Raw genomic sequence first — 1153433 nt, 5'->3', positions numbered from 1 at the left:
AACACGTTTTCCTCACATTTCGGTGACAGAAAGTTCTGGAATCTGAGAGGAGCCACAAATTTCCTTCCACCCAGCGTTCCCCCAAGTCTCCCAATAAAAATGATACCTCACTTGTGTGGGTAGGCCTAGCGCCCGCGACAGGAAATGCCCCAAAACACAGCGTGGACACATCACATTTTTTGAAAGAAAAAAGAGGTGTTTTTTGCAAAGTGCCTACCTGTAGATTTTGGCCTCTAGCTCAGCCGGCACCTAGGGAAACCTACCAAACCTGTGCATTTTTGAAAACTAGAGACCTAGGGTAATCCAAGATGGGGTGACTTGTGGGGCTCTGACCAGGTTCTGTTACCCAGAATCCTTTGCAAACCTCAAGATTTGGCTAAAAAAACACGTTTTCCTCATATTTTGGTGACAGATAGTTCTGGAATCAGAGAGGAGCCACAAATTTCCTTCCACCCAGCATTCCCTCAAGTCTCCCGAAAAAAATGATACCTCACTTGTGTGGGTAGGCGTAGCGCCCGCGACAGGAAATGCCCCAAAACGCAACGTGGACAGCTCACATTTTTTTAAAGAAAACAGAGGTGTCTTTTGCAAAGTGCCTACCTGTAGATTTTGGCCTATAGCTCAGCCGGCACCTAGGGAAACCTACCAAACCTGTGCATTTTTGAAAACCAGAGACCTAGGGGAATCCAAGATGGGGTGACTTGTGGGGGTCTGAGCAGGTTCTGTTACCCAGAATCCTTTCCAAACCTCAAAATTTGGCCAAAAAAACAAGTTTTCCTCACATTTCGGTGACAGAAAGTTCTGGAATCTGAGAGGAGCCACGAATTTCCTTCCATCCAGCGTTCCCCCAAGTCTCCCGATAAAAATGATACCTCACTTGTGTGGGTAGGTCTAGCGCCCGAGACAGGAAATGCCCCAAAACGCAACGTGGACACATCAAATTTTTTGAAAGAAAACAGAGGTGTTTTTTGCAAAGTGCCTACCTGTAGATTTTGGCCTCTAGCTCAGCCGGCACCTAGGAAAACCTACCAAACCTGTGCATTTTTGAAAACTAGAGACCTAGGGGAATCCAAGATGGGGTGACTTGTGGGGCTCTGACCAGGTTCTGTTACCCAGAATCCTTTGCAAACCTCAAAATTTGGCTAAAAAAACAAATTTTCCTCAAATTTTGGTGACAGAAAGTTCTGGAATCTGAGAGGAGGCACAAATTCCCTTCCACCCAGCGTTCCCCCAAGTCTCCCGATAAAAATGATACCTCACTTGTGTGGGTAGGCCTAGCGCCCGTGACAGGAAACGCCCCAAAACACAACGTGGACACATCAAATTTTTTGAAAGAAAACAGAGGTGTTTTATGCAAAGTGCCTACCTGTAGATTTTGGCCTCTAGCTCACCCGGCACCTAGGGAAACCTACCAAACCTGTGCATTTTTTAAAACTAGAGACCAAGGGGAATCCAAGATGGCGTGACTTGTGGGGCTCTGACCAAGTTCTGTTACCCAGAATCCTTTGCAAACGTCAAAATTTGGCTAAAAAAACAAATTTTCCTCAAATTTTGGTGACAGAAAGTTCTGGAATCAGAGAGGAGCCATAAATTTCCTTCCACCCAGCGTTCCCCCAAGTCTCCCGATAAAAATGATACCTCACTTGTGTGGGTAGGCTTAGCGCCCGCGACAGGAAATGCCCCAAAACGCAACGTTGACACATCAAATTTTTTGAAAGAAAACAGAGGTGTTTTTTGCAAAGTGCCTACCTGTAGATTTTGGCCTCTAGCTCAGCTGGCACCTAGGGAAACATACCAGACCTGTGCATTTTTGAAAACTAGAGACCTAGGGGAATCCAAGATGTGGTGACTTGTTGGGCTCTGACCATGTTCTGTTACCCAGAATCCTTTGCAAACCTCAAAATTTGGCTAAAAAAACACGTTTTCCTCATATTTTGGTGACAGATAGTTCTGGAATCAGAAGGAGCCACAAATTTCCTTCCAGCCAGCATTCCCTCAAGTCTCCCGATAAAAATTATACCTCACTTGTGTGGGTAGGCCTAGCGCCCCCGCGACAGGAAATGCCCCAAAACGCAACGTGGACAGCTCACATTTTTTTAAAGAAAACAGAGGTGTTTTTTGCAAAGTGTCTACCTGTAGATTTTGGCCTCTAGCTCAGACGGCACCTAGGGAAACCTACCAAACCTGTGCATTTTTTTAAACTAGAGACCTAGGGGAATCCAAGATGGGGTGACTTGTGGGGCTCTGACCAGGTTCTGTTACCCAGAATCCTTTGCACACCTCAAAATTTGGCTAAAAAAACACATTTTCCTCAAATTTTGGTGACAGATAGTTCTGGAATCAGAGAGGAGCCACAAATGTCCTTCCAGCCAGCATTCCCTCAAGTCTCCCGATAAAAATGATACCTCACTTGTGTGGGTAGGCCTAGCGCCCGCGACAGGAAATGCCCCAAAACGCAACGTGGACAGCTCACATTTTTTTAAAGAAAACAGAGGTGTTTTTTGCAAAGTGTCTACCTGTAGATTTTGGCCTCTAGCTCAGACGGCACCTAGGGAAACCTACCAAACCTGTGCATTTTTTAAAACTAGAGACCAAGGGAAATCCAAGATGGCATGACTTGTGGGGCTCTGACCAAGTTCTGTTACCCTGAATCCTTTGCAAACGTCAAACTTTGGCTAAAAAAACACATTTTCCTCAAATTTTGGTGACAGAAAGTTCTGGAATCAGAGAGGAGCCATAAATTTCCTTCCACCCAGCTTTCCCCCAAGTCTCACGATAAAAATAATACCTCACTTGTGTGGGTAGGCTTAGCGCCCGCAACAGGAAATGCCCCAAAACGCAACATTGACACATCAAATTTTTTGAAAGAAAACAGAGGTGTTTTTTGCAAAGTGCCTACCTGTAGATTTGGCCTCCAGCTCAGCCGGCACCTAGGGAAACCTACCAAACCTGTGCATTTTTTAAAACTAGAGACCTTGGGGAATCCAAGATGGGGTGACTTGTGGGGCTCTGACCAGGTGCTGTTACCCAGAATCCTTTGCAAACCTCAAAATTTAGCTAAAAAAACAAATTTTTCTCAAATTTTGGTGACAGAAAGTTCTGGAGTCAGAGAGGAGCCACACGTTTCCTTCCACCCAGCATTCCCCCAAGTCTCCCGATAAAAATGATACCTCACTTGTGTGGGTAGGCCTAGCGCCCACGACAGGAAATGCCCCAAAACGCAACGTGGACACATCACATTTTTTTGAAAGAAAACAGAGGTGTTTTTTGCAAAGTGCCTACCTGTAGATTTTGGCCTCTAGCTCAGCCGGCACCTAGGGAAACCTACCAAACCTGTGCATTTTTGAAAACTAGAGACCTAGGGGAATCCAAGATGGGGTGACTTATGGGGCTCTGACCAGGTTCTGTTACCCAGAATCCTTTGCAAACCTCAAAATTTGGGTAAAAAAACACGTTTTCCTCACATTTCGGTGACAGAAAGTTCTGGAATCTGAGAGGAGCCACAAATTTCCTTCCACCCAGCGTTCCCCCAAGTCTCCCAATAAAAATGATACCTCACTTGTGTGGGTAGGCCTAGCGCCCGCGACAGGAAATGCCCCAAAACACAGCGTGGACACATCACATTTTTTGAAAGAAAAAAGAGGTGTTTTTTGCAAAGTGCCTACCTGTAGATTTTGGCCTCTAGCTCAGCCGGCACCTAGGGAAACCTACCAAACCTGTGCATTTTTGAAAACTAGAGACCTAGGGGAATCCAAGATGGGGTGACTTGTGGGGCTCTGACCAGGTTCTGTTACCCAGAATCCTTTGCAAACCTCAAGATTTGGCTAAAAAAACAAATTTTTCTCAAATTTTGGTGACAGAAAGTTCTGGAGTCAGAGAGGAGCCACACGTTTCCTTCCACCCAGCATTCCCCCAAGTCTCCCGATAAAAATGATACCTCACTTGTGTGGGTAGGCCTAGCGCCCACAACAGGAAATGCCCCAAAACGCAACGTGGACACATCACATTTTTTTGAAAGAAAACAGAGGTGTTTTTTGCAAAGTGCCTACCTGTAGATTTTGGCCTCTAGCTCAGCCGGCACCTAGGGAAACCTACCAAACCTGTGCATTTTTTTAAACTAGAGACCTAGGGGAATCCAAGATGGGGTGACTTGTGGGGCTCTGACCAGGTTCTGTTACCCAGAATCCTTTGCACACCTCAAAATTTGGCTAAAAAAACACATTTTCCTCAAATTTTGGTGACAGATAGTTCTGGAATCAGAGAGGAGCCACAAATTTCCTTCCAGCCAGCATTCCCTCAAGTCTCCCGATAAAAATGATACCTCACTTGTGTGGGTAGGCCTAGCGCCCGCGACAGGAAATGCCCCAAAACGCAACGTGGACAGCTCACATTTTTTTAAAGAAAACAGAGGTGTTTTTTGCAAAGTGTCTACCTGTAGATTTTGCCCTCTAGCTCAGACGGCACCTAGGGAAACCTACCAAACCTGTGCATTTTTTAAAACTAGAGACCAAGGGAAATCCAAGATGGCATGACTTGTGGGGCTCTGACCAAGTTCTGTTACCCTGAATCCTTTGCAAACGTCAAACTTTGGCTAAAAAAACACATTTTCCTCAAATTTTGGTGACAGAAAGTTCTGGAATCAGAGAGGAGCCATAAATTTCCTTCCACCCAGCTTTCCCCCAAGTCTCACGATAAAAATGATACCTCACTTGTGTGGGTAGGCTTAGCGCCCGCAACAGGAAATGCCCCAAAACGCAACGTTGACACATCAAATTTTTTGAAAGAAAACAGAGGTGTTTTTTGCAAAGTGCCTACCTGTAGATTTGGCCTCCAGCTCAGCCGGCACCTAGGGAAACCTACCAAACCTGTGCATTTTTTTAAACTAGAGACCTTGGGGAATCCAAGATGGGGTGACTTGTGGGGCTCTGACCAGGTGCTGTTACCCAGAATCCTTTGCAAACCTCAAAATTTAGCTAAAAAAAACAATTTTTTCTCAAATTTTGGTGACAGAAAGTTCTGGAGTCAGAGAGGAGCCACACGTTTCCTTCCACCCAGCATTCCCCCAAGTCTCCCGATAAAAATGATACCTCACTTGTGTGGGTAGGCCTAGCGCCCACGACAGGAAATGCCCCAAAACGCAACGTGGACACATCACATTTTTTTGAAAGAAAACAGAGGTGTTTTTTGCAAAGTGCCTACCTGTAGATTTTGGCCTCTAGCTCAGCCGGCACCTAGGGAAACCTACCAAACCTGTGCATTTTTGAAAACTAGAGACCTAGGGGAATCCAAGATGGGGTGACTTGTGGGGCTCTGACCAGGTTCTGTTACCCAGAATCCTTTGCAAACCTCAAAATTTGGGTAAAAAAACACGTTTTCCTCACATTTCGGTGACAGAAAGTTCTGGAATCTGAGAGGAGCCACAAATTTCCTTCCACCCAGCGTTCCCCCAAGTCTCCCAATAAAAATGATACCTCACTTGTGTGGGTAGGCCTAGCGCCCGCGACAGGAAATGCCCCAAAACACAGCGTGGACACATCACATTTTTTGAAAGAAAAAAGAGGTGTTTTTTGCAAAGTGCCTACCTGTAGATTTTGGCCTCTAGCTCAGCCGGCACCTAGGGAAACCTACCAAACCTGTGCATTTTTGAAAACTAGAGACCTAGGGTAATCCAAGATGGGGTGACTTGTGGGGCTCTGACCAGGTTCTGTTACCCAGAATCCTTTGCAAACCTCAAGATTTGGCTAAAAAAACACGTTTTCCTCATATTTTGGTGACAGATAGTTCTGGAATCAGAGAGGAGCCACAAATTTCCTTCCACCCAGCATTCCCTCAAGTCTCCCGAAAAAAATGATACCTCACTTGTGTGGGTAGGCGTAGCGCCCGCGACAGGAAATGCCCCAAAACGCAACGTGGACAGCTCACATTTTTTTAAAGAAAACAGAGGTGTCTTTTGCAAAGTGCCTACCTGTAGATTTTGGCCTATAGCTCAGCCGGCACCTAGGGAAACCTACCAAACCTGTGCATTTTTGAAAACCAGAGACCTAGGGGAATCCAAGATGGGGTGACTTGTGGGGGTCTGAGCAGGTTCTGTTACCCAGAATCCTTTCCAAACCTCAAAATTTGGCCAAAAAAACAAGTTTTCCTCACATTTCGGTGACAGAAAGTTCTGGAATCTGAGAGGAGCCACGAATTTCCTTCCATCCAGCGTTCCCCCAAGTCTCCCGATAAAAATGATACCTCACTTGTGTGGGTAGGTCTAGCGCCCGAGACAGGAAATGCCCCAAAACGCAACGTGGACACATCAAATTTTTTGAAAGAAAACAGAGGTGTTTTTTGCAAAGTGCCTACCTGTAGATTTTGGCCTCTAGCTCAGCCGGCACCTAGGAAAACCTACCAAACCTGTGCATTTTTGAAAACTAGAGACCTAGGGGAATCCAAGATGGGGTGACTTGTGGGGCTCTGACCAGGTTCTGTTACCCAGAATCCTTTGCAAACCTCAAAATTTGGCTAAAAAAACAAATTTTCCTCAAATTTTGGTGACAGAAAGTTCTGGAATCTGAGAGGAGGCACAAATTCCCTTCCACCCAGCGTTCCCCCAAGTCTCCCGATAAAAATGATACCTCACTTGTGTGGGTAGGCCTAGCGCCCGTGACAGGAAACGCCCCAAAACACAACGTGGACACATCAAATTTTTTGAAAGAAAACAGAGGTGTTTTATGCAAAGTGCCTACCTGTAGATTTTGGCCTCTAGCTCACCCGGCACCTAGGGAAACCTACCAAACCTGTGCATTTTTTAAAACTAGAGACCAAGGGGAATCCAAGATGGCGTGACTTGTGGGGCTCTGACCAAGTTCTGTTACCCAGAATCCTTTGCAAACGTCAAAATATGCTAAAAAAACAAATTTTCCTCAAATTTTGGTGACAGAAAGTTCTGGAATCAGAGAGGAGCCATAAATTTCCTTCCACCCAGCGTTCCCCCAAGTCTCCCGATAAAAATGATACCTCACTTGTGTGGGTAGGCTTAGCGCCCGCGACAGGAAATGCCCCAAAACGCAACGTTGACACATCAAATTTTTTGAAAGAAAACAGAGGTGTTTTTTGCAAAGTGCCTACCTGTAGATTTTGGCCTCTAGCTCAGCTGGCACCTAGGGAAACATACCAGACCTGTGCATTTTTGAAAACTAGAGACCTAGGGGAATCCAAGATGTGGTGACTTGTTGGGCTCTGACCATGTTCTGTTACCCAGAATCCTTTGCAAACCTCAAAATTTGGCTAAAAAAACACGTTTTCCTCATATTTTGGTGACAGATAGTTCTGGAATCAGAAGGAGCCACAAATTTCCTTCCAGCCAGCATTCCCTCAAGTCTCCCGATAAAAATTATACCTCACTTGTGTGGGTAGGCCTAGCGCCCCCGCGACAGGAAATGCCCCAAAACGCAACGTGGACAGCTCACATTTTTTTAAAGAAAACAGAGGTGTTTTTTGCAAAGTGTCTACCTGTAGATTTTGGCCTCTAGCTCAGACGGCACCTAGGGAAACCTACCAAACCTGTGCATTTTTTAAAACTAGAGACCAAGGGGAATCCAAGAGAGCGTGACTTGTGGGGCTCTGACCAAGTTCTGTTACCCAGAATCCTTTGCAAACGTCAAACTTTGGCTAAAAAAACACATTTTCCTCAAATTTTGGTGACAGAAAGTTCTGGAATCAGAGAGGAGCCATAAATTTCCTTCCACCCAGCGTTCCCCCAAGTCTCCCGATAAAAATGATACCTCACTTGTGTGGGTAGGCTTAGCGCCGCGACAGGAAATGCCCCAAAACGCAACGTTGACACATCAAATTTTTTTAAAGAAAACAGAGGTGTTTTTTGCAAAGTGCCTACCTGTAGATTTGGCCTCCAGCTCAACCGGCACCTAGGGAAACCTACCAAACCTGTGCATTTTTTAAAACTAGAGACCTTGGGGAATCCAAGATGGGGTGACTTGTGGGGCTCTGACCAGGTGCTGTTACCCAGAATCCTTTGCAAACCTCAAAATGTAGCTAAAAAAACAAATTTTTCTCAAATTTTGGTGACAGAAAGTTCTGGAGTCAGAGAGGAGCCACACGTTTCCTTCCACCCAGCATTCCCCCAAGTCTCCCGATAAAAATGATACCTCACTTGTGTGGGTAGGCCTAGCGCCCACGACAGGAAATGCCCCAAAACGCAACGTGGACACATCACATTTTTTTGAAAGAAAACAGAGGTGTTTTTTGCAAAGTGCCTACCTGTAGATTTTGGCCTCTAGCTCAGCCGGCACCTAGGGAAAGCTACCAAACCTGTGCATTTTTTTAAACTAGAGACCTAGGGGAATCCAAGATGGGGTGACTTGTGGGGCTCTGACCAGGTTCTGTTACCCAGAATCCTTTGCACACCTCAAAATTTGGCTAAAAAAACACATTTTCCTCAAATTTTGGTGACAGATAGTTCTGGAATCAGAGAGGAGCCACAAATGTCCTTCCAGCCAGCATTCCCTCAAGTCTCCCGATAAAAATGATACCTCACTTGTGTGGGTAGGTCTAGCGCCCGCGACAGGAAATGCCCCAAAACGCAACGTGGACAGCTCACATTTTTTTAAAGAAAACAGAGGTGTTTTTTGCAAAGTGTCTACCTGTAGATTTTGGCCTCTAGCTCAGACGGCACCTAGGGAAACCTACCAAACCTGTGCATTTTTTAAAACTAGAGACCAAGGGAAATCCAAGATGGCATGACTTGTGGGGCTCTGACCAAGTTCTGTTACCCTGAATCCTTTGCAAACGTCAAACTTTGGCTAAAAAAACACATTTTCCTCAAATTTTGGTGACAGAAAGTTCTGGAATCAGAGAGGAGCCATAAATTTCCTTCCACCCAGCTTTCCCCCAAGTCTCACGATAAAAATGATACCTCACTTGTGTGGGTAGGCTTAGCGCCCGCAACAGGAAATGCCCCAAAACGCAACGTTGACACATCAAATTTTTTGAAAGAAAACAGAGGTGTTTTTTGCAAAGTGCCTACCTGTAGATTTGGCCTCCAGCTCAGCCGGCACCTAGGGAAACCTACCAAACCTGTGCATTTTTTAAAACTAGAGACCTTGGGGAATCCAAGATGGGGTGACTTGTGGGGCTCTGACCAGGTGCTGTTACCCAGAATCCTTTGCAAACCTCAAAATTTAGCTAAAAAAACAAATTTTTCTCAAATTTTGGTGACAGAAAGTTCTGGAGTCAGAGAGGAGCCACACGTTTCCTTCCACCCAGCATTCCCCCAAGTCTCCCGATAAAAATGATACCTCACTTGTGTGGGTAGGCCTAGCGCCCACAACAGGAAATGCCCCAAAACACAGCGTGGACACATCACATTTTTTGAAAGAAAAAAGAGGTGTTTTTTGCAAAGTGCCTACCTGTAGATTTTGGCCTCTAGCTCAGCCGGCACCTAGGGAAACCTACCAAACCTGTGCATTTTTGAAAACTAGAGACCTAGGGGAATCCAAGATGGGGTGACTTGTGGGGCTCTGACCAGGTTCTGTTACCCAGAATCCTTTGCAAACCTCAAGATTTGGCTAAAAAAACAAATTTTTCTCAAATTTTGGTGACAGAAAGTTCTGGAGTCAGAGAGGAGCCACACGTTTCCTTCCACCCAGCATTCCCCCAAGTCTCCCGATAAAAATGATACCTCACTTGTGTGGGTAGGCCTAGCGCCCACGACAGGAAATGCCCCAAAACGCAACGTGGACACATCACATTTTTTTTAAAGAAAACAGAGGTGTTTTTTGCAAAGTGCCTACCTGTAGATTTTGGCCTCTAGCTCAGCCGGCACCTAGGGAAACCTACCAAACCTGTGCATTTTTTTAAACTAGAGACCTAGGGGAATCCAAGATGGGGTGACTTGTGGGGCTCTGACCAGGTTCTGTTACCCAGAATCCTTTGCACACCTCAAAATTTGGCTAAAAAAACACATTTTCCTCAAATTTTGGTGACAGATAGTTCTGGAATCAGAGAGGAGCCACAAATTTCCTTCCAGCCAGCATTCCCTCAAGTCTCCCGATAAAAATGATACCTCACTTGTGTGGGTAGGCCTAGCGCCCGCGACAGGAAATGCCCCAAAACGCAACGTGGACAGCTCACATTTTTTTAAAGAAAACAGAGGTGTTTTTTGCAAAGTGTCTACCTGTAGATTTTGGCCTCTAGCTCAGACGGCACCTAGGGAAACCTACCAAACCTGTGCATTTTTTAAAACTAGAGACCAAGGGAAATCCAAGATGGCATGACTTGTGGGGCTCTGACCAAGTTCTGTTACCCTGAATCCTTTGCAAACGTCAAACTTTGGCTAAAAAAACAAATTTTCCTCAAATTTTGGTGACAGAAAGTTCTGGAATCAGAGAGGAGCCATAAATTTCCTTCCACCCAGCTTTCCCCCAAGTCTCACGATAAAAATGATACCTCACTTGTGTGGGTAGGCTTAGCGCCCGCAACAGGAAATGCCCCAAAACGCAACGTTGACACATCAAATTTTTTGAAAGAAAACAGAGGTGTTTTTTGCAAAGTGCCTACCTGTAGATTTGGCCTCCAGCTCAGCCGGCACCTAGGGAAACCTACCAAACCTGTGCATTTTTTTAAACTAGAGACCTTGGGGAATCCAAGATGGGGTGACTTGTGGGGCTCTGACCAGGTGCTGTTACCCAGAATCCTTTGCAAACCTCAAAATTTAGCTAAAAAAAACAATTTTTTCTCAAATTTTGGTGACAGAAAGTTCTGGAGTCAGAGAGGAGCCACACGTTTCCTTCCACCCAGCATTCCCCCAAGTCTCCCGATAAAAATGATACCTCACTTGTGTGGGTAGGCCTAGCGCCCACGACAGGAAATGCCCCAAAACGCAACGTGGACACATCACATTTTTTTGAAAGAAAACAGAGGTGTTTTTTGCAAAGTGCCTACCTGTAGATTTTGGCCTCTAGCTCAGCCGGCACCTAGGGAAACCTACCAAACCTGTGCATTTTTGAAAACTAGAGACCTAGGGGAATCCAAGATGGGGTGACTTGTGGGGCTCTGACCAGGTTCTGTTACCCAGAATCCTTTGCAAACCTCAAAATTTGGGTAAAAAAACACGTTTTCCTCACATTTCGGTGACAGAAAGTTCTGGAATCTGAGAGGAGCCACAAATTTCCTTCCACCCAGCGTTCCCCCAAGTCTCCCAATAAAAATGATACCTCACTTGTGTGGGTAGGCCTAGCGCCCGCGACAGGAAATGCCCCAAAACACAGCGTGGACACATCACATTTTTTGAAAGAAAAAAGAGGTGTTTTTTGCAAAGTGCCTACCTGTAGATTTTGGCCTCTAGCTCAGCCGGCACCTAGGGAAACCTACCAAACCTGTGCATTTTTGAAAACTAGAGACCTAGGGTAATCCAAGATGGGGTGACTTGTGGGGCTCTGACCAGGTTCTGTTACCCAGAATCCTTTGCAAACCTCAAGATTTGGCTAAAAAAACACGTTTTCCTCATATTTTGGTGACAGATAGTTCTGGAATCAGAGAGGAGCCACAAATTTCCTTCCACCCAGCATTCCCTCAAGTGTCCCGAAAAAAATGATACCTCACTTGTGTGGGTAGGCGTAGCGCCCGCGACAGGAAATGCCCCAAAACGCAACGTGGACAGCTCACATTTTTTTAAAGAAAACAGAGGTGTCTTTTGCAAAGTGCCTACCTGTAGATTTTGGCCTATAGCTCAGCCGGCACCTAGGGAAACCTACCAAACCTGTGCATTTTTGAAAACCAGAGACCTAGGGGAATCCAAGATGGGGTGACTTGTGGGGGTCTGAGCAGGTTCTGTTACCCAGAATCCTTTCCAAACCTCAAAATTTGGCCAAAAAAACAAGTTTTCCTCACATTTCGGTGACAGAAAGTTCTGGAATCTGAGAGGAGCCACGAATTTCCTTCCATCCAGCGTTCCCCCAAGTCTCCCGATAAAAATGATACCTCACTTGTGTGGGTAGGTCTAGCGCCCGAGACAGGAAATGCCCCAAAACGCAACGTGGACACATCAAATTTTTTGAAAGAAAACAGAGGTGTTTTTTGCAAAGTGCCTACCTGTAGATTTTGGCCTCTAGCTCAGCCGGCACCTAGGAAAACCTACCAAACCTGTGCATTTTTGAAAACTAGAGACCTAGGGGAATCCAAGATGGGGTGACTTGTGGGGCTCTGACCAGGTTCTGTTACCCAGAATCCTTTGCAAACCTCAAAATTTGGCTAAAAAAACAAATTTTCCTCAAATTTTGGTGACAGAAAGTTCTGGAATCTGAGAGGAGGCACAAATTCCCTTCCACCCAGCGTTCCCCCAAGTCTCCCGATAAAAATGATACCTCACTTGTGTGGGTAGGCCTAGCGCCCGTGACAGGAAACGCCCCAAAACACAACGTGGACACATCAAATTTTTTGAAAGAAAACAGAGGTGTTTTATGCAAAGTGCCTACCTGTAGATTTTGGCCTCTAGCTCACCCGGCACCTAGGGAAACCTACCAAACCTGTGCATTTTTTAAAACTAGAGACCAAGGGGAATCCAAGATGGCGTGACTTGTGGGGCTCTGACCAAGTTCTGTTACCCAGAATCCTTTGCAAACGTCAAAATTTGGCTAAAAAAACAAATTTTCCTCAAATTTTGGTGACAGAAAGTTCTGGAATCAGAGAGGAGCCATAAATTTCCTTCCACCCAGCGTTCCCCCAAGTCTCCCGATAAAAATGATACCTCACTTGTGTGGGTAGGCTTAGCGCCCGCGACAGGAAATGCCCCAAAACGCAACGTTGACACATCAAATTTTTTGAAAGAAAACAGAGGTGTTTTTTGCAAAGTGCCTACCTGTAGATTTTGGCCTCTAGCTCAGCTGGCACCTAGGGAAACATACCAGACCTGTGCATTTTTGAAAACTAGAGACCTAGGGGAATCCAAGATGTGGTGACTTGTTGGGCTCTGACCATGTTCTGTTACCCAGAATCCTTTGCAAACCTCAAAATTTGGCTAAAAAAACACGTTTTCCTCATATTTTGGTGACAGATAGTTCTGGAATCAGAAGGAGCCACAAATTTCCTTCCAGCCAGCATTCCCTCAAGTCTCCCGATAAAAATTATACCTCACTTGTGTGGGTAGGCCTAGCGCCCCCGCGACAGGAAATGCCCCAAAACGCAACGTGGACAGCTCACATTTTTTTAAAGAAAACAGAGGTGTTTTTTGCAAAGTGTCTACCTGTAGATTTTGGCCTCTAGCTCAGACGGCACCTAGGGAAACCTACCAAACCTGTGCATTTTTTAAAACTAGAGACCAAGGGGAATCCAAGAGAGCGTGACTTGTGGGGCTCTGACCAAGTTCTGTTACCCAGAATCCTTTGCAAACGTCAAACTTTGGCTAAAAAAACACATTTTCCTCAAATTTTGGTGACAGAAAGTTCTGGAATCAGAGAGGAGCCATAAATTTCCTTCCACCCAGCGTTCCCCCAAGTCTCCCGATAAAAATGATACCTCACTTGTGTGGGTAGGCTTAGCGCCGCGACAGGAAATGCCCCAAAACGCAACGTTGACACATCAAATTTCTTTAAAGAAAACAGAGGTGTTTTTTGCAAAGTGCCTACCTGTAGATTTGGCCTCCAGCTCAACCGGCACCTAGGGAAACCTACCAAACCTGTGCATTTTTTAAAACTAGAGACCTTGGGGAATCCAAGATGGGGTGACTTGTGGGGCTCTGACCAGGTGCTGTTACCCAGAATCCTTTGCAAACCTCAAAATGTAGCTAAAAAAACAAATTTTTCTCAAATTTTGGTGACAGAAAGTTCTGGAGTCAGAGAGGAGCCACACGTTTCCTTCCACCCAGCATTCCCCCAAGTCTCCCGATAAAAATGATACCTCACTTGTGTGGGTAGGCCTAGCGCCCACGACAGGAAATGCCCCAAAACGCAACGTGGACACATCACATTTTTTTGAAAGAAAACAGAGGTGTTTTTTGCAAAGTGCCTACCTGTAGATTTTGGCCTCTAGCTCAGCCGGCACCTAGGGAAAGCTACCAAACCTGTGCATTTTTTTAAACTAGAGACCTAGGGGAATCCAAGATGGGGTGACTTGTGGGGCTCTGACCAGGTTCTGTTACCCAGAATCCTTTGCACACCTCAAAATTTGGCTAAAAAAACACATTTTCCTCAAATTTTGGTGACAGATAGTTCTGGAATCAGAGAGGAGCCACAAATGTCCTTCCAGCCAGCATTCCCTCAAGTCTCCCGATAAAAATGATACCTCACTTGTGTGGGTAGGCCTAGCGCCCGCGACAGGAAATGCCCCAAAACGCAACGTGGACAGCTCACATTTTTTTAAAGAAAACAGAGGTGTTTTTTGCAAAGTGTCTACCTGTAGATTTTGGCCTCTAGCTCAGCTGGCACCTAGGGAAACATACCAGACCTGTGCATTTTTGAAAACTAGAGACCTAGGGGAATCCAAGATGTGGTGACTTGTTGGGCTCTGACCATGTTCTGTTACCCAGAATCCTTTGCAAACCTCAAAATTTGGCTAAAAAAACACGTTTTCCTCATATTTTGGTGACAGATAGTTCTGGAATCAGAAGGAGCCACAAATTTCCTTCCAGCCAGCATTCCCTCAAGTCTCCCGATAAAAATTATACCTCACTTGTGTGGGTAGGCCTAGCGCCCCCGCGACAGGAAATGCCCCAAAACGCAACGTGGACAGCTCACATTTTTTTAAAGAAAACAGAGGTGTTTTTTGCAAAGTGTCTACCTGTAGATTTTGGCCTCTAGCTCAGACGGCACCTAGGGAAACCTACCAAACCTGTGCATTTTTTAAAACTAGAGACCAAGGGGAATCCAAGAGAGCGTGACTTGTGGGGCTCTGACCAAGTTCTGTTACCCAGAATCCTTTGCAAACGTCAAACTTTGGCTAAAAAAACACATTTTCCTCAAATTTTGGTGACAGAAAGTTCTGGAATCAGAGAGGAGCCATAAATTTCCTTCCACCCAGCGTTCCCCCAAGTCTCCCGATAAAAATGATACCTCACTTGTGTGGGTAGGCTTAGCGCCGCGACAGGAAATGCCCCAAAACGCAACGTTGACACATCAAATTTTTTTAAAGAAAACAGAGGTGTTTTTTGCAAAGTGCCTACCTGTAGATTTGGCCTCCAGCTCAACCGGCACCTAGGGAAACCTACCAAACCTGTGCATTTTTTAAAACTAGAGACCTTGGGGAATCCAAGATGGGGTGACTTGTGGGGCTCTGACCAGGTGCTGTTACCCAGAATCCTTTGCAAACCTCAAAATGTAGCTAAAAAAACAAATTTTTCTCAAATTTTGGTGACAGAAAGTTCTGGAGTCAGAGAGGAGCCACACGTTTCCTTCCACCCAGCATTCCCCCAAGTCTCCCGATAAAAATGATACCTCACTTGTGTGGGTAGGCCTAGCGCCCACGACAGGAAATGCCCCAAAACGCAACGTGGACACATCACATTTTTTTGAAAGAAAACAGAGGTGTTTTTTGCAAAGTGCCTACCTGTAGATTTTGGCCTCTAGCTCAGCCGGCACCTAGGGAAAGCTACCAAACCTGTGCATTTTTTTAAACTAGAGACCTAGGGGAATCCAAGATGGGGTGACTTGTGGGGCTCTGACCAGGTTCTGTTACCCAGAATCCTTTGCACACCTCAAAATTTGGCTAAAAAAACACATTTTCCTCAAATTTTGGTGACAGATAGTTCTGGAATCAGAGAGGAGCCACAAATGTCCTTCCAGCCAGCATTCCCTCAAGTCTCCCGATAAAAATGATACCTCACTTGTGTGGGTAGGCCTAGCGCCCGCGACAGGAAATGCCCCAAAACGCAACGTGGACAGCTCACATTTTTTTAAAGAAAACAGAGGTGTTTTTTGCAAAGTGTCTACCTGTAGATTTTGGCCTCTAGCTCAGACGGCACCTAGGGAAACCTACCAAACCTGTGCATTTTTTAAAACTAGAGACCAAGGGAAATCCAAGATGGCATGACTTGTGGGGCTCTGACCAAGTTCTGTTACCCTGAATCCTTTGCAAACGTCAAACTTTGGCTAAAAAAACACATTTTCCTCAAATTTTGGTGACAGAAAGTTCTGGAATCAGAGAGGAGCCATAAATTTCCTTCCACCCAGCTTTCCCCCAAGTCTCACGATAAAAATGATACCTCACTTGTGTGGGTAGGCTTAGCGCCCGCAACAGGAAATGCCCCAAAACGCAACGTTGACACATCAAATTTTTTGAAAGAAAACAGAGGTGTTTTTTGCAAAGTGCCTACCTGTAGATTTGGCCTCCAGCTCAGCCGGCACCTAGGGAAACCTACCAAACCTGTGCATTTTTTAAAACTAGAGACCTTGGGGAATCCAAGATGGGGTGACTTGTGGGGCTCTGACCAGGTGCTGTTACCCAGAATCCTTTGCAAACCTCAAAATTTAGCTAAAAAAACAAATTTTTCTCAAATTTTGGTGACAGAAAGTTCTGGAGTCAGAGAGGAGCCACACGTTTCCTTCCACCCAGCATTCCCCCAAGTCTCCCGATAAAAATGATACCTCACTTGTGTGGGTAGGCCTAGCGCCCACAACAGGAAATGCCCCAAAACACAGCGTGGACACATCACATTTTTTGAAAGAAAAAAGAGGTGTTTTTTGCAAAGTGCCTACCTGTAGATTTTGGCCTCTAGCTCAGCCGGCACCTAGGGAAACCTACCAAACCTGTGCATTTTTGAAAACTAGAGACCTAGGGGAATCCAAGATGGGGTGACTTGTGGGGCTCTGACCAGGTTCTGTTACCCAGAATCCTTTGCAAACCTCAAGATTTGGCTAAAAAAACAAATTTTTCTCAAATTTTGGTGACAGAAAGTTCTGGAGTCAGAGAGGAGCCACACGTTTCCTTCCACCCAGCATTCCCCCAAGTCTCCCGATAAAAATGATACCTCACTTGTGTGGGTAGGCCTAGCGCCCACGACAGGAAATGCCCCAAAACGCAACGTGGACACATCACATTTTTTTGAAAGAAAACAGAGGTGTTTTTTGCAAAGTGCCTACCTGTAGATTTTGGCCTCTAGCTCAGCCGGCACCTAGGGAAACCTACCAAACCTGTGCATTTTTTTAAACTAGAGACCTAGGGGAATCCAAGATGGGGTGACTTGTGGGGCTCTGACCAGGTTCTGTTACCCAGAATCCTTTGCACACCTCAAAATTTGGCTAAAAAAACACATTTTCCTCAAATTTTGGTGACAGATAGTTCTGGAATCAGAGAGGAGCCACAAATTTCCTTCCAGCCAGCATTCCCTCAAGTCTCCCGATAAAAATGATACCTCACTTGTGTGGGTAGGCCTAGCGCCCGCGACAGGAAATGCCCCAAAACGCAACGTGGACAGCTCACATTTTTTTAAAGAAAACAGAGGTGTTTTTTGCAAAGTGTCTACCTGTAGATTTTGGCCTCTAGCTCAGACGGCACCTAGGGAAACCTACCAAACCTGTGCATTTTTTAAAACTAGAGACCAAGGGAAATCCAAGATGGCATGACTTGTGGGGCTCTGACCAAGTTCTGTTACCCTGAATCCTTTGCAAACGTCAAACTTTGGCTAAAAAAACAAATTTTCCTCAAATTTTGGTGACAGAAAGTTCTGGAATCAGAGAGGAGCCATAAATTTCCTTCCACCCAGCTTTCCCCCAAGTCTCACGATAAAAATGATACCTCACTTGTGTGGGTAGGCTTAGCGCCCGCAACAGGAAATGCCCCAAAACGCAACGTTGACACATCAAATTTTTTGAAAGAAAACAGAGGTGTTTTTTGCAAAGTGCCTACCTGTAGATTTGGCCTCCAGCTCAGCCGGCACCTAGGGAAACCTACCAAACCTGTGCATTTTTTTAAACTAGAGACCTTGGGGAATCCAAGATGGGGTGACTTGTGGGGCTCTGACCAGGTGCTGTTACCCAGAATCCTTTGCAAACCTCAAAATTTAGCTAAAAAAACAAATTTTTCTCAAATTTTGGTGACAGAAAGTTCTGGAGTCAGAGAGGAGCCACACGTTTCCTTCCACCCAGCATTCCCCCAAGTCTCCCGATAAAAATGATACCTCACTTGTGTGGGTAGGCCTAGCGCCCACGACAGGAAATGCCCCAAAACGCAACGTGGACACATCACATTTTTTTGAAAGAAAACAGAGGTGTTTTTTGCAAAGTGCCTACCTGTAGATTTTGGCCTCTAGCTCAGCCGGCACCTAGGGAAACCTACCAAACCTGTGCATTTTTGAAAACTAGAGACCTAGGGGAATCCAAGATGGGGTGACTTGTGGGGCTCTGACCAGGTTCTGTTACCCAGAATCCTTTGCAAACCTCAAAATTTGGGTAAAAAAACACGTTTTCCTCACATTTCGGTGACAGAAAGTTCTGGAATCTGAGAGGAGCCACAAATTTCCTTCCACCCAGCGTTCCCCCAAGTCTCCCAATAAAAATGATACCTCACTTGTGTGGGTAGGCCTAGCGCCCGCGACAGGAAATGCCCCAAAACACAGCGTGGACACATCACATTTTTTGAAAGAAAAAAGAGGTGTTTTTTGCAAAGTGCCTACCTGTAGATTTTGGCCTCTAGCTCAGCCGGCACCTAGGGAAACCTACCAAACCTGTGCATTTTTGAAAACTAGAGACCTAGGGGAATCCAAGATGGGGTGACTTGTGGGCCTCTGACCAGGTTCTGTTACCCAGAATCCTTTGCAAACCTCAAGATTTGGCTAAAAAAACACGTTTTCCTCATATTTTGGTGACAGATAGTTCTGGAATCAGAGAGGAGCCACAAATTTCCTTCCACCCAGCATTCCCTCAAGTCTCCCGAAAAAAATGATACCTCACTTGTGTGGGTAGGCGTAGCGCCCGCGACAGGAAATGCCCCAAAACGCAACGTGGACAGCTCACATTTTTTTAAAGAAAACAGAGGTGTTTTTTGCAAAGTGCCTACCTGTAGATTTTGGCCTATAGCTCAGCCGGCACCTAGGGAAACCTACCAAACCTGTGCATTTTTGAAAACCAGAGACCTAGGGGAATCCAAGATGGGGTGACTTGTGGGGGTCTGAGCAGGTTCTGTTACCCAAAATCCTTTGCAAACCTCAAAATTTGGCCAAAAAAACAAGTTTTCCTCACATTTCGGTGACAGAAAGTTCTGGAATCTGAGAGGAGCCACGAATTTCCTTCCATCCAGCGTTCCCCCAAGTCTCCCGATAAAAATGATACCTCACTTGTGTGGGTAGGTCTAGCGCCCGAGACAGGAAATGCCCCAAAACGCAACGTGGACACATCAAATTTTTTGAAAGAAAACAGAGGTGTTTTTTGCAAAGTGCCTACCTGTAGATTTTGGCCTCTAGCTCAGCCGGCACCTAGGAAAACCTACCAAACCTGTGCATTTTTGAAAACTAGAGACCTAAGGGAATCCAAGATGGGGTGACTTGTGGGGCTCTGACCAGGTTCTGTTACCCAGAATCCTTTGCAAACCTCAAAATTTGGCTAAAAAAACACATTTTCCTCAAATTTTGGTGACAGAAAGTTCTGGAATCTGAGAGGAGGCACAAATTCCCTTCCACCCAGCGTTCCCCCAAGTCTCCCGATAAAAATGATACCTCACTTGTGTGGGTAGGCCTAGCGCCCGTGACAGGAAACGCCCCAAAACACAACGTGGACACATCAAATTTTTTGAAAGAAAACAGAGGTGTTTTATGCAAAGTGCCTACCTGTAGATTTTGGCCTCTAGCTCACCCGGCACCTAGGGAAACCTACCAAACCTGTGCATTTTTTAAAACTAGAGACCTAGGGGAATCTAAGATGGGGTGACTTGTGGGGCTCTGACCAGGTTCTGTTACCCAGATTCCTTTGCAAACCTCAAAATTTAGCTTAAAAAAACACATTTTCCTCACATTTTGGTGACAGAAAGTTCTGGAGTCAGAGAGGAGCCACACGTTTCCTTCCACCCAGCATTCCCCCAAGTCTTCCTATAAAAATGATACCTCACTTGTGTGGGTAGGCCTAGCGCCCGCGACAGAAAATGCCCCAAAACGCAACGTGGACAGCTGACATTTTTTTAAAGAAAACAGAGGTGTTTTTTGCAAAGTGCCTACCTGTAGATTTTGGCCCCTATCTCAGACGGCACCCAGGGAAACCTACCAAACCTTTGCATTTTTTAAAACTAGAGACCTAGGGGAATCCAAGATGGGGTGACTTGTGGGGCTCTGACCAAGTTCTGTTACCCAGAATAATTTGCAAACGTCAAACTTTGGCTAAAAAAACACATTTTCCTCAAATTTTGGTGACAGAAAGTTCTGGAATCTGAGAGGAGCCACAAATTTCCTACCACCCAGCGTTCCCCCAAGTCTCCCGATAAAAATTATACCTCACTTGTGTGGGTAGGCGTAGTGCCCGCGACAGGAAATGCCCCAAAACGCAACGTGGACACATCAAATTTTTTTAAAGAAAAGAGAGGTGTTTTTTGCAAAGTGCCTACCTGTAGATTTTGGCCTCTAGCTCAGCCGGCACCTAGGGAAACCTACCAAACCTGTGCATTTTTGAAAACTAGAGACCTAGGGGAATCCAAGATGGGGTGACTTGTGGGGGTCTGACCAGGTTCTGTTACCCAGAATCCTTTGCAAACCTCAAAATTTGGCTAAAAAAACACATTTTCCTCAAATTTTGGTGACAGAAAGTTCTGGAATCTGAGAGGAGCCACAAATTTCCTTCCACCCAGCGTTCCCCCAAGTCTCCCGATAAAAATGATACCTCACTTGTGTGGGTAGGCCTAGCGCCCGTGACAGGAAACGCCCCAAAACACAATGTGGACATATCAAATTTTTTTAAAGAAAACAGACGTGTTTTATGCAAAGTGCCTACCTGTAGATTTTGGCCTCTAGCTCAGCCGGCACCTAGGGAAACCTACCAAACCTGTGCATTTTTTTAAACTAGAGACCTAGGGGAATCCAAGATGGGGTGACTTGTGGGGCTCTGACCAGGTTCTGTTACCCAGAATCCTTTGCACACCTCAAAATTTGGCTAAAAAAACACATTTTCCTCAAATTTTGGTGACAGATAGTTCTGGAATCAGAGAGGAGCCACAAATTTCCTTCCAGCCAGCATTCCCTCAAGTCTCCCGATAAAAATGATACCTCACTTGTGTGGGTAGGCCTAGCGCCCGCGACAGGAAATGCCCCAAAACGCAACGTGGACAGCTCACATTTTTTTAAAGAAAACAGAGGTGTTTTTTGCAAAGTGTCTACCTGTAGATTTTGGCCTCTAGCTCAGACGGCACCTAGGGAAACCTACCAAACCTGTGCATTTTTTAAAACTAGAGACCAAGGGAAATCCAAGATGGCATGACTTGTGGGGCTCTGACCAAGTTCTGTTACCCTGAATCCTTTGCAAACGTCAAACTTTGGCTAAAAAAACACATTTTCCTCAAATTTTGGTGACAGAAAGTTCTGGAATCAGAGAGGAGCCATAAATTTCCTTCCACCCAGCTTTCCCCCAAGTCTCACGATAAAAATGATACCTCACTTGTGTGGGTAGGCTTAGCGCCCGCAACAGGAAATGCCCCAAAACGCAACGTTGACGCATCAAATTTTTTGAAAGAAAACAGAGGTGTTTTTTGCAAAGTGCCTACCTGTAGATTTGGCCTCCAGCTCAGCCGGCACCTAGGGAAACCTACCAAACCTGTGCATTTTTTTAAACTAGAGACCTTGGGGAATCCAAGATGGGGTGACTTGTGGGGCTCTGACCAGGTGCTGTTACCCAGAATCCTTTGCAAACCTCAAAATTTAGCTAAAAAAACAAATTTTTCTCAAATTTTGGTGAGAGAAAGTTCTGGAGTCAGAGAGGAGCCACACGTTTCCTTCCACCCAGCATTCCCCCAAGTCTCCCGATAAAAATGATACCTCACTTGTGTGGGTAGGCCTAGCGCCCACGACAGGAAATGCCCCAAAACGCAACGTGGACACATCACATTTTTTTGAAAGAAAACAGAGGTGTTTTTTGCAAAGTGCCTACCTGTAGATTTTGGCCTCTAGCTCAGCCGGCACCTAGGGAAACCTACCAAACCTGTGCATTTTTGAAAACTAGAGACCTAGGGGAATCCAAGATGGGGTGACTTGTGGGGCTCTGACCAGGTTCTGTTACCCAGAATCCTTTGCAAACCTCAAAATTTGGGTAAAAAAACACGTTTTCCTCACATTTCGGTGACAGAAAGTTCTGGAATCTGAGAGGAGCCACAAATTTCCTTCCACCCAGCGTTCCCCCAAGTCTCCCAATAAAAATGATACCTCACTTGTGTGGGTAGGCCTAGCGCCCGCGACAGGAAATGCCCCAAAACACAGCGTGGACACATCACATTTTTTGAAAGAAAAAAGAGGTGTTTTTTGCAAAGTGCCTACCTGTAGATTTTGGCCTCTAGCTCAGCCGGCACCTAGGGAAACCTACCAAACCTGTGCATTTTTGAAAACTAGAGACCTAGGGGAATCCAAGATGGGGTGACTTGTGGGGCTCAGACCAGGTTCTGTTACCCAGAATCCTTTGCAAACCTCAAGATTTGGCTAAAAAAACACATTTTCCTCATATTTTGGTGACAGATAGTTCTGGAATCAGAGAGGAGCCACAAATTTCCTTCCACCCAGCATTCCCTCAAGTCTCCCGAAAAAAATGATACCTCACTTGTGTGGGTAGGCGTAGCGCCCGCGACAGGAAATGCCCCAAAACGCAACGTGGACAGCTCACATTTTTTTAAAGAAAACAGAGGTGTTTTTTGCAAAGTGCCTACCTGTAGATTTTGGCCTATAGCTCAGCCGGCACCTAGGGAAACCTACCAAACCTGTGCATTTTTGAAAACCAGAGACCTAGGGGAATCCAAGATGGGGTGACTTGTGGGGGTCTGAGCAGGTTCTGTTACCCAGAATCCTTTGCAAACCTCAAAATTTGGCCAAAAAAACAAGTTTTCCTCACATTTCGGTGACAGAAAGTTCTGGAATCTGAGAGGAGCCACGAATTTCCTTCCATCCAGCGTTCCCCCAAGTCTCCCGATAAAAATGATACCTCACTTGTGTGGGTAGGTCTAGCGCCCGAGACAGGAAATGCCCCAAAACGCAACGTGGACACATCAAATTTTTTGAAAGAAAACAGAGGTGTTTTTTGCAAAGTGCCTACCTGTAGATTTTGGCCTCTAGCTCAGCCGGCACCTAGGAAAACCTACCAAACCTGTGCATTTTTGAAAACTAGAGACCTAGGGGAATCCAAGATGGGGTGACTTGTGGGGCTCTGACCAGGTTCTGTTACCCAGAATCCTTTGCAAACCTCAAAATTTGGCTAAAAAAACACATTTTCCTCAAATTTTGGTGACAGAAAGTTCTGGAATCTGAGAGGAGGCACAAATTCCCTTCCACCCAGCGTTCCCCCAAGTCTCCCGATAAAAATGATACCTCACTTGTGTGGATAGGCCTAGCGCCCGTGACAGGAAACGCCCCAAAACACAACGTGGACACATCAAATTTTTTGAAAGAAAACAGAGGTGTTTTATGCAAAGTGCCTACCTGTAGATTTTGGCCTCTAGCTCACCCGGCACCTAGGGAAACCTACCAAACCTGTGCATTTTTTAAAACTAGAGACCTAGGGGAATCTAAGATGGGGTGACTTGTGGGGCTCTGACCAGGTTCTGTTACTCAGAATCCTTTGCAAACCTCAAAATTTAGCTTAAAAAAACACATTTTCCTCACATTTTGGTGACAGAAAGTTCTGGAGTCAGAGAGGAGCCACACGTTTCCTTCCACCCAGCATTCCCCCAAGTCTCCCTATAAAAATGATACCTCACTTGTGTGGGTAGGCCTAGCGCCCGCAACAGAAAATGCCCCAAAACGCAACGTGGACAGCTGACATTTTTTTAAAGAAAACAGAGGTGTTTTTTGCAAAGTGCCTACCTGTAGATTTTGGCCCCTATCTCAGACGGCACCCAGGGAAACCTACCAAACCTGTGCATTTTTTAAAACTAGAGACCTAGGGGAATCCAAGATGGGGTGACTTGTGGGGCTCTGACCAAGTTCTGTTACCCAGAATAATTTGCAAACGTCAAACTTTGGCTAAAAAAACACATTTTCCTCAAATTTTGGTGACAGAAAGTTCTGGAATCTGAGAGGAGCCACAAATTTCCTACCACCCAGCGTTCCCCCAAGTCTCCCGATAAAAATGATACCTCACTTGTGTGGGTAGGCGTAGTGCCCGCGACAGGAAATGCCCCAAAACGCAACGTGGACACATCAAATTTTTTTAAAGAAAAGAGAGGTGTTTTTTGCAAAGTGCCTACCTGTAGATTTTGGCCTCTAGCTCAGCCGGCACCTAGGGAAACCTACCAAACCTGTGCATTTTTGAAAACTAGAGACCTAGGGGAATCCAAGATGGGGTGACTTGTGGGGGTCTGACCAGGTTCTGTTACCCAGAATCCTTTGCAAACCTCAAAATTTGGCTAAAAAAACACATTTTCCTCAAATTTTGGTGACAGAAAGTTCTGGAATCTGAGAGGAGCCACAAATTTCCTTCCACCCAGCGTTCCCGCAAGTCTCCCGATAAAAATGATACCTCACTTGTGTGGGTAGGCCTAGCGCCCGTGACAGGAAACGCCCCAAAACACAATGTGGACATATCAAATTTTTTTAAAGAAAACAGACGTGTTTTATGCAAAGTGCCTACCTGTAGATTTTGGCCTCTAGCTCAGCCGGCACCTAGGGAAACCTACCAAACCTGTGCATTTTTTAAAACTAGAGACCTAGGGGAATCCAAGATGGGGTGACTTGTGGGGGTCTGACCAGGTTCTGTTACCCAGAATCCTTTGCAAACCTCAAAATTTGGCTAAAAAAACACATTTTCCTCAAATTTTGGTGACAGAAAGTTCTGGAATCTGAGAGGAGCCACAAATTTCCTTCCACCCAGCGTTCCCCCAAGTCTCCCGATAAAAATGATACCTCACTTGTGTGGGTAGGCCTAGCGCCCGTGACAGGAAACGCCCCAAAACACAATGTGGACATATCACATTTTTTTAAAGAAAACAGACGTGTTTTATGCAAAGTGCCTACCTGTAGATTTTGGCCTCTAGCTCAGCCGGCACCTGGGGAAACCTACCAAACCTGTGCATTTTTTTAAACTAGAGACCTAGGGGAATCCAAGATGGGGTGACTTGTGGGGCTCTGACCAGGTTCTGTTACCCAGAATCCTTTGCAAACCTAAATATTTGGCTAAAAAAACACATTTTCCTCACATTTTGGTGACAGAAAGTTCTGGAATCTGAGAGGAGCCACAAATTTCCTTCCACCCAGCATTCCCCCAAGTCTCCCGATAAAAATGATACCTCACTTGTGTGTGTAGGCCTAGCGCCCGCGACAGGAAATGCCCCAAAACGCAACGTGGACACATCACATTTTTTGAAAGAAAACAGAGGTGTTTTTTGCAAAGTGCCTACCTGTAGATTTTGGCCTCTAGCTCAGCCGGCACCTAGGGAAACCTACCAAACCTGTGCATTTTTGAAAACTAGAGACCTAGGGGAATCCAAGATGGGGTGACTTGTGGGGCTCTGACCAGGTTCTGTTACCCAGAATCCTTTGCAAACCTCAACATTTGGCTAAAAAAACATGTTTTCATCACATTTTGGTGACAGATAGTTCTGGAATCAGAGAGGAGCCACAAATTCCCTTCCACACAGCGTTCCCCCAAGTCTCCCGATAAAAATGATACCTCACTTGTGTTGGTAGGCCTAGCACCCGTGACAGGAAATGCCCCAAAACACAACGTGGACACATCACATTTTTTTAAAGAAATCGAGGTGTTTTTTGCAAAGTGCCTACCTGTAGATTTTGGCCTCTAGCTCAGCTGGCACCTAGGGAAACATACCAGACCTGTGCATTTTTGAAAACTAGAGACCTAGGGGAATCCAAGATGGGGTGACTTGTTGGGCTCTGACCAGGTTCTGTTACCCAGAATCCTTTGCAAACCTCAAAATTTGGCTAAAAAAATACGTTTTCCTCATATTTTGGTGACAGATAGTTCTGGAATCAGAGAGGAGCCACAAATTTCCTTCCACCCAGCATTCCCTCAAGTCTCCCGATAAAAATGATACCTCACTTGTGTGGGTAGGCCTAGCGCCCGTGACAGGAAACGCCCCAAAACACAATGTGGACATATCACATTTTTTTAAAGAAAACAGACGTGTTTTATGCAAAGTGCCTACCTGTAGATTTTGGCCTCTAGCTCAGACGGCACCTAGGGAAACCTACCAAACCTGTGCATTTTTTTAAACTAGAGACCAAGGGGAATCCAAGATGGGGTGACTTGTGGGGCTCTGACCAGGTTCTGTTACCCAGAATCCTTTGCAAACCTAAATATTTGGCTAAAAAAACACATTTTCCTCACATTTTGGTGACAGAAAGTTCTGGAATCTGAGAGGAGCCACAAATTTCCTTCCACCCAGCGTTCCCCCAAGTCTCCCGATAAAAATGATACCTCACTTGTGTGTGTAGGCCTAGCGCCCGCGACAGGAAATGCCCCAAAACGCAACGTGGACACATCACATTTTTTGAAAGAAAACAGAGGTGTTTTTTGCAAAGTGCCTACCTGTAGATTTTGGCCTCTAGCTCAGCCGGCACCTAGGGAAACCTACCAAACCTGTGCATTTTTGAAAACTAGAGACCTAGGGGAATCCAAGATGGGGTGACTTGTGGGGCTCTGACCAGGTTCTGTTACCCAGAATCCTTTGCAAACCTCAACATTTGGCTAAAAAAACATGTTTTCATCACATTTTGGTGACAGATAGTTCTGGAATCAGAGAGGAGCCACAAATTCCCTTCCACACAGCGTTCCCCCAAGTCTCCCGATAAAAATGATACCTCACTTGTGTTGGTAGGCCTAGCACCCGTGACAGGAAATGCCCCAAAACACAACGTGGACACATCACATTTTTTTAAAGAAATCGAGGTGTTTTTTGCAAAGTGCCTACCTGTAGATTTTGGCCTCTAGCTCAGCTGGCACCTAGGGAAACATACCAGACCTGTGCATTTTTGAAAACTAGAGACCTAGGGGAATCCAAGATGGGGTGACTTGTTGGGCTCTGACCAGGTTCTGTTACCCAGAATCCTTTGCAAACCTCAAAATTTGGCTAAAAAAATACGTTTTCCTCATATTTTGGTGACAGATAGTTCTGGAATCAGAGAGGAGCCACAAATTTCCTTCCACCCAGCATTCCCTCAAGTCTCCCGATAAAAATGATACCTCACTTGTGTGGGTAGGCCTAGCGCCCGCGACAGGAAATGCCCCAAAACGCAACGTGGACAGCTCACATTTGTTTAAAGAAAACAGAGGTGTTTTTTGCAAAGTGTCTACCTGTAGATTTTGGCCTCTAGCTCAGACGGCACCTAGGGAAACCTACCAAACCTGTGCATTTTTTAAAACTAGAGACCAAGGGGAATCCAAGATGGCGTGACTTGTGGGGCTCTGACCAAGTTCTGTTACCCAGAATCCTTTGCAAACGTCAAACTTTGGCTAAAAAAACACATTTTCCTCAAATTTTGGTGACAGAAAGTTCTGGAATCAGAGAGGAGCCATAAATTTCCTTCCACCCAGCGTTCCCTCAAGTCTCCCGATAAAAATGATACCTCACTTGTGTGGGTAGGCTTAGCGCCGCGACAGGAAATGCCCCAAAACGCAACGTTGACACATCACATTTTTTGAAAGAAAACAGAGGTGTTTTTTGCAAAGTGCCTACCTGTAGATTTGGCCTCTAGCTCAGCCGGCACCTAGGGAAACCTACCAAACCTGTGCATTTTTTAAAACTAGAGACCTTGGGGAATCCAAGATGGGGTGATTTGTGGGGCTCTGACCGGGTTCTGTTACCCAGAATCCTTTGCAAACCTCAAAATTTGGCTAAAAAAACACGTTTTCCTCATATTTTGGTGACAGATAGTTCTGGAATCAGAGAGGAGCCACAAATTTCCTTCCACCCAGCGTTCCCCCAAGTCTCCCGATAAAAATGATACCTCACTTGTGTGGGTAGGCTTAGCGCCCGCGACAGGAAATGCCCCAAAACGCAACGTTGACACATCAAATTTTTTGAAAGAAAACAGAGGTGTTTTTTGCAAAGTGCCTACCTGTAGATTTTGGCCTCTAGCTCAGCTGGCACCTAGGGAAACATACCAGACCTGTGCATTTTTGAAAACTAGAGACCTAGGGGAATCCAATATGTGGTGACTTGTTGGGCTCTGACCAGGTTCTGTTACCCAGAATCCTTTGCAAACCTCAAAATTTGGCTAAAAAAACACGTTTTCCTCATATTTTGGTGACATATAGTTCTGGAATCAGAGAGGAGCCACAAATTTCCTTCCAGCCAGCATTCCCTCAAGTCTCCCGATAAAAATGATACCTCACTTGTGTGGGTAGGCCTAGCGCCCCCGCGACAGGAAATGCCCCAAAACGCAACGTGGACAGCTCACATTTGTTTAAAGAAAACAGAGGTGTTTTTTGCAAAGTGTCTACCTGTAGATTTTGGCCTCTAGCTCAGACGGCACCTAGGGAAACCTACCAAACCTGTGCATTTTTTAAAACTAGAGACCAAGGGGAATCCAAGATGGCGTGACTTGTGGGGCTCTGACCAAGTTCTGTTACCCAGAATCCTTTGCAAACGTCAAACTTTGGCTAAAAAAACACATTTTCCTCAAATTTTGGTGACAGAAAGTTCGGGAATCAGAGAGGAGCCATAAATTTCCTTCCACCCAGCGTTCCCCCAAGTCTCCCGATAAAAATTATACCTCACTTGTGTGGGTAGGCTTAGCGCCGCGACAGGAAATGCCCCAAAACGCAACGTTGACACATCAAATTTTTTGAAAGAAAACAGAGGTGTTTTTTGCAAAGTGCCTACCTGTAGATTTGGCCTCTAGCTCTGCCGGCACTTAGGGAAACCTACCAAACCTGTGCATTTTTGAAAACTAGAGACCTTGGGGAATCCAAGATGGGGTGACTTGTGGGGCTCTGACCGGGTTCTGTTACCCAGAATCCTTTGCAAACCTCAAAATTTGGCTAAAAAAACACGTTTTCCTCATATTTTGGTGACAGATAGTTCTGGAATCAGAGAGGAGCCACAAATTTCCTTCCACCCAGCGTTCCCCCAAGTCTCCCGATAAAAATGATACCTCACTTGTGTGGGTAGGCTTAGCGCCCGCGACAGGAAATGCCCCAAAACGCAACGTTGACACATCAAATTTTTTGAAAGAAAACAGAGGTGTTTTTTGCAAAGTGCCTACCTGTAGATTTTGGCCTCTAGCTCAGCTGGCACCTAGGGAAACATACCAGACCTGTGCATTTTTGAAAACTAGAGACCTAGGGGAATCCAAGATGTGGTGACTTGTTGGGCTCTGACCAGGTTCTGTTACCCAGAATCCTTTGCAAACCTCAAAATTTGGCTAAAAAAACACGTTTTCCTCATATTTTGGTGACAGATAGTTCTGGAATCAGAGAGGAGCCACAAATTTCCTTCCAGCCAGCATTCCCTCAAGTCTCCCGATAAAAATGATACCTCACTTGTGTGGGTAGGCCTAGCGCCCCCGCGACTGGAAATGCCCCAAAACGCAACGTTGACACATCAAATTTTTTGAAAGAAAACAGAGGTGTTTTTTGCAAAGTGCCTACCTGTAGATTTGGCCTCTAGCTCAGCCGGCACGTAGGGAAACCTACCAAACCTGTGCATTTTTGAAAACTAGAGACCTTGGGGAATCCAAGATGGGGTGACTTGTGGGGCTCTGACCGGGTTCTGTTACCCAGAATCCTTTGCAAACCTCAAAATTTGGCTAAAAAAACACATTTTCCTCATATTTTGGTGACAGATAGTTCTGGAATCAGAGAGGAGCCACAAATTTCCTTCCACCCAGCGTTCCCCCAAGTCTCCCGATAAAAATGATACCTCACTTGTGTGGGTAGGCTTAGCGCCCGCGACAGGAAATGCCCCAAAACGCAACGTTGACACATCAAATTATTTGAAAGAAAACAGAGGTGTTTTTTGCAAAGTGCCTACCTGTAGATTTTGGCCTCTAGCTCAGCTGGCACCTAGGGAAACATACCAGACCTGTGCATTTTTGAAAACTAGAGACCTAGGGGAATCCAAGATGGGGTGACTTGTTGGGCTCTGACCAGGTTCTGTTACCCAGAATCCTTTGCAAACCTCAAAATTTGGAAAAAAAAACACTTTTTCCTCATATTTTGGTGACAGATAGTTCTGGAATCAGAGAGGAGCCACAAATTTCCTTCCACCCAGCATTCCCTCAAGTCTCCCGATAAAAATGATACCTCACTTGTGTGGGTAGGCGTAGCGCCCGCGACAGGAAATGCCCCAAAACGCAACGTGGACAGCTCACATTTTTTTAAAGAAAACAGAGGTGTTTTTTGCAAAGTGCCTACCTGTAGATTTTGGCCTATAGCTCAGCCGGCACCTAGGGAAACCTACCAAACCTGTGCATTTTTGAAAACCAGAGACCTAGGGGAATCCAAGATGGGGTGACTTGTGGGGGTCTGAGCAGGTTCTGTTACCCAAAATCCTTTGCAAACCTCAAAATTTGGCCAAAAAAACAAGTTTTCCTCACATTTCGGTGACAGAAAGTTCTGGAATCTGAGAGGAGCCACGAATTTCCTTCCATCCAGCGTTCCCCCAAGTCTCCCGATAAAAATGATACCTCACTTGTGTGGGTAGGTCTAGCGCCCGAGACAGGAAATGCCCCAAAACGCAACGTGGACACATCAAATTTTTTGAAAGAAAACAGAGGTGTTTTTTGCAAAGTGCCTACCTGTAGATTTTGGCCTCTAGCTCAGCCGGCACCTAGGAAAACCTACCAAACCTGTGCATTTTTGAAAACTAGAGACCTAAGGGAATCCAAGATGGGGTGACTTGTGGGGCTCTGACCAGGTTCTGTTACCCAGAATCCTTTGCAAACCTCAAAATTTGGCTAAAAAAACACATTTTCCTCAAATTTTGGTGACAGAAAGTTCTGGAATCTGAGAGGAGGCACAAATTCCCTTCCACCCAGCGTTCCCCCAAGTCTCCCGATAAAAATGATACCTCACTTGTGTGGGTAGGCCTAGCGCCCGTGACAGGAAACGCCCCAAAACACAACGTGGACACATCAAATTTTTTGAAAGAAAACAGAGGTGTTTTATGCAAAGTGCCTACCTGTAGATTTTGGCCTCTAGCTCACCCGGCACCTAGGGAAACCTACCAAACCTGTGCATTTTTTAAAACTAGAGACCTAGGGGAATCTAAGATGGGGTGACTTGTGGGGCTCTGACCAGGTTCTGTTACCCAGATTCCTTTGCAAACCTCAAAATTTAGCTTAAAAAAACACATTTTCCTCACATTTTGGTGACAGAAAGTTCTGGAGTCAGAGAGGAGCCACACGTTTCCTTCCACCCAGCATTCCCCCAAGTCTTCCTATAAAAATGATACCTCACTTGTGTGGGTAGGCCTAGCGCCCGCGACAGAAAATGCCCCAAAACGCAACGTGGACAGCTGACATTTTTTTAAAGAAAACAGAGGTGTTTTTTGCAAAGTGCCTACCTGTAGATTTTGGCCCCTATCTCAGACGGCACCCAGGGAAACCTACCAAACCTTTGCATTTTTTAAAACTAGAGACCTAGGGGAATCCAAGATGGGGTGACTTGTGGGGCTCTGACCAAGTTCTGTTACCCAGAATAATTTGCAAACGTCAAACTTTGGCTAAAAAAACACATTTTCCTCAAATTTTGGTGACAGAAAGTTCTGGAATCTGAGAGGAGCCACAAATTTCCTACCACCCAGCGTTCCCCCAAGTCTCCCGATAAAAATTATACCTCACTTGTGTGGGTAGGCGTAGTGCCCGCGACAGGAAATGCCCCAAAACGCAACGTGGACACATCAAATTTTTTTAAAGAAAAGAGAGGTGTTTTTTGCAAAGTGCCTACCTGTAGATTTTGGCCTCTAGCTCAGCCGGCACCTAGGGAAACCTACCAAACCTGTGCATTTTTGAAAACTAGAGACCTAGGGGAATCCAAGATGGGGTGACTTGTGGGGGTCTGACCAGGTTCTGTTACCCAGAATCCTTTGCAAACCTCAAAATTTGGCTAAAAAAACACATTTTCCTCAAATTTTGGTGACAGAAAGTTCTGGAATCTGAGAGGAGCCACAAATTTCCTTCCACCCAGCGTTCCCCCAAGTCTCCCGATAAAAATGATACCTCACTTGTGTGGGTAGGCCTAGCGCCCGTGACAGGAAACGCCCCAAAACACAATGTGGACATATCAAATTTTTTTAAAGAAAACAGACGTGTTTTATGCAAAGTGCCTACCTGTAGATTTTGGCCTCTAGCTCAGCCGGCACCTAGGGAAACCTACCAAACCTGTGCATTTTTTTAAACTAGAGACCTAGGGGAATCCAAGATGGGGTGACTTGTGGGGCTCTGACCAGGTTCTGTTACCCAGAATCCTTTGCACACCTCAAAATTTGGCTAAAAAAACACATTTTCCTCAAATTTTGGTGACAGATAGTTCTGGAATCAGAGAGGAGCCACAAATTTCCTTCCAGCCAGCATTCCCTCAAGTCTCCCGATAAAAATGATACCTCACTTGTGTGGGTAGGCCTAGCGCCCGCGACAGGAAATGCCCCAAAACGCAACGTGGACAGCTCACATTTTTTTAAAGAAAACAGAGGTGTTTTTTGCAAAGTGTCTACCTGTAGATTTTGGCCTCTAGCTCAGACGGCACCTAGGGAAACCTACCAAACCTGTGCATTTTTTAAAACTAGAGACCAAGGGAAATCCAAGATGGCATGACTTGTGGGGCTCTGACCAAGTTCTGTTACCCTGAATCCTTTGCAAACGTCAAACTTTGGCTAAAAAAACACATTTTCCTCAAATTTTGGTGACAGAAAGTTCTGGAATCAGAGAGGAGCCATAAATTTCCTTCCACCCAGCTTTCCCCCAAGTCTCACGATAAAAATGATACCTCACTTGTGTGGGTAGGCTTAGCGCCCGCAACAGGAAATGCCCCAAAACGCAACGTTGACGCATCAAATTTTTTGAAAGAAAACAGAGGTGTTTTTTGCAAAGTGCCTACCTGTAGATTTGGCCTCCAGCTCAGCCGGCACCTAGGGAAACCTACCAAACCTGTGCATTTTTTTAAACTAGAGACCTTGGGGAATCCAAGATGGGGTGACTTGTGGGGCTCTGACCAGGTGCTGTTACCCAGAATCCTTTGCAAACCTCAAAATTTAGCTAAAAAAACAAATTTTTCTCAAATTTTGGTGAGAGAAAGTTCTGGAGTCAGAGAGGAGCCACACGTTTCCTTCCACCCAGCATTCCCCCAAGTCTCCCGATAAAAATGATACCTCACTTGTGTGGGTAGGCCTAGCGCCCACGACAGGAAATGCCCCAAAACGCAACGTGGACACATCACATTTTTTTGAAAGAAAACAGAGGTGTTTTTTGCAAAGTGCCTACCTGTAGATTTTGGCCTCTAGCTCAGCCGGCACCTAGGGAAACCTACCAAACCTGTGCATTTTTGAAAACTAGAGACCTAGGGGAATCCAAGATGGGGTGACTTGTGGGGCTCTGACCAGGTTCTGTTACCCAGAATCCTTTGCAAACCTCAAAATTTGGGTAAAAAAACACGTTTTCCTCACATTTCGGTGACAGAAAGTTCTGGAATCTGAGAGGAGCCACAAATTTCCTTCCACCCAGCGTTCCCCCAAGTCTCCCAATAAAAATGATACCTCACTTGTGTGGGTAGGCCTAGCGCCCGCGACAGGAAATGCCCCAAAACACAGCGTGGACACATCACATTTTTTGAAAGAAAAAAGAGGTGTTTTTTGCAAAGTGCCTACCTGTAGATTTTGGCCTCTAGCTCAGCCGGCACCTAGGGAAACCTACCAAACCTGTGCATTTTTGAAAACTAGAGACCTAGGGGAATCCAAGATGGGGTGACTTGTGGGGCTCAGACCAGGTTCTGTTACCCAGAATCCTTTGCAAACCTCAAGATTTGGCTAAAAAAACACATTTTCCTCATATTTTGGTGACAGATAGTTCTGGAATCAGAGAGGAGCCACAAATTTCCTTCCACCCAGCATTCCCTCAAGTCTCCCGAAAAAAATGATACCTCACTTGTGTGGGTAGGCGTAGCGCCCGCGACAGGAAATGCCCCAAAACGCAACGTGGACAGCTCACATTTTTTTAAAGAAAACAGAGGTGTTTTTTGCAAAGTGCCTACCTGTAGATTTTGGCCTATAGCTCAGCCGGCACCTAGGGAAACCTACCAAACCTGTGCATTTTTGAAAACCAGAGACCTAGGGGAATCCAAGATGGGGTGACTTGTGGGGGTCTGAGCAGGTTCTGTTACCCAGAATCCTTTGCAAACCTCAAAATTTGGCCAAAAAAACAAGTTTTCCTCACATTTCGGTGACAGAAAGTTCTGGAATCTGAGAGGAGCCACGAATTTCCTTCCATCCAGCGTTCCCCCAAGTCTCCCGATAAAAATGATACCTCACTTGTGTGGGTAGGTCTAGCGCCCGAGACAGGAAATGCCCCAAAACGCAACGTGGACACATCAAATTTTTTGAAAGAAAACAGAGGTGTTTTTTGCAAAGTGCCTACCTGTAGATTTTGGCCTCTAGCTCAGCCGGCACCTAGGAAAACCTACCAAACCTGTGCATTTTTGAAAACTAGAGACCTAGGGGAATCCAAGATGGGGTGACTTGTGGGGCTCTGACCAGGTTCTGTTACCCTGAATCCTTTGCAAACCTCAAAATTTGGCTAAAAAAACACATTTTCCTCAAATTTTGGTGACAGAAAGTTCTGGAATCTGAGAGGAGGCACAAATTCCCTTCCACCCAGCGTTCCCCCAAGTCTCCCGATAAAAATGATACCTCACTTGTGTGGATAGGCCTAGCGCCCGTGACAGGAAACGCCCCAAAACACAACGTGGACACATCAAATTTTTTGAAAGAAAACAGAGGTGTTTTATGCAAAGTGCCTACCTGTAGATTTTGGCCTCTAGCTCACCCGGCACCTAGGGAAACCTACCAAACCTGTGCATTTTTTAAAACTAGAGACCTAGGGGAATCTAAGATGGGGTGACTTGTGGGGCTCTGACCAGGTTCTGTTACCCAGAATCCTTTGCAAACCTCAAAATTTAGCTTAAAAAAACACATTTTCCTCACATTTTGGTGACAGAAAGTTCTGGAGTCAGAGAGGAGCCACACGTTTCCTTCCACCCAGCATTCCCCCAAGTCTCCCTATAAAAATGATACCTCACTTGTGTGGGTAGGCCTAGCGCCCGCAACAGAAAATGCCCCAAAACGCAACGTGGACAGCTGACATTTTTTTAAAGAAAACAGAGGTGTTTTTTGCAAAGTGCCTACCTGTAGATTTTGGCCCCTATCTCAGACGGCACCCAGGGAAACCTACCAAACCTGTGCATTTTTTAAAACTAGAGACCTAGGGGAATCCAAGATGGGGTGACTTGTGGGGCTCTGACCAAGTTCTGTTACCCAGAATAATTTGCAAACGTCAAACTTTGGCTAAAAAAACACATTTTCCTCAAATTTTGGTGACAGAAAGTTCTGGAATCTGAGAGGAGCCACAAATTTCCTACCACCCAGCGTTCCCCCAAGTCTCCCGATAAAAATGATACCTCACTTGTGTGGGTAGGCGTAGTGCCCGCGACAGGAAATGCCCCAAAACGCAACGTGGACACATCAAATTTTTTTAAAGAAAAGAGAGGTGTTTTTTGCAAAGTGCCTACCTGTAGATTTTGGCCTCTAGCTCAGCCGGCACCTAGGGAAACCTACCAAACCTGTGCATTTTTGAAAACTAGAGACCTAGGGGAATCCAAGATGGGGTGACTTGTGGGGGTCTGACCAGGTTCTGTTACCCAGAATCCTTTGCAAACCTCAAAATTTGGCTAAAAAAACACATTTTCCTCAAATTTTGGTGACAGAAAGTTCTGGAATCTGAGAGGAGCCACAAATTTCCTTCCACCCAGCGTTCCCGCAAGTCTCCCGATAAAAATGATACCTCACTTGTGTGGGTAGGCCTAGCGCCCGTGACAGGAAACGCCCCAAAACACAATGTGGACATATCAAATTTTTTTAAAGAAAACAGACGTGTTTTATGCAAAGTGCCTACCTGTAGATTTTGGCCTCTAGCTCAGCCGGCACCTAGGGAAACCTACCAAACCTGTGCAATTTTTAAAACTAGAGACCTAGGGGAATCCAAGATGGGGTGACTTGTGGGGGTCTGACCAGGTTCTGTTACCCAGAATCCTTTGCAAACCTCAAAATTTGGCTAAAAAAACACATTTTCCTCAAATTTTGGTGACAGAAAGTTCTGGAATCTGAGAGGAGCCACAAATTTCCTTCCACCCAGCGTTCCCCCAAGTCTCCCGATAAAAATGATACCTCACTTGTGTGGGTAGGCCTAGCGCCCGTGACAGGAAACGCCCCAAAACACAATGTGGACATATCACATTTTTTTAAAGAAAACAGACGTGTTTTATGCAAAGTGCCTACCTGTAGATTTTGGCCTCTAGCTCAGCCGGCACCTGGGGAAACCTACCAAACCTGTGCATTTTTTTAAACTAGAGACCTAGGGGAATCCAAGATGGGGTGACTTGTGGGGCTCTGACCAGGTTCTGTTACCCAGAATCCTTTGCAAACCTAAATATTTGGCTAAAAAAACACATTTTCCTCACATTTTGGTGACAGAAAGTTCTGGAATCTGAGAGGAGCCACAAATTTCCTTCCACCCAGCATTCCCCCAAGTCTCCCGATAAAAATGATACCTCACTTGTGTGTGTAGGCCTAGCGCCCGCGACAGGAAATGCCCCAAAACGCAACGTGGACACATCACATTTTTTGAAAGAAAACAGAGGTGTTTTTTGCAAAGTGCCTACCTGTAGATTTTGGCCTCTAGCTCAGCCGGCACCTAGGGAAACCTACCAAACCTGTGCATTTTTGAAAACTAGAGACCTAGGGGAATCCAAGATGGGGTGACTTGTGGGGCTCTGACCAGGTTCTGTTACCCAGAATCCTTTGCAAACCTCAACATTTGGCTAAAAAAACATGTTTTCATCACATTTTGGTGACAGATAGTTCTGGAATCAGAGAGGAGCCACAAATTCCCTTCCACACAGCGTTCCCCCAAGTCTCCCGATAAAAATGATACCTCACTTGTGTTGGTAGGCCTAGCACCCGTGACAGGAAATGCCCCAAAACACAACGTGGACACATCACATTTTTTTAAAGAAATCGAGGTGTTTTTTGCAAAGTGCCTACCTGTAGATTTTGGCCTCTAGCTCAGCTGGCACCTAGGGAAACATACCAGACCTGTGCATTTTTGAAAACTAGAGACCTAGGGGAATCCAAGATGGGGTGACTTGTTGGGCTCTGACCAGGTTCTGTTACCCAGAATCCTTTGCAAACCTCAAAATTTGGCTAAAAAAATACGTTTTCCTCATATTTTGGTGACAGATAGTTCTGGAATCAGAGAGGAGCCACAAATTTCCTTCCACCCAGCATTCCCTCAAGTCTCCCGATAAAAATGATACCTCACTTGTGTGGGTAGGCCTAGCGCCCGTGACAGGAAACGCCCCAAAACACAATGTGGACATATCACATTTTTTTAAAGAAAACAGACGTGTTTTATGCAAAGTGCCTACCTGTAGATTTTGGCCTCTAGCTCAGACGGCACCTAGGGAAACCTACCAAACCTGTGCATTTTTTTAAACTAGAGACCAAGGGGAATCCAAGATGGGGTGACTTGTGGGGCTCTGACCAGGTTCTGTTACCCAGAATCCTTTGCAAACCTAAATATTTGGCTAAAAAAACACATTTTCCTCACATTTTGGTGACAGAAAGTTCTGGAATCTGAGAGGAGCCACAAATTTCCTTCCACCCAGCGTTCCCCCAAGTCTCCCGATAAAAATGATACCTCACTTGTGTGTGTAGGCCTAGCGCCCGCGACAGGAAATGCCCCAAAACGCAACGTGGACACATCACATTTTTTGAAAGAAAACAGAGGTGTTTTTTGCAAAGTGCCTACCTGTAGATTTTGGCCTCTAGCTCAGCCGGCACCTAGGGAAACCTACCAAACCTGTGCATTTTTGAAAACTAGAGACCTAGGGGAATCCAAGATGGGGTGACTTGTGGGGCTCTGACCAGGTTCTGTTACCCAGAATCCTTTGCAAACCTCAACATTTGGCTAAAAAAACATGTTTTCATCACATTTTGGTGACAGATAGTTCTGGAATCAGAGAGGAGCCACAAATTCCCTTCCACACAGCGTTCCCCCAAGTCTCCCGATAAAAATGATACCTCACTTGTGTTGGTAGGCCTAGCACCCGTGACAGGAAATGCCCCAAAACACAACGTGGACACATCACATTTTTTTAAAGAAATCGAGGTGTTTTTTGCAAAGTGCCTACCTGTAGATTTTGGCCTCTAGCTCAGCTGGCACCTAGGGAAACATACCAGACCTGTGCATTTTTGAAAACTAGAGACCTAGGGGAATCCAAGATGGGGTGACTTGTTGGGCTCTGACCAGGTTCTGTTACCCAGAATCCTTTGCAAACCTCAAAATTTGGCTAAAAAAATACGTTTTCCTCATATTTTGGTGACAGATAGTTCTGGAATCAGAGAGGAGCCACAAATTTCCTTCCACCCAGCATTCCCTCAAGTCTCCCGATAAAAATGATACCTCACTTGTGTGGGTAGGCCTAGCGCCCGCGACAGGAAATGCCCCAAAACGCAACGTGGACAGCTCACATTTGTTTAAAGAAAACAGAGGTGTTTTTTGCAAAGTGTCTACCTGTAGATTTTGGCCTCTAGCTCAGACGGCACCTAGGGAAACCTACCAAACCTGTGCATTTTTTAAAACTAGAGACCAAGGGGAATCCAAGATGGCGTGACTTGTGGGGCTCTGACCAAGTTCTGTTACCCAGAATCCTTTGCAAACGTCAAACTTTGGCTAAAAAAACACATTTTCCTCAAATTTTGGTGACAGAAAGTTCTGGAATCAGAGAGGAGCCATAAATTTCCTTCCACCCAGCGTTCCCTCAAGTCTCCCGATAAAAATGATACCTCACTTGTGTGGGTAGGCTTAGCGCCGCGACAGGAAATGCCCCAAAACGCAACGTTGACACATCACATTTTTTGAAAGAAAACAGAGGTGTTTTTTGCAAAGTGCCTACCTGTAGATTTGGCCTCTAGCTCAGCCGGCACCTAGGGAAACCTACCAAACCTGTGCATTTTTTAAAACTAGAGACCTTGGGGAATCCAAGATGGGGTGATTTGTGGGGCTCTGACCGGGTTCTGTTACCCAGAATCCTTTGCAAACCTCAAAATTTGGCTAAAAAAACACGTTTTCCTCATATTTTGGTGACAGATAGTTCTGGAATCAGAGAGGAGCCACAAATTTCCTTCCACCCAGCGTTCCCCCAAGTCTCCCGATAAAAATGATACCTCACTTGTGTGGGTAGGCTTAGCGCCCGCGACAGGAAATGCCCCAAAACGCAACGTTGACACATCAAATTTTTTGAAAGAAAACAGAGGTGTTTTTTGCAAAGTGCCTACCTGTAGATTTTGGCCTCTAGCTCAGCTGGCACCTAGGGAAACATACCAGACCTGTGCATTTTTGAAAACTAGAGACCTAGGGGAATCCAATATGTGGTGACTTGTTGGGCTCTGACCAGGTTCTGTTACCCAGAATCCTTTGCAAACCTCAAAATTTGGCTAAAAAAACACGTTTTCCTCATATTTTGGTGACATATAGTTCTGGAATCAGAGAGGAGCCACAAATTTCCTTCCAGCCAGCATTCCCTCAAGTCTCCCGATAAAAATGATACCTCACTTGTGTGGGTAGGCCTAGCGCCCCCGCGACAGGAAATGCCCCAAAACGCAACGTGGACAGCTCACATTTGTTTAAAGAAAACAGAGGTGTTTTTTGCAAAGTGTCTACCTGTAGATTTTGGCCTCTAGCTCAGACGGCACCTAGGGAAACCTACCAAACCTGTGCATTTTTTAAAACTAGAGACCAAGGGGAATCCAAGATGGCGTGACTTGTGGGGCTCTGACCAAGTTCTGTTACCCAGAATCCTTTGCAAACGTCAAACTTTGGCTAAAAAAACACATTTTCCTCAAATTTTGGTGACAGAAAGTTCGGGAATCAGAGAGGAGCCATAAATTTCCTTCCACCCAGCGTTCCCCCAAGTCTCCCGATAAAAATTATACCTCACTTGTGTGGGTAGGCTTAGCGCCGCGACAGGAAATGCCCCAAAACGCAACGTTGACACATCAAATTTTTTGAAAGAAAACAGAGGTGTTTTTTGCAAAGTGCCTACCTGTAGATTTGGCCTCTAGCTCTGCCGGCACTTAGGGAAACCTACCAAACCTGTGCATTTTTGAAAACTAGAGACCTTGGGGAATCCAAGATGGGGTGACTTGTGGGGCTCTGACCGGGTTCTGTTACCCAGAATCCTTTGCAAACCTCAAAATTTGGCTAAAAAAACACGTTTTCCTCATATTTTGGTGACAGATAGTTCTGGAATCAGAGAGGAGCCACAAATTTCCTTCCACCCAGCGTTCCCCCAAGTCTCCCGATAAAAATGATACCTCACTTGTGTGGGTAGGCTTAGCGCCCGCGACAGGAAATGCCCCAAAACGCAACGTTGACACATCAAATTTTTTGAAAGAAAACAGAGGTGTTTTTTGCAAAGTGCCTACCTGTAGATTTTGGCCTCTAGCTCAGCTGGCACCTAGGGAAACATACCAGACCTGTGCATTTTTGAAAACTAGAGACCTAGGGGAATCCAAGATGTGGTGACTTGTTGGGCTCTGACCAGGTTCTGTTACCCAGAATCCTTTGCAAACCTCAAAATTTGGCTAAAAAAACACGTTTTCCTCATATTTTGGTGACAGATAGTTCTGGAATCAGAGAGGAGCCACAAATTTCCTTCCAGCCAGCATTCCCTCAAGTCTCCCGATAAAAATGATACCTCACTTGTGTGGGTAGGCCTAGCGCCCCCGCGACTGGAAATGCCCCAAAACGCAACGTTGACACATCAAATTTTTTGAAAGAAAACAGAGGTGTTTTTTGCAAAGTGCCTACCTGTAGATTTGGCCTCTAGCTCAGCCGGCACGTAGGGAAACCTACCAAACCTGTGCATTTTTGAAAACTAGAGACCTTGGGGAATCCAAGATGGGGTGACTTGTGGGGCTCTGACCGGGTTCTGTTACCCAGAATCCTTTGCAAACCTCAAAATTTGGCTAAAAAAACACGTTTTCCTCATATTTTGGTGACAGATAGTTCTGGAATCAGAGAGGAGCCACAAATTTCCTTCCACCCAGCGTTCCCCCAAGTCTCCCGATAAAAATGATACCTCACTTGTGTGGGTAGGCTTAGCGCCCGCGACAGGAAATGCCCCAAAACGCAACGTTGACACATCAAATTATTTGAAAGAAAACAGAGGTGTTTTTTGCAAAGTGCCTACCTGTAGATTTTGGCCTCTAGCTCAGCTGGCACCTAGGGAAACATACCAGACCTGTGCATTTTTGAAAACTAGAGACCTAGGGGAATCCAAGATGGGGTGACTTGTTGGGCTCTGACCAGGTTCTGTTACCCAGAATCCTTTGCAAACCTCAAAATTTGGAAAAAAAAACACTTTTTCCTCATATTTTGGTGACAGATAGTTCTGGAATCAGAGAGGAGCCACAAATTTCCTTCCACCCAGCATTCCCTCAAGTCTCCCGATAAAAATGATACCTCACTTGTGTGGGTAGGCCTAGCGCCCGCGACAGGAAATGCCCCAAAACGCAACGTGGACAGCTCACATTTTTTTAAAGAAAACAGAGGTGTTTTTTGCAAAGTGTCTACCTGTAGATTTTGGCCTCTAGCTCAGACGGCACCTAGGGAAACCTACCAAACCTGTGCATTTTTTAAAACTAGAGACCAAGGGAAATCCAAGATGGCATGACTTGTGGGGATCTGACCAAGTTCTGTTACCCTGAATCCTTTGCAAACGTCAAACTTTGGCTAAAAAAACACATTTTCCTCAAATTTTGGTGACAGAAAGTTCTGGAATCAGAGAGGAGCCATAAATTTCCTTCCACCCAGCGTTCCCCCAAGTCTCACGATAAAAATGATACCTCACTTGTGTGGGTAGGCTTAGCGCCCGCGACAGGAAATGCCCCAAAACGCAACGTTGACACATCAAATTTTTTGAAAGAAAACAGAGGTGTTTTTTGCAAAGTGCCTACCTGTAGATTTGGCCTCCAGCTCAACCGGCACCTAGGAAAACCTACCAAACCTGTGCATTTTTTAAAACTAGAGACCTTGGGGAATCCAAGATGGGGTGACTTGTGGGGCTCTGACCAGGTTCTGTTACCCAGAATCCTTTGCAAACCTCATAATTTGGCTAAAAAAACACATTTTCCTCACATTTCGGTGACAGAAAGTTCTGGAATCTGAGAGGAGCCACAAATTTCCTTCCACCCAGCGTTCCCCCAAGTCTCCCAATAAAAATGATACCTCACTTGTGTGGGTAGGCCTAGCGCCCGTGACAGGAAACGCCGCAAAACACAACGTGGACACATCACATTTTTTAAAAGAAAACAGAGGTGTTTTTTGCAAAGTGCCTACCTGTAGATTTTGGCCTCTAGCTCAGCCGGCACCTAGGGAAACCTACCAAACCTGTGCATTTTTCAAAACGAGAGACCTAGTGGAATCCAAGATGGGGTGACTTGTGGGGCTCTGACCAGGTTCTGTTACCCAGAATCCTTTGCAAACCTCAAAATTTGGCTAAAAAAACACGTTTTCCTCACATTTCGGTCACAGAAAGTTCTGTAATCTTAGAGGAGGCACGAATTTCCTTCCATCCAGCGTTCCCCCAATTCTCCTGATAAAAATGACACCTCACTTGTGTGGGTAGGCCTAGCGCCTGTGACAGGAAATGACCCAAAACACAACGTGGACACATCACATTTTTTTAAAGAAAACAGAGGTGTTTTTTGCAAAGTGCCTACCTATAGATTTTGGCCTCTAGCTCAGCCGGCACCTAGGGAAACCTACCAAACCTGTGCATTTTTTAAAACTAGAGACCTAGGGGAATCCAAGATGGGGTGACTTGTGGGGGTCTGACCAGGTTCTGTTACCCAGAATCCTTTGCAAACCTCAAAATTTGGCTAAAAAAAACACATTTTCCTCAAATTTTGGTGACAGAAAGTTCTGGAATCTGAGAGGAGCCACAAATTTCCTTCCACCCAGCGTTCCCCCAAGTCTCCCGATAAAAATGATACCTCACTTGTGTGGGTAGGCCTAGCGCCCGCGACAGGAAATGCCCCAAAACGCAACGTGGACAGCTCACATTTGTTTAAAGAAAACAGAGGTGTTTTTTGCAAAGTGTCTACCTGTAGATTTTGGCCTCTAGCTCAGACGGCACCTAGGGAAACCTACCAAACCTGTGCATTTTTTAAAACTAGAGACCAAGGGGAATCCAAGATGGCGTGACTTGTGGGGCTCTGACCAAGTTCTGTTACCCAGAATCCTTTGCAAACGTCAAACTTTGGCTAAAAAAACACATTTTCCTCAAATTTTGGTGACAGAAAGTTCTGGAATCAGAGAGGAGCCATAAATTTCCTTCCACCCAGCGTTCCCTCAAGTCTCCCGATAAAAATGATACCTCACTTGTGTGGGTAGGCTTAGACCCGCGACAGGAAATGCCCCAAAACGCAACGTTGACACATCAAATTTTTTGAAAGAAAACAGAGGTGTTTTTTGCAAAGTGCCTACCTGTAGATTTGGCCTCTAGCTCAGCCGGCACCTAGGGAAACCTACCAAACCTGTGCATTTTTTAAAACTAGAGACCTTGGGGAATCCAAGATGGGGTGATTTGTGGGGCTCTGACCGGGTTCTGTTACCCAGAATCCTTTGCAAACCTCAAAATTTGGCTAAAAAAACACGTTTTCCTCATATTTTGGTGACAGATAGTTCTGGAATCAGAGAGGAGCCACAAATTTCCTTCCATCCAGCGTTCCCCCAAGTCTCCCGATAAAAATGATACCTCACTTGTGTGGGTAGGCTTAGCGCCCGCGACAGGAAATGCCCCAAAACGCAACGTTGACACATCAAATTTTTTGAAAGAAAACAGAGGTGTTTTTTGCAAAGTGCCTACCTGTAGATTTTGGCCTCTAGCTCAGCTGGCACCTAGGGAAACATACCAGACCTGTGCATTTTTGAAAACTAGAGACCTAGGGGAATCCAATATGTGGTGACTTGTTGGGCTCTGACCAGGTTCTGTTACCCAGAATCCTTTGCAAACCTCAAAATTTGGCTAAAAAAACACGTTTTCCTCATATTTTGGTGACAGATAGTTCTGGAATCAGAGAGGAGCCACAAATTTCCTTCCAGCCAGCATTCCCTCAAGTCTCCCGATAAAAATGATACCTCACTTGTGTGGGTAGGCCTAGCGCCCCCGCGACAGGAAATGCCCCAAAACGCAACGTGGACAGCTCACATTTTTTTAAAGAAAACAGAGGTGTTTTTTGCAAAGTGTCTACCTGTAGATTTTGGCCTCTAGCTCAGACGGCACCTAGGGAAACCTACCAAACCTGTGCATTTTTTAAAACTAGAGACCAAGGGGAATCCAAGATGGCGTGACTTGTGGGGCTCTGACCAAGTTCTGTTACCCAGAATCCTTTGCAAACGTCAAACTTTGGCTAAAAAAACACATTTTCCTCAAATTTTGGTGACAGAAAGTTCTGGAATCAGAGAGGAGCCATAAATTTCCTTCCACCCAGCGTTCCCCCAAGTCTCCCGATAAAAATTATACCTCACTTGTGTGGGTAGGCTTAGCGCCGCGACAGGAAATGCCCCAAAACGCAACGTTGACACATCAAATTTTTTGAAAGAAAACAGAGGTGTTTTTTGCAAAGTGCCTACCTGTAGATTTGGCCTCTAGCTCTGCCGGCACCTAGGGAAACCTACCAAACCTGTGCATTTTTTAAAACTAGAGACCTTGGGGAATCCAAGATGGGGTGACTTGTGGGGCTCTGACCGGGTTCTGTTACCCAGAATCCTTTGCAAACCTCAAAATTTGGCTAAAAAAACACGTTTTCCTCATATTTTGGTGACAGATAGTTCTGGAATCAGAGAGGAGCCACAAATTTCCTTCCACCCAGCGTTCCCCCAAGTCTCCCGATAAAAATGATACCTCACTTGTGTGGGTAGGCTTAGCGCCCGCGACAGGAAATGCCCCAAAACGCAACGTTGACACATCAAATTTTTTGAAAGAAAACAGAGGTGTTTTTTGCAAAGTGCCTACCTGTAGATTTTGGCCTCTAGCTCAGACGGCACCTAGGGAAACCTACCAAACCTGTGCATTTTTTAAAACTAGAGACCAAGGGGAATCCAAGATGGCGTGACTTGTGGGGCTCTGACCAAGTTCTGTTACCCAGAATCCTTTGCAAACGTCAAACTTTGGCTAAAAAAACACATTTTCCTCAAATTTTGGTGACAGAAAGTTCTGGAATCAGAGAGGAGCCATAAATTTCCTTCCACCCAGCGTTCCTCCAAGTCTCCCGATAAAAATTATACCTCACTTGTGTGGGTAGGCTTAGCGCCGCGACAGGAAATGCCCCAAAACGCAACGTTGACACATCAAATTTTTTGAAAGAAAACAGAGGTGTTTTTTGCAAAGTGCCTACCTGTAGATTTGGCCTCTAGCTCTGCCGGCACCTAGGGAAACCTACCAAACCTGTGCATTTTTGAAAACTAGAGACCTTGGGGAATCCAAGATGGGGTGACTTGTGGGGCTCTGACCGGGTTCTGTTACCCAGAATCCTTTGCAAACCTCAAAATTTGGCTAAAAAAACACGTTTTCCTCATATTTTGGTGACAGATAGTTCTGGAATCAGAGAGGAGCCACAAATTTCCTTCCACCCAGCGTTCCCCCAAGTCTCCCGATAAAAATGATACCTCACTTGTGTGGGTAGGCTTAGCGCCCGCGACAGGAAATGCCCCAAAACGCAACGTTGACACATCAAATTTTTTGAAAGAAAACAGAGGTGTTTTTTGCAAAGTGCCTACCTGTAGATTTTGGCCTCTAGCTCAGCTGGCACCTAGGGAAACATACCAGACCTGTGCATTTTTGAAAACTAGAGACCTAGGGGAATCCAAGATGTGGTGACTTGTTGGGCTCTGACCAGGTTCTGTTACCCAGAATTCTTTGCAAACCTCAAAATTTGGCTAAAAAAACACGTTTTCCTCATATTTTGGTGACAGATAGTTCTGGAATCAGAGAGGAGCCACAAATTTCCTTCCAGCCAGCATTCCCTCAAGTCTCCCGATAAAAATGATACCTCACTTGTGTGGGTAGGCCTAGCGCCCCCGCGACAGGAAATGCCCCAAAACGCAACACGGACAGCTCACATTTTTTTAAAGAAAACAAAGGTGTTTTTTGCAAAGTGTCTACCTGTAGATTTTGGCCTCTAGCTCAGACGGCACCTAGGGAAACCTACCAAACCTGTGCATTTTTTAAAACTAGAGACCAAGGGGAATCCAAGATGGCGTGACTTGTGGGGCTCTGACCAAGTTCTGTTACCCAGAATCCTTTGCAAACGTCAAACTTTGGCTAAAAAAACACATTTTCCTCAAATTTTGGTGACAGAATGTTCTGGAATCAGAGAGGAGCCATAAATTTCCTTCCACCCAGCGTTCCCCCAAGTCTCCCGATAAAAATGATACCTCACTTGTGTGGGTAGGCTTAGCGCCGCGACAGGAAATGCCCCAAAACGCAACGTTGCCACATCAAATTTTTTGAAAGAAAACAGAGGTGTTTTTTGCAAAGTGCCTACCTGTAGATTTGGCCTCTAGCTCAGCCGGCACCTAGGGAAACCTACCAAACCTGTGCATTTTTGAAAACTAGAGACCTTGGGGAATCCAAGATGGGGTGACTTGTGGGGCTCTGACCGGGTTCTGTTACCCAGAATCCTTTGCAAACCTCAAAATTTGGCTAAAAAAACACGTTTTCCTCATATTTTGGTGACAGATAGTTCTGGAATCAGAGAGGAGCCACAAATTTCCTTCCACCCAGCGTTCCCCCAAGTCTCCCGATAAAAATGATACCTCACTTGTGTGGGTAGGCTTAGCACCCGCGACAGGAAATGCCCCAAAACGCAACGTTGACACATCAAATTATTTGAAAGAAAACAGAGGTGTTTTTTGCAAAGTGCCTACCTGTAGATTTTGGCCTCTAGCTCAGCTGGCACCTAGGGAAACATACCAGACCTGTGCATTTTTGAAAACTAGAGACCTAGGGGAATCCAAGATGGGGTGACTTGTTGGGCTCTGACCAGGTTCTGTTACCCAGAATCCTTTGCAAACCTCAAAATTTGGAAAAAAAAACACGTTTTCCTCATATTTTGGTGACAGATAGTTCTGGAATCAGAGAGGAGCCACAAATTTCCTTCCACCCAGCATTCCCTCAAGTCTCCCGATAAAAATGATACCTCACTTGTGTGGGTAGGCCTAGCGCCCGCGACAGGAAATGCCCCAAAACGCAACGTGGACAGCTCACATTTTTTTAAAGAAAACAGAGGTGTTTTTTGCAAAGTGTCTACCTGTAGATTTTGGCCTCTAGCTCAGACGGCACCTAGGGAAACCTACCAAACCTGTGCATTTTTTAAAACTAGAGACCAAGGGAAATCCAAGATGGCATGACTTGTGGGGATCTGACCAAGTTCTGTTACCCTGAATCCTTTGCAAACGTCAAACTTTGGCTAAAAAAACACATTTTCCTCAAATTTTGGTGACAGAAAGTTCTGGAATCAGAGAGGAGCCATGAATTTCCTTCCACCCAGCGTTCCCCCAAGTCTCACGATAAAAATGATACCTCACTTGTGTGGGTAGGCTTAGCGCCCGCGACAGGAAATGCCCCAAAACGCAACGTTGACACATCACATTTTTTGAAAGAAAACAGAGGTGTTTTTTGCAAAGTGCCTACCTGTAGATTTGGCCTCCAGCTCAACCGGCACCTAGGGAAACCTACCAAACCTGTGCATTTTTTAAAACTAGAGACCTTGGGGAATCCAAGATGGGGTGACTTGTGGGGCTCTGACCAGGTTCTGTTACCCAGAATCCTTTGCAAACCTCATAATTTGGCTAAAAAAAACACATTTTCCTCACATTTCGGTGACAGAAAGTTCTGGAATCTGAGAGGAGCCACAAATTTCCTTCCACCCAGCGTTCCCCCAAGTCTCCCAATAAAAATGATACCTCACTTGTGTGGGTAGGCCTAGCGCCCGTGACAGGAAACGCCCCAAAACACAACGTGGACACATCACATTTTTTAAAAGAAAACAGAGGTGTTTTTTGCAAAGTGCCTACCTGTAGATTTTGGCCTCTAGCTCATCCGGCACCTAGGGAAACCTACCAAACCTGTGCATTTTTCAAAACGAGAGACCTAGGGGAATCCAAGATGGGGTGACTTGTGGGGCTCTGACCAGGTTCTGTTACCCAGAATCCTTTGCAAACCTCAAAATTTGGCTAAAAAAACACATTTTCCTCAAATTTTGGTGACAGAAAGTTCTGGAATCTGAGAGGAGCCACAAATTTCCTTCCACCCAGCGTTCCCCCAAGTCTCCCGATAAAAATGATACCTCACTTGTGTGGGTAGGCCTAGCGCCCGCGACAGGAAATGCCCCAAAACGCAACGTGGACAGCTCACATTTGTTTAAAGAAAACAGAGGTGTTTTTTGCAAAGTGTCTACCTGTAGATTTTGGCCTCTAGCTCAGACGGCACCTAGGGAAACCTACCAAACCTGTGCATTTTTTAAAACTAGAGACCAAGGGGAATCCAAGATGGCGTGACTTGTGGGGCTCTGACCAAGTTCTGTTACCCAGAATCCTTTGCAAACGTCAAACTTTGGCTAAAAAAACACATTTTCCTCAAATTTTGGTGACAGAAAGTTCTGGAATCAGAGAGGAGCCATAAATTTCCTTCCACCCAGCGTTCCCTCAAGTCTCCCGATAAAAATGATACCTCACTTGTGTGGGTAGGCTTAGCGCCGCGACAGGAAATGCCCCAAAACGCAACGTTGACACATCAAATTTTTTGAAAGAAAACAGAGGTGTTTTTTGCAAAGTGCCTACCTGTAGATTTGGCCTCTAGCTCAGCCGGCACCTAGGGAAACCTACCAAACCTGTGCATTTTTTAAAACTAGAGACCTTGGGGAATCCAAGATGGGGTGATTTGTGGGGCTCTGACCGGGTTCTGTTACCCAGAATCCTTTGCAAACCTCAAAATTTGGCTAAAAAAACACGTTTTCCTCATATTTTGGTGACAGATAGTTCTGGAATCAGAGAGGAGCCACAAATTTCCTTCCATCCAGCGTTCCCCCAAGTCTCCCGATAAAAATGATACCTCACTTGTGTGGGTAGGCTTAGCGCCCGCGACAGGAAATGCCCCAAAACGCAACGTTGACACATCAAATTTTTTGAAAGAAAACAGAGGTGTTTTTTGCAAAGTGCCTACCTGTAGATTTTGGCCTCTAGCTCAGCTGGCACCTAGGGAAACATACCAGACCTGTGCATTTTTTAAAACTAGAGACCTAGGGGAATCCAATATGTGGTGACTTGTTGGGCTCTGACCAGGTTCTGTTACCCAGAATCCTTTGCAAACCTCAAAATTTGGCTAAAGAAATACGTTTTCCTCATATTTTGGTGACAGATAGTTCTGGAATCAGAGAGGAGCCACAAATTTCCTTCCAGCCAGCATTCCCTCAAGCCTCCCGATAAAAATGATACCTCACTTGTGTGGGTAGGCCTAGCGCCCCCGCGACAGGAAATGCCCCAAAACGCAACGTGGACAGCTCACATTTTTTTAAAGAAAACAGAGGTGTTTTTTGCAAAGTGTCTACCTGTAGATTTTGGCCTCTAGCTCAGACGGCACCTAGGGAAACCTACCAAACCTGTGCATTTTTTAAAACTAGAGACCAAGGGGAATCCAAGATGGCGTGACTTGTGGGGCTCTGACCAAGTTCTGTTACCCAGAATCCTTTGCAAACGTCAAACTTTGGCTAAAAAAACTCATTTTCCTCAAATTTTGGTGACAGAAAGTTCTGGAATCAGAGAGGAGCCATAAATTTCCTTCCACCCAGCGTTCCCCCAAGTCTCCCGATAAAAATTATACCTCACTTGTGTGGGTAGGCTTAGCGCCGCGACAGGAAATGCCCCAAAACGCAACGTTGACACATCAAATTTTTTGAAAGAAAACAGAGGTGTTTTTTGCAAAGTGCCTACCTGTAGATTTGGCCTCTAGCTCTGCCGGCACCTAGGGAAACCTACCAAACCTGTGCATTTTTGAAAACTAGAGACCTTGGGGAATCCAAGATGGGGTGACTTGTGGGGCTCTGACCGGGTTCTGTTACCCAGAATCCTTTGCAAACCTCAAAATTTGGCTAAAAAAACACGTTTTCCTCATATTTTGGTGACAGATAGTTCTGGAATCAGAGAGGAGCCACAAATTTCCTTCCACCCAGCGTTCCCCCAAGTCTCCCGATAAAAATGATACCTCACTTGTGTGGGTAGGCTTAGCGCCCGCGACAGGAAATGCCCCAAAACGCAACGTTGACACATCAAATTTTTTTAAAGAAAACAGAGGTGTTTTTTGCAAAGTGCCTACCTGTAGATTTTGGCCTCTAGCTCAGACGGCACCTAGGGAAACCTACCAAACCTGTGCATTTTTTAAAACTAGAGACCAAGGGGAATCCAAGATGGCGTGACTTGTGGGGCTCTGACCAAGTTCTGTTACCCAGAATCCTTTGCAAACGTCAAACTTTGGCTAAAAAAACACATTTTCCTCAAATTTTGGTGACAGAAAGTTCTGGAATCAGAGAGGAGCCATAAATTTCCTTCCACCCAGCGTTCCTCCAAGTCTCCCGATAAAAATTATACCTCACTTGTGTGGGTAGGCTTAGCGCCGCGACAGGAAATGCCCCAAAACGCAACGTTGACACATCAAATTTTTTGAAAGAAAACAGAGGTGTTTTTTGCAAAGTGCCTACCTGTAGATTTGGCCTCTAGCTCTGCCGGCACCTAGGGAAACCTACCAAACCTGTGCATTTTTGAAAACTAGAGACCTTGGGGAATCCAAGATGGGGTGACTTGTGGGGCTCTGACCGGGTTCTGTTACCCAGAATCCTTTGCAAACCTCAAAATTTGGCTAAAAAAACACGTTTTCCTCATATTTTGGTGACAGATAGTTCTGGAATCAGAGAGGAGCCACAAATTTCCTTCCACCCAGCGTTCCCCCAAGTCTCCCGATAAAAATGATACCTCACTTGTGTGGGTAGGCTTAGCGCCCGCGACAGGAAATGCCCCAAAACGCAACGTTGACACATCAAATTTTTTGAAAGAAAACAGAGGTGTTTTTTGCAAAGTGCCTACCTGTAGATTTTGGCCTCTAGCTCAGCTGGCACCTAGGGAAACATACCAGACCTGTGCATTTTTGAAAACTAGAGACCTAGGGGAATCCAAGATGTGGTGACTTGTTGGGCTCTGACCAGGTTCTGTTACCCAGAATTCTTTGCAAACCTCAAAATTTGGCTAAAAAAACACGTTTTCCTCATATTTTGGTGACAGATAGTTCTGGAATCAGAGAGGAGCCACAAATTTCCTTCCAGCCAGCATTCCCTCAAGTCTCCCGATAAAAATGATACCTCACTTGTGTTTGTAGGCCTAGCGCCCCCGCGACAGGAAATGCCCCAAAACGCAACGTGGACAGCTAACATTTTTTTAAAGAAAACAGAGGTGTTTTTTGCAAAGTGTCTACCTGTAGATTTTGGCCTCTAGCTCAGACGGCACCTAGGGAAACCTACCAAACCTGTGCATTTTTTAAAACTAGAGACCAAGGGGAATCCAAGATGGCGTGACTTGTGGGGCTCTGACCAAGTTCTGTTACCCAGAATCCTTTGCAAACGTCAAACTTTGGCTAAAAAAACACATTTTCCTCAAATTTTGGTGACAGAATGTTCTGGAATCAGAGAGGAGCCATAAATTTCCTTCCACCCAGCGTTCCCCCAAGTCTCCCGATAAAAATGATACCTCACTTGTGTGGGTAGGCTTAGCGCCGCGACAGGAAATGCCCCAAAACGCAACGTTGACACATCAAATTTTTTGAAAGAAAACAGAGGTGTTTTTTGCAAAGTGCCTACCTGTAGATTTGGCCTCTAGCTCAGCCGGCACCTAGGGAAACCTACCAAACCTGTGCATTTTTGAAAACTAGAGACCTTGGGGAATCCAAGATGGGGTGACTTGTGGGGCTCTGACCGGGTTCTGTTACCCAGAATCCTTTGCAAACCTCAAAATTTGGCTAAAAAAACACGTTTTCCTCATATTTTGGTGACAGATAGTTCTGGAATCAGAGAGGAGCCACAAATTTCCTTCCACCCAGCGTTCCCACAAGTCTCCCGATAAAAATGATACCTCACTTGTGTGGGTAGGCTTAGCGCCCGCGACAGGAAATGCCCCAAAACGCAACGTTGACACATCAAATTATTTGAAAGAAAACAGAGGTGTTTTTTGCAAAGTGCCTACCTGTAGATTTTGGCCTCTAGCTCAGCTGGCACCTAGGGAAACATACCAGACCTGTGCATTTTTGAAAACTAGAGACCTAGGGGAATCCAAGATGGGGTGACTTGTTGGGCTCTGACCAGGTTCTGTTACCCAGAATCCTTTGCAAACCTCAAAATTTGGAGAAAAAAAACACGTTTTCCTCATATTTTGGTGACAGATAGTTCTGGAATCAGAGAGGAGCCACAAATTTCCTTCCACCCAGCATTCCCTCAAGTCTCCCGATAAAAATGATACCTCACTTGTGTGGGTAGGCCTAGCGCCCGCGACAGGAAATGCCCCAAAACGCAACGTGGACAGCTCACATTTTTTTAAAGAAAACAGAGGTGTTTTTTGCAAAGTGTCTACCTGTAGATTTTGGCCTCTAGCTCAGACGGCACCTAGGGAAACCTACCAAACCTGTGCATTTTTTAAAACTAGAGACCAAGGGAAATCCAAGATGGCATGACTTGTGGGGATCTGACCAAGTTCTGTTACCCTGAATCCTTTGCAAACGTCAAACTTTGGCTAAAAAAACACATTTTCCTCAAATTTTGGTGACAGAAAGTTCTGGAATCAGAGAGGAGCCATAAATTTCCTTCCACCCAGCGTTCCCCCAAGTCTCACGATAAAAATGATACCTCACTTGTGTGGGTAGGCTTAGCGCCCGCGACAGGAAATGCCCCAAAACGCAACGTTGACACATCAAATTTTTTTAAAGAAAACAGAGGTGTTTTTTGCAAAGTGCCTACCTGTAGATTTGGCCTCCAGCTCAACCGGCACCTAGGGAAACCTACCAAACCTGTGCATTTTTTAAAACTAGAGACCTTGGGGAATCCAAGATGGGGTGACTTGTGGGGCTCTGACCAGGTTCTGTTACCCAGAATCCTTTGCAAACCTCATAATTTGGCTAAAAAAACACATTTTCCTCACATTTCGGTGACAGAAAGTTCTGGAATCTGAGAGGAGCCACAAATTTCCTTCCACCCAGCGTTCCCCCAAGTCTCCCAATAAAAATGATACCTCACTTGTGTGGGTAGGCCTAGCGCCCGTGACAGGAAACGCCCCAAAACACAACGTGGACACATCACATTTTTTAAAAGAAAACAGAGGTGTTTTTTGCAAAGTGCCTACCTGTAGATTTTGGCCTCTAGCTCAGCCGGCACCTAGGGAAACCTACCAAACCTGTGCATTTTTCAAAACGAGAGACCTAGGGGAATCCAAGATGGGGTGACTTGTGGGGCTCTGACCAGGTTCTGTTACCCAGAATCCTTTGCAAACCTCAAAATTTGGCTAAAAAAACACGTTTTCCTCACATTTCGGTCACAGAAAGTTCTGGAATCTTAGAGGAGGCACGAATTTCCTTCCATCCAGCGTTCCCCCAAGTCTCCTGATAAAAATGACACCTCACTTGTGTGGGTAGGCCTAGCGCCTGTGACAGGAAATGACCCAAAACACAACGTGGACACATCACATTTTTTTAAAGAAAACAGAGGTGTTTTTTGCAAAGTGCCTACCTATAGATTTTGGCCTCTAGCTCAGCCGGCACCTAGGGAAACCTACCAAACCTGTGCATTTTTGAAAACTAGAGACCTAGGGGAATCCAAGATGGGGTGACTTGTGGGGGTCTGACCAGGTTCTGTTACCCAGAATCCTTTGCAAACCTCAAAATTTGGCTAAAAAAACACATTTTCCTCAAATTTTGGTGACAGAAAGTTCTGGAATCTGAGAGGAGCCACAAATTTCCTTCCACCCAGCGTTCCCCCAAGTCTCCCGATAAAAATGATACCTCACTTGTGTGGGTAGGCCTAGCGCCCATGACAGGAAACACCCCAAAACACAACGTGGACACATCACATTTTTTTAAAGAAAACAGAGGTGTTTTATGCAAAGTGCCTACCTGTAGATTTTGGCCTCTAGCTCAGCCGGCACCTAGGGAAACCTACCAAACCTGTGCATTTTTGAAAACTAGAGACCTAGGGGAATCCAAGATGGGGTGACTTGTGGGGCTCTGACCAGGTTCTGTTACCCAGAATCCTTTGCAAACGTCAAACTTTGGCTAAAAAAACACATTTTCCTCAAATTTTGGTGACAGAAAGTTCTGGAATCAGAGAGGAGCCATAAATTTCCCTCCACCCAGCGTTCCCCCAAGTCTCCCGATAAAAATTATACCTCACTTGTGTGGGTAGGCTTAGCGCCGCGACAGGAAATGCCCCAAAACGCAACGTTGACACATCAAATTTTTTGAAAGAAAACAGAGGTGTTTTTTGCAAAGTGCCTACCTGTAGATTTGGCCTCTAGCTCTGCCGGCACCTAGGGAAACCTACCAAACCTGTGCATTTTTGAAAACTAGAGACCTTGGGGAATCCAAGATGGGGTGACTTGTGGGGCTCTGACCGGGTTCTGTTACCCAGAATCCTTTGCAAACCTCAAAATTTGGCTAAAAAAACACGTTTTCCTCATATTTTGGTGACAGATAGTTCTGGAATCAGAGAGGAGCCACAAATTTCCTTCCACCCAGCGTTCCCCCAAGTCTCCCGATAAAAATGATACCTCACTTGTGTGGGTAGGCTTAGCGCCCGCGACAGGAAATGCCCCAAAACGCAACGTTGACACATCAAATTTTTTGAAAGAAAACAGAGGTGTTTTTTGCAAAGTGCCTACCTGTAGATTTTGGCCTCTAGCACAGCTGGCACCTAGGGAAACATACCAGACCTGTGCATTTTTGAAAACTAGAGACCTAGGGGAATCCAAGATGTGGTGACTTGTTGGGCTCTGACCAGGTTCTGTTACCCAGAATCCTTTGCAAACCTCAAAATTTGGAGAAAAAAAACACGTTTTCCTTCATATTTTGGTGACAGATAGTTCTGGAATCAGAGAGGAGCCACAAATTTCCTTCCACCCAGCATTCCCTCAAGTCTCCCGATAAAAATGATACCTCACTTGTGTGGGTAGGCCTAGCGCCCGCGACAGGAAATGCCCCAAAACGCAACGTGGACAGCTCACATTTTTTTAAAGAAAACAGAGGTGTTTTTTGCAAAGTGTCTACCTGTAGATTTTGGCCTCTAGCTCAGACGGCACCTAGGGAAACCTACCAAACCTGTGCATTTTTTAAAACTAGAGACCAAGGGAAATCCAAGATGGCATGACTTGTGGGGATCTGACCAAGTTCTGTTACCCTGAATCCTTTGCAAACGTCAAACTTTGGCTAAAAAAACACATTTTCCTCAAATTTTGGTGACAGAAAGTTCTGGAATCAGAGAGGAGCCATAAATTTCCTTCCACCCAGCGTTCCCCCAAGTCTCACGATAAAAATGATACCTCACTTGTGTGGGTAGGCTTAGCGCCCGCGACAGGAAATGCCCCAAAACGCAACGTTGACACATCAAATTTTTTGAAAGAAAACAGAGGTGTTTTTTGCAAAGTGCCTACCTGTAGATTTGGCCTCCAGCTCAACCGGCACCTAGGGAAACCTACCAAACCTGTGCATTTTTTAAAACTAGAGACCTTGGGGAATCCAAGATGGGGTGACTTGTGGGGCTCTGACCAGGTTCTGTTACCCAGAATCCTTTGCAAACCTCAAAATTTGGCCAAAAAAACAAGTTTTCCTCACATTTCGGTGACAGAAAGTTCTGGAATCTGAGAGGAGCCACGAATTTCCTTCCATCCAGCGTTCCCCCAAGTCTCCCGATAAAAATGATACCTCACTTGTGTGGGTAGGTCTAGCGCCCGAGACAGGAAATGCCCCAAAACGCAACGTGGACACATCAAATTTTTTGAAAGAAAACAGAGGTGTTTTTTGCAAAGTGCCTACCTGTAGATTTTGGCCTCTAGCTCAGCCGGCACCTAGGAAAACCTACCAAACCTGTGCATTTTTGAAAACTAGAGACCTAGGGGAATCCAAGATGGGGTGACTTGTGGGGCTCTGACAAGGTTCTGTTACCCAGAATCCTTTGCAAACCTCAAAATTTGGCTAAAAAAACACATTTTCCTCAAATTTTGGTGACAGAAAGTTCTGGAATCTGAGAGGAGGCACAAATTCCCTTCCACCCAGCGTTCCCCCAAGTCTCCCGATAAAAATGATACCTCACTTGTGTGGGTAGGCCTAGCGCCCGTGACAGGAAACGCCCCAAAACACAACGTGGACACATCAAATTTTTTGAAAGAAAACAGAGGTGTTTTATGCAAAGTGCCTACCTGTAGATTTTGGCCTCTAGCTCACCCGGCACCTAGGGAAACCTACCAAACCTGTGCATTTTTTAAAACTAGAGACCTAGGGGAATCTAAGATGGGGTGACTTGTGGGGCTCTGACCAGGTTCTGTTACCCAGAATCCTTTGCAAACCTCAAAATTTAGCTTAAAAAAACACATTTTCCTCACATTTTGGTGACAGAAAGTTCTGGAGTCAGAGAGGAGCCACACGTTTCCTTCCACCCAGCATTCCCCCAAGTCTCCCTATAAAAATGATACCTCACTTGTGTGGGTAGGCCTAGCGCCCGCAACAGAAAATGCCCCAAAACGCAACGTGGACAGCTGACATTTTTTTAAAGAAAACAGAGGTGTTTTTTGCAAAGTGCCTACCTGTAGATTTTGGCCCCTATCTCAGACGGCACCCAGGGAAACCTACCAAACCTGTGCATTTTTTAAAACTAGAGACCTAGGGGAATCCAAGATGGGGTGACTTGTGGGGCTCTGACCAAGTTCTGTTACCCAGAATAATTTGCAAACGTCAAACTTTGGCTAAAAAAACACATTTTCCTCAAATTTTGGTGACAGAAAGTTCTGGAATCTGAGAGGAGCCACAAATTTCCTACCACCCAGCGTTCCCCCAAGTCTCCCGATAAAAATGATACCTCACTTGTGTGGGTAGGCGTAGTGCCCGCGACAGGAAATGCCCCAAAACGCAACGTGGACACATCAAATTTTTTTAAAGAAAAGAGAGGTGTTTTTTGCAAAGTGCCTACCTGTAGATTTTGGCCTCTAGCTCAGCCGGCACCTAGGGAAACCTACCAAACCTGTGCATTTTTGAAAACTAGAGACCTAGGGGAATCCAAGATGGGGTGACTTGTGGGGGTCTGACCAGGTTCTGTTACCCAGAATCCTTTGCAAACCTCAAAATTTGGCTAAAAAAACACATTTTCCTCAAATTTTGGTGACAGAAAGTTCTGGAATCTGAGAGGAGCCACAAATTTCCTTCCACCCAGCGTTCCCCCAAGTCTTCCGATAAAAATGATACCTCACTTGTGTGGGTAGGCCTAGCGCCCGTGACAGGAAACGCCCCAAAACACAATGTGGACATATCAAATTTTTTTAAAGAAAACAGACGTGTTTTATGCAAAGTGCCTACCTGTAGATTTTGGCCTCTAGCTCAGCCGGCACCTAGGGAAACCTACCAAACCTGTGCATTTTTGAAAACTAGAGACCTAGGGGAATCCAAGATGGGGTGACTTGTGGGGGTCTGACCAGGTTCTGTTACCCAGAATCCTTTGCAAACCTCAAAATTTGGCTAAAAAAACACATATTCCTCAAATTTTGGTGACAGAAAGTTCTGGAATCTGAGAGGAGCCACAAATTTCCTTCCACCCAGCGTTCCCCCAAGTCTCCCGATAAAAATGATACCTCACTTGTGTGGGTAGGCCTAGCGCCCGTGACAGGAAACGCCCCAAAACACAATGTGGACATATCACATTTTTTTAAAGAAAACAGACGTGTTTTATGCAAAGTGCCTACCTGTAGATTTTGGCCTCTAGCTCAGCCGGCACCTAGGGAAACCTACCAAACCTGTGCATTTTTTTAAACTAGAGACCTAGGGGAATCCAAGATGGGGTGACTTGTGGGGCTCTGACCAGGTTCTGTTACCCAGAATCCTTTGCAAACCTAAAAATGTGGCTAAAAAAACACATTTTCCTCACATTTTGGTGACAGAAAGTTCTGGAATCTGAGAGGAGCCACAAATTTCCTTCCACCCAGCGTTCCCCCAAGTCTCCCGATAAAAATGATACCTCACTTGTGTGTGTAGGCCTAGCGCCCGCGACAGGAAATGCCCCAAAACGCAACGTGGACACATCACATTTTTTGAAAGAAAACAGAGGTGTTTTTTGCAAAGTGCCTACCTGTAGATTTTGGCCTCTAGCTCAGCCGGCACCTAGGGAAACCTACCAAACCTGTGCATTTTTGAAAACTAGAGACCTAGGGGAATCCAAGATGGGGTGACTTGTGGGGCTCTGACCAGGTTCTGTTACCCAGAATCCTATGCAAACCTCAACATTTGGCTAAAAAAACATGTTTTCATCACATTTTGGTGACAGATAGTTCTGGAATCAGAGAGGAGCCACAAATTCCCTTCCACACAGCGTTCCCCCAAGTCTCCCGATAAAAATGATACCTCACTTGTGTTGGTAGGCCTAGCACCCGTGACAGGAAATGCCCCAAAACACAACGTGGACACATCACATTTTTTTAAAGAAATCGAGGTGTTTTTTGCAAAGTGCCTACCTGTAGATTTTGGCCTCTAGCTCAGCTGGCACCTAGGGAAACATACCAGACCTGTGCATTTTTGAAAACTAGAGACCTAGGGGAATCCAAGATGGGGTGACTTGTTGGGCTCTGACCAGGTTCTGTTACCCAGAATCCTTTGCAAACCTCAAAATTTGGCTAAAAAAATACGTTTTCCTCATATTTTGGTGACAGATAGTTCTGGAATCAGAGAGGAGCCACAAATTTCCTTCCACCCAGCATTCCCTCAAGTCTCCCGATAAAAATGATACCTCACTTGTGTGGGTAGGCCTAGCGCCCGCGACAGGAAATGCCCCAAAACGCAACGTGGACAGCTCACATTTGTTTAAAGAAAACAGAGGTGTTTTTTGCAAAGTGTCTACCTGTAGATTTTGGCCTCTAGCTCAGACGGCACCTAGGGAAACCTACCAAACCTGTGCATTTTTTAAAACTAGAGACCAAGGGGAATCCAAGATGGCGTGACTTGTGGGGCTCTGACCAAGTTCTGTTACCCAGAATCCTTTGCAAACGTCAAACTTTGGCTAAAAAAACACATTTTCCTCAAATTTTGGTGACAGAAAGTTCTGGAATCAGAGAGGAGCCATAAATTTCCTTCCACCCAGCGTTCCCTCAAGTCTCCCGATAAAAATGATACCTCACTTGTGTGGGTAGGCTTAGCGCCGCGACAGGAAATGCCCCAAAACGCAACGTTGACACATCACATTTTTTGAAAGAAAACAGAGGTGTTTTTTTCAAAGTGCCTACCTGTAGATTTGGCCTCTAGCTCAGCCGGCACCTAGGGAAACCTACCAAACCTGTGCATTTTTTAAAACTAGAGACCTTGGGGAATCCAAGATGGGGTGATTTGTGGGGCTCTGACCGGGTTCTGTTACCCAGAATCCTTTGCAAACCTCAAAATTTGGCTAAAAAAACACGTTTTCCTCATATTTTGGTGACAGATAGTTCTGGAATCAGAGAGGAGCCACAAATTTCCTTCCACCCAGCGTTCCCCCAAGTCTCCCGATAAAAATGATACCTCACTTGTGTGGGTAGGCTTAGCGCCCGCGACAGGAAATGCCCCAAAACGCAACGTTGACACATCAAATTTTTTGAAAGAAAACAGAGGTGTTTTTTGCAAAGTGCCTACCTGTAGATTTTGGCCTCTAGCTCAGCTGGCACCTAGGGAAACATACCAGACCTGTGCATTTTTGAAAACTAGAGACCTAGGGGAATCCAATATGTGGTGACTTGTTGGGCTCTGACCAGGTTCTGTTACCCAGAATCCTTTGCAAACCTCAAAATTTGGCTAAAAAAACACGTTTTCCTCATATTTTGGTGACATATAGTTCTGGAATCAGAGAGGAGCCACAAATTTCCTTCCAGCCAGCATTCCCTCAAGTCTCCCGATAAAAATGATACCTCACTTGTGTGGGTAGGCCTAGCGCCCCCGCGACAGGAAATGCCCCAAAACGCAACGTGGACAGCTCACATTTGTTTAAAGAAAACAGAGGTGTTTTTTGCAAAGTGTCTACCTGTAGATTTTGGCCTCTAGCTCAGACGGCACCTAGGGAAACCTACCAAACCTGTGCATTTTTTAAAACTAGAGACCAAGGGGAATCCAAGATGGCGTGACTTGTGGGGCTCTGACCAAGTTCTGTTACCCAGAATCCTTTGCAAACGTCAAACTTTGGCTAAAAAAACACATTTTCCTCAAATTTTGGTGACAGAAAGTTCGGGAATCAGAGAGGAGCCATAAATTTCCTTCCACCCAGCGTTCCCCCAAGTCTCCCGATAAAAATTATACCTCACTTGTGTGGGTAGGCTTAGCGCCGCGACAGGAAATGCCCCAAAACGCAACGTTGACACATCAAATTTTTTGAAAGAAAACAGAGGTGTTTTTTGCAAAGTGCCTACCTGTAGATTTGGCCTCTAGCTCTGCCGGCACTTAGGGAAACCTACCAAACCTGTGCATTTTTGAAAACTAGAGACCTTGGGGAATCCAAGATGGGGTGACTTGTGGGGCTCTGACCGGGTTCTGTTACCCAGAATCCTTTGCAAACCTCAAAATTTGGCTAAAAAAACACGTTTTCCTCATATTTTGGTGACAGATAGTTCTGGAATCAGAGAGGAGCCACAAATTTCCTTCCACCCAGCGTTCCCCCAAGTCTCCCGATAAAAATGATACCTCACTTGTGTGGGTAGGCTTAGCGCCCGCGACAGGAAATGCCCCAAAACGCAACGTTGACACATCAAATTTTTTGAAAGAAAACAGAGGTGTTTTTTGCAAAGTGCCTACCTGTAGATTTTGGCCTCTAGCTCAGCTGGCACCTAGGGAAACATACCAGACCTGTGCATTTTTGAAAACTAGAGACCTAGGGGAATCCAAGATGTGGTGACTTGTTGGGCTCTGACCAGGTTCTGTTACCCAGAATCCTTTGCAAACCTCAAAATTTGGCTAAAAAAACACGTTTTCCTCATATTTTGGTGACAGATAGTTCTGGAATCAGAGAGGAGCCACAAATTTCCTTCCAGCCAGCATTCCCTCAAGTCTCCCGATAAAAATGATACCTCACTTGTGTGGGTAGGCCTAGCGCCCCCGCGACAGGAAATGCCCCAAAACGCAACGTTGACACATCAAATTTTTTGAAAGAAAACAGAGGTGTTTTTTGCAAAGTGCCTACCTGTAGATTTGGCCTCTAGCTCAGCCGGCACGTAGGGAAACCTACCAAACCTGTGCATTTTTGAAAACTAGAGACCTTGGGGAATCCAAGATGGGGTGACTTGTGGGGCTCTGACCGGGTTCTGTTACCCAGAATCCTTTGCAAACCTCAAAATTTGGCTAAAAAAACACGTTTTCCTCATATTTTGGTGACAGATAGTTCTGGAATCAGAGAGGAGCCACAAATTTCCTTCCACCCAGCGTTCCCCCAAGTCTCCCGATAAAAATGATACCTCACTTGTGTGGGTAGGCTTAGCGCCCGCGACAGGAAATGCCCCAAAACGCAACGTTGACACATCAAATTATTTGAAAGAAAACAGAGGTGTTTTTTGCAAAGTGCCTACCTGTAGACTTTGGCCTCTAGCTCAGCTGGCACCTAGGGAAACATACCAGACCTGTGCATTATTGAAAACTAGAGACCTAGGGGAATCCAAGATGGGGTGACTTGTTGGGCTCTGACCAGGTTCTGTTACCCAGAATCCTTTGCAAACCTCAAAATTTGGAAAAAAAAACACTTTTTCCTCATATTTTGGTGACAGATAGTTCTGGAATCAGAGAGGAGCCACAAATTTCCTTCCACCCAGCATTCCCTCAAGTCTCCCGATAAAAATGATACCTCACTTGTGTGGGTAGGCCTAGCGCCCGCGACAGGAAATGCCCCAAAACGCAACGTGGACAGCTCACATTTTTTTAAAGAAAACAGAGGTGTTTTTTGCAAAGTGTCTACCTGTAGATTTTGGCCTCTAGCTCAGACGGCACCTAGGGAAACCTACCAAACCTGTGCATTTTTAAAACTAGAGACCAAGGGAAATCCAAGATGGCATGACTTGTGGGGATCTGACCAAGTTCTGTTACCCTGAATCCTTTGCAAACGTCAAACTTTGGCTAAAAAAACACATTTTCCTCAAATTTTGGTGACAGAAAGTTCTGGAATCAGAGAGGAGCCATAAATTTCCTTCCACCCAGCGTTCCCCCAAGTCTCACGATAAAAATGATACCTCACTTGTGTGGGTAGGCTTAGCGCCCGCGACAGGAAATGCCCCAAAACGCAACGTTGACACATCAAATTTTTTGAAAGAAAACAGAGGTGTTTTTTGCAAAGTGCCTACCTGTAGATTTGGCCTCCAGCTCAACCGGCACCTAGGGAAACCTACCAAACCTGTGCATTTTTTAAAACTAGAGACCTTGGGGAATCCAAGATGGGGTGACTTGTGGGGCTCTGACCAGGTTCTGTTACCCAGAATCCTTTGCAAACCTCATAATTTGGCTAAAAAAACACATTTTCCTCACATTTCGGTGACAGAAAGTTCTGGAATCTGAGAGGAGCCACAAATTTCCTTCCACCCAGCGTTCCCCCAAGTCTCCCAATAAAAAAGATACCTCACTTGTGTGGGTAGGCCTAGCGCCCGTGACAGGAAACGCCCCAAAACACAACGTGGACACATCACATTTTTTAAAAGAAAACAGAGGTGTTTTTTGCAAAGTGCCTACCTGTAGATTTTGGCCTCTAGCTCAGCCGGCACCTAGGGAAACCTACCAAACCTGTGCATTTTTCAAAACGAGAGACCTAGGGGAATCCAAGATGGGGTGACTTGTGGGGCTCTGACCAGGTTCTGTTACCCAGAATCCTTTGCAAACCTCAAAATTTGGCTAAAAAAACACGTTTTCCTCACATTTCGGTCACAGAAAGTTCTGGAATCTTAGAGGAGGCACGAATTTCCTTCCATCCAGCGTTCCCCCAAGTCTCCTGATAAAAATGACACCTCACTTGTGTGGGTAGGCCTAGCGCCTGTGACAGGAAATGACCCAAAACACAACGTGGACACATCACATTTTTTTAAAGAAAACAGAGGTGTTTTTTGCAAAGTGCCTACCTATAGATTTTGGCCTCTAGCTCAGCCGGCACCTAGGGAAACCTACCAAACCTGTGCATTTTTGAAAACTAGAGACCTAGGGGAATCCAAGATGGGGTGACTTGTGGGGGTCTGACCAGGTTCTGTTACCCAGAATCCTTTGCAAACCTCAAAATTTGGCTAAAAAAACACATTTTCCTCAAATTTTGGTGACAGAAAGTTCTGGAATCTGAGAGGAGCCACAAATTTCCTTCCACCCAGCGTTCCCCCAAGTCTCCCGATAAAAATGATCTGTGTGAAATGACTTGTGTGGGTAGGCCTAGCGCCCGCGACAGGAAATGCCCCAAAACGCAACGTGGACAGCTCACATTTGTTTAAAGAAAACAGAGGTGTTTTTTGCAAAGTGTCTACCTGTAGATTTTGGCCTCTAGCTCAGACGGCACCTAGGGAAACCTACCAAACCTGTGCATTTTTTAAAACTAGAGACCAAGGGGAATCCAAGATGGCGTGACTTGTGGGGCTCTGACCAAGTTCTGTTACCCAGAATCCTTTGCAAACGTCAAACTTTGGCTAAAAAAACACATTTTCCTCAAATTTTGGTGACAGAAAGTTCTGGAATCAGAGAGGAGCCATAAATTTCCTTCCACCCAGCGTTCCCTCAAGTCTCCCGATAAAAATGATACCTCACTTGTGTGGGTAGGCTTAGACCCGCGACAGGAAATGCCCCAAAACGCAACGTTGACACATCAAATTTTTTGAAAGAAAACAGAGGTGTTTTTTGCAAAGTGCCTACCTGTAGATTTGGCCTCTAGCTCAGCCGGCACCTAGGGAAACCTACCAAACCTGTGCATTTTTTAAAACTAGAGACCTTGGGGAATCCAAGATGGGGTGATTTGTGGGGCTCTGACCGGGTTCTGTTACCCAGAATCCTTTGCAAACCTCAAAATTTGGCTAAAAAAACACGTTTTCCTCATATTTTGGTGACAGATAGTTCTGGAATCAGAGAGGAGCCACAAATTTCCTTCCATCCAGCGTTCCCCCAAGTCTCCCGATAAAAATGATACCTCACTTGTGTGGGTAGGCTTAGCGCCCGCGACAGGAAATGCCCCAAAACGCAACGTTGACACATCAAATTTTTTGAAAGAAAACAGAGGTGTTTTTTGCAAAGTGCCTACCTGTAGATTTTGGCCTCTAGCTCAGCTGGCACCTAGGGAAACATACCAGACCTGTGCATTTTTGAAAACTAGAGACCTAGGGGAATCCAATATGTGGTGACTTGTTGGGCTCTGACCAGGTTCTGTTACCCAGAATCCTTTGCAAACCTCAAAATTTGGCTAAAAAAACACGTTTTCCTCATATTTTGGTGACAGATAGTTCTGGAATCAGAGAGGAGACACAAATTTCCTTCCAGCCAGCATTCCCTCAAGTCTCCCGATAAAAATGATACCTCACTTGTGTGGGTAGGCCTAGCGCCCCCGCGACAGGAAATGCCCCAAAACGCAACGTGGACAGCTCACATTTTTTTAAAGAAAACAGAGGTGTTTTTTGCAAAGTGTCTACCTGTAGATTTTGGCCTCTAGCTCAGACGGCACCTAGGGAAACCTACCAAACCTGTGCATTTTTTAAAACTAGAGACCAAGGGGAATCCAAGATGGCGTGACTTGTGGGGCTCTGACCAAGTTCTGTTACCCAGAATCCTTTGCAAACGTCAAACTTTGGCTAAAAAAACACATTTTCCTCAAATTTTGGTGACAGAAAGTTCTGGAATCAGAGAGGAGCCATAAATTTCCTTCCACCCAGCGTTCCCCCAAGTCTCCCGATAAAAATTATACCTCACTTGTGTGGGTAGGCTTAGCGCCGCGACAGGAAATGCCCCAAAACGCAACGTTGACACATCAAATTTTTTGAAAGAAAACAGAGGTGTTTTTTGCAAAGTGCCTACCTGTAGATTTGGCCTCTAGCTCTGCCGGCACCTAGGGAAACCTACCAAACCTGTGCATTTTTGAAAACTAGAGACCTTGGGGAATCCAAGATGGGGTGACTTGTGGGGCTCTGACCGGGTTCTGTTACCCAGAATCCTTTGCAAACCTCAAAATTTGGCTAAAAAAACACGTTTTCCTCATATTTTGGTGACAGATAGTTCTGGAATCAGAGAGGAGCCACAAATTTCCTTCCACCCAGCGTTCCCCCAAGTCTCCCGATAAAAATGATACCTCACTTGTGTGGGTAGGCTTAGCGCCCGCGACAGGAAATGCCCCAAAACGCAACGTTGACACATCAAATTTTTTGAAAGAAAACAGAGGTGTTTTTTGCAAAGTGCCTACCTGTAGATTTTGGCCTCTAGCTCAGCCGGCACCTAGGGAAACCTACCAAACCTGTGCATTTTTGAAAACTAGAGACCTAGGGGAATCCAAGATGGGGTGACTTGTGGGGGTCTGACCAGGTTCTGTTACCCAGAATCCTTTGCAAACCTCAAAATTTGGCTAAAAAAACACATTTTCCTCAAATTTTGGTGACAGAAAGTTCTGGAATCTGAGAGGAGCCACAAATTTCCTTCCACCCAGCGTTCCCCCAAGTCTTCCGATAAAAATGATACCTCACTTGTGTGGGTAGGCCTAGCGCCCGTGACAGGAAACGCCCCAAAACACAATGTGGACATATCAAATTTTTTTAAAGAAAACAGACGTGTTTTATGCAAAGTGCCTACCTGTAGATTTTGGCCTCTAGCTCAGCCGGCACCTAGGGAAACCTACCAAACCTGTGCATTTTTGAAAACTAGAGACCTAGGGGAATCCAAGATGGGGTGACTTGTGGGGGTCTGACCAGGTTCTGTTACCCAGAATCCTTTGCAAACCTCAAAATTTGGCTAAAAAAACACATATTCCTCAAATTTTGGTGACAGAAAGTTCTGGAATCTGAGAGGAGCCACAAATTTCCTTCCACCCAGCGTTCCCCCAAGTCTCCCGATAAAAATGATACCTCACTTGTGTGGGTAGGCCTAGCGCCCGTGACAGGAAACGCCCCAAAACACAATGTGGACATATCACATTTTTTTAAAGAAAACAGACGTGTTTTATGCAAAGTGCCTACCTGTAGATTTTGGCCTCTAGCTCAGCCGGCACCTAGGGAAACCTACCAAACCTGTGCATTTTTTTAAACTAGAGACCTAGGGGAATCCAAGATGGGGTGACTTGTGGGGCTCTGACCAGGTTCTGTTACCCAGAATCCTTTGCAAACCTAAAAATGTGGCTAAAAAAACACATTTTCCTCACATTTTGGTGACAGAAAGTTCTGGAATCTGAGAGGAGCCACAAATTTCCTTCCACCCAGCGTTCCCCCAAGTCTCCCGATAAAAATGATACCTCACTTGTGTGTGTAGGCCTAGCGCCCGCGACAGGAAATGCCCCAAAACGCAACGTGGACACATCACATTTTTTGAAAGAAAACAGAGGTGTTTTTTGCAAAGTGCCTACCTGTAGATTTTGGCCTCTAGCTCAGCCGGCACCTAGGGAAACCTACCAAACCTGTGCATTTTTGAAAACTAGAGACCTAGGGGAATCCAAGATGGGGTGACTTGTGGGGCTCTGACCAGGTTCTGTTACCCAGAATCCTATGCAAACCTCAACATTTGGCTAAAAAAACATGTTTTCATCACATTTTGGTGACAGATAGTTCTGGAATCAGAGAGGAGCCACAAATTCCCTTCCACACAGCGTTCCCCCAAGTCTCCCGATAAAAATGATACCTCACTTGTGTTGGTAGGCCTAGCACCCGTGACAGGAAATGCCCCAAAACACAACGTGGACACATCACATTTTTTTAAAGAAATCGAGGTGTTTTTTGCAAAGTGCCTACCTGTAGATTTTGGCCTCTAGCTCAGCTGGCACCTAGGGAAACATACCAGACCTGTGCATTTTTGAAAACTAGAGACCTAGGGGAATCCAAGATGGGGTGACTTGTTGGGCTCTGACCAGGTTCTGTTACCCAGAATCCTTTGCAAACCTCAAAATTTGGCTAAAAAAATACGTTTTCCTCATATTTTGGTGACAGATAGTTCTGGAATCAGAGAGGAGCCACAAATTTCCTTCCACCCAGCATTCCCTCAAGTCTCCCGATAAAAATGATACCTCACTTGTGTGGGTAGGCCTAGCGCCCGCGACAGGAAATGCCCCAAAACGCAACGTGGACAGCTCACATTTGTTTAAAGAAAACAGAGGTGTTTTTTGCAAAGTGTCTACCTGTAGATTTTGGCCTCTAGCTCAGACGGCACCTAGGGAAACCTACCAAACCTGTGCATTTTTTAAAACTAGAGACCAAGGGGAATCCAAGATGGCGTGACTTGTGGGGCTCTGACCAAGTTCTGTTACCCAGAATCCTTTGCAAACGTCAAACTTTGGCTAAAAAAACACATTTTCCTCAAATTTTGGTGACAGAAAGTTCTGGAATCAGAGAGGAGCCATAAATTTCCTTCCACCCAGCGTTCCCTCAAGTCTCCCGATAAAAATGATACCTCACTTGTGTGGGTAGGCTTAGCGCCGCGACAGGAAATGCCCCAAAACGCAACGTTGACACATCACATTTTTTGAAAGAAAACAGAGGTGTTTTTTTCAAAGTGCCTACCTGTAGATTTGGCCTCTAGCTCAGCCGGCACCTAGGGAAACCTACCAAACCTGTGCATTTTTTAAAACTAGAGACCTTGGGGAATCCAAGATGGGGTGATTTGTGGGGCTCTGACCGGGTTCTGTTACCCAGAATCCTTTGCAAACCTCAAAATTTGGCTAAAAAAACACGTTTTCCTCATATTTTGGTGACAGATAGTTCTGGAATCAGAGAGGAGCCACAAATTTCCTTCCACCCAGCGTTCCCCCAAGTCTCCCGATAAAAATGATACCTCACTTGTGTGGGTAGGCTTAGCGCCCGCGACAGGAAATGCCCCAAAACGCAACGTTGACACATCAAATTTTTTGAAAGAAAACAGAGGTGTTTTTTGCAAAGTGCCTACCTGTAGATTTTGGCCTCTAGCTCAGCTGGCACCTAGGGAAACATACCAGACCTGTGCATTTTTGAAAACTAGAGACCTAGGGGAATCCAATATGTGGTGACTTGTTGGGCTCTGACCAGGTTCTGTTACCCAGAATCCTTTGCAAACCTCAAAATTTGGCTAAAAAAACACGTTTTCCTCATATTTTGGTGACATATAGTTCTGGAATCAGAGAGGAGCCACAAATTTCCTTCCAGCCAGCATTCCCTCAAGTCTCCCGATAAAAATGATACCTCACTTGTGTGGGTAGGCCTAGCGCCCCCGCGACAGGAAATGCCCCAAAACGCAACGTGGACAGCTCACATTTGTTTAAAGAAAACAGAGGTGTTTTTTGCAAAGTGTCTACCTGTAGATTTTGGCCTCTAGCTCAGACGGCACCTAGGGAAACCTACCAAACCTGTGCATTTTTTAAAACTAGAGACCAAGGGGAATCCAAGATGGCGTGACTTGTGGGGCTCTGACCAAGTTCTGTTACCCAGAATCCTTTGCAAACGTCAAACTTTGGCTAAAAAAACACATTTTCCTCAAATTTTGGTGACAGAAAGTTCGGGAATCAGAGAGGAGCCATAAATTTCCTTCCACCCAGCGTTCCCCCAAGTCTCCCGATAAAAATTATACCTCACTTGTGTGGGTAGGCTTAGCGCCGCGACAGGAAATGCCCCAAAACGCAACGTTGACACATCAAATTTTTTGAAAGAAAACAGAGGTGTTTTTTGCAAAGTGCCTACCTGTAGATTTGGCCTCTAGCTCTGCCGGCACTTAGGGAAACCTACCAAACCTGTGCATTTTTGAAAACTAGAGACCTTGGGGAATCCAAGATGGGGTGACTTGTGGGGCTCTGACCGGGTTCTGTTACCCAGAATCCTTTGCAAACCTCAAAATTTGGCTAAAAAAACACGTTTTCCTCATATTTTGGTGACAGATAGTTCTGGAATCAGAGAGGAGCCACAAATTTCCTTCCACCCAGCGTTCCCCCAAGTCTCCCGATAAAAATGATACCTCACTTGTGTGGGTAGGCTTAGCGCCCGCGACAGGAAATGCCCCAAAACGCAACGTTGACACATCAAATTTTTTGAAAGAAAACAGAGGTGTTTTTTGCAAAGTGCCTACCTGTAGATTTTGGCCTCTAGCTCAGCTGGCACCTAGGGAAACATACCAGACCTGTGCATTTTTGAAAACTAGAGACCTAGGGGAATCCAAGATGTGGTGACTTGTTGGGCTCTGACCAGGTTCTGTTACCCAGAATCCTTTGCAAACCTCAAAATTTGGCTAAAAAAACACGTTTTCCTCATATTTTGGTGACAGATAGTTCTGGAATCAGAGAGGAGCCACAAATTTCCTTCCAGCCAGCATTCCCTCAAGTCTCCCGATAAAAATGATACCTCACTTGTGTGGGTAGGCCTAGCGCCCCCGCGACAGGAAATGCCCCAAAACGCAACGTTGACACATCAAATTTTTTGAAAGAAAACAGAGGTGTTTTTTGCAAAGTGCCTACCTGTAGATTTGGCCTCTAGCTCAGCCGGCACGTAGGGAAACCTACCAAACCTGTGCATTTTTGAAAACTAGAGACCTTGGGGAATCCAAGATGGGGTGACTTGTGGGGCTCTGACCGGGTTCTGTTACCCAGAATCCTTTGCAAACCTCAAAATTTGGCTAAAAAAACACGTTTTCCTCATATTTTGGTGACAGATAGTTCTGGAATCAGAGAGGAGCCACAAATTTCCTTCCACCCAGCGTTCCCCCAAGTCTCCCGATAAAAATGATACCTCACTTGTGTGGGTAGGCTTAGCGCCCGCGACAGGAAATGCCCCAAAACGCAACGTTGACACATCAAATTATTTGAAAGAAAACAGAGGTGTTTTTTGCAAAGTGCCTACCTGTAGACTTTGGCCTCTAGCTCAGCTGGCACCTAGGGAAACATACCAGACCTGTGCATTTTTGAAAACTAGAGACCTAGGGGAATCCAAGATGGGGTGACTTGTTGGGCTCTGACCAGGTTCTGTTACCCAGAATCCTTTGCAAACCTCAAAATTTGGAAAAAAAAACACTTTTTCCTCATATTTTGGTGACAGATAGTTCTGGAATCAGAGAGGAGCCACAAATTTCCTTCCACCCAGCATTCCCTCAAGTCTCCCGATAAAAATGATACCTCACTTGTGTGGGTAGGCCTAGCGCCCGCGACAGGAAATGCCCCAAAACGCAACGTGGACAGCTCACATTTTTTTAAAGAAAACAGAGGTGTTTTTTGCAAAGTGTCTACCTGTAGATTTTGGCCTCTAGCTCAGACGGCACCTAGGGAAACCTACCAAACCTGTGCATTTTTTAAAACTAGAGACCAAGGGAAATCCAAGATGGCATGACTTGTGGGGATCTGACCAAGTTCTGTTACCCTGAATCCTTTGCAAACGTCAAACTTTGGCTAAAAAAACACATTTTCCTCAAATTTTGGTGACAGAAAGTTCTGGAATCAGAGAGGAGCCATAAATTTCCTTCCACCCAGCGTTCCCCCAAGTCTCACGATAAAAATGATACCTCACTTGTGTGGGTAGGCTTAGCGCCCGCGACAGGAAATGCCCCAAAACGCAACGTTGACACATCAAATTTTTTGAAAGAAAACAGAGGTGTTTTTTGCAAAGTGCCTACCTGTAGATTTGGCCTCCAGCTCAACCGGCACCTAGGGAAACCTACCAAACCTGTGCATTTTTTAAAACTAGAGACCTTGGGGAATCCAAGATGGGGTGACTTGTGGGGCTCTGACCAGGTTCTGTTACCCAGAATCCTTTGCAAACCTCATAATTTGGCTAAAAAAACACATTTTCCTCACATTTCGGTGACAGAAAGTTCTGGAATCTGAGAGGAGCCACAAATTTCCTTCCACCCAGCGTTCCCCCAAGTCTCCCAATAAAAAAGATACCTCACTTGTGTGGGTAGGCCTAGCGCCCGTGACAGGAAACGCCCCAAAACACAACGTGGACACATCACATTTTTTAAAAGAAAACAGAGGTGTTTTTTGCAAAGTGCCTACCTGTAGATTTTGGCCTCTAGCTCAGCCGGCACCTAGGGAAACCTACCAAACCTGTGCATTTTTCAAAACGAGAGACCTAGGGGAATCCAAGATGGGGTGACTTGTGGGGCTCTGACCAGGTTCTGTTACCCAGAATCCTTTGCAAACCTCAAAATTTGGCTAAAAAAACACGTTTTCCTCACATTTCGGTCACAGAAAGTTCTGGAATCTTAGAGGAGGCACGAATTTCCTTCCATCCAGCGTTCCCCCAAGTCTCCTGATAAAAATGACACCTCACTTGTGTGGGTAGGCCTAGCGCCTGTGACAGGAAATGACCCAAAACACAACGTGGACACATCACATTTTTTTAAAGAAAACAGAGGTGTTTTTTGCAAAGTGCCTACCTATAGATTTTGGCCTCTAGCTCAGCCGGCACCTAGGGAAACCTACCAAACCTGTGCATTTTTGAAAACTAGAGACCTAGGGGAATCCAAGATGGGGTGACTTGTGGGGGTCTGACCAGGTTCTGTTACCCAGAATCCTTTGCAAACCTCAAAATTTGGCTAAAAAAACACATTTTCCTCAAATTTTGGTGACAGAAAGTTCTGGAATCTGAGAGGAGCCACAAATTTCCTTCCACCCAGCGTTCCCCCAAGTCTCCCGATAAAAATGATCTGTGTGAAATGACTTGTGTGGGTAGGCCTAGCGCCCGCGACAGGAAATGCCCCAAAACGCAACGTGGACAGCTCACATTTGTTTAAAGAAAACAGAGGTGTTTTTTGCAAAGTGTCTACCTGTAGATTTTGGCCTCTAGCTCAGACGGCACCTAGGGAAACCTACCAAACCTGTGCATTTTTTAAAACTAGAGACCAAGGGGAATCCAAGATGGCGTGACTTGTGGGGCTCTGACCAAGTTCTGTTACCCAGAATCCTTTGCAAACGTCAAACTTTGGCTAAAAAAACACATTTTCCTCAAATTTTGGTGACAGAAAGTTCTGGAATCAGAGAGGAGCCATAAATTTCCTTCCACCCAGCGTTCCCTCAAGTCTCCCGATAAAAATGATACCTCACTTGTGTGGGTAGGCTTAGACCCGCGACAGGAAATGCCCCAAAACGCAACGTTGACACATCAAATTTTTTGAAAGAAAACAGAGGTGTTTTTTGCAAAGTGCCTACCTGTAGATTTGGCCTCTAGCTCAGCCGGCACCTAGGGAAACCTACCAAACCTGTGCATTTTTTAAAACTAGAGACCTTGGGGAATCCAAGATGGGGTGATTTGTGGGGCTCTGACCGGGTTCTGTTACCCAGAATCCTTTGCAAACCTCAAAATTTGGCTAAAAAAACACGTTTTCCTCATATTTTGGTGACAGATAGTTCTGGAATCAGAGAGGAGCCACAAATTTCCTTCCATCCAGCGTTCCCCCAAGTCTCCCGATAAAAATGATACCTCACTTGTGTGGGTAGGCTTAGCGCCCGCGACAGGAAATGCCCCAAAACGCAACGTTGACACATCAAATTTTTTGAAAGAAAACAGAGGTGTTTTTTGCAAAGTGCCTACCTGTAGATTTTGGCCTCTAGCTCAGCTGGCACCTAGGGAAACATACCAGACCTGTGCATTTTTGAAAACTAGAGACCTAGGGGAATCCAATATGTGGTGACTTGTTGGGCTCTGACCAGGTTCTGTTACCCAGAATCCTTTGCAAACCTCAAAATTTGGCTAAAAAAACACGTTTTCCTCATATTTTGGTGACAGATAGTTCTGGAATCAGAGAGGAGACACAAATTTCCTTCCAGCCAGCATTCCCTCAAGTCTCCCGATAAAAATGATACCTCACTTGTGTGGGTAGGCCTAGCGCCCCCGCGACAGGAAATGCCCCAAAACGCAACGTGGACAGCTCACATTTTTTTAAAGAAAACAGAGGTGTTTTTTGCAAAGTGTCTACCTGTAGATTTTGGCCTCTAGCTCAGACGGCACCTAGGGAAACCTACCAAACCTGTGCATTTTTTAAAACTAGAGACCAAGGGGAATCCAAGATGGCGTGACTTGTGGGGCTCTGACCAAGTTCTGTTACCCAGAATCCTTTGCAAACGTCAAACTTTGGCTAAAAAAACACATTTTCCTCAAATTTTGGTGACAGAAAGTTCTGGAATCAGAGAGGAGCCATAAATTTCCTTCCACCCAGCGTTCCCCCAAGTCTCCCGATAAAAATTATACCTCACTTGTGTGGGTAGGCTTAGCGCCGCGACAGGAAATGCCCCAAAACGCAACGTTGACACATCAAATTTTTTGAAAGAAAACAGAGGTGTTTTTTGCAAAGTGCCTACCTGTAGATTTGGCCTCTAGCTCTGCCGGCACCTAGGGAAACCTACCAAACCTGTGCATTTTTGAAAACTAGAGACCTTGGGGAATCCAAGATGGGGTGACTTGTGGGGCTCTGACCGGGTTCTGTTACCCAGAATCCTTTGCAAACCTCAAAATTTGGCTAAAAAAACACGTTTTCCTCATATTTTGGTGACAGATAGTTCTGGAATCAGAGAGGAGCCACAAATTTCCTTCCACCCAGCGTTCCCCCAAGTCTCCCGATAAAAATGATACCTCACTTGTGTGGGTAGGCTTAGCGCCCGCGACAGGAAATGCCCCAAAACGCAACGTTGACACATCAAATTTTTTGAAAGAAAACAGAGGTGTTTTTTGCAAAGTGCCTACCTGTAGATTTTGGCCTCTAGCTCAGACGGCACCTAGGGAAACCTACCAAACCTGTGCATTTTTTAAAACTAGAGACCAAGGGGAATCCAAGATGGCGTGACTTGTGGGGCTCTGACCAAGTTCTGTTACCCAGAATCCTTTGCAAACGTCAAACTTTGGCTAAAAAAACACATTTTCCTCAAATTTTGGTGACAGAAAGTTCTGGAATCAGAGAGGAGCCACAAATTTCCTTCCACCCAGCGTTCCTCCAAGTCTCCCGATAAAAATTATACCTCACTTGTGTGGGTAGGCTTAGCGCCGCGACAGGAAATGCCCCAAAACGCAACGTTGACACATCAAATTTTTTGAAAGAAAACAGAGGTGTTTTTTGCAAAGTGCCTACCTGTAGATTTGGCCTCTAGCTCTGCCGGCACCTAGGGAAACCTACCAAACCTGTGCATTTTTGAAAACTAGAGACCTTGGGGAATCCAAGATGGGGTGACTTGTGGGGCTCTGACCGGGTTCTGTTACCCAGAATCCTTTGCAAACCTCAAAATTTGGCTAAAAAAACACGTTTTCCTCATATTTTGGTGACAGATAGTTCTGGAATCAGAGAGGAGCCACAAATTTCCTTCCACCCAGCGTTCCCCCAAGTCTCCCGATAAAAATGATACCTCACTTGTGTGGGTAGGCTTAGCGCCCGCGACAGGAAATGCCCCAAAACGCAACGTTGACACATCAAATTTTTTGAAAGAAAACAGAGGTGTTTTTTGCAAAGTGCCTACCTGTAGATTTTGGCCTCTAGCTCAGCTGGCACCTAGGGAAACATACCAGACCTGTGCATTTTTTAAAACTAGAGACCTAGGGGAATCCAAGATGTGGTGACTTGTTGGGCTCTGACCAGGTTCTGTTACCCAGAATTCTTTGCAAACCTCAAAATTTGGCTAAAAAAACACGTTTTCCTCATATTTTGGTGACAGATAGTTCTGGAATCAGAGAGGAGCCACAAATTTCCTTCCAGCCAGCATTCCCTCAAGTCTCCCGATAAAAATGATACCTCACTTGTGTGGGTAGGCCTAGCGCCCCCGCGACAGGAAATGCCCCAAAACGCAACACGGACAGCTCACATTTTTTTAAAGAAAACAAAGGTGTTTTTTGCAAAGTGTCTACCTGTAGATTTTGGCCTCTAGCTGAGACGGCACCTAGGAAACCTACCAAACCTGTGCATTTTTTAAAACTAGAGACCAAGGGGAATCCAAGATGGCGTGACTTGTGGGGCTCTGACCAAGTTCTGTTACCCAGAATCCTTTGCAAACGTCAAACTTTGGCTAAAAAAACACATTTTCCTCAAATTTTGGTGACAGAATGTTCTGGAATCAGAGAGGAGCCATAAATTTCCTTCCACCCAGCGTTCCCCCAAGTCTCCCGATAAAAATGATACCTCACTTGTGTGGGTAGGCTTAGCGCCGCGACAGGAAATGCCCCAAAACGCAACGTTGACACATCAAATTTTTTGAAAGAAAACAGAGGTGTTTTTTGCAAAGTGCCTACCTGTAGATTTGGCCTCTAGCTCAGCCGGCACCTAGGGAAACCTACCAAACCTGTGCATTTTTGAAAACTAGAGACCTTGGGGAATCCAAGATGGGGTGACTTGTGGGGCTCTGACCGGGTTCTGTTACCCAGAATCCTTTGCAAACCTCAAAATTTGGCTAAAAAAACACGTTTTCCTCATATTTTGGTGACAGATAGTTCTGGAATCAGAGAGGAGCCACAAATTTCCTTCCACCCAGCGTTCCCCCAAGTCTCCCGATAAAAATGATACCTCACTTGTGTGGGTAGGCTTAGCGCCCGCGACAGGAAATGCCCCAAAACGCAACGTTGACACATCAAATTATTTGAAAGAAAACAGAGGTGTTTTTTGCAAAGTGCCTACCTGTAGATTTTGGCCTCTAGCTCAGCTGGCACCTAGGGAAACATACCAGACCTGTGCATTTTTGAAAACTAGAGACCTAGGGGAATCCAAGATGGGGTGACTTGTTGGGCTCTGACCAGGTTCTGTTACCCAGAATCCTTTGCAAACCTCAAAATTTGGAAAAAAAAACACGTTTTCCTCATATTTTGGTGACAGATAGTTCTGGAATCAGAGAGGAGCCACAAATTTCCTTCCACCCAGCATTCCCTCAAGTCTCCCGATAAAAATGATACCTCACTTGTGTGGGTAGGCCTAGCGCCCGCGACAGGAAATGCCCCAAAACGCAACGTGGACAGCTCACATTTTTTTAAAGAAAACAGAGGTGTTTTTTGCAAAGTGTCTACCTGTAGATTTTGGCCTCTAGCTCAGACGGCACCTAGGGAAACCTACCAAACCTGTGCATTTTTTAAAACTAGAGACCAAGGGAAATCCAAGATGGCATGACTTGTGGGGATCTGACCAAGTTCTGTTACCCTGAATCCTTTGCAAACGTCAAACTTTGGCTAAAAAAACACATTTTCCTCAAATTTTGGTGACAGAAAGTTCTGGAATCAGAGAGGAGCCATGAATTTCCTTCCACCCAGCGTTCCCCCAAGTCTCACGATAAAAATGATACCTCACTTGTGTGGGTAGGCTTAGCGCCCGCGACAGGAAATGCCCCAAAACGCAACGTTGACACATCAAATTTTTTGAAAGAAAACAGAGGTGTTTTTTGCAAAGTGCCTACCTGTAGATTTGGCCTCCAGCTCAACCGGCACCTAGGGAAACCTACCAAACCTGTGCATTTTTTAAAACTAGAGACCTTGGGGAATCCAAGATGGGGTGACTTGTGGGGCTCTGACCAGGTTCTGTTACCCAGAATCCTTTGCAAACCTCATAATTTGGCTAAAAAAACACATTTTCCTCACATTTCGGTGACAGAAAGTTCTGGAATCTGAGAGGAGCCACAAATTTCCTTCCACCCAGCGTTCCCCCAAGTCTCCCAATAAAAATGATACCTCACTTGTGTGGGTAGGCCTAGCGCCCGTGACAGGAAACGCCCCAAAACACAACGTGGACACATCAAATTTTTTGAAAGAAAACAGAGGTGTTTTATGCAAAGTGCCTACCTGTAGATTTTGGCCTCTAGCTCATCCGGCACCTAGGGAAACCTACCAAACCTGTGCATTTTTCAAAACGAGAGACCTAGGGGAATCCAAGATGGGGTGACTTGTGGGGCTCTGACCAGGTTCTGTTACCCAGAATCCTTTGCAAACCTCAAAATTTGGCTAAAAAAACACATTTTCCTCAAATTTTGGTGACAGAAAGTTCTGGAATCTGAGAGGAGCCACAAATTTCCTTCCACCCAGCGTTCCCCCAAGTCTCCCGATAAAAATGATACCTCACTTGTGTGGGTAGGCCTAGCGCCCGCGACAGGAAATGCCCCAAAACGCAACGTGGACAGCTCACATTTGTTTAAAGAAAACAGAGGTGTTTTTTGCAAAGTGTCTACCTGTAGATTTTGGCCTCTAGCTCAGACGGCACCTAGGGAAACCTACCAAACCTGTGCATTTTTTAAAACTAGAGACCAAGGGGAATCCAAGATGGCGTGACTTGTGGGGCTCTGACCAAGTTCTGTTACCCAGAATCCTTTGCAAACGTCAAACTTTGGCTAAAAAAACACATTTTCCTCAAATTTTGGTGACAGAAAGTTCTGGAATCAGAGAGGAGCCATAAATTTCCTTCCACCCAGCGTTCCCTCAAGTCTCCCGATAAAAATGATACCTCACTTGTGTGGGTAGGCTTAGCGCCGCGACAGGAAATGCCCCAAAACGCAACGTTGACACATCAAATTTTTTGAAAGAAAACAGAGGTGTTTTTTGCAAAGTGCCTACCTGTAGATTTGGCCTCTAGCTCAGCCGGCACCTAGGGAAACCTACCAAACCTGTGCATTTTTTAAAACTAGAGACCTTGGGGAATCCAAGATGGGGTGATTTGTGGGGCTCTGACCGGGTTCTGTTACCCAGAATCCTTTGCAAACCTCAAAATTTGGCTAAAAAAACACGTTTTCCTCATATTTTGGTGACAGATAGTTCTGGAATCAGAGAGGAGCCACAAATTTCCTTCCATCCAGCGTTCCCCCAAGTCTCCCGATAAAAATGATACCTCACTTGTGTGGGTAGGCTTAGCGCCCGCGACAGGAAATGCCCCAAAACGCAACGTTGACACATCAAATTTTTTGAAAGAAAACAGAGGTGTTTTTTGCAAAGTGCCTACCTGTAGATTTTGGCCTCTAGCTCAGCTGGCACCTAGGGAAACATACCAGACCTGTGCATTTTTGAAAACTAGAGACCTAGGGGAATCCAATATGTGGTGACTTGTTGGGCTCTGACCAGGTTCTGTTACCCAGAATCCTTTGCAAACCTCAAAATTTGGCTAAAAAAATACGTTTTCCTCATATTTTGGTGACAGATAGTTCTGGAATCAGAGAGGAGCCACAAATTTCCTTCCAGCCAGCATTCCCTCAAGCCTCCCGATAAAAATGATACCTCACTTGTGTGGGTAGGCCTAGCGCCCCCGCGACAGGAAATGCCCCAAAACGCAACGTGGACAGCTCACATTTTTTTAAAGAAAACAGAGGTGTTTTTTGCAAAGTGTCTACCTGTAGATTTTGGCCTCTAGCTCAGACGGCACCTAGGGAAACCTACCAAACCTGTGCATTTTTTAAAACTAGAGACCAAGGGGAATCCAAGATGGCGTGACTTGTGGGGCTCTGACCAAGTTCTGTTACCCAGAATCCTTTGCAAACGTCAAACTTTGGCTAAAAAAACTCATTTTCCTCAAATTTTGGTGACAGAAAGTTCTGGAATCAGAGAGGAGCCATAAATTTCCTTCCACCCAGCGTTCCCCCAAGTCTCCCGATAAAAATTATACCTCACTTGTGTGGGTAGGCTTAGCGCCGCGACAGGAAATGCCCCAAAACGCAACGTTGACACATCAAATTTTTTGAAAGAAAACAGAGGTGTTTTTTGCAAAGTGCCTACCTGTAGATTTGGCCTCTAGCTCTGCCGGCACCTAGGGAAACCTACCAAACCTGTGCATTTTTGAAAACTAGAGACCTTGGGGAATCCAAGATGGGGTGACTTGTGGGGCTCTGACCGGGTTCTGTTACCCAGAATCCTTTGCAAACCTCAAAATTTGGCTAAAAAAACACGTTTTCCTCATATTTTGGTGACAGATAGTTCTGGAATCAGAGAGGAGCCACAAATTTCCTTCCACCCAGCGTTCCCCCAAGTCTCCCGATAAAAATGATACCTCACTTGTGTGGGTAGGCTTAGCGCCCGCGACAGGAAATGCCCCAAAACGCAACGTTGACACATCAAATTTTTTGAAAGAAAACAGAGGTGTTTTTTGCAAAGTGCCTACCTGTAGATTTTGGCCTCTAGCTCAGACGGCACCTAGGGAAACCTACCAAACCTGTGCATTTTTTAAAACTAGAGACCAAGGGGAATCCAAGATGGCGTGACTTGTGGGGCTCTGACCAAGTTCTGTTACCCAGAATCCTTTGCAAACGTCAAACTTTGGCTAAAAAAACACATTTTCCTCAAATTTTGGTGACAGAAAGTTCTGGAATCAGAGAGGAGCCATAAATTTCCTTCCACCCAGCGTTCCTCCAAGTCTCCCGATAAAAATTATACCTCACTTGTGTGGGTAGGCTTAGCGCCGCGACAGGAAATGCCCCAAAACGCAACGTTGACACATCAAATTTTTTGAAAGAAAACAGAGGTGTTTTTTGCAAAGTGCCTACCTGTAGATTTGGCCTCTAGCTCTGCCGGCACCTAGGGAAACCTACCAAACCTGTGCATTTTTGAAAACTAGAGACCTTGGGGAATCCAAGATGGGGTGACTTGTGGGGCTCTGACCGGGTTCTGTTACCCAGAATCCTTTGCAAACCTCAAAATTTGGCTAAAAAAACACGTTTTCCTCATATTTTGGTGACAGATAGTTCTGGAATCAGAGAGGAGCCACAAATTTCCTTCCACCCAGCGTTCCCCCAAGTCTCCCGATAAAAATGATACCTCACTTGTGTGGGTAGGCTTAGCGCCCGCGACAGGAAATGCCCCAAAACGCAACGTTGACACATCAAATTTTTTGAAAGAAAACAGAGGTGTTTTTTGCAAAGTGCCTACCTGTAGATTTTGGCCTCTAGCTCAGCTGGCACCTAGGGAAACATACCAGACCTGTGCATTTTTGAAAACTAGAGACCTAGGGGAATCCAAGATGTGGTGACTTGTTGGGCTCTGACCAGGTTCTGTTACCCAGAATTCTTTGCAAACCTCAAAATTTGGCTAAAAAAACACGTTTTCCTCATATTTTGGTGACAGATAGTTCTGGAATCAGAGAGGAGCCACAAATTTCCTTCCAGCCAGCATTCCCTCAAGTCTCCCGATAAAAATGATACCTCACTTGTGTTTGTAGGCCTAGCGCCCCCGCGACAGGAAATGCCCCAAAACGCAACGTGGACAGCTAACATTTTTTTAAAGAAAACAGAGGTGTTTTTTGCAAAGTGTCTACCTGTAGATTTTGGCCTCTAGCTCAGACGGCACCTAGGGAAACCTACCAAACCTGTGCATTTTTTAAAACTAGAGACCAAGGGGAATCCAAGATGGCGTGACTTGTGGGGCTCTGACCAAGTTCTGTTACCCAGAATCCTTTGCAAACGTCAAACTTTGGCTAAAAAAACACATTTTCCTCAAATTTTGGTGACAGAATGTTCTGGAATCAGAGAGGAGCCATAAATTTCCTTCCACCCAGCGTTCCCCCAAGTCTCCCGATAAAAATGATACCTCACTTGTGTGGGTAGGCTTAGCGCCGCGACAGGAAATGCCCCAAAACGCAACGTTGACACATCAAATTTTTTGAAAGAAAACAGAGGTGTTTTTTGCAAAGTGCCTACCTGTAGATTTGGCCTCTAGCTCAGCCGGCACCTAGGGAAACCTACCAAACCTGTGCATTTTTGAAAACTAGAGACCTTGGGGAATCCAAGATGGGGTGACTTGTGGGGCTCTGACCGAGTTCTGTTACCCAGAATCCTTTGCAAACCTCAAAATTTGGCTAAAAAAACACGTTTTCCTCATATTTTGGTGACAGATAGTTCTGGAATCAGAGAGGAGCCACAAATTTCCTTCCACCCAGCGTTCCCACAAGTCTCCCGATAAAAATGATACCTCACTTGTGTGGGTAGGCTTAGCGCCCGCGACAGGAAATGCCCCAAAACGCAACGTTGACACATCAAATTATTTGAAAGAAAACAGAGGTGTTTTTTGCAAAGTGCCTACCTGTAGATTTTGGCCTCTAGCTCAGCTGGCACCTAGGGAAACATACCAGACCTGTGCATTTTTGAAAACTAGAGACCTAGGGGAATCCAAGATGGGGTGACTTGTTGGGCTCTGACCAGGTTCTGTTACCCAGAATCCTTTGCAAACCTCAAAATTTGGAAAAAAAAACACGTTTTCCTCATATTTTGGTGACAGATAGTTCTGGAATCAGAGAGGAGCCACAAATTTCCTTCCACCCAGCATTCCCTCAAGTCTCCCGATAAAAATGATACCTCACTTGTGTGGGTAGGCCTAGCGCCCGCGACAGGAAATGCCCCAAAACGCAACGTGGACAGCTCACATTTTTTTAAAGAAAACAGAGGTGTTTTTTGCAAAGTGTCTACCTGTAGATTTTGGCCTCTAGCTCAGACGGCACCTAGGGAAACCTACCAAACCTGTGCATTTTTTAAAACTAGAGACCAAGGGAAATCCAAGATGGCATGACTTGTGGGGATCTGACCAAGTTCTGTTACTCTGAATCCTTTGCAAACGTCAAACTTTGGCTAAAAAAACACATTTTCCTCAAATTTTGGTGACAGAAAGTTCTGGAATCAGAGAGGAGCCATAAATTTCCTTCCACCCAGCGTTCCCCCAAGTCTCACGATAAAAATGATACCTCACTTGTGTGGGTAGGCTTAGCGCCCGCGACAGGAAATGCCCCAAAACGCAACGTTGACACATCAAATTTTTTTAAAGAAAACAGAGGTGTTTTTTGCAAAGTGCCTACCTGTAGATTTGGCCTCCAGCTCAACCGGCACCTAGGGAAACCTACCAAACCTGTGCATTTTTTAAAACTAGAGACCTTGGGGAATCCAAGATGGGGTGACTTGTGGGGCTCTGACCAGGTTCTGTTACCCAGAATCCTTTGCAAACCTCATAATTTGGCTAAAAAAACACATTTTCCTCACATTTCGGTGACAGAAAGTTCTGGAATCTGAGAGGAGCCACAAATTTCCTTCCACCCAGCGTTCCCCCAAGTCTCCCAATAAAAATGATACCTCACTTGTGTGGGTAGGCCTAGCGCCCGTGACAGGAAACGCCCCAAAACACAACGTGGACACATCACATTTTTTAAAAGAAAACAGAGGTGTTTTTTGCAAAGTGCCTACCTGTAGATTTTGGCCTCTAGCTCAGCCGGCACCTAGGGAAACCTACCAAACCTGTGCATTTTTCAAAACGAGAGACCTAGGGGAATCCAAGATGGGGTGACTTGTGGGGCTCTGACCAGGTTCTGTTACCCAGAATCCTTTGCAAACCTCAAAATTTGGCTAAAAAAACACGTTTTCCTCACATTTCGGTCACAGAAAGTTCTGGAATCTTAGAGGAGGCACGAATTTCCTTCCATCCAGCGTTCCCCCAAGTCTCCTGATAAAAATGACACCTCACTTGTGTGGGTAGGCCTAGCGCCTGTGACAGGAAATGACCCAAAACACAACGTGGACACATCACATTTTTTTAAAGAAAACAGAGGTGTTTTTTGCAAAGTGCCTACCTATAGATTTTGGCCTCTAGCTCAGCCGGCACCTAGGGAAACCTACCAAACCTGTGCATTTTTGAAAACTAGAGACCTAGGGGAATCCAAGATGGGGTGACTTGTGGGGGTCTGACCAGGTTCTGTTACCCAGAATCCTTTGCAAACCTCAAAATTTGGCTAAAAAAACACATTTTCCTCAAATTTTGGTGACAGAAAGTTCTGGAATCTGAGAGGAGCCACAAATTTCCTTCCACCCAGCGTTCCCCCAAGTCTCCCGATAAAAATGATACCTCACTTGTGTGGGTAGGCCTAGCGCCCATGACAGGAAACACCCCAAAACACAACGTGGACACATCACATTTTTTTAAAGAAAACAGAGGTGTTTTATGCAAAGTGCCTACCTGTAGATTTTGGCCTCTAGCTCAGCCGGCACCTAGGGAAACCTACCAAACCTGTGCATTTTTGAAAACTAGAGACCTAGGGGAATCCAAGATGGGGTGACTTGTGGGGCTCTGACCAGGTTCTGTTACCCAGAATCCTTTGCAAACGTCAAACTTTGGCTAAAAAAACACATTTTCCTCAAATTTTGGTGACAGAAAGTTCTGGAATCAGAGAGGAGCCATAAATTTCCTTCCACCCAGCGTTCCCCCAAGTCTCCCGATAAAAATTATACCTCACTTGTGTGGGTAGGCTTAGCGCCGCGACAGGAAATGCCCCAAAACGCAACGTTGACACATCAAATTTTTTGAAAGAAAACAGAGGTGTTTTTTGCAAAGTGCCTACCTGTAGATTTGGCCTCTAGCTCTGCCGGCACCTAGGGAAACCTACCAAACCTGTGCATTTTTGAAAACTAGAGACCTTGGGGAATCCAAGATGGGGTGACTTGTGGGGCTCTGACCGGGTTCTGTTACCCAGAATCCTTTGCAAACCTCAAAATTTGGCTAAAAAAACACGTTTTCCTCATATTTTGGTGACAGATAGTTCTGGAATCAGAGAGGAGCCACAAATTTCCTTCCACCCAGCGTTCCCCCAAGTCTCCCGATAAAAATGATACCTCACTTGTGTGGGTAGGCTTAGCGCCCGCGACAGGAAATGCCCCAAAACGCAACGTTGACACATCAAATTTTTTGAAAGAAAACAGAGGTGTTTTTTGCAAAGTGCCTACCTGTAGATTTTGGCCTCTAGCACAGCTGGCACCTAGGGAAACATACCAGACCTGTGCATTTTTGAAAACTAGAGACCTAGGGGAATCCAAGATGTGGTGACTTGTTGGGCTCTGACCAGGTTCTGTTACCCAGAATCCTTTGCAAACCTCAAAATTTGGAGAAAAAAAACACGTTTTCCTTCATATTTTGGTGACAGATAGTTCTGGAATCAGAGAGGAGCCACAAATTTCCTTCCACCCAGCATTCCCTCAAGTCTCCCGATAAAAATGATACCTCACTTGTGTGGGTAGGCCTAGCGCCCGCGACAGGAAATGCCCCAAAACGCAACGTGGACAGCTCACATTTTTTTAAAGAAAACAGAGGTGTTTTTTGCAAAGTGTCTACCTGTAGATTTTGGCCTCTAGCTCAGACGGCACCTAGGGAAACCTACCAAACCTGTGCATTTTTTAAAACTAGAGACCAAGGGAAATCCAAGATGGCATGACTTGTGGGGATCTGACCAAGTTCTGTTACCCTGAATCCTTTGCAAACGTCAAACTTTGGCTAAAAAAACACATTTTCCTCAAATTTTGGTGACAGAAAGTTCTGGAATCAGAGAGGAGCCATAAATTTCCTTCCACCCAGCGTTCCCCCAAGTCTCACGATAAAAATGATACCTCACTTGTGTGGGTAGGCTTAGCGCCCGCGACAGGAAATGCCCCAAAACGCAACGTTGACACATCAAATTTTTTGAAAGAAAACAGAGGTGTTTTTTGCAAAGTGCCTACCTGTAGATTTGGCCTCCAGCTCAACCGGCACCTAGGGAAACCTACCAAACCTGTGCATTTTTTAAAACTAGAGACCTTGGGGAATCCAAGATGGGGTGACTTGTGGGGCTCTGACCAAGTTCTGTTACCCAGAATCCTTTGCAAACGTCAAACTTTGGCTAAAAAAACACATTTTCCTCAAATTTTGGTGACAGAAAGTTCTGGAATCAGAGAGGAGCCATAAATTTCCTTCCACCCAGCGTTCCTCCAAGTCTCCCGATAAAAATTATACCTCACTTGTGTGGGTAGGCTTAGCGCCGCGACAGGAAATGCCCCAAAACGCAACGTTGACACATCAAATTTTTTGAAAGAAAACAGAGGTGTTTTTTGCAAAGTGCCTACCTGTAGATTTGGCCTCTAGCTCTGCCGGCACCTAGGGAAACCTACCAAACCTGTGCATTTTTTAAAACTAGAGACCTTGGGGAATCCAAGATGGGGTGACTTGTGGTGCTCTGACCGGGTTCTGTTACCCAGAATCCTTTGCAAACCTCAAAATTTGGCTAAAAAAACACGTTTTCCTCATATTTTGGTGACAGATAGTTCTGGAATCAGAGAGGATCCACAAATTTCCTTCCGCCCAGCGTTCCCCCAAGTCTCCCGATAAAAATGATACCTCACTTGTGTGGGTAGGCTTAGCGCCCGCGACAGGAAATGCCCCAAAACGCAACGTTGACACATCAAATTTTTTGAAAGAAAACAGAGGTGTTTTTTGCAAAGTGCCTACCTGTAGATTTTGGCCTCTAGCTCAGCTGGCACCTAGGGAAACATACCAGACCTGTGCATTTTTGAAAACTAGAGACCTAGGGGAATCCAAGATGTGGTGACTTGTTGGGCTCTGACCAGGTTCTGTTACCCAGAATTCTTTGCAAACCTCAAAATTTGGCTAAAAAAACACGTTTTCCTCATATTTTGGTGACAGATAGTTCTGGAATCAGAGAGGAGCCACAAATTTCCTTCCAGCCAGCATTCCCTCAAGTCTCCCGATAAAAATGATACCTCACTTGTGTGGGTAGGCCTAGCGCCCCCGCGACAGGAAATGCCCCAAAACGCAACACGGACAGCTCACATTTTTTTAAAGAAAACAGAGGTGTTTTTTGCAAAGTGTCTACCTGTAGATTTTGGCCTCTAGCTCAGACGGCACCTAGGGAAACCTACCAAACCTGTGCATTTTTTAAAACTAGAGACCAAGGGGAATCCAAGATGGCGTGACTTGTGGGGCTCTGACCAAGTTCTGTTACCCAGAATCCTTTGCAAACGTCAAACTTTGGCTAAAAAAACACATTTTCCTCAAATTTTGGTGACAGAATGTTCTGGAATCAGAGAGGAGCCATAAATTTCCTTCCACCCAGCGTTCCCCCAAGTCTCCCGATAAAAATGATACCTCACTTGTGTGAGTAGGCTTAGCGCCGCGACAGGAAATGCCCCAAAACGCAACGTTGACACATCAAATTTTTTGAAAGAAAACAGAGGTGTTTTTTGCAAAGTGCCTACCTGTAGATTTGGCCTCTAGCTCAGCCGGCACCTAGGGAAACCTACCAAACCTGTGCATTTTTGAAAACTAGAGACCTTGGGGAATCCAAGATGGGGTGACTTGTGGGGCTCTGACCGGGTTCTGTTACCCAGAATCCTTTGCAAACCTCAAAATTTGGCTAAAAAAACACGTTTTCCTCATATTTTGGTGACAGATAGTTCTGGAATCAGAGAGGAGCCACAAATTTCCTTCCACCCAGCGTTCCCCCAAGTCTCCCGATAAAAATGATACCTCACTTGTGTGGGTAGGCTTAGCGCCCGCGACAGGAAATGCCCCAAAACGCAACGTTGACACATCAAATTATTTGAAAGAAAACAGAGGTGTTTTTTGCAAAGTGCCTACCTGTAGATTTTGGCCTCTAGCTCAGCTGGCACCTAGGGAAACATACCAGACCTGTGCATTTTTGAAAACTAGAGACCTAGGGGAATCCAAGATGGGGTGACTTGTTGGGCTCTGACCAGGTTCTGTTACCCAGAATCCTTTGCAAACCTCAAAATTTGGAAAAAAAAACACGTTTTCCTCATATTTTGGTGACAGATAGTTCTGGAATCAGAGAGGAGCCACAAATTTCCTTCCACCCAGCATTCCCTCAAGTCTCCCGATAAAAATGATACCTCACTTGTGTGGGTAGGCCTAGCGCCCGCGACAGGAAATGCCCCAAAACGCAACGTGGACAGCTCACATTTTTTTAAAGAAAACAGAGGTGTTTTTTGCAAAGTGTCTACCTGTAGATTTTGGCCTCTAGCTCAGACGGCACCTAGGGAAACCTACCAAACCTGTGCATTTTTTAAAACTAGAGACCAAGGGAAATCCAAGATGGCATGACTTGTGGGGATCTGACCAAGTTCTGTTACCCTGAATCCTTTGCAAACGTCAAACTTTGGCTAAAAAAACACATTTTCCTCAAATTTTGGTGACAGAAAGTTCTGGAATCAGAGAGGAGCCATGAATTTCCTTCCACCCAGCGTTCCCCCAAGTCTCACGATAAAAATGATACCTCACTTGTGTGGGTAGGCTTAGCGTCCGCGACAGGAAATGCCCCAAAACGCAACATTGACACATCAAATTTTTTGAAAGAAAACAGAGGTGTTTTTTGCAAAGTGCCTACCTGTAGATTTGGCCTCCAGCTCAACCGGCACCTAGGGAAACCTACCAAACCTGTGCATTTTTTAAAACTAGAGACCTTGGGGAATCCAAGATGGGGTGACTTGTGGGGCTCTGACCAGGTTCTGTTACCCAGAATCCTTTGCAAACCTCATAATTTGGCTAAAAAAACACATTTTCCTCACATTTCGGTGACAGAAAGTTCTGGAATCTGAGAGGAGCCACAAATTTCCTTCCACCCAGCGTTCCCCCAAGTCTCCCAATAAAAATGATACCTCACTTGTGTGGGTAGGCCTAGCGCCCGTGACAGGAAACGCCCCAAAACACAACGTGGACACATCACATTTTTTAAAAGAAAACAGAGGTGTTTTTTGCAAAGTGCCTACCTGTAGATTTTGGCCTCTAGCTCATCCGGCACCTAGGGAAACCTACCAAACCTGTGCATTTTTCAAAACGAGAGACCTAGGGGAATCCAAGATGGGGTGACTTGTGGGGCTCTGACCAGGTTCTGTTACCCAGAATCCTTTGCAAACCTCAAAATTTGGCTAAAAAAACACATTTTCCTCAAATTTTGGTGACAGAAAGTTCTGGAATCTGAGAGGAGCCACAAATTTCCTTCCACCCAGCGTTCCCCCAAGTCTCCCGATAAAAATGATACCTCACTTGTGTGGGTAGGCCTAGCGCCCGCGACAGGAAATGCCCCAAAACGCAACGTGGACAGCTCACATTTGTTTAAAGAAAACAGAGGTGTTTTTTGCAAAGTGTCTACCTGTAGATTTTGGCCTCTAGCTCAGACGGCACCTAGGGAAACCTACCAAACCTGTGCATTTTTTAAAACTAGAGACCTTGGGGAATCCAAGATGGGGTGATTTGTGGGGCTCTGACCGGGTTCTGTTACCCAGAATCCTTTGCAAACCTCAAAATTTGGCTAAAAAAACACGTTTTCCTCATATTTTGGTGACAGATAGTTCTGGAATCAGAGAGGAGCCACAAATTTCCTTCCATCCAGCGTTCCCCCAAGTCTACCGATAAAAATGATACCTCACTTGTGTGGGTAGGCTTAGCGCCCGCGACAGGAAATGCCCCAAAACGCAACGTTGACACATCAAATTTTTTGAAAGAAAACAGAGGTGTTTTTTGCAAAGTGCCTACCTGTAGATTTTGGCCTCTAGCTCAGCTGGCACCTAGGGAAACATACCAGACCTGTGCATTTTTGAAAACTAGAGACCTAGGGGAATCCAATATGTGGTGACTTGTTGGGCTCTGACCAGGTTCTGTTACCCAGAATCCTTTGCAAACCTCAAAATTTGGCTAAAAAAATACGTTTTCCTCATATTTTGGTGACAGATAGTTCTGGAATCAGAGAGGAGCCACAAATTTCCTTCCAGCCAGCATTCCCTCAAGCCTCCCGATAAAAATGATACCTCACTTGTGTGGGTAGGCCTAGCGCCCCCGCGACAGGAAATGCCCCAAAACGCAACGTGGACAGCTCACATTTTTTTAAAGAAAACAGAGGTGTTTTTTGCAAAGTGTCTACCTGTAGATTTTGGCCTCTAGCTCAGACGGCACCTAGGGAAACCTACCAAACCTGTGCATTTTTTAAAACTAGAGACCAAGGGGAATCCAAGATGGCGTGACTTGTGGGGCTCTGACCAAGTTCTGTTACCCAGAATCCTTTGCAAACGTCAAACTTTGGCTAAAAAAACTCATTTTCCTCAAATTTTGGTGACAGAAAGTTCTGGAATCAGAGAGGAGCCATAAATTTCCTTCCACCCAGCGTTCCCCCAAGTCTCCCGATAAAAATTATACCTCACTTGTGTGGGTAGGCTTAGCGCCGCGACAGGAAATGCCCCAAAACGCAACGTTGACACATCAAATTTTTTGAAAGAAAACAGAGGTGTTTTTTGCAAAGTGCCTACCTGTAGATTTGGCCTCTAGCTCTGCCGGCACCTAGGGAAACCTACCAAACCTGTGCATTTTTGAAAACTAGAGACCTTGGGGAATCCAAGATGGGGTGACTTGTGGGGCTCTGACCGGGTTCTGTTACCCAGAATCCTTTGCAAACCTCAAAATTTGGCTAAAAAAACACGTTTTCCTCATATTTTGGTGACAGATAGTTCTGGAATCAGAGAGGAGCCACAAATTTCCTTCCACCCAGCGTTCCCCCAAGTCTCCCGATAAAAATGATACCTCACTTGTGTGGGTAGGCTTAGCGCCCGCGACAGGAAATGCCCCAAAACGCAACGTTGACACATCAAATTTTTTGAAAGAAAACAGAGGTGTTTTTTGCAAAGTGCCTACCTGTAGATTTTGGCCTCTAGCTCAGACGGCACCTAGGGAAACCTACCAAACCTGTGCATTTTTTAAAACTAGAGACCAAGGGGAATCCAAGATGGCGTGACTTGTGGGGCTCTGACCAAGTTCTGTTACCCAGAATCCTTTGCAAACGTCAAACTTTGGCTAAAAAAACACATTTTCCTCAAATTTTGGTGACAGAAAGTTCTGGAATCAGAGAGGAGCCATAAATTTCCTTCCACCCAGCGTTCCTCCAAGTCTCCCGATAAAAATTATACCTCACTTGTGTGGGTAGGCTTAGCGCCGCGACAGGAAATGCCCCAAAACGCAACGTTGACACATCAAATTTTTTGAAAGAAAACAGAGGTGTTTTTTGCAAAGTGCCTACCTGTAGATTTGGCCTCTAGCTCTGCCGGCACCTAGGGAAACCTACCAAACCTGTGCATTTTTGAAAACTAGAGACCTTGGGGAATCCAAGATGGGGTGACTTGTGGGGCTCTGACCGGGTTCTGTTACCCAGAATCCTTTGCAAACCTCAAAATTTGGCTAAAGAAACACGTTTTCCTCATATTTTGGTGACAGATAGTTCTGGAATCAGAGAGGAGCCACAAATTTCCTTCCACCCAGCGTTCCCCCAAGTCTCCCGATAAAAATGATACCTCACTTGTGTGGGTAGGCTTAGCGCCCGCGACAGGAAATGCCCCAAAACGCAACGTTGACACATCAAATTTTTTGAAAGAAAACAGAGGTGTTTTTTGCAAAGTGCCTACCTGTAGATTTTGGCCTCTAGCTCAGCTGGCACCTAGGGAAACATACCAGACCTGTGCATTTTTGAAAACTAGAGACCTAGGGGAATCCAAGATGTGGTGACTTGTTGGGCTCTGACCAGGTTCTGTTACCCAGAATTCTTTGCAAACCTCAAAATTTGGCTAAAAAAACACGTTTTCCTCATATTTTGGTGACAGATAGTTCTGGAATCAGAGAGGAGCCACAAATTTCCTTCCAGCCAGCATTCCCTCAAGTCTCCCGATAAAAATGATACCTCACTTGTGTTTGTAGGCCTAGCGCCCCCGCGACAGGAAATGCCCCAAAACGCAACGTGGACAGCTAACATTTTTTTAAAGAAAACAGAGGTGTTTTTTGCAAAGTGTCTACCTGTAGATTTTGGCCTCTAGCTCAGACGGCACCTAGGGAAACCTACCAAACCTGTGCATTTTTTAAAACTAGAGACCAAGGGGAATCCAAGATGGCGTGACTTGTGGGGCTCTGACCAAGTTCTGTTACCCAGAATCCTTTGCAAACGTCAAACTTTGGCTAAAAAAACACATTTTCCTCAAATTTTGGTGACAGAATGTTCTGGAATCAGAGAGGAGCCATAAATTTCCTTCCACCCAGCGTTCCCCCAAGTCTCCCGATAAAAATGATACCTCACTTGTGTGGGTAGGCTTAGCGCCGCGACAGGAAATGCCCCAAAACGCAACGTTGACACATCAAATTTTTTGAAAGAAAACAGAGGTGTTTTTTGCAAAGTGCCTACCTGTAGATTTGGCCTCTAGCTCAGCCGGCACCTAGGGAAACCTACCAAACCTGTGCATTTTTGAAAACTAGAGACCTTGGGGAATCCAAGATGGGGTGACTTGTGGGGCTCTGACCGGGTTCTGTTACCCAGAATCCTTTGCAAACCTCAAAATTTGGCTAAAAAAACACGTTTTCCTCATATTTTGGTGACAGATAGTTCTGGAATCAGAGAGGAGCCACAAATTTCCTTCCACCCAGCGTTCCCACAAGTCTCCCGATAAAAATGATACCTCACTTGTGTGGGTAGGCTTAGCGCCCGCGACAGGAAATGCCCCAAAACGCAACGTTGACACATCAAATTATTTGAAAGAAAACAGAGGTGTTTTTTGCAAAGTGCCTACCTGTAGATTTTGGCCTCTAGCTCAGCTGGCACCTAGGGAAACATACCAGACCTGTGCATTTTTGAAAACTAGAGACCTAGGGGAATCCAAGATGGGGTGACTTGTTGGGCTCTGACCAGGTTCTGTTACCCAGAATCCTTTGCAAACCTCAAAATTTGGAAAAAAAAACACGTTTTCCTCATATTTTGGTGACAGATAGTTCTGGAATCAGAGAGGAGCCACAAATTTCCTTCCACCCAGCATTCCCTCAAGTCTCCCGATAAAAATGATACCTCACTTGTGTGGGTAGGCCTAGCGCCCGCGACAGGAAATGCCCCAAAACGCAACGTGGACAGCTCACATTTTTTTAAAGAAAACAGAGGTGTTTTTTGCAAAGTGTCTACCTGTAGATTTTGGCCTCTAGCTCAGACGGCACCTAGGGAAACCTACCAAACCTGTGCATTTTTTAAAACTAGAGACCAAGGGAAATCCAAGATGGCATGACTTGTGGGGATCTGACCAAGTTCTGTTACCCTGAATCCTTTGCAAACGTCAAACTTTGGCTAAAAAAACACATTTTCCTCAAATTTTGGTGACAGAAAGTTCTGGAATCAGAGAGGAGCCATAAATTTCCTTCCACCCAGCGTTCCCCCAAGTCTCACGATAAAAATGATACCTCACTTGTGTGGGTAGGCTTAGCGCCCGCGACAGGAAATGCCCCAAAACGCAACGTTGACACATCAAATTTTTTTAAAGAAAACAGAGGTGTTTTTTGCAAAGTGCCTACCTGTAGATTTGGCCTCCAGCTCAACCGGCACCTAGGGAAACCTACCAAACCTGTGCATTTTTTAAAACTAGAGACCTTGGGGAATCCAAGATGGGGTGACTTGTGGGGCTCTGACCAGGTTCTGTTACCCAGAATCCTTTGCAAACCTCATAATTTGGCTAAAAAAACACATTTTCCTCACATTTCGGTGACAGAAAGTTCTGGAATCTGAGAGGAGCCACAAATTTCCTTCCACCCAGCGTTCCCCCAAGTCTCCCAATAAAAATGATACCTCACTTGTGTGGGTAGGCCTAGCGCCCGTGACAGGAAACGCCCCAAAACACAACGTGGACACATCACATTTTTTAAAAGAAAACAGAGGTGTTTTTTGCAAAGTGCCTACCTGTAGATTTTGGCCTCTAGCTCAGCCGGCACCTAGGGAAACCTACCAAACCTGTGCATTTTTCAAAACGAGAGACCTAGGGGAATCCAAGATGGGGTGACTTGTGGGGCTCTGACCAGGTTCTGTTACCCAGAATCCTTTGCAAACCTCAAAATTTGGCTAAAAAAACACGTTTTCCTCACATTTCGGTCACAGAAAGTTCTGGAATCTTAGAGGAGGCACGAATTTCCTTCCATCCAGCGTTCCCCCAAGTCTCCTGATAAAAATGACACCTCACTTGTGTGGGTAGGCCTAGCGCCTGTGACAGGAAATGACCCAAAACACAACGTGGACACATCACATTTTTTTAAAGAAAACAGAGGTGTTTTTTGCAAAGTGCCTACCTATAGATTTTGGCCTCTAGCTCAGCCGGCACCTAGGGAAACCTACCAAACCTGTGCATTTTTGAAAACTAGAGACCTAGGGGAATCCAAGATGGGGTGACTTGTGGGGGTCTGACCAGGTTCTGTTACCCAGAATCCTTTGCAAACCTCAAAATTTGGCTAAAAAAACACATTTTCCTCAAATTTTGGTGACAGAAAGTTCTGGAATCTGAGAGGAGCCACAAATTTCCTTCCACCCAGCGTTCCCCCAAGTCTCCCGATAAAAATGATACCTCACTTGTGTGGGTAGGCCTAGCGCCCATGACAGGAAACACCCCAAAACACAACGTGGACACATCACATTTTTTTAAAGAAAACAGAGGTGTTTTATGCAAAGTGCCTACCTGTAGATTTTGGCCTCTAGCTCAGCCGGCACCTAGGGAAACCTACCAAACCTGTGCATTTTTGAAAACTAGAGACCTAGGGGAATCCAAGATGGGGTGACTTGTGGGGCTCTGACCAGGTTCTGTTACCCAGAATCCTTTGCAAACGTCAAACTTTGGCTAAAAAAACACATTTTCCTCAAATTTTGGTGACAGAAAGTTCTGGAATCAGAGAGGAGCCATAAATTTCCTTCCACCCAGCGTTCCCCCAAGTCTCCCGATAAAAATTATACCTCACTTGTGTGGGTAGGCTTAGCGCCGCGACAGGAAATGCCCCAAAACGCAACGTTGACACATCAAATTTTTTGAAAGAAAACAGAGGTGTTTTTTGCAAAGTGCCTACCTGTAGATTTGGCCTCTAGCTCTGCCGGCACCTAGGGAAACCTACCAAACCTGTGCATTTTTGAAAACTAGAGACCTTGGGGAATCCAAGATGGGGTGACTTGTGGGGCTCTGACCGGGTTCTGTTACCCAGAATCCTTTGCAAACCTCAAAATTTGGCTAAAAAAACACGTTTTCCTCATATTTTGGTGACAGATAGTTCTGGAATCAGAGAGGAGCCACAAATTTCCTTCCACCCAGCGTTCCCCCAAGTCTCCCGATAAAAATGATACCTCACTTGTGTGGGTAGGCTTAGCGCCCGCGACAGGAAATGCCCCAAAACGCAACGTTGACACATCAAATTTTTTGAAAGAAAACAGAGGTGTTTTTTGCAAAGTGCCTACCTGTAGATTTTGGCCTCTAGCACAGCTGGCACCTAGGGAAACATACCAGACCTGTGCATTTTTGAAAACTAGAGACCTAGGGGAATCCAAGATGTGGTGACTTGTTGGGCTCTGACCAGGTTCTGTTACCCAGAATCCTTTGCAAACCTCAAAATTTGGAGAAAAAAAACACGTTTTCCTTCATATTTTGGTGACAGATAGTTCTGGAATCAGAGAGGAGCCACAAATTTCCTTCCACCCAGCATTCCCTCAAGTCTCCCGATAAAAATGATACCTCACTTGTGTGGGTAGGCCTAGCGCCCGCGACAGGAAATGCCCCAAAACGCAACGTGGACAGCTCACATTTTTTTAAAGAAAACAGAGGTGTTTTTTGCAAAGTGTCTACCTGTAGATTTTGGCCTCTAGCTCAGACGGCACCTAGGGAAACCTACCAAACCTGTGCATTTTTTAAAACTAGAGACCAAGGGAAATCCAAGATGGCATGACTTGTGGGGATCTGACCAAGTTCTGTTACCCTGAATCCTTTGCAAACGTCAAACTTTGGCTAAAAAAACACATTTTCCTCAAATTTTGGTGACAGAAAGTTCTGGAATCAGAGAGGAGCCATAAATTTCCTTCCACCCAGCGTTCCCCCAAGTCTCACGATAAAAATGATACCTCACTTGTGTGGGTAGGCTTAGCGCCCGCGACAGGAAATGCCCCAAAACGCAACGTTGACACATCAAATTTTTTGAAAGAAAACAGAGGTGTTTTTTGCAAAGTGCCTACCTGTAGATTTGGCCTCCAGCTCAACCGGCACCTAGGGAAACCTACCAAACCTGTGCATTTTTTAAAACTAGAGACCTTGGGGAATCCAAGATGGGGTGACTTGTGGGGCTCTGACCAAGTTCTGTTACCCAGAATCCTTTGCAAACGTCAAACTTTGGCTAAAAAAACACATTTTCCTCAAATTTTGGTGACAGAAAGTTCTGGAATCAGAGAGGAGCCATAAATTTCCTTCCACCCAGCGTTCCTCCAAGTCTCCCGATAAAAATTATACCTCACTTGTGTGGGTAGGCTTAGCGCCGCGACAGGAAATGCCCCAAAACGCAACGTTGACACATCAAATTTTTTGAAAGAAAACAGAGGTGTTTTTTGCAAAGTGCCTACCTGTAGATTTGGCCTCTAGCTCTGCCGGCACCTAGGGAAACCTACCAAACCTGTGCATTTTTTAAAACTAGAGACCTTGGGGAATCCAAGATGGGGTGACTTGTGGTGCTCTGACCGGGTTCTGTTACCCAGAATCCTTTGCAAACCTCAAAATTTGGCTAAAAAAACACGTTTTCCTCATATTTTGGTGACAGATAGTTCTGGAATCAGAGAGGATCCACAAATTTCCTTCCGCCCAGCGTTCCCCCAAGTCTCCCGATAAAAATGATACCTCACTTGTGTGGGTAGGCTTAGCGCCCGCGACAGGAAATGCCCCAAAACGCAACGTTGACACATCAAATTTTTTGAAAGAAAACAGAGGTGTTTTTTGCAAAGTGCCTACCTGTAGATTTTGGCCTCTAGCTCAGCTGGCACCTAGGGAAACATACCAGACCTGTGCATTTTTTAAAACTAGAGACCTAGGGGAATCCAAGATGTGGTGACTTGTTGGGCTCTGACCAGGTTCTGTTACCCAGAATTCTTTGCAAACCTCAAAATTTGGCTAAAAAAACAAGTTTTCCTCATATTTTGGTGACAGATAGTTCTGGAATCAGAGAGGAGCCACAAATTTCCTTCCAGCCAGCATTCCCTCAAGTCTCCCGATAAAAATGATACCTCACTTGTGTGGGTAGGCCTAGCGCCCCCGCGACAGGAAATGCCCCAAAACGCAACGTGGACAGCTCACATTTTTTTAAAGAAAACAGAGGTGTTTTTTGCAAAGTGTCTACCTGTAGATTTTGGCCTCTAGCTCAGACGGCACCTAGGGAAACCTACCAAACCTGTGCATTTTTTAAAACTAGAGACCAAGGGGAATCCAAGATGGCGTGACTTGTGGGGCTCTGACCAAGTTCTGTTACCCAGAATCCTTTGCAAACCTCAAAATTTGGCTAAAAAAACACGTTTTCCTCATATTTTGGTGACAGAATGTTCTGGAATCAGAGAGGAGCCATAAATTTCCTTCCACCCAGCGTTCCCCCAAGTCTCCCGATAAAAATGATACCTCACTTGTGTGGGTAGGCTTAGCGCCCGCGACAGGAAATGCCCCAAAACGCAACGTTGACACATCAAATTATTTGAAAGAAAACAGAGGTGTTTTTTGCAAAGTGCCTACCTGTAGATTTTGGCCTCTAGCTCAGCTGGCACCTAGGGAAACATACCAGACCTGTACATTTTTGAAAACTAGAGACCTAGGGGAATCCAAGATGGGGTGACTTGTTGGGCTCTGACCAGGTTCTGTTACCCAGAATCCTTTGCAAACCTCAAAATTTGGGAAAAAAAACACGTTTTCCTCATATTTTGGTGACAGATAGTTCTGGAATCAGAGAGGAGCCACAAATTTCCTTCCACCCAGCATTCCCTCAAGTCTCCCGATAAAAATGATACCTCACTTGTGTGGGTAGGCCTAGCGCCCGCGACAGGAAATGCCCCAAAACGCAACGTGGACAGCTCACATTTTTTTAAAGAAAACAGAGGTGTTTTTTGCAAAGTGTCTACCTGTAGATTTTGGCCTCTAGCTCAGACGGCACCTAGGGAAACCTACCAAACCTGTGCATTTTTTAAAACTAGAGACCAAGGGAAATCCAAGATGGCATGACTTGTGGGGATGTGACCAAGTTCTGTTACCCTGAATCCTTTGCAAACGTCAAACTTTGGCTAAAAAAACACATTTTCCTCAAATTTTGGTGACAGAAAGTTCTGGAATCAGAGAGGAGCCATAAATTTCCTTCCACCCAGCGTTCCCCCAAGTCTCACGATAAAAATGATACCTCACTTGTGTGGGTAGGCTTAGCGCCCGCGACAGGAAATGCCCCAAAACGCAACGTTGACACATCAAATTTTTTGAAAGAAAACAGAGGTGTTTTTTGCAAAGTGCCTACCTGTAGATTTGGCCTCCAGCTCAACCGACACCTAGGGAAACCTACCAAACCTGTGCATTTTTTAAAACTAGAGACCTTGGGGAATCCAAGATGGGGTGACTTGTGGGGCTCTGACCAGGTTCTGTTACCCAGAATCCTTTGCAAACCTCATAATTTGGCTAAAAAAACACATTTTCCTCACATTTCGGTGACAGAAAGTTCTGGAATCTGAGAGGAGCCACAAATTTCCTTCCACCCAGCGTTCCCCCAAGTCTCCCAATAAAAATGATACCTCACTTGTGTGGGTAGGCTTAGCGCCCGCGACAGGAAATGCCCCAAAACGCAACGTTGACACATCAAATTTTTTGAAAGAAAACAGAGGTGTTTTTTGCAAAGTGCCTACCTGTAGATTTGGCCTCCAGCTCAGCCGGCACCTAGGGAAACCTACCAAACCTGTGCATTTTTCAAAACGAGAGACCTAGGGGAATCCAAGATGGGGTGACTTGTGGGGCTCTGACCAGGTTCTGTTACCCAGAATCCTTTGCAAACCTCAAAATTTGGCTAAAAAAACACGTTTTCCTCACATTTCGGTCACAGAAAGTTCTGGAATCTTAGAGGAGGCACGAATTTCCTTCCATCCAGCGTTCCCCCAAGTCTCCTGATAAAAATGACACCTCACTTGTGTGGGTAGGCCTAGCGCCTGTGACAGGAAATGACCCAAAACACAACGTGGACACATCACATTTTTTTAAAGAAAACAGAGGTGTTTTTTGCAAAGTGCCTACCTATAGATTTTGGCCTCTAGCTCAGCCGGCACCTAGGGAAACCTACCAAACCTGTGCATTTTTGAAAACTAGAGACCTAGGGGAATCCAAGATGGGGTGACTTGTGGGGGTCTGACCAGGTTCTGTTACCCAGAATCCTTTGCAAACCTCAAAATTTGGCTAAAAAAACACGTTTTCCTCATATTTTGGTGACAGATAGTTCTGGAATCAGAGAGGAGCCACAAATTTCCTTCCAGCCAGCATTCCCTCAAGTCTCCCGATAAAAATGATACCTCACTTGTGTGGGTAGGCCTAGCGCCCATGACAGGAAACACCCCAAAACATAACGTGGACACATCACATTTTTTTAAAGAAAACAGAGGTGTTTTATGCAAAGTGCCTACCTGTAGATTTTGGCCTCTAGCTCAGCCGGCACCTAGGGAAACCTACCAAACCTGTGCATTTTTTAAAACTAGAGACCTAGGGGAATCCAAGATGGGGTGACTTGTGGGGCTCTGACCAGGTTCTGTTACCCAGAATCCTTTGCAAACGTCAAACTTTGGCTAAAAAAACACATTTTCCTCAAATTTTGGTGACAGAAAGTTCTGGAATCAGAGAGGAGTCATAAATTTCCTTCCACCCAGCGTTCCCCCAAGTCTACCGATAAAAATTATACCTCACTTGTGTGGGTAGGCTTAGCGCCGCGACAGGAAATGCCCCAAAACGCAACGTTGACACATCAAATTTTTTTAAAGAAAACAGAGGTGTTTTTTGCAAAGTGCCTACCTGTAGATTTGGCCTCTAGCTCTGCCGGCACCTAGGGAAACCTACCAAACCTGTGCATTTTTGAAAACTAGAGACCTTGGGGAATCCAAGATGGGGTGACTTGTGGGGCTCTGACCGGGTTCTGTTACCCAGAATCCTTTGCAAACCTCAAAATTTGGCTAAAAAAACACGTTTTCCTCATTTTTTGGTGACAGATAGTTCTGGAATCAGAGAGGAGCCACAAATTTCCTTCCACCCAGCGTTCCCCCAAGTCTCCCGATAAAAATGATACCTCACTTGTGTGGGTAGGCTTAGCGCCCGCGACAGGAAATGCCCCAAAACGCAACGTTGACACATCAAATTTTTTGAAAGAAAACAGAGGTGTTTTTTGCAAAGTGCCTACCTGTAGATTTTGGCCTCTAGCTCAGCTGGCACCTAGGGAAACATACCAGACCTGTGCATTTTTGAAAACTAGAGACCTAGGGGAATCCAAGATGTGGTGACTTGTTGGGCTCTGACCAGGTTCTGTTACCCAGAATCCTTTGCAAACCTCAAAATTTGGCTAAAAAAACACGTTTTCCTCATATTTTGGTGACAGATAGTTCTGGAATCAGAGAGGAGCCACAAATTTCCTTCCAGCCAGCATTCCCTCAAGTCTCCCGATAAAAATGATACCTCACTTGTGTGGGTAGGCCTAGCGCCCCCGCGACAGGAAATGCCCCAAAACGCAACGTGGACAGCTCACATTTTTTTAAAGAAAACAGAGGTGTTTTTTGCAAAGTGTCTACCTGTAGATTTTGGCCTCTAGCTCAGACGGCACCTAGGGAAACCTACCAAACCTGTGCATTTTTTAAAACTAGAGACCAAGGGGAATCCAAGATGGCGTGACTTGTGGGGCTCTGACCAAGTTCTGTTACCCAGAATCCTTTGCAAACGTCAAACTTTGGCTAAAAAAACACATTTTCCTCAAATTTTGGTGACAGAATGTTCTGGAATCAGAGAGGAGCCATAAATTTCCTTCCACCCAGCGTTCCCCCAAGTCTCCCGATAAAAATGATACCTCACTTGTGTGGGTAGGCTTAGCGCCGCGACAGGAAATGCCCCAAAACGCAACGTTGACACATCAAATTTTTTGAAAGAAAACAGAGGTGTTTTTTGCAAAGTGCCTACCTGTAGATTTGGCCTCTAGCTCAGCCGGCACCTAGGGAAACCTACCAAACCTGTGCATTTTTGAAAACTAGAGACCTTGGGGAATCCAAGATGGGGTGACTTGTGGGGCTCTGACCGGGTTCTGTTACCCAGAATCCTTTGCAAACCTCAAAATTTGGCTAAAAAAACACGTTTTCCTCATATTTTGGTGACAGATAGTTCTGGAATCAGAGAGGAGCCACAAATGTCCTTCCACCCAGCGTTCCCCCAAGTCTCCCGATAAAAATGATACCTCACTTGTGTGGGTAGGCTTAGCGCCCGCGACAGGAAATGCCCCATAACGCAACGTTGACACATCAAATTATTTGAAAGAAAACAGAGGTGTTTTTTGCAAAGTGCCTACCTGTAGATTTTGGCCTCTAGCTCAGCTGGCACCTAGGGAAACACACCAGACCTGTGCATTTTTGAAAACTAGAGACCTAGGGGAATCCAAGATGGGGTGACTTGTTGGGCTCTGACCAGGTTCTGTTACCCAGAATCCTTTGCAAACCTCAAAATTTGGAGAAAAAAAACACGTTTTCCTCATATTTTGGTGACAGATAGTTCTGGAATCAGAGAGGAGCCACAAATTTCCTTCCACCCAGCATTCCCTCAAGTCTCCCGATAAAAATGATACCTCACTTGTGTGGGTAGGCCTAGCGCCCGCGACAGGAAATGCCCCAAAACGCAACGTGGACAGCTCACATTTTTTTAAAGAAAACAGAGGTGTTTTTTGCAAAGTGTCTACCTGTAGATTTTGGCCTCTAGCTCAGACGGCACCTAGGGAAACCTACCAAACCTGTGCATTTTTTAAAACTAGAGACCAAGGGAAATCCAAGATGGCATGACTTGTGGGGATCTGACCAAGTTCTGTTACCCTGAATCCTTTGCAAACGTCAAACTTTGGCTAAAAAAACACATTTTCCTCAAATTTTGGTGACAGAAAGTTCTGGAATCAGAGAGGAGCCATAAATTTCCTTCCACCCAGCGTTCCCCCAAGTCTCACGATAAAAATGATACCTCACTTGTGTGGGTAGGCTTAGCGCCCGCGACAGGAAATGCCCCAAAACGCAACGTTGACACATCAAATTTTTTGAAAGAAAACAGAGGTGTTTTTTGCAAAGTGCCTACCTGTAGATTTGGCCTCCAGCTCAACCGGCACCTAGGGAAACCTACCAAACCTGTGCATTTTTTAAAACTAGAGACCTTGGGGAATCCAAGATGGGGTGACTTGTTGGGCTCTGACCAGGTTCTGTTACCCAGAATCCTTTGCAAACCTCAAAATTTGGAGAAAAAAAACACGTTTTCCTCATATTTTGGTGACAGATAGTTCTGGAATCAGAGAGGAGCCACAAATTTCCTTCCACCCAGCATTCCCTCAAGACTCCCGATAAAAATGATACCTCACTTGTGTGGGTAGGCCTAGCGCCCGCGACAGGAAATGCCCCAAAACGCAACGTGGACAGCTCACATTTTTTTAAAGAAAACAGAGGTGTTTTTTGCAAAGTGTCTACCTGTAGATTTTGGCCTCTAGCTCAGACGGCACCTAGGGAAACCTACCAAACCTGTGCATTTTTTAAAACTAGAGACCAAGGGAAATCCAAGATGGCATGACTTGTGGGGCTCTGACCAAGTTCTGTTACCCTGAATCCTTTGCAAATGTCAAACTTTGGCTAAAAAAACACATTTTCCTCAAATTTTGGTGACAGAAAGTTCTGGAATCAGAGAGGAGCCATAAATTTCCTTCCACCCAGCGTTCCCCCAAGTCTCACGATAAAAATGATACCTCACTTGTGTGGGTAGGCTTAGCGCCCGCGACAGGAAATGCCCCAAAACGCAACGTTGACACATCAAATTTTTTGAAAGAAAACAGAGGTGTTTTTTGCAAAGTGCCTACCTGTAGATTTGGCCTCCAGCTCAACCGGCACCTAGGGAAACCTACCAAACCTGTGCATTTTTTAAAACTAGAGACCTTGGGGAATCCAAGATGGGGTGACTTGTGGGGCTCTGACCAAGTTCTGTTACCCAGAATCCTTTGCAAACGTCAAACTTTGGCTAAAAAAACACATTTTCCTCAAATTTTGGTGACAGAAAGTTCTGGAATCAGAGAGGAGCCATAAATTTCCTTCCACCCAGCGTTCCTCCAAGTCTCCCGATAAAAATTATACCTCACTTGTGTGGGTAGGCTTAGCGCCGCGACAGGAAATGCCCCAAAACGCAACGTTGACACATCAAATTTTTTGAAAGAAAACAGAGGTGTTTTTTGCAAAGTGCCTACCTGTAGATTTGGCCTCTAGCTCTGCCGGCACCTAGGGAAACCTACCAAACCTGTGCATTTTTGAAAACTAGAGACCTTGGGGAATCCAAGATGGGGTGACTTGTGGGGCTCTGACCGGGTTCTGTTACCCAGAATCCTTTGCAAACCTCAAAATTTGGCTAAAAAAACACGTTTTCCTCATATTTTGGTGACAGATAGTTCTGGAATCAGAGAGGAGCCACAAATTTCCTTCCGCCCAGCGTTCCCCCAAGTCTCCCGATAAAAATGATACCTCACTTGTGTGGGTAGGCTTAGCGCCCGCGACAGGAAATGCCCCAAAACGCAACGTTGACACATCAAATTTTTTGAAAGAAAACAGAGGTGTTTTTTGCAAAGTGCCTACCTGTAGATTTTGGCCTCTAGCTCAGCTGGCACCTAGGGAAACATACCAGACCTGTGCATTTTTGAAAACTAGAGACCTAGGTGAATCCAAGATGTGGTGACTTGTTGGGCTCTGACCAGGTTCTGTTACCCAGAATTCTTTGCAAACCTCAAAATTTGGCTAAAAAAACACGTTTTCCTCATATTTTGGTGACAGATAGTTCTGGAATCAGAGAGGAGCCACAAATTTCCTTCCAGCCAGCATTCCCTCAAGTCTCCCGATAAAAATGATACCTCACTTGTATGGGTAGGCCTAGCGCCCCCGCGACAGGAAATGCCCCAAAACGCAACGTGGACAGCTCACATTTTTTTAAAGAAAACAGAGGTGTTTTTTGCAAAGTGTCTACCTGTAGATTTTGGCCTCTAGCTCAGACGGCACCTAGGGAAACCTACCAAACCTGTGCATTTTTTAAAACTAGAGACCAAGGGGAATCCAAGATGGCGTGACTTGTGGGGCTCTGACCAAGTTCTGTTACCCAGAATCCTTTGCAAACGTCAAACTTTGGCTAAAAAAACACATTTTCCTCAAATTTTGGTGACAGAATGTTCTGGAATCAGAGAGGAGCCATAAATTTCCTTCCACCCAGCGTTCCCCCAAGTCTCCCGATAAAAATGATACCTCACTTGTGTGGGTAGGCTTAGCGCCGCGACAGGAAATGCCCCAAAACGCAACGTTGACACATCAAATTTTTTGAAAGAAAACAGAGGTGTTTTTTGCAAAGTGCCTACCTGTAGATTTGGCCTCTAGCTCAGCCGGCACCTAGGGAAACCTACCAAACCTGTGCATTTTTGAAAACTAGAGACCTTGGGGAATCCAAGATGGGGTGACTTGTGGGGCTCTGACCGGGTTCTGTTACCCAGAATCCTTTGCAAACCTCAAAATTTGGCTAAAAAAACACGTTTTCCTCATATTTTGGTGACAGATAGTTCTGGAATCAGAGAGGAGCCACAAATTTCCTTCCACCCAGCGTTCCCCCAAGTCTCCCGATAAAAATGATACCTCACTTGTGTGGGTAGGCTTAGCGCCCGCGACAGGAAATGCCCCAAAACGCAACGTTGACACATCAAATTATTTGAAAGAAAACAGAGGTGTTTTTTGCAAAGTGCCTACCTGTAGATTTTGGCCTCTAGCTCAGCTGGCACCTAGGGAAACATACCAGACCTGTACATTTTTGAAAACTAGAGACCTAGGGGAATCCAAGATGGGGTGACTTGTGGGGATCTGACCAAGTTCTGTTACCCTGAATCCTTTGCAAACGTCAAACTTTGGCTAAAAAAACACATTTTCCTCAAATTTTGGTGACAGAAAGTTCTGGAATCAGAGAGGAGCCATAAATTTCCTTCCACCCAGCGTTCCCCCAAGTCTCACGATAAAAATGATACCTCACTTGTGTGGGTAGGCTTAGCGCCCGCGACAGGAAATGCCCCAAAACGCAACGTTGACACATCAAATTTTTTGAAAGAAAACAGAGGTGTTTTTTGCAAAGTGCCTACCTGTAGATTTGGCCTCCAGCTCAACCGGCACCTAGGGAAACCTACCAAACCTGTGCATTTTTTAAAACTAGAGACCTTGGGGAATCCAAGATGGGGTGACTTGTGGGGCTCTGACCAGGTTCTGTTACCCAGAGTCCTTTGCAAACCTCATAATTTGGCTAAAAAAACACATTTTCCTCACATTTCGGTGACAGAAAGTACTGGAATCTGAGAGGAGCCACAAATTTCCTTCCACCCAGCGTTCCCCCAAGTCTCCCAATAAAAATGATACCTCACTTGTGTGGGTAGGCCTAGCGCCCGTGACAGGAAACGCCCCAAAACACAATGTGGACACATCACATTTTTTAAAAGAAAACAGAGGTGTTTTTTGCAAAGTGCCTACCTGTAGATTTTGGCCTCTAGCTCAGCCGGCACCTAGGGAAACCTACCAAACCTGTGCATTTTTCAAAACGAGAGACCTAGGGGAATCCAAGATGGGGTGACTTGTGGGGCTCTGACCAGGTTCTGTTACCCAGAATCCTTTGCAAACCTCAAAATTTGGCTAAAAAAACACGTTTTCCTCACATTTCGGTCACAGAAAGTTCTGGAATCTTAGAGGAGGCACGAATTTCCTTCCATCCAGCGTTCCCCCAAGTCTCCTGATAAAAATGACACCTCACTTGTGTGGGTAGGCCTAGCGCCTGTGACAGGAAATGACCCAAAACACAACGTGGACACATCACATTTTTTTAAAGAAAACAGAGGTGTTTTTTGCAAAGTGCCTACCTATAGATTTTGGCCTCTAGCTCAGCCGGCACCTAGGGAAACCTACCAAACCTGTGCATTTTTGAAAACTAGAGACCTAGGGGAATCCAAGATGGGGTGACTTGTGGGGGTCTGACCAGGTTCTGTTACCCAGAATCCTTTGCAAACCTCAAAATTTGGCTAAAAAAACACGTTTTCCTCATATTTTGGTGACAGATAGTTCTGGAATCAGAGAGGAGCCACAAATTTCCTTCCAGCCAGCATTCCCTCAAGTCTCCCGATAAAAATGATACCTCACTTGTGTGGGTAGGCCTAGCGCCCATGACAGGAAACACCCCAAAACATAACGTGGACACATCACATTTTTTTAAAGAAAACAGAGGTGTTTTATGCAAAGTGCCTACCTGTAGATTTTGGCCTCTAGCTCAGCCGGCACCTAGGGAAACCTACCAAACCTGTGCATTTTTGAAAACTAGAGACCTAGGGGAATCCAAGATGGGGTGACTTGTGGGGCTCTGACCAGGTTCTGTTACCCAGAATCCTTTGCAAACGTCAAACTTTGGCTAAAAAAACACATTTTCCTCAAATTTTGGTGACAGAAAGTTCTGGAATCAGAGAGGAGCCATAAATTTCCTTCCACCCAGCGTTCCCCCAAGTCTCCCGATAAAAATTATACCTCACTTGTGTGGGTAGGCTTAGCGCCGCGACAGGAAATGCCCCAAAACGCAACGTTGACACATCAAATTTTTTGAAAGAAAACAGAGGTGTTTTTTGCAAAGTGCCTACCTGTAGATTTGGCCTCTAGCTCTGCCGGCACCTAGGGAAACCTACCAAACCTGTGCATTTTTGAAAACTAGAGACCTTGGGGAATCCAAGATGGGGTGACTTGTGGGGCTCTGACCGGGTTCTGTTACCCAGAATCCTTTGCAAACCTCAAAATTTGGCTAAAAAAACACGTTTTCCTCATTTTTTGGTGACAGATAGTTCTGGAATCAGAGAGGAGCCACAAATTTCCTTCCACCCAGCGTTCCCCCAAGTCTCCCGATAAAAATGATACCTCACTTGTGTGGGTAGGCTTAGCGCCCGCGACAGGAAATGCCCCAAAACGCAACGTTGACACATCAAATTTTTTGAAAGAAAACAGAGGTGTTTTTTGCAAAGTGCCTACCTGTAGATTTTGGCCTCTAGCTCAGCTGGCACCTAGGGAAACATACCAGACCTGTGCATTTTTGAAAACTAGAGACCTAGGGGAATCCAAGATGTGGTGACTTGTTGGGCTCTGACCAGGTTCTGTTACCCAGAATCCTTTGCAAACCTCAAAATTTGGCTAAAAAAACACGTTTTCCTCATATTTTGGTGACAGATAGTTCTGGAATCAGAGAGGAGCCACAAATTTCCTTCCAGCCAGCATTCCCTCAAGTCTCCCGATAAAAATGATACCTCACTTGTGTGGGTAGGCCTAGCGCCCCCGCGACAGGAAATGCCCCAAAACGCAACGTGGACAGCTCACATTTTTTTAAAGAAAACAGAGGTGTTTTTTGCAAAGTGTCTACCTGTAGATTTTGGCCTCTAGCTCAGACGGCACCTAGGGAAACCTACCAAACCTGTGCATTTTTTAAAACTAGAGACCAAGGGGAATCCAAGATGGCGTGACTTGTGGGGCTCTGACCAAGTTCTGTTACCCAGAATCCTTTGCAAACGTCAAACTTTGGCTAAAAAAACACATTTTCCTCAAATTTTGGTGACAGAATGTTCTGGAATCAGAGAGGAGCCATAAATTTCCTTCCACCCAGCGTTCCCCCAAGTCTCCCGATAAAAATGATACCTCACTTGTGTGGGTAGGCTTAGCGCCGCGACAAGAAATGCCCCAAAACGCAACGTTGACACATCAAATTTTTTGAAAGAAAACAGAGGTGTTTTTTGCAAAGTGCCTACCTGTAGATTTGGCCTCTAGCTCAGCCGGCACCTAGGGAAACCTACCAAACCTGTGCATTTTTGAAAACTAGAGACCTTGGGGAATCCAAGATGGGGTGACTTGTGGGGCTCTGACCGGGTTCTGTTACCCAGAATCCTTTGCAAACCTCAAAATTTGGCTAAAAAAACACGTTTTCCTCATATTTTGGTGACAGATAGTTCTGGAATCAGAGAGGAGCCACAAATTTCCTTCCACCCAGCGTTCCCCCAAGTCTCCCGATAAAAATGATACCTCACTTGTGTGGGTAGGCTTAGCGCCCGCGACAGGAAATGCCCCAAAACGCAACGTTGACACATCAAATTATTTGAAAGAAAACAGAGGTGTTTTTTGCAAAGTGCCTACCTGTAGATTTTGGCCTCTAGCTCAGCCGGCACCTAAGAAAACCTACCAAACCTGTGCATTTTTGAAAACTAGAGACCTAGGGGAAATCAAGATGGGGTGACTTGTGGGGCTCTGACCAGGTTCTGTTACCCAGAATCCTTTGCAAACCTCAAAATTTGGCTAAAAAAACACATTTTCCTCAAATTTTGGTGACAGAAAGTTCTGGAATCTGAGAGGAGGCACAAATTCCCTTCCACCCAGCGTTCCCCCAAGTCTCCAGATAAAAATGATACCTCACTTGTGTGGGTAGGCCTAGCGCCCGTGACAGGAAACGCCCCAAAACACAACGTGGACACATCAAATTTTTTGAAAGAAAACAGAGGTGTTTTATGCAAAGTGCCTACCTGTAGATTTTGGCCTCTAGCTCACCCGGCACCTAGGGAAACCTACCAAACCTGTGCATTTTTTAAAACTAGAGACCTAGGGGAATCTAAGATGGGGTGACTTGTGGGGCTCTGACCAGGTTCTGTTACCCAGAATCCTTTGCAAACCTCAAAATTTAGCTTAAAAAAACACATTTTCCTCACATTTTGGTGACTGAAAGTTCTGGAGTCAGAGTGGAGCCACACGTTTCCTTCCACCCAGCATTCCCCCAAGTCTCCCTATAAAAATGATACCTCACTTGTGTGGGTAGGCCTAGCGCCCGCGACAGAAAATGCCCCAAAACGCAACGTGGACAGCTGACATTTTTTTAAAGAAAACAGAGGTGTTTTTTGCAAAGTGCCTACCTGTAGATTTTGGCCCCTATCTCAGACGGCACCCAGGGAAACCTACCAAACCTGTGCATTTTTTTAAACTAGAGACCTAGGGGAATCCAAGATGGGGTGACTTGTGGGGCTCTGACCAAGTTCTGTTACCCAGAATAATTTGCAAACGTCAAACTTTGGCTAAAAAAACACATTTTCCTCAAATTTTGGTGACAGAAAGTTCTGGAATCTGAGAGGAGCCACAAATTTCCTACCACCCAGCGTTCCCCCAAGTCTCCCGATAAAAATGATACCTCACTTGTGTGGGTAGGCGTAGTGCCCGCGACAGGAAATGCCCCAAAACGCAACGTGGACACATCAAATTTTTTTAAAGAAAAGAGAGGTGTTTTTTGCAAAGTGCCTACCTGTAGATTTTGGCCTCTAGCTCAGCCGGCACCTAGGGAAACCTACCAAACCTGTGCATTTTTGAAAACTAGAGACCTAGGGGAATCCAAGATGGGGTGACTTGTGGGGGTCTGACCAGGTTCTGTTACCCAGAATCCTTTGCAAACCTCAAAATTTGGTGAAAAAAAACACGTTTTCCTCATATTTTGGTGACAGATAGTTCTGGAATCAGAGAGGAGCCACAAATTTCCTTCCACCCAGCATTCCCTCAAGTCTCCCGATAAAAATGATACCTCACTTGTGTGGGTAGGCCTAGCACCCGCGACAGGAAATGCCCCAAAACGCAACGTGGACAGCTCACATTTTTTTAAAGAAAATAGAGGTGTTTTTTGCAAAGTGTCTACCTGTAGATTTTGGCCTCTAGCTCAGACGGCACCTAGGGAAACCTACCAAACCTGTGCATTTTTTAAAACTAGAGACCAAGGGAAATCCAAGATGGCATGACTTGTGGGGATCTGACCAAGTTCTGTTACCCTGAATCCTTTGCAAACGTCAAACTTTGGCTAAAAAAACACATTTTCCTCAAATTTTGGTGACAGAAAGTTCTGGAATCAGAGAGGAGCCATGAATTTCCTTCCACCCAGCGTTCCCCCAAGTCTCACGATAAAAATGATACCTCACTTGTGTGGGTAGGCTTAGCGCCCGCGACAGGAAATGCCCCAAAACGCAACGTTGACACATCAAATTTTTTGAAAGAAAACAGAGGTGTTTTTTGCAAAGTGCCTACCTGTAGATTTGGCCTCCAGCTCAACCGGCACCTAGGGAAACCTACCAAACCTGTGCATTTTTTAAAACTAGAGACCTTGGGGAATCCAAGATGGGGTGACTTGTTGGGCTCTGACCAGGTTCTGTTACCCAGAATCCTTTGCAAACCTCAAAATTTGGAGAAAAAAAACACGTTTTCCTCCTATTTTGGTGACAGATAGTTCTGGAATCAGAGAGGAGCCCCAAATTTCCTTCCACCCAGCATTCCCTCAAGTCTCCCGATAAAAATGATACCTCACTTGTGTGGGTAGGCCTAGCGCCCGCGACAGGAAATGCCCCAAAACGCAACGTGGACAGCTCACATTTTTTTAAAGAAAACAGAGGTGTTTTTTGCAAAGTGTCTACCTGTAGATTTTGGCCTCTAGCTCAGACAGCACCTAGGGAAACCTACCAAACCTGTGCATTTTTTAAAACTAGAGACCAAGGGAAATCCAAGATGGCATGACTTGTGGGGATCTGACCAAGTTCTGTTACCCTGAATCCTTTGCAAACGTCAAACTTTGGCTAAAAAAACACATTTTCCTCAAATTTTGGTGACAGAAAGTTCTGGAATCAGAGAGGAGCCATAAATTTCCTTCCACCCAGCGTTCCCCCAAGTCTCACGATAAAAATGATACCTCACTTGTGTGGGTAGGCTTAGCGCCCGCGACAGGAAATGCCCCAAAACGCAACGTTGACACATCAAATTTTTTGAAAGAAAACAGAGGTGTTTTTTGCAAAGTGCCTACCTGTAGATTTGGCCTCCAGCTCAACCGGCACCTAGGGAAACCTACCAAACCTGTGCATTTTTTAAAACTAGAGACCTTGGGGAATCCAAGATGGGGTGACTTGTGGGGCTCTGACCAGGTTCTGTTACCCAGAATCCTTTGCAAACCTCATAATTTGGCTAAAAAAACACATTTTCCTCACATTTTGGTGACAGATAGTTCTGGAATCAGAGAGGAGCCACAAATTTCCTTCCACCCAGCATTCCCTCAAGTCTCCCGAAAAAAATGATACCTCACTTGTGTGGGTAGGCGTAGCGCCCGCGACAGGAAACGCCCCAAAACACAACGTGGACACATCACATTTTTTAAAAGAAAACAGAGGTGTTTTTTGCAAAGTGCCTACCTGTAGATTTTGGCCTCTAGCTCAGCCGGCACCTAGGGAAACCTATCAAACCTGTGCATTTTTGAAAACTAGAGACCTAGGGGAATCCAAGATGGGGTGACTTGTGGGGCTCTGACCAGGTTCTGGTACCCAGAATCCTTTGCAAACCTCAACATTTGGCTAAAAAAACATGTTTTCCTCACATTTTGGTGACAGATAGTTCTGGAATCAGAGAGGAGCCACAAATTCCCTTCCACAGAGCGTTCCCCCAAGTCTCCCGATAAAAATGATACCTCACTTGTGTTGGTAGGCCTAGCACCCGTGACAGGAAATGCCCCAAAACACAACGTGGACACATCACATTTTTTTAAAGAAATCGAGGTGTTTTTTGCAAAGTGCCTACCTGTAGATTTTGGCCTCTAGCTCAGCTGGCACCTAGGGAAACATACCAGACATGTGCATTTTTGAAAACTAGAGACCTAGGGGAATCCAAGATGGGGTGAGTTGTGGGGCTCTGACCAGGTTCTGTTACCCAGAATCCTTTGCAAACCTCAAGATTTGGCTAAAAAAACACGTTTTCCTCATATTTTGGTGACAGATAGTTCTGGAATCAGAGAGGAGCCACAAATTTCCTTCCACCCAGCATTCCCTCAAGTCTCCCGAAAAAAATGATACCTCACTTGTGTGGGTAGGCGTAGCGCCCGCGACAGGAAATGCCCCAAAACGCAACGTGGACAGCTCACATTTTTTTAAAGAAAACAGAGGTGTTTTTTGCAAAGTGCCTACCTGTAGATTTTGGCCTATAGCTCAGCCGGCACCTAGGGAAACCTACCAAACCTGTGCATTTTTGAAAACCAGAGACCTAGGGGAATCCAAGATGGGGTGACTTGTGGGGGTCTGAGCAGGTTCTGTTACCCAGAATCCTTTGCAAACCTCAAAATTTGGCCAAAAAAACACATTTTCCTCACATTTCGGTGACAGAAAGTTCTGGAATCTGAGAGGAGCCACGAATTTCCTTCCATCCAGCGTTCCCCCAAGTCTCCCGATAAAAATGATACCTCACTTGTGTGGGTAGGCCTAGCGCCCGCGACAGGAAATGCCCCAAAACGCAACGTGGACACATCAAATTTTTTGAAAGAAAACAGAGGTGTTTTTTGCAAAGTGCCTACCTGTAGATTTTGGCCTCTAGCTCAGCCGGCACCTAAGAAAACCTACCAAACCTGTGCATTTTTGAAAACTAGAGACCTAGGGGAAATCAAGATGGGGTGACTTGTGGGGCTCTGACCAGGTTCTGTTACCCAGAATCCTTTGCAAACCTCAAAATTTGGCTAAAAAAACACATTTTCCTCAAATTTTGGTGACAGAAAGTTCTGGAATCTGAGAGGAGGCACAAATTCCCTTCCACCCAGCGTTCCCCCAAGTCTCCCGATAAAAATGATACCTCACTTGTGTGGGTAGGCCTAGCGCCCGTGACAGGAAACGCCCCAAAACACAACGTGGACACATCAAATTTTTTGAAAGAAAACAGAGGTGTTTTATGCAAAGTGCCTACCTGTAGATTTTGGCCTCTAGCTCACCCGGCACCTAGGGAAACCTACCAAACCTGTGCATTTTTTAAAACTAGAGACCTAGGGGAATCTAAGATGGGGTGACTTGTGGGGCTCTGACCAGGTTCTGTTACCCAGAATCCTTTGCAAACCTCAAAATTTAGCTTAAAAAAACACATTTTCCTCACATTTTGGTGACAGAAAGTTCTGGAGTCAGAGTGGAGCCACACGTTTCCTTCCACCCAGCATTCCCCCAAGTCTCCCTATAAAAATGATACCTCACTTGTGTGGGTAGGCCTAGCGCCCGCGACAGAAAATGCCCCAAAACGCAACGTGGACAGCTGACATTTTTTTAAAGAAAACAGAGGTGTTTTTTGCAAAGTGCCTACCTGTAGATTTTGGCCCCTATCTCAGACGGCACCCAGGGAAACCTACCAAACCTGTGCATTTTTTTAAACTAGAGACCTAGGGGAATCCAAGATGGGGTGACTTGTGGGGCTCTGACCAAGTTCTGTTACCCAGAATAATTTGCAAACGTCAAACTTTGGCTAAAAAAACACATTTTCCTCAAATTTTGGTGACAGAAAGTTCTGGAATCTGAGAGGAGCCACAAATTTCCTACCACCCAGCGTTCCCCCAAGTCTCCCGATAAAAATGATACCTCACTTGTGTGGGTAGGCGTAGTGCCCGCGACAGGAAATGCCCCAAAACGCAACGTGGACACATCAAATTTTTTTAAAGAAAAGAGAGGTGTTTTTTGCAAAGTGCCTACCTGTAGATTTTGGCCTCTAGCTCAGCCGGCACCTAGGGAAACCTACCAAACCTGTGCATTTCTGAAAACTAGAGACCTAGGGGAATCCAAGATGGGGTGACTTGTGGGGGTCTGACCAGGTTCTGTTACCCAGAATCCTTTGCAAACCTCAAAATTTGGCTAAAAAAACACATTTTCCTCAAATTTTGGTGACAGAAAGTTCTGGAATCTGAGAGGAGCCACAAATTTCCTTCCACCCAGCGTTCCCCCAAGTCTCCCGATAAAAATGATACCTCACTTGTGTGGGTAGGCCTAGCGCCCGTGACAGGAAACGCCCCAAAACACAATGTGGACATATCACATTTTTTTAAAGAAAACAGACGTGTTTTATGCAAAGTGCCTACCTGTAGATTTTGGCCTCTAGCTCAGCCGGCACCTAGGGAAACCTACCAAACCTGTGCATTTTTTAAAACTAGAGACCTAGGGGAATCCAAGATGGGGTGACTTGTGGGGCTCTGACCAGGTTCTGTTACCCAGAATCCTTTGCAAACCTAAAAATTTGGCTAAAAAAACACATTTTCCTCACATTTTGGTGACAGAAAGTTCTGGAATCTGAGAGGAGCCACAAATTTCCTTCCACCCAGCGTTCCCCCAAGTCTCCAGATAAAAATGATACCTCACTTGTGTGTGTAGGCCTAGCACCCGCGACAGGAAATGCCCCAAAACGCAACGTGGACACATCACATTTTTTGAAAGAAAACAGAGGTGTTTTTTGCAAAGTGCCTACCTGTAGATTTTGGCCTCTAGCTCAGCCGGCACCTAGGGAAACCTACCAAACCTGTGCATTTTTGAAAACTAGAGAGCTAGGGGAATCCAAGATGGGGTGACTTGTGGGGCTCTGACCAGGTTCTGTTACCCAGAATCCTTTGCAAACCTCAACATTTGGCCAAAAAAAACATGTTTTCATCACATTTTGGTGACAGATAGTTCTGGAATCAGAGAGGAGCCACAAATTCCCTTCCACACAGCGTTCCCCCAAGTCTCCCGATAAAAATGATACCTCACTTGTGTTGGTAGGCCTAGCACCCGTGACAGGAAATGCCCCAAAGCACAACGTGGACACATCATATTTTTTTAAAGAAATCGAGGTTTTTTTTTGCAAAGTGCCTACCTGTAGATTTTGGCCTCTAGCTCAGCTGGCACCTAGGGAAACATACCAGACCTGTGCATTTTTGAAAACTAGAGACCTAGGGGAATCCAAGATGGGGTGACTTGTTGGGCTCTGACCAGGTTCTGTTACCCAGAATCCTTTGCAAACCTCAAAATTTGGCTAAAAAAACACGTTTTCCTCATATTTTGGTGACAGATAGTTCTGGAATCAGAGAGGAGCCACAAATTTCCTTCCACCCAGCATTCCCTCAAGTCTCCCGATAAAAATGATACCTCACTTGTGTGGGTAGGCCTAGCGCCCGCGACAGGAAATGCCCCAAAACGCAACGTGGACAGCTCACATTTTTTTAAAGAAAACAGAGGTGTTTTTTGCAAAGTGTCTACCTGTAGATTTTGGCCTCTAGCTCAGACGGCACCTAGGGAAACCTACCAAACCTGTGCATTTTTTAAAACTAGAGACCAAGGGGAATCCAAGATGGCGTGACTTGTGGGGCTCTGACCAAGTTCTGTTACCCAGAATCCTTTGCAAACGTCAAACTTTGGCTAAAAAAATACATTTTCCTCAAATTTTGGTGACAGAAAGTTCTGGAATCAGAGAGGAGCCATAAATTTCCTTCCACCCAGCGTTCCCCCAAGTCTCCCGATAAAAATGATACCTCACTTGTGTGGGTAGGCTTAGCGCCGCGACAGGAAATGCCCCAAAACGCAACGTTGACACATCAAATTTTTTGAAAGAAAACAGAGGTGTTTTTTGCAAAGTGCCTACCTGTAGATTTTGGCCTCTAGCTCAGCTGGCACCTAGGGAAACATACGAGACCTGTGCATTTTTGAAAACTAGAGACCTAGGGGAATCCAAGATGGGGTGACTTGTGGGGCTCTGACCAGGTTCTGTTACCCAGAATCCTTTGCAAACCTAAAAATTTGGCTAAAAAAACACATTTTCCTCACATTTTGGTGACAGAAAGTTCTGGAATCTGAGAGGAGCCACAAATTTCCTTCCACCCAGCGTTCCCCCAAGTCTCCAGATAAAAATGATACCTCACTTGTGTGTGTAGGCCTAGCACCCGCGACAGGAAATGCCCCAAAACGCAACGTGGACACATCACATTTTTTGAAAGAAAACAGAGGTGTTTTTTGCAAAGTGCCTACCTGTAGATTTTGGCCTCTAGCTCAGCCGGCACCTAGGGAAACCTACCAAACCTGTGCATTTTTGAAAACTAGAGAGCTAGGGGAATCCAAGATGGGGTGACTTGTGGGGCTCTGACCAGGTTCTGTTACCCAGAATCCTTTGCAAACCTCAACATTTGGCCAAAAAAAACATGTTTTCATCACATTTTGGTGACAGATAGTTCTGGAATCAGAGAGGAGCCACAAATTCCCTTCCACACAGCGTTCCCCCAAGTCTCCCGATAAAAATGATACCTCACTTGTGTTGGTAGGCCTAGCACCCGTGACAGGAAATGCCCCAAAGCACAACGTGGACACATCACATTTTTTTAAAGAAATCGAGGTTTTTTTTTGCAAAGTGCCTACCTGTAGATTTTGGCCTCTAGCTCAGCTGGCACCTAGGGAAACATACCAGACCTGTGCATTTTTGAAAACTAGAGACCTAGGGGAATCCAAGATGGGGTGACTTGTTGGGCTCTGACCAGGTTCTGTTACCCAGAATCCTTTGCAAACCTCAAAATTTGGCTAAAAAAACACGTTTTCCTCATATTTTGGTGACAGATAGTTCTGGAATCAGAGAGGAGCCACAAATTTCCTTCCACCCAGCATTCCCTCAAGTCTCCCGATAAAAATGATACCTCACTTGTGTGGGTAGGCCTAGCGCCCGCGACAGGAAATGCCCCAAAACGCAACGTGGACAGCTCACATTTTTTTAAAGAAAACAGAGGTGTTTTTTGCAAAGTGTCTACCTGTAGATTTTGGCCTCTAGCTCAGACGGCACCTAGGGAAACCTACCAAACCTGTGCATTTTTTAAAACTAGAGACCAAGGGGAATCCAAGATGGCGTGACTTGTGGGGCTCTGACCAAGTTCTGTTACCCAGAATCCTTTGCAAACGTCAAACTTTGGCTAAAAAAATACATTTTCCTCAAATTTTGGTGACAGAAAGTTCTGGAATCAGAGAGGAGCCATAAATTTCCTTCCACCCAGCGTTCCCCCAAGTCTCCCGATAAAAATGATACCTCACTTGTGTGGGTAGGCTTAGCGCCCGCGACAGGAAATGCCCCAAAACGCAACGTTGACACATCACATTTTTTGAAAGAAAACAGAGGTGTTTTTTGCAAAGTGCCTACCTGTAGATTTGGCCTCCAGCTCAACCGGCACCTAGGGAAACCTACCAAACCTGTGCATTTTTTTAAAACTAGAGACCTTGGGGAATCCAAGATGGGGTGACTTGTGGGGCTCTGACCAGGTGCTGTTACCCAGAATCCTTTGCAAACCTCAAAATGTAGCTAAAAAAACAAATTTTTCTCAAATTTTGGTGACAGAAAGTTCTGGAGTCAGAGAGGAGCCACACGTTTCCTTCCACCCAGCATTCCCCCAAGTCTCCCGATAAAAATGATACCTCACTTGTGTGGGTAGGCCTAGCGCCCACGACAGGAAATGCCCCAAAACGCAACGTTGACACATCACATTTTTTGAAAGAAAACAGAGGTGTTTTTTGCAAAGTGCCTACCTGTAGATTTGGCCTCCAGCTCAACCGGCACCTAGGGAAACCTACCAAACCTGTGCATTTTTTTAAAACTAGAGACCTAGGGGAATCCAAGATGGGGTGACTTGTGGGGCTCTGACCAGGTTCTGTTACCCAGAATCCTTTGCACACCTCAAAATTTGGCTAAAAAAACACATTTTCCTCAAATTTTGGTGACAGATAGTTCTGGAATCAGAGAGGAGCCACAAATTTCCTTCCAGCCAGCATTCCCTCAAGTCTCCCGATAAAAATGATACCTCACTTGTGTGGGTAGGCCTAGCGCCCGCGACAGGAAATGCCCCAAAACGCAACGTGGACAGCTCACATTTTTTTAAAGAAAACAGAGGTGTTTTTTGCAAAGTGTCTACCTGTAGATTTTGGCCTCTAGCTCAGACGGCACCTAGGGAAAGCTACCAAACCTGTGCATTTTTTAAAACTAGAGACCAAGGGAAATCCAAGATGGCATGACTTGTGGGGCTCTGACCAAGTTCTGTTACCCTGAATCCTTTGCAAACGTCAAACTTTGGCTAAAAAAACACATTTTCCTCAAATTTTGGTGACAGAAAGTTCTGGAATCAGAGAGGAGCCATAAATTTCCTTCCACCCAGCTTTCCCCCAAGTCTCACGATAAAAATGATACCTCACTTGTGTGGGTAGGCTTAGCGCCCGCAACAGGAAATGCCCCAAAACGCAACGTTGACACATCAAATTTTTTGAAAGAAAACAGAGGTGTTTTTTGCAAAGTGCCTACCTGTAGATTTGGCCTCCAGCTCAGCCGGCACCTAGGGAAACCTACCAAACCTGTGCATTTTTTAAAACTAGAGACCTTGGGGAATCCAAGATGGGGTGACTTGTGGGGCTCTGACCAGGTGCTGTTACCCAGAATCCTTTGCAAACCTCAAAATTTAGCTAAAAAAACAAATTTTTCTCAAATTTTGGTGACAGAAAGTTCTGGAGTCAGAGAGGAGCCACACGTTTCCTTCCACCCAGCATTCCCCCAAGTCTCCCGATAAAAATGATACCTCACTTGTGTGGGTAGGCCTAGCGCCCACGACAGGAAATGCCCCAAAACGCAACGTGGACACATCACATTTTTTTGAAAGAAAACAGAGGTGTTTTTTGCAAAGTGCCTACCTGTAGATTTTGGCCTCTAGCTCAGCCGGCACCTAGGGAAACCTACCAAACCTGTGCATTTTTGAAAACTAGAGACCTAGGGGAATCCAAGATGGGGTGACTTGTGGGGCTCTGACCAGGTTCTGTCACCCAGAATCCTTTGCAAACCTCAAAATTTGGGTAAAAAAACACGTTTTCCTCACATTTCAGTGACAGAAAGTTCTGGAATCTGAGAGGAGCCACAAATTTCCTTCCACCCAGCGTTCCCCCAAGTCTCCCAATAAAAATGATACCTCACTTGTGTGGGTAGGCCTAGCGCCCGCGACAGGAAATGCCCCAAAACACAGCGTGGACACATCACATTTTTTGAAAGAAAAAAGAGGTGTTTTTTGCAAAGTGCCTACCTGTAGATTTTGGCCTCTAGCTCAGCCGGCACCTAGGGAAACCTACCAAACCTGTGCATTTTTGAAAACTAGAGACCTAGGGGAATCCAAGATGGGGTGACTTGTGGGGCTCTGACCAGGTTCTGTTACCCAGAATCCTTTGCAAACCTCAAGATTTGGCTAAAAAAACACGTTTTCCTCATATTTTGGTGACAGATAGTTCTGGAATCAGAGAGGAGCCACAAATTTCCTTCCACCCAGCATTCCCTCAAGTCTCCCGAAAAAAATGATACCTCACTTGTGTGGGTAGGCGTAGCGCCCGCGACAGGAAATGCCCCAAAACGCAACGTGGACAGCTCACATTTTTTTAAAGAAAACAGAGGTGTTTTTTGCAAAGTGCCTACCTGTAGATTTTGGCCTATAGCTCAGCCGGCACCTAGGGAAACCTACCAAACCTGTGCATTTTTGAAAAACAGAGACCTAGGGGAATCCAAGATGGGGTGACTTGTGGGGGTCTGAGCAGGTTCTGTTACCCAGAATCCTTTGCAAACCTCAAAATTTGGCCAAAAAAACAAGTTTTCCTCACATTTCGGTGACAGAAAGTTCTGGAATCTGAGAGGAGCCATGAATTTCCTTCCATCCAGCGTTCCCCCAAGTCTCCCGATAAAAATGATACCTCACTTGTGTGGGTAGGTCTAGCGCCCGCGACAGGAAATGCCCCAAAACGCAACGTGGACACATCAAATTTTTTGAAAGAAAACAGAGGTGTTTTTTGCAAAGTGCCTACCTGTAGATTTTGGCCTCTAGCTCAGCCGGCACCTAGGAAAACCTACCAAACCTGTGCATTTTTGAAAACTAGAGACCTAGGGGAATCCAAGATGGGGTGACTTGTGGGGCTCTGACCAGGTTCTGTTACCCAGAATCCTTTGCAAACCTCAAAATTTGGCTAAAAAAACACATTTTCCTCAAATTTTGGTGACAGAAAGTTCTGGAATCTGAGAGGAGGCACAAATTCCCTTCCACCCAGCGTTCCCCCAAGTCTCCCGATAAAAATGATACCTCACTTGTGTGGGTTGGCCTAGCGCCCGTGACAGGAAACGCCCCAAAACACAACGTGGACACATCAAATTTTTTGAAAGAAAACAGAGGTGTTTTATGCAAAGTGTCTACCTGTAGATTTTGGCCTCTAGCTCACCCGGCACCTAGGGAAACCTACCAAACCTGTGCATTTTTTAAAACTAGAGACCAAGGGGAATCCAAGATGGCGTGACTTGTGGGGCTCTGACCAAGTTCTGTTACCCAGAATCCTTTGCAAACGTCAAAATTTGGCTAAAAAAACACATTTTCCTCAAATTTTGGTGACAGAAAGTTCTGGAATCAGAGAGGAGCCATAAATTTCCTTCCACCCAGCGTTCCCCCAAGTCTCCCGATAAAAATGATACCTCACTTGTGTGGGTAGGCTTAGCGCCACGACAGGAAATGCCCCAAAACGCAACGTTGACACATCAAATTTTTTGAAAGAAAACAGAGGTGTTTTTTGCAAAGTGCCTACCTGTAGATTTGGCCTCTAGCTCAGCCGGCACCTAGGGAAACCTACCAAACCTGTGCATTTTTGAAAACTAGAGACCTTGGGGAATCCAAGATGGGGTGACTTGTGGGGCTCTGACCGGGTTCTGTTACCCAGAATCCTTTGCAAACCTCAAAATTTGGCTAAAAAAACACGTTTTCCTCATATTTTGGTGACAGATAGTTCTGGAATCAGAGAGGAGCCACAAATTTCCTTCCACCCAGCGTTCCCCCAAGTCTCCCGATAAAAATGATACCTCACTTGTGTGGGTAGGCTTAGCGTCCGCGACAGGAAATGCCCCAAAACGCAACGTTGACACATCAAATTTTTTGAAAGAAAACAGAGGTGTTTTTTGCAAAGTGCCTACCTGTAGATTTTGGCCTCTAGCTCAGCTGGCACCTAGGGAAACATACCAGACCTGTGCATTTTTGAAAACTAGAGACCTAGGGGAATCCAAGATGTGGTGACTTGTTGGGCTCTGACCAGGTTCTGTTACCCAGAATCCTTTGCAAACCTCAAAATTTGGCTAAAAAAACACGTTTTCCTCATATTTTGGTGACAGATAGTTCTGGAATCAGAGAGGAGCCACAAATTTCCTTCCAGCCAGCATTCCCTCAAGTCTCCCGATAAAAATTATACCTCACTTGTGTGGGTAGGCCTAGCGCCCCCGCGACAGGAAATGCCCCAAAACGCAACGTGGACAGCTCACATTTTTTTAAAGAAAACAGAGGTGTTTTTTGCAAAGTGTCTACCTGTAGATTTTGGCCTCTAGCTCAGACGGCACCTAGGGAAACCTACCAAACCTGTGCATTTTTTAAAACTAGAGACCAAGGGGAATCCAAGATGGCGTGACTTGTGGGGCTCTGACCAAGTTCTGTTACCCAGAATCCTTTGCAAACGTCAAACTTTGGCTAAAAAAACACATTTTCCTCAAATTTTGGTGACAGAAAGTTCTGGAATCAGAGAGGAGCCATAAATTTCCTTCCACCCAGCGTTCCCCCAAGTCTCCCGATAAAAATGATACCTCACTTGTGTGGGTAGGCTTAGCGCCGCGACAGGAAATGCCCCAAAACGCAACGTTGACACATCAAATTTTTTGAAAGAAAACAGAGGTGTTTTTTGCAAAGTGCCTACCTGTAGATTTGGCCTCTAGCTCAGCCGGCACCTAGGGAAACCTACCAAACCTGTGCATTTTTGAAAACTAGAGACCTTGGGGAATCCAAGATGGGGTGACTTGTGGGGCTCTGACCGGGTTATGTTACCCAGAATCCTTTGCAAACCTCAAAATTTGGCTAAAAAAACACGTTTTCCTCATATTTTGGTGACAGATAGTTCTGGAATCAGAGAGGAGCCACAAATTTCCTTCCACCCAGCGTTCCCCCAAGTCTCCCGATAAAAATGATACCTCACTTGTGTGGGTAGGCTTAGCGCCCGCGACAGGAAATGCCCCAAAACGCAACGTTGACACATCAAATTTTTTGAAAGAAAACAGAGGTGTTTTTTGCAAAGTGCCTAGCTGTAGATTTTGGCCTCTAGCTCAGCTGGCACCTAGGGAAACATACCAGACCTGTGCATTTTTGAAAACTAGAGACCTAGGGGAATCCAAGATGGGGTGACTTGTTGGGCTCTGACCAGGTTCTGTTACCCAGAATCCTTTGCAAACCTCAAAATTTGGCTAAAAAAACACGTTTTCCTCATATTTTGGTGACAGATAGTTCTGGAATCAGAGAGGAGCCACAAATTTCCTTCCACCCAGCATTCCCTCAAGTCTCCCGATAAAAATGATACCTCACTTGTGTGGGTAGGCCTAGCGCCCGCGACAGGAAATGCCCCAAAACGCAATGTGGACAGCTCACATTTTTTTAAAGAAAACAGAGGTGTTTTTTGCAAAGTGTCTACCTGTAGATTTTGGCCTCTAGCTCAGACGGCACCTAGGGAAACCTACCAAACCTGTGCATTTTTTAAAACTAGAGACCAAGGGAAATCCAAGATGGCATGACTTGTGGGGCTCTGACCAAGTTCTGTTACCCTGAATCCTTTGCAAACGTCAAACTTTGGCTAAAAAAACACATTTTCCTCAAATTTTGGTGACAGAAAGTTCTGGAATCAGAGAGGAGCCATAAATTTCCTTTCACCCAGCGTTCCCCCAAGTCTCACGATAAAAATGATACCTCACTTGTGTGGGTAGGCTTAGCGCCCGCGACAGGAAATGCCCCAAAACGCAACGTTGACACATCAAATTTTTTGAAAGAAAACAGAGGTGTTTTTGGAAAGTGCCTACCTGTAGATTTGGCCTCCAGCTCAACCGGCACCTAGGGAAACCTACCAAACCTGTGCATTTTTTAAAACTAGAGACCTTGGGGAATCCAAGATGGGGTGACTTGTGGGGCTCTGACCAGGTGCTGTTACCCAGAATCCTTTGCAAACCTCAAAATGTAGCTAAAAAAACAAATTTTTCTCAAATTTTGGTGACAGAAAGTTCTGGAGTCAGAGAGGAGCCACACGTTTCCTTCCACCCAGCATTCCCCCAAGTCTCCCGATAAAAATGATACCTCACTTGTGTGGGTAGGCCTAGCGCCCACGACAGGAAATGCCCCAAAACGCAACGTGGACACATCACATTTTTTTGAAAGAAAACAGAGGTGTTTTTTGCAAAGTGCCTACCTGTAGATTTTGGCCTCTAGTTCAGCCGGGCACCTAGGGAAACCTACCAAACCTGTGCATTTTTTTAAACTAGAGACCTAGGGGAATCCAAGATGGGGTGACTTGTGGGGCTCTGACCAGGTTCTGTTACCCAGAATCCTTTGCACACCTCAAAATTTGGCTAAAAAAACACATTTTCCTCAAATTTTGGTGACAGATAGTTCTGGAATCTGAGAGGAGCCACAAATTTCCTTCCACCCAGCATTCCCTCAAGTCTCCCGATAAAAATGATACCTCACTTGTGTGGGTAGGCCTAGCGCCCGCGACAGGAAATGCCCCAAAACGCAACGTGGACAGCTCACATTTTTTTAAAGAAAACAGAGGTGTTTTTTGCAAAGTGTCTACCTGTAGATTTTGGCCTCTAGCTCAGACGGCACCTAGGGAAACCTACCAAACCTGTGCATTTTTTAAAACTAGAGACCAAGGGAAATCCAAGATGGCATGACTTGTGGGGCTCTGACCAAGTTCTGTTACCCTGAATCCTTTGCAAACGTCAAACTTTGGCTAAAAAAACACATTTTCCTCAAATTTTGGTGACAGAAAGTTCTGGAATCAGAGAGGAGCCATAAATTTCCTTCCACCCAGCTTTCCCCCAAGTCTCACGATAAAAATGATACCTCACTTGTGTGGGTAGGCTTAGCGCCCGCAACAGGAAATGCCCCAAAACGCAACGTTGACACATCAAATTTTTTGAAAGAAAACAGAGGTGTTTTTTGCAAAGTGCCTACCTGTAGATTTGGCCTCCAGCTCAGCCGGCACCTAGGGAAACCTACCAAACCTGTGCATTTTTTAAAACTAGAGACCTTGGGGAATCCAAGATGGGGTGACTTGTGGGGCTCTGACCAGGTGCTGTTACCCAGAATCCTTTGCAAACCTCAAAATTTAGCTAAAAAAACACATTTTTCTCAAATTTTGGTGACAGAAAGTTCTGGAGTCAGAGAGGAGCCACATGTTTCCTTCCACCCAGCATTCCCCCAAGTCTCCCGATAAAAATGATACCTCACTTGTGTGGGTAGGCCTAGCGCCCACGACAGGAAATGCCCCAAAACGCAACGTGGACACATCACATTTTTTTTAAAGAACACAGAGGTGTTTTTTGCAAAGTGCCTACCTGTAGATTTTGGCCTCTAGCTCAGCCGGCACCTAGGGAAACCTACCAAACCTGTGCATTTTTGAAAACTAGAGACCTAGGGGAATCCAAGATGGGGTGACTTGTGGGGCTCTGACCAGGTTCTGTTACCCAGAATCCTTTGCAAACCTCAAAATTTGGGTAAAAAAACACGTTTTCCTCACATTTCGGTGACAGAAAGTTCTGGAATCTGAGAGGAGCCACAAATTTCCTTCCACCCAGCGTTCCCCCAAGTCTCCCAATAAAAATGATACCTCACTTGTGTGGGTAGGCCTAGCGCCCGCGACAGGAAATGCCCCAAAACACAGCGTGGACACATCACATTTTTTGAAAGAAAAAAGAGGTGTTTTTTGCAAAGTGCCTACCTGTAGATTTTGGCCTCTAGCTCAGCCGGCACCTAGGGAAACCTACCAAATCTGTGCATTTTTGAAAACTAGAGACCTAGGGGAATCCAAGATGGGGTGACTTGTGGGGCTCTGACCAGGTTCTATTACCCAGAATCCTTTGCAAACCTCAAGATTTGGCTAAAAAAACACGTTTTCCTCATATTTTGGTGACAGATAGTTCTGGAATCAGAGAGGAGCCACAAATTTCCTTCCACCCATGATTCCCTCAAGTCTCCCGAAAAAAATGATACCTCACTTGTGTGGGTAGGCGTAGCGCCCGCGACAGGAAATGCCCCAAAACGCAACGTGGACAGCTCACATTTTTTTAAAGAAAACAGAGGTGTTTTTTGCAAAGTGCCTAGCTGTAGATTTTGGCCTCTAGCTCAGCTGGCACCTAGGGAAACATACCAGACCTGTGCATTTTTGAAAACTAGAGACCTAGGGGAATCCAAGATGGGGTGACTTGTTGGGCTCTGACCAGGTTCTGTTACCCAGAATCCTTTGCAAACGTCAAACTTTGGCTAAAAAAACACATTTTCCTCAAATTTTGGTGACAGAAAGTTCTGGAATCAGAGAGGAGCCATAAATTTCCTTCCACCCAGCATTCCCCCAAGTCTCACGATAAAAATGATACCTCACTTGTGTGGGTAGGCTTAGCGCCCGCGACAGGAAATGCCCCAAAACGCAACGTTGACACATCAAATTTTTTGAAAGAAAACAGAGGTGTTTTTTGCAAAGTGCCTACCTGTAGATTTGGCCTCCAGCTCAACCGGCACCTAGGGAAACCTACCAAACCTGTGCATTTTTTAAAACTAGAGACCTTGGGGAATCCAAGATGGGGTGACTTGTGGGGCTCTGACCAGGTGCTGTTACCCAGAATCCTTTGCAAACCTCAAAATGTAGCTAAAAAAACAAATTTTTCTCAAATTTTGGTGACAGAAAGTTCTGGAGTCAGAGAGGAGCCACACGTTTCCTTCCACCCAGCATTCCCTCAAGTCTCCCGATAAAAATGATACCTCACTTGTGTGGGTAGGCCTAGCGCCCGCGACAGGAAATGCCCCAAAACGCAACGTGGACAGCTCACATTTTTTTAAAGAAAACAGAGGTGTTTTTTGCAAAGTGTCTACCTGTAGATTTTGGCCTCTAGCTCAGACGGCACCTAGGGAAACCTACCAAACCTGTGCATTTTTTAAAACTAGAGACCAAGGGAAATCCAAGATGGCATGACTTGTGGGGCTCTGACCAAGTTCTGTTACCCTGAATCCTTTGCAAACGTCAAACTTTGGCTAAAAAAACACATTTTCCTCAAATTTTGGTGACAGAAAGTTCTGGAATCAGAGAGGAGCCATAAATTTCCTTTCACCCAGCGTTCCCCCAAGTCTCACGATAAAAATGATACCTCACTTGTGTGGGTAGGCATAGCGCCCACGACAGGAAATGCCCCAAAACGCAACGTGGACACATCACATTTTTTTGAAAGAAAACAGAGGTGTTTTTTGCAAAGTGCCTACCTGTAGATTTTGGCCTCTAGCTCAGCCGGCACCTAGGGAAACCTACCAAACCTGTGCATTTTTTTAAACTAGAGACCTAGGGGAATCCAAGATGGGGTGACTTGTGGGGCTCTGACCAGGTTCTGTTACCCAGAATCCTTTGCACACCTCAAAATTTGGATAAAAAAACACATTTTCCTCAAATTTTGGTGACAGATAGTTCTGGAATCTGAGAGGAGCCACAAATTTCCTTCCACCCAGCATTCCCTCAAGTCTCCCGATAAAAATGATACCTCACTTGTGTGGGTAGGCCTAGCGCCCGCGACAGGAAATGCCCCAAAACGCAACGTGGACAGCTCACATTTTTTTAAAGAAAACAGAGGTGTTTTTTGCAAAGTGTCTACCTGTAGATTTTGGCCTCTAGCTCAGACGGCACCTAGGGAAACCTACCAAACCTGTGCATTTTTTAAAACTAGAGACCAAGGGAAATCCAAGATGGCATGACTTGTGGGGCTCTGACCAAGTTCTGTTACCCTGAATCCTTTGCAAACGTCAAACTTTGGCTAAAAAAACACATTTTCCTCAAATTTTGGTGACAGAAAGTTCTGGAATCAGAGAGGAGCCATAAATTTCCTTCCACCCAGCTTTCCCCCAAGTCTCACGATAAAAATGATACCTCACTTGTGTGGGTAGGCTTAGCGCCCGCAACAGGAAATGCCCCAAAACGCAACGTTGACACATCAAATTTTTTGAAAGAAAACAGAGGTGTTTTTTGCAAAGTGCCTACCTGTAGATTTGGCCTCCAGCTCAGCCGGCACCTAGGGAAACCTACCAAACCTGTGCATTTTTTAAAACTAGAGACCTTGGGGAATCCAAGATGGGGTGACTTGTGGGGCTCTGACCAGGTGCTGTTACCCAGAATCCTTTGCAAACCTCAAAATTTAGCTAAAAAAAGAAATTTTTCTCAAATTTTGGTGACAGAAAGTTCTGGAGTCAGAGAGGAGCCACATGTTTCCTTCCACCCAGCATTCCCCCAAGTCTCCCGATAAAAATGATACCTCACTTGTGTGGGTAGGCTTAGCGCCCACGACAGGAAATGCCCCAAAACGCAACGTGGACACATCACATTTTTTTTAAAGAACACAGAGGTGTTTTTTGCAAAGTGCCTACCTGTAGATTTTGGCCTCTAGCTCAGCCGGCACCTAGGGAAACCTACCAAACCTGTGCATTTTTGAAAACTAGAGACCTAGGGGAATCCAAGATGGGGTGACTTGTGGGGCTCTGACCAGGTTCTGTTACCCAGAATCCTTTGCAAACCTCAAAATTTGGGTAAAAAAACACGTTTTCCTCACATTTCGGTGACAGAAAGTTCTGGAATCTGAGAGGAGCCACAAATTTCCTTCCACCCAGCGTTCCCCCAAGTCTCCCAATAAAAATGATACCTCACTTGTGTGGGTAGGCCTAGCGCCCGCGACAGGAAATGCCCCAAAACACAGCGTGGACACATCACATTTTTTGAAAGAAAAAAGAGGTGTTTTTTGCAAAGTGCCTACCTGTAGATTTTGGCCTCTAGCTCAGCCGGCACCTAGGGAAACCTACCAAATCTGTGCATTTTTGAAAACTAGAGACCTAGGGGAATCCAAGATGGGGTGACTTGTGGGGCTCTGACCAGGTTCTATTACCCAGAATCCTTTGCAAACCTCAAGATTTGGCTAAAAAAACACGTTTTCCTCATATTTTGGTGACAGATAGTTCTGGAATCAGAGAGGAGCCACAAATTTCCTTCCACCCATGATTCCCTCAAGTCTCCCGAAAAAAATGATACCTCACTTGTGTGGGTAGGCGTAGCGCCCGCGACAGGAAATGCCCCAAAACGCAACGTGGACAGCTCACATTTTTTTAAAGAAAACAGAGGTGTTTTTTGCAAAGTGCCTAGCTGTAGATTTTGGCCTCTAGCTCAGCTGGCACCTAGGGAAACATACCAGACCTGTGCATTTTTGAAAACTAGAGACCTAGGGGAATCCAAGATGGGGTGACTTGTTGGGCTCTGACCAGGTTCTGTTACCCAGAATCCTTTGCAAACGTCAAACTTTGGCTAAAAAAACACATTTTCCTCAAATTTTGGTGACAGAAAGTTCTGGAATCAGAGAGGAGCCATAAATTTCCTTCCACCCAGCGTTCCCCCAAGTCTCACGATAAAAATGATACCTCACTTGTGTGGGTAGGCTTAGCGCCAGCGACAGGAAATGCCCCAAAACGCAACGTTGACACATCAAATTTTTTGAAAGAAAACAGAGGTGTTTTTTGCAAAGTGCCTACCTGTAGATTTGGCCTCCAGCTCAACCGGCACCTAGGGAAACCTACCAAACCTGTGCATTTTTTAAAACTAGAGACCTTGGGGAATCCAAGATGGGGTGACTTGTGGGGCTCTGACCAGGTGCTGTTACCCAGAATCCTTTGCAAACCTCAAAATGTAGCTAAAAAAACAAATTTTTCTCAAATTTTGGTGACAGAAAGTTCTGGAGTCAGAGAGGAGCCACACGTTTCCTTCCACCCAGCATTCCCTCAAGTCTCCCGATAAAAATGATACCTCACTTGTGTGGGTAGGCCTAGCGCCCGCGACAGGAAATGCCCCAAAACGCAACGTGGACAGCTCACATTTTTTTAAAGAAAACAGAGGTGTTTTTTGCAAAGTGTCTACCTGTAGATTTTGGCCTCTAGCTCAGACGGCACCTAGGGAAACCTACCAAACCTGTGCATTTTTTAAAACTAGAGACCAAGGGAAATCCAAGATGGCATGACTTGTGGGGCTCTGACCAAGTTCTGTTACCCTGAATCCTTTGCAAACGTCAAACTTTGGCTAAAAAAACACATTTTCCTCAAATTTTGGTGACAGAAAGTTCTGGAATCAGAGAGGAGCCATAAATTTCCTTTCACCCAGCGTTCCCCCAAGTCTCACGATAAAAATGATACCTCACTTGTGTGGGTAGGCCTAGCGCCCACGACAGGAAATGCCCCAAAACGCAACGTGGACACATCACATTTTTTTGAAAGAAAACAGAGGTGTTTTTTGCAAAGTGCCTACCTGTAGATTTTGGCCTCTAGCTCAGCCGGCACCTAGGGAAACCTACCAAACCTGTGCATTTTTTTAAACTAGAGACCTAGGGGAATCCAAGATGGGGTGACTTGTGGGGCTCTGACCAGGTTCTGTTACCCAGAATCCTTTGCACACCTCAAAATTTGGCTAAAAAAACACATTTTCCTCAAATTTTGGTGACAGATAGTTCTGGAATCTGAGAGGAGCCACAAATTTCCTTCCACCCAGCATTCCCTCAAGTCTCCCGATAAAAATGATACCTCACTTGTGTGGGTAGGCCTAGCGCCCGCGACAGGAAATGCCCCAAAACGCAACGTGGACAGCTCACATTTTTTTAAAGAAAACAGAGGTGTTTTTTGCAAAGTGTCTACCTGTAGATTTTGGCCTCTAGCTCAGACGGCACCTAGGGAAACCTACCAAACCTGTGCATTTTTTAAAACTAGAGACCAAGGGAAATCCAAGATGGCATGACTTGTGGGGCTCTGACCAAGTTCTGTTACCCTGAATCCTTTGCAAACGTCAAACTTTGGCTAAAAAAACACATTTTCCTCAAATTTTGGTGACAGAAAGTTCTGGAATCAGAGAGGAGCCATAAATTTCCTTCCACCCAGCTTTCCCCCAAGTCTCACGATAAAAATGGTACCTCACTTGTGTGGGTAGGCTTAGCGCCCGCAACAGGAAATGCCCCAAAACGCAACGTTGACACATCAAATTTTTTGAAAGAAAACAGAGGTGTTTTTTGCAAAGTGCCTACCTGTAGATTTGGCCTCCAGCTCAGCCGGCACCTAGGGAAACCTACCAAACCTGTGCATTTTTTAAAACTAGAGACCTTGGGGAATCCAAGATGGGGTGACTTGTGGGGCTCTGACCAGGTGCTGTTACCCAGAATCCTTTGCAAACCTCAAAATTTAGCTAAAAAAACAAATTTTTCTCAAATTTTGGTGACAGAAAGTTCTGGAGTCAGAGAGGAGCCACATGTTTCCTTCCACCCAGCATTCCCCCAAGTCTCCCGATAAAAATGATACCTCACTTGTGTGGGTAGGCCTAGCGCCCACGACAGGAAATGCCCCAAAACGCAACGTGGACACATCACATTTTTTTTAAAGAACACAGAGGTGTTTTTTGCAAAGTGCCTACCTGTAGATTTTGGCCTCTAGCTCAGCCGGCACCTAGGGAAACCTATCAAACCTGTGCATTTTTGAAAACTAGAGACCTAGGGGAATCCAAGATGGGGTGACTTGTGGGGCTCTGACCAGGTTCTGTTACCCAGAATCCTTTGCAAACCTCAAAATTTGGGTAAAAAAACACGTTTTCCTCACATTTCGGTGACAGAAAGTTCTGGAATCTGAGAGGAGCCACAAATTTCCTTCCACCCAGCGTTCCCCCAAGTCTCCCAATAAAAATGATACCTCACTTGTGTGGGTAGGCCTAGCGCCCGCGACAGGAAATGCCCCAAAACACAGCGTGGACACATCACATTTTTTGAAAGAAAAAAGAGGTGTTTTTTGCAAAGTGCCTACCTGTAGATTTTGGCCTCTAGCTCAGCCGGCACCTAGGGAAACCTACCAAATCTGTGCATTTTTGAAAACTAGAGACCTAGGGGAATCCAAGATGGGGTGACTTGTGGGGCTCTGACCAGGTTCTATTACCCAGAATCCTTTGCAAACCTCAAGATTTGGCTAAAAAAACACGTTTTCCTCATATTTTGGTGACAGATAGTTCTGGAATCAGAGAGGAGCCACAAATTTCCTTCCACCCATGATTCCCTCAAGTCTCCCGAAAAAAATGATACCTCACTTGTGTGGGTAGGCGTAGCGCCCGCGACAGGAAATGCCCCAAAACGCAACGTGGACAGCTCACATTTTTTTAAAGAAAACAGAGGTGTTTTTTGCAAAGTGCCTAGCTGTAGATTTTGGCCTCTAGCTCAGCTGGCACCTAGGGAAACATACCAGACCTGTGCATTTTTGAAAACTAGAGACCTAGGGGAATCCAAGATGGGGTGACTTGTTGGGCTCTGACCAGGTTCTGTTACCCAGAATCCTTTGCAAACGTCAAACTTTGGCTAAAAAAACACATTTTCCTCAAATTTTGGTGACAGAAAGTTCTGGAATCAGAGAGGAGCCATAAATTTCCTTCCACCCAGCGTTCCCCCAAGTCTCACGATAAAAATGATACCTCACTTGTGTGGGTAGGCTTAGCGCCCGCGACAGGAAATGCCCCAAAACGCAACGTTGACACATCAAATTTTTTGAAAGAAAACAGAGGTGTTTTTTGCAAAGTGCCTACCTGTAGATTTGGCCTCCAGCTCAACCGGCACCTAGGGAAACCTACCAAACCTGTGCATTTTTTAAAACTAGAGACCTTGGGGAATCCAAGATGGGGTGACTTGTGGGGCTCTGACCAGGTGCTGTTACCCAGAATCCTTTGCAAACCTCAAAATGTAGCTAAAAAAACAAATTTTTCTCAAATTTTGGTGACAGAAAGTTCTGGAGTCAGAGAGGAGCCACACGTTTCCTTCCACCCAGCATTCCCTCAAGTCTCCCGATAAAAATGATACCTCACTTGTGTGGGTAGGCCTAGCGCCCGCAACAGGAAATGCCCCAAAACGCAACGTGGACAGCTCACATTTTTTTAAAGAAAACAGAGGTGTTTTTTGCAAAGTGTCTACCTGTAGATTTTGGCCTCTAGCTCAGACGGCACCTAGGGAAACCTACCAAACCTGTGCATTTTTTAAAACTAGAGACCAAGGGAAATCCAAGATGGCATGACTTGTGGGGCTCTGACCAAGTTCTGTTACCCTGAATCCTTTGCAAACGTCAAACTTTGGCTAAAAAAACACATTTTCCTCAAATTTTGGTGACAGAAAGTTCTGGAATCAGAGAGGAGCCATAAATTTCCTTTCACCCAGCGTTCCCCCAAGTCTCACGATAAAAATGATACCTCACTTGTGTGGGTAGGCTTAGCGCCCGCGACAGGAAATGCCCCAAAACGCAACGTTGACACATCAAATTTTTTGAAAGAAAACAGAGGTGTTTTTGGAAAGTGCCTACCTGTAGATTTGGCCTCCAGCTCAACCGGCACCTAGGGAAACCTACCAAACCTGTGCATTTTTTAAAACTAGAGACCTTGGGGAATCCAAGATGGGGTGACTTGTGGGGCTCTGACCAGGTGCTGTTACCCAGAATCCTTTGCAAACCTCAAAATGTAGCTAAAAAAACAAATTTTTCTCAAATTTTGGTGACAGAAAGTTCTGGAGTCAGAGAGGAGCCACACGTTTCCTTCCACCCAGCATTCCCTCAAGTCTCCCGATAAAAATGATACCTCACTTGTGTGGGTAGGCCTAGCGCCCGCGACATGAAATGCCCCAAAACGCAACGTGGACAGCTCACATTTTTTTAAAGAAAACAGAGGTGTTTTTTGCAAAGTGTCTACCTGTAGATTTTGGCCTCTAGCTCAGACGGCACCTAGGGAAACCTACCAAACCTGTGCATTTTTTTAAACTAGAGACCTAGGGGAATCCAAGATGGGGTGACTTGTGAGGCTCTGACCAGGTTCTGTTACCCAGAATCCTTTGCACACCTCAAAATTTGGCTAAAAAAACACATTTTCCTCAAATTTTGGTGACAGATAGTTCTGGAATCTGAGAGGAGCCACAAATTTCCTTCCACCCAGCATTCCCTCAAGTCTCCCGATAAAAATGATACCTCACTTGTGTGGGTAGGCCTAGCGCCCGCGACATGAAATGCCCCAAAACGCAACGTGGACAGCTCACATTTTTTTAAAGAAAACAGAGGTGTTTTTTGCAAAGTGTCTACCTGTAGATTTTGGCCTCTAGCTCAGACGGCACCTAGGGAAACCTACCAAACCTGTGCATTTTTTAAAACTAGAGACCAAGGGAAATCCAAGATGGCATGACTTGTGGGGCTCTGACCAAGTTCTGTTACCCTGAATCCTTTGCAAACGTCAAACGTTGGCTAAAAAAACACATTTTCCTCAAATTTTGGTGACAGAAAGTTCTGGAATCAGAGAGGAGCCATAAATTTCCTTCCACCCAGCTTTCCCCCAAGTCTCACGATAAAAATGATACCTCACTTGTGTGGGTAGGCTTAGCGCCCGCAACAGGAAATGCCCCAAAACGCAACGTTGACACATCAAATTTTTTGAAAGAAAACAGAGGTGTTTTTTGCAAAGTGCCTACCTGTAGATTTGGCCTCCAGCTCAGCCGGCACCTAGGGAAACCTACCAAACCTGTGCATTTTTTAAAATTAGAGACCTTGGGGAATCCAAGATGGGGTGACTTGTGGGGCTCTGACCAGGTGCTGTTACCCAGAACCCTTTGCAAACCTCAAAATTTAGCTAAAAAAACAAATTTTTCTCAAATTTTGGTGACAGAAAGTTCTGGAGTCAGAGAGGAGCCACACGTTTCCTTCCACCCAGCATTCCCCCAAGTCTCCCGATAAAAATGATACCTCACTTGTGTGGGTAGGCCTAGCGCCCACGACAGGAAATGCCCCAAAACGCAACGTGGACACATCACATTTTTTTTAAAGAAAACAGAGGTGTTTTTTGCAAAGTGCCTACCTGTAGATTTTGGCCTCTAGCTCAGCCGGCACCTAGGGAAACCTACCAAACCTGTGCATTTTTGAAAACTAGAGACCTAGGGGAATCCAAGATGGGGTGACTTGTGGGGCTCTGACCAGGTTCTGTTACCCAGAATCCTTTGCAAACCTCAAAATGTGGGTAAAAAAACACGTTTTCCTCACATTTCGGTGACAGAAAGTTCTGGAATCTGAGAGGAGCCACAAATTTCCTTCCACCCAGCGTTCCCCCAAGTCTCCCAATAAAAATGATACCTCACTTGTGTGGGTAGGCCTAGCGCCCGCGACAGGAAATGCCCCAAAACACAGCGTGGACACATCACATTTTTTGAAAGAAAAAAGAGGTGTTTTTTGCAAAGTGCCTACCTGTAGATTTTGGCCTCTAGCTCAGCCGGCACCTAGGGAAACCTACCAAACCTGTGCATTTTTGAAAACTAGAGACCTAGGGGAATCCAAGATGGGGTGACTTGTGGGGCTCTGACCAGGTTCTGTTACCCAGAATCCTTTGCAAACCTCAAGATTTGGCTAAAAAAACACGTTTTCCTCATATTTTGGTGACAGATAGTTCTGGAATCAGAGAGGAGCCACAAATTTCCTTCCACCCAGCATTCCCTCAAGTCTCCCGAAAAAAATGATACCTCACTTGTGTGGGTAGGCGTAGCGCCCGCGACAGGAAATGCCCCAAAACGCAACGTGGACAGCTCACATTTTTTTAAAGAAAACAGAGGTGTTTTTTGCAAAGTGCCTACCTGTAGATTTTGGCCTATAGCTCAGCCGGCACCTAGGGAAACCTACCAAACCTGTGCATTTTTGAAAACCAGAGACCTAGGGGAATCCAAGATGAGGTGACTTGTGGGGGTCTGACCAGGTTCTGTTACCCAGAATCCTTTGCAAACCTCAAAATTTGGCCAAAAAAACAAGTTTTCCTCACATTTCGGTGACAGAAAGTCCTGGAATCTGAGAGGAGCCATGAATTTCCTTCCATCCAGCGTTCCCCCAAGTCTCCCGATAAAAATGATACCTCACTTGTGTGGGTAGGTCTAGCGCCCGCGACAGGAAATGCCCCAAAACGCAACGTGGACACATCAAATTTTTTGAAAGAAAACAGAGGTGTTTTTTGCAAAGTGCCTACCTGTAGATTTTGGCCTCTAGCTCAGCCGGCACCTAGGAAAACCTACCAAACCTGTGCATTTTTGAAAACTAGAGACCTAGGGGAATCCAAGATGGGGTGACTTGTGGGGCTCTGACCAGGTTCTGTTACCCAGAATCCTTTGCAAACCTCAAAATTTGGCTAAAAAAACACATTTTCCTCAAATTTTGGTGACAGAAAGTTCTGGAATCTGAGAGGAGGCACAAATTCCCTTCCACCCAGCGTTCCCCCAAGTCTCCCGATAAAAATGATACCTCACTTGTGTGGGTAGGCCTAGCGCCCGTGACAGGAAACGCCCCAAAACACAACGTGGACACATCAAATTTTTTGAAAGAAAACAGAGGTGTTTTATGCAAAGTGTCTACCTGTAGATTTTGGCCTCTAGCTCACCCGGCACCTAGGGAAACCTACCAAACCTGTGCATTTTTTAAAACTAGAGACCAAGGGGAATCCAAGATGGCGTGACTTGTGGGGCTCTGACCAAGTTCTGTTACCCAGAATCCTTTGCAAACGTCAAAATTTGGCTAAAAAAACACATTTTCCTCAAATTTTGGTGACAGAAAGTTCTGGAATCAGAGAGGAGCCATAAATTTCCTTCCACCCAGCGTTCCCCCAAGTCTCCCGATAAAAATGATACCTCACTTGTGTGGGTAGGCTTAGCGCCGCGACAGGAAATGCCCCAAAACGCAACGTTGACACATCAAATTTTTTGAAAGAAAACAGAGGTGTTTTTTGCAAAGTGCCTACCTGTAGATTTGGCCTCTAGCTCAGCCGGCACCTAGGGAAACCTACCAAACCTGTGCATTTTTGAAAACTAGAGACCTTGGGGAATCCAAGATGGGGTGACTTGTGGGGCTCTGACCGGGTTCTGTTACCCAGAATCCTTTGCAAACCTCAAAATTTGGCTAAAAAAACACGTTTTCCTCATATTTTGGTGACAGATAGTTCTGGAATCAGAGAGGAGCCACAAATTTCCTTCCACCCAGCGTTCCCCCAAGTCTCCCGATAAAAATGATACCTCACTTGTGTGGGTAGGCTTAGCGTCCGCGACAGGAAATGCCCCAAAACGCAACGTTGACACATCAAATTTTTTGAAAGAAAACAGAGGTGTTTTTTGCAAAGTGCCTACCTGTAGATTTTGGCCTCTAGCTCAGCTGGCACCTAGGGAAACATACCAGACCTGTGCATTTTTGAAAACTAGAGACCTAGGGGAATCCAAGATGTGGTGACTTGTTGGGCTCTGACCAGGTTCTGTTACCCAGAATCCTTTGCAAACCTCAAAATTTGGCTAAAAAAACACGTTTTCCTCATATTTTGGTGACAGATAGTTCTGGAATCAGAGAGGAGCCACAAATTTCCTTCCAGCCAGCATTCCCTCAAGTCTCCCGATAAAAATTATACCTCACTTGTGTGGGTAGGCCTAGCGCCCCCGCGACAGGAAATGCCCCAAAACGCAACGTGGACAGCTCACATTTTTTTAAAGAAAACAGAGGTGTTTTTTGCAAAGTGTCTACCTGTAGATTTTGGCCTCTAGCTCAGACGGCACCTAGGGAAACCTACCAAACCTGTGCATTTTTTAAAACTAGAGACCAAGGGGAATCCAAGATGGCGTGACTTGTGGGGCTCTGACCAAGTTCTGTTACCCAGAATCCTTTGCAAACGTCAAACTTTGGCTAAAAAAACACATTTTCCTCAAATTTTGGTGACAGAAAGTTCTGGAATCAGAGAGGAGCCATAAATTTCCTTCCACCCAGCGTTCCCCCAAGTCTCCCGATAAAAATGATACCTCACTTGTGTGGGTAGGCTTAGCGCCGCGACAGGAAATGCCCCAAAACGCAACGTTGACACATCAAATTTTTTGAAAGAAAACAGAGGTGTTTTTTGCAAAGTGCCTACCTGTAGATTTGGCCTCTAGCTCAGCCGGCACCTAGGGAAACCTACCAAACCTGTGCATTTTTGAAAACTAGAGACCTTGGGGAATCCAAGATGGGGTGACTTGTGAGGCTCTGACCGGGTTCTGTTACCCAGAATCCTTTGCAAACCTCAAAATTTGGCTAAAAAAACACGTTTTCCTCATATTTTGGTGACAGATAGTTCTGGAATCAGAGAGGAGCCACAAATTTCCTTCCACCCAGCGTTCCCCCAAGTCTCCCGATAAAAATGATACCTCACTTGTGTGGGTAGGCTTAGCGCCCGCGACAGGAAATGCCCCAAAACGCAACGTTGACACATCAAATTTTTTGAAAGAAAACAGAGGTGTTTTTTGCAAAGTGCCTAGCTGTAGATTTTGGCCTCTAGCTCAGCTGGCACCTAGGGAAACATACCAGACCTGTGCATTTTTGAAAATTAGAGACCTAGGGGAATCCAAGATGGGGTGACTTGTTGGGCTCTGACCAGGTTCTGTTACCCAGAATCCTTTGCAAACCTCAAAATTTGGCTAAAAAAACACGTTTTCCTCATATTTTGGTGACAGATAGTTCTGGAATCAGAGAGGAGCCACAAATTTCCTTCCACCAAGCATTCCCTCAAGTCTCCCGATAAAAATGATACCTCACTTGTGTGGGTAGGCCTAGCGCCCGCGACAGGAAATGCCCCAAAACGCAACGTGGACAGCTTACATTTTTTTAAAGAAAACAGAGGTGTTTTTTGCAAAGTGTCTACCTGTAGATTTTGGCCTCTAGCTCAGACGGCACCTAGGGAAACCTACCAAACCTGTGCATTTTTTAAAACTAGAGACCAAGGGAAATCCAAGATGGCATGACTTGTGGGGCTCTGACCAAGTTCTGTTACCCTGAATCCTTTGCAAACGTCAAACTTTGGCTAAAAAAACACATTTTCCTCAAATTTTGGTGACAGAAAGTTCTGGAATCAGAGAGGAGCCATAAATTTCCTTTCACCCAGCGTTCCCCCAAGTCTCACGATAAAAATGATACCTCACTTGTGTGGGTAGGCTTAGCGCCCGCGACAGGAAATGCCCCAAAACGCAACGTTGACACATCAAATTTTTTGAAAGAAAACAGAGGTGTTTTTGGAAAGTGCCTACCTGTAGATTTGGCCTCCAGCTCAACCGGCACCTAGGGAAACCTACCAAACCTGTGCATTTTTTAAAACTAGAGACCTTGGGGAATCCAAGATGGGGTGACTTGTGGGGCTCTGACCAGGTTCTGTTACCCAGAATCCTTTGCAAACCTCAAAATGTAGCTAAAAAAACAAATTTTTCTCAAATTTTGGTGACAGAAAGTTCTGGAGTCAGAGAGGAGCCACACGTTTCCTTCCACCCAGCATTCCCCCAAGTCTCCCGATAAAAATGATACCTCACTTGTGTGGGTAGGCCTAGCGCCCACGACAGGAAATGCCCCAAAACGCAACGTGGACACATCACATTTTTTTGAAAGAAAACAGAGGTGTTTTTTGCAAAGTGCCTACCTGTAGATTTTGGCCTCTAGCTCAGCCGGCACCTAGGGAAACCTTCCAAACCTGTGCATTTTTTTAAACTAGAGACCTAGGGGAATCCAAGATGGGGTGACTTGTGGGGCTCTGACCAGGTTCTGTTACCCAGAATCCTTTGCACACCTCAAAATTTGGCTAAAAAAACACATTTTCCTCAAATTTTGGTGACAGATAGTTCTGGAATCTGAGAGGAGCCACAAATTTCCTTCCACCCAGCATTCCCTCAAGTCTCCCGATAAAAATGATACCTCACTTGTGTGGGTAGGCCTAGCGCCCGCGACAGGAAATGCCCCAAAACGCAACGTGGACAGCTCACATTTTTTTAAAGAAAACAGAGGTGTTTTTTGCAAAGTGTCTACCTGTAGATTTTGGCCTCTAGCTCAGACGGCACCTAGGGAAACCTACCAAACCTGTGCATTTTTTAAAACTAGAGACCAAGGGAAATCCAAGATGGCATGACTTGTGGGGCTCTGACCAAGTTCTGTTACCCTGAATCCTTTGCAAACGTCAAACTTTGGCTAAAAAAACACATTTTCCTCAAATTTTGGTGACAGAAAGTTCTGGAATCAGAGAGGAGCCATAAATTTCCTTCCACCCAGCTTTCCCCCAAGTCTCACGATAAAAATGATACCTCACTTGTGTGGGTAGGCTTAGCGCCCGCAACAGGAAATGCCCCAAAACGCAACGTTGACACATCAAATTTTTTGAAAGAAAACAGAGGTGTTTTTTGCAAAGTGCCTACCTGTAGATTTGGCCTCCAGCTCAGCCGGCACCTAGGGAAACCTACCAAACCTGTGCATTTTTTAAAACTAGAGACCTTGGGGAATCCAAGATGGGGTGACTTGTGGGGCTCTGACCAGGTGCTGTTACCCAGAATCCTTTGCAAACCTCAAAATTTAGCTAAAAAAACAAATTTTTCTCAAATTTTGGTGACAGAAAGTTCTGGAGTCAGAGAGGAGCCACATGTTTCCTTCCACCCAGCATTCCCCCAAGTCTCCCGATAAAAATGATACCTCACTTGTGTGGGTAGGCCTAGCGCCCACGACAGGAAATGCCCCAAAACGCAACGTGGACACATCACATTTTTTTTAAAGAACACAGAGGTGTTTTTTGCAAAGTGCCTACCTGTAGATTTTGGCCTCTAGCTCAGCCGGCACCTAGGGAAACCTACCAAACCTGTGCATTTTTGAAAACTAGAGACCTAGGGGAATCCAAGATGGGGTGACTTGTGGGGCTCTGACCAGGTTCTGTTACCCAGAATCCTTTGCAAACCTCAAAATTTGGGTAAAAAAAACACGTTTTCCTCACATTTCGGTGACAGAAAGTTCTGGAATCTGAGAGGAGCCACAAATTTCCTTCCACCCAGCGTTCCCCCAAGTCTCCCAATAAAAATGATACCTCACTTGTGTGGGTAGGCCTAGCGCCCGCGACAGGAAATGCCCCAAAACACAGCGTGGACACATCACATTTTTTTAAAGAAAAAAGAGGTGTTTTTTGCAAAGTGCCTACCTGTAGATTTTGGCCTCTAGCTCAGCCGGCACCTAGGGAAACCTACCAAACCTGTGCATTTTTGAAAACTAGAGACCTAGGGGAATCCAAGATGGGGTGACTTGTGGGGCTCTGACCAGGTTCTGTTACCCAGAATCCTTTGCAAACCTCAAGATTTGGCTAAAAAAACACGTTTTCCTCATATTTTGGTGACAGATAGTTCTGGAATCAGAGAGGAGCCACAAATTTCCTTCCACCCAGCATTCCCTCAAGTCTCCCGAAAAAAATGATACCTCACTTGTGTGGGTAGGCGTAGCGCCCGCGACAGGAAATGCCCCAAAACGCAACGTGGACAGCTCACATTTTTTTAAAGAAAACAGAGGTGTTTTTTGCAAAGTGCCTAGCTGTAGATTTTGGCCTCTAGCTCAGCTGGCACCTAGGGAAACATACCAGACCTGTGCATTTTTGAAAACTAGAGACCTAGGGGAATCCAAGATGGGGTGACTTGTTGGGCTCTGACCAGGTTCTGTTACCCAGAATCCTTTGCAAACCTCAAAATTTGGCTAAAAAAACACGTTTTCCTCATATTTTGGTGACAGATAGTTCTGGAATCAGAGAGGAGCCACAAATTTCCTTCCACCCAGCATTCCCTCAAGTCTCCCGATAAAAATGATACCTCACTTGTGTGGGTAGGCCTAGCGCCCGCGACAGGAAATGCCCCAAAACGCAACGTGGACAGCTCACATTTTTTTAAAGAAAACAGAGGTGTTTTTTGCAAAGTGTCTACCTGTAGATTTTGGCCTCTAGCTCAGACGGCACCTAGGGAAACCTACCAAACCTGTGCATTTTTTAAAACTAGAGACCAAGGGAAATCCAAGATGGCATGACTTGTTGGGCTCTGACCAAGTTCTGTTACCCTGAATCCTTTGCAAACGTCAAACTTTGGCTAAAAAAACACATTTTCCTCAAATTTTGGTGACAGAAAGTTCTGGAATCAGAGAGGAGCCATAAATTTCCTTTCACCCAGCGTTCCCCCAAGTCTCACGATAAAAATGATACCTCACTTGTGTGGGTAGGCTTAGCGCCCGCGACAGGAAATGCCCCAAAACGCAACGTTGACACATCAAATTTTTTGAAAGAAAACAGAGGTGTTTTTGGAAAGTGCCTACCTGTAGATTTGGCCTCCAGCTCAACCGGCACCTAGGGAAACCTACCAAACCTGTGCATTTTTTAAAACTAGAGACCTTGGGGAATCCAAGATGGGGTGACTTGTGGGGCTCTGACCAGGTGCTGTTACCCAGAATCCTTTGCAAACCTCAAAATGTAGCTAAAAAAACAAATTTTTCTCAAATTTTGGTGACAGAAAGTTCTGGAGTCAGAGAGCAGCCACACGTTTCCTTCCACCCAGCATTCCCCCAAGTCTCCCGATAAAAATGATACCTCACTTGTGTGGGTAGGCCTAGCGCCCACGACAGGAAATGCCCCAAAACGCAACGTGGACACATCACATTTTTTTGAAAGAAAACAGAGGTGTTTTTTGCAAAGTGCCTACCTGTAGATTTTGGCCTCTAGCTCAGCCGGCACCTAGGGAAACCTACCAAACCTGTGCATTTTTTTAAACTAGAGACCTAGGGGAATCCAAGATGGGGTGACTTGTGGGGCTCTGACCAGGTTCTGTTACCCAGAATCCTTTGCACACCTCAAAATTTGGCTAAAAAAACACATTTTCCTCAAATTTTGGTGACAGATAGTTCTGGAATCTGAGAGGAGCCACAAATTTCCTTCCACCCAGCATTCCCTCAAGTCTCCCGATAAAAATGATACCTCACTTGTGTGGGTAGGCCTAGCGCCCGCGACATGAAATGCCCCAAAACGCAACGTGGACAGCTCACATTTTTTTAAAGAAAACAGAGGTGTTTTTTGCAAAGTGTCTACCTGTAGATTTTGGCCTCTAGCTCAGACGGCACCTAGGGAAACCTACCAAACCTGTGCATTTTTTAAAACTAGAGACCAAGGGAAATCCAAGATGGCATGACTTGTGGGGCTCTGACCAAGTTCTGTTACCCTGAATCCTTTGCAAACGTCAAACTTTGGCTAAAAAAACACATTTTCCTCAAATTTTGGTGACAGAAAGTTCTGGAATCAGAGAGGAGCCATAAATTTCCTTCCACCCAGCTTTCCCCCAAGTCTCACGATAAAAATGATACCTCACTTGTGTGGGTAGGCTTAGCGCCCGCGACAGGAAATGCCCCAAAACGCAACGTTGACACATCAAATTTTTTGAAAGAAAACAGAGGTGTTTTTGGAAAGTGCCTACCTGTAGATTTGGCCTCCAGCTCAACCGGCACCTAGGGAAACCTACCAAACCTGTGCATTTTTTAAAACTAGAGACCTTGGGGAATCCAAGATGGGGTGACTTGTGGGGCTCTGACCAGGTGCTGTTACCCAGAATCCTTTGCAAACCTCAAAATGTAGCTAAAAAAACAAATTTTTCTCAAATTTTGGTGACAGAAAGTTCTGGAGTCAGAGAGGAGCCACACGTTTCCTTCCACCCAGCATTCCCTCAAGTCTCCCGATAAAAATGATACCTCACTTGTGTGGGTAGGCCTAGCGCCCGCAACAGGAAATGCCCCAAAACGCAACGTGGACAGCTCACATTTTTTTAAAGAAAACAGAGGTGTTTTTTGCAAAGTGTCTACCTGTAGATTTTGGCCTCTAGCTCAGACGGCACCTAGGGAAACCTACCAAACCTGTGCATTTTTTAAAACTAGAGACCAAGGGAAATCCAAGATGGCATGACTTGTGGGGCTCTGACCAAGTTCTGTTACCCTGAATCCTTTGCAAACGTCAAACTTTGGCTAAAAAAACACATTTTCCTCAAATTTTGGTGACAGAAAGTTCTGGAATCAGAGAGGAGCCATAAATTTCCTTTCACCCAGCGTTCCCCCAAGTCTCACGATAAAAATGATACCTCACTTGTGTGGGTAGGCTTAGCGCCCGCGACAGGAAATGCCCCAAAACGCAACGTTGACACATCAAATTTTTTGAAAGAAAACAGAGGTGTTTTTGGAAAGTGCCTACCTGTAGATTTGGCCTCCAGCTCAACCGGCACCTAGGGAAACCTACCAAACCTGTGCATTTTTTAAAACTAGAGACCTTGGGGAATCCAAGATGGGGTGACTTGTGGGGCTCTGACCAGGTGCTGTTACCCAGAATCCTTTGCAAACCTCAAAATGTAGCTAAAAAAACAAATTTTTCTCAAATTTTGGTGACAGAAAGTTCTGGAGTCAGAGAGGAGCCACACGTTTCCTTCCACCCAGCATTCCCTCAAGTCTCCCGATAAAAATGATACCTCACTTGTGTGGGTAGGCCTAGCGCCCGCGACATGAAATGCCCCAAAACGCAACGTGGACAGCTCACATTTTTTTAAAGAAAACAGAGGTGTTTTTTGCAAAGTGTCTACCTGTAGATTTTGGCCTCTAGCTCAGACGGCACCTAGGGAAACCTACCAAACCTGTGCATTTTTTTAAACTAGAGACCTAGGGGAATCCAAGATGGGGTGACTTGTGAGGCTCTGACCAGGTTCTGTTACCCAGAATCCTTTGCACACCTCAAAATTTGGCTAAAAAAACACATTTTCCTCAAATTTTGGTGACAGATAGTTCTGGAATCTGAGAGGAGCCACAAATTTCCTTCCACCCAGCATTCCCTCAAGTCTCCCGATAAAAATGATACCTCACTTGTGTGGGTAGGCCTAGCGCCCGCGACATGAAATGCCCCAAAACGCAACGTGGACAGCTCACATTTTTTTTAAAGAAAACAGAGGTGTTTTTTGCAAAGTGTCTACCTGTAGATTTTGGCCTCTAGCTCAGACGGCACCTAGGGAAACCTACCAAACCTGTGCATTTTTTAAAACTAGAGACCAAGGGAAATCCAAGATGGCATGACTTGTGGGGCTCTGACCAAGTTCTGTTACCCTGAATCCTTTGCAAACGTCAAACGTTGGCTAAAAAAACACATTTTCCTCAAATTTTGGTGACAGAAAGTTCTGGAATCAGAGAGGAGCCATAAATTTCCTTCCACCCAGCTTTCCCCCAAGTCTCACGATAAAAATGATACCTCACTTGTGTGGGTAGGCTTAGCGCCCGCAACAGGAAATGCCCCAAAACGCAACGTTGACACATCAAATTTTTTGAAAGAAAACAGAGGTGTTTTTTGCAAAGTGCCTACCTGTAGATTTGGCCTCCAGCTCAGCCGGCACCTAGGGAAACCTACCAAACCTGTGCATTTTTTAAAATTAGAGACCTTGGGGAATCCAAGATGGGGTGACTTGTGGGGCTCTGACCAGGTGCTGTTACCCAGAACCCTTTGCAAACCTCAAAATTTAGCTAAAAAAACAAATTTTTCTCAAATTTTGGTGACAGAAAGTTCTGGAGTCAGAGAGGAGCCACACGTTTCCTTCCACCCAGCATTCCCCCAAGTCTCCCGATAAAAATGATACCTCACTTGTGTGGGTAGGCCTAGCGCCCACGACAGGAAATGCCCCAAAACGCAACGTGGACACATCACATTTTTTTTAAAGAAAACAGAGGTGTTTTTTGCAAAGTGCCTACCTGTAGATTTTGGCCTCTAGCTCAGCCGGCACCTAGGGAAACCTACCAAACCTGTGCATTTTTGAAAACTAGAGACCTAGGGGAATCCAAGATGGGGTGACTTGTGGGGCTCTGACCAGGTTCTGTTACCCAGAATCCTTTGCAAACCTCAAAATGTGGGTAAAAAAACACGTTTTCCTCACATTTCGGTGACAGAAAGTTCTGGAATCTGAGAGGAGCCACAAATTTCCTTCCACCCAGCGTTCCCCCAAGTCTCCCAATAAAAATGATACCTCACTTGTGTGGGTAGGCCTAGCGCCCGCGACAGGAAATGCCCCAAAACACAGCGTGGACACATCACATTTTTTGAAAGAAAAAAGAGGTGTTTTTTGCAAAGTGCCTACCTGTAGATTTTGGCCTCTAGCTCAGCCGGCACCTAGGGAAACCTACCAAACCTGTGCATTTTTGAAAACTAGAGACCTAGGGGAATCCAAGATGGGGTGACTTGTGGGGCTCTGACCAGGTTCTGTTACCCAGAATCCTTTGCAAACCTCAAGATTTGGCTAAAAAAACACGTTTTCCTCATATTTTGGTGACAGATAGTTCTGGAATCAGAGAGGAGCCACAAATTTCCTTCCACCCAGCATTCCCTCAAGTCTCCCGAAAAAAATGATACCTCACTTGTGTGGGTAGGCGTAGCGCCCGCGACAGGAAATGCCCCAAAACGCAACGTGGACAGCTCACATTTTTTTAAAGAAAACAGAGGTGTTTTTTGCAAAGTGCCTACCTGTAGATTTTGGCCTATAGCTCAGCCGGCACCTAGGGAAACCTACCAAACCTGTGCATTTTTGAAAACCAGAGACCTAGGGGAATCCAAGATGAGGTGACTTGTGGGGGTCTGACCAGGTTCTGTTACCCAGAATCCTTTGCAAACCTCAAAATTTGGCCAAAAAAACAAGTTTTCCTCACATTTCGGTGACAGAAAGTCCTGGAATCTGAGAGGAGCCATGAATTTCCTTCCATCCAGCGTTCCCCCAAGTCTCCCGATAAAAATGATACCTCACTTGTGTGGGTAGGTCTAGCGCCCGCGACAGGAAATGCCCCAAAACGCAACGTGGACACATCAAATTTTTTGAAAGAAAACAGAGGTGTTTTTTGCAAAGTGCCTACCTGTAGATTTTGGCCTCTAGCTCAGCCGGCACCTAGGAAAACCTACCAAACCTGTGCATTTTTGAAAACTAGAGACCTAGGGGAATCCAAGATGGGGTGACTTGTGGGGCTCTGACCAGGTTCTGTTACCCAGAATCCTTTGCAAACCTCAAAATTTGGCTAAAAAAACACATTTTCCTCAAATTTTGGTGACAGAAAGTTCTGGAATCTGAGAGGAGGCACAAATTCCCTTCCACCCAGCGTTCCCCCAAGTCTCCCGATAAAAATGATACCTCACTTGTGTGGGTAGGCCTAGCGCCCGTGACAGGAAACGCCCCAAAACACAACGTGGACACATCAAATTTTTTGAAAGAAAACAGAGGTGTTTTATGCAAAGTGTCTACCTGTAGATTTTGGCCTCTAGCTCACCCGGCACCTAGGGAAACCTACCAAACCTGTGCATTTTTTAAAACTAGAGACCAAGGGGAATCCAAGATGGCGTGACTTGTGGGGCTCTGACCAAGTTCTGTTACCCAGAATCCTTTGCAAACGTCAAAATTTGGCTAAAAAAACACATTTTCCTCAAATTTTGGTGACAGAAAGTTCTGGAATCAGAGAGGAGCCATAAATTTCCTTCCACCCAGCGTTCCCCCAAGTCTCCCGATAAAAATGATACCTCACTTGTGTGGGTAGGCTTAGCGCCGCGACAGGAAATGCCCCAAAACGCAACGTTGACACATCAAATTTTTTGAAAGAAAACAGAGGTGTTTTTTGCAAAGTGCCTACCTGTAGATTTGGCCTCTAGCTCAGCCGGCACCTAGGGAAACCTACCAAACCTGTGCATTTTTGAAAACTAGAGACCTTGGGGAATCCAAGATGGGGTGACTTGTGGGGCTCTGACCGGGTTCTGTTACCCAGAATCCTTTGCAAACCTCAAAATTTGGCTAAAAAAACACGTTTTCCTCATATTTTGGTGACAGATAGTTCTGGAATCAGAGAGGAGCCACAAATTTCCTTCCACCCAGCGTTCCCCCAAGTCTCCCGATAAAAATGATACCTCACTTGTGTGGGTAGGCTTAGCGTCCGCGACAGGAAATGCCCCAAAACGCAACGTTGACACATCAAATTTTTTGAAAGAAAACAGAGGTGTTTTTTGCAAAGTGCCTACCTGTAGATTTTGGCCTCTAGCTCAGCTGGCACCTAGGGAAACATACCAGACCTGTGCATTTTTGAAAACTAGAGACCTAGGGGAATCCAAGATGTGGTGACTTGTTGGGCTCTGACCAGGTTCTGTTACCCAGAATCCTTTGCAAACCTCAAAATTTGGCTAAAAAAACACGTTTTCCTCATATTTTGGTGACAGATAGTTCTGGAATCAGAGAGGAGCCACAAATTTCCTTCCAGCCAGCATTCCCTCAAGTCTCCCGATAAAAATTATACCTCACTTGTGTGGGTAGGCCTAGCGCCCCCGCGACAGGAAATGCCCCAAAACGCAACGTGGACAGCTCACATTTTTTTAAAGAAAACAGAGGTGTTTTTTGCAAAGTGTCTACCTGTAGATTTTGGCCTCTAGCTCAGACGGCACCTAGGGAAACCTACCAAACCTGTGCATTTTTTAAAACTAGAGACCAAGGGGAATCCAAGATGGCGTGACTTGTGGGGCTCTGACCAAGTTCTGTTACCCAGAATCCTTTGCAAACGTCAAACTTTGGCTAAAAAAACACATTTTCCTCAAATTTTGGTGACAGAAAGTTCTGGAATCAGAGAGGAGCCATAAATTTCCTTCCACCCAGCGTTCCCCCAAGTCTCCCGATAAAAATGATACCTCACTTGTGTGGGTAGGCTTAGCGCCGCGACAGGAAATGCCCCAAAACGCAACGTTGACACATCAAATTTTTTGAAAGAAAACAGAGGTGTTTTTTGCAAAGTGCCTACCTGTAGATTTGGCCTCTAGCTCAGCCGGCACCTAGGGAAACCTACCAAACCTGTGCATTTTTGAAAACTAGAGACCTTGGGGAATCCAAGATGGGGTGACTTGTGAGGCTCTGACCGGGTTCTGTTACCCAGAATCCTTTGCAAACCTCAAAATTTGGCTAAAAAAACACGTTTTCCTCATATTTTGGTGACAGATAGTTCTGGAATCAGAGAGGAGCCACAAATTTCCTTCCACCCAGCGTTCCCCCAAGTCTCCCGATAAAAATGATACCTCACTTGTGTGGGTAGGCTTAGCGCCCGCGACAGGAAATGCCCCAAAACGCAACGTTGACACATCAAATTTTTTGAAAGAAAACAGAGGTGTTTTTTGCAAAGTGCCTAGCTGTAGATTTTGGCCTCTAGCTCAGCTGGCACCTAGGGAAACATACCAGACCTGTGCATTTTTGAAAATTAGAGACCTAGGGGAATCCAAGATGGGGTGACTTGTTGGGCTCTGACCAGGTTCTGTTACCCAGAATCCTTTGCAAACCTCAAAATTTGGCTAAAAAAACACGTTTTCCTCATATTTTGGTGACAGATAGTTCTGGAATCAGAGAGGAGCCACAAATTTCCTTCCACCAAGCATTCCCTCAAGTCTCCCGATAAAAATGATACCTCACTTGTGTGGGTAGGCCTAGCGCCCGCGACAGGAAATGCCCCAAAACGCAACGTGGACAGCTTACATTTTTTTAAAGAAAACAGAGGTGTTTTTTGCAAAGTGTCTACCTGTAGATTTTGGCCTCTAGCTCAGACGGCACCTAGGGAAACCTACCAAACCTGTGCATTTTTTAAAACTAGAGACCAAGGGAAATCCAAGATGGCATGACTTGTGGGGCTCTGACCAAGTTCTGTTACCCTGAATCCTTTGCAAACGTCAAACTTTGGCTAAAAAAACACATTTTCCTCAAATTTTGGTGACAGAAAGTTCTGGAATCAGAGAGGAGCCATAAATTTCCTTTCACCCAGCGTTCCCCCAAGTCTCACGATAAAAATGATACCTCACTTGTGTGGGTAGGCTTAGCGCCCGCGACAGGAAATGCCCCAAAACGCAACGTTGACACATCAAATTTTTTGAAAGAAAACAGAGGTGTTTTTGGAAAGTGCCTACCTGTAGATTTGGCCTCCAGCTCAACCGGCACCTAGGGAAACCTACCAAACCTGTGCATTTTTTAAAACTAGAGACCTTGGGGAATCCAAGATGGGGTGACTTGTGGGGCTCTGACCAGGTTCTGTTACCCAGAATCCTTTGCAAACCTCAAAATGTAGCTAAAAAAACAAATTTTTCTCAAATTTTGGTGACAGAAAGTTCTGGAGTCAGAGAGGAGCCACACGTTTCCTTCCACCCAGCATTCCCCCAAGTCTCCCGATAAAAATGATACCTCACTTGTGTGGGTAGGCCTAGCGCCCACGACAGGAAATGCCCCAAAACGCAACGTGGACACATCACATTTTTTTGAAAGAAAACAGAGGTGTTTTTTGCAAAGTGCCTACCTGTAGATTTTGGCCTCTAGCTCAGCCGGCACCTAGGGAAACCTTCCAAACCTGTGCATTTTTTTAAACTAGAGACCTAGGGGAATCCAAGATGGGGTGACTTGTGGGGCTCTGACCAGGTTCTGTTACCCAGAATCCTTTGCACACCTCAAAATTTGGCTAAAAAAACACATTTTCCTCAAATTTTGGTGACAGATAGTTCTGGAATCTGAGAGGAGCCACAAATTTCCTTCCACCCAGCATTCCCTCAAGTCTCCCGATAAAAATGATACCTCACTTGTGTGGGTAGGCCTAGCGCCCGCGACAGGAAATGCCCCAAAACGCAACGTGGACAGCTCACATTTTTTTAAAGAAAACAGAGGTGTTTTTTGCAAAGTGTCTACCTGTAGATTTTGGCCTCTAGCTCAGACGGCACCTAGGGAAACCTACCAAACCTGTGCATTTTTTAAAACTAGAGACCAAGGGAAATCCAAGATGGCATGACTTGTGGGGCTCTGACCAAGTTCTGTTACCCTGAATCCTTTGCAAACGTCAAACTTTGGCTAAAAAAACACATTTTCCTCAAATTTTGGTGACAGAAAGTTCTGGAATCAGAGAGGAGCCATAAATTTCCTTCCACCCAGCTTTCCCCCAAGTCTCACGATAAAAATGATACCTCACTTGTGTGGGTAGGCTTAGCGCCCGCAACAGGAAATGCCCCAAAACGCAACGTTGACACATCAAATTTTTTGAAAGAAAACAGAGGTGTTTTTTGCAAAGTGCCTACCTGTAGATTTGGCCTCCAGCTCAGCCGGCACCTAGGGAAACCTACCAAACCTGTGCATTTTTTAAAACTAGAGACCTTGGGGAATCCAAGATGGGGTGACTTGTGGGGCTCTGACCAGGTGCTGTTACCCAGAATCCTTTGCAAACCTCAAAATTTAGCTAAAAAAACAAATTTTTCTCAAATTTTGGTGACAGAAAGTTCTGGAGTCAGAGAGGAGCCACATGTTTCCTTCCACCCAGCATTCCCCCAAGTCTCCCGATAAAAATGATACCTCACTTGTGTGGGTAGGCCTAGCGCCCACGACAGGAAATGCCCCAAAACGCAACGTGGACACATCACATTTTTTTTAAAGAACACAGAGGTGTTTTTTGCAAAGTGCCTACCTGTAGATTTTGGCCTCTAGCTCAGCCGGCACCTAGGGAAACCTACCAAACCTGTGCATTTTTGAAAACTAGAGACCTAGGGGAATCCAAGATGGGGTGACTTGTGGGGCTCTGACCAGGTTCTGTTACCCAGAATCCTTTGCAAACCTCAAAATTTGGGTAAAAAAACACGTTTTCCTCACATTTCGGTGACAGAAAGTTCTGGAATCTGAGAGGAGCCACAAATTTCCTTCCACCCAGCGTTCCCCCAAGTCTCCCAATAAAAATGATACCTCACTTGTGTGGGTAGGCCTAGCGCCCGCGACAGGAAATGCCCCAAAACACAGCGTGGACACATCACATTTTTTTAAAGAAAAAAGAGGTGTTTTTTGCAAAGTGCCTACCTGTAGATTTTGGCCTCTAGCTCAGCCGGCACCTAGGGAAACCTACCAAACCTGTGCATTTTTGAAAACTAGAGACCTAGGGGAATCCAAGATGGGGTGACTTGTGGGGCTCTGACCAGGTTCTGTTACCCAGAATCCTTTGCAAACCTCAAGATTTGGCTAAAAAAACACGTTTTCCTCATATTTTGGTGACAGATAGTTCTGGAATCAGAGAGGAGCCACAAATTTCCTTCCACCCAGCATTCCCTCAAGTCTCCCGAAAAAAATGATACCTCACTTGTGTGGGTAGGCGTAGCGCCCGCGACAGGAAATGCCCCAAAACGCAACGTGGACAGCTCACATTTTTTTAAAGAAAACAGAGGTGTTTTTTGCAAAGTGCCTAGCTGTAGATTTTGGCCTCTAGCTCAGCTGGCACCTAGGGAAACATACCAGACCTGTGCATTTTTGAAAACTAGAGACCTAGGGGAATCCAAGATGGGGTGACTTGTTGGGCTCTGACCAGGTTCTGTTACCCAGAATCCTTTGCAAACCTCAAAATTTGGCTAAAAAAACACGTTTTCCTCATATTTTGGTGACAGATAGTTCTGGAATCAGAGAGGAGCCACAAATTTCCTTCCACCCAGCATTCCCTCAAGTCTCCCGATAAAAATGATACCTCACTTGTGTGGGTAGGCCTAGCGCCCGCGACAGGAAATGCCCCAAAACGCAACGTGGACAGCTCACATTTTTTTAAAGAAAACAGAGGTGTTTTTTGCAAAGTGTCTACCTGTAGATTTTGGCCTCTAGCTCAGACGGCACCTAGGGAAACCTACCAAACCTGTGCATTTTTTAAAACTAGAGACCAAGGGAAATCCAAGATGGCATGACTTGTTGGGCTCTGACCAAGTTCTGTTACCCTGAATCCTTTGCAAACGTCAAACTTTGGCTAAAAAAACACATTTTCCTCAAATTTTGGTGACAGAAAGTTCTGGAATCAGAGAGGAGCCATAAATTTCCTTTCACCCAGCGTTCCCCCAAGTCTCACGATAAAAATGATACCTCACTTGTGTGGGTAGGCTTAGCGCCCGCGACAGGAAATGCCCCAAAACGCAACGTTGACACATCAAATTTTTTGAAAGAAAACAGAGGTGTTTTTGGAAAGTGCCTACCTGTAGATTTGGCCTCCAGCTCAACCGGCACCTAGGGAAACCTACCAAACCTGTGCATTTTTTAAAACTAGAGACCTTGGGGAATCCAAGATGGGGTGACTTGTGGGGCTCTGACCAGGTGCTGTTACCCAGAATCCTTTGCAAACCTCAAAATGTAGCTAAAAAAACAAATTTTTCTCAAATTTTGGTGACAGAAAGTTCTGGAGTCAGAGAGCAGCCACACGTTTCCTTCCACCCAGCATTCCCCCAAGTCTCCCGATAAAAATGATACCTCACTTGTGTGGGTAGGCCTAGCGCCCACGACAGGAAATGCCCCAAAACGCAACGTGGACACATCACATTTTTTTGAAAGAAAACAGAGGTGTTTTTTGCAAAGTGCCTACCTGTAGATTTTGGCCTCTAGCTCAGCCGGCACCTAGGGAAACCTACCAAACCTGTGCATTTTTTTAAACTAGAGACCTAGGGGAATCCAAGATGGGGTGACTTGTGGGGCTCTGACCAGGTTCTGTTACCCAGAATCCTTTGCACACCTCAAAATTTGGCTAAAAAAACACATTTTCCTCAAATTTTGGTGACAGATAGTTCTGGAATCTGAGAGGAGCCACAAATTTCCTTCCACCCAGCATTCCCTCAAGTCTCCCGATAAAAATGATACCTCACTTGTGTGGGTAGGCCTAGCGCCCGCGACATGAAATGCCCCAAAACGCAACGTGGACAGCTCACATTTTTTTAAAGAAAACAGAGGTGTTTTTTGCAAAGTGTCTACCTGTAGATTTTGGCCTCTAGCTCAGACGGCACCTAGGGAAACCTACCAAACCTGTGCATTTTTTAAAACTAGAGACCAAGGGAAATCCAAGATGGCATGACTTGTGGGGCTCTGACCAAGTTCTGTTACCCTGAATCCTTTGCAAACGTCAAACTTTGGCTAAAAAAACACATTTTCCTCAAATTTTGGTGACAGAAAGTTCTGGAATCAGAGAGGAGCCATAAATTTCCTTCCACCCAGCTTTCCCCCAAGTCTCACGATAAAAATGATACCTCACTTGTGTGGGTAGGCTTAGCGCCCGCAACAGGAAATGCCCCAAAACGCAACGTTGACACATCAAATTTTTTGAAAGAAAACAGAGGTGTTTTTTGCAAAGTGCCTACCTGTAGATTTGGCCTCCAGCTCAGCCGGCACCTAGGGAAACCTACCAAACCTGTGCATTTTTTAAAACTAGAGACCTTGGGGAATCCAAGATGGGGTGACTTGTGGGGCTCTGACCAGGTGCTGTTACCCAGAACCCTTTGCAAACCTCAAAATTTAGCTAAAAAAACAAATTTTTCTCAAATTTTGGTGACAGAAAGTTCTGGAGTCAGAGAGGAGCCACACGTTTCCTTCCACCCAGCATTCCCCCAAGTCTCCCGATAAAAATGATACCTCACTTGTGTGGGTAGGCCTAGCGCCCACGACAGGAAATGCCCCAAAACGCAACGTGGACACATCACATTTTTTTTAAAGAAAACAGAGGTGTTTTTTGCAAAGTGCCTACCTGTAGATTTTGGCCTCTAGCTCAGCCGGCACCTAGGGAAACCTACCAAACCTGTGCATTTTTGAAAACTAGAGACCTAGGGGAATCCAAGATGGGGTGACTTGTGGGGCTCTGACCAGGTTCTGTTACCCAGAATCCTTTGCAAACCTCAAAATTTGGGTAAAAAAACACGTTTTCCTCACATTTCGGTGACAGAAAGTTCTGGAATCTGAGAGGAGCCACAAATTTCCTTCCACCCAGCGTTCCCCCAAGTCTCCCAATAAAAATGATACCTCACTTGTGTGGGTAGGCCTAGCGCCCGCGACAGGAAATGCCCCAAAACACAGCGTGGACACATCACATTTTTTGAAAGAAAAAAGAGGTGTTTTTTGCAAAGTGCCTACCTGTAGATTTTGGCCTCTAGCTCAGCCGGCACCTAGGGAAACCTACCAAACCTGTGCATTTTTGAAAACTAGAGACCTAGGGGAATCCAAGATGGGGTGACTTGTGGGGCTCTGACCAGGTTCTGTTACCCAGAATCCTTTGCAAACCTCAAGATTTGGCTAAAAAAACACGTTTTCCTCATATTTTGGTGACAGATAGTTCTGGAATCAGAGAGGAGCCACAAATTTCCTTCCACCCAGCATTCCCTCAAGTCTCCCGAAAAAAATGATACCTCACTTGTGTGGGTAGGCGTAGCGCCCGCGACAGGAAATGCCCCAAAACGCAACGTGGAGAGCTCACATTTTTTTAAAGAAAACAGAGGTGTTTTTTGCAAAGTGCCTACCTGTAGATTTTGGCCTATAGCTCAGCCGGCACCTAGGGAAACCTACCAAACCTGTGCATTTTTGAAAACCAGAGACCTAGGGGAATCCACGATGGGGTGACTTGTGGGGGTCTGAGCAGGTTCTGTTACCCAGAATCCTTTGCAAACCTCAAAATTTGGCCAAAAAAACAAGTTTTCCTCACATTTCGGTGACAGAAAGTTCTGGAATCTGAGAGGAGCCACGAATTTCCTTCCATCCAGCGTTCCCCCAAGTCTCCCGATAAAAATGATACCTCACTTGTGTGGGTAGGTCTAGCGCCCGCGACAGGAAATGCCCCAAAACGCAACGTGGATACATCAAATTTTTTGAAAGAAAACAGAGGTGTTTTTTGCAAAGTGCCTACCTGTAGATTTTGGCCTCTAGCTCAGCCGGCACCTAGGAAAACCTACCAAACCTGTGCATTTTTGAAAACTAGAGACCTAGGGGAATCCAAGATGGGGTGACTTGTGGGGCTCTGACCAGGTTCTGTTACCCAGAATCCTTTGCAAACCTCAAAATTTGGCTAAAAAAACACATTTTCCTCAAATTTTGGTGACAGAAAGTTCTGGAATCTGAGAGGAGGCACAAATTCCCTTCCACCCAGCGTTCCCCCAAGTCTCCCGATAAAAATGATACCTCACTTGTGTGGGTAGGCCTAGCGCCCGTGACAGGAAACGCCCCAAAACACAACATGGACACATCAAATTTTTTGAAAGAAAACAGAGGTGTTTTATGCAAAGTGCCTACCTGTAGATTTTGGCCTCTAGCTCACCCGGCACCTAGGGAAACCTACCAAACCTGTGCATTTTTTAAAACTAGAGACCTAGGGGAATCTAAGATGGGGTGACTTGTGGGGCTCTGACCAGGTTCTGTTACCCAGAATCCTTTGCAAACCTCAAAATTTAGCTTAAAAAAACACATTTTCCTCACATTTTGGTGACAGAAAGTTCTGGAGTCAGAGAGGAGCCACACGTTTCCTTCCACCCAGCATTCCCCCAAGTCTCCCTATAAAAATGATACCTCACTTGTGTGGGTAGGCCTAGCGCCCGCGACACAAAATGCCCCAAAACGCAACGTGGACAGCTGACATTTTTTTAAAGAAAACAGAGGTGTTTTTTGCAAAGTGCCTACCTGTAGATTTTGGCCCCTATCTCAGACGGCACCCAGGGAAACCTACCAAACCTGTGCATTTTTTAAAACTAGAGACCTAGGGGAATCCAAGATGGGGTGACTTGTGGGGCTCTGACCAAGTTCTGTTACCCAGAATAATTTGCAAACGTCAAACTTTGGCTAAAAAAACACATTTTCCTCAAATTTTGGTGACAGAAAGTTCTGGAATCTGAGAGGAGCCACAAATTTCCTACCACCCAGCGTTCCCCCAAGTCTCCCGATAAAAATGATACCTCACTTGTGTGGGTAGGCGTAGTGCCCGCGACAGGAAATGCCCCAAAACGCAACGTGGACACATCAAATTTTTTTAAAGAAAAGAGAGGTGTTTTTTGCAAAGTGCCTACCTGTAGATTTTGGCCTCTAGCTCAGCCGGCACCTAGGGAAACCTACCAAACCTGTGCATTTTTGAAAACTAGAGACCTAGGGGAATCCAAGATGGGGTGACTTGTGGGGGTCTGACCAGGTTCTGTTACCCAGAATCCTTTGCAAACCTCAAAATTTGGCTAAAAAAACACGTTTTCCTCATATTTTGGTGACAGAAAGTTCTGGAATCTGAGAGGAGCCACAAATTTCCTACCACCCAGCGTTCCCCCAAGTCTCCCGATAAAAATGATACCTCACTTGTGTGGGTAGGCCTAGCGCCCGTGACAGGAAACGCCCCAAAACACAACGTGGACACATCAAATTTTTTGAAAGAAAACAGAGGTGTTTTATGCAAAGTGCCTACCTGTAGATTTTGGCCTCTAGCTCAGACGGCACCCAGGGAAACCTACCAAACCTGTGCATTTTTTAAAACTAGAGACCTAGGGGAATCCAAGATGGGGTGACTTGTGGGGCTCTGACCAAGTTCTGTTACCCAGAATAATTTGCAAACGTCAAACTTTGGCTAAAAAAACACATTTTCCTCAAATTTTGGTGACAGAAAGTTCTGGAATCTGAGAGGAGCCACAAATTTCCTACCACCCAGCGTTCCCCCAAGTCTCCCGATAAAAATGATACCTCACTTGTGTGGGTAGGCCTAGCGCCCGTGACAGGAAACGCCCCAAAACACAACGTAGACACATCAAATTTTTTGAAAGAAAACAGAGGTGTTTTATGCAAAGTGCCTACCTGTAGATTTTGGCCTCTAGCTCACCCGGCACCTAGGGAAACCTACCAAACCTGTGCATTTTTTAAAACTAGAGACCAAGGGGAATCCAAGATGGCGTGACTTGTGGGGCTCTGACCAAGTTCTGTTACCCAGAATCCTTTGCAAACGTCAAAATTTGGCTAAAAAAACACATTTTCCTCAAATTTTGGTGACAGAAAGTTCTGGAATCAGAGAGGAGCCATAAATTTCCTTCCACGCAGCGTTCCCCCAAGTCTCCCGATAAAAATGATACCTCACTTGTGTGGGTAGGCTTAGCGCCGCGACAGGAAATGCCCCAAAACGCAACGTTGACACATCAAATTTTTTGAAAGAAAACAGAGGTGTTTTTTGCAAAGTGCCTACCTGTAGATTTGGCCTCTAGCTCAGCCGGCGCCTAGGGAAACCTACCAAACCTGTGCATTTTTGAAAACTAGAGACCTTGGGGAATCCAAGATGGGGTGACTTGTGGGGCTCTGACCGGGTTCTGTTACCCAGAATCCTTTGCAAACCTCAAAATTTGGCTAAAAAAACACGTTTTCCTCATATTTTGGTGACAGATAGTTCTGGAATCAGAGAGGAGCCACAAATTTCCTTCCACCCAGCGTTCCCCCAAGTCTCCCGATAAAAATGATACCTCACTTGTGTGGGTAGGCTTAGCGTCCGCAACAGGAAATGCCCCAAAACGCAACGTTGACACATCAAATTTTTTGAAAGAAAACAGAGGTGTTTTTTGCAAAGTGCCTACCTGTAGATTTTGGCCTCTAGCTCAGCTGGCACCTAGGGAAACATACCAGACCTGTGCATTTTTGAAAACTAGAGACCTAGGGGAATCCAAGATGTGGTGACTTGTTGGGCTCTGACCAGGTTCTGTTACCCAGAATCCTTTGCAAACCTCAAAATTTGGCTAAAAAAACACGTTTTCCTCATATTTTGGTGACAGATAGTTCTGGAATCAGAGAGGAGCCACAAATTTCCTTCCAGCCAGCATTCCCTCAAGTCTCCCGATAAAAATTATACCTCACTTGTGTGGGTAGGCCTAGCGCCCCCGCGACAGGAAATGCCCCAAAACGCAACGTGGACAGCTCACATTTTTTTAAAGAAAACAGAGGTGTTTTTTGCAAAGTGTCTACCTGTAGATTTTGGCCTCTAGCTCAGACGGCACCTAGGGAAACCTACTAAACCTGTGCATTTTTTAAAACTAGAGACCAAGGGGAATCCAAGATGGCGTGACTTGTGGGGCTCTGACCAAGTTCTGTTACCCAGAATCCTTTGCAAACGTCAAACTTTGGCTAAAAAAACACATTTTCCTCAAATTTTGGTGACAGAAAGTTCTGGAATCAGAGAGGAGCCATAAATTTCCTTCCACCCAGCGTTCCCCCAAGTCTCCCGATAAAAATGATGCCTCACTTGTGTGGGTAGGCTTAGCGCCGCGACAGGAAATGCCCCAAAACGCAACATTGACACATCAAATTTTTTGAAAGAAAACAGAGGTGTTTTTTGCAAAGTGCCTACCTGTAGATTTGGCCTCTAGCTCAGCCGGCACCTAGGGAAACCTACCAAACCTGTGCATTTTTGAAAACTAGAGACCTTGGGGAATCCAAGATGGGGTGACTTGTGGGGCTCTGACCGGGTTCTGTTACCCAGAATCCTTTGCAAACCTCAAAATTTGGCTAAAAAAACACGTTTTCCTCATATTTTGTGACAGATATTTCTGGAATCAGAGAGGAGCCACAAATTTCCTTCCACCCAGCGTTCCCCCAAGTCTCCCGATAAAAATGATACCTCACTTGTGTGGGTAGGCTTAGCGCCCGCGACAGGAAATGCCCCAAAACGCAACGTTGACACATCAAATTTTTTGAAAGAAAACAGAGGTGTTTTTTGCAAAGTGCCTAGCTGTAGATTTTGGCCTCTAGCTCAGCTGGCACCTAGGGAAACATACCAGACCTGTGCATTTTTGAAAACTAGAGACCTAGGGGAATCCAAGATGGGGTGACTTGTTGGGCTCTGACCAGGTTCTGTTACCCAGAATCCTTTGCAAACCTCAAAATTTGGCTAACAAAACACGTTTTCCTCATATTTTGGTGACAGATAGTTCTGGAATCAGAGAGGAGCCACAAATTTCCTTCCACCCAGCATTCCCTCAAGTCTCCCGATAAAAATGATACCTCACTTGTGTGGGTAGGCCTAGCGCCCGCGACAGGAAATGCCCCAAAACGCAACGTGGACAGCTCACATTTTTTTAAAGAAAACAGAGGTGTTTTTTGCAAAGTGTCTACCTGTAGATTTTGGCCTCTAGCTCAGACGGCACCTAGGGAAACCTACCAAACCTGTGCATTTTTTAAAACTAGAGACCAAGGGAAATCCAAGATGGCATGACTTGTGGGGCTCTGACCAAGTTCTGTTACCCTGAATCCTTTGCAAACGTCAAACTTTGGCTAAAAAAACACATTTTCCTCAAATTTTGGTGACAGAAAGTTCTGGAATCAGAGAGGAGCCATAAATTTCCTTCCACCCAGCGTTCCCCCAAGTCTCACGATAAAAATGATACCTCACTTGTGTGGGTAGGCTTAGCGCCCGCGACAGGAAATGCCCCAAAACGCAACGTTGACACATCAAATTTTTTGAAAGAAAACAGAGGTGTTTTTTGCAAAGTGCCTACCTGTAGATTTGGCCTCCAGCTCAACCGGCACCTAGGGAAACCTACCAAACCTGTGCATTTTTTAAAACTAGAGACCTTGGGGAATCCAAGATGGGGTGACTTGTGGGGCTCTGACCAGGTGCTGTTACCCAGAATCCTTTGCAAACCTCAAAATGTAGCTAAAAAAACAAATTTTTCTCAAATTTTGGTGACAGAAAGTTCTGGAGTCAGAGAGGAGCCACACGTTTCCTTCCACCCAGCATTCCCCCAAGTCTCCCGATAAAAATGATACCTCACTTGTGTGGGTAGGCCTAGCGCCCACCACAGGAAATGCCCCAAAACGCAACGTGGACACATCACATTTTTTTGAAAGAAAACAGAGTTGTTTTTTGCAAAGTGCCTACCTGTAGATTTTGGCCTCTAGCTCAGCCGGCACCTAGGGAAACCTACCAAACCTGTGCATTTTTTTAAACTGGAGACCTAGGGGAATCCAAGATGGGGTGACTTGTGGGGCTCTGACCAGGTTCTGTTACCCAGAATCCTTTGCACACCTCAAAATTTGGCTAAAAAAACACATTTTCCTCAAATTTTGGTGACAGATAGTTCTGGAATCAGAGAGGAGCCACAAATTTCCTTCCAGCCAGCATTCCCTCAAGTCTCCCGATAAAAATGATACCTCACTTGTGTGGGTAGGCCTAGCGCCCGCGACAGGAAATGCCCCAAAACGCAACGTGGACAGCTCACATTGTTTTAAAGAAATAGAGGTGTTTTTTGCAAAGTGTCTACCTGTAGATTTTGGCCTCTAGCTCAGACGGCACCTAGGGAAACCTACCAAACCTGTGCATTTTTTAAAACTAGAGACCAAGGGAAATCCAAGATGGCATGACTTGTGGGGCTCTGACCAAGTTCTGTTACCCTGAATCCTTTGCAAACGTCAAACTTTGGCTAAAAAAACACATTTTCCTCAAATTTTGGTGACAGAAAGTTCTGGAATCAGAGAGGAGCCATAAATTTCCTTCCACCCAGCTTTCCCCCAAGTCTCACGATAAAAATGATACCTCACTTGTGTGGGTAGGCTTAGCGCCCGCAACAGGAAATGCCCCAAAACGCAACGTTGACACATCAAATTTTTTGAAAGAAAACAGAGGTGTTTTTTGCAAAGTGCCTACCTGTAGATTTGGCCTCCAGCTCAGCCGGCACCTAGGGAAACCTACCAAACCTGTGCATTTTTTAAAACTAGAGACCTTGGGGAATCCAAGATGGGGTGACTTGTGGGGCTCTGACCAGGTGCTGTTACCCAGAATCCTTTGCAAACCTCAAAATTTAGCTAAAAAAACAAATTTTTCTCAAATTTTGGTGACAGAAAGTTCTGGAGTCAGAGAGGAGCCACACGTTTCCTTCCACCCAGCATTCCCCCAAGTCTCCCGATAAAAATGATACCTCACTTGTGTGGGTAGGCCTAGCGCCCACCACAGGAAATGCCCCAAAACGCAACGTGGACACATCACATTTTTTTGAAAGAAAACAGAGGTGTTTTTTGCAAAGTGCCTACCTGTAGATTTTGGCCTCTAGCTCAGCCGGCACCTAGGGAAACCTACCAAACCTGTGCATTTTTGAAAACTAGAGACCTAGGGGAATCCAAGATGGGGTGACTTGTGGGGCTCTGACCAGGTTCTGTTACCCAGAATCCTTTGCAAACCTCAAAATTTGGGTAAAAAAACACGTTTTCCTCACATTTCGGTGACAGAAAGTTCTGGAATCTGAGAGGAGCCACAAATTTCCTTCCACCCAGCGTTCCCCCAAGTCTCCCAATAAAAATGATACCTCACTTGTGTGGGTAGGCCTAGCGCCCGCGACAGGAAATGCCCCAAAACACAGCGTGGACACATCACATTTTTTGAAAGAAAAAAGAGGTGTTTTTTGCAAAGTGCCTACCTGTAGATTTTGGCCTCTAGCTCAGCCGGCACCTAGGGAAACCTACCAAACCTGTGCATTTTTAAAAACTAGAGACCTAGGGGAATCCAAGATGGGGTGACTTGTGGGGCTCTGACCAGGTTCTGTTACCCAGAATCCTTTGCAAACCTCAAGATTTGGCTAAAAAAACACGTTTTCCTCATATTTTGGTGACAGATAGTTCTGGAATCAGAGAGGAGCCACAAATTTCCTTCCACCCAGCATTCCCTCAAGTCTCCCGAAAAAAATGATACCTCACTTGTGTGGGTAGGCGTAGCGCCCGCGACAGGAAATGCCCCAAAACGCAACGTGGACAGCTCACATTTTTTTAAAGAAAACAGAGGTGTTTTTTGCAAAGTGCCTACCTGTAGATTTTGGCCTATAGCTCAGCCGGCACCTAGGGAAACCTACCAAACCTGTGCATTTTTGAAAACCAGAGACCTAGGGGAATCCACGATGGGGTGACTTGTGGGGGTCTGAGCAGGTTCTGTTACCCAGAATCCTTTGCAAACCTCAAAATTTGGCCAAAAAAACAAGTTTTCCTCACATTTCGGTGACAGAAAGTTCTGGAATCTGAGAGGAGCCACGAATTTCCTTCCATCCAGCGTTCCCCCAAGTCTCCCGATAAAAATGATACCTCACTTGTGTGGGTAGGTCTAGCGCCCGCGACAGGAAATGCCCCAAAACGCAACGTGGATACATCAAATTTTTTGAAAGAAAACAGAGGTGTTTTTTGCAAAGTGCCTACCTGTAGATTTTGGCCTCTAGCTCAGCCGGCACCTAGGAAAACCTACCAAACCTGTGCATTTTTGAAAACTAGAGACCTAGGGGAATCCAAGATGGGGTGACTTGTGGGGCTCTGACCAGGTTCTGTTACCCAGAATCCTTTGCAAACCTCAAAATTTGGCTAAAAAAACACATTTTCCTCAAATTTTGGTGACAGAAAGTTCTGGAATCTGAGAGGAGGCACAAATTCCCTTCCACCCAGCGTTCCCCCAAGTCTCCCGATAAAAATGATACCTCACTTGTGTGGGTAGGCCTAGCGCCCGTGACAGGAAACGCCCCAAAACACAACATGGACACATCAAATTTTTTGAAAGAAAACAGAGGTGTTTTATGCAAAGTGCCTACCTGTAGATTTTGGCCTCTAGCTCACCCGGCACCTAGGGAAACCTACCAAACCTGTGCATTTTTTAAAACTAGAGACCTAGGGGAATCTAAGATGGGGTGACTTGTGGGGCTCTGACCAGGTTCTGTTACCCAGAATCCTTTGCAAACCTCAAAATTTAGCTTAAAAAAACACATTTTCCTCACATTTTGGTGACAGAAAGTTCTGGAGTCAGAGAGGAGCCACACGTTTCCTTCCACCCAGCATTCCCCCAAGTCTCCCTATAAAAATGATACCTCACTTGTGTGGGTAGGCCTAGCGCCCGCGACACAAAATGCCCCAAAACGCAACGTGGACAGCTGACATTTTTTTAAAGAAAACAGAGGTGTTTTTTGCAAAGTGCCTACCTGTAGATTTTGGCCCCTATCTCAGACGGCACCCAGGGAAACCTACCAAACCTGTGCATTTTTTAAAACTAGAGACCTAGGGGAATCCAAGATGGGGTGACTTGTGGGGCTCTGACCAAGTTCTGTTACCCAGAATAATTTGCAAACGTCAAACTTTGGCTAAAAAAACACATTTTCCTCAAATTTTGGTGACAGAAAGTTCTGGAATCTGAGAGGAGCCACAAATTTCCTACCACCCAGCGTTCCCCCAAGTCTCCCGATAAAAATGATACCTCACTTGTGTGGGTAGGCGTAGTGCCCGCGACAGGAAATGCCCCAAAACGCAACGTGGACACATCAAATTTTTTTAAAGAAAAGAGAGGTGTTTTTTGCAAAGTGCCTACCTGTAGATTTTGGCCTCTAGCTCAGCCGGCACCTAGGGAAACCTACCAAACCTGTGCATTTTTGAAAACTAGAGACCTAGGGGAATCCAAGATGGGGTGACTTGTGGGGGTCTGACCAGGTTCTGTTACCCAGAATCCTTTGCAAACCTCAAAATTTGGCTAAAAAAACACGTTTTCCTCATATTTTGGTGACAGAAAGTTCTGGAATCTGAGAGGAGCCACAAATTTCCTACCACCCAGCGTTCCCCCAAGTCTCCCGATAAAAATGATACCTCACTTGTGTGGGTAGGCCTAGCGCCCGTGACAGGAAACGCCCCAAAACACAACGTGGACACATCAAATTTTTTGAAAGAAAACAGAGGTGTTTTATGCAAAGTGCCTACCTGTAGATTTTGGCCTCTAGCTCAGACGGCACCCAGGGAAACCTACCAAACCTGTGCATTTTTTAAAACTAGAGACCTAGGGGAATCCAAGATGGGGTGACTTGTGGGGCTCTGACCAAGTTCTGTTACCCAGAATAATTTGCAAACGTCAAACTTTGGCTAAAAAAACACATTTTCCTCAAATTTTGGTGACAGAAAGTTCTGGAATCTGAGAGGAGCCACAAATTTCCTACCACCCAGCGTTCCCCCAAGTCTCCCGATAAAAATGATACCTCACTTGTGTGGGTAGGCCTAGCGCCCGTGACAGGAAACGCCCCAAAACACAACGTAGACACATCAAATTTTTTGAAAGAAAACAGAGGTGTTTTATGCAAAGTGCCTACCTGTAGATTTTGGCCTCTAGCTCACCCGGCACCTAGGGAAACCTACCAAACCTGTGCATTTTTTAAAACTAGAGACCAAGGGGAATCCAAGATGGCGTGACTTGTGGGGCTCTGACCAAGTTCTGTTACCCAGAATCCTTTGCAAACGTCAAAATTTGGCTAAAAAAACACATTTTCCTCAAATTTTGGTGACAGAAAGTTCTGGAATCAGAGAGGAGCCATAAATTTCCTTCCACGCAGCGTTCCCCCAAGTCTCCCGATAAAAATGATACCTCACTTGTGTGGGTAGGCTTAGCGCCGCGACAGGAAATGCCCCAAAACGCAACGTTGACACATCAAATTTTTTGAAAGAAAACAGAGGTGTTTTTTGCAAAGTGCCTACCTGTAGATTTGGCCTCTAGCTCAGCCGGCACCTAGGGAAACCTACCAAACCTGTGCATTTTTGAAAACTAGAGACCTTGGGGAATCCAAGATGGGGTGACTTGTGGGGCTCTGACCGGGTTCTGTTACCCAGAATCCTTTGCAAACCTCAAAATTTGGCTAAAAAAACACGTTTTCCTCATATTTTGGTGACAGATAGTTCTGGAATCAGAGAGGAGCCACAAATTTCCTTCCACCCAGCGTTCCCCCAAGTCTCCCGATAAAAATGATACCTCACTTGTGTGGGTAGGCTTAGCGTCCGCAACAGGAAATGCCCCAAAACGCAACGTTGACACATCAAATTTTTTGAAAGAAAACAGAGGTGTTTTTTGCAAAGTGCCTACCTGTAGATTTTGGCCTCTAGCTCAGCTGGCACCTAGGGAAACATACCAGACCTGTGCATTTTTGAAAACTAGAGACCTAGGGGAATCCAAGATGTGGTGACTTGTTGGGCTCTGACCAGGTTCTGTTACCCAGAATCCTTTGCAAACCTCAAAATTTGGCTAAAAAAACACGTTTTCCTCATATTTTGGTGACAGATAGTTCTGGAATCAGAGAGGAGCCACAAATTTCCTTCCAGCCAGCATTCCCTCAAGTCTCCCGATAAAAATTATACCTCACTTGTGTGGGTAGGCCTAGCGCCCCCGCGACAGGAAATGCCCCAAAACGCAACGTGGACAGCTCACATTTTTTTAAAGAAAACAGAGGTGTTTTTTGCAAAGTGTCTACCTGTAGATTTTGGCCTCTAGCTCAGACGGCACCTAGGGAAACCTACCAAACCTGTGCATTTTTTAAAACTAGAGACCAAGGGGAATCCAAGATGGCGTGACTTGTGGGGCTCTGACCAAGTTCTGTTACCCAGAATCCTTTGCAAACGTCAAACTTTGGCTAAAAAAACACATTTTCCTCAAATTTTGGTGACAGAAAGTTCTGGAATCAGAGAGGAGCCATAAATTTCCTTCCACCCAGCGTTCCCCCAAGTCTCCCGATAAAAATGATACCTCACTTGTGTGGGTAGGCTTAGCGCCGCGACAGGAAATGCCCCAAAACGCAACATTGACACATCAAATTTTTTGAAAGAAAACAGAGGTGTTTTTTGCAAAGTGCCTACCTGTAGATTTGGCCTCTAGCTCAGCCGGCACCTAGGGAAACCTACCAAACCTGTGCATTTTTGAAAACTAGAGACCTTGGGGAATCCAAGATGGGGTGACTTGTGGGGCTCTGACCGGGTTCTGTTACCCAGAATCCTTTGCAAACCTCAAAATTTGGCTAAAAAAACACGTTTTCCTCATATTTTGGTGACAGATAGTTCTGGAATCAGAGAGGAGCCACAAATTTCCTTCCACCCAGCGTTCCCCCAAGTCTCCCGATAAAAATGATACCTCACTTGTGTGGGTAGGCTTAGCGCCCGCGACAGGAAATGCCCCAAAACGCAACGTTGACACATCAAATTTTTTGAAAGAAAACAGAGGTGTTTTTTGCAAAGTGCCTAGCTGTAGATTTTGGCCTCTAGCTCAGCTGGCACCTAGGGAAACATACCAGACCTGTGCATTTTTGAAAACTAGAGACCTAGGGGAATCCAAGATGGGGTGACTTGTTGGGCTCTGACCAGGTTCTGTTACCCAGAATCCTTTGCAAACCTCAAAATTTGGCTAACAAAACACGTTTTCCTCATATTTTGGTGACAGATAGTTCTGGAATCAGAGAGGAGCCACAAATTTCCTTCCACCCAGCATTCCCTCAAGTCTCCCGATAAAAATGATACCTCACTTGTGTGGGTAGGCCTAGCGCCCGCGACAGGAAATGCCCCAAAACGCAACGTGGACAGCTCACATTTTTTTAAAGAAAACAGAGGTGTTTTTTGCAAAGTGTCTACCTGTAGATTTTGGCCTCTAGCTCAGACGGCACCTAGGGAAACCTACCAAACCTGTGCATTTTTTAAAACTAGAGACCAAGGGAAATCCAAGATGGCATGACTTGTGGGGCTCTGACCAAGTTCTGTTACCCTGAATCCTTTGCAAACGTCAAACTTTGGCTAAAAAAACACATTTTCCTCAAATTTTGGTGACAGAAAGTTCTGGAATCAGAGAGGAGCCATAAATTTCCTTCCACCCAGCGTTCCCCCAAGTCTCACGATAAAAATTATACCTCACTTGTGTGGGTAGGCTTAGCGCCCGCGACAGGAAATGCCCCAAAACGCAACGTTGACACATCAAATTTTTTGAAAGAAAACAGAGGTGTTTTTTGCAAAGTGCCTACCTGTAGATTTGGCCTCCAGCTCAACCGGCACCTAGGGAAACCTACCAAACCTGTGCATTTTTTAAAACTAGAGACCTTGGGGAATCCAAGATGGGGTGACTTGTGGGGCTCTGACCAGGTGCTGTTACCCAGAATCCTTTGCAAACCTCAAAATGTAGCTAAAAAAACAAATTTTTCTCAAATTTTGGTGACAGAAAGTTCTGGAGTCAGAGAGGAGCCACACGTTTCCTTCCACCCAGCATTCCCCCAAGTCTCCCGATAAAAATGATACCTCACTTGTGTGGGTAGGCCTAGCGCCCACGACAGGAAATGCCCCAAAACGCAACGTGGACACATCACATTTTTTTTAAAGAAAACAGAGGTGTTTTTTGCAAAGTGCCTACCTGTAGATTTTGGCCTCTAGCTCAGCCGGCACCTAGGGAAACCTACCAAACCTGTGCATTTTTTTAAACTAGAGACCTAGGGGAATCCAAGATGGGGTGACTTGTGGGGCTCTGACCAGGTTCTGTTACCCAGAATCCTTTGCACACCTCAAAATTTGGCTAAAAAAACACATTTTCCTCAAATTTTGGTGACAGATAGTTCTGGAATCAGAGAGGAGCCACAAATTTCCTTCCAGCCAGCATTCCCTCAAGTCTCCCGATAAAAATGATACCTCACTTGTGTGGGTAGGCCTAGCGCCCGCGACAGGAAATGCCCCAAAACGCAACGTGGACAGCTCACATTGTTTTAAAGAAATAGAGGTGTTTTTTGCAAAGTGTCTACCTGTAGATTTTGGCCTCTAGCTCAGACGGCACCTAGGGAAACCTACTAAACCTGTGCATTTTTTAAAACTAGAGACCAAGGGAAATCCAAGATGGCATGACTTGTGGGGCTCTGACCAAGTTCTGTTACCCTGAATCCTTTGCAAACGTCAAACTTTGGCTAAAAAAACACATTTTCCTCAAATTTTGGTGACAGAAAGTTCTGGAATCAGAGAGGAGCCATAAATTTCCTTCCACCCAGCTTTCCCCCAAGTCTCACGATAAAAATGATACCTCACTTGTGTGGGTAGGCTTAGCGCCCGCAACAGGAAATGCCCCAAAACGCAACGTTGACACATCAAATTTTTTTAAAGAAAACAGAGGTGTTTTTTGCAAAGTGCCTACCTGTAGATTTGGCCTCCAGCTCAACCGGCACCTAGGGAAACCTACCAAACCTGTGCATTTTTTAAAACTAGAGACCTTGGGGAATCCAAGATGGGGTGACTTGTGGGGCTCTGACCAGGTGCTGTTACCCAGAATCCTTTGCAAACCTCAAAATGTAGCTAAAAAAACAAATTTTTCTCAAATTTTGGTGACAGAAAGTTCTGGAGTCAGAGAGGAGCCACACGTTTCCTTCCACCCAGCATTCCCCCAAGTCTCCCGATAAAAATGATACCTCACTTGTGTGGGTAGGCCTAGCGCCCACGACAGGAAATGCCCCAAAACGCAACGTGGACACATCACATTTTTTTTAAAGAAAACAGAGGTGTTTTTTGCAAAGTGCCTACCTGTAGATTTTGGCCTCTAGCTCAGCCGGCACCTAGGGAAACCTACCAAACCTGTGCATTTTTTTAAACTAGAGACCTAGGGGAATCCAAGATGGGGTGACTTGTGGGGCTCTGACCAGGTTCTGTTACCCAGAATCCTTTGCACACCTCAAAATTTGGCTAAAAAAACACATTTTCCTCAAATTTTGGTGACAGATAGTTCTGGAATCAGAGAGGAGCCACAAATTTCCTACCAGCCAGCATTCCCTCAAGTCTCCCGATAAAAATGATACCTCACTTGTGTGGGTAGGCCTAGCGCCCGCGACAGGAAATGCCCCAAAACGCAACGTGGACAGCTCACATTGTTTTAAAGAAATAGAGGTGTTTTTTGCAAAGTGTCTACCTGTAGATTTTGGCCTCTAGCTCAGACGGCACCTAGGGAAACCTACCAAACCTGTGCATTTTTTAAAACTAGAGACCTTGGGGAATCCAAGATGGGGTGACTTGTGGGGCTCTGACCAGGTGCTGTTACCCAGAATCCTTTGCAAACCTCAAAATTTTGCTAAAAAAACAAATTTTTCTCAAATTTTGGTGACAGAAAGTTCTGGAGTCAGAGAGGAGCCACACGTTTCCTTCCACCCAGCATTCCCCCAAGTCTCCCGATAAAAATGATACCTCACTTGTGTGGGTAGGCCTAGCGCCCACGACAGGAAATGCCCCAAAACGCAACGTGGACACATCACATTTTTTTGAAAGAAAACAGAGGTGTTTTTTGCAAAGTGCCTACCTGTAGATTTTGGCCTCTAGCTCAGCCGGCACCTAGGGAAACCTACCAAACCTGTGCATTTTTGAAAACTAGAGACCTAGGGGAATCCAAGATGGGGTGACTTGTGGGGCTCTGACCAGGTTCTGTTACCCAGAATCCTTTGCAAACCTCAAAATTTGGGTAAAAAAACACGTTTTCCTCACATTTCGGTGACAGAAAGTTCTGGAATCTGAGAGGAGCCACAAATTTCCTTCCACCCAGCGTTCCCCCAAGTCTCCCAATAAAAATGATACCTCACTTGTGTGGGTAGGCCTAGCGCCCGCGACAGGAAATGCCCCAAAACACAGCGTGGACACATCACATTTTTTGAAAGAAAAAAGAGGTGTTTTTTGCAAAGTGCCTACCTGTAGATTTTGGCCTCTAGCTCAGCTGGCACCTAGGGAAACCTACCAAACCTGTGCATTTTTGAAAACTAGAGACCTTGGGGAATCCAAGATGGGGTGACTTGTGGGGCTCTGACCAGGTGCTGTTACCCAGAATCCTTTGCAAACCTCAAAATTTAGCTAAAAAAACAAATTTTTCTCAAATTTTGGTGACAGAAAGTTCTGGAGTCAGAGAGGAGCCACACGTTTCCTTCCACCCAGCATTCCCCCAAGTCTCCCGATAAAAATGATACCTCACTTGTGTGGGTAGGCCTAGCGCCCACGACAGGAAATGCCCCAAAACGCAACGTGGACACATCACATTTTTTTGAAAGAAAACAGAGGTGTTTTTTGCAAAGTGCCTACCTGTAGATTTTGGCCTCTAGCTCAGCCGGCACCTAGGGAAACCTACCAAACCTGTGCATTTTTGAAAACTAGAGACCTAGGGGAATCCAAGATGGGGTGACTTGTGGGGCTCTGACCAGGTTCTGTTACCCAGAATCCTTTGCAAACCTCAAGATTTGGCTAAAAAAACACGTTTTCCTCATATTTTGGTGACAGATAGTTCTGGAATCAGAGAGGAGCCACAAATTTCCTTCCACCCAGCATTCCCTCAAGTCTCCCGAAAAAAATGATACCTCACTTGTGTGGGTAGGCGTAGCGCCCGCGACAGGAAATGCCCCAAAACACAGCGTGGACAGCTCACATTTTTTTAAAGAAAACAGAGGTGTTTTTTGCAAAGTGCCTACCTGTAGATTTTGGCCTATAGCTCAGCCGGCACCTAGGGAAACCTACCAAACCTGTGCATTTTTTAAAACCAGAGACCTAGGGGAATCCACGATGGGGTGACTTGTGGGGGTCTGAGCAGGTTCTGTTACCCAGAATCCTTTGCAAACCTCAAAATTTGGCCAAAAAAACAAGTTTTCCTCACATTTCGGTGACAGAAAGTTCTGGAATCTGAGAGGAGCCACGAATTTCCTTCCATCCAGCGTTCCCCCAAGTCTCCCGATAAAAATGATACCTCACTTGTGTGGGTAGGTCTAGCACCCGCGACAGGAAATGCCCCAAAACGCAACGTGGACACATCAAATTTTTTGAAAGAAAACAGAGGTGTTTTTTGCAAAGTGCCTACCTGTAGATTTTGGCCTCTAGCTCAGCCGGCACCTAGGAAAACCTACCAAACCTGTGCATTTTTGAAAACTAGAGACCTAGGGGAATCCAAGATGGGGTGACTTGTGGGGCTCTGACCAGGTTCTGTTACCCAGAATCCTTTGCAAACCTCAAAATTTGGCTAAAAAAACACATTTTCCTCAAATTTTGGTGACATAAAGTTCTGGAATCTGAGAGGAGGCACAAATTCCCTTCCACCCAGCGTTCCCCCAAGTCTCCCGATAAAAATGATACCTCACTTGTGTGGGTAGGCCTAGCGCCCGTGACAGGAAACGCCCCAAAACACAACGTGGACACATCAAATTTTTTGAAAGAAAACAGAGGTGTTTTATGCAAAGTGCCTACCTGTAGATTTTGGCCTCTAGCTCACCCGGCACCTAGGGAAACCTACCAAACCTGTGCATTTTTTAAAACTAGAGACCTAGGGGAATCTAAGATGGGGTGACTTGTGGGGCTCTGACCAGGTTCTGTTACCCAGAATCCTTTGCAAACCTCAAAATTTAGCTTAAAAAAACACATTTTCCTCACATTTTGGTGACAGAAAGTTCTGGAGTCAGAGAGGAGCCACACGTTTCCTTCCACCCAGCATTCCCCCAAGTCTCCCTATAAAAATGATACCTCACTTGTGTGGGTAGGCCTAGCGCCCGCGACAGAAAATGCCCCAAAACGCAACGTGGACAGCTGACATTTTTTTAAAGAAAACAGAGGTGTTTTTTGCAAAGTGCCTACCTGTAGATTTTGGCCCCTATCTCAGACGGCACCCAGGGAAACCTACCAAACCTGTGCATTTTTTAAAACTAGAGACCTAGGGGAATCCAAGATGGGGTGACTTGTGGGGCTCTGACCAAGTTCTGTTACCCAGAATAATTTGCAAACGTCAAACTTTGGCTAAAAAAACACATTTTCCTCAAATTTTGGTGACAGAAAGTTCTGGAATCTGAGAGGAGCCACAAATTTCCTACCACCCAGCGTTCCCCCAAGTCTCCCGATAAAAATGATACCTCACTTGTGTGGGTAGGCGTAGTGCCCGCGACAGGAAATGCCCCAAAACGCAACGTGGACACATCAATTTTTTTTAAAGAAAAGAGAGGTGTTTTTTGCAAAGTGCCTACCTGTAGATTTTGGCCTCTAGCTCAGCCGGCACCTAGGGAAACCTACCAAACCTGTGCATTTTTGAAAACTAGAGACCTAGGGGAATCCAAGATGGGGTGACTTGTGGGGGTCTGACCAGGTTCTGTTACCCAGAATCCTTTGCAAACCTCAAAATTTGGCTAAAAAAACACATTTTCCTCAAATTTTGGGGACAGAAAGTTCTGGAATCTGAGAGGAGCCACAAATTTCCTTCCACCCAGCGTTCCCCCAAGTCTCCCGATAAAAATGATACCTCACTTGTGTGGGTAGGCCTAGCGCCCGTGACAGGAAACGCCCCAAAACACAATGTGGACATATCACATTTTTTTAAAGAAAACAGACGTGTTTTATGCAAAGTGCCTACCTGTAGATTTTGGCCTCTAGCTCAGCCGGCACCTAGGGAAACCTACCAAACCTGTGCATTTTTTTAAACTAGAGACCTAGGGGAATCCAAGATGGGGTGACTTGTGGGGCTCTGACCAGGTTCTGTTACCCAGAATCCTTTGCAAACCTCAAAATGTAGCTAAAAAAACAAATTTTTCTCAAATTTTGGTGACAGAAAGTTCTGGAGTCAGAGAGGAGCCACACGTTTCCTTCCACCCAGCATTCCCCCAAGTCTCCCGATAAAAATGATACCTCACTTGTGTGGGTAGGCCTAGCGCCCACGACAGGAAATGCCCCAAAACGCAACGTGGACACATCACATTTTTTTGAAAGAAAACAGAGGTGTTTTTTGCAAAGTGCCTACCTGTAGATTTTGGCCTCTAGCTCAGCCGGCACCTAGGGAAACCTACCAAACCTGTGCATTTTTTTAAACTAGAGACCTAGGGGAATCCAAGATGGGGTGACTTGTGGGGCTCTGACCAGGTTCTGTTACCCAGAATCCTTTGCACACCTCAAAATTTGGCTAAAAAAACAAATTTTTCTCAAATTTTGGTGACAGATAGTTCTGGAATCAGAGAGGAGCCACAAATTTCCTTCCAGCCAGCATTCCCTCAAGTCTCCCGATAAAAATGATACCTCACTTGTGTGGGTAGGCCTAGCGCCCGCGACAGGAAATGCCCCAAAACGCAACGTGGACAGCTCACATTTTTTTAAAGAAAACAGAGGTGTTTTTTGCAAAGTGTCTACCTGTAGATTTTGGCCTCTAGCTCAGACGGCACTTAGGGAAACCTACCAAACCTGTGCATTTTTTAAAACTAGAGACCAAGGGAAATCCAAGATGGCATGACTTGTGGGGCTCTGACCAAGTTCTGTTACCCTGAATCCTTTGCAAACGTCAAACTTTGGCTAAAAAAACACATTTTCCTCAAATTTTGGTGACAGAAAGTTCTGGAATCAGAGAGGAGCCATAAATTTCCTTCCACCCAGCTTTCCCCCAAGTCTCACGATAAAAATGATACCTCACTTGTGTGGGTAGGCTTAGCGCCCGCAACAGGAAATGCCCCAAAACGCAACGTTGACACATCAAATTTTTTGAAAGAAAACAGAGGTGTTTTTTGCAAAGTGCCTACCTGTAGATTTGGCCTCCAGCTCAGCCGGCACCTAGGGAAACCTACCAAACCTGTGCATTTTTTAAAACTAGAGACCTTGGGGAATCCAAGATGGGGTGACTTGTGGGGCTCTGACCAGGTGCTGTTACCCAGAATCCTTTGCAAACCTCAAAATTTAGCTAAAAAAACAAATTTTTCTCAAATTTTGGTGACAGAAAGTTCTGGAGTCAGAGAGGAGCCACAGTTTCCTTCCACCCAGCATTCCCCCAAGTCTCCCGATAAAAATGATACCTCACTTGTGTGGGTAGGCCTAGCGCCCACGACAGGAAATGCCCCAAAACGCAACGTGGACACATCACATTTTTTTGAAAGAAAACAGAGGTGTTTTTTGCAAAGTGCCTACCTGTAGATTTTGGCCTCTAGCTCAGCCGGCACCTAGGGAAACCTACCAAACCTGTGCATTTTTTAAAACTAGAGACCTAGGGGAATCCAAGATGGGGTGACTTGTGGGGCTCTGACCAGGTTCTGTTACCCAGACTCCTTTGCAAACCTCAAAATTTGGGTAAAAAAACACGTTTTCCTCACATTTCGGTGACAGAAAGTTCTGGAATCTGAGAGGAGCCACAAATTTCCTTCCACCCAGCGTTCCCCCAAGTCTCCCAATAAAAATGATACCTCACTTGTGTGGGTAGGCCTAGCGCCCGCGACAGGAAATGCCCCAAAACACAGCGTGGACACATCACATTTTTTGAAAGAAAAAAGAGGTGTTTTTTGCAAAGTGCCTACCTGTAGATTTTGGCCTCTAGCTCAGCCGGCACCTAGGGAAACCTACCAAACCTGTGCATTTTTGAAAACTAGAGACCTAGGGGAATCCAAGATGGGGTGACTTGTGGGGCTCTGACCAGGTTCTGTTACCCAGAATCCTTTGCAAACCTCAAGATTTGGCTAAAAAAACAAGTTTTCCTCATATTTTGGTGACAGATAGTTCTGGAATCAGAGAGGAGCCACAAATTTCCTTCCACCCAGCATTCCCTCAAGTCTCCCGAAAAAAATGATACCTCACTTGTGTGGGTAGGCGTAGCGCCCGCGACAGGAAATGCCCCAAAACGCAACGTGGACAGCTCACATTTTTTTAAAGAAAACAGAGGTGTTTTTTGCAAAGTGCCTACCTGTAGATTTTGGCCTATAGCTCAGCCGGCACCTAGGGAAACCTACCAAACCTGTGCATTTTTTAAAACCAGAGACCTAGGGGAATCCACGATGGGGTGACTTGTGGGGGTCTGAGCAGGTTCTGTTACCCAGAATCCTTTGCAAACCTCAAAATTTGGCCCAAAAAACAAGTTTTCCTCACATTTCGGTGACAGAAAGTTCTGGAATCTGAGAGGAGCCACGAATTTCCTTCCATCCAGCGTTCCCCCAAGTCTCCCGATAAAAATGATACCTCACTTGTGTGGGTTGGTCTAGCGCCCGCGACAGGAAATGCCCCAAAACGCAACGTGGACACATCAAATTTTTTGAAAGAAAACAGAGGTGTTTTTTGCAAAGTGCCTACCTGTAGATTTTGGCCTCTAGCTCAGCCGGCACCTAGGAAAACCTACCAAACCTGTGCATTTTTGAAAACTAGAGACCTAGGGGAATCCAAGATGGGGTGACTTGTGGGGCTCTGACCAGGTTCTGTTACCCAGAATCCTTTGCAAACCTCAACATTTGGCTAAAAAAACACATTTTCCTCAAATTTTGGTGACAGAAAGTTCTGGAATCTGAGAGGAGGCACAAATTCCCTTCCACCCAGCGTTCCCCCAAGTCTCCCGATAAAAATGATACCTCACTTGTGTGGGTAGGCCTAGCGCCCGTGACAGGAAACGGCCCAAAACACAACGTGGACACATCAAATTTTCTGAAAGAAAACAGGTGTTTTATGCAAAGTGCCTACCTGTAGATTTTGGCCTCTAGCTCACCCGGCACCTAGGGAAACCTACCAAACCTGTGCATTTTTTAAAACTAGAGACCTAGGGGAATCTAAGATGGGGTGACTTGTGGGGCTCTGACCAGGTTCTGTTACCCAGAATCCTTTGCAAACCTCAAAATTTAGCTTAAAAAAACACATTTTCCTCACATTTTGGTGACAGAAAGTTCTGGAGTCAGAGAGGAGCCACACGTTTCCTTCCACCCAGCATTCCCCCAAGTCTCCCTATAAAAATGATACCTCACTTGTGTGGGTAGGCCTAGCGCCCGCGACAGAAAATGCCCCAAAACGCAACGTGGACAGCTGACATTTTTTTAAAGAAAACAGAGGTGTTTTTTGCAAAGTGCCTACCTGTAGATTTTGGCCCCTATCTCAGACGGCACCCAGGGAAACCTACCAAACCTGTGCATTTTTTAAAACTAGAGACCTAGGGGAATCCAAGATGGGGTGACTTGTGGGGCTCTGACCAAGTTCTGTTACCCAGAATAATTTGCAAACGTCAAACTTTGGCTAAAAAAACACATTTTCCTCAAATTTTGGTGACAGAAAGTTCTGGAATCTGAGAGGAGCCACAAATTTCCTACCACCCAGCGTTCCCCCAAGTCTCCCGATAAAAATGATACCTCACTTGTGTGGGTAGGCGTAGTGCCCGCGACAGGAAATGCCCCAAAACGCAACGTGGACACATCAAATTTTTTTAAAGAAAAGAGAGGTGTTTTTTGCAAAGTGCCTACCTGTAGATTTTGGCCTCTAGCTCAGCCGGCACCTAGGGAAACCTACCAAACCTGTGCATTTTTGAAAACTAGAGACCTAGGGGAATCCAAGATGGGGTGACTTGTGGGGGTCTGACCAGGTTCTGTTACCCAGAATCCTTTGCAAACCTCAAAATTTGGCTAAAAAAACACATTTTCCTCAAATTTTGGGGACAGAAAGTTCTGGAATCTGAGAGGAGCCACAAATTTCCTTCCACCCAGCGTTCCCCCAAGTCTCCCGATAAAAATGATACCTCACTTGTGTGGGTAGGCCTAGCGCCCGTGACAGGAAACGCCCCAAAACACAATGTGGACATATCACATTTTTTTAAAGAAAACAGACGTGTTTTATGCAAAGTGCCTACCTGTAGATTTTGGCCTCTAGCTCAGCCGGCACCTAGGGAAACCTACCAAACCTGTGCATTTTTTTAAACTAGAGACCTAGGGGAATCCAAGATGGGGTGACTTGTGGGGCTCTGACCAGGTTCTGTTACCCAGAATCCTTTGCAAACCTAAAAATTTGGCTAAAAAAACACATTTTCCTCACATTTTGGTGACAGAAAGTTCTGGAATCTGAGAGGAGCCACAAATTTCCTTCCACCCAGCGTTCCCCCAAGTCTCCCGATAAAAATGACACCTCACTTGTGTGTGTAGGCCTAGCGCCCGCGACAGGAAATGCCCCAAAACGCAACGTGGACACATCACATTTTTTGAAAGAAAACAGAGGTGTTTTTTGCAAAGTGCCTACCTGTAGATTTTGGCCTCTAGCTCAGCCGGCACCTAGGGAAACCTACCAAACCTGTGCATTTTTGAAAACTAGAGACCTAGGGGAATCCAAGATGGGGTGACTTGTGGGGCTCTGACCAGGTTCTGTTACCCAGAATCCTTTGCAAACCTCAACATTTGGCTAAAAAAACATGTTTTCATCACATTTTGGTGACAGATAGTTCTGGAATCAGAGAGGAGCCACAAATTCCCTTCCACACAGCGTTCCCCCAAGTCTCCCGATAAAAATGATACCTCACTTGTGTTGGTAGGCATAGCACCCGTGACAGGAAATGCCCCAAAACACAACGTGGACACATCACATTTTTTTAAAGAAATCGAGGTGTTTTTTGCAAAGTGCCTACCTGTAGATTTTGGCCTCTAGCTCAGCTGGCACCTAGGGAAACATACCAGACCTGTGCATTTTTTAAAACTAGAGACCTTGGGGAATCCAAGATGGGGTGACTTGTGGGGCTCTGACCAGGTGCTGTTACCCAGAATCCTTTGCAAACCTCAAAATGTAGCTAAAAAAACAAATTTTTCTCAAATTTTGGTGACAGAAAGTTCTGGAGTCAGAGAGGAGCCACACGTTTCCTTCCACCCAGCATTCCCCCAAGTCTCCCGATAAAAATGATACCTCACTTGTGTGGGTAGGCCTAGCGCCCACGACAGGAAATGCCCCAAAACGCAACGTGGACACATCACATTTTTTTGAAAGAAAACAGAGGTGTTTTTTGCAAAGTGCCTACCTGTAGATTTTGGCCTCTAGCTCAGCCGGCACCTAGGGAAACCTACCAAACCTGTGCATTTTTTTAAACTAGAGACCTAGGGGAATCCAAGATGGGGTGACTTGTGGGGCTCTGACCAGGTTCTGTTACCCAGAATCCTTTGCACACCTCAAAATTTGGCTAAAAAAACACATTTTCCTCAAATTTTGGTGACAGATAGTTCTGGAATCAGAGAGGAGCCACAAATTTCCTTCCAGCCACCATTCCCTCAAGTCTCCCGATAAAAATGATACCTCACTTGTGTGGGTAGGCCTAGCGCCCGCGACAGGAAATGCCCCAAAACGCAACGTGGACAGCTCACATTTTTTTAAAGAAAACAGAGGTGTTTTTTGCAAAGTGTCTACCTGTAGATTTTGGCCTCTAGCTCAGACGGCACTTAGGGAAACCTACCAAACCTGTGCATTTTTTAAAACTAGAGACCAAGGGAAATCCAAGATGGCATGACTTGTGGGGCTCTGACCAAGTTCTGTTACCCTGAATCCTTTGCAAACGTCAAACTTTGGCTAAAAAAACACATTTTCCTCAAATTTTGGTGACAGAAAGTTCTGGAATCAGAGAGGAGCCATAAATTTCCTTCCACCCAGCTTTCCCCCAAGTCTCACGATAAAAATGATACCTCACTTGTGTGGGTAGGCTTAGCGCCCGCAACAGGAAATGCCCCAAAACGCAACGTTGACACATCAAATTTTTTGAAAGAAAACAGAGGTGTTTTTTGCAAAGTGCCTACCTGTAGATTTGGCCTCCAGCTCAGCCGGCACCTAGGGAAACCTACCAAACCTGTGCATTTTTTAAAACTAGAGACCTTGGGGAATCCAAGATGGGGTGACTTGTGGGGCTCTGACCAGGTGCTGTTACCCAGAATCCTTTGCAAACCTCAAAATTTAGCTAAAAAAACAAATTTTTCTCAAATTTTGGTGACAGAAAGTTCTGGAGTCAGAGAGGAGCCACACGTTTCCTTCCACCCAGCATTCCCCCAAGTCTCCCGATAAAAATGATACCTCACTTGTGTGGGTAGGCCTAGCGCCCACGACAGGAAATGCCCCAAAACGCAACGTGGACACATCACATTTTTTTGAAAGAAAACAGAGGTGTTTTTTGCAAAGTGCCTACCTGTAGATTTTGGCCTCTAGCTCAGCCGGCACCTAGGGAAACCTACCAAACCTGTGCATTTTTGAAAACTAGAGACCTAGGGGAATCCAAGATGGGGTGACTTGTGGGGCTCTGACCAGGTTCTGTTACCCAGAATCCTTTGCAAACCTCAAAATTTGGGTAAAAAAACACGTTTTCCTCATATTTTGGTGACAGATAGTTCTGGAATCAGAGAGGAGCCACAAATTTCCTTCCACCCAGCATTCCCTCAAGTCTCCCGAAAAAAATGATACCTCACTTGTGTGGGTAGGCGTAGCGCCCGCGACAGGAAATGCCCCAAAACGCAACGTGGACAGCTCACATTTTTTTAAAGAAAACAGAGGTGTTTTTTGCAAAGTGCCTACCTGTAGATTTTGGCCTATAGCTCAGCCGGCACCTAGGGAAACCTACCAAACCTGTGCATTTTTGAAAAACAGAGACCTAGGGGAATCCACGATGGGGTGACTTGTGGGGGTCTGAGCAGGTTCTGTTACCCAGAATCCTTTGCAAACCTCAAAATTTGGCCAAAAAAACAAGTTTTCCTCAAATTTCGGTGACAGAAAGTTCTGGAATCTGAGAGGAGCCACGAATTTCCTTCCATCCAGCGTTCCCCCAAGTCTCCCGATAAAAATGATACCTCACTTGTGTGGGTAGGTCTAGCGCCCGCGACAGGAAATGCCCCAAAACGCAACGTGGACACATCAAATTTTTGGAAAGAAAACAGAGGTGTTTTTTGCAAAGTGTCTACCTGTAGATTTTGGCCTCTAGCTCAGCCGGCACCTAGGAAAACCTACCAAACCTGTGCATTTTTGAAAACTAGAGACCTAGGGGAATCCAAGATGGGGTGACTTGTGGGGCTCTGACCAGGTTCTGTTACCCAGAATCCTTTGCAAACCTCAAAATTTGGCTAAAAAAACACATTTTCCTCAAATTTTGGTGACAGAAAGTTCTGGAATCTGAGAGGAGGCACAAATTCCCTTCCACCCAGCGTTCCCCCAAGTCTCCCGATAAAAATGATACCTCACTTGTGTGGGTAGGCCTAGCGCCCGTGACAGGAAACGCCCCAAAACACAACATGGACACATCAAATTTTTTGAAAGAAAACAGAGGTGTTTTATGCAAAGTGCCTACCTGTAGATTTTGACCTCTAGCTCACCCGGCACCTAGGGAAACCTACCAAACCTGTGCATTTTTTAAAACTAGAGACCTAGGGGAATCTAAGATGGGGTGACTTGTGGGGCTCTGACCAGGTTCTGTTACCCAGAATCCTTTGCAAACCTCAAAATTTAGCTTAAAAAAACACATTTTCCTCACATTTTGGTGACAGAAAGTTCTGGAGTCAGAGAGGAGCCACAGTTTCCTTCCACCCAGCATTCCCCCAAGTCTCCCTATAAAAATGATACCTCACTTGTGTGGGTAGGCCTAGCGCCCGCGACAGAAAATGCCCCAAAACGCAACGTGGACAGCTGACATTTTTTTAAAGAAAACAGAGGTGTTTTTTGCAAAGTGCCTACCTGTAGATTTTGGCCCCTATCTCAGACGGCACCCAGGGAAACCTACCAAACCTGTGCATTTTTTAAAACTAGAGACCTAGGGGAATCCAAGATGGGGTGACTTGTGGGGCTCTGACCAAGTTCTGTTACCCAGAATAATTTGCAAACGTCAAACTTTGGCTAAAAAAACACATTTTTCTCAAATTTTGGTGACAGAAAGTTCTGGAATCTGAGAGGAGCCACAAATTTCCTACCACCCAGCGTTCCCCCAAGTCTCCCGATAAAAATGATACCTCACTTGTGTGGGTAGGCGTAGTGCCCGCGACAGGAAATGCCCCAAAACGCAACGTGGACACATCAAATTTTTTTAAAGAAAAGAGAGGTGTTTTATGCAAAGTGCCTACCTGTAGATTTTGGCCTCTAGCTCAGCCGGCACCTAGGGAAACCTACCAAACCTGTGCATTTTTGAAAACTAGAGACCTAGGGGAATCCAAGATGGGGTGACTTGTGGGGGTCTGACCAGGTTCTGTTACCCAGAATCCTTTGCAAACCTCAAAATTTGGCTAAAAAAACACATTTTCCTCAAATTTTGGTGACAGAAAGTTCTGGAATCTGAGAGGAGCCACAAATTTCCTTCCACCCAGCGTTCCCCCAAGTCTCCCGATAAAAATGATACCTCACTTGTGTGGGTAGGCCTAGCGCCCGTGACAGGAAACGCCCCAAAACACAATGTGGACATATCACATTTTTTTAAAGAAAACAGACGTGTTTTATGCAAAGTGCCTACCTGTAGATTTTGGCCTCTAGCTCAGCCGGCACCTAGGAAAACCTACCAAACCTGTGCATTTTTTTAAACTAGAGACCTAGGGGAATCCAAGATGGGGTGACTTGTGGGGCTCTGACCAGGTTCTGTTACCCAGAATCCTTTGCAAACCTAAAAATTTGGCTAAAAAAAAACACATTTTCCTCACATTTTGGTGACAGAAAGTTCTGGAATCTGAGAGGAGCCACAAATTTCCTCCCACCCAGCGTTCCCCCAAGTCTCCCGATAAAAATGATACCTCACTTGTGTGTGTAGGCCTAGCGCCCGCGACAGGAAATGCCCCAAAACGCAACGTGGACACATCACATTTTTTGAAAGAAAACAGAGGTGTTTTTTGCAAAGTGCCTACCTGTAGATTTTGGCCTCTAACTCAGCCGGCACCTAGGGAAACCTACAAACCTGTGCATTTTTGAAAACTAGAGACCTAGGGGAATCCAAGATGGGGTGACTTGTGGGGCTCTGGCAAGGTTCTGTTACCCAGAATACTTTGCAAACCTCAACATTTGGCTAAAAAAACACATTTTCCTCACATTTCGGTCACAGAAAGTTCTGGAATCTTAGAGGAGGCACGAATTTCCTTCCATCCAGCGTTCCCCCAAGTCTCCCGATAAAAATGATACCTCACTTGTGTGGGTAGGCCTAGCGCCCGTGACAGGAAATGCCCCAAAACGCAACGTGGACACATCACATTTTTTGAAAGAAAACAGAGGTGTTTTTTGCAAAGTGCCTACCTGTAGATTTTGGCCTCTAGCTCAGCTGGCACCTAGGGAAACATACCAGACCTGTGCATTTTTGAAAACTAGAGACCTAGGGGAATCCAAGATGGGGTGACTTGTTGGGCTCTGACCAGGTTCTGTTACCCAGAATCCTTTGCAAACCTCAAAATTTGGCTAAAAAAACAAGTTTTCCTCATATTTTGGTGACAGATAGTTCTGGAATCAGAGAGGAGCCATAAATTTCCTTCCACCCAGCGTTCCCCCAAGTCTCCCGATAAAAATGATACCTCACTTGTGTGGGTAGGCTTAGCGCCGCGACAGGAAATGCCCCAAAACGCAACGTTGACACATCAAATTTTTTGAAAGAAAACAGAGGTGTTTTTTGCAAAGTGCCTACCTGTAGATTTGGCCTCTAGCTCAGCCGGCACCTAGGGAAACCTACCAAACCTGTGCATTTTTGAAAACTAGAGACCTTGGGGAATCCAAGATGGGGTGATTTGTGGGGCTCTGACCGGGTTCTGTTACCCAGAATCCTTTGCAAACCTCAAAATTTGGCTAAAAAAACACGTTTTCCTCATATTTTGGTGACAGATAGTTCTGGAATCAGAGAGGAGCCACAAATTTCCTTCCACCCAGCGTTCCCCCAAGTCTCCCGATAAAAATGATACCTCACTTGTGTGGGTAGGCTTAGCGCCCGCGACAGGAAATGCCCCAAAACGCAACGTTGACACATCAAATTTTTTGAAAGAAAACAGAGGTGTTTTTTGCAAAGTGCCTACCTGTAGATTTTGGCCTCTAGCTCAGCTGGCACCTAGGGAAACATACCAGACCTGTGCATTTTTGAAAACTAGAGACCTAGGGGAATCCAATATGTGGTGACTTGTTGGGCTCTGACCAGGTTCTGTTACCCAGAATCCTTTGCAAACCTCAAAATTTGGCTAAAAAAACACGTTTTCCTCATATTTTGGTGACAGATAGTTCTGGAATCAGAGAGGAGCCACAAATTTCCTTCCAGCCAGCATTCCCTCAAGTCTCCCGATAAAAATGATACCTCACTTGTGTGGGTAGGCCTAGCGCCCCCGCAACAGGAAATGCCCCAAAACGCAACGTGGACAGCTCACATTTTTTTAAAGAAAACAGAGGTGTTTTTTGCAAAGTGTCTACCTGTAGATTTTGGCCTCTAGCTCAGACGGCACCTAGGGAAACCTACCAAACCTGTGCATTTTTTAAAACTAGAGACCAAGGGGAATCCAAGATGGCGTGACTTGTGGGGCTCTGACCAAGTTTTGTTACCCAGAATCCTTTGCAAACGTCAAACTTTGGCTAATAAAACACATTTTCCTCAAATGTTGGTGACAGAAAGTTCTGGAATCAGAGAGGAGCCATAAATTTCCTTCCACCCAGCGTTCCCCCAAGTCTCCCGATAAAAATTATACCTCACTTGTGTGGGTAGGCTTAGTGCCGCGACAGGAAATGCCCCAAAACGCAACGTTGACACATCAAATTTTTTGAAAGAAAACAGAGGTGTTTTTTGCAAAGTGCCTACCTGTAGATTTGGCCTCTAGCTCTGCCGGCACCTAGGGAAACCTACCAAACCTGTGTATTTTTGAAAACTAGAGACCTTGGGGAATCCAAGATGGGGTGACTTGTGGGGCTCTGACCGGGTTCTGTTACCCAGAATCCTTTGCAAACCTCAAAATTTGGCTAAAAAAACACGTTTTCCTCATATTTTGGTGACAGATAGTTCTGGAATCAGAGAGGAGCCACAAATTTCCTTCCACCCAGCGTTCCCCCAAGTCTCCCGATAAAAATGATACCTCACTTGTGTGGGTAGGCTTAGCGCCCGCGACAGGAAATGCCCCAAAACGCAACGTTGACACATCAAATTTTTTGAAAGAAAACAGAGGTGTTTTTTGCAAAGTGCCTACCTGTAGATTTTGGCCTCTAGCTCAGCTGGCACCTAGGGAAACATACCAGACCTGTGCATTTTTGAAAACTAGAGACCTAGGGGAATCCAAGATGTGGTGACTTGTTGGGCTCTGACCAGGTTCTGTTACCCAGAATCCTTTGCAAACCTCAAAATTTGGCTAAAAAAACACGTTTTCCTCATATTTTGGTGACAGATAGTTCTGGAATCAGAGAGGAGCCACAAATTTCCTTCCAGCCAGCATTCCCTCAAGTCTCCCGATAAAAATGATACCTCACTTGTGTGGGTAGGCCTAGCGCCCCCGCGACAGGAAATGCCCCAAAACGCAACGTGGACAGCTCACATTTTTTTAAAGAAAACAGAGGTGTTTTTTGCAAAGTGTCTACCTGTAGATTTTGGCCTCTAGCTCAGACGGCACCTAGGGAAACCTACCAAACCTGTGCATTTTTTAAAACTAGAGACCAAAGGGAATCCAAGATGGCGTGACTTGTGGGGCTCTGACCAAGTTCTGTTACCCAGAATCCTTTGCAAACGTCAAACTTTGGCTAAAAAAACACATTTTCCTCAAATTTTGGTGACAGAATGTTCTGGAATCAGAGAGGAGCCATAAATTTCCTTCCACCCAGCGTTCCCCCAAGTCTCCCGATAAAAATGATACCTCACTTGTGTGGGTAGGCTTAGCGCCGCGACAGGAAATGCCCCAAAACGCAACGTTGACACATCAAATTTTTTTAAAGAAAACAGAGGTGTTTTTTGCTAAGTGCCTACCTGTAGATTTGGCCTCTAGCTCAGCTGGCACCTAGGGAAACCTACCAAACCTGTGCATTTTTGAAAACTAGAGACCTTGGGGAATCCAAGATGGGGTGACTTGTGGGGATCTGACCGGGTTCTGTTACCCAGAATCCTTTGCAAACCTCAAAATTTGGCTAAAAAAACACGTTTTCCTCATATTTTGGTGACAGATAGTTCTGGAATCAGAGAGGAGCCACAAATTTCCTTCCACCCAGCGTTCCCCCAAGTCTCCCGATAAAAATGATACCTCACTTGTGTGGGTAGGCTTAGCGCCCTCGACAGGAAATGCCCCAAAACGCAACGTTGACACATCAAATTATTTGAAAGAAAACAGAGGTGGTTTTTGCAAAGTGCCTACCTGTAGATTTTGGCCTCTAGCTCAGCTGGCACCTAGGGAAACATACCAGACCTGTGCATTTTTGAAAACTAGAGACCTAGGGGAATCCAAGATGGGGTGACTTGTTGGGCTCTGACCAGGTTCTGTTACCCAGAATCCTTTGCAAACCTCAAAATTTGGAGAAAAAAAACACGTTTTCCTCATATTTTGGTGACAGATAGTTCTGGAATCAGAGAGGAGCCACAAATTTCCTTCCACCCAGCATTCCCTCAAGTCTCCCGATAAAAATGATACCTCACTTGTGTGGGTAGGCCTAGCGCCCGCGACAGGAAATGCCCCAAAACGCAACGTGGACAGCTCACATTTTTTTAAAGAAAACAGAGGTGTTTTTTGCAAAGTGTCTACCTGTAGATTTTGGCCTCTAGCTCAGACGGCACCTAGGGAAACCTACCAAACCTGTGCATTTTTTAAAACTAGAGACCAAGGGAAATCCAAGATGGCATGACTTGTGGGGATCTGACCAAGTTCTGTTACCCTGAATCCTTTGCAAACGTCAAACTTTGGCTAAAAAAACACATTTTCCTCAAATTTTGGTGACAGAAAGTTCTGGAATCAGAGAGGAGCCATAAATTTCCTTCCACCCAGCGTTCCCCCAAGTCTCACGATAAAAATGATACCTCACTTGTGTGGGTAGGCTTAGCGCCCGCGACAGGAAATGCCCCAAAACGCAACGTTGACACATCAAATTTTTTGAAAGAAAACAGAGGTGTTTTTTGCAAAGTGCCTACCTGTAGATTTGGCCTCCAGCTCAACCGGCACCTAGGGAAACCTACCAAACCTGTGCATTTTTTAAAACTAGAGACCTTGGGGAATCCAAGATGGGGTGACTTGTGGGGCTCTGACCAGGTTCTGTTACCCAGAATCCTTTGCAAACCTCATAATTTGGCTAAAAAAACACATTTTCCTCACATTTCGGTGACAGAAAGTTCTGGAATCTGAGAGGAGCCACAAATTTCCTTCCACCCAGCGTTCCCCCAAGTCTCCCAATAAAAATGATACCTCACTTGTGTGGGTAGGCCTAGCGCCCGTGACAGGAAACGCCCCAAAACACAACGTGGACACATCACATTTTTTAAAAGAAAATAGAGGTGTTTTTTGCAAAGTGCCTACCTGTAGATTTTGGCCTCTAGCTCAGCCGGCACCTAGGGAAACCTACCAAACCTGTGCATTTTTCAAAACGAGAGACCTAGGGGAATCCAAGATGGGGTGACTTGTGGGGCTCTGACCAGGTTCTGTTACCCAGAATCCTTTGCAAACCTCAAAATGTGGCTAAAAAAACACGTTTTCCTCACATTTCGGTCACAGAAAGTTCTGGAATCTTAGAGGAGGCACGAATTTCCTTCCATCCAGCGTTCCCCCAAGTCTCCTGATAAAAATGACACCTCACTTGTGTGGGTAGGCCTAGCGCCTGTGACAGGAAATGACCCAAAAGACAACGTGGACACATCACATTTTTTTAAAGAAAACAGAGGTGTTTTTTGCAAAGTGCCTACCTATAGATTTTGGCCTCTAGCTCAGCCGGCACCTAGGGAAACCTACCAAACCTGTGCATTTTTGAAAACTAGAGACCTAGGGGAATCCAAGATGGGGTGACTTGTGGGGGTCTGACCAGGTTCTGTTACCCAGAATCATTTGCAAACCTCAAAATTTGGCTAAAAAAACACATTTTCCTCAAATTTTGGTGACAGAAAGTTCTGGAATCTGAGAGGAGCCACAAATTTCCTTCCACCCAGCGTTCCCCCAAGTCTCCCGATAAAAATTATACCTCACTTGTGTGGGTAGGCCTAGCGCCCGTGACAGGAAACGCCCCAAAACACAACGTGGACACATCACATTTTTTGAAAGAAAACAGAGGTGCTTTATGCAAAGTGCCTACCTGTAGATTTTGGCCTCTAGCTCAGCCGGCACCTAGGGAAACCTACCAAACCTGTGCATTTTTTAAAACTAGAGACCTAGGGGAATCCAAGATGGGGTGACTTGTGGGGCTCTGACCAGGTTCTGTTACCCAGAATCCTTTGCAAACCTCAAAATTTGGCTAAAAAAACACATTTTCCTCAAATTTTGGTGATAGAAAGTTCTGGAATCTGAGAGGAGCCACAAATTTCCTTCCACCCAGCGTTCCCCCAAGTCTCCCGATAAAAATGATACCTCACTTGTGTGGGTAGGCCTAGCGCCCGTGACAGGAAACACCCCAAAACACAACGTGGACACATAAATTTTTTTTAAAGAAAACAGAGGTGTTTTATGCAAAGTGCCTACCTGTAGATTTTGGCCTCTAGCTCAGCCGGCACCTAGGGAAACCTACCAAACCTGTGCATTTTTGAAAACTAGAGACCTAGGGGAATCCAAGATGGGGTGACTTGTGGGGCTCTGACCAGGTTCTGTTACCCAGAATCCTTTGCAAACGTCAAACTTTGGCTAAAAAAACAAATTTTCCTCAAATTTTGGTGACAGAAAGTTCTGGAATCAGAGAGGAGCCATAAATTTCCTTCCACCCAGCGTTCCCCCAAGTCTCCCGATAAAAATTATACCTCACTTGTGTGGTTAGGCTTAGCGCCGCGACAGGAAATGCCCCAAAACGCAACGTTGACACATCAAATTTTTTGAAAGAAAACAGAGGTGTTTTTTGCAAAGTGCCTACCTGTAGATTTGGCCTCTAGCTCTGCCGGCACCTAGGGAAACCTACCAAACCTGTGCATTTTTGAAAACTAGAGACCTTGGGGAATCCAAGATGGGGTGACTTGTGGGGCTCTGACCGGGTTCTGTTACCCAGAATCCTTTGCAAACCTCAAAATTTGGCTAAAAAAACACGTTTTCCTCATATTTTGGTGACAGATAGTTCTGGAATCAGAGAGGAGCCACAAATTTCCTTCCACCCAGCGTTCCCCCAAGTCTCCCGATAAAAATGATACCTCACTTGTGTGGGTAGGCTTAGCGCCCGCGACAGGAAATGCCCCAAAACGCAACGTTGACACATCAAATTTTTTGAAAGAAAACAGAGGTGTTTTTTGCAAAGTGCCTACCTGTAGATTTTGGCCTCTAGCTCAGCTGGCACCTAGGGAAACATACCAGACCTGTGCATTTTTGAAAACTAGAGACCTAGGGGAATCCAAGATGTGGTGACTTGTTGGGCTCTGACCAGGTTCTGTTACCCAGAATCCTTTGCAAACCTCAAAATTTGGCTAAAAAAACACGTTTTCCTCATATTTTGGTGACAGATAGTTCTGGAATCAGAGAGGAGCCACAAATTTCCTTCCAGCCAGCATTCCCTCAAGTCTCCCGATAAAAATGATACCTCACTTGTGTGGGTAGGCCTAGCGCCCCCGCGACAGGAAATGCCCCAAAACGCAACGTGGACAGCTCACATTTTTTTAAAGAAAACAGAGGTGTTTTTTGCAAAGTGTCTACCTGTAGATTTTGGCCTCTAGCTCAGACGGCACCTAGGGAAACCTACCAAACCTGTGCATTTTTTAAAACTAGAGACCAAGGGGAATCCAAGATGGCGTGACTTGTGGGGCTCTGACCAAGTTCTGTTACCCAGAATCCTTTGCAAACGTCAAACTTTGGCTAAAAAAACACATTTTCCTCAAATTTTGGTGACAGAATGTTCTGGAATCAGAGAGGAGCCATAAATTTCCTTCCACCCAGCGTTCCCCCAAGTCTCCCGATAAAAATGATACCTCACTTGTGTGGGTAGGCTTAGCGCCGCGACAGGAAATGCCCCAAAACGCAACGTTGACACATCAAATTTTTTGAAAGAAAACAGAGGTGTTTTTTGCAAAGTGCCTACCTGTAGATTTGGCCTCTAGCTCAGCCGGCACCTAGGGAAACCTACCAAACCTGTGCATTTTTGAAAACTAGAGACCTTGGGGAATCCAAGATGGGGTGACTTGTGGGGCTCTGAAAGGGTTCTGTTAGCCAGAATCCTTTGCAAACCTCAAAATTTGGCTAAAAAAACACGTTTTCCTCATATTTTGGTGACAGATAGTTCTGGAATCAGAGAGGAGCCATAAATTTCCTTCCACCCAGCGTTCCCCCAAGTCTCCCGATAAAAATGATACCTCACTTGTGTGGGTAGGCTTAGCGCCCGCGACAGGAAATGCCCCAAAACGCAACGTTGACACATCAAATTATTTGAAAGAAAACAGAGGTGTTTTTTGCAAAGTGCCTACCTGTAGATTTTGGCCTCTAGCTCAGCTGGCACCTAGGGAAACATACCAGACCTGTGCATTTTTGAAAACTAGAGACCTAGGGGAATCCAAGATGGGGTGACTTGTTGGGCTCTGACCAGGTTCTGTTACCCAGAATCCTTTGCAAACCTCAAAATTTGGAAAAGAAAACACGTTTTCCTCATATTTTGGTGACAGATAGTTCTGGAATCAGAGAGGAGCCACAAATTTCCTTCCACCCAGCATTCCCTCAAGTCTCCCGATAAAAATGATACCTCACTTGTGTGGGTAGGCCTAGCGCCCGCGACAGGAAATGCCCCAAAACGCAACGTGGACAGCTCACATTTTTTTAAAGAAAACAGAGGTGTTTTTTGCAAAGTGTCTACCTGTAGATTTTGGCCTCTAGCTCAGACGGCACCTAGGGAAACCTACCAAACCTGTGCATTTTTTAAAACTAGAGACCAAGGGAAATCCAAGATGGCATGACTTGTGGGGATCTGACCAAGTTCTGTTACCCTGAATCCTTTGCAAACGTCAAACTTTGGCTAAAAAAACACATTTTCCTCAAATTTTGGTGACAGAAAGTTCTGGAATCAGAGAGGAGCTATAAATTTCCTTCCACCCAGCGTTCCCCCAAGTCTCACGATAAAAATGATACCTCACTTGTGTGGGTAGGCTTAGCGCCCGCGACAGGAAATGCCCCAAAACTCAACGTTGACACATCAAATTTTTTGAAAGAAAACAGAGGTGTTTTTTGCAAAGTGCCTACCTGTAGATTTGGCCTCCAGCTCAACCGGCACCTAGGGAAACCTACCAAACCTGTGCATTTTTTAAAACTAGAGACCTTGGGGAATCCAAGATGGGGTGACTTGTGGGGCTCTGACCAGGTTCTGTTACCCAGAATCCTTTGCAAACCTCATAATTTGGCTAAAAAAACACATTTTCCTCACATTTCGGTGACAGAAAGTTCTGGAATCTGAGAGGAGCCACAAATTTCCTTCCACCCAGCGTTCCCCCAAGTCTCCCAATAAAAATGATACCTCACTTGTGTGGGTAGGCCTAGCGCCCGTGACAGGAAACGCCCCAAAACACAACGTGGACACATCACATTTTTTAAAAGAAAACAGAGGTGTTTTTTGCAAAGTGCCTACCTGTAGATTTTGGCCTCTAGCTCAGCCGGCACCTAGGGAAACCTACCAAACCTGTGCATTTTTCAAAACGAGAGACCTAGGGGAATCCAAGATGGGGTGACTTGTGGGGCTCTGACCAGGTTCTGTTACCCAGAATCCTTTGCAAACCTCAAAATTTGGCTAAAAAAACACGTTTTCCTCACATTTCGGTCACAGAAAGTTCTGGAATCTTAGAGGAGGCACGAATTTCCTTCCATCCAGCGTTCCCCCAAGTCTCCTGATAAAAATGACACCTCACTTGTGTGGGTAGGCCTAGCGCCTGTGACAGGAAATGACCCAAAACACAACGTGGACACATCACATTTTTTTAAAGAAAACAGAGGTGTTTTTTGCAAAGTGCCTACCTATAGATTTTGGCCTCTAGCTCAGCCGGCACCTAGGGAAACCTACCAAACCTGTGCATTTTTGAAAACTAGAGACCTAGGGGAATCCAAGATGGGGTGACTTGTGGGGGTCTGACCAGGTTCTGTTACCCAGAATCCTTTGCAAACCTCAAAATTTGGCTAAAAAAACACATTTTCCTCAAATTTTGGTGACAGAAAGTTCTGGAATCTGAGAGGAGCCACAAATTTCCTTCCACCCAGCGTTCCCCCAAGTCTCCCGATAAAAATGATACCTCACTTGTGTGGGTAGGCCTAGCGCCCGTGACAGGAAACACCCCAAAACACAACGTGGACACATCACATTTTTTTAAAGAAAACAGAGGTGTTTTATGCAAAGTGCCTACCTGTAGATTTTGGCCTCTAGCTCAGCCGGCACCTAGGGAAACCTACCAAACCTGTGCATTTTTCAAAACGAGAGACCTAGGGGAATCCAAGATGGGGTGACTTGTGGGGCTCTGACCAGGTTCTGTTACCCAGAATCCTTTGCAAACCTCAAAATTTGGCTAAAAAAACACGTTTTCCTCACATTTCGGTCACAGAAAGTTCTGGAATCTTAGAGGAGGCACGAATTTCCTTCCATCCAGCGTTCCCCCAAGTCTCCTGATAAAAATGACACCTCACTTGTGTGGGTAGGCCTAGCGCCTGTGACAGGAAATGACCCAAAACACAACGTGGACACATCACATTTTTTGAAAGAAAACAGAGGTGTTTTATGCAAAGTGCCTACCTGTAGATTTTGGCCTCTAGCTCAGCCGGCACCTAGGGAAACCTACCAAACCTGTGCATTTTTTAAAACTAGAGACCTAGGGGAATCCAAGATGGGGTGACTTGTGGGGCTCTGACCAGGTTCTGTTACCCAGAATCCTTTGCAAACCTCAAAATTTGGCTAAAAAAACACATTTTCCTCAAATTTTGGTGATAGAAAGTTCTGGAATCTGAGAGGAGCCACAAATTTCCTTCCACCCAGCGTTCCCCCAAGTCTCCCGATAAAAATGATACCTCACTTGTGTGGGTAGGCCTAGCGCCCGTGACAGGAAACACCCCAAAACACAACGTGGACACATCACATTTTTTTAAAGAAAACAGAGGTGTTTTATGCAAAGTGCCTACCTGTAGATTTTGGCCTCTAGCTCAGCCGGCACCTAGGGAAACCTACCAAACCTGTGCATTTTTGAAAACTAGAGACCTAGGGGAATCCAAGATGCGGTGACTTGTGGGGCTCTGACCAGGTTCTGTTACCCAGAATCCTTTGCAAACCTCAAAATTTGGGTAAAAAAACACGTTTTCCTCACATTTCGGTGACAGAAAGTTCTGGAATCTGAGAGGAGCCACAAATTTCCTTCCACCCAGCGTTCCCCCAAGTCTCCCGATAAAAATTATACCTCACTTGTGTGGGTATGCCTAGCGCCCGCGACAGGAAATGCCCCAAAACACAGCGTGGACACATCACATTTTTTTAAAGAAAAAAGAGGTGTTTTTTGCAAAGTGCCTACCTGTAGATTTTGGCCTCTAGCTCAGCCGGCACCTAGGGAAACCTACCAAACCTGTGCATTTTTGAAAACTAGAGACCTAGGGGAATCGAAGAAGGGGTGGCTTGTGGGGCTCTGACCAGGTTCTGTTACCCAGAATCCTTTGCAAACCTCATAATTTGGCTAAAAAAACACATTTTCCTCACATTTCGGTGACAGAAAGTTCTGGAATCTGAGAGGAGCCACAAATTTCCTTCCACCCAGCATTCCCCCAAGTCTCCCAATAAAAATGATACCTCCCTTGTGTGGGTAGGCCTAGCGCCCGTGACAGGAAACGCCCCAAAACACAACGTGGACACATCACATTTTTTTAAAGAAAACAGAGGTGTTTTTTGCAAAGTGCCTACCTGTAGATTTTGGCCTCTAGCTCAGCCGGCACCTAGGGAAACCTACCAAACCTGTGCATTTTTGAAAACTAGAGACCTAGGGGAATCCAAGATGGGGTGACTTGTGGGGCTCTGACCAGGTTCTGTTACCCAGAATCCTTTGCAGTCCTCAAAATTTGGCTAAAAAAACACATTTTCCTCACATTTCGGTCACAGAAAGTTCTGGAATCTTAGAGGAGGCACGAATTTCCTTCCATCCAGCGTTCCCCCAAGTCTCCAGATAAAAATGATACCTCACTTGTGTGGGTAGGCCTAGCGCCTGTGACAGGAAATGACCCAAAACACAACGTGGACACATCACATTTTTTTAAAGAAAACAGAGGTGTTTTTTGCAAAGTGCCTACCCGTAGGTTTTGGCCTTTAGCTCAGCTGGCACCTAGGGAAACCTACCAAACCTGTGCATTTTTTAAAACTAGAGACCTAGGGGAATCCAAGATGGGGTAACTTGTGGGGCTCTGACCAGGTTCTGTTACCCAGAATCCTTTGCAATCCTCAAAATTTAGCTTTAAAAAACAAATTTTCCTCACATTTTGGTGAGAGACAGTTCTGGAGTCAGAGAGGAGCCACACGTTTCCTTCCACCCAGCATTCCCCCAAGTCTCCCGATAAAAATGATACCTCACTTGTGTGGGTAGGCCTAGCGCCCCCGACAGGAAATGCCCCAAAATGCAACGTGGACAGATCACATTTTTTTAAACAAAACAGAGGTGTTTTTTGCAAAGTGCCTACCTGTAGATTTTGGCCTCTTGCTCAGACGGCACCTAGGGAAAACTACCAAACCTGTGCATTTTTTTAAACTAGAGACCTAGGGGAATCCAAGATGGGGTGACTTGTGGGGCTCTGACTAAGTTCTGTTACCCAGAATCCTTTGCAAACCTCAAAATTTGGCTAAAAAAACACATTTTCCTCAAATTTTGGTGACAGAAAGTTCTGGAATCTTAGAGGAGGCACGAATTTCCTTCCATCCAGCGTTCCCCCAAGTCTCCTGATAAAAATGATACCTCACTTGTGTGGGTAGGCCTAGCGCCTGTGACAGGAAATGCCCCAAAACACAACGTGGACATATCACATTTTTTTAAAGAAAACAGAGGTGTTTTTTGTAAAGTGCCTACCTGTAGATTTTGGGCTTTAGCTCAGCTGGCACCTAGGGAAACCTACCAAACCTGTGCATTTTTTAAAACTAGAGACCTAGGGGAATCCAAGATGGGGTGACTTGTGGGGCTCTGACCAGGTTCTGTTACCCAGAATCCTTTGCAAACCTAAAAATTTAGCTTAAAAAAACAAATTTTCCTCATATTTTGGTGACAGATAGTTCTGGAATCAGAGAGGAGCCACAAATTTCCTTCCACCCAGCATTCCCTCAAGTCTCCCGATAAAAATGATACCTCACTTGTGTGGGTAGGCCTAGCGCCCGCGACAGGAAATGCCCCAAAACGCAACGTGGACAGCTCACATTTTTTTAAAGAAAACAGAGGTGTTTTTTGCAAAGTGTCTACCTGTAGATTTTGGCCTCTAGCTCAGACGGCACATAGGGAAACCTACCAAACCTGTGCATTTTTTAAAACTAGAGACCAAGGGAAATCCAAGATGGCATGACTTGTGGGGCTCTGACCAAGTTCTGTTACCCTGAATCCTTTGCAAACGTCAAACTTTGGCTAAAAAAACACATTTTCCTCAAATTTTGGTGACAGAAAGTTCTGGAATCAGAGAGGAGCCATAAATTTCCTTCCACCCAGCGTTCCCCCAAGTCTCACGATAAAAATGATACCTCACTTGTGTGGGTAGGCTTAGCGCCCGCGACAGGAAATGCCCCAAAACGCAACGTTGACACATCAAATTTTTTGAAAGAAAACAGAGGTGTTTTTTGCAAAGTGCCTACCTGTAGATTTGGCCTCCAGCTCAACCGGCACCTAGGGAAACCTACCAAACCTGTGCATTTTTTAAAACTAGAGACCTTGGGGAATCCAAGATGGGGTGACTTGTGGGGCTCTGACCAGGTTCTGTTACCCAGAATCCTTTGCACACCTCAAAATTTGGCTAAAAAAACACATTTTCCTCAAATTTTGGTGACAGATAGTTCTGGAATCTGAGAGGAGCCACAAATTTCCTTCCACCCAGCATTCCCTCAAGTCTCCCGATAAAAATGATACCTCACTTGTGTGGGTAGGCTTAGCGCCCGCAACAGGAAATGCCCCAAAACGCAACGTTGACACATCAAATTTTTTTAAAGAAAACAGAGGTGTTTTTTGCAAAGTGCCTACCTGTAGATTTGGCCTCCAGCTCAGCCGGCACCTAGGGAAACCTACCAAACCTGTGCATTTTTTAAAACTAGAGACCTTGGGGAATCCAAGATGGGGTGACTTGTGGGGCTCTGACCAGGTGCTGTTACCCAGAATCCTTTGCAAACCTCAAAATTTAGCTAAAAAAACAAATTTTTCTCAAATTTTGGTGACAGAAAGTTCTGGAGTCAGAGAGGAGCCACACGTTTCCTTCCACCCTGCATTCCCCCAAGTCTCCCGATAAAAATGATACCTCACTTGTGTGGGTAGGCCTAGCGCCCACGACAGGAAATGCCCCAAAACGCAACGTGGACACATCACATTTTTTTGAAAGAAAACAGAGGTGTTTTTTGCAAAGTGCCTACCTGTAGATTTTGGCCTCTAGCTCAGCCGGCACCTAGGGAAACCTACCAAACCTGTGCATTTTTTAAAACTAGAGACCTAGGGGAATCCAAGATGGGGTGACTTGTGGGGCTCTGACCAGGTTCTGTTACCCAAAATCCTTTGCAAACCTCAAAATTTGGCTAAAAAAACACATTTTCCTCAAATTTTGGTGACAGAAAGTTCTGGAATCTGAGAGGAGCCACAAATTTCCTTCCACCCAGCGTTCCCCCAAGTCTCCCGATAAAAATGATACCTCACTTGTGTGGGTAGGCCTAGCGCCCGTGACAGGAAACGCCCCAAAACACAACGTGGACACATCACATTTTTTGAAAGAAAACAGAGGTGTTTTATGCAAAGTGCCTACCTGTAGATTTTGGCCTCTAGCTCAGCCGGCACCTAGGGAAACCTACCAAACCTGTGCATTTTTTAAAACTAGAGACCTAGGGGAATCCAAGATGGGGTGACTTGTGGGGCTCTGACCAGGTTCTGTTACCCAGAATCCTTTGCAAACCTCAAAATTTGGGTAAAAAAACACGTTTTCCTCACATTTCGGTGACAGAAAGTTCTGGAATCTGAGAGGAGCCACAAATTTCCTTCCACCCAGCGTTCCCCCAAGTCTCCCGATAAAAATGATACCTCACTTGTGTGGGTAGGCCTAGCGCCCGCGACAGGAAATGCCCCAAAACACAGCGTGGACACATCACATTTTTTGAAAGAAAAAAGAGGTGTTTTTTGCAAAGTGCCTACCTGTAGATTTTGGCCTCTAGCTCAGCCGGCACCTAGGGAAACCTACCAAACCTGTGCATTTTTGAAAACTAGAGACCTAGGGGAATCGAAGAAGGGGTGGCTTGTGGGGCTCTGACCAGGTTCTGTTACCCAGAATCCTTTGCAAACCTCATAATTTGGCTAAAAAAACACATTTTCCTCAGATTTCGGTGACAGAAAGTTCTGGAATCTGAGAGGAGCCACAAATTTCCTTCCACCCAGCGTTCCCCCAAGTCTCCCAATAAAAATGATACCTCACTTGTGTGGGTAGGCCTAGCGCCCGTGACAGGAAACGCCCCAAAACACAACGTGGACACATCACATTTTTTTAAAGAAAACAGAGGTGTTTTTTGCAAAGTGCCTACCTGTAGATTTTGGCCTCTAGCTCAGCCGGCACCTAGGGAAACCTACCAAACCTGTGCATTTTTCAAAACGAGAGACCTAGGGGAATCCAAGATGGGGTGACTTGTGGGGCTCTGACCAGGTTCTGTTACCCAGAATCCTTTGCAAACCTCAAAATTTGGCTAAAAAAACACGTTTTCCTCACATTTCGGTCACAGAAAGTTCTGGAATCTTAGAGGAGGCACGAATTTCCTTCCATCCAGCGTTCCCCCAAGTCTCCTGATAAAAATGACACCTCACTTGTGTGGGTAGGCCTAGCGCCTGTGACAGGAAATGACCCAAAACACAACGTGGACACATCACATTTTTTTAAAGAAAACAGAGGTGTTTTTTGCAAAGTGCCTACCTATAGATTTTGGCCTCTAGCTCAGCCGGCACCTAGGGAAACCTACCAAACCTGTGCATTTTTGAAAACTAGAGACCTAGGGGAATCCAAGATGGGGTGACTTGTGGGGGTCTGACCAGGTTCTGTTACCCAGAATCCTTTGCAAACCTCAAAATTTGGCTAAAAAAACACATTTTCCTCAAATTTTGGTGACAGAAAGTTCTGGAATCTGAGAGGAGCCACAAATTTCCTTCCACCCAGCGTTCCCCCAAGTCTCCCGATAAAAATGATACCTCACTTGTGTGGGTAGGCCTAGCGCCCGTGACAGGAAACGCCCCAAAACACAACGTGGACACATCACATTTTTTTGAAAGAAAACAGAGGTGTTTTATGCAAAGTGCCTACCTGTAGATTTTGGCCTCTAGCTCAGCCGGCACCTAGGCAAACCTACCAAACCTGTGCATTTTTTAAAACTAGAGACCTAGGGGAATCCAAGATGGGGTGACTTGTGGGGCTCTGACCAGGTTCTGTTACCCAGAATCCTTTGCAAACCTCAAAATTTGGCTAAAAAAACACATTTTCCTCAAATTTTGGTGACAGAAAGTTCTGGAATCTGAGAGGAGCCACAAATTTCCTTCCACCCAGCGTTCCCCCAAGTCTCCCGATAAAAATGATACCTCACTTGTGTGGGTAGGCCTAGCGCCCGTGACAGGAAACGCCCCAAAACACAACGTGGACACATCACATTTTTTTGAAAGAAAACAGAGGTGTTTTATGCAAAGTGCCTACCTGTAGATTTTGGCCTCTAGCTCAGCCGGCACCTAGGGAAACCTACCAAACCTGTGCATTTTTTAAAACTAGAGACCTAGGGGAATCCAAGATGGGGTGACTTGTGGGGCTCTGACCAGGTTCTGTTACCCAGAATCCTTTGCAAACCTCAAAATTTGGCTAAAAAAACACATTTTCCTCAAATTTTGGTGATAGAAAGTTCTGGAATCTGAGAGGAGCCACAAATTTCCTTCCACCCAGCGTTCCCCCAAGTCTCCCGATAAAAATGATACCTCACTTGTGTGGGTAGGCCTAGCGCCCGTGACAGGAAACACCCCAAAACACAACGTGGACACATCACATTTTTTTAAAGAAAACAGAGGTGTTTTATGCAAAGTGCCTACCTGTAGATTTTGGCCTCTAGCTCAGCCGGCACCTAGGGAAACCTACCAAACCTGTGCATTTTTGAAAACTAGAGACCTAGGGGAATCCAAGATGCGGTGACTTGTGGGGCTCTGACCAGGTTCTATTACCCAGAATCCTTTGCAAACCTCAAAATTTGGGTAAAAAAACACGTTTTCCTCACATTTCGGTGACAGAAAGTTCTGGAATCTGAGAGGAGCCACAAATTTCCTTCCACCCAGCGTTCCCCCAAGTCTCCCGATAAAAATTATACCTCACTTGTGTGGGTATGCCTAGCGCCCGCGACAGGAAATGCCCCAAAACACAGCGTGGACACATCACATTTTTTTAAAGAAAAAAGAGGTGTTTTTTGCAAAGTGCCTACCTGTAGATTTTGGCCTCTAGCTCAGCCGGCACCTAGGGAAACCTACCAAACCTGTGCATTTTTGAAAACTAGAGACCTAGGGGAATCGAAGAAGGGGTGGCTTGTGGGGCTCTGACCAGGTTCTGTTACCCAGAATCCTTTGCAAACCTCATAATTTGGCTAAAAAAACACATTTTCCTCACATTTCGGTGACAGAAAGTTCTGGAATCTGAGAGGAGCCACAAATTTCCTTCCACCCAGCGTTCCCCCAAGTCTCCCAATAAAAATGATACCTCACTTGTGTGGGTAGGCCTAGCGCCCGTGACAGGAAACGCCCCAAAACACAACGTGGACACATCACATTTTTTTAAAGAAAACAGAGGTGTTTTTTGCAAAGTGCCTACCTGTAGATTTTGGCCTCTAGCTCAGCCGGCACCTAGGGAAACCTACCAAACCTGTGCATTTTTAAAAACTAGAGACCTAGGGGAATCCAAGATGGGGTGACTTGTGGGGCTCTGACCAGGTTCTGTTACCCAGAATCCTTTGCAGTCCTCAAAATTTGGCTAAAAAAACACATTTTCCTCACATTTCGGTCACAGAAAGTTCTGGAATCTTAGAGGAGGCACGAATTTCCTTCCATCCAGCGTTCCCCCAAGTCTCCAGATAAAAATGATACCTCACTTGTGTGGGTAGGCCTAGCGCCTGTGACAGGAAATGACCCAAAACACAACGTGGACACATCACATTTTTTTAAAGAAAACAGAGGTGTTTTTTGCAAAGTGCCTACCCGTAGGTTTTGGCCTTTAGCTCAGCTGGCACCTAGGGAAACCTACCAAACCTGTGCATTTTTTAAAACTAGAGACCTAGGGGAATCCAAGATGGGGTAACTTGTGGGGCTCTGACCAGGTTCTGTTACCCAGAATCCTTTGCAATCCTCAAAATTTAGCTTTAAAAAACAAATTTTCCTCACATTTTGGTGAGAGAAAGTTCTGGAGTCAGAGAGGAGCCACACGTTTCCTTCCACCCAGCATTCCCCCAAGTCTCCCGATAAAAATGATACCTCACTTGTGTGGGTAGGCCTAGCGCCCCCGACAGGAAATGCCCCAAAATGCAACGTGGACAGATCACATTTTTTTAAACAAAACAGAGGTGTTTTTTGCAAAGTGCCTACCTGTAGATTTTGGCCTCTTGCTCAGACGGCACCTAGGGAAAACTACCAAACCTGTGCATTTTTTTAAACTAGAGACCTAGGGGAATCCAAGATGGGGTGACTTGTGGGGCTCTGACTAAGTTCTGTTACCCAGAATCCTTTGCAAACCTCAAAATTTGGCTAAAAAAACAAATTTTCCTCAAATTTTGGTGACAGAAAGTTCTGGAATCTTAGAGGAGGCACGAATTTCCTTCCATCCAGCGTTCCCCCAAGTCTCCTGATAAAAATGATACCTCACTTGTGTGGGTAGGCCTAGCGCCTGTGACAGGAAATGCCCCAAAACACAACGTGGACATATCACATTTTTTTAAAGAAAACAGAGGTGTTTTTTGTAAAGTGCCTACCTGTAGATTTTGGGCTTTAGCTCAGCTGGCACCTAGGGAAACCTACCAAACCTGTGCATTTTTTAAAACTAGAGACCTAGGGGAATCCAAGATGGGGTGACTTGTGGGGCTCTGACCAGGTTCTGTTACCCAGAATCCTTTGCAAACCTCAAAATTTAGCTTAAAAAAACAAATTTTCCTCATATTTTGGTGACAGATAGTTCTGGAATCAGAGAGGAGCCACAAATTTCCTTCCACCGAGCATTCCCTCAAGTCTCCCGATAAAAATGATACCTCACTTGTGTGGGTAGGCCTAGCGCCCGCGACAGGAAATGCCCCAAAACGCAACGTGGACAGCTCACATTTTTTTAAAGAAAACAGAGGTGTTTTTTGCAAAGTGTCTACCTGTAGATTTTGGCCTCTAGCTCAGACGGCACATAGGGAAACCTAACAAACCTGTGCATTTTTTAAAACTAGAGACCAAGGGAAATCCAAGATGGCATGACTTGTGGGGCTCTGACCAAGTTCTGTTACCCTGAATCCTTTGCAAACGTCAAACTTTGGCTAAAAAAACACATTTTCCTCAAATTTTGGTGACAGAAAGTTCTGGAATCAGAGAGGAGCCATAAATTTCCTTCCACCCAGCGTTCCCCCAAGTCTCACGATAAAAATGATACCTCACTTGTGTGGGTAGGCTTAGCGCCCGCGACAGGAAATGCCCCAAAACGCAACGTTGACACATCAAATTTTTTGAAAGAAAACAGAGGTGTTTTTTGCAAAGTGCCTACCTGTAGATTTGGCCTCCAGCTCAACCGGCACCTAGGGAAACCTACCAAACCTGTGCATTTTTTAAAACTAGAGACCTTGGGGAATCCAAGATGGGGTGACTTGTGGGGCTCTGACCAGGTTCTGTTACCCAGAATCCTTTGCACACCTCAAAATTTGGCTAAAAAAACACATTTTCCTCAAATTTTGGTGACAGATAGTTCTGGAATCTGAGAGGAGCCACAAATTTCCTTCCACCCAGAATTCCCTCAAGTCTCCCGATAAAAATGATACCTCACTTGTGTGGGTAGGCCTAGCGCCCGCGACAGGAAATGCCCCAAAACGCAACGTGGACAGCTCACATTTTTTTAAAGAAAACAGAGGTGTTTTTTGCAAAGTGTCTACCTGTAGATTTTGGCCTCTAGCTCAGACGGCACCTAGGGAAACCTACCAAACCTGTGTATTTTTTAAAACTAGAGACCAAGGGAAATCCAAGATGGCATGACTTGTGGGGCTCTGACCAAGTTCTGTTACCCTGAATCCTTTGCAAACGTCAAACTTTGGCTAAAAAAACACATTTTCCTCAAATTTTGGTGACAGAAAGTTCTGGAATCAGAGAGGAGCCATAAATTTCCTTCCACCCAGCGTTCCCCCAAGTCTCACGATAAAAATGATACCTCACTTGTGTGGGTAGGCTTAGCGCCCGCAACAGGAAATGCCCCAAAACGCAACGTTGACACATCAAATTTTTTTAAAGAAAACAGAGGTGTTTTTTGCAAAGTGCCTACCTGTAGATTTGGCCTCCAGCTCAGCCGGCACCTAGGGAAACCTACCAAACCTGTGCATTTTTTAAAACTAGAGACCTTGGGGAATCCAAGATGGGGTGACTTGTGGGGCTCTGACCAGGTGCTGTTACCCAGAATCCTTTGCAAACCTCAAAATTTAGCTAAAAAAACAAATTTTTCTCAAATTTTGGTGACAGAAAGTTCTGGAGTCAGAGAGGAGCCACACGTTTCCTTCCACCCAGCATTCCCCCAAGTCTCCCGATAAAAATGATACCTCACTTGTGTGGGTAGGCCTAGCGCCCACGACAGGAAATGCCCCAAAACGCAACGTGGACACATCACATTTTTTTGAAAGAAAACAGAGGTGTTTTTTGCAAAGTGCCTACCTGTAGATTTTGGCCTCTAGCTCAGCCGGCACCTAGGGAAACCTACCAAACCTGTGCATTTTTTAAAACTAGAGACCTAGGGGAATCCAAGATGGGGTGACTTGTGGGGCTCTGACCAGGTTCTGTTACCCAAAATCCTTTGCAAACCTCAAAATTTGGCTAAAAAAACACATTTTCCTCAAATTTTGGTGACAGAAAGTTCTGGAATCTGAGAGGAGCCACAAATTTCCTTCCACCCAGCGTTCCCCCAAGTCTCCCGATAAAAATGATACCTCACTTGTGTGGGTAGGCCTAGCGCCCGTGACAGGAAACGCCCCAAAACACAACGTGGACACATCACATTTTTTGAAAGAAAACAGAGGTGTTTTATGCAAAGTGCCTACCTGTAGATTTTGGCCTCTAGCTCAGCCGGCACCTAGGGAAACCTACCAAACCTGTGCATTTTTTAAAACTAGAGACCTAGGGGAATCCAAGATGGGGTGACTTGTGGGGCTCTGACCAGGTTCTGTTACCCAGAATCCTTTGCAAACCTCAAAATTTGGGTAAAAAAACACGTTTTCCTCACATTTCGGTGACAGAAAGTTCTGGAATCTGAGAGGAGCCACAAATTTCCTTCCACCCAGCGTTCCCCCAAGTCTCCCGATAAAAATGATACCTCACTTGTGTGGGTAGGCCTAGCGCCCGCGACAGGAAATGCCCCAAAACACAGCGTGGACACATCACATTTTTTGAAAGAAAAAAGAGGTGTTTTTTGCAAAGTGCCTACCTGTAGATTTTGGCCTCTAGCTCAGCCGGCACCTAGGGAAACCTACCAAACCTGTGCATTTTTGAAAACTAGAGACCTAGGGGAATCGAAGAAGGGGTGGCTTGTGGGGCTCTGACCAGGTTCTGTTACCCAGAATCCTTTGCAAACCTCATAATTTGGCTAAAAAAACACATTTTCCTCAGATTTCGGTGACAGAAAGTTCTGGAATCTGAGAGGAGCCACAAATTTCCTTCCACCCAGCGTTCCCCCAAGTCTCCCAATAAAAATGATACCTCACTTGTGTGGGTAGGCCTAGCGCCCGTGACAGGAAACGCCCCAAAACACAACGTGGACACATCACATTTTTTTAAAGAAAACAGAGGTGTTTTTTGCAAAGTGCCTACCTGTAGATTTTGGCCTCTAGCTCAGCCGGCACCTAGGGAAACCTACCAAACCTGTGCATTTTTCAAAACGAGAGACCTAGGGGAATCCAAGATGGGGTGACTTGTGGGGCTCTGACCAGGTTCTGTTACCCAGAATCCTTTGCAAACCTCAAAATTTGGCTAAAAAAACATGTTTTCCTCACATTTCGGTCACAGAAAGTTCTGGAATCTTAGAGGAGGCACGAATTTCCTTCCATCCAGCGTTCCCCCACGTCTCCTGATAAAAATGACACCTCACTTGTGTGGGTAGGCCTAGCGCCTGTGACAGGAAATGACCCAAAACACAATGTGGACACATCACATTTTTTTAAAGAAAACAGAGGTGTTTTTTGCAAAGTGCCTACCTATAGATTTTGGCCTCTAGCTCAGCCGGCACCTAGGGAAACCTACCAAACCTGTGCATTTTTGAAAACTAGAGACCTAGGGGAATCCAAGATGGGGTGACTTGTGGGGGTCTGACCAGGTTCTGTTACCCAGAATCCTTTGCAAACCTCAAAATTTGGCTAAAAAAACACATTTTCCTCAAATTTTGGTGACAGAAAGTTCTGGAATCTGAGAGGAGCCACAAATTTCCTTCCACCCAGCGTTCCCCCAAGTCTCCCGATAAAAATGATACCTCACTTGTGTGGGTAGGCCTAGCGCCCGTGACAGGAAACGCCCCAAAACACAACGTGGACACATCAAATTTTTTTGAAAGAAAACAGAGGTGTTTTATGCAAAGTGCCTACCTGTAGATTTTGGCCTCTAGCTCAGCCGGCACCTAGGGAAACCTACCAAACCTGTGCATTTTTTAAAACTAGAGACCTAGGGGAATCCAAGATGGGGTGACTTGTGGGGCTCTGACCAGGTTCTGTTACCCAGAATCCTTTGCAAACCTCAAAATTTGGCTAAAAAAACACATTTTCCTCAAATTTTGGTGATAGAAAGTTCTGGAATCTGAGAGGAGCCACAAATTTCCTTCCACCCAGCGTTCCTCCAAGTCTCCCGATAAAAATGATACCTCACTTGTGTGGGTAGGCCTAGCGCCCGTGACAGGAAACACCCCAAAACACAACGTGGACACATCACATTTTTTTAAAGAAAACAGAGGTGTTTTATGCAAAGTGCCTACCTGTAGATTTTGGCCTCTAGCTCAGCCGGCACCTAGGGAAACCTACCAAACCTGTGCATTTTTGAAAACTAGAGACCTAGGGGAATCCAAGATGCGGTGACTTGTGGGGCTCTGACCAGGTTCTGTTACCCAGAATCCTTTGCAAACCTCAAAATTTGGGTAAAAAAACACGTTTTCCTCACATTTCGGTGACAGAAAGTTCTGGAATCTGAGAGGAGCCACAAATTTCCTTCCACCCAGCGTTCCCCCAAGTCTCCCGATAAAAATTATACCTCACTTGTGTGGGTATGCCTAGCGCCCGCGACAGGAAATGCCCCAAAACACAGCGTGGACACATCACATTTTTTTAAAGAAAAAAGAGGTGTTTTTTGCAAAGTGCCTACCTGTAGATTTTGGCCTCTAGCTCAGCCGGCACCTAGGGAAACCTACCAAACCTGTGCATTTTTGAAAACTAGAGACCTAGGGGAATCGAAGAAGGGGTGGCTTGTGGGGCTCTGACCAGGTTCTGTTACCCAGAATCCTTTGCAAACCTCATAATTTGGCTAAAAAAACACATTTTCCTCACATTTCGGTGACAGAAAGTTCTGGAATCTGAGAGGAGCCACAAATTTCCTTCCACCCAGCGTTCCCCCAAGTCTCCCAATAAAAATGATACCTCACTTGTGTGGGTAGGCCTAGCGCCCGTGACAGGAAACGCCCCAAAACACAACGTGGACACATCACATTTTTTTAAAGAAAACAGAGGTGTTTTTTGCAAAGTGCCTACCTGTAGATTTTGGCCTCTAGCTCAGCCGGCACCTAGGGAAACCTACCAAACCTGTGCATTTTTGAAAACTAGAGACCTAGGGGAATCCAAGATGGGGTGACTTGTGGGGCTCTGACCAGGTTCTGTTACCCAGAATCCTTTGCAGTCCTCAAAATTTGGCTAAAAAAACACATTTTCCTCACATTTCGGTCACAGAAAGTTCTGGAATCTTAGAGGAGGCACGAATTTCCTTCCATCCAGCGTTCCCCCAAGTCTCCTGATAAAAATGATACCTCACTTGTGTGGGTAGGCCTAGCGCCTGTGACAGGAAATGCCCCAAAACACAACGTGGACATATCACATTTTTTTAAAGAAAACAGAGGTGTTTTTTGTAAAGTGCCTACCTGTAGATTTTGGGCTTTAGCTCAGCTGGCACCTAGGGAAACCTACCAAACCTGTGCATTTTTTAAAACTAGAGACCTAGGGGAATCCAAGATGGGGTGACTTGTGGGGCTCTGACCAGGTTCTGTTACCCAGAATCCTTTGCAAACCTCAAAATTTAGCTTAAAAAAACAAATTTTCCTCATATTTTGGTGACAGATAGTTCTGGAATCAGAGAGGAGCCACAAATTTCCTTCCACCCAGCATTCCCTCAAGTCTCCCGATAAAAATGATACCTCACTTGTGTGGGTAGGCCTAGCGCCCGTGACAGGAAATGCCCCAAAACGCAACGTGGACAGCTCACATTTTTTTAAAGAAAACAGAGGTGTTTTTTGCAAAGTGTCTACCTGTAGATTTTGGCCTCTAGCTCAGACGGCACATAGGGAAACCTACCAAACCTGTGCATTTTTTAAAACTAGAGACCAAGGGAAATCCAAGATGGCATGACTTGTGGGGCTCTGACCAAGTTCTGTTACCCTGAATCCTTTGCAAACGTCAAACTTTGGCTAAAAAAACACATTTTCCTCAAATTTTGGTGACAGAAAGTTCTGGAATCAGAGAGGAGCCATAAATTTCCTTCCACCCAGCGTTCCCCCAAGTCTCACGATAAAAATGATACCTCACTTGTGTGGGTAGGCTTAGCGCCCGCGACAGGAAATGCCCCAAAACGCAACGTTGACACATCAAATTTTTTGAAAGAAAACAGAGGTGTTTTTTGCAAAGTGCCTACCTGTAGATTTGGCCTCCAACTCAACCGGCACCTAGGGAAACCTACCAAACCTGTGCATTTTTTAAAACTAGAGACCTTGGGGAATCCAAGATGGGGTGACTTGTGGGGCTCTGACCAGGTTCTGTTACCCAGAATCCTTTGCACACCTCAAAATTTGGCTAAAAAAACACATTTTCCTCAAATTTTGGTGACAGATAGTTCTGGAATCTGAGAGGAGCCACAAATTTCCTTCCACCCAGCATTCCCTCAAGTCTCCCGATAAAAATGATACCTCACTTGTGTGGGTAGGCCTAGCGCCCGCGACAGGAAATGCCCCAAAACGCAACGTGGACAGCTCACATTTTTTTAAAGAAAACAGAGGTGTTTTTTGCAAAGTGTCTACCTGTAGATTTTGGCCTCTAGCTCAGACGGCACCTAGGGAAACCTACCAAACCTGTGCATTTTTTAAAACTAGAGACCAAGGGAAATCCAAGATGGCATGACTTGTGGGGCTCTGACCAAGTTCTGTTACCCTGAATCCTTTGCAAACGTCAAACTTTGGCTAAAAAAACACATTTTCCTCAAATTTTGGTGACAGAAAGTTCTGGAATCAGAGAGGAGCCATAAATTTCCTTCCACCCAGCGTTCCCCCAAGTCTCACGATAAAAATGATACCTCACTTGTGTGGGTAGGCTTAGCGCCCGCAACAGGCAATGCCCCAAAACGCAACGTTGACACATCAAATTTTTTTAAAGAAAACAGAGGTGTTTTTTGCAAAGTGCCTACCTGTAGATTTGGCCTCCAGCTCAGCCGGCACCTAGGGAAACCTACCAAACCTGTGCATTTTTTAAAACTAGAGACCTTGGGGAATCCAAGATGGGGTGACTTGTGGGGCTCTGACCAGGTGCTGTTACCCAGAATCCTTTGCAAACCTCAAAATTTAGCTAAAAAAACAAATTTTTCTCAAATTTTGGTGACAGAAAGTTCTGGAGTCAGAGAGGAGCCACACGTTTCCTTCCACCCAGCATTCCCCCAAGTCTCCCGATAAAAATGATACCTCACTTGTGTGGGTAGGCCTAGCGCCCACGACAGGAAATGCCCCAAAACGCAACGTGGACACATCACATTTTTTTGAAAGAAAACAGAGGTGTTTTTTGCAAAGTGCCTACCTGTAGATTTTGGCCTCTAGCTCAGCCGGCACCTAGGGAAACCTACCAAACCTGTGCATTTTTTAAAACTAGAGACCTAGGGGAATCCAAGATAGGGTGACTTGTGGGGCTCTGACCAGGTTCTGTTACCCAAAATCCTTTGCAAACCTCAAAATTTGGCTAAAAAAACACATTTTCCTCAAATTTTGGTGACAGAAAGTTCTGGAATCTGAGAGGAGCCACAAATTTCCTTCCACCCAGCGTTCCCCCAAGTCTCCCGATAAAAATGATACCTCACTTGTGTGGGTAGGCCTAGCGCCCGTGACAGGAAACGCCCCAAAACACAACGTGGACACACCACATTTTTTGAAGGAAAACAGAGGTGTTTTATGCAAAGTGCCTACCTGTAGATTTTAGCCTCTAGCTCAGCCGGCACCTAGGGAAACCTACCAAACCTGTGCATTTTTTAAAACTAGAGACCTAGGGGAATCCAAGATGGGGTGACTTGTGGGGCTCTGACCAGGTTCTGTTACCCAGAATCCTTTGCAAACCTCAAAATTTGGGTAAAAAAACACGTTTTCCTCACATTTCGGTGACAGAAAGTTCTGGAATCTGAGAGGAGCCACAAATTTCCTTCCACCCAGCGTTCCCCCAAGTCTCCCGATAAAAATGATACCTCACTTGTGTGGGTAGGCCTAGCGCCCGCGACAGGAAATGCCCCAAAACACAGCGTGGACACATCACATTTTTTGAAAGAAAAAAGAGGTGTTTTTTGCAAAGTGCCTACCTGTAGATTTTGGCCTCTAGCTCAGCCGGCACCTAGGGAAACCTACCAAACCTGTGCATTTTTGAAAACTAGAGACCTAGGGGAATCGAAGAAGGGGTGGCTTGTGGGGCTCTGACCAGGTTCTGTTACCCAGAATCCTTTGCAAACCTCATAATTTGGCTAAAAAAACACATTTTCCTCAGATTTCGGTGACAGAAAGTTCTGGAATCTGAGAGGAGCCACAAATTTCCTACCACCCAGCGTTCCCCCAAGTCTCCCAATAAAAATGATACCTCACTTGTGTGGGTAGGCCTAGCGCCCGTGACAGGAAACGCCCCAAAACACAACGTGGACACATCACATTTTTTTAAAGAAAACAGAGGTGTTTTTTGCAAAGTGCCTACCTGTAGATTTTGGCCTCTAGCTCAGCCGGCACCTAGGGAAACCTACCAAACCTGTGCATTTTTGAAAACTAGAGACCTAGGGGAATCCAAGATGGGGTGACTTGTGGGGCTCTGACCAGGTTCTGTTACCCAGAATCCTTTGCAAACCTCAAAATTTGGCTAAAAAAACACGTTTTCCTCACATTTCGGTCACAGAAAGTTCTGGAATCTTAGAGGAGGCACGAATTTCCTTCCATCCAGCGTTCCCCCAAGTCTCCTGATAAAAATGATACCTCACTTGTGTGGGTAGGCCTAGCGCCTGTGACAGGAAATGACCCAAAACACAACGTGGACACATCACATTTTTTTAAAGAAAACAGAGGTGTTTTTTGCAAAGGGCCTACCCGTAGGTTTTGGCCTTTAGCTCAGCTGGCACCTAGGGAAACCTACCAAACCTGTGCATTTTTTAAAACTAGAGACCTAGGGGAATCCAAGATGGGGTGACTTGTGGGGCTCTGACCAGGTTCTGTTACCCAGAATCCTTTGCAATCCTCAAAATTTAGCTTTAAAAAACAAATTTTCCTCACATTTTGGTGAGAGAAAGTTCTGGAGTCAGAGAGGAGCCACACGTTTCCTTCCACCCAGCATTCCCCCAAGTCTCCCGATAAAAATGATACCTCACTTGTGTGGGTAGGCCTAGCGCCCCCGACAGGAAATGCCCCAAAATGCAACGTGGACAGATCACATTTTTTTAAACAAAACAGAGGTGTTTTTTGCAAAGTGCCTAAATGTAGATTTTGGCCTCTTGCTCAGACGGCACCTAGGGAAACCTACCAAACCTGTGCATTTTTTTAAACTAGAGACCTAGGGGAATCCAAGATGGGGTGACTTGTGGGGCTCTGACTAAGTTCTGTTACCCAGAATCCTTTGCAAACCTCAAAATTTGGCTAAAAAAACAAATTTTCCTCAAATTTTGGTGACAGAAAGTTCTGGAATCTTAGAGGAGGCACGAATTTCCTTCCATCCAGCGTTCCCCCAAGTCTCCTGATAAAAATGATACCTCACTTGTGTGGGTAGGCCTAGCGCCTGTGACAGGAAATGCCCCAAAACACAACGTGGACACATCACATTTTTTTAAAGAAAACAGAGGTGTTTTTTGCAAAGTGCCTACCTGTAGATTTTGGGCTTTAGCTCAGCTGGCACCTAGGGAAACCTACCAAACCTGTGCATTATTTAAAACTAGAGACCTAGGGGAATCCAAGATGGGGTGACTTGTGGGGCTCTGACCAGGTTCTGTTACCCAGAATCCTTTGCAAACCTCAAAATTTAGCTTAAAAAAACAAATTTTCCTCACATTTTGGTGACAGAAAGTTCTGGAGTCAGAGAGGAGCCACACATTTCCTTCCACCCAGCATTCCCCCAAGTCTCCCGATAAAAATGATACCTCACTTGTGTGGGTAGGCCTATCGCCCCCGACAGGAAATGCCCCAAAATGCAACGTGGACAGATCACATTTTTTTAAAGAAAACAGAGGTGTTTTTTGCAAAGTGCCTACCTGTAGATTTTGGCCTCTAGCTCAGACGGCACCTAGGGAAACCTACCAAACCTGTGCATTTTTTAAAACTAGAGACCTAGGGGAATCCAAGATGGGGTGACTTGTGTGGCTCTGACCAAGTTCTGTTACCCAGAATCCTTTGCAAACGTCAAACTTTGGCTAAAAAAACAAATTTTCCTCAAATTTTGGTGACAGAAAGTTCTGGAATCTGAGAGGAGCCACACATTTCCTTCCACCCAGCGTTCCCCCAAGTCTCCCGATAAAAATGATACCTCACTTGTGTGGGTAGGCCTAGCGCCCGCGACAGGCAATGCCCCAAAACGCAACGTAGACACATCAAATTTTTTGAAAGAAAACAGAGGTGTTTTTTGCAAAGTGCCTACCTGTAGATTTTGGCCTCTAGCTCAGCCGGCACCTAGGGAAACCTAACAAACCTGTGCATTATTGAAAACTAGAGACCTAGGGGAATCCAAGATGGGGTGACTTGTGGGGCTCTGACCAGGTTCTGTTACCCAGAATCCTTTGCAAACCTCAAAATTTGGCTAAAAAAACACATTTTCCTCACATATTGGTGATAGAAAGTTCTGGAATCTGAGAGGAGCCACAAATTTCCTTCCACCCAGCGTTCCCCCAAGTCTCCCAATAAAAATGATACCTCACTTGTGTGGGTAGGCCTAGCGCCCGCGACAGGAAATGCCCCAAAACGCAACGTCAACACATCACATTTTTTTAAAGAAAACAGAGGTGTTTTTTGCAAAGTGCCTACCTGTAGATTTTGGCCTCTAGCTCAGCCGGCACCAAGGGAAACTTACCAAACCTGTGCATTTTTGAAAACTAGAGACCTAGGGGAATCCAAGATGGGGTGACTTGTGGGGCTCTGTCCAGGTTCTGTTACCCAGAATCCTTTGCAAACCTCAAAATTTGGCAAAAAAAACACGTTTTCCACACATTTTGGTGACAGATAGTTCTGGAATCAGAGAGGAGCCACAAATTCCCTTCCCCACAGCGTTCCCCCAAGTATCCCAATAAAAATGATACCTCACTTGTGTGGGTAGGCCTAGCGCCCGCGACAGGAAATGCCCCAAAACGCAACGTGGACACATCACATTTTTTTAAAGAAAACAGAGGTGTTTTTTGCAAAGTGCCTACCTGTAGATTTTGGCCTCTAGCACAGCCGGCACCTAGGGAAACCTACCAAACCTGTGCATTTTTGAAAACTAGAGACCTAGGGGAATCCAAGATGGGGTGACTTGTGGGGCTCTGGCCAGGTTCTGTTACCCAGAATCCTTTGCAAACCTCAAAATTAGGCTAAAAAAACACATTTTCCTCACATTTCGGTGACAGAAAGTTCTGGAATCTGAGAGGAGCCACAAATTTCCTTCCACCCAGCGTTCCCCCAAGTCTCCCGATAAAAATGATACCTCACTTGTGTTGGTAGGCCTAGCACCCGTGACAGGAAATGCCCCAAAACACAACGTGGGCACATCACATTTTTTTAAAGAAATCGAGGTGTTTTTTGCAAAGTGCCTACCTGTAGATTTTGGCCTCTAGCTCAGCTGGCACCTAGGGAAACCTACCAAACCTGTGCATTTTTGAAAACTAGAGACCTAGGGGAATCCAAGATGGGGTGACTTGTGGGGCACTGACCAGGTTCTGTTACCCAGAATCCTTTGCAAACCTCAACATTTGGCTTAAAAAAACAAATTTTCCTCACATTTTGGTGACAGAAAGTTCTGGAGTCAGAGAGGAGCCTCACGTTTCCTTCCACCCAGCATTCCCCCAAGTCTCCCGATAAAAATGATACCTCACTTGTGTGGGTAGGCCTAGCGCACACGACAGGAAATGCCCCAAAACGCAACGTGGACAGCTCACATTTTTTTTAAAGAAAACAGTGGTGTTTTTTGCAAAGTGCCTACCTGTAGATTTTGGCCTCTAGCTCAGACGGCACCTAGGGAAACCTACCAAACCTGTGCATTTTTTAAAACTAGAGACCTGGGGGAATCAAAGATGGCGTGACTTGTGGGGCTCTGACCAGGTTCTGTTACCCAGAATCCTTTGCAAACCTCACAATTTGGCTAAAAAAACAAGTTTTCCTCAAATTTTGGTGACAGATAGTTCTGGAATCAGAGAGGAGCCACAAATTCCCTTCCACACAGCGTTCCCCCAAGTCTCCTGATAAAAATGATACCTCACTTGTGTGGGTAGGCCTAGCGCCCGCGACAGGAAATGCCCCAAAATGCAACGTGGACACATCACATTTTTTGAAAGAAAACAGAGGTGTTTTTTGCAAAGTGCCTACCTGTAGATTTTGGCCTCTAGCTCAGCCGGCACCTAGGGAAACCTACCAAACCTGTGCATTTTTGAAAACTAGAGACCTAGGGGAATCCAAGATGGGGTGACTTGTGGGGCTGTGGCCAGGTTCTGTTACCCAGAATCCTTTGCAAACCTCAAAATTTGGCTAAAAAAACACGTTTTCCTCACATTTTGGTGACAGATAGTTCTGGAATCATAGAGCAGCCACAAATTTCCTTCCACCCAGGGTTCCCCAAAGTCTCCCAATAAAAATGATACCTCACTTGTGTGGGTAGGCCTAGCGCCCATGATAGGAAACGCCCCAAAACACAACGTGGACACATCACATTTTTTTAAAGAAAACAGAGGTGTTTTTTGCAAAGTGCCTACCTGTAGATTTTGGCCTCTAGCTCAGCTGGCACCTAGGGAAACCTACCAAACCTGTGCATTTTTGAAAACTAGAGACCTAGGGGAATCCAAGATGGGGTGACTTGTGGGGCTCTGACCAGGTTCTGTTACCCAGAATCCTTTGCAAACCTCAAAATTTGGCTAAAAAAACACGTTTTCCTCACATTTCGGTCACAAAAAGTTCTGGAATCTTAGAGGAGGCACGAATTTCCTTCCATCCAGCGTTCCCCCAAGTCTCCTGATAAAAATGATACCTCACTTGTGTGGGTAGGCCTAGCGCCTGTGACAGGAAATGACCCAAAACACAACGTGGACACATCACATTTTTTTAAAGAAAACAGAGGTGTTTTTTGCAAAGTGCCTACCCGTAGGTTTTGGCCTTTAGCTCAGCTGGCACCTAGGGAAACCTACCAAACCTGTGCATTTTTTAAAACTAGAGACCTAGGGGAATCCAAGATGGGGTGACTTGTGGGGCTCTGACCAGGTTCTGTTACCCAGAATCCTTTGCAATCCTCAAAATTTAGCTTTAAAAAACAAATTTTCCTCACATTTTGGTGAGAGAAAGTTCTGGAGTCAGAGAGGAGCCACACGTTTCCTTCCACCCAGCATTCCCCCAAGTCTCCCGATAAAAATGATACCTCACTTGTGTGGGTAGGCCTAGCGCCCCCGACAGGAAATGCCCCAAAATGCAACGTGGACAGATCACATTTTTTTAAACAAAACAGAGGTGTTTTTTGCAAAGTGCCTAAATGTAGATTTTGGCCTCTTGCTCAGACGGCACCTAGGGAAACCTACCAAACCTGTGCATTTTTTTAAACTAGAGACCTAGGGGAATCCAAGATGGGGTGACTTGTGGGGCTCTGACTAAGTTCTGTTACCCAGAATCCTTTGCAAACCTCAAAATTTGGCTAAAAAAACAAATTTTCCTCAAATTTTGGTGACAGAAAGTTCTGGAATCTTAGAGGAGGCACGAATTTCCTTCCATCCAGCGTTCCCCCAAGTCTCCTGATAAAAATGATACCTCACTTGTGTGGGTAGGCCTAGCGCCCCCGACAGGAAATGCCCCAAAATGCAACGTGGACAGATCACATTTTTTTAAAGAAAACAGAGGTGTTTTTTGCAAAGTGCCTACCTGTAGATTTTGGCCTCTAGCTCAGCCGGCACCAAGGGAAACCTACCAAACCTGTGCATTTTTGAAAACTAGAGACCTAGGGGAATCCAAGATGGGGTGACTTGTGGGGCTCTGACCAGGTTCTGTTACCCAGAATCCTTTGCAATCCTCAAAATTTGGCTAAAAAAACACGTTTTCCTCACATTTTGGTGACAGATAGTTCTGGAATCAGAGAGGAGCCACAAATTCCCTTCCACACAGCGTTCCCCCAAGTATCCCAATAAAAATGATACCTCACTTGTGTGGGTAGGCCTAGCGCCCGCGACAGGAAATGCCCCAAAACGCAACGTGGACACATCACATTTTTTTAAAGAAAACAGAGGTGTTTTTTGCAAAGTGCCTACCTGTAGATTTTGGCCTCTAGCTCAGCCGGCACCTAGGGAAACCTACCAAACCTGTGCATTTTTGAAAACTAGAGACCTAGGGGAATCCAAGATGGGGTGACTTGTGGGGCTCTGGCCAGGTTCTGTTACCCAGAATCCTTTGCAAACCTCAAAATTAGGCTAAAAAAACACATTTTCCTCACATTTCGGTGACAGAAAGTTCTGGAATCTGAGAGGAGCCACAAATTTCCTTCCACCCAGCGTTCCCCCAAGTCTCCCGATAAAAATGATACCTCACTTGTGTGGGTAGGCCTAGCACCCGTGACAGGAAATGCCCCAAAACGCAATGTGGACAGCTCACATTTTTTTAAAGAAAACAGAGGTGTTTTTTGCAAAGTGCCTACCTGTAGATTTTGGCCTCTAGCTCAGACGGCACCTAGGGAAACCTACCAAACCTGTGCATTTTTTAAAACTAGAGACCAAGGGAAATCCAAGATGGCATGACTTGTGGGGCTCTGACCAAGTTCTGTTACCCTGAATCCTTTGCAAACGTCAAACTTTGGCTAAAAAAACACATTTTCCTCAAATTTTGGTGACAGAAAGTTCTGGAATCAGAGAGGAGCCATAAATTTCCTTCCACCCAGCGTTCCCCCAAGTCTCACGATAAAAATGATACCTCACTTGTGTGGGTAGGCTTAGCGCCCGCAACAGGAAATGCCCCAAAACGCAACGTTGACACATCAATTTTTTTTAAAGAAAACAGAGGTGTTTTTTGCAAAGTGCCTACCTGTAGATTTGGCCTCCAGCTCAGCCGGCACCTAGGGAAACCTACCAAACCTGTGCATTTTTTAAAACTAGAGACCTTGGGGAATCCAAGATGGGGTGACTTGTGGGGCTCTGACCAGGTGCTGTTACCCAGAATCCTTTGCAAACCTCAAAATTTAGCTAAAAAAACAAATTTTTCTCAAATTTTGGTGACAGAAAGTTCTGGAGTCAGAGAGGAGCCACACGTTTCCTTCCACCCAGCATTCCCCCAAGTCTCCCGATAAAAATGATACCTCACTTGTGTGGGTAGGCCTAGCGCCCACGACAGGAAATGCCCCAAAACGCAACGTGGACACATCACATTTTTTTGAAAGAAAACAGAGGTGTTTTTTGCAAAGTGCCTACCTGTAGATTTTGGCCTCTAGCTCAGCCGGCACCTAGGGAAACCTACCAAACCTGTGCATTTTTTAAAACTAGAGACCTAGGGGAATCCAAGATGGGGTGACTTGTGGGGCTCTGACCAGGTTCTGTTACCCAAAATCCTTTGCAAACCTCAAAATTTGGCTAAAAAAACACATTTTCCTCAAATTTTGGTGACAGAAAGTTCTGGAATCTGAGAGGAGCCACAAATTTCCTTCCACCCAGCGTTCCCCCAAGTCTCCCGATAAAAATGATACCTCACTTGTGTGGGTAGGCCTAGCGCCCGTGACAGGAAACGCCCCAAAACACAACGTGGACACATCACATTTTTTGAAAGAAAACAGAGGTGTTTTATGCAAAGTGCCTACCTGTAGATTTTGGCCTCTAGCTCAGCCGGCACCTAGGGAAACCTACCAAACCTGTGCATTTTTTAAAACTAGAGACCTAGGGGAATCCAAGATGGGGTGACTTGTGGGGCTCTGACCAGGTTCTGTTACCCAGAATCCTTTGCAAACCTCAAAATTTGGGTAAAAAAACACGTTTTCCTCACATTTCGGTGACAGAAAGTTCTGGAATCTGAGAGGAGCCACAAATTTCCTTCCACCCAGCGTTCCCCCAAGTCTCCCGATAAAAATGATACCTCACTTGTGTGGGTAGGCCTAGCGCCCGCGACAGGAAATGCCCCAAAACACAGCGTGGACACATCACATTTTTTTAAAGAAAAAAGAGGTGTTTTTTGCAAAGTGCCTACCTGTAGATTTTGGCCTCTAGCTCAGCCGGCACCTAGGGAAACCTACCAAACCTGTGCATTTTTGAAAACTAGAGACCTAGGGGAATCGAAGAAGGGGTGGCTTGTGGGGCTCTGACCAGGTTCTGTTACCCAGAATCCTTTGCAAACCTCATAATTTGGCTAAAAAAACACATTTTCCTCAGATTTCGGTGACAGAAAGTTCTGGAATCTGAGAGGAGCCACAAATTTCCTTCCACCCAGCGTTCCCCCAAGTCTCCCAATAAAAATGATACCTCACTTGTGTGGGTAGGCCTAGCGCCCGTGACAGGAAACGCCCCAAAACACAACGTGGACACATCACATTTTTTAAAGAAAACAGAGGTGTTTTTTGCAAAGTGCCTACCTGTAGATTTTGCCCTCTAGCTCAGCCGGCACCTAGGGAAACCTACCAAACCTGTGCATTTTTGAAAACTAGAGACCTAGGGGAATCCAAGATGGGGTGACTTGTGGGGCTCTGACCAGGTTCTGTTACCCAGAATCCTTTGCAAACCTCAAAATTTGGCTAAAAAAACACGTTTTCCTCACATTTCGGTCACAGAAAGTTCTGGAATCTTAGAGGAGGCACGAATTTCCTTCCATCCAGCGTTCCCCCAAGTCTCCTGATAAAAATGATACCTCACTTGTGTGGGTAGGCCTAGCGCCTGTGACAGGAAATGACCCAAAACACAACGTGGACACATCACATTTTTTTAAAGAAAACAGAGGTGTTTTTTGCAAAGTGCCTACCCGTAGGTTTTGGCCTTTAGCTCAGCTGGCACCTAGGGAAACCTACCAAACCTGTGCATTTTTTAAAACTAGAGACCAAGGGGAATCCAAGATGGGGTGACTTGTGGGGCTCTGACCAGGTTCTGTTACCCAGAATCCTTTGCAATCCTCAAAATTTGGCTAAAAAAACACATTTTCCTCAAATTTTGGTGACAGAAAGTTCTGGAATCTGAGAGGAGCCACAAATTTCCTTCCACCCAGCGTTCCCCCAAGTCTCCCGATAAAAATGATACCTCACTTGTGTGGGTAGGCCTAGCGCCCGTGACAGGAAACGCCCCAAAACACAACGTGGACACATCACATTTTTTGAAAGAAAACAGAGGTGTTTTATGCAAAGTGCCTACCTGTAGATTTTGGCCTCTAGCTCAGCCGGCACCTAGGGAAACCTACCAAACCTGTGCATTTTTTAAAACTAGAGACCTAGGGGAATCCAAGATGGGGTGACTTGTGGGGCTCTGACCAGGTTCTGTTACCCAGAATCCTTTGCAAACCTCAAAATTGGGGTAAAAAAACACGTTTTCCTCACATTTCGGTGACAGAAAGTTCTGGAATCTGAGAGGAGCCACAAATTTCCTTCCACCCAGCGTTCCCCCAAGTCTCCCGATAAAAATGATACCTCACTTGTGTGGGTAGGCCTAGCGCCCGCGACAGGAAATGCCCCAAAACACAGCGTGGACACATCACATTTTTTTAAAGAAAAAAGAGGTGTTTTTTGCAAAGTGCCTACCTGTAGATTTTGGCCTCTAGCTCAGCCGGCACCTAGGGAAACCTACCAAACCTGTGCATTTTTGAAAACTAGAGACCTAGGGGAATCGAAGAAGGGGTGGCTTGTGGGGCTCTGACCAGGTTCTGTTACCCAGAATCCTTTGCAAACCTCATAATTTGGCTAAAAAAACACATTTTCCTCAGATTTCGGTGACAGAAAGTTCTGGAATCTGAGAGGAGCCACAAATTTCCTTCCACCCAGCGTTCCCCCAAGTCTCCCAATAAAAATGATACCTCACTTGTGTGGGTAGGCCTAGCGCCCGTGACAGGAAACGCCCCAAAACACAACGTGGACACATCACATTTTTTAAAGAAAACAGAGGTGTTTTTTGCAAAGTGCCTACCTGTAGATTTTGCCCTCTAGCTCAGCCGGCACCTAGGGAAACCTACCAAACCTGTGCATTTTTGAAAACTAGAGACCTAGGGGAATCCAAGATGGGGTGACTTGTGGGGCTCTGACCAGGTTCTGTTACCCAGAATCCTTTGCAAACCTCAAAATTTGGCTAAAAAAACACGTTTTCCTCACATTTCGGTCACAGAAAGTTCTGGAATCTTAGAGGAGGCACGAATTTCCTTCCATCCAGCGTTCCCCCAAGTCTCCTGATAAAAATGATACCTCACTTGTGTGGGTAGGCCTAGCGCCTGTGACAGGAAATGACCCAAAACACAACGTGGACACATCACATTTTTTTAAAGAAAACAGAGGTGTTTTTTGCAAAGTGCCTACCCGTAGGTTTTGGCCTTTAGCTCAGCTGGCACCTAGGGAAACCTACCAAACCTGTGCATTTTTTAAAACTAGAGACCAAGGGGAATCCAAGATGGGGTGACTTGTGGGGCTCTGACCAGGTTCTGTTACCCAGAATCCTTTGCAATCCTCAAAATTTAGCTTTAAAAAACAAATTTTCCTCACATTTTGGAGAGAGAAAGTTCTGGAGTCAGAGAGGAGCCACACGTTTCCTTCCACCCAGCATTCCCCCAAGTCTCCCGATAAAAATGATACCTCACTTGTGTGGGTAGGCCTAGCGCCCCCGACAGGAAATGCCCCAAAATGCAACGTGGACAGATCACATTTTTTTAAACAAAACAGAGGTGTTTTTTGCAAAGTGCCTAAATGTAGATTTTGGCCTCTTGCTCAGACGGCACCTAGGGAAACCTACCAAACCTGTGCATTTTTTTAAACTAGAGACCTAGGGGAATCCAAGATGGGGTGACTTGTGGGGCTCTGACTAAGTTCTGTTACCCAGAATCCTTTGCAAACCTCAAAATTTGGCTAAAAAAACAAATTTTCCTCAAATTTTGGTGACAGAAAGTTCTGGAATCTTAGAGGAGGCACGAATTTCCTTCCATCCAGCGTTCCCCCAAGTCTCCTGATAAAAATGATACCTCACTTGTGTGGGTAGGCCTAGCGCCTGTGACAGGAAATGCCCCAAAACACAACGTGGACACATCACATTTTTTTAAAGAAAACAGAGGTGTTTTTTGCAAAGTGCCTACCTGTAGATTTTGGGCTTTAGCTCAGCTGGCACCTAGGGAAATCTACCAAACCTGTGCATTTTTTAAAACTAGAGACCTAGGGGAATCCAAGATGGGGTGACTTGTGGGGCTCTGACCAGGTTCTGTTACCCAGAATCCTTTGCAAACCTCAAAATTTAGCTTAAAAAAACAAATTTTCCTCACATTTTGGTGACAGAAAGTTCTGGAGTCAGAGAGGAGCCACACATTTCCTTCCACCCAGCATTCCCCCAAGTCTCCCGATAAAAATGATACCTCACTTGTGTGGGTAGGCCTATCGCCCCCGACAGGAAATGCCCCAAAATGCAACGTGGACAGATCACATTTTTTTAAAGAAAACAGAGGTGTTTTTTGCAAAGTGCCTACCTGTAGATTTTGGCCTCTAGCTCAGACGGCACCCAAGGAAACCTACCAAACCTGTGCATTTTTTAAAACTAGAGACCTAGGGGAATCCAAGATGGGGTGACTTGTGTGGCTCTGACCAAGTTCTGTTACCCAGAATCCTTTGCAAACGTCAAACTTTGGCTAAAAAAACAAATTTTCCTCAAATTTTGGTGACAGAAAGTTCTGGAATACGAGAGGAGCCACACATTTCCTTCCACCCAGCGTTCCCCCAAGTCTCCCGATAAAAATGATACCTCACTTGTGTGGGTAGGCCTAGCGCCCGCGACAGGCAATGCCCCAAAACGCAACGTAGACACATCAAATTTTTTGAAAGAAAACAGAGGTGTTTTTTGCAAAGTGCCTACCTGTAGATTTTGGCCTCTAGCTCAGCCGGCACCTAGGGAAACCTAACAAACCTGTGCATTATTGAAAACTAGAGACCTAGGGGAATCCAAGATGGGGTGACTTGTGGGGCTCTGACCAGGTTCTGTTACCCAGAATCCTTTGCAAACCTCAAAATTTGGCTAAAAAAACACATTTTCCTCACATATTGGTGATAGAAAGTTCTGGAATCTGAGAGGAGCCACAAATTTCCTTCCACCCAGCGTTCCCCCAAGTCTCCCAATAAAAATGATACCTCACTTGTGTGGGTAGGCCTAGCGCCCGCGACAGGAAATGCCCCAAAACGCAACGTCAACACATCACATTTTTTTAAAGAAAACAGAGGTGTTTTTTGCAAAGTGCCTACCTGTAGATTTTGGCCTCTAGCTCAGCCGGCACCAAGGGAAACTTACCAAACCTGTGCATTTTTGAAAACTAGAGACCTAGGGGAATCCAAGATGGGGTGACTTGTGGGGCTCTGTCCAGGTTCTGTTACCCAGAATCCTTTGCAAACCTCAAAATTTGGCAAAAAAAACACGTTTTCCACACATTTTGGTGACAGATAGTTCTGGAATCAGAGAGGAGCCACAAATTCCCTTCCCCACAGCGTTCCCCCAAGTATCCCAATAAAAATGATACCTCACTTGTGTGGGTAGGCCTAGCGCCCGCGACAGGAAATGCCCCAAAACGCAACGTGGACACATCACATTTTTTGAAAGAAAACAGAGGTGTTTTTTGCAAAGTGCCTACCTGTAGATTTTGGCCTCTAGCTCAGCCGGCACCTAGGGAAACCTACCAAACCTGTGCATTTTTGAAAACTAGAGACCTAGGGGAATCCAAGATGGGGTGACTTGTGGGGCTCTGGCCAGGTTCTGTTACCCAGAATCCTTTGCAAACCTCAAAATTAGGCTAAAAAAACACATTTTCCTCACATTTCGGTGACAGAAAGTTCTGGAATCTGAGAGGAGCCACAAATTTCCTTCCACCCAGCGTTCCCCCAAGTCTCCCGATAAAAATGATACCTCACTTGTGTTGGTAGGCCTAGCACCCGTGACAGGAAATGCCCCAAAACACAACGTGGGCACATCACATTTTTTTAAAGAAATCGAGGTGTTTTTTGCAAAGTGCCTACCTGTAGATTTTGGCCTCTAGCTCAGCTGGCACCTAGGGAAACCTACCAAACCTGTGCATTTTTGAAAACTAGAGACCTAGGGGAATCCAAGATGGGGTGACTTGTGGGGCACTGACCAGGTTCTGTTACCCAGAATCCTTTGCAAACCTCAAAATTTGGCTTAAAAAAACAAATTTTCCTCACATTTTGGTGACAGAAAGTTCTGGAGTCAGAGAGGAGCCACAAATTCCCTTCCACACAGCGTTCCCCCAAGTCTCCTGATAAAAATGATACCTCACTTGTGTGGGTAGGCCTAGCGCCCGCGACAGGAAATGCCCCAAAACGCAACGTGGACACATCACATTTTTTGAAAGAAAACAGAGGTGTTTTTTGCAAAGTGCCTACCTGTAGATTTTGGCCTCTAGCTCAGCCGGCACCTAGGGAAACCTACCAAACCTGTGCATTTTTGAAAACTAGAGGCCTGGGGGAATCCAAGATGGGGTGACTTGTGGGGCTCTAACTATGTTCTGTTACCCAGAATCCTTTGCAAACCTCAAAGATTTGGCTAAAAAAACACATTTTCCTCACATTTCGGTGACATAAAGTTCTGGAATCTGAGAGGAGCCACAAATTTCCTTCCACGCAGCGTTCCCCCAAGTCTCCCGATAAAAATGGTACCTCACTTGTGTGGGTAGGCCTAGCGCCCACAAAAGGAAATGGCCCAAAACACAACGTGGACACATCCCTTTTTTTTTTTACAGAAAACAGAGGTGTTTTTTGCAAAGTGCCTACCTGTAGATTTTGGCCTCTAGCTCAGCCGGCACCTAGGGAAACCTACCAAACCTGTGCATTTTTGAAAACTAGAGACCTAGGGGAATCCAAGATGGGGTGACTTGTGGGTCTCTGACCAGGTTCTGTTACCCAGAATCCTTTGCAAACCTCAAAATTTGGCTAAAAAAACACGTTTTCCTCACATTTCGGTCACAGAAAGTTCTGGAATCTTAGAGGAGGCACGAATTTCCTTCCATCCAGCGTTCCCCCAAGTCTCCTGATAAAAATGATACCTCACTTGTGTGGGTAGGCCTAGCGCCTGTGACAGGAAATGACCCAAAACACAACGTGGACACATCAACTTTTTTTAAAGAAAACAGAGGTGTTTTTTGCAAAGTGCCTACCCGTAGGTTTTGGCCTTTAGCTCAGCTGGCACCTAGGGAAACCTACCAAACCTGTGCATTTTTTAAAACTAGAGACCTAGGGGAATCCAAGATGGGGTGACTTGTGGGGCTCTGACCAGGTTCTGTTACCCAGAATCCTTTGCAATCCTCAAAATTTAGCTTTAAAAAACAAATTTTCCTCACATTTTGGTGAGAGAAAGTTCTGGAGTCAGAGAGGAGCCACACATTTCCTTCCACCCAGCATTCCCCCAAGTCTCCCGATAAAAATGATACCTCACTTGTGTGGGTAGGCCTAGCGCCCCCGACAGGAAATGCCCCAAAATGCAACGTGGACAGATCACATTTTTTTAAAGAAAACAGAGGTGTTTTTTGCAAAGTGCCTACCTGTAGATTTTGGCCTCTAGCTCAGCCGGCACCAAGGGAAACCTACCAAAACTGTGCATTTTTTAAAACTAGAGACCTAGGGGAATCCAAGATGGGGTGACTTGTGGGGCTCTGACCAGGTTCTGTTACCCAGAATCCTTTGCAATCCTCAAAATTTGGCTAAAAAAACACGTTTTCCTCACATTTTGGTGACAGATAGTTCTGGAATCAGAGAGGAGCCACAAATTCCCTTCCACACAGCGTTCCCCCAAGTATCCCAATAAAAATGATACCTCACTTGTGTGGGTAGGCCTAGCGCCCGCGACAGGAAATGCCCCAAAACGCAACGTGGACACATCACATTTTTTTAAAGAAAACAGAGGTGTTTTTTGCAAAGTGCCTACCTGTAGATTTTGGCCTCTAGCTCAGCCGGCACCTAGGGAAACCTACCAAACCTGTGCATTTTTGAAAACTAGAGACCTAGGGGAATCCAAGATGGCGTGACTTGTGGGGCTCTGGCCAGGTTCTGTTACCCAGAATCCTTTGCAAACCTCAAAATTAGGCTAAAAAAACACATTTTCCTCACATTTCGATGACAGAAAGTTCTGGAATCTGAGAGGAGCCACAAATTTCCTTCCACCCAGCGTTCCCCCAAGTCTCCCGATAAAAATGATACCTCACTTGTGTTGGTAGGCCTAGCACCCGTGACAGGAAATGCCCCAAAACACAACGTGGGCACATCACATTTTTTGAAAGAAATCGAGGTGTTTTTTGCAAAGTGCCTACCTGTAGATTTTGGCCTCTAGCTGAGCTGGCACCTAGGGAAACCTACCAAACCTGTGCATTTTTGAAAACTAAAGACCTAGGGGAATCCAAGATGGGGTGACTTGTGGGGCTCTGACCAGGTTCTGTTACCCAGAATCCTTTGCAAACCTCAAAATTTGGCTAAAAAAACACGTTTTCCTCATATTTTGGTGACAGATAGTTCTGGAATCAGAGAGGAGCCACAAATTTCCTTCCACCCAGCATTCCCTCAAGTCTCCCGATAAAAATGATACCTCACTTGTGTGGGTAGGCCTAGCGCCCGTGACAGGAAATGCCCCAAAACACAACATGGACACATCATATTTTTTTAAAGAAAACAGAGGTGTTTTTTGCAAAGTGCCTACCTGTAGATTTTGGCCTCTAGCTCAGCCGGCACCTAGTGAAACCTACCAAACGTGTGCATTTTTTTAAACTAGAGACCTAGGGAATCCAAGATGGGGTGACTTGTGGGGCACTGACCAGGTTCTGTTACCCAGAATCCTTTGCAAACCTCAAAATTTGGCTTAAAAAAACACATTTTCCTCACATTTTGGTGACAGAAAGTTCTGGAGTCAGAGAGGAGCTTCACGTTTCCTTCCACCCAGCATTTCCCCAAGTCTCCCGATAAAAATGATACCTCACTTGTGTGGGTAGGCCTAGCGCACGCGACAGGAAATGCCCCAAAACGCAACGTGGACAGCTCACATTTTTTTAAAGAAAACAGAGGTGTTTTTTGCAAAGTGCCTACCTGTAGATTTTGGCCTCTAGCTCAGAGGGCACCTAGGGAAACCTACCAAACCTGTGCATTTTTTTAAACTAGAGACCTAGGGGAATCCAAGATGGCGTGACTTGTGGGGCTCTGACCAGGTTCTGTTACCCAGAATCCTTTGCAAACCTCACAATTTGGCTAAAAAAACAAGTTTTCCTCAAATTTTGGTGACATAGTTCTGGAATCAGAGAGGAGCCACAAATTCCCTTCCACACAGCGTTCCCCCAAGTCTCCTGATAAAAATTACACCTCACTTGTGTGGGTAGGCCTAGCGCCCACGACAGGAAATGCCCCAAAACGCAACGTGGACACATCACATTTTTTGAAAGAAAACAGAGGTGTTTTTTGCAAAGTGCCTACCTGTAGATTTTGGCCTCTAGCTCAGCCGGCACCTAGGGAAACCTACCAAACCTGTGCATTTTTGAAAACTAGAGACCTAGGGGAATCCAAGATGGGGTGACTTGTGGGGCTGTGGCCAGGTTCTGTTACCCAGAATCCTTTGCAAACCTCAAAATTTGGCTAAAAAAACACGTTTTCCTCACATTTTGGTGACAGATAGTTCTGGAATCATAGAGGAGCCACAAATTTCCTTCCACCCAGGGTTCCCCAAAGTCTCCCGATAAAAATGATACCTCACTTGTGTGGGTAGGCCTAGCACCCGTGACAGGAAATGCCCCAAAACACAACGTGGACACATCATATTTTTTTAAAGAAAACAGAGGTGTTTTTTGCAAAGTGCCTACCTGTAGATTTTGGCCTCTAGTTCAGCCGGCACCTAGGGAAACCTACCAAACCTGTGCATTTTTGAAAACTAGAGACCTAGGGGAATCCAAGATGGGGTGACTTGTGGGGCTCTGACCAGGTTCTGTTACCCAGACTCCTTTGCAAACCTCAAAATTTGGCTAAAAAAACACATTTTCCTCAAATTTTGGTGACAGAAAGTTCTGGAATCTGAGAGGAGCCTCAAATTTCATTCCACCCAGCGGTCCCCCAAGTCTCTCGATAAAAATGATACCTCACTTGTGTGGGTAGGCCTAGCGCCCGCAACAGGAAATGCCACAAAACGCAACATGGACAGGTCACATATTTTTAAAGAAAACAGAGGTGTTTTTTGCAAAGTGCCTACCTGTAGATTCTGGCCTCAAGCTCAGACGGCACCTAGGGAAACCAACCAAACCTGTGCATTTTTTAAAACTAGAGACCTAGGGGAATCCAAGATGGCGTGACTTGTGGGGCTCTGGCCAAGTTCTGTTACCCAGAATCCTTTGCAAACCTCACAATTTGGCTAAAAAAACACGTTTTCCTCAAATGTTGGTGACAGATAGTTCTTGAATCAGAGAGGAGCCACAAATTCCCTTCCACACAGCGTTCCCCAAAGTCTCCTGATAAAAATGATACCTCACTTGTGTGGGTAGGCCTAGCGCCCACGACAGGAAATGCCCCAAAACGCAACGTGGACACATCACATTTGTTTAAAGAAAACAGAGGTGTTTTTTGCAAAGTGCCTACCTGTAGATTTTGGCCTCTAGCTCAGACGGCACCTAGGGAAACCTACCAAACCTGTGCATTTTTCAAAACTAGAGACCTAGGGGAATCCAAGATGGGGTGACTTGTGGGGCTCTGACCAGGTTCTGTTACCCAGACTCCTTTGCAAACCTCACAATTTGGCTAAAAAAACACATTTTCCTCAAATTTTGGTGACAGAAAGTTCTGGAATCTGAGAGGAGCCACAAATTTCCTTCCACCCAGCGTTCCCCCAAGTCTCCCGATAAAAATGATACCTCACTTGTGTGAGTAGGCTTAGCGCCCGCGACAGGAAATGCCCCAAAACGCAACATGGACACATCAAATTTTTGGAAAGAAAACAGAGGTGTTTTTTGCAAAGTGCCTACCTTTCGATTTTGGCCTCTAGCTCAGCCGGCACCTAGGGAAACCTACCAAACCTGTGCATTTTTAAAAACTAGAGACCTAGGGGAATCCAAGATGGGGTGACTTGTGGGGCTCTGACCAGGTTCTGTTACCCAGAATCCTTTGCAAACTTCACAATTTGGCTAAAAAAACACATTTTCCTCACATTTCGGTGACAGAAAGTTCTGGAATCTGAGAGGAGCCACAAATTTCCTTCCACCCAGCGTTCCCCCAAGTCTCCCGATAAAAATGATACCTCACTTGTGTGGGTAGGCCTAGCGCCCGTGACAGGAAATGCCCCAAAACGCAACGTGGACACATCACATTTTTTGAAAGAAAACAGAGGTGTTTTTTGCAAAGTGCCTACCTGTAGATTTTGGCCTCTAGCTCAACCGGCACCTAGGGAAACCTACCAAACCAGTGCATTTTTTAAAACTAGAGTCCTAGGGGAATCCAAGATGGGGTGACTTGTGGGGCTCTGACCAGGTTCTGTTACCCAGAATCCTTTGCAAACCTTACAATTTGGCTAAAAAAAACACGTTTTCCTCACATTTCGGTGACAGAAAGTTCTGGAATCTGAGAGGAGCAACAAATTTCCTTCCAAACAGCGTTCCCCCAAGTCTCCCGATAAAAATGATACCTCACTTGTGTGGGTAGGCCTAGCACCCGTGACAGGAAATGCCCCAAAACACAATGTGGACACATCACATTTTTTGAAAGAAAACAGAGGTGTTTTTTGCAAAGTGCCTACCTGTAGATTTTGGCCTCTAGTTCAGACGGCACCTAGGGAAACCTACCAAACCTGTGCATTTTTTTAAACTAGAGACCTAGGGGAATCCAAGATGGGGTGACTTGTGGGGCTCTGACCAGGTTCTGTTACCCAGACTCCTTTGCAAACCTCAAAATTTGGCTAAAAAAACACATTTTCCTCAAATTTTGGTGACAGAAAGTTCTGGAATCTGAGAGGAGCCACAAATTTCCTTCCACCCAGCGGTCCCCCAAGTCTCCCGATAAAAATGATACCTCACTTGTGTGGGTAGGCCTAGCGCCCGCAACAGGAAATGCCACAAAACGCAACATGGACAGGTCACATTTTTTTAAAGAAAACAGAGGTGTTTTTTGCAAAGTGCCTACCTGTAGATTCTGGCCTCAAGCTCAGACGGCACCTAGGGAAACCAACCAAACCTGTGCATTTTTTAAAACTAGAGAACTAGGGGAATCCAAGATGGCGTGACTTGTGGGGCTCTGGCCAAGTTCTGTTACCCAGAATCCTTTGCAAACCTCACAATTTGGCTAAAAAAACACGTTTTCCTCAAATGTTGGTGACAGATAGTTCTTGAATCAGAGAGGAGCCACAAATTCCCTTCCACACAGCGTTCCCCAAAGTCTCCTGATAAAAATGATACCTCACTTGTGTGGGAAGGCCTAGCGCCCACGACAGGAAATGCCCCAAAACGCAACGTGGACACATCACATTTGTTTAAAGAAAACAGAGGTGTTTTTTGCAAAGTGCCTACCTGTAGATTTTGGCCTCTAGCTCAGACGGCACCTAGGGAAACCTACCAAACCTGTGCATTTTTCAAAACTAGAGACCTAGGGGAATCCAAGATGGGGTGACTTGTGGGGCTCTGACCAGGTTCTGTTACCCAGACTCCTTTGCAAACCTCACAATTTGGCTAAAAAAACACATTTTCCTCAAATTTTGGTGACAGAAAGTTCTGGAATCTGAGAGGAGCCACAAATTTCCTTCCACCCAGCGTTCCCCCAAGTCTCCCGATAAAAATGATACCTCACTTGTGTGAGTAGGCTTAGCGCCCGCGACAGGAAATGCCCCAAAACGCAACATGGACACATCAAATTTTTTGAAAGAAAACAGAGGTGTTTTTTGCAAAGTGCCTACCTTTCGATTTTGGCCTCTAGCTCAGCCGGCACCTAGGGAAACCTACCAAACCTGTGCATTTTTAAAAACTAGAGACCTAGGGGAATCCAAGATGGGGTGACTTGTGGGGCTCTGACCAGGTTCTGTTACCCAGAATCCTTTGCAAACTTCACAATTTGGCTAAAAAAACACATTTTCCTCACATTTCGGTGACAGAAAGTTCTGGAATCTGAGAGGAGCCACAAATTTCCTTCCACCCAGCGTTCCCCCAAGTCTCCCGATAAAAATGATACCTCACTTGTGTGGGTAGGCCTAGCGCCCGTGACAGGAAATGCCCCAAAACGCAACGTGGACACATCACATTTTTTGAAAGAAAACAGAGGTGTTTTTTGCAAAGTGCCTACCTGTAGATTTTGGCCTCTAGCTCAACCGGCACCTAGGGAAACCTACCAAACCAGTGCATTTTTTAAAACTAGAGACCTAGGGGAATCCAAGATGGGGTGACTTGTGGGGCTCTGACCAGGTTCTGTTACCCAGAATCCTTTGCAAACCTCACAATTTGGCTAAAAAAAACACGTTTTCCTCACATTTCGGTGACAGAAAGTTCTGGAATCTGAGAGGAGCAACAAATTTCCTTCCAAACAGCGTTCCCCCAAGTCTCCCGATAAAAATGATACCTCACTTGTGTGGGTAGGCCTAGCACCCGTGACAGGAAATGCCCCAAAACACAATGTGGACACATCACATTTTTTGAAAGAAAACAGAGGTGTTTTTTGCAAAGTGCCTACCTGTAGATTTTGGCCTCTAGTTCAGACGGCACCTAGGGAAACCTACCAAACCTGTGCATTTTTTTAAACTAGAGACCTAGGGGAATCCAAGATGGGGTGACTTGTGGGGCTCTGACCAGGTTCTGTTACCCAGACTCCTTTGCAAACCTCAAAATTTGGCTAAAAAAACACATTTTCCTCAAATTTTGGTGACAGAAAGTTCTGGAATCTGAGAGGAGCCACAAATTTCCTTCCACCCAGCGGTCCCCCAAGTCTCCCGATAAAAATGATACCTCACTTGTGTGGGTAGGCCTAGCGCCCGCAACAGGAAATGCCACAAAACGCAACATGGACAGGTCACATTTTTTTAAAGAAAACAGAGGTGTTTTTTGCAAAGTGCCTACCTGTAGATTCTGGCCTCAAGCTCAGACGGCACCTAGGGAAACCAACCAAACCTGTGCATTTTTTAAAACTAGAGAACTAGGGGAATCCAAGATGGCGTGACTTGTGGGGCTCTGGCCAAGTTCTGTTACCCAGAATCCTTTGCAAACCTCACAATTTGGCTAAAAAAACACGTTTTCCTCAAATGTTGGTGACAGATAGTTCTTGAATCAGAGAGGAGCCACAAATTCCCTTCCACACAGCGTTCCCCAAAGTCTCCTGATAAAAATGATACCTCACTTGTGTGGGAAGGCCTAGCGCCCACGACAGGAAATGCCCCAAAACGCAACGTGGACACATCACATTTGTTTAAAGAAAACAGAGGTGTTTTTTGCAAAGTGCCTACCTGTAGATTTTGGCCTCTAGCTCAGACGGCACCTAGGGAAACCTACCAAACCTGTGCATTTTTTAAAACTAGAGACCTGGGGGAATCAAAGATGGCGTGACTTGTGGGGCTCTGACCAGGTTCTGTTACCCAGAATCCTTTGCAAACCTCACAATTTGGCTAAAAAAACAAGTTTTCCTCAAATTTTGGTGACAGATAGTTCTGGAATCAGAGAGGAGCCACAAATTCCCTTCCACACAGCGTTCCCCCAAGTCTCCTGATAAAAATGATACCTCACTTGTGTGAGTAGGCTTAGCGCCCGCGACATGAAATGCCCCAAAACGCAACATGGACACATCAAATTTTTTGAAAGAAAACAGAGGTGTTTTTTGCAAAGTGCCTACCTGTAGATTTTGGCCTCTAGCTCAGCCGGCACCTAGGGAATCCTACCAAACCTGTGCATTTTTGAAAACTAGAGACCTAGGGGAATCCAAGATGGGGTGACTTGTGGGGCTCTGGCAAGGTTCTGTTACCCAGAATACTTTGCAAACCTCAACATTTGGCTAAAAAAACACATTTTCCTCACATTTCGGTGACAGAAAGTTCTGGAAACTGAGAGGAGCAACAAATTTCCTTCCACCCAGCGTTCCCCCAAGTCTCCCGATAAAAATGATACCTCACTTGTGTGGGTAGGCCTAGCACCTGTGACAGGAAATGCCCCAAAACACAACGTGGACACATCACATTTTTTGAAAGAAAACAGAGGTGTTTTTTGCAAAGTGCCTACGTTTCGATTTTGGCCTCTAGCTCAGCCGGCACCTAGGGAAACCTACCAAACCTGTGCATTTTTAAAAACTAGAGACCTAGGGGAATCCAAGATGGGGTGACTTGTGGGGCTCTGACCAGGTTCTGTTACCCAGAATCCTTTGCAAACTTCACAATTTGGCAAAAAAAACACATTTTCCTCACATTTCGGTGACAGAAAGTTCTGGAATCTGAGAGGAGCCACAAATTTCCTTCCACCCAGCGTTGCCCCAAGTCTCCCGATAAAAATGATACCTCACTTGTGTGGGTAGGCCTAGCGCCCGTGACAGGAAATGCCCCAAAACGCAACGTGGACACATCACATTTTTTGAAAGAAAACAGAGGTGTTTTTTGCAAAGTGCCTACCTGTAGATTTTGGCCTCTAGCTCAACCGGCACCTAGGGAAACCTACCAAACCAGTGCATTTTTTAAAACTAGAGACCTATGGGAATCCAAGATGGGGTGACTTGTGGGGCTCTGACCAGGTTCTGTTACCCAGAATCCTTTGCAAACCTCACAATTTGGCTAAAAAAAACACGTTTTCCTCACATTTCGGTGACAGAAAGTTCTGGAATCTGAGAGGAGCCACAAATTTCCTTCCAAACAGCGTTCCCCCAAGTCTCCCGATAAAAATGATACCTCACTTGTGTGGGTAGGCCTAGCACCCGTGACAGGAAATGCCCCAAAACACAATGTGGACACATCACATTTTTTGAAAGAAAACAGAGGTGTTTTTTGCAAAGTGCCTACCTGTAGATTTTGGCCTCTAGCTCAGCCGGCACCTAGGGAAACCTACCAAACCTGTGCATTTTTGAAAACTAGAGACCTAGGGGAATCCAAGATGGGGTGACTTGTGGGGCTGTGGCCAGGTTCTGTTACCCAGAATCCTTTGCAAACCTCAAAAGTTGGCTAAAAAAACACGTTTTCCTCACATTTTGGTGACAGATAGTTCTGGAATCATAGAGGAGCCACAAATTTCCTTCCACCCAAGGTTCCCCAAAGTCTCCCGATAAAAATGATACCTCACTTGTGTGGGTAGGCCTAGCACCCGTGACAGGAAATGCCACAAAACACAACGTGGACACATCATATTTTTTTAAAGAAAACAGAGGTGTTTTTTGCAAAGTGCCTACCTGTAGATTTTGGCCTCTAGTTCAGACGGCACCTAGGGAAACCTACCAAACCTGTGCATTTTTTTAAACTAGAGACCTAGGGGAATCCAAGATGGGGTGACTTGTGGGGCTCTGACCAGGTTCTGTTACCCAGACTCCTTTGCAAACCTCAAAATTTGGCTAAAAAAACACATTTTCCTCAAATTTTGGTGACAGAAAGTTCTGGAATCTGAGAGGAGCCACAAATTTCCTTCCACCCAGCGGTCCCCCAAGTCTCCCGATAAAAATGATACCTCACTTGTGTGGGTAGGCCTAGCGCCCGCAACAGGAAATGCCACAAAACGCAACATGGACAGGTCACATTTTTTTAAAGAAAACAGAGGTGTTTTTTGCAAAGTGCCTACCTGTAGATTCTGGCCTCAAGCTCAGACGGCACCTAGGGAAACCAACCAAACCTGTGCATTTTTTAAAACTAGAGAACTAGGGGAATCCAAGATGGCATGACTTGTGGGGCTCTGGCCAAGTTCTGTTACCCAGAATCCTTTGCAAACCTCACAATTTGGCTAAAAAAACACGTTTTCCTCAAATGTTGGTGACAGATAGTTCTTGAATCAGAGAGGAGCCACAAATTCCCTTCCACACAGCGTTCCCCAAAGTCTCCTGATAAAAATGATACCTCACTTGTGTGGGAAGGCCTAGCGCCCACGACAGGAAATGCCCCAAAACGCAACGTGGACACATCACATTTGTTTAAAGAAAACAGAGGTGTTTTTTGCAAAGTGCCTACCTGTAGATTTTGGCCTCTAGCTCAGACGGCACCTAGGGAAACCTACCAAACCTGTGCATTTTTTAAAACTAGAGACCTGGGGGAATCAAAGATGGCGTGACTTGTGGGGCTCTGACCAGGTTCTGTTACCCAGAATACTTTGCAAACCTCACAATTTGGCTAAAAAAACAAGTTTTCCTCAAATTTTGGTGACAGATAGTTCTGGAATCAGAGAGGAGCCACAAATTCCCTTCCACACAGCGTTCCCCCAAGTCTCCTGATAAAAATGATACCTCACTTGTGTGGGTAGGCCTAGCGCCCGCGACAGGAAATGCCCCAAAACGCAACGTGGACACATCACATTTTTTGAAAGAAAACAGAGGTGTTTTTTGCAAAGTGCCTAACTGTAGATTTTGGCCTCTAGCTCAGCTGGCACCTAGGGAAACCTACCAAACCTGTGCATTTTTGAAAACTAGAGACCTAGGGGAATCCAAGATGGGGTGACTTGTGGGGCTGTGGCCAGGTTCTGTTACCCAGAATCCTTTGCAAACCTCAAAATTTGGCTAAAAAAACACGTTTTCCTCACATTTTGGTGACAGATAGTTCTGGAATCATAGAGGAGCCACAAATTTCCTTCCACCCAGGGTTCCCCAAAGTCTCCCGATAAAAATGATACCTCACTTGTGTGGGTAGGCCTAGCACCCGTGACAGGAAATGCCCCAAAACACAACGTGGACACATCATATTTTTTTAAAGAAAACAGAGGTGTTTTTTGCAAAGTGCCTACCTGTAGATTTTGGCCTCTAGTTCAGCCGGCACCTAGGGAAACCTACCAAACCTGTGCATTTTTGAAAACTAGAGACCTAGGGGAATCCAAGATGGGGTGACTTGTGGGGCTCTGACCAGGTTCTGTTACCCAGACTCCTTTGCAAACCTCAAAATTTGGCTAAAAAAACACATTTTCCTCAAATTTTGGTGACAGAAAGTTCTGGAATCTGAGAGGAGCCACAAATTTCATTCCACCCAGCGGTCCCCCAAGTCTCTCGATAAAAATGATACCTCACTTGTGTGGGTAGGCCTAGCGCCCGCAACAGGAAATGCCACAAAACGCAACATGGACAGGTCACATATTTTTAAAGAAAACAGAGGTGTTTTTTGCAAAGTGCCTACCTGTAGATTCTGGCCTCAAGCTCAGACGGCACCTAGGGAAACCAACCAAACCTGTGCATTTTTTAAAACTAGAGACCTAGGGGAATCCAAGATGGCGTGACTTGTGGGGCTCTGGCCAAGTTCTGTTACCCAGAATCCTTTGCAAACCTCACAATTTGGCTAAAAAAACACGTTTTCCTCAAATGTTGGTGACAGATAGTTCTTGAATCAGAGAGGAGCCACAAATTCCCTTCCACACAGCGTTCCCCAAAGTCTCCTGATAAAAATGATACCTCACTTGTGTGGGTAGGCCTAGCGCCCACGACAGGAAATGCCCCAAAACGCAACGTGGACACATCACATTTGTTTAAAGAAAACAGAGGTGCTTTTTGCAAAGTGCCTACCTGTAGATTTTGGCCTCTAGCTCAGACGGCACCTAGGGAAACCTACCAAACCTGTGCATTTTTCAAAACTAGAGACCTAGGGGAATCCAAGATGGGGTGACTTGTGGGGCTCTGACCAGGTTCTGTTACCCAGACTCCTTTGCAAACCTCACAATTTGGCTAAAAAAACACATTTTCCTCAAATTTTGGTGACAGAAAGTTCTGGAATCTGAGAGGAGCCACAAATTTCCTTCCACCCAGCGTTCCCCCAAGTCTCCCGATAAAAATGATACCTCACTTGTGTGAGTAGGCTTAGCGCCCGCGACAGGAAATGCCCCAAAACGCAACATGGACACATCAAATTTTTTGAAAGAAAACAGAGGTGTTTTTTGCAAAGTGCCTACCTTTCGATTTTGGCCTCTAGCTCAGCCGGCACCTAGGGAAACCTACCAAACCTGTGCATTTTTAAAAACTAGAGACCTAGGGGAATCCAAGATGGGGTGACTTGTGGGGCTCTGACCAGGTTCTGTTACCCAGAATCCTTTGCAAACTTCACAATTTGGCTAAAAAAACACATTTTCCTCACATTTCGGTGACAGAAAGTTCTGGAATCTGAGAGGAGCCACAAATTTCCTTCCACCCAGCGTTCCCCCAAGTCTCCCGATAAAAATGATACCTCACTTGTGTGGGTAGGCCTAGCGCCCGTGACAGGAAATGCCCCAAAACGCAACGTGGACACATCACATTTTTTGAAAGAAAACAGAGGTGTTTTTTGCAAAGTGCCTACCTGTAGATTTTGGCCTCTAGCTCAACCGGCACCTAGGGAAACCTACCAAACCAGTGCATTTTTTAAAACTAGAGACCTAGGGGAATCCAAGATGGGGTGACTTGTGGGGCTCTGACCAGGTTCTGTTACCCAGAATCCTTTGCAAACCTCACAATTTGGCTAAAAAAACAAGTTTTCCTCAAATTTTGGTGACAGATAGTTCTGGAATCAGAGAGGAGCCACAAATTCCCTTCCACACAGCGTTCCCCCAAGTCTCCTGATAAAAATGATACCTCACTTGTGTGGGTAGGCCTAGCGCCCGCGACAGGAAATGCCCCAAAACGCAACGTGGACACATCACATTTTTTGAAAGAAAACAGAGGTGTTTTATGCAAAGTGCCTACCTGTAGATTTTGGCCTCTAGCTCAGCCGGCACCTAGGGAAACCTACCAAACCTGTGCATTTTTTAAAACTAGAGACCTAGGGGAATCCAAGATGGGGTGACTTGTGGGGCTCTGACCAGGTTCTGTTACCCAGAATCCTTTGCAAACCTCAAAATTTGGCTTAAAAAAACACATTTTCCTCAAATTTTGGTGACAGAAAGTTCTGGAATCTGAGAGGAGCCACAAATTTCCTTCCACCCAGCGGTCCCCCAAGTCTCCCGATAAAAATGATACCTCACTTGTGTGGGTAGGCCTAGCGCCCGCAACAGGAAATGCCACAAAACGCAACATGGACAGGTCACATTTTTTAAAAGAAAACAGAGGTGTTTTTTGCAAAGTGCCTACCTGTAGATTCTGGCCTCAAGCTCAGACGGCACCTAGGGAAACCAACCAAACCTGTGCATTTTTTAAAACTAGAGAACTAGGGGAATCCAAGATGGCGTGACTTGTGGGGCTCTGGCCAAGTTCTGTTACCCAGAATCCTTTGCAAACCTCACAATTTGGCTAAAAAAACACGTTTTCCTCAAATGTTGGTGACAGATAGTTCTTGAATCAGAGAGGAGCCACAAATTCCCTTCCACACAGCGTTCCCCAAAGTCTCCTGATAAAAATGATACCTCACTTGTGTGGGAAGGCCTAGCGCCCACGACAGGAAATGCCCCAAAACGCAACGTGGACACATCACATTTGTTTAAAGAAAACAGAGGTGTTTTTTGCAAAGTGCCTACCTGTAGATTTTGGCCTCTAGCTCAGACGGCACCTAGGGAAACCTACCAAACCTGTGCATTTTTTAAAACTAGAGACCTGGGGGAATCAAAGATGGCGTGACTTGTGGGGCTCTGACCAGGTTCTGTTACCCAGAATCCTTTGCAAACCTCACAATTTGGCTAAAAAAACACGTTTTCCTCAAATTTTGGTGACAGATAGTTCTGGAATCAGAGAGGAGCCACAAATTCCCTTCCACACAGCGTTCCCCCAAGTCTCCTGATAAAAATGATACCTCACTTGTGTGAGTAGGCTTAGCGCCCGCGACATGAAATGCCCCAAAACGCAACATGGACACATAAAATTTTTTGAAAGAAAACAGAGGTGTTTTTTGCAAAGTGCCTACCTGTAGATTTTGGCCTCTAGCTCAGCCGGCACCTAGGGAATCCTACCAAACCTGTGCATTTTTGAAAACTAGAGACCTAGGGGAATCCAAGATGGGGTGACTTGTGGGGCTCTGGCAAGGTTCTGTTACCCAGAATACTTTGCAAACCTCAACATTTGGCTAAAAAAACACATTTTCCTCACATTTCGGTGACAGAAAGTTCTGGAAACTGAGAGGAGCAACAAATTTCCTTCCACCCAGCGTTCCCCCAAGTCTCCCGATAAAAATGATACCTCACTTGTGTGGGTAGGCCTAGCACCTGTGACAGGAAATGCCCCAAAACACAACGTGGACACATCACATTTTTTGAAAGAAAACAGAGGTGTTTTTTGCAAAGTGCCTACCTTTCGATTTTGGCCTCTAGCTCAGCCGGCACCTAGGGAAACCTACCAAACCTGTGCATTTTTAAAAACTAGAGACCTAGGGGAATCCAAGATGGGGTGACTTGTGGGGCTCTGACCAGGTTCTGTTACCCAGAAACCTTTGCAAACTTCACAATTTGGCAAAAAAAACACATTTTCCTCACATTTCGGTGACAGAAAGTTCTGGAATCTGAGAGGAGCCACAAATTTCCTTCCACCCAGCGTTGCCCCAAGTCTCCCGATAAAAATGATACCTCACTTGTGTGGGTAGGCCTAGCGCCCGTGACAGGAAATGCCCCAAAACGCAACGTGGACACATCACATTTTTTGAAAGAAAACAGAGGTGTTTTTTGCAAAGTGCCTACCTGTAGATTTTGGCCTCTAGCTCAACCGCCACCTAGGGAAACCTACCAAACCAGTGCATTTTTTAAAACTAGAGACCTAGGGGAATCCAAGATGGGGTGACTTGTGGGGCTCTGACCAGGTTCTGTTACCCAGAATCCTTTGCAAACCTCACAATTTGGCTAAAAAAAACACGTTTTCCTCACATTTCGGTGACAGAAAGTTCTGGAATCTGAGAGGAGCCACAAATTCCCTTCCACACAGCGTTCCCCAAAGTCTCCTGATAAAAATGATACCTCACTTGTGTGGGAAGGCCTACCGCCCACGACAGGAAATGCCCCAAAACGCAACGTGGACACATCACATTTGTTTAAAGAAAACAGAGGTGTTTTTTGCAAAGTGCCTACCTGTAGATTTTGGCCTCTAGCTCAGACGGCACCTAGGGAAACCTACCAAACCTGTGCATTTTTTAAAACTAGAGACCTGGGGGAATCAAAGATGGCGTGACTTGTGGGGCTCTGACCAGGTTCTGTTACCCAGAATACTTTGCAAACCTCACAATTTGGCTAAAAAAACAAGTTTTCCTCAAATTTTGGTGACAGATAGTTCTGGAATCAGAGAGGAGCCACAAATTCCCTTCCACACAGCGTTCCCCCAAGTCTCCTGATAAAAATGATACCTCACTTGTGTGGGTAGGCCTAGCGCCCGCGACAGGAAATGCCCCAAAACGCAACGTGGACACATCACATTTTTTGAAAGAAAACAGAGGTGTTTTTTGCAAAGTGCCTACCTGTAGATTTTGGCCTCTAGCTCAGCCGGCACCTAGGGAAACCTACCAAACCTGTGCATTTTTGAAAACTAGAGACCTAGGGGAATCCAAGATGGGGTGACTTGTGGGGCTGTGGCCAGGTTCTGTTACCCAGAATCCTTTGCAAACCTCAAAATTTGGCTAAAAAAACACGTTTTCCTCACATTTTGGTGACAGATAGTTCTGGAATCATAGAGCAGCCACAAATTTCCTTCCACCCAGGGTTCCCCAAAGTCTCCCAATAAAAATGATACCTCACTTGTGTGGGTAGGCCTAGCGCCCATGATAGGAAACGCCCCAAAACACAACGTGGACACATCACATTTTTTTAAAGAAAACAGAGGTGTTTTTTGCAAAGTGCCTACCTGTAGATTTTGGCCTCTAGCTCAGCCGGCACCTAGGGAAACCTACCAAACCTGTGCATTTTTGAAAACTAGAGACCTAGGGGAATCCAAGATGGGGTGACTTGTGGGTCTCTGACCAGGTTCTGTTACCCAGAATCCTTTGCAAACCTCAAAATTTGGCTAAAAAAACACGTTTTCCTCACATTTCGGTCACAGAAAGTTCTGGAATCTTAGAGGAGGCACGAATTTCCTTCCATCCAGCGTTCCCCCAAGTCTCCTGATAAAAATGATACCTCACTTGTGTGGGTAGGCCTAGCGCCTGTGACAGGAAATGACCCAAAACACAACGTGGACACATCAACTTTTTTTAAAGAAAACAGAGGTGTTTTTTGCAAAGTGCCTACCCGTAGGTTTTGGCCTTTAGCTCAGCTGGCACCTAGGGAAACCTACCAAACCTGTGCATTTTTTAAAACTAGAGACCTAGGGGAATCCAAGATGGGGTGACTTGTGGGGCTCTGACCAGGTTCTGTTACCCAGAATCCTTTGCAATCCTCAAAATTTAGCTTTAAAAAACAAATTTTCCTCACATTTTGGTGAGAGAAAGTTCTGGAGTCAGAGAGGAGCCACACATTTCCTTCCACCCAGCATTCCCCCAAGTCTCCCGATAAAAATGATACCTCACTTGTGTGGGTAGGCCTAGCGCCCCCGACAGGAAATGCCCCAAAATGCAACGTGGACAGATCAAATTTTTTTAAAGAAAACAGAGGTGTTTTTTGCAAAGTGCCTACCTGTAGATTTTGGCCTCTAGCTCAGCCGGCACCAAGGGAAACCTACCAAACCTGTGCATTTTTTAAAACTAGAGACCTAGGGGAATCCAAGATGGGGTGACTTGTGGGGCTCTGACCAGGTTCTGTTACCCAGAATCCTTTGCAATCCTCAAAATTTGGCTAAAAAAACACGTTTTCCTCACATTTTGGTGACAGATAGTTCTGGAATCAGAGAGGAGCCACAAATTTCCTTCCACCCAGCGTTCCCCCAAGTCTCCCGATAAAAATGATACCTCACTTGTGTTGGTAGGCCTAGCACCCGTGACAGGAAATGCCCCAAAACACAACGTGGGCACATCACATTTTTTGAAAGAAATCGAGGTGTTTTTTGCAAAGTGCCTACCTGTAGATTTTGGCCTCTAGCTCAGCTGGCACCTAGGGAAACCTACCAAACCTGTGCATTTTTGAAAACTAGAGACCTAGGGGAATCCAAGATGGGGTGACTTGTGGGGCTCTGACCAGGTTCTGTTACCCAGAATCCTTTGCAAACCTCAAAATTTGGCTAAAAAAACACGTTTTCCTCATATTTTGGTGACAGATAGTTCTGGAATCAGAGAGGAGCCACAAATTTCCTTCCACCCAGCATTCCCTCAAGTCTCCCGATAAAAATGATACCTCACTTGTGTGGGTAGGCCTAGCGCCCGTGACAGGAAATGCCCCAAAACACAACATGGACACATCATATTTTTTTAAAGAAAACAGAGGTGTTTTTTGCAAAGTGCCTACCTGTAGATTTTGGCCTCTAGCTCAGCCGGCACCTAGTGAAACCTACCAAACCTGTGCATTTTTTTAAACTAGAGACCTAGGGAATCCAAGATGGGGTGACTTGTGGGGCACTGACCAGGTTCTGTTACCCAGAATCCTTTGCAAACCTCAAAATTTGGCTTAAAAAAACACATTTTCCTCACATTTTGGTGACAGAAAGTTCTGGAGTCAGAGAGGAGCTTCACGTTTCCTTCCACCCAGCATTTCCCCAAGTCTCCCGATAAAAATGATACCTCACTTGTGTGGGTAGGCCTAGCGCACGCGACAGGAAATGCCCCAAAACGCAACGTGGACAGCTCACATTTTTTTAAAGAAAACAGAGGTGTTTTTTGCAAAGTGCCTACCTGTAGATTTTGGCCTCTAGCTCAGAGGGCACCTAGGGAAACCTACCAAACCTGTGCATTTTTTTAAACTAGAGACCTAGGGGAATCCAAGATGGCGTGACTTGTGGGGCTCTGACCAGGTTCTGTTACCCAGAATCCTTTGCAAACCTCACAATTTGGCTAAAAAAACAAGTTTTCCTAACATTTTGGTGACATAGTTCTGGAATCAGAGAGGAGCCACAAATTCCCTTCCACACAGCGTTCCCCCAAGTCTCCTGATAAAAATTATACCTCACTTGTGTGGGTAGGCCTAGCGCCCGTGACAGGAAATGCCCCAAAACACAACATGGACACATCATATTTTTTTAAAGAAAACAGAGGTGTTTTTTGCAAAGTGCCTACCTGTAGATTTTGGCCTCTAGCTCAGCCGGCACCTAGTGAAACCTACCAAACCTGTGCATTTTTTTAAACTAGAGACCTAGGGAATCCAAGATGGGGTGACTTGTGGGGCACTGACCAGGTTCTGTTACCCAGAATCCTTTGCAAACCTCAAAATTTGGCTTAAAAAAACACATTTTCCTCACATTTTGGTGACAGAAAGTTCTGGAGTCAGAGAGGAGCTTCACGTTTCCTTCCACCCAGCATTTCCCCAAGTCTCCCGATAAAAATGATACCTCACTTGTGTGGGTAGGCCTAGCGCACGCGACAGGAAATGCCCCAAAACGCAACGTGGACAGCTCACATTTTTTTAAAGAAAACAGAGGTGTTTTTTGCAAAGTGCCTACCTGTAGATTTTGGCCTCTAGCTCAGACGGCACCTAGGGAAACCTACCAAACCTGTGCATTTTTTAAAACTAGAGACCTGGGGGAATCAAAGATGGCGTGACTTGTGGGGCTCTGACCAGGTTCTGTTACCCAGAATACTTTGCAAACCTCACAATTTGGCTAAAAAAACAAGTTTTCCTCAAATTTTGGTGACAGATAGTTCTGGAATCAGAGAGGAGCCACAAATTCCCTTCCACACAGCGTTCCCCCAAGTCTCCTGATAAAAATGATACCTCACTTGTGTGGGTAGGCCTAGCGCCCGCGACAGGAAATGCCCCAAAACGCAACGTGGACACATCACATTTTTTGAAAGAAAACAGAGGTGTTTTTTGCAAAGTGCCTACCTGTAGATTTTGGCCTCTAGCTCAGCCGGCACCTAGGGAAACCTACCAAACCTGTGCATTTTTGAAAACTAGAGACCTAGGGGAATCCAAGATGGAGTGACTTGTGGGGCTGTGGCCAGGTTCTGTTACCCAGAATCCTTTGCAAACCTCAAAATTTGGCTAAAAAAACACGTTTTCCTCACATTTTGGTGACAGATAGTTCTGGAATCATAGAGCAGCCACAAATTTCCTTCCACCCAGGGTTCCCCAAAGTCTCCCAATAAAAATGATACCTCACTTGTGTGGGTAGGCCTAGCGCCCATGATAGGAAACGCCCCAAAACACAACGTGGACACATCACATTTTTTTAAAGAAAACAGAGGTGTTTTTTGCAAAGTGCCTACCTGTAGATTTTGGCCTCTAGCTCAGCCGGCACCTAGGGAAACCTACCAAACCTGTGCATTTTTGAAAACTAGAGACCTAGGGGAATCCAAGATGGGGTGACTTGTGGGTCTCTGACCAGGTTCTGTTACCCAGAATCCTTTGCAAACCTCAAAATTTGGCTAAAAAAACACGTTTTCCTCACATTTCGGTCACAGAAAGTTCTGGAATCTTAGAGGAGGCACGAATTTCCTTCCATCCAGCGTTCCCCCAAGTCTCCTGATAAAAATGATACCTCACTTGTGTGGGTAGGCCTAGCGCCTGTGACAGGAAATGACCCAAAACACAACGTGGACACATCAACTTTTTTTAAAGAAAACAGAGGTGTTTTTTGCAAAGTGCCTACCCGTAGGTTTTGGCCTTTAGCTCAGCTGGCACCTAGGGAAACCTACCAAACCTGTGCATTTTTTAAAACTAGAGACCTAGGGGAATCCAAGATGGGGTGACTTGTGGGGCTCTGACCAGGTTCTGTTACCCAGAATCCTTTGCAATCCTCAAAATTTAGCTTTAAAAAACAAATTTTCCTCACATTTTGGTGAGAGAAAGTTCTGGAGTCAGAGAGGAGCCACACATTTCCTTCCACCCAGCATTCCCCCAAGTCTCCCGATAAAAATGATACCTCACTTGTGTGGGTAGGCCTAGCGCCCCCGACAGGAAATGCCCCAAAATGCAACGTGGACAGATCAAATTTTTTTAAAGAAAACAGAGGTGTTTTTTGCAAAGTGCCTACCTGTAGATTTTGGCCTCTAGCTCAGCCGGCACCAAGGGAAACCTACCAAACCTGTGCATTTTTTAAAACTAGAGACCTAGGGGAATCCAAGATGGGGTGACTTGTGGGGCTCTGACCAGGTTCTGTTACCCAGAATCCTTTGCAATCCTCAAAATTTGGCTAAAAAAACACGTTTTCCTCACATTTTGGTGACAGATAGTTCTGGAATCAGAGAGGAGCCACAAATTTCCTTCCACCCAGCGTTCCCCCAAGTCTCCCGATAAAAATGATACCTCACTTGTGTTGGTAGGCCTAGCACCCGTGACAGGAAATGCCCCAAAACACAACGTGGGCACATCACATTTTTTGAAAGAAATCGAGGTGTTTTTTGCAAAGTGCCTACCTGTAGATTTTGGCCTCTAGCTCAGCTGGCACCTAGGGAAACCTACCAAACCTGTGCATTTTTGAAAACTAGAGACCTAGGGGAATCCAAGATGGGGTGACTTGTGGGGCTCTGACCAGGTTCTGTTACCCAGAATCCTTTGCAAACCTCAAAATTTGGCTAAAAAAACACGTTTTCCTCATATTTTGGTGACAGATAGTTCTGGAATCAGAGAGGAGCCACAAATTTCCTTCCACCCAGCATTCCCTCAAGTCTCCCGATAAAAATGATACCTCACTTGTGTGGGTAGGCCTAGCGCCCGTGACAGGAAATGCCCCAAAACACAACATGGACACATCATATTTTTTTAAAGAAAACAGAGGTGTTTTTTGCAAAGTGCCTACCTGTAGATTTTGGCCTCTAGCTCAGCCGGCACCTAGTGAAACCTACCAAACCTGTGCATTTTTTTAAACTAGAGACCTAGGGAATCCAAGATGGGGTGACTTGTGGGGCACTGACCAGGTTCTGTTACCCAGAATCCTTTGCAAACCTCAAAATTTGGCTTAAAAAAACACATTTTCCTCACATTTTGGTGACAGAAAGTTCTGGAGTCAGAGAGGAGCTTCACGTTTCCTTCCACCCAGCATTTCCCCAAGTCTCCCGATAAAAATGATACCTCACTTGTGTGGGTAGGCCTAGCGCACGCGACAGGAAATGCCCCAAAACGCAACGTGGACAGCTCACATTTTTTTAAAGAAAACAGAGGTGTTTTTTGCAAAGTGCCTACCTGTAGATTTTGGCCTCTAGCTCAGAGGGCACCTAGGGAAACCTACCAAACCTGTGCATTTTTTTAAACTAGAGACCTAGGGGAATCCAAGATGGCGTGACTTGTGGGGCTCTGACCAGGTTCTGTTACCCAGAATCCTTTGCAAACCTCACAATTTGGCTAAAAAAACAAGTTTTCCTAACATTTTGGTGACATAGTTCTGGAATCAGAGAGGAGCCACAAATTCCCTTCCACACAGCGTTCCCCCAAGTCTCCTGATAAAAATTATACCTCACTTGTGTGGGTAGGCCTAGCGCCCACGACAGGAAATGCCCCAAAACGCAACGTGGACACATCACATTTTTTGAAAGAAAACAGAGGTGTTTTTTGCAAAGTGCCTACCTGTAGATTTTGGCCTCTAGCTCAGCCGGCACCTAGGGAAACCTACCAAACCTGTGCATTTTTGAAAACTAGAGACCTAGGGGAATCCAAGATGGGGTGACTTGTGGGGCTGTGGCCAGGTTCTGTTACCCAGAATCCTTTGCAAACCTCAAAATTTGGCTAAAAAAACACGTTTTCCTCACATTTTGGTGACAGATAGTTCTGGAATCATAGAGGAGCCACAAATTTCCTTCCACCCAGGGTTCCCCAAAGTCTCCCGATAAAAATGATACCTCACTTGTGTGGGTAGGCCTAGCACCCGTGACAGGAAATGCCCCAAAACACAACGTGGACACATCATATTTTTTTAAAGAAAACAGAGGTGTTTTTTGCAAAGTGCCTACCTGTAGATTTTGGCCTCTAGTTCAGACGGCACCTAGGGAAACCTACCAAACCTGTGCATTTTTTTAAACTAGAGACCTAGGGGAATCCAAGATGGGGTGACTTGTGGGGCTCTGACCAGATTCTGTTACCCAGACTCCTTTGCAAACCTCAAAATTTGGCTAAAAAAACACATTTTCCTCAAATTTTGGTGACAGAAAGTTCTGGAATCTGAGAGGAGCCACAAATTTCCTTCCACCCAGCGGTCCCCCAAGTCTCCAGATAAAAATGATACCTCACTTGTGTGGGTAGGCCTAGCGCCCGCAACAGGAAATGCCACAAAACGCAACATGGACAGGTCACATATTTTTAAAGAAAACAGAGGTGTTTTTTGCAAAGTGCCTACCTGTAGATTCTGGCCTCAAGCTCAGACGGCACCTAGGGAAACCAACCAAACCTGTGCATTTTTTAAAACTAGAGACCTAGGGGAATCCAAGATGGCGTGACTTGTGGGGCTCTGGCCAAGTTCTGTTACCCAGAATCCTTTGCAAACCTCACAATTTGGCTAAAAAAACACGTTTTCCTCAAATGTTGGTGACAGATAGTTCTTGAATCAGAGAGGAGCCACAAATTCCCTTCCACACAGCGTTCCCCCAAGTCTCCCGATAAAAATGATACCTCACTTGTGTGGGTAGGCCTAGCGCACGCGACAGGAAATGCCCCAAAACGCAACGTGGACAGCTCACATTTTTTTAAAGAAAACAGAGGTGTTTTTTGCAAAGTGCCTACCTGTAGATTTTGGCCTCTAGCTCAGAGGGCACCTAGGGAAACCTACCAAACCTGTGCATTTTTTTAAACTAGAGACCTAGGGGAATCCAAGATGGCGTGACTTGTGGGGCTCTGACCAGGTTCTGTTACCCAGAATCCTTTGCAAACCTCACAATTTGGCTAAAAAAACAAGTTTTCCTAAAATTTTGGTGACATAGTTCTGGAATCAGAGAGGAGCCACAAATTCCCTTCCACACAGCGTTCCCCCAAGTCTCCTGATAAAAATTATACCTCACTTGTGTGGGTAGGCCTAGCGCCCACGACAGGAAATGCCCCAAAACGCAACGTGGACACATCACATTTTTTGAAAGAAAACAGAGGTGTTTTTTGCAAAGTGCCTACCTGTAGATTTTGGCCTCTAGCTCAGCCGGCACCTAGGGAAACCTACCAAACCTGTGCATTTTTGAAAACTAGAGACCTAGGGGAATCCAAGATGGGGTGACTTGTGGGGCTGTGGCCAGGTTCTGTTACCCAGAATCCTTTGCAAACCTCAAAATTTGGCTAAAAAAACACGTTTTCCTCACATTTTGGTGACAGATAGTTCTGGAATCATAGAGGAGCCACAAATTTCCTTCCACCCAGGGTTCCCCAAAGTCTCCCGATAAAAATGATACCTCACTTGTGTGGGTAGGCCTAGCACCCGTGACAGGAAATGCCCCAAAACACAACGTGGACACATCATATTTTTTTAAAGAAAACAGAGGTGTTTTTTGCAAAGTGCCTACCTGTAGATTTTGGCCTCTAGTTCAGACGGCACCTAGGGAAACCTACCAAACCTGTGCATTTTTTTAAACTAGAGACCTAGGGGAATCCAAGATGGGGTGACTTGTGGGGCTCTGACCAGATTCTGTTACCCAGACTCCTTTGCAAACCTCAAAATTTGGCTAAAAAAACACATTTTCCTCAAATTTTGGTGACAGAAAGTTCTGGAATCTGAGAGGAGCCACAAATTTCCTTCCACCCAGCGGTCCCCCAAGTCTCCAGATAAAAATGATACCTCACTTGTGTGGGTAGGCCTAGCGCCCGCAACAGGAAATGCCACAAAACGCAACATGGACAGGTCACATATTTTTAAAGAAAACAGAGGTGTTTTTTGCAAAGTGCCTACCTGTAGATTCTGGCCTCAAGCTCAGACGGCACCTAGGGAAACCAACCAAACCTGTGCATTTTTTAAAACTAGAGACCTAGGGGAATCCAAGATGGCGTGACTTGTGGGGCTCTGGCCAAGTTCTGTTACCCAGAATCCTTTGCAAACCTCACAATTTGGCTAAAAAAACACGTTTTCCTCAAATGTTGGTGACAGATAGTTCTTGAATCAGAGAGGAGCCACAAATTCCCTTCCACACAGCGTTCCCCAAAGTCTCCTGATAAAAATGATACCTCACTTGTGTGGGTAGGCCTAGCGCCCACGACAGGAAATGCCCCAAAACGCAACGTGGACACATCACATTTGTTTAAAGAAAACAGAGGTGTTTTTTGCAAAGTGCCTACCTTTCGATTTTGGCCTCTAGCTCAGCCGGCACCTAGGGAAACCTACCAAACCTGTGCATTTTTCAAAACTAGAGACCTAGGGGAATCCAAGATGGGGTGACTTGTGGGGCTCTGACCAGGTTCTGTTACCCAGACTCCTTTGCAAACCTCACAATTTGGCTAAAAAAACACATTTTCCTCACATTTCGGTGACAGAAAGTTCTGGAATCTGAGAGGAGCCACAAATTTCCTTCCACCCAGCGTTCCCCCAAGTCTCCCGATAAAAATGATACCTCACTTGTGTGAGTAGGCTTAGCGCCCGCGACAGGAAATGCCCCAAAACGCAACATGGACACATCAAATTTTTTGAAAGAAAACAGAGGTGTTTTTTGCAAAGTGCCTACCTGTAGATTTTGGCCTCTAGCTCAGCCGGCACCTAGGGAATCCTACCAAACCTGTGCATTTTTGAAAACTAGAGACCTAGGGGAATCCAAGATGGGGTGACTTGTGGGGCTCTGGCAAGGTTCTGTTACCCAGAATACTTTGCAAACCTCAACATTTGGCTAAAAACACACATTTTCCTCACATTTCGGTGACAGAAAGTTCTGGAAACTGAGAGGAGCAACAAATTTCCTTCCACCCAGCGTTCCCCCAAGTCTCCCGATAAAAATGATACCTCACTTGTGTGGGTAGGCCTAGCACCTGTGACAGGAAATGCCCCAAAACACAACGTGGACACATCACATTTTTTGAAAGAAAACAGAGGTGTTTTTTGCAAAGTGCCTACCTTTCGATTTTGGCCTCTAGCTCAGCCGGCACCTAGGGAAACCTACCAAACCTGTGCATTTTTAAAAACTAGAGACCTAGGGGAATCCAAGATGGGGTGACTTGTGGGGCTCTGACCAGGTTCTGTTACCCAGAATCCTTTGCAAACTTCACAATTTGGCTAAAAAAACACATTTTCCTCACATTTCGGTGACAGAAAGTTCTGGAATCTGAGAGGAGCCACAAATTTCCTTCCACCCAGCGTTCCCCCAAGTCTCCCGATAAAAATGATACCTCACTTGTGTGGGTAGGCCTAGCGCCCGTGACAGGAAATGCCCCAAAACGCAACGTGGACACATCACATTTTTTGAAAGAAAACAGAGGTGTTTTTTGCAAAGTGCCTACCTGTAGATTTTGGCCTCTAGCTCAACCGGCACCTAGGGAAACCTACCAAACCAGTGCATTTTTTAAAACTAGAGACCTAGGGGAATCCAAGATGGGGTGACTTGTGGGGCTCTGACCAGGTTCTGTTACCCAGAATCCTTTGCAAACCTCACAATTTGGCTAAAAAAAACACGTTTTCCTCACATTTCGGTGACAGAAAGTTCTGGAATCTGAGAGGAGCCACAAATTTCCTTCCAAACAGCGTTCCCCCAAGTCTCCCGATAAAAATGATACCTCACTTGTGTGGGTAGGCCTAGCACCCGTGACAGGAAATGCCCCAAAACACAATGTGGACACATCACATTTTTTTAAAGAAAACAGAGGTGTTTTTTGCAAAGTGCCTACCTGTAGATTTTGGCCTCTAGCTCAGCCGGCACCTAGGGAAACCTACCAAACCTGTGCATTTTTGAAAACTAGAGACCTAGGGGAATCCAAGATGGGGTGACTTGTGGGGGTGTGGCCAGGTTCTGTTACCCAGAATCCTTTGCAAACCTCAAAAGTTGGTTAAAAAACACGTTTTCCTCACATTTTGGTGACAGATAGTTCTGGAATCATAGAGGAGCCACAAATTTCCTTCCACCCAAGGTTCCCCAAAGTCTCCCGATAAAAATGATACCTCACTTGTGTGGGTAGGCCTAGAACCCGTGACAGGAAATGCCCCAAAACACAACGTGGACACATCATATTTTTTTAAAGAAAACAGAGGTGTTTTTTGCAAAGTGCCTACCTGTAGATTTTGGCCTCTAGTTCAGACGGCACCTAGGGAAACCTACCAAACCTGTGCATTTTTTTAAACTAGAGACCTAGGGGAATCCAAGATGGGGTGACTTGTGGGGCTCTGACCAGGTTCTGTTACCCAGACTCCTTTGCAAACCTCAAAATTTGGCTAAAAAAACACATTTTCCTCAAATTTTGGTGACAGAAAGTTCTGGAATCTGAGAGGAGCCACAAATTTCCTTCCACCCAGCGGTCCCCCAAGTCTCCCGATAAAAATGATACCTCACTTGTGTGGGTAGGCCTAGCGCCCGCAACAGGAAATGCCACAAAACGCAACATGGACAGGTCACATTTTTTTAAAGAAAACAGAGGTGTTTTTTGCAAAGTGCCTACCTGTAGATTCTGGCCTCAAGCTCAGACGGCACCTAGGGAAACCAACCAAACCTGTGCATTTTTTAAAACTAGAGAACTAGGGGAATCCAAGATGGCGTGACTTGTGGGGCTCTGGCCAAGTTCTGTTACCCAGAATCCTTTGCAAACCTCACAATTTGGCTAAAAAAACACGTTTTCCTCAAATGTTGGTGACAGATAGTTCTTGAATCAGAGAGGAGCCACAAATTCCCTTCCACACAGCGTTCCCCAAAGTCTCCTGATAAAAATGATACCTCACTTGTGTGGGTAGGCCTAGCGCCCACGACAGGAAATGCCCCAAAACGCAACGTGGACACATCACATTTGTTTAAAGAAAACAGAGGTGTTTTTTGCAAAGTGCCTACCTTTCGATTTTGGCCTCTAGCTCAGCCGGCACCTAGGGAAACCTACCAAACTTGTGCATTTTTCAAAACTAGAGACCTAGGGGAATCCAAGATGGGGTGACTTGTGGGGCTCTGACCAGGTTCTGTTACCCAGACTCCTTTGCAAACCTCACAATTTGGCTAAAAAAACACATTTTCCTCACATTTCGGTTACAGAAAGTTCTGGAATCTGAGAGGAGCCACAAATTTCCTTCCACCCAGCGTTCCCCCAAGTCTCCCGATAAAAATGATACCTCACTTGTGTGAGTAGGCTTAGCGCCCGCGACAGGAAATGCCCCAAAACGCAACATGGACACATCAAATTTTTTGAAAGAAAACAGAGGTGTTTTTTGCAAAGTGCCTACCTGTAGATTTTGGCCTCTAGCTCAGCCGGCACCTAGGGAATCCTACCAAACCTGTGCATTTTTGAAAACTAGAGACCTAGGGGAATCCAAGATGGGGTGACTTGTGGGGCTCTGGCAAGGTTCTGTTACCCAGAATACTTTGCAAACCTCAACATTTGGCTAAAAACACACATTTTCCTCACATTTCGGTGACAGAAAGTTCTGGAAACTGAGAGGAGCAACAAATTTCCTTCCACCCAGCGTTCCCCCAAGTCTCCCGATAAAAATGATACCTCACTTGTGTGGGTAGGCCTAGCACCTGTGACAGGAAATGCCCCAAAACACAACGTGGACACATCACATTTTTTGAAAGAAATCAGAGGTGTTTTTTGCAAAGTGCCTACCTTTCGATTTTGGCCTCTAGCTCAGCCGGCACCTAGGGAAACCTACCAAACCTGTGCATTTTTAAAAACTAGAGACCTAGGGGAATCCAAGATGGGGTGACTTGTGGGGCTCTGACCAGGTTCTGTTACCCAGAATCCTTTGCAAACTTCACAATTTGGCTAAAAAAACACATTTTCCTCACATTTCGGTGACAGAAAGTTCTGGAATCTGAGAGGAGCCACAAATTTCCTTCCACCCAGCGTTCCCCCAAGTCTCCCGATAAAAATGATACCTCACTTGTGTGGGTAGGCCTAGCGCCCGTGACAGGAAATGCCCCAAAACGCAACATGGACACATCACATTTTTTGAAAGAAAACAGAGGTGTTTTTTGCAAAGTGCCTACCTGTAGATTTTGGCCTCTAGCTCAACCGCCACCTAGGGAAACCTACCAAACCAGTGCATTTTTTAAAACTAGAGACCTAGGGGAATCCAAGATGGGGTGACTTGTGGGGCTCTGACCAGGTTCTGTTACCCAGAATCCTTTGCAAACCTCACAATTTGGCTAAAAAAAACACGTTTTCCTCACATTTCGGTGACAGAAAGTTCTGGAATCTGAGAGGAGCCACAAATTTCCTTCCAAACAGCGTTCCCCCAAGTCTCCCGATAAAAATGATACCTCACTTGTGTGGGTAGGCCTAGCACCCGTGACAGGAAATGCCCCAAAACACAATGTGGACACATCACATTTTTTTAAAGAAAACAGAGGTGTTTTTTGCAAAGTGCCTACCTGTAGATTTTGGCCTCTAGCTCAGCCGGCACCTAGGGAAACCTACCAAACCTGTGCATTTTTGAAAACTAGAGACCTAGGGGAATCCAAGATGGGGTGACTTGTGGGGGTGTGGCCAGGTTCTGTTACCCAGAATCCTTTGCAAACCTCAAAAGTTGGTTAAAAAACACGTTTTCCTCACATTTTGGTGACAGATAGTTCTGGAATCATAGAGGAGCCACAAATTTCCTTCCACCCAAGGTTCCCCAAAGTCTCCCGATAAAAATGATACCTCACTTGTGTGGGTAGGCCTAGAACCCGTGACAGGAAATGCCCCAAAACACAACGTGGACACATCATATTTTTTTAAAGAAAACAGAGGTGTTTTTTGCAAAGTGCCTACCTGTAGATTTTGGCCTCTAGTTCAGACGGCACCTAGGGAAACCTACCAAACCTGTGCATTTTTTTAAACTAGAGACCTAGGGGAATCCAAGATGGGGTGACTTGTGGGGCTCTGACCAGGTTCTGTTACCCAGACTCCTTTGCAAACCTCAAAATTTGGCTAAAAAAACACATTTTCCTCAAATTTTGGTGACAGAAAGTTCTGGAATCTGAGAGGAGCCACAAATTTCCTTCCACCCAGCGGTCCCCCAAGTCTCCCGATAAAAATGATACCTCACTTGTGTGGGTAGGCCTAGCGCCCGCAACAGGAAATGCCACAAAACGCAACATGGACAGGTCACATTTTTTTAAAGAAAACAGAGGTGTTTTTTGCAAAGTGCCTACCTGTAGATTCTGGCCTCAAGCTCAGACGGCACCTAGGGAAACCAACCAAACCTGTGCATTTTTTAAAACTAGAGAACTAGGGGAATCCAAGATGGCGTGACTTGTGGGGCTCTGGCCAAGTTCTGTTACCCAGAATCCTTTGCAAACCTCACAATTTGGCTAAAAAAACACGTTTTCCTCAAATGTTGGTGACAGATAGTTCTTGAATCAGAGAGGAGCCACAAATTCCCTTCCACACAGCGTTCCCCAAAGTCTCCTGATAAAAATGATACCTCACTTGTGTGGGTAGGCCTAGCGCCCACGACAGGAAATGCCCCAAAACGCAACGTGGACACATCACATTTGTTTAAAGAAAACAGAGGTGTTTTTTGCAAAGTGCCTACCTGTAGATTTTGGCCTCTAGCTCAGACGGCACCTAGGGAAACCTACCAAACCTGTGCATTTTTCAAAACTAGAGACCTAGGGGAATCCAAGATGGGGTGACTTGTGGGGCTCTGACCAGGTTCTGTTACCCAGACTCCTTTGCAAACCTCACAATTTGGCTAAAAAAACACATTTTCCTCAAATTTTGGTGACAGAAAGTTCTGGAATCTGAGAGGAGCCACACATTTCCTTCCACCCAGCGTTCCCCCAAGTCTCCCGATAAAAATGATACCTCACTTGTGTGGGTAGGCTTAGCGCCCGCGACAGGAAATGCCCCAAAACGCAACGTGGACACATCAAATTTTTTGAAAGAAAACAGAGGTGTTTTTTGCAAAGTGCCTACCTGTAGATTTTGGCCTCTAGCTCAGCCGGCACCTAGGGAATCCTACCAAACCTGTGCATTTTTGAAAACTAGAGACCTAGGGGAATCCAAGATGGGGTGACTTGTGGGGCTCTGGCAAGGTTCTGTTACCCAGAATACTTTGCAAACCTCAACATTTGGCTAAAAAAACACATTTTCCTCACATTTCGGTGACAGAAAGTTCTGGAAACTGAGAGGAGCAACAAATTTCCTTCCACCCAGCGTTCCCCCAAGTCTCCCGATAAAAATGATACCTCACTTGTGTGGGTAGGCCTAGCACCTGTGACAGGAAATGCCCCAAAACACAACGTGGACACATCACATTTTTTGAAAGAAAACAGAGGTGTTTTTTGCAAAGTGCCTACCTTTCGATTTTGGCCTCTAGCTCAGCCGGCACCTAGGGAAACCTACCAAACCTGTGCATTTTTAAAAACTAGAGACCTAGGGGAATCCAAGATGGGGGGACTTGTGGGGCTCTGACCAGGTTCTGTTACCCAGAATCCTTTGCAAACTTCACAATTTGGCAAAAAAAACACATTTTCCTCACATTTCGGTGACAGAAAGTTCTGGAATCTGAGAGGAGCCACAAATTTCCTTCCACCCAGCGTTGCCCCAAGTCTCCCGATAAAAATGATACCTCACTTGTGTGGGTAGGCCTAGCGCCCGTGACAGGAAATGCCCCAAAACGCAACGTGGACACATCACATTTTTTTAAAGAAAACAGAGGTGTTTTTTGCAAAGTGCCTACCTGTAGATTTTGGCCTCTAGCTCAACCGGCACCTAGGGAAACCTACCAAACCAGTGCATTTTTTAAAACTAGAGACCTAGGGGAATCCAAGATGGGGTGACTTGTGGGGCTCTGACCAGGTTCTGTTACCCAGAATCCTTTGCAAACCTCACAATTTGGCTAAAAAAAACACGTTTTCCTCACATTTCGGTGACAGAAAGTTCTGGAATCTGAGAGGAGCCACAAATTTCCTTCCAAACAGCGTTCCCCCAAGTCTCCCGATAAAAATGATACCTCACTTGTGTGGGTAGGCCTAGCACCCGTGACAGGAAATGCCCCAAAACACAATGTGGACACATCACATTTTTTGAAAGAAAACAGAGGTGTTTTTTGCAAAGTGCCTACCTGTAGATTTTGGCCTCTAGCTCAGCCGGCACCTAGGGAAACCTACCAAACCTGTGCATTTTTGAAAACTAGAGACCTAGGGGAATCCAAGATGGGGTGACTTGTGGGGCTGTGGCCAGGTTCTGTTACCCAGAATCCTTTGCAAACCTCAAAAGTTGGCTAAAAAAACACGTTTTCCTCACATTTTGGTGACAGATAGTTCTGGAATCATAGAGGAGCCACAAATTTCCTTCCACCCAAGGTTCCCCAAAGTCTCCCGATAAAAATGATACCTCACTTGTGTGGGTAGGCCTAGCACCCGTGACAGGAAATGCCACAAAACACAACGTGGACACATCATATTTTTTTAAAGAAAACAGAGGTGTTTTTTGCAAAGTGCCTATCTGTAGATTTTGGCCTCTAGTTCAGACGGCACCTAGGGAAACCTACCAAACCTGTGCATTTTTTTAAACTAGAGACCTAGGGGAATCCAAGATGGGGTGACTTGTGGGGCTCTGACCAGGTTCTGTTACCCAGACTCCTTTGCAAACCTCAACATTTGGCTAAAAAAACACATTTTCCTCAAATTTTGGTGACAGAAAGTTCTGGAATCTGAGAGGAGCCACAAATTTCCTTCCACCCAGCGGTCCCCCAAGTCTCCCGATAAAAATGATACCTCACTTGTGTGGGTAGGCCTAGCGCCCGCAACAGGAAATGCCACAAAACGCAACATGGACAGGTCACATTTTTTTAAAGAAAACAGAGGTGTTTTTTGCAAAGTGCCTACCTGTAGATTCTGGCCTCAAGCTCAGACGGCACCTAGGGAAACCAACCAAACCTGTGCATTTTTTAAAACTAGAAAACTAGGGGAATCCAAGATGGCATGACTTGTGGGGCTCTGGCCAAGTTCTGTTACCCAGAATCCTTTGCAAACCTCACAATTTGGCTAAAAAAACACGTTTTCCTCAAATGTTGGTGACAGATAGTTCTTGAATCAGAGAGGAGCCACAAATTCCCTTCCACACAGCGTTCCCCAAAGTCTCCTGATAAAAATGATACCTCACTTGTGTGGGAAGGCCTAGCGCCCACGACAGGAAATGCCCCAAAACGCAACGTGGACACATCACATTTGTTTAAAGAAAACAGAGGTGTTTTTTGCAAAGTGCCTACCTGTAGATTTTGGCCTCTAGCTCAGACGGCACCTAGGGAAACCTACCAAACCTGTGCATTTTTTAAAACTAGAGACCTGGGGGAATCAAAGATGGCGTGACTTGTGGGGCTCTGACCAGGTTCTGTTACCCAGAATACTTTGCAAACCTCACAATTTGGCTAAAAAAACAAGTTTTCCTCAAATTTTGGTGACAGATAGTTCTGGAATCAGAGAGGAGCCACAAATTCCCTTCCACACAGCGTTCCCCCAAGTCTCCTGATAAAAATGATACCTCACTTGTGTGGGTAGGCCTAGCGCCCGCGACAGGAAATGCCCCAAAACGCAACGTGGACACATCACATTTTTTGAAAGAAAACAGAGGTGTTTTTTGCAAAGTGCCTACCTGTAGATTTTGGCCTCTAGCTCAGCCGGCACCTAGGGAAACCTACCAAACCTGTGCATTTTTGAAAACTAGAGACCTAGGGGAATCCAAGATGGAGTGACTTGTGGGGCTCTGACCAGGTTCTGTTACCCAGAATCCTTTGCAAACCTCAAAATTTGGCTAAAAAAACACGTTTTCCTCACATTTTGGTGACAGATAGTTCTGGAATCATAGAGCAGCCACAAATTTCCTTCCACCCAGGGTTCCCCAAAGTCTCCCAATAAAAATGATACCTCACTTGTGTGGGTAGGCCTAGCGCCCATGATAGGAAACGCCCCAAAACACAACGTGGACACATCACATTTTTTTAAAGAAAACAGAGGTGTTTTTTGCAAAGTGCCTACCTGTAGATTTTGGCCTCTAGCTCAGCCGGCACCTAGGGAAACCTACCAAACCTGTGCATTTTTGAAAACTAGAGACCTAGGGGAATCCAAGATGGGGTGACTTGTGGGTCTCTGACCAGGTTCTGTTACCCAGAATCCTTTGCAAACCTCAAAATTTGGCTAAAAAAACACGTTTTCCTCACATTTCGGTCACAGAAAGTTCTGGAATCTTAGAGGAGGCACGAATTTCCTTCCATCCAGCGTTCCCCCAAGTCTCCTGATAAAAATGATACCTCACTTGTGTGGGTAGGCCTAGCGCCTGTGACAGGAAATGACCCAAAACACAACGTGGACACATCAACTTTTTTTAAAGAAAACAGAGGTGTTTTTTGCAAAGTGCCTACCCGTAGGTTTTGGCCTTTAGCTCAGCTGGCACCTAGGGAAACCTACCAAACCTGTGCATTTTTTAAAACTAGAGACCTAGGGGAATCCAAGATGGGGTGACTTGTGGGGCTCTGACCAGGTTCTGTTACCCAGAATCCTTTGCAATCCTCAAAATTTAGCTTTAAAAAACAAATTTTCCTCACATTTTGGTGAGAGAAAGTTCTGGAGTCAGAGAGGAGCCACACATTTCCTTCCACCCAGCATTCCCCCAAGTCTCCCGATAAAAATGATACCTCACTTGTGTGGGTAGGCCTAGCGCCCCCGACAGGAAATGCCCCAAAATGCAACGTGGACAGATCAAATTTTTTTAAAGAAAACAGAGGTGTTTTTTGCAAAGTGCCTACCTGTAGATTTTGGCCTCTAGCTCAGCCGGCACCAAGGGAAACCTACCAAACCTGTGCATTTTTTAAAACTAGAGACCTAGGGGAATCCAAGATGGGGTGACTTGTGGGGCTCTGACCAGGTTCTGTTACCCAGAATCCTTTGCAATCCTCAAAATTTGGCTAAAAAAACACGTTTTCCTCACATTTTGGTGACAGATAGTTCTGGAATCAGAGAGGAGCCACAAATTTCCTTCCACCCAGCGTTCCCCCAAGTCTCCCGATAAAAATGATACCTCACTTGTGTTGGTAGGCCTAGCACCCGTGACAGGAAATGCCCCAAAACACAACGTGGGCACATCACATTTTTTGAAAGAAATCGAGGTGTTTTTTGCAAAGTGCCTACCTGTAGATTTTGGCCTCTAGCTCAGCTGGCACCTAGGGAAACCTACCAAACCTGTGCATTTTTGAAAACTAGAGACCTAGGGGAATCCAAGATGGGGTGACTTGTGGGGCTCTGACCAGGTTCTGTTACCCAGAATCCTTTGCAAACCTCAAAATTTGGCTAAAAAAACACGTTTTCCTCATATTTTGGTGACAGATAGTTCTGGAATCAGAGAGGAGCCACAAATTTCCTTCCACCCAGCATTCCCTCAAGTCTCCCGATAAAAATGATACCTCACTTGTGTGGGTAGGCCTAGCGCCCGTGACAGGAAATGCCCCAAAACACAACATGGACACATCATATTTTTTTAAAGAAAACAGAGGTGTTTTTTGCAAAGTGCCTACCTGTAGATTTTGGCCTCTAGCTCAGCCGGCACCTAGTGAAACCTACCAAACCTGTGCATTTTTTTAAACTAGAGACCTAGGGAATCCAAGATGGGGTGACTTGTGGGGCACTGACCAGGTTCTGTTACCCAGAATCCTTTGCAAACCTCAAAATTTGGCTTAAAAAAACACATTTTCCTCACATTTTGGTGACAGAAAGTTCTGGAGTCAGAGAGGAGCTTCACGTTTCCTTCCACCCAGCATTTCCCCAAGTCTCCCGATAAAAATGATACCTCACTTGTGTGGGTAGGCCTAGCGCACGCGACAGGAAATGCCCCAAAACGCAACGTGGACAGCTCACATTTTTTTAAAGAAAACAGAGGTGTTTTTTGCAAAGTGCCTACCTGTAGATTTTGGCCTCTAGCTCAGAGGGCACCTAGGGAAACCTACCAAACCTGTGCATTTTTTTAAACTAGAGACCTAGGGGAATCCAAGATGGCGTGACTTGTGGGGCTCTGACCAGGTTCTGTTACCCAGAATCCTTTGCAAACCTCACAATTTGGCTAAAAAAACAAGTTTTCCTCAAATTTTGGTGACATAGTTCTGGAATCAGAGAGGAGCCACAAATTCCCTTCCACACAGCGTTCCCCCAAGTCTCCTGATAAAAATTATACCTCACTTGTGTGGGTAGGCCTAGCGCCCACGACAGGAAATGCCCCAAAACGCAACGTGGACACATCACATTTTTTGAAAGAAAACAGAGGTGTTTTTTGCAAAGTGCCTACCTGTAGATTTTGGCCTCTAGCTCAGCCGGCACCTAGGGAAACCTACCAAACCTGTGCATTTTTGAAAACTAGAGACCTAGGGGAATCCAAGATGGGGTGACTTGTGGGGCTGTGGCCAGGTTCTGTTACCCAGAATCCTTTGCAAACCTCAAAATTTGGCTAAAAAAACACGTTTTCCTCACATTTTGGTGACAGATAGTTCTGGAATCATAGAGGAGCCACAAATTTCCTTCCACCCAGGGTTCCCCAAAGTCTCCCGATAAAAATGATACCTCACTTGTGTGGGTAGGCCTAGCACCCGTGACAGGAAATGCCCCAAAACACAACGTGGACACATCATATTTTTTTAAAGAAAACAGAGGTTTTTTTTGCAAAGTGCCTACCTGTAGATTTTGGCCTCTAGTTCAGACGGCACCTAGGGAAACCTACCAAACCTGTGCATTTTTTTAAACTAGAGACCTAGGGGAATCCAAGATGGGGTGACTTGTGGGGCTCTGACCAGATTCTGTTACCCAGACTCCTTTGCAAACCTCAAAATTTGGCTAAAAAAACACATTTTCCTCAAATTTTGGTGACAGAAAGTTCTGGAATCTGAGAGGAGCCACAAATTTCCTTCCACCCAGCGGTCCCCCAAGTCTCCAGATAAAAATGATACCTCACTTGTGTGGGTAGGCCTAGCGCCCGCAACAGGAAATGCCACAAAACGCAACATGGACAGGTCACATATTTTTAAAGAAAACAGAGGTGTTTTTTGCAAAGTGCCTACCTGTAGATTCTGGCCTCAAGCTCAGACGGCACCTAGGGAAACCAACCAAACCTGTGCATTTTTTAAAACTAGAGACCTAGGGGAATCCAAGATGGCGTGACTTGTGGGGCTCTGGCCAAGTTCTGTTACCCAGAATCCTTTGCAAACCTCACAATTTGGCTAAAAAAACACGTTTTCCTCAAATGTTGGTGACAGATAGTTCTTGAATCAGAGAGGAGCCACAAATTCCCTTCCACACAGCGTTCCCCAAAGTCTCCTGATAAAAATGATACCTCACTTGTGTGGGTAGGCCTAGCGCCCACGACAGGAAATGCCCCAAAACGCAACGTGGACACATCACATTTGTTTAAAGAAAACAGAGGTGTTTTTTGCAAAGTGCCTACCTTTCGATTTTGGCCTCTAGCTCAGCCGGCACCTAGGGAAACCTACCAAACCTGTGCATTTTTCAAAACTAGAGACCTAGGGGAATCCAAGATGGGGTGACTTGTGGGGCTCTGACCAGGTTCTGTTACCCAGACTCCTTTGCAAACCTCACAATTTGGCTAAAAAAACACATTTTCCTCACATTTCGGTGACAGAAAGTTCTGGAATCTGAGAGGAGCCACAAATTTCCTTCCACCCAGCGTTCCCCCAAGTCTCCCGATAAAAATGATACCTCACTTGTGTGAGTAGGCTTAGCGCCCGCGACAGGAAATGCCCCAAAACGCAACATGGACACATCAAATTTTTTGAAAGAAAACAGAGGTGTTTTTTGCAAAGTGCCTACCTGTAGATTTTGGCCTCTAGCTCAGCCGGCACCTAGGGAATCCTACCAAACCTGTGCATTTTTGAAAACTAGAGACCTAGGGGAATCCAAGATGGGGTGACTTGTGGGGCTCTGGCAAGGTTCTGTTACCCAGAATACTTTGCAAACCTCAACATTCGGCTAAAAACACACATTTTCCTCACATTTCGGTGACAGAAAGTTCTGGAAACTGAGAGGAGCAACAAATTTCCTTCCACCCAGCGTTCCCCCAAGTCTCCCGATAAAAATGATACCTCACTTGTGTGGGTAGGCCTAGCACCTGTGACAGGAAATGCCCCAAAACACAACGTGGACACATCACATTTTTTGAAAGAAAACAGAGGTGTTTTTTGCAAAGTGCCTACCTTTCGATTTTGGCCTCTAGCTCAGCCGGCACCTAGGGAAACCTACCAAACCTGTGCATTTTTAAAAACTAGAGACCTAGGGGAATCCAAGATGGGGTGACTTGTGGGGCTCTGACCAGGTTCTGTTACCCAGAATCCTTTGCAAACTTCACAATTTGGCTAAAAAAACACATTTTCCTCACATTTCGGTGACAGAAAGTTCTGGAATCTGAGAGGAGCCACAAATTTCCTTCCACCCAGCGTTCCCCCAAGTCTCCCAATAAAAATGATACCTCACTTGTGTGGGTAGGCCTAGCGCCCGTGACAGGAAACGCCCCAAAACAAAACGTGGACACATCACATTTTTTTAAAGAAAACAGAGGTGTTTTTTGCAAAGTGCCTACCTGTAGATTTTGGCCTCTAGCTCAGCCGGCACCTAGGGAAACCTACCAAACCTGTGCATTTTTGAAAACTAGAGACCTAGGAGAATCCAAGATGGGGTGACTTGTGGGGCTCTGACCAGGTTCTGTTACCCAGAATCCTTTGCAAACCTCAAAATTTTGCTAAAAAAACACATTTTCCTCACATTTCGGTCACAGAAAGTTCTGGAATCTTAGAGGAGGCACGAATTTCCTTCCATCCAGCGTTCCCCCAAGTCTCCAGATAAAAATGATACCTCACTTGTGTGGGTAGGCCTAGCGCCTGTGACAGGAAATGACCCAAAACACAACGTGGACACATCACATTTTTTTAAAGAAAACAGAGGTGTTTTTTGCAAAGTGCCTACCCGTAGGTTTTGGCCTTTAGCTCAGCTGGCACCTAGGGAAACCTACCAAACCTGTGCATTTTTTAAAACTAGAGACCTAGGGGAATCCAAGATGGGGTGACTTGTGGGGCTCTGACCAGGTTCTGTTACCCAGAATCCTTTGCAATCCTCAAAATTTAGCTTTAAAAAACAAATTTTCCTCACATTTTGGTGAGAGAAAGTTCTGGAGTCAGAGAGGAGCCACACGTTTCCTTCCACCCAGCATTCCCCCAAGTCTCCCGATAAAAATGATACCTCACTTGTGTGGGTAGGCCTAGCGCCCCCGACAGGAAATGCCCCAAAATGCAACGTGGACAGATCACATTTTTTTAAACAAAACAGAGGTGTTTTTTGCAAAGTGCCTACCTGTAGATTTTGGCCTCTAGCTCAGACGGCACCTAGGGAAACCTACCAAACCTGTGCATTTTTTTAAACTAGAGACCTAGGGGAATCCAAGATGGGGTGACTTGTGGGGCTCTGACTAAGTTCTGTTACCCAGAATCCTTTGCAAACCTCAAAATTTGGCTAAAAAAACAAATTTTCCTCAAATTTTGGTGACAGAAAGTTCTGGAATCTTAGAGGAGGCACGAATTTCCTTCCATCCAGCGTTCCCCCAAGTCTCCTGATAAAAATGATACCTCACTTGTGTGGGTAGGCCTAGCGCCTGTGACAGGAAATGCCCCAAAACACAACGTGGACACATCACATTTTTTTAAAGAAAACAGAGGTGTTTTTTGTAAAGTGCCTACCTGTAGATTTTGGGCTTTAGCTCAGCTGGCACCTAGGGAAACCTACCAAACCTGTGCATTTTTTAAAACTAGAGACCTAGGGGAATCCAAGATGGGGTGACTTGTGGGGCTCTGACCAGGTTCTGTTACCCCGAATCCTTTGCAAACCTCACAATTTGGCTAAAAAAACAAGTTTTCCTCAAATTTTGGTGACATAGTTCTGGAATCAGAGAGGAGCCACAAATTCCCTTCCACACAGCGTTCCCCCAAGTCTCCTGATAAAAATTATACCTCACTTGTGTGGGTAGGCCTAGCGCCCACGACAGGAAATGCCCCAAAAAGCAACGTGGACACATCACATTTTTTTAAAGAAAACAGAGGTGTTTTTTGCAAAGTGCCTACCTGTAGATTTTGGCCTCTAGCTCAGCCGGCACCTAGGGAAACCTACCAAACCTGTGCATTTTTGAAAACTAGAGACCTAGGGGAATCCAAGATGGGGTGACTTGTGGGGCTGTGGCCAGGTTCTGTTACCCAGAATCCTTTGCAAACCTCAAAATTTGGCTAAAAAAACACGTTTTCCTCACATTTTGGTGACAGATAGTTCTGGAATCATAGAGGAGCCACAAATTTCCTTCCACCCAGGGTTCCCCAAAGTCTCCCGATAAAAATGATACCTCACTTGTGTGGGTAGGCCTAGCACCCGTGACAGGAAATGCCCCAAAACACAACGTGGACACATCATATTTTTTTAAAGAAAACAGAGGTGTTTTTTGCAAAGTGCCTACCTGTAGATTTTGGCCTCTAGTTCAGACGGCACCTAGGGAAACCTACCAAACCTGTGCATTTTTTTAAACTAGAGACCTAGGGGAATCCAAGATGGGGTGACTTGTGGGGCTCTGACCAGGTTCTGTTACCCAGACTCCTTTGCAAACCTCAAAATTTGGCTAAAAAAACACATTTTCCTCAAATTTTGGTGACAGAAAGTTCTGGAATCTGAGAGGAGCCACAAATTTCCTTCCACCCAGCGGTCCCCCAAGTCTCCCGATAAAAATGATACCTCACTTGTGTGGGTAGGCCTAGCGCCCGCAACAGGAAATGCCACAAAACGCAACATGGACAGGTCACATTTTTTTAAAGAAAACAGAGGTGTTTTTTGCAAAGTGCCTACCTGTAGATTCTGGCCTCAAGCTCAGACGGCACCTAGGGAAACCAACCAAACCTGTGCATTTTTTAAAACTAGAGACCTAGGGGAATCCAAGATGGCGTGACTTGTGGGGCTCTGGCCAAGTTCTGTTACCCAGAATCCTTTGCAAACCTCACAATTTGGCTAAAAAAACACATTTTCCTCAAATTTTGGTGACAGAAAGTTCTGGAATCTGAGAGGAGCCACAAATTTCCTTCCACACAGCGTTGCCCCAAGTCTCCCGATAAAAATGATACCTCACTTGTGTGGGTAGGCTTAGCGCCCGCGACAGGAAATGCCCCAAAACGCAACGTGGACACATCAAATTTTTTGAAAGAAAACAGAGGTGTTTTTTGCAAAGTGCCTACCTGTAGATTTTGGCCTCTAGCTCAGCCGGCACCTAGGGAATCCTACCAAACCTGTGCATTTTTGAAAACTAGAGACCTAGGGGAATCCAAGATGGGGTGACTTGTGGGGCTCTGACCAGGTTCTGTTACCCAAAATCCGTTGCAAACCTCACAATTTGGCTAAAAAAACACGTTTTCCTCACATTTCGGTGACAGAAAGTTCTGGAATCTGAGAGGAGCCACAAATTTCCGTCCACCCAGCGTTCCCCCAAGTCTCCCGATAAAAATGATACCTCACTTGTGTGGGTAGGCCTAGCGCCCGTGACAGGAAATGCCCCAAAACGCAACGTGGACACATCACATTTTTTTGAAAGAAAACAGAGGTGTTTTTTGCAAAGTGCCTACCTGTAGATTTTGGCCTCTAGCTCAGCCGGCACCTAGGGAAACCTACCAAACCTGTGCATTTTTTAAAACTAGAGACCTAGGGGAATCCAAGATGGGGTGACTTGTGGGGCTCTGACCAGGTTCTGTTACCCAGAATCCTTTGCAAACCTCAAAATTTGGCTAAAAAAACACATTTTCCTCAAATTTTGGTGACAGAAAGTTCTGGAATCTGAGAGGAGCCACAAATTTCCTTCCACCCAGCGTTCCCCCAAGTCTCCCGATAAAAATGATACCTCACTTGTGTGGGTAGGCCTAGCGCCCGTGACAGGAAACGCCCCAAAACACAACGTGGACACATCACATTTTTTTAAAGAAAACAGAGGTGTTTTATGCAAAGTGCCTACCTGTAGATTTTGGCCTCTAGCTCAGCCGGCACCTACGGAAACCTACCAAACCTGTGCATTTTTGAAAACTAGAGACCTAGGGGAATCCAAGATGGGGTGACTTGTGGGGCTCTGACCAGGTTCTGTTACCCAGAATCCTTTGCAAACCTCAAAATTTGGGTAAAAAAACACGTTTTCCTCACATTTCGGTGACAGAAAGTTCTGGAATCTGAGAGGAGCCACAAATTTCCTTCCACCCAGCGTTCCCCCAAGTCTCCCGATAAAAATTATACCTCACTTGTGTGGGTATGCCTAGCGCCCGCGACAGGAAATGCCCCAAAACACAGCGTGGACACATCACATATTTTTAAAGAAAAAAGAGGTGTTTTTTGCAAAGTGCCTACCTGTAGATTTTGGCCTCTAGCTCAGCCGGCACCTAGGGAAACCTACCAAACCTGTGCATTTTTGAAAACTAGAGACCTAGGGGAATCGAAGAAGGGGTGGCTTGTGGGGCTCTGACCAGGTTCTGTTACCCAGAATCCTTTGCAAACCTCATAATTTGGCTAAAAAAACACATTTTCCTCACATTTCGGTGACAGAAAGTTCTGGAATCTGAGAGGAGCCACAAATTTCCTTCCACCCAGCGTTCCCCCAAGTCTCCCAATAAAAATGATACCTCACTTGTGTGGGTAGGCCTAGCGCCCGTGACAGGAAACGCCCCAAAACACAACGTGGACACATCACATTTTTTTAAAGAAAACAGAGGTGTTTTTTGCAAAGTGCCTACCTGTAGATTTTGGCCTCTAGCTCAGCCGGCACCTAGGGAAACCTACCAAACCTGTGCATTTTTGAAAACTAGAGACCTAGGGGAATCCAAGATGGGGTGACTTGTGGGGCTCTGACCAGGTTCTGTTACCCAGAATCCTTTGCAAACCTCAAAATTTGGCTAAAAAAACACATTTTCCTCACATTTCGGTCACAGAAAGTTCTGGAATCTTAGAGGAGGCACGAATTTCCTTCCATCCAGCGTTCCCCCAAGTCTCCAGATAAAAATGATACCTCACTTGTGTGGGTAGGCCTAGCGCCTGTGACAGGAAATGACCCAAAACACAACGTGGACACATCACATTTTTTTAAAGAAAACACAGGTGTTTTTTGCAAAGTGCCTACCCGTAGGTTTTGGCCTTTAGCTCAGCTGGCACCTAGGGAAACCTACCAAACCTGTGCATTTTTTAAAACTAGAGACCTAGGGGAATCCAAGATGGGGTGACTTGTGGGGCTCTGACCAGGTTCTGTTACCCAGAATCCTTTGCAATCCTCAAAATTTAGCTTTAAAAAACAAATTTTCCTCACATTTTGGTGAGAGAAAGTTCTGGAGTCAGAGAGGAGCCACACGTTTCCTTCCACCCAGCATTCCCCCAAGTCTCCCGATAAAAATGATACCTCACTTGTGTGGGTAGGCCTAGCGCCCCCGACAGGAAATGCCCCAAAATGCAACGTGGACAGATCACATTTTTTTAAACAAAACAGAGGTGTTTTTTGCAAAGTGCCTACCTGTAGATTTTGGCCTCTTGCTCAGACGGCACCTAGGGAAACCTACCAAACCTGTGCATTTTTTTAAACTAGAGACCTAGGGGAATCCAAGATGGGGTGACTTGTGGGGCTCTGACTAAGTTCTGTTACCCAGAATCCTTTGCAAACCTCAAAATTTGGCTAAAAATACACATTTTCCTCACATTTCGGTCACAGAAAGTTCTGGAATCTTAGAGGAGGCACGAATTTCCTTCCATCCAGCGTTCCCCCAAGTCTCCAGATAAAAATGATACCTCACTTGTGTGGGTAGGCCTAGCGCCTGTGACAGGAAATGACCCAAAACACAACGTGGACACATCACATTTTTTTAAAGAAAACACAGGTGTTTTTTGCAAAGTGCCTACCCGTAGGTTTTGGCCTTTAGCTCAGCTGGCACCTAGGGAAACCTACCAAACCTGTGCATTTTTTAAAACTAGAGACCTAGGGGAATCCAAGATGGGGTGACTTGTGGGGCTCTGACCAGGTTCTGTTACCCAGAATCCTTTGCAATCCTCAAAATTTAGCTTTAAAAAACAAATTTTCCTCACATTTTGGTGAGAGAAAGTTCTGGAGTCATAGAGGAGCCACACGTTTCCTTCCACCCAGCATTCCCCCAAGTCTCCCGATAAAAATGATACCTCACTTGTGTGGGTAGGCCTAGCGCCCCCGACAGGAAATGCCCCAAAATGCAACGTGGACAGATCACATTTTTTTAAACAAAACAGAGGTGTTTTTTGCAAAGTGCCTACCTGTAGATTTTGGCCTCTTGCTCAGACGGCACCTAGGGAAACCTACCAAACCTGTGCATTTTTTTAAACTAGAGACCTAGGGGAATCCAAGATGGGGTGACTTGTGGGGCTCTGACTAAGTTCTGTTACCCAGAATCCTTTGCAAACCTCAAAATTTGGCTAAAAAAACAAATTTTCCTCAAATTTTGGTGACAGAAAGTTCTGGAATCTTAGAGGAGGCACGAATTTCCTTCCATCCAGCGTTCCCCCAAGTCTCCTGATAAAAATGATACCTCACTTGTGTGGGTAGGCCTAGCGCCTGTGACAGGAAATGCCCCAAAACACAACGTGGACACATCACATTTTTTTAAAGAAAACAGAGGTGTTTTTTGTAAAGTGCCTACCTGTAGATTTTGGGCTTTAGCTCAGCTGGCACCTAGGGAAACCTACCAAACCTGTGCATTTTTTAAAACTAGAGACCTAGGGGAATCCAAGATGGGGTGACTTGTGGGGCTCTGACCAGGTTCTGTTACCCAGAATCCTTTGCAAACCTCACAATTTGGCTAAAAAAACAAGTTTTCCTCAAATTTTGGTGACATAGTTCTGGAATCAGAGAGGAGCCACAAATTCCCTTCCACACAGCGTTCCCCCAAGTCTCCTGATAAAAATTATACCTCACTTGTGTGGGTAGGCCTAGCGCCCACGACAGGAAATGCCCCAAAACGCAACGTGGACACATCACATTTTTTGAAAGAAAACAGAGGTGTTTTTTGCAAAGTGCCTACCTGTAGATTTTGGCCTCTAGCTCAGCCGGCACCTAGGGAAACCTACCAAACCTGTGCATTTTTGAAAACTAGAGACCTAGGGGAATCCAAGATGGGGTGACTTGTGGGGCTGTGGCCAGGTTCTGTTACCCAGAATCCTTTGCAAACCTCAAAATTTGGCTAAAAAAACACGTTTTCCTCACATTTTGGTGACAGATAGTTCTGGAATCATAGACGAGCCACAAATTTCCTTCCACCCAGGGTTCCCCAAAGTCTCCCGATAAAAATGATACCTCACTTGTGTGGGTAGGCCTAGCACCCGTGACAGGAAATGCCCCAAAACACAACGTGGACACATCATATTTTTTTAAAGAAAACAGAGGTGTTTTTTGCAAAGTGCCTACCTGTAGATTTTGGCCTCTTGCTCAGACGGCACCTAGGGAAACCTACCAAACCTGTGCATTTTTTTAAACTAGAGACCTAGGGGAATCCAAGATGGGGTGACTTGTGGGGCTCTGACTAAGTTCTGTTACCCAGAATCCTTTGCAAACCTCAAAATTTGGCTAAAAAAACAAATTTTCCTCAAATTTTGGTGACAGAAAGTTCTGGAATCTTAGAGGAGGCACGAATTTCCTTCCATCCAGCGTTCCCCCAAGTCTCCTGATAAAAATGATACCTCACTTGTGTGGGTAGGCCTAGCGCCTGTGACAGGAAATGCCCCAAAACACAACGTGGACACATCAAATTTTTTTAAAGAAAACAGAGGTGTTTTTTGTAAAGTGCCTACCTGTAGATTTTGGGCTTTAGCTCAGCTGGCACCTAGGGAAACCTACCAAACCTGTGCATTTTTTAAAACTAGAGACCTAGGGGAATCCAAGATGGGGTGACTTGTGGGGCTCTGACCAGGTTCTGTTACCCAGAATCCTTTGCAAACCTCACAATTTGGCTAAAAAAACAAGTTTTCCTCAAATTTTGGTGACATAGTTCTGGAATCAGAGAGGAGCCACAAATTCCCTTCCACACAGCGTTCCCCCAAGTCTCCTGATAAAAATTATACCTCACTTGTGTGGGTAGGCCTAGCACCCGTGACAGGAAATGCCCCAAAACACAACGTGGACACATCATATTTTTTTTAAGAAAACAGAGGTGTTTTTTGCAAAGTGCCTACCTGTAGATTTTGGCCTCTAGTTCAGACGGCACCTAGGGAAACCTACCAAACCTGTGCATTTTTTTAAACTAGAGACCTAGGGGAATCCAAGATGGGGTGACTTGTGGGGCTCTGACCAGGTTCTGTTACCCAGACTCCTTTGCAAACCTCAAAATTTGGCTAAAAAAACACATTTTCCTCAAATTTTGGTGACAGAAAGTTCTGGAATCTGAGAGGAGCCACAAATTTCCTTCCACCCAGCGGTCCCCCAAGTCTCCCGATAAAAATGATACCTCACTTGTGTGGGTAGGCCTAGCGCCCGCAACAGGAAATGCCACAAAACGCAACATGGACAGGTCACATTTTTTTAAAGAAAACAGAGGTGTTTTTTGCAAAGTGCCTACCTGTAGATTCTGGCCTCAAGCTCAGACGGCACCTAGGGAAACCAACCAAACCTGTGCATTTTTTAAAACTAGAGACCTAGGGGAATCCAAGATGGCGTGACTTGTGGGGCTCTGGCCAAGTTCTGTTACCCAGAATCCTTTGCAAACCTCACAATTTGGCTAAAAAAACACGTTTTCCTCAAATGTTGGTGACAGATAGTTCTTGAATCAGAGAGGAGCCACAAATTCCCTTCCACACAGCGTTCCCCAAAGTCTCCTGATAAAAATGATACCTCACTTGTGTGGGTAGGCCTAGCGCCCACGACAGGAAATGCCCCAAAACGCAACGTGGACACATCACATTTGTTTAAAGAAAACAGAGGTGTTTTTTGCAAAGTGCCTACCTGTAGATTTTGGCCTCTAGCTCAGACGGCACCTAGGGAAACCTACCAAACCTGTGCATTTTTCAAAACTAGAGACCTAGGGGAATCCAAGATGGGGTGACTTGTGGGGCTCTGACCAGGTTCTGTTACCCAGAATACTTTGCAAACCTCAACATTTGGCTAAAAAAACACATTTTCCTCACATTTCGGTGACAGAAAGTTCTGGAAACTGAGAGGAGCAACAAATTTCCTTCCACCCAGCGTTCCCCCAAGTCTCCCGATAAAAATGATACCTCACTTGTGTGGGTAGGCCTAGCACCTGTGACAGGAAATGCCCCAAAACACAACGTGGACACATCACATTTTTTGAAAGAAAACAGAGGTGTTTTTTGCAAAGTGCCTACCTTTCGATTTTGGCCTCTAGCTCAGCCGGCACCTAGGGAAACCTACCAAACCTGTGCATTTTTAAAAACTAGAGACCTAGGGGAATCCAAGATGGGGTGACTTGTGGGGCTCTGACCAGGTTCTGTTACCCAGAATCCTTTGCAAACTTCACAATTTGGCTAAAAAAACACATTTTCCTCACATTTCGGTGACAGAAAGTTCTGGAATCTGAGAGGAGCCACAAATTTCCTTCCACCCAGCGTTCCCCCAAGTCTCCCGATAAAAATGATACCTCACTTGTGTGGGTAGGCCTAGCGCCCGTGACAGGAAATGCCCCAAAACGCAACGTGGACACATCACATTTTTTGAAAGAAAACAGAGGTGTTTTTTGCAAAGTGCCTACCTGTAGATTTTGGCCTCTAGCTCAACCGGCACCTAGGGAAACCTACCAAACCAGTGCATTTTTTAAAACTAGAGACCTAGGGGAATCCAAGATGGGGTGACTTGTGGGGCTCTGACCAGGTTCTGTTACCCAGAATCCTTTGCAAACCTCACAATTTGGCTAAAAAAAACACGTTTTCCTCACATTTCGGTGACAGAAAGTTCTGGAATCTGAGAGGAGCCACAAATTTCCTTCCAAACAGCGTTCCCCAAAGTCTCCCGATAAAAATGATACCTCACTTGTGTGGGTAGGCCTAGCACCCGTGACAGGAAATGCCCCAAAACACAACAGGGACACATCATATTTTTTTAAAGAAAACAGAGGTGTTTTTTGCAAAGTGCCTACCTGTAGATTTTGGCCTCTAGTTCAGACGGCACCTAGGGAAACCTACCAAACCTGTGCATTTTTTTAAACTAGAGACCTAGGGGAATCCAAGATGGGGTGACTTGTGGGGCTCTGACCAGGTTCTGTTACCCAGACTCCTTTGCAAACCTCAAAATTTGGCTAAAAAAACACATTTTCCTCAAATTTTGGTGACAGAAAGTTCTGGAATCTGAGAGGAGCCACAAATTTCCTTCCACCCAGCGGTCCCCCAAGTCTCCCGATAAAAATGATACCTCACTTGTGTGGGTAGGCCTAGCGCCCGCAACAGGAAATGCCACAAAACGCAACATGGACAGGTCACATTTTTTTAAAGAAAACAGAGGTGTTTTTTGCAAAGTGCCTACCTGTAGATTCTGGCCTCAAGCTCAGACGGCACCTAGGGAAACCAACCAAACCTGTGCATTTTTTAAAACTAGAGAACTAGGGGAATCCAAGATGGCGTGACTTGTGGGGCTCTGGACAAGTTCTGTTACCCAGAATCCTTTGCAAACCTCACAATTTGGCTAAAAAAACACGTTTTCCTCAAATGTTGGTGACAGATAGTTCTTGAATCAGAGAGGAGCCACAAATTCCCTTCCACACAGCGTTCCCCAAAGTCTCCTGATAAAAATGATACCTCACTTGTGTGGGTAGGCCTAGCGCCCACGACAGGAAATGCCCCAAAACGCAACGTGGACACATCACATTTGTTTAAAGAAAACAGAGGTGTTTTTTGCAAAGTGCCTACCTGTAGATTTTGGCCTCTAGCTCAGACGGCACCTAGGGAAACCTACCAAACCTGTGCATTTTTCAAAACTAGAGACCTAGGGGAATCCAAGATGGGGTGACTTGTGGGGCTCTGACCAGGTTCTGTTACCCAGACTCCTTTGCAAACCTCACAATTTGGCTAAAAAAACACATTTTCCTCAAATTTTGGTGACAGAAAGTTCTGGAATCTGAGAGGAGCCACAAATTTCCTTCCACCCAGCGTTCCCCCAAGTCTCCCGATAAAAATGATACCTCACTTGTGTGGGTAGGCTTAGCGTCCGCGACAGGAAATGCCCCAAAACGCAACGTGGACACATCAAATTTTTTGAAAGAAAACAGAGGTGTTTTTTGCAAAGTGCCTACCTGTAGATTTTGGCCTCTAGCTCAGCCGGCACCTAGGGAATCCTACCAAACCTGTGCATTTTTGAAAACTAGAGACCTAGGGGAATCCAAGATGGGGTGACTTGTGGGGCTCTGGCAAGGTTCTGTTACCCAGAATACTTTGCAAACCTCAACATTTGGCTAAAAAAACACATTTTCCTCACATTTCGGTGACAGAAAGTTCTGGAAACTGAGAGGAGCAACAAATTTCCTTCCACCCAGCGTTCCCCCAAGTCTCCCGATAAAAATGATACCTCACTTGTGTGGGTAGGCCTAGCACCTGTGACAGGAAATGCCCCAAAACACAACGTGGACACATCACATTTTTTGAAAGAAAACAGAGGTGTTTTTTGCAAAGTGCCTACCTTTCGATTTTGGCCTCTAGCTCAGCCGGCACCTAGGGAAACCTACCAAACCTGTGCATTTTTAAAAACTAGAGACCTAGGGGAATCCAAGATGGGGTGACTTGTGGGGCTCTGACCAGGTTCTGTTACCCAGAATCCTTTGCAAACTTCACAATTTGGCTAAAAAAACACATTTTCCTCACATTTCGGTGACAGAAAGTTCTGGAATCTGAGAGGAGCCACAAATTTCCTTCCACCCAGCGTTCCCACAAGTCTCCCGATAAAAATGATACCTCACTTGTGTGGGTAGGCCTAGCGCCCGTGACAGGAAATGCCCCAAAACGCAACGTGGACACATCACATTTTTTGAAAGAAAACAGAGGTGTTTTTTGCAAAGTGCCTATCTGTAGATTTTGGCCTCTAGCTCAACCGGCACCTAGGGAAACCTACCAAACCAGTGCATTTTTTAAAACTAGAGACCTAGGGGAATCCAAGATGGGGTGACTTGTGGGGCTCTGACCAGGTTCTGTTACCCAGAATCCTTTGCAAACCTCACAATTTGGCTAAAAAAAACACGTTTTCCTCACATTTCGGTGACAGAAAGTTCTGGAATCTGAGAGGAGCCACAAATTTCCTTCCAACCAGCGTTCCCCCAAGTCTCCCGATAAAAATGATACCTCACTTGTGTGGGTAGGCCTAGCACCCGTGACAGGAAATGCCCCAAAACACAATGTGGACACATCACATTTTTTGAAAGAAAACAGAGGTGTTTTTTGCAAAGTGCCTACCTGTAGATTTTGGCCTCTAGCTCAGACGGCACCTAGGGAAACCTACCAAACCTGTGCATTTTTTAAAACTAGAGACCTAGGGGAATCCAAGATGGCGTGACTTGTGGGGCTCTGACCAAGTTCTGTTACCCAGAATCCTTTGCAAACGTCAAACTTTGGCTAAAAAAACAAATTTTCCTCAAATGTTGGTGACAGAAAGTTCTGGAATCAGAGAGGAGCCACACATTTCCTTCCACCCAGCGTTCCCCCAAGTCTCCCGATAAAAATGATACCTCACTTGTGTGGGTAGGCTTAGCGCTCGCGACAAGAAATGCCCCAAAACGCAACGTTGACACAGCAAATTTTTTTAAAGAAAACAGAGGTGTTTTTTGCAAAGTGCCTACCTGTAGATTTTGGCCCCTAGCTCAGCCGGCACCTAGGGAAGCCTACCAAACCTGTGCATTTTTGAAAACTAGAGACCTTGGGGAATCCAAGATGGGGTGACTTGTGGGGGTCTGACCAGGTTCTGTTACCCAGAATCCGTTGCAAACCTCACAATTTGGCTAAAAAAACACGTTTTCCTCACATTTCGGTGACAGAAAGTTCTGGAATCTGAGAGGAGCCACAAATTTCCTTCCACTCAGCGTTCCCCCAAGTCTCCCGATAAAAATGATACCTCACTTGTGTGGGTAGGCCTAGCGCCCGTGACAGGAAATGCCCCAAAACGCAACATGGACACATCACATTTTTTTGAAAGAAAACAGAGGTGTTTTTTGCAAAGTGCCTACCTGTAGATTTTGGCCTCTAGCTCAGCCGGCACCTAGGGAAACCTACCAAACCTGTGCATTTTTTAAAACTAGAGACCTAGGGGAATCCAAGATGGGGTGACTTGTGGGGCTCTGACCAGGTTCTGTTACCCAGAATCCTTTGCAAACCTCAAAATTTGGCTAAAAAAACACATTTTCCTCAAATTTTGGTGACAGAAAGTTCTGGAATCTGAGAGGAGCCACAAATTTCCTTCCACCCAGCGTTCCCCCAAGTCTCCCGATAAAAATGATACCTCACTTGTGTGGGTAGGCCTAGCGCCCGTGACAGGAAACGCCCCAAAACACAACGTGGACACATCACATTTTTTGAAAGAAAACAGAGGTGTTTTATGCAAAGTGCCTACCTGTAGATTTTGGCCTCTAGCTCAGCCGGCACCTAGGGAAACCTACCAAACCTGTGCATTTTTGAAAACTAGAGACCTAGGGGAATCCAAGATGGGGTGACTTGTGGGGCTCTGACCAGGTTCTGTTACCCAGAATCCTTTGCAAACCTCAAAATTTGGCTAAAAAAACACATTTTCCTCAAATTTTGGTGACAGAAAGTTCTGGAATCAGAGAGGAGCCACAAATTTCCTTCCACCCAGTGTTCCCCCAAGTCTCCCGATAAAAATGATACCTCACTTGTGTGGGTAGGCCTAGCGCCCGTGACAGGAAACTCCCCAAAACACAACGTGGACACATCACATTTTTTTAAAGAAAACAGAGGTGTTTTATGCAAAGTGCCTACCTGTAGATTTTGGCCTCTAGCTCAGCCGGCACCTAGGGAAACCTACCAAACCTGTGCATTTTTGAAAACCAGAGACCTAGGGGAATCCAAGATGGGGTGACTTGTGGGGCTCTGACCAGGTTCTGTTACCCAGAATCCTTTGCAAACCTCAAAATTTGGGTAAAAAAACAATTTTCCTCACATTTCGGTGACAGAAAGTTCTGGAATCTGAGAGGAGCCACAAATTTCCTTCCACCCAGCGTTCCCCCAATTCTCCCGATAAAAATTATACCTCACTTGTGTGGGTATGCATAGCGCCCGCGACAGGAAATGCCCCAAAACACAGCGTGGACACATCACATTTTTTTAAAGAAAAAAGAGGTGTTTTTTGCAAAGTGCCTACCTGTAGATTTTGGCCTCTAGCTCAGCCGGCACCTAGGGAAACCTACCAAACCTGTGCATTTTTGAAAACTAGAGACCTAGGGGAATCGAAGAAGGGGTGGCTTGTGGGGCTCTGACCAGGTTCTGTTACCCAGAATCCTTTGCAAACCTCATAATTTGGGTAAAAAAACACATTTTCCTCACATTTCGGTGACAGAAAGTTCTGGAATCTGAGAGGAGCCACAAATTTCCTTCCACCCAGCGTTCCCCCAAGTCTCCCAATAAAAATGATACCTCACTTGTGTGGGTAGGCCTAGCGCCCGTGACAGGAAACGCCCCAAAACACAACGTGGACACATCACATTTTTTTAAAGAAAACAGAGGTGTTTTTTGCAAAGTGCCTACCTGTAGATTTTGGCCCCTAGCTCAGCCGGCACCTAGGGAAACCTACCAAACCTGTGCATTTTTGAAAACTAGAGACCTAGGGGAATCCAAGATGGGGTGACTTGTGGGGCTCTGACCAGGTTCTGTTACCCAGAATCCTTTGCAAACCTCAACATTTGGCTAAAAAAACACATTTTCCTCACATTTCGGTCACAGAAAGTTCTGGAATCTTAGAGGAGGCACGAATTTCCTTCCATCCAGCGTTCCCCCAAGTCTCCAGATAAAAATGATACCTCACTTGTGTGGGTAGGCCTAGCGCCTGTGACAGGAAATGACCCAAAACACAACGTGAACACATCACATTTTTTTAAAGAAAACAGAGGTGTTTTTTGCAAAGTGCCTACCCGTAGGTTTTGGCCTTTAGCTCAGCTGGCACCTAGGGAAACCTACCAAACCTGTGCATTTTTTAAAACTAGAGACCTAGGGGAATCCAAGATGGGGTGACTTGTGGGGCTCTGACCAGGTTCTGTTACCCAGAATCCTTTGCAATCCTCAAAATTTAGCTTTAAAAAACAAATTTTCCTCACATTTTGGTGAGAGAAAGTTCTGGAGTCAGAGAGGAGCCACACGTTTCCTTCCACCCAGCATTCCCCCAAGTCTCCCGATAAAAATGATACCTCACTTGTGTGGGTAGGCTTAGCGCCCCCGACAGGAAATGCCCCAAAATGCAACGTGGACAGATCACATTTTTTTAAACAAAACAGAGGTGTTTTTTGCAAAGTGCCTACCTGTAGATTTTGGCCTCTTGCTCAGACGGCACCTAGGGAAACCTACCAAACCTGTGCATTTTTTTAAACTAGAAACCTAGGGGAATCCAAGATGGGGTGACTTGTGGGGCTCTGACTAAGTTCTGTTACCCAGAATCCTTTGCAAACCTCAAAATTTGGCTAAAAAAATAATTTTCCTCAAATTTTGGTGACAGAATGTTCTGGAATCTTAGAGGAGGCACGAATTTCCTTCCATCCAGCGTTCCCCCAAGTCTCCTGATAAAAATGATACCTCACTTGTGTGGGTAGGCCTAGCGCCTGTGACAGGAAATGCCCCAAAACACAACGTGGACACATCACATTTTTTTAAAGAAAACAGAGGTGTTTTTTGCAAAGTGCCTACCTGTAGATTTTGGGCTTTAGCTCAGCTGGCACCTAGGGAAACCTACCAAACCTGTGCATTTTTTAAAACTAGAGACCTAGGGGAATCCAAGATGGGGTGACTTGTGGGGCTCTGACCAGGTTCTGTTACCCAGAATCCTTTGCAAACCTCAAAATTTAGCTTAAAAAAACAAATTTTCCTCACATTTTGGTGACAGAAAGTTCTGGAGTCAGAGAGGAGCCACACATTTCCTTCCACCCAGCATTCCCCCAAGTCTCCCGATAAAAATGATACCTCACTTGTGTGGGTAGGCCTATCGCCCCCGACAGGAAATGCCCCAAAATGCAACGTGGACAGATCACATTTTTTTAAAGAAAACAGAGGTGTTTTTTGCAAAGTGCCTACCTGTAGATTTTGGCCTCTAGCTCAGACGGCACCTAGGGAAACCTACCAAACCTGTGCATTTTTTAAAACTAGAGACCTAGGGGAATCCAAGATGGGGTGACTTGTGTGGCTCTGACCAAGTTCTGTTACCCAGAATCCTTTGCAAACGTCAAACTTTGGCTAAAAAAACAAATTTTCCTCAAATTTTGGTGTCAGAAAGTTCTGGAATCTGAGAGGAGCCACACATTTCCTTCCACCCAGCGTTCCCCCAATCTCCCGATAAAAATGATACCTCACTTGTGTGGGTAGGCCTAGCGCCCGCGACAGGCAATGCCCCAAAACGCAACGTAGACACATCAAATTTTTTGAAAGAAAACAGAGGTGTTTTTTGCAAAGTGCCTACCTGTAGATTTTGGCCTCTAGCTCAGCCGGCACCTAGGGAAACCTACCAAACCTGTGCATTATTGAAAACTAGAGACCTAGGGGAATCCAAGATGGGGTGACTTGTGGGGCTCTGACCAGGTTCTGTTACCCAGAATCCTTTGCAAACCTCAAAATTTGGCTAAAAAAACACATTTTCCTCACATATTGGTGATAGAAAGTTCTGGAATCTGAGAGGAGCCACAAATTTCCTTCCACCCAGCGTTCCCCCAAGTCTCCCAATAAAAATGATACCTCACTTGTGTGGGTAGGCCTAGCGCCCGCGACAGGAAATGCCCCAAAACGCAACGTCAACACATCACATTTTTTTAAAGAAAACAGAGGTGTTTTTTGCAAAGTGCCTACCTGTAGATTTTGGCCTCTAGCTCAGCCGGCACCTAGGGAAACCTACCAAACCTGTGCATTTTTTAAAACTAGAGACCTAGGGGAATCCAAGATGGGGTGACTTGTGGGGCTCTGACCAGGTTCTGTTACCCAGAATCCTTTGCAAACCTCAAAATTTGGCTAAAAAAACAAATTTTCCTCACATTTCGGTCACAGAAAGTTCTGGAATCTTAGAGGAGGCACGAATTTCCTTCCATCCAGCGTTCCCCCAAGTCTCCAGATAAAAATGATACCTCATTTGTGTGGGTAGGCCTAGCGCCTGTGACAGGAAATGACCCAAAACACAACGTGGACACATCACATTTTTTTTAAAGAAAACAGAGGTGTTTTTTGCAAAGTGCCTACCCGTAGGTTTTGGCCTTTAGCTCAGCTGGCACCTAGGGAAACCTACCAAACCTGTGCATTTTTTAAAACTAGAGACCTAGGGGAATCCAAGATGGGGTGACTTGTGGGGCTCTGACCAGGTTCTGTTACCCAGAATCCTTTGCAATCCTCAAAATTTAGCTTTAAAAAACAAATTTTCCTCACATTTTGGTGAGAGAAAGTTCTGGAGTCAGAGAGGAGCCACACGTTTCCTTCCACCCAGCATTCCCCCAAGTCTCCCGATAAAAATGATACCTCACTTGTGTGGGTAGGCCTAGCGCCCCCGACAGGAAATGCCCCAAAATGCAACGTGGACAGATCACATTTTTTTAAACAAAACAGAGGTGTTTTTTGCAAAGTGCCTACCTGTAGATTTTGGCCTCTTGCTCAGACGGCACCTAGGGAAACCTACCAAACCTGTGCATTTTTTTAAATTAGAGACCTAGGGGAATCCAAGATGGGGTGACTTGTGGGGCTCTGACTAAGTTCTGTTACCCAGAATCCTTTGCAAACCTCAAAATTTGGCTAAAAAAACACATTTTCCTCAAATTTTGGTGACAGAAAGTTCTGGAATCTTAGAGGAGGCACGAATTTCCTTCCATCCAGCGTTCCCCAAAGTCTCCTGATAAAAATGATACCTCACTTGTGTGGGTAGGCCTAGCGCCTGTGACAGGAAATGCCCCAAAACACAACGTGGACACATCACATTTTTTTAAAGAAAACAGAGGTGTTTTTTGTAAAGTGCCTACCTGTAGATTTTGGGCTTTAGCTCAGCTGGCACCTAGGGAAACCTACCAAACCTGTGCATTTTTTAAAACTAGAGACCTAGGGGAATCCAAGATGGGGTGACTTGTGGGGCTCTGACCAGGTTCTGTTACCCAGAATCCTTTGCAAACCTCAAAATTTAGCTTAAAAAAACAAATTTTCCTCATATTTTGGTGACAGATAGTTCTGGAATCAGAGAGGAGCCACACATTTCCTTCCACCCAGCATTCCCTCAAGTCTCCCGATAAAAATGATACCTCACTTGTGTGGGTAGGCCTAGCGCCCGCGACAGGAAATGCCCCAAAACGCAACGTGGACAGCTCACATTTTTTTAAAGAAAACAGAGGTGTTTTTTGCAAAGTGTCTACCTGTAGATTTTGGCCTCTAGCTCAGACGGCACCTAGGGAAACCTACCAAACCTGTGCATTTTTTAAAACTAGAGACCAAGGGAAATCCAAGATGGCATGACTTGTGGGGCTCTGACCAAGTTCTGTTACCCTGAATCCTTTGCAAACGTCAAACTTTGGCTAAAAAAAACACATTTTCCTCAAATTTTGGTGACAGAAAGTTCTGGAATCAGAGAGGAGCCATAAATTTCCTTCCACCCAGCGTTCCCCCAAGTCTCCCGATAAAAATGATACCTCACTTGTGTGGGTAGGCCTAGCGCCCCCGACAGGAAATGCCCCAAAATGCAACGTGGACAGATCACATTTTTTTAAACAAAACAGAGGTGTTTTTTGCAAAGTGCCTACCTGTAGATTTTGGCCTCTTGCTCAGACGGCACCTAGGGAAACCTACCAAACCTGTGCATTTTTTTAAATTAGAGACCTAGGGGAATCCAAGATGGGGTGACTTGTGGGGCTCTGACTAAGTTCTGTTACCCAGAATCCTTTGCAAACCTCAAAATTTGGCTAAAAAAACAAATTTTCCTCAAATTTTGGTGACAGAAAGTTCTGGAATCTTAGAGGAGGCACGAATTTCCTTCCATCCAGCGTTCCCCAAAGTCTCCTGATAAAAATGATACCTCACTTGTGTGGGTAGGCCTAGCACCTGTGACAGGAAATGCCCCAAAACACAACGTGGACACATCACATTTTTTTAAAGAAAACAGAGGTGTTTTTTGTAAAGTGCCTACCTGTAGATTTTGGGCTTTAGCTCAGCTGGCACCTAGGGAAACCTACCAAACCTGTGCATTTTTTAAAACTAGAGACCTAGGGGAATCCAAGATGGGGTGACTTGTGGGGCTCTGACCAGGTTCTGTTACCCAGAATCCTTTGCAAACCTCAAAATTTAGCTTAAAAAAACAAATTTTCCTCATATTTTGGTGACAGATAGTTCTGGAATCAGAGAGGAGCCACAAATTTCCTCCACCCAGCATTCCCTCAAGTCTCCCGATAAAAATGATACCTCACTTGTGTGGGTAGGCCTAGCGCCCGCGACAGGAAATGCCCCAAAACGCAACGTGGACAGCTCACATTTTTTTAAAGAAAACAGAGGTGTTTTTTGCAAAGTGTCTACCTGTAGATTTTGGCCTCTAGCTCAGACGGCACCTAGGGAAACCTACCAAACCTGTGCATTTTTTAAAACTAGAGACCAAGGGAAATCCAAGATGGCATGACTTGTGGGGCTCTGACCAAGTTCTGTTACCCTGAATCCTTTGCAAACGTCAAACTTTGGCTAAAAAAACACATTTTCCTCAAATTTTGGTGACAGAAAGTTCTGGAATCAGAGAGGAGCCATAAATTTCCTTCCACCCAGCGTTCCCCCAAGTCTCACGATAAAAATGATACCTCACTTGTGTGGGTAGGCTTAGCGCCCGCGACAGGAAATGCCCCAAAACGCAACGTTGACACATAAATTTTTTTTAAAGAAAACAGAGGTGTTTTTTGCAAAGTGCCTACCTGTAGATTTGGCCTCCAGCTCAACCGGCACCTAGGGAAACCTACCAAACCTGTGCATTTTTTAAAACTAGAGACCTTGGGGAATCCAAGATGGGGTGACTTGTGGGGCTCTGACCAGGTGCTGTTACCCAGAATCCTTTGCAAACCTCAAAATTTAGCTAAAAAAACAAATTTTTCTCAAATTTTGGTGACAGAAAGTTCTGGAGTCAGAGAGGAGCCACACGTTTCCTTCCACCCAGCATTCCCCCAAGTCTCCCGATAAAAATGATACCTCACTTGTGTGGGTAGGCCTAGCGCCCACGACAGGAAATGCCCCAAAACGCAACGTGGACACATCACATTTTTTTGAAAGAAAACAGAGGTGTTTTTTGCAAAGTGCCTACCTGTAGATTTTGGCCTCTAGCTCAGCCGGCACCTAGGGAAACCTACCAAACCTGTGCATTTTTTAAAACTAGAGACCTAGGGGAATCCAAGATGGGGTGACTTGTGGGGCTCTGACCAGGTTCTGTTACCCAGAATCCTTTGCACACCTCAAAATTTGGCTAAAAAAACACATTTTCCTCAAATTTTGGTGACAGATAGTTCTGGAATCTGAGAGGAGCCACAAATTTCCTTCCACCCAGCATTCCCTCAAGTCTCCCGATAAAAATGATACCTCACTTGTGTGGGTAGGCCTAGCGCCCGCGACAGGAAATGCCCCAAAACGCAACGTGGACAGCTCACATTTTTTTAAAGAAAACAGAGGTGTTTTTTGCAAAGTGTCTACCTGTAGATTTTGGCCTCTAGCTCAGACGGCACCTAGGGAAACCTACCAAACCTGTGCATTTTTTTAAAACTAGAGACCAAGGGAAAACTTGTGGGGCTCTGACCAAGTTCTGTTACCCTGAATCCTTTGCAAACGTCAAACTTTGGCTAAAAAAACACATTTTCCTCAAATTTTGGTGACAGAAAGTTCTGGAATCAGAGAGGAGCCATAAATTTCCTTCCACCCAGCGTTCCCCCAAGTCTCACGATAAAAATGATACCTCACTTGTGTGGGTAGGCTTAGCGCCCGCAACAGGAAATGCCCCAAAACGCAACGTTGACACATCAAATTTTTTGAAAGAAAACAGAGGTGTTTTTTGCAAAGTGCCTACCTGTAGATTTGGCCTCCAGCTCAGCCGGCACCTAGGGAAACCTACCAAACCTGTGCATTTTTTAAAACTAGAGACCTTGGGGAATCCAAGATGGGGTGACTTGTGGGGCTCTGACCAGGTGCTGCTACCCAGAATCCTTTGCAAACCTCAAAATTTAGCTAAAAAAACAAATTTTTCTCAAATTTTGGTGACAGAAAGTTCTGGAGTCAGAGAGGAGCCACACGTTTCCTTCCACCCAGCATTCCCCCAAGTCTCCCGATAAAAATGATACCTCACTTGTGTGGGTAGGCCTAGCGCCCACGACAGGAAATGCCCCAAAACGCAACGTGGACACATCACATTTTTTTGAAAGAAAACAGAGGTGTTTTTTGCAAAGTGCCTACCTGTAGATTTTGGCCTCTAGCTCAGCCGGCACCTAGGGAAACCTACCAAACCTGTGCATTTTTTAAAACTAGAGACCTAGGGGAATCCAAGATGGGGTGACTTGTGGGGCTCTGACCAGGTTCTGTTACCCAGAATCCTTTGCAAACCTCAAAATTTGGCTAAAAAACACATTTTCCTCAAATTTTGGTGACAGAAAGTTCTGGAATCTGAGAGGAGCCACAAATTTCCTTCCACCCAGCGTTCCCCCAAGTCTCCCGATAAAAATGATACCTCACCTGTGTGGGTAGGCCTAGCGCCCGTGACAGGAAACGCCCCAAAACACAACGTGGACACATCACATTTTTTTAAAGAAAACAGAGGTGTTTTATGCAAAGTGCCTACCTGTAGATTTTGGCCTCTAGCTCAGCCGGCACCTAGGGAAACCTACCAAACCTGTGCATTTTTTAAAACTAGAGACCTAGGGGAATCCAAGATGGGGTGACTTGTGGGGCTCTGACCAGGTTCTGTTACCCAGAATCCTTTGCAAACCTCAAAATTTGGGTAAAAAAACACGTTTTCCTCACATTTCGGTGACAGAAAGTTCTGGAATCTGAGAGGAGCCACAAATTTCCTTCCACCCAGCGTTCCCCCAACTCTCCCGATAAAAATGATACCTCACTTGTGTGGGTAGTCCTAGCGCCCGCGACAGGAAATGCCCCAAAACACAGCGTGGACACATCACATTTTTTGAAAGAAAAAAGAGGTGTTTTTTGCAAAGTGCCTACCTGTAGATTTTGGCCTCTAGCTCAGCCGGCACCTAGGGAAACCTACCAAACCTGTGCATTTTTGAAAACTAGAGACCTAGGGGAATCGAAGAAGGGGTGGCTTGTGGGGCTCTGACCAGGTTCTGTTACCCAGAATCCTTTGCAAACCTCATAATTTGGCTAAAAAAACACATTTTCCTCACATTTCGGTGACAGAAAGTTCTGGAATCTGAGAGGAGCCACAAATTTCCTTCCACCCAGCGTTCCCCCAAGTCTCCCAATAAAAATGATACCTCACTTGTGTGGGTAGGCCTAGCGCCCGTGACAGGAAACGCCCCAAAACACAACGTGGACACATCACATTTTTTTAAAGAAAACAGAGGTGTTTTTTGCAAAGTGCCTACCTGTAGATTTTGGCCTCTAGCTCAGCCGGCACCTAGGGAAACCTACCAAACCTGTGCATTTTTGAAAACTAGAGACCTAGGGGAATCCAAGATGGGGTGACTTGTGGGGCTCTGACCAGGTTCTGTTACCCAGAATCCTTTGCAAACCTCAAAATTTGGCTAAAAAAACACGTTTTCCTCACATTTCGGTCACAGAAAGTTCTGGAATCTTAGAGGAGGCACGAATTTCCTTCCATCCAGCGTTCCCCCAAGTCTCCTGATAAAAATGATACCTCACTTGTGTGGGTAGGCCTAGCGCCTGTGACAGGAAATGACCCAAAACACAACGTGAACACATCACATTTTTTTAAAGAAAACAGAGGTGTTTTTTGCAAAGTGCCTACCCGTAGGTTTTGGCCTTTAGCTCAGCTGGCACCAAGGGAAACCTACCAAACCTGTGCATTTTTTAAAACTAGAGACCTAGGGGAATCCAAGATGGGGTGACTTGTGGGGCTCTGACCAGGTTCTGTTACCCAGAATCCTTTGCAATCCTCAAAATTTAGCTTTAAAAAACAAATTTTCCTCACATTTTGGTGAGAGAAAGTTCTGGAGTCAGAGAGGAGCCACACGTTTCCTTCCACCCAGCATTCCCCCAAGTCTCCCGATAAAAATGATACCTCACTTGTGTGGGTAGGCCTATCGCCCCCGACAGGAAATGCCCCAAAATGCAACGTGGACAGATCACATTTTTTTAAAGAAAACAGAGGTGTTTTTTGCAAAGTGCCTACCTGTAGATTTTGGCCTCTAGCTCAGACGGCACCTAGGGAAACCTACCAAACCTGTGCATTTTTTAAAACTAGAGACCTAGGGGAATCCAAGATGGGGTGACTTGTGTGGCTCTGACCAAGTTCTGTTACCCAGAATCCTTTGCAAACGTCAAACTTTGGCTAAAAAAACAAATTTTCCTCAAATTTTGGTGACAGAAAGTTCTGGAATCTGAGAGGAGCCACACATTTCCTTCCACCCAGCGTTCCCCCAAGTCTCCCGATAAAAATGATACCTCACTTGTGTGGGTAGGCCTAGCGCCCGCGACAGGCAATGCCCCAAAACGAAACGTAGACACATCAAATTTTTTGAAAGATAACAGAGGTGTTTTTTGCAAAGTGCCTACCTGTAGATTTTGGCCTCTAGCTCAGCCGGCACCTAGGGAAACCTACCAAACCTGTGCATTATTGAAAACTAGAGACCTAGGGGAATCCAAGATGGGGTGACTTGTGGGGCTCTGACCAGGTTCTGTTACCCAGAATCCTTTGCAAACCTCAAAATTTGGCTAAAAAAACACATTTTCCTCACATATTGGTGATAGAAAGTTCTGGAATCTGAGAGGAGCCACAAATTTCCTTTCACCCAGCGTTCCCCCAAGTCTCCCAATAAAAATGATACCTCACTTGTGTGGGTAGGCCTAGCGCCCGCGACAGGAAATGCCCCAAAACGCAACGTCAACACATCACATTTTTTTAAAGAAAACAGAGGTGTTTTTTGCAAAGTGCCTAGCTGTAGATTTTGGCCTCTAGCTCAGCCGGCACCAAGGGAAACCTACCAAACCTGTGCATTTTTTAAAACTAGAGACCTAGGGGAATCCAAGATGGGGTGACTTGTGTGGCTCTGACCAAGTTCTGTTACCCAGAATCCTTTGCAAACGTCAAACTTTGGCTAAAAAAAACACATTTTCCTCAAATTTTGGTGACAGAAAGTTCTGGAATCTGAGAGGAGCCACACATTTCCTTCCACCCAGCGTTCCCCCAAGTCTCCCGATAAAAATGATACCTCACTTGTGTGGGTAGGCCTAGCGCCCGCGACAGGAAATGCCCCAAAACGCAACGTAGACACATCAAATTTTTTGAAAGAAAACAGAGGTGTTTTTTGCAAAGTGCCTACCTGTAGATTTTGGCCTCTAGCTCAGCCGGCAACTAGGGAAACCTACCAAACCTGTGCATTTTTTAAAACTAGAGACCTAGGGGAATCCAAGATGGGGTGACTGGTGGGGCTCTGACCAGGTTCTGTTACCCAGAATCCTTCGCAAACCTCACAATTTGGCTAAAAAAACACGTTTTCCTCACATTTTGGTGACAGATAGTTCTGGAATCAGAGAGGAACCACAAATTCCCTTCCACACAGCGTTCCCCCAAGTCTCCCGATAAAAATGATACCTCACTTGTGTGGGTAGGCCTAGCGCCCGCGACAGAAAATGCCCCAAAACGCAACGTGGACACATCACATTTTTTGAAAGAAAACAGAGGTGTTTTTTGCAAAGTGCCTACCTGTAGATTTTGGCCTCTAGCTCAGCCGGCACCTAGGGAAACCTACCAAACCTGTGCATTTTTGAAAACTAGAGACCTCGCGGAATCCAAGATGGGGTGACTTGTGGGGCTCTGACCAGGTTCTGTTACCCAGAATCCTTTGCAAACCTCACAATTTGGCTAAAAAAACAGGTTTTCCTCACATTTCGGTGACAGAAAGTTCTGGAATCTGAGAGGAGCCACAAATTTCCTTCCACCCAGCGTTCCCCCAAGTCTCCCGATAAAAATGATACCTCACTTGTGTGGGTAGGCCTAGCACCCGTGACAGGAAATGCCCCAAAACACAATGTGGACACATCAAATTTTTTGAAAGGAAACAGAGGTGTTTTTTGCAAAGTGCCTACCTGTAGATTTTGGCCTCTAGCTCAGCCGGCACCTAGGGAAACCTACCAAACCTGTGCATTTTTTAAAACTAGAGACCTAGGGGAATCCAAGATGGGGTGACTTGTGGGGCTCTGACCAAGTTCTGTTACCCAGACTCCTTTGCAAACGTCAAACTTTGGCTAAAAAAAACACATTTTCCTCAAATTTTGGTGACAGAAAGTTCTGGAATCTGAGAGGAGCCACAAATTTCCTTCCACCCAGCGTTCCCCCAAGTCTCCCGATAAAAATGATACCTCACTTGTGTGGGTAGGCCTAGCGCCCGCGACAGGAAATGCCCCAAAACGCAACGTGGACACATCACATTTTTTTAAAGAAATAGAGGTGTTTTTTGCAAAGTGCCTACCTGTAGATTTTGGCCTCTAGCTCAGCTGGCACCTAGGGAAACCTACCAAACCTGTGCATTTTTGAAAACTAGAGACCTAGGGGAATCCAAGATGGGGTGACTTGTGGGGCTCTGACCAGGTTCTGTTACCCAGAATCCTTTGCAAACCTCAAAATTTGGCTAAAAAAACAAGTTTTCCTCATATTTTGGTGACAGATAGTTCTGGAATCAGAGAGGAGCCACAAATTTCCTTCCACCCAGCATTCCCTCAAGTCTCCCGATAAAAATGATACCTCACTTGTGTGGGTAGGCCTAGCGCCCGTGACAGGAAATGCCCCAAAACACAACATGGACACATCATATTTTTTTAAAGAAAACAGAGGTGTTTTTTGCAAAGTGCCTACCTGTAGATTTTGGCCTCTAGCTCAGCCGGCACCTAGTGAAACCTACCAAACGTGTGCATTTTTTAAAACTAGAGACCTAGGGGAATCCAAGATGGGGTGACTTGTGGGGCACTGACCAGGTTCTGTTACCCAGAATCCTTTGCAAACCTCAAAATTTGGCTTAAAAAAACAAATTTTCCTCACATTTTGGTGACAGAAAGTTCTGGAGTCAGAGAGGAGCCTCACGTTTCCTTCCACCCAGCATTCCCCCAAGTCTCCCGATAAAAATGATACCTCACTTGTGTGGGTAGGCCTAGCGCACGCGACAGGAAATGCCCCAAAACGCAACGTGGACAGCTCACATTTTTTTAAAGAAAACAGAGGTGTTTTTTGCAAAGTGCCTACCTGTAGATTTTGGCCTCTAGCTCAGACGGCACCTAGGGAAACCTACCAAACCTGTGCATTTTTTAAAACTAGAGACCTAGGGGAATCCAAGATGGCGTGACTTGTGGGGCTCTGACCAGGTTCTGTTACCCAGAATCCTTTGCAAACCTCACAATTTGGCTAAAAAAACAAGGTTTCCTCAAATTTTGGTGACAGATAGTTCTGGAATCAGAGAGGAGCCACAAATTCCCTTCCACACAGCGTTCCCCCAAGTCTCCTGATAAAAATGATACCTCACTTGTGTGGGTAGGCCTAGCGCCCGCGACAGGAAATGCCCCAAAACGCAACGTGGACACATCACATTTTTTGAAAGAAAACAGAGGTGTTTTTTGCAAAGTGCCTACCTGTAGATTTTGGCCTCTAGCTCAGCCGGCACCTAGGGAAACCTACCAAACCTGTGCATTATTGAAAACTAGAGACCTAGGGGAATCCAAGATGGGGTGACTTGTGGGGCTCTCACCAGGTTCTGTTACCCAGAATCCTTTGCAAACCTCAAACTTTGGCTAAAAAAACACATTTTCCTCACATATTGGTGATAGAAAGTTCTGGAATCTGAGAGGAGCCACAAATTTCCTTCCACCCAGCGTTCCCCCAAGTCTCCCAATAAAAATGATATCTCACTTGTGTGGGTAGGCCTAGCGCCCGCGACAGGAAATGCCCCAAAACGCAACGTGGACACATCACATTTTTGAAAGAAAGCAGAGGTGTTTTTTGCAAAGTGCCTACCTGTAGATTTTGGCCTCTAGCTCAGCTGGCACCTAGGGAAACCTACCAAACCTGTGCATTTTTGAAAACTAGAGACCTAGGGGAATCCAAGATGGGGTGACTTGTGGGGCACTGACCAGGTTCTGTTACCCAGAATCCTTTGCAAACCTCAAAATTTGGCTTAAAAAAACAAATTTTCCTCACATTTTGGTGATAGAAAGTTTTGGAGTCAGAGAGGAGCCTCACGTTTCCTTCCACCCAGCATTCCCCCAAGTCTCCCGATAAAAATGATACCTCACTTGTGTGGGTAGGCCTAGCGCACGCGACAGGAAATGCCCCAAAACGCAACATGGACAGCTCACATTTTTTTAAAGAAAACAGAGGTGTTTTTTGCAAAGTGCCTACCTGTAGATTTTGGCCTCTAGCTCAGACGGCACCTAGGGAAACCTACCAAACCTGTGCATTTTTTAAAACTAGAGACCTAGGGGAATCCAAGATGGCGTGAGTTGTGGGGCTCTGACCAGGTTCTGTTACCCAGAATCCTTTGCAAACCTCACAATTTGGCTAAAAAAACAAGTTTTCCTCAAATTTTGGTGACAGATAGTTCTGGAATCAGAGAGGAGCCACAAATTCCCTTCCACACAGCGTTCCCCCAAGTCTCCTGATAAAAATGATACCTCACTTGTGTGGGTAGGCCTAGCGCCCGCGACAGGAAATGCCCCAAAACGCAACGTGGACACATCACATTTTTTGAAAGAAAACAGAGGTGTTTTTTGCAAAGTGCCTACCTGTAGATTTTGGCCTCTAGCTCAGCCGGCACCTAGGGAAACCTACCAAACCTGTGCATTTTTGAAAACTAGAGACCTAGGGGAATCCAAGATGGGGTGACTTGTGGGGCTGTGGCCAGGTTCTGTTACCCAGAATCCTTTGCAAACCTCAAAATTTGGCTAAAAAAACACGTTTTCCTCACATTTTGGTGACAGATAGTTCTGGAATCATAGAGGAGCCACAAATTTCCTTCCACCCAGGGTTCCCCAAAGTCTCCCAATAAAAATGATACCTCACTTGTGTGGGTAGGCCTAGCGCCCATGATAGGAAACGCCCCAAAACACAACGTGGACACATCACATTTTTTTAAAGAAAACAGAGGTGTTTTTTGCAAAGTGCCTACCTGTAGATTTTGGCCTCTAGCTCAGCCGGCACCTAGGGAAACCTACCAAACCTGTGCATTTTTGAAAACTAGAGACCTAGGGGAATCCAAGATGGGGTGACTTGTGGGGCTCTGACCAGGTTCTGTTACCCAGAATCCTTTGCAAACCTCAAAATTTGGCTAAAAAAACACGTTTTCCTCACATTTCGGTCACAGAAAGATCTGGAATCTTAGAGGAGGCACGAATTTCCTTCCATCCAGCGTTCCCCCAAGTCTCCTGATAAAAATGATACCTCACTTGTGTGGGTAGGCCTAGCGCCTGTGACAGGAAATGACCCAAAACACAACGTGGACACATCAACTTTTTTTAAAGAAAACAGAGGTGTTTTTTGCAAAGTGCCTACCCGTAGGTTTTGGCCTTTAGCTCAGCTGGCACCTAGGGAAACCTACCAAACCTGTGCATTTTTTAAAACTAGAGACCTAGGGGAATCCAAGATGGGGTGACTTGTGGGGCTCTGACCAGGTTCTGTTACCCAGAATCCTTTGCAATCCTCAAAATTTAGCTTTAAAAAACAAATTTTCCTCACATTTTGGTGACAGAAAGTTCTGGAGTCAGAGAGGAGCCACACATTTCCTTCCACCCAGCATTCCCCCAAGTCTCCCGATAAAAATGATACCTCACTTGTGTGGGTAGGCCTATCGCCCCCGACAGGAAATGCCCCAAAATGCAACGTGGACAGATCAAATTTTTTTAAAGAAATCAGAGGTGTTTTTTGCAAAGTGCCTACCTGTAGATTTTGGCCTCTAGCTCAGACGGCACCTAGGGAAACCTACCAAACCTGTGCATTTTTTAAAACTAGAGACCTAGGGGAATCCAAGATGGGGTGACTTGTGTGGCTCTGACCAAGTTATGTTACCCAGAATCCTTTGCAAACGTCAAACTTTGGCTAAAAAAACAAATTTTCCTCAAATTTTGGTGACAGAAAGTTCTGGAATCTGAGAGGAGCCACACATTTCCTTCCACCCAGCGTTCCCCCAAGTCTCCCGATAAAAATGATACCTCACTTGTGTGGGTAGGCCTAGCGCCCGCGACAGGAAATGCCCCAAAACGCAACGTAGACACATCAAATTTTTTGAAAGAAAACAGAGGTGTTTTTTGCAAAGTGCCTACCTGTAGATTTTGGCCTCTAGCTCAGCCGGCACCTAGGGAAACCTACCAAACCTGTGCATTATTGAAAACTAGAGACCTAGGGGAATCCAAGATGGGGTGACTTGTGGGGCTCTCACCAGGTTCTGTTACCCAGAATCCTTTGCAAACCTCAAAATTTGGCTAAAAAAACACATTTTCCTCACATATTGGTGATAGAAAGTTCTGGAATCTGAGAGGAGTCACAAATTTCCTTCCACCCAGCGTTCCCCCAAGTCTCCCAATAAAAATGATACCTCACTTGTGTGGGTAGGCCTAGCGCCCGCAACAGGAAATGCCCCAAAACGCAACGTGGACACATCACATTTTTGAAAGAAAGCAGAGGTGTTTTTTGCAAAGTGCCTACCTGTAGATTTTGGCCTCTAGCTCAGCCGGCACCAAGGGAAACCTACCAAACCTGTGCATTTTTGAAAACTAGAGACCTAGGGGAATCCAAGATGGGGTGACTTGTGGGGCTCTGACCAGGTTCTGTTACCCAGAATCCTTTGCAATCCTCAAAATTTGGCTAAAAAAACACGTTTTCCTCACATTTTGGTGACAGATAGTTCTGGAATCAGAGAGGAGCCACAAATTCCCTTCCACACAGCGTTCCCCCAAGTATCCCAATAAAAATGATACCTCACTTGTGTGGGTAGGCCTAGCGCCGGGACAGGAAATGCCCCAAAATGGAACGTGGACACATCACATTTTTTGAAAGAAAACAGAGGTGTTTTTTGCACAGTGCCTACCTGTAGATTTTGGCCTCTAGCTCAGCCGGCACCTAGGGAAACCTACCAAACCTGTGCATTTTTGAAAACTAGAGACCTAGGGGAATCCAAGATGGGGTGACTTGTGGGGCTCTGGCCAGGTTCTGTTACCCAGAATCCTTTGCAAACCTCAAAATTAGGCTAAAAAACCACATTTTCCTCACATTTCGGTGACAGAAAGTTCTGGAATCTGAGAGGAGCCACAAATTTCCTTCCACCCAGCGTTCCCCCAAGTCTCCCGATAAAAATGATACCTCACTTGTGTTGGTAGGCCTAGCACCCGTGACAGGAAATGCCCCAAAACACAACGTGGGCACATCACATTTTTTGAAAGAAATCGAGGTGTTTTTTGCAAAGTGCCTACCTGTAGATTTTGGCCTCTAGCTCAGCTGGCACCTAGGGAAACCTACCAAACCTGTGCATTTTTTTGAAAACTAGAGACCTAGGGGAATCCAAGATGGGGTGACTTGTGGGGCTCTGACCAGGTTCTGTTACCCAGAATCCTTTGCAAACCTCAAAATTTGGCTAAAAAAACACGTTTTCCTCATATTTTGGTGACAGATAGTTCTGGAATCAGAGAGGAGCCACAAATTTCCTTCCACCCAGCATTCCCTCAAGTCTCCCGATAAAAATGATACCTCACTTGTGTGGGTAGGCCTAGCGCCCGTGACAGGAAATGCCCCAAAACACAACATGGACACATCATATTTTTTTAAAGAAAACAGAGGTGTTTTTTGCAAAGTGCCTACCTGTAGATTTTGGCCTCTAGCTCAGCCGGCACCTAGTGAAACCTACCAAACGTGTGCATTTTTTAAAACTAGAGACCTAGGGAATCCAAGATGGGGTGACTTGTGGGGCACTGACCAGGTTCTGTTACCCAGAATCCTTTGCAAACCTCAAAATTTGGCTTAAAAAAACACATTTTCCTCACATTTTGGTGACAGAAAGTTCTGGAGTCAGAGAGGAGCCTCACGTTTCCTTCCACCCAGCATTCCCCCAAGTCTCCCGATAAAAATGATACCTCACTTGTGTGGGTAGGCCTAGCGCACGCGACAGGAAATGCCCCAAAACGCAACGTGGACAGCTCACATTTTTTTAAAGAAAACAGAGGTGTTTTTTGCAAAGTGCCTACCTGTAGATTTTGGCCTCTAGCTCAGAGGGCACCTAGGGAAACCTACCAAACCTGTGCATTTTTTAAAACTAGAGACCTAGGGGAATCCAAGATGGCGTGACTTGTGGGGCTCTGACCAGGTTCTGTTACCCAGAATCCTTTGCAAACCTCACAATTTAGCTAAAAAAACAAGTTTTCCTCAAATTTTGGTGACATAGTTCTGGAATCAGAGAGGAGCCACAAATTCCCTTCCACACAGCGTTTCCCCAAGTCTCCTGATAAAAATTATACCTCACTTGTGTGGGTAGGCCTAGCGCCCACGACAGGAAATGCCCCAAAACGCAACGTGGACACATCACATTTTTTGAAAGAAAACAGAGGTGTTTTTTGCAAAGTGCCTACCTGTAGATTTTGGCCTCTAGCTCAGCCGGCACCTAGGGAAACCTACCAAACCTGTGCATTTTTGAAAACTAGAGACCTAGGGGAATCCAAGATGGGGTGACTTGTGGGGCTGTGGCCAGGTTCTGTTACCCAGAATCCTTTGCAAACCTCAAAATTTGGCTAAAAAAACACATTTTCCTCACATTTTGGTGACAGATAGTTCTGGAATCATAGAGGAGCCACAAATTTCCTTCCACCCAGGGTCCCCCAAAGTCTCCCGATAAAAATGATACCTCACTTGTGTGGGTAGGCCTAGCACCCGTGACAGGAAATGCCCCAAAACACAACGTGGACACATCATATTTTTTTAAAGAAAACAGAGGTGTTTTTTGCAAAGTGCCTACCTGTAGATTTTGGCCTCTAGTTCAGACGGCACCTAGGGAAACCTACCAAACCTGTGCATTTTTTAAAACTAGAGACCTAGGGGAATCCAAGATGGCGTGACTTGTGGGGCTCTGACCAGGTTCTGTTACCCAGAATCCTTTGCAAACCTCACAATTTAGCTAAAAAAACAAGTTTTCCTCAAATTTTGGTGACATAGTTCTGGAATCAGAGAGGAGCCACAAATTCCCTTCCACACAGCGTTCCCCCAAGTCTCCTGATAAAAATTATACCTCACTTGTGTGGGTAGGCCTAGCGCCCACGACAGGAAATGCCCCAAAACGCAACGTGGACACATCACATTTTTTGAAAGAAAACAGAGGTGTTTTTTGCAAAGTGCCTACCTGTAGATTTTGGCCTCTAGCTCAGCCGGCACCTAGGGAAACCTACCAAACCTGTGCATTTTTGAAAACTAGAGACCTAGGGGAATCCAAGATGGGGTGACTTGTGGGGCTGTGGCCAGGTTCTGTTACCCAGAATCCTTTGCAAACCTCAAAATTTGGCTAAAAAAACACATTTTCCTCACATTTTGGTGACAGATAGTTCTGGAATCATAGAGGAGCCACAAATTTCCTTCCACCCAGGGTCCCCCAAAGTCTCCCGATAAAAATGATACCTCACTTGTGTGGGTAGGCCTAGCACCCGTGACAGGAAATGCCCCAAAACACAACGTGGACACATCATATTTTTTTAAAGAAAACAGAGGTGTTTTTTGCAAAGTGCCTACCTGTAGATTTTGGCCTCTAGTTCAGACGGCACCTAGGGAAACCTACCAAACCTGTGCATTTTTTTAAACTAGAGACCTAGGGGAATCCAAGATGGGGTGACTTGTGGGGCTCTGACCAGGTTCTGTTACCCAGACTCCTTTGCAAACCTAAAAATTTGGCTAAAAAAACAAATTTTCCTCAAATTTTGGTGACAGAAAGTTCTGGAATCTGAGAGGAGCCACAAATTTCCTTCCACCCAGCGGTTCCCCAAGACTCCCGATAAAAATGATACCTCACTTGTGTGGGTAGGCCTAGCGCCCGCAACAGGAAATGCCACAAAACGCAACATGGACAGGTCACATTTTTTTAAAGAAAACAGAGGTGTTTTTTGCAAAGTGCCTACCTGTAGATTCTGGCCTCTAGCTCAGACGGCACCTAGGGAAGCCAACCAAACCTGTGCATTTTTTAAAACTAGAGACCTAGGGGAATCCAAGATGGCGTGACTTGTGGGGCTCTGGCCAAGTTCTGTTACCCAGAATCCTTTGCAAACCTCACAATTTGGCTAAAAAAACACGTTTTCCTCAAATGTTGGTGACAGATAGTTCTTGAATCAGAGAGGAGCCACAAATTCCCTTCCACACAGCGTTCCCCCAAGTCTCCTGATAAAAATGATACCTCACTTGTGTGGGTAGGCCTAGCGCCCACGACAGGAAATGCCCCAAAACGCAACGTGGACACATCACATTTGTTTAAAGAAAACAGAGGTGTTTTTTGCAAAGTGCCTACCTGTAGATTTTGGCCTCTAGCTCAGACGGCACCTAGGGAAACCTACCAAACCTGTGCATTTTTCAAAACTAGAGACCTAGGGGAATCCAAGATGGGGTGACTTGTGGGGCTCTGACCAGGTTCTGTTACCCAGACTCCTTTGCAAACCTCACAATTTTGCTAAAAAAACACATTTTCCTCAAATTTTGGTGACAGAAAGTTCTGGAATCTGAGAGGAGCCACAAATTTCCTTCCACCCAGCGTTCCCCCAAGTCTCCCGATAAAAATGATACCTCACTTGTGTGGGTAGGCTTCGCGCCCGCGACAGGAAATGCCCCAAAACGCAACGTGGACACATCAAATTTTTTGAAAGAAAACAGAGGTGTTTTTTGCAAAGTGCCTACCTGTAGATTTTGGCCTCTAGCTCAGCCGGCACCTAGGGAATCCTACCAAACCTGTGCATTTTTGAAAACTAGAGACCTAGGGGAATCCAAGATGGGGTGACTTGTGGGGCTCTGGCAAGGTTCTGTTACCCAGAATACTTTGCAAACCTCAACATTTGGCTAAAAAAACACATTTTCCTCACATTTCGGTGACAGAAAGTTCTGGAAACTGAGAGGAGCAACAAATTTCCTTCCACCCAGCGTTCCCCCAAGTCTCCCGATAAAAATGATACCTCACTTGTGTGGGTAGGCCTAGCACCTGTGACAGGAAATGCCCCAAAACACAACGTGGACACATCACATTTTTTGAAAGAAAACAGAGGTGTTTTTTGCAAAGTGCCTACCTTTCGATTTTGGCCTCTAGCTCAGCCGGCACCTAGGGAAACCTACCAAACCTGTGCATTTTTAAAAACTAGAGACCTAGGGGAATCCAAGATGGGGTGACTTGTGGGGCTCTGACCAGGTTCTGTTACCCAGAATCCTTTGCAAACCTCTCAATTTGGCTAAAAAAACACATTTTCCTCACATTTCGGTGACAGAAAGTTCTGGAATCTGAGAGGAGCCACAAATTTCCTTCCACCCAGCGTTCCCCCAAGTCTCCCGATAAAAATGATACCTCACTTGTGTGGGTAGGCCTAGCGCCCGTGACAGGAAATGCCCCAAAACGCAACGTGGACACATCACATTTTTTGAAAGAAAACAGAGGTGTTTTTTGCAAAGTGCCTACCTGTAGATTTTGGCCTCTAGCTCAACCGGCACCTAGGGAAACCTAACAAACCAGTGCATTTTTTAAAACTAGAGACCTAGGGGAATCCAAGATGGGGTGACTTGTGGGGCTCTGACCAGGTTCTGTTACCCAGAATCCTTTGCAAACCTCACAATTTGGCTAAAAAAAACACGTTTTACTCACATTTCGGTGACAGAAAGTTCTGGAATCTGAGAGGAGCCACAAATTTCCTTCCAACCAGCGTTCCCCCAAGTCTCCCGATAAAAATGATACCTCACTTGTGTGGGTAGGCCTAGCACCCGTGACAGGAAATGCCCCAAAACACAATGTGGACACATCACATTTTTTGAAAGAAAACAGAGGTGTTTTTTGCAAAGTGCCTACCTGTAGATTTTGGCCTCTAGCTCAGACGGCACCTAGGGAAACCTACCAAACCTGTGCATTTTTTAAAACTAGAGACCTAGGGGAATCCAAGATGGCGTGACTTGTGGGGCTCTGACCAAGTTCTGTTACCCAGAATCCTTTGCAAACGTCAAACTTTGGCTAAAAAAACACATTTTCCTCAAATGTTGGTGACAGAAAGTTCTGGAATCAGAGAGGAGCCACAAATTTCCTTCCACCCAGCGTTCCCCCAAGTCTCCCGATAAAAATGATACCTCACTTGTGTGGGTAGGCTTAGCGCTCGCGACAAGAAATGCCCCAAAACGCAACGTTGACACAGCAAATTTTTTGAAAGAAAACAGAGGTGTTTTTTGCAAAGTGCCTACCTGTAGATTTTGGCCCCTAGCTCAGCCGGCACCTACGGAAGCCTACCAAACCTGTGCATTTTTGAAAACTAGAGACCTTGGGGAATCCAAGATGGGGTGACTTGTGGGGCTCTGACCAGGTTCTGTTACCCAGAATCCTTTGCAAACCTCAAAATTTGGCTAAAAAAACACGTTTTCCTCACATTTCGGTGACAGAAAGTTCTGGAATCTGAGAGGAGCCACAAATTTCCTTCCACCCAGCGTTTCCCCAAGTCTCCCGATAAAAATGATACCTCACTTGTGTGGGTAGGCCTAGCGCCCGTGACAGGAAATGCCCCAAAACAGAACGTGGACACATCACATTTTTTTTAAGAAAACAGAGGTGTTTTTTGCAAAGTGCCTACCTGTAGATTTTGGCCTTTAGCTCAGCCGGCACCTAGGGAAACCTACCAAACCTGTGCATTTTTGAAAACTAGAGACCTAGGGGAATCCAAGATGGGGTGACTTGTGGGGCTGTGGCCAGGTTCTGTTACCCAGAATCCTTTGCAAACCTCAAAATTTGGCTAAAAAAACACGTTTTCCTCACATTTTGGTGACAGATAGTTCTGGAATCATAGAGGAGCCACAAATTTCCTTCCACCCAGGGTTTCCCAAAGTCTCCCGATAAAAATGATACCTCACTTGTGTGGGTAGGCCTAGCACCCGTGACAGGAAATGCCCCAAAACACAACGTGGACACATCATATTTTTTTAAAGAAAACAGAGGTGTTTTTTGCAAAGTGCCTACCTGTAGATTTTGGCCTCTAGTTCAGACGGCACCTAGGGAAACCTACCAAACCTGTGCATTTTTTTAAACTAGAGACCTAGGGGAATCCAAGATGGGGTGACTTGTGGGGCTCTGTCCAGGTTCTGTTACCCAGACTCCTTTGCAAACCTCACAATTTGGCTAAAAAAACACGTTTTCCTCACATTTCGGTGACAGAAAGTTCTGGAATCTGAGAGGAGCCACAAATTTCCTTCCACCCAGCGTTCCCCCAAGTCTCCCGATAAAAATGATACCTCACTTGTGTGGGTAGGCCTAGCGCCCGTGACAGGAAATGCCCCAAAACACAACGTGGACACATCACATTTTTTTAAAGAAAACAGAGGTGTTTTTTGCAAAGTGCCTACCTGTAGATTTTGGCCTCTAGCTCAGTCAGCACCTAGGGAAACCTACCAAACCTGTGCATTTTTGAAAACTAGAGACCTAGGGGAATCCAAGATGGGGTGACTTGTGGTGCTCTGACCAGGTTCTGTTACCCAGAATCCTTTGCAAACCTCAAACTTTGGCTAAAAAAACACGTTTTCCTCACATTTCGGTGACAGAAAGTTCTGGAATCTGAGAGGAGCCACGAATTTCCTTCCATCCAGCGTTCCCCCAAGTCTCCTGATAAAAAATGATACCTCACTTGTGTGGGTAGGCCTAGCGCCTGTGACAGGAAATGCCACAAAACACAACGTGGACACATCACATTTTTTGAAAGAAAACAGAGGTGTTTTTTGCAAAGTGCCTACCTGTAGATTTTGGCCTTTAGCTCAGCTGGCACCTAGGGAAACCTACCAAACCTGTGCATTTTTTAAACTAGAGACCTAGGGGAATCCAAGATGGGGTGACTTGTGGGGCTCTGACCAGGTTCTGTTACCCAGAATCCTTTGCAAATCTCAAAATTTAGCTTAAAAAAACACATTTTCCTCACATTTTGGTGACAGAAAGTTCTGGAGTCAGAGAGGAGCCACACGTTTCCTTCCACCCAGCATTCCCCCAAGTCTCCCGATAAAAATGATACCTCACTTGTGTGGGTAGGCCTAGCGCCCACGACAGGAAATGCCCCAAAACGCAACGTGGACACATCACATTTTTTTAAAGAAAACAGAGGTGTTTTTTGCAAAGTGCCTACCTGTAGATTTTGGCCTCTAGCTCAGCCGGCACCTAGGGAAACCTACCAAAGCAGTGCATTTTTGAAAACTAGAGAACTAGGGGAATCCAAGATGGGGTGACTTGTGGGGGTCTGACCAGGTTCTGTTACCCAGAATCCTTTGCAAACCTCACAATTTGGCTAAAAAAACACGTTTTCCTCACATTTCGGTGACAGAAAGTTCTGGAATCTGAGAGGAGCCACAAATTTCCTTCCACCCAGCGTTCCCCCAAGTCTCCCGATAAAAATGATACCTCACTTGTGTGGGTAGGCCTAGCGCCCGTGACAGGAAATGCCCCAAAACACAACGTGGACACATCACATTTTTTTAAAGAAAACAGAGGTGTTTTTTGCAAAGTGCCTACCTGTAGATTTTGGCCTTTAGCTCAGCTGGCACCTAGGGAAACCTACCAAACCTGTGCATTTTTTAAACTAGAGACCTAGGGGAAACCAAGATGGGGTGACTTGTGGGGCTCTGACCAGGTTCTGTTACCCAGAATCCTTTGCAAATCTCAAAATTTAGCTTAAAAAAACACATTTTCCTCACATTTTGGTGACAGAAAGTTCTGGAGTCAGAGAGGAGCCACACGTTTCCTTCCACCCAGCATTCCCCCAAGTCTCCCGATAAAAATGATACCTCACTTGTGTGGGTAGGCCTAGCGCCCACGACAGGAAATGCCCCAAAACGCAACGTGGACACATCACATTTTTTTAAAGAAAACAGAGGTGTTTTTTGCAAAGTGCCTACCTGTAGATTTTGGCCTCTAGCTCAGCCGGCACCTAGGGAAACCTACCAAAGCAGTGCATTTTTGAAAACTAGAGAACTAGGGGAATCCAAGATGGGGTGACTTGTGGGGGTCTGACCAGGTTCTGTTACCCAGAATCCTTTGCAAACCTCAAAATTTGGCTAAAAAAACACATTTTCCTCAAATTTAGGTGACATAAAGTTCTGGAATCTGAGAGGAGCCACAAATTTCCTTCCACCCAGCGTTCCCCCAAGTCTCCCGATAAAAATGATACCTCACTTGTGTGGGTAGGCTTAGCGCCCGCGACAGAAAATGCCCCAAAACGCAACGTGGACACATCAAATTTTTTGAAAGAAAACAGAGGTGTTTTTTGCAATGTGCCTACCTGTAGATTTTGGCCTCTAGCTCAGCCGGCACCTAGGGAAACCTACCAACCCTGTGCATTTTTGAAAACTAGAGACCTAGGGGAATCCAAGATGGGGTGACTGGTGGGGCTCTGACCAGGTTCTGTTACCCAGAATCCTTCACAAACCTCACAATTTGGCTAAAAAAACACGTTTTCCTCACATTTTGGTGACAGATAGTTCTGGAATCAGAGAGGAACCACAAATTCCCTTCCACACAGCGTTCCCCCAAGTCTCCCGATAAAAATGATACCTCACTTGTGTGGGTAGGCCTAGCGCCCGCGACAGGAAATGCCCCAAAACGCAACGTGGACACATCACATTTTCTGAAAGAAAACAGAGGTGTTTTTTGCAAAGTGCCTACCTGTAGATTTTGGCCTCTAGCTCAGCCGGCACCTAGGGAAACCTACCAACCCTGTGCATTTTTGAAAACTAGAGACCTAGGGGAATCCAAGATGGGGTGACTTGTGGGGCTCTGACCAGGTTCTGTTACCCAGAATCCTTTGCAAACCTCACAATTTGGCAAAAAAAAACACGTTTTCCTCACATTTTGGTGACAGATAGTTCTGGAATCTGAGAGGAGCCACAAATTTCCTTCCACCCAGGGTTCCCCAAAGTCTCCCGATAAAAATGATACCTCACTTGTGTGGGTAGGCCTAGCACCCGTGACAGGAAATGCCCCAAAACACAACGTGGACACATCATATTTTTTTAAAGAAAACAGAGGTGTTTTTTGCAAAGTGCCTACCTGTAGATTTTGGCCTCTAGTTCAGACGGCACCTAGGGAAACCTACCAAACCTGTGCATTTTTTTAAACTAGAGACCTAGGGGAATCCAAGATGGGGTGACTTGTGGGGCTCTGACCAGGATCTGTTACCCAGACTCCTTTGCAAACCTCAAAATTTGGCTAAAAAAACACATTTTCCTCAAATTTTGGTGACAGAAAGTTCTGGAATCTGAGAGGAGCCACAAATTTCCTTCCACCCAGCGATCCCCCAAGTCTCCCGATAAAAATGATACCTCACTTGTGTGGGTAGGCCTAGCGCCCGCAACAGGAAATGCCACAAAACGCAACATGGACAGGTCACATTTTTTTAAAGAAAACAGAGGTGTTTTTTGCAAAGTGCCTACCTGTAGATTCTGGCCTCTAGCTCAGACGGCACCTAGGGAAACCAACCAAACCTGTGGATTTTTTAAAACTAGAGACCTAGGGGAATCCAAGATGGCGTGACTTGTGGGGCTCTGGCCAAGTTCTGTTACCCAGAATCCTTTGCAAACCTCACAATTTGGCTAAAAAAACACGTTTTCCTCAAATGTTGGTGACAGATAGTTCTTGAATCAGAGAGGAGCCACAAATTCCCTTCCACACAGCGTTCCCCCAAGTCTCCTGATAAAAATGATACCTCACTTGTGTGGGTAGGCCTAGCGCCCACGACAGGAAATGCCCCAAAACGCAACGTGGACACATCACATTTGTTTAAAGAAAACAGAGGTGTTTTTTGCAAAGTGCCTACCTGTAGATTTTGGCCTCTAGCTCAGACGGCACCTAGGGAAACCTACCAAACCTGTGCATTTTTCAAAACTAGAGACCTAGGGGAATCCAAGATGGGGTGACTTGTGGGGCTCTGACCAGGTTCTGTTACCCAGACTCCTTTGCAAACCTCACAATTTGGCTAAAAAAACACATTTTCCTCAAATTTTGGTGACAGAAAGTTCTGGAATCTGAGAGGAGCCACAAATTTCCTTCCACCCAGCGTTCCCCCAAGTCTCCCGATAAAAATGATACCTCACTTGTGTGGGTAGGCTTAGCGCCCGCGACAGGAAATGCCCCAAAACGCAACGTGGACACATCAAATTTTTTTAAAGAAAACAGAGGTGTTTTTTGCAAAGTGCCTACCTGAAGATTTTGGCCTCTAGCTCAGCCGGCACCTAGGGAATCCTACCAAACCTGTGCATTTTTGAAAACTAGAGACCTAGGGGAATCCAAGATGGGGTGACTTGTGGGGCTCTGGCAAGGTTCTGTTACCCAGAATACTTTGCAAGCCTCAACATTTGGCTAAAAAAACACATTTTCCTCACATTTCGGTGACAGAAAGTTCTGGAAACTGAGAGGAGCAACAAATTTCCTTCCACCCAGCGTTCCCCCAAGTCTCCCGATAAAAATGATACCTCACTTGTGTGGGTAGGCCTAGCACCTGTGACAGGAAATGCCCCAAAACACAACGTGGACACATCACATTTTTTGAAAGAAAACAGAGGTGTTTTTTGCAAAGTGCCTACCTTTCGATTTTGGCCTCTAGCTCAGCCGGCACCTAGGGAAACCTACCAAACCTGTGCATTTTTAAAAACTAGAGACCTAGGGGAATCCAAGATGGGGTGACTTGTGGGGCTCTGACCAGGTTCTGTTACCCAGAATCCTTTGCAAACCTCACAATTTGGCTAAAAAAACACATTTTCCTCACATTTCGGTGACAGAAAGTTCTGGAATCTGAGAGGAGCCACAAATTTCCTTCCACCCAGCGTTCCCCCAAGTCTCCCGATAAAAATGATACCTCACTTGTGTGGGTAGGCCTAGCGCCCGTGACAGGAAATGCCCCAAAACGCAACGTGGACACATCACATTTTTTGAAAGAAAACAGAGGTGTTTTTTGCAAAGTGCCTACCTGTAGATTTTGGCCTCTAGCTCAACCGGCACCTAGGGAAACCTACCAAACCAGTGCATTTTTTAAAACTAGAGACCTAGGGGAATCCAAGATGGGGTGACTTGTGGGGCTCTGACCAGGTTCTGTTACCCAGAATCCTTTGCAAACCGCACAATTTGGCTAAAAAAAACATGTTTTCCTCACATTTCGGTGACAGAAAGTTCTGGAATCTGAGAGGAGCCACAAATTTCCTTCCAACCAGCGTTCCCCCAAGTCTCCCGATAAAAATGATACCTCACTTGTGTGGGTAGGCCTAGCACCCGTGACAGGAAATGCCCCAAAACACAATGTGGACACATCACATTTTTTGAAAGAAAACAGAGGTGTTTTTTGCAAAGTGCCTACCTGTAGATTTTGGCCTCTAGCTCAGACGGCACCTAGGGAAACCTACCAAACCTGTGCATTTTTTAAAACTAGAGACCTAGGGGAATCCAAGATGGCGTGACTTGTGGGGCTCTGACCAAGTTCTGTTACCCAGAATCCTTTGCAAACCTCAAAATTTGGCTAAAAAAAACACATTTTCCTCAAATTTTGGTGACAGAAAGTTCTGGAGTCAGAGAGGAGCCACACGTTTCCTTCCACCCAGCATTCCCCCAAGTCTCCCGATAAAAATGATACCTCACTTATGTGGGTAGGCCTAGCGCCCACGACAGGAAATGCCCCAAAACGCAACATGGACACATCACATTTTTTTAAAGAAAACAGAGGTGTTTTTTGCAAAGTGCCTACCTGTAGATTTTGGCCTCTAGCTCAGCCGGCACCTAGGGAAACCTACCAAAGCAGTGCATTTTTGAAAACTAGAGACCTAGGGGAATCCAAGATGGGGTGACTAGTGGGGGTCTGACCAGGTTCTGTTACCCCAGAATCCTTTGCAAACCTCACAATTTGGCTAAAAAAACACGTTTTCCTCAGATTTCGGTGACAGAAAGTTCTGGAATCTGAGAGGAGCCACAAATTTCCTTCCACCCAGCGTTCCCCCAAGTCTCCCGATAAAAATGATACCTCACTTGTGTGGGTAGGCCTAGCGCCCGTGACAGGAAATGCCCCAAAACACAACGTGGACACATCACATTTTTTTAAAGAAAACAGAGGTGTTTTTTGCAAAGTGCCTACCTGTAGATTTTGGCCTCTAGCTCAGTCAGCACCTAGGGAAACCTACCAAACCTGTGCATTTTTGAAAACTAGAGACCTAGGGGAATCCAAGATGGGGTGACTTGTGGTGCTCTGACCAGGTTCTGTTACCCAGAATCCTTTGCAAACCTCAAACATTGGCTAAAAAAACACGTTTTCCTCACATTTCGGTGACAGAAAGTTCTGGAATCTGAGAGGAGCCACGAATTTCCTTCCATCCAGCGTTCCCCCAAGTCTCCTGATAAAAAATGATACCTCACTTGTGTGGGTAGGCCTAGCGCCTGTGACAGGAAATGCCACAAAACACAACGTGGACACATCACATTTTTTTAAAGAAAACAGAGGTGTTTTTTGCAAAGTGCCTACCTGTAGATTTTGGCCTTTAGCTCAGCTGGCACCTAGGGAAACCTACCAAACCTGTGCATTTTTTAAACTAGAGACCTAGGGGAATCCAAGATGGGGTGACTTGTGGGGCTCTGACCAGGTTCTGTTACCCAGAAGCCTTTGCAAATCTCAAAATTTAGCTTAAAAAAACACATTTTCCTCACATTTTGGTGACAGAAAGTTCTGGAGTCAGAGAGGAGCCACACGTTTCCTTCCACCCAGCATTCCCCCAAGTCTCCCGATAAAAATGATACCTCACTTGTGTGGGTAGGCCTAGCGCCCACGACAGGAAATGCCCCAAAACGCAACGTGGACACATCACATTTTTTAAAGAAAACAGAGGTGTTTTTTGCAAAGTGCCTACCTGTAGATTTTGGCCTCTAGCTCAGCCGGCACCTAGGGAAACCTACCAAACCTGTGCATTTTTCAAAACTAGAGACCTAGGGGAATCCAAGATGGGGTGACTTGTGGGGCTCTGACCAGGTTCTGTTACCCAGAATCCTTTGCAAACCTCACAATTTGGCTAAAAAAACACGTTTTCCTCACATTTCGGTGACAGAAAGTTCTGGAATCTGAGAGGAGCCACAAATTTCCTTCCACCCAGCCTTCCCCCAAGTCTCCCAATAAAAATGATACCTCACTTGTGTGGGTAGGCCTAGCGCCCGTGACAGGAAATGCCCCAAAACACAACGTGGACACATCACATTTTTTTAAAGAAAACAGAGGTGTTTTTTGCAAAGTGCCTACCTGTAGATTTTGGCCTTTAGCTCAGCTGGCACCTAGGGAAACCTACCAAACCTGTGCATTTTTTAAACTAGAGACCTAGGGGAATCCAAGATGGGGTGACTTGTGGGGCTCTGACCAGGTTCTGTTACCCAGAATCCTTTGCAAATCTCAAAATTTAGCTTAAAAAAACACATTTCCCTCACATTTTGGTGACAGAAAGTTCTGGAGTCAGAGAGGAGCCACACGTTTCCTTCCACCCAGCATTCCCCCAAGTCTCCCAATAAAAATGATACCTCACTTGTGTGGGTAGGCCTAGCGCCCACGACAGGAAATGCCCCAAAACGCAACGTGGACACATCACATTTTTTTAAAGAAAACAGAGGTGTTTTTTGCAAAGTGCCTACCTGTAGATTTTGGCCTCTAGCTCAGCCGGCACCTAGGGAAACCTACCAAAGCAGTGCATTTTTGAAAACTAGAGAACTAGGGGAATCTAAGATGGGGTGACTTGTGGGGGTCTGACCAGGTTCTGTTACCCAGAATCCTTTGCAAACCTCACAATTTGGCTAAAAAAACACGTTTTCCTCACATTTCGGTGACAGAAAGTTCTGGAATCTGAGAGGAGCCACAAATTTCCTTCCACCCAGCGTTCCCCCAAGTCTCCCGATAAAAATGATACCTCACTTGTGTGGGTAGGCCTAGCGCCCGTGACAAGAAATGCCCCAAAACACAACGTGGACACATCACATTTTTTTAAAGAAAACAGAGGTGTTTTTTGCAAAGTGGCTACCTGTAGATTTTGGCCTCTAGCTCAGTCGGCACCTAGGGAAACCTACCAAACCTGTGCATTTTTTAAACTAGAGACCTAGGGGAATCCAAGATGGGGTGACTTGTGGGGCTCTGACCAGGTTCTGTTACCCAGAATCCTTTGCAAATCTCAAAATTGAGCTTAAAAAAACACATTTTCCTCACATTTTGGTGACAGAAAGTTCTGGAGTCAGAGAGGAGCCACACGTTTCCTTCCACCCAGCATTCCCCCAAGTCTCCCGATAAAAATGATACCTCACTTGTGTGGGTAGGCCTAGCGCACCCGACAGGAAATGCCCCAAAATGCAACGTGGACAGATCACATTTTTTTAAAGAGAACAGAGGTGTTTTTTGCAAAGTGCCTACCTGTAGATTTTGGCCTCTAGCTCAGACGGCACCTAGGGAAACCTACCAAACGTGTGCATTTTTGAAAACTAGAGACCTAGGGGAATCCAAGATGGGGTGACTTGTGGGGCTCTGACCAAGTTCTGTTACCCAGAATCCTTTGCAAACCTCACAATTTGGCTAAAAAAACACGTTTTCCTCACATTTCGGTGACAGAAAGTTCTGGAATCTGAGAGGAGCCACAAATTTCCTTCCACCCAGCGTTCCCCCAAGTCTCCCGATAAAAATGATACCTCACTTGTGTGGGTAGGCCTAGCGCCCGTGACAGGAAATGCCCCAAAACACAACGTGGACACATCACATTTTTTTAAAGAAAACAGAGGTGTTTTTTGCAAAGTGCCTACCTGTAGATTTTGGCCTCTAGCTCAGTCGGCACCTAGGGAAACCTACGAAACCTGTGCATTTTTGAAAACTAGAGACCTAGGGGAATCCAAGATGGGGTGACTTGTGGTGCTCTGACCAGGTTCTGTTACCCAGAATCCTTTGCAAACCTCAAAATTTGGCTAAAAAAACACGTTTTCCTCACATTTCGGTGACAGAAAGTTCTGGAATCTGAGAGGAGCCACGAATTTCCTTCCATCCAGCGTTCCCCCAAGTCTCCTGATAAAAAATGATACCTCACTTGTGTGGGTAGGCCTAGCGCCTGTGACAGGAAATGCCACAAAACACAACGTGGACACATCACATTTTTTGAAAGAAAACAGAGGTGTTTTTTGCAAAGTGCCTACCTGTAGATTTTGGCCTTTAGCTCAGCTGGCACCTAGGGAAACCTACCAAACCTGTGCATTTTTTAAACTAGAGACCTAGGGGAATCCAAGATGGGGTGACTTGTGGGGCTCTGACCAGGTTCTGTTACCCAGAATCCTTTGCAAATCTCAAAATTTAGCTTAAAAAAACACATTTTCCTCACATTTTGGTGACAGAAAGTTCTGGAGTCAGAGAGGAGCCACACGTTTCCTTCCACCCAGCATTCCCCCAAGTCTCCCAATAAAAATGATACCTCACTTGTGTGGGTAGGCCTAGCGCCCCCGACAGGAAATGCCCCAAAATGCAACGTGGACAGATCACATTTTTTTAAAGAAAACAGAGGTGTTTTTTGCAAAGTGCCTACCTGTAGATTTTGGCCTCTAGCTCAGACGGCACCTAGGGAAACCTACCAAACCTGTGCATTTTTTAAAACTAGAGACCTAGGGGAATCTAAGATGGCGTGACTTGTGGGGCTCTGACCAAGTTCTGTTACCCAGAATCCTTTGCAAACCTCAAAATTTGGCTAAAAAAACACATTTTCCTCAAATTTTGGTGACAGAAAGTTCTGGAGTCAGAGAGGAGCCACACGTTTCCTTCCACCCAGCATTCCCCCAAGTCTCCCGATAAAAATGATACCTCACTTATGTGGGTAGGCCTAGCGCCCACGACAGGAAATGCCCCAAAACGCAACATGGACACGTCACATTTTTTTAAAGAAAACAGAGGTGTTTTTTGCAAAGTGCCTACCTGTAGATTTTGGCCTCTAGCTCAGCCGGCACCTAGGGAAACCTACCAAAGCAGTGCATTTTTTAAAACTAGAGACCTAGGGGAATCCAAGATGGGGTGACTAGTGGGGGTCTGACCAGGTTCTGTTACCCAGAATCCTTTGCAAACCTCACAATTTGGCTAAAAAAACACGTTTTCCTCACATTTCGGTGACAGAAAGTTCTGGAATCTGAGAGGAGCCACAAATTTCCTTCCACCCAGCGTTCCCCCAAGTCTCCCGATAAAAATGATACCTCACTTGTGTGGGTAGGCCTAGCGCCCGTGACAGGAAATGCCCCAAAACACAACGTGGACACATCACATTTTTTTAAAGAAAACAGAGGTGTTTTTTGCAAAGTGCCTACCTGTAGATTTTGGCCTCTAGCTCAGTCAGCACCTACGGAAACCTACCAAACCTGTGCATTTTTGAAAACTAGAGACCTAGGGGAATCCAAGATGGGGTGACTTGTGGTGCTCTGACCAGGTTCTGTTACCCAGAATCCTTTGCAAACCTCAAACTTTGGCTAAAAAAACACGTTTTCCTCACATTTCGGTGACAGAAAGTTCTGGAATCTGAGAGGAGCCACGAATTTCCTTCCATCCAGCGTTCCCCCAAGTCTCCTGATAAAAAATGATACCTCACTTGTGTGGGTAGGCCTAGCGCCTGTGACAGGAAATGCCACAAAACACAACGTGGACACATCACATTTTTTGAAAGAAAACAGAGGTGTTTTTTGCAAAGTGCCTACCTGTAGATTTTGGCCTTTAGCTCAGCTGGCACCTAGGGAAACCTACCAAACCTGTGCATTTTTTAAACTAGAGACCTAGGGGAATCCAAGATGGGGTGACTTGTGGGGCCCTGACCAGGTTCTGTTACCCAGAATCCTTTGCAAATCTCAAAATTTAGCTTAAAAAAACACATTTTCCTCACATTTTGGTGACAGAAAGTTCTGGAGTCAGAGAGGAGCCACACGTTTCCTTCCACCCAGCATTCCCCCAAGTCTCCCGATAAAAATGATACCTCACTTGTGTGGGTAGGCCTAGCGCCCACGACAGGAAATGCCCCAAAACGCAACGTGGACACATCAAATTTTTTTAAAGAAAACAGAGGTGTTTTTTGCAAAGTGCCTACCTGTAGATTTTGGCCTCTAGCTCAGCCGGCACCTAGGGAAACCTACCAAAGCAGTGCATTTTTGAAAACTAGAGAACTAGGGGAATCCAAGATGGGGTGACTTGTGGGGGTCTGACCAGGTTCTGTTACCCAGAATCCTTTGCAAACCTCACAATTTGGCTAAAAAAACACATTTTCCTCACATTTCGGTGACAGAAAATTCTGGAATCTGAGAGGAGCAACAAATTTCCTTCCACCCAGCGTTCCCCCAAGTCTCCCGATAAAAATGATACCTCACTTGTGTGGGTAGGCCTAGCACCCGTGACAGGAAATACCCCAAAACACAACGTGGACACATCACATTTTTTTAAAGAAAACAGAGGTGTTTTTTGCAAAGTGCCTACCTTTCGATTTTGGCCTCTAGCTCAGCCGGCACCTAGGGAAACCTACCAAACCACTGCATTTTTGAAAACTAGAGACCTAGGGGAATCCAATATGGGGTGACTTGTGGGGCTCTGACCAGGTTCTGTTACCCAGAATCCTTTGCAAACCTCACAATTTGGCTAAAAAAACAGGTTTTCCTCACATTTCTGGGACAGAAAGTTCTGGAATCTGAGAGGAGCCACAAATTTCCTTCCACCCAGCGTTCCCCCAAGTCTCCCGATAAAAATGATACCTCACTTGCGTGGGTAGGCCTAGCACCCGTGACAGGAAATGCCCCAAAACACAACGTGGACACATCACATTTTTTTAAAGAAAACAGAGGTGTTTTTTGCAAAGTGCCTACCTGTAGATTTTGGCCTCTAGCTCAGCTGGCACCTAGGGAAACCTACCAAACCTGTACATTTTTTAAACTAGAGACCTAGGGGAATCCAAGATGGGGTGACTTGTGGGGCTCTGACCAGGTTCTGTTACCCAGAATCCTTTGCAAATCTCAAAATTGAGCTTAAAAAAACACATTTTCCTCACATTTTGGTGACAGAAAGTTCTGGAGTCAGAGAGGAGCCACACGTTTCCTTCCACCCAGCATTCCCCCAAGTCTCCCGATAAAAATGATACCTCACTTGTGTGGGTAGGCCTAGCGCACCCGACAGGAAATGCCCCAAAATGCAACGTGGACAGATCACATTTTTTTAAAGAGAACAGAGGTGTTTTTTGCAAAGTGCCTACCTGTAGATTTTGGCCTCTAGCTCAGACGGCACCTAGGGAAACCTACCAAACGTGTGCATTTTTGAAAACTAGAGACCTAGGGGAATCCAAGATGGGGTGACTTGTGGGGCTCTGACCAAGTTCTGTTACCCAGAATCCTTTGCAAACCTCACAATTTGGCTAAAAAAACACGTTTTCCTCACATTTCGGTGACAGAAAGTTCTGGAATCTGAGAGGAGCCACAAATTTCCTTCCACCCAGCGTTCCCCCAAGTCTCCCGATAAAAATGATACCTCACTTGTGTGGGTAGGCCTAGCGCCCGTGACAGGAAATGCCCCAAAACACAACGTGGACACATCACATTTTTTTAAAGAAAACAGAGGTGTTTTTTGCAAAGTGCCTACCTGTAGATTTTGGCCTCTAGCTCAGTCGGCACCTAGGGAAACCTACGAAACCTGTGCATTTTTTAAAACTAGAGACCTAGGGGAATCCAAGATGGGGTGACTTGTGGTGCTCTGACCAGGTTCTGTTACCCAGAATCCTTTGCAAACCTCAAAATTTGGCTAAAAAAACACGTTTTCCTCACATTTCGGTGACAGAAAGTTCTGGAATCTGAGAGGAGCCACGAATTTCCTTCCATCCAGCGTTCCCCCAAGTCTCCTGATAAAAAATGATACCTCACTTGTGTGGGTAGGCCTAGCGCCTGTGACAGGAAATGCCACAAAACACAACGTGGACACATCACATTTTTTGAAAGAAAACAGAGGTGTTTTTTGCAAAGTGCCTACCTGTAGATTTTGGCCTTTAGCTCAGCTGGCACCTAGGGAAACCTACCAAACCTGTGCATTTTTTAAACTAGAGACCTAGGGGAATCCAAGATGGGGTGACTTGTGGGGCTCTGACCAGGTTCTGTTACCCAGAATCCTTTGCAAATCTCAAAATTTAGCTTAAAAAAACACATTTTCCTCACATTTTGGTGACAGAAAGTTCTGGAGTCAGAGAGGAGCCACACGTTTCCTTCCACCCAGCATTCCCCCAAGTCTCCCAATAAAAATGATACCTCACTTGTGTGGGTAGGCCTAGCGCCCCCGACAGGAAATGCCCCAAAATGCAACGTGGACAGATCACATTTTTTTAAAGAAAACAGAGGTGTTTTTTGCAAAGTGCCTACCTGTAGATTTTGGCCTCTAGCTCAGACGGCACCTAGGGAAACCTACCAAACCTGTGCATTTTTTAAAACTAGAGACCTAGGGGAATCTAAGATGGCGTGACTTGTGGGGCTCTGACCAAGTTCTGTTACCCAGAATCCTTTGCAAACCTCAAAATTTGGCTAAAAAAACACATTTTCCTCAAATTTTGGTGACAGAAAGTTCTGGAGTCAGAGAGGAGCCACACGTTTCCTTCCACCCAGCATTCCCCCAAGTCTCCCGATAAAAATGATACCTCACTTATGTGGGTAGGCCTAGCGCCCACGACAGGAAATGCCCCAAAACGCAACATGGACACGTCACATTTTTTTAAAGAAAACAGAGGTGTTTTTTGCAAAGTGCCTACCTGTAGATTTTGGCCTCTAGCTCAGCCGGCACCTAGGGAAACCTACCAAAGCAGTGCATTTTTTAAAACTAGAGACCTAGGGGAATCCAAGATGGGGTGACTAGTGGGGGTCTGACCAGGTTCTGTTACCCAGAATCCTTTGCAAACCTCACAATTTGGCTAAAAAAACACGTTTTCCTCACATTTTGGTGACAGAAAGTTCTGGAATCTGAGAGGAGCCACAAATTTCCTTCCACCCAGCGTTCCCCCAAGTCTCCCGATAAAAATGATACCTCACTTGTGTGGGTAGGCCTAGCGCCCGTGACAGGAAATGCCCCAAAACACAACGTGGACACATCACATTTTTTTGAAAGAAAACAGAGGTGTTTTATGCAAAGTGCCTACCTGTAGATTTTGGCCTCTAGCTCAGCCGGCACCTAGGGAAACCTACCAAAGCTGTGCATTTTTTAAAACTAGAGACCTAGGGGAATCCAAGATGGTGTGACTTGTGGGGCTCTGACCAGGTTCTGTTACCCAGAATCCTTTGCAAATCTCAAAATTTAGCTTAAAAAAACACATTTTCCTCACATTTTGGTGACAGAAAGTTCTGGAGTCAGAGAGGAGCCACACATTTCCTTCCACCCAGCATTCCCCCAAGTCTCCCGATAAAAATGATACCTCACTTGTGTGGGTAGGCCTAGCGCCCACGACAGGAAATGCCCCAAAACGCAACGTGGACACATCACATTTTTTTAAAGAAAACAGAGGTGTTTTTTGCAAAGTGCCTACCTGTAGATTTTGGCCTCTAGCTCAGCCGGCACCTAGGGAAACCTACCAAACCTGTGCATTTTTCAAAACTAGAGACCTAGGGGAATCCAAGATGGGGTGACTTGTGGGGCTCTGACCAGGTTCTGTTACCCAGAATCCTTTGCAAACCTCACAATTTGGCTAAAAAAACACGTTTTCCTCACATTTCGGTGACAGAAAGTTCTGGAATCTGAGAGGAGCCACAAATTTCCTTCCACCCAGCCTTCCCCCAAGTCTCCCGATAAAAATGATACCTCACTTGTGTGGGTAGGCCTAGCGCCCGTGACAGGAAATGCCCCAAAACACAACGTGGACACATCACATTTTTTTAAAGAAAACAGAGGTGTTTTTTGCAAAGTGCCTACCTGTAGATTTTGGCCTTTAGCTCAGCTGGCACCTAGGGAAACCTACCAAACCTGTGCATTTTTTAAACTAGAGACCTAGGGGAATCCAAGATGGGGTGACTTGTGGGGCTCTGACCAGGTTCTGTTACCCAGAATCCTTTGCAAATCTCAAAATTGAGCTTAAAAAAACACATTTTCCTCACATTTTGGTGACAGAAAGTTCTGGAGTCAGAGAGGAGCCACACGTTTCCTTCCACCCAGCATTCCCCCAAGTCTCCCGATAAAAATGATACCTCACTTGTGTGGGTAGGCCTAGCGCACCCGACAGGAAATGCCCCAAAATGCAACGTGGACAGATCACATTTTTTTAAAGAGAACAGAGGTGTTTTTTGCAAAGTGCCTACCTGTAGATTTTGGCCTCTAGCTCAGACGGCACCTAGGGAAACCTACCAAACGTGTGCATTTTTGAAAACTAGAGACCTAGGGGAATCCAAGATGGGGTGACTTGTGGGGCTCTGACCAAGTTCTGTTACCCAGAATCCTTTGCAAACCTCACAATTTGGCTAAAAAAACACGTTTTCCTCACATTTCGGTGACAGAAAGTTCTGGAATCTGAGAGGAGCCACAAATTTCCTTCCACCCAGTGTTCCCCCAAGTCTCCCGATAAAAATGATACCTCACTTGTGTGGGTAGGCCTAGCGCCCGTGACAGGAAATGCCCCAAAACACAACGTGGACACATCACATTTTTTTAAAGAAAACAGAGGTGTTTTTTGCAAAGTGCCTACCTGTAGATTTTGGCCTCTAGCTCAGTCGGCACCTAGGGAAACCTACGAAACCTGTGCATTTTTGAAAACTAGAGACCTAGGGGAATCCAAGATGGGGTGACTTGTGGTGCTCTGACCAGGTTCTGTTACCCAGAATCCTTTGCAAACCTCAAAATTTGGCTAAAAAAACACGTTTTCCTCACATTTCGGTGACAGAAAGTTCTGGAATCTGAGAGGAGCCACGAATTTCCTTCCATCCAGCGTTCCCCCAAGTCTCCTGATAAAAAATGATACCTCACTTGTGTGGGTAGGCCTAGCGCCTGTGACAGGAAATGCCACAAAACACAACGTGGACACATCACATTTTTTGAAAGAAAACAGAGGTGTTTTTTGCAAAGTGCCTACCTGTAGATTTTGGCCTTTAGCTCAGCTGGCACCTAGGGAAACCTACCAAACCTGTGCATTTTTTAAACTAGAGACCTAGGGGAATCCAAGATGGGGTGACTTGTGGGGCTCTGACCAGGTTCTGTTACCCAGAATCCTTTGCAAATCTCAAAATTTAGCTTAAAAAAACACATTTTCCTCACATTTTGGTGACAGAAAGTTCTGGAGTCAGAGAGGAGCCACACGTTTCCTTCCACCCAGCATTCCCCCAAGTCTCCCAATAAAAATGATACCTCACTTGTGTGGGTAGGCCTAGCGCCCCCGACAGGAAATGCCCCAAAATGCAACGTGGACAGATCACATTTTTTTAAAGAAAACAGAGGTGTTTTTTGCAAAGTGCCTACCTGTAGATTTTGGCCTCTAGCTCAGACGGCACCTAGGGAAACCTACCAAACCTGTGCATTTTTTAAAACTAGAGACCTAGGGGAATCTAAGATGGCGTGACTTGTGGGGCTCTGACCAAGTTCTGTTACCCAGAATCCTTTGCAAACCTCAAAATTTGGCTAAAAAAACACATTTTCCTCAAATTTTGGTGACAGAAAGTTCTGGAGTCAGAGAGGAGCCACACGTTTCCTTCCACCCAGCATTCCCCCAAGTCTCCCGATAAAAATGATACCTCACTTATGTGGGTAGGCCTAGCGCCCACGACAGGAAATGCCCCAAAACGCAACATGGACACGTCACATTTTTTTAAAGAAAACAGAGGTGTTTTTTGCAAAGTGCCTACCTGTAGATTTTGGCCTCTAGCTCAGCCGGCACCTAGGGAAACCTACCAAAGCAGTGCATTTTTTAAAACTAGAGACCTAGGGGAATCCAAGATGGGGTGACTAGTGGGGGTCTGACCAGGTTCTGTTACCCAGAATCCTTTGCAAACCTCACAATTTGGCTAAAAAAACACGTTTTCCTCACATTTTGGTGACAGAAAGTTCTGGAATCTGAGAGGAGCCACAAATTTCCTTCCACCCAGCGTTCCCCCAAGTCTCCCGATAAAAATGATACCTCACTTGTGTGGGTAGGCCTAGCGCCCGTGACAGGAAATGCCCCAAAACACAACGTGGACACATCACATTTTTTTAAAGAAAACAGAGGTGTTTTTTGCAAAGTGCCTACCTGTAGATTTTGGCCTCTAGCTCAGTCAGCACCTACGGAAACCTACCAAACCTGTGCATTTTTGAAAACTAGAGACCTAGGGGAATCCAAGATGGGGTGACTTGTGGTGCTCTGACCAGGTTCTGTTACCCAGAATCCTTTGCAAACCTCAAACTTTGGCTAAAAAAACACGTTTTCCTCACATTTCGGTGACAGAAAGTTCTGGAATCTGAGAGGAGCCACGAATTTCCTTCCATCCAGCGTTCCCCCAAGTCTCCTGATAAAAAATGATACCTCACTTGTGTGGGTAGGCCTAGCGCCTGTGACAGGAAATGCCACAAAACACAACGTGGACACATCACATTTTTTGAAAGAAAACAGAGGTGTTTTTTGCAAAGTGCCTACCTGTAGATTTTGGCCTTTAGCTCAGCTGGCACCTAGGGAAACCTACCAAACCTGTGCATTTTTTAAACTAGAGACCTAGGGGAATCCAAGATGGGGTGACTTGTGGGGCTCTGACCAGGTTCTGTTACCCAGAATCCTTTGCAAATCTCAAAATTTAGCTTAAAAAAACACATTTTCCTCACATTTTGGTGACAGAAAGTTCTGGAGTCAGAGAGGAGCCACACGTTTCCTTCCACCCAGCATTCCCCCAAGTCTCCCGATAAAAATGATACCTCACTTGTGTGGGTAGGCCTAGCGCCCACGACAGGAAATGCCCCAAAACGCAACGTGGACACATCACATTTTTTTAAAGAAAACAGAGGTGTTTTTTGCAAAGTGCCTACCTGTAGATTTTGGCGTCTAGCTCAGCCGGCACCTAGGGAAACCTACCAAAGCAGTGCATTTTTGAAAACTAGAGAACTAGGGGAATCCAAGATGGGGTGACTTGTGGGGGTCTGACCAGGTTCTGTTACCCAGAATCCTTTGCAAACCTCACAATTTGGCTAAAAAAACACGTTTTCCTCACATTTCGGTGACAGACAGTTCTGGAATCTGAGAGGAGCCACAAATTTCCTTCCACCCAGCCTTCCCCCAAGTCTCCCGATAAAAATGATACCTCACTTGTGTGGGTAGGCCTAGCGCCCGTGACAGGAAATGCCCCAAAACACAACGTGGACACATCACATTTTTTTAAAGAAAACAGAGGTGTTTTTTGCAAAGTGCCTACCTGTAGATTTTGGCCTTTAGCTCAGCTGGCACCTAGGGAAACCTACCAAACCTGTGCATTTTTTAAACTAGAGACCTAGGGGAATCCAAGATGGGGTGACTTGTGGGGCTCTGACCAGGTTCTGTTACCCAGAATCCTTTGCAAATCTCAAAATTTAGCTTAAAAAAACACATTTCCCTCACATTTTGGTGACAGAAAGTTCTGGAGTCAGAGAGGAGCCACACGTTTCCTTCCACCCAGCATTCCCCCAAGTCTCCCAATAAAAATGATACCTCACTTGTGTGGGTAGGCCTAGCGCCCACGACAGGAAATGCCCCAAAACGCAACGTGGACACATCACATTTTTTTAAAGAAAACAGAGGTGTTTTTTGCAAAGTGCCTACCTGTAGATTTTGGCCTCTAGCTCAGCCGGCACCTAGGGAAACCTACCAAAGCAGTGCATTTTTGAAAACTAGAGAACTAGGGGAATCCAAGATGGGGTGACTTGTGGGGGTCTGACCAGGTTCTGTTACCCAGAATCCTTTGCAAACCTCACAATTTGGCTAAAAAAACACGTTTTCCTCACATTTCGGTGACAGAAAGTTCTGGAATCTGAGAGGAGCCACAAATTTCCTTCCACCCAGCGTTCCCCCAAGTCTCCCGATAAAAATGATACCTCACTTGTGTGGGTAGGCCTAGCGCCCGTGACAGGAAATGCCCCAAAACACAACGTGGACACATCACATTTTTTTAAAGAAAACAGAGGTGTTTTTTGCAAAGTGGCTACCTGTAGATTTTGGCCTCTAGCTCAGTCGGCACCTAGGGAAACCTACCAAACCTGTGCATTTTTGAAAACTAGAGACCTAGGGGAATCCAAGATGGGGTGACTTGTGGTGCTCTGACCAGGTTCTGTTACCCAGAATCCTTTGCAAACCTCAAAATTTGGCTAAAAAAACACGTTTTCCTCACATTTCGGTGACAGAAAGTTCTGGAATCTGAGAGGAGCCACGAATTTCCTTCCATCCAGCGTTCCCCCAAGTCTCCTGATAAAAAATGATACCTCACTTGTGTGGGTAGGCCTAGCGCCTGTGACAGGAAATGCCACAAAACACAACGTGGACACATCACATTTTTTGAAAGAAAACAGAGGTGTTTTTTGCAAAGTGCCTACCTGTAGATTTTGGCCTCTAGCTCAGCTGGCACCTAGGGAAACCTACCAAACCTGTGCATTTTTTAAACTAGAGACCTAGGGGAATCCAAGATGGGGTGACTTGTGGGGCTCTGACCAGGTTCTGTTACCCAGAATCCTTTGCAAATCTCAAAATTGAGCTTAAAAAAACACATTTTCCTCACATTTTGGTGACAGAAAGTTCTGGAGTCAGAGAGGAGCCACACGTTTCCTTCCACCCAGCATTCCCCCAAGTCTCCCGATAAAAATGATACCTCACTTGTGTGGGTAGGCCTAGTGCACCCGACAGGAAATGCCCCAAAATGCAACGTGGACAGATCACATTTTTTTAAAGAGAACAGAGGTGTTTTTTGCAAAGTGCCTACCTGTAGATTTTGGCCTCTAGCTCAGACGGCACCTAGGGAAACCTACCAAATGTGTGCATTTTTGAAAACTAGAGACCTAGGGGAATCCAAGATGGGGTGACTTGTGGGGCTCTGACCAAGTTCTGTTACCCAGAATCCTTTGCAAACCTCACAATTTGGCTAAAAAAACACGTTTTCCTCACATTTCGGTGACAGAAAGTTCTGGAATCTGAGAGGAGCCACAAATTTCCTTCCACCCAGCGTTCCCCCAAGTCTCCCGATAAAAATGATACCTCACTTGTGTGGGTAGGCCTAGCGCCCGTGACAGGAAATGCCCCAAAACACAACGTGGACACATCACATTTTTTTAAAGAAAACAGAGGTGTTTTTTGCAAAGTGCCTACCTGTAGATTTTGGCCTCTAGCTCAGTCGGCACCTAGGGAAACCTACCAAACCTGTGCATTTTTGAAAACTAGAGACCTAGGGGAATCCAAGATGGGGTGACTTGTGGTGCTCTGACCAGGTTCTGTTACCCAGAATCCTTTGCAAACCTCAAAATTTGGCTAAAAAAACACGTTTTCCTCACATTTCGGTGACAGAAAGTTCTGGAATCTGAGAGGAGCCACGAATTTCCTTCCATCCAGCGTTCCCCCAAGTCTCCTGATAAAAAATGATACCTCACTTGTGTGGGTAGGCCTAGCGCCTGTGACAGGAAATGCCACAAAACACAACGTGGACACATCACATTTTTTGAAAGAAAACAGAGGTGTTTTTTGCAAAGTGCCTACCTGTAGATTTTGGCCTTTAGCTCAGCTGGCACCTAGGGAAACCTACCAAACCTGTGCATTTTTTAAACTAGAGACCTAGGGGAATCCAAGATGGGGTGACTTGTGGGGCTCTGACCAGGTTCTGTTACCCAGAATCCTTTGCAAATCTCAAAATTTAGCTTAAAAAAACACATTTTCCTCACATTTTGGTGACAGAAAGTTCTGGAGTCAGAGAGGAGCCACACGTTTCCTTCCACCCAGCATTCCCCCAAGTCTCCCAATAAAAATGATACCTCACTTGTGTGGGTAGGCCTAGCGCCCCCGACAGGAAATGCCCCAAAATGCAACGTGGACAGATCACATTTTTTTAAAGAAAACAGAGGTGTTTTTTGCAAAGTGCCTACCTGTAGATTTTGGCCTCTAGCTCAGACGGAACCTAGGGAAACCTACCAAACCTGTGCATTTTTGAAAACTAGAGACCTAGGGGAATCCAAGAGGGGTTGACTTGTGGGGCTCTGACCAAGTTCTGTTACCCAGAATCCTTTGCAAACGTCAAACTTTGGCTAAAAAAACAAATTTTCCTCAAATTTTGGTGACAGAAAGTTCTGGAATCTGAGAGGAGCCACAAATTTCCTTCCACCCAGCGTTCCCCCAAGTCTGCCGATAAAAATGATACCTCACTTGTGTGGGTAGGCCTAGCACCCGTGACAGGAAATGCCCCAAAACGCAACGTGGACACATCACATTTTTTGAAAGAAATCGAGGTGTTTTTTGCAAAGTGCCTACCTGTAGATTTTGGCCTCTAGCTCTACTGGCACCTAGGGAAACCTACCAAACCTGTGCATTTTTGAAAACTAGAGACCTAGGGGAATCCAAGATGGGGTGACTTGTGGTGCTCTGACCAGGTTCTGTTACCCAGAATCCTTTGCAAACCTCAAAATTTGGCTAAAAAAACACGTTTTCCTCACATTTCGGTGACAGAAAGTTCTGGAATCTGAGAGGAGCCACGAATTTCCTTCCATCCAGCGTTCCCCCAAGTCTCCTGATAAAAAATGATACCTCACTTGTGTGGGTAGGCCTAGCGCCTGTGACAGGAAATGCCACAAAACACAACGTGGACACATCACATTTTTTGAAAGAAAACAGAGGTGTTTTTTGCAAAGTGCCTACCTGTAGATTTTGGCCTTTAGCTCAGCTGGCACCTAGGGAAACCTACCAAACCTGTGCATTTTTTAAACTAGAGACCTAGGGGAATCCAAGATGGGGTGACTTGTGGGGCTCTGACCAGGTTCTGTTACCCAGAATCCTTTGCAAATCTCAAAATTTAGCTTAAAAAAACACATTTTCCTCACATTTTGGTGACAGAAAGTTCTGGAGTCAGAGAGGAGCCACACGTTTCCTTCCACCCAGCATTCCCCCAAGTCTCCCGATAAAAATGATACCTCACTTGTGTGGGTAGGCCTAGCGCCCCCGACAGGAAATGCCCCAAAATGCAACGTGGACAGATCACATTTTTTTAAAGAAAACAGAGGTGTTTTTTGCAAAGTGCCTACCTGTAGATTTTGGCCTCTAGCTCAGACGGCACCTAGGGAAACCTACCAAACCTGTGCATTTTTGAAAACTAGAGACCTAGGGGAATCCATGAGGGGTTGACTTGTGGGGCTCTGACCAAGTTCTGTTACCCAGAATCCTTTGCAAACGTCAAACTTTGGCTAAAAAAACAAATTTTCCTCAAATTTTGGTGAAAGAAAGTTCTGGAATCTGAGAGGAGCCACAAATTTCCTTCCACCCAGCGTTCCCCCAAGTCTCCCGATAAAAATGATACCTCACTTGTGTGGGTAGGCCTAGCACCCGTGACAGGAAATGCCCCAAAACGCAACGTGGACACATCACATTTTTTGAAAGAAATCGAGGTGTTTTTTGCAAAGTGCCTACCTGTAGATTTTGGCCTCTAGCTCTACTGGCACCTAGGGAAACCTACCAAACCTGTGCATTTTTTAAAACTAGCGACCTAGGGGAATCCAAGATGGGGTGACTTGTGGGGCTCTGACCAGGTTCTGTTACCCAGAATCCTTTGCAAACCTCAAAATTTGGATAAAAAACCACGTTTTCCTCAAATTTTGGTGACAGATAGTTCTGGAATCAGAGAGGAGCCACAAATTTCCTTCCACCCAGCATTCCCTCAAGTCTCCCGATAAAAATGATACCTCACTTGTGTGGGTAGGCCTAGCGCCCGTGACAGGAAATGCCCCAAAACACAACATGGACACATCATATTTTTTTAAAGAAAACAGAGGTGTTTTTTGCAAAGTGCCTACCTGTAGATTTTGGCCTCTAGCTCAGCTGGCACCTAGGGAAACCTACCAAACCTGTGCATTTTTGAAAACTAGAGACCTAGGGGAATCCAAGATGGGGTGACTTGTGGGGCTTTGGCCAGGTTCTGTTACCCAGAATCATTTGCAAACCTCAAAATTTGGCTAAAAAAACACATTTTCCTCAAATTTTGGTGACAGAAAGTTCTGGAATCTGAGAGGAGCCACAAATTTCCTTCCACCCAGCGTTCCCCCAAGTCTCCCGATAAAAATGATACCTCACTTGTGTGGGTAGGCCTAGCACCCGTGACAGGAAATGCCCCAAAACGCAACGTGGACACATCACATTTTTTGAAAGAAATCGAGGTGTTTTTTGCAAAGTGCCTACCTGTAGATTTTGGCCTCTAGCTCTACTGGCACCTAGGGAAACCTACCAAACCTGTGCATTTTTTAAAACTAGCGACCTAGGGGAATCCAAGATGGGGTGACTTGTGGGGCTCTGACCAGGTTCTGTTACCCAGAATCCTTTGCAAACCTCAAAATTTGGATAAAAAACCACGTTTTCCTCAAATTTTGGTGACAGATAGTTCTGGAATCAGAGAGGAGCCACAAATTTCCTTCCACCCAGCATTCCCTCAAGTCTCCCGATAAAAATGATACCTCACTTGTGTGGGTAGGCCTAGCGCCCGTGACAGGAAATGCCCCAAAACACAACATGGACACATCATATTTTTTTAAAGAAAACAGAGGTGTTTTTTGCAAAGTGCCTACCTGTAGATTTTGGCCTCTAGCTCAGCTGGCACCTAGGGAAACCTACCAAACCTGTGCATTTTTGAAAACTAGAGACCTAGGGGAATCCAAGATGGGGTGACTTGTGGGGCTTTGGCCAGGTTCTGTTACCCAGAATCATTTGCAAACCTCAAAATTTGGCTAAAAAAACACATTTTCCTCAAATTTTGGTGACAGAAAGTTCTGGAATCTGAGAGGAGCCACAAATTTCCTTCCACCCAGCGTTCCCCCAAGTCTCCCGATAAAAATGATTCCTCACTTGTGTGGGTAGGCATAGCGCCCGCGACAGGAAATGCCCCAAAACGCAACGTGGACACATCAAATTATTTGAAAGAAAACAGAGGTGTTTTTTGCATGGTGCCTACCTGTAGATTTTGGCCTCTAGCTCAGCCGGCACCTAGGGAAACCTACCAAACCTGTGCATTTTTTAAAACTAGAGACCAAGGGGAATCCAAGATGGGGTGACTTGTGGGGCTCTGGCCAGGTTCTGTTACCCAGAATCCGTTGCAAAACTCAAAATTTGGCTAAAAAAACACATTTTCCTCAAATTTTGGTGACATAAAGTTCTGGAATCTGAGAGGAGCCACAAATTTCCTTCCACCCAGCGTTCCCCCAAGTCTCCCGATAAAAATGATACCTCACTTGTGTGGGTAGGCTTAGCGCCCGCGACAGGAAATGCCCCAAAACGCAACGTGGACACATCAAATTTTTTGAAAGAAAACAGAGGTGTTTTTTGCAATGTGCCTACCTGTAGATTTTGGCCTCTAGCTCAGCCGGCACCTAGGGAAACCTACCAACCCTGTGCATTTTTGAAAACTAGAGACCTAGGGGAATCCAAGATGGGGTGACTGGTGGGGCTCTGACCAGGTTCTGTTACCCAGAATCCTTCGCAAACCTCACAATTTGGCTAAAAAAACACGTTTTCCTCACATTTTGGTGACAGATAGTTCTGGAATCAGAGAGGAACCACAAATTCCCTTCCACACAGCGTTCCCCCAAGTCTCCCGATAAAAATGATACCTCACTTGTGTGGGTAGGCCTAGCGCCCGCGACAGGAAATGCCCCAAAACGCAACGTGGACACATCACATTTTCTGAAAGAAAACAGAGGTGTTTTTTGCAAAGTGCCTACCTGTAGATTTTGGCCTCTAGCTCAGCCGGCACCTAGGGAAACCTACCAACCCTGTGCATTTTTTAAAACTAGAGACCTAGGGGAATCCAAGATGGGGTGACTTGTGGGGCTCTGACCAGGTTCTGTTACCCAGAATCCTTTGCAAACCTCACAATTTGGCTAAAAAAAACACGTTTTCCTCACATTTTGGTGACAGATAGTTCTGGAATCAGAGAGGAGCCACAAATTTCCTTCCACCCAGGGTTCCCCAAAGTCTCCCGATAAAAATGATACCTCACTTGTGTGGGTAGGCTTAGCACCCGTGACAGGAAATGCCCCAAAACACAACGTGGACACATCATATTTTTTGAAAGAAAACAGAGGTGTTTTTTACAAAGTGCCTACCTGTAGATTTTGGCCTCTAGCTCAGACGGCACCTAGGGAAACCTACCAAACCTGTGCATTTTTCAAAACTAGAGACCTAGGGGAATCCAAGATGGGGTGACTTGTGGGGCTCTGACCAGGTTCTGTTACCCAGACTCCGTTGCAAACCTCAAAATTTGGCTAAAAAAACACATTTTCCTCAAATTTTGGTGACATAAAGTTCTGGAATCTGAGAGGAGCCACAAATTTCCTTCCACCCAGCGTTCCCCCAAGTCTCCCGATAAAAATGATACCTCACTTGTGTGGGTAGGCTTAGCGCCCGCGACAGGAAATGCCCCAAAACGCAACGTGGACACATCAAATTTTTTGAAAGAAAACAGAGGTGTTTTTTGCAATGTGCCTACCTGTAGATTTTGGCCTCTAGCTCAGCCGGCACCTAGGGAAACCTACCAACCCTGTGCATTTTTGAAAACTAGAGACCTAGGGGAATCCAAGATGGGGTGACTGGTGGGGCTCTGACCAGGTTCTGTTACCCAGAATCCTTCGCAAACCTCACAATTTGGCTAAAAAAACACGTTTTCCTCACATTTTGGTGACAGATAGTTCTGGAATCAGAGAGGAACCACAAATTCCCTTCCACACAGCGTTCCCCCAAGTCTCCCGATAAAAATGATACCTCACTTGTGTGGGTAGGCCTAGCGCCCGCGACAGGAAATGCCCCAAAACGCAACGTGGACACATCACATTTTCTGAAAGAAAACAGAGGTGTTTTTTGCAAAGTGCCTACCTGTAGATTTTGGCCTCTAGCTCAGCCGGCACCTAGGGAAACCTACCAACCCTGTGCATTTTTTAAAACTAGAGACCTAGGGGAATCCAAGATGGGGTGACTTGTGGGGCTCTGACCAGGTTCTGTTACCCAGAATCCTTTGCAAACCTCACAATTTGGCTAAAAAAAACACGTTTTCCTCACATTTTGGTGACAGATAGTTCTGGAATCAGAGAGGAGCCACAAATTTCCTTCCACCCAGGGTTCCCCAAAGTCTCCCGATAAAAATGATACCTCACTTGTGTGGGTAGGCTTAGCACCCGTGACAGGAAATGCCCCAAAACACAACGTGGACACATCATATTTTTTGAAAGAAAACAGAGGTGTTTTTTACAAAGTGCCTACCTGTAGATTTTGGCCTCTAGCTCAGACGGCACCTAGGGAAACCTACCAAACCTGTGCATTTTTCAAAACTAGAGACCTAGGGGAATCCAAGATGGGGTGACTTGTGGGGCTCTGACCAGGTTCTGTTACCCAGACTCCGTTGCAAACCTCAAAATTTGGCTAAAAAAACACATTTTCCTCAAATTTTGGTGACATAAAGTTCTGGAATCTGAGAGGAGCCACAAATTTCCTTCCACCCAGCGTTCCCCCAAGTCTCCCGATAAAAATGATACCTCACTTGTGTGGGTAGGCTTAGCGCCCGCGACAGGAAATGCCCCAAAACGCAACGTGGACACATCAAATTTTTTGAAAGAAAACAGAGGTGTTTTTTGCAATGTGCCTACCTGTAGATTTTGGCCTCTAGCTCAGCCGGCAACTAGGGAAACCTACCAAACCTGTGCATTTTTGAAAACTAGAGACCTAGGGGAATCCAAGATGGGGTGACTGGTGGGGCTCTGACCAGGTTCTGTTACCCAGAATCCTTCGCAAACCTCACAATTTGGCTAAAAAAACACGTTTTCCTCACATTTTGGTGACAGATAGTTCTGGAATCAGAGAGGAACCACAAATTCCCTTCCACACAGCGTTCCCCCAAGTATCCCGATAAAAATGATACCTCACTTGTGTGGGTAGGCCTAGCGCCCGCGACAGAAAATGCCCCAAAACGCAACGTGGACACATCACATTTTTTGAAAGAAAACAGAGGTGTTTTTTGCAAAGTGCCTACCTGTAGATGTTGGCCTCTAGCTCAGCTGGCACCTAGGGAAACCTACCAAACCTGTGCATTTTTTAAAACTAGAGACCTCGCGGAATCCAAGATGGGGTGACTTGTGGGGCTCTGACCAGGTTCTGTTACCCAGAATCCTTTGCAAACCTCACAATTTGGCTAAAAAAACAGGTTTTCCTCACATTTCGGTGACAGAAAGTTCTGGAATCTGAGAGGAGCCACAAATTTCCTTCCACCCAGCGTTCCCCCAAGTCTCCCGATAAAAATGATACCTCACTTGTGTGGGTAGGCCTAGCAGCCGTGACAGGAAATGCCCCAAAACACAATGTGGACACATCACATTTTTTTAAAGAAAACAGAGGTGTTTTTTGCAAAGTGCCTACCTGTAGATTTTGGCCTCTAGCTCAGCCGGCACCTAGGGAAACCTACCAAACCTGTGCATTTTTTAAAACTAGAGACCTAGGGGAATCCAAGATGGGGTGACTTGTGGGGCTCTGACCAAGTTCTGTTACCCAGACTCCTTTGCAAACGTCAAACTTTGGCTAAAAAAACACATTTTCCTCAAATTTTGGTGACAGAAAGTTCTGGAATCTGAGAGGAGCCACAAATTTCCTTCCACCCGGCGTTCCCCCAAGTCTCCCGATAAAAATGATACCTCACTTGTGTGGGTAGGCCTAGCGCCCGCGACAGGAAATGCCCCAAAACGCAACGTGGACACATCAAATTATTTGAAAGAAAACAGAGGTGTTTTTTGCAAAGTGCCTACCTGTAGATTTTGGCCTCTAGCTCAGCCGGCACCTAGGGAAACCTACCAAACCTGTGCATTTTTAAAAACTAGAGACCAAGGGGAATCCAAGATGGGGTGACTTGTGGGGCTCTGGCCAGGTTCTGTTACCCAGAATCCGTTGCAAACCTCAAAATGTGGCTAAAAAAACACATTTTCCTCAAATTTTGGTGACATAAAGTTCTGGAATCTGAGAGGAGCCACAAATTTCCTTCCACCCAGCGTTCCCCCAAGTCTCCCGATAAAAATGATACCTCACTTGTGTGGGTAGGCTTAGCGCCCGCGACAGAAAATGCCCCAAAACGCAACGTGGACACATCAAATTTTTTGAAAGAAAACAGAGGTGTTTCTTGCAATGTGCCTACCTGTAGATTTTGGCCTCTAGCTCAGCCGGCACCTAGGGAAACCTACCAACCCTGTGCATTTTTGAAAACTAGAGACCTAGGGGAATCCAAGATGGGGTGACTGGTGGGGCTCTGACCAGGTTCTGTTACCCAGAATCCTTCGCAAACCTCACAATTTGGCTAAAAAAACACGTTTTCCTCACATTTTGGTGACAGATAGTTCTGGAATCAGAGAGGAACCACAAATTCCCTTCCACACAGCGTTCCCCCAAGTCTCCCGATAAAAATGATACCTCACTTGTGTGGGTAGGCCTAGCGCCCGCGACAGGAAATGCCGCAAAACGCAACGTGGACACATCACATTTTTTTAAAGAAAACAGAGGTGTTTTTTGCAAAGTGCCTACCTGTAGATTTTGGCCTCTAGCTCAGCCGGCACCTAGGGAAACCTACCAAACCTGTGCATTTTTGAAAACTAGAGACCTAGGGGAATCCAAGATGGCGTGACTTGTGGGGCTCTGACCAAGTTCTGTTACCCAGAATCCTTTGCAAACGTCAAACTTTGGCTAAAAAAACACATTTTCCTCAAATTTTGGTGACAGAAAGTTCTGGAATCAGAGAGGAGCCATAAATTTCCTTCCACCCAGCGTTCCCCCAAGTCTCCCGATAAAAATTATACCTCACCTGTGTGGGTAGGCTTAGCGCCCGTGACAGGAAATGCCCCAAAACACAATGTGGAGACATCACATTTTTTGAAAGAAAACAGAGGTGTTTTTTGCAAAGTGCCTACCTGTAGATTTTGGCCTCTAGCTCAGCCGGCACCTAGGGAAACCTACCAAACCTGTGCATTTTTTAAAACTAGAGACCTAGGGGAATCCAAAATGGGGTGACTTGTGGGGCTCTGACCAGGTTCTGTTACCCAGAATCCTTTGCACACCTCAAAATTTGGCTTAAAAAAACACATTTTCCTCACATCTTGGTGACAGAAAGTTCTGGAGTCAGAGAGGAGCCACACGTTTCCTTCCACCCAGCATTCCCCCAAGTCTCCCGATAAAAATGATACCTCACTTGTGTGGGTAGGCCTAGCGCCCGCGACAGGAAATGCCCCAAAACGCAACGTGGACAGCTCACATTTTTTTAAAGAAAACAGAGGTGTTTTTTGCAAAGTGCCTATCTGTAGATTTTGGCCTCTAGCTCAGACGGCACCTAGGGAAACCTACCAAACCTGTGCATTTTTGTAAACTAGAGACCTAGGGGAATCCAAGATGGGGTGACTTGTGGGGCTTTGGCCAGGTTCTGTTACCCAGAATCCTATGCAAACCTCAAAATTTGGCTAAAAAAACACGTTTTCCTCACATTTTGGTGACAGATAGTTCTGGAATCAGAGAGGAGCAACAAATTTCCTTCCACCCAGGGTTCCCCAAAGTCTCCCGATAAAAACGATACCTCACTTGTGTGGGTAGGCCTAGCACCCGTGACAGGAAATGCCCCAAAACACAACGTGGACACATCATATTTTTTTAAAGAAAACTGAGGTGTTTTTTGCAAAGTGCCTACCTGTAGATTTTGGCCTCTAGCTCAGACGGCACCTAGGGAAACCTACCAAACCTGTGCATTTTTCAAAAGTAGAGACCTAGGGGAATCCAAGATGGGGTGACTGGTGGGGCTCTGACCAGGTTCTGTTACCCAGAATCCTTCGCAAACCTCACAATTTGGCTAAAAAAACACATTTTCCTCACATTTTGGTGACAGATAGTTCTGGAATCAGAGAGGAACCACAAATTCCCTTCCACACAGTGTTCCCCCAAGTCTCCCGATAAAAATGATACCTCACTTGTGTGGGTAGGCCTAGCGCCCGCGACAGGAAATGCCCCAAAACGCAACGTGTACACATCACATTTTTTGAAAGAAAACAGAGGTGTTTTTTGCAAAGTGCCTACCTGTAGATTTTGGCCTCTAGCTCAGCCGGCACCTAGGGAAACCTACCAAACCTCTGCATTTTTTTAAACTAGAGACCTAGGGGAATCCAAGATGGCGTGACTTGTGGGGCTCTGACCAAGTTCTGTTACCCAGAATCCTTTGCAAACGTCAAACTTTGGCTAAAAAAACACATTTTCCTCAAATTTTGGTGACAGAAAGTTCTGGAATCAGAGAGGAGCCACAAATTTCCTTCCACCCAGCGTTCCGCCAAGTCTCCCGATAAAAATTACACCTCACTTGTGTGGGTAGGCTTAGCGCCCGTGACAGGAAATGCCCCAAAACACAATGTGGAGACATCACATTTTTTGAAAGAAAACAGAGGTGTTTTTTGCAAAGTGCCTACCTGTAGATTTTGGCCTCTAGCTCAGCCGGCACCTAGGGAAACCTACCAAACCTGTGCATTTTTGAAAACTAGAGACCTAGGGGAATCCAAAATGGGGTGACTTGTGGGGCTCTGACCAGGTTCTGTTACCCAGAATCCTTTGCAAACCTCACAATTTGGCTAAAAAAAACACGTTTTCCTCACATTTTGGTGACAGATAGTTCTGGAATCAGAGAGGAGCCACACGTTTCCTTCCACCCAGCATTCCCCCAAGTCTCCCGATAAAAATGATACCTCACTTGTGTGGGTAGGCCTAGCGCCCGCGACAGGAAATGCCCCAAAACGCAACGTGGACAGCTCACATTTTTTTAAAGAAAACAGAGGTGTTTTTTGCAAAGTGCCTATCTGTAGATTTTGGCCTCTAGCTCAGACGGCACCTAGGGAAACCTACCAAACCTGTGCATTTTTGTAAACTAGAGACCTAGGGGAATCCAAGATGGGGTGACTTGTGGGGCTTTGGCCAGGTTCTGTTACCCAGAATCCTATGCAAACCTCAAAATTTGGATAAAAAAACACGTTTTCCTCACATTTTGGTGACAGATAGTTCTGGAATCAGAGAGGAGCCACAAATTTCCTTCCACCCAGGGTTCCCCAAAGTCTCCCGATAAAAACGATACCTCACTTGTGTGGGTAGGCCTAGCACCCGTGACAGGAAATGCCCCAAAACACAACGTGGACACATCATATTTTTTGAAAGAAAACTGAGGTGTTTTTTGCAAAGAGCCTACCTGTAGATTTTGGCCTCTAGCTCAGACGGCACCTAGGGAAACCTACCAAACCTGTGCATTTTTCAAAAGTAGAGACCTAGGGGAATCCAAGATGGGGTGACTGGTGGGGCTCTGACCAGGTTCTGTTACCCAGAATCCTTCGCAAACCTCACAATTTGGCTAAAAAAACACATTTTCCTCACATTTTGGTGACAGATAGTTCTGGAATCAGAGAGGAACCACAAATTCCCTTCCACACAGTGTTCCCCCAAGTCTCCCGATAAAAATGATACCTCACTTGTGTGGGTAGGCCTAGCGCCCGCGACAGGAAATGCCCCAAAACGCAACGTGGACACATCACATTTTTTGAAAGAAAACAGAGGTGTTTTTTGCAAAGTGCCTACCTGTAGATTTTGGCCTCTAGCTCAGCCGGCACCTAGGGAAACCTACCAAACCTGTGCATTTTTTAAAACTAGAGACCTAGGGGAATCCAAGATGGCGTGACTTGTGGGGCTCTGACCAAGTTCTGTTACCCAGAATCCTTTGCAAACGTCAAACTTTGGCTAAAAAAACACATTTTCCTCAAATTTTGGTGAGAGAAAGTTCTGGAATCAGAGAGGAGCCACAAATTTCCTTCCACCCAGCGTTCCGCCAAGTCTCCCGATAAAAATTATACCTCACTTGTGTGGGTAGGCTTAGCGCCCGTGACAGGAAATGCCCCAAAACACAATGTGGACACATCACATTTTTTGAAAGAAAACAGAGGTGTTTTTTGCAAAGTGCCTACCTGTAGATTTTGGCCTCTAGCTCAGCCGGCACCTAGGGAAACCTACCAAACCTGTGCATTTTTGAAAACTAGAGACCTAGGGGAATCCAGGATTGGGTGACTTGCGGGGCTCTGGCCAGGTTCTGTTACCCAGAATCCGTTGCAAACCTCAAAATTTGGCTAAAAAACCAAATTTTCCTCAAATTTTGGTGACATAAAGTTCTGGAATCTGAGAGGAGCCACACATTTCCTTCCTCCCAGCGTTCCCCCAAGTCTCCCGATAAAAATGATACCTCACTTGTGTGGGTAGGCTTAGCGCCCGCGACAGGAAATGCCCCAAAACGCAACGTGTACACATCAAATTTTTTGAAAGAAAACAGAGGTGTTTTTTGCAATGTGCCTACCTGTAGATTTTGGCCTCTAGCTCAGCCGGCACCTAGGGAAACCTACCAAACCTGTGCATTTTTGAAAAACAGAGACCTAGGGGAATCCAAGATGGCGTGACTTGTGGGGCTCTGACCAAGTTCTGTTACCCAGAATCCTTTGCAAACGTCAAACTTTGGCTAAAAAAACAAATTTTCCTCAAATTTTGGTGACAGAAAGTTCTGGAATCAGAGAGGAGCCACAAATTTCCTTCCACCCAGCGTTCCCCCAACTCTCCCGATAAAAATGATACCTCACTTGTGTGGGTAGGCTTAGCGCCCGCAACAGGAAATGCCCCAAAACGCAACGTTGACACATCAAATTTTTTGAAAGAAAACAGAGGTGTTTTTTGCAAAGTGCCTACCTGTAGATTTTGGCCTCTAGCTCAGCCGGTACCTAGGGAAACCTACCAAACCTGTGCATTTTTGAAAACTAGAGACCTTGGGGAATCCAAGATGAGGTGATTTGTGGGGCTCTGACCAGGTTCTGCTACCCAGAATCCTTTGCAAACCTCACAATTTGGCTAAAATAACACATTTTCCTCAAATTTTGGTGACAGAAAGTTCTGGAGTCAGAGAGGAGCCACACGTTTCCTTCCACCCAGCATTCCCCCAAGTCTCCCGATAAAAATGATACCTCACTTGTGTGGGTAGGCCTAGCGCCCACGACAGGAAATGCCCCAAAACGCAACGTGGACACATCACATTTTTTGAAAGAAAACAGAGGTGTTTTTTGCAAAGTGCCTACCTGTAGATTTTGGCCTCTAGCTCAGCCGGCACCTAGGGAAACCTACCAAACCTGTGCATTTTTTAAAACTAGAGACCTAGGGGAATCCAAGATGGCGTGACTTGTGGGGCTCTGACCAAGTTCTGTTACCCAGAATCCTTTGCAAACCTCACAATTTGGCTAAAAAAACAAATTTTCCTCAAATTTTGGTGACTGAAAGTTCTGGAGTCAGAGAGGAGCCACACGTTTCCTTCCACCTAGCATTCCCCCAAGTCTCCCAATAAAAATGATACCTCACTTGTGTGGGTAGGCCTAGCGCCCACGACAGGAAATGCCCCAAAACGCAACGTGGACACATCACATTTTTTTAAAGAAAACAGAGGTGTTTTTTGCAAAGTGCCTACCTGTAGATTTTGGCCTCTAGCTCAGCCGGCACCTAGGGAAACCTACCAAACCTGTGCATTTTTTAAAACTAGAGACCTAGGGGAATCCAAGATGGGGTGACTTGTGGGGCTCTGACGAAGTTCTGTTACCCAGACTCCTTTGCAAACGTCAAACTTTGGCTAAAAAAACACATTTTCCTCAAATTTTGGTGACAGAAAGTTCTGGAATCTGAGAGGAGCCACAAATTTCCTTCCACCCAGCGTTCCCCCAAGTCTCCCGATAAAAATGATACCTCACTTGTGTGGGTAGGCCTAGCGCCCGCGACAGGAAATGCCCCAAAACGCAACGTGGACACATCAAATTATTTGAAAGAAAACAGAGGTGTTTTTTGCAAAGTGCCTACCTGTAGATTTTGGCCTCTAGCTCAGCCGGCACCTAGGGAAACCTACCAAACCTGTGCATTTTTAAAAACTAGAGACCAAGGGGAATCCAAGATGGGGTGACTTGTGGGGCTCTGGCCAGGTTCTGTTACCCAGAATCCGTTGCAAACCTCAAAATGTGGCTAAAAAAACACATTTTCCTCAAATTTTGGTGACATAAAGTTCTGGAATCTGAGAGGAGCCACAAATTTCCTTCCACCCAGCGTTCCCCCAAGTCTCCCGATAAAAATGATACCTCACTTGTGTGGGTAGGCTTAGCGCCCGCGACAGAAAATGCCCCAAAACGCAACGTGGACACATCAAATTTTTTGAAAGAAAACAGAGGTGTTTCTTGCAATGTGCCTACCTGTAGATTTTGGCCTCTAGCTCAGCCGGCACCTAGGGAAACCTACCAAACCTGTGCATTTTTGAAAACTAGAGACCTAGGGGAATCCAAGATGGCGTGACTTGTGGGGCTCTGACCAAGTTCTGTTACCCAGAATCCTTTGCAAACGTCAAACTTTGGCTAAAAAAACACATTTTCCTCAAATTTTGGTGACAGAAAGTTCTGGAATCAGAGAGGAGCCACAAATTTCCTTCCACCCAGCGTTCCCCCAAGTCTCCCGATAAAAATTATACCTCACTTGTGTGGGTAGGCTTAGCGCCCGTGACAGGAAATGCCCCAAAACACAATGTGGAGACATCACATTTTTTGAAAGAAAACAGAGGTGTTTTTTGCAAAGTGCCTACCTGTAGATTTTGGCCTCTAGCTCAGCCGGCACCTAGGGAAACCTACCAAACCTGTGCATTTTTTAAAACTAGAGACCTAGGGGAATCCAAAATGGGGTGACTTGTGGGGCTCTGACCAGGTTCTGTTACCCAGAATCCTTTGCACACCTCAAAATTTGGCTTAAAAAAACACATTTTCCTCACATCTTGGTGACAGAAAGTTCTGGAGTCAGAGAGGAGCCACACGTTTCCTTCCACCCAGCATTCCCCCAAGTCTCCCGATAAAAATGATACCTCACTTGTGTGGGTAGGCCTAGCGCCCGCGACAGGAAATGCCCCAAAACGCAACGTGGACAGCTCACATTTTTTTAAAGAAAACAGAGGTGTTTTTTGCAAAGTGCCTACCTGTAGATTTTGGCCTCTAGCTCAGACGGCACCTAGGGAAACCTACCAAAGCTGTGCATTTTTGAAAACTAGAGACCTAGGGGAATCCAAGATGGGGTGACTTGTGGGGCTTTGGCCAGGTTCTGTTACCCAGAATCCTATGCAAACCTCAAAATTTGGCTAAAAAATCACGTTTTCCTCACATTTTGGTGACAGATAGTTCTGGAATCAGAGATGAACCACAAATTCCCTTCCACACAGTGTTCCCCCAAGTCTCCCGATAAAAATGATACCTCACTTGTGTGGGTAGGCCTAGCGCCCGCGACAGGAAATGCCCCAAAACGCAACGTGTACACATCAAATTTTTTGAAAGAAAACAGAGGTGTTTTTTGCAATGTGCCTACCTGTAGATTTTGGCCTCTAGCTCAGCCGGCACCTAGGGAAACCTACCAAACCTGTGCATTTTTGAAAACCAGAGACCTAGGGGAATCCAAGATGGCGTGACTTGTGGGGCTCTGACCAAGTTCTGTTACCCAGAATCCTTTGCAAACGTCAAACTTTGGCTAAAAAAACAAATTTTCCTCAAATTTTGGTGACAGAAAGTTCTGGAATCAGAGAGGAGCCACAAATTTCCTTCCACCCAGCGTTCCCCCAACTCTCCCGATAAAAATTATACCTCACTTGTGTGGGTAGGCTTAGCGCCCGCAACAGGAAATGCCCCAAAACGCAACGTTGACACATCACATTTTTTGAAAGAAAACAGAGGTGTTTTTTGCAAAGTGCCTACCTGTAGATTTTGGCCTCTAGCTCAGCCGGCACCTAGGGAAACCTACCAAACCTGTGCATTTTTGAAAACTAGAGACCTAGGGGAATCCAGGATGGGGTGACTTGCGGGGCTCTGGCCAGGTTCTGTTACCCAGAATCCGTTGCAAACCTCAAAATTTGGCTAAAAAACCAAATTTTCCTCAAATTTTGGTGACATAAAGTTCTGGAATCTGAGAGGAGCCACACATTTCCTTCCTCCCAGCGTTCCCCCAAGTCTCCCGATAAAAATGATACCTCACTTGTGTGGGTAGGCTTAGCGCCCGCGACAGGAAATGCCCCAAAACGCAACGTGTACACATCAAATTTTTTGAAAGAAAACAGAGGTGTTTTTTGCAATGTGCCTACCTGTAGATTTTGGCCTCTAGCTCAGCCGGCACCTAGGGAAACCTACCAAACCTGTGCATTTTTGAAAAACAGAGACCTAGGGGAATCCAAGATGGCGTGACTTGTGGGGCTCTGACCAAGTTCTGTTACCCAGAATCCTTTGCAAACGTCAAACTTTGGCTAAAAAAACAAATTTTCCTCAAATTTTGGTGACAGAAAGTTCTGGAATCAGAGAGGAGCCACAAATTTCCTTCCACCCAGCGTTCCCCCAACTCTCCCGATAAAAATGATACCTCACTTGTGTGGGTAGGCTTAGCGCCCGCAACAGGAAATGCCCCAAAACGCAACGTTGACACATCAAATTTTTTGAAAGAAAACAGAGGTGTTTTTTGCAAAGTGCCTACCTGTAGATTTTGGCCTCTAGCTCAGCCGGTACCTAGGGAAACCTACCAAACCTGTGCATTTTTGAAAACTAGAGACCTTGGGGAATCCAAGATGAGGTGATTTGTGGGGCTCTGACCAGGTTCTGCTACCCAGAATCCTTTGCAAACCTCACAATTTGGCTAAAATAACACATTTTCCTCAAATTTTGGTGACAGAAAGTTCTGGAGTCAGAGAGGAGCCACACGTTTCCTTCCACCCAGCATTCCCCCAAGTCTCCCGATAAAAATGATACCTCACTTGTGTGGGTAGGCCTAGCGCCCACGACAGGAAATGCCCCAAAACGCAACGTGGACACATCACATTTTTTTAAAGAAAACAGAGGTGTTTTTTGCAAAGTGCCTACCTGTAGATTTTGGCCTCTAGCTCAGCCGGCACCTAGGGAAACCTACCAAACCTGTGCATTTTTTAAAACTAGAGACCTAGGGGAATCCAAGATGGCGTGACTTGTGGGGCTCTGACCAAGTTCTGTTACCCAGAATCCTTTGCAAACCTCACAATTTGGCTAAAAAAACAAATTTTCCTCAAATTTTGGTGACTGAAAGTTCTGGAGTCAGAGAGGAGCCACACGTTTCCTTCCACCTAGCATTCCCCCAAGTCTCCCAATAAAAATGATACCTCACTTGTGTGGGTAGGCCTAGCGCCCACGACAGGAAATGCCCCAAAACGCAACGTGGACACATCACATTTTTTGAAAGAAAACAGAGGTGTTTTTTGCAAAGTGCCTACCTGTAGATTTTGGCCTCTAGCTCAGCTGGCACCTAGGGAAACCTACCAAACCTGTGCATTTTTTAAAACTAGAGACCTAGGGGAATCCAAGATGGGGTGACTTGTGGGGCTCTGACGAAGTTCTGTTACCCAGACTCCTTTGCAAACGTCAAACTTTGGCTAAAAAAACACATTTTCCTCAAATTTTGGTGACAGAAAGTTCTGGAATCTGAGAGGAGCCACAAATTTCCTTCCACCCAGCGTTCCCCCAAGTCTCCCGATAAAAATGATACCTCACTTGTGTGGGTAGGCCTAGCGCCCGCGACAGGAAATGCCCCAAAACGCAACGTGGACACATCAAATTATTTGAAAGAAAACAGAGGTGTTTTTTGCAAAGTGCCTACCTGTAGATTTTGGCCTCTAGCTCAGCCGGCACCTAGGGAAACCTACCAAACCTGTGCATTTTTAAAAACTAGAGACCAAGGGGAATCCAAGATGGGGTGACTTGTGGGGCTCTGGCCAGGTTCTGTTACCCAGAATCCGTTGCAAACCTCAAAATGTGGCTAAAAAAACACATTTTCCTCAAATTTTGGTGACATAAAGTTCTGGAATTTGAGAGGAGCCACAAATTTCCTTCCACCCAGCGTTCCCCCAAGTCTCCCGATAAAAATGATACCTCACTTGTGTGGGTAGGCTTAGCGCCCGCGACAGAAAATGCCCCAAAACGCAACGTGGACACATCAAATTTTTTGAAAGAAAACAGAGGTGTTTCTTGCAATGTGCCTACCTGTAGATTTTGGCCTCTAGCTCAGCCGGCACCTAGGGAAACCTACCAAACCTGTGCATTTTTGAAAACTAGAGACCTAGGGGAATCCAAGATGGCGTGACTTGTGGGGCTCTGACCAAGTTCTGTTACCCAGAATCCTTTGCAAACGTCAAACTTTGGCTAAAAAAACACATTTTCCTCAAATTTTGGTGACAGAAAGTTCTGGAATCAGAGAGGAGCCACAAATTTCCTTCCACCCAGCGTTCCCCCAAGTCTCCCGATAAAAATTATACCTCACTTGTGTGGGTAGGCTTAGCGCCCGTGACAGGAAATGCCCCAAAACACAATGTGGAGACATCACATTTTTTGAAAGAAAACAGAGGTGTTTTTTGCAAAGTGCCTACCTGTAGATTTTGGCCTCTAGCTCAGCCGGCACCTAGGGAAACCTACCAAACCTGTGCATTTTTTAAAACTAGAGACCTAGGGGAATCCAAGATGGCGTGACTTGTGGGGCTCTGACCAAGTTCTGTTACCCAGAATCCTTTGCAAACGTCAAACTTTGGCTAAAAAAACAAATTTTCCTCAAATTTTGGTGACAGAAAGTTCTGGAATCAGAGAGGAGCCACAAATTTCCTTCCACCCAGCGTTCCCCCAACTCTCCCGATAAAAATTATACCTCACTTGTGTGGGTAGGCTTAGCGCCCGCAACAGGAAATGCCCCAAAACGCAACGTTGACACATCAAATTTTTTGAAAGAAAACAGAGGTGTTTTTTGCAAAGTGCCTACCTGTAGATTTTGGCCTCTAGCTCAGTCGGTACCTAGGGAAACCTACCAAACCTGTGCATTTTTTAAAACTAGAGACCTTGGGGAATCCAAGATGAGGTGACTTGTGGGGCTCTGACCAGGTTCTGCTACCCATAATCCTTTGCAAACCTCACAATTTGGCTAAAAAAACAAATTTTCCTCAAATTTTGGTGACAGAAAGTTTTGGAGTCAGAGAGGAGCCACACGTTTCCTTCCACCTAGCATTCCCCCAAGTCTCCCAATAAAAATGATACCTCACTTGTGTGGGTAGGCCTAGCGCCCACGACAGGAAATGCCCCAAAACGCAACGTGGACACATCACATTTTTTGAAAGAAAACAGAGGTGTTTTTTGCAAAGTGCCTACCTATAGATTTTGGCCTCTAGCTCAGACGGCACCTAGGGAAACCTACCAAACCTGTGCATTTTTGAAAACTAGAGACCTAGGGGAATCCAAGATGGCGTGACTTGTGGGGCTCTGACCAAGTTCTGTTACCCAGAATCCTTTGCAAACGTCAAACTTTGGCTAAAAAAACAAATTTTCCTCAAATTTTGGTGACAGAAATTTCTGGAATTAGAGAGGAGCCACAAATTTCCTTCCACCCAGCGTTCCCCCAACTCTCCCGATAAAAATGATACCTCACTTGTGTGGGTACGCTTAGCGCCCGCAACAGGAAATGCCCCAAAACGCAACGTTGACACATCAAATTTTTTGAAAAAAAACAGAGGTGTTTTTTGCAAAGTGCCTACCTGTAGATTTTGGCCTCTAGCTCAGCCGGTACCTAGGGAAACCTACCAAACCTGTGCATTTTTGAAAACTAGAGACCTTGGGGAATCCAAGATGAGGTGACTTGTGGGGCTCTGACCAGGTTCTGTTACCCAGAATCCTTTGCAAACCTCAAAATTTGGCTAAAAAAACACATTTTCCTCAAATTTTGGTGACAGAAAGTTCTGGAGTCAGAGAGGAGCCACACGTTTCCTTCCACCCAGCATTCCCCCAAGTCTCCCGATACAAATGATACCTTACTTGTGTGGGTAGGCCTAGCGCCCACGACAGGAAATGCCCCAAAACGCAATATGGACACATCACATTTTTTGAAAGAAAACAGAGGTGTTTTTTGCAAAGTGCCTACCTGTAGATTTTGGCCTCTAGCTCAGCCGGCACCTAGGGAAACCTACCAAACCAGTGCATTTTTTAAAACTAGAGACCCAGGGGAATCCAAGATGGGGTGACTTGTGGGGCTCTGACCAGGTTCTGTTAAGCAGAATCCTTTGCAAACCTCAAAATTTGGCTAAAAAAACACATTTTCCTCACATTTCGGTGACAGAAAGTTCTGGAATCTGAGAGGAGCCACAAATTTCCTTCCACCCAGCGTTCCCCCAAGTCTCCCGATAAAAATTATACCTCACTTGTGTGGGTAGGCTTAGCGCCCGTGACAGGAAATGCCCCAAAACACAACGTTGACACATCAAATTTTTTGAAAGAAAATAGAGGTGTTTTTTGCAAAGTGCCTACCTGTAGATTTTGGCCTCTAGCTCAGCCGGCACGTAGGGAAACCTACCAAACCTGTGCATTTTTGAAAACTAGAGACCTTGGGGAATCCAAGATGGGGTGACTTGTGGGGCTCTGACCAGGTTCTGTTACCCAGAATCCTTTGCAAACCTCAAAATGTGGCTAAAAAAACACATTTTCCTCACATTTTGGTGACAGAAAGTTCTGGAGTCAGAGAGGAGCCACACGTTTCCTTCCACCCAGCATTCCCCCAAGTCTCCCGATACAAATGATACCTTACTTGTGTGGGTAGGCCTAGCGCCCACGACAGGAAATGCCCCAAAACGCAATATGGACACATCACATTTTTTGAAAGAAAACAGAGGTGTTTTTTGCAAAGTGCCTACCTGTAGATTTTGGCCTCTAGCTCAGCCGGCACCTAGGGAAACCTACCAAACCAGTGCATTTTTTAAAACTAGAGACCCAGGGGAATCCAAGATGGGGTGACTTGTGGGGCTCTGACCAGGTTCTGTTAAGCAGAATCCTTTGCAAACCTCAAAATTTGGCTAAAAAAACACATTTTCCTCACATTTCGGTGACAGAAAGTTCTGGAATCTGAGAGGAGCCACAAATTTCCTTCCACCCAGCGCTCCCCCAAGTCTCCTGATAAAAATGATACCTCACTTGTGTGGGTAGGCCTAGCGCCCGTGACAGGAAATGCCCCAAAACACAACGTGGACACATCACATTTTTTTAAAGAAAACAGAGGTGTTTTTTGCAAAGTGCCTACCTGTAGATTTTGGCCTCTAGCTCAGCTGGCACCTAGGGAAACCTACCAAACCTGTGCATTTTTTTAAACTAGAGACCTAGGGGAATCCAAGATGGCGTGACTTGTGGGGCTCTGACCAAGTTCTGTTACCCAGAATCCTTTGCAAACGTCAAAGTTTGGCTAAAAAAACACATTTTCCTCAAATTTTGGTGACAGAAAGTTCTGGAGTCAGAGAGGAGCCACACGTTTCCTTCCACCCAGCATTCCCCCAAGTCTCCCGATAAAAATGATACCTCACTTGTGTGGGTAGGCCTAGCGCCCACGACAGGAAATGCCCCAAAACGCAACGTGGACACATCACATTTTTTAAAAGAAAGCAGAGGTGTTTTTTGCAAAGTGCCTACCTATAGATTTTGGCCTCAAGCTCAGCCGGCACCTAGGGAAACCTACCAAACCAGTGCATTTTTGAAAACTAGAGACCTAGGGGAATCCAAGATGGGGTGACTTGTGGGGCTCTGACCAGGTTCTGTTACCCAGAATCCTTTGCAAACCTAAAAATTTGGCTAAAAAAACACATTTTCCTCACATTTCGGTGACAGAAAGTTCTGGAATCTGAGAGGAGCCACAAATGTCCTGCCACCCAGCGTTCCCCCGAGTCTCCCGATAAAAATGATACCTCACTTGTGTGGGTAGGCCTAGCACCCGTGACAGGAAATGCCCCAAAACACAATGTGGACACATCACATTTTTTTTAAGAAAACAGAGGTGTTTTTTGCAAAGTGCCTACCTGTAGATTTTGGCCTCTAGCTCAGCCGGCACCTAGGGAAACCTACCAAACCTGTGCATTTTTTAAAACTAGAGACCTAGGGGAATCCAAGATGGGGTGACTTGTTGGGCTCTGACCAAGTTCTGTTACCCAGAATCCTTTGCAAACGTCAAACTTTGGCTAAAAAAACACATTTTCCTCAAATTTTGGTGACAGAAAGTTCTGGAATCTGAGAGGAGCCATAAATTTCCTTCCACCCAGCGTTCCCCCAAGTCTCCCGATAAAAATGATACCTCAGTTGTGTGGGAAGGCCTAGCGCCCGCAACAGGAAATGCCCCAAAACGCAACGTGGACACATCAAATTAGTTGAAATAAAACAGAGGTGTTTTTTGCAAAGTGCCTACCTGTAGATTTTGGCCTCTAGCTCAGCCGGCACCTAGGGAAACCTACCAAACCAGTGCATTTTTGAAGACTAGAGACCTAGGGGAATCCAAGATGGGGTGACTTGTGGGGCTCTGACCAGGTTCTGTTACCCAGAATCCTTTGCAAACCTCACAATTTGGCTAAAAAAACAGGTTTTCCTCACATTTCGGTGACAGAAAGTTCTGGAATCTGAGAGGAGCCACAAATTTCCTTCCACCCAGCGTTCCCCCAAGTCTCCCGATAAAAATGATAGCTCACTTGTGTGGGTAGGCCTAGCAGCCGTGACAGGAAATGCCCCAAAACACAATGTGGACACATCACATTTTTTGAAAGAAAACAGAGGTGTTTTTTGCAAAGTGCCTACCTGTAGATTTTGGCCTCTAGCTCAGCCGGCACCTAGGGAAACCTACCAAACCTGTGCATTTTTTAAAACTAGAGACCTAGGGGAATCCAAGATGGGGTGACTTGTGGGGCTCTGACCAAGTTCTGTTACCCAGACTCCTTTGCAAACGTCAAACTTTGGCTAAAAAAACACATTTTCCTCAAATTTTGGTGACAGAAAGTTCTGGAATCTGAGAGAAGCCACAAATTTCCTTCCACCCAGCGTTCCCCCAAGTCTCCCGATAAAAATGATACCTCACTTGTGTGGGTAGGCCTAGCGCCCGCGACAGGAAATGCCCCAAAACGCAACGTGGACACATCAAATTATTTGAAAGAAAACAGAGGTGTTTTTTGCAAAGTGCCTACCTGTAGATTTTGGCCTCTAGCTCAGCCGGCACCTAGGGAAACCTACCAAACCTGTGCATTTTTAAAAACTAGAGACCAAGGGGAATCCAAGATGGGGTGACTTGTGGGGCTCTGGCCAGGTTCTGTTACCCAGAATCCGTTGCAAACCTCAAAATGTGGCTAAAAAAACACATTTTCCTCAAATTTTGGTGACATAAAGTTCTGGAATCTGAGAGGAGCCACAAATTTCCTTCCACCCAGCGTTCCCCCAAGTCTCCCGATAAAAATGATACCTCACTTGTGTGGGTAGGCTTAGCGCCCGCGACAGAAAATGCCCCAAAACGCAACGTGGACACATCAAATTTTTTGAAAGAAAACAGAGGTGTTTCTTGCAATGTGCCTACCTGTAGATTTTGGCCTCTAGCTCAGCCGGCACCTAGGGAAACCTACCAAACCTGTGCATTTTTGAAAACTAGAGACCTAGGGGAATCCAAGATGGGGTGACTGGTGGGGCTCTGACCAGGTTCTGTTACCCAGAATCCTTCGCAAACCTCACAATTTGGCTAAAAAAACACGTTTTCCTCACATTTTGGTGACAGATAGTTCTGGAATCAGAGAGGAACCACAAATTCCCTTCCACACAGCGTTCCCCCAAGTCTCCCGATAAAAATGATACCTCACTTGTGTGGGTAGGCCTAGCGCCCGCGACAGGAAATGCCGCAAAACGCAACGTGGACACATCACATTTTTTTAAAGAAAACAGAGGTGTTTTTTGCAAAGTGCCTACCTGTAGATTTTGGCCTCTAGCTCAGCCGGCACCTAGGGAAACCTACCAAACCTGTGCATTTTTGAAAACTAGAGACCTAGGGGAATCCAAGATGGCGTGACTTGTGGGGCTCTGACCAAGTTCTGTTACCCAGAATCCTTTGCAAACGTCAAACTTTGGCTAAAAAATCACATTTTCCTCAAATTTTGGTGACAGAAAGTTCTGGAATCAGAGAGGAGCCACAAATTTCCTTCCACCCAGCGTTCCCCCAAGTCTCCCGATAAAAATTATACCTCACTTGTGTGGGTAGGCTTAGCGCCCGTGACAGGAAATGCCCCAAAACACAATGTGGAGACATCACATTTTTTGAAAGAAAACAGAGGTGTTTTTTGCAAAGTGCCTACCTGTAGATTTTGGCCTCTAGCTCAGCCGGCACCTAGGGAAACCTACCAAACCTGTGCATTTTTGAAAACTAGAGACCTAGGGGAATCCAAAATGGGGTGACTTGTGGGGCTCTGACCAGGTTCTGTTACCCAGAATCCTTTGCACACCTCAAAATTTGGCTTAAAAAAAACACATTTTCCTCACATCTTGGTGACAGAAAGTTCTGGAGTCAGAGAGGAGCCACACGTTTCCTTCCACCCAGCATTCCCCCAAGTCTCCCGATAAAAATGATACCTCACTTGTGTGGGTAGGCCTAGCGCCCGCGACAGGAAATGCCCCAAAACGCAACGTGGACAGCTCACATTTTTTTAAAGAAAACAGAGGTGTTTTTTGCAAAGTGCCTACCTGTAGATTTTGGCCTCTAGCTCAGACGGCACCTAGGGAAACCTACCAAACCTGTGCATTTTTGAAAACTAGAGACCTAGGGGAATCCAAGATGGGGTGACTTGTGGGGCTTTGGCCAGGTTCTGTTACCCAGAATCCTATGCAAACCTCAAAATTTGGCTAAAAAAACACGTTTTCCTCACATTTTGGTGACAGATAGTTCTGGAATCAGAGAGGAGCCACAAATTTCCTTCCACCCAGGGTTCCCCAAAGTCTCCCGATAAAAACGATACCTCACTTGTGTGGGTAGGCCTAGCACCCGTGACAGGAAATGCCCCAAAACACAACGTGGACACATCATATTTTTTGAAAGAAAACAGAGGTGTTTTTTGCAAAGTGCCTACCTGTAGATTTTGGCCTCTAGCTCAGACGGCACCTAGGGAAACCTACCAAACCTGTGCATTTTTCAAAAGTAGAGACCTAGGGGAATCCAAGATGGGGTGACTGGTGGGGCTCTGACCAGGTTCTGTTCCCCAGAATCCTTCGCAAACCTCACAATTTGGCTAAAAAAACACGTTTTCCTCACATTTTGGTGACAGATAGTTCTGGAATCAGAGAGGAACCACAAATTCCCTTCCACACAGTGTTCCCCCAAGTCTCCCGATAAAAATGATACCTCACTTGTGTGGGTAGGCCTAGCGCCCGCGACAGGAAATGCCCCAAAACGCAACGTGGACACATCACATTTTTTGAAAGAAAACAGAGGTGTTTTTTGCAAAGTGCCTACCTGTAGATTTTGGCCTCTAGCTCAGCCGGCACCTAGGGAAACCTACCAAACCTGTGCATTAAGACCTAGGGGAATCCAAGATGGCGTGACTTGTGGGGCTCTGACCAAGTTCTGTTACCCAGAATCCTTTGCAAACGTCAAACTTTGGCTAAAAAAACACATTTTCCTCAAATTTTGGTGACAGAAAGTTCTGGAATCAGAGAGGAGCCACTGATTTCCTTCCACCCAGCGTTCCGCCAAGTCTCCCGATAAAAATTATACCTCACTTGTGTGGGTAGGCTTAGCGCTCGTGACAGGAAATGCCCCAAAACACAATGTGGACACATCACATTTTTTGAAAGAAAACAGAGGTGTTTTTTGCAAAGTGCCTACCTGTAGATTTTGGCCTCTAGCTCAGCCGGCACCTAGGGAAACCTACCAAACCTGTGCATTTTTGAAAACTAGAGACCTAGGGGAATCCAAGATGGGGTGACTTGCGGGGCTCTGGCCAGGTTCTGTTACCCAGAATCCGTTGCAAACCTCAAAATTTGGCTAAAAAAACAAATTTTCCTCAAATTTTGGTGACATAAAGTTCTGGAATCTGAGAGGAGCCACACATTTCCTTCCTCCCAGCGTTCCCCCAAGTCTCCCGATAAAAATGATACCTCACTTGTGTGGGTAGGCTTAGCGCCCGCGACAGGAAATGCCCCAAAACGCAACGTGTACACATCAAATTTTTTGAAAGAAAACAGAGGTGTTTTTTGCAATGTGCCTACCTGTAGATTTTGGCCTCTAGCTCAGCCGGCACCTAGGGAAACCTACCAAACCTGTGCATTTTTGAAAACCAGAGACCTAGGGGAATCCAAGATGGCGTGACTTGTGGGGCTCTGACCAAGTTCTGTTACCCAGAATCCTTTGCAAACGTCAAACTTTGGCTAAAAAAACAAATTTTCCTCAAATTTTGGTGACAGAAAGTTCTGGAATCAGAGAGGAGCCACAAATTTCCTTCCACCCAGCGTTCCCCCAACTCTCCCGATAAAAATGATACCTCACTTGAGTGGGTAGGCTTAGCGCCCGCAACAGGAAATGCCCCAAAACGCAACGTTGACACATCAAATTTTTTGAAAGAAAACAGAGGTGTTTTTTGCAAAGTGCCTACCTGTAGATTTTGGCCTCTAGCTCAGCCGGTACCTAGGGAAACCTACCAAACCTGTGCATTTTTGAAAACTAGAGACCTTGGGGAATCCAAGATGAGGTGACTTGTGGGGCTCTGACCAGGTTCTGCTACCTAGAATCCTTTGCAAACCTCAAAATTTGGCTAAAAAAACACATTTTCCTCAAACTTTGGTGACAGAAAGTTCTGGAGTCAGAGAGGAGCCACACGTTTCCTTCCACCCAGCATTCCCCCAAGTCTCCCGATAAAAATGATACCTCACTTGTGTGGGTAGGCCTAGCGCCCACGACAGGAAATGCCCCAAAACGCAACGTGGACACATCACATTTTTTGAAAGAAAACAGAGGTGTTTTTTGCAAAGTGCCTACCTGTAGATTTTGGCCTCTAGCTCAGCCGGCACCTAGGGAAACCTACCAAACCTGTGCATTTTTTTAAACTAGAGACCTAGGGGAATCCAAGATGGCGTGACTTGTGGGGCTCTGACCAAGTTCTGTTACCCAGAATCCTTTGCAAACCTCACAATTTGGCTAAAAAAACAAATTTTCCTCAAATTTTGGTGACAGAAAGTTCTGGAGTCAGAGAGGAGCCACACGTTTCCTTCCACCTAGCATTCCCCCAAGTCTCCCAATAAAAATTATACCTCACTTGTGTGGGTAGGCCTAGCGCCCACGACAGGAAATGCCCCAAAACGCAACGTGGACACATCACATTTTTTGAAAGAAAACAGAGGTGTTTTTTGCAAAGTGCCTACCTATAGATTTTGGCCTCTAGCTCAGCCGGCACCAATGGAAACCTACCAAACCTGTGCATTTTTGAAAACTAGAGACCTAGGGGAATCCAAGATGGGGTGACTTGTGGGGGTCTGACCAGGTTCTGTTACCCAGAATCCTTTGCAAACCTCAAAATTTGGCTAAAAAAACACATTTTCCTCAAATTTTGGTGACATAAAGTTCTGGAATCTGAGAGGAGCCACAAATTTCCTTCCACCCAGCGTTCCCCCAAGTCTTCCGATAAAAATGATACCTCACTTGTGTGGGTAGGCCTAGCGCCCGCGACAGGAAATGCCCCAAAACGCAACGTGGACACATCAAATTTTTTGAAAGAAAACAGAGGTGTTTTTTGCAAAGTGCCTACCTGTAGATTTTGGCCTCTAGCTCAGCCGGCACCTAGGGAAACCTACCAAACCTGTGCATTTTTAAAAACTAGAGACCAAGGGGAATCCAAGATGGGGTGACTTGTGGGGCTCTGGCCAGGTTCTGTTACCCAGAATCCGTTGCAAACCTCAAAATGTGGCTAAAAAAACACATTTTCCTCAAATTTTGGTGACATAAAGTTCTGGAATCTGAGAGGAGCCACAAATTTCCTTCCACCCAGCGTTCCCCCAAGTCTCCCGATAAAAATGATACCTCACTTGTGTGGGTAGGCTTAGCGCCCGCGACAGAAAATGCCCCAAAACGCAACGTGGACACATCACATTTTTTGAAAGAAAACAGAGGTGTTTCTTGCAATGTGCCTACCTGTAGATTTTGGCCTCTAGCTCAGCCGGCACCTAGGGAAACCTACCAAACCTGTGCATTTTTGAAAACTAGAGACCTAGGGGAATCCAAGATGGCGTGACTTGTGGGGCTCTGACCAAGTTCTGTTACCCAGAATCCTTTGCAAACGTCAAACTTTGGCTAAAAAAACACATTTTCCTCAAATTTTGGTGACAGAAAGTTCTGGAATCAGAGAGGAGCCACAAATTTCCTTCCACCCATCGTTCCCCCAAGTCTCCCGATAAAAATTATACCTCACTTGTGTGGGTAGGCTTAGCGCCCGTGACAGGAAATGCCCCAAAACACAATGTGGAGACATCACATTTTTTGAAAGAAAACAGAGGTGTTTTTTGCAAAGTGCCTACCTGTAGATTTTGGCCTCTAGCTCAGCCGGCACCTAGGGAAACCTACCAAACCTGTGCATTTTTGAAAACTAGAGACCTAGGGGAATCCAAAATGGGGTGACTTGTGGGGCTCTGACCAGGTTCTGTTACCCAGAATCCTTTGCACACCTCAAAATTTGGCTTAAAAAAACACATTTTCCTCACATCTTGGTGACAGAAAGTTCTGGAGTCAGAGAGGAGCCACACGTTTCCTTCCACCCAGCATTCCCCCAAGTCTCCCGATAAAAATTATACCTCACTTGTGTGGGTAGGCCTAGCGCCCGCAACAGGAAATGCCCCAAAACGCAACGTGGACAGCTCACATTTTTTTAAAGAAAACAGAGGTGTTTTTTGCAAAGTGCCTACCTGTAGATTTTGGCCTCTAGCTCAGACGGCACCTAGGGAAACCTACCAAAGCTGTGCAGTTTTTGAAAACTAGAGACCTAGGGGAATCCAAGATGGGGTGACTTGTGGGGCTTTGGCCAGGTTCTGTTACCCAGAATCCTATGCAAACCTCAAAATTTGGCTAAAAAAACACGTTTTCCTCACATTTTGGTGACAGATAGTTCTGGAATCAGAGAGGAGCCACAAATTTCCTTCCACCCAGGGTTCCCCAAAGTCTCCCGATAAAAACGATACCTCACTTGTGTGGGTAGGCCTAGCACCCGTGACAGGAAATGCCCCAAAACACAACGTGGACACATCATATTTTTTTAAAGAAAACAGAGGTGTTTTTTGCAAAGTGCCTACCTGTAGATTTTGGCCTCTAGCTCAGACGGGACCTAGGGAAACCTACCAAACCTGTGCATTTTTCAAAAGTAGAGACCTAGGGGAATCCAAGATGGGGTGACTGGTGGGGCCCTGACCAGGTTCTGTTACCCAGAATCCTTCGCAAACCTCACAATTTGGCTAAAAAAACACGTTTTCCTCACATTTTGGTGACAGATAGTTCTGGAATCAGAGATGAACCACAAATTCCCTTCCACACAGTGTTCCCCCAAGTCTCCCGATAAAAATGATACCTCACTTGTGTGGGTAGGCCTAGCGCCCGCGACAGGAAATGCCCCAAAACGCAACGTGGACACATCACATTTTTTGAAAGAAAACAGAGGTGTTTTTTGCAAAGTGCCCACCTGTAGATTTTGGCCTCTAGCTCAGCCGGCACCTAGGGAAACCTACCAAACCTGTGCATTTTTTAAAACTAGAGACCTAGGGGAATCCAAGATGGCGTGACTTGTGGGGCTCTGACCAAGTTCTGTTACCCAGAATCCTTTGCAAACGTCAAACTTTGGCTAAAAAAACACATTTTCCTCAAATTTTGGTGACAGAAAGTTCTGGAATCAGAGAGGAGCCACAAATTTCCTTCCACCCAGCGTTCCCCCAAGTCTCCCGATAAAAATTATACCTCACTTGTGTGGGTAGGCTTAGCGCCCGTGACAGGAAATGCCCCAAAACACAATGTGGACACATCACATTTTTTGAAAGAAAACAGAGGTGTTTTTTGCAAAGTGCCTACCTGTAGATTTTGGCCTCTAGCTCAGCCAGCACCTAGGGAAACCTACCAAACCTGTGCATTTTTGAAAACTAGAGACCTAGGGGAATCCAAGATGGGGTGACTTGCGGGGCTCTGGCCAGGTTCTGTTACCCAGAATCCGTTGCAAACCTCAAAATTTGGCTAAAAAAACAAATTTTCCTCAAATTTTGGTGACATAAAGTTCTGAAATCTGAGAGGAGCCACACATTTCCTTCCTCCCAGCGTTCCCCCAAGTCTCCCGATAAAAATGATACCTCACTTGTGTGGGTAGGCTTAGCGCCCGCGACAGGAAATGCCCCAAAACGCAACGTGTACACATCAAATTTTTTTAAAGAAAACAGAGGTGTTTTTTGCAATGTGCCTACCTGTAGATTTTGGCCTCTAGCTCAGCCGGCACCTAGGGAAACCTACCAAACCTGTGCATTTTTGAAAACCAGAGACCTAGGGGAATCCAAGATGGCGTGACTTGTGGGGCTCTGACCAAGTTCTGTTACCCAGAATCCTTTGCAAACGTCAAACTTTGGCTAAAAAAACAAATTTTCCACAAATTTTGGTGACAGAAAGTTCTGGAATCAGAGAGGAGCCACAAATTTCCTTCCACCCAGGGTTCCCCAAAGTCTCCCGATAAAAACGATACCTCACTTGTGTGGGTAGGCCTAGCACCCGTGACAGGAAATGCCCCAAAACACAACGTGGACACATCATATTTTTTGAAAGAAAACAGAGGTGTTTTTTGCAAAGTGCCTACCTGTAGATTTTGGCCTCTAGCTCAGACGGCACCTAGGGAAACCTACCAAACCTGTGCATTTTTCAAAAGTAGAGACCTAGGGGAATCCAAGATGGGGTGACTGGTGGGGCCCTGACCAGGTTCTGTTACCCAGAATCCTTCGCAAACCTCACAATTTGGCTAAAAAAACACGTTTTCCTCACATTTTGGTGACAGATAGTTCTGGAATCAGAGATGAACCACAAATTCCCTTCCACACAGTGTTCCCCCAAGTCTCCCGATAAAAATGATACCTCACTTGTGTGGGTAGGCCTAGCGCCCGCGACAGGAAATGCCCCAAAACGCAACGTGGACACATCACATTTTTTGAAAGAAAACAGAGGTGTTTTTTGCAAAGTGCCTACCTGTAGATTTTGGCCTCTAGCTCACCCGGCACCTAGGGAAACCTACCAAACCTGTGCATTTTTTAAAACTAGAGACCTAGGGGAATCCAAGATGGCGTGACTTGTGGGGCTCTGACCAAGTTCTGTTACCCAGAATCCTTTGCAAACGTCAAACTTTGGCTAAAAAAACACATTTTCCTCAAATTTTGGTGACAGAAAGTTCTGGAATCAGAGAGGAGCCACAAATTTCCTTCCACCCAGCGTTCCCCCAAGTCTCCCGATAAAAATTATACCTCACTTGTGTGGGTAGGCTTAGCGCCCGTGACAGGAAATGCCCCAAAACACAATGTGGACACATCACATTTTTTGAAAGAAAACAGAGGTGTTTTTTGCAAAGTGCCTACCTGTAGATTTTGGCCTCTAGCTCAGCCAGCACCTAGGGAAACCTACCAAACCTGTGCATTTTTGAAAACTAGAGACCTAGGGGAATCCAAGATGGGGTGACTTGCGGGGCTCTGGCCAGGTTCTGTTACCCAGAATCCGTTGCAAACCTCAAAATTTGGCTAAAAAAACAAATTTTCCTCAAATTTTGGTGACATAAAGTTCTGAAATCTGAGAGGAGCCACACATTTCCTTCCTCCCAGCGTTCCCCCAAGTCTCCCGATAAAAATGATACCTCACTTGTGTGGGTAGGCTTAGCGCCCGCGACAGGAAATGCCCCAAAACGCAACGTGTACACATCAAATTTTTTTAAAGAAAACAGAGGTGTTTTTTGCAATGTGCCTACCTGTAGATTTTGGCCTCTAGCTCAGCCGGCACCTAGGGAAACCTACCAAACCTGTGCATTTTTGAAAACCAGAGACCTAGGGGAATCCAAGATGGCGTGACTTGTGGGGCTCTGACCAAGTTCTGTTACCCAGAATCCTTTGCAAACGTCAAACTTTGGCTAAAAAAACAAATTTTCCTCAAATTTTGGTGACAGAAAGTTCTGGAATCAGAGAGGAGCCACAAATTTCCTTCCACCCAGCATTCCCCCAACTCTCCCGATAAAAATGATACCTCACTTGTGTGGGTAGGCTTAGCGCCCGCAACAGGAAATGCCCCAAAACGCAACGTTGACACATCAAATTTTTTCAAAGAAAACAGAGGTGTTTTTTGCAAAGTGCCTACCTGTAGATTTTGGCCTCTAGCTCAGCCGGTACCTAGGGAAACCTACCAAACCTGTGCATTTTTGAAAACTAGAGACCTTGGGGAATCCAAGATGAGGTGACTTGTGGGGCTCTGACCAGGTTCTGCTACCCAGAATCCTTTGCAAACCTCACAATTTGGCTAAAAAAACAAATTTTCCTCAAATTTTGGTGACACAAAGTTCTGGAGACAGAGAGGAGCCACACGTTTCCTTCCACCTAGCATTCCCCCAAGTCTCCCAATAAAAATGATACCTCACTTGTGTGGGTAGGCCTAGCGCCCACGACAGGAAATGCCCCAAAACGCAACGTGGACACATCACATTTTTTTAAAGAAAACAGAGGTGTTTTTTGCAAAGTGCCTACCTGTAGATTTTGGCCTCTAGCTCAGACGGCACCTAGGGAAACCTACCAAACCTGTGCATTTTTTAAAACTAGAGACCTAGGGGAATCCAAGATGGGGTGACTTGTGGGGCTTTGGCCAGGTTCTGTTACCCAGAATCCTATGCAAACCTCAAAATTTGGCTAAAAAAACACGTTTTCCTCACATTTTGGTGACAGATAGTTCTGGAATCAGAGAGGAGCCACAAATTTCCTTCCACCCAGCGTTCCCCAAAGTCTCCCGATAAAAACGATACCTCACTTGTGTGGGTAGGCCTAGCACCCGTGACAGGAAATGCCCCAAAACACAACGTGGACACATCATATTTTTTGCAAGAAAACAGAGGTGTTTTTTGCAAAGTGCCTACCTGTAGATTTTGGCCTCTAGCTCAGACGGCACCTAGGGAAACCTACCAAACCTGTGCATTTTTCAAAAGTAGAGACCTAGGGGAATCCAAGATGGGGTGACTGGTGGGGCCCTGACCAGGTTCTGTTACCCAGAATCCTTCGCAAACCTCACAATTTGGCTAAAAAAACACGTTTTCCTCACATTTTGGTGACAGATAGTTCTGGAATCAGAGATGAACCACAAATTCCCTTCCACACAGTGTTCCCCCAAGTCTCCCGATAAAAATGATACCTCACTTGTGTGGGTAGGCCTAGCGCCCGCGACAGGAAATGCCCCAAAACGCAACGTGGACACATCACATTTTTTGAAAGAAAACAGAGGTGTTTTTTGCAAAGTGCCTACCTGTAGATTTTGTCCTCTAGCTCAGCCGGCACCTAGGGAAACCTACCAAACCTGTGCATTTTTTAAAACTAGAGACCTAGGGGAATCCAAGATGGCGTGACTTGTGGGGCTCTGACCAAGTTCTGTTACCCAGAATCCTTTGCAAACGTCAAACTTTGGCTAAAAAAACACATTTTCCTCAAATTTTGGTGACAGAAAGTTCTGGAATCAGAGAGGAGCCACAAATTTCCTTCCACCCAGCCTTCCCCCAAGTCTCCCGATAAAAATTATACCTCACTTGTGTGGGTAGGCTTAGCGCCCGTGACAGGAAATGCCCCAAAACACAATGTGGACACATCACATTTTTTGAAAGAAAACAGAGGTGTTTTTTGCAAAGTGCCTACCTGTAGATTTTGGCCTCTAGCTCAGCCAGCACCTAGGGAAACCTACCAAACCTGTGCATTTTTGAAAACTAGAGACCTAGGGGAATCCAAGATGGGGTGACTTGCGGGGCTCTGGCCAGGTTCTGTTACCCAGAATCCGTTGCAAACCTCAAAATTTGGCTAAAAAAACAAATTTTCCTCAAATTTTGGTGACATAAAGTTCTGAAATCTGAGAGGAGCCACACATTTCCTTCCTCCCAGCGTTCCCCCAAGTCTCCCGATAAAAATGATACCTCACTTGTGTGGGTAGGCTTAGCGCCCGCGACAGGAAATGCCCCAAAACGCAACGTGTACACATCAAATTTTTTTAAAGAAAACAGAGGTGTTTTTTGCAATGTGCCTACCTGTAGATTTTGGCCTCTAGCTCAGCCGGCACCTAGGGAAACCTACCAAACCTGTGCATTTTTGAAAACCAGAGACCTAGGGGAATCCAAGATGGCGTGACTTGTGGGGCTCTGACCAAGTTCTGTTACCCAGAATCCTTTGCAAACGTCAAACTTTGGCTAAAAAAACAAATTTTCCTCAAATTTTGGTGACAGAAAGTTCTGGAATCAGAGAGGAGCCACAAATTTCCTTCCACCCAGCGTTCCCCCAACTCTCCCGATAAAAATGATACCTCACTTGTGTGGGTAGGCTTAGCGCCCGCAACAGGAAATGCCCCAAAACGCAACGTTGACACATCAAATTTTTTCAAAGAAAACAGAGGTGTTTTTTGCAAAGTGCCTACCTGTAGATTTTGGCCTCTAGCTCAGCCGGTACCTAGGGAAACCTACCAAACCTGTGCATTTTTGAAAACTAGAGACCTTGGGGAATCCAAGATGTGGTGACTTGTGGGGCTCTGACCAGGTTCTGCTACCCAGAATCCTTTGCAAACCTCACAATTTGGCTAAAAAAACAAATTTTCCTCAAATTTTGGTGACACAAAGTTCTGGAGACAGAGAGGAGCCACACGTTTCCTTCCACCTAGCATTCCCCCAAGTCTCCCAATAAAAATGATACCTCACTTGTGTGGGTAGGCCTAGCGCCCACGACAGGAAATGCCCCAAAACGCAACGTGGACACATCACATTTTTTGAAAGAAAACAGAGGTGTTTTTTGCAAAGTGCCTACCTATAGATTTTGGCCTCTAGCTCAGCCGGCACCTAGGGAAACCTACCAAACCTGTGCATGTTTGAAAACTAGAGACCTAGGGGAATCCAAGATGGGGTGACTTGTGGGGGTCTGACCAGGTTCTGTTACCCAGAATCCTTTGCAAACCTCAAAATTTGGCTACAAAAACACATTTTCCTCACATTTCGGTGACAGAAAGTTCTGGAATCTGAGAGGAGCCACAAATTTCCTTCCACCCAGCGTTCCCCCAAGTCTCCTGATAAAAATGATACCTCACTTGTGTGGGTAGGCCTAGCGCCCGTGACAGGAAATGCCCCAAAACACAACATGGACACATCACATTTTTTTAAAGAAAACAGATGTGTTTTTTGCAAAGTGCCTACCTGTAGATTTTGGCCTCTAGCTCAGACGGCACCTAGGGAAACCTACCAAACCTGTGCATTTTTGAAAACTAGAGACCTAGGGGAATCCAAGATGGCGTGACTTGTGGGGCTCTGACCAAGTTCTGTTACCCAGAATCCTTTGCAAACGTCAAACTTTGGCTAAAAAAACAAATTTTCCTCAAATTTTGGTGACAGAAATTTCTGGAATTAGAGAGGAGCCACAAATTTCCTTCCACCCAGCGTTCCCCCAACTCTCCCGATAAAAATGATACCTCACTTGTGTGGGTACGCTTAGCGCCCGCAACAGGAAATGCCCCAAAACGCAACGTTGACACATCAAATTTTTTGAAAAAAAACAGAGGTGTTTTTTGCAAAGTGCCTACCTGTAGATTTTGGCCTCTAGCTCAGCCGGTACCTAGGGAAACCTACCAAACCTGTGCATTTTTGAAAACTAGAGACCTTGGGGAATCCAAGATGAGGTGACTTGTGGGGCTCTGACCAGGTTCTGTTACCCAGAATCCTTTGCAAACCTCAAAATTTGGCTAAAAAAACACATTTTCCTCAAATTTTGGTGACAGAAAGTTCTGGAATCAGAGAGGAGCCACAAATTTCATTCCATCCAGCGTTCCCCCAAGTCTCCCGATAAAAATTATACCTCACTTGTGTGGGTAGGCTTAGCGCCCGTGACAGGAAATGCCCCAAAACACAACGTTGACACATCAAATTTTTTGAAAGAAAATAGAGGTGTTTTTTGCAAAGTGCCTACCTGTAGATTTTGGCCTCTAGCTCAGCCGGCACGTAGGGAAACCTACCAAACCTGTGCATTTTTGAAAACTAGAGACCTTGGGGATTCCAAGATGGGGTGACTTGTGGGGCTCTGACCAGGTTCTGTTACCCAGAATCCTTTGCAAACCTCAAAATGTGGCTAAAAAAACACATTTTCCTCACATTTTGGTGACAGAAAGTTCTGGAGTCAGAGAGGAGCCACACGTTTCCTTCCACCCAGCATTCCCCCAAGTCTCCCGATACAAATGATACCTTACTTGTGTGGGTAGGCCTAGCGCCCACGACGGGAAATGCCCCAAAACGCAATATGGACACATCACATTTTTTTAAAGAAAACAGAGGTGTTTTTTGCAAAGTGCCTACCTGTAGATTTTGGCCTCTAGCTCAGCCGGCACCTAGGGAAACCTACCAAACCAGTGCATTTTTTAAAACTAGAGACCCAGGGGAATCCAAGATGGGGTGACTTGTGGGGCTCTGACCAAGTTCTGTTACCCAGAATCCTTTGCAAACGTCAAAGTTTGGCTAAAAAAACACATTTTCCTCAAATTTTGGTGACAGAAAGTTCTGGAGTCAGAGAGGAGCCACACGTTTCCTTCCACCCAGCATTCCCCCAAGTCTCCCGATAAAAATGATACCTCACTTGTGTGGGTAGGCCTAGCGCCCACGACAGGAAATGCCCCAAAACGCAACGTGGACACATCACATTTTTTAAAAGAAAGCAGAGGTGTTTTTTGCAAAGTGCCTACCTATAGATTTTGGCCTCAAGCTCAGCCGGCACCTAGGGAAACCTACCAAACTAGTGCATTTTTGAAAACTAGAGACGTAGGGGAATCCAAGATGGGGTGACTTGTGGGGCTCTGACCAGGTTCTGTTACCCAGAATCCTTTGCAAACCTAAAAATTTGGCTAAAAAAACAAATTTTCCTCACATTTCGGTGACAGAAAGTTCTGGAATCTGAGAGGAGCCACAAATTTCCTGCCACCCAGCGTTCCCCCGAGTCTCCCGATAAAAATGATACCTCACTTGTGTGGGTAGGCCTAGCACCCGTGACAGGAAATGCCCCAAAACACAATGTGGACACATCACATTTTTTTTAAGAAAACAGAGGTGTTTTTTGCAAAGTGCCTACCTGTAGATTTTGGCCTCTAGCTCAGCCGGCACCTAGGGAAACCTACCAAACCTGTGCATTTTTTTAAACTAGAGACCTAGGGGAATCCAAGATGGGGTGACTTGTTGGGCTCTGACCAAGTTCTGTTACCCAGAATCCTTTGCAAACGTCAAACTTTGGCTAAAAAAACACATTTTCCTCAAATTTTGGTGACAGAAAGTTCTGGAATCTGAGAGGAGCCATAAATTTCCTTCCACCCAGCGTTCCCCCAAGTCTCCCGATAAAAATGATACCTCACTTGTGTGGGTAGGCCTAGCGCCCGCAACAGGAAATGCCCCAAAACGCAACGTGGACACATCAAATTATTTGAAAGAAAACAGAGGTGTTTTTTGCAAAGTGCCTACCTGTAGATTTTGGCCTCTAGCTCAGACGGCACCTAGGGAAACCTACCAAACCTGTGCATTTTTGAAAACTAGAGACCTAGGGGAATTCAAGATGGCGTGACTTGTGGGGCTCTGACCAAGTTCTGTTACCCAGAATCCTTTGCAAACGTCAAACTTTGGCTAAAAAAACAAATTTTCCTCAAATTTTGGTGACAGAAAGTTCTGGAATTACAGAGGAGGCACAAATTTCCTTCCACCCAGCGTTCCCCCAACTCTCCCGATAAAAATGATACCTCACTTGTGTGGGTAGGCTTAGCGCCCGCAACAGGAAATGCCCCAAAACGCAACGTTGACACATCAAATTTTTTGAAAGAAAACAGAGGTGTTTTTTGCAAAGTGCCTAACTGTAGATTTTGGCCTCTAGCTCAGCCGGTACCTAGGGAAACCTACCAAACCTGTGCATTTTTGAAAACTAGAGACCTTGGGGAATCCAAGATGAGGTGACTTGTGGGGCTCTGACCAGGTTCTGTTACCCAGAATCCTTTGCAAACCTCAAAATTTGGCTAAAAAAACACATTTTCCTCACATTTTGGTGACAGAAAGTTCTGGAGTCAGAGAGGAGCCACACGTTTCCTTCCACCCAGCATTCCCCCAAGTCTCCCGATAAAAATGATACCTCACTTGTGTGGGTAGGCCTAGCGCCCGTGACAGGAAATGCCCCAAAACACAACGTTGACACATCACATTTTTTGAAAGAAAACAGAGGTGTTTTTTGCAAAGTGCCTACCTGTAGATTTTGGCCTCTAGCTCAGCCGGCACGTAGGGAAACCTACCAAACCTGTGCATTTTTGAAAACTAGAGACCTTGGGGAATCCAAGATGGGGTGACTTGTGGGGCTCTGACCAGGTTCTGTTACCCAGAATCCTTTGCAAACCTCAAAATGTGGCTAAAAAAACACATTTTCCTCACATTTTGGTGACAGAAAGTTCTGGAGTCAGAGAGGAGCCACACGTTTCCTTCCACCCAGCATTCCCCCAAGTCTCCCGATAAAAATGATACCTTACTTGTGTGGGTAGGCCTAGCGCCCACGACAGGAAATGCCCCAAAACGCAACGTGGACACATCACATTTTTTAAAAGAAAACAGAGGTGTTTTTTGCAAAGTGCCTACCTGTAGATTTTGGCCTCTAGCTCAGCCGGCACCTAGGGAAACCTACCAAACCAGTGCATTTTTTAAAACTAGAGACCTAGGGGAATCCAAGATGGGGTGACTTGTGGGGGTCTGACCAGGTTCTGTTAAGCAGAATCCTTTGCAAACCTCAAAATTTGGCTAAAAAAACTCATTTTCCTCACATTTCGGTGACAGAAAGTTCTGGAATCTGAGAGGAGCCACAAATTTCCTTCCACCCAGCGTTCCCCCAAGTCTCCCGATAAAAATGATACCTCACTTGTGTGGGTAGGCCTAGCACCCGTGACAGGAAATGCCCCAAAACACAATGTGGACACATCACATTTTTTGAAAGAAAACAGAGGTGTTTTTTGCAAAGTGCCTACCTGTAGATTTTGGCCTCTAGCTCAGCCGGCACCTAGGGAAACCTACCAAACCTGTGCATTTTTTAAAACTAGAGACCTAGGGGAATCCAAGATGGGGTGACTTGTTGGGCTCTGACCAAGTTCTGTTACCCAGAATCCTTTGCAAACCTCAAAATTTGGCTAAAAAAACACATTTTCCTCAAACTTTGGTGACAGAAAGTTCTGGAGTGAGAGAGGAGCCACACGTTTCCTTCCACCCAGCATTCCCCCAAGTCTCCCGATAAAAATGATACCTCACTTGTGTGGGTAGGCCTAGCGCCCACGACAGGAAATGCCCCAAAACGCAACGTGGACACATCACATTTTTTTAAAGAAAACAGAGGTGTTTTTTGCAAAGTGCCTACCTGTAGATTTTGGCCTCTAGCTCAGCCGGCACCTAGGGAAACCTACCAAAGCAGTGCATTTTTGAAAACTAGAGAACTAGGGGAATCCAAGATGGGGTGACTTGTGGGGGTCTGACCAGGTTCTGTTAAGCAGAATCCTTTGCAAACCTCAAAATTTGGCTAAAAAAACTCATTTTCCTCACATTTCGGTGACAGAAAGTTCTGGAATCTGAGAGGAGCCACAAATTTCCTTCCACCCAGCGTTCCCCCAAGTCTCCCGATAAAAATGATACCTCACTTGTGTGGGTAGGCCTAGCACCCGTGACAGGAAATGCCCCAAAACACAATGTGGACACATCACATTTTTTGAAAGAAAACAGAGGTGTTTTTTGCAAAGTGCCTACCTGTAGATTTTGGCCTCTAGCTCAGCCGGCACCTAGGGAAACCTACCAAACCTGTGCATTTTTTAAAACTAGAGACCTAGGGGAATCCAAGATGGGGTGACTTGTTGGGCTCTGACCAAGTTCTGTTACCCAGAATCCTTTGCAAACCTCAAAATTTGGCTAAAAAAACACATTTTCCTCAAACTTTGGTGACAGAAAGTTCTGGAGTGAGAGAGGAGCCACACGTTTCCTTCCACCCAGCATTCCCCCAAGTCTCCCGATAAAAATGATACCTCACTTGTGTGGGTAGGCCTAGCGCCCACGACAGGAAATGCCCCAAAACGCAACGTGGACACATCACATTTTTTTAAAGAAAACAGAGGTGTTTTTTGCAAAGTGCCTACCTGTAGATTTTGGCCTCTAGCTCAGCCGGCACCTAGGGAAACCTACCAAAGCAGTGCATTTTTGAAAACTAGAGAACTAGGGGAATCCAAGATGGGGTGACTTGTGGGGGTCTGACCAGGTTCTGTTACCCAGAATCCTTTGCAAACCTCACAATTTGGCTAAAAAAACACGTTTTCCTCACATTTCGGTGACAGAAAGTTCTGGAATCTGAGAGGAGCCACAAATTTCCTTCCACCCAGCGTTCCCCCAAGTCTCCCGATAAAAATGATACCTCACTTGTGTGGGTAGGCCTAGCGCCCGTGACAGGAAATGCCCCAAAACACAACGTGGACACATCACATTTTTTTAAAGAAAACAGAGGTGTTTTTTGCAAAGTGCCTACCTGTAGATTTTGGCCTTTAGCTCAGCTGGCACCTAGGGAAACCTACCAAACCTGTGCATTTTTTAAACTAGAGACCTAGGGGAAACCAAGATGGGGTGACTTGTGGGGCTCTGACCAGGTTCTGTTACCCAGAATCCTTTGCAAATCTCAAAATTTAGCTTAAAAAAACACATTTTCCTCACATTTTGGTGACAGAAAGTTCTGGAGTCAGAGAGGAGCCACACGTTTCCTTCCACCCAGCATTCCCCCAAGTCTCCCGATAAAAATGATACCTCACTTGTGTGGGTAGGCCTAGCGCCCACGACAGGAAATGCCCCAAAACGCAACGTGGACACATCACATTTTTTTAAAGAAAACAGAGGTGTTTTTTGCAAAGTGCCTACCTGTAGATTTTGGCCTCTAGCTCAGCCGGCACCTAGGGAAACCTACCAAAGCAGTGCATTTTTGAAAACTAGAGAACTAGGGGAATCCAAGATGGGGTGACTTGTGGGGGTCTGACCAGGTTCTGTTACCCAGAATCCTTTGCAAACCTCAAAATTTGGCTAAAAAAACACATTTTCCTCAAATTTAGGTGACATAAAGTTCTGGAATCTGAGAGGAGCCACAAATTTCCTTCCACCCAGCGTTCCCCCAAGTCTCCCGATAAAAATGATACCTCACTTGTGTGGGTAGGCTTAGCGCCCGCGACAGAAAATGCCCCAAAACGCAACGTGGACACATCAAATTTTTTGAAAGAAAACAGAGGTGTTTTTTGCAATGTGCCTACCTGTAGATTTTGGCCTCTAGCTCAGCCGGCACCTAGGGAAACCTACCAACCCTGTGCATTTTTGAAAACTAGAGACCTAGGGGAATCCAAGATGGGGTGACTGGTGGGGCTCTGACCAGGTTCTGTTACCCAGAATCCTTCGCAAACCTCACAATTTGGCTAAAAAAACACGTTTTCCTCACATTTTGGTGACAGATAGTTCTGGAATCAGAGAGGAACCACAAATTCCCTTCCACACAGCGTTCCCCCAAGTCTCCCGATAAAAATGATACCTCACTTGTGTGGGTAGGCCTAGCGCCCGCGACAGGAAATGCCCCAAAACGCAACGTGGACACATCACATTTTCTGAAAGAAAACAGAGGTGTTTTTTGCAAAGTGCCTACCTGTAGATTTTGGCCTCTAGCTCAGCCGGCACCTAGGGAAACCTACCAACCCTGTGCATTTTTGAAAACTAGAGACCTAGGGGAATCCAAGATGGGGTGACTTGTGGGGCTCTGACCAGGTTCTGTTACCCAGAATCCTTTGCAAACCTCACAATTTGGCTAAAAAAAACACGTTATCCTCACATTTTGGTGACAGATAGTTCTGGAATCAGAGAGGAGCCACAAATTTCCTTCCACCCAGGGTTCCCCAAAGTCTCCCGATAAAAATGATACCTCACTTGTGTGGGTAGGCCTAGCACCCGTGACAGGAAATGCCCCAAAACACAACGTGGACAGATCATATTTTTTTAAAGAAAACAGAGGTGTTTTTTGCAAAGTGCCTACCTGTAGATTTTGGCCTCTAGTTCAGACGGCACCTAGGGAAACCTACCAAACCTGTGCATTTTTTTAAACTAGAGACCTAGGGGAATCCAAGATGGGGTGACTTGTGGGGCTCTGACCAGGTTCTGTTACCCAGACTCCTTTGCAAACCTCAAAATTTGGCTAAAAAAACACATTTTCCTCAAATTTTGGTGACAGAAAGTTCTGGAATCTGAGAGGAGCCACAAATTTCCTTCCACCCAGCGATCCCCCAAGTCTCCCGATAAAAATGATACCTCACTTGTGTGGGTAGGCCTAGCGCCCGCAACAGGAAATGCCACAAAACGCAACATGGACAGGTCACATTTTTTTAAAGAAAACAGAGGTGTTTTTTGCAAAGTGCCTACCTGTAGATTCTGGCCTCTAGCTCAGACGGCACCTAGGGAAACCAACCAAACCTGTGGATTTTTTAAAACTAGAGACCTAGGGGAATCCAAGATGGCGTGACTTGTGGGGCTCTGGCCAAGTTCTGTTACCCAGAATCCTTTGCAAACCTCACAATTTGGCTAAAAAAACACGTTTTCCTCAAATGTTGGTGACAGATAGTTCTTGAATCAGAGAGGAGCCACAAATTCCCTTCCACACAGCGTTCCCCCAAGTCTCCTGATAAAAATGATACCTCACTTGTGTGGGTAGGCCTAGCGCCCACGACAGGAAATGCCCCAAAACGCAACGTGGACACATCACATTTGTTTAAAGAAAACAGAGGTGTTTTTTGCAAAGTGCCTACCTGTAGATTTTGGCCTCTAGCTCAGACGGCACCTAGGGAAACCTACCAAACCTGTGCATTTTTCAAAACTAGAGACCTAGGGGAATCCAAGATGGGGTGACTTGTGGGGCTCTGACCAGGTTCTGTTACCCAGACTCCTTTGCAAACCTCACAATTTGGCTAAAAAAACACATTTTCCTCAAATTTTGGTGACAGAAAGTTCTGGAATCTGAGAGGAGCCACAAATTTCCTTCCACCCAGCGTTCCCCCAAGTCTCCCGATAAAAATGATACCTCACTTGTGTGGGTAGGCTTAGCGCCCGCGACAGGAAATGCCCCAAAACGCAACGTGGACACATCAAATTTTTTGAAAGAAAACAGAGGTGTTTTTTGCAAAGTGCCTACCTGAAGATTTTGGCCTCTAGCTCAGCCGGCACCTAGGGAATCCTACCAAACCTGTGCATTTTTGAAAACTAGAGACCTAGGGGAATCCAAGATGGGGTGACTTGTGGGGCTCTGGCAAGGTTCTGTTACCCAGAATACTTTGCAAGCCTCAACATTTGGCTAAAAAAACACATTTTCCTCACATTTCGGTGACAGAAAGTTCTGGAAACTGAGAGGAGCAACAAATTTCCTTCCACCCAGCGTTCCCCCAAGTCTCCCGATAAAAATGATACCTCACTTGTGTGGGTAGGCCTAGCACCTGTGACAGGAAATGCCCCAAAACACAACGTGGACACATCACATTTTTTGAAAGAAAACAGAGGTGTTTTTTGCAAAGTGCCTACCTTTCGATTTTGGCCTCTAGCTCAGCCGGCACCTAGGGAAACCTACCAAACCTGTGCATTTTTAAAAACTAGAGACCTAGGGGAATCCAAGATGGGGTGACTTGTGGGGCTCTGACCAGGTTCTGTTACCCAGAATCCTTTGCAAACCTCACAATTTGGCTAAAAAAACACATTTTCCTCACATTTCGGTGACAGAAAGTTCTGGAATCTGAGAGGAGCCACAAATTTCCTTCCACCCAGCGTTCCCCCAAGTCTCCCGATAAAAATGATACCTCACTTGTGTGGGTAGGCCTAGCGCCCGTGACAGGAAATGCCCCAAAACGCAACGTGGACACATCACATTTTTTGAAAGAAAACAGAGGTGTTTTTTGCAAAGTGCCTACCTGTAGATTTTGGCCTCTAGCTCAACCGGCACCTAGGGAAACCTACCAAACCAGTGCATTTTTTAAAACTAGAGACCTAGGGGAATCCAAGATGGGGTGACTTGTGGGGCTCTGACCAGGTTCTGTTACCCAGAATCCTTTGCAAACCTCACAATTTGGCTAAAAAAAACACGTTTTCCTCACATTTCGGTGACAGAAAGTTCTGGAATCTGAGAGGAGCCACAAATTTCCTTCCAACCAGCGTTCCCCCAAGTCTCCCGATAAAAATGATACCTCACTTGTGTGGGTAGGCCTAGCACCCGTGACAGGAAATGCCCCAAAACACAATGTGGACACATCACATTTTTTGAAAGAAAACAGAGGTGTTTTTTGCAAAGTGCCTACCTGTAGATTTTGGCCTCTAGCTCAGACGGCACCTAGGGAAACCTACCAAACCTGTGCATTTTTTAAAACTAGAGACCTAGGGGAATCCAAGATGGCGTGACTTGTGGGGCTCTGACCAAGTTCTGTTACCCAGAATCCTTTGCAAACCTCAAAATTTGGCTAAAAAAACACATTTTCCTCAAATTTTGGTGACAGAAAGTTCTGGAGTCAGAGAGGAGCCACACGTTTCCTTCCACCCAGCATTCCCCCAAGTCTCCCGATAAAAATGATACCTCACTTATGTGGGTAGGCCTAGCGCCCACGACAGGAAATGCCCCAAAACGCAACATGGACACATCACATTTTTTTAAAGAAAACAGAGGTGTTTTTTGCAAAGTGCCTACCTGTAGATTTTGGCCTCTAGCTCAGCCAGCACCTAGGGAAACCTACCAAAGCAGTGCATTTTGGAAAACTAGAGACCTAGGGGAATCCAAGATGGGGTGACTAGTGGGGGTCTGACCAGGTTCTGTTACCCAGAATCCTTTGCAAACCTCACAATTTGGCTAAAAAAACACGTTTTCCTCAGATTTCGGTGACAGAAAGTTCTGGAATCTGAGAGGAGCCACAAATTTCCTTCCACCCAGCGTTCCCCCAAGTCTCCCGATAAAAATGATACCTCACTTGTGTGGGTAGGCCTAGCGCCCGTGACAGGAAATGCCCCAAAACACAACGTGGACACATCACATTTTTTTAAAGAAAACAGAGGTGTTTTTTGCAAAGTGCCTACCTGTAGATTTTGGCCTCTAGCTCAGTCAGCACCTAGGGAAACCTACCAAACCTGTGCATTTTTGAAAACTAGAGACCTAGGGGAATCCAAGATGGGGTGACTTGTGGTGCTCTGACCAGGTTCTGTTACCCAGAATCCTTTGCAAACCTCAAACATTGGCTAAAAAAACACGTTTTCCTCACATTTCGGTGACAGAAAGTTCTGGAATCTGAGAGGAGCCACGAATTTCCTTCCATCCAGCGTTCCCCCAAGTCTCCTGATAAAAAATGATACCTCACTTGTGTGGGTAGGCCTAGCGCCTGTGACAGGAAATGCCACAAAACACAACGTGGACACATCACATTTTTTTAAAGAAAACAGAGGTGTTTTTTGCAAAGTGCCTACCTGTAGATTTTGGCCTTTAGCTCAGCTGGCACCTAGGGAAACCTACCAAACCTGTGCATTTTTTAAACTAGAGACCTAGGGGAATCCAAGATGGGGTGACTTGTGGGGCTCTGACCAGGTTCTGTTACCCAGAATCCTTTGCAAATCTCAAAATTTAGCTTAAAAAAACACATTTTCCTCACATTTTGGTGACAGAAAGTTCTGGAGTCAGAGAGGAGCCACACGTTTCCTTCCACCCAGCATTCCCCCAAGTCTCCCGATAAAAATGATACCTCACTTGTGTGGGTAGGCCTAGCGCCCACGACAGGAAATGCCCCAAAACGCAACGTGGACACATCACATTTTTTTAAAGAAAACAGAGGTGTTTTTTGCAAAGTGCCTACCTGTAGATTTTGGCCTCTAGCTCAGCCGGCACCTAGGGAAACCTACCAAACCTGTGCATTTTTCAAAACTAGAGACCTAGGGGAATCCAAGATGGGGTGACTTGTGGGGCTCTGACCAGGTTCTGTTACCCAGAATCCTTTGCAAACCTCACAATTTGGCTAAAAAAACACGTTTTCCTCACATTTCGGTGACAGAAAGTTCTGGAATCTGAGAGGAGCCACAAATTTCCTTCCACCCAGCCTTCCCCCAAGTCTCCCGATAAAAATGATACCTCACTTGTGTGGGTAGGCCTAGCGCCCGTGACAGGAAATGCCCCAAAACACAACGTGGACACATCACATTTTTTTAAAGAAAACAGAGGTGTTTTTTGCAAAGTGCCTACCTGTAGATTTTGGCCTTTAGCTCAGCTGGCACCTAGGGAAACCTACCAAACCTGTGCATTTTTTAAACTAGAGACCTAGGGGAATCCAAGATGGGGTGACTTGTGGGGCTCTGACCAGGTTCTGTTACCCAGAATCCTTTGCAAATCTCAAAATTTAGCTTAAAAAAACACATTTCCCTCACATTTTGGTGACAGAAAGTTCTGGAGTCAGAGAGGAGCCACACGTTTCCTTCCACCCAGCATTCCCCCAAGTCTCCCAATAAAAATGATACCTCACTTGTGTGGGTAGGCCTAGCGCCCACGACAGGAAATGCCCCAAAACGCAACGTGGACACATCACATTTTTTTAAAGAAAACAGAGGTGTTTTTTGCAAAGTGCCTACCTGTAGATTTTGGCCTCTAGCTCAGCCGGCACCTAGGGAAACCTACCAAAGCAGTGCATTTTTGAAAACTAGAGAACTAGGGGAATCTAAGATGGGGTGACTTGTGGGGGTCTGACCAGGTTCTGTTACCCAGAATCCTTTGCAAACCTCACAATTTGGCTAAAAAAACACGTTTTCCTCACATTTCGGTGACAGAAAGTTCTGGAATCTGAGAGGAGCCACAAATTTCCTTCCACCCAGCGTTCCCCCAAGTCTCCCGATAAAAATGATACCTCACTTGTGTGGGTAGGCCTAGCGCCCGTGACAGGAAATGCCCCAAAACACAACGTGGACACATCACATTTTTTTAAAGAAAACAGAGGTGTTTTTTGCAAAGTGGCTACCTGTAGATTTTGGCCTCTAGCTCAGTCGGCACCTAGGGAAACCTACCAAACCTGTGCATTTTTGAAAACTAGAGACCTAGGGGAATCCAAGATGGGGTGACTTGTGGTGCTCTGACCAGGTTCTGTTACCCAGAATCCTTTGCAAACCTCAAAATTTGGCTAAAAAAACACGTTTTCCTCACATTTCGGTGACAGAAAGTTCTGGAATCTGAGAGGAGCCACGAATTTCCTTCCATCCAGCGTTCCCCCAAGTCTCCTGATAAAAAATGATACCTCACTTGTGTGGGTAGGCCTAGCGCCTGTGACAGGAAATGCCACAAAACACAACGTGACACATCACATTTATTGAAAGAAAACAGAGGTGTTTTTTGCAAAGTGCCTACCTGTAGATTTTGGCCTCTAGCTCAGCTGGCACCTAGGGAAACCTACCAAACCTGTGCATTTTTTAAACTAGAGACCTAGGGGAATCCAAGATGGGGTGACTTGTGGGGCTCTGACCAGGTTCTGTTACCCAGAATCCTTTGCAAATCTCAAAATTGAGCTTAAAAAAACACATTTTCCTCACATTTTGGTGACAGAAAGTTCTGGAGTCAGAGAGGAGCCACACGTTTCCTTCCACCCAGCATTCCCCCAAGTCTCCCGATAAAAATGATACCTCACTTGTGTGGGTAGGCCTAGCGCACCCGACAGGAAATGCCCCAAAATGCAACGTGGACAGATCACATTTTTTTAAAGAGAACAGAGGTGTTTTTTGCAAAGTGCCTACCTGTAGATTTTGGCCTCTAGCTCAGACGGCACCTAGGGAAACCTACCAAACGTGTGCATTTTTGAAAACTAGAGACCTAGGGGAATCCAAGATGGGGTGACTTGTGGGGCTCTGACCAAGTTCTGTTACCCAGAATCCTTTGCAAACCTCACAATTTGGCTAAAAAAACACGTTTTCCTCACATTTCGGTGACAGAAAGTTCTGGAATCTGAGAGGAGCCACAAATTTCCTTCCACCCAGCGTTCCCCCAAGTCTCCCGATAAAAATGATACCTCACTTGTGTGGGTAGGCCTAGCGCCCGTGACAGGAAATGCCCCAAAACACAACGTGGACACATCACATTTTTTTAAAGAAAACAGAGGTGTTTTTTGCAAAGTGCCTACCTGTAGATTTTGGCCTCTAGCTCAGTCGGCACCTAGGGAAACCTACCAAACCTGTGCATTTTTGAAAACTAGAGACCTAGGGGAATCCAAGATGGGGTGACTTGTGGTGCTCTGACCAGGTTCTGTTACCCAGAATCCTTTGCAAACCTCAAAATTTGGCTAAAAAAACACGTTTTCCTCACATTTCGGTGACAGAAAGTTCTGGAATCTGAGAGGAGCCACGAATTTCCTTCCATCCAGCGTTCCCCCAAGTCTCCTGATAAAAAATGATACCTCACTTGTGTGGGTAGGCCTAGCGCCTGTGACAGGAAATGCCACAAAACACAACGTGGACACATCACATTTTTTGAAAGAAAACAGAGGTGTTTTTTGCAAAGTGCCTACCTGTAGATTTTGGCCTTTAGCTCAGCTGGCACCTAGGGAAACCTACCAAACCTGTGCATTTTTTAAACTAGAGACCTAGGGGAATCCAAGATGGGGTGACTTGTGGGGCTCTGACCAGGTTCTGTTACCCAGAATCCTTTGCAAATCTCAAAATTTAGCTTAAAAAAACACATTTTCCTCACATTTTGGTGACAGAAAGTTCTGGAGTCAGAGAGGAGCCACACGTTTCCTTCCACCCAGCATTCCCCCAAGTCTCCCAATAAAAATGATACCTCACTTGTGTGGGTAGGCCTAGCGCCCCCGACAGGAAATGCCCCAAAATGCAACGTGGACAGATCACATTTTTTTAAAGAAAACAGAGGTGTTTTTTGCAAAGTGCCTACCTGTAGATTTTGGCCTCTAGCTCAGACGGCACCTAGGGAAACCTACCAAACCTGTGCATTTTTTAAAACTAGAGACCTAGGGGAATCTAAGATGGCGTGACTTGTGGGGCTCTGACCAAGTTCTGTTACCCAGAATCCTTTGCAAACCTCAAAATTTGGCTAAAAAAACACATTTTCCTCAAATTTTGGTGACAGAAAGTTCTGGAGTCAGAGAGGAGCCACACGTTTCCTTCCACCCAGCATTCCCCCAAGTCTCCCGATAAAAATGATACCTCACTTATGTGGGTAGGCCTAGCGCCCACGACAGGAAATGCCCCAAAACGCAACATGGACACGTCACATTTTTTTAAAGAAAACAGAGGTGTTTTTTGCAAAGTGCCTACCTGTAGATTTTGGCCTCTAGCTCAGCCGGCACCTAGGGAAACCTACCAAAGCAGTGCATTTTTTAAAACTAGAGACCTAGGGGAATCCAAGATGGGGTGACTAGTGGGGGTCTGACCAGGTTCTGTTACCCAGAATCCTTTGCAAACCTCACAATTTGGCTAAAAAAACACGTTTTCCTCACATTTCGGTGACAGAAAGTTCTGGAATCTGAGAGGAGCCACAAATTTCCTTCCACCCAGCGTTCCCCCAAGTCTCCCGATAAAAATGATACCTCACTTGTGTGGGTAGGCCTAGCGCCCGTGACAGGAAATGCCCCAAAACACAACGTGGACACATCACATTTTTTTAAAGAAAACAGAGGTGTTTTTTGCAAAGTGCCTACCTGTAGATTTTGGCCTCTAGCTCAGTCAGCACCTACGGAAACCTACCAAACCTGTGCATTTTTGAAAACTAGAGACCTAGGGGAATCCAAGATGGGGTGACTTGTGGTGCTCTGACCAGGTTCTGTTACCCAGAATCCTTTGCAAACCTCAAACTTTGGCTAAAAAAACACGTTTTCCTCACATTTCGGTGACAGAAAGTTCTGGAATCTGAGAGGAGCCACGAATTTCCTTCCATCCAGCGTTCCCCCAAGTCTCCTGATAAAAAATGATACCTCACTTGTGTGGGTAGGCCTAGCGCCTGTGACAGGAAATGCCACAAAACACAACGTGGACACATCACATTTTTTGAAAGAAAACAGAGGTGTTTTTTGCAAAGTGCCTACCTGTAGATTTTGGCCTTTAGCTCAGCTGGCACCTAGGGAAACCTACCAAACCTGTGCATTTTTTAAACTAGAGACCTAGGGGAATCCAAGATGGGGTGACTTGTGGGGCTCTGACCAGGTTCTGTTACCCAGAAACCTTTGCAAATCTCAAAATTTAGCTTAAAAAAACACATTTTCCTCACATTTTGGTGACAGAAAGTTCTGGAGTCAGAGAGGAGCCACACGTTTCCTTCCACCCAGCATTCCCCCAAGTCTCCCGATAAAAATGATACCTCACTTGTGTGGGTAGGCCTAGCGCCCACGACAGGAAATGCCCCAAAACGCAACGTGGACACATCAAATTTTTTTAAAGAAAACAGAGGTGTTTTTTGCAAAGTGCCTACCTGTAGATTTTGGCCTCTAGCTCAGCCGGCACCTAGGGAAACCTACCAAAGCAGTGCATTTTTGAAAACTAGAGAACTAGGGGAATCCAAGATGGGGTGACTTGTGGGGGTCTGACCAGGTTCTGTTACCCAGAATCCTTTGCAAACCTCACAATTTGGCTAAAAAAACACATTTTCCTCACATTTCGGTGACAGAAAATTCTGGAATCTGAGAGGAGCAACAAATTTCCTTCCACCCAGCGTTCCCCCAAGTCTCCCGATAAAAATGATACCTCACTTGTGTGGGTAGGCCTAGCACCCGTGACAGGAAATACCCCAAAACACAACGTGGACACATCACATTTTTTTAAAGAAAACAGAGGTGTTTTTTGCAAAGTGCCTACCTTTCGATTTTGGCCTCTAGCTCAGCCGGCACCTAGGGAAACCTACCAAACCACTGCATTTTTGAAAACTAGAGACCTAGGGGAATCCAATATGGGGTGACTTGTGGGGCTCTGACCAGGTTCTGTTACCCAGAATCCTTTGCAAACCTCACAATTTGGCTAAAAAAACAGGTTTTCCTCACATTTCTGGGACAGAAAGTTCTGGAATCTGAGAGGAGCCACAAATTTCCTTCCACCCAGCGTTCCCCCAAGTCTCCCGATAAAAATGATACCTCACTTGCGTGGGTAGGCCTAGCACCCGTGACAGGAAATGCCCCAAAACACAACGTGGACACATCACATTTTTTTAAAGAAAACAGAGGTGTTTTTTGCAAAGTGCCTACCTGTAGATTTTGGCCTCTAGCTCAGCTGGCACCTAGGGAAACCTACCAAACCTGTGCATTTTTTAAACTAGAGACCTAGGGGAATCCAAGATGGGGTGACTTGTGGGGCTCTGACCAGGTTCTGTTACCCAGAATCCTTTGCAAATCTCAAAATTGAGCTTAAAAAAACACATTTTCCTCACATTTTGGTGACAGAAAGTTCTGGAGTCAGAGAGGAGCCACACGTTTCCTTCCACCCAGCATTCCCCCAAGTCTCCCGATAAAAATGATACCTCACTTGTGTGGGTAGGCCTAGCGCACCCGACAGGAAATGCCCCAAAATGCAACGTGGACAGATCACATTTTTTTAAAGAGAACAGAGGTGTTTTTTGCAAAGTGCCTACCTGTAGATTTTGGCCTCTAGCTCAGACGGCACCTAGGGAAACCTACCAAACGTGTGCATTTTTGAAAACTAGAGACCTAGGGGAATCCAAGATGGGGTGACTTGTGGGGCTCTGACCAAGTTCTGTTACCCAGAATCCTTTGCAAACCTCACAATTTGGCTAAAAAAACACGTTTTCCTCACATTTCGGTGACAGAAAGTTCTGGAATCTGAGAGGAGCCACAAATTTCCTTCCACCCAGCGTTCCCCCAAGTCTCCCGATAAAAATGATACCTCACTTGTGTGGGTAGGCCTAGCGCCCGTGACAGGAAATGCCCCAAAACACAACGTGGACACATCACATTTTTTTAAAGAAAACAGAGGTGTTTTTTGCAAAGTGCCTACCTGTAGATTTTGGCCTCTAGCTCAGTCGGCACCTAGGGAAACCTACAAAACCTGTACATTTTTGAAAACTAGAGACCTAGGGGAATCCAAGATGGGGTGACTTGTGGTGCTCTGACCAGGTTCTGTTACCCAGAATCCTTTGCAAACCTCAAAATTTGGCTAAAAAAACACGTTTTCCTCACATTTCGGTGACAGAAAGTTCTGGAATCTGAGAGGAGCCACGAATTTCCTTCCATCCAGCGTTCCCCCAAGTCTCCTGATAAAAAATGATACCTCACTTGTGTGGGTAGGCCTAGCGCCTGTGACAGGAAATGCCACAAAACACAACGTGGACACATCACATTTTTTTAAAGAAAACAGAGGTGTTTTTTGCAAAGTGCCTACCTGTAGATTTTGGCCTTTAGCTCAGCTGGCACCTAGGGAAACCTACCAAACCTGTGCATTTTTTAAACTAGAGACCTAGGGGAATCCAAGATGGGGTGACTTGTGGGGCTCTGACCAGGTTCTGTTACCCAGAATCCTTTGCAAATCTCAAAATTTAGCTTAAAAAAACACATTTTCCTCACATTTTGGTGACAGAAAGTTCTGGAGTCAGAGAGGAGCCACACGTTTCCTTCCACCCAGCATTCCCCCAAGTCTCCCAATAAAAATGATACCTCACTTGTGTGGGTAGGCCTAGCGCCCCCGACAGGAAATGCCCCAAAATGCAACGTGGACAGATCACATTTTTTTAAAGAAAACAGAGGTGTTTTTTGCAAAGTGCCTACCTGTAGATTTTGGCCTCTAGCTCAGACGGCACCTAGGGAAACCTACCAAACCTGTGCATTTTTTAAAACTAGAGACCTAGGGGAATCTAAGATGGCGTGACTTGTGGGGCTCTGACCAAGTTCTGTTACCCAGAATCCTTTGCAAACCTCAAAATTTGGCTAAAAAAACACATTTTCCTCAAATTTTGGTGACAGAAAGTTCTGGAGTCAGAGAGGAGCCACACGTTTCCTTCCACCCAGCATTCCCCCAAGTCTCCCGATAAAAATGATACCTCACTTATGTGGGTAGGCCTAGCGCCCACGACAGGAAATGCCCCAAAACGCAACATGGACACGTCACATTTTTTTAAAGAAAACAGAGGTGTTTTTTGCAAAGTGCCTACCTGTAGATTTTGGCCTCTAGCTCAGCCGGCACCTAGGGAAACCTACCAAAGCAGTGCATTTTTTAAAACTAGAGACCTAGGGGAATCCAAGATGGGGTGACTAGTGGGGGTCTGACCAGGTTCTGTTACCCAGAATCCTTTGCAAACCTCACAATTTGGCTAAAAAAACACGTTTTCCTCACATTTTGGTGACAGAAAGTTCTGGAATCTGAGAGGAGCCACAAATTTCCTTCCACCCAGCGTTCCCCCAAGTCTCCCGATAAAAATGATACCTCACTTGTGTGGGTAGGCCTAGCGCCCGTGACAGGAAATGCCCCAAAACACAACGTGGACACATCACATTTTTTTAAAGAAAACAGAGGTGTTTTTTGCAAAGTGCCTACCTGTAGATTTTGGCCTCTAGCTCAGTCAGCACCTACGGAAACCTACCAAACCTGTGCATTTTTGAAAACTAGAGACCTAGGGGAATCCAAGATGGGGTGACTTGTGGTGCTCTGACCAGGTTCTGTTACCCAGAATCCTTTGCAAACCTCAAACTTTGGCTAAAAAAACACGTTTTCCTCACATTTCGGTGACAGAAAGTTCTGGAATCTGAGAGGAGCCACGAATTTCCTTCCATCCAGCGTTCCCCCAAGTCTCCTGATAAAAAATGATACCTCACTTGTGTGGGTAGGCCTAGCGCCTGTGACAGGAAATGCCACAAAACACAACGTGGACACATCACATTTTTTGAAAGAAAACAGAGGTGTTTTTTGCAAAGTGCCTACCTGTAGATTTTGGCCTTTAGCTCAGCTGGCACCTAGGGAAACCTACCAAACCTGTGCATTTTTTAAACTAGAGACCTAGGGGAATCCAAAATGGGGTGACTTGTGGGGCTCTGACCAGGTTCTGTTACCCAGAATCCTTTGCAAATCTCAAAATTTAGCTTAAAAAAACACATTTTCCTCACATTTTGGTGACAGAAAGTTCTGGAGTCAGAGAGGAGCCACACGTTTCCTTCCACCCAGCATTCCCCCAAGTCTCCCGATAAAAATGATACCTCACTTGTGTGGGTAGGCCTAGCGCCCACGACAGGAAATGCCCCAAAACGCAACGTGGACACATCACATTTTTTTAAAGAAAACAGAGGTGTTTTTTGCAAAGTGCCTACCTGTAGATTTTGGCCTCTAGCTCAGCCGGCACCTAGGGAAACCTACCAAAGCAGTGCATTTTTGAAAACTAGAGAACTAGGGGAATCCAAGATGGGGTGACTTGTGGGGGTCTGACCAGGTTCTGTTACCCAGAATCCTTTGCAAACCTCACAATTTGGCTAAAAAAACACGTTTTCCTCACATTTCGGTGACAGAAAGTTCTGGAATCTGAGAGGAGCCACAAATTTCCTTCCACCCAGCCTTCCCCCAAGTCTCCCGATAAAAATGATACCTCACTTGTGTGGGTAGGCCTAGCGCCCGTGACAGGAAATGCCCCAAAACACAACGTGGACACATCACATTTTTTTAAAGAAAACAGAGGTGTTTTTTGCAAAGTGCCTACCTGTAGATTTTGGCCTTTAGCTCAGCTGGCACCTAGGGAAACCTACCAAACCTGTGCATTTTTTAAACTAGAGACCTAGGGGAATCCAAGATGGGGTGACTTGTGGGGCTCTGACCAGGTTCTGTTACCCAGAATCCTTTGCAAATCTCAAAATTTAGCTTAAAAAAACACATTTCCCTCACATTTTGGTGACAGAAAGTTCTGGAGTCAGAGAGGAGCCACACGTTTCCTTCCACCCAGCATTCCCCCAAGTCTCCCAATAAAAATGATACCTCACTTGTGTGGGTAGGCCTAGCGCCCACGACAGGAAATGCCCCAAAACGCAACGTGGACACATCACATTTTTTTAAAGAAAACAGAGGTGTTTTTTGCAAAGTGCCTACCTGTAGATTTTGGCCTCTAGCTCAGCCGGCACCTAGGGAAACCTACCAAAGCAGTGCATTTTTGAAAACTAGAGAACTAGGGGAATCCAAGATGGGGTGACTTGTGGGGGTCTGACCAGGTTCTGTTACCCAGAATCCTTTGCAAACCTCACAATTTGGCTAAAAAAACACGTTTTCCTCACATTTCGGTGACAGAAAGTTCTGGAATCTGAGAGGAGCCACAAATTTCCTTCCACCCAGCGTTCCCCCAAGTCTCCCGATAAAAATGATACCTCACTTGTGTGGGTAGGCCTAGCGCCCGTGACAGGAAATGCCCCAAAACACAACGTGGACACATCACATTTTTTTAAAGAAAACAGAGGTGTTTTTTGCAAAGTGGCTACCTGTAGATTTTGGCCTCTAGCTCAGTCGGCACCTAGGGAAACCTACCAAACCTGTGCATTTTTGAAAACTAGAGACCTAGGGGAATCCAAGATGGGGTGACTTGTGGTGCTCTGACCAGGTTCTGTTACCCAGAATCCTTTGCAAACCTCAAAATTTGGCTAAAAAAACACGTTTTCCTCACATTTCGGTGACAGAAAGTTCTGGAATCTGAGAGGAGCCACGAATTTCCTTCCATCCAGCGTTCCCCCAAGTCTCCTGATAAAAAATGATACCTCACTTGTGTGGGTAGGCCTAGCGCCTGTGACAGGAAATGCCACAAAACACAACGTGGACACATCACATTTTTTGAAAGAAAACAGAGGTGTTTTTTGCAAAGTGCCTACCTGTAGATTTTGGCCTCTAGCTCAGCTGGCACCTAGGGAAACCTACCAAACCTGTGCATTTTCTTAAACTAGAGACCTAGGGGAATCCAAGATGGGGTGACTTGTGGGGCTCTGACCAGGTTCTGTTACCCAGAATCCTTTGCAAATCTCAAAATTGAGCTTAAAAAAACACATTTTCCTCACATTTTGGTGACAGAAAGTTCTGGAGTCAGAGAGGAGCCACACGTTTCCTTCCACCCAGCATTCCCCCAAGTCTCCCGATAAAAATGATACCTCACTTGTGTGGGTAGGCCTAGCGCACCCGACAGGAAATGCCCCAAAATGCAACGTGGACAGATCACATTTTTTTAAAGAGAACAGAGGTGTTTTTTGCAAAGTGCCTACCTGTAGATTTTGGCCTCTAGCTCAGACGGCACCTAGGGAAACCTACCAAATGTGTGCATTTTTGAAAACTAGAGACCTAGGGGAATCCAAGATGGGGTGACTTGTGGGGCTCTGACCAAGTTCTGTTACCCAGAATCCTTTGCAAACCTCACAATTTGGCTAAAAAAACACGTTTTCCTCACATTTCGGTGACAGAAAGTTCTGGAATCTGAGAGGAGCCACAAATTTCCTTCCACCCAGCGTTCCCCCAAGTCTCCCGATAAAAATGATACCTCACTTGTGTGGGTAGGCCTAGCGCCCGTGACAGGAAATGCCCCAAAACACAACGTGGACACATCACATTTTTTTAAAGAAAACAGAGGTGTTTTTTGCAAAGTGCCTACCTGTAGATTTTGGCCTCTAGCTCAGTCGGCACCTAGGGAAACCTACCAAACCTGTGCATTTTTGAAAACTAGAGACCTAGGGGAATCCAAGATGGGGTGACTTGTGGTGCTCTGACCAGGTTCTGTTACCCAGAATCCTTTGCAAACCTCAAAATTTGGCTAAAAAAACACGTTTTCCTCACATTTCGGTGACAGAAAGTTCTGGAATCTGAGAGGAGCCACGAATTTCCTTCCATCCAGCGTTCCCCCAAGTCTCCTGATAAAAAATGATACCTCACTTGTGTGGGTAGGCCTAGCGCCTGTGACAGGAAATGCCACAAAACACAACGTGGACACATCACATTTTTTGAAAGAAAACAGAGGTGTTTTTTGCAAAGTGCCTACCTGTAGATTTTGGCCTTTAGCTCAGCTGGCACCTAGGGAAACCTACCAAACCTGTGCATTTTTTAAACTAGAGACCTAGGGGAATCCAAGATGGGGTGACTTGTGGGGCTCTGACCAGGTTCTGTTACCCAGAATCCTTTGCAAATCTCAAAATTTAGCTTAAAAAAACACATTTTCCTCACATTTTGGTGACAGAAAGTTCTGGAGTCAGAGAGGAGCCACACGTTTCCTTCCACCCAGCATTCCCCCAAGTCTCCCAATAAAAATGATACCTCACTTGTGTGGGTAGGCCTAGCGCACCCGACAGGAAATGCCCCAAAATGCAACGTGGACAGATCACATTTTTTTAAAGAAAACAGAGGTGTTTTTTGCAAAGTGCCTACCTGTAGATTTTGGCCTCTAGCTCAGACGGAACCTAGGGAAACCTACCAAACCTGTGCATTTTTGAAAACTAGAGACCTAGGGGAATCCAAGAGGGGTTGACTTGTGGGGCTCTGACCAAGTTCTGTTACCCAGAATCCTTTGCAAACGTCAAACTTTGGCTAAAAAAACAAATTTTCCTCAAATTTTGGTGACAGAAAGTTCTGGAATCTGAGAGGAGCCACAAATTTCCTTCCACCCAGCGTTCCCCCAAGTCTGCCGATAAAAATTATACCTCACTTGTGTGGGTAGGCCTAGCACCCGTGACAGGAAATGCCCCAAAACGCAACGTGGACACATCACATTTTTTGAAAGAAATCGAGGTGTTTTTTGCAAAGTGCCTACCTGTAGATTTTGGCCTCTAGCTCTACTGGCACCTAGGGAAACCTACCAAACCTGTGCATTTTTGAAAACTAGAGACCTAGGGGAATCCAAGATGGGGTGACTTGTGGTGCTCTGACCAGGTTCTGTTACCCAGAATCCTTTGCAAACCTCAAAATTTGGCTAAAAAAACACGTTTTCCTCACATTTCGGTGACAGAAAGTTCTGGAATCTGAGAGGAGCCACGAATTTCCTTCCATCCAGCGTTCCCCCAAGTCTCCTGATAAAAAATGATACCTCACTTGTGTGGGTAGGCCTAGCGCCTGTGACAGGAAATGCCACAAAACACAACGTGGACATATCACATTTTTTGAAAGAAAACAGAGGTGTTTTTTGCAAAGTGCCTACCTGTAGATTTTGGCCTTTAGCTCAGCTGGCACCTAGGGAAACCTACCAAACCTGTGCATTTTTTAAACTAGAGACCTAGGGGAATCCAAGATGGGGTGACTTGTGGGGCTCTGACCAGGTTCTGTTACCCAGAATCCTTTGCAAATCTCAAAATTTAGCTTAAAAAAACACATTTTCCTCACATTTTGGTGACAGAAAGTTCTGGAGTCAGAGAGGAGCCACACGTTTCCTTCCACCCAGCATTCCCCCAAGTCTCCCGATAAAAATGATACCTCACTTGTGTGGGTAGGCCTAGCGCCCCCGACAGGAAATGCCCCAAAATGCAACGTGGACAGATCACATTTTTTTAAAGAAAACAGAGGTGTTTTTTGCAAAGTGCCTACCTGTAGATTTTGGCCTCTAGCTCAGACGGCACCTAGGGAAACCTACCAAACCTGTGCATTTTTGAAAACTAGAGACCTAGGGGAATCCATGAGGGGTTGACTTGTGGGGCTCTGACCAAGTTCTGTTACCCAGAATCCTTTGCAAACGTCAAACTTTGGCTAAAAAAACAAATTTTCCTCAAATTTTGGTGAAAGAAAGTTCTGGAATCTGAGAGGAGCCACAAATTTCCTTCCACCCAGCGTTCCCCCAAGTCTCCCGATAAAAATGATACCTCACTTGTGTGGGTAGGCCTAGCACCCGTGACAGGAAATGCCCCAAAACGCAACGTGGACACATCACATTTTTTGAAAGAAATCGAGGTGTTTTTTGCAAAGTGCCTACCTGTAGATTTTGGCCTCTAGCTCTACTGGCACCTAGGGAAACCTACCAAACCTGTGCATTTTTTAAAACTAGCGACCTAGGGGAATCCAAGATGGGGTGACTTGTGGGGCTCTGACCAGGTTCTGTTACCCAGAATCCTTTGCAAACCTCAAAATTTGGATAAAAAACCACGTTTTCCTCAAATTTTGGTGACAGATAGTTCTGGAATCAGAGAGGAGCCACAAATTTCCTTCCACCCAGCATTCCCTCAAGTCTCCCGATAAAAATGATACCTCACTTGTGTGGGTAGGCCTAGCGCCCGTGACAGGAAATGCCCCAAAACACAACATGGACACATCATATTTTTTTAAAGAAAACAGAGGTGTTTTTTGCAAAGTGCCTACCTGTAGATTTTGGCCTCTAGCTCAGCTGGCACCTAGGGAAACCTACCAAACCTATGCATTTTTGAAAACTAGAGACCTAGGGGAATCCAAGATGGGGTGACTTGTGGGGCTTTGGCCAGGTTCTGTTACCCAGAATCATTTGCAAACCTCAAAATTTGGCTAAAAAAACACATTTTCCTCAAATTTTGGTGACAGAAAGTTCTGGAATCTGAGAGGAGCCACAAATTTCCTTCCACCCAGCGTTCCCCCAAGTCTCCCGATAAAAATGATTCCTCACTTGTGTGGGTAGGCATAGCGCCCGCGACAGGAAATGCCCCAAAACGCAACGTGGACACATCAAATTATTTGAAAGAAAACAGAGGTGTTTTTTGCATGGTGCCTACCTGTAGATTTTGGCCTCTAGCTCAGCCGGCACCTAGGGAAACCTACCAAACCTGTGCATTTTTTAAAACTAGAGACCAAGGGGAATCCAAGATGGGGTGACTTGTGGGGCTCTGGCCAGGTTCTGTTACCCAGAATCCGTTGCAAAACTCAAAATTTGGCTAAAAAAACACATTTTCCTCAAATTTTGGTGACATAAAGTTCTGGAATCTGAGAGGAGCCACAAATTTCCTTCCACCCAGCGTTCCCCCAAGTCTCCCGATAAAAATGATACCTCACTTGTGTGGGTAGGCTTAGCGCCCGCGACAGAAAATGCCCCAAAACGCAACGTGGACACATCAAATTTTTTGAAAGAAAACAGAGGTGTTTTTTGCAATGTACCTACCTGTAGATTTTGGCCTCTAGCTCAGCCGGCACCTAGGGAAACCTACCAACCCTGTGCATTTTTGAAAACTAGAGACCTAGGGGAATCCAAGATGGGGTGACTGGTGGGGCTCTGACCAGGTTCTGTTACCCAGAATCCTTCGCAAACCTCACAATTTGGCTAAAAAAACACGTTTTCCTCACATTTTGGTGACAGATAGTTCTGGAATCAGAGAGGAACCACAAATTCCCTTCCACACAGCGTTCCCCCAAGTCTCCCGATAAAAATGATACCTCACTTGTGTGGGTAGGCCTAGCGCCCGCGACAGGAAATGCCCCAAAACGCAACGTGGACACATCACATTTTCTGAAAGAAAACAGAGGTGTTTTTTGCAAAGTGCCTACCTGTAGATTTTGGCCTCTAGCTCAGCCGGCACCTAGGGAAACCTACCAACCCTGTGCATTTTTTAAAACTAGAGACCTAGGGGAATCCAAGATGGGGTGACTTGTGGGGCTCTGACCAGGTTCTGTTACCCAGAATCCTTTGCAAACCTCACAATTTGGCTAAAAAAAACACGTTTTCCTCACATTTTGGTGACAGATAGTTCTGGAATCAGAGAGGAGCCACAAATTTCCTTCCACCCAGGGTTCCCCAAAGTCTCCCGATAAAAATGATACCTCACTTGTGTGGGTAGGCTTAGCACCCGTGACAGGAAATGCCCCAAAACACAACGTGGACACATCATATTTTTTGAAAGAAAACAGAGGTGTTTTTTACAAAGTGCCTACCTGTAGATTTTGGCCTCTAGCTCAGACGGCACCTAGGGAAACCTACCAAACCTGTGCATTTTTCAAAACTAGAGACCTAGGGGAATCCAAGATGGGGTGACTTGTGGGGCTCTGACCAGGTTCTGTTACCCAGACTCCGTTGCAAACCTCAAAATTTGGCTAAAAAAACACATTTTCCTCAAATTTTGGTGACATAAAGTTCTGGAATCTGAGAGGAGCCACAAATTTCCTTCCACCCAGCGTTCCCCCAAGTCTCCCGATAAAAATGATACCTCACTTGTGTGGGTAGGCTTAGCGCCCGCGACAGGAAATGCCCCAAAACGCAACGTGGACACATCAAATTTTTTGAAAGAAAACAGAAGTGTTTTTTGCAATGTGCCTACCTGTAGATTTTGGCCTCTAGCTCAGCCGGCAACTAGGGAAACCTACCAAACCTGTGCATTTTTGAAAACTAGAGACCTAGGGGAATCCAAGATGGGGTGACTGGTGGGGCTCTGACCAGGTTCTGTTACCCAGAATCCTTCGCAAACCTCACAATTTGGCTAAAAAAACACGTTTTCCTCACATTTTGGTGACAGATAGTTCTGGAATCAGAGAGGAACCACAAATTCCCTTCCACACAGCGTTCCCCCAAGTATCCCGATAAAAATGATACCTCACTTGTGTGGGTAGGCCTAGCGCCCGCGACAGAAAATGCCCCAAAACGCAACGTGGACACATCACATTTTTTGAAAGAAAACAGAGGTGTTTTTTGCAAAGTGCCTACCTGTAGATGTTGGCCTCTAGCTCAGCTGGCACCTAGGGAAACCTACCAAACCTGTGCATTTTTTAAAACTAGAGACCTCGCGGAATCCAAGATGGGGTGACTTGTGGGGCTCTGACCAGGTTCTGTTACCCAGAATCCTTTGCAAACCTCACAATTTGGCTAAAAAAACAGGTTTTCCTCACATTTCGGTGACAGAAAGTTCTGGAATCTGAGAGGAGCCACAAATTTCCTTCCACCCAGCGTTCCCCCAAGTCTCCCGATAAAAATGATACCTCACTTGTGTGGGTAGGCCTAGCAGCCGTGACAGGAAATGCCCCAAAACACAATGTGGACACATCACATTTTTTGAAAGAAAACAGAGGTGTTTTTTGCAAAGTGCCTACCTGTAGATTTTGGCCTCTAGCTCAGCCGGCACCTAGGGAAACCTACCAAACCTGTGCATTTTTTAAAACTAGAGACCTAGGGGAATCCAAGATGGGGTGACTTGTGGGGCTCTGACCAAGTTCTGTTACCCAGACTCCTTTGCAAACGTCAAACTTTGGCTAAAAAAACACATTTTCCTCAAATTTTGGTGACAGAAAGTTCTGGAATCTGAGAGGAGCCACAAATTTCCTTCCACCCGGCGTTCCCCCAAGTCTCCCGATAAAAATGATACCTCACTTGTGTGGGTAGGCCTAGCGCCCGCGACAGGAAATGCCCCAAAACGCAACGTGGACACATCAAATTATTTGAAAGAAAACAGAGGTGTTTTTTGCAAAGTGCCTACCTGTAGATTTTGGCCTCTAGCTCAGCCGGCACCTAGGGAAACCTACCAAACCTGTGCATTTTTAAAAACTAGAGACCAAGGGGAATCCAAGATGGGGTGACTTGTGGGGCTCTGGCCAGGTTCTGTTACCCAGAATCCGTTGCAAACCTCAAAATGTGGCTAAAAAAACACATTTTCCTCAAATTTTGGTGACATAAAGTTCTGGAATCTGAGAGGAGCCACAAATTTCCTTCCACCCAGCGTTCCCCCAAGTCTCCCGATAAAAATGATACCTCACTTGTGTGGGTAGGCTTAGCGCCCGCGACAGAAAATGCCCCAAAACGCAACGTGGACACATCAAATTTTTTGAAAGAAAACAGAGGTGTTTCTTGCAATGTGCCTACCTGTAGATTTTGGCCTCTAGCTCAGCCGGCACCTAGGGAAACCTACCAAACCTGTGCATTTTTGAAAACTAGAGACCTAGGGGAATCCAAGATGGGGTGACTGGTGGGGCTCTGACCAGGTTCTGTTACCCAGAATCCTTCGCAAACCTCACAATTTGGCTAAAAAAACACGTTTTCCTCACATTTTGGTGACAGATAGTTCTGGAATCAGAGAGGAACCACAAATTCCCTTCCACACAGCGTTCCCCCAAGTCTCCCGATAAAAATGATACCTCACTTGTGTGGGTAGGCCTAGCGCCCGCGACAGGAAATGCCGCAAAACGCAACGTGGACACATCACATTTTTTTAAAGAAAACAGAGGTGTTTTTTGCAAAGTGCCTACCTGTAGATTTTGGCCTCTAGCTCAGCCGGCACCTAGGGAAACCTACCAAACCTGTGCATTTTTGAAAACTAGAGACCTAGGGGAATCCAAGATGGCGTGACTTGTGGGGCTCTGACCAAGTTCTGTTACCCAGAATCCTTTGCAAACGTCAAACTTTGGCTAAAAAAACACATTTTCCTCAAATTTTGGTGACAGAAAGTTCTGGAATCAGAGAGGAGCCATAAATTTCCTTCCACCCAGCGTTCCCCCAAGTCTCCCGATAAAAATTATACCTCACCTGTGTGGGTAGGCTTAGCGCCCGTGACAGGAAATGCCCCAAAACACAATGTGGAGACATCACATTTTTTGAAAGAAAACAGAGGTGTTTTTTGCAAAGTGCCTACCTGTAGATTTTGGCCTCTAGCTCAGCCGGCACCTAGGGAAACCTACCAAACCTGTGCATTTTTTAAAACTAGAGACCTAGGGGAATCCAAAATGGGGTGACTTGTGGGGCTCTGACCAGGTTCTGTTACCCAGAATCCTTTGCACACCTCAAAATTTGGCTTAAAAAAACACATTTTCCTCACATCTTGGTGACAGAAAGTTCTGGAGTCAGAGAGGAGCCACACGTTTCCTTCCACCCAGCATTCCCCCAAGTCTCCCGATAAAAATGATACCTCACTTGTGTGGGTAGGCCTAGCGCCCGCGACAGGAAATGCCCCAAAACGCAACGTGGACAGCTCACATTTTTTTAAAGAAAACAGAGGTGTTTTTTGCAAAGTGCCTATCTGTAGATTTTGGCCTCTAGCTCAGACGGCACCTAGGGAAACCTACCAAACCTGTGCATTTTTGTAAACTAGAGACCTAGGGGAATCCAAGATGGGGTGACTTGTGGGGCTTTGGCCAGGTTCTGTTACCCAGAATCCTATGCAAACCTCAAAATTTGGCTAAAAAAACACGTTTTCCTCACATTTTGGTGACAGATAGTTCTGGAATCAGAGAGGAGCAACAAATTTCCTTCCACCCAGGGTTCCCCAAAGTCTCCCGATAAAAACGATACCTCACTTGTGTGGGTAGGCCTAGCACCCGTGACAGGAAATGCCCCAAAACACAACGTGGACACATCATATTTTTTTAAAGAAAACTGAGGTGTTTTTTGCAAAGTGCCTACCTGTAGATTTTGGCCTCTAGCTCAGACGGCACCTAGGGAAACCTACCAAACCTGTGCATTTTTCAAAAGTAGAGACCTAGGGGAATCCAAGATGGGGTGACTGGTGGGGCTCTGACCAGGTTCTGTTACCCAGAATCCTTCGCAAACCTCACAATTTGGCTAAAAAAACACATTTTCCTCACATTTTGGTGACAGATAGTTCTGGAATCAGAGAGGAACCACAAATTCCCTTCCACACAGTGTTCCCCCAAGTCTCCCGATAAAAATGATACCTCACTTGTGTGGGTAGGCCTAGCGCCCGCGACAGGAAATGCCCCAAAACGCAACGTGTACACATCACATTTTTTGAAAGAAAACAGAGGTGTTTTTTGCAAAGTGCCTACCTGTAGATTTTGGCCTCTAGCTCAGCCGGCACCTAGGGAAACCTACCAAACCTCTGCATTTTTTAAAACTAGAGACCTAGGGGAATCCAAGATGGCGTGACTTGTGGGGCTCTGACCAAGTTCTGTTACCCAGAATCCTTTGCAAACGTCAAACTTTGGCTAAAAAAACACATTTTCCTCAAATTTTGGTGACAGAAAGTTCTGGAATCAGAGAGGAGCCACAAATTTCCTTCCACCCAGCGTTCCGCCAAGTCTCCCGATAAAAATTACACCTCACTTGTGTGGGTAGGCTTAGCGCCCGTGACAGGAAATGCCCCAAAACACAATGTGGAGACATCACATTTTTTGAAAGAAAACAGAGGTGTTTTTTGCAAAGTGCCTACCTGTAGATTTTGGCCTCTAGCTCAGCCGGCACCTAGGGAAACCTACCAAACCTGTGCATTTTTGAAAACTAGAGACCTAGGGGAATCCAAAATGGGGTGACTTGTGGGGCTCTGACCAGGTTCTGTTACCCAGAATCCTTTGCACACCTCAAAATTTGGCTTAAAAAAACACATTTTCCTCACATCTTGGTGACAGAAAGTTCTGGAGTCAGAGAGGAGCCACACGTTTCCTTCCACCCAGCATTCCCCCAAGTCTCCCGATAAAAATGATACCTCACTTGTGTGGGTAGGCCTAGCGCCCGCGACAGGAAATGCCCCAAAACGCAACGTGGACAGCTCACATTTTTTTAAAGAAAACAGAGGTGTTTTTTGCAAAGTGCCTATCTGTAGATTTTGGCCTCTAGCTCAGACGGCACCTAGGGAAACCTACCAAACCTGTGCATTTTTGTAAACTAGAGACCTAGGGGAATCCAAGATGGGGTGACTTGTGGGGCTTTGGCCAGGTTCTGTTACCCAGAATCCTATGCAAACCTCAAAATTTGGATAAAAAAACACGTTTTCCTCACATTTTGGTGACAGATAGTTCTGGAATCAGAGAGGAGCAACAAATTTCCTTCCACCCAGGGTTCCCCAAAGTCTCCCGATAAAAACGATACCTCACTTGTGTGGGTAGGCCTAGCACCCGTGACAGGAAATGCCCCAAAACACAACGTGGACACATCATATTTTTTGAAAGAAAACTGAGGTGTTTTTTGCAAAGAGCCTACCTGTAGATTTTGGCCTCTAGCTCAGACGGCACCTAGGGAAACCTACCAAACCTGTGCATTTTTCAAAAGTAGAGACCAAGGGGAATCCAAGATGGGGTGACTGGTGGGGCTCTGACCAGGTTCTGTTACCCAGAATCCTTCGCAAACCTCACAATTTGGCTAAAAAAACACATTTTCCTCACATTTTGGTGACAGATAGTTCTGGAATCAGAGAGGAACCACAAATTCCCTTCCACACAGTGTTCCCCCAAGTCTCCCGATAAAAATGATACCTCACTTGTGTGGGTAGGCCTAGCGCCCGCGACAGGAAATGCCCCAAAACGCAACGTGGACACATCACATTTTTTGAAAGAAAACAGAGGTGTTTTTTGCAAAGTGCCTACCTGTAGATTTTGGCCTCTAGCTCAGCCGGCACCTAGGGAAACCTACCAAACCTGTGCATTTTTTAAAACTAGAGACCTAGGGGAATCCAAGATGGCGTGACTTGTGGGGCTCTGACCAAGTTCTGTTACCCAGAATCCTTTGCAAACGTCAAACTTTGGCTAAAAAAACACATTTTCCTCAAATTTTGGTGAGAGAAAGTTCTGGAATCAGAGAGGAGCCACAAATTTCCTTCCACCCAGCGTTCCGCCAAGTCTCCCGATAAAAATTATACCTCACTTGTGTGGGTAGGCTTAGCGCCCGTGACAGGAAATGCCCCAAAACACAATGTGGACACATCACATTTTTTGAAAGAAAACAGAGGTGTTTTTTGCAAAGTGCCTACCTGTAGATTTTGGCCTCTAGCTCAGCCGGCACCTAGGGAAACCTACCAAACCTGTGCATTTTTGAAAACTAGAGACCTAGGGGAATCCAGGATGGGGTGACTTGCGGGGCTCTGGCCAGGTTCTGTTACCCAGAATCCGTTGCAAACCTCAAAATTTGGCTAAAAAACCAAATTTTCCTCAAATTTTGGTGACATAAAGTTCTGGAATCTGAGAGGAGCCACACATTTCCTTCCTCCCAGCGTTCCCCCAAGTCTCCCGATAAAAATGATACCTCACTTGTGTGGGTAGGCTTAGCGCCCGCGACAGGAAATGCCCCAAAACGCAACGTGTACACATCAAATTTTTTGAAAGAAAACAGAGGTGTTTTTTGCAATGTGCCTACCTGTAGATTTTGGCCTCTAGCTCAGCCGGCACCTAGGGAAACCTACCAAACCTGTGCATTTTTGAAAAACAGAGACCTAGGGGAATCCAAGATGGCGTGACTTGTGGGGCTCTGACCAAGTTCTGTTACCCAGAATCCTTTGCAAACGTCAAACTTTGGCTAAAAAAACAAATTTTCCTCAAATTTTGGTGACAGAAAGTTCTGGAATCAGAGAGGAGCCACAAATTTCCTTCCACTCAGCGTTCCCCCAACTCTCCCGATAAAAATGATACCTCACTTGTGTGGGTAGGCTTAGCGCCCGCAACAGGAAATGCCCCAAAACGCAACGTTGACACATCAAATTTTTTGAAAGAAAACAGAGGTGTTTTTTGCAAAGTGCCTACCTGTAGATTTTGGCCTCTAGCTCAGCCGGTACCTAGGGAAACCTACCAAACCTGTGCATTTTTGAAAACTAGAGACCTTGGGGAATCCAAGATGAGGTGATTTGTGGGGCTCTGACCAGGTTCTGCTACCCAGAATCCTTTGCAAACCTCACAATTTGGCTAAAATAACACATTTTCCTCAAATTTTGGTGACAGAAAGTTCTGGAGTCAGAGAGGAGCCACACGTTTCCTTCCACCCAGCATTCCCCCAAGTCTCCCGATAAAAATGATACCTCACTTGTGTGGGTAGGCCTAGCGCCCACGACAGGAAATGCCCCAAAACGCAACGTGGACACATCACATTTTTTTAAAGAAAACAGAGGTGTTTTTTGCAAAGTGCCTACCTGTAGATTTTGGCCTCTAGCTCAGCCGGCACCTAGGGAAACCTACCAAACCTGTGCATTTTTTAAAACTAGAGACCTAGGGGAATCCAAGATGGCGTGACTTGTGGGGCTCTGACCAAGTTCTGTTACCCAGAATCCTTTGCAAACCTCACAATTTGGCTAAAAAAACAAATTTTCCTCAAATTTTGGTGACTGAAAGTTCTGGAGTCAGAGAGGAGCCACACGTTTCCTTCCACCTAGCATTCCCCCAAGTCTCCCAATAAAAATGATACCTCACTTGTGTGGGTAGGCCTAGCGCCCACGACAGGAAATGCCCCAAAACGCAACGTGGACACATCACATTTTTTGAAAGAAAACAGAGGTGTTTTTTGCAAAGTGCCTACCTGTAGATTTTGGCCTCTAGCTCAGCCGGCACCTAGGGAAACCTACCAAACCTGTGCATTTTTTAAAACTAGAGACCTAGGGGAATCCAAGATGGGGTGACTTGTGGGGCTCTGACGAAGTTCTGTTACCCAGACTCCTTTGCAAACGTCAAACTTTGGCTAAAAAAACACATTTTCCTCAAATTTTGGTGACAGAAAGTTCTGGAATCTGAGAGGAGCCACAAATTTCCTTCCACCCAGCGTTCCCCCAAGTCTCCCGATAAAAATGATACCTCACTTGTGTGGGTAGGCCTAGCGCCCGCGACAGGAAATGCCCCAAAACGCAACGTGGACACATCAAATTATTTGAAAGAAAACAGAGGTGTTTTTTGCAAAGTGCCTACCTGTAGATTTTGGCCTCTAGCTCAGCCGGCACCTAGGGAAACCTACCAAACCTGTGCATTTTTAAAAACTAGAGACCAAGGGGAATCCAAGATGGGGTGACTTGTGGGGCTCTGGCCAGGTTCTGTTACCCAGAATCCGTTGCAAACCTCAAAATGTGGCTAAAAAAACACATTTTCCTCAAATTTTGGTGACATAAAGTTCTGGAATCTGAGAGGAGCCACAAATTTCCTTCCACCCAGCGTTCCCCCAAGTCTCCCGATAAAAATGATACCTCACTTGTGTGGGTAGGCTTAGCGCCCGCGACAGAAAATGCCCCAAAACGCAACGTGGACACATCAAATTTTTTGAAAGAAAACAGAGGTGTTTCTTGCAATGTGCCTACCTGTAGATTTTGGCCTCTAGCTCAGCCGGCACCTAGGGAAACCTACCAAACCTGTGCATTTTTGAAAACTAGAGACCTAGGGGAATCCAAGATGGCGTGACTTGTGGGGCTCTGACCAAGTTCTGTTACCCAGAATCCTTTGCAAACGTCAAACTTTGGCTAAAAAAACACATTTTCCTCAAATTTTGGTGACAGAAAGTTCTGGAATCAGAGAGGAGCCACAAATTTCCTTCCACCCAGCGTTCCCCCAAGTCTCCCGATAAAAATTATACCTCACTTGTGTGGGTAGGCTTAGCGCCCGTGACAGGAAATGCCCCAAAACACAATGTGGAGACATCACATTTTTTGAAAGAAAACAGAGGTGTTTTTTGCAAAGTGCCTACCTGTAGATTTTGGCCTCTAGCTCAGCCGGCACCTAGGGAAACCTACCAAACCTGTGCATTTTTTAAAACTAGAGACCTAGGGGAATCCAAAATGGGGTGACTTGTGGGGCTCTGACCAGGTTCTGTTACCCAGAATCCTTTGCACACCTCAAAATTTGGCTTAAAAAAACACATTTTCCTCACATCTTGGTGACAGAAAGTTCTGGAGTCAGAGAGGAGCCACACGTTTCCTTCCACCCAGCATTCCCCCAAGTCTCCCGATAAAAATGATACCTCACTTGTGTGGGTAGGCCTAGCGCCCGCGACAGGAAATGCCCCAAAACGCAACGTGGACAGCTCACATTTTTTTAAAGAAAACAGAGGTGTTTTTTGCAAAGTGCCTACCTGTAGATTTTGGCCTCTAGCTCAGACGGCACCTAGGGAAACCTACCAAAGCTGTGCATTTTTGAAAACTAGAGACCTAGGGGAATCCAAGATGGGGTGACTTGTGGGGCTTTGGCCAGGTTCTGTTACCCAGAATCCTATGCAAACCTCAAAATTTGGCTAAAAAATCACGTTTTCCTCACATTTTGGTGACAGATAGTTCTGGAATCAGAGATGAACCACAAATTCCCTTCCACACAGTGTTCCCCCAAGTCTCCCGATAAAAATGATACCTCACTTGTGTGGGTAGGCCTAGCGCCCGCGACAGGAAATGCCCCAAAACGCAACGTGTACACATCAAATTTTTTGAAAGAAAACAGAGGTGTTTTTTGCAATGTGCCTACCTGTAGATTTTGGCCTCTAGCTCAGCCGGCACCTAGGGAAACCTACCAAACCTGTGCATTTTTGAAAACCAGAGACCTAGGGGAATCCAAGATGGCGTGACTTGTGGGGCTCTGACCAAGTTCTGTTACCCAGAATCCTTTGCAAACGTCAAACTTTGGCTAAAAAAACAAATTTTCCTCAAATTTTGGTGACAGAAAGTTCTGGAATCAGAGAGGAGCCACAAATTTCCTTCCACCCAGCGTTCCCCCAACTCTCCCGATAAAAATTATACCTCACTTGTGTGGGTAGGCTTAGCGCCCGCAACAGGAAATGCCCCAAAACGCAACGTTGACACATCAAATTTTTTGAAAGAAAACAGAGGTGTTTTTTGCAAAGTGCCTACCTGTAGATTTTGGCCTCTAGCTCAGTCGGTACCTAGGGAAACCTACCAAACCTGTGCATTTTTGAAAACTAGAGACCTTGGGGAATCCAAGATGAGGTGACTTGTGGGGCTCTGACCAGGTTCTGCTACCCAGAATCCTTTGCAAACCTCACAATTTGGCTAAAAAAACAAATTTTCCTCAAATTTTGGTGACAGAAAGTTTTGGAGTCAGAGAGGAGCCACACGTTTCCTTCCACCTAGCATTCCCCCAAGTCTCCCAATAAAAATGATACCTCACTTGTGTGGGTAGGCCTAGCGCCCACGACAGGAAATGCCCCAAAACGCAACGTGGACACATCACATTTTTTGAAAGAAAACAGAGGTGTTTTTTGCAAAGTGCCTACCTATAGATTTTGGCCTCTAGCTCAGACGGCACCTAGGGAAACCTACCAAACCTGTGCATTTTTGAAAACTAGAGACCTAGGGGAATCCAAGATGGCGTGACTTGTGGGGCTCTGACCAAGTTCTGTTACCCAGAATCCTTTGCAAACGTCAAACTTTGGCTAAAAAAACAAATTTTCCTCAAATTTTGGTGACAGAAATTTCTGGAATTAGAGAGGAGCCACAAATTTCCTTCCACCCAGCGTTCCCCCAACTCTCCCGATAAAAATGATACCTCACTTGTGTGGGTACGCTTAGCGCCCGCAACAGGAAATGCCCCAAAACGCAACGTTGACACATCAAATTTTTTGAAAAAAAACAGAGGTGTTTTTTGCAAAGTGCCTACCTGTAGATTTTGGCCTCTAGCTCAGCCGGTACCTAGGGAAACCTACCAAACCTGTGCATTTTTGAAAACTAGAGACCTTGGGGAATCCAAGATGAGGTGACTTGTGGGGCTCTGACCAGGTTCTGTTACCCAGAATCCTTTGCAAACCTCAAAATTTGGCTAAAAAAACACATTTTCCTCAAATTTTGGTGACAGAAAGTTCTGGAGTCAGAGAGGAGCCACACGTTTCCTTCCACCCAGCATTCCCCCAAGTCTCCCGATACAAATGATACCTTACTTGTGTGGGTAGGCCTAGCGCCCACGACAGGAAATGCCCCAAAACGCAATATGGACACATCACATTTTTTGAAAGAAAACAGAGGTGTTTTTTGCAAAGTGCCTACCTGTAGATTTTGGCCTCTAGCTCAGCCGGCACCTAGGGAAACCTACCAAACCAGTGCATTTTTTAAAACTAGAGACCCAGGGGAATCCAAGATGGGGTGACTTGTGGGGCTCTGACCAGGTTCTGTTAAGCAGAATCCTTTGCAAACCTCAAAATTTGGCTAAAAAAACACATTTTCCTCACATTTCGGTGACAGAAAGTTCTGGAATCTGAGAGGAGCCACAAATTTCCTTCCACCCAGCGTTCCACCAAGTCTCCCGATAAAAATTATACCTCACTTGTGTGGGTAGGCTTAGCGCCCGTGACAGGAAATGCCCCAAAACACAACGTTGACACATCAAATTTTTTGAAAGAAAATAGAGGTGTTTTTTGCAAAGTGCCTACCTGTAGATTTTGGCCTCTAGCTCAGCCGGCACGTAGGGAAACCTACCAAACCTGTGCATTTTTGAAAACTAGAGACCTTGGGGAATCCAAGATGGGGTGACTTGTGGGGCTCTGACCAGGTTCTGTTACCCAGAATCCTTTGCAAACCTCAAAATGTGGCTAAAAAAACACATTTTCCTCACATTTTGGTGACAGAAAGTTCTGGAGTCAGAGAGGAGCCACACGTTTCCTTCCACCCAGCATTCCCCCAAGTCTCCCGATAAAAATGATACCTCACTTGTGTGGGTAGGCCTAGCGCCCACGACAGGAAATGCCCCAAAACGCAACGTGGACACATCACATTTTTTTAAAGAAAACAGAGGTGTTTTTTGCAAAGTGCCTACCTGTAGATTTTGGCCTCTAGCTCAGCCGGCACCTAGGGAAACCTACCAAACCTGTGCATTTTTTAAAACTAGAGACCTAGGGGAATCCAAGATGGCGTGACTTGTGGGGCTCTGACCAAGTTCTGTTACCCAGAATCCTTTGCAAACCTCACAATTTGGCTAAAAAAACAAATTTTCCTCAAATTTTGGTGACTGAAAGTTCTGGAGTCAGAGAGGAGCCACACGTTTCCTTCCACCTAGCATTCCCCCAAGTCTCCCAATAAAAATGATACCTCACTTGTGTGGGTAGGCCTAGCGCCCACGACAGGAAATGCCCCAAAACGCAACGTGGACACATCACATTTTTTGAAAGAAAACAGAGGTGTTTTTTGCAAAGTGCCTACCTGTAGATTTTGGCCTCTAGCTCAGCCGGCACCTAGGGAAACCTACCAAACCTGTGCATTTTTTAAAACTAGAGACCTAGGGGAATCCAAGATGGGGTGACTTGTGGGGCTCTGACGAAGTTCTGTTACCCAGACTCCTTTGCAAACGTCAAACTTTGGCTAAAAAAACACATTTTCCTCAAATTTTGGTGACAGAAAGTTCTGGAATCTGAGAGGAGCCACAAATTTCCTTCCACCCAGCGTTCCCCCAAGTCTCCCGATAAAAATGATACCTCACTTGTGTGGGTAGGCCTAGCGCCCGCGACAGGAAATGCCCCAAAACGCAACGTGGACACATCAAATTATTTGAAAGAAAACAGAGGTGTTTTTTGCAAAGTGCCTACCTGTAGATTTTGGCCTCTAGCTCAGCCGGCACCTAGGGAAACCTACCAAACCTGTGCATTTTTAAAAACTAGAGACCAAGGGGAATCCAAGATGGGGTGACTTGTGGGGCTCTGGCCAGGTTCTGTTACCCAGAATCCGTTGCAAACCTCAAAATGTGGCTAAAAAAACACATTTTCCTCAAATTTTGGTGACATAAAGTTCTGGAATCTGAGAGGAGCCACAAATTTCCTTCCACCCAGCGTTCCCCCAAGTCTCCCGATAAAAATGATACCTCACTTGTGTGGGTAGGCTTAGCGCCCGCGACAGAAAATGCCCCAAAACGCAACGTGGACACATCAAATTTTTTGAAAGAAAACAGAGGTGTTTCTTGCAATGTGCCTACCTGTAGATTTTGGCCTCTAGCTCAGCCGGCACCTAGGGAAACCTACCAAACCTGTGCATTTTTGAAAACTAGAGACCTAGGGGAATCCAAGATGGCGTGACTTGTGGGGCTCTGACCAAGTTCTGTTACCCAGAATCCTTTGCAAACGTCAAACTTTGGCTAAAAAAACACATTTTCCTCAAATTTTGGTGACAGAAAGTTCTGGAATCAGAGAGGAGCCACAAATTTCCTTCCACCCAGCGTTCCCCCAAGTCTCCCGATAAAAATTATACCTCACTTGTGTGGGTAGGCTTAGCGCCCGTGACAGGAAATGCCCCAAAACACAATGTGGAGACATCACATTTTTTTAAAGAAAACAGAGGTGTTTTTTGCAAAGTGCCTACCTGTAGATTTTGGCCTCTAGCTCAGCCGGCACCTAGGGAAACCTACCAAACCTGTGCATTTTTTAAAACTAGAGACCTAGGGGAATCCAAAATGGGGTGACTTGTGGGGCTCTGACCAGGTTCTGTTACCCAGAATCCTTTGCACACCTCAAAATTTGGCTTAAAAAAACACATTTTCCTCACATCTTGGTGACAGAAAGTTCTGGAGTCAGAGAGGAGCCACACGTTTCCTTCCACCCAGCATTCCCCCAAGTCTCCCGATAAAAATGATACCTCACTTGTGTGGGTAGGCCTAGCGCCCGCGACAGGAAATGCCCCAAAACGCAACGTGGACAGCTCACATTTTTTTAAAGAAAACAGAGGTGTTTTTTGCAAAGTGCCTACCTGTAGATTTTGGCCTCTAGCTCAGACGGCACCTAGGGAAACCTACCAAAGCTGTGCATTTTTGAAAACTAGAGACCTAGGGGAATCCAAGATGGGGTGACTTGTGGGGCTTTGGCCAGGTTCTGTTACCCAGAATCCTATGCAAACCTCAAAATTTGGCTAAAAAATCACGTTTTCCTCACATTTTGGTGACAGATAGTTCTGGAATCAGAGATGAACCACAAATTCCCTTCCACACAGTGTTCCCCCAAGTCTCCCGATAAAAATGATACCTCACTTGTGTGGGTAGGCCTAGCGCCCGCGACAGGAAATGCCCCAAAACGCAACGTGTACACATCAAATTTTTTGAAAGAAAACAGAGGTGTTTTTTGCAATGTGCCTACCTGTAGATTTTGGCCTCTAGCTCAGCCGGCACCTAGGGAAACCTACCAAACCTGTGCATTTTTGAAAACCAGAGACCTAGGGGAATCCAAGATGGCGTGACTTGTGGGGCTCTGACCAAGTTCTGTTACCCAGAATCCTTTGCAAACGTCAAACTTTGGCTAAAAAAACAAATTTTCCTCAAATTTTGGTGACAGAAAGTTCTGGAATCAGAGAGGAGCCACAAATTTCCTTCCACCCAGCGTTCCCCCAACTCTCCCGATAAAAATTATACCTCACTTGTGTGGGTAGGCTTAGCGCCCGCAACAGGAAATGCCCCAAAACGCAACGTTGACACATCAAATTTTTTGAAAGAAAACAGAGGTGTTTTTTGCAAAGTGCCTACCTGTAGATTTTGGCCTCTAGCTCAGTCGGTACCTAGGGAAACCTACCAAACCTGTGCATTTTTGAAAACTAGAGACCTTGGGGAATCCAAGATGAGGTGACTTGTGGGGCTCTGACCAGGTTCTGCTACCCAGAATCCTTTGCAAACCTCACAATTTGGCTAAAAAAACAAATTTTCCTCAAATTTTGGTGACAGAAAGTTTTGGAGTCAGAGAGGAGCCACACGTTTCCTTCCACCTAGCATTCCCCCAAGTCTCCCAATAAAAATGATACCTCACTTGTGTGGGTAGGCCTAGCGCCCACGACAGGAAATGCCCCAAAACGCAACGTGGACACATCACATTTTTTGAAAGAAAACAGAGGTGTTTTTTGCAAAGTGCCTACCTATAGATTTTGGCCTCTAGCTCAGACGGCACCTAGGGAAACCTACCAAACCTGTGCATTTTTGAAAACTAGAGACCTAGGGGAATCCAAGATGGCGTGACTTGTGGGGCTCTGACCAAGTTCTGTTACCCAGAATCCTTTGCAAACGTCAAACTTTGGCTAAAAAAACAAATTTTCCTCAAATTTTGGTGACAGAAATTTCTGGAATTAGAGAGGAGCCACAAATTTCCTTCCACCCAGCGTTCCCCCAACTCTCCCGATAAAAATGATACCTCACTTGTGTGGGTACGCTTAGCGCCCGCAACAGGAAATGCCCCAAAACGCAACGTTGACACATCAAATTTTTTGAAAAAAAACAGAGGTGTTTTTTGCAAAGTGCCTACCTGTAGATTTTGGCCTCTAGCTCAGCCGGTACCTAGGGAAACCTACCAAACCTGTGCATTTTTGAAAACTAGAGACCTTGGGGAATCCAAGATGAGGTGACTTGTGGGGCTCTGACCAGGTTCTGTTACCCAGAATCCTTTGCAAACCTCAAAATTTGGCTAAAAAAACACATTTTCCTCAAATTTTGGTGACAGAAAGTTCTGGAGTCAGAGAGGAGCCACACGTTTCCTTCCACCCAGCATTCCCCCAAGTCTCCCGATACAAATGATACCTTACTTGTGTGGGTAGGCCTAGCGCCCACGACAGGAAATGCCCCAAAACGCAATATGGACACATCACATTTTTTGAAAGAAAACAGAGGTGTTTTTTGCAAAGTGCCTACCTGTAGATTTTGGCCTCTAGCTCAGCCGGCACCTAGGGAAACCTACCAAACCAGTGCATTTTTTAAAACTAGAGACCCAGGGGAATCCAAGATGGGGTGACTTGTGGGGCTCTGACCAGGTTCTGTTAAGCAGAATCCTTTGCAAACCTCAAAATTTGGCTAAAAAAACACATTTTCCTCATATTTCGGTGACAGAAAGTTCTGGAATCTGAGAGGAGCCACAAATTTCCTTCCACCCAGCGTTCCCCCAAGTCTCCCGATAAAAATTATACCTCACTTGTGTGGGTAGGCTTAGCGCCCGTGACAGGAAATGCCCCAAAACACAACGTTGACACATCAAATTTTTTGAAAGAAAATAGAGGTGTTTTTTGCAAAGTGCCTACCTGTAGATTTTGGCCTCTAGCTCAGCCGGCACGTAGGGAAACCTACCAAACCTGTGCATTTTTGAAAACTAGAGACCTTGGGGAATCCAAGATGGGGTGACTTGTGGGGCTCTGACCAGGTTCTGTTACCCAGAATCCTTTGCAAACCTCAAAATGTGGCTAAAAAAACACATTTTCCTCACATTTTGGTGACAGAAAGTTCTGGAGTCAGAGAGGAGCCACACGTTTCCTTCCACCCAGCATTCCCCCAAGTCTCCCGATACAAATGATACCTTACTTGTGTGGGTAGGCCTAGCGCCCACGACAGGAAATGCCCCAAAACGCAATATGGACACATCACATTTTTTGAAAGAAAACAGAGGTGTTTTTTGCAAAGTGCCTACCTGTAGATTTTGGCCTCTAGCTCAGCCGGCACCTAGGGAAACCTACCAAACCAGTGCATTTTTTAAAACTAGAGACCCAGGGGAATCCAAGATGGGGTGACTTGTGGGGCTCTGACCAGGTTCTGTTAAGCAGAATCCTTTGCAAACCTCAAAATTTGGCTAAAAAAACACATTTTCCTCACATTTCGGTGACAGAAAGTTCTGGAATCTGAGAGGAGCCACAAATTTCCTTCCACCCAGCGCTCCCCCAAGTCTCCTGATAAAAATGATACCTCACTTGTGTGGGTAGGCCTAGCGCCCGTGACAGGAAATGCCCCAAAACACAACGTGGACACATCACATTTTTTTAAAGAAAACAGAGGTGTTTTTTGCAAAGTGCCTACCTGTAGATTTTGGCCTCTAGCTCAGCTGGCACCTAGGGAAACCTACCAAACCTGTGCATTTTTTTAAACTAGAGACCTAGGGGAATCCAAGATGGCGTGACTTGTGGGGCTCTGACCAAGTTCTGTTACCCAGAATCCTTTGCAAACGTCAAAGTTTGGCTAAAAAAACACATTTTCCTCAAATTTTGGTGACAGAAAGTTCTGGAGTCAGAGAGGAGCCACACGTTTCCTTCCACCCAGCATTCCCCCAAGTCTCCCGATAAAAATGATACCTCACTTGTGTGGGTAGGCCTAGCGCCCACGACAGGAAATGCCCCAAAACGCAACGTGGACACATCACATTTTTTAAAAGAAAGCAGAGGTGTTTTTTGCAAAGTGCCTACCTATAGATTTTGGCCTCAAGCTCAGCCGGCACCTAGGGAAACCTACCAAACCAGTGCATTTTTGAAAACTAGAGACCTAGGGGAATCCAAGATGGGGTGACTTGTGGGGCTCTGACCAGGTTCTGTTACCCAGAATCCTTTGCAAACCTAAAAATTTGGCTAAAAAAACACATTTTCCTCACATTTCGGTGACAGAAAGTTCTGGAATCTGAGAGGAGCCACAAATGTCCTGCCACCCAGCGTTCCCCCGAGTCTCCCGATAAAAATGATACCTCACTTGTGTGGGTAGGCCTAGCACCCGTGACAGGAAATGCCCCAAAACACAATGTGGACACATCACATTTTTTTTAAGAAAACAGAGGTGTTTTTTGCAAAGTGCCTACCTGTAGATTTTGGCCTCTAGCTCAGCCGGCACCTAGGGAAACCTACCAAACCTGTGCATTTTTTAAAACTAGAGACCTAGGGGAATCCAAGATGGGGTGACTTGTTGGGCTCTGACCAAGTTCTGTTACCCAGAATCCTTTGCAAACGTCAAACTTTGGCTAAAAAAACACATTTTCCTCAAATTTTGGTGACAGAAAGTTCTGGAATCTGAGAGGAGCCATAAATTTCCTTCCACCCAGCGTTCCCCCAAGTCTCCCGATAAAAATGATACCTCAGTTGTGTGGGAAGGCCTAGCGCCCGCAACAGGAAATGCCCCAAAACGCAACGTGGACACATCAAATTAGTTGAAATAAAACAGAGGTGTTTTTTGCAAAGTGCCTACCTGTAGATTTTGGCCTCTAGCTCAGCCGGCACCTAGGGAAACCTACCAAACCAGTGCATTTTTGAAGACTAGAGACCTAGGGGAATCCAAGATGGGGTGACTTGTGGGGCTCTGACCAGGTTCTGTTACCCAGAATCCTTTGCAAACCTCACAATTTGGCTAAAAAAACAGGTTTTCCTCACATTTCGGTGACAGAAAGTTCTGGAATCTGAGAGGAGCCACAAATTTCCTTCCACCCAGCGTTCCCCCAAGTCTCCCGATAAAAATGATAGCTCACTTGTGTGGGTAGGCCTAGCAGCCGTGACAGGAAATGCCCCAAAACACAATGTGGACACATCACATTTTTTGAAAGAAAACAGAGGTGTTTTTTGCAAAGTGCCTACCTGTAGATTTTGGCCTCTAGCTCAGCCGGCACCTAGGGAAACCTACCAAACCTGTGCATTTTTTAAAACTAGAGACCTAGGGGAATCCAAGATGGGGTGACTTGTGGGGCTCTGACCAAGTTCTGTTACCCAGACTCCTTTGCAAACGTCAAACTTTGGCTAAAAAAACACATTTTCCTCAAATTTTGGTGACAGAAAGTTCTGGAATCTGAGAGGAGCCACAAATTTCCTTCCACCCAGCGTTCCCCCAAGTCTCCCGATAAAAATGATACCTCACTTGTGTGGGTAGGCCTAGCGCCCGCGACAGGAAATGCCCCAAAACGCAACGTGGACACATCAAATTATTTGAAAGAAAACAGAGGTGTTTTTTGCAAAGTGCCTACCTGTAGATTTTGGCCTCTAGCTCAGCCGGCACCTAGGGAAACCTACCAAACCTGTGCATTTTTAAAAACTAGAGACCAAGGGGAATCCAAGATGGGGTGACTTGTGGGGCTCTGGCCAGGTTCTGTTACCCAGAATCCGTTGCAAACCTCAAAATGTGGCTAAAAAAACACATTTTCCTCAAATTTTGGTGACATAAAGTTCTGGAATCTGAGAGGAGCCACAAATTTCCTTCCACCCAGCGTTCCCCCAAGTCTCCCGATAAAAATGATACCTCACTTGTGTGGGTAGGCTTAGCGCCCGCGACAGAAAATGCCCCAAAACGCAACGTGGACACATCACATTTTTTGAAAGAAAACAGAGGTGTTTCTTGCAATGTGCCTACCTGTAGATTTTGGCCTCTAGCTCAGCCGGCACCTAGGGAAACCTACCAAACCTGTGCATTTTTGAAAACTAGAGACCTAGGGGAATCCAAGATGGGGTGACTGGTGGGGCTCTGACCAGGTTCTGTTACCCAGAATCCTTCGCAAACCTCACAATTTGGCTAAAAAAACACGTTTTCCTCACATTTTGGTGACAGATAGTTCTGGAATCAGAGAGGAACCACAAATTCCCTTCCACACAGCGTTCCCCCAAGTCTCCCGATAAAAATGATACCTCACTTGTGTGGGTAGGCCTAGCGCCCGCGACAGGAAATGCCGCAAAACGCAACGTGGACACATCACATTTTTTTAAAGAAAACAGAGGTGTTTTTTGCAAAGTGCCTACCTGTAGATTTTGGCCTCTAGCTCAGCCGGCACCTAGGGAAAACTACCAAACCTGTGCATTTTTGAAAACTAGAGACCTAGGGGAATCCAAGATGGCGTGACTTGTGGGGCTCTGACCAAGTTCTGTTACCCAGAATCCTTTGCAAACGTCAAACTTTGGCTAAAAAAACACATTTTCCTCAAATTTTGGTGACAGAAAGTTCTGGAATCAGAGAGGAGCCACAAATTTCCTTCCACCCAGCGTTCCCCCAAGTCTCCCGATAAAAATTATACCTCACTTGTGTGGGTAGGCTTAGCGCCCGTGAAAGGAAATGCCCCAAAACACAATGTGGAGACATCACATTTTTTGAAAGAAAACAGAGGTGTTTTTTGCAAAGTGCCTACCTGTAGATTTTGGCCTCTAGCTCAGCCGGCACCTAGGGAAACCTACCAAACCTGTGCATTTTTGAAAACTAGAGACCTAGGGGAATCCAAAATGGGGTGACTTGTGGGGCTCTGACCAGGTTCTGTTACCCAGAATCCTTTGCACACCTCAAAATTTGGCTTAAAAAAAACACATTTTCCTCACATCTTGGTGACAGAAAGTTCTGGAGTCAGAGAGGAGCCACACGTTTCCTTCCACCCAGCATTCCCCCAAGTCTCCCGATAAAAATGATACCTCACTTGTGTGGGTAGGCCTAGCGCCCGCGACAGGAAATGCCCCAAAACGCAACGTGGACAGCTCACATTTTTTTAAAGAAAACAGAGGTGTTTTTTGCAAAGTGCCTACCTGTAGATTTTGGCCTCTAGCTCAGACGGCACCTAGGGAAACCTACCAAACCTGTGCATTTTTGAAAACTAGAGACCTAGGGGAATCCAAGATGGGGTGACTTGTGGGGCTTTGGCCAGGTTCTGTTACCCAGAATCCTATGCAAACCTCAAAATTTGGCTAAAAAAACACGTTTTCCTCACATTTTGGTGACAGATAGTTCTGGAATCAGAGAGGAGCCACAAATTTCCTTCCACCCAGGGTTCCCCAAAGTCTCCCGATAAAAACGATACCTCACTTGTGTGGGTAGGCCTAGCACCCGTGACAGGAAATGCCCCAAAACACAACGTGGACACATCATATTTTTTGAAAGAAAACAGAGGTGTTTTTTGCAAAGTGCCTACCTGTAGATTTTGGCCTCTAGCTCAGACGGCACCTAGGGAAACCTACCAAACCTGTGCATTTTTCAAAAGTAGAGACCTAGGGAAATCCAAGATGGGGTGACTGGTGGGGCTCTGACCAGGTTCTGTTCCCCAGAATCCTTCGCAAACCTCACAATTTGGCTAAAAAAACACGTTTTCCTCACATTTTGGTGACAGATAGTTCTGGAATCAGAGAGGAACCACAAATTCCCTTCCACACAGTGTTCCCCCAAGTCTCCCGATAAAAATGATACCTCACTTGTGTGGGTAGGCCTAGCGCCCGCGACAGGAAATGCCCCAAAACGCAACGTGGACACATCACATTTTTTGAAAGAAAACAGAGGTGTTTTTTGCAAAGTGCCTACCTGTAGATTTTGGCCTCTAGCTCAGCCGGCACCTTGGGAAACCTACCAAACCTGTGCATTAAGACCTAGGGGAATCCAAGATGGCGTGACTTGTGGGGCTCTGACCAAGTTCTGTTACCCAGAATCCTTTGCAAACGTCAAACTTTGGCTAAAAAAACACATTTTCCTCAAATTTTGGTGACAGAAAGTTCTGGAATCAGAGAGGAGCCACTGATTTCCTTCCACCCAGCGTTCCGCCAAGTCTCCCGATAAAAATTATACCTCACTTGTGTGGGTAGGCTTAGCGCTCGTGACAGGAAATGCCCCAAAACACAATGTGGACACATCACATTTTTTGAAAGAAAACAGAGGTGTTTTTTGCAAAGTGCCTACCTGTAGATTTTGGCCTCTAGCTCAGCCGGCACCTAGGGAAACCTACCAAACCTGTGCATTTTTGAAAACTAGAGACCTAGGGGAATCCAAGATGGGGTGACTTGCGGGGCTCTGGCCAGGTTCTGTTACCCAGAATCCGTTGCAAACCTCAAAATTTGGCTAAAAAAACAAATTTTCCTCAAATTTTGGTGACATAAAGTTCTGGAATCTGAGAGGAGCCACACATTTCCTTCCTCCCAGCGTTCCCCCAAGTCTCCCGATAAAAATGATACCTCACTTGTGTGGGTAGGCTTAGCGCCCGCGACAGGAAATGCCCCAAAACGCAACGTGTACACATCAAATTTTTTGAAAGAAAACAGAGGTGTTTTTTGCAATGTGCCTACCTGTAGATTTTGGCCTCTAGCTCAGCCGGCACCTAGGGAAACCTACCAAACCCGTGCATTTTTGAAAACCAGAGACCTAGGGGAATCCAAGATGGCGTGACTTGTGGGGCTCTGACCAAGTTCTGTTACCCAGAATCCTTTGCAAACGTCAAACTTTGGCTAAAAAAACAAATTTTCCTCAAATTTTGGTGACAGAAAGTTCTGGAATCAGAGAGGAGCCACAAATTTCCTTCCACCCAGCGTTCCCCCAACTCTCCCGATAAAAATGATACCTCACTTGTGTGGGTAGGCTTAGCGCCCGCAACAGGAAATGCCCCAAAACGCAACGTTGACACATCAAATTTTTTGAAAGAAAACAGAGGTGTTTTTTGCAAAGTGCCTACCTGTAGATTTTGGCCTCTAGCTCAGCCGGTACCTAGGGAAACCTACCAAACCTGTGCATTTTTGAAAACTAGAGACCTTGGGGAATCCAAGATGAGGTGACTTGTGGGGCTCTGACCAGGTTCTGCTACCTAGAATCCTTTGCAAACCTCAAAATTTGGCTAAAAAAACACATTTTCCTCAAACTTTGGTGACAGAAAGTTCTGGAGTCAGAGAGGAGCCACACGTTTCCTTCCACCCAGCATTCCCCCAAGTCTCCCGATAAAAATGATACCTCACTTGTGTGGGTAGGCCTAGCGCCCACGACAGGAAATGCCCCAAAACGCAACGTGGACACATCACATTTTTTGAAAGAAAACAGAGGTGTTTTTTGCAAAGTGCCTACCTGTAGATTTTGGCCTCTAGCTCAGCCGGCACCTAGGGAAACCTACCAAACCTGTGCATTTTTTTAAACTAGAGACCTAGGGGAATCCAAGATGGCGTGACTTGTGGGGCTCTGACCAAGTTCTGTTACCCAGAATCCTTTGCAAACCTCACAATTTGGCTAAAAAAACAAATTTTCCTCAAATTTTGGTGACAGAAAGTTCTGGAGTCAGAGAGGAGCCACACGTTTCCTTCCACCTAGCATTCCCCCAAGTCTCCCAATAAAAATTATACCTCACTTGTGTGGGTAGGCCTAGCGCCCACGACAGGAAATGCCCCAAAACGCAACGTGGACACATCACATTTTTTGAAAGAAAACAGAGGTGTTTTTTGCAAAGTGCCTACCTATAGATTTTGGCCTCTAGCTCAGCCGGCACCAATGGAAACCTACCAAACCTGTGCATTTTTGAAAACTAGAGACCTAGGGGAATCCAAGATGGGGTGACTTGTGGGGGTCTGACCAGGTTCTGTTACCCAGAATCCTTTGCAAACCTCAAAATTTGGCTAAAAAAACACATTTTCCTCAAATTTTGGTGACATAAAGTTCTGGAATCTGAGAGGAGCCACAAATTTCCTTCCACCCAGCGTTCCCCCAAGTCTTCCGATAAAAATGATACCTCACTTGTGTGGGTAGGCCTAGCGCCCGCGACAGGAAATGCCCCAAAACGCAACGTGGACACATCAAATTTTTTGAAAGAAAACAGAGGTGTTTTTTGCAAAGTGCCTACCTGTAGATTTTGGCCTCTAGCTCAGCCGGCACCTAGGGAAACCTACCAAACCTGTGCATTTTTAAAAACTAGAGACCAAGGGGAATCCAAGATGGGGTGACTTGTGGGGCTCTGGCCAGGTTCTGTTACCCAGAATCCGTTGCAAACCTCAAAATGTGGCTAAAAAAACACATTTTCCTCAAATTTTGGTGACATAAAGTTCTGGAATCTGAGAGGAGCCACAAATTTCCTTCCACCCAGCGTTCCCCCAAGTCTCCCGATAAAAATGATACCTCACTTGTGTGGGTAGGCTTAGCGCCCGCGACAGAAAATGCCCAAAAACGCAACGTGGACACATCAAATTTTTTGAAAGAAAACAGAGGTGTTTCTTGCAATGTGCCTACCTGTAGATTTTGGCCTCTAGCTCAGCCGGCACCTAGGGAAACCTACCAAACCTGTGCATTTTTGAAAACTAGAGACCTAGGGGAATCCAAGATGGCGTGACTTGTGGGGCTCTGACCAAGTTCTGTTACCCAGAATCCTTTGCAAACGTCAAACTTTGGCTAAAAAAACACATTTTCCTCAAATTTTGGTGACAGAAAGTTCTGGAATCAGAGAGGAGCCACAAATTTCCTTCCACCCAGCGTTCCCCCAAGTCTCCCGATAAAAATTATACCTCACTTGTGTGGGTAGGCTTAGCGCCCGTGACAGGAAATGCCCCAAAACACAATGTGGAGACATCACATTTTTTGAAAGAAAACAGAGGTGTTTTTTGCAAAGTGCCTACCTGTAGATTTTGGCCTCTAGCTCAGCCGGCACCTAGGGAAACCTACCAAACCTGTGCATTTTTGAAAACTAGAGACCTAGGGGAATCCAAAATGGGGTGACTTGTGGGGCTCTGACCAGGTTCTGTTACCCAGAATCCTTTGCACACCTCAAAATTTGGCTTAAAAAAACACATTTTCCTCACATCTTGGTGACAGAAAGTTCTGGAGTCAGAGAGGAGCCACACGTTTCCTTCCACCCAGCATTCCCCCAAGTCTCCCGATAAAAATTATACCTCACTTGTGTGGGTAGGCCTAGCGCCCGCAACAGGAAATGCCCCAAAACGCAAGGTGGACAGCTCACATTTTTTTAAAGAAAACAGAGGTGTTTTTTGCAAAGTGCCTACCTGTAGATTTTGGCCTCTAGCTCAGACGGCACCTAGGGAAACCTACCAAAGCTGTGCATTTTTGAAAACTAGAGACCTAGGGGAATCCAAGATGGGGTGACTTGTGGGGCTTTGGCCAGGTTCTGTTACCCAGAATCCTATGCAAACCTCAAAATTTGGCTAAAAAAACACGTTTTCCTCACATTTTGGTGACAGATAGTTCTGGAATCAGAGAGGAGCCACAAATTTCCTTCCACCCAGGGTTCCCCAAAGTCTCCCGATAAAAACGATACCTCACTTGTGTGGGTAGGCCTAGCACCCGTGACAGGAAATGCCCCAAAACACAACGTGGACACATCATATTTTTTGAAAGAAAACAGAGGTGTTTTTTGCAAAGTGCCTACCTGTAGATTTTGGCCTCTAGCTCAGACGGGACCTAGGGAAACCTACCAAATCTGTGCATTTTTCAAAAGTAGAGACCTAGGGGAATCCAAGATGGGGTGACTGGTGGGGCCCTGACCAGGTTCTGTTACCCAGAATCCTTCGCAAACCTCACAATTTGGCTAAAAAAACACGTTTTCCTCACATTTTGGTGACAGATAGTTCTGGAATCAGAGATGAACCACAAATTCCCTTCCACACAGTGTTCCCCCAAGTCTCCCGATAAAAATGATACCTCACTTGTGTGGGTAGGCCTAGCGCCCGCGACAGGAAATGCCCCAAAACGCAACGTGGACACATCACATTTTTTGAAAGAAAACAGAGGTGTTTTTTGCAAAGTGCCCACCTGTAGATTTTGGCCTCTAGCTCAGCCGGCACTTAGGGAAACCTACCAAACCTGTGCATTTTTTAAAACTAGAGACCTAGGGGAATCCAAGATGGCGTGACTTGTGGGGCTCTGACCAAGTTCTGTTACCCAGAATCCTTTGCAAACGTCAAACTTTGGCTAAAAAAACACATTTTCCTCAAATTTTGGTGACAGAAAGTTCTGGAATCAGAGAGGAGCCACAAATTTCCTTCCACCCAGCGTTCCCCCAAGTCTCCCGATAAAAATTATACCTCACTTGTGTGGGTAGGCTTAGCGCCCGTGACAGGAAATGCCCCAAAACACAATGTGGACACATCACATTTTTTGAAAGAAAACAGAGGTGTTTTTTGCAAAGTGCCTACCTGTAGATTTTGGCCTCTAGCTCAGCCAGCACCTAGGGAAACCTACCAAACCTGTGCATTTTTGAAAACTAGAGACCTAGGGGAATCCAAGATGGGGTGACTTGCGGGGCTCTGGCCAGGTTCTGTTACCCAGAATCCGTTGCAAACCTCAAAATTTGGCTAAAAAAACAAATTTTCCTCAAATTTTGGTGACATAAAGTTCTGAAATCTGAGAGGAGCCACACATTTCCTTCCTCCCAGCGTTCCCCCAAGTCTCCCGATAAAAATGATACCTCACTTGTGTGGGTAGGCTTAGCGCCCGCGACAGGAAATGCCCCAAAACGCAACGTGTACACATCAAATTTTTTTAAAGAAAACAGAGGTGTTTTTTGCAATGTGCCTACCTGTAGATTTTGGCCTCTAGCTCAGCCGGCACCTAGGGAAACCTACCAAACCTGTGCATTTTTGAAAACCAGAGACCTAGGGGAATCCAAGATGGCGTGACTTGTGAGGCTCTGACCAAGTTCTGTTACCCAGAATCCTTTGCAAACGTCAAACTTTGGCTAAAAAAACAAATTTTCCACAAATTTTGGTGACAGAAAGTTCTGGAATCAGAGAGGAGCCACAAATTTCCTTCCACCCAGGGTTCCCCAAAGTCTCCCGATAAAAACGATACCTCACTTGTGTGGGTAGGCCTAGCACCCGTGACAGGAAATGCCCCAAAACACAACGTGGACACATCATATTTTTTGAAAGAAAACAGAGGTGTTTTTTGCAAAGTGCCTACCTGTAGATTTTGGCCTCTAGCTCAGACGGCACCTAGGGAAACCTACCAAACCTGTGCATTTTTCAAAAGTAGAGACCTAGGGGAATCCAAGATGGGGTGACTGGTGGGGCCCTGACCAGGTTCTGTTACCCAGAATCCTTCGCAAACCTCACAATTTGGCTAAAAAAACACGTTTTCCTCACATTTTGGTGACAGATAGTTCTGGAATCAGAGATGAACCACAAATTCCCTTCCACTCAGTGTTCCCCCAAGTCTCCCGATAAAAATGATACCTCACTTGTGTGGGTAGGCCTAGCGCCCGCGACAGGAAATGCCCCAAAACGCAACGTGGACACATCACATTTTTTGAAAGAAAACAGAGGTGTTTTTTGCAAAGTGCCTACCTGTAGATTTTGGCCTCTAGCTCACCCGGCACCTAGGGAAACCTACCAAACCTGTGCATTTTTTAAAACTAGAGACCTAGGGGAATCCAAGATGGCGTGACTTGTGGGGCTCTGACCAAGTTCTGTTACCCAGAATCCTTTGCAAACGTCAAACTTTGGCTAAAAAAACACATTTTCCTCAAATTTTGGTGACAGAAAGTTCTGGAATCAGAGAGGAGCCACAAATTTCCTTCCACCCAGCGTTCCCCCAAGTCTCCCGATAAAAATTATACCTCACTTGTGTGGGTAGGCTTAGCGCCCGTGACAGGAAATGCCCCAAAACACAATGTGGACACATCACATTTTTTGAAAGAAAACAGAGGTGTTTTTTGCAAAGTGCCTACCTGTAGATTTTGGCCTCTAGCTCAGCCAGCACCTAGGGAAACCTACCAAACCTGTGCATTTTTAAAAAACTAGAGACCTAGGGGAATCCAAGATGGGGTGACTTGCGGGGCTCTGGCCAGGTTCTGTTACCCAGAATCCGTTGCAAACCTCAAAATTTGGCTAAAAAAACAAATTTTCCTCAAATTTTGGTGACATAAAGTTCTGAAATCTGAGAGGAGCCACACATTTCCTTCCTCCCAGCGTTCCCCCAAGTCTCCCGATAAAAATGATACCTCACTTGTGTGGGTAGGCTTAGCGCCCGCGACAGGAAATGCCCCAAAACGCAACGTGTACACATCAAATTTTTTTAAAGAAAACAGAGGTGTTTTTTGCAATGTGCCTACCTGTAGATTTTGGCCTCTAGCTCAGCCGGCACCTAGGGAAACCTACCAAACCTGTGCATTTTTGAAAACCAGAGACCTAGGGGAATCCAAGATGGCGTGACTTGTGGGGCTCTGACCAAGTTCTGTTACCCAGAATCCTTTGCAAACGTCAAACTTTGGCTAAAAAAACAAATTTTCCTCAAATTTTGGTGACAGAAAGTTCTGGAATCAGAGAGGAGCCACAAATTTCCTTCCACCCAGCGTTCCCCCAACTCTCCCGATAAAAATGATACCTCACTTGTGTGGGTAGGCTTAGCGCCCGCAACAGGAAATGCCCCAAAACGCAACGTTGACACATCAAATTTTTTCAAAGAAAACAGAGGTGTTTTTTGCAAAGTGCCTACCTGTAGATTTTGGCCTCTAGCTCAGCCGGTACCTAGGGAAACCTACCAAACCTGTGCATTTTTGAAAACTAGAGACCTTGGGGAATCCAAGATGAGGTGACTTGTGGGGCTCTGACCAGGTTCTGCTACCCAGAATCCTTTGCAAACCTCACAATTTGGCTAAAAAAACAAATTTTCCTCAAATTTTGGTGACACAAAGTTCTGGAGACAGAGAGGAGCCACACGTTTCCTTCCACCTAGCATTCCCCCAAGTCTCCCAATAAAAATGATACCTCACTTGTGTGGGTAGGCCTAGCGCCCACGACAGGAAATGCCCCAAAACGCAACGTGGACACATCACATTTTTTTAAAGAAAACAGAGGTGTTTTTTGCAAAGTGCCTACCTGTAGATTTTGGCCTCTAGCTCAGACGGCACCTAGGGAAACCTACCAAACCTGTGCATTTTTTAAAACTAGAGACCTAGGGGAATCCAAGATGGGGTGACTTGTGGGGCTTTGGCCAGGTTCTGTTACCCAGAATCCTATGCAAACCTCAAAATTTGGCTAAAAAAACACGTTTTCCTCACATTTTGGTGACAGATAGTTCTGGAATCAGAGAGGAGCCACAAATTTCCTTCCACCCAGCGTTCCCCAAAGTCTCCCGATAAAAACGATACCTCACTTGTGTGGGTAGGCCTAGCACCCGTGACAGGAAATGCCCCAAAACACAACGTGGACACATCATATTTTTTGCAAGAAAACAGAGGTGTTTTTTGCAAAGTGCCTACCTGTAGATTTTGGCCTCTAGCTCAGACGGCACCTAGGGAAACCTACCAAACCTGTGCATTTTTCAAAAGTAGAGACCTAGGGGAATCCAAGATGGGGTGACTGGTGGGGCCCTGACCAGGTTCTGTTACCCAGAATCCTTCGCAAACCTCACAATTTGGCTAAAAAAACACGTTTTCCTCACATTTTGGTGACAGATAGTTCTGGAATCAGAGATGAACCACAAATTCCCTTCCACACAGTGTTCCCCCAAGTCTCCCGATAAAAATGATACCTCACTTGTGTGGGTAGGCCTAGCGCCCGCGACAGGAAATGCCCCAAAACGCAACGTGGACACATCACATTTTTTGAAAGAAAACAGAGGTGTTTTTTGCAAAGTGCCTACCTGTAGATTTTGTCCTCTAGCTCAGCCGGCACCTAGGGAAACCTACCAAACCTGTGCATTTTTTAAAACTAGAGACCTAGGGGAATCCAAGATGGCGTGACTTGTGGGGCTCTGACCAAGTTCTGTTACCCAGAATCCTTTGCAAACGTCAAACTTTGGCTAAAAAAACACATTTTCCTCAAATTTTGGTGACAGAAAGTTCTGGAATCAGAGAGGAGCCACAAATTTCCTTCCACCCAGCCTTCCCCCAAGTCTCCCGATAAAAATTATACCTCACTTGTGTGGGTAGGCTTAGCGCCCGTGACAGGAAATGCCCCAAAACACAATGTGGACACATCACATTTTTTGAAAGAAAACAGAGGTGTTTTTTGCAAAGTGCCTACCTGTAGATTTTGGCCTCTAGCTCAGCCAGCACCTAGGGAAACCTACCAAACCTGTGCATTTTTGAAAACTAGAGACCTAGGGGAATCCAAGATGGGGTGACTTGCGGGGCTCTGGCCAGGTTCTGTTACCCAGAATCCGTTGCAAACCTCAAAATTTGGCTAAAAAAACAAATTTTCCTCAAATTTTGGTGACATAAAGTTCTGAAATCTGAGAGGAGCCACACATTTCCTTCCTCCCAGCGTTCCCCAAGTCTCCCGATAAAAATGATACCTCACTTGTGTGGGTAGGCTTAGCGCCCGCGACAGGAAATGCCCCAAAACGCAACGTGTACACATCAAATTTTTTTAAAGAAAACAGAGGTGTTTTTTGCAATGTGCCTACCTGTAGATTTTGGCCTCTAGCTCAGCCGGCACCTAGGGAAACCTACCAAACCTGTGCATTTTTGAAAACCAGAGACCTAGGGGAATCCAAGATGGCGTGACTTGTGGGGCTCTGACCAAGTTCTGTTACCCAGAATCCTTTGCAAACGTCAAACTTTGGCTAAAAAAACAAATTTTCCTCAAATTTTGGTGACAGAAAGTTCTGGAATCAGAGAGGAGCCACAAATTTCCTTCCACCCAGCGTTCCCCCAACTCTCCCGATAAAAATGATACCTCACTTGTGTGGGTAGGCTTAGCGCCCGCAACAGGAAATGCCCCAAAACGCAACGTTGACACATCAAATTTTTTCAAAGAAAACAGAGGTGTTTTTTGCAAAGTGCCTACCTGTAGATTTTGGCCTCTAGCTCAGCCGGTACCTAGGGAAACCTACCAAACCTGTGCATTTTTGAAAACTAGAGACCTTGGGGAATCCAAGATGTGGTGACTTGTGGGGCTCTGACCAGGTTCTGCTACCCAGAATCCTTTGCAAACCTCACAATTTGGCTAAAAAAACAAATTTTCCTCAAATTTTGGTGACACAAAGTTCTGGAGACAGAGAGGAGCCACACGTTTCCTTCCACCTAGCATTCCCCCAAGTCTCCCAATAAAAATGATACCTCACTTGTGTGGGTAGGCCTAGCGCCCACGACAGGAAATGCCCCAAAACGCAACGTGGACACATCACATTTTTTGAAAGAAAACAGAGGTGTTTTTTGCAAAGTGCCTACCAATAGATTTTGGCCTCTAGCTCAGCCGGCACCTAGGGAAACCTACCAAACCTGTGCATGTTTGAAAACTAGAGACCTAGGGGAATCCAAGATGGGGTGACTTGTGGGGGTCTGACCAGGTTCTGTTACCCAGAATCCTTTGCAAACCTCAAAATTTGGCTACAAAAACACATTTTCCTCACATTTCGGTGACAGAAAGTTCTGGAATCTGAGAGGAGCCACAAATTTCCTTCCACCCAGCGTTCCCCCAAGTCTCCTGATAAAAATGATACCTCACTTGTGTGGGTAGGCCTAGCGCCCGTGACAGGAAATGCCCCAAAACACAACATGGACACATCACATTTTTTTAAAGAAAACAGATGTGTTTTTTGCAAAGTGCCTACCTGTAGATTTTGGCCTCTAGCTCAGACGGCACCTAGGGAAACCTACCAAACCTGTGCATTTTTGAAAACTAGAGACCTAGGGGAATCCAAGATGGCGTGACTTGTGGGGCTCTGACCAAGTTCTGTTACCCAGAATCCTTTGCAAACGTCCAACTTTGGCTAAAAAAACAAATTTTCCTCAAATTTTGGTGACAGAAATTTCTGGAATTAGAGAGGAGCCACAAATTTCCTTCCACCCAGCGTTCCCCCAACTCTCCCGATAAAAATGATACCTCACTTGTGTGGGTACGCTTAGCGCCCGCAACAGGAAATGCCCCAAAACGCAACGTTGACACATCAAATTTTTTGAAAAAAAACAGAGGTGTTTTTTGCAAAGTGCCTACCTGTAGATTTTGGCCTCTAGCTCAGCCGGTACCTAGGGAAACCTACCAAACCTGTGCATTTTTGAAAACTAGAGACCTTGGGGAATCCAAGATGAGGTGACTTGTGGGGCTCTGACCAGGTTCTGTTACCCAGAATCCTTTGCAAACCTCAAAATTTGGCTAAAAAAACACATTTTCCTCAAATTTTGGTGACAGAAAGTTCTGGAATCAGAGAGGAGCCACAAATTTCATTCCATCCAGCGTTCCCCCAAGTCTCCCGATAAAAATTATACCTCACTTGTGTGGGTAGGCTTAGCGCCCGTGACAGGAAATGCCCCAAAACACAACGTTGACACATCAAATTTTTTGAAAGAAAATAGAGGTGTTTTTTGCAAAGTGCCTACCTGTAGATTTTGGCCTCTAGCTCAGCCGGCACGTAGGGAAACCTACCAAACCTGTGCATTTTTGAAAACTAGAGACCTTGGGGATTCCAAGATGGGGTGACTTGTGGGGCTCTGACCAGGTTCTGTTACCCAGAATCCTTTGCAAACCTCAAAATGTGGCTAAAAAAACACATTTTCCTCACATTTTGGTGACAGAAAGTTCTGGAGTCAGAGAGGAGCCACACGTTTCCTTCCACCCAGCATTCCCCCAAGTCTCCCGATACAAATGATACCTTACTTGTGTGGGTAGGCCTAGCGCCCACGACGGGAAATGCCCCAAAACGCAATATGGACACATCACATTTTTTTAAAGAAAACAGAGGTGTTTTTTGCAAAGTGCCTACCTGTAGATTTTGGCCTCTAGCTCAGCCGGCACCTAGGGAAACCTACCAAACCAGTGCATTTTTTAAAACTAGAGACCCAGGGGAATCCAAGATGGGGTGACTTGTGGGGCTCTGACCAAGTTCTGTTACCCAGAATCCTTTGCAAACGTCAAAGTTTGGCTAAAAAAACACATTTTCCTCAAATTTTGGTGACAGAAAGTTCTGGAGTCAGAGAGGAGCCACACGTTTCCTTCCACCCAGCATTCCCCCAAGTCTCCCGATAAAAATGATACCTCACTTGTGTGGGTAGGCCTAGCGCCCACGACAGGAAATGCCCCAAAACGCAACGTGGACACATCACATTTTTTAAAAGAAAGCAGAGGTGTTTTTTGCAAAGTGCCTACCTATAGATTTTGGCCTCAAGCTCAGCCGGCACCTAGGGAAACCTACCAAACCAGTGCATTTTTGAAAACTAGAGACCTAGGGGAATCCAAGATGGGGTGACTTGTGGGGCTCTGACCAGGTTCTGTTACCCAGAATCCTTTGCAAACCTAAAAATTTGGCTAAAAAAACAAATTTTCCTCACATTTCGGTGACAGAAAGTTCTGGAATCTGAGAGGAGCCACAAATTTCCTGCCACCCAGCGTTCCCCCGAGTCTCCCGATAAAAATGATACCTCACTTGTGTGGGTAGGCCTAGCACCCGTGACAGGAAATGCCCCAAAACACAACGTGGACACATCACATTTTTTTTAAGAAAACAGAGGTGTTTTTTGCAAAGTGCCTACCTGTAGATTTTGGCCTCTAGCTCAGCCGGCACCTAGGGAAACCTACCAAACCTGTGCATTTTTTTAAACTAGAGACCTAGGGGAATCCAAGATGGGGTGACTTGTTGGGCTCTGACCAAGTTCTGTTACCCAGAATCCTTTGCAAACGTCAAACTTTGGCTAAAAAAACACATTTTCCTCAAATTTTGGTGACAGAAAGTTCTGGAATCTGAGAGGAGCCATAAATTTCCTTCCACCCAGCGTTCCCCCAAGTCTCCCGATAAAAATGATACCTCACTTGTGTGGGTAGGCCTAGCGCCCGCAACAGGAAATGCCCCAAAACGCAACGTGGACACATCAAATTATTTGAAAGAAAACAGAGGTGTTTTTTGCAAAGTGCCTACCTGTAGATTTTGGCCTCTAGCTCAGACGGCACCTAGGGAAACCTACCAAACCTGTGCATTTTTGAAAACTAGAGACCTAGGGGAATCCAAGATGGCGTGACTTGTGGGGCTCTGACCAAGTTCTGTTACCCAGAATCCTTTGCAAACGTCAAACTTTGGCTAAAAAAACAAATTTTCCTCAAATTTTGGTGACAGAAAGTTCTGGAATTACAGAGGAGGCACAAATTTCCTTCCACCCAGCATTCCCCCAACTCTCCCGATAAAAATGATACCTCACTTGTGTGGGTAGGCTTAGCGCCCGCAACAGGAAATGCCCCAAAACGCAACGTTGACACATCAAATTTTTTGAAAGAAAACAGAGGTGTTTTTTGCAAAGTGCCTAACTGTAGATTTTGGCCTCTAGCTCAGCCGGTACCTAGGGAAACCTACCAAACCTGTGCATTTTTGAAAACTAGAGACCTTGGGGAATCCAAGATGAGGTGACTTGTGGGGCTCTGACCAGGTTCTGTTACCCAGAATCCTTTGCAAACCTCAAAATTTGGCTAAAAAAACACATTTTCCTCACATTTTGGTGACAGAAAGTTCTGGAGTCAGAGAGGAGCCACACGTTTCCTTCCACCCAGCATTCCCCCAAGTCTCCCGATAAAAATGATACCTCACTTGTGTGGGTAGGCCTAGCGCCCGTGACAGGAAATGCCCCAAAACACAACGTTGACACATCAAATTTTTTGAAAGAAAACAGAGGTGTTTTTTGCAAAGTGCCTACCTGTAGATTTTGGCCTCTAGCTCAGCCGGCACGTAGGGAAACCTACCAAACCTGTGCATTTTTTAAAACTAGAGACCTTGGGGAATCCAAGATGGGGTGACTTGTGGGGCTCTGACCAGGTTCTGTTACCCAGAATCCTTTGCAAACCTCAAAATGTGGCTAAAAAAACACATTTTCCTCACATTTTGGTGACAGAAAGTTCTGGAGTCAGAGAGGAGCCACACGTTTCCTTCCACCCAGCATTCCCCCAAGTCTCCCGATAAAAATGATACCTTACTTGTGTGGGTAGGCCTAGCGCCCACGACAGGAAATGCCCCAAAACGCAACGTGGACACATCACATTTTTTAAAAGAAAACAGAGGTGTTTTTTGCAAAGTGCCTACCTGTAGATTTTGGCCTCTAGCTCAGCCGGCACCTAGGGAAACCTACCAAACCAGTGCATTTTTTAAAACTAGAGACCTAGGGGAATCCAAGATGGGGTGACTTGTGGGGGTCTGACCAGGTTCTGTTAAGCAGAATCCTTTGCAAACCTCAAAATTTGGCTAAAAAAACTCATTTTCCTCACATTTCGGTGACAGAAAGTTCTGGAATCTGAGAGGAGCCACAAATTTCCTTCCACCCAGCGTTCCCCCAAGTCTCCCGATAAAAATGATACCTCACTTGTGTGGGTAGGCCTAGCACCCGTGACAGGAAATGCCCCAAAACACAATGTGGACACATCACATTTTTTGAAAGAAAACAGAGGTGTTTTTTGCAAAGTGCCTACCTGTAGATTTTGGCCTCTAGCTCAGCTGGCACCTAGGGAAACCTACCAAACCTGTGCATTTTTGAAAACTAGAGACCTAGGGGAATCCAAGATGGGGTGACTTGTGGGGGTCTGACCAGGTTCTGTTACCCAGAATCCTTTGCAAACCTAAAAATTTGGCTAAAAAAACACATTTTCCTCAAATTTTGGTGACATAAAGTTCTGGAATCTGAGAGGAGCCACAAATTTTCTTCCACCCAGCGTTCCCCCAAGTCTCCCGATAAAAATGATACCTCACTTGTGTGGGTAGGCTTAGCGCCCGCGACAGGAAATGCCCCAAAACGCAACGTGTACACATCAAATTTTTTGAAAGAAAACAGAGGTGTTTTTTGCAATGTGCCTACATGTAGATTTTGGCCTCTAGCTCAGCCGGTACCTAGGGAAACCTACCAAACCTGTGCATTTTTGAAAACTAGAGACCTAGGGGAATCCAAGATGGGGTGACTTGTGGGGGTCTGACCAGGTTCTGTTACCCAGAATCCTTTGCAAACCTCAAAATTTGGCTAAAAAAACAGGTTTTCCTCACATTTCGGTGACAGAAAGTTCTGGAATCTGAGAGGAGCCACAAATTTCCTTCAACCCAGCGTTCCCCCAAGTCTCCCGATAAAAATAATACCTCACTTGTGTGGGTAGGCCTAGCACCCGTGACAGGAAATGCCCCAAAACACAATGTGGACACATCACATTTTTTTAAAGAAAACAGAGGTGTTTTTTGCAAAGTGCCTACCTGTAGATTTTGGCCTCTAGCTCAGCTGTTACCTAGGGAAACCTACCAAACCTGTGCATTTTTGAAAACTAGAGACCTAGGGGAATCCAAGATGGGGTGACTTGTGGGGGTCTGACCAGGTTCTGTTACCCAGAATCCTTGGAAACCTCAAAATTTGGCTAAAAAAACACATTTTCCTCACATTTCGGTGACAGAAAGTTCTGGAATCTGAGAGGAGCCACAAATTTCCTTCCACCCAGCGTTCCCCCAAGTCTCCTGATAAAAATGATACCTCACTTGTGTGGGTAGGCCTAGCGCCCGTGACAGGAAATGCCCCAAAACACAACATGGACACATCACATTTTTTGAAAGAAAACAGAGGTGTTTATTGCAAAGTGCCTACCTGTAGATTTTGGCCTCTAGCTCAGACGGCACCTAGGGAAACCTACAAACCTGTGCATTTTTTAAAACTAGAGACCTAGGGGAATCCAAGATGGCGTGACTTGTGGGGCTCTGACCAAGTTCTGTTACCCAGAATCCTTTGCAAACGTCAAACTTTGGCTAAAAAACAAATTTTCCTCAAATTTTGGTGACAGAAAGTTCTGGAATTAGAGAGGAGCCACAAATTTCCTTCCACCCAGCGTTCCCCCAACTCTCCCGATAAAAATGATACCTCACTTGTGTGGGTAGGCTTAGCGCCCGCAACAGGAAATACCCCACAACACAATGTGGACACATCACATTTTTTGAAAGAAAACAGAGGTGTTTTTTGCAAAGTGCCTACCTGTAGATTTTGGCCTCTAGCTCAGCTGGCACCTAGGGAAACCTACCAAACCTGTGCATTTTTGAAAACTAGAGACCTAGGGGAATCCAAGATGGGGTGACTTGTGGTGGTCTGACCAGGTTCTGTTAAGCAGAATCCTTTGCAAACCTCAAAATTTGGCTAAAAAAACACATTTTCCTCACATTTCGGTGACAGAAAGTTCTGGAATCTGAGAGGAGCAACAAATTTCCTTCCACCCAGCGTTCCCCCAAGTCTCCTGATAAAAATTATACCTCACTTGTGTGGGTAGGCCTAGCGCCCATGACAGGAAATGCCCCAAAACACAACGTGGACACATCACATTTTTTGAAAGAAAACAGAGGTGTTTTTTGCAAAGTGCCTACCTGTAGATTTTGGCCTCTAGCTCAGCTGGCACCTAGGGAAACCTACCAAACCTGTGCATTTTTTAAAACTAGAGACCTAGGGGAATCCAAGATGGCGTGACTTGTGGGGCTCTGACCAAGTTCTGTTACCCAGAATCCTTTGCAAACCTCAAAATTTGGCTAAAAAAACACATTTTCCTCAAATTTTGGTGACAGAAAGTTCTGGAATCAGAGAGGAGCCACAAATTTCATTCCATCCAGCGTTCCCCCAAGTCTCCCGATAAAAATTATACCTCACTTGTGTGGGTAGGCTTAGCGCCCGTGACAGGAAATGCCCCAAAACACAACGTTGACACATCAAATTTTTTGAAAGAAAATAGAGGTGTTTTTTGCAAAGTGCCTACCTGTAGATTTTGGCCTCTAGCTCAGCCGGCACGTAGGGAAACCTACCAAACCTGTGCATTTTTGAAAACTAGAGACCTTGGGGATTCCAAGATGGGGTGACTTGTGGGGCTCTGACCAGGTTCTGTTACCCAGAATCCTTTGCAAACCTCAAAATGTGGCTAAAAAAACACATTTTCCTCACATTTTGGTGACAGAAAGTTCTGGAGTCAGAGAGGAGCCACACGTTTCCTTCCACCCAGCATTCCCCCAAGTCTCCCGATACAAATGATACCTTACTTGTGTGGGTAGGCCTAGCGCCCACGACAGGAAATGCCCCAAAACGCAATATGGACACATCACATTTTTTTAAAGAAAACAGAGGTGTTTTTTGCAAAGTGCCTACCTGTAGATTTTGGCCTCTAGCTCAGCCGGCATCTAGGGAAACCTACCAAACCAGTGCATTTTTTAAAACTAGAGACCCAGGGGAATCCAAGATGGGGTGACTTGTGGGGCTCTGACCAGGTTCTGTTAAGCAGAATCCTTTGCAAACCTCAAAATTTGGCTAAAAAAACACATTTTCCTCACATTTCGGTGACAGAAAGTTCTGGAATCTGAGAGGAGCCACAAATTTCCTTCCACCCAGCGTTCCCCCAAGTCTCCTGATAAAAATGATACCTCACTTGTGTGGGTAGGCCTAGCGCCCGTGACAGGAAATGCCCCAAAACACAACGTGGACACATCACATTTTTTTAAAGAAAACAGAGGTGTTTTTTGCAAAGTGCCTACCTGTAGATTTTGGCCTCTAGCTCAGCTGGCACCTAGGGAAACCTACCAAACCTGTGCATTTTTTAAAACTAGAGACCTAGGGGAATCCAAGATGGCGTGACTTGTGGGGCTCTGACCAAGTTCTGTTACCCAGAATCCTTTGCAAACGTCAAAGTTTGGCTAAAAAAACACATTTTCCTCAAACTTTGGTGACAGAAAGTTCTGGAGTCAGAGAGGAGCCACACGTTTCCTTCCACCCAGCATTCCCCCAAGTCTCCCGATAAAAATGATACCTCACTTGTGTGGGTAGGCCTAGCGCCCACGACAGGAAATGCCCCAAAACGCAACGTGGACACATCACATTTTTTAAAAGAAAGCAGAGGTGTTTTTTGCAAAGTGCCTACCTATAGATTTTGGCCTCAGGCTCAGCCGGCACCTAGGGAAACCTACCAAACCAGTGCATTTTTGAAAACTAGAGACCTAGGGGAATCCAAGATGGGGTGACTTGTGGGGCTCTGACCAGGTTCTGTTACCCAGAATCCTTTGCAAACCTAAAAATTTGGCTAAAAAAACTAATTTTCCTCACATTTCGGTGACAGAAAGTTCTGGAATCTGAGAGGAGCCACAAATTTCCTGCCACCCAGCGTTCCCCCGAGTCTCCCGATAAAAATGATACCTCACTTGTGTGGGTAGGCCTAGCACCCGTGACAGGAAATGCCCCAAAACACAATGTGGACACATCACATTTTTTTTAAGAAAACAGAGGTGTTTTTTGCAAAGTGCCTACCTGTAGATTTTGGCCTCTAGCTCAGCCGGCACCTAGGGAAACCTACCAAACCTGTGCATTTTTTTAAACTAGAGACCTAGGGGAATCCAAGATGGGGTGACTTGTTGGGCTCTGACCAAGTTCTGTTACCCAGAATCCTTTGCAAACGTCAAACTTTGGCTAAAAAAACACATTTTCCTCAAATTTTGGTGACAGAAAGTTCTGGAATCTGAGAGGAGCCATAAATTTCCTTCCACCCAGCGTTCCCCCAAGTCTCCCGATAAAAATGATACCTCACTTGTGTGGGTAGGCCTAGCGCCCGCAACAGGAAATGCCCCAAAACGCAACGTGGACACATCAAATTATTTGAAAGAAAACAGAGGTGTTTTTTGCAAAGTGCCTACCTGTAGATTTTGGCCTCTAGCTCAGACGGCACCTAGGGAAACCTACCAAACCTGTGCATTTTTGAAAACTAGAGACCTAGGGGAATCCAAGATGGCGTGACTTGTGGGGCTCTGACCAAGTTCTGTTACCCAGAATCCTTTGCAAACGTCAAACTTTGGCTAAAAAAACAAATTTTCCTCAAATTTTGGTGACAGAAAGTTCTGGAATTACAGAGGAGGCACAAATTTCCTTCCACCCAGCGTTCCCCCAACTCTCCCGATAAAAATGATACCTCACTTGTGTGGGTAGGCTTAGCGCCCGCAACAGGAAATGCCCCAAAACGCAACGTTGACACATCAAATTTTTTGAAAGAAAACAGAGGTGTTTTTTGCAAAGTGCCTAACTGTAGATTTTGGCCTCTAGCTCAGCCGGTACCTAGGGAAACCTACCAAACCTGTGCATTTTTGAAAACTAGAGACCTTGGGGAATCCAAGATGAGGTGACTTGTGGGGCTCTGACCAGGTTCTGTTACCCAGAATCCTTTGCAAACCTCAAAATTTGGCTAAAAAAACACATTTTCCTCACATTTTGGTGACAGAAAGTTCTGGAGTCAGAGAGGAGCCACACGTTTCCTTCCACCCAGCATTCCCCCAAGTCTCCCGATAAAAATGATACCTCACTTGTGTGGGTAGGCCTAGCGCCCGTGACAGGAAATGCCCCAAAACACAACGTTGACACATCAAATTTTTTGAAAGAAAACAGAGGTGTTTTTTGCAAAGTGCCTACCTGTAGATTTTGGCCTCTAGCTCAGCCGGCACGTAGGGAAACCTACCAAACCTGTGCATTTTTTAAAACTAGAGACCTTGGGGAATCCAAGATGGGGTGACTTGTGGGGCTCTGACCAGGTTCTGTTACCCAGAATCCTTTGCAAACCTCAAAATGTGGCTAAAAAAACACATTTTCCTCACATTTTGGTGACAGAAAGTTCTGGAGTCAGAGAGGAGCCACACGTTTCCTTCCACCCAGCATTCCCCCAAGTCTCCCGATAAAAATGATACCTTACTTGTGTGGGTAGGCCTAGCGCCCACGACAGGAAATGCCCCAAAACGCAACGTGGACACATCACATTTTTTAAAAGAAAACAGAGGTGTTTTTTGCAAAGTGCCTAACTGTAGATTTTGGCCTCTAGCTCAGCCGGTACCTAGGGAAACCTACCAAACCTGTGCATTTTTGAAAACTAGAGACCTTGGGGAATCCAAGATGAGGTGACTTGTGGGGCTCTGACCAGGTTCTGTTACCCAGAATCCTTTGCAAACCTCAAAATTTGGCTAAAAAAACACATTTTCCTCACATTTTGGTGACAGAAAGTTCTGGAGTCAGAGAGGAGCCACACGTTTCCTTCCACCCAGCATTCCCCCAAGTCTCCCGATAAAAATGATACCTCACTTGTGTGGGTAGGCCTAGCGCCCATGACAGGAAATGCCCCAAAACACAACGTTGACACATCAAATTTTTTGAAAGAAAACAGAGGTGTTTTTTGCAAAGTGCCTACCTGTAGATTTTGGCCTCTAGCTCAGCCGGCACGTAGGGAAACCTACCAAACCTGTGCATTTTTTAAAACTAGAGACCTTGGGGAATCCAAGATGGGGTGACTTGTGGGGCTCTGACCAGGTTCTGTTACCCAGAATCCTTTGCAAACCTCAAAATGTGGCTAAAAAAACACATTTTCCTCACATTTTGGTGACAGAAAGTTCTGGAGTCAGAGAGGAGCCACACGTTTCCTTCCACCCAGCATTCCCCCAAGTCTCCCGATAAAAATGATACCTTACTTGTGTGGGTAGGCCTAGCGCCCACGACAGGAAATGCCCCAAAACGCAACGTGGACACATCACATTTTTTAAAAGAAAACAGAGGTGTTTTTTGCAAAGTGCCTACCTGTAGATTTTGGCCTCTAGCTCAGCTGGCACCTAGGGAAACCTACCAAACCTGTGCATTTTTGAAAACTAGAGACCTAGGGGAATCCAAGATGGGGTGACTTGTGGGGGTCTGACCAGGTTCTGTTACCCAGAATCCTTTGCAAATCTCAAAATGTGGCTAAAAAAACACATTTTCCTCACATTTCGGTGACAGAAAGTTCTGGAATCTGAGAGGAGCCACAAATTTCCTTCCACCCAGCGTTCCCCCAAGTCTCCTGATCAAAATGATACCTCACTTGTGTGGGTAGGCCTAGCGCCCGTGACAGGAAATGCCCCAAAACACAACGTGGACACATCAAATTTTTTTAAAGAAAACAGAGGTGTTTTTTGCAAAGTGCCTACCTGTAGATTTTGGCCTCTAGCTCAGCTGGCACCTAGGGAAACCTACCAAACCTGTGCATTTTTTAAAACTAGAGACCTAGGGGAACCCAAGATGTTGTGACTTGTGGGGCTCTGACCAGGTTCTGTTACCCAGAATCCTTTGCAAACGTCAAAGTTTGGCTAAAAAAACACATTTCCCTCAAATTTTGGTGACAGAAAGTTCTGGAGTCAGAGAGAAGCCACACGTTTCCTTCCACCCAGCATTCCCCCAAGTCTCCCGATAAAAATGATACCTCACTTGTGTGGGTAGGCCTAGCGCCCACGACAGGAAATGCCCCAAAACGCAACGTGGACACATCACATTTTTTAAAAGAAAGCAGAGGTGTTTTTTGCAAAGTGCCTACCTGTAGATTTTGGCCTCTATCTCAGACGGCACCCAGGGAAACCTACCAAACCTGTGCATTTTTTAAAACTAGAGACCTAGGGGAATCCAAGATGGGGTGACTTGTGGGGCTCTGACCAAGTTCTGTTACCCAGAATAATTTGCAAACGTCAAACTTTGGCTAAAAAAACACATTTTCCTCAAATTTTGGTGACAGAAAGTTCTGGAATCTGAGAGGAGCAACAAATTTCCTTCCACCCAGCGTTCCCCCAAGTCTCCCGATAAAAATGATACCTCACTTGTGTGGGTAGGCCTAGCACCCGTGACAGGAAATGCCCCAAAATACAATGTGGACACATCACATTTTTTGAAAGAAAACAGAGGTGTTTTTTGCAAAGTGCCTACCTATAGATTTTGGCCTCAAGCTCAGCCGGCACCTAGGGAAACCTACCAAACTAGTGCATTTTTTAAAACTAGAGACCTAGGGGAATCCAAGATGGGGTGACTTGTGGGGCTCTGACCAGGTTCTGTTACCCAGAATCCTTTGCAAACCTCACAATTTGGCTAAAAAAACACATTTTCCTCAAATTTTGGTGACAGAAAGTTCTGGAGTCAGAGAGGAGGCACACGTTTCCTACCACCCAGCATTCCCCCAAGTCTCCCGATAAAAATGATACCTCACTTGTGTGGGTAGGCCTAGCGCCCACGACAGGAAATGCCCCAAAACGCAACGTGGACACATCACATTTTTTAAAAGAAAACAGAGGTGTTTTTTGCAAAGTGCCTACCTATAGATTTTGGCCTCTAGCTCAGCCGGCACCTAGGGAAACCTACCAAACCAGTGCATTTTTGAAAACTAGAGACCTAGGGGAATCCAAGATGGGGTGACTTGTGGGGCTCTGACCAGGTTCTGTTACCCAGAATCCTTTGCAAACCTCACAATTTGGCTAAAAAAACACGTTTTCCTCACATTTCGGTGACAGAAAGTTCTGGAATCTGAGAGGAGCAACAAATTTCCTTCCACCCAGCGTTCCCCCAAGTCTCCCGATAAAAATGATACCTCACTTGTGTGGGTAGGCCTAGCACCCGTGACAGGAAATGCCCCAAAACACAATGTGGACACATCACATTTTTTGAAAGAAAACAGAGGTGTTTTTTGCAAAGTGCCTACCTGTAGATTTTGGCCTCTAGCTCAGCTGGCACCTAGGGAAACCTACCAAACCTGTGCATTTTTGAAAACTAGAGACCTAGGGGAATCCAAGATGGGGTGACTTGTGGGGGTCTGACCAGGTTCTGTTACCCAGAATCCTTTGCAAACCTCAAAATGTGGCTAAAAAAACACATTTTCCTCACATTTCGGTGACAGAAAGTTCTGGAATCTGAGAGGAGCCACACATTTCCTTCCACCCAGCGTTCCCCCAAGTCTCCTGATAAAAATTATACCTCACTTGTGTGGGTAGGCCTAGCGCCCGTGACAGGAAATGCCCCAAAACACAACGTGGACACATCACATTTTTTTAAAGAAAACAGAGGTGTTTTTTGCAAAGTGCCTACCTGTAGATTTTGGCCTCTAGCTCAGCTGGCACCTAGGGAAACCTACCAAACCTGTGCATTTTTTAAAACTAGAGACCTAGGGGAACCCAAGATGGCGTGACTTGTGGGGCTCTGACCAGGTTCTGTTACCCAGAATCCTTTGCAAACCTCACAATTTGGCTAAAAAAAAATGTTTTCCTCACATTTCGGTGACAGAAAGTTCTGGAATCTGAGAGGAGCCACAAATTTCCTTCCACCCAGCGTTCCCCCAAGTCTCCCGATAAAAATGATACCTCACTTGTGTGGGTAGGCCTAGCACCCGTGACAGGAAATGCCCCAAAACACAATGTGGACACATCACATTTTTTGAAAGAAAACAGAGGTGTTTTTTGCAAAGTGCCTACCTGTAGATTTTGGCCTCTAGCTCAGCTGGCACCTAGGGAAACCTACCAAACCTGTGCATTTTTGAAAACTAGAGACCTAGGGGAATCCAAGATGGGGTGACTTGTGGGGGTCTGACCAGGTTCTGTTACCCAGAATCCTTTGCAAACCTAAAAATTTGGCTAAAAAAACACATTTTCCTCAAATTTTGGTGACATAAAGTTCTGGAATCTGAGAGGAGCCACAAATTTTCTTCCACCCAGCGTTCCCCCAAGTCTCCCGATAAAAATGATACCTCACTTGTGTGGGTAGGCTTAGCGCCCGCGACAGGAAATGCCCCAAAACGCAACGTGTACACATCAAATTTTTTGAAAGAAAACAGAGGTGTTTTTTGCAATGTGCCTACATGTAGATTTTGGCCTCTAGCTCAGCCGGTACCTAGGGAAACCTACCAAACCTGTGCATTTTTGAAAACTAGAGACCTAGAGGAATCCAAGATGGGGTGACTTGTGGGGGTCTGACCAGGTTCTGTTACCCAGAATCCTTTGCAAACCTCAAAATTTGGCTAAAAAAACAGGTTTTCCTCACATTTCGGTGACAGAAAGTTCTGGAATCTGAGAGGAGCCACAAATTTCCTTCAACCCAGCGTTCCCCCAAGTCTCCCGATAAAAATAATACCTCACTTGTGTGGGTAGGCCTAGCACCCGTGACAGGAAATGCCCCAAAACACAATGTGGACACATCACATTTTTTTAAAGAAAACAGAGGTGTTTTTTGCAAAGTGCCTACCTGTAGATTTTGGCCTGTAGCTCAGCTGTTACCTAGGGAAACCTACCAAACCTGTGCATTTTTGAAAACTAGAGACCTAGGGGAATCCAAGATGGGGTGACTTGTGGGGGTCTGACCAGGTTCTGTTACCCAGAATCCTTGGAAACCTCAAAATTTGGCTAAAAAAACACATTTTCCTCACATTTTGGTGACAGAAAGTTCTGGAGTCAGAGAGGAGCCACACGTTTCCTTCCACCCAGCATTCCCCCAAGTCTCCCGATAAAAATGATACCTTACTTGTGTGGGTAGGCCTAGCGCCCACGACAGGAAATGCCCCAAAACGCAACGTGGACACATCACATTTTTTAAAAGAAAACAGAGGTGTTTTTTGCAAAGTGCCTACCTGTAGATTTTGGCCTCTAGCTCAGCCGGCACCTAGGGAAACCTACCAAACCAGTGCATTTTTTAAAACTAGAGACCTAGGGGAATCCAAGATGGGGTGACTTGTGGGGGTCTGACCAGGTTCTGTTAAGCAGAATCCTTTGCAAACCTCAAAATTTGGCTAAAAAAACTCATTTTCCTCACATTTCGGTGACAGAAAGTTCTGGAATCTGAGAGGAGCCACAAATTTCCTTCCACCCAGCGTTCCCCCAAGTCTCCCGATAAAAATGATACCTCACTTGTGTGGGTAGGCCTAGCACCCGTGACAGGAAATGCCCCAAAACACAATGTGGACACATCACATTTTTTGAAAGAAAACAGAGGTGTTTTTTGCAAAGTGCCTACCTGTAGATTTTGGCCTCTAGCTCAGCTGGCACCTAGGGAAACCTACCAAACCTGTGCATTTTTGAAAACTAGAGACCTAGGGGAATCCAAGATGGGGTGACTTGTGGGGGTCTGACCAGGTTCTGTTACCCAGAATCCTTTGCAAACCTAAAAATTTGGCTAAAAAAACACATTTTCCTCAAATTTTGGTGACATAAAGTTCTGGAATCTGAGAGGAGCCACAAATTTTCTTCCACCCAGCGTTCCCCCAAGTCTCCCGATAAAAATGATACCTCACTTGTGTGGGTAGGCTTAGCGCCCGCGACAGGAAATGCCCCAAAACGCAACGTGTACACATCAAATTTTTTGAAAGAAAACAGAGGTGTTTTTTGCAATGTGCCTACATGTAGATTTTGGCCTCTAGCTCAGCCGGTACCTAGGGAAACCTACCAAACCTGTGCATTTTTGAAAACTAGAGACCTAGGGGAATCCAAGATGGGGTGACTTGTGGGGGTCTGACCAGGTTCTGTTACCCAGAATCCTTTGCAAACCTCAAAATTTGGCTAAAAAAACAGGTTTTCCTCACATTTCGGTGACAGAAAGTTCTGGAATCTGAGAGGAGCCACAAATTTCCTTCAACCGAGCGTTCCCCCAAGTCTCCCGATAAAAATAATACCTCACTTGTGTGGGTAGGCCTAGCACCCGTGACAGGAAATGCCCCAAAACACAATGTGGACACATCACATTTTTTTAAAGAAAACAGAGGTGTTTTTTGCAAAGTGCCTACCTGTAGATTTTGGCCTCTAGCTCAGCTGTTACCTAGGGAAACCTACCAAACCTGTGCATTTTTGAAAACTAGAGACCTAGGGGAATCCAAGATGGGGTGACTTGTGGGGGTCTGACCAGGTTCTGTTACCCAGAATCCTTGGAAACCTCAAAATTTGGCTAAAAAAACACATTTTCCTCACATTTCGGTGACAGAAAGTTCTGGAATCTGAGAGGAGCCACAAATTTCCTTCCACCCAGCGTTCCCCCAAGTCTCCTGATAAAAATGATACCTCACTTGTGTGGGTAGGCCTAGCGCCCGTGACAGGAAATGCCCCAAAACACAACATGGACACATCACATTTTTTGAAAGAAAACAGAGGTGTTTATTGCAAAGTGCCTACCTGTAGATTTTGGCCTCTAGCTCAGACGGCACCTAGGGAAACCTACAAACCTGTGCATTTTTGAAAACTAGAGACCTAGGGGAATCCAAGATGGCGTGACTTGTGGGGCTCTGACCAAGTTCTGTTACCCAGAATCCTTTGCAAACGTCAAACTTTGGCTAAAAAACAAATTTTCCTCAAATTTTGGTGACAGAAAGTTCTGGAATTAGAGAGGAGCCACAAATTTCCTTCCACCCAGCGTTCCCCCAACTCTCCCGATAAAAATGATACCTCACTTGTGTGGGTAGGCTTCGCGCCCGCAACAGGAAATACCCCACAACACAATGTGGACACATCACATTTTTTGAAAGAAAACAGAGGTGTTTTTTGCAAAGTGCCTACCTGTAGATTTTGGCCTCTAGCTCAGCTGGCACCTAGGGAAACCTACCAAACCTGTGCATTTTTGAAAACTAGAGACCTAGGGGAATCCAAGATGGGGTGACTTGTGGTGGTCTGACCAGGTTCTGTTAAGCAGAATCCTTTGCAAACCTCAAAATTTGGCTAAAAAAACACATTTTCCTCACATTTCGGTGACAGAAAGTTCTGGAATCTGAGAGGAGCAACAAATTTCCTTCCACCCAGCGTTCCCCCAAGTCTCCTGATAAAAATTATACCTCACTTGTGTGGGTAGGCCTAGCGCCCATGACAGGAAATGCCCCAAAACACAACGTGGACACATCACATTTTTTGAAAGAAAACAGAGGTGTTTTTTGCAAAGTGCCTACCTGTAGATTTTGGCCTCTAGCTCAGCTGGCACCTAGGGAAACCTACCAAACCTGTGCATTTTTTAAAACTAGAGACCTAGGGGAATCCAAGATGGCGTGACTTGTGGGGCTCTGACCAAGTTCTGTTACCCAGAATCCTTTGCAAACCTCAAAATTTGGCTAAAAAAACACATTTTCCTCAAATTTTGGTGACAGAAAGTTCTGGAATCAGAGAGGAGCCACAAATTTCATTCCATCCAGCGTTCCCCCAAGTCTCCCGATAAAAATTATACCTCACTTGTGTGGGTAGGCTTAGCGCCCGTGACAGGAAATGCCCCAAAACACAACGTTGACACATCAAATTTTTTGAAAGAAAATAGAGGTGTTTTTTGCAAAGTGCCTACCTGTAGATTTTGGCCTCTAGCTCAGCCGGCACGTAGGGAAACCTACCAAACCTGTGCATTTTTGAAAACTAGAGACCTTGGGGATTCCAAGATGGGGTGACTTGTGGGGCTCTGACCAGGTTCTGTTACCCAGAATCCTTTGCAAACCTCAAAATGTGGCTAAAAAAACACATTTTCCTCACATTTTGGTGACAGAAAGTTCTGGAGTCAGAGAGGAGCCACACGTTTCCTTCCACCCAGCATTCCCCCAAGTCTCCCGATACAAATGATACCTTACTTGTGTGGGTAGGCCTAGGGCCCACGACAGGAAATGCCCCAAAACGCAATATGGACACATCACATTTTTTTAAAGAAAACAGAGGTGTTTTTTGCAAAGTGCCTACCTGTAGATTTTGGCCTCTAGCTCAGCCGGCATCTAGGGAAACCTACCAAACCAGTGCATTTTTTAAAACTAGAGACCCAGGGGAATCCAAGATGGGGTGACTTGTGGGGGTCTGACCAGGTTCTGTTACCCAGAATCCTTGGAAACCTCAAAATTTGGCTAAAAAAACACATTTTCCTCACATTTCGGTGACAGAAAGTTCTGGAATCTGAGAGGAGCCACAAATTTCCTTCCACCCAGCGTTCCCCCAAGTCTCCTGATAAAAATGATACCTCACTTGTGTGGGTAGGCCTAGCGCCCGTGACAGGAAATGCCCCAAAACACAACATGGACACATCACATTTTTTGAAAGAAAACAGAGGTGTTTATTGCAAAGTGCCTACCTGTAGATTTTGGCCTCTAGCTCAGACGGCACCTAGGGAAACCTACAAACCTGTGCATTTTTGAAAACTAGAGACCTAGGGGAATCCAAGATGGCGTGACTTGTGGGGCTCTGACCAAGTTCTGTTACCCAGAATCCTTTGCAAACGTCAAACTTTGGCTAAAAAACAAATTTTCCTCAAATTTTGGTGACAGAAAGTTCTGGAATTAGAGAGGAGCCACAAATTTCCTTCCACCCAGCGTTCCCCCAACTCTCCCGATAAAAATGATACCTCACTTGTGTGGGTAGGCTTCGCGCCCGCAACAGGAAATACCCCACAACACAATGTGGACACATCACATTTTTTGAAAGAAAACAGAGGTGTTTTTTGCAAAGTGCCTACCTGTAGATTTTGGCCTCTAGCTCAGCTGGCACCTAGGGAAACCTACCAAACCTGTGCATTTTTGAAAACTAGAGACCTAGGGGAATCCAAGATGGGGTGACTTGTGGTGGTCTGACCAGGTTCTGTTAAGCAGAATCCTTTGCAAACCTCAAAATTTGGCTAAAAAAACACATTTTCCTCACATTTCGGTGACAGAAAGTTCTGGAATCTGAGAGGAGCAACAAATTTCCTTCCACCCAGCGTTCCCCCAAGTCTCCTGATAAAAATTATACCTCACTTGTGTGGGTAGGCCTAGCGCCCATGACAGGAAATGCCCCAAAACACAACGTGGACACATCACATTTTTTGAAAGAAAACAGAGGTGTTTTTTGCAAAGTGCCTACCTGTAGATTTTGGCCTCTAGCTCAGCTGGCACCTAGGGAAACCTACCAAACCTGTGCATTTTTTAAAACTAGAGACCTAGGGGAATCCAAGATGGCGTGACTTGTGGGGCTCTGACCAAGTTCTGTTACCCAGAATCCTTTGCAAACCTCAAAATTTGGCTAAAAAAACACATTTTCCTCAAATTTTGGTGACAGAAAGTTCTGGAATCAGAGAGGAGCCACAAATTTCATTCCATCCAGCGTTCCCCAAGTCTCCCGATAAAAATTATACCTCACTTGTGTGGGTAGGCTTAGCGCCCGTGACAGGAAATGCCCCAAAACACAACGTTGACACATCAAATTTTTTGAAAGAAAATAGAGGTGTTTTTTGCAAAGTGCCTACCTGTAGATTTTGGCCTCTAGCTCAGCCGGCACGTAGGGAAACCTACCAAACCTGTGCATTTTTGAAAACTAGAGACCTTGGGGATTCCAAGATGGGTGACTTGTGGGGCTCTGACCAGGTTCTGTTACCCAGAATCCTTTGCAAACCTCAAAATGTGGCTAAAAAAACACATTTTCCTCACATTTTGGTGACAGAAAGTTCTGGAGTCAGAGAGGAGCCACACGTTTCCTTCCACCCAGCATTCCCCCAAGTCTCCCGATACAAATGATACCTTACTTGTGTGGGTAGCCTAGGGCCCACGACAGGAAATGCCCCAAAACGCAATATGGACACATCACATTTTTTTAAAGAAAACAGAGGTGTTTTTTGCAAAGTGCCTACCTGTAGATTTTGGCCTCTAGCTCAGCCGGCATCTAGGGAAACCTACCAAACCAGTGCATTTTTTAAACTAGAGACCCAGGGGAATCCAAGATGGGGTGACTTGTGGGGCTCTGACCAGGTTCTGTTAAGCAGAATCCTTTGCAAACCTCAAAATTTGGCTAAAAAAACACATTTTTCCTCACATTTCGGTGACAGAAAGTTCTGGAATCTGAGAGGAGCCACAAATTTCCTTCCACCCAGCGTTCCCCCAAGTCTCCTGATAAAAATTATACCTCACTTGTGTGGGTAGGCCTAGCGCCCGTGACAGGAAATGCCCCAAAACACAACGTGGACACATCACATTTTTTTAAAGAAAACAGAGGTGTTTTTTGCAAAGTGCCTACCTGTAGATTTTGGCCTCTAGCTCAGCTGGCACCTAGGGAAACCTACCAAACCTGTGCATTTTTTAAAACTAGAGACCTAGGGGAATCCAAGATGGCGTGACTTGTGGGGCTCTGACCAAGTTCTGTTACCCAGAATCCTTTGCAAACGTCAAACTTTGGCTAAAAAAACACATTTTCCTCAAATTTTGGTGACAGAAAGTTCTGGAATCAGAGAGGAGCCACAAATTTCCTTCCACCCAGCGTTCCCCCAAGTCTCCCGATAAAAATTATACCTCACTTGTGTGGGTAGGCTTAGCGCCCGTGACAGGAAATGCCCCAAAACACAATGTGGACACATCACATTTTTTGAAAGAAAACAGAGGTGTTTTTTGCAAAGTGCCTACCTGTAGATTTTGGCCTCTAGCTCAGCCAGCACCTAGGGAAACCTACCAAACCTGTGCATTTTTGAAAACTAGAGACCTAGGGGAATCCAAGATGGGGTGACTTGCGGGGCTCTGGCCAGGTTCTGTTACCCAGAATCCGTTGCAAACCTCAAAATTTGGCTAAAAAAACAAATTTTCCTCAAATTTTGGTGACATAAAGTTCTGAAATCTGAGAGGAGCCACACATTTCCTTCCTCCCAGCGTTCCCCCAAGTCTCCCGATAAAAATGATACCTCACTTGTGTGGGTAGGCTTAGCGCCCGCGACAGGAAATGCCCCAAAACGCAACGTGTACACATCAAATTTTTTTAAAGAAAACAGAGGTGTTTTTTGCAATGTGCCTACCTGTAGATTTTGGCCTCTAGCTCAGCCGGCACCTAGGGAAACCTACCAAACCTGTGCATTTTTGAAAACCAGAGACCTAGGGGAATCCAAGATGGCGTGACTTGTGAGGCTCTGACCAAGTTCTGTTACCCAGAATCCTTTGCAAACGTCAAACTTTGGCTAAAAAAACAAATTTTCCACAAATTTTGGTGACAGAAAGTTCTGGAATCAGAGAGGAGCCACAAATTTCCTTCCACCCAGGGTTCCCCAAAGTCTCCCGATAAAAACGATACCTCACTTGTGTGGGTAGGCCTAGCACCCGTGACAGGAAATGCCCCAAAACACAACGTGGACACATCATATTTTTTGAAAGAAAACAGAGGTGTTTTTTGCAAAGTGCCTACCTGTAGATTTTGGCCTCTAGCTCAGACGGCACCTAGGGAAACCTACCAAACCTGTGCATTTTTCAAAAGTAGAGACCTAGGGGAATCCAAGATGGGGTGACTGGTGGGGCCCTGACCAGGTTCTGTTACCCAGAATCCTTCGCAAACCTCACAATTTGGCTAAAAAAACACGTTTTCCTCACATTTTGGTGACAGATAGTTCTGGAATCAGAGATGAACCACAAATTCCCTTCCACTCAGTGTTCCCCCAAGTCTCCCGATAAAAATGATACCTCACTTGTGTGGGTAGGCCTAGCGCCCGCGACAGGAAATGCCCCAAAACGCAACGTGGACACATCACATTTTTTGAAAGAAAACAGAGGTGTTTTTTGCAAAGTGCCTACCTGTAGATTTTGGCCTCTAGCTCACCCGGCACCTAGGGAAACCTACCAAACCTGTGCATTTTTTAAAACTAGAGACCTAGGGGAATCCAAGATGGCGTGACTTGTGGGGCTCTGACCAAGTTCTGTTACCCAGAATCCTTTGCAAACGTCAAACTTTGGCTAAAAAAACACATTTTCCTCAAATTTTGGTGACAGAAAGTTCTGGAATCAGAGAGGAGCCACAAATTTCCTTCCACCCAGCGTTCCCCCAAGTCTCCCGATAAAAATTATACCTCACTTGTGTGGGTAGGCTTAGCGCCCGTGACAGGAAATGCCCCAAAACACAATGTGGACACATCACATTTTTTGAAAGAAAACAGAGGTGTTTTTTGCAAAGTGCCTACCTGTAGATTTTGGCCTCTAGCTCAGCCAGCACCTAGGGAAACCTACCAAACCTGTGCATTTTTAAAAAACTAGAGACCTAGGGGAATCCAAGATGGGGTGACTTGCGGGGCTCTGGCCAGGTTCTGTTACCCAGAATCCGTTGCAAACCTCAAAATTTGGCTAAAAAAACAAATTTTCCTCAAATTTTGGTGACATAAAGTTCTGAAATCTGAGAGGAGCCACACATTTCCTTCCTCCCAGCGTTCCCCCAAGTCTCCCGATAAAAATGATACCTCACTTGTGTGGGTAGGCTTAGCGCCCGCGACAGGAAATGCCCCAAAACGCAACGTGTACACATCAAATTTTTTTAAAGAAAACAGAGGTGTTTTTTGCAATGTGCCTACCTGTAGATTTTGGCCTCTAGCTCAGCCGGCACCTAGGGAAACCTACCAAACCTGTGCATTTTTGAAAACCAGAGACCTAGGGGAATCCAAGATGGCGTGACTTGTGGGGCTCTGACCAAGTTCTGTTACCCAGAATCCTTTGCAAACGTCAAACTTTGGCTAAAAAAACAAATTTTCCTCAAATTTTGGTGACAGAAAGTTCTGGAATCAGAGAGGAGCCACAAATTTCCTTCCACCCAGCGTTCCCCCAACTCTCCCGATAAAAATGATACCTCACTTGTGTGGGTAGGCTTAGCGCCCGCAACAGGAAATGCCCCAAAACGCAACGTTGACACATCAAATTTTTTCAAAGAAAACAGAGGTGTTTTTTGCAAAGTGCCTACCTGTAGATTTTGGCCTCTAGCTCAGCCGGTACCTAGGGAAACCTACCAAACCTGTGCATTTTTGAAAACTAGAGACCTTGGGGAATCCAAGATGAGGTGACTTGTGGGGCTCTGACCAGGTTCTGCTACCCAGAATCCTTTGCAAACCTCACAATTTGGCTAAAAAAACAAATTTTCCTCAAATTTTGGTGACACAAAGTTCTGGAGACAGAGAGGAGCCACACGTTTCCTTCCACCTAGCATTCCCCCAAGTCTCCCAATAAAAATGATACCTCACTTGTGTGGGTAGGCCTAGCGCCCACGACAGGAAATGCCCCAAAACGCAACGTGGACACATCACATTTTTTTAAAGAAAACAGAGGTGTTTTTTGCAAAGTGCCTACCTGTAGATTTTGGCCTCTAGCTCAGACGGCACCTAGGGAAACCTACCAAACCTGTGCATTTTTTAAAACTAGAGACCTAGGGGAATCCAAGATGGGGTGACTTGTGGGGCTTTGGCCAGGTTCTGTTACCCAGAATCCTATGCAAACCTCAAAATTTGGCTAAAAAAACACGTTTCCTAACATTTTGGTGACAGATAGTTCTGGAATCAGAGAGGAGCCACAAATTTCCTTCCACCCAGCGTTCCCCAAAGTCTCCCGATAAAAACGATACCTCACTTGTGTGGGTAGGCCTAGCACCCCGTGACAGGAAATGCCCCAAAAACACAACGTGGACACATCATATTTTTTGCAAGAAACAGAGGTGTTTTTTGCAAAGTGCCTACCTGTAGATTTTGGCCTCTAGCTCAGACGGGCACCTAGGGAAACCTACCAAACCTGTGCATTTTTCAAAAGTAGAGACCTAGGGGAATCCAAGATGGGGTGACTGGTGGGGCCCTGACCAGGTTCTGTTACCCAGAATCCTTCGCAAACCTCACAATTTGGCTAAAAAAACACGTTTTCCTCACATTTTGGTGACAGATAGGTTCTGGAATCAGAGATGAACCACAAATTCCCTCCACACAGTGTTCCCCCAAGTCTCCCGATAAAAATGATACCTCACTTGTGTGGGTAGGCCTAGGCGCCCGCGACAGGAAATGCCCCAAAACGCAACGTGGACACATCACATTTTTTGAAAGAAAACAGAGGTGTTTTTTGCAAAGTGCCTACCTGTAGATTTTGTCCTCTAGCTCAGCCGGCAACCTAGGGAAACCTACCAAACCTGTGCATTTTTTAAAACTAGAGACCTAGGGGAATCCAAGATGGCGTGACTTGTGGGGCTCTGACCAAGTTCTGTTACCCAGAATCCTTTGCAAACGTCAAACTTTGGCTAAAAAAAACACATTTTCCTCAAATTTTGGTGACAGAAAGTTCTGGAATCAGAGAGGAGCCACAAATTTCCTTCCACCCAGCCTTCCCCCAAGTCTCCCGATAAAAATTATACCTCACTTGTGTGGGTAGCGCTTAGCGCCCGTGACAGGAAATGCCCCAAAACACAATGTGGACACATCACATTTTTTGAAAGAAAACAGAGGTGTTTTTTGCAAAGTGCCTACCTGTAGATTTTGGCCTCTAGCTCAGCCAGCACCTAGGGAAACCTACCAAACCTGTGCATTTTTGAAACTAGAGACCTAGGGGAATCCAAGATGGGGTGACTTGCGGGGCTCTGGCCAGGTTCTGTTACCCAGAATCCGTTGCAAACCTCAAATTTGGCTAAAAAACAAATTTTCCTCAAATTTTGGTGACATAAAGTTCTGAAATCTGAGAGGAGCCACACATTTCCTTCCTCCCAGCGTTCCCCAAGTCTCCCGATAAAAATGATACCTCACTTGTGTGGGTAGGCTTAGCGCCCGCGACAGGAAATGCCCCAAAACGCAACGTGTACACATCAAATTTTTTTAAAGAAAACAGAGGTGTTTTTTGCAATGTGCCTACCTGTAGATTTTGGCCTCTAGCTCAGCCGGCACCTAGGGAACCTACCAAACCTGTGCATTTTTGAAAACCAGAGACCTAGGGGAATCCAAGATGGCGTGACTTGTGGGCTCTGACCAAGTCTGTTACCCAGAATCCTTTGCAAACGTCAAACTTTGGCTAAAAAAACAAATTTTCCTCAAATTTTGGTGACAGAAAGTTCTGGAATCAGAGAGGAGCACAAATTTCCTTCCACCAGCGATTCCCCCAACTCTCCCGATAAAAATGATACCTCACTTGTGTGGGTAGGCCTTAGCGCCCGCAACAGGAAATGCCCCAAAACGCAACGTTGACACATCAAATTTTTTTCAAAGAAAACAGAGGTGTTTTTTTGCAAAGTGCCTACCTGTAGATTTTGGCCTCTAGCTCAGCCGGTACCTAGGGAAACCTACCAAACCTGTGCATTTTTGAAAACTAGAGACCTTGGGGAATCCAAGATGTGGTGACTTGTGGGGCTCTGACCAGGTTCTGCTACCCAGAATCCTTTGCAAACCTCACAATTTGGCTAAAAAAACAAATTTTCCTCAAATTTTGGTGACACAAAGTTCTGGAGACAGAGAGGAGCCACACGTTTCCTTCCACCTAGCATTCCCCCAAGTCTCCCAATAAAAATGATACCTCACTTGTGTGGGTAGGCCTAGCGCCCACGACAGGAAATGCCCCAAAACGCAACGTGGACACATCACATTTTTTGAAAGAAAACAGAGGTGTTTTTTGCAAAGTGCCTACCTATAGATTTTGGCCTCTAGCTCAGCCGGCACCTAGGGAAACCTACCAAACCTGTGCATGTTTGAAAACTAGAGACCTAGGGGAATCCAAGATGGGGTGACTTGTGGGGGTCTGACCAGGTTCTGTTACCCAGAATCCTTTGCAAACCTCAAAATTTGGCTACAAAAACACATTTTCCTCACATTTCGGTGACAGAAAGTTCTGGAATCTGAGAGGAGCCACAAATTTCCTTCCACCCAGCGTTCCCCCAAGTCTCCTGATAAAAATGATACCTCACTTGTGTGGGTAGGCCTAGCGCCCGTGACAGGAAATGCCCCAAAACACAACATGGACACATCACATTTTTTTAAAGAAAACAGATGTGTTTTTTGCAAAGTGCCTACCTGTAGATTTTGGCCTCTAGCTCAGACGGCACCTAGGGAAACCTACCAAACCTGTGCATTTTTGAAAACTAGAGACCTAGGGGAATCCAAGATGGCGTGACTTGTGGGGCTCTGACCAAGTTCTGTTACCCAGAATCCTTTGCAAACGTCCAACTTTGGCTAAAAAAACAAATTTTCCTCAAATTTTGGTGACAGAAATTTCTGGAATTAGAGAGGAGCCACAAATTTCCTTCCACCCAGCGTTCCCCCAACTCTCCCGATAAAAATGATACCTCACTTGTGTGGGTACGCTTAGCGCCCGCAACAGGAAATGCCCCAAAACGCAACGTTGACACATCAAATTTTTTGAAAAAAAACAGAGGTGTTTTTTGCAAAGTGCCTACCTGTAGATTTTGGCCTCTAGCTCAGCCGGTACCTAGGGAAACCTACCAAACCTGTGCATTTTTGAAAACTAGAGACCTTGGGGAATCCAAGATGAGGTGACTTGTGGGGCTCTGACCAGGTTCTGTTACCCAGAATCCTTTGCAAACCTCAAAATTTGGCTAAAAAAACACATTTTCCTCAAATTTTGGTGACAGAAAGTTCTGGAATCAGAGAGGAGCCACAAATTTCATTCCATCCAGCGTTCCCCCAAGTCTCCCCGATAAAAATTATACCTCACTTGTGTGGGTAGGCTTAGCGCCCGTGACAGGAAATGCCCCAAAACACAACGTTGACACATCAAATTTTTTGAAAGAAAATAGAGGTGTTTTTTGCAAAGTGCCTACCTGTAGATTTTGGCCTCTAGCTCAGCCGGCACGTAGGGAAACCTACCAAACCTGTGCATTTTTTAAAACTAGAGACCTTGGGGATTCCAAGATGGGGTGACTTGTGGGGCTCTGACCAGGTTCTGTTACCCAGAATCCTTTGCAAACCTCAAAATGTGGCTAAAAAAAACACATTTTCCTCACATTTTGGTGACAGAAAGTTCTGGAGTCAGAGAGGAGCCACACGTTTCCTTCCACCCAGCATTCCCCCAAGTCTCCCGATACAAATGATACCTTACTTGTGTGGGTAGGCCTAGCGCCCACGACGGGAAATGCCCCAAAACGCAATATGGACACATCACATTTTTTTAAAGAAAACAGAGGTGTTTTTTGCAAAGTGCCTACCTGTAGATTTTGGCCTCTAGCTCAGCCGGCACCTAGGGAAACCTACCAAACCAGTGCATTTTTTAAAACTAGAGACCCAGGGGAATCCAAGATGGGGTGACTTGTGGGGCTCTGACCAAGTTCTGTTACCCAGAATCCTTTGCAAACGTCAAAGTTTGGCTAAAAAAACACATTTTCCTCAAATTTTGGTGACAGAAAGTTCTGGAGTCAGAGAGGAGCCACACGTTTCCTTCCACCCAGCATTCCCCCAAGTCTCCCGATAAAAATGATACCTCACTTGTGTGGGTAGGCCTAGCGCCCACGACAGGAAATGCCCCAAAACGCAACGTGGACACATCACATTTTTTAAAAGAAAGCAGAGGTGTTTTTTGCAAAGTGCCTACCTATAGATTTTGGCCTCAAGCTCAGCCGGCACCTAGGGAAACCTACCAAACCAGTGCATTTTTGAAAACTAGAGACCTAGGGGAATCCAAGATGGGGTGACTTGTGGGGCTCTGACCAGGTTCTGTTACCCAGAATCCTTTGCAAACCTAAAAATTTGGCTAAAAAAACAAATTTTCCTCACATTTCGGTGACAGAAAGTTCTGGAATCTGAGAGGAGCCACAAATTTCCTGCCACCCAGCGTTCCCCCGAGTCTCCCGATAAAAATGATACCTCACTTGTGTGGGTAGGCCTAGCACCCGTGACAGGAAATGCCCCAAAACACAATGTGGACACATCACATTTTTTTTAAGAAAACAGAGGTGTTTTTTGCAAAGTGCCTACCTGTAGATTTTGGCCTCTAGCTCAGCCGGCACCTAGGGAAACCTACCAAACCTGTGCATTTTTTTAAACTAGAGACCTAGGGGAATCCAAGATGGGGTGACTTGTTGGGCTCTGACCAAGTTCTGTTACCCAGAATCCTTTGCAAACGTCAAACTTTGGCTAAAAAAACACATTTTCCTCAAATTTTGGTGACAGAAAGTTCTGGAATCTGAGAGGAGCCATAAATTTCCTTCCACCCAGCGTTCCCCCAAGTCTCCCGATAAAAATGATACCTCACTTGTGTGGGTAGGCCTAGCGCCCGCAACAGGAAATGCCCCAAAACGCAACGTGGACACATCAAATTATTTGAAAGAAAACAGAGGTGTTTTTTGCAAAGTGCCTACCTGTAGATTTTGGCCTCTAGCTCAGACGGCACCTAGGGAAACCTACCAAACCTGTGCATTTTTGAAAACTAGAGACCTAGGGGAATCCAAGATGGCGTGACTTGTGGGGCTCTGACCAAGTTCTGTTACCCAGAATCCTTTGCAAACGTCAAACTTTGGCTAAAAAAACAAATTTTCCTCAAATTTTGGTGACAGAAAGTTCTGGAATTACAGAGGAGGCACAAATTTCCTTCCACCCAGCATTCCCCCAACTCTCCCGATAAAAATGATACCTCACTTGTGTGGGTAGGCTTAGCGCCCGCAACAGGAAATGCCCCAAAACGCAACGTTGACACATCAAATTTTTTGAAAGAAAACAGAGGTGTTTTTTGCAAAGTGCCTAACTGTAGATTTTGGCCTCTAGCTCAGCCGGTACCTAGGGAAACCTACCAAACCTGTGCATTTTTGAAAACTAGAGACCTTGGGGAATCCAAGATGAGGTGACTTGTGGGGCTCTGACCAGGTTCTGTTACCCAGAATCCTTTGCAAACCTCAAAATTTGGCTAAAAAAACACATTTTCCTCACATTTTGGTGACAGAAAGTTCTGGAGTCAGAGAGGAGCCACACGTTTCCTTCCACCCAGCATTCCCCCAAGTCTCCCGATAAAAATGATACCTCACTTGTGTGGGTAGGCCTAGCGCCCGTGACAGGAAATGCCCCAAAACACAACGTTGACACATCAAATTTTTTGAAAGAAAACAGAGGTGTTTTTTGCAAAGTGCCTACCTGTAGATTTTGGCCTCTAGCTCAGCCGGCACGTAGGGAAACCTACCAAACCTGTGCATTTTTTAAAACTAGAGACCTTGGGGAATCCAAGATGGGGTGACTTGTGGGGCTCTGACCAGGTTCTGTTACCCAGAATCCTTTGCAAACCTCAAAATGTGGCTAAAAAAACACATTTTCCTCACATTTTGGTGACAGAAAGTTCTGGAGTCAGAGAGGAGCCACACGTTTCCTTCCACCCAGCATTCCCCCAAGTCTCCCGATAAAAATGATACCTTACTTGTGTGGGTAGGCCTAGCGCCCACGACAGGAAATGCCCCAAAACGCAACGTGGACACATCACATTTTTTAAAAGAAAACAGAGGTGTTTTTTGCAAAGTGCCTACCTGTAGATTTTGGCCTCTAGCTCAGCCGGCACCTAGGGAAACCTACCAAACCAGTGCATTTTTTAAAACTAGAGACCTAGGGGAATCCAAGATGGGGTGACTTGTGGGGGTCTGACCAGGTTCTGTTAAGCAGAATCCTTTGCAAACCTCAAAATTTGGCTAAAAAAACTCATTTTCCTCACATTTCGGTGACAGAAAGTTCTGGAATCTGAGAGGAGCCACAAATTTCCTTCCACCCAGCGTTCCCCCAAGTCTCCCGATAAAAATGATACCTCACTTGTGTGGGTAGGCCTAGCACCCGTGACAGGAAATGCCCCAAAACACAATGTGGACACATCACATTTTTTGAAAGAAAACAGAGGTGTTTTTTGCAAAGTGCCTACCTGTAGATTTTGGCCTCTAGCTCAGCTGGCACCTAGGGAAACCTACCAAACCTGTGCATTTTTGAAAACTAGAGACCTAGGGGAATCCAAGATGGGGTGACTTGTGGGGGTCTGACCAGGTTCTGTTACCCAGAATCCTTTGCAAACCTAAAAATTTGGCTAAAAAAACACATTTTCCTCAAATTTTGGTGACATAAAGTTCTGGAATCTGAGAGGAGCCACAAATTTTCTTCCACCCAGCGTTCCCCCAAGTCTCCCGATAAAAATGATACCTCACTTGTGTGGGTAGGCTTAGCGCCCGCGACAGGAAATGCCCCAAAACGCAACGTGTACACATCAAATTTTTTGAAAGAAAACAGAGGTGTTTTTTGCAATGTGCCTACATGTAGATTTTGGCCTCTAGCTCAGCCGGTACCTAGGGAAACCTACCAAACCTGTGCATTTTTGAAAACTAGAGACCTAGGGGAATCCAAGATGGGGTGACTTGTGGGGGTCTGACCAGGTTCTGTTACCCAGAATCCTTTGCAAACCTCAAAATTTGGCTAAAAAAACAGGTTTTCCTCACATTTCGGTGACAGAAAGTTCTGGAATCTGAGAGGAGCCACAAATTTCCTTCAACCCAGCGTTCCCCCAAGTCTCCCGATAAAAATAATACCTCACTTGTGTGGGTAGGCCTAGCACCCGTGACAGGAAATGCCCCAAAACACAATGTGGACACATCACATTTTTTTAAAGAAAACAGAGGTGTTTTTTGCAAAGTGCCTACCTGTAGATTTTGGCCTCTAGCTCAGCTGTTACCTAGGGAAACCTACCAAACCTGTGCATTTTTGAAAACTAGAGACCTAGGGGAATCCAAGATGGGGTGACTTGTGGGGGTCTGACCAGGTTCTGTTACCCAGAATCCTTGGAAACCTCAAAATTTGGCTAAAAAAACACATTTTCCTCACATTTCGGTGACAGAAAGTTCTGGAATCTGAGAGGAGCCACAAATTTCCTTCCACCCAGCGTTCCCCCAAGTCTCCTGATAAAAATGATACCTCACTTGTGTGGGTAGGCCTAGCGCCCGTGACAGGAAATGCCCCAAAACACAACATGGACACATCACATTTTTTGAAAGAAAACAGAGGTGTTTATTGCAAAGTGCCTACCTGTAGATTTTGGCCTCTAGCTCAGACGGCACCTAGGGAAACCTACAAACCTGTGCATTTTTTAAAACTAGAGACCTAGGGGAATCCAAGATGGCGTGACTTGTGGGGCTCTGACCAAGTTCTGTTACCCAGAATCCTTTGCAAACGTCAAACTTTGGCTAAAAAACAAATTTTCCTCAAATTTTGGTGACAGAAAGTTCTGGAATTAGAGAGGAGCCACAAATTTCCTTCCACCCAGCGTTCCCCCAACTCTCCCGATAAAAATGATACCTCACTTGTGTGGGTAGGCTTAGCGCCCGCAACAGGAAATACCCCACAACACAATGTGGACACATCACATTTTTTGAAAGAAAACAGAGGTGTTTTTTGCAAAGTGCCTACCTGTAGATTTTGGCCTCTAGCTCAGCTGGCACCTAGGGAAACCTACCAAACCTGTGCATTTTTGAAAACTAGAGACCTAGGGGAATCCAAGATGGGGTGACTTGTGGTGGTCTGACCAGGTTCTGTTAAGCAGAATCCTTTGCAAACCTCAAAATTTGGCTAAAAAAACACATTTTCCTCACATTTCGGTGACAGAAAGTTCTGGAATCTGAGAGGAGCAACAAATTTCCTTCCACCCAGCGTTCCCCCAAGTCTCCTGATAAAAATTATACCTCACTTGTGTGGGTAGGCCTAGCGCCCATGACAGGAAATGCCCCAAAACACAACGTGGACACATCACATTTTTTGAAAGAAAACAGAGGTGTTTTTTGCAAAGTGCCTACCTGTAGATTTTGGCCTCTAGCTCAGCTGGCACCTAGGGAAACCTACCAAACCTGTGCATTTTTTAAAACTAGAGACCTAGGGGAATCCAAGATGGCGTGACTTGTGGGGCTCTGACCAAGTTCTGTTACCCAGAATCCTTTGCAAACCTCAAAATTTGGCTAAAAAAACACATTTTCCTCAAATTTTGGTGACAGAAAGTTCTGGAATCAGAGAGGAGCCACAAATTTCATTCCATCCAGCGTTCCCCCAAGTCTCCCGATAAAAATTATACCTCACTTGTGTGGGTAGGCTTAGCGCCCGTGACAGGAAATGCCCCAAAACACAACGTTGACACATCAAATTTTTTGAAAGAAAATAGAGGTGTTTTTTGCAAAGTGCCTACCTGTAGATTTTGGCCTCTAGCTCAGCCGGCACGTAGGGAAACCTACCAAACCTGTGCATTTTTGAAAACTAGAGACCTTGGGGATTCCAAGATGGGGTGACTTGTGGGGCTCTGACCAGGTTCTGTTACCCAGAATCCTTTGCAAACCTCAAAATGTGGCTAAAAAAACACATTTTCCTCACATTTTGGTGACAGAAAGTTCTGGAGTCAGAGAGGAGCCACACGTTTCCTTCCACCCAGCATTCCCCCAAGTCTCCCGATACAAATGATACCTTACTTGTGTGGGTAGGCCTAGCGCCCACGACAGGAAATGCCCCAAAACGCAATATGGACACATCACATTTTTTTAAAGAAAACAGAGGTGTTTTTTGCAAAGTGCCTACCTGTAGATTTTGGCCTCTAGCTCAGCCGGCATCTAGGGAAACCTACCAAACCAGTGCATTTTTTAAAACTAGAGACCCAGGGGAATCCAAGATGGGGTGACTTGTGGGGCTCTGACCAGGTTCTGTTAAGCAGAATCCTTTGCAAACCTCAAAATTTGGCTAAAAAAACACATTTTCCTCACATTTCGGTGACAGAAAGTTCTGGAATCTGAGAGGAGCCACAAATTTCCTTCCACCCAGCGTTCCCCCAAGTCTCCTGATAAAAATGATACCTCACTTGTGTGGGTAGGCCTAGCGCCCGTGACAGGAAATGCCCCAAAACACAACGTGGACACATCACATTTTTTTAAAGAAAACAGAGGTGTTTTTTGCAAAGTGCCTACCTGTAGATTTTGGCCTCTAGCTCAGCTGGCACCTAGGGAAACCTACCAAACCTGTGCATTTTTTAAAACTAGAGACCTAGGGGAATCCAAGATGGCGTGACTTGTGGGGCTCTGACCAAGTTCTGTTACCCAGAATCCTTTGCAAACGTCAAAGTTTGGCTAAAAAAACACATTTTCCTCAAACTTTGGTGACAGAAAGTTCTGGAGTCAGAGAGGAGCCACACGTTTCCTTCCACCCAGCATTCCCCCAAGTCTCCCGATAAAAATGATACCTCACTTGTGTGGGTAGGCCTAGCGCCCACGACAGGAAATGCCCCAAAACGCAACGTGGACACATCACATTTTTTAAAAGAAAGCAGAGGTGTTTTTTGCAAAGTGCCTACCTATAGATTTTGGCCTCAGGCTCAGCCGGCACCTAGGGAAACCTACCAAACCAGTGCATTTTTGAAAACTAGAGACCTAGGGGAATCCAAGATGGGGTGACTTGTGGGGCTCTGACCAGGTTCTGTTACCCAGAATCCTTTGCAAACCTAAAAATTTGGCTAAAAAAACTAATTTTCCTCACATTTCGGTGACAGAAAGTTCTGGAATCTGAGAGGAGCCACAAATTTCCTGCCACCCAGCGTTCCCCCGAGTCTCCCGATAAAAATGATACCTCACTTGTGTGGGTAGGCCTAGCACCCGTGACAGGAAATGCCCCAAAACACAATGTGGACACATCACATTTTTTTTAAGAAAACAGAGGTGTTTTTTGCAAAGTGCCTACCTGTAGATTTTGGCCTCTAGCTCAGCCGGCACCTAGGGAAACCTACCAAACCTGTGCATTTTTTTAAACTAGAGACCTAGGGGAATCCAAGATGGGGTGACTTGTTGGGCTCTGACCAAGTTCTGTTACCCAGAATCCTTTGCAAACGTCAAACTTTGGCTAAAAAAACACATTTTCCTCAAATTTTGGTGACAGAAAGTTCTGGAATCTGAGAGGAGCCATAAATTTCCTTCCACCCAGCGTTCCCCCAAGTCTCCCGATAAAAATGATACCTCACTTGTGTGGGTAGGCCTAGCGCCCGCAACAGGAAATGCCCCAAAACGCAACGTGGACACATCAAATTATTTGAAAGAAAACAGAGGTGTTTTTTGCAAAGTGCCTACCTGTAGATTTTGGCCTCTAGCTCAGACGGCACCTAGGGAAACCTACCAAACCTGTGCATTTTTGAAAACTAGAGACCTAGGGGAATCCAAGATGGCGTGACTTGTGGGGCTCTGACCAAGTTCTGTTACCCAGAATCCTTTGCAAACGTCAAACTTTGGCTAAAAAAACAAATTTTCCTCAAATTTTGGTGACAGAAAGTTCTGGAATTACAGAGGAGGCACAAATTTCCTTCCACCCAGCGTTCCCCCAACTCTCCCGATAAAAATGATACCTCACTTGTGTGGGTAGGCTTAGCGCCCGCAACAGGAAATGCCCCAAAACGCAACGTTGACACATCAAATTTTTTGAAAGAAAACAGAGGTGTTTTTTGCAAAGTGCCTAACTGTAGATTTTGGCCTCTAGCTCAGCCGGTACCTAGGGAAACCTACCAAACCTGTGCATTTTTGAAAACTAGAGACCTTGGGGAATCCAAGATGAGGTGACTTGTGGGGCTCTGACCAGGTTCTGTTACCCAGAATCCTTTGCAAACCTCAAAATTTGGCTAAAAAAACACATTTTCCTCACATTTTGGTGACAGAAAGTTCTGGAGTCAGAGAGGAGCCACACGTTTCCTTCCACCCAGCATTCCCCCAAGTCTCCCGATAAAAATGATACCTCACTTGTGTGGGTAGGCCTAGCGCCCGTGACAGGAAATGCCCCAAAACACAACGTTGACACATCAAATTTTTTGAAAGAAAACAGAGGTGTTTTTTGCAAAGTGCCTACCTGTAGATTTTGGCCTCTAGCTCAGCCGGCACGTAGGGAAACCTACCAAACCTGTGCATTTTTTAAAACTAGAGACCTTGGGGAATCCAAGATGGGGTGACTTGTGGGGCTCTGACCAGGTTCTGTTACCCAGAATCCTTTGCAAACCTCAAAATGTGGCTAAAAAAACACATTTTCCTCACATTTTGGTGACAGAAAGTTCTGGAGTCAGAGAGGAGCCACACGTTTCCTTCCACCCAGCATTCCCCCAAGTCTCCCGATAAAAATGATACCTTACTTGTGTGGGTAGGCCTAGCGCCCACGACAGGAAATGCCCCAAAACGCAACGTGGACACATCACATTTTTTAAAAGAAAACAGAGGTGTTTTTTGCAAAGTGCCTAACTGTAGATTTTGGCCTCTAGCTCAGCCGGTACCTAGGGAAACCTACCAAACCTGTGCATTTTTGAAAACTAGAGACCTTGGGGAATCCAAGATGAGGTGACTTGTGGGGCTCTGACCAGGTTCTGTTACCCAGAATCCTTTGCAAACCTCAAAATTTGGCTAAAAAAACACATTTTCCTCACATTTTGGTGACAGAAAGTTCTGGAGTCAGAGAGGAGCCACACGTTTCCTTCCACCCAGCATTCCCCCAAGTCTCCCGATAAAAATGATACCTCACTTGTGTGGGTAGGCCTAGCGCCCATGACAGGAAATGCCCCAAAACACAACGTTGACACATCAAATTTTTTGAAAGAAAACAGAGGTGTTTTTTGCAAAGTGCCTACCTGTAGATTTTGGCCTCTAGCTCAGCCGGCACGTAGGGAAACCTACCAAACCTGTGCATTTTTTAAAACTAGAGACCTTGGGGAATCCAAGATGGGGTGACTTGTGGGGCTCTGACCAGGTTCTGTTACCCAGAATCCTTTGCAAACCTCAAAATGTGGCTAAAAAAACACATTTTCCTCACATTTTGGTGACAGAAAGTTCTGGAGTCAGAGAGGAGCCACACGTTTCCTTCCACCCAGCATTCCCCCAAGTCTCCCGATAAAAATGATACCTTACTTGTGTGGGTAGGCCTAGCGCCCACGACAGGAAATGCCCCAAAACGCAACGTGGACACATCACATTTTTTAAAAGAAAACAGAGGTGTTTTTTGCAAAGTGCCTACCTGTAGATTTTGGCCTCTAGCTCAGCTGGCACCTAGGGAAACCTACCAAACCTGTGCATTTTTGAAAACTAGAGACCTAGGGGAATCCAAGATGGGGTGACTTGTGGGGGTCTGACCAGGTTCTGTTACCCAGAATCCTTTGCAAATCTCAAAATGTGGCTAAAAAAACACATTTTCCTCACATTTCGGTGACAGAAAGTTCTGGAATCTGAGAGGAGCCACAAATTTCCTTCCACCCAGCGTTCCCCCAAGTCTCCTGATCAAAATGATACCTCACTTGTGTGGGTAGGCCTAGCGCCCGTGACAGGAAATGCCCCAAAACACAACGTGGACACATCAAATTTTTTTAAAGAAAACAGAGGTGTTTTTTGCAAAGTGCCTACCTGTAGATTTTGGCCTCTAGCTCAGCTGGCACCTAGGGAAACCTACCAAACCTGTGCATTTTTTAAAACTAGAGACCTAGGGGAACCCAAGATGTTGTGACTTGTGGGGCTCTGACCAGGTTCTGTTACCCAGAATCCTTTGCAAACGTCAAAGTTTGGCTAAAAAAACACATTTCCCTCAAATTTTGGTGACAGAAAGTTCTGGAGTCAGAGAGAAGCCACACGTTTCCTTCCACCCAGCATTCCCCCAAGTCTCCCGATAAAAATGATACCTCACTTGTGTGGGTAGGCCTAGCGCCCACGACAGGAAATGCCCCAAAACGCAACGTGGACACATCACATTTTTTAAAAGAAAGCAGAGGTGTTTTTTGCAAAGTGCCTACCTGTAGATTTTGGCCTCTATCTCAGACGGCACCCAGGGAAACCTACCAAACCTGTGCATTTTTTAAAACTAGAGACCTAGGGGAATCCAAGATGGGGTGACTTGTGGGGCTCTGACCAAGTTCTGTTACCCAGAATAATTTGCAAACGTCAAACTTTGGCTAAAAAAACACATTTTCCTCAAATTTTGGTGACAGAAAGTTCTGGAATCTGAGAGGAGCAACAAATTTCCTTCCACCCAGCGTTCCCCCAAGTCTCCCGATAAAAATGATACCTCACTTGTGTGGGTAGGCCTAGCACCCGTGACAGGAAATGCCCCAAAATACAATGTGGACACATCACATTTTTTGAAAGAAAACAGAGGTGTTTTTTGCAAAGTGCCTACCTATAGATTTTGGCCTCAAGCTCAGCCGGCACCTAGGGAAACCTACCAAACTAGTGCATTTTTTAAAACTAGAGACCTAGGGGAATCCAAGATGGGGTGACTTGTGGGGCTCTGACCAGGTTCTGTTACCCAGAATCCTTTGCAAACCTCACAATTTGGCTAAAAAAACACATTTTCCTCAAATTTTGGTGACAGAAAGTTCTGGAGTCAGAGAGGAGGCACACGTTTCCTACCACCCAGCATTCCCCCAAGTCTCCCGATAAAAATGATACCTCACTTGTGTGGGTAGGCCTAGCGCCCACGACAGGAAATGCCCCAAAACGCAACGTGGACACATCACATTTTTTAAAAGAAAACAGAGGTGTTTTTTGCAAAGTGCCTACCTATAGATTTTGGCCTCTAGCTCAGCCGGCACCTAGGGAAACCTACCAAACCAGTGCATTTTTGAAAACTAGAGACCTAGGGGAATCCAAGATGGGGTGACTTGTGGGGCTCTGACCAGGTTCTGTTACCCAGAATCCTTTGCAAACCTCACAATTTGGCTAAAAAAACACGTTTTCCTCACATTTCGGTGACAGAAAGTTCTGGAATCTGAGAGGAGCAACAAATTTCCTTCCACCCAGCGTTCCCCCAAGTCTCCCGATAAAAATGATACCTCACTTGTGTGGGTAGGCCTAGCACCCGTGACAGGAAATGCCCCAAAACACAATGTGGACACATCACATTTTTTGAAAGAAAACAGAGGTGTTTTTTGCAAAGTGCCTACCTGTAGATTTTGGCCTCTAGCTCAGCTGGCACCTAGGGAAACCTACCAAACCTGTGCATTTTCGAAAACTAGAGACCTAGGGGAATCCAAGATGGGGTGACTTGTGGGGGTCTGACCAGGTTCTGTTACCCAGAATCCTTTGCAAACCTCAAAATGTGGCTAAAAAAACACATTTTCCTCACATTTCGGTGACAGAAAGTTCTGGAATCTGAGAGGAGCCACACATTTCCTTCCACCCAGCATTCCCCCAAGTCTCCTGATAAAAATTATACCTCACTTGTGTGGGTAGGCCTAGCGCCCGTGACAGGAAATGCCCCAAAACACAACGTGGACACATCACATTTTTTTAAAGAAAACAGAGGTGTTTTTTGCAAAGTGCCTACCTGTAGATTTTGGCCTCTAGCTCAGCTGGCACCTAGGGAAACCTACCAAACCTGTGCATTTTTTAAAACTAGAGACCTAGGGGAACCCAAGATGGCGTGACTTGTGGGGCTCTGACCAGGTTCTGTTACCCAGAATCCTTTGCAAACCTCACAATTTGGCTAAAAAAAAATGTTTTCCTCACATTTCGGTGACAGAAAGTTCTGGAATCTGAGAGGAGCCACAAATTTCCTTCCACCCAGCGTTCCCCCAAGTCTCCCGATAAAAATGATACCTCACTTGTGTGGGTAGGCCTAGCACCCGTGACAGGAAATGCCCCAAAACACAATGTGGACACATCACATTTTTTGAAAGAAAACAGAGGTGTTTTTTGCAAAGTGCCTACCTGTAGATTTTGGCCTCTAGCTCAGCTGGCACCTAGGGAAACCTACCAAACCTGTGCATTTTTGAAAACTAGAGACCTAGGGGAATCCAAGATGGGGTGACTTGTGGGGGTCTGACCAGGTTCTGTTACCCAGAATCCTTTGCAAACCTAAAAATTTGGCTAAAAAAACACATTTTCCTCAAATTTTGGTGACATAAAGTTCTGGAATCTGAGAGGAGCCACAAATTTTCTTCCACCCAGCGTTCCCCCAAGTCTCCCGATAAAAATGATACCTCACTTGTGTGGGTAGGCTTAGCGCCCGCGACAGGAAATGCCCCAAAACGCAACGTGTACACATCAAATTTTTTGAAAGAAAACAGAGGTGTTTTTTGCAATGTGCCTACATGTAGATTTTGGCCTCTAGCTCAGCCGGTACCTAGGGAAACCTACCAAACCTGTGCATTTTTGAAAACTAGAGACCTAGAGGAATCCAAGATGGGGTGACTTGTGGGGGTCTGACCAGGTTCTGTTACCCAGAATCCTTTGCAAACCTCAAAATTTGGCTAAAAAAACAGGTTTTCCTCACATTTCGGTGACAGAAAGTTCTGGAATCTGAGAGGAGCCACAAATTTCCTTCAACCCAGCGTTCCCCCAAGTCTCCCGATAAAAATAATACCTCACTTGTGTGGGTAGGCCTAGCACCCGTGACAGGAAATGCCCCAAAACACAATGTGGACACATCACATTTTTTTAAAGAAAACAGAGGTGTTTTTTGCAAAGTGCCTACCTGTAGATTTTGGCCTGTAGCTCAGCTGTTACCTAGGGAAACCTACCAAACCTGTGCATTTTTGAAAACTAGAGACCTAGGGGAATCCAAGATGGGGTGACTTGTGGGGGTCTGACCAGGTTCTGTTACCCAGAATCCTTGGAAACCTCAAAATTTGGCTAAAAAAACACATTTTCCTCACATTTTGGTGACAGAAAGTTCTGGAGTCAGAGAGGAGCCACACGTTTCCTTCCACCCAGCATTCCCCCAAGTCTCCCGATAAAAATGATACCTTACTTGTGTGGGTAGGCCTAGCGCCCACGACAGGAAATGCCCCAAAACGCAACGTGGACACATCACATTTTTTAAAAGAAAACAGAGGTGTTTTTTGCAAAGTGCCTACCTGTAGATTTTGGCCTCTAGCTCAGCCGGCACCTAGGGAAACCTACCAAACCAGTGCATTTTTTAAAACTAGAGACCTAGGGGAATCCAAGATGGGGTGACTTGTGGGGGTCTGACCAGGTTCTGTTAAGCAGAATCCTTTGCAAACCTCAAAATTTGGCTAAAAAAACTCATTTTCCTCACATTTCGGTGACAGAAAGTTCTGGAATCTGAGAGGAGCCACAAATTTCCTTCCACCCAGCGTTCCCCCAAGTCTCCCGATAAAAATGATACCTCACTTGTGTGGGTAGGCCTAGCACCCGTGACAGGAAATGCCCCAAAACACAATGTGGACACATCACATTTTTTGAAAGAAAACAGAGGTGTTTTTTGCAAAGTGCCTACCTGTAGATTTTGGCCTCTAGCTCAGCTGGCACCTAGGGAAACCTACCAAACCTGTGCATTTTTGAAAACTAGAGACCTAGGGGAATCCAAGATGGGGTGACTTGTGGGGGTCTGACCAGGTTCTGTTACCCAGAATCCTTTGCAAACCTAAAAATTTGGCTAAAAAAACACATTTTCCTCAAATTTTGGTGACATAAAGTTCTGGAATCTGAGAGGAGCCACAAATTTTCTTCCACCCAGCGTTCCCCCAAGTCTCCCGATAAAAATGATACCTCACTTGTGTGGGTAGGCTTAGCGCCCGCGACAGGAAATGCCCCAAAACGCAACGTGTACACATCAAATTTTTTGAAAGAAAACAGAGGTGTTTTTTGCAATGTGCCTACATGTAGATTTTGGCCTCTAGCTCAGCCGGTACCTAGGGAAACCTACCAAACCTGTGCATTTTTGAAAACTAGAGACCTAGGGGAATCCAAGATGGGGTGACTTGTGGGGGTCTGACCAGGTTCTGTTACCCAGAATCCTTTGCAAACCTCAAAATTTGGCTAAAAAAACAGGTTTTCCTCACATTTCGGTGACAGAAAGTTCTGGAATCTGAGAGGAGCCACAAATTTCCTTCAACCGAGCGTTCCCCCAAGTCTCCCGATAAAAATAATACCTCACTTGTGTGGGTAGGCCTAGCACCCGTGACAGGAAATGCCCCAAAACACAATGTGGACACATCACATTTTTTTAAAGAAAACAGAGGTGTTTTTTGCAAAGTGCCTACCTGTAGATTTTGGCCTCTAGCTCAGCTGTTACCTAGGGAAACCTACCAAACCTGTGCATTTTTGAAAACTAGAGACCTAGGGGAATCCAAGATGGGGTGACTTGTGGGGGTCTGACCAGGTTCTGTTACCCAGAATCCTTGGAAACCTCAAAATTTGGCTAAAAAAACACATTTTCCTCACATTTCGGTGACAGAAAGTTCTGGAATCTGAGAGGAGCCACAAATTTCCTTCCACCCAGCGTTCCCCCAAGTCTCCTGATAAAAATGATACCTCACTTGTGTGGGTAGGCCTAGCGCCCGTGACAGGAAATGCCCCAAAACACAACATGGACACATCACATTTTTTGAAAGAAAACAGAGGTGTTTATTGCAAAGTGCCTACCTGTAGATTTTGGCCTCTAGCTCAGACGGCACCTAGGGAAACCTACAAACCTGTGCATTTTTGAAAACTAGAGACCTAGGGGAATCCAAGATGGCGTGACTTGTGGGGCTCTGACCAAGTTCTGTTACCCAGAATCCTTTGCAAACGTCAAACTTTGGCTAAAAAACAAATTTTCCTCAAATTTTGGTGACAGAAAGTTCTGGAATTAGAGAGGAGCCACAAATTTCCTTCCACCCAGCGTTCCCCCAACTCTCCCGATAAAAATGATACCTCACTTGTGTGGGTAGGCTTCGCGCCCGCAACAGGAAATACCCCACAACACAATGTGGACACATCACATTTTTTGAAAGAAAACAGAGGTGTTTTTTGCAAAGTGCCTACCTGTAGATTTTGGCCTCTAGCTCAGCTGGCACCTAGGGAAACCTACCAAACCTGTGCATTTTTGAAAACTAGAGACCTAGGGGAATCCAAGATGGGGTGACTTGTGGTGGTCTGACCAGGTTCTGTTAAGCAGAATCCTTTGCAAACCTCAAAATTTGGCTAAAAAAACACATTTTCCTCACATTTCGGTGACAGAAAGTTCTGGAATCTGAGAGGAGCAACAAATTTCCTTCCACCCAGCGTTCCCCCAAGTCTCCTGATAAAAATTATACCTCACTTGTGTGGGTAGGCCTAGCGCCCATGACAGGAAATGCCCCAAAACACAACGTGGACACATCACATTTTTTGAAAGAAAACAGAGGTGTTTTTTGCAAAGTGCCTACCTGTAGATTTTGGCCTCTAGCTCAGCTGGCACCTAGGGAAACCTACCAAACCTGTGCATTTTTTAAAACTAGAGACCTAGGGGAATCCAAGATGGCGTGACTTGTGGGGCTCTGACCAAGTTCTGTTACCCAGAATCCTTTGCAAACCTCAAAATTTGGCTAAAAAAACACATTTTCCTCAAATTTTGGTGACAGAAAGTTCTGGAATCAGAGAGGAGCCACAAATTTCATTCCATCCAGCGTTCCCCCAAGTCTCCCGATAAAAATTATACCTCACTTGTGTGGGTAGGCTTAGCGCCCGCGACAGGAAATGCCCCAAAACGCAACGTGTACACATCAAATTTTTTGAAAGAAAACAGAGGTGTTTTTTGCAATGTGCCTACATGTAGATTTTGGCCTCTAGCTCAGCCGGTACCTAGGGAAACCTACCAAACCTGTGCATTTTTGAAAACTAGAGACCTAGGGGAATCCAAGATGGGGTGACTTGTGGGGGTCTGACCAGGTTCTGTTACCCAGAATCCTTTGCAAACCTCAAAATTTGGCTAAAAAAACAGGTTTTCCTCACATTTCGGTGACAGAAAGTTCTGGAATCTGAGAGGAGCCACAAATTTCCTTCAACCGAGCGTTCCCCCAAGTCTCCCGATAAAAATAATACCTCACTTGTGTGGGTAGGCCTAGCACCCGTGACAGGAAATGCCCCAAAACACAATGTGGACACATCACATTTTTTTAAAGAAAACAGAGGTGTTTTTTGCAAAGTGCCTACCTGTAGATTTTGGCCTCTAGCTCAGCTGTTACCTAGGGAAACCTACCAAACCTGTGCATTTTTGAAAACTAGAGACCTAGGGGAATCCAAGATGGGGTGACTTGTGGGGGTCTGACCAGGTTCTGTTACCCAGAATCCTTGGAAACCTCAAAATTTGGCTAAAAAAACACATTTTCCTCACATTTCGGTGACAGAAAGTTCTGGAATCTGAGAGGAGCCACAAATTTCCTTCCACCCAGCGTTCCCCCAAGTCTCCTGATAAAAATGATACCTCACTTGTGTGGGTAGGCCTAGCGCCCGTGACAGGAAATGCCCCAAAACACAACATGGACACATCACATTTTTTGAAAGAAAACAGAGGTGTTTATTGCAAAGTGCCTACCTGTAGATTTTGGCCTCTAGCTCAGACGGCACCTAGGGAAACCTACAAACCTGTGCATTTTTGAAAACTAGAGACCTAGGGGAATCCAAGATGGCGTGACTTGTGGGGCTCTGACCAAGTTCTGTTACCCAGAATCCTTTGCAAACGTCAAACTTTGGCTAAAAAACAAATTTTCCTCAAATTTTGGTGACAGAAAGTTCTGGAATTAGAGAGGAGCCACAAATTTCCTTCCACCCAGCGTTCCCCCAACTCTCCCGATAAAAATGATACCTCACTTGTGTGGGTAGGCTTAGCGCCCGCAACAGGAAATACCCCACAACACAATGTGGACACATCACATTTTTTGAAAGAAAACAGAGGTGTTTTTTGCAAAGTGCCTACCTGTAGATTTTGGCCTCTAGCTCAGCTGGCACCTAGGGAAACCTACCAAACCTGTGCATTTTTGAAAACTAGAGACCTAGGGGAATCCAAGATGGGGTGACTTGTGGTGGTCTGACCAGGTTCTGTTAAGCAGAATCCTTTGCAAACCTCAAAATTTGGCTAAAAAAACACATTTTCCTCACATTTCGGTGACAGAAAGTTCTGGAATCTGAGAGGAGCAACAAATTTCCTTCCACCCAGCGTTCCCCCAAGTCTCCTGATAAAAATTATACCTCACTTGTGTGGGTAGGCCTAGCGCCCATGACAGGAAATGCCCCAAAACACAACGTGGACACATCACATTTTTTGAAAGAAAACAGAGGTGTTTTTTGCAAAGTGCCTACCTGTAGATTTTGGCCTCTAGCTCAGCTGGCACCTAGGGAAACCTACCTAACCTGTGCATTTTTTAAAACTAGAGACCTAGGGGAATCCAAGATGGCGTGACTTGTGGGGCTCTGACCAAGTTCTGTTACCCAGAATCCTTTGCAAACCTCAAAATTTGGCTAAAAAAACACATTTTCCTCAAATTTTGGTGACAGAAAGTTCTGGAATCAGAGAGGAGCCACAAATTTCATTCCATCCAGCGTTCCCCCAAGTCTCCCGATAAAAATTATACCTCACTTGTGTGGGTAGGCTTAGCGCCCGTGACAGGAAATGCCCCAAAACACAACGTTGACACATCAAATTTTTTGAAAGAAAATAGAGGTGTTTTTTGCAAAGTGCCTACCTGTAGATTTTGGCCTCTAGCTCAGCCGGCACGTAGGGAAACCTACCAAACCTGTGCATTTTTGAAAACTAGAGACCTTGGGGATTCCAAGATGGGGTGACTTGTGGGGCTCTGACCAGGTTCTGTTACCCAGAATCCTTTGCAAACCTCAAAATGTGGCTAAAAAAACACATTTTCCTCACATTTTGGTGACAGAAAGTTCTGGAGTCAGAGAGGAGCCACACGTTTCCTTCCACCCAGCATTCCCCCAAGTCTCCCGATACAAATGATACCTTACTTGTGTGGGTAGGCCTAGGGCCCACGACAGGAAATGCCCCAAAACGCAATATGGACACATCACATTTTTTTAAAGAAAACAGAGGTGTTTTTTGCAAAGTGCCTACCTGTAGATTTTGGCCTCTAGCTCAGCCGGCATCTAGGGAAACCTACCAAACCAGTGCATTTTTTAAAACTAGAGACCCAGGGGAATCCAAGATGGGGTGACTTGTGGGGCTCTGACCAGGTTCTGTTAAGCAGAATCCTTTGCAAACCTCAAAATTTGGCTAAAAAAACACATTTTCCTCACATTTCGGTGACAGAAAGTTCTGGAATCTGAGAGGAGCCACAAATTTCCTTCCACCCAGCGTTCCCCCAAGTCTCCTGATAAAAATTATACCTCACTTGTGTGGGTAGGCCTAGCGCCCGTGACAGGAAATGCCCCAAAACACAACGTGGACACATCACATTTTTTTAAAGAAAACAGAGGTGTTTTTTGCAAAGTGCCTACCTGTAGATTTTGGCCTCTAGCTCAGCTGGCACCTAGGGAAACCTACCAAACCTGTGCATTTTTTAAAACTAGAGACCTAGGGGAATCCAAGATGGCGTGACTTGTGGGGCTCTGACCAAGTTCTGTTACCCAGAATCCTTTGCAAACGTCAAAGTTTGGCTAAAAAAACACATTTTCCTCAAACTTTGGTGACAGAAAGTTCTGGAGTCAGAGAGGAGCCACACGTTTCCTTCCACCCAGCATTCCCCCAAGTCTCCCGATAAAAATGATACCTCACTTGTGTGGGTAGGCCTAGCGCCCACGACAGGAAATGCCCCAAAACGCAACGTGGACACATCACATTTTTTAAAAGAAAGCAGAGGTGTTTTTTGCAAAGTGCCTACCTATAGATTTTGGCCTCAAGCTCAGCCGGCACCTAGGGAAACCTACCAAACCAGTGCATTTTTGAAAACTAGAGACCTAGGGGAATCCAAGATGGGGTGACTTGTGGGGCTCTGACCAGGTTCTGTTACCCAGAATCCTTTGCAAACCTAAAAATTTGGCTAAAAAAACTAATTTTCCTCACATTTCGGTGACAGAAAGTTCTGGAATCTGAGAGGAGCCACAAATTTCCTGCCACCCAGCGTTCCCCCGAGTCTCCCGATAAAAATGATACCTCACTTGTGTGGGTAGGCCTAGCACCCGTGACAGGAAATGCCCCAAAACACAATGTGGACACATCACATTTTTTTTAAGAAAACAGAGGTGTTTTTTGCAAAGTGCCTACCTGTAGATTTTGGCCTCTAGCTCAGCCGGCACCTAGGGAAACCTACCAAACCTGTGCATTTTTTTAAACTAGAGACCTAGGGGAATCCAAGATGGGGTGACTTGTTGGGCTCTGACCAAGTTCTGTTACCCAGAATCCTTTGCAAACGTCAAACTTTGGCTAAAAAAACACATTTTCCTCAAATTTTGGTGACAGAAAGTTCTGGAATCTGAGAGGAGCCATAAATTTCCTTCCACCCAGCGTTCCCCCAAGTCTCCCGATAAAAATGATACCTCACTTGTGTCGGTAGGCCTAGCGCTCGCAACAGGAAATGCCCCAAAACGCAACGTGGACACATCAAATTATTTGAAAGAAAACAGAGGTGTTTTTTGCAAAGTGCCTACCTGTAGATTTTGGCCTCTAGCTCAGACGGCACCTAGGGAAACCTACCAAACCTGTGCATTTTTGAAAACTAGAGACCTAGGGGAATCCAAGATGGCGTGACTTGTGGGGCTCTGACCAAGTTCTGTTACCCAGAATCCTTTGCAAACGTCAAACTTTGGCTAAAAAAACAAATTTTCCTCAAATTTTGGTGACAGAAAGTTCTGGAATTACAGAGGAGGCACAAATTTCCTTCCACCCAGCGTTCCCCCAACTCTCCCGATAAAAATGATACCTCACTTGTGTGGGTAGGCTTAGCGCCCGCAACAGGAAATGCCCCAAAACGCAACGTTGACACATAAAATTTTTTGAAAGAAAACAGAGGTGTTTTTTGCAAAGTGCCTAACTGTAGATTTTGGCCTCTAGCTCAGCCGGTACCTAGGGAAACCTACCAAACCTGTGCATTTTTGAAAACTAGAGACCTTGGGGAATCCAAGATGAGGTGACTTGTGGGGCTCTGACCAGGTTCTGTTACCCAGAATCCTTTGCAAACCTCAAAATTTGGCTAAAAAAACAAATTTTCCTCACATTTTGGTGACAGAAAGTTCTGGAGTCAGAGAGGAGCCACACGTTTCCTTCCACCCAGCATTCCCCCAAGTCTCCCGATAAAAATGATACCTCACTTGTGTGGGTAGGCCTAGCGCCCGTGACAGGAAATGCCCCAAAACACAACGTTGACACATCAAATTTTTTGAAAGAAAACAGAGGTGTTTTTTGCAAAGTGCCTACCTGTAGATTTTGGCCTCTAGCTCAGCCGGCACGTAGGGAAACCTACCAAACCTGTGCATTTTTTAAAACTAGAGACCTTGGGGAATCCAAGATGGGGTGACTTGTGGGGCTCTGACCAGGTTCTGTTACCCAGAATCCTTTGCAAACCTCAAAATGTGGCTAAAAAAACACATTTTCCTCACATTTTGGTGACAGAAAGTTCTGGAGTCAGAGAGGAGCCACACGTTTCCTTCCACCCAGCATTCCCCCAAGTCTCCCGATAAAAATGATACCTTACTTGTGTGGGTAGGCCTAGCGCCCACGACAGGAAATGCCCCAAAACGCAACGTGGACACATCACATTTTTTAAAAGAAAACAGAGGTGTTTTTTGCAAAGTGCCTACCTGTAGATTTTGGCCTCTAGCTCAGCCGGCACCTAGGGAAACCTACCAAACCAGTGCATTTTTTAAAACTAGAGACCTAGGGGAATCCAAGATGGGGTGACTTGTGGGGGTCTGACCAGGTTCTGTTAAGCAGAATCCTTTGCAAACCTCAAAATTTGGCTAAAAAAACTCATTTTCCTCACATTTCGGTGACAGAAAGTTCTGGAATCTGAGAGGAGCCACAAATTTCCTTCCACCCAGCGTTCCTCCAAGTCTCCTGATAAAAATGATACCTCACTTGTGTGGGTAGGCCTAGCGCCCGTGACAGGAAATGCCCCAAAACACAACGTGGACACATCACATTTTTTTAAAGAAAACAGAGGTGTTTTTTGCAAAGTGCCTACCTGTAGATTTTTGGCCTCTAGCTCAGCTGGCACCTAGGGAAACCTACCAAACCTGTGCATTTTTTAAAACTAGAGACCTAGGGGAATCCAAGATGGCGTGACTTGTGGGGCTCTGACCAAGTTCTGTTACCCAGAATCCTTTGCAAACGTCAAAGTTTGGCTAAAAAAACACATTTCCCTCAAATTTTGGTGACAGAAAGTTCTGGAGTCAGAGAGAAGCCACACGTTTCCTTCCACCCAGCATTCCCCCAAGTCTCCCGATAAAAATGATACCTCACTTGTGTGGGTAGGCCTAGCGCCCACGACAGGAAATGCCCCAAAACGCAACGTGGACACATCACATTTTTTAAAAGAAAGCAGAGGTGTTTTTTGCAAAGTGCCTACCTGTAGATTTTGGCCTCTATCTCAGACGGCACCCAGGGAAACCTACCAAACCTGTGCATTTTTTAAAACTAGAGACCTAGGGGAATCCAAGATGGGGTGACTTGTGGGGCTCTGACCAAGTTCTGTTACCCAGAATAATTTGCAAACGTCAAACTTTGGCTAAAAAAACACATTTTCCTCAAATTTTGGTGACAGAAAGTTCTGGAATCTGAGAGGAGCAACAAATTTCCTTCCACCCAGCGTTCCCCCAAGTCTCCCGATAAAAATGATACCTCACTTGTGTGGGTAGGCCTAGCACCCGTGACAGGAAATGCCCCAAAACACAATGTGGACACATCACATTTTTTGAAAGAAAACAGAGGTGTTTTTTGCAAAGTGCCTACCTATAGATTTTGGCCTCAAGCTCAGCCGGCACCTAGGGAAACCTACCAAACTAGTGCATTTTTTAAAACTAGAGACCTAGGGGAATCCAAGATGGGGTGACTTGTGGGGCTCTGATCAGGTTCTGTTACCCAGAATCCTTTGCAAACCTCACAATTTGGCTAAAAAAACACATTTTCCTCAAATTTTGGTGACAGAAAGTTCTGGAGTCAGAGAGGAGCCACACGTTTCCTACCACCCAGCATTCCCCCAAGTCTCCCGATAAAAATGATACCTCACTTGTGTGGGTAGGCCTAGCGCCCACGACAGGAAATGCCCCAAAACGCAACGTGGACACATCACATTTTTTAAAAGAAAACAGAGGTGTTTTTTGCAAAGTGCCTACCTATAGATTTTGGCCTCTAGCTCAGCCGGCACCTAGGGAAACCTACCAAACCAGTGCATTTTTGAAAACTAGAGACCTAGGGGAATCCAAGATGGGGTGACTTGTGGGGCTCTGACCAGGTTCTGTTACCCAGAATCCTTTGCAAACCTCACAATTTGGCTAAAAAAACACATTTTCCTCACATTTCGGTGACAGAAAGTTCTGGAATCTGAGAGGAGCAACAAATTTCCTTCCACCCAGCGTTCCCCCAAGTCTCCCGATAAAAATGATACCTCACTTGTGTGGGTAGGCCTAGCACCCGTGACAGGAAATGCCCCAAAACACAATGTGGACACATCACATTTTTTGAAAGAAAACAGAGGTGTTTTTTGCAAAGTGCCTACCTGTAGATTTTGGCCTCTAGCTCAGCTGGCACCTAGGGAAACCTACCAAACCTGTGCATTTTTGAAAACTAGAGACCTAGGGGAATCCAAGATGGGGTGACTTGTGGGGGTCTGACCAGGTTCTGTTACCCAGAATCCTTTGCAAACCTCAAAATGTGGCTAAAAAAACACATTTTCCTCACATTTCGGTGACAGAAAGTTCTGGAATCTGAGAGGAGCCACAAATTTCCTTCCACCCAGCGTTCCCCCAAGTCTCCTGATCAAAATGATACTTCACTTGTGTGGGTAGGCCTAGCGCCCGTGACAGGAAATGCCCCAAAACACAACGTGGACACATCAAATTTTTTTAAAGAAAACAGAGGTGTTTTTTGCAAAGTGCCTACCTGTAGATTTTGGCCTCTAGCTCAGCTGGCACCTAGGGAAACCTACCAAACCTGTGCATTTTTTAAAACTAGAGACCTAGGGGAACCCAAGATGGCGTGACTTGTGGGGCTCTGACCAGGTTCTGTTACCCAGAATCCTTTGCAAACGTCAAAGTTTGGCTAAAAAAACACATTTCCCTCAAATTTTGGTGACAGAAAGTTCTGGAGTCAGAGAGAAGCCACACGTTTCCTTCCACCCAGCATTCCCCCAAGTCTCCCGATAAAAATGATACCTCACTTGTGTGGGTAGGCCTAGCGCCCACGACAGGAAATGCCCCAAAACGCAACGTGGACACATCACATTTTTTAAAAGAAAGCAGAGGTGTTTTTTGCAAAGTGCCTACCTGTAGATTTTGGCCTCTATCTCAGACGGCACCCAGGGAAACCTACCAAACCTGTGCATTTTTTAAAACTAGAGACCTAGGGGAATCCAAGATGGGGTGACTTGTGGGGCTCTGACCAAGTTCTGTTACCCAGAATAATTTGCAAACGTCAAACTTTGGCTAAAAAAACACATTTTCCTCAAATTTTGGTGACAGAAAGTTCTGGAATCTGAGAGGAGCAACAAATTTCCTTCCACCCAGCGTTCCCCCAAGTCTCCCGATAAAAATGATACCTCACTTGTGTGGGTAGGCCTAGCACCCGTGACAGGAAATGCCCCAAAACACAATGTGGACACATCACATTTTTTGAAAGAAAACAGAGGTGTTTTTTGCAAAGTGCCTACCTATAGATTTTGGCCTCAAGCTCAGCCGGCACCTAGGGAAACCTACCAAACTAGTGCATTTTTTAAAACTAGAGACCTAGGGGAATCCAAGATGGGGTGACTTGTGGGGCTCTGACCAGGTTCTGTTACCCAGAATCCTTTGCAAACCTCACAATTTGGCTAAAAAAACACATTTTCCTCAAATTTTGGTGACAGAAAGTTCTGGAGTCAGAGAGGAGCCACACGTTTCCTACCACCCAGCATTCCCCCAAGTCTCCCGATAAAAATGATACCTCACTTGTGTGGGTAGGCCTAGCGCCCACGACAGGAAATGCCCCAAAACGCAACGTGGACACATCACATTTTTTAAAAGAAAACAGAGGTGTTTTTTGCAAAGTGCCTACCTATAGATTTTGGCCTCTAGCTCAGCCGGCACCTAGGGAAACCTACCAAACCAGTGCATTTTTGAAAACTAGAGACCTAGGGGAATCCAAGATGGGGTGACTTGTGGGGCTCTGACCAGGTTCTGTTACCCAGAATCCTTTGCCAACCTCACAATTTGGCTAAAAAAACACGTTTTCCTCACATTTCGGTGACAGAAAGTTCTGGAATCTGAGAGGAGCAACAAATTTCCTTCCACCCAGCGTTCCCCCAAGTCTCCCGATAAAAATGATACCTCACTTGTGTGGGTAGGCCTAGCACCCGTGACAGGAAATGCCCCAAAACACAATGTGAACACATCACATTTTTTGAAAGAAAACAGAGGTGTTTTTTGCAAAGTGCCTACCTGTAGATTTTGGCCTCTAGCTCAGCTGGCACCTAGGGAAACCTACCAAACCTGTGCATTTTTGAAAACTAGAGACCTAGGGGAATCCAAGATGGGGTGACTTGTGGGGGTCTGACCAGGTTCTGTTACCCAGAATCCTTTGCAAACCTCAAAATGTGGCTAAAAAAACACATTTTCCTCACATTTCGGTGACAGAAAGTTCTGGAATCTGAGAGGAGCCACACATTTCCTTCCACCCAGCGTTCCCCCAAGTCTCCTGATAAAAATGATACCTCACTTGTGTGGGTAGGCCTAGCGCCCGTGACAGGAAATGCCCCAAAACACAACGTGGACACATCACATTTTTTTAAAGAAAACAGAGGTGTTTTTTGCAAAGTGCCTACCTGTAGATTTTGGCCTCTAGCTCAGCTGGCACCTAGGGAAACCTACCAAACCTGTGCATTTTTTAAAACTAGAGACCTAGGGGAACCCAAGATGGCGTGACTTGTGGGGCTCTGACCAGGTTCTGTTACCCAGAATCCTTTGCAAACCTCACAATTTGGCTAAAAAAAAATGTTTTCCTCACATTTCGGTGACAGAAAGTTCTGGAATCTGAGAGGAGCCACAAATTTCCTTCCACCCAGCGTTCCCCCAAGTCTCCCGATAAAAATGTTACCTCACTTGTGTGGGTAGGCCTAGCACCCGTGACAGGAAATGCCCCAAAACACAATGTGGACACATCACATTTTTTGAAAGAAAACAGAGGTGTTTTTTGCAAAGTGCCTACCTGTAGATTTTGGCCTCTAGCTCAGCTGGCACCTAGGGAAACCTACCAAACCTGTGCATTTTTGAAAACTAGAGACCTAGGGGAATCCAAGATGGGGTGACTTGTGGGGGTCTGACCAGGTTCTGTTACCCAGAATCCTTTGCAAACCTAAAAATTTGGCTAAAAAAACACATTTTCCTCAAATTTTGGTGACATAAAGTTCTGGAATCTGAGAGGAGCCACAAATTTTCTTCCACCCAGCGTTCCCCCAAGTCTCCCGATAAAAATGATACCTCACTTGTGTGGGTAGGCTTAGCGCCCGCGACAGGAAATGCCCCAAAACGCAACGTGTACACATCAAATTTTTTGAAAGAAAACAGAGGTGTTTTTTGCAATGTGCCTACATGTAGATTTTGGCCTCTAGCTCAGCCGGTACCTAGGGAAACCTACCAAACCTGTGCATTTTTGAAAACTAGAGACCTAGAGGAATCCAAGATGGGGTGACTTGTGGGGGTCTGACCAGGTTCTGTTACCCAGAATCCTTTGCAAACCTCAAAATTTGGGTAAAAAAACAGGTTTTCCTCACATTTCGGTGACAGAAAGTTCTGGAATCTGAGAGGAGCCACAAATTTCCTTCAACCCAGCGTTCCCCCAAGTCTCCCGATAAAAATAATACCTCACTTGTGTGGGTAGGCCTAGCACCCGTGACAGGAAATGCCCCAAAACACAATGTGGACACATCACATTTTTTTAAAGAAAACAGAGGTGTTTTTTGCAAAGTGCCTACCTGTAGATTTTGGCCTGTAGCTCAGCTGTTACCTAGGGAAACCTACCAAACCTGTGCATTTTTGAAAACTAGAGACCTAGGGGAATCCAAGATGGGGTGACTTGTGGGGGTCTGACCAGGTTCTGTTACCCAGAATCCTTGGAAACCTCAAAATTTGGCTAAAAAAACACATTTTCCTCACATTTCGGTGACAGAAAGTTCTGGAATCTGAGAGGAGCCACAAATTTCCTTCCACCCAGCGTTCCCCCAAGTCTCCTGATAAAAATGATACCTCACTTGTGTGGGTAGGCCTAGCGCCCGTGACAGGAAATGCCCCAAAACACAACATGGACACATCACATTTTTTGAAAGAAAACAGAGGTGTTTATTGCAAAGTGCCTACCTGTAGATTTTGGACTCTAGCTCAGACGGCACCTAGGGAAACCTACAAACCTGTGCATTTTTGAAAACTAGAGACCTAGGGGAATCCAAGATGGCGTGACTTGTGGGGCTCTGACCAAGTTCTGTTACCCAGAATCCTTTGCAAACGTCAAACTTTGGCTAAAAAACAAATTTTCCTCAAATTTTGGTGACAGAAAGTTCTGGAATTAGAGAGGAGCCACAAATTTCCTTCCACCCAGCGTTCCCCCAACTCTCCCGATAAAAATGATACCTCACTTGTGTGGGTAGGCTTAGCGCCCGCAACAGGAAATACCCCACAACACAATGTGGACACATCACATTTTTTGAAAGAAAACAGAGATGTTTTTTGCAAAGTGCCTACCTGTAGATTTTGGCCTCTAGCTCAGCTGGCACCTAGGGAAACCTACCAAACCTGTGCATTTTTGAAAACTAGAGACCTAGGGGAATCCAAGATGGGGTGACTTGTGGTGGTCTGACCAGGTTCTGTTAAGCAGAATCCTTTGCAAACTTAAAAATTTGGCAAAAAAAACACATTTTCCTCACATTTCGGTGACAGAAAGTTCTGGAATCTGAGAGGAGCAACACATTTCCTTCCACCCAGCGTTCCCCCAAGTCTCCTGATAAAAATTATACCTCACTTGTGTGGGTAGGCCTAGCGCCCGTGACAGGAAATGCCCCAAAACACAACGTGGACACATCACATTTTTTGAAAGAAAACAGAGGTGTTTTTTGCAAAGTGCCTACCTGTAGATTTTGGCCTCTAGCTCAGCTGGCACCTAGGGAAACATACCAAACCTGTGCATTTTTTAAAACTAGAGACCTAGGGGAATCCAAGATGGCGTGACTTGTGGGGCTCTGACCAAGTTCTGTTACCCAGAATCCTTTGCAAACGTCAAAGTTTGGCTAAAAAAACACATTTTCCTCAAATTTTGGTGACAGAAAGTTCTGGAGTGAGAGAGGAGCCACACGTTTCCTTCCACCCAGCATTCCCCCAAGTCTCCCGATAAAAATGATACCTCACTTGTGTGGGTAGGCCTAGCGCCCACGACAGGAAATGCCCCAAAACGCAACGTGGACACATCAAATTTTTTAAAAGAAAATAGAGGTGTTTTTTGCAAAGTGCCTACCTATAGATTTTGGCCTCTAGCTCAGCCGGCACCTAGGGAAACCTACCAAACCAGTGCATTTTTGAAAACTAGAGACCTAGGGGAATCCAAGATGGGGTGACTTGTGTGGGTCTGACCAGGTTCTGTTACCCAGAATCCTTTGCAAACCTAAAAATTTGGCTAAAAAAACACATTTTCCTCACATTTCGGTGACAGAAAGTTCTGGAATCTGAGAGGAGCCACAAATTTCCTTCCACCCAGCGTTCCCCCGAGTCTCCCGATAAAAATGATACCTCACTTGTGTGGGTAGGCCTAGCACCCGTGACAGGAAATGCCCCAAAACACAATGTGGACACATCACATTTTTTGAAAGAAAACAGAGGTGTTTTTTGCAAAGTGCCTACCTGTAGATTTTGGCCTCTAGCTCAGCCGGCACCTAGGGAAACCTACCAAACCTGTGCATTTGTTAAAACTAGAGACCTAGTGGAATCCAAGATGGGGTGACTTGTTGGGCTCTGACCAAGTTCTGTTACCCAGAATCCTTTGCAAACGTCAAACTTTGGCTAAAAAAACACATTTTCCTCAAATTTTGGTGACAGAAAGTTCTGGAATCTGAGAGGAGCCATAAATTTCCTTCCACCCAGCGTTCCCCCAAGTCTCCCGATAAAAATGATACCTCACTTGTGTGGGTAGGCCTAGCGCCCGCAACAGGAAATGCCCCAAAACGCAACGTGGACACATCAAATTATTTGAAAGAAACCAGAGGTGTTTTTTGCAAAGTGCCTACCTGTAGATTTTGGCCTCTAGCTCAGCCGGCACCTAGGGAAACCTACCAAACCTGTGCATTTTTGAAAACTAGAGACCTTGGGGAATCCAAGATGGGGTGACTTGTGGGGCTCTGACCAGGTTCTCTTACCCAGAATCCTTTGCAAACCTCACAATTTGGCTAAAAAAACACATTTTCCTCACATTTTGGTGACAGAAAGTTCTGGAGTCAGAGAGGATCCACACGTTTCCTTCCACCCAGCATTCCCCCAAGTCTCCCGATAAAAATGATACCTCACTTGTGTGGGTAGGCCTAGCGCCCACGACAGGAAATGCCCCAAAACGCAACGTGGACACATCACATTTTTTAAAAGAAAACAGAGGTGTTTTTTGCAAAGTGCCTACCTATAGATTTTGGCCTCTAGCTCAGCCGGCACCTAGGGAAACCTACCAAACCAGTGCATTTTTGAAAACTAGAGACCTAGGGGAATCCAAGATGGGGTGACTTGTGGGGCTCTGACCAGGTTCTGTTACCCAGAATCCTTTGCAAACCTCACAATTTGGCTAAAAAAACACGTTTTCCTCACATTTCGGTGACAGAAAGTTCTGGAATCTGAGAGGAGCCACAAATTTCCTTCCACCCAGCGTTCCCCCAAGTCTCCCGATAAAAATGATACCTCACTTGTGTGGGTAGGCCTAGCACCCGTGACAGGAAATGCCCCAAAACACAATGTGGACACATCACATTTTTTGAAAGAAAACAGAGGTGTTTTTTGCAAAGTGTCTACCTGTAGATTTTGGCCTCTAGCTCAGCTGGCACCTAGGGAAACGTACCAAACCTGTGCATTTTTGAAAACTAGAGACCTAGGGGAATCCAAGATGGCGTGACTTGTGGGGCTCTGACCAAGTTCTGTTACCCCGAATCCTTTGCAAACGTTAAACTTTTGCTAAAAAAACAAATTTTCCTCAAATTTTGGTGACAGAAAGTTCTGGAATTAGAGAGAAGCCACAAATTTCCTTCCACCCAGCGTTCCCCCAACTCTCCCGATAAAAATGATACCTCACTTGTGTGGGTAGGCTTAGCGCCCATGACAGGAAATGCCCCAAAACGCAACGTGGACACATCACATTTTTTAAAAGAAAACAGAGGTGTTTTTTGCAAAGTGCCTACCTATAGATTTTGGCCTCTAGCTCAGCCGGCACCTAGGGAAACCTACCAAACCAGTGCATTTTTGAAAACTAGACACCTAGGGGAATCCAAGATGGGGTGACTTGTGGGGCTCTGACCAGGTTCTGTTACCCAGAATCCTTTGCAAACCTCACAATTTGGCTAAAAAAACACATTTTCCACACATTTCGGTGACAGAAAGTTCTGGAATCTGAGAGGAGCCACAAATTTCCTTCCACCCAGCGTTCCCCCAAGTCTCCTGATAAAAATGATACCTCACTTGTGTGGGTAGGCCTAGCGCCCGTGACAGGAAATGCCCCAAAACACAACGTGGACACATCACATTTTTTTAAAGAAAACAGAGGTGTTTTTTGCAAAGTGCCTACCTGTAGATTTTGGCCTCTAGCTCAGACGGCACCTAGGGAAACCTACCAAACCTGTGCATTTTTTAAAACTAGAGACCTAGGGGAATCCAAGATGGCGTGACTTGTGGGGCTCTGACCAAGTTCTGTTACCCAGAATCCTTTGCAAACGTCAAAGTTTGGCTAAAAAAACACATTTTCCTCAAATTTTGGTGACAGAAAGTTCTGGAGTCAGAGAGGAGCCACACGTTTCCTTCCACCCAGCATTCCCCCAAGTCTCCCGATAAAAATGATACCTCACTTGTGTGGGTAGGCCTAGCGCCCACGACAGGAAATGCCCCAAAACGCAACGTGGACACATCACATTTTTTAAAAGAAAACAGAGGTGTTTTTTGCAAAGTGCCTACCTATAGATTTTGGCCTCTAGCTCAGCGGCACCTAGGGAAACCTACCAAACCAGTGCATTTTTGAAAACTAGAGACCTAGGGGAATCCAAGATGGGGTGACTTGTGGGGCTCTGACCAAGTTCTGTTACCCAGAATCCTTTGCAAACGTCAAAGTTTGGCTAAAAAAACACATTTTCCTCAAATTTTGGTGACAGAAAGTTCTGGAGTCAGAGAGGAGCCACACGTTTCCTTCCACCCAGCATTCCCCCAAGTCTCCCGATAAAAATGATACCTCACTTGTGTGGGTAGGCCTAGCGCCCACGACAGGAAATGCCCCAAAACACAACGTGGACACATCACATTTTTTAAAAGAAAACAGAGGTGTTTTTTGCAAAGTGCCTACCTATAGATTTTGGCCTCTAGCTCAGCGGCACCTAGGGAAACCTACCAAACCAGTGCATTTTTGAAAACTAGAGACCTAGGGGAATCCAAGATGGGGTGACTTGTGGGGCTCTGACCAGGTTCTGTTACCCAGAATCCTTTGCAAACCTCACAATTTGGCAAAAAAAACACGTTTTCCTCACATTTCAGTGACAGAAAGTTCTGGAATCTGAGAGGAGCCACAAATTTCCTTCCACCAAGCGTTTCCCCAAGTCTCCCGATAAAATTGATACCTCACTTGTGTGGGTAGGCCTAGCACCCGTGACAGGAAACGCCCCAAAACACAATGTGGACACATCACATTTTTTGAAAGAAAACAGAGGTGTTTTTTGCAAAGTGCCTACCTGTAGATTTTGGCCTCTAGCTCAGCTGGCACCTAGGGAAACCTACCAAACCTGTGCATTTTTGAAAACTAGAGACCTAGGGGAATCCAAGATGGGGTGACTTGTGGGGGTCTGACTAGGTTCTGTTACCCAGAATCCTTTGCAAACCTAAAAATTTGGCTAAAAAAACACATTTTCCTCACATTTCGGTGACAGAAAGTTCTGGAATCTGAGAGGAGCCACAAATTTCCTTCCACCCAGCGTTCCCCCGAGTCTCCCGATAAAAATGATACCTCACTTGTGTGGGTAGGCCTAGCACCTGTGACAGGAAATGCCCCAAAACACAATGTGGACACATCACATTTTTTGAAAGAAAACAGAGGTGTTTTTTGCAAAGTGCCTACCTGTAGATTTTGGCCTCTAGCTCAGCCGGCACCTAGGGAAACCTACCTAACCTGTGTATTTTTTAAAACTAGAGACCTAGGGGAATCCAAGATGGGGAGACTTGTTGGGCTCTGACCAAGTTCTGTTACCCAGAATCCTTTGCAAACGTCAAACTTTGGCTAAAAAAACACATTTTCCTCAAATTTTGGTGACAGAAAGTTCTGGAATCTGAGAGGAGCCATAAATTTCCTTCCACCCAGCGTTCCCCCAAGTCTCCCGATAAAAATGATACCTCACTTGTGTGGGTAGGCCTAGCGCCCGCAACAGGAAATGCCCCAAAACGCAACGTGGACACATCAAATTATTTGAAAGAAAACAGAGGTGTTTTTTGCAAAGTGCCTACCTGTAGATTTTGGCCTCTAGCTCAGCCGGCACTTAGGGAAACCTACCAAACCAGTGCATTTTTGAAAACTAGAGACCTAGGGGAATCCAAGATGGGGTGACTTGTGGGGCTCTGACCAGGTTCTGTTACCCAGAATCCTTTGCAAACCTCACAATTTGGCTAAAAAAACACGTTTTCCTCACATTTCGGTGACAGAAAGTTCTGGAATCTGAGAGGAGCCACAAATTTCCTTCCACCCAGCGTTCCCCCAAGTCTCCCGATAAAAATTATACCTCACTTGTGTGGGTAGGCCTAGCACCCGTGACAGGAAATGCCCCAAAACACAATGTGGACACATCACATTTTTTGAAAGAAAACAGAGGTGTTTTTTGCAAAGTGCCTACCTGTAGATTTTGGCCTCTAGCTCAGCCGGCACCCAGTGAAACTTACCAAACCTGTGCATTTTTTAAAACTAGAGACCTAGGGGAATCCAAGATGGGGTGACTTGTGGGGCTCTGGCCAGGTTCTGTTACCCAGAATCCTTTGCAAACCTCAAAATGTGGCTAAAAAAACACATTTTCCTCACATTTCGGTGACAGAAAGTTCTGGAATCTGAGAGGAGCCACAAATTTCCTTCCACCCAGCGTTCCCCCAAGTCTCCCGATAAAATTGATACCTCACTTGTAGTGGTAGGCCTAGCACCCGTGACAGGAAATGCCCCAAAACACAACGTGGACACATCACATTTTTTGAAAGAAATCGAGGTGTTTTTTGCAAAGTGCCTACCTGTAGATTTTGGCCTCTAGCTCAGCTGGCACCTAGGGAAACCTACCAAACCTGTGCATTTTTGAAAACTAGAGACCTAGGGGAATCCAAGATGGGGTGACTTGTGGGGCTCTGACCAGGTTCTGTGACCCAGAATCCTTTGCAAACCTCAAAATTTGGATAAAAAAAACACGTTTTCTTCATATTTTGGTGACAGATAGTTCTGGAATCAGAGAGGAGCCACAAATTTCCTTCCACCCAGCATTCCCTCAAGTCTCCCGATAAAAATGATACCTCACTTGTGTGGGTAGGCCTAGCGCGCGCGACAGGAAATGCCCCAAAACGAAACGTGGACAGCTCACATTTTTTTAAAGAAAACAGAGGTGTTTTTTGCAAAGTGCCTACCTGTAGATTTTGGCCTATAGCTCAGACGGCACCTAGGGAAACCTAACAAACCTGTGCATTTTTTAAAACTAGAGACCTAGGGGAATCCAAGATGGGGTGACTTGTGGGGCTTTGGCCAGGTTCTGTTACCCAGAATCCTTTGCAAACCTCAAAATTTGGCTAAAAAAACACGTTTTCCTCACATTTTGGTGACAGATAGTTCTGGAATCAGAGAGGAGCCACAAATTTACTTCCACCGAGGGTTCCCCAAAGTCTCCCGATAAAAATGATACCTCACTTGTGTGGGTAGTCCTAGCACCCGTGACAGGAAATGCCCCAAAACACAACGTGGACACATCATATTTTTTTAAAGAAAACAGAGGTGTTTTTTGCAAAGTGCCTACCTGTAGATTTTGGCCTCTAGCTCAGACGGCACCTAGGGAAACCTACCAAACCTGTGCATTTTTCAAAACTAGAGACCTAGGGGAATCCAAGATGGGATGACTTGTGGGGCTCTGACCAGGTTCTGTTACCCAGACTCCGTTGCAAACCTCAAAATGTGGCTAAAAAAACAAATTTTCCTCAAATTTTGGTGACATAAAGTTCTGGAATCTGAGAGGAGCCACAAATTTCCTTCCACCCAGCGTTCCCCCAAGTCTCCCGATAAAAATGATACCTCACTTGTGTGGGTAGGCCTAGCGCCCACAACAGGAAATGCCCCAAAACGCAACGTGGACACATCAAATTATTTGAAAGAAAACTGAGGTGTTTTTTGCAAAGTGCCTACCTGTAGATTTTGGCCTCTAGCTCAGCCGGCACCTAGGGAAACCTACCAAACCTGTGCATTTTTTAAAACTAGAGACCTAGGGGAATCCAAGATGGGGTGACTTGTGGGGCTCTGGCCAGGTTCTGTTACCCAGAATCCTTTGCAAACCTTAAAATTTGGCTAAAAAAAACACATTTTCCTCACATTTCTGTGACAGAAAGTTCTGGAATCTGAGAGGAGCCACAAATTTCCTTCCACCCAGTGTTCCCCCAAGTCTCCCGATAAAAATGATACCTCACTTGTGTGGGTAGGCCTAGCGCCCGCGACAGGAAATGCCCCAAAACGCAACGTGGACACATCAAATTTTTTGAAAGAAAACAGAGGTGTTTTTTGCAAAGTGCCTACCTGTAGATTTTGGCCTCTAGCTCAGCCGGCACCTAGGGAAACCTACCAAACCTGTGCATTTTTAAAAACTAGAGACCTAGGGGAATCCAAGATGGGGTGACTTGTGGGGCTCTGGCAAGGTTCTGTTACTCAGAATACTTTGCAAACCTCAAAATTTGGCTAAAAAAACACATTTTCCTCACATTTCGTGACAGAAAATTCTGGAATCTGAGAGGAGCAACAAATTTCCTTCCAGCCAGCGTTCCCCCAAGTCTCCTGATAAAAATGATACCTCACTTGTGTGGGTAGGCCTAGCGCCCACGACAGGAAATGCCCCAAAACGCAACGTGGACACATCACATTTTTTAAAAGAAAACAGAGGTGTTTTTTGCAAAGTGCCTACCTATAGATTTTGGCCTCTAGCTCAGCCGGCACCTAGGGAAACCTACCAAACCAGTGCATTTTTGAAAACTAGAGACCTAGGGGAATCCAAGATAGGGTGACTTGTGGGGCTCTGACCAGGTTCTGTTACCCAGAATCCTTTGCAAACCTCACAATTTGGCTAAAAAAACACGTTTTCCTCACATTTCGGTGACAGAAAGTTCTGGAATCTGAGAGGAGCCACAAATTTCCTTCCACCCAGCGTTCCCCCAAGTCTCCCGATAAAAATGATACCTCACTTGTGTGGGTAGGCCTAGCACCCGTGACAGGAAATGCCTCAAAACACAATGTGGACACATCACATTTTTTGAAAGAAAACAGAGGTGTTTTTTGCAAAGTGCCTACCTGTAGATTTTGGCCTCTAGCTCAGCTGGCACCTAGGGAAACCTACCAAACCTGTGCATTTTTTAAAACTAGAGACCTAGGGGAATCCAAGATGGGGTGACTTGTGCGGGTCTGACCAGGTTCTGTTACCCAGAATCCTTTGCAAACCTCAAAATTTGGCTAAAAAAACACGTTTTCCTCACATTTTGGTGACAGATTGTTCTGGAATCAGAGAGGAGCCACAAATTTCCTTCCACCAAGGGTTCCCCAAAGTCTCCCGATAAAAATGATACCTCACTTGTGTGGGTAGGCCTAGCACCCGTGACAGGAAATGCCCCAAAACACAACGTGGACACATCATATTTTTTGAAAGAAAACAGATGTGTTTTTTGCAAAGTGCCTACCTGTAGATTTTGGCCTCTAGCTCAGACGGCACCTAAGGAAACCTACCAAACCTGTGCATTTTTCAAAACTAGAGACCTAGGGGAATCCAAGATGGGATGACTTGTGGGGCTCTGACCAGGTTCTGTTACCCAGACTCCGTTGCAAACCTCAAAATTTGGCTAAAAAAACACATTTTCCTCAAATTTTGGTGACATAAAGTTCTGGAATCTGAGAGGAGCCACAAATTTCCTTCCACCCAGCGTTCCCCCAAGTCTCCCGATAAAAATGATACCTCACTTGTGTGGGTAGGCCTAGCGCCCGCAAGAGGAAATGCCCCAAAACGCAACGTGGACACATCACATTTTTTGAAAGAAAACAGAGGTGTTTTTTGCAAAGTGCCTACCTGTAGATTTTGGCCTCTAGCTCAGCCGGCACCTAGGGAAACCTACCAAACCTGTGCATTTTTTAAAACTAGAGACCTAGGGGAATCCAAGATGGGGTGACTTGTTGGGCTCTGACCAAGTTCTGTTACCCAGAATCCTTTGCAAACGTCAAACTTTGGCTAAAAAAAACGCATTTTCCTCAAATTTTGGTGACAGAAAGTTCTGGAATCTGAGAGGAGCCATAAATTTCCTTCCACCCAGCGTTCCCCCAAGTCTCCCGATAAAAATGATACCTCACTTGTGTGGGTAGGCCTAGCGCCCGCAACAGGAAATGCCCTAAAACGCAACGTGGACACATCAAATTATTTGAAAGAAAACAGAGGTGTTTTTTGCAAAGTGCATACCTGTAGATTTTGGCCTCTAGCTCAGCCGGCACCCAGTGAAACCTACCAAACCTGTGCATTTTTTAAAACTAGAGACCTAGAGCAATCCAAGATGGGGTGACTTGTGGGGCTCTGGCCAGGTTCTGTTACCCAGAATCCTTTGCAAACCTCAAAATTTGGCTAAAAAAACAAATTTTCCTCACATTTCGGTGACAGAAAGTTCTGGAATCTGAGAGGAGCCACAAATTTCCTTCCACCCAGCGTTCCCCCAAGTCTCCCGATAAAATTGATACCTCACTTGTAGTGGTAGGCCTAGCACCCGTGACAGGAAATGCCCCAAAACACAACGTGGACACATCACATTTTTTGAAAGAAATCGAGGTGTTTTTTGCAAAGTGCCTACCTGTAGATTTTGGCCTCTAGCTCAGCTGGCACCTAGGGAAACCTACCAAACATGTGCATTTTTCAAAACTAGAGACCTAGGGGAATCCAAGATGGGGTGACTTGTGGGGCTCTGACCAGGTTCTGTGACCCAGAATCCTTTGCAAACCTCAAAATTTGGATAAAAAAAACACGTTTTCCTCATATTTTGGTGACAGATAGTTCTGGAATCAGAGAGGAGCCACAAATTTCCTTCCACCCAGCATTCCCTCAAGTCTCCCGATAAAAATGATACCTCACTTGTGTGGGTAGGCCTAGCGCCCGTGACAGGAAATGCCCCAAAACACAACATGGACACATCATATTTTTTTAAAGAAAACAGAGGTGTTTTTTGCAAAGTGCCTACCTGTAGATTTTGGCCTCTAGCTCAGCCGGCACCTAGGGAAACCTACCAAACGTGTGCATTTTTTAAAACTAGAGACCTAGGGGAATCCAAGATGGGGTGACTTGTGGGGTCTGACCAGGTTCTGTTACCCAGAATCCTTTGCAAACCTCAAAATTTGGCTTAAAAAAACACATTTTCCTCACATTTTGGTGACAGAAAGTTCTGGAGTCAGAGAGGAGCCACACGTTTCCTTCCACCCAGCATTCCCCCAAGTCTCCCGATAAAAATGATACCTCACTTGTGTGGGTAGGCCTAGCGCGCGCGACAGGAAATGCCCCAAAACGAAACGTGGACAGCTCACATTTTTTTAAAGAAAACAGAGGTGTTTTTTGCAAAGTGCCTACCTGTAGATTTTGGCCTATAGCTCAGACGGCACCTAGGGAAACCTAACAAACCTGTGCATTTTTTAAAACTAGAGACCTAGGGGAATCCAAGATGGGGTGACTTGTGGGGCTTTGGCCAGGTTCTGTTACCCAGAATCCTTTGCAAACCTCAAAATTTGGTTAAAAAAACACGTTTTCCTCACATTTTGGTGACAGATAGTTCTGGAATCAGAGAGGAGCCACAAATTTACTTCCACCGAGGGTTCCCCAAAGTCTCCCGATAAAAATGATACCTCACTTGTGTGGGTAGTCCTAGCACCCGTGACAGGAAATGCCCCAAAACACAACGTGGACACATCATATTTTTTTAAAGAAAACAGAGGTGTTTTTTGCAAAGTGCCTACCTGTAGATTTTGGCCTCTAGCTCAGACGGCACCTAGGGAAACCTACCAAACCTGTGCATTTTTCAAAACTAGAGACCTAGGGGAATCCAAGATGGGATGACTTGTGGGGCTCTGACCAGGTTCTGTTACCCAGACTCCGTTGCAAACCTCAAAATTTGGCTAAAAAAACAAATTTTCCTCAAATTTTGGTGACATAAAGTTCTGGAATCTGAGAGGAGCCACAAATTTCCTTCCACCCAGCGTTCCCCCAAGTCTCCCGATAAAAATGATACCTCACTTGTGTGGGTAGGCCTAGCGCCCACAACAGGAAATGCCCCAAAACGCAACGTGGACACATCAAATTATTTGAAAGAAAACTGAGGTGTTTTTTGCAAAGTGCCTACCTGTAGATTTTGGCCTCTAGCTCAGCCGGCACCTAGGGAAACCTACCAAACCTGTGCATTTTTTAAAACTAGAGACCTAGGGGAATCCAAGATGGGGTGACTTGTGGGGCTCTGGCCAGGTTCTGTTACCCAGAATCCTTTGCAAACCTTAAAATTTGGCTAAAAAAACACATTTTCCTCAAATTTTGGTGACATAAAGTTCTGGAATCTGAGAGGAGCCACAAATTTTCTTCCACCCAGCGTTCCCCCAAGTCTCCCGATAAAAATGATACCTCACTTGTGTGGGTAGGCTTAGCGCCCGCGACAGGAAATGCCCCAAAACGCAACGTGTACACATCAAATTTTTTGAAAGAAAACAGAGGTGTTTTTTGCAATGTGCCTACATGTAGATTTTGGCCTCTAGCTCAGCCGGTACCTAGGGAAACCTACCAAACCTGTGCATTTTTGAAAACTAGAGACCTAGAGGAATCCAAGATGGGGTGACTTGTGGGGGTCTGACCAGGTTCTGTTACCCAGAATCCTTTGCAAACCTCAAAATTTGGCTAAAAAAACAGGTTTTCCTCACATTTCGGTGACAGAAAGTTCTGGAATCTGAGAGGAGCCACAAATTTCCTTCAACCCAGCGTTCCCCCAAGTCTCCCGATAAAAATAATACCTCACTTGTGTGGGTAGGCCTAGCACCCGTGACAGGAAATGCCCCAAAACACAATGTGGACACATCACATTTTTTTAAAGAAAACAGAGGTGTTTTTTGCAAAGTGCCTACCTGTAGATTTTGGCCTGTAGCTCAGCTGTTACCTAGGGAAACCTACCAAACCTGTGCATTTTTGAAAACTAGAGACCTAGGGGAATCCAAGATGGGGTGACTTGTGGGGGTCTGACCAGGTTCTGTTACCCAGAATCCTTGGAAACCTCAAAATTTGGCTAAAAAAACACATTTTCCTCACATTTCGGTGACAGAAAGTTCTGGAATCTGAGAGGAGCCACAAATTTCCTTCCACCCAGCGTTCCCCCAAGTCTCCTGATAAAAATGATACCTCACTTGTGTGGGTAGGCCTAGCGCCCGTGACAGGAAATGCCCCAAAACACAACATGGACACATCACATTTTTTGAAAGAAAACAGAGGTGTTTATTGCAAAGTGCCTACCTGTAGATTTTGGCCTCTAGCTCAGACGGCACCTAGGGAAACCTACAAACCTGTGCATTTTTTAAAACTAGAGACCTAGGGGAATCCAAGATGGCGTGACTTGTGGGGCTCTGACCAAGTTCTGTTACCCAGAATCCTTTGCAAACGTCAAACTTTGGCTAAAAAACAAATTTTCCTCAAATTTTGGTGACAGAAAGTTCTGGAATTAGAGAGGAGCCACAAATTTCCTTCCACCCAGCGTTCCCCCAACTCTCCCGATAAAAATGATACCTCTCTTGTGTGGGTAGGCTTAGCGCCCGCAACAGGAAATACCCCACAACACAATGTGGACACATCACATTTTTTGAAAGAAAACAGAGATGTTTTTTGCAAAGTGCCTACCTGTAGATTTTGGCCTCTAGCTCAGCTGGCACCTAGGGAAACCTACCAAACCTGTGCATTTTTGAAAACTAGAGACCTAGGGGAATCCAAGATGGGGTGACTTGTGGTGGTCTGACCAGGTTCTGTTAAGCAGAATCCTTTGCAAACCTCAAAATTTGGCAAAAAAAACACATTTTCCTCACATTTCGGTGACAGAAAGTTCTGGAATCTGAGAGGAGGAACAAATTTCCTTCCACCCAGCGTTCCCCCAAGTCTCCTGATAAAAATTATACCTCACTTGTGTGGGTAGGCCTAGCGCCCGTGACAGGAAATGCCCCAAAACACAACGTGGACACATCACATTTTTTGAAAGAAAACAGAGGTGTTTTTTGCAAAGTGCCTACCTGTAGATTTTGGCCTCTAGCTCAGCTGGCACCTAGGGAAACCTACCAAACCTGTGCATTTTTTAAAACTAGAGACCTAGGGGAATCCAAGATGGCGTGACTTGTGGGGCTCTGACCAAGTTCTGTTACCCAGAATCCTTTGCAAACGTCAAAGTTTGGCTAAAAAAACACATTTTCCTCAAATTTTGGTGACAGAAAGTTCTGGAGTGAGAGAGGAGCCACACGTTTCCTTCCACCCAGCATTCCCCCAAGTCTCCCGATAAAAATGATACCTCACTTGTGTGGGTAGGCCTAGCGCCCACGACAGGAAATGCCCCAAAACGCAACGTGGACACATCAAATTTTTTAAAAGAAAATAGAGGTGTTTTTTGCAAAGTGCCTACCTATAGATTTTGGCCTCTAGCTCAGCCGGCACCTAGGGAAACCTACCAAACCAGTGCATTTTTGAAAACTAGAGACCTAGGGGAATCCAAGATGGGGTGACTTGTGTGGGTCTGACCAGGTTCTGTTACCCAGAATCCTTTGCAAACCTAAAAATTTGGATAAAAAAACACATTTTCCTCACATTTCGGTGACAGAAAGTTCTGGAATCTGAGAGGAGCCACAAATTTCCTTCCACCCAGCGTTCCCCCGAGTCTCCCGATAAAAATGATACCTCACTTGTGTGGGTAGGCCTAGCACCCGTGACAGGAAATGCCCCAAAACACAATGTGGACACATCACATTTTTTGAAAGAAAACAGAGGTGTTTTTTGCAAAGTGCCTACCTGTAGATTTTGGCCTCTAGCTCAGCCGGCACCTAGGGAAACCTACCAAACCTGTGCATTTGTTAAAACTAGAGACCTAGTGGAATCCAAGATGGGGTGACTTGTTGGGCTCTGACCAAGTTCTGTTACCCAGAATCCTTTGCAAACGTCAAACTTTGGCTAAAAAAACACATTTTCCTCAAATTTCGGTGACAGAAAGTTCTGGAATCTGAGAGGAGCCATAAATTTCCTTCCACCCAGCGTTCCCCCAAGTCTCCCGATAAAAATGATACCTCACTTGTGTGGGTAGGCCTAGCGCCCGCAACAGGAAATGCCCCAAAACGCAACGTGGACACATCAAATTATTTGAAAGAAACCAGAGGTGTTTTTTGCAAAGTGCCTACCTGTAGATTTTGGCCTCTAGCTCAGCCGGCACCTAGGGAAACCTACCAAACCTGTGCATTTTTGAAAACTAGAGACCTTGGGGAATCCAAGATGGGGTGACTTGTGGGGCTCTGACCAGGTTCTCTTACCCAGAATCCTTTGCAAACCTCACAATTTGGCTAAAAAAACACATTTTCCTCACATTTTGGTGACAGAAAGTTCTGGAGTCAGAGAGGATCCACACGTTTCCTTCCACCCAGCATTCCCCCAAGTCTCCCGATAAAAATGATACCTCACTTGTGTGGGTAGGCCTAGCGCCCACGACAGGAAATGCCCCAAAACGCAACGTGGACACATCACATTTTTTAAAAGAAAACAGAGGTGTTTTTTGCAAAGTGCCTACCTATAGATTTTGGCCTCTAGCTCAGCCGGCACCTAGGGAAACCTACCAAACCAGTGCATTCTTGAAAACTAGAGACCTAGGGGAATCCAAGATGGGGTGACTTGTGGGGCTCTGACCAGGTTCTGTTACCCAGAATCCTTTGCAAACCTCACAATTTGGCTAAAAAAACACGTTTTCCTCACATTTCGGTGACAGAAAGTTCTGGAATCTGAGAGGAGCCACAAATTTCCTTCCACCCAGCGTTCCCCCAAGTCTCCCGATAAAAATGATACCTCACTTGTGTGGGTAGGCCTAGCACCCGTGACAGGAAATGCCCCAAAACACAATGTGGACACTTCACATTTTTTGAAAGAAAACAGAGGTGTTTTTTGCAAAGTGTCTACCTGTAGATTTTGGCCTCTAGCTCAGCTGGCACCTAGGGAAACCTACCAAACCTGTGCATTTTTGAAAACTAGAGACCTAGGGGAATCCAAGATGGCGTGACTTGTGGGGCTCTGACCAAGTTCTGTTACCCAGAATCCTTTGCAAACGTTAAACTTTGGCTAAAAAAACAAATTTTCCTCAAATTTTGGTGACAGAAAGTTCTGGAATTAGAGAGAAGCCACAAATTTCCTTCCACCCAGCGTTCCCCCAACTCTCCCGATAAAAATGATACCTCACTTGTGTGGGTAGGCTTAGCGCCCATGACAGGAAATGCCCCAAAACGCAACGTGGACACATCACATTTTTTAAAAGAAAACAGAGGTGTTTTTTGCAAAGTGCCTACCTATAGATTTTGGCCTCTAGCTCAGCCGGCACCTAGGGAAACCTACCAAACCAGTGCATTTTTGAAAACTAGACACCTAGGGGAATCCAAGATGGGGTGACTTGTGGGGCTCTGACCAGGTTCTGTTACCCAGAATCCTTTGCAAACCTCACAATTTGGCTAAAAAAACACATTTTCCACACATTTCGGTGACAGAAAGTTCTGGAATCTGAGAGGAGCCACAAATTTCCTTCCACCCAGCGTTCCCCCAAGTCTCCTGATAAAAATGATACCTCACTTGTGTGGGTAGGCCTAGCGCCCGTGACAGGAAATGCCCCAAAACACAACGTGGACACATCACATTTTTTTAAAGAAAACAGAGGTGTTTTTTGCAAAGTGCCTACCTGTAGATTATGGCCTCTAGCTCAGACGGCACCTAGGGAAACCTACCAAACCTGTGCATTTTTTAAAACTAGAGACCTAGGGGAATCCAAGATGGCGTGACTTGTGGGGCTCTGACCAAGTTCTGTTACCCAGAATCCTTTGCAAACGTCAAAGTTTGGCTAAAAAAACACATTTTCCTCAAATTTTGGTGACAGAAAGTTCTGGAGTCAGAGAGGAGCCACACGTTTCCTTCCACCCAGCATTCCCCCAAGTCTCCCGATAAAAATGATACCTCACTTGTGTGGGTAGGCCTAGCGCCCACGACAGGAAATGCCCCAAAACGCAACGTGGACACATCACATTTTTTAAAAGAAAACAGAGGTGTTTTTTGCAAAGTGCCTACCTATAGATTTTGGCCTCTAGCTCAGCGGCACCTAGGGAAACCTACCAAACCAGTGCATTTTTGAAAACTAGAGACCTAGGGGAATCCAAGATGGGGTGACTTGTGGGGCTCTGACCAAGTTCTGTTACCCAGAATCCTTTGCAAACGTCAAAGTTTGGCTAAAAAAACACATTTTCCTCAAATTTTGGTGACAGAAAGTTCTGGAGTCAGAGAGGAGCCACACGTTTCCTTCCACCCAGCATTCCCCCAAGTCTCCCGATAAAAATGATACCTCACTTGTGTGGGTAGGCCTAGCGCCCACGACAGGAAATGCCCCAAAACACAACGTGGACACATCACATTTTTTAAAAGAAAACAGAGGTGTTTTTTGCAAAGTGCCTACCTATAGATTTTGGCCTCTAGCTCAGCGGCACCTAGGGAAACCTACCAAACCAGTGCATTTTTGAAAACTAGAGACCTAGGGGAATCCAAGATGGGGTGACTTGTGGGGCTCTGACCAGGTTCTGTTACCCAGAATCCTTTGCAAACCTCACAATTTGGCAAAAAAAACACGTTTTCCTCACATTTCAGTGACAGAAAGTTCTGGAATCTGAGAGGAGCCACAAATTTCCTTCCACCAAGCGTTTCCCCAAGTCTCCCGATAAAATTGATACCTCACTTGTGTGGGTAGGCCTAGCACCCGTGACAGGAAACGCCCCAAAACACAATGTGGACACATCACATTTTTTGAAAGAAAACAGAGGTGTTTTTTGCAAAGTGCCTACCTGTAGATTTTGGCCTCTAGCTCAGCTGGCACCTAGGGAAACCTACCAAACCTGTGCATTTTTGAAAACTAGAGACCTAGGGGAATCCAAGATGGGGTGACTTGTGGGGGTCTGACCAGGTTCTGTTACCCAGAATCCTTTGCAAACCTAAAAATTTGGCTAAAAAAACACATTTTCCTCACATTTCGGTGACAGAAAGTTCTGGAATCTGAGAGGAGCCACAAATTTCCTTCCACCCAGCGTTCCCCCGAGTCTCCCGATAAAAATGATACCTCACTTGTGTGGGTAGGCCTAGCACCTGTGACAGGAAATGCCCCAAAACACAATGTGGACACATCACATTTTTTGAAAGAAAACAGAGGTGTTTTTTGCAAAGTGCCTACCTGTAGATTTTGGCCTCTAGCTCAGCCGGCACCTAGGGAAACCTACCTAACCTGTGCATTTTTTAAAACTAGAGACCTAGGGGAATCCAAGATGGGGAGACTTGTTGGGCTCTGACCAAGTTCTGTTACCCAGAATCCTTTGCAAACGTCAAACTTTGGCTAAAAAAACACATTTTCCTCAAATTTTGGTGACAGAAAGTTCTGGAATCTGAGAGGAGCCATAAATTTCCTTCCACCCAGCGTTCCCCCAAGTCTCCCGATAAAAATGATACCTCACTTGTGTGGGTAGGCCTAGCGCCCGCAACAGGAAATGCCCCAAAACGCAACGTGGACACATCAAATTATTTGAAAGAAAACAGAGGTGTTTTTTGCAAAGTGCCTACCTGTAGATTTTGGCCTCTAGCTCAGCCGGCACTTAGGGAAACCTACCAAACCTGTGCATTTTTGAAAACTAGAGACCTTGGGGAATCCAAGATGGGGTGACTTGTGGGGCTCTGACCAGGTTCTGTTACCCAGAATCCTTTGCAAACCTCACAATTTGGCTAAAAAAACACATTTTCCTCAAATTTTGGTGACAGAAAGTTCTGGAGTCAGAGAGGAGCCACACGTTTCCTTCCACCCAGCATTCCCCCAAGTCTCCCGATAAAAATGATACCTCACTTGTGTGGGTAGGCATAGCGCCCACGACAGGAAATGCCCCAAAACGCAACGTGGACACATCACATTTTTTAAAAGAAAACAGAGGTGTTTTTTGCAAAGTGCCTACCTATAGATTTTGGCCTCTAGCTCAGCCGGCACCTAGGGAAACCTACCAAACCAGTGCATTTTTGAAAACTAGAGACCTAGGGGAATCCAAGATGGGGTGACTTGTGGGGCTCTGACCAGGTTCTGTTACCCAGAATCCTTTGCAAACCTCACAATTTGGCTAAAAAAACACGTTTTCCTCACATTTCGGTGACAGAAAGTTCTGGAATCTGAGAGGAGCCACAAATTTCCTTCCACCCAGCGTTCCCCCAAGTCTCCCGATAAAAATTATACCTCACTTGTGTGGGTAGGCCTAGCACCCGTGACAGGAAATGCCCCAAAACACAATGTGGACACATCACATTTTTTGAAAGAAAACAGAGGTGTTTTTTGCAAAGTGCCTACCTGTAGATTTTGGCCTCTAGCTCAGCCGGCACCCAGTGAAACCTACCAAACCTGTGCATTTTTTAAAACTAGAGACCTAGGGGAATCCAAGATGGGGTGACTTGTGGGGCTCTGGCCAGGTTCTGTTACCCAGAATCCTTTGCAAACCTCAAAATGTGGCTAAAAAAACACATTTTCCTCACATTTCGGTGACAGAAAGTTCTGGAATCTGAGAGGAGCCACAAATTTCCTTCCACCCAGCGTTCCCCCAAGTCTCCCGATAAAATTGATACCTCACTTGTAGTGGTAGGCCTAGCACCCGTGACAGGAAATGCCCCAAAACACAACGTGGACACATCACATTTTTTGAAAGAAATCGAGGTGTTTTTTGCAAAGTGCCTACCTGTAGATTTTGGCCTCTAGCTCAGCTGGCACCTAGGGAAACCTACCAAACCTGTGCATTTTTGAAAACTAGAGACCTAGGGGAATCCAAGATGGGGTGACTTGTGGGGCTCTGACCAGGTTCTGTGACCCAGAATCCTTTGCAAACCTCAAAATTTGGATAAAAAAAACACGTTTTCTTCATATTTTGGTGACAGATAGTTCTGGAATCAGAGAGGAGCCACAAATTTCCTTCCACCCAGCATTCCCTCAAGTCTCCCGATAAAAATGATACCTCACTTGTGTGGGTAGGCCTAGCGCCCGTGACAGGAAATGCCCCAAAACACAACATGGACACATCATATTTTTTTAAAGAAAACAGAGGTGTTTTTTGCAAAGTGCCTACCTGTAGATTTTGGCCTCTAGCTCAGCCGGCACCTAGGGAAACCTACCAAACGTGTGCATTTTTTAAAACTAGAGACCTAGGGGAATCCAAGATGGGGTGACTTGTGGGGTCTGACCAGGTTCTGTTACCCAGAATCCTTTGCAAACCTCAAAATTTGGCTTAAAAAAACACATTTTCCTCACATTTTGGTGACAGAAAGTTCTGGAGTCAGAGAGGAGCCACACGTTTCCTTCCACCCAGCATTCCCCCAAGTCTCCCGATAAAAATGATACCTCACTTGTGTGGGTAGGCCTAGCGCGCGCGACAGGAAATGCCCCAAAACGAAACGTGGACAGCTCACATTTTTTTAAAGAAAACAGAGGTGTTTTTTGCAAAGTGCCTACCTGTAGATTTTGGCCTATAGCTCAGACGGCACCTAGGGAAACCTAACAAACCTGTGCATTTTTTAAAACTAGAGACCTAGGGGAATCCAAGATGGGGTGACTTGTGGGGCTTTGGCCAGGTTCTGTTACCCAGAATCGTTTGCAAACCTCAAAATTTGGCTAAAAAAACACGTTTTCCTCACATTTTGGTGACAGATAGTTCTGGAATCAGAGAGGAGCCACAAATTTACTTCCACCGAGGGTTCCCCAAAGTCTCCCGATAAAAATGATACCTCACTTGTGTGGGTAGTCCTAGCACCCGTGACAGGAAATGCCCCAAAACACAACGTGGACACATCATATTTTTTTAAAGAAAACAGAGGTGTTTTTTGCAAAGTGCCTACCTGTAGATTTTGGCCTCTAGCTCAGACGGCACCTAGGGAAACCTACCAAACCTGTGCATTTTTCAAAACTAGAGACCTAGGGGAATCCAAGATGGGATGACTTGTGGGGCTCTGACCAGGTTCTGTTACCCAGACTCCGTTGCAAACCTCAAAATGTGGCTAAAAAAACAAATTTTCCTCAAATTTTGGTGACATAAAGTTCTGGAATCTGAGAGGAGCCACAAATTTCCTTCCACCCAGCGTTCCCCCAAGTCTCCCGATAAAAATGATACCTCACTTGTGTGGGTAGGCCTAGCGCCCACAACAGGAAATGCCCCAAAACGCAACGTGGACACATCAAATTATTTGAAAGAAAACTGAGGTGTTTTTTGCAAAGTGCCTACCTGTAGATTTTGGCCTCTAGCTCAGCCGGCACCTAGGGAAACCTACCAAACCTGTGCATTTTTTAAAACTAGAGACCTAGGGGAATCCAAGATGGGGTGACTTGTGGGGCTCTGGCCAGGTTCTGTTACCCAGAATCCTTTGCAAACCTTAAAATTTGGCTAAAAAAAACACATTTTCCTCACATTTCTGTGACAGAAAGTTCTGGAATCTGAGAGGAGCCACAAATTTCCTTCCACCCAGTGTTCCCCCAAGTCTCCCGATAAAAATGATACCTCACTTGTGTGGGTAGGCCTAGCGCCCGCGACAGGAAATGCCCCAAAACGCAACGTGGACACATCAAATTTTTTGAAAGAAAACAGAGGTGTTTTTTGCAAAGTGCCTACCTGTAGATTTTGGCCTCTAGCTCAGCCGGCACCTAGGGAAACCTACCAAACCTGTGCATTTTTAAAAACTAGAGACCTAGGGGAATCCAAGATGGGGTGACTTGTGGGGCTCTGGCAAGGTTCTGTTACTCAGAATACTTTGCAAACCTCAAAATTTGGCTAAAAAAACACATTTTCCTCACATTTCGGTGACAGAAAATTCTGGAATCTGAGAGGAGCAACAAATTTCCTTCCAGCCAGCGTTCCCCCAAGTCTCCTGATAAAAATGATACCTCACTTGTGTGGGTAGGCCTAGCGCCCACGACAGGAAATGCCCCAAAACGCAACGTGGACACATCACATTTTTTAAAAGAAAACAGAGGTGTTTTTTGCAAAGTGCCTACCTATAGATTTTGGCCTCTAGCTCAGCCGGCACCTAGGGAAACCTACCAAACCAGTGCATTTTTGAAAACTAGAGACCTAGGGGAATCCAAGATAGGGTGACTTGTGGGGCTCTGACCAGGTTCTGTTACCCAGAATCCTTTGCAAACCTCACAATTTGGCTAAAAAAACACGTTTTCCTCACATTTCGGTGACAGAAAGTTCTGGAATCTGAGAGGAGCCACAAATTTCCTTCCACCCAGCGTTCCCCCAAGTCTCCCGATAAAAATGATACCTCACTTGTGTGGGTAGGCCTAGCACCCGTGACAGGAAATGCCTCAAAACACAATGTGGACACATCACATTTTTTGAAAGAAAACAGAGGTGTTTTTTGCAAAGTGCCTACCTGTAGATTTTGGCCTCTAGCTCAGCTGGCACCTAGGGAAACCTACCAAACCTGTGCATTTTTTAAAACTAGAGACCTAGGGGAATCCAAGATGGGGTGACTTGTGCGGGTCTGACCAGGTTCTGTTACCCAGAATCCTTTGCAAACCTCAAAATTTGGCTAAAAAAACACGTTTTCCTCACATTTTGGTGACAGATTGTTCTGGAATCAGAGAGGAGCCACAAATTTCCTTCCACCAAGGGTTCCCCAAAGTCTCCCGATAAAAATGATACCTCACTTGTGTGGGTAGGCCTAGCACCCGTGACAGGAAATGCCCCAAAACACAACGTGGACACATCATATTTTTTGAAAGAAAACAGAGGTGTTTTTTGCAAAGTGCCTACCTGTAGATTTTGGCCTCTAGCTCAGACGGCACCTAAGGAAACCTACCAAACCTGTGCATTTTTCAAAACTAGAGACCTAGGGGAATCCAAGATGGGATGACTTGTGGGGCTCTGACCAGGTTCTGTTACCCAGACTCCGTTGCAAACCTCAAAATTTGGCTAAAAAAACACATTTTCCTCAAATTTTGGTGACATAAAGTTCTGGAATCTGAGAGGAGCCACAAATTTCCTTCCACCCAGCGTTCCCCCAAGTCTCCCGATAAAAATGATACCTCACTTGTGTGGGTAGGCCTAGCGCCCGCAAGAGGAAATGCCCCAAAACGCAACGTGGACACATCACATTTTTTGAAAGAAAACAGAGGTGTTTTTTGCAAAGTGCCTACCTGTAGATTTTGGCCTCTAGCTCAGCCGGCACCTAGGGAAACCGACCAAACCTGTGCATTTTTTAAAACTAGAGACCTAGGGGAATCCAAGATGGGGTGACTTGTTGGGCTCTGACCAAGTTCTGTTACCCAGAATCCTTTGCAAACGTCAAACTTTGGCTAAAAAAACGCATTTTCCTCAAATTTTGGTGACAGAAAGTTCTGGAATCTGAGAGGAGCCATAAATTTCCTTCCACCCAGCGTTCCCCCAAGTCTCCCGATAAAAATGATACCTCACTTGTGTGGGTAGGCCTAGCGCCCGCAACAGGAAATGCCCTAAAACGCAACGTGGACACATCAAATTATTTGAAAGAAAACAGAGGTGTTTTTTGCAAAGTGCATACCTGTAGATTTTGGCCTCTAGCTCAGCCGGCACCCAGTGAAACCTACCAAACCTGTGCATTTTTTAAAACTAGAGACCTAGGGCAATCAAAGATGGGGTGACTTGTGGGGCTCTGGCCAGGTTCTGTTACCCAGAATCCTTTGCAAACCTCAAAATTTGGCTAAAAAAACAAATTTTCCTCACATTTCGGTGACAGAAAGTTCTGGAATCTGAGAGGAGCCACAAATTTCCTTCCACCCAGCGTTCCCCCAAGTCTCCCGATAAAATTGATACCTCACTTGTAGTGGTAGGCCTAGCACCCGTGACAGGAAATGCCCCAAAACACAACGTGGACACATCACATTTTTTGAAAGAAATCGAGGTGTTTTTTGCAAAGTGCCTACCTGTAGATTTTGGCCTCTAGCTCAGCTGGCACCTAGGGAAACCTACCAAACATGTGCATTTTTCAAAACTAGAGACCTAGGGGAATCCAAGATGGGGTGACTTGTGGGGCTCTGACCAGGTTCTGTGACCCAGAATCCTTTGCAAACCTCAAAATTTGGATAAAAAAAACACGTTTTCCTCATATTTTGGTGACAGATAGTTCTGGAATCAGAGAGGAGCCACAAATTTCCTTCCACCCAGCATTCCCTCAAGTCTCCCGATAAAAATGATACCTCACTTGTGTGGGTAGGCCTAGCGCCCGTGACAGGAAATGCCCCAAAACACAACATGGACACATCATATTTTTTTAAAGAAAACAGAGGTGTTTTTTGCAAAGTGCCTACCTGTAGATTTTGGCCTCTAGCTCAGCCGGCACCTAGGGAAACCTACCAAACGTGTGCATTTTTTAAAACTAGAGACCTAGGGGAATCCAAGATGGGGTGACTTGTGGGGTCTGACCAGGTTCTGTTACCCAGAATCCTTTGCAAACCTCAAAATTTGGCTTAAAAAAACACATTTTCCTCACATTTTGGTGACAGAAAGTTCTGGAGTCAGAGAGGAGCCACACGTTTCCTTCCACCCAGCATTCCCCCAAGTCTCCCGATAAAAATGATACCTCACTTGTGTGGGTAGGCCTAGCGCGCGCGACAGGAAATGCCCCAAAACGAAACGTGGACAGCTCACATTTTTTTAAAGAAAACAGAGGTGTTTTTTGCAAAGTGCCTACCTGTAGATTTTGGCCTATAGCTCAGACGGCACCTAGGGAAACCTAACAAACCTGTGCATTTTTTAAAACTAGAGACCTAGGGGAATCCAAGATGGGGTGACTTGTGGGGCTTTGGCCAGGTTCTGTTACCCAGAATCCTTTGCAAACCTCAAAATTTGGCTAAAAAAACACGTTTTCCTCACATTTTGGTGACAGATAGTTCTGGAATCAGAGAGGAGCCACAAATTTACTTCCACCGAGGGTTCCCCAAAGTCTCCCGATAAAAATGATACCTCACTTGTGTGGGTAGTCCTAGCACCCGTGACAGGAAATGCCCCAAAACACAACGTGGACACATCATATTTTTTTAAAGAAAACAGAGGTGTTTTTTGCAAAGTGCCTACCTGTAGATTTTGGCCTCTAGCTCAGACGGCACCTAGGGAAACCTACCAAACCTGTGCATTTTTCAAAACTAGAGACCTAGGGGAATCCAAGATGGGATGACTTGTGGGGCTCTGACCAGGTTCTGTTACCCAGACTCCGTTGCAAACCTCAAAATTTGGCTAAAAAAACAAATTTTCCTCAAATTTTGGTGACATAAAGTTCTGGAATCTGAGAGGAGCCACAAATTTCCTTCCACCCAGCGTTCCCCCAAGTCTCCCGATAAAAATGATACCTCACTTGTGTGGGTAGGCCTAGCGCCCACAACAGGAAATGCCCCAAAACGCAACGTGGACACATCAAATTATTTGAAAGAAAACTGAGGTGTTTTTTGCAAAGTGCCTACCTGTAGATTTTGGCCTCTAGCTCAGCCGGCACCTAGGGAAACCTACCAAACCTGTGCATTTTTTAAAACTAGAGACCTAGGGGAATCCAAGATGGGGTGACTTGTGGGGCTCTGGCCAGGTTCTGTTACCCAGAATCCTTTGCAAACCTTAAAATTTGGCTAAAAAAAACACATTTTCCTCACATTTCTGTGACAGAAAGTTCTGGAATCTGAGAGGAGCCACAAATTTCCTTCCACCCAGTGTTCCCCCAAGTCTCCCGATAAAAATGATACCTCACTTGTGTGGGTAGGCCTAGCGCCCGCGACAGGAAATGCCCCAAAACGCAACGTGGACACATCACATTTTTTGAAAGAAAACAGAGGTGTTTTTTGCAAAGTGCCTACCTGTAGATTTTGGCCTCTAGCTCAGCCGGCACCTAGGGAAACCTACCAAACCTGTGCATTTTTAAAAACTAGAGACCTAGGGGAATCCAAGATGGGGTGACTTGTGGGGCTCTGGCAAGGTTCTGTTACTCAGAATACTTTGCAAACCTCAAAATTTGGCTAAAAAAACACATTTTCCTCACATTTCGGTGACAGAAAATTCTGGAATCTGAGAGGAGCAACAAATTTCCTTCCAGCCAGCGTTCCCCCAAGTCTCCTGATAAAAATGATACCTCACTTGTGTGGGTAGGCCTAGCGCCCACGACAGGAAATGCCCCAAAACGCAACGTGGACACATCACATTTTTTAAAAGAAAACAGAGGTGTTTTTTGCAAAGTGCCTACCTATAGATTTTGGCCTCTAGCTCAGCCGGCACCTAGGGAAACCTACCAAACCAGTGCATTTTTGAAAACTAGAGACCTAGGGGAATCCAAGATAGGGTGACTTGTGGGGCTCTGATCAGGTTCTGTTACCCAGAATCCTTTGCAAACCTCACAATTTGGCTAAAAAAACACGTTTTCCTCACATTTCGGTGACAGAAAGTTCTGGAATCTGCGAGGAGCCACAAATTTCCTTCCACCCAGCGTTCCCCCAAGTCTCCCGATAAAAATGATACCTCACTTGTGTGGGTAGGCCTAGCACCCGTGACAGGAAATGCCTCAAAACACAATGTGGACACATCACATTTTTTTAAAGAAAACAGAGGTGTTTTTTGCAAAGTGCCTACCTGTAGATTTTGGCCTCTAGCTCAGCTGGCACCTAGGGAAACCTACCAAACCTGTGCATTTTTTAAAACTAGAGACCTAGGGGAATCCAAGATGGGGTGACTTGTGGGGGTCTGACCAGGTTCTGTTACCCAGAATCCTTTGCAAACCTCAAAATTTGGCTAAAAAAACACGTTTTCCTCACATTTTGGTGACAGATTGTTCTGGAATCAGAGAGGAGCCACAAATTTCCTTCCACCGAGGGTTCCCCAAAGTCTCCCGATAAAAATGATACCTCACTTGTGTGGGTAGGCCTAGCACCCGTGACAGGAAATGCCCCAAAACACAACGTGGACACATCATATTTTTTGAAAGAAAACAGAGGTGTTTTTTGCAAAGTGCCTACCTGTAGATTTTGGCCTCTAGCTCAGACGGCACCTAAGGAAACCTACCAAACCTGTGCATTTTTCAAAACTAGAGACCTAGGGGAATCCAAGATGGGATGACTTGTGGGGCTCTGACCAGGTTCTGTTACCCAGACTCCGTTGCAAACCTCAAAATTTGGCTAAAAAAACACATTTTCCTCAAATTTTGGTGACATAAAGTTCTGGAATCTGAGAGGAGCCACAAATTTCCTTCCACCCAGCGTTCCCCCAAGTCTCCCGATAAAAATGATACCTCACTTGTGTGGGTAGGCCTAGCGCCCGCAAGAGGAAATGCCCCAAAACGCAACGTGGACACATCAAATTATTTGAAAGAAAACAGAGGTGTTTTTTGCAAAGTGCCTACCTGTAGATTTTGGCCTCTAGCTCAGCCGGCACCTAGGGAAACCTACCAAACCTGTGCATTTTTGAAAACTAGAGACCTAGGGGAATCCATGATGGGGTGACTTGTGGGGCTCTGGCCAGGTTCTGTTACCCAGAATCCTTTGCAAACCTCAAAATTTGGCTAAAAAAACACATTTTCCTCACATTTCTGTGACAGAAAATTCTGGAATCTGAGAGGAGACACAAATTTCCTTCCACCCAGCGTTCCCCCAAGTCTCCCGATAAAATTGATACCTCACTTGTGTTGGTAGGCCTAGCACCCGTGACAGGAAATGCCCCAAAACACAACGTGGACACACCACATTTTTTGAAAGAAATCGAGGTGTTTTTTGCAAAGTGCCTACCTGTAGATTTTGGCTTCTAGCTCAGCTGGCACCTAGGGAAACCTACCAAACCTGTGCATTCTTCAAAACTAGAGACCTAGGGGAATCCAAGTTGGGGTGACTTGTGGGGCTCTGACCAGGTTCTGTTACCCAGAATCCTTTGCAAACCTCAAAATTTGGATAAAAAAAACACGTTTTCCTCATATTTTGGTGACAGATAGTTCTGGAATCAGAGAGGAGCCACAAATTTCCTTCCACCCAGCATTCCCTCAAGTCTCCCGATAAAAATGATACCTCACTTGTGTGGGTAGGCCTAGCGCCCGTGACAGGAAATGCCCCAAAACACAACATGGACACATGATATTTTTTTAAAGAAAACAGAGGTGTTTTTTGCAAAGTGCCTACCTGTAGATTTTGGCCTCTAGCTCAGCCGGCACCTAGGGAAACCTCTTTTAAAACTAGAGACCTAGGGGAATCCAAGATGGGGTGACTTGTGGGGCTCTGACCAGGTTCTGTTACCCAGAATCCTTTGCAAACCTCAAAATTTGGCTTAAAAAAACACATTTTCCTCACATTTTGGTGAGAGAAAGTTCTGGAGTCAGAGAGGAGCCACACGTTTCCTTCCACCCAGCATTCCCCCAAGTCTCCCGATAAAAATGGTACCTCACTTGTGTGGGTAGGCCTAGCGCGCGCGACAGGAAATGCCCCAAAACACAACGTGGACAGCTCAAATTTTTTTAAAGAAAACAGAGGTGTTTTTTGCAAAGTGTCTACCTGTAGATTTTGGCCTATAGCTCAGACGGCACCTAGGGAAACCTACCAAACCTGTGCATTTTTTAAAACTAGAGACCTAGGGGAATCCAAGATGGGGTGACTTGTGGGGCTTTGGCCAGGTTCTGTTACCCAGAATCCTTTGCAAACCTCAAAATTTGGCTAAAAAAACACGTTTTCCTCACATTTTGGTGACAGATAGTTCTGGAATCAGAGAGGAGCCACAAATTTCCTTCCACCGAGGGTTCCCCAAAGTCTCCCGATAAAAATGATACCTCACTTGTGTGGGTAGGCCTAGCACCCGTGACAGGAAATGCCCCAAAACACAACGTGGACACATCATATTTTTTGAAAGAAAACAGAGGTGTTTTTTGCAAAGTGCCTACCTGTAGATTTTGGCCTCTAGCTCAGCTGGCACCTAGGGAAACCTACCAAACCTGTGCATTTTTTAAAACTAGAGACCTAGGGGAATCCAAGATGGGGTGACTTGTGCGGGTCTGACCAGGTTCTGTTACCCAGAATCCTTTGCAAACCTCAAAATTTGGCTAAAAAAACACGTTTTCCTCACATTTTGGTGACAGATTGTTCTGGAATCAGAGAGGAGCCACAAATTTCCTTCCACCGAGGGTTCCCCAAAGTCTCCCGATAAAAATGATACCTCACTTGTGTGGGTAGGCCTAGCACCCGTGACAGGAAATGCCCCAAAACACAACGTGGACACATCATATTTTTTGAAAGAAAACAGAGGTGTTTTTTGCAAAGTGCCTACCTGTAGATTTTGGCCTCTAGCTCAGACGGCACCTAAGGAAACCTACCAAACCTGTGCATTTTTCAAAACTAGAGACCTAGGGGAATCCAAGATGGGATGACTTGTGGGGCTCTGACCAGGTTCTGTTACCCAGACTCCGTTGCAAACCTCAAAATTTGGCTAAAAAAACACATTTTCCTCAAATTTTGGTGACATAAAGTTCTGGAATCTGAGAGGAGCCACAAATTTCCTTCCACCCAGCGTTCCCCCAAGTCTCCCGATAAAAATGATACCTCACTTGTGTGGGTAGGCCTAGCGCCCGCAAGAGGAAATGCCCCAAAACGCAACGTGGACACATCACATTTTTTGAAAGAAAACAGAGGTGTTTTTTGCAAAGTGCCTACCTGTAGATTTTGGCCTCTAGCTCAGCCGGCACCTAGGGAAACCTACCAAACCTGTGCATTTTTTAAAACTAGAGACCTAGGGGAATCCAAGATGGGGTGACTTGTTGGGCTCTGACCAAGTTCTGTTACCCAGAATCCTTTGCAAACGTCAAACTTTGGCTAAAAAAACGCATTTTCCTCAAATTTTGGTGACAGAAAGTTCTGGAATCTGAGAGGAGCCATAAATTTCCTTCCACCCAGCGTTCCCCCAAGTCTCCCGATAAAAATGATACCTCACTTGTGTGGGTAGGCCTAGCGCCCGCAACAGGAAATGCCCCAAAACGCAACGTGGACACATCAAATTATTTGAAAGAAAACAGAGGTGTTTTTTGCAAAGTGCATACCTGTAGATTTTGGCCTCTAGCTCAGCCGGCACCCAGTGAAACCTACCAAACCTGTGCATTTTTTAAAACTAGAGACCTAGGGGAATCCAAGATGGGGTGACTTGTGGGGCTCTGGCCAGGTTCTGTTACCCAGAATCCTTTGCAAACCTCAAAATTTGGCTAAAAAAACAAATTTTCCTCACATTTCGGTGACAGAAAGTTCTGGAATCTGAGAGGAGCCACAAATTTCCTTCCACCCAGCGTTCCCCCAAGTCTCCCGATAAAATTGATACCTCACTTGTAGTGGTAGGCCTAGCACCCGTGACAGGAAATGCCCCAAAACACAACGTGGACACATCACATTTTTTGAAAGAAATCGAGGTGTTTTTTGCAAAGTGCCTACCTGTAGATTTTGGCCTCTAGCTCAGCTGGCACCTAGGGAAACCTACCAAACATTTGCATTTTTCAAAACTAGAGACCTAGGGGAATCCAATATGGGGTGACTTGTGGGGCTCTGACCAGGTTCTGTGACCCAGAATCCTTTGCAAACCTCAAAATTTGGATAAAAAAAACACGTTTTCCTCATATTTTGGTGACAGATAGTTCTGGAATCAGAGAGGAGCCACAAATTTCCTTCCACCCAGCATTCCCTCAAGTCTCCCGATAAAAATGATACCTCACTTGTGTGGGTAGGCCTAGCGCCCGTGACAGGAAATGCCCCAAAACACAACATGGACACATCATATTTTTTTTAAGAAAACAGAGGTGTTTTTTGCAAAGTGCCTACCTGTAGATTTTGGCCTCTAGCTCAGCCGGCACCTAGGGAAACCTACCAAACGTGTGCATTTTTTAAAACTAGAGACCTAGGGGAATCCAAGATGGGGTGACTTGTGGGGTCTGACCAGGTTCTGTTACCCAGAATCCTTTGCAAACCTCAAAATTTGGCTTAAAAAAACACATTTTCCTCACATTTTGGTGACAGAAAGTTCTGGAGTCAGAGAGGAGCCACACGTTTCCTTCCACCCAGCATTCCCCCAAGTCTCCCGATAAAAATGATACCTCACTTGTGTGGGTAGGCCTAGCGCGCACGACAGGAAATGCCCCAAAACGAAACGTGGACAGCTCACATTTTTTTAAAGAAAACAGAGGTGTTTTTTGCAAAGTGCCTACCTGTAGATTTTGGCCTATAGCTCAGACGGCACCTAGGGAAACCTAACAAACCTGTGCATTTTTTAAAACTAGAGACCTAGGGGAATCCAAGATGGGGTGACTTGTGGGGCTTTGGCCAGGTTCTGTTACCCAGAATCCTTTGCAAACCTCAAAATTTGGCTAAAAAAACACGTTTTCCTCACATTTTGGTGACAGATAGTTCTGGAATCAGAGAGGAGCCACAAATTTACTTCCACCGAGGGTTCCCCAAAGTCTCCCGATAAAAATGATACCTCACTTGTGTGGGTAGTCCTAGCACCCGTGACAGGAAATGCCCCAAAACACAACGTGGACACATCATATTTTTTTAAAGAAAACAGAGGTGTTTTTTGCAAAGTGCCTACCTGTAGATTTTGGCCTCTAGCTCAGACGGCACCTAGGGAAACCTACCAAACCTGTGCATTTTTCAAAACTAGAGACCTAGGGGAATCCAAGATGGGATGACTTGTGGGGCTCTGACCAGGTTCTGTTACCCAGACTCCATTGCAAACCTCAAAATTTGGCTAAAAAAAAAAAAATTCCTCAAATTTTGGTGACATAAAGTTCTGGAATCTGAGAGGAGCCACAAATTTCCTTCCACCCAGCGTTCCCCCAAGTCTCCCGATAAAAATGATACCTCACTTGTGTGGGTAGGCCTAGCGCCCACAACAGGAAATGCCCCAAAACGCAACGTGGACACATCAAATTATTTGAAAGAAAACTGAGGTGTTTTTTGCAAAGTGCCTACCTGTAGATTTTGGCCTATAGCTCAGCCGGCACCTAGGGAAACCTACCAAACCTGTGCATTTTTTAAAACTAGAGACCTAGGGGAATCCAAGATGGGGTGACTTGTGGGGCTCTGGCCAGGTTCTGTTACCCAGAATCCTTTGCAAACCTTAAAATTTGGCTAAAAAAAACACATTTTCCTCACATTTCTGTGACAGAAAGTTCTGGAATCTGAGAGGAGCCACAAATTTCCTTCCACCCAGTGTTCCCCCAAGTCTCCCGATAAAAATGATACCTCACTTGTGTGGGTAGGCCTAGCGCCCGCGACAGGAAATGCCCCAAAACGCAACGTGGACACATCACATTTTTTGAAAGAAAACAGAGGTGTTTTTTGCAAAGTGCCTACCTGTAGATTTTGGCCTCTAGCTCAGCCGGCACCTAGGGAAACCTACCAAACCTGTGCATTTTTAAAAACTAGAGACCTAGGGGAATCCAAGATGGGGTGACTTGTGGGGCTCTGGCAAGGTTCTGTTACTCAGAATACTTTGCAAACCTCAAAATTTGGCTAAAAAAACACGTTTTCCTCACATTTCGGTGACAGAAAGTTCTGGAATCTGAGAGGAGCCACAAATTTCCTTCCACCCAGCGTTCCCCCAAGTCTCCCGATAAAAATGATACCTCACTTGTGTGGGTAGGCCTAGCACCCGTGACAGGAAATGCCTCAAAACACAATGTGGACACATCACATTTTTTTAAAGAAAACAGAGGTGTTTTTTGCAAAGTGCCTACCTGTAGATTTTGGCCTCTAGCTCAGCTGGCACCTAGGGAAACCTACCAAACCTGTGCATTTTTTAAAACTAGAGACCTAGGGGAATCCAAGATGGGGTGACTTGTGGGGGTCTGACCAGGTTCTGTTACCCAGAATCCTTTGCAAACCTCAAAATTTGGCTAAAAAAACACGTTTTCCTCACATTTTGGTGACAGATTGTTCTGGAATCAGAGAGGAGCCACAAATTTCCTTCCACCCAGCGTTCCCCCAAGTCTCCCGATAAAAATGATACCTCACTTGTGTGGGTAGGCCTAGCGCCCGCAAGAGGAAATGCCCCAAAACGCAACGTGGACACATCAAATTATTTGAAAGAAAACAGAGGTGTTTTTTGCAAAGTGCCTACCTGTAGATTTTGGCCTCTAGCTCAGCCGGCACCTAGGGAAACCTACCAAACCTGTGCATTTTTGAAAACTAGAGACCTAGGGGAATCCATGATGGGGTGACTTGTGGGGCTCTGGCCAGGTTCTGTTACCCAGAATCCTTTGCAAACCTCAAAATTTGGCTAAAAAAACACATTTTCCTCACATTTCTGTGACAGAAAATTCTGGAATCTGAGAGGAGACACAAATTTCCTTCCACCCAGCGTTCCCCCAAGTCTCCCGATAAAATTGATACCTCACTTGTGTTGGTAGGCCTAGCACCCGTGACAGGAAATGCCCCAAAACACAACGTGGACACACCACATTTTTTGAAAGAAATCGAGGTGTTTTTTGCAAAGTGCCTACCTGTAGATTTTGGCTTCTAGCTCAGCTGGCACCTAGGGAAACCTACCAAACCTGTGCATTCTTCAAAACTAGAGACCTAGGGGAATCCAAGTTGGGGTGACTTGTGGGGCTCTGACCAGGTTCTGTTACCCAGAATCCTTTGCAAACCTCAAAATTTGGATAAAAAAAACACGTTTTCCTCATATTTTGGTGACAGATAGTTCTGGAATCAGAGAGGAGCCACAAATTTCCTTCCACCCAGCATTCCCTCAAGTCTCCCGATAAAAATGATACCTCACTTGTGTGGGTAGGCCTAGCGCCCGTGACAGGAAATGCCCCAAAACACAACATGGACACATGATATTTTTTTAAAGAAAACAGAGGTGTTTTTTGCAAAGTGCCTACCTGTAGATTTTGGCCTCTAGCTCAGCCGGCACCTAGGGAAACCTACCAAACGTGTGCATTTTTTAAAACTAGAGACCTAGGGGAATCCAAGATGGGGTGACTTGTGGGGCTCTGACCAGGTTCTGTTACCCAGAATCCTTTGCAAACCTCAAAATTTGGCTTAAAAAAACACATTTTCCTCACATTTTGGTGAGAGAAAGTTCTGGAGTCAGAGAGGAGCCACACGTTTCCTTCCACCCAGCATTCCCCCAAGTCTCCCGATAAAAATGGTACCTCACTTGTGTGGGTAGGCCTAGCGCGCGCGACAGGAAATGCCCCAAAACACAACGTGGACAGCTCAAATTTTTTTAAAGAAAACAGAGGTGTTTTTTGCAAAGTGCCTACCTGTAGATTTTGGCCTATAGCTCAGACGGCACCTAGGGAAACCTACCAAACCTGTGCATTTTTTAAAACTAGAGACCTAGGGGAATCCAAGATGGGGTGACTTGTGGGGCTTTGGCCAGGTTCTGTTACCCAGAATCCTTTGCAAACCTCAAAATTTGGCTAAAAAAACACGTTTTCCTCACATTTTGGTGACAGATAGTTCTGGAATCAGAGAGGAGCCACAAATTTCCTTCCACCGAGGGTTCCCCAAAGTCTCCCGATAAAAATGATACCTCACTTGTGTGGGTAGGCCTAGCACCCGTGACAGGAAATGCCCCAAAACACAACGTGGACACATCATATTTTTTGAAAGAAAACAGAGGTGTTTTTTGCAAAGTGCCTACCTGTAGATTTTGGCCTCTAGCTCAGACGGCACCTAGGGAAACCTACCAAACCTGTGCATTTTTCAAAACTAGAGACCTAGGGGAATCCAAGATGGGGTGACTTGTGGGGCTCTGACCAGGTTCTGTTACCCAGACTCCGTTGCAAACCTCAACATTTGGCTAAAAAAACACATTTTCCTCAAATTTTGGTGACATAAAGTTCTGGAATCTGAGGGGAGGCACAAATTTCCTTCCACCCAGCGTTCCCCCAAGTCTCCCGATAAAAATGATATCTCACTTGTGTGGGTAGGCTTAGCGCCCGCGACAGGAAATGCCCCAAAACGCAACGTGGACACATCACATTTTTTGAAAGAAAACAGAGGTGTTTTTTGCAATGTGCCTACCTGTAGATTTTGGCCTCTAGCTCAGCCGGCACCTAGGGAAACCTACCAAACCTGTGCATTTTTGAAAACTAGAGACCTAGGGGAATCCAAGATGGGGTGACTGGTGGGGCTCTGACCAGGTTCTGTTACCCAGAATCCTTCGCAAACCTCACAATTTGGCTAAAAACACACGTTTTCCTCACATTTTGGTGACAGATAGTTCTGGAATCAGAGAGGAACCACAAATTCCCTTCCACACAGCGTTCCCCCAAGTCTCCCGATAAAAATGATACCTCACTTGTGTGGGTAGGCCTAGCGCCCGCGACAGGAAATGCCCCAAAACGCAACGTAGACACATCACATTTTTTGAAAGAAAACAGAGGTGTTTTTTGCAAAGTGCCTACCTGTAGATTTTGGCCTCTAGCTCAGCCGGCACCTAGGGAAACCTACCAAACCTGTGCATTTTTGAAAACTAGAGACCTAGGGGAATTCAAGATGGGGTGACTTGTGGGGCTCTGGCAAGGTTCTGTTACTCAGAATACTTTGCAAACCTCAAAATTTGGCTAAAAAAACAAATTTTCCTCACATTTCGGTGACAGAAAATTCTGGAATCTGAGAGGAGCAACAAATTTCCTTCCACCCAGCGTTCCCCCAAGTCTCCCGATAAAAATTATACCTCACTTGTGTGGGTAGGCCTAGCGCCCGCAACAGGAAATGCCCCAAAACGCAACGTGGACACATCAAATTATTTGAAAGAAAACAGAGGTGTTTTTTGCAAAGTGCCTACCTGTTGATTTTGGCCTCTAGCTCAGCCGGCACCTAGGGAAACCTACCAAACCTGTGCATTTTTGAAAACTAGAGACCTTGGGGAATCCAAGATGGGGTGACTTGTGGGGCTCTGACCAGGTTCTGTTACCCAGAATCATTTGCAAACCTCACAATATGGCTAAAAAACACACATTTTCCTCAAATTTTGGTGACAGAAAGTTCTGGAGTCAGAGAGGATCCACACGTTTCCTTCCACCCAGCATTCCCCCAAGTCTCCCGATAAAAATGATACCTCACTTGTGTGGGTAGGCCTAGCGCCCACGACAGGAAATGCCCCAAAACGCAACGTGGACACATCACATTTTTTAAAAGAAAACAGAGGTGTTTTTTGCAAAGTGCCTACCTATAGATTTTGGCCTCTAGCTCAGCCGGCACCTAGGGAAACCTACCAAACCAGTGCATTTTTGAAAACTAGAGACCTAGGGGAATCCAAGATGGGGTGACTTGTGGGGCTCTGACCAGGTTCTGTTACCCAGAATCCTTTGCAAACCTCACAATTTGGCTAAAAAAACACATTTTCCTCACATTTCGGTGACAGAAAGTTCTGGAATCTGAGAGGAGCCACAAATTTCCTTCCACCCAGCGTTCCCCCAAGTCTCCCGATAAAAATGATACCTCACTTGTGTGGGTAGGCCTAGCACCCGTGACAGGAAATGCCCCAAAACACAATGTGGACACAGCACATTTTTTGAAAGAAAACAGAGGTGTTTTTTGCAAAGTGCCTACCTGTAGATTTTGGCCTCTAGCTCAGCTGGCACCTAGGGAAACCTACCAAACCTGTGCATTTTTTAAAACTAGAGACCTAGAGGAATCCAAGATGGGGTGACTTGTGGGGTTCTGACCAGGTTCTGTTACCCAGAATCCTTTGCAAACCTCAAAATTTGGCTAAAAAAACACATTTTCCTCACATTTCGGTGACAGAAAGTTCTGGAATCTGAGAGGAGCCACAAATTTCCTTCCACCCAGCGTTCCCCCAAGTCTCCTGATAAAAATGATACCTCACTTGTGTGGGTAGGCCTAGCGCCCGTGACAGGAAATGCCCCAAAACACAACGTGGACACATCACATTTTTTGAAAGAAAACAGAGGTGTTTTTTGCAAAGTGCTTACCTGTAGATTTTGGCCTCTAGCTCAGCTGGCACCTAGGGAAACCTACCAAACCTGTGCATTTTTTAAAACTAGAGACCTAGGGGAATCCAAGATGGCGTGACTTGTGGGGCTCTGACCAAGTTCTGTTACCCAGAATCCTTTGCAAACGTCAAAGTTTGGCTAAAAAAACACATTTTCCTCAAATTTTGGTGACAGAAAGTTCTGGAGTCAGAGAGGAGCCACACGTTTCCTTCCACCCAGCATTCCCCCAAGTCTCCCGATAAAAATGATACCTCACTTGTGTGGGTAGGCCTAGCGCCCACGACAGGAAATGCCCCAAAACGCAACGTAGACACATCACATTTTTTAAAAGAAAACAGAGGTGTTTTTTGCAAAGTGCCTACCTATAGATTTTGGCCTCTAGCTCAGCCGGCACCTAGGGAAACCTACCAAACCAGTGCATTTTTGAAAACTAGAGACCTAGGGGAATCCAAGATGGGGTGACTTCTGGGGCTCTGACCTGGTTCTGTTACCCAGAATCCTTTGCAAACCTCACAATTTGGCTAAAACAACACGTTTTCCTCACATTTCGGTGACAGAAAGTTCTGGAATCTGAGAGGAGCCACAAATTTCCTTCCACCCAGCGTTCCCCCAAGTCTCCCGATAAAAATGATACCTCACTTGTGTGGGTAGGCCTAGCACCCATGACAGGAAATGCCCCAAAACACAATGTGGACACATCACATTTTTTGAAAGAAAACAGAGGTGTTTTTTGCAAAGTGCCTACCTGTAGATTTTGGCCTCTAGCTCAGCTGGCACCTAGGGAAACCTACCAAACCTGTGCATTTTTGAAAACTAGAGACCTAGGGGAATCCAAGATGGGGTGACTTGTGGGGGTCTGACCAGGTTCTGTTACCCAGAATCCTTTGCAAACCTAAAAATTTGGCTAAAAAAACACATTTTCCTCACATTTCGGTGACAGAAAGTTCTGGAATCTGAGAGGAGCCACAAATTTCCTTCCACCCAGCGTTCCCCCGAGTCTCCCGATAGAAATTATACCTCACTTGTGTGGGTAGGCCTAGCACCCGTGACAGGAAATGCCCCAAAACACAATGTGGACACATCACATTTTTTGAAAGAAAACAGAGGTGTTTTTTGCAAAGTGCCTACCTGTAGATTTTGGCCTCTAGCTCAGCCGGCACCTAGGGAAACCTACCAAACCTGTGCATTTTTGAAAACTAGAGACCTAGGGGAATCCATGATGGGGTGACTTGTGGGGCTCTGGCCAGGTTCTGTTACCCAGAATCCTTTGCAAACCTCAAAATTTGGCTAAAAAAACACATTTTCCTCACATTTCTGTGACAGAAAATTCTGGAATCTGAGAGGAGACACAAATTTCCTTCCACCCAGCGTTCCCCCAAGTCTCCCGATAAAATTGATACCTCACTTGTGTTGGTAGGCCTAGCACCCGTGACAGGAAATGCCCCAAAACACAACGTGGACACATCACATTTTTTGAAAGAAATCGAGGTGTTTTTTGCAAAGTGCCTACCTGTAGATTTTGGCTTCTAGCTCAGCTGGCACCTAGGGAAACCTACCAAACCTGTGCATTCTTCAAAACTAGAGACCTAGGGGAATCCAAGTTGGGGTGACTTGTGGGGCTCTGACCAGGTTCTGTTACCCAGAATCCTTTGCAAACCTCACAATTTGGCTAAAAAAACACATTTTCCTCACATTTCGGTGACAGAAAGTTCTGGAATCTGAGAGGAGCCACAAATTTCCTTCCACCCAGCGTTCCCCCAAGTCTCCCGATAAAAATGATACCTCACTTGTGTGGGTAGGCCTAGCACCCGTGACAGGAAATGCCCCAAAACACAATGTGGACACAGCACATTTTTTGAAAGAAAACAGAGGTGTTTTTTGCAAAGTGCCTACCTGTAGATTTTGGCCTCTAGCTCAGCTGGCACCTAGGGAAACCTACCAAACCTGTGCATTTTTTAAAACTAGAGACCTAGAGGAATCCAAGATGGGGTGACTTGTGGGGTTCTGACCAGGTTCTGTTACCCAGAATCCTTTGCAAACCTCAAAATTTGGCTAAAAAAACACATTTTCCTCACATTTCGGTGACAGAAAGTTCTGGAATCTGAGAGGAGCCACAAATTTCCTTCCACCCAGCGTTCCCCCAAGTCTCCTGATAAAAATGATACCTCACTTGTGTGGGTAGGCCTAGCGCCCGTGACAGGAAATGCCCCAAAACACAACGTGGACACATCACATTTTTTGAAAGAAAACAGAGGTGTTTTTTGCAAAGTGCTTACCTGTAGATTTTGGCCTCTAGCTCAGCTGGCACCTAGGGAAACCTACCAAACCTGTGCATTTTTTAAAACTAGAGACCTAGGGGAATCCAAGATGGCGTGACTTGTGGGGCTCTGACCAAGTTCTGTTACCCAGAATCCTTTGCAAACGTCAAAGTTTGGCTAAAAAAACACATTTTCCTCAAATTTTGGTGACAGAAAGTTCTGGAGTCAGAGAGGAGCCACACGTTTCCTTCCACCCAGCATTCCCCCAAGTCTCCCGATAAAAATGATACCTCACTTGTGTGGGTAGGCCTAGCGCCCACGACAGGAAATGCCCCAAAACGCAACGTAGACACATCACATTTTTTAAAAGAAAACAGAGGTGTTTTTTGCAAAGTGCCTACCTATAGATTTTGGCCTCTAGCTCAGCCGGCACCTAGGGAAACCTACCAAACCAGTGCATTTTTGAAAACTAGAGACCTAGGGGAATCCAAGATGGGGTGACTTCTGGGGCTCTGACCTGGTTCTGTTACCCAGAATCCTTTGCAAACCTCACAATTTGGCTAAAAAAACACGTTTTCCTCACATTTCGGTGACAGAAAGTTCTGGAATCTGAGAGGAGCCACAAATTTCCTTCCACCCAGCGTTCCCCCAAGTCTCCCGATAAAAATGATACCTCACTTGTGTGGGTAGGCCTAGCACCCATGACAGGAAATGCCCCAAAACACAATGTGGACACATCACATTTTTTGAAAGAAAACAGAGGTGTTTTTTGCAAAGTGCCTACCTGTAGATTTTGGCCTCTAGCTCAGCTGGCACCTAGGGAAACCTACCAAACCTGTGCATTTTTGAAAACTAGAGACCTAGGGGAATCCAAGATGGGGTGACTTGTGGGGGTCTGACCAGGTTCTGTTACCCAGAATCCTTTGCAAACCTAAAAATTTGGCTAAAAAAACACATTTTCCTCACATTTCGGTGACAGAAAGTTCTGGAATCTGAGAGGAGCCACAAATTTCCTTCCACCCAGCGTTCCCCCGAGTCTCCCGATAGAAATGATACCTCACTTGTGTGGGTAGGCCTAGCACCCGTGACAGGAAATGCCCCAAAACACAATGTGGACACATCACATTTTTTGAAAGAAAACAGAGGTGTTTTTTGCAAAGTGCCTACCTGTAGATTTTGGCCTCTAGCTCAGCCGGCACCTAGGGAAACCTACCAAACCTGTGCATTTTTAAAAACTAGAGACCTAGGGGAATCCAAGATGGGGTGACTTGTGGGGCTCTGGCAAGGTTCTGTTACTCAGAATACTTTGCAAACCTCAAAATTTGGCTAAAAAAACACATTTTCCTCACATTTCGGTGACAGAAAATTCTGGAATCTGAGAGGAGCAACAAATTTCCTTCCAGCCAGCGTTCCCCCAAGTCTCCTGATAAAAATGATACCTCACTTGTGTGGGTAGGCCTAGCGCCCACGACAGGAAATGCCCCAAAACACAACGTGGACACATCATATTTTTTGAAAGAAAACAGAGGTGTTTTTTGCAAAGTGCCTACCTGTAGATTTTGGCCTCTAGCTCAGACGGCACCTAAGGAAACCTACCAAACTTGTGCATTTTTCAAAACTAGAGACCTAGGGGAATCCAAGATGGGATGACTTGTGGGGCTCTGACCAGGTTCTGTTACCCAGACTCCGTTGCAAACCTCAAAATTTGGCTAAAAAAACACATTTTCCTCAAATTTTGGTGACATAAAGTTCTGGAATCTGAGAGGAGCCACAAATTTCCTTCCACCCAGCGTTCCCCCAAGTCTCCCGATAAAAATGATACCTCACTTGTGTGGGTAGGCCTAGCGCCCGCAAGAGGAAATGCCCCAAAACGCAACGTGGACACATCAAATTATTTGAAAGAAAACAGAGGTGTTTTTTGCAAAGTGCCTACCTGTAGATTTTGGCCTCTAGCTCAGCCGGCACCTAGGGAAACCTACCAAACCTGTGCATTTTTGAAAACTAGAGACCTAGGGGAATCCATGATGGGGTGACTTGTGGGGCTCTGGCCAGGTTCTGTTACCCAGAATCCTTTGCAAACCTCAAAATTTGGCTAAAAAAACACATTTTCCTCACATTTCTGTGACAGAAAATTCTGGAATCTGAGAGGAGACACAAATTTCCTTCCACCCAGCGTTCCCCCAAGTCTCCCGATAAAATTGATACCTCACTTGTGTTGGTAGGCCTAGCACCCGTGACAGGAAATGCCCCAAAACACAACGTGGACACATCACATTTTTTGAAAGAAATCGAGGTGTTTTTTGCAAAGTGCCTACCTGTAGATTTTGGCTTCTAGCTCAGCTGGCACCTAGGGAAACCTACCAAACCTGTGCATTCTTCAAAACTAGAGACCTAGGGGAATCCAAGTTGGGGTGACTTGTGGGGCTCTGACCAGGTTCTGTTACCCAGAATCCTTTGCAAACCTCAAAATTTGGATAAAAAAAACACGTTTTCCTCATATTTTGGTGACAGATAGTTCTGGAATCAGAGAGGAGCCACAAATTTCCTTCCACCCAGCATTCCCTCAAGTCTCCCGATAAAAATGATACCTCACTTGTGTGGGTAGGCCTAGCGCCCGTGACAGGAAATGCCCCAAAACACAACATGGACACATGATATTTTTTTAAAGAAAACAGAGGTGTTTTTTGCAAAGTGCCTACCTGTAGATTTTGGCCTCTAGCTCAGCCGGCACCTAGGGAAACCTACCAAACGTGTGCATTTTTTAAAACTAGAGACCTAGGGGAATCCAAGATGGGGTGACTTGTGGGGCTCTGACCAGGTTCTGTTACCCAGAATCCTTTGCAAACCTCAAAATTTGGCTTAAAAAAACACATTTTCCTCACATTTTGGTGAGAGAAAGTTCTGGAGTCAGAGAGGAGCCACACGTTTCCTTCCACCCAGCATTCCCCCAAGTCTCCCGATAAAAATGATACCTCACTTGTGTGGGTAGGCCTAGCGCGCGCGACAGGAAATGCCCCAAAACACAACGTGGACAGCTCAAATTTTTTTAAAGAAAACAGAGGTGTTTTTTGCAAAGTGCCTACCTGTAGATTTTGGCCTATAGCTCAGACGGCACCTAGGGAAACCTACCAAACCTGTGCATTTTTTAAAACTAGAGACCTAGGGGAATCCAAGATGGGGTGACTTGTGGGGCTTTGGCCAGGTTCTGTTACCCAGAATCCTTTGCAAACCTCAAAATTTGGCTAAAAAAACACGTTTTCCTCACATTTTGGTGACAGATAGTTCTGGAATCAGAGAGGAGCCACAAATTTCCTTCCACCGAGGGTTCCCCAAAGTCTCCCGATAAAAATGATACCTCACTTGTGTGGGTAGGCCTAGCACCCGTGACAGGAAATGCCCCAAAACACAACGTGGACACATCATATTTTTTTAAAGAAAACAGAGGTGTTTTTTGCAAAGTGCCTACCTGTAGATTTTGGCCTCTAGCTCAGACGGCACCTAGGGAAACCTACCAAACCTGTGCATTTTTCAAAACTAGAGACCTAGGGGAATCCAAGATGGGGTGACTTGTGGGGCTCTGACCAGGTTCTGTTACCCAGACTCCGTTGCAAACCTCAACATTTGGCTAAAAAAACACATTTTCCTCAAATTTTGGTGACATAAAGTTCTGGAATCTGAGAGGAGCCACAAATTTCCTTCCACCCAGCGTTCCCCCAAGTCTCCCGATAAAAATGATATCTCACTTGTGTGGGTAGGCTTAGCGCCCGCGACAGGAAATGCCCCAAAACGCAACGTGGACACATCACATTTTTTGAAAGAAAACAGAGGTGTTTTTTGCAATGTGCCTACCTGTAGATTTTGGCCTCTAGCTCAGCCGGCACCTAGGGAAACCTACCAAACCTGTGCATTTTTGAAAACTAGAGACCTAGGGGAATCCAAGATGGGGTGACTGGTGGGGCTCTGACCAGGTTCTGTTACCCAGAATCCTTCGCAAACCTCACAATTTGGCTAAAAACACACGTTTTCCTCACATTTTGGTGACAGATAGTTCTGGAATCAGAGAGGAACCACAAATTCCCTTCCACACAGCGTTCCCCCAAGTCTCCCGATAAAAATGATACCTCACTTGTGTGGGTAGGCCTAGCGCCCGCGACAGGAAATGCCCCAAAACGCAACGTAGACACATCACATTTTTTGAAAGAAAACAGAGGTGTTTTTTGCAAAGTGCCTACCTGTAGATTTTGGCCTCTAGCTCAGCCGGCACCTAGGGAAACCTACCAAACCTGTGCATTTTTGAAAACTAGAGACCTAGGGGAATCCAAGATGGGGTGACTTGTGGGGCTCTGGCAAGGTTCTGTTACTCAGAATACTTTGCAAACCTCAAAATTTGGCTAAAAAAACAAATTTTCCTCACATTTCGGTGACAGAAAATTCTGGAATCTGAGAGGAGCAACAAATTTCCTTCCACCCAGCGTTCCCCCAAGTCTCCCGATAAAAATGATACCTCACTTGTGTGGGTAGGCCTAGCGCCCGCAACAGGAAATGCCCCAAAACGCAACGTGGACACATCAAATTATTTGAAAGAAAACAGAGGTGTTTTTTGCAAAGTGCCTACCTGTTGATTTTGGCCTCTAGCTCAGCCGGCACCTAGGGAAACCTACCAAACCTGTGCATTTATGAAAACTAGAGACCTTGGGGAATCCAAGATGGGGTGACTTGTGGGGCTCTGACCAGGTTCTGTTACCCAGAATCATTTGCAAACCTCACAATATGGCTAAAAAACACACATTTTCCTCAAATTTTGGTGACAGAAAGTTCTGGAGTCAGAGAGGATCCACACGTTTCCTTCCACCCAGCATTCCCCCAAGTCTCCCGATAAAAATGATACCTCACTTGTGTGGGTAGGCCTAGCGCCCACGACAGGAAGTGCCCCAAAACGCAACGTGGACACATCACATTTTTTAAAAGAAAACAGAGGTGTTTTTTGCAAAGTGCCTACCTATAGATTTTGGCCTCTAGCTCAGCCGGCACCTAGGGAAACCTACCAAACCAGTGCATTTTTGAAAACTAGAGACCTAGGGGAATCCAAGATGGGGTGACTTGTGGGGCTCTGACCAGGTTCTGTTACCCAGAATCCTTTGCAAACCTCACAATTTGGCTAAAAAAACACATTTTCCTCACATTTCGGTGACAGAAAGTTCTGGAATCTGAGAGGAGCCACAAATTTCCTTCCACCCAGCGTTCCCCCAAGTCTCCCGATAAAAATGATACCTCACTTGTGTGGGTAGGCCTAGCACCCGTGACAGGAAATGCCCCAAAACACAATGTGGACACAGCACATTTTTTGAAAGAAAACAGAGGTGTTTTTTGCAAAGTGCCTACCTGTAGATTTTGGCCTCTAGCTCAGCTGGCACCTAGGGAAACCTACCAAACCTGTGCATTTTTTAAAACTAGAGACCTAGAGGAATCCAAGATGGGGTGACTTGTGGGGTTCTGACCAGGTTCTGTTACCCAGAATCCTTTGCAAACCTCAAAATTTGGCTAAAAAAACACATTTTCCTCACATTTCGGTGACAGAAAGTTCTGGAATCTGAGAGGAGCCACAAATTTCCTTCCACCCAGCGTTCCCCCAAGTCTCCTGATAAAAATGATACCTCACTTGTGTGGGTAGGCCTAGCGCCCGTGACAGGAAATGCCCCAAAACACAACGTGGACACATCACATTTTTTGAAAGAAAACAGAGGTGTTTTTTGCAAAGTGCTTACCTGTAGATTTTGGCCTCTAGCTCAGCTGGCACCTAGGGAAACCTACCAAACCTGTGCATTTTTTAAAACTAGAGACCTAGGGGAATCCAAGATGGCGTGACTTGTGGGGCTCTGACCAAGTTCTGTTACCCAGAATCCTTTGCAAACGTCAAAGTTTGGCTAAAAAAACACATTTTCCTCAAATTTTGGTGACAGAAAGTTCTGGAGTCAGAGAGGAGCCACACGTTTCCTTCCACCCAGCATTCCCCCAAGTCTCCCGATAAAAATGATACCTCACTTGTGTGGGTAGGCCTAGCGCCCACGACAGGAAATGCCCCAAAACGCAACGTGGACACATCACATTTTTTAAAAGAAAACAGAGGTGTTTTTTGCAAAGTGCTTACCTATAGATTTTGGCCTCTAGCTCAGCCGGCACCTAGGGAAACCTACCAAACCAGTGCATTTTTGAAAACTAGAGACCTAGGGGAATCCAAGATGGGGTGACTTCTGGGGCTCTGACCTGGTTCTGTTACCCAGAATCCTTTGCAAACCTCACAATTTGGCTAAAAAAACACGTTTTCCTCACATTTCGGTGACAGAAAGTTCTGGAATCGGAGAGGAGCCACAAATTTCCTTCCACCCAGCGTTCCCCCAAGTCTCCCGATAAAAATGATACCTCACTTGTGTGGGTAGGCCTAGCACCCATGACAGGAAATGCCCCAAAACACAATGTGGACACATCACATTTTTTGAAAGAAAACAGAGGTGTTTTTTGCAAAGTGCCTACCTGTAGATTTTGGCCTCTAGCTCAGCTGGCACCTAGGGAAACCTACCAAACCTGTGCATTTTTGAAAACTAGAGACCTAGGGGAATCCAAGTTTTGGTGACTTGTGGGGGTCTGACCAGGTTCTGTTACCCAGAATCCTTTGCAAACCTAAAAATTTGGCTAAAAAAACACATTTTCCTCACATTTCGGTGACAGAAAGTTCTGGAATCTGAGAGGAGCCACAAATTTCCTTCCACCCAGCGTTCCCCCGAGTCTCCCGATAGAAATGATACCTCACTTGTGTGGGTAGGCCTAGCACCCGTGACAGGAAATGCCCCAAAACACAATGTGGACACATCACATTTTTTGAAAGAAAACAGAGGTGTTTTTTGCAAAGTGCCTACCTGTAGATTTTGGCCTCTAGCTCAGCCGGCACCTAGGGAAACCTACCAAACCTGTGCATTTTTTAAAACTAGAGACCTAGGGGAATCCAAGATGGGGTGACTTGTTGGGCTCTGACCAAGTTCTGTTACCCAGAATCCTTTGCAAACCTCACAATTTGGCTAAAAACACACGTTTTCCTCACATTTTGGTGACAGATAGTTCTGGAATCAGAGAGGAACCACAAATTCCCTTCCACACAGCGTTCCCCCAAGTCTCCCGATAAAAATGATACCTCACTTGTGTGGGTAGGCCTAGCGCCCGCGATAGGAAATGCCCCAAAACGCAACGTAGACACATCACATTTTTTGAAAGAAAACAGAGGTGTTTTTTGCAAAGTGCCTACCTGTAGATTTTGGCCTCTAGCTCAGCCGGCACCTAGGGAAACCTACCAAACCTGTGCATTTTTGAAAACTAGAGACCTAGGGGAATCCAAGATGGGGTGACTTCTGGGGCTCTGACCAGGTTCTGTTACCCAGAATCCTTTGCAAACCTCAAAATTTGGCTAAAAAAACACGTTTTCCTCACATTTCGGTGACAGAAAGTTCTGGAATCTGAGAGGAGCCACAAATTTCCTTCCACCCAGCGTTCCCCCAAGTCTCCCGATAAAAATGATACCTCACTTGTGTGGGTAGGCCTAGCACCCATGACAGGAAATGCCCCAAAACACAATGTGGACACATCACATTTTTTGAAAGAAAACAGAGGTGTTTTTTGCAAAGTGCCTACCTGTAGATTTTGGCCTCTAGCTCAGCCGGCACCTAGGGAAACCTACCAAACCTGTGCATTTTTTAAAACTAGAGACCTAGGGGAATCCAAGATGGGGTGACTTGTTGGGCTCTGACCAAGTTCTGTTACCCAGAATCCTTCGCAAACCTCACAATTTGGCTAAAAACACACGTTTTCCTCACATTTTGGTGACAGATAGTTCTGGAATCAGAGAGGAACCACAAATTCCCTTCCACACAGCGTTCCCCCAAGTCTCCCGATAAAAATGATACCTCACTTGTGTGGGTAGGCCTAGCGCCCGCGACAGGAAATGCCCCAAAACGCAACGTAGACACATCACATTTTTTGAAAGAAAACAGAGGTGTTTTTTGCAAAGTGCCTACCTGTAGATTTTGGCCTCTAGCTCAGCCGGCACCTAGGGAAACCTACTAAACCTGTGCATTTTTTAAAACTAGAGACCTAGGGGAATCCAAGATGGGGTGACTTCTGGGGCTCTGACCAGGTTCTGTTACCCAGAATCCTTTGCAAACCTCACAATTTGGCTAAAAAAACACGTTTTCCTCACATTTCGGTGACAGAAAGTTCTGGAATCTGAGAGGAGCCACAAATTTCCTTCCACCCAGCGTTCCCCCAAGTCTCCCGATAAAAATGATACCTCACTTGTGTGGGTAGGCCTAGCACCCATGACAGGAAATGCCCCAAAACACAATGTGGACACATCACATTTTTTGAAAGAAAACAGAGGTGTTTTTTGCAAAGTGCCTACCTGTAGATTTTGGCCTCTAGCTCAGCTGGCACCTAGGGAAACCTACCAAACCTGTGCATTTTTGAAAACTAGAGACCTAGGGGAATCCAAGATGGGGTGACTTGTGGGGGTCTGACCAGGTTCTGTTACCCAGAATCCTTTGCAAACCTAAAAATTTGGCTAAAAAAACACATTTTCCTCACATTTCGGTGACAGAAAGTTCTGGAATCTGAGAGGAGCCACAAATTTCCCTCCACCCAGCGTTCCCCCGAGTCTCCCGATAGAAATGATACCTCACTTGTGTGGGTAGGCCTAGCACCCGTGACAGGAAATGCCCCAAAACACAATGTGGACACATCACATTTTTTTAAAGAAAACAGAGGTGTTTTTTGCAAAGTGCCTACCTGTAGATTTTGGCCTCTAGCTCAGCCGGCACCTAGGGAAACCTACCAAACCTGTGCATTTTTTAAAACTAGAGACCTAGGGGAATCCAAGATGGGGTGACTTGTTGGGCTCTGACCAAGTTCTGTTACCCAGAATCCTTCGCAAACCTCACAATTTGGCTAAAAACACACGTTTTCCTCACATTTTGGTGACAGATAGTTCTGGAATCAGAGAGGAACCACAAATTCCCTTCCACACAGCGTTCCCCCAAGTCTCCCGATAAAAATGATACCTCACTTGTGTGGGTAGGCCTAGCGCCCGCGACAGGAAATGCCCCAAAACGCAACGTAGACACATCACATTTTTTGAAAGAAAACAGAGGTGTTTTTTGCAAAGTGCCTACCTGTAGATTTTGGCCTCTAGCTCAGCCGGCACCTAGGGAAACCTACCAAACCTGTGCATTTTTGAAAACTAGAGACCTAGGGGAATTCAAGATGGGGTGACTTGTGGGGCTCTGGCAAGGTTCTGTTACTCAGAATACTTTGCAAACCTCAAAATTTGGCTCAAAAAACACATTTTCCTCACATTTCGGTGACAGAAAATTCTGGAATCTGAGAGGAGCAACAAATTTCCTTCCACCCAGCGTTCCCCCAAGTCTCCCGATAAAAATGATACCTCACTTGTGTGGGTAGGCCTAGCGCCCGCAACAGGAAATGCCCCAAAACGCAACGTGGACACATCAAATTATTTGAAAGAAAACAGAGGTGTTTTTTGCAAAGTGCCTACCTGTAGATTTTGGCCTCTAGCTCAGCCGGCACCTAGGGAAACCTACCAAACCTGTGCATTTTTGAAAACTAGAGACCTTGGGGAATCCAAGATGGGGTGACTTGTGGGGCTCTGACCAGGTTCTGTTACCCAGAATCATTTGCAAACCTCACAATATGGCTAAAAAACACACATTTTCCTCAAATTTTGGTGACAGAAAGTTCTGGAGTCAGAGAGGATCCACACGTTTCCTTCCACCCAGCATTCCCCCAAGTCTCCCGATAAAAATGATACCTCACTTGTGTGGGTAGGCCTAGCGCCCACGACAGGAAATGCCCCAAAACGCAACGTGGACACATCACATTTTTTAAAAGAAAACAGAGGTGTTTTTTGCAAAGTGCCTACCTATAGATTTTGGCCTCTAGCTCAGCCGGCACCTAGGGAAACCTACCAAACCAGTGCATTTTTGAAAACTAGAGACCTAGGGAAATCCAAGATGGGGTGACTTGTGGGGCTCTGACCAGGTTCTGTTACCCAGAATCCTTTGCAAACCTCACAATTTGGCTAAAAAAACACATTTTCCTCACATTTCGGTGACAGAAAGTTCTGGAATCTGAGAGGAGCCACAAATTTCCTTCCACCCAGCGTTCCCCCAAGTCTCCCGATAAAAATGATACCTCACTTGTGTGGGTAGGCCTAGCACCCGTGACAGGAAATGCCCCAAAACACAATGTGGACACATCACATTTTTTGAAAGAAAACAGATGTGTTTTTTGCAAAGTGCCTACCTGTAGATTTTGGCCTCTAGCTCAGCTGGCACCTAGGGAAACCTACCAAACCTGTGCATTTTTTAAAACTAGAGACCTAGGGGAATCCAAGATGGGGTGACTTGTGGGGTTCTGACCAGGTTCTGTTACCCAGAATCCTTTGCAAACCTCAAAATTTGCTAAAAAAACACATTTTCCTCACATTTCGGTGACAGAAAGTTCTGGAATCTGAGAGGAGCCACAAATTTCCTTCCACCCAGCGTTCCCCCAAGTCTCCAGATAAAAATGATACCTCACTTGTGTGTGTAGGCCTAGCGCCCGTGACAGGAAATGCCCCAAAACACAACGTGGACACATCACATTTTTTGAAAGAAAACAGAGGTGTTTTTTGCAAAGTGCTTACCTGTAGATTTTGGCCTCTAGCTCAGCTGGCACCTAGGGAAACCTACCAAACCTGTGCATTTTTTAAAACTAGAGACCTAGGGGAATCCAAGATGGGGTGACTTGTGGGGTTCTGACCAGGTTCTGTTACCCAGAATCCTTTGCAAACCTCAAAATTTGGCTAAAAAAACACATTTTCCTCACATTTCGGTGACAGAAAGTTCTGTAATCTGAGAGGAGCCACAAATTTCCTTCCACCCAGCGTTCCCCCAAGTCTCCTGATAAAAATGATACCTCACTTGTGTGTGTAGGCCTAGCGCCCGTGACAGGAAATGCCCCAAAACACAACGTGGACACATCACATTTTTTGAAAGAAAACAGAGGTGTTTTTTGCAAAGTGCTTACCTGTAGATTTTGGCCTCTAGCTCAGCTGGCACCTAGGGAAACCTACCAAACCTGTGCATTTTTTAAAACTAGAGACCTAGGGGAATCCTAGATGGCATGACTTGTGGGGCTCTGACCAAGTTCTGTTACCCAGAATCCTTTGCAAACGTCAAAGTTTGGCTAAAAAAACACATTTTCCTCAAATTTTGGTGACAGAAAGTTCTGGAGTCAGAGAGGAGCCACACGTTTCCTTCCACCCAGCATTCCCCCACGTCTCCCGATAAAAATGATACCTCACTTGTGTGGGTAGGCCTAGCGCCCACGACAGGAAATGCCCCAAAACGCAACGTGGACACATCACATTTTTTAAAAGAAAACAGAGGTGTTTTTTGCAAAGTGCCTACCTATAGATTTTGGCCTCTAGCTCAGCTGGCACCTACGGAAACCTACCAAACCTGTGCATTTTTGAAAACTAGAGACCTAGGGGAATCCAAGATGGGGTGACTTGTGGGGGTCTGACCAGGTTCTGTTACCCAGAATCCTTTGCAAACCTAAAAATTTGGCTAAAAAAACACATTTTCCTCACATTTCGGTGACAGAAAGTTCTGGAATCTGAGAGGAGCCACAAATTTCCTTCCACCCAGCGTTCCCCCGAGTCTCCCGATAAAAATGATACCTCACTTGTGTGGGTAGGCCTAGCACCCGTGACAGGAAATGCCCCAAAACACAATGTGGACACATCAAATTTTTTGAAAGAAAACAGAGGTGTTTTTTGCAAAGTGCCTACCTGTAGATTTTGGCCTCTAGCTCAGCCGGCACCTAGGGAAACCTACAAAACCTGTGCATTTTTTAAAACTAGAGACCTAGGGGAATCCAAGATGGGGTGACTTGTTGGGCTCTGACCAAGTTCTGTTAACCAAAATCCTTTGCAAACGTCAAACTTTGGCTAAAAAAACACATTTTCCTCATATTTTGGTGACAGAAAGTTCTGGAATCTGAGAGGAGCCATAAATTTCCTACCACCCAGCGTTCCCCCAAGTCTCCCGATAAAAATGATACCTCACTTGTGTGGGTAGGCCTAGCGCCCGCAACAGGAAATGCCCCAAAACGCAACGTGGACACATCAAATTATTTGAAAGAAAACAGAGGTGTTTTTTGCAAAGTGCCTACCTGTAGATTTTGGCCTCTAGCTCAGCCGGCACCTAGGGAAACCTACCAAACCTGTGCATTTTTTAAAACTAGAGACCTTGGGGAATCCAAGATGGGGTGACTTGTGGGGCTCTGACCAGGTTCTGTTACCCAGAATCCTTTGCAAACCTCACAATTTGGCTAAAAAAACACATTTTCCTCAAATTTTGGTGACAGAAAGTTCTGGAGTCAGAGAGGAGCCACACGTTTCCTTCCACCCAGCATTCCCCCAAGTCTCCCGATAAAAATGATACCTCACTTGTGTGGGTAGGCCTAGCGCCCACGACAGGAAATGCCCCAAAACGCAACGTGGACACATCACATTTTTTAAAAGAAAACAGAGGTGTTTTTTGCAAAGTGCCTACCTATAGATTTTGGCCTCTAGCTCAGCCGGCACCTAGGGAAACCTACCAAACCAGTGCATTTTTGAAAACTAGAGACCTAGGGGAATCCAAGATGGGGTGACTTGTGGGGCTCTGACCAGGTTCTGTTACCCAGAATCCTTTGCAAACCTCACAATTTGGCTAAAAAAACACGTTTTCCTCACATTTCGGTGACAGAAAGTTCTGGAATCTGAGAGGAGCCACAAATTTCCTTCCACCCAGCGTTCCCCCAAGTCTCCCGATAAAAATTATACCTCACTTGTGTGGGTAGGCCTAGCACCCGTGACAGGAAATGCCCCAAAACACAATGTGGACACATCACATTTTTTGAAAGAAATCAAGGTGTTTTTTGCAAAGTGCCTACCTGTAGATTTTGGCCTCTAGCTCAGCTGGCACCTAGGGAAACCTACCAAACCTGTGCATTTTTGAAAACTAGAGACCTAGGGGAATCCAAGATGGGGTGACTTGTGGGGGTCTGACCAGGTTCTGTTACCCAGAATCCTTTGCAAACCTAAAAATTTGGCTAAAAAAACACATTTTCCTCACATTTCGGTGACAGAAAGTTCTGGAATCTGAGAGGAGCCACAAATTTCCTTCCACCCAGCGTTCCCCCGAGTCTCCCGATAAAAATGATACCTCACTTGTGTGGGTAGGCCTAGCACCCGTGACAGGAAATGCCCCAAAACACAATGTGGACACATCACATTTTTTGAAAGAAAACAGAGGTGTTTTTTGCAAAGTGCCTACCTGTAGATTTTGGCCTCTAGCTCAGCCGGCACCTAGGGAAACCTACCAAACCTGTGCATTTTTTAAAACTAGAGACCTAGGGGAATCCAAGATGGGGTGACTTGTTGGGCTCTGACCAAGTTCTGTTACCCAGAATCCTTTGCAAACGTCAAACTTTGGCTAAAAAAACACATTTTCCTCAAATTTTGGTGACAGAAAGTTCTGGAATCTGAGAGGAGCCATAAATTTCCTTCCACCCAGCGTGTCCCCAAGTCTCCCGATAAAAATGATACCTCACTTGTGTGGGTAGGCCTAGCGCCCGCCACAGGAAATGCCCCAAAACGCAACGTGGACACATCAAATTATTTGAAAGAAAACAGAGGTGTTTTTTGCAAAGTGCCTACCTGTAGATTTTGGCCTCTAGCTCAGCCGGCACCTAGGGAAACCTACCAAACCTGTGCATTTTTGAAAACTAGAGACCTAGGGGAATCCAAGATGGGGTGACTTGTGGGGCTCTGGCCAGGTTCTGTTACCCAGAATCCTTTGCAAACCTCAAAATTTGGCTAAAAAAACACATTTTCCTCACATTTCGGTGACAGAAAGTTCTGGAATCTGAGAGGAGCCACAAATTTCCTTCCACCCAGCGTTCCCCCAAGTCTCCCGATAAAATTGATACCTCACTTGTGTTGGTAGGCCTAGCACCCGTGACAGGAAATGCCCCAAAACAAAACGTGGACACATCACATTTTTTGAAAGAAATCGAGGTGTTTTTTGCAAAGTGCCTACCTGTGGATTTTGGCCTCTAGCTCAGCTGGCACCTAGGGAAACCTACCAAACCTGTGCATTTTTCGAAACTAGAGACCTAGGGGAATCCAAGATGGGGTGACTTGTGGGGCTCTGACCAGGTTCTGTTACCCAGAATCCTTTGCAAACCTCAAAATTTGGATAAAAAAAACACGTTTTCCTCATATTTTGGTGACAGAAAGTTCTGGAGTCAGAGAGGAGCCACACGTTTCCTTCCACCCAGCATTCCCCCAAGTCTCCCGATAAAAATGATACCTCACTTGTGTGGGTAGGCCTAGCGCGCGCGACAGGAAATGCCCCAAAACGCAACGTGGACAGCTCACATTTTTTTAAAGAAAACAGAGGTGTTTTTTGCAAAGTGCATACCTGTAGATTTTGGCCTATAGCTCAGACGGCACCTAGGGACACCTACCAAACCTGTGCATTTTTTAAAACTAGAGACCTAGGGGAATCCAAGATGGGGTGACTTGTGGGGCTTTGGCCAGGTTCTGTTACCCAGAATCCTTTGCAAACCTCAAAATTTGGCTAAAAAAACAAGTTTTCCTCACATTTTGGTGACAGATAGTTCTGGAATCAGAGAGGAGCCACAAATTTCCTTCCACCGAGGGTTCCCAAAAGTCTCCCTATAAAAATGATACCTCACTTGTGTGGGTAGGCCTAGCACCCGTGACAGGAAATGCCCCAAAACACAACGTGGACACATCATATTTTTTTAAAGAAAACAGAGGTGTTTTTTGCAAAGTGCCTACCTGTAGATTTTGGACTCTAGCTCAGACGGCACCTAGGGAAACCTACCAAACCTGTGCATTTTTGAAAACTAGAGACCTAGGGGAATCCAAGATGGGGTGACTTGTGGGGCTCTGGCCAGGTTCTGTTACCCAGAATCCTTTGCAAACCTCAAAATTTGGCTAAAAAAACACATTTTCCTCACATTTCGGTGACAGAAAGTTCTGGAATCTGTGAGGAGCCACAAATTTCCTTCCACCCAGCGTTCCCCCAAGTCTCCCGATAAAAATGATACCTCACTTGTGTTGGTAGGCCTAGCACCCGTGAAAGGAAATGCCCCAAAACACAACGTGGACACATCACATTTTTTGAAAGAAATCAAGGTGTTTTTTGCAAAGTGCCTACCTGTAGATTTTGGCCTCTAGCTCAGCTGGCACCTAGGGAAACCTACCAAACCTGTGCATTTTTGAAAACTAGAGACCTAGGGGAATCCAAGATGGGGTGACTTGTGGGGCTCTGACCAGGTTCTGTTACCCAGAATCCTTTGCAAACCTCAAAATTTGGATAAAAAAACACGTTTTCCTCATATTTTGGTGACAGATAGTTCTGGAATCAGAGAGGAGCCACAAATTTCCTTCCACCCAGCATTCCCTCAAGTCTCCCGATAAAAATGATACCTCACTTGTGTGGGTAGGCCTAGCGCCCGTGACAGGAAATGCACCAAAACACAACATGGACACATCATATTTTTTTAAAGAAAACAGAGGTGTTTTTTGCAAAGTGCCTACCTGTAGATTTTGGCCTCTAGCTCAGCCGGCACCTAGGGAAACCTACCAAACCAGTGCATTTTTGAAAACTAGAGACCTAGGGGAATCCAATATGGGGTGACTTGTGGGGCTCTGACCAGGTTCTGTTACCCAGAATCGTTTGCAAACCTCACAATTTGGCTAAAAAAACAGGTTTTCCTCACATTTCGGTGACAGAAAGTTCTGGAATCTGAGAGGAGCCACAAATTTCCTTCCACCCCGCGTTCCCCCAAGTCTCCCGATAAAAATGATACCTCACTTGTGTGGGTAGGCCTAGCGCCCGCGACAGGAAATGCCCCAAAACGCAACGTGGACACATCAAATTATTTGAAAGAAAACAGAGGTGTTTTTTGCAAAGTGCCTACCTGTAGATTTTGGCCTCTAGCTCAGCCGGCACCTAGGGAAACCTACCAAACCTGTGCATTTTTGAAAACTAGAGACCTAGGGGAATCCAAGATGGGGTGACTTGTGGGGCTCTGGCCAGGTTCTGTTACCCAGAATCCTTTGCAAACCTCAAAATTTGGCTAAAAAAACACATTTTCCTCACATTTCGGTGACAGAAAGTTCTGGAATCTGTGAGGAGCCACAAATTTCCTTCCACCCAGCGTTCCCCCAAGTCTCCCGATAAAAATGATACCTCACTTGTGTGGGTAGGCCTAGCACCCGTGACAGGAAATGCCCCAAAACACAACGTGGACACATCATATTTTTTTAAAGAAAACAGAGGTGTTTTTTGCAAAGTGCCTACCTGTAGATTTTGGCCTCTAGCTTAGACGGCACCTAGGGAAACCTACCAAACCTGTGCATTTTTTAAAACTAGAGACCTAGGGAAATCCAAGATGGGGTGACTTGTTGGGCTCTGACCAGGTTCTGTTACCCAGACTCCGTTGCAAACCTCAAAATTTGGCTAAAAAAACACATTTTCCTCAAATTTTGGTGACATAAAGTTCTAGAATCTGAGAGGAGCCACAAATTTCCTTCCACCCAGCGTTCCCCCAAGTCTCCCGATAAAAATGATACCTCACTTGTGTGGGTAGGCTTAGCGCCCGCGACAGGAAATGCCCCAAAACGCAACGTGGACACATCACATTTTTTGAAAGAAAACAGAGGTGTTTTTTGCAATGTGCCTACCTGTAGATTTTGGCCCCTAGCTCAGCCGGCACCTAGGGAAACCTACCAAACCTGTGCATTTTTGAAAACCAGAGACCTAGGGGAATCCAAGATGGGGTGACTGGTGGGGCTCTGACCAGGTTCTCTTACCCAGAATCCTTCGCAAACCTCACAATTTGGCTAAAAAAACACGTTTTCCTCACATTTTGGTGACAGATAGTTCTGGAATCAGAGAGGAACCACAAATTCCCTTCCACACAGCGTTCCCCCAAGTCTCCCGATAAAAATGATACCTCACTTGTGTGGGTAGGCCTAGCACCCGTGACAGGAAATACCCCAAAACACAACGTGGACACATCACATTTTTTTAAAGAAAACAGAGGTGTTTTTTGCAAAGTGCCTACCTTTCGATTTTGGCCTCTAGCTCAGCCGGCACCTAGGGAAACCTACCAAACCAGTGCATTTTTGAAAACTAGAGACCTAGGGGAATCCAATATGGGGTGACTTGTGGGGCTCTGACCAGGTTCTGTTACCCAGAATCCTTTGCAAACCTCACAATTTGGCTAAAAAAACAGGTTTTCCTCACATTTCGGTGACAGAAAGTTCTGGAATCTGAGAGGAGCCACAAATTTCCTTCCACCCCGCGTTCCCCCAAGTCTCCCGATAAAAATGATACCTCACTTGTGTGGGTAGGCCTAGCACCCGTGACAGGAAATGCCCCAAAACACAATGTGGACACATCACATTTTTTGAAAGAAAACAGAGGTGTTTTTTGCAAAGTGCCTACCTGTAGATTTTGGCCTCTAGCTCAGCCGGCACCTAGGGAAACCTACCAAACCTGTGCATTTTTTAAAACTAGAGACCTAGGGGAATCCAGGATGGGGTGACTTGTGGGGCTCTGACCAAGTTCTGTTACCCAGAATCCTTTGCAAACGTCAAACTTTGGCTAAAAAAACACATTTTCCTCAAATTTTGGTGACAGAAAGTTCTGGAATCTGAGAGGAGTCACAAATTTCCTTCCACCCAGCGTTCCCCCAAGTCTCCCGATAAAAATGATACCTCACTTGTGTGGGTAGGCCTAGCGCCCGCGACAGGAAATGCCCCAAAACGCAACGTGGACACATCAAATTATTTGAAAGAAAACAGAGGTGTTTTTTGCAAAGTGCCTACCTTTCGATTTTGGCCTCTAGCTCAGCCGGCACCTAGGGAAACCTACCAAACCAGTGCATTTTTGAAAACTAGAGACCTAGGGGAATCCAATATGGGGTGACTTGTGGGGCTCTGACCAGGTTCTGTTACCCAGAATCCTTTGCAAACCTCAAAATGTGGCTAAAAAAACAAATTTTCCTCACATTTCTGTGACAGAAAGTTCTGGAATCTGAGAGGAGCCACAAATTTCCTTCCACCCAGCGTTCCCCCAAGTCTCCCGATAAAATTGATACCTCACTTGTGTTGGTAGGCCTAGCACCCGTGACAGGAAATGCCCCAAAACACAACGTGGACACATCACATTTTTTTAAAGAAATCGAGGTGTTTTTTGCAAAGTGCCTACCTGTAGATTTTGGCCTCTAGCTCAGCTGGCACCTAGTGAAACCTACCAAACCTGTGCATTTTTCAAAACTAGAGACCTAGGGGAATCCAAGATGGGGTGACTTGTGGGGCTCTGACCAGGTTCTGTTACCCAGAATCCTTTGCAAACCTCAAAATTTGGATAAAAAAAACACGTTTTCCTCATATTTTGGTGACAGATAGTTCTGGAATCAGAGAGGAGCCACAAATTTCCTTCCACCCAGCATTCCCTCAAGTCTCCCGATAAAAATGATACCTCACTTGTGTGGGTAGGCCTAGCGCCCGTGACAGGAAATGCCCCAAAACACAACATGGACACATCACATTTTTTGAAAGAAAACAGAGGTGTTTTTTGCAAAGTGCCTACCTGTAGATTTTGGCCTCTAGCTCAGCCGGCACCTAGGGAAACCTACCAAACCTGTGCATTTTTAAAAACTAGAGACCTAGGGGAATCCAAGATGGCATGACTTGTGGGGCTCTGACCAAGTTCTGTTACCCAGAATCCTTTGCAAACGTCAAACTTTGGCTAAAAAAACAAATTTTCCTCAAATTTTGGTGACAGAAAGTTCTGGAATCAGAGAGGAGCCACAAATTTCCTTCCACCCAGCGTTCCCCCAAGTCTCCCGATAAAAATTATACCTCACTTGTGTGGGTAGGCTTAGCGCCCGTGACAGGAAATGCCCCAAAACGCAACGTTGACACATCACATTTTTTGAAAGAAAACAGAGGTGTTTTTTGCAAAGTGCCTACCTGTAGATTTTGGCCTCTAGCTCAGCTGGCACCTAGGGAAACCTACCAAACCTGTGCATTTTTGAAAACTAGAGACCTAGGGGAATCCAAGATGGGCTGACTTGTGGGGGTCTGACCAGGTTCTGTTACCCAGAATCCTTTGCAAACCTCAAAATTTGGCTAAAAAAACACATTTTCCTCACATTTCGGTGACAGAAAGTTCTGGAATCTGAGAGGAGCCACAAATTTCCTTCCACCCAGCGTTCCCCCGAGTCTCCCGATAAAAATGATACCTCACTTGTGTGGGTAGGCCTAGCGCCCGCAACAGGAAATGCCCCAAAACGCAACGTGGACACATCAAATTATTTGAAAGAAAACAGAGGTGTTTTTTGCAAAGTGCCTACCTGTAGATTTTGGCCTCTAGCTCAGCCGGCACCTAGGGAAACCTACCAAACCTGTGCATTTTTGAAAACTAGAGACTTGGGGAATCCAAGATGGGGTGACTTGTGGGGCTCTGACCAAGTTCTGTTACCCAGAATCCTTTGCAAACCTCACAATTTGGCTAAAAAAACACATTTTCCTAAAATTTTGGTGACAGAAAGTTCTGGAGTCAGAGAGGAGCCACACGTTTCCTTCCACCCAGCATTCCCCCAAGTCTCCCGATAAAAATGATACCTCACTTGTGTGGGTAGGCCTAGCGCCCACGACAGGAAATGCCCCAAAACGCAACGTGGACACATCACATTTTTTTAAAGAAAACAGAGGTGTTTTTTGCAAAGTGCCTACCTCTAGATTTTGGCCTCTAGCTCAGCCGGCACCTAGGGAAACCTACCAAACCTGTGCATTTTTTAAAACTAGAGACCTAGGGGAATCCAAGATGGCGTGACTTGTGGGGCTCTGAACAAGTTCTGTTACCCAGAATCCTTTGCAAATGTGAAACATTGGCTAAAAAAACACATTTTCCTCAAATTTTGGTGACAGAAAGTTCTGGAATCAGAGAGGAGCCACAAATTTCCTTCCACCCAGCGTTCCCCCAAGTCTCCCGATAAAAACTATACCTCACTTGTGTGGGTAGGCTTAGCGACCGTGACAGGAAATGCCCCAAAACGCAACATTGACACATCAAATTTTTTGAAAGAAAACAGAGTTGTTTTTTGCAAAGTGCCTACCTGTAGATTTTGGCCTCTAGCTCAGAAGGCACCTAGGGAAACCTACCAAACCTGTGCATTTTTGAAAACTAGAGACCTTGGGGAATCCAAGATGGGGTGACTTGTGGGGCTCTGACCAGGTTCTGTTACCCAGAATCCTTTGCAAACCTCACAATTTGGCTAAAAAAACACATTTTCCTCAAATTTTGGTGACAGAAAGTTCTGGAGTCAGAGAGGAGCCACACGTTTCCTTCCACCCAGCATTCCCCCAAGTCTCCCGATAAAAATGATACCTTACTTGTGTGGGTAGGCCTAGCGCCCACGACAGGAATTGCCCCAAAACGCAACGTGGACACATCACATTTTTTAAAAGAAAACAGAGGTGTTTTTTGCAAAGTGCCTACCTATAGATTTTGGCCTGTAGCTCAGCCGGCACCTAGGGAAACCTACCAAACCAGTGCATTTTTGAAAACTAGAGACCTAGGGGAATCCAAGATGGGGTGACTTGTGGGGCTCTGACCAGGTTCTGTTACCCAGAATCCTTTGCAAACCTCACAATTTGGCTAAAAAAACACGTTTTCCTCACATTTCGGTGACAGAAAGTTCTGGAATCTGAGAGGAGCCACAAATTTCCTTCCACCCAGCGTTCCCCCAAGTCTCCCGATAAAAATGATACCTCACTTGTGTGGGTAGGCCTAGCACCCGTGACAGGAAATGCCCCAAAACGCAACGTGGACATATCAAATTATTTGAAAGAAAACAGAGGTGTTTTTTGCAAAGTGCCTACCTGTAGATTTTGGCCTCTAGCTCAGCCGGCACCTAGGGAAACCTACCAAACCTGTGCATTTTTGAAAACTAGAGACCTTGGGGAATCCAAGATGGGGTGACTTGTGGGGCTCTGACCAAGTTCTGTTACCCAGAATCCTTTGCAAACCTCACAATTTGGCTAAAAAAACACATTTTCCTCAAATTTTGGTGACAGAAAGTTCTGGAGTCAGAGAGGAGCCACACGTTTCCTTCCACCCAGCATTCCCCCAAGTCTCCCGATAAAAATGATACCTCACTTGTGTGGGTAGGCCTAGCGCCCACGACAGGAAATGCCCCAAAACGCAACGTGGACACATCACATTTTTTGAAAGAAAACAGAGGTGTTTTTTGCAAAGTGCCTACCTCTAGATTTTGGCCTCTAGCTCAGCCGGCACCTAGGGAAACCTACCAAACCTGTGCATTTTTTAAAACTAGAGACCTAGGGGAATCCAAGATGGCGTGACTTGTGGGGCTCTGACCAAGTTCTGTTACCCAGAATCCTTTGCAAACGTGAAACTTTGGCTAATAAAACACATTTTCCTCAAATTTTGGTGACAGAAAGTTCTGGAATCAGAGAGGAGCCACAAATTTCCTTCCACCCAGCGTTCCCCCAAGTCTCCCGATAAAAACTATACCTCACTTGTGTGGGTAGGCTTAGCGACCATGACAGGAAATGCCCCAAAACGCAACGTTGACACATCACATTTTTTGAAAGAAAACAGAGTTGTTTTTTGCAAAGTGCCTACCTGTAGATTTTGGCCTCTAGCTCAGCCGGCACCTAGGGAAACCTACCAAACCTGTGCATTTTTGAAAACTAGAGACCTTGGGGAATCCAAGATGGGGTGACTTGTGGGGCTCTGACCAGGTTCTGTTACCCAGAATCCTTTGCAAACCTCAAAATTTGGCTAAAAAAACACATTTTCCTCAAATTTTGGTGACAGAAAGTTCTGGAGTCAGAGAGGAGCCACACGTTTCCTTCCACCCAGCATTCCCCCAAGTCTCCCGATAAAAATGATACCTTACTTGTGTGGGTAGGCCTAGCGCCCACGACAGGAAATGCCCCAAAACGCAACGTGGACATATCACATTTTTTGAAAGAAAACAGAGGTGTTTTTTGCAAAGTGCCTACCTGTAGATTTTGGCCTCTAGCTCAGAAGGCACCTAGGGAAACCTACCAAACCTGTGCATTTTTGAAAACTAGAGACCTTGGGGAATCCAAGATGGGGTGACTTGTGGGGCTCTGACCAGGTTCTGTTACCCAGAATCCTTTGCAAACCTCACAATTTGGCTAAAAAAACACATTTTCCTCAAATTTTGGTGACAGAAAGTTCTGGAGTCAGAGAGGAGCCACACGTTTCCTTCCATCCAGCATTCCCCCAAGTCTCCCGATAAAAATGATACCTCACTTGTGTGGGTAGGCCTAGCGCCCACGACAGGAAATGCCCCAAAACGCAACGTGGACACATCACATTTTTTAAAAGAAAACAGCGGTGTTTTTTGCAAAGTGCCTACCTATAGATTTTGGCCTCTAGCTCAGCCGGCACCTAGGGAAACCTACCAAACCAGTGCATTTTTGAAAACTAGAGACCTAGGGGAATCCAAGATGGGGTGACTTGTGGGGCTCTGACCAGGTTCTGTTACCCAGAATCCTTTGCAAACCTCAAAATTTGGCTAAAAAAACAGGTTTTCCTCACATTTCGGTGACAGAAAGTTCTGGAATCTGAGAGGAGCCACAAATGTCCTTCCACCCAGCGTTCCCCCAAGTCTCCCGATAAAAATGATACCTCACTTGTGTGGGTAGGCCTAGCACCCGTGACAGGAAATGCCCCAAAACACAACGTGGACACATCACATTTTTTTAAAGAAAACAGAGGTGTTTTTTGCAAAGTGCCTACCTGTAGATTTTGGCCTCTACCTCAGACGGCACCTAGGGAAACCTACCAAACCTGTGCATTTTTCAAAACTAGAGACCTAGGGGAATCCAAGATGGGGTGACTTGTGGGGCTCTGACCAGGTTCTGTTACCCAGACTCCGTTGCAAACCTCAAAATTTGGCTAAAAAAACACATTTTCCTCAAATTTTGGTGACATAAAGTTCTGGAATCTGAGAGGAGCCACAAATTTCCTTCCACCCAGCGTTCCCCCAAGTCTCCCGATAAAAATGATACCTCACTTGTGTGGTTAGGCTTAGCGCCCGCAACAGGAAATGCCCCAAAACGCAACGTGGACACATCACATTTTTTGAAAGAAAACAGAGGTGTTTTTTGCAATGTGCCTACCTGTAGATTTTGGCCTCTAGCTCAGCCGCACCTAGGGAAACCTACCAAACCTGTGCATTTTTAAAAACTAGAGACCTAGGGGAATCCAAGATGGGTTGACTTGTGGGGGTCTGACCAGGTTCTGTTACCCAGAATCCTTTGCAAACCTAAAAATTTGGCTTAAAAAACACATTTTCCTCACATTTCGGTGACAGAAAGTTCTGGAATCTGAGAGGAGCCACAAATTTCCTTCCACCCAGCGTTCCCCCGAGTCTCCCGATAAAAACCTCACTTGTGTGGGTAGGCCTAGCACCCGTGACAGGAAATGCCCCAAAACACAATGTGGACACATCACATTTTTTGAAAGAAAACAGAGGTGTTTTTTGCAAAGTGCCTACCTGTAGATTTTGGCCTCTAGCTCAGCCGGCACCTAGGGAAACCTACCAAACCTGTGCATTTTTTAAAACTAGAGACCTAGGGGAATCCAAGATGGGGTGACTTGTTGGGCTCTGACCAAGTTCTGTTACCCAGAATCCTTTGCAAACGTCAAACTTTGGCTAAAAAAACACATTTTCCTCAAATTTTGGTGACAGAAAGTTCTGGAATCTGAGAGGAGCCATAAATTTCCTTCCACCCAGCGTTCCCCCAAGTCTCCCGATAAAAATGATACCTCACTTGTGTGGGTAGGCCTAGCGCCCGCGACAGGAAATGCCCCAAAACGCAACGTGGACAGCTCACATTTTTTTAAAGAAAACAGAGGTATTTTTTGCAAAGTGTCTACCTGTAGATTTTGGCCTCTAGCTCAGACGGCACCTAGGGAAACCTACCAAACCTGTGCATTTTTTAAAACTAGAGACCTAGGGGAATCCAAGATGGGGTGACTTGTGGGGCTTTGGCCAGGTTCTGTTACCCAGAATCCTTTGCAAACCTCAAAATTTGGCTAAAAAAACACGTTTTCCTCACATTTTGGTGACAGATAGTTCTGGAATCAGAGAGGAGCCACAAATTACCTTCCACAGACGGTTCCCCAAAGTCTCCCGATAAAAATGATACCTCACTTGTGTGGGTAGGCCTAGCACCCGTGACAGGAAATGCCCCAAAACACAAAGTGGACACATCACATTTTTTTAAAGAAAACAGAGGTGTTTTTTGCAAAGTGCCTACCTGTAGATTTTGGCCTCTAGCTCAGCTGGGACCTAGGGAAACCTACCAAACCTGTGCATTTTTGAAAACTAGAGACCTAGGGGAATCCAAGATGGGGTGACTTGTGGGGGTCTGACCAGGTTCTGTTACCCAGAATCCTTTGCAAACCTCAAAATTTGGCTAAAAAAACACATTTTCCTCACATTTCGGTGACAGAAAGTTCTGGAATCTGGGAGGAGCCACAAATTTCCTTCCACCCAGCGTTCCCCCGAGTCTCCCGATAAAAATGATACCTCACTTGTGTGGGTAGTCCCAAGCGCCCGCAACAGGAAATGCCCCAAAATGCAACGTGGACACATCAAATTATTTGAAAGAAGACAGAGGAGTTTTTTGCAAAGTGCCTACCTGTAGATTTTGGCCTCTAGCTCAGACGGCACCTAGGGAAACCTACCAAACCTGTGCATTTTTGAAAACTAGAGACCTTGGGGAATCCAAGATGGGGTGACTTGTGGGGCTCTGACCAGGTTCTGTTACCCAGAATCCTTTGCAAACCTCACAATTTGGCTAAAAAAACACATTTTCCTCAAATTTTGGTGACAGAAAGTTCTGGAGTCAGAGAGGAGCCACACGTTTCCTTCCACCCAGCATTCCCCCAAGTCTCCCGATAAAAATGATACCTCACTTGTGTGGGTAGGCCTCGCGCCCACGACAGGAAATGCCCCAAAACGCAACGTGGACACATCACATTTTTTGAAAGAAAACAGAGGTGTTTTTTGCAAAGTGCCTACCTGTAGATTTTGGCCTCTAGCTCAGCCGGCACCTAGGGAAACCTACCAAACCTGTGCATTTTTTAAAACTAGAGACCTAGGGGAATCCAAGATGGCGTGACTTGTGGGGCTCTGACCAAGTTCTGTTACCCAGAATCCTTTGCAAACGTCAAACTTTGGCTAATAAAACACATTTTCCTCAAATTTTGGTGACAGAAAGTTCTGGAATCAGAGAGGAGCCACAAATTTCCTTCCACCCAGCATTCCCCCAAGTCTCCCGATAAAAACTATACCTCACTTGTGTGGGTAGGCTTAGCGACCGTGACAGGAAATGCCCCAAAACGCAACGTTGACACATAAATTTTTTTTAAAGAAAACAGAGGTGTTTTTTGCAAAGTGCCTACCTGTAGATTTTGGCCTCTAGCTCAGCTGGCACCTAGGGAAACCTACCAAACCTGTGCATTTTTGAAAACTAGAGACCTTGGGGAATCCAAGATGGGGTGACTTGTGGGGCTCTGACCAGGTTCTGTTACCCAGAATCCTTTGCAAACCTCAAAATTTGGCTAAAAAAACACATTTTCCTCAAATTTTGGTGACAGAAAGTTCTGGAGTCAGAGAGGAGCCACACGTTTGCTTCCACCCAGCATTCCCCCAAGTCTCCCGATAAAAATGATACCTTACTTGTGTGGGTAGGCCTAGCGCCCACGACAGGAAATGCCCCAAAACGCAACGTGGACACATCACATTTTTTTAAAGAAAACAGAGGTGTTTTTTGCAAAGTGCCTACCTGTAGATTTTGGCCTCTAGCTCAGCCGGCACCTAGGGAAACCTACCAAACCTGTGCATTTTTTTAAACTAGAGACCTAGGGGAATCCAAGATGGCGTGACTTGTGGGGCTCTGACCAAGTTCTGTTACCCAGAATCCTTTGCAAACATCAAACTTTGGCTAATAAAACACATTTTCCTCAAATTTTGGTGACAGAAAGTTCTGGAATCAGAGAGGAGCCACAAATTTCCTTCCACCCAGCGTTCCCCCAAGTCTCCCGATAAAAACTATACCTCACTTGTGTGGGTAGGCTTAGCGACCGTGACAGGAAATGCCCCAAAACGCAACGTTGACACATCAAATTTTTTGAAAGAAAACAGAGGTGTTTTTTGCAAAGTGCCTACCTGTAGATTTTGGCCTCTAGCTCAGCTGGCACCTAGGGAAACCTACCAAACCTGTGCATTTTTGAAAACTAGAGACCTAGGGGAATCCAAGATGGGGTGACTTGTGGGGGTCTGACCAGGTTCTGTTACCCAGAATCCTTTGCAAACCTCAAAATTTGGCTAAAAAAACAGGTTTTCCTCACATTTCGGTGACAGAAAGTTCTGGAATCTGAGAGGAGCCACAAATTTCCTTCCACCCAGCGTTTCCCCAAGTCTCCCGATAAAAATGATACCTCACTTGTGTGGGTAGGCCTAGCACCCGTGACAGGAAATGCCCCAAAACACAACGTGGACACATCACATTTTTTTAAAGAAAACAGAGGTGTTTTTTGCAAAGTGCCTACCTGTAGATTTTGGCCTCTACCTCAGACGGCACCTAGGGAAACCTACCAAACCTGTGCATTTTTCAAAACTAGAGACCTAGGGGAATCCAAGATGGGGTGACTTGTGGGGCTCTGACCAGGTTCTGTTACCCAGACTCCGTTGCAAACCTCAAAATTTGGCTAAAAAAACACATTTTCCTCAAATTTTGGTGACATAAAGTTCTGGAATCTGAGAGGAGCCACACATTTCCTTTCACCCAGCGTTCCCCCAAGTCTCCCGATAAAAATGATACCTCACTTGTGTGGGTAGGCTTAGCGCCCGCGACAGGAAATGCCCCAAAACGCAACGTGGACACATCACATTTTTTGAAAGAAAACAGAGGTGTTTTTTGCAAAGTGCCTACCTGTAGATTTTGGCCTCTAGCTCAGCCGGCACCTAGGGAAACCTACCAAACCTGTGCATTTTTTAAAACTAGAGACCTAGGGGAATCCAAGATGGGGTGACTTGTGGGGCTCTGACCAGGTTCTGTTACCCAGAATCCTTTGCAAACCTCAAAATTTGGATAAAAAAAACACGTTTTCCTCATATTTTGGTGACAGATAGTTCTGGAATCAGAGAGGAGCCACAAATTTCCTTCCACCCAGCATTCCCTCAAGTCTCCCGATAAAAATGATACCTCACTTGTGTGGGTACGCCTAGCGCCCGTGACAGGAAATGCCCCAAAACACAACATGGACACATCACATTTTTTGAAAGAAAACAGAGGTGTTTTTTGCAAAGTGCCTACCTGTAGATTTTGGCCTCTAGCTCAGCCGGCACCTAGGGAAACCTACCAAACCTGTGCATTTTTTAAAACTAGAGACCTAGGGGAATCCAAGATGGCGTGACTTGTGGGGCTCTGACCAAGTTCTGTTACCCAGAATCCTTTGCAAACGTCAAACTTTGGCTAAAAAAACACATTTTCCTCAAATTTTGGTGACAGAAAGTTCTGGAATCAGAGAGGAGCCACAGATTTCCTTCCACCCAGCGTTCCCCCAAGTCTCCCGATAAAAATTATACCTCACTTGTGTGGGTAGGCTTAGCGCCCGTGACAGGAAATGCCCCAAAACGCAACGTTGACACATCACATTTTTTGAAAGAAAACAGAGGTGTTTTTTGCAAAGTGCCTACCTGTAGATTTTGGCCTCTAGCTCAGCTGGCACCTAGGGAAACCTACCAAACCTGTGCATTTTTGAAAACTAGAGACCTAGGGGAATCCAAGATGGGGTGACTTGTGGGGGTCTGACCAGGTTCTGTTACCCAGAATCCTTTGCAAACCTCAAAATTTGGCTAAAAAAACACATTTTCCTCACATTTCGGTGACAGAAAGTTCTGGAATCTGAGAGGAGCCACAAATTTCCTTCCACCCAGCGTTCCCCCGAGTCTCCCGATAAAAATGATACCTCACTTGTGTGGGTAGGCCTAGCGCCCGCAACAGGAAATGCCCCAAAACGCAACGTGGACACATCAAATTATTTGAAAGAAAACAGAGGTGTTTTTTGCAAAGTGCCTACCTGTAGATTTTGGCCTCTAGCTCAGCCGGCACCTAGGGAAACCTACCAAACCTGTGCATTTTTGAAAACTAGAGACCTTGGGGAATCCAAGATGGGGTGACTTGTGGGGCTCTGACCAAGTTCTGTTACCCAGAATCCTTTGCAAACCTCACAATTTGGCTAAAAAAACACATTTTCCTCAAATTTTGGTGACAGAAAGTTCTGGAGTCAGAGAGGAGCCACACGTTTCCTTCCACCCAGCATTCCCCCAAGTCTCCCGATAAAAATGATACCTCACTTGTGTGGGTAGGCCTAGCGCCCACGACAGGAAATGCCCCAAAACGCAACGTGGACACATCACATTTTTTTAAAGAAAACAGAGGTGTTTTTTGCAAAGTGCCTACCTCTAGATTTTGGCCTCTAGCTCAGCCAGCACCTAGGGAAACCTACCAAACCTGTGCATTTTTTAAAACTAGAGACCTAGGGGAATCCAAGATGGGGTGACTTGTGGGGCTCTGAACAAGTTCTGTTACCCAGAATCCTTTGCAAACGTGAAACTTTGGCTAATAAAACACATTTTCCTCAAATTTTGGTGACAGAAAGTTCTGGAATCAGAGAGGAGCCACAAATTTCCTTCCACCCAGCGTTCCCCCAAGTCTCCCGATAAAAACTATACCTCACTTGTGTGGGTAGGCTTAGCGACCGTGACAGGAAATGCCCCAAAACGCAACATTGACACATCAAATTTTTTGAAAGGAAACAGAGTTGTTTTTTGCAAAGTGCCTACCTGTAGATTTTGGCCTCTAGCTCAGAGGGCACCTAGGGAAACCTACCAAACCTGTGCATTTTTGAAAACTAGAGACCTTGGGGAATCCAAGATGGGGTGACTTGTGGGGCTCTGACCAGGTTCTGTTACCCAGAATCCTTTGCAAACCTCACAATTTGGCTAAAAAAACACATTTTCCTCAAATTTTGGTGACAGAAAGTTCTGGAGTCAGAGAGGAGCCACACGTTTCCTTCCACCCAGCATTCCCCCAAGTCTCCCGATAAAAATGATACCTTACTTGTGTGGGTAGGCCTAGCGCCCACGACAGGAAATGCCCAAAAACGCAACGTGGACACATCACATTTTTTAAAAGAAAACAGAGGTGTTTTTTGCAAAGTGCCTACCTGTAGATTTTGGCCTCTAGCTCAGCCGGCACCTAGGGAAACCTACCAAACCTGTGCATTTTTTAAAACTAGAGACCTAGGGGAATCCAAGATGGGGTGAATTGTGGGGCTCTGACCAAGTTCTGTTACCCAGAATCCTTTGCAAACGTCAAACTTTGGCTAAAAAAACACATTTTCCTCAAATTTTGGTGACAGAAAGTTCTGGAATCTGAGAGGAGCCACAAATTTCCTTCCACCCAGCGTTCCCCCAAGTCTCCCGATAAAAATGATACCTCACTTGTGTGGGTAGGCCTAGCGCCCGCGACAGGAAATGCCCCAAAACGCAACGTGGACACATCAAATTATTTGAAAGAAAACAGAGGTGTTTTTTGCAAAGTGCCTACCTGTAGATTTTGGCCTCTAGCTCAGCCGGCACCTAGGGAAACCTACCAAACCTGTGCATTTTTGAAAACTAGAGACCTAGGGGAATCCAAGATGGGGTGACTTGTGGGGCTCTGGCCAGGTTCTGTTACCCAGAATCCTTTGCAAACCTCAAAATTTGGCTAAAAAAACACATTTTCCTCACATTTCGGTGACAGAAAGTTCTGGAATCTGTGAGGAGCCACAAATTTCCTTCCACCCAGCGTTCCCCCAAGTCTCCCGATAAAAATGATACCTCACTTGTGTGGGTAGGCCTAGCACCCGTGACAGGAAATGCCCCAAAACACAACGTGGACACATCATATTTTTTTAAAGAAAACAGAGGTGTTTTTTGCAAAGTGCCTACCTGTAGATTTTGGCCTCTAGCTTAGACGGCACCTAGGGAAACCTACCAAACCTGTGCATTTTTGAAAACTAGTGACCTAGGGGAATCCAAGATGGGGTGACTTGTGGGGCTCTGACCAGGTTCTGTTACCCAGACTCCGTTGCAAACCTCAAAATTTGGCTAAAAAAACACATTTTCCTCAAATTTTGGTGACATAAAGTTCTAGAATCTGAGAGGAGCCACAAATTTCCTTCCACCCAGCGTTCCCCCAAGTCTCCCGATAAAAATGATACCTCACTTGTGTGGGTAGGCTTAGCGCCCGCGACAGGAAATGCCCCAAAACGCAACGTGGACACATCACATTTTTTGAAAGAAAACAGAGGTGTTTTTTGCAATGTGCCTACCTGTAGATTTTGGCCTCTAGCTCAGCCGGCACCTAGGGAAACCTACCAAACCTGTGCATTTTTGAAAACTAGAGACCTAGGGGAATCCAAGATGGGGTGACTGGTGGGGCTCTGACCAGGTTCTCTTACCCAGAATCCTTCGCAAACCTCACAATTTGGCTAAAAAAACACGTTTTCCTCACATTTTGGTGACAGATAGTTCTGGAATCAGAGAGGAACCACAAATTCCCTTCCACACAGCGTTCCCCCAAGTCTCCCGATAAAAATGATACCTCACTTGTGTGGGTAGGCCTAGCACCTGTGACAGGAAATACCCCAAAACACAACGTGGACACATCACATTTTTTTTAAGAAAACAGAGGTGTTTTTTGCAAAGTGCCTACCTTTCGATTTTGGCCTCTAGCTCAGCCGGCACCTAGGGAAACCTACCAAACCAGTGCATTTTTGAAAACTAGAGACCTAGGGGAATCCAATATGGGGTGACTTGTGGGGCTCTGACCAGGTTCTGTTACCCAGAATCCTTTGCAAACCTCACAATTTGGCTAAAAAAACAGGTTTTCCTCACATTTCGGTGACAGAAAGTTCTGGAATCTGAGAGGAGCCACAAATTTCCTTCCACCCCGCGTTCCCCCAAGTCTCCCGATAAAAATGATACCTCACTTGTGTGGGTAGGCCTAGCACCCGTGACAGGAAATGCCCCAAAACACAATGTGGACACATCACATTTTTTGAAAGAAAACAGAGGTGTTTTTTGCAAAGTGCCTACCTGTAGATTTTGGCCTCTAGCTCAGCCGGCACCTAGGGAAACCTACCAAACCTGTGCATTTTTTAAAACTAGAGACCTAGGGGAATCCAGGATGGGGTGACTTGTGGGGCTCTGACCAAGTTCTGTTACCCAGAATCCTTTGCAAACGTCAAACTTTGGCTAAAAAAACACATTTTCCTCAAATTTTGGTGACAGAAAGTTCTGGAATCTGAGAGGAGCCACAAATTTCCTTCCACCCAGCGTTCCCCCAAGTCTCCCGATAAAAATGATACCTCACTTGTGTGGGTAGGCCTAGCGCCCGCGACAGGAAATGCCCCAAAACGCAACGTGGACACATCAAATTATTTGAAAGAAAACAGAGGTGTTTTTTGCAAAGTGCCTACCTGTAGATTTTGGCCTCTAGCTCAGCCGGCACCTAGGGAAACCAACCAAACCTGTGCATTTTTGAAAACTAGAGACCTAGGGGAATCCAAGATGGGGTGACTTGTGGGGCTCTGGCCAGGTTCTGTTACCCAGAATCCTTTGCAAACCTCAAAATTTGGCTAAAAAAACACATTTCCTCACATTTCGGTGACAGAAAGTTCTGGAATCTGTGAGGAGCCACAAATTTCCTTCCACCCAGCGTTCCCCCAAGTCTCCCGATAAAAATGATACCTCACTTGTGTTGGTAGGCCTAGCACCCGTGAAAGGAAATGCCCCAAAACACAACGTGGACACATCACATTTTTTTAAAGAAATCAAGGTGTTTTTTGCAAAGTGCCTACCTGTAGATTTTGGCCTCTAGCTCAGCTGGCACCTAGGGAAACCTACCAAACCTGTGCATTTTTGAAAACTAGAGACCTAGGGGAATCCAAGATGGGGTGACTTGTGGGGCTCTGACCAGGTTCTGTTACCCAGAATCCTTTGCAAACCTCAAAATTTGGATAAAAAAACACGTTTTCCTCATATTTTGGTGACAGATAGTTCTGAAATCTGAGAGGAGCCACAAATTTCCTTCCACCCAGCGTTCCCCCAAGTCTCCCGATAAAAATGATACCTCACTTGTGTGGGTAGGCCTAGCACCCGTGACAGGAAATGCCCCAAAACACAACGTGGACACATCACATTTTTTTAAAGAAAACAGAGGTGTTTTTTGCAAAGTGCCTACCTCTAGATTTTGGCCTCTAGCTCAGCCGGCACCTAGGGAAACCTACCAAACCTGTGCATTTTTTAAAACTAGAGACCTAGGGGAATCCAAGATGGCGTGACTTGTGGGGCTCTGAACAAGTTCTGTTACCCAGAATCCTTTGCAAATGTGAAACTTTGGCTAATAAAACACATTTTCCTCAAATTTTGGTGACAGAAAGTTCTGGAATCAGAGAGGAGCCACAAATTTCCTTCCACCCAGCGTTCCCCCAAGTCTCCCGATAAAAACTATACCTCACTTGTGTGGGTAGGCTTAGCGACCGTGACAGGAAATGCCCCAAAACGCAACATTGACACATCAAATTTTTTGAAAGAAAACAGAGTTGTTTTTTGCAAAGTGCCTACCTGTAGATTTTGGCCTCTAGCTCAGAAGGCACCTAGGGAAACCTACCAAACCTGTGCATTTTTGAAAACTAGAGACCTTGGGGAATCCAAGATGGGGTGACTTGTGGGGCTCTGACCAGGTTCTGTTACCCAGAATCCTTTGCAAACCTCACAATTTGGCTAAAAAAACACATTTTCCTCAAATTTTGGTGACAGAAAGTTCTGGAGTCAGAGAGGAGCCACACGTTTCCTTCCACCCAGCATTCCCCCAAGTCTCCCGATAAAAATGATACCTTACTTGTGTGGGTAGGCCTAGCGCCCACGACAGGAATTGCCCCAAAACGCAACGTGGACACATCACATTTTTTAAAAGAAAACAGAGGTGTTTTTTGCAAAGTGCCTACCTATGGATTTTGGCCTGTAGCTCAGCCGGCACCTAGGGAAACCTACCAAACCAGTGCATTTTTGAAAACTAGAGACCTAGGGGAATCCAAGATGGGGTGACTTGTGGGGCTCTGACCAGGTTCTGTTACCCAGAATCCTTTGCAAACCTCACAATTTGGCTAAAAAAACACGTTTTCCTCACATTTCGGTGACAGAAAGTTCTGGAATCTGAGAGGAGCCACAAATTTCCTTCCACCCAGCGTTCCCCCAAGTCTCCCGATAAAAATGATACCTCACTTGTGTGGGTAGGCCTAGCACCCGTGACAGGAAATGCCCCAAAACGCAACGTGGACACATCAAATTATTTGAAAGAAAACAGAGGTGTTTTTTGCAAAGTGCCTACCTGTAGATTTTGGCCTCTAGCTCAGCCGGCACCTAGGGAAACCTACCAAACCTGTGCATTTTTGAAAACTAGAGACCTTGGGGAATCCAAGATGGGGTGACTTGTGGGGCTCTGACCAAGTTCTGTTACCCAGAATCCTTTGCAAACCTCACAATTTGGCTAAAAAAACACATTTTCCTCAAATTTTGGTGACAGAAAGTTCTGGAGTCAGAGAGGAGCCACACGTTTCCTTCCACCCAGCATTCCCCCAAGTCTCCCGATAAAAATGATACCTCACTTGTGTGGGTAGGCCCAGCGCCCACGACAGGAAATGCCCCAAAACGCAACGTGGACACATCACATTTTTTGAAAGAAAACAGAGGTGTTTTTTGCAAAGTGCCTACCTCTAGATTTTGGCCTCTAGCTCAGCCGGCACCTAGGGAAACCTACCAAACCTGTGCATTTTTTAAAACTAGAGACCTAGGGGAATCCAAGATGGCGTGACTTGTGGGGCTCTGACCAAGTTCTGTTACCCAGAATCCTTTGCAAACGTGAAACTTTGGCTAATAAAACACATTTTCCTCAAATTTTGGTGACAGAAAGTTCTGGAATCAGAGAGGAGCCACAAATTTCCTTCCACCCAGCGTTCCCCCAAGTCTCCCGATAAAAACTATACCTCACTTGTGTGGGTAGGCTTAGCGACCGTGACAGGAAATGCCCCAAAACGCAACGTTGACACATCACATTTTTTGAAAGAAAACAGAGTTGTTTTTTGAAAAGTGCCTACCTGTAGATTTTGGCCTCTAGCTCAGCCGGCACCTAGGGAAACCTACCAAACCTGTGCATTTTTGAAAACTAGAGACCTTGGGGAATCCAAGATGGGGTGACTTGTGGGGCTCTGACCAGGTTCTGTTACCCAGAATCCTTTGCAAACCTCAAAATTTGGCTAAAAAAACACATTTTCCTCAAATTTTGGTGACAGAAAGTTCTGGAGTCAGAGAGGAGCCACACGTTTCCTTCCACCCAGCATTCCCCCAAGTCTCCCGATAAAAATGATACCTTACTTGTGTGGGTAGGCCTAGCGCCCACGACAGGAAATGCCCCAAAACGCAACGTGGACATATCACATTTTTTGAAAGAAAACAGAGGTGTTTTTTGCAAAGTGCCTACCTGTAGATTTTGGCCTCTAGCTCAGAAGGCACCTAGGGAAACCTACCAAACCTGTGCATTTTTGAAAACTAGAGACCTTGGGGAATCCAAGATGGGGTGACTTGTGGGGCTCTGACCAGGTTCTGTTACCCAGAATCCTTTGCAAACCTCACAATTTGGCTAAAAAAACACATTTTCCTCAAATTTTGGTGACAGAAAGTTCTGGAGTCAGAGAGGAGCCACACGTTTCCTTCCATCCAGCATTCCCCCAAGTCTCCCGATAAAAATGATACCTCACTTGTGTGGGTAGGCTTAGCGCCCACGACAGGAAATGCCCCAAAACGCAACGTGGACACATCACATTTTTTAAAAGAAAACAGAGGTGTTTTTTGCAAAGTGCCTACCTATAGATTTTGGCCTCTAGCTCAGCCGGCACCTAGGGAAACCTACCAAACCAGTGCATTTTTGAAAACTAGAGACCTAGGGGAATCCAAGATGGGGTGACTTGTGGGGCTCTGACCAGGTTCTGTTACCCAGAATCCTTTGCAAACCTCAAAATTTGGCTAAAAAAACAGGTTTTCCTCACATTTCGGTGACAGAAAGTTCTGGAATCTGAGAGGAGCCACAAATTTCCTTCCACCCAGCGTTCCCCCAAGTCTCCCGATAAAAATGATACCTCACTTGTGTGGGTAGGCCTAGCACCCGTGACAGGAAATGCCCCAAAACACAACGTGGACACATCACATTTTTTTAAAGAAAACAGAGGTGTTTTTTGCAAAGTGCCTACCTGTAGATTTTGGCCTCTACCTCAGACGGCACCTAGGGAAACCTACCAAACCTGTGCATTTTTCAAAACTAGAGACCTAGGGGAATCCAAGATGGGGTGACTTGTGGGGCTCTGACCAGGTTCTGTTACCCAGACTCCGTTGCAAACCTCAAAATTTGGCTAAAAAAACACATTTTCCTCAAATTTTGGTGACATAAAGTTCTGGAATCTGAGAGGAGCCACAAATTTCCTTCCACCCAGCGTTCCCCCAAGTCTCCCGATAAAAATGATACCTCACTTGTGTGGTTAGGCTTAGCGCCCGCGACAGGAAATGCCCCAAAACGCAACGTGGACACATCACATTTTTTGAAAGAAAACAGAGGTGTTTTTTGCAATGTGCCTACCTGTAGATTTTGGCCTCTAGCTCAGCCGCACCTAGGGAAACCTACCAAACCTTTGCATTTTTTAAAACTAGAGACCTAGGGGAATCCAAGATGGGGTGACTTGTGGGGGTCTGACCAGGTTCTGTTACCCAGAATCCTTTGCAAACCTAAAAATTTGGCTTAAAAAACACATTTTCCTCACATTTCGGTGACAGAAAGTTCTGGAATCTGAGAGGAGCCACAAATTTCCTTCCACCCAGCGTTCCCCCGAGTCTCCCGATAAAAACCTCACTTGTGTGGGTAGGCCTAGCACCCGTGACAGGAAATGCCCCAAAACACAATGTGGACACATCACATTTTTTGAAAGAAAACAGAGGTGTTTTTTGCAAAGTGCCTACCTGTAGATTTTGGCCTCTAGCTCAGCCGGCACCTAGGGAAACCTACCAAACCTGTGCATTTTTTAAAACTAGAGACCTAGGGGAATCCAAGATGGGGTGACTTGTTGGGCTCTGACCAAGTTCTGTTACCCAGAATCCTTTGCAAACGTCAAACTTTGGCTAAAAAAACACATTTTCCTCAAATTTTGGTGACAGAAAGTTCTGGAATCTGAGAGGAGCCACAAATTTCCTTCCACCCAGCGTTCCCCCAAGTCTCCCGATAAAAATGATACCTCACTTGTGTGGTTAGGCTTAGCGCCCGCGACAGGAAATGCCCCAAAACGCAACGTGGACACATCACATTTTTTGAAAGAAAACAGAGGTGTTTTTTGCAATGTGCCTACCTGTAGATTTTGGCCTCTAGCTCAGCCGCACCTAGGGAAACCTACCAAACCTTTGCATTTTTGAAAACTAGAGACCTAGGGGAATCCAAGATGGGGTGACTTGTGGGGGTCTGACCAGGTTCTGTTACCCAGAATCCTTTGCAAACCTAAAAATTTGGCTTAAAAAACACATTTTCCTCACATTTCGGTGACAGAAAGTTCTGGAATCTGAGAGGAGCCACAAATTTCCTTCCACCCAGCGTTCCCCCGAGTCTCCCGATAAAAACCTCACTTGTGTGGGTAGGCCTAGCACCCGTGACAGGAAATGCCCCAAAACACAATGTGGACACATCACATTTTTTGAAAGAAAACAGAGGTGTTTTTTGCAAAGTGCCTACCTGTAGATTTTGGCCTCTAGCTCAGCCGGCACCTAGGGAAACCTACCAAACCTGTGCATTTTTTAAAACTAGAGACCTAGGGGAATCCAAGATGGGGTGACTTGTTGGGCTCTGACCAAGTTCTGTTACCCAGAATCCTTTGCAAACGTCAAACTTTGGCTAAAAAAACACATTTTCCTCAAATTTTGGTGACAGAAAGTTCTGGAATCTGAGAGGAGCCATAAATTTCCTTCCACCCAGCGTTCCCCCAAGTCTCCCGATAAAAATGATACCTCACTTGTGTGGGTAGGCCTAGCGCCCGTGACAGGAAATGCCCCAAAACGCAACGGGGACAGCTCACATTTTTTTAAAGAAAACAGAGGTATTTTTTGCAAAGTGTCTACCTGTAGATTTTGGCCTCTAGCTCAGACGGCACCTAGGGAAACCTACCAAACCTGTGCATTTTTTAAAACTAGAGACCTAGGGGAATCCAAGATGGGGTGACTTGTGGGGCTTTGGCCAGGTTCTGTTACCCAGAATCCTTTGCAAACCTCAAAATTTGGCTAAAAAAACACGTTTTCCTCACATTTTGGTGACAGATAGTTCTGGAATCAGAGAGGAGCCACAAATTACCTTCCACCGACGGTTCCCCAAAGTCTCCCGATAAAAATGATACCTCACTTGTGTGGGTAGGCCTAGCACCCGTGACAGGAAATGCCCCAAAACACAAAGTGGACACATCACATTTTTTTAAAGAAAACAGAGGTGTTTTTTGCAAAGTGCCTACCTGTAGATTTTGGCCTCTAGCTCAGCTGGCACCTAGGGAAACCTACCAAACCTGTGCATTTTTCAAAACTAGAGACCTAGGGGAATCCAAGATGGGGTGACTTGTGGGGCTCTGACCAGGTTCTGTTACCCAGACTCCGTTGCAAACCTCAAAATTTGGCTAAAAAAACACATTTTCCTCAAATTTTGGTGACATAAAGTTCTGGAATCTGAGAGGAGCCACACATTTCCTTCCACCCAGCGTTCCCCCAAGTCTCCCGATAAAAATGATACCTCACTTGTGTGGGTAGGCTTAGCGCCCGCAACAGGAAATGCCCCAAAACGCAACGTTGACACATCAAATTTTTTGAAAGAAAACAGAGGTGTTTTTTGCAAAGTGCCTACCTGTAGATTTTGGCCTCTAGCTCAGCTGGGACCTAGGGAAACCTACCAAACCTGTGCATTTTTGAAAACTAGAGACCTAGGGGAATCCAAGATGGGGTGACTTGTGGGGGTCTGACCAGGTTCTGTTACCCAGAATCCTTTGCAAACCTCAAAATTTGGCTAAAAAAACACATTTTCCTCACATTTCGGTGACAGAAAGTTCTGGAATCTGAGAGGAGCCACAAATTTCCTTCCACCCAGCGTTCCCCCGAGTCTCCCGATAAAAATGATACCTCACTTGTGTGGGTAGTCCCAAGCGCCCGCAACAGGAAATGCCCCAAAACGCAACGTGGACACATCAAATTATTTGAAAGAAGACAGAGGAGTTTTTTGCAAAGTGCCTACCTGTAGATTTTGGCCTCTAGCTCAGCCGGCACCTAGGGAAACCTACCAAACCTGTGCATTTTTGAAAACTAGAGACCTTGGGGAATCCAAGATGGGGTGACTTGTGGGGCTCTGACCAGGTTCTGTTACCCAGAATCCTTTGCAAACCTCACAATTTGGCTAAAAAAACACATTTTCCTCAAATTTTGGTGACAGAAAGTTCTGGAGTCAGAGAGGAGCCACACGTTTCCTTCCACCCAGCATTCCCCCAAGTCTCCCGATAAAAATGATACCTCACTTGTGTGGGTAGGCCTCGCGCCCACGACAGGAAATGCCCCAAAACGCAACGTGGACACATCACATTTTTTGAAAGAAAACAGAGGTGTTTTTTGCAAAGTGCCTACCTGTAGATTTTGGCCTCTAGCTCAGCCGGCACCTAGGGAAACCTACCAAACCTGTGCGTTTTTTAAAATTAGAGACCTAGGGGAATCCAAGATGGCGTGACTTGTGGGGCTCTGACCAAGTTCTGTTACCCAGAATCCTTTGCAAACGTCAAACTTTGGATAATAAAACACATTTTCCTCAAATTTTGGTGACAGAAAGTTCTGGAATCAGAGAGGAGCCACAAATTTCCTTCCACCCAGCGTTCCCCCAAGTCTCCCGATAAAAACTATACCTCACTTGTGTGGGTAGGCTTAGCGACCGTGACAGGAAATGCCCCAAAACGCAACGTTGACACATCAAATTTTTTGAAAGAAAACAGAGGTGTTTTTTGCAAAGTGCCTACCTGTAGATTTTGGCCTCTAGCTCAGCTGGCACCTAGGGAAACCTACCAAACCTGTGCATTTTTGAAAACTAGAGACCTTGGGGAATCCAAGATGGGGTGACTTGTGGGGCTCTGACCAGGTTCTGTTACCCAGAATCCTTTGCAAACCTCAAAATTTGGCTAAAAAAACACATTTTCCTCAAATTTTGGTGACAGAAAGTTCTGGAGTCAGAGAGGAGCCACACGTTTGCTTCCACCCAGCATTCCCCCAAGTCTCCCGATAAAAATGATACCTTACTTGTGTGGGTAGGCCTAGCGCCCACGACAGGAAATGCCCCAAAACGCAACGTGGACACATCACATTTTTTTAAAGAAAACAGAGGTGTTTTTTGCAAAGTGCCTACCTGTAGATTTTGGCCTCTAGCTCAGAAGGCACCTAGGGAAACCTACCAAACCTGTGCATTTTTGAAAACTAGAGACCTTGGGGAATCCAAGATGGGGTGACTTGTGGGGCTCTGACCAGGTTCTGTTACCCAGAATCCTTTGCAAACCTCACAATTTGGCTAAAAAAACACATTTTCCTCAAATTTTGGTGACAGAAAGTTCTGGAGTCAGAGAGGAGCCACACGTTTCCTTCCACCCAGCATTCCCCCAAGTCTCCCGATAGAAATGATACCTCACTTGTGTGGGTAGGCCTAGCGCCCACGACAGGAAATGCCCCAAAACGCAACGTGGACACATCACATTTTTTAAAAGAAAACAGAGGTGTTTTTTGCAAAGTGCCTACCTATAGATTTTGGCCTCTAGCTCAGCCGGCACCTAGGGAAACCTACCAAACCTGTGCATTTTTTAAAACTAGAGACCTTGGGGAATCCAAGATGGGGTGACTTGTGGGGCTCTGACCAGGTTCTGTTACCCAGAATCCTTTGCAAACCTCACAATTTGGCTAAAAAAACACATTTTCCTCAAATTTTGGTGACAGAAAGTTCTGGAGTCAGAGAGGAGCCACACGTTTCCTTCCACCCAGCATTCCCTCAAGTCTCCCGATAAAAATGATACCTCACTTGTGTGGGTAGGCCTCGCGCCCACGACAGGAAATGCCCCAAAACGCAACGTGGACACATCACATTTTTTGAAAGAAAACAGAGGTGTTTTTTGCAAAGTGCCTACCTGTAGATTTTGGCCTCTAGCTCAGCCGGCACCTAGGGAAACCTACCAAACCTGTGCATTTTTTTAAACTAGAGACCTAGGGGAATCCAAGATGGCGTGACTTGTGGGGCTCTGACCAAGTTCTGTTACCCAGAATCCTTTGCAAACATCAAACTTTGGCTAATAAAACACATTTTCCTCAAATTTTGGTGACAGAAAGTTCTGGAATCAGAGAGGAGCCACAAATTTCCTTCCACCCAGCGTTCCCCCAAGTCTCCCGATAAAAACTATACCTCACTTGTGTGGGTAGGCTTAGCGACCGTGACAGGAAATGCCCCAAAACGCAACGTTGACACATCAAATTTTTTGAAAGAAAACAGAGGTGTTTTTTGCAAAGTGCCTACCTGTAGATTTTGGCCTCTAGCTCAGCTGGCACCTAGGGAAACCTACCAAACCTGTGCATTTTTGAAAACTAGAGACCTAGGGGAATCCAAGATGGGGTGACTTGTGGGGGTCTGACCAGGTTCTGTTTCCCAGAATCCTTTGCAAACCTCAAAATTTGGCTAAAAAAACAGGTTTTCCTCACATTTCGGTGACAGAAAGTTCTGGAATCTGAGAGGAGCCACAAATTTCCATCCACCCAGCGTTTCCCCAAGTCTCCCGATAAAAATGATACCTCACTTGTGTGGGTAGGCCTAGCACCCGTGACAGGAAATGCCCCAAAACACAACGTGGACACATCACATTTTTTTAAAGAAAACAGAGGTGTTTTTTGCAAAGTGCCTACCTGTAGATTTTGGCCTCTACCTCAGACGGCACCTAGGGAAACCTACCAAACCTGTGCATTTTTCAAAACTAGAGACCTAGGGGAATCCAAGATGGGGTGACTTGTGGGGCTCTGACCAGGTTCTGTTACCCAGACTCCGTTGCAAACCTCAAAATTTGGCTAAAAAAACACATTTTCCTCAAATTTTGGTGACATAAAGTTCTGGAATCTGAGAGGAGCCACACATTTCCTTTCACCCAGCGTTCCCCCAAGTCTCCCGATAAAAATGATACCTCACTTGTGTGGGTAGGCTTAGCGCCCGCGACAGGAAATGCCCCAAAACGCAACGTGGACACATCACATTTTTTTAAAGAAAACAGAGGTGTTTTTTGCAAAGTGCCTACCTGTAGATTTTGGCCTCTAGCTCAGCCGGCACCTAGGGAAACCTACCAAACCTGTGCATTTTTTAAAACTAGAGACCTAGGGGAATCCAAGATGGGGTGACTTGTGGGGCTCTGACCAGGTTCTGTTACCCAGAATCCTTTGCAAACCTCAAAATTTGGATAAAAAAAACACGTTTTCCTCATATTTTGGTGACAGATAGTTCTGGAATCAGAGAGGAGCCACAAATTTCCTTCCACCCAGCATTCCCTCAAGTCTCCCGATAAAAATGATACCTCACTTGTGTGGGTACGCCTAGCGCCCGTGACAGGAAATGCCCCAAAACACAACATGGACACATCACATTTTTTGAAAGAAAACAGAGGTGTTTTTTGCAAAGTGCCTACCTGTAGATTTTGGCCTCTAGCTCAGCCGGCACCTAGGGAAACCTACCAAACCTGTGCATTTTTTAAAACTAGAGACCTAGGGGAATCCAAGATGGCGTGACTTGTGGGGCTCTGACCAAGTTCTGTTACCCAGAATCCTTTGCAAACGTCAAACTTTGGCTAAAAAAACACATTTTCCTCAAATTTTGGTGACAGAAAGTTCTGGAATCAGAGAGGAGCCACAAATTTCCTTCCACCCAGCGTTCCCCCAAGTCTCCCGATAAAAATTATACCTCACTTGTGTGGGTAGGCTTAGCGCCCGTGACAGGAAATGCCCCAAAACGCAACGTTGACACATCACATTTTTTGAAAGAAAACAGAGGTGTTTTTTTGCAAAGTGCCTACCTGTAGATTTTGGCCTCTAGCTCAGCAGGCACCTAGGGAAACCTACCAAACCTGTGCATTTTTGAAAACTAGAGACCTAGGGGAATCCAAGATGGGGTGACTTGTGGGGGTCTGACCAGGTTCTGTTACCCAGAATCCTTTGCAAACCTCAAAATTTGGCTAAAAAAACAAATTTTCCTCACATTTCGGTGACAGAAAGTTCTGGAATCTGAGAGGAGCCACAAATTTCCTTCCACCCAGCGTTCCCCCGAGTCTCCCGATAAAAATGATACCTCACTTGTGTGGGTAGGCCTAGCGCCCGCAACAGGAAATGCCCCAAAACGCAACGTGGACACATCAAATTATTTGAAAGAAAACAGAGGTGTTTTTTGCAAAGTGCCTACCTGTAGATTTTGGCCTCTAGCTCAGCCGGCACCTAGGGAAACCTACCAAACCTGTGCATTTTTTAAAACTAGAGACCTAGGGGAATCCAAGATGGGGTGACTTGTTGGGCTCTGACCAAGTTCTGTTACCCAGAATCCTTTGCAAACGTCAAACTTTGGCTAAAAAAAACACATTTTCCTCAAATTTTGGTGACAGAAAGTTCTGGAATCTGAGAGGAGCCATAAATTTCCTTCCACCCAGCGTTCCCCCAAGTCTCCCGATAAAAATGATACCTCACTTGTGTGGGTAGGCCTAGCGCCCGTGACAGGAAATGCCCCAAAACGCAACGTGGACAGCTCACATTTTTTTAAAGAAAACAGAGGTATTTTTTGCAAAGTGTCTACCTGTAGATTTTGGCCTCTAGCTCAGACGGCACCTAGGGAAACCTACCAAACCTGTGCATTTTTGAAAACTAGAGACCTAGGGGAATCCAAGATGGGGTGACTTGTGGGGCTTTGGCCAGGTTCTGTTACCCAGAATCCTTTGCAAACCTCAAAATTTGGCTAAAAAAACACGTTTTCCTCACATTTTGGTGACAGATAGTTCTGGAATCAGAGAGGAGCCACAAATTACCTTCCACCGACGGTTCCCCAAAGTCTCCCGATAAAAATGATACCTCACTTGTGTGGGTAGTCCTAGCACCCGTGACAGGAAATGCCCCAAAACACAAAGTGGACACATCACATTTTTTTAAAGAAAACAGAGGTGTTTTTTGCAAAGTGCCTACCTGTAGATTTTGGCCTCTAGCTCAGCTGGCACCTAGGGAAACCTTCCAAACCTGTGCATTTTTCAAAACTAGAGACCTAGGGGAATCCAAGATGGGGTGACTTGTGGGGCTCTGACCAGGTTCTGTTACCCAGACTCCGTTGCAAACCTCAAAATTTGGCTAAAAAAACACATTTTCCTCAAATTTTGGTGACATAAAGTTCTGGAATCTGAGAGGAGCCACACATTTCCTTCCACCCAGCGTTCCCCCAAGTCTCCCGATAAAAATGATACCTCACTTGTGTGGGTAGGCTTAGCGCCCGCAACAGGAAATGCCCCAAAACGCAACGTTGACACATCAAATTTTTTGAAAGAAAACAGAGGTGTTTTTTGCAAAGTGCCTACCTGTAGATTTTGGCCTCTAGCTCAGCTGGGACCTAGGGAAACCTACCAAACCTGTGCATTTTTGAAAACTAGAGACCTAGGGGAATCCAAGATGGGGTGACTTGTGGGGGTCTGACCAGGTTCTGTTACCCAGAATCCTTTGCAAACCTCAAAATTTGGCTAAAAAAACACATTTTCCTCACATTTCGGTGACAGAAAGTTCTGGAATATGAGAGGAGCCACAAATTTCCTTCCACCCAGCGTTCCCCCGAGTCTCCCGATAAAAATGATACCTCACTTGTGTGGGTAGTCCCAAGCGCCCGCAACAGGAAATGCCCCAAAACGCAACGTGGACACATCAAATTATTTGAAAGAAGACAGAGGAGTTTTTTGCAAAGTGCCTACCTGTAGATTTTGGCCTCTAGCTCAGCCGGCACCTAGGGAAACCTACCAAACCTGTGCATTTTTGAAAACTAGAGACCTTGGGGAATCCAAGATGGGGTGACTTGTGGGGCTCTGACCAGGTTCTGTTACCCAGAATCCTTTGCAAACCTCACAATTTGGCTAAAAAAACACATTTTCCTCAAATTTTGGTGACAGAAAGTTCTGGAGTCAGAGAGGAGCCACACGTTTCCTTCCACCCAGCATTCCCCCAAGTCTCCCGATAAAAATGATACCTCACTTGTGTGGGTAGGCCTCGCGCCCACGACAGGAAATGCCCCAAAACGCAACGTGGACACATCACATTTTTTGAAAGAAAACAGAGGTGTTTTTTGCAAAGTGCCTACCTGTAGATTTTGGCCTCTAGCTCAGCCGGCACCTAGGGAAACCTACCAAACCTGTGCGTTTTTTAAAACTAGAGACCTAGGGGAATCCAAGATGGCGTGACTTGTGGGGCTCTGACCAAGTTCTGTTACCCAGAATCCTTTGCAAACGTCAAACTTTGGCTAATAAAACACATTTTCCTCAAATTTTGGTGACAGAAAGTTCTGGAATCAGAGAGGAGCCACAAATTTCCTTCCACCCAGCGTTCCCCCAAGTCTCCCGATAAAAACTATACCTCACTTGTGTGGGTAGGCTTAGCGACCGTGACAGGAAATGCCCCAAAACGCAACGTTGACACATCAAATTTTTTGAAAGAAAACAGAGGTGTTTTTTGCAAAGTGCCTACCTGTAGATTTTGGCCTCTAGCTCAGCTGGCACCTAGGGAAACCAACCAAACCTGTGCATTTTTGAAAACTAGAGACCTTGGGGAATCCAAGATGGGGTGACTTGTGGGGCTCTGACCAGGTTCTGTTACCCAGAATCCTTTGCAAACCTCAAAATTTGGCTAAAAAAACACATTTTCCTCAAATTTTGGTGACAGAAAGTTCTGGAGTCAGAGAGGAGCCACACGTTTGCTTCCACCCAGCATTCCCCCAAGTCTCCCGATAAAAATGATACCTTACTTGTGTGGGTAGGCCTAGCGCCCACGACAGGAAATGCCCCAAAACGCAACGTGGACACATCACATTTCTTTAAAGAAAACAGAGGTGTTTTTTGCAAAGTGCCTACCTGTAGATTTTGGCCTCTAGCTCAGAAGGCACCTAGGGAAACCTACCAAACCTGTGCATTTTTGAAAACTAGAGACCTTGGGGAATCCAAGATGGGGTGACTTGTGGGGCTCTGACCAGGTTCTGTTACCCAGAATCCTTTGCAAACCTCACAATTTGGCTAAAAAAACACATTTTCCTCAAATTTTGGTGACAGAAAGTTCTGGAGTCAGAGAGGAGCCACACGTTTCCTTCCACCCAGCATTCCCCCAAGTCTCCCGATAGAAATGATACCTCACTTGTGTGGGTAGGCCTAGCGCCCACGACAGGAAATGCCCCAAAACGCAACGTGGACACATCACATTTTTTAAAAGAAAACAGAGGTGTTTTTTGCAAAGTGCCTACCTATAGATTTTGGCCTCTAGCTCAGCCGGCACCTAGGGAAACCTACCAAACCTGTGCATTTTTTAAAACTAGAGACCTTGGGGAATCCAAGATGGGGTGACTTGTGGGGCTCTGACCAGGTTCTGTTACCCAGAATCCTTTGCAAACCTCACAATTTGGCTAAAAAAACACATTTTCCTCAAATTTTGGTGACAGAAAGTTCTGGAGTCAGAGAGGAGCCACACGTTTCCTTCCACCCAGCATTCCCTCAAGTCTCCCGATAAAAATGATACCTCACTTGTGTGGGTAGGCCTCGCGCCCACGACAGGAAATGCCCCAAAACGCAACGTGGACACATCACATTTTTTGAAAGAAAACAGAGGTGTTTTTTGCAAAGTGCCTACCTGTAGATTTTGGCCTCTAGCTCAGCCGGCACCTAGGGAAACCTACCAAACCTGTGCATTTTTTTAAACTAGAGACCTAGGGGAATCCAAGATGGCGTGACTTGTGGGGCTCTGACCAAGTTCTGTTACCCAGAATCCTTTGCAAACATCAAACTTTGGCTAATAAAACACATTTTCCTCAAATTTTGGTGACAGAAAGTTCTGGAATCAGAGAGGAGCCACAAATTTCCTTCCACCCAGCGTTCCCCCAAGTCTCCCGATAAAAACTATACCTCACTTGTGTGGGTAGGCTTAGCGACCGTGACAGGAAATGCCCCAAAACGCAACGTTGACACATCAAATTTTTTGAAAGAAAACAGAGGTGTTTTTTGCAAAGTGCCTACCTGTAGATTTTGGCCTCTAGCTCAGCTGGCACCTAGGGAAACCTACCAAACCTGTGCATTTTTGAAAACTAGAGACCTAGGGGAATCCAAGATGGGGTGACTTGTGGGGGTCTGACCAGGTTCTGTTACCCAGAATCCTTTGCAAACCTCAAAATTTGGCTAAAAAAACAGGTTTTCCTCACATTTCGGTGACAGAAAGTTCTGGAATCTGAGAGGAGCCACAAATTTCCTTCCACCCAGCGTTTCCCCAAGTCTCCCGATAAAAATGATACCTCACTTGTGTGGGTAGGCCTAGCACCCGTGACAGGAAATGCCCCAAAACACAACGTGGACACATCACATTTTTTTAAAGAAAACAGAGGTGTTTTTTGCAAAGTGCCTACCTGTAGATTTTGGCCTCTACCTCAGACGGCACCTAGGGAAACCTACCAAACCTGTGCATTTTTCAAAACTAGAGACCTAGGGGAATCCAAGATGGGGTGACTTGTGGGGCTCTGACCAGGTTCTGTTACCCAGACTCCGTTGCAAACCTCAAAATTTGGCTAAAAAAACACATTTTCCTCAAATTTTGGTGACATAAAGTTCTGGAATCTGAGAGGAGCCACACATTTCCTTTCACCCAGCGTTCCCCCAAGTCTCCCGATAAAAATGATACCTCACTTGTGTGGGTAGGCTTAGCGCCCGCGACAGGAAATGCCCCAAAACGCAACGTGGACACATCACATTTTTTGAAAGAAAACAGAGGTGTTTTTTGCAAAGTGCCTACCTGTAGATTTTGGCCTCTAGCTCAGCCGGCACCTAGGGAAACCTACCAAACCTGTGCATTTTTTAAAACTAGAGACCTAGGGGAATCCAAGATGGGGTGACTTGTGGGGCTCTGACCAGGTTCTGTTACCCAGAATCCTTTGCAAACCTCAAAATTTGGATTAAAAAAACACGTTTTCCTCATATTTTGGTGACAGATAGTTCTGGAATCAGAGAGGAGCCACAAATTTCCTTCCACCCAGCATTCCCTCAAGTCTCCCGATAAAAATGATACCTCACTTGTGTGGGTACGCCTAGCGCCCGTGACAGGAAATGCCCCAAAACACAACATGGACACATCACATTTTTTGAAAGAAAACAGAGGTGTTTTTTGCAAAGTGCCTACCTGTAGATTTTGGCCTCTAGCTCAGCCGGCACCTAGGGAAACCTACCAAACCTGTGCATTTTTTAAAACTAGAGACCTAGGGGAATCCAAGATGGCGTGACTTGTGGGGCTCTGACCAAGTTCTGTTACCCAGAATCCTTTGCAAACGTCAAACTTTGGCTAAAAAAACACATTTTCCTCAAATTTTGGTGACAGAAAGTTCTGGAATCAGAGAGGAGCCACAAATTTCCTTCCACCCAGCGTTCCCCCAAGTCTCCCGATAAAAATTATACCTCACTTGTGTGGGTAGGCTTAGCGCCCGTGACAGGAAATGCCCCAAAACGCAACGTTGACACATCACATTTTTTGAAAGAAAACAGAGGTGTTTTTTGCAAAGTGCCTACCTGTAGATTTTGGCCTCTAGCTCAGCAGGCACCTAGGGAAACCTACCAAACCTGTGCATTTTTGAAAACTAGAGACCTAGGGGAATCCAAGATGGGGTGACTTGTGGGGGTCTGACCAGGTTCTGTTACCCAGAATCCTTTGCAAACCTCAAAATTTGGCTAAAAAAACACATTTTCCTCACATTTCGGTGACAGAAAGTTCTGGAATCTGAGAGGAGCCACAAATTTCCTTCCACCCAGCGTTCCCCCGAGTCTCCCGATAAAAATGATACCTCACTTGTGTGGGTAGGCCTAGCGCCCGCAACAGGAAATGCCCCAAAACGCAACGTGGACACATCAAATTATTTGAAAGAAAACAGAGGTGTTTTTTGCAAAGTGCCTACCTGTAGATTTTGGCCTCTAGCTCAGCCGGCACCTAGGGAAACCTACCAAACCTGTGCATTTTTGAAAACTAGAGACCTTGGGGAATCCAAGATGGGGTGACTTGTGGGGCTCTGACCAAGTTCTGTTACCCAGAATCCTTTGCAAACCTCACAATTTGGCTAAAAAAACACATTTTCCTCAAATTTTGGTGACAGAAAGTTCTGGAGTCAGAGAGGGGCCACACGTTTCCTTCCACCCAGCATTCCCCCAAGTCTCCAGATAAAAATGATACCTCACTTGTGTGGGTAGGCCTAGCGCCCACGACAGGAAATGCCCCAAAACGCAACGTGGACACATCACATTTTTTTAAAGAAAACAGAGGTGTTTTTTGCAAAGTGCCTACCTCTAGATTTTGGCCTCTAGCTCAGCCGGCACCTAGGGAAACCTACCAAACCTGTGCATTTTTGAAAACTAGAGACCTTGGGGAATCCAAGATGGGGTGACTTGTGGGGCTCTGACCAGGTTCTGTTACCCAGAATCCTTTGCAAACCTCACAATTTGGCTAAAAAAACACATTTTCCTCAAATTTTGGTGACAGAAAGTTCTGGAGTCAGAGAGGAGCCACACGTTTCCTTCCACCCAGCATTCCCCCAAGTCTCCCGATAAAAATGATACCTTACTTGTGTGGGTAGGCCTAGCGCCCACGACAGGAAATGCCCCAAAACGCAACGTGGACACATCACATTTTTTAAAAGAAAACAGAGGTGTTTTTTGCAAAGTGCCTACCTATAGATTTTGGCCTGTAGCTCAGCTGGCACCTAGGGAAACCTACCAAACCAGTGCATTTTTGAAAACTAGAGACCTAGGGGAATCCAAGATGGGGTGACTTGTGGGGCTCTGACCAGGTTCTGTTACCCAGAATCCTTTGCAAACCTCACAATTTGGCTAAAAAAACACGTTTTCCTCACATTTCGGTGACAGAAAGTTCTGGAATCTGAGAGGAGCCACAAATTTCCTTCCACCCAGCGTTCCCCCAAGTCTCCCGATAAAAATGATACCTCACTTGTGTGGGTAGGCCTAGCACCCGTGACAGGAAATGCCCCAAAACGCAACGTGGACACATCAAATTATTTGAAAGAAAACAGAGGTGTTTTTTGCAAAGTGCCTACATGTAGATTTTGGCCTCTAGCTCAGCCGGCACCTAGGGAAACCTACCAAATCTGTGCATTTTTGAAAACTAGAGACCTTGGGGAATCCAAGATGGGGTGACTTGTGGGGCTCTGACCAAGTTCTGTTACCCAGAATCCTTTGCAAACCTCACAATTTGGCTAAAAAAACACATTTTCCTCAAATTTTGGTGACAGAAAGTTCTGGAGTCAGAGAGGAGCCACACGTTTCCTTCCACCCAGCATTCCCCCAAGTCTCCCGATAAAAATGATACCTCACTTGTGTGGGTAGGCCTAGCGCCCACGACAGGAAATGCCCCAAAACGCAACGTGGACACATCACATTTTTTGAAAGAAAACAGAGTTGTTTTTTGCAAAGTGCCTACCTCTAGATTTTGGCCTCTAGCTCAGCCGGCACCTAGGGAAACCGACCAAACCTGTGCATTTTTTAAAACTAGAGACCTAGGGGAATCCAAGATGGCGTGACTTGTGGGGCTCTGACCAAGTTCTGTTACCCAGAATCCTTTGCAAACGTGAAACTTTGGCTAATAAAACACATTTTCCTCAAATTTTGGTGACAGAAAGTTCTGGAATCAGAGAGGAGCCACAAATTTCCTTCCACCCAGCGTTCCCCCAAGTCTCCCGATAAAAACTATACCTCACTTGTGTGGGTAGGGTTAGCGACCGTGACAGGAAATGCCCCAAAACGCAACGTTGACACATCACATTTTTTGAAAGAAAACAGAGTTGTTTTTTGCAAAGTGCCTACCTGTAGATTTTGGCCTCTAGCTCAGCCGGCACCTAGGGAAACCTACCAAACCTGTGCATTTTTGAAAACTAGAGACCTTGGGGAATCCAAGATGGGGTGACTTGTGGGGCTCTGACCAGGTTCTGTTACCCAGAATCCTTTGCAAACCTCAAAATTTGGCTAAAAAAACACATTTTCCTCAAATTTTGGTGACAGAAAGTTCTGGAGTCAGAGAGGAGCCACACGTTTCGTTCCACCCAGCATTCCCCCAAGTCTCCCGATAAAAATGATACCTTACTTGTGTGGGTAGGCCTAGCGCCCACGACAGGAAATGCCCCAAAACGCAACGTGGACATATCACATTTTTTGAAAGAAAACAGAGGTGTTTTTTGCAAAGTGCCTACCTGTAGATTTTGGCCTCTAGCTCAGAAGGCACCTAGGGAAACCTACCAAACCTGTGCATTTTTTAAAACTAGAGACCTTGGGGAATCCAAGATGGGGTGACTTGTGGGGCTCTGACCACGTTCTGTTACCCAGAATCCTTTGCAAACCTCACAATTTGGCTAAAAAAACACATTTTTCTCAAATTTTGGTGACAGAAAGTTCTGGAGTCAGAGAGGAGCCACACGTTTCCTTCCATCCAGCATTCCCCCAAGTCTCCCGATAAAAATGATACCTCACTTGTGTGGGTAGGCCTAGCGCCCACGACAGGAAATGCCCCAAAACGCAACGTGGACATATCACATTTTTTAAAAGAAAACAGAGGTGTTTTTTGCAAAGTGCCTACCTATAGATTTTGGCCTCTAGCTCAGCCGGCACCTAGGGAAACCTACCAAACCAGTGCATTTTTGAAAACTAGAGACCTAGGGGAATCCAAGATGGGGTGACTTGTGGGGCTCTGACCAGGTTCTGTTACCCAGAATCCTTTGCAAACCTCAAAATTTGGCTAAAAAAACAGGTTTTCCTCACATTTCGGTGACAGAAAGTTCTGGAATCTGAGAGGAGCCACAAATTTCCTTCCACCCAGCGTTCCCCCAAGTCTCCCGATAAAAATGATACCTCACTTGTGTGGGTAGGCCTAGCACCCGTGACAGGAAATGCCCCAAAACACAACGTGGACACATCACATTTTTTTAAAGAAAACAGAGGTGTTTTTTGCAAAGTGCCTACCTGTAGATTTTGGCCTCTACCTCAGACGGCACCTAGGGAAACCTACCAAACCTGTGCATTTTTCAAAACTAGAGACCTAGGGGAATCCAAGATGGGGTGACTTGTGGGGCTCTGACCAGGTTCTGTTACCCAGACTCCGTTGCAAACCTCAACATTTGGCTAAAAAAACACATTTTCCTCAAATTTTGGTGACATAAAGTTCTGGAATCTGAGAGGAGCCACAAATTTCCTTCCACCCAGCGTTCCCCCAAGTCTCCCGATAAAAATTATACCTCACTTGTGTGGTTAGGCTTAGCGCCCGCGACAGGAAATGCCCCAAAACGCAACGTGGACACATCACATTTTTTGAAAGAAAACAGAGGTGTTTTTTGCAATGTGCCTACCTGTAGATTTTGGCCTCTAGCTCAGCCGGCACCTAGGGAAACCTACCAAACCTGTGCATTTTTGAAAACTAGAGACCTAGGGGAATCCAAGATGGGGTGACTTGTGGGGGTCTGACCAGGTTCTGTTACCCAGAATCCTTTGCAAACCTAAAAGTTTGGCTTAAAAAACACATTTTCCTCACATTTCGGTGACAGAAAGTTCTGGAATCTGAGAGGAGCCACAAATTTCCTTCCACCCAGCGTTCCCCCGAGTCTCCCGATAAAAACCTCACTTGTGTGGGTAGGCCTAGCACCCGTGACAGGAAATGCCCCAAAACACAATGTGGACACATCACATTTTTTGAAAGAAAACAGAGGTGTTTTTTGCAAAGTGCCTACCTGTAGATTTTGGCCTCTAGCTCAGCCGGCACCTAGGGAAACCTACCAAACCTGTGCATTTTTTAAAACTAGAGACCTAGGGGAATCCAAGATGGGGTGACTTGTTGGGCTCTGACCAAGTTCTGTTACCCAGAATCCTTTGCAAACGTCAAACTTTGGCTAAAAAAACACATTTTCCTCAAATTTTGGTGACAGAAAGTTCTGGAATCTGAGAGGAGCCATAAATTTCCTTCCACCCAGCGTTCCCCCAAGTCTCCCGATAAAAATGATACCTCACTTGTGTGGGTAGGCCTAGCGCCCGCGACAGGAAATGCCCCAAAACGCAACGTGGACAGCTCACATTTTTTTAAAGAAAACAGAGGTATTTTTTGCAAAGTGCCTACCTGTAGATTTTGGCCTCTAGCTCAGCTGGCACCTAGGGAAACCTACCAAACCTGTGCATTTTTTAAAACTAGAGACCTAGGGGAATCCAAGATGGGGTGACTTGTGGGGCTCTGACCAGGTTCTGTTACACAGACTCCGTTGCAAACCTCAAAATTTGGCTAAAAAAACACATTTTCCTCAAATTTTGGTGACATAAAGTTCTGGAATCTGAGAGGAGCCACAAATTTCCTTCCACCCAGCGTTCCCCCAAGTCTCCCGATAAAAATGATACCTCACTTGTGTGGGTAGGCTTAGCGCCCGCAACAGGAAATGCCCCAAAACGCAACGTTGACACATCAAATTTTTTGAAAGAAAACAGAGGTGTTTTTTGCAAAGTGCCTACCTGTAGATTTTGGCCTCTAGCTCAGCTGGGACCTAGGGAAACCTACCAAACCTGTGCATTTTTGAAAACTAGAGACCTAGGGGAATCCAAGATGGGGTGACTTGTGGGGGTCTGACCAGGTTCTGTTACCCAGAATCCTTTGCAAACCTCAAAATTTGGCTAAAAAAACACATTTTCCTCACATTTCGGTGACAGAAAGTTCTGGAATCTGAGAGGAGCCACAAATTTCCTTCCACCCAGCGTTCCCCCGAGTCTCCCGATAAAAATGATACCTCACTTGTGTGGGTAGTCCCAAGCGCCCGCAACAGGAAATGCCCCAAAACGCAACGTGGACACATCAAATTATTTGAAAGAAGACAGAGGAGTTTTTTGCAAAGTGCCTACCTGTAGATTTTGGCCTCTAGCTCAGCCGGCACCTAGGGAAACCTACCAAACCTGTGCATTTTTGAAAACTAGAGACCTTGGGGAATCCAAGATGGGGTGACTTGTGGGGCTCTGACCAGGTTCTGTTACCCAGAATCCTTTGCAAACCTCACAATTTGGCTAAAAAAAACACATTTTCCTCAAATTTTGGTGACAGAAAGTTCTGGAGTCAGAGAGGAGCCACACGTTTCCTTCCACCCAGCATTCCCCCAAGTCTCCCGATAAAAATGATACCTCACTTGTGTGGGTAGGCCTCGCGCCCACGACAGGAAATGCCCCAAAACGCAACGTGGACACATCACATTTTTTTAAAGAAAACAGAGGTGTTTTTTGCAAAGTGCCTACCTGTAGATTTTGGCCTCTAGCTCAGCCGGCACCTAGGGAAACCTACCAAACCTGTGCATTTTTTAAAACTAGAGACCTAGGGGAATCCAAGATGGCGTGACTTGTGGGGCTCTGACCAAGTTCTGTTACCCAGAATCCTTTGCAAACGTCAAACTTTGGCTAATAAAACACATTTTCCTCAAATTTTGGTGACAGAAAGTTCTGGAATCAGAGAGGAGCCACAAATTTCCTTCCACCCAGCGTTCCCCCAAGTCTCCCGATAAAAACTATACCTCACTTGTGTGGGTAGGCTTAGCGACCGTGACAGGAAATGCCCCAAAACGCAACGTTGACACATCAAATTTTTTGAAAGAAAACAGAGGTGTTTTTTGCAAAGTGCCTACCTGTAGATTTTGGCCTCTAGCTCAGCTGGCACCTAGAGAAACCTACCAAACCTGTGCATTTTTGAAAACTAGAGACCTTGGGGAATCCAAGATGGGGTGACTTGTGGGGCTCTGACCAGGTTCTGTTACCCAGAATCCTTTGCAAACCTCAAAATTTGGCTAAAAAAACACATTTTCCTCAAATTTTGGTGACAGAAAGTTCTGGAGTCAGAGAGGAGCCACACGTTTGCTTCCACCCAGCATTCCCCCAAGTCTCCCGATAAAAATGATACCTTACTTGTGTGGGTAGGCCTAGCGCCCACGACAGGAAATGCCCCAAAACGCAACATGGACACATCACATTTTTTTAAAGAAAACAGAGGTGTTTTTTGCAAAGTGCCTACCTGTAGATTTTGGCCTCTAGCTCAGAAGGCACCTAGGGAAACCTACCAAACCTGTGCATTTTTGAAAACTAGAGACCTTGGGGAATCCAAGATGGGGTGACTTGTGGGGCTCTGACCAGGTTCTGTTACCCAGAATCCTTTGCAAACCTCACAATTTGGCTAAAAAAACACATTTTCCTCAAATTTTGGTGACAGAAAGTTCTGGAGTCAGAGAGGAGCCACACGTTTCCTTCCACCCAGCATTCCCCCAAGTCTCCCGATAGAAATTATACCTCACTTGTGTGGGTAGGCCTAGCGCCCACGACAGGAAATGCCCCAAAACGCAACGTGGACACATCACATTTTTTAAAAGAAAAAAGAGATGTTTTTTGCAAAGTGCCTACCTATAGATTTTGGCCTCTAACTCAGCCGGCACCTAGGGAAACCTACCAAACCTGTGCATTTTTTAAAACTAGAGACCTTGGGGAATCCAAGATGGGGTGACTTGTGGGGCTCTGACCAGGTTCTGTTACCCAGAATCCTTTGCAAACCTCACAATTTGGCTAAAAAAACACATTTTCCTCAAATTTTGGTGACAGAAAGTTCTGGAGTCAGAGAGGAGCCACACGTTTCCTTCCACCCAGCATTCCCTCAAGTCTCCCGATAAAAATGATACCTCACTTGTGTGGGTAGGCCTCGCGCCCACGACAGGAAATGCCCCAAAACGCAACGTGGACACATCACATTTTTTTAAAGAAAACAGAGTTGTTTTTTGCAAAGTGCCTACCTGTAGATTTTGGCCTCTAGCTCAGCCGTCACCTAGGGAAACCTACCAAACCTGTGCATTTTTTTAAACTAGAGACCTAGGGGAATCCAAGATGGCGTGACTTGTGGGGCTCTGACCAAGTTCTGTTACCCAGAATCCTTTGCAAACATCAAACTTTGGCTAATAAAACACATTTTCCTCAAATTTTGGTGACAGAAAGTTCTGGAATCAGAGAGGAGCCACAAATTTCCTTCCACCCAGCGTTCCCCCAAGTCTCCCGATAAAAACTATACCTCACTTGTGTGGGTAGGCTTAGCGACCGTGACAGGAAATGCCCCAAAACGCAACGTTGACACATCAAATTTTTTGAAAGAAAACAGGTGTTTTTTGCAAAGTGCCTACCTGTAGATTTTGGCCTCTAGCTCAGCTGGCACCTAGGGAAACCTACCAAACCTGTGCATTTTTGAAAACTAGAGACCTAGGGGAATCCAAGATGGGGTGACTTGTGGGGGTCTGACCAGGTTCTGTTACCCAGAATCCTTTGCAAACCTCAAAATTTGGCTAAAAAAACAGGTTTTCCTCACATTTCGGTGACAGAAAGTTCTGGAATCTGAGAGGAGCCACAAATTTCCTTCCACCCAGCGTTTCCCCAAGTCTCCCGATAAAAATGATACCTCACTTGTGTGGGTAGGCCTAGCACCCGTCACAGGAAATGCCCCAAAACACAACGTGGACACATCACATTTTTTTAAAGAAAACAGAGGTGTTTTTTGCAAAGTGCCTACCTGTAGATTTTGGCCTCTACCTCAGACGGCACCTAGGGAAACCTACCAAACCTGTGCATTTTTCAAAACTAGAGACCTAGGGGAATCCAAGATGGGGTGACTTGTGGGGCTCTGACCAGGTTCTGTTACCCAGACTCCGTTGCAAACCTCAAAATTTTGCTAAAAAAACACATTTTCCTCAAATTTTGGTGACATAAAGTTCTGGAATCTGAGAGGAGCCACACATTTCCTTTCACCCAGCGTTCCCCCAAGTCTCCCGATAAAAATGATACCTCACTTGTGTGGGTAGGCTTAGCGCCCGCGACAGGAAATGCCCCAAAACGCAACGTGGACACATCACATTTTTTGAAAGAAAACAGAGGTGTTTTTTGCAAAGTGCCTACCTGTAGATTTTGGCCTCTAGCTCAGCCGGCACCTAGGGAAACCTACCAAACCTGTGCATTTTTTAAAACTAGAGACCTAGGGGAATCCAAGATGGCGTGACTTGTGGGGCTCTGACCAAGTTCTGTTACCCAGAATCCTTTGCAAACGTCAAACTTTGTCTAATAAAACACATTTTCCTCAAATTTTGGTGACAGAAAGTTCTGGAATCAGAGAGGAGCCACTAATTTCCTTCCACCCAGCGTTCCCCCAAGTCTCCCGATAAAAACTATACCTCACTTGTGTGGGTAGGCTTAGCGACCGTGACAGGAAATGCCCCAAAACGCAACGTTGACACATCAAATTTTTTGAAAGAAAACAGAGGTGTTTTTTGCAAAGTGCCTACCTGTAGATTTTGGCCTCTAGCTCAGCTGGCACCTAGAGAAACCTACCAAACCTGTGCTTTTTTGAAAACTAGAGACCTTGGGGAATCCAAGATGGGGTGACTTGTGGGGCTCTGACCAGGTTCTGTTACCCAGAATCCTTTGCAAACCTCAAAATTTGGCTAAAAAAACACATTTTCCTCAAATTTTGGTGACAGAAAGTTCTGGAGTCAGAGAGGAGCCACACGTTTGCTTCCACCCAGCATTCCCCCAAGTCTCCCGATAAAAATGATACCTTACTTGTGTGGGTAGGCCTAGCGCCCACGACAGGAAATGCCCCAAAACGCAACATGGACACATCACATTTTTTTAAAGAAAACAGAGGTGTTTTTTGCAAAGTGCCTACCTGTAGATTTTGGCCTCTAGCTCAGAAGGCACCTAGGGAAACCTACCAAACCTGTGCATTTTTGAAAACTAGAGACCTTGGGGAATCCAAGATGGGGTGACTTGTGGGGCTCTGACCAGGTTCTGTTACCCAGAATCCTTTGCAAACCTCACAATTTGGCTAAAAAAACACATTTTCCTCAAATTTTGGTGACAGAAAGTTCTGGAGTCAGAGAGGAGCCACACGTTTCCTTCCACCCAGCATTCCCCCAAGTCTCCCGATAGAAATTATACCTCACTTGTGTGGGTAGGCCTAGCGCCCACGACAGGAAATGCCCCAAAACGCAACGTGGACACATCACATTTTTTAAAAGAAAACAGAGATGTTTTTTGCAAAGTGCCTACCTATAGATTTTGGCCTCTAGCTCAGCCGGCACCTAGGGAAACCTACCAAACCTGTGCATTTTTGAAAACTAGAGACCTTGGGGAATCCAAGATGGGGTGACTTGTGGGGCTCTGACCAGGTTCTGTTACCCAGAATCCTTTGCAAACCTCACAATTTGGCTAAAAAAACACATTTTCCTCAAATTTTGGTGACAGAAAGTTCTGGAGTCAGAGAGGAGCCACACGTTTCCTTCCACCCAGCATTCCCTCAAGTCTCCCGATAAAAATGATACCTCACTTGTGTTGGTAGGCCTCGCGCCCACGACAGGAAATGCCCCAAAACGCAACGTGGACACATCACATTTTTTTAAAGAAAACAGAGGTGTTTTTTGCAAAGTGCCTACCTGTAGATTTTGGCCTCTATCTCAGCCGGCACCTAGGGAAACCTACCAAACCTGTGCATTTTTTTAAACTAGAGACCTAGGGGAATCCAAGATGGCGTGACTTGTGGGGCTCTGACCAAGTTCTGTTACCCAGAATCCTTTGCAAACATCAAACTTTGGCTAATAAAACAGATTTTCCTCAAATTTTGGTGACAGAAAGTTCTGGAATCAGAGAGGAGCCACAAATTTCCTTCCACCCAGCGTTCCCCCAAGTCTCCCGATAAAAACTATACCTCACTTGTGTGGGTAGGCTTAGCAACCGTGACAGGAAATGCCCCAAAACGCAACGTTGACACATCAAATTTTTTGAAAGAAAACAGGTGTTTTTTGCAAAGTGCCTACCTGTAGATTTTGGCCTCTAGCTCAGCTGGCACCTAGGGAAACCTACCAAACCTGTGCATTTTTGAAAACTAGAGACCTAGGGGAATCCAAGATGGGGTGACTTGTGGGGGTCTGACCAGGTTCTGTTACCCAGAATCCTTTGCAAACCTCAAAATTTGGCTAAAAAAACAGGTTTTCCTCACATTTCGGTGACAGAAAGTTCTGGAATCTGAGAGGAGCCACAAATTTCCTTCCACCCAGCGTTTCCCCAAGTCTCCCGATAAAAATGATACCTCACTTGTGTGGGTAGGCCTAGCACCCGTCACAGGAAATGCCCCAAAACACAACGTGGACACATCACATTTTTTTAAAGAAAACAGAGGTGTTTTTTGCAAAGTGCCTACCTGTAGATTTTGGCCTCTACCTCAGACGGCACCTAGGGAAACCTACCAAACCTGTGCATTTTTCAAAACTAGAGACCTAGGGGAATCCAAGATGGGGTGACTTGTGGGGCTCTGACCAGGTTCTGTTACCCAGACTCCGTTGCAAACCTCAAAATTTGGCTAAAAAAACACATTTTCCTCAAATTTTGGTGACATAAAGTTCTGGAATCTGAGAGGAGCCACACATTTCCTTTCACCCAGCGTTCCCCCAAGTCTCCCGATAAAAATGATACCTCACTTGTGTGGGTAGGGTTAGCGCCCGCGACAGGAAATGCCCCAAAACGCAACGTGGACACATCACATTTTTTGAAAGAAAACAGAGGTGTTTTTTGCAAAGTGCCTACCTGTAGATTTTGGCCTCTAGCTCAGCCGGCACCTAGGGAAACCTACCAAACCTGTGCATTTTTTAAAACTAGAGACCTAGGGGAATCCAAGATGGGGTGACTTGTGGGGCTCTGACCAGGTTCTGTTACCCAGAATCCTTTGCAAACCTCAAAATTTGGATAAAAAAAACACGTTTTCCTCATATTTTGGTGACAGATAGTTCTGGAATCAGAGAGGAGCCACAAATTTCCTTCCACCCAGGATTCCCTCAAGTCTCCCGATAAAAATGATACCTCACTTGTGTGGGTATCCCTAGCGCCCGTGACAGGAAATGCCCCAAAACACAACATGGACACATCACATTTTTTGAAAGAAAACAGAGGTGTTTTTTGCAAAGTGCCTACCTGTAGATTTTGGCCTCTAGCTCAGCCGGCACCTAGGGAAACCTACCAAACCTGTGCATTTTTTAAAACTAGAGACCTAGGGGAATCCAAGATGGCGTGACTTGTGGGGCTCTGACCAAGTTCTGTTACCCAGAATCCTTTGCAAACGTCAAACTTTGGCTAAAAAAACACATTTTCCTCAAATTTTGGTGACAGAAAGTTCTGGAATCAGAGAGGAGCCACAAATTTCCTTCCACCCAGCGTTCCCCCAAGTCTCCCGATAAAAATTATACCTCACTTGTGTGGGTAGGCTTAGCGCCCGTGACAGGAAATGCCCCAAAACGCAACGTTGACACATCACATTTTTTGAAAGAAAACAGAGGTGTTTTTTGCAAAGTGCCTACCTGTAGATTTTGGCCTCTAGCTCAGCTGGCACCTAGGGAAACCTACCAAACCTGTGCATTTTTGAAAACTAGAGACCTAGGGGAATCCAAGATGGGGTGACTTGTGGGGGTCTGACCAGGTTCTGTTACCCAGAATCCTTTGCAAACCTCAAAATTTGGCTAAAAAAACACATTTTCCTCACATTTCGGTGACAGAAAGTTCTGGAATCTGAGAGGAGCCACAAATTTCCTTCCACCCAGCGTTCCCCCGAGTCTCCCGATAAAAATGATACCTCACTTGTGTGGGTAGTCCCAAGCGCCCGCAACAGGAAATGCCCCAAAACGCAACGTGGACACATCAAATTATTTGAAAGAAGACAGAGGAGTTTTTTGCAAAGTGCCTACCTGTAGATTTTGGCCTCTAGCTCAGCCGGCACCTAGGGAAACCTACCAAACCTGTGCATTTTTGAAAACTAGAGACCTTGGGGAATCCAAGATGGGGTGACTTGTGGGGCTCTGACCAGGTTCTGTTACCCAGAATCCTTTGCAAACCTCACAATTTGGCTAAAAAAACACATTTTCCTCAAATTTTGGTGACAGAAAGTTCTGGAGTCAGAGAGGAGCCACACGTTTCCTTCCACCCAGCATTCCCCCAAGTCTCCCGATAAAAATGATACCTCACTTGTGTGGGTAGGCCTCGCGCCCACGACAGGAAATGCCCCAAAACGCAACGTGGACACATCACATTTTTTGAAAGAAAACAGAGGTGTTTTTTGCAAAGTGCCTACCTGTAGATTTTGGCCTCTAGCTCAGCCGGCACCTAGGGAAACCTACCAAACCTGTGCATTTTTTAAAACTAGAGACCTAGGGGAATCCAAGATGGCGTGACTTGTGGGGCTCTGACCAAGTTCTGTTACCCAGAATCCTTTGCAAACGTCAAACTTTGGCTAATAAAACACATTTTCCTCAAATTTTGGTGACAGAAAGTTCTGGAATCAGAGAGGAGCCACAAATTTCCTTCCACCCAGCGTTCCCCCAAGTCTCCCGATAAAAACTATACCTCACTTGTGTGGGTAGGCTTAGCGACCGTGACAGGAAATGCCCCAAAACGCAACGTTGACACATCAAATTTTTTGAAAGAAAACAGAGGTGTTTTTTGCAAAGTGCCTACCTGTAGATTTTGGCCTCTAGCTCAGCTGGCACCTAGAGAAACCTACCAAACCTGTGCATTTTTGAAAACTAGAGACCTTGGGGAATCCAAGATGGGGTGACTTGTGGGGCTCTGACCAGGTTCTGTTACCCAGAATCCTTTGCAAACCTCAAAATTTGGCTAAAAAAACACATTTTCCTCAAATTTTGGTGACAGAAAGTTCTGGAGTCAGAGAGGAGCCACACGTTTGCTTCCACCCAGCATTCCCCCAAGTCTCCTGATAAAAATGATACCTTACTTGTGTGGGTAGGCCTAGCGCCCACGACAGGAAATGCCCCAAAACGCAACATGGACACATCACATTTTTTTAAAGAAAACAGAGGTGTTTTTTGCAAAGTGCCTACCTGTAGATTTTGGCCTCTAGCTCAGAAGGCACCTAGGGAAACCTACCAAACCTGTGCATTTTTGAAAACTAGAGACCTTGGGGAATCCAAGATGGGGTGACTTGTGGGGCTCTGACCAGGTTCTGTTACCCAGAATCCTTTGCAAACCTCACAATTTGGCTAAAAAAACACATTTTCCTCAAATTTTGGTGACAGAAAGTTCTGGAGTCAGAGAGGAGCCACACGTTTCCTTCCACCCAGCATTCCCCCAAGTCTCCCGATAGAAATTATACCTCACTTGTGTGGGTAGGCCTAGCGCCCACGACAGGAAATGCCCCAAAACGCAACGTGGACACATCACATTTTTTAAAAGAAAACAGAGATGTTTTTTGCAAAGTGCCTACCTATAGATTTTGGCCTCTAGCTCAGCCGGCACCTAGGGAAACCTACCAAACCTGTGCATTTTTTAAAACTAGAGACCTTGGGGAATCCAAGATGGGGTGACTTGTGGGGCTCTGACCAGGTTCTGTTACCCAGAATCCTTTGCAAACCTCACAATTTGGCTAAAAAAACACATTTTCCTCAAATTTTGGTGACAGAAAGTTCTGGAGTCAGAGAGGAGCCACACGTTTCCTTCCACCCAGCATTCCCTCAAGTCTCCCGATAAAAATGATACCTCACTTGTGTGGGTAGGCCTCGCGCCCACGACAGGAAATGCCCCAAAACGCAACGTGGACACATCACATTTTTTTAAAGAAAACAGAGGTGTTTTTTGCAAAGTGCCTACCTGTAGATTTTGGCCTCTAGCTCATCCGTCACCTAGGGAAACCTACCAAACCTGTGCATTTTTTTAAACTAGAGACCTAGGGGAATCCAAGATGGCGTGACTTGTGGGGCTCTGACCAAGTTCTGTTACCCAGAATCCTTTGCAAACATCAAACTTTGGCTAATAAAACACATTTTCCTCAAATTTTGGTGACAGAAAGTTCTGGAATCAGAGAGGAGCCACAAATTTCCTTCCACCCAGCGTTCCCCCAAGTCTCCCGATAAAAACTATACCTCACTTGTGTGGGTAGGCTTAGCGACCGTGACAGGAAATGCCCCAAAACGCAACGTTGACACATCAAATTTTTTGAAAGAAAACAGGTGTTTTTTGCAAAGTGCCTACCTGTAGATTTTGGCCTCTAGCTCAGCTGGCACCTAGGGAAACCTACCAAACCTGTGCATTTTTGAAAACTAGAGACCTAGGGGAATCCAAGATGGGGTGACTTGTGGGGGTCTGACCAGGTTCTGTTACCCAGAATCCTTTGCAAACCTCAAAATTTGGCTAAAAAAACAGGTTTTCCTCACATTTCGGTGACAGAAAGTTCTGGAATCTGAGAGGAGCCACAAATTTCCTTCCACCCAGCGTTTCCCCAAGTCTCCCGATAAAAATGATACCTCACTTGTGTGGGTAGGCCTAGCACCCGTCACAGGAAATGCCCCAAAACACAACGTGGACACATCACATTTTTTTAAAGAAAACAGAGGTGTTTTTTGCAAAGTGCCTACCTGTAGATTTTGGCCTCTACCTCAGACGGCACCTAGGGAAACCTACCAAACCTGTGCATTTTTCAAAACTAGAGACCTAGGGGAATCCAAGATGGGGTGACTTGTGGGGCTCTGACCAGGTTCTGTTACCCAGACTCCGTTGCAAACCTCAAAATTTGGCTAAAAAAACACATTTTCCTCAAATTTTGGTGACATAAAGTTCTGGAATCTGAGAGGAGCCACACATTTCCTTTCACCCAGCGTTCCCCCAAGTCTCCCGATAAAAATGATACCTCACTTGTGTGGGTAGGCTTAGCGCCCGCGACAGGAAATGCCCCAAAACTCAACGTGGACACATCACATTTTTTGAAAGAAAACAGAGGTGTTTTTTGCAAAGTGCCTACCTGTAGATTTTGGCCTCTAGCTCAGCCGGCACCTAGGGAAACCTACCAAACCTGTGCATTTTTTAAAACTAGAGACCTAGGGGAATCCAAGATGGCGTGACTTGTGGGGCTCTGACCAAGTTCTGTTACCCAGAATCCTTTGCAAACGTCAAACTTTGGCTAATAAAACACATTTTCCTCAAATTTTGGTGACAGAAAGTTCTGGAATCAGAGAGGAGCCACACATTTCCTTCCACCCAGCGTTCCCCCAAGTCTCCCGATAAAAACTATACCTCACTTGTGTGGGTAGGCTTAGCGACCGTGACAGGAAATGCCCCAAAACGCAACGTTGACACATCAAATTTTTTGAAAGAAAACAGAGGTGTTTTTTGCAAAGTGCCTACCTGTAGATTTTGGCCTCTAGCTCAGCTGGCACCTAGAGAAACCTACCAAACCTGTGCATTTTTGAAAACTAGAGACCTTGGGGAATCCAAGATGGGGTGACTTGTGGGGCTCTGACCAGGTTCTGTTACCCAGAATCCTTTGCAAACCTCAAAATGTGGCTAAAAAAACACATTTTCCTCAAATTTTGGTGACAGAAAGTTCTGGAGTCAGAGAGGAGCCACACGTTTGCTTCCACCCAGCATTCCCCCAAGTCTCCCGATAAAAATGATACCTTACTTGTGTGGGTAGGCCTAGCGCCCACGACAGGAAATGCCCCAAAACGCAACATGGACACATCACATTTTTTTAAAGAAAACAGAGGTGTTTTTTGCAAAGTGCCTACCTGTAGATTTTGGCCTCTAGCTCAGAAGGCACCTAGGGAAACCTACCAAACCTGTGCATTTTTGAAAACTAGAGACCTTGGGGAATCCAAGATGGGGTGACTTGTGGGGCTCTGACCAGGTTCTGTTACCCAGAATCCTTTGCAAACCTCACAATTTGGCTAAAAAAACACATTTTCCTCAAATTTTGGTGACAGAAAGTTCTGGAGTCAGAGAGGAGCCACACGTTTCCTTCCACCCAGCATTCCCCCAAGTCTCCCGATAGAAATTATACCTCACTTGTGTGGGTAGGCCTAGCGCCCACGACAGGAAATGCCCCAAAACGCAACGTGGACACATCACATTTTTTAAAAGAAAACAGAGATGTTTTTTGCAAAGTGCCTACCTATAGATTTTGGCCTCTAGCTCAGCCGGCACCTAGGGAAACCTACCAAACCTGTGCATTTTTGAAAACTAGAGACCTTGGGGAATCCAAGATGGGGTGACTTGTGGGGCTCTGACCAGGTTCTGTTACCCAGAATCCTTTGCAAACCTCACAATTTGGCTAAAAAAACACATTTTCCTCAAATTTTGGTGACAGAAAGTTCTGGAGTCAGAGAGGAGCCACACGTTTCCTTCCACCCAGCATTCCCTCAAGTCTCCCGATAAAAATGATACCTCACTTGTGTTGGTAGGCCTCGCGCCCACGACAGGAAATGCCCCAAAACGCAACGTGGACACATCACATTTTTTTAAAGAAAACAGAGGTGTTTTTTGCAAAGTGCCTACCTGTAGATTTTGGCCTCTAGCTCAGCCGGCACCTAGGGAAACCTACCAAACCTGTGCATTTTTTTAAACTAGAGACCTAGGGGAATCCAAGATGGCGTGACTTGTGGGGCTCTGACCAAGTTCTGTTACCCAGAATCCTTTGCAAACATCAAACTTTGGCTAATAAAACAGATTTTCCTCAAATTTTGGTGACAGAAAGTTCTGGAATCAGAGAGGAGCCACAAATTTCCTTCCACCCAGCGTTCCCCCAAGTCTCCCGATAAAAACTATACCTCACTTGTGTGGGTAGGCTTAGCAACCGTGACAGGAAATGCCCCAAAACGCAACGTTGACACATCAAATTTTTTGAAAGAAAACAGGTGTTTTTTGCAAAGTGCCTACCTGTAGATTTTGGCCTCTAGCTCAGCTGGCACCTAGGGAAACCTACCAAACCTGTGCATTTTTGAAAACTAGAGACCTAGGGGAATCCAAGATGGGGTGACTTGTGGGGGTCTGACCAGGTTCTGTTACCCAGAATCCTTTGCAAACCTCAAAATTTGGCTAAAAAAACAGGTTTTCCTCACATTTCGGTGACAGAAAGTTCTGGAATCTGAGAGGAGCCACAAATTTCCTTCCACCCAGCGTTTCCCCAAGTCTCCCGATAAAAATGATACCTCACTTGTGTGGGTAGGCCTAGCACCCGTCACAGGAAATGCCCCAAAACACAACGTGGACACATCACATTTTTTGAAAGAAAACAGAGGTGTTTTTTGCAAAGTGCCTACCTGTAGATTTTGGCCTCTACCTCAGACGGCACCTAGGGAAACCTACCAAACCTGTGCATTTTTCAAAACTAGAGACCTAGGGGAATCCAAGATGGGGTGACTTGTGGGGCTCTGACCAGGTTCTGTTACCCAGACTCCGTTGCAAACCTCAAAATTTGGCTAAAAAAACACATTTTCCTCAAATTTTGGTGACATAAAGTTCTGGAATCTGAGAGGAGCCACACATTTCCTTTCACCCAGCGTTCCCCCAAGTCTCCCGATAAAAATGATACCTCACTTGTGTGGGTAGGCTTAGCGCCCGCGACAGGAAATGCCCCAAAACGCAACGTGGACACATCACATTTTTTGAAAGAAAACAGAGGTGTTTTTTGCAAAGTGCCTACCTGTAGATTTTGGCCTCTAGCTCAGCCGGCACCTAGGGAAACCTACCAAACCTGTGCATTTTTTAAAACTAGAGACCTAGGGGAATCCAAGATGGGGTGACTTGTGGGGCTCTGACCAGGTTCTGTTACCCAGAATCCTTTGCAAACCTCACAATTTGGCTAAAAAAACACATTTTCCTCAAATTTTGGTGACAGAAAGTTCTGGAGTCAGAGAGGAGCCACACGTTTCCTTCCACCCAGCATTCCCTCAAGTCTCCCGATAAAAATGATACCTCACTTGTGTGGGTAGGCCTCGCGCCCACGACAGGAAATGCCCCAAAACGCAACGTGGACACATCACATTTTTTGAAAGAAAACAGAGGTGTTTTTTGCAAAGTGCCTACCTGTAGATTTTGGCCTCTAGCTCAGCCGGCACCTAGGGAAACCTACCAAACCTGTGCATTTTTTTAAACTAGAGACCTAGGGGAATCCAAGATGGCGTGACTTGTGGGGCTCTGACCAAGTTCTGTTACCCAGAATCCTTTGCAAACATCAAACTTTGGCTAATAAAACACATTTTCCTCAAATTTTGGTGACAGAAAGTTCTGGAATCAGAGAGGAGCCACAAATTTCCTTCCACCCAGCGTTCCCCCAAGTCTCCCGATAAAAACTATACCTCACTTGTGTGGGTAGGCTTAGCGACCGTGACAGGAAATGCCCCAAAACGCAACGTTGACACATCACATTTTTTGAAAGAAAACAGAGGTGTTTTTTGCAAAGTGCCTACCTGTAGATTTTGGCCTCTAGCTCAGCTGGCACCTAGGGAAACCTACCAAACCTGTGCATTTTTGAAAACTAGAGACCTAGGGGAATCCAAGATGGGGTGACTTGTGGGGGTCTGACCAGGTTCTGTTACCCAGAATCCTTTGCAAACCTCAAAATTTGGCTAAAAAAACAGGTTTTCCTCACATTTCGGTGACAGAAAGTTCTGGAATCTGAGAGGAGCCACAAATTTCCTTCCACCCAGCGTTCCCCCGAGTCTCCCGATAAAAATGATACCTCACTTGTGTGGGTAGGCCTAGCGCCCGCAACAGGAAATGCCCCAAAACGCAACGTGGACACATCAAATTATTTGAAAGAAAACAGAGGTGTTTTTTGCAAAGTGCCTACCTGTAGATTTTGGCCTCTAGCTCAGCCGGCACCTAGGGAAACCTACCAAACCTGTGCATTTTTGAAAACTAGAGACCTTGGGGAATCCAAGATGGGGTGACTTGTGGGGCTCTGACCAAGTTCTGTTACCCAGAATCCTTTGCAAACCTCACAATTTGGCTAAAAAAACACATTTTCCTCAAATTTTGGTGACAGAAATTTCTGGAGTCAGAGAGGAGCCACACGTTTCCTTCCACCCAGCATTCCCCCAAGTCTCCCGATAGAAATTATACCTCACTTGTGTGGGTAGGCCTAGCGCCCACGACAGGAAATGCCCCAAAACGCAACGTGGACACATCACATTTTTTAAAAGAAAACAGAGGTGTTTTTTGCAAAGTGCCTACCTATAGATTTTGGCCTCTAGCTCAGCCGGCACCTAGGGAAACCTACCAAACCTGTGCATTTTTGAAAACTAGAGACCTTGGGGAATCCAACATGGGGTGACTTGTGGGGCTCTGACCAGGTTCTGTTACCCAGAATCCTTTGCAAACCTCACAATTTGGCTAAAAAAACACATTTTCCTTAAATTTTGGTGACAGAAAGTTCTGGAGTCAGAGAGGAGCCACAAATTTCCTTCCACCCAGCGTTTCCCCAAGTCTCCCGATAAAAATGATACCTCACTTGTGTGGGTAGGCCTAGCACCCGTGACAGGAAATGCCCCAAAACACAACGTGGACACATCACATTTTTTTAAAGAAAACAGAGGTGTTTTTTGCAAAGTGCCTACCTGTAGATTTTGGCCTCTACCTCAGACGGCACCTAGGGAAACCTACCAAACCTGTGCATTTTTCAAAACTAGAGACCTAGGGGAATCCAAGATGGGGTGACTTGTGGGGCTCTGACCAGGTTCTGTTACCCAGACTCCGTTGCAAACCTCAAAATTTGGCTAAAAAAACACATTTTCCTCAAATTTTGGTGACATAAAGTTCTGGAATCTGAGAGGAGCCACACATTTCCTTTCACCCAGCGTTCCCCCAAGTCTCCCGATAAAAATGATACCTCACTTGTGTGGGTAGGCTTAGCGCCCGCGACAGGAAATGCCCCAAAACGCAACGTGGTCACATCACATTTTTTTAAAGAAAACAGAGGTGTTTTTTGCAAAGTGCCTACCTGTAGATTTTGGCCTCTAGCTCAGCCGGCACCTAGGGAAACCTACCAAACCTGTGCATTTTTTAAAACTAGAGACCTAGGGGAATCCAAGATGGGGTGACTTGTGGGGCTCTGACCAGGTTCTGTTACCCAGAATCCTTTGCAAACCTCAAAATTTGGATAAAAAAAACAAGTTTTCCTCATATTTTGGTGACAGATAGTTCTGGAATCAGAGAGGAGCCACAAATTTCCTTCCACCCAGCATTCCCTCAAGTCTCCCGATAAAAATGATACCTCACTTGTGTGGGTAGGCCTAGCGCCCGTGACAGGAAATGCCCCAAAACACAACATGGACACATCACATTTTTTGAAAGAAAACAGAGGTGTTTTTTGCAAAGTGCCTACCTGTAGATTTTGGCCTCTAGCTCAGCCGGCACCTAGGGAAACCTACCAAACCTGTGCATTTTTTAAAACTAGAGACCTAGGGGAATCCAAGATGGGGTGACTTGTGGGGGTCTGACCAGGTTCTGTTACCCAGAATCCTTTGCAAACCTCAAAATTTGGCTAAAAAAACAGGTTTTCCTCACATTTCGGTGACAGAAAGTTCTGGAATCAGAGAGGAGCCACAAATTTCCTTCCACCCAGCATTCCCTCAAGTCTCCCGATAAAAATGATACCTCACTTGTGTGGGTAGGCCTAGCGCCCGTGACAGGAAATGCCCCAAAACGCAACATGGACACATCACATTTTTTTAAAGAAAACAGAGGTGTTTTTTGCAAAGTGCCTACCTGTAGATTTTGGCCTCTAGCTCAGCCGGCACCTAGGGAAACCTACCAAACCTGTGCATTTTTTAAAACTAGAGACCTAGGGGAATCCAAGATGGCGTGACTTGTGGGGCTCTGACCAAGTTCTGTTACCCAGAATCCTTTGCAAACGTCAAACTTTGGCTAAAAAAACACATTTTCCTCAAATTTTGGTGACAGAAAGTTCTGGAATCAGAGAGGAGCCACAAATTTCCTTCCACCCAGCGTTCCCCCAAGTCTCCCGATAAAAATTATACCTCACTTGTGTGGGTAGGCTTAGCGCCCGTGACAGGAAATGCCCCAAAACGCAACGTTGACACATCACATTTTTTGAAAGAAAACAGAGGTGTTTTTTGCAAAGTGCCTACCTGTAGATTTTGGCCTCTAGCTCAGCTGGCACCTAGGGAAACCTACCAAACCTGTGCATTTTTGAAAACTAGAGACCTAGGGGAATCCAAGATGGGGTGACTTGTGGGGGTCTGACCAGGTTCTGTTACCCAGAATCCTTTGCAAACCTCAAAATTTGGCTAAAAAAACACATTTTCCTCACATTTCGGTGACAGAAAGTTCTGGAATCTGAGAGGAGCCACAAATTTCCTTCCACCCAGCGTTCCCCCGAGTCTCCCGATAAAAATGATACCTCACTTGTGTGGGTAGGCCTAGCGCCCGCAACAGGAAATGCCCCAAAACGCAACGTGGACACATCAAATTATTTGAAAGAAAACAGAGGTGTTTTTTGCAAAGTGCCTACCTGTAGATTTTGGCCTCTAGCTCAGCCGGCACCTAGGGAAACCTACCAAACCTGTGCATTTTTGAAAACTAGAGACCTTGGGGAATCCAAGATGGGGTGACTTGTGGGGCTCTGACCAAGTTCTGTTACCCAGAATCCTTTGCAAACATCACAATTTGGCTAAAAAAACACATTTTCCTCAAATTTTGGTGACAGAAAGTTCTGGAGTCAGAGAGGAGCCACACGTTTCCTTCCACCCAGCATTCCCCCAAGTCTCCCGATAAAAATGATACCTCACTTGTGTGGGTAGGCCTAGCGCCCACGACAGGAAATGCCCCAAAACGCAACGTGGACACATCACATTTTTTTAAAGAAAACAGAGGTGTTTTTTGCAAAGTGCCTACCTGTAGATTTTGGCCTCTAGCTCAGCCGGCACCTAGGGAAACCTACCAAACCTGTGCATTTTTTAAAACTAGAGACCTAGGGGAATCCAAGATGGGGTGACTTGTGGGGCTCTGAACAAGTTCTGTTACCCAGAATCCTTTGCAAACGTGAAACTTTGGCTAAAAAAACACATTTTCCTCAAATTTTGGTGACAGAAAGTTCTGGAATCAGAGAGGAGCCACAAATTTCCTTCCACCCAGCGTTCCCCCAAGTCTCCCGATAAAAACTATACCTCACTTGTGTGGGTAGGCTTAGCGACCGTGACAGGAAATGCCCCAAAACGCAACATTGACACATCAAATTTTTTGAAAGAAAACAGAGTTGTTTTTTGCAAAGTGCCTACCTGTAGATTTTGGCCTCTAGCTCAGAAGGCACCTAGGGAAACCTACCAAACCTGTGCATTTTTGAAAACTAGAGACCTTGGGGAATCCAAGATGGGGTGACTTGTGGGGCTCTGACCAGGTTCTGTTACCCAGAATCCTTTGCAAACCTCACAATTTGGCTAAAAAAACACATTTTCCTCAAATTTTGGTGACAGAAAGTTCTGGAGTCAGAGAGGAGCCACACGTTTCCTTCCACCCAGCATTCCCCCAAGTCTCCCGATAAAAATGATACCTTACTTGTGTGGGTAGGCCTAGCGCCCACGACAGGAAATGCCCCAAAACGCAACGTGGACACATCACATTTTTTAAAAGAAAACAGAGGTGTTTTTTGCAAAGTGCCTACCTATAGATTTTGGCCTGTAGCTCAGCCGGCACCTAGGGAAACCTACCAAACCAGTGCATTTTTGAAAACTAGAGACCTAGGGGAATCCAAGATGGGGTGACTTGTGGGGCTCTGACCAGGTTCTGTTACCCAGAATCCTTTGCAAACCTCACAATTTGGCTAAAAAAACACGTTTTCCTCACATTTCGGTGACAGAAAGTTCTGGAATCTGAGAGGAGCCACAAATTTCCTTCCACCCAGCGTTCCCCCAAGTCTCCCGATAAAAATGATACCTCACTTGTGTGGGTAGGCCTAGCACCCGTGACAGGAAATGCCCCAAAACGCAACGTGGACACATCAAATTATTTGAAAGAAAACAGAGGTGTTTTTTGCAAAGTGCCTACCTGTAGATTTTGGCCTCTAGCTCAGCCGGCACCTAGGGAAACCTACCAAACCTGTGCATTTTTGAAAACTAGAGACCTTGGGGAATCCAAGATGGGGTGACTTGTGGGGCTCTGACCAAGTTCTGTTACCCAGAATCCTTTGCAAACCTCACAATTTGGCTAAAAAAACACATTTTCCTCAAATTTTGGTGACAGAAAGTTCCGGAGTCAGAGAGTAGCCACACGTTTCCTTCCACCCAGCATTCCCCCAAGTCTCCCGATAAAAATGATACCTCACTTGTGTGGGTAGGCCTAGCGCCCACGACAGGAAATGCCCCAAAACGCAACGTGGACACATCACATTTTTTGAAAGAAAACAGAGGTGTTTTTTGCAAAGTGCCTACCTCTAGATTTTGGCCTCTAGCTCAGCCGGCACCTAGGGAAACCTACCAAACCTGTGCATTTTTTAAAACTAGAGACCTAGGGGAATCCAAGATGGCGTGACTTGTGGGGCTCTGACCAAGTTCTGTTACCCAGAATCCTTTGCAAACGTGAAACTTTGGCTAATAAAACACATTTTCCTCAAATTTTGGTGACAGAAAGTTCTGGAATCAGAGAGGAGCCACAAATTTCCTTCCACCCAGCGTTCCCCCAAGTCTCCCGATAAAAACTATACCTCACTTGTGTGGGTAGGCTTAGCGACCGTGACAGGAAATGCCCCAAAACGCAACGTTGACACATGACATTTTTTGAAAGAAAACAGAGTTGTTTTTTGCAAAGTGCCTACCTGTAGATTTTGGCCTCTAGCTCAGCCGGCACCTAGGGAAACCTACCAAACCTGTGCATTTTTGAAAACTAGAGACCTTGGGGAATCCAAGATGGGGTGACTTGTGGGGCTCTGACCAGGTTCTGTTACCCAGAATCCTTTGCAAACCTCAAAATTTGGCTAAAAAAACACATTTTCCTCAAATTTTGGTGACAGAAAGTTCTGGAGTCAGAGAGGAGCCACACGTTTCCTTCCACCCAGCATTCCCCCAAGTCTCCCGATAAAAATGATACCTTACTTGTGTGGGTAGGCCTAGCGCCCACGACAGGAAATGCCCCAAAACGCAACATGGACATATCACATTTTTTTAAAGAAAACAGAGGTGTTTTTTGCAAAGTGCCTACCTGTAGATTTTGGCCTCTAGCTCAGAAGGCACCTAGGGAAACCTACCAAACCTGTGCATTTTTTAAAACTAGAGACCTTGGGGAATCCAAGATGGGGTGACTTGTGGGGCTCTGACCAGGTTCTGTTACCCAGAATCCTTTGCAAACCTCACAATTTGGCTAAAAAAACAAATTTTCCTCAAATTTTGGTGACAGAAAGTTCTGGAGTCAGAGAGGAGCCACACGTTTCCTTCCATCCAGCATTCCCCCAAGTCTCCCGATAAAAATGATACCTCACTTGTGTGGGTAGGCCTAGCGCCCACGACAGGAAATGCCCCAAAACGCAACGTGGACACATCACATTTTTTAAAAGAAAACAGAGGTGTTTTTTGCAAAGTGCCTACCTATAGATTTTGGCCTCAAGCTCAGCCGGCACCTAGGGAAACCTACCAAACCAGTGCATTTTTGAAAACTAGAGACCTAGGGGAATCCAAGATGGGGTGACTTGTGGGGCTCTGACCAGGTTCTGTTACCCAGAATCCTTTGCAAACCTCAAAATTTGGCTAAAAAAACAGGTTTTCCTCACATTTCGGTGACAGAAAGTTCTGGAATCTGAGAGGAGCCACAAATTTCCTTCCACCCAGCGTTCCCCCAAGTCTCCCGATAAAAATGATACCTCACTTGTGTGGGTAGGCCTATCACCCGTGACAGGAAATGCCCCAAAACACAACGTGGACACATCACATTTTTTTAAAGAAAACAGAGGTGTTTTTTGCAAAGTGCCTACCTGTAGATTTTGGCCTCTACCTCAGACGGCACCTAGGGAAACCTACCAAACCTGTGCATTTTTCAAAACTAGAGACCTAGGGGAATCCAAGATGGGGTGACTTGTGGGGCTCTGACCAGGTTCTGTTACCCAGACTCCGTTGCAAACCTCAAAATTTGGCTAAAAAAACACATTTTCCTCAAATTTTGGTGACATAAAGTTCTGGAATCTGAGAGGAGCCACAAATTTCCTTCCACCCAGCGTTCCCCCAAGTCTCCCGATAAAAATGATACCTCACTTGTGTGGTTAGGCTTAGCGCCCGCGACAGGAAATGCCCCAAAACGCAACGTGGACACATCACATTTTTTGAAAGAAAACAGAGGTGTTTTTTGCAATGTGCCTACCTGTAGATTTTGGCCTCTAGCTCAGCCGGCACCTAGGGAAACCTACCATACCTGTGCATTTTTTAAAACTAGAGACCTAGGGGAATCCAAGATGGGGTGACTTGTGGGGGTCTGACCAGGTTCTGTTACCCAGAATCCTTTGCAAACCTAAAAATTTGGCTTAAAAAACACATTTTCCTCACATTTCGGTGACAGAAAGTTCTGGAATCTGAGAGGAGCCACACATTTCCTTCCACCCAGCGTTCCCCCGAGTCTCCCGATAAAAACCTCACTTGTGTGGGTAGGCCTAGCACCCGTGACAGGAAATGCCCCAAAACACAATGTGGACACATCACATTTTTTGAAAGAAAACAGAGGTGTTTTTTGCAAAGTGCCTACCTGTAGATTTTGGCCTCTAGCTCAGCCGGCACCTAGGGAAACCTACCAAACCTGTGCATTTTTTAAAACTAGAGACCTAGGGGAATCCAAGATGGGGTGACTTGTTGGGCTCTGACCAAGTTCTGTTACCCAGAATCCTTTGCAAACGTCAAACTTTGGCTAAAGAAACACATTTTCCTCAAATTTTGGTGACAGAAAGTTCTGGAATCTGAGAGGAGCCATAAATTTCCTTCCACCCAGCGTTCCCCCAAGTCTCCCGATAAAAATGATACCTCACTTGTGTGGGTAGGCCTAGCGCCCGCGACAGGAAATGCCCCAAAACGCAACGTGGACAGCTCACATTTTTTTAAAGAAAACAGAGGTATTTTTTGCAAAGTGCCTACCTGTAGATTTTGGCCTCTAGCTCAGACGGCACCTAGGGAAACCTACCAAACCTGTGCATTTTTTAAAACTAGAGACCTAGGGGAATCCAAGATGGGGTGACTTGTGGGGCTTTGGCCAGGTTCTGTTACCCAGAATCCTTTGCAAACCTCAAAATTTGGCTAAAAAAACACGTTTTCCTCACATTTTGGTGACAGATAGTTCTGGAATCAGAGAGGAGCCACAAATTACCTTCCACCGACGGTTCCCCAAAGTCTCCCGATAAAAATGATACCTCACTTGTGTGGGTAGGCCTAGCACCCGTGACAGGAAATGCCCCAAAACACAAAGTGGACACATCAAATTTTTTTAAAGAAAACAGAGGTGTTTTTTGCAAAGTGCCTACCTGTAGATTTTGGCCTCTAGCTCAGCTGGCACCTAGGGAAACCTACCAAACCTGTGCATTTTTCAAAACTAGAGACCTAGGGGAATCCAAGATGGGGTGACTTGTGGGGCTCTGACCAGGTTCTGTTACCCAGACTCCGTTGCAAACCTCAAAATGTGGCTAAAAAAACACATTTTCCTCAAATTTTGGTGACATAAAGTTCTGGAATCTGAGAGGAGCCACAAATTTCCTTCCACCCAGCGTTCCCCCAAGTCTCCCGATAAAAATGATACCTCACTTGTGTGGGTAGGCTTAGCGCCCGCAACAGGAAATGCCCCAAAACGCAACGTTGACACATCAAATTTTTTGAAAGAAAACAGAGTTGTTTTTTGCAAAGTGCCTACCTGTAGATTTTGGCCTCTAGCTCAGCTGGGACCTAGGGAAACCTACCAAACCTGTGCATTTTTGAAAACTAGAGACCTAGGGGAATCCAAGATGGGGTGACTTGTGGGGGTCTGACCAGGTTCTGTTACCAAGAATCCTTTGCAAACCTCAAAATTTGGCTAAAAAAACACATTTTCCTCACATTTCGGTGACAGAAAGTTCTGGAATCTGAGAGGAGCCACAAATTTCCTTCCACCCAGCGTTCCCCCGAGTCTCCCGATAAAAATGATACCTCACTTGTGTGGGTAGTCCCAAGCGCCCGCAACAGGAAATGCCCCAAAACGCAACGTGGACACATCAAATTATTTGAAAGAAGACAGAGGAGTTTTTTGCAAAGTGCCTACCTGTAGATTTTGGCCTCTAGCTCAGCCGGCACCTAGGGAAACCTACCAAACCTGTGCATTTTTGAAAACTAGAGACCTTGGGGAATCCAAGATGGGGTGACTTGTGGGGCTCTGACCAGGTTCTGTTACCCAGAATCCTTTGCAAACCTCACAATTTGGCTAAAAAAACACATTTTCCTCAAATTTTGGTGACAGAAAGTTCTGGAGTCAGAGAGGAGCCACACGTTTCCTTCCACCCAGCATTCCCCCAAGTCTCCCGATAAAAATGATACCTCACTTGTGTGGGTAGGCCTCGCGCCCACGACAGGAAATGCCCCAAAACGCAACGTGGACACATCACATTTTTTGAAAGAAAACAGAGGTGTTTTTTGCAAAGTGCCTACCTGTAGATTTTGGCCTCTAGCTCAGCCGGCACCTAGGGAAACCTACCAAACCTGTGCATTTTTGAAAACTAGAGACCTTGGGGAATCCAAGATGGGGTGACTTGTGGGGCTCTGACCAAGTTCTGTTACCCAGAATCCTTTGCAAACCTCACAATTTGGCTAAAAAAACACATTTTCCTCAAATTTTGGTGACAGAAATTTCTGGAGTCAGAGAGGAGCCACACGTTTCCTTCCACCCAGCATTCCCCCAAGTCTCCCGATAGAAATTATACCTCACTTGTGTGGGTAGGCCTAGCGCCCACGACAGGAAATGCCCCAAAACGCAACGTGGACACATCACATTTTTTAAAAGAAAACAGAGGTGTTTTTTGCAAAGTGCCTACCTATAGATTTTGGCCTCTAGCTCAGCCGGCACCTAGGGAAACCTACCAAACCTGTGCATTTTTGAAAACTAGAGACCTTGGGGAATCCAACATGGGGTGACTTGTGGGGCTCTGACCAGGTTCTGTTACCCAGAATCCTTTGCAAACCTCACAATTTGGCTAAAAAAACACATTTTCCTTAAATTTTGGTGACAGAAAGTTCTGGAGTCAGAGAGGAGCCACACGTTTCCTTCCACCCAGCATTCCCTCAAGTCTCCCGATAAAAATGATACCTCACTTGTGTGGGTAGGCCTCGCGCCCACGACAGGAAATGCCCCAAAACGCAACGTGGACACATCACATTTTTTGAAAGAAAACAGAGGTGTTTTTTGCAAAGTGCCTACCTGTAGATTTTGGCCTCTAGCTCAGCCGGCACCTAGGGAAACCTACCAAACCTGTGCATTTTTTTAAACTAGAGACCTAGGGGAATCCAAGATGGCGTGACTTGTGGGGCTCTGACCAAGTTCTGTTACCCAGAATCCTTTGCAAACATCAAACTTTGGCTAATAAAACACATTTTCCTCAAATTTTGGTGACAGAAAGTTCTGGAATCAGAGAGGAGCCACAAATTTCCTTCCACCCAGCGTTCCCCCAAGTCTCCCGATAAAAACTATACCTCACTTGTGTGGGTAGGCTTAGCGACCGTGACAGGAAATGCCCCAAAACGCAACGTTGACACATCAAATTTTTTGAAAGAAAACAGAGGTGTTTTTTGCAAAGTGCCTACCTGTAGATTTTGGCCTCTAGCTCAGCTGGCACCTAGGGAAACCTACCAAACCTGTGCATTTTTGAAAACTAGAGACCTAGGGGAATCCAAGATGGGGTGACTTGTGGGGGTCTGACCAGGTTCTGTTACCCAGAATCCTTTGCAAACCTCAAAATTTGGCTAAAAAAACAGGTTTTCCTCACATTTCGGTGACAGAAAGTTCTGGAATCTGAGAGGAGCCACAAATTTCCTTCCACCCAGCGTTTCCCCAAGTCTCCCGATAAAAATGATACCTCACTTGTGTGGGTAGGCCTAGCACCCGTGACAGGAAATGCCCCAAAACACAACGTGGACACATCACATTTTTTTAAAGAAAACAGAGGTGTTTTTTGCAAAGTGCCTACCTGTAGATTTTGGCCTCTACCTCAGACGGCACCTAGGGAAACCTACCAAACCTGTGCATTTTTCAAAACTAGAGACCTAGGGGAATCCAAGATGGGGTGACTTGTGGGGCTCTGACCAGGTTCTGTTACCCAGACTCCGTTGCAAACCTCAACATTTGGCTAAAAAAACACATTTTCCTCAAATTTTGGTGACATAAAGTTCTGGAATCTGAGAGGAGCCACACATTTCCTTTCACCCAGCGTTCCCCCAAGTCTCCCGATAAAAATGATACCTCACTTGTGTGGGTAGGCTTAGCGCCCGCGACAGGAAATGCCCCAAAACGCAACGTGGACACATCACATTTTTTGAAAGAAAACAGAGGTGTTTTTTGCAAAGTGCCTACCTGTAGATTTTGGCCTCTAGCTCAGCCGGCACCTAGGGAAACCTACCAAACCTGTGCATTTTTTAAAACTAGAGACCTAGGGGAATCCAAGATGGGGTGACTTGTGGGGCTCTGACCAGGTTCTGTTACCCAGAATCCTTTGCAAACCTCAAAATTTGGATAAAAAAAACAAGTTTTCCTCATATTTTGGTGACAGATAGTTCTGGAATCAGAGAGGAGCCACAAATTTCCTTCCACCCAGCATTCCCTCAAGTCTCCCGATAAAAATGATACCTCACTTGTGTGGGTAGGCCTAGCGCCCGTGACAGGAAATGCCCCAAAACACAACATGGACACATCACATTTTTTGAAAGAAAACAGAGGTGTTTTTTGCAAAGTGCCTACCTGTAGATTTTGGCCTCTAGCTCAGCCGGCACCTAGGGAAACCTACCAAACCTGTGCATTTTTTAAAACTAGAGACCTAGGGGAATCCAAGATGGGGTGACTTGTGGGGGTCTGACCAGGTTCTGTTACCCAGAATCCTTTGCAAACCTCAAAATTTGGCTAAAAAAACAGGTTTTCCTCACATTTCGGTGACAGAAAGTTCTGGAATCAGAGAGGAGCCACAAATTTCCTTCCACCCAGCATTCCCTCAAGTCTCCCGATAAAAATGATACCTCACTTGTGTGGGTAGGCCTAGCGCCCGTGACAGGAAATGCCCCAAAACGCAACATGGACACATCACATTTTTTTAAAGAAAACAGAGGTGTTTTTTGCAAAGTGCCTACCTGTAGATTTTGGCCTCTAGCTCAGCCGGCACCTAGGGAAACCTACCAAACCTGTGCATTTTTTAAAACTAGAGACCTAGGGGAATCCAAGATGGCGTGACTTGTGGGGCTCTGACCAAGTTCTGTTACCCAGAATCCTTTGCAAACGTCAAACTTTGGCTAAAAAAACACATTTTCCTCAAATTTTGGTGACAGAAAGTTCTGGAATCAGAGAGGAGCCACAAATTTCCTTCCACCCAGCGTTCCCCCAAGTCTCCCGATAAAAATTATACCTCACTTGTGTGGGTAGGCTTAGCGCCTGTGACAGGAAATGCCCCAAAACGCAACGTTGACACATCACATTTTTTGAAAGAAAACAGAGGTGTTTTTTGCAAAGTGCCTACCTGTAGATTTTGGCCTCTAGCTCAGCTGACACCTAGGGAAACCTACCAAACCTGTGCATTTTTGAAAACTAGAGACCTAGGGGAATCCAAGATGGGGTGACTTGTGGGGGTCTGACCAGGTTCTGTTACCCAGAATCCTTTGCAAACCTCAAAATTTGGCTAAAAAAACACATTTTCCTCACATTTCGGTGACAGAAAGTTCTGGAATCTGAGAGGAGCCACAAATTTCCTTCCACCCAGCGTTCCCCCGAGTCTCCCGATAAAAATGATACCTCACTTGTGTGGGTAGGCCTAGCGCCCGCAACAGGAAATGCCCCAAAACGCAACGTGGACACATCAAATTATTTGAAAGAAAACAGAGGTGTTTTTTGCAAAGTGCCTACCTGTAGATTTTGGCCTCTAGCTCAGCCGGCACCTAGGGAAACCTACCAAACCTGTGCATTTTTGAAAACTAGAGACCTTGGGGAATCCAAGATGGGGTGACTTGTGGGGCTCTGACCAAGTTCTGTTACCCAGAATCCTTTGCAAACCTCACAATTTGGCTAAAAAAACACATTTTCCTCAAATTTTGGTGACAGAAAGTTCTGGAGTCAGAGAGGAGCCACACGTTTCCTTCCACCCAGCATTCCCCCAAGTCTCCCGATAAAAATGATACCTCACTTGTGTGGGTAGGCCTAGCGCCCACGACAGGAAATGCCCCAAAACGCAACGTGGACACATCACATTTTTTTAAAGAAAACAGAGGTGTTTTTTGCAAAGTGCCTACCTGTAGATTTTGGCCTCTAGCTCAGCCGGCACCTAGGGAAACCTACCAAACCTGTGCATTTTTTAAAACTAGAGACCTAGGGGAATCCAAGATGGGGTGACTTGTGGGGCTCTGAACAAGTTCTGTTACCCAGAATCCTTTGCAAACGTGAAACTTTGGCTAAAAAAACACATTTTCCTCAAATTTTGGTGACAGAAAGTTCTGGAATCAGAGAGGAGCCACAAATTTCCTTCCACCCAGCGTTCCCCCAAGTCTCCCGATAAAAACTATACCTCACTTGTGTGGGTAGGCTTAGCGACCGTGACAGGAAATGCCCCAAAACGCAACATTGACACATCAAATTTTTTGAAAGAAAACAGAGTTGTTTTTTGCAAAGTGCCTACCTGTAGATTTTGGCCTCTAGCTCAGAAGGCACCTAGGGAAACCTACCAAACCTGTGCATTTTTGAAAACTAGAGACCTTGGGGAATCCAAGATGGGGTGACTTGTGGGGCTCTGACCAGGTTCTGTTACCCAGAATCCTTTGCAAACCTCACAATTTGGCTAAAAAAACACATTTTCCTCAAATTTTGGTGACAGAAAGTTCTGGAGTCAGAGAGGAGCCACACGTTTCCTTCCACCCAGCATTCCCCCAAGTCTCCCGATAAAAATGATACCTTACTTGTGTGGGTAGGCCTAGCGCCCACGACAGGAAATGCCCCAAAACGCAACGTGGACACATCACATTTTTTAAAAGAAAACAGAGGTGTTTTTTGCAAAGTGCCTACCTATAGATTTTGGCCTGTAGCTCAGCCGGCACCTAGGGAAACCTACCAAACCAGTGCATTTTTGAAAACTAGAGACCTAGGGGAATCCAAGATGGGGTGACTTGTGGGGCTCTGACCAGGTTCTGTTACCCAGAATCCTTTGCAAACCTCACAATTTGGCTAAAAAAACACGTTTTCCTCACATTTCGGTGACAGAAAGTTCTGGAATCTGAGAGGAGCCACAAATTTCCTTCCACCCAGCGTTCCCCCAAGTCTCCCGATAAAAATGATACCTCACTTGTGTGGGTAGGCCTAGCACCCGTGACAGGAAATGCCCCAAAACGCAACGTGGACACATCAAATTATTTGAAAGAAAACAGAGGTGTTTTTTGCAAAGTGCCTACCTGTAGATTTTGGCCTCTAGCTCAGCCGGCACCTAGGGAAACCTACCAAACCTGTGCATTTTTGAAAACTAGAGACCTTGGGGAATCCAAGATGGGGTGACTTGTGGGGCTCTGACCAAGTTCTGTTACCCAGAATCCTTTGCAAACCTCACAATTTGGCTAAAAAAACACATTTTCCTCAAATTTTGGTGACAGAAAGTTCCGGAGTCAGAGAGTAGCCACACGTTTCCTTCCACCCAGCATTCCCCCAAGTCTCCCGATAAAAATGATACCTCACTTGTGTGGGTAGGCCTAGCGCCCACGACAGGAAATGCCCCAAAACGCAACGTGGACACATCACATTTTTTGAAAGAAAACAGAGGTGTTTTTTGCAAAGTGCCTACCTCTAGATTTTGGCCTCTAGCTCAGCCGGCACCTAGGGAAACCTACCAAACCTGTGCATTTTTTAAAACTAGAGACCTAGGGGAATCCAAGATGGCGTGACTTGTGGGGCTCTGACCAAGTTCTGTTACCCAGAATCCTTTGCAAACGTGAAACTTTGGCTAATAAAACACATTTTCCTCAAATTTTGGTGACAGAAAGTTCTGGAATCAGAGAGGAGCCACAAATTTCCTTCCACCCAGCGTTCCCCCAAGTCTCCCGATAAAAACTATACCTCACTTGTGTGGGTAGGCTTAGCGACCGTGACAGGAAATGCCCCAAAACGCAACGTTGACACATGACATTTTTTGAAAGAAAACAGAGTTGTTTTTTGCAAAGTGCCTACCTGTAGATTTTGGCCTCTAGCTCAGCCGGCACCTAGGGAAACCTACCAAACCTGTGCATTTTTGAAAACTAGAGACCTTGGGGAATCCAAGATGGGGTGACTTGTGGGGCTCTGACCAGGTTCTGTTACCCAGAATCCTTTGCAAACCTCAAAATTTGGCTAAAAAAACACATTTTCCTCAAATTTTGGTGACAGAAAGTTCTGGAGTCAGAGAGGAGCCACACGTTTCCTTCCACCCAGCATTCCCCCAAGTCTCCCGATAAAAATGATACCTTACTTGTGTGGGTAGGCCTAGCGCCCACGACAGGAAATGCCCCAAAACGCAACATGGACATATCACATTTTTTTAAAGAAAACAGAGGTGTTTTTTGCAAAGTGCCTACCTGTAGATTTTGGCCTCTAGCTCAGAAGGCACCTAGGGAAACCTACCAAACCTGTGCATTTTTTAAAACTAGAGACCTTGGGGAATCCAAGATGGGGTGACTTGTGGGGCTCTGACCAGGTTCTGTTACCCAGAATCCTTTGCAAACCTCACAATTTGGCTAAAAAAACAAATTTTCCTCAAATTTTGGTGACAGAAAGTTCTGGAGTCAGAGAGGAGCCACACGTTTCCTTCCATCCAGCATTCCCCCAAGTCTCCCGATAAAAATGATACCTCACTTGTGTGGGTAGGCCTAGCGCCCACGACAGGAAATGCCCCAAAACGCAACGTGGACACATCACATTTTTTAAAAGAAAACAGAGGTGTTTTTTGCAAAGTGCCTACCTATAGATTTTGGCCTCAAGCTCAGCCGGCACCTAGGGAAACCTACCAAACCAGTGCATTTTTGAAAACTAGAGACCTAGGGGAATCCAAGATGGGGTGACTTGTGGGGCTCTGACCAGGTTCTGTTACCCAGAATCCTTTGCAAACCTCAAAATTTGGCTAAAAAAACAGGTTTTCCTCACATTTCGGTGACAGAAAGTTCTGGAATCTGAGAGGAGCCACAAATGTCCTTCCACCCAGCGTTCCCCCAAGTCTCCCGATAAAAATGATACCTCACTTGTGTGGGTAGGCCTATCACCCGTGACAGGAAATGCCCCAAAACACAACGTGGACACATCACATTTTTTTAAAGAAAACAGAGGTGTTTTTTGCAAAGTGCCTACCTGTAGATTTTGGCCTCTACCTCAGACGGCACCTAGGGAAACCTACCAAACCTGTGCATTTTTCACAACTAGAGACCTAGGGGAATCCAAGATGGGGTGACTTGTGGGGCTCTGACCAGGTTCTGTTACCCAGACTCCGTTGCAAACCTCAAAATTTGGCTAAAAAAACACATTTTCCTCAAATTTTGGTGACATAAAGTTCTGGAATCTGAGAGGAGCCACAAATTTCCTTCCACCCAGCGTTCCCCCAAGTCTCCCGATAAAAATGATACCTCACTTGTGTGGTTAGGCTTAGCGCCCGCGACAGGAAATGCCCCAAAACGCAACGTGGACACATCACATTTTTTGAAAGAAAACAGAGGTGTTTTTTGCAATGTGCCTACCTGTAGATTTTGGCCTCTAGCTCAGCCGGCACCTAGGGAAACCTACCAAACCTGTGCATTTTTTAAAACTAGAGACCTAGGGGAATCCAAGATGGGGTGACTTGTGGGGGTCTGACCAGGTTCTGTTACCCAGAATCCTTTGCAAACCTAAAAATTTGGCTTAAAAAACACATTTTCCTCACATTTCGGTGACAGAAAGTTCTGGAATCTGAGAGGAGCCACAAATTTCCTTCCACCCAGCGTTCCCCCGAGTCTCCCGATAAAAACCTCACTTGTGTGGGTAGGCCTAGCACCCGTGACAGGAAATGCCCCAAAACACAATGTGGACACATCACATTTTTTGAAAGAAAACAGAGGTGTTTTTTGCAAAGTGCCTACCTGTAGATTTTGGCCTCTAGCTCAGCCGGCACCTAGGGAAACCTACCAAACCTGTGCATTTTTTAAAACTAGAGACCTAGGGGAATCCAAGATGGGGTGACTTGTTGGGCTCTGACCAAGTTCTGTTACCCAGAATCCTTTGCAAACGTCAAACTTTGGCTAAAAAAACACATTTTCCTCAAATTTTGGTGACAGAAAGTTCTGGAATCTGAGAGGAGCCATAAATTTCCTTCCACCCAGCGTTCCCCCAAGTCTCCCGATAAAAATGATACCTCACTTGTGTGGGTAGGCCTAGCGCCCGCGACAGGAAATGCCCCAAAACGCAACGTGGACAGCTCACATTTTTTTAAAGAAAACAGAGGTATTTTTTGCAAAGTGCCTACCTGTAGATTTTGGCCTCTAGCTCAGACGGCACCTAGGGAAACCTACCAAACCTGTGCATTTTTTAAAACTAGAGACCTAGGGGAATCCAAGATGGGGTGACTTGTGGGGCTTTGGCCAGGTTCTGTTACCCAGAATCCTTTGCAAACCTCAAAATTTGGCTAAAAAAACACGTTTTCCTCACATTTTGGTGACAGATAGTTCTGGAATCAGAGAGGAGCCACAAATTACCTTCCACCGACGGTTCACCAAAGTCTCCCGATAAAAATGATACCTCACTTGTGTGGGTAGGCCTAGCACCCGTGACAGGAAATGCCCCAAAACACAAAGTGGACACATCAAATTTTTTTAAAGAAAACAGAGGTGTTTTTTGCAAAGTGCCTACCTGTAGATTTTGGCCTCTAGCTCAGCTGGCACCTAGGGAAACCTACCAAACCTGTGCATTTTTCAAAACTAGAGACCTAGGGGAATCCAAGATGGGGTGACTTGTGGGGCTCTGACCAGGTTCTGTTACCCAGACTCCGTTGCAAACCTCAAAATGTGGCTAAAAAAACACATTTTCCTCAAATTTTGGTGACATAAAGTTCTGGAATCTGAGAGGAGCCACAAATTTCCTTCCACCCTGCGTTCCCCCAAGTCTCCCGATAAAAATGATACCTCACTTGTGTGGGTAGGCTTAGCGCCCGCAACAGGAAATGCCCCAAAACGCAACGTTGACACATCAAATTTTTTGAAAGAAAACAGAGTTGTTTTTTGCAAAGTGCCTACCTGTAGATTTTGGCCTCTAGCTCAGCTGGGACCTAGGGAAACCTACCAAACCTGTGCATTTTTGAAAACTAGAGACCTAGGGGAATCCAAGATGGGGTGACTTGTGGGGGTCTGACCAGGTTCTGTTACCAAGAATCCTTTGCAAACCTCAAAATTTGGCTAAAAAAACACATTTTCCTCACATTTCGGTGACAGAAAGTTCTGGAATCTGAGAGGAGCCACAAATTTCCTTCCACCCAGCGTTCCCCCGAGTCTCCCGATAAAAATGATACCTCACTTGTGTGGGTAGTCCCAAGCGCCCGCAACAGGAAATGCCCCAAAACGCAACGTGGACACATCAAATTATTTGAAAGAAGACAGAGGAGTTTTTTGCAAAGTGCCTACCTGTAGATTTTGGCCTCTAGCTCAGCCGGCACCTAGGGAAACCTACCAAACCTGTGCATTTTTGAAAACTAGAGACCTTGGGGAATCAAAGATGGGGTGACTTGTGGGGCTCTGACCAGGTTCTGTTACCCAGCATCCTTTGCAAACCTCACAATTTGGCTAAAAAAACACATTTTCCTCAAATTTTGGTGACAGAAAGTTCTGGAGTCAGAGAGGAGCCACACGTTTCCTTCCACCCAGCATTCCCCCAAGTCTCCCGATAAAAATGATACCTCACTTGTGTGGGTAGGCCTCGCGCCCACGACAGGAAATGCCCCAAAACGCAACGTGGACACATCACATTTTTTGAAAGAAAACAGAGGTGTTTTTTGCAAAGTGCCTACCTGTAGATTTTGGCCTCTAGCTCAGCCGGCACCTAGGGAAACCTACCAAACCTGTGCATTTTTTAAAACTAGAGACCTAGGGGAATCCAAGATGGCGTGACTTGTGGGGCTCTGACCAAGTTCTGTTACCCAGAATCCTTTGCAAACGTCAAACTTTGGCTAATAAAACACATTTTCCTCAAATTTTGGTGACAGAAAGTTATGGAATCAGAGAGGAGCCACAAATTTCCTTCCACCCAGCGTTCCCCCAAGTCTCCCGATAAAAACTATACCTCACTTGTGTGGGTAGGCTTAGCGACCGTGACAGGAAATGCCCCAAAACGCAACATTGACACATCAAATTTTTTGAAAGAAAACAGAGGTGTTTTTTGCAAAGTGCCTACCTGTAGATTTTGGCCTCTAGCTCAGCTGGCACCTAGGGAAACCTACCAAACCTGTGCATTTTTGAAAACTAGAGACCTTGGGGAATCCAAGATGGGGTGACTTGTGGGGCTCTGACCAGGTTCTGTTACCCAGAATCCTTTGCAAACCTCAAAATTTGGCTAAAAAAACACATTTTCCTCAAATTTTGGTGACAGAAAGTTCTGGAGTCAGAGAGGAGCCACACGTTTGCTTCCACCCAGCATTCCCCCAAGTCTCCCGATAAAAATGATACCTTACTTGTGTGGGTAGGCCTAGCGCCCACGACAGGAAATGCCCCAAAACGCAACGTGGACACATCACATTTGTTTTAAAGAAAACAGAGGTGTTTTTTGCAAAGTGCCTACCTGTAGATTTTGGCCTCTAGCTCAGAAGGCACCTAGGGAAACCTACCAAACCTGTGCATTTTTGAAAACTAGAGACCTTGGGGAATCCAAGATGGGGTGACTTGTGGGGCTCTGACCAAGTTCTGTTACCCAGAATCCTTTGCAAACCTCACAATTTGGCTAAAAAAACACATTTTCCTCAAATTTTGGTGACAGAAAGTTCTGGAGTCAGAGAGGAGCCACACGTTTCCTTCCACCCAGCATTCCCCCAAGTCTCCCGATAGAAATTATACCTCACTTGTGTGGGTAGGCCTAGCGCCCATGACAGGAAATGCCCCAAAACGCAATGTGGACACATCACATTTTTTAAAAGAAAACAGAGGTGTTTTTTGCAAAGTGCCTACCTATAGATTTTGGCCTCTAGCTCAGCCGGCACCTAGGGAAACCTACCAAACCTGTGCATTTTTGAAAACTAGAGACCTTGGGGAATCCAAGATGGGGTGACTTGTGGGGCTCTGACCAGGTTCTGTTACCCAGAATCCTTTGCAAACCTCACAATTTGGCTAAAAAAACACATTTTCCTCAAATTTTGGTGACAGAAAGTTCTGGAGTCAGAGAGGAGCCACACGTTTCCTTCCACCCAGCATTCCCTCAAGTCTCCCGATAAAAATGATACCTCACTTGTGTGGGTAGGCCTCGCGCCCACGACAGGAAATGCCCCAAAACGCAACGTGGACACATCACATTTTTTGAAAGAAAACAGAGGTGTTTTTTGCAAAGTGCCTACCTGTAGATTTTGGCCTCTAGCTCAGCCGGCACCTAGGGAAACCTACCAAACCTGTGCATTTTTTTAAACTAGAGACCTAGGGGAATCCAAGATGGCGTGACTTGTGGGGCTCTGACCAAGTTCTGTTACCCAGAATCCTTTGCAAACATCAAACTTTGGCTAATAAAACACATTTTCCTCAAATTTTGGTGACAGAAAGTTCTGGAATCAGAGAGGAGCCACAAATTTCCTTCCACCCAGCGTTCCCCCAAGTCTCCCGATAAAAACTATACCTCACTTGTGTGGGTAGGCTTAGTGACCGTGACAGGAAATGCCCCAAAACGCAACGTTGACACATCAAATTTTTTGAAAGAAAACAGAGGTGTTTTTTGCAAAGTGCCTACCTGTAGATTTTGGCCTCTAGCTCAGCTGGCACCTAGGGAAACCTACCAAACCTGTGCATTTTTGAAAACTAGAGACCTAGGGGAATCCAAGATGGGGTGACTTGTGGGGGTCTGACCAGGTTCTGTTACCCAGAATCCTTTGCAAACCTCAAAATTTGGCTAAAAAAACAGGTTTTCCTCACATTTCGGTGACAGAAAGTTCTGGAATCTGAGAGGAGCCACAAATTTCCTTCCACCCAGCGTTTCCCCAAGTCTCCCGATAAAAATGATACCTCACTTGTGTGGGTAGGCCTAGCACCCGTGACAGGAAATGCCCCAAAACACAACGTGGACACATCACATTTTTTTAAAGAAAACAGAGGTGTTTTTTGCAAAGTGCCTACCTGTAGATTTTGGCCTCTACCTCAGACGGCACCTAGGGAAACCTACCAAACCTGTGCATTTTTCAAAACTAGAGACCTAGGGGAATCCAAGATGGGGTGACTTGTGGGGCTCTGACCAGGTTCTGTTACCCAGACTCCGTTGCAAACCTCAAAATTTGGCTAAAAAAACACATTTTCCTCAAATTTTGGTGACATAAAGTTCTGGAATCTGAGAGGAGCCACACATTTCCTTTCACCCAGCGTTCCCCCAAGTCTCCCGATAAAAATGATACCTCCCTTGTGTGGGTAGGCTTAGCGCCCGCGACAGGAAATGCCCCAAAACGCAACGTGGACACATCACATTTTTTTAAAGAAAACAGAGGTGTTTTTTGCAATGTGCCTACCTGTAGATTTTGGCCTCTAGCTCTGCCGGCACCTAGGGAAACCTACCAAACCTGTGCATTTTTTAAAACTAGAGACCTAGGGGAATCCAAGATGGGGTGACTTATGGGGGTCTGACCAGGTTCGGTTACCCAGAATCCTTTGCAAACCTAAAAATTTGGCTAAAAAAACAAATTTTCTTCACATTTCGGTGACAGAAAGTTCTGGAATCAGAGAGGAGCCACAAATTTACTTCCACCGAGGGTTCCCCAAAGTCTCCCGATAAAAATGATACCTCACTTGTGTGGGTAGGCCTAGCACCCGTGACAGGAAATGCCCCAAAACACAACGTGGACACATCACATTTTTTGAAAGAAAACAGAGGTGTTTTTTGCAAAGTGCCTACCTGTAGATTTTGGCCTCTAGCTCAGACGGCACCTAGGGAAACCTACCAAACCTGTGCATTTTTCAAAACTAGAGACCTAGGGGAATCCAAGATGGGGTGACTTGTGGGGCTCTGACCAGGTTCTGTTACCCAGACTCCGTTGCAAACCTCAAAATTTGGCTAAAAAAACAAATTTTCCTCAAATTTTGGTGACATAAAGTTCTGGAATCTGAGAGGAGCCACAAATTTCCTTCCACCCAGCGTTCCCCCAAGTCTCCCGATAAAAATGATACCTCACTTGTGTGGGTAGGCTTAGCGCCCGCGACAGGAAATGCCCCAAAACGCAACGTGGACGCATCACATTTTTTGAAAGAAAACAGAGGTGTTTTTTGCAATGTGCCTACCTGTAGATTTTGGCCTCTAGCTCAGCCGGCACCTAGGGAAACCTACCAAACCTGTGCATTTTTTAAAACTAGAGACCTAGGGGAATCCAAGATGGGGTGACTGGTGGGGCTCTGACCAGGTTCTGTTACCCAGAATCCTTCGCAAACCTCACAATTTGGCTAAAAAAACACGTTTTCCTCACATTTTGGTGACAGATAGTTCTGGAATCAGAGAGGAACCACAAATTCCCTTCCACACAGCGTTCCCCCAAGTCTCCCGATAAAAATGATACCTCACTTGTGTGGGTAGGCCTAGCGCCCGCGACAGGAAATGCCCCAAAACGCAACGTGGACACATCACATTTTTTGAAAGAAAACAGAGGTGTTTTTTGCAAAGTGCCTACCTGTAGATTTTGGCCTCTAGCTCAGCCGGCACCTAGGGAAACCTACCAAACCTGTGCATTTTTTAAAACTAGAGACCTAGGGGAATCCAAGATGGGGTGACTTGTGGGGCTCTGGCAAGGTTCTGTTACTCAGAATACTTTGCAAACCTCAAAATTTGGCTAAAAAAACACATTTTCCTCACATTTCGGTGACAGAAAATTCTGGAATCTGAGAGGAGCAACAAATTTCCTTCCACCCAGCGTTCCCCCAAGTCTCCCGATAAAAATGATACCTCACTTGTGTGGGTAGGCCTAGCACCCACGACAGGAAATGCCCCAAAACGCAACGTGGACACATCACATTTTTTGAAAGAAAACAGAGGTGTTTTTTGCAAAGTGCCTACCTTTAGATTTTGGCCTCTAGCTCAGAAGGCCCCTAGGTAAACCTACCAAACCTGTGCATTTTTGAAAACTAGAGACCTTGGGGAATCCAAGATGGGGTGACTTGTGGGGCTCTGACCAGGTTCTGTTACCCAGAATCCTTTGCAAACCTCACAATTTGGCTAAAAAAAACACATTTTCCTCAAATTTTGGTGACAGAAAGTTCTGGAGTCAGAGAGGAGCCACACGTTTCCTTCCACCCAGCATTCCCCCAAGTCTCCCGATAGAAATGATACCTCACTTGTGTGGGTAGGCCTAGCGCCCACGACAGGAAATGCCCCAAAACGCAACATGGACACATCACATTTTTTACAAGAAAACAGAGGTGTTTTTTGCAAAGTGCCTACCTATAGATTTTGGCCTCTAGCTCAGCCGGCACCTAGGGAAACCTACCAAACCTGTGCATTTTTGAAAACTAGAGACCTTGGGGAATCCAAGATGGGGTGACTTGTGGGGCTCTGACCAGGTTCTGTTACCCAGAATCCTTTGCAAACCTCACAATTTGGCTAAAAAAACACATTTTCCTCAAATTTTGGTGACAGAAAGTTCTGGAGTCAGAGAGGAGCCACACGTTTCCTTCCACCCAGCATTCCCTCAAGTCTCCCGATAAAAATGATACCTCACTTGTGTGGGTAGGCCTCGCGCCCACGACAGGAAATGCCCCAAAACGCAACGTGGACACATCACATTTTTTGAAAGAAAACAGAGGTGTTTTTTGCAAAGTGCCTACCTGTAGATTTTGGCCTCTAGCTCAGCCGGCACCTAGGGAAACCTACCAAACCTGTGCATTTTTTTAAACTAGAGACCTAGGGGAATCCAAGATGGCGTGACTTGTGGGGCTCTGACCAAGTTCTGTTACCCAGAATCCTTTGCAAACATCAAACTTTGGCTAATAAAACACATTTTCCTCAAATTTCGGTGACAGAAAGTTCTGGAATCAGAGAGGAGCCACAAATTTCCTTCCACCCAGCGTTCCCCCAAGTCTCCCGATAAAAACTATACCTCACTTGTGTGGGTAGGCTTAGCGACCGTGACAGGAAATGCCCCAAAACGCAACGTTGACACATCAAATTTTTTTAAAGAAAACAGAGGTGTTTTTTGCAAAGTGCCTACCTGTAGATTTTGGCCTCTAGCTCAGCTGGCACCTAGGGAAACCTACCAAACCTGTGCATTTTTGAAAACTAGAGACCTAGGGGAATCCAAGATGGGGTGACTTGTGGGGGTCTGACCAGGTTCTGTTACCCAGAATCCTTTGCAAACCTCAAAATTTGGCTAAAAAAACAGGTTTTCCTCACATTTCGGTGACAGAAAGTTCTGGAATCAGAGAGGAGCCACAAATTTCCTTCCACCGAGGGTTCCCCAAAGTCTCCCGATAAAAATGATACCTCACTTGTGTGGGTAGGCCTAGCACCCGTGACAGGAAATGCCCCAAAACACAACGTGGACACATCACATTTTTTGAAAGAAAACAGAGGTGTTTTTTGCAAAGTGCCTACCTGTAGATTTTGGCCTCTAGCTCAGACGGCACCTAGGGAAACCTACCAAACCTGTGCATTTTTCAAAACTAGAGACCTAGGGGAATCCAAGATGGGGTGACTTGTGGGGGTCTGACCAGGTTCTGTTACCCAGACTCCGTTGCAAACCTCAAAATTTGGCTAAAAAAACAAATTTTCCTCAAATTTTGGTGACATAAAGTTCTGGAATCTGAAAGGAGCCACAAATTTCCTTCCACCCAGCGTTCCCCCAAGTCTCCCGATAAAAATGATACCTCACTTGTGTGGGTAGGCTTAGCGCCCGCGACAGGAAATGCCCCAAAACGCAACGTGGACGCATCACATTTTTTGAAAGAAAACAGAGGTGTTTTTTGCAATGTGCCTACCTGTAGATTTTGGCCTCTAGCTCAGCCGGCACCTAGGGAAACCTACCAAACCTGTGCATTTTTGAAAACTAGAGACCTAGGGGAATCCAAGATGGGGTGACTGGTGGGGCTCTGACCAGGTTCTGTTACCCAGAATCCTTCGCAAACCTCACAATTTGGCTAAAAAAACACGTTTTCCTCACATTTTGGTGACAGATAGTTCTGGAATCAGAGAGGAACCACAAATTCCCTTCCACACAGCGTTCCCCCAAGTCTCCCGATAAAAATGATACCTCACTTGTGTGGGTAGGCCTAGCGCCCGCGACAGGAAATGCCCCAAAACGCAACGTGGACACATCACATTTTTTGAAAGAAAACAGAGGTGTTTTTTGCAAAGTGCCTACCTGTAGATTTTGGCCTCTAGCTCAGCCGGCACCTAGGGAAACCTACCAAACCTGTGCATTTTTTAAAACTAGAGACCTAGGGGAATCCAAGATGGGGTGACTTGTGGGGCTCTGGCAAGGTTCTGTTACTCAGAATACTTTGCAAACCTCAAATTTTGGCTAAAAAAACACATTTTCCTCACATTTCGGTGACAGAAAATTCTGGAATCTGAGAGGAGCAACAAATTTCCTTCCACCCAGCGTTCCCCCAAGTCTCCCGATAAAAATGATACCTCACTTGTGTGGGTAGGCCTAGCGCCCGTGACAGGAAATGCCCCAAAACACAATGTGGACACATCACATTTTTTTAAAGAAAACAGAGGTGTTTTTTGCAAAGTGCCTACCTGTAGATTTTGGCCTCTAGCTCAGACGGCACCTAGGGAAACCTACCAAACCTGTGCATTTTTTAAAACTAGAGACCTAGGGGAATCCAAGATGGGGTGACTTGTGGGGCTTTGGCCAGGTTCTGTTACCCAGAATCCTTTGCAAACCTCAACATTTGGCTAAAAAAACACGTTTTCCTCACATTTTGGTGACAGATAGTTCTGGAATCAGAGAGGAGCCACAAATTTCCTTCCACCGACGGTTCCCCAAAGTCTCCCGATAAAAATGATACCTCACTTGTGTGGGTAGGCCTAGCACCCGTGACAGGAAATGCCCCAAAACACAACGTGGACACATCACATTTTTTGAAAGAAAACAGAGGTGTTTTTTGCAAAGTGGCTACCTGTAGATTTTGGCCTCTAGCTCAGCCGGCACCTAGGGAAACCTACCAAACCTGTGCATTTTTGAAAACTAGAGACCTAGGGGAATCCAAGATGGGGTGACTTGTGGGGGTCTGACCAGGTTCTGTTACCCAGAATCCTTTGCAAACCTAAACATTTGGCTTAAAAAACACATTTTCCTCACATTTCGGTGACAGAAAGTTCTGGAATCTGAGAGGAGCCACAAATTTCCTTCCACCCAGCGTTCCCCCGAGTCTCCCGATAAAAACCTCACTTGTGTGGGTAGGCCTAGCACCCGTGACATCAAATGCCCCAAAACACAATGTGGACACATCACATTTTTTGAAAGAAAACAGAGGTGTTTTTTGCAAAGTGCCTACCTGTAGATTTTGGCCTCTAGCTCAGCCGGCACCTAGGGAAACCTACCAAACCTGTGCATTTTTTAAAACTAGAGACCTAGGGGAATCCAAGATGGGGTGACTTGTTGGGCTCTGACCAAGTTCTGTTACCCAGAATCCTTTGCAAACGTCAAACTTTGGCTAAAAAAACACATTTTCCTCAAATTTTGGTGACAGAAAGTTCTGGAATTTGAGAGGAGCCATAAATTTCCTTCCACCCAGCGTTCCCCCAAGTCTCCCGATAAAAATGATACCTCACTTGTGTGGGTAGGCCTAGCGCCCGCGACAGGAAATGCCCCAAAACGCAACGTGGACAGCTCACATTTTTTTAAAGAAAACAGAGGTGTTTTTTGCAAAGTGCCTACCTGTAGATTTTGGCCTCTAGCTCAGACGGCACCTAGGGAAACCTACCAAACCTGTGCATTTTTTAAAACTAGAGACCTAGGGGAATCCAAGATGGGGTGACTTGTGGGGCTTTGGCCAGGTTCTGTTACCCAGAATCCTTTGCAAACCTCAAAATTTGGTTTAAAAAACAGATTTTCCTCACATTTCGGTGACAGAAAGTTCTGGAATCTGAGAGGAGCCACAAATTTCCTTCCACCCAGCGTTCCCCCGAGTCTCCCGATAAAAACCTCACTTGTGTGGGTAGGCCTAGCACCCGTGACAGGAAATGCCGCAAAACACAATGTGGACACATCACATTTTTTGAAAGAAAACAGAGGTGTTTTTTGCAAAGTGCCTACCTGTAGATTTTGGCCTCTAGCTCAGCCGGCACCTAGGGAAACCTACCAAACCTGTGCATTTTTTAAAACTAGAGACCTAGGGGAATCCAAGATGGGGTGACTTGTTGGGCTCTGACCAAGTTCTGTTACCCAGAATCCTTTGCAAACGTCAAACTTTGGCTAAAAAAACACATTTTCCTCAAATTTTGGTGACAGAAAGTTCTGGAATCTGAGAGGAGCCATAAATTTCCTTCCACCCAGCGTTCCCCCAAGTCTCCCGATAAAAATGATACCTCACTTGTGTGGGTAGGCCTAGCGCCCGCGACAGGAAATGCCCCAAAACGCAATGTGGACAGCTCACATTTTTTTAAAGAAAACAGAGGTGTTTTTTGCAAAGTGCCTACCTGTAGATTTTGGCCTCTAGCTCAGACGGCACCTAGGGAAACCTACCAAACCTGTGCATTTTTTAAAACTAGAGACCTAGGGGAATCCAAGATGGGGTGACTTGTGGGGCTTTGGCCAGGTTCTGTTACCCAGAATCCTTTGCAAACCTCAAAATTTGGCTAAAAAAACACGTTTTCCTCACATTTTGGTGACAGATAGTTCTGGAATCAGAGAGGAGCCACAAATTTCCTTCCACCGACGGTTCCCCAAAGTCTCCCGATAAAAATGATACCTCACTTGTGTGGGTAGGCCTAGCACCCGTGACAGGAAATGCCCCAAAACACAACGTGGACACATCACATTTTTTGAAAGAAAACAGAGGTGTTTTTTGCAAAGTGCCTACCTGTAGATTTTGGCCTCTAGCTCAGCTGGCACCTAGGGAAACCTACCAAACCTGTGCATTTTTGAAAACTAGAGACCTAGGGGAATCCAAGATGGGGTGACTTGTGGGGGTCTGACCAGGTTCTCTTACCCAGAATCCTTTGCAAACCTCAAAATTGGCTAAAAAAACACATTTTCCTCACATTTCGGTGACAGAAAGTTCTGGAATCTGAGAGGAGCCACAAATTTCCTTCCACCCAGCGTTCCCCCAAGTCTCCCGATAAAAATGATACCTCACTTGTGTGGGTAGGCCTAGCGCCCGTGACAGGAAATGCCCCAAAACACAATGTGGACACATCACATTTTTTTAAAGAAAACAGAGGTGTTTTTTGCAAAGTGCCTACCTGTAGATTTTGGCCTCTAGCTCAGCCGGCACCTAGGGAAACCTACCAAACCTGTGCATTTTTGAAAACTAGAGACCTAGGGGAATCCAAGATGGGGTGACTTGTGGGGGTCTGACCAGGTTCTGTTACCCAGAATCCTTTGCAAACCTAAAAATTTGGCTTAAAAAACACATTTTCCTCACATTTCGGTGACAGAAAGTTCTGGAATCTGAGAGGAGCCACAAATTTCCTTCCACCCAGCGTTCCCCCGAGTCTCCCGATAAAAACCTCACTTGTGTGGGTAGGCCTAGCACCCGTGACAGGAAATGCCCCAAAACACAATGTGGACACATCACATTTTTTGAAAGAAAACAGAGGTGTTTTTTGCAAAGTGCCTACCTGTAGATTTTGGCCTCTAGCTCAGCCGGCACCTAGGGAAACCTACCAAACCTGTGCATTTTTTAAAACTAGAGACCTAGGGGAATCCAAGATGGGGTGACTTGTTGGGCTCTGACCAAGTTCTGTTACCCAGAATCCTTTGCAAACGTCAAACTTTGTCTAAAAAAACACATTTTCCTCAAATTTTGGTGACAGAAAGTTCTGGAATCTGAGAGGAGCCATAAATTTCCTTCCACCCAGCGTTCCCCCAAGTCTCCCGATAAAAATGATACCTCACTTGTGTGGGTAGGCCTAGCACCCGTGACAGGAAATGCCCCAAAACGCAACGTGGACAGCTCACATTTTTTTAAAGAAAACAGAGGTGTTTTTTGCAAAGTGCCTACCTGTAGATTTTGGCCTCTAGCTCAGACGGCACCTAGGGAAACCTACCAAACCTGTGCATTTTTTAAAACTAGAGACCTAGGGGAATCCAAGATGGGGTGACTTGTTGGGCTCTGACCAAGTTCTGTTACCCAGAATCCATTGCAAACTTCAAACTTTGGCTAAAGAAACACATTTTCCTCAAATTTTGGTGACATAAAGTTCTGGAATCTGAGAGGAGCCACAAATTTCCTTCCACCCAGCGTTCCCCCAAGTCTCCCGATAGAAATGATACCTCACTTGTGTGGGTAGGCTTAGCGCCCGCAACAGGAAATGCCCCAAAACGCAACGTTGACACATCAAATTTTTTGAAAGAAAACAGAGGTGTTTTTTGCAAAGTGCCTACCTGTAGATTTTGGCCTCTAGCTCAGCTGGCACCTAGGGAAACCTACCAAACCTGTGCATTTTTGAAAACTAGAGACCTAGGGGAATCCAAGATGGGGTGACTTGTGGGGGTCTGACCAGGTTCTGTTACCCAGAATCCTTTGCAAACCTCAAAATTTGGCTAAAAAAACACATTTTCCTCACATTTCGGTGACAGAAAGTTCTGGAATCTGAGAGGAGCCACAAATTTCCTTCCACCCAGCGTTCCCCCGAGTCTCCCGATAAAAATGATACCTCACTTGTGTGGGTAGGCCTAGCGCCCGCAACAGGAAATGCCCCAAAACGCAACGTGGACACATCAAATTATTTGAAAGAAAACAGAGGAGTTTTTTGCAAAGTGCCTACTTGTAGATTTTGGCCTCTAGCTCAGCCGGCACCTAGGGAAACCTACCAAACCTGTGCATTTTTGAAAACTAGAGACCTTGGGGAATCCAAGATGGGGTGACTTGTGGGGGTCTGACCAGGTTCTGTTACCCAGAATCCTTTACAAACCTAAAAATTTGGCTAAAAAAACACATTTTCCTCACATTTCGGTGACAGAAAGTTCTGGAATCAGAGAGGAGCCACAAATTTCCTTCCACCGAGGGTTCCCCAAAGTCTCCCGATAAAAATGATACCTCACTTGTGTGGGTAGGCCTAGCACCCGTGACAGGAAATGCCCCAAAACACAACGTGGACACATCACATTTTTTTAAAGAAAACAGAGGTGTTTTTTGCAAAGTGCCTACCTGTAGATTTTGGCCTCTAGCTCAGCCGGCACCTAGGGAAACCTACCAAACCTGTGCATTTTTGAAAACTAGAGACCTTGGGGAATCCAAGATGGGGTGACTTGTGGGGGTCTGACCAGGTTCTGTTACCCAGAATCCTTTGCAAACCTAAAAATTTGGCTAAAAAAACACATTTTCCTCACATTTCGGTGACAGAAAGGTCTGGAATCAGAGAGGAGCCACAAATTTCCTTGCACCGAGGGTTCCCCAAAGTCTCCCGATAAAAATGATACCTCACTTGTGTGGGTAGGCCTAGCACCCGTGACAGGAAATGCCCCAAAACACAACGTGGACACATCACATTTTTTGAAAGAAAACAGAGGTGTTTTTTGCAAAGTGCCTACCTGTAGATTTTGGCCTCTAGCTCAGACGGCACCTAGGGAAACCTACCAAACCTGTGCATTTTTCAAAACTAGAGACCTAGGGGAATCCAAGATGGGGTGACTTGTGGGGCTCTGACCAGGTTCTGTTACCCAGACTCCGTTGCAAACCTCAAAATTTGGCTAAAAAAACACATTTTCCTCAAATTTTGGTGACATAAAGTTCTGGAATCTGAGAGGAGCCACAAATTTCCTTCCACCCAGCGTTCGCCCAAGTCTCCCGATAAAAATGATACCTCACTTGTGTGGGTAGGCTTAGCGCCCGCGACAGGAAATGCCCCAAAACGCAACGTGGACGCATCACATTTTTTGAAAGAAAACAGAGGTGTTTTTTGCAATGTGCCTACCTGTAGATTTTGGCCTCTAGCTCAGCCGGCACCTAGGGAAACCTACCAAACCTGTGCACTTTTGAAAACTAGAGACCTAGGGGAATCCAAGATGGGGTGACTGGTGGGGCTCTGACCAGGTTCTGTTACCCAGAATCCTTCGCAAACCTCACAATTTGGCTAAAAAAACACGTTTTCCTCACATTTTGGTGACAGATAGTTCTGGAATCAGAGAGGAACCACAAATTCCCTTCCACACAGCGTTCCCCCAAGTCTCCCGATAAAAATGATACCTCACTTGTGTGGGTAGGCCTAGCGCCCGCGACAGGAAATGCCCCAAAACGCAACGTGGACACATCACATTTTTTGAAAGAAAACAGAGGTGTTTTTTGCAAAGTGCCTACCTGTAGATTTTGGCCTCTAGCTCAGCCGGCACCTAGGGAAACCTACCAAACCTGTGCATTTTTTAAAACTAGAGACCTAGGGGAATCCAAGATGGGGTGACTTGTGGGGCTCTGGCAAGGTTCTGTTACTCAGAATACTTTGCAAACCTCAAAATTTGGCTAAAAAAACACATTTTCCTCACATTTCGGTGACAGAAAATTCTGGAATCTGAGAGGAGCAACGAATTTCCTTCCACCCAGCGTTCCCCCAAGTCTCCCGATAAAAATGATACCTCACTTGTGCGGGTAGGCCTAGCACCCGTGACAGGAAATACCCCAAAACAGAACGTGGACACATCACATTTTTTTAAAGAAAACAGAGGTGTTTTTTGCAAAGTGCCTACCTTTCGATTTTGGCCTCTAGCTCAGCCGGCACCTAGGGAAACCTACCAAACCAGTGCATTTTTGAAAACTAGAGACCTAGGGGAATCCAATATGGGGTGACTTGTGGGGCTCTGACCAGGTTCTGTTACCCAGAATCCTTTGCAAACCTCACAATTTGGCTAAAAAAACAGGTTTTCCTCACATTTCGGGGACAGAAAGTTCTGGAATCTGAGAGGAGCCACAAATTTCCTTCCACCCAGCGTTCCCCCAAGTCTCCCGATAAAAATGATACCTCACTTGCGTGGGTAGGCCTAGCACCCGTGACAGGAAATGCCCCAAAACACAAGGTGGACACATCACATTTTTTGAAAGAAAACAGATGTGTTTTTTGCAAAGTGCCTACCTGTAGATTTTGGCCTCTAGCTCAGCTGGCACCTAGGGAAACCTACCAAACCTGTGCATTTTTGAAAACTAGAGACCTAGGGGAATCCAAGATGGGGTGACTTGTGGGGGTCTGACCAGGTTCTCTTACCCAGAATCCTTTGCAAACCTCAAAATTTGGCTAAAAAAAACACGTTTTCCTCACATTTTGGTGACAGATAGTTCTGGAAACAGAGAGGAGCCACAAATTTCCTTCCACCGACGGTTCCCCAAAGTCTCCCGATAAAAATGATACCTCACTTGTGTGGGTAGGCCTAGCACCCGTGACAGGAAATGCCCCAAAACACAACGTGGACACATCACATTTTTTGAAAGAAAACAGAGGTGTTTTTTGCAAAGTGCCTACCTGTAGATTTTGGCCTCTAGCTCAGCTGGCTCCTAGGGAAACCTACCAAACCTGTGCATTTTTCAAAACTAGAGACCTAGGGGAATCCAAGATGGGGTGACTTGTGGGGCTCTGACCAGGTTCTGTTACCCAGACTCCGTTGCAAACCTCAAAATTTGGCTAAAAAAACACATTTTCCTCAAATTTTGGTGACATAAAGTTCTGGAATCTGAGAGGAGCCACAAATTTCCTTCCACCCACCGTTCCCCCAAGTCTCCCGATAAAAATGATACCTCACTTGTGTGGGTAGGCTTAGCGCCCGCAACAGGAAATGCCCCAAAACGCAACGTTGACATATCAAATTTTTTGAAAGAAAACAGAGGTGTTTTTTGCAAAGTGCCTACCTGTAGATTTTGGCCTCTAGCTCAGCTGGCACCTAGGGAAACCTACCAAACCTGTGCATTTTTGAAAACTAGAGACCTTGGGGAATCCAAGATGGGGTGACTTGTGGGGGTCTGACCAGGTTCTGTTACCCAGAATCCTTTGCAAACCTCAAAATTTGGCTAAAAAAACACATTTTCCTCACATTTCGGTGACAGAAAGTTCTGGAATCTGAGAGGAGCCACAAATTTCCTTCCACCCAGCGTTCCCCCGAGTCTCCCGATAAAAATGATACCTCACTTGTGTGGGTAGGCCTAGCGCCCGCAACAGGAAATGCCCCAAGACGCAACGTGGACACATCAAATTATTTGAAAGAAAACAGAGGTGTTTTTTGCAAAGTGCCTACCTGTAGATTTTGGCCTCTAGCTCAGCCGGCACCTAGGGAAACCTACCAAACCTGTGCATTTTTTAAAACTAGAGACCTAAGGGAATCCAAGATGGCGTGACTTGTGGGGCTCTGACCAAGTTCTGTTACCCAGAATCCTTTGCAAACGTCAAACTTTGGCTAATAAAACACATTTTCCTCAAATTTTGGTGACAGAAAGTTCTGGAATCAGAGAGGAGCCACAAATTTCCTTCCACCCAGCGTTCCCCCAAGTCTCCCGATAAAAACTATACCTCACTTGTGTGGGTAGGCTTAGCGACCGTGACAGGAAATGCCCCAAAACGCAACGTTGACACATCAAATTTTTTGAAAGAAAACAGAGGTGTTTTTTGCAAAGTGCCTACCTGTAGATTTTGGCCTCTAGCTCAGCCGGCACCTAGGGAAACCTACCAAACCTGTGCATTTTTGAAAACTAGAGACCTTGGGGAATCCAAGATGGGGTGACTTGTGGGGCTCTGACCAGGTTCTGTTACCCAGAATCCTTTGCACACCTCAAAATTTGGCTGAAAAAACACATTTTCCTCAAATTTTGGTGACAGAAAGTTCTGGAGTCAGAGAGGAGCCACACGTTTGCTTCCACCCAGCATTCCCCCAAGTCTCCCGATAAAAATGATACCTTACTTGTGTGGGTAGGCCTAGCGCCCACGACAGGAAATGCCCAAAAACGCAACGTGGACACATCACATTTTTTGAAAGAAAACAGAGGTGTTTTTTGCAAAGTGCCTACCTGTAGATTTTGGCCTCTAGCTCAGAAGGCACCTAGGGAAACCTACCAAACCTGTGCATTTTTGAAAACTAGAGACCTTGGGGAATCCAAGATGGGGTGACTTGTGGGGCTCTGACCAGGTTCTGTTACCCAGAATCCTTTGCAAACCTCACAATTTGGCTAAAAAAACACATTTTCCTCAAATTTTGGTGACAGAAAGTTCTGGAGTCAGAGAGGAGCCACACGTTTCCTTCCACCCAGCATTCCCCCAAGTCTCCCGATAAAAATGATACCTCACTTGTGTGGGTAGGCCTAGCGCCCACGACAGGAAATGCCCCAAAACGCAACGTGGACACATCACATTTTTTAAAAGAAAACAGAGGTGTTTTTTGCAAAGTGCCTACCTATAGATTTTGGCCTCTAGCTCAGCCGGCACCTAGGGAAACCTACCAAACCAGTGCATTTTTGAAAACTAGAGACCTAGGGGAATCCAAGATGGGGTGACTTGTGGAGCTCTGACCAGGTTCTGTTACCCAGAATCCTTTGCAAACCTCACAATTTGGCTAAAAAAACACGTTTTCCTCACATTTCGGTGACAGAAAGTTCTGGAATCTAAGAGGAGCCACAAATTTCCTTCCACCCAGCGTTCCCCCAAGTCTCCCGATAAAAATTATACCTCACTTGTGTGGGTAGGCCTAGCGCCCGCAACAGGAAATGCCCCAAAACGCAACGTGGACACATCAAATTATTTGAAAGAAAACAGAGGTGTTTTTTGCAAAGTGCCTACCTGTAGATTTTGGCCTCTAGCTCAGCCGGCACCTAGGGAAACCTACCAAACCTGTGCATTTTTGAAAACTAGAGACCTAGGGGAATCCAAGATGGGATGACTTGTGGGGCTCTGGCCAGGTTCTGTTACCCAGAATCCTTTGCAAACCTCAAAATGTGGCTAAAAAAACAAATTTTCCTCACATTTCTGTGACAGAAAGTTCTGGAATCTGAGAGGAGCCACAAATTTCCTTCTACCCAGCGTTCCCCCGAGTCTCCCGATAAAAATAATACCTCACTTGTGTGGGTAGGCCTAGCACCCGTGACAGGAAATGCCCCAAAACACAATGTGGACACATCACATTTTTTGAAAGAAAACAGAGGTGTTTTTTGCAAAGTGCCTACCTGTAGATTTTGGCCTCTAGCTCAGCCGGCACCTAGGGAAACCTACCAAACCTGTGCATTTTTTAAAACTAGAGACCTAGGGGAATCCAAGATGGGGTGACTTGTGGGGCTTTGGCCAGGTTCTGTTACCCAGAATCCTTTGCAAACCTCAAAATTTGGCTAAAAAAACACGTTTTCCTCACATTTTGGTGACAGATAGTTCTGGAATCAGAGAGGAGCCACAAATTTCCTTCCACCGAGGGTTCCCCAAAGTCTCCCGATAAAAATGATACCTCACTTGTGTGGGTAGGCCTAGCACCCGTGACAGGAAATGCCCCAAAACACAACGTGGACACATCACATTTTTTTAAAGAAAACAGAGGTGTTTTTTGCAATGTGCTTCCTGTAGATTTTGGCCTCTAGCTCAGACGGCACCTAGGGAAACCTACCAAACCTGTGCATTTTTGAAAACTGGAGACCTAGGGGAATCCAAGATGGGGTGACTTGTGGGGGTCTGACCAGGTTCTGTTACCCAGAATCCTTTGCAAACCTCAAAATTTGGCTAAAAAAACAGGTTTTCCTCACATTTCGGTGACAGAAAGTTCTGGAATCTGAGAGGAGCCACAAATTTCCTTCCACCCAGCGTTCCCCCAAGTCTCCCGATAAAAACTATACCTCACTTGTGTGGGTAGGCTTAGCGCCCGCGACAGGAAATGCCCCAAAACGCAACGTGGACACATCACATTTTTTGAAAGAAAACAGAGGTGTTTTTTGCAATGTGCCTACCTGTAGATTTTGGCCTCTAGCTCAGCCGGCACCTAGGGAAACCTACCAAACCTGTGCATTTTTGAAAACTAGAGACCTAGGGGAATCCAAGATGGGGTGACTTGTGGGGGTCTGACCAGGTTCTGTTACCCAGAATCCTTTGCAAACCTAAAAATTTGGCTAAAAAAACACATTTTCCTCACATTTCGGTGACAGAAAGTTCTGGAATCAGAGAGGAGCCACAAATTTCCTTCCACCGAGGGTTCCCCAAAGTCTCCCGATAAAAATGATACCTCACTTGTGTGGGTAGGCCTAGCACCCGTGACAGGAAATGCCCCAAAACACAACGTGGACACATCACATTTTTTGAAAGAAAACAGAGGTGTTTTTTGCAAAGTGCCTACCTGTAGATTTTGGCCTCTAGCTCAGACGGCACCTAGGGAAACCTACCAAACCTGTGCATTTTTCAAAACTAGAGACCTAGGGGAATCCAAGATGGGGTGACTTGTGGGGCTCTGACCAGGTTCTGTTACCCAGACTCCGTTGCAAACCTCAAAATTTGGCTAAAAAAACACATTTTCCTCAAATTTTGGTGACATAAAGTTCTGGAATCTGAGAGGAGCCACAAATTTCCTTCCACCCAGCGTTCCCCCAAGTCTCCCGATAAAAATGATACCTCACTTGTGTGGGTAGGCTTAGCGCCCGCAACAGGAAATGCCCCAAAACGCAACGTGGACACATCACATTTTTTGAAAGAAAACAGAGGTGTTTTTTGCAATGTGCCTACCTGTAGATTTTGGCCTCTAGCTCAGCCGGCACCTAGGGAAACCTACCAAACCTGTGCATTTTTGAAAACTAGAGACCTAGGGGAATCCACGATGGGGTGACTGGTGGGGCTCTGACCAGGTTCTGTTACCCAGAATCCTTTGCAAACCTCACAATTTGGCTAAAAAAACACGTTTTCCTCACATTTTGGTGACAGATAGTTCTGGAATCTAAGAGGAACCACAAATTCCCTTCCACACAGCGTTCCCCCAAGTCTCCCGATAAAAATGATACCTCACTTGTGTGGGTAGGCCTAGCACCCATGACAGGAAATGCCCCAAAACACAACGTGGACACATCACATTTTTTGAAAGAAAGCAGAGGTGTTTTTTGCAAAGTGCCTACCTGTAGATTTTGGCCTCTAGCTCAGCCGGCACCTAGGGAAACCTACCAAACCAGTGCATTTTTGAAAACTAGAGACGTAGGGGAATCCAAGATGGGGTGACTTGTGGGGCTCTGACCAGGTTCTGTTACCCAGAATCCTTTGCAAACCTCACAATTTGGCTAAAGAAACACGTTTTCCTCACATTTCGGTGACAGAAAGTTCTGGAATCTGAGAGGAGCCACAAATTTCCTTCCACCCAGCGTTCCCCCAAGTCTCCCGATAAAAATGATACCTCACTTGTGTGGGTAGGCCTAGCACCCGTGACAGGAAATGCCCCAAAACACAATGTGGACACATCACATTTTTTGAAAGAAAACAGAGGTGTTTTTTGCAAAGTGCCTACCTGTAGATTTTGGCCTCTAGCTCAGCTGGCACCTAGGGAAACCTACCAAACCTGTGCATTTTTGAAAATTAGAGACCTAGGGGAATCCAAGATGGGGTGACTTGTGGGGGTCTGACCAGGTTCTGTTACCCAGAATCCTTTGCAAATCTCAAAATTTGGATAAAAAAACACATTTTCCTCACATTTCGGTGACAGAAAGTTCTGGAATCTGAGAGGAGCCACAAATTTCCTTCCACCCAGCGTTTCCCCAAGTCTCCCGATAAAAATGATACCTCACTTGTGTGGGTAGGCCTAGTGCATGTGACAGGAAATGCCCCAAAACACAACGTGGACACATCACATTTTTTGAAAGAAAACAGAGGTGTTTTTTGCAAAGTGCCTACCTGTAGATTTTAGCCTCTAGCTCAGACGGCACCTAGGGAAACCTACCAAACCTGTGCATTTTTTAAAACTAGAGACCTAGGGGAATCCAAGATAGGGTGACTTGTGGGGGTCTGACCAGGTTCTGTTACCCAGGATCCTTTGCAAACCTCAAAATTTGGCTAAAAAAACACATTTTCCTCACATTTCGGTGACAGAAAGTTCTGGAATCTGAGAGGAGCCACAAATTTCCTTCCACCCAGCGTTCCCCCAAGTCTCCCGATAAAAATGATACCTCACTTGTGTGGGTAGGCCTAGCGCCCGTGACAGGAAATGCCCCAAAACACAATGTGGACACATCACATTTTTTTAAAGAAAAGAGAGGTGTTTTTTGCAAAGTGCCTACCTGTAGATTTTGGCCTCTAGCTCAGACGGCACCTAGGGAAACCTACCAAACCTGTGCATTTTTTAAAACTAGAGACCTAGGGGAATCCAAGATGGCGTGACTTGTGGGGCTCTAACCAAGTTCTGTTACCCAGAATCCTTTGCAAACGTCAAACTTTGGCTAAAAAAACACATTTTCCTCAAATTTTGGTGACAGAAAGTTCGGGAATCAGAGAGGAGCCACAAATTTCCTTCCACACAGCGTTCCCCCAAGTCTCCCGATAAAAATGATACCTCACTTGTGTGGGTAGGCCTAGCACCCGTGACAGGAAATGCCCCAAAACACAACGTGGACACATCACATTTTTTGAAAGAAAACAGAGGTGTTTTTTGCAAAGTGCCTACCTGTAGATTTTGGCCTCTAGCTCAGCCGGCACCTAGGGAAACCTACCAAACCAGTGCATTTTTGAAAACTAGAGACCTAGGGGAATCCAAGATGGGGTGACTTGTGGGGCTCTGACCAGGTTCTGTTACCCAGAATCCTTTGCAAACCTCACAATTTGGCTAAAGAAACACGTTTTCCTCACATTTCGGTGACAGAAAGTTCTGGAATCTGAGAGGAGCCACAAATTTCCTTCCACCCAGCGTTCCCCCAAGTCTCCCGATAAAAATGATACCTCACTTGTGTGGGTAGGCCTAGCACCCGTGACAGGAAATGCCCCAAAACACAATGTGGACACATCACATTTTTTGAAAGAAAACAGAGGTGTTTTTTGCAAAGTGCCTACCTGTAGATTTTGGCCTCTAGCTCAGCTGGCACCTAGGGAAACCTACCAAACCTGTGCATTTTTGAAAATTAGAGACCTAGGGGAATCCAAGATGGGGTGACTTGTGGGGGTCTGACCAGGTTCTGTTACCCAGAATCCTTTGCAAATCTCAAAATTTGGATAAAAAAACACATTTTCCTCACATTTCGGTGACATAAAGTTCTGGAATCTGAGAGGAGCCACAAATTTCCTTCCACCCAGCGTTCCCCCAAGTCTCCCGATAAAAATGATACCTCACTTGTGTGGGTAGGCCTAGTGCCTGTGACAGGAAATGCCCCAAAACACAACGTGGACACATCACATTTTTTGAAAGAAAACAGAGGTGTTTTTTGCAAAGTGCCTACCTGTAGATTTTAGCCTCTAGCTCAGACGGCACCTAGGGAAACCTACCAAACCTGTGCATTTTTTAAAACTAGAGACCTAGGGGAATCCAAGATGGGGTGACTTGTGGGGGTCTGACCAGGTTCTGTTACCCAGGATCCTTTGCAAACCTCAAAATTTGGCTAAAAAAACACATTTTCCTCACATTTCGGTGACAGAAAGTTCTGGAATCTGAGAGGAGCCACAAATTTCCTTCCACCCAGCGTTCCCCCAAGTCTCCCGATAAAAATGATACCTCACTTGTGTGGGTAGGCCTAGCGCCCGTGACAGGAAATGCCCCAAAACACAATGTGGACACATCACATTTTTTTAAAGAAAACAGAGGTGTTTTTTGCAAAGTGCCTACCTGTAGATTTTGGCCTCTAGCTCAGACGGCACCTAGGGAAACCTACCAAACCTGTGCATTTTTTAAAACTAGAGACCTAGGGGAATCCAAGATGGCGTGACTTGTGGGGCTCTGACCAAGTTCTGTTACCCAGAATCCTTTGCAAACGTCAAACTTTGGCTAAAAAAACACATTTTCCTCACATTTTGGTGACAGAAAGTTCTGGAATCAGAGAGGAGCCACAAATTTCCTTCCACCCAGCATTCCCCCAAGTCTCCCGATAAAAATGATACCTCACTTGTTTGGGTAGGCTTAGCGCCCGCGACAGGAAATGCCCCAAAACGCAACGTGGACACATCACATTTTTTGAAAGAAAACAGAGGTGTTTTTTGCAAAGTGCCTACCTGTAGATTTTGGCCTCTAGCTCAGCCGGCACCTAGGGAAACCTATCAAACCAGTGCATTTTTGAAAACTAGAGACCTAGGGGAATCCAAGATGGGGTGACTTGTGGGGCTCTGACCAGGTTCTGTTACCCAGAACCCTTTGCAAACCTCACAATTTGGCTAAAGAAACACGTTTTCCTCACATTTCGGTGACAAAAAGTTCTGGAATCTGAGAGGAGCCACAAATTTCCTTCCACCCAGCGTTCCCCCAAGTCTCCCGATAAAAATGATACCTCACTTGTGTGGGTAGGCCTAGCACCCGTGACAGGAAATGCCCCAAAACACAATGTGGACACATCACATTTTTTGAAAGAAAACAGAGGTGTTTTTTGCAAAGTGCCTACCTGTAGATTTTGGCCTCTAGCTCAGCTGGCACCTAGGGAAACCTACCAAACCTGTGCATTTTTGAAAATTAGAGACCTAGGGGAATCCAAGATGGGGTGACTTGTGGGGGTCTGACCAGGTTCTGTTACCCAGAATCCTTTGCAAATCTCAAAATTTGGATAAAAAAACACATTTTCCTCACATTTCGGTGACAGAAAGTTCTGGAATCTGAGAGGAGCCACAAATTTCCTTCCACCCAGCGTTCCCCCAAGTCTCCCGATAAAAATGATACCTCACTTGTGTGGGTAGGCCTAGCGCCCGTGACAGGAAATGCCCCAAAACACAACGTGGACACATCACATTTTTTTAAAGAAAACAGAGGTGTTTTTTGCAAAGTGCCTACCTGTAGATTTTGGCCTCTAGCTCAGACGGCAACTAGGGAAACCTACCAAACCTGTGCATTTTTTAAAACTAGAGACCTAGGGGAATCCAAGATGGGGTGACTTGTGGGGCTCTGACCAGGTTCTGTTACCCGGAATCCTTCGCAAACCTTGAAATTTGGCTAAAAAAACACGTTTTCCTCACATTTTGGTGACAGATAGTTCTGGAATCAGAGAGGAGCCACAAATTCCCTTCCACACAGCGTTCCCCCAAGTCTCCCGATAAAAATGATACCTCACTTGTGTGAGTAGGCCTAGCGCCCGCGACAGGAAATGCCCCAAAACGCAACGTGGACACATCACATTTTTTGAAAGAAAACAGAGGTGTTTTTTGCAAAGTGCCTACCTGTAGATTTTGGCCTCTAGCTCAGCCGGCACCTAGGGAAACCTACCAAACCTGTGCATTTTTGAAAACTAGAGACCTAGGGGAATCCAAGATGGGGTGACTTGTGGGGCTCTGGCAAGGTTCTGTTACCCAGAACACTTTGCAAACCTCAATATTTGGCTAAAAAAACACATTTTCTTCACATTTCGGGGACAGAAAGTTCTGGAATCTGAGAGGAGCAACAAATTTCCTTCCACCCAGCGTTCCCCCAAGTCTCCCGATAAAAATGATACCTCACTTGTGTGGGTAGGCCTAGCACCCATGACAGGAAATGCCCCAAAACACAACGTGGACACCTCACATTTTTTGAAAGAAAACAGAGGTGTTTTTTGCAAAGTGCCTACCTTTCGATTTTGGCCTCTAGCTCAGCCGGCACCTAGAGAAACCTACCAAACCTGTGCATTTTTGAAAACTAGAGACCTAGGGGAATCCAAGATGGGGTGACTTGTGGGGCTCTGACCAGGTTCTGTTACCCAGAATCCTTTGCAAACCTCACAATTTGGCTAAAAAAACACATTTTCCTCACATTTCGGTGACAGAAAGTTCTGGAATCTGAGAGGAGCCACAAATTTCCTTCCACCCAGCGTTCCCCCAAGTCTCCCGATAAAAATGATACCTCACTTGTGTGGGTAGGCCTAGCGCCCGTGACAGAAAATGCCCCAAAACGCAACGTGAACACATCACATTTTTTGAAAGAAAACAGAGGTGTTTTTTGCAAAGTGCCTACCTGTAGATTTTGGCCTCTAGCTCAGCCGGCACCTAGGGAAACCTACCAAACCTGTGCATTTTTGAAAACTAGAGACCTTGGGGAATCCAAGATGGGGTGACTTGTGGGGCTCTGACCAGGTTCTGTTACCCAGAATCCTTTGCAAACCTCAAAATTTGGCTAAAAAAACACATTTTCCTCAAATTTTGGTGACAGAAAGTTCTGGAGTCAGAGAGGAGCCACACGTTTCCTTCCACCCAGCATTCCCCCAAGTCTCCCGATAAAAATGATACCTCACTTGTGTGGGTAGGCCTAGCGCCCACGACAGGAAATGCCCCAAAACGCAACGTGGACACATCACATTTTTTTAAAGAAAACAGAGGTGTTTTTTGCAAAGTGCCTACCTATAGATTTTGGCCTCTAGCTCAGCCGGCACCTAGGGAAACCTACCAAACCAGTGCATTTTTGAAAACTAGAGACCTAGGGGAATCCAAGATGGGGTGACTTGTGGGGCTCTGACCAGGTTCTGTTACCCAGAATCCTTTGCAAACCTCACAATTTGGCAAAAAAAACACGTTTTCCTCACATTTCGGTGACAGAAAGTTCTGGAATCTGAGAGGAGCCACAAATTTCCTTCCACCCAGCGTTCCCCCAAGTCTCCCGATAAAAATGATACCTCACTTGTGTGGGCAGGCCTAGCACCCGTGACAGGAAATGCCCCAAAACACAATGTGGACACATCACATTTTTTGAAAGAAAACAGAGGTGTTTTTTGCAAAGTGCCTACCTGTAGATTTTGGCCTCTAGCTCAGCTGGCACCTAGGGAAACCTACCAAACCTGTGCATTTTTGAAAATTGGAGACCTAGGGGAATCCAAGATGGGGTGACTTGTGGGGGTCTGACCAGGTTCTGTTACCCAGAATCCTTTGCAAATCTCAAAATTTGGATAAAAAAACACATTTTCCTCACATTTCGGTGACAGAAAGTTCTGGAATCTGAGAGGAGCCACAAATTTCCTTCCACCCAGCGTTTCCCCAAGTCTCCCGATAAAAATGATACCTCACTTGTGTGGGTAGGCCTAGTGCCTGTGACAGGAAATGCCCCAAAACACAACGTGGACACATCACATTTTTTGAAAGAAAACAGAGGTGTTTTTTGCAAAGTGCCTAACTGTAGATTTTAGCCTCTAGCTCAGACGGCACCTAGGGAAACCTACCAAACCTGTGCATTTTTTAAAACTAGAGACCTAGGGGAATCCAAGATAGGGTGACTTGTGGGGGTCTGACCAGGTTCTGTTACCCAGGATCCTTTGCAAACCTCAAAATTTGGCTAAAAAAACACATTTTCCTCACATTTCGGTGACAGAAAGTTCTGGAATCTGAGAGGAGCCACAAATTTCCTTCCACCCAGCGTTCCCCCAAGTCTCCCGATAAAAATGATACCTCACTTGTGTGGGTAGGCCTAGCGCCCGTGACAGGAAATGCCCCAAAACACAATGTGGACACATCACATTTTTTTAAAGAAAACAGAGGTGTTTTTTGCAAAGTGCCTACCTGTAGATTTTGGCCTCTAGCTCAGACGGCACCTAGGGAAACCTACCAAACCTGTGCATTTTTTAAAACTAGAGACCTAGGGGAATCCAAGATGGCGTGACTTGTGGGGCTCTGACCAAGTTCTGTTACCCAGAATCCTTTGCAAACGTCAAACTTTGGCTAAAAAAACACATTTTCCTCAAATTTTGGTGACAGAAAGTTCTGGAATCAGAGAGGAGCCACAAATTTCCTTCCACACAGCGTTCCCCCAAGTCTCCCGATAAAAATGATACCTCACTTGTGTGGGTAGGCCTAGCACCCGTGACAGGAAATGCCCCAAAACACAATGTGGACACATCACATTTTTTGAAAGAAAACAGAGGTGTTTTTTGCAAAGTGCCTACCTGTAGATTTTGGCCTCTAGCTCAGCTGGCACCTAGGGAAACCTACCAAACCTGTGCATTTTTGAAAATTAGAGACCTAGGGGAATCCAAGATGGGGTGACTTGTGGGGGTCTGACCAGGTTCTGTTACCCAGAATCCTTTGCAAATCTCAAAATTTGGCTAAAAAAACACATTTTCCTCACATTTCGGTGACAGAAAGTTCTGGAATCTGAGAGGAGCCACAAATTTCCTTCCACCCAGCGTTCCCCCAAGTCTCCCGATAAAAATGATACCTCACTTGTGTGGGTAGGCCTAGTGCCTGTGACAGGAAATGCCCAAAAACACAACGTGGACACATCACATTTTTTGAAAGAAAACAGAGGTGTTTTTTGCAAAGTGCCTACCTGTAGATTTTAGCCTCTAGCTCAGACGGCACCTAGGGAAACCTACCAAACCTGTGCATTTTTTAAAACTAGAGACCTAGGGGAATCCAAGATGGGGTGACTTGTGGGGGTCTCACCAGGTTCTGTTACCCAGGATCCTTTGCAAACCTCAAAATTTGGCTAAAAAAACACATTTTCCTCACATTTCGGTGACAGAAAGTTCTGGAATCTGAGAGGAGCCACAAATTTCCTTCCACCCAGCGTTCCCCCAAGTCTCCCGATAAAAATGATACCTCACTTGTGTGGGTAGGCCTAGCGCCCGTGACAGGAAATGCCCCAAAACACAATGTGGACACATCACATTTTTTTAAAGAAAACAGAGGTGTTTTTTGCAAAGTGCCTACCTGTAGATTTTGGCCTCTAGCTCAGACGGCACCTAGGGAAACCTACCAAACCTGTGCATTTTTTAAAACTAGAGACCTAGGGGAATCCAAGATGGCGTGACTTGTGGGGCTCTGACCAAGTTCTGTTACCCAGAATCCTTTGCAAACGTCAAACTTTGGCTAAAAAAACACATTTTCCTCACATTTTGGTGACAGAAAGTTCTGGAATCAGAGAGGAGCCACAAATTTCCTTCCACCCAGCATTCCCCCAAGTCTCCCGATAAAAATGATACCTCACTTGTTTGGGTAGGCTTAGCGCCCGCGACAGGAAATGCCCCAAAACGCAACGTGGACACATCACATTTTTTGAAAGAAAACAGAGGTGTTTTTTGCAAAGTGCCTACCTGTAGATTTTGGCCTCTAGCTCAGCCGGCACCTAGGGAAACCTATCAAACCAGTGCATTTTTGAAAACTAGAGACCTAGGGGAATCCAAGATGGGGTGACTTGTGGGGCTCTGACCAGGTTCTGTTACCCAGAACCCTTTGCAAACCTCACAATTTGGCTAAAGAAACACGTTTTCCTCACATTTCGGTGACAAAAAGTTCTGGAATCTGAGAGGAGCCACAAATTTCCTTCCACCCAGCGTTCCCCCAAGTCTCCCGATAAAAATGATACCTCACTTGTGTGGGTAGGCCTAGCACCCGTGACAGGAAATGCCCCAAAACACAATGTGGACACATCACATTTTTTGAAAGAAAACAGAGGTGTTTTTTGCAAAGTGCCTACCTGTAGATTTTGGCCTCTAGCTCAGCTGGCACCTAGGGAAACCTACCAAACCTGTGCATTTTTGAAAATTAGAGACCTAGGGGAATCCAAGATGGGGTGACTTGTGGGGGTCTGACCAGGTTCTGTTACCCAGAATCCTTTGCAAATCTCAAAATTTGGATAAAAAACACATTTTCCTCACATTTCGGTGACAGAAAGTTCTGGAATCTGAGAGGAGCCACAAATTTCCTTCCACCCAGCGTTCCCCCAAGTCTCCCGATAAAAATGATACCTCACTTGTGTGGGTAGGCCTAGCGCCCGTGACAGGAAATGCCCCAAAACACAACGTGGACACATCACATTTTTTTAAACAAAACAGAGGTGTTTTTTGCAAAGTGCCTACCTGTAGATTTTGGCCTCTAGCTCAGACGGCACCTAGGGAAACCTACCAAACCTGTGCATTTTTTAAAACTAGAGACCTAGGGGAATCCAAGATGGGGTGACTTGTGGGGCTCTGACCAGGTTCTGTTACCCGGAATCCTTCGCAAACCTCGAAATTTGGCTAAAAAAACACATTTTCCTCACATTTTGGTGACAGATAGTTCTGGAATCTGAGAGGAGCCACAAATTCCCTTCCACACAGCGTTCCCCCAAGTCTCCCGATAAAAATGATACCTCACTTGTGTGAGTAGGCCTAGCGCCCGCGACAGGAAATGCCCCAAAACGCAACGTGGACACATCACATTTTTTGAAAGAAAACAGAGGTGTTTTTTGCAAAGTGCCTACCTGTAGATTTTGGCCTCTAGCTCAGCCGGCACCTAGGGAAACCTACCAAACCTGTGCATTTTTGAAAACTAGAGACCTAGGGGAATCCAAGATGGGGTGACTTGTGGGGCTCTGGCAAGGTTCTGTTACCCAGAACACTTTGCAAACCTCAATATTTGGCTAAAAAAACACATTTTCTTCACATTTCGGGGACAGAAAGTTCTGGAATCTGAGAGGAGCAACAAATTTCCTTCCACCCAGCGTTCCCCCAAGTCTCCCGATAAAAATGATACCTCACTTGTGTGGGTAGGCCTAGCACCCATGACAGGAAATGCCCCAAAACACAACGTGGACACCTCACATTTTTTGAAAGAAAACAGAGGTGTTTTTTGCAAAGTGCCTACCTTTCGATTTTGGCCTCTAGCTCAGCCGGCACCTAGAGAAACCTACCAAACCTGTGCATTTTTTAAAACTAGAGACCTAGGGGAATCCAAGATGGGGTGACTTGTGGGGCTCTGACCAGGTTCTGTTACCCAGAATCCTTTGCAAACCTCACAATTTGGCTAAAAAAACACATTTTCCTCACATTTCGGTGACAGAAAGTTCTGGAATCTGAGAGGAGCCACAAATTTCCTTCCAACCAGCGTTCCCCCAAGTCTCCCGATAAAAATGATACCTCACTTGTGTGGGTAGGCCTAGCGCCCGTGACAGGAAATGCCCCAAAACACAACGTGAACACATCACATTTTTTGAAAGAAAACAGAGGTGTTTTTTGCAAAGTGCCTACCTGTAGATTTTGGCCTCTAGCTCAGCCGGCACCTAGGGAAACCTACCAAACCTGTGCATTTTTGAAAACTAGAGACCTTGGGGAATCCAAGATGGGGTGACTTGTGGGGCTCTGACCAGGTTCTGTTACCCAGAATCCTTTGCAAACCTCAAAATTTGGCTAAAAAAACACATTTTCCTCAAATTTTGGTGACAGAAAGTTCTGGAGTCAGAGAGGAGCCACACGTTTCCTTCCACCCAGCATTCCCCCAAGTCTCCCGATAAAAATGATACCTCACTTGTGTGGGTAGGCCTAGCGCCCACGACAGGAAATGCCCCAAAACGCAACGTGGACACATCACATTTTTTTAAAGAAAACAGAGGTGTTTTTTGCAAAGTGCCTACCTATAGATTTTGGCCTCTAGCTCAGCCGGCACCTAGGGAAACCTACCAAACCAGTGCATTTTTGAAAACTAGAGACCTAGGGGAATCCAAGATGGGGTGACTTGTGGGGCTCTGACCAGGTTCTGTTACCCAGAATCCTTTGCAAACCTCACAATTTGGCAAAAAAAACACGTTTTCCTCACATTTCGGTGACAGAAAGTTCTGGAATCTGAGAGGAGCCACAAATTTCCTTCCACCCAGCGTTCCCCCAAGTCTCCCGATAAAAATGATACCTCACTTGTGTGGGCAGGCCTAGCACCCGTGACAGGAAATGCCCCAAAACACAATGTGGACACATCACATTTTTTTAAAGAAAACAGAGGTGTTTTTTGCAAAGTGCCTACCTGTAGATTTTGGCCTCTAGCTCAGCTGGCACCTAGGGAAACCTACCAAACCTGTGCATTTTTGAAAACTAGAGACCTAGGGGAATCCAAGATGGAGTGACTTGTGGGGCTCTGACCAAGTTCTGTTACCCAGAATCCTTTGCAAACGTGAAACTTTGGCTAAAAAAACACATTTTCCTCAAATTTTGGTGACATAAAGTTTTGGAATCTGAGAGGAGCCACAAATTTCCTTCCACCGAGGGTTCCCCAAAGTCTCCCGATAAAAATTATACCTCACTTGTGTGGGTAGGCCTAGCACCCGTGACAGGAAATGCCCCAAAACACAACGTGGACACATCACATTTTTTGAAAGAAAACAGAGGTGTTTTTTGCAAAGTGCCTACCTGTAGATTTTGGCCTCTAGCTCAGACGGCACCTAGGGAAACCTACCAAACCTGTGCATTTTTCAAAACTAGAGACCTAGGGGAATCCAAGATGGGGTGACTTGTGGGGCTCTGACCAGGTTCTGTTACCCAGACTCCGTTGCAAACCTCAAAATTTGGCTAAAAAAACACATTTTCCTCAAATTTTGGTGACATAAAGTTCTGGAATCTGAGAGGAGCCACAAATTTCCTTCCACCCAGCGTTCCCCCAAGTCTCCCGATAAAAATGATACCTCACTTGTGTGGGTAGGCTTAGCGCCCGCGACAGGAAATGCCCCAAAACGCAACGTGGACACATCACATTTTTTTAAAGAAAACAGAGGTGTTTTTTGCAATGTGCCTACCTGTAGATTTTGGCCTCTAGCTCAGCCGGCACCTAGGAAAACCTACCAAACCTGTGCATTTTTGAAAACTAGAGACCTAGGGGAATCCAAGATGGGGTGACTGGTGGGGCTCTGACCAGGTTCTGTTACCCAGAATCCTTCGCAAACCTCACAATTTGGCTAAAAAAACACGTTTTCCTCACATTTTGGTGACAGATAGTTCTGGAATCAGAGAGGAACCACAAATTCCCTTCCACACAGCGTTCCCCCAAGTCTCCCGATAAAAATGATACCTCACTTGTGTGGTTAGGCCTAGCGCCCGCGACAGGAAATGCCCCAAAACGCAACGTGGACACATCACATTTTTTGAAAGAAAACAGAGGTGTTTTTTGCAAAGTGCCTACCTGTAGATTTTGGCCTCTAGCTCAGCCGGCACCTAGGGAAACCTACCAAACCTGTGCATTTTTTAAAACTAGAGACCTAGGGGAATCCAAGATGGGGTGACTTGTGGGGCTCTGGCAAGGTTCTGTTACTCAGAATACTTTGCAAACCTCAAAATTTGGCTAAAAAAACACATTTTCCTCACATTTCGGTGACAGAAAATTCTGGAATCTGAGAGGAGCAACAAATTTACTTCCACCCAGCGTTCCCCCAAGTCTCCCGATAAAAATGATACCTCACTTGTGTGGGTAGGCCTAGCACCCGTGACAGGAAATACCCCAAAACACAACGTGGACACATCACATTTTTTTAAAGAAAACAGAGGTGTTTTTTGCAAAGTGCCTACCTTTCGATTTTGGCCTCTAGCTCAGCCGGCACCTAGGGAAACCTACCAAACCAGTGCATTTTTGAAAACTAGAGACCTAGGGGAATCCAATATGGGGTGACTTGTGGGGCTCTGACCAGGTTCTGTTACCCAGAATCCTTTGCAAACCTCACAATTTGGCTAAAAAAACAGGTTTTCCTCACATTTCTGGGACAGAAAGTTCTGGAATCTGAGAGGAGCCACAAATTTCCTTCCACCCAGCGTTCCCCCAAGTCTCCCGATAAAAATGATACCTCACTTGCGTGGGTAGGCCTAGCACCCGTGACAGGAAATGCCCCAAAACACAAGGTGGACACATCACATTTTTTGAAAGAAAACAGATGTGTTTTTTGCAAAGTGCCTACCTGTAGATTTTGGCCTCTAGCTCAGCTGGCACCTAGGGAAACCTACCAAACCTGTGCATTTTTGAAAACTAGAGACCTAGGGGAATCCAAGATGGGGTGACTTGTGGGGGTCTGACCAGGTTCTCTTACCCAGAATCCTTTGCAAACCTCAAAATTTGGCTAAAAAAACACATTTTCCTCACATTTCGGTGACAGAAAGTTCTGGAATCTGAGAGGAGCCACAAATTTCCTTCCACCCAGCGTTCCCCCAAGTCTCCCGATAAAAATGATACCTCACTTGTGTGGGTAGGCCTAGCGCCCGTGACAGGAAATGCCCCAAAACACAATGTGGACACATCACATTTTTTTAAAGAAAACAGAGGTGTTTTTTGCAAAGTGCCTACCTGTAGATTTTGGCCTCTAGCTCAGACGGCACCTAGGGAAACCTACCAAACCTGTGCATTTTTTAAAACTAGAGACCTAGGGGAATCCAAGATGGCGTGACTTGTGGGGCTCTGACCAAGTTCTGTTACCCAGAATGCTTTGCAAACGTCAAACTTTGGCTAAAAAACCAAATTTTCCTCAAATTTTGGTGACAGAAAGTTCTGGAATCAGAGAGGAGCCACAAATTTCCTTCCACCCAGCGTTCCCCCAAGTCTCCCGATAAAAATGATACCTCACTTGTGTGGGTAGGCTTAGCGCCCGCGACAGGAAATGCCCCAAAACGCAACGTGGACACATCACATTTTTTGAAAGAAAACAGAGGTGTTTTTTGCAAAGTGCCTACCTGTAGATTTTGGCCTCTAGCTCAGCCGGCACCTAGGGAAACCTACCAAACCAGTGCATTTTTGAAAACTAGAGACCTAGGGGAATCCAAGATGGGGTGACTTGTGGGGCTCTGAGCAGGTTCTGTTACCCAGAATCCTTTGCAAACCTCACAATTTGGCTAAAGAAACACGTTTTCCACACATTTCGGTGACAGAAAGTTCTGGAATCTGAGAGGAGCCACAAATTTCCTTCCACCCAGCGTTCCCCCTAGTCTCCCGATAAAAATGATACCTCACTTGTGTGGGTAGGCCTAGCACCCGTGACAGGAAATGCCCCAAAACACAATGTGGACACATCACATTTTTTGAAAGAAAACAGAGGTGTTTTTTGCAAAGTGCCTACCTGTAGATTTTGGCCTCTAGCTCAGCTGGCACCTAGGGAAACCTACCAAACCTGTGCATTTTTGAAAATTAGAGACCTAGGGGAATCCAAGATGGGGTGACTTGTGGGGGTCTGACCAGGTTCTGTTACCCAGAATCCTTTGCAAATCTCAAAATTTGGATAAAAAAACACATTTTCCTCACATTTCGGTGACAGAAAGTTCTGGAATCTGAGAGGAGCCACAAATTTCCTTCCACCCAGCGTTCCCCCCAAGTCTCCCGATAAAAATGATACCTCACTTGTGTGGGTAGGCCTAGCGCCTGTGACAGGAAATGCCCCAAAACACAACATGGACACATCACATTTTTTTAAAGAAAACAGAGGTGTTTTTTGCAAAGTGCCTACCTGTAGATTTTGGTCTCTAGCTCAGACGGCACCTAGGGAAACCTACCAAACCTGTGCATTTTTTAAAACTAGAGACCTAGGGGAATCCAAGATGGCGTGACTTGTGGGGCTCTGACCAAGTTCTGTTACCCAGAATCCTTTGCAAACGTCAAACTTTGGCTAAAAAAACACATTTTCCTCAAATTTTGGTGACAGAAAGTTCTTGAATCAGAGAGGAGCCACAAATTTCCTTCCACCCAGCGTTCCCCCAAGTCTCCCGATAAAAATGATACCTCACTTGTGTGGGTAGGCTTAGCGCCCGCGACAGGAAATGCCCCAAAACGCAACGTGGACACATCACATTTTTTGAAAGAAAACAGAGGTGTTTTTTGCAAAGTGCCTACCTGTAGATTTTGGCCTCTAGCTCAGCCGGCACCTAGGGAAACCTACTAAACCAGTGCATTTTTGAAAACTAGAGACCTAGGGGAATCCAAGATGGGGTGACTTGTGGGGCTCTGACCAGGTTCTGTTACCCAGAATCCTTTGCAAACCTCACAATTTGGCTAAAGAAACACGTTTTCCTCACATTTCGGTGACAGAAAGTTCTGGAATCTGAGAGGAGCCACAAATTTCCATCCACCCAGCGTTCCCCCAAGTCTCCCGATAAAAATGATACCTCACTTGTGTGGGTAGGCCTAGCACCCGTGACAGGAAATGCCCCAAAACACAATGTGGACACATCACATTTTTTGAAAGAAAACAGAGGTGTTTTTTGCAAAGTGCCTACCTGTAGATTTTGGCCTCTAGCTCAGCTGGCACCTGGGGAAACCTACCAAACCTGTGCATTTTTGAAAATCAGAGACCTAGGGGAATCCAAGATGGGGTGACTTGTGGGGGTCTGACCAGGTTCTGTTACCCAGAATCCTTTGCAAACCTCAAAATTTGGCTAAAAAAACACATTTTCCTCACATTTCGGTGACAGAAAGTTCTGGAATCTGAGAGGAGCCACAAATTTCCTTCCACCCAGCGTTCCCCCAAGTCTCCCGATAAAAATGATACCTCACTTGTGTGGGTAGGCCTAGCGCCTGTGACAGGAAATGCCCCAAAACACAACGTGGACACATCACATTTTTTTAAAGAAAACAGAGGTGTTTTTTGCAAAGTGCCTACCTGTAGATTTTGGCCTCTAGCTCAGACGGCACCTAGGGAAACCTACCAAACCTGTGCATTTTTTAAAACTAGAGACCTAGGGGAATCCAAGATGGCGTGACTTGTGGGGCTCTGACCAAGTTCTGTTACACAGAATCCTTTGCAAACGTCAAACTTTGGCTAAAAAAACACATTTTCCTCAAATTTTGGTGACAGAAAGTTCTGGAATCAGAGAGGAGCCACAAATATCCTTCCACCCAGCGTTCCCCCAAGTCTCCCGATAAAAATGATACCTCACTTGTGTGGGTAGGCTTAGCGCCCGCGACAGGAAATGCCCCAAAACGCAACGTGGACACATCACATTTTTTGAAAGAAAACAGAGGTGTTTTTTGCAAAGTGCCTACCTGTAGATTTTTGCCTCTAGCTCAGCCGGCACCTAGGGAAACCTACCAAACCAGTGCATTTTTGAAAACTAGAGACCTAGGGGAAACCAAGATGGGGTGACTTGTGGGGCTCTGACCAGATTCTGTTACCCAGAACCCTTTGCAAACCTCACAATTTGGCTAAAGAAACACGTTTTCCTCACATTTCGGTGACAGAAAGTTCTGGAATCTGAGAGGAGCCACAAATTTCCTTCCACCCAGCGTTCCCCCAAGTCTCCCGATAAAAATGATACCTCACTTGTGTGGGTAGGCCTAGCACCCGTGACAGGAAATGCCCCAAAACACAATGTGGACACATCACATTTTTTGAAAGAAAACAGAGGTGTTTTTTGCAAAGTGCCTACCTGTAGATTTTGGCCTCTAGCTCAGCTGACACCTAGAGAAACCTACCAAACATGTGCATTTTTGAAAATTAGAGACCTAGGGGAATCCAAGATGGGGTGACTTGTGGGGGTCTGACCAGGTTCTGTTACCTAGAATCCTTTGCAAATCTCAAAATTTGGATAAAAAAACACATTTTCCTCACATTTCGGTGACAGAAAGTTCTGGAATCTGAGAGGAGCCACAAATTTCCTTCCACCCAGCGTTCCCCCAAGTCTCCCGATAAAAATGATACCTCACTTGTGTGGGTAGGCCTAGCGCCCACGACAGGAAATGCCCCAAAACGCAACGTGGACACATCACATTTTGTGAAAGAAAACAGAGGTGTTTTTTGCAAAGTGCCTACCTATAGATTTTGGCCTCTAGCTCAGCCGGCACCTAGGGAAACCTACCAAACCAGTGCATTTTTGAAAACTAGAGACCTAGGGGAATCCAAGATGGGGTGACTTGTGGGGCTCTGACCAGGTTCTGTTACCCAGAATCCTTTGCAAACCTCACAATTTGGCTAAAAAAACACGTTTTCCTCACATTTCGGTGACAGAAAGTTCTGGAATCTGAGAGGAGCCACAAATTTCCTTCCACCCAGCGTTCCCCCAAGTCTCCCGATAAAAATGATACCTCACTTGTGTGGGTAGGCCTAGCACCCGTGACAGGAAATGCCCCAAAACACAATGTGGACACATCACATTTTTTTAAAGAAAACAGAGGTGTTTTTTGCAAAGTGCCTACCTGTAGATTTTGGCCTCTAGCTCAGCTGGCACCTAGGGAAACCTACCAAACCTGTGCATTTTTGAAAACTAGAGACCTAGGGGAATCCAAGATGGAGTTACTTGTGGGGCTCTGACCAAGTTCTGTTACCCAGAATCCTTTGCAAACGTGAAACTTTGGCTAAAAAAACACATTTTCCTCAAATTTTGGTGACATAAAGTTCTGGAATCTGAGAGGAGCCACAAATTTCCTTCCACCGAGGGTTCCCCAAAGTCTCCTGATAAAAATGATACCTCACTTGTGTGGGTAGGCCTAGCACCCGTGACAGGAAATGCCCCAAAACACAACGTGGACACATCACATTTTTTTAAAGAAAACAGAGGTGTTTTTTGCAATGTGCCTACCTGTAGATTTTGGCCTCTAGCTCAGACGGCACCTAGGGAAACCTACCAAACCTGTGCATTTTTCAAAACTAGAGACCTAGGGGAATCCAAGATGGGGTGACTTGTGGGGCTCTGACCAGGTTCTGTTACCCAGACTCCGTTGCAAACCTCAAAATTTGGCTAAAAAAACACATTTTCCTCAAATTTTGGTGACATAAAGTTCTGGAATCTGAGAGGAGCCACACATTTCCTTCCACCCAGCGTTCCCCCAAGTCTCCCGATAAAAATGATACCTCACTTGTGTGGGTAGGCCTAGCACCCGTGACAGGAAATGCCCCAAAACACAACGTGGACACATCACATTTTTTTAAAGAAAACAGAGGTGTTTTTTGCAAAGTGCCTACCTGTAGATTTTGGCCTCTAGCTCAGACGGCACCTGGGGAAACCTACCAAACCTGTGCATTTTTCAAAACTAGAGACCTAGGGGAATCCAAGATGGGGTGACTTGTGGGGCTCTGACCAGGTTCTGTTACCCAGACTCCGTTGCAAACCTCAAAATTTGGCTAAAAAAACACATTTTCCTCAAATTTTGGTGACATAAAGTTCTGGAATCTGAGAGGAGCCACACATTTCCTTCCACCCAGCGTTCCCCCAAGTCTCCCGATAAAAATGATACCTCACTTGTGTGGGTAGGCTTAGCGCCCGCGACAGGAAATGCCCCAAAACGCAACGTGGACACATCACATTTTTTGAAAGAAAACAGAGGTGTTTTTTGCAATGTGCCTACCTGTAGATTTTGGCCTCTAGCTCAGCCGGCACCTAGGGAAACCTACCAAACCTGTGCATTTTTGAAAACTAGAGACCTAGGGGAATCCAAGATGGGGTGACTGGTGGGGCTCTGACCAGGTTCTGTTACCCAGAATCCTTCGCAAACCTCACAATTTGGCTAAAAAAACACGTTTTCCTCACATTTTGGTGACAGATAGTTCTGGAATCAGAGAGGAACCACAAATTCCCTTCCACACAGCGTTCCCCCAAGTCTCCCGATAAAAATGATACCTCACTTGTGTGGGTAGGCCTAGCGCCCGCGACAGGAAATGCCCCAAAACGCAACGTGGACACATCACATTTTTTTAAAGAAAACAGAGGTGTTTTTTGCAAAGTGCCTACCTGTAGATTTTGGCCTCTAGCTCAGCCGGCACCTAGGGAAACCTACCAAACCTGTGCATTTTTGAAAACTAGAGACCTAGGGGAATCCAAGATGGGGTGACTGGTGGGGCTCTGACCAGGTTCTGTTACCCAGAATCCTTCGCAAACCTCACAATTTGGCTAAAAAAACACGTTTTCCTCACATTTTGGTGACAGATAGTTCTGGAATCAGAGAGGAACCACAAATTCCTTTCCACACAGCGTTCCCCCAAGTCTCCCGATAAAAATGATACCTCACTTGTGTGGGTAGGCCTAGCGCCCGCGACAGGAAATGCCCCAAAACGCAACGTGGACACATCACATTTTTTGAAAGAAAACAGAAGTGTTTTTTGCAAAGTGCCTACCTGTAGATTTTGGCCTCTAGCTCAGCCGGCACCTAGGGAAACCTATCAAACCAGTGCATTTTTGAAAACTAGAGACCTAGGGGAATCCAATATGGGGTGACTTGTGGGGCTCTGACCAGGTTCTGTTACCCAGAATCCTTTGCAAACCTCACAATTTGGCTAAAAAAACAGGTTTTCCTCACATTTCTGGGACAGAAAGTTCTGGAATCTGAGAGGAGCCACAAATTTCCTTCCACCCAGCGTTCCCCCAAGTCTCCCGATAAAAATGATAGCTCACTTGCGTGGGTAGGCCTAGCACCCGTGACAGGAAATGCCCCAAAACACAAGGTGGACACATCACATTTTTTTAAAGAAAACAGAGGTGTTTTTTGCAAAGTGCCTACCTGTAGATTTTGGCCTCTAGCTCAGCCGGCACCTAGGGAAACCTACCAAACCTGTGCATTTTTGAAAACTAGAGACCTAGGGGAATCCAAGTTGGGGTGACTGGTGGGGCTCTGACCAGGTTCTGTTACCCAGAATCCTTCGCAAACCTCACAATTTGGCTAAAAAAACACGTTTTCCTCACATTTTGGTGACAGATATTTCTGGAATCAGAGAGGAACCACAAATTCCCTTCCACATAGCGTTCCCCCAAGTCTCCCGATAAAAATGATACCTCACTTGTGTGGGTAGGCCTAGCGCCCGCGACAGGAAATGCCCCAAAACGCAACGTGGACACATCACATTTTTTGAAAGAAAACAGAGGTGTTTTTTGCAAAGTGCCTACCTGTAGATTTTGGCCTCTAGCTCAGCCGGCACCTAGGGAAACCTATCAAACCAGTGCATTTTTGAAAACTAGAGACCTAGGGGAATCCAATATGGGGTGACTTGTGGGGCTCTGACCAGGTTCTGTTACCCAGAATCCTTTGCAAACCTCACAATTTGGCTAAAAAAACAGGTTTTCCTCACATTTCTGGGACAGAAAGTTCTGGAATCTGAGAGGAGCCACAAATTTCCTTCCGCCCAGCGTTCCCCCAAGTCTCCCGATAAAAATGATACCTCACTTGCGTGGGTAGGCCTAGCACCCGTGACAGGAAATGCCCCAAAACACAAGGTGGACACATCACATTTTTTGAAAGAAAACAGATGTGTTTTTTGCAAAGTGCCTACCTGTAGATTTTGGCCTCTAGCTCAGCTGGCACCTAGGGAAACCTACCAAACCTGTGCATTTTTGAAAACTAGAGACCTAGGGGAATCCAAGATGGGGTGACTTGTGGGGGTCTGACCAGGTTCTCTTACCCAGAATCCTTTGCAAACCTCAAAATTTGGCTAAAAAAACACATTTTCCTCACATTTCGGTGACAGAAAGTTCTGGAATCTGAGAGGAGCCACAAATTTCCTTCCACCCAGCGTTCCCCCAAGTCTCCCGATAAAAATGATACCTCACTTGTGTGGGTAGGCCTAGCGCCCGTGACAGGAAATGCCCCAAAACACAATGTGGACACATCACATTTTTTTAAAGAAAACAGAGGTGTTTTTTGCAAAGTGCCTACCTGTAGATTTTGGCCTCTAGCTCAGACGGCACCTAGGGAAACCTACCAAACGTGTGCATTTTTTAAAACTAGAGACCTAGGGGAATCCAAGATGGCGTGACTTGTGGGGCTCTGACCAAGTTCTGTTACCCAGAATCCTTTGCAAACGTCAAACTTTGGCTAAAAAAACACATTTTCCTCAAATTTTGGTGACAGAAAGTTCTGGAATCAGAGAGGAGCCACAAATTTCCTTCCACCCAGCGTTCCCCCAAGTCTCCCGATAAAAATGATACCTCACTTGTGTGAGTAGGCTTAGCGCCCGCGACAGGAAATGCCCCAAAACGCAACGTGGACACATCACATTTTTTGAAAGAAAACAGAGGTGTTTTTTGCAAAGTGCCTGCCTGTAGATTTTGGCCTCTAGCTCAGCCGGCACCTAGGGAAACCTACCAAACCAGTGCATTTTTGAAAACTAGAGACCTAGGGGAATCCAAGATGGGGTGACTTGTGGGGCTCTGACCAGGTTCTGTTACCCAGAATCCTTTGCAAACCTCACAATTTGGCTAAAGAAACACGTTTTCCTCACATTTCGGTGACAGAAAGTTCTGGAATCTGAGAGGAGCCACAAATTTCCTTCCACCCAGCGTTCCCCCAAGTCTCCCGATAAAAATGATACCTCACTTGTGTGGGTAGGCCTAGCACCCGTGACAGGAAATGCCCCAAAACACAATGTGGACACATCACATTTTTTGAAAGAAAACAGAGGTGTTTTTTGCAAAGTGCCTACCTGTAGATTTTGGCCTCTAGCTCAGCTGGCACCTAGGGAAACCTACCAAACCTGTGCATTTTTTAAAATTAGAGACCTAGGGGAATCCAAGATGGGTTGACTTGTGGGGGTCTGACCAGGTTCTGTTACCCAGAATCCTTTGCAAATCTCAAAATTTGGATAAAAAAACACGTTTTCCTCACATTTCGGTGACAGAAAGTTCTGGAATCTGAGAGGAGCCACAAATTTCCTTCCACCCAGCGTTCCCCCAAGTCTCCCGATAAAAATGATACCTCACTTGTGTGGGTAGGCCTAGCACCCGTGACAGGAAATGCCCCAAAACACAATGTGGACACATCACATTTTTTGAAAGAAAACAGAGGTGTTTTTTGCAAAGTGCCTACCTGTAGATTTTGGCCTCTAGCTCAGACGGCACCTAGGGAAACCTACCAAACCTGTGCATTTTTTAAAACTAGAGACCTAGGGGAATCCAAGATGGCGTGACTTGTGGGGCTCTGACCAAGTTCTGTTACCCAGAATCCTTTGCAAACGTCAAACTTTGGCTAAAAAAACACATTTTCCTCAAATTTTGGTGACAGAAAGTTCTGGAATCAGAGAGGAGCCACAAATTTCCTTCCACCCAGCGTTCCCCCAAGTCTCCCGATAAAAATGATACCTCACTTGTGTGGGTAGGCCTAGCGCCTGTGACAGGAAATGCCCCAAAACACAACGTGGACACATCACATTTTTTGAAAGAAAACAGAGGTGTTTTTTTGCAAAGTGCCTACCTGTAGATTTTAGCCTCTAGCTCAGACGGCACCTAGGGAAACCGACCAAACCTGTGCATTTTTTAAAACTAGAGACCTAGGGGAATCCAAGATGGGGTGACTTGTGGGGGTCTGACCAGGTTCTGTTACCCAGAATCCTTTGCAAACCTCAAAATTTGGCTAAAAAAACACATTTTCCTCACATTTCGGTGACAGAAAGTTCTGGAATCTGAGAGGAGCCACAAATTTCCTTCCACCCAGCGTTCCCCCAAGTCTCCCGATAAAAATGATACCTCACTTGTGTGGGTAGGCCTAGCGCCCGTGACAGGAAATGCCCCAAAACAAAATGTGGACACATCACATTTTTTTAAAGAAAACAGAGGTGTTTTTTGCAAAGTGCCTACCTGTAGATTTTGGCCTCTAGCTCAGACGGCACCTAGGGAAACCTACCAAACCTGTGCATTTTTTAAAACTAGAGACCTAGGGGAATCCAAGATGGCGTGACTTGTGGGGCTCTGACCAAGTTCTGTTACCCAGAATCCTTTGCAAACGTCAAACTTTGGCTAAAAAAACACATTTTCCTCAAATTTTGGTGACAGAAAGTTCTGGAATCAGAGAGGAGCCACAAATTTCCTTCCACCCAGCGTTCCCCCAAGTCTCCCGTTAAAAATGATACCTCACTTGTGTGGGTAGGCTTAGCGCCCGCGACAGGAAATGCCCCAAAACGCAACGTGGACACATCACATTTTTTGAAAGAAAACAGAGGTGTTTTTTGCAAAGTGCCTACCTGTAGATTTTGGCCTCTAGCTCAGCCGGCACCTAGGGAAACCTACCAAACCAGTGCATTTTTGAAAACTAGAGACCTAGGGGAATCCAAGATGGGGTGACTTGTGGGGCTCTGACCAGGTTCTGTTACCCAGAACCCTTTGCAAACCTCACAATTTGGCTAAAGAAACACATTTTCCTCACATTTCGGTGACAGAAAGTTCTGGAATCTGAGAGGAGCCACAAATTTCCTTCCACCCAGCGTTCCCCCAAGTCTCCCGATAAAAATGATACCTCACTTGTGTGGGTAGGCCTAGCGCCCGTGACAGGAAATGCCCCAAAACACAACGTGGACACATCACATTTTTTGAAAGAAAACAGAGGTGTTTTTTGCAAAGTGCCTACCTGTAGATTTTGGCCTCTAGCTCAGACGGCACCTAGGGAAACCTACCAAACCTGTGCATTTTTGAAAATTAGAGACCTAGGGGAATCCAAGATGGGGTGACTTGTGGGGCTCTGACCAGGTTCTGTTACCCGGAATCCTTCGCAAACCTCGAAATTTGGCTAAAAAAACACGTTTTCCTCACATTTTGGTGACAGATAGTTCTGGAATCAGAGAGGAGCCACAAATTCCCTTCCACACAGCGTTCCCCCAAGTCTACCGATAAAAATGATACCTCACTTGTGTGAGTAGGCCTAGCGCCCGCGACAGGAAATGCCCCAAAACGCAACGTGGACACATCACATTTTTTTAAAGAAAACAGAGGTGTTTTTTGCAAAGTTCCTACCTGTAGATTTTGGCCTCTAGCTCAGCCGGCACCTAGGGAAACCTACCAACCTGTGCATTTTTGAAAACTAGAGACCTAGGGGAATCCAAGATGGGGTGACTTGTGGGGCTCTGGCAATGTTCTGTTACCCAGAACACTTTGCAAACCTCAATATTTGGCTAAAAAAACACATTTTCTTCACATTTTGGGGACAGAAAGTTCTGGAATCTGAGAGGAGCAACAAATTTCCTTCCACCCAGCGTTCCCCCAAGTCTCCCGATAAAAATGATACCTCACTTGTGTGGGTAGGCTTAGCACCCGTGACAGGAAATGCCCCAAAACACAACGTGGACACCTCACATTTTTTGAAAGAAAACAGAGGTGTTTTTTGCAAAGTGCCTACCTTTCGATTTTGGCCTCTAGCTCAGCCGGCACCTAGGGAAACCTACCAAACCTGTGCATTTTTTAAAACTAGAGACCTAGGGGAATCCAAGATGGGGTGACTTGTGGGTCTCTGACCAGGTTCTGTTACCCAGAATCCTTTGCAAACCTCACAATTTGGCTAAAAAAACACATTTTCCTCACATTTCGGTGACAGAAAGTTCTGGAATCTGAGAGGAGCCACAAATTTCCTTCCACCCAGCGTTCCCCCAAGTCTCCCGATAAAAATGATACCTCACTTGTGTGGGTAGGCCTAGCGCCCGTGACAGGAAATGCCCCAAAACACAACGTGGGCACATCACATTTTTTGAAAGAAAACAGAGGTGTTTTTTGCAAAGTGCCTACCTGTAGATTTTGGCCTCTAGCTCAGACGGCACCTAGGGAAACCTACCAAACCTGTGCATTTTTTAAAACTAGAGACCTAGGGGAATCCAAGATGGGGTGACTTGTGGGGCTCTGACCAGGTTCTGTTACCCGGAATCCTTCGCAAACCTCGAAATTTGGCTAAAAAAACACGTTTTCCTCACATTTTGGTGACAGATAGTTCTGGAATCAGAGAGGAGCCACACATTCCCTTCCACACAGCGTTCCCCCAAGTCTCCCGATAAAAATGATACCTCACTTGTGTGAGTAGGCCTAGCGCCCGCGACAGGAAATGCCCCAAAACGCAACGTGGACGCTTCAAATTTTTTTAAAGAAAACAGAGGTGTTTTTTGCAAAGTGCCTACCTGTAGATTTTGGCCTCTAGCTCAGCCGGCACCTAGGGAAACCTACCAAACCTGTGCATTTTTGAAAACTAGAGACCTAGGGGAATCCAAGATGGGGTGACTTGTGGGGCTCTGGCAAGGTTCTGTTACCCAGATCACTTTGCAAACCTCAATATTTGGCAAAAAAAACACATTTTCTTCACATTTCGGGAACAGAAAGTTCTGGAATCTGAGAGGAGCAACAAATTTCCTTCCACCCAGTGTTCCCCCAAGTCTCCCGATAAAAATGATACCTCACTTGTGTGGGTAGGCCTAGCACCCGTGACAGGAAATGCCCCAAAACACAACGTGGACACCTCACATTTTTTGAAAGAAAACAGAGGTGTTTTTTGCAAAGTGCCTACCTTTCGATTTTGGCCTCTAGCTCAGCCGGCACCTAGGGAAACCTACCAAACCTGTGCATTTTTGAAAACTAGAGACCTAGGGGAATCCAAGATGGGGTGACTTGTGGGGCTCTGACCAGGTTCTGTTACCCAGAATCCTTTGCAAACCTCACAATTTGGCTAAAAAAACACATTTTCCTCACATTTCGGTGACAGAAAGTTCTGGAATCTGAGAGGAGCCACAAATTTCCTTCCACCCAGCGTTCCCCCAAGTCTCCCGATAAAAATGATACCTCACTTGTGTGGGTAGGCCTAGCGCCCGTGACAGGAAATGCCCCAAAACGCAACGTGAACACATCACATTTTTTGAAAGAAAACAGAGGTGTTTTTTGCAAAGTGCCTACCTGTAGATTTTGGCCTCTAGCTCAGCCGGCACCTAGGGAAACCTACCAAACCAGTGCATTTTTGAAAACTAGAGACCTAGGGGAATCCAAGATGGGGTGACTTGTGGGGCTCTGACCAGGTTCTGTTACCCAGAATCCTTTGCAAACCTCACAATTTGGCTAAAGAAACACGTTTTCCTCACATTTCGGTGACAGAAAGTTCTGGAATATGAGAGGAGCCACAAATTTCCTTCCACCCAGCGTTCCCCCAAGTCTCCCGATAAAAATGATACCTCACTTGTGTGGGTAGGCCTAGCACCCGTGACAGGAAATGCCCCAAAACACAATGTGGACACATCACATTTTTTGAAAGAAAACAGAGGTGTTTTTTGCAAAGTGCCTACCTGTAGATTTTGGCCTCTAGCTCAGCTGGCACCTAGGGAAACCTACCAAACCTGTGCATTTTTGAAAATTAGAGACCTAGGGGAATCCAAGATGGGTTGACTTGTGGGGGTCTGACCAGGTTCTGTTACCCAGAATCCTTTGCAAATCTCAAAATTTGGATAAAAAAACACGTTTTCCTCACATTTCGGTGACAGAAAGTTCTGGAATCTGAGAGGAGCCACAAATTTCCTTCCACCCAGCGTTCCCCCAAGTCTCCCGATAAAAATGATACCTCACTTGTGTGGGTAGGCCTAGCACCCGTGACAGGAAATGCCCCAAAACACAATGTGGACACATCACATTTTTTGAAAGAAAACAGAGGTGTTTTTTGCAAAGTGCCTACCTGTAGATTTTGGCCTCTAGCTCAGACGGCACCTAGGGAAACCTACCAAACCTGTGCATTTTTTAAAACTAGAGACCTAGGGGAATCCAAGATGGCGTGACTTGTGGGGCTCTGACCAAGTTCTGTTACCCAGAATCCTTTGCAAACGTCAAACTTTGGCTAAAAAAACACATTTTCCTCAAATTTTGGTGACAGAAAGTTCTGGAATCAGAGAGGAGCCACAAATTTCCTTCCACCCAGCATTCCCCCAAGTCTCCCGATAAAAATGATACCTCACTTGTGTGGGTAGGCCTAGCGCCTGTGACAGGAAATGCCCCAAAACACAACGTGGACACATCACATTTTTTGAAAGAAAACAGAGGTGTTTTTTGCAAAGTGCCTACCTGTAGATTTTAGCCTCTAGCTCAGACGGCACCTAGGGAAACCCACCAAACCTGTGCATTTTTTAAAACTAGAGACCTAGGGGAATCCAAGATGGGGTGACTTGTGGGGGTCTGACCAGGTTCTGTTACCCAGAATCCTTTGCAAACCTCAAAATTTGGCTAAAAAAACACATTTTCCTCACATTTCGGTGACAGAAAGTTCAGGAATCTGAGAGGAGCCACAAATTTCCTTCCACCCAGCGTTCCCCCAAGTCTCCCGATAAAAATGATACCTCACTTGTGTGGGTAGGCCTAGCGCCCGTGACAGGAAATGCCCCAAAACACAATGTGGACACATCACATTTTTTTAAAGAAAACAGAGGTGTTTTTTGCAAAGTGCCTACCTGTAGATTTTGGCCTCTAGCTCAGACGGCACCTAGGGAAACCTACCAAACCTGTGCATTTTTTAAAACTAGAGACCTAGGGGAATCCAAGATGGCGTGACTTGTGGGGCTCTGACCAAGTTCTGTTACCCAGAATCCTTTGCAAACGTCAAACTTTGGCTAAAAAAACACATTTTCCTCAAATTTTGGTGACAGAAAGTTCTGGAATCAGAGAGGAGCCACAAATTTCCTTCCACCCAGCGTTCCCCCAAGTCTCCCGATAAAAATGATACCTCACTTGTGTGGGTAGGCTTAGCGCCCGCGACAGGAAATGCCCCAAAACGCAACGTGGACACATCACATTTTTTGAAAGAAAACAGAGGTGTTTTTTGCAAAGTGCCTACCTGTAGATTTTGGCCTCTAGCTCAGCCGGCACCTAGGGAAACCTACCAAACCAGTGCATTTTTGAAAACTAGAGACCTAGGGGAATCCAAGATGGGGTGACTTGTGGGGCTCTGACCAGGTTCTGTTACCCAGAACCCTTTGCAAACCTCACAATTTGGCTAAAGAAACACGTTTTCCTCACATTTCGGTGACAGAAAGTTCTGGAATCTGAGAGGAGCCACAAATTTCCTTCCACCCAGCGTTCCCCCAAGTCTCCCGATAAAAATGATACCTCACTTGTGTGGGTAGGCCTAGCACCCGTGACAGGAAATGCCCCAAAACACAATGTGGACACATCACATTTTTTGAAAGAAAACAGAGGTGTTTTTTGCAAAGTGCCTACCTGTAGATTTTGGCCTCTAGCTCAGCTGGCAACTAGGGAAACCTACCAAACCTGTGCATTTTTGAAAATTAGAGACCTAGGGGAATCCAAGATGGGGTGACTTGTGGGGGTCTGACCAGGTTCTGTTACCCAGAATCCTTTGCAAATCTCAAAATTTGGATAAAAAAACACATTTTCCTCACATTTCGGTGACAGAAAGTTCTGGAATCTGAGAGGAGCCACAAATTTCCTTCCACCCAGCGTTCCCCCAAGTCTCCCGATAAAAATGATACCTCACTTGTGTGGGTAGGCCTAGCGCCCGTGACAGGAAATGCCCCAAAACACAACGTGGACACATCACATTTTTTGAAAGAAAACAGAGGTGTTTTTTGCAAAGTGCCTACCTGTAGATTTTGGCCTCTAGCTCAGACGGCACCTAGGGAAACCTACCAAACCTGTGCATTTTTGAAAACTAGAGACCTAGGGGAATCCAAGATGGGGTGACTTGTGGGGCTCTGACCAGGTTCTGTTACCCGGAATCCTTCGCAAACCTGGAAATTTGGCTAAAAAAACACGTTTTCCTCACATTTTGGTGACAGATAGTTCTGGAATCAGAGAGGAGCCACAAATTCCCTTCCACACAGCGTTCCCCCAAGTCTACCGATAAAAATGATACCTCACTTGTGTGAGTAGGCCTAGCGCCCGCGACAGGAAATGCCCCAAAACGCAACGTGGACACATCACATTTTTTGAAAGAAAACAGAGGTGTTTTTTGCAAAGTGCCTACCTGTAGATTTTGGCCTCTAGCTCAGCCGGCACCTAGGGAAACCTACCAACCTGTGCATTTTTGAAAACTAGAGACCTAGGGGAATCCAAGATGGGGTGACTTGTGGGGCTCTGGCAAGGTTCTGTTACCCAGAACACTTTGCAAACCTCAATATTTGGCTAAAAAAACACATTTTCTTCACATTTCGGGGACAGAAAGTTCTGGAATCTGAGAGGAGCAACAAATTTCCTTCCACCCAGCGTTCCCCCAAGTCTCCCGATAAAAATGATACCTCACTTGTGTGGGTAGGCCTAGCACCCGTGACAGGAAATGCCCCAAAACGCAACGTGGACACATCACATTTTTTTAAAGAAAACAGAGGTGTTTTTTGCAAAGTGCCTACCTGTAGATTTTGGCCTCTAGCTCAGCCGGCACCTAGGGAAACCTACCAAACCAGTGCATTTTTGAAAACTAGAGACCTAGGGGAATCCAAGATGGGGTGACTTGTGGGGCTCTGACCAGGTTCTGTTACCCAGAACCCTTTGCAAACCTCACAATTTGGCTAAAGAAACACGTTTTCCTCACATTTCGGTGACAGAAAGTTCTGGAATCTGAGAGGAGCCACAAATTTCCTTCCACCCAGCGTTCCCCCAAGTCTCCCGATAAAAATGATACTTCACTTGTGTGGGTAGGCCTAGCACCCGTGACAGGAAATGCCCCAAAACACAATGTGGACACATCACATTTTTTGAAAGAAAACAGAGGTGTTTTTTGCAAAGTGCCTACCTGTAGATTTTGGCCTCTAGCTCAGCTGGCAACTAGGGAAACCTACCAAACCTGTGCATTTTTGAAAATTAGAGACCTAGGGGAATCCAAGATGGGGTGACTTGTGGGGGTCTGACCAGGTTCTGTTACCCAGAATCCTTTGCAAATCTCAAAATTTGGATAAAAAAACACATTTTCCTCACATTTCGGTGACAGAAAGTTCTGGAATCTGAGAGGAGCCACAAATTTCCTTCCACCCAGCGTTCCCCCAAGTCTCCCGATAAAAATGATACCTCACTTGTGTGGGTAGGCCTAGCGCCCGTGACAGGAAATGCCCCAAAACACAACGTGGACACATCACATTTTTTGAAAGAAAACAGAGGTGTTTTTTGCAAAGTGCCTACCTGTAGATTTTGGCCTCTAGCTCAGACGGCACCTAGGGAAACCTACCAAACCTGTGCATTTTTGAAAACTAGAGACCTAGGGGAATCCAAGATGGGGTGACTTGTGGGGCTCTGACCAGGTTCTGTTACCCGGAATCCTTCGCAAACCTCGAAATTTGGCTAAAAAAACACGTTTTCCTCACATTTTGGTGACAGATAGTTCTGGAATCAGAGAGGAGCCACAAATTCCCTTCCACACAGCGTTCCCCCAAGTCTACCGATAAAAATGATACCTCACTTGTGTGAGTAGGCCTAGCGCCCGCGACAGGAAATGCCCCAAAACGCAACGTGGACACATCACATTTTTTGAAAGAAAACAGAGGTGTTTTTTGCAAAGTGCCTACCTGTAGATTTTGGCCTCTAGCTCAGCCGGCACCTAGGGAAACCTACCAACCTGTGCATTTTTGAAAACTAGAGACCTAGGGGAATACAAGATGGGGTGACTTGTGGGGCTCTGGCAAGGTTCTGTTACCCAGAACACTTTGCAAACCTCAATATTTGGCTAAAAAAACACATTTTCTTCACATTTCGGGGACAGAAAGTTCTGGAATCTGAGAGGAGCAACAAATTTCCTTCCACCCAGCGTTCCCCCAAGTCTCCCGATAAAAATGATACCTCACTTGTGTGGGTAGGCCTAGCACCCGTGACAGGAAATGCCCCAAAACACAACGTGGACACCTCACATTTTTTTAAAGAAAACAGAGGTGTTTTTTGCAAAGTGCCTACCTTTCGATTTTGGCCTCTAGCTCAGCCGGCACCTAGGGAAACCTACCAAACCTGTGCATTTTTTAAAACTAGAGACCTAGGGGAATCCAAGATGGGGTGACTTGTGGGTCTCTGACCAGGTTCTGTTACCCAGAATCCTTTGCAAACCTCACAATTTGGCTAAAAAAACACATTTTCCTCACATTTCGGTGACAGAAAGTTCTGGAATCTGAGAGGAGCCACAAATTTCCTTCCACCCAGCGTTCCCCCAAGTCTCCCGATAAAAATGATACCTCACTTGTGTGGGTAGGCCTAGCGCCCGTGACAGGAAATGCCCCAAAACACAACGTGGGCACATCACATTTTTTGAAAGAAAACAGAGGTGTTTTTTGCAAAGTGCCTACCTGTAGATTTTGGCCTCTAGCTCAGACGGCACCTAGGGAAACCTACCAAACCTGTGCATTTTTTAAAACTAGAGACCTAGGGGAATCCAAGATGGGGTGACTTGTGGGGCTCTGACCAGGTTCTGTTACCCGGAATCCTTCGCAAACCTCGAAATTTGGCTAAAAAAACACGTTTTCCTCACATTTTGGTGACAGATAGTTCTGGAATCAGAGAGGAGCCACACATTCCCTTCCACACAGCGTTCCCCCAAGTCTCCCGATAAAAATGATACCTCACTTGTGTGAGTAGGCCTAGCGCCCGCGACAGGAAATGCCCCAAAACGCAACGTGGACGCTTCACATTTTTGAACGAAAACAGAGGTGTTTTTTGCAAAGTGCCTACCTGTAGATTTTGGCCTCTAGCTCAGCCGGCACCTAGGGAAACCTACCAAACCTGTGCATTTTTGAAAACTAGAGACCTAGGGGAATCCAAGATGGGGTGACTTGTGGGGCTCTGGCAAGGTTCTGTTACCCAGAACACTTTGCAAACCTCAATATTTGGCAAAAAAAACACATTTTCTTCACATTTCGGGGACAGAAAGTTCTGGAATCTGAGAGGAGCAACAAATTTCCTTCCACCCAGTGTTCCCCCAAGTCTCCCGATAAAAATGATACCTCACTTGTGTGGGTAGGCCTAGCACCCGTGACAGGAAATGCCCCAAAACACAACGTGGACACCTCACATTTTTTGAAAGAAAACAGAGGTGTTTTTTGCAAAGTGCCTACCTTTCGATTTTGGCCTCTAGCTCAGCCGGCACCTAGGGAAACCTACCAAACCTGTGCATTTTTGAAAACTAGAGACCTAGGGGAATCCAAGATGGGGTGACTTGTGGGGCTCTGACCAGGTTCTGTTACCCAGAATCCTTTGCAAACCTCACAATTTGGCTAAAAAAACACATTTTCCTCACATTTCGGTGACAGAAAGTTCTGGAATCTGAGAGGAGCCACAAATTTCCTTCCACCCAGCGTTCCCCCAAGTCTCCCGATAAAAATGATACCTCACTTGTGTGGGTAGGCCTAGCGCCCGTGACAGGAAATGCCCCAAAACGCAACGTGAACACATCACATTTTTTGAAAGAAAACAGAGGTGTTTTTTGCAAAGTGCCTACCTGTAGATTTTGGCCTCTAGCTCAGCCGGCACCTAGGGAAACCTACCAAACCTGTGCATTTTTGAAAACTAGAGACCTAGGGGAATCCAAGATGGGGTGACTTGTGGGGCTCTGACCAGGTTCTGTTACCCAGAATCCTTTGCAAACCTCAAAATTTGGCTAAAAAAACACATTTTCCTCAAATTTTGGTGACAGAAAGTTCTGGAGTCAGAGAGGAGCCACACGTTTCCTTCCACCCAGCATTCCCCCAAGTCTCCCGATAAAAATGATACCTCACTTGTGTGGGTAGGCCTAGCGCCCACGACAGGAAATGCCCCAAAACGCAACGTGGACACATCACATTTTTTTAAAGAAAACAGAGGTGTTTTTTGGAAAGTGCCTACCTATAGATTTTGGCCTCTAGCTCAGCCGGCACCTAGGGAAACCTACCAAACCAGTGCATTTTTGAAAACTAGAGACCTAGGGGAATCCAAGATGGGGTGACTTGTGGGGCTCTGACCAGGTTCTGTTACCCAGAATCCTTTGCAAACCTCACAATTTGGCTAAAAAAACACGTTTTCCTCACATTTCGGTGACAGAAAGTTCTGGAATCTGAGAGGAGCAACAAATTTCCTTCCACCCAGCGTTCCCCCAAGTCTCCCGATAAAAATGATACCTCACTTGTGTGGGTAGGCCTAGCACCCGTGACAGGAAATGCCCCAAAACACAATGTGGACACCTCACATTTTTTGAAAGAAAACAGAGGTGTTTTTTGCAAAGTGCCTACCTTTCGATTTTGGCCTCTAGCTCAGCCGGCACCTAGGGAAACCTACCAAACCTGTGCATTTTTGAAAACTAGAGACCTAGGGGAATCCAAGATGGGGTGACTTGTGGGGCTCTGACCAGGTTCTGTTACCCAGAATCCTTTGCAAACCTCACAATTTGGCTAAAAAAACACATTTTCCTCACATTTCGGTGACAGAAAGTTCTGGAATCTGAGAGGAGCCACAAATTTCCTTCCATCCAGCGTTCCCCCAAGTCTCCCGATAAAAATGATACCTCACTTGTGTGGGTAGGCCTAGCGCCCGTGACAGGAAATGCCCCAAAACGCAACGTGAACACATCACATTTTTTGAAAGAAAACAGAGGTGTTTTTTGCAAAGTGCCTACCTGTAGATTTTGGCCTCTAGCTCAGCCGGCACCTAGGGAAACCTACCAAACCTGTGCATTTTTGAAAACTAGAGACCTTGGGGAATCCAAGATGGGATGACTTGTGGGGCTCTGACCAGGTTCTGTTACCCAGAATCCTTTGCAAACCTCAAAATTTGGCTAAAAAAACACATTTTCCTCAAATTTTGGTGACAGAAAGTTCTGGAGTCAGAGAGGAGCCACACGTTTCCTTCCACCCAGCATTCCCCCAAGTCTCCCGATAAAAATGATACCTCACTTGTGTGGGTAGGCCTAGCGCCCACGACAGGAAATGCCCCAAAACGCAACGTGGACACATCACATTTTTTTAAAGAAAACAGAGGTGTTTTTTGGAAAGTGCCTACCTATAGATTTTGGCCTCTAGCTCAGCCGGCACCTAGGGAAACCTACCAAACCAGTGCATTTTTGAAAACTAGAGACCTAGGGGAATCCAAGATGGGGTGACTTGTGGGGCTCTGACCATGTTCTGTTACCCAGAATCCTTTGCAAACCTCACAATTTGGCTAAAAAAACACGTTTTCCTCACATTTCGGTGACAGAAAGTTCTGGAATCTGAGAGGAGCCACAAATTTCCTTCCACCCAGCGTTCCCCCAAGTCTCCCGATAAAAATGATACCTCACTTGTGTGGGTAGGCCTAGCACCCGTGACAGGAAATGCCCCAAAACACAATGTGGACACATCACATTTTTTTAAAGAAAACAGAGGTGTTTTTTGCAAAGTGCCTACCTGTAGATTTTGGCCTCTAGCTCAGCTGGCACCTAGGGAAACCTACCAAACCTGTGCATTTTTGAAAACTAGAGACCTAGGGGAATCCAAGATGGAGTGACTTGTGGGGCTCTGACCAAGTTCTGTTACCCAGAATCCTTTGCAAACGTGAAACTTTGGCTAAAAAAACACATTTTCCTAAAATTTTGGTGACAGAAAGTTCTGGAATCAGAGAGGAGCCACAAATTTCCTTCCACCCAGCGTTCCCCCAAGTCTCCCGATAAAAATGATACCTCACTTGTGTGGGTAGGCTTAGCGCCCGCGACAGGAAATGCCCCAAAACGCAACGTGGACACATCACATTTTTTGAAAGAAAACAGAGGTGTTTTTTGCAATGTGCCTACCTGTAGATTTTGGCCTCTAGCTCAGCCGGCACCTAGAGAAACCTACCAAACCTGTGCATTTTTGAAAACTAGAGACCTAGGGGAATCCAAGATGGGGTGACTGGTGGGGCTCTGACCAGGTTCTGTTACCCAGAATCCTTCGCAAACCTCACAATTTGGCTAAAAAAACACGTTTTCCTCACATTTTGGTGACAGATAGTTCTGGAATCAGAGAGGAACCACAAATTCCCTTCCACACAGCGTTCCCCCAAGTCTCCCGATAAAAATGATACCTCAATTGTGTGGGTAGGCCTAGCGCCCGCGACAGGAAATGCCCCAAAACACAACGTGGACACATCACATTTTTTGAAAGAAAACAGAGGTGTTTTTTGCAAAGTGCCTACCTGTAGATTTTGGCCTCTAGCTCAGCCGGCACCTAGGGAAACCTACCAAACCTGTGCATTTTTTAAAACTAGAGACCTAGGGGAATCCAAGATGGGGTGACTTGTGGGGCTCTGGCAAGGTTCTGTTACTCAGAATACTTTGCAAACCTCAAAATTTGGCTAAAAAAACACATTTTCCTCACATTTCGGTGACAGAAAATTCTGGAATCTGAGAGGAGCAACAAATTTCCTTCCACCCAGCGTTCCCCCAAGTCTCCCGATAAAAATGATACCTCACTTGTGTGGGTAGGCCTAGCACCCGTGACAGGAAATACCCCAAAACACAACGTGGACACATCACATTTTTTTAAAGAAAACAGAGGTGTTTTTTGCAAAGTGCCTACCTTTCGATTTTGGCCTCTAGCTCAGCCGGCACCTAGGGAAACCTACCAAACCACTGCATTTTTGAAAACTAGAGACCTAGGGGAATCCAATATGGGGTGACTTGTGGGGCTCTGACCAGGTTCTGTTACCCAGAATCCTTTGCAAACCTCACAATTTGGCTAAAAAAACAGGTTTTCCTCACATTTCTGGGACAGAAAGTTCTGGAATCTGAGAGGAGCCACAAATTTCCTTCCACCCAGCGTTCCCCCAAGTCTCCCGATAAAAATGATACCTCACTTGCGTGGGTAGGCCTAGCACCCGTGACAGGAAATGCCCCAAAACACAAGGTGGACACATCACATTTTTTTAAAGAAAACAGATGTGTTTTTTGCAAAGTGCCTACCTGTAGATTTTGGCCTCTAGCTCAGCTGACACCTAGGGAAACCTACCAAACCTGTGCATTTTTGAAAACTAGAGACCTAGGGGAATCCAAGATGGGGTGACTTGTGGGGGTCTGACCAGGTTCTCTTACCCAGAATCCTTTGCAAACCTCAAAATTTGGCTAAAAAAACACATTTTCCTCACATTTCGGTGACAGAAAGTTTTGGAATCTGAGAGGAGCCACAAATTTCCTTCCACCCAGCGTTCCCCCAAGTCTCCCGATAAAAATGATACCTCACTTGTGTGGGTAGGCCTAGCGCCCGTGACAGGAAATGCCCCAAAACACAATGTGGACACATCACATTTTTTTAAAGAAAACAGAGGTGTTTTTTGCAAAGTGCCTACCTGTAGATTTTGGCCTCTAGCTCAGACGGCACCTAGGGAAACCTACCAAACCTGTGCATTTTTTAAAACTAGAGACCTAGGGGAATCCAAGATGGCGTGACTTGTGGGGCTCTGACCAAGTTCTGTTACCCAGAATCCTTTGCAAACGTCAAACTTTGGCTAAAAAACCACATTTTCCTCAAATTTTGGTGACAGAAAGTTCTGGAATCAGAGAGGAGCCACAAATTTCCTTCCACCCAGCGTTCCCCGAAGTCTCCCGATAAAAATGATACCTCACTTGTGTGGGTAGGCTTAGCGCCCGCGACAGGAAATGCCCCAAAACGCAACGTGGACACATCACATTTTTTGAAAGAAAACAGAGGTGTTTTTTGCAAAGTGCCTACCTTTCGATTTTGGCCTCTAGCTCAGCCGGCACCTAGGGAAACCTACCAAACCAGTGCATTTTTGAAAACTAGAGACCTAGGGGAATCCAAGATGGGGTGACTTGTGGGGCTCTGACCAGGTTCTGTTACCCAGAATCCTTTGCAAACCTCACAATTTGGCTAAAGAAACACGTTTTCCTCACATTTCGGTGACAGAAAGTTCTGGAATCTGAGAGGAGCCACAAATTTCCTTCCACCCAGCGTTCCCCCAAGTCTCCCGATAAAAATTATACCTCACTTGTGTGGGTAGGCCTAGCACCCGTGACAGGAAATGCCCCAAAACACAATGTGGACACATCACATTTTTTGAAAGAAAACAGAGGTGTTTTTTGCAAAGTGCCTACCTTTAGATTTTGGCCTCTAGCTCAGCTGGCACCTAGGGAAACCTACCAAACCAGTGCATTTTTGAAAATTAGAGACCTAGGGGAATCCAAGATGGGGTGACTTGTGGGGGTCTGACCAGGTTCTGTTACCCAGAATCCTTTGCAAATCTCAAAATTTGGATAAAAAAACACATTTTCCTCACATTTCGGTGACAGAAAGTTCTGGAATCTGAGAGGAGCCACAAATTTCCTTCCACCCAGCGTTCCCCCAAGTCTCCCGATAAAAATGATACCTCACTTGTGTGGGTAGGCCTAGCGCCTGTGACAGGAAATGCCCCAAAACACAACGTGGACACATCACATTTTTTGAAAGAAAACAGAGGTGTTTTTTGCAAAGTGCCTACCTATAGATTTTGGCCTCTAGCTCAGCCGGCACCTAGGGAAACCTACCAAACCAGTGCATTTTTTAAAACTAGAGACCTAGGGGAATCCAAGATGGGGTGACTTGTGGGGCTCTGACCAGATTCTGTTACCCAGAACCCTTTGCAAACCTCACAATTTGGCAAAAAAAACACGTTTTCCTCACATTTCGGTGACAGAAAGTTCTGGAATCTGAGAGGAGCCACAAATTTCCTTCCACCCAGCGTTCCCCCAAGTCTCCCGATAAAAATGATACCTCACTTGTGTGGGTAGGCCTAGCACCCGTGACAGGAAATGCCCCAAAACACAATGTGGACACATCACATTTTTTTAAAGAAAACAGAGGTGTTTTTTGCAAAGTGCCTACCTGTAGATTTTGGCCTCTAGCTCAGCTGGCACCTAGGGAAACCTACCAAACCTGTGCATTTTTGAAAACTAGAGACCTAGGGGAATCCAAGATGGAGTGACTTGTGGGGCTCTGACCAAGTTCTGTTACCCAGAATCCTTTGCAAACGTGAAACTTTGGCTAAAAAAACACATTTTCCTCAAATTTTGGTGACATAAAGTTCTGGAATCTGAGAGGAGCCACAAATTTCCTTCCACCGAGGGTTCCCCAAAGTCTCCCGATAAAAATGATACCTCACTTGTGTGGGTAGGCCTAGCACCCGTGACAGGAAATGCCCCAAAACACAACGTGGACACATCACAGTTTTTGAAAGAAAACAGAGGTGTTTTTTGCAAAGTGCCTACCTGTAGATTTTGGCCTCTAGCTCAGCTGGCACCTATGGAAACCTACCAAACCAGTGCATTTTTGAAAACTAGAGACCTAGGGGAATCCAAGATGGGGTGACTTGTGGGGGTCTGACCAGGTTCTGTTACCCAGAATCCTTTGCAAATCTCAAAATTTGGATAAAAAAACACATTTTCCTCACATTTCGGTGACAGAAAGTTCTGGAATCTGAGAGGAGCCACAAATTTCCTTCCACCCAGCGTTCCCCCAAGTCTCCCGATAAAAATGATACCTCACTTGTGTGGGTAGGCCTAGCACCCGTGACAGGAAATGCCCCAAAACACAATGTGGACACATCACATTTTTTGAAAGAAAACAGAGGTGTTTTTTGCAAAGTGCCTACCTGTAGATTTTGGCCTCTAGCTCAGCTGGCACCTAGGGAAACCTACCAAACCAGTGCATTTTTGAAAACTAGAGACCTAGGGGAATCCAAGATGGGGTGACTTGTGGGGCTCTGACCAGGTTCTGTTACCCAGAATCCTTTGCAAACCTCACAATTTGGCTAAAAAAACACGTTTTCCTCACATTTCGGTGACAGAAAGTTCTGGAATCTGAGAGGAGCCACAAATTTCCTTCCACCCAGCGTTCCCCCAAGTCTCCCGATAAAAATGATACCTCACTTGTGTGGGTAGGCCTAGCGCCTGTGACAGGAAATGCCCCAAAACACAACGTGGACACATCACATTTCTTGAAAGAAAACAGAGGTGTTTTTTGCAAAGTGCCTACCTGTAGATTTTGGCCTCTAGCTCAGCCGGCACCTAGGGAAACCTACCAAACCAGTGCATTTTTGAAAACTAGAGACCTAGGGGAATCCAAGATGGGGTGACTTGTGGGGCTCTGACCAGATTCTCTTACCCAGAACCCTTTGCAAACCTCACAATTTGGCTAAAAAAACACGTTTTCCTCACATTTCGGTGACAGAAAGTTCTGGAATCTGAGAGGAGCCACAAATTTCCTTCCACCCAGCGTTCCCCCAAGTCTCCCGATAAAAATGATACCTCACTTGTGTGGGTAGGCCTAGCACCCGTGACAGGAAATGCCCCAAAACACAATGTGGACACATCACATTTTTTTAAAGAAAACAGAGGTGTTTTTTGCAAAGTGCCTACCTGTAGATTTTGGCCTCTAGCTCAGCTGGCACCTAGGGAAACCTACCAAACCTGTGCATTTTTGAAAACTAGAGACCTAGGGGAATCCAAGATGGAGTGACTTGTGGGGCTCTGACCAAGTTCTGTTACCCAGAATCCTTTGCAAACGTGAAACTTTGGCTAAAAAAACACATTTTCCTCAAATTTTGGTGACATAAAGTTCTGGAATCTGAGAGGAGCCACAAATTTCCTTCCACCGAGGGTTCCCCAAAGTCTCCCGATAAAAATGATACCTCACTTGTGTGGGTAGGCCTAGCACCCGTGACAGGAAATGCCCCAAAACACAACGTGGACACATCACATTTTTTTAAAGAAAACAGAGGTGTTTTTTGCAAAGTGCCTACCTGTAGATTTTGGCCTCTAGCTCAGACGGCACCTAGGGAGACCTACCAAACCTGTGCATTTTTCAAAACTAGAGACCTAGGGGAATCCAAGATGGGGTGACTTGTGGGGCTCTGACCAGGTTCTGTTACCCAGACTCCGTTGCAAACCTCAAAATTTGGCTAAAAAAACACATTTTCCTCAAATTTTGGTGACATAAAGTTCTGGAATCTGAGAGGAGCCACACATTTCCTTCCACCCAGCGTTCCCCCAAGTCTCCCGATAAAAATGATACCTCACTTGTGTGGGTAGGCCTAGCACCCGTGACAGGAAATGCCCCAAAACACAACGTGGACACATCACATTTTTTTAAAGAAAACAGAGGTGTTTTTTGCAAAGTGCCTACCTGTAGATTTTGGCCTCTAGCTCAGACGGCTACTAGGGAAACCTACCAAACCTGTGCATTTTTCAAAACTAGAGACCTAGGGGAATCCAAGATGGGGTGACTTGTGGGGCTCTGACAAGGTTCTGTTACCCAGACTCCGTTGCAAACCTCAAAATTTGGCTAAAAAAACACATTTTCCTCAAATTTTGGTGACATAAAGTTCTGGAATCTGAGAGGAGCCACACATTTCCTTCCACCCAGCGTTCCCCCAAGTCTCCCGATAAAAATGATACCTCACTTGTGTGGGTAGGCTTAGCGCCCGCGACAGGAAATGCCCCAAAACGCAACGTGGACACATCACATTTTTTGAAAGAAAACAGAGGTGTTTTTTGCAATGTGCCTACCTGTAGATTTTGGCCTCTAGCTCAGCCGGCACCTAGGGAAACCTACCAAACCTGTGCATTTTTGAAAACTAGAGACCTAGGGGAATCCAAGATGGGGTGACTGGTGGGGCTCTGACCAGGTTCTGTTACCCAGAATCCTTCGCAAACCTCACAATTTGGCTAAAAAAACACGTTTTCCTCACATTTTGGTGACAGATAGTTCTGGAATCAGAGAGGAACCACAAATTCCCTTCCACACAGCGTTCCCCCAAGTCTCCCGATAAAAATGATACCTCACTTGTGTGGGTAGGCCTAGCGCCCGCGACAGGAAATGCCCCAAAACGCAACGTGGACACATCACATTTTTTGAAAGAAAACAGAGGTGTTTTTTGCAAAGTGCCTACCTGTAGATTTTGGCCTCTAGCTCAGCCGGCACCTAGGGAAACCTACCAAACCTGTGCATTTTTGAAAACTAGAGACCTAGGGGAATCCAAGATGGGGTGACTGGTGGGGCTCTGACCAGGTTCTGTTACCCAGAATCCTTCGCAAACCTCACAATTTGGCTAAAAAAACACGTTTTCCTCACATTTTGGTGACAGATAGTTCTGGAATCAGAGAGGAACCACAAATTCCCTTCCACACAGCGTTCCCCCAAGTCTCCCGATAAAAATGATACCTCACTTGTGTGGGTAGGCCTAGCGCCCGCGACAGGAAATGCCCCAAAACGCAACGTGGACACATCACATTTTTTGAAAGAAAACAGAGGTGTTTTTTGCAAAGTGCCTACCTGTAGATTTTGGCCTGTAGCTCAGCCGGCACCTAGGGAAACCTATCAAACCAGTGCATTTTTGAAAACTAGAGACCTAGGGGAATCCAATATGGGGTGACTTGTGGGGCTCTGACCAGGTTCTGTTACCCAGAATCCTTTGCAAACCTCACAATTTGGCTAAAAAAACAGGTTTTCCTCACATTTCTGGGACAGAAAGTTCTGGAATCTGAGAGGAGCCACAAATTTCCTTCCACCCAGCGTTCCCCCAAGTCTCCCGATAAAAATGATACCTCACTTGCGTGGGTAGGCCTAGCACCCGTGACAGGAAATGCCCCAAAACACAAGGTGGACACATCACATTTTTTGAAAGAAAACAGATGTGTTTTTTGCAAAGTGCCTACCTGTAGATTTTGGCCTCTAGCTCAGCTGGCACCTAGGGAAACCTACCAAACCTGTGCATTTTTTAAAACTAGAGACCTAGGGGAATCCAAGATGGGGTGACTTGTGGGGGTCTGACCAGGTTCTCTTACCCAGAATCCTTTGCAAACCTCAAAATTTGGCTAAAAAAACACATTTTCCTCACATTTCGGTGACAGAAAGTTCTGGAATCTGAGAGGAGCCACAAATTTCCTTCCACCCAGCGTTCCCCCAAGTCTCCCGATAAAAATGATACCTCACTTGTGTGGGTAGGCCTAGCGCCCGTGACAGGAAATGCCCCAAAACACAATGTGGACACATCACATTTTTTTAAAGAAAACAGGTGTTTTTTGCAAAGTGCCTACCTGTAGATTTTGGCCTCTAGCTCAGACGGCACCTAGGGAAACCTACCAAACCTGTGCATTTTTTAAAACTAGAGACCTAGGGGAATCCAAGATGGCGTGACTTGTGGGGCACTGACCAAGTTTTGTTACCCAGAATCCTTTGCAAACGTCAAACTTTGGCCAAAAAAACACATTTTCCTCAAATTTTAGTGACAGAAAGTTCTGGAATCTGAGAGGAGCCACAAATTTCCTTCCACCCAGCATTCCCCCAAGTCTCCCGATAAAAATGATACCTCACTTGTGTGGGTAGGCCTAGCGCCCGTGACAGGAAATGCCCCAAAACGCAACGTGAACACATCACATTTTTTGAAAGAAAACAGAGGTGTTTTTTGCAAAGTGCCTACCTGTAGATTTTGGCCTCTAGCTCAGCCGGCACCTAGGGAAACCTACCAAACCTGTGCATTTTTGAAAACTAGAGACCTTGGGGAATCCAAGATGGGGTGACTTGTGGGGCTCTGACCAGGTTCTGTTACCCAGAATCCTTTGCAAACCTCAAAATTTGGCTAAAAAAACACATTTTCCTCAAATTTTGGTGACAGAAAGTTCTGGATTCAGAGAGGAGCCACACGTTTCCTTCCACCCAGCATTCCCCCAAGTCTCCCGATAAAAATGATACCTCACTTGTGTGGGTAGGCCTAGCGCCCACGACAGGAAATGCCCCAAAACGCAACGTGGACACATCACATTTTTTTAAAGAAAACAGAGGTGTTTTTTGCAAAGTGCCTACCTATAGATTTTGGCCTCTAGCTCAGCCGGCACCTAGGGAAACCTACCAAACCAGTGCATTTCTGAAAACTAGAGACCTAGGGGAATCCAAGATGGGGTGACTTGTGGGGCTCTGACCAGGTTCTGTTACCCAGAATCCTTTGCAAACCTCACAATTTGGCTAAAAAAACACGTTTTCCTCACATTTCGGTGACAGAAAGTTCTGGAATCTGAGAGGAGCCACAAATTTCCTTCCACCCAGCGTTCCCCCAAGTCTCCCGATAAAAATGATACCTCACTTGTGTGGGTAGGCCTAGCACCCGTGACAGGAAATGCCCCAAAACACAAAGTGGACACATCACATTTTTTTAAAGAAAACAGAGGTGTTTTTTGCAAAGTGCCTACCTGTAGATTTTGGCCTCTAGCTCAGCTGGCACCTAGGGAAACCTACCAAACCTGTGCATTTTTGAAAACTAGAGACCTAGGGGAATCCAAGATGGAGTGACTTGTGGGGCTCTGACCAAGTTCTGTTACCCAGAATCCTTTGCAAACGTGAAACTTTGGCTAAAAAAACACATTTTCCTCAAATTTTGGTGACAGAAAGTTCTGGAATCAGAGAGGAGCCACAAATTTCCTTCCACCCAGCGTTCCCCCAAGTCTCCCGATAAAAATGATACCTCACTTGTGTGGGTAGGCTTAGCGCCCGCGACAGGAAATGCCCCAAAACGCAACGTGGACACATCACATTTTTTTAAAGAAAACAGAGGTGTTTTTTGCAATGTGCCTACCTGTAGATTTTGGCCTCTAGCTCAGCCGGCACCTAGAGAAACCTACCAAACCTGTGCATTTTTGAAAACTAGAGACCTAGGGGAATCCAAGATGGGGCGACTGGTGGGGCTCTGACCAGGTTCTGTTACCCAGAATCCTTCGCAAACCTCACAATTTGGCTAAAAAAACACGTTTTCCTCACATTTTGGTGACAGATAGTTCTGGAATCAGAGAGGAACCATAAATTCCCTTCCACACAGCGTTCCCCCAAGTCTCCCGATAAAAATGATACCTCACTTGTGTGGGTAGGCCTAGCGCCCGCGACAGGAAATGCCCCAAAACGCAACGTGGACACATCACATTTTTTGAAAGAAAACAGAGGTGTTTTTTGCAAAGTGCCTACCTGTAGATTTTGGCCTCTAGCTCAGCCGGCACCTAGGGAAACCTACCAAACCTGTGCATTTTTTAAAACTAGAGACCTAGGGGAATCCAAGATGGGGTGACTTGTGGGGCTCTGGCAAGGTTCTGTTACTCAGAATACTTTGCAAACCTCAAAATTTGGCTAAAAAAACACATTTTCCTCACATTTCGGTGACAGAAAATTCTGGAATCTGAGAGGAGCAACAAATTTCCTTCCACCCAGCGTTCCCCCAAGTCTCCCGATAAAAATGATACCTCACTTGTGTGGGTAGGCCTAGCACCCGTGACAGGAAATACCCCAAAACACAACGTGGACACATCACATTTTTTTAAAGAAAACAGAGGTGTTTTTTGCAAAGTGCCTACCTTTCGATTTTGGCCTCTAGCTCAGCCGGCACCTAGGGAAACCTACCAAACCAGTGCATTTTTGAAAACTAGAGACCTAGGGGAATCCAATATGGGGTGACTTGTGGGGCTCTAACCAGGTTCTGTTACCCAGAATCCTTTGCAAACCTCACAATTTGGCTAAAAAAACAGGTTTTCCTCACATTTCTGGGACAGAAAGTTCTGGAATCTGAGAGGAGCCACAAATTTCCTTCCACCCAGCGTTCCCCCAAGTCTCCCGATAAAAATGATACCTCACTTGCGTGGGTAGGCCTAGCACCCGTGACAGGAAATGCCCCAAAACACAAGGTGGACACATCACATTTTTTTAAAGAAAACAGATGTGTTTTTTGCAAAGTGCCTACCTGTAGATTTTGGCCTCTAGCTCAGCTGACACCTAGGGAAACCTACCAAACCTGTGCATTTTTGAAAACTAGAGACCTAGGGGAATCCAAGATGGGGTGACTTGTGGGGGTCTGACCAGGTTCTCTTACCCAGAATCCTTTGCAAACCTCAAAATTTGGCTAAAAAAACATATTTTCCTCACATTTCGGTGACAGAAAGTTTTGGAATCTGAGAGGAGCCACAAATTTCCTTCCACCCAGCGTTCCCCCAAGTCTCCCGATAAAAATGATACCTCACTTGTGTGGGTAGGCCTAGCGCCCGTGACAGGAAATGCCCCAAAACACAATGTGGACACATCAAATTTTTTTAAAGAAAACAGAGGTGTTTTTTGCAAAGTGCCTACCTGTAGATTTTGGCCTCTAGCTCAGACGGCACCTAGGGAAACCTACCAAACCTGTGCCTTTTTTAAAACTAGAGACCTAGGGGAATCCAAGATGGCGTGACTTGTGGGGCTCTGACCAAGTTCTGTTACCCAGAATCCTTTGCAAACGTCAAACTTTGGCTAAAAAACCACATTTTCCTCAAATTTTGGTGACAGAAAGTTCTGGAATCAGAGAGGAGCCACAAATTTCCTTCCACCCAGCGTTCCCCGAAGTCTCCTGATAAAAATGATACCTCACTTGTGTGGGTAGGCTTAGCGCCCGCGACAGGAAATGCCCCAAAACGCAACGTGGACACATCACATTTTTTGAAAGAAAACAGAGGTGTTTTTTGCAAAGTGCCTACCTTTCGATTTTGGCCTCTAGCTCAGCCGGCACCTAGGGAAACCTACCAAACCAGTGCATTTTTGAAAACTAGAGACCTAGGGGAATCCAAGATGGGGTGACTTGTGGGGCTCTGACCAGGTTCTGTTACCCAGAATCCTTTGCAAACCTCACAATTTGGCTAAAGAAACATGTTTTCCTCACATTTCGGTGACAGAAAGTTCTGGAATCTGAGAGGAGCCACAAATTTCCTTCCACCCAGCGTTCCCCCAAGTCTCCCGATAAAAATTATACCTCACTTGTGTGGGTAGGCCTAGCACCCGTGACAGGAAATGCCCCAAAACACAATGTGGACACATCACATTTTTTGAAAGAAAACAGAGGTGTTTTTTGCAAAGTGCCTACCTGTAGATTTTGGCCTCTAGCTCAGCTGGCACCTAGGGAAACCTACCAAACCTGTGCATTTTTGAAAATTAGAGACCTAGGGGAATCCAAGATGGGGTGACTTGTGGGGGTCTGACCAGGTTCTGTTACCCAGAATCCTTTGCAAATCTCAAAATTTGGATAAAAAAACACATTTTCCTCACATTTCGGTGACAGAAAGTTCTGGAATCTGAGAGGAGCCACAAATTTCCTTCCACCCAGCGTTCCCCCAAGTCTCCCGATAAAAATGATACCTCACTTGTGTGGGTAGGCCTAGCGCCTGTGACAGGAAATGCCCCAAAACACAACGTGGACACATCACATTTTTTGAAAGAAAACAGAGGTGTTTTTTGCAATGTGCCTACCTGTAGATTTTGGCCTCTAGCTCAGCCGGCACCTAGGGAAACCTACCAAACCTGTGCATTTTTGAAAACTAGAGACCTAGGGGAATCCAAGATGGGGTGACTGGTGGGGCTCTGACCAGGTTCTGTTACCCAGAATCCTTCGCAAACCTCACAATTTGGCTAAAAAAACACGTTTTCCTCACATTTTGGTGACAGATAGTTCTGGAATCAGAGAGGAACCACAAATTCCCTTCCACACAGCGTTCCCCCAAGTCTCCCGATAAAAATGATACCTCACTTGTGTGGGTAGGCCTAGCGCCCGCGACAGGAAATGCCCCAAAACGCAACGTGGACACATCACATTTTTTGAAAGAAAACAGAGGTGTTTTTTGCAAAGTGCCTACCTGTAGATTTTGGCCTCTAGCTCAGCCGGCACCTAGGGAAACCTACCAAACCTGTGCATTTTTGAAAACTAGAGACCTAGGGGAATCCAAGATGGGGTGACTTGTGGGGCTCTGGCAAGGTTCTGTTACTCAGAATACTTAGCAAACCTCAAAATTTGGCTAAAAAAACACATTTTCCTCACATTTCGGTGACAGAAAATTCTGGAATCTGAGAGGAGCAACAAATTTCCTTCCACCCAGCGTTCCCCCAAGTCTCCCGATAAAAATGATACCTCACTTGTGTGGGTAGGCCTAGCACCCGTGACAGGAAATACCCCAAAACACAACGTGGACACATCACATTTTTTTAAAGAAAACAGAGGTGTTTTTTGCAAAGTGCCTACCTTTCGATTTTGGCCTCTAGCTCAGCCGGCACCTAGGGAAACCTACCAAACCAGTGCATTTTTGAAAACTAGAGACCTAGGGGAATCCAATATGGGGTGACTTGTGGGGCTCTGACCAGGTTCTGTTACCCAGAATCCTTTGCAAACCTCACAATTTGGCTAAAAAAACAGGTTTTCCTCACATTTCTGGGACAGAAAGTTCTGGAATCTGAGAGGAGCCACAAATTTCCTTCCACCCAGCGTTCCCCCAAGTCTCCCGATAAAAATGATACCTCACTTGCGTGGGTAGGCCTAGCACCCGTGACAGGAAATGCCCCAAAACACAAGGTGGACACATCACATTTTTTGAAAGAAAACAGATGTGTTTTTTGCAAAGTGCCTACCTGTAGATTTTGGCCTCTAGCTCAGCTGGCACCTAGGGAAACCTACCAAACCTGTGCATTTTTGAAAACTAGAGACCTAGGGGAATCCAAGATGGGGTGACTTGTGGGGGTCTGACCAGGTTCTCTTACCCAGAATCCTTTGCAAACCTCAAAATTTGGCTAAAAAAACACATTTTCCTCACATTTCGGTGACAGAAAGTTCTGGAATCTGAGAGGAGCCACAAATTTCCTTCCACCCAGCGTTCCCCCAAGTCTCCCGATAAAAATGATACCTCACTTGTGTGGGTAGGCCTAGCGCCCGTGACAGGAAATGCCCCAAAACACAACGTGGACACATCACATTTTTTGAAAGAAAACAGAGGTGTTTTTTGCAAAGTGCCTACCTGTAGATTTTGGCCTCTAGCTCAGACGGCACCTAGGGAAACCTACCAAACCTGTGCATTTTTTAAAACTAGAGACCTAGGGGAATCCAAGATGGGGTGACTGGTGGGGCTCTGACCAGGTTCTGTTACACGGAATCCTTCGCAAACCTCACAATTTGGCTAAAAAAACAAGTTTTCCTCACATTTTGGTGACAGATAGTTCTGGAATCAGAGAGGAGCCACAAATTCCCTTCCACACAGCGTTCCCCCAAGTCTCCCGATAAAAATGATACCTCACTTGTGTGAGTAGGCCTAGCGCCCGCGACATGAAATGCCCCAAAACGCAACGTGGACACATCACATTTTTTGAAAGAAAACAGAGGTGTTTTTTGCAAAGTGCCTACCTGTAGATTTTGGCCTCTAGCTCAGCCGGCACCTAGGGAAATGTGACCGGGTCAGCCCGATCGTAGGCACGGCACCAGCAGGACAAGAGTTGTTGCGTTCCCATGTTGCCATGGGAACGCTTTCACCACGAGGCCAGCATTCGGAGGTTGCCTCGACAACCACCGATGACGAGTACAAAGCGGATTGGCCGGCGGGAGGTCAAAGACCAAGGATTCCCCAGGAGGAGGGGGCGAACGAGGAGAGGGCGAACGACGAGAGGGCGAACGAGGAGACGGCGAACGAGGAGACGGCGAACGAGGAGACGGCGAACGAGGAGGCGGCGAACGAGGAGGAAGGAGCTGCGATCGAGAACGGAGGAGCGACGAGCGAGGAGAAAGGCGGCGGCAACGGTCGGAGAGGAGAGCCACACAATCCGGAAGACAACCCCGAGGACGGAGGGCGGCCCCGCTGTCCAGGAACTTGTGACGACGACGCCAGGGGAAGCGGAGTGGTGCCGGAGCCCGAGGGGACCAGAGAGCAACGAGGGGACCACCATAGAGCCAGCCACGGCCCCGGAGGGTTGTGGCTCTGGAAGGTACGGTCCTTGTGGACAAGCAGAGGGGCACCTTAAAGGGGAACGAGCTGGGGAAGGGAGGGAGGCAGGGTGAGGGGAGGACAGGGAGGGAGTCAGAGGGCACCAAAAGGGGCACGTAACAAGCACGACCAAAAGTAAGCACATTTAGGAAATAAGGAAACAAAGACACAGCCCACCGTCCTCACTGGCACACCCCCTTCCCGAACCCATTCCCCAGTATTGCAGCTAAGTAAAGGACGTATGTAACGGCCTTCATTCCACTCACCATCGATATTTATTCTTTTCTTTCCCCTGTATGCAACCCGGGAGCCCGTGAGGAAGATGTCAAACGCCACCTAAAAGGAGAAGAGGGAGAGAAACACGTTAGGAAAACGAACTTCACTCAATGAAGAAATAATCTTTAAATCACTGTACCGAACCATATACATCACTTATTCGAAATAACAAATAAATACTTACCTGAATAACCCCAGCTGCCTCTACTGAGTGTCTGTACTGTTTGGGACTGCTACAGTGGTGTCAGAAGTGGGATAAACCCCCTTCCGGGCAGTCCAAACAGTACACACTATGAGCGAAAGTCCGTCCTTAGAGACCATGGTCAAGCAGCTAGCGGAGGGGCAACGGCATTTGCAGCTGGTCTGGGAAGCCCAACAGCGGGAAGCTAAAGAGGATCGGGAGGCCCTACAATCTGCTCTGAAGAGTCAGGCGACCATATTGGCTAATAATCAGCTAGTCCATGAAAGCGCGATGAAAAAACTAACTGAGACTATTGCCGCTAGCAAGGTACATCCGAACGTACCTAGTTCGGTACTACAGAAATATCAGGAGGGAGAGGATCCAGAGTCCTTTTTTACCAATTTTGAAAGAGTGGCTTCCTCCGCCCTGTGGCCGGAAGATAAGTGGGGACAGTACGTTGCTCCCTTGCTCACAGGTATCCTACAATCAGCATATCAAGCCGCCAACCCGGGTGGTGACACCCCTTATCAAGACATAAAAACTAGTATACTGGAAAGGGTGGGCCATGATGCAGAATATTACCGAGTTAAATTTCGTAAAATCAAATGGGGAGTCAATGAAGATCCTAGAACCTTTTATTTTCGAGTGAAAGATTTGGCATTGAAGTGGTTAGGCCATGTAGGAAATAGTCGGGAGGAGGTTCTCAAGACCATCATACTAGAACAATACCTAGACGGTCTGCCACCGTCTACAAAACACTGGATCAGGCAACACCCAAAAGTGGACACTGAGACGGCCATTGATCTCGCCTGTGCTTTTCACCGGTCTACTGATGTTAGGAACCCTCCGACACGAAACATCCTTAAACCGATCCTTCCGAGCCCAAAGACCTTGGTAAAAAGCCCACCCGACCACCTAGTACCACGAAGATTTCCGGAAGGCCCACCTACAATGGGACCCCAATGTTATAATTGTGGCGAATGGGGACACATCGCACGTATGTGTCCGCAAAAACAGGATACCGGGGAACCAATGGAGATAGGAATGACAAGGAGGAGGGTACTATGTACAGGAAAGGGTGCTCTCAAATTTAAACTAATGATAACCGTTAACGGGAAAAGGGTATATGCCCTGGTTGATTCTGGTTGTAGCCAATCGGTGATTAGAAAAGACTTGACACAGGACGATACAGAGGAGAAAGAATGGGTAACCATATGTTGTATACACGGAGACAAGGTCCAGTATCCTATAAAGGTGCTCCCAATCGTGTGGGGACCCTATCAGGATTTCCTACCCGTAGGAATAATGCCCCAATTAATCGAGGAGTGTATCATTGGGACAGATTATATCCACTTCCAAGAGTTGTTGGATCACGTTAGAGATAACAAGGTGGTCAAAGATTGGTGGAGAGAGGCTCCTTTCGCAGAGAGTTGTATTGAGTGTCCAGCTGATCGTAGAAGATTATCACGAAAGGAAAAACGACATGAGAGGGAGGAATATCGGAAGACTGCAGGGGAAAAATCGTGCGGGGAAATAGTGGCAGAACTTCAAGAAGCTCCTAGTAGTTTTAGCCAACAGCAGAGAGAGGACCCCTCCCTTACCCACGCTTGGAGGTCAGCCGTATCAGAAGAGACTGAGGAGGTGGGTCCCTACTTTGTAGTACAAAAAAACTTATTGTATCGAGTAACTACCACACGGTTGGGTATACGTAAACGCCAACTTCTAGTACCTACCGATTATCGCGATAATGTTCTTGCACTAGCACATAGTCATCCAGGGGGGGGACACTTGGGAAGAGAGAAAACCGAAGAGTATTTACTCAGAAGATTTTACTGGCCTGGGGTATACGCTCATATACGAAGGTATTGCGCCCAATGTCCCCGATGTCAGTTAACCAAACCTGGTAGGCCCAGGAAGGCACCTCTGTTACCCCTTCCCATTATAGATATTCCCTTTAAAAGAGTAGGGATGGACTTGGTCGGGCCCTTAATTCCTTCATCAAAAGGACACACCTACATCCTGGTCATTGTAGACTACGCCACCCGATACCCAGAGGCTATTCCCCTGACGAGTATGACAACCAAAACAGTTGCCCAAGCCATGATTAATATATTTGCTCGACTTGGTTTTCCCCATGAAATTCTTACAGACCAGGGTACCCCGTTTATGTCCACCCTAATGAAACAAGTGTGCAAAACGTTGGGGATAGCTCAGATCAGAACATCCGTTTACCATCCTCAAACAGATGGACTGGTAGAACGATATAACCGAACCATTAAAACGTTACTTAGAAAAATTATCAATGAGACAGGGAAAGATTGGGATCAAAAGCTCCCACTGGTTCTGTACGCCCTACGAACCCACGAACAAGCATCCACGGGGCATAGCCCATTTGAGTTGGTGTTTGGACGCCAACCTCGCTCCCTACTAGACATGGCGGTAGAAGCCTGGGAGGCTGAGGCGGAGGAAGGGGGGACTCCATTATTAGAATATGCAAAAAAATTGAGAAAACACCTACACAGTTTATGGGCTGACGTGCATGCAAACATGGAAGAGGCCCAACGAACTCAGAAACTCCAATATGACAAAGGAAGCAAACTACGGGTTTTCCAACCCGAAGACCCGGTCCTAATAATGAGGCCCACCTCCGAACACAAACTCCTCGCCAAATGGCAAGGGCCATATCGCATTATCAAAGCGGTTTCCCCCGTCACCTACCTTATTGAAATATCCTCCCATCCGAGGAAAACACAAATATATCATGTAAACTTACTAAAAAAATGGGAAACACCCGAACAGCCTAACCAAACCATAGAAATGGGTCACTTCATGTGTCCCAACAAGAGACTAGATATCGAGTTCTACCCCACCACCCCATCCCCAGCGGTTAGTTTACCCTCGGTGAACGATAACTTATCTGGAGGGCAAAAACAACAAGCAAATACAATGTTGAAACAGTGGCAACCGCTGTTTTCCGAGAAGCCAGGAAAAACTTCCCTAATCTACCACAACATACGAACAAATCCCGGTACAATCACTAGAGAGCGTCCATATCGCATTCCAGAAGCTAGAAAACAAATAATTGAGGAAGAAATCAAAAAGATGTTATTCTTAGGAGTCATCGAACCCTCCAAGAGTCCCTGGTGTTCACCGGTAGTTCTAGTACCAAAACCTGACGGTAGCGTCCGGTTTTGTATCGATTTCCGCAAACTTAACACAAACTCCCTCTTTGACACTTACCCCATCCCGCGAGTAGATGACGTTCTCGAAAAACTAGGAAGAGCAAAATACATGTCCACTATCGACTTAACCAAAGGATACTGGCAGATTCCCCTAGCCGCTCAGGATAAGGAGAAAACAGCTTTTTCCACCCAATCAGGGTTGTATCAGTTCACTGTACTGCCTTTTGGACTTCACGGGGCACCCGCAACCTTTCAGAGGTTGATGGATAGGATTTTAAAACCCTTTCCTACATTCTCTGCCGCATACCTAGACGATGTAGTCGTTTTTAGCGAATCGTGGGAAGAACATTTGGTACACCTACAGAAGATATTCCACGCCCTCAAATCAGCCGGCTTAACAGCCAATCCCAAGAAGTGTATCATAGGTAAGACAGACATCTCATACCTGGGTTATCGGATTAATCAGGGTACTCTACAACCTCAAAACCCAAAAGTGGAGGCTATCTTGCATGCCCCTCTTCCACACACTAAAAAGGAGTTACGTTCATTTTTAGGATTAGTGGGCTATTACCGACGTTTCATTCTGCATTATTCCTCCATAGCAGCCCCCCTTACGGACCTCCTCGCTAAACACCATCCCAATCGGCTTTTGCCTTTTTCAGAGACGCAGAATGCGAGTTTTGAACAACTTAGGGACTCCTTAACTTCCAACCCCATCCTACGCTGCCCGGATTTTACAAAACCCTTCCACCTTTACACCGATGCCTCGGATGTTGGGCTTGGAGGGGTTCTAGCGCAACCTGATGCGGAAGGCCTTGACCTCCCCGTAGTCTACATCAGCAGGAAGTTATGTCCTCGGGAGCGTAATTACCCGATTATTGAGAGGGAATGTTTGGCTATCAAATGGGCCATAGACTGTCTACAATACTACCTCCTGGGCCGACCTTTTATTTTATTCACGGATCACGCTCCCCTTACATGGTTAGCTGCACATAAGGACTCGAACTCCAGAATATTCCGCTGGTTCCTTGAACTCCAACCCTTCTCTTTTCAGGTGCGCCACGTGCCCGGATCTCGCCAAGCCCCCGCGGATTATCTGTCTCGCTTTCCCCTGTCTACCACTGTCCTAGAGCAGGACAGTTCTTGGGGAAGGGTGTGTGACCGGGTCAGCCCGATCGTAGGCACGGCACCAGCAGGACAAGAGTTGTTGCGTTCCCATGTTGCCATGGGAACGCTTTCACCACGAGGCCAGCATTCGGAGGTTGCCTCGACAACCACCGATGACGAGGACAAAGCGGATTGGCCGGCGGGAGGTCAAAGACCAAGGATTCCCCAGGAGGAGGGGGCGAACGAGGAGAGGGCGAACGAGGAGAGGGCGAACGAGGAGACGGCGAACGAGGAGACGGCGAAAGAGGAGGCGGCGAACGAGGAGGAAGGAGCGGCGATCGAGAACGGAGGAGCGACGAGCGAGGAGAAAGGCGGCGGCAACGGTCGGAGAGGAGAGCCACACAATCCGGAAGACAACCCCGAGGACGGAGGGCGGCCCCGCTGTCCAGGAACTTGTGACGACGACGCCAGGGGAAGCGGAGTGGTGCCGGAGCCCGAGGGGACCAGAGAGCAACGAGGGGACCACCATAGAGCCAGCCACGGCCCCGGAGGGTCGTGGCTCTGGAAGGTACGGTCCTTGTGGACAAGCAGAGGGGCACCTTAAAGGGGAACGAGCTGGGGAAGGGAGGGAGGCAGGGTGAGGGGAGGACAGGGAGGGAGTCAGAGGGCACCAAAAGGGGTACGTAACAAGCACGACCAAAAGTAAGCACATTTAGGAAATAAGGAAACAAAGACACAGCCCACCGTCCTCACTGGCACACCCCCTTCCCGAACCCATTCCCCAGTATTGCAGCTAAGTAAAGGACGTATGTAACGGCCTTCATTCCACTCACCATCGATATTTATTCTTTTCTTTCCCCTGTATGCAACCCGGGAGCCCGTGAGGAAGATGTCAAATGCCACCTAAAAGGAGAAGAGGGAGAGAAACACGTTAGGAAAACGAACTTCACTCAATGAAGAAATAATCTTTAAATCACTGTACCGAACCATATACATCACTTATTCGAAATAACAAATAAATACTTACATGAATAACCCCAGCTCCCTCTACTGAGTGTCTGTACTGTTTGGGACTGCTACAGGAAACCTACCAAACCTGTGCATTTTTGAAAACTAGAGACCTTGGGGAATCCAAGATGGGGTGACTTGTGGGGGTCTGACCAGGTTCTGTTACCCAGAATCCTTTGCAAACCTCAAAATTTGACTAAAAAAACACATTTTCCTCACATTTCGGTGACAGAAAGTTCTGGAATCTGAGAGGAGCCACAAATTTCCTTCCACCCAGCGTTCCCCCAAGTCTCCCGATACAAATGATAGCTCACTTGTGTGGGTAGGCCTAGCGCCCGTGACAGGAAATGCCCCAAAACACAACGTGGACACATCACATTTTTTGAAAGAAAACAGAGGTGTTTTTTGCAAAGTGCCTACCTGTAGATTTTGGCCTCTAGCTCAGACGGCACCTAGGGAAACCTACCAAACCTGTGCATTTTTTAAAACTAGAGACCTAGGGGAATCCAAGATGGCGTGACTTGTGGGGCTCTGACCAAGTTCTGTTACCCAGAATCCTTTGCAAACGTGAAACTTTGGCTAAAAAAACACATTTTCCTCAAATTTTGGTGACAGAAAGTTCTGGAATCAGAGAGGAGCCACAAATTTCCTTCCACCCAGCGTTCCCCCAAGTCTCCCGATAAAAATGATACCTCACTTGTGTGGGTAGGCTTAGCGCCCGCGACAGGAAGTGCCCCAAAACGCAACGTGGACACATCACATTTTTTGAAAGAAAACAGAGGTGTTTTTTGCAAAGTGCCTACCTGTAGATTTTGGCCTCTAGCTCAGCCGGCACCTAGGGAAACCTACCAAACCAGTGCATTTTTTTAAACTAGAGAACTAGGGGAATCCAAGATGGGGTGACTTGTGGGGCTCTGACTAGGTTCTGTTACCCAGAATCCTTTGCAAACCTCACAATTTGGCTAAAGAAACACGTTTTCCTCACATTTCGGTGACAGAAAGTTCTGGAATCTGAGAGGAGCCACAAATTTCCTTCCACCCAGCGTTCCCCCAAGTCTCCCGATAAAAATGATACCTCACTTTTGTGGGTAGGCCTAGCGCCCGTGACAGGAAATGCCCCAAAACACAACGTGGACACATCACATTTTTTAAAAGAAAACAGAGGTGTTTTTTGCAAAGTGCCTACCTGTAGATTTTGGCCTCTAGCTCAGACGGCACCTAGGGAAACCTACCAAACCTGTGCATTTTTTTAAACTAGAGACCTAGGGGGATCCAAGATGGGGTGACTTGTGGGGCTATGACCAGGTTCTGTTACCTGTAATCCTTCGCAAACCTCACAATTTGGCTAAAAAAACACGTTTTCCTCACATTTTGGTGACAGTTCTGGAATCAGAGAGGAGCCACAAATTCCCTTCCACACAGCGTTCCCCCAAGTCTCCCGATAAAAATGATACCTCACTTGTGTGAGTAGGCCTAGCGCCCGCGACAGGAAATGCCCCAAAACGCAACGTGGACACATCACATTTTTTGAAAGAAAACAGAGGTGTTTTTTGCAAAGTGCCTACCTGTAGATTTTGGCCTCTAGCTCAGCCGGCACCTAGGGAAACCTACCAAACCAGTGCATTTTTGAAAACTAGAGACCTTGGGGAATTCAAGATGGGGTGACTTGTGGGGCTCTGACCAGGGACTGTTACCCAGAATCCTTTGCAAACCTCAAACTTTGGCTAAAAAAACACATTTTCCTCAAATTTTGGTGACAGAAAGTTCTGGAGTCAGAGAGGAGCCACACGTTTCCTTCCACCCAGCATTCCCCCAAGTCTCCTGATAAAAATGATACCTCACTTGTGTGGGTAGGCCTAGCGCCCGTGACAGGAAATGCCCCAAAACACAACGTAGACACATCACATTTTTTGAAAGAAAACAGAGGTGTTTTTTGCAAAGTGCCTACCAGTAGATTTTGGCCTCTAGCTCAGACGGCACCTAGGGAAACCTACCAAACCTGTGCATTTTTTAAAACTAGAGACCTAGGGTAATCCAAGATGGGGTGACTTGTGGGGCTCTGACCAGGTTCTGTTACTCGGAATCCTTTGCAAACCTCACAATTTGGCTAAAAAAACACGTTTTCCTCACATTTTGGTGACAGATAGTTCTGGAATCAGAGAGGAGCCACAAATTCCCTTCCACACAGCGTTCCCCCAAGTCTCCCGATAAAAATGATACCTCACTTGTGTGAGTAGGCCTAGCGCCCGCGACATGAAATGCCCCAAAACGCAACGTGGACACATCACATTTTTTGAAAGAAAACAGAGGTGTTTTTTGCAAAGTGCCTACCTGTAGATTTTGGCCTCTAGCTCAGCCGGCACCTAGGGAAACCTACCAAACCTGTGCATTTTTGAAAACTAGAGACCTAGGGGAATCTAAGATGGGGTGACTTGTGGGGCTCTGGCAAGGTTCTGTTACCCAGAATACTTTGCAAACCTCAAAATTTGGCTAAAAAAACACATTTTCCTCACATTTCGGTGACAGAAAGTTCTGGAATCTGAGAGGAGCAACAAATTTCCTTCCACCCAGCGTTCCCCAAAGTCTCCCGATAAAAATGATACCTCACTTGTGTGGGTAGGCCTAGCACCCGTGACAGGAAATGCCCCAAAACACAACGTGGACACATCAAATTTTTTTAAAGAAAACAGAGGTGTTTTTTGCAAAGTGCCTACCTTTCGATTTTGGCCTCTAGATCAGCCGGCACCTAGGGAAACCTACCAAACCAGTGCATTTTTGAAAACTAGAGACCTAGGGGAATCCAAGATGGGGTGACTTGTGGGGCTCTGACCAGGTTCTGTTACCCAGAATCCTTTGCAAACCTCACAATTTGGCTAAAAAAACACATTTTCCTCACATTTCGGTGACAGAAAGTTCTGGAATCTGAGAGGAGACACAAATTTCCTTCCACCCAGCGTTCCCCCAAGTCTCCCGATAAAAATGATACCTCACTTGTGTGGGTAGGCCTAGCGCCCGTGACTGGAAATGCCCCAAAACACAATGTGGACACATCACATTTTTTTAAAGAAAACAGAGGTGTTTTTTGCAAAGTGCCTACCTGTAGATTTTGGCCTCTAGCTCAGACGGCACCTAGGGAAACCTACCAAACCTGTACATTTTTTAAAACTAGAGACCTAGGGGAATCCAAGATGGCGTGACTTGTGGGGCTCTGACCAAGTTCTGTTACCCATAATCCTTTGCAAACGTCAAACTTTGGCTAAAAAAACACATTTTCCTCAAATTTTGGTGACAGAAAGTTCTGGAATCAGAGAGGAGCCACAAATTTCCTTCCACCCAGCGTTCCCCCAAGTCTCCCGATAAAAATGATACCTCACTTGTGTGGGTAGGCTTAGTGCCCGCGACAGGAAATGCCCCAAAACGCAACGTGGACACATCACATTTTTTGAAAGAAAACAGAGGTGTTTTTTGCAAAGTGCCTACCTGTAGATTTTGGCCTCTAGCTCAGCCGGCACCTAGGGAAACCTACCAAACCAGTGCATTTTTGAAAACTAGAGACCTAGGGGAATCCAAGATGGGGTGACTTGTGGGGCTCTGACCAGGTTCTGTTACCCAGAATCCTTTGCAAACCTCACAATTTGGCTAAAGAAACACGTTTTCCTCACATTTCGGTGACAGAAAGTTCTGGAATCTGAGAGGAGCCACAAATTTCCTTCCACCCAGCGTTCCCCCAAGTCTCCCGATAAAAATGATACCTCACTTGTGTGGGTAGGCCTAGCACCCGTGACAGGAAATGCCCCAAAACACAATGTGGACACATCACATTTTTTGAAAGAAAATAGAGGTGTTTTTTGCAAAGTGCCTACCTGTAGATTTTGGCCTCTAGCTCAGCTGGCACCTAGGGAAACCTACCAAACCTGTGCATTTTTGAAAATTAGAGACCTAGGGGAATCCAAGATGGGGTGACTTGTGGGGGTCTGACCAGGTTCTGTTACCCAGAATCCTTTGCAAATCTCAAAATTTGGATAAAAAAACACATTTTCCTCACATTTCGGTGACAGATAGTTCTGGAATCAGAGAGGAGCCACAAATTCCCTTCCACACAGCGTTCCCCCAAGTCTCCCGATAAAAATGATACCTCACTTGTGTGGGTAGGCTTAGTGCCCGCGACAGGAAATGCCCCAAAACGCAACGTGGACACATCACATTTTTTGAAAGAAACAGAGGTGTTTTTTGCAAAGTGCCTACCTGTAGATTTTGGCCTCTAGCTCAGCCGGCACCTAGGGAAACCAACCAAACCAGTGCATTTTTGAAAACTAGAGACCTAGGGGAATCCAAGATGGGGTGACTTGTGGGGCTCTGACCAGGTTCTGTTACCCAGAATCCTTTGCAAACCTCACAATTTGGCTAAAGAAACACGTTTTCCTCACATTTCGGTGACAGAAAGTTCTGGAATCTGAGAGGAGCCACAAATTTCCTTCCACCCAGCGTTCCCCCAAGTCTCCCGATAAAAATGATACCTCACTTGTGTGGGTAGGCCTAGCACCCGTGACAGGAAATGCCGCAAAACACAATGTGGAAACATCACATTTTTTGAAAGAAAATAGAGGTGTTTTTTGCAAAGTGCCTACCTGTAGATTTTGGCCTCTAGCTCAGCTGGCACCTAGGGAAACCTACCAAACCTGTGCATTTTTGAAAATTAGAGACCTAGGGGAATCCAAGATGGGGTGACTTGTGGGGGTCTGACCAGGTTCTGTTACCCAGAATCCTTTGCAAATCTCAAAATTTGGATAAAAAAACACATTTTCCTCACATTTCGGTGACAGATAGTTCTGGAATCAGAGAGGAGCCACAAATTCCCTTCCACACAGCGTTCCCCCAAGTCTCCCAATAAAAATGATACCTCACTTGTGTGAGTAGGCCTAGCGCCCGCGACATGAAATGCCCCAAAACGCAACGAGGACACATCACATTTTTTGAAAGAAAACAGAGGTGTTTTTTGCAAAGTGCCTACCTGTAGATTTTGGCCTCTAGCTCAGCCGGCACCTAGGGAAACCTACCAAACCTGTGCATTTTTGAAAACTAGAGACCTAGGGGAATCTAAGATGGGGTGACTTGTGGGGCTCTGGCAAGGTTCTGTTACCCAGAATACTTTGCAAACCTCAAAATTTGGCTAAAAAAACACATTTTCCTCACATTTCGGTGACAGAAAGTTCTGGAATCTGAGAGGAGCAACAAATTTCCTTCCACCCAGCGTTCCCCAAAGTCTCCCGATAAAAATGATACCTCACTTGTGTGGGTAGGCCTAGCACCCGTGACAGGAAATGCCCCAAAACACAACGTGGACACATCAAATTTTTTTTAAGAAAACAGAGGTGTTTTTTGCAAAGTGCCTACCTTTCGATTTTGGCCTCTAGATCAGCCGGCACCTAGGGAAACCTACCAAACCAGTGCATTTTTGAAAACTAGAGACGTAGGGGAATCCAAGATGGGGTGACTTGTGGGGCTCTGACCAGGTTCTGTTACCCAGAATCCTTTGCAAACCTCACAATTTTGCTAAAAAAACACATTTTCCTCACATTTCGGTGACAGAAAGTTCTGGAATCTGAGAGGAGACACAAATTTCGTTCCACCCAGCGTTTCCCCAAGTCTCCCGATAAAAATGATACCTCACTTGTGTGGGTAGGCCTAGCGCCCGTGACAGGAAATGCCCCAAAACACAATGTGGACACATCACATTTTTTTAAAGAAAACAGAGGTGTTTTTTGCAAAGTGCCTACCTGTAGATTTTGGCCTCTAGCTCAGACGGCACCTAGGGAAACCTACCAAACCTGTACATTTTTTAAAACTAGAGACCTAGGGGAATCCAAGATGGCGTGACTTGTGGGGCTCTGACCAAGTTCTGTTACCCATAATCCTTTGCAAACGTCAAACTTTGGCTAAAAAAACACATTTTCCTCAAATTTTGGTGACAGAAAGTTCTGGAATCAGAGAGGAGCCACAAATTTCCTTCCACCCAGCGTTCCCCCAAGTCTCCCGATAAAAATGATACCTCACTTGTGTGGGTAGGCTTAGTGCCCGCGACAGGAAATGCCCCAAAACGCAACGTGGACACATCACATTTTTTGAAAGAAAACAGAGGTGTTTTTTGCAAAGTGCCTACCTGTAGATTTTGGCCTCTAGCTCAGCCGGCACCTAGGGAAACCTACCAAACCAGTGCATTTTTGAAAACTAGAGACCTAGGGGAATCCAAGATGGGGTGACTTGTGGGGCTCTGACCAGGTTCTGTTACCCAGAATCCTTTGCAAACCTCACAATTTGGCTAAAGAAACACGTTTTCCTCACATTTCGGTGACAGAAAGTTCTGGAATCTGAGAGGAGCCACAAATTTCCTTCCACCCAGCGTTCCCCCAAGTCTCCCGATAAAAATGATACCTCACTTGTGTGGGTAGGCCTAGCACCCGTGACAGGAAATGCCCCAAAACACAATGTGGACACATCACATTTTTTGAAAGAAAATAGAGGTGTTTTTTGCAAAGTGCCTACCTGTAGATTTTGGCCTCTAGCTCAGCTGGCACCTAGGGAAACCTACCAAACCTGTGCATTTTTGAAAACTAGAGACCTAGGGGAATCCAAGATGGGGTGACTTGTGGGGCTCTGACCAGGTTCTGTTACCCAGAATCCTTTGCAAACCTCACAATTTGGCTAAAGAAACACGTTTTCCTCACATTTCGGTGACAGAAAGTTCTGGAATCTGAGAGGAGCCACAAATTTCCTTCCACCCAGCATTCTCCCAAGTCTCCCGATAAAAATGATACCTCACTTGTGTGGGTAGGCCTAGCACCCGTGACAGGAAATGCCCCAAAACACAATGTGGACACATCAAATTTTTTGAAAGAAAATAGAGGTGTTTTTTGCAAAGTGCCTACCTGTAGATTTTGGCCTCTAGCTCAGCTGGCACCTAGGGAAACCTACCAAACCTGTGCATTTTTGAAAACTAGAGACCTAGGGGAATCCAAGATGGGGTGACTTGTGGGGCTCTGACCAGGTTCTGTTACCCAGAATCCTTTGCAAACCTCACAATTTGGCTAAAGAAACACGTTTTCCTCACATTTCGGTGACAGAAAGTTCTGGAATCTGAGAGGAGCCACAAATTTCCTTCCACCCAGCGTTCCCCCAAGTCTCCCGATAAAAATGATACCTCACTTGTGTGGGTAGGCCTAGCACCCGTGACAGGAAATGCCCCAAAACACAATGTGGACACATCACATTTTTTGAAAGAAAACAGAGGTGTTTTTTGCAAAGTGCCTACCTGTAGATTTTGGCCTCTAGCTCAGCTGGCACCTAGGGAAACCTACCAAACCTGTGCATTTTTGAAAATTAGAGACCTAGGGGAATCCAAGATGGTGTGACTTGTGGGGGTCTGACCAGGTTCTGTTACCCAGAATCCTTTGCAAATCTCAAAATTTGGATAAAAAAACACATTTTCCTCACATTTCGGTGACAGAAAGTTCTGGAATCTGAGAGGAGCCACAAATTTCCTTCCACCCAGCGTTCCCCCAAGTCTCCCGATAAAAATTATACCTCACTTGTGTGGGTAGGCCTAGCGCCCGTGACAGGAAATGCCCCAAAACACAACGTGGACACATCACATTTTTTGAAAGAAAACAGAGGTGTTTTTTGCAAAGTGCCTACCTGTAGATTTTGGCCTCTAGCTCAGACGGCACCTAGGGAAACCTACCAAACCTGTGCATTTTTTAAAACTAGAGACCTAGGGGAATCCAAGATGGCGTGACTTGTGGGGCTCTGACCAAGTTCTGTTACCCATAATCCTTTGCAAACGTCAAACTTTGGCTAAAAAAACACATTTTCCTCAAATTTTGGTGACAGAAAGTTCTGGAATCAGAGAGGAGCCACAAATTTCCTTCCACCCAGCGTTCCCCCAAGTCTCCCGATAAAAATGATACCTCACTTGTGTGGGTAGGCTTAGTGCCCGCGACAGGAAATGCCCCAAAACGCAACGTGGACACATCACATTTTTTTAAAGAAAACAGAGGTGTTTTTTGCAAAGTGCCTACCTGTAGATTTTGGCCTCTAGCTCAGCCGGCACCTAGGGAAACCTACCAAACCAGTGCATTTTTGAAAACTAGAGACCTAGGGGAATCCAAGATGGGGTGACTTGTGGGGCTCTGACCAGGTTCTGTTACCCAGAATCCTTTGCAAACCTCACAATTTGGCTAAAGAAACACGTTTTCCTCACATTTCGGTGACAGAAAGTTCTGGAATCTGAGAGGAGCCACAAATTTCCTTCCACCCAGCGTTCCCCCAAGTCTCCCGATAAAAATGATACCTCACTTGTGTGGGTAGGCCTAGCACCCGTGACAGGAAATGCCCCAAAACACAATGTGGACACATCACATTTTTTGAAAGAAAATAGAGGTGTTTTTTGCAAAGTGCCTACCTGTAGATTTTGGCCTCTAGCTCAGCTGGCACCTAGGGAAACCTACCAAACCTGTGCATTTTTGAAAACTAGAGACCGAGGGGAATCCAAGATGGGGTGACTTGTGGGGCTCTGACCAGGTTCTGTTACCCAGAATCCTTTGCAAACCTCACAATTTTGCTAAATAAACACGTTTTCCTCATATTTCGGTGACAGAAAGTTCTGGAATCTGAGAGGAGCCACAAATTTCCTTCCACCCAGCGTTCCCCCAAGTCTCCCGATAAAAATGATACCTCACTTGTGTGGGTAGGTCTAGCACCCGTGACAGGAAATGCCCCAAAACACAATGTGGACACATCACATTTTTTTAAAGAAAACAGATATGTTTTTTGCAAAGTGCCTACCTGTAGATTTTGGCCTCTAGCTCAGCTGGCACCTAGGGAAACCTACCAAACCTGTGCATTTTTGAAAACTAGAGACGTAGGGGAATCCAAGATGGAGTGACTTGTGGGGCTCTGACCAAGTTCTGTTACCCAGAATCCTTTGCAAACGTGAAACTTTGGCTAAAAAAACACATTTTCCTCAAATTTTGGTGACAGAAAGTTCTGGAATCAGAGAGGAGCCACAAATTTCCTTCCACCCAGCGTTCCCCCAAGTCTCCCGATAAAAATGATACCTCACTTGTGTGGGTAGGCTTAGTGCCCGCGACAGGAAATGCCCCAAAACGCAACGTGGACACATCACATTTTTTTAAAGAAAACAGAGGTGTTTTTTGCAAAGTGCCTACCTGTAGATTTTGGCCTCTAGCTCAGCCGGCACCTAGGGAAACCTACCAAACCAGTGCATTTTTGAAAACTAGAGACCTAGGGGAATCCAAGATGGGGTGACTTGTGGGGCTCTGACCAGGTTCTGTTACCCAGAATCCTTTGCAAACCTCACAATTTGGCTAAAGAAACACGTTTTCCTCACATTTCGGTGACAGAAAGTTCTGGAATCTGAGAGGAGCCACAAATTTCCTTCCACCCAGCGTTCCCCCAAGTCTCCCGATAAAAATGATACCTCACTTGTGTGGGTAGGCCTAGCACCCGTGACAGGAAATGCCCCAAAACGCAATGTGGACACATCACATTTTTTGAAAGAAAATAGAGGTGTTTTTTGCAAAGTGCCTACCTGTAGATTTTGGCCTCTAGCTCAGCTGGCACCTAGGGAAACCTACCAAACCTGTGCATTTTTGAAAACTAGAGACCGAGGGGAATCCAAGATGGGGTGACTTGTGGGGCTCTGACCAGGTTCTGTTACCCAGAATCCTTTGCAAACCTCACAATTTGGCTAAATAAACACGTTTTCCTCATATTTCGGTGACAGAAAGTTCTGGAATCTGAGAGGAGCCACAAATTTCCTTCCACCCAGCGTTCCCCCAAGTCTCCCGATAAAAATGATACCTCACTTGTGTGGGTAGGTCTAGCACCCGTGACAGGAAATGCCCCAAAACACAATGTGGACACATCACATTTTTTTAAAGAAAACAGATATGTTTTTTGCAAAGTGCCTACCTGTAGATTTTGGCCTCTAGCTCAGCTGGCACCTAGGGAAACCTACCAAACCTGTGCATTTTTGAAAACTAGAGACGTAGGGGAATCCAAGATGGAGTGACTTGTGGGGCTCTGACCAAGTTCTGTTACCCAGAATCCTTTGCAAACGTGAAACTTTGGCTAAAAAAACACATTTTCCTCAAATTTTGGTGACAGAAAGTTCTGGAGTCAGAGAGGAGCCACACGTTTCCTTCCACCCAGCATTCCCCCAAGTCTCCCGATAAAAATGATACCTCACTTGTGTGGGTAGGCCTAGCGCCCACGACAGGAAATGCCCCAAAACGCAACGTGGACACATCACATTTTTTGAAAGAAAACAGAGGTGTTTTTTGCAAAGTGCCTACCTATAGATGTTGGCCTCTAGCTCAGCCGGCACCTAGGGAAACCTACCAAACCAGTGCATTTTTGAAAACTAGAGACCTAGTGGAATCCAAGATGGGGTGACTTGTGGGGCTCTGACCAGGTTCTGTTACCCAGAATCCTTTGCAAACCTCACAATTTGGCTAAATAGACACGTTTTCCTCACATTTCGGTGACAGAAAGTTCTGGAATCTGAGAGGAGCCACAAATTTCCTTCCACCCAGCGTTCCCCCAAGTCTCCCGATAAAAATGATACCTCACTTGTGTGGGTAGGCCTAGCACCCGTGACAGGAAATGCCCCAAAACACAATGTGGACACATCACATTTTTTGAAAGAAAATAGAGGTGTTTTTTGCAAAGTGCCTACCTGTAGATTTTGGCCTCTAGCTCAGCTGGCACCTATGGAAACCTACCAAACCTGTGCATTTTTGAAAACTAGAGACCTAGGGGAATCCAAGATGGGGTGACTTGTGGGGCTCTGACCAGGTTCTGTTACCCAGAATCCTTTGCAAACCTCACAATTTGGCTAAAGAAACACGTTTTCCTCACATTTCGGTGACAGAAAGTTCTGGAATCTGAGAGGAGCCACAAATTTCCTTCCACCCAGCGTTCCCCCAAGTCTCCCGATAAAAATGATACCTCACTTGTGTGGGTAGGCCTAGCACCCGTGACAGGAAATGCCCCAAAACACAATGTGGACACATCACATTTTTTTAAAGAAAATAGACGTGTTTTTTGCAAAGTGCCTACCTGTAGATTTTGGCCTCTAGCTCAGCTGGCACCTAGGGAAACCTACCAAACCTGTGCATTTTTGAAAACTAGAGACCTAGGGGAATCCAAGATGGGGTGACTTGTGGGGCTCTGACCAGGTTCTGTTACCCAGAATCCTTTGCAAACCTCACAATTTGGCTAAAGAAACACGTTTTCCTCACATTTCGGTGACAGAAAGTTCTGGAATCTGAGAGGAGCCACAAATTTCCTTCCACCCAGCGTTCCCCCAAGTCTCCCGATAAAAATGATACCTCACTTGTGTGGGTAGGCCTAGCACCCGTGACAGGAAATGCCCCAAAACACAATGTGGACACATCACATTTTTTGAAAGAAAACAGAGGTGTTTTTTGCAAAGTGCCTACCTGTAGATTTTGGCCTCTAGCTCAGCTGGCACCTAGGGAAACCTACCAAACCAGTGCATTTTTGAAAACTAGAGACCTAGGGGAATCCAAGATGGGGTGACTTGTGGGGCTCTGACCAGGTTCTGTTACCCAGAATCCTTTGCAAACCTCACAATTTTGCTAAAAAAACACATTTTCCTCACATTTCGGTGACAGAAAGTTCTGGAATCTGAGAGGAGACACAAATTTCGTTCCACCCAGCGTTTCCCCAAGTCTCCCGATAAAAATGATACCTCACTTGTGTGGGTAGGCCTAGCGCCCGTGACAGGAAATGCCCCAAAACACAATGTGGACACATCACATTTTTTTAAAGAAAACAGAGGTGTTTTTTGCAAAGTGCCTACCTGTAGATTTTGGCCTCTAGCTCAGACGGCACCTAGGGAAACCTACCAAACCTGTACATTTTTTAAAACTAGAGACCTAGGGGAATCCAAGATGGCGTGACTTGTGGGGCTCTGACCAAGTTCTGTTACCCATAATCCTTTGCAAACGTCAAACTTTGGCTAAAAAAACACATTTTCCTCAAATTTTGGTGACAGAAAGTTCTGGAATCAGAGAGGAGCCACAAATTTCCTTCCACCCAGCGTTCCCCCAAGTCTCCCGATAAAAATGATACCTCACTTGTGTGGGTAGGCTTAGTGCCCGCGACAGGAAATGCCCCAAAACGCAACGTGGACACATCACATTTTTTGAAAGAAAACAGAGGTGTTTTTTGCAAAGTGCCTACCTGTAGATTTTGGCCTCTAGCTCAGCCGGCACCTAGGGAAACCTACCAAACCAGTGCATTTTTGAAAACTAGAGACCTAGGGGAATCCAAGATGGGGTGACTTGTGGGGCTCTGACCAGGTTCTGTTACCCAGAATCCTTTGCAAACCTCACAATTTGGCTAAAGAAACACGTTTTCCTCACATTTCAGTGACAGAAAGTTCTGGAATCTGAGAGGAGCCACAAATTTCCTTCCACCCAGCGTTCCCCCAAGTCTCCCGATAAAAATGATACCTCACTTGTGTGGGTAGGCCTAGCACCCGTGACAGGAAATGCCCCAAAACACAATGTGGACACATCACATTTTTTGAAAGAAAATAGAGGTGTTTTTTGCAAAGTGCCTACCTGTAGATTTTGGCCTCTAGCTCAGCTGGCACCTAGGGAAACCTACCAAACCTGTGCATTTTTGAAAACTAGAGACCTAGGGGAATCCAAGATGGGGTGACTTGTGGGGCTCTGACCAGGTTCTGTTACCCAGAATCCTTTGCAAACCTCACAATTTGGCTAAAGAAACACGTTTTCCTCACATTTCGGTGACAGAAAGTTCTGGAATCTGAGAGGAGCCACAAATTTCCTTCCACCCAGCGTTCCCCCAAGTCTCCCGATAAAAATGATACCTCACTTGTGTGGGTAGGCCTAGCACCCGTGACAGGAAATGCCCCAAAACACAATGTGGACACATCACATTTTTTGAAAGAAAATAGAGGTGTTTTTTGCAAAGTGCCTACCTGTAGATTTTGGCCTCTAGCTCAGCTGGCACCTAGGGAAACCTACCAAACCTGTGCATTTTTGAAAACTAGAGACCTAGGGGAATCCAAGATGGGGTGACTTGTGGGGCTCTGACCAGGTTCTGTTACCCAGAATCCTTTGCAAACCTCACAATTTGGCTAAAGAAACACGTTTTCCTCACATTTCGGTGACAGAAAGTTCTGGAATCTGAGAGGAGCCACAAATTTCCTTCCACCCAGCGTTCCCCCAAGTCTCCCGATAAAAATGATACCTCACTTGTGTGGGTAGGCCTAGCACCCGTGACAGGAAATGCCCCAAAACACAATGTGGACACATCACATTTTTTGAAAGAAAACAGAGGTGTTTTTTGCAAAGTGCCTACCTGTAGATTTTGGCCTCTAGCTCAGCTGGCACCTAGGGAAACCTACCAAACCTGTGCATTTTTGAAAATTAGAGACCTAGGGGAATCCAAGATGGTGTGACTTGTGGGGGTCTGACCAGGTTCTGTTACCCAGAATCCTTTGCAAATCTCAAAATTTGGATAAAAAAACACATTTTCCTCACATTTCGGTGACAGAAAGTTCTGGAATCTGAGAGGAGCCACAAATTTCCTTCCACCCAGCGTTCCCCCAAGTCTCCCGATAAAAATTATACCTCACTTGTGTGGGTAGGCCTAGCGCCCGTGACAGGAAATGCCCCAAAACACAACGTGGACACATCACATTTTTTGAAAGAAAACAGAGGTGTTTTTTGCAAAGTGCCTACCTGTAGATTTTGGCCTCTAGCTCAGACGGCACCTAGGGAAACCTACCAAACCTGTGCATTTTTTAAAACTAGAGACCTAGGGGAATCCAAGATGGCGTGACTTGTGGGGCTCTGACCAAGTTCTGTTACCCATAATCCTTTGCAAACGTCAAACTTTGGCTAAAAAAACACATTTTCCTCAAATTTTGGTGACAGAAAGTTCTGGAATCAGAGAGGAGCCACAAATTTCCTTCCACCCAGCGTTCCCCCAAGTCTCCCGATAAAAATGATACCTCACTTGTGTGGGTAGGCTTAGTGCCCGCGACAGGAAATGCCCCAAAACGCAACGTGGACACATCACATTTTTTTAAAGAAAACAGAGGTGTTTTTTGCAAAGTGCCTACCTGTAGATTTTGGCCTCTAGCTCAGCCGGCACCTAGGGAAACCTACCAAACCAGTGCATTTTTGAAAACTAGAGACCTAGGGGAATCCAAGATGGGGTGACTTGTGGGGCTCTGACCAGGTTCTGTTACCCAGAATCCTTTGCAAACCTCACAATTTGGCTAAAGAAACACGTTTTCCTCACATTTCGGTGACAGAAAGTTCTGGAATCTGAGAGGAGCCACAAATTTCCTTCCACCCAGCGTTCCCCCAAGTCTCCCGATAAAAATGATACCTCACTTGTGTGGGTAGGCCTAGCACCCGTGACAGGAAATGCCCCAAAACACAATGTGGACACATCACATTTTTTGAAAGAAAATAGAGGTGTTTTTTGCAAAGTGCCTACCTGTAGATTTTGGCCTCTAGCTCAGCTGGCACCTAGGGAAACCTACCAAACCTGTGCATTTTTGAAAACTAGAGACCGAGGGGAATCCAAGATGGGGTGACTTGTGGGGCTCTGACCAGGTTCTGTTACCCAGAATCCTTTGCAAACCTCACAATTTGGCTAAATAAACACGTTTTCCTCATATTTCGGTGACAGAAAGTTCTGGAATCTGAGAGGAGCCACAAATTTCCTTCCACCCAGCGTTCCCCCAAGTCTCCCGATAAAAATGATACCTCACTTGTGTGGGTAGGTCTAGCACCCGTGACAGGAAATGCCCCAAAACACAATGTGGACACATCACATTTTTTTAAAGAAAACAGATATGTTTTTTGCAAAGTGCCTACCTGTAGATTTTGGCCTCTAGCTCAGCTGGCACCTAGGGAAACCTACCAAACCTGTGCATTTTTGAAAACTAGAGACGTAGGGGAATCCAAGATGGAGTGACTTGTGGGGCTCTGACCAAGTTCTGTTACCCAGAATCCTTTGCAAACGTGAAACTTTGGCTAAAAAAACACATTTTCCTCAAATTTTGGTGACAGAAAGTTCTGGAATCAGAGAGGAGCCACAAATTTCCTTCCACCCAGCGTTCCCCCAAGTCTCCCGATAAAAATGATACCTCACTTGTGTGGGTAGGCTTAGTGCCCGCGACAGGAAATGCCCCAAAACGCAACGTGGACACATCACATTTTTTTAAAGAAAACAGAGGTGTTTTTTGCAAAGTGCCTACCTGTAGATTTTGGCCTCTAGCTCAGCCGGCACCTAGGGAAACCTACCAAACCAGTGCATTTTTGAAAACTAGAGACCTAGGGGAATCCAAGATGGGGTGACTTGTGGGGCTCTGACCAGGTTCTGTTACCCAGAATCCTTTGCAAACCTCACAATTTGGCTAAAGAAACACGTTTTCCTCACATTTCGGTGACAGAAAGTTCTGGAATCTGAGAGGAGCCACAAATTTCCTTCCACCCAGCGTTCCCCCAAGTCTCCCGATAAAAATGATACCTCACTTGTGTGGGTAGGCCTAGCACCCGTGACAGGAAATGCCCCAAAACACAATGTGGACACATCACATTTTTTTAAAGAAAACAGATATGTTTTTTGCAAAGTGCCTACCTGTAGATTTTGGCCTCTAGCTCAGCTGGCACCTAGGGAAACCTACCAAACCTGTGCATTTTTGAAAACTAGAGACGTAGGGGAATCCAAGATGGAGTGACTTGTGGGGCTCTGACCAAGTTCTGTTACCCAGAATCCTTTGCAAACGTGAAACTTTGGCTAAAAAAACACATTTTCCTCAAATTTTGGTGACAGAAAGTTCTGGAGTCAGAGAGGAGCCACACGTTTCCTTCCACCCAGCATTCCCCCAAGTCTCCCGATAAAAATGATACCTCACTTGTGTGGGTAGGCCTAGCGCCCACGACAGGAAATGCCCCAAAACGCAACGTGGACACATCACATTTTTTGAAAGAAAACAGAGGTGTTTTTTGCAAAGTGCCTACCTATAGATGTTGGCCTCTAGCTCAGCCGGCACCTAGGGAAACCTACCAAACCAGTGCATTTTTGAAAACTAGAGACCTAGTGGAATCCAAGATGGGGTGACTTGTGGGGCTCTGACCAGGTTCTGTTACCCAGAATCCTTTGCAAACCTCACAATTTGGCTAAATAGACACGTTTTCCTCACATTTCGGTGACAGAAAGTTCTGGAATCTGAGAGGAGCCACAAATTTCCTTCCACCCAGCGTTCCCCCAAGTCTCCCGATAAAAATGATACCTCACTTGTGTGGGTAGGCCTAGCACCCGTGACAGGAAATGCCCCAAAACACAATGTGGACACATCACATTTTTTGAAAGAAAATAGAGGTGTTTTTTGCAAAGTGCCTACCTGTAGATTTTGGCCTCTAGCTCAGCTGGCACCTATGGAAACCTACCAAACCTGTGCATTTTTGAAAACTAGAGACCTAGGGGAATCCAAGATGGGGTGACTTGTGGGGCTCTGACCAGGTTCTGTTACCCAGAATCCTTTGCAAACCTCACAATTTGGCTAAAGAAACACGTTTTCCTCACATTTCGGTGACAGAAAGTTCTGGAATCTGAGAGGAGCCACAAATTTCCTTCCACCCAGCGTTCCCCCAAGTCTCCCGATAAAAATGATACCTCACTTGTGTGGGTAGGCCTAGCACCCGTGACAGGAAATGCCCCAAAACACAATGTGGACACATCACATTTTTTGAAAGAAAATAGAGGTGTTTTTTGCAAAGTGCCTACCTGTAGATTTTGGCCTCTAGCTCAGCTGGCACCTATGGAAACCTACCAAACCTGTGCATTTTTGAAAACTAGAGACCTAGGGGAATCCAAGATGGGGTGACTTGTGGGGCTCTGACCAGGTTCTGTTACCCAGAATCCTTTGCAAACCTCACAATTTGGCTAAAGAAACACGTTTTCCTCACATTTCGGTGACAGAAAGTTCTGGAATCTGAGAGGAGCCACAAATTTCCTTCCACCCAGCGTTCCCCCAAGTCTCCCGATAAAAATGATACCTCACTTGTGTGGGTAGGCCTAGCACCCGTGACAGGAAATGCCCCAAAACACAATGTGGACACATCACATTTTTTTAAAGAAAATAGACGTGTTTTTTGCAAAGTGCCTACCTGTAGATTTTGGCCTCTAGCTCAGCTGGCACCTAGGGAAACCTACCAAACCTGTGCATTTTTGAAAACTAGAGACCTAGGGGAATCCAAGATGGGGTGACTTGTGGGGCTCTGACCAGGTTCTGTTACCCAGAATCCTTTGCAAACCTCACAATTTGGCTAAAGAAACACGTTTTCCTCACATTTCGGTGACAGAAAGTTCTGGAATCTGAGAGGAGCCACAAATTTCCTTCCACCCAGCGTTCCCCCAAGTCTCCCGATAAAAATGATACCTCACTTGTGTGGGTAGGCCTAGCACCCGTGACAGGAAATGCCCCAAAACACAATGTGGACACATCACATTTTTTGAAAGAAAACAGAGGTGTTTTTTGCAAAGTGCCTACCTGTAGATTTTGGCCTCTAGCTCAGCTGGCACCTAGGGAAACCTACCAAACCAGTGCATTTTTGAAAACTAGAGACCTAGGGGAATCCAAGATGGGGTGACTTGTGGGGCTCTGACCAGGTTCTGTTACCCAGAATCCTTTGCAAACTCACAATTTTGCTAAAAAAACACATTTTCCTCACATTTCGGTGACAGAAAGTTCTGGAATCTGAGAGGAGACACAAATTTCGTTCCACCCAGCGTTTCCCCAAGTCTCCCGATAAAATGATACCTCACTTGTGTGGGTAGGCCTAGCGCCCGTGACAGGAAATGCCCCAAAACACAATGGGACACATCACATTTTTTTAAAGAAAACAGAGGTGTTTTTTGCAAAGTGCCTACCTGTAGATTTTGGCCTCTAGCGTCAGACGCACCTAGGGAAACCTACCAAACCTGTACATTTTTTAAACTAGAGACCTAGGGGAATCCAAGATGGCGTGACTTGTGGGCTCTGACCAAGTTCTGTTACCCATAATCCTTTGCAAACGTCAAACTTTGGCTAAAAAAACACATTTTCCTCAAATTTTGGTGACAGAAAGTTCTGGAATCAGAGAGGAGCCACAATTTCCTTCCACCCAGCGTTCCCCCAAGTCTCCCGATAAAAATGATACCTCACTTGTGTGGGTAGGCTTAGTGCCCGCCGACAGGAAATGCCCCAAAACGCAACGTGGACACATCACATTTTTTGAAAGAAAAAGAGGTGTTTTTTTGCAAAGTGCCTACCTGTAGATTTTGGCCTCTAGCTCACGCGGCACCTAGGGAAACCTACCAAACCAGTGCATTTTTGAAAACTAGAGACCTAGGGGAATCCAAGATGGGGTGACTTGTGGGCTCTGACCATGTTCTGTAACCCCAGAATCCTTTGCAAACCTCACAATTTGGCTAAAGAAACACGTTTTCCTCACATTTCGGTGACAGAAAGTTCTGGAATCTGAGAGGAGCCACAATTTTCCTCCACCAGCGTTCCCCCAAGTCTCCCGATAAAAATGATACCTCACTTGTGTGGGTAGGCCTAGCACCCGTGACAGGAAATGCCCCAAAACACAATGTGGACACATCACATTTTTTGAAAGAAAATAGAGGTGTTTTTTGCAAAGTGCCTACCTGTAGATTTTGGCCTCTAGCTCAGCTGGCACCTAGGGAAACCTACCAAACCTGTGCATTTTTGAAAACTAGAGACCTAGGGGAATCCACGAAGGGGTGACTTGTGGGGCTCTGACCAGGTTCTGTTACCCAGAATCCTTTGCAAACCTCACAATTTGGCTAAAGAAACACGTTTTCCCTCACATTTCGGTGACAGAAAGTTCTGAATCTGAGAGGAGCCACAAATTTCCTTCCACCCAGCGTTCCCCCAAGTCTCCCGATAAAATGATACCTCACTTGTGTGGGTAGGCCTAGCACCCGTGACATGAAATGCCCAAAACACAATGTGGACACATCACATTTTTTGAAAGAAAATAGAGGTGTTTTTTTGCAAAGTGCCTACCTGTAGATTTTGGCCTCTAGCTCAGCTGGCACCTAGGGAAACCTACCAAACCTGTGCATTTTTGAAAACTAGAGACCTAGGGGAATCCAAGATGGGGTGACTTGTGGGCTCTGACCAGGTTCTGTTACCCCAGAATCCTTTGCAAACCTCACAATTAGGCTAAAGAAACACGTTTTCCTCACATTTCGGTGACAGAAAGTTCTGGAATCTGAGAGGAGCCATAAATTTCCTTCCACCCAGCGTTCCCCCAAGTCTCCCGATAAAAATGATACCTCACTTGTGTGGGTAGGCCTAGCTCCCGTGACAGGAAATGCCCCAAAACACAATGTGGACACATCACATTTTTTGAAAGAAAACAGAGGTGTTTTTTGCAAAGTGCCTACCTGTAGATTGTTGCCTCTAGCTCAGCTGGCACCTAGGGAAACCTACCAAACCTGTGCATTTTTGAAAATTAGAGACCTAGGGGAATCCAAGATGGTGTGACTTGTGGGGGTCTGACCAGGTTCTGTTACCCAGAATCCTTTGCAAATCTCAAAATTTGGATAAAAAAACACATTTTCCTCACATTTCGGTGACAGAAAGTTCTGGAATCTGAGAGGAGCCACAAATTTCCTTCCACCCAGCGTTCCCCCAAGTCTCCCGATAAAAATTATACCTCACTTGTGTGGGTAGGCCTAGCGCCCGTGACAGGAAATGCCCCAAAACACAACGTGGACACATCACATTTTTTGAAAGAAAACAGAGGTGTTTTTTGCAAAGTGCCTACCTGTAGATTTTGGCCTCTAGCTCAGACGGCACCTAGGGAAACCTACCAAACCTGTGCATTTTTTAAAACTAGAGACCTAGGGGAATCCAAGATGGCGTGACTTGTGGGGCTCTGACCAAGTTCTGTTACCCATAATCCTTTGCAAACGTCAAACTTTGGCTAAAAAAACACATTTTCCTCAAATTTTGGTGACAGAAAGTTCTGGAATCAGAGAGGAGCCACAAATTTCCTTCCACCCAGCGTTCCCCCAAGTCTCCCGATAAAAATGATACCTCACTTGTGTGGGTAGGCTTAGTGCCCGCGACAGGAAATGCCCCAAAACGCAACGTGGACACATCACATTTTTTTAAAGAAAACAGAGGTGTTTTTTGCAAAGTGCCTACCTGTAGATTTTGGCCTCTAGCTCAGCCGGCACCTAGGGAAACCTACCAAACCAGTGCATTTTTGAAAACTAGAGACCTAGGGGAATCCAAGATGGGGTGACTTGTGGGGCTCTGACCAGGTTCTGTTACCCAGAATCCTTTGCAAACCTCACAATTTGGCTAAAGAAACACGTTTTCCTCACATTTCGGTGACAGAAAGTTCTGGAATCTGAGAGGAGCCACAAATTTCCTTCCACCCAGCGTTCCCCCAAGTCTCCCGATAAAAATGATACCTCACTTGTGTGGGTAGGCCTAGCACCCGTGACAGGAAATGCCCCAAAACACAATGTGGACACATCACATTTTTTGAAAGAAAATAGAGGTGTTTTTTGCAAAGTGCCTACCTGTAGATTTTGGCCTCTAGCTCAGCTGGCACCTAGGGAAACCTACCAAAACCTGTGCATTTTTGAAAACTAGAGACCGAGGGGAATCCAAGATGGGGTGACTTGTGGGGCTCTGACCAGGTTCTGTTACCCAGAATCCTTTGCAAACCTCACAATTTGGCTAAATAAACACGTTTTCCTCATATTTCGGTGACAGAAAGTTCTGGAATCTGAGAGGAGCCACAAATTTCCTTCCACCCAGCGTTCCCCCAAGTCTCCCGATAAAAATGATACCTCACTTGTGTGGGTAGGTCTAGCACCCGTGACAGGAAATGCCCCAAAACACAATGTGGACACATCACATTTTTTTAAAGAAAACAGATATGTTTTTTGCAAAGTGCCTACCTGTAGATTTTGGCCTCTAGCTCAGCTGGCACCTAGGGAAACCTACCAAACCTGTGCATTTTTGAAAACTAGAGACGTAGGGGAATCCAAGATGGAGTGACTTGTGGGGCTCTGACCAAGTTCTGTTACCCAGAATCCTTTGCAAACGTGAAACTTTGGCTAAAAAAACACATTTTCCTCAAATTTTGGTGACAGAAAGTTCTGGAATCAGAGAGGAGCCACAAATTTCCTTCCACCCAGCGTTCCCCCAAGTCTCCCGATAAAAATGATACCTCACTTGTGTGGGTAGGCTTAGTGCCCGCGACAGGAAATGCCCCAAAACGCAACGTGGACACATCACATTTTTTTAAAGAAAACAGAGGTGTTTTTTGCAAAGTGCCTACCTGTAGATTTTGGCCTCTAGCTCAGCCGGCACCTAGGGAAACCTACCAAACCAGTGCATTTTTGAAAACTAGAGACCTAGGGGAATCCAAGATGGGGTGACTTGTGGGGCTCTGACCAGGTTCTGTTACCCAGAATCCTTTGCAAACCTCACAATTTGGCTAAAGAAACACGTTTTCCTCACATTTCGGTGACAGAAAGTTCTGGAATCTGAGAGGAGCCACAAATTTCCTTCCACCCAGCGTTCCCCCAAGTCTCCCGATAAAAATGATACCTCACTTGTGTGGGTAGGCCTAGCACCCGTGACAGGAAATGCCCCAAAACACAATGTGGACACATCACATTTTTTGAAAGAAAATAGAGGTGTTTTTTGCAAAGTGCCTACCTGTAGATTTTGGCCTCTAGCTCAGCTGGCACCTAGGGAAACCTACCAAACCTGTGCATTTTTGAAAACTAGAGACCGAGGGGAATCCAAGATGGGGTGACTTGTGGGGCTCTGACCAGGTTCTGTTACCCAGAATCCTTTGCAAACCTCACAATTTGGCTAAATAAACACGTTTTCCTCATATTTCGGTGACAGAAAGTTCTGGAATCTGAGAGGAGCCACAAATTTCCTTCCACCCAGCGTTCCCCCAAGTCTCCCGATAAAAATGATACCTCACTTGTGTGGGTAGGTCTAGCACCCGTGACAGGAAATGCCCCAAAACACAATGTGGACACATCACATTTTTTTAAAGAAAACAGATATGTTTTTTGCAAAGTGCCTACCTGTAGATTTTGGCCTCTAGCTCAGCTGGCACCTAGGGAAACCTACCAAACCTGTGCATTTTTGAAAACTAGAGACGTAGGGGAATCCAAGATGGAGTGACTTGTGGGGCTCTGACCAAGTTCTGTTACCCAGAATCCTTTGCAAACGTGAAACTTTGGCTAAAAAAACACATTTTCCTCAAATTTTGGTGACAGAAAGTTCTGGAGTCAGAGAGGAGCCACACGTTTCCTTCCACCCAGCATTCCCCCAAGTCTCCCGATAAAAATGATACCTCACTTGTGTGGGTAGGCCTAGCGCCCACGACAGGAAATGCCCCAAAACGCAACGTGGACACATCACATTTTTTGAAAGAAAACAGAGGTGTTTTTTGCAAAGTGCCTACCTATAGATGTTGGCCTCTAGCTCAGCCGGCACCTAGGGAAACCTACCAAACCAGTGCATTTTTGAAAACTAGAGACCTAGTGGAATCCAAGATGGGGTGACTTGTGGGGCTCTGACCAGGTTCTGTTACCCAGAATCCTTTGCAAACCTCACAATTTGGCTAAATAGACACGTTTTCCTCACATTTCGGTGACAGAAAGTTCTGGAATCTGAGAGGAGCCACAAATTTCCTTCCACCCAGCGTTCCCCCAAGTCTCCCGATAAAAATGATACCTCACTTGTGTGGGTAGGCCTAGCACCCGTGACAGGAAATGCCCCAAAACACAATGTGGACACATCACATTTTTTGAAAGAAAATAGAGGTGTTTTTTGCAAAGTGCCTACCTGTAGATTTTGGCCTCTAGCTCAGCTGGCACCTATGGAAACCTACCAAACCTGTGCATTTTTGAAAACTAGAGACCTAGGGGAATCCAAGATGGGGTGACTTGTGGGGCTCTGACCAGGTTCTGTTACCCAGAATCCTTTGCAAACCTCACAATTTGGCTAAAGAAACACGTTTTCCTCACATTTCGGTGACAGAAAGTTCTGGAATCTGAGAGGAGCCACAAATTTCCTTCCACCCAGCGTTCCCCCAAGTCTCCCGATAAAAATGATACCTCACTTGTGTGGGTAGGCCTAGCACCCGTGACAGGAAATGCCCCAAAACACAATGTGGACACATCACATTTTTTTAAAGAAAATAGACGTGTTTTTTGCAAAGTGCCTACCTGTAGATTTTGGCCTCTAGCTCAGCTGGCACCTAGGGAAACCTACCAAACCTGTGCATTTTTGAAAACTAGAGACCTAGGGGAATCCAAGATGGGGTGACTTGTGGGGCTCTGACCAGGTTCTGTTACCCAGAATCCTTTGCAAACCTCACAATTTGGCTAAAGAAACACATTTTCCTCACATTTCGGTGACAGAAAGTTCTGGAATCTGAGAGGAGCCACAAATTTCCTTCCACCCAGCGTTCCCCCAAGTCTCCCGATAAAAATGATACCTCACTTGTGTGGGTAGGCCTAGCACCCGTGACAGGAAATGCCCCAAAACACAATGTGGACACATCACATTTTTTGAAAGAAAACAGAGGTGTTTTTTGCAAAGTGCCTACCTGTAGATTTTGGCCTCTAGCTCAGCTGGCACCTAGGGAAACCTACCAAACCTGTGCATTTTTGAAAATTAGAGACCTAGGGGAATCCAAGATGGGGTGACTTGTGGGGGTCTGACCAGGTTCTGTTACCCAGAATCCTTTGCAAATCTCAAAATTTGGATAAAAAAACACATTTTCCTCACATTTCGGTGACAGAAAGTTCTGGAATCTGAGAGGAGCCACAAATTTCCTTCCACCCAGCGTTCCCCCAAGTCTCCCGATAAAAATGATACCTCACTTGTGTGGGTAGGCCTAGCGCCCGTGACAGGAAATGCCCCAAAACACAACGTGGACACATCACATTTTTTGAAAGAAAACAGAGGTGTTTTTTGCAAAGTGCCTACCTGTAGATTTTGGCCTCTAGCTCAGACGGCACCTAGGGAAACCTACCAAACCTGTGCATTTTTTAAAACTAGAGACCTAGGGGAATCCAAGATGGGGTGACTTGTGGGGCTCTGACCAGGTTCTGTTACCCGGAATCCTTCGCAAACCTCGAAATTTGGCTAAAAAAACACGTTTTCCTCACATTTTGGTGACAGATAGTTCTGGAATCAGAGTGGAGCCACAAATTCCCTTCCACACAGCGTTCCCCCAAGTCTCCCGATAAAAATGATACCTCACTTGTGTGAGTAGGCCTAGCGCCCGCGACAGGAAATGCCCCAAAACGCAACGTGGACACATCACATTTTTTGAAAGAAAACAGAGGTGTTTTTTGCAAAGTGCCTACCTGTAGATTTTGGCCTCTAGCTCAGCCGGCACCTAGGGAAACCTACCAAACCTGTGCATTTTTAAAAACTAGAGACCTAGGGGAATCCAAGATGGGGTGACTTGTGGGGCTCTGGCAAGGTTCTGTTACCCAGAACACTTTGCAAACCTCAATATTTGGCTAAAAAAACACATTTTCTTCACATTTCGGTGACAGAAAGTTCTGGAATCTGAGAGGAGCAACAAATTTCCTTCCACCCAGCGTTCCCCCAAGTCTCCCGATAAAAATGATACCTCACTTGTGTGGGTAGGCCTAGCACCCGTGACAGGAAATGCCCCAAAACACAACGTGGACACCTCACATTTTTTGATAGAAAACAGAGGCGTTTTTTGCAAAGTGCCTACCTTTCGATTTTGGCCTCTAGCTCAGCCGGCACCTAGGGAAACCTACCAAACCTGTGCATTTTTAAAAACTAGAGACCTAGGGGAATCCAAGATGGGGTGACTTGTGGGGCTCTGACCAGGTTCTGTTACCCAGAATCCTTTGCAAACCTCACAATTTGGCTAAAAAAACACATTTTCCTCTCATTTCGGTGACAGAAAGTTCTGGAATCTGAGAGGAGCCACAAATTTCCTTCCACCCAGCGTTCCCCCAAGTCTCCCGATAAAAATCATACCTCACTTGTGTGGGTAGGCCTAGCGCCCGTGACAGGAAATGCCCCAAAACGCAACGTGGACACATCACATTTTTTGAAAGAAAACAGAAGTGTTTTTTGCAAAGTGCCTACCTGTAGATTTTGGCCTCTAGCTCAGCCGGCACCTAGGGAAACCTACCAAACCTGTGCATTTTTGAAAACTAGAGACCTTGGGGAATCCAAGATGGGGTGACTTGTGGGGCTCTGACCAGGTTCTGTTACCCAGAATCCTTTGCAAACCTCAAAATTTGGCTAAAAAAACACATTTTCCTCAAATTTTGGTGACAGAAAGTTCTGGAGTCAGAGAGGAGCCACACGTTTCCTTCCACCCAGCATTCCCCCAAGTCTCCCGATAAAAATGATACCTCACTTGTGTGGGTAGGCCTAGCGCCCACGACAGGAAATGCCCCAAAACGCAACGTGGACACATCACATTTTTTGAAAGAAAACAGAGGTGTTTTTTGCAAAGTGCCTACCTATAGATTTTGGCCTCTAGCTCAGCCGGCACCTAGGGAAACCTACCAAACCAGTGCATTTTTGAAAACTAGAGACCTAGTGGAATCCAAGATGGGGTGACTTGTGGGGCTCTGACCAGGTTCTGTTACCCAGAATCCTTTGCAAACCTCACAATTTGGCTAAATAAACACGTTTTCCTCATATTTCGGTGACAGAAAGTTCTGGAATCTGAGAGGAGCCACAAATTTCCTTCCACCCAGCGTTCCCCCAAGTCTCCCGATAAAAATGATACCTCACTTGTGTGGGTAGGCCTAGCACCCGTGACAGGAAATGCCCCAAAACACAATGTGGACACATCACATTTTTTTAAAGAAAACAGAGGTGTTTTTTGCAAAGTGCCTACCTGTAGATTTTGGCCTCTAGCTCAGCTGGCACCTAGGGAAACCTACCAAACCTGTGCATTTTTGAAAACTAGAGACGTAGGGGAATCCAAGATGGAGTGACTTGTGGGGCTCTGACCAAGTTCTGTTACCCAGAATCCTTTGCAAACGTGAAACTTTGGCTAAAAAAACACATTTTCCTCAAATTTTGGTGACAGAAAGTTCTGGAATCAGAGAGGAGCCACAAATTTCCTTCCACCCAGCGTTCCCCCAAGTCTCCCGATAAAAATGATACCTCACTTGTGTGGGTAGGCTTAGCGCCCGCAACAGGAAATGCCCCAAAATGCAACGTGGACACATCACATTTTTTTAAAGAAAACAGAGGTGTTTTTTGCAAAGTGCCTACCTGTAGATTTTGGCCTCTAGCTCAGCCGGCACCTAGGGAAACCTACCAAACCAGTGCATTTTTGAAAACTAGAGACCTAGGGGAATCCAAGATGGGGTGACTTGTGGGGCTCTGACCAGGTTCTGTTACCCAGAATCCTTTGCAAACCTCACAATTTGGCTAAAGAAACACGTTTTCCTCACATTTCGGTGACAGAAAGTTCTGGAATCTGAGAGGAGCCACAAATTTCCTTCCACCCAGCGTTCCCCCAAGTCTCCCGATAAAAATGATACCTCACTTGTGTGGGTAGGCCTAGCGCCCGTGACAGGAAATGCCCCAAAACACAACGTGGACACATCACATTTTTTGAAAGAAAACAGAGGTGTTTTTTGCAAAGTGCCTACCTGTAGATTTTGGCCTCTAGCTCAGATGGCACCTAGGGAAACCTACCAAACCTGTGCATTTTTTAAAACTAGAGACCTAGGGGAATCCAAGATGGGGTGACTTTTGGGGCTCTGACCAGGTTCTGTTACCCGGAATCCTTCGCAAACCTCACAATTTGGCTAAAAAAAACACATTTTCCTCACATTTTGGTGACAGTTCTGGAATCAGAGAGGAGCCACAAATTCCCTTCCACACAGCATTCCCCCAAGTCTCCCGATAAAAATGATACCTCACTTGTGTGAGTAGGCCTAGCGCCCGCGACAGGAAATGCCCCAAAACGCAACGTGGACACATCACATTTTTTTAAAGAAAACAGAGGTGTTTTTTGCAAAGTGCCTACCTGTAGATTTTGGCCTCTAGCTCAGCTGGCACCTAGGGAAACCTACCAAACCTGTGCATTTTTGAAAACTAGAGACCTAGGGGAATCCAAGATGGGGTGACTTGTGGGGCTCTGACCAGGTTCTGTTACCCAGAATCCTTTGCAAACCTCACAATTTGGCTAAAAAAACACGTTTTCCTCACATTTCGGTGACAGAAAGTTCTGGAATCTGAGAGGAGCCACAAATTTCCTTCCACCCAGCGTTCCCCCAAGTCTCCCGATAAAAATCATACCTCACTTGTGTGGGTAGGCCTAGCGCCCGTGACAGGAAATGCCCCAAAACGCAACGTGGACACATCACATTTTTTGAAAGAAAACAGAAGTGTTTTTTGCAAAGTGCCTACCTGTAGATTTTGGCCTCTAGCTCAGCCGGCACCTAGGGAAACCTACCAAACCTGTGCATTTTTGAAAACTAGAGACCTTGGGGAATCCAAGATGGGGTGACTTGTGGGGCTCTGACCAGGTTCTGTTACCCAGAATCCTTTGCAAACCTCAAAATTTGGCTAAAAAAACACATTTTCCTCAAATTTTGGTGACAGAAAGTTCTGGAGTCAGAGAGGAGCCACACGTTTCCTTCCACCCAGCATTCCCCCAAGTCTCCCGATAAAAATGATACCTCACTTGTGTGGGTAGGCCTAGCGCCCACGACAGGAAATGCCCCAAAACGCAACGTGGACACATCACATTTTTTGAAAGAAAACAGAGGTGTTTTTTGCAAAGTGCCTACCTATAGATTTTGGCCTCTAGCTCAGCCGGCACCTAGGGAAACCTACCAAACCAGTGCATTTTTGAAAACTAGAGACCTAGTGGAATCCAAGATGGGGTGACTTGTGGGGCTCTGACCAGGTTCTGTTACCCAGAATCCTTTGCAAACCTCACAATTTGGCTAAATAAACACGTTTTCCTCATATTTCGGTGACAGAAAGTTCTGGAATCTGAGAGGAGCCACAAATTTCCTTCCACCCAGCGTTCCCCCAAGTCTCCCGATAAAAATGATACCTCACTTGTGTGGGTAGGCCTAGCACCCGTGACAGGAAATGCCCCAAAACACAATGTGGACACATCACATTTTTTTAAAGAAAACAGAGGTGTTTTTTGCAAAGTGCCTACCTGTAGATTTTGGCCTCTAGCTCAGCTGGCACCTAGGGAAACCTACCAAACCTGTGCATTTTTGAAAACTAGAGACGTAGGGGAATCCAAGATGGAGTGACTTGTGGGGCTCTGACCAAGTTCTGTTACCCAGAATCCTTTGCAAACGTGAAACTTTGGCTAAAAAAACACATTTTCCTCAAATTTTGGTGACAGAAAGTTCTGGAATCAGAGAGGAGCCACAAATTTCCTTCCACCCAGCGTTCCCCCAAGTCTCCCGATAAAAATGATACCTCACTTGTGTGGGTAGGCTTAGCGCCCGCAACAGGAAATGCCCCAAAATGCAACGTGGACACATCACATTTTTTTAAAGAAAACAGAGGTGTTTTTTGCAAAGTGCCTACCTGTAGATTTTGGCCTCTAGCTCAGCCGGCACCTAGGGAAACCTACCAAACCAGTGCATTTTTGAAAACTAGAGACCTAGGGGAATCCAAGATGGGGTGACTTGTGGGGCTCTGACCAGGTTCTCTTACCCAGAATCCTTTGCAAACCTCACAATTTGGCTAAAGAAACACGTTTTCCTCACATTTCGGTGACAGAAAGTTCTGGAATCTGAGAGGAGCCACAAATTTCCTTCCACCCAGCGTTCCCCCAAGTCTCCCGATAAAAATGATACCTCACTTGTGTGGGTAGGCCTAGCGCCCGTGACAGGAAATGCCCCAAAACACAACGTGGACACATCACATTTTTTGAAAGAAAACAGAGGTGTTTTTTGCAAAGTGCCTACCTGTAGATTTTGGCCTCTAGCTCAGATGGCACCTAGGGAAACCTACCAAACCTGTGCATTTTTTAAAAACTAGAGACCTAGGGGAATCCAAGATGGGGTGACTTTTGGGGCTCTGACCAGGTTCTGTTACCCGGAATCCTTCGCAAACCTCACAATTTGGCTAAAAAAACACATTTTCCTCACATTTTGGTGACAGTTCTGGAATCAGAGAGGAGCCACAAATTCCCTTCCACACAGCATTCCCCCAAGTCTCCCGATAAAAATGATACCTCACTTGTGTGAGTAGGCCTAGCGCCCGCGACAGGAAATGCCCCAAAACGCAACGTGGACACATCACATTTTTTTAAAGAAAACAGAGGTGTTTTTTGCAAAGTGCCTACCTGTAGATTTTGGCCTCTAGCTCAGCCGGCACCTAGGGAAACCTACCAAACCAGTGCATTTTTGAAAACTAGAGACCTAGTGGAATCCAAGATGGGGTGACTTGTGGGGCTCTGACCAGGTTCTGTTACCCAGAATCCTTTGCAAACCTCACAATTTGGCTAAATAAACACGTTTTCCTCACATTTCGGTGACAGAAAGTTCTGGAATCTGAGAGGAGCCACAAATTTCCTTCCACCCAGCGTTCCCCCAAGTCTCCCGATAAAAATGATACCTCACTTGTGTGGGTAGGCCTAGCACCCGTGACAGGAAATGCCCCAAAACACAATGTGGACACATCACATTTTTTGAAAGAAAACAGAGGTGTTTTTTGCAAAGTGCCTACCTGTAGATTTTGGCCTCTAGCTCAGCTGGCACCTAGGGAAACCTACCAAACCTGTGCATTTTTGAAAACTAGAGACCTAGGGGAATCCAAGATGGAGTGACTTGTGGGGCTCTGACCAAGTTCTGTTACCCAGAATCCTTTGCAAACGTGAAACTTTGGCTAAAAAAACACATTTTCCTCAAATTTTGGTGACAGAAAGTTCTGGAATCAGAGAGGAGCCACAAATTTCCTTCCACCCAGCGTTCCCCCAAGTCTCCCGATAAAAATGATACCTCACTTGTGTGGGTAGGCTTAGCGCCCGCAACAGGAAATGCCCCAAAATGCAACGTGGACACATCACATTTTTTTAAAGAAAACAGAGGTGTTTTTTGCAAAGTGCCTACCTGTAGATTTTGGCCTCTAGCTCAGCCGGCACCTAGGGAAACCTACCAAACCAGTGCATTTTTGAAAACTAGAGACCTAGGGGAATCCAAGATGGGGTGACTTGTGGGGCTCTGACCAGGTTCTGTTACCCAGAATCCTTTGCAAACCTCACAATTTGGCTAAAGAAACACGTTTTCCTCACATTTCGGTGACAGAAAGTTCTGGAATCTGAGAGGAGCCACAAATTTCCTTCCACCCAGCGTTCCCCCAAGTCTCCCGATAAAAATGATACCTCACTTGTGTGGGTAGGCCTAGCGCCCGTGACAGGAAATGCCCCAAAACACAACGTGGACACATCACATTTTTTGAAAGAAAACAGAGGTGTTTTTTGCAAAGTGCCTACCTGTAGATTTTGGCCACTAGCTCAGACGGCACCTAGGGAAACCTACCAAACCTGTGCATTTTTTAAAACTAGAGACCTAGGGGAATCCAAGATGGGGTGACTTGTGGGGCTCTGACCAGGTTCTGTTACCCGGAATCCTTCGCAAACCTCGAAATTTGGCTAAAAAAACACGTTTTCCTCACATTTTGGTGACAGATAGTTCTGGAATCAGAGTGGAGCCACAAATTCCCTTCCACACAGCGTTCCCCCAAGTCTCCCGATAAAAATGATACCTCACTTGTGTGAGTAGGCCTAGCGCCCGCGACAGGAAATGCCCCAAAACGCAACGTGGACACATCACATTTTTTTAAAGAAAACAGAGGTGTTTTTTGCAAAGTGCCTACCTGTAGATTTTGGCCTCTAGCTCAGCCGGCACCTAGGGAAACCTACCAAACCTGTGCATTTTTAAAAACTAGAGACCTAGGGGAATCCAAGATGGGGTGACTTGTGGGGCTCTGGCAAGGTTCTGTTACCCAGAACACTTTGCAAACCTCAATATTTGGCTAAAAAAACACATTTTCTTCACATTTCGGTGACAGAAAGTTCTGGAATCTGAGAGGAGCAACAAATTTCCTTCCACCCAGCGTTCCCCCAAGTCTCCCGATAAAAATGATACCTCACTTGTGTGGGTAGGCCTAGCACCCGTGACAGGAAATGCCCCAAAACACAACGTGGACACCTCACATTTTTTGATAGAAAACAGAGGTGTTTTTTGCAAAGTGCCTACCTTTCGATTTTGGCCTCTAGCTCAGCCGGCACCTAGGGAAACCTACCAAACCTGTGCATTTTTAAAAACTAGAGACCTAGGGGAATCCAAGATGGGGTGACTTGTGGGGCTCTGACCAGGTTCTGTTACCCAGAATCCTTTGCAAACCTCACAATTTGGCTAAAAAAACACATTTTCCTCACATTTCGGTGACAGAAAGTTCTGGAATCTGAGAGGAGCCACAAATTTCCTTCCACCCAGCGTTCCCCCAAGTCTCCCGATAAAAATCATACCTCACTTGTGTGGGTAGGCCTAGCGCCCGTGACAGGAAATGCCCCAAAACGCAACGTGGACACATCACATTTTTTGAAAGAAAACAGAAGTGTTTTTTGCAAAGTGCCTACCTGTAGATTTTGGCCTCTAGCTCAGCCGGCACCTAGGGAAACCTACCAAACCTGTGCATTTTTGAAAACTAGAGACCTTGGGGAATCCAAGATGGGGTGACTTGTGGGGCTCTGACCAGGTTCTGTTACCCAGAATCCTTTGCAAACCTCAAAATTTGGCTAAAAAACCACATTTTCCTCAAATTTTGGTGACAGAAAGTTCTGGAGTCAGAGAGGAGCCACACGTTTCCTTCCACCCAGCATTCCCCCAAGTCTCCCGATAAAAATGATACCTCACTTGTGTGGGTAGGCCTAGCGCCCACAACAGGAAATGCCCCAAAACGCAACGTGGACACATCACATTTTTTGAAAGAAAACAGAGGTGTTTTTTGCAAAGTGCCTACCTATAGATTTTGGCCTCTAGCTCAGCCGGCACCTAGGGAAACCTACCAAACCAGTGCATTTTTGAAAACTAGAGACCTAGTGGAATCCAAGATGGGGTGACTTGTGGGGCTCTGACCAGGTTCTGTTACCCAGAATCCTTTGCAAACCTCACAATTTGGCTAAATAAACACGTTTTCCTCACATTTCGGTGACAGAAAGTTCTGGAATCTGAGAGGAGCCACAAATTTCCTTCCACCCAGCGTTCCCCCAAGTCTCCCGATAAAAATGATACCTCACTTGTGTGGGTAGGCCTAGCACCCGTGACAGGAAATGCCCCAAAACACAATGTGGACACATCACATTTTTTGAAAGAAAACAGAGGTGTTTTTTGCAAAGTGCCTACCTGTAGATTTTGGCCTCTAGCTCAGCTGGCACCTAGGGAAACCTACCAAACCTGTGCATTTTTTAAAACTAGAGACGTAGGGGAATCCAAGATGGAGTGACTTGTGGGGCTCTGACCAAGTTCTGTTACCCAGAATCCTTTGCAAACGTGAAACTTTGGCTAAAAAACACATTTTCCTCAAATTTTGGTGACAGAAAGTTCTGGAATCAGAGAGGAGCCACAAATTTCCTTCCACCCAGCGTTCCCCCAAGTCTCCCGATAAAAATTATACCTCACTTGTGTGGGTAGGCTTAGCGCCCGCAACAGGAAATGCCCCAAAATGCAACGTGGACACATCACATTTTTTTAAAGAAAACAGAGGTGTTTTTTGCAAAGTGCCTACCTGTAGATTTTGGCCTCTAGCTCAGACGGCACCTAGGGAAACCTACCAAACCTGTGCATTTTTTAAAACTAGAGACCTAGGGGAATCCAAGATGGGGTGACTTGTGGGGCTCTGACCAGGTTCTGTTACCCGGAATCCTTTGCAAACCTCGAAATTTGGCTAAAAAAACACGTTTTCCTCACATTTTGGTGACAGATAGTTCTGGAATCAGAGAGGAGCCACAAATTTCCTTCCACCCAGCGTTCCCCCAAGTCTCCAGATAAAAATGATACCTCACTTGTGTGGGTAGGCCTAGCACCCGTGACAGGAAATGCCCCAAAACACAATGTGGACACATCACATTTTTTGAAAGAAAACAGAGGTGTTTTTTGCAAAGTGCCTACCTGTAGATTTTGGCCTCTAGCTCAGCTGGCACCTAGGGAAACCTACCAAACCTGTGCATTTTTGAAAATTAGAGACCTAGGGGAATCCAAGATGGGGTGACTTGTGGGGGTCTGACCAGGTTCTGTTACCCAGAATCCTTTGCAAATCTCAAAATTTGGATAAAAAAACACATTTTCCTCACATTTCGGTGACAGAAAGTTCTGGAATCTGAGAGGAGCCACAAATTTCCTTCCACCCAGCGTTCCCCCAAGTCTCCCGATAAAAATGATACCTCACTTGTGTGGGTAGGCCTAGCGCCCGTGACAGGAAATGCCCCAAAACACAACGTGGACACATCACATTTTTTGAAAGAAAACAGAGGTGTTTTTTGCAAAGTGCCTACCTGTAGATTTTGGCCTCTAGCTCAGACGGCACCTAGGGAAACCTACCAAACCTGTGCATTTTTTAAAACTAGAGACCTAGGGGAATCCAAGATGGGGTGACTTGTGGGGCTCTGACCAGGTTCTGTTACCCGGAATCCTTCGCAAACCTCGAAATTTGGCTAAAAAAACACGTTTTCCTCACATTTTGGTGACAGATAGTTCTGGAATCAGAGAGGAGCCACAAATTCCCTTCCACACAGCGTTCCCCCAAGTCTCCCGATAAAAATGATACCTCACTTGTGTGAGTAGGCCTAGCGCCCGCGACAGGAAATGCCCCAAAACGCAACGTGGACACATCACATTTTTTGAAAGAAAACAGAGGTGTTTTTTGCAAAGTGCCTACCTGTAGATTTTGGCCTCTAGCTCAGCCGGCACCTAGGGAAACCTACCAAACCTGTGCATTTTTAAAAACTAGAGACCTAGGGGAATCCAAGATGGGGTGACTTGTGGGGCTCTGGCAAGGTTCTGTTACCCAGAACACTTTGCAAACCTCAATATTTGGCTAAAAAAACACATTTTCTTCACATTTCGGTGACAGAAAGTTCTGGAATCTGAGAGGAGCAACAAATTTCCTTCCACCCAGCGTTCCCCCAAGTCTCCCGATAAAAATGATACCTCACTTGTGTGGGTAGGCCTAGCACCCGTGACAGGAAATGCCCCAAAACACAACGTGGACACCTCACATTTTTTGATAGAAAACAGAGGCGTTTTTTGCAAAGTGCCTACCTTTCGATTTTGGCCTCTAGCTCAGCCGGCACCTAGGGAAACCTACCAAACCTGTTCATTTTTAAAAACTAGAGACCTAGGGGAATCCAAGATGGGGTGACTTGTGGGGCTCTGACCAGGTTCTGTTACCCAGAATCCTTTGCAAACCTCACAATTTGGCTAAAAAAAACACATTTTCCTCTCATTTCGGTGACAGAAAGTTCTGGAATCTGAGAGGAGCCACAAATTTCCTTCCACCCAGCGTTCCCCCAAGTCTCCCGATAAAAATCATACCTCACTTGTGTGGGTAGGCCTAGCGCCCGTGACAGGAAATGCCCCAAAACGCAACGTGGACACATCACATTTTTTGAAAGAAAACAGAAGTGTTTTTTGCAAAGTGCCTACCTGTAGATTTTGGCCTCTAGCTCAGCCGGCACCTAGGGAAACCTACCAAACCTGTGCATTTTTGAAAACTAGAGACCTTGGGGAATCCAAGATGGGGTGACTTGTGGGGCTCTGACCAGGTTCTGTTACCCAGAATCCTTTGCAAACCTCAAAATTTGGCTAAAAAACCACATTTTCCTCAAATTTTGGTGACAGAAAGTTCTGGAGTCAGAGAGGAGCCACACGTTTCCTTCCACCCAGCATTCCCCCAAGTCTCCCGATAAAAATGATACCTCACTTGTGTGGGTAGGCCTAGCGCCCACGACAGGAAATGCCCCAAAACGCAACGTGGACACATCACATTTTTTGAAAGAAAACAGAGGTGTTTTTTGCAAAGTGCCTACCTATAGATTTTGGCCTCTAGCTCAGCCGGCACCTAGGGAAACCTACCAAACCAGTGCATTTTTGAAAACTAGAGACCTAGTGGAATCCAAGATGGGGTGACTTGTGGGGCTCTGACCAGGTTCTGTTACCCAGAATCCTTTGCAAACCTCACAATTTGGCTAAATAAACACGTTTTCCTCATATTTCGGTGACAGAAAGTTCTGGAATCTGAGAGGAGCCACAAATTTCCTTCCACCCAGCGTTCCCCCAAGTCTCCCGATAAAAATGATACCTCACTTGTGTGGGTAGGCCTAGCACCCGTGACAGGAAATGCCCCAAAACACAATGTGGACACATCACATTTTTTTAAAGAAAACAGAGGTGTTTTTTGCAAAGTGCCTACCTGTAGATTTTGGCCTCTAGCTCAGCTGGCACCTAGGGAAACCTACCAAACCTGTGCATTTTTGAAAACTAGAGACGTAGGGGAATCCAAGATGGAGTGACTTGTGGGGCTCTGACCAAGTTCTGTTACCCAGAATCCTTTGCAAACGTGAAACTTTGGCTAAAAAAACACATTTTCCTCAAATTTTGGTGACAGAAAGTTCTGGAATCAGAGAGGAGCCACAAATTTCCTTCCACCCAGCGTTCCCCCAAGTCTCCCGATAAAAATGATACCTCACTTGTGTGGGTAGGCTTAGCGCCCGCAACAGGAAATGCCCCAAAATGCAACGTGGACACATCACATTTTTTTAAAGAAAACAGAGGTGTTTTTTGCAAAGTGCCTACCTGTAGATTTTGGCCTCTAGCTCAGCCGGCACCTAGGGAAACCTACCAAACCAGTGCATTTTTGAAAACTAGAGACCTAGGGGAATCCAAGATGGGGTGACTTGTGGGGCTCTGACCAGGTTCTGTTACCCAGAATCCTTTGCAAACCTCACAATTTGGCTAAAGAAACACGTTTTCCTCACATTTCGGTGACAGAAAGTTCTGGAATCTGAGAGGAGCCACAAATTTCCTTCCACCCAGCGTTCCCCCAAGTCTCCCGATAAAAATGATACCTCACTTGTGTGGGTAGGCCTAGCGCCCGTGACAGGAAATGCCCCAAAACACAACGTGGACACATCACATTTTTTGAAAGAAAACAGAGGTGTTTTTTGCAAAGTGCCTACCTGTAGATTTTGGCCTCTAGCTCAGATGGCACCTAGGGAAACCTACCAAACCTGTGCATTTTTTAAAACTAGAGACCTAGGGGAATCCAAGATGGGGTGACTTTTGGGGCTCTGACCAGGTTCTGTTACCCGGAATCCTTCGCAAACCTCACAATTTGGCTAAAAAAACACATTTTCCTCACATTTTGGTGACAGTTCTGGAATCAGAGAGGAGCCACAAATTCCCTTCCACACAGCATTCCCCCAAGTCTCCCGATAAAAATGATACCTCACTTGTGTGAGTAGGCCTAGCGCCCGCGACAGGAAATGCCCCAAAACGCAACGTGGACACATCACATTTTTTTAAAGAAAACAGAGGTGTTTTTTGCAAAGTGCCTACCTGTAGATTTTGGCCTCTAGCTCAGCCGGCACCTAGGGAAACCTACCAAACCAGTGCATTTTTGAAAACTAGAGACCTAGTGGAATCCAAGATGGGGTGACTTGTGGGGCTCTGACCAGGTTCTGTTACCCAGAATCCTTTGCAAACCTCACAATTTGGCTAAATAAACACGTTTTCCTCACATTTCGGTGACAGAAAGTTCTGGAATCTGAGAGGAGCCACAAATTTCCTTCCACCCAGCGTTCCCCCAAGTCTCCCGATAAAAATGATACCTCACTTGTGTGGGTAGGCCTAGCACCCGTGACAGGAAATGCCCCAAAACACAATGTGGACACATCACATTTTTTGAAAGAAAACAGAGGTGTTTTTTGCAAAGTGCCTACCTGTAGATTTTGGCCTCTAGCTCAGCTGGCACCTAGGGAAACCTACCAAACCTGTGCATTTTTGAAAACTAGAGACCTAGGGGAATCCAAGATGGAGTGACTTGTGGGGCTCTGACCAAGTTCTGTTACCCAGAATCCTTTGCAAACGTGAAACTTTGGCTAAAAAAACACATTTTCCTCAAATTTTGGTGACAGAAAGTTCTGGAATCAGAGAGGAGCCACAAATTTCCTTCCACCCAGCGTTCCCCCAAGTCTCCCGATAAAAATGATACCTCACTTGTGTGGGTAGGCTTAGCGCCCGCAACAGGAAATGCCCCAAAATGCAACGTGGACACATCACATTTTTTTAAAGAAAACAGAGGTGTTTTTTGCAAAGTGCCTACCTGTAGATTTTGGCCTCTAGCTCAGCCGGCACCTAGGGAAACCTACCAAACCAGTGCATTTTTGAAAACTAGAGACCTAGGGGAATCCAAGATGGGGTGACTTGTGGGGCTCTGACCAGGTTCTGTTACCCAGAATCCTTTGCAAACCTCACAATTTGGCTAAAGAAACACGTTTTCCTCACATTTCGGTGACAGAAAGTTCTGGAATCTGAGAGGAGCCACAAATTTCCTTCCACCCAGCGTTCCCCCAAGTCTCCCGATAAAAATGATACCTCACTTGTGTGGGTAGGCCTAGCGCCCGTGACAGGAAATGCCCCAAAACACAACGTGGACACATCACATTTTTTGAAAGAAAACAGAGGTGTTTTTTGCAAAGTGCCTACCTGTAGATTTTGGCCTCTAGCTCAGACGGCACCTAGGGAAACCTACCAAACCTGTGCATTTTTTAAAACTAGAGACCTAGGGGAATCCAAGATGGGGTGACTTGTGGGGCTCTGACCAGGTTCTGTTACCCGGAATCCTTCGCAAACCTCGAAATTTGGCTAAAAAAACACGTTTTCCTCACATTTTGGTGACAGATAGTTCTGGAATCAGAGTGGAGCCACAAATTCCCTTCCACACAGCGTTCCCCCAAGTCTCCCGATAAAAATGATACCTCACTTGTGTGAGTAGGCCTAGCGCCCGCGACAGGAAATGCCCCAAAACGCAACGTGGACACATCACATTTTTTGAAAGAAAACAGAGGTGTTTTTTGCAAAGTGCCTCCCTGTAGATTTTGGCCTCTAGCTCAGCCGGCACCTAGGGAAACCTACCAAACCTGTGCATTTTTAAAAACTAGAGACCTAGGGGAATCCAAGATGGGGTGACTTGTGGGGCTCTGGCAAGGTTCTGTTACCCAGAACACTTTGCAAACCTCAATATTTGGCTAAAAAAACACATTTTCTTCACATTTCGGTGACAGAAAGTTCTGGAATCTGAGAGGAGCAACAAATTTCCTTCCACCCAGCGTTCCCCCAAGTCTCCCGATAAAAATGATACCTCACTTGTGTGGGTAGGCCTAGCACCCGTGACAGGAAATGCCCCAAAACACAACGTGGACACCTCACATTTTTTGATAGAAAACAGAGGTGTTTTTTGCAAAGTGCCTACCTTTCGATTTTGGCCTCTAGCTCAGCCGGCACCTAGGGAAACCTACCAAACCTGTGCATTTTTAAAAACTAGAGACCTAGGGGAATCCAAGATGGGGTGACTTGTGGGGCTCTGACCAGGTTCTGTTACCCAGAATCCTTTGCAAACCTCACAATTTGGCTAAAAAAACACATTTTCCTCACATTTCGGTGACAGAAAGTTCTGGAATCTGAGAGGAGCCACAAATTTCCTTCCACCCAGCGTTCCCCCAAGTCTCCCGATAAAAATCATACCTCACTTGTGTGGGTAGGCCTAGCGCCCGTGACAGGAAATGCCCCAAAACGCAACGTGGACACATCACATTTTTTGAAAGAAAACAGAAGTGTTTTTTGCAAAGTGCCTACCTGTAGATTTTGGCCTCTAGCTCAGCCGGCACCTAGGGAAACCTACCAAACCTGTGCATTTTTGAAAACTAGAGACCTTGGGGAATCCAAGATGGGGTGACTTGTGGGGCTCTGACCAGGTTCTGTTACCCAGAATCCTTTGCAAACCTCAAAATTTGGCTAAAAAACCACATTTTCCTCAAATTTTGGTGACAGAAAGTTCTGGAGTCAGAGAGGAGCCACACGTTTCCTTCCACCCAGCATTCCCCCAAGTCTCCCGATAAAAATGATACCTCACTTGTGTGGGTAGGCTTAGCGCCCACGACAGGAAATGCCCCAAAACACAACGTGGACACATCACATTTTTTGAAAGAAAACAGAGGTGTTTTTTGCAAAGTGCCTACCTATAGATTTTGGCCTCTAGCTCAGCCGGCACCTAGGGAAACCTACCAAACCAGTGCATTTTTGAAAACTAGAGACCTAGTGGAATCCAAGATGGGGTGACTTGTGGGGCTCTGACCAGGTTCTGTTACCCAGAATCCTTTGCAAACCTCACAATTTGGCTAAATAAACACGTTTTCCTCACATTTCGGTGACAGAAAGTTCTGGAATCTGAGAGGAGCCACAAATTTCCTTCCACCCAGCGTTCCCCCAAGTCTCCCGATAAAAATGATACCTCACTTGTGTGGGTAGGCCTAGCACCCGTGACAGGAAATGCCCCAAAACACAATGTGGACACATCACATTTTTTGAAAGAAAACAGAGGTGTTTTTTGCAAAGTGCCTACCTGTAGATTTTGGCCTCTAGCTCAGCTGGCACCTAGGGAAACCTACCAAACCTGTGCATTTTTTAAAACTAGAGACGTAGGGGAATCCAAGATGGAGTGACTTGTGGGGCTCTGACCAAGTTCTGTTACCCAGAATCCTTTGCAAACGTGAAACTTTGGCTAAAAAACACATTTTCCTCAAATTTTGGTGACAGAAAGTTCTGGAATCAGAGAGGAGCCACAAATTTCCTTCCACCCAGCGTTCCCCCAAGTCTCCCGATAAAAATTATACCTCACTTGTGTGGGTAGGCTTAGCGCCCGCAACAGGAAATGCCCCAAAATGCAACGTGGACACATCACATTTTTTTAAAGAAAACAGAGGTGTTTTTTGCAAAGTGCCTACCTGTAGATTTTGGCCTCTAGCTCAGACGGCACCTAGGGAAACCTACCAAACCTGTGCATTTTTTAAAACTAGAGACCTAGGGGAATCCAAGATGGGGTGACTTGTGGGGCTCTGACCAGGTTCTGTTACCCGGAATCCTTTGCAAACCTCGAAATTTGGCTAAAAAAACACGTTTTCCTCACATTTTGGTGACAGATAGTTCTGGAATCAGAGAGGAGCCACAAATTTCCTTCCACCCAGCGTTCCCCCAAGTCTCCCGATAAAAATGATACCTCACTTGTGTGAGTAGGCCTAGCGCCCGCGACAGGAAATGCCCCAAAACGCAACGTGGACACATCACATTTTTTGAAAGAAAACAGAGGTGTTTTTTGCAAAGTGCCTACCTGTGGATTTTGGCCTCTAGCTCAGCTGGCACCTAGGGAAACCTACCAAACCTGTGCATTTTTGAAAACTAGAGACCTAGGGGAATCCAAGATGGGGTGACTTGTGGGGCTCTGACCAGGTTCTGTTACCCGGAATCCTTTGCAAACCTCGAAATTTGGCTAAAAAAACACGTTTTCCTCACATTTTGGTGACAGATAGTTCTGGAATCAGAGAGGAGCCACAAATTCCCTTCCACCCAGCGTTCCCCCAAGTCTCCCGATAAAAATGATACCTCACTTGTGTGGGTAGGCCTAGCACCCGTGACAGGAAATGCCCCAAAACACAATGTGGACACATCACATTTTTTTAAAGAAAACAGAGGTGTTTTTTGCAAAGTGCCTACCTGTAGATTTTGGGCTCTAGCTCAGCTGGCACCTAGGGAAACCTACCAAACCTGTGCATTTTTGAAAACTAGAGACCTAGGGGAATCCAAGATGGAGTGACTTGTGGGGCTCTGACCAAGTTCTGTTACCCAGAATCCTTTGCAAACGTGAAACTTTGGCTAAAAAAACACATTTTCCTCAAATTTTGGTGACAGAAAGTTCTGGAATCAGAGAGGAGCCACAAATTTCCTTCCACCCAGCGTTCCCCCAAGTCTCCCGATAAAAATGATACCTCACTTGTGTGGGTAGGCTTAGCGCCCGCAACAGGAAATGCCCCAAAATGCAACGTGGACACATCACATTTTTTTAAAGAAAACAGAGGTGTTTTTTGCAAAGTGCCTACCTGTAGATTTTGGCCTCTAGCTCAGCCGGCACCTAGGGAAACCTACCAAACCAGTGCATTTTTGAAAACTAGAGACCTAGGGGAATCCAAGATGGGGTGACTTGTGGGGCTCTGACCAGGTTCTGTTACCCAGAATCCTTTGCAAACCTCACAATTTGGCTAAAGAAACACGTTTTCCTCACATTTCGGTGACAGAAAGTTCTGGAATCTGAGAGGAGCCACAAATTTCCTTCCACCCAGCGTTCCCCCAAGTCTCCCGATAAAAATGATACCTCACTTGTGTGGGTAGGCCTAGCGCCCGTGACAGGAAATGCCCCAAAACACAACGTGGACACATCACATTTTTTGAAAGAAAACAGAGGTGTTTTTTGCAAAGTGCCTACCTGTAGATTTTGGCCTCTAGCTCAGATGGCACCTAGGGAAACCTACCAAACCTGTGCATTTTTTAAAACTAGAGACCTAGGGGAATCCAAGATGGGGTGACTTTTGGGGCTCTGACCAGGTTCTGTTACCCGGAATCCTTCGCAAACCTCACAATTTGGCTAAAAAAACACATTTTCCTCACATTTTGGTGACAGTTCTGGAATCAGAGAGGAGCCACAAATTCCCTTCCACACAGCATTCCCCCAAGTCTCCCGATAAAAATGATACCTCACTTGTGTGAGTAGGCCTAGCGCCCGCGACAGGAAATGCCCCAAAACGCAACGTGGACACATCACATTTTTTTAAAGAAAACAGAGGTGTTTTTTGCAAAGTGCCTACCTGTAGATTTTGGCCTCTAGCTCAGCCGGCACCTAGGGAAACCTACCAAACCAGTGCATTTTTGAAAACTAGAGACCTAGTGGAATCCAAGATGGGGTGACTTGTGGGGCTCTGACCAGGTTCTGTTACCCAGAATCCTTTGCAAACCTCACAATTTGGCTAAATAAACACGTTTTCCTCACATTTCGGTGACAGAAAGTTCTGGAATCTGAGAGGAGCCACAAATTTCCTTCCACCCAGCGTTCCCCCAAGTCTCCCGATAAAAATGATACCTCACTTGTGTGGGTAGGCCTAGCACCCGTGACAGGAAATGCCCCAAAACACAATGTGGACACATCACATTTTTTGAAAGAAAACAGAGGTGTTTTTTGCAAAGTGCCTACCTGTAGATTTTGGCCTCTAGCTCAGCTGGCACCTAGGGAAACCTACCAAACCTGTGCATTTTTGAAAACTAGAGACCTAGGGGAATCCAAGATGGAGTGACTTGTGGGGCTCTGACCAAGTTCTGTTACCCAGAATCCTTTGCAAACGTGAAACTTTGGCTAAAAAAACACATTTTCCTCAAATTTTGGTGACAGAAAGTTCTGGAATCAGAGAGGAGCCACAAATTTCCTTCCACCCAGCGTTCCCCCAAGTCTCCCGATAAAAATGATACCTCACTTGTGTGGGTAGGCTTAGCGCCCGCAACAGGAAATGCCCCAAAATGCAACGTGGACACATCACATTTTTTTAAAGAAAACAGAGGTGTTTTTTGCAAAGTGCCTACCTGTAGATTTTGGCCTCTAGCTCAGCCGGCACCTAGGGAAACCTACCAAACCAGTGCATTTTTGAAAACTAGAGACCTAGGGGAATCCAAGATGGGGTGACTTGTGGGGCTCTGACCAGGTTCTGTTACCCAGAATCCTTTGCAAACCTCACAATTTGGCTAAAGAAACACGTTTTCCTCACATTTCGGTGACAGAAAGTTCTGGAATCTGAGAGGAGCCACAAATTTCCTTCCACCCAGCGTTCCCCCAAGTCTCCCGATAAAAATGATACCTCACTTGTGTGGGTAGGCCTAGCGCCCGTGACAGGAAATGCCCCAAAACACAACGTGGACACATCACATTTTTTGAAAGAAAACAGAGGTGTTTTTTGCAAAGTGCCTACCTGTAGATTTTGGCCTCTAGCTCAGACGGCACCTAGGGAAACCTACCAAACCTGTGCATTTTTTAAAACTAGAGACCTAGGGGAATCCAAGATGGGGTGACTTGTGGGGCTCTGACCAGGTTCTGTTACCCGGAATCCTTCGCAAACCTCGAAATTTGGCTAAAAAAACACGTTTTCCTCACATTTTGGTGACAGATAGTTCTGGAATCAGAGTGGAGCCACAAATTCCCTTCCACACAGCGTTCCCCCAAGTCTCCCGATAAAAATGATACCTCACTTGTGTGAGTAGGCCTAGCGCCCGCGACAGGAAATGCCCCAAAACGCAACGTGGACACATCACATTTTTTGAAAGAAAACAGAGGTGTTTTTTGCAAAGTGCCTACCTGTAGATTTTGGCCTCTAGCTCAGCCGGCACCTAGGGAAACCTACCAAACCTGTGCATTTTTAAAAACTAGAGACCTAGGGGAATCCAAGATGGGGTGACTTGTGGGGCTCTGGCAAGGTTCTGTTACCCAGAACACTTTGCAAACCTCAATATTTGGCTAAAAAAACACATTTTCTTCACATTTCGGTGACAGAAAGTTCTGGAATCTGAGAGGAGCAACAAATTTCCTTCCACCCAGCGTTCCCCCAAGTCTCCCGATAAAAATGATACCTCACTTGTGTGGGTAGGCCTAGCACCCGTGACAGGAAATGCCCCAAAACACAACGTGGACACCTCACATTTTTTGATAGAAAACAGAGGTGTTTTTTGCAAAGTGCCTACCTTTCGATTTTGGCCTCTAGCTCAGCCGGCACCTAGGGAAACCTACCAAACCTGTGCATTTTTAAAAACTAGAGACCTAGGGGAATCCAAGATGGGGTGACTTGTGGGGCTCTGACCAGGTTCTGTTACCCAGAATCCTTTGCAAACCTCACAATTTGGCTAAAAAAACACATTTTCCTCACATTTCGGTGACAGAAAGTTCTGGAATCTGAGAGGAGCCACAAATTTCCTTCCACCCAGCGTTCCCCCAAGTCTCCCGATAAAAATCATACCTCACTTGTGTGGGTAGGCCTAGCGCCCGTGACAGGAAATGCCCCAAAACGCAACGTGGACACATCACATTTTTTGAAAGAAAACAGAAGTGTTTTTTGCAAAGTGCCTACCTGTAGATTTTGGCCTCTAGCTCAGCCGGCACCTAGGGAAACCTACCAAACCTGTGCATTTTTGAAAACTAGAGACCTTGGGGAATCCAAGATGGGGTGACTTGTGGGGCTCTGACCAGGTTCTGTTACCCAGAATCCTTTGCAAACCTCAAAATTTGGCTAAAAAACCACATTTTCCTCAAATTTTGGTGACAGAAAGTTCTGGAGTCAGAGAGGAGCCACACGTTTCCTTCCACCCAGCATTCCCCCAAGTCTCCCGATAAAAATGATACCTCACTTGTGTGGGTAGGCTTAGCGCCCACGACAGGAAATGCCCCAAAACACAACGTGGACACATCACATTTTTTGAAAGAAAACAGAGGTGTTTTTTGCAAAGTGCCTACCTATAGATTTTGGCCTCTAGCTCAGCCGGCACCTAGGGAAACCTACCAAACCAGTGCATTTTTGAAAACTAGAGACCTAGTGGAATCCAAGATGGGGTGACTTGTGGGGCTCTGACCAGGTTCTGTTACCCAGAATCCTTTGCAAACCTCACAATTTGGCTAAATAAACACGTTTTCCTCACATTTCGGTGACAGAAAGTTCTGGAATCTGAGAGGAGCCACAAATTTCCTTCCACCCAGCGTTCCCCCAAGTCTCCCGATAAAAATGATACCTCACTTGTGTGGGTAGGCCTAGCACCCGTGACAGGAAATGCCCCAAAACACAATGTGGACACATCACATTTTTTGAAAGAAAACAGAGGTGTTTTTTGCAAAGTGCCTACCTGTAGATTTTGGCCTCTAGCTCAGCTGGCACCTAGGGAAACCTACCAAACCTGTGCATTTTTTAAAACTAGAGACGTAGGGGAATCCAAGATGGAGTGACTTGTGGGGCTCTGACCAAGTTCTGTTACCCAGAATCCTTTGCAAACGTGAAACTTTGGCTAAAAAACACATTTTCCTCAAATTTTGGTGACAGAAAGTTCTGGAATCAGAGAGGAGCCACAAATTTCCTTCCACCCAGCGTTCCCCCAAGTCTCCCGATAAAAATTATACCTCACTTGTGTGGGTAGGCTTAGCGCCCGCAACAGGAAATGCCCCAAAATGCAACGTGGACACATCACATTTTTTTAAAGAAAACAGAGGTGTTTTTTGCAAAGTGCCTACCTGTAGATTTTGGCCTCTAGCTCAGACGGCACCTAGGGAAACCTACCAAACCTGTGCATTTTTTAAAACTAGAGACCTAGGGGAATCCAAGATGGGGTGACTTGTGGGGCTCTGACCAGGTTCTGTTACCCGGAATCCTTTGCAAACCTCGAAATTTGGCTAAAAAAACACGTTTTCCTCACATTTTGGTGACAGATAGTTCTGGAATCAGAGAGGAGCCACAAATTTCCTTCCACCCAGCGTTCCCCCAAGTCTCCCGATAAAAATGATACCTCACTTGTGTGAGTAGGCCTAGCGCCCGCGACAGGAAATGCCCCAAAACGCAACGTGGACACATCACATTTTTTGAAAGAAAACAGAGGTGTTTTTTGCAAAGTGCCTACCTGTGGATTTTGGCCTCTAGCTCAGCTGGCACCTAGGGAAACCTACCAAACCTGTGCATTTTTTAAAACTAGAGACCTAGGGGAATCCAAGATGGGGTGACTTGTGGGGCTCTGACCAGGTTCTGTTACCCGGAATCCTTTGCAAACCTCGAAATTTGGCTAAAAAAACACGTTTTCCTCACATTTTGGTGACAGATAGTTCTGGAATCAGAGAGGAGCCACAAATTCCCTTCCACCCAGCGTTCCCCCAAGTCTCCCGATAAAAATGATACCTCACTTGTGTGGGTAGGCCTAGCACCCGTGACAGGAAATGCCCCAAAACACAATGTGGACACATCACATTTTTTTAAAGAAAACAGAGGTGTTTTTTGCAAAGTGCCTACCTGTAGATTTTGGGCTCTAGCTCAGCTGGCACCTAGGGAAACCTACCAAACCTGTGCATTTTTGAAAACTAGAGACCTAGGGGAATCCAAGATGGAGTGACTTGTGGGGCTCTGACCAAGTTCTGTTACCCAGAATCCTTTGCAAACGTGAAACTTTGGCTAAAAAAACACATTTTCCTCAAATTTTGGTGACAGAAAGTTCTGGAATCAGAGAGGAGCCACAAATTTCCTTCCACCCAGCGTTCCCCCAAGTCTCCCGATAAAAATGATACCTCACTTGTGTGGGTAGGCTTAGCGCCCGCAACAGGAAATGCCCCAAAATGCAACGTGGACACATCACATTTTTTTAAAGAAAACAGAGGTGTTTTTTGCAAAGTGCCTACCTGTAGATTTTGGCCTCTAGCTCAGCCGGCACCTAGGGAAACCTACCAAACCAGTGCATTTTTGAAAACTAGAGACCTAGGGGAATCCAAGATGGGGTGACTTGTGGGGCTCTGACCAGGTTCTGTTACCCAGAATCCTTTGCAAACCTCACAATTTGGCTAAAGAAACACGTTTTCCTCACATTTCGGTGACAGAAAGTTCTGGAATCTGAGAGGAGCCACAAATTTCCTTCCACCCAGCGTTCCCCCAAGTCTCCCGATAAAAATGATACCTCACTTGTGTGGGTAGGCCTAGCGCCCGTGACAGGAAATGCCCCAAAACACAACGTGGACACATCACATTTTTTGAAAGAAAACAGAGGTGTTTTTTGCAAAGTGCCTACCTGTAGATTTTGGCCTCTAGCTCAGATGGCACCTAGGGAAACCTACCAAACCTGTGCATTTTTTTAAACTAGAGACCTAGGGGAATCCAAGATGGGGTGACTTTTGGGGCTCTGACCAGGTTCTGTGACCCGGAATCCTTCGCAAATCTCACAATTTGGCTAAAAAAACACATTTTCCTCACATTTTGGTGACAGTTCTGGAATCAGAGAGGAGCCACAAATTCCCTTCCACACAGCATTCCCCCAAGTCTCCCGATAAAAATGATACCTCACTTGTGTGAGTAGGCCTAGCGCCCGCGACAGGAAATGCCCCAAAACGCAACGTGGACACATCACATTTTTTTAAAGAAAACAGAGGTGTTTTTTGCAAAGTGCCTACCTGTAGATTTTGGCCTCTAGCTCAGCCGGCACCTAGGGAAACCTACCAAACCTGTGCATTTTTGAAAACTAGAGACCTTGGGGAATCCAAGATGGGGTGACTTGTGGGGCTCTGACCAGGTTCTGTTACCCAGAATCCTTTGCAAACCTCAAAATTTGGCTAAAAAAACAAATTTTCCTCAAATTTTGGTGACAGAAAGTTCTGGAGTCAGAGAGGAGCCACACGTTTCCTTCCACCCAGCATTCCCCCAAGTCTCCCGATAAAAATGATACCTCACTTGTGTGGGTAGGCCTAGCGCCCACGACAGGAAATGCCCCAAAACGCAATGTGGACACATCACATTTTTTGAAAGAAAACAGAGGTGTTTTTTGCAAAGTGCCTACCTGTAGATTTTGGCCTCTAGCTCAGCCGGCACCTAGGGAAACCTACAAAACCAGTGCATTTTTGAAAACTAGAGACCTAGGGGAATCCAAGATGGGGTGACTTGTGGGGCTCTGACCAGGTTCTGTTATCCAGAATCCTTTGCAAACCTCACAATTTGGCTAAAAAAACACGTTTTCCTCACATTTCGGTGACAGAAAGTTCTGGAATCTGAGAGGAGCCACAAATTTCCTTTCACCCAGCGTTCCCCCAAGTCTCCCGATAAAAATGATACCTCACTTGTGTGGGTAGGCCTAGCACCCGTGACAGGAAATGCCCCAAAACACAATGTGGACACATCACATTTTTTGAAAGAAAATAGAGGTGTTTTTTGCAAAGTGCCTACCTGTAGATTTTGGCCTCTAGCTCAGCTGGCACCTAGGGAAACCTACCAAACCTGTGCATTTTCGAAAACTAGAGACCTAGGGGAATCCAAGATGGGGTGACTTGTGGGGCTCTGACCAGGTTCTGTTACCCAGAATCCTTTGCAAACCTCACAATTTGGCTAAAGAAACACGTTTTCCTCACATTTCGGTGACAGAAAGTTCTGGAATCTGAGAGGAGCCACAAATTTCCTTCCACCCAGCGTTCCCCCAAGTCTCCCGATAAAAATGATACCTCACTTGTGTGGGTAGGCCTAGCACCCGTGACAGGAAATGCCCCAAAACACAATGTGGACACATCACATTTTTTTAAAGAAAACAGAGGTGTTTTTTGCAAAGTGCCTACCTGTAGATTTTGGCCTCTAGCTCAGCTGGCACCTAGGGAAACCTACCAAACCTGTGCATTTTTGAAAATTAGAGACCTAGGGGAATCCAAGATGGGGTGACTTGTGGGGGTCTGACCAGGTTCTGTTACCCAGAATCCTTTGCAAATCTCAAAATTTGGATAAAAAAACACATTTTCCTCACATTTCGGTGACAGAAAGTTCTGGAATCTGAGAGGAGCCACAAATTTCCTTCCACCCAGCGTTCCCCCAAGTCTCCCGATAAAAATGATACCTCACTTGTGTGGGTAGGCCTAGCGCCCGTGACAGGAAATGCCCCAAAACACAACGTGGACACATCACATTTTTTGAAAGAAAACAGAGGTGTTTTTTGCAAAGTGCCTACCTGTAGATTTTGGCCTCTAGCTCAGACGGCACCTAGGGAAACCTACCAAACCTGTGCATTTTTTAAAACTAGAGACCTAGGGGAATCCAAGATGGGGTGACTTGTGGGGCTCTGACCAGGTTCTGTTACCCGGAATCCTTCGCAAACCTCACAATTTGGCTAAAAAAACACATTTTCCTCACATTTTGGTGACAGTTCTGGAATCAGAGAGGAGCCACAAATTCCCTTCCACACAGCATTCCCCCAAGTCTCCCGATAAAAATGATACCTCACTTGTGTGAGTAGGCCTAGCGCCCGCGACAGGAAATGCCCCAAAACGCAACGTGGACACATCACATTTTTTTAAAGAAAACAGAGGTGTTTTTTGCAAGGTGCCTACCTGTAGATTTTGGCCTCTAGCTCAGCCGGCACCTAGGGAAACCTACCAAACCTGTGCATTTTTGAAAACTAGAGACCTTGGGGAATCCAAGATGGGGTGACTTGTGGGGCTCTGACCAGGTTCTGTTACCCAGAATCCTTTGCAAACCTCAAAATTTGGCTAAAAAAACAAATTTTCCTCAAATTTTGGTGACAGAAAGTTCTGGAGTCAGAGAGGAGCCACACGTTTCCTTCCACCCAGCATTCCCCCAAGTCTCCCGATAAAAATGATACCTCACTTGTGTGGGTAGGCCTAGTGCCCACGACAGGAAATGCCCCAAAACGCAACGTGGACACATCACATTTTTTGAAAGAAAACAGAGGTGTTTTTTGCAAAGTGCCTACCTGTAGATTTTGGCCTCTAGCTCAGCCGGCACCTAGGAAAACCTACCAAACCAGTGCATTTTTGAAAACTAGAGACCTAGGGGAATCCAAGATGGAGTGACTTGTGTGGCTCTGACCAAGTTCTGTTACCCAGAATCCTTTGCAAACGTGAAACTTTGGCTAAAAAAACACATTTTCCTCAAATTTTGGTGACAGAAAGTTCTGGAATCAGAGAGGAGCCACAAATTTCCTTCCACCCAGCGTTCCCCCAAGTCTCCCGATAAAAATGATACCTCACTTGTGTGGGTAGGCTTAGCGCCCGCAACAGGAAATGCCCCAAAACGCAACGTGGACACATCACATTTTTTGAAAGAAAACAGAGGTGTTTTTTGCAAAGTGCCTACCTGTAGATTTTGGCCTCTAGCTCAGCCGGCACCTAGGGAAACCTACAAAACCAGTGCATTTTTGAAAACTAGAGACCTAGGGGAATCCAAGATGGGGTGACTTGTGGGGCTCTGACCAGGTTCTGTTACCCAGAATCCTTTGCAAACCTCACAATTTGGCTAAAAAAACACGTTTTCCTCACATTTCGGTGACAGAAAGTTCTGGAATCTGAGAGGAGCCACAAATTTCCTTTCACCCAGCGTTCCCCCAAGTCTCCCGATAAAAATGATACCTCACTTGTGTGGGTAGGCCTAGCACCCGTGACAGGAAATGCCCCAAAACACAATGTGGACACATCACATTTTTTGAAAGAAAATAGAGGTGTTTTTTGCAAAGTGCCTACCTGTAGATTTTGGCCTCTAGCTCAGCTGGCACCTAGTGAAACCTACCAAACCTGTGCATTTTTCAAAACTAGAGACCTAGGGGAATCCAAGATGGGGTGACTTGTGGGGCTCTGACCAGGTTCTGTTACCCAGAATCCTTTGCAAACCTCACAATTTGGCTAAAGAAACACGTTTTCCTCACATTTCGGTGACAGAAAGTTCTGGAATCTGAGAGGAGCCACAAATTTCCTTCCACCCAGCGTTCCCCCAAGTCTCCCGATAAAAATGATACCTCACTTGTGTGGGTAGGCCTAGCACCCGTGACAGGAAATGCCCCAAAACACAATGTGGACACATCACATTTTTTGAAAGAAAAAAAAGGTGTTTTTTGCAAAGTGCCTACCTGTAGATTTTGGCCTTTAGCTCAGCTGGCACCTAGGGAAACCTACCAAACCTGTGCATTTTTGAAAATTAGAGACCTAGGGGAATCCAAGATGGGGTGACTTGTGGGGGTCTGACCAGGTTCTGTTACCCAGAATCCTTTGCAAATCTCAAAATTTGGATAAAAAAACACATTTTCCTCACATTTCGGTGACAGAAAGTTCTGGAATCTGAGAGGAGCCACACATTTCTTTCCACCCAGCGTTCCCCCAAGTCTCCCGATAAAAATGATACCTCACTTGTGTGGGTAGGCCTAGCACCCGTGACAGGAAATGCCCCAAAACACAACGTGGACACATCACATTTTTTGAAAGAAAACAGAGGTGTTTTTTGCAAAGTGCCTACCTGTAGATTTTGGCCTCTAGCTCAGACGGCACCTAGGGAAACCTACCAAACCTGTGCATTTTTTAAAACTAGAGACCTAGGGGAATCCAAGATGGGGTGACTTGTGGGGCTCTGACCAGGTTCTGTTACCCGGAATCCTTCGCAAACCTCGAAATTTGGCTAAAAAAACACGTTTTCCTCACATTTTGGTGACAGATAGTTCTGGAATCAGAGAGGAGCCACAAATTCCCTTCCACACAGCGTTCCCCCAAGTCTCCCGATAAAAATGATACCTCACTTGTGTGAGTAGGCCTAGCGCCCGCGACAGGAAATGCCCCAAAACGCAACGTGGACACATCACATTTTTTGAAAGAAAACAGAGGTGTTTTTTGCAAAGTGCCTACCTGTAGATTTTGGCCTCTAGCTCAGCCGGCACCTAGGGAAACCTACCAAACCTGTGCATTTTTGAAAACTAGAGACCTAGGGGAATCCAAGATGGGGTGACTTGTGGGGCTCTGGCAAGGTTCTGTTACCCAGAACACTTTGCAAACCTCAATATTTGGCTAAAAAAACACATTTTCTTCACATTTCGGTGACAGAAAGTTCTGGAATCTGAGAGGAGCAACAAATTTCCTTCCACCCAGCGTTCCCCCAAGTCTCCCGATAAAAATGATACCTCACTTGTGTGGGTAGGCCTAGCACCCGTGACAGGAAATGCCCCAAAACACAACGTGGACACCTCACATTTTTTGATAGAAAACAGAGGTGTTTTTTGCAAAGTGCCTACCTGTAGATTTTGGCCTCTAGCTCAGCCGGCACCTAGGGAAACCTACCAAACCTGTGCATTTTTGAAAACTAGAGACCTTGGGGAATCCAAGATGGGGTGACTTGTGGGGCTCTGACCAGGTTCTGTTACCCAGAATCCTTTGCAAACCTCAAAATTTGGCTAAAAAAACACATTTTCCTCAAATTTTGGTGACAGAAAGTTCTGGAGTCAGAGAGGAGCCACACGTTTCCTTCCACCCAGCATTCCCCCAAGTCTCCCGATAAAAATGATACCTCACTTGTGTGGGTAGGCCTAGCGCCCACGACAGGAAATGCCCCAAAACGCAACGTGGACACATCACATTTTTTGAAAGAAAACAGAGTTGTTTTTTGCAAAGTGCCTACCTATAGATTTTGGCCTCTAGCTCAGCCAGCACCTAGGGAAACCTACCAAACCAGTGCATTTTTGAAAACTAGAGACCTAGTGGAATCCAAGATGGGGTGACTTGTGGGGCTCTGACCAGGTTCTGTTACCCAGAATCCTTTGCAAACCTCACAATTTGGCTAAAAAAACACGTTTTCCTCACATTTCGGTGACAGAAAGTTCTGGAATCTGAGAGGAGCCACAAATTTCCTTCCACCCAGCGTTCCCCCAAGTCTCCCGATAAAAATGATACCTCACTTGTGTGGGTAGGCCTAGCACCCGTGACAGGAAATGCCCCAAAACACAATGTGGACACATCACATTTTTTTAAAGAAAACAGAGGTGTTTTTTGCAAAGTGCCTACCTGTAGATTTTGGCCTCTAGCTCAGCTGGCACCTAGGGAAACCTACCAAACCTGTGCATTTTTGAAAACTAGAGACCTAGGGGAATCCAAGATGGAGTGACTTGTGGGGCTCTGACCAAGTTCTGTTACCCAGAATCCTTTGCAAACGTGAAACTTTGGCTAAAAAAACACATTTTCCTCAAATTTTGGTGACAGAAAGTTCTGGAATCAGAGAGGAGCCACAAATTTCCTTCCACCCAGCGTTCCCCCAAGTCTCCCGATAAAAATGATACCTCACTTGTGTGGGTAGGCTTAGCGCCCGCAACAGGAAATGCCCCAAAACGCAACGTGGACACATCACATTTTTTTAAAGAAAACAGAGGTGTTTTTTGCAAAGTGCCTACCTGTAGATTTTGGCCTCTAGCTCAGCCGGCACCTAGGGAAACCTACCAAACCAGTGCATTTTTGAAAACTAGAGACCTAGGGGAATCCAAGATGGGGTGACTTGTGGGGCTCTGACCAGGTTCTGTTACCCAGAATCCTTTGCAAACCTCACAATTTGGCTAAAAAAACACATTTTCCTCACATTTCGGTGACAGAAAGTTCTGGAATCTGAGAGGAGCCACAAATTTCCTTCCACCCAGCGTTCCCCCAAGTCTCCCGATAAAAATGATACCTCACTTGTGTGGGTAGACCTAGCGCCCGTGACAGGAAATGCCCCAAAACACGACGTGGACACATCACATTTTTTTAAAGAAAACAGAGGTGTTTTTTGCAAAGTGCCTACCTGTAGATTTTGGCCTCTAGCTCAGATGGCACCTAGGGAAACCTACCAAACCTGTGCATTTTTAAAAACTAGAGACCTAGGGGAATCCAAGATGGGGTGACTTGTGGGGGTCTGACCAGGTTCTGTTACCCAGAATCCTTTGCAAACCTCAAAATTTGGCTAAAAAAACACATTTTCCTCACATTTCGGTGACAGAAAGTTCTGGAATCTGAGAGGAGCCACAAATTTCCTTCCACCCAGCGTTCCCCCAAGTCTCCCGATAAAAATGATACCTCACTTGTGTGGGTAGGCCTAGCGCCCGTGACATGAAATGCCCCAAAACACAATGTGGACACATCACATTTTTTTAAAGAAAACAGAGGTGTTTTTTGCAAAGTGCCTACCTGTAGATTTTGGCCTCTAGCTCAGACGGCACCTAGGGAAACCTACCAAACCTGTGCATTTTTTAAAACTAGAGACCTAGGGGAATCCAAGATGGCGTGACTTGTGGGGCTCTGACCAAGTTCTGTTACCCATAATCCTTTGCAAACGTCAAACTTTGGCTAAAAAAACACATTTTCCTCAAATTTTGGTGACAGAAAGTTCTGGAATCAGAGAGGAGCCACAAATTTCCTTCCACCCAGCATTCCCCCAAGTCTCCCGATAAAAATGATACCTCACTTGTGTGGGTAGGCCTAGCACCCGTGACAGGAAATGCCCCAAAACACAATGTGGACACATCACATTTTTTGAAAGAAAACAGAGGTGTTTTTTGCAAAGTGCCTACCTGTAGATTTTGGCCTCTAGCTCAGCTGGCACCTAGGGAAACCTACCAAACCTGTGCATTTTTGAAAATTAGAGACCTAGGGGAATCCAAGATGGGGTGACTTGTGGGGGTCTGACCAGGTTCTGTTACCCAGAATCCTTTGCAAATCTCAAAATTTGGATAAAAAAACACATTTTCCTCACATTTCGGTGACAGAAAGTTCTGGAATCTGAGAGGAGCCACAAATTTCCTTCCACCCAGCGTTCCCCCAAGTCTCCCGATAAAAATGATACCTCACTTGTGTGGGTAGGCCTAGCGCCCGTGACAGGAAATGCCCCAAAACACAACGTGGACACATCACATTTTTTGAAAGAAAACAGAGGTGTTTTTTGCAAAGTGCCTACCTGTAGATTTTGGCATCTAGCTCAGACGGCACCTAGGGAAACCTACCAAACCTGTGCATTTTTTTAAACTAGAGACCTAGGGGAATCCAAGATGGGGTGACTGGTGGGGCTCTGACCAGGTTCTGTTACACGGAATATTTCGCAAACCTCACAATTTGGCTAAAAAAACACGTTTTCCTCACATTTTGGTGACAGATAGTTCTGGAATCAGAGAGGAGCCACAAATTCCCTTCCACACAGCGTTCCCCCAAGTCTCCCGATAAAAATGATACCTCACTTGTGTGAGTAGGCCTAGCGCCCGTGACAGGAAATGCCCCAAAACGCAACGTGGACACATCACATTTTTTTAAAGAAAACAGATGTTTTTTTTACAAAGTGCCTACCTGTAGATTTTGGCCTCTAGCTCAGCCGGCACATAGGGAAACCTACCAAACCTGTGCATTTTTGAAAACTAGAGACCTAGGGGAATCTAAGATGGGGTGACTTGTGGGGCTCTGGCAAGGTTCTGTTACCCAGAACACTTTGCAAACCTCAATATTTGGCTAAAAAAACACATTTTCTTCACATTTCGGTGACAGAAAGTTCTGGAATCTGAGAGGAGCAACAAATTTCCTTCCACCCAGCGTTCCCCCAAGTCTCCCGATAAAAATGATACCTCACTTGTGTGGGTAGGCCTAGCACCCGTGACAGGAAATGCCCCAAAACACAACGTGGACACCTCACATTTTTTTAAAGAAAACAGAGGTGTTTTTTGCAAAGTGCCTACCTTTCGATTTTGGCCTCTAGCTCTGCCGGCACCTAGGGAAACCTACCAAACCTGTGCATTTTTGAAAACTAGAGACCTAGGGGAATCCAAGATGGGGTGACTTGTGGGGCTCTGACCAAGTTCTGTTACCCATAATCCTTTGCAAACGTCAAACTTTGGCTAAAAAAACACATTTTCCTCAAATTTTGGTGACAGAAAGTTCTGGAATCAGAGAGGAGCCACAAATTTCCTTCCACCCAGCATTCCCCCAAGTCTCCCGATAAAAATGATACCTCACTTGTGTGGGTAGGCCTAGCACCCGTGACAGGAAATGCCCCAAAACACAATGTGGACACATCACATTTTTTGAAAGAAAACAGAGGTGTTTTTTGCAAAGTGCCTACCTGTAGATTTTGGCCTCTAGCTCAGCTGGCACCTAGGGAAACCTACCAAACCTGTGCATTTTTGAAAATTAGAGACCTAGGGGAATCCAAGATGGGGTGACTTGTGGGGGTCTGACCAGGTTCTGTTACCCAGAATCCTTTGCAAATCTCAAAATTTGGATAAAAAAACACATTTTCCTCACATTTCGGTGACAGAAAGTTCTGGAATCTGAGAGGAGCCACAAATTTCCTTCCACCCAGCGTTCCCCCAAGTCTCCCGATAAAAATGATACCTCACTTGTGTGGGTAGGCCTAGCGCCCGTGACAGGAAATGCCCCAAAACACATCGTGGACACATCACATTTTTTGAAAGAAAACAGAGGTGTTTTTTGCAAAGTGCCTACCTGTAGATTTTGGCATCTAGCTCAGACGGCACCTAGGGAAACCTACCAAACCTGTGCATTTTTTTAAACTAGAGACCTAGGGGAATCCAAGATGGGGTGACTGGTGGGGCTCTGACCAGGTTCTGTTACACGGAATATTTCGCAAACCTCACAATTTGGCTAAAAAAACACGTTTTCCTCACATTTTGGTGACAGATAGTTCTGGAATCAGAGAGGAGCCACAAATTCCCTTCCACACAGCGTTCCCCCAAGTCTCCCGATAAAAATGATACCTCACTTGTGTGAGTAGGCCTAGCGCCCGTGACAGGAAATGCCCCAAAACGCAACGTGGACACATCACATTTTTTGAAAGAAAACAGAGGTGTTTTTTGCAAAGTGCCTACCTGTAGATTTTGGCCTCTAGCTCAGCCGGCACATAGGGAAACCTACCAAACCTGTGCATTTTTGAAAACTAGAGACCTAGGGGAATCCAAGATGGGGTGACTTGTGGGGCTCTGGCAAGGTTCTGTTACCCAGAACACTTTGCAAACCTCAATATTTGGCTAAAAAAACACATTTTCTTCACATTTCGGTGACAGAAAGTTCTGGAATCTGAGAGGAGCAACAAATTTCCTTCCACCCAGCGTTCCCCCAAGTCTCCCGATAAAAATGATACCTCACTTGTGTGGGTAGGCCTAGCACCCGTGACAGGAAATGCCCCAAAACACAACGTGGACACCTCACATTTTTTTAAAGAAAACAGAGGTGTTTTTTGCAAAGTGCCTACCTTTCGATTTTGGCCTCTAGCTCAGCCGGCACCTAGGGAAACCTACCAAACCTGTGCATTTTTGAAAACTAGAGACCTAGGGGAATCCAAGATGGGGTGACTTGTGGGGCTCTGACCAGGTTCTGTTACCCAGAATCCTTTGCAAACCTCACAATTTGGCTAAAAAAACACATTTTCCTCAAATTTTGGTGACAGAAAGTTCTGGAATCAGAGAGGAGCCACAAATTTCCTTCCACCCAGCGTTCCCCCAAGTCTCCCGATAAAAATGATACCTCACTTGTGTGGGTAGGCTTAAAGCCCGCAACAGGAAATGCCCCAAAACGCAACGTGGACACATCACATTTTTTTAAAGAAAACAGAGGTGTTTTTTGCAAAGTGCCTACCTGTAGATTTTGGCATCTAGCTCAGACGGCACCTAGGGAAACCTACCAAACCTGTGCATTTTTTTAAACTAGAGACCTAGGGGAATCCAAGATGGGGTGACTGGTGGGGCTCTGACCAGGTTCTGTTACACGGAATATTTCGCAAACCTCACAATTTGGCTAAAAAAACACGTTTTCCTCACATTTTGGTGACAGATAGTTCTGGAATCAGAGAGGAGCCACAAATTCCCTTCCACACAGCGTTCCCCCAAGTCTCCCGATAAAAATGATACCTCACTTGTGTGAGTAGGCCTAGCGCCCGTGACAGGAAATGCCCCAAAACGCAACGTGGACACATCACATTTTTTGAAAGAAAACAGAGGTGTTTTTTGCAAAGTGCCTACCTGTAGATTTTGGCCTCTAGCTCAGCCGGCACATAGGGAAACCTACCAAACCTGTGCATTTTTGAAAACTAGAGACCTAGGGGAATCCAAGATGGGGTGACTTGTGGGGCTCTGGCAAGGTTCTGTTACCCAGAACACTTTGCAAACCTCAATATTTGGCTAAAAAAACACATTTTCTTCACATTTCGGTGACAGAAAGTTCTGGAATCTGAGAGGAGCAACAAATTTCCTTCCACCCAGTGTTCCCCCAAGTCTCCCGATAAAAATGATACCTCACTTGTGTGGGTAGGCCTAGCACCCGTGACAGGAAATGCCCCAAAACACAACGTGGACACCTCACATTTTTTTAAAGAAAACAGAGGTGTTTTTTGCAAAGTGCCTACCTTTCGATTTTGGCCTCTAGCTCAGCCGGCACCTAGGGAAACCTACCAAACCTGTGCATTTTTGAAAACTAGAGACCTAGGGGAATCCAAGATGGGGTGACTTGTGGGGCTCTGACCAGGTTCTGTTACCCAGAATCCTTTGCAAACCTCACAATTTGGCTAAAAAAACACATTTTCCTCAAATTTTGGTGACAGAAAGTTCTGGAATCAGAGAGGAGCCACAAATTTCCTTCCACCCAGCGTTCCCCCAAGTCTCCCGATAAAAATGATACCTCACTTGTGTGGGTAGGCTTAAAGCCCGCAACAGGAAATGCCCCAAAACGCAACGTGGACACATCACATTTTTTTAAAGAAAACAGAGGTGTTTTTTGCAAAGTGCCTACCTGTAGATTTTGGCCTCTAGCTCAGCCGGCACCTAGGGAAACCTACCAAACCAGTGCATTTTTGAAAACTAGAGACCTAGGGGAATCCAAGATGGGGTGACTTGTGGGGCTCTGACCAGGTTCTGTTACCCAGAATCCTTTGCAAACCTCACAATTTGGCTAAAGAAACACGTTTTCCTCACATTTCGGTGACAGAAAGTTCTGGAATCTGAGAGGAGCCACAAATTTCCTTCCACCCAGCGTTCCCCCAAGTCTCCCGATAAAAATGATACCTCACTTGTGGGGGTAGGCCTAGCGCCCGTGACAGGAAATGCCCCAAAACACAACGTGGACACATCACATTTTTTGAAAGAAAACAGAGGTGTTTTTTGCAAAGTGCCTACCTGTAGATTTTGGCATCTAGCTCAGACGGCACCTAGGGAAACCTACCAAACCTGTGCATTTTTTTAAACTAGAGACCTAGGGGAATCCAAGATGGGGTGACTGGTGGGGCTCTGACCAGGTTCTGTTACACGGAATATTTCGCAAACCTCACAATTTGGCTAAAAAAACACGTTTTCCTCACATTTTGGTGACAGATAGTTCTGGAATCAGAGAGGAGCCACAAATTCCCTTCCACACAGCATTCCCCCAAGTCTCCCGATAAAAATCATACCTCACTTGTGTGAGTAGGCCTAGCGCCCGCGACAGGAAATGCCCCAAAACGCAACGTGGACACATCACATTTTTTTAAAGAAAACAGAGGTGTTTTTTGCAAAGTGCCTACCTATAGATTTTGGCCTCTAGCTCAGCCGGCACCTAGGGAAACCTACCAAACCTGTGCATTTTTGAAAACTAGAGACCTTGGGGAATCCAAGATGGGGTGACTTGTGGGGCTCTGACCAGGTTCTGTTACCCAGAATCCTTTGCAAACCTCAAAATTTGGCTAAAAAAACAAATTTTCCTCAAATTTTGGTGACAGAAAGTTCTGGAGTCAGAGAGGAGCCACTCGTTTCCTTCCACCCAGCATTCCCCCAAGTCTCCCGATAAAAATGATACCTCACTTGTGTGGGTAGGCCTAGCGCCCACGACAGGAAATGCCCCAAAACGCAACGTGGACACATCACATTTTTTGAAAGAAAACAGAGGTGTTTTTTGCAAAGTGCCTACCTGTAGATTTTGGCCTCTAGCTCAGCCGGCAGCTAGGGAAACCTACAAAACCAGTGCATTTTTGAAAACTAGAGACCTAGGGGAATCCAAGATGGGGTGACTTGTGGGGCTCTGACCAGGTTCTGTTACCCAGAATCCTTTGCAAACCTCACAATTTGGCTAAAAAAACACGTTTTCCTCACATTTCGGTGACAGAAAGTTCTGGAATCTGAGAGGAGCCACAAATTTCCTTTCACCCAGCGTTCCCCCAAGTCTCCCGATAAAAATGATACCTCACTTGTGTGTGTAGGCCTAGCACCCGTGACAGGAAATGCCCCAAAACACAAGGTGGACACATCACATTTTTTGAAAGAAAACAGATGTGTTTTTTGCAAAGTGCCTACCTGTAGATTTTGGCCTCTAGCTCAGCTGGCACCTAGGGAAACCTACCAAACCTGTGCATTTTTAAAAACTAGAGACCTAGGGGAATCCAAGATGGGGTGACTTGTGGGGGTCTGACCAGGTTCTGTTACCCAGAATCCTTTGCAAACCTCAAAATTTGGCTAAAAAAACACATTTTCCTCACATTTCGGTGACAGAAAGTTCTGGAATCTGAGAGGAGCCACAAATTTCCTTCCACCCAGCGTTCCCCCAAGTCTCCCGATAAAAATGATACCTCACTTGTGTGGGTAGGCCTAGCGCCCGTGACATGAAATGCCCCAAAACACAATGTGGACACATCACATTTTTTTAAAGAAAACAGAGGTGTTTTTTGCAAAGTGCCTACCTGTAGATTTTGGCCTCTAGCTCAGACGGCACCTAGGGAAACCTACCAAACCTGTGCATTTTTTCAAACTAGAGATCTAGGGGAATCCAAGATGGCGTGACTTGTGGGGCTCTGACCAAGTTCTGTTACCCATAATCCTTTGCAAACGTCAAACTTTGGCTAAAAAAACACATTTTCCTCAAATTTTGGTGACAGAAAGTTCTGGAATCAGAGAGGAGCCACAAATTTCCTTCCACCCAGCATTCCCCCAAGTCTCCCGATAAAAATGATACCTCACTTGTGTGGGTAGGCCTAGCACCCGTGACAGGAAATGCCCCAAAACACAATGTGGACACATCACATTTTTTGAAAGAAAACAGAGGTGTTTTTTGCAAAGTGCCTACCTGTAGATTTTGGCCTCTAGCTCAGCTGGCACCTAGGGAAACCTACCAAACCTGTGCATTTTTGAAAATTAGAGACCTAGGGGAATCCAAGATGGGGTGACTTGTGGGGGTCTGACCAGGTTCTGTTACCCAGAATCCTTTGCAAATCTCAAAATTTGGATAAAAAAACACATTTTCCTCACATTTCGGTGACAGAAAGTTCTGGAATCTGAGAGGAGCCACAAATTTCCTTCCACCCAGCGTTCCCCCAAGTCTCCCGATAAAAATGATACCTCACTTGTGTGGGTAGGCCTAGCGCCCGTGACAGGAAATGCCCCAAAACACAACGTGGACACATCACATTTTTTGAAAGAAAACAGAGGTGTTTTTTGCAAAGTGCCTACCTGTAGATTTTGGCATCTAGCTCAGACGGCACCTAGGGAAACCTACCAAACCTGTGCATTTTTTTAAACTAGAGACCTAGGGGAATCCAAGATGGGGTGACTGGTGGGGCTCTGACCAGGTTCTGTTACACGGAATATTTCGCAAACCTCACAATTTGGCTAAAAAAACACGTTTTCCTCACATTTTGGTGACAGATAGTTCTGGAATCAGAGAGGAGCCACAAATTCCCTTCCACACAGCGTTCCCCCAAGTCTCCCGATAAAAATGATACCTCACTTGTGTGAGTAGGCCTAGCGCCCGTGACAGGAAATGCCCCAAAACGCAACGTGGACACATCACATTTTTTTAAAGAAAACAGATGTTTTTTTTACAAAGTGCCTACCTGTAGATTTTGGCCTCTAGCTCAGCCGGCACATAGGGAAACCTACCAAACCTGTGCATTTTTGAAAACTAGAGACCTAGGGGAATCTAAGATGGGGTGACTTGTGGGGCTCTGGCAAGGTTCTGTTACCCAGAACACTTTGCAAACCTCAATATTTGGCTAAAAAAACACATTTTCTTCACATTTCGGTGACAGAAAGTTCTGGAATCTGAGAGGAGCAACAAATTTCCTTCCACCCAGCGTTCCCCCAAGTCTCCCGATAAAAATGATACCTCACTTGTGTGGGTAGGCCTAGCACCCGTGACAGGAAATGCCCCAAAACACAACGTGGACACCTCACATTTTTTTAAAGAAAACAGAGGTGTTTTTTGCAAAGTGCCTACCTTTCGATTTTGGCCTCTAGCTCTGCCGGCACCTAGGGAAACCTACCAAACCTGTGCATTTTTGAAAACTAGAGACCTAGGGGAATCCAAGATGGGGTGACTTGTGGGGCTCTGACCAAGTTCTGTTACCCATAATCCTTTGCAAACGTCAAACTTTGGCTAAAAAAACACATTTTCCTCAAATTTTGGTGACAGAAAGTTCTGGAATCAGAGAGGAGCCACAAATTTCCTTCCACCCAGCATTCCCCCAAGTCTCCCGATAAAAATGATACCTCACTTGTGTGGGTAGGCCTAGCACCCGTGACAGGAAATGCCCCAAAACACAATGTGGACACATCACATTTTTTGAAAGAAAACAGAGGTGTTTTTTGCAAAGTGCCTACCTGTAGATTTTGGCCTCTAGCTCAGCTGGCACCTAGGGAAACCTACCAAACCTGTGCATTTTTGAAAATTAGAGACCTAGGGGAATCCAAGATGGGGTGACTTGTGGGGGTCTGACCAGGTTCTGTTACCCAGAATCCTTTGCAAATCTCAAAATTTGGATAAAAAAACACATTTTCCTCACATTTCGGTGACAGAAAGTTCTGGAATCTGAGAGGAGCCACAAATTTCCTTCCACCCAGCGTTCCCCCAAGTCTCCCGATAAAAATGATACCTCACTTGTGTGGGTAGGCCTAGCGCCCGTGACAGGAAATGCCCCAAAACACATCGTGGACACATCACATTTTTTGAAAGAAAACAGAGGTGTTTTTTGCAAAGTGCCTACCTGTAGATTTTGGCATCTAGCTCAGACGGCACCTAGGGAAACCTACCAAACCTGTGCATTTTTTTAAACTAGAGACCTAGGGGAATCCAAGATGGGGTGACTGGTGGGGCTCTGACCAGGTTCTGTTACACGGAATATTTCGCAAACCTCACAATTTGGCTAAAAAAACACGTTTTCCTCACATTTTGGTGACAGATAGTTCTGGAATCAGAGAGGAGCCACAAATTCCCTTCCACACAGCGTTCCCCCAAGTCTCCCGATAAAAATGATACCTCACTTGTGTGAGTAGGCCTAGCGCCCGTGACAGGAAATGCCCCAAAACGCAACGTGGACACATCACATTTTTTGAAAGAAAACAGAGGTGTTTTTTGCAAAGTGCCTACCTGTAGATTTTGGCCTCTAGCTCAGCCGGCACATAGGGAAACCTACCAAACCTGTGCATTTTTGAAAACTAGAGACCTAGGGGAATCCAAGATGGGGTGACTTGTGGGGCTCTGGCAAGGTTCTGTTACCCAGAACACTTTGCAAACCTCAATATTTGGCTAAAAAAACACATTTTCTTCACATTTCGGTGACAGAAAGTTCTGGAATCTGAGAGGAGCAACAAATTTCCTTCCACCCAGCGTTCCCCCAAGTCTCCCGATAAAAATTATACCTCACTTGTGTGGGTAGGCCTAGCACCCGTGACAGGAAATGCCCCAAAACACAACGTGGACACCTCACATTTTTTTAAAGAAAACAGAGGTGTTTTTTGCAAAGTGCCTACCTTTCGATTTTGGCCTCTAGCTCAGCCGGCACCTAGGGAAACCTACCAAACCTGTGCATTTTTGAAAACTAGAGACCTAGGGGAATCCAAGATGGGGTGACTTGTGGGGCTCTGACCAGGTTCTGTTACCCAGAATCCTTTGCAAACCTCACAATTTGGCTAAAAAAACACATTTTCCTCAAATTTTGGTGACAGAAAGTTCTGGAATCAGAGAGGAGCCACAAATTTCCTTCCACCCAGCGTTCCCCCAAGTCTCCCGATAAAAATGATACCTCACTTGTGTGGGTAGGCTTAAAGCCCGCAACAGGAAATGCCCCAAAACGCAACGTGGACACATCACATTTTTTTAAAGAAAACAGAGGTGTTTTTTGCAAAGTGCCTACCTGTAGATTTTGGCATCTAGCTCAGACGGCACCTAGGGAAACCTACCAAACCTGTGCATTTTTTTAAACTAGAGACCTAGGGGAATCCAAGATGGGGTGACTGGTGGGGCTCTGACCAGGTTCTGTTACACGGAATATTTCGCAAACCTCACAATTTGGCTAAAAAAACACGTTTTCCTCACATTTTGGTGACAGATAGTTCTGGAATCAGAGAGGAGCCACAAATTCCCTTCCACACAGCGTTCCCCCAAGTCTCCCGATAAAAATGATACCTCACTTGTGTGAGTAGGCCTAGCGCCCGTGACAGGAAATGCCCCAAAACGCAACGTGGACACATCACATTTTTTGAAAGAAAACAGAGGTGTTTTTTGCAAAGTGCCTACCTGTAGATTTTGGCCTCTAGCTCAGCCGGCACATAGGGAAACCTACCAAACCTGTGCATTTTTGAAAACTAGAGACCTAGGGGAATCCAAGATGGGGTGACTTGTGGGGCTCTGGCAAGGTTCTGTTACCCAGAACACTTTGCAAACCTCAATATTTGGCTAAAAAAACACATTTTCTTCACATTTCGGTGACAGAAAGTTCTGGAATCTGAGAGGAGCAACAAATTTCCTTCCACCCAGTGTTCCCCCAAGTCTCCCGATAAAAATGATACCTCACTTGTGTGGGTAGGCCTAGCACCCGTGACAGGAAATGCCCCAAAACACAACGTGGACACCTCACATTTTTTTAAAGAAAACAGAGGTGTTTTTTGCAAAGTGCCTACCTTTCGATTTTGGCCTCTAGCTCAGCCGGCACCTAGGGAAACCTACCAAACCTGTGCATTTTTGAAAACTAGAGACCTAGGGGAATCCAAGATGGGGTGACTTGTGGGGCTCTGACCAGGTTCTGTTACCCAGAATCCTTTGCAAACCTCACAATTTGGCTAAAAAAACACATTTTCCTCAAATTTTGGTGACAGAAAGTTCTGGAATCAGAGAGGAGCCACAAATTTCCTTCCACCCAGCGTTCCCCCAAGTCTCCCGATAAAAATGATACCTCACTTGTGTGGGTAGGCTTAAAGCCCGCAACAGGAAATGCCCCAAAACGCAACGTGGACACATCACATTTTTTTAAAGAAAACAGAGGTGTTTTTTGCAAAGTGCCTACCTGTAGATTTTGGCCTCTAGCTCAGCCGGCACCTAGGGAAACCTACCAAACCAGTGCATTTTTGAAAACTAGAGACCTAGGGGAATCCAAGATGGGGTGACTTGTGGGGCTCTGACCAGGTTCTGTTACCCAGAATCCTTTGCAAACCTCACAATTTGGCTAAAGAAACACGTTTTCCTCACATTTCGGTGACAGAAAGTTCTGGAATCTGAGAGGAGCCACAAATTTCCTTCCACCCAGCGTTCCCCCAAGTCTCCCGATAAAAATGATACCTCACTTGTGGGGGTAGGCCTAGCGCCCGTGACAGGAAATGCCCCAAAACACAACGTGGACACATCACATTTTTTGAAAGAAAACAGAGGTGTTTTTTGCAAAGTGCCTACCTGTAGATTTTGGCATCTAGCTCAGACGGCACCTAGGGAAACCTACCAAACCTGTGCATTTTTTTAAACTAGAGACCTAGGGGAATCCAAGATGGGGTGACTGGTGGGGCTCTGACCAGGTTCTGTTACACGGAATATTTCGCAAACCTCACAATTTGGCTAAAAAAACACGTTTTCCTCACATTTTGGTGACAGATAGTTCTGGAATCAGAGAGGAGCCACAAATTCCCTTCCACACAGCATTCCCCCAAGTCTCCCGATAAAAATCATACCTCACTTGTGTGAGTAGGCCTAGCGCCCGCGACAGGAAATGCCCCAAAACGCAACGTGGACACATCACATTTTTTTAAAGAAAACAGAGGTGTTTTTTGCAAAGTGCCTACCTATAGATTTTGGCCTCTAGCTCAGCCGGCACCTAGGGAAACCTACCAAACCTGTGCATTTTTGAAAACTAGAGACCTTGGGGAATCCAAGATGGGGTGACTTGTGGGGCTCTGACCAGGTTCTGTTACCCAGAATCCTTTGCAAACCTCAAAATTTGGCTAAAAAAACAAATTTTCCTCAAATTTTGGTGACAGAAAGTTCTGGAGTCAGAGAGGAGCCACTCGTTTCCTTCCACCCAGCATTCCCCCAAGTCTCCCGATAAAAATGATACCTCACTTGTGTGGGTAGGCCTAGCGCCCACGACAGGAAATGCCCCAAAACGCAACGTGGACACATCACATTTTTTGAAAGAAAACAGAGGTGTTTTTTGCAAAGTGCCTACCTGTAGATTTTGGCCTCTAGCTCAGCCGGCAGCTAGGGAAACCTACAAAACCAGTGCATTTTTGAAAACTAGAGACCTAGGGGAATCCAAGATGGGGTGACTTGTGGGGCTCTGACCAGGTTCTGTTACCCAGAATCCTTTGCAAACCTCACAATTTGGCTAAAAAAACACGTTTTCCTCACATTTCGGTGACAGAAAGTTCTGGAATCTGAGAGGAGCCACAAATTTCCTTTCACCCAGCGTTCCCCCAAGTCTCCCGATAAAAATGATACCTCACTTGTGTGTGTAGGCCTAGCACCCGTGACAGGAAATGCCCCAAAACACAAGGTGGACACATCACATTTTTTGAAAGAAAACAGATGTGTTTTTTGCAAAGTGCCTACCTGTAGATTTTGGCCTCTAGCTCAGCTGGCACCTAGGGAAACCTACCAAACCTGTGCATTTTTAAAAACTAGAGACCTAGGGGAATCCAAGATGGGGTGACTTGTGGGGGTCTGACCAGGTTCTGTTACCCAGAATCCTTTGCAAACCTCAAAATTTGGCTAAAAAAACACATTTTCCTCACATTTCGGTGACAGAAAGTTCTGGAATCTGAGAGGAGCCACAAATTTCCTTCCACCCAGCGTTCCCCCAAGTCTCCCGATAAAAATGATACCTCACTTGTGTGGGTAGGCCTAGCGCCCGTGACATGAAATGCCCCAAAACACAATGTGGACACATCACATTTTTTTAAAGAAAACAGAGGTGTTTTTTGCAAAGTGCCTACCTGTAGATTTTGGCCTCTAGCTCAGACGGCACCTAGGGAAACCTACCAAACCTGTGCATTTTTTCAAACTAGAGATCTAGGGGAATCCAAGATGGCGTGACTTGTGGGGCTCTGACCAAGTTCTGTTACCCATAATCCTTTGCAAACGTCAAACTTTGGCTAAAAAAACACATTTTCCTCAAATTTTGGTGACAGAAAGTTCTGGAATCAGAGAGGAGCCACAAATTTCCTTCCACCCAGCATTCCCCCAAGTCTCCCGATAAAAATGATACCTCACTTGTGTGGGTAGGCCTAGCACCCGTGACAGGAAATGCCCCAAAACACAATGTGGACACATCACATTTTTTGAAAGAAAACAGAGGTGTTTTTTGCAAAGTGCCTACCTGTAGATTTTGGCCTCTAGCTCAGCTGGCACCTAGGGAAACCTACCAAACCTGTGCATTTTTGAAAATTAGAGACCTAGGGGAATCCAAGATGGGGTGACTTGTGGGGGTCTGACCAGGTTCTGTTACCCAGAATCCTTTGCAAATCTCAAAATTTGGATAAAAAAACACATTTTCCTCACATTTCGGTGACAGAAAGTTCTGGAATCTGAGAGGAGCCACAAATTTCCTTCCACCCAGCGTTCCCCCAAGTCTCCCGATAAAAATGATACCTCACTTGTGTGGGTAGGCCTAGCGCCCGTGACAGGAAATGCCCCAAAACACAACGTGGACACATCACATTTTTTGAAAGAAAACAGAGGTGTTTTTTGCAAAGTGCCTACCTGTAGATTTTGGCATCTAGCTCAGACGGCACCTAGGGAAACCTACCAAACCTGTGCATTTTTTTAAACTAGAGACCTAGGGGAATCCAAGATGGGGTGACTGGTGGGGCTCTGACCAGGTTCTGTTACACGGAATATTTCGCAAACCTCACAATTTGGCTAAAAAAACACGTTTTCCTCACATTTTGGTGACAGATAGTTCTGGAATCAGAGAGGAGCCACAAATTCCCTTCCACACAGCGTTCCCCCAAGTCTCCCGATAAAAATGATACCTCACTTGTGTGAGTAGGCCTAGCGCCCGTGACAGGAAATGCCCCAAAACGCAACGTGGACACATCACATTTTTTTAAAGAAAACAGATGTTTTTTTTACAAAGTGCCTACCTGTAGATTTTGGCCTCTAGCTCAGCCGGCACATAGGGAAACCTACCAAACCTGTGCATTTTTGAAAACTAGAGACCTAGGGGAATCTAAGATGGGGTGACTTGTGGGGCTCTGGCAAGGTTCTGTTACCCAGAACACTTTGCAAACCTCAATATTTGGCTAAAAAAACACATTTTCTTCACATTTCGGTGACAGAAAGTTCTGGAATCTGAGAGGAGCAACAAATTTCCTTCCACCCAGCGTTCCCCCAAGTCTCCCGATAAAAATGATACCTCACTTGTGTGGGTAGGCCTAGCACCCGTGACAGGAAATGCCCCAAAACACAACGTGGACACCTCACATTTTTTTAAAGAAAACAGAGGTGTTTTTTGCAAAGTGCCTACCTTTCGATTTTGGCCTCTAGCTCTGCCGGCACCTAGGGAAACCTACCAAACCTGTGCATTTTTGAAAACTAGAGACCTAGGGGAATCCAAGATGGGGTGACTTGTGGGGCTCTGACCAAGTTCTGTTACCCATAATCCATTGCAAACGTCAAACTTTGGCTAAAAAAACACATTTTCCTCAAATTTTGGTGACAGAAAGTTCTGGAATCAGAGAGGAGCCACAAATTTCCTTCCACCCAGCATTCCCCCAAGTCTCCCGATAAAAATGATACCTCACTTGTGTGGGTAGGCCTAGCACCCGTGACAGGAAATGCCCCAAAACACAATGTGGACACATCACATTTTTTGAAAGAAAACAGAGGTGTTTTTTGCAAAGTGCCTACCTGTAGATTTTGGCCTCTAGCTCAGCTGGCACCTAGGGAAACCTACCAAACCTGTGCATTTTTGAAAATTAGAGACCTAGGGGAATCCAAGATGGGGTGACTTGTGGGGGTCTGACCAGGTTCTGTTACCCAGAATCCTTTGCAAATCTCAAAATTTGGATAAAAAAACACATTTTCCTCACATTTCGGTGACAGAAAGTTCTGGAATCTGAGAGGAGCCACAAATTTCCTTCCACCCAGCGTTCCCCCAAGTCTCCCGATAAAAATGATACCTCACTTGTGTGGGTAGGCCTAGCGCCCGTGACAGGAAATGCCCCAAAACACATCGTGGACACATCACATTTTTTGAAAGAAAACAGAGGTGTTTTTTGCAAAGTGCCTACCTGTAGATTTTGGCATCTAGCTCAGACGGCACCTAGGAAAACCTACCAAACCTGTGCATTTTTTTAAACTAGAGACCTAGGGGAATCCAAGATGGGGTGACTGGTGGGGCTCTGACCAGGTTCTGTTACACGGAATATTTCGCAAACCTCACAATTTGGCTAAAAAAACACGTTTTCCTCACATTTTGGTGACAGATAGTTCTGGAATCAGAGAGGAGCCACAAATTCCCTTCCACACAGCGTTCCCCCAAGTCTCCCGATAAAAATGATACCTCACTTGTGTGAGTAGGCCTAGCGCCCGTGACAGGAAATGCCCCAAAACGCAACGTGGACACATCACATTTTTTGAAAGAAAACAGAGGTGTTTTTTGCAAAGTGCCTACCTGTAGATTTTGGCCTCTAGCTCAGCCGGCACATAGGGAAACCTACCAAACCTGTGCATTTTTGAAAACTAGAGACCTAGGGGAATCCAAGATGGGGTGACTTGTGGGGCTCTGGCAAGGTTCTGTTACCCAGAACACTTTGCAAACCTCAATATTTGGCTAAAAAAACACATTTTCTTCACATTTCGGTGACAGAAAGTTCTGGAATCTGAGAGGAGCAACAAATTTCCTTCCACCCAGCGATCCCCCAAGTCTCCCGATAAAAATGATACCTCACTTGTGTGGGTAGGCCTAGCACCCGTGACAGGAAATGCCCCAAAACACAACGTGGACACCTCACATTTTTTTAAAGAAAACAGAGGTGTTTTTTGCAAAGTGCCTACCTTTCGATTTTGGCCTCTAGCTCAGCCGGCACCTAGGGAAACCTACCAAACCTGTGCATTTTTGAAAACTAGAGACCTAGGGGAATCCAAGATGGGGTGACTTGTGGGGCTCTGACCAGGTTCTGTTACCCAGAATCCTTTGCAAACCTCACAATTTGGCTAAAAAAACACATTTTCCTCAAATTTTGGTGACAGAAAGTTCTGGAATCAGAGAGGAGCCACAAATTTCCTTCCACCCAGCGTTCCCCCAAGTCTCCCGATAAAAATGATACCTCACTTGTGTGGGTAGGCTTAAAGCCCGCAACAGGAAATGCCCCAAAACGCAACGTGGACACATCACATTTTTTTAAAGAAAACAGAGGTGTTTTTTGCAAAGTGCCTACCTGTAGATTTTGGCATCTAGCTCAGACGGCACCTAGGGAAACCTACCAAACCTGTGCATTTTTTTAAACTAGAGACCTAGGGGAATCCAAGATGGGGTGACTGGTGGGGCTCTGACCAGGTTCTGTTACACGGAATATTTCGCAAACCTCACAATTTGGCTAAAAAAACACGTTTTCCTCACATTTTGGTGACAGATAGTTCTGGAATCAGAGAGGAGCCACAAATTCCCTTCCACACAGCGTTCCCCCAAGTCTCCCGATAAAAATGATACCTCACTTGTGTGAGTAGGCCTAGCGCCCGTGACAGGAAATGCCCCAAAACGCAACGTGGACACATCACATTTTTTGAAAGAAAACAGAGGTGTTTTTTGCAAAGTGCCTACCTGTAGATTTTGGCCTCTAGCTCAGCCGGCACATAGGGAAACCTACCAAACCTGTGCATTTTTGAAAACTAGAGACCTAGGGGAATCCAAGATGGGGTGACTTGTGGGGCTCTGGCAAGGTTCTGTTACCCAGAACACTTTGCAAACCTCAATATTTGGCTAAAAAAACACATTTTCTTCACATTTCGGTGACAGAAAGTTCTGGAATCTGAGAGGAGCAACAAATTTCCTTCCACCCAGCGTTCCCCCAAGTCTCCCGATAAAAATGATACCTCACTTGTGTGGGTAGGCCTAGCACCCGTGACAGGAAATGCCCCAAAACACAACGTGGACACCTCACATTTTTTTAAAGAAAACAGAGGTGTTTTTTGCAAAGTGCCTACCTTTCGATTTTGGCCTCTAGCTCAGCCGGCACCTAGGGAAACCTACCAAACCTGTGCATTTTTGAAAACTAGAGACCTAGGGGAATCCAAGATGGGGTGACTTGTGGGGCTCTGACCAGGTTCTGTTACCCAGAATCCTTTGCAAACCTCACAATTTGGCTAAAAAAACACATTTTCCTCAAATTTTGGTGACAGAAAGTTCTGGAATCAGAGAGGAGCCACAAATTTCCTTCCACCCAGCGTTCCCCCAAGTCTCCCGATAAAAATGATACCTCACTTGTGTGGGTAGGCTTAAAGCCCGCAACAGGAAATGCCCCAAAACGCAACGTGGACACATCACATTTTTTTAAAGAAAACAGAGGTGTTTTTTGCAAAGTGCCTACCTGTAGATTTTGGCCTCTAGCTCAGCCGGCACCTAGGGAAACCTACCAAACCAGTGCATTTTTGAAAACTAGAGACCTAGGGGAATCCAAGATGGGGTGACTTGTGGGGCTCTGACCAGGTTCTGTTACCCAGAATCCTTTGCAAACCTCACAATTTGGCTAAAGAAACACGTTTTCCTCACATTTCGGTGACAGAAAGTTCTGGAATCTGAGAGGAGCCACAAATTTCCTTCCACCCAGCGTTCCCCCAAGTCTCCCGATAAAAATGATACCTCACTTGTGGGGGTAGGCCTAGCGCCCGTGACAGGAAATGCCCCAAAACGCAACGTGGACACATCACATTTTTTGAAAGAAAACAGAGGTGTTTTTTGCAAAGTGCCTACCTGTAGATTTTGGCCTCTAGCTCAGCCGGCACCTAGGGAAACCTACCAAACCTGTGCATTTTTGAAAACTAGAGACCTAGGGGAATCCAAGATGGGGTGACTTGTGGGGCTCTGACCAGGTTCTGTTACCCAGAATCCTTTGCAAACCTCAAAATTTGGCTAAAAAAACACATTTTCCTCAAATTTTGGTGACAGAAAGTTCTGGAATCTGAGAGGAGCCACAAATTTCCTTCCACCCAGCGTTCCCCCAAGTCTCCCGATAAAAATGATACCTCACTTGTGTGGGTAGGCCTAGCACCCGTGACAGGAAATGCCCCAAAACACAATGTGGACACATCACATTTTTTTAAAGAAAACAGAGGTGTTTTTTGCAAAGTGCCTACCTGTAGATTTTGGCCTCTAGCTCAGCTGGCACCTAGGGAAACCTACCAAACCTGTGCATTTTTGAAAACTAGAGACCTAGGGGAATCCAAGATGGAGTGACTTGTGGGGCTCTGACCAAGTTCTGTTACCCAGAATCCTTTGCAAACGTGAAACTTTGGCTAAAAAAACACATTTTCCTCAAATTTTGGTGACAGAAAGTTCTGGAATCAGAGAGGAGCCACAAATTTCCTTCCACCCAGCGTTCCCCCAAGTCTCCCGATAAAAATGATACCTCACTTGTGTGGGTAGGCTTAGCGCCCGCAACAGGAAATGCCCCAAAACGCAACGTGGACACATCACATTTTTTTAAAGAAAACAGAGGTGTTTTTTGCAAAGTGCCTACCTGTAGATTTTGGCCTCTAGCTCAGCCGGCACCTAGGGAAACCTACCAAACCAGTGCATTTTTGAAAACTAGAGACCTAGGGGAATCCAAGATGGGGTGACTTGTGGGGCTCTGACCAGGTTCTGTTACCCAGAATCCTTTGCAAACCTCACAATTTGGCTAAAAAAACACATTTTCCTCACATTTCGGTGACAGAAAGTTCTGGAATCTGAGAGGAGCCACAAATTTCCTTCCACCCAGCGTTCCCCCAAGTCTCCCGATAAAAATGATACCTCACTTGTGTGGGTAGGCCTAGCGCCCGTGACAGGAAATGCCCCAAAACACAACGTGGACACATCACATTTTTTGAAAGAAAACAGAGGTGTTTTTTGCAAAGTGCCTACCTGTAGATTTTGGCCTCTAGCTCAGATGGCACCTAGGGAAACCTACCAAACCTGTGCATTTTTTTAAACTAGAGACCTAGGGGAATCCAAGATGGGGTGACTTGTGGGGCTCTGACCAGGTTCTGTTACCCGGAATCCTTCGCAAACCTCACAATTTGGCTAAAAAAACACATTTTCCTCACATTTTGGTGACAGTTCTGGAATCAGAGAGGAGCCACAAATTCCCTTCCACACAGCATTCCCCCAAGTCTCCCGATAAAAATGATACCTCACTTGTGTGAGTAGGCCTAGCGCCCGCGACAGGAAATGCCCCAAAACGCAACGTGGACACATCACATTTTTTTAAAGAAAACAGAGGTGTTTTTTGCAAAGTGCCTACCTGTAGATTTTGGCCTCTAGCTCAGCCGGCACCTAGGGAAACCTACCAAACCTGTGCATTTTTGAAAACTAGAGACCTAGGGGAATCCAAGATGGGGTGACTTGTGGGGCTCTGACCAGGTTCTGTTACCCAGAATCCTTTGCAAACCTCAAAATTTGGCTAAAAAAACAAATTTTCATCAAATTTTGGTGACAGAAAGTTCTGGAGTCAGAGAGGAGCCACACGTTTCCTTCCACCCAGCATTCCCCCAAGTCTCCCGATAAAAATGATACCTCACTTGTGTGGGTAGGCCTAGCGCCCACGACAGGAAATGCCCCAAAACGCAACGTGGACACATCACATTTTTTTAAAGAAAACAGAGGTGTTTTTTGCAAAGTGCCTACCTGTAGATTTTGGCCTCTAGCTCAGCCGGCACCTAGGGAAACCTACAAAACCAGTGCATTTTTGAAAACTAGAGACCTAGAGGAATCCAAGATGGGGTGACTTGTGGGGCTCTGACCAGGTTCTGTTACCCAGAATCCTTTGCAAACCTCACAATTTGGCTAAAAAAACACGTTTTCCTCACATTTCGGTGACAGAAAGTTCTGGAATCTGAGAGGAGCCACAAATTTCCTTTCACCCAGCGTTCCCCCAAGTCTCCCGATAAAAATGATACCTCACTTGTGTGGGTAGGCCTAGCACCCGTGACAGGAAATGCCCCAAAACACAAGGTGGACACATCACATTTTTTGAAAGAAAACAGATGTGTTTTTTGCAAAGTGCCTACCTGTAGATTTTGGCCTCTAGCTCAGCTGGCACCTAGGGAAACCTACCAAACCTGTGCATTTTTGAAAACTAGAGACCTAGGGGAATCCAAGATGGGGTGACTTGTGGGGGTCTGACCAGGTTCTGTTACCCAGAATCCTTTGCAAACCTCAAAATTTGGCTAAAAAAACACATTTTCCTCACATTTCGGTGACAGAAAGTTCTGGAATCTGAGAGGAGCCACAAATTTCCTTCCACCCAGCGTTCCCCCAAGTCTCCCGATAAAAATGATACCTCACTTGTGTGGGTAGGCCTAGCGCCCGTGACAGGAAATGCCCCAAAACACAATGTGGACACATCACATTTTTTTAAAGAAAACAGAGGTGTTTTTTGCAAAGTGCCTACCTGTAGATTTTGGCCTCTAGCTCAGACGGCACCTAGGGAAACCTACCAAACCTGTGCATTTTTTAAAACTAGAGACCTAGGGGAATCCAAGATGGCGTGACTTGTGGGGCTCTGACCAAGTTCTGTTACCCATAATCCTTTGCAAACGTCAAACTTTGGCTAAAAAAACACATTTTCCTCAAATTTTGGTGACAGAAAGTTCTGGAATCAGAGAGGAGCCACAAATTTCCTTCCACCCAGCGTTCCCCCAAGTCTCCCGATAAAAATGATACCTCACTAGTGAGGGTAGGCTTAGCGCTCGCGACAGGAAATGCCCCAAAACGCAACGTGGACACATCACATTTTTTGAAAGAAAACAGAGGTGTTTTTTGCAAAGTGCCTACCTGTAGATTTTGGCCTCTAGCTCAGCCGGCACCTAGGGAAACCTACCAAACCAGTGCATTTTTTAAAACTAGAGACCTAGGGGAATCCAAGATGGGGTGACTTGTGGGGCTCTGACCAGGTTCTGTTACCCAGAATCCTTTGCAAACCTCACAATTTGGCTAAAGAAACACGTTTTCCTCACATTTCGGTGACAGAAAGTTCTGGAATCTGAGAGGAGCCACAAATTTCCTTCCACCCAGCATTCCCCCAAGTCTCCCGATAAAAATGATACCTCACTTGTGTGGGTAGGCCTAGCGCCCGTGACAGGAAATGCCCCAAAACACAATGTGGACACATCACATTTTTTTAAAGAAAACAGAGGTGTTTTTTGCACAGTGCCTACCTGTAGATTTTGGCCTCTAGCTCAGACGGCACCTAGGGAAACCTACCAAACCTGTGCATTTTTTAAAACTAGAGACCTAGGGGAATCCAAGATGGCGTGACTTGTGGGGCTCTGACCAAGTTCTGTTACCCATAATCCTTTGCAAACGTCAAACTTTGGCTAAAAAAACACATTTTCCTCAAATTTTGGTGACAGAAAGTTCTGGAATCAGAGAGGAGCCACAAATTTCCTTCCACCCAGCGTTCCCCCAAGTCTCCCGATAAAAATGATACCTCACTAGTGTGGGTAGGCTTAGCGCCCGCGACAGGAAATGCCCCAAAACGCAACGTGGACACATCACATTTTTTGAAAGAAAACAGAGGTGTTTTTTGCAAAGTGCCTACCTGTAGATTTTGGCCTCTAGCTCAGCCGGCACCTAGGGAAACCTACCAAACCAGTGCATTTTTTAAAACTAGAGACCTAGGGGAATCCAAGATGGGGTGACTTGTGGGGCTCTGACCAGGTTCTGTTACCCAGAATCCTTTGCAAACCTCACAATTTGGCTAAAGAAACACGTTTTCCTCACATTTCGGTGACAGAAAGTTCTGGAATCTGAGAGGAGCCACAAATTTCCTTCCACCCAGCATTCCCCCAAGTCTCCCGATAAAAATGATACCTCACTTGTGTGGGTAGGCCTAGCACCCGTGACAGGAAATGCCCCAAAACACAATGTGGACACATCACATTTTTTGAAAGAAAACAGAGGTGTTTTTTGCAAAGTGCCTACCTGTAGATTTTGGCCTCTAGCTCAGCTGGCACCTAGGGAAACCTACCAAACCTGTGCATTTTTGAAAATTAGAGACCTAGGGGAATCCAAGATGGGGTGACTTGTGGGGGTCTGACCAGGTTCTGTTACCCAGAATCCTTTGCAAATCTCAAAATTTGGATAAAAAACCACATTTTCCCCACATTTCGGTGACAGAAAGTTCAGGAATCTGAGAGGAGCCACAAATTTCCTTCCACCCAGCGTTCCCCCAAGTCTCCCGATAAAAATGATACCTCACTTGTGTGGGTAGGCCTAGCGCCCGTGACAGGAAATGCCCCAAAACACAACGTGGACACATCACATTTTTTGAAAGAAAACAGAGGTGTTTTTTGCAAAGTGCCTACCTGTAGATTTTGGCCTCTAGCTCAGACGGCACCTAGGGAAACCTACCAAACCTGTGCATTTTTGAAAATTAGAGACCTAGGGGAATCCAAGATGGGGTGACTGGTGGGGCTCTGACCAGGTTCTGTTACACGGAATATTTCGCAAACCTCACAATTTGGCTAAAAAAACACGTTTTCCTCACATTTTGGTGACAGATAGTTCTGGAATCAGAGAGGAGCCACAAATTCCCTTCCACACAGCGTTCCCCCAAGTCTCCCGATAAAAATGATACCTCACTTGTGTGAGTAGGCCTAGCGCCCGTGACAGGAAATGCCCCAAAACGCAACGTGGACACATCACATTTTTTGAAAGAAAACAGAGGTGTTTTTTGCAAAGTGCCTACCTGTAGATTTTGGCCTCTAGCTCAGCCGGCACATAGGGAAACCTACCAAACCTGTGCATTTTTGAAAACTAGAGACCTAGGGGAATCCAAGATGGGGTGACTTGTGGGGCTCTGGCAAGGTTCTGTTACCCAGAACACTTTGCAAACCTCAATATTTGGCTAAAAAAACACATTTTCTTCACATTTCGGTGACAGAAAGTTCTGGAATCTGAGAGGAGCAACAAATTTCCTTCCACCCAGCGTTCCCCCAAGTCTCCCGATAAAAATGGTACCTCACTTGTGTGGGTAGGCCTAGCACCCGTGACAGGAAATGCCCCAAAACACAACGTGGACACCTCACATTTTTTGAAAGAAAACAGAGGTGTTTTTTGCAAAGTGCCTACCTGTAGATTTTGGCCTCTAGCTCAGCCGGCACCTAGGGAAACCTACAAAACCAGTGCATTTTTGAAAACTAGAGACCTAGGGGAATCCAAGATGGGGTGACTTGTGGGGCTCTGACCAGGTTCTGTTACCCAGAATCCTTTGCAAACCTCACAATTTGGCTAAAAAAACACGTTTTCCTCACATTTCGGTGACAGAAAGTTCTGGAATCTGAGAGGAGCCACAAATTTCCTTTCACCCAGCGTTCCCCCAAGTCTCCCGATAAAAATGATACCTCACTTGTGTGGGTAGGCCTAGCACCCGTGACAGGAAATGCCCCAAAACACAAGGTGGACACATCACATTTTTTGAAAGAAAACAGATGTGTTTTTTGCAAAGTGCCTACCTGTAGATTTTGGCCTCTAGCTCAGCTGGCACCTAGGGAAACCTACCAAACCTGTGCATTTTTGAAAACTAGAGACCTAGGGGAATCCAAGATGGGGTGACTTGTGGGGGTCTGACCAGGTTCTGTTACCCAGAATCCTTTGCAAACCTCAAAATTTGGCTAAAAAAACACATTTTCCTCACATTTCGGTGACAGAAAGTTCTGGAATCTGAGAGGAGCCACAAATTTCCTTCCACCCAGCGTTCCCCCAAGTCTCCCGATAAAAATGATACCTCACTTGTGTGGGTAGGCCTAGCGCCCGTGACAGGAAATGCCCCAAAACACAATGTGGACACATCACATTTTTTAAAAGAAAACAGAGGTGTTTTTTGCAAAGTGCCTACCTGTAGATTTTGGCCTCTAGCTCAGACGGCACCTAGGGAAACCTACCAAACCTGTGCATTTTTTAAAACTAGAGACCTAGGGGAATCCAAGATGGCGTGACTTGTGGGGCTCTGACCAAGTTCTGTTACCCATAATCCTTTGCAAACGTCAAACGTTGGCTAAAAAAACATATTTTCCTCAAATTTTGGTGACAGAAAGTTCTGGAATCAGAGAGGAGCCACAAATTTCCTTCCACCCAGCGTTCCCCCAAGTCTCCCGATAAAAATGATACCTCACTTGTGTGGGTAGGCTTAGCGCCCGCAACAGGAAATGCCCCAAAACGCAACGTGGACACATCAAATTTTTTTAAAGAAAACAGAGGTGTTTTTTGCAAAGTGCCTACCTGTAGATTTTGGCCTCTAGCTCAGCCGGCACCTAGGGAAACCTACCAAACCAGTGCATTTTTGAAAACTAGAGACCTAGGGGAATCCAAGATGGGGTGACTTGTGGGGCTCTGACCAGGTTCTGTTACCCAGAATCCTTTGCAAACCTCACAATTTGGCTAAAAAAACACATTTTCCTCACATTTCGGTGACAGAAAGTTCTGGAATCTGAGAGGAGCCACAAATTTCCTTCCACCCAGCGTTCCCCCAAGTCTCCCGATAAAAATGATACCTCACTTGTGTGGGTAGGCCTAGCGCCCGTGACAGGAAATGCCCCAAAACACAACGTGGACACATCACATTTTTTGAAAGAAAACAGAGGTGTTTTTTGCAAAGTGCCTACCTGTAGATTTTGGCCTCTAGCTCAGATGGCACCTAGGGAAACCTACCAAACCTGTGCATTTTTTAAAACTAGAGACCTAGGGGAATCCAAGATGGGGTGACTTGTGGGGCTCTGACCAGGTTCTGTTACCCGGAATCCTTCGCAAACCTCACAATTTGGCTAAAAAAACACATTTTCCTCACATTTTGGTGACAGTTCTGGAATCAGAGAGGAGCCACAAATTCCCTTCCATACAGCATTCCCCCAAGTCTCCCGATAAAAATGATACCTCACTTGTGTGAGTAGGCCTAGCGCCCGCGACAGGAAATGCCCCAAAACGCAACGTGGACACATCACATTTTTTTAAAGAAAACAGAGGTGTTTTTTGCAAAGTGCCTACCTGTAGATTTTGGCCTCTAGCTCAGCCGGCACCTAGGGAAACCTACCAAACCTGTGCATTTTTGAAAACTAGAGACCTAGGGGAATCCAAGATGGGGTGACTTGTGGGGCTCTGACCAGGTTCTGTTACCCAGAATCCTTTGCAAACCTCAAAATTTGGCTAAAAAAACAAATTTTCCTCAAATTTTGGTGACAGAAAGTTCTGGAGTCAGAGAGGAGCCACACGTTTCCTTCCACCCAGCATTCCCCCAAGTCTCCCGATAAAAATGATACCTCACTTGTGTGGGTAGGCCTAGCGCCCACGACAGGAAATGCCCAAAACGCAACGTGGACACATCACATTTTTTGAAAGAAAACAGAGGTGTTTTTTGCAAAGTGCCTACCTGTAGATTTTGGCCTCTAGCTCAGCCGGCACCTAGGGAAATAAACAAAACCAGTGCATTTTTGAAAACTAGAGACCTAGAGGAATCCAAGATGGGGTGACTTGTGGGGCTCTGACCAGGTTCTGTTACCCAGAATCCTTTGCAAACCTCACAATTTGGCTAAAAAAACACGTTTTCCTCACATTTCGGTGACAGAAAGTTCTGGAATCTGAGAGGAGCCACAAATTTCCTTTCACCCAGCGTTCCCCCAAGTCTCCCGATAAAAATGATACCTCACTTGTGTGGGTAGGCCTAGCACCCGTGACAGGAAATGCCCCAAAACACAAGGTGGACACATCACATTTTTTGAAAGAAAACAGATGTGTTTTTTGCAAAGTGCCTACCTGTAGATTTTGGCCTCTAGCTCAGCTGGCACCTAGGGAAACCTACCAAACCTGTGCATTTTTGAAAACTAGAGACCTAGGGGAATCCAAGATGGGGTGACTTGTGGGGGTCTGACCAGGTTCTGTTACCCAGAATCCTTTGCAAACCTCAAAATTTGGCTAAAAAACCACATTTTCCTCACATTTCGGTGACAGAACGTTCTGGAATCTGAGAGGAGCCACAAATTTCCTTCCACCCAGCGTTCCCCCAAGTCTCCCGATAAAAATGATACCTCACTTGTGTGGGTAGGCCTAGCGCCCGTGTCAGGAAATGCCCCAAAACACAATGTGGACACATCACATTTTTTTAAAGAAAACAGAGGTGTTTTTTGCAAAGTGCCTACCTGTAGATTTTGGCCTCTAGCTCAGACGGCACCTAGGGAAACCTACCAAACCTGTGCATTTTTTAAAACTAGAGACCTAGGGGAATCCAAGATGGCGTGACTTGTGGGGCTCTGACCAAGTTCTGTTACCCATAATCCTTTGCAAACGTCAAACTTTGGCTAAAAAAACACATTTTTCCTCAAATTTTGGTGACAGAAAGTTCTGGAATCAGAGAGGAGCCACAAATTTCCTTCCACCCAGCGTTCCCCCAAGTCTCCCGATAAAAATGATACCTCACTTGTGTGGGTAGGCTTAAAGCCCGCAACAGGAAATGCCCCAAAACGCAACGTGGACACATCACATTTTTTTAAAGAAAACAGAGGTGTTTTTTGCAAAGTGCCTACCTGTAGATTTTGGCCTCTAGCTCAGCCGGCACCTAGGGAAACCTACCAAACCAGTGCATTTTTTAAAACTAGAGACCTAGGGGAATCCAAGATGGGGTGACTTGTGGGGCTCTGACCAGGTTCTGTTACCCAGAATCCTTTGCAAACCTCACAATTTGGCTAAAGAAACACGTTTTCCTCACATTTCGGTGACAGAAAGTTCTGGAATCTGAGAGGAGCCACAAATTTCCTTCCACCCAGCGTTCCCCCAAGTCTCCCGATAAAAATGATACCTCACTTGTGGGGGTAGGCCTAGCGCCCGTGACAGGAAATGCCCCAAAACGCAACGTGGACACATCACATTTTTTGAAAGAAAACAGAGGTGTTTTTTGCAAAGTGCCTACCTGTAGATTTTGGCCTCTAGCTCAGCCGGCACCTAGGGAAACCTACCAAACCTGTGCATTTTTGAAAACTAGAGACCTAGGGGAATCCAAGATAAAGTGACTTGTGGGGCTCTGACCAGGTTCTCTTACCCAGAATCCTTTGCAAACCTCAAAATTTGGCTAAAAAAACACATTTTCCTTAAATTTTGGTGACAGAAAGTTCTGGAGTCAGAGAGGAGCCACACGTTTCCTTCCACCCAGCATTCCCCCAAGTCTCCCGATAAAAATGATACCTCACTTGTGTGGGTAGGCCTAGCGCCCACGACAGGAAATGCCCGAAAACGCAACGTGGACACATCACATTTTTTTTAAAGAAAACAGAGGTGTTTTTTGCAAAGTGCCTACCTATAGATTTTGGCCTCTAGCTCAGCCGGCACCTAGGGAAACCTACCAAACCAGTGCATTTTTGAAAACTAGAGACCTAGGGGAATCCAAGATGGGGTGACTTGTGGGGCTCTGACCAGGTTCTGTTACCCAGAATCCTTTGCAAACCTCACAATTTGGCTAAAAAAACACGTTTTCCTCACATTTCGGTGACAGAAAGTTCTGGAATCTGAGAGGAGCCACAACTTTCCTTCCACCCAGCATTCCCCCAAGTCTCCCGATAAAAATGATAACTCACTTGTGTGGGTAGGCCTAGCACCCGTGACAGGAAATGCCCCAAAACACAATGTGGACACATCACATTTTTTGAAAGAAAACAGAGGTGTTTTTTGCAAAGTGCCTACCTGTAGATTTTGGCCTCTAGCTCAGCTGGCACCTAGGGAAACCTACCAAACCTGTGCATTTTTGAAAATTAGAGACCTAGGGGAATCCAAGATGGGGTGACTTGTGGGGGTCTGACCAGGTTCTGTTACCCAGAATCCTTTGCAAACCTCAAAATTTGGCTAAAAAAACACATTTTCCTCACATTTCGGTGACAGAAAGTTCTGGAATCTGAGAGGAGCCACAAATTTCCTTCCACCCAGCGTTCCCCCAAGTCTCCCGATAAAAATGATACCTCACTTGTGTGGGTAGGCCTAGCGCCCGTGACAGGAAATGCCCCAAAACACAATGTGGACACATCACATTTTTTTAAAGAAAACAGAGGTGTTTTTTGCAAAGTGCCTACCTGTAGATTTTGGCCTCTAGCTCAGACGGCACCTAGGGAAACCTACCAAACCTGTGCATTTTTTAAAACTAGAGACCTAGGGGAATCCAAGATGGCGTGACTTGTGGGGCTCTGACCAAGTTCTGTTACCCATAATCCTTTGCAAACGTCAAACGTTGGCTAAAAAAACATATTTTCCTCAAATTTTGGTGACAGAAAGTTCTGGAATCAGAGAGGAGCCACAAATTTCCTTCCACCCAGCGTTCCCCCAAGTCTCCCGATAAAAATGATACCTCACTTGTGTGGGTAGGCTTAGCGCCCGCAACAGGAAATGCCCCAAAACGCAACGTGGACACATCAAATTTTTTTAAAGAAAACAGAGGTGTTTTTTGCAAAGTGCCTACCTGTAGATTTTGGCCTCTAGCTCAGCCGGCACCTAGGGAAACCTACCAAACCAGTGCATTTTTGAAAACTAGAGACCTAGGGGAATCCAAGATGGGGTGACTTGTGGGGCTCTGACCAGGTTCTGTTACCCAGAATCCTTTGCAAACCTCACAATTTGGCTAAAAAAACACATTTTCCTCACATTTCGGTGACAGAAAGTTCTGGAATCTGAGAGGAGCCACAAATTTCCTTCCACCCAGCGTTCCCCCAAGTCTCCCGATAAAAATGATACCTCACTTGTGTGGGTAGGCCTAGCGCCCGTGACAGGAAATGCCCCAAAACACAACGTGGACACATCACATTTTTTGAAAGAAAACAGAGGTGTTTTTTGCAAAGTGCCTACCTGTAGATTTTGGCCTCTAGCTCAGATGGCACCTAGGGAAACCTACCAAACCTGTGCATTTTTTAAAACTAGAGACCTAGGGGAATCCAAGATGGGGTGACTTGTGGGGCTCTGACCAGGTTCTGTTACCCGGAATCCTTCGCAAACCTCACAATTTGGCTAAAAAAACACATTTTCCTCACATTTTGGTGACAGTTCTGGAATCAGAGAGGAGCCACAAATTCCCTTCCACACAGCATTCCCCCAAGTCTCCCGATAAAAATGATACCTCACTTGTGTGAGTAGGCCTAGCGCCCGCGACAGGAAATGCCCCAAAACGCAATGTGGACACATCACATTTTTTTAAAGAAAACAGAGGTGTTTTTTGCAAAGTGCCTACCTGTAGATTTTGGCCTCTAGCTCAGCCGGCACCTAGGGAAACCTACCAAACCTGTGCATTTTTGAAAACTAGAGACCTAGGGGAATCCAAGATGGGGTGACTTGTGGGGCTCTGACCAGGTTCTGTTACCCAGAATCCTTTGCAAACCTCAAAATTTGGCTAAAAAAACAAATTTTCCTCAAATTTTGGTGACAGAAAGTTCTGGAGTCAGAGAGGAGCCACACGTTTCCTTCCACCCAGCATTCCCCCAAGTCTCCCGATAAAAATGATACCTCACTTGTGTGGGTAGGCCTAGCGCCCACGACAGGAAATGCCCCAAAACGCAACGTGGACACATCACATTTTTTGAAAGAAAACAGAGGTGTTTTTTGCAAAGTGCCTACCTGTAGATTTTGGCCTCTAGCTCAGCCGGCACCTAGGGAAACCTACAAAACCAGTGCATTTGTGAAAACTAGAGACCTAGAGGAATCCAAGATGGGGTGACTTGTGGGGCTCTGACCAGGTTCTGTTACCCAGAATCCTTTGCAAACCTCACAATTTGGCTAAAAAAACACGTTTTCCTCACATTTCGGTGACAGAAAGTTCTGGAATCTGAGAGGAGCCACAAATTTCCTTTCACCCAGCGTTCCCCCAAGTCTCCCGATAAAAATGATACCTCACTTGTGTGGGTAGGCCTAGCACCCGTGACAGGAAATGCCCCAAAACACAAGGTGGACACATCACATTTTTTTAAAGAAAACAGATGTGTTTTTTGCAAAGTGCCTACCTGTAGATTTTGGCCTCTAGCTCAGCTGGCACCTAGGGAAACCTACCAAACCTGTGCATTTTTGAAAACTAGAGACCTAGGGGAATCCAAGATGGGGTGACTTGTGGGGGTCTGACCAGGTTCTGTTACCCAGAATCCTTTGCAAACCTCAAAATTTGGCTAAAAAAACACATTTTCCTCACATTTCGGTGACAGAAAGTTCTGGAATCTGAGAGGAGCCACAAATTTCCTTCCACCCAGCGTTCCCCCAAGTCTCCCGATAAAAATGATACCTCACTTGTGTGGGTAGGCCTAGCGCCCGTGACAGGAAATGCCCCAAAACACAATGTGGACACATCACATTTTTTTAAAGAAAACAGAGGTGTTTTTTGCAAAGTGCCTACCTGTAGATTTTGGCCTCTAGCTCAGACGGCACCTAGGGAAACCTACCAAACCTGTGCATTTTTTAAAACTAGAGACCTAGGGGAATCCAAGATGGCGTGACTTGTGGGGCTCTGACCAAGTTCTGTTACCCATAATCCTTTGCAAACGTCAAACTTTGGCTAAAAAAACACATTTTCCTCAAATTTTGGTGACAGAAAGTTCTGGAATCAGAGAGGAGCCACAAATTTCCTTCCACCCAGCGTTCCCCCAAGTCTCCCGATAAAAATGATACCTCACTTGTGTGGGTAGGCTTAAAGCCCGCAACAGGAAATGCCCCAAAACGCAACGTGGACACATCACATTTTTTTAAAGAAAACAGAGGTGTTTTTTGCAAAGTGCCTACCTGTAGATTTTGGCCTCTAGCTCAGCCGGCACCTAGGGAAACCTACCAAACCAGTGCATTTTTGAAAACTAGAGACCTAGGGAAATCCAAGATGGGGTGACTTGTGGGGCTCTGACCAGGTTCTGTTACCCAGAATCCTTTGCAAACCTCACAATTTGGCTAAAGAAACACGTTTTCCTCACATTTCGGTGACAGAAAGTTCTGGAATCTGAGAGGAGCCACAAATTTCCTTCCACCCAGCGTTCCCCCAAGTCTCCCGATAAAAATGATACCTCACTTGTGGGGGTAGGCCTAGCGCCCGTGACAGGAAATGCCCCAAAACGCAACGTGGACACATCACATTTTTTGAAAGAAAACAGAGGTGTTTTTTGCAAAGTGCCTACCTGTAGATTTTGGCCTCTAGCTCAGCCGGCACCTAGGGAAACCTACCAAACCTGTGCATTTTTGAAAACTAGAGACCTTGGGGAATCCAAGATAAAGTGACTTGTGGGGCTCTGACCAGGTTCTCTTACCCAGAATCCTTTGCAAACCTCAAAATTTGGCTAAAAAAAAAACACATTTTCCTTAAATTTTGGTGACAGAAAGTTCTGGAGTCAGAGAGGAGCCACACGTTTCCTTCCACCCAGCATTCCCCCAAGTCTCCCGATAAAAATGATACCTCACTTGTGTGGGTAGGCCTAGCGCCCACGACAGGAAATGCCCCAAAACGTAACGTGGACACATCACATTTTTTGAAAGAAAACAGAGGTGTTTTTTGCAAAGTGCCTACCTATAGATTTTGGCCTCTAGCTCAGCCGGCACCTAGGGAAACCTACCAAACCAGTGCATTTTTGAAAACTAGAGACCTAGGGGAATCCAAGATGGGGTGACTTGTGGGGCTCTGACCAGGTTCTGTTACCCAGAATCCTTTGCAAACCTCACAATTTGGCTAAAAAAACACGTTTTCCTCACATTTCGGTGACAGAAAGTTCTGGAATCTGAGAGGAGCCACAAATTTCCTTCAACCCAGCGTTCCCCCAAGTCTCCCGATAAAAATGATAACTCACTTGTGTGGGTAGGCCTAGCACCCGTGACAGGAAATGCCCCAAAACACAATGTGGACACATCACATTTTTTTAAAGAAAACAGAGGTGTTTTTTGCAAAGTGCCTACCTGTAGATTTTGGCCTCTAGCTCAGCTGGCACCTAGGGAAACCTACCAAACCTGTGCATTTTTGAAAACTAGAGACCTAGGGGAATCCAAGATGGAGTGACTTGTGGAGCTCTGACCAAGTTCTGTTACCCAGAATCCTTTGCAAACGTGAAACTTTGGCTAAAAAAACACATTTTCCTCAAATTTTGGTGACAGAAAGTTCTGGAATCAGAGAGGAGCCACAAATTTCCTTTCACCCAGCGTTCCCCCAAGTCTCCCGATAAAAATGATACCTCACTTGTGTGGGTAGGCTTAAAGCCCGCAACAGGAAATGCCCCAAAACGCAACGTGGACACATCACATTTTTTGAAAGAAAACAGAGGTGTTTTTTGCAAAGTGCCTACCTGTAGATTTTGGCCTCTAGCTCAGCCGGCACCTAGGGAAACCTACCAAACCAGTGCATTTTTGAAAACTAGAGACCTAGGGGAATCCAAGATGGGGTGACTTGTGGGGCTCTGATAAGGTTCTGTTACCCAGAATCCTTTGCAAACCTCACAATTTGGCTAAAGAAACACGTTTTCCTCACATTTCGGTGACAGAAAGTTCTGGAATCTGAGAGGAGCCACAAATTTCCTTCCACCCAGCGTTCCCCCAAGTCTCCCGATAAAAATGATACCTCACTAGTGTGGGTAGGCTTAGCGCCCGCGACAGGAAATGCCCCAAAACGCAACGTGGACACATCACATTTTTTGAAAGAAAACAGAGGTGTTTTTTGCAAAGTGCCTACCTGTAGATTTTGGCCTCTAGCTCAGCCGGCACCTAGGGAAACCTACCAAACCAGTGCATTTTTTAAAACTAGAGACCTAGGGGAATCCAAGATGGGGTGACTTGTGGGGCTCTGACCAGGTTCTGTTACCCAGAATCCTTTGCAAACCTCACAATTTGGCTAAAGAAACACGTTTTCCTCACATTTCGGTGACAGAAAGTTCTGGAATCTGAGAGGAGCCACAAATTTCCTTCCACCCAGCATTCCCCCAAGTCTCCCGATAAAAATGATACCTCACTTGTGTGGGTAGGCCTAGCACCCGTGACAGGAAATGCCCCAAAACACAATGTGGACACATCACATTTTTTGAAAGAAAACAGAGGTGTTTTTTGCAAAGTGCCTACCTGTAGATTTTGGCCTCTAGCTCAGCTGGCACCTAGGGAAACCTACCAAACCTGTGCATTTTTGAAAATTAGAGACCTAGGGGAATCCAAGATGGGGTGACTTGTGGGGGTCTGACCAGGTTCTGTTACCCAGAATCCTTTGCAAATCTCAAAATTTGGATAAAAAAACACATTTTCCTCACATTTCGGTGACAGAAAGTTCTGGAATCTGAGAGGAGCCACAAATTTCCTTCCACCCAGCGTTCCCCCAAGTCTCCCGATAAAAATGATACCTCACTTGTGTGGGTAGGCCTAGCGCCCGTGACAGGAAATGCCCCAAAACACAACGTGGACACATCACATTTTTTGAAAGAAAACAGAGGTGTTTTTTGCAAAGTGCCTACCTGTAGATTTTGGCCTCTAGCTCAGACGGCACCTAGGGAAACCTACCAAACCTGTGCATTTTTTTAAACTAGAAACCTAGGGGAATCCAAGATGGGGTGACTGGTGGGGCTCTGACCAGGTTCTGTTACACGGAATATTTCGCAAACCTCACAATTTGGCTAAAAAAACACGTTTTCCTCACATTTTGGTGACAGATAGTTCTGGAATCAGAGAGGAGCCACAAATTCCCTTCCACACAGCGTTCCCCCAAGTCTCCCGATAAAAATGATACCTCACTTGTGTGAGTAGGCCTAGCGCCCGTGACAGGAAATGCCCCAAAACGCAACGTGGACACATCACATTTTTTGAAAGAAAACAGAGGTGTTTTTTGCAAAGTGCCTACCTGTAGATTTTGGCCTCTAGCTCAGCCGGCACATAGGGAAACCTACCAAACCTGTGCATTTTTTAAAACTAGAGACCTAGGGGAATCCAAGATGGGGTGACTTGTGGGGCTCTGGCAAGGTTCTGTTACCCAGAACACTTTGCAAACCTCAATATTTGGATAAAAAAACACATTTTCTTCACATTTCGGTGACAGAAAGTTCTGGAATCTGAGAGGAGCAACAAATTTCCTTCCACCCAGCGTTCCCCCAAGTCTCCCGATAAAAATGGTACCTCACTTGTGTGGGTAGGCCTAGCACCCGTGACAGGAAATGCCCCAAAACACAACGTGGACACCTCACATTTTTTGAAAGAAAACAGAGGTGTTTTTTGCAAAGTGCCTACCTGTAGATTTTGGCCTCTAGCTCAGCCGGCACCTAGGGAAACCTACAAAACCAGTGCATTTTTGAAAACTAGAGACCTAGGGGAATCCAAGATGGGGTGACTTGTGGGGCTCTGACCAGGTTCTGTTACCCAGAATCCTTTGCAAACCTCACAATTTGGCTAAAAAAACACGTTTTCCTCACATTTCGGTGACAGAAAGTTCTGGAATCTGAGAGGAGCCACAAATTTCCTTTCACCCAGCGTTCCCCCAAGTCTCCCGATAAAAATGATACCTCACTTGTGTGGGTAGGCCTAGCACCCGTGACAGGAAATGCCCCAAAACACAAGGTGGACACATCACATTTTTTGAAAGAAAACAGATGTGTTTTTTGCAAAGTGCCTACCTGTAGATTTTGGCCTCTAGCTCAGCTGGCACCTAGGGAAACCTACCAAACCTGTGCATTTTTGAAAACTAGAGACCTAGGGGAATCCAAGATGGGGTGACTTGTGGGGGTCTGACCAGGTTCTGTTACCCAGAATCCTTTGCAAACCTCAAAATTTGGCTAAAAAAACACATTTTCCTCACATTTCGGTGACAGAAAGTTCTGGAATCTGAGAGGAGCCACAAATTTCCTTCCACCCAGCGTTCCCCCAAGTCTCCCGATAAAAATGATACCTCACTTGTGTGGGTAGGCCTAGCGCCCGTGACAGGAAATGCCCCAAAACACAATGTGGACACATCACATTTTTTTAAAGAAAACAGAGGTGTTTTTTGCAAAGTGCCTACCTGTAGATTTTGGCCTCTAGCTCAGACGGCACCTAGGGAAACCTACCAAACCTGTGCATTTTTTAAAACTAGAGACCTAGGGGAATCCAAGATGGCGTGACTTGTGGGGCTCTGACCAAGTTCTGTTACCCATAATCCTTTGCAAACGTCAAACTTTGGCTAAAAAAACATATTTTCCTCAAATTTTGGTGACAGAAAGTTCTGGAATCAGAGAGGAGCCACAAATTTCCTTCCACCCAGCGTTCCCCCAAGTCTCCCGATAAAAATGATACCTCACTAGTGTGGGTAGGCTTAGCGCCCGCGACAGGAAATGCCCCAAAACGCAACGTGGACACATCACATTTTTTGAAAGAAAACAGAGGTGTTTTTTGCAAAGTGCCTACCTGTAGATTTTGGCCTCTAGCTCTGCCGGCACCTAGGGAAACCTACCAAACCAGTGCATTTTTTAAAACTAGAGACCTAGGGGAATCCAAGATGGGGTGACTTGTGGGGCTCTGACCAGGTTCTGTTACCCAGAATCCTTTGCAAACCTCACAATTTGGCTAAAGAAACACGTTTTCCTCACATTTCGGTGACAGAAAGTTCTGGAATCTGAGAGGAGCCACAAATTTCCTTCCACCCAGCATTCCCCCAAGTCTCCCGATAAAAATGATACCTCACTTGTGTGGGTAGGCCTAGCGCCCGTGACAGGAAATGCCCCAAAACACAATGTGGACACATCACATTTTTTTAAAGAAAACAGAGGTGTTTTTTGCAAAGTGCCTACCTGTAGATTTTGGCCTCTAGCTCAGACGGCACCTAGGGAAACCTACCAAACCTGTGCATTTTTTTAAACTAGAGACCTAGGGGAATCCAAGATGGGGTGACTTGTGGGGCTCTGACCAGGTTCTGTTACACGGAATATTTCGCAAACCTCACAATTTGGCTAAAAAAACACGTTTTCCTCACATTTTGGTGACAGATAGTTCTGGAATCAGAGAGGAGCCACAAATTCCCTTCCACACAGCGTTCCCCCAAGTCTCCCGATAAAAATGATACCTCACTTGTGTGAGTAGGCCTAGCGCCCGTGACAGGAAATGCCCCAAAACGCAACGTGGACACATCACATTTTTTGAAAGAAAACAGAGGTGTTTTTTGCAAAGTGCCTACCTGTAGATTTTGGCCTCTAGCTCAGCCGGCACATAGGGAAACCTACCAAACCTGTGCATTTTTTAAAACTAGAGACCTAGGGGAATCCAAGATGGGGTGACTTGTGGGGCTCTGGCAAGGTTCTGTTACCCAGAACACTTTGCAAACCTCAATATTTGGATAAAAAAACACATTTTCTTCACATTTCGGTGACAGAAAGTTCTGGAATCTGAGAGGAGCAACAAATTTCCTTCCACCCAGCGTTCCCCCAAGTCTCCCGATAAAAATGATACCTCACTTGTGTGGGTAGGCCTAGCACCCGTGACAGGAAATGCCCCAAAACACAACGTGGACACCTCACATTTTTTTAAAGAAAACAGAGGTGTTTTTTGCAAAGTGCCTACATTTCGATTTTGGCCTCTAGCTCAGCCGGCACCTAGGGAAACCTACCAAACCTGTGCAGTTTTGAAAACTAGAGACCTAGGGGAATCCAAGATGGGGTGACTTGTGGGGCTCTGACCAGGTTCTGTTACCCAGAATCCTTTGCAAACCTCACAATTTGGCTAAAAAAACACATTTTCCTCAAATTTTGGTGACAGAAAGTTCTGGAATCAGAGAGGAGCCACAAATTTCCTTCCACCCAGCGTTCCCCCAAGTCTCCCGATAAAAATGATACCTCACTTGTGTGGGTAGGCTTAAAGCCCGCAACAGGAAATGCCCCAAAACGCAACATGGACACATCACATTTTTTTAAAGAAAACAGAGGTGTTTTTTGCAAAGTGCCTACCTGTAGATTTTGGCCTCTAGCTCAGCCGGCACCTAGGGAAACCTACCAAACCAGTGCATTTTTGAAAACTAGAGACCTAGGGGAATCCAAGATGGGGTGACTTGTGGGGCTCTGACCAGGTTCTGTTACGCAGAATCCTTTGCAAACCTCACAATTTGGCTAAAGAAACACGTTTTCCTCACATTTCGGTGACAGAAAGTTCTGGAATCTGAGAGGAGCCACAAATTTCCTTCCACCCAGCGTTCCCCCAAGTCTCCCGATAAAAATGATACCTCACTTGTGGGGGTAGGCCTAGCGCCCGTGACAGGAAATGCCCCAAAACGCAACGTGGACACATCACATTTTTTTAAAGAAAACAGAGGTGTTTTTTGCAAAGTGCCTACCTGTAGATTTTGGCCTCTAGCTCAGCCGGCACCTAGGGAAACCTACCAAACCTGTGCATTTTTGAAAACTAGAGACCTTGGGGAATCCAAGATAAAGTGACTTGTGGGGCTCTGACCAGGTTCTCTTACCCAGAATCCTTTGCAAACCTCAAAATTTGGCTAAAAAAACACATTTTCCTTAAATTTTGGTGACAGAAAGTTCTGGAGTCAGAGAGGAGCCACACGTTTCCTTCCACCCAGCATTCCCCCAAGTCTCCCGATAAAAATGATACCTCACTTGTGTGGGTAGGCCTAGCGCCCACGACAGGAAATGCCCCAAAACGCAACGTGGACACATCACATTTTTTGAAAGAAAACAGAGGTGTTTTTTGCAAAGTGCCTACCTATAGATTTTGGCCTCTAGCTCAGCCGGCACCTAGGGAAACCTACCAAACCAGTGCATTTTTGAAAACTAGAGACCTAGGGGAATCCAAGATGGGGTGACTTGTGGGGCTCTGACCAGGTTCTGTTACCCAGAATCCTTTGCAAACCTCACAATTTGGCTAAAAAAACACGTTTTCCTCACATTTCGGTGACAGAAAGTTCTGGAATCTGAGAGGAGCCACAAATTTCCTTCAACCCAGCGTTCCCCCAAGTCTCCCGATAAAAATGATACCTCACTTGTGTGGGTAGGCCTAGCACCCGTGACAGGAAATGCCCCAAAACACAATGTGGACACATCACATTTTTTTAAAGAAAACAGAGGTGTTTTTTGCAAAGTGCCTACCTGTAGATTTTGGCCTCTAGCTCAGCTGGCACCTAGGGAAACCTACCAAACCTGTGCATTTTTGAAAACTAGAGACCTAGGGGAATCCAAGATGGAGTGACTTGTGGGGCTCTGACCAAGTTCTGTTACCCAGAATCCTTTGCAAACGTGAAACTTTGGCTAAAAAAACACATTTTCCTCAAATTTTGGTGACAGAAAGTTCTGGAATCAGAGAGGAGCCACAAATTTCCTTTCACCCAGCGTTCCCCCAAGTCTCCCGATAAAAATGATACCTCACTTGTGTGGGTAGGCTTAAAGCCCGCAACAGGAAATGCCCCAAAACGCAAAGTGGACACATCACATTTTTTGAAAGAAAACAGAGGTGTTTTTTGCAAAGTGCCTACCTGTAGATTTTGACCTCTAGCTCAGCCGGCACCTAGGGAAACCTACCAAACCAGTGCATTTTTGAAAACTAGAGACCTAGGGGAATCCAAGATGGGGTGACTTGTGGGGCTCTGATAAGGTTCTGTTACCCAGAATCCTTTGCAAACCTCACAATTTGGCTAAAGAAACATGTTTTCCTCACATTTCGGTGACAGAAAGTTCTGGAATCTGAGAGGAGCCACAAATTTCCTTCCACCCAGCGTTCCCCCAAGTCTCCCGATAAAAATGATACCTCACTTGTGTGAGTAGGCCTAGCGCCCGCAACAGGGAATGCCCCAAAACGCAACGTGGACACATCACATTTTTTTAAAGAAAACAGAGGTGTTTTTTGCAAAGTGCCTACCTGTAGATTTTGGCCTCTAGCTCAGCCGGCACCTAGGGAAACCTACCAAACCAGTGCATTTTTGAAAACTAGAGACCTAGGGGAATCCAAGATGGGGTGACTTGTGGGGCACTGACCAGGTTCTGTTACCCAGAATCCTTTGCAAACCTCACAATTTGGCTAAAAAAACACGTTTTCCTCACATTTCGGTGACAGAAAGTTCTGGAATCTGAGAGGAGCCACAAATTTCCTTCCACCCAGCGTTCCCCCAAGTCTCCCGATAAAAATGATACCTCACTTGTGTGGGTAGGCCTAGCACCCGTGACAGGAAATGCCCCAAAACACAATGTGGACACATCACATTTTTTTAAAGAAAACAGAGGTGTTTTTTGCAAAGTGCCTACCTGTAGATTTTGGCCTCTAGCTCAGCTGGCACCTAGGGAAACCTACCAAACCTGTGCATTTTTGAAAACTAGAGACCTAGGGGAATCCAAGATGGAGTGACTTGTGGGGCTCTGACCAAGTTCTGTTACCCAGAATCCTTTGCAAACGTGAAACTTTGGCTAAAAAAACACATTTTCCTCAAATTTTGGTGACAGAAAGTTCTGGAATCAGAGAGGAGCCACAAATTTCCTTTCACCCAGCGTTCCCCCAAGTCTCCCGATAAAAATGATACCTCACTTGTGTGGGTAGGCTTAAAGCCCGCAACAGGAAATGCCCCAAAACGCAACGTGGACACATCACATTTTTTTAAAGAAAACAAAGGTTTTTTTTGCAAAGTGCCTACCTGTAGATTTTGGCCTCTAGCTCAGCCGGCACCTAGGGAAACCTACCAAACCAGTGCATTTTTTTAAAACTAGAGACCTAGGGGAATCCAAGATGGGGTGACTTGTGGGGCTCTGATAAGGTTCTGTTACCCAGAATCCTTTGCAAACCTCACAATTTGGCTAAAGAAACACGTTTTCCTCACATTTCGGTGACAGAAAGTTCTGGAATCTGAGAGGAGCCACAAATTTCCTTCCACCCAGCGTTCCCCCAAGTCTCCCGATAAAAATGATACCTCACTTGTGTGGGTAGGCCTAGCGCCCGTGACAGGAAATGCCCCAAAACACAACGTGGACACATCACATTTTTTGAAAGAAAACAGAGGTGTTTTTTGCAAAGTGCCTACCTGTAGATTTTGGCCTCTAGCTCAGACGGCACCTAGGGAAACCTACCAAACCTGTGCATTTTTGAAAACTAGAGACCTAGGGGAATCCAAGATGGGGTGACTTGTGGGGCTCTGACCAGGTTCTGTTACCCGGAATCCTTCGCAAACCTCACAATTTGGCTAAAAAAACACATTTTTCTCACATTTTGGTGACAGTTCTGGAATCAGAGAGGAGCCACAAATTCCCTTCCACACAGCATTCCCCCAAGTCTCCCGATAAAAATGATACCTCACTTGTGTGAGTAGGCCTAGCGCCCGCGACAGGGAATGCCCCAAAACGCAACGTGGACACATCACATTTTTTTAAAGAAAACAGAGGTGTTTTTTGCAAAGTGCCTACCTGTAGATTTTGGCCTCTAGCTCAGCCGGCACCTAGGGAAACCTACCAAACCTGTGCATTTTTTAAAACTAGAGACCTTGGGGAATCCAAGATGGGGTGACTTGTGGGGCTCTGACCAGGTTCTGTTACCCAGAATCCTTTGCAAACCTCAAAATTTGGCTTAAAAAAAAAATTTCCTCAAATTTTGGTGACAGAAAGTTCTGGAGTCAGAGAGGAGCCACACGTTTCCTTCCACCCAGCATTCCCCCAAGTCTCCCGATAAAAATGATACCTCACTTGTGTGGGTAGGCCTTGCGCCCACGACAGGAAATGCCCCAAAACGCAACGTGGACACATCACATTTTTTGAAAGAAAACAGAGGTGTTTTTTGCAAAGTGCCTACCTGTAGATTTTGGCCTCTAGCTCAGCCGGCACCTAGGGAAACCTACCAAACCAGTGCATTTTTGAAAACTAGAGACCTAGGGGAATCCAAGATGGGGTGACTTGTGGGGCTCTGACCAGGTTCTGTTACCCAGAATCCTTTGCAAACCTCACAATTTGGCTAAAAAAACACGTTTTCCTCACATTTCGGTGACAGAAAGTTCTGGAATCTGAGAGGAGCCACAAATTTCCTTCCACCCAGCGTTCCCCCAAGTCTCCCGATAAAAATGATACCTCACTTGTGTGGGTAGGCCTAGCACCCGTGACAGGAAATGCCCCAAAACACAAGGTGGACACATCACATTTTTTTAAAGAAAACAGATGTGTTTTTTGCAAAGTGCCTACCTGTAGATTTTGGCCTCTAGCTCAGCTGGCACCTAGGGAAACCTACCAAACCTGTGCATTTTTGAAAACTAGAGACCTAGGGGAATCCAAGATGGGGTGACTTGTGGGGGTCTGACCAGGTTCTGTTACCCAGAATCCTTTGCAAACCTCAAAATTTGGCAAAAAAAACACATTTTCCTCACATTTCGGTGACAGAAAGTTCTGGAATCTGAGAGGAGCCACAAATTTCCTTCCACCCAGCGTTCCCCCAAGTCTCCCAATAAAAATGATACCTCACTTGTGTGGGTAGGCCTAGCGCCCGTGACAGGAAATGCCCCAAAACACAATGTGGACACATCACATTTTTTTAAAGAAAACAGAGGTGTTTTTTGCAAAGTGCCTACCTGTAGATTTTGGCCTCTAGCTCAGACGGCACCTAGGGAAACCTACCAAACCTGTGCATTTTTTAAAACTAGAGACCTAGGGGAATCCAAGATGGCGTGACTTGTGGGGCTCTGACCAAGTTCTGTTACCCAGAATCCTTTGCAAACGTCAAACTTTGGCTAAAAAAACACATTTTCCTCAAATTTTGGTGACAGAAAGTTCTGGAATCAGAGAGGAGCCACAAATTTCCATCCACCCAGCGTTCCCCCAAGTCTCCCAATAAAAATGATACCTCACTTGTGTGGGTAGGCTTAGCGCCCGCGACAGGAAATGACCCAAAACGCAACGTGGACACATCACATTTTTTGAAAGAAAACAGAGGTGTTTTTTGCAAAGTGCCTACCTGTAGATTTTGGCCTCTAGCTCAGCCGGCACCTAGGGAAACCTACCAAACCAGTGCATTTTTGAAAACTAGAGACCTAGGGGAATCCAAGATGGGGTGACTTGTGGGGCTCTGACCAGGTTCTGTTACCCAGAATCCTTTGCAAACCTCACAATTTGGCTAAAGAAACACGTTTTCCTCACATTTCGGTGACAGAAAGTTCTGGAATCTGAGAGGAGCCACAAATTTCCTTCCACCCAGCGTTCCCCCAAGTCTCCTGATAAAAATGATACCTCACTTGTGTGGATAGGCCTAGCGCCCGTGACAGGAAATGCCCCAAAACACAACGTGGACACATCACATTTTTTGAAAGAAAACAGAGGTGTTTTTTGCAAAGTGCCTACCTGTAGATTTTGGCCTCTAGCTCAGACGGCACCTAGGGAAACCTACCAAACCTGTGCATTTTTTAAAACTAGAGACCTAGGGGAATCCAAGATGGGGTGACTGGTGGGGCTCTGACCAGGTTCTGTTACACGGAATCCTTCGCAAACCTCACAATTTGGCTAAACAAACACGTTTTCCTCACATTTTGGTGACAGATAGTTCTGGAATCAGAGAGGAGCCACAAATTCCCTTCCACACAGCGTTCCCCCAAGTCTCCCGATAAAAATGAAACCTCACTTGTGTGAGTAGGCCTAGCGCCCACGACATGAAATGCCCCAAAAAGCAACGTGGACACATCACATTTTTTTAAAGAAAACAGAGGTGTTTTTTGCAAAGTGCCTACCTGTAGATTTTGGCCTCTAGCTCAGCCGGCACCTAGGGAAACCTACCAAACCTGTGCATTTTTGAAAACTAGAGACCTTGGGGAATCCGAGATGGGGTGACTTGTGGGGGTCTGACCAGGTTCTGTTACCCAGAATCCTTTGCAAACCTCAAAATTTGACTAAAAAAACACATTTTCCTCACATTTCGGTGACAGAAAGTTCTGGAATCTGAGAGGAGCCACAAATTTCCTTCCACCCAGCGTTCCCCCAAGTCTCCCAATAAAAATGATACCTCACTTGTTTGGGTAGGCCTAGCGCCCGTGACAGGAAATGCCCCAAAACACAATGTGGACACATCACATTTTTTGAAAGAAAACAGAGGTGTTTTTTGCAAAGTGCCTACCTGTAGATTTTGGCCTCTAGCTCAGACGGCACCTAGGGAAACCTACCAAACCTGTGCATTTTTTAAAACTAGAGACCTAGGGGAATCCAAGATGGCGTGACTTGTGGGGCTCTGACCAAGTTCTGTTACCCAGAATCCTTTGCAAACGTCAAACTTTGGCTAAAAAAACACATTTTCCTCAAATTTTGGTGACAGAAAGTTCTGGAATCAGAGAGGAGCCACAAATTTCCTTCCACCCAGCGTTCCCCCAAGTCTCCCGATAAAAATGATACCTCACTTGTGTGGGTAGGCTTAGCGCCCGCGACAGGAAATGCCCCAAAACGCAACGTGGACACATCACATTTTTTGAAAGAAAACAGAGGTGTTTTTTGCAAAGTGCCTACCTGTAGATTTTGGCCTCTAGCTCAGCCGGCACCTAGGGAAACCTACCAAACCAGTGCATTTTTTAAAACTAGAGACCTAGGGGAATCCAAGATGGGGTGACTTGTGGGGCTCTGACTAGGTTCTGTTACCCAGAATCCTTTGCAAACCTCACAATTTGGCTAAAGAAACACGTTTTCCTCACATTTCGGTGACAGAAAGTTCTGGAATCTGAGAGGAGCCACAAATTTCCTTCCACCCAGCGTTCCCCCAAGTCTCCCGATAAAAATGATACCTCACTTTTGTGGGTAGGCCTAGCGCCCGTGACAGGAAATGCCCCAAAACACAACGTGGACACATCACATTTTTTAAAAGAAAACAGAGGTGTTTTTTGCAAAGTGCCTACCTGTAGATTTTGGCCTCTAGCTCAGACGGCACCTAGGGAAACCTACCAAACCTGTGCATTTTTTAAAACTAGAGACCTAGGGGAATCCAAGACGGGGTGACTTGTGGGGCTCTGACCAGGTTCTGTTACCCGGAATCCTTCGCAAACCTCACAATTTGGCTAAAAAAACACGTTTTCCTCACATTTTTGGTGACAGTTCTGGAATCAGAGAGGAGCCACAAATTCCCTTCCACACAGCGTTCCCCCAAGTCTCCCGATAAAAATGATACCTCACTTGTGTGAGTAGGCCTAGCGCCCGCGACAGGAAATGCCCCAAAACGCAACGTGGACACATCACATTTTTTGAAAGAAAACAGAGGTGTTTTTTGCAAAGTGCCTACCTGTAGATTTTGGCCTCTAGCTCAGCCGGCACCTAGGGAAACCTACCAAACCAGTGCATTTTTGAAAACTAGAGACCTTGGGGAATTCAAGATGGGGTGACTTGTGGGGCTCTGACCAGGGTCTGTTACCCAGAATCCTTTGCAAACCTCAAACTTTGGCTAAAAAAACAAGTTTTCCTCACATTTTGGTGACAGATAGTTCTGGAATCAGAGAGGAGCCACACATTTCCTTCCACCCAGCATTCCCCCAAGTCTCCCGATAAAAATGATACCTCACTTGTGTGAGTAGGCCTAGCGCCCGCGACAGGAAATGCCCCAAAACGCAACGTGGACACATCACAATTTTTAAAAGAAAACAGAGGTGTTTTTTGCAAAGTGCCTACCTGTAGATTTTGGCCTCTAGCTCAGCCGGCACCTAGGGAAACCTACCAAACCTGTGCATTTTTGAAAACTAGAGACCTAGGGGAATCCAAGATGGGGTGACTTGTGGGGCTCTGGCAAGGTTCTGTTACCCAGAACACTTTGCAAACCTAAATATTTGGCTAAAAAAACACATTTTCTTCACATTTCGGTGACAGAAAGTTCTGGAATCTGAGAGGAGCAACAAATTTATTCCACCCAGCGTTCCCCCAAGTCTCCCGATAAAAATGATACCTCACTTGTGTGGGTAGGCCTAGCACCCGTGACAGGAAATGCCCCAAAACACAACGTGGACACCTCACATTTTTTGATAGAAAACAGAGGTGTTTTTTGCAAAGTGCCTACCTTTCGATTTTGGCCTCTAGCTCAGCCGGCACCTAGGGAAACCTACCAAACCTGTGCATTTTTAAAAACTAGAGACCTAGGGGAATCCAAAATGGGGTGAGTTGTGGGGCTCTGACCAGGTTCTGTTACCCAGAATCCTTTGCAAACCTCACAATTTGGCTAAAAAAACACATTTTCCTCACATTTCGGTGACAGAAAGTTCTGGAATCTGAGAGGAGCCACAAATTTCCTTCCACCCAGCGTTCCCCCAAGTCTCCCGATAAAAATGATACCTCACTTGTGTGGGTAGGCCTAGCGCCCGCGACATGAAATGCCCCAAAACGCAACGTGGACACATCACATTTTTTGAAAGAAAACAGAGGTGTTTTTTGCAAAGTGCCTACCTGTAGATTTTGGCCTCTAGCTCAGCCGGCACCTAGGGAAAACTACCAAACCTGTGCATTTTTGAAAACTAGAGACCTAGGGGAATCTAAGATGGGGTGACTTGTGGGGCTCTGGCAAGGTTCTGTTACCCAGAATACTTTGCAAACCTCAAAATTTGGCTAAAAAAACACATTTTCCTCACATTTCGGTGACAGAAAGTTCTGGAATCTGAGAGGAGCAACAAATTTCCTTCCACCCAGCGTTCCCCAAAGTCTCCCGATAAAAATGATACCTCACTTGTGTGGGTAGGCCTAGCACCCGTGACAGGAAATGCCCCAAAACACAACGTGGACACATCACATTTTTTTAAAGAAAACAGGTGTTTTTTGCAAAGTGCCTACCTTTCGATTTTGGCCTCTAGATCAGCCGGCATCTAGGGAAACCTACCAAACCAGTGCATTTTTGAAAACTAGAGACCTAGGGGAATCCAAGATGGGGTGACTTGTGGGGCTCTGACCAGGTTCTGTTACCCAGAATCCTTTGCAAACCTCACAATTTGGCTAAAAAAACACATTTTCCTCACATATCGGTGACAGAAAGTTCTGGAATCTGAGAGGAGCCACAAATTTCCTTCCACCCAGCGTTCCCCCAAGTCTCCCGATAAAAATGATACCTCACTTGTGTGGGTAGGCCTAGCGCCCGTGACAGGAAATGCCCCAAAACACAATGTGGACACATCACATTTTTTTAAAGAAAACAGAGGTGTTTTTTGCAAAGTGCCTACCTGTAGATTTTGGCCTCTAGCTCAGACGGCACCTAGGGAAACCTACCAAACCTGTGCATTTTTTAAAACTAGAGACCTAGGGGAATCCAAGATGGGGTGACTTGTGGGGGTCTGACCAGGTTCTGTTACCCGGAATCCTTTGCAAACCTCAATATTTGGCTAAAAAAACACATTTTCCTCACATATCGGTGACAGAAAGTTCTGGAATCTGAGAGGAGCCACAAATTTCCTTCCACCCAGCGTTCCCCCAAGTCTCCCGATAAAAATGATACCTCACTTGTGTGGGTAGGCCTAGCTCCCGTGACAGGAAATGCCCCAAAACACAATGTGGACACATCACATTTTTTTAAAGAAAACAGAGGTGTTTTTTGCAAAGTGCCTACCTGTAGATTTTGGCCTCTAGCTCAGACGGCACCTAGGGAAACCTACCAAACCTGTGCATTTTTTAAAACTAGAGACCTAGGGGAATCCAAGATGGGGTGACTTGTGGGGGTCTGACCAGGTTCTGTTACCCGGAATCCTTTGCAAACCTCAATATTTGGCTAAAAAAACACATTTTCTTCACATTTCGGTGACAGAAAGTTCTGGAATCTGAGAGGAGCAACAAATTTCCTTCCACCCAGCGTTCCCCCAAGTCTCCCGATAAAAATGATACCTCACTTGTGTGGGTAGGCCTAGCACCCGTGACAGGAAATGCCCCAAAACACAACGTGGACACCTCACATTTTTTGATAGAAAACAGAGGTGTTTTTTGCAAAGTGCCTACCTTTCGATTTTGGCCTCTAGCTCAGCCGGCACCTAGGGAAACCTACCAAACCTGTGCATTTTTAAAAACTAGAGACCTAGGGGAATCCAAAATGGGGTGAGTTGTGGGGCTCTGACCAGGTTCTGTTACCCAGAATCCTTTGCAAACCTCACAATTTGGCTAAAAAAACACATTTTCCTCACATTTCGGTGACAGAAAGTTCTGGAATCTGAGAGGAGCCACAAATTTCCTTCCACCCAGCGTTCCCCCAAGTCTCCCGATAAAAATGATACCTCACTTGTGTGGGTAGGCCTAGCGCCCGCGACATGAAATGCCCCAAAACGCAACGTGGACACATCACATTTTTTGAAAGAAAACAGAGGTGTTTTTTGCAAAGTGCCTACCTGTAGATTTTGGCCTCTAGCTCAGCCGGCACCTAGGGAAAACTACCAAACCTGTGCATTTTTTAAAACTAGAGACCTAGGGGAATCTAAGATGGGGTGACTTGTGGGGCTCTGGCAAGGTTCTGTTACCCAGAATACTTTGCAAACCTCAAAATTTGGCTAAAAAAACACATTTTCCTCACATTTCGGTGACAGAAAGTTCTGGAATCTGAGAGGAGCAACAAATTTCCTTTCACCCAGCGTTCCCCAAAGTCTCCCGATAAAAATGATACCTCACTTGTGTGGGTAGGCCTAGCACCCGTGACAGGAAATGCCCCAAAACACAACGTGGACACATCACATTTTTTTAAAGAAAACAGGTGTTTTTTGCAAAGTGCCTACCTTTCGATTTTGGCCTCTAGATCAGCCGGCACCTAGGGAAACCTACCAAACCAGTGCATTTTTGAAAACTAGAGACCTAGGGGAATCCAAGATGGGGTGACTTGTGGGGCTCTGACCAGGTTCTGTTACCCAGAATCCTTTGCAAACCTCACAATTTGGCTAAAAAAACACATTTTCCTCACATATCGGTGACAGAAAGTTCTGGAATCTGAGAGGAGCCACAAATTTCCTTCCACCCAGCGTTCCCCCAAGTCTCCCGATAAAAATGATACCTCACTTGTGTGGGTAGGCCTAGCGCCCGTGACAGGAAATGCCCCAAAACACAATGTGGACACATCACATTTTTTTAAAGAAAACAGAGGTGTTTTTTGCAAAGTGCCTACCTGTAGATTTTGGCCTCTAGCTCAGACGGCACCTAGGGAAACCTATCAAACCTGTGCATTTTTTAAAACTAGAGACCTAGGGGAATCCAAGATGGCGTGACTTGTGGGGCTCTGACCAAGTTCTGTTACCCATAATCCTTTGCAAACGTCAAACTTTGGCTAAAAAAACACATTTTCCTCAAATTTTGGTGACAGAAAGTTTTGGAATCAGAGAGGAGCCACAAATGTCCTTCCACCCAGCGTTCCCCCAAGTCTCCCGATAAAAATGATACCTCACTTGTGTGGGTAGGCTTAGCGCCCGCGACAGGAAATGCCCCAAAACGCAACGTGGACACATCCCATTTTTTGAAAGAAAACAGAGGTGTTTTTTGCAAAGTGCCTACCTGTAGATTTTGGCCTCTAGCTCAGCCGGCACCTAGGGAAACCTACCAAACCAGTGCATTTTTGAAAACTAGAGACCTAGGGGAATCCAAGATGGGGTGACTTGTGGGGCTCTGACCAGGTTCTGTTACCCAGAATCCTTTGCAAACCTCACAATTTGGCTAAAGAAACACGTTTTCCTCACATTTCGATGACAGAAAGTTCTGGAATCTGAGAGGAGCCACAAATTTCCTTCCACGCAGCGTTCCCCCAAGTCTCCCGATAAAAATGATACCTCACTTGTGTGGGTAGGCCTAGCACCCGTGACAGGAAATGCCCCAAAACACAATGTGGACACATCACATTTTTTGAAAGAAAACAGAGGTGTTTTTTGCAAAGTGCCTACCTGTAGATTTTGGCCTCTAGCTCAGCTGGCACCTAGGGAAACCTACCAAACCTGTGCATTTTTGAAAATTAGAGACCTAGGGGAATCCAAGATGGGGTGACTTGTGGGGGTCTGACCAGGTTCTGTTACCCAGAATCCTTTGCAAATCTCAAAATTTGGATAAAAAAACACATTTTCCTCACATTTCGGTGACAGAAAGTTCTGGAATCTGAGAGGAGCCACAAATTTCCTTCCACCCAGCGTTCCCCCAAGTCTCCCGATAAAAATGATACCTCACTTGTGTGGGTAGGCCTAGCGCCCGTGACAGGAAATGCCCCAAAACACAATGTGGACACATCACATTTTTTTAAAGAAAACAGAGGTGTTTTTTGCAAAGTGCCTACCTGTAGATTTTGGCCTCTAGCTCAGACGGCACCTAGGGAAACCTACCAAACCTGTGCATTTTTTAAAACTAGAGACCTAGGGGAATCCAAGATGGGGTGACTTGTGGGGGTCTGACCAGGTTCTGTTACCCGGAATCCTTTGCAAACCTCAATATTTGGCTAAAAAAACACATTTTCCTCACATATCGGTGACAGAAAGTTCTGGAATCTGAGAGGAGCCACAAATTTCCTTCCACCCAGCGTTCCCCCAAGTCTCCCGATAAAAATGATACCTCACTTGTGTGGGTAGGCCTAGCTCCCGTGACAGGAAATGCCCCAAAACACAATGTGGACACATCACATTTTTTTAAAGAAAACAGAGGTGTTTTTTGCAAAGTGCCTACCTGTAGATTTTGGCCTCTAGCTCAGACGGCACCTAGGGAAACCTACCAAACCTGTGCATTTTTTAAAACTAGAGACCTAGGGGAATCCAAGATGGGGTGACTTGTGGGGGTCTGACCAGGTTCTGTTACCCGGAATCCTTTGCAAACCTCAATATTTGGCTAAAAAAACACATTTTCTTCACATTTCGGTGACAGAAAGTTCTGGAATCTGAGAGGAGCAACAAATTTCCTTCCACCCAGCGTTCCCCCAAGTCTCCCGATAAAAATGATACCTCACTTGTGTGGGTAGGCCTAGCACCCGTGACAGGAAATGCCCCAAAACACAACGTGGACACCTCACATTTTTTGATAGAAAACAGAGGTGTTTTTTGCAAAGTGCCTACCTTTCGATTTTGGCCTCTAGCTCAGCCGGCACCTAGGGAAACCTACCAAACCTGTGCATTTTTAAAAACTAGAGACCTAGGGGAATCCAAAATGGGGTGAGTTGTGGGGCTCTGACCAGGTTCTGTTACCCAGAATCCTTTGCAAACCTCACAATTTGGCTAAAAAAACACATTGTCCTCACATTTCGGTGACAGAAAGTTCTGGAATCTGAGAGGAGCCACAAATTTCCTTCCACCCAGCGTTCCCCCAAGTCTCCCGATAAAAATGATACCTCACTTGTGTGGGTAGGCCTAGCGCCCGCGACATGAAATGCCCCAAAACGCAACGTGGACACATCACATTTTTTGAAAGAAAACAGAGGTGTTTTTTGCAAAGTGCCTACCTGTAGATTTTGGCCTCTAGCTCAGCCGGCACCTAGGGAAAACTACCAAACCTGTGCATTTTTGAAAACTAGAGACCTAGGGGAATCTAAGATGGGGTGACTTGTGGGGCTCCGGCAAGGTTCTGTTACCCAGAATACTTTGCAAACCTCAAAATTTGGCTAAAAAAACACATTTTCCTCACATTTCGGTGACAGAAAGTTCTGGAATCTGAGAGGAGCAACAAATTTCCTTCCACCCAGCGTTCCCCAAAGTCTCCCGATAAAAATGATACCTCACTTGTGTGGGTAGGCCTAGCACCCGTGACAGGAAATGCCCCAAAACACAACGTGGACACATCACATTTTTTTAAAGAAAACAGGTGTTTTTTGCAAAGTGCCTACCTTTCGATTTTGGCCTCTAGATCAGCCGGCACCTAGGGAAACCTACCAAACCAGTGCATTTTTGAAAACTAGAGACCTAGGGGAATCCAAGATGGGGTGACTTGTGGGGCTCTGACCAGGTTCTGTTACCCAGAATCCTTTGCAAACCTCACAATTTGGCTAAAAAAACACATTTTCCTCACATATCGGTGACAGAAAGTTCTGGAATCTGAGAGGAGCCACAAATTTCCTTCCACCCAGCGTTCCCCCAAGTCTCCCGATAAAAATGATACCTCACTTGTGTGGGTAGGCCTAGCGCCCGTGACAGGAAATGCCCCAAAACACAATGTGGACACATCACATTTTTTTAAAGAAAACAGAGGTGTTTTTTGCAAAGTGCCTACCTGTAGATTTTGGCCTCTAGCTCAGACGGCACCTAGGGAAACCTATCAAACCTGTGCATTTTTTAAAACTAGAGACCTAGGGGAATCCAAGATGGCGTGACTTGTGGGGCTCTGACCAAGTTCTGTTACCCATAATCCTTTGCAAACGTCAAACTTTGGCTAAAAAAACACATTTTCCTCAAATTTTGGTGACAGAAAGTTTTGGAATCAGAGAGGAGCCACAAATGTCCTTCCACCCAGCGTTCCCCCAAGTCTCCCGATAAAAATGATACCTCACTTGTGTGGGTAGGCTTAGCGCCCGCGACAGGAAATGCCCCAAAACGCAACGTGGACACATCCCATTTTTTGAAAGAAAACAGAGGTGTTTTTTGCAAAGTGCCTACCTGTAGATTTTGGCCTCTAGCTCAGCCGGCACCTAGGGAAACCTACCAAACCAGTGCATTTTTGAAAACTAGAGACCTAGGGGAATCCAAGATGGGGTGACTTGTGGGGCTCTGACCAGGTTCTGTTACCCAGAATCCTTTGCAAACCTCACAATTTGGCTAAAGAAACACGTTTTCCTCACATTTCGATGACAGAAAGTTCTGGAATCTGAGAGGAGCCACAAATTTCCTTCCACGCAGCGTTCCCCCAAGTCTCCCGATAAAAATGATACCTCACTTGTGTGGGTAGGCCTAGCACCCGTGACAGGAAATGCCCCAAAACACAATGTGGACACATCACATTTTTTGAAAGAAAACAGAGGTGTTTTTTGCAAAGTGCCTACCTGTAGATTTTGGCCTCTAGCTCAGCTGGCACCTAGGGAAACCTACCAAACCTGTGCATTTTTGAAAATTAGAGACCTAGGGGAATCCAAGATGGGGTGACTTGTGGGGGTCTGACCAGGTTCTGTTACCCAGAATCCTTTGCAAATCTCAAAATTTGGATAAAAAAACACATTTTCCTCACATTTCGGTGACAGAAAGTTCTGGAATCTGAGAGGAGCCACAAATTTCCTTCCACCCAGCGTTCCCCCAAGTCTCCCGATAAAAATGATACCTCACTTGTGTGGGTAGGCCTAGCACCCGTGACAGGAAATGCCCCAAAACACAACGTGGACACATCACATTTTTTGAAAGAAAACAGAGGTGTTTTTTGCAAAGTGCCTACCTGTAGATTTTGGCCTCTAGCTCAGACGGCACCTAGGGAAACCTACCAAACCTGTGCATTTTTTAAAACTAGAGACCTAGGGGAATCCAAGATGGGGTGACTTGTGGGGCTCTGACCAGGTTCTGTTACCCGGAATCCTTCGCAAACCTCGAAATTTGGCTAAAAAAACAAGTTTTACTCACATTTTGGTGACAGATAGTTCTGGAATCAGAGAGGAGCCACAAATTCCCTTCCACACAGCGGTCCCCCAAGTCTCCCGATAAAAATGATACCTCACTTGTGTGAGTAGGCCTAGCGCCCGCGACAGGAAATGCCCCAAAACACAACGTGGACACATCACAATTTTTAAAAGAAAACAGAGGTGTTTTTTGCAAAGTGCCTACCTGTAGATTTTGGCCTCTAGCTCAGCCGGCACCTAGGGAAACCTACCAAACCTGTGCATTTTTGAAAACTAGAGACCTAGGGGAATCCAAGATGGGGTGGCTTGTGGGGCTCTGGCAAGGTTCTGTTACCCAGAACACTTTGCAAACCTCAATATTTGGCTAAAAAAACACATTTTCTTCACATTTCGGTGACAGAAAGTTCTGGAATCTGAGAGGAGCAACAAATTTCCTTCCACCCAGCGTTCCCCCAAGTCTCCCGATAAAAATGATACCTCACTTGTGTGGGTAGGCCTAGCACCCGTGACAGGAAATGCCCCAAAACACAACGTGGACACCTCACATTTTTGGTAGAAAACAGAGGTGTTTTTTGCAAAGTGCCTACCTTTCGATTTTGGCCTCTAGCTCAGCCGGCACCTAGGGAAACCTACCAAACCTGTGCATTTTTAAAAACTAGAGACCTAGGGGAATCCAAAATGGGGTGAGTTGTGGGGCTCTGACCAGGTTCTGTTACCCAGAATCCTTTGCAAACCTCACAATTTGGCTAAAAAAACACATTTTCCTCACATTTCGGTGACAGAAAGTTCTGGAATCTGAGAGGAGCCACAAATTTCCTTCCACCCAGCGTTCCCCCAAGTCTCCCGATAAAAATGATACCTCACTTCTGTGGGTAGGCCTAGCGCCCGTGACAGGAAATGCCCCAAAACGCAACGTGGACACATCACATTTTTTGAAAGAAAACAGAGGTGTTTTATGCAAAGTGCCTACCTGTAGATTTTGGCCTCTAGCTCAGCCGGCACCTAGGGAAACCTACCAAACCTGTGCATTTTTGAAAACTAGAGACCTAGGGTAATCCAAGATGGGGTGACTTGTGGGGCTCTGACCAGGTTCTGTTACCCGGAATCCTTTGCAAACCTCACAATTTGGCTAAAAAAACACGTTTTCCTCATATTTTGGTGACAGATAGTTCTGGAATCAGAGAGGAGCCACAAATTCCCTTCCACACAGCGTTCCCCCAAGTCTCCCGATAAAAATGATACCTCACTTGTGTGAGTAGGCCTAGCGCCCGCGACATGAAATGCCCCAAAACGCAACGTGGACACATCACATTTTTTGAAAGAAAACAGAGGTGTTTTTTGTAAAGTGCCTACCTGTAGATTTTGGCCTCTAGCTCAGCCGGCACCTAGGGAAACCTACCAAACCTGTGCATTTTTGAAAACTAGAGACCTAGGGGAATCTAAGATGGGGTGACTTGTGGGGCTCTGGCAAGGTTCTGTTACCCAGAATACTTTGCAAACCTCAAAATTTGGCTAAAAAAACACATTTTCCTCACATTTCGGTGACAGAAAGTTCTGGAATCTGAGAGGAGCAACAAATTTCCTTCCACCCAGCGTTCCCCAAAGTCTCCCGATAAAAATGATACCTCACTTGTGTGGGTAGGCCTAGCACCCGTGACAGGAAATGCCCCAAAACACAACGTGGACACATCACATTTTTTTAAAGAAAACAGAGGTGTTTTTTGCAAAGTGCCTACCTTTCGATTTTGGCCTCTAGATCAGCCGGCACCTAGGGAAACCTACCAAACCAGTGCATTTTTGAAAACTAGAGACCTAGGTGAATCCAAGATGGGGTGACTTGTGGGGCTCTGACCAGGTTCTGTTACCCAGAATCCTTTGCAAACCTCACAATTTGGCTAAAAAAACACATTTTCCTCACATTTCGGTGACAGAAAGTTCTGGAATCTGAGAGGAGCCACAAATTTCCTTCCACCCAGCGTTCCCCCAAGTCTCCCGATAAAAATGATACCTCACTTGTGTGGGTAGGCCTAGCGCCCGTGACAGGAAATGCCCCAAAACACAATGTGGACACATCACATTTTTTTAAAGAAAACAGAGGTGTTTTTTGCAAAGTGCCTACCTGTAGATTTTGGCCTCTAGCTCAGACGGCACCTAGGGAAACCTATCAAACCTGTGCATTTTTTAAAACTAGAGACCTAGGGGAATCCAAGATGGCGTGACTTGTGGGGCTCTGACCAAGTTCTGTTACCCATAATCCTTTGCAAACGTCAAACTTTGGCTAAAAAAACACATTTTCCTCAAATTTTGGTGACAGAAAGTTCTGGAATCGGAGAGGAGCCACAAATTTCCTTCCACCCAGCGTTCCCCCAAGTCTCCCGATAAAAATGATACCTCACTTGTGTGGGTAGGCTTAGCGCCCGCGACAGGAAATGCCCCAAAACGCAACGTGGACACATCCCATTTTTTGAAAGAAAACAGAGGTGTTTTTTGCAAAGTGCCTACCTGTAGATTTTGGCCTCTAGCTCAGCCGGCACCTAGGGAAACCTACCAAACCAGTGCATTTTTGAAAACTAGAGACCTAGGGGAATCCAAGATGGGGTGACTTGTGGGGCTCTGACCAGGTTCTGTTACCCAGAATCCTTTGCAAACCTCACAATTTGGCTAAAGAAACACGTTTTCCTCACATTTCGATGACAGAAAGTTCTGGAATCTGAGAGGAGCCACAAATTTCCTTCCACCCAGCGTTCCCCCAAGTCTCCCGATAAAAATGATACCTCACTTGTGTGGGTAGGCCTAGCACCCGTGACAGGAAATGCCCCAAAACACAATGTGGACACATCACATTTTTTTAAAGAAAACAGAGGTGTTTTTTGCAAAGTGCCTACCTGTAGATTTTGGCCTCTAGCTCAGCTGGCAGCTAGGGAAACCTACCAAACCTGTGCATTTTTGAAAATTAGAGACCTAGGGGAATCCAAGATGGGGTGACTTGTGGGGGTCTGACCAGGTTCTGTTACCCAGAATCCTTTGCAAATCTCAAAATTTGGATAAAAAAACACATTTTCCTCACATTTCGGTGACAGAAAGTTCTGGAATCTGAGAGGAGCCACAAATTTCCTTCCACCCAGCGTTCCCCCAAGTCTCCCGATAAAAATGATACCTCACTTGTGTGGGTAGGCCTAGCACCCGTGACAGGAAATGCCCCAAAACACAACGTGGACACATCACATTTTTTGAAAGAAAACAGAGGTGTTTTTTGCAAAGTGCCTACCTGTAGATTTTGGCCTCTAGCTCAGACGGCACATAGGGAAACCTACCAAACCTGTGCATTTTTTAAAACTAGAGACCTAGGGGAATCCAAGATGGGGTGACTTGTGGGGCTCTGACCAGGTTCTGTTACCCGGAATCCTTCGCAAACCTCGAAATTTGGCTAAAAAAACAAGTTTTCCTCACATTTTGGTGACAGATAGTTCTGGAATCAGAGAGGAGCCACAAATTCCCTTCCACACAGCGTTCCCCCAAGTCTCCCGATAAAAATGATACCTCACTTGTGTGAGTAGGCCTAGCGCCCGCGACAGGAAATGCCCCAAAACGCAACGTGGACACATCACAATTTTTAAAAGAAAACAGAGGTGTTTTTTGCAAAGTGCCTACCTGTAGATTTTGGCCTCTAGCTCAGCCGGCACCTAGGGAAACCTACCAAACCTGTGCATTTTTGAAAACTAGAGACCTAGGGGAATCCAAGATGGGGTGACTTGTGGGGCTCTGGCAAGGTTCTGTTACCCAGAACACTTTGCAAACCTCAATATTTGGCTAAAAAAACACATTTTCTTCACATTTCGGTGACAGAAAGTTCTGGAATCTGAGAGGAGCAACAAATTTCCTTCCACCCAGCGTTCCCCCAAGTCTCCCGATAAAAATGATACCTCACTTGTGTGGGTAGGCCTAGCACCCGTGACAGGAAATGCCCCAAAACACAACGTGGACACCTCACATTTTTTGATAGAAAACAGAGGTGTTTTTTGCAAAGTGCCTACCTTTCGATTTTGGCCTCTAGCTCAGCCGGCACCTAGGGAAACCTACCAAACCTGTGCATTTTTAAAAACTAGAGACCTAGGGGAATCCAAAATGGTGTGAGTTGTGGGGCTCTGACCAGGTTCTGTTACCCAGAATCCTTTGCAAACCTCACAATTTGGCTAAAAAAACACATTTTCCTCACATTTCGGTGACAGAAAGTTCTGGAATCTGAGAGGAGCCACAAATTTCCTTCCACCCAGCGTTCCCCCAAGTCTCCCGATAAAAATGATACCTCACTTGTGTGGGTAGGCCTAGCGCCCGTGACAGGAAATGCCCCAAAACGCAACGTGGACACATCACATTTTTTGAAAGAAAACAGAGGTGTTTTTTGCAAAGTGCCTACCTGTAGATTTTGGCCTCTAGCTCAGCCGGCACCTAGGGAAACCTACCAAACCTGTGCATTTTTGAAAACTAGAGACCTAGGGTAATCCAAGATGGGGTGACTTGTGGGGCTCTGACCAGGTTCTGTTACCCGGAATCCTTTGCAAACCTCACAATTTGGCTAAAAAAACACGTTTTCCTCACATTTTGGTGACAGATAGTTCTGGAATCAGAGAGGAGCCACAAATTCCCTTCCACACAGCGTTCCCCCAAGTCTCCCGATAAAAATTATACCTCACTTGTGTGAGTAGGCCTAGCGCCCGCGACATGAAATGCCCCAAAACGCAACGTGGACACATCACATTTTTTGAAAGAAAACAGAGGTGTTTTTTGTAAAGTGCCTACCTGTAGATTTTGGCCTCTAGCTCAGCCGGCACCTAGGGAAACCTACCAAACTTGTGCATTTTTGAAAACTAGAGACCTAGGGGAATCTAAGATGGGGTGACTTGTGGGGCTCTGGCAAGGTTCTGTTACCCAGAATACTTTGCAAACCTCAAAATTTGGCTAAAAAAACACATTTTCCTCACATTTCGGTGACAGAAAGTTCTGGAATCTGAGAGGAGCAACAAATTTCCTTCCACCCAGCGTTCCCCAAAGTCTCCCGATAAAAATGATACCTCACTTGTGTGGGTAGGCCTAGCACCCGTGACAGGAAATGCCCCAAAACACAACGTGGACACATCACATTTTTTTAAAGAAAACAGAGGTGTTTTTTGCAAAGTGCCTACCTTTCGATTTTGGCCTCTAGATCAGCCGGCACCTAGGGAAACCTACCAAACCAGTGCATTTTTGAAAACTAGAGACCTAGGGGAATCCAAGATGGGGTGACTTGTGGGGCTCTGACCAGGTTCTGTTACCCAGAATCCTTTGCAAACCTCACAATTTGGCTAAAAAAACACATTTTCCTCACATTTCGGTGACAGAAAGTTCTGGAATCTGAGAGGAGCCACAAATTTCCTTCCACCCAGCGTTCCCCCAAGTCTCCCGATAAAAATGATACCTCACTTGTGTGGGTAGGCCTAGCGCCCGTGACAGGAAATGCCCCAAAACACAATGTGGACACATCACATTTTTTTAAAGAAAACAGAGGTGTTTTTTGCAAAGTGCCTACCTGTAGATTTTGGCCTCTAGCTCAGACGGCACCTAGGGAAACCTATCAAACCTGTGCATTTTTTAAAACTAGAGACCTAGGGAAATCCAAGATGGCGTGACTTGTGGGGCTCTGACCAAGTTCTGTTACCCATAATCCTTTGCAAACGTCAAACTTTGGCTAAAAAAACACATTTTCCTCAAATTTTGGTGACAGAAAGTTCTGGAATCGGAGAGGAGCCACAAATTTCCTTCCACCCAGCGTTCCCCCAAGTCTCCCGATAAAAATGATACCTCACTTGTGTGGTTAGGCTTAGCGCCCGCGACAGGAAATGCCCCAAAACGCAACGTGGACACATCACATTTTTTGAAAGAAAACAGAGGTGTTTTTTGCAAAGTGCCTACCTTTCGATTTTGGCCTCTAGCTCAGCCGGCACCTAGGGAAACCTACCAAACCAGTGCATTTTTGAAAACTAGAGACCTAGGGGAATCCAAGATGGGGTGACTTGTGGGGCTCTGACCAGGTTCTGTTACCCAGAATCCTTTGCAAACCTCACAATTTGGCTAAAGAAACACGTTTTCCTCACATTTCGGTGACAGAAAGTTCTGGAATCTGAGAGGAGCCACAAATTTCCTTCCACCCAGCGTTCCCCCAAGTCTCCCGATAAAAATGATACCTCACTTGTGTGGGTAGGCCTAGCACCCGTGACAGGAAATGCCCCAAAACACAATGTGGACACATCACATTTTTTGAAAGAAAACAGAGGTGTTTTTTGCAAAGTGCCTACCTGTAGATTTTGGCCTCTAGCTCAGCTGGCACCTAGGGAAACCTACCAAACCTGTGCATTTTTGAAAATTAGAGACCTAGGGGAATCCAAGATGGGGTGACTTGTGGGGGTCTGACCAGGTTCTGTTACCCAGAATCCTTTGCAAATCTCAAAATTTGGATAAAAAAACACATTTTCCTCACATTTCGGTGACAGAAAGTTCTGGAATCTGAGAGGAGCCACAAATTTCCTTCCACCCAGCGTTCCCCCAAGTCTCCCGATAAAAATGATACCTCACTTGTGTGGGTAGGCCTAGCACCCGTGACAGGAAATGCCCCAAAACACAACGTGGACATTCACATTTTTTTAAAGAAAACAGAGGTGTTTTTTGCAAAGTGCCTACCTGTAGATTTTGGCCTCTAGCTCAGACGGCACCTAGGGAAACCTACCAAACCTGTGCATTTTTTAAAACTAGAGACCTAGGGGAATCCAAGATGGGGTGACTTGTGGGGCTCTGACCAGGTTCTGTTAACCGGAATCCTTCGCAAACCTCGAAATTTGGCTAAAAAAACACGTTTTCCTCACATTTTGGTGACAGATAGTTCTGGAATCAGAGAGGAGCCACAAATTCCCTTCCACACAGCGTTCCCCCAAGTCTCCCGATAAAAATGATACCTCACTTGTGTGAGTAGGCCTAGCGCCCGTGACAGGAAATGCCCCAAAACGCAACGTGGACACATCACATTTTTTGAAAGAAAACAGAGGTGTTTTTTGCAAAGTGCCTACCTGTAGATTTTGGCCTCTAGCTCAGCCGGCACCTAGGGAAACCTACCAAACCTGTGCATTTTTGAAAACTAGAGACCTAGGGGAATCCAAGATGGGGTGACTTGTGGGGCTCTGGCAAGGTTCTGTTACCCAGAACACTTTGCAAACCTCAATATTTGGCTAAAAAAACACATTTTCTTCACATTTCGGTGACAGAAAGTTCTGGAATCTGAGAGGAGCAACAAATTTCCTTCCACCCAGCGTTCCCCCAAGTCTCCCGATAAAAATGATACCTCACTTGTGTGGGTAGGCCTAGCACCCGTGACAGGAAATGCCCCAAAACACAACGTGGACACCTCACATTTTTTGATAGAAAACAGAGGTGTTTTTTGCAAAGTGCCTACCTTTCGATTTTGGCCTCTAGCTCAGCCGGCACCTAGGGAAACCTACCAAACCTGTGCATTTTTAAAAACTAGAGACCTAGGGGAATCCAAAATGGGGTGACTTGTGGGGCTCTGACCAGGTTCTGTTACCCAGAATCCTTTGCAAACCTCACAATTTGGCTAAAAAAACACATTTTCCTCACATTTCGGTGACAGAAAGTTCTGGAATCTGAGAGGAGCCACAAATTTCCTTCCACCCAGCGTTCCCCCAAGTCTCCAGATAAAAATGATACCTCACTTGTGTGGGTAGGCCTAGCACCCGTGACAGGAAATGTCCCAAAACACAACGTGGACACATCACATTTTTTTAAAGAAAACAGAGGTGTTTTTTGCATAGTGCCTACCTGTAGATTTTGGCCTCTAGCTCAGACGGCACCTAGGGAAACCTACCAAACCTGTGCATTTTTTAAAACTAGAGACCTAGGGGAATCCAAGATGGGGTGACTTGTGGGGCTCTGACTAGGTTCTGTTACCCGGAATCCTTCGCAAACCTCGAAATTTGGCTAAAAAAACACGTTTTCCTCACATTTTGGTGACAGATAGTTCTGGAATCAGAGAGGAGCCACAAATTCCCTTCCACACAGCGTTCCCCCAAGTCTCCCGATAAAAATGATACCTCACTTGTGTGAGTAGGCCTAGCGCCCGCGACAGGAAATGCCCCAAAACGCAACGTGGACACATCACATTTTTTGAAAGAAAACAGAGGTGTTTTTTGCAAAGTGCCTACCTGTAGATTTTGGCCTCTAGCTCAGCCGGCACCTAGGGAAACCTACCAAACCTGTGCATTTTTTAAAACTAGAGACCTAGGGGAATCCAAGATGGGGTGACTTGTGGGGCTCTGGCAAGGTTCTGTTACCCAGAACACTTTGCAAACCTCAATATTTGGCTAAAAAAACACATTTTCTTCACATTTCGGTGACAGAAAGTTCTGGAATCTGAGAGGAGCAACAAATTTCCTTCCACCCAGCGTTCCCCCAAGTCTCCCGATAAAAATGATACCTCACTTGTGTGGGTAGGCCTAGCACCCGTGACAGGAAATGCCCCAAAACACAACGTGGACACCTCACATTTTTTGATAGAAAACAGAGGTGTTTTTTGCAAAGTGCCTACCTTTCGATTTTGGCCTCTAGCTCAGCCGGCACCTAGGGAAACCTACTAAACCTGTGCATTTTTAAAAACTAGAGACCTAGGGGAATCCAAAATGGGGTGACTTGTGGGGCTCTGACCAGGTTCTGTTACCCAGAATCCTTTGCAAACCTCACAATTTGGCTAAAAAAACACATTTTCCTCACATTTCGGTGACAGAAAGTTCTGGAATCTGAGAGGAGCCACAAATTTCCTTCCACCCAGCGTTCCCCCAAGTCTCCCGATAAAAATGATACCTCACTTGTGTGGGTAGGCCTAGCGCCCGTGACAGGAAATGCCCCAAAACGCAACGTGGACACATCACATTTTTTGAAAGAAAACAGAGGTGTTTTTTGCAAAGTGCCTACCTGTAGATTTTGGCCTCTAGCTCAGCCGGCACCTAGGGAAACCTACCAAACCTGTGCATTTTTGAAAACTAGAGACCTTGGGGAATCCAAGATGGGGTGACTTGTGGGGCTCTGACCAGGTTCTGTTACCCAGAATCCTTTGCAAACCTCAAAATTTGGCTAAAAAAACACATTTTCCTCAAATTTTGGTGACAGAAAGTTCTGGAGTCAGAGAGGAGCCACACGTTTCCTTCCACCCAGCATTCCCCCAAGTCTCCCGATAAAAATGATACCTCACTTGTGTGGGTAGGCCCAGCGCCCACGACAGGAAATGCCCCAAAACGCAACGTGGACACATCACATTTTTTGAAAGAAAACAGAGGTGTTTTTTGCAAAGTGCCTACCTATAGATTTTGGCCTCTAGCTCAGCCGGCACCTAGGGAAACCTACCAAACCAGTGCATTTTTGAAAACTAGAGACCTAGGGGAATCCAAGATGGGGTGACTTGTGGGGCTCTGACCAGGTTCTGTTACCCAGAATCCTTTGCAAACCTCACAATTTGGCTAAAAAAACACGTTTTCCTCACATTTCGGTGACAGAAAGTTCTGGAATCTGAGAGGAGCCACAAATTTCCTTCCACCCAGCGTTCCCCCAAGTCTCCCAATAAAAATGATACCTCACTTGTGTGGGTAGGCCTAGCGCCCGTGACAGGAAATGCCCCAAAACACAATGTGGACACATCACATTTTTTTAAAGAAAACAGAGGTGTTTTTTGCAAAGTGCCTACCTGTAGATTTTGGCCTCTAGCTCAGACGGCACCTAGGGAAACCTACCAAACCTGTGCATTTTTTAAAACTAGAGACCTAGGGGAATCCAAGTTGGCGTGACTTGTGGGGCTCTGACCAAGTTCTGTTACCCAGAATCCTTTGCAAACGTCAAACTTTGGCTAAAAAAACACATTTTCCTCAAATTTTGGTGACAGAAAGTTCTGGAATCAGAGAGGAGCCACAAATTTCCATCCACCCAGCGTTCCCCCAAGTCTCCCAATAAAAATGATACCTCACTTGTGTGGGTAGGCTTAGCGCCCGCGACAGGAAATGACCCAAAACGCAACGTGGACACATCACATTTTTTGAAAGAAAACAGAGGTGTTTTTTGCAAAGTGCCTATCTGTAGATTTTGGCCTCTAGCTCAGCCGGCACCTAGGGAAACCTACCAAACCAGTGCATTTTTGAAAACTAGAGACCTAGGGGAATCCAAGATGGGGTGACTTGTGGGGCTCTGACCAGGTTCTGTTACCCAGAATCCTTTGCAAACCTCACAATTTGGCTAAAGAAACACGTTTTCCTCACATTTCGGTGACAGAAAGTTCTGGAATCTGAGAGGAGCCACAAATTTCCTTCCACCCAGCGTTCCCCCAAGTCTCCCGATAAAAATGATACCTCACTTGTGTGGATAGGCCTAGCGCCCGTGACAGGAAATGCCCCAAAACACAACGTGGACACATCACATTTTTTTAAAGAAAACAGAGGTGTTTTTTGCAAAGTGCCTACCTGTAGATTTTGGCCTCTAGCTCAGACGGCACCTAGGGAAACCGACCAAACCTGTGCATTTTTTAAAACTAGAGACCTAGGGGAATCCAAGATGGGGTGACTGGTGGGGCTCTGACCAGGTTCTGTTACACGGAATCCTTCGCAAACCTCACAATTTGGCTAAACAAACACGTTTTCCTCACATTTTGGTGACAGATAGTTCTGGAATCAGAGAGGAGCCACAAATTCCCTTCCACACAGCGTTCCCCCAAGTCTCCCGATAAAAATGATACCTCACTTGTGTGAGTAGGCCTAGCGCCCGCGACATGAAATGCCCCAAAAAGCAACGTGGACACATCACATTTTTTTAAAGAAAACAGAGGTGTTTTTTGCAAAGTGCCTACCTGTAGATTTTGGCCTCTAGCTCAGACGGCACCTAGGGAAACCTACCAAACCTGTGCATTTTTGAAAACTAGAGACCTTGGGGAATCCAAGATGGGGTGACTTGTGGGGGTCTGACCAGGTTCTGTTACCCAGAATCCTTTGCAAACCTCAAAATTTGACTAAAAAAACACATTTTCCTCACATTTCGGTGACAGAAAGTTATGGAATCCGAGAGGAGCCACAAATTTCCTTCCACCCAGCGTTCCCCCAAGTCTCCCAATAAAAATGATACCTCACTTGTGTGGGTAGGCCTAGCGCCCGTGACAGGAAATGCCCCAAAACACAACGTGGACACATCACATTTTTTGAAAGAAAACAGAGGTGTTTTTTGCAAAGTGCCTACCTGTAGATTTTGGCCTCTAGCTCAGACGGCACATAGGGAAACCTACCAAACCTGTGCATTTTTTAAAACTAGAGACCTAGGGGAATCCAAGATGGCGTGACTTGTGGGGCTCTGACCAAGTTCTGTTACCCAGAATCCTTTGCAAACGTCAAACTTTGGCTAAAAAAACACATTTTCCTCAAATTTTGGTGACAGAAAGTTCTGGAATCAGAGAGGAGCCACAAATTTCCTTCCACCCAGCGTTCCCCCAAGTCTCCCGATAAAAATGATACCTCACTTGAGTGGGTAGGCTTAGCGCCCGCGACAGGAAATGCCCCAAAACGCAACGTGGACACATCACATTTTTTGAAAGAAAACAGAGGTGTTTTTTGCAAAGTGCCTACCTGTAGATTTTGGCCTCTAGCTCAGCCGGCACCTAGGGAAACCTACCAAACCAGTGCATTTTTTAAAACTAGAGACCTAGGGGAATCCAAGACGGGGTGACTTGTGGGGCTCTGACTAGGTTCTGTTACCCAGAATCCTTTGCAAACCTCACAATTTGGCTAAAGAAACACGTTTTCCTCACATTTCGGTGACAGAAAGTTCTGGAATCTGAGAGGAGCCACAAATTTCCTTCCACCCAGCGTTCCCCCAAGTCTCCCGATAAAAATGATACCTCACTTTTGTGGGTAGGCCTAGCGCCCGTGACAGGAAATGCCCCAAAACACAACGTGGACACATCACATTTTTTAAAAGAAAACAGAGGTGTTTTTTGCAAAGTGCCTACCTGTAGATTTTGGCCTCTAGCTCAGACGGCACCTAGGGAAACCTACCAAACCTGTGCATTTTTTAAAACTAGAGACCTAGGGGAATCCAAGACGGGGTGACTTGTGGGGCTCTGACCAGGTTCTGTTACCCGGAATCCTTCGCAAACCTCACAATTTGGCTAAAAAAACACGTTTTCCTCACATTTTGGTGACAGTTCTGGAATCAGAGAGGAGCCACAAATTCCCTTCCACACAGCGTTCCCCCAAGTCTCCCGATAAAAATGATACCTCACTTGTGTGAGTAGGCCTAGCGCCCGCGACAGGAAATGCCCCAAAACGCAACGTGGACACATCACATTTTTTGAAAGAAAACAGAGGTGTTTTTTGCAAAGTGCCTACCTGTAGATTTTGGCCTCTAGCTCAGCCGGCACCTAGGGAAACCTACCAAACCAGTGCATTTTTGAAAACTAGAGACCTTGGGGAATTCAAGATGGGGTGACTTGTGGGGCTCTGACCAGGGTCTGTTACCCAGAATCCTTTGCAAACCTCAAACTTTGGCTAAAAAAACACATTTTCCTCAAATTTTGGTGACAGAAAGTTCTGAAGTCAGAGAGGAGCCACACATATCCTTCCACCCAGCATTCCCCCAAGTCTCCCGATAAAAATGATACCTCACTTGTGTGGGTAGGCCTAGCGCCCGTGACAGGAAATGCCCCAAAACACAACGTAGACACATCACATTTTTTGAAAGAAAACAGAGGTGTGTTTTGCAAAGTGCCTACCTGTAGATTTTGGCCTCTAGCTCAGACGGCACCTAGGGAAACCTACCAAACCTGTGCATTTTTTAAAACTAGAGACGTAGGGTAATCCAAGATGGGGTGACTTGTGGGGCTCTGACCAGGTTCTGTTACCAGGAATCCTTTGCAAACCTCACAATTTGGCTAAAAAAACACGTTTTCCTCACATTTTGGTGACAGATAGTTCTGGAATCAGAGAGGAGCCACAAATTCCCTTCCACACAGCGTTCCCCCAAGTCTCCCGATAAAAATGATACCTCACTTGTGTGAGTAGGCCTAGCGCCCGCGACATACAATGCCCCAAAACGCAACGTGGACACATCACATTTTTTGAAAGAAAACAGAGGTGTTTTTTGCAAAGTGCCTACCTGTAGATTTTGGCCTCTAGCTCAGCCGGCACCTAGGGAAACCTACCAAACCTGTGATTTTTGAAAACTAGAGACCTAGGGGAATCTAAGATGGGGTGACTTGTGGGGCTCTGGCAAGGTTCTGTTACCCAGAATACTTTGCAAACCTCAAAATTTGGCTAAAAAAACACATTTTCCTCACATTTCGGTGACAGAAAGTTCTGTAATCTGAGAGGAGCAACAAATTTCCTTCCACCCAGCGTTCCCCAAAGTCTCCCGATAAAAATGATACCTCACTTGTGTGGGTAGGCCTAGCACCCGTGACAGGAAATGCCCGAAAACACAACGTGGACACATCACATTTTTTTAAAGAAAACAGAGGTGTTTTTTGCAAAGTGCCTACCTTTCGATTTTGGCCTCTAGATCAGCCGGCACCTAGGGAAACCTACCAAACCAGTGCATTTTTTAAAACTAGAGACCTAGGGGAATCCAAGATGGGGTGACTTGTGGGGCTCTGACCAGGTTCTGTTACCCAGAATCCTTTGCAAACCTCACAATTTGGCTAAAAAAACACATTTTCCTCACATTTCGGTGACAGAGAGTTCTGGAATCTGAGAGGAGCCACAAATTTCCTTCCACCCAGCGTTCCCCCAAGTCTCCCGATAAAAATGATACCTCACTTGTGTGGGTAGGCTTAGCACCCGTGACAGGAAATGCCCCAAAACGCAACGTGGACACATCACATTTTTTGAAAGAAAACAGAGGTGTTTTTTGCAAAGTGCCTACCTGTAGATTTTGGCCTCTAGCTCAGCCGGCACCTAGGGAAACCTACCAAACCAGTGCATTTTTTTAAACTAGAGACCTAGGGGAATCCAAGATGGGGTGACTTGTGGGGCTCTGACTAGGTTCTGTTACCCAGAATCCTTTGCAAACCTCACAATTTGGCTAAAGAAACACGTTTTCCTCACATTTCGGTGACAGAAAGTTCTGGAATCTGAGAGGAGCCACAAATTTCCTTCCACCCAGCGTTCCCCCAAGTCTCCCGATAAAAATGATACCTCACTTTTGTGGGTAGGCCTAGCGCCCGTGACAGGAAATGCCCCAAAACACAACGTGGACACATCACATTTTTTAAAAGAAAACAGAGGTGTTTTTTGCAAAGTGCCTACCTGTAGATTTTGGCCTCTAGCTCAGACGGCACCTAGGGAAACCTACCAAACCTGTGCATTTTTTAAAACTAGAGACGTAGGGGAATCCAAGATGGGGTGACTTGTGGGGCTCTGACCAGGTTCTGTTACCCGGAATCCTTCGCAAACCTCACAATTTGGCTAAAAAAACACGTTTTCCTCACATTTTGGTGACAGTTCTGGAATCAGAGAGGAGCCACAAATTCCCTTCCACACAGCGTTCCCCCAAGTCTCCCGATAAAAATGATACCTCACTTGTGTGAGTAGGCCTAGCGCCCGCGACAGGAAATGCCCCAAAACGCAACGTGGACACATCACATTTTTTGAAAGAAAACAGAGGTGTTTTTTGCAAAGTGCCTACCTGTAGATTTTGGCCTCTAGCTCAGCCGGCACCTAGGGAAACCTACCAAACCAGTGCATTTTTTAAAACTAGAGACCTTGGGGAATTCAAGATGGGGTGACTTGTGGGGCTCTGACCAGGGTCTGTTACCCAGAATCCTTTGCAAACCTCAAACTTTGGCTAAAAAAACACATTTTCCTCAAATTTTGGTGACAGAAAGTTCTGAAGTCAGAGAGGAGCCACACGTTTCCTTCCACCCAGCATTCCCCCAAGTCTCCCGATAAAAATGATACCTCACTTGTGTGGGTAGGCCTAGCGCCCGTGACAGGAAATGCCCCAAAACACAACGTAGACACATCACATTTTTTGAAAGAAAACAGAGGTGTTTTTTGCAAAGTGCCTACCTGTAGATTTTGGCCTCTAGCTCAGACGGCACCTAGGGAAACCTACCAAACCTGTTCATTTTTTAAAACTAGAGACCTAGGGAAATCCAAGATGGGGTGACTTGTGGGGCTCTGACCAGGTTCTGTTACCCGGAATCCTTTGCAAACCTCACAATTTGGCTAAAAAAACACGTTTTCCTCACATTTTGGTGACAGATAGTTCTGGAATCAGAGAGGAGCCACAAATTCCCTTCCACACAGCGTTCCCCCAAGTCTCCCGATAAAAATGATACCTCACTTGTGTGAGTAGGCCTAGCGCCCGCAACATGAAATACCCCAAAACGCAACGTGGACACATCACATTTTTTGAAAGAAAACAGAGGTGTTTTTTGCAAAGTGCCTACCTGTAGATTTTGGCCTCTAGCTCAGCCGGCACCTAGGGAAAACTACCAAACCTGTGCATTTTTGAAAACTAGAGACCTAGGGGAATCTAAGATGGGGTGACTTGTGGGGCTCTGGCAAGGTTCTGTTACCCAGAATACTTTGCAAACCTCAAAATTTGGCTAAAAAAACACATTTTCCTCACATTTCGGTGACAGAAAGTTCTGGAATCTGAGAGGAGCAACAAATTTCCTTCCACCCAGCGTTCCCCAAAGTCTCCCGATAAAAATGATACCTCACTTGTGTGGGTAGGCCTAGCACCCGTGACAGGAAATGCCCCAAAACACAACGTGGACACATCACATTTTTTTTAAGAAAACAGAGGTGTTTTTTGCAAAGTGCCTACCTTTCGATTTTGGCCTCTAGATCAGCCGGCACCTAGGGAAACCTACCAAACCAGTGCATTTTTGAAAACTAGAGACCTAGGGGAATCCAAGATGGGGTGACTTGTGGGGCTCTGACCAGGTTCTGTTACCCAGAATCCTTTGCAAACCTCACAATTTGGCTAAAAAAACACATTTTCCTCACATATCGGTGACAGAAAGTTCTGGAATCTGAGAGGAGCCACAAATTTCCTTCCACCCAGCGTTCCCCCAAGTCTCCCGATAAAAATGATACCTCACTTGTGTGGGTAGGCCTAGCGCCCGTGACAGGAAATGCCCCAAAACACAATGTGGACACATCACATTTTTTTAAAGAAAACAGAGGTGTTTTTTGCAAAGTGCCTACCTGTAGATTTTGGCCTCTAGCTCAGACGGCACCTAGGGAAACCTATCAAACCTGTGCATTTTTTAAAACTAGAGACCTAGGGGAATCCAAGATGGCGTGACTTGTGGGGCTCTGACCAAGTTCTGTTACCCATAATCCTTTGCAAACGTCAAACTTTGGCTAAAAAAACACATTTTCCTCAAATTTTGGTGACAGAAAGTTTTGGAATCAGAGAGGAGCCACAAATGTCCTTCCACCCAGCGTTCCCCCAAGTCTCCCGATAAAAATGATACCTCACTTGTGTGGGTAGGCTTAGCGCCCGCGACAGGAAATGCCCCAAAACGCAACGTGGACACATCCCATTTTTTGAAAGAAAACAGAGGTGTTTTTTGCAAAGTGCCTACCTGTAGATTTTGGCCTCTAGCTCAGCCTGCACCTAGGGAAACCTACCAAACCAGTGCATTTTTGAAAACTAGAGACCTAGGGGAATCCAAGATGGGGTGACTTGTGGGGCTCTGACCAGGTTCTGTTACCCAGAATCCTTTGCAAACCTCACAATTTGGCTAAAGAAACACGTTTTCCTCACATTTCGATGACAGAAAGTTCTGGAATCTGAGAGGAGCCACAAATTTCCTTCCACCCAGCGTTCCCCCAAGTCTCCCGATAAAAATGATACCTCACTTGTGTGGGTAGGCCTAGCACCCGTGACAGGAAATGCCCCAAAACACAATGTGGACACATCACATTTTTTGAAAGAAAACAGAGGTGTTTTTTGCAAAGTGCCTACCTGTAGATTTTGGCCTCTAGCTCAGCTGGCACCTAGGGAAACCTACCAAACCTGCGCATTTTTTAAAATTAGAGACCTAGGGGAATCCAAGATGGGGTGACTAGTGGGGGTCTGACCAGGTTCTGTTACCCAGAATCCTTTGCAAATCTCAAAATTTGGATAAAAAAACACATTTTCCTCACATTTCGGTGACAGAAAGTTCTGGAATCTGAGAGGAGCCACAAATTTCCTTCCACCCAGCGTTCCCCCAAGTCTCCCGATAAAAATGATACCTCACTTGTGTGGGTAGGCCTAGCACCCGTGACAGGAAATGCCCCAAAACACAACGTGGACACATCAAATTTTTTTAAAGAAAACAGAGGTGTTTTTTGCAAAGTGCCTACCTGTAGATTTTGGCCTCTAGCTCAGACGGCACCTAGGGAAACCTACCAAACCTGTGCATTTTTTAAAACTAGAGACCTAGGGGAATCCAAGATGGGGTGACTTGTGGGGCTCTGACCAGGTTCTGTTACCCGGAATCCTTCGCAAACCTCGAAATTTGGCTAAAAAAACAAGTTTTCCTCACATTTTGGTGACAGATAGTTCTGGAATCAGAGAGGAGCCACAAATTCCCTTCCACACAGCGTTCCCCCAAGTCTCCCGATAAAAATGATACCTCACTTGTGTGAGTAGGCCTAGCGCCCGCAACAGGAAATGCCCCAAAACGCAACGTTGACACATCACAATTTTTAAAAGAAAACAGAGGTGTTTTTTGCAAAGTGCCTACCTGTAGATTTTGGCCTCTAGCTCAGCCGGCACCTAGGGAAACCTACCAAACCTGTGCATTTTTGAAAACTAGAGACCTAGGGGAATCCAAGATGGGGTGACTTGTGGGGCTCTGGCAAGGTTCTGTTACCCAGAACACTTTGCAAACCTCAATATTTGGCTAAAAAAACACATTTTCTTCACATTTCGGTGACAGAAAGTTCTGGAATCTGAGAGGAGCAACAAATTTCCTTCCACCCAGCGTTCCCCCAAGTCTCCCGATAAAAATGATACCTCACTTGTGTGGGTAGGCCTAGCACCCGTGACAGGAAATGCCCCAAAACACAACGTGGACACCTCACATTTTTTGATAGAAAACAGAGGTGTTTTTTGCAAAGTGCCTACCTTTCGATTTTGGCCTCTAGCTCAGCCGGCACCTAGGGAAACCTACCAAACCTGTGCATTTTTAAAAACTAGAGACCTAGGGGAATCCAAAATGGGGTGAGTTGTGGGGCTCTGACCAGGTTCTGTTACCCAGAATCCTTTGCAAACCTCACAATTTGTCTAAAAAAACACATTTTCCTCACATTTCGGTGACAGAAAGTTCTGGAATCTGAGAGGAGCCACAAATTTCCTTCCACCCAGCGTTCCCCCAAGTCTCCCGATAAAAATGATACCTCACTTGAGTGGGTAGGCCTAGCGCCCGTGACAGGAAATGCCCCAAAACGCAACGTGGACACATCACATTTTTTGAAAGAAAACAGAGGTGTTTTTTGCAAAGTGCCTACCTGTAGATTTTGGCCTCTAGCTCAGCCGGCACCTAGGGAAACCTACCAAACCTGTGCATTTTTGAAAACTAGAGACCTAGGGTAATCCAAGATGGGGTGACTTGTGGGGCTCTGACCAGGTTCTGTTACCCGGAATCCTTTGCAAACCTCACAATTTGGCTAAAAAAACACGTTTTCCTCACATTTTGGTGACAGATAGTTCTGGAATCAGAGAGGAGCCACAAATTCCCTTCCACACAGCGTTCCCCCAAGTCTCCCGATAAAAATGATACCTCACTTGTGTGAGTAGGCCTAGCGCCCGCGACATGAAATGCCCCAAAACGCAACGTGGACACATCACATTTTTTTTAAAGAAAACAGAGGTGTTTTTTGTAAAGTGCCTACCTGTAGATTTTGGCCTCTAGCTCAGCCGGCACCTAGGGAAACCTACCAAACCTGTGCATTTTTGAAAACTAGAGACCTAGGGGAATCTAAGATGGGGTGACTTGTGGGGCTCTGGCAAGGTTCTGTTACCCAGAATACTTTGCAAACCTCAAAATTTGGCTAAAAAAACACATTTTCCTCACATTTCGGTGACAGAAAGTTCTGGAATCTGAGAGGAGCAACAAATTTCCTTCCACCCAGCGTTCCCCAAAGTCTCCCGATAAAAATGATACCTCACTTGTGTGGGTAGGCCTAGCACCCGTGACAGGAAATGCCCCAAAACACAACGTGGACACATCACATTTTTTTAAAGAAAACAGAGGTGTTTTTTGCAAAGTGCCTACCTTTCGATTTTGGCCTCTAGATCAGCCGGCACCTAGGGAAACCTACCAAACCAGTGCATTTTTGAAAACTAGAGACCTAGGGGAATCCAAGATGGGGTGACTTGTGGGGCTCTGACCAGGTTCTGTTACCCAGAATCCTTTGCAAACCTCACAATTTGGCTAAAAAAACACATTTTCCTCACATTTCGGTGACAGAAAGTTCTGGAATCTGAGAGGAGCCACAAATTTACTTCCACCCAGCGTTCCCCCAAGTCTCCCGATTAAAATGATACCTCACTTGTGTGGGTAGGCCTAGCGCCCGTGACAGGAAATGGCCCAAAACGTCAATGTGGACACATCACATTTTTTTAAAGAAAACAGAGGTGTTTTTTGCAAAGTGCCTACCTGTAGATTTTGGCCTCTAGCTCAGACGGCACCTAGGGAAACCTACCAAACCAGTGCATTTTTGAAAACTAGAGACCTTGGGGAATTCAAGATGGGGTGACTTGTGGGGCTCTGACCAGGGTCTGTTACCCAGAATCCTTTGCAAACCTCAAACTTTGGCTAAAAAAACACATTTTCCTCAAATTTTGGTGACAGAAAGTTCTGAAGTCAGAGAGGAGCCACACATATCCTTCCACCCAGCATTCCCCCAAGTCTCCCGATAAAAATGATACCTCACTTGTGTGGGTAGGCCTAGCGCCCGTGACAGGAAATGCCCCAAAACACAACGTAGACACATCACATTTTTTTAAAGAAAACAGAGGTGTTTTTTGCAAAGTGCCTACCTGTAGATTTTGGCCTCTAGCTCAGACGGCACCTAGGGAAACCTACCAAACCTGTGCATTTTTTAAAACTAGAGACCTAGGGTAATCCAAGATGGGGTGACTTGTGGGGCTCTGACCAGGTTCTGTTACCAGGAATCCTTTGCAAACCTCACAATTTGGCTAAAAAAACACGTTTTCCTCACATTTTGGTGACAGATAGTTCTGGAATCAGAGAGGAGCCACAAATTCCCTTCCACACAGCGTTCCCCCAAGTCTCCCGATAAAAATGATACCTCACTTGTGTGAGTAGGCCTAGCGCCCGCGACAGGAAATGCCCCAAAACGCAACGTGGACACATCACATTTTTTGATAGAAAACAGAGGTGTTTTTTGCAAAGTGCCTACCTGTAGATTTTGGCCTCTAGCTCAGCCGGCACCTAGGGAAACCTACCAAACCTGTGATTTTTGAAAACTAGAGACCTAGGGGAATCTAAGATGGGGTGACTTGTGGGGCTCTGGCAAGGTTCTGTTACCCAGAACACTTTGCAAACCTCAATATTTGGCTAAAAAAACACATTTTCTTCACATTTCGGTGACAGAAAGTTCTGGAATCTGAGAGGAGCAACAAATTTCCTTCCACCCAGCGTTCCCCCAAGTCTCCCGATAAAAATGATACCTCACTTGTGTGGGTAGGCCTAGCACCCGTGACAGGAAATGCCCCAAAACACAACGTGGACACCTCACATTTTTTGATAGAAAACAGAGGTGTTTTTTGCAAAGTGCCTACCTTTCGATTTTGGCCTCTAGCTCAGCCGGCACCTAGGGAAACCTACCAAACCTGTGCATTTTTAAAAACTAGAGACCTAGGGGAATCCAAAATGGGGTGACTTGTGGGGCTCTGACCAGGTTCTGTTACCCAGAATCCTTTGCAAACCTCACAATTTGGCTAAAAAAACACATTTTCCTCACATTTCGGTGACAGAAAGTTCTGGAATCTGAGAGGAGCCACAAATTTCCTTCCACCCAGCGTTCCCCCAAGTCTCCAGATAAAAATGATACCTCACTTGTGTGGGTAGGCCTAGCACCCGTGACAGGAAATGCCCCAAAACACAACGTGGACACATCACATTTTTTTAAAGAAAACAGAGGTGTTTTTTGCATAGTGCCTACCTGTAGATTTTGGCCTCTAGCTCAGACGGCACCTAGGGAAACCTACCAAACCTGTGCATTTTTTAAAACTAGAGACCTAGGGGAATCCAAGATGGGGTGACTTGTGGGGCTCTGACTAGGTTCTGTTACCCGGAATCCTTCGCAAACCTCGAAATTTGGCTAAAAAAACACGTTTTCCTCACATTTTGGTGACAGATAGTTCTGGAATCAGAGAGGAGCCACAAATTCCCTTCCACACAGCGTTCCCCCAAGTCTCCCGATAAAAATGATACCTCACTTGTGTGAGTAGGCCTAGCGCCCGCGACAGGAAATGCCCCAAAACGCAACGTGGACACATCACATTTTTTGAAAGAAAACAGAGGTGTTTTTTGCAAAGTGCCTACCTGTAGATTTTGGCCTCTAGCTCAGCCGGCACCTAGGGAAACCTACCAAACCTGTGCATTTTTGAAAACTAGAGACCTAGGGGAATCCAAGATGGGGTGACTTGTGGGGCTCTGGCAAGGTTCTGTTACCCAGAACACTTTGCAAACCTCAATATTTGGCTAAAAAAACACATTTTCTTCACATTTCGGTGACAGAAAGTTCTGGAATCTGAGAGGAGCAACAAATTTCCTTCCACCCAGCGTTCCCCCAAGTCTCCCGATAAAAATGATACCTCACTTGTGTGGGTAGGCCTAGCACCCGTGACAGGAAATGCCCCAAAACACAACGTGGACACCTCACATTTTTTGATAGAAAACAGAGGTGTTTTTTGCAAAGTGCCTACCTTTCGATTTTGGCCTCTAGCTCAGCCGGCACCTAGGGAAACCTACCAAACCTGTGCATTTTTAAAAACTAGAGACCTAGGGGAATCCAAAATGGGGTGACTTGTGGGGCTCTGACCAGGTTCTGTTACCCAGAATCCTTTGCAAACCTCACAATTTGGCTAAAAAAACACATTTTCCTCACATTTCGGTGACAGAAAGTTCTGGAATCTGAGAGGAGCCACAAATTTCCTTCCACCCAGCGTTCCCCCAAGTCTCCCGATAAAAATGATACCTCACTTGTGTGGGTAGGCCTAGCGCCCGTGACAGGAAATGCCCCAAAACGCAACGTGGACACATCACATTTTTTGAAAGAAAACAGAGGTGTTTTTTGCAAAGTGCCTACCTGTAGATTTTGGCCTCTAGCTCAGCCGGCACCTAGGGAAACCTACCAAACCTGTGCATTTTTGAAAACTAGAGACCTTGGGGAATCCAAGATGGGGTGACTTGTGGGGCTCTGACCAGGTTCTGTTACCCAGAATCCTTTGCAAACCTCAAAATTTGGCTAAAAAAACACATTTTCCTCAAATTTTGGTGACAGAAAGTTCTGGAGTCAGAGAGGAGCCACACGTTTCCTTCCACCCAGCATTCCCCCAAGTCTCCCGATAAAAATGATACCTCACTTGTGTGGGTAGGCCCAGCGCCCACGACAGGAAATGCCCCAAAACGCAACGTGGACACATCACATTTTTTGAAAGAAAACAGAGGTGTTTTTTGCAAAGTGCCTACCTATAGATTTTGGCCTCTAGCTCAGCCGGCACCTAGGGAAACCTACCAAACCAGTGCATTTTTGAAAACTAGAGACCTAGGGGAATCCAAGATGGGGTGACTTGTGGGGCTCTGACCAGGTTCTGTTACCCAGAATCCTTTGCAAACCTCACAATTTGGCTAAAAAAACACGTTTTCCTCACATTTCGGTGACAGAAAGTTCTGGAATCTGAGAGGAGCCACAAATTTCCTTCCACCCAGCGTTCCCCCAAGTCTCCCAATAAAAATGATACCTCACTTGTGTGGGTAGGCCTAGCGCCCGTGACAGGAAATGCCCCAAAACACAATGTGGACACATCACATTTTTTTAAAGAAAACAGAGGTGTTTTTTGCAAAGTGCCTACCTGTAGATTTTGGCCTCTAGCTCAGACGGCACCTAGGGAAACCTACCAAACCTGTGCATTTTTTAAAACTAGAGACCTAGGGGAATCCAAGATGGCGTGACTTGTGGGGCTCTGACCAAGTTCTGTTACCCAGAATCCTTTGCAAACGTCAAACTTTGGCTAAAAAAACACATTTTCCTCAAATTTTGGTGACAGAAAGTTCTGGAATCAGAGAGGAGCCACAAATTTCCATCCACCCAGCGTTCCCCCAAGTCTCCCAATAAAAATGATACCTCACTTGTGTGGGTAGGCTTAGCGCCCGCGACAGGAAATGACCCAAAACGCAACGTGGACACATCACATTTTTTGAAAGAAAACAGAGGTGTTTTTTGCAAAGTGCCTATCTGTAGATTTTGGCCTCTAGCTCAGCCGGCACCTAGGGAAACCTACCAAACCAGTGCATTTTTGAAAACTAGAGACCTAGGGGAATCCAAGATGGGGTGACTTGTGGGGCTCTGACCAGGTTCTGTTACCCAGAATCCTTTGCAAACCTCACAATTTGGCTAAAGAAACACGTTTTCCTCACATTTCGGTGACAGAAAGTTCTGGAATCTGAGAGGAGCCACAAATTTCCTTCCACCCAGCGTTCCCCCAAGTCTCCCGATAAAAATGATACCTCACTTGTGTGGATAGGCCTAGCGCCCGTGACAGGAAATGCCCCAAAACACAACGTGGACACATCACATTTTTTTAAAGAAAACAGAGGTGTTTTTTGCAAAGTGCCTACCTGTAGATTTTGGCCTCTAGCTCAGACGGCACCTAGGGAAACCGACCAAACCTGTGCATTTTTTAAAACTAGAGACCTAGGGGAATCCAAGATGGGGTGACTGGTGGGGCTCTGACCAGGTTCTGTTACACGGAATCCTTCGCAAACCTCACAATTTGGCTAAACAAACACGTTTTCCTCACATTTTGGTGACAGATAGTTCTGGAATCAGAGAGGAGCCACAAATTCCCTTCCACACAGCGTTCCCCCAAGTCTCCCGATAAAAATGATACCTCACTTGTGTGAGTAGGCCTAGCGCCCGCGACATGAAATGCCCCAAAAAGCAACGTGGACACATCACATTTTTTTAAAGAAAACAGAGCTGTTTTTTGCAAAGTGCCTACCTGTAGATTTTGGCCTCTAGCTCAGACGGCACCTAGGGAAACCTACCAAACCTGTGCATTTTTGAAAACTAGAGACCTTGGGGAATCCAAGATGGGGTGACTTGTGGGGGTCTGACCAGGTTCTGTTACCCAGAATCCTTTGCAAACCTCAAAATTTGACTAAAAAAACACATTTTCCTCACATTTCGGTGACAGAAAGTTCTGGAATCCGAGAGGAGCCACAAATTTCCTTCCACCCAGCGTTCCCCCAAGTCTCCCAATAAAAATGATACCTCACTTGTGTGGGTAGGCCTAGCGCCCGTGACAGGAAATGCCCCAAAACACAACGTGGACACATCACATTTTTTGAAAGAAAACAGAGGTGTTTTTTGCAAAGTGCCTACCTGTAGATTTTGGCCTCTAGCTCAGACGGCACCTAGGGAAACCTACCAAACCTGTGCATTTTTTAAAACTAGAGACCTAGGGGAATCCAAGATGGCGTGACTTGTGGGGCTCTGACCAAGTTCTGTTACCCAGAATCCTTTGCAAACGTCAAACTTTGGCTAAAAAAACACATTTTCCTCAAATTTTGGTGACAGAAAGTTCTGGAATCAGAGAGGAGCCACAAATTTCCTTCCACCCAGCGTTCCCCCAAGTCTCCCGATAAAAATGATACCTCACTTGTGTGGGTAGGCTTAGCGCCCGCGACAGGAAATGCCCCAAAACGCAACGTGGACACATCACATTTTTTGAAAGAAAACAGAGGTGTTTTTTGCAAAGTGCCTACCTGTAGATTTTGGCCTCTAGCTCAGCCGGCACCTAGGGAAACCTACCAAACCAGTGCATTTTTTAAAACTAGAGACCTAGGGGAATCCAAGACGGGGTGACTTGTGGGGCTCTGACTAGGTTCTGTTACCCAGAATCCTTTGCAAACCTCACAATTTGGCTAAAGAAACATGTTTTCCTCACATTTCGGTGACAGAAAGTTCTGGAATCTGAGAGGAGCCACAAATTTCCTTCCACCCAGCGTTCCCCCAAGTCTCCCGATAAAAATGATACCTCACTTGTGTGGGTAGGCCTAGCACCCGTGACAGGAAATGCCCCAAAACACAATGTGGACACATCACATTTTTTGAAAGAAAACAGAGGTGTTTTTTGCAAAGTGCCTACCTGTAGATTTTGGCCTCTAGCTCAGCTGGCACCTAGGGAAACCTACCAAACCTGTGCATTTTTGAAAATTAGAGACCTAGGGGAATCCAAGATGGGGTGACTAGTGGGGGTCTGACCAGGTTCTGTTACCCAGAATCCTTTGCAAATCTCAAAATTTGGATAAAAAAACACATTTTCCTCACATTTCGGTGACAGAAAGTTCTGGAACCTGAGAGGAGCCACAAATTTCCTTCCACCCAGCGTTCCCCCAAGTCTCCCGATAAAAATGATACCTCACTTGTGTGGGTAGGCCTAGCACCCGTGACAGGAAATGCCCCAAAACACAACGTGGACACATCACATTTTTTTAAAGAAAACAGAGGTGTTTTTTGCAAAGTGCCTACCTGTAGATTTTGGCCTCTAGCTCAGACGGCACCTAGGGAAACCTACCAAACCTGTGCATTTTTTAAAACTAGAGACCTAGGGGAATCCAAGATGGGGTGACTTGTGGGGCTCTGACCAGGTTCTGTTACCCGGAATCCTTCGCAAACCTCGAAATTTGGCTAAAAAAACAAGTTTTCCTCACATTTTGGTGACAGATAGTTCTGGAATCAGAGAGGAGCCACAAATTCCCTTCCACACAGCGTTCCCCCAAGTCTCCCGATAAAAATGATACCTCACTTGTGTGAGTAGGCCTAGCGCCCGCAACAGGAAATGCCCCAAAACGCAACGTGGACACATCACAATTTTTAAAAGAAAACAGAGGTGTTTTTTGCAAAGTGCCTACCTGTAGATTTTGGCCTCTAGCTCAGCCGGCACCTAGGGAAACCTACCAAACCTGTGCATTTTTGAAAACTAGAGACCTAGGGGAATCCAAGATGGGGTGACTTGTGGGGCTCTGGCAAGGTTCTGTTACCCAGAACACTTTGCAAACCTCAATATTTGGCTAAAAAAACACATTTTCTTCACATTTCGGTGACAGAAAGTTCTGGAATCTGAGAGGAGCAACAAATTTCCTTCCACCCAGCGTTCCCCCAAGTCTCCCGATAAAAATGATACCTCACTTGTGTGGGTAGGCCTAGCACCCGTGACAGGAAATGCCCCAAAACACAACGTGGACACCTCACATTTTTTGATAGAAAACAGAGGTGTTTTTTGCAAAGTGCCTACCTTTCGATTTTGGCCTCTAGCTCAGCCGGCACCTAGGGAAACCTACCAAACCTGTGCATTTTTAAAAACTAGAGACCTAGGGGAATCCAAAATGGGGTGAGTTGTGGGGCTCTGACCAGGTTCTGTTACCCAGAATCCTTTGCAAACCTCACAATTTGTCTAAAAAAACACATTTTCCTCACATTTCGGTGACAGAAAGTTCTGGAATCTGAGAGGAGCCACAAATTTCCTTCCACCCAGCGTTCCCCCAAGTCTCCCGATAAAAATGATACCTCACTTGAGTGGGTAGGCCTAGCGCCCGTGACAGGAAATGCCCCAAAACGCAACGTGGACACATCACATTTTTTGAAAGAAAACAGAGGTGTTTTTTGCAAAGTGCCTACCTGTAGATTTTGGCCTCTAGCTCAGCCGGCACCTAGGGAAACCTACCAAACCTGTGCATTTTTGAAAACTAGAGACCTAGGGTAATCCAAGATGGGGTGACTTGTGGGGCTCTGACCAGGTTCTGTTACCCGGAATCCTTTGCAAACCTCACAATTTGGCTAAAAAAACACGTTTTCCTCACATTTTGGTGACAGATAGTTCTGGAATCAGAGAGGAGCCACAAATTCCCTTTTACACAGCGTTCCCCCAAGTCTCCCGATAAAAATGATACCTCACTTGTGTGAGTAGGCCTAGCGCCCGCGACATGAAATGCCCCAAAACGCAACGTGGACACATCACATTTTTTTAAAGAAAACAGAGGTGTTTTTTGTAAAGTGCCTACCTGTAGATTTTGGCCTCTAGCTCAGCCGGCACCTAGGGAAACCTACCAAACCTGTGCATTTTTGAAAACTAGAGACCTAGGGGAATCTAAGATGGGGTGACTTGTGGGGCTCTGGCAAGGTTCTGTTACCCAGAATACTTTGCAAACCTCAAAATTTGGCTAAAAAAACACATTTTCCTCACATTTCGGTGACAGAAAGTTCTGGAATCTGAGAGGAGCAACAAATTTCCTTCCACCCAGCGTTCCCCAAAGTCTCCCGATAAAAATGATACCTCACTTGTGTGGGTAGGCCTAGCACCCGTGACAGGAAATGCCCCAAAACACAACGTGGACACATCACATTTTTTTAAAGAAAACAGAGGTGTTTTTTGCAAAGTGCCTACCTTTCGATTTTGGCCTCTAGATCAGCCGGCACCTAGGGAAACCTACCAAACCAGTGCATTTTTGAAAACTAGAGACCTAGGGGAATCCAAGATGGGGTGACTTGTGGGGCTCTGACCAGGTTCTGTTACCCAGAATCCTTTGCAAACCTCACAATTTGGCTAAAAAAACACATTTTCCTCACATTTCGGTGACAGAAAGTTCTGGAATCTGAGAGGAGCCACAAATTTACTTCCACCCAGCGTTCCCCCAAGTCTCCCGATAAAAATGATACCTCACTTGTGTGGGTAGGCCTAGCGCCCGTGACAGGAAATGCCCCAAAACACAATGTGGACACATCACATTTTTTTAAAGAAAACAGAGGTGTTTTTTGCAAAGTGCCTACCTGTAGATTTTGGCCTCTAGCTCAGACGGCACCTAGGGAAACCTACCAAACCAGTGCATTTTTGAAAACTAGAGACCTTGGGGAATTCAAGATGGGGTGACTTGTGGGGCTCTGACCAGGGTCTGTTACCCAGAATCCTTTGCAAACCTCAAACTTTGGCTAAAAAAACACATTTTCCTCAAATTTTGGTGACAGAAAGTTCTGAAGTCAGAGAGGAGCCACACATATCCTTCCACCCAGCATTCCCCCAAGTCTCCCGATAAAAATGATACCTCACTTGTGTGGGTAGGCCTAGCGCCCGTGACAGGAAATGCCCCAAAACACAACGTAGACACATCACATTTTTTGAAAGAAAACAGAGGTGTTTTTTGCAAAGTGCCTACCTGTAGATTTTGGCCTCTAGCTCAGACGGCACCTAGGGAAACCTACCAAACCTGTGCATTTTTTAAAACTAGAGACCTAGGGTAATCCAAGATGGGGTGACTTGTGGGGCTCTGACCAGGTTCTGTTACCAGGAATCCTTTGCAAACCTCACAATTTGGCTAAAAAAACACGTTTTCCTCACATTTTGGTGACAGATAGTTCTGGAATCAGAGAGGAGCCACAAATTCCCTTCCACACAGCGTTCCCCCAAGTCTCCCGATAAAAATGATACCTCACTTGTGTGAGTAGGCCTAGCGCCCGCGACATACAATGCCCCAAAACGCAACGTGGACACATCACATTTTTTGATAGAAAACAGAGGTGTTTTTTGCAAAGTGCCTACCTTTCGATTTTGGCCTCTAGCTCAGCCGGCACCTAGGGAAACCTACCAAACCTGTGCATTTTTAAAAACTAGAGACCTAGGGGAATCCAAAATGGGGTGACTTGTGGGGCTCTGACCAGGTTCTGTTACCCAGAATCCTTTGCAAACCTCACAATTTGGCTAAAAAAACACATTTTCCTCACATTTCGGTGACAGAAAGTTCTGGAATCTGAGAGGAGCCACAAATTTCCTTCCACCCAGCGTTCCCCCAAGTCTCCAGATAAAAATGATACCTCACTTGTGTGGGTAGGCCTAGCACCCGTGACAGGAAATGCCCCAAAACGCAACGTGGACACATCACATTTTTTTAAAGAAAACAGAGGTGTTTTTTGCATAGTGCCTACCTGTAGATTTTGGCCTCTAGCTCAGACGGCACCTAGGGAAACCTACCAAACCTGTGCATTTTTGAAAACTAGAGACCTTGGGGAATCCAAGATGGGGTGACTTGTGGGGCTCTGACTAGGTTCTGTTACCCGGAATCCTTCGCAAACCTCGAAATTTGGCTAAAAAAACACGTTTTCCTCACATTTTGGTGACAGATAGTTCTGGAATCAGAGAGGAGCCACAAATTCCCTTCCACACAGCGTTCCCCCAAGTCTCCCGATAAAAATGATACCTCACTTGTGTGAGTAGGCCTAGCGCCCGCGACAGGAAATGCCCCAAAACGCAACGTGGACACATCACATTTTTTGAAAGAAAACAGAGGTGTTTTTTGCAAAGTGCCTACCTGTAGATTTTGGCCTCTAGCTCAGCCGGCACCTAGGGAAACCTACCAAACCTGTGCATTTTTTAAAACTAGAGACCTAGGGGAATCCAAGATGGGGTGACTTGTGGGGCTCTGGCAAGGTTCTGTTACCCAGAACACTTTGCAAACCTCAATATTTGGCTAAAAAAACACATTTTCTTCACATTTCGGTGACAGAAAGTTCTGGAATCTGAGAGGAGCAACAAATTTCCTTCCACCCAGCGTTCCCCCAAGTCTCCCGATAAAAATGATACCTCACTTGTGTGGGTAGGCCTAGCACCCGTGACAGGAAATGCCCCAAAACACAACGTGGACACCTCACATTTTTTGATAGAAAACAGAGGTGTTTTTTGCAAAGTGCCTACCTTTCGATTTTGGCCTCTAGCTCAGCCGGCACCTAGGGAAACCTACCAAACCTGTGCATTTTTAAAAACTAGAGACCTAGGGGAATCCAAAATGGGGTGACTTGTGGGGCTCTGACCAGGTTCTGTTACCCAGAATCCTTTGCAAACCTCACAATTTGGCTAAAAAAACACATTTTCCTCACATTTCGGTGACAGAAAGTTCTGGAATCTGAGAGGAGCCACAAATTTCCTTCCACCCAGCGTTCCCCCAAGTCTCCCGATAAAAATGATACCTCACTTGTGTGGGTAGGCCTAGCGCCCGTGACAGGAAATGCCCCAAAACGCAACGTGGACACATCACATTTTTTGAAAGAAAACAGAGGTGTTTTTTGCAAAGTGCCTACCTGTAGATTTTGGCCTCTAGCTCAGCCGGCACCTAGGGAAACCTACCAAACCTGTGCATTTTTGAAAACTAGAGACCTTGGGGAATCCAAGATGGGGTGACTTGTGGGGCTCTGACCAGGTTCTGTTACCCAGAATCCTTTGCAAACCTCAAAATTTGGCTAAAAAAACACATTTTCCTCAAATTTTGGTGACAGAAAGTTCTGGAGTCAGAGAGGAGCCACACGTTTCCTTCCACCCAGCATTCCCCCAAGTCTCCCGATAAAAATGATACCTCACTTGTGTGGGTAGGCCCAGCGCCCACGACAGGAAATGCCCCAAAACGCAACGTGGACACATCACATTTTTTGAAAGAAAACAGAGGTGTTTTTTGCAAAGTGCCTACCTATAGATTTTGGCCTCTAGCTCAGCCGGCACCTAGGGAAACCTACCAAACCAGTGCATTTTTGAAAACTAGAGACCTAGGGGAATCCAAGATGGGGTGACTTGTGGGGCTCTGACCAGGTTCTGTTACCCAGAATCCTTTGCAAACCTCACAATTTGGCTAAAAAAACACGTTTTCCTCACATTTCGGTGACAGAAAGTTCTGGAATCTGAGAGGAGCCACAAATTTCCTTCCACCCAGCGTTCCCCCAAGTCTCCCAATAAAAATGATACCTCACTTGTGTGGGTAGGCCTAGCGCCCGTGACAGGAAATGCCCCAAAACACAATGTGGACACATCACATTTTTTTAAAGAAAACAGAGGTGTTTTTTGCAAAGTGCCTACCTGTAGATTTTGGCCTCTAGCTCAGACGGCACCTAGGGAAACCTACCAAACCTGTGCATTTTTTAAAACTAGAGACCTAGGGGAATCCAAGATGGCGTGACTTGTGGGGCTCTGACCAAGTTCTGTTACCCAGAATCCTTTGCAAACGTCAAACTTTGGCTAAAAAAACACATTTTCCTCAAATTTTGGTGACAGAAAGTTCTGGAATCAGAGAGGAGCCACAAATTTCCATCCACCCAGCGTTCCCCCAAGTCTCCCAATAAAAATGATACCTCACTTGAGTGGGTAGGCTTAGCGCCCGCGACAGGAAATGACCCAAAACGCAACGTGGACACATCACATTTTTTGAAAGAAAACAGAGGTGTTTTTTGCAAAGTGCCTATCTGTAGATTTTGGCCTCTAGCTCAGCCGGCACCTAGGGAAACCTACCAAACCAGTGCATTTTTTAAAACTAGAGACCTAGGGGAATCCAAGATGGGGTGACTTGTGGGGCTCTGACCAGGTTCTGTTACCCAGAATCCTTTGCAAACCTCACAATTTGGCTAAAGAAACACGTTTTCCTCACATTTCGGTGACAGAAAGTTCTGGAATCTGAGAGGAGCCACAAATTTCCTTCCACCCAGCGTTCCCCCAAGTCTCCCGATAAAAATGATACCTCACTTGTGTGGATAGGCCTAGCGCCCGTGACAGGAAATGCCCCAAAACACAACGTGGACACATCACATTTTTTTAAAGAAAACAGAGGTGTTTTTTGCAAAGTGCCTACCTGTAGATTTTGGCCTCTAGGTCAGACGGCACCTAGGGAAACCGACCAAACCTGTGCATTTTTTAAAACTAGAGACCTAGGGGAATCCAAGATGGGGTGACTGGTGGGGCTCTGACCAGGTTCTGTTACACGGAATCCTTCGCAAACCTCACAATTTGGCTAAACAAACACGTTTTCCTCACATTTTGGTGACAGATAGTTCTGGAATCAGAGAGGAGCCACAAATTCCCTTCCACACAGCGTTCCCCCAAGTCTCCCGATAAAAATGATACCTCACTTGTGTGAGTAGGCCTAGCGCCCGCGACATGAAATGCCCCAAAAAGCAACGTGGACACATCACATTTTTTTAAAGAAAACAGAGGTGTTTTTTGCAAAGTGCCTACCTGTAGATTTTGGCCTCTAGCTCAGACGGCACCTAGGGAAACCTACCAAACCTGTGCATTTTTGAAAACTAGAGACCTTGGGGAATCCAAGATGGGGTGACTTGTGGGGGTCTGACCAGGTTCTGTTACCCAGAATCCTTTGCAAACCTCAAAATTTGACTAAAAAAACACATTTTCCTCACATTTCGGTGACAGAAAGTTCTGGAATCCGAGAGGAGCCACAAATTTCCTTCCACCCAGCGTTCCCCCAAGTCTCCCAATAAAAATGATACCTCACTTGTGTGGGTAGGCCTAGCGCCCGTGACAGGAAATGCCCCAAAACACAACGTGGACACATCACATTTTTTGAAAGAAAACAGAGGTGTTTTTTGCAAAGTGCCTACCTGTAGATTTTGGCCTCTAGCTCAGACGGCACCTAGGGAAACCTACCAAACCTGTGCATTTTTTAAAACTAGAGACCTAGGGGAATCCAAGATGGCGTGACTTGTGGGGCTCTGACCAAGTTCTGTTACCCAGAATCCTTTGCAAACGTCAAACTTTGGCTAAAAAAACACATTTTCCTCAAATTTTGGTGACAGAAAGTTCTGGAATCAGAGAGGAGCCACAAATTTCCTTCCACCCAGCGTTCCCCCAAGTCTCCCGATAAAAATGATACCTCACTTGTGTGGGTAGGCTTAGCGCCCGCGACAGGAAATGCCCCAAAACGCAACGTGGACACATCACATTTTTTGAAAGAAAACAGAGGTGTTTTTTGCAAAGTGCCTACCTGTAGATTTTGGCCTCTAGCTCAGCCGGCACCTAGGGAAACCTACCAAACCAGTGCATTTTTTAAAACTAGAGACCTAGGGGAATCCAAGACGGGGTGACTTGTGGGGCTCTGACTAGGTTCTGTTACCCAGAATCCTTTGCAAACCTCACAATTTGGCTAAAGAAACACGTTTTCCTCACATTTCGGTGACAGAAAGTTCTGGAATCTGAGAGGAGCCACAAATTTCCTTCCACCCAGCGTTCCCCCAAGTCTCCCGATAAAAATGATACCTCACTTTTGTGGGTAGGCCTAGCGCCCGTGACAGGAAATGCCCCAAAACACAACGTGGACACATCACATTTTTTAAAAGAAAACAGAGGTGTTTTTTGCAAAGTGCCTACCTGTAGATTTTGGCCTCTAGCTCAGACGGCACCTAGGGAAACCTACCAAACCTGTGCATTTTTTAAAACTAGAGACCTAGGGGAATCCAAGACGGGGTGACTTGTGGGGCTCTGACCAGGTTCTGTTACCCGGAATCCTTCGCAAACCTCACAATTTGGCTAAAAAAACACGTTTTCCTCACATTTTGGTGACAGTTCTGGAATCAGAGAGGAGCCACAAATTCCCTTCCACACAGCGTTCCCCCAAGTCTCCCGATAAAAATGATACCTCACTTGTGTGAGTAGGCCTAGCGCCCGCGACAGGAAATGCCCCAAAACGCAACGTGGACACATCACATTTTTTGAAAGAAAACAGAGGTGTTTTTTGCAAAGTGCCTACCTGTAGATTTTGGCCTCTAGCTCAGCTGGCACCTAGGGAAACCTACCAAACCAGTGCATTTTTGAAAACTAGAGACCTTGGGGAATTCAAGATGGGGTGACTTGTGGGGCTCTGACCAGGGTCTGTTACCCAGAATCCTTTGCAAACCTCAAACTTTGGCTAAAAAAACACATTTTCCTCAAATTTTGGTGACAGAAAGTTCTGAAGTCAGAGAGGAGCCACACATATCCTTCCACCCAGCATTCCCCCAAGTCTCCCGATAAAAATGATACCTCACTTGTGTGGGTAGGCCTAGCGCCCGTGACAGGAAATGCCCCAAAACACAACGTAGACACATCACATTTTTTGAAAGAAAACAGAGGTGTTTTTTGCAAAGTGCCTACCTGTAGATTTTGGCCTCTAGCTCAGACGGCACCTAGGGAAACCTACCAAACCTGTGCATTTTTTAAAACTAGAGACCTAGGGTAATCCAAGATGGGGTGACTTGTGGGGCTCTGACCAGGTTCTGTTACCAGGAATCCTTTGCAAACCTCACAATTTGGCTAAAAAAACACGTTTTCCTCACATTTTGGTGACAGATAGTTCTGGAATCAGAGAGGAGCCACAAATTCCCTTCCACACAGCGTTCCCCCAAGTCTCCCGATAAAAATGATACCTCACTTGTGTGAGTAGGCCTAGCGCCCGCGACATACAATGCCCCAAAACGCAACGTGGACACATCACATTTTTTGAAAGAAAACAGAGGTGTTTTTTGCAAAGTGCCTACCTGTAGATTTTGGCCTCTAGCTCAGCCGGCACCTAGGGAAACCTACCAAACCTGTGATTTTTGAAAACTAGAGACCTAGGGGAATCTAAGATGGGGTGACTTGTGGGGCTCTGGCAAGGTTCTGTTACCCAGAATACTTTGCAAACCTCAAAATTTGGCTAAAAAAACACATTTTCCTCACATTTCGGTGACAGAAAGTTCTGTAATCTGAGAGGAGCAACAAATTTCCTTCCACCCAGCGTTCCCCAAAGTCTCCCGATAAAAATGATACCTCACTTGTGTGGGTAGGCCTAGCACCCGTGACAGGAAATGCCCCAAAACACAACGTGGACACATCACATTTTTTTAAAGAAAACAGAGGTGTTTTTTGCAAAGTGCCTACCTTTCGATTTTGGCCTCTAGATCAGCCGGCACCTAGGGAAACCTACCAAACCAGTGCATTTTTTAAAACTAGAGACCTAGGGGAATCCAAGATGGGGTGACTTGTGGGGCTCTGACCAGGTTCTGTTACCCAGAATCCTTTGCAAACCTCACAATTTGGCTAAAAAAACACATTTTCCTCACATTTCGGTGACAGAGAGTTCTGGAATCTGAGAGGAGCCACAAATTTCCTTCCACCCAGCGTTCCCCCAAGTCTCCCGATAAAAATGATACCTCACTTGTGTGGGTAGGCTTAGCACCCGCGACAGGAAATGCCCCAAAACGCAACGTGGACACATCACATTTTTTGAAAGAAAACAGAGGTGTTTTTTGCAAAGTGCCTACCTGTAGATTTTGGCCTCTAGCTCAGCCGGCACCTAGGGAAACCTACCAAACCAGTGCATTTTTTTAAACTAGAGACCTAGGGGAATCCAAGATGGGGTGACTTGTGGGGCTCTGACTAGGTTCTGTTACCCAGAATCCTTTGCAAACCTCACAATTTGGCTAAAGAAACACGTTTTCCTCACATTTCGGTGACAGAAAGTTCTGGAATCTGAGAGGAGCCACAAATTTCCTTCCACCCAGCGTTCCCCCAAGTCTCCCGATAAAAATGATACCTCACTTTTGTGGGTAGGCCTAGCGCCCGTGACAGGAAATGCCCCAAAACACAACGTGGACACATCACATTTTTTAAAAGAAAACAGAGGTGTTTTTTGCAAAGTGCCTACCTGTAGATTTTGGCCTCTAGCTCAGACGGCACCTAGGGAAACCTACCAAACCTGTGCATTTTTTAAAACTAGAGACGTAGGGGAATCCAAGATGGGGTGACTTGTGGGGCTCTGACCAGGTTCTGTTACCCGGAATCCTTCGCAAACCTCACAATTTGGCTAAAAAAACACGTTTTCCTCACATTTTGGTGACAGTTCTGGAATCAGAGAGGAGCCACAAATTCCCTTCCACACAGCGTTCCCCCAAGTCTCCCGATAAAAATGATACCTCACTTGTGTGAGTAGGCCTAGCGCCCGCGACAGGAAATGCCCCAAAACGCAACGTGGACACATAACATTTTTTGAAAGAAAACAGAGGTGTTTTTTGCAAAGTGCCTACCTGTAGATTTTGGCCTCTAGCTCAGCCGGCACCTAGGGAAACCTACCAAACCAGTGCATTTTTTAAAACTAGAGACCTTGGGGAATTCAAGATGGGGTGACTTGTGGGGCTCTGACCAGGGTCTGTTACCCAGAATCCTTTGCAAACCTCAAACTTTGGCTAAAAAAACACATTTTCCTCAAATTTTGGTGACAGAAAGTTCTGAAGTCAGAGAGGAGCCACACGTTTCCTTCCACCCAGCATTCCCCCAAGTCTCCCGATAAAAATGATACCTCACTTGTGTGGGTAGGCCTAGCGCCCGTGACAGGAAATGCCCCAAAACACAACGTAGACACATCACATTTTTTGAAAGAAAACAGAGGTGTTTTTTGCAAAGTGCCTACCTGTAGATTTTGGCCTCTAGCTCAGACGGCACCTAGGGAAACCTACCAAACCTGTTCATTTTTTAAAACTAGAGACCTAGGGTAATCCAAGATGGGGTGACTTGTGGGGCTCTGACCAGGATCTGTTACCCGGAATCCTTTGCAAACCTCACAATTTGGCTAAAAAAACACGTTTTCCTCACATTTTGGTGACAGATAGTTCTGGAATCAGAGAGGAGCCACAAATTCCCTTCCACACAGCGTTCCCCCAAGTCTCCCGATAAAAATGATACCTCACTTGTGTGAGTAGGCCTAGCGCCCGCAACATGAAATGCCCCAAAACGCAACGTGGACACATCACATTTTTTGAAAGAAAACAGAGGTGTTTTTTGCAAAGTGCCTACCTGTAGATTTTGGCCTCTAGCTCAGCCGGCACCTAGGGAAAACTACCAAACCTGTGCATTTTTGAAAACTAGAGACCTAGGGGAATCTAAGATGGGGTGACTTGTGGGGCTCTGGCAAGGTTCTGTTACCCAGAATACTTTGCAAACCTCAAAATTTGGCTAAAAAAACACATTTTCCTCACATTTCGGTGACAGAAAGTTCTGGAATCTGAGAGGAGCAACAAATTTCCTTCCACCCAGCGTTCCCCAAAGTCTCCCGATAAAAATGATACCTCACTTGTGTGGGTAGGCCTAGCACCCGTGACAGGAAATGCCCCAAAACACAACGTGGACACATCACATTTTTTTAAAGAAAACAGAGGTGTTTTTTGCAAAGTGCCTACCTTTCGATTTTGGCCTCTAGATCAGCCGGCACCTAGGGAAACCTACCAAACCAGTGCATTTTTGAAAACTAGAGACCTAGGGGAATCCAAGATGGGGTGACTTGTGGGGCTCTGACCAGGTTCTGTTACCCAGAATCCTTTGCAAACCTCACAATTTGGCTAAAAAAACACATTTTCCTCACATATCGGTGACAGAAAGTTCTGGAATCTGAGAGGAGCCACAAATTTCCTTCCACCCAGCGTTCCCCCAAGTCTCCCGATAAAAATGATACCTCACTTGTGTGGGTAGGCCTAGCGCCCGTGACAGGAAATGCCCCAAAACACAATGTGGACACATCACATTTTTTTAAAGAAAACAGAGGTGTTTTTTGCAAAGTGCCTACCTGTAGATTTTGGCCTCTAGCTCAGACGGCACCTAGGGAAACCTATCAAACCTGTGCATTTTTTAAAACTAGAGACCTAGGGGAATCCAAGATGGCGTGACTTGTGGGGCTCTGACCAAGTTCTGTTACCCATAATCCTTTGCAAACGTCAAACTTTGGCTAAAAAAACACATTTTCCTCAAATTTTGGTGACAGAAAGTTTTGGAATCAGAGAGGAGCCACAAATGTCCTTCCACCCAGCGTTCCCCCAAGTCTCCCGATAAAAATGATACCTCACTTGTGTGGGTAGGCTTAGCGCCCGCGACAGGAAATGCCCCAAAACGCAACGTGGACACATCCCATTTTTTGAAAGAAAACAGAGGTGTTTTTTGCAAAGTGCCTACCTGTAGATTTTGGCCTCTAGCTCAGCCTGCACCTAGGGAAACCTACCAAACCAGTGCATTTTTGAAAACTAGAGACCTAGGGGAAACCAAGATGGGGTGACTTGTGGGGCTCTGACCAGGTTCTGTTACCCAGAATCCTTTGCAAACCTCACAATTTGGCTAAAGAAACACGTTTTCCTCACATTTCGATGACAGAAAGTTCTGGAATCTGAGAGGAGCCACAAATTTCCTTCCACCCAGCGTTCCCCCAAGTCTCCCGATAAAAATGATACCTCACTTGTGTGGGTAGGCCTAGCACCCGTGACAGGAAATGCCCCAAAACACAATGTGGACACATCACATTTTTTGAAAGAAAACAGAGGTGTTTTTTGCAAAGTGCCTACCTGTAGATTTTGGCCTCTAGCTCAGCTGGCACCTAGGGAAACCTACCAAACCTGTGCATTTTTGAAAATTAGAGACCTAGGGGAATCCAAGATGGGTTGACTAGTGGGGGTCTGACCAGGTTCTGTTACCCAGAATCCTTTGCAAATCTCAAAATTTGGATAAAAAAACACATTTTCCTCACATTTCGGTGACAGAAAGTTCTGGAATCTGAGAGGAGCCACAAATTTCCTTCCACCCAGCGTTCCCCCAAGTCTCCCGATAAAAATGATACCTCACTTGTGTGGGTAGGCCTAGCACCCGTGACAGGAAATGCCCCAAAACACAACGTGGACACATCACATTTTTTGAAAGAAAACAGAGGTGTTTTTTGCAAAGTGCCTACCTGTAGATTTTGGCCTCTAGCTCAGACGGCACCTAGGGAAACCTACCAAACCTGTGCATTTTTTAAAACTAGAGACCTAGGGGAATCCAAGATGGGGTGACTTGTGGGGCTCTGACCAGGTTCTGTTACCCGGAATCCTTCGCAAACCTCGAAATTTGGCTAAAAAAACAAGTTTTCCTCACATTTTGGTGACAGATAGTTCTGGAATCAGAGAGGAGCCACAAATTCCCTTCCACACAGCGTTCCCCCAAGTCTCCCGATAAAAATGATACCTCACTTGTGTGAGTAGGCCTAGCGCCCGCAACAGGAAATGCCCCAAAACGCAACGTGGACACATCACAATTTTTAAAAGAAAACAGAGGTGTTTTTTGCAAAGTGCCTACCTGTAGATTTTGGCCTCTAGCTCAGCCGGCACCTAGGGAAACCTACCAAACCTGTGCATTTTTGAAAACTAGAGACCTAGGGGAATCCAAGATGGGGTGACTTGTGGGGCTCTGGCAAGGTTCTGTTACCCAGAACACTTTGCAAACCTCAATATTTGGCTAAAAAAACACATTTTCTTCACATTTCGGTGACAGAAAGTTCTGGAATCTGAGAGGAGCAACAAATTTCCTTCCACCCAGCGTTCCCCCAAGTCTCCCGATAAAAATGATACCTCACTTGTGTGGGTAGGCCTAGCACCCGTGACAGGAAATGCCCCAAAACACAACGTGGACACCTCACATTTTTTGATAGAAAACAGAGGTGTTTTTTGCAAAGTGCCTACCTTTCGATTTTGGCCTCTAGCTCAGCCGGCACCTAGGGAAACCTACCAAACCTGTGCATTTTTAAAAACTAGAGACCTAGGGGAATCCAAAATGGGGTGAGTTGTGGGGCTCTGACCAGGTTCTGTTACCCAGAATCCTTTGCAAACCTCACAATTTGTCTAAAAAAACACATTTTCCTCACATTTCGGTGACAGAAAGTTCTGGAATCTGAGAGGAGCCACAAATTTCCTTCCACCCAGCGTTCCCCCAAGTCTCCCGATAAAAATGATACCTCACTTGAGTGGGTAGGCCTAGCGCCCGTGACAGGAAATGCCCCAAAACGCAACGTGGACACATCACATTTTTTGAAAGAAAACAGAGGTGTTTTTTGCAAAGTGCCTACCTGTAGATTTTGGCCTCTAGCTCAGCCGGCACCTAGGGAAACCTACCAAACCTGTGCATTTTTGAAAACTAGAGACCTAGGGTAATCCAAGATGGGGTGACTTGTGGGGCTCTGACCAGGTTCTGTTACCCGGAATCCTTTGCAAACCTCACAATTTGGCTAAAAAAACACGTTTTCCTCACATTTTGGTGACAGATAGTTCTGGAATCAGAGAGGAGCCACAAATTCCCTTCCACACAGCGTTCCCCCAAGTCTCCCGATAAAAATGATACCTCACTTGTGTGAGTAGGCCTAGCGCCCGCGACATGAAATGCCCCAAAAAGCAACGTGGACACATCACATTTTTTTAAAGAAAACAGAGGTGTTTTTTGTAAAGTGCCTACCTGTAGATTTTGGCCTCTAGCTCAGCCGGCACCTAGGGAAACCTACCAAACCTGTGCATTTTTGAAAACTAGAGACCTAGGGGAATCTAAGATGGGGTGACTTGTGGGGCTCTGGCAAGGTTCTGTTACCCAGAATACTTTGCAAACCTCAAAATTTGGCTAAAAAAACACATTTTCCTCACATTTCGGTGACAGAAAGTTCTGGAATCTGAGAGGAGCAACAAATTTCCTTCCACCCAGCGTTCCCCAAAGTCTCCCGATAAAAATGATACCTCACTTGTGTGGGTAGGCCTAGCACCCGTGACAGGAAATGCCCCAAAACACAACGTGGACACATCACATTTTTTTAAAGAAAACAGAGGTGTTTTTTGCAAAGTGCCTACCTGTAGATTTTGGCCTCTAGCTCAGCCGGCACCTAGGGAAACCTACCAAACCTGTGCATTTTTGAAAACTAGAGACCTAGGGTAATCCAAGATGGGGTGACTTGTGGGGCTCTGACCAGGTTCTGTTACCCGGAATCCTTTGCAAACCTCACAATTTGGCTAAAAAAACACGTTTTCCTCACATTTTGGTGACAGATAGTTCTGGAATCAGAGAGGAGCCACACATATCCTTCCACCCAGCATTCCCCCAAGTCTCCCGATAAAAATGATACCTCACTTGTGTGGGTAGGCCTAGCGCCCGTGACAGGAAATGCCCCAAAACACAACGTAGACACATCACATTTTTTGAAAGAAAACAGAGGTGTTTTTTGCAAAGTGCCTACCTGTAGATTTTGGCCTCTAGCTCAGACGGCACCTAGGGAAACCTACCAAACCTGTGCATTTTTTAAAACTAGAGACCTAGGGTAATCCAAGATGGGGTGACTTGTGGGGCTCTGACCAGGTTCTGTTACCAGGAATCCTTTGCAAACCTCACAATTTGGCTAAAAAAACACGTTTTCCTCACATTTTGGTGACAGATAGTTCTGGAATCAGAGAGGAGCCACAAATTCCCTTCCACACAGCGTTCCCCCAAGTCTCCCGATAAAAATGATACCTCACTTGTGTGAGTAGGCCTAGCGCCCGCGACATACAATGCCCCAAAACGCAACGTGGACACATCACATTTTTTGAAAGAAAACAGAGGTGTTTTTTGCAAAGTGCCTACCTGTAGATTTTGGCCTCTAGCTCAGCCGGCACCTAGGGAAACCTACCAAACCTGTGATTTTTGAAAACTAGAGACCTAGGGGAATCTAAGATGGGGTGACTTGTGGGGCTCTGGCAAGGTTCTGTTACCCAGAATACTTTGCAAACCTCAAAATTTGGCTAAAAAAACACATTTTCCTCACATTTCGGTGACAGAAAGTTCTGTAATCTGAGAGGAGCAACAAATTTCCTTCCACCCAGCGTTCCCCAAAGTCTCCCGATAAAAATGATACCTCACTTGTGTGGGTAGGCCTAGCACCCGTGACAGGAAATGCCCCAAAACACAACGTGGACACATCACATTTTTTTAAAGAAAACAGAGGTGTTTTTTGCAAAGTGCCTACCTTTCGATTTTGGCCTCTAGATCAGCCGGCACCTAGGGAAACCTACCAAACCAGTGCATTTTTTAAAACTAGAGACCTAGGGGAATCCAAGATGGGGTGACTTGTGGGGCTCTGACCAGGTTCTGTTACCCAGAATCCTTTGCAAACCTCACAATTTGGCTAAAAAAACACATTTTCCTCACATTTCGGTGACAGAGAGTTCTGGAATCTGAGAGGAGCCACAAATTTCCTTCCACCCAGCGTTCCCCCAAGTCTCCCGATAAAAATGATACCTCACTTGTGTGGGTAGGCTTAGCACCCGCGACAGGAAATGCCCCAAAACGCAACGTGGACACATCACATTTTTTGAAAGAAAACAGAGGTGTTTTTTGCAAAGTGCCTACCTGTAGATTTTGGCCTCTAGCTCAGCCGGCACCTAGGGAAACCTACCAAACCAGTGCATTTTTTTAAACTAGAGACCTAGGGGAATCCAAGATGGGGTGACTTGTGGGGCTCTGACTAGGTTCTGTTACCCAGAATCCTTTGCAAACCTCACAATTTGGCTAAAGAAACACGTTTTCCTCACATTTCGGTGACAGAAAGTTCTGGAATCTGAGAGGAGCCACAAATTTCCTTCCACCCAGCGTTCCCCCAAGTCTCCCGATAAAAATGATACCTCACTTTTGTGGGTAGGCCTAGCGCCCGTGACAGGAAATGCCCCAAAACACAACGTGGACACATCACATTTTTTAAAAGAAAACAGAGGTGTTTTTTGCAAAGTGCCTACCTGTAGATTTTGGCCTCTAGCTCAGACGGCACCTAGGGAAACCTACCAAACCTGTGCATTTTTTAAAACTAGAGACGTAGGGGAATCCAAGATGGGGTGACTTGTGGGGCTCTGACCAGGTTCTGTTACCCGGAATCCTTCGCAAACCTCACAATTTGGCTAAAAAAACACGTTTTCCTCACATTTTGGTGACAGTTCTGGAATCAGAGAGGAGCCACAAATTCCCTTCCACACAGCGTTCCCCCAAGTCTCCCGAAAAAAATGATACCTCACTTGTGTGAGTAGGCCTAGCGCCCGCGACAGGAAATGCCCCAAAACGCAACGTGGACACATCACATTTTTTGAAAGAAAACAGAGGTGTTTTTTGCAAAGTGCCTACCTGTAGATTTTGGCCTCTAGCTCAGCCGGCACCTAGGGAAACCTACCAAACCAGTGCATTTTTTAAAACTAGAGACCTTGGGGAATTCAAGATGGGGTGACTTGTGGGGCTCTGACCAGGGTCTGTTACCCAGAATCCTTTGCAAACCTCAAACTTTGGCTAAAAAAACACATTTTCCTCAAATTTTGGTGACAGAAAGTTCTGAAGTCAGAGAGGAGCCACACGTTTCCTTCCACCCAGCATTCCCCCAAGTCTCCCGATAAAAATGATACCTCACTTGTGTGGGTAGGCCTAGCGCCCGTGACAGGAAATGCCCCAAAACACAACGTAGACACATCACATTTTTTGAAAGAAAACAGAGGTGTTTTTTGCAAAGTGCCTACCTGTAGATTTTGGCCTCTAGCTCAGACGGCACCTAGGGAAACCTACCAAACCTGTTCATTTTTTAAAACTAGAGACCTAGGGTAATCCAAGATGGGGTGACTTGTGGGGCTCTGACCAGGTTCTGTTACCCGGAATCCTTTGCAAACCTCACAATTTGGCTAAAAAAACACGTTTTCCTCACATTTTGGTGACAGATAGTTCTGGAATCAGAGAAGAGCCACAAATTCCCTTCCACACAGCGTTCCCCCAAGTCTCCCGATAAAAATGATACCTCACTTGTGTGAGTAGGCCTAGCGCCCGCAACATGAAATGCCCCAAAACGCAACATGGACACATCTCATTTTTTGAAAGAAAACAGAGGTGTTTTTTGCAAAGTGCCTACCTGTAGATTTTGGCCTCTAGCTCAGCCGGCACCTAGGGAAAACTACCAAACCTGTGCATTTTTGAAAACTAGAGACCTAGGGGAATCTAAGATGGGGTGACTTGTGGGGCTCTGGCAAGGTTCTGTTACCCAGAATACTTTGCAAACCTCAAAATTTGGCTAAAAAAACACATTTTCCTCACATTTCGGTGACAGAAAGTTCTGGAATCTGAGAGGAGCAACAAATTTCCTTCCACCCAGCGTTCCCCAAAGTCTCCCGATAAAAATGATACCTCACTTGTGTGGGTAGGCCTAGCACCCGTGACAGGAAATGCCCCAAAACACAACGTGGACACATCACATTTTTTTAAAGAAAACAGAGGTGTTTTTTGCAAAGTGCCTACCTTTCGATTTTGGCCTCTAGATCAGCCGGCACCTAGGGAAACCTACCAAACCAGTGCATTTTTGAAAACTAGAGACCTAGGGGAATCCAAGATGGGGTGACTTGTGGGGCTCTGACCAGGTTCTGTTACCCAGAATCCTTTGCAAACCTCACAATTTGGCTAAAAAAACACATTTTCCTCACATATCGGTGACAGAAAGTTCTGGAATCTGAGAGGAGCCACAAATTTCCTTCCACCCAGCGTTCCCCCAAGTCTCCCGATAAAAATGATACCTCACTTGTGTGGGTAGGCCTAGCGCCCGTGACAGGAAATGCCCCAAAACACAATGTGGACACATCACATTTTTTTAAAGAAAACAGAGGTGTTTTTTGCAAAGTGCCTACCTGTAGATTTTGGCCTCTAGCTCAGACGGCACCTAGGGAAACCTATCAAACCTGTGCATTTTTTAAAACTAGAGACCTAGGGGAATCCAAGATGGCGTGACTTGTGGGGCTCTGACCAAGTTCTGTTACCCATAATCCTTTGCAAACGTCAAACTTTGGCTAAAAAAACACATTTTCCTCAAATTTTGGTGACAGAAAGTTTTGGAATCAGAGAGGAGCCACAAATGTCCTTCCACCCAGCGTTCCCCCAAGTCTCCCGATAAAAATGATACCTCACTTGTGTGGGTAGGCTTAGCGCCCGCGACAGGAAATGCCCCAAAACGCAACGTGGACACATCCCATTTTTTGAAAGAAAACAGAGGTGTTTTTTGCAAAGTGCCTACCTGTAGATTTTGGCCTCTAGCTCAGCCTGCACCTAGGGAAACCTACCAAACCAGTGCATTTTTGAAAACTAGAGACCTAGGGGAATCCAAGATGGGGTGACTTGTGGGGCTCTGACCAGGTTCTGTTACCCAGAATCCTTTGCAAACCTCACAATTTGGCTAAAGAAACACGTTTTCCTCACATTTCGATGACAGAAAGTTCTGGAATCTGAGAGGAGCCACAAATTTCCTTCCACCCAGCGTTCCCCCAAGTCTCCCGATAAAAATGATACCTCACTTGTGTGGGTAGGCCGAGCACCCGTGACAGGAAATGCCCCAAAACACAATGTGGACACATCACATTTTTTGAAAGAAAACAGAGGTGTTATTTGCAAAGTGCCTACCTGTAGATTTTGGCCTCTAGCTCAGCTGGCACCTAGGGAAACCTACCAAACCTGTGCATTTTTGAAAATTAGAGACCTAGGGGAATCCAAGATGGGGTGACTAGTGGGGGTCTGACCAGGTTCTGTTACCCAGAATCCTTTGCAAATCTCAAAATTTGGATAAAAAAACACATTTTCCTCACATTTCGGTGACAGAAAGTTCTGGAATCTGAGAGGAGCCACAAATTTCCTTCCACCCAGCGTTCCCCCAAGTCTCCCGATAAAAATGATACCTCACTTGTGTGGGTAGGCCTAGCACCCGTGACAGGAAATGCCCCAAAACACAACGTGGACACATCACATTTTTTGAAAGAAAACAGAGGTGTTTTTTGCAAAGTGCCTACCTGTAGATTTTGGCCTCTAGCTCAGACGGCACCTAGGGAAACCTACCAAACCTGTGCATTTTTTAAAACTAGAGACCTAGGGGAATCCAAGATGGGGTGACTTGTGGGGCTCTGACCAGGTTCTGTTACCCGGAATCCTTCGCAAACCTCGAAATTTGGCTAAAAAAAACAAGTTTTCCTCACATTTTGGTGACAGATAGTTCTGGAATCAGAGAGGAGCCACAAATTCCCTTCCACACAGCGTTCCCCCAAGTCTCCCGATAAAAATGATACCTCACTTGTGTGAGTAGGCCTAGCGCCCGCAACAGGAAATGCCCCAAAACGCAACGTGGACACATCACAATTTTTAAAAGAAAACAGAGGTGTTTTTTGCAAAGTGCCTACCTGTAGATTTTGGCCTCTAGCTCAGCCGGCACCTAGGGAAACCTACCAAACCTGTGCATTTTTGAAAACTAGAGACCTAGGGGAATCCAAGATGGGGTGACTTGTGGGGCTCTGGCAAGGTTCTGTTACCCAGAACACTTTGCAAACCTCAATATTTGGCTAAAAAAACACATTTTCTTCACATTTCGGTGACAGAAAGTTCTGGAATCTGAGAGGAGCAACAAATTTCCTTCCACCCAGCGTTCCCCCAAGTCTCCCGATAAAAATGATACCTCACTTGTGTGGGTAGGCCTAGCACCCGTGACAGGAAATGCCCCAAAACACAACGTGGACACCTCACATTTTTTGATAGAAAACAGAGGTGTTTTTTGCAAAGTGCCTACCTTTCGATTTTGGCCTCTAGCTCAGCCGGCACCTAGGGAAACCTACCAAACCTGTGCATTTTTAAAAACTAGAGACCTAGGGGAATCCAAAATGGGGTGAGTTGTGGGGCTCTGACCAGGTTCTGTTACCCAGAATCCTTTGCAAACCTCACAATTTGTCTAAAAAAACACATTTTCCTCACATTTCGGTGACAGAAAGTTCTGGAATCTGAGAGGAGCCACAAATTTCCTTCCACCCAGCGTTCCCCCAAGTCTCCCGATAAAAATGATACCTCACTTGAGTGGGTAGGCCTAGCGCCCGTGACAGGAAATGCCCCAAAACGCAACGTGGACACATCACATTTTTTGAAAGAAAACAGAGGTGTTTTTTGCAAAGTGCCTACCTGTAGATTTTGGCCTCTAGCTCAGCCGGCACCTAGGGAAACCTACCAAACCTGTGCATTTTTGAAAACTAGAGACCTAGGGTAATCCAAGATGGGGTGACTTGTGGGGCTCTGACCAGGTTCTGTTACCCGGAATCCTTTGCAAACCTCACAATTTGGCTAAAAAAACACGTTTTCCTCACATTTTGGTGACAGATAGTTCTGGAATCAGAGAGGAGCCACAAATTCCCTTCCACACAGCGTTCCCCCAAGTCTCCCGATAAAAATGATACCTCACTTGTGTGAGTAGGCCTAGCGCCCGCGACATGAAATGCCCCAAAACGCAACGTGGACACATCACATTTTTTTAAAGAAAACAGAGGTGTTTTTTGTAAAGTGCCTACCTGTAGATTTTGGCCTCTAGCTCAGCCGGCACCTAGGGAAACCTACCAAACCTGTGCATTTTTGAAAACTAGAGACCTAGGGGAATCTAAGATGGGGTGACTTGTGGGGCTCTGGCAAGGTTCTGTTACCCAGAATACTTTGCAAACCTCAAAATTTGGCTAAAAAAACACATTTTCCTCACATTTCGGTGACAGAAAGTTCTGGAATCTGAGAGGAGCAACAAATTTCCTTCCACCCAGCGTTCCCCAAAGTCTCCCGATAAAAATGATACCTCACTTGTGTGGGTAGGCCTAGCACCCGTGACAGGAAATGCCCCAAAACACAACGTGGACACATCACATTTTTTTAAAGAAAACAGAGGTGTTTTTTGCAAAGTGCCTACCTTTCGATTTTGGCCTCTAGATCAGCCGGCACCTAGGGAAACCTACCAAACCAGTGCATTTTTGAAAACTAGAGACCTAGGGGAATCCAAGATGGGGTGACTTGTGGGGCTCTGACCAGGTTCTGTTACCCAGAATCCTTTGCAAACCTCACAATTTGGCTAAAAAAACACATTTTCCTCACATTTCGGTGACAGAAAGTTCTGGAATCTGAGAGGAGCCACAAATTTACTTCCACCCAGCGTTCCCCCAAGTCTCCCGATAAAAATGATACCTCACTTGTGTGGGTAGGCCTAGCGCCCGTGACAGGAAATGCCCCAAAACACAATGTGGACACATCACATTTTTTTAAAGAAAACAGAGGTGTTTTTTGCAAAGTGCCTACCTGTAGATTTTGGCCTCTAGCTCAGACGGCACCTAGGGAAACCTATCAAACCTGTGCATTTTTTAAAACTAGAGACCTAGGGGAATCCAAGATGGCGTGACTTGTGGGGCTCTGACCAAGTTCTGTTACCCATAATCCTTTGCAAACGTCAAACTTTGGCTAAAAAAACACATTTTCCTCAAATTTTGGTGACAGAAAGTTCTGGAATCGGAGAGGAGCCACAAATTTCCTTCCACCCAGCGTTCCCCCAAGTCTCCCGATAAAAATGATACCTCACTTGTGTGGGTAGGCTTAGCGCCCGCGACAGGAAATGCCCCAAAACGCAACGTGGACACATCACATTTTTTGAAAGAAAACAGAGGTGTTTTTTGCAAAGTGCCTACCTGTAGATTTTGGCCTCTAGCTCAGCCGGCACCTAGGGAAACCTACCAAACCAGTGCATTTTTGAAAACTAGAGACCTAGGGGAATCCAAGATGGGGTGACTTGTGGGGCTCTGACCAGGTTCTGTTACCCAGAATCCTTTGCAAACCTCACAATTTGGCTAAAGAAACACGTTTTCCTCACATTTCGGTGACAGAAAGTTCTGGAATCTGAGAGGAGCCACAAATTTCCTTCCACCCAGCGTTCCCCCAAGTCTCCCGATAAAAATGATACCTCACTTGTGTGGGTAGGCCTAGCACCCGTGACAGGAAATGCCCCAAAACACAATGTGGACACATCACATTTTTTTAAAGAAAACAGAGGTGTTTTTTGCAAAGTGCCTACCTGTAGATTTTGGCCTCTAGCTCAGCTGGCACCTAGGGAAACCTACCAAACCTGTGCATTTTTGAAAATTAGAGACCTAGGGGAATCCAAGATGGGGTGACTTGTGGGGGTCTGACCAGGTTCTGTTACCCAGAATCCTTTGCAAATCTCAAAATTTGGATAAAAAAACACATTTTCCTCACATTTCGGTGACAGAAAGTTCTGGAATCTGAGAGGAGCCACAAATTTCCTTCCACCCAGCGTTCCCCCAAGTCTCCCGATAAAAATGATACCTCACTTGTGTGGGTAGGCCTAGCACCCGTGACAGGAAGTGCCCCAAAACACAACGTGGACACATCACATTTTTTTAAAGAAAACAGAGGTGTTTTTTGCAAAGTGCCTACCTGTAGATTTTGGCCTCTAGCTCAGACGGCACCTAGGGAAACCTACCAAACCTGTGCATTTTTTAAAACTAGAGACCTAGGGGAATCCAAGATGGGGTGACTTGTGGGGCTCTGACCAGGTTCTGTTACCCGGAATCCTTCGCAAACCTCGAAATTTGGCTAAAAAAACACGTTTTCCTCACATTTTGGTGACAGATAGTTCTGGAATCAGAGAGGAGCCACAAATTCCCTTCCACACAGCGTTCCCCCAAGTCTCCCGATAAAAATGATACCTCACTTGTGTGAGTAGGCCTAGCGCCCGCGACAGGAAATGCCCCAAAACGCAACGTGGACACATCACATTTTTTGAAAGAAAACAGATGTGTTTTTTGCAAAGTGCCTACCTGTAGATTTTGGCCTCTAGCTCAGCCAGCACCTAGGGAAACCTACCAAACCTGTGCATTTTTGAAAACTAGAGACCTAGGGGAATCCAAGATGGGGTGACTTGTGGGGCTCTGGCAAGGTTCTGTTACCCAGAACACTTTGCAAACCTCAATATTTGGCTAAAAAAACACATTTTCTTCACATTTCGGTGACAGAAAGTTCTGGAATCTGAGAGGAGCAACAAATTTCCTTCCACCCAGCGTTCCCCCAAGTCTCCCGATAAAAATGATACCTCACTTGTGTGGGTAGGCCTAGCACCCGTGACAGGAAATGCCCCAAAACACAACGTGGACACCTCACATTTTTTGATAGAAAACAGAGGTGTTTTTTGCAAAGTGCCTACCTTTCGATTTTGGCCTCTAGCTCAGCCGGCACCTAGGGAAACCTACCAAACCTGTGCATTTTTAAAAACTAGAGACCTAGGGGAATCCAAAATGGGGTGACTTGTGGGGCTCTGACCAGGTTCTGTTACCCAGAATCCTTTGCAAACCTCACAATTTGGCTAAAAAAACACATTTTCCTCACATTTCGGTGACAGAAAGTTCTGGAATCTGAGAGGAGCCACAAATTTCCTTCCACCCAGCGTTCCCTCAAGTCTCCCGATAAAAATGATACCTCACTTGTGTGAGTTGGCCTAGCGCCCGCGACAGGAAATGCCCCAAAACGCAACGTGGACACATCACATTTTTTGAAAGAAAACAGAGGTGTTTTTTGCAAAGTGCCTACCTGTAGATTTTGGCCTCTAGCTCAGCCGGCACCTAGGGAAACCTACCAAACCTATGCATTTTTGAAAACTAGAGACCTAGGGGAATCCAAGATGGGGTGACTTGTGGGGCTCTGGCAAGGTTCTGTTACCCAGAACACTTTGCAAACCTCAATATTTGGCTAAAAAAACACATTTTCTTCACATTTCGGTGACAGAAAGTTCTGGAATCTGAGAGGAGCAACAAATTTCCTTCCACCCAGCGTTCCCCCAAGTCTCCCGATAAAAATGATACCTCACTTGTGTGGGTAGGCCTAGCACCCGTGACAGGAAATGCCCCAAAACACAACGTGGACACCTCACATTTTTTGATAGAAAACAGAGGTGTTTTTTGCAAAGTGCCTACCTTTCGATTTTGGCCTCTAGCTCAGCCGGCACCTAGGGAAACCTACCAAACCTGTGCATTTTTAAAAACTAGAGACCTAGGGGAATCCAAAATGGGGTGACTTGTGGGGCTCTGACCAGGTTCTGTTACCCAGAATCCTTTGCAAACCTCACAATTTGGCTAAAAAAACACATTTTCCTCACATTTCGGTGACAGAAAGTTCTGGAATCTGAGAGGAGCCACAAATTTCCTTCCACCCAGCGTTCCCTCAAGTCTCCCGATAAAAATGATACCTCACTTGTGTGGGTAGGCCTAGCGCCCGTGACAGGAAATGCCCCAAAACGCAACGTGGACACATCACATTTTTTGAAAGAAAACAGAGGTGTTTTTTGCAAAGTGCCTACCTGTAGATTTTGGCCTCTAGCTCAGTCGGCACCTAGGGAAACCTACCAAACCTGTGCATTTTTGAAAACTAGAGACCTTGGGGAATCCAAGATGGGGTGACTTGTGGGGCTCTGACCAGGTTCTGTTACCCAGAATCCTTTGCAAACCTCAAAATTTGGCTAAAAAAACACATTTTCCTCAAATTTTGGTGACAGAAAGTTCTGGAGTCAGAGAGGAGCCACACGTTTCCTTCCACCCAGCATTCCCCCAAGTCTCCCGATAAAAATGATACCTCACTTGTGTGGGTAGGCCCAGCGCCCATGACAGGAAATGCCCCAAAACGCAACGTGGACACATCACATTTTTTGAAAGAAAACAGAGGTGTTTTTTGCAAAGTGCCTACCTATAGATTTTGGCCTCTAGCTCAGCCGGCACCTAGGGAAACCTACCAAACCAGTGCATTTTTGAAAACTAGAGACCTAGGGGAATCCAAGATGGGGTGACTTGTGGGGCTCTGACCAGGTTCTGTTACCCAGAATCCTTTGCAAACCTCACAATTTGGCTAAAAAAACACGTTTTCCTCACATTTCGGTGACAGAAAGTTCTGGAATCTGAGAGGAGCCACAAATTTCCTTCCACCCAGCGTTCCCCCAAGTCTCCCGATAAAAATGATACCTCACTTGTGTGGGTAGGCCTAGCACCCGTGACAGGAAATGCCCCAAAACACAATGTGGACACATCACATTTTTTTAAAGAAAACAGAGGTGTTTTTTGCAAAGTGCCTACCTGTAGATTTTGGCCTCTAGCTCAGCTGGCACCTAGGGAAACCTACCAAACCTGTGCATTTTTGAAAACTAGAGACCTAGGGGAATCCAAGATGGAGTGACTTGTGGGGCTCTGACCAAGTTCTGTTACCCAGAATCCTTTGCAAACGTGAAACTTTGGCTAAAAAAACACATTTTCCTCAAATTTTGGTGACAGAAAGTTCTGGAATCTGAGAGGAGCCACAAATTTCCTTCCACCCAGCGTTCCCCCAAGTCTCCCGATAAAAATGATACCTCACTTGTGTGGGTAGGCTTAGCGCCCGCAACAGGAAATGCCCCAAAACGCAACGTGGACACATCACATTTTTTTAAAGAAAACAGAGGTGTTTTTTGCAAAGTGCCTACCTGTAGATTTTGGCCTCTAGCTCAGCCGGCACCTAGGGAAACCTACCAAACCAGTGCATTTTTGAAAACTAGAGACCTAGGGGAATCCAAGATGGGGTGACTTGTGGGGCTCTGACCAGGTTCTGTTACCCAGAATCCTTTGCAAACCTCACAATTTGGCTAAAGAAACACGTTTTCCTCACATTTCGGTGACAGAAAGTTCTGGAATCTGAGAGGAGCCACAAATTTCCTTCCACCCAGCGTTCCCCCAAGTCTCCCGATAAAAATGATACCTCACTTGTGTGGGTAGGCCTAGCGCCCGTGACAGGAAATGCCCCAAAACACAACGTGGACACATCACATTTTTTGAAAGAAAACAGAGGTGTTTTTTGCAAAGTGCCTACCTGTAGATTTTGGCCTCTAGCTCAGATGGCACCTAGGGAAACCTACCAAACCTGTGCATTTTTTAAAACTAGAGACCTAGGGGAATCCAAGATGGGGTGACTTGTGGGGCTCTGACCAGGTTCTGTTACCCGGAATCCTTCGCAAACCTCACAATTTGGCTAAAAAAACACATTTTCCTCACATTTTGGTGACAGTTCTGGAATCAGAGAGGAGCCACAAATTCCCTTCCACACAGCATTCCCCCAAGTCTCCCGATAAAAATGATACCTCACTTGTGTGAGTAGGCCTAGCGCCCGCAACAGGAAATGCCCCAAAACGCAATGTGGACACATCACATTTTTTTAAAGAAAACAGAGGTGTTTTTTGCAAAGTGGCTACCTGTAGATTTTGGCCTCTAGCTCAGCCGGCACCTAGGGAAACCTACCAAACCTGTGCATTTTTGAAAACTAGAGACCTAGGGGAATCCAAGATGGGGTGACTTGTGGGGCTCTGACCAGGTTCTGTTACCCAGAATCCTTTGCAAACCTCAAAATTTGGCTAAAAAAAACAAATTTTCCTCAAATTTTGGTGACAGAAAGTTCTGGAGTCAGAGAGGAGCCACACGTTTCCTTCCACCCAGCATTCCCCCAAGTCTCCCGATAAAAATGATACCTCACTTGTGTGGGTAGGCCTAGCGCCCACGACAGGAAATGCCCCAAAACGCAACGTGGACACATCACATTTTTTTAAAGAAAACAGAGGTGTTTTTTGCAAAGTGCCTACCTGTAGATTTTGGCCTCTAGCTCAGCCGGCACCTAGGGAAACCTACCAAACCTGTGCATTTTTGAAAACTAGAGACCTAGGGGAATCCAAGATGGGGTGACTTGTGAGGCTCTGACCAGGTTCTGTTACCCAGAATCCTTTGCAAACCTCACAATTTGGCTAAAAAAACACGTTTTCCTCACATTTCGGTGACAGAAAGTTCTGGAATCTGAGAGGAGCCACAAATTTCCTTTCACCCAGCGTTCCCCCAAGTCTCCCGATAAAAATGATACCTCACTTGTGTGGGTAGGCCTAGCACCCGTGACAGGAAATGCCCCAAAACACAAGGTGGACACATCACATTTTTTGAAATAAAACAGATGTGTTTTTTGCAAAGTGCCTACCTGTAGATTTTGGCCTCTAGCTCAGCTGGCACCTAGGGAAACCTACCAAACCTGTGCATTTTTGAAAACTAGAGACCTAGGGGAATCCAAGATGGGGTGACTTGTGGGGGTCTGACCAGGTTCTGTTACCCAGAATCCTTTGCAAACCTCAAAATTTGGCTAAAAAAACACATTTTCCTCACATTTCGGTGACAGAAAGTTCTGGAATCTGAGAGGAGCCACACATTTCCTTCCATCCAGCGTTCCCCCAAGTCTCCCGATAAAAATGATACCTCACTTGTGTGGGTAGGCCTAGCGCCTGTGACAGGAAATGCCCCAAAACACAACGTGGACACATCACATCAGAAAACAGAGGTGTTTTTTGCAAAGTGCCTACCTGTAGATTTTGGCCTCTAGCTCAGATGGCACCTAGGGAAACCTACCAAACCTGTGCATTTTTTAAAACTAGAGACCTAGGGGAATCCAAGATGGGGTGACTTCTGGGGCTCTGACCAGGTTCTGTTACCCGGAATCCTTCGCAAACCTCACAATTTGGCTAAAAAAACACGTTTCCCTCACATTTTGGTGACAGATAGTTCTGGAATCAGAGAGGAGCCACAAATTCCTTCCACACAGCGTTCCCCCAAGTCTCCCGATAAAAATGATACCTCACTTGTGTGGGTAGGCCCAGCGCCCATGACAGGAAATGCCCCAAAACGCAACGTGGACACATCACATTTTTTGAAAGAAAACAGAGGTGTTTTTTGCAAAGTGCCTACCTATAGATTTTGGCCTCTAGCTCAGCCGGCACCTAGGGAAACCTACCAAACCAGTGCATTTTTGAAAACTAGAGACCTAGGGGAATCCAAGATGGGGTGACTTGTGGGGCTCTGACCAGGTTCTGTTACCCAGAATCCTTTGCAAACCTCACAATTTGGCTAAAAAAACACGTTTTCCTCACATTTCGGTGACAGAAAGTTCTGGAATCTGAGAGGAGCCACAAATTTCCTTCCACCCAGCGTTCCCCCAAGTCTCCCGATAAAAATGATACCTCACTTGTGTGGGTAGGCCTAGCACCCGTGACAGGAAATGCCCCAAAACACAATGTGGACACATCACATTTTTTTAAAGAAAACAGAGGTGTTTTTTGCAAAGTGCCTACCTGTAGATTTTGGCCTCTAGCTCAGCTGGCACCTAGGGAAACCTACCAAACCTGTGCATTTTTGAAAACTAGAGACCTAGGGGAATCCAAGATGGAGTGACTTGTGGGGCTCTGACCAAGTTCTGTTACCCAGAATCCTTTGCAAACGTGAAACTTTGGCTAAAAAAACACATTTTCCTCAAATTTTGGTGACAGAAAGTTCTGGAATCTGAGAGGAGCCACAAATTTCCTTCCACCCAGCGTTCCCCCAAGTCTCCCGATAAAAATGATACCTCACTTGTGTGGGTAGGCTTAGCGCCCGCAACAGGAAATGCCCCAAAACGCAACGTGGACACATCACATTTTTTTAAAGAAAACAGAGGTGTTTTTTGCAAAGTGCCTACCTGTAGATTTTGGCCTCTAGCTCAGCCGGCACCTAGGGAAACCTACCAAACCAGTGCATTTTTGAAAACTAGAGACCTAGGGGAATCCAAGATGGGGTGACTTGTGGGGCTCTGACCAGGTTCTGTTACCCAGAATCCTTTGCAAACCTCACAATTTGGCTAAAGAAACACGTTTTCCTCACATTTCGGTGACAGAAAGTTCTGGAATCTGAGAGGAGCCACAAATTTCCTTCCACCCAGCGTTCCCCCAAGTCTCCCGATAAAAATGATACCTCACTTGTGTGGGTAGGCCTAGCGCCCGTGACAGGAAATGCCCCAAAACACAACGTGGACACATCACATTTTTTGAAAGAAAACAGAGGTGTTTTTTGCAAAGTGCCTACCTGTAGATTTTGGCCTCTAGCTCAGATGGCACCTAGGGAAACCTACCAAACCTGTGCATTTTTTAAAACTAGAGACCTAGGGGAATCCAAGATGGGGTGACTTGTGGGGCTCTGACCAGGTTCTGTTACCCGGAATCCTTCGCAAACCTCACAATTTGGCTAAAAAAACACATTTTCCTCACATTTTGGTGACAGTTCTGGAATCAGAGAGGAGCCACAAATTCCTTTCCACACAGCATTCCCCCAAGTCTCCCGATAAAAATGATACCTCACTTGTGTGAGTAGGCCTAGCGCCCGCAACAGGAAATGCCCCAAAACGCAACGTGGACACATCACATTTTTTTAAAGAAAACAGAGGTGTTTTTTGCAAAGTGGCTACCTGTAGATTTTGGCCTCTAGCTCAGCCGGCACCTAGGGAAACCTACCAAACCTGTGCATTTTTGAAAACTAGAGACCTAGGGGAATCCAAGATGGGGTGACTTGTGGGGCTCTGACCAGGTTCTGTTACCCAGAATCCTTTGCAAACCTCAAAATTTGGCTAAAAAAAACAAATTTTCCTCAAATTTTGGTGACAGAAAGTTCTGGAGTCAGAGAGGAGCCACACGTTTCCTTCCACCCAGCATTCCCCCAAGTCTCCCGATAAAAATGATACCTCACTTGTGTGGGTAGGCCTAGCGCCCACGACAGGAAATGCCCCAAAACGCAACGTGGACACATCACATTTTTTTAAAGAAAACAGAGGTGTTTTTTGCAAAGTGCCTACCTGTAGATTTTGGCCTCTAGCTCAGCCGGCACCTAGGGAAACCTACCAAACCTGTGCATTTTTGAAAACTAGAGACCTAGGGGAATCCAAGATGGGGTGACTTGTGAGGCTCTGACCAGGTTCTGTTACCCAGAATCCTTTGCAAACCTCACAATTTGGCTAAAAAAACACGTTTTCCTCACATTTCGGTGACAGAAAGTTCTGGAATCTGAGAGGAGCCACAAATTTCCTTTCACCCAGCGTTCCCCCAAGTCTCCCGATAAAAATGATACCTCACTTGTGTGGGTAGGCCTAGCACCCGTGACAGGAAATGCCCCAAAACACAAGGTGGACACATCACATTTTTTGAAATAAAACAGATGTGTTTTTTGCAAAGTGCCTACCTGTAGATTTTGGCCTCTAGCTCAGCTGGCACCTAGGGAAACCTACCAAACCTGTGCATTTTTGAAAACTAGAGACCTAGGGGAATCCAAGATGGGGTGACTTGTGGGGGTCTGACCAGGTTCTGTTACCCAGAATCCTTTGCAAACCTCAAAATTTGGCTAAAAAAACACATTTTCCTCACATTTCGGTGACAGAAAGTTCTGGAATCTGAGAGGAGCCACACATTTCCTTCCATCCAGCGTTCCCCCAAGTCTCCCGATAAAAATGATACCTCACTTGTGTGGGTAGGCCTAGCGCCTGTGACAGGAAATGCCCCAAAACACAACGTGGACACATCACATCAGAAAACAGAGGTGTTTTTTGCAAAGTGCCTACCTGTAGATTTTGGCCTCTAGCTCAGATGGCACCTAGGGAAACCTACCAAACCTGTGCATTTTTTAAAACTAGAGACCTAGGGGAATCCAAGATGGGGTGACTTGTGGGGCTCTGACCAGGTTCTGTTACCCGGAATCCTTCGCAAACCTCACAATTTGGCTAAAAAAACACATTTTCCTCACATTTTGGTGACAGTTCTGGAATCAGAGAGGAGCCACAAATTCCCTTCCACACAGCATTCCCCCAAGTCTCCCGATAAAAATGATACCTCACTTGTGTGAGTAGGCCTAGCGCCCGCGACAGGAAATGCCCCAAAAAGCAACGTGGACACATCACATTTTTTTAAAGAAAACAGAGGTGTTTTTTGCAAAGTGCCTACCTGTAGATTTTGGCCTCTAGCTCAGCCGGCACCTAGGGAAACCTACCAAACCTGTGCATTTTTGAAAACTAGAGACCTAGGGGAATCCAAGATGGGGTGACTTGTGGGGCTCTGACCAGGTTCTGTTACCCAGAATCCTTTGCAAACCTCAAAATTTGGCTAAAAAAACAAATTTTCCTCAAATTTTGGTGACAGAAAGTTCTGGAGTCAGAGAGGAGCCACACTTTTCCTTCCACCCAGCATTCCCCCAAGTCTCCCGATAAAAATGATACCTCACTTGTGTGGGTAGGCCTAGCGCCCACGACAGGAAATGCCCCAAAAAGCAACGTGGACACATCACATTTTTTGAAAGAAAACAGAGGTGTTTTTTGCAAAGTGCCTACCTGTAGATTTTGGCCTCTAGCTCAGCCGGCACCTAGGGAAACCTACCAAACCAGTGCATTTTTGAAAACTAGAGACCTAGGGGAATCCAAGATGGGGTGACTTGTGGGGCTCTGACCAGGTTCTGTTACCCAGAATCCTTTGCAAACCTCACAATTTGGCTAAAAAAACACGTTATCCTCACATTTCGGTGACAGAAAGTTCTGGAATCTGAGAGGAGCCACAAATTTCCTTTCACCCAGCGTTCCCCCAAGTCTCCCGATAAAAATGATACCTCACTTGTGTGGGTAGGCCTAGCACCCGTGACAGGAAATGCCCCAAAACACAAGGTGGACACATCACATTTTTTTAAAGAAAACAGATGTGTTTTTTGCAAAGTGCCTACCTGTAGATTTTGGCCTCTAGCTCAGCTGGCACCTAGGGAAACCTACCAAACCTGTGCATTGTTGAAAACTAGAGACCTAGGGGAATCCAAGATGGGGTGACTTGTGGGGGTCTGACCAGGTTCTGTTACCCAGAATCCTTTGCAAACCTCAAAATTTGGCTAAAAAAACACATTTTCCTCACATTTCGGTGACAGAAAGTTCTGGAATCTGAGAGGAGCCACAAATTTCCTTCCATCCAGCGTTCCCCCAAGTCTCCCGATAAAAATGATACCTCACTTGTGTGGGTAGGCCTAGCGCCCGTGACAGGAAATGCCCCAAAACACAATGTGGATACATCACATTTTTTTAAAGAAAACAGAGGTGTTTTTTGCAAAGTGCCTACCTGTAGATTTTGGCCTCTAGCTCAGACGGCACCTAGGGAAACCTACCAAACCTGTGCATTTTTTAAAACTAGAGACCTAGGGGAATCCAAGATGGCGTGACTTGTGGGGCTCTGACCAAGTTCTGTTACCCAGAATCCTTTGCAAACGTCAAACTTTGGCTAAAAAAACACATTTTCCTCAAATTTTGGTGACAGAAAGTTCTGGAATCAGAGAGGAGCCACAAATTTCCTTCCACCCAGCGTTCCCCCAAGTCTCCCGATAAAAATGATACCTCACTTGTGTGGGTAGGCTTAGCGCCCGCGACAGGAAATGCCCCAAAACGCAACGTGGACACATCCCATTTTTTGAAAGAAAACAGAGGTGTTTTTTGCAAAGTGCCTACCTGTAGATTTTGGCCTCTAGCTCAGCCGGCACCTAGGGAAACCTACCAAACCAGTGCATTTTTGAAAACTAGAGACCTAGGGGAATCCAAGATGGGGTGACTTGTGGGGCTCTGACCAGGTTCTGTTACCCAGAATCCTTTGCAAATCTCACAATTTGGCTAAAAAAACACGTTTTCCTCACATTTCGGTGACAGAAAGTTCTAGAATCTGAGAGGAGCCACAAATTTCCTTCCACCCAGCGTTCCCCCAAGTCTCCCGATAAAAATGATACCTCACTTGTGTGGGTAGGCCTAGCACCCGTGACAGGAAATGCCCCAAAACACAATGTGGACACATCACATTTTTTGAAAGAAAACAGAGGTGTTTTTTGCAAAGTGCCTACCTATAGATTTTGGCCTCTAGCTCAGCTGGCACCTAGGGAAACCTACCAAACCTGTGCATTTTTGAAAACTAGAGACCTAGGGGAATCCAAGATGGGGTGACTTGTGGGGCTCTGACCAGGTTCTGTTACCCAGAATCCTTTGCAAACCTCACAATTTGGCTAAAAAAACACGTTTTCCTCACATTTCGGTGACAGAAAGTTCTGGAATCTGAGAGGAGCCACAAATTTCCTTTCACCCAGCATTCCCCCAAGTCTCCCGATAAAAATGATACCTCACTTGTGTGGGTAGGCCTAGCACCCGTGACAGGAAATGCCCCAAAACACAAGGTGGACACATCACATTTTTTGAAAGAAAACAGATGTGTTTTTTGCAAAGTGCCTACCTGTAGATTTTGGCCTCTAGCTCAGCTGGCACCTAGGGAAACCTACCAAACCTGTGCATTTTTGAAAACTAGAGACCTAGGGGAATCCAAGATGGGGTGACTTGTGGGGGTCTGACCAGGTTCTGTTACCCAGAATCCTTTGCAAACCTCAAAATTTGGCTAAAAAAACACATTTTCCTCACATTTCGGTGACAGAAAGTTCTGGAATCTGAGAGGAGCCACAAATTTCCTTCCATCCAGCGTTCCCCCAAGTCTCCCGATAAAAATGATACCTCACTTGTGTGGGTAGGCCTAGCGCCCGTGACAGGAAATGCCCCAAAACACAACGTGGACACATCACATCAGAAAACAGAGGTGTTTTTTGCAAAGTGCCTACCTGTAGATTTTGGCCTCTAGCTCAGATGGCACCTAGGGAAACCTACCAAACCTGTGCATTTTTTAAAACTAGAGACCTAGGGGAATCCAAGATGGGGTGACTTGTGGGGCTCTGACCAGGTTCTGTTACCCGGAATCCTTCGCAAACCTCACAATTTGGCTAAAAAAACACATTTTCCTCACATTTTGGTGACAGTTCTGGAATCAGAGAGGAGCCACAAATTCCCTTCCACACAGCATTCCCCCAAGTCTCCCGAAAAAAATTATACCTCACTTGTGTGAGTAGGCCTAGCGCCCGCGACAGGAAATGCCCCAAAACGCAACGTGGACACATCACATTTTTTTAAACAAAACAGAGGTGTTTTTTGCAAAGTGCCTACCTGTAGATTTTGGCCTTTAGCTCAGCCGGCACCTAGGGAAACCTACCAAACCTGTGCATTTTTTAAAACTAGAGACCTAGGGGAATCCAAGATGGGGTGACTTGTGGGGCTCTGACCAGGTTCTGTTACCCAGAATCCTTTGCAAACCTCAAAATTTGGCTAAAAAAACAAATTTTCCTCAAATTTTGGTGACAGAAAGTTCTGGAGTCAGAGAGGAGCCACACGTTTCCTTCCACCCAGCATTCCCTCAAGTCTCCCGATAAAAATGATACCTCACTTGTGTGGGTAGGCCTAGCGCCCACGACAGGAAATGCCCCAAAACGCAACGTGGACACATCACATTTTTTGAAAGAAAACAGAGGTGTTTTTTGCAAAGTGCCTACCTGTAGATTTTGGCCTCTAGCTCAGCCGGCACCTAGGGAAACCTACCAAACCAGTGCATTTTTGAAAACTAGAGACCTAGGGGAATCCAAGATGGGGTGACTTGTGGGGCTCTGACCAGGTTCTGTTACCCAGAATCCTTTGCAAACCTCACAATTTGGCTAAAAAAACACGTTTTCCTCACATTTCGGTGACAGAAAGTTCTGGAATCTGAGAGGAGCCACAAATTTCCTTTCACCCAGCGTTCCCCCAAGTCTCCCGATAAAAATGATACCTCACTTGTGTGGGTAGGCCTAGCACCCGTGACAGGAAATGCCCCAAAACACAAGGTGGACACATCACATTTTTTGAAAGAAAACAGATGTGTTTTTTGCAAAGTGCCTACCTGTAGATTTTGGTCTCTAGCTCAGCTGGCACCTAGGGAAACCTACCAAACCTGTGCATTTTTGAAAACTAGAGACCTAGGGGAATCCAAGATGGGGTGACTTGTGGGGGTCTGACCAGGTTCTGTTACCCAGAATCCTTTGCAAACCTCAAAATTTGGCTAAAAAAACACATTTTCCTCACATTTCGGTGACAGAAAGTTCTGGAATCTGAGAGGAGCCACAAATTTCCTTCCATCCAGCGTTCCCCCAAGTCTCCCGATAAAAATGATACCTCACTTGTGTGGGTAGGCCTAGCGCCCGTGACAGGAAATGCCCCAAAACACAATGTGGATACATCACATTTTTGGAAAGAAAACAGAGGTGTTTTTTGCAAAGTGCCTACCTGTAGATTTTGGCCTCTAGCTCATACGGCACCTAGGGAAACCTACCAAACCTGTGCATTTTTTAAAACTAGAGACCTAGGGGAATCCAAGATGGCGTGACTTGTGGGGCTCTGACCAAGTTCTGTTACCCAGAATCCTTTGCAAACCTCACAATTTGGCTAAAAAAACACATTTTCGTCAAATTTTGGTGACAGAAAGTTCTGGAATCAGAGAGGAGCCACAAATTTCCTTCCAACCAAGCGTTCCCCCAAGTCTCCCGATAAAAATGATACCTCACTTGTGTGGGTAGGCCTAGCGCCCACGACAGGAAATGCCCCAAAACGCAACGTGGACACATCACATTTTTTTAAAGAAAACAGAGGTGTTTTTTGCAAAGTGCCTACCTGTAGATTTTGGCCTCTAGCTCAGCCGGCACCTAGGGAAACCTACCAAACCAGTGCATTTTTGAAAACTAGAGACCTAGGGGAATCCAAGATGGGGTGACTTGTGGGGCTCTGACCAGGTTCTGTTACCCAGAATCCTTTGCAAACCTCACAATTTGGCTAAAAAAACACGTTTTCCTCACATTTCGGTGACAGAAAGTTCTGGAATCTGAGAGGAGCCACAAATTTCCTTTCACCCAGCGTTCCCCCAAGTCTCCCGATAAAAATGATACCTCACTTGTGTGGGTAGGCCTAGCACCCGTGACAGGAAATGCCCCAAAACACAAGGTGGACACATCACATTTTTTGAAAGAAAACAGATGTGTTTTTTGCAAAGTGCCTACCTGTAGATTTTGGCCTCTAGCTCAGCTGGCACCTAGGGAAACCTACCAAACCTGTGCATTTTTGAAAACTAGAGACCTAGGGGAATCCAAGATGGGGTGACTTGTGGGGGTCTGACCAGGTTCTGTTACCCAGAATCCTTTGCAAACCTCAAAATTTGGCTAAAAAAACAAATTTTCCTCACATTTCGGTGACAGAAAGTTCTGGAATCTGAGAGGAGCGACAAATTTCCTTCCACCCAGCGTTTCCCCAAGTCTCCCGATAAAAATGATACCTCACTTGTGTGGGTAGGCCTAGCGCCCGTGACAGGAAATGCCCCAAAACACAATGTGGACACATCACATTTTTTTAAAGAAAACAGAGGTGTTTTTTGCAAAGTGCCTACCTGTAGATTTTGGCCTCTAGCTCAGACGGCACCTAGGGAAACCTACCAAACCTGTGCATTTTTTAAAACTAGAGACCTAGGGGAATCCAAGATGGGGTGACTTGTGGGGGTCTGACCAGGTTCTGTTACCCGGAATCCTTTGCAAACCTCACAATTTGGCTAAAAAAACACGTTTTCCTCACATTTTGGTGACAGATAGTTCTGGAATCAGAGAGGAGCCACAAATTCCCTTCCACCCAGCGTTCCCCCAAGTCTCCCGATAAAAATGATACCTCACTTGTGTGGGTAGGCCTAGCGCCCACGACAGGAAATGCCCCAAAACGCAACGTGGACACATCACATTTTTTGAAAGAAAACAGAGGTGTTTTTTGCAAAGTGCCTACCTGTAGATTTTGGCCTCTAGCTCAGCTGGCACCTAGGGAAACCTACCAAACCTGTGCATTTTTGAAAACTAGAGACCTAGGGGAATCCAAGATGGGGTGACTTGTGGGGCTCTGACCAGGTTCTGTTACCCGGAATCCTTCGCAAACCTCACAATTTGGCTAAAAAAACACGTTTTCCTCACATTTTGGTGACAGATAGTTCTGGAATCAGAGAGGAGCCACAAATTCCCTTCCACACAGCGTTCCCCCAAGTCTCCCGATAAAAATGATACCTCACTTGTGTGAGTAGGCCTAGTGCCCGCGACAGGAAATGCCCCAAAACGCAACGTGGACACATCACATTTTTTGAAAGAAAACAGAGGTGTTTTTTTTGCAAAGTGCCTACTTTAGATTTTGGCCACTAGCTCAGCCGGCACCTAGGGAAACCTACTAAACCTGTGCATTTTTGAAAACTAGAGACCTAGGGGAATCCAAGATGGGGTTACTTGTGGGGCTCTGACCAGGTTCTGTTACCCAGAATCCTTTGCAAACCTCAAAATTTGGCTAAAAAAACACATTTTCCTCAAATTTTGGTGACAGAAAGTTCTGGAGTCAGAGAGGAGCCACACGTTTCCTTCCACCCAGCATTCCCCCAAGTCTCCCGATAAAAATGATACCTCACTTGTGTGGGTAGGCCTAGCGCCCACGACAGGAAATGCCCCAAAACGCAACGTGGACACATCACATTTTTTGAAAGAAAACAGAGGTGTTTTTTGCAAAGTGCCTACCTGTAGATTTTGGCCTCTAGCTCAGCCGGCACCTAGGGAAACCTACCAAACCTGTGCATTTTTTAAAACTAGAGACCTAGGGGAATCCAAGATGGGGTGACTTGTGGGGCTCTGACCAGGTTCTGTTATCCAGAATCCTTTGCAAACCTCACAATTTGGCTAAAAAACCACGTTTTCCTCACATTTCGGTGACAGAAAGTTCTGGAATCTGAGAGGAGCCACAAATTTCCTTCCACCGAGCATTCCCCCAAGTCTCCCGATAAAAATGATACCTCACTTGTGTGGGTAGGCCTAGCGCCCGTGACAGGAAATGCCCCAAAACACAACGTGGACACATCACATTTTTTGAAAGAAAACAGAGGTGTTTTTTGCAAAGTGCCTCCCTGTAGATTTTGGCCTCTAGCTCAGACGGCACCTAGGGAAACCGACCAAACCTGTGCATTTTTTAAAACTAGAGACCTAGGGGAATCCAAGATGGGGTGACTTGTGGGGCTCTGACCAGGTTCTGTTACCCGGAATCCTTCGCAAACCTCACAATTTGGCTAACAAAACACGTTTTCCTCACATTTTGGTGACAGATAGTTCTGGAATCAGAGAGGAGCCACAAATTCCCTTCCACACAGCGTTCCCCCAAGTCTTCCGATAAAAATGATACCTCACTTGTGTGAGTAGGCCTAGTGCCCGCGACAGGAAATGCCCCAAAACGCAACGTGGACACATCACATTTTTTTAAAGAAAACAGAGGTGTTTTTTGCAAAGTGCCTACCTGTAGATTTGGGCCTCTAGCTCAGCCGGCACCTAGGGAAACCTACCAAACCTGTGCATTTTTGAAAACTAGAGACCTAGGGGAATCCAAAATGGGGTGACTTGTGGGGCTCTGACCAGGTTCTGTTACCCAGAATCCTTTGCAAACCTCAAAATTTGGCTAAAAAAACACATTTTCCTAAAATTTTGGTGACAGAAAGTTCTGGAGTCAGAGAGGAGCCACACGTTTCCTTCCACCCAGCATTCCCCCAAGTCTCCCGATAAAAATGATACCTCACTTGTGTGGGTAGGCCTAGCGCCCACGACAGGAAATGCCCCAAAACGCAACGTGGACACATCACATTTTTTTAAAGAAAACAGAGGTGTTTTTTGCAAAGTGCCTACCTGTAGATTTTGGCCTCTAGCTCAGCTGGCACCTAGGGAAACCTACCAAACCTGTGCATTTTTGAAAACTAGAGACCTAGGGGAATCCAAGATGGGGTGACTTGTAGGGGTCTGACCAGGTTCTGTTACCCAGAATCCTTTGCAAACGTCAAACTTTGGCTAAAAAAACACATTTTCCTCAAATTGTGGTGACAGAAAGTTCTGGAATCAGAGAGGAGCCACAAGTTTCCTTCCACCCAGCGTTCCGCCAAGTCTCCCGATAAAAATGATACCTCACTTGTGTGGGTAGGGTTAGCGCCCGCGACAGGAAATGCCCCAAAACGCAACGTGGACACATCACATTTTTTGAAAGAAAACAGAGGTGTTTTTTGCAAAGTGCCTACCTGTAGATTTTGGCCTCTAGCTCAGCCGGCACCTAGGGAAACCTACCAAACCTGTGCATTTGTGAAAACTAGAGACGTAGGGGAATCTAAGATGGGGTGACTTGTGGGGCTCTGGCAAGGTTCTGTTACCCAGAATACTTTGCAAACCTCAACATTTGGCTAAAAAAACACATTTTCCTCACATTTCGGTGACAGAAAGTTCTGGAATCTGAGAGGAGCAACAAATTTCCTTCCACCCAGCGTTCCCCAAAGTCTCCCGATAAACATGATACCTCACTTGTGTGGGTAGGCCTAGCACCCGTGACAGGAAATGCCCCAAAACACAACGTGGACACATCACATTTTTTTAAAGAAAACAGAGGTGTTTTTTGCAAAGTGCCTACCTGTAGATTTTGGCCTCTAGCTCAGCCGGCACCTAGGGAAACCTACCAAACCTGTGCATTTTTGAAAACTAGAGACCTAGGGGAATCTAAGATGGGGTGACTTGTGGGGCTCTGGCAAGGTTCTGTTACCCAGAATTCTTTGCAAACCTCAAAATTTGGCTAAAAAAACACATTTTCCTCACATTTCGGTGACAGAAAGTTCTGGAATCTGAGAGGAGCAACAAATTTCCTTCCACCCAGCGTTCCCCAAAGTCTCCCGATAAAAATGATACCTCACTTGTGTTGGTAGGCCTAGCACCCATGACAGGAAATGCCCCAAAACACAACGTGGACACATCACATTTTTTGAAAGAAAACAGAGGTGTTTTTTGCAAAGTGCCTACCTTTCGATTTTGGCCTCTAGATCAGCCGGCACCTAGGGAAACCTACCAAACCAGTGCATTTTTGAAAACTAGAGACCTAGGGGAATCCAAGATGGGGTGACTTGTGGGGCTCTGACCAGGTTCTGTTACCCAGAATCCTTTGCAAACCTCACAATTTGGCTAAAAAAACATTTTTTCCTCACATTTCGGTGACAGAAAGTTCTGGAATCTGAGAGGAGCCACAAATTTCCTTCCACCCAGCGTTCCCCCAAGTCTCCCGATAAAAATGATACCTCACTTGTGTGGGTAGGCTTAGCGCCCGCGACAGGAAATTACCCAAAACGCAACGTGGACACATCACATTTTTTGAAAGAAAACAGAGGTGTTTTTTGCAAAGTGCCTACCTGTAGATTTTGGCCTCTAGCTCAGCTGGCACCTAGGGAAACCTACCAAACCTGTGCATTTTTGAAAACTAGAGACCTAGGGTAATCCAAGATGGTGTGACTTGTGGGGCTCTGACCAAGTTCTGTTACCCAGAATCCTTTGCAAACCTCAAAATTTGGCTAAAAAAACACATTTTCCTCACATTTCGGTGACAGAAAGTTCTGGAATCTGAGAGGAGCCACAAATTTCCTTCCACCCAGCGTTCCCCCAAGTCTCCCGATAAAAATGATACCTCACTTGTGTGGGTAGGCCTAGCGCCCGTGACAGGAAATGCCCCAAAACACAACGTGGACACATCACATTTTTTGAAAGAAAACAGAGGTGTTTTTTGCAAAGTGCCTACCTGTAGATTTTGGCCTCTAGCTCAGACGGCACCTAGGGAAACCTACCAAACCTGTGCATTTTTTAAAACTAGAGACCTAGGGGAATCCAAGATGGGGTGACTTGTGGGGCTCTGACCAGGTTCTGTTACCCGGAATCCTTTGCAAACCTCACAATTTGGCTAAAAAAACACGTTTTCCTCACATTTTGGTGACAGATAGTTCTGGAATCAGAGAGGAGCCACAAATTCCCTTCCACACAGCGTTCCCCCAAGTCTCCCGATAAAAATGATACCTCACTTGTGTGAGTAGGCCTAGCGCCCGCGACATGAAATGCCCCAAAACGCAACGTGGACACATCACATTTTTTTAAAGAAAACAGAGGTGTTTTTTGCAAAGTGCCTACCTGTAGATTTTGGCCTCTAGCTCAGCCGGCACCTAGGGAAACCTACCAAACCTGTGCATTTTTGAAAACTAGAGACGTAGGGGAATCTAAGATGGGGTGACTTGTGGGGCTCTGGCAAGGTTCTGTTACCCAGAATACTTTGCAAACCTCAACATTTGGCTAAAAAAACACATTTTCCTCACATTTCGGTGACAGAAAGTTCTGGAATCTGAGAGGAGCAACAAATTTCCTTCCACCCAGCGTTCCCCAAAGTCTCCCGATAAAAATGATACCTCACTTGTGTGGGTAGGCCTAGCACCCGTGACAGGAAATGCCCCAAAACACAACGTGGACACATCACATTTTTTGAAAGAAAACAGAGGTGTTTTTTGCAAAGTGCCTACCTGTAGATTTTGGCCTCTAGCTCAGCCGGCACCTAGGGAAACCTACCAAACCTGTGCATTTTTGAAAACTAGAGACCAAGGGGAATCTAAGATGGGGTGACTTGTGGGGCTCTGGCAAGGTTCTGTTACCCAGAATACTTTGCAAACCTCAAAATTTGGCTAAAAAAACACATTTTCCTCACATTTCGGTGACAGAAAGTTCTGGAATCTGAGAGGAGCAACAAATTTCCTTCCACCCAGCGTTCCCCAAAGTCTCCCGATAAAAATAATACCTCACTTGTGTGGGTAGGCCTAGCACCAGTGACAGGAAATGCCCCAAAACACAATGTCGACACATCACATTTTTTGAAAGAAAACAGAGGTGTTTTTTGCAAAGTGCCTACCTGTAGATTTTGGCCTCTAGCTCAGCTGGCACCTAGGGAAACCTACCAAACCTGTGCATTTTTGAAAACTAGAGACCTAGGGGAATCCAAGATGGGGTGACTTGTAGGGGTCTGACCAGGTTCTGTTACCCAGAATCCTTTGCAAACGTCAAACTTTGGCTAAAAAAACACATTTTCCTCAAATTGTGGTGACAGAAAGTTCTGGAATCAGAGAGGAGCCACAAATTTCCTTCCACCCAGCGTTCCGCCAAGTCTCCCGATAAAAATGATACCTCACTTGTGTGGGTAGGCTTAGCGCCCGCGACAGGAAATGCCCCAAAACGCAACGTGGACACATCACATTTTTTGAAAGAAAACAGAGGTGTTTTTTGCAAAGTGCCTACCTATAGATTTTGGCCTGTAGCTCAGCCGGCACCTAGGGAAACCTACCAAACCAGTGCATTTTTTAAACTAGAGACCTAGGGGAATCCAAGATGAGGTAACTTGTGGGGCTCTGACCAGGTTCTGTTACCCAGAATCCTTTGCAAACCTCACAATTTGGCTAAAAAAACACGTTTTCCTCACATTTCGGTGACAGAAAGTTCTGGAATCTGAGAGGAGCCACAAATTTCCTTCCACCCAGAGTTCCCCCAAGTCTCCCGATAAAAATGATACCTCACTTGTGTGGGTAGGCCTAGCGCCCGTGACAGGAAATGCCCCAAAACACAACGTGGACACATCACATTTTTTGAAAGAAAACAGAGGTGTTTTTTGCAAAGTGCCTACCTGTAGATTTTGGCCTCTAGCTCAGACGGCACCTAGGGAAACCTACCAAACCTGTGCATTTTTTAAAACTAGAGACCTAGGGGAATCCAAGATGGGGTGACTTGTGGGACTCTGACCAGGTTCTGTTACCCGGAATCCTTTGCAAACCTCACAATTTGGCTAAAAAAACACGTTTTCCTCACATTTTGGTGACAGATAGTTCTGGAATCAGAGAGGAGCCACAAATTCCCTTCCACACAGCATTCCCCCAAGTCTCCCGATAAAAATGATACCTCACTTGTGTGAGTAGGCCTAGCGCCCGCGACATGAAATGCCCCAAAACGCAACGTGGACACATCACATTTTTTTAAAGAAAACAGAGGTGTTTTTTGCAAAGTGCCTACCTGTAGATTTTGGCCTCTAGCTCAGCCGGCACCTAGGGAAACCTACCAAACCTGTGCATTTTTGAAAACTAGAGACGTAGGGGAATCTAGGATGGGGTGACTTGTGGGGCTCTGGCAAGGTTCTGTTACCCAGAATACTTTGCAAACCTCAAAATTTGGCTAAAAAAACACATTTTCCTCACATTTCGGTGACAGAAAGTTCTGGAATCTGAGAGGAGCAACAAATTTCCTTCCACCCAGCGTTCCCCAAAGTCTCCCGATAAAAATGATACCTCACTTGTGTGGGTAGGCCTAGCACCCGTGACAGGAAACGCCCCAAAACACAACGTGGACACATCACATTTGTTGAAAGAAAACAGAGGTGTTTTTTGCAAAGTGCCTACCTGTAGATTTTGGCCTCTAGCTCAGACGGCACCTAGGGAAACCTACCAAACCTGTGCATTTTTTAAAACTAGAGACCTAGGGGAATCCAAGATGGGGTGACTTGTGGGGCTCTGACCAGGTTCTGTTACCCGGAATCCTTTGCAAACCTCACAATTTGGCTAAAAAAACACGTTTTCCTCACATTTTGGTGACAGATAGTTCTGGAATCAGAGAGGAGCCACAAATTCCCTTCCACACAGCGTTCCCCCAAGTCTCCCGATAAAAATGATACCTCACTTGTGTGAGTAGGCCTAGCGCCCGTGACATGAAATGCCCCAAAACGCAACGTGGACACATCACATTTTTTTAAAGAAAACAGAGGTGTTTTTTGCAAAGTGCCTACCTGTAGATTTTGGCCTCTAGCTCAGCCGGCACCTAGGGAAACCTACCAAACCTGTGCATTTTTTAAAACTAGAGACGTAGGGGAATCTAAGATGGGGTGACTTGTGGGGCTCTGGCAAGGTTCTGTTACCCAGAATACTTTGCAAACCTCAACATTTGGCTAAAAAAACACATTTTCCTCACATTTCGGTGACAGAAAGTTCTGGAATCTGAGAGGAGCAACAAATTTCCTTCCACCCAGCGTTCCCCAAAGTCTCCCGATAAAAATGATACCTCACTTGTGTGGGTAGGCCTAGCACCCGTGACAGGAAATGCCCCAAAACACAACGTGGACACATCACATTTTTTTAAAGAAAACAGAGGTGTTTTTTGCAAAGTGCCTACCTGTAGATTTTGGCCTCTAGCTCAGCCGGCACCTAGGGAAACCTACCAAACCTGTGCATTTTTGAAAACTAGAGACCAAGGGGAATCTAAGATGGGGTGACTTGTGGGGCTCTGGCAAGGTTCTGTTACCCAGAATACTTTGCAAACCTCAAAATTTGGCTAAAAAAACACATTTTCATCACATTTCGGTGACAGAAAGTTCTGGAATCTGAGAGGAGCAACAAATTTCCTTCCACCCAGCGTTCCCCAAAGTCTCCCGATAAAAATGATACCTCACTTGTGTGGGTAGGCCTAGCACCCATGACAGGAAATGCCCCAAAACACAACGTGGACACATCACATTTTTTGAAAGAAAACAGAGGTGTTTTTTGCAACGTGCCTACCTTTCGATTTTGGCCTCTAGATCAGCCGGCACCTAGGGAAACCTACCAAACCAGTGCATTTTTTAAAACTAGAGACCTAGGGGAATCCAAGATGGGGTGACTTGTGGGGCTCTGACCAGGTTCTGTTACCCAGAATCCTTTGCAAACCTCAAAATTTGGCTAAAAAAACACATTTTCCTCAAATTTTGGTGACAGAAAGTTCTGGAGTCAGAGAGGAGCCACACGTTTCCTTCCACCCAGCATTCCCCCAAGTCTCCCGATAAAAATGATACCTCACTTGTGTGGGTAGGCCTAGCGCCCACGACAGGAAATACCCCAAAACGCAACGTGGACACATCACATTTTTTGAAAGAAAACAGAGGTGTTTTTTGCAAAGTGCCTACCTGTAGATTTTGGCCTCTAGCTCAGCCGGCACCTAGGGAAACCTACCAAACCAGTGCATTTGTGAAAACTAGAGACCTAGGGGAATCCAAGATGGGGTGACTTGTGGGGCTCTGACCAGGTTCTGTTACCCAGAATCCTTTGCAAACCTCACAATTTGGCTAAAAAAACATGTTTTCCTCACATTTCGGTGACAGAAAGTTCTGGAATCTGAGAGGAGCCACAAATTTCCTTCCACCCAGCGTTCCCCCAAGTCTCCCGATAAAAATGATACCTCACTTGTGTGGGTAGGCCTAGCACCCGTGACAGGAAATGCCCCAAAACACAATGTCGACACATCACATTTTTTTAAAGAAAACAGAGGTGTTTTTTGCAAAGTGCCTACCTGTAGATTTTGGCCTCTAGCTCAGCTGGCACCTAGGGAAACCTACCAAACCTGTGCATTTTTGAAAACTAGAGACCTAGGGGAATCCAAGATGGGGTGACTTGTAGGGGTCTGACCAGGTTCTGTTACCCAGAATCCTTTGCAAACGTCAAACTTTGGCTAAAAAAACACATTTTCCTCAAATTGTGGTGACAGATAGTTCTGGAATCAGAGAGGAGCCACAAATTCCCTTCCACACAGCGTTCCCCCAAGTCTCCCGATAAAAATGATACCTCACTTGTGTGAGTAGGCCTAGCGCCCGCGACAGGAAATGCCCCAAAACGCAACGTGGACACATCACATTTTTTTAAAGAAAACAGAGGTGTTTTTTGCAAAGTGCCTACCTATAGATTTTGGCCTGTAGCTCAGCCGGCACCTAGGGAAACCTACCAAACCAGTGCATTTTTTAAAACTAGAGACCTAGGGGAATCCAAGATGAGGTAACTTGTGGGGCTCTGACCAGGTTCTGTTACCCAGAATCCTTTGCAAACCTCACAATTTGGCTAAAAAAACACGTTTTCCTCACATTTCGGTGACAGAAAGTTCTGGAATCTGAGAGGAGCCACAAATTTCCTTCCACCCAGCGTTCCCCCAAGTCTCCCGATAAAAATGATACCTCACTTGTGTGGGTAGGCCTAGCGCCTGTGACAGGAAATGCCCCAAAACACAAGGTGGACACATCACATTTTTTGAAAGAAAACAGATGTGTTTTTTGCAAAGTGCCTACCTGTAGATTTTGGCCTCTAGCTCAGCTGGCACCTAGGGAAACCTACCAAACCTGTGCATTTTTGGAAACTAGAGACCTAGGGGAATCCAAGATGGGGTGACTTGTGGGGGTCTGACCAGGTTCTGTTACCCAGAATCCTTTGCAAACCTCAAAATTTGGCTAAAAAAACACATTTTCCTCACATTTCGGTGACAGAAAGTTCTGGAATCTGAGAGGAGCCACAAATTTCCTTCCACCCAGCGTTCCCCCAAGTCTCCCGATAAAAATGATACCTCACTTGTGTGGGTAGGCCTAGCGCCCGTGACAGGAAATGCCCCAAAACACAATGTGGACACATCACATTTTTTTAAAGAAAACAGAGGTGTTTTTTGCAAAGTGCCTACCTGTAGATTTTGGCCTCTAGCTCAGACGGCACCTAGGGAAACCTACCAAACCTGTGCATTTTTTAAAACTAGAGACCTAGGGGAATCCAAGATGGGGTGACTTGTGGGGGTCTGACCAGGTTCTGTTACCCGGAATCCTTTGCAAACCTCACAATTTGGCTAAAAAAACACGTTTTCCTCACATTTTGGTGACAGATAGTTCTGGAATCAGAGAGGAGCCACAAATTCCCTTCCACACAGCGTTCCCCCAAGTCTCCCGATAAAAATGATACCTCACTTGTGTGAGTAGGCCTAGCGCCCGCGACAGGAAATGCCCCAAAACGCAACGTGGACACATCACATTTTTGTAAAGAAAACAGAGGTGTTTTTTGCAAAGTGCCTACCTATAGATTTTGGCCTCTAGCTCAGCCGGCACCTAGGGAAACCTACCAAACCTGTGCATTTTTGAAAACTAGAGACCTAGGGGAATCCAAGATGGGGTGACTTGTGGGGCTCTGACCAGGTTCTGTTACCCAGAATCCTTTGCAAACCTCACAATTTGGCTAAAGAAACACGTTTTCCTCACATTTCGGTGACAGAAAGTTCTGGAATCTGAAAGGAGCCACAAATTTCCTTCCACCCAGCGTTCCCCCAAGTCTCCCGATAAAAATGATACCTCACTTGTGTGGGTAGGCCTAGCACCCGTGACAGGAAATGCCCCAAAACACAATGTGGACACATCACATTTTTTTAAAGAAAACAGAGGTGTTTTTTGCAAAGTGCCTACCTGTAGATTTTGGCCTCTAGCTCAGCTGGCACCTAGGGAAACCTACCAAACCTGTGCATTTTTGAAAACTAGAGACCTAGGGGAATCCAAGATGGGGTGACTTGTGGGGGTCTGACCAGGTTCTGTTACCCAGAATCCTTTGCAAACCTCAAAATTTGGCTAAAAAACACATTTTCCTCACATTTCGGTGAGAAAAAGTTCTGGAATCTGAGAGGAGCCACAAATTTCCTTCCACCCAGCGTTCCCCCAAGTCTCCCGATAAAAATGATACCTCACTTGTGTGGGTAGGCCTAGCGCCCGTGACAGGAAATGCCCCAAAACACAACGTGGACACATCACATTTTTTTAAAGAAAACAGAGGTGTTTTTTGCAAAGTGCCTACCTGTAGATTTTGGCCTCTAGCTCAGATGGCACCTAGGGAAACCTACCAAACCTGTGCATTTTTTAAAACTAGAGACCTAGGGTAATCCAAGATGGTGTGACTTGCGGGGCTCTGACCAAGTTCTGTTACCCAGAATCCTTTGCAAACCTCACAATTTGGCTAAAAAAACACATTTTCCTCAAATTTTGGTGACAGAAAGTTCTGGAGTTAGAGAGGAGCCACACATTTCCTTCCACCCAGCGTTCCCCCAAGTCTCCCGATAAAAATGATACCTCACTTGTGTGGGTAGGCTTAGCGCCCGCGACAGGAAATTACCCAAAACGCAACGTGGACACATCACATTTTTTGAAAGAAAACAGAGGTGTTTTTTGCAAAGTGCCTACCTGTAGATTTTGGCCTCTAGCTCAGCTGGCACCTAGGGAAACCTACCAAACCTGTGCATTTTTGAAAACTAGAGACCTAGGGTAATCCAAGATGGTGTGACTTGTGGGGCTCTGACCAAGTTCTGTTACCCAGAATCCTTTGCAAACCTCAAAATTTGGCTAAAAAAACACATTTTCCTCACATTTCGGTGACAGAAAGTTCTGGAATTTGAGAGGAGCCACAAATTTCCTTCCACCCAGCGTTCCCCCAAGTCTCCCGATAAAAATGATACCTCACTTGTGTGGGTAGGCCTAGCGCCCGTGACAGGAAATGCCCCAAAACACAACGTGGACACATCACATTTTTTGAAAGAAAACAGAGGTGTTTTTTGCAAAGTGCCTACCTGTAGATTTTGGCCTCTAGCTCAGACGGCACCTAGGGAAACCTACCAAACCTGTGCATTTTTTAAAACTAGAGACCTAGGGGAATCCAAGATGGGGTGACTTGTGGGGCTCTGACCAGGTTCTGTTACCCGGAATCCTTCGCAAACCTCACAATTTGGCTAAAAAAACACGTTTTCCTCACATTTTGGTGACAGATAGTTCTGGAATCAGAGAGGAGCCACAAATTCCCTTCCACACAGCGTTCCCCCAAGTCTCCCGATAAAAATGATACCTCACTTGTGTGAGTAGGCCTAGTGCCCGCGACAGGAAATGCCCCAAAACGCAACGTGGACACATCACATTTTTTGAAAGAAAACAGAGGTGTTTTTTTTGCAAAGTGCCTACCTGTAGATTTTGGCCACTAGCTCAGCCGGCACCTAGGGAAACCTACCAAACCTGTGCATTTTTGAAAACTAGAGACCTAGGGGAATCCAAGATGGGGTTACTTGTGGGGCTCTGACCAGGTTCTGTTACCCAGAATCCTTTGCAAACCTCAAAATTTGGCTAAAAAAACACATTTTCCTCAAATTTTGGTGACAGAAAGTTCTGGAGTCAGAGAGGAGCCACACGTTTCCTTCCACCCAGCATTCCCCCAAGTCTCCCGATAAAAATGATACCTCACTTGTGTGGGTAGGCCTAGCGCCCGTGACAGGAAATGCCCCAAAACACAATGTGGACACATCACATTTTTTTAAAGAAAACAGAGGTGTTTTTTGCAAAGTGCCTACCTGTAGATTTTGGCCTCTAGCTCAGACGGCACCTAGGGAAACCTACCAAACCTGTGCATTTTTTAAAACTAGAGACCTAGGGGAATCCAAGATGGGGTGACTTGTGGGGGTCTGACCAGGTTCTGTTACCCGGAATCCTTTGCAAACCTCACAATTTGGCTAAAAAAACACGTTTTCCTCACATTTTGGTGACAGATAGTTCTGGAATCAGAGAGGAGCCACAAATTCCCTTCCACACAGCGTTCCCCCAAGTCTCCCGATAAAAATGATACCTCACTTGTGTGAGTAGGCCTAGCGCCCGCGACAGGAAATGCCCCAAAACGCAACGTGGACACATCACGTTTTTTGAAAGAAAACAGAGGTGTTTTTTGCAAAGTGCCTACCTATAGATTTTGGCCTCTAGCTCAGCCGGCACCTAGGGAAACCTACCAAACCTGTGCATTTTTGAAAACTAGAGACCTAGGGGAATCCACGATGGGGTGACTTGTGGGGCTCTGACCAGGTTCTGTTACCCAGAATCCTTTGCAAACCTCACAATTTGGCTAAAGAAACACGTTTTCCTCACATTTCGGTGACAGAAAGTTCTGGAATCTGAAAGGAGCCACAAATTTCCTTCCACCCAGCGTTCCCCCAAGTCTCCCGATAAAAATGATACCTCACTTGTGTGGGTAGGCCTAGCACCCGTGACAGGAAATGCCCCAAAACACAATGTGGACACATCACATTTTTTGAAAGAAAACAGAGGTGTTTTTTGCAAAGTGCCTACCTGTAGATTTTGGCCTCTAGCTCAGCTGGCACCTAGGGAAACCTACCAAATCTGTGCATTTTTGAAAACTAGAGACCTAGGGGAATCCAAGATGGGGTGACTTGTGGGGGTCTGACCAGGTTCTGTTACCCAGAATCCTTTGCAAACCTCAAAATTTGGCTAAAAAACACATTTTCCTCACATTTCGGTGAGAGAAAGTTCTGGAATCTGAGAGGAGCCACAAATTTCCTTCCACCCAGCGTTCCCCAAGTCTCCCGATAAAAATGATACCTCACTTGTGTGGGTAGGCCTAGCGCCCATGACAGGAAATGCCCCAAAACACAACGTGGACACATCACATTTTTTTAAAGAAAACAGAGGTGTTTTTTGCAAAGTGCCTACCTGTAGATTTTGGCCTCTAGCTCAGACGGCACCTAGGGAAACCTACCAAACCTGTGCATTTTTTAAAACTAGAGACCTAGGGTAATCCAAGATGGTGTGACTTGTGGGGCTCTGACCAAGTTCTGTTACCCAGAATCCTTTGCAAACCTCACAATTTGGCTAAAAAAACACATTTTCCTCAAATTTTGGTGACAGAAAGTTCTGGAGTTAGAGAGGAGCCACACATTTCCTTCCACCCAGCGTTCCCCCAAGTCTCCCGATAAAAATGATACCTCACTTGTGTGGGTAGGCTTAGCGCCCGCGACAGGAAATTACCCAAAACGCAACGTGGACACATCACATTTTTTGAAAGAAAACAGAGGTGTTTTTTGCAAAGTGCCTACCTGTAGATTTTGGCCTCTAGCTCAGCTGGCACCTAGGGAAACCTACCAAACCTGTGCATTTTTGAAAACTAGAGACCTAGGGGAATCCAAGATGGGGTGACTTGTGCGCGTCTGAAAAGGTTCTGTTACCCAGAATCCTTTGCAAACCTCAAAATTTGGCTAAAAAACACATTTTCCTCACATTTCGGTGACAGAAAGTTCTGGAATCTGAGAGGAGCCACAAATTTCCTTCCACCCAGCGTTCCCCCAAGTCTCCCGATAAAAATGATACCTCACTTGTGTGGGTAGGCCTAGCGCCCGTGACAGGAAATGCCCCAAAACACAACGTGGACACATCACATTTTTTTAAAGAAAACAGAGGTGTTTTTTGCAAAGTGCCTACCTGTAGATTTTGGCCTCTAGCTCAGACGGCACCTAGGGAAACCTACCAAACCTGTGCATTTTTTAAAACTAGAGACCTAGGGGAATCCAAGATGGGGTGACTTGTGGGGCTCTGACCAGGTTCTGTTTCCCGGAATCCTTCGCAAACCTCACAATTTGGCTAAAAAAACACGTTTTCCTCACATTTTGGTGACAGATAGTTCTGGAATCAGAGAGGAGCCACAAATTCCCTTCCACACAGCGTTCCCCCAAGTCTCCCGATAAAAATGATACCTCACTTGTGTGAGTAGGCCTAGTGCCCGCGACAGGAAATGCCCCAAAACGCAACGTGGACACATCACATTTTTTGAAAGAAAACAGAGGTGTTTTTTTTGCAAAGTGCCTACCTGTAGATTTTGGCCACTAGCTCAGCCGGCACCTAGGGAAACCTACCAAACCAGTGCATTTTTGAAAACTAGAGACCTAGGGGAATCCAAGATGGGGTTACTTGTGGGGCTCTGACCAGGTTCTGTTACCCAGAATCCTTTGCAAACCTCAAAATTTGGCTAAAAAAACACATTTTCCTCAAATTTTGGTGACAGAAAGTTCTGGAGTCAGAGAGGAGCCACACGTTTCCTTCCACCCAGCATTCCCCCAAGTCTCCCGATAAAAATGATACCTCACTTGTGTGGGTAGGCCTAGCGCCCGTGACAGGAAATGCCCCAAAACACAATGTGGACACATCACATTTTTTTAAAGAAAACAGAGGTGTTTTTTGCAAAGTGCCTACCTGTAGATTTTGGCCTCTAGCTCAGACGGCACCTAGGGAAACCTACCAAACCTGTGCATTTTTTAAAACTAGAGACCTAGGGGAATCCAAGATGGGGTGACTTGTGGGGGTCTGACCAGGTTCTGTTACCCGGAATCCTTTGCAAACCTCACAATTTGGCTAAAAAAACACGTTTTCCTCACATTTTGGTGACAGATAGTTCTGGAATCAGAGAGGAGCCACAAATTCCCTTCCACACAGCGTTCCCCCAAGTCTCCCGATAAAAATGATACCTCACTTGTGTGAGTAGGCCTAGCGCCCGCGACAGGAAATGCCCCAAAACGCAACGTGGACACATCACGTTTTTTGAAAGAAAACAGAGGTGTTTTTTGCAAAGTGCCTACCTATAGATTTTGGCCTCTAGCTCAGCCGGCACCTAGGGAAACCTACCAAACCTGTGCATTTTTGAAAACTAGAGACCTAGGGGAATCCACGATGGGGTGACTTGTGGGGCTCTGACCAGGTTCTGTTACCCAGAATCCTTTGCAAACCTCACAATTTGGCTAAAGAAACACGTTTTCCTCACATTTCGGTGACAGAAAGTTCTGGAATCTGAAAGGAGCCACAAATTTCCTTCCACCCAGCGTTCCCCCAAGTCTCCCGATAAAAATGATACCTCACTTGTGTGGGTAGGCCTAGCACCCGTGACAGGAAATGCCCCAAAACACAATGTGGACACATCACATTTTTTGAAAGAAAACAGAGGTGTTTTTTGCAAAGTGCCTACCTGTAGATTTTGGCCTCTAGCTCAGCTGGCACCTAGGGAAACCTACCAAATCTGTGCATTTTTGAAAACTAGAGACCTAGGGGAATCCAAGATGGGGTGACTTGTGGGGGTCTGACCAGGTTCTGTTACCCAGAATCCTTTGCAAACCTCAAAATTTGGCTAAAAAACACATTTTCCTCACATTTCGGTGAGAGAAAGTTCTGGAATCTGAGAGGAGCCACAAATTTCCTTCCACCCAGCGTTCCCCAAGTCTCCCGATAAAAATGATACCTCACTTGTGTGGGTAGGCCTAGCGCCCATGACAGGAAATGCCCCAAAACACAACGTGGACACATCACATTTTTTTAAAGAAAACAGAGGTGTTTTTTGCAAAGTGCCTACCTGTAGATTTTGGCCTCTAGCTCAGACGGCACCTAGGGAAACCTACCAAACCTGTGCATTTTTTAAAACTAGAGACCTAGGGTAATCCAAGATGGTGTGACTTGTGGGGCTCTGACCAAGTTCTGTTACCCAGAATCCTTTGCAAACCTCACAATTTGGCTAAAAAAACACATTTTCCTCAAATTTTGGTGACAGAAAGTTCTGGAGTTAGAGAGGAGCCACACATTTCCTTCCACCCAGCGTTCCCCCAAGTCTCCCGATAAAAATGATACCTCACTTGTGTGGGTAGGCTTAGCGCCCGCGACAGGAAATTACCCAAAACGCAACGTGGACACATCACATTTTTTGAAAGAAAACAGAGGTGTTTTTTGCAAAGTGCCTACCTGTAGATTTTGGCCTCTAGCTCAGCTGGCACCTAGGGAAACCTACCAAACCTGTGCATTTTTGAAAACTAGAGACCTAGGGGAATCCAAGATGGGGTGACTTGTGCGCGTCTGAAAAGGTTCTGTTACCCAGAATCCTTTGCAAACCTCAAAATTTGGCTAAAAAACACATTTTCCTCACATTTCGGTGACAGAAAGTTCTGGAATCTGAGAGGAGCCACAAATTTCCTTCCACCCAGCGTTCCCCCAAGTCTCCCGATAAAAATGATACCTCACTTGTGTGGGTAGGCCTAGCGCCCGTGACAGGAAATGCCCCAAAACACAACGTGGACACATCACATTTTTTTAAAGAAAACAGAGGTGTTTTTTGCAAAGTGCCTACCTGTAGATTTTGGCCTCTAGCTCAGACGGCACCTAGGGAAACCTACCAAACCTGTGCATTTTTTAAAACTAGAGACCTAGGGGAATCCAAGATGGGGTGACTTGTGGGGCTCTGACCAGGTTCTGTTTCCCGGAATCCTTCGCAAACCTCACAATTTGGCTAAAAAAACACGTTTTCCTCACATTTTGGTGACAGATAGTTCTGGAATCAGAGAGGAGCCACAAATTCCCTTCCACACAGCGTTCCCCCAAGTCTCCCGATAAAAATGATACCTCACTTGTGTGAGTAGGCCTAGTGCCCGCGACAGGAAATGCCCCAAAACGCAACGTGGACACATCACATTTTTTGAAAGAAAACAGAGGTGTTTTTTTTGCAAAGTGCCTACCTGTAGATTTTGGCCACTAGCTCAGCCGGCACCTAGGGAAACCTACCAAACCAGTGCATTTTTGAAAACTAGAGACCTAGGGGAATCCAAGATGGGGTTACTTGTGGGGCTCTGACCAGGTTCTGTTACCCAGAATCCTTTGCAAACCTCAAAATTTGGCTAAAAAAACACATTTTCCTCAAATTTTGGTGACAGAAAGTTCTGGAGTCAGAGAGGAGCCACACGTTTCCTTCCACCCAGCATTCCCCCAAGTCTCCCGATAAAAATGATACCTCACTTGTGTGGGTAGGCCTAGCGCCCACAACAGGAAATGCCCCAAAACGCAACGTGGACACATCACATTTTTTGAAAGAAAACAGAGGTGTTTTTTGCAAAGTGCCTACCTGTAGATTTTGGCCTCTAGCTCAGCTGGCACCTAGGGAAACCTACCAAACCTGTGCATTTTTGAAAACTAGAGACCTAGGGGAATCCAAGATGTGGTGACTTGTGCGCGTCTGAAAAGGTTCTGTTACCCAGAATCCTTTGCAAACCTCAAAATTTGGCTAAAAAAACACATTTTCCTCACATTTCGGTGACAGAAAGTTCTGGAATCTGAGAGGAGCCACAAATTTCCTTCCACCCAGCGTTCCCCCAAGTCTCCCGATAAAAATGATACCTCACTTGTGTGGGTAGGCCTAGCGCCCGTGACAGGAAATGCCCCAAAACACAACGTGGACACATCACATTTTTTGAAAGAAAACAGAGGTGTTTTTTGCAAAGTGCCTACCTGTAGATTTTGGCCTCTAGCTCAGACGGCACCTAGGGAAACCTACCAAACCTGTGCATTTTTTAAAACTAGAGACCTAGGGGAATCCAAGATGGGGTGACTTGTGGGGCTCTGACCAGGTTCTGTTACCCGGAATCCTTCGCAAACCTCACAATTTGGCTAAAAAAACACGTTTTCCTCACATTTTGGTGACAGATAGTTCTGGAATCAGAGAGGAGCCACAAATTCCCTTCCACACAGCGTTCCCCCAAGTCTCCCGATAAAAATGATACCTCACTTGTGTGAGTAGGCCTAGTGCCCGCGACAGGAAATGCCCCAAAACGCAACGTGGACACATCACATTTTTTGAAAGAAAACAGAGGTGTTTTTTTTTGCAAAGTGCCTACCTGTAGATTTTGGCCACTAGCTCAGCCGGCACCTAGGGAAACCTACCAAACCTGTGCATTTTTGAAAACTAGAGACCTTGGGGAATCCAAGATGGGGTTACTTGTTGGGCTCTGACCAGGTTCTGTTACCCAGAATCCTTTGCAAACCTCAAAATTTGGCTAAAAAAACACATTTTCCTCAAATTTTGGTGACAGAAAGTTCTGGAGTCAGAGAGGAGCCACACGTTTCCTTCCACCCAGCATTCCCCCAAGTCTCCCGATAAAAATGATACCTCCCTTGTGTGGGTAGGCCTAGCGCCCGTGACAGGAAATGCCCCAAAACACAATGTGGACACATCACATTGTTTTAAAGAAAACAGAGGTGTTTTTTGCAAAGTGCCTACCTGTAGATTTTGGCCTCTAGCTCAGCCGGCACCTAGGGAAACCTACCAAACCAGTGCATTTTTGAAAACTAGAGACCTTGGGGAATTCAAGATGGGGTGACTTGTGGGGCTCTGACCAGGGTCTGTTACCCAGAATCCTTTGCAAACCTCAAACTTTGGCTAAAAAAACACATTTTCCTCAAATTTTGGTGACAGAAAGTTCTGGAGTCAGAGAGGAGCCACACGTTTCCTTCCACCCAGCGTTCCCCCAAGTCTCCCGATAAAAATGATACCTCACTTGTGTGGGTAGGCCTAGCGCCCGTGACAGGAAATGCCCCAAAACACAATGTGGACACATCACATTTTTTTAAAGAAAACAGAGGTGTTTTTTGCAAAGTGCCTACCTGTAGATTTTGGCCTCTAGCTCAGACGGCACCTAGGGAAACCTACCAAACCTGTGCATTTTTTAAAACTAGAGACCTAGGGGAATCCAAGATGGGGTGACTTGTGGGGGTCTGACCAGGTTCTGTTACCCGGAATCCTTTGCAAACCTCACAATTTGGCTAAAAAAACACGTTTTCCTCACATTTTGGTGACAGATAGTTCTGGAATCAGAGAGGAGCCACAAATTCCCTTCCACACAGCGTTCCCCCAAGTCTCCCGATAAAAATGATACCTCACTTGTGTGAGTAGGCCTAGCGCCCGCGACAGGAAATGCCCCAAAACGCAACGTGGACACATCACATTTTTTGAAAGAAAACAGAGGTGTTTTTTGCAAAGTGCCTACCTATAGATTTTGGCCTCTAGCTCAGCCGGCACCTAGGGAAACCTACCAAACCTGTGCATTTTTTAAAACTAGAGACCTAGGGGAATCCAAGATGGGGTGACTTGTGGGGCTCTGACCAGGTTCTGTTACCCAGAATCCTTTGCAAACCTCACAATTTGGCTAAAGAAACACGTTTTCCTCACATTTCGGTGACAGAAAGTTCTGGAATCTGAAAGGAGCCACAAATTTCCTTCCACCCAGCGTTCCCCCAAGTCTCCCGATAAAAATGATACCTCACTTGTGTGGGTAGGCCTAGCACCCGTGACAGGAAATGCCCCAAAACACAATGTGGACACATCACATTTTTTGAAAGAAAACAGAGGTGTTTTTTGCAAAGTGCCTACCTGTAGATTTTGGCCTCTAGCTCAGCTGGCACCTAGGGAAACCTACCAAACCTGTGCATTTTTGAAAACTAGAGACCTAGGGGAATCCAAGATGGGGTGACTTGTGGGGGTCTGACCAGGTTCTGTTACCCAGAATCCTTTGCAAACCTCAAAATTTGGCTAAAAAACACATTTTCCTCACATTTCGGTGAGAGAAAGTTCTGGAATCTGAGAGGAGCCACAAATTTCCTTCCACCCAGCGTTCCCCCAAGTCTCCCGATAAAAATGATACCTCACTTGTGTGAGTAGGCCTAGTGCCCGCGACAGAAAATGCCCCAAAACGCAACGTGGACACATCACATTTTTTTAAAGAAAACAGAGGTTTTTTTTGCAAAGTGCCTACCTGTAGATTTTGGCCACTAGCTCAGCCGGCACCTAGGGAAACCTACCAAACCAGTGCATTTTTGAAAACTAGAGACCTAGGGGAATCCAAGATGGGGTTACTTGTGGGGCTCTGACCAGGTTCTGTTACCCAGAATCCTTTGCAAACCTCAAAATTTGGCTAAAAAAACACATTTTCCTCAAATTTTGGTGACAGAAAGTTCTGGAGTCAGAGAGGAGCCACACGTTTCCTTCCACCCAGCATTCCCCCAAGTCTCCCGATACAAATGATACCTCACTTGTGTGGGTAGGCCTAGCGCCCACGACAGGAAATGCCCCAAAACGCAACGTGGACACATCACATTTTTTTAAAGAAAACAGAGGTGTTTTTTGCAAAGTGCCTATCTGTAGATTTTGGCCTCTAGCTCAGCCGGCACCTAGGGAAACCTACCAAACCAGTGCATTTTTTAAAACTAGAGACCTAGGGGAATCCAAGATGGGGTGACTTGTGGGGCTCTGACCAGGTTCTGTTATCCAGAATCCTTTGCAAACCTCACAATTTGGCTAAAAAAACATGTTTTCCTCACATTTCGGTGACAGAAAGTTCTGGAATCTGAGAGGAGCCACAAATTTCCTTCCACCGTGCATTCCCCCAAGTCTCCCGATAAAAATGATACCTCACTTGTGTGGGTAGGCCTAGCGCCCGTGACAGGAAATGCCCCAAAACACAACGTGGACACATCACATTTTTTTAAAGAAAACAGAGGTTTTTTTTGCAAAGTGCCTACCTGTAGATTTTGGCCACTAGCTCAGCCGGCACCTAGGGAAACCTACCAAACCAGTGCATTTTTGAAAACTAGAGACCTAGGGGAATCCAAGATGGGGTTACTTGTGGGGCTCTGACCAGGTTCTGTTACCCAGAATCCTTTGCAAACCTCAAAATTTGGCTAAAAAAACACATTTTCCTCAAATTTTGGTGACAGAAAGTTCTGGAGTCAGAGAGGAGCCACACGTTTCCTTCCACCCAGCATTCCCCCAAGTCTCCCGATACAAATGATACCTCACTTGTGTGGGTAGGCCTAGCGCCCACGACAGGAAATGCCCCAAAACGCAACGTGGACACATCACATTTTTTTAAAGAAAACAGAGGTGTTTTTTGCAAAGTGCCTACCTGTAGATTTTGGCCTCTAGCTCAGCCGGCACCTAGGGAAACCTACCAAACCAGTGCATTTTTTAAAACTAGAGACCTAGGGGAATCCAAGATGGGGTGACTTGTGGGGCTCTGACCAGGTTCTGTTATCCAGAATCCTTTGCAAACCTCACAATTTGGCTAAAAAAACACGTTTTCCTCACATTTCGGTGACAGAAAATTCTGGAATCTGAGAGGAGCCACAAATTTCCTTCCACCGTGCATTCCCCCAAGTCTCCCGATAAAAATGATACCTCACTTGTGTGGGTAGGCCTAGCGCCCGTGACAGGAAATGCCCCAAAACACAACGTGGACACATCACATTTTTTGAAAGAAAACAGAGGTGTTTTTTGCAAAGTGCCTCCCTGTAGATTTTGGCCTCTAGCTCAGACGGCACCTAGGGAAACCGACCAAACCTGTGCATTTTTTAAAACTAGAGACCTAGGGGAATCCAAGATGGGGTGACTTGTGGGGCTCTGACCAGGTTCTGTTACCCAGAATCCTTTGCAAACGTCAAACTTTGGCTAAAAAAACAAATTTTCCTCAAATTGTGGTGACAGAAAGTTCTGGAATCAGAGAGGAGCCACAAATTTCCTTCCACCCAGCGTTCCGCCAAGTCTCCCGATAAAAATGATACCTCACTTGTGTGGGTAGGCTTAGCGCCCGCGACAGGAAATGCCCCAAAACGCAACGTGGACACATCACATTTTTTGAAAGAAAACAGAGGTGTTTTTTGCAAAGTGCCTACCTATAGATTTTGGCCTGTAGCTCAGCCGGCACCTAGGGAAACCTACCAAACCAGTGCATTTTTTAAAACTAGAGACCTAGGGGAATCCAAGATGAGGTAACTTGTGGGGCTCTGACCAGGTTCTGTTACCCAGAATCCTTTGCAAACCTCACAATTTGGCTAAAAAAACACGTTTTCCTCACATTTCGGTGACAGAAAGTTCTGGAATCTGAGAGGAGCCACAAATTTCCTTCCACCCAGCGTTCCACCAAGTCTCCCGATAAAAATGATACCTCACTTGTGTGGGTAGGCCTAGCGCCCGTGACAGGAAATGCCCCAAAACACAACGTGGACACATCAAATTTTTTTAAAGAAAACAGAGGTGTTTTTTGCAAAGTGCCTACCTGTAGATTTTGGCCTCTAGCTCAGATGGCACCTAGGGAAACCTACCAAACCTGTGCATTTTTTAAAACTAGAGACCTAGGGTAATCCAAGATGGTGTGACTTGTGGGGCTCTGACCAAGTTCTGTTACCCAGAATCCTTTGCAAACCTCACAATTTGGCTAAAAAAACACATTTTCCTCAAATTTTGGTGACAGAAAGTTCTGGAGTTAGAGAGGAGCCACACATTTCCTTCCACCCAGCGTTCCCCCAAGTCTCCCGATAAAAATGATACCTCACTTGTGTGGGTAGGCTTAGCGCCCGCGACAGGAAATTACCCAAAACGCAACGTGGACACATCACATTTTTTGAAAGAAAACAGAGGTGTTTTTTGCAAAGTGCCTACCTGTAGATTTTGGCCTCTAGCTCAGCTGGCACCTAGGGAAACCTACCAAACCTGTGCATTTTTGAAAACTAGAGACCTAGGGTAATCCAAGATGGTGTGACTTGTGGGGCTCTGACCAAGTTCTGTTACCCAGAATCCTTTGCAAACCTCAAAATTTGGCTAAAAAAACACATTTTCCTCACATTTCGGTAACAGAAAGTTCTGGAATCTGAGAGGAGCCACAAATTTCCTTCCACCCAGCGTTCCCCCAAGTCTCCCGATAAAAATGATACCTCACTTGTGTGGGTAGGCCTAGCGCCCGTGACAGGAAATGCCCCAAAACACAACGTGGACACATCACATTTTTTGAAAGAAAACAGAGGTGTTTTTTGCAAAGTGCCTACCTGTAGATTTTGGCCTCTAGCTCAGACGGCACCTAGGGAAACCTACCAAACCTGTGCATTTTTTTAAACTAGAGACCTAGGGGAATCCAAGATGGGGTGACTTGTGGGGCTCTGACCAGGTTCTGTTACCCGGAATCCTTCGCAAACCTCACAATTTGGCTAAAAAAACACGTTTTCCTCACATTTTGGTGACAGATAGTTCTGGAATCAGAGAGGAGCCACAAATTCCCTTCCACACAGCGTTCCCCCAAGTCTCCCGATAAAAATGATACCTCAATTGTGTGAGTAGGCCTAGTGCCCGCGACAGGAAATGCCCCAAAACGCAACGTGGACACATCACATTTTTTGAAAGAAAACAGAGGTGTTTTTTTTTGCAAAGTGCCTACCTGTAGATTTTGGCCACTAGCTCAGCCGGCACCTAGGGAAACCTACCAAACCTGTGCATTTTTGAAAACTAGAGACCTAGGGGAATCCAAGATGGGGTTACTTGTGGGGCTCTGACCAGGTTCTGTTACCCAGAATCCTTTGCAAACCTCAAAATTTGGCTAAAAAAACACATTTTCCTCAAATTTTGGTGACAGAAAGTTCTGGAGTCAGAGAGGAGCCACACGTTTCCTTCCACCCAGCATTCCCCCAAGTCTCCCGATAAAAATGATACCTCACTTGTGTGGGTAGGCCTAGCGCCCGTGACAGGAAATGCCCCAAAACACAATGTGGACACATCACATTTTTTTAAAGAAAACAGAGGTGTTTTTTGCAAAGTGCCTACCTGTAGATTTTGGCCTCTAGCTCAGACGGCACCTAGGGAAACCTACCAAACCTGTGCATTTTTTAAAACTAGAGACCTAGGGGAATCCAAGATGGGGTGACTTGTGGGGGTCTGACCAGGTTCTGTTACCCGGAATCCTTTGCAAACCTCACAATTTGGCTAAAAAAACACGTTTTCCTCACATTTTGGTGACAGATAGTTCTGGAATCAGAGAGGAGCCACAAATTCCCTTCCACACAGCGTTCCCCCAAGTCTCCCGATAAAAATGATACCTCACTTGTGTGAGTAGGCCTAGCGCCCGCGACAGGAAATGCCCCAAAACGCAACGTGGACACATCACATTTTTTGAAAGAAAACAGAGGTGTTTTTTGCAAAGTGCCTACCTATAGATTTTGGCCTCTAGCTCAGACGGCACCTAGGGAAACCTACCAAACCTGTGCATTTTTTAAAACTAGAGACCTAGGGTAATCCAAGATGGTGTGACTTGTGGGGCTCTGACCAAGTTCTGTTACCCAGAATCCTTTGCAAACCTCACAATTTGGCTAAAAAAACACATTTTCCTCAAATTTTGGTGACAGAAAGTTCTGGAGTTAGAGAGGAGCCACACATTTCCTTCCACCCAGCGTTCCCCCAAGTCTCCCGATAAAAATGATACCTCACTTGTGTGGGTAGGCTTAGCGCCCGCGACAGGAAATTACCCAAAACGCAACGTGGACACATCACATTTTTTGAAAGAAAACAGAGGTGTTTTTTGCAAAGTGCCTACCTGTAGATTTTGGCCTCTAGCTCAGCTGGCACCTAGGGAAACCTACCAAACCTGTGCATTTTTGAAAACTAGAGACCTAGGGGAATCCAAGATGGGGTGACTTGTGCGCGTCTGAAAAGGTTCTGTTACCCAGAATCCTTTGCAAACCTCAAAATTTGGCTAAAAAAACACATTTTCCTCACATTTCGGTGACAGAAAGTTCTGGAATCTGAGAGGAGCCACAAATTTCCTTCCACCCAGCGTTCCCCCAAGTCTCCCGATAAAAATGATACCTCACTTGTGTGGGTAGGCCTAGCGCCCGTGACAGGAAATGCCCCAAAACACAACGTGGACACATCACATTTTTTGAAAGAAAACAGAGGTGTTTTTTGCAAAGTGCCTACCTGTAGATTTTGGCCTCTAGCTCAGACGGCACCTAGGGAAACCTACCAAACCTGTGCATTTTTTAAAACTAGAGACCTAGGGGAATCCAAGATGGGGTGACTTGTGGGGCTCTGACCAGGTTCTGTTACCCGGAATCCTTCGCAAACCTCACAATTTGGCTAAAAAAACACGTTTTCCTCACATTTTGGTGACAGATAGTTCTGGAATCAGAGAGGAGCCACAAATTCCCTTCCACACAGCGTTCCCCCAAGTCACCCGATAAAAATGATACCTCACTTGTGTGAGTAGGCCTAGTGCCCGCGACAGAAAATGCCCCAAAACGCAACGTGGACACATCACATTTTTTTAAAGAAAACAGAGGTTTTTTTTGCAAAGTGCCTACCTGTAGATTTTGGCCACTAGCTCAGCCGGCACCTAGGGAAACCTACCAAACCAGTGCATTTTTGAAAACTAGAGACCTAGGGGAATCCAAGATGGGGTTACTTGTGGGGCTCTGACCAGGTTCTGTTACCCAGAATCCTTTGCAAACCTCAAAATTTGGCTAAAAAAACACATTTTCCTCAAATTTTGGTGACAGAAAGTTCTGGAGTCAGAGAGGAGCCACACGTTTCCTTCCACCCAGCATTCCCCCAAGTCTCCCGATAAAAATGATACCTCACTTGTGTGGGTAGGCCTAGCGCCCACGACAGGAAATGCCCCAAAACGCAACGTGGACACATCACATTTTTTGAAAGAAAACAGAGGTGTTTTTTGCAAAGTGCCTACCTGTAGATTTTGGCCTCTAGCTCAGCCGGCACCTAGGGAAACCTACCAAACCAGTGCATTTTTTAAAACTAGAGACCTAGGGGAATCCAAGATGGGGTGACTTGTGGGGCTCTGACCAGGTTCTGTTATCCAGAATCCTTTGCAAACCTCACAATTTGGCTAAAAAAACACGTTTTCCTCACATTTCGGTGACAGAAAGTTCTGGAATCTGAGAGGAGCCACAAATTTCCTTCCACCGAGCATTCCCCCAAGTGTCCCGATAAAAATGATACCTCACTTGTGTGGGTAGGCCTAGCGCCCGTGACAGGAAATGCCCCAAAACACAACGTGGACACATCACATTTTTTTAAAGAAAACAGAGGTGTTTTTTGCAAAGTGCCTCCCTGTAGATTTTGGCCTCTAGCTCAGACGGCACCTAGGGAAACCGACCAAACCTGTGCATTTTTTAAAACTAGAGACCTAGGGGAATCCAAGATGGGGTGACTTGTGGGGCTCTGACCAGGTTCTGTTACCCGGAATCCTTCGCAAACCTCACAATTTGGCTAACAAAACACGTTTTCCTCACATTTTGGTGACAGATAGTTCTGGAATCAGAGAGGAGCCACAAATTCCCTTCCACACAGCATTCCCCCAAGTCTCCCGATAAAAATGATACCTCACTTGTGTGGGTAGGCCTAGCGCCCACGACAGGAAATGCCCCAAAACGCAACGTGGACACATCACATTTTTTGAAAGAAAACAGAGGTGTTTTTTGCAAAGTGCCTACCTGTAGATTTTGGCCTCTAGCTCAGGTGGCACCTAGGGAAACCTACCAAACCTGTGCATTTTTGAAAACTAGAGACCTAGGGGAATCCAAGATGGGGTGACTTGTAGGGGTCTGACCAGGTTCTGTTACCCAGAATCCTTTGCAAACGTCAAACTTTGGCTAAAAAAACACATTTTCCTCAAATTGTGGTGACAGAAAGTTCTGGAATCAGAGAGGAGCCACAAATTTCCTTCCACCCAGCGTTCCGCCAAGTCTCCCGATAAAAATGATACCTCACTTGTGTGGGTAGGGTTAGCGCCCGCGACAGGAAATGCCCCAAAACGCAACGTGGACACATCACATTTTTTGAAAGAAAACAGAGGTGTTTTTTGCAAAGTGCCTACCTGTAGATTTTGGCCTCTAGCTCAGACGGCACCTAGGGAAACCTACCAAACCTGTGCATTTTTTAAAACTAGAGACCTAGGGGAATCCAAGATGGGGTGACTTGTGAGGCTCTGACCAGGTTCTGTTACCCGGAATCCTTTGCAACCCTCACAATTTGGCTAAAAAAACACGTTTTCCTCACATTTTGGTGACAGATAGTTCTGGAATCAGAGAGGAGCCACAAATTCCCTTCCACACAGCGTTCCCCCAAGTCTCCCGATAAAAATGATACCTCACTTGTGTGAATAGGCCTAGCGCCCGCGACATGAAATGCCCCAAAACGCAACGTGGACACATCACATTTTTTTAAAGAAAACAGAGGTGTTTTTTGCAAAGTGCCTACCTGTAGATTTTGGCCTCTAGCTCAGCCGGCACCTAGGGAAACCTACCAAACCTGTGCATTTTTGTAAATTAGAGACGTAGGGGAATCTAAGATGGGGTGACTTGTGGGGCTCTGGCAAGGTTCTGTTACCCAGAATACTTTGCAAACCTCAACATTTGGCTAAAAAAACACATTTTCCTCACATTTCGGTGACAGAAAGTTCTGGAATCTGAGAGGAGCAACAAATTTCCTTCCACCCAGCGTTCCCCAAAGTCTCCCGATAAAAATGATACCTCACTTGTGTGGGTAGGCCTAGCACCCGTGACAGGAAATGCCCCAAAACACAACGTGGACACATCACATTTTTTGAAAGAAAACAGAGGTGTTTTTTGCAAAGTGCCTACCTGTAGATTTTGGCCTCTAGCTCAGCCGGCACCTAGGGAAACCTACCAAACTTGTGCATTTTTGAAAACTAGAGACCTAGGGGAATCTAAGATGGGGTGACTTGTGGGGCTCTGGCAAGGTTCTGTTACCCAGAATACTTTGCAAACCTCAAAATTTGGCTAAAAAAACACATTTTCCTCACATTTCGGTGACAGAAAGTTCTGGAATCTGAGAGGAGCAACAAATTTCCTTCCACCCAGCGTTTCCCAAAGTCTCCCGATAAAAATGATACCTCACTTGTGTGGGTAGGCCTAGCACCCATGACAGGAAATGCCCCAAAACACAACGTGGACACATCACATTTTTTGAAAGAAAACAGAGGTGTTTTTTGCAAAGTGCCTACCTTTCGATTTTGGCCTCTAGATCAGCCGGCACCTAGGGAAACCTACCAAACCAGTGCATTTTTTAAAACTAGAGACCTAGGGGAATCCAAGATGGGGTGACTTGTGGGGCTCTGGCCAGGTTCTGTTACCCAGAATCCTTTGCAAACCTCAAAATTTGGCTAAAAAAACACATTTTCCTCAAATTTTGGTGACAGAAAGTTCTGGAGTCAGAGAGGAGCCACACGTTTCCTTCCACCCAGCATTCCCCCAAGTCTCCCGATAAAAATGATACCTCACTTGTGTGGGTAGGCCTAGCGCCCACGACAGGAAATGCCCCAAAACGCAACGTGGACACATCACATTTTTTTAAAGAAAACAGAGGTGTTTTTTGCAAAGTGCCTACCTGTAGATTTTGGCCTCTAGCTGAGCCGGCACCTAGGGAAACCTACCAAACCAGTGCATTTTTTAAAACTAGAGACCTAGGGGAATCCAAGATGGGGTGACTTGTGGGGCTCTGACCAGGTTCTGTTACCCAGAATCCTTTGCAAACGTCAAACTTTGGCTAAAAAAACACATTTTCCTCAAATTGTGGTGACAGAAAGTTCTGGAATCAGAGAGGAGCCACAAATTTCCTTCCACCCAGCGTTCCGCCAAGTCTCCCGATAAAAATGATACCTCACTTGTGTGGGTAGGCTTAGCGCCCGCGACAGGAAATGCCCCAAAACGCAACGTGGACACATCACATTTTTTGAAAGAAAACAGAGGTGTTTTTTGCAAAGTGCCTACCTATAGATTTTGGCCTGTAGCTCAGCCGGCACCTAGGGAAACCTACCAAACCAGTGCATTTTTTAAAACTAGAGACCTAGGGGAATCCAAGATGAGGAAACTTGTGGGGCTCTGACCAGGTTCTGTTACCCAGAATCCTTTGCAAACCTCACAATTTGGCTAAAAAAACACGTTTTCCTCACATTTCGGTGACAGAAAGTTCTGGAATCTGAGAGGAGCCACAAATTTCCTTCCACCCAGCGTTCCACCAAGTTTCCCGATAAAAATGATACCTCACTTGTGTGGGTAGGCCTAGCGCTCCTGACAAGAAATGCCCCAAAACACAACGTGGACACATCACATTTTTTTAAAGAAAACAGAGGTGTTTTTTGCAAAGTGCCTACCTGTAGATTTTGGCCTCTAGCTCAGATGGCACCTAGGGAAACCTACCAAACCTGTGCATTTTTTAAAACTAGAGACCTAGGGTAATCCAAGATGGTGTGACTTGTGGGGCTCTGACCAAGTTCTGTTACCCAGAATCCTTTGCAAACCTCACAATTTGGCTAAAAAAACACATTTTCCTCAAATTTTGGTGACAGAAAGTTCTGGAGTTAGAGAGGAGCCACACATTTCCTTCCACCCAGCGTTCCCCCAAGTCTCCCGATAAAAATGATACCTCACTTGTGTGGGTAGGCTTAGCGCCCGCGACAGGAAATTACCCAAAACGCAACGTGGACACATCACATTTTTTGAAAGAAACCAGAGGTGTTTTTTGCAAAGTGCCTACCTGTAGATTTTGGCCTCTAGCTCAGCTGGCACCTAGGGAAACCTACCAAACCAGTGCATTTTTTAAAACTAGAGACCTAGGGGAATCCAAGATGGGGTGACTTGTGGGGCTCTGACCAGGTTCTGTTACCCAGAATCCTTTGCAAACGTCAAACTTTGGCTAAAAAAACACATTTTCCTCAAATTGTGGTGACAGAAAGTTCTGGAATCAGAGAGGAGCCACAAATTTCCTTCCACCCAGCGTTCCGCCAAGTCTCCCGATAAAAATGATACCTCACTTGTGTGGGTAGGCTTAGCGCCCGCGACAGGAAATGCCCCAAAACGCAACGTGGACACATCACATTTTTTGAAAGAAAACAGAGGTGTTTTTTGCAAAGTGCCTACCTATAGATTTTGGCCTGTAGCTCAGCCGGCACCTAGGGAAACCTACCAAACCAGTGCATTTTTTAAAACTAGAGACCTAGGGGAATCCAAGATGAGGAAACTTGTGGGGCTCTGACCAGGTTCTGTTACCCAGAATCCTTTGCAAACCTCACAATTTGGCTAAAAAAACACGTTTTCCTCACATTTCGGTGACAGAAAGTTCTGGAATCTGAGAGGAGCCACAAATTTCCTTCCACCCAGCGTTCCACCAAGTTTCCCGATAAAAATGATACCTCACTTGTGTGGGTAGGCCTAGCGCTCCTGACAAGAAATGCCCCAAAACACAACGTGGACACATCACATTTTTTTAAAGAAAACAGAGGTGTTTTTTGCAAAGTGCCTACCTGTAGATTTTGGCCTCTAGCTCAGATGGCACCTAGGGAAACCTACCAAACCTGTGCATTTTTTAAAACTAGAGACCTAGGGTAATCCAAGATGGTGTGACTTGTGGGGCTCTGACCAAGTTCTGTTACCCAGAATCCTTTGCAAACCTCACAATTTGGCTAAAAAAACACATTTTCCTCAAATTTTGGTGACAGAAAGTTCTGGAGTTAGAGAGGAGCCACACATTTCCTTCCACCCAGCGTTCCCCCAAGTCTCCCGATAAAAATGATACCTCACTTGTGTGGGTAGGCTTAGCGCCCGCGACAGGAAATTACCCAAAACGCAACGTGGACACATCACATTTTTTGAAAGAAACCAGAGGTGTTTTTTGCAAAGTGCCTACCTGTAGATTTTGGCCTCTAGCTCAGCTGGCACCTAGGGAAACCTACCAAACCTGTGCATTTTTGAAAACTAGAGACCTAGGGTAATCCAAGATGGTGTGACTTGTGGGGCTCTGACCAAGTTCTGTTACCCAGAATCCTTTGCAAACCTCAAAATTTGGCTAAAAAAACACATTTTCCTCACATTTCGGTAACAGAAAGTTCTGGAATCTGAGAGGAGCCACAAATTTCCTTCCACCCAGCGTTCCCCCAAGTCTCCCGATAAAAATGATACCTCACTTGTGTGGGTAGGCCTAGCGCCCGTGACAGGAAATGCCCCAAAACACAACGTGGACACATCACATTTTTTGAAAGAAAACAGAGGTGTTTTTTGCAAAGTGCCTACCTGTAGATTTTGGCCTCTAGCTCAGACGGCACCTAGGGAAACCTACCAAACCTGTGCATTTTTTAAAACTAGAGACCTAGGGGAATCCAAGATGGGGTGACTTGTGGGGCTCTGACCAGGTTCTGTTACCCGGAATCCTTCGCAAACCTCACAATTTGGCTAAAAAAACACGTTTTCCTCACATTTTGGTGACAGATAGTTCTGGAATCAGAGAGGAGCCACAAATTCCCTTCCACACAGCGTTCCCCCAAGTCTCCCGATAAAAATGATACCTCAATTGTGTGAGTAGGCCTAGTGCCCGCGACAGGAAATGCCCCAAAACGCAACGTGGACACATCACATTTTTTTAAAGAAAACAGAGGTGTTTTTTTTGCAAAGTGCCTACCTGTAGATTTTGGCCACTAGCTCAGCCGGCACCTAGGGAAACCTACCAAACCTGTGCATTTTTGAAAACTAGAGACCTAGGGGAATCCAAGATGGGGTTACTTGTGGGGGTCTGACCAGGTTCTGTTACCCGGAATCCTTTGCAAACCTCACAATTTGGCTAAAAAAACACGTTTTCCTCACATTTTGGTGACAGATAGTTCTGGAATCAGAGAGGAGCCACAAATTTCCTTCCACCCAGCGTTCCCCCAAGTCTCCCGATAAAAATGATACCTCACTTGTGTGGGTAGGCCTAGCACCCGTGACAGGAAATGCCCCAAAACACAATGTGGACACATCACATTTTTTGAAAGAAAACAGAGGTGTTTTTTGCAAAGTGCCTACCTGTAGATTTTGGCCTCTAGCTCAGCTGGCACCTAGGGAAACCTACCAAACCTGTGCATTTTTGAAAACTAGAGACCTAGGGGAATCCAAGATGGGGTGACTTGTGGGGGTCTGACCAGGTTCTGTTACCCAGAATCCTTTGCAAACCTCAAAATTTGGCTAAAAAAACACATTTTCCTCAAATTTTGGTGACAGAAAGTTCTGGAGTCAGAGAGGAGCCACGCGTTTCCTTCCACCCAGCATTCCCCCAAGTCTCCCGATAAAAATGATACCTCACTTGTGTGGGTAGGCCTAGCGCCCGTGACAGGAAATGCCCCAAAACACAATGTGGACACATCACATTTTTTTAAAGAAAACAGAGGTGTTTTTTGCAAAGTGCCTACCTGTAGATTTTGGCCTCTAGCTCAGCCGGCACCTAGGGAAACCTACCAAACCAGTGCATTTTTTAAAACTAGAGACCTTGGGGAATTCAAGATGGGGTGACTTGTGGGGCTCTGACCAGGGTCTGTTACCCAGAATCCTTTGCAAACCTCAAACTTTGGCTAAAAAAACACATTTTCCTCAAATTTTGGTGACAGAAAGTTCTGGAGTCAGAGAGGAGCCACACGTTTCCTTCCACCCAGCGTTCCCCCAAGTCTCCCGATAAAAATGATACCTCACTTGTGTGGGTAGGCCTAGCGCCCGTCACAGGAAATGCCCCAAAACACAATGTGGACACATCACATTTTTTTAAAGAAAACAGAGGTGTTTTTTGCAAAGTGCCTACCTGTAGATTTTGGCCTCTAGCTCAGACGGCACCTAGGGAAACCTACAAAACCTGTGCATTTTTTAAAACTAGAGACCTAGGGGAATCCAAGATGGGGTGACTTGTGGGGGTCTGACCAGGTTCTGTTACCCGGAATCCTTTGCAAACCTCACAATTTGGCTAAAAAAACACGTTTTCCTCACATTTTGGTGACAGATAGTTCTGGAATCAGAGAGGAGCCACAAATTCCCTTCCACACAGCGTTCCCCCAAGTCTCCCGATAAAAATGATACCTCACTTGTGTGAGTAGGCCTAGCGCCCGCGACAGGAAATGCCCCAAAACGCAACGTGGACACATCACATTTTTTGAAAGAAAACAGAGGTGTTTTTTGCAAAGTGCCTACCTATAGATTTTGGCCTCTAGCTCAGCCGGCACCTAGGGAAACCTACCAAACCTGTGCATTTTTGAAAACTAGAGACCTAGGGGAATCCAAGATGGGGTGACTTGTGGGGCTCTGACCAGGTTCTGTTACCCAGAATCCTTTGCAAACCTCACAATTTGGCTAAAGAAACACGTTTTCCTCACATTTCGGTGACAGAAAGTTCTGGAATCTGAAAGGAGCCACAAATTTCCTTCCACCCAGCGTTCCCCCAAGTCTCCCGATAAAAATGATACCTCACTTGTGTGGGTAGGCCTAGCACCCGTGACAGGAAATGCCCCAAAACACAATGTGGACACATCACATTTTTTGAAAGAAAACAGAGGTGTTTTTTGCAAAGTGCCTACCTGTAGATTTTGGCCTCTAGCTCAGCTGGCACCTAGGGAAACCTACCAAACCTGTGCATTTTTGAAAACTAGAGACCTAGGGGAATCCAAGATGGGGTGACTTGTGGGGGTCTGACCAGGTTCTGTTACCCAGAATCCTTTGCAAACCTCAAAATTTGGCTAAAAAACACATTTTCCTCACATTTCGGTGAGAGAAAGTTCTGGAATCTGAGAGGAGCCACAAATTTCCTTCCACCCAGCGTTCCCCCAAGTCTCCCGATAAAAATGATACCTCACTTGTGTGGGTAGGCCTAGCGCCCGTGACAGGAAATGCCCCAAAACACAACGTGGACACATCACATTTTTTTAAAGAAAACAGAGGTGTTTTTTGCAAAGTGCCTACCTGTAGATTTTGGCCTCTAGCTCAGACGGCACCTAGGGAAACCTACCAAACCTGTGCATTTTTTAAAACTAGAGACCTAGGGTAATCCAAGATGGTATGACTTGTGGGGCTCTGACCAAGTTCTGTTACCCAGAATCCTTTGCAAACCTCACAATTTGGCTAAAAAAACACATTTTCCTCAAATTTTGGAGACAGAAAGTTCTGGAGTTAGAGAGGAACCACACATTTCCTTCCACCCAGCGTTCCCCCAAGTCTCCCGATAAAAATGATACCTCACTTGTGTGGGTAGGCTTAGCGCCCGCGACAGGAAATTACCCAAAACGCAACGTGGACACATCACATTTTTTGAAAGAAAACAGAGGTGTTTTTTGCAAAGTGCCTACCTGTAGATTTTGGCCTCTAGCTCAGCTGGCACCTAGGGAAACCTACCAAACCTGTGCATTTTTGAAAACTAGAGACCTAGGGGAATCCAAGATGGGGTGACTTGTGCGCGTCTGAAAAGGTTCTGTTACCCAGAATCCTTTGCAAACCTCAAAATTTGGCTAAAAAAACACATTTTCCTCACATTTCGGTGACAGAAAGTTCTGGAATCTGAGAGGAGCCACAAATTTCCTTCCACCCAGCGTTCCCCCAAGTCTCCCGATAAAAATGATACCTCACTTGTGTGGGTAGGCCTAGCGCCCGTGACAGGAAATGCCCCAAAACACAACGTGGACACATCACATTTTTTGAAAGAAAACAGAGGTGTTTTTTGCAAAGTGCCTACCTGTAGATTTTGGCCTCTAGCTCAGACGGCACCTAGGGAAACCTACCAAACCTGTGCATTTTTTAAAACTAGAGACCTAGGGGAATCCAAGATGGGGTGACTTGTGGGGCTCTGACCAGGTTCTGTTTCCCGGAATCCTTCGCAAACCTCACAATTTGGCTAAAAAAACACGTTTTCCTCACATTTTGGTGACAGATAGTTCTGGAATCAGAGAGGAGCCACAAATTCCCTTCCACACAGCGTTCCCCCAAGTCTCCCGATAAAAATGATACCTCACTTGTGTGAGTAGGCCTAGTGCCCGCGACAGGAAATGCCCCAAAACGCAACGTGGACACATCACATTTTTTGAAAGAAAACAGAGGTGTTTTTTTTGCAAAGTGCCTACCTGTAGATTTTGGCCACTAGCTCAGCCGGCACCTAGGGAAACCTACCAAACCAGTGCATTTTTGAAAACTAGAGACCTAGGGGAATCCAAGATGGGGTTACTTGTTGGGCTCTGACCAGGTTCTGTTACCCAGAATCCTTTGCAAACCTCAAAATTTGGCTAAAAAAACACATTTTCCTCAAATTTTGGTGACAGAAAGTTCTGGAGTCAGAGAGGAGCCACACGTTTCCTTCCACCCAGCATTCCCCCAAGTCTCCCGATAAAAATGATACCTCACTTGTGTGGGTAGGCCTAGCGCCCACGACAGGAAATGCCCCAAAACGCAACGTGGACACATCACATTTTTTGAAAGAAAACAGAGGTGTTTTTTGCAAAGTGCCTACCTGTAGATTTTGGCCTCTAGCTCAGCTGGCACCTAGGGAAACCTACCAAACCTGTGCATTTTTGAAAACTAGAGACCTAGGGGAATCCAAGATGGGGTGACTTGTGCGCGTCTGAAAAGGTTCTGTTACCCAGAATCCTTTGCAAACCTCAAAATTTGGCTAAAAAAACACATTTTCCTCACATTTCGGTGACAGAAAGTTCTGGAATCTGAGAGGAGCCACAAATTTCCTTCCACCCAGCGTTCCCCCAAGTCTCCCGATAAAAATGATACCTCACTTGTGTGGGTAGGCCTAGCGCCCGTGACAGGAAATGCCCCAAAACACAACGTGGACACATCACATTTTTTGAAAGAAAACAGAGGTGTTTTTTGCAAAGTGCCTACCTGTAGATTTTGGCCTCTAGCTCAGACGGCACCTAGGGAAACCTACCAAACCTGTGCATTTTTTAAAACTAGAGACCTAGGGGAATCCAAGATGGGGTGACTTGTGGGGCTCTGACCAGGTTCTGTTACCCGGAATCCTTCGCAAACCTCACAATTTGGCTAAAAAAACACGTTTTCCTCACATTTTGGTGACAGATAGTTCTGGAATCAGAGAGGAGCCACAAATTCCCTTCCACACAGCGTTCCCCCAAGTCTCCCGATAAAAATGATACCTCACTTGTGTGAGTAGGCCTAGTGCCCGCGACAGGAAATGCCCCAAAACGCAACGTGGACACATCACATTTTTTGAAAGAAAACAGAGGTGTTTTTTTTGCAAAGTGCCTACCTGTAGATTTTGGCCACTAGCTCAGCCGGCACCTAGGGAAACCTACCAAACCTGTGCATTTTTGAAAACTAGAGACCTTGGGGAATCCAAGATGGGGTTACTTGTTGGGCTCTGACCAGGTTCTGTTACCCAGAATCCTTTGCAAACCTCAAAATTTGGCTAAAAAAACACATTTTCCTCAAATTTTGGTGACAGAAAGTTCTGGAGTCAGAGAGGAGCCACACGTTTCCTTCCACCCAGCATTCCCCCAAGTCTCCCGATAAAAATGATACCTCACTTGTGTGGGTAGGCCTAGCGCCCGTGACAGGAAATGCCCCAAAACACAATGTGGACACATCACATTTTTTTAAAGAAAACAGAGGTGTTTTTTGCAAAGTGCCTACCTGTAGATTTTGGCCTCTAGCTCAGCCGGCACCTAGGGAAACCTACCAAACCAGTGCATTTTTGAAAACTAGAGACCTTGGGGAATTCAAGATGGGGTGACTTGTGGGGCTCTGACCAGGGTCTGTTACCCAGAATCCTTTGCAAACCTCAAACTTTGGCTAAAAAAACACATTTTCCTCAAATTTTGGTGACAGAAAGTTCTGGAGTCAGAGAGGAGCCACACGTTTCCTTCCACCCAGCGTTCCCCCAAGTCTCCCGATAAAAATGATACCTCACTTGTGTGGGTAGGCCTAGCGCCCGTGACAGGAAATGCCCCAAAACACAATGTGGACACATCACATTTTTTTAAAGAAAACAGAGGTGTTTTTTGCAAAGTGCCTACCTGTAGATTTTGGCCTCTAGCTCAGACGGCACCTAGGGAAACCTACCAAACCTGTGCATTTTTTAAAACTAGAGACCTAGGGGAATCCAAGATGGGGTGACTTGTGGGGGTCTGACCAGGTTCTGTTACCCGGAATCCTTTGCAAACCTCACAATTTGGCTAAAAAAACACGTTTTCCTCACATTTTGGTGACAGATAGTTCTGGAATCAGAGAGGAGCCACAAATTCCCTTCCACACAGCGTTCCCCCAAGTCTCCCGATAAAAATGATACCTCACTTGTGTGAGTAGGCCTAGCGCCCGCGACAGGAAATGCCCCAAAACGCAACGTGGACACATCACATTTTTTGAAAGAAAACAGAGGTGTTTTTTGCAAAGTGCCTACCTATAGATTTTGGCCTCTAGCTCAGCCGGCACCTAGGGAAACCTACCAAACCTGTGCATTTTTGAAAACTAGAGACCTAGGGGAATCCAAGATGGGGTGACTTGTGGGGCTCTGACCAGGTTCTGTTACCCAGAATCCTTTGCAAACCTCACAATTTGGCTAAAGAAACACGTTTTCCTCACATTTCGGTGACAGAAAGTTCTGGAATCTGAAAGGAGCCACAAATTTCCTTCCACCCAGCGTTCCCCCAAGTCTCCCGATAAAAATGATACCTCACTTGTGTGGGTAGGCCTAGCACCCGTGACAGGAAATGCCCCAAAACACAATGTGGACACATCACATTTTTTGAAAGAAAACAGAGGTGTTTTTTGCAAAGTGCCTACCTGTAGATTTTGGCCTCTAGCTCAGCTGGCACCTAGGAAACCTACCAAACCTGTGCATTTTTGAAAACTAGAGACCTAGGGGAATCCAAGATGGGGTGACTTGTAGGGGTCTGACCAGGTTCTGTTACCCAGAATCCTTTGCAAACCTCAAAATTTGGCTAAAAAACACATTTTCCTCACATTTCGGTGAGAGAAAGTTCTGGAATCTGAGAGGAGCCACAAATTTCCTTCCACCCAGCGTTCCCCCAAGTCTCCCGATAAAAATGATACCTCACTTGTGTGGGTAGGCCTAGCGCCCGTGACAGGAAATGCCCCAAAACACAACGTGGACACATCACATTTTTTGAAAGAAAACAGAGGTGTTTTTTGCAAAGTGCCTACCTGTAGATTTTGGCCTCTAGCTCAGACGGCACCTAGGGAAACCTACCAAACCTTTGCATTTTTTAAAACTAGAGACCTAGGGGAATCCAAGATGGGGTGACTTGTGGGGCTCTGACCAGGTTCTGTTACCCGGAAACCTTCGCAAACCTCACAATTTGGCTAAAAAAACACGTTTTCCTCACATTTTGGTGACAGATAGTTCTGGAATCAGAGAGGAGCCACAAATTCCCTTCCACACAGCGTTCTCCCAAGTCTCCCGATAAAAATGATATCTCACTTGTGTGAGTAGGCCTAGTGCCCGCGACAGAAAATGCCCCAAAACGCAACGTGGACACATCACATTTTTTGAAAGAAAACAGAGGTTTTTTTTGCAAAGTGCCTACCTGTAGATTTTGGCCACTAGCTCAGCCGGCACCTAGGGAAACCTACCAAACCAGTGCATTTTTGAAAACTAGAGACCTAGGGGAATCCAAGATGGGGTTACTTGTGGGGCTCTGACCAGGTTCTGTTACCCAGAATCCTTTGCAAACCTCAAAATTTGGCTAAAAAAACACATTTTCCTCAAATTTTGGTGACAGAAAGTTCTGGAGTCAGAGAGGAGCCACACGTTTCCTTCCACCCAGCATTCCCCCAAGTCTCCCAATAAAAATGATACCTCACTTGTGTGGGTAGGCCTAGCGCCCACGACAAGAAATGCCCCAAAACGCAACGTGGACACATCACATTTTTTGAAAGAAAACAGAGGTGTTTTTTGCAAAGTGCCTACCTGTAGATTTTGGCCTCTAGCTCAGCCGGCACCTAGGGAAACCTACCAAACCAGTGCATTTTTTAAAACTAGAGACCTAGGGGAATCCAAGATGGGGTGACTTGTGGGGCTCTGACCAGGTTCTGTTATCCAGAATCCTTTGCAAACCTCACAATTTGGCTAAAAAAACACGTTTTCCTCACATTTCGGTGACAGAAAGTTCTGGAATCTAAGAGGAGCCACAAATTTCCTTCCACCGTGCATTCCCCAAGTCTCCAGATAAAAATGATACCTCACTTGTGTGGGTAGGCCTAGCGCCCGTGACAGGAAATGCCCCAAAACACAACGTGGACACATCACATTTTTTGAAAGAAAACAGAGGTGTTTTTTGCAAAGTGCCTCCCTGTAGATTTTGGCCTCTAGCTCAGACGGCACCTAGGGAAACCGACCAAACCTGTGCATTTTTTAAAACTAGAGACCTAGGGGAATCCAAGATGGGGTGACTTGTGGGGCTCTGACCAGGTTCTGTTACACGGAATCCTTCGCAAACCTCACAATTTGGCTAACAAAACACGTTTTCCTCACATTTTGGTGACAGATAGTTCTGGAATCAGAGAGGAGCCACAAATTCCCTTCCACACAGCATTCCCCCAAGTCTCCCGATAAAAATGATACCTCACTTGTGTGGGTAGGCCTAGCGCCCACGACAGGAAATGCCCCAAAACGCAACGTGGACACATCACATTTTTTGAAAGAAAACAGAGGTGTTTTTTGCAAAGTGCCTACCTGTAGATTTTGGCCTCTAGCTCAGCTGGCACCTAGGGAAACCTACCAAACCTGTGCATTTTTTAAAACTAGAGACCTAGGGGAATCCAAGATGGGGTGACTTGTGGGGCTCTGACCAGGTTCTGTTACCCGGAATCCTTCGCAAACCTCACAATTTGGCTAAAAAAACACGTTTTCCTCACATTTTGGTGACAGATAGTTCTGGAATCAGAGAGGAGCCACAAATTCTCCCTTCCACACAGCGTTCCCCCAAGTCTCCCGATAAAAATGATACCTCACTTGTGTGAGTAGGCCTAGTGCCCGCGACAGGAAATGCCCCAAAATGCAACGTGGACACATCACATTTTTTGAAAGAAAACAGAGGTGTTTTTTTTGCAAAGTGCCTACCTGTAGATTTTGGCCACTAGCTCAGCCGGCACCTAGGGAAACCTACCAAACCTGTGCATTTTTGAAAACTAGAGACCTTGGGGAATCCAAGATGGGGTTACTTGTTGGGCTCTGACCAGGTTCTGTTACCAAGAATCCTTTGCAAACCTCAAAATTTGGCTAAAAAAACAAATTTTCCTCAAATTTTGGTGACAGAAAGTTCTGGAGTCAGAGAGGAGCCACACGTTTCCTTCCACCCAGCATTCCCCCAAGTCTCCCGATAAAAATGATACCTCACTTGTGTGGGTAGGCCTAGCGCCCGTGACAGGAAATGCCCCAAAACACAATGTGGACACATCACATTTTTTTAAAGAAAACAGAGGTGTTTTTTGCAAAGTGCCTACCTGTAGATTTTGGCCTCTAGCTCAGCCGGCACCTAGGGAAACCTACCAAACCAGTGCATTTTTGAAAACTAGAGACCTTGGGGAATTCAAGATGGGGTGACTTGTGGGGCTCTGACCAGGGTCTGTTACCCAGAATCCTTTGCAAACCTCAAACTTTGGCTAAAAAAACACATTTTCCTCAAATTTTGGTGACAGAAAGTTCTGGAGTCAGAGAGGAGCCACACGTTTCCTTCCACCCAGCGTTCCCCCAAGTCTCCCGATAAAAATGATACCTCACTTGTGTGGGTAGGCCTAGCGCCCGTGACAGGAAATGCCCCAAAACACAATGTGGACACATCACATTTTTTTAAAGAAAACAGAGGTGTTTTTTGCAAAGTGCCTACCTGTAGATTTTGGCCTCTAGCTCAGACGGCACCTAGGGAAACCTACCAAACCTGTGCATTTTTTAAAACTAGAGACCTAGGGGAATCCAAGATGGGGTGACTTGTGGGGGTCTGACCAGGTTCTGTTACCCGGAATCCTTTGCAAACCTCACAATTTGGCTAAAAAAACACGTTTTCCTCACATTTTGGTGACAGATAGTTCTGGAATCAGAGAGGAGCTACAAATTCCCTTCCACACAGCGTTCCCCCAAGTCTCCCGATAAAAATGATACCTCACTTGTGTGAGTAGGCCTAGCGCCCGCGACAGGAAATGCCCCAAAACGCAACGTGGACACATCACATTTTTTGAAAGAAAACAGAGGTGTTTTTTGCAAAGTGCCTACCTATAGATTTTGGCCTCTAGCTCAGCCGGCACCTAGGGAAACCTACCAAACCTGTGCATTTTTGAAAACTAGAGACCTAGGGGAATCCAAGATGGGGTGACTTGTGGGGCTCTGACCAGGTTCTGTTACCCAGAATCCTTTGCAAACCTCACAATTTGGCTAAAGAAACACGTTTTCCTCACATTTCGGTGACAGAAAGTTCTGGAATCTGAAAGGAGCCACAAATTTCCTTCCACCCAGCGTTCCCCCAAGTCTCCCGATAAAAATGATACCTCACTTGTGTGGGTAGGCCTAGCACCCGTGACAGGAAATGCCCCAAAACACAATGTGGACACATCACATTTTTTGAAAGAAAACAGAGGTGTTTTTTGCAAAGTGCCTACCTGTAGATTTTGGCCTCTAGCTCAGCTGGCACCTAGGAAACCTACCAAACCTGTGCATTTTTGAAAACTAGAGACCTAGGGGAATCCAAGATGGGGTGACTTGTAGGGGTCTGACCAGGTTCTGTTACCCAGAATCCTTTGCAAACCTCAAAATTTGGCTAAAAAACACATTTTCCTCACATTTCGGTGAGAGAAAGTTCTGGAATCTGAGAGGAGCCACAAATTTCCTTCCACCCAGCGTTCCCCCAAGTCTCCCGATAAAAATGATACCTCACTTGTGTGGGTAGGCCTAGCGCCCGTGACAGGAAATGCCCCAAAACACAACGTGGACACATCACATTTTTTGAAAGAAAACAGAGGTGTTTTTTGCAAAGTGCCTACCTGTAGATTTTGGCCTCTAGCTCAGACGGCACCTAGGGAAACCTACCAAACCTTTGCATTTTTTAAAACTAGAGACCTAGGGGAATCCAAGATGGGGTGACTTGTGGGGCTCTGACCAGGTTCTGTTACCCGGAAACCTTCGCAAACCTCACAATTTGGCTAAAAAAACACGTTTTCCTCACATTTTGGTGACAGATAGTTCTGGAATCAGAGAGGAGCCACAAATTCCCTTCCACACAGCGTTCTCCCAAGTCTCCCGATAAAAATGATATCTCACTTGTGTGAGTAGGCCTAGTGCCCGCGACAGAAAATGCCCCAAAACGCAACGTGGACACATCACATTTTTTGAAAGAAAACAGAGGTTTTTTTTGCAAAGTGCCTACCTGTAGATTTTGGCCACTAGCTCAGCCGGCACCTAGGGAAACCTACCAAACCAGTGCATTTTTGAAAACTAGAGACCTAGGGGAATCCAAGATGGGGTTACTTGTGGGGCTCTGACCAGGTTCTGTTACCCAGAATCCTTTGCAAACCTCAAAATTTGGCTAAAAAAACACATTTTCCTCAAATTTTGGTGACAGAAAGTTCTGGAGTCAGAGAGGAGCCACACGTTTCCTTCCACCCAGCATTCCCCCAAGTCTCCCAATAAAAATGATACCTCACTTGTGTGGGTAGGCCTAGCGCCCACGACAAGAAATGCCCCAAAACGCAACGTGGACACATCACATTTTTTGAAAGAAAACAGAGGTGTTTTTTGCAAAGTGCCTACCTGTAGATTTTGGCCTCTAGCTCAGCCGGCACCTAGGGAAACCTACCAAACCAGTGCATTTTTTAAAACTAGAGACCTAGGGGAATCCAAGATGGGGTGACTTGTGGGGCTCTGACCAGGTTCTGTTATCCAGAATCCTTTGCAAACCTCACAATTTGGCTAAAAAAACACGTTTTCCTCACATTTCGGTGACAGAAAGTTCTGGAATCTAAGAGGAGCCACAAATTTCCTTCCACCGTGCATTCCCCCAAGTCTCCAGATAAAAATGATACCTCACTTGTGTGGGTAGGCCTAGCGCCCGTGACAGGAAATGCCCCAAAACACAACGTGGACACATCACATTTTTTGAAAGAAAACAGAGGTGTTTTTTGCAAAGTGCCTCCCTGTAGATTTTGGCCTCTAGCTCAGACGGCACCTAGGGAAACCGACCAAACCTGTGCATTTTTTAAAACTAGAGACCTAGGGGAATCCAAGATGGGGTGACTTGTGGGGCTCTGACCAGGTTCTGTTACACGGAATCCTTCGCAAACCTCACAATTTGGCTAACAAAACACGTTTTCCTCACATTTTGGTGACAGATAGTTCTGGAATCAGAGAGGAGCCACAAATTCCCTTCCACACAGCATTCCCCCAAGTCTCCCGATAAAAATGATACCTCACTTGTGTGGGTAGGCCTAGCGCCCACGACAGGAAATGCCCCAAAACGCAACGTGGACACATCACATTTTTTGAAAGAAAACAGAGGTGTTTTTTGCAAAGTGCCTACCTGTAGATTTTGGCCTCTAGCTCAGCTGGCACCTAGGGAAACCTACCAAACCTGTGCATTTTTTAAAACTAGAGACCTAGGGGAATCCAAGATGGGGTGACTTGTGGGGCTCTGACCAGGTTCTGTTACCCGGAATCCTTCGCAAACCTCACAATTTGGCTAAAAAAACACGTTTTCCTCACATTTTGGTGACAGATAGTTCTGGAATCAGAGAGGAGCCACAAATTCCCTTCCACACAGCGTTCCCCCAAGTCTCCCGATAAAAATGATACCTCACTTGTGTGAGTAGGCCTAGTGCCCGCGACAGGAAATGCCCCAAAATGCAACGTGGACACATCACATTTTTTGAAAGAAAACAGAGGTGTTTTTTTTTGCAAAGTGCCTACCTGTAGATTTTGGCCACTAGCTCAGCCGGCACCTAGGGAAACCTACCAAACCTGTGCATTTTTGAAAACTAGAGACCTTGGGGAATCCAAGATGGGGTTACTTGTTGGGCTCTGACCAGGTTCTGTTACCAAGAATCCTTTGCAAACCTCAAAATTTGGCTAAAAAAACAAATTTTCCTCAAATTTTGGTGACAGAAAGTTCTGGAGTCAGAGAGGAGCCACACGTTTCCTTCCACCCAGCATTCCCCCAAGTCTCCCGATAAAAATGATACCTCACTTGTGTGGGTAGGCCTAGCGCCCGTGACAGGAAATGCCCCAAAACACAATGTGGACACATCACATTTTTTTAAAGAAAACAGAGGTGTTTTTTGCAAAGTGCCTACCTGTAGATTTTGGCCTTTAGCTCAGCCGGCACCTAGGGAAACCTACCAAACCAGTGCATTTTTGAAAACTAGAGACCTTGGGGAATTCAAGATGGGGTGACTTGTGGGGCTCTGACCAGGGTCTGTTACCCAGAATCCTTTGCAAACCTCAAACTTTGGCTAAAAAAACACATTTTCCTCAAATTTTGGTGACAGAAAGTTCTGGAGTCAGAGAGGAGCCACACGTTTCCTTCCACCCAGCGTTCCCCCAAGTCTCCCGGTAAAAATGATACCTCACTTGTGTGGGTAGGCCTAGCGCCCGTGACAGGAAATGCCCCAAAACACAATGTGGACACATCACATTTTTTTAAAGAAAACAGAGGTGTTTTTTGCAAAGTGCCTACCTGTAGATTTTGGCCTCTAGCTCAGACGGCACCTAGGGAAACCTACCAAACCTGTGCATTTTTTAAAACTAGAGACCTAGGGGAATCCAAGATGGGGTGACTTGTGGGGGTCTGACCAGGTTCTGTTACCCGGAATCCTTTGCAAACCTCACAATTTGGCTAAAAAAACACGTTTTCCTCACATTTTGGTGACAGATAGTTCTGGAATCAGAGAGGAGCCACAAATTCCCTTCCACACAGCGTTCCCCCAAGTCTCCCGATAAAAATGATACCTCACTTGTGTGAGTAGGCCTAGCGCCCGCGACAGGAAATGCCCTAAAACGCAACGTGGACACATCACATTTTTTGAAAGAAAACAGAGGTGTTTTTTGCAAAGTGCCTACCTATAGATTTTGGCCTCTAGCTCAGCCGGCACCTAGGGAAACCTACCAAACCTGTGCATTTTTGAAAACTAGAGACCTAGGGGAATCCAAGATGGGGTGACTTGTGGGGCTCTGACCAGGTTCTGTTACCCAGAATCCTTTGCAAACCTCACAATTTGGCTAAAGAAACACGTTTTCCTCACATTTCGGTGACAGAAAGTTCTGGAATCTGAAAGGAGCCACAAATTTCCTTCCACACAGCGTTCCCCCAAGTCTCCCGATAAAAATGATACCTCACTTGTGTGGGTAGGCCTAGCACCCGTGACAGGAAATGCCCCAAAACACAATGTGGACACATCACATTTTTTGAAAGAAAACAGAGGTGTTTTTTGCAAAGTGCCTACCTGTAGATTTTGGCCTCTAGCTCAGCTGTCACCTAGGGAAACCTACCAAACCTGTGCATTTTTGAAAACTAGAGACCTAGGGGAATCCAAGATGGGGTGACTTGTGGGGGTCTGACCAGGTTCTGTTACCCAGAATCCTTTGCAAACCTCAAAATTTGGCTAAAAAACACATTTTCCTCACATTTCGGTGAGAGAAAGTTCTGGAATCTGAGAGGAGCCACAAATTTCCTTCCACCCAGCGTTCCCCCAAGTCTCCCGATAAAAATGATACCTCACTTGTGTGGGTAGGCCTAGCGCCCGTGACAGGAAATGCCCCAAAACACAACGTGGACACATCACATTTTTTTAAAGAAAACAGAGGTGTTTTTTGCAAAGTGCCTACCTGTAGATTTTGGCCTCTAGCTCAGACGGCACCTAGGGAAACCTACCAAACCTGTGCATTTTTTAAAACTAGAGACCTAGGGTAATCCAAGATGGTGTGACTTGTGGGGCTCTGACCAAGTTCTGTTACCCAGAATCCTTTGCAAACCTCACAATTTGGCTAAAAAAACACATTTTCCTCAAATTTTGGTGACAGAAAGTTCTGGAGTTAGAGAGGAGCCACACATTTCCTTCCACCCAGCGTTCCCCCAAGTCTCCCGATAAAAATGATACCTCACTTGTGTGGGTAGGCTTAGCGCCCGCGACAGGAAGTTACCCAAAACGCAACGTGGACACATCACATTTTTTGAAAGAAAACAGAGGTGTTTTTTGCAAAGTGCCTACCTGTAGATTTTGGCCTCTAGCTCAGCTGGCACCTAGGGAAACCTACCAAACCTGTGCATTTTTGAAAACTAGAGACCTAGGGGAATCCAAGATGGGGTGACTTGTGCGCGTCTGAAAAGGTTCTGTTACCCAGAATCCTTTGCAAACCTCAAAATTTGGCTAAAAAAACACATTTTCCTCACATTTCGGTGACAGAAAGTTCTGGAATCTGAGAGGAGCCACAAATTTCCTTCCACCCAGCGTTCCCCCAAGTCTCCCGATAAAAATGATACCTCACTTGTGTGGGTAGGCCTAGCGCCCGTGACAGGAAATGCCCCAAAACACAACGTGGACACATCACATTTTTTGAAAGAAAACAGAGGTGTTTTTTGCAAAGTGCCTACCTGTAGATTTTGGCCTCTAGCTCAGACGGCACCTAGGGAAACCTACCAAACCTGTGCATTTTTTAAAACTAGAGACCTAGGGGAATCCAAGATGGGGTGACTTGTGGGGCTCTGACCAGGTTCTGTTACCCGGAATCCTTCGCAAACCTCACAATTTGGCTAAAAAAACACGTTTTCCTCACATTTTGGTGACAGATAGTTCTGGAATCAGAGAGGAGCCACAAATTCCCTTCCACACAGCGTTCCCCCAAGTCTCCCGATAAAAATGATACCTCACTTGTGTGAGTAGGCCTAGTGCCCGCGACAGAAAATGCCCCAAAACGCAACGTGGACACATCACATTTTTTGAAAGAAAACAGAGGTTTTTTTTGCAAAGTGCCTACCTGTAGATTTTGGCCACTAGCTCAGCCGGCACCTAGGGAAACCTACCAAACCAGTGCATTTTTGAAAACTAGAGACCTAGGGGAATCCAAGATGGGGTTACTTGTGGGGCTCTGACCAGGTTCTGTTACCCAGAATCCTTTGCAAACCTCAAAATTTGGCTAAAAAAACACATTTTCCTCAAATTTTGGTGACAGAAAGTTCTGGAGTCAGAGAGGAGCCACACGTTTCCTTCCACCCAGCATTCCCCCAAGTCTCCCGATAAAAATGATACCTCACTTGTGTGGGTAGGCCTAGCGCCCACGACAGGAAATGCCCCAAAACGACACGTGGACACATCACATTTTTTGAAAGAAAACAGAGGTGTTTTTTGCAAAGTGCCTACCTGTAGATTTTGGCCTCTAGCTCAGCCGGCACCTAGGGAAACCTACCAAACCAGTGCATTTTTTAAAACTAGAGACCTAGGGGAATCCAAGATGGGGTGACTTGTGGGGCTCTGACCAGGTTCTGTTATCCAGAATCCTTTGCAAACCTCACAATTTGGCTAAAAAAACACGTTTTCCTCACATTTCGGTGACAGAAAGTTCTGGAATCTGAGAGGAGCCACAAATTTCCTTCCACCGAGCATTCCCCCAAGTCTCCCGATAAAAATGATACCTCACTTGTGTGGGTAGGCCTAGCGCCCGTGACAGGAAATGCCCCAAAACACAACGTGGACACATCACATTTTTTGAAAGAAAACAGAGGTGTTTTTTGCAAAGTGCCTCCCTGTAGATTTTGGCCTCTAGCTCAGACGGCACCTAGGGAAACCGACCAAACCTGTGCATTTTTTAAAACTAGAGACCTAGGGGAATCCAAGATGGGGTGACTTGTGGGGCTCTGACCAGGTTCTGTTACCCGGAATCCTTCGCAAACCTCACAATTTGGCTAACAAAACACGTTTTCCTCACATTTTGGTGACAGATAGTTCTGGAATCAGAGAGGAGCCACAAATTCCCTTCCACACAGCATTCCCCCAAGTCTCCCGATAAAAATGATACCTCACTTGTGTGGGTAGGCCTAGCGCCCACGACAGGAAATGCCCCAAAACGCAACGTGGACACATCACATTTTTTGAAAGAAAACAGAGGTGTTTTTTGCAAAGTGCCTACCTGTAGATTTTGGCCTCTAGCTCAGCTGGCACCTAGGGAAACCTACCAAACCTGTGCATTTTTGAAAACTAGAGACCTAGGGGAATCCAAGATGGGGTGACTTGTAGGGGTCTGACCAGGTTCTGTTACCCAGAATCCTTTGCAAACGTCAAACTTTGGCTAAAAAAACACATTTTCCTCAAATTGTGGTGACAGAAAGTTCTGGAATCAGAGAGGAGCCACAAATTTCCTTCCACCCAGCGTTCCGCCAAGTCTCCCGATAAAAATGATACCTCACTTGTGTGGGTAGGGTTAGCGCCCGCGACAGGAAATGCCCCAAAACGCAACGTGGACACATCACATTTTTTGAAAGAAAACAGAGGTGTTTTTTGCAAAGTGCCTACCTGTAGATTTTGGCCTCTAGCTCAGACGGCACCTAGGGAAACCTACCAAACCTGTGCATTTTTTAAAACTAGAGACCTAGGGGAATCCAAGATGGGGTGACTTGTGGGGCTCTGACCAGGTTCTGTTACCCGGAATCCTTTGCAAACCTCACAATTTGGCTAAAAAAACACGTTTTCCTCACATTTTGGTGACAGATAGTTCTGGAATCAGAGAGGAGCCACAAATTCCCTTCCACACAGCGTTCCCCCAAGTCTCCCGATAAAAATGATACCTCACTTGTGTGAATAGGCCTAGCGCCCGCGACATGAAATGCCCCAAAACGCAACGTGGACACATCACATTTTTTTAAAGAAAACAGAGGTGTTTTTTGCAAAGTGCCTACCTGTAGATTTTGGCCTCTAGCTCAGCCGGCACCTAGGGAAACCTACCAAACATGTGCATTTTTGTAAATTAGAGACGTAGGGGAATCTAAAATGGGGTGACTTGTGGGGCTCTGGCAAGGTTCTGTTACCCAGAATACTTTGCAAACCTCAACATTTGGCTAAAAAAACACATTTTCCTCACATTTTGGTGACAGATAGTTCTGGAATCAGAGAGGAGCCACAAATTCCCTTCCACACAGCGTTCCCCCAAGTCTCCCGATAAAAATGATACCTCACTTGTGTGAGTAGGCCTAGCGCCCGCGACAGGAAATGCCCTAAAACGCAACGTGGACACATCACATTTTTTGAAAGAAAACAGAGGTGTTTTTTGCAAAGTGCCTACCTATAGATTTTGGCCTCTAGCTCAGCCGGCACCTAGGGAAACCTACCAAACCTGTGCATTTTTGAAAACTAGAGACCTAGGGGAATCCAAGATGGGGTGACTTGTGGGGCTCTGACCAGGTTCTGTTACCCAGAATCCTTTGCAAACCTCACAATTTGGCTAAAGAAACACGTTTTCCTCACATTTCGGTGACAGAAAGTTCTGGAATCTGAAAGGAGCCACAAATTTCCTTCCACACAGCGTTCCCCCAAGTCTCCCGATAAAAATGATACCTCACTTGTGTGGGTAGGCCTAGCACCCGTGACAGGAAATGCCCCAAAACACAATGTGGACACATCACATTTTTTGAAAGAAAACAGAGGTGTTTTTTGCAAAGTGCCTACCTGTAGATTTTGGCCTCTAGCTCAGCTGGCACCTAGGGAAACCTACCAAACCTGTGCATTTTTGAAAACTAGAGACCTAGGGGAATCCAAGATGGGGTGACTTGTGGGGGTCTGACCAGGTTCTGTTACCCAGAATCCTTTGCAAACCTCAAAATTTGGCTAAAAAACACATTTTCCTCACATTTCGGTGAGAGAAAGTTCTGGAATCTGAGAGGAGCCACAAATTTCCTTCCACCCAGCGTTCCCCCAAGTCTCCCGATAAAAATGATACCTCACTTGTGTGGGTAGGCCTAGCGCCCGTGACAGGAAATGCCCCAAAACACAACGTGGACACATCACATTTTTTTAAAGAAAACAGAGGTGTTTTTTGCAAAGTGCCTACCTGTAGATTTTGGCCTCTAGCTCAGACGGCACCTAGGGAAACCTACCAAACCTGTGCATTTTTTAAAACTAGAGACCTAGGGTAATCCAAGATGGTGTGACTTGTGGGGCTCTGACCAAGTTCTGTTACCCAGAATCCTTTGCAAACCTCACAATTTGGCTAAAAAAACACATTTTCCTCAAATTTTGGTGACAGAAAGTTCTGGAGTTAGAGAGGAGCCACACATTTCCTTCCACCCAGCGTTCCCCCAAGTCTCCCGATAAAAATGATACCTCACTTGTGTGGGTAGGCTTAGCGCCCGCGACAGGAAGTTACCCAAAACGCAACGTGGACACATCACATTTTTTGAAAGAAAACAGAGGTGTTTTTTGCAAAGTGCCTACCTGTAGATTTTGGCCTCTAGCTCAGCTGGCACCTAGGGAAACCTACCAAACCTGTGCATTTTTGAAAACTAGAGACCTAGGGGAATCCAAGATGGGGTGACTTGTGCGCGTCTGAAAAGGTTCTGTTACCCAGAATCCTTTGCAAACCTCAAAATTTGGCTAAAAAAACACATTTTCCTCACATTTCGGTGACAGAAAGTTCTGGAATCTGAGAGGAGCCACAAATTTCCTTCCACCCAGCGTTCCCCCAAGTCTCCCGATAAAAATGATACCTCACTTGTGTGGGTAGGCCTAGCGCCCGTGACAGGAAATGCCCCAAAACACAACGTGGACACATCACATTTTTTGAAAGAAAACAGAGGTGTTTTTTGCAAAGTGCCTACCTGTAGATTTTGGCCTCTAGCTCAGACGGCACCTAGGGAAACCTACCAAACCTGTGCATTTTTTAAAACTAGAGACCTAGGGGAATCCAAGATGGGGTGACTTGTGGGGCTCTGACCAGGTTCTGTTACCCGGAATCCTTCGCAAACCTCACAATTTGGCTAAAAAAACACGTTTTCCTCACATTTTGGTGACAGATAGTTCTGGAATCAGAGAGGAGCCACAAATTCCCTTCCACACAGCGTTCCCCCAAGTCTCCCGATAAAAATGATACCTCACTTGTGTGAGTAGGCCTAGTGCCCGCGACAGAAAATGCCCCAAAACGCAACGTGGACACATCACATTTTTTGAAAGAAAACAGAGGTTTTTTTTGCAAAGTGCCTACCTGTAGATTTTGGCCACTAGCTCAGCCGGCACCTAGGGAAACCTACCAAACCAGTGCATTTTTGAAAACTAGAGACCTAGGGGAATCCAAGATGGGGTTACTTGTGGGGCTCTGACCAGGTTCTGTTACCCAGAATCCTTTGCAAACCTCAAAATTTGGCTAAAAAAACACATTTTCCTCAAATTTTGGTGACAGAAAGTTCTGGAGTCAGAGAGGAGCCACACGTTTCCTTCCACCCAGCATTCCCCCAAGTCTCCCGATAAAAATGATACCTCACTTGTGTGGGTAGGCCTAGCGCCCACGACAGGAAATGCCCCAAAACGACACGTGGACACATCACATTTTTTGAAAGAAAACAGAGGTGTTTTTTGCAAAGTGCCTACCTGTAGATTTTGGCCTCTAGCTCAGCCGGCACCTAGGGAAACCTACCAAACCAGTGCATTTTTTAAAACTAGAGACCTAGGGGAATCCAAGATGGGGTGACTTGTGGGGCTCTGACCAGGTTCTGTTATCCAGAATCCTTTGCAAACCTCACAATTTGGCTAAAAAAACACGTTTTCCTCACATTTCGGTGACAGAAAGTTCTGGAATCTGAGAGGAGCCACAAATTTCCTTCCACCGAGCATTCCCCCAAGTCTCCCGATAAAAATGATACCTCACTTGTGTGGGTAGGCCTAGCGCCCGTGACAGGAAATGCCCCAAAACACAACGTGGACACATCACATTTTTTGAAAGAAAACAGAGGTGTTTTTTGCAAAGTGCCTCCCTGTAGATTTTGGCCTCTAGCTCAGACGGCACCTAGGGAAACCGACCAAACCTGTGCATTTTTTAAAACTAGAGACCTAGGGGAATCCAAGATGGGGTGACTTGTGGGGCTCTGACCAGGTTCTGTTACCCGGAATCCTTCGCAAACCTCACAATTTGGCTAACAAAACACGTTTTCCTCACATTTTGGTGACAGATAGTTCTGGAATCAGAGAGGAGCCACAAATTCCCTTCCACACAGCATTCCCCCAAGTCTCCCGATAAAAATGATACCTCACTTGTGTGGGTAGGCCTAGCGCCCACGACAGGAAATGCCCCAAAACGCAACGTGGACACATCACATTTTTTGAAAGAAAACAGAGGTGTTTTTTGCAAAGTGCCTACCTGTAGATTTTGGCCTCTAGCTCAGCTGGCACCTAGGGAAACCTACCAAACCTGTGCATTTTTGAAAACTAGAGACCTAGGGGAATCCAAGATGGGGTGACTTGTAGGGGTCTGACCAGGTTCTGTTACCCAGAATCCTTTGCAAACGTCAAACTTTGGCTAAAAAAACACATTTTCCTCAAATTGTGGTGACAGAAAGTTCTGGAATCAGAGAGGAGCCACAAATTTCCTTCCACCCAGCGTTCCGCCAAGTCTCCCGATAAAAATGATACCTCACTTGTGTGGGTAGGGTTAGCGCCCGCGACAGGAAATGCCCCAAAACGCAACGTGGACACATCACATTTTTTGAAAGAAAACAGAGGTGTTTTTTGCAAAGTGCCTACCTGTAGATTTTGGCCTCTAGCTCAGACGGCACCTAGGGAAACCTACCAAACCTGTGCATTTTTTAAAACTAGAGACCTAGGGGAATCCAAGATGGGGTGACTTGTGGGGCTCTGACCAGGTTCTGTTACCCGGAATCCTTTGCAAACCTCACAATTTGGCTAAAAAAACACGTTTTCCTCACATTTTGGTGACAGATAGTTCTGGAATCAGAGAGGAGCCACAAATTCCCTTCCACACAGCGTTCCCCCAAGTCTCCCGATAAAAATGATACCTCACTTGTGTGAATAGGCCTAGCGCCCGCGACATGAAATGCCCCAAAACGCAACGTGGACACATCACATTTTTTTAAAGAAAACAGAGGTGTTTTTTGCAAAGTGCCTACCTGTAGATTTTGGCCTCTAGCTCAGCCGGCACCTAGGGAAACCTACCAAACATGTGCATTTTTGTAAATTAGAGACGTAGGGGAATCTAAAATGGGGTGACTTGTGGGGCTCTGGCAAGGTTCTGTTACCCAGAATACTTTGCAAACCTCAACATTTGGCTAAAAAAACACATTTTCCTCACATTTCGGTGACAGAAAGTTCTGGAATCTGAGAGGAGCAACAAATTTCCTTCCACCCAGCGTTCCCCAAAGTCTCCCGATAAAAATGATACCTCACTTGTGTGGGTAGGCCTAGCACCCGTGACAGGAAATGCCCCAAAACACAACGTGGACACATCACATTTTTTGAAAGAAAACAGAGGTGTTTTTTGCAAAGTGCCTACCTGTAGATTTTGGCCTCTAGCTCAGCCGGCACCTAGGGAAACCTACCAAACCTGTGCATTTTTGAAAACTAGAGACCTAGGGGAATCTAAGATGGGGTGACTTGTGGGGCTCTGGCAAGGTTCTGTTACCCAGAATACTTTGCAAACCTCAAAATTTGGCTAAAAAAACACATTTTCCTCACATTTCGGTGACAGAAAGTTCTGGAATCTGAGAGGAGCAACAAATTTCCTTCCACCCAGCGTTTCCCAAAGTCTCCCGATAAAAATGATACCTCACTTGTGTGGGTAGGCCTAGCACCCATGACAGGAAATGCCCCAAAACACAACGTGGACACATCACATTTTTTGAAAGAAAACAGAGGTGTTTTTTGCAAAGTGCCTACCTTTCGATTTTGGCCTCTAGATCAGCCGGCACCTAGGGAAACCTACCAAACCAGTGCATTTTTTAAAACTAGAGACCTAGGGGAATCCAAGATGGGGTGACTTGTGGGGCTCTGGCCAGGTTCTGTTACCCAGAATCCTTTGCAAACCTCAAAATTTGGCTAAAAAAACACATTTTCCTCAAATTTTGGTGACAGAAAGTTCTGGAGTCAGAGAGGAGCCACACGTTTCCTTCCACCCAGCATTCCCCCAAGTCTCCCGATAAAAATGATACCTCACTTGTGTGGGTAGGCCTAGCGCCCACGACAGGAAATGCCCCAAAACGCAACGTGGACACATCACATTTTTTGAAAGAAAACAGAGGTGTTTTTTGCAAAGTGCCTACCTGTAGATTTTGGCCTCTAGCTGAGCCGGCACCTAGGGAAACCTACCAAACCAGTGCATTTTTTAAAACTAGAGACCTAGGGGAATCCAAGATGGGGTGACTTGTGGGGCTCTGACCAGGTTCTGTTACCCAGAATCCTTTGCAAACGTCAAACTTTGGCTAAAAAAACACATTTTCCTCAAATTGTGGTGACAGAAAGTTCTGGAATCAGAGAGGAGCCACAAATTTCCTTCCACCCAGCGTTCCGCCAAGTCTCCCGATAAAAATGATACCTCACTTGTGTGGGTAGGCTTAGCGCCCGCGACAGGAAATGCCCCAAAACGCAACGTGGACACATCACATTTTTTGAAAGAAAACAGAGGTGTTTTTTGCAAAGTGCCTACCTATAGATTTTGGCCTGTAGCTCAGCCGGCACCTAGGGAAACCTACCAAACCAGTGCATTTTTTAAAACTAGAGACCTAGGGGAATCCAAGATGAGGTAACTTGTGGGGCTCTGACCAGGTTCTGTTACCCAGAATCCTTTGCAAACCTCACAATTTGGCTAAAAAAACACGTTTTCCTCACATTTCGGTGACAGAAAGTTCTGGAATCTGAGAGGAGCCACAAATTTCCTTCCACCCAGCGTTCCCCCAAGTCTCCCGATAAAAATGATACCTCACTTGTGTGGGTAGGCCTAGCGCCCGTGACAGGAAATGCCCCAAAACACAACGTGGACACATCACATTTTTTGAAAGAAAACAGAGGTGTTTTTTGCAAAGTGCCTACCTGTAGATTTTGGCCTCTAGCTCAGCTGGCACCTAGGGAAACCTACCAAACCTGTGCATTTTTTAAAACTAGAGACCTAGGGAAATCCAAGATGGGGTGACTTGTGGGACTCTGACCAGGTTCTGTTACCCGGAATCCTTTGCAAACCTCACAATTTGGCTAAAAAAACACGTTTTCCTCACATTTTGGTGACAGATAGTTCTGGAATCACAGAGGAGCCACAAATTCCCTTCCACACAGCATTCCCCCAAGTCTCCCGATAAAAATGATACCTCACTTGTGTGAGTAGGCCTAGCGCCCGCGACATGAAATGCCCCAAAACGCAACGTGGACACATCACATTTTTTTAAAGAAAACAGAGGTGTTTTTTGCAAAGTGCCTACCTGTAGATTTTGGCCTCTAGCTCAGCCGGCACCTAGGGAAACCTACCAAACCTGTGCATTTTTGAAAACTAGAGACGTAGGGGAATCTAAGATGGGGTGACTTGTGGGGCTCTGGCAAGGTTCTGTTACCCAGAATACTTTGCAAACCTCAAAATTTGGCTAAAAAAAAACATTTTCCTCACATTTCGGTGACAGAAAGTTCTGGAATCTGAGAGGAGCAACAAATTTCCTTCCACCCAGCGTTCCCCAAAGTCTCCCGATAAAAATGATACCTCACTTGTGTGGGTAGGCCTAGCACCCGTGACAGGAAATGCCCCAAAACACAACGTGGACACATCACATTTTTTGAAAGAAAACAGAGGTGTTTTTTGCAAAGTGCCTACCTGTAGATTTTGGCCTCTAGCTCAGACGGCACCTAGGGAAACCTACCAAACCTGTGCATTTTTTAAAACTAGAGACCTAGGGGAATAGAAGATGAGGTGACTTGTGGGGCTCTGACCAGGTTCTGTTACCCGGAATCCTTTGAAAACCTCACAATTTGGCTAAAAAAACACGTTTTCCTCACATTTTGGTGACAGATAGTTCTGGAATCAGAGAGGAGCCACAAATTCCCTTCCACACAGCGTTCCCCCAAGTCTCCCGATAAAAATGATACCTCACTTGTGTGAGTAGGCCTAGCGCCCGCGACAGGAAATGCCCCAAAACGCAACGTGGACACATCACATTTTTTTAAAGAAAACAGAGGTGTTTTTTGCAAAGTGCCTACCTTTCGATTTTGGCCTCTAGATCAGCCGGCACCTAGGGAAACCAACCAAACCAGTGCATTTTTTAAAACTAGAGACCTAGGGGAATCCAAGATGGGGTGACTTGTGGGGCTCTGACCAGGTTCTGTTACCCAGAATCCTTTGCAAACCTCAAAATTTGGCTAAAAAAACACATTTTCCTCAAATTTTGGTGACAGAAAGTTCTGGAGTCAGAGAGGAGCCACACGTTTCCTTCCACCCAGCATTCCCCCAAGTCTCCCGATAAAAATGATGCCTCACTTGTGTGGGTAGGCCTAGCGCCCACGACAGGAAATGCCCCAAAACGCAACGTGGACACATCACATTTTTTGAAAGAAAACAGAGGTGTTTTTTGCAAAGTGCCTACCTGTAGATTTTGGCCTCTAGCTCAGCCGGCACCTAGGGAAACCTACTAAACCAGTGCATTTGTGAAAACTAGAGACCTAGGGGAATCCAAGATGGGGTGACTTGTGGGGCTCTGACCAGGTTCTGTTACCCAGAATCCTTTGCAAACCTCACAATTTGGCTAAAAAAACATGTTTTCCTCACATTTTGGTGACAGAAAGTTCTGGAATCTGAGAGGAGACACAAATTTCCTTCCACCCAGCGTTCCCCCAAGTCTCCCGATAAAAATGATACCTCACTTGTGTGGGTAGGCCTAGCGCCCGTGACAGGAAATGCCCCAAAACACAATGTGGACACATCACATTTTTTTAAAGAAAACAGAGGTGTTTTTTGCAAAGTGCCTACCTGTAGATTTTGGCCTCTAGCTCAGACGGCACCTAGGGAAACCTACCAAACCTGTGCATTTTTTAAAACTAGAGACCTAGGGGAATCCAAGATGGGGTGACTTGTGGGGGTCTGACCAGGTTCTGTTACCCGGAATCCTTTGCAAACCTCACAATTTGGCTAAAAAAACACGTTTTCCTCACATTTTGGTGACAGATAGTTCTGGAATCAGAGAGGAGCCACAAATTCCCTTCCACACAGCGTTCCCCCAAGTCTCCCGATAAAAATGATACCTCACTTGTGTGAGTAGGCCTAGCGCCCGCGACAGGAAATGCCCCAAAACGCAACGTGGACACATCACATTTTTTGAAAGAAAACAGAGGTGTTTTTTGCAAAGTGCCTACCTATAGATTTTGGCCTCTAGCTCAGCCGGCACCTAGGGAAACCTACCAAACCTGTGCATTTTTGAAAACTAGAGACCTAGGGGAATCCAAGATGGGGTGACTTGTTGGGCTCTGACCAGGTTCTGTTACCCAGAATCCTTTGCAAACCTCACAATTTGGCTAAAGAAACACGTTTTCCTCACATTTCGGTGACAGAAAGTTCTGGAATCTGAGAGGAGCAACAAATTTCCTTCCACCCAGCGTTCCCCAAAGTCTCCCGATAAAAATGATACCTCACTTGTGTGGGTAGGCCTAGCACCCGTGACAGGAAATGCCCCAAAACACAACGTGGACACATCACATTTTTTTAAAGAAAACAGAGGTGTTTTTTGCAAAGTGCCTACCTGTAGATTTTGGCCTCTAGCTCAGACGGCACCTAGGGAAACCTACTAAACCTGTGCATTTTTTAAAACTAGAGACCTAGGGGAATAGAAGATGGGGTGACTTGTGGGGCTCTGACCAGGTTCTGTTACCCGGAATCCTTTGCAAACCTCACAATTTGGCTAAAAAAACACGTTTTCCTCACATTTTGGTGACAGATAGTTCTGGAATCAGAGAGGAGCCACAAATTCCCTTCCACACAGCGTTCCCCCAAGTCTCCCGATAAAAATGATACCTCACTTGTGTGAGTAGGCCTAGCGCCCGCGACAGGAAATGCCCCAAAACGCAACGTGGACACATCACATTTTTTTAAAGAAAACAGAGGTGTTTTTTGCAAAGTGCCTACCTTTCGATTTTGGCCTCTAGATCAGCCGGCACCTAGGGAAACCTACCAAACCAGTGCATTTTTTAAAACTAGAGACCTAGGGGAATCCAAGATGGGGTGACTTGTGGGGCTCTGACCAGGTTCTGTTACCCAGAATCCTTTGCAAACCTCAAAATTTGGCTAAAAAAACACATTTTCCTCAAATTTTGGTGACAGAAAGTTCTGGAGTCAGAGAGGAGCCACACGTTTCCTTCCACCCAGCATTCCCCCAAGTCTCCCGATAAAAATGATGCCTCACTTGTGTGGGTAGGCCTAGCGCCCACGACAGGAAATGCCCCAAAACGCAACGTGGACACATCACATTTTTTGAAAGAAAACAGAGGTGTTTTTTGCAAAGTGCCTACCTGTAGATTTTGGCCTCTAGCTCAGCCGGCACCTAGGGAAACCTACCAAACCAGTGCATTTGTGAAAACTAGAGACCTAGGGGAATCCAAGATGGGGTGACTTGTGGGGCTCTGACCAGGTTCTGTTACCCAGAATCCTTTGCAAACCTCACAATTTGGCTAAAAAAACATGTTTTCCTCACATTTCGGTGACAGAAAGTTCTGGAATCTGAGAGGAGACACAAATTTCCTTCCACCCAGCGTTCCCCCAAGTCTCCCGATAAAAATGATACCTCACTTGTGTGGGTAGGCCTAGCGCCCGTGACAGGAAATGCCCCAAAACACAATGTGGACACATCACATTTTTTTAAAGAAAACAGAGGTGTTTTTTGCAAAGTGCCTACCTGTAGATTTTGGCCTCTAGCTCAGACGGCACCTAGGGAAACCTACCAAACCTGTGCATTTTTTAAAACTAGAGACCTAGGGGAATCCAAGATGGGGTGACTTGTGGGGGTCTGACCAGGTTCCGTTACCCGGAATCCTTTGCAAACCTCACAATTTGGCTAAAAAAACACGTTTTCCTCACATTTTGGTGACAGATAGTTCTGGAATCAGAGAGGAGCCACAAATTCCCTTCCACACAGCGGTCCCCCAAGTCTCCCGATAAAAATGATACCTCACTTGTGTGAGTAGGCCTAGCGCCCGCGACAGGAAATGCCCCAAAACGCAACGTGGACACATCACATTTTTTGAAAGAAAACAGAGGTGTTTTTTGCAAAGTGCCTACCTATAGATTTTGGCCTCTAGCTCAGCCGGCACCTAGGGAAACCTACCAAACCTGTGCATTTTTGAAAACTAGAGACCTAGGGGAATCCAAGATGGGGTGACTTGTTGGGCTCTGACCAGGTTCTGTTACCCAGAATCCTTTGCAAACCTCACAATTTGGCTAAAGAAACACGTTTTCCTCACATTTCGGTGAGAGAAAGTACTGGAATCTGAAAGGAGCCACAAATTTCCTTCCACCAAGCGTTCCCCCAAGTCTCCCGATAAAAATGATACCTCACTTGTGTGGGTAGGCCTAGCACCCGTGACAGGAAATGCCCCAAAACACAATGTGGACACATCACATTTTTTGAAAGAAAACAGAGGTGTTTTTTGCAAAGTGCCTACCTGTAGATTTTGGCCTCTAGCTCAGCTGGCACCTAGGGAAACCTACCAAACCTGTGCATTTTTGAAAACTAGAGACCTAGGGGAATCCAAGATGGGGTGACTTGTGGGGGTCTGACCAGGTTCTGTTACCCAGAATCCTTTGCAAACCTCAAAATTTGGCTAAAAAACACATTTTCCTCACATTTCGGTGAGAGAAAGTTCTGGAGTCTGAGAGGAGCCACAAATTTCCTTCCACCCAGCGTTCCCCCAAGTCTCCCGATAAAAATGATACCTCACTTGTGTGGGTAGGCCTAGCGCCCGTGACAGGAAATGCCCCAAAACACAACGTGGACACATCACATTTTTTTAAAGAAAACAGAGGTGTTTTTTGCAAAGTGCCTACCTGTAGATTTTGGCCTCTAGCTCAGACGGCACCTAGGGAAACCTACCAAACCTGTGCATTTTTGAAAACTAGAGACCTAGGGTAATCCAAGATGGTGTGACTTGTAGGGCTCTGACCAAGTTCTGTTACCCAGAATCCTTTGCAAACCTCACAATTTGGCTAAAAAAACACATTTTCCTCAAATTTTGGTGACAGAAAGTTCTGGAGTTAGAGAGGAGCCACACATTTCCTTCCACCCAGCGTTCCCCCAAGTCTCCCGATAAAAATGATACCTCACTTGTGTGGGTAGGCTTAGCGCCCGCGACAGGAAATTACCCAAAACGCAACGTGGACACATCACATTTTTTTAAAGAAAACAGAGGTGTTTTTTGCAAAGTGCCTACCTGTAGATTTTGGCCTCTAGCTCAGCTGGCACCTAGGGAAACCTACCAAACCTGTGCATTTTTGAAAACTAGAGACCTAGGGGAATCCAAGATGGGGTGACTTGTGCGCGTCTGAAAAGGTTCTGTTACCCAGAATCCTTTGCAAACCTCAAAATTTGGCTAAAAAAACACATTTTCCTCACATTTCGGTGACAGAAAGTTCTGGAATCTGAGAGGAGCCACAAATTTCCTTCCACCCAGCGTTCCCCCAAGTCTCCCGATAAAAATGATACCTCACTTGTGTGGGTAGGCCTAGCGCCCGTGACAGGAAATGCCCCAAAACACAACGTGGACACATCACATTTTTTGAAAGAAAACAGAGGTGTTTTTTGCAAAGTGCCTACCTGTAGATTTTGGCCTCTAGCTCAGACGGCACCTAGGGAAACCTACCAAACCTGTGCATTTTTTAAAACTAGAGACCTAGGGGAATCCAAGATGGGGTGACTTGTGGGGCTCTGACCAGGTTCTGTTACCCGGAATCCTTCGCAAACCTCACAATTTGGCTAAAAAAACACATTTTCCTCACATTTTGGTGACAGATAGTTCTGGAATCAGAGAGGAGCCACAAATTCCCTTCCACACAGCGTTCCCCCAAGTCTCCCGATAAAAATGATACCTCACTTGTGTGAGTAGGCCTAGTGCCCGCGACAGGAAATGCCCCAAAACGCAACGTGGACACATCACATTTTTTGAAAGAAAACAGAGGTGTTTTTTTTGCAAAGTGCCTACCTGTAGATTTTGGCCACTAGCTCAGCCGGCACCTAGGGAAACCTACCAAACCAGTGCATTTTTGAAAACTAGAGACCTAGGGGAATCCAAGATGGGGTTACTTGTGGGGCTCTGACCAGGTTCTGTTACCCAGAATCCTTTGCAAACCTCAAAATTTGGCTAAAAAAACACATTTTCCTCAAATTTTGGTGACAGAATGTTCTGGAGTCAGAGAGGAGCCACACGTTTCCTTCCACCCAGCATTCCCCCAAGTCTCCCGATAAAAATGATACCTCACTTGTGTGGGTAGGCCTAGCGCCCACGACAGGAAATGCCCCAAAACGCAACGTGGACACATCACATTTTTTGAAAGAAAACAGAGGTGTTTTTTGCAAAGTGCCTACCTGTAGATTTTGGCCTCTAGCTCAGCCGGCACCTAGGGAAACCTACCAAACCAGTGCATTTTTTAAAACTAGAGACCTAGGGGAATCCAAGATGGGGTGACTTGTGGGGCTCTGACCAGGTTCTGTTATCCAGAATCCTTTGCAAACCTCACAATTTGGCTAAAAAACCACGTTTTCCTCACATTTCGGTGACAGAAAGTTCTGGAATCTGAGAGGAGCCACAAATTTCCTTCCACCGAGCATTCCCCCAAGTCTCCTGATAAAAATGATACCTCACTTGTGTGGGTAGGCCTAGCGCCCGTGACAGGAAATGCCCCAAAACACAACGTGGACACATCACATTTTTTGAAAGAAAACAGAGGTGTTTTTTGCAAAGTGCCTCCCTGTAGATTTTGGCCTCTAGCTCAGACGGCACCTAGGGAAACCGACCAAACCTGTGCATTTTTTAAAACTAGAGACCTAGGGGAATCCAAGATGGGGTGACTTGTGGGGCTCTGACCAGGTTCTGTTACCCGGAATCCTTCGCAAACCTCACAATTTGGCTAACAAAACACGTTTTCCTCACATTTTGGTGACAGATAGTTCTGGAATCAGAGAGGAGCCACAAATTCCCTTCCACACAGCGTTCCCCCAAGTCTCCCGATAAAAATGATACCTCACTTGTGTGAGTAGGCCTAGTGCCCGCGACAGGAAATGCCCCAAAACGCAACGTGGACACATCACATTTTTTTAAAGAAAACAGAGGTGTTTTTTGCAAAGTGCCTACCTGTAGATTTTGGCCTCTAGCTCAGCCGGCACCTAGGGAAACCTACCAAACCTGTGCATTTTTGAAAACTAGAGACCTAGGGGAATCCAAAATGGGGTGACTTGTGGGGCTCTGACCAGGTTCTGTTACCCAGAATCCTTTGCAAACCTCAAAATTTGGCTAAAAAAACACATTTTCCTCAAATTTTGGTGACAGAAAGTTCTGGAGTCAGAGAGGAGCCACACGTTTCCTTCCACCCAGCATTCCCCAAGTCTCCCGATAAAAATGATACCTCACTTGTGTGGGTAGGCCTAGCGCCCACGACAGGAAATGCCCCAAAACGCAACGTGGACACATCAAATTTTTTGAAAGAAAACAGAGGTGTTTTTTGCAAAGTGCCTACCTGTAGATTTTGGCCTCTAGCTCAGCTGGCACCTAGGGAAACCTACCAAACCTGTGCATTTTTGAAAACTAGAGACCTAGGGGAATCCAAGATGGGGTGACTTGTAGGGGTCTGACCAGGTTCTGTTACCCAGAATCCTTTGCAAACGTCAAACTTTGGCTAAAAAAACACATTTTCCTCAAATTGTGGTGACAGAAAGTTCTGGAATCAGAGAGGAGCCACAAATTTCCTTCCACCCAGCGTTCCGCCAAGTCTCCCGATAAAAATGATACCTCACTTGTGTGGGTAGGGTTAGCGCCCGCGACAGGAAATGCCCCAAAACGCAACGTGGACACATCACATTTTTTGAAAGAAAACAGAGGTGTTTTTTGCAAAGTGCCTACCTATAGATTTTGGCCTGTAGCTCAGCCGGCACCTAGGGAAACCTATCAAACCAGTGCATTTTTTAAAACTAGAGACCTAGGGGAATCCAAGATGAGGTAACTTGTGGGGCTCTGACCAGGTTCTGTTACCCAGAATCCTTTGCAAACCTCACAATTTGGCTAAAAAAACAAGTTTTCCTCACATTTCGGTGACAGAAAGTTCTGGAATCTGAGAGGAGCCACAAATTTCCTTCCACCCAGCGTTCCCCCAAGTCTCCCGATAAAAATGATACCTCACTTGTGTGGGTAGGCCTAGCGCCCGTGACAGGAAATGCCCCAAAACACAACGTGGACACATCACATTTTTTTAAAGAAAACAGAGGTGTTTTTTGCAAAGTGCCTACCTGTAGATTTTGGCCTCTAGCTCAGACGGCACCTAGGGAAACCTCCCAAACCTGTGCATTTTTTAAAACTAGAGACCTAGGGGAATCCAAGATGGGGTGACTTGTGGGGCTCTGACCAGGTTCTGTTACCCTGAATCCTTTGCAAACCTCACAATTTGGCTAAAAAAACACGTTTTCCTCACATTTTGGTGACAGATAGTTCTGGAATCAGAGAGGAGCCACAAATTCCCTTCCACACAGCGTTCCCCCAAGTCTCCCGATAAAAATGATACCTCACTTGTGTGAGTAGGCCTAGCGCCCGCGACATGAAATGCCCCAAAACGCAACGTGGACACATCACATTTTTTTAAAGAAAACAGAGGTGTTTTTTGCAAAGTGCCTACCTGTAGATTTTGGCCTCTAGCTCAGCCGGCACCTAGGGAAACCTACCAAACCTGTGCATTTTTGAAAACTAGAGACGTAGGGGAATCTAAGATGGGGTGACTTGTGGGGCTCTGGCAAGGTTCTGTTACCCAGAATACTTTGCAAACCTCAACATTTGGCTAAAAAAACACATTTTCCTCACATTTCGGTGACAGAAAGTTCTGGAATCTGAGAGGAGCAACAAATTTCCTTCCACCCAGCGTTCCCCAAAGTCTCCCGATAAAAATGATACCTCACTTGTGTGGGTAGGCCTAGCACCCGTGACAGGAAATGCCCCAAAACACAACGTGGACACATCACATTTTTTGAAAGAAAACAGAGGTGTTTTTTGCAAAGTGCCTACCTGTAGATTTTGGCCTCTAGCTCAGCCGGCACCTAGGGAAACCTACCAAACCTGTGCATTTTTGAAAACTAGAGACCTAGGGGAATCTAAGATGGGGTGACTTGTGGGGCTCTGGCAAGGTTCTGTTACCCAGAATACTTTGCAAACCTCAAAATTTGGCTAAAAAAACACGTTTTCCTCACATTTCGGTGACAGAAAGTTCTGGAATCTGAGAGGAGCCACAAATTTCCTTCCACCCAGCGTTCCCCCAAGTCTCCCGATAAAAATGATACCTCACTTGTGTGGGTAGGCCTAGCGTCCGTGACAGGAAATGCCCCAAAACACAACGTGGACACATCACATTTTTTGAAAGAAAACAGAGGTGTTTTTTGCAAAGTGCCTCCCTGTAGATTTTGGCCTCTAGCTCAGACGGCACCTAGGGAAACCGACCAAACCTGTGCATTTTTTAAAACTAGAGACCTAGGGGAATCCAAGATGGGGTGACTTGTGGGGCTCTGACCAGGTTCTGTTACCCGGAATCCTTCGCAAACCTCACAATTTGGCTAACAAAACACGTTTTCCTCACATTTTGGTGACAGATAGTTCTGGAATCAGAGAGGAGCCACAAATTCCCTTCCACACAGCGTTCCCCCAAGTCTCCCGATAAAAATGATACCTCACTTGTGTGAGTAGGCCTAGCGCCCGCGACATGAAATGCCCCAAAACGCAACGTGGACACATCACATTTTTTGAAAGAAAACAGAGGTGTTTTTTGCAAAGTGCCTACCTGTAGATTTTGGCCTCTAGCTCAGCCGGCACCTAGGGAAACCTACCAAACCAGTGCATTTTTTAAAACTAGAGACCTAGGGGAATCCAAGATGGGGTGACTTGTGGGGCTCTGACCAGGTTCTGTTACCCAGAATCCTTTGCAAACCTCACAATTTGGCTAAAAAAACATGTTTTCCTCACATTTCGGTGACAGAAAGTTCTGGAATCTGAGAGGAGCCACAAATTTCCTTCCACCCAGCGTTCCCCCAAGTCTCCCGATAAAAATGATACCTCACTTGTGTGGGTAGGCCTAGCACCCGTGACAGGAAATGCCCCAAAACACAATGTCGACACATCACATTTTTTGAAAGAAAACAGAGGTGTTTTTTGCAAAGTGCCTACCTGTAGATTTTGGCCTCTAGCTCAGCTGGCACCTAGGGAAACCTACCAAACCTGTGCATTTTTGAAAACTAGAGACCTAGGGGAATCCAAGATGGGGTGACTTGTAGGGGTCTGACCAGGTTCTGTTACCCAGAATCCTTTGCAAACGTCAAACTTTGGCTAAAAAAACACATTTTCCTCAAATTGTGGTGACAGAAAGTTCTGGAATCAGAGAGGAGCCACAAATTTCCTTCCACCTAGCGTTCCGCCAAGTCTCCCGATAAAAATGATACCTCACTTGTGTGGGTAGGCTTAGCGCCCGCGACAGGAAATGCCCCAAAACGCAACGTGGACACATCACATTTTTTGAAAGAAAACAGAGGTGTTTTTTGCAAAGTGCCTACCTATAGATTTTGGCCTGTAGCTCAGCCGGCACCTAGGGAAACCTACCAAACCAGTGCATTTTTTAAAACTAGAGACCTAGGGGAATCCAAGATGAGGTAACTTGTGGGGCTCTGACCAGGTTCTGTTACCCAGAATCCTTTGCAAACCTCACAATTTGGCTAAAAAAACACGTTTTTCCTCACATTTCGGTGACAGAAAGTTCTGGAATCTGAGAGGAGCCACAAATTTCCTTCCACCCAGCGTTCCCCCAAGTCTCCCGATAAAAATGATACCTCACTTGTGTGGGTAGGCCTAGCGCCCGTGACAGGAAATGCCCCAAAACACAACGTGGACACATCACATTTTTTGAAAGAAAACAGAGGTGTTTTTTGCAAAGTGCCTACCTGTAGATTTTGGCCTCTAGCTCAGACGGCACCTAGGGAAACCTACCAAACCTGTGCATTTTTTAAAACTAGAGACCTAGGGGAATCCAAGATGGGGTGACTTGTGGGACTCTGACCAGGTTCTGTTACCCGGAATCCTTTGCAAACCTCACAATTTGGCTAAAAAAACACGTTTTCCTCACATTTTGGTGACAGATAGTTCTGGAATCAGAGAGGAGCCACAAATTCCCTTCCACACAGCATTCCCCCAAGTCTCCCGATAAAAATGATACCTCACTTGTGTGAGTAGGCCTAGCGCCCGCGACATGAAATGCCCCAAAACGCAACTTGGACACATCACATTTTTTTAAAGAAAACAGAGGTGTTTTTTGCAAAGTGCCTACCTGTAGATTTTGGCCTCTAGCTCAGCCGGCACCTAGGGAAACCTACCAAACCTGTGCATTTTTGAAAACTAGAGACGTCGGGGAATCTAAGATGGGGTGACTTGTGGGGCTCTGGCAAGGTTCTGTTACCCAGAATACTTTGCAAACCTCAAAATTTGTCTAAAAAAACACATTTTCCTCACATTTCGGTGACAGAAAGTTCTGGAATCTGAGAGGAGCAACAAATTTCCTTCCACCCAGCGTTCCCCAAAGTCTCCCGATAAAAATGATACCTCACTTGTGTGGGTAGGCCTAGCACCCGTGACAGGAAATGCCCCAAAACACAACGTGGACACATCACATTTTTTTAAAGAAAACAGAGGTGTTTTTTGCAAAGTGCCTACCTTTCGATTTTGGCCTCTAGATCAGCCGGCACCTAGGGAAACCTACCAAACCAGTGCATTTTTTAAAACTAGAGACCTAGGGGAATCCAAGATGGGGTGACTTGTGGGGCTCTGACCAGGTTCTGTTACCCAGAATCCTTTGCAAACCTCAAAATTTGGCTAAAAAAACACATTTTCCTCAAATTTTGGTGACAGAAAGTTCTGGAGTCAGAGAGGAGCCACACGTTTCCTTCCACCCAGCATTCCCCCAAGTCTCCCGATAAAAATGATACCTCACTTGTGTGGGTAGGCGTAGCGCCCACGACAGGAAATGCCCCAAAACGCAACGTGGACACATCACATTTTTTGAAAGAAAACAGAGGTGTTTTTTGCAAAGTGCCTACCTGTAGATTTTGGCCTCTAGCTCAGCCGGCACCTAGGGAAACCTACCAAACCAGTGCATTTGTGAAAACTAGAGACCTAGGGGAATCCAAGATGGGGTGACTTGTGGGGCTCTGACCAGGTTCTGTTACCCAGAATCCTTTGCAAACCTCACAATTTGGCTAATAAAACATGTTTTCCTCACATTTCGGTGACAGAAAGTTCTGGAATCTGAGAGGAGCCACAAATTTCCTTCCACCCAGCGTTCCCCCAAGTCTCCCGATAAAAATGATACCTCACTTGTGTGGGTAGGCCTAGCACCCGTGACAGGAAATGCCCCAAAACACAATGTCGACACATCACATTTTTTGAAAGAAAACAGAGGTGTTTTTTGCAAAGTGCCTACCTGTAGATTTTGGCCTCTAGCTCAGCTGGCACCTAGGGAAACCTACCAAACCTGTGCATTTTTGAAAACTAGAGACCTAGGGGAATCCAAGATGGTGTGACTTGTAGGGGTCTGACCAGGTTCTGTTACCCAGAATCCTTTGCAAACGTCAAACTTTGGCTAAAAAAACACATTTTCCTCAAATTGTGGTGACAGAAAGTTCTGGAATCAGAGAGGAGCCACAAATTTCCTTCCACCCAGCGTTCCGCCAAGTCTCCCTATAAAAATGATACCTCACTTGTGTGGGTAGGCCTAGCGCCCGTGACAGGAAATGCCCCAAAACACAACGTGGACACATCACATTTTTTGAAAGAAAACAGAGGTGTTTTTTGCAAAGTGCCTACCTGTAGATTTTGGCCTCTAGCTCAGACGGCACCTAGGGAAACCTACCAAACCTGTGCATTTTTTAAAACTAGAGACCTAGGGGAATCCAAGGTGGGGTGACTTGTGGGACTCTGACCAGGTTCTGTTACCCGGAATCCTTTGCAAACCTCACAATTTGGCTAAAAAAACACGTTTTCCTCACATTTTGGTGACAGATAGTTCTGGAATCAGAGAGGAGCCACAAATTCCCTTCCACACAGCGTTCCCCCAAGTCTCCCGATAAAAATGATACCTCACTTGTGTGAGTAGGCCTAGCGCCCGCGACATGAAATGCCCCAAAACGCAACGTGGACACATCACATTTTTTTAAAGAAAACAGAGGTGTTTTTTGCAAAGTGCCTACCTGTAGATTTTGGCCTCTAGCTCAGCCGGCACCTAGGGAAACCTACCAAACCTCTGCATTTTTGAAAACTAGAGACGTAGGGGAATCTAAGATGGGGTGACTTGTGGGGCTCTGGCAAGGTTCTGTTACCCAGAATACTTTGCAAACCTCAACATTTGGCTAAAAAAACACATTTTCCTCACATTTCGGTGACAGAAAGTTCTGGAATCTGAGAGGAGCAACAAATTTCCTTCCACCCAGCGTTCCCCAAAGTCTCCCGATAAAAATGATACCTCACTTGTGTGGGTAGGCCTAGCACCCGTGACAGGAAATGCCCCAAAACACAACGTGGACACATCACATTTTTTGAAAGAAAACAGAGGTGTTTTTTGCAAAGTGCCTACCTGTAGATTTTGGCCTCTAGCTCAGCCGGCACCTAGGGAAACCTACCAAACCTGTGCATTTTTGAAAACTAGAGACGTAGGGGAATCTAAGATGGGGTGACTTGTGGGGCTCTGGCAAGGTTCTGTTACCCAGAATACTTTGCAAACCTCAACATTTGGCTAAAAAAACACATTTTCCTCACATTTCGGTGACAGAAAGTTCTGGAATCTGAGAGGAGCAACAAATTTCCTTCCACCCAGCGTTCCCCAAAGTCTCCCGATAAAAATGATACCTCACTTGTGTGGGTAGGCATGGCACCCGTGACAGGAAATGCCCCAAAACACAACGTGGACACATCACATTTTTTGAAAGAAAACAGAGGTGTTTTTTGCAAAGTGCATACCTGTAGATTTTGGCCTCTAGCTCAGCCGGCACCTAGGGAAACCTACCAAACCTCTGCATTTTTGAAAACTAGAGACCTAGGGGAATCTAAGATGGGGTGACTTGTGGGGCTCTGGCAAGGTTCTGTTACCCAGAATACTTTGCAAACCTCAAAATTTGGCTAAAAAAACACATTTTCCTCACATTTCGGTGACAGAAAGTTCTGGAATCTGAGAGGACCAACAAATTTCCTTCCACCCAGCGTTCCCCAAAGTCTCCCGATAAAAATGATACCTCACTTGTGTGGGTAGGCCTAGCACCCATGACAGGAAATGCCCCAAAACACAACGTGGACACATCACATTTTTTGAAAGAAAACAGAGGTGTTTTTTGCAAAGTGCCTACCTTTCGATTTTGGCCTCTAGATCAGCCGGCACCTAGGGAAACCAACCAAACCAGTGCATTTTTTAAAACTAGAGACCTAGGGGAATCCAAGATGGGGTGACTTGTGGGGCTCTGACCAGGTTCTGTTACCCAGAATCCTTTGCAAACCTCAAAATTTGGCTAAAAAAACACATTTTTCTCAAATTTTGGTGACAGAAAGTTCTGGAGTCAGAGAGGAGCCACACGTTTCCTTCCACCCAGCATTCCCCCAAGTCTCCCGATAAAAATGATACCTCACTTGTGTGGGTAGGCCTAGCGCCCACGACAGGAAATGCCCCAAAACGCAACGTGGACACATCACATTTTTTGAAAGAAAACAGAGGTGTTTTTTGCAAAGTGCCTACCTGTAGATTTTGGCCTCTAGCTCAGCCGGCACCTAGGGAAACCTACCAAACCAGTGCATTTGTGAAAACTAGAGACCTAGGGGAATCCAAGATGGGGTGACTTGTGGGGCTCTGACCAGGTTCTGTTACCCAGAATCCTTTGCAAACCTCACAATTTGGCTAAAAAAACATGTTTTCCTCACATTTCGGTGACAGAAAGTTCTGGAATCTGAGAGGAGCCACAAATTTCCTTCCACCCAGCGTTCCCCCAAGTCTCCCGATAAAAATGATACCTCACTTGTGTGGGTAGGCCTAGCACCCGTGACAGGAAATGCCCCAAAACACAATGTCGACACATCACATTTTTTTAAAGAAAACAGAGGTGTTTTTTGCAAAGTGCCTACCTGTAGATTTTGGCCTCTAGCTCAGCTGGCACCTAGGGAAACCTACCAAACCTGTGCATTTTTGAAAACTAGAGACCTAGGGGAATTCAAGATGCGGTGACTTGTAGGGGTCTGACCAGGTTCTGTTACCCAGAATCCTTTGCAAACGTCAAACTTTGGCTAAAAAAACACATTTTCCTCAAATTGTGGTGACAGAAAGTTCTGGAATCAGAGAGGAGCCACAAATTTCCTTCCACCCAGCGTTCCGCCAAGTCTCCCGATAAAAATGATACCTCACTTGTGTGGGTAGGCTTAGCGCCCGCGACAGGAAATGCCCCAAAACGCAACGTGGACACATCACATTTTTTGAAAGAAAACAGAGGTGTTTTTTGCAAAGTGCCTACCTATAGATTTTGGCCTGTAGCTCAGCCGGCACCTAGGGAAACCTACCAAACCAGTGCATTTTTTTAAACTAGAGATCTAGGGGAATCCAAGATGAGGTAACTTGTGGGGCTCTGACCAGGTTCTGTTACCCAGAATCCTTTGCAAACCTCACAATTTGGCTAAAAAAACACGTTTTCCTCACATTTCGGTGACAGAAAGTTCTGGAATCTGAGAGGAGCCACAAATTTCCTTCCACCCAGCGTTCCCCCAAGTCTCCCGATAAAAATGATACCTCACTTGTGTGGGTAGGCCTAGCGCCCGTGACAGGAAATGCCCCAAAACACAACGTGGACACATCACATTTTTTGAAAGAAAACAGAGGTGTTTTTTGCAAAGTGCCTACCTGTAGATTTTGGCCTCTAGCTCAGACGGCACCTAGGGAAACCTACCAAACCTGTGCATTTTTTAAAACTAGAGACCTAGAGGAATCCAAGATGGGGTGACCTGTGGGACTCTGACCAGGTTCTGTTACCCGGAATCCTTTGCAAACCTCACAATTTGGCTAAAAAAACACGTTTTCCTCACATTTTGGTGACAGATAGTTCTGGAATCAGAGAGGAGCCACAAATTCCCTTCCACACAGCGTTCCCCCAAGTCTCCCGATAAAAATGATACCTCACTTGTGTGAGTAGGCCTAGCGCCCGCGACATGAAATGCCCCAAAACGCAACGTGGACACATCACATTTTTTTAAAGAAAACAGAGGTGTTTTTTGCAAAGTGCCTACCTGTAGATTTTGGCCTCTAGCTCAGCCGGCACCTAGGGAAACCTACCAAACCTCTGCATTTTTGAAAACTAGAGACATAGGGGAATCTAAGATGGGGTGACTTGTGGGGCTCTGGCAAGGTTCTGTTACCCAGAATACTTTGCAAACCTCAACATTTGGCTAAAAAAACACATTTTCCTCACATTTCGGTGACAGAAAGTTCTGGAATCTGAGAGGAGCAACAAATTTCCTTCCACCCAGCGTTCCCCAAAGTCTCCCGATAAAAATGATACCTCACTTGTGTGGGTAGGCCTAGCACCCGTGACAGGAAATGCCCCAAAACACAACGTGGACACATCACATTTTTTGAAAGAAAACAGAGGTGTTTTTTGCAAAGTGCCTACCTGTAGATTTTGGCCTCTAGCTCAGCCGGCACCTAGGGAAACCTACCAAACCTGTGCATTTTTGAAAACTAGAGACCTAGGGGAATCTAAGATGGGGTGACTTGTGGGGCTCTGGCAAGGTTCTGTTACCCAGAATACTTTGCAAACCTCAAAATTTGGCTAAAAAAACACATTTTCCTCACATTTCGGTGACAGAAAGTTCTGGAATCTGAGAGGAGCAACAAATTTCCTTCCACCCAGCGTTCCCCAAAGTCTCCCGATAAAAATGATACCTCACTTGTGTGGGTAGGCCTAGCACCCGTGACAGGAAATGCCCCAAAACACAACGTGGACACATCACATTTTTTGAAAGAAAACAGAGGTGTTTTTTGCAAAGTGCCTACCTTTCGATTTTGGCCTCTAGATCAGCCGGCACCTAGGGAAACCTACCAAACCAGTGCATTTTTTTAAACTAGAGACCTAGGGGAATCCAAGATGGGGTGACTTGTGGGGCTCTGACCAGGTTCTGTTACCCAGAATCCTTTGCAAACCTCACAATTTGGCTAAAAAAACACATTTTCCTCACATTTCGGTGACAGAAAGTTCTGGAATCTGAGAGGAGCCACAAATTTCCTTCCACCCAACGTTCCCCCAAGTCTCCCGATAAAAATGATACCTCACTTGTGTGGGTAGGCCTAGCGCCCGTGACAGGAAATGCCCCAAAACGCAACGTGGACACATCACATTTTTTGAAAGAAAACAGAGGTGTTTTTTGCAAAGTGCCTACCTGTAGATTTTGGCCTCTAGCTCAGCTGGCACCTAGGGAAACCTACCAAACCTGTGCATTTTTGAAAACTAGAGACCTAGGGGAATCCAAGATGGGGTGACTTGTGGGGGTCTGAAAAGGTTCTGTTACCCAGAATCCTTTGCAAACCTCAAAATTTGGCTAAAAAAACACATTTTCCTCACATTTCGGTGACAGAAAGTTCTGGAATCTGAAAGGAGCCACAAATTTCCTTCCACCCAGCGTTCCCCCAAGTCTCCCGATAAAAATGATACCTCACTTGTGTGGGTAGGCCTAGCGCCCGTGACAGGAAATGCCCCAAAACACAACGTGGACACATCACATTTTTTGAAAGAAAACAGAGGTGTTTTTTGCAAAGTGCCTACCTGTAGATTTTGGCCTCTAGCTCAGCTGGCACCTAGGGAAACCTACCAAACCTGTGCATTTTTGAAAACTAGAGACCTAGGGGAATCCAAGATGGGGTGACTTGTGGGGGTCTGAAAAAGTTCTGTTACCCAGAATCCTTTGCAAACCTCAAAATTTGGCTAAAAAAACACATTTTCCTCACATTTCGGTGACAGAAAGTTCTGGAATCTGAGAGGAGCCACAAATTTCCTTCCACCCAGCGTTCCCCCAAGTCTCCCGATAAAAATGATACCTCACTTGTGTGGGTAGGCCTAGCGCCCGTGACAGGAAATGCCCCAAAACACAACGTGGACACATCACATTTTTTGAAAGAAAACAGAGGTGTTTTTTGCAAAGTGCCTACCTGTAGATTTTGGCCTCTAGCTCAGACGGCACCTAGGGAAACCTACCAAACCTGTGCATTTTTTAAAACTAGAGACCTAGGGGAATCCAAGATGGGGTGACTTGTGGGGCTCTGACCAGGTTCTGTTACCCGCAATCCTTCGCAAACCTCACAATTTGGCTAAAATAACACGTTTTCCTCACATTTTGGTGACAGATAGTTCTGGAATCAGAGAGGAGCCACAAATTCCCTTCCACACAGCGTTCCCCCAAGTCTCCCGATAAAAATGATACCTCACTTGTGTGAGTAGGCCTAACGCCCGCGACAGGAAATGCCCCAAAACGCAACGTGGACACATCACATTTTTTTAAAGAAAACAGAGGTGTTTTTTGCAAAGTGCCTACCTGTCGATTTTGGCCTCTAGCTCAGCCGGCACCTAGGGAAACCTACCAAACCTGTGCATTTTTGAAAACTAGAGACCTAGGGGAATCCAAGATGGGGTGACTTGTGGGGCTCTGACCAGGTTCTGTTACCCAGAATCCTTTGCAAACCTCAAAATTTGGCTAAAGAAACACATTTTCCTCAAATTTTGGTGACAGAAAGTTCTGGAATCAGAGAGGAGCCACAAATTTCCTTCCACCCAGCGTTCCCCCAAGTCTCCCGATAAAAATGATACCTCACTTGTGTGGGTAGGCTTAGCGCCCGTGACAGGAAATGCCCCAAAACACAACGTGGACACATCACTTTTTTTGTAAGAAAACAGAGGTGTTTTTTGCAAAGTGCCTACCTGTAGATTTTGGCCTCTAGCTCAGACGGCACCTAGGGAAACCTACCAAACCTGTGCATTTTTGAAAACTAGAGACCTAGGGGAATCCAAGATGGGGTGACTTGTGGGGCTCTGATCAGGTTCTGTTACCCGGAATCCTTCGCAAACCTCACAATTTGGCTAAAAAAACAAGTTTTCCTCACATTTTGGTGACAGATAGTTCTGGAATCAGAGAGGAGCCACAAATTCCCTTCCACACAGCGTTCCCCCAAGTCTCCCGATAAAAATGATACCTCATTTGTGTGAGTAGGCCTAACACCCGCGACAGGAAATGCCCCAAAACGCAACGTGGACACATCACATTTTTTGAAAGAAAACAGAGGTGTTTTTTGCAAAGTGCCTACCTGTAGATTTTGGCCTCTAGCTCAGCTGGCACCTAGGGAAACCTACCAAACCTGTGCATTTTTGAAAACTAGAGACCTAGGGGAATCCAAGATGGGGTGACTTGTGGGGGTCTGAAAAGGTTCTGTTACCCAGAATCCTTTGCAAACCTCAAAATTTGGCTAAAAAAACACATTTTCCTCACATTTCGGTGACAGAAAGTTCTGGAATCTGAAAGGAGCCACAAATTTCCTTCCACCCAGCGTTCCCCCAAGTCTCCCGATAAAAATGATACCTCACTTGTGTGGGTAGGCCTAGCGCCCGTGACAGGAAATGCCCCAAAACACAACGTGGACACATCACATTTTTTTAAAGAAAACAGAGGTGTTTTTTGCAAAGTGCCTACCTGTAGATTTTGGCCTCTAGCTCAGCCGGCACCTAGGGAAACCTACCAAACCTCTGCATTTTTGAAAACTAGAGACGTAGGGGAATCTAAGATGGGGTGACTTGTGGGGCTCTGGCAAGGTTCTGTTACCCAGAATACTTTGCAAACCTCAACATTTGGCTAAAAAAACACATTTTCCTCACATTTCGGTGACAGAAAGTTCTGGAATCTGAGAGGAGCAACAAATTTCCTTCCACCCAGCGTTCCCCAAAGTCTCCCGATAAAAATGATACCTCACTTGTGTGGGTAGGCCTAGCACCCGTGACAGGAAATGCCCCAAAACACAACGTGGACACATCACATTTTTTGAAAGAAAACAGAGGTGTTTTTTGCAAAGTGCCTACCTGTAGATTTTGGCCTCTAGCTCAGCCGGCACCTAGGGAAACCTACCAAACCTGTGCATTTTTGAAAACTAGAGACCTAGGGGAATCTAAGATGGGGTGACTTGTGGGGCTCTGGCAAGGTTCTGTTACCCAGAATACTTTGCAAACCTCAAAATTTGGCTAAAAAAACACATTTTCCTCACATTTCGGTGACAGAAAGTTCTGGAATCTGAGAGGAGCAACAAATTTCCTTCCACCCAGCGTTCCCCAAAGTCTCCCGATAAAAATGATACCTCACTTGTGTGGGTAGGCCTAGCACCCGTGACAGGAAATGCCCCAAAACACAACGTGGACACATCACATTTTTTGAAAGAAAACAGAGGTGTTTTTTGCAAAGTGCCTACCTTTCGATTTTGGCCTCTAGATCAGCCGGCACCTAGGGAAACCTACCAAACCAGTGCATTTTTTTAAACTAGAGACCTAGGGGAATCCAAGATGGGGTGACTTGTGGGGCTCTGACCAGGTTCTGTTACCCAGAATCCTTTGCAAACCTCACAATTTGGCTAAAAAAACACATTTTCCTCACATTTCGGTGACAGAAAGTTCTGGAATCTGAGAGGAGCCACAAATTTCCTTCCACCCAACGTTCCCCCAAGTCTCCCGATAAAAATGATACCTCACTTGTGTGGGTAGGCCTAGCGCCCGTGACAGGAAATGCCCCAAAACGCAACGTGGACACATCACATTTTTTGAAAGAAAACAGAGGTGTTTTTTGCAAAGTGCCTACCTGTAGATTTTGGCCTCTAGCTCAGCTGGCACCTAGGGAAACCTACCAAACCTGTGCATTTTTGAAAACTAGAGACCTAGGGGAATCCAAGATGGGGTGACTTGTGGGGGTCTGAAAAGGTTCTGTTACCCAGAATCCTTTGCAAACCTCAAAATTTGGCTAAAAAAACACATTTTCCTCACATTTCGGTGACAGAAAGTTCTGGAATCTGAAAGGAGCCACAAATTTCCTTCCACCCAGCGTTCCCCCAAGTCTCCCGATAAAAATGATACCTCACTTGTGTGGGTAGGCCTAGCGCCCGTGACAGGAAATGCCCCAAAACACAACGTGGACACATCACATTTTTTGAAAGAAAACAGAGGTGTTTTTTGCAAAGTGCCTACCTGTAGATTTTGGCCTCTAGCTCAGCTGGCACCTAGGGAAACCTACCAAACCTGTGCATTTTTGAAAACTAGAGACCTAGGGGAATCCAAGATGGGGTGACTTGTGGGGGTCTGAAAAAGTTCTGTTACCCAGAATCCTTTGCAAACCTCAAAATTTGGCTAAAAAAACACATTTTCCTCACATTTCGGTGACAGAAAGTTCTGGAATCTGAGAGGAGCCACAAATTTCCTTCCACCCAGCGTTCCCCCAAGTCTCCCGATAAAAATGATACCTCACTTGTGTGGGTAGGCCTAGCGCCCGTGACAGGAAATGCCCCAAAACACAACGTGGACACATCACATTTTTTGAAAGAAAACAGAGGTGTTTTTTGCAAAGTGCCTACCTGTAGATTTTGGCCTCTAGCTCAGACGGCACCTAGGGAAACCTACCAAACCTGTGCATTTTTTAAAACTAGAGACCTAGGGGAATCCAAGATGGGGTGACTTGTGGGGCTCTGACCAGGTTCTGTTACCCGCAATCCTTCGCAAACCTCACAATTTGGCTAAAATAACACGTTTTCCTCACATTTTGGTGACAGATAGTTCTGGAATCAGAGAGGAGCCACAAATTCCCTTCCACACAGCGTTCCCCCAAGTCTCCCGATAAAAATGATACCTCACTTGTGTGAGTAGGCCTAACGCCCGCGACAGGAAATGCCCCAAAACGCAACGTGGACACATCACATTTTTTTAAAGAAAACAGAGGTGTTTTTTGCAAAGTGCCTACCTGTCGATTTTGGCCTCTAGCTCAGCCGGCACCTAGGGAAACCTACCAAACCTGTGCATTTTTGAAAACTAGAGACCTAGGGGAATCCAAGATGGGGTGACTTGTGGGGCTCTGACCAGGTTCTGTTACCCAGAATCCTTTGCAAACCTCAAAATTTGGCTAAAGAAACACATTTTCCTCAAATTTTGGTGACAGAAAGTTCTGGAATCAGAGAGGAGCCACAAATTTCCTTCCACCCAGCGTTCCCCCAAGTCTCCCGATAAAAATGATACCTCACTTGTGTGGGTAGGCTTAGCGCCCGTGACAGGAAATGCCCCAAAACACAACGTGGACACATCACATTTTTTGAAAGAAAACAGAGGTGTTTTTTGCAAAGTGCCTACCTGTAGATTTTGGCCTCTAGCTCAGACGGCACCTAGGGAAACCTACCAAACCTGTGCATTTTTTAAAACTAGAGACCTAGGGGAATCCAAGATGGGGTGACTTGTGGGGCTCTGATCTGGTTCTGTTACCCTGAATCCTTTGCAAACCTCAAAATTTGGCTAAAAAAACACATTTTCCTCAAATTTTGGTGACAGAAAGTTCTGGAGTCAGAGAGGAGCCACACGTTTCCTTCCACCCAGCATTCCCCCAAGTCTCCCGATAAAAATGATACCTCACTTGTGTGGGTAGGCCTAGCGCCCACGACAGGAAATGCCCCAAAACGCAACGTGGACACATCACATTTTTTTAAAGAAAACAGAGGTGTTTTTTGCAAAGTGCCTACCTGTAGATTTTGGCCTCTAGCTCAGCCGGCACCTAGGGAAACCTACCAAACCAGTGCATTTTTGAAAACTAGAGACCTAGGGGAATCCAAGATGGGGTGACTTGTGGGGCTCTGACCAGGTTCTGGTACCCAGAATCCTTTGCAAACCTCACAATTTGGATAAAAAAACACGTTTTCCTCACATTTCGGTGACAGAAAGTTCTGGAATCTGAGAGGAGCCACAAATTTCCTTCCATCCAGCGTTCCCTCAAGTCTCCCGATAAAAATGATACCTCACTTGTGTGGGTAGGCCTAGCACCCGTGACAGGAAATGCCCCAAAACACAATGTGGACACATCACATTTTTTTAAAGAAAACAGAGGTGTTTTTTGCAAAGTGCCTACCTGTAGATTTTGGCCTCTAGCTCAGCTGGCACCTAGGTAAACCTACCAAACCTGTGCATTTTTGAAAACTAGAGACCTAGGGGAATCCAAGATGGGGTGACTTGTGGGGGTCTGACCAGGTTCTGTTACCCAGAATCCTTTGCAAACATCAAACTTTGGCTAAAAAAACACATTTTCCTCACATTTCGGTGACAGAAAGTTCTGGAATCTGAGAGGAGCCACAAATTTCCTTCCACCCAACGTTCCCCCAAGTCTCCCGATAAAAATGATACCTCACTTGTGTGGGTAGGCCTAGCGCCCGTGACAGGAAATGCCCCAAAACGCAACGTGGACACATCACATTTTTTGAAAGAAAACAGAGGTGTTTTTTGCAAAGTGCCTACCTGTAGATTTTGGCCTCTAGCTCAGCTGGCACCTAGGGAAACCTACCAAACCTGTGCATTTTTGAAAACTAGAGACCTAGGGGAATCCAAGATGGGGTGACTTGTGGGGGTCTGAAAAGGTTCTGTTACCCAGAATCCTTTGCAAACCTCAAAATTTGGCTAAAAAAACACATTTTCCTCACATTTCGGTGACAGAAAGTTCTGGAATCTGAAAGGAGCCACAAATTTCCTTCCACCCAGCGTTCCCCCAAGTCTCCCGATAAAAATGATACCTCACTTGTGTGGGTAGGCCTAGCGCCCGTGACAGGAAATGCCCCAAAACACAACGTGGACACATCACATTTTTTGAAAGAAAACAGAGGTGTTTTTTGCAAAGTGCCTACCTGTAGATTTTGGCCTCTAGCTCAGCTGGCACCTAGGGAAACCTACCAAACCTGTGCATTTTTGAAAACTAGAGACCTAGGGGAATCCAAGATGGGGTGACTTGTGGGGGTCTGAAAAAGTTCTGTTACCTAGAATCCTTTGCAAACCTCAAAATTTGGCTAAAAAAACACATTTTCCTCACATTTCGGTGACAGAAAGTTCTGGAATCTGAGAGGAGCCACAAATTTCCTTCCACCCAGCGTTCCCCCAAGTCTCCCGATAAAAATGATACCTCACTTGTGTGGGTAGGCCTAGCGCCCGTGACAGGAAATGCCCCAAAACACAACGTGGACACATCACATTTTTTTAAAGAAAACAGAGGTGTTTTTTGCAAAGTGCCTACCTGTAGATTTTGGCCTCTAGCTCAGACGGCACCTAGGGAAACCTACCAAACCTGTGCATTTTTTAAAACTAGAGACCTAGGGGAATCCAAGATGGGGTGACTTGTGGGGCTCTGATCAGGTTCTGTTACCCGCAATCCTTCGCAAACCTCACAATTTGGCTAAAATAACACGTTTTCCTCACATTTTGGTGACAGATAGTTCTGGAATCAGAGAGGAGCCACAAATTCCCTTCCACACAGCGTTCCCCCAAGTCTCCCGATAAAAATGATACCTCACTTGTGTGAGTAGGCCTAACACCCGCGACAGGAAATGCCCCAAAACGCAACGTGGACACATCACATTTTTTTAAAGAAAACAGAGGTGTTTTTTGCAAAGTGCCTACCTGTAGATTTTGGCCTCTAGCTCAGCCGGCACCTAAGGAAACCTACCAAACCTGTGCATTTTTGAAAACTAGAGATCTAGGGGAATCCAAGATGGGGTGACTTGTGGGGCTCTGACCAGGTTCTGTTACCCAGAATCCTTTGCAAACCTCAAAATTTGGCTAAAAAAACACATTTTCCTCAAATTTTGGTGACAGAAAGTTCTGGAGTCAGAGAGGAGCCACACGTTTCCTTCCACCCAGCATTCCCCCAAGTCTCCCGATAAAAATGATACCTCACTTGTGTGGGTAGGCCTAGCGCCCACGACAGGAAATGCCCCAAAACGCAACGTGGACACATCACATTTTTTTAAAGAAAACAGAGGTGTTTTTTGCAAAGTGCCTACCTGTAGATTTTGGCCTCTAGCTCAGCCGGCACCTAGGGAAACCTACCAAACCAGTGCATTTTTGAAAACTAGAGACCTAGGGGAATCCAAGATGGGGTGACTTGTGGGGCTCTGACCAGGTTCTGTTACCCAGAATCCTTTGCAAACCTCACAATTTGGATAAAAAAACACGTTTTCCTCACATTTCGGTGACAGAAAGTTCTGGAATCTGAGAGGAGCCACAAATTTCCTTCCATCCAGCGTTCCCTCAAGTCTCCCGATAAAAATGATACCTCACTTGTGTGGGTAGGCCTAGCACCCGTGACAGGAAATGCCCCAAAACACAATGTGGACACATCACATTTTTTTAAAGAAAACAGAGGTGTTTTTTGCAAAGTGCCTACCTGTAGATTTTGGCCTCTAGCTCAGCTGGCACCTAGGTAAACCTACCAAACCTGTGCATTTTTGAAAACTAGAGACCTAGGGGAATCCAAGATGGGGTGACTTGTGGGGGTCTGACCAGGTTCTGTTACCCAGAATCCTTTGCAAACATCAAACTTTGGCTAAAAAAACACATTTTCCTCAAATTTTGGTGACAGAAAGTTCTGGAATCAGAGAGGAGCCACAAATTTCCTTCCACCCAGCGTTCCCCCAAGTCTCCCAATAAAAATGATACCTCACTTGTGTGGGTAGGCTTAGCGCCCGCGACAGGAAATGCCCCAAAACGCAACGTGGACACATCACATTTTTTTAAAGAAAACAGAGGTGTTTTTTGCAAAGTGCCTACCTATAGATTTTGGCCTGTAGCTCAGCCGGCACCTAGGGAAACCTACCAAACCAGTGCATTTTTTAACACTAGAGACCTAGGGGAATCCAAGATGGGGTGACTTGTGGGGCTCTGACCAGGTTCTGTTACCCAGAATCCTTTGCAAACCTCACAATTTGGCTAAAGAAACACGTTTTCCTCACATTTCGGTGACAGAAAGTTCTGGAATCTGAAAGGAGCCACAAATTTCCTTCCACCCAGCGTTCCCCCAAGTCTCCCAATAAAAATGATACCTCACATGTGTGGGTAGGCCTAGCACCCGTGACAGGAAATGCCCCAAAACACAATGTGGACACATCACATTTTTTTAAAGAAAACAGAGGTGTTTTTTGCAAAGTGCCTACCTGTAGATTTTGGCCTCTAGCTCAGCTGGCACCTAGGGAAACCTACCAAACCTGTGCATTTTTGAAAACTAGAGACCTAGGGGAATCCAAGATGGGGTGACTTGTGGGGCTCTGATCAGGTTCTGTTACCCGGAATCCTTTGCAAACCTCACAATTTGGCTAAAAAAACAAGTTTTCCTCACATTTTGGTGACAGATAGTTCTGGAATCAGAGAGGAGCCACAAATTCCCTTCCACACAGCGTTCCCCCAAGTCTCCCGATAAAAATGATACCTCACTTGTGTGGGTAGGCCTAGCGCCCACGACAGGAAATGCCCCAAAACGCAACGTGGACACATCACATTTTTTTAAAGAAAACAGAGGTGTTTTTTGCAAAGTGCCTACCTGTAGATTTTGGCCTCTAGCTCAGCCGGCACCTAGGGAAACCTACCAAACCAGTGCATTTTTGAAAACTAGAGACCTAGGGGAATCCAAGATGGGGTGACTTGTGGGGCTCTGACCAGGTTCTGTTACCCAGAATCCTTTGCAAACCTCACAATTTGGATAAAAAAACACGTTTTCCTCACATTTCGGTGACAGAAAGTTCTGGAATCTGAGAGGAGCCACAAATTTCCTTCCATCCAGCGTTCCCTCAAGTCTCCCGATAAAAATGATACCTCACTTGTGTGGGTAGGCCTAGCACCCGTGACAGGAAATGCCCCAAAACACAATGTGGACACATCACATTTTTTTAAAGAAAACAGAGGTGTTTTTTGCAAAGTGCCTACCTGTAGATTTTGGCCTCTAGCTCAGCTGGCACCTAGGTAAACCTACCAAACCTGTGCATTTTTGAAAACTAGAGACCTAGGGGAATCCAAGATGGGGTGACTTGTGGGGGTCTGACCAGGTTCTGTTACCCAGAATCCTTTGCAAACATCAAACTTTGGCTAAAAAAACACATTTTCCTCAAATTTTGGTGACAGAAAGTTCTGGAATCAGAGAGGAGCCACAAATTTCCTTCCACCCAGCGTTCCCCCAAGTCTCCCAATAAAAATGATACCTCACTTGTGTGGGTAGGCTTAGCGCCCGCGACAGGAAATGCCCCAAAACGCAACGTGGACACATCACATTTTTTGAAAGAAAACAGAGGTGTTTTTTGCAAAGTGCCTACCTATAGATTTTGGCCTGTAGCTCAGCCGGCACCTAGGGAAACCTACCAAACCAGTGCATTTTTTAAAACTAGAGACCTAGGGGAATCCAAGATGGGGTGACTTGTGGGGCTCTGACCAGGTTCTGTTACCCAGAATCCTTTGCAAACCTCACAATTTGGCTAAAGAAACACGTTTTCCTCACATTTCGGTGACAGTAAGTTCTGGAATCTGAAAGGAGCCACAAATTTCCTTCCACCCAGCGTTCCCCCAAGTCTCCCAATAAAAATGATACCTCACATGTGTGGGTAGGCCTAGCACCCGTGACAGGAAATGCCCCAAAACACAATGTGGACACATCACATTTTTTTAAAGAAAACAGAGGTGTTTTTTGCAAAGTGCCTACCTGTAGATTTTGGCCTCTAGCTCAGCTGGCACCTAGGGAAACCTACCAAACCTGTGCATTTTTGAAAACTAGAGACCTAGGGGAATCCAAGATGGGGTGACTTGTGGGGGTCTGACCAGGTTCTGTTAACCAGAATCCTTTGCAAACCTCAAAATTTGGCTAAAAAAACACATTTTCCTCACATTTCGGTGAGAGAAAGTTCTGGAATCTGAGAGGAGCCACAAATTTCCTTCCACCCAGCGTTCCCCCAAGTCTCCCGATAAAAATGATACCTCACTTGTCTGGGTAGGCCTAGCGCCCGTGACAGGAAATGCCCCAAAACACAACGTGGACACATCAAATTTTTTTAAAGAAAACAGAGGTGTTTTTTGCAAAGTGCCTACCTGTAGATTTTGGCCTCTAGCTCAGACGGCACCTAGGGAAACCTACCAAACCTGTGCATTTTTTAAAACTAGAGACCTAGGGGAATCCAAGATGGGGTGACTTGTGGGGCTCTGACCAGGTTCTGTTACCCAGAATCCTTTGCAAACCTCACAATTTGGCTAAAAAAACACGTTTTCCTCACATTTCGGTGACAGAAAGTTCTGGAATCTGAGAGGAGCCACAAATTTCCTTCCACCCAGCGTTCCCCCAAGTCTCCTGATAAAAATGATACCTCACTTGTGTGGGTAGGCCTAGCGCCCGTGACAGGAAATGCCCCAAAACACAACGTGGACACATCACATTTTTTGAAAGAAAACAGAGGTGTTTTTTGCAAAGTGCCTACCTGTAGATTTTGGCCTCTAGCTCAGCCGGCACCTAGGGAAACCTACCAAACCTGTGCATTTTTGAAAACTAGAGACCTAGGGGAATCCAAGATGGGGTGACTTGTGGGGCTCTGACCAGGTTCTGTTACCCAGAATCCTTTGCAAACCTCAAAATTTGGCTAAAAAAACACATTTTCCTCAAATTTTGGTGACAGAAAGTTCTGGAGTCAGAGAGGAGCCACACGTTTCCTTCCACCCAGCATTCCCCCAAGTCTCCCGATAAAAATGATACCTCACTTGTGTGGGTAGGCCTAGCGCCCACAACAGGAAATGCCCCAAAACGCAACGTGGACACATCACATTTTTTTAAAGAAAACAGAGGTGTTTTTTGCAAAGTGCCTACCTGTAGATTTTGGCCTCTAGCTCAGCTGGCACCTAGGGAAACCTACCAAACCTGTGCATTTTTGAAAACTAGAGACCTAGGGGAATCCAAGATGGGGTGACTTGTGGGGGTCTGACCAGGTTCTGTTACCCAGAATCCTTTGAGAACGTCAAACTTTGGCTAAAAAATCACATTTTCCTCAAATTTTGGTGACAGAAAGTTCTGGAATCAGAGAGGAGCCACAAATTTCCTTCCACCCAGCGTTCCGCCAAGTCTCCCGATAAAAATGATACCTCACTTGTGTGGGTAGGCTTAGCGCCCGCGACAGGAAATGCCCCAAAACGCAACGTGGACACATCATATTTTTTGAAAGAAAACAGAGGTGTTTTTTGCAAAGTGCCTACCTATAGATTTTGGCCTGTAGCTCAGCCGGCACCTAGGGAAACCTACCAAACCAGTGCATTTTTAAAAACTAGAGACCTAGGGGAATCCAAGATGGGGTGACTTGTGGGGCTCTGACCAGGTTCTGTTACCCAGAATCCTTTGCAAACCTCACAATTTGGCTAAAAAAACACGTTTTCCTCACATTTCGGTGACAGAAAGTTCTGGAATCTGAGAGGAGCCACAAATTTCCTTCCACCCAGCGTTCCCCCAAGTCTCCCGATAAAAATGATACCTCACTTGTGTGGGTAGGCCTAGCGCCCGTGACAGGAAATGCCCCAAAACACAACGTGGACACATCACATTTTTTGAAAGAAAACAGAGGTGTTTTTTGCAAAGTGCCTACCTGTAGATTTTGGCCTCTAGCTCAGACGGCACCTAGGGAAACCTACCAAACCTGTGCATTTTTTAAAACTAGAGACCTAGGGGAATCCAAGATGGGGTGACTTGTGGGGCTCTGACCAGGTTCTGTTACCCGGAATCCTTTGCAAACCTCACAATTTGGCTAAAAAAACACGTTTTCCTCACATTTTGGTGACAGATAGTTCTGGAATCAGATAGGAGCCACAAATTCCCTTCCACACAGCGTTCCCCCAAGTCTCCCGATAAAAATGATACCTCACTTGTGTGAGTAGGCCTAGCTCCCGCGACAGGAAATGCCCCAAAACACAACGTGGACACATCACATTTTATGAAAGAAAACAGAGGTGTTTTTTGCAAAGTGCCTACCTTTCGATTTTGGCCTCTAGATCAGCCGGCACCTAGGGAAACCTACCAAACCAGTGCATTTTTGAAAACTAGATACCTAGGGGAATCCAAGATGGGGTGACTTGTGGGGCTCTGACCAGGTTCTGTTACCCAGAATCCTTTGCAAACCTCACAATTTGGCTAAAAAAACAAATTTTCCTCACATTTCGGTGACAGAAAGTTCTGGAATCTGAGAGGAGCCACAAATTTCCTTCCACCCAGCGTTCCCCCAAGTCTCCCGATAAAAATGATACCTCACTTGTGTGGGTAGGCCTAGCGCCCGTGACAGGAAATGCCCCAAAACGCAACGTGGACACATCACATTTTTTGAAAGAAAACAGAGGTGTTTTTTGCAAAGTGCCTACCTGTAGATTTTGGCCTCTAGCTCAGCTGGCACCTAGGGAAACCTACCAAACCTGTGCATTTTTGAAAACTAGAGACCTAGGGGAATCCAAGATGGGGTGACTTGTGGGTGTCTGACAAGGTTCTGTTACCCAGAATCCTTTGCAAACGTCAAACTTTGGCTAAAAAAACACATTTTCCTCAAATTTTGGTGACAGAAAGTTCTGGAATCAGAGAGGAGCCACAAATTTCCTTCCACCCAGCGTTCCCCCAAGTCTCCCGATAAAAATGATACCTCACTTGTGTGGGTAGGCTTAGCGCCCGCGACAGGAAATGCCCCAAAACGCAACGTGGACACATCACATTTTTTGAAAGAAAACAGAGGTGTTTTTTGCAAAGTGCCTACCTATAGATTTTGGCCTGTAGCTCAGCCGGCACCTAGGGAAACCTACCAAACCAGTGCATTTTTTAAAACTAGAGACCTAGGTGAATCCAAGATGGGGTGACTTGTGGGGCTCTGACCAGGTTCTGTTACCCAGAATCCTTTGCAAACCTCACAATTTGGCTAAAGAAACACGTTTTCCTCACATTTCGGTGACAGAAAGTTCTGGAATCTGAAAGGAGCCACAAATTTCCTTCCACCCAGCGTTCCTCCAAGTCTCCCGATAAAAATGATACCTCACTTGTGTGGGTAGGCCTAGCACCTGTGACAGGAAATGCCCCAAAACACAATGTGGACACATCACATTTTTTTAAAGAAAACAGAGGGGTTTTTTGCAAAGTGCCTACCTGTAGATTTTGGCCTCTAGCTCAGCTGGCACCTAGGGAAACCTACCAAACCTGTGCATTTTTTAAAACTAGAGACCTAGGGGAATCCAAGATGGGGTGACTTGTGGGGGTCTGACCAGGTTCTGTTACCCAGAATCCTTTGCAAACCTCAAAATTTGGCTAAAAAAACACATTTTCCTCACATTTCGGTGAGAGAAAGTTCTGGAATCTGAGAGGAGCCACAAATTTCCTTCCACCCAGCGTTCCCCCAATTCTCCCGATAAAAATGATACCTCACTTGTGTGGGTAGGCCTAGCGCCCGTGACAGGAAATGCCCCAAAACACAACGTGGACACATCACATTTTTTTAAAGAAAACAGAGGTGTTTTTTGCAAAGTGCCTACCTGTAGATTTTGGCCTCTAGCTCAGACGGCACCTAGGGAAACCTACCAAACCTGTGCATTTTCTAAAACTAGAGACCTAGGGGAATCCAAGATGGCGTGACTTGTGGGGCTCTGACCAAGTTCTGTTACCCAGAATCCTTTGCAAACCTCACAATTTGGCTAAAAAAACACATTTTCCTCACATTTTGGTGACAGAAAGTTCTGGAGTTAGAGAGGAGCGACAAATTTCCTTCCACCCAGCGTTCCCCCAAGTCTCCCGATAAAAATGATACCTCACTTGTGTGGGTAGGCTTAGCGCCCGCGACAGGAAATGCCCCAAAACGCAACGTGGACCTATCACATTTTTTGAAAGAAAACAGAGGTGTTTTTTGCAAAGTGCCTACCTGTAGATTTTGGCCTCTAGCTCAGCTGGCACCTAGGGAAACCTACCAAACCTGTGCATTTTTGAAAACTAGAGACCTAGGGGAATCCAAGATGGGGTGACTTGTGGGGGTCTGGAAAGGTTCTGTTACCCAGAATCCTTTGCAATCCTCAAAATTTGGCTAAAAAAACACATTTTCCTCACATTTCGGTGACAGAAAGTTCTGGAATCTGAGAGGAGCCACAAATTTCCTTCCACCCAGCGTTCCCCCAAGTCTCCCGATAAAAATGATACCTCACTTGTGTGGGTAGGCCTAGCGCCCGTGACAGGAAATGCCCCAAAACACAACGTGGACACATCACATTTTTTGAAAGAAAACAGAGGTGTTTTTTGCAAAGTGCCTACCTGTAGATTTTGGCCTCTAGCTCAGACGGCACCTAGGGAAACCTACCAAACCTGTGCATTTTTTAAAACTAGAGACCTAGGGGAATCCAAGATGGGGTGACTTGTGGGGCTCTGACCAGGTTCTGTTACCCGGAATCCTTCGCAAACCTCACGATTTGGCTTAAAAAACACGTTTTCCTCACATTTTGGTGACAGATAGTTCTGGAATCAGAGAGGAGCCACAAATTCCCTTCCACACAGCGTTCCCCCAAGTCTCCCGATAAAAATTATACCTCACTTGTGTGAGTAGGCCTAGTGCCCGCGACAGGAAATGCCCCAAAACGCAACGTGGACACATCACATTTTTTGAAAGAAAACAGAGGTGTTTTTTGCAAAGTGCCTACCTGTAGAGTTTGGCCTCTAGCTCAGCCGGCACCTAGGGAAACCTACCAAACCTGTGCATTTTTGAAAACTAGAGACCTAGGGGAATCCAAGATGGGGTGACTTGTGGGGCTCTGACCAGGTTCTGTTACCCAGAATCCTTTGCAAACCTCAAAATTTGGCAAAAAAAACACATTTTCCTCAAATTTTGGTGACAGAAAGTTCTGGAGTCAGAGAGGAGCCACACGTTTCCTTCCACCCAGCATTCCCCCAAGTCTCCCAATAAAAATGATACCTCACTTGTGTAGGTAGGCTTAGCGCCCGCGACAGGAAATGCCCCAAAACGCAACGTGGACACATCACATTTTTTGAAAGAAAACAGAGGTGTTTTTTGCAAAGTGCCTACCTATAGATTTTGGCCTGTAGCTCAGCCGGCACCTAGGGAAACCTACCAAACCAGTGCATTTTTGAAAACTAGAGACCTAGGGGAATCCAAGATGGGGTGACTTGTGGGGCTCTGACCAGGTTCTGTTACCCAGAATCCTTTGCAAACCTCAAAATTTGGCAAAAAAAACACATTTTCCTCAAATTTTGGTGACAGAAAGTTCTGGAGTCAGAGAGGAGCCACACGTTTCCTTCCACCCAGCGTTCCCCCAAGTCTCCCAATAAAAATGATACCTCACATGTGTGGGTAGGCCTAGCACCCGTGACAGGAAATGCCCCAAAACACAATGTGGACACATCACATTTTTTTAAAGAAAACAGAGGTGTTTTTTGCAAAGTGCCTACCTGTAGATTTTGGCCTCTAGCTCAGCTGGCACCTAGGGAAACCTACCAAACCTGTGCATTTTTGAAAACTAGAGACCTAGGGGAATCCAAGATGGGGTGACTTGTGGGGCTCTGATCAGGTTCTGTTACCCGGAATCCTTCGCAAACCTCACAATTTGGCTAAAAAAACAAGTTTTCCTCACATTTTGGTGACAGATAGTTCTGGAATCAGAGAGGAGCCACAAATTCCCTTCCACATAGCGTTCCCCCAAGTCTCCCGATAAAAATGATACCTCACTTGTGTGAGTAGGCCTAACACCCGCGACAGGAAATGCCCCAAAACGCAACGTGGACACATCACATTTTTTTAAAGAAAACAGAGGTGTTTTTTGCAAAGTGCCTACCTGTAGATTTTGGCCTCTAGCTCAGCCGGCACCTAGGGAAACCTACCAAACCTGTGCATTTTTGAAAACTAGAGATCTAGGGGAATCCAAGATGGGGTGACTTGTGGGACTCTGACCAGGTTCTGTTACCCAGAATCCTTTGCAAACCTCAAAATTTGGCTAAAAAAACACATTTTCCTCAAATTTTGGTGACAGAAAGTTCTAGAGTCAGAGAGGAGCCACACGTTTCCTTCCACCCAGCATTCCCCCAAGTCTCCCGATAAAAATGATACCTCACTTGTGTGGGTAGGCCTAGCGCCCACGACAGGAAATGCCCCAAAACGCAACGTGGACACATCACATTTTTTTAAAGAAAACAGAGGTGTTTTTTGCAAAGTGCCTACCTGTAGATTTTGGCCTCTAGCTCAGCCGGCACCTAGGGAAACCTACCAAACCAGTGCATTTTTGAAAACTAGAGACCTAGGGGAATCCAAGATGGGGTGACTTGTGGGGCTCTGACCAGGTTCTGTTACCCAGAATCCTTTGCAAACCTCACAATTTGGATAAAAAAACACGTTTTCCTCACATTTCGGTAACAGAAAGTTCTGGAATCTGAGAGGAGCCACAAATTTCCTTCCATCCAGCGTTCCCTCAAGTCTCCCGATAAAAATGATACCTCACTTGTGTGGGTAGGCCTAGCACCCGTGACAGGAAATGCCCCAAAACACAATGTGGACACATCACATTTTTTTAAAGAAAACAGAGGTGTTTTTTGCAAAGTGCCTACCCGTAGATTTTGGCCTCTAGCTCAGCTGGCACCTAGGTAAACCTACCAAACCTGTGCATTTTTGAAAACTAGAGACCTAGGGGAATCCAAGATGGGGTGACTTGTGGGGGTCTGACCAGGTTCTGTTACCCAGAATCCTTTGCAAACATCAAACTTTGGCTAAAAAAACACATTTTCCTCAAATTTTGGTGACAGAAAGTTCTGGAATCAGAGAGGAGCCACAAATTTCCTTCCACCCAGCGTTCCCCCAAGTCTCCCAATAAAAATGATACCTCACTTGTGTGGGTAGGCTTAGCGCCCGCGACAGGAAATGCCCCAAAACGCAACGTGGACACATCACATTTTTTGAAAGAAAACAGAGGTGTTTTTTGCAAAGTGCCTACCTATAGATTTTGGCCTGTAGCTCAGCCGGCACCTAGGGAAACCTACCAAACCAGTGCATTTTTTAAAACTAGAGACCTAGGGGAATCCAAGATGGGGTGACTTGTGGGGCTCTGACCAGGTTCTGTTACCCAGAATCCTTTGCAAACCTCACAATTTGGCTAAAGAAACACGTTTTCCTCACATTTCGGTGACAGAAAGTTCTGGAATCTGAAAGGAGCCACAAATTTCCTTCCACCCAGCGTTCCCCCAAGTCTCCCAATAAAAATGATACCTCACATGTGTGGGTAGGCCTAGCACCCGTGACTGGAAATGCCCCAAAACACAATGTGGACACATCACATTTTTTTAAAGAAAACAGAGGTGTTTTTTGCAAAGTGCCTACCTGTAGATTTTGGCCTCTAGCCTAGCTGGCACCTAGGGAAACCTACCAAACCTGTGCATTTTTGAAAACTAGAGACCTAGGGGAATCCAAGATGGGGTGACTTGTGGGGGTCTGACCAGGTTCTGTTAACCAGAATCCTTTGCAAACCTCAAAATTTGGCTAAAAAAACACATTTTCCTCACATTTCGGTGAGAGAAAGTTCTGGAATCTGAGAGGAGCCACAAATTTCCTTCCACCCAGCGTTCCCCCAAGTCTCCCGATAAAAATGATACCTCACTTGTCTGGGTAGGCCAGCGCCCGTGACAGGAAATGCCCCAAAACACAACGTGGACACATCACATTTTTTTAAAGAAAACAGAGGTGTTTTTTGCAAAGTGCCTACCTGTAGATTTTGGCCTCTAGCTCAGACGGCACCTAGGGAAACCTACCAAACCTGTGCATTTTTTAAAACTAGAGACCTAGGGGAATCCAAGATGGGGTGACTTGTGGGGCTCTGACCAGGTTCTGTTACCCAGAATCCTTTGCAAACCTCACAATTTGGCTAAAAAAACACGTTTTCCTCACATTTCGGTGACAGAAAGTTCTGGAATCTGAGAGGAGCCACAAATTTCCTTCCACCCAGCGTTCCCCCAAGTCTCCTGATAAAAATGATACCTCACTTGTGTGGGTAGGCCTAGCGCCCGTGACAGGAAATGCCCCAAAACACAACGTGGACACATCACATTTTTTGAAAGAAAACAGGTGTTTTTTGCAAAGTGCCTACCTGTAGATTTTGGCCTCTAGCTCAGCCGGCACCTAGGGAAACCTACCAAACCTGTGCATTTTTGAAAACTAGAGACCTAGGGGAATCCAAGATGGGGTGACTTGTGGGGCTCTGACCAGGTTCTGTTACCCAGAATCCTTTGCAAACCTCAAAATTTGGCTAAAAAAACACATTTTCCTCAAATTTTGGTGACAGAAAGTTCTGGAGTCAGAGAGGAGCCTCACGTTTCCTTCCACCCAGCATTCCCCCAAGTCTCCCGATAAAAATGATACCTCACTTGTGTGGGTAGGCCTAGCGCCCACAACAGGAAATGCCCCAAAACGCAACGTGGACACATCACATTTTTTGAAAGAAAACAGAGGTGTTTTTTGCAAAGTGCCTACCTGTAGATTTTGGCCTCTAGCTCAGCTGGCACCTAGGGAAACCTACCAAACCTGTGCATTTTTGAAAACTAGAGACCTAGGGGAATCCAAGATGGGGTGACTTGTGGGGGTCTGACCAGGTTCTGTTACCCAGAATCCTTTGAAAACGTCAAACTTTGGCTAAAAAATCACATTTTCCTCAAATTTTGGTGACAGAAAGTTCTGGAATCAGAGAGGAGCCACAAATTTCCTTCCACCCAGCGTTCCGCCAAGTCTCCCGATAAAAATGATACCTCACTTGTGTGGGTAGGCTTAGCGCCCGCGACAGGAAATGCCCCAAAACGCAACGTGGACACATCACATTTTTTGAAAGAAAACAGAGGTGTTTTTTGCAAAGTGCCTACCTATAGATTTTGGCCTGTAGCTCAGCCGGCACCTAGGGAAACCTACCAAACCAGTGCATTTTTAAAAACTAGAGACCTAGGGGAATCCAAGATGGGGTGACTTGTGGGGCTCTGACCAGGTTCTGTTACCCAGAATCCTTTGCAAACCTCACAATTTGGCTAAAAAAACACGTTTTCCTCACATTTCGGTGACAGAAAGTTCTGGAATCTGAGAGGAGCCACAAATTTCCTTCCACCCAGCGTTCCCCCAAGTCTCCCGATAAAAATGATACCTCACTTGTGTGGGTAGGCCTAGCGCCCGTGACAGGAAATGCCCCAAAACACAACGTGGACACATCACATTTTTTGAAAGAAAACAGAGGTGTTTTTTGCAAAGTGCCTACCTGTAGATTTTGGCCTCTAGCTCAGACGGCACCTAGGGAAACCTACCAAACCTGTGCATTTTTTAAAACTAGAGACCTAGGGGAATCCAAGATGGGGTGACTTGTGGGGCTCTGACCAGGTTCTGTTACCCGGAATCCTTTGCAAACCTCACAATTTGGCTAAAAAAACACGTTTTCCTCACATTTTGGTGACAGATAGTTCTGGAATCAGATAGGAGCCACAAATTCCCTTCCACACAGCGTTCCCCCAAGTCTCCCGATAAAAATGATACCTCACTTGTGTGAGTAGGCCTAGCTCCCGCGACAGGAAATGCCCCAAAACACAACGTGGACACATCACATTTTATGAAAGAAAACAGAGGTGTTTTTTGCAAAGTGACTACCTTTCGATTTTGGCCTCTAGATCAGCCGGCACCTAGGGAAACCTACCAAACCAGTGCATTTTTGAAAACTAGATACCTAGGGGAATCCAAGATGGGGTGACTTGTGGGGCTCTGACCAGGTTCTGTTACCCAGAATCCTTTGCAAACCTCACAATTTGGCTAAAAAAACAAATTTTCCTCACATTTCGGTGACAGAAAGTTCTGGAATCTGAGAGGAGCCACAAATTTCCTTCCACCCAGCGTTCCCCCAAGTCTCCCGATAAAAATGATACCTCACTTGTGTGGGTAGGCCTAGCGCAAGTGACAGGAAATGCCCCAAAACGCAACGTGGACACATCACATTTTTTGAAAGAAAACAGAGGTGTTTTTTGCAAAGTGCCTACCTGTAGATTTTGGCCTCTAGCTCAGCTGGCACCTAGGGAAACCTACCAAACCTGTGCATTTTTGAAAACTAGAGACCTAGGGGAATCCAAGATGGGGTGACTTGTGGGTGTCTGACCAGGTTATGTTACCCAGAATCCTTTGCAAACGTCAAACTTTGGCTAAAAAAACACATTTTCCTCAAATTTTGGTGACAGAAAGTTCTGGAATCAGAGAGGAGCCACAAATTTCCTTCCACCCAGCGTTCCCCCAAGTCTCCCGATAAAAATGATACCTCACTTGTGTGGGTAGGCTTAGCGCCCGCGACAGGAAATGCCCCAAAACGCAACGTGGACACATCACATTTTTTGAAAGAAAACAGAGGTGTTTTTTGCAAAGTGCCTACCTATAGATTTTGGCCTGTAGCTCAGCCGGCACCTAGGGAAACCTACCAAACCAGTGCATTTTTTAAAACTAGAGACCTAGGGGAATCCAAGATGGGGTGACTTGTGGGGCTCTGACCAGGTTCTGTTACCCAGAATCCTTTGCAAACCTCACAATTTGGCTAAAGAAACACGTTTTCCTCACATTTTGGTGACAGAAAGTTCTGGAATCTGAAAGGAGCCACAAATTTCCTTCCACCCAGCGTTCCCCCAAGTCTCCCGATAAAAATGATACCTCACTTGTGTGGGTAGGCCTAGCACCCGTGACAGGAAATGCCCCAAAACACAATGTGGACACATCACATTTTTTTAAAGAAAACAGAGGGGTTTTTTGCAAAGTGCCTACCTGTAGATTTTGGCCTCTAGCTCAGCTGGCACCTAGGGAAACCTACCAAACCTGTGCATTTTTTAAAACTAGAGACCTAGGGGAATCCAAGATGGGGTGACTTGTGGGGGTCTGACCAGGTTCTGTTACCCAGAATCCTTTGCAAACCTCAAAATTTGGCTAAAAAAACACATTTTCCTCACATTTCGGTGAGAGAAAGTTCTAGAATCTGAGAGGAGCCACAAATTTCCTTCCACCCAGCGTTCCCCCAATTCTCCCGATAAAAATGATACCTCACTTGTGTGGGTAGGCCTAGCGCCCGTGACAGGAAATGCCCCAAAACACAACGTGGACACATCACATTTTTTTAAAGAAAACAGAGGTGTTTTTTGCAAAGTGCCTACCTGTAGATTTTGGCCTCTAGCTCAGACGGCACCTAGGGAAACCTACCAAACCTGTGCATTTTCTAAAACTAGAGACCTAGGGGAATCCAAGATGGGGTGACTTGTGGGGGTCTGACCAGGTTCTGTTACCCAGAATCCTTTGCAAACCTCAAAATTTGGCTAAAAAAACACATTTTCCTCACATTTCGGTGAGAGAAAGTTCTGGAATCTGAGAGGAGCCACAAATTTCCTTCCACCCAGCGTTCCCCCAATTCTCCCGATAAAAATGATACCTCACTTGTGTGGGTAGGCCTAGCGCCCGTGACAGGAAATGCCCCTAAACACAACGTGGACACATCACATTTTTTTAAAGAAAACAGAGGTGTTTTTTGCAAAGTGCCTACCTGTAGATTTTGGCCTCTAGCTCAGACGGCACCTAGGGAAACCTACCAAACCTGTGCATTTTCTAAAACTAGAGACCTAGGGGAATCCAAGATGGGGTGACTTGTGGGGGTCTGACCAGGTTCTGTTACCCAGAATCCTTTGCAAACCTCAAAATTTGGCTAAAAAAACACATTTTCCTCACATTTCGGTGAGAGAAAGTTCTGGAATCTGAGAGGAGCCACAAATTTCCTTCCACCCAGCGTTCCCCCAATTCTCCCGATAAAAATGATACCTCACTTGTGTGGGTAGGCCTAGCGCCCGTGACAGGAAATGCCCCAAAACACAACGTGGACACATCACATTTTTTTAAAGAAAACAGAGGTGTTTTTTGCAAAGTGCCTACCTGTAGATTTTGGCCTCTAGCTCAGACGGCACCTAGGGAAACCTACCAAACCTGTGCATTTTCTAAAACTAGAGACCTAGGGGAATCCAAGATGGCGTGACTTGTGGGGCTCTGACCAAGTTCTGTTACCCAGAATCCTTTGCAAACCTCACAATTTGGCTAAAAAAACACATTTTCCTCAAATTTTGGTGACAGAAAGTTCTGGAGTTAGAGAGGAGCGACAAATTTCCTTCCACCCAGCGTTCCCCCAAGTCTCCCGATAAAAATGATACCTCACTTGTGTGGGTAGGCTTAGCGCCCGCGACAGGAAATGCCCCAAAACGCAACGTGGACCTATCACATTTTTTGAAAGAAAACAGAGGTGTTTTTTGCAAAGTGCCTACCTGTAGATTTTGGCCTCTAGCTCAGCTGGCACCTAGGGAAACCTACCAAACCTGTGCATTTTTGAAAACTAGAGACCTAGGGGAATCCAAGATGGGGTGACTTGTGGGGGTCTGACCAGGTTCTGTTACCCAGAATCCTTTGCAAACCTCACAATTTGGCTAAAGAAACACGTTTTCCTCACATTTCGGTGACAGAAAGTTCTGGAATCTGAAAGCAGCCACAAATTTCCTTCCACCCAGCGTTCCCCCAAGTCTCCCGATAAAAATGATACCTCACTTGTGTGGGTAGGCCTAGCACCCGTGACAGGAAATGCCCCAAAACACAATGTGGACACATCACATTTTTTTAAAGAAAACAGAGGGGTTTTTTGCAAAGTGCCTACCTGTAGATTTTGGCCTCTAGCTCAGCTGGCACCTAGGGAAACCTACCAAACCTGTGCATTTTTTAAAACTAGAGACCTAGGGGAATCCAAGATGGGGTGACTTGTGGGGGTCTGACCAGGTTCTGTTACCCAGAATCCTTTGCAAACCTCAAAATTTGGCTAAAAAAACAAATTTTCCTCACATTTCGGTGAGAGAAAGTTCTGGAATCTGAGAGGAGCCACAAATTTCCTTCCACCCAGCGTTCACCCAAGTCTCCCGATAAAAATGATACCTCACTTGTGTGGGTAGGCCTAGCGCCCGTGACAGGAAATGCCCCAAAACACAACGTGGACACATCACATTTTTTGAAAGAAAACAGAGGTGTTTTTTGCAAAGTGCCTACCTGTAGATTTTGGCCTCTAGCTCAGCTGGCACCTAGGGAAACCTACCAAACCTGTGCATTTTTGAAAACTAGAGACCTAGGGTTATCCAAGATGGGGTGACATGTGGGGCTCTGGCAAGGTTCTGTTCCCCAGAGTCCTTTGAAAACCTCACAATTTGGCTAAAGAAACACGTTTTCCTCACATTTCGGTGACAGAAAGTTCTGCAATCTGAGAGGAGCAACAAATTTCTTTCCACCCAGCGTTCCCCCAAGTCTCCCGATAAAAATGATACCTCACTTGTGTGGGTAGGCCTAGCACCCGTGACAGGAAATGCCCCAAAACACAATGTAGACACATCACATTTTTTGAAAGAAAACAGAGGTGTTTTTTGCAAAGTGCCTACCTGTAGATTTTGGCCTCTAGCTCAGCTGGCACCTAGGGAAACCTACCAAACCGTGCATTTTTGAAAACTAGAGACCTAGGGGAATCCAAAATGGGGTGACTTGTGGGGGTCTGACCAGGTTCTGTTACCCAGAATCCTTTGCAAACCTCATAATTTGGCTGAAAAAACACATTTTCCTCACATTTCAGTGACAGAAAGTTCTGGAATCTGAGAGGAGCCACGAATTTCCTTCCACCCAGCGTTCCCCCAAGTCTCCCGATAAAAATGATACCTCACTTGTGTGGGTAGGCCTAGCGCCCGTGACAGGAAATGCCCCAAAACACAACGTGGACACATCACATTTTTTGAAAGAAAACAGAGGTGTTTTTTGCAAAGTGCCTACCTGTAGATTTTGGCCTCTAGCTCAGCCGGCACCTAGGGACACCTACCAAACCTGTGCATTTTTGAAAACTAGAGACCTAGGGGAATCCAAGATGGGGTGACTTGTGGGGCTCTGACCAGGTTCTGTTACCCAGAATCCTTTGCAAACCTCAAAATTTGGCTAAAAAAACACATTTTCCTCAAATTTTGGTGACAGAAAGTTCTGGAGTCAGAGAGGAGCCACATGTTTCCTTCCACCCAGCATTCCCCCAAGTCTCCCAATAAAAATGATACCTCACTTGTGTGGGTAGGCCTAGCGCCCACGACAGGAAATGCCCCAAAACGCAACGTGGACACATCACATTTTTTGAAAGAAAACAGAGGTGTTTTTTGCAAAGTGCCTACCTATAGATTTTGGCCTGTAGCTCAGCCGGCACCTAGGGAAACCTACCAAACCAGTGCATTTTTAAAAACTAGAGACCTAGGGGAATCCAAGATGGGGTGACTTGTGGGTCTCTGACCAGGTTCTGTTACCCAGAATCCTTTGCAAACCTCACAATTTGGCTAAAAAAACACGTTTTCCTCACATTTCGGTGACAGAAAGTTCTGGAATCTGAGAGGAGCCACAAATTTCCTTCCACCCAGCGTTCCCCCAAGTCTCCCGATAAAAATGATACCTCACTTGTGTGGGTAGGCCTAGCGCCCGTGACAGGAAATGCCCCAAAACACAACGTGGACACATCTCATTTTTTGAAAGAAAACAGAGGTGTTTTTTGCAAAGTGCCTACCTGTAGATTTTGGCCTCTAGCTCAGACGGCACCTAGGGAATCCTACCAAACCTGTGCATTTTTTAAAACTAGAGACCTAGGGGAATCCAAGATGGGGTGACTTGTGGGGCTCTGACCAGGTTCTGTTACCCAGAATCCTTTGCAAACCTCACAATTTGGCTAAAAAAACACGTTTTCCTCACATTTTGGTGACAGATAGTTCTGGAATCAGATAGGAGCCACAAATTCCCTTCCACACAGCGTTCCCCCAAGTCTCCCGATAAAAATGATACCTCACTTGTGAGTAGGCCTAGCGCCCGCGACAGGAAATGCCCCAAAACACAACGTGGACACATCACATTTAATGAAAGAAAACAGAGGTGTTTTTTGCAAAGTGCCTACCTTTCGATTTTGGCCTCTAGATCAGCCGGCACCTAGGGAAACCTACCAAACCAGTGCATTTTTGAAAACTAGATACCTAGGGGAATCCAAGATGGGGTGACTTGTGGGGCTCTGACCAGGTTCTGTTACCCAGAATCCTTTGCAAACCTCACAATTTGGCTAAAAAAACAAATTTTCCTCACATTTCGGTGACAGAAAGTTCTGGAATCTGAGAGGAGCCACAAATTTCCTTCCACCCAGCGTTCCCCCAAGTCTCCCGATAAAAATGATACCTCACTTGTGTGGGTAGGCCTAGCGCCCGTGACAGGAAATGCCCCAAAACGCAACGTGGACACATCACATTTTTTGAAAGAAAACAGAGGTGTTTTTTGCAAAGTGCCTACCTGTAGATTTTGGCCTCTAGCTCAGCTGGCACCTAGGGAAACCTACCAAACCTGTGCATTTTTGAAAACTAGAGACCTAGGGGAATCCAAGATGGGGTGACTTGTGGGTGTCTGACCAGGTTCTGTTACCCAGAATCCTTTGCAAACGTCAAACTTTGGCTAAAAAAACACATTTTCCTCAACTTTTGGTGACAGAAAGTTCTGGAATCAGAGAGGAGCCACAAATTTCCTTCCACCCAGCGTTCCCCCAAGTCTCCCGATAAAAATGATACCTCACTTGTGTGGGTAGGCTTAGCGCCCGCGACAGGAAATGCCCCAAAACGCAACGTGGACACATCACATTTTTTGAAAGAAAACAGAGGTGTTTTTTGCAAAGTGCCTACCTATAGATTTTGGCCTGTAGCTCAGCCGGCACCTAGGGAAACCTACCAAACCAGTGCATTTTTGAAAACTAGAGACCTAGGGGAATCCAAGATGGGGTGACTTGTGGGGGTCTGACCAGGTTCTGTTACCCAGAATCCTTTGCAAACCTCACAATTTGGCTAAAGAAACACGTTTTCCTCACATTTCGGTGACAGAAAGTTCTGGAATCTGAAAGCAGCCACAAATTTCCTTCCACCCAGCGTTCCCCCAAGTCTCCCGATAAAAATGATACCTCACTTGTGTGGGTAGGCCTAGCACCCGTGACAGGAAATGCCCCAAAACACAATTTGGACACATCACATTTTTTTAAAGAAAACAGAGGGGTTTTTTGCAAAGTGCCTACCTGTAGATTTTGGCCTCTAGCTCAGCTGGCACCTAGGGAAACCTACCAAACCTGTGCATTTTTTAAAACTAGAGACCTAGGGGAATCCAAGATGGGGTGACTTGTGGGGGTCTGACCAGGTTCTGTTACCCAGAATCCTTTGCAAACCTCAAAATTTGGCTAAAAAAACACATTTTCCTCACATTTCGGTGAGAGAAAGTTCTGGAATCTGAGAGGAGCCACAAATTTCCTTCCACCCAGCGTTCCCCCAATTCTGCCGATAAAAATTATACCTCACTTGTGTGGGTAGGCCTAGCGCCCGTGACAGGAAATGCCCCAAAACACAACGTGGACACATCACATTTTTTTAAAGAAAACAGAGGTGTTTTTTGCAAAGTGCCTACCTGTAGATTTTGGCCTCTAGCTCAGACGGCACCTAGGGAAACCTACCAAACCTGTGCATTTTCTAAAACTAGAGACCTAGGGGAATCCAAGATGGCGTGACTTGTGGGGCTCTGACCAAGTTCTGTTACCCAGAATCCTTTGCAAACCTCACAATTTGGCTAAAAAAACACATTTTCCTCAAATTTTGGTGACAGAAAGTTCTGGAGTTAGAGAGGAGCGACAAATTTCCTTCCACCCAGCGTTCCCCCAAGTCTCCCGATAAAAATGATACCTCACTTGTGTGGGTAGGCTTAGCGCCCGCGACAGGAAATGCCCCAAAACGCAACATGGACATATCACATTTTTTGAAAGAAAACAGAGGTGTTTTTTGCAAAGTGCCTACCTGTAGATTTTGGCCTCTAGCTCAGCTGGCACCTAGGGAAACCTAGCAAACCTGTGCATTTTTGAAAACTAGAGACCTAGGGGAATCCAAGATGGGGTGACTTGTGGGCGTCTGAAAAGGTTCTGTTACCCAGAATCCTTTGCAAACCTCAAAATTTGGCTAAAAAAACACATTTTCCTCACATTTCGGTGACAGAAAGTTCTGGAATCTGAGAGGAGCCACAAATTTCCTTCCACCCAGCGTTCCCCCAAGTCTCCCGATAAAAATGATACCTCACTTGTGTGGGTAGGCCTAGCGCCCGTGACAGGAAATGCCCCAAAACACAACGTGGACACATCACATTTTTTGAAAGAAAACAGAGGTGTTTTTTGCAAAGTGCCTACCTGTAGATTTTGGCCTCTAGCTCAGACGGCACCTAGGGAAACCTACCAAACCTGTGCATTTTTTAAAACTAGAGACCTAGGGGAATCCAAGATGGGGTGACTTGTGGGGCTCTGACCAGGTTCTGTTACCCGGAATCCTTCGCAAACCTCACGATTTGGCTTAAAAAACACGTTTTCCTCACATTTTGGTGACAGATAGTTCTGGAATCAGAGAGGAGCCACAAATTCCCTTCCACACAGCATTCCCCCAAGTCTCCCGATAAAAATTATACCTCACTTGTGTGAGTAGGCCTAGTGCCCGCGACAGGAAATGCCCCAAAACGCAACGTGGACACATCACATTTTTTGAAAGAAAACAGAGGTGTTTTTTGCAAAGTGCCTACCTGTAGAGTTTGGCCTCTAGCTCAGCCGGCACCTAGGGAAACCTACCAAACCTGTGCATTTTTGAAAACTAGAGACCTAGGGGAATCCAAGATGGGGTGACTTGTGGGGCTCTGACCAGGTTCTGTTACCCAGAATCCTTTGCAAACCTCAAAATTTGGCAAAAAAAACACATTTTCCTCAAATTTTGGTGACAGAAAGTTCTGGAGTCAGAGAGGAGCCACACGTTTCCTTCCACCCAGCATTCCCACAAGTCTCCCGATAAAAATGATACCTCACTTGTGTGGGTAGGCCTAGCGCCCACGACAGGAAATGCCCCAAAACGCAACGTGGACACATCACATTTTTTGAAAGAAAACAGAGGTGTTTTTTGCAAAGTGCCTACCTGTAGATTTTGGCCTCTAGCTCAGCCGGCACCTAGGGAAACCTACCAAACCAGTGCATTTTTGAAAACTAGAGACCTAGGGGAATCCAAGATGGGGTGACTTGTGGGGCTCTGACCAGGTTCTGTTACCCAGAATCCTTTGCAAACCTCACAATTTGGCTAAAGAAACACGTTTTCCTCACATTTCGGTGACAGAAAGTTCTGGAATCTGAGAGGAGCCACAAATTTCCTTCCACCCAGCGTTCCCTAAAGTCTCCCGATAAAAATGATACCTCACTTGTGTGGGTAGGCCTAGCACCCGTGACAGGAAATGCCCCAAAACACAATGTGGACACATCACATTTTTTTAAAGAAAACAGAGGTGTTTTTTGCAAAGTGCCTACCTGTAGATTTTGGCCTCTAGCTCAGCTGGCACCTAGGGAAACCTACCAAACCTGTGCATTTTTGAAAACTAGAGACCTAGGGGAATCCAAGATGGGGTGACTTGTGGGGGTCTGACCAGGTTCTGTTACCCAGAATCCTTTGCAAACCTCAAAATTTGGCTAAAAAAACACATTTTCCTCACATTTCGGTGAGAGAAAGTTCTGGAATCTGAGAGGAGCCACAAATTTCCTTCCACCCAGCGTTCCCCCAAGTCTCCCGATAAAAATGATACCTCACTTGTGTGGGTAGGCCTAGCGCCCGTGACAGGAAATGCCCCAAAACACAACGTGGACACATCACATTTTTTGAAAGAAAACAGAGGTGTTTTTTGCAAAGTGCCTACCTGTAGATTTTGGCCACTAGCTCAGCTGGCACCTAGGGAAACCTACCAAACCTGTGCATTTTTGAAAACTAGAGACCTAGGGTTATCCAAGATGGGGTGACATGTGGGGCTCTGGCAAGGTTCTGTTCCCCAGAGTCCTTTGAAAACCTCACAATTTGGCTAAAGAAACACGTTTTCCTCACATTTCGGTGACAGAAAGTTCTGCAATCTGAGAGGAGCAACAAATTTCTTTCCACCCAGCGTTCCCCCAAGTCTCCCGATAAAAATGATACCTCACTTGTGTGGGTAGGCCTAGCACCCGTGACAGGAAATGCCCCAAAACACAATGTAGACACATCACATTTTTTGAAAGAAAACAGAGGTGTTTTTTGCAAAGTGCCTACCTGTAGATTTTGGCCTCTAGCTCAGCTGGCACCTAGGGAAACCTACCAAACCGTGCATTTTTGAAAACTAGAGACCTAGGGGAATCCAAAATGGGGTGACTTGTGGGGGTCTGACCAGGTTCTGTTACCCAGAATCCTTTGCAAACCTCATAATTTGGCTGAAAAAACACATTTTCCTCACATTTCAGTGACAGAAAGTTCTGGAATCTGAGAGGAGCCACAAATTTCCTTCCACCCAGCGTTCCCCCAAGTCTCCCGATAAAAATGATACCTCACTTGTGTGGGTAGGCCTAGCGCCCGTGACAGGAAATGCCCCAAAACACAACGTGGACACATCACATTTTTTTAAAGAAAACAGAGGTGTTTTTTGCAAAGTGCCTACCTGTAGATTTTGGCCTCTAGCTCAGCCGGCACCTAGGGAAACCTACCAAACCTGTGCATTTTTGAAAACTAGAGACCTAGGGGAATCCAAAATGGGGTGACTTGTGGGGCTCTGACCAGGTTCTGTTACCCAGAATCCTTTGCAAACCTCAAAATTTGGCTAAAAAAACACATTTTCCTCAAATTTTGGTAACAGAAAGTTCTGGAGTCAGAGAGGAGCCACATGTTTCCTTCCACCCAGCATTCCCCCAAGTCTCCCAATAAAAATGATACCTCACTTGTGTGGGTAGGCCTAGCGCCCACGACAGGAAATGCCCCAAAACGCAACGTGGACACATCACATTTTTTGAAAGAAAACAGAGGTGTTTTTTGCAAAGTGCCTACCTATAGATTTTGGCCTGTAGCTCAGCCGGCACCTAGGGAAACCTACCAAACCAGTGCATTTTTAAAAACTAGAGACCTAGGGGAATCCAAGATGGGGTGACTTGTGGGGCTCTGACCAGGTTCTGTTACCCAGAATCCTTTGCAAACCTCACAATTTGGCTAAAAAAACACGTTTTCCTCACATTTCGGTGACAGAAAGTTCTGGAATCTGAGAGGAGCCACAAATTTCCTTCCACCCAGCGTTCCCCCAAGTCTCCCGATAAAAATGATACCTCACTTGTGTGGGTAGGCCTAGCGCCCGTGACAGGAAATGCCCCAAAACACAACGTGGACACATCACATTTTTTTAAAGTAAACAGAGGTGTTTTTTGCAAAGTGCCTACCTGTAGATTTTGGCCTCTAGCTCAGACGGCACCTAGGGAAACCTACCAAACCTGTGCATTTTTTAAAACTAGAGACCTAGGGGAATCCAAGATGGGGTGACTTGTGGGGCTCTGACCAGGTTCTGTTACCCGGAATCCTTTGCAAACCTCACAATTTGGCTAAAAAAACACGTTTTCCTCACATTTTGGTGACAGATAGTTCTGGAATCAGATAGGAGCCACAAATTCCCTTCCACACAGCGTTCCCCCAAGTCTCCCGATAAAAATGATACCTCACTTGTGTGAGTAGGCCTAGCGCCCGCGACAGGAAATGCCCCAAAACACAACGTGGACACATCACATTTTATGAAAGAAAACAGAGGTGTTTTTTGCAAAGTGCCTACCTTTCGATTTTGGCCTCTAGATCAGCCGGCACCTAGGGAAACCTACCAAACCAGTGCATTTTTGAAAACTAGATACCTAGGGGAATCCAAGATGGGGTGACTTGTGGGGCTCTGACCAGGTTCTGTTACCCAGAATCCTTTGCAAACCTCAAAATTTGGCTAAAAAAACAAATTTTCCTCACATTTCGGTGACAGAAAGTTCTGGAATCTGAGAGGAGCCACAAATTTCCTTCCACCCAGCGTTCCCCCAAGTCTCCCGATAAAAATGATACCTCACTTGTGTGGGTAGGCCTAGCGCCCGTGACAGGAAATGCCCCAAAACGCAACGTGGACACATCACATTTTTTTAAAGAAAACAGAGGTGTTTTTTGCAAAGTGCCTACCTGTAGATTTTGGCCTCTAGCTCAGCTGGCACCTAGGGAAACCTACCAAACCTGTGCATTTTTGAAAACTAGAGACCTAGGGGAATCCAAGATGGGGTGACTTGTGGGTGTCTGACCAGGTTCTGTTACCCAGAATCCTTTGCAAACGTCAAACTTTGGCTAAAAAAAACACATTTTCCTCAACTTTTGGTGACAGAATGTTCTGGAATCAGAGAGGAGCCACAAATTTCCTTCCACCCAGCGTTCCCCCAAGTCTCCCGATAAAAATTATACCTCACTTGTGTGGGTAGGCTTAGCGCCCGCGACAGGAAATGCCCCAAAACGCAACGTGGACACATCACATTTTTTTAAAGAAAACAGAGGTGTTTTTTGCAAAGTGCCTACCTATAGATTTTGGCCTGTAGCTCAGCCGGCACCTAGGGAAACCTACCAAACCAGTGCATTTTTTAAAACTAGAGACCTAGGGGAATCCAAGATGGGGTGACTTGTGGGGCTCTGACCAGGTTCTGTTACCCAGAATCCTTTGCAAACCTCACAATTTGGCTAAAGAAACACATTTTCCTCACATTTCGGTGACAGAAAGTTCTGGAATCTGAAAGGAGCCACAAATTTCCTTCCACCCAGCGTTCCCCCAAGTCTCCCGATAAAAATGATACCTCACTTGTGTGGGTAGGCCTAGCACCCGTGACAGGAAATGCCCCAAAACACAATGTGGACACATCACATTTTTTGAAAGAAAACAGAGGGGTTTTTTGCAAAGTGCCTACCTGTAGATTTTGGCCTCTAGCTCAGCTGGCACCTAGGGAAACCTACCAAACCTGTGCATTTTTTAAAACTAGAGACCTAGGGGAATCCAAGATGGGGTGACTTGTGGGGGTCTGACCAGGTTCTGTTACCCAGAATCCTTTGCAAACCTCAAAATTTGGCTAAAAAAACACATTTTCCTCACATTTCGGTGAGAGAAAGTTCTGGAATCTGAGAGGAGCCACAAATTTCCTTCCAACCAGCGTTCCCCCAATTCTCCCGATAAAAATGATACCTCACTTGTGTGGGTAGGCCTAGCGCCCGTGACAGGAAATGCCCCAAAACACAACGTGGACACATCACATTTTTTTAAAGAAAACAGAGGTGTTTTTTGCAAAGTGCCTACCTGTAGATTTTGGCCTCTAGCTCAGACGGCACCTAGGGAAACCTACCAAACCTGTGCATTTTCTAAAACTAGAGACCTAGGGGAATCCAAGATGGCGTGACTTGTGGGGCTCTGACCAAGTTCTGTTACCCAGAATCCTTTGCAAACCTCACAATTTGGCTAAAAAAACACATTTTCCTCAAATTTTGGTGACAGAAAGTTCTGGAGTTAGAGAGGAGCGACAAATTTCCTTCCACCCAGCGTTCCCCCAAGTCTCCCGATAAAAATGATACCTCACTTGTGTGGGTAGGCTTAGCGCCCGCGACAGGAAATGCCCCAAAACGCAACGTGGACATATCACATTTTTTTAAAGAAAACAGAGGTGTTTTTTGCAAAGTGCCTACCTGTAGATTTTGGCCTCTAGCTCAGCTGGCACCTAGGGAAACCTACCAAACCTGTGCATTTTTGAAAACTAGAGACCTAGGGGAATCCAAGATGGGGTGACTTGTGGGGCTCTGACCAAGTTCTGTTACCCAGAATCCTTTGCAAACCTCACAATTTGGCTAAAAAAACACATTTTCCTCACATTTCGGTGAGAGAAAGTTCTGGAATCTGAGAGGAGCCACAAATTTCCTTCCACCCAGCGTTCCCCCAAGTCTCCCGATAAAAATGATACCTCACTTGTGTGGGTAGGCCTAGCGCCCGTGACAGGAAATGCCCCAAAACACAACGTGGACACATCACATTTTTTGAAAGAAAACAGAGGTGTTTTTTGCAAAGTGCCTACCTGTAGATTTTGGCCTCTAGCTCAGCCGGCACCTAGGGAAACCTACCAAACCTGTGCATTTTTGAAAACTAGAGACCTAGGGGAATCCAAAATGGGGTGACTTGTGGGGCTCTGACCAGGTTCTGTTACCCAGAATCCTTTGCAAACCTCAAAATTTGGCTAAAAAAACACATTTTCCTCAAATTTTGGTAACAGAAAGTTCTGGAGTCAGAGAGGAGCCACATGTTTCCTTCCACCCAGCATTCCCCCAAGTCTCCCAATAAAAATGATACCTCACTTGTGTGGGTAGGCCTAGCGCCCACGACAGGAAATGCCCCAAAACGCAACGTGGACACATCACATTTTTTGAAAGAAAACAGAGGTGTTTTTTGCAAAGTGCCTACCTATAGATTTTGGCCTGTAGCTCAGCCGGCACCTAGGGAAACCTACCAAACCAGTGCATTTTTAAAAACTAGAGACCTAGGGGAATCCAAGATGGGGTGACTTGTGGGGCTCTGACCAGGTTCTGTTACCCAGAATCCTTTGCAAACCTCACAATTTGGCTAAAAAAACACGTTTTCCTCACATTTCGGTGACAGAAAGTTCTGGAATCTGAGAGGAGCCACAAATTTCCTTCCACCCAGCGTTCCCCCAAGTCTCCCGATAAAAATGATACCTCACTTGTGTGGGTAGGCCTAGCGCCCGTGACAGGAAATGCCCCAAAACACAACGTGGACACATCACATTTTTTTAAAGTAAACAGAGGTGTTTTTTACAAAGTGCCTACCTGTAGATTTTGGCCTCTAGCTCAGACGGCACCTAGGGAAACCTACCAAACCTGTGCATTTTTTAAAACTAGAGACCTAGGGGAATCCAAGATGGGGTGACTTGTGGGGCTCTGACCAGGTTCTGTTACCCGGAATCCTTTGCAAACCTCACAATTTGGCTAAAAAAACACGTTTTCCTCACATTTTGGTGACAGATAGTTCTGGAATCAGATAGGAGCCACAAATTCCCTTCCACACAGCGTTCCCCCAAGTCTCCCGATAAAAATGATACCTCACTTGTGTGAGTAGGCCTAGCGCCCGCGACAGGAAATGCCCCAAAACACAACGTGGACACATCACATTTTATGAAAGAAAACAGAGGTGTTTTTTGCAAAGTGCCTACCTTTCGATTTTGGCCTCTAGATCAGCCGGCACCTAGGGAAACCTACCAAACCAGTGCATTTTTGAAAACTAGATACCTAGGGGAATCCAAGATGGGGTGACTTGTGGGGCTCTGACCAGGTTCTGTTACCCAGAATCCTTTGCAAACCTCAAAATTTGGCTAAAAAAACAAATTTTCCTCACATTTCGGTGACAGAAAGTTCTGGAATCTGAGAGGAGCCACAAATTTCCTTCCACCCAGCGTTCCCCCAAGTCTCCCGATAAAAATGATACCTCACTTGTGTGGGTAGGCCTAGCGCCCGTGACAGGAAATGCCCCAAAACGCAACGTGGACACATCACATTTTTTTAAAGAAAACAGAGGTGTTTTTTGCAAAGTGCCTACCTGTAGATTTTGGCCTCTAGCTCAGCTGGCACCTAGGGAAACCTACCAAACCTGTGCATTTTTGAAAACTAGAGACCTAGGGGAATCCAAGATGGGGTGACTTGTGGGTGTCTGACCAGGTTCTGTTACCCAGAATCCTTTGCAAACGTCAAACTTTGGCTAAAAAAAACACATTTTCCTCAACTTTTGGTGACAGAATGTTCTGGAATCAGAGAGGAGCCACAAATTTCCTTCCACCCAGCGTTCCCCCAAGTCTCCCGATAAAAATTATACCTCACTTGTGTGGGTAGGCTTAGCGCCCGCGACAGGAAATGCCCCAAAACGCAACGTGGACACATCACATTTTTTTAAAGAAAACAGAGGTGTTTTTTGCAAAGTGCCTACCTATAGATTTTGGCCTGTAGCTCAGCCGGCACCTAGGGAAACCTACCAAACCAGTGCATTTTTTAAAACTAGAGACCTAGGGGAATCCAAGATGGGGTGACTTGTGGGGCTCTGACCAGGTTCTGTTACCCAGAATCCTTTGCAAACCTCACAATTTGGCTAAAGAAACACATTTTCCTCACATTTCGGTGACAGAAAGTTCTGGAATCTGAAAGGAGCCACAAATTTCCTTCCACCCAGCGTTCCCCCAAGTCTCCCGATAAAAATGATACCTCACTTGTGTGGGTAGGCCTAGCACCCGTGACAGGAAATGCCCCAAAACACAATGTGGACACATCACATTTTTTGAAAGAAAACAGAGGGGTTTTTTGCAAAGTGCCTACCTGTAGATTTTGGCCTCTAGCTCAGCTGGCACCTAGGGAAACCTACCAAACCTGTGCATTTTTTAAAACTAGAGACCTAGGGGAATCCAAGATGGGGTGACTTGTGGGGGTCTGACCAGGTTCTGTTACCCAGAATCCTTTGCAAACCTCAAAATTTGGCTAAAAAAACACATTTTCCTCACATTTCGGTGAGAGAAAGTTCTGGAATCTGAGAGGAGCCACAAATTTCCTTCCAACCAGCGTTCCCCCAATTCTCCCGATAAAAATGATACCTCACTTGTGTGGGTAGGCCTAGCGCCCGTGACAGGAAATGCCCCAAAACACAACGTGGACACATCACATTTTTTTAAAGAAAACAGAGGTGTTTTTTGCAAAGTGCCTACCTGTAGATTTTGGCCTCTAGCTCAGACGGCACCTAGGGAAACCTACCAAACCTGTGCATTTTCTAAAACTAGAGACCTAGGGGAATCCAAGATGGCGTGACTTGTGGGGCTCTGACCAAGTTCTGTTACCCAGAATCCTTTGCAAACCTCACAATTTGGCTAAAAAAAAGACATTTTCCTCAAATTTTGGTGACAGAAAGTTCTGGAGTTAGAGAGGAGCGACAAATTTCCTTCCACCCAGCGTTCCCCCAAGTCTCCCGATAAAAATGATACCTCACTTGTGTGGGTAGGCTTAGCGCCCGCGACAGGAAATGCCCCAAAACGCAACGTGGACATATCACATTTTTTTAAAGAAAACAGAGGTGTTTTTTGCAAAGTGCCTACCTGTAGATTTTGGCCTCTAGCTCAGCTGGCACCTAGGGAAACCTACCAAACCTGTGCATTTTTGAAAACTAGAGACCTAGGGGAATCCAAGATGGGGTGACTTGTGGGGCTCTGACCAAGTTCTGTTACCCAGAATCCTTTGCAAACCTCACAATTTGGCTAAAAAAACACATTTTCCTCACATTTCGGTGAGAGAAAGTTCTGGAATCTGAGAGGAGCCACAAATTTCCTTCCACCCAGCGTTCCCCCAATTCTCCCGATAAAAATGATACCTCACTTGTGTGGGTAGGCCTAGCGCCTGTGACAGGAAATGCCCCAAAACACAACGTGGACACATCACATTTTTTTAAAGAAAACAGAGGTGTTTTTTGCAAAGTGCCTACCTGTAGATTTTGGCCTCTAGCTCAGACGGCACCTAGGGAAACCTACCAAACCTGTGCATTTTCTAAAACTAGAGACCTAGGGGAATCCAAGATGGCGTGACTTGTGGGGCTCTGACCAAGTTCTGTTACCCAGAATCCTTTGCAAACCTCACAATTTGGCTAAAAAAACACATTTTCCTCAAATTTTGGTGACAGAAAGTTCTGGAGTTAGAGAGGAGCGACAAATTTCCTTCCACCCAGCGTTCCCCCAAGTCTCCCGATAAAAATGATACCTCACTTGTGTGGGTAGGCTTAGCGCCCGCGACAGGAAATGCCCCAAAACGCAACGTGGACATATCACATTTTTTGAAAGAAAACAGAGGTGTTTTTTGCAAAGTGCCTACCTGTAGATTTTGGCCTCTAGCTCAGCTGGCACCTAGGGAAACCTACCAAACCTGTGCATTTTTGAAAACTAGAGACCTAGGGGAATCCAAGATGGGGTGACTTGTGGGCGTCTGAAAAGGTTCTGTTACCCAGAATCCTTTGCAAACCTCAAAATTTGGCTAAAAAAACAAATTTTCCTCACATTTCGGTGACAGAAAGTTCTGGAATCTGAGAGGAGCCACAAATTTCCTTCCACCCAGCGTTCCCCCAAGTCTCCCGATAAAAATGATACCTCACTTGTGTGGGTAGGCCTAGCGCCCGTGACAGGAAATGCCCCAAAACACAACGTGGGCACATCACATTTTTTGAAAGAAAACAGAGGTGTTTTTTGCAAAGTGCCTACCTGTAGATTTTGGCCTCTAGCTCAGACGGCACCTAGGGAAACCTACCAAACCTGTGCATTTTTTAAAACTAGAGACCTAGGGGAATCCAAGATGGGGTGACTTGTGGGGCTCTGACCAGGTTCTGTTACCCGGAATCCTTCGCAAACCTCACGATTTGGCTTAAAAAACACGTTTTCCTCACATTTTGGTGACAGATAGTTCTGGAATCAGAGAGGAGCCACAAATTCCCTTCCACACAGCGTTCCCCCAAGTCTCCCGATAAAAATTATACCTCACTTGTGTGAGTAGGCCTAGTGCCCGCGACAGGAAATGCCCCAAAACGCAACGTGGACACATCACATTTTTTGAAAGAAAACAGAGGTGTTTTTTGCAAAGTGCCTACCTGTAGAGTTTGGCCTCTAGCTCAGCCGGCACCTAGGGAAACCTACCAAACCTGTGCATTTTTGAAAACTAGAGACCTAGGGGAATCCAAGATGGGGTGACTTGTGGGGCTCTGACCAGGTTCTGTTACCCAGAATCCTTTGCAAACCTCAAAATTTGGCAAAAAAAACACATTTTCCTCAAATTTTGGTGACAGAAAGTTCTGGAGTCAGAGAGGAGCCACACGTTTCCTTCCACCCAGCATTCCCCCAAGTCTCCCGATAAAAATGATACCTCACTTGTGTGGGTAGGCCTAGCGCCCACGACAGGAAATGCCCCAAAACGCAACGTGGACACATCACATTTTTTGAAAGAAAACAGAGGTGTTTTTTGCAAAGTGCCTACCTGTAGATTTTGGCCTCTAGCTCAGCCGGCACCTAGGGAAACCTACCAAACCAGTGCATTTTTGAAAACTAGAGACCTAGGGGAATCCAAGATGGGGTGACTTGTGGGGCTCTGACCAGGTTCTGTTACCCAGAATCCTTTGCAAACCTCACAATTTGGCTAAAGAAACACGTTTTCCTCACATTTCGGTGACAGAAAGTTCTGGAATCTGAGAGGAGCCACAAATTTCCTTCCACCCAGCGTTCCCTAAAGTCTCCCGATAAAAATGATACCTCACTTGTGTGGGTAGGATTAGCACCCGTGACAGGAAATGCCCCAAAACACAATGTGGACACATCACATTTTTTTAAAGAAAACAGAGGTGTTTTTTGCAAAGTGCCTACCTGTAGATTTTGGCCTCTAGCTCAGCTGGCACCTAGGGAAACCTACCAAACTTGTGCATTTTTGAAAACTAGAGACCTAGGGGAATCCAAGATGGGGTGACTTGTGGGGGTCTGACCAGGTTCTGTTACCCAGAATCCTTTGCAAACCTCAAAATTTGGCTAAAAAAACACATTTTCCTCACATTTCGGTGACAGAAAGTTCTGGAATCTGAGAGGAGCCACAAATTTCCTTCCACCCAGCGTTCCCCCAAGTCTCCCGATAAAAATGATACCTCACTTGTGTGGGTAGGCCTAGCGCCCGTGACAGGAAATGCCCCAAAACACAACGTGGACACATCACATTTTTTGAAAGAAAACAGAGGTGTTTTTTGCAAAGTGCCTACCTGTAGATTTTGGCCTCTAGCTCAGCTGGCACCTAGGGAAACCTACCAAACCTGTGCATTTTTGAAAACTAGAGACCTAGGGTTATCCAAGATGGGGTGACATGTGGGGCTCTGGCAAGGTTCTGTTCCCCAGAGTCCTTTGAAAACCTCACAATTTGGCTAAAGAAACACGTTTTCCTCACATTTCGGTGACAGAAAGTTCTGCAATCTGAGAGGAGCAACAAATTTCTTTCCACCCAGCGTTCCCCCAAGTCTCCCGATAAAAATGATACCTCACTTGTGTGGGTAGGCCTAGCACCCGTGACAGGAAATGCCCCAAAACACAATGTAGACACATCACATTTTTTGAAAGAAAACAGAGGTGTTTTTTGCAAAGTGCCTACCTGTAGATTTTGCCCTCTAGCTCAGCTGGCACCTAGGGAAACCTACCAAACCGTGTATTTTTGAAAACTAGAGACCTAGGGGAATCCAAAATGGGGTGACTTGTGGGGGTCTGACCAGGTTCTGTTACCCAGAATCCTTTGCAAACCTCATAATTTGGCTGAAAAAACACATTTTCCTCACATTTCAGTGACAGAAAGTTCTGGAATCTGAGAGGAGCCACAAATTTCCTTCCACCCAGCGTTCCCCCAAGTCTCCCGATAAAAATGATACCTCACTTGTGTGGGTAGGCCTAGCGCCCGTGACAGGAAATGCCCCAAAACACAACGTGGACACATCACATTTTTTGAAAGAAAACAGAGGTGTTTTTTGCAAAGTGCCTACCTGTAGATTTTGGCCTCTAGCTCAGCCGGCACCTAGGGAAACCTACCAAACCGGTGCATTTTTGAAAACTAGAGACCTAGGGGAATCCAAGATGGGGTGACTTGTGGGGCTCTGACCAGGTTCTGTTACCCAGAATCCTTTGCAAACCTCAAAATGTGGCTAAAAAAACACATTTTCCTCAAATTTTGGTGACAGAAAGTTCTGGAGTCAGAGAGGAGCCACATGTTTCCTTCCACCCAGCATTCCCCCAAGTCTCCCGATAAAAATGATACCTCACTTGTGTGGGTAGGCCTAGCGCCCACGACAGGAAATGCCCCAAAACGCAACGTGGACACATCACATTTTTTGAAAGAAAACAGAGGTTCTTTTTTGCAAAGTGCCTACCTGTAGATTTTGGCCTCTAGCTCAGCTGGCACCTAGGGAAACCTACCAAACCTGTGCATTTTTGAAAACTAGAGACCTAGGGGAATCCAAGATGGGGTGACTTGTGGGGGTCTTACCAGGTTCTGTTACCCAGAATCCTTTGCAAACGTCAAACTTTGGCTAAAAAATCACATTTTCCTCAAATTTTGGTGACAGAAAGTTCTGGAATCAGAGAGGAGCCACAAATTTCCTTCCACTCAGCGTTCCGCCAAGTCTCCCGATAAAAATGATACCTCACTTGTGTGGGTAGGCTTAGCGCCCGCGACAGGAAATGCCCCAAAACGCAACGTGGACACATCACATTTTTTGAAAGAAAACAGAGGTGTTTTTTGCAAAGTGCCTACCTATAGATTTTGGCCTGTAGCTCAGCCGGCACCTAGGGAAACCTACCAAACCAGTGCATTTTTAAAAACTAGAGACCTAGGGGAATCCAAGATGGGGTGACTTGTGGGGCTCTGACCAGGTTCTGTTACCCAGAATCCTTTGCAAACCTCACAATTTGGCTAAAAAAACACGTTTTCCTCACATTTCGGTGACAGAAAGTTCTGGAATCTGAGAGGAGCCACAAATTTCCTTCCACCCAGCGTTCCCCCAAGTCTCCCGATAAAAATGATACCTCACTTGTGTGGGTAGGCCTAGCGCCCGTGACAGGAAATGCCCCAAAACACAACGTGGACACATCAAATTTTTTGAAAGAAAACAGAGGTGTTTTTTGCAAAGTGCCTACCTGTAGATTTTGGCCTCTAGCTCAGACGGCACCTAGGGAAACCTACCAAACCTGTGCATTTTTTAAAACTACAGACCTAGGGGAATCCAAGATGGGGTGACTTGTGGGGCTCTGACCAGGTTCTGTTACCCGGAATCCTTTGCAAACCACACAATTTGGCTAAAAAAACACGTTTTCCTCACATTTTGGTGACAGATAGTTCTGGAATCAGATAGGAGCCACAAATTCCCTTCCACACAGCGTTCCCCCAAGTCTCCCGATAAAAATGATACCTCACTTGTGTGAGAAGGCCTAGCGCCCGCGACAGGAAATGCCACAAAACACAACGTGGACACATCACATTTTATGAAAGAAAACAGAGGTGTTTTTTGCAAAGTGCCTACCTTTCGATTTTGGCCTCTAGATCAGCCGGCACCTAGGGAAACCTACCAAACCAGTGCATTTTTGAAAACTAGATACCTAGGGGAATCCAAGATGGAGTGACTTGTGGGGCTCTGACCAGGTTCTGTTACCCAGAATCCTTTGCAAACCTCACAATTTGGCTAAAAAAACAAATTTTCCTCACATTTCGGTGACAGAAAGTTCTGGAATCTGAGAGGAGCCACAAATTTCCTTCCACCCAGCGTTCCCCCAAGTCTCCCGATAAAAATGATACCTCACTTGTGTGAGTAGGCCTAACGCCCGCGACAGGAAATGCCCCAAAACGCAACGTGGACACATCACATTTTTTTAAAGAAAACAGAGGTGTTTTTTGCAAAGTGCCTACCTGTAGATTTTGGCCTCTAGCTCAGCCGACACCTAGGGAAACCTACCAAACCTGTGCATTTTTGAAAACTAGAGACCTAGGGGAATCCAAGATGGAGTGACTTGTGGGGCTCTGACCAGGTTCTGTTACCCAGAATCCTTTGCAAACCTCAAAATTTGGCTAAAAAAACACATTTTCCTCAAATTTTGGTGACAGAAAGTTCTGGAGTCAGAGAGGAGCCACACGTTTCCTTCCACCCAGCATTCCCCCAAGTCTCCCGATAAAAATGATACCTCACTTTTGTGGGTAGGCCTAGCGCCCACGACAGGAAATGCCCCAAAACGCAACGTGGACACATCACATTTTTTTAAAGAAAACAGAGGTGTTTTTTGCAAAGTGCCTACCTGTAGATTTTGGCCTCTAGCTCAGCCGGCACCTAGGGAAACCTACCAAACCAGTGCATTTTTTAAAACTAGAGACCTAGGGGAATCCAAGATGGGGTGACTTGTGGGGCTCTGACCAGGTTCTGTTACCCAGAATCCTTTGCAAACCTCACAATTTGGATAAAAAAACACGTTTTCCTCACATTTCGGTGACAGAAAGTTCTGGAATCTGAGAGGAGCCACAAATTTCCTTCCATCCAGCGTTCCCCCAAGTCTCCCGATAAAAATGATACCTCACTTGTGTGGGTAGGCCTAGCACCCGTGACAGGAAATGCCCCAAAACACAATGTGGACACATCACATTTTTTGAAAGAAAACAGAGGTGTTTTTTGCAAAGTGCCTACCTGTAGATTTTGGCCTCTAGCTCAGCCGGCACCTAGGGAAACCTACCAAACCTGTGCATTTTTTAAAACTAGAGACCTAGGGGAATCCAAGATGGGGTGACTTGTGGGGGTCTGACCAGGTTCTGTTACCCAGAATCCTTTACAAACATCAAACTTTGGCTAAAAAAACACATTTTCCTCAAATTTTGGTGACAGAAAGTTCTGGAATCAGAGAGGAGCCACAAATTTCCATCCACCCAGCGTTCCCCCAAGTCCACCGATAAAAATGATACCTCACTTGTGTGGGTAGGCTTAGCGCCCGCGACAGGAAATGCCCCAAAACGCAACGTGGACACATCACATTTTTTTAAAGAAAACAGAGGTGTTTTTTGCAAAGTGCCTACCTATAGATTTTGGCCTGTAGCTCAGCCGGCACCTAGGGAAACCTACCAAACCAGTGCATTTTTTAAAACTAGAGACCTAGGGGAATCCAAGATGGGGTGACTTGTGGGGCTCTGACCAGGTTCTGTTACCCAGAATCCTTTGCAAACCTCACAATTTGGCTAAAGAAACACGTTTTCCTCACATTTCGGTGACAGAAAGTTCTGGAATCTGAAAGGAGCCACAAATTTCCTTCCACCCAGCGTTCCCCCAAGTCTCCCGATAAAAATGATACCTCACATGTGTGGGTAGGCCTAGCACCCGTGACAGGAAATGCCCCAAAACACAATTTGGACACATCACATTTTTTTAAAGAAAACAGAGGTGTTTTTTGCAAAGTGCCTACCTGTAGATTTTGGCCTCTAGCTCAGCTGGCACCTAGGGAAACCTACCAAACCTGTGCATTTTTTAAAACTAGAGACCTAGGGGAATCCAAGATGGGGTGACTTGTGGGGGTCTGACCAGGTTCTGTTACCCAGAATCCTTTGCAAACATCAAACTTTGGCTAAAAAACACATTTTCCTCAAATTTTGGTGACAGAAAGTTCTGGAATCAGAGAGGAGCCACAAATTTCCATCCACCCAGCGTTCCCCCAAGTCCACCGATAAAAATGATACCTCACTTGTGTGGGTAGGCTTAGCGCCCGCGACAGGAAATGCCCCAAAACGCAACGTGGACACATCACATTTTTTTAAAGAAAACAGAGGTGTTTTTTGCAAAGTGCCTACCTATAGATTTTGGCCTGTAGCTCAGCCGGCACCTAGGGAAACCTACCAAACCAGTGCATTTTTTAAAACTAGAGACCTAGGGGAATCCAAGATGGGGTGACTTGTGGGGCTCTGACCAGGTTCTGTTACCCAGAATCCTTTGCAAACCTCACAATTTGGCTAAAGAAACACGTTTTCCTCACATTTCGGTGACAGAAAGTTCTGGAATCTGAAAGGAGCCACAAATTTCCTTCCACCCAGCGTTCCCCCAAGTCTCCCGATAAAAATGATACCTCACATGTGTGGGTAGGCCTAGCACCCGTGACAGGAAATGCCCCAAAACACAATGTGGACACATCACATTTTTTTAAAGAAAACAGAGGTGTTTTTTGCAAAGTGCCTACCTGTAGATTTTGGCCTCTAGCTCAGCTGGCACCTAGGGAAACCTACCAAACCTGTGCATTTTTGAAAACTAGAGACCTAGGGGAATCCAAGATGGGGTGACTTGTGGGGGTCTGACCAGGTTCTGTTAACCAGAATCCTTTGCAAACCTCAAAATTTGGCTAAAAAAACACATTTTCCTCACATTTCGGTGAGAGAAAGTTCTGGAGTTAGAGAGGAGCCACAAATTTCCTTCCACCCAGCGTTCCCCCAAGTCTCCCGATAAAAATGATACCTCACTTGTGTGGGTAGGCTTAGCGCCCGCGACAGGAAATGCCCCAAAACGCAACGTGGACACATCACATTTTTTTAAAGAAAACAGAGGTGTTTTTTGCAAAGTGCCTACCTGTAGATTTTGGCCTCTAGCTCAGCTGGCACCTAGGGAAACCTACCAAACCTGTGCATTTTTGAAAACTAGAGACCTTGGGGAATCCAAGATGGGGTGACTTGTGGGGGTCTGAAAAGGTTCTGTTACCCAGAATCCTTTGCAAACCTCAAAATTTGGCTAAAAAAACACATTTTCCTCACATTTCGGTGACAGAAAGTTCTGGAATCTGAGAGGAGCCACAAATTTCCTTCCACCCAGCGTTCCCCCAAGTCTCCCGATAAAAATGATACCTCACTTGTGTGGGTAGGCCTAGCGCCCGTGACAGGAAATGCCCCAAAACACAACGTGGACACATCACATTTTTTGAAAGAAAACAGAGGTGTTTTTTGCAAAGTGCCTACCTGTAGATTTTGGCCTCTAGCTCAGACGGCACCTAGGGAAACCTACCAAACCTGTGCATTTTTTAAAACTAGAGACCTAGGGGAATCCAAGATGGGGTCACTTGTGGGGCTCTGACCAGGTTCTGTTACCTGGAATCCTTCGCAAACCTCACAATTTGGCTAAAAAAACACGTTTTCCTCACATTTTGGTGACAGATAGTTCTGGAATCAGAGAGGAGCCACATATTCCCTTCCACACAGCGTTCCCCCAAGTCTCCCGATAAAAATGATACCTCACTTGTGTGAGTAGGCCTAACGCCCGCGACAGGAAATGCCCCAAAACGCAACGTGGACACATCACATTTTTTTAAAGAAAACAGAGGTGTTTTTTGCAAAGTGCCTACCTGTAGATTTTGGCCTCTAGCTCAGCCGACACCTAGGGAAACCTACCAAACCTGTGCATTTTTGAAAACTAGAGACCTAGGGGAATCCAAGATGGAGTGACTTGTGGGGCTCTGACCAGGTTCTGTTACCCAGAATCCTTTGCAAACCTCAAAATTTGGCTAAAAAAACACATTTTCCTCAAATTTTGGTGACAGAAAGTTCTGGAGTCAGAGAGGAGCCACACGTTTCCTTCCACCCAGCATTCCCCCAAGTCTCCCGATAAAAATGATACCTCACTTTTGTGGGTAGGCCTAGCGCCCACGACAGGAAATGCCCCAAAACGCAACGTGGACACATCACATTTTTTGAAAGAAAACAGAGGTGTTTTTTGCAAAGTGCCTACCTGTAGATTTTGGCCTCTAGCTCAGCCGGCACCTAGGGAAACCTACCAAACCTCTGCATTTTTGAAAACTAGAGACGTAGGGGAATCTAAGATGGGGTGACTTGTGGGGCTCTGGCAAGGTTCTGTTACCCAGAATCCTTTGCAAACCTCACAATTTGGATAAAAAAACACGTTTTCCTCACATTTCGGTGACAGAAAGTTCTGGAATCTGAGAGGAGCCACAAATTTCCTTCCATCCAGCGTTCCCCCAAGTCTCCCGATAAAAATGATACCTCACTTGTGTGGGTAGGCCTAGCACCCGTGACAGGAAATGCCCCAAAACACAATGTGGACACATCACATTTTTTGAAAGAAAACAGAGGTGTTTTTTGCAAAGTGCCTACCTGTAGATTTTGGCCTCTAGCTCAGCCGGCACCTAGGGAAACCTACCAAACCTGTGCATTTTTTAAAACTAGAGACCTAGGGGAATCCAAGATGGGGTGACTTGTGGGGGTCTGACCAGGTTCTGTTACCCAGAATCCTTTACAAACATCAAACTTTGGCTAAAAAAAACACATTTTCCTCAAATTTTGGTGACAGAAAGTTCTGGAATCAGAGAGGAGCCACAAATTTCCATCCACCCAGCGTTCCCCCAAGTCCACCGATAAAAATGATACCTCACTTGTGTGGGTAGGCTTAGCGCCCGCGACAGGAAATGCCCCAAAACGCAACGTGGACACATCACATTTTTTGAAAGAAAACAGAGGTGTTTTTTGCAAAGTGCCTACCTATAGATTTTGGCCTGTAGCTCAGCCGGCACCTAGGGAAACCTACCAAACCAGTGCATTTTTTAAAACTAGAGACCTAGGGGAATCCAAGATGGGGTGACTTGTGGGGCTCTGACCAGGTTCTGTTACCCAGAATCCTTTGCAAACCTCACAATTTGGCTAAAGAAACACGTTTTCCTCACATTTCGGTGACAGAAAGTTCTGGAATCTGAAAGGAGCCACAAATTTCCTTCCACCCAGCGTTCCCCCAAGTCTCCCGATAAAAATGATACCTCACATGTGTGGGTAGGCCTAGCACCCGTGACAGGAAATGCCCCAAAACACAATTTGGACACATCACATTTTTTTAAAGAAAACAGAGGTGTTTTTTGCAAAGTGCCTACCTGTAGATTTTGGCCTCTAGCTCAGCTGGCACCTAGGGAAACCTACCAAACCTGTGCATTTTTTAAAACTAGAGACCTAGGGGAATCCAAGATGGGGTGACTTGTGGGGGTCTGACCAGGTTCTGTTACCCAGAATCCTTTGCAAACATCAAACTTTGGCTAAAAAACACATTTTCCTCAAATTTTGGTGACAGAAAGTTCTGGAATCAGAGAGGAGCCACAAATTTCCATCCACCCAGCGTTCCCCCAAGTCCACCGATAAAAATGATACCTCACTTGTGTGGGTAGGCTTAGCGCCCGCGACAGGAAATGCCCCAAAACGCAACGTGGACACATCACATTTTTTTAAAGAAAACAGAGGTGTTTTTTGCAAAGTGCCTACCTATAGATTTTGGCCTGTAGCTCAGCCGGCACCTAGGGAAACCTACCAAACCAGTGCATTTTTTAAAACTAGAGACCTAGGGGAATCCAAGATGGGGTGACTTGTGGGGCTCTGACCAGGTTCTGTTACCCAGAATCCTTTGCAAACCTCACAATTTGGCTAAAGAAACACGTTTTCCTCACATTTCGGTGACAGAAAGTTCTGGAATCTGAAAGGAGCCACAAATTTCCTTCCACCCAGCATTCCCCCAAGTCTCCCGATAAAAATGATACCTCACATGTGTGGGTAGGCCTAGCACCCGTGACAGGAAATGCCCCAAAACACAATGTGGACACATCACATTTTTTTAAAGAAAACAGAGGTGTTTTTTGCAAAGTGCCTACCTGTAGATTTTGGCCTCTAGCTCAGCTGGCACCTAGGGAAACCTACCAAACCTGTGCATTTTTGAAAACTAGAGACCTAGGGGAATCCAAGATGGGGTGACTTGTGGGGGTCTGACCAGGTTCTGTTAACCAGAATCCTTTGCAAACCTCAAAATTTGGCTAAAAAAACACATTTTCCTCACATTTCGGTGAGAGAAAGTTCTGGAGTTAGAGAGGAGCCACAAATTTCCTTCCACCCAGCGTTCCCCCAAGTCTCCCGATAAAAATGATACCTCACTTGTGTGGGTAGGCTTAGCGCCCGCGACAGGAAATGCCCCAAAACGCAACGTGGACACATCACATTTTTTTAAAGAAAACAGAGGTGTTTTTTGCAAAGTGCCTACCTGTAGATTTTGGCCTCTAGCTCAGCTGGCACCTAGGGAAACCTACCAAACCTGTGCATTTTTGAAAACTAGAGACCTTGGGGAATCCAAGATGGGGTGACTTGTGGGGGTCTGAAAAGGTTCTGTTACCCAGAATCCTTTGCAAACCTCAAAATTTGGCTAAAAAAACACATTTTCCTCACATTTCGGTGACAGAAAGTTCTGGAATCTGAGAGGAGCCACAAATTTCCTTCCACCCAGCGTTCCCCCAAGTCTCCCGATAAAAATGATACCTCACTTGTGTGGGTAGGCCTAGCGCCCGTGACAGGAAATGCCCCAAAACACAACGTGGACACATCACATTTTTTGAAAGAAAACAGAGGTGTTTTTTGCAAAGTGCCTACCTGTAGATTTTGGCCTCTAGCTCAGACGGCACCTAGGGAAACCTACCAAACCTGTGCATTTTTTAAAACTAGAGACCTAGGGGAATCCAAGATGGGGTCACTTGTGGGGCTCTGACCAGGTTCTGTTACCTGGAATCCTTCGCAAACCTCACAATTTGGCTAAAAAAACACGTTTTCCTCACATTTTGGTGACAGATAGTTCTGGAATCAGAGAGGAGCCACATATTCCCTTCCACACAGCGTTCCCCCAAGTCTCCCGATAAAAATGATACCTCACTTGTGTGAGTAGGCCTAGTGCCCGTGACAGGAAATGCCCCAAAACGCAACGTGGACACATCACATTTTTTGAAAGAAAACAGAGGTGTTTTTTGCAAAGTGCCTACCTGTAGATTTTGGCCTCTAGCTCAGCCGGCACCTAGGGAAACCTACCAAACCTGTGCATTTTTGAAAACTAGAGACCTAGGGGAATCCAAGATGGGGTGACTTGTGGGGCTCTGACCAGGTTCTGTTACCCAGAATCCTTTGCAAACCTCAAAATTTGGCTAAAAAAACACATTTTCCTCAAATTTTGGTGACAGAAAGTTCTGGAGTCAGAGAGGAGCCACACGTTTCCTTCCACCCAGCATTCCCCCAAGTCTCCCGATAAAAATGATACCTCACTTGTGTGGGTAGGTCTAGCGCCCACGACAGGAAATGCCCCAAAACGCAACGTGGACACATCACATTTTTTGAAAGAAAACAGAGGTGTTTTTTGCAAAGTGCCTACCTGTAGATTTTGGCCTCTAGCTCAGCCGGCACCTAGGGAAACCTACCAAACCAGTGCATTTTTGAAAACTAGAGACCTAGGGGAATCCAAGATGGGGTGACTTGTGGGGCTCTGACCAGGTTCTGTTACCCAGAATCCTTTGCAAACCTCACAATTTGGCTAAAAAAACACGTTTTCCTCACATTTCGGTGACAGAAAGTTCTGGAATCTGAGAGGAGCCACAAATTTCCTTCCACCCAGAGTTCCCCCAAGTCTCCTGATAAAAATGATACCTCACTTGTGTGGGTAGGCCTAGCGCCCGTGACAGGAAATGCCCCAAAACACAACGTGGACACATCACATTTTTTGAAAGAAAACAGAGGTGTTTTTTGCAAAGTGCCTACCTGTAGATTTTGGCCTCTAGCTCAGCCGGCACCTAGGGAAACCTACCAAACCTGTGCATTTTTGAAAACTAGAGACCTAGGGGAATCCAAGATGGGGTGACTTGTGGGGCTCTGACCAGGTTCTGTTACCCAGAATCCTTTGCAAATCTCAAAATTTGGCTAAAAAAACACATTTTCCTCAAATTTTGGTGACAGAAAGTTCTGGAGTCAGAGAGGAGCCACACGTTTCCTTCCACCCAGCATTCCCCCAAGTCTCCCGATAAAAATGATACCTCACTTGTGTGGGTAGGCCTAGCGCCCACGACAGGAAATGCCCCAAAACGCAACGTGGACACATCAAATTTTTTGAAAGAAAACAGAGGTGTTTTTTGCAAAGTGCCTACCTGTAGATTTTGGCCTCTAGCTCAGCTGGCACCTAGGGAAACCTACCAAACCTGTGCATTTTTGAAAACTAGAGACCTAGGGGAATCCAAGATGGGGTGACTTGTGGGGGTCTGACCAGGTTCTGTTACCCAGAATCCTTTGCAAACGTCAAACTTTGGCTAAAAAATCACATTTTCCTCAAATTTTGGTGACAGAAAGTTCTGGAATCAGAGAGGAGCCACAAATTTCCTTCCACCCAGCGTTCCGCCAAGTCTCCCGATAAAAATGATACCTCACTTGTGTGGGTAGGCTTAGCGCCCGCGACAGGAAATGCCCCAAAACGCAACGTGGACACATCACATTTTTTGAAAGAAAACAGAGGTGTTTTTTGCAAAGTGCCTACCTATAGATTTTGGCCTGTAGCTCAGCCGGCACCTAGGGAAACCTACCAAACCAGTGCATTTTTAAAAACTAGAGACCTAGGGGAATCCAAGATGGGGTGACTTGTGGGGCTCTGACCAGGTTCTGTTACCCAGAATCCTTTGCAAACCTCACAATTTGGCTAAAAAAACACGTTTTCCTCACATTTCGGTGACAGAAAGTTCTGGAATCTGAGAGGAGCCACAAATTTCCTTCCACCCAGCGTTCCCCCAAGTCTCCCGATAAAAATGATACCTCACTTGTGTGGGTAGGCCTAGCGCCCGTGACAGGAAATGCCCCAAAACACAACGTGGACACATCACATTTTTTGAAAGAAAACAGAGGTGTTTTTTGCAAAGTGCCTACCTGTAGATTTTGGCCTCTAGCTCAGACGGCACCTAGGGAAACCTACCAAACCTGTGCATTTTTTAAAACTAGAGACCTAGGGGAATCCAAGATGGGGTGACTTGTGGGGCTCTGACCAGGTTCTGTTACCCGGAATCCTATGCAAACCTCTCAATTTGGCTAAAAAAACACGTTTTCCTCACATTTTGGTGACAGATAGTTCTGGAATCAGATAGGAGCCACAAATTCCCTTCCACACAGCGTTCCCCCAAGTCTCCCGATAAAAATGATACCTCACTTGTGTGAGTAGGCCTAGCGCCCGCGACAGGAAATGCCCCAAAACACAACGTGGACACATCACATTTTATGAAAGAAAACAGAGGTGTTTTTTGCAAAGTGCCTACCTTTCGATTTTGGCCTCTAGATCAGCCGGCACCTAGGGAAACCTACCAAACCAGTGCATTTTTGAAAACTAGATACCTAGGGGAATCCAAGATGGGGTGACTTGTGGGGCTCTGACCAGGTTCTGTTACCCAGAATCCTTTGCAAACCTCACAATTTGGCTAAAAAAACAAATTTTCCTCACATTTCGGTGACAGAAAGTTCTGGAATCTGAGAGGAGCCACAAATTTCCTTCCAACCAGCGTTCCCCCAAGTCTCCCGATAAAAATGATACCTCACTTGTGTGGGTAGGCCTAGCGCCCGTGACAGGAAATACCCCAAAACGCAACGTGGACACATCACATTTTTTGAAAGAAAACAGAGGTGTTTTTTGCAAAGTGCCTACCTGTAGATTTTGGCCTCTAGCTCAGGTGGCTCCTAGGGAAACCTACCAAACCTGTGCATTTTTTAAAACTAGAGACCTAGGGGAATCCAAGATGGGGTGACTTGTGGGTGTCTGACCAGGTTCTGTTACCCAGAATCCTTTGCAAACGTCAAACTTTGGCTAAAAAAACACATTTTCCTCAAATTTTGGTGACAGAAAGTTCTGGAATCAGAGAGGAGCCACAAATTTCCTTCCACCCAGCGTTCCCCCAAGTCTCCCGATAAAAATGATACCTCACTTGTGTGGGTAGGCTTAGCGCCCGCGACAGGAAATGCCCCAAAACGCAACGTGGACACATCACATTTTTTGAAAGAAAACAGAGGTGTTTTTTGCAAAGTGCCTACCTATAGATTTTGGCCTGTAGCTCAGCCGGCACCTAGGGAAACCTACCAAACCAGTGCATTTTTTAAAACTAGAGACCTAGGGGAATCCAAGATGGGGTGACTTGTGGGGCTCTGACCAGGTTCAGTTACCCAGAATCCTTTGCAAACCTCACAATTTGGCTAAAGAAACACGTTTTCCTCACATTTCGGTGACAGAAAGTTCTGGAATCTGAAAGGAGCCACAAATTTCCTTCCACCCAGCGTTCCCCCAAGTCTCCCGATAAAAATGATACCTCACTTGTGTGGGTAGGCCTAGCACCCGTGACAGGAAATGCCCCAAAACACAATGTGGACACATCACATTTTTTGAAAGAAAACAGAGGGGATTTTTGCAAAGTGCCTACCTGTAGATTTTGGCCTCTAGCTCAGCTGGCACCTAGGGAAACCTACCAAACCTGTTCATTTTTTAAAACTAGAGACCTAGGGGAATCCAAGATGGGGTGACTTGTGGGGGTCTGACCAGGTTCTGTTACCCAGAATCCTTTGCAAACCTCAAAATTTGGCTAAAAAAACACATTTTCCTCACATTTCGGTGAGAGAAAGTTCTGGAATCTGAGAGGAGCCACAAATTTCCTTCCACCCAGCGTTCCCCCAAGTCTCCCGATAAAAATGATACCTCACTTGTGTGGGTAGGCCTAGCGCCCGTGACAGGAAATGCCCCAAAACACAACGTGGACACATCACATTTTTTGAAAGAAAACAGAGGTGTTTTTTGCAAAGTGCCTACCTATAGATTTTGGCCTGTAGCTCAGCCGGCACCTAGGGAAACCTACCAAACCAGTGCATTTTTAAAAACTAGAGACCTAGGGGAATCCAAGATGGGGTGACTTGTGGGGCTCTGACCAGGTTCTGTTACCCAGAATCCTTTGCAAACCTCACAATTTGGCTAAAAAAACACGTTTTCCTCACATTTCGGTGACAGAAAGTTCTGGAATCTGAGAGGAGCCACAAATTTCCTTCCACCCAGCGTTCCCCCAAGTCTCCCGATAAAAATGATACCTCACTTGTGTGGGTAGGCCTAGCGCCCGTGACAGGAAATGCCCCAAAACACAACGTGGACACATCACATTTTTTGAAAGAAAACAGAGGTGTTTTTTGCAAAGTGCCTACCTGTAGATTTTGGCCTCTAGCTCAGCTGGCACCTAGGGAAACCTACCAAACCTGTGCATTTTTGAAAACTAGAGACCTAGGGGAATCCAAGATGGGGTGACTTGTGGGGGTCTGACCAGGTTCTGTTACCCAGAATCCTTTGCAAACGTCAAACTTTGGCTAAAAAATCACATTTTCCTCAAATTTTGGTGACAGAAAGTTCTGGAGTCAGAGAGGAGCTACACGTTTCCTTCCACCCAGCATTCCCCCAAGTCTCCCGATAAAAATGATACCTCACTTGTGTGGGTAGGCCTAGCGCCCGTGACAGGAAATGCCCCAAAACACAACGTGGACACATCACATTTTTTGAAAGAAAACAGAGGTGTTTTTTGCAAAGTGCCTACCTGTAGATTTTGGCCTCTAGCTCAGACGGCACCTAGGGAAACCTACCAAACCTGTGCATTTTTTAAAACTAGAGACCTAGGGGAATCCAAGATGGGGTGACTTGTGGGGCTCTGACCAGGTTCTGTTACCCGGAATCCTTCGCAAACCTCACAATTTGGCTAAAAAAACACGTTTCCCTCACATTTTGGTGACAGATAGTTCTGGAATCAGAGAGGAGCCACAAATTCCTTCCACACAGCGTTCCCCCAAGTCTCCCGATAAAAATTATACCTCACTTGTGTGAGTAGGCCTAGTGCCCGCGACAGGAAATGCCCCAAAACGCAACGTGGACACATCACATTTTTTGAAAGAAAACAGAGGTGTTTTTTGCAAAGTGCCTACCTGTAGAGTTTGGCCTCTAGCTCAGCCGGCACCTAGGGAAACCTACCACACCTGTGCATTTTTGAAAACTAGAGACCTAGGGGAATCCAAGATGGGGTGACTTGTGGGGCTCTGACCAGGTTCTGTTACCCAGAATCCTTTGCAAACCTCAAAATTTGGCAAAAAAAACACATTTTCCTCAAATTTTGGTGACAGAAAGTTCTGGAGTCAGAGAGGAGCCACACGTTTCCTTCCACCCAGCATTCCCCCAAGTCTCCCGATAAAAATGATACCTCACTTGTGTGGGTAGGCCTAGCGCCCACAACAGGAAATGCCCCAAAACGCAACGTGGACACATCACATTTTTTGAAAGAAAACAGAGGTGTTTTTTGCAAAGTGCCTACCTGTAGATTTTGGCCTCTAGCTCAGCCGGCACCTAGGGAAACCTACCAAACCAGTGCATTTTTTAAAACTAGAGACCTAGGGGAATCCAAGATGGGGTGACTTGTGGGGCTCTGACCAGGTTCTGTTACCCAGAATCCTTTGCAAACCTCACAATTTGGCTAAAGAAACACGTTTTCCTCACATTTCGGTGACAGAAAGTTCTGGAATCTGAGAGGAGCCACAAATTTCCTTCCACCCAGCGTTCCCTAAAGTCTCCCGATAAAAATGATACCTCACTTGTGTGGGTAGGCCTAGCACCCGTGACAGGAAATGCCCCAAAACACAATGTGGACACATCACATTTTTTGAAAGAAAACAGAGGTGTTTTTTGCAAAGTGCCTACCTGTAGATTTTGGCCTCTAGCTCAGCTGGCACCTAGGGAAACCTACCAAACCTGTGCATTTTTGAAAACTAGAGACCTAGGGGAATCCAAGATGGGGTGACTTGTGGGGGTCTGACCAGGTTCTGTTACCCAGAATCCTTTGCAAACCTCACAATTTGGCTAAAAAAACACATTTTCCTCACATTTCGGTGAGAGAAAGTTCTGGAATCTGAGAGGAGCCACAAATTTCCTTCCACCCAGCGTTCCCCCAAGTCTCCCGATAAAAATGATACCTCACTTGGGTGGGTAGGCCTAGCGCCCATGACAGGAAATGCCCCAAAACACAACGTGGACACATCACATTTTTTGAAAGAAAACAGAGGTGTTTTTTGCAAAGTGCCTACCTGTAGATTTTGGCCTCTAGCTCAGCTGGTACCTAGGGAAACCTACCAAACCTGTGCATTTTTTAAAACTAGAGACCTAGGGTTATCCAAGATGGGGTGACATGTGGGGCTCTGGCAAGGTTCTGTTCCCCAGAGTCCTTTGAAAACCTCACAATTTGGCTAAAGAAACACGTTTTCCTCACATTTCGGTGACAGAAAGTTCTGCAATCTGAGAGGAGCAACAAATTTCTTTCCACCCAGCGTTCCCCCAAGTCTCCCGATAAAAATGATACCTCACTTGTGTGGGTAGGCCTAGCACCCGTGACAGGAAATGCCCCAAAACACAATGTAGACACATCACATTTTTTGAAAGAAAACAGAGGTGTTTTTTGCAAAGTACCTACCTGTAGATTTTGGCCTCTAGCTCAGCTGGCACCTAGGGAAACCTACCAAACCGTGCATTTTTGAAAACTAGAGACCTAGGGGAATCCCAAATGGGGTGACTTGTGGGGGTCTGACCAGGTTCTGTTACCCAGAATCCTTTGCAAACCTCATAATTTGGCTGAAAAAACACATTTTCCTCACATTTCAGTGACAGAAAATTCTGGAATCTGAGAGGAGCCACAAATTTCCTTCCACCCAGCGTTCCCCCAAGTCTCCCGATAAAAATGATACCTCACTTGTGTGGGTAGGCCTAGCGCCCGTGACAGGAAATGCCCCAAAACACAACGTGGACACATCACATTTTTTGAAAGAAAACAGAGGTGTTTTTTGCAAAGTGCCTACCTGTAGATTTTGGCCTCTAGCTCAGCCGGCACCTAGGGAAACCTACCAAACCTGTGCATTTTTGAAAACTAGAGACCTAGGGGAATCCAAGATGGGGTGACTTGTGGGGGTCTGACCAGGTTCTGTTACCCAGAATCCTTTGCAAACCTCAAAATTTGGCTAAAAAAACACATTTTCCTCAAATTTTGGTGACAGAAAGTTCTGGAGTCAGAGAGGAGCCACATGTTTCCTTCCACCCAGCATTCCCCCAAGTCTCCCGATAAAAATGATACCTCACTTGTGTGGGTAGGCCTAGCGCCCACGACAGGAAATGCCCCAAAACGCAACGTGGACACATCACATTTTTTGAAAGAAAACAGAGGTGTTTTTTGCAAAGTGCCTACCTGTAGATTTTGGCCTCTAGCTCAGCTGGCACCTAGGGAAACCTACCAAACCTGTGCATTTATGAAAACTAGAGACCTAGGGGAATCCAAGATGGGGTGACTTGTGGGGGTCTGACCAGGTTCTGTTACCCAGAATCCTTTGCAAACGTCAAACTTTGGCTAAAAAATCACATTTTCCTCAAATTTTGGTGACAGAAAGTTCTGGAATCAGAGAGGAGCCAGAAATTTCCTTCCACCCAGCGTTCCGCCAAGTCTCCCGATAAAAATGATACCTCACTTGTGTGGGTAGGCTTAGCGCCCGCGACAGGAAATGCCCCAAAACGCAACGTGGACACATCACATTTTTTGAAAGAAAACAGAGGTGTTTTTTGCAAAGTGCCTACCTATAGATTTTGGCCTGTAGCTCAGCCGGCACCTAGGGAAACCTACCAAACCAGTGCATTTTTAAAAACTAGAGACCTAGGGGAATCCAAGATGGGGTGACTTGTGGGGCTCTGACCAGGTTCTGTTACCCAGAATCCTTTGCAAACCTCACAATTTGGCTAAAAAAACACGTTTTCCTCACATTTCGGTGACAGAAAGTTCTGGAATCTGAGAGGAGCCACAAATTTCCTTCCACCCAGCGTTCCCCCAAGTCTCCCGATAAAAATGATACCTCACTTGTGTGGGTAGGCCTAGCGCCCGTGACAGGAAATGCCCCAAAACACAACGTGAACACATCACATTTGAAAGAAAACAGAGGTGTTTTTTGCAAAGTGCCTACCTGTAGATTTTGGCCTCTAGCTCAGACGGCACCTAGGGAAACCTACCAAACCTGTGCATTTTTTAAAACTAGAGACCTAGGGGAATCCAAGATGGGGTGACTTGTGGGGCTCTGACCAGGTTCTGTTACCCGGAATCCTTCGCAAACCTCACGATTTGGCTTAAAAAACACGTTTTCCTCACATTTTGGTGACAGATAGTTCTGGAATCAGAGAGGAGCCACAAATTCCTTCCACACAGCGTTCCCCCAAGTCTCCCGATAAAAATGATACCTCACTTGTGTGAGAAGGCCTAGTGCCCGCGACAGGAAATGCCCCAAAACGCAACGTGGACACATCACATTTTATGAAAGAAAACAGAGGTGTTTTTTGCAAAGTGCCTACCTGTAGATTTTGGCCTCTAGCTCAGCCGGCACCTAGGGAAACCTACCAAACCAGTGCATTTTTGAAAACTAGAGACCTAGGGGAATCCAAGATGGGGTGACTTGTGGGGCTCTGACCAGGTTCTGTTACCCAGAATCCTTTGCAAACCTCACAATTTGGATAAAAAAACACATTTTCCTCACATTTCGGTGACAGAAAGTTCTGGAATCTGAGAGGAGCCACAAATTTCCTTCCATCCAGCGTTCCCTCAAGTCTCCCGATAAAAATGATACCTCACTTGTGTGGGTAGGCCTAGCACCCGTGACAGGAAATGCCCCAAAACACAATGTGGACACATCACATTTTTTTAAAGAAAACAGAGGTGTTTTTTGCAAAGTGCCTACCTGAGATTTTGGCCTCTAGCTCAGCTGGCACCTAGGTAAACCTACCAAACCTGTGCATTTTTGAAAACTAGAGACCTAGGGGAATCCAAGATGGGGTGACTTGTGGGGGTCTGACCAGGTTCTGTTACCCAGAATCCTTTGCAAACATCAAACTTTGGCTAAAAAAACACATTTTCCTCAAATTTTGGTGACAGAAAGTTCTGGAATCAGAGAGGAGCCACAAATTTCCTTCCACCCAGCGTTCCCCCAAGTCTCCCGATAAAAATGATACCTCACTTGTGTGGGTAGGCTTAGCGCCCGCGACAGGAAATGCCCCAAAACGCAACGTGGACACATCACATTTTTTTAAAGAAAACAGAGGTGTTTTTTGAAAAGTGCCTACCTATAGATTTTGGCCTCTAGCTCAGCTGGCACCTAGGGAAACCTACCAAACCTGTGCATTTTTGAAAACTAGAGACCTAGGGGAATCCAAGATGGGGTGACTTGTGGGGCTCTGACCAGGTTCTGTTACCCAGAATCCTTTGCAAACCTCAAAATTTGGCTAAAAAAACACATTTTCCTCACATTTCGGTGAGAGAAAGTTCTGGAATCTGAGAGGAGCCACAAATTTCCTTCCACCCAGCGTTCCCCCAAGTCTCCCGATAAAAATGATACCTCACTTGTGTGGGTAGGCCTAGCGCCCGTGACAGGAAATGCCCCAAAACACAACGTGGACACATCACATTTTTTGAAAGAAAACAGAGGTGTTTTTTGCAAAGTGCCTACCTGTAGATTTTGGCCTCTAGCTCAGCTGGCACCTAGGGAAACCTACCAAACCTGTGCATTTATGAAAACTAGAGACCTAGGGGAATCCAAGATGGGGTGACTTGTGGGGGTCTGACCAGGTTCTGTTACCCAGAATCCTTTGCAAACGTCAAACTTTGGCTAAAAAATCACATTTTCCTCAAATTTTGGTGACAGAAAGTTCTGGAATCAGAGAGGAGCCACAAATTTCCTTCCACCCAGCGTTCCGCCAAGTCTCCCGATAAAAATGATACCTCACTTGTGTGGGTAGGCTTAGCGCCCGCGACAGGAAATGCCCCAAAACGCAACGTGGACACATCACATTTTTTGAAAGAAAACAGAGGTGTTTTTTGCAAAGTGCCTACCTATAGATTTTGGCCTGTAGCTCAGCCGGCACCTAGGGAAACCTACCAAACCAGTGCATTTTTAAAAACTAGAGACCTAGGGGAATCCAAGATGGGGTGACTTGTGGGGCTCTGACCAGGTTCTGTTACCCGGAATCCTTTGCAAACCTCACAATTTGGCTAAAAAAACACGTTTTCCTCACATTTTGGTGACAGATAGTTCTGGAATCAGATAGGAGCCACAAATTCCCTTCCACACAGCGTTCCCCCAAGTCTCCCGATAAAAATGATACCTCACTTGTGTGAGAAGGCCTAGCGCCCGCGACAGGAAATGCCCCAAAACACAACGTGGACACATCACATTTTATGAAAGAAAACAGAGGTGTTTTTTGCAAAGTGCCTACCTTTCGATTTTGGCCTCTAGATCAGCCGGCACCTAGGGAAACCTACCAAACCAGTGCATTTTTGAAAACTAGATACCTAGGGGAATCCAAGATGGGGTGACTTGTGGGGCTCTGACCAGGTTCTGTTACCCAGAATCCTTTGCAAACCTCACAATTTGGCTAAAAAAACAAATTTTCCTCACATTTCGGTGACAGAAAGTTCTGGAATCTGAGAGGAGCCACAAATTTCCTCTCACCCAGCGTTCCCCCAAGTCTCCCGATAAAAATGATACCTCACTTGTGTGAGTAGGCCTAACGCCCTCGACAGGAAATGCCCCAAAACGCAACGTGGACACATCACATTTTTTTAAAGAAAACAGAGGTGTTTTTTGCAAAGTGCCTACCTGTAGATTTTGGCCTCTAGCTCAGCCGGCACCTAGGGAAACCTACCAAACCTGTGCATTTTTGAAAACTAGAGACCTAGGGGAATCCAAGATGGGGTGACATGTGGGGCTCTGACCAGGTTCTGTTACCCAGAATCCTTTGCAAACCTCAAAATTTGGCTAAAAAAACACATTTTCCTCAAATTTTGGTGACAGAAAGTTCTGGAGTCAGAGAGGAGCCACACGTTTCCTTCCACCCAGCATTCCCCCAAGTCTCCCGATAAAAATGATACCTCACTTGTGTGGGTAGGCCTAGCGCCCACGACAGGAAATGCCCCAAAACGCAACGTGGACACATCACATTTTTTTAAAGAAAACAGAGGTGTTTTTTGCAAAGTGCCTACCTGTAGATTTTGGCCTCTAGCTCAGCCGGCACCTAGGGAAACCTACCAAACCAGTGCATTTTTGAAAACTAGAGACCTAGGGGAATCCAAGATGGGGTGACTTGTGGGGCTCTGACCAGGTTCTGTTACCCAGAATCCTTTGCAAACCTCACAATTTGGATAAAAAAACACGTTTTCCTCACATTTCGGTGACAGAAAGTTCTGGAATCTGAGAGGAGCCACAAATTTCCTTCCATCCAGCGTTCCCTCAAGTCTCCCGATAAAAATGATACCTCACTTGTGTGGGTAGGCCTAGCACCCGTGACAGGAAATGCCCCAAAACACAATGTGGACACATCACATTTTTTGAAAGAAAACAGAGGTGTTTTTTGCAAAGTGCCTACCTGTAGATTTTGGCCTCTAGCTCAGCTGGCACCTAGGTAAACCTACCAAACCTGTGCATTTTTGAAAACTAGAGACCTAGGGGAATCCAAGATGGGGTGACTTGTGGGGGTCTGACCAGGTTCTGTTACCCAGAATCCTTTGCAAACATCAAACTTTGGCTAAAAAAACACATTTTCCTCAAATTTTGGTGACAGAAAGTTCTGGAATCAGAGAGGAGCCACAAATTTCCTTCCACCCAGCGTTCCCCCAAGTCTCCCGATAAAAATGATACCTCACTTGTGTGGGTAGGCTTAGCGCCCGCGACAGGAAATGCCCCAAAACGCAACGTGGACACATCACATTTTTTGAAAGAAAACAGAGGTGTTTTTTGAAAAGTGCCTACCTATAGATTTTGGCCTGTAGGTCAGCCGGCACCTAGGGAAACCTACCAAACCAGTGCATTTTTTAAAACTAGAGACCTAGGGGAATCCAAGATGGGGTGACTTGTGGGGCTCTGACCAGGTTCTGTTACCCAGAATCCTTTGCAAACCTCACAATTTGGCTAAAGAAACACGTTTTCCTCACATTTCGGTGACAGAAAGTTCTGGAATCTGAGAGGAGCCACAAATTTCCTTCCACCCAGCGTTCCCCCAAGTCTCCCGATAAAAATGATACCTCACTTGTGTGGGTAGGCCTAGCGCCCGTGACAGGAAATGCCCCAAAACACAACGTGGACACATCACATTTTTTTAAAGAAAACAGAGGTGTTTTTTGCAATGTGCCTACCTGTAGATTTTGGCCTCTAGCTCAGACGGCACCTAGGGAAACCTACCAAACCTGTGCATTTTTTTAAACTAGAGACCTAGGGGAATCCAAGATGGCGTGACTTGTGGGGCTCTGACCAAGTTCTGTTACCCAGAATCCTTTGCAAACCTCAAAATTTGGCTAAAAAAACACATTTTCCTCACATTTCGGTGACAGAAAGTTCTGGAATCTGAGAGGAGCCACAAATTTCCTTCCACCCAGCGTTCCCCCAAGTCTCCCGATAAAAATGATACCTCACTTGTGTGGGTAGGCCTAGCGCCCGTGACAGGAAATGCCCCAAAACACAACGTGGACACATCACATTTTTTGAAAGAAAACAGAGGTGTTTTTTGCAAAGTGCCTACCTGTAGATTTTGGCCTCTAGCTCAGACGGCACCTAGGGAAACCTAACAAACCTGTGCATTTTTTAAAACTAGAGACCTAGGGGAATCCAAGATGGGGTGACTTGTGGGGCTCTGACCAGGTTCTGTTACCTGGAATCCTTCGCAAACCTCACAATTTGGCTAAAAAAACACGTTTTCCTCACATTTTGGTGACAGATAGTTCTGGAATCAGAGAGGAGCCACAAATTCCCTTCCACACAGAGTTCCCCCAAGTCTCCCGATAAAAATGATACCTCACTTGTGTGAGTAGGCCTAGTGCCCGCGACAGGAAATGCCCCAAAACGCAACGTGGACACATCACATTTTTTGAAAGAAAACAGAGGTGTTTTTTGCAAAGTGCCTACCTGTAGATTTTGGCCTCTAGCTCAGCCGGCACCTAGGGAAACCTACCAAACCTGTGCATTTTTGAAAACTAGAGACCTAGGGGAATCCAAGATGGGGTGACTTGTGGGGCTCTGACCAGGTTCTGTTACCCAGAATCCTTTGCAAACCTCAAAATTTGGCTAAAAAAACACATTTTCCTCAAATTTTGGTGACAGAAAGTTCTGGAGTCAGAGAGGAGCCACACGTTTCCTTCCACCCAGCATTCCCCCAAGTCTCCCGATAAAAATGATACCTCACTTGTGTGGGTAGGCCTAGCGCCCACGACAGGAAATGCCCCAAAACGCAACGTGGACACATCACATTTTTTTAAAGAAAACAGAGGTGTTTTTTGCAAAGTGCCTACCTGTAGATTTTGGCCTCTAGCTCAGCCGGCACCTAGGGAAACCTACCAAACCAGTGCATTTTTGAAAACTAGAGACCTAGGGGAATCCAAGATGGGGTGACTTGTGGGGCTCTGACCAGGTTCTGTTACCCAGAATCCTTTGCAAACCTCACAATTTGGCTAAAAAAACACGTTTTCCTCACATTTTGGTGACAGAAAGTTCTGGAATCTGAGAGGAGCCACAAATTTCCTTCCTCCCAGCGTTCCCCCAAGTCTCCTGATAAAAATGATACCTCACTTGTGTGGGTAGGCCTAGCGCCCGTGACAGGAAATGCCCCAAAACACAACGTGGACACATCACATTTTTTGAAAGAAAACAGAGGTGTTTTTTGCAAAGTGCCTACCTGTAGATTTTGGCCTCTAGCTCAGCCGGCACCTAGGGAAACCTACCAAACCTGTGCATTTTTGAAAACTAGAGACCTAGGGGAATCCAAGATGGGGTGACTTGTGGGGCTCTGACCAGGTTCTGTTACCCAGAATCCTTTGCAAACCTCAAAATTTGGCTAAAAAAACACATTTTCCTCAAATTTTGGTGACAGAAAGTTCTGGAGTCAGAGAGGAGCCACACGTTTCCTTCCACCCAGCATTCCCCCAAGTCTCCCGATAAAAATGATACCTCACTTGTGTGGGTAGGCCTAGCGCCCACGACAGGAAATGCCCCAAAACGCAACGTGGACACATCACATTTTTTGAAAGAAAACAGAGGTGTTTTTTGCAAAGTGCCTACCAGTAGATTTTGGCCTCTAGCTCAGCTGGCACCTAGGGAAACCTACCAAACCTGTGCATTTTTGAAAACTAGAGACCTAGGGGAATCCAAGATGGGGTGACTTGTGGGGGTCTGACCAGGTTCTGTTACCCAGAATCCTTTGCAAACGTCAAACTTTGGCTAAAAAATCACATTTTCCTCAAATTTAGGTGACAGAAAGTTCTGGAATCAGAGAGGAGCCACAAATTTCCTTCCACACAGCGTTCCGCCAAGTCTCCCGATAAAAATGATACCTCACTTGTGTGGGTAGGCTTAGCGCCCGCGACAGGAAATGCCCTAAAACGCAACGTGGACACATCACATTTTTTGAAAGAAAACAGAGGTGTTTTTTCCAAAGTGCCTACCTATAGATTTTGGCCTGTAGCTCAGCCGGCACCTAGGGAAACCTACCAAACCAGTGCATTTTTAAAAACTAGAGACCTAGGGGAATCCAAGATGGGGTGACTTGTGGGGCTCTGACCAGGTTCAGTTACCCAGAATCCTTTGCAAACCTCACAATTTGGCTAAAGAAACACGTTTTCCTCACATTTCGGTGACAGAAAGTTCTGGAATCTGAAAGGAGCCACAAATTTCCTTCCACCCAGCGTTCCCCCAAGTCTCCCGATAAAAATGATACCTCACTTGTGTGGGTAGGCCTAGCACCCGTGACAGGAAATGCCCCAAAACACAATGTGGACACATCACATTTTTTGAAAGAAAACAGAGGGGTTTTTTGCAAAGTGCCTACCTGTAGATTTTGGCCTCTAGCTCAGCTGGCACCTAGGGAAACCTACCAAACCTGTTCATTTTTTAAAACTAGAGACCTAGGGGAATCCAAGATGGGGTGACTTGTGGGGGTCTGACCAGGTTCTGTTACCCAGAATCCTTTGCAAACCTCAAAATTTGGCTAAAAAAACACATTTTCCTCACATTTCGGTGAGAGAAAGTTCTGGAATCTGAGAGGAGCCACAAATTTCCTTCCACCCAGCATTCCCCCAAGTCTCCCGATAAAAATGATACCTCACTTGTGTGGGTAGGCCTAGCGCCCGTGACAGGAAATGCCCCAAAATACAACGTGGACACATCACATTTTTTTAAAGAAAACAGAGGTGTTTTTTGCAAAGTGCCTACCTGTAGATTTTGGCCTCTAGCTCAGACGGCACCTAGGGAAACCTACCAAACCTGTGCATTTTCTAAAACTAGAGACCTAGGGGAATCCAAGATGGCGTGACTTGTGGGGCTCTGACCAAGTTCTGTTACCCAGAATCCTTTGCAAACCTCACAATTTGGCTAAAAAAACACATTTTCCTCAAATTTTGGTGACAGAAAGTTCTGGAGTTAGAGAGGAGCGACAAATTTCCTTCCACCCAGCGTTCCCCCAAGTCTCCCGATAAAAATGATACCTCACTTGTGTGGGTAGGCTTAGCGCCCGCGACAGGAAATGCCCCAATACGCAACGTGGACATATCACATTTTTTGAAAGAAAACAGAGGTGTTTTTTGCAAAGTGCCTACCTGTAGATTTTGGCCTCTAGCTCAGCTGGCACCTAGGGAAACCTACCAAACCTGTGCATTTTTGAAAACTAGAGACCTAGGGGAATCCAAGATGGGGTGACTTGTGGGGGTCTGAAAAGGTTCTGTTACCCAGAATCCTTTGCAAACCTCAAAATTTGGCTAAAAAACACATTTTCCTCACATTTCGGTGACAGAAAGTTCTGGAATCTGAGAGGAGCCACAAATTTCCTTCCACCCAGCGTTCCCCCAAGTCTCCCGATAAAAATGATACCTCACTTGTGTGGGTAGGCCTAGCGCCCGTGACAGGAAATGCCCCAAAACACAACGTGGACACATCACATTTTTTGAAAGAAAACAGAGGTGTTTTTTGCAAAGTGCCTACCTGTAGATTTTGGCCTCTAGCTCAGACGGCACCTAGGGAAACCTACCAAACCTGTGCATTTTTTAAAACTAGAGACCTAGGGGAATCCAAGATGGGGTGACTTGTGGGGCTCTGACCAGGTTCTGTTACCCGGAATCCTTCGCAAACCTCACGATTTGGCTTAAAAAACACGTTTTCCTCACATTTTGGTGACAGATAGTTCTGGAATCAGAGAGGAGCCACAAATTCCTTCCACACAGCGTTCCCCCAAGTCTCCCGATAAAAATTATACCTCACTTGTGTGAGTAGACCTAGTGCCCGCGACAGGAAATGCCCCAAAACGCAACGTGGACACATCACATTTTTTGAAAGAAAACAGAGGTGTTTTTTGCAAAGTGCCTACCTGTAGAGTTTGGCCTCAAGCTCAGCCGGCACCTAGGGAAACCTACCACACCTGTGCATTTTTGAAAACTAGAGACCTAGGGGAATCCAAGATGGGGTGACTTGTGGGGCTCTGACCAGGTTCTGTTACCCAGAATCCTTTGCAAACCTCAAAATTTGGCAAAAAAAACACATTTTCCTCAAATTTTGGTGACAGAAAGTTCTAGAGTCAGAGAGGAGCCACACGTTTCCTTCCACCCAGCATTCCCCCAAGTCTCCCGATAAAAATGATACCTCACTTGTGTGGGTAGGCCTAGCGCCCACAACAGGAAATGCCCCAAAACGCAACGTGGACACATCACATTTTTTGAAAGAAAACAGAGGTGTTTTTTGCAAAGTGCCTACCTGTAGATTTTGGCCTCTAGCTCAGCCGGCACCTAGGGAAACCTACCAAACCAGTGCATTTTTGAAAACTAGAGACCTAGGGGAATCCAAGATGGGGTGACTTGTGGGGCTCTGACCAGGTTCTGTTACCCAGAATCCTTTGCAAACCTCACAATTTGGCTAAAGAAACACGTTTTCCTCACATTTCGGTGACAGAAAGTTCTGGAATCTGAGAGGAGCCACAAATTTCCTTCCACCCAGCGTTCCCTAAAGTCTCCCGATAAAAATGATACCTCACTTGTGTGAGTAGACCTAGTGCCCGCGACAGGAAATGCCCCAAAACGCAACGTGGACACATCACATTTTTTGAAAGAAAACAGAGGTGTTTTTTGCAAAGTGCCTACCTGTAGAGTTTGGCCTCTAGCTCAGCCGGCACCTAGGGAAACCTACCACACCTGTGCATTTTTGAAAACTAGAGACCTAGGGGAATCCAAGATGGGGTGACTTGTGGGGCTCTGACCAGGTTCTGTTACCCAGAATCCTTTGCAAACCTCACAATTTGGCTAAAGAAACACGTTTTCCTCACATTTCGGTGACAGAAAGTTCTGGAATCTGAGAGGAGCCACAAATTTCCTTCCACCCAGCGTTCCCTAAAGTCTCCCGATAAAAATGATACCTCACTTGTGTGGGTAGGCCTAGCACCCGTGACAGGAAATGCCCCAAAACACAATGTGGACACATCACATTTTTTGAAAGAAAACAGAGGTGTTTTTTGCAAAGTGCCTACCTGTAGATTTTGGCCTCTAGCTCAGCTGGCACCTAGGGAAACCTACCAAACCTGTGCATTTTTGAAAACTAGAGACATAGGGGAATCCAAGATGGGGTGACTTGTGGGGGTCTGACCAGGTTCTGTTACCCAGAATCCTTTGCAAACCTCAAAATTTGGCTAAAAAAACACATTTTCCTCACATTTCGGTGAGAGAAAGTTCTGGAATCTGAGAGGAGCCACAAATTTCCTTCCACCCAGCGTTCCCCCAAGTCTCCCGATAAAAATGATACCTCACTTGTGTGGGTAGGCCTAGCGCCCGTGACAGGAAATGCCCCAAAACACAACGTGGACACATCACATTTTTTTGAAAGAAAACAGAGGTGTTTTTTGCAAAGTGCCTACCTGTAGATTTTGGCCTCTAGCTCAGCTGGCACCTAGGGAAACCTACCAAACCTGTGCATTTTTTAAAACTAGAGACCTAGGGTTATCCAAGATGGGGTGACATGTGGGGCTCTGGCAAGGTTCTGTTCCCCAGAGTCCTTTGAAAACCTCACAATTTGGCTAAAGAAACACGTTTTCCTCACATTTCGGTGACAGAAAGTTCTGCAATCTGAGAGGAGCAACAAATTTCTTTCCACCCAGCATTCCCCCAAGTCTCCCGATAAAAATGATACCTCACTTGTGTGGGTAGGCCTAGCACCCGTGACAGGAAATGCCCCAAAACACAATGTAGACACATCACATTTTTTGAAAGAAAACAGAGGTGTTTTTTGCAAAGTGCCTACCTGTAGATTTTGGCCTCTAGCTCAGCTGGCACCTAGGGAAACCTACCAAACCGTGCATTTTTGAAAACTAGAGACCTAGGGGAATCCAAAATGGGGTGACTTGTGGGGGTCTGACCAGGTTCTGTTACCCAGAATCCTTTGCAAACCTCATAATTTGGCTGAAAAAACACATTTTCCTCACATTTCAGTGACAGAAAGTTCTGGAATCTGAGAGGAGCCACAAATTTCCTTCCACCCAGCGTTCCCCCAAGTCTCCCGATAAAAATGATACCTCACTTGTGTGGGTAGGCCTAGCGCCCGTGACAGGAAATGCCCCAAAACACAACGTGGACACATCACATTTTTTTAAAGAAAACAGAGGTGTTTTTTGCAAAGTGCCTACCTGTAGATTTTGGCCTCTAGCTCAGCCGGCACCTAGGGAATCCTACCAAACCTGTGCATTTTTGAAAACTAGAGACCTAGGGGAATCCAAGATGGGGTGACTTGTGGGGCTCTGACCAGGTTCTGTTACCCAGAATCCTTTGCAAACCTCAAAATTTGGCTAAAAAAACACATTTTCCTCAAATTTTGGTGACAGAAAGTTCTGGAGTCAGAGAGGAGCCACATGTTTCCTTCCACCCAGCATTCCCCCAAGTCTCCCGATAAAAATGATACCTCACTTGTGTGGGTAGGCCTAGCGCCCACGACAGGAAATGCCCCAAAACGCAACGTGGACACATCACATTTTTTGAAAGAAAACAGAGGTGTTTTTTGCAAAGTGCCTACCTGTAGATTTTGGCCTCTAGCTCAGCTGGCACCTAGGGAAACCTACCAAACCTGTGCATTTATGAAAACTAGAGACCTAGGGGAATCCAAGATGGGGTGACTTGTGGGGGTCTGACCAGGTTCTGTTACCCAGAATCCTTTGCAAACGTCAAACTTTGGCTAAAAAATCACATTTTCCTCAAATTTTGGTGACAGAAAGTTCTGGAATCAGAGAGGAGCCACAAATTTCCTTCCACCCAGCGTTCCGCCAAGTCTCCCGATAAAAATGATACCTCACTTGTGTGGGTAGGCTTAGCGCCCGCGATAGGAAATGCCCCAAAACGCAACGTGGACACATCACATTTTTTGAAAGAAAACAGAGGTGTTTTTTGCAAAGTGCCTACCTATAGATTTTGGCCTGTAGCTCAGCCGGCACCTAGGGAAACCTACCAAACCAGTGCATTTTTAAAAACTAGAGACCTAGGGGAATCCAAGATGGGGTGACTTGTGGGGCTCTGACCAGGTTCTGTTACCCAGAATCCTTTGCAAACCTCACAATTTGGCTAAAAAAACACGTTTTCCTCACATTTCGGTGACAGAAAGTTCTGGAATCTGAGAGGAGCCACAAATTTCCTTCCACCCAGCGTTCCCCCAAGTCTCCCGATAAAAATGATACCTCACTTGTGTGGGTAGGCCTAGCGCCCGTGACAGGAAATGCCCCAAAACACAACGTGGACACATCACATTTTTTGAAAGAAAACAGAGGTGTTTTTTGCAAAGTGCCTACCTGTAGATTTTGGCCTCTAGCTCAGACGGCACCTAGGGAAACCTACCAAACCTGTGCATTTTTTAAAACTAGAGACCTAGGGGAATCCAAGATGGGGTGACTAGTGAGGCTCTGACCAGGTTCTGTTACCCGGAATCCTTTGCAAACCTCACAATTTGGCTAAAAAAACACGTTTTCCTCAGATTTTGGTGACAGATAGTTCTGGAATCAGATAGGAGCCACAAATTCCCTTCCACACAGCGTTCCCCCAAGTCTCCCGATAAAAATGATACCTCACTTGTGTGAGAAGGCCTAGCGCCCGCGACAGGAAATGCCCCAAAACACAACGTGGACACATCACATTTTATGAAAGAAAACAGAGGTGTTTTTTGCAAAGTGCCTACCTTTCGATTTTGGCCTCTAGATCAGCCGGCACCTAGGGAAACCTACCAAACCAGTGCATTTTTGAAAACTAGATACCTAGGGGAATCCAAGATGGTGTGACTTGTGGGGCTCTGACCAGGTTCTGTTACCCAGAATCCTTTGCAAACCTCACAATTTGGCTAAAAAAACAAATTTTCCTCACATTTCGGTGACAGAAAGTTCTGGAATCTGAGAGGAGCCACAAATTTCCTTCCACCCAGCGTTCCCCCAAGTCTCCCGATAAAAATGATACCTCACTTGTGTGAGTAGGCCTAACGCCCTCGACAGGAAATGCCCCAAAACGCAACGTGGACACATCACATTTTTTTAAAGAAAACAGAGGTGTTTTTTGCAAAGTGCCTACCTGTAGATTTTGGCCTCTAGCTCAGCCGGCACATAGGGAAACCTACCAAACCTGTGCATTTTTGAAAACTAGAGACCTAGGGGAATCCAAGATGGGGTGACTTGTGGGGCTCTGACCAGGTTCTGTTACCCAGAATCCTTTGCAAACCTCAAAATTTGGCTAAAAAAACACATTTTCCTCACATTTCGGTGAGAGAAAGTTCTGGAATCTGAGAGGAGCCACAAATTTCCTTCCACCCAGCGTTCCCCCAAGTCTCCCGATAAAAATGATACCTCACTTGTCTGGGTAGGCCTAGCGCCCGTGACAGGAAATGCCCCAAAACACAACGTGGACACATCACATTTTTTTAAAGAAAACAGAGGTGTTTTTTGCAAAGTGCCTACCTGTAGATTTTGGCCTCTAGCTCAGACGGCACCTAGGGAAACCTACCAAACCTGTGCATTTTTTTAAACTAGAGACCTAGGGGAATCCAAGATGGCGTGACTTGTGGGGCTCTGACCAAGTTCTGTTACCCAGAATCCTTTGCAAACCTCAAAATTTGGCTAAAAAAACACATTTTCCTCACATTTCGGTGACAGAAAGTTCTGGAATCTGAGAGGAGCCACAAATTTCCTTCCACCCAGCGTTCCCCCAAGTCTCCCGATAAAAATGATACCTCACTTGTGTGGGTAGGCCTAGCGCCCGTGACAGGAAATGCCCCAAAACACAACGTGGACACATCACATTTTTTGAAAGAAAACAGAGGTGTTTTTTGCAAAGTGCCTACCTGTAGATTTTGGCCTCTAGCTCAGACGGCACCTAGGGAAACCTACCAAACCTGTGCATTTTTTAAAACTAGAGACCTAGGGGAATCCAAGATGGGGTGACTTGTGGGGCTCTGACCAGGTTCTGTTACCTGGAATCCTTCGCAAACCTCACAATTTGGCTAAAAAAACACGTTTTCCTCACATTTTGGTGACAGATAGTTCTGGAATCAGAGAGGAGCCACAAATTCCCTTCCACACAGCGTTCCCCCATGTCTCCCGATAAAAATGATACCTCACTTGTGTGAGTAGGCCTAGTGCCCGCGACAGGAAATGCCCCAAAACGCAACGTGGACACATCACATTTTTTTAAAGAAAACAGAGGTGTTTTTTGCAAAGTGCCTACCTGTAGATTTTGGCCTCTAGCTCAGCCGGCACCTAGGGAAACCTACCAAACCTGTGCATTTTTGAAAACTAGAGACCTAGGGGAATCCAAGATGGGGTGACTTGTGGGGCTCTGACCAGGTTCTGTTACCCAGAATCCTTTGCAAACCTCAAAATTTGGCTAAAAAAACACATTTTCCTCAAATTTTGGTGACAGAAAGTTCTGGAGTCAGAGAGGAGCCACACGTTTCCTTCCACCCAGCATTCCCCCAAGTCTCCCGATAAAAATGATACCTCACTTGTGTGGGTAGGCCTAGCGCCCACGACAGGAAATGCCCCAAAACGCAACGTGGACACATCACATTTTTTTAAAGAAAACAGAGGTGTTTTTTGCAAAGTGCCTACCTGTAGATTTTGGCCTCTAGCTCAGCCGGCACCTAGGGAAACCTACCAAACCAGTGCATTTTTGAAAACTAGAGACCTAGGGGAATCCAAGATGGGGTGACTTGTGGGGCTCTGACCAGGTTCTGTTACCCAGAATCCTTTGCAAACCTCACAATTTGGCTAAAAAAACACGTTTTCCTCACATTTCGGTGACAGAAAGTTCTGGAATCTGAGAGGAGCCACAAATTTCCTTCCTCCCAGCGTTCCCCCAAGTCTCCTGATAAAAATGATACCTCACTTGTGTGGGTAGGCCTAGCGCCCGTGACAGGAAATGCCCCAAAACACAACGTGGACACATCACATTTTTTGAAAGAAAACAGAGGTGTTTTTTGCAAAGTGCCTACCTGTAGATTTTGGCCTCTAGCTCAGCCGGCACCTAGGGAAACCTACCAAACCTGTGCATTTTTGAAAACTAGAGACCTAGGGGAATCCAAGATGGGGTGACTTGTGGGGCTCTGACCAGGTTCTGTTACCCAGAATCCTTTGCAAACCTCAAAATTTGGCTAAAAAAACACATTTTCCTCAAATTTTGGTGACAGAAAGTTCTGGAGTCAGAGAGGAGCCACACGTTTCCTTCCACCCAGCATTCCCCCAAGTCTCCCGATAAAAATGATACCTCACTTGTGTGGGTAGGCCTAGCGCCCACGACAGGAAATGCCCCAAAACGCAACGTGGACACATCACATTTTTTGAAAGAAAACAGAGGTGTTTTTTGCAAAGTGCCTACCAGTAGATTTTGGCCTCTAGCTCAGCTGGCACCTAGGGAAACCTACCAAACCTGTGCATTTTTGAAAACTAGAGACCTAGGGGAATCCAAGATGGGGTGACTTGTGGGGGTCTGACCAGGTTCTGTTACCCAGAATCCTTTGCAAACATCAAACTTTGGCTAAAAAATCACATTTTCCTCAAATTTTGGTGACAGAAAGTTCTGGAATCAGAGAGGAGCCACAAATTTCCTTCCACCCAGCGTTCCGCCAAGTCTCCTGATAAAAATGATACCTCACTTGTGTGGGTAGGCCTAGCGCCCGTGACAGGAAATGCCCCAAAACACAACGTGGACACATCACATTTTTTGAAAGAAAACAGAGGTGTTTTTTGCAAAGTGCCTACCTGTAGATTTTGGCCTCTAGCTCAGCCGGCACCTAGGGAAACCTACCAAACCTGTGCATTTTTGAAAACTAGAGACCTAGGGGAATCCAAGATGGGGTGACTTGTGGGGCTCTGACCAGGTTCTGTTACCCAGAATCCTTTGCAAACCTCATAATTTGGCTAAAAAAACACGTTTTCCTCACATTTCGGTGACAGAAAGTTCTGGAATCTGAGAGGAGCCACAAATTTCCTTCCACCCAGCGTTCCCCCAAGTCTCCCGATAAAAATGATACCTCACTTGTGTGGGTAGGCCTAGCGCCCGTGACAGGAAATGCCCCAAAACACAATGTGGACACATCACATTTTTTGAAAGAAAACAGAGGTGTTTTTTGCAAAGTGCCTACCTGTAGATTTTGGCCTCTAGCTCAGACGGCACCTAGGGAAACCTACCAAACCTGTGCATTTTTTAAAACTAGAGACCTAGGGGAATCCAAGATGGGGTGACTTGTGGGGCTTTGACCAGGTTCTGTCACCCGGAATACTTTGCAAATCTCACAATTTGGCTAAAAAAACACGTTTTCCTCACATTTTGGTGACAGATAGTTCTGGAATCAGATAGGATCCACAAATTCCCTTCCACACAGCGTTCCCCCAAGTCTCCCGATAAAAATGATACCTCACTTGTGTGAGTAGGCCTAGCGCCCGCGACAGGAAATGCCCCAAAACACAACGTGGACACATCACATTTTATGAAAGAAAACAGAGGTGTTTTTTGCAAAGTGCCTACCTGTAGATTTTGGCCTCTAGCTCAGCCGGCACCTAGGGAAACCTACCAAACCTGTGCATTTTTGAAAACTAGAGACCTAGGGGAATCCAAGATGGGGTGACTTGTGGGGCTCTGACCAGGTTCTGTTACCCAGAATCCTTTGCAAACCTCAAAATTTGGCTAAAAAAACACATTTTCCTCAAATTTTGGTGACAGAAAGTTCTGGAGTCAGAGAGGAGCCACACGTTTCCTTCCACCCAGCATTCCCCCAAGTCTCCCGATAAAAATGATACCTCACTTGTGTGGGTAGGCCTAGCGCCCACGACAGGAAATGCCCCAAAACGCAACGTGGACACATCACATTTTTTGAAAGAAAACAGAGGTGTTTTTTGCAAAGTGCCTACCTGTAGATTTTGGCCTCTAGCTCAGCTGGCACCTAGGGAAACCTACCAAACCTGTGCATTTATGAAAACTAGAGACCTAGGGGAATCCAAGATGGGGTGACTTGTGGGGGTCTGACCAGGTTCTGTTACCCAGAATCCTTTGCAAACGTCAAACTTTGGCTAAAAAATCACATTTTCCTCAAATTTTGGTGACAGAAAGTTCTGGAATCAGAGAGGAGCCACAAATTTCCTTCCACCCAGCGTTCCGCCAAGTCTCCCGATAAAAATGATACCTCACTTGTGTGGGTAGGCTTAGCGCCCGCGACAGGAAATGCCCCAAAACGCAACGTGGACACATCACATTTTTTGAAAGAAAACAGAGGTGTTTTTTGCAAAGTGCCTACCTATAGATTTTGGCCTGTAGCTCAGCCGGCACCTAGGGAAACCTACCAAACCAGTGCATTTTTAAAAACTAGAGACCTAGGGGAATCCAAGATGGGGTGACTTGTGGGGCTCGGACCAGGTTCTGTTACCCAGAATCCTTTGCAAACCTCACAATTTGGCTAAAAAAACACGTTTTCCTCACATTTCGGTGACAGAAAGTTCTGGAATCTGAGAGGAGCCACAAATTTCCTTCCACCCAGCGTTCCCCCAAGTCTCCCGATAAAAATGATACCTCACTTGTGTGGGTAGGCCTAGCGCCCGTGACAGGAAATGCCCCAAAACACAACGTGGACACATCACATTTGTTGAAAGAAAACAGAGGTGTTTTTTGCAAAGTGCCTACCTGTAGATTTTGGCCTCTAGCTCAGACGGCACCTAGGGAAACCTACCAAACCTGTGCATTTTTTAAAACTAGAGACCTAGGGGAATCCAAGATGGGGTGACTTGTGGGGCTCTGACCAGGTTCTGTTACCCGGAATCCTTTGCAAACCTCACAATTTGGCTAAAAAAACACGTTTTCCTTACATTTTGGTGACAGATAGTTCTGGAATCAGATAGGAGCCACAAATTCCCTTCCACACAGCGTTCCCCCAAGTCTCCCGATAAAAATGATACCTCACTTGTGTGAGAAGGCCTAGCGCCCGCGACAGGAAATGCCCCAAAACACAACGTGGACACATCACATTTTATGAAAGAAAACAGAGGTGTTTTTTGCAAAGTGCCTACCTTTCGATTTTGGCCTCTAGATCAGCCGGCACCTAGGGAAACCTACCAAACCAGTGCATTTTTGAAAACTAGATACCTAGGGGAATCCAAGATGGGGTGACTTGTGGGGCTCTGACCAGGTTCTGTTACCCAGAATCCTTTGCAAACCTCACAATTTGGCTAAAAAAACAAATTTTCCTCACATTTCGGTGACAGAAAGTTCTGGAATCTGAGAGGAGCCACAAATTTCCTTCCACCCAGCGTTCCCCCAAGTCTCCCGATAAAAATGATACCTCACTTGTGTGAGTAGGCCTAACGCCCTCGACAGGAAATGCCCCAAAACGCAACGTGGACACATCACATTTTTTTAAAGAAAACAGAGGTGTTTTTTGCAAAGTGCCTACCTGTAGATTTTGGCCTCTAGCTCAGCCGGCACCTAGGGAAACCTACCAAACCTGTGCATTTTTGAAAACTAGAGACCTAGGGGAATCCAAGATGGGGTGACTTGTGGGGCTCTGACCAGGTTCTGTTACCCAGAATCCTTTGCAAACCTCAAAATTTGGCTAAAAAAACACATTTTCCTCAAATTTTGGTGACAGAAAGTTCTGGAGTCAGAGAGGAGCCACACGTTTCCTTCCACCCAGCATTCCCCCAAGTCTCCCGATAAAAATGATACCTCACTTGTGTGGGTAGGCCTAGCGCCCACGACAGGAAATGCCCCAAAACGCAACGTGGACACATCACATTTTTTTAAAGAAAACAGAGGTGTTTTTTGCAAAGTGCCTACCTGTAGATTTTGGCCTCTAGCTCAGCCGGCACCTAGGGAAACCTACCAAACCAGTGCATTTTTGAAAACTAGAGACCTAGGGGAATCCAAGATGGGGTGACTTGTGGGGCTCTGACCAGGTTCTGTTACCCAGAATCCTTTGCAAACCTCACAATTTGGATAAAAAAACACGTTTTCCTCACATTTCGGTGACAGAAAGTTCTGGAATCTGAGAGGAGCCACAAATTTCCTTCCATCCAGCGTTCCCTCAAGTCTCCCGATAAAAATGATACCTCACTTGTGTGGGTAGGCCTAGCACCCGTGACAGGAAATGCCCCAAAACACAATGTGGACACATCACATTTTTTGAAAGAAAACAGAGGTGTTTTTTGCAAAGTGCCTACCTGTAGATTTTGGCCTCTAGCTCAGCTGGCACCTAGGTAAACCTAACAAACCTGTGCATTTTTTAAAACTAGAGACCTAGGGGAATCCAAGATGGGGTGACTTGTGGGGGTCTGACCAGGTTCTGTTACCCAGAATCCTTTGCAAACATCAAACTTTGGCTAAAAAAACACATTTTCCTCAAATTTTGGTGACAGAAAGTTCTGGAATCAGAGAGGAGCCACAAATTTCCTTCCACCCAGCGTTCCCCCAAGTCTCCCGATAAAAATGATACCTCACTTGTGTGGGTAGGCTTAGCGCCCGCGACAGGAAATGCCCCAAAACGCAACGTGGACACATCACATTTTTTGAAAGAAAACAGAGGTGTTTTTTGAAAAGTGCCTACCTATAGATTTTGGCCTGTAGGTCAGCCGGCACCTAGGGAAACCTACCAAACCAGTGCATTTTTTAAAACTAGAGACCTAGGGGAATCCAAGATGGGGTGACTTGTGGGGCTCTGACCAGGTTCTGTTACCCAGAATCCTTTGCAAACCTCACAATTTGGCTAAAGAAACACGTTTTCCTCACATTTCGGTGACAGAAAGTTCTGGAATCTGAAAGGAGCCACAAATTTCCTTCCACCCAGCGTTCCCCCAAGTCTCCCGATAAAAATGATACCTCACATGTGTGGGTAGGCCTAGCACCCGTGACAGGAAATGCCCCAAAACACAATGTGGACACATCACATTTTTTTAAAGAAAACAGAGGTGTTTTTTGCAAAGTGCCTACCTGTAGATTTTGGCCTCTAGCTCAGCTGGCACCTAGGGAAACCTACCAAACCTGTGCATTTTTGAAAACTAGAGACCTAGGGGAATCCAAGATGGGGTGACTTGTGGGGGTCTGACCAGGTTCTGTTACCCAGAATCCTTTGCAAACCTCAAAATTTGGCTAAAAAAACACATTTTCCTCACATTTCGGTGAGAGAAAGTTCTGGAATCTGAGAGGAGCCACAAATTTCCTTCCACCCAGCGTTCCCCCAAGTCTCCCGATAAAAATGATACCTCACTTGTGTGGGTAGGCCTAGCACCCGTGACAGGAAATGCCCCAAAACACAATGTAGACACATCACATTTTTTGAAAGAAAACAGAGGTGTTTTTTGCAAAGTGCCTACCTGTAGATTTTGGCCTCTAGCTCAGCTGGCACCTAGGGAAACCTACCAAACCGTGCATTTTTGAAAACTAGAGACCTAGGGGAATCCAAAATGGGGTGACTTGTGGGGGTCTGACCAGGTTCTGTTACCCAGAATCCTTTGCAAACCTCATAATTTGGCTGAAAAAACACATTTTCCTCACATTTCAGTGACAGAAAGTTCTGGAATCTGAGAGGAGCCACAAATTTCCTTCCACCCAGCGTTCCCCCAAGTCTCCCGATAAAAATGATACATCACTTGTGTGGGTAGGCCTAGCGCCCGTGACAGGAAATGCCCCAAAACACAACGTGGACACATCACATTTTTTTAAAGAAAACAGAGGGGTTTTTTGCAAAGTGCCTACCTGTAGATTTTGGCCTCTAGCTCAGCCGGCACCTAGGGAAACCTACCAAACCTGTGCATTTTTGAAAACTAGAGACCTAGGGGAATCCAAGATGGGGTGACTTGTGGGGCTCTGACCAGGTTCTGTTACCCAGAATCCTTTGCAAACCTCAAAATTTGGCTAAAAAAACACATTTTCCTCAAATTTTGGTGACAGAAAGTTCTGGAGTCAGAGAGGAGCCACATGTTTCCTTCCACCCAGCATTCCCCCAAGTCTCCCGATAAAAATGATACCTCACTTGTGTGGGTAGGCCTAGCGCCCACGACAGGAAATGCCCCAAAACGCAACGTGGACACATCACATTTTTTGAAAGAAAACAGAGGTGTTTTTTGCAAAGTGCCTACCTGTAGATTTTGGCCTCTAGCTCAGCTGGCACCTAGGGAAACCTACCAAACCTGTGCATTTATGAAAACTAGAGACCTAGGGGAATCCAAGATGGGGTGACTTGTGGGGGTCTGACCAGGTTCTGTTACCCAGAATCCTTTGCAAACGTCAAACTTTGGCTAAAAAATCACATTTTCCTCAAATTTTGGTGACAGAAAGTTCTGGAATCAGAGAGGAGCCACAAATTTCCTTCCACCCAGCGTTCCGCCAAGTCTCCCGATAAAAATGATACCTCACTTGTGTGGGTAGGCTTAGCGCCCGCGACAGGAAATGCCCCAAAACGCAACGTGGACACATCACATTTTTTGAAAGAAAACAGAGGTGTTTTTTGCAAAGTGCCTACCTATAGATTTTGGCCTGTAGCTCAGCCGGCACCTAGGGAAACCTACCAAACCAGTGCATTTTTAAAAACTAGAGACCTAGGGGAATCCAAGATGGGGTGACTTGTGGGGCTCTGACCAGGTTCTGTTACCCAGAATCCTTTGCAAACCTCACAATTTGGCTAAAAAAACACGTTTTCCTCACATTTCGGTGACAGAAAGTTCTGGAATCTGAGAGGAGCCACAAATTTCCTTCCACCCAGCGTTCCCCCAAGTCTCCCGATAAAAATGATACCTCACTTGTGTGGGTAGGCCTAGCGCCCGTGACAGGAAATGCCCCAAAACACAACGTGGACACATCACATTTTTTGAAAGAAAACAGAGGTGTTTTTTGCAAAGTGCCTACCTGTAGATTTTGGCCTCTAGCTCAGACGGCACCTAGGGAAACCTACCAAACCTGTGCATTTTTTAAAACTAGAGACCTAGGGGAATCCAAGATGGGGTGACTTGTGGGGCTCTGACCAGGTTCTGTTACCCGGAATCCTTTGCAAACCTCACAATTTGGCTAAAAAAACACGTTTTCCTCACATTTTGGTGACAGATAGTTCTGGAATCAGATAGGAGCCACAAATTCCCTTCCACACAGCGTTCCCCCAAGTCTCCCGATAAAAATGATACCTCACTTGTGTGAGAAGGCCTAGCGCCCGCGACAGGAAATGCCCCAAAACACAACGTGGACACATCACATTTTATGAAAGAAAACAGAGGTGTTTTTTGCAAAGTGCCTACCTTTCGATTTTGGCCTCTAGATCAGCCGGCACCTAGGGAAACCTACCAAACCAGTGCATTTTTGAAAACTAGATACCTAGGGGAATCCAAGATGGGGTGTCTTGTGGGGCTCTGACCAGGTTCTGTTACCCAGAATCCTTTGCAAACCTCACAATTTGGCTAAAAAAACAAATTTTCCTCACATTTCGGTGACAGAAAGTTCTGGAATCTGAGAGGAGCCACAAATTTCCTTCCACCCAGCGTTCCCCCAAGTCTCCCGATAAAAATGATACCTCACTTGTGTGAGTAGGCCTAACGCCCTCGACAGGAAATGCCCCAAAACGCAACGTGGACACATCACATTTTTTTAAAGAAAACAGAGGTGTTTTTTGCAAAGTGCCTACCTGTAGATTTTGGCCTCTAGCTCAGCCGGCACCTAGGGAAACCTACCAAACCTGTGCATTTTTGAAAACTAGAGACCTAGGGGAATCCAAGATGGGGTGACTTGTGGGGCTCTGACCAGGTTCTGTTACCCAGAATCCTTTGCAAACCTCAAAATTTGGCTAAAAAAACACATTTTCCTCAAATTTTGGTGACAGAAAGTTCTGGAGTCAGAGAGGAGCCACACGTTTCCTTCCACCCAGCATTCCCCCAAGTCTCCCGATAAAAATGATACCTCACTTGTGTGGGTAGGCCTAGCGCCCACGACAGGAAATGCCCCAAAACGCAACGTGGACACATCACATTTTTTGAAAGAAAACAGAGGTGTTTTTTGAAAAGTGCCTACCTATAGATTTTGGCCTGTAGGTCAGCCGGCACCTAGGGAAACCTACCAAACCAGTGCATTTTTTAAAACTAGAGACCTAGGGGAATCCAAGATGGGGTGACTTGTGGGGCTCTGACCAGGTTCTGTTACCCAGAATCCTTTGCAAACCTCACAATTTGGCTAAAGAAACACGTTTTCCTCACATTTCGGTGACAGAAAGTTCTGGAATCTGAAAGGAGCCACAAATTTCCTTCCACCCAGCGTTCCCCCAAGTCTCCCGATAAAAATGATACCTCACATGTGTGGGTAGGCCTAGCACCCGTGACAGGAAATGCCCCAAAACACAATGTGGACACATCACATTTTTTTAAAGAAAACAGAGGTGTTTTTTGCAAAGTGCCTACCTGTAGATTTTGGCCTCTAGCTCAGCTGGCACCTAGGGAAACCTACCAAACCTGTGCATTTTTTAAAACTAGAGACCTAGGGGAATCCAAGATGGGGTGACTTGTGGGGGTCTGACCAGGTTCTGTTAACCAGAATCCTTTGCAAACCTCAAAATTTGGCTAAAAAAACACATTTTCCTCACATTTCGGTGACAGAAAGTTCTGGAATCTGAGAGGAGCCACAAATTTCCTTCCACCCAGCGTTCCCCCAAGTCTCCCGATAAAAATGATACCTCACTTGTCTGGGTAGGCCTAGCGCCCGTGACAGGAAATGCCCCAAAACACAACGTGGACACATCACATTTTTTTAAAGAAAACAGAGGTGTTTTTTGCAAAGTGCCTACCTGTAGATTTTGGCCTCTAGCTCAGACGGCACCTAGGGAAACCTACCAAACCTGTGCATTTTTTTAAACTAGAGACCTAGGGGAATCCAAGATGGCGTGACTTGTGGGGCTCTGACCAAGTTCTGTTACCCAGAATCCTTTGCAAACCTCAAAATTTGGCTAAAAAAACACATTTTCCTCACATTTCGGTGACAGAAAGTTCTGGAATCTGAGAGGAGCCACAAATTTCCTTCCACCCAGCGTTCCCCCAAGTCTCCCGATAAAAATGATACCTCACTTGTGTGGGTAGGCCTAGCGCCCGTGACAGGAAATGCCCCAAAACACAACGTGGACACATCACATTTTTTGAAAGAAAACAGAGGTGTATTTTGCAAAGTGCCTACCTGTAGATTTTGGCCTCTAGCTCAGACGGCACCTAGGGAAACCTACCAAACCTGTGCATTTTTTAAAACTAGAGACCTAGGGGAATCCAAGATGGGGTGACTTGTGGGGCTCTGACCAGGTTCTGTTACCTGTAATCCTTCGCAAACCTCACAATTTGGCTAAAAAAACACGTTTTCCTCACATTTTGGTGACAGATAGTTCTGGAATCAGAGAGGAGCCACCAATTCCCTTCCACACAGCGTTCCCCCAAGTCTCCCGATAAAAATGATACCTCACTTGTGTGAGTAGGCCTAGTGCCCGCGACAGGAAATGCCCCAAAACGCAACGTGGACACATCACATTTTTTGAAAGAAAACAGAGGTGTTTTTTGCAAAGTGCCTACCTGTAGATTTTGGCCTCTAGCTCAGCCGGCACCTAGGGAAACCTACCAAACCTGTGCATTTTTGAAAACTAGAGACCTAGGGGAATCCAAGACGGGGTGACTTGTGGGGCTCTGACCAGGTTCTGTTACCCAGAATCCTTTGCAAACCTCAAAATTTGGCTAAAAAAACACATTTTCCTCAAATTTTGGTGACAGAAAGTTCTGGAGTCAGAGAGGAGCCACACGTTTCCTTCCACCCAGCATTCCCCCAAGTCTCCCGATAAAAATGATACCTCACTTGTGTGGGTAGGCCTAGCGCCCACGACAGGAAATGCCCCAAAACGCAACGTGGACACATCACATTTTTTTAAAGAAAACAGAGGTGTTTTTTGCAAAGTGCCTACCTGTAGATTTTGGCCTCTAGCTCAGCCGGCACCTAGGGAAACCTACCAAACCAGTGCATTTTTGAAAACTAGAGACCTAGGGGAATCCAAGATGGGGTGACTTGTGGGGCTCTGACCAGGTTCTGTTACCCAGAATCCTTTGCAAACCTCACAATTTGGCTAAAAAAACACGTTTTCCTCACATTTCGGTGACAGAAAGTTCTGGAATCTGAGAGGAGCCACAAATTTCCTTCCTCCCAGCGTTCCCCCAAGTCTCCTGATAAAAATGATACCTCACTTGTGTGGGTAGGCCTAGCGCCCGTGACAGGAAATGCCCCAAAACACAACGTGGACACATCACATTTTTTGAAAGAAAACAGAGGTGTTTTTTGCAAAGTGCCTACCTGTAGATTTTGGCCTCTAGCTCAGCCGGCACCTAGGGAAACCTACCAAACCTGTGCATTTTTGAAAACTAGAGACCTAGGGGAATCCAAGATGGGGTGACTTGTGGGGCTCTGACCAGGTTCTGTTACCCAGAATCCTTTGCAAACCTCAAAATTTGGCTAAAAAAACACATTTTCCTCAAATTTTGGTGACAGAAAGTTCTGGAGTCAGAGAGGAGCCACACGTTTCCTTCCACCCAGCATTCCCCCAAGTCTCCCGATAAAAATGATACCTCACTTGTGTGGGTAGGCCTAGCGCCCACGACAGGAAATGCCCCAAAACGCAACGTGGACACATCACATTTTTTGAAAGAAAACAGAGGTGTTTTTTGCAAAGTGCCTACCAGTAGATTTTGGCCTCTAGCTCAGCTGGCACCTAGGGAAACCTACCAAACCTGTGCATTTTGGAAAACTAGAGACCTAGGGGAATCCAAGATGGGGTGACTTGTGGGGGTCTGACCAGGTTCTGTTACCCAGAATCCTTTGCAAACGTCAAACTTTGGCTAAAAAATCACATTTTCCTCAAATTTTGGTGACAGAAAGTTCTGGAATCAGAGAGGAGCCACAAATTTCCTTCCACCCAGCGGTCCGCCAAGTCTCCTGATAAAAATGATACCTCACTTGTGTGGGTAGGCTTAGCGCCCGCGACAGGAAATGCCCTAAAACGCAACGTGGACACATCACATTTTTTGAAAGAAAACAGAGGTGTTTTTTGCAAAGTGCCTACCTATAGATTTTGGCCTGTAGCTCAGCCGGCACCTAGGGAAACCTACCAAACCAGTGCATTTTTAAAAACTAGAGACCTAGGGGAATCCAAGATGGGGTGACTTGTGGGGCTCTGACCAGGTTCTGTTACCCAGAATCCTTTGCAAACCTCATAATTTGGCTAAAAAAACACGTTTTCCTCACATTTCGGTGACAGAAAGTTCTGGAATCTGAGAGGAGCCACAAATTTCCTTCCACCCAGCGTTCCCCCAAGTCTCCCGATAAAAATGATACCTCACTTGTGTGGGTAGGCCTAGCGCCCGTGACAGGAAATGCCCCAAAACACAACGTGGACACATCACATTTTTTTAAAGAAAACAGAGGTGTTTTTTGCAAAGTGCCTACCTGTAGATTTTGGCCTCTAGCTCAGACGGCACCTAGGGAAACCTACCAAACCTGTGCATTTTTGAAAACTAGAGACCTAGGGGAATCCAAGATGGGGTGACTTGTGGGGCTCTGACCAGGTTCTGTTACCCGGAATACTTTGCAAACCTCACAATTTGGCTAAAAAAACACGTTTTCCTCACATTTTGGTGACAGATAGTTCTGGAATCAGATAGGAGCCACAAATTCCCTTCCACACAGCGTTCCCCCAAGTCTCCCGATAAAAATGATACCTCACTTGTGTGAGTAGGCCTAGCGCCCGCGACAGGAAATGCCCCAAAACACAACGTGGACACATCACATTTTATGAAAGAAAATAGAGGTGTTTTTTGCAAAGTGCCTACCTGTAGATTTTGGCCTCTAGCTCAGCCGGCACCTAGGGAAACCTACCAAACCTGTGCATTTTTGAAAACTAGAGACCTAGGGGAATCCAAGATGGGGTGACTTGTGGGGCTCTGACCAGGTTCTGTTACCCAGAATCCTTTGCAAACCTCACAATTTGGCTAAAAAAACAAATTTTCCTCACATTTCGGTGACAGAAAGTTCTGGAATCTGAGAGGAGCCACAAATTTCCTTCCACCCAGCGTTCCCCCAAGTCTCCCGATAAAAATGATACCTCACTTGTGTGAGTAGGCCTAACGCCCTCGACAGGAAATGCCCCAAAACGCAACGTGGACACATCACATTTTTTTAAAGAAAACAAAGGTGTTTTTTGCAAAGTGCCTACCTGTAGATTTTGGCCTCTAGCTCAGCCGGCACCTAGGGAAACCTACCAAACCTGTGCATTTTTGAAAACTAGAGACCTAGGGGAATCCAAGATGGGGTGACTTGTGGGGCTCTGACCAGGTTCTGTTACCCCAGAATCCTTTGCAAACCTCAAAATTTGGCTAATAAAACACATTTTCCTCAAATTTTGGTGACAGAAAGTTCTGGAGTCAGAGAGGAGCCACACGTTTCCTTCCACCCAGCATTCCCCCAAGTCTCCCGATAAAAATGATACCTCACTTGTGTGGGTAGGCCTAGCGCCCACGACAGGAAATGCCCCAAAACGCAACGTGGACACATCACATTTTTTTAAAGAAAACAGAGGTGTTTTTTGCAAAGTGCCTACCTGTAGATTTTGGCCTCTAGCTCAGCCGGCACCTAGGGAAACCTACCAAACCAGTGCATTTTTGAAAACTAGAGACCTAGGGGAATCCAAGATGGGGTGACTTGTGGGGCTCTGACCAGGTTCTGTTACCCAGAATCCTTTGCAAACCTCACAATTTGGATAAAAAAACACGTTTTCCTCACATTTCGGTGACAGAAAGTTCTGGAATCTGAGAGGAGCCACAAATTTCCTTCCATCCAGCGTTCCCTCAAGTCTCCCGATAAAAATGATACCTCACTTGTGTGGGTAGGCCTAGCACCCGTGACAGGAAATGCCCCAAAACACAATGTGGACACATCACACTTTTTGAAAGAAAACAGAGGTGTTTTTTGCAAAGTGCCTACCTGTAGATTTTGGCCTCTAGCTCAGCCGGCACCTAGGGAAACCTACCAAACCTGTGCATTTTTGAAAACTAGAGACCTAGGGGAATCCAAGACGGGGTGACTTGTGGGGCTCTGACCAGGTTCTGTTACCCAGAATCCTTTGCAAACCTCAAAATTTGGCTAAAAAAACACATTTTCCTCAAATTTTGGTGACAGAAAGTTCTGGAGTCAGAGAGGAGCCACACGTTTCCTTCCACCCAGCATTCCCCCAAGTCTCCCGATAAAAATGATACCTCACTTGTGTGGGTAGGCCTAGCGCCCACGACAGGAAATGCCCCAAAACGCAACGTGGACACATCACATTTTTTTAAAGAAAACAGAGGTGTTTTTTGCAAAGTGCCTACCTGTAGATTTTGGCCTCTAGCTCAGCCGGCACCTAGGGAAACCTACCAAACCAGTGCATTTTTTAAAACTAGAGACCTAGGGGAATCCAAGATGGGGTGACTTGTGGGGCTCTGACCAGGTTCTGTTACCCAGAATCCTTTGCAAACCTCACAATTTGGCTAAAAAAACACGTTTTCCTCACATTTCGGTGACAGAAAGTTCTGGAATCTGAGAGGAGCCACAAATTTCCTTCCTCCCAGCGTTCCCCCAAGTCTCCTGATAAAAATGATACCTCACTTGTGTGGGTAGGCCTAGCGCCCGTGACAGGAAATGCCCCAAAACACAACGTGGACACATCACATTTTTTGAAAGAAAACAGAGGTGTTTTTTGCAAAGTGCCTACCTGTAGATTTTGGCCTCTAGCTCAGCCGGCACCTAGGGAAACCTACCAAACCTGTGCATTTTTGAAAACTAGAGACCTAGGGGAATCCAAGATGGGGTGACTTGTGGGGCTCTGACCAGGTTCTGTTACCCAGAATCCTTTGCAAACCTCAAAATTTGGCTAAAAAAACACATTTTCCTCAAATTTTGGTGACAGAAAGTTCTGGAGTCAGAGAGGAGCCACACGTTTCCTTCCACCCAGCATTCCCCCAAGTCTCCCGATAAAAATGATACCTCACTTGTGTGGGTAGGCCTAGCGCCCACGACAGGAAATGCCCCAAAACGCAACGTGGACACATCACATTTTTTGAAAGAAAACAGAGGTGTTTTTTGCAAAGTGCCTACCAGTAGATTTTGGCCTCTAGCTCAGCTGGCACCTAGGGAAACCTACCAAACCTGTGCATTTTTGAAAACTAGAGACCTAGGGGAATCCAAGATGGGGTGACTTGTGGGGGTCTGACCAGGTTCTGTTACCCAGAATCCTTTGCAAACGTCAAACTTTGGCTAAAAAATCACATTTTCCTCAAATTTTGGTGACAGAAAGTTCTGGAATCAGAGAGGAGCCACAAATTTCCTTCCACCCAGCGTTCCGCCAAGTCTCCTGATAAAAATGATACCTCACTTGTGTGGGTAGGCTTAGCGCCCGCGACAGGAAATGCCCTAAAACGCAACGTGGACACATCACATTTTTTGAAAGAAAACAGAGGTGTTTTTTGCAAAGTGCCTACCTATAGATTTTGGCCTGTAGCTCAGCCGGCACCTAGGGAAACCTACCAAACCAGTGCATTTTTAAAAACTAGAGACCTAGGGGAATCCAAGATGGGGTGACTTGTGGGGCTCTGACCAGGTTCTGTTACCTAGAATCCTTTGCAAACCTCATAATTTGGCTAAAAAAACACGTTTTCCTCACATTTCGGTGACAGAAAGTTCTGGAATCTGAGAGGAGCCACAAATTTCCTTCCACCCAGCGTTCCCCCAAGACTCCCGATAAAAATGATACCTCACTTGTGTGGGTAGGCCTAGCGCCCGTGACAGGAAATGCCCCAAAACACAACGTGGACACATCACATTTTTTTAAAGAAAACAGAGGTGTTTTTTGCAAAGTGCCTACCTGTAGATTTTGGCCTCTAGCTCAGACGGCACCTAGGGAAACCTACCAAACCTGTGCATTTTTGAAAACTAGAGACCTAGGGGAATCCAAGATGGGGTGACTTGTGGGGCTCTGACCAGGTTCTGTTACCCGGAATACTTTGCAAACCTCACAATTTGGCTAAAAAAACACGTTTTCCTCACATTTTGGTGACAGATAGTTCTGGAATCAGATAGGAGCCACAAATTCCCTTCCACACAGCGTTCCCCCAAGTCTCCCGATAAAAATGATACCTCACTTGTGTGAGTAGGCCTAGCGCCCGCGACAGGAAATGCCCCAAAACACAACGTGGACACATCACATTTTATGAAAGAAAACAGAGGTGTTTTTTGCAAAGTGCCTACCTGTAGATTTTGGCCTCTAGCTCAGCCGGCACCTAGGGAAACCTACCAAACCTGTGCATTTTTGAAAACTAGAGACCTCGGGGAATCCAAGATGGGGTGACTTGTGGGGCTCTGACCAGGTTCTGTTACCTAGAATCCTTTGCAAACCTCACAATTTGGCTAAAAAAACAAATTTTCCTCACATTTCGGTGACAGAAAGTTCTGGAATCTGAGAGGAGCCACAAATTTCCTTCCACCCAGCGTTCCCCCAAGTCTCCCGATAAAAATGATACCTCACTTGTGTGAGTAGGCCTAACGCCCTCGACAGGAAATGCCCCAAAACGCAACGTGGACACATCACATTTTTTTAAAGAAAACAAAGGTGTTTTTTGCAAAGTGCCTACCTGTAGATTTTGGCCTCTAGCTCAGCCGGCACCTAGGGAAACCTACCAAACCTGTGCATTTTTGAAAACTAGAGACCTAGGGGAATCCAAGATGGGGTGACTTGTGGGGCTCTGACCAGGTTCTGTTACCCAGAATCCTTTGCAAACCTCAAAATTTGGCTAATAAAACACATTTTCCTCAAATTTTGGTGACAGAAAGTTCTGGAGTCAGAGAGGAGCCACACGTTTCCTTCCACCCAGCATTCCCCCAAGTCTCCCGATAAAAATGATACCTCACTTGTGTGGGTAGGCCTAGCGCCCACGACAGGAAATGCCCCAAAACGCAACGTGGACACATCACATTTTTTTAAAGAAAACAGAGGTGTTTTTTGCAAAGTGCCTACCTGTAGATTTTGGCCTCTAGCTCAGCCGGCACCTAGGGAAACCTACCAAACCAGTGCATTTTTGAAAACTAGAGACCTAGGGGAATCCAAGATGGGGTGACTTGTGGGGCTCTGACCAGGTTCTGTTACCCAGAATCCTTTGCAAACCTCACAATTTGGATAAAAAAACACGTTTTCCTCACATTTCGGTGACAGAAAGTTCTGGAATCTGAGAGGAGCCACAAATTTCCTTCCATCCAGCGTTCCCTCAAGTCTCCCGATAAAAATGATACCTCACTTGTGTGGGTAGGCCTAGCACCCGTGACAGGAAATGCCCCAAAACACAATGTGGACACATCACATTTTTTGAAAGAAAACAGAGGTGTTTTTTGCAAAGTGCCTACCTGTAGATTTTGGCCTCTAGCTCAGCTGGCACCTAGGTAAACCTACCAAACCTGTGCATTTTTGAAAACTAGAGACCTAGGGGAATCCAAGATGGGGTGACTTGTGGGGGTCTGACCAGGTTCTGTTACCCAGAATCCTTTGCAAACATCAAACTTTGGCTAAAAAAACACATTTTCCTCAAATTTTGGTGACAGAAAGTTCTGGAATCAGAGAGGAGCCACAAATTTCCTTCCACCCAGCGTTCCCCCAAGTCTCCCGATAAAAATGATACCTCACTTGTGTGGGTAGGCTTAGCGCCCGCGACAGGAAATGCCCCAAAACGCAACGTGGACACATCACATTTTTTGAAAGAAAACAGAGGTGTTTTTTGAAAAGTGCCTACCTATAGATTTTGGCCTGTAGGTCAGCCGGCACCTAGGGAAACCTACCAAACCAGTGCATTTTTTAAAACTAGAGACCTAGGGGAATCCAAGATGGGGTGACTTGTGGGGCTCTGACCAGGTTCTGTTACCCAGAATCCTTTGCAAACCTCACAATTTGGCTAAAGAAACACGTTTTCCTCACATTTCGGTGACAGAAAGTTCTGGAATCTGAAAGGAGCCACAAATTTCCTTCCACCCAGCGTTCCCCCAAGTCTCCCGATAAAAATGATACCTCACATGTGTGGGTAGGCCTAGCACCCGTGACAGGAAATGCCCCAAAACACAATGTGGACACATCACATTTTTTTAAAGAAAACAGAGGTGTTTTTTGCAAAGTGCCTACCTGTAGATTTTGGCCTCTAGCTCAGCTGGCACCTAGGGAAACCTACCAAACCTGTGCATTTTTGAAAACTAGAGACCTAGGGGAATCCAAGATGGGGTGACTTGTGGGGGTCTGACCAGGTTCTGTTAACCAGAATCCTTTGCAAACCTCAAAATTTGGCTAAAAAAACACATTTTCCTCACATTTCGGTGAGAGAAAGTTCTGGAATCTGAGAGGAGCCACAAATTTCCTTCCACCCAGCGTTCCCCCAAGTCTCCCGATAAAAATGATACCTCACTTGTCTGGGTAGGCCTAGCGCCCGTGACAGGAAATGCCCCAAAACACAATGTGGACACATCACATTTTTTGAAAGAAAACAGAGGTGTTTTTTGCAAAGTGCCTACCTGTAGATTTTGGCCTCTAGCTCAGACGGCACCTAGGGAAACCTACCAAACCTGTGCATTTTTTAAAACTAGAGACCTAGGGGAATCCAAGATGGGGTGACTTGTGGGGCTCTGACCAGGTTCTGTTACCCGGAATCCTTTGCAAACCTCACAATTTGGCTAAAAAAACACGTTTTCCTCACATTTTGGTGACAGATAGTTCTGGAATCAGATAGGAGCCACAAATTCCCTTCCACACAGCGTTCCCCCAAGTCTCCCGATAAAAATGATACCTCACTTGTGTGAGAAGGCCTAGCGCCCGCGACAGGAAATGCCCCAAAACACAACGTGGACACATCACATTTTATGAAAGAAAACAGAGGTGTTTTTTGCGAAGTGCCTACCTTTCGATTTTGGCCTCTAGATCAGCCGGCACCTAGGGAAACCTACCAAACCAGTGCATTTTTGAAAACTAGATACCTAGGGGAATCCAACATGGGGTGACTTGTGGGGCTCTGACCAGGTTCTGTTACCCAGAATCCTTTGCAAACCTCACAATTTGGCTAAAAAAACAAATTTTCCTCACATTTCGGTGACAGAAAGTTCTGGAATCTGAGAGGAGCCACAAATTTCCTTCCACCCAGCGTTCCCCCAAGTCTCCCGATAAAAATGATACCTCACTTGTGTGAGTAGGCCTAACGCCCTCGACAGGAAATGCCCCAAAACGCAACGTGGACACATCACATTTTTTTAAAGAAAACAAAGGTGTTTTTTGCAAAGTGCCTACCTGTAGATTTTGGCCTCTAGCTCAGCCGGCACCTAGGGAAACCTACCAAACCTGTGCATTTTTGAAAACTAGAGACCTAGGGGAATCCAAGATGGGGTGACTTGTGGGGCTCTGACCAGGTTCTGTTACCCAGAATCCTTTGCAAACCTAAAAATTTGGCTAATAAAACACATTTTCCTCAAATTTTGGTGACAGAAAGTTCTGGAGTCAGAGAGGAGCCACACGTTTCCTTCCACCCAGCATTCCCCCAAGTCTCCCGATAAAAATGATACCTCACTTGTGTGGGTAGGCCTAGCGCCCACGACAGGAAATGCCCCAAAACGCAACGTGGACACATCACATTTTTTTAAAGAAAACAGAGGTGTTTTTTGCAAAGTGCCTACCTGTAGATTTTGGCCTCTAGCTCAGCCGGCACCTAGGGAAACCTACCAAACCAGTGCATTTTTGAAAACTAGAGACCTAGGGGAATCCAAGATGGGGTGACTTGTGGGGCTCTGACCAGGTTCTGTTACCCAGAATCCTTTGCAAACCTCACAATTTGGATAAAAAAACACGTTTTCCTCACATTTCGGTGACAGAAAGTTCTGGAATCTGAGAGGAGCCACAAATTTCCTTCCATCCAGCGTTCCCTCAAGTCTCCCGATAAAAATGATACCTCACTTGTGTGGGTAGGCCTAGCACCCGTGACAGGAAATGCCCCAAAACACAATGTGGACACATCACATTTTTTGAAAGAAAACAGAGGTGTTTTTTGCAAAGTGCCTACCTGTAGATTTTGGCCTCTAGCTCAGCTGGCACCTAGGTAAACCTACCAAACCTGTGCATTTTTGAAAACTAGAGACCTAGGGGAATCCAAGATGGGGTGACTTGTGGGGGTCTGACCAGGTTCTGTTACCCAGAATCCTTTGCAAACATCAAACTTTGGCTAAAAAAACACATTTTCCTCAAATTTTGGTGACAGAAAGTTCTGGAATCAGAGAGGAGCCACAAATTTCCTTCCACCCAGCGTTCCCCCAAGTCTCCCGATAAAAATGATACCTCACTTGTGTGGGTAGGCTTAGCGCCCGCGACAGGAAATGCCCCAAAACGCAACGTGGACACATCACATTTTTTGAAAGAAAACAGAGGTGTTTTTTGAAAAGTGCCTACCTATAGATTTTGGCCTGTAGGTCAGCCGGCACCTAGGGAAACCTACCAAACCAGTGCATTTTTTAAAACTAGAGACCTAGGGGAATCCAAGATGGGGTGACTTGTGGGGCTCTGACCAGGTTCTGTTACCCAGAATCCTTTGCAAACCTCACAATTTGGCTAAAGAAACACGTTTTCCTCACATTTCGGTGACAGAAAGTTCTGGAATCTGAAAGGAGCCACAAATTTCCTTCCACCCAGCGTTCCCCCAAGTCTCCCGATAAAAATGATACCTCACATGTGTGGGTAGGCCTAGCACCCGTGACAGGAAATGCCCCAAAACACAATGTGGACACATCACATTTTTTTAAAGAAAACAGAGGTGTTTTTTGCAAAGTGCCTACCTGTAGATTTTGGCCTCTAGCTCAGCTGGCACCTAGGGAAACCTACCAAACCTGTGCATTTTTGAAAACTAGAGACCTAGGGGAATCCAAGATGGGGTGACTTGTGGGGGTCTGACCAGGTTCTGTTAACCAGAATCCTTTGCAAACCTCAAAATTTGGCTAAAAAAACACATTTTCCTCACATTTCGGTGAGAGAAAGTTCTGGAATCTGAGAGGAGCCACAAATTTCCTTCCACCCAGCGTTCCCCCAAGTCTCCCGATAAAAATGATACCTCACTTGTCTGGGTAGGCCTAGCGCCCGTGACAGGAAATGCCCCAAAACACAATGTGGACACATCACATTTTTTGAAAGAAAACAGAGGTGTTTTTTGCAAAGTGCCTACCTGTAGATTTTGGCCTCTAGCTCAGACGGCACCTAGGGAAACCTACCAAACCTGTGCATTTTTTAAAACTAGAGACCTAGGGGAATCCAAGATGGGGTGACTTGTGGGGCTCTGACCAGGTTCTGTTACCCGGAATCCTTTGCAAACCTCACAATTTGGCTAAAAAAACACGTTTTCCTCACATTTTGGTGACAGATAGTTCTGGAATCAGATAGGAGCCACAAATTCCCTTCCACACAGCGTTCCCCCAAGTCTCCCGATAAAAATGATACCTCACTTGTGTGAGAAGGCCTAGCGCCCGCGACAGGAAATGCCCCAAAACACAACGTGGACACATCACATTTTATGAAAGAAAACAGAGGTGTTTTTTGCGAAGTGCCTACCTTTCGATTTTGGCCTCTAGATCAGCCGGCACCTAGGGAAACCTACCAAACCAGTGCATTTTTGAAAACTAGATACCTAGGGGAATCCAACATGGGGTGACTTGTGGGGCTCTGACCAGGTTCTGTTACCCAGAATCCTTTGCAAACCTCACAATTTGGCTAAAAAAACAAATTTTCCTCACATTTCGGTGACAGAAAGTTCTGGAATCTGAGAGGAGCCACAAATTTCCTTCCACCCAGCGTTCCCCCAAGTCTCCCGATAAAAATGATACCTCACTTGTGTGAGTAGGCCTAACGCCCTCGACAGGAAATGCCCCAAAACGCAACGTGGACACATCACATTTTTTTAAAGAAAACAAAGGTGTTTTTTGCAAAGTGCCTACCTGTAGATTTTGGCCTCTAGCTCAGCCGGCACCTAGGGAAACCTACCAAACCTGTGCATTTTTGAAAACTAGAGACCTAGGGGAATCCAAGATGGGGTGACTTGTGGGGCTCTGACCAGGTTCTGTTACCCAGAATCCTTTGCAAACCTAAAAATTTGGCTAATAAAACACATTTTCCTCAAATTTTGGTGACAGAAAGTTCTGGAGTCAGAGAGGAGCCACACGTTTCCTTCCACCCAGCATTCCCCCAAGTCTCCCGATAAAAATGATACCTCACTTGTGTGGGTAGGCCTAGCGCCCACGACAGGAAATGCCCCAAAACGCAACGTGGACACATCACATTTTTTTAAAGAAAACAGAGGTGTTTTTTGCAAAGTGCCTACCTGTAGATTTTGGCCTCTAGCTCAGCCGGCACCTAGGGAAACCTACCAAACCAGTGCATTTTTGAAAACTAGAGACCTAGGGGAATCCAAGATGGGGTGACTTGTGGGGCTCTGACCAGGTTCTGTTACCCAGAATCCTTTGCAAACCTCACAATTTGGATAAAAAAACACGTTTTCCTCACATTTCGGTGACAGAAAGTTCTGGAATCTGAGAGGAGCCACAAATTTCCTTCCATCCAGCGTTCCCTCAAGTCTCCCGATAAAAATGATACCTCACTTGTGTGGGTAGGCCTAGCACCCGTGACAGGAAATGCCCCAAAACACAATGTGGACACATCACATTTTTTGAAAGAAAACAGAGGTGTTTTTTGCAAAGTGCCTACCTGTAGATTTTGGCCTCTAGCTCAGCTGGCACCTAGGTAAACCTACCAAACCTGTGCATTTTTGAAAACTAGAGACCTAGGGGAATCCAAGATGGGGTGACTTGTGGGGGTCTGACCAGGTTCTGTTACCCAGAATCCTTTGCAAACATCAAACTTTGGCTAAAAAAACACATTTTCCTCAAATTTTGGTGACAGAAAGTTCTGGAATCAGAGAGGAGCCACAAATTTCCTTCCACCCAGCGTTCCCCCAAGTCTCCCGATAAAAATGATACCTCACTTGTGTGGGTAGGCTTAGCGCCCGCGACAGGAAATGCCCCAAAACGCAACGTGGACACATCACATTTTTTGAAAGAAAACAGAGGTGTTTTTTGAAAAGTGCCTACCTATAGATTTTGGCCTGTAGGTCAGCCGGCACCTAGGGAAACCTACCAAACCAGTGCATTTTTTAAAACTAGAGACCTAGGGGAATCCAAGATGGGGTGACTTGTGGGGCTCTGACCAGGTTCTGTTACCCAGAATCCTTTGCAAACCTCACAATTTGGCTAAAGAAACACGTTTTCCTCACATTTCGGTGACAGAAAGTTCTGGAATCTGAAAGGAGCCACAAATTTCCTTCCACCCAGCGTTCCCCCAAGTCTCCCGATAAAAATGATACCTCACATGTGTGGGTAGGCCTAGCACCCGTGACAGGAAATGCCCCAAAACACAATGTGGACACATCACATTTTTTTAAAGAAAACAGAGGTGTTTTTTGCAAAGTGCCTACCTGTAGATTTTGGCCTCTAGCTCAGCTGGCACCTAGGGAAACCTACCAAACCTGTGCATTTTTGAAAACTAGAGACCTAGGGGAATCCAAGATGGCGTGACTTGTGGGGCTCTGACCAAGTTCTGTTACCCAGAATCCTTTGCAAACCTCAAAATTTGGCTAAAAAAACACATTTTCCTCACATTTCGGTGACAGAAAGTTCTGGAATCTGAGAGGAGCCACAAATTTCCTTCCACCCAGCGTTCCCCCAAGTCTCCCGATAAAAATGATACCTCACTTGTGTGGGTAGGCCTAGCGCCCGTGACAGGAAATGCCCCAAAACACAACGTGGACACATCACATTTTTTGAAAGAAAACAGAGGTGTTTTTTGCAAAGTGCCTACCTGTAGATTTTGGCCTCTAGCTCAGACGGCACCTAGGGAAACCTACCAAACCTGTGCATTTTTTAAAACTAGAGACCTAGGGGAATCCAAGATGGGGTGACTTGTGGGGCTCTGACCAGGTTCTGTTACCCGGAATCCTTTGCAAACCTCACAATTTGGCTAAAAAAACACGTTTTCCTCACATTTTGGTGACAGATAGTTCTGGAATCAGATAGGAGCCACAAATTCCCTTCCACACAGCGTTCCCCCAAGTCTCCCGATAAAAATGATACCTCACTTGTGTGAGAAGGCCTAGCGCCCGCGACAGGAAATGCCCCAAAACACAACGTGGACACATCACATTTTATGAAAGAAAACAGAGGTGTTTTTTGCAAAGTGCCTACCTTTCGATTTTGGCCTCTAGATCAGCCGGCACCTAGGGAAACCTACCAAACCAGTGCATTTTTGAAAACTAGATACCTAGGGGAATCCAAGATGGGGTGTCTTGTGGGGCTCTGACCAGGTTCTGTTACCCAGAATCCTTTGCAAACCTCACAATTTGGCTAAAAAAACAAATTTTCCTCACATTTCGGTGACAGAAAGTTCTGGAATCTGAGAGGAGCCACAAATTTCCTTCCACCCAGCGTTCCCCCAAGTCTCCCGATAAAAATGATACCTCACTTGTGTGAGTAGGCCTAACGCCCTCGACAGGAAATGCCCCAAAACGCAACGTGGACACATCACATTTTTTTAAAGAAAACAGAGGTGTTTTTTGCAAAGTGCCTACCTGTAGATTTTGGCCTCTAGCTCAGCCGGCACCTAGGGAAACCTACCAAACCTGTGCATTTTTGAAAACTAGAGACCTAGGGGAATCCAAGATGGGGTGACTTGTGGGGCTCTGACCAGGTTCTGTTACCCAGAATCCTTTGCAAACCTCAAAATTTGGCTAAAAAAACACATTTTCCTCAAATTTTGGTGACAGAAAGTTCTGGAGTCAGAGAGGAGCCACACGTTTCCTTCCACCCAGCATTCCCCCAAGTCTCCCGATAAAAATGATACCTCACTTGTGTGGGTAGGCCTAGCGCCCACGACAGGAAATGCCCCAAAACGCAACGTGGACACATCACATTTTTTGAAAGAAAACAGAGGTGTTTTTTGAAAAGTGCCTACCTATAGATTTTGGCCTGTAGGTCAGCCGGCACCTAGGGAAAACTACCAAACCAGTGCATTTTTTAAAACTAGAGACCTAGGGGAATCCAAGATGGGGTGACTTGTGGGGCTCTGACCAGGATCTGTTACCCAGAATCCTTTGCAAACCTCACAATTTGGCTAAAGAAACACGTTTTCCTCACATTTCGGTGACAGAAAGTTCTGGAATCTGAAAGGAGCCACAAATTTCCTTCCACCCAGCGTTCCCCCAAGTCTCCCGATAAAAATGATACCTCACATGTGTGGGTAGGCCTAGCACCCGTGACAGGAAATGCCCCAAAACACAATGTGGACACATCACATTTTTTTAAAGAAAACAGAGGTGTTTTTTGCAAAGTGCCTACCTGTAGATTTTGGCCTCTAGCTCAGCTGGCACCTAGGGAAACCTACCAAACCTGTGCATTTTTGAAAACTAGAGACCTAGGGGAATCCAAGATGGGGTGACTTGTGGGGGTCTGACCAGGTTCTGTTAACCAGAATCCTTTGCAAACCTCAAAATTTGGCTAAAAAAACACATTTTCCTCACATTTCGGTGACAGAAAGTTCTGGAATCTGAGAGGAGCCACAAATTTCCTTCCACCCAGCGTTCCCCCAAGTCTCCCGATAAAAATGATACCTCACTTGTCTGGGTAGGCCTAGCGCCCGTGACAGGAAATGCCCCAAAACACAACGTGGACACATCACATTTTTTTAAAGAAAACAGAGGTGTTTTTTGCAAAGTGCCTACCTGTAGATTTTGGCCTCTAGCTCAGACGGCACCTAGGGAAACCTACCAAACCTGTGCATTTTTTTAAACTAGAGACCTAGGGGAATCCAAGATGGCGTGACTTGTGGGGCTCTGACCAAGTTCTGTTACCCAGAATCCTTTGCAAACCTCAAAATTTGGCTAAAAAAACACATTTTCCTCACATTTCGGTGACAGAAAGTTCTGGAATCTGAGAGGAGCCACAAATTTCCTTCCACCCAGCGTTCCCCCAAGTCTCCCGATAAAAATGATACCTCACTTGTGTGGGTAGGCCTAGCGCCCGTGACAGGAAATGCCCCAAAACACAACGTGGACACATCACATTTTTTGAAAGAAAACAGAGGTGTTTTTTGCAAAGTGCCTACCTGTAGATTTTGGCCTCTAGCTCAGACGGCACCTAGGGAAACCTACCAAACCTGTGCATTTTTTAAAACTAGAGACCTAGGGGAATCCAAGATGGGGTGACTTGTGGGGCTCTGACCAGGTTCTGTTACCTGTAATCCTTCGCAAACCTCACAATTTGGCTAAAAAAACACGTTTTCCTCACATTTTGGTGACAGATAGTTCTGGAATCAGAGAGGAGCCACCAATTCCCTTCCACACAGCGTTCCCCCAAGTCTCCCGATAAAAATGATACCTCACTTGTGTGAGTAGGCCTAGTGCCCGCGACAGGAAATGCCCCAAAACGCAACGTGGACACATCACATTTTTTGAAAGAAAACAGAGGTGTTTTTTGCAAAGTGCCTACCTGTAGATTTTGGCCTCTAGCTCAGCCGGCACCTAGGGAAACCTACCAAACCTGTGCATTTTTGAAAACTAGAGACCTAGGGGAATCCAAGACGGGGTGACTTGTGGGGCTCTGACCAGGTTCTGTTACCCAGAATCCTTTGCAAACCTCAAAATTTGGCTAAAAAAACACATTTTCCTCAAATTTTGGTGACAGAAAGTTCTGGAGTCAGAGAGGAGCCACACGTTTCCTTCCACCCAGCATTCCCCCAAGTCTCCCGATAAAAATGATACCTCACTTGTGTGGGTAGGCCTAGCGCCCACGACAGGAAATGCCCCAAAACGCAACGTGGACACATCACATTTTTTTAAAGAAAACAGAGGTGTTTTTTGCAAAGTGCCTACCTGTAGATTTTGGCCTCTAGCTCAGCCGGCACCTAGGGAAACCTACCAAACCAGTGCATTTTTGAAAACTAGAGACCTAGGGGAATCCAAGATGGGGTGACTTGTGGGGCTCTGACCAGGTTCTGTTACCCAGAATCCTTTGCAAACCTCACAATTTGGCTAAAAAAACACGTTTTCCTCACATTTCGGTGACAGAAAGTTCTGGAATCTGAGAGGAGCCACAAATTTCCTTCCTCCCAGCGTTCCCCCAAGTCTCCTGATAAAAATGATACCTCACTTGTGTGGGTAGGCCTAGCGCACGTGACAGGAAATGCCCCAAAACACAACGTGGACACATCACATTTTTTGAAAGAAAACAGAGGTGTTTTTTGCAAAGTGCCTACCTGTAGATTTTGGCCTCTAGCTCAGCCGGCACCTAGGGAAACCTACCAAACCTGTGCATTTTTGAAAACTAGAGACCTAGGGGAATCCAAGATGGGGTGACTTGTGGGGCTCTGACCAGGTTCTGTTACCCAGAATCCTTTGCAAACCTCAAAATTTGGCTAAAAAAACACATTTTCCTCAAATTTTGGTGACAGAAAGTTCTGGAGTCAGAGAGGAGCCACACGTTTCCTTCCACCCAGCATTCCCCCAAGTCTCCCGATAAAAATGATACCTCACTTGTGTGGGTAGGCCTAGCGCCCACGACAGGAAATGCCCCAAAACGCAACGTGGACACATCACATTTTTTGAAAGAAAACAGAGGTGTTTTTTGCAAAGTGCCTACCAGTAGATTTTGGCCTCTAGCTCAGCTGGCACCTAGGGAAACCTACCAAACCTGTGCATTTTTGAAAACTAGAGACCTAGGGGAATCCAAGATGGGGTGACTTGTGGGGGTCTGACCAGGTTCTGTTACCCAGAATCCTTTGCAAACTTCAAACTTTGGCTAAAAAATCACATTTTCCTCAAATTTTGGTGACAGAAAGTTCTGGAATAAGAGAGGAGCCACAAATTTCCTTCCACCCAGCGTTCCGCCAAGTCTCCCGATAAAAATGATACCTCACTTGTGTGGGTAGGCTTAGCGCCCGCGACAGGAAATGCCCTAAAACGCAACGTGGACACATCACATTTTTTGAAAGAAAACAGAGGTGTTTTTTGCAAAGTGCCTACCTGTAGATTTTGGCCTCTAGCTCAGACGGCACCTAGGGAAACCTACCAAACCTGTGCATTTTTGAAAACTAGAGACCTAGGGGAATCCAAGATGGGGTGACTTGTGGGGCTCTGACCAGGTTCTGTTACCCGGAATACTTTGCAAACCTCACAATTTGGCTAAAAAAACACGTTTTCCTCACATTTTGGTGACAGATAGTTCTGGAATCAGATAGGAGCCACAAATTCCCTTCCACACAGCGTTCCCCCAAGTCTCCCGATAAAAATGATACCTCACTTGTGTGAGTAGGCCTAGCGCCCGCGACAGGAAATGCCCCAAAACACAACGTGGACACATCACATTTTATGAAAGAAAACAGAGGTGTTTTTTGCAAAGTGCCTACCTGTAGATTTTGGCCTCTAGCTCAGCCGGCACCTAGGGAAACCTACCAAACCTGTGCATTTTTGAAAACTAGAGACCTAGGGGAATCCAAGATGGGGTGACTTGTGGGGCTCTGACCAGGTTCTGTTACCCAGAATCCTTTGCAAACCTCAAAATTTGGCTAAAAAAACACATTTTCCTCAAATTTTGGTGACAGAAAGTTCTGGAGTCAGAGAGGAGCCACACGTTTCCTTCCACCCAGCATTCCCCCAAGTCTCCCGATAAAAATGATACCTCACTTGTGTGGGTAGGCCTAGCGCCCACGACAGGAAATGTCCCAAAACGCAACGTGGACACATCACATTTTTTGAAAGAAAACAGAGGTGTTTTTTGCAAAGTGCCTACCTGTAGATTTTGGCCTCTAGCTCAGCTGGCACCTAGGGAAACCTACCAAACCTGTGCATTTATGAAAACTAGAGACCTAGGGGAATCCAAGATGGGGTGACTTGTGGGGGTCTGACCAGGTTCTGTTACCCAGAATCCTTTGCAAACGTCAAACTTTGGCTAAAAAATCACATTTTCCTCAAATTTTGGTGACAGAAAGTTCTGGAATCAGAGAGGAGCCACAAATTTCCTTCCACCCAGCGTTCCGCCAAGTCTCCCGATACAAATGATACCTCACTTGTGTGGGTAGGCTTAGCGCCCGCGACAGGAAATGCCCCAAAACGCAACGTGGACACATCACATTTTTTGAAAGAAAACAGAGGTGTTTTTTGCAAAGTGCCTACCTATAGATTTTGGCCTGTAGCTCAGCCGGCACCTAGGGAAACCTACCAAACCAGTGCATTTTTAAAAACTAGAGACCTAGGGGAATCCAAGATGGGGTGACTTGTGGGGCTCTGACCAGGTTCTGTTACCCAGAATCCTTTGCAAACCTCACAATTTGGCTAAAAAAACACGTTTTCCTCACATTTCGGTGACAGAAAGTTCTGGAATCTGAGAGGAGCCACAAATTTCCTTCCACCCAGCGTTCCCCCAAGTCTCCCGATAAAAATGATACCTCACTTGTGTGGGTAGGCCTAGCGCCCGTGACAGGAAATGCCCCAAAACACAACGTAACGTAGACACATTACATTTTTTGAAAGAAAACAGAGGTGTTTTTTGCAAAGTGCCTACCTGTAGATTTTGGCCTCTAGCTCAGACGGCACCTAGGGAAACCTACCAAACCTGTGCATTTTTTAAAACTAGAGACCTAGGGGAATCCAAGATGGGGTGACTTGTGGGGCTCTGACCAGGTTCTGTTACCCGGAATCCTTTGCAAACCTCACAATTTGGCTAAAAAAACACGTTTTCCTCACATTTTGGTGACAGATAGTTCTGGAATCAGATAGGAGCCACAAATTCCCTTCCACCCAGCGTTCCCCCAAGTCTCCCGATAAAAATGATACCTCACTTGTGTGGGTAGGCCTAGCGCCCGTGACAGGAAATGCCCCAAAACACAACGTGGACACATCACATTTTTTGAAAGAAAACAGAGGTGTTTTTTGCAAAGTGCCTACCTGTAGATTTTGGCCTCTAGCTCAGACGGCACCTAGGGAAACCTACCAAACCTGTGCATTTTTTAAAACTAGAGACCTAGGGGAATCCAAGATGGGGTGACTTGTGGGGCTCTGACCAGGTTCTGTTACCTGTAATCCTTCGCAAACCTCACAATTTGGCTAAAAAAACACGTTTTCCTCACATTTTGGTGACAGATAGTTCTGGAATCAGAGAGGAGCCACCAATTCCCTTCCACACAGCGTTCCCCCAAGTCTCCCGATAAAAATGATACCTCACTTGTGTGAGTAGGCCTAGTGCCCGCGACAGGAAATGCCCCAAAACGCAACGTGGACACATCACATTTTTTGAAAGAAAACAGAGGTGTTTTTTGCAAAGTGCCTACCTGTAGATTTTGGCCTCTAGCTCAGCCGGCACCTAGGGAAACCTACCAAACCTGTGCATTTTTGAAAACTAGAGACCTAGGGGAATCCAAGACGGGGTGACTTGTGGGGCTCTGACCAGGTTCTGTTACCCAGAATCCTTTGCAAACCTCAAAATTTGGCTAAAAAAACACATTTTCCTCAAATTTTGGTGACAGAAAGTTCTGGAGTCAGAGAGGAGCCACACGTTTCCTTCCACCCAGCATTCCCCCAAGTCTCCCGATAAAAATGATACCTCACTTGTGTGGGTAGGCCTAGCGCCCACGACAGGAAATGCCCCAAAACGCAACGTGGACACATCACATTTTTTTAAAGAAAACAGAGGTGTTTTTTGCAAAGTGCCTACCTGTAGATTTTGGCCTCTAGCTCAGCCGGCACCTAGGGAAACCTACCAAACCAGTGCATTTTTGAAAACTAGAGACCTAGGGGAATCCAAGATGGGGTGACTTGTGGGGCTCTGACCAGGTTCTGTTACCCAGAATCCTTTGCAAACCTCACAATTTGGCTAAAAAAACACGTTTTCCTCACATTTCGGTGACAGAAAGTTCTGGAATCTGAGAGGAGCCACAAATTTCCTTCCTCCCAGCGTTCCCCCAAGTCTCCTGATAAAAATGATACCTCACTTGTGTGGGTAGGCCTAGCGCACGTGACAGGAAATGCCCCAAAACACAACGTGGACACATCACATTTTTTGAAAGAAAACAGAGGTGTTTTTTGCAAAGTGCCTACCTGTAGATTTTGGCCTCTAGCTCAGCCGGCACCTAGGGAAACCTACCAAACCTGTGCATTTTTGAAAACTAGAGACCTAGGGGAATCCAAGATGGGGTGACTTGTGGGGCTCTGACCAGGTTCTGTTACCCAGAATCCTTTGCAAACCTCAAAATTTGGCTAAAAAAACACATTTTCCTCAAATTTTGGTGACAGAAAGTTCTGGAGTCAGAGAGGAGCCACACGTTTCCTTCCACCCAGCATTCCCCCAAGTCTCCCGATAAAAATGATACCTCACTTGTGTGGGTAGGCCTAGCGCCCACGACAGGAAATGCCCCAAAACGCAACGTGGACACATCACATTTTTTGAAAGAAAACAGAGGTGTTTTTTGCAAAGTGCCTACCAGTAGATTTTGGCCTCTAGCTCAGCTGGCACCTAGGGAAACCTACCAAACCTGTGCATTTTTGAAAACTAGAGACCTAGGGGAATCCAAGATGGGGTGACTTGTGGGGGTCTGACCAGGTTCTGTTACCCAGAATCCTTTGCAAACTTCAAACTTTGGCTAAAAAATCACATTTTCCTCAAATTTTGGTGACAGAAAGTTCTGGAATAAGAGAGGAGCCACAAATTTCCTTCCACCCAGCGTTCCGCCAAGTCTCCCGATAAAAATGATACCTCACTTGTGTGGGTAGGCTTAGCGCCCGCGACAGGAAATGCCCTAAAACGCAACGTGGACACATCACATTTTTTGAAAGAAAACAGAGGTGTTTTTTGCAAAGTGCCTACCTGTAGATTTTGGCCTCTAGCTCAGACGGCACCTAGGGAAACCTACCAAACCTGTGCATTTTTGAAAACTAGAGACCTAGGGGAATCCAAGATGGGGTGACTTGTGGGGCTCTGACCAGGTTCTGTTACCCGGAATACTTTGCAAACCTCACAATTTGGCTAAAAAAACACGTTTTCCTCACATTTTGGTGACAGATAGTTCTGGAATCAGATAGGAGCCACAAATTCCCTTCCACACAGCGTTCCCCCAAGTCTCCCGATAAAAATGATACCTCACTTGTGTGAGTAGGCCTAGCGCCCGCGACAGGAAATGCCCCAAAACACAACGTGGACACATCACATTTTATGAAAGAAAACAGAGGTGTTTTTTGCAAAGTGCCTACCTGTAGATTTTGGCCTCTAGCTCAGCCGGCACCTAGGGAAACCTACCAAACCTGTGCATTTTTGAAAACTAGAGACCTAGGGGAATCCAAGATGGGGTGACTTGTGGGGCTCTGACCAGGTTCTGTTACCCAGAATCCTTTGCAAACCTCAAAATTTGGCTAAAAAAACACATTTTCCTCAAATTTTGGTGACAGAAAGTTCTGGAGTCAGAGAGGAGCCACACGTTTCCTTCCACCCAGCATTCCCCCAAGTCTCCCGATAAAAATGATACCTCACTTGTGTGGGTAGGCCTAGCGCCCACGACAGGAAATGTCCCAAAACGCAACGTGGACACATCACATTTTTTGAAAGAAAACAGAGGTGTTTTTTGCAAAGTGCCTACCTGTAGATTTTGGCCTCTAGCTCAGCTGGCACCTAGGGAAACCTACCAAACCTGTGCATTTATGAAAACTAGAGACCTAGGGGAATCCAAGATGGGGTGACTTGTGGGGGTCTGACCAGGTTCTGTTACCCAGAATCCTTTGCAAACGTCAAACTTTGGCTAAAAAATCACATTTTCCTCAAATTTTGGTGACAGAAAGTTCTGGAATCAGAGAGGAGCCACAAATTTCCTTCCACCCAGCGTTCCGCCAAGTCTCCCGATACAAATGATACCTCACTTGTGTGGGTAGGCTTAGCGCCCGCGACAGGAAATGCCCCAAAACGCAACGTGGACACATCACATTTTTTGAAAGAAAACAGAGGTGTTTTTTGCAAAGTGCCTACCTATAGATTTTGGCCTGTAGCTCAGCCGGCACCTAGGGAAACCTACCAAACCAGTGCATTTTTAAAAACTAGAGACCTAGGGGAATCCAAGATGGGGTGACTTGTGGGGCTCTGACCAGGTTCTGTTACCCAGAATCCTTTGCAAACCTCACAATTTGGCTAAAAAAACACGTTTTCCTCACATTTCGGTGACAGAAAGTTCTGGAATCTGAGAGGAGCCACAAATTTCCTTCCACCCAGCGTTCCCCCAAGTCTCCCGATAAAAATGATACCTCACTTGTGTGGGTAGGCCTAGCGCCCGTGACAGGAAATGCCCCAAAACACAACGTAACGTAGACACATTACATTTTTTGAAAGAAAACAGAGGTGTTTTTTGCAAAGTGCCTACCTGTAGATTTTGGCCTCTAGCTCAGACGGCACCTAGGGAAACCTACCAAACCTGTGCATTTTTTAAAACTAGAGACCTAGGGGAATCCAAGATGGGGTGACTTGTGGGGCTCTGACCAGGTTCTGTTACCCGGAATCCTTTGCAAACCTCACAATTTGGCTAAAAAAACACGTTTTCCTCACATTTTGGTGACAGATAGTTCTGGAATCAGATAGGAGCCACAAATTCCCTTCCACACAGCGTTCCCCCAAGTCTCCCGATAAAAATGATACCTCACTTGTGTGAGAAGGCCTAGCGCCCGCGACAGGAAATGCCCCAAAACACAACGTGGACACATCACATTTTATGAAAGAAAACAGAGGTGTTTTTTGCGAAGTGCCTACCTTTCGATTTTGGCCTCTAGATCAGCCGGCACCTAGGGAAACCTACCAAACCAGTGCATTTTTGAAAACTAGATACCTAGGGGAATCCAAGATGGGGTGACTTGTGGGGCTCTGACCAGGTTCTGTTACCCAGAATCCTTTGCAAACCTCACAATTTGGCTAAAAAAACAAATTTTCCTCACATTTCGGTGACAGAAAGTTCTGGAATCTGAGAGGAGCCACAAATTTCCTTCCACCCAGCGTTCCCCCAAGTCTCCCGATAAAAATGATACCTCACTTGTGTGAGTAGGCCTAACGCCCTCGACAGGAAATGCCCCAAAACGCAACGTGGACACATCACATTTTTTTAAAGAAAACAGAGGTGTTTTTTGCAAAGTGCCTACCTGTAGATTTTGGCCTCTAGCTCAGCCGGCACCTAGGGAAACCTACCAAACCTGTGCATTTTTGAAAACTAGAGACCTAGGGGAATCCAAGATGGGGTGACTTGTGGGGCTCTGACCAGGTTCTGTTACCCAGAATCCTTTGCAAACCTCAAAATTTGGCTAATAAAACACATTTTCCTCAAATTTTGGTGACAGAAAGTTCTGGAGTCAGAGAGGAGCCACACGTTTCCTTCCACCCAGCATTCCCCCAAGTCTCCCGATAAAAATGATACCTCACTTGTGTGGGTAGGCCTAGCGCCCACGACAGGAAATGCCCCAAAACGCAACGTGGACACATCACATTTTTTTAAAGAAAACAGAGGTGTTTTTTGCAAAGTGCCTACCTGTAGATTTTGGCCTCTAGCTCAGCCGGCACCTAGGGAAACCTACCAAACCAGTGCATTTTTGAAAACTAGAGACCTAGGGGAATCCAAGATGGGGTGACTTGTGGGGCTCTGACCAGGTTCTGTTACCCAGAATCCTTTGCAAACCTCACAATTTGGATAAAAAAACACGTTTTCCTCACATTTCGGTGACAGAAAGTTCTGGAATCTGAGAGGAGCCACAAATTTCCTTCCATCCAGCGTTCCCTCAAGTCTCCCGATAAAAATGATACCTCACTTGTGTGGGTAGGCCTAGCACCCGTGACAGGAAATGCCCCAAAACACAATGTGGACACATCACATTTTTTGAAAGAAAACAGAGGTGTTTTTTGCAAAGTGCCTACCTGTAGATTTTGGCCTCTAGCTCAGCTGGCACCTAGGTAAACCTACCAAACCTGTGCATTTTTGAAAACTAGAGACCTAGGGGAATCCAAGATGGGGTGACTTGTGGGGGTCTGACCAGGTTCTGTTACCCAGAATCCTTTGCAAACATCAAACTTTGGCTAAAAAAACACATTTTCCTCAAATTTTGGTGACAGAAAGTTCTGGAATCAGAGAGGAGCCACAAATTTCCTTCCACCCAGCGTTCCCCCAAGTCTCCCGATAAAAATGATACCTCACTTGTGTGGGTAGGCTTAGCGCCCGCGACAGGAAATGCCCCAAAACGCAACGTGGACACATCACATTTTTTGAAAGAAAACAGAGGTGTTTTTTGAAAAGTGCCTACCTATAGATTTTGGCCTGTAGGTCAGCCGGCACCTAGGGAAACCTACCAAACCAGTGCATTTTTTAAAACTAGAGACCTAGGGGAATCCAAGATGGGGTGACTTGTGGGGCTCTGACCAGGTTCTGTTACCCAGAATCCTTTGCAAACCTCACAATTTGGCTAAAGAAACACGTTTTCCTCACATTTCGGTGACAGAAAGTTCTGGAATCTGAAAGGAGCCACAAATTTCCTTCCACCCAGCGTTCCCCCAAGTCTCCCGATAAAAATGATACCTCACATGTGTGGGTAGGCCTAGTACCCGTGACAGGAAATGCCCCAAAACACAATGTGGACACATCACATTTTTTTAAAGAAAACAGAGGTGTTTTTTGCAAAGTGCCTACCTGTAGATTTTGGCCTCTAGCTCAGCTGGCACCTAGGGAAACCTACCAAACCTGTGCATTTTTGAAAACTAGAGACCTAGGGGAATCCAAGATGGGGTGACTTGTGGGGGTCTGACCAGGTTCTCTTAACCAGAATCCTTTGCAAACCTCAAAATTTGGCTAAAAAAACACATTTTCCTCACATTTCGGTGAGAGAAAGTTCTGGAATCTGAGAGGAGCCACAAATTTCCTTCCACCCAGCGTTCCCCCAAGTCTCCCGATAAAAATGATACCTCACTTGTCTGGGTAGGCCTAGCGCCCGTGACAGGAAATGCCCCAAAACACAACGTGGACACATCACATTTTTTTAAAGAAAACAGAGGTGTTTTTTGCAAAGTGCCTACCTGTAGATTTTGGCCTCTAGCTCAGACGGCACCTAGGGAAACCTAACAAACCTGTGCATTTTTTTAAACTAGAGACCTAGGGGAATCCAAGATGGCGTGACTTGTGGGGCTCTGACCAAGTTCTGTTACCCAGAATCCTTTGCAAACCTCAAAATTTGGCTAAAAAAACACATTTTCCTCACATTTCGGTGACAGAAAGTTCTGGAATCTGAGAGGAGCCAAAAATTTCCTTCCACCCAGCGTTCCCCCAAGTCTCCCGATAAAAATGATACCTCACTTGTGTGGGTAGGCCTAGCGCCCGTGACAGGAAATGCCCCAAAACACAACGTGGACACATCACATTTTTTGAAAGAAAACAGAGGTGTTTTTTGCAAAGTGCCTACCTGTAGATTTTGGCCTCTAGCTTAGACGGCACCTAGGGAAACCTACCAAACCTGTGCATTTTTTAAAACTAGAGACCTAGGGGAATCCAAGATGGGGTGACTTGTGGGGCTCTGACCAGGTTCTGTTACCCGGAATCCTTTGCAAACCTCACAATTTGGCTAAAAAAACACGTTTTCCTCACATTTTGGTGACAGATAGTTCTGGAATCAGATAGGAGCCACAAATTACCTTCCACACAGCGTTCCCCCAAGTCTCCCGATAAAAATGATACCTCACTTGTGTGAGAAGGCCTAGCGCCCGCGACAGGAAATGCCCCAAAACACAACGTGGACACATCACATTTTATGAAAGAAAACAGAGGTGTTTTTTGCAAAGTGCCTACCTTTCGATTTTGGCCTCTAGATCAGCCGGCACCTAGGGAAACCTACCAAACCAGTGCATTTTTGAAAACTAGATACCTAGGGGAATCCAAGATGGGGTGTCTTGTGGGGCTCTGACCAGGTTCTGTTACCCAGAATCCTTTGCAAACCTCACAATTTGGCTAAAAAAACAAATTTTCCTCACATTTCGGTGACAGAAAGTTCTGGAATCTGAGAGGAGCCACAAATTTCCTTCCACCCAGCGTTCCCCCAAGTCTCCCGATAAAAATGATACCTCACTTGTGTGAGTAGGCCTAAGGCCCTCGACAGGAAATGCCCCAAAACGCAACGTGGACACATCACATTTTTTTAAAGAAAACAGAGGTGTTTTTTGCAAAGTGCCTACCTGTAGATTTTGGCCTCTAGCTCAGCCGGCACCTAGGGAAACCTACCAAACCTGTGCATTTTTGAAAACTAGAGACCTAGGGGAATCCAAGATGGGGTGACTTGTGGGGCTCTGACCAGGTTCTGTTACCCAGAATCCTTTGCAAACCTCAAAATTTGGCTAAAAAAACACATTTTCCTCAAATTTTGGTGACAGAAAGTTCTGGAGTCAGAGAGGAGCCACACGTTTCCTTCCACCCAGCATTCCCCCAAGTCTCCCGATAAAAATGATACCTCACTTGTGTGGGTAGGCCTAGCGCCCACGACAGGAAATGCCCCAGAACGCAACGTGGACACATCACATTTTTTGAAAGAAAACAGAGGTGTTTTTTGAAAAGTGCCTACCTATAGATTTTGGCCTGTAGGTCAGCCGGCACCTAGGGAAACCTACCAAACCAGTGCATTTTTTAAAACTAGAGACCTAGGGGAATCCAAGATGGGGTGACTTGTGGGGCTCTGACCAGGTTCTGTTACCCAGAATCCTTTGCAAACCTCACAATTTGGCTAAAGAAACACGTTTTCCTCACATTTCGGTGACAGAAAGTTCTGGAATCTGAAAGGAGCCACAAATTTCCTTCCACCCAGCGTTCCCCCAAGTCTCCCGATAAAAATGATACCTCACATGTGTGGGTAGGCCTAGCACCCGTGACAGGAAATGCCCCAAAACACAATGTGGACACATCACATTTTTTAAAAGAAAACAGAGGTGTTTTTTGCAAAGTGCCTACCTGTAGATTTTGGCCTCTAGCTCAGCTGGCACCTAGGGAAACCTACCAAACCTGTGCATTTTTGAAAACTAGAGACCTAGGGGAATCCAAGATGGGGTGACTTGTGGGGGTCTGACCAGGTTCTGTTAACCAGAATCCTTTGCAAACCTCAAAATTTGGCTAAAAAAACACATTTTCCTCACATTTCGGTGACAGAAAGTTCTGGAATCTGAGAGGAGCCACGAATTTCCTTCCACCCAGCGTTCCCCCAAGTCTCCCGATAAAAATGATACCTCACTTGTCTGGGTAGGCCTAGCGCCCGTGACAGGAAATGCCCCAAAACACAACGTGGACACATCACATTTTTTTAAAGAAAACAGAGGTGTTTTTTGCAAAGTGCCTACCTGTAGATTTTGGCCTCTAGCTCAGACGGCACCTAGGGAAACCTACCAAACCTGTGCATTTTTTTAAACTAGAGACCTAGGGGAATCCAAGATGGCGTGACTTGTGGGGCTCTGACCAAGTTCTGTTACCCAGAATCCTTTGCAAACCTCAAAATTTGGCTAAAAAAACACATTTTCCTCACATTTCGGTGACAGAAAGTTCTGGAATCTGAGAGGAGCCACAAATTTCCTTCCACCCAGCGTTCCCCCAAGTCTCCCGATAAAAATGATACCTCACTTGTGTGGGTAGGCCTAGCGCCCGTGACAGGAAATGCCCCAAAACACAACGTGGACACATCACATTTTTTGAAAGAAAACAGAGGTGTTTTTTGCAAAGTGCCTACCTGTAGATTTTGGCCTCTAGCTCAGACGGCACCTAGGGAAACCTACCAAACCTGTGCATTTTTTAAAACTAGAGACCTAGGGGAATCCAAGATGGGGTGACTTGTGGGGCTCTGACCAGGTTCTGTTACCTGTAATCCTTCGCAAACCTCACAATTTGGCTAAAAAAACACGTTTTCCTCACATTTTGGTGACAGATAGTTCTGGAATCAGAGAGGAGCCACCAATTCCTTTCCACACAGCGTTCCCCCAAGTCTCCCGATAAAAATGATACCTCACTTGTGTGAGTAGGCCTAGTGCCCGCGACAGGAAATGCCCCAAAACGCAACGTGGACACATCACATTTTTTGAAAGAAAACAGAGGTGTTTTTTGCAAAGTGCCTACCTGTAGATTTTGGCCTCTAGCTCAGCCGGCACCTAGGGAAACCTACCAAACCTGTGCATTTTTGAAAACTAGAGACCTAGGGGAATCCAAGACGGGGTGACTTGTGGGGCTCTGACCAGGTTCTGTTACCCAGAATCCTTTGCAAACCTCAAAATTTGGCTAAAAAAACACATTTTCCTCAAATTTTGGTGACAGAAAGTTCTGGAGTCAGAGAGGAGCCACACGTTTCCTTCCACCCAGCATTCCCCCAAGTCTCCCGATAAAAATGATACCTCACTTGTGTGGGTAGGCCTAGCGCCCACGACAGGAAATGCCCCACAACGCAACGTGGACACATCACATTTTTTTAAAGAAAACAGAGGTGTTTTTTGCAAAGTGCCTACCTGTAGATTTTGGCCTCTAGCTCAGCCGGCACCTAGGGAAACCTACCAAACCAGTGCATTTTTGAAAACTAGAGACCTAGGGGAATCCAAGATGGGGTGACTTGTGGGGCTCTGACCAGGTTCTGTTACCCAGAATCCTTTGCAAACCTCACAATTTGGCTAAAAAAACACGTTTTCCTCACATTTCGGTGACAGAAAGTTCTGGAATCTGAGAGGAGCCACAAATTTCCTTCCTCCCAGCGTTCCCCCAAGTCTCCTGATAAAAATGATACCTCACTTGTGTGGGTAGGCCTAGCGCCCGTGACAGGAAATGCCCCAAAACACAACGTGGACACATCACATTTTTTGAAAGAAAACAGAGGTGTTTTTTGCAAAGTGCCTACCTGTAGATTTTGGCCTCTAGCTCAGCCGGCACCTAGGGAAACCTACCAAACCTGTGCATTTTTGAAAACTAGAGACCTAGGGGAATCCAAGATGGGGTGACTTGTGGGGCTCTGACCAGGTTCTGTTACCCAGAATCCTTTGCAAACCTCAAAATTTGGCTAAAAAAACACATTTTCCTCAAATTTTGGTGACAGAAAGTTCTGGAGTCAGAGAGGAGCCACACGTTTCCTTCCACCCAGCATTCCCCCAAGTCTCCCGATAAAAATGATACCTCACTTGTGTGGGTAGGCCTAGCGCCCACGACAGGAAATGCCCCAAAACGCAACGTGGACACATCACATTTTTTGAAAGAAAACAGAGGTGTTTTTTGCAAAGTGCCTACCAGTAGATTTTGGCCTCTAGCTCAGCTGGCACCTAGGGAAACCTACCAAACCTGTGCATTTTTGAAAACTAGAGACCTAGGGGAATCCAAGATGGGGTGACTTGTGGGGGTCTGACCAGGTTCTGTTACCCAGAATCCTTTGCAAACTTCAAACTTTGGCTAAAAAATCACATTTTCCTCAAATTTTGGTGACAGAAAGTTCTGGAATCAGAGAGGAGCCACAAATTTCCTTCCACCCAGCGTTCCGCCAAGTCTCCCGATAAAAATGATACCTCACTTGTGTGGGTAGGCTTAGCGCCCGCGACAGGAAATGCCCTAAAACGCAACGTGGACACATCACATTTTTTTAAAGAAAACAGAGGTGTTTTTTGCAAAGTGCCTACCTGTAGATTTTGGCCTCTAGCTCAGACGGCACCTAGGGAAACCTACCAAACCTGTGCATTTTTGAAAACTAGAGACCTAGGGGAATCCAAGATGGGGTGACTTGTGGGGCTCTGACCAGGTTCTGTTACCCAGAATCCTTTGCAAACCTCAAAATTTGGCTAAAAAAACACGTTTTCCTCACATTTTGGTGACAGATAGTTCTGGAATCAGATAGGAGCCACAAATTCCCTTCCACACAGCGTTCCCCCAAGTCTCCCGATAAAAATGATACCTCACTTGTGTGAGTAGGCCTAGCGCCCGCGACAGGAAATGCCCCAAAACACAACGTGGACACATCACATTTTATGAAAGAAAACAGAGGTGTTTTTTGCAAAGTGCCTAACTGTAGATTTTGGCCTCTAGCTCAGCCGGCACCTAGGGAAACCTACCAAACCTGTGCATTTTTGAAAACTAGAGACCTAGGGGAATCCAAGATGGGGTGACTTGTGGGGCTCTGACCAGGTTCTGTTACCCAGAATCCTTTGCAAACCTCAAAATTTGGCTAAAAAAACACATTTTCCTCAAATTTTGGTGACAGAAAGTTCTGGAGTCAGAGAGGAGCCACACGTTTCCTTCCACCCAGCATTCCCCCAAGTCTCCCGATAAAAATTATACCTCACTTGTGTGGGTAGGCCTAGCGCCCACGACAGGAAATGCCCCAAAACGCAATGTGGACACATCACATTTTTTGAAAGAAAACAGAGGTGTTTTTTGCAAAGTGCCTACCTGTAGATTTTGGCCTCTAGCTCAGCTGGCACCTAGGGAAACCTACCAAACCTGTGCATTTATGAAAACTAGAGACCTAGGGGAATCCAAGATGGGGTGACTTGTGGGGGTCTGACCAGGTTCTGTTACCCAGAATCCTTTGCAAACGTCAAACTTTGGCTAAAAAATCACATTTTCCTCAAATTTTGGTGACAGAAAGTTCTGGAATCAGAGAGGAGCCACAAATTTCCTTCCACCCAGCGTTCCGCCAAGTCTCCCGATAAAAATGATACCTCACTTGTGTGGGTAGGCTTAGCGCCCGCGACAGGAAATGCCCCAAAACGCAACGTGGACACATCACATTTTTTGAAAGAAAACAGAGGTGTTTTTTGCAAAGTGCCTACCTATAGATTTTGGCCTGTAGCTCAGCCGGCACCTAGGGAAACCTACCAAACCAGTGCATTTTTAAAAACTAGAGACCTAGGGGAATCCAAGATGGGGTGACTTGTGGGGCTCTGACCAGGTTCTGTTACCCAGAATCCTTTGCAAACCTCACAATTTGGCTAAAAAAACACGTTTTCCTCACATTTCGGTGACAGAAAGTTCTAGAATCTGAGAGGAGCCACAAATTTCCTTCCACCCAGCGTTCCCCCAAGTCTCCCGATAAAAATGATACCTCACTTGTGTGGGTAGGCCTAGCGCCCGTGACAGGAAATGCCCCAAAACACAACGTGGACACATTAAATTTTTTGAAAGAAAACAGAGGTGTTTTTTGCAAAGTGCCTACCTGTAGATTTTGGCCTCTAGCTCAGACGGCACCTAGGGAAACCTACCAAACCTGTGCATTTTTTAAAACTAGAGACCTAGGGGAATCCAAGATGGGGTGACTTGTGGGGCTCTGACCAGGTTCTGTTACCCGGAATCCTTTGCAAACCTCACAATTTGGCTAAAAAAACACGTTTTCCTCACATTTTGGTGACAGATAGTTCTGGAATCAGATAGGAGCCACAAATTCCCTTCCACACAGCGTTCCCCCAAGTCTCCCGATAAAAATGATACCTCACTTGTGTGAGAAGGCCTAGCGCCCGCGACAGGAAATGCCCCAAAACACAACGTGGACACATCACATTTTATGAAAGAAAACAGAGGTGTTTTTTGCGAAGTGCCTACCTTTCGATTTTGGCCTCTAGATCAGCCGGCACCTAGGGAAACCTACCAAACCAGTGCATTTTTGAAAACTAGATACCTAGGGGAATCCAAGATGGGGTGACTTGTGGGGCTCTGACCAGGTTCTGTTACCCAGAATCCTTTGCAAACCTCACAATTTGGCTAAAAAAAACAAATTTTCCTCACATTTCGGTGACAGAAAGTTCTGGAATCTGAGAGGAGCCACAAATTTCCTTCCACCCAGCGTTCCCCCAAGTCTCCCGATAAAAATGATACCTCACTTGTGTGAGTAGGCCTAACGCCCTCGACAGGAAATGCCCCAAAACGCAACGTGGACACATCACATTTTTTTAAAGAAAACAGAGGTGTTTTTTGCAAAGTGCCTACCTGTAGATTTTGGCCTCTAGCTCAGCCGGCACCTAGGGAAACCTACCAAACCTGTGCATTTTTGAAAACTAGAGACCTAGGGGAATCCAAGATGGGGTGACTTGTGGGGCTCTGACCAGGTTCTGTTACCCAGAATCCTTTGCAAACCTCAAAATTTGGCTAATAAAACACATTTTCCTCAAATTTTGGTGACAGAAAGTTCTGGAGTCAGAGAGGAGCCACACGTTTCCTTCCACCCAGCATTCCCCCAAGTCTCCCGATAAAAATGATACCTCACTTGTGTGGGTAGGCCTAGCGCCCACCACAGGAAATGCCCCAAAACGCAACGTGGACACATCACATTTTTTTAAAGAAAACAGAGGTGTTTTTTGCAAAGTGCCTACCTGTAGATTTTGGCCTCTAGCTCAGCCGGCACCTAGGGAAACCTACCAAACCAGTGCATTTTTGAAAACTAGAGACCTAGGGGAATCCAAGATGGGGTGACTTGTGGGGCTCTGACCAGGTTCTGTTACCCAGAATCCTTTGCAAACCTCACAATTTGGATAAAAAAACACGTTTTCCTCACATTTCGGTGACAGAAAGTTCTGGAATCTGAGAGGAGCCACAAATTTCCTTCCATCCAGCGTTCCCTCAAGTCTCCCGATAAAAATGATACCTCACTTGTGTGGGTAGGCCTAGCACCCGTGACAGGAAATGCCCCAAAACACAATGTGGACACATCACATTTTTTGAAAGAAAACAGAGGTGTTTTTTGCAAAGTGCCTACCTGTAGATTTTGGCCTCTAGCTCAGCTGGCACCTAGGTAAACCTACCAAACCTGTGCATTTTTGAAAACTAGAGACCTAGGGGAATCCAAGATGGGGTGACTTGTGGGGGTCTGACCAGGTTCTGTTACCCAGAATCCTTTGCAAACATCAAACTTTGGCTAAAAAAACACATTTTCCTCAAATTTTGGTGACAGAAAGTTCTGGAATCAGAGAGGAGCCACAAATTTCCTTCCACCCAGCGTTCCCCCAAGTCTCCCGATAAAAATGATACCTCACTTGTGTGGGTAGGCTTAGCGCCCGCGACAGGAAATGCCCCAAAACGCAACGTGGACACATCACATTTTTTGAAAGAAAACAGAGGTGTTTTTTGAAAAGTGCCTACCTATAGATTTTGGCCTGTAGGTCAGCCGGCACCTAGGGAAACCTACCAAACCAGTGCATTTTTTAAAACTAGAGACCTAGGGGAATCCAAGATGGGGTGACTTGTGGGGCTCTGACCAGGTTCTGTTACCCAGAATCCTTTGCAAACCTCACAATTTGGCTAAAGAAACACGTTTTCCTCACATTTCGGTGACAGAAAGTTCTGGAATCTGAAAGGAGCCACAAATTTCCTTCCACCCAGCGTTCCCCCAAGTCTCCCGATAAAAATGATACCTCACATGTGTGGGTAGGCCTAGCACCCGTGACAGGAAATGCCCCAAAACACAATGTGGACACATCACATTTTTTTAAAGAAAAAATAGGTGTTTTTTGCAAAGTGCCTACCTGTAGATTTTGGCCTCTAGCTCAGCTGGCACCTAGGGAAACCTACCAAACCTGTGCATTTTTGAAAACTAGAGACCTAGGGGAATCCAAGATGGGGTGACTTGTGGGGGTCTGACCAGGTTCTGTTAACCAGAATCCTTTGCAAACCTCAAAATTTGGCTAAAAAAACACATTTTCCTCACATTTCGGTGAGAGAAAGTTCTGGAATCTGAGAGGAGCCACAAATTTCCTTCCACCCAGCGTTCCCCCAAGTCTCCCGATAAAAATGATACCTCACTTGTGTGGGTAGGCCTAGCGCCCGTGACAGGAAATGCCCCAAAACACAACGTGGACACATCACATTTTTTGAAAGAAAACAGAGGTGTTTTTTGCAAAGTGCCTACCTGTAGATTTTGGCCTCTAGCTCAGACGGCACCTAGGGAAACCTACCAAACCTGTGCATTTTTTAAAACTAGAGACCTAGGGGAATCCAAGATGGGGTGACTTGTGGGGCTCTGACCAGGTTCTGTTACCTGGAATCCTTCGCAAACCTCACAATTTGGCTAAAAAAACACGTTTTCCTCACATTTTGGTGACAGATAGTTCTGGAATCAGAGAGGAGCCACAAATTCCCTTCCACACAGCGTTCCCCCAAGTCTCCCGATAAAAATGATACCTCACTTGTGTGAGTAGGCCTAGTGCCCGCGACAGGAAATGCCCCAAAACGCAACGTGGACACATCACATTTTTTGAAAGAAAACAGAGGTGTTTTTTGCAAAGTGCCTACCTGTAGATTTTGGCCTCTAGCTCAGCCGGCACCTAGGGAAACCTACCAAACCTGTGCATTTTTGAAAACTAGAGACCTAGGGGAATCCAAGATGGGGTGACTTGTGGGGCTCTGACCAGGTTCTGTTACCCAGAATCCTTTGCAAACCTCAAAATTTGGCTAAAAAAACACATTTTCCTCAAATTTTGGTGACAGAAAGTTCTGGAGTCAGAGAGGAGCCACACGTTTCCTTCCACCCAGCATTCCCCCAAGTCTCCCGATAAAAATGATACCTCACTTGTGTGGGTAGGCCTAGCGCCCACGACAGGAAATGCCCCAAAACGCAACGTGGACACATCACATTTTTTTAAAGAAAACAGAGGTGTTTTTTGCAAAGTGCCTACCTGTAGATTTTGGCCTCTAGCTCAGCCGGCACCTAGGGAAACCTACCAAACCAGTGCATTTTTGAAAACTAGAGACCTAGGGGAATCCAAGATGGGGTGACTTGTGGGGCTCTGACCAGGTTCTGTTACCCAGAATCCTTTGCAAACCTCACAATTTGGCTAAAAAAACACGTTTTCCTCACATTTCGGTGACAGAAAGTTCTGGAATCTGAGAGGAGCCACAAATTTCCTTCCTCCCAGCGTTCCCCCAAGTCTCCTGATAAAAATGATACCTCACTTGTGTGGGTAGGCCTAGCGCCCGTGACAGGAAATGCCCCAAAACACAACGTGGACACATCACATTTTTTGAAAGAAAACAGAGGTGTTTTTTGCAAAGTGCCTACCTGTAGATTTTGGCCTCTAGCTCAGCTGGCACCTAGGGAAACCTACCAAACCTGTGCATTTTTGAAAACTAGAGACCTAGGGGAATCCAAGATGGGGTGACTTGTGGGGCTCTGACCAGGTTCTGTTACCCAGAATCCTTTGCAAACCTCAAAATTTGGCTAAAAAAACACATTTTCCTCAAATTTTGGTGACAGAAAGTTCTGGAGTCAGAGAGGAGCCACACGTTTCCTTCCACCCAGCATTCCCCCAAGTCTCCCGATAAAAATGATACCTCACTTGTGTGGGTAGGCCTAGCGCCCACGACAGGAAATGCCCTAAAACGCAACGTGGACACATCACATTTTTTGAAAGAAAACAGAGGTGTTTTTTGCAAAGTGCCTACCAGTAGATTTTGGCCTCTAGCTCAGCTGGCACCTAGGGAAACCTACCAAACCTGTGCATTTTTGAAAACTAGAGACCTAGGGGAATCCAAGATGGGGTGACTTGTGGGGGTCTGACCAGGTTCTGTTACCCAGAATCCTTTGCAAACGTCAAACTTTGGCTAAAAAATCACATTTTCCTCAAATTTTGGTGACAGAAAGTTCTGGAATCAGAGAGGAGCCACAAATTTCCTTCCACCCAGCGTTCCGCCAAGTCTCCCGATAAAAATGATACCTCACTTGTGTGGGTAGGCTTAGCGCCCGCGACAGGAAGTGCCCTAAAACGCAACGTGGACACATCACATTTTTTGAAAGAAAACAGAGGTGTTTTTTGCAAAGTGCCTACCTATAGATTTTGGCCTGTAGCTCAGCCGGCACCTAGGGAAACCTACCAAACCAGTGCATTTTTAAAAACTAGAGACCTAGGGGAATCCAAGATGGGGTGACTTGTGGGGCTCTGACCAGGTTCTGTTACCCAGAATCCTTTGCAAACCTCATAATTTGGCTAAAAAAACACGTTTTCCTCACATTTCGGTGACAGAAAGTTCTGGAATCTGAGAGGAGCCACAAATTTCCTTCCACCCAGCGTTCCCCCAAGTCTCCCGATAAAAATGATACCTCACTTGTGTGGGTAGGCCTAGCGCCCGTGACAGGAAATGCCCCAAAACACAACGTGGACACATCACATTTTTTTAAAGAAAACAGAGGTGTTTTTTGCAAAGTGCCTACCTGTAGATTTTGGCCTCTAGCTCAGACGGCACCTGGGGAAACCTACCAAACCTGTGCATTTTTTAAAACTAGAGACCTAGGGGAATCCAAGATGGGGTGACTTGTGGGGCTCTGACCAGGTTCTGTTACCCGGAATACTTTGCAAACCTCACAATTTGGCTAAAAAAACACGTTTTCCTCACATTTTGGTGACAGATAGTTCTGGAATCAGATAGGAGCCACAAATTCCCTTCCACACAGCGTTCCCCCAAGTCTCCCGATAAAAATGATACCTCACTTGTGTGAGTAGGCCTAGCGCCCGCGACAGGAAATGCCCCAAAACACAACGTGGACACATCACATTTTATGAAAGAAAACAGAGGTGTTTTTTGCAAAGTGCCTACCTGTAGATTTTGGCCTCTAGCTCAGCCGGCACCTAGGGAAACCTACCAAACCTGTGCATTTTTGAAAACTAGAGACCTAGGGGAATCCAAGATGGGGTGACTTGTGGGGCTCTGACCAGGTTCTGTTACCCAGAATCCTTTGCAAACCTCAAAATTTGGCTAAAAAAACACATTTTCCTCAAATTTTGGTGACAGAAAGTTCTGGAATCAGAGAGGAGCCACAAATTTCCTTCCACCCAGCGTTCCGCCAAGTCTCCCGATAAAAATGATACCTCACTTGTGTGGGTAGGCTTAGCGCCCGCGACAGGAAATGCCCCAAAACGCAACGTGGACACCACATTTTTTGAAAGAAAACAGAGGTGTTTTTTGCAAAGTGCCTACCTATAGATTTTGGCCTGTAGCTCAGCCGGCACCTAGGGAAACCTACCAAACCAGTGCATTTTTAAAAACTAGAGACCTAGGGGAATCCAAGATGGGGTGACTTGTGGGGCTCTGACCAGGTTCTGTTACCCAGAATCCTTTGCAAACCTCACAATTTGGCTAAAAAAACACGTTTTCCTCACATTTCGGTGACAGAAAGTTCTGGAATCTGAGAGGAGCCACAAATTTCCTTCCACCCAGCGTTCCCCCAAGTCTCCCGATAAAAATGATACCTCACTTGTGTGGGTAGGCCTAGCGCCCGTGACAGGAAATGCCCCAAAACACAACGTGGACACATCACATTTTTTGAAAGAAAACAGAGGTGTTTTTTGCAAAGTGCCTACCTGTAGATTTTGGCCTCTAGCTCAGACGGCACCTAGGGAAACCTACCAAACCTGTGCATTTTTTAAAACTAGAGACCTAGGGGAATCCAAGATGGGGTGACTTGTGGGGCTCTGACCAGGTTCTGTTACCCGGAATCCTTTGCAAACCTCACAATTTGGCTAAAAAAACACGTTTTCCTCACATTTTGGTGACAGATAGTTCTGGAATCAGATAGGAGCCACAAATTCCCTTCCACACAGCGTTCCCCCAAGTCTCCCGATAAAAATGATACCTCACTTGTGTGAGAAGGCCTAGCGCCCGCGACAGGAAATGCCCCAAAACACAACGTGGACACATCACATTTTATGAAAGAAAACAGAGGTGTTTTTTGCAAAGTGCATACCTTTCGGTTTTGGCCTCTAGATCAGCCGGCACCTAGGGAAACCTACCAAACCAGTGCATTTTTGAAAACTAGATACCTAGGGGAATCCAAGATGGGGTGACTTGTGGGGCTCTGACCAGGTTCTGTTACCCAGAATCCTTTGCAAACCTCACAATTTGGCTAAAAAAACAAATTTTCCTCACATTTCGGTGACAGAAAGTTCTGGAATCTGAGAGGAGCCACAAATTTCCTTCCACCCAGCGTTCCCCCAAGTCTCCCGATAAAAATGATACCTCACTTGTGTGAGTAGGCCTAACGCCCTCGACAGGAAATGCCCCAAAACGCAACGTGGACACATCACATTTTTTTAAAGAAAACAGAGGTGTTTTTTGCAAAGTGCCTACCTGTAGATTTTGGCCTCTAGCTCAGCCGGCACCTAGGGAAACCTACCAAACCTGTGCATTTTTGAAAACTAGAGACCTAGGGGAATCCAAGATGGGGTGACTTGTGGGGCTCTGACCAGGTTCTGTTACCCAGAATCCTTTGCAAACCTCAAAATTTGGCTAAAAAAACACATTTTCCTCAAATTTTGGTGACAGAAAGTTCTGGAGTCAGAGAGGAGCCACACGTTTCCTTCCACCCAGCATTCCCCCAAGTCTCCCGATAAAAATGATACCTCACTTGTGTGGGTAGGCCTAGCGCCCACGACAGGAAATGCCCCAAAACGCAACGTGGACACATCACATTTTTTTAAAGAAAACAGAGGTGTTTTTTGCAAAGTGCCTACCTGTAGATTTTGGCCTCTAGCTCAGCCGGCACCTAGGGAAACCTACCAAACCAGTGCATTTTTGAAAACTAGAGACCTAGGGGAATCCAAGATGGGGTGACTTGTGGGGCTCTGACCAGGTTCTGTTACCCAGAATCCTTTGCAAACCTCACAATTTGGATAAAAAAACACGTTTTCCTCACATTTCGGTGACAGAAAGTTCTGGAATCTGAGAGGAGCCACAAATTTCCTTCCATCCAGCGTTCCCTCAAGTCTCCCGATAAAAATGATACCTCACTTGTGTGGGTAGGCCTAGCACCCGTGACAGGAAATGCCCCAAAACACAATGTGGACACATCACATTTTTTGAAAGAAAACAGAGGTGTTTTTTGCAAAGTGCCTACCTGTAGATTTTGGCCTCTAGCTCAGCTGGCACCTAGGTAAACCTACCAAGCCTGTGCATTTTTGAAAACTAGAGACCTAGGGGAATCCAAGATGGGGTGACTTGTGGGGGTCTGACCAGGTTCTGTTACCCAGAATCCTTTGCAAACATCAAACTTTGGCTAAAAAAACACATTTTCCTCAAATTTTGGTGACAGAAAGTTCTGGAATCAGAGAGGAGCCACAAATTTCCTTCCACCCAGCGTTCCCCCAAGTCTCCCGATAAAAATGATACCTCACTTGTGTGGGTAGGCTTAGCGCCCGCGACAGGAAATGCCCCAATACTCAACGTGGACACATCACATTTTTTGAAAGAAAACAGAGGTGTTTTTTGAAAAGTGCCTACCTATAGATTTTGGCCTGTAGGTCAGCAGGCACCTAGGGAAACCTACCAAACCAGTGCATTTTTTAAAACTAGAGACCTAGGGGAATCCAAGATGGGGTGACTTGTGGGGCTCTGACCAGGTTCTGTTACCCAGAATCCTTTGCAAACCTCACAATTTGGCTAAAGAAACACGTTTTCCTCACATTTCGGTGACAGAAAGTCCTGGAATCTGAAAGGAGCCACAAATTTCCTTCCACCCAGCGTTCCCCCAAGTCTCCCGATAAAAATGATACCTCACATGTGTGGGTAGGCCTAGCACCCGTGACAGGAAATGCCCCAAAACACAATGTGGACACATCACATTTTTTTAAAGAAAACAGAGGTTTTTTGCAAAGTGCCTACCTGTAGATTTTGGCCTCTAGCTCAGCTGGCACCTAGGGAAACCTACCAAACCTGTGCATTTTTGAAAACTAGAGACCTAGGGGAATCCAAGATGGGGTGACTTGTGGGGGTCTGACCAGGTTCTGTTAACCAGAATCCTTAGCAAACCTCAAAATTTGGCTAAAAAAACACATTTTCCTCACATTTCGGTGAGAGAAAGTTCTGGAATCTGAGAGGAGCCACAAATTTCCTTCCACCCAGCGTTCCCCCAAGTCTCCCGATAAAAATAATACCTCACTTGTCTGGGTAGGCCTAGCGCCCGTGACAGGAAATGCCCCAAAACACAACGTGGACACATCACATTTTTTTAAAGAAAACAGAGGTGTTTTTTGCAAAGTGCCTACCTGTAGATTTTGGCCTCTAGCTCAGACGGCACCTAGGGAAACCTAAAAAACCTGTGCATTTTTTTAAACTAGAGACCTAGGGGAATCCAAGATGGCGTGACTTGTGGGGCTCTGACCAAGTTCTGTTACCCAGAATCCTTTGCAAACCTCAAAATTTGGCTAAAAAAACACATTTTCCTCACATTTCGGTGACAGAAAGTTCTGGAATCTGAGAGGAGCCACAAATTTCCTTCCACCCAGCGTTCCCCCAAGTCTCCCGATAAAAATGATACCTCACTTGTGTGGGTAGGCCTAGCGCCCGTGACAGGAAATGCCCCAAAACACAACGTGGACACATCACATTTTTTGAAAGAAAACAGAGGTGTTTTTTGCAAAGTGCCTACCTGTAGATTTTGGCCTCTAGCTCAGACGGCACCTAGGGAAACCTACCAAACCTGTGCATTTTTTAAAACTAGAGACCTAGGGGAATCCAAGATGGGGTGACTTGTGGGGCTCTGACCAGGTTCTGTTACCTGGAATCCTTCGCAAACCTCACAATTTGGCTAAAAAAACACGTTTTCCTCACATTTTGGTGACAGATAGTTCTGGAATCAGAGAGGAGCCACAAATTCCCTTCCACACAGCGTTCCCCCAAGTCTCCCGATAAAAATGATACCTCACTTGTGTGAGTAGGCCTAGTGCCCGCGACAGGAAATGCCCCAAAACGCAACGTGGACACATCACATTTTTTTAAAGAAAACAGAGGTGTTTTTTGCAAAGTGCCTACCTGTAGATTTTGGCCTCTAGCTCAGACGGCACCTAGGGAAACCTACCAAACCTGTGCATTTTTTAAAACTAGAGACCTAGGGGAATCCAAGATGGGGTGACTTGTGGGGCTCTGACCAGGTTCTGTTACCCGGAATACTTTGCAAACCTCACAATTTGGCTAAAAAAACACGTTTTCCTCACATTTTGGTGACAGATAGTTCTGGAATCAGATAGGAGCCACAAATTACCTTCCACACAGCGTTCCCCCAAGTCTCCCGATAAAAATGATACCTCACTTGTGTGAGTAGGCCTAGCGCCCGCGACAGGAAATGCCCCAAAACACAACGTGGACACATCACATTTTATGAAAGAAAACAGAGGTGTTTTTTGCAAAGTGCCTACCTGTAGATTTTGGCCTCTAGCTCAGCCGGCACCTAGGGAAACCTACCAAACCTGTGCATTTTTGAAAACTAGAGACCTAGGGGAATCCAAGATGGGGTGACTTGTGGGGCTCTGACCAGGTTCTGTTACCCAGAATCCTTTGCAAACCTCACAATTTGGCTAAAAAAACACGTTTTCCTCACATTTCGGTGACAGAAAGTTCTGGAATCTGAGAGGAGCCACAAATTTCCTTCCACCCAGCGTTCCGCCAAGTCTCCCGATAAAAATGATACCTCACTTGTGTGGGTAGGCTTAGCGCCCGCGACAGGAAATGCCCTAAAACGCAACGTGGACACATCACATTTTTTGAAAGAAAACAGAGGTGTTTTTTGCAAAGTGCCTACCTATAGATTTTGGCCTGTAGCTCAGCCGGCACCTAGGGAAACCTACCAAACCAGTGCATTTTTAAAAACTAGAGACCTAGGGGAATCCAAGATGGGGTGACTTGTGGGGCTCTGACCAGGTTCTGTTACCCAGAATCCTTTGCAAACCTCATAATTTGGCTAAAAAAACACGTTTTCCTCACATTTCGGTGACAGAAAGTTCTGGAATCTGAGAGGAGCCACAAATTTCCTTCCACCCAGCGTTCCCCCAAGTCTCCCGATAAAAATGATACCTCACTTGTGTGGGTAGGCCTAGCGCCCGTGACAGGAAATGCCCCAAAACACAACGTGGACACATCACATTTTTTGAAAGAAAACAGAGGTGTTTTTTGCAAAGTGCCTACCTGTAGATTTTGGCCTCTAGCTCAGCCGGCACCTAGGGAAACCTACCAAACCTGTGCATTTTTTAAAACTAGAGACCTAGGGGAATCCAAGATGGGGTGACTTGTGGGGCTCTGACCAGGTTCTGTTACCCGGAATACTTTGCAAACCTCACAATTTGGCTAAAAAAACACGTTTTCCTCAAATTTTGGTGACAGATAGTTCTGGAATCAGATAGGAGCCACAAATTACCTTCCACACAGCGTTCCCCCAAGTCTCCCGATAAAAATGATACCTCACTTGTGTGAGTAGGCCTAGCGCCCGCGACAGGAAATGCCCCAAAACGCAACGTGGACACATCACATTTTATGAAAGAAAACAGAGGTGTTTTTTGCAAAGTGCCTACCTGTAGATTTTGGCCTCTAGCTCAGCCGGCACCTAGGGAAACCTACCAAACCTGTGCATTTTTGAAAACTAGAGACCTAGGGGAATCCAAGATGAGGTGACTTGTGGGGCTCTGACCAGGTTCTGTTACCCAGAATCCTTTGCAAACCTCACAATTTGGCTAAAAAAACACGTTTTCCTCACATTTCGGTGACAGAAAGTTCTGGAATCTGAGAGGAGCCACAAATTTCCTTCCTCCCAGCGTTCCCCCAAGTCTCCTGATAAAAATGATACCTCACTTGTGTGGGTAGGCCTAGCGCCCGTGACAGGAAATGCCCCAAAACACAACGTGGACACATCACATTTTTTGAAAGAAAACAGAGGTGTTTTTTGCAAAGTGCCTACCTGTAGATTTTGGCCTCTAGCTCAGCCGGCACCTAGGGAAACCTACCAAACCTGTGCATTTTTGAAAACTAGAGACCTAGGGGAATCCAAGATGGGGTGACTTGTGGGGCTCTGACCAGGTTCTGTTACCCAGAATCCTTTGCAAACCTCAAAATTTGGCTAAAAAAACACATTTTCCTCAAAATTTGGTGACAGAAAGTTCTGGAGTCAGGGAGGAGCCACACGTTTCCTTCCACCCAGCATTCCCCCAAGTCTCCCGATAAAAATGATACCTCACTTGTGTGGGTAGGCTTAGCGCCCGCGACAGGAAATGCCCTAAAACGCAACGTGGACACATCACATTTTTTGAAAGAAAACAGAGGTGTTTTTTGCAAAGTGCCTACCTATAGATTTTGGCCTGTAGCTCAGCCGGCACCTAGGGAAACCTACCAAACCAGTGCATTTTTAAAAACTAGAGACCTAGGGGAATCCAAGATGGGGTGACTTGTGGGGCTCTGACCAGGTTCTGTTACCCAGAATCCTTTGCAAACCTCATAATTTGGCTAAAAAAACACGTTTTCCTCACATTTCGGTGACAGAAAGTTCTGGAATCTGAGAGGAGCCACAAATTTCCTTCCACCCAGCGTTCCCCCAAGTCTCCCGATAAAAATGATACCTCACTTGTGTGGGTAGGCCTAGCGCCCGTGACAGGAAATGCCCCAAAACACAACGTGGACACATCACATTTTTTGAAAGAAAACAGAGGTGTTTTTTGCAAAGTGCCTACCTGTAGATTTTGGCCTCTAGCTCAGCCGGCACCTAGGGAAACCTACCAAACCTGTGCATTTTTTAAAACTAGAGACCTAGGGGAATCCAAGATGGGGTGACTTGTGGGGCTCTGACCAGGTTCTGTTACCCGGAATACTTTGCAAACCTCACAATTTGGCTAAAAAAACACGTTTTCCTCAAATTTTGGTGACAGATAGTTCTGGAATCAGATAGGAGCCACAAATTACCTTCCACACAGCGTTCCCCCAAGTCTCCCGATAAAAATGATACCTCACTTGTGTGAGTAGGCCTAGCGCCCGCGACAGGAAATGCCCCAAAACGCAACGTGGACACATCACATTTTATGAAAGAAAACAGAGGTGTTTTTTGCAAAGTGCCTACCTGTAGATTTTGGCCTCTAGCTCAGCCGGCACCTAGGGAAACCTACCAAACCTGTGCATTTTTGAAAACTAGAGACCTAGGGGAATCCAAGATGGGGTGACTTGTGGGGCTCTGACCAGGTTCTGTTACCCAGAATCCTTTGCAAACCTCACAATTTGGCTAAAAAAACACATTTTCCTCACATTTCGGTGACAGAAAGTTCTGGAATCTGAGAGGAGCCACAAATTTCCTTCCTCCCAGCGTTCCCCCAAGTCTCCTGATAAAAATGATACCTCACTTGTGTGGGTAGGCCTAGCGCCCGTGACAGGAAATGCCCCAAAACACAACGTGGACACATCACATTTTTTGAAAGAAAACAGAGGTGTTTTTTGCAAAGTGCCTACCTGTAGATTTTGGCCTCTAGCTCAGCCGGCACCTAGGGAAACCTACCAAACCTGTGCATTTTTGAAAACTAGAGACCTAGGGGAATCCAAGATGGGGTGACTTGTGGGGCTCTGACCAGGTTCTGTTACCCAGAATCCTTTGCAAACCTCAAAATTTGGCTAAAAAAACACATTTTCCTCAAAATTTGGTGACAGAAAGTTCTGGAGTCAGGGAGGAGCCACACGTTTCCTTCCACCCAGCATTCCCCCAAGTCTCCCGATAAAAATGATACCTCACTTGTGTGGGTAGGCCTAGCGCCCACGACAGGAAATGCCCCAAAACGCAACGTGGACACATCACATTTTTTGAAAGAAAACAGAGGTGTTTTTTGCAAAGTGCCTACCAGTAGATTTTGGCCTCTAGCTCAGCTGGCACCTAGGGAAACCTACCAAACCTGTGCATTTTTGAAAACTAGAGACCTAGGGGAATCCAAGATGGGGTGACTTGTGGGGGTCTGACCAGGTTCTGTTACCCAGAATCCTTTGCAAACGTCAAACTTTGGCTAAAAAATCACATTTTCCTCAAATTTTGGTGACAGAAAGTTCTGGAATCAGAGAGGAGCCACAAATTTCCTTCCACCCAGAGTTCCGCCAAGTCTCCCGATAAAAATGATACCTCACTTGTGTGGGTAGGCTTAGCGCCCGCGACAGGAAATGCCCTAAAACGCAACGTGGACACATCACATTTTTTGAAAGAAAACAGAGGTGTTTTTTGCAAAGTGCCTACCTATAGATTTTGGCCTGTAGCTCAGCCGGCACCTAGGGAAACCTACCAAACCAGTGCATTTTTAAAAACTAGAGACCTAGGGGAATCCAAGATGGCGTGACTTGTGGGGCTCTGACCAGGTTCTGTTACCCAGAATCCTTTGCAAACCTCATAATTTGGCTAAAAAAACACGTTTTCCTCACATTTCGGTGACAGAAAGTTCTGGAATCTGAGAGGAGCCACAAATTTCCTTCCACCCAGCGTTCCCCCAAGTCTCCCGATAAAAATGATACCTCACTTGTGTGGGTAGGCCTATCGCCCGTGACAGGAAATGCCCCAAAACACAACGTGGACACATCACATTTTTTGAAAGAAAACAGAGGTGTTTTTTGCAAAGTGCCTACCTGTAGATTTTGGCCTCTAGCTCAGACGGCACCTAGGGAAACCTACCAAACCTGTGCATTTTTTAAAACTAGAGACCTAGGGGAATCCAAGATGGGGTGACTTGTGGGGCTCTGACCAGGTTCTGTTACCCGGAATACTTTGCAAACCTCACAATTTGGCTAAAAAAACACGTTTTCCTCACATTTTGGTGACAGATAGTTCTGGAATCAGATAGGAGCCACAAATTACCTTCCACACAGCGTTCCCCCAAGTCTCCCGATAAAAATGATACCTCACTTGTGTGAGTAGGCCTAGCGCCCGCGACAGGAAATTCCCCAAAACACAACGTGGACACATCACATTTTATGAAAGAAAACAGAGGTGTTTTTTGCAAAGTGCCTACCTGTAGATTTTGGCCTCTAGCTCAGCCGGCACCTAGGGAAACCTACCAAACCTGTGCATTTTTGAAAACTAGAGACCTAGGGGAATCCAAGATGGGGTGACTTGTGGGGCTCTGACCAGGTTCTGTTACCCAGAATCCTTTGCAAACCTCAAAATTTGGCTAAAAAAACACATTTTCCTCAAATTTTGGTGACAGAAAGTTCTGGAGTCAGAGAGGAGCCACACGTTTCCTTCCACCCAGCATTCCCCCAAGTCTCCCGATAAAAATGATACCTCACTTGTGTGGGTAGGCCTAGCGCCCACGACAGGAAATGCCCCAAAACGCAACGTGGACACATCACATTTTTTGAAAGAAAACAGAGGTGTTTTTTGCAAAGTGCCTACCTGTAGATTTTGGCCTCTAGCTCAGCTGGCACCTAGGGAAACCTACCAAACCTGTGCATTTTTGAAAACTAGAGACCTAGGGGAATCCAAGATGGGGTGACTTGTGGGGGTCTGACCAGGTTCTGTTACCCAGAATCCTTTGCAAACGTCAAACTTTGGCTAAAAAATCACATTTTCCTCAAATTTTGGTGACAGAAAGTTCTGGAATCAGAGAGGAGCCACAAATTTCCTTCCACCCAGCGTTCCGCCAAGTCTCCCGATAAAAATGATACCTCACTTGTGTGGGTAGGCTTAGCGCCCGCGACAGGAAATGCCCCAAAACGCAACGTGGACACATCACATTTTTTGAAAGAAAACAGAGGTGTTTTTTGCAAAGTGCCTACCTATAGATTTTGGCCTGTAGCTCAGCCGGCACCTAGGGAAACCTACCAAACCAGTGCATTTTTAAAAACTAGAGACCTAGGGGAATCCAAGATGGGGTGACTTGTGGGGCTCTGACCAGGTTCTGTTACCCAGAATCCTTTGCAAAACTCACAATTTGGCTAAAAAAACACGTTTTCCTCACATTTCGGTGACAGAAAGTTCTGGAATCTGAGAGGAGCCACAAATTTCCTTCCACCCAGCGTTCCCCCAAGTCTCCCGATAAAAATGATACCTCACTTGTGTGGGTAGGCCTAGCGCCCGTGACAGGAAATGCCCCAAAACACAACGTGGACACATCACATTTTTTGAAAGAAAACAGAGGTGTTTTTTGCAAAGTGCCTACCTGTAGATTTTGGCCTCTAGCTCAGACGGCACCTAGGGAAACCTACCAAACCTGTGCATTTTTTAAAACTAGAGACCTAGGGGAATCCAAGATGGGGTGACTTGTGGGGCTCTGACCAGGTTCTGTTACCCGGAATCCTTTGCAAACCTCACAATTTGGCTAAAAAAACACGTTTTCCTCACATTTTGGTGACAGATAGTTCTGGAATCAGATAGGAGCCACAAATTCCCTTCCACACAGCGTTCCCCCAAGTCTCCCGATAAAAATGATACCTCACTTGTGTAAGTAGGCCTAGCGCCCGCGACAGGAAATGCCCCAAAACACAACGTGGACACATCACATTTTATGAAAGAAAACAGAGGTGTTTTTTGCAAAGTGCCTACCTTTCGATTTTGGCCTCTAGATCAGCCGGCACCTAGGGAAACCTACCAAACCAGTGCATTTTTGAAAACTAGATACCTAGGGGAATCCAAGATGGGGTGACTTGTGGGGCTCTGACCAGGTTCTGTTACCCAGAATCCTTTGCAAACCTCACAATTTGGCTAAAAAAACAAATTTTCCTCACATTTCGGTGACAGAAAGTTCTGGAATCTGAGAGGAGCCACAAATTTCCTTCCACCCAGCGTTCCCCCAAGTCTCCCGATAAAAATGATACCTCACTTGTGTGGGTAGGCCTAGCGCCCGTGACAGGAAATGCCCCAAAACGCAACGTGGACACATCACATTTTTTGAAAGAAAACAGAGGTGTTTTTTGCAAAGTGCCTACCTGTAGATTTTGGCCTCTAGCTCAGCTGGCACCTAGGGAAACCTACCAAACCTGTGCATTTTTGAAAACTAGAGACCTAGGGGAATCCAAGATGGGGTGACTTGTGGGTGCCTGACCAGGTTCTGTTACCCAGAATCCTTTGCAAACGTCAAACTTTGGCTAAAAAAACACATTTTCCTCAAATTTTGGTGACAGAAAGTTCTGGAATCAGAGAGGAGCCACAAATTTCCTTCCACCCAGCGTTCCCCCAAGTCTCCCGATAAAAATGATACCTCACTTGTGTGGGTAGGCTTAGCGCCCGCGACAGGAAATGCCCCAAAACGCAACGTGGACACATCACATTTTTTGAAAGAAAACAGAGGTGTTTTTTGCAAAGTGCCTACCTATAGATTTTGGCCTGTAGCTCAGCCGGCACCTAGGGAAACCTACCAAACCAGTGCATTTTTTAAAACTAGAGACCTAGGGGAATCCAAGATGGGGTGACTTGTGGGGCTCTGACCAGGTTCTGTTACCCAGAATCCTTTGCAAACCTCACAATTTGGCTAAAGAAACACGTTTTCCTCACATTTCGGTGACAGAAAGTTCTGGAATCTGAAAGGAGCCACAAATTTCCTTCCACCCAGCGTTCCCCCAAGTCTCCCGATAAAAATGATACCTCACTTGTGTGGGTAGGCCTAGCACCCGTGACAGGAAATGCCCCAAAACACAATGTGGACACATCACATTTTTTGAAAGAAAACAGAGGGGTTTTTTGCAAAGTGCCTACCTGTAGATTTTGGCCTCTAGCTCAGCTGGCCCCTAGGGAAACCTACCAAACCTGTGCATTTTTTAAAACTAGAGACCTAGGGTAATCCAAGATGGGGTGACTTGTGGGGGTCTGACCAGGTTCTGTTACCCAGAATCCTTTGCAAACCTCAAAATTTGGCTAAAAAAACACATTTTCCTCACATTTCGGTGAGAGAAAGTTCTGGAATCTGAGAGGAGCCACAAATTTCCTTCCACCCAGCGTTCCCCCAAGTCTCCCGATAAAAATGATACCTCACTTGTGTGGGTAGGCCTAGCGCCCGTGACAGGAAATGCCCCAAAACACAACGTGGACACATCACATTTTTTGAAAGAAAACAGAGGTGTTTTTTGCAAAGTGCCTACCTGTAGATTTTGGCCTCTAGCTCAGACGGCACCTAGGGAAACCTACCAAACCTGTGCATTTTCTAAAACTAGAGACCTAGGGGAATCCAAGATGGCGTGACTTGTGGGGCTCTGACCAAGTTCTGTTACCCAGAATCCTTTGCAAACCTCACAATTTGGCTAAAAAAACACATTTTCCTCAAATTTTGGTGACAGAAAGTTCTGGAGTTAGAGAGGAGCGACAAATTTCCTTCCACCCAGCGTTCCCCCAAGTCTCCCGATAAAAATGATACCTCACTTGTGTGGGTAGGCTTAGCGCCCGCGACAGGAAATGCCCCAAAACGCAACGTGGACATATCACATTTTTTTAAAGAAAACAGAGGTGTTTTTTGCAAAGTGCCTACCTGTAGATTTTGGCTTCTAGCTCAGCTGGCACCTAGGAAAACCTACCAAACCTGTGCATTTTTGAAAACTAGAGACCTAGGGGAATCCAAGATGGGGTGACTTGTGGGGGTCTGAAAAGGTTCTGTTACCCAGAATCCTTTGCAAACCTCAAAATTTGGCTAAAAAAACACATTTTCCTCACATTTCGGTGACATAAAGTTCTAGAATCTGAGAGGAGCCACAAATTTCCTTCCACCCAGCGTTCCCCCAAGTCTCCCGATAAAAATGATACCTCACTTGTGTGGGTAGGCCTAGCGCCCGTGACAGGAAATGCCCCAAAACACAACGTGGACACATCACATTTTTTGAAAGAAAACAGAGGTGTTTTTTGCAAAGTGCCTACCTGTAGATTTTGGCCTCTAGCTCAGACGGCTCCTAGGGAAACCTACCAAACCTGTGCATTTTTTAAAACTAGAGACCTAGGGGAATCCAAGATGGGGTGACTTGTGGGGCTCTGACCAGGTTCTGTTACCCGGAATCCTTCGCAAACCTCACGATTTGGCTTAAAAAACACGTTTTCCTCACATTTTGGTGACAGATAGTTCTGGAATCAGAGAGGAGCCACAAATTCCCTTCCACACAGCGTTCCCCCAAGTCTCCCGATAAAAATTATACCTCACTTGTGTGAGTAGGCCTAGTGCCCGCGACAGGAAATGCCCCAAAACGCAACGTGGACACATCACATTTTTTGAAAGAAAACAGAGGTGTTTTTTGCAAAGTGCCTACCTGTAGAGTTTGGCCTCTAGCTCAGCCGGCACCTAGGGAAACCTACCAAACCTGTGCATTTTTGAAAACTAGAGACCTAGGGGAATCCAAGATGGGGTGACTTGTGGGCCTCTGACCAGGTTCTGTTACCCAGAATCCTTTGCAAACCTCAAAATTTGGCAAAAAAAACACATTTTCCTCAAATTTTGGTGACAGAAAGTTCTGGAGTCAGAGAGGAGCCACAAGTTTCCTTCCACCCAGCATTCCCCCAAGTCTCCCGATAAAAATGATACCTCACTTGTGTGGGTAGGCCTAGCGCCCACGACAGGAAATGCCCCAAAACGCAACGTGGACACATCACATTTTTTGAAAGAAAACAGAGGTGTTTTTTGCAAAGTGCCTACCTGTAGATTTTGGCCTCTAGCTCAGCCGGCACCTAGGGAAACCTACCAAACCAGTGCATTTTTGAAAACTAGAGACCTAGGGGAATCCAAGATGGGGTGACTTGTGGGGCTCTGACCAGGTTCTGTTACCCAGAATCCTTTGCAAACCTCACAATTTGGCTAAAGAAACACGTTTTCCTCACATTTCGGTAACAGAAAGTTCTGGAATCTGAGAGGAGCCACAAATTTCCTTCCACCCAGCGTTCCCTAAAGTCTCCCGATAAAAATGATACCTCACTTGTGTGGGTAGGCCTAGCACCCATGACAGGAAATGCCCCAAAACACAATGTGGACACATCACATTTTTTGAAAGAAAACAGAGGTGTTTTTTGCAAAGTGCCTACCTGTAGATTTTGGCCTCTAGCTCAGCTGGCACCTAGGGAAACCTACCAAACCTGTGCATTTTTGAAAACTAGAGACCTAGGGGAATCCAAGATGGGGTGACTTGTGGGGGTCTGACCAGGTTCTGTTACCCAGAATCCTTTGCAAACCTCATAATTTGGCTGAAAAAACACATTTTCCTCACATTTCAGTGACAGAAAGTTCTGGAATCTGAGAGGAGCCACAAATTTCCTTCCACCCAGCGTTCCCCCAAGTCTCCCGATAAAAATGATACCTCACTTGTGTGGGTAGGCCTAGCGCCCGTGACAGGAAATGCCCCAAAACACAACGTGGACACATCACATTTTTTGAAAGAAAACAGAGGTGTTTTTTGCAAAGTGCCTACCTGTAGATTTTGGCCTCTAGCTCAGCCGGCACCTAGGGAAACCTACCAAACCTGTGCATTTTTTAAAACTAGAGACCTAGGGGAATCCAAGATGGGGTGACTTGTGGGGCTCTGACCAGGTTCTGTTACCCAGAATCCTTTGCAAACCTCAAAATTTGGCTAAAAAAACACATTTTCCTCAAATTTTGGTGACAGAAAGTTCTGGAGTCAGAGAGGAGCCACACGTTTCCTTCCACCCAGCATTCCCCCAAGTCTCCCGATAAAAATGATACCTCACTTGTGTGGGTAGGCCTAGCGCCCACGACAGGAAATGCCCCAAAACGCAACGTGGACACATCACATTTTTTGAAAGAAAACAGAGGTGTTTTTTGCAAAGTGCCTACCTGTAGATTTTGGCCTCTAGCTCAGCTGGCACCTAGGGAAACCTACCAAACCTGTGCATTTTTGAAAACTAGAGACCTAGGGGAATCCAAGATGGGGTGACTTGTGGGGGTCTGACCAGGTTCTGTTACCCAGAATCCTTTGCAAACGTCAAACTTTGGCTAAAAAATCACATTTTCCTCAAATTTTGGTGACAGAAAGTTCTGGAATCAGAGAGGAGCCACAAATTTCCTTCCACCCAGCGTTCCGCCAAGTCTCCCGATAAAAATGATACCTCACTTGTGTGGGTAGGCTTAGCGCCCGCGACAGGAAATGCCCCAAAACGCAACGTGGACACATCACATTTTTTGAAAGAAAACAGAGGTGTTTTTTGCAAAGTGCTTACCTATAGATTTTGGCCTGTAGCTCAGCCGGCACCTAGGGAAACCTACCAAACCAGTGCATTTTTAAAAACTAGAGACCTAGGGGAATCCAAGATGGGGTGACTTGTGGGGCTCTGACCAGGTTCTGTTACCCAAAATCCTTTGCAAACCTCACAATTTGGCTAAAAAAACACATTTTCCTCACATTTCGGTGACAGAAAGTTCTGGAATCTGAGAGGAGCCACGAATTTCCTTCCACCCAGCGTTCCCCCAAGTCTCCCGATAAAAATGATACCTCACTTGTGTGGGTAGGCCTAGCGCCCGTGACAGGAAATGCCCCAAAACACAACGTGGACACATCACATTTTTTGAAAGAAAACAGAGGTGTTTTTTGCAAAGTGCCTACCTGTAGATTTTGGCCTCTAGCTCAGACGGCACCTAGGGAAACCTACCAAACCTGTGCATTTTTTAAAACTAGAGACCTAGGGGAATCCAAGATGGGGTGACTTGTGGGGCTCTGACCAGGTTCTGTTACCCGGAATCCTTTGCAAACCTCACAATTTGGCTAAAAAAACACATTTTCCTCACATTTTGGTGACAGATAGTTCTGGAATCAGATAGGAGCCACAAATTCCCTTCTACACAGCGTTCCCCCAAGTCTCCCGATAAAAATGATACCTCACTTGTGTGAGAAGGCCTAGCGCCCGCGACAGGAAATGCCCCAAAACACAACGTGGACACATCACATTTTATGAAAGAAAACAGAGGTGTTTTTTGCAAAGTGCCTACCTTTCGATTTTGGCCTCTAGATCAGCCGGCACCTAGGGAAACCTACCAAACCAGTGCATTTTTGAAAACTAGATACCTAGGGGAATCCAAGATGGGGTGACTTGTGGGGCTCTGACCAGGTTCTGTTACCCAGAATCCTTTGCAAACCTCACAATTTGGCTAAAAAAACAAATTTTCCTCACATTTCGGTGACAGAAAGTTCTGGAATCTGAGAGGAGCCACAAATTTCCTTCCACCCAGCGTTCCCCCAAGTCTCCCGATAAAAATGATACCTCACTTGTGTGGGTAGGCCTAGCGCCCGTGACAGGAAATGCCCCAAAACGCAACGTGGACACATCACATTTTTTGAAAGAAAACAGAGGTGTTTTTTGCAAAGTGCCTACCTGTAGATTTTGGCCTCTAGCTCAGCTGGCACCTAGGGAAACCTACCAAACCTGTGCATTTTTGAAAACTAGAGACCTAGGGGAATCCAAGATGGGGTGACTTGTGGGTGTCTGACCAGGTTCTGTTACCCAGAATCCTTTGCAAACGTCAAACTTTGGCTAAAAAAACACATTTTCCTCAAATTTTGGTGACAGAAAGTTCTGGAATCAGAGAGGAGCCACAAATTTCCTTCCACCCAGCGTTCCCCCAAGTCTCCCGATAAAAATGATACCTCACTTGTGTGGGTAGGCTTAGCGCCCGCGACAGGAAATGCCCCAAAACGCAACGTGGACACATCACATTTTTTGAAAGAAAACAGAGGTGTTTTTTGCAAAGTGCCTACCTATAGATTTTGGCCTGTAGCTCAGCCGGCACCTAGGGAAACCTACCAAACCAGTGCATTTTTTAAAACTAGAGACCTAGGGGAATCCAAGATGGGGTGACTTGTGGGGCTCTGACCAGGTTCTGTTACCCAGAATCCTTTGCAAACCTCACAATTTGGCTAAAGAAACACGTTTTCCTCACATTTCGGTGACAGAAAGTTCTGGAATCTGAAAGGAGCCACAAATTTCCTTCCACCCAGCGTTCCCCCAAGTCTCCCCATAAAAATGATACCTCACTTGTGTGGGTAGGCCTAGCACCCGTGACAGGAAATGCCCCAAAACACAATGTGGACACATCACATTTTTTGAAAGAAAACAGAGGGGTTTTTTGCAAAGTGCCTACCTGTAGATTTTGGCCTCTAGCTCAGCTGGCACCTAGGGAAACCTACCAAACCTGTGCATTTTTGAAAACTAGAGACCTAGGGGAATCCAAGATGGGGTGACTTGTGGGGGTCTGAAAAGGTTCTGTTACCCAGAATCCTTTGCAAACCTCAAAATTTGGCTAAAAAAACACATTTTCCTCACATTTCGGTGACAGAAAGTTCTGGAATCTGAGAGGAGCCACAAATTTCCTTCCACCCAGCGTTCCCCCAAGTCTCCCGATAAAAATGATACCTCACTTGTGTGGGTAGGCCTAGCGCCCGTGACAGGAAATGCCCCAAAACACAACGTGGACACATCACATTTTTTTAAAGAAAACAGAGGTGTTTTTTGCAAAGTGCCTACCTGTAGATTTTGGCCTCTAGCTCAGACGGCACCTAGGGAAACCTACCAAACCTGTGCATTTTCTAAAACTAGAGACCTAGGGGAATCCAAGATGGCGTGACTTGTGGGGCTCTGACCAAGTTCTGTTACCCAGAATCCTTTGCAAACCTCACAATTTGTCTAAAAAAACACATTTTCCTCAAATTTTGGTGACAGAAAGTTCTGGAGTTAGAGAGGAGCCACAAATTTCCTTCCACCCAGCGTTCCCCCAAGTCTCCCGATAAAAATGATACCTCACTTGTGTGGGTAGGCTTAGCGTCCGCGACAGGAAATGCCCCAAAACGCAACGTGGACACATCACATTTTTTGAAAGAAAACAGAGGTGTTTTTTGCAAAGTGCCTACCTGTAGATTTTGGCCTCTAGCTCAGCTGGCACCTAGGGAAACCTACCAAACCTGTGCATTTTTGAAAACTAGAGACCTAGGGGAATCCAAGATGGGGTGACTTGTGGGGGTCTGAAAAGGTTCTGTTACCCAGAATCCTTTGCAAACCTCAAAATGTGGCTAAAAAAACACATTTTCCTCATATTTCGGTGACAGAAAGTTCTGGAATCTGAGAGGAGCCACAAATTTCCTTCCACCCAGCGTTCCCCCAAGTCTCCCGATAAAAATGATACCTCACTTGTGTGGGTAGGCCTAGCGCCCGTGACAGGAAATGCCCCAAAACACAACGTGGACACATCACATTTTTTGAAAGAAAACAGAGGTGTTTTTTGCAAAGTGCCTACCTGTAGATTTTGGCCTCTAGCTCAGCCGGCACCTAGGGAAACCTACCAAACCTGTGCATTTTTTAAAACTAGAGACCTAGGGGAATCCAAGATGGGGTGACTTGTGGGGCTCTGACCAGGTTCTGTTACCCGGAATACTTTGCAAACCTCACAATTTGGCTAAAAAAACACGTTTTCCTCAAATTTTGGTGACAGATAGTTCTGGAATCAGATAGGAGCCACAAATTACCTTCCACACAGCGTTCCCCCAAGTCTCCCGATAAAAATGATACCTCACTTGTGTGAGTAGGCCTAGCGCCCGCGACAGGAAATGCCCCAAAACGCAACGTGGACACATCACATTTTATGAAAGAAAACAGAGGTGTTTTTTGCAAAGTGCCTACCTGTAGATTTTGGCCTCTAGCTCAGCCGGCACCTAGGGAAACCTACCAAACCTGTGCATTTTTGAAAACTAGAGACCTAGGGGAATCCAAGATGGGGTGACTTGTGGGGCTCTGACCAGGTTCTGTTACCCAGAATCCTTTGCAAACCTCACAATTTGGCTAAAAAAACACGTTTTCCTCACATTTCGGTGACAGAAAGTTCTGGAATCTGAGAGGAGCCACAAATTTCCTTCCTCCCAGCGTTCCCCCAAGTCTCCCGATAAAAATGATACCTCACTTGTGTGGGTAGGCCTAGCGCCCGTGACAGGAAATGCCCCAAAACACAACGTGGACACATCACATTTTTTGAAAGAAAACAGAGGTGTTTTTTGCAAAGTGCCTACCTGTAGATTTTGGCCTCTAGCTCAGACGGCACCTAGGGAAACCTACCAAACCTGTGCATTTTTTAAAACTAGAGACCTAGGGGAATCCAAGATGGGGTGACTTGTGGGGCTCTGACCAGGTTCTGTTACCCGGAATACTTTGCAAACCTCACAATTTGGCTAAAAAAACACGTTTTCCTCACATTTTGGTGACAGATAGTTCTGGAATCAGATAGGAGCCACAAATTACCTTCCACACAGCGTTCCCCCAAGTCTCCCGATAAAAATGATACCTCACTTGTGTGAGTAGGCCTAGCGCCCGCGACAGGAAATGCCCCAAAACACAACGTGGACACATCACATTTTATGAAAGAAAACAGAGGTGTTTTTTGCAAAGTGCCTACCTGTAGATTTTGGCCTCTAGCTCAGCCGGCACCTAGGGAAACCTACCAAACCTGTGCATTTTTGAAAACTAGAGACCTAGGGGAATCCAAGATGGGGTGACTTGTGGGGCTCTGACCAGGTTCTGTTACCCAGAATCCTTTGCAAACCTCAAAATTTGGCTAAAAAAACACATTTTCCTCAAATTTTGGTGACAGAAAGTTCTGGAGTCAGAGAGGAGCCACACGTTTCCTTCCACCCAGCATTCCCCCAAGTCTCCCGATAAAAATGATACCTCACTTGTGTGGGTAGGCCTAGCGCCCACGACAGGAAATGCCCCAAAACGCAACGTGGACACATCACATTTTTTGAAAGAAAACAGAGGTGTTTTTTGCAAAGTGCCTACCTGTAGATTTTGGCCTCTAGCTCAGCTGGCACCTAGGGAAACCTACCAAACCTGTGCATTTTTGAAAACTAGAGACCTAGGGGAATCCAAGATGGGGTGACTTGTGGGGGTCTGACCAGGTTCTGTTACCCAGAATCCTTTGCAAACGTCAAACTTTGGCTAAAAAATCACATTTTCCTCAAATTTTGGTGACAGAAAGTTCTGGAATCAGAGAGGAGCCACAAATTTCCTTCCACCCAGCGTTCCGCCAAGTCTCCCGATAAAAATGATACCTCACTTGTGTGGGTAGGCTTAGCGCCCGCGACAGGAAATGCCCCAAAACGCAACGTGGACACATCACATTTTTTGAAAGAAAACAGAGGTGTTTTTTGCAAAGTGCCTACCTATAGATTTTGGCCTGTAGCTCAGCCGGCACCTAGGGAAACCTACCAAACCAGTGCATTTTTAAAAACTAGAGACCTAGGGGAATCCAAGATGGGGTGACTTGTGGGGCTCTGACCAGGTTCTGTTACCCAGAATCCTTTGCAAAACTCACAATTTGGCTAAAAAAACACGTTTTCCTCACATTTCGGTGACAGAAAGTTCTGGAATCTGAGAGGAGCCACAAATTTCCTTCCACCCAGCGTTCCCCCAAGTCTCCCGATAAAAATGATACCTCACTTGTGTGGGTAGGCCTAGCGCCCGTGACAGGAAATGCCCCAAAACACAACGTGGACACATCACATTTTTTGAAAGAAAACAGAGGTGTTTTTTGCAAAGTGCCTACCTGTAGATTTTGGCCTCTAGCTCAGACGGCACCTAGGGAAACCTACCAAACCTGTGCATTTTTTAAAACTAGAGACCTAGGGGAATCCAAGATGGGGTGACTTGTGGGGCTCTGACCAGGTTCTGTTACCCGGAATCCTTTGCAAACCTCACAATTTGGCTAAAAAAACACGTTTTCCTCACATTTTGGTGACAGATAGTTCTGGAATCAGATAGGAGCCACAAATTCCCTTCCACACAGCGTTCCCCCAAGTCTCCCGATAAAAATGATACCTCACTTGTGTAAGTAGGCCTAGCGCCCGCGACAGGAAATGCCCCAAAACACAACGTGGACACATCACATTTTATGAAAGAAAACAGAGGTGTTTCTTGCAAAGTGCCTACCTTTCGATTTTGGCCTCTAGATCAGCCGGCACCTAGGGAAACCTACCAAACCAGTGCATTTTTGAAAACTAGATACCTAGGGGAATCCAAGATGGGGTGACTTGTGGGGCTCTGACCAGGTTCTGTTACCCAGAATCCTTTGCAAACCTCACAATTTGGCTAAAAAAACAAATTTTCCTCACATTTCGGTGACAGAAAGTTCTGGAATCTGAGAGGAGCCACAAATTTCCTTCCACCCAGCGTTCCCCCAAGTCTCCCGATAAAAATGATACCTCACTTGTGTGGGTAGGCCTAGCGCCCGTGACAGGAAATGCCCCAAAACGCAACGTGGACACATCACATTTTTTGAAAGAAAACAGAGGTGTTTTTTGCAAAGTGCCTACCTGTAGATTTTGGCCTCTAGCTCAGCTGGCACCTAGGGAAACCTACCAAACCTGTGCATTTTTGAAAACTAGAGACCTAGGGGAATCCAAGATGGGGTGACTTGTGGGTGCCTGACCAGGTTCTGTTACCCAGAATCCTTTGCAAACGTCAAACTTTGGCTAAAAAAACACATTTTCCTCAAATTTTGGTGACAGAAAGTTCTGGAATCAGAGAGGAGCCACAAATTTCCTTCCACCCAGCGTTCCCCCAAGTCTCCCGATAAAAATGATACCTCACTTGTGTGGGTAGGCTTAGCGCCCGCGACAGGAAATGCCCCAAAACGCAACGTGGACACATCACATTTTTTGAAAGAAAACAGAGGTGTTTTTTGCAAAGTGCCTACCTATAGATTTTGGCCTGTAGCTCAGCCGGCACCTAGGGAAACCTACCAAACCAGTGCATTTTTTAAAACTAGAGACCTAGGGGAATCCAAGATGGGGTGACTTGTGGGGCTCTGACCAGGTTCTGTTACCCAGAATCCTTTGCAAACCTCACAATTTGGCTAAAGAAACACGTTTTCCTCACATTTCGGTGACAGAAAGTTCTGGAATCTGAAAGGAGCCACAAATTTCCTTCCACCCAGCGTTCCCCCAAGTCTCCCGATAAAAATGATACCTCACTTGTGTGGGTAGGCCTAGCACCCGTGACAGGAAATGCCCCAAAACACAATGTGGACACATCACATTTTTTGAAAGAAAACAGAGGGGTTTTTTGCAAAGTGCCTACCTGTAGATTTTGGCCTCTAGCTCAGCTGGCCCCTAGGGAAACCTACCAAACCTGTGCATTTTTTAAAACTAGAGACCTAGGGTAATCCAAGATGGGGTGACTTGTGGGGGTCTGACCAGGTTCTGTTACCCAGAATCCTTTGCAAACCTCAAAATTTGGCTAAAAAAACACATTTTCCTCACATTTCGGTGAGAGAAAGTTCTGGAATGTGAGAGGAGCCACAAATTTCCTTCCACCCAGCGTTCCCCCAAGTCTCCCGATAAAAATGATACCTCACTTGTGTGGGTAGGCCTAGCGCCCGTGACAGGAAATGCCCCAAAACACAACGTGGACACATCACATTTTTTGAAAGAAAACAGAGGTGTTTTTTGCAAAGTGCCTACCTGTAGATTTTGGCCTCTAGCTCAGACGGCACCTAGGGAAACCTACCAAACCTGTGCATTTTCTAAAACTAGAGACCTAGGGGAATCCAAGATGGCGTGACTTGTGGGGCTCTGACCAAGTTCTGTTACCCAGAATCCTTTGCAAACCTCACAATTTGGCTAAAAAAACACATTTTCCTCAAATTTTGGTGACAGAAAGTTCTGGAGTTAGAGAGGAGCGACAAATTTCCTTCCACCCAGCGTTCCCCCAAGTCTCCCGATAAAAATGATACCTCACTTGTGTGGGTAGGCTTAGCGCCCGCGACAGGAAATGCCCCAAAACGCAACGTGGTCATATCACATTTTTTTAAAGAAAACAGAGGTGTTTTTTGCAAAGTGCCTACCTGTAGATTTTGGCTTCTAGCTCAGCTGGCACCTAGGAAAACCTACCAAACCTGTGCATTTTTGAAAACTAGAGACCTAGGGGAATCCAAGATGGGGTGACTTGTGGGGGTCTGAAAAGGTTCTGTTACCCAGAATCCTTTGCAAACCTCAAAATTTGGCTAAAAAAACACATTTTCCTCACATTTCGGTGACATAAAGTTCTAGAATCTGAGAGGAGCCACAAATTTCCTTCCACCCAGCGTTCCCCCAAGTCTCCCGATAAAAATGATACCTCACTTGTGTGGGTAGGCCTAGCGCCCGTGACAGGAAATGCCCCAAAACACAACGTGGACACATCACATTTTTTGAAAGAAAACAGAGGTGTTTTTTGCAAAGTGCCTACCTGTAGATTTTGGCCTCTAGCTCAGACGGCTCCTAGGGAAACCTACCAAACCTGTGCATTTTTTAAAACTAGAGACCTAGGGGAATCCAAGATGGGGTGACTTGTGGGGCTCTGACCAGGTTCTGTTACCCGGAATCCTTCGCAAACCTCACGATTTGGCTTAAAAAACACGTTTTCCTCACATTTTGGTGACAGATAGTTCTGGAATCAGAGAGGAGCCACAAATTCCCTTCCACACAGCGTTCCCCCAAGTCTCCCGATAAAAATTATACCTCACTTGTGTGAGTAGGCCTAGTGCCCGCGACAGGAAATGCCCCAAAACGCAACGTGGACACATCACATTTTTTGAAAGAAAACAGAGGTGTTTTTTGCAAAGTGCCTACCTGTAGAGTTTGGCCTCTAGCTCAGCCGGCACCTAGGGAAACCTACCAAACCTGTGCATTTTTGAAAACTAGAGACCTAGGGGAATCCAAGATGGGGTGACTTGTGGGTCTCTGACCAGGTTCTGTTACCCAGAATCCTTTGCAAACCTCAAAATTTGGCAAAAAAAACACATTTTCCTCAAATTTTGGTGACAGAAAGTTCTGGAGTCAGAGAGGAGCCACACGTTTCCTTCCACCCAGCATTCCCCCAAGTCTCCCGATAAAAATGATACCTCACTTGTGTGGGTAGGCCTAGCGCCCACGACAGGAAATGCCCCAAAACGCAACGTGGACACATCACATTTTTTGAAAGAAAACAGAGGTGTTTTTTGCAAAGTGCCTACCTGTAGATTTTGGCCTCTAGCTCAGCCGGCACCTAGGGAAACCTACCAAACCAGTGCATTTTTGAAAACTAGAGACCTAGGGGAATCCAAGATGGGGTGACTTGTGGGGCTCTGACCAGGTTCTGTTACCCAGAATCCTTTGCAAACCTCACAATTTGGCTAAAGAAACACGTTTTCCTCACATTTCGGTAACAGAAAGTTCTGGAATCTGAGAGGAGCCACAAATTTCCTTCCACCCAGCGTTCCCCCAAGTCTCCCGATAAAAATGATACCTCACTTGTGTGGGTAGGCCTAGCGCCCGTGACAGGAAATGCCCCAAAACACAACGTGGACACATCACATTTTTTGAAAGAAAACAGAGGTGTTTTTTGCAAAGTGCCTACCTGTAGATTTTGGCCTCTAGCTCAGCCGGCACCTAGGGAAACCTACCAAACCTGTGCATTTTTTAAAACTAGAGACCTAGGGGAATCCAAGATGGGGTGACTTGTGGGGCTCTGACCAGGTTCTGTTACCCAGAATCCTTTGCAAACCTCAAAATTTGGCTAAAAAAACACATTTTCCTCAAATTTTGGTGACAGAAAGTTCTGGAGTCAGAGAGGAGCCACACGTTTCCTTCCACCCAGCATTCCCCCAAGTCTCCCGATAAAAATGATACCTCACTTGTGTGGGTAGGCCTAGCGCCCACGACAGGAAATGCCCCAAAACGCAACGTGGACACATCACATTTTTTGAAAGAAAACAGAGGTGTTTTTTGCAAAGTGCCTACCTGTAGATTTTGGCCTCTAGCTCAGCTGGCACCTAGGGAAACCTACCAAACCTGTGCATTTTTGAAAACTAGAGACCTAGGGGAATCCAAGATGGGGTGACTTGTGGGGGTCTGACCAGGTTCTGTTACCCAGAATCCTTTGCAAACGTCAAACTTTGGCTAAAAAATCACATTTTCCTCAAATTTTGGTGACAGAAAGTTCTGGAATCAGAGAGGAGCCACAAATTTCCTTCCACCCAGCGTTCCGCCAAGTCTCCCGATAAAAATGATACCTCACTTGTGTGGGTAGGCTTAGCGCCCGCGACAGGAAATGCCCCAAAACGCAACGTGGACACATCACATTTTTTGAAAGAAAACAGAGGTGTTTTTTGCAAAGTGCTTACCTATAGATTTTGGCCTGTAGCTCAGCCGGCACCTAGGGAAACCTACCAAACCAGTGCATTTTTAAAAACTAGAGACCTAGGGGAATCCAAGATGGGGTGACTTGTGGGGCTCTGACCAGGTTCTGTTACCCAAAATCCTTTGCAAACCTCACAATTTGGCTAAAAAAACACATTTTCCTCACATTTCGGTGACAGAAAGTTCTGGAATCTGAGAGGAGCCACGAATTTCCTTCCACCCAGCGTTCCCCCAAGTCTCCCGATAAAAATGATACCTCACTTGTGTGGGTAGGCCTAGCGCCCGTGACAGGAAATGCCCCAAAACACAACGTGGACACATCACATTTTTTGAAAGAAAACAGAGGTGTTTTTTGCAAAGTGCCTACCTGTAGATTTTGGCCTCTAGCTCAGACGGCACCTAGGGAAACCTACCAAACCTGTGCATTTTTTAAAACTAGAGACCTAGGGGAATCCAAGATGGGGTGACTTGTGGGGCTCTGACCAGGTTCTGTTACCCGGAATCCTTTGCAAACCTCACAATTTGGCTAAAAAAACACATTTTCCTCACATTTTGGTGACAGATAGTTCTGGAATCAGATAGGAGCCACAAATTCCCTTCCACACAGCGTTCCCCCAAGTCTCCCGATAAAAATGATACCTCACTTGTGTGAGAAGGCCTAGCGCCCGCGACAGGAAATGCCCCAAAACACAACGTGGACACATCACATTTTATGAAAGAAAACAGAGGTGTTTTTTGCAAAGTGCCTACCTTTCGATTTTGGCCTCTAGATCAGCCGGCACCTAGGGAAACCTACCAAACCAGTGCATTTTTGAAAACTAGATACCTAGGGGAATCCAAGATGGGGTGACTTGTGGGGCTCTGACCAGGTTCTGTTACCCAGAATCCTTTGCAAACCTCACAATTTGGCTAAAAAAACAAATTTTCCTCACATTTCGGTGACAGAAAGTTCTGGAATCTGAGAGGAGCCACAAATTTCCTTCCACCCAGCGTTCCCCCAAGTCTCCCGATAAAAATGATACCTCACTTGTGTGGGTAGGCCTAGCGCCCGTGACAGGAAATGCCCCAAAACGCAACGTGGACACATCACATTTTTTGAAAGAAAACAGAGGTGTTTTTTGCAAAGTGCCTACCTGTAGATTTTGGCCTCTAGCTCAGCTGGCACCTAGGGAAACCTACCAAACCTGTGCATTTTTGAAAACTAGAGACCTAGGGGAATCCAAGATGGGGTGACTTGTGGGTGTCTGACCAGGTTCTGTTACCCAGAATCCTTTGCAAACGTCAAACTTTGGCTAAAAAAACACATTTTCCTCAAATTTTGGTGACAGAAAGTTCTGGAATCATAGAGGAGCCACAAATTTCCTTCCACCCAGCGTTTCCCCAAGTCTCCCGATAAAAATGATACCTCACTTGTGTGGGTAGGCTTAGCGCCCGCGACAGGAAATGCCCCAAAACGCAACGTGGACACATCACATTTTTTGAAAGAAAACAGAGGTGTTTTTTGCAAAGTGCCTACCTATAGATTTTGGCCTGTAGCTCAGCCGGCACCTAGGGAAACCTACCAAACCAGTGCATTTTTTAAAACTAGAGACCTAGGGGAATCCAAGATGGGGTGACTTGTGGGGCTCTGACCAGGTTCTGTTACCCAGAATCCTTTGCAAACCTCACAATTTGGCTAAAGAAACACGTTTTCCTCACATTTCGGTGACAGAAAGTTCTGGAATCTGAAAGGAGCCACAAATTTCCTTCCACCCAGCGTTCCCCCAAGTCTCCCCATAAAAATGATACCTCACTTGTGTGGGTAGGCCTAGCACCCGTGACAGGAAATGCCCCAAAACACAATGTGGACACATCACATTTTTTGAAAGAAAACAGAGGGGTTTTTTGCAAAGTGCCTACCTGTAGATTTTGGCCTCTAGCTCAGCTGGCACCTAGGGAAACCTACCAAACCTGTGCATTTTTGAAAACTAGAGACCTAGGGGAATCCAAGATGGGGTGACTTGTGGGGGTCTGAAAAGGTTCTGTTACCCAGAATCCTTTGCAAACCTCAAAATTTGGCTAAAAAAACACATTTTCCTCACATTTCGGTGACAGAAAGTTCTGGAATCTGAGAGGAGCCACAAATTTCCTTCCACCCAGCGTTCCCCCAAGTCTCCCGATAAAAATGATACCTCACTTGTGTGGGTAGGCCTAGCGCCCGTGACAGGAAATGCCCCAAAACACAACGTGGACACATCACATTTTTTTAAAGAAAACAGAGGTGTTTTTTGCAAAGTGCCTACCTGTAGATTTTGGCCTCTAGCTCAGACGGCACCTAGGGAAACCTACCAAACCTGTGCATTTTCTAAAACTAGAGACCTAGGGGAATCCAAGATGGCGTGACTTGTGGGGCTCTGACCAAGTTCTGTTACCCAGAATCCTTTGCAAACCTCACAATTTGTCTAAAAAAACACATTTTCCTCAAATTTTGGTGACAGAAAGTTCTGGAGTTAGAGAGGAGCCACAAATTTCCTTCCACCCAGCGTTCCCCCAAGTCTCCCGATAAAAATGATACCTCACTTGTGTGGGTAGGCCTAGCGCCCGTGACAGGAAATGCCCCAAAACGCAACGTGGACACATCACATTTTTTGAAAGAAAACAGAGGTGTTTTTTGCAAAGTGCCTACCTGTAGATTTTGGCCTCTAGCTCAGCTGGCACCTAGGGAAACCTACCAAACCTGTGCATTTTTGAAAACTAGAGACCTAGGGGAATCCAAGATGGGGTGACTTGTGGGTGTCTGACCAGGTTCTGTTACCCAGAATCCTTTGCAAACGTCAAACTTTGGCTAAAAAAACACATTTTCCTCAAATTTTGGTGACAGAAAGTTCTGGAATCATAGAGGAGCCACAAATTTCCTTCCACCCAGCGTTTCCCCAAGTCTCCCGATAAAAATGATACCTCACTTGTGTGGGTAGGCTTAGCGCCCGCGACAGGAAATGCCCCAAAACGCAACGTGGACACATCACATTTTTTGAAAGAAAACAGAGGTGTTTTTTGCAAAGTGCCTACCTATAGATTTTGGCCTGTAGCTCAGCCGGCACCTAGGGAAACCTACCAAACCAGTGCATTTTTTAAAACTAGAGACCTAGGGGAATCCAAGATGGGGTGACTTGTGGGGCTCTGACCAGGTTCTGTTACCCAGAATCCTTTGCAAACCTCACAATTTGGCTAAAGAAACACGTTTTCCTCACATTTCGGTGACAGAAAGTTCTGGAATCTGAAAGGAGCCACAAATTTCCTTCCACCCAGCGTTCCCCCAAGTCTCCCCATAAAAATGATACCTCACTTGTGTGGGTAGGCCTAGCACCCGTGACAGGAAATGCCCCAAAACACAATGTGGACACATCACATTTTTTGAAAGAAAACAGAGGGGTTTTTTGCAAAGTGCCTACCTGTAGATTTTGGCCTCTAGCTCAGCTGGCACCTAGGGAAACCTACCAAACCTGTGCATTTTTGAAAACTAGAGACCTAGGGGAATCCAAGATGGGGTGACTTGTGGGGGTCTGAAAAGGTTCTGTTACCCAGAATCCTTTGCAAACCTCAAAATTTGGCTAAAAAAACACATTTTCCTCACATTTCGGTGACAGAAAGTTCTGGAATCTGAGAGGAGCCACAAATTTCCTTCCACCCAGCGTTCCCCCAAGTCTCCCGATAAAAATGATACCTCACTTGTGTGGGTAGGCCTAGCGCCCGTGACAGGAAATGCCCCAAAACACAACGTGGACACATCACATTTTTTTAAAGAAAACAGAGGTGTTTTTTGCAAAGTGCCTACCTGTAGATTTTGGCCTCTAGCTCAGACGGCACCTAGGGAAACCTACCAAACCTGTGCATTTTCTAAAACTAGAGACCTAGGGGAATCCAAGATGGCGTGACTTGTGGGGCTCTGACCAAGTTCTGTTACCCAGAATCCTTTGCAAACCTCACAATTTGTCTAAAAAAACACATTTTCCTCAAATTTTGGTGACAGAAAGTTCTGGAGTTAGAGAGGAGCCACAAATTTCCTTCCACCCAGCGTTCCCCCAAGTCTCCCGATAAAAATGATACCTCACTTGTGTGGGTAGGCTTAGCGTCCGCGACAGGAAATGCCCCAAAACGCAACGTGGACACATCACATTTTTTGAAAGAAAACAGAGGGGTTTTTTGCAAAGTGCCTACCTGTAGATTTTGGCCTCTAGCTCAGCTGGCACCTAGGGAAACCTACCAAACCTGTGCATTTTTGAAAACTAGAGACCTAGGGGAATCCAAGATGGGGTGACTTGTGGGGGTCTGAAAAGGTTCTGTTACCCAGAATCCTTTGCAAACCTCAAAATTTGGCTAAAAAAACACATTTTCCTCACATTTCGGTGACAGAAAGTTCTGGAATCTGAGAGGAGCCACAAATTTCCTTCCACCCAGCGTTCCCCCAAGTCTCCCGATAAAAATGATACCTCACTTGTGTGGGTAGGCCTAGCGCCCGTGACAGGAAATGCCCCAAAACACAACGTGGACACATCACATTTTTTTAAAGAAAACAGAGGTGTTTTTTGCAAAGTGCCTACCTGTAGATTTTGGCCTCTAGCTCAGACGGCACCTAGGGAAACCTACCAAACCTGTGCATTTTCTAAAACTAGAGACCTAGGGGAATCCAAGATGGCGTGACTTGTGGGGCTCTGACCAAGTTCTGTTACCCAGAATCCTTTGCAAACCTCACAATTTGTCTAAAAAAACACATTTTCCTCAAATTTTGGTGACAGAAAGTTCTGGAGTTAGAGAGGAGCCACAAATTTCCTTCCACCCAGCGTTCCCCCAAGTCTCCCGATAAAAATGATACCTCACTTGTGTGGGTAGGCTTAGCGTCCGCGACAGGAAATGCCCCAAAACGCAACGTGGACACATCACATTTTTTGAAAGAAAACAGAGGTGTTTTTTGCAAAGTGCCTACCTGTAGATTTTGGCCTCTAGCTCAGCTGGCACCTAGGGAAACCTACCAAACCTGTGCATTTTTGAAAACTAGAGACCTAGGGGAATCCAAGATGGGGTGACTTGTGGGGGTCTGAAAAGGTTCTGTTACCCAGAATCCTTTGCAAACCTCAAAATGTGGCTAAAAAAACACATTTTCCTCATATTTCGGTGACAGAAAGTTCTGGAATCTGAGAGGAGCCACAAATTTCCTTCCACCCAGCGTTCCCCCAAGTCTCCCGATAAAAATGATACCTCACTTGTGTGGGTAGGCCTAGCGCCTGTGACAGGAAATGCCCCAAAACACAACGTGGACACATCACATTTTTTGAAAGAAAACAGAGGTGTTTTTTGCAAAGTGCCTACCTGTAGATTTTGGCCTCTAGCTCAGACGGCACCTAGGGAAACCTACCAAACCTGTGCATTTTTTAAAACTAGAGACCTAGGGGAATCCAAGATGGGGTGACTTGTGGGGCTCTGACCAGGTTCTGTTACCCGGAATCCTTCGCAAACCTCACGATTTGGCTTAAAAAACACGTTTTCCTCACATTTTGGTGACAGATAGTTCTGGAATCAGAGAGGAGCCACAAATTCCCTTCCACACAGCGCTCCCCCAAGTCTCCCGATAAAAATTATACCTCACTTGTGTGAGTAGGCCTAGTGCCCGCGACAGGAAATGCCCCAAAACGCAACGTGGACACATCACATTTTTTGAAAGAAAACAGAGGTGTTTTTTGCAAAGTGCCTACCTGTAGAGTTTGGCCTCTAGCTCAGCCGGCACCTAGGGAAACCTACCAAACCTGTGCATTTTTGAAAACTAGAGACCTAGGGGAATCCAAGATGGGGTGACTTGTGGGGCTCTGACCAGGTTCTGTTACCCAGAATCCTTTGCAAACCTCAAAATTTGGCAAAAAAAACACATTTTCCTCAAATTTTGGTGACAGAAAGTTCTGGAGTCAGAGAGGAGCCACACGTTTCCTTCCACCCAGCATTCCCCCAAGTCTCCCGATAAAAATGATACCTCACTTGTGTGGGTAGGCCTAGCGCCCACGACAGGAAATGCCCCAAAACGCAACGTGGACACATCACATTTTTTGAAAGAAAACAGAGGTGTTTTTTGCAAAGTGCCTACCTGTAGATTTTGGCCTCTAGCTCAGCCAGCACCTAGGGAAACCTACCAAACCAGTGCATTTTTGAAAACTAGAGACCTAGGGGAATCCAAGATGGGGTGACTTGTGGGGCTCTGACCAGGTTCTGTTACCCAGAATCCTTTGCAAACCTCACAATTTGGCTAAAGAAACACGTTTTCCTCACATTTCGGTGACAGAAAGTTCTGGAATCTGAGAGGAGCCACAAATTTCCTTCCACCCAGCGTTCCCTAAAGTCTCCCGATAAAAATGATACCTCACTTGTGTGGGTAGGCCTAGCACCCGTGACAGGAAATGCCCCAAAACACAATGTGGACACATCACATTTTTTTAAAGAAAACAGAGGTGTTTTTTGCAAAGTGCCTACCTATAGATTTTGGCCTCTAGCTCAGCTGGCACCTATGGAAACCTACCAAACCTGTGCATTTTTGAAAACTAGAGACCTAGGGGAATCCAAGATGGGGTGACTTGTGGGGGTCTGACCAGGTTCTGTTACCCAGAATCCTTTGCAAACCTCAAAATTTGGCTAAAAAAACACATTTTCCTCACATTTCGGTGAGAGAAAGTTCTGGAATCTGAGAGGAGCCACAAATTTCCTTCCACCCAGCGTTCCTCCAAGTCTCCCGATAAAAATGATACCTCACTTGTGTGGGTAGGCCTAGCGCCCGTGACAGGAAATGCCCCAAAACACAACGTGGACACATCACATTTTTTTAAAGAAAACAGAGGTGTTTTTTGCAAAGTGCCTACCTGTAGATTTTGGCCTCTAGCTCAGCTGGCACCTAGGGAAACCTACCAAACCTGTGCATTTTTGAAAACTAGAGACCTAGGGTTATCCAAGATGGGGTGACTTGTGGGGCTCTGGCAAGGTTCTGTTCCCCAGAGTCCTTTGCAAACCTCACAATTTGGCTAAAGAAACACGTTTTCCTCACATTTCGGTGACAGAAAGTTCTGGAATCTGAGAGGAGCCACAAATTTCCTTCCACCCAGCGTTCCCCCAAGTCCACGATAAAAATGATACCTCACTTGTGTGGGTAGGCCTAGCACCCGTGACAGGAAATGCCCCAAAACACAATGTGGACACATCACATTTTTTTAAAGAAAACAGAGGTGTTTTTTGCAAAGTGCCTACCTGTAGATTTTGGCCTCTAGCTCAGCCGGCACCTAGGGAAACCTACCAAACCTGTGCATTTTTGAAAACTAGAGACCTAGGGGAATCCAAGATGGTGTGACTTGTGGGGCTCTGACCAGGTTCTGTTCCCCAGAATCCTTTGCAAACCTCACAATTTGGCTAAAGAAACACGTTTTCCTCACATTTCGGTGACAGAAAGTTCTGGAATCTGAGAGGAGCAACAAATTTCCTTCCACCCAGCGTTCCCCCAAGTCTCCCGATAAAAATGATACCTCACTTGTGTGGGTAGGCCTAGCACCCGGGACAGGAAATGCCCCAAAACACAACGTGGACACATCACATTTTTTGAAAGAAAACAGAGGTGTTTTTTGCAAAGTGCCTACCTGTAGATTTTGGCCTCTAGCTCAGCCGGCACCTAGGGAAACCTACCAAACCGTGCATTTTTTAAAACTAGAGACCTAGGGGAATCCAAGATGGTGTGACTTGTGGGGCTCTGACCAGGTTCTGTTACCCAGAATCCTTTGCAAACCTCACAATTTGGCTAAAAAAACACATTTTCCTCACATTTCGGTGACAGAAAGTTCTGGAATCTGAGAGGAGCCACAAATTTCCTTCCACCCAGCGTTCCCCCAAGTCTCCCGATAAAAATGATACCTCACTTGTGTGGGTAGGCCTAGCACCCGTGACAGGAAATGCCCCAAAACACAACGTGGACACACCACATTTTTTGAAAGAAAACAGAGGTGTTTTTTGCAAAGTGCCTACCTGTAGATTTTGGCCTCTAGCTCAGCTGGCACCTAGGGAAACCTACCAAACCTGTGCATTTTTGAAAACTAGAGACCTAGGGGAATCCAAGATGGGGTGACTTGTGGGTGTCTGACCAGGTTCTGTTACCCAGAATCCTTTGCAAACGTCAAACTTTGGCTAAAAAAACACATTTTCCTCAAATTTTGGTGACAGAAAGTTCTGGAATCAGAGAGGAGCCACAAATTTCCTTCCACCCAGCGTTCCCCCAAGTCTCCCGATAAAAATGATACCTCACTTGTGTGGGTAGGCTTAGCGCCCGCGACAGGAAATGCCCCAAAACGCAACGTGGACACATCACATTTTTTGAAAGAAAACAGAGGTGTTTTTTGCAAAGTGCCTACCTATAGATTTTGGCCTGTACCTCAGCCGGCACCTAGGGAAACCTACCAAACCAGTGCATTTTTTAAAACTAGAGACCTAGGGGAATCCAAGATGGGGTGACTTGTGGGGCTCTGACCAGGTTCTGTTACCCAGAATCCTTTGCAAACCTCACAATTTGGCTAAAGAAACACGTTTTCCTCACATTTCGGTGACAGAAAGTTCTGGAATCTGAAAGGAGCCACAAATTTCCTTCCACCCAGCGTTCCCCCAAGTCTCCCCATAAAAATGATACCTCACTTGTGTGGGTAGGCCTAGCACCCGTGACAGGAAATGCCCCAAAACACAATGTGGACACATCACATTTTTTGAAAGAAAACAGAGGGGTTTTTTGCAAAGTGCCTACCTGTAGATTTTGGCCTCTAGCTCAGCTGGCACCTAGGGAAACCTACCAAACCTGTGCATTTTTGAAAACTAGAGACCTAGGGGAATCCAAGATGGGGTGACTTGTGGGGGTCTGAAAAGGTTCTGTTACCCAGAATCCTTTGCAAACCTCAAAATTTGGCTAAAAAAACACATTTTCCTCACATTTCGGTGACAGAAAGTTCTGGAATCTGAGAGGAGCCACAAATTTCCTTCCACCCAGCGTTCCCCCAAGTCTCCCGATAAAAATGATACCTCACTTGTGTGGGTAGGCCTAGCGCCCGTGACAGGAAATGCCCCAAAACACAACGTGGACACATCACATTTTTTTAAAGAAAACAGAGGTGTTTTTTGCAAAGTGCCTACCTGTAGATTTTGGCCTCTAGCTCAGACGGCACCTAGGGAAACCTACCAAACCTGTGCATTTTCTAAAACTAGAGACCTAGGGGAATCCAAGATGGCGTGACTTGTGGGGCTCTGACCAAGTTCTGTTACCCAGAATCCTTTGCAAACCTCACAATTTGTCTAAAAAAACACATTTTCCTCAAATTTTGGTGACAGAAAGTTCTGGAGTTAGAGAGGAGCCACAAATTTCCTTCCACCCAGCGTTCCCCCAAGTCTCCCGATAAAAATGATACCTCACTTGTGTGGGTAGGCTTAGCGTCCGCGACAGGAAATGCCCCAAAACGCAACGTGGACACATCACATTTTTTGAAAGAAAACAGAGGTGTTTTTTGCAAAGTGCCTACCTGTAGATTTTGGCCTCTAGCTCAGCTGGCACCTAGGGAAACCTACCAAACCTGTGCATTTTTGAAAACTAGAGACCTAGGGGAATCCAAGATGGGGTGACTTGTGGGGGTCTGAAAAGGTTCTGTTACCCAGAATCCTTTGCAAACCTCAAAATGTGGCTAAAAAAACACATTTTCCTCATATTTCGGTGACAGAAAGTTCTGGAATCTGAGAGGAGCCACAAATTTCCTTCCACCCAGCGTTCCCCCAAGTCTCCCGATAAAAATGATACCTCACTTGTGTGGGTAGGCCTAGCGCCTGTGACAGGAAATGCCCCAAAACACAACGTGGACACATCACATTTTTTGAAAGAAAACAGAGGTGTTTTTTGCAAAGTGCCTACCTGTAGATTTTGGCCTCTAGCTCAGACGGCACCTAGGGAAACCTACCAAACCTGTGCATTTTTTAAAACTAGAGACCTAGGGGAATCCAAGATGGGGTGACTTGTGGGGCTCTGACCAGGTTCTGTTACCCGGAATCCTTCGCAAACCTCACGATTTGGCTTAAAAAACACGTTTTCCTCACATTTTGGTGACAGATAGTTCTGGAATCAGAGAGGAGCCACAAATTCCCTTCCACACAGCGTTCCCCCAAGTCTCCCGATAAAAATTATACCTCACTTGTGTGAGTAGGCCTAGTGCCCGCGACAGGAAATGCCCCAAAACGCAACGTGGACACATCACATTTTTTGAAAGAAAACAGAGGTGTTTTTTGCAAAGTGCCTACCTGTAGAGTTTGGCCTCTAGCTCAGCCGGCACCTAGGGAAACCTACCAAACCTGTGCATTTTTGAAAACTAGAGACCTAGGGGAATCCAAGATGGGGTGACTTGTGGGGCTCTGACCAGGTTCTGTTACCCAGAATCCTTTGCAAACCTCAAAATTTGGCAAAAAAAACACATTTTCCTCAAATTTTGGTGACAGAAAGTTCTGGAGTCAGAGAGGAGCCACACGTTTCCTTCCACCCAGCATTCCCCCAAGTCTCCCGATAAAAATGATACCTCACTTGTGTGGGTAGGCCTAGCGCCCACGACAGGAAATGCCCCAAAACGCAACGTGGACACATCACATTTTTTGAAAGAAAACAGAGGTGTTTTTTGCAAAGTGCCTACCTGTAGATTTTGGCCTCTAGCTCAGCCAGCACCTAGGGAAACCTACCAAACCAGTGCATTTTTGAAAACTAGAGACCTAGGGGAATCCAAGATGGGGTGACTTGTGGGGCTCTGACCAGGTTCTGTTACCCAGAATCCTTTGCAAACCTCACAATTTGGCTAAAGAAACACGTTTTCCTCACATTTCGGTGACAGAAAGTTCTGGAATCTGAGAGGAGCCACAAATTTCCTTCCACCCAGCGTTCCCTAAAGTCTCCCGATAAAAATGATACCTCACTTGTGTGGGTAGGCCTAGCACCCGTGACAGGAAATGCCCCAAAACACAATGTGGACACATCACATTTTTTTAAAGAAAACAGAGGTGTTTTTTGCAAAGTGCCTACCTATAGATTTTGGCCTCTAGCTCAGCTGGCACCTAGGGAAACCTACCAAACCTGTGCATTTTTGAAAACTAGAGACCTAGGGGAATCCAAGATGGGGTGACTTGTGGGGGTCTGACCAGGTTCTGTTACCCAGAATCCTTTGCAAACCTCAAAATTTGGCTAAAAAAAACACATTTTCCTCACATTTCGGTGAGAGAAAGTTCTGGAATCTGAGAGGAGCCACAAATTTCCTTCCACCCAGCGTTCCTCCAAGTCTCCCGATAAAAATGATACCTCACTTGTGTGGGTAGGCCTAGCGCCCGTGACAGGAAATGCCCCAAAACACAACGTGGACACATCACATTTTTTAAAAGAAAACAGAGGTGTTTTTTGCAAAGTGCCTACCTGTAGATTTTGGCCTCTAGCTCAGCTGGCACCTAGGGAAACCTACCAAACCTGTGCATTTTTGAAAACTAGAGACCTAGGGTTATCCAAGATGGGGTGACTTGTGGGGCTCTGGCAAGGTTCTGTTCCCCAGAGTCCTTTGCAAACCTCACAATTTGGCTAAAGAAACACGTTTTCCTCACATTTCGGTGACAGAAAGTTCTGGAATCTGAGAGGAGCCACAAATTTCCTTCCACCCAGCGTTCCCCCAAGTCCACGATAAAAATGATACCTCACTTGTGTGGGTAGGCCTAGCACCCGTGACAGGAAATGCCCCAAAACACAATGTGGACACATCACATTTTTTTAAAGAAAACAGAGGTGTTTTTTGCAAAGTGCCTACCTGTAGATTTTGGCCTCTAGCTCAGCCGGCACCTAGGGAAACCTACCAAACCTGTGCATTTTTGAAAACTAGAGACCTAGGGGAATCCAAGATGGTGTGACTTGTGGGGCTCTGACCAGGTTCTGTTCCCCAGAATCCTTTGCAAACCTCACAATTTGGCTAAAGAAACACGTTTTCCTCACATTTCGGTGACAGAAAGTTCTGGAATCTGAGAGGAGCAACAAATTTCCTTCCACCCAGCGTTCCCCCAAGTCTCCCGATAAAAATGATACCTCACTTGTGTGGGTAGGCCTAGCACCCGGGACAGGAAATGCCCCAAAACACAACGTGGACACATCACATTTTTTGAAAGAAAACAGAGGTGTTTTTTGCAAAGTGCCTACCTGTAGATTTTGGCCTCTAGCTCAGCCGGCACCTAGGGAAACCTACCAAACCGTGCATTTTTTAAAACTAGAGACCTAGGGGAATCCAAGATGGTGTGACTTGTGGGGCTCTGACCAGGTTCTGTTACCCAGAATCCTTTGCAAACCTCACAATTTGGCTAAAAAAACACATTTTCCTCACATTTCGGTGACAGAAAGTTCTGGAATCTGAGAGGAGCCACAAATTTCCTTCCACCCAGCGTTCCCCCAAGTCTCCCGATAAAAATGATACCTCACTTGTGTGGGTAGGCCTAGCACCCGTGACAGGAAATGCCCCAAAACACAACGTGGACACACCACATTTTTTGAAAGAAAACAGAGGTGTTTTTTGCAAAGTGCCTACCTGTAGATTTTGGCCTCTAGCTCAGACGGCACCTAGGGAAACCTACCAAACCTGTGCATTTTTTAAAACTAGAGACCAAGGGGAATCCAAGATGGCGTGACTTGTGGGGCTCTGACCATGTTCTGTTACCCAGAATCCTTTGCAAACGTCAAACTTTGGCTAAAAAAACACATTTTCCTTAAATTTTGGTGACAGAAAGTTCTGGAATCAGAGAGGAGCTACAAATTTCCTTCCACGCAGCGTTCCCCCAAGCCTCCCGATAAAAATGATACCTCACTTGTGTGGGTAGGCTTAGCGCCCGCGACAGGAAATGCCCCAAAATGCAACGTGGACACATCACATTTTTTTAAAGAAAACAGAGGTGTTTTTTGGAAAGTGCCTACCTATAGATTTTGGCCTCTAGCTCAGCCGGCACCTAGGGAAACCTACCAAACCAGTGCATTTTTGAAAACTAGAGAACTAGGGGAATCCAAGATGGGGTGACTTGTGGGGCTCTGACCAGGTTCTGTTACCCAGAATCCTTTGCAAACCTCACAATTTGGCTAAAAAAACACGTTTTCCTCACATTTCGGTGACAGAAAGTTCTGGAATCTGAGAGGAGCCACAAATTTCCTTCCACCCAGCGTTCCCCCAAGTGTCCCGATAAAAGTGATACCTCACTTGTGTGGGTAGGCCTAGCGCCCGTGACAGGAAATGCCCCAAAACACAAGGTGGACACATCACATTTTTTGAAAGAAAACAGAGGTGTTTTTTGCAAAGTGCCTACCTGTAGATTTTGGCCTCTAGCTCAGCTGGCACCTAGGGAAACCTACCCAACCTGTGCATTTTTGAAAACTAGAGACCTAGGGGAATCCAAGATGGGGTGACTTGTGGGGGTCTGACCAGGTTCTGTTACCCAGAATCCTTTGCAAACCTCAAAATTTGGCTAAAAAAACACATTTTACTCACATTTCGGTGACAGAAAGTTCTGGAATCCGAGAGGAGCCACAAATTTCCTTCCACCCAGCGTTCCCCCAAGTCTCCCGATAAAAATGATACCTCACTTGTGTGGGTAGGCCTAGTGCCCATGACAGGAAATGCCCCAAAACACAACGTGGACACATCACATTTTTTGAAAGAAAACAGAGGTGTTTTTTGCAAAGTGCCTACCTGTAGATTTTGGCCTCTAGCTCAGACGGCACCTAGGGAAACCTACCAAACCTGTGCATTTTTTAAAACTAGAGACCTAGGGGAATCCAAGATGGCGTGACTTGTGGGGCTCTGACCAAGTTCTGTTACCCAGAATCCTTTGCAAACGTCAAACTTTGGCCAAAAAAACACATTTTCCTCAAATTTTAGTGACAGAAAGTTCTGGAATCAGAGAGGAGCCACAAATTTCCTTCCACCCAGCGTTCCCCCAAGTCTCCCGATAAAAATGATACCTCACTTGTGTGGGTAGGCTTAGCGCCCGCGACAGGAAATGCCCCAAAACGCAACGTGGACACATCACATTTTTTCAAAGAAAACAGAGGTGTTTTTTGCAAAGTGCCTACCTGTAGATTTTGGCCTCTAGCTCAGCCGGCACCTAGGGAAACCTACCAAACCTGTGAATTTTTTAAAACTAGAGACCTAGGGGAATCCAAGATGGAGTGACTTGTGGGGCTCTGGCAAGGTTCTGTTCCCCAGAATCCTTTGCAAACCTCACAATTTGGCTAAAGAAACACGTTTTCCTCACATTTCGGTGACAGAAAGTTCTGGAATCTGAGAGGAGCAACAAATTTCCTTCCACCCAGCGTTCCCCCAAGTCTCCCGATAAAAATGATACCTCACTTGTGTGGGTAGGCCTAGCACCCGTGACAGGAAATGCCCCAAAACACAACGTGGACACATCACATTTTTTTAAAGAAAACAGAGGTGTTTTTTGCAAAGTGCCTACCTTTCGATTTTGGCCTCTAGCTCAGCCGGCACCTAGGGAAACCTACCAAACCAGTGCATTTTTTAAAACTAGAGACCTAGCGGAATCCAAGATGGGGTGACTTGTGGGGCTCTGACCAGGTTCTGTTACCCAGAATCCTTTGCAAACCTCACAATTTGGCTAAAAAAACACATTTTCCTCACATTTCGGTGACAGAAAGTTCTGGAATCTGAGAGGAGCCACAAATTTCCTTCTACCCAGCGTTCCCCCAAGTCTCCCGATAAAAATGATACCTCACTTGTGTGGGTAGGCTTAGCGCCCGCGACAGGAAATGCCCCAAAACGCAACTTTGACACATCAAATTTTTTTAAAGAAAACAGAGGTGTTTTTTGCAAAGTGCCTACCTGTGGATTTTGGCCTCTAGCTCAGCCGGCACCTAGTGAAGCCTACCAAACCTGTGCATTTTTGAAAACTAGAGACCTTGGGGAATCCAAGATGGGGTGACTTGTGGGGGTCTGACCAGGTTCTGTTACCCAGAATCCTTTGCAAACCTCAAAATTTGGCTAAAAAAACACATTTTCCTCAAATTTTGGTGACAGAAAGTTCTGGAATCAGAGAGGAGCCACAAATTTCCTTCCAACCAGCGTTACCCCAAGTCTCCCGATAAAAATGATACCTCACTTGTGTGGGTAGGCCTAGAGCCCGCGACAGGAAATGCCCCAAAACGCAACGTGGACACATCAAATGTTTTGAAAGAAAACAGAGGTGTTTTTTGCAAAGTGCCTACCTGTAGATTTTGGCCTCTAGCTCAGCCGGCACCTAGGGAAACCTACCAAACCAGTGCATTTTTGAAAACTAGAGACCTAGGGGAATCCAAGATGGGGTGACTTGTGGGGCTCTGACCAGGTTCTGTTACCCAGAATCCTTTGCAAACCTCACAATTTGGCTAAAAAAACACGTTTTCCTCACATTTCGGTGACAGAAAGTTCTGGAATCTGAGAGGAACCACAAATTTCCTTCGACCCAGCGTTCCCCCAAGTCTCCCGATAAAAATGATACCTCACTTGTGTGTGTGGGTAGGCCTAGCGCCCGCGACAGGAAATGCCCCAAAACACAACGTGGACACATCACATTTTTTTAAAGAAAACAGAGGTGTTTTTTGCAAAGTGCCTACCTGTAGATTTTGGCCTCTAGCTCAGACGGCACCTAGGGAAACCTACCAAACCTGTGCATTTTTTAAAACTAGAGACCTAGGGGAATCCAAGATGGCGTGACTTGTGGGGCTCTGACCAAGTTCTGTTACCCAGAATCCTTTGCAAACGTCAAACTTTGGCTAAAAAAACAAATTTTCCTCATATTTTGGTGACAGAAATTTCTGGAATCAGAGAGGAGCCACAAATTTCCTTCCACCCAGCGTTCCCCCAAGTCTCCCGATAAAAATGATACCTCACTTGTGTGGGTAGGCCTAGCGCCCACGACAGGAAATGCCCCAAAACGCATCGTGGACACATCACATTTTTTGAAAGAAAACAGAGGTGTTTTTTGCAAAGTGCCTACCTGTAGATTTTGGCCTCTAGCTCAGTCGGCAGCTAGGGAAACCTACCAAACCTGGGCATTTTTGAAAACTAGAGACCTAGGGGAATCCAAGATGGGGTGACTTGTGGGGCTCTGACCAGGTTCTGTTACCCAGAATCCTTTGCAAACCTCAAAATTTGGCTAAAAAAACACGTTTTCCTCACATTTCGGTGACAGAAAGTTCTGGAATCTGAGAGGAGCCACGAATTTCCTTCCATCCAGCGTTCCCCCAAGTCTCCTGATAAAAATGATACCGCACTTGTGTGGGTAGGCCTAGCGCCTGTGACAGGAAATGCCCCAAAACACAACGTGGACACATCACATTTTTTGAAAGAAAACAGAGGTGTTTTTTGCAAAGTGCCTACCTGTAGATTTTGGTCTTTAGCTCAGCTGGCAACTAGGGAAACCTACCAAACCTGTGCATTTTTTAAAACTAGAGACCTAGGGGAATCCAAGATGGGGTGACTTGTAGGGCTCTGACCAGGTTCTGTTACCCAGAATCCTTTGCAAACCTCAAAATGTAGCTTAAAAAAACACATTTTCCTCACATTTTGGTGACAGAAAGTTCTGGAGTCAGAGAGGAGCCACACGTTTCCTTCCACCCAGAATTCCCCCAAGTCTCCCGATAAAAATGATACCTCACTTGTGTGGGTAGGCCTAGCGCCCCGACAGGAAATGCCCCAAAATGCAACGTGGACAGATCACATTTTTTTTAAAGAAAACAGAGGTGTTTTTTGCAAAGTGCCTACCTGTAGATTTTGTCCTCTAGCTCAGCCGGCACCTAGGGAAACCTACCAAACCAGTGCATTTTTTTAAACTAGAGACCTAGGGGAATCCAAGATGGGGTGACTTGTGGGGCTGTGACCAGGTTCTGTTACCCAGAATCCTTTGCAAACCTCACAATTTGGCTAAAAAAACACGTTTTCCTCACATTTCGGTGACAGATAGTTCTGGAATCAGAGAGGAGCCACAAATTCCCTTCCACACAGCGTTCCCCCAAGTCTCCCGATAAAAATGATACCTCACTTGTGTGAGTAGGCCTAGCGCACGCGACATGAAATGCCCCAAAACGCAACGTGGACACATCACATTTTTTGAAAGAAAACAGAGGTGTTTTTTGCAAAGTGCCTACCTGTAGATTTTGGCCTCTAGCTCAGCCGGCACCTAGGGAAACCTACCAAACCTGTGCATTTTTTAAAACTAGAGACCTAGGGGAATCTAAGATGGGGTGACTTGTGGGGCTCTGGCAAGGTTCTGTTACCCAGAATACTTTGCAAACCTCAACATTTGGCTAAAAAAAACACATTTTCCTCACATTTCGGTGACAGAAAGTTCTGGAATCTGAGAGGAGCAACAAATTTCCTTCCACCCAGCGTTCCCCAAAGTCTCCCGATAAAAATGATACCTCACTTGTGTGGGTAGGCCTAGCACCCGTGACAGGAAATGCCCCAAAACACAACGTGGACACATCACATTTTTTGAAAGAAAACAGAGGTGTTTTTTGCAAAGTGCCTACCTTTCGATTTTGGCCTCTAGCTCAGCCGGCACCTAGGGAAACCTACCAAACCTGTGAATTTTTTAAAACTAGAGACCTAGGGGAATCCAAGATGGGGTGACTTGTGGGGCTCTGGCAAGGTTCTGTTCCCCAGAATCCTTTGCAAACCTCACAATTTGGCTAAAGAAACACGTTTTCCTCACATTTCGGTGACAGAAAGTTCTGGAATCTGAGAGGAGCAACAAATTTCCTTCCACCCAGCGTTCCCCCAAGTCTCCCGATAAAAATGATACCTCACTTGTGTGGGTAGGCCTAGCACCCGTGACAGGAAATGCCCCAAAACACAACGTGGACACATCACATTTTTTTAAAGAAAACAGAGGTGTTTTTTGCAAAGTGCCTACCTTTCGATTTTGGCCTCTAGCTCAGCCGGCACCTAGGGAAACCTACCAAACCAGTGCATTTTTGAAAACTAGAGACCTAGCGGAATCCAAGATGGGGTGACTTGTGGGGCTCTGACCAGGTTCTGTTACCCAGAATCCTTTGCAAACCTCACAATTTGGCTAAAAAAACACATTTTCCTCACATTTCGGTGACAGAAAGTTCTGGAATCTGAGAGGAGCCACAAATTTCCTTCCACCCAGCGTTCCCCCAAGTCTCCCGATAAAAATGATACCTCACTTGTGTGGGTAGGCTTAGCGCCCGCGACAGGAAATGCCCCAAAACGCAACTTTGACACATCAAATTTTTTTAAAGAAAACAGAGGTGTTTTTTGCAAAGTGCCTACCTGTGGATTTTGGCCTCTAGCTCAGCCGGCACCTAGTGAAGCCTACCAAACCTGTGCATTTTTGAAAACTAGAGACCTTGGGGAATCCAAGATGGGGTGACTTGTGGGGGTCTGACCAGGTTCTGTTACCCAGAATCCTTTGCAAACCTCAAAATTTGGCTAAAAAAACACATTTTCCTCAAATTTTGGTGACAGAAAGTTCTGGAATCAGAGAGGAGCCACAAATTTCCTTCCAACCAGCGTTACCCCAAGTCTCCCGATAAAAATGATACCTCACTTGTGTGGGTAGGCCTAGAGCCCGCGACAGGAAATGCCCCAAAACGCAACGTGGACACATCAAATGTTTTGAAAGAAAACAGAGGTGTTTTTTGCAAAGTGCCTACCTGTAGATTTTGGCCTCTAGCTCAGCCGGCACCTAGGGAAACCTACCAAACCAGTGCATTTTTGAAAACTAGAGACCTAGGGGAATCCAAGATGGGGTGACTTGTGGGGCTCTGACCAGGTTCTGTTACCCAGAATCCTTTGCAAACCTCACAATTTGGCTAAAAAAACACGTTTTCCTCACATTTCGGTGACAGAAAGTTCTGGAATCTGAGAGGAACCACAAATTTCCTTCGACCCAGCGTTCCCCCAAGTCTCCCGATAAAAATGATACCTCACTTGTGTGTGTGGGTAGGCCTAGCGCCCGCGACAGGAAATGCCCCAAAACACAACGTGGACACATCACATTTTTTTAAAGAAAACAGAGGTGTTTTTTGCAAAGTGCCTACCTGTAGATTTTGGCCTCTAGCTCAGACGGCACCTAGGGAAACCTACCAAACCTGTGCATTTTTTAAAACTAGAGACCTAGGGGAATCCAAGATGGCGTGACTTGTGGGGCTCTGACCAAGTTCTGTTACCCAGAATCCTTTGCAAACGTCAAACTTTGGCTAAAAAAACAAATTTTCCTCATATTTTGGTGACAGAAATTTCTGGAATCAGAGAGGAGCCACAAATTTCCTTCCACCCAGCGTTCCCCCAAGTCTCCCGATAAAAATGATACCTCACTTGTGTGGGTAGGCCTAGCGCCCACGACAGGAAATGCCCCAAAACGCATCGTGGACACATCACATTTTTTGAAAGAAAACAGAGGTGTTTTTTGCAAAGTGCCTACCTGTAGATTTTGGCCTCTAGCTCAGTCGGCAGCTAGGGAAACCTACCAAACCTGGGCATTTTTGAAAACTAGAGACCTAGGGGAATCCAAGATGGGGTGACTTGTGGGGCTCTGACCAGGTTCTGTTACCCAGAATCCTTTGCAAACCTCAAAATTTGGCTAAAAAAACAAGTTTTCCTCACATTTCGGTGACAGAAAGTTCTGGAATCTGAGAGGAGCCACGAATTTCCTTCCATCCAGCGTTCCCCCAAGTCTCCTGATAAAAATGATACCGCACTTGTGTGGGTAGGCCTAGCGCCTGTGACAGGAAATGCCCCAAAACACAACGTGGACACATCACATTTTTTGAAAGAAAACAGAGGTGTTTTTTGCAAAGTGCCTACCTGTAGATTTTGGTCTTTAGCTCAGCTGGCAACTAGGGAAACCTACCAAACCTGTGAATTTTTTAAAACTAGAGACCTAGGGGAATCCAAGATGGGGTGACTTGTAGGGCTCTGACCAGGTTCTGTTACCCAGAATCCTTTGCAAACCTCAAAATGTAGCTTAAAAAAACACATTTTCCTCACATTTTGGTGACAGAAAGTTCTGGAGTCAGAGAGGAGCCACACGTTTCCTTCCACCCAGAATTCCCCCAAGTCTCCCGATAAAAATGATACCTCACTTGTGTGGGTAGGCCTAGCGCCCCGACAGGAAATGCCCCAAAATGCAACGTGGACAGATCACATTTTTTTTAAAGAAAACAGAGGTGTTTTTTGCAAAGTGCCTACCTGTAGATTTTGTCCTCTAGCTCAGCCGGCACCTAGGGAAACCTACCAAACCAGTGCATTTTTTTAAACTAGAGACCTAGGGGAATCCAAGATGGGGTGACTTGTGGGGCTGTGACCAGGTTCTGTTACCCAGAATCCTTTGCAAACCTCACAATTTGGCTAAAAAAACACGTTTTCCTCACATTTCGGTGACAGATAGTTCTGGAATCAGAGAGGAGCCACAAATTCCCTTCCACACAGCGTTCCCCCAAGTCTCCCGATAAAAATGATACCTCACTTGTGTGAGTAGGCCTAGCGCACGCGACATGAAATGCCCCAAAACGCAACGTGGACACATCACATTTTTTGAAAGAAAACAGAGGTGTTTTTTGCAAAGTGCCTACCTGTAGATTTTGGCCGCTAGCTCAGCCGGCACCTAGGGAAACCTACCAAACCTGTGCATTTTTTAAAACTAGAGACCTAGGGGAATCTAAGATGGGGTGACTTGTGGGGCTCTGGCAAGGTTCTGTTACCCAGAATACTTTGCAAACCTCAACATTTGGCTAAAAAAAACACATTTTCCTCACATTTCGGTGACAGAAAGTTCTGGAATCTGAGAGGAGCAACAAATTTCCTTCCACCCAGCGTTCCCCAAAGTCTCCCGATAAAAATGATACCTCACTTGTGTGGGTAGGCCTAGCACCCGTGACAGGAAATGCCCCAAAACACAACGTGGACACATCACATTTTTTGAAAGAAAACAGAGGTGTTTTTTGCAAAGTGCCTACCTGTAGATTTTGTCCTCTAGCTCAGCCGGCACCTAGGGAAACCTACCAAACCAGTGCATTTTTTTAAACTAGAGACCTAGGGGAATCCAAGATGGGGTGACTTGTGGGGCTGTGACCAGGTTCTGTTACCCAGAATCCTTTGCAAACCTCACAATTTGGCTAAAAAAACACGTTTTCCTCACATTTCGGTGACAGATAGTTCTGGAATCAGAGAGGAGCCACAAATTCCCTTCCACACAGCGTTCCCCCAAGTTTCCCGATAAAAATGATACCTCACTTGTGTGAGTAGGCCTAGCGCACGCGACATGAAATGCCCCAAAACGCAACGTGGACACATCACATTTTTTGAAAGAAAACAGAGGTGTTTTTTGCAAAGTGCCTACCTGTAGATTTTGGCCTCTAGCTCAGCCGGCACCTAGGGAAACCTACCAAACCTGTGCATTTTTTAAAACTAGAGACCTAGGGGAATCTAAGATGGGGTGACTTGTGGGGCTCTGGCAAGGTTCTGTTACCCAGAATACTTTGCAAACCTCAACATTTGGCTAAAAAAAACACATTTTCCTCACATTTCGGTGACAGAAAGTTCTGGAATCTGAGAGGAGCAACAAATTTCCTTCCACCCAGCGTTCCCCAAAGTCTCCCGATAAAAATGATACCTCACTTGTGTGGGTAGGCCTAGCACCCGTGACAGGAAATGCCCCAAAACACAACGTGGACACATCACATTTTTTGAAAGAAAACAGAGGTGTTTTTTGCAAAGTGCCTACCTTTCGATTTTGGCCTCTAGATCAGCCGGCACCTAGGGAAACCTACCAAACCAGTGCATTTTTGAAAACTAGAGACCTAGGGGAATCCAAGATGGGGTGACTTGTGGGGCTCTGACCAGGTTCTGTTACCCAGAATCCTTTGCAAACCTCACAATTTGGCTAAAAAAACACATTTTCCTCACATTTCGGTGACAAAAAGTTCTGGAATCTGTGAGGAGCCACAAATTTCCTTCCACCCAGCGTTCCCCTAAGTCTCCCGATAAAAATGATACCTCACTTGTGTGGGTAGGCCTAGCGCCCGTGACAGGAAATGCCCCAAAACGCAACGTGGACACATCACATTTTTTGAAAGAAAACTGGTGTTTTTTGCAAAGTGCCTACCTGTAGATTTTGGCCTCTAGCTCAGCTGGCACCTAGGGAAACCTACCAAACCTGTGCATTTTTGAAAACTAGAGACCTAGGGGAATCCAAGATGGGGTGACTTGTGGGCGTCTGAAAAGGTTCTGTTACCCAGAATCCTTTGCAAACCTCAAAATTTGGCTAAAAAAACACATTTTCCTCACATTTCGGTGACAGAAAGTTCTGGAATCTGAGAGGAGCCACAAATTTCCTTCCACCCAGCGTTCCCCCAAGTCTCCTGATAAAAATGATACCTCACTTGTGTGGGTAGGCCTAGCGCCCGTGAATAGGAAATGCCCCAAAACACAACGTGGACACATCACATTTTTTGAAAGAAAACAGAGGTGTTTTTTGCAAAGTGCCTACCTGTAGATTTTGGCCTCTAGCTCAGACGGCACCTAGGGAAACCTACCAAACCTGTGCATTTTTTAAAACTAGAGACCTAGGGGAATCCAAGATGGGGTGACTTGTGGGGCTCTGACCAGGTTCTGTTACCCAGAATCCTTCGCAAACCTCACAATTTGGCTAAAAAAACACGTTTTCCTCACATTTTGGTGACAGATAGTTCTGGAATCAGAGAGGAGCCACAAATTCCCTTCCACACAGCGTTCCCCCAAGTATCCCGATAAAAATGATACCTCACTTGTGTGAGTAAGCCTAGCGCCCGCGACAGGAAATGCCCCAAAACGCAACGTGGACACATCACATTTTATGAAAGAAAACAGAGGTGTTTTTTGCAAAGTGCCTACCTGTAGATTTTGGCCTCTAGCTCAGCCGGCACCAAGGGAAACCTACCAAACCTGTGCATTTTTGAAAACTAGAGACCTAGGGGAATCCAAGATGGGGTGACTTGTGGGGGTCTGAAAAGGTTCTGTTACCCAGAATCCTTTGCAAACCTCAAAATTTGGCTAAAAAAACACATTTTTCTCACATTTCGGTGACAGAAAGTTCTGGAATCTGAGAGGAGCCACAAACTTCCTTCCACCCAGCTTTCCCCCAAGTCTCCCAATAAAAATGATACCTCACTTGTGTGGGTAGGCCTAGCGCCCGTGACAGGAAATGCCCCAAAACACAACGTGGACACATCACATTTTTTGAAAGAAAACAGAGGTGTTTTTTGCAAAGTGCCTACCTGTAGATTTTGGCCTCTAGCTCAGACGGCACCTAGGGAAACCTACCAAACCTGTGCATTTTTTAAAACTAGAGACCTAGGGGAATCCAAGATGGGGTGACTTGTGGGGCTCTGACCAGGTTCTGTTACCCGGAATCCTTCGCAAACCTCACAATTTGGCTAAAAAAACACGTTTTCCTCACATTTTGGTGACAGATAGTTCTGGAATCAGAGAGGAGCCACAAATTCCCATCCACACAGCGTTCCCCCAAGTCTCCCGATAAAAATGATACCTCACTTGTGTGAGTAGGCCTAGCGCCCGCGACAGGAAATGCCCCAAAACGCAACGTGGACACATCACATTTTTTTAAAGAAAACAGAGGTGTTTTTTGCAAAGTGCCTACCTGTAGATTTTGGCCTCTAGCTCAGCCGGCACCTAGGGAAACCTACCAAACCAGTGCATTTTTGAAAACTAGAGACCTAGGGGAATCCAAGATGGGGTGACTTGTGGGGCTCTGACCAGGTTCTGTTACCCAGAATCCTTTGCAAACCTCACAATTTGGCTAAAAAAACACGTTTTCCTCACATTTCGGTGACAGAAAGTTCTGGAATCTGAGAGGAGCCACAAATTTCCTTCCACCCAGCGTTCCCCCAAGTCCCCGATGAAAATGATACCTCACTTGTGTGGGTAGGCCTAGCACCCGTGACAGGAAATGCCCCAAAACACAATGTGGACACATCACATTTTTTGAAAGAAAACAGAGGTGTTTTTTGCAAAGTGCCTACCGGTAGATTTTGGCCTCTAGCTCAGCTGGCACCTAGGGAAACCTACCAAACCTGTGCATTTTTTAAAACTAGAGACCTAGGGGAATCCAAGATGGGGTGACTTGTGGGTGTCTGACCAGGTTCTATTACCCAGAATCCTTTGCAAACGTCAAACTTTGGCTAAAAAAACACATTTTCCTCAAATTTTGGTGACAGAAAGTTCTGGAATCAGAGAGGAGCCACAAATTTCCTTCCACCCAGCGTTCCCTCAAGTCTCCCGATAAAAATGATACCTCACTTGTGTGGGTAGGCTTAGCGCCCGCGACAGGAAATGCCCCAAAACGCAACGTGGACACATCACATTTTTTGAAAGAAAACAGAGGTGTTTTTTGCAAAGTGCCTACCTATAGATTTTGGCCTGTAGCTCAGCCGGCACCTAGGGAAACCTACCAAACCAGTGCATTTTTTAAAACTAGGTACCTAGGGGAATCCAAGATGGGGTGACTTGTGGGGCTCTGACCAGGTTCTGTTACCAAGAATCCTTTGCAAACCTCACAATTTGGCTAAAGAAACACGTTTTCCTCACATTTCGGTGACAGAAAGTTCTGGAATCTGAAAGGAGCCACAAATTTCCTTCCACCCAGCGTTCCCCCAAGTCTCCCGATAAAAATGATACCTCACTTGTGTGGGTAGGCCTAGCGCCCACGACAGGAAATGCCCCAAAACGCAACGTGGACACATCACATTTTTTTAAAGAAAACAGAGGTGTTTTTTGCAAAGTGCCTACCTGTAGATTTTGGCCCCTAGCTCAGCCGGCACCTAGGGAAACCTACCAAACCAGTGCATTTTTGAAAACTAGAGACCTAGGGGAATCCAAGATGGGGTGACTTGTGGGGCTCTGACCAGGTTCTGTTACCCAGAATCCTTTGCAAACCTCACAATTTGGCTAAAAAAACACGTTTTCCTCACATTTCGGTGACAGAAAGTTCTGGAATCTGAGAGGAGCCACAAATTTCCTTCCACCCAGCGTTCCCCCAAGTCCCCGATAAAAATGAAACCTCACTTGTGTGGGTAGGCCTAGCACCCGTGACAGGAAATGCCCCAAAACACAATGTGGACACATCACATTTTTTGAAAGAAAACAGAGGTGTTTTTTGCAAAGTGCCTACCTGTAGATTTTGGCCTCTAGCTCAGCTGGCACCTAGGGAAACCTACCAAACCTGTGCATTTTTGAAAACTAGAGACCTAGGGGAATCCAAGATGGGGTGACTTGTGGGTGTCTGACCAGGTTCTGTTACCCAGAATCCTTTGCAAACGTCAAACTTTGGCTAAAAAAACACATTTTCCTCAAATTTTGGTGACAGAAAGTTCTGGAATCAGAGAGGAGCCACAAATTTCCTTCCACCCAGCGTTCCCTCAAGTCTCCCGATAAAAATGATACCTCACTTGTGTGGGTAGGCTTAGCGCCCGCGACAGGAAATGCCCCAAAACGCTACGTGGACACATCACATTTTTTGAAAGAAAACAGAGGTGTTTTTTGCAAAGTGCCTACCTATAGATTTTGGCCTGTAGCTCAGCCGGCACCTAGGGAAACCTACCAAACCAGTGCATTTTTTAAAACTAGAGACCTAGGGGAATCCAAGATGGGGTGACTTGTGGGGCTCTGACCAGGTTCTGTTACCAAGAATCCTTTGCAAACCTCACAATTTGGCTAAAGAAACACGTTTTCCTCACATTTCGGTGACAGAAAGTTCTGGAATCTGAAAGGAGCCACAAATTTCCTTCCACCCAGCGTTCCCCCAAGTCTCCCGATAAAAATTATACCTCACTTGTGTGGGTAGGCCTAGTACCCGTGACAGGAAATGCCCCAAAACACAATGTGGACACATCACATTTTTTGAAAGAAAACAGAGGTGTTTTTTGCAAAGTGCCTACCTGTAGATTTTGGCCTCTAGCTCAGCTGGCACCTAGGGAAACCTACCAAACCTGTGCATTTTTGAAAACTAGAGACCTAGGGGAATCCAAGATGGGGTGACTTGTGGGGGTCTGACCAGGTTCTGTTACCCAGAATCCTTTGCAAACCTCAAAATTTGGCTAAAAAAACACGTTTTCCTCACATTTCGGTGACAGAAAGTTCTGGAATCTGAGAGGAGCCACAAATTTCCTTCCACCCAGCGTTCCCCCAAGTCTCCCGATAAAAATGATACCTCACTTGTGTGGGTAGGCCTAGCGCCCGTGACAGGAAATGCCCCAAAACACAACGTGGACACATCACATTTTTTTAAAGAAAACAGAGGTGTTTTTTGCAAAGTGCCTACCTGTAGATTTTGGCCTCTAGCTCAGACGGCACCTAGGGAAACCTACCAAACCTGTGCATTTTCTAAAACTAGAGACCTAGGGGAATCCAAGATGGCGTGACTTGTGGGGCTCTGACCAAGTTCTGTTACCCAGAATCCTTTGCAAACCTCACAATTTGGCTAAAAAAACACATTTTCCTCAAATTTTGGTGACAGAAAGTTCTGGAGTTAGAAAGGAGCCACAAATTTCCTTCCACCCAGCATTCCCCCAAGTCTCCCGATAAAAATGATACCTCACTTGTGTGGGTAGGCTTAGCGCCCGCGACAGGAAATGCCCCAAAACGCAACGTGGACACATCACATTTTTTGAAAGAAAACAGAGGTGTTTTTTGCAAAGTGCCTACCTGTAGATTTTGGCCTCTAGCTCAGCTGGCACCTAGGGAAACCTACCAAACCTGTGCATTTTTGAAAACTAGAGACCTAGGGGAATCCAAGATGGGGTGACTGGTGGGGCTCTGACCAGGTTCTGTTACCCAGAATCCTTCGCAAACCTCACAATTTGGCTGAAAAAACACGTTTTCCTCACATTTTGGTGACAGATAGTTCTGGAATCAGAGAGGAACCTCAAATTCCCTTCCACACAGCGTTCCCCCAAGTATCCCGATAAAAATGATACCTCACTTGTGTGGGTAGGCCTAGCGCCCACGACAGGAAATGCCCCAAAACGCAACGTGGACACATCACATTTTTTTAAAGAAAACAGAGGTGTTTTTTGCAAAGTGCCTACCTGTAGATTTTGGCCTCTAGCTCAGCCGGCACCTAGGGAAACCTACCAAACCAGTGCATTTTTGAAAACTAGAGACCTAGGGGAATCCAAGATGGCGTGACTTGTGGGGCTCTGACCAAGTTCTGTTACCCAGAATCCTTTGCAAACCTCACAATTTGGCTAAAAAAACACATTTTCCTCAAATTTTGGTGACAGAAAGTTCTGGAGTTAGAGAGGAGCCACAAATTTCCTTCCACCCAGCGTTCCCCCAAGTCTCCCGATAAAAATGATACTTCACTTGTGTGGGTAGGCTTAGCGCCCGCGACAGGAAATGCCCCAAAACGCAACGTGGACACATCACATTTTTTGAAAGAAAACAGAGGTTTTTTTTGCAAAGTGCCTACCTGTAGATTTTGGCCTCCAGCTCAGCTGGCACCTAGGGAAACCTACCAAACCTGTGCATTTTTGAAAACTAGAGACCTAGGGGAATCCAAGATGGGGTGACTTGTGGGGGTCTGAAAAGGTTCTGTTACCCAGAATCCTTTGCAAACCTCAAAATTTGGCTAAAAAACACATTTTCCTCACATTTCGGTGACAGAAAGTTCTGGAATCAGAGAGGAGCCACAAATTTCCTTCCACCCAGCGTTCCCCCAAGTCTCCCGATAAAAATGATACCTCACTTGTGTGGGTAGGCCTAGCGCCCACGACAGGAAATGCCCCAAAACGCATCGTGGACACATCACATTTTTTGAAAGAAAACAGAGGTGTTTTTTGCAAAGTGCCTACCTGTAGATTTTGGCCTCTAGCTCAGTCGGCAGCTAGGGAAACCTACCAAACCTGGGCATTTTTGAAAACTAGAGACCTAGGGGAATCCAAGATGGGGTGACTTGTGGGGCTCTGACCAGGTTCTGTTACCCAGAATCCTTTGCAAACCTCAAAATTTGGCTAAAAAAACACGTTTTCCTCACATTTCGGTGACAGAAAGTTCTGGAATCTGAGAGGAGCCACGAATTTCCTTCCATCCAGCGTTCCCCCAAGTCTCCTGATAAAAATGATACCGCACTTGTGTGGGTAGGCCTAGCGCCTGTGACAGGAAATGCCCCAAAACACAACGTGGACACATCACATTTTTTGAAAGAAAACAGAGGTGTTTTTTGCAAAGTGCCTACCTGTAGATTTTGGTCTTTAGCTCAGCTGGCAACTAGGGAAACCTACCAAACCTGTGCATTTTTTAAAACTAGAGACCTAGGGGAATCCAAGATGGGGTGACTTGTAGGGCTCTGACCAGGTTCTGTTACCCAGAATCCTTTGCAAACCTCAAAATGTAGCTTAAAAAAACACATTTTCCTCACATTTTGGTGACAGAAAGTTCTGGAGTCAGAGAGGAGCCACACGTTTCCTTCCACCCAGAATTCCCCCAAGTCTCCCGATAAAAATGATACCTCACTTGTGTGGGTAGGCCTAGCGCCCCGACAGGAAATGCCCCAAAATGCAACGTGGACAGATCACATTTTTTTTAAAGAAAACAGAGGTGTTTTTTGCAAAGTGCCTACCTGTAGATTTTGTCCTCTAGCTCAGCCGGCACCTAGGGAAACCTACCAAACCAGTGCATTTTTTTAAACTAGAGACCTAGGGGAATCCAAGATGGGGTGACTTGTGGGGCTGTGACCAGGTTCTGTTACCCAGAATCCTTTGCAAACCTCACAATTTGGCTAAAAAAACACGTTTTCCTCACATTTCGGTGACAGATAGTTCTGGAATCAGAGAGGAGCCACAAATTCCCTTCCACACAGCGTTCCCCCAAGTCTCCCGATAAAAATGATACCTCACTTGTGTGAGTAGGCCTAGCGCACGCGACATGAAATGCCCCAAAACGCAACGTGGACACATCACATTTTTTGAAAGAAAACAGAGGTGTTTTTTGCAAAGTGCCTACCTGTAGATTTTGGCCTCTAGCTCAGCCGGCACCTAGGGAAACCTACCAAACCTGTGCATTTTTTAAAACTAGAGACCTAGGGGAATCTAAGATGGGGTGACTTGTGGGGCTCTGGCAAGGTTCTGTTACCCAGAATACTTTGCAAACCTCAACATTTGGCTAAAAAAAAACACATTTTCCTCACATTTCGGTGACAGAAAGTTCTGGAATCTGAGAGGAGCAACAAATTTCCTTCCACCCAGCGTTCCCCAAAGTCTCCCGATAAAAATGATACCTCACTTGTGTGGGTAGGCCTAGCACCCGTGACAGGAAATGCCCCAAAACACAACGTGGACACATCACATTTTTTGAAAGAAAACAGAGGTGTTTTTTGCAAAGTGCCTACCTGTAGATTTTGTCCTCTAGCTCAGCCGGCACCTAGGGAAACCTACCAAACCAGTGCATTTTTTTAAACTAGAGACCTAGGGGAATCCAAGATGGGGTGACTTGTGGGGCTGTGACCAGGTTCTGTTACCCAGAATCCTTTGCAAACCTCACAATTTGGCTAAAAAAAAACGTTTTCCTCACATTTCGGTGACAGATAGTTCTGGAATCAGAGAGGAGCCACAAATTCCCTTCCACACAGCGTTCCCCCAAGTCTCCCGATAAAAATGATACCTCACTTGTGTGAGTAGGCCTAGCGCACGCGACATGAAATGCCCCAAAACGCAACGTGGACACATCACATTTTTTGAAAGAAAACAGAGGTGTTTTTTGCAAAGTGCCTACCTGTAGATTTTGGCCTCTAGCTCAGCCGGCACCTAGGGAAACCTACCAAACCTGTGCATTTTTTAAAACTAGAGACCTAGGGGAATCTAAGATGGGGTGACTTGTGGGGCTCTGGCAAGGTTCTGTTACCCAGAATACTTTGCAAACCTCAACATTTGGCTAAAAAAAACACATTTTCCTCACATTTCGGTGACAGAAAGTTCTGGAATCTGAGAGGAGCAACAAATTTCCTTCCACCCAGCGTTCCCCAAAGTCTCCCGATAAAAATGATACCTCACTTGTGTGGGTAGGCCTAGCACCCGTGACAGGAAATGCCCCAAAACACAACGTGGACACATCACATTTTTTGAAAGAAAACAGAGGTGTTTTTTGCAAAGTGCCTACCTTTCGATTTTGGCCTCTAGATCAGCCGGCACCTAGGGAAACCTACCAAACCAGTGCATTTTTGAAAACTAGAGACCTAGGGGAATCCAAGATGGGGTGACTTGTGGGGCTCTGACCAGGTTCTGTTACCCAGAATCCTTTGCAAACCTCACAATTTGGCTAAAAAAACACATTTTCCTCACATTTCGGTGACAAAAAGTTCTGGAATCTGTGAGGAGCCACAAATTTCCTTCCACCCAGCGTTCCCCTAAGTCTCCCGATAAAAATGATACCTCACTTGTGTGGGTAGGCCTAGCGCCCGTGACAGGAAATGCCCCAAAACGCAACGTGGACACATCACATTTTTTGAAAGAAAACTGGTGTTTTTTGCAAAGTGCCTACCTGTAGATTTTGGCCTCTAGCTCAGCTGGCACCTAGGGAAACCTACCAAACCTGTGCATTTTTGAAAACTAGAGACCTAGGGGAATCCAAGATGGGGTGACTTGTGGGCGTCTGAAAAGGTTCTGTTACCCAGAATCCTTTGCAAACCTCAAAATTTGGCTAAAAAAACACATTTTCCTCACATTTCGGTGACAGAAAGTTCTGGAATCTGAGAGGAGCCACAAATTTCCTTCCACCCAGCGTTCCCCCAAGTCTCCTGATAAAAATGATACCTCACTTGTGTGGGTAGGCCTAGCGCCCGTGAATAGGAAATGCCCCAAAACACAACGTGGACACATCACATTTTTTGAAAGAAAACAGAGGTGTTTTTTGCAAAGTGCCTACCTGTAGATTTTGGCCTCTAGCTCAGATGGCACCTAGGGAAACCTACCAAACCTGTGCATTTTTTAAAACTAGAGACCTAGGGGAATCCAAGATGGGGTGACTTGTGGGGCTCTGACCAGGTTCTGTTACCCAGAATCCTTCGCAAACCTCACAATTTGGCTAAAAAAACACGTTTTCCTCACATTTTGGTGACAGATAGTTCTGGAATCAGAGAGGAGCCACAAATTCCCTTCCACACAGCGTTCCCCCAAGTATCCCGATAAAAATGATACCTCACTTGTGTGAGTAAGCCTAGCGCCCGCGACAGGAAATGCCCCAAAACGCAACGTGGACACATCACATTTTATGAAAGAAAACAGAGGTGTTTTTTGCAAAGTGCCTACCTGTAGATTTTGGCCTCTAGCTCAGCTGGCAACTAGGGAAACCTACCAAACCTGTGCATTTTTTAAAACTAGAGACCTAGGGGAATCCAAGATGGGGTGACTTGTAGGGCTCTGACCAGGTTCTGTTACCCAGAATCCTTTGCAAACCTCAAAATGTAGCTTAAAAAAACACATTTTCCTCACATTTTGGTGACAGAAAGTTCTGGAGTCAGAGAGGAGCCACACGTTTCCTTCCACCCAGAATTCCCCCAAGTCTCCCGATAAAAATGATACCTCACTTGTGTGGGTAGGCCTAGCGCCCCGACAGGAAATGCCCCAAAATGCAACGTGGACAGATCACATTTTTTTTAAAGAAAACAGAGGTGTTTTTTGCAAAGTGCCTACCTGTAGATTTTGTCCTCTAGCTCAGCCGGCACCTAGGGAAACCTACCAAACCAGTGCATTTTTTTAAACTAGAGACCTAGGGGAATCCAAGATGGGGTGACTTGTGGGGCTGTGACCAGGTTCTGTTACCCAGAATCCTTTGCAAACCTCACAATTTGGCTAAAAAAACACGTTTTCCTCACATTTCGGTGACAGATAGTTCTGGAATCAGAGAGGAGCCACAAATTCCCTTCCACACAGCGTTCCCCCAAGTCTCCCGATAAAAATGATACCTCACTTGTGTGAGTAGGCCTAGCGCACGCGACATGAAATGCCCCAAAACGCAACGTGGACACATCACATTTTTTGAAAGAAAACAGAGGTGTTTTTTGCAAAGTGCCTACCTGTAGATTTTGGCCTCTAGCTCAGCCGGCACCTAGGGAAACCTACCAAACCTGTGCATTTTTTAAAACTAGAGACCTAGGGGAATCTAAGATGGGGTGACTTGTGGGGCTCTGGCAAGGTTCTGTTACCCAGAATACTTTGCAAACCTCAACATTTGGCTAAAAAAAACACATTTTCCTCACATTTCGGTGACAGAAAGTTCTGGAATCTGAGAGGAGCAACAAATTTCCTTCCACCCAGCGTTCCCCAAAGTCTCCCGATAAAAATGATACCTCACTTGTGTGGGTAGGCCTAGCACCCGTGACAGGAAATGCCCCAAAACACAACGTGGACACATCACATTTTTTTAAAGAAAACAGAGGTGTTTTTTGCAAAGTGCCTACCTGTAGATTTTGTCCTCTAGCTCAGCCGGCACCTAGGGAAACCTACCAAACCAGTGCATTTTTTTAAACTAGAGACCTAGGGGAATCCAAGATGGGGTGACTTGTGGGGCTGTGACCAGGTTCTGTTACCCAGAATCCTTTGCAAACCTCACAATTTGGCTAAAAAAACACGTTTTCCTCACATTTCGGTGACAGATAGTTCTGGAATCAGAGAGGAGCCACAAATTCCCTTCCACACAGCGTTCCCCCAAGTCTCCCGATAAAAATGATACCTCACTTGTGTGAGTAGGCCTAGCGCACGCGACATGAAATGCCCCAAAACGCAACGTGGACACATCACATTTTTTGAAAGAAAACAGAGGTGTTTTTTGCAAAGTGCCTACCTGTAGATTTTGGCCTCTAGCTCAGCCGGCACCTAGGGAAACCTACCAAACCTGTGCATTTTTTAAAACTAGAGACCTAGGGGAATCTAAGATGGGGTGACTTGTGGGGCTCTGGCAAGGTTCTGTTACCCAGAATACTTTGCAAACCTCAACATTTGGCTAAAAAAAACACATTTTCCTCACATTTCGGTGACAGAAAGTTCTGGAATCTGAGAGGAGCAACAAATTTCCTTCCACCCAGCGTTCCCCAAAGTCTCCCGATAAAAATGATACCTCACTTGTGTGGGTAGGCCTAGCACCCGTGACAGGAAATGCCCCAAAACACAACGTAGACACATCACATTTTTTGAAAGAAAACAGAGGTGTTTTTTGCAAAGTGCCTACCTTTCGATTTTGGCCTCTAGATCAGCCGGCACCTAGGGAAACCTACCAAACCAGTGCATTTTTGAAAACTAGAGACCTAGGGGAATCCAAGATGGGGTGACTTGTGGGGCTCTGACCAGGTTCTGTTACCCAGAATCCTTTGCAAACCTCACAATTTGGCTAAAAAAACACATTTTCCTCACATTTCGGTGACAAAAAGTTCTGGAATCTGTGAGGAGCCACAAATTTCCTTCCACCCAGCGTTCCCCTAAGTCTCCCGATAAAAATGATACCTCACTTGTGTGGGTAGGCCTAGCGCCCGTGACAGGAAATGCCCCAAAACGCAACGTGGACACATCACATTTTTTTAAAGAAAACTGGTGTTTTTTGCAAAGTGCCTACTTGTAGATTTTGGCCTCTAGCTCAGCTGGCACCTAGGGAAACCTACCAAACCTGTGCATTTTTTAAAACTAGAGACCTAGGGGAATCCAAGATGGGGTGACTTGTGGGCGTCTGAAAAGGTTCTGTTACCCAGAATCCTTTGCAAACCTCAAAATTTGGCTAAAAAAACACATTTTCCTCACATTTCGGTGACAGAAAGTTCTGGAATCTGAGAGGAGCCACAAATTTCCTTCCACCCAGCGTTCCCCCAAGTCTCCTGATAAAAATGATACCTCACTTGTGTGGGTAGGCCTAGCGCCCGTGAATAGGAAATGCCCCAAAACACAACGTGGACACATCACATTTTTTGAAAGAAAACAGAGGTGTTTTTTGCAAAGTGCCTACCTGTAGATTTTGGCCTCTAGCTCAGACGGCACCTAGGGAAACCTACCAAACCTGTGCATTTTTTAAAACTAGAGACCTAGGGGAATCCAAGATGGGGTGACTTGTGGGGCTCTGACCAGGTTCTGTTACCCAGAATCCTTCGCAAACCTCACAATTTGGCTAAAAAAACACGTTTTCCTCACATTTTGGTGACAGATAGTTCTGGAATCAGAGAGGAGCCACAAATTCCCTTCCACACAGCGTTCCCCCAAGTATCCCGATAAAAATGATACCTCACTTGTGTGAGTAAGCCTAGCGCCCGCGACAGGAAATGCCCCAAAACGCAACGTGGACACATCACATTTTATGAAAGAAAACAGAGGTGTTTTTTGCAAAGTGCCTACCTGTAGATTTTGGCCTCTAGCTCAGCCGGCACCAAGGGAAACCTACCAAACCTGTGCATTTTTGAAAACTAGAGACCTAGGGGAATCCAAGATGGGGTGACTTGTGGGGGTCTGAAAAGGTTCTGTTACCCAGAATCCTTTGCAAACCTCAAGATTTGGCTAAAAAAACACATTTTTCTCACATTTCGGTGACAGAAAGTTCTGGAATCTGAGAGGAGCCACAAACTTCCTTCCACCCAGCTTTCCCCCAAGTCTCCCGATAAAAATGATACCTCACTTGTGTGGGTAGGCCTAGCGCCCGTGACAGGAAATGCCCCAAAACACAACGTGGACACATCACATTTTTTGAAAGAAAACAGAGGTGTTTTTTGCAAAGTGCCTGCCTGTAGATTTTGGCCTCTAGCTCAGACGGCACCTAGGGAAACCTACCAAACCTGTGCATTTTTTAAAACTAGAGACCTAGGGGAATCCAAGATGGGGTGACTTGTGGGGCTCTGACCAGGTTCTGTTACCCGGAATCCTTCGCAAACCTCACAATTTGGCTAAAAAAACACGTTTTCCTCACATTTTGGTGACAGATAGTTCTGGAATCAGAGAGGAGCCACAAATTCCCATCCACACAGCGTTCCCCCAAGTCTCCCGATAAAAATGATACCTCACTTGTGTGAGTAGGCCTAGCGCCCGCGACAGGAAATGCCCCAAAACGCAACGTGGACACATCACATTTTTTTAAAGAAAACAGAGGTGTTTTTTGCAAAGTGCCTACCTGTAGATTTTGGCCTCTAGCTCAGCCGGCACCTAGGGAAACCTACCAAACCAGTGCATTTTTGAAAACTAGAGACCTAGGGGAATCCAAGATGGGGTGACTTGTGGGGCTCTGACCAGGTTCTGTTACCCAGAATCCTTTGCAAACCTCACAATTTGGCTAAAAAAACACGTTTTCCTCACATTTCGGTGACAGAAAGTTCTGGAATCTGAGAGGAGCCACAAATTTCCTTCCACCCAGCGTTCCCCCAAGTCCCCGATGAAAATGATACCTCACTTGTGTGGGTAGGCCTAGCACCCGTGACAGGAAATGCCCCAAAACACAATGTGGACACATCACATTTTTTGAAAGAAAACAGAGGTGTTTTTTGCAAAGTGCCTACCGGTAGATTTTGGCCTCTAGCTCAGCTGGCACCTAGGGAAACCTACCAAACCTGTGCATTTTTTAAAACTAGAGACCTAGGGGAATCCAAGATGGGGTGACTTGTGGGTGTCTGACCAGGTTCTATTACCCAGAATCCTTTGCAAACGTCAAACTTTGGCTAAAAAAACACATTTTCCTCAAATTTTGGTGACAGAAAGTTCTGGAATCAGAGAGGAGCCACAAATTTCCTTCCACCCAGCGTTCCCTCAAGTCTCCCGATAAAAATGATACCTCACTTGTGTGGGTAGGCTTAGCGCCCGCGACAGGAAATGCCCCAAAACGCTACGTGGACACATCACATTTTTTGAAAGAAAACAGAGGTGTTTTTTGCAAAGTGCCTACCTATAGATTTTGGCCTGTAGCTCAGCCGGCACCTAGGGAAACCTACCAAACCAGTGCATTTTTTAAAACTAGAGACCTAGGGGAATCCAAGATGGGGTGACTTGTGGGGCTCTGACCAGGTTCTGTTACCAAGAATCCTTTGCAAACCTCACAATTTGGCTAAAGAAACACGTTTTCCTCACATTTCGGTGACAGAAAGTTCTGGAATCTGAAAGGAGCCACAAATTTCCTTCCACCCAGCGTTCCCCCAAGTCTCCCGATAAAAATTATACCTCACTTGTGTGGGTAGGCCTAGTACCCGTGACAGGAAATGCCCCAAAACACAATGTGGACACATCACATTTTTTGAAAGAAAACAGAGGTGTTTTTTGCAAAGTGCCTACCTGTAGATTTTGGCCTCTAGCTCAGCTGGCACCTAGGGAAACCTACCAAACCTGTGCATTTTTTAAAACTAGAGACCTAGGGGAATCCAAGATGGGGTGACTTGTGGGGGTCTGACCAGGTTCTGTTACCCAGAATCCTTTGCAAACCTCAAAATTTGGCTAAAAAAACACGTTTTCCTCACATTTCGGTGACAGAAAGTTCTGGAATCTGAGAGGAGCCACAAATTTCCTTCCACCCAGCGTTCCCCCAAGTCTCCCGATAAAAATGATACCTCACTTGTGTGGGTAGGCCTAGCGCCCGTGACAGGAAATGCCCCAAAACACAACGTGGACACATCACATTTTTTTAAAGAAAACAGAGGTGTTTTTTGCAAAGTGCCTACCTGTAGATTTTGGCCTCTAGCTCAGACGGCACCTAGGGAAACCTACCAAACCTGTGCATTTTCTAAAACTAGAGACCTAGGGGAATCCAAGATGGCGTGACTTGTGGGGCTCTGACCAAGTTCTGTTACCCAGAATCCTTTGCAAACCTCACAATTTGGCTAAAAAAACACATTTTCCTCAAATTTTGGTGACAGAAAGTTCTGGAGTTAGAAAGGAGCCACAAATTTCCTTCCACCCAGCATTCCCCCAAGTCTCCCGATAAAAATGATACCTCACTTGTGTGGGTAGGCTTAGCGCCCGCGACAGGAAATGCCCCAAAACGCAACGTGGACACATCACATTTTTTGAAAGAAAACAGAGGTGTTTTTTGCAAAGTGCCTACCGGTAGATTTTGGCCTCTAGCTCAGCTGGCACCTAGGGAAACCTACCAAACCTGTGCATTTTTGAAAACTAGAGACCTAGGGGAATCCAAGATGGGGTGACTGGTGGGGCTCTGACCAGGTTCTGTTACCCAGAATCCTTCGCAAACCTCACAATTTGGCTAAAAAAACACGTTTTCCTCACATTTTGGTGACAGATAGTTCTGGAATCAGAGAGGAACCTCAAATTCCCTTCCACACAGCGTTCCCCCAAGTATCCCGATAAAAATGATACCTCACTTGTGTGGGTAGGCCTAGCGCCCACGACAGGAAATGCCCCAAAACGCAACGTGGACACATCACATTTTTTTAAAGAAAACAGAGGTGTTTTTTGCAAAGTGCCTACCTGTAGATTTTGGCCTCTAGCTCAGCCGGCACCTAGGGAAACCTACCAAACCAGTGCATTTTTGAAAACTAGAGACCTAGGGGAATCCAAGATGGCGTGACTTGTGGGGCTCTGACCAAGTTCTGTTACCCAGAATCCTTTGCAAACCTCACAATTTGGCTAAAAAAACACATTTTCCTCAAATTTTGGTGACAGAAAGTTCTGGAGTTAGAGAGGAGCCACAAATTTCCTTCCACCCAGCGTTCCCCCAAGTCTCCCGATAAAAATGATACTTCACTTGTGTGGGTAGGCTTAGCGCCCGCGACAGGAAATGCCCCAAAACGCAACGTGGACACATCACATTTTTTGAAAGAAAACAGAGGTTTTTTTTGCAAAGTGCCTACCTGTAGATTTTGGCCTCCAGCTCAGCTGGCACCTAGGGAAACCTACCAAACCTGTGCATTTTTGAAAACTAGAGACCTAGGGGAATCCAAGATGGGGTGACTTGTGGGGGTCTGAAAAGGTTCTGTTACCCAGAATCCTTTGCAAACCTCAAAATTTGGCTAAAAAAACACATTTTCCTCACATTTCGGTGACAGAAAGTTCTGGAATCTGAGAGGAGCCACAAATTTCCTTCCACCCAGAGTTCCCCCAAGTCTCCCGATAAAAATGATACCTCACTTGTGTGGGTAGGCCTAGCGCCCGTCACAGGAAATGCCCCAAAACACAACGTGGACACATCACATTTTTTGAAAGAAAACAGAGGTGTTTTTTGCAAAGTGCCTACCTGTAGATTTTGGCCTCTAGCTCAGACGGCACCTAGGGAAACCTACCAAACCTGTGCATTTTTTAAAACTAGAGACCTAGGGGAATCCAAGATGGGGTGACTTGTGGGGCTCTGACCAGGTTCTGTTACCCGGAATCCTTCGCAAACCTCACAATTTGGCTAAAAAAACACGTTTTCCTCACATTTTGGTGACAGATAGTTCTGGAATCAGAGAGGAGCCACAAATTCCCTTCCACACAGCGTTCCCCCAAGTCTCCCGATAAAAATAATACCTCACTTGTGTGAGTAGGCCTAGTGCCCGCGACAGGAAATGCCCCACAACGCAACGTGGACACATCACATTTTTTGAAAGAAAACAGAGGTGTTTTTTGCAAAGTGCCTACCTGTAGAGTTTGGCCTCTAGCTCAGCCGGCACCTAGGGAAACCTACCAAACCTGTGCATTTTTGAAAACTAGAGACCTAGGGGAATCCAAGATGGGGTGACTTGTGGGGCTCTGACCAGGTTCTGTTACCCAGAATCCTTTGCAAACCTCAAAATTTGGCTAAAAAAACACATTTTCCTCAAATTTTGGTGACAGAAAGTTCTGGAGTCAGAGAGGAGCCACACGTTTCCTTCCACCCAGCATTCCCCCAAGTCTCCCGATAAAAATGATACCTCACTTGTGTGGGTAGGCCTAGCGCCCACGACAGGAAATGCCCCAAAACGCAACGTGGACACATCACATTTTTTGAAAGAAAACAGAGGTGTTTTTTGCAAAGTGCCTACCTGTAGATTTTGGCCTCTAGCTCAGCCGGCACCTAGGGAAACCTACCAAACCAGTGCATTTTTGAAAACTAGAGACCTAGGGGAATCCAAGATGGGGTGACTTGTGGGGCTCTGACCAGGTTCTGTTACCCAGAATCCTTTGCAAACCTCACAATTTGGCTAAAAAAACACGTTTTCCTCACATTTCGGTGACAGAAAGTTCTGGAATCTGAGAGGAGCCACAAATTTCCTTCCACCCAGCGTTCCCCCAAGTCTCCCGATAAAAATGATACCTCACTTGTGTGGGTAGGCCTAGCGCCCGTGACAGGAAATGCCCCAAAACACAACGTGGACACATCACATTTTTTGAAAGAAAACAGAGGTGTTTTTTGCAAAGTGCCTACCTGTAGATTTTGGCCTCTAGCTCAGACGGCACCTAGGGAAACCTACTAAACGTGTGCATTTTTTAAAACTAGAGAACTAGGGGAATCCAAGATGGGGTGACTTGTGGGGCTCTGACCAGGTTCTGTTACCCGGAATCCTTCGCAAACCTCACAATTTGGCTAAAAAAACACGTTTTCCTCATATTTTGGTGACAGATAGTTCTGGAATCAGAGAGGAGCCACAAATTCCCTTCCACACAGCGTTCCCCCAAGTCTCCCGATAAAAATGATACCTCACTTGTGTGAGTAGGCCTAGTGCCCGCGACAGGAAATGCCCCAAAAAGCAACGTGGACACATCACATTTTTTTAAAGAAAACAGAGGTGTTTTTTGCAAAGTGCCTACCTGTAGATTTTGGCCTCTAGCTCAGCCGGCACCTAGGGAAACCTACCAAACCTTTGCATTTTTGAAAACTAGAGACCTAGGGGAATCCAAGATGGGGTGACTTGTGGGGCTCTGACCAGGTTCTGTTACCCAGAATCCTTTGCAAACCTCAAAATTTGGCTAAAAAAACACATTTTCCTCAAATTTTGGTGACAGAAAATTCTGGAGTCAGAGACGAGCCACACGTTTCCTTCCACCCAGCATTCCCCCAAGTCTCCCGATAAAAATGATACCTCACTTGTGTGGGTAGGCCTAGCGCCCACGACAGGAAATGCCCCAAAACGCAACGTGGACACATCACATTTTTTTAAAGAAAACAGAGGTGTTTTTTGCAAAGTGCCTACCTGTAGATTTTGGCCTCTAGCTCAGCCGGCACCTAGGGAAACCTACCAAACCAGTGCATTTTTGAAAACTAGAGACCTAGGGGAATCCAAGATGGGGTGACTTGTGGGGCTCTGACCAGGTTCTGTTACCCAGAATCCTTTGCAAACCTCAAAATTTGGCTAAAAAAACACATTTTCCTCAAATTTTGGTGACAGAAAGTTCTGGAGTCAGAGAGGAGCCACACGTTTCCTTCCACCCAGCATTCCCCCAAGTCTCCCGATAAAAATGATACCTCACTTGTGTGGGTAGGCCTAGCGCCCACGACAGGAAATGCCCCAAAACGCAACGTGGACACATCACATTTTTTTAAAGAAAACAGAGGTGTTTTTTGCAAAGTGCCTACCTGTAGATTTTGGCCTCTAGCTCAGCCGGCACCAAGGGAAACCTACCAAACCAGTGCATTTTTGAAAACTAGAGACCTAGGGGAATCCAAGATGGGGTGACTTGTGGGGCTCTGACCAGGTTCTGTTACCCAGAATCCTTTGCAAACCTCACAATTTGGCTAAAAAAACACGTTTTCCTCACATTTCGGTGACAGAAAGTTCTGGAATCTGAGAGGAGCCACAAATTTCCTTCCACCCAGCGTTCCCCCAAGTCTCCCGATAAAAATGATACCTCACTTGTGTGGGTAGGCCTAGCGCCCGTGACAGGAAATGCCCCAAAACACAACGTGGACACATCACATTTTTTGAAAGAAAACAGAGGTGTTTTTTGCAAAGTGCCTACCTGTAGATTTTGGCCTCTAGCTCAGACGGCACCTAGGGAAACCTACTAAACGTGTGCATTTTTTAAAACTAGAGAACTAGGGGAATCCAAGATGGGGTGACTTGTGGGGCTCTGACCAGGTTCTGTTACCCGGAATCCTTCGCAAACCTCACAATTTGGCTAAAAAAACACGTTTTCCTCATATTTTGGTGACAGATAGTTCTGGAATCAGAGAGGAGCCACAAATTCCCTTCCACACAGCGTTCCCCCAAGTCTCCCGATAAAAATGATACCTCACTTGTGTGAGTAGGCCTAGTGCCCGCGACAGGAAATGCCCCAAAAAGCAACGTGGACACATCACATTTTTTTAAAGAAAACAGAGGTGTTTTTTGCAAAGTGCCTACCTGTAGATTTTGGCCTCTAGCTCAGCCGGCACCTAGGGAAACCTACCAAACCTTTGCATTTTTGAAAACTAGAGACCTAGGGGAATCCAAGATGGGGTGACTTGTGGGGCTCTGACCAGGTTCTGTTACCCAGAATCCTTTGCAAACCTCAAAATTTGGCTAAAAAAACACATTTTCCTCAAATTTTGGTGACAGAAAATTCTGGAGTCAGAGAGGAGCCACACGTTTCCTTCCACCCAGCATTCCCCCAAGTCTCCCGATAAAAATGATACCTCACTTGTGTGGGTAGGCCTAGCGCCCACGACAGGAAATGCCCCAAAACGCAACGTGGACACATCACATTTTTTTAAAGAAAACAGAGGTGTTTTTTGCAAAGTGCCTACCTGTAGATTTTGGCCTCTAGCTCAGCCGGCACCTAGGGAAACCTACCAAACCAGTGCATTTTTGAAAACTAGAGACCTAGGGGAATCCAAGATGGGGTGACTTGTGGGGCTCTGACCAGGTTCTGTTACCCAGAATCCTTTGCAAACCTCACAATTTGGCTAAAAAAACACGTTTTCCTCCCATTTCGGTGACAGAAAGTTCTGGAATCTGAGAGGAGCCACAAATTTCCTTCCACCCAGCGTTCCCCCAAGTCTCCCGATAAAAATGATACCTCACTTGTGTGGGTAGGCCTAGCACCCGTGACAGGAAATGCCCCAAAACACAATGTGGACACATCACATTTTTTGAAAGAAAACAGAGGTGTTTTTTGCAAAGTGCCTACCTGTAGATTTTGGCCTCTAGCTCAGCTGGCACCTAGGGAAACCTACCAAACCGTGCATTTTTGAAAACTAGAGACCTAGGGGAATCCAAAATGGGGTGACTTGTGGGGGTCTGACCAGGTTCTGTTACCCAGAATCCTTTGAAAACCTCATAATTTGGCTGAAAAAACACATTTTCCTCACATTTCGGTGACAGAAAGTTCTGGAATCTGAGAGGAGCCACAAATTTCCTTCCACCCAGCGTTCCCCCAAGTCTCCCGATAAAAATGATACCTCACTTGTGTGGGAAGGCCTAGCACCCGTGACAGGAAATGCCCCAAAACACAATGTGGACACATCACATTTTTTGAAAGAAAACAGAGTTGTTTTTTGCACAGTGCCTACCTGTAGATTTTGGCCTCTAGCTCAGCTGGCACCTAGGGAAACCTACCAAACCTGTGCATTTTTGAAAACTAGAGACCTAGGGGAATCCAAGATGGGGTGACTTGTGGGGGTTTGACCAGGTTCTGTTACCCAGAATCCTTTGCAAACGTCAAACTTTGGCTAAAAAAACACATTTTCCTCAAATTTTGGTGACAGAAAGTTCTGGAATCAGAGAGGAGCCACAAATTTCCTTCCACCCAGCGTTCCGCCAAGTCTCCCGATAAAAATGATACCTCACTTGTGTGGGTAGGCTTAGCGCCCGCGACAGGAAATGCCCCAAAACGCAACGTGGACACATCACATTTTTTAAAAGAAAACAGAGGTGTTTTTTGCAAAGTGCCTACCTATAGATTTTGGCCTGTAGCTCAGCCGGCACCTAGGGAAACCTACCAAACCAGTGCATTTTGTAAAACTAGAGACCTAGGGGAATCCAAGATGGGGTGACTTGTGGGGCTCTGACCAGGTTCTGTTACCCAGAATCCTTTGCAAACCTCACAATTTGGCTAAAGAAACACGTTTTCCTCACATTTCGGTGACAGAAAGTTCTGGAATCTGAGAGGAGCCACAAATTTCCTTCCACCCAGCGTTCCCCCATGTCTCCCGATAAAAATGATACCTCACTTGTGTGGGTAGGCCTAGCACCCGTGACAGGAAATGCCCCAAAACACAATGTGGACACATCACATTTTTTGAAAGAAAACAGAGGTGTTTTTTGCAAAGTGCCTACCTGTAGATTTTGGCCTCTAGCTCAGCTGGCACCTAGGGAAACCTACCAAACCTGTGCATTTTTGAAAACTAGAGACCTAGGGGAATCCAAGATGGAGTGACTTGTGGGACTCTGGCAAGGTTCTGTTCCCCAGAATCCTTTGCAAACCTCAAAATTTGGCTAAAGAAACACGTTTTCCACACATTTCGGTGACAGAAAGTTCTGGAATCTGAGAGGAGCAACAAATTTCCTTCCACCCAGCGTTCCCCCAAGTCTCCCGATAAAAATGATACCTCACTTGTGTGGGTAGGCCTAGCACCCGTGACAGGAAATGCCCCAAAACACAACGTGGACACATCACATTTTTTGAAAGAAAACAGAGGTGTTTTTTGCAAAGTGCCTACCTGTAGATTTTGGCCTCTAGCTCAGCCGGCACCTAGGGAAACCTACCAAACCAGTGCATTTTTGAAAACTAGAGACCTAGGGGAATCCAAGATGGTGTGACTTGTGGGGCTCTGACCAGGTTCTGTTACCCAGAATCCTTTGCAAACCTCACAATTTGGCTAAAAAAACACATTTTCCTCACATTTCGGTGACAGAAAGTTCTGGAATCTGAGAGGAGCCACAAATTTCCTTCCACCCAGCGTTCCCCCAAGTCTCCCGATAAAAATGATACCTCACTTGTGTGGGTAGGCCTAGCGCCCGTGACAGGAAATGTCCCAAAACGCAACGTGGACACATCACATTTTTTGAAAGAAAACAGAGGTGTTTTTTGCAAAGTGCCTACCTGTAGATTTTGGCCTCTAGCTCAGCCGGCACCTAGGGAAACCTACCAAACCAGTGCATTTTTTTAAACTAGAGACCTAGGGGAATCCAAGATGGGGTGACTTGTGGGGCTGTGACCAGGTTCTGTTACCCAGAATCCTTTGCAAACCTCATAATTTGGCTGAAAAAACACATTTTCCTCACATTTCGGTGACAGAAAGTTCTGGAATCTGAGAGGAGCCACAAATTTCCTTCCACCCAGCGTTCCCCCATGTCTCCCGATAAAAATGATACCTCACTTGTGTGGGTAGGCCTAGCACCCGTGACAGGAAATGCCCCAAAACACAATGTGGACACATCACATTTTTTGAAAGAAAACAGAGGTGTTTTTTGCAAAGTGCCTACCTGTAGATTTTGGCCTCTAGCTCAGCTGGCACCTAGGGAAACCTACCAAACCTGTGCATTTTTGAAAACTAGAGACCTAGGGGAATCCAAGATGGGGTGACTTGTGGGGGTCTGACCAGGTTCTGTTACCCAGAATCCTTTGCAAATCTCAAAATTTGGCTAAAAAAACACATTTTCCTCACATTTCAGTGAGAGAATGTTCTGGAATCTGAGAGGAGCCACAAATTTCCTTCCACCCAGCGTTCCCCCAAGTCTCCCGATAAAAATGATACCTCACTTGTGTGGGTAGGCCTAGCGCCCGTGACAGGAAATGCCCCAAAACACAACGTGGACACATCACATTTTTTGAAAGAAAACAGAGGTGTTTTTTGCAAAGTGCCTACCTGTAGATTTTGGCCTCTAGCTCAGACGGCACCTAGGGAAACCTACCAAACCTGTGCATTTTTGAAAACTAGAGACCTAGGGGAATCCAAGATGGAGTGACTTGTGGGACTCTGGCAAGGTTCTGTTCCCCAGAATCCTTTGCAAACCTCACAATTTGGCTAAAGAAACACGTTTTCCACACATTTCGGTGACAGAAAGTTCTGGAATCTGAGAGGAGCAACAAATTTCCTTCCACCCAGCGTTCCCCCAAGTCTCCCGATAAAAATGATACCTCACTTGTGTGGGTAGGCCTAGCACCCGTGACAGGAAATGCCCCAAAACACAACGTGGACACATCACATTTTTTGAAAGAAAACAGAGGTGTTTTTTGCAAAGTGCCTACCTGTAGATTTTGGCCTCTAGCTCAGCCGGCACCTAGGGAAACCTACCAAACCAGTGCATTTTTGAAAACTAGAGACCTAGGGGAATCCAAGATGGTGTGACTTGTGGGGCTCTGACCAGGTTCTGTTACCCAGAATCCTTTGCAAACCTCACAATTTGGCTAAAAAAACACATTTTCCTCACATTTCGGTGACAGAAAGTTCTGGAATCTGAGAGGAGCCACAAATTTCCTTCCACCCAGCGTTCCCCCAAGTCTCCCGATAAAAATGATACCTCACTTGTGTGGGTAGGCCTAGCGCCCGTGACAGGAAATGTCCCAAAACGCAACGTGGACACATCACATTTTTTGAAAGAAAACAGAGGTGTTTTTTGCAAAGTGCCTACCTGTAGATTTTGGCCTCTAGCTCAGCCGGCACCTAGGGAAACCTACCAAACCAGTGCATTTTTTTAAACTAGAGACCTAGGGGAATCCAAGATGGGGTGACTTGTGGGGCTGTGACCAGGTTCTGTTACCCAGAATCCTTTGCAAACCTCATAATTTGGCTAAAAAAACACATTTTCCTCACATTTCGGTGACAGAAAGTTCTGGAATCTGAGAGGAGCCACAAATTTCCTTCCACCCAGCGTTCCCCCAAGTCTCCCGATAAAAATGATACCTCACTTGTGTGGGTAGGCCTAGCACCCGTGACAGGAAATGCCCCAAAACACAATGTGGACACATCACATTTTTTTAAAGAAAACAGAGGTGTTTTTTGCAAAGTGCCTATCTGTAGATTTTGGCCTCTAGCTCAGCTGGCACCTAGGGAAACCTACCAAACCGTGCATTTTTGAAAACTAGAGACCTAGGGGAATCCAAAATGGGGTGACTTGTGGGGGTCTGACCAGGTTCTGTTACCCAGAATCCTTTGCAAACCTCATAATTTGGCTAAAAAAACACATTTTCCTCACATTTCGGTGACAGAAAGTTCTGGAATCTGAGAGGAGCCACAAATTTCCTTCCACCCAGCGTTCCCCCAAGTCTCCCGATAAAAATGATACCTCACTTGTGTGGGTAGGCCTAGCGCCCGTGACAGGAAATGCCCCAAAACACAACGTGGACACACCACATTTTTTGAAAGAAAACAGAGGTGTTTTTTGCAAAGTGCCTACCTGTAGATTTTGGCCTCTAGCTCAGCCGGCACCTAGGGAAACCTACCAAACCAGTGCATTTTTGAAAACTAGAGACCTAGGGGAATCCAAGATGGGGTGACTTGTGGGGCTCTGACCAGGTTCTGTTACCCAGAATCCTTTGCAAACCTCACAATTTGGCTAAAAAAACACGTTTTCCTCACATTTCGGTGACAGAAAGTTCTGGAATCTGAGAGGAGCCACAAATTTCCTTCCACCCAGCGTTCCCCCAAGTCTCCCGATAAACATGATACCTCACTTGTGTGGGTAGGCCTAGCACCCGTGACAGGAAATGCCCCAAAACACAATGTGGACACATCACATTTTTTGAAAGAAAACAGAGGTGTTTTTTGCAAAGTGCCTACCTGTAGATTTTGGCCTCTAGCTCAGCTGGCACCTAGGGAAACCTACCAAACCGTGCATTTTTGAAAACTAGAGACCTAGGGGAATCCAAAATGGGGTGACTTGTGGGGGTCTGACCAGGTTCTGTTACCCAGAATCCTTTGCAAACCTCATAATTTGGCTGAAAAAACACATTTTCCTCACATTTCGGTGACAGAAAGTTCTGGAATCTGAGAGGAGCCACAAATTTCCTTCCACCCAGCGTTCCCCCAAGTCTCCCGATAAAAATGATACCTCACTTGTGTGGGTAGGCCTAGCACCCGTGACAGGAAATGCCCCAAAACACAATGTGGACACATCACATTTTTTTAAAGAAAACAGAGGTGTTTTTTGGAAAGTGCCTACCTGTAGATTTTGGCCTCTAGCTCAGCCGGCACCTAGGGAAACCTACCAAACCAGTGCATTTTTGGAAACTAGAGACCTAGGGGAATCCAAGAAGGGGTGACTTGTGGGGCTGTGACCAGGTTCTGTTACCCAGAATCCTTTGCAAACCTCACAATTTGGCTAAAAAAACACGTTTTCCTCACATTTCGGTGACAGAAAGTTCTGGAATCTGAGAGGAGCCACAAATTTCCTTCCACCCAGCGTTCCCCCAAGTCTCCCGATAAAAATGATACCTCACTTGTGTGGGTAGGCCTAGCGCTCACAACAGGAAATGCCCCAAAACGCAACGTGGACACATCACATTTTTTTAAAGAAAACAGAGGTGTTTTTTGCAAAGTGCCTACCTGTAGATTTTGGCCCCTAGCTCAGCCGGCACCTAGGGAAACCTACCAAACCAGTGCATTTTTGAAAACTAGAGACCTAGGGGAATCCAAGATGGGGTGACTTGTGGGGCTCTGACCAGGTTCTGTTACCCAGAATCCTTTGCAAACCTCACAATTTGGCTAAAAAAACACGTTTTCCTCACATTTCGGTGACAGAAAGTTCTGGAATCTGAGAGGAGCCACAAATTTCCTTCCACCCAGCGTTCCCCCAAGTCCCCGATAAAAATGATACCTCACTTGTGTGGGTAGGCTTAGCGCCCGCGACAGGAAATGCCCCAAAACGCAACGTGGACACATCACATTTTTTGAAAGAAAACAGAGGTGTTTTTTGCAAAGTGCCTACCTATAGATTTTGGCCTGTAGCTCAGCCGGCACCTAGGGAAACCTACCAAACCAGTGCATTTTTTAAAACTAGAGACCTAGTGGAATCCAAGATGGGGTGACTTGTGGGGCTCTGACCAGGTTCTGTTACCAAGAATCCTTTGCAAATCTCACAATTTGGCTAAAGAAACACGTTTTCCTCACATTTCGGTGACAGAAAGTTCTGGAATCTGAAAGGAGCCACAAATTTCCTTCCACCCAGCGTTCCCCCAAGTCTCCCGATAAAAATTATACCTCACTTGTGTGGGTAGGCCTAGTACCCGTGACAGGAAATGCCCCAAAACACAATGTGGACACATCACATTTTTTGAAAGAAAACAGAGGTGTTTTTTGCAAAGTGCCTACCTGTAGATTTTGGCCTCTAGCTCAGCTGGCACCTAGGGAAACCTACCAAACCTGTGCATTTTTGAAAACTAGAGACCTAGGGGAATCCAAGATGGGGTTACTTGTGGGGGTCTGACCAGGTTCTGTTACCCAGAATCCTTTGCAAACCTCAAAATTTGGCTAAAAAAACACGTTTTCCTCACATTTCGGTGACAGAAAGTTCTGGAATCTGAGAGGAGCCACAAATTTCCTTCCACCCAGCGTTCCCCCAAGTCTCCCGATAAAAATGATACCTCACTTGTGTGGGTAGGCCTAGCGCCCGTGACAGGAAATGCCCCAAAACACAACGTGAACACATCACATTTTTTTAAAGAAAACAGAGGTGTTTTTTGCAAAGTGCCTACCTGTAGATTTTGGCCTCTAGCTCAGACGGCACCTAGGGAAACCTACCAAACCTGTGCATTTTCTAAAACTAGAGACCTAGGGGAATCCAAGATGGCGTGACTTGTGGGGCTCTGACCAAGTTCTGTTACCCAGAATCCTTTGCAAACCTCACAATTTGGCTAAAAAAACACATTTTCCTCAAATTTTGGTGACAGAAAGTTCTGGAGTTAGAAAGGAGCCACAAATTTCCTACCACCCAGCATTCCCCCAAGTCTCCCGATAAAAATGATACCTCACTTGTGTGGGTAGGCTTAGCGCCCGCGACAGGAAATGCCCCAAAACGCAACGTGGACACATCACATTTTTTTAAAGAAAACAGAGGTGTTTTTTGCAAAGTGCCTACCTGTAGATTTTGGCCTCTAGCTCAGCTGGCACCTAGGGAAACCTACCAAACCTGTGCATTTTTGAAAACTAGAGACCTAGGGGAATCCAAGATGGGGTGACTGGTGGGGCTCTGACCAGGTTCTGTTACCCAGAATCCTTCGCAAACCTCATAATTTGGCTGAAAAAACACATTTTCCTCACATTTCGGTGACAGAAAGTTCTGGAATCTGAGAGGAGCCACAAATTTCCTTCCACCCAGCGTTACCCCAAGTCTCCCGATAAAAATGATACCTCACTTGTGTGGGAAGGCCTAGCACCCGTGACAGGAAATGCCCCAAAACACAATGTGGACACATCACATTTTTTGAAAGAAAACAGAGGTGTTTTTTGCAAAGTGCCTACCTGTAGATTTTGGCCTCTAGCTCAGCTGGCACCTAGGGAAACCTACCAAACCTGTGCATTTTTGAAAACTAGAGACCTAGGGGAATCCAAGATGGGGTGACTTGTGGGGGTCTGAAAAGGTTCTGTTACCCAGAATCCTTTGCAAACCTCAAAATTTGGCTAAAAAAACACATTTTCCTCACATTTCGGTGACAGAAAGTTCTGGAATCTGAGAGGAGCCACAAATTTCCTTCCACCCAGCGTTCCCCCAAGTCTCCCGATAAAAATGATACCTCACTTGTGTGGGTAGGCCTAGCGCCCGTGACAGGAAATGCCCCAAAACACAACGTGGACACATCACATTTTTTGAAAGAAAACAGAGGTGTTTTTTGCAAAGTGCCTACCTGTAGATTTTGGCCTCTAGCTCAGACGGCACCTAGGGAAACCTACCAAACCTGTGCATTTTTGAAAACTAGAGACCTAGGGGAATCCAAGATGGGGTGACTTGTGGGGGTCTGAAAAGGTTCTGTTACCCAGAATCCTTTGCAAACCTCAAAATTTGGCTAAAAAAACACATTTTCCTCACATTTCGGTGACAGAAAGTTCTGGAATCTGAGAGGAGCCACAAATTTCCTTCCACCCAGCGTTCCCCCAAGTCTCCCGATAAAAATGATACCTCACTTGTGTGGGTAGGCCTAGCACCCGTGACAGGAAATGCCCCAAAACACAATGTGGACACATCACATTTTTTGAAAGAAAACAGAGGTGTTTTTTGCAAAGTGCCTACCTGTAGATTTTGGCCTCTAGCTCAGCTGGCACCTAGGGAAACCTACCAAACCGTGCATTTTTGAAAACTAGAGACCTAGGGGAATCCAAAATGGTGTGACTTGTGGGGGTCTGACCAGGTTCTGTTACCCAGAATCCTTTGCAAACCTCACAATTTGGCTAAAAAAACACGTTTTCCTCACATTTCGGTGACAGAAAGTTCTGGAATCTGAGAGGAGCCACAAATTTCCTTCCACCCAGCGTTCCCCCAAGTCTCCCGATAAAAATGATACCTCACTTGTGTGGGTAGGCCTAGCGCCCGTGACAGGAAATGCCCCAAAACACAACGTGGACACATCACATTTTTTGAAAGAAAACAGAGGTGTTTTTTGCAAAGTGCCTACCTGTAGATTTTGGCCTCTAGCTCAGACGGCACCTAGGGAAACCTACTAAACGTGTGCATTTTTTAAAACTAGAGAACTAGGGGAATCCAAGATGGGGTGACTTGTGGGGCTCTGACCAGGTTCTGTTACCCGGAATCCTTCGCAAACCTCACAATTTGGCTAAAAAAACACGTTTTCCTCACATTTTGGTGACAGATAGTTCTGGAATCAGAGAGGAGCCACAAATTCCCTTCCACACAGCGTTCCCCCAAGTCTCCCGATAAAAATGATACCTCACTTGTGTGAGTAGGCCTAGTGCCCGCGACAGGAAATGCCCCAAAAAGCAACGTGGACACATCACATTTTTTTAAAGAAAACAGAGGTGTTTTTTGCAAAGTGCCTACCTGTAGATTTTGGCCTCTAGCTCAGCCGGCACCTAGGGAAACCTACCAAACCTTTGCATTTTTGAAAACTAGAGACCTAGGGGAATCCAAGATGGGGTGACTTGTGGGGCTCTGACCAGGTTCTGTTACCCAGAATCCTTTGCAAACCTCAAAATTTGGCTAAAAAAACACATTTTCCTCAAATTTTGGTGACAGAAAAATCTGGAGTCAGAGAGGAGCCACACGTTTCCTTCCACCCAGCATTCCCCCAAGTCTCCCGATAAAAATGATACCTCACTTGTGTGGGTAGGCCTAGCGCCCACGACAGGAAATGCCCCAAAACGCAACGTGGACACATCACATTTTTTTAAAGAAAACAGAGGTGTTTTTTGCAAAGTGCCTACCTGTAGGTTTTGGCCTCTAGCTCAGCCGGCACCTAGGGAAACCTACCAAACCAGTGCATTTTTGAAAACTAGAGACCTAGGGGAATCCAAGATGGGGTGACTTGTGGGGCTCTGACCAGGTTCTGTTACCCAGAATCCTTTGCAAACCTCACAATTTGGCTAAAAAAACATGTTTTCCTCACATTTCGGTGACAGAAAGTTCTGGAATCTGAGAGGAGCCACAAATTTCCTTCCACCCAGCGTTCCCCCAAGTCTCCCGATAAAAATGATACCTCACTTGTGTGGGTAGGCCTAGCACCCGTGACAGGAAATGCCCCAAAACACAATGTGGACACATCACATTTTTTGAAAGAAAACAGAGGTGTTTTTTGCAAAGTGCCTACCTGTAGATTTTGGCCTCTAGCTCAGCTGGCACCTAGGGAAACCTACCAAACCGTGCATTTTTGAAAACTAGAGACCTAGGGGAATCCAAAATGGGGTGACTTGTGGGGGTCTGACCAGGTTCTGTTACCCAGAATCCTTTGCATACCTCATAATTTGGCTGAAAAAACACATTTTCCTCACATTTCGGTGACAGAAAGTTCTGGAATCTGAGAGGAGCCACAAATTTCCTTCCACCCAGCGTTCCCCCAAGTCTCCCGATAAAAATGATACCTCACTTGTGTGGGAAGGCCTAGCACCCGTGACAGGAAATTCCCCAAAACACAATGTGGACACATCACATTTTTTGAAAGAAAACAGAGGTGTTTTTTGCAAAGTGCCTACCTGTAGATTTTGGCCTCTAGCTCAGACGGCACCTAGGGAAACCTACCAAACCTGTGCATTTTTGAAAACTAGAGACCTAGGGGAATCCAAGATGGGGTGACTTGTGGGGGGTTTGACCAGGTTCTGTTACCCAGAATCCTTTGCAAACGTCAAACTTTGGCTAAAAAAACACATTTTCCTCAAATTTTGGTGACAGAAAGTTCTGGAATCAGAGAGGAGCCACAAATTTCCTTCCACCCAGCGTTCCGCCAAGTCTCCCGATAAAAATGATACCTCACTTGTGTGGGTAGGCTTAGCGCCCGCGACAGGAAATGACCCAAAACGCAACGTGGACACATCACATTTTTTAAAAGAAAACAGAGGTGTTTTTTGCAAAGTGCCTACCTATAGATTTTGGCCTGTAGCTCAGCCGGCACCTAGGGAAACCTACCAAACCAGTGCATTTTGTAAAACTAGAGACCTAGGGGAATCCAAGATGGGGTGACTTGTGGGGCTCTGACCAGGTTCTGTTACCCAGAATCCTTTGCAAACCTCACAATTTGGCTAAAGAAACACGTTTTCCTCACATTTCGGTGACAGAAAGTTCTGGAATCTGAGAGGAGCCACAAATTTCCTTCCACCCAGCGTTCCCCCAAGTCTCCCGATAAAAATGATACCTCACTTGTGTGGGTAGGCCTAGCACCCGTGACAGGAAATGCCCCAAAACACAATGTGGACACATCACATTTTTTGAAAGAAAACAGAGGTGTTTTTTGCAAAGTGCCTACCTGTAGATTTTGGCCTCTAGCTCAGCTGGCACCTAGGGAAACCTACCAAACCGTGCATTTTTGAAAACTAGAGACCTAGGGGAATCCAAAATGGGGTGACTTGTGGGGGTCTGACCAGGTTCTGTTACCCAGAATCCTTTGCAAATCTCAAAATTTGGCTAAAAAAATACGTTTTCCTCACATTTCGGTGACAGATAGTTCTGGAATCAGAGAGGAACCTCAAATTCCCTTCCACACAGCGTTCCCCCAAGTATCCCGATAAAAATGATACCTCACTTGTGTGGGTAGGCCTAGCGCCCACGACAGGAAATGCCCCAAAACGCAACGTGGACACATCACATTTTTTTAAAGAAAACAGAGGTGTTTTTTGCAAAGTGCCTACCTGTAGATTTTGGCCTCTAGCTCAGACGGCACCTAGGGAAACCTACCAAACCAGTGCATTTTTGAAAACTAGAGACCTAGGGGAATCCAAGATGGCGTGACTTGTGGGGCTCTGACCAAGTTCTGTTACCCAGAATCCTTTGCAAACCTCACAATTTGGCTAAAGAAACACGTTTTCCTCACATTTCGGTGACAGAAAGTTCTGGAGTTAGAGAGGAGCCACAAATTTCCTTCGACCCAGCGTTCCCCCAAGTCTCCCGATAAAAATGATACTTCACTTGTGTGGGTAGGCTTAGCGCCCGCGACAGGAAATGCCCCAAAACGCAACGTGGACACATCACATTTTTTGAAAGAAAACAGAGGTGTTTTTTGCAAAGTGCCTACCTGTACATTTTGGCCTCTAGCTCAGCCGGCACCTAGGGAAACCTACCAAACCTGTGCATTTTTGAAAACTAGAGACCTAGGGGAATCCAAGATGGTGTGACTTGTGGGGCTCTGACCAGGTTCTGTTACCCAGAATCCTTTGCAAACCTCACAATTTGGCTAAAAAAACACATTTTCCTCACATTTCGGTGACAGAAAGTTCTGGAATCTGAGAGGAGCCACAAATTTCCTTCCACCCAGCGTTCCCCCAAGTCTCCCGATAAAAATGATACCTCACTTGTGTGGGTAGGCCTAGCGCCCGTGACAGGAAATGCCCCAAAACGCAACGTGGACACATCACATTTTTTGAAAGAAAACAGAGGTGTTTTTTGCAAAGTGCCTACCTGTAGATTTTGGCCTCTAGCTCAGCCGGCACCTAGGGAAACCTACCAAACCAGTGCATTTTTTTAAACTAGAGACCTAGGGGAATCCAAGATGGGGTGACTTCTGGGGCTGTGACCAGGTTCTGTTACCCAGAATCCTTTGCAAACCTCATAATTTGGCTGAAAAAACACATTTTCCTCACATTTCGGTGACAGAAAGTTCTGGAATCTGAGAGGAGCCACAAATTTCCTTCCACCCAGCGTTCCCCCAAGTCTCCCGATAAAAATGATACCTCACTTGTGTGGGTAGGCCTAGCACCCGTGACAGGAAATGCCCCAAAACACAATGTGGACACATCACATTTTTTTAAAGAAAACAGAGGTGTTTTTTGCAAAGTGCCTACCTGTAGATTTTGGCCTCTAGCTCAGCTGGCACCTAGGGAAACCTACCAAACCGTGCATTTTTGAAAACTAGAGACCTAGGGGAATCCAAAATGGGGTGACTTGTGGGGGTCTGACCAGGTTCTGTTACCCAGAATCCTTTGCAAACCTCATAATTTGGCTAAAAAAACACATTTTCCTCACATTTCGGTGACAGAAAGTTCTGGAATCTGAGAGGAGCCACAAATTTCCTTCCACCCAGCGTTCCCCCAAGTCTCCCGATAAAAATGATACCTCACTTGTGTGGGTAGGCCTAGCGCCCGTGACAGGTAATGCCCCAAAACACAACGTGGACACACCACATTTTTTTAAAGAAAACAGAGGTGTTTTTTGCAAAGTGCCTACCTGTAGATTTTGGCCTCTAGCTCAGCCGGCACCTAGGGAAACCTACCAAACCAGTGCATTTTTGAAAACTAGAGACCTAGGGGAATCCAAGATGGGGTGACTTGTGGGGCTCTGACCAGGTTCTGTTACCCAGAATCCTTTGCAAACCTCACAATTTGGCTAAAAAAACACGTTTTCCTCACATTTCGGTGACAGAAAGTTCTGGAATCTGAGAGGAGCCACAAATTTCCTTCCACCCAGCGTTCCCCCAAGTCTCCCGATAAAAATGATACCTCACTTGTGTGGGTAGGCCTAGCACCCGTGACAGGAAATGCCCCAAAACACAATGTGGACACATCACATTTTTTGAAAGAAAACAGAGGTGTTTTTTGCAAAGTGCCTACCTGTAGATTTTGGCCTCTAGAACAGCTGGCACCTAGGGAAACCTACCAAACCTGTGCATTTTTTAAAACTAGAGACCTAGGGGAATCCAAGATGTGGTGACTTGTGGGGGTCTGACCAGGTTCTGTTACCCAGAATCCTTTGCAAACCTCAAAATTTGGCTAAAAAAACACATTTTCCTCACATTTCGGTGAGAGAAAGTTCTGGAATCTGAGAGGAGCCACAAATTTCCTTCCACCCAGCGTTCCCCCAAGTCTCCCGATAGAAATGATACCTCACTTGTGTGGGTAGGCCTAGCGCCCGTGACAGGAAATGCCCCAAAACACAACGTGGACACATCACATTTTTTTAAAGAAAACAGAGGTGTTTTTTGCAAAGTGCCTACCTGTAGATTTTGGTCTCTAGCTCAGACGGCACCTAGGGAAACCTACCAAACCTGTGCATTTTTGAAAACTAGAGACCTAGGGGAATCCAAGATGGGGTGACTTGTGGGGCTCTGGCAAGGTTCTGTTCCCCAGAATCCTTTGCAAACCTCACAATTTGGCTAAAGAAACACGTTTTCCTCACATTTCGGTGACAGAAAGTTCTGGAATCTGAGAGGAGCAACAAATTTCCTTCCACCCAGCGTTCCCCCAAGTCTCCCGATAAAAATAATACCTCACTTGTGTGGGTAGGCCGAGCACCCGTGACAGGAAATGCCCCAAAACACAAGGTGGACACATCAAATTTTTTGAAAGAAAACAGAGGTGTTTTTTGCAAAGTGCCTACCTTTCGATTTTGGCCTCTAGCTCAGCCGGCACCTAGGGAAACCTACCAAACCAGTGCATTTTTGAAAACTAGAGACCTAGGGGAATCCAAGATGGTGTGACTTGTGGGGCTCTGACCAGGTTCTGTTACCCAGAATCCTTTGCAAACCTCACAATTTGGCTAAAAAAACACATTTTCCTCACATTTCGGTGACAGAAAGTTCTGGAATCTGAGAGGAGCCACAAATTTCCTTCCACCCAGCGTTCCCCCAAGTCTCCCGATAAAAATGATACCTCACTTGTGTGGGTAGGCCTAGCGCCCGTGACAGGAAATGCCCCAAAACACAACGTGGACACACCACATTTTTTGAAAGAAAACAGAGGTGTTTTTTGCAAAGTGCCTACCTGTAGATTATGGCCTCTAGCTCAGCCGGCACCTAGGGAAACCTACCAAACCAGTGCATTTTTGAAAACTAGAGACCTAGGGGAATCCAAGATGGGGTGACTTGTGGGGCTCTGACCAGGTTCTGTTACCCAGAATCCTTTGCAAACCTCACAATTTGGCTAAAAAAACACGTTTTCCTCACATTTCGGTGACAGAAAGTTCTGGAATCTGAGAGGAGCCACAAATGTCCTTCCACCCAGCGTTCCCCCAAGTCTCCCGATAAAAATGATACCTCACTTGTGTGGGTAGGCCTAGCACCCGTGACAGGAAATGCCCCAAAACACAATGTGGACACATCACATTTTTTGAAAGAAAACAGAGGTGTTTTTTGGAAAGTGCCTACCTGTAGATTTTGGCCTCTAGCTCAGCCGGCACCTAGGGAAACCTACCAAACCAGTGCATTTTTGGAAACTAGAGACCTAGGGGAATCCAAGATGGGGTGACTTGTGGGGCTGTGACCAGGTTCTGTTACCCAGAATCCTTTGCAAACCTCACAATTTGGCTAAAAAAACACGTTTTCCTCACATTTCGGTGACAGAAAGTTCTGGAATCTGAGAGGAGCCACAAATTTCCTTCCACCCAGCGTTCCCCCAAGTCTCCCGATAAAAATGATACCTCACTTGTGTGGGGAGGCCTAGCACCCGTGACAGGAAATGCCCTAAAACACAATGTGGACACATCACATTTTTTTAAAGAAAACAGAGGTGTTTTTTGCAAAGTGCCTACCTGTAGATTTTGGCCTCTAGAACAGCTGGCACCTAGGGAAACCTACCAAACCTGTGCATTTTTTAAAACTAGAGACCTAGGGGAATCCAAGATGGGGTGACTTGTGGGGGTCTGACCAGGTTCTGTTACCCAGAATCCTTTGCAAACCTCAAAATTTGGCTAAAAAAACACATTTTCCTCACATTTCGGTGACAGAAAGTTCTGGAATCTGAGAGGAGCCACAAATTTCCTTCCACCCAGCGTTCCCCCAAGTCTCCCGATAGAAATGATACCTCACTTGTGTGGGTAGGCCTAGCGCCCGTGACAGGAAATGCCCCAAAACACAACGTGGACACATCACATTTTTTTAAAGAAAACAGAGGTGTTTTTTGGAAAGTGCCTACCTGTAGATTTTGATCTCTAACTCAGACGGCACCTAGGGAAACCTACCAAACCTGTGCATTTTTGAAAACTAGAGACCTAGGGGAATCCAAGATTGGGTGACTTGTGGGGCTCTGGCAAGGTTCTGTTCCCCAGAATCCTTTGCAAACATCACAATTTGGCTAAAGAAACACGTTTTCCTCACATTTCGGTGACAGAAAGTTCTGGAATCTGAGAGGAGCAACAAATTTCCTTCCACCCAGCGTTCCCCCAAGTCTCCCGATAAAAATGATACCTCACTTGTGTGGGTAGGCCTAGCACCCGTGACAGGAAATGCCCCAAAACACAACGTGGACACATCACATTTTTTGAAAGAAAACAGAGGTGTTTTTTGCAAAGTGCCTACCTGTAGATTTTGGCCTCTAGAACAGCTGGCACCTAGGGAAACCTACCAAACCTGTGCATTTTTTTAAACTAGAGACCTAGGGGAATCCAAGATGTGGTGACTTGTGGGGGTCTGACCAGGTTCTGTTACCCAGAATCCTTTGCAAACCTCACAATTTGGCTAAAAAAACACATTTTCCTCACATTTCGGTGACAGAAAGTTCTGGAATCTGAGAGGAGCCACAAATTTCCTTCCACCCAGCGTTCCCCCAAGTCTCCCGATAGAAATGATACCTCACTTGTGTGGGTAGGCCTAGCGCCCGTGACAGGAAATGCCCCAAAACACAACGTGGACACATCACATTTTTTTAAAGAAAACAGAGGTGTTTTTTGCAAAGTGCCTACCTGTAGATTTTGGTCTCTAGCTCAGACGGCACCTAGGGAAACCTACCAAACCTGTGCATTTTTGAAAACTAGAGACCTAGGGGAATCCAAGATGGGGTGACTTGTGGGGCTCTGGCAAGGTTCTGTTCCCCAGAATCCTTTGCAAACCTCACAATTTGGCTAAAGAAACACGTTTTCCTCACATTTCGGTGACAGAAAGTTCTGGAATCTGAGAGGAGCAACAAATTTCCTTCCACCCAGCGTTCCCCCAAGTCTCCCGATAAAAATGATACCTCACTTGTGTGGGTAGGCCTAGCACCCGTGACAGGAAATGCCCCAAAACACAAGGTGGACACATCAAATTTTTTGAAAGAAAACAGAGGTGTTTTTTGCAAAGTGCCTACCTTTCGATTTTGGCCTCTAGCTCAGCCGGCACCTAGGGAAACCTACCAAACCAGTGCATTTTTGAAAACTAGAGACCTAGGGGAATCCAAGATGGTGTGACTTGTGGGGCTCTGACCAGGTTCTGTTACCCAGAATCCTTTGCAAACCTCACAATTTGGCTAAAAAAACACATTTTCCTCACATTTCGGTGACAGAAAGTTCTGGAATCTGAGAGGAGCCACAAATTTCCTTCCACCCAGCGTTCCCCCAAGTCTCCCGATAAAAATGATACCTCACTTGTGTGGGTAGGCCTAGCGCCCGTGACAGGAAATGCCCCAAAACACAACGTGGACACACCACATTTTTTGAAAGAAAACAGAGGTGTTTTTTGCAAAGTGCCTACCTGTAGATTTTGGCCTCTAGCTCAGCCGGCACCTAGGGAAACCTACCAAACCAGTGCATTTTTGAAAACTAGAGACCTAGGGGAATCCAAGATGGGGTGACTTGTGGGGCTCTGACCAGGTTCTGTTACCCAGAATCCTTTGCAAACCTCACAATTTGGCTAAAAAAACACGTTTTCCTCACATTTCGGTGACAGAAAGTTCTGGAATCTGAGAGGAGCCACAAATTTCCTTCCACCCAGCGTTCCCCCAAGTCTCCCGATAAAAATGATACCTCACTTGTGTGGGGAGGCCTAGCACCCGTGACAGGAAATGCCCTAAAACACAATGTGGACACATCACATTTTTTTAAAGAAAACAGAGGTGTTTTTTGCAAAGTGCCTACCTGTAGATTTTGGCCTCTAGAACAGCTGGCACCTAGGGAAACCTACCAAACCTGTGCATTTTTTAAAACTAGAGACCTAGGGGAATCCAAGATGGGGTGACTTGTGGGGGTCTGACCAGGTTCTGTTACCCAGAATCCTTTGCAAACCTCAAAATTTGGCTAAAAAAACACATTTTCCTCACATTTCGGTGACAGAAAGTTCTGGAATCTGAGAGGAGCCACAAATTTCCTTCCACCCAGCGTTCCCCCAAGTCTCCCGATAGAAATGATACCTCACTTGTGTGGGTAGGCCTAGCGCCTGTGACAGGAAATGCCCCAAAACACAACGTGGACACATCACATTTTTTTAAAGAAAACAGAGGTGTTTTTTGCAAAGTGCCTACCTGTAGATTTTGATCTCTAACTCAGACGGCACCTAGGGAAACCTACCAAACCTGTGCATTTTTGAAAACTAGAGACCTAGGGGAATCCAAGATTGGGTGACTTGTGGGGCTCTGGCAAGGTTCTGTTCCCCAGAATCCTTTGCAAACATCACAATTTGGCTAAAGAAACACGTTTTCCTCACATTTCGGTGACAGAAAGTTCTGGAATCTGAGAGGAGCAACAAATTTCCTTCCACCCAGCGTTCCCCCAAGTCTCCCGATAAAAATGATACCTCACTTGTGTGGGTAGGCCTAGCACCCGTGACAGGAAATGCCCCAAAACACAATGTGGACACATCACATTTTTTGAAAGAAAACAGAGGTGTTTTTTGCAAAGTGCCTACCTTTCGATTTTGGCCTCTAGCTCAGCCGGCACCTAGGGAAACCTACCAAACCAGTGCATTTTTGAAAACTAGAGACCTAGGGGAATCCAAGATGGTGTGACTTGTGGGGCTCTGACCAGGTTCTGTTACCCAGAATCCTTTGCAAACCTCACAATTTGGCTAAAAAAACACATTTTCCTCACATTTCGGTGACAGAAAGTTCTGGAATCTGAGAGGAGCCACAAATTTCCTTCCACCCAGCGTTCCCCCAAGTCTCCCGATAAAAATGATACCTCACTTGTGTGGGTAGGCCTAGCGCCCGTGACAGGAAATGCCCCAAAACACAACGTGGACACACCACATTTTTTTAAAGAAAACAGAGGTGTTTTTTGCAAAGTGCCTACCTGTAGATTTTGGCCTCTAGCTCAGCCGGCACCTAGGGAAACCTACCAAACCAGTGCATTTTTGAAAACTAGAGACCTAGGGGAATCCAAGATGGGGTGACTTGTGGGGCTCTGACCAGGTTCTGTTACCCAGAATCCTTTGCAAACCTCACAATTTGGCTAAAAAAACACGTTTTCCTCACATTTCGGTGACAGAAAGTTCTGGAATCTGAGAGGAGCCACAAATTTCCTTCCACCCAGCGTTCCCCCAAGTCTCCCGATAAAAATGATACCTCACTTGTGTGGGTAGGCCTAGCACCCGTGACAGGAAATGCCCCAAAACACAATGTGGACACATCACATTTTTTGAAAGAAAACAGAGGTGTTTTTTGCAAAGTGCCTACCTGTAGATTTTGGCCTCTAGCTCAGCTGGCACCTAGGGAAACCTACCAAACCGTGCATTTTTGAAAACTAGAGACCTAGGGGAATCCAAAATGGGGTGACTTGTGGGGGTCTGACCAGGTTCTGTTACCCAGAATCCTTTGCAAACCTCATAATTTGGCTGAAAAAACACATTTTCCTCACATTTCGGTGACAGAAAGTTCTGGAATCTGAGAGGAGCCACAAATTTCCTTCCACCCAGCGTTCCCCCAAGTCTCCCGATAAAAATGATACCTCACTTGTGTGGGTAGGCCTAGCACCCGTGACAGGAAATGCCCCAAAACACAATGTGGACACATCACATTTTTTGAAAGAAAACAGAGGTGTTTTTTGGAAAGTGCCTACCTGTAGATTTTGGCCTCTAGCTCAGCCGGCACCTAGGGAAACCTACCAAACCAGTGCATTTTTGGAAACTAGAGACCTAGGGGAATCCAAGATGGGGTGACTTGTGGGGCTGTGACCAGGTTCTGTTACCCAGAATCCTTTGCAAACCTCACAATTTGGCTAAAAAAACACGTTTTCCTCACATTTCGGTGACAGAAAGTTCTGGAATCTGAGAGGAGCCACAAATTTCCTTCCACCCAGCGTTCCCCCAAGTCTCCCGATAAAAATGATACCTCACTTGTGTGGGGAGGCCTAGCACCCGTGACAGGAAATGCCCTAAAACACAATGTGGACACATCACATTTTTTGAAAGAAAACAGAGGTGTTTTTTTGCAAAGTGCCTACCTGTAGATTTTTTACCTCTAGAACAGCTGGCACCTAGGGAAACCTACCAAACCTGTGCATTTTTTAAAACTAGAGACCTAGGGGAATCCAAGATGGGGTGACTTGTGGGGGTCTGATCAGGTTCTGTTACCCAGAATCCTTTGCAAACCTCAAAATTTGGCTAAAAAAACACATTTTCCTCACATTTCGGTGAGATAAAGTTCTGGAATCTGAGAGGAGCCACAAATTTCCTTCCACCCAGCGTTCCCCCAAGTCTCCCGATAGAAATGATACCTCACTTGTGTGGGTAGGCCTAGCGCCCGTGACAGGAAATGCCCCAAAACACAACATGGACACATCACATTTTTTTAAAGAAAACAGAGGTGTTTTTTGCAAAGTGCCTACCTGTAGATTTTGGTCTCTAGCTCAGACGGCACCTAGGGAAACCTACCAAACCTGTGCATTTTTGAAAACTAGAGACCTAGGGGAATCCAAGATGGGGTGACTTGTGGGGCTCTGGCAAGGTTCTGTTCCCCAGAATCCTTTGCAAACCTCACAATTTGGCTAAAGAAACACGTTTTCCTCACATTTCGGTGACAGAAAGTTCTGGAATCTGAGAGGAGCAACAAATTTCCTTCCACCCAGCGTTCCCCCAAGTCTCCTGATAAAAATGATACCTCACTTGTGTGGGTAGGCCTAGCACCCGTGACAGGAAATGCCCCAAAACACAACGTGGACACATCACATTTTTTGAAAGAAAACAGAGGTGTTTTTTGCAAAGTGCCTACCTTTCGATTTTGGCCTCTAGCTCAGCCGGCACCTAGGGAAACCTACCAAACCAGTGCATTTTTGAAAACTAGAGACCTAGGGGAATCCAAGATGGTGTGACTTGTGGGGCTCTGACCAGCTTCTGTTACCCAGAATCCTTTGCAAACCTCACAATTTGGCTAAAAAAACACATTTTCCTCACATTTCGGTGACAGAAAGTTCTGGAATCTGAGAGGAGCCACAAATTTCCTTCCACCCAGCGTTCCCCCAAGTCTCCCGATAAAAATGATACCTCACTTGTGTGGGTAGGCCTAGCGCCCGTGACAGGAAATGCCCCAAAACGCACCGTGGACACATCACATTTTTTTAAAGAAAACAGAGGTGTTTTTTGCAAAGTGCCTACCTGTAGATTTTGGCCTCTAGCTCAGCCGGCACCTAGGGAAACCTACCAAACCAGTGCATTTTTTTAAACTAGAGACCTAGGGGAATCCAAGATGGGGTGACTTGTGGGGCTGTGACCAGGTTCTGTTACCCAGAATCCTTTGCAAACCTCACAATTTGGCTAAAAAAACACGTTTTCCTCACATTTCGGTGACAGAAAGTTCTGGAATCTGAGAGGAGCCACAAATTTCCTTCCACCCAGCGTTCCCCCAAGTCTCCCGATAAAAATGATACCTCACTTGTGTGGGTAGGCCTAGCACCCGTGACAGGAAATGCCCCAAAACACAATGTGGACACATCACATTTTTTGAAAGAAAACAGAGGTGTTTTTTGCAAAGTGCCTACCTGTAGATTTTGGCCTCTAGCTCAGCTGGCACCTAGGGAAACCTACCAAACCTGTGCATTTTTTAAAACTAGAGACCTAGGGGAATCCAAGATGGGGTGACTTTTGGGGGTCTGACCAGGTTCTGTTACCCAGAATCCTTTGCAAACCTCAAAATTTGGCTAAAAAAACAAATTTTCCTCACATTTCGGTGAGAGAAAGTTCTGGAATCTGAGAGGAGCCACAAATTTCCTTCCACCCAGCATTCCCCCAAGTCTCCCGATAAAAATGATACCTCACTTGTGTGGGTAGGCCTAGCGCCCACGACAGGAAATGCCCCAAAACGCAACGTGGACACATCACATTTTTTGAAAGAAAACAGAGGTGTTTTTTGCAAAGTGCCTACCTGTAGATTTTGGCCTCTAGCTCAGCCGGCACCTAGGGAAACCTACCAAACCAGTGCATTTTTGAAAACTAGAGACCTAGGGGAATCCAAGATGGGGTGACTTGTGGGGCTCTGACCAGGTTCTGTTACCCAGAATCCTTTGCAAACCTCACAATTTGGCTAAAAAAACACGTTTTCCTCACATTTCGGTGACAGAAAGTTCTGGAATCTGAGAGGAGCCACAAATTTCCTTCCACCCAGCGTTCCCGAAAGTCTCCCGATAAAAATGATACCTCACTTGTGTGGGTAGGCCTAGCGCCCGCGACAGGAAATGCCCCAAAACACAACGTGGACACATCACATTTTTTTAAAGAAAACAGAGGTGTTTTTTGCAAAGTGCCTACCTGTAGATTTTGGCCTCTAGCTCAGACGGCACCTAGGGAAACCTATCAAACCTGTGCATTTTTTTAAACTAGAGACCTAGGGGAATCCAAGATGGGGTGACTTGTGGGGCTCTGGCAAGGTTCTGTTCCCCAGAATCCTTTGCAAACCTCACAATTTGGCTAAAGAAACACGTTTTCCTCACATTTCGGTGACAGAAAGTTCTGGAATCTGAGAGGAGCAACAAATTTCCTTCCACCCAGTGTTCCCCCAAGTCTCCCGATAAAAATGATACCTCACTTGTGTGGGTAGGCCTAGCACCCGTGACAGGAAATGCCCCAAAACACAACGTGGACACATCACATTTTTTGAAAGAAAACAGAGGTGTTTTTTGCAAAGTGCCTACCTGTAGATTTTGGCCTCTAGCTCAGCCGGCACCTAGGGAAACCTACCAAACCAGTGCATTTTTTAAAACTAGAGACCTAGGGGAATCCAAGATGGTGTGACTTGTGGGGCTCTGACCAGGTTCTGTTACCCAGAATCCTTTGCAAACCTCACAATTTGGCTAAAAAAACAAATTTTCCTCACATTTCGGTGACAGAAAGTTCTGGAATCTGAGAGGAGCCACAAATTTCCTTCCACCCAGCGTTCCCCCAAGTCTCCCGATAAAAATGATACCTCACTTGTGTGGGTAGGCCTAGCGCCCGTGACAGGAAATGCCCCAAAACGCAACGTGGACACATCACATTTTTTGAAAGAAAACAGAGGTGTTTTTTGCAAAGTGCCTACCTGTAGATTTTGGCCTCTAGCTCAGCCGGCACCTAGGGAAACCTACCAAACCAGTGCATTTTTTTAAACTAGAGACCTAGGGGAATCCAAGATGGGGTGACTTGTGGGGCTGTGACCAGGTTCTGTTACCCAGAATCCTTTGCAAACCTCACAATTTGGCTAAAAAAACACGTTTTCCTCACATTTCGGTGACAGAAAGTTCTGGAATCTGAGAGGAGCCACAAATTTCCTTCCACCCAGCGTTCCCCCAAGTCTCCCGATAAAAATGATACCTCACTTGTGTGGGTAGGCCTAGCACCCGTGACAGGAAATGCCCCAAAACACAATGTGGACACATCACATTTTTTGAAAGAAAACAGAGGTGTTTTTTGCAAAGTGCCTACCTGTAGATTTTGGCCTCTAGCTCAGCTGGCACCTAGGGAAACCTACCAAACCGTGCATTTTTGAAAACTAGAGACCTAGGGGAATCCAAGATGGGGTGACTTGTGGGGCTCTGACCAGGTTCTGTTACCCAGAATCCTTTGCAAACCTCAAAATTTGGCTAAAAAAACACATTTTCCTCAAATTTTGGTGACAGAAAATTCTGGAGTCAGAGAGGAGCCACACGTTTCCTTCCACCCAGCATTCCCCCAAGTCTCCCGATAAAAATGATACCTCACTTGTGTGGGTAGGCCTAGCGCCCGTGACAGGAAATGCCCCAAAACGCAACGTGGACACATCACATTTTTTGAAAGAAAACAGAGGTGTTTTTTGCAAAGTGCCTACCTGTAGATTTTGGCCTCTAGCTCAGCCGGCACCTAGGGAAACCTACCAAACCAGTGCATTTTTTTAAACTAGAGACCTAGGGGAATCCAAGATGGGGTGACTTGTGGGGCTGTGACCAGGTTCTGTTACCCAGAATCCTTTGCAAACCTCACAATTTGGCTAAAAAAACACGTTTTCCTCACATTTCGGTGACAGAAAGTTCTGGAATCTGAGAGGAGCCACAAATTTCCTTCCACCCAGCGTTCCCCCAAGTCTCCCGATAAAAATGATACCTCACTTGTGTGGGTAGGCCTAGCACCCGTGACAGGAAATGCCCCAAAACACAATGTGGACACATCACATTTTTTGAAAGAAAACAGAGGTGTTTTTTGCAAAGTGCCTACCTGTAGATTTTGGCCTCTAGCTCAGCTGGCACCTAGGGAAACCTACCAAACCGTGCATTTTTGAAAACTAGAGACCTAGGGGAATCCAAAATGGGGTGACTTGTGGGGGTCTGACCAGGTTCTGTTACCCAGAATCCTTTGCAAACCTCATAATTTGGCTGAAAAAACACATTTTCCTCACATTTCGGTGACAGAAAGTTCTGGAATCTGAGAGGAGCCACAAATTTCCTTCCACCCAGCGTTCCCCCAAGTCTCCCGATAAAAATGATACCTCACTTGTGTGGGTAGGCCTAGCACCCGTGACAGGAAATGCCCCAAAACACAATGTGGACACATCACATTTTTTGAAAGAAAACAGAGGTGTTTTTTGCAAAGTGCCTACCTGTAGATTTTGGCCTCTAGCTCAGCTGGCACCTAGGGAAACCTACCAAACCGTGCATTTTTTAAAACTAGAGACCTAGGGGAATCCAAGATGGGGTGACTTGTGGGGCTCTGACCAGGTTCTGTTACCCAGAATCCTTTGCAAACCTCAAAATTTGGCTAAAAAAACACATTTTCCTCAAATTTTGGTGACAGAAAATTCTGGAGTCAGAGAGGAGCCACACGTTTCCTTCCACCCAGCATTCCCCCAAGTCTCCCGATAAAAATGATACCTCACTTGTGTGGGTAGGCCTAGCGCCCACGACAGGAAATGCCCCAAAACGCAACGTGGACACATCACATTTTTTGAAAGAAAACAGAGGTGTTTTTTGCAAAGTGCCTACCTGTAGATTTTGGCCTCTAGCTCAGCCGGCACCTAGGGAAACCTACCAAACCAGTGCATTTTTGAAAACTAGAGACCTAGGGGAATCCAAGATGGGGTGACTTGTGGGGCTCTGACCAGGTTCTGTTACCCAGAATCCTTTGCAAACCTCACAATTTGGCTAAAAAAACACGTTTTCCTCACATTTCGGTGACAGAAAGTTCTGGAATCTGAGAGGAGCCACAAATTTCCTTCCACCCAGCGTTCCCCCAAGTCTCCCGATAAAAATGATACCTCACTTGTGTGGGTAGGCCTAGCACCCGTGACAGGAAATGCCCCAAAACACAATGTGGACACATCACATTTTTTGAAAGAAAACAGAGGTGTTTTTTGCAAAGTGCCTACCTGTAGATTTTGGCCTCTAGCTCAGCTGGCACCTAGGGAAACCTACCAAACCGTGCATTTTTGAAAACTAGAGACCTAGGGGAATCCAAAATGGGGTGACTTGTGGGGGTCTGACCAGGTTCTGTTACCCAGAATCCTTTGCAAACCTCATAATTTGGCTGAAAAAACACATTTTCCTCACATTTCGGTGACAGAAAGTTCTGGAATCTGAGAGGAGCCACAAATTTCCTTCCACCCAGCGTTCCCCCAAGTCTCCCGATAAAAATGATACCTCACTTGTGTGGGTAGGCCTAGCGCCCGTGACAGGAAATGCCCCATAACACAACGTGGACACACCACATTTTTTGAAAGAAAACAGAGGTGTTTTTTGCAAAGTGCCTACCTGTAGATTTTGGCCTCTAGCTCAGCTGGCACCTAGGGAAACCTACCAAACCTGTGCATTTTTGAAAACTAGAGACCTAGGGGAATCCAAGATGGGGTGACTTGTGGGGCTCTGACCAGGTTCTGTTACCCAGAATCCTTTGCAAACCTCAAAATTTGGCTAAAAAAACACATTTTCCTCAAATTTTGGTGACAGAAAATTCTGGAGTCAGAGAGGAGCCACACGTTTCCTTCCACCCAGCATTCCCCCAAGTCTCCCGATAAAAATGATACCTCACTTGTGTGGGTAGGCCTAGCGCCCACGACAGGAAATGCCCCAAAACGCAAAGTGGACACATCACATTTTTTGAAAGAAAACAGAGGTGTTTTTTGCAAAGTGCCTACCTGTAGATTTTGGCCTCTAGCTCAGCCGGCACCTAGGGAAACCTACCAAACCAGTGCATTTTTGAAAACTAGAGACCTAGGGGAATCCAAGATGGGGTGACTTGTGGGGCTCTGACCAGGTTCTGTTACCCAGAATCCTTTGCAAACCTCACAATTTGGCTAAAAAAACACGTTTTCCTCACATTTCGGTGACAGAAAGTTCTGGAATCTGAGAGGAGCCACAAATTTCCTTCCACCCAGCGTTCCCGAAAGTCTCCCAATAAAAATGATACCTCACTTGTGTGGGTAGGCCTAGCACCCGTGACAGGAAATGCCCCAAAACACAATGTGGACACATCACATTTTTTTAAAGAAAACAGAGGTGTTTTTTGCAAAGTGCCTACCTGTAGATTTTGGCCTCTAGCTCAGCTGGCACCTAGGGAAACCTACCAAACCGTGCATTTTTGAAAACTAGAGACCTAGGGGAATCCAAAATGGGGTGACTTGTGGGGGTCTGACCAGGTTCTGTTACCCAGAATCCTTTGCAAACCTCATAATTTGGCTGAAAAAACACATTTTCCTCACATTTCGGTGACAGAAAGTTCTGGAATCTGAGAGGAGCCACAAATTTCCTTCCACCCAGCGTTCCCCCAAGTCTCCCGATAAAAATGATACCTCACTTGTGTGGGTAGGCCTAGCACCCGTGACAGGAAATGCCCCAAAACACAATGTGGACACATCACATTTTTTGAAAGAAAACAGAGGTGTTTTTTGCAAAGTGCCTACCTGTAGATTTTGGCCTCTAGCTCAGCTGGCACCTAGGGAAACCTACCAAACCGTGCATTTTTTAAAACTAGAGACCTAGGGGAATCCAAGATGGGGTGACTTGTGGGGCTCTGACCAGGTTCTGTTACCCAGAATCCTTTGCAAACCTCAAAATTTGGCTAAAAAAACACATTTTCCTCAAATTTTGGTGACAGAAAATTCTGGAGTCAGAGAGGAGCCACACGTTTCCTTCCACCCAGCATTCCCCCAAGTCTCCCGATAAAAATGATACCTCACTTGTGTGGGTAGGCCTAGCGCCCACGACAGGAAATGCCCCAAAACGCAACGTGGACACATCACATTTTTTGAAAGAAAACAGAGGTGTTTTTTGCAAAGTGCCTACCTGTAGATTTTGGCCTCTAGCTCAGCCGGCACCTAGGGAAACCTACCAAACCAGTGCATTTTTGAAAACTAGAGACCTAGGGGAATCCAAGATGGGGTGACTTGTGGGGCTCTGACCAGGTTCTGTTACCCAGAATCCTTTGCAAACCTCACAATTTGGCTAAAAAAACACGTTTTCCTCACATTTCGGTGACAGAAAGTTCTGGAATCTGAGAGGAGCCACAAATTTCCTTCCACCCAGCGTTCCCCCAAGTCTCCCGATAAAAATGATACCTCACTTGTGTGGGTAGGCCTAGCACCCGTGACAGGAAATGCCCCAAAACACAATGTGGACACATCACATTTTTTGAAAGAAAACAGAGGTGTTTTTTGCAAAGTGCCTACCTGTAGATTTTGGCCTCTAGCTCAGCTGGCACCTAGGGAAACCTACCAAACCGTGCATTTTTGAAAACTAGAGACCTAGGGGAATCCAAAATGGGGTGACTTGTGGGGGTCTGACCAGGTTCTGTTACCCAGAATCCTTTGCAAACCTCATAATTTGGCTGAAAAAACACATTTTCCTCACATTTCGGTGACAGAAAGTTCTGGAATCTGAGAGGAGCCACAAATTTCCTTCCACCCAGCGTTCCCCCAAGTCTCCCGATAAAAATGATACCTCACTTGTGTGGGTAGGCCTAGCGCCCGTGACAGGAAATGCCCCATAACACAACGTGGACACACCACATTTTTTGAAAGAAAACAGAGGTGTTTTTTGCAAAGTGCCTACCTGTAGATTTTGGCCTCTAGCTCAGCTGGCACCTAGGGAAACCTACCAAACCTGTGCATTTTTGAAAACTAGAGACCTAGGGGAATCCAAGATGGGGTGACTTGTGGGGCTCTGACCAGGTTCTGTTACCCAGAATCCTTTGCAAACCTCAAAATTTGGCTAAAAAAACACATTTTCCTCAAATTTTGGTGACAGAAAATTCTGGAGTCAGAGAGGAGCCACACGTTTCCTTCCACCCAGCATTCCCCCAAGTCTCCCGATAAAAATGATACCTCACTTGTGTGGGTAGGCCTAGCGCCCACGACAGGAAATGCCCCAAAACGCAACGTGGACACATCACATTTTTTGAAAGAAAACAGAGGTGTTTTTTGCAAAGTGCCTACCTGTAGATTTTGGCCTCTAGCTCAGCCGGCACCTAGGGAAACCTACCAAACCAGTGCATTTTTGAAAACTAGAGACCTAGGGGAATCCAAGATGGGGTGACTTGTGGGGCTCTGACCAGGTTCTGTTACCCAGAATCCTTTGCAAACCTCACAATTTGGCTAAAAAAACACGTTTTCCTCACATTTCGGTGACAGAAAGTTCTGGAATCTGAGAGGAGCCACAAATTTCCTTCCACCCAGCGTTCCCGAAAGTCTCCCAATAAAAATGATACCTCACTTGTGTGGGTAGGCCTAGCACCCGTGACAGGAAATGCCCCAAAACACAATGTGGACACATCACATTTTTTTAAAGAAAACAGAGGTGTTTTTTGCAAAGTGCCTACCTGTAGATTTTGGCCTCTAGCTCAGCTGGCACCTAGGGAAACCTACCAAACCGTGCATTTTTGAAAACTAGAGACCTAGGGGAATCCAAAATGGGGTGACTTGTGGGGGTCTGACCAGGTTCTGTTACCCAGAATCCTTTGCAAACCTCATAATTTGGCTGAAAAAACACATTTTCCTCACATTTCGGTGACAGAAAGTTCTGGAATCTGAGAGGAGCCACAAATTTCCTTCCACCCAGCGTTCCCCCAAGTCTCCCGATAAAAATGATACCTCACTTGTGTGGGTAGGCCTAGCACCCGTGACAGGAAATGCCCCGAAACACAATGTGGACACATCACATTTTTTGAAAGAAAACAGAGGTGTTTTTTGGAAAGTGCCTACCTGTAGATTTTGGCCTCTAGCTCAGCTGGCACCTAGGGAAACCTACCAAACCTGTGCATTTTTTAAAACTAGAGACCTAGGGGAATCCAAGATGGGGTGACTTGTGGGGGTCTGACCAGGTTCTGTTACCCAGAATCCTTTGCAAATCTCAAAATTTGGCTAAAAAAACACATTTTCCTCACATTTCGGTGAGAGAAAGTTCTGGAATCTGAGAGGAGCCACAAATTTCCTTCCACCCAGCGTTCCCCCAAGTCTCCCGATAAAAATGATACCTCACTTGTGTGGGTAGGCCTAGCGCCCGTGACAGGAAATGCCCCAAAACACAACGTGGACACATCACATTTTTTTAAAGAAAACAGACGTGTTTTTTGCAAAGTGCCTACCTGTAGATTTTGGCCTCTAGCTCAGATGGCACCTAGGGAAACCTACCAAACCTGTGCATTTTTGAAAACTAGAGACCTAGGGGAATCCAAGATGGGGTGACTTGTGGGGCTCTGGCAAGGTTCTGTTCCCCAGAATCCTTTGCAAACCTCACAATTTGGCTAAAGAAACACGTTTTCCTCACATTTCGGTGACAGAAAGTTCTGGAATCTGAGAGGAGCCACAAATTTCCTTCCACCCAGCGTTCCCCCAAGTCTCCCGATAAAAATGATACCTCACTTGTGTGGGTAGGCCTAGCACCCGTGACAGGAAATGCCCCAAAACACAACGTGGACACATCACATTTTTTGAAAGAAAACAGAGGTGTTTTTTGCAAAGTGCCTACCTGTAGATTTTGGCCTCTAGCTCAGCCGGCACCTAGGGAAACCTACCAAACCAGTGCATTTTTGAAAACTAGAGACCTAGGGGAATCCAAGATGGTGTGACTTGTGGGGCTCTGACCAGGTTCTGTTACCCAGAATCCTTTGCAAACCTCACAATTGGCTAAAAAAACACATTTTCCTCACATTTCGGTGACAGAAAGTTCTGGAATCTGAGAGGAGCCACAAATTTCCTTCCACCCAGCGTTCCCCCAAGTCTCCCGATAAAAATGATACCTCACTTGTGTGGGTAGGCCTAGCACCCGTGACAGGAAATGCCCCAAAGCACAATGTGGACACATCACATTTTTTGAAAGAAAACAGAGGTGTTTTTTGCAAAGTGCCTACCTGTAGATTTTGGCCTCTAGCTCAGCTGGCACCTAGGGAAACCTACCAAACCGTGCATTTTTGAAAACTAGAGACCTAGGGGAATCCAAAATGGGGTGACTTGTGGGGGTCTGACCAGGTTCTGTTACCCAGAATCCTTTGCAAACCTCATAATTTGGCTGAAAAAACACATTTTCCTCACATTTCGGTGACAGAAAGTTCTGGAATCTGAGAGGAGCCACAAATTCCCTTCCACCCAGCGTTCCCCCAAGTCTCCCGATAAAAATGATACCTCACTTGTGTGGGTAGGCCTAGCACCCGTGACAGGAAATGCCCCAAAACACAATGTGGACATATCACATTTTTTGAAAGAAAACAGAGGTGTTTTTTGGAAAGTGCCTACCTGTAGATTTTGGCCTCTAGCTCAGCCGGCACCTAGGGAAACCTACCAAACCAGTGCATTTTTGGAAACTAGAGACCTAGGGGAATCCAAGATGGGGTGACTTGTGGGGCTGTGACCAGGTTCTGTTACCCAGAATCCTTTGCAAACCTCACAATTTGGCTAAAAAAACACGTTTTCCTCACATTTCGGTGACAGAAAGTTCTGGAATCTGAGAGGAGCCACAAATTTCCTTCCACCCAGCGTTCCCCCAAGTCTCCCGATAAAAATGATACCTCACTTGTGTGGGGAGGCCTAGCACCCGTGACAGGAAATGCCCTAAAACACAATGTGGACACATCACATTTTTTGAAAGAAAACAGAGGTGTTTTTTGCAAAGTGCCTACCTGTAGATTTTGGCCTCTAGAACAGCTGGCACCTAGGGAAACCTACCAAACCTGTGCATTTTTTAAAACTAGAGACCTAGGGGAATCCAAGATGGGGTGACTTGTGGGGGTCTGACCAGGTTCTGTTACCCAGAATCCTTTGCAAACCTCAAAATTTGGCTAAAAAAACACATTTTCCTCACATTTCGGTGAGATAAAGTTCTGGAATCTGAGAGGAGCCACAAATTTCCTTCCACCCAGCGTTCCCCCAAGTCTCCCGATAGAAATGATACCTCACTTGTGTGGGTAGGCCTAGCGCCCGTGACAGGAAATGCCCCAAAACACAACGTGGACACATCACATTTTTTTAAAGAAAACAGAGGTGTTTTTTGCAAAGTGCCTACCTGTAGATTTTGATCTCTAACTCAGACGGCACCTAGGGAAACCTACCAAACCTGTGCATTTTTGAAAACTAGAGACCTAGGGGAATCCAAGATTGGGTGACTTGTGGGGCTCTGGCAAGGTTCTGTTCCCCAGAATCCTTTGCAAACATCACAATTTGGCTAAAGAAACACGTTTTCCTCACATTTCGGTGACAGAAAGTTCTGGAATCTGAGAGGAGCAACAAATTTCCTTCCACCCAGCGTTCCCCCAAGTCTCCCGATAAAAATGATACCTCACTTGTGTGGGTAGGCCTAGCACCCGTGACAGGAAATGCCCCAAAACACAACGTGGACACATCACATTTTTTTAAAGAAAACAGAGGTGTTTTTTGCAAAGTGCCTACCTTTCGATTTTGGCCTCTAGCTCAGCCGGCACCTAGGGAAACCTACCAAACCAGTGCATTTTTGAAAACTAGAGACCTAGGGGAATCCAAGATGGTGTGACTTGTGGGGCTCTGACCAGGTTCTGTTACCCAGAATCCTTTGCAAACCTCACAATTTGGCTAAAAAAACACATTTTCCTCACATTTCGGTGACAGAAAGTTCTGGAATCTGAGAGGAGCCACAAATTTCCTTCCACCCAGCGTTCCCCCAAGTCTCCCGATAAAAATGATACCTCACTTGTGTGGGTAGGCCTAGCGCCCGTGACAGGAAATGCCCCAAAACACAACGTGGACACACCACATTTTTTTAAAGAAAACAGAGGTGTTTTTTGCAAAGTGCCTACCTGTAGATTTTGGCCTCTAGCTCAGCCGGCACCTAGGGAAACCTACCAAACCAGTGCATTTTTGAAAACTAGAGACCTAGGGGAATCCAAGATGGGGTGACTTGTGGGGCTCTGACCAGGTTCTGTTACCCAGAATCCTTTGCAAACCTCACAATTTGGCTAAAAAAACACGTTTTCCTCACATTTCGGTGACAGAAAGTTCTGGAATCTGAGAGGAGCCACAAATTTCCTTCCACCCAGCGTTCCCCCAAGTCTCCCGATAAAAATGATACCTCACTTGTGTGGGTAGGCCTAGCACCCGTGACAGGAAATGCCCCAAAACACAATGTGGACACATCACATTTTTTGAAAGAAAACAGAGGTGTTTTTTGCAAAGTGCCTACCTGTAGATTTTGGCCTCTAGCTCAGCTGGCACCTAGGGAAACCTACCAAACCTGTGCATTTTTGAAAACTAGAGACCTAGGGGAATCCAAAATGGGGTGACTTGTGGGGGTCTGACCAGGTTCTGTTACCCAGAATCCTTTGCAAACCTCATAATTTGGCTGAAAAAACACATTTTCCTCACATTTCGGTGACAGAAAGTTCTGGAATCTGAGAGGAGCCACAAATTTCCTTCCACCCAGCGTTCCCCCAAGTCTCCCGATAAAAATGATACCTCACTTGTGTGGGTAGGCCTAGCACCCGTGACAGGAAATGCCCCAAAACACAATGTGGACACATCACATTTTTTGAAAGAAAACAGAGGTGTTTTTTGGAAAGTGCCTACCTGTAGATTTTGGCCTCTAGCTCAGCCGGCACCTAGGGAAACCTACCAAACCAGTGCATTTTTGGAAACTAGAGACCTAGGGGAATCCAAGATGGGGTGACTTGTGGGGCTGTGACCAGGTTCTGTTACCCAGAATCCTTTGCAAACCTCACAATTTGGCTAAAAAAACACGTTTTCCTCACATTTCGGTGACAGAAAGTTCTGGAATCTGAGAGGAGCCACAAATTTCCTTCCACCCAGCGTTCCCCCAAGTCTCCCGATAAAAATGATACCTCACTTGTGTGGGGAGGCCTAGCACCCGTGACAGGAAATGCCCTAAAACACAATGTGGACACATCACATTTTTTGAAAGAAAACAGAGGTGTTTTTTGCAAAGTGCCTACCTGTAGATTTTGGCCTCTAGAACAGCTGGCACCTAGGGAAACCTACCAAACCTGTGCATTTTTTAAAACTAGAGACCTAGGGGAATCCAAGATGGGGTGACTTGTGGGGGTCTGATCAGGTTCTGTTACCCAGAATCCTTTGCAAACCTCAAAATTTGGCTAAAAAAACACATTTTCCTCACATTTCGGTGAGATAAAGTTCTGGAATCTGAGAGGAGCCACAAATTTCCTTCCACCCAGCGTTCCCCCAAGTCTCCCGATAGAAATGATACCTCACTTGTGTGGGTAGGCCTAGCGCCCGTGACAGGAAATGCCCCAAAACACAACATGGACACATCACATTTTTTTAAAGAAAACAGAGGTGTTTTTTGCAAAGTGCCTACCTGTAGATTTTGGTCTCTAGCTCAGACGGCACCTAGGGAAACCTACCAAACCTGTGCATTTTTGAAAACTAGAGACCTAGGGGAATCCAAGATGGGGTGACTTGTGGGGCTCTGGCAAGGTTCTGTTCCCCAGAATCCTTTGCAAACCTCACAATTTGGCTAAAGAAACACGTTTTCCTCACATTTCGGTGACAGAAAGTTCTGGAATCTGAGAGGAGCAACAAATTTCCTTCCACCCAGCGTTCCCCCAAGTCTCCTGATAAAAATGATACCTCACTTGTGTGGGTAGGCCTAGCACCCGTGACAGGAAATGCCCCAAAACACAACGTGGACACATCACATTTTTTGAAAGAAAACAGAGGTGTTTTTTGCAAAGTGCCTACCTTTCGATTTTGGCCTCTAGCTCAGCCGGCACCTAGGGAAACCTACCAAACCAGTGCATTTTTGAAAACTAGAGACCTAGGGGAATCCAAGATGGTGTGACTTGTGGGGCTCTGACCAGGTTCTGTTACCCAGAATCCTTTGCAAACCTCACAATTTGGCTAAAAAAACACATTTTCCTCACATTTCGGTGACAGAAAGTTCTGGAATCTGAGAGGAGCCACAAATTTCCTTCCACCCAGCGTTCCCCCAAGTCTCCCGATAAAAATGATACCTCACTTGTGTGGGTAGGCCTAGCGCCCGTGACAGGAAATGCCCCAAAACGCACCGTGGACACATCACATTTTTTTAAAGAAAACAGAGGTGTTTTTTGCAAAGTGCCTACCTGTAGATTTTGGCCTCTAGCTCAGCCGGCACCTAGGGAAACCTACCAAACCAGTGCATTTTTTTAAACTAGAGACCTAGGGGAATCCAAGATGGGGTGACTTGTGGGGCTGTGACCAGGTTCTGTTACCCAGAATCCTTTGCAAACCTCACAATTTGGCTAAAAAAACACGTTTTCCTCACATTTCGGTGACAGAAAGTTCTGGAATCTGAGAGGAGCCACAAATTTCCTTCCACCCAGCGTTCCCCCAAGTCTCCGGATAAAAATGATACCTCACTTGTGTGGGTAGGCCTAGCACCCGTGACAGGAAATGCCCCAAAACACAATGTGGACACATCACATTTTTTGAAAGAAAACAGAGGTGTTTTTTGCAAAGTGCCTACCTGTAGATTTTGGCCTCTAGCTCAGCTGGTACCTAGGGAAACCTACCAAACCTGTGCATTTTTTAAAACTAGAGACCTAGGGGAATCCAAGATGGGGTGACTTGTGGGGGTCTGACCAGGTTCTGTTACCCAGAATCCTTTGCAAACCTCAAAATTTGGCTAAAAAAACAAATTTTCCTCACATTTCGGTGAGAGAAAGTTCTGGAATCTGAGAGGAGCCACAAATTTCCTTCCACCCAGCATTCCCCCAAGTCTCCCGACAAAAATGATACCTCACTTGTGTGGGTAGGCCTAGTGCCCACGACAGGAAATGCCCCAAAACGCAACGTGGACACATCACATTTTTTGAAAGAAAACAGAGGTGTTTTTTGCAAAGTGCCTACCTGTAGATTTTGGCCTCTAGCTCAGACGGCACCTAGGGAAACCTATCAAACCTGTGCATTTTTTTAAACTAGAGACCTAGGGGAATCCAAGATGGGGTGACTTGTGGGGCTCTGGCAAGGTTCTGTTCCCCAGAATCCTTTGCAAACCTCACAATTTGGCTAAAGAAACACGTTTTCCTCACATTTCGGTGACAGAAAGTTCTGGAATCTGAGAGGAGCAACAAATTTCCTTCCACCCAGCGTTCCCCCAAGTCTCCCGATAAAAATGATACCTCACTTGTGTGGGTAGGCCTAGCACCCGTGACAGGAAATGCCCCAAAACACAACGTGGACACATCACATTTTTTGAAAGAAAACAGAGGTGTTTTTTGCAAAGTGCCTACCTGTAGATTTTGGCCTCTAGCTCAGCCGGCACCTAGGGAAACCTACCAAACCAGTGCATTTTTGAAAACTAGAGACCTAGGGGAATCCAAGATGGTGTGACTTGTGGGGCTCTGACCAGGTTCTGTTACCCAGAATCCTTTGCAAACCTCACAATTTGGCTAAAAAAACAAATTTTCCTCACATTTCGGTGACAGAAAGTTCTGGAATCTGAGAGGAGCCACAAATTTCCTTCCACCCAGCGTTCCCCCAAGTCTCCCGATAAAAATGATACCTCACTTGTGTGGGTAGGCCTAGCGCCCGTGACAGGAAATGCCCCAAAACGCAACGTGGACACATCACATTTTTTGAAAGAAAACAGAGGTGTTTTTTGCAAAGTGCCTACCTGTAGATTTTGGCCTCTAGCTCAGCCGGCACCTAGGGAAACCTACCAAACCAGTGCATTTTTTTAAACTAGAGACCTAGGGGAATCCAAGATGGGGTGACTTGTGGGGCTGTGACCAGGTTCTGTTACCCAGAATCCTTTGCAAACCTCACAATTTGGCTAAAAAAACACGTTTTCCTCACATTTCGGTGACAGAAAGTTCTGGAATCTGAGAGGAGCCACAAATTTCCTTCCACCCAGCGTTCCCCCAAGTCTCCCGATAAAAATGATACCTCACTTGTGTGGGTAGGCCTAGCACCCGTGACAGGAAATGCCCCAAAACACAATGTGGACACATCACATTTTTTGAAAGAAAACAGAGGTGTTTTTTGCAAAGTGCCTACCTGTAGATTTTGGCCTCTAGCTCAGCTGGCACCTAGGGAAACCTACCAAACCGTGCATTTTTGAAAACTAGAGACCTAGGGGAATCCAAGATGGGGTGACTTGTGGGGCTCTGACCAGGTTCTGTTACCCAGAATCCTTTGCAAACCTCAAAATTTGGCTAAAAAAACACATTTTCCTCAAATTTTGGTGACAGAAAATTCTGGAGTCAGAGAGGAGCCACACGTTTCCTTCCACCCAGCATTCCCCCAAGTCTCCCGATAAAAATGATACCTCACTTGTGTGGGTAGGCCTAGCGCCCGTGACAGGAAATGCCCCAAAACGCAACGTGGACACATCACATTTTTTGAAAGAAAACAGAGGTGTTTTTTGCAAAGTGCCTACCTGTAGATTTTGGCCTCTAGCTCAGCCGGCACCTAGGGAAACCTACCAAACCAGTGCATTTTTTTAAACTAGAGACCTAGGGGAATCCAAGATGGGGTGACTTGTGGGGCTGTGACCAGGTTCTGTTACCCAGAATCCTTTGCAAACCTCACAATTTGGCTAAAAAAACACGTTTTCCTCACATTTCGGTGACAGAAAGTTCTGGAATCTGAGAGGAGCCACAAATTTCCTTCCACCCAGCGTTCCCCCAAGTCTCCCGATAAAAATGATACCTCACTTGTGTGGGTAGGCCTAGCACCCGTGACAGGAAATGCCCCAAAACACAATGTGGACACATCACATTTTTTGAAAGAAAACAGAGGTGTTTTTTGCAAAGTGCCTACCTGTAGATTTTGGCCTCTAGCTCAGCTGGCACCTAGGGAAACCTACCAAACCGTGCATTTTTGAAAACTAGAGACCTAGGGGAATCCAAAATGGGGTGACTTGTGGGGGTCTGACCAGGTTCTGTTACCCAGAATCCTTTGCAAACCTCATAATTTGGCTGAAAAAACACATTTTCCTCACATTTCGGTGACAGAAAGTTCTGGAATCTGAGAGGAGCCACAAATTTCCTTCCACCCAGCGTTCCCCCAAGTCTCCCGATAAAAATGATACCTCACTTGTGTGGGTAGGCCTAGCACCCGTGACAGGAAATGCCCCAAAACACAATGTGGACACATCACATTTTTTGAAAGAAAACAGAGGTGTTTTTTGCAAAGTGCCTACCTGTAGATTTTGGCCTCTAGCTCAGCTGGCACCTAGGGAAACCTACCAAACCGTGCATTTTTGAAAACTAGAGACCTAGGGGAATCCAAGATGGGGTGACTTGTGGGGCTCTGACCAGGTTCTGTTACCCAGAATCCTTTGCAAACCTCAAAATTTGGCTAAAAAAACACATTTTCCTCAAATTTTGGTGACAGAAAATTCTGGAGTCAGAGAGGAGCCACACGTTTCCTTCCACCCAGCATTCCCCCAAGTCTCCCGATAAAAATGATACCTCACTTGTGTGGGTAGGCCTGGCGCCCACGACAGGAAATGCCCCAAAACGCAACGTGGACACATCACATTTTTTGAAAGAAAACAGAGGTGTTTTTTGCAAAGTGCCTACCTGTAGATTTTGGCCTCTAGCTCAGCCGGCACCTAGGGAAACCTACCAAACCAGTGCATTTTTGAAAACTAGAGACCTAGGGGAATCCAAGATGGGGTGACTTGTGGGGCTCTGACCAGGTTCTGTTACCCAGAATCCTTTGCAAACCTCACAATTTGGCTAAAAAAACACGTTTTCCTCACATTTCGGTGACAGAAAGTTCTGGAATCTGAGAGGAGCCACAAATTTCCTTCCACCCAGCGTTCCCCCAAGTCTCCCGATAAAAATGATACCTCACTTGTGTGGGTAGGCCTAGCACCCGTGACAGGAAATGCCCCAAAACACAATGTGGACACATCACATTTTTTGAAAGAAAACAGAGGTGTTTTTTGCAAAGTGCCTACCTGTAGATTTTGGCCTCTAGCTCAGCTGGCACCTAGGGAAACCTACCAAACCGTGCATTTTTGAAAACTAGAGACCTAGGGGAATCCAAAATGGGGTGACTTGTGGGGGTCTGACCAGGTTCTGTTACCCAGAATCCTTTGCAAACCTCATAATTTGGCTGAAAAAACACATTTTCCTCACATTTCGGTGACAGAAAGTTCTGGAATCTGAGAGGAGCCACAAATTTCCTTCCACCCAGCGTTCCCCCAAGTCTCCCGATAAAAATGATACCTCACTTGTGTGGGTAGGCCTAGCGCCCGTGACAGGAAATGCCCCATAACACAACGTGGACACACCACATTTTTTGAAAGAAAACAGAGGTGTTTTTTGCAAAGTGCCTACCTGTAGATTTTGGCCTCTAGCTCAGCTGGCACCTAGGGAAACCTACCAAACCTGTGCATTTTTGAAAACTAGAGACCTAGGGGAATCCAAGATGGGGTGACTTGTGGGGCTCTGACCAGGTTCTGTTACCCAGAATCCTTTGCAAACCTCAAAATTTGGCTAAAAAAACACATTTTCCTCAAATTTTGGTGACAGAAAATTCTGGAGTCAGAGAGGAGCCACACGTTTCCTTCCACCCAGCATTCCCCCAAGTCTCCCGATAAAAATGATACCTCACTTGTGTGGGTAGGCCTAGCGCCCACGACAGGAAATGCCCCAAAACGCAACGTGGACACATCACATTTTTTGAAAGAAAACAGAGGTGTTTTTTGCAAAGTGCCTACCTGTAGATTTTGGCCTCTAGCTCAGCCGGCACCTAGGGAAACCTACCAAACCAGTGCATTTTTGAAAACTAGAGACCTAGGGGAATCCAAGATGGGGTGACTTGTGGGGCTCTGACCAGGTTCTGTTACCCAGAATCCTTTGCAAACCTCACAATTTGGCTAAAAAAACACGTTTTCCTCACATTTCGGTGACAGAAAGTTCTGGAATCTGAGAGGAGCCACAAATTTCCTTCCACCCAGCGTTCCCGAAAGTCTCCCAATAAAAATGATACCTCACTTGTGTGGGTAGGCCTAGCACCCGTGACAGGAAATGCCCCAAAACACAATGTGGACACATCACATTTTTTGAAAGAAAACAGAGGTGTTTTTTGCAAAGTGCCTACCTGTAGATTTTGGCCTCTAGCTCAGCTGGCACCTAGGGAAACCTACCAAACCGTGCATTTTTGAAAACTAGAGACCTAGGGGAATCCAAAATGGGGTGACTTGTGGGGGTCTCACCAGGTTCTGTTACCCAGAATCCTTTGCAAACCTCATAATTTGGCTGAAAAAACACATTTTCCTCACATTTCGGTGACAGAAAGTTCTGGAATCTGAGAGGAGCCACAAATTTCCTTCCACCCAGCGTTCCCCCAAGTCTCCCGATAAAAATGATACCTCACTTGTGTGGGTAGGCCTAGCACCCGTGACAGGAAATGCCCCGAAACACAATGTGGACACATCACATTTTTTGAAAGAAAACAGAGGTGTTTTTTGGAAAGTGCCTACCTGTAGATTTTGGCCTCTAGCTCAGCTGGCACCTAGGGAAACCTACCAAACCTGTGCATTTTTTAAAACTAGAGACCTAGGGGAATCCAAGATGGGGTGACTTGTGGGGGTCTGACCAGGTTCTGTTACCCAGAATCCTTTGCAAATCTCAAAATTTGGCTAAAAAAACACATTTTCCTCACATTTCGGTGAGAGAAAGTTCTGGAATCTGAGAGGAGCCACAAATTTCCTTCCACCCAGCGTTCCCCCAAGTCTCCCGATAAAAATGATACCTCACTTGTGTGGGTAGGCCTAGCGCCCGTGACAGGAAATGCCCCAAAACACAACGTGGACACATCACATTTTTTTAAAGAAAACAGACGTGTTTTTTGCAAAGTGCCTACCTGTAGATTTTGGCCTCTAGCTCAGACGGCACCTAGGGAAACCTACCAAACCTGTGCATTTTTGAAAACTAGAGACCTAGGGGAATCCACGATGGGGTGACTTGTGGGGCTCTGGCAAGGTTCTGTTCCCCAGAATCCTTTGCAAACCTCACAATTTGGCTAAAGAAACACGTTTTCCTCACATTTCGGTGACAGAAAGTTCTGGAATCTGAGAGGAGCCACAAATTTCCTTCCACCCAGCGTTCCCCCAAGTCTCCCGATAAAAATGATACCTCACTTGTGTGGGTAGGCCTAGCACCCGTGACAGGAAATGCCCCAAAACACAACGTGGACACATCACATTTTTTGAAAGAAAACAGAGGTGTTTTTTGCAAAGTGCCTACCTGTAGATTTTGGCCTCTAGCTCAGCCGGCACCTAGGGAAACCTACCAAACCAGTGCATTTTTGAAAACTAGAGACCTAGGGGAATCCAAGATGGTGTGACTTGTGGGGCTCTGACCAGGTTCTGTTACCCAGAATCCTTTGCAAACCTCACAATTGGCTAAAAAAACACATTTTCCTCACATTTCGGTGACAGAAAGTTCTGGAATCTGAGAGGAGCCACAAATTTCCTTCCACCCAGCGTTCCCCCAAGTCTCCCGATAAAAATGATACCTCACTTGTGTGGGTAGGCCTAGCGCCCGTGACAGGAAATGCCCCAAAACGCAACGTGGACACATCACATTTTTTGAAAGAAAACAGAGGTGTTTTTTGCAAAGTGCCTACCTGTAGATTTTGGCTTCTAGCTCAGCTGGCACCTAGGGAAACCTACCAAACCGTGCATTTTTGAAAACTAGAGACCTAGGGGAATCCAAAATGGGGTGACTTGTGGGGGTCTGACCAGGTTCTGTTACCCAGAATCCTTTGCAAACCTCATAATTTGGCTAAAAAAACACATTTTCCTCACATTTCGGTGACAGAAAGTTCTGGAATCTGAGAGGAGCCACAAATTTCCTTCCACCCAGCGTTCCCCCAAGTCTCCCGATAAAAATGATACCTCACTTGTGTGGGTAGGCCTAGCGCCCGTGACAGGAAATGCCCCAAAACACAACGTGGACACACCACATTTTTTGAAAGAAAACAGAGGTGTTTTTTGCAAAGTGCCTACCTGTAGATTTTGGCCTCTAGCTCAGCCGGCACCTAGGGAAACCTACCAAACCAGTGCATTTTTGAAAACTAGAGACCTAGGGGAATCCAAGATGGGGTGACTTGTGGGGCTCTGACCAGGTTCTGTTACCCAGAATCCTTTGCAAACCTCACAATTTGGCTAAAAAAACACGTTTTCCTCACATTTCGGTGACAGAAAGTTCTGGAATCTGAGAGGAGCCACAAATTTCCTTCCACCCAGCGTTCCCCCAAGTCTCCCGATAAAAATGATACCTCACTTGTGTGGGTAGGCCTAGCACCCGTGACAGGAAATGCCCCAAAACACAATGTGGACACATCACATTTTTTTAAAGAAAACAGAGGTGTTTTTTGCAAAGTGCCTACCTGTAGATTTTGGCCTCTAGCTCAGCTGGCACCTAGGGAAACCTACCAAACCGTGCATTTTTGAAAACTAGAGACCTAGGGGAATCCAAAATGGGGTGACTTGTGGGGGTCTGACCAGGTTCTGTTACCCAGAATCCTTTGCAAACCTCATAATTTGGCTGAAAAAACACATTTTCCTCACATTTCGGTGACAGAAAGTTCTGGAATCTGAGAGGAGCCACAAATTTCCTTCCACCCAGCGTTCCCCCAAGTCTCCCGATAAAAATGATACCTCACTTGTGTGGGTAGGCCTAGCACCCGTGACAGGAAATGCCCCAAAACACAATGTGGACACATCACATTTTTTGAAAGAAAACAGAGGTGTTTTTTGGAAAGTGCCTACCTGTAGATTTTGGCCTCTAGCTCAGCCGGCACCTAGGGAAACCTACCAAACCAGTGCATTTTTGGAAACTAGAGACCTAGGGGAATCCAAGATGGGGTGACTTGTGGGGCTGTGACCAGGTTCTGTTACCCAGAATCCTTTGCAAACCTCACAATTTGGCTAAAAAAACACGTTTTCCTCACATTTCGGTGACAGAAAGTTCTGGAATCTGAGAGGAGCCACAAATTTCCTTCCACCCAGCGTTCCCCCAAGTCTCCCGATAAAAATGATACCTCACTTGTGTGGGGAGGCCTAGCACCCGTGACAGGAAATGCCCTAAAACACAATGTGGACACATCACATTTTTTGAAAGAAAACAGAGGTGTTTTTTGCAAAGTGCCTACCTGTAGATTTTGGCCTCTAGAACAGCTGGCACCTAGGGAAACCTACCAAACCTGTGCATTTTTTAAAACTAGAGACCTAGGGGAATCCAAGATGGGGTGACTTGTGGGGGTCTGACCAGGTTCTGATACCCAGAATCCTTTGCAAACCTCAAAATTTGGCTAAAAAAACACATTTTCCTCACATTTCGGTGAGAGAAAGTTCTGGAATCTGAGAGGAGCCACAAATTTCCTTCCACCCAGCGTTCCCCCAAGTCTCCCGATAGAAATGATACCTCACTTGTGTGGGTAGGCCTAGCGCCCGTGACAGGAAATGCCCCAAAACACAACGTGGACACATCACATTTTTTTAAAGAAAACAGAGGTGTTTTTTGCAAAGTGCCTACCTGTAGATTTTGGTCTCTAGCTCAGACGGCACCTAGGGAAACCTACCAAACCTGTGCATTTTTGAAAACTAGAGACCTAGGGGAATCCAAGATGGGGTGACTTGTGGGGCTCTGGCAAGGTTCTGTTCCCCAGAATCCTTTGCAAACCTCACAATTTGGCTAAAGAAACACGTTTTCCTCACATTTCGGTGACAGAAAGTTCTGGAATCTGAGAGGAGCAACAAATTTCCTTCCACCCAGCGTTCCCCCAAGTCTCCCGATAAAAATGATACCTCACTTGTGTGGGTAGGCCTAGCACCCGTGACAGGAAATGCCCCAAAACACAACGTGGACACATCACATTTTTTGAAAGAAAACAGAGGTGTTTTTTGCAAAGTGCCTACCTTTCGATTTTGGCCTCTAGCTCAGCCGGCACCTAGGGAAACCTACCAAACCAGTGCATTTTTGAAAACTAGAGACCTAGGGGAATCCAAGATGGTGTGACTTGTGGGGCTCTGACCAGGTTCTGTTACCCAGAATCCTTTGCAAACCTCACAATTTGGCTAAAAAAACACATTTTCCTCACATTTCGGTGACAGAAAGTTCTGGAATCTGAGAGGAGCCACAAATTTCCTTCCACCCAGCGTTCCCCCAAGTCTCCCGATAAAAATGATACCTCACTTGTGTGGGTAGGCCTAGCGCCCGTGACAGGAAATGCCCCAAAACACAACGTGGACACACCACATTTTTTGAAAGAAAACAGAGGTGTTTTTTGCAAAGTGCCTACCTGTAGATTTTGGCCTCTAGCTCAGCCGGCACCTAGGGAAACCTACCAAACCAGTGCATTTTTGAAAACTAGAGACCTAGGGGAATCCAAGATGGGGTGACTTGTGGGGCTCTGACCAGGTTCTGTTACCCAGAATCCTTTGCAAACCTCACAATTTGGCTAAAAAAACACGTTTTCCTCACATTTCGGTGACAGAAAGTTCTGGAATCTGAGAGGAGCCACAAATTTCCTTCCACCCAGCGTTCCCCCAAGTCTCCCGATAAAAATGATACCTCACTTGTGTGGGTAGGCCTAGCACCCGTGACAGGAAATGCCCCAAAACACAATGTGGACACATCACATTTTTTGAAAGAAAACAGAGGTGTTTTTTGCAAAGTGCCTACCTGTAGATTTTGGCCTCTAGCTCAGCTGGCACCTAGGGAAACCTACCAAACCGTGCATTTTTGAAAACTAGAGACCTAGGGGAATCCAAAATGGGGTGACTTGTGGGGGTCTGACCAGGTTCTTTTACCCAGAATCCTTTGCAAACCTCATAATTTGGCTGAAAAAACACATTTTCCTCACATTTCGGTGACAGAAAGTTCTGGAATCTGAGAGGAGCCACAAATTTCCTTCCACCCAGCGTTCCCCCAAGTCTCCCGATAAAAATGATACCTCACTTGTGTGGGTAGGCCTAGCACCCGTGACAGGAAATGCCCCAAAACACAATGTGGACACATCACATTTTTTTAAAGAAAACAGAGGTGTTTTTTGGAAAGTGCCTACCTGTAGATTTTGGCCTCTAGCTCAGCCGGCACCTAGGGAAACCTACCAAACCAGTGCATTTTTGGAAACTAGAGACCTAGGGGAATCCAAGATGGGGTGACTTGTGGGGCTGTGACCAGGTTCTGTTACCCAGAATCCTTTGCAAACCTCACAATTTGGCTAAAAAAACACGTTTTCCTCACATTTCGGTGACAGAAAGTTCTGGAATCTGAGAGGAGCCACAAATTTCCTTCCACCCAGCGTTCCCCCAAGTCTCCCGATAAAAATGATACCTCACTTGTGTGGGGAGGCCTAGCACCCGTGACAGGAAATGCCCTAAAACACAATGTGGACACATCACATTTTTTGAAAGAAAACAGAGGTGTTTTTTGCAAAGTGCCTACCTGTAGATTTTGGCCTCTAGAACAGCTGGCACCTAGGGAAACCTACCAAACCTGTGCATTTTTTAAAACTAGAGACCTAGGGGAATCCAAGATGGGGTGACTTGTGGGGGTCTGACCAGGTTCTGTTACCCAGAATCCTTTGCAAACCTCAAAATTTGGCTAAAAAAACACATTTTCCTCACATTTCGGTGAGAGAAAGTTCTGGAATCTGAGAGGAGCCACAAATTTCCTTCCACCCAGCGTTCCCCCAAGTCTCCCGATAGAAATGATACCTCACTTGTGTGGGTAGGCCTAGCGCCCGTGACAGGAAATGCCCCAAAACACAACGTGGACACATCACATTTTTTTAAAGAAAACAGAGGTGTTTTTTGCAAAGTGCCTACCTGTAGATTTTGGTCTCTAGCTCAGACGGCACCTAGGGAAACCTACCAAACCTGTGCATTTTTGAAAACTAGAGACCTAGGGGAATCCAAGATGGGGTGACTTGTGGGGCTCTGGCAAGGTTCTGTTCCCCAGAATCCTTTGCAAACCTCACAATTTGGCTAAAGAAACACGTTTTCCTCACATTTCGGTGACAGAAAGTTCTGGAATCTGAGAGGAGCAACAAATTTCCTTCCACCCAGCGTTCCCCCAAGTCTCCCGATAAAAATGATACCTCACTTGTGTGGGTAGGCCTAGCACCCGTGACAGGAAATGCCCCAAAACACAACGTGGACACATCACATTTTTTGAAAGAAAACAGAGGTGTTTTTTGCAAAGTGCCTACCTTTCGATTTTGGCCTCTAGCTCAGCCGGCACCTAGAGAAACCTACCAAACCAGTGCATTTTTGAAAACTAGAGACCTAGGGGAATCCAAGATGGTGTGACTTGTGGGGCTCTGACCAGGTTCTGTTACCCAGAATCCTTTGCAAACCTCACAATTTGGCTAAAAAAACAAATTTTCCTCACATTTCGGTGACAGAAAGTTCTGGAATCTGAGAGGAGCCACAAATTTCCTTCCACCCAGCGTTCCCCCAAGTCTCCCGATAAAAATGATACCTCACTTGTGTGGGTAGGCCTAGCGCCCGTGACAGGAAATGCCCCAAAACACAACGTGGACACACCTCATTTTTTTAAACAGAGGTGTTTTTTGCAAAGTGCCTACCTGTAGATTTTGGCCTCTAGCTCAGCCGGCACCTAGGGAAACCTACCAAACCAGTGCATTTTTGAAAACTAGAGACCTAGGGGAATCCAAGATGGGGTGACTTGTGGGGCTCTGACCAGGTTCTGTTACCCAGAATCCTTTGCAAACCTCACAATTTGGCTAAAAAAACACGTTTTCCTCACATTTCGGTGACAGAAAGTTCTGGAATCTGAGAGGAGCCACAAATTTCCTTCCACCCAGCGTTCCCCCAAGTCTCCCGATAAAAATGATACCTCACTTGTGTGGGTAGGCCTAGCACCCGTGACAGGAAATGCCCCAAAACACAATGTGGACACATCACATTTTTTGAAAGAAAACAGAGGTGTTTTTTGCAAAGTGCCTACCTGTAGATTTTGGCCTCTAGCTCAGCTGGCACCTAGGGAAACCTACCAAACCGTGCATTTTTGAAAACTAGAGACCTAGGGGAATCCAAAATGGGGTGACTTGTGGGGGTCTGACCAGGTTCTGTTACCCAGAATCCATTGCAAACCTCATAATTTGGCTGAAAAAACACATTTTCCTCACATTTCGGTGACAGAAAGTTCTGGAATCTGAGAGGAGCCACAAATTTCCTTCCACCCAGCGTTCCCCCAAGTCTCCCGATAAAAATGATACCTCACTTGTGTGGGTAGGCCTAGCACCCGTGACAGGAAATGCCCCAAAACACAATGTGGACACATCACATTTTTTGAAAGAAAACAGAGGTGTTTTTTGGAAAGTGCCTACCTGTAGATTTTGGCCTCTAGCTCAGCCGGCACCTAGGGAAACCTACCAAACCAGTGCATTTTTGGAAACTAGAGACCTAGGGGAATCCAAGATGGGGTGACTTGTGGGGCTGTGACCAGGTTCTGTTACCCAGAATCCTCTGCAAACCTCACAATTTGGCTAAAAAAACACGTTTTCCTCACATTTCGGTGACAGAAAGTTCTGGAATCTGAGAGGAGCCACAAATTTCCTTCCACCCAGCGTTCCCCCAAGTCTCCCGATAAAAATGATACCTCACTTGTGTGGGGAGGCCTAGCACCCGTGACAGGAAATGCCCTAAAACACAATGTGGACACATCACATTTTTTGAAAGAAAACAGAGGTGTTTTTTGCAAAGTGCCTACCTGTAGATTTTGGCCTCTAGAACAGCTGGCACCTAGGGAAACTTACCAAACCTGTGCATTTTTTAAAACTAGAGACCTAGGGGAATCCAAGATGGGGTGACTTGTGGGGGTCTGACCAGGTTCTGTTACCCAGAATCCTTTGCAAACCTCAAAATTTGGCTAAAAAAACACATTTTCCTCACATTTCGGTGAGAGAAAGTTCTGGAATCTGAGAGGAGCCACAAATTTCCTTCCACCCAGCGTTCCCCCAAGTCTCCCGATAGAAATGATACCTCACTTGTGTGGGTAGGCCTAGCGCCCGTGACAGGAAATGCCCCAAAACGCAACGTGGACACATCACATTTTTTGAAAGAAAACAGAGGTGTTTTTTGCAAAGTGCCTACCTGTAGATTTTGGCCTCTAGCTCAGCCGGCACCTAGGGAAACCTACCAAACCAGTGCATTTTTGAAAACTAGAGACCTAGGGGAATCCAAGATGGGGTGACTTGTGGGGCTCTGACCAGGTTCTGTTACCCAGAATCCTTTGCAAACCTCACAATTTGGCTAAAAAAACACGTTTTCCTCACATTTCGGTGACAGAAAGTTCTGGAATCTGAGAGGAGCCACAAATTTCCTTCCACCCAGCGTTCCCCCAAGTCTCCCGATAAAAATGATACCTCACTTGTGTGGGTAGGCCTAGCACCCGTGACAGGAAATGCCCCAAAACACAATGTGGACACATCACATTTTTTGAAAGAAAACAGAGGTGTTTTTTGCAAAGTGCCTACCTGTAGATTTTGGCCTCTAGCTCAGCTGGCACCTAGGGAAACCTACCAAACCGTGCATTTTTGAAAACTAGAGACCTAGGGGAATCCAAAATGGGGTGACTTGTGGGGGTCTGACCAGGTTCTGTTACCCAGAATCCTTTGCAAACCTCATAATTTGGCTGAAAAAACACATTTTCCTCACATTTCGGTGACAGAAAGTTCTGGAATCTGAGAGGAGCCACAAATTTCCTTCCACCCAGCGTTCCCCCAAGTCTCCCGATAAAAATGATACCTCACTTGTGTGGGTAGGCCTAGCGCCCGTGACAGGAAATGCCCCATAACACAACGTGGACACACCACATTTTTTGAAAGAAAACAGAGGTGTTTTTTGCAAAGTGCCTACCTGTAGATTTTGGCCTCTAGCTCAGCTGGCACCTAGGGAAACCTACCAAACCTGTGCATTTTTGAAAACTAGAGACCTAGGGGAATCCAAGATGGGGTGACTTGTGGGGCTCTGACCAGGTTCTGTTACCCAGAATCCTTTGCAAACCTCAAAATTTGGCTAAAAAAACACATTTTCCTCAAATTTTGGTGACAGAAAATTCTGGAGTCAGAGAGGAGCCACACGTTTCCTTCCACCCAGCATTCCCCCAAGTCTCCCGATAAAAATGATACCTCACTTGTGTGGGTAGGCCTAGCGCCCACGACAGGAAATGCCCCAAAACGCAACGTGGACACATCACATTTTTTGAAAGAAAACAGAGGTGTTTTTTGCAAAGTGCCTACCTGTAGATTTTGGCCTCTAGCTCAGCCGGCACCTAGGGAAACCTACCAAACCAGTGCATTTTTGAAAACTAGAGACCTAGGGGAATCCAAGATGGGGTGACTTGTGGGGCTCTGACCAGGTTCTGTTACCCAGAATCCTTTGCAAACCTCACAATTTGGCTAAAAAAACACGTTTTCCTCACATTTCGGTGACAGAAAGTTCTGGAATCTGAGAGGAGCCACAAATTTCCTTCCACCCAGCGTTCCCGAAAGTCTCCCAATAAAAATGATACCTCACTTGTGTGGGTAGGCCTAGCACCCGTGACAGGAAATGCCCCAAAACACAATGTGGACACATCACATTTTTTGAAAGAAAACAGAGGTGTTTTTTGCAAAGTGCCTACCTGTAGATTTTGGCCTCTAGCTCAGCTGGCACCTAGGGAAACCTACCAAACCGTGCATTTTTGAAAACTAGAGACCTAGGGGAATCCAAAATGGGGTGACTTGTGGGGGTCTCACCAGGTTCTGTTACCCAGAATCCTTTGCAAACCTCATAATTTGGCTGAAAAAACACATTTTCCTCACATTTCGGTGACAGAAAGTTCTGGAATCTGAGAGGAGCCACAAATTTCCTTCCACCCAGCGTTCCCCCAAGTCTCCCGATAAAAATGATACCTCACTTGTGTGGGTAGGCCTAGCACCCGTGACAGGAAATGCCCCGAAACACAATGTGGACACATCACATTTTTTGAAAGAAAACAGAGGTGTTTTTTGGAAAGTGCCTACCTGTAGATTTTGGCCTCTAGCTCAGCTGGCACCTAGGGAAACCTACCAAACCTGTGCATTTTTTAAAACTAGAGACCTAGGGGAATCCAAGATGGGGTGACTTGTGGGGGTCTGACCAGGTTCTGTTACCCAGAATCCTTTGCAAATCTCAAAATTTGGCTAAAAAAACACATTTTCCTCACATTTCGGTGAGAGAAAGTTCTGGAATCTGAGAGGAGCCACAAATTTCCTTCCACCCAGCGTTCCCCCAAGTCTCCCGATAAAAATGATACCTCACTTGTGTGGGTAGGCCTAGCGCCCGTGACAGGAAATGCCCCAAAACACAACGTGGACACATCACATTTTTTTAAAGAAAACAGACGTGTTTTTTGCAAAGTGCCTACCTGTAGATTTTGGCCTCTAGCTCAGACGGCACCTAGGGAAACCTACCAAACCTGTGCATTTTTGAAAACTAGAGACCTAGGGGAATCCACGATGGGGTGACTTGTGGGGCTCTGGCAAGGTTCTGTTCCCCAGAATCCTTTGCAAACCTCACAATTTGGCTAAAGAAACACGTTTTCCTCACATTTCGGTGACAGAAAGTTCTGGAATCTGAGAGGAGCCACAAATTTCCTTCCACCCAGCGTTCCCCCAAGTCTCCCGATAAAAATGATACCTCACTTGTGTGGGTAGGCCTAGCACCCGTGACAGGAAATGCCCCAAAACACAACGTGGACACATCACATTTTTTGAAAGAAAACAGAGGTGTTTTTTGCAAAGTGCCTACCTGTAGATTTTGGCCTCTAGCTCAGCCGGCACCTAGGGAAACCTACCAAACCAGTGCATTTTTGAAAACTAGAGACCTAGGGGAATCCAAGATGGTGTGACTTGTGGGGCTCTGACCAGGTTCTGTTACCCAGAATCCTTTGCAAACCTCACAATTGGCTAAAAAAACACATTTTCCTCACATTTCGGTGACAGAAAGTTCTGGAATCTGAGAGGAGCCACAAATTTCCTTCCACCCAGCGTTCCCCCAAGTCTCCCGATAAAAATGATACCTCACTTGTGTGGGTAGGCCTAGCGCCCGTGACAGGAAATGCCCCAAAACGCAACGTGGACACATCACATTTTTTGAAAGAAAACAGAGGTGTTTTTTGCAAAGTGCCTACCTGTAGATTTTGGCTTCTAGCTCAGCTGGCACCTAGGGAAACCTACCAAACCGTGCATTTTTGAAAACTAGAGACCTAGGGGAATCCAAAATGGGGTGACTTGTGGGGGTCTGACCAGGTTCTGTTACCCAGAATCCTTTGCAAACCTCATAATTTGGCTAAAAAAACACATTTTCCTCACATTTCGGTGACAGAAAGTTCTGGAATCTGAGAGGAGCCACAAATTTCCTTCCACCCAGCGTTCCCCCAAGTCTCCCGATAAAAATGATACCTCACTTGTGTGGGTAGGCCTAGCGCCCGTGACAGGAAATGCCCCAAAACACAACGTGGACACACCACATTTTTTGAAAGAAAACAGAGGTGTTTTTTGCAAAGTGCCTACCTGTAGATTTTGGCCTCTAGCTCAGCCGGCACCTAGGGAAACCTACCAAACCAGTGCATTTTTGAAAACTAGAGACCTAGGGGAATCCAAGATGGGGTGACTTGTGGGGCTCTGACCAGGTTCTGTTACCCAGAATCCTTTGCAAACCTCACAATTTGGCTAAAAAAACACGTTTTCCTCACATTTCGGTGACAGAAAGTTCTGGAATCTGAGAGGAGCCACAAATTTCCTTCCACCCAGCGTTCCCCCAAGTCTCCCGATAAAAATGATACCTCACTTGTGTGGGTAGGCCTAGCACCCGTGACAGGAAATGCCCCAAAACACAATGTGGACACATCACATTTTTTTAAAGAAAACAGAGGTGTTTTTTGCAAAGTGCCTACCTGTAGATTTTGGCCTCTAGCTCAGCTGGCACCTAGGGAAACCTACCAAACCGTGCATTTTTGAAAACTAGAGACCTAGGGGAATCCAAAATGGGGTGACTTGTGGGGGTCTGACCAGGTTCTGTTACCCAGAATCCTTTGCAAACCTCATAATTTGGCTGAAAAAACACATTTTCCTCACATTTCGGTGACAGAAAGTTCTGGAATCTGAGAGGAGCCACAAATTTCCTTCCACCCAGCGTTCCCCCAAGTCTCCCGATAAAAATGATACCTCACTTGTGTGGGTAGGCCTAGCACCCGTGACAGGAAATGCCCCAAAACACAATGTGGACACATCACATTTTTTGAAAGAAAACAGAGGTGTTTTTTGGAAAGTGCCTACCTGTAGATTTTGGCCTCTAGCTCAGCCGGCACCTAGGGAAACCTACCAAACCAGTGCATTTTTGGAAACTAGAGACCTAGGGGAATCCAAGATGGGGTGACTTGTGGGGCTGTGACCAGGTTCTGTTACCCAGAATCCTTTGCAAACCTCACAATTTGGCTAAAAAAACACGTTTTCCTCACATTTCGGTGACAGAAAGTTCTGGAATCTGAGAGGAGCCACAAATTTCCTTCCACCCAGCGTTCCCCCAAGTCTCCCGATAAAAATGATACCTCACTTGTGTGGGGAGGCCTAGCACCCGTGACAGGAAATGCCCTAAAACACAATGTGGACACATCACATTTTTTGAAAGAAAACAGAGGTGTTTTTTGCAAAGTGCCTACCTGTAGATTTTGGCCTCTAGAACAGCTGGCACCTAGGGAAACCTACCAAACCTGTGCATTTTTTAAAACTAGAGACCTAGGGGAATCCAAGATGGGGTGACTTGTGGGGGTCTGACCAGGTTCTGATACCCAGAATCCTTTGCAAACCTCAAAATTTGGCTAAAAAAACACATTTTCCTCACATTTCGGTGAGAGAAAGTTCTGGAATCTGAGAGGAGCCACAAATTTCCTTCCACCCAGCGTTCCCCCAAGTCTCCCGATAGAAATGATACCTCACTTGTGTGGGTAGGCCTAGCGCCCGTGACAGGAAATGCCCCAAAACACAACGTGGACACATCACATTTTTTTAAAGAAAACAGAGGTGTTTTTTGCAAAGTGCCTACCTGTAGATTTTGGTCTCTAGCTCAGACGGCACCTAGGGAAACCTACCAAACCTGTGCATTTTTGAAAACTAGAGACCTAGGGGAATCCAAGATGGGGTGACTTGTGGGGCTCTGGCAAGGTTCTGTTCCCCAGAATCCTTTGCAAACCTCACAATTTGGCTAAAGAAACACGTTTTCCTCACATTTCGGTGACAGAAAGTTCTGGAATCTGAGAGGAGCAACAAATTTCCTTCCACCCAGCGTTCCCCCAAGTCTCCCGATAAAAATGATACCTCACTTGTGTGGGTAGGCCTAGCACCCGTGACAGGAAATGCCCCAAAACACAACGTGGACACATCACATTTTTTGAAAGAAAACAGAGGTGTTTTTTGCAAAGTGCCTACCTTTCGATTTTGGCCTCTAGCTCAGCCGGCACCTAGGGAAACCTACCAAACCAGTGCATTTTTGAAAACTAGAGACCTAGGGGAATCCAAGATGGTGTGACTTGTGGGGCTCTGACCAGGTTCTGTTACCCAGAATCCTTTGCAAACCTCACAATTTGGCTAAAAAAACACATTTTCCTCACATTTCGGTGACAGAAAGTTCTGGAATCTGAGAGGAGCCACAAATTTCCTTCCACCCAGCGTTCCCCCAAGTCTCCCGATAAAAATGATACCTCACTTGTGTGGGTAGGCCTAGCGCCCGTGACAGGAAATGCCCCAAAACACAACGTGGACACACCACATTTTTTGAAAGAAAACAGAGGTGTTTTTTGCAAAGTGCCTACCTGTAGATTTTGGCCTCTAGCTCAGCCGGCACCTAGGGAAACCTACCAAACCAGTGCATTTTTGAAAACTAGAGACCTAGGGGAATCCAAGATGGGGTGACTTGTGGGGCTCTGACCAGGTTCTGTTACCCAGAATCCTTTGCAAACCTCACAATTTGGCTAAAAAAACACGTTTTCCTCACATTTCGGTGACAGAAAGTTCTGGAATCTGAGAGGAGCCACAAATTTCCTTCCACCCAGCGTTCCCCCAAGTCTCCCGATAAAAATGATACCTCACTTGTGTGGGTAGGCCTAGCACCCGTGACAGGAAATGCCCCAAAACACAATGTGGACACATCACATTTTTTGAAAGAAAACAGAGGTGTTTTTTGCAAAGTGCCTACCTGTAGATTTTGGCCTCTAGCTCAGCTGGCACCTAGGGAAACCTACCAAACCGTGCATTTTTGAAAACTAGAGACCTAGGGGAATCCAAAATGGGGTGACTTGTGGGGGTCTGACCAGGTTCTTTTACCCAGAATCCTTTGCAAACCTCATAATTTGGCTGAAAAAACACATTTTCCTCACATTTCGGTGACAGAAAGTTCTGGAATCTGAGAGGAGCCACAAATTTCCTTCCACCCAGCGTTCCCCCAAGTCTCCCGATAAAAATGATACCTCACTTGTGTGGGTAGGCCTAGCACCCGTGACAGGAAATGCCCCAAAACACAATGTGGACACATCACATTTTTTTAAAGAAAACAGAGGTGTTTTTTGGAAAGTGCCTACCTGTAGATTTTGGCCTCTAGCTCAGCCGGCACCTAGGGAAACCTACCAAACCAGTGCATTTTTGGAAACTAGAGACCTAGGGGAATCCAAGATGGGGTGACTTGTGGGGCTGTGACCAGGTTCTGTTACCCAGAATCCTTTGCAAACCTCACAATTTGGCTAAAAAAACACGTTTTCCTCACATTTCGGTGACAGAAAGTTCTGGAATCTGAGAGGAGCCACAAATTTCCTTCCACCCAGCGTTCCCCCAAGTCTCCCGATAAAAATGATACCTCACTTGTGTGGGGAGGCCTAGCACCCGTGACAGGAAATGCCCTAAAACACAATGTGGACACATCACATTTTTTGAAAGAAAACAGAGGTGTTTTTTGCAAAGTGCCTACCTGTAGATTTTGGCCTCTAGAACAGCTGGCACCTAGGGAAACCTACCAAACCTGTGCATTTTTTAAAACTAGAGACCTAGGGGAATCCAAGATGGGGTGACTTGTGGGGGTCTGACCAGGTTCTGTTACCCAGAATCCTTTGCAAACCTCAAAATTTGGCTAAAAAAACACATTTTCCTCACATTTCGGTGAGAGAAAGTTCTGGAATCTGAGAGGAGCCACAAATTTCCTTCCACCCAGCGTTCCCCCAAGTCTCCCGATAGAAATGATACCTCACTTGTGTGGGTAGGCCTAGCGCCCGTGACAGGAAATGCCCCAAAACACAACGTGGACACATCACATTTTTTTAAAGAAAACAGAGGTGTTTTTTGCAAAGTGCCTACCTGTAGATTTTGGTCTCTAGCTCAGACGGCACCTAGGGAAACCTACCAAACCTGTGCATTTTTGAAAACTAGAGACCTAGGGGAATCCAAGATGGGGTGACTTGTGGGGCTCTGGCAAGGTTCTGTTCCCCAGAATCCTTTGCAAACCTCACAATTTGGCTAAAGAAACACGTTTTCCTCACATTTCGGTGACAGAAAGTTCTGGAATCTGAGAGGAGCAACAAATTTCCTTCCACCCAGCGTTCCCCCAAGTCTCCCGATAAAAATGATACCTCACTTGTGTGGGTAGGCCTAGCACCCGTGACAGGAAATGCCCCAAAACACAACGTGGACACATCACATTTTTTGAAAGAAAACAGAGGTGTTTTTTGCAAAGTGCCTACCTTTCGATTTTGGCCTCTAGCTCAGCCGGCACCTAGAGAAACCTACCAAACCAGTGCATTTTTGAAAACTAGAGACCTAGGGGAATCCAAGATGGTGTGACTTGTGGGGCTCTGACCAGGTTCTGTTACCCAGAATCCTTTGCAAACCTCACAATTTGGCTAAAAAAACAAATTTTCCTCACATTTCGGTGACAGAAAGTTCTGGAATCTGAGAGGAGCCACAAATTTCCTTCCACCCAGCGTTCCCCCAAGTCTCCCGATAAAAATGATACCTCACTTGTGTGGGTAGGCCTAGCGCCCGTGACAGGAAATGCCCCAAAACACAACGTGGACACACCTCATTTTTTTAAACAGAGGTGTTTTTTGCAAAGTGCCTACCTGTAGATTTTGGCCTCTAGCTCAGCCGGCACCTAGGGAAACCTACCAAACCAGTGCATTTTTGAAAACTAGAGACCTAGGGGAATCCAAGATGGGGTGACTTGTGGGGCTCTGACCAGGTTCTGTTACCCAGAATCCTTTGCAAACCTCACAATTTGGCTAAAAAAACACGTTTTCCTCACATTTCGGTGACAGAAAGTTCTGGAATCTGAGAGGAGCCACAAATTTCCTTCCACCCAGCGTTCCCCCAAGTCTCCCGATAAAAATGATACCTCACTTGTGTGGGTAGGCCTAGCACCCGTGACAGGAAATGCCCCAAAACACAATGTGGACACATCACATTTTTTGAAAGAAAACAGAGGTGTTTTTTGCAAAGTGCCTACCTGTAGATTTTGGCCTCTAGCTCAGCTGGCACCTAGGGAAACCTACCAAACCGTGCATTTTTGAAAACTAGAGACCTAGGGGAATCCAAAATGGGGTGACTTGTGGGGGTCTGACCAGGTTCTGTTACCCAGAATCCATTGCAAACCTCATAATTTGGCTGAAAAAACACATTTTCCTCACATTTCGGTGACAGAAAGTTCTGGAATCTGAGAGGAGCCACAAATTTCCTTCCACCCAGCGTTCCCCCAAGTCTCCCGATAAAAATGATACCTCACTTGTGTGGGTAGGCCTAGCACCCGTGACAGGAAATGCCCCAAAACACAATGTGGACACATCACATTTTTTGAAAGAAAACAGAGGTGTTTTTTGGAAAGTGCCTACCTGTAGATTTTGGCCTCTAGCTCAGCCGGCACCTAGGGAAACCTACCAAACCAGTGCATTTTTGGAAACTAGAGACCTAGGGGAATCCAAGATGGGGTGACTTGTGGGGCTGTGACCAGGTTCTGTTACCCAGAATCCTCTGCAAACCTCACAATTTGGCTAAAAAAACACGTTTTCCTCACATTTCGGTGACAGAAAGTTCTGGAATCTGAGAGGAGCCACAAATTTCCTTCCACCCAGCGTTCCCCCAAGTCTCCCGATAAAAATGATACCTCACTTGTGTGGGGAGGCCTAGCACCCGTGACAGGAAATGCCCTAAAACACAATGTGGACACATCACATTTTTTGAAAGAAAACAGAGGTGTTTTTTGCAAAGTGCCTACCTGTAGATTTTGGCCTCTAGAACAGCTGGCACCTAGGGAAACTTACCAAACCTGTGCATTTTTTAAAACTAGAGACCTAGGGGAATCCAAGATGGGGTGACTTGTGGGGGTCTGACCAGGTTCTGTTACCCAGAATCCTTTGCAAACCTCAAAATTTGGCTAAAAAAACACATTTTCCTCACATTTCGGTGAGAGAAAGTTCTGGAATCTGAGAGGAGCCACAAATTTCCTTCCACCCAGCGTTCCCCCAAGTCTCCCGATAGAAATGATACCTCACTTGTGTGGGTAGGCCTAGCGCCCGTGACAGGAAATGCCCCAAAACACAACATGGACACATCACATTTTTTTAAAGAAAACAGAGGTGTTTTTTGCAAAGTGCCTACCTGTAGATTTTGGTCTCTAGCTCAGACGGCACCTAGGGAAACCTACCAAACCTGTGCATTTTTGAAAACTAGAGACCTAGGGGAATCCAAGATGGGGTGACTTGTGGGGCTCTGGCAAGGTTCTGTTCCCCAGAATCCTTTGCAAACCTCACAATTTGGCTAAAGAAACACGTTTTCCTCACATTTCGGTGACAGAAAGTTCTGGAATCTGAGAGGAGCAACAAATTTCCTTCCACCCAGCGTTCCCCCAAGTCTCCTGATAAAAATGATACCTCACTTGTGTGGGTAGGCCTAGCACCCGTGACAGGAAATGCCCCAAAACACAACGTGGACACATCACATTTTTTGAAAGAAAACAGAGGTGTTTTTTGCAAAGTGCCTACCTTTCGATTTTGGCCTCTAGCTCAGCCGGCACCTAGGGAAACCTACCAAACCAGTGCATTTTTGAAAACTAGAGACCTAGGGGAATCCAAGATGGTGTGACTTGTGGGGCTCTGACCAGGTTCTGTTACCCAGAATCCTTTGCAAACCTCACAATTTGGCTAAAAAAACACATTTTCCTCACATTTCGGTGACAGAAAGTTCTGGAATCTGAGAGGAGCCACAAATTTCCTTCCACCCAGCGTTCCCCCAAGTCTCCCGATAAAAATGATACCTCACTTGTGTGGGTAGGCCTAGCGCCCGTGACAGGAAATGCCCCAAAACGCACCGTGGACACATCACATTTTTTTAAAGAAAACAGAGGTGTTTTTTGCAAAGTGCCTACCTGTAGATTTTGGCCTCTAGCTCAGCCGGCACCTAGGGAAACCTACCAAACCAGTGCATTTTTTTAAACTAGAGACCTAGGGGAATCCAAGATGGGGTGACTTGTGGGGCTGTGACCAGGTTCTGTTACCCAGAATCCTTTGCAAACCTCACAATTTGGCTAAAAAAACACGTTTTCCTCACATTTCGGTGACAGAAAGTTCTGGAATCTGAGAGGAGCCACAAATTTCCTTCCACCCAGCGTTCCCCCAAGTCTCCGGATAAAAATGATACCTCACTTGTGTGGGTAGGCCTAGCACCCGTGACAGGAAATGCCCCAAAACACAATGTGGACACATCACATTTTTTGAAAGAAAACAGAGGTGTTTTTTGCAAAGTGCCTACCTGTAGATTTTGGCCTCTAGCTCAGCTGGCACCTAGGGAAACCTACCAAACCTGTGCATTTTTTAAAACTAGAGACCTAGGGGAATCCAAGATGGGGTGACTTGTGGGGGTCTGACCAGGTTCTGTTACCCAGAATCCTTTGCAAACCTCAAAATTTGGCTAAAAAAACAAATTTTCCTCACATTTCGGTGAGAGAAAGTTCTGGAATCTGAGAGGAGCCACAAATTTCCTTCCACCCAGCATTCCCCCAAGTCTCCCGATAAAAATGATACCTCACTTGTGTGGGTAGGCCTAGTGCCCACGACAGGAAATGCCCCAAAACGCAACGTGGACACATCACATTTTTTGAAAGAAAACAGAGGTGTTTTTTTCAAAGTGCCTACCTGTAGATTTTGGCCTCTAGCTCAGCCGGCACCTAGGGAAACCTACCAAACCAGTGCATTTTTGAAAACTAGAGACCTAGGGGAATCCAAGATGGGGTGACTTGTGGGGCTCTGACCAGGTTCTGTTACCCAGAATCCTTTGCAAACCTCACAATTTGGCTAAAAAAACACGTTTTCCTCACATTTCGGTGACAGAAAGTTCTGGAATCTGAGAGGAGCCACAAATTTCCTTCCACCCAGCGTTCCCGAAAGTCTCCCGATAAAAATGATACCTCACTTGTGTGGGTAGGCCTAGCGCCCGCGACAGGAAATGCCCCAAAACACAACGTGGACACATCACATTTTTTTAAAGAAAACAGAGGTGTTTTTTGCAAAGTGCCTACCTGTAGATTTTGGCCTCTAGCTCAGACGGCACCTAGGGAAACCTATCAAACCTGTGCATTTTTTTAAACTAGAGACCTAGGGGAATCCAAGATGGGGTGACTTGTGGGGCTCTGGCAAGGTTCTGTTCCCCAGAATCCTTTGCAAACCTCACAATTTGGCTAAAGAAACACGTTTTCCTCACATTTCGGTGACAGAAAGTTCTGGAATCTGAGAGGAGCAACAAATTTCCTTCCACCCAGCGTTCCCCCAAGTCTCCCGATAAAAATGATACCTCACTTGTGTGGGTAGGCCTAGCACCCGTGACAGGAAATGCCCCAAAACACAACGTGGACACATCACATTTTTTGAAAGAAAACAGAGGTGTTTTTTGCAAAGTGCCTACCTGTAGATTTTGGCCTCTAGCTCAGCCGGCACCTAGGGAAACCTACCAAACCAGTGCATTTTTGAAAACTAGAGACCTAGGGGAATCCAAGATGGTGTGACTTGTGGGGCTCTGACCAGGTTCTGTTACCCAGAATCCTTTGCAAACCTCACAATTTGGCTAAAAAAACAAATTTTCCTCACATTTCGGTGACAGAAAGTTCTGGAATCTGAGAGGAGCCACAAATTTCCTTCCACCCAGCGTTCCCCCAAGTCTCCCGATAAAAATGATACCTCACTTGTGTGGGTAGGCCTAGCGCCCGTGACAGGAAATGCCCCAAAACGCAACGTGGACACATCACATTTTTTGAAAGAAAACAGAGGTGTTTTTTGCAAAGTGCCTACCTGTAGATTTTGGCCTCTAGCTCAGCCGGCACCTAGGGAAACCTACCAAACCAGTGCATTTTTTTAAACTAGAGACCTAGGGGAATCCAAGATGGGGTGACTTGTGGGGCTGTGACCAGGTTCTGTTACCCAGAATCCTTTGCAAACCTCACAATTTGGCTAAAAAAACACGTTTTCCTCACATTTCGGTGACAGAAAGTTCTGGAATCTGAGAGGAGCCACAAATTTCCTTCCACCCAGCGTTCCCCCAAGTCTCCCGATAAAAATGATACCTCACTTGTGTGGGGAGGCCTAGCACCCGTGACAGGAAATGCCCTAAAACACAATGTGGACACATCACATTTTTTGAAAGAAAACAGAGGTGTTTTTTGCAAAGTTCCTACCTGTAGATTTTGGCCTCTAGAACAGCTGGCACCTAGGGAAACCTACCAAACCTGTGCATTTTTTAAAACTAGAGACCTAGGGGAATCCAAGATGGGGTGACTTGTGGGGGTCTGACCAGGTTCTGTTACCCAGAATCCTTTGCAAACCTCAAAATTTGGCTAAAAAAACACATTTTCCTCACATTTCGGTGAGAGAAAGTTCTGGAATCTGAGAGGAGCCACAAATTTCCTTCCACCCAGCGTTCCCCCAAGTCTCCCGATAGAAATGATACCTCACTTGTGTGGGTAGGCCTAGCGCCCGTGACAGGAAATGCCCCAAAACACAACGTGGACACATCACATTTTTTTAAAGAAAACAGAGGTGTTTTTTGCAAAGTGCCTACCTGTAGATTTTGGTCTCTAGCTCAGACGGCACCTAGGGAAACCTACCAAACCTGTGCATTTTTGAAAACTAGAGACCTAGGGGAATCCAAGATGGGGTGACTTGTGGGGCTCTGGCAAGGTTCTGTTCCCCAGAATCCTTTGCAAACCTCACAATTTGGCTAAAGAAACACGTTTTCCTCACATTTCGGTGACAGAAAGTTCTGGAATCTGAGAGGAGCAACAAATTTCCTTCCACCCAGCGTTCCCCCAAGTCTCCCGATAAAAATGATACCTCACTTGTGTGGGTAGGCCTAGCACCCGTGACAGGAAATGCCCCAAAACACAACGTGGACACATCACATTTTTTGAAAGAAAACAGAGGTGTTTTTTGCAAAGTGCCTACCTGTAGATTTTGGCCTCTAGCTCAGCCGGCACCTAGGGAAACCTACCAAACCAGTGCATTTTTGAAAACTAGAGACCTAGGGGAATCCAAGATGGTGTGACTTGGGTGGCTCTGACCAGGTTCTGTTACCCAGAATCCTTTGCAAACCTCACAATTTGGCTAAAAAAACACATTTTCCTCACATTTCGGTGACAGAAAGTTCTGGAATCTGAGAGGAGCCACAAATTTCCTTCCACCCAGCGTTCCCCCAAGTCTCCCGATAAAAATGATACCTCACTTGTGTGGGTAGGCCTAGCGCCCGTGACAGGAAATGCCCCAAAACACAACGTGGACACATCACATTTTTTTTAAGAAAACAGAGGTGTTTTTTGCAAAGTGCCTACCTGTAGATTTTGGCCTCTAGCTCAGACGGCACCTAGGGAAACCTACCAAACCTGTTCATTTTTGAAAACTAGAGACCTAGGGGAATCCAAGATGGGGTGACTTGTGGGGCTCTGGCAAGGTTCTGTTCCCCAGAATCCTTTGCAGACCTCACAATTTGGCTAAAGAAACACGTTTTCCTCACATTTCGGTGACAGAAAGTTCTGGAATCTGAGAGGAGCAACAAATTTCCTTCCACCCAGCGTTCCCCCAAGTCTCCCGATAAAAATGATACCTCACTTGTGTGGGTAGGCCTAGCACCCGTGACAGGAAATGCCCCAAAACACAACGTGGACACATCACATTTTTTTAAAGAAAACAGAGGTGTTTTTTGCAAAGTGCCTACCTGTAGATTTTGGCCTCTAGCTCAGCCGGCACCTAGGGAAACCTACCAAACCAGTGCATTTTTGAAAACTAGAGACCTAGGGGAATCCAAGATGGTGTGACTTGTGGGGCTCTGACCAGGTTCTGTTACCCAGAATCCTTTGCAAACCTCACAATTTGGCTAAAAAAAAAAAATTTCCTCACATTTCGGTGACAGAAAGTTCTGGAATCTGAGAGGAGCCACAAATTTCCTTCCACCCAGCGTTCCCCCAAGTCTCCCGATAAAAATGATACCTCACTTGTGTGGGTAGGCCTAGCACCCGTGACAGGAAATGCCCCAAAACACAATGTGGACACATCACATTTTTTGAAAGAAAACAGAGGTGTTTTTTGCAAAGTGCCTACCTGTAGATTTTGGCCTCTAGCTCAGCTGGCACCTAGGGAAACCTACCAAACCGTGCATTTTTGAAAACTAGAGACCTAGGGGAATCCAAAATGGGGTGACTTGTGGGGGTCTGACCAGTTTCTGTTACCCAGAATCCTTTGCAAACCTCATAATTTGGCTGAAAAAACACATTTTCCTCACATTTCGGTGACAGAAAGTTCTGGAATCTGAGAGGAGCCACAAATTTCCTTCCACCCAGCGTTCCCCCAAGTCTCCCGATAAAAATGATACCTCACTTGTGTGGGTAGGCCTAGCACCCGTGACAGGAAATGCCCCAAAACACAATGTGGACACATCACATTTTTTGAAAGAAAACAGAGGTGTTTTTTGCAAAGTGCCTACCTGTAGATTTTGGCCTCTAGCTCAGCTGGCACCTAGGGAAACCTACCAAACCGTGCATTTTTGAAAACTAGAGACCTAGGGGAATCCAAGATGGGGTGACTTGTGGGGCTCTGACCAGGTTCTGTTACCCAGAATCCTTTGCAAACCTCAAAATTTGGCTAAAAAAACACATTTTCCTCAAATTTTGGTGACAGAAAATTCTGGAGTCAGAGAGGAGCCACACGTTTCCTTCCACCCAGCGTTCCCCCAAGTCTCCCGATAAAAATGATACCTCACTTGTGTGGGTAGGCCTAGCGCCCACGACAGGAAATGCCCCAAAACGCAACGTGGACACATCACATTTTTTTAAAGAAAACAGAGGTGTTTTTTGCAAAGTGCCTACCTGTAGATTTTGGCCTCTAGCTCAGCCGGCACCTAGGGAAACCTACCAAACCAGTGCATTTTTTTAAACTAGAGACCTAGGGGAATCCAAGATGGGGTGACTTGTGGGGCTCTGACCAGGTTCTGTTACCCAGAATCCTTTGCAAACCTCACAATTTGGCTAAATAAACACGTTTTCCTCACATTTCGGTGACAGAAAGTTCTGGAATCTGAGAGGAGCCACAAATTTCCTTCCACCCAGCGTTCCCCCAAGTCTCCCGATAAAAATGATACCTCACTTGTGTGGGTAGGCCTAGCACCCGTGACAGGAAATGCCCCAAAACACAATGTGGACACATCACATTTTTTGAAAGAAAACAGAGGTGTTTTTTGCAAAGTGCCTACCTGTAGATTTTGGCCTCTAGCTCAGCTGGCACCTAGGGAAACCTACCAAACCGTGCATTTTTGAAAACTAGAGACCTAGGGGAATCCAAAATGGGGTGACTTGTGGGGGTCTGACCAGTTTCTGTTACCCAGAATCCTTTGCAAACCTCATAATTTGGCTGAAAAAACACATTTTCCTCACATTTCGGTGACAGAAAGTTCTGGAATCTGAGAGGAGCCACAAATTTCCTTCCACCCAGCGTTCCCCCAAGTCTCCCGATAAAAATGATACCTCACTTGTGTGGGTAGGCCTAGCACCCGTGACAGGAAATGCCCCAAAACACAATGTGGACACATCAAATTTTTTGAAAGAAAACAGAGGTGATTTTTGCAAAGTGCCTACCTGTAGATTTTGGCCTCTAGCTCAGCTGGCACCTAGGGAAACCTACCAAACCGTGCATTTTTGAAAACTAGAGACCTAGGGGAATCCAAGATGGGGTGACTTGTGGGGCTCTGACCAGGTTCTGTTACCCAGAATCCTTTGCAAACCTCAAAATTTGGCTAAAAAAACACATTTTCCTCAAATTTTGGTGACAGAAAATTCTGGAGTCAGAGAGGAGCCACACGTTTCCTTCCACCCAGCATTCCCCCAAGTCTCCCGATAAAAATGATACCTCACTTGTGTGGGTAGGCCTAGCGCCCACGACAGGAAATGCCCCAAAACGCAACGTGGACACATCACATTTTTTTAAAGAAAACAGAGGTGTTTTTTGCAAAGTGCCTACCTGTAGATTTTGGCCTCTAGCTCAGCCGGCACCTAGGGAAACCTACCAAACCAGTGCATTTTTGAAAACTAGAGACCTAGGGGAATCCAAGATGGGGTGACTTGTGGGGGTCTGACCAGGTTCTGTTACCCAGAATCCTTTGCAAACCTCAAAATTTGGCTAAAAAAACACATTTTCCTCACATTTCGGTGAGAGAAAGTTCTGGAATCTGAGAGGAGCCACAAATTTCCTTCCACCCAGCGTTCCCCCAAGTCTCCCGATAGAAATGATACCTCACTTGTGTGGGTAGGCCTAGCGCCCGTGACAGGAAATGCCCCAAAACACAACGTGGACACATCACATTTTTTTAAAGAAAACAGAGGTGTTTTTTGCAAAGTGCCTACCTGTAGATTTTGGTCTCTAGCTCAGACGGCACCTAGGGAAACCTACCAAACCTGTGCATTTTTTAAAACTAGAGACCTAGGGGAATCCAAGATGGGGTGACTTGTGGGGCTCTGGCAAGGTTCTGTTCCCCAGAATCCTTTGCAAACCTCACAATTTGGCTAAAGAAACACGTTTTCCTCACATTTCGGTGACAGAAAGTTCTGGAATCTGAGAGGAGGAACAAATTTCCTTCCACCCAGCGTTCCCCCAAGTCTCCCGATAAAAATGATACCTCACTTGTGTGGGTAGGCCTAGCACCCGTGACAGGAAATGCCCCAAAACACAACGTGGACACATCACATTTTTTGAAAGAAAACAGAGGTGTTTTTTGCAAAGTGCCTACCTTTCGATTTTGGCCTCTAGCTCAGCCGGCACCTAGGGAAACCTACCAAACCAGTGCATTTTTGAAAACTAGAGACCTAGGGGAATCCAAGATGGTGTGACTTGTGGGGCTCTGACCAGGTTCTGTTACCCAGAATCCTTTGCAAACCTCACAATTTGGCTAAAAAAACACATTTTCCTCACATTTCGGTGACAGAAAGTTCTGGAATCTGAGAGGAGCCACAAATTTCCTTCCACCCAGCGTTCCCCCAAGTCTCCCGATAAAAATGATACCTCACTTGTGTGGGTAGGCCTAGCGCCCGTGACAGGAAATGCCCCAAAACGCAACGTGGACACATCACATTTTTTGAAAGAAAACAGAGGTGTTTTTTGCAAAGTGCCTACCTGTAGATTTTGGCCTCTAGCTCAGCCGGCACCTAGGGAAACCTACCAAACCAGTGCATTTTTTTAAACTAGAGACCTAGGGGAATCCAAGATGGGGTGACTTGTGGGGCTGTGACCAGGTTCTGTTACCCAGAATCCTTTGCAAACCTCACAATTTGGCTAAATAAACACGTTTTCCTCACATTTCGGTGACAGAAAGTTCTGGAATCTGAGAGGAGCCACAAATTTCCTTCCACCCAGCGTTCCCCCAAGTCTCCCGATAAAAATGATACCTCACTTGTGTGGGTAGGCCTAGCACCCGTGACAGGAAATGCCCCAAAACACAATGTGGACACATCACATTTTTTGAAAGAAAACAGAGGTGTTTTTTGCAAAGTGCCTACCTGTAGATTTTGGCCTCTAGCTCAGCTGGCACCTAGGGAAACCTACCAAACCGTGCATTTTTGAAAACTAGAGACCTAGGGGAATCCAAAATGGGGTGACTTGTGGGGGTCTGACCAGGTTCTGTTACCCAGAATCCTTTGCAAACCTCATAATTTGGCTGAAAAAACACATTTTCCTCACATTTCGGTGACAGAAAGTTCTGGAATCTGAGAGGAGCCACAAATTTCCTTCCACCCAGCGTTCCCCCAAGTCTCCCGATAAAAATGATACCTCACTTGTGTGGGTAGGCCTAGCACCCGTGACAGGAAATGCCCCAAAACACAATGTGGACACATCAAATTTTTTGAAAGAAAACAGAGGTGTTTTTTGCAAAGTGCCTACCTGTAGATTTTGGCCTCTAGCTCAGCTGGCACCTAGGGAAACCTACCAAACCGTGCATTTTTGAAAACTAGAGACCTAGGGGAATCCAAGATGGGGTGACTTGTGGGGCTCTGACCAGGTTCTGTTACCCAGAATCCTTTGCAAACCTCAAAATTTGGCTAAAAAAACACATTTTCCTCAAATTTTGGTGACAGAAAATTCTGGAGTCAGAGAGGAGCCACACGTTTCCTTCCACCCAGCATTCCCCCAAGTCTCCCGATAAAAATGATACCTCACTTGTGTGGGTAGGCCTAGCGCCCACGACAGGAAATGCCCCAAAACGCAACGTGGACACATCACATTTTTTTAAAGAAAACAGAGGTGTTTTTTGCAAAGTGCCTACCTGTAGATTTTGGCCTCTAGCTCAGCCGGCACCTAGGGAAACCTACCAAACCAGTGCATTTTTGAAAACTAGAGACCTAGGGGAATCCAAGATGGGGTGACTTGTGGGGGTCTGACCAGGTTCTGTTACCCAGAATCCTTTGCAAACCTCAAAATTTGGCTAAAAAAACACATTTTCCTCACATTTCGGTGAGAGAAAGTTCTGGAATCTGAGAGGAGCCACAAATTTCCTTCCACCCAGCGTTCCCCCAAGTCTCCCGATAGAAATGATACCTCACTTGTGTGGGTAGGCCTAGCGCCCGTGACAGGAAATGCCCCAAAACACAACGTGGACACATCACATTTTTTTAAAGAAAACAGAGGTGTTTTTTGCAAAGTGCCTACCTGTAGATTTTGGTCTCTAGCTCAGACGGCACCTAGGGAAACCTACCAAACCTGTGCATTTTTGAAAACTAGAGACCTAGGGGAATCCAAGATGGGGTGACTTGTGGGGCTCTGGCAAGGTTCTGTTCCCCAGAATCCTTTGCAAACCTCACAATTTGGCTAAAGAAACACGTTTTCCTCACATTTCGGTGACAGAAAGTTCTGGAATCTGAGAGGAGGAACAAATTTCCTTCCACCCAGCGTTCCCCCAAGTCTCCCGATAAAAATGATACCTCACTTGTGTGGGTAGGCCTAGCACCCGTGACAGGAAATGCCCCAAAACACAACGTGGACACATCACATTTTTTGAAAGAAAACAGAGGTGTTTTTTGCAAAGTGCCTACCTTTCGATTTTGGCCTCTAGCTCAGCCGGCACCTAGGGAAACCTACCAAACCAGTGCATTTTTGAAAACTAGAGACCTAGGGGAATCCAAGATGGTGTGACTTGTGGGGCTCTGACCAGGTTCTGTTACCCAGAATCCTTTGCAAACCTCACAATTTGGCTAAAAAAACACATTTTCCTCACATTTCGGTGACAGAAAGTTCTGGAATCTGAGAGGAGCCACAAATTTCCTTCCACCCAGCGTTCCCCCAAGTCTCCCGATAAAAATGATACCTCACTTGTGTGGGTAGGCCTAGCGCCCGTGACAGGAAATGCCCCAAAACACAACGTGGACACACCACATTTTTTGAAAGAAAACAGAGGTGTTTTTTGCAAAGTGCCTACCTGTAGATTTTGGCCTCTAGCTCAGCCGGCACCTAGGGAAACCTACCAAACCAGTGCATTTTTGAAAACTAGAGACCTAGGGGAATCCAAGATGGGGTGACTTGTGGGGCTCTGACCAGGTTCTGTTACCCAGAATCCTTTGCAAACCTCACAATTTGGCTAAAAAAACACGTTTTCCTCACATTTCGGTGACAGAAAGTTCTGGAATCTGAGAGGAGCCACAAATTTCCTTCCACCCAGCGTTCCCCCAAGTCTCCCGATAAAAATGATACCTCACTTGTGTGGGTAGGCCTAGCACCCGTGACAGGAAATGCCCCAAAACACAATGTGGACACATCACATTTTTTGAAAGAAAACAGAGGTGTTTTTTGCAAAGTGCCTACCTGTAGATTTTGGCCTCTAGCTCAGCTGGCACCTAGGGAAACCTACCAAACCGTGCATTTTTGAAAACTAGAGACCTAGGGGAATCCAAGATGGTGTGACTTGTGGGGCTCTGACCAGGTTCTGTTACCCAGAATCCTTTGCAAACCTCACAATTTGGCTAAAAAAACACATTTTCCTCACATTTCGGTGACAGAAAGTTCTGGAATCTGAGAGGAGCCACAAATTTCCTTCCACCCAGCGTTCCCCCAAGTCTCCCGATAAAAATGATACCTCACTTGTGTGGGTAGGCCTAGCGCCCGTGACAGGAAATGCCCCAAAACACAACGTGGACACACCACATTTTTTGAAAGAAAACAGAGGTGTTTTTTGCAAAGTGCCTACCTGTAGATTTTGGCCTCTAGCTCAGCCGGCACCTAGGGAAACCTACCAAACCAGTGCATTTTTGAAAACTAGAGACCTAGGGGAATCCAAGATGGGGTGACTTGTGGGGCTCTGACCAGGTTCTGTTACCCAGAATCCTTTGCAAACCTCACAATTTGGCTAAAAAAACACGTTTTCCTCACATTTCGGTGACAGAAAGTTCTGGAATCTGAGAGGAGCCACAAATTTCCTTCCACCCAGCGTTCCCCCAAGTCTCCCGATAAAAATGATACCTCACTTGTGTGGGTAGGCCTAGCACCCGTGACAGGAAATGCCCCAAAACACAATGTGGACACATCACATTTTTTGAAAGAAAACAGAGGTGTTTTTTGCAAAGTGCCTACCTGTAGATTTTGGCCTCTAGCTCAGCTGGCACCTAGGGAAACCTACCAAACCGTGCATTTTTGAAAACTAGAGACCTAGGGGAATCCAAAATGGGGTGACTTGTGGGGGTCTGACCAGGTTCTGTTACCCAGAATCCTTTGCAAACCTCATAATTTGGCTGAAAAAACACATTTTCCTCACATTTCGGTGACAGAAAGTTCTGGAATCTGAGAGGAGCCACAAATTTCCTTCCACCCAGCGTTCCCCCAAGTCTCCCGATAAAAATGATACCTCACTTGTGTGGGTAGGCCTAGCACCCGTGACAGGAAATGCCCCAAAACACAATGTGGACACATCACATTTTTTGAAAGAAAACAGGTGTTTTTTGGAAAGTGCCTACCTGTAGATTTTGGCCTCTAGCTCAGCCGGCACCTAGGGAAACCTACCAAACCAGTGCATTTTTGGAAACTAGAGACCTAGGGGAATCCAAGATGGGGTGACTTGTGGGGCTGTGACCAGGTTCTGTTACCCAGAATCCTTTGCAAACCTCATAATTTGGCTGAAAAAACACATTTTCCTCAAATTTCGGTGACAGAAAGTTCTGGAATCTGAGAGGAGCCACAAATTTCCTTCCACCCAGCGTTCCCCCAAGTCTCCCGATAAAAATGATACCTCACTTGTGTGGGGAGGCCTAGCACCCGTGACAGGAAATGCCCTAAAACACAATGTGGACACATCACATTTTTTGAAAGAAAACAGAGGTGTTTTTTCCAAAGTGCCTACCTGTAGATTTTGGCCTCTAGAACAGCTGGCACCTAGGGAAACCTACCAAACCTGTGCATTTTTTAAAACTAGAGACCTAGGGGAATCCAAGATGGGGTGACTTGTGGGGGTCTAACCAGGTTCTGTTACCCAGAATCCTTTGCAAACCTCAAAATTTGGCTAAAAAAACACATTTTCCTCACATTTCGGTGAGAGAAAGTTCTGGAATCTGAGAGGAGCCACAAATTTCCTTCCACCCAGCGTTCCCCCAAGTCTCCCGATAGAAATGATACCTCACTTGTGTGGGTAGGCCTAGCGCCCGTGACAGGAAATGCCCCAAAACACAACGTGGACACATCACATTTTTTTAAAGAAAACAGAGGTGTTTTTTGCAAAGTGCCTACCTGTAGATTTTGGTCTCTAGCTCAGACGGCACCTAGGGAAACCTACCAAACCTGTGCATTTTTGAAAACTAGAGACCTAGGGGAATCCAAGATGGGGTGACTTGTGGGGCGCTGGCAAGGTTCTGTTCCCCAGAATCCTTTGCAAACCTCACAATTTGGCTAAAGAAACACGTTTTCCTCACATTTCGGTGACAGAAAGTTCTGGAATCTGAGAGGAGCAACAAATTTCCTTCCACCCAGCGTTCCCCCAAGTCTCCCGATAAAAATGATACCTCACTTGTGTGGGTAGGCCTAGCACCCGTGACAGGAAATGCCCCAAAACACAACGTGGACACATCACATTTTTTGAAAGAAAACAGAGGTGTTTTTTGCAAAGTGCCTACCTTTCGATTTTGGCCTCTAGCTCAGCCGGCACCTAGGGAAACC

The sequence above is a fragment of the Pleurodeles waltl genome, chromosome 1_1 (assembly GCF_031143425.1).
Source record: "Pleurodeles waltl isolate 20211129_DDA chromosome 1_1, aPleWal1.hap1.20221129, whole genome shotgun sequence".
Lineage (NCBI taxonomy): Eukaryota > Metazoa > Chordata > Amphibia > Caudata > Salamandridae > Pleurodeles > Pleurodeles waltl.
The sequence above is the reverse complement of the archived record's forward strand: the minus strand, read 5'-3'. Positions refer to the sequence as shown.